The following is an 880,000-nucleotide window of genomic DNA, read 5'->3' on the forward strand; positions in this document are numbered from 1 at the left end:
CAAGATACTTTCAGGCGTAACTTTCTAGCACGGTAGAGAGAGCCCACCTTCTTTGCAGCAGCTTTGGCAACGATCCCGATGTGTCTACTCCATATTCCCTAAGGAAGTACTTTCAGGTAATGTATCTTTAGCAATAGCTATCAGTGGTTGTAATTCATGTAATTATTAAAGGAAACGAGCTTTGTCTTGGCAGCATTGAACTTTACCATCCATTTTTGATTCCATTCCACTACAGACTGAAGGCCTTGTAGGGTTTCTGCAATTATCTTAGATATGTGCTCAGTAGTTTTCCCCACATGCCTGCTATAGAGCATGGTGTCATCGGCAAATATACCAATCTCAGAGACAATTTTATCAGGTAAGTCATTTATGAATATCAGAAATAATAAAGGCCCAAGGATCGATCCCTGAGGTACACCCGCATTTATATCATATTGTTTGGACGTACGCCCATCGAGGGCAACCTGGATTCTTCTCTCGTTTAAGAAGGATTTAATTATGTTAAATATTCGTCCAGTAATACCATAGGATTTTATTTTCTTAAGAAGACTATCGTGCCATCCCCTGTCAAAATCCTTATATATATATATATATATATATATATATATATATATATATATATATATATATATTAGGGCTGCTGCCCTCCCTTCCTCTGCCTTATCCAGTGCTTGGTATATACGTTCAGAGATTACAATTACAAAATCTGAAGTAGAATGGGCTTGTCTAAATTTATATTGAGTGTCAGACAGAAGTTTAGCAGCTGTAAAGTGGTGGACTTAGAGCTTGATTAATTATGGACTAAAATATTTTGGTGAAAGGAGGGAAGAGACTAATTGGGTGAGAATTTAATGGGTCAGTTCTTTCGCCAGAGTTTTTGTAAACTGGTACCACAGAAGCAGTTTTTCAGCAGTCAGGAAAGCAAGAGTCGTTAAGGCATTTGTTAAAGAGTTTAGAGAGAACTTGAACAACCTCAGTTGAGCATTTTTTTAATAACACAGCCGGGATGAGATCGAGTCCACATGCTTGGAAGGTGTCTAGGTTTTTTATGATATATACTTGAGAAGGGGTGATTTTCAGATCATTTTGTGTGGTTTCTGTCCGAGAGGGAATGCTTTGCTGGGTCCAAGGTAGACTTTGAGGTAAACTGATGGGCAAGCATGTTAGCTTTCTCAGATGCTGTGCAAACAACCTCATGATTGTTGTATAGTGGGGGCATTGTTGATTGCCCATTATTTACTACACTTTTATAGATTTTCCCGAAATCACGAGTTCCTAATTTCTGCACTTCAATGCATTTTCTGGTGGTTTTAGTATATTCACTCTTAACTGTTGCTACTTCTTTCTTACAGTTACTTCTAGCTTCTATAAACTTTTGTCTGTTTGTACAGGACTTATGCCAGATAAATCTACGGTACGCATGTTGCCTCTGAGCAATGGCAGCTGCGCAAGTAAAAGTAAACCATTGGGGAGAGTGGGGTTTGCTATAGAACTTCCGTGTAGGAACATGTGCTTCAATTGCTGCTTTGAGCCATTCAGTAGTCTCATTTACGCACTATTCTGCAGGAATAGAAAACATATTTCCCCATGGGGCATCTCTGATGTGATGTCTAATGGCATCTCAGTCAGCCTTATTGTAGTACTTTGTCGTTTGGAGCAATAGCTCTTCAACTTGGGGTCAAGAGTTTATCCAAGCATGATCAGCATTCCCAAATGGGCAATGAGTATTTGTTACACAATCCTCAAGAACCGTTGTCAGAAATAGATCCACAAGTGAGGCTTGCTGGTCCTGGCGATCTGGGAGACGGGTTGGGAATATCTGTGTACAGAAAAGTTATGGATGGCGCTACCAGCTGTATCAATGTAGTTATAGAAACCAAGCCAATTTCTGTGATGGACGTTAGTCACCAAATACATATATTTGGGCGCTAGTGTCAAGGGAGAGTGCTACAACTATGCCGGCTAGTACAGTCCTGGGTTGCTGGAGAGCGATAAAGAAAATGCAGGTAGCTAACGTTATGTTGTAAAGTTTGTTTAAAGCATATGAAGGCCTGGTCACCTAATTCGTTTAAATTCCCTAGACATAAGGAGGGTGTTACGAATATAAACTCCAAGTCCGTACATGTGTCTGTCAGAGTCCTTATGACAAAGTGGAAGATAACCAGACATGTTAAAGTGGTTAGATGGGATGAAGGAGTGCAAGTTAATTTCACTTAGTGCTAAGATATCTGGGGAGTTTGCTAGGAGAAACGATTCAACATCATCTAAGTTAGCTCCAAGTCCACGGATATTTGTAAATGCAAGCCTCATGGGAGGCGGGGAATTCTTTCCGATCTACAGTGAGGTGCTATGCAAAACAGATGTGCATAGCATGCAATAAATGCAACACAAGTAGACCATCAGCCGGTTCCTCATATACAAGAATGTGGCCTCGGGAATGCTCACCAGAGATGAGTGCAAGACCCCTTTCCATGTGGGACACTGCACTACAAACATCCTGACATTATACAACTGATGATAGAGCAGCCACTCCAAGAGTTATGGCTCCTGTACTATAAGTCGGAAACGGCAACCAGCTACTGTCAAACCGGTACCCTCAAACCTGTCCGACAGCAGTCCAATCATGTTAGCATGTATGGTGAACAAGCACCTCGAAGGTGCCCGGCTATAGGGGAAGGGAATGATGCATATGTGGGGGATGGCATTCATTGCCCTAGTCAGGAAACAAGCCTAAGCACTGGACGTCTCTAATGAGTCTCTGCGGCCGCACCTCTGCTCCTGGCTAATGAAAGCCGGGCGTTAGGCAGAGCCTATGTACTCCTTAAGCAGTTTTGGTTTGCAAACCGGTGATTTGATCGTCACCAGCTTTAGGGAGGTTGTTGTCAAGGACTGTGGAGGCCTCCCTCCCCTGTTTGGTGCCAAGACATATGAGGTCAGTGGCACAGGTTTACAAATTGGAGTTTTTCTTCTCCTAAATGAATGACCTGACCAGATCTACGAGTCCATCATCACCAGAAGGGTTTTCCCCGTGTTGTGTTTCAAAGCCAGGTATTTCTATGCCCCTGAAGTGATAGTTTGGATTAATAGTTAGTATCAAAGAATTAGTATCTGCTTTGAAATTACACTCCTCAGAATAGGATTAAAATTGGAAGATGTGGTTACATTTTGAAAGGAGTTATCTGCGAGTATGGGGTGTAGTTTTAAGGTTAATATCTACTAGGGTTAAGAAAAGATCAAATATGGTTTGTGAATTAGTGACTAATTGGAAATTATAGTATAAGGGTTAGGGTGCATTTCGAAATGTGCTTTAAGTATTAGCTTTCATGTAAAAATAATCACCAGTACTTTATCCTATCTAAGTGAAAGAAAGATATAGTTGCTAGTTAATAGATCACTTATAATCTGGGCAAAAAATGTGGCTGATAGTTATCTATTCTATAGATATTCTATAGAGTATAAATATAGGTTAAGTTAATGCATCCCTTAGCAATAGAAATCTATAGATGTTTAGTATTTATTGATTTTTAAAGGGTCAACCTACTAAAGTTTAGGATCAGAAGCTAAACCCCCTCCCAAGGTACGTGCAAATATGTGATTTTATATCAGCTTAGGGAGAAAAGCAGTTGATTTTTTTTTTTGTCCAGTTGGAACAGGAGAGATGATATACTTACAAGAATACAGCATTTATATACAGTAGTGTCCAAAACTAAGGGACAAAATTTTAAAACCTAATATTTGTCAGAAATAATAACTGTGAAAAGTTGAAATTTTGACAACGTTAATTATCCATAATAACATTTTGACAACGTTATTATCCATAATAACATACTAATATTTGAATCATTTGCAAAGGATAGAAAAAGAATTATAACAATTATTTATTTTCAAAATAGGAACGTCCAAAAGTAAGGGATAAAATTTGAGAAAAACAAATATTACGTTTTTAAATTTTATCCCTTAGTTTTGGATGCTACTGTACAATATAGATATAAAGGAATTTGGGGAGGATTTAGGAGTATAAGGATTTTTAATGTTTATCATGCAAAACAGACAGGCAAGTGTCTTGGTGGCAAGTATTACTTCAAAGCAAATATTTAGAAATAACATAAGTTATTTTAGTAACATACATCAGTAACAATATATTGTATGGTTTTGCCTTTATTTTTGGAGATATATTTTTTACTGTAATGTAATGCTTCTACTTCAAGATATTTCAGTCTGTCGAATCACTTCAAATTTGGACAGCTGTTTTCGTTTTCATTGTGACGGCACACAGGATCAATGAAAATTCTGTCTTTGAGTAGGATCACTGGATTACATTGGATAACAATCGAATTGTAATCTGATAGTTATCCAGTTCCTGAATCTATTAGAATTTGGCAATTGGATTAGTTCGGGATGGATCCGGAATTACAATCTTATCCATCACCGCCAAAAAACAGGCATTAATCAATAAGAAGCAACCCATGGAACTATAGCCCTTTATAGCTTTTTCTTCCTTTTTTTTTTATATAAAAGTCACCACTTACCAAGGCCCGGAGGCTACTCGAGGATAAGAGTTAATGAGTGTACAGAAGTCAATGGGATAATATTGTAGTAATCGTTAGTAGTGGAAATTTGTAAAATTGAATTACTTAAGGGGAACGGCTCATCAAAAATTTGTTTAGGCTGGACTTGAATATGACCAAACTGTATTCAGCTGGAAAGCAGGCAAATGGAAGAGAGTTTCACAGACACGCAGTTCCAAGAAAGAAGCTTTATTCATGGAATCTACGTTTAGGTTTAGGCATAGATAAAGAGTGGGGGAAATTATTGATAGTGGTTTCAGTTAGACGAGTGTTTTTTTGTGAAAGTTTGGCGAGTGGGGGGAGGGCATTGATTAGAGACCAAACGAGCATCTCCCAGGCTCACAGTGTTCCCTCTGTGGGAAAGAGGTTGCGGGGAAAAGAAAAGGGCATCCCTCACTAGGCTATGAAGTCTATTTTGAACTCTGTCAAGGTAGCATAAAGTCTTTCCAGCAGCTCCTGCCCAGATGTGGCAACAGTACTCCATCTTTGTATGTATCTGGCTCTTATAGAGGTAGAGAATTGCATCAGCAGTGATATATCTACCATTTTTCCAGCGACTTTGGCAATGGATTTGATGTACATGTTCCATCTCAGATCAGGAGTAAAGGTCAAGTCCAGAAGCTTGTCAAAACATGGAGCCATTCATTTCAATTGATGCCAAATAGGGGATCAGAGCTTGATGATGTAAAGATAGAAGCTTGGTTTTAGATGCATTAAAACTAACCAGCCACTTCTTTCCCCATTTCGCCACATGCTCCAGATCAGAGGAGAGAGAATCAGAAAGGGACATTTACAGCCTTTGATGTGCTGCCATAGATGGTAGTGTCATCATCATAAATGTCTACAAATGATCTTAGGATGTGATTTGGAAGATCATAGATGTAGATCAGGAAGAGAGTTGGGCCCAGGAGGGCCTCCGAGGAACTAATTAATACGAAAGAGGAACAAATTAATACTGTGAGCTTCTGATTTCTGCCCATCAACTACTACTCTTATGAACCTATCAGAGAGAAATGATTTAATAATTAAGAAGACATTCACAGCTATACCGTAGCTGGAGATCTTGTGAAGTAGGCCTTTATGCCATACCCTATAAAAGGTCTTTGATATGTCAAGAGCAATTGCCCTAGAAAAGAAGGCTCCATCGAGAGATTCACTAATCCTATGAGATATAACCGTAAGCACATCTGCTGTAGATCTAGCAGAATGGAAAACATTATGCATGTTACTAAGAAGGTTATTTTTGCTGAGATGGTTTACTATTTCTCCATTTAACATGGATTCCAGCAAATTACTCATGACGCACAGGAGATTTATTGGTCTGTAGTGAGAGGAAGTGCCCGATCACCTGAATTCTTAAATAAAGGGCATACTGATGAGGTTTTCCAGGGTGTTGAGAAGCAATTCTCCTTAATGCTTAAACAGCCTTGCAAGTAGAGGAACTTGTTCTAGTGGAAGCTTTTTCAGCACTATAATTGGAATGCCATCAGGGTCAGTTGCTTTACTTGAATCAAGGTTTTTGATTAGCTTGGCAACATCACACACAGATATTTGTATGTTGCATAGCGTGTTTTCTGATACAAGAGGAAATACTGGGGATTGACGACTTTGGTCGCATAGGGTATAATTAGCTGCAAAGTTCTTGGCAAAGAGTTTGGCTTTGTCTGATGCTGACGAGATTATCTCAGATCCATTAATGATGGTTGGAATTGAGCACATGCTTCTGTTCAGGATTCTGTTTGCTATTTGCCAAAACTGGTGGTAACCAAGCCGCTGCTCAGCTACTTTGGACTTAACAAACTGAACATACAACTCTCTTGCATTCTTTGTCACTCTTTTACGGTTGTTGCTGGCAGTCATAGAATCGGCTTCACTCTCAGCACAGCTTCCTGTTTTTCTTTGATCCTCTTTCCATAAAGGCAATACTATCTTTTAAAAAATTTCTTCACTGTATAATATGTGTCTTTACTCACCTCTTCTGATGAGAAGCGTTTGGCTTTGAAATGCCATGGCCTAAAGAGGTTTCTGTATCCCGAAATATTGTAGTACCTTTTGAACTGAAAGCATAATAAAATTTAATTGTAAATTTTTTATCCATTTGTTATCTTAACTTATTCTATGAAAAAAATAAAATAGATATTACTAAAAAAATGAAATTTATTTTATTGTATTATATTATTCCATTTCTATATTCAGTGCTATCTACACACTTGAAACTATTTTCCCAGATTTTTCTCGCATGTCATTTGTTTGTAATATATTAGTAATAGTTAGCAACATATGTATAGACACAATAGAAAAATTGGAAATATGCATCTCTTTTCTAGCATTCATCACCTTTGGTAAATGAGTTTGTATGTTTTAAATGATTAATACAGAAATCGAAAATTATACCGTTTCAATTGAATAAAGGAAGGAAGTATTAAAATCAAAACACATTTGTCTCTTAAGGCAGATACTTCGTCCCTCCCTCTTACTGCTTCCAAATAAAAACTAATCTTTGCACCTCAATTCCTTCCACATGGAAACACTGGTCTTTTAGCTAGACCAACAGAAGTCGCTCGAAGAACACCAAGTTAAGTGCATCTATCCGTGTGATGTGTAACTTCTTTATGTAGATCTAGTCCCACCATTTCTTTTGTTTTCTTTGCTTTATATTCCCTTACATATTCAAGTAATTATTATTAATATCCTATTCATTTATTTTAAAACAAATAAGTTGCTAGAGCAGATTGATTCTCTCACAGCACTTGAGAGATACAATTTCTTGTAAATGTTAAAGGGGAATCTATCTCCAATCCTGCTCTTATTTATGAAGAATCTATCTCTAATCATACGCTTATTTATGTAGAATAAAGAAAACTTTAAAGAATATCTTCATTCATGTGGTGAAATATTTGGTGAAAAAACCAGATGCACGGTTAACCCTCTTGGTGTAATGAACCCATAGATCTTGTCAGATCATCCATCTAAGAGAAAGAAAACTCATAATAAAACTGGCGGAGAGAGGCCTCTTCAGTCATAGTCGACAACCTTCCTGGAGCTGGTAACTCGAATAAATTCCTAGTTTGCTAACCTAACTTGCTTAAGGAGTAGATAGGCTCTGTCTATCACCGGCTTTCACACTTTTTCTTTGTCTATTAGCCAGACCAGCGGTACAATACAGGGAAGTCATCAGAGCCTTGAGGCTTGCCTTCTCAAATATCCGTGGGCTTAGAGGTAATATAGATGATGTAGAGTCTTACTTTTTAGTAAACTCCTCGGATATCTTAGCATTAAGTGAAACAAACTTACACTCTTCAATCCCCTCTAAATACTTTAACATGACAGGATACCTCCCTCTTTGCTGTAAGGACTCGGATAGGTATATGCACGTGCTCGGAGTCTATATCCGTAACACCCTCCCTTAAACTAGAGAGAAAAATCTTGAATCAAATGACCATACTTTTATGTGCTTTCGACAAACATTTCATCACTGCGTTAGTTATATTTTCTCTACCGTTTTGGTTTGGTTTCTCAGGTTACACAGATGCAGCTGGACGCTCTTCTTATAGTTTTTCTGTAGCCCATTCCCTCACACAGACATTAATGTTTCCAACTCGCCTACCAGATCGTGAATCTCAACAAGTTTTACTTCCAGACTTATTTCTCACCACATCACTGAGGATTGTGTGACTAATGCTCACAGTCCACTTGGAAACACAGAGCACTTAGTGGTATTAGCTAACATCACATTTAAATCCTAACTTCAGCGTGAGGAACCATTGCTCAAAACAACAAGGTACTACAACAGGGCTGACTGGGAAACGAATGGTGCAAAATGGGCATTGAAGCACATATTCCCACATGGAAGCCCCACTCACCCCCATGGTTTACTACAGATTCTGCGGCTGCCATTGCACAAAGACAGAATGCATTCCGCCAGTTTGTACATCATAAATTAAATACAAATAGGCAAAAATTCATACATGCTAGAAAGTTGCATGCACAGCAACGAAGAAGGTGGAACTGCTTTCCCGGCGATTTGCCTCCAACTCCACCTTAGAGCCAACAAACAACTCCCTCCTAAATTTCCCTATGCGGACTGAAGCCACATTAGATTATGTAAAAATCATCCGTTCTCATGTCCACAATATCATTAAAAAAACTTAGACACCTCAAAGGCCTGATCTCATCCCTGCATTACTAATTAAGAAATGTTCAGCTGAGCTAGCCCCTATACTTTCCAAGCTGTAAAATAAATGCCTTGCTGAATCTGGCTTCCCTAATAGCTGGAAGATGGCCTCTGTAGTACCAGTGTACAGGAATTCTGGTGAAAGAACAGACCCTCGCAATTATCGCCCCATTAGTCTCTTCCCCCTCTTCACTAAAATCTTTGAGACCTTAATTAATTAAGCACAAGTTCATTACCTTGCAAAAGTAAATCTCTCTGACAAACAGTATGGATTCAGACAACATCGTTTACTGCAGATATTTAAACTTTCATCTCTGAACGCATTTACCATGTACTGAATAAGGCAAGTGAAGATGTAGCCCTTGATATGTTCAAGGTCTTTAACAAAGTCTTGCACAATGGGCTGGTAATGAAAATTAAATTGTACGCTATAACTGGATGTATGTATAATTAGATCCATTTTAGACAATAGAAGCATACAGGTTGTCATTGACGGACGTACATCCAAGAAGCATAACTTTAATGCAGGAGTACCTCAGGGATCAATCCTTGGATCATTATTATTCCTGATATTCATAAACGACCTCTCTGATAATATTGTGTCCGAGATGGGTATATTTGCTGATGATACAGCGCTCTATAACATGCATGAGGGAAGAACAGATGTACATGAATCTACGTCAATGGCAGAATCGTTAGAAAATTATGGAATGGGGCCACAAATGGATGGTAATATTTAATGCTAGTAAAACTAAGCTGCTCTCCTTTAACAATTACAAGACGCCTCTCCAGCCGCCTATATCGATGACAAATAACACCCCACCTGAGAATTCTACCTTCAAACTCCTCAGCCTAACATTTGCATGCGATATAAACTGGAACAAATACACAGAGGACATTGCAAAGATTGCTGCAAAGAAGGTGGGTTCCCTCTCTCGAGCTAGAAGGCTATTCACACCTGAGAGTATCCTGTACCTCTATAAGGCCACCATTCGCCCATGCATGGAGTATTGTTTTCACATGATAGGGTCCAAAAAAAAGTTGTCAATCTAATCAATCACATTTTATCAACTAAGCTCCAGCCCTTGTCTCATCGCCACAATGTTGCATCTCTGTACCCGTTTTACAAATATTTTAATGGAATGTGTTCTGATGAACTTGTTGCACTTGTACCCCCTCGCCATACATATTCCAGACAAACCCGCTTAGCAATAACATCTCCCTCTGTTGAGATCCCTAGACGCCAGAAAGATTTCTATTCTAATAGTTTCTTCCCTCGAACAGCTAGACTTTGGAATTCCCTTCCTGCTACCTGCCTCCCTGGTCGTACTGATATGCAAAAGTTAAAATGTTACATAAACCAACATCTTGTTGATCTTTCCACGATATGGTCCCAAATAGTAGCCTTTTACGTCAAAGTGGTGATATGACTTGTTAGAAGTTAACGTGAGTAAAAATATAAATATAAACCAATAAAGCTGGTTGTATATGTGAGTATATTTATCATACAAGTGAATGTTAAACATAAAAAATGATATACATGAAAAGTGATTATAAAATGCTGAAGAGGTGTGGGAGGCTGGTATATGGATCTGCAGAATAGATTTTCACATAGGGGTCAAGGAGTTGGAGTTGGGAGTCTGAGTCAGAGATATCAAAGGAGTTGGAGTTGGAGTCAGTATTCTAGGAATTCTAGGAGTCGGAGTCGGACTTTTACCATCCGACTCCGCCAACCTGGTTATAAGTATGGCATTGCAGCTTCAAATTATTAGTCTGGAGAACAAGGTGACATATGATTTGAACTGTACAATTAAATGTGCATTAGAAGCAAATTGGTTATTATTTAAATAAAAAAATGTGAAGAAGTACTAATGTGGGAAGGATAACATAAAAAGTAGAAATACATATCAACTGAAAACCAAGTACTATTTGAATGACAAAACAATATTTTTATAGGTCATTTATCTCCAAACTCAAATTGGCTGCCTTGGGAGGTCTTGTGTGGTTGTTGTGAGAAGTTAGGAAACTGTTATTCTCCAATAAAGCTTGATAGAGATGTTGAAAATATTTTTGTTTGTCAGAAAATCTAGTTGGTAAACAAAAAATAATCGGACTATATATTTAATTTCTGTGAATCTCTGCGTGAAATCTTCGTTGTTTTTAGAAATCTGAACTTGGAGGCTACATTCATTTTCTCAATTTTACAAGACAGTGGATTGTTTCTTTGATAGCAGCGATATTGCTCATGCTTTTGACAATGCCAAATGGAAAACTGTTTTATTAAAAGCTTTTCCTCTGCACATAAAGCCTATAAAGTAATTTTGACTACATATATATCTGAAACTTGTGCTTACGTGGAATAACTTTCGTCTAACCATTTCATTTGGCTACAAGTGAATGTGAATCATTGTAGAGTTGAATATAATAATCAAAGAGGAAAGCACTCCCGTGTGTGTGTGTGTCGTGCGGTCATACAACTTACCTTCGGATGTGATCTGAGAGAAAGAGAAATTAAAGATGGCAGCCATGGATTTATAAGGTGTAGTCTCGTGGAAACTCATGCGATCTCATCTTCCACTGCACATGTATGCAACTGGAATGGGATCAGTTTTCTGATAAAATGTCTGTTGGCAGAGGCAGTGGGGAGAGATATGCTGGAAGTTGAGAGAGAAAGTTGTCAGTGACGAATTCTAGCTGGACTTTTGCGTATTGTATTTAGTTTATTTTGTTTTGCTGTTTACCAGCCCATTTAACATCAAGCTATTTCGGCATAATGGGGGACAAATTCAACCTTAAATTAATACCGGAATTCGACGGCTCGACCCTGGTACTTGACTGGGTGGAGAAGGTGGAACTACATTGCCTGTTGTCTAGTGTGAAGAATATTGAACATGTGGTTCCTCTACGTCTGTCCGGCAGGGCTTTTGCAGTATATCAACAGCTTAGAAGAAAAACAGGATTATGAAAGGATCAAGGCAGCATTATACAAGGCGTTTACTATCGACCCCGCCACTGCTTGGGAGCAATTTGAGGCAAAAACCTTGCATCCCGGTGAAACTGTCGGTGTTTATTTGGTCAAGCTGACAAAATTGACAGTGTTGTTTGGTGGGCTGCCTGAGCGGGCCTTGGCATGCAAATTTTTGGCAGGACTCCCAACCATAGCAAAGCAACTCCTACGGGCTAGCTCAAGCATAGCTTCATTGTCCCTTAACGACCTGTAGACCGGGCCAGGACCGTGATGAAGAATACTTATGAGATGGGAGAACCGGTAGTCACTGCTGCACAGCACACATTAAATGAGGATAGACCGTCCCAGGGGCCTGTCCTGCACGGTGAAGTCATGTATTATAGGTGCAATGACCAGGGCTACATTGCGAGGAACTGCCGGCGGTGGTTGACAGCTATTCGTTGATACCAATGTAATAAGACTGGTCATATGGTCCGGGATTGTTCGGGAAATGGGGTAGGGGATAAGGTACCAGTGTCGACCTCTTCCCCAAACAGAAATTAGACGAGGCGCTTCCGACCATTCAGGTCTATGTCAATGAGACATTGTGCTCAGCATTCTTCAACTCTGGGTGCTCTCGCACCATAGTGAGTGCGGGCCTCTGCCACACTTGGAAGAAGAAGACTACTAGATTAACCACCCTCAGTGGAGCGATGCGGACATGTTGCGGGGTGGACACTGTGAACATTCGCACTAAAACTGGAAATTCAGCTAACCTCGAAGCACTAGTAGTAATCGACAAACCGCTGAGCTTTGACCTGCTTCTAAGTTATGATGCCATCAGAGCCCTAGATGGTGCTCACATAATGCAGATGGGGGTGATACAGTTTCAGGAGAAGGTTTCAGTGTGTGCTGCTTTGAAGATTGATCAGCCAGACTTCATTGTCGAGTTTGGCCTGCAGCAGAAGGCTTGAACAGCCGTGTGGAAGTGCTTGGAAAACCAGGAACCAGCTAAACTGTGAAATGAGGTAACAGAGTACCATGTGCCCGACCAGATGAGGCCTGCATATGAAGAGGAACTTTGTGATTGGATCAAGGATGGCTGGTTAATTCCCTACCCCTATGAGAAACTTGGACCTCCCAAAGACCTGATTGCGCTGATGGCGGTCGCTCAGCACAACAAAGCAAAGGTGAGGCCAGTGATAGACTATCGCGAACTGAACACGCATGTTGATGCGTTCACGGCAGATGCTGACGTTTGTGCCAGGAAGTTACAAGAGTGGCGCCAGCAGGGTTCCAATGTGTCCCTGCTGGATCTAAGAAAAGCATACCTGCAGGTCCGAATCAGTGAAACAATGTGGCCATTTCAGACGGTAGTGTTTGCTGGCAGGAGGTACTGCTTTACCAGACTAGGCTTTGGGCTGAACGTGGCACCCCAAATAATGAAGACCATTATTAACACTGTATTGTCACAGGAAGAGACAATAAAAGATGGGACATCGGCGTACCTTGATGACATATATGTGAACGAAGACATTGTGTCATCATCACGTGTGAGGGCCAAACTAGCAGAGTTTGGTTTGATGCGCAAGGATCCAGAATGTTTGGTGAATGACGTTCGTGTCTTGGGCCTGAACGTTCGACAGGAGCGAGGAACTTTGAAATGGAGGCGCAGAACTGCAGTTCCTGAAGTGCCCGATGTCTTCATGAGGCGAGCAGTATTCTTCCTGTGTGGAAAACTTGTGGGGCACTCACCAGTGTGTGGACGGACTCGTGTGGCAACAGGCATCATAAAAAGGAGGGCAAACGCAGTCACCAAAGGCAGGGATGATGAAACAGCCGACAATCTGTTGGTTTGCATGGGTAAGGAGACCATCGCAAGGGTAAAGCAGGATGACCCTGCCAAAGGAGACTGGTGTGTGCAGGGAGACAAACTGAATGTGTCTCTGGCAATTGGTGTGCTGTTGGAGAAGAATGGTGTTGTGATTGAGGATGCTTGCTGGTTGCGACCGGCAAGTGACGCTGCTCATATCAACCTGGCAAAGCTTGATGTGGTGATAAAAGGGATCAACCTGGCACTCCAGTGGAAAGTCAGGAAATTACGCATACATACAGATTCACTATGCGTGTACCACTGGATATCAGACACACTGACAGGCAAGACTAGGGTGTGCACTAAGTCAGCCAGCGAGATGCTGATCAGACAGAGGTTGGAGTCCATAAAAAAGCTGGTAACAGAGTACAACCTGTCTCTGAATGAGGTACTGGTCACTTCAAATTGCAACCTTGCTGATAGGCTCACTCGGGTGCCACAGAGATGGTATGACACCATGAAGAAGAAAGCCGAGCCAGTACTATTATGTTCTGCCTCTATTGAGGTAGTGGATGAAATCAGGAAGATACACCACCTCAGTGGACACCCCGGAGTGAGACGGACATGTTACTTTGTGCAGTTGTCCAATCCGTCGGTGTCCAAAAGTGCAGTGAAAGTCAAGGAATGCCAAACATGCCAGTCAATCGACCCTGCCCCGGCCAGATGGCGGAAAGGTCAGCTAGAAGTAAGCGCAACTTGGAGCCGACTGGGTATGGACATAACCCACTACGGCAGCCAGCACTTCCTCACCCTGATCGATTGTGAACCAACAAGGTTTGCAATCTGATGCCCATTAATAAGACAGGATTCCTCCAGTGTAATCCGTGAATTGGAGTCCATATTTTATGAAAGGGGGCCGCCTGAAGAGATCCTCACAGACAATGACATGGCCATCTGCAGTGGGGAGTTCAGACGTTTCGTAGATGAGTGGGGGGATCCAGCTCAGACACAGATGTGCATATGTACCAAGTGGCAACGGCATAGCAGAGCGGTGCCATCGAAGTTTGAAGAGGATCGCAGCAAGAAAACAATGCATGATCACAGAGGTGGTCTATAGATATAATGCAACTCCAAAGGATGGCATGACTGCTGCAAGCGCACCCACCAATGCAATCCATTACTATCGAGTGCGCATCAAGGACATTGACACCTGTCTACCTGATCGTCAGGAAACATGAGGGCCGTATAAGTTAGGGGACACTGTTTGGGTGAAGCCTCCCAATAATCGATGCACCAGCAGCTTTCAGAGAGGGCGAATCACTGGCATCATCAGTGAGCAAGCCATGCTAGTCAATGGTACTCCACGCCATGTGAAGGATATCTGGCCTGCCCTGAATACGAACCAGTTGGCGAGTAGCAGTAATAGTGAATCATCCAACAATGACCTGTGAATCCGTCCTATTCCACGCGATGGTACAACTGTGAACCCCAACACTGATGGCGATAGTTCCAGCATCCCTTCTGAGAGCTCCAATGAAGATGAAGAAGTCCAGCATGATGGTATGACTTTACGTCCTAACGCTGATGCTAATGGTTCCGACATCTTCTGAGAGCTCCAATGAAGATGAAGTAGTCCAGCCAATCCCACTTCGTAGGAGTGCCCGCAACAAACGACCACGCCCACCATGCCAAATGTGTGGTCTGGAGACCAGGGGGGAGTGTATAGTTGAATGTAATAATCAAAGAGGAAAGCGCTCTGGATGGGATCTGAGAGAAAGAGAAATTAAAGATGGCAGCCATGGATTTATAAGGTGTAGTCTCGTGGAACCTCACGAGATCTCATCTTCCACTGCACATGTATGCAAATGGAATGGGGTCAGTTTTCTGATAAAATGTCTGTTGGCAGAGGCAGTGGGGAGAGACGTGCTGGAAGTTGAGAGAGAAAGTTGTCAGTGATGAATTCTAGCTAGACTTTTGCGTATTGTATTTAGTTTATTTTGTTTTGCTGTTTACCAGCCCATTTAACATCAAGCATTCACTTGTATTTCATTTGAAATCTTCATAACTTGATACGTTGTTTAGAAACTAAGATTAAATTGTTTTACTTGATGGCAATATCAAAAAAACAAGATTATGGTGCAAATCAAATGAGGTTTATTTTTAACTTCAAGGAAAGAACTTAATGAATTAACAATTTTAATAATAAAAAAACAGATAAAGGAAAATATGAGGATTGTCACTGTGTGTATATTTTTAAGAGTTTGAAAAAAAAAACCAAATTTATCAACTGTAAATAAATAGCATTCTTAACAATGCATAAAAAATATTCTAATCATTATCCATTTATGCTTCCTTTTTGCTTTCTTCCTCACAAAGGCAAAGTTAAAGCACAAAGTTGGTTATTACTGTGAGGGCACTCTAAATAGGATAAAAATTGTTCCAGTTGAGAACAAATTTTCCATTTCTTGGCTGAGGACACCACAGATGCTATGATCCTGGCTTAAAAGCTGGGAAGTCAAGTGGTGCATCCTTGGATAAAACATTTAGTAAAGAAAACAATTTCTTTACATTTCAGATGTTATTGACATTGCTTTAAGCACAACTTTTTAAAAATTATAAAAAGTCGTTTCAGAAGTAAAGTATTTTTAAACTCAAAAAGTGAAAAAGAAAACACAAGTGCCAAGTGTGTCATAAATGTGTCATAAATGTGGCCACAAAGAAAATTTTTGTCATCCCCCCCTTACTCAGCAAAATTACAAAAAGAAAAACCAGCAGAGGAAATCAAATGCAGTGTCTGCCTCATTTAAGATCGATTGCAAATCTCACAGAAAATACACAAGTGTCGGATTAAATAAGTGTCCAGTTCGTTTCCAATTTGACACAGCATCAGACATTACTTTAATCTTGCGCAAAACATGGACGAAAATCAGAAAACCGGACCTATTACAAACCAATCATGTTGCCAAGAGTGCATCTGGAAATGATATCCAACTTACTGGGGAACTAAATTGCTCTGTGAGTATTTACCGGAACCTGTTATGTAACAGACACTGATCTAAATCTGATCGTTTTGGACTGGATCGAAGAACTCAATCTCTTCACGGTCCCATTGGAATCTGTCTTCAACACGTTTTCTCTTAAGTCAGTTTAGGACACTGAAAAGCATTTTACTCAGTGATGTTTTTCAAGAGGATTTGAGATGTTGCACAAAAATATAAGCCACTCTTAAATTGAAAGCAGATAGAAAACCAATATTTAGACCCAAACGCCCTCTCTCTTATGCAGCTCTCAACATAGTTGAAAAGAAATTGGATCAACTCAGAGAAGCTGGAGTAATAGAACCAACAAACTACTCCAGATGGGCAGCCCCTATTGTTGTGGTCTGAAAAGCAAATGGCAAAGTTCGCATTTGTGCTGATTATTCCACAGGACTAAATAATGCACTAGATACACGCCAATATCCCCTGCCATTACCCGAAGACCTTTTTACCAAGTTAAACGGTGGAACCTGTTTTGCAAAAATTGATCTTTCTGATGCATTCCTGCAAATCGAAGTTGATGAGGACTCCAAGGAACTCCTTACAATCAACACTCACAAGGGATTATTCCAATACAACCGTCTTCCTTTCAGGATTAAAACTGCCCCATCTATATTCCAGCAGACCATGGATGCAATGCTGACAGGCATAACGGGAGCCACAGCATTTATTGATGACATCATCTCTGGCATATCCCAGGATGAACTCCTACAACGTCTGATCGCTGTACTTGATAGGATCCAACAGTATGGTTTCCATGTACAAGCTGAAAAATGTCAATTCTACCAAATGTCAATAAAATATCTGGGTTTCATCTTTGACAAAACAGGTTGACAACCCAACCCAGAGAACGTATCAGCCATCAGAAACATGGCAGCTCCAACAGACGTCAAAACTCTATGTTCTTTCCTTGAGTTGTTAAGCCATTACAGCTCACTTTTACCAGACTTACACCGCATCCGAACTCCTCTCAATAACCTCCTGAGAAAAAGGATTGCATGGAACTGGTCACTAGAATGTAAAGCTGCTTTTGCCAAAATCAAAGTTTTACTCTCTTGAGAGCTACTCTTGATCCAATTTAATTCATCTTTGGACATTATCATGGTTTCTGATGCTTCTGACTATTGTGTTGGAGCCGTGAACTCTCACATTTTTCCTGATGGCAGTCAGAAAGCTATCGCTCATGCATCTAGGTCATTGACACCTGCAGAAAGGAACTACAGTCAAATCAAGAACAAAACCTTGGCGATAATATAAGTTCCATAAAATGATCTATGGACGTCACTTTACTTTGGTTACAGACCATAAACCTTTGGTGAGCATTTGTGGATCCAAGAAAGGTATCCCAGTGTATACTGCCAATCGATTACAACGATGGGCTACCACATTATTGGACTACAATTTCTCAATAAAGTATCTTTTAACTAATTTGATTGGACATGCAGATGCCCTGTCGAGATTAATTATTACACACCAGAGGCTACCTGAAGACTCTGTTGTTGCAGCAATATCTCTGGAGCCAGAAATCTGTTCAACGCTCACAGCTACAATAAGGGAACTACTGGTTACTTCTGACATGATTAAAGAAGCTTCAGCTTCTGACACTCTCCTACAAGAAGTCATCCACTACCACTGTACCAAGTGGCCAGCAGTACCCCCAAACAAACAATTATTACCATTCTTTCAATGGAAATCTTCCTTATCAGAGGTTGATGGTATACTTTTCCTTGCCGAACGGGTCATCATTACCTCATCATTGCAAAACAGAATACTAAAACAATTCCATTTCGGACACCAAGGCATCAGTCGCATGAAAGCATGTGGATACGTTTATTGGCCAAAAATGGATAAGCAGCTGGAAGACTTTGCACGCACTTGCTCTAAATGTCAGCTAGCAGCTAAATCTCCTCGAAAATCTACACTTTCTTCATGGCCCATCCCAGATTCCCCCTGGTCGTGCCTCCAGATAGATTTTGCAGGGCCCACAAATAGACAATCCTTTCTCCTTGTTGTAGATGCCTACAGCAAATGGTCTGAGATATTCCAAATGAACCACATTACTTCTGAGGAAACAATTTCCCAACTTCAGAAGATTTTCAGCAGATTTGGTATCTGACAACAGCACCGCTTTTAGCTCAGTCAAGTTTTCCAACAAAACGGTATCAACTACATTTGCACACCACCATTTCACCCACAGTCGAACGATCAAGTTGAACGTCTTATGGATACCTTTTAAAGAGCCCTTTTAAAACTCAAGTAATCTAATACATAAACGGCTATATGTCTGTCTGTTTGTCTCCATATTTTCAAACTCTATCTCCTCCAAAACTAAAAGTCGCAGAGTGGCGCTAGGAACATCAAATGATTGGATTTTTTACAGGCTGTTCTTTTAAAATTGTTTTTAAGGAGTAAAAAATATGTCAAAATTGAAAAAATCGTTAAACATTTTGTACATTCATCTTAGTTTATTTTTAATTTTTAATGCGTGTCACAGTGGTAACATCACCAACTTTGAATGCCATAGTTTTGGTTTCAATTCTAGTTGAATACATTTCAATACATTTTTTTTTTACTTTTGAAATCACGACTCTATAATAATATATACAAAATCGGGGCAAATTAAAATATCATATTTAAGTGTATTTTATGCCCGGGCAAAGCCGCCCTCCTGCTAGTACTTTATGAAAAAAATTGCAACACAGCACATACCAGTTATTTTCAATTTCATACTGAAAAAAGCTTATTAGATCAAGAGAAAGTTTATTCTCAGGAAAAGGTGTGAATGTTTGTTGTATATATGTCTCTTTATATATGTGTATATATAAGTCTCTTTAACGTGTCATCTATGTGCATTCATGTATTTTGTGTTTATTAAATGTGTGTAAAGTTTTCTGATGTTATCATCTAGTGTATAAATGCTTCTCTTGTTGTGTGGATAGACATTTGTGCTTGTTATAAGGGACATAATTACGGATAGCACCGGATACGAAACGGTGTATAAAAGAGCATCTTGCATTGTCTTGGAGTCAGTTCAGTGGTACGCACTAGCCCGACCGTCTCGCGTCTTACACTCTCCAAGTGTAGTCAGGATTAACCAAGCTCCCAGGACGAGCGTTCCGCTCACACACGTTAAGTTACCTTTTTTCCTTTACCTTCATTTACGCGTATATCAACTTCAAGGCGAGCAGCCATTTTGTATTGTGTATTATTCGAAGTACGAATAAACCTTTTTGTTACGCATTCCACTCGGCGTATTTTGTCATGTTATTATATACCGTCAAAACGGGATATAACAGTTGGCGACAAGGATGATTCTTATCTCTTAACAGAGATAAATTACCGTACTAATAGGACTGTGTACTATTCAAATTTACAAGGATTTCGTTACTGAACACGTACGGCAAAGAACTATTCGAAATTGTCTTACATAAAGTACGGATTTCTCCGATATGAACTCACGGAAAGGTAATAAAATTGTACTTGAAAGATATTGACAAGGTAAAGTGAACTTTATTTATATTTTTGAAGAAAAAATATGTGAGGAACGCAGGCGGAATTCGAACCCGGCACCTTTGGATTACGTTTTTGGAAGAAAAGAAAGAACTTTTACGATTTTTTTTTCTCTAAATTAAACAGACTATTGTTATAATTTAATTTTTTTTTTCTTTCGTGCAACCGTATTTTTGTTGAAAAACAGTTTGCTCATTTTCGGGCATTATTCGTTGTGTAAATTTGAAAGGTATTATTGTGTAAAATTACGTTTAGGCAGAATTACTATTGCTAAACTGTATGAACTGTGTGGAAACATTTATTCTTGCAAGACTTGTTGCTAATTGGCGAAAAACGTATACTTACGAAATTTTGTGGAATCATTGTTGTAAATTTTAGAAAGACATTTTTTTTTTAAATATGGAACAATTGGCTGAGTTGACGAAAGTGCTAACTCTTAGCGTTCAGGAACAGTCAAAAATGACACAACAATTCTTAGTGCAACAACAACAGCTGCAACAACAACAGCAAGAAATGACACAAAAAACTTTAGAGGCACAACAAGAACAAACAAAAATACTTCAACGCCAAATGTCGACTCAACAAAAGAATTTGGAAAAATTAATTCAAACCTCGACAACTGAGAAAAAAACGAATTTTTCTGCAGAAGGTATTTCAAATTCTTTGTCGGAATTTCACTACTCTCCCGATACTGGCGTTACATTTCCAGCATACTATCGAAGGTATGAAACAGTTTTTACAAAGAGGTGTTCGGATTGGACCGACGAAGAAAAAGTCACGCTGTTGCTCCAAAAACTGGGTACTGACGAAAACACTAAGTACGCTAACTTAATTTTACCCAAAAAACCGGAGGAAGTGACCTTTGAAGAGACAATTAATACGTTGTCTAGAATACTTGATAAAAGAGATAGCCTTTTCCACTCTAGATATAAATGTTTGAATTTACAGAAATCGGAATCTGAAGACTATTAGTATGCTTGTATTGTAAATTGCTTATGTGAATCATTTAAATTAAATGAAATTTCTGCGGATTTATTTAAATGTTTAATCTTTGTACAGGGACTCACAGAACCAAGGGACAAAGATATCAGATCCCGGATCCTGACAATTATGGAGTCGGACCCAAATATAACTTTACAAAAAGTTACCGAGGAATGTCAATGTCTCATTAATATCAAGAGAGACAACACCCGCATTGAAGAAAAAGCGTTTACAAGGTACAACATGTAAAAAGGCAAAGGACCCCTAGAACTTACAAGACCCAAGAACAAAGGACCCCTAGAATGCACAAGTACCAAAATTGTGAATGTTGCGGAAGTACGAGACACACCAAAAAGACCTGCTGGTTCAGGAATAAGATATGTTACGAATGTGGGTTCAAAGGCCACAAGGGAACGTACTGTGACCAGAAGAAAAAACGAAAGACTGACAAAGTGAATGCGCTTCGCACAAGGAAAGAGAAAAGTTGCGAAAGGCGTAAGTATGTCAGTGTTCACATAAATGGACACCCTGTAACATTACTCCTGGATAGTGGTTCGGACATCAGAATCATAGATGAAGATATCTGGAGAAGGATCGGTCGACCCGAACTAATGGAAACCAGCAAGATGGCGAGGAGTGTGTGCGGCAAAACGTTGGAATTTAAAGGAGAACTGAGGTGCAACGTGACATTTGATGGTCAGACACGCACGTCCAAAGTGTACGTGGTTCCAGGAAGGAACACAAGTCTGTTTGGAGTGGATTGGTTTGTCCTGTTTAACTTATGGGAGCGACCAGTTAATTCTTTTTGTAATAGGTTGAACACAGAGAAAGCAAACCAAGTGGAAGATTTTCTGGACGATGTAAAAGCAGAATTTCCAAGGGTTTTTGCTGAAGGACTTGGACATTGTGTGAAAGTAGAAGCCAAATTTGAAGTGAAGAAAGATGCCATCCCAGTGTTCAAACCTAAAAGAAATGTACCGTTTTCATCGATGGACGCAATCGAGAAGGAGTTGGAAAGACTTCAACAGTTAGAGGTTATTGAAAAAGTTGACCATACGGATTGGGCCAGCCCGACGGTATATGTGAAGAAAAAAAAAAACAAAATCAGGGTCTGTGCGGACTTCTCAACAGGCCTTAATGACTGTTTAAAGGACCACAATTATTCCCTTCCGTCGGCAGAAGATCTATTCTCAAAACTAAACGGAGGAAAAATTTTTTCCAAGATAGACCTCTCAGACGCGTACTTGCAAATCAAGGTCAATGATGAATGTTCAAAGTACCTGTGCATTAATACGCACAAGGGTATCTTCAAGCTAAAGAGGCTTCCTTTTGGCTTAAAGGTCGCCCCTGCTTTGTTTCAACAGATAATGGATACAATGCTCGCAGGGTTGGAATTTGCGATGGCATACCTTGACGATATCTTGATAAAGAGCAGTAATTTGCAAGAACATAAGAAGCACGTCAGAGAAGTACTTAAGATAATAGAGGGGTTTGGTTTCAGATTGAGTCCGGAGAAATGCGATTTCTTCATGAAAAGGATCAAATACCTGGGTCAAATAATTGACGAAGATGGACGAAGGCCAGATCCACAACGGACCGAAGCAATTGATAAGATGCCTGCCCCAGACTCAGTATCAAAACTACAGTCATTTCTGGGATTGGTACAATATTATGTGATATACATCCCTAATGTACATAATTTGAGAGCTCCTCTTAACGAGCTACTAAAAAAAGGCAGTAGATGGAATTGGACAAAGGAATGTGAATCTGCTTTCCAGAAAATTAAGAAATGTTTACTATCAGATCTGGCATTAGCACATTTCGATCCAGAGAAAGAGATTGTACTAGCAACGGACGCCAGTGATTACGGAGTTGGTGCTGCATTACTCCACAAGTATGAGGATGGAACAACAAAAGCAATCTCTCACGCGTCAAGAACTTTGATTGCAGCTGAGAAAAACTACAGCCAGGTTGAAAAGGAGGCTCTCTCAATAATATTTGGAGTCAAAAAGTTTAACCGTTTTCTCCATGGACGAAACTTCATATTACAGACGGATCATAAACCGCTAATCACGATATTTGGATCGAAGAAAGGCATCCCTACGCATACCGCAAATCGACTACAGTGATGGGCTGTAACTCTCTTAAACTATCAGTTTAAGATGGAGCATGTGCCATCAAAAAAGTTAGGACACGCGGATGCACTGTCAAGGTTGATTCCAAAAAGAAATGAAAGTTTCGAAGAGACGGTAATTGCAGCTCTTAAAGATGAAAGCGAATGCTCAAATTCAATATGCAATATGATCCGTGAACTCCCGGTAACTCTAGAAGAGATTAAAAGAGAAGCGGCAAAAGACGTTTTTATAAAGCAAATGAAAAATCAAGTAGGACGGACGGAAAGAAATAAGATGGCAAGAGAAATTACACCTTTTTCCATTTGCGAAGATGTGCTTATGTATGCCGATAGAATCGTAATTCCACAGGTATTACAAAAAAGAATGCTAAACGAATTTCACACAGGTCATCCTGGCATTTCAAGGATGAAATCCCTAATTAGAGGTTACGTATATTGGCCTGGTATGGATAAAGAGGTGGAAAACTGTGTCAAAGCGTGCAAAGGATGTCAATTAGCAGCCCGAGATCCGCCTGTAAAAACGACCCCGTGGCCGAAGACGGACTTGCCCTGGTCACGACTGCATATTGATTATGCCGGACCCAGGTTTTTTTTACTTAATTGTAGTGGACTCTTTCTCCAAATGGCCGGAGATATTCAAGATCAGACATCTAACATCAAGGAACACTGTAAGTGCACTTGACGAAATTTTCAGCCGGTTTGGTGTACCAAAGACCATAGTGAGTGACAATGGTACAGCATTCACAGGTTACAAATTTAGAGAATTCTGCAACTCACTGGATATACAACACATCACGACGTCTATTTACCATCCTAGGTCGAATGGGTTGGCAGAAAAATTTGTGGACACGTTTAAGCGGGCATTAAGGAAAAACATGAACATTGACACAGATGAGCGGACAATACAAACATTTCTAGCGATCTACAGAGTAACCCCAAATCCAAACAATGATGTAAATTCATCCCCTGCAGAACTTATGTTCGCCAGAAAAATTAGATCCATTTTCGATAGACTTCTATCGGATAAAAAGAAAGTTACCAGAAAAGAAAACTTTAATGTAAAGTGCTATTCCTCAGGAGATAAAGTTTATTTTAAAAATTTTCAGAATGGAAAAAATCATTGGGTGGACGGTATTGTTAAGAAAAGAATTGGGAACATGGTCTATACTATTCAAGGTCCCAGTTTTGTCTGTAAAAGACATGTTAATCAAATCCGTTCCAGAATTTCGGAAAATACAGAGGAAATCCCAATGGAAACGCTGTGCGACACATTTGACATTCCAAAACCGGTGAGTATACATGGACCCATGAATGTATCCCCTGAACATACCGCACGGGCTGAACAGAATTCTTTACCAAAGGAAACTCTGACCAAAAGGAAGAGCACACGTAAAAGGAAAGTCGTCAGGCGTTTAAGTCCTGATCCTAAACGGAAGCGATATTAAAGCTAAAATCGGGAAGATTTCAGCTTCAGGGGGAGGTGTTATAAGAGACATAATTACGGATAGCACCGGATACGAAACGGTGTATAAAAGAGCGTCTTGCATTGTCTTGGAGTCAGTTCAGTGGTACGCACTAGTCCGACCGTCTCGCGGCTTACACTCTCCAAGTGTAGTCAGGATTAACCAAGCTCCCAGGACGAGCGTTCCGCTCAGTCACGTTAAGTTACCTTTTTTCCTTTACCTTCATTTACGCGTATATCAACTTCAAGGCGAGCAGCCATTTTGTATTGTGTATTATTCGAAGTACGAATAAACCTTTTTGTTACGCATTCCACTCGGCGTATTTTGTCATGTTATTATATACCGTCAAAACGGGATATAACAGTGCTGCACAAAGAACGACATACCTTGAATGATAACCATTTTAATCCGTTCTGATGTGCTCCTGAAATGTAACCATATTTTTCACAAAAAACTTAAGTTGTTTCATATTTACATTTATTGTGGTTGCAAGTTGTTGGTTGTGAGATGACACACCATTCCTTTCTCCACAACTACATACGTTCATTTACCCAATCCAGTGCTCCCATGACTGCCATTATCTGTCTCTACTCCACAACTCCGAGTTACAGACTGATTTAACTAACTTCCTACCTGTAAATCTAAAATTCATTATGTCATCACTACACATAGCCTAAATATTCTTGCTGGATTTTTATCACATATCTTTGTTTACGTTCTAACATAAACAAGCATAAATATCAGAATGATATATTCCTGAAAACTATTTAATGTAAATATTTTTGTTTTTCTAAATCATAAATGTTATTTCTATCTAAACAACAATAATCATTATAATCAACTATCAGCAAGACTAACCGGTATTTTCCGGGAAGCTTATTAATACACGTTGAGTGAAGAACATATGAAACAAATTTAGAAAGTGATGGAGCGTTTGGTTATCAGATCCACTTTAAGAAGTTGAAAGATATACAGCTGTAGACAACAAACCAAACTTATGAGTACGAAAAGTGCCTGACTAGAATGAGGAAGTTGAAAAATGTATAAAAAAAAATGATTCAATGTGTAGAAAAAAGGAAATATATTTGGTGGTAAAAAAAGAGAATAACTAGGAGTGGCTTTTGTAATATGATGAGCTTCAAAAAGATATTATCGCTAAGATCTGTTGAATAATCAGACTCTCAGTAATGAATCAAAACCTATTACAAAAAGCATTAAAAAACTAAAAATTGCATTAAAAAGGAGAAAAATAAGGAACATGATTATTTTGTACTGAAACTCATTGGATATTGATTTTAAAAAAAATCAATATGGAAAAGTTGTGTGTTTATGCATTAAAAGTAATTAAACATTTCATTGTTTCATGAACTAAAATATGTTCATTATTTACTTATAAATTACATTTTAAAAGAAGAAAAGAAAGGAGCATGATTCAATTTATAGTAAAACTGAACTTTATTCAACATATACAAAAATTATGCATATAAAATTACGAATGTTTGAAGCAAAAGACAATCAAATGTTGCAAAATATGAAATAAGAATTTAGACAATAAACAAATATTAAACTTAAAATCAAACGGATAATAAATAAAAAGTTTGAATTTTTACTTTTTCTGATTGTTTTACTCTTATTCTCTTTATGGGGTTAAAAACCATTTATTTAACTGTTTCGTGTCTTTCTTTTTTGACACTAACAAACATACAGTTAAAGAAAAAAAAAATTATAATAATAATAAACTCATTTAACGATTTATTCAATAAATAAGTAATAAATGTGATGGTGCCTTTGTTTATTAATATCGTTATTAAAAAATTCACCCGGCAAATATCACTGTAACACTTCTTGACACGTATTGGGTGGATTCTTCTCAGTATTTTATTTATTTTTTGGAATTTTAAACTATTTTTTAACCCCCCCCCCCGACACTGTTTTCGTCAGCCATCTTGATTACCTGTTTAACACTAGTGGTCCTGGACCTTAAACTATATCCATCTTGATTACCTGTTTAACACTAGTGGTCCTGGACCTTAAACTATATCCAGTGGTGAGGCCCCTGCTTGTGGGCTTTGGGGAGTGTGGAGCCACCCTTTAATTACCATCGCTCCCAGGTCCACTCTGACCCGGAGTGGTAGTACCTGTTAGGGTCCCAACTATGGGTTAAATAGAAATCGACTTGAAAACAACAAATATATTCTATTAAAAAATTTTTTTTCAAAATCTTTGGATTCGGCATTAAATAACCCAAAAAGGGTTGATATGCCGTAAAACAAAAACAACCAACCAACAATCAACACTAGTTCTTTTTTGAATTGAATAAAAGCTTTAGATTCTGTTAAAACACAAAAACCTATCCAGGTAGGTAGAAGAGTAACTTATCTTGCTTTTGGTAACATTTATTTGTTATATATTTGAATTTTTTACCTTTTTTTCATTTGTTGGCTTATTTGCTAAATCCCTGAAAATAGTTATCTATCGTATTTCGTTTTTGTCATTCGATGTTATCTACTGGTGATTTCTTGGGAGACGTGACTGTAATGTCTTTACCAAATAAAGGGAGACCACCGCAGGTGTCACAGGAGTTACGGCCCCTGGCGACATCCGGGGTAGTAGTCAGTCTGATATCCACCGAGCACGATATTCCTCGTTCGTTTTCTCTCTCTCGTCAATCTCCGTCCATCCTACAACCTCACTATGGTAATAACCGATATCTAGCAAGTATCGGTTACTTACCATAAGGATTATCACATTGGCGACGAGGATAGAGTAATTTACAAAAATAGATATAAGAAAACATGAAAAAAAAAAAAACAACAACAAACAGTCACACGTGTTGCAAAACAAACATGGCTGCCCTACCTCACGACCCGGAATTCGACTGCGAGTCAGAAGCCAAAGCAGCAAGATGGACGAAATACATTAGCAGATTGAGGAACTATTTTATCGCCCACGACATAGAGAGCGATAAAAGACAAAAAGCAATTTTGCTAACGTTTGTTGGTGAGGCGATGAACGACCTCATTGACGAATTACCAGCCGAACAGACCACACCAGGAGAAAACGAAACCCACTTCGACAAACTCGTCTCGGCTGTACAGGCTCATTTCAACCCCCAAAATAACACGGAATACAACCGATTTGTATTCTGTAACATCAAACAAACCACGCCGAATGTAGAGGACTTCTACCGGAAATTGAAAGAAGCAGCAGCTACATGTCACTTTGCAGACGCAAACGCTGAGATAAAGTCTCAACTGATAACAGGCTGTTCATCAGAAAAAGTCCAGCAAAAGGGTTTAATAAATTCTAACATGTCACTACACGACTTGATAAATTATGCCAGGACGACGGAAACAATAACAGCGCACCTACAACAAATGCGCTTAGAAGACACGACAATATAAACTACTACTGCAGTAGTAAACAAAGTCACGTACGGACAGCGACAGACACGTGACTGTCCCCGGCAAATTCAGTGCAGGAATTGCAACGGAAAATATCCACATGAACGAGGACCAACGTCTTGCCCAGCATTCCAGAGGCAATGCACTTATTGCCGGAGATGGGGGCACTTCGCCTCTGTCTGTTTTAGAAAAATGAACGACGAGGACAGACAATGTAGAACAAATCGTCCTCCAGGTCCACAAGTCCAAACCAGCCGCCGACCGGTGAACTGCATCGAGGACAACCAGCAGGACTCAACCAGCGGCAGTGACACAGAATATGTGTTTCATAAAGATAAGATGAAAAACCTTCCCTGTTTTGATATATCTTTTGGCAATAGCCACCAAACGTTCAATGTGTTAGCCGACTCAGGAGCCACTATCAACATTTTGTCTGAAGCAGATTTCAAGTGTTTAAAACCGACACCATGTCTCCGACCGACAAAAACTGTGATATCTGGATTTGGGGTCAAGCAAACTACTCCAGTTCTAGGCCAATTTAGGACCCTCCTAGAGTTTGGGGGCATCTCTTGCCAAGCTAACATACATGTAATAAAAAGCCCAGAAAAACCTATCATTGGCTGGGAAACATGTGAAAAGCTTAAACTTTTATCAGCAAAAAAGCTCCCAGTTAACCACATCAGCAACTCTGACACACAAATCCCACAGACAACTCTTAAGCTTTTGGAGGACTATGCAGACCTATTCAATGGCTTAGGTAAACTTAAAGAGAAAAAAGTCCATCTGCACATAGATGAAAATATACCACCCATCGCTCAGAGATACCGCAGAGTCCCCTTTCATGTAAGGAAGGACATAGAAGAGCTAATACAGAAAGATGAGAAACTGGGGGTGATTGAAAAAGCGGAAGGACCAACCCCGTGGGTATCCCCTATTGTGGTGGTACCTAAGAAAGACCAAAGTAAAATCAGAGTTTGCATTGATATGAGAGCGGCAAACAAAGCTATCAAAAGGGAACGTCACCCTACCCCCACACTTGATGAGCTGAAGGCCATTCTATCGGGAGCCAGTGTCTTTAGCAAGTTAGACCTCAATCAGGGCTACAACCAGTTGGAACTAGCTGAAGAATCCTGATACATTACCACGTTCGCAACACACCTGGGCCTATATAGATACAAAAGACTATTTTTCGGTGTCAACTCCGCCAGCGAAATATTTCAGGAAGAGATTAGCCAGGCACTCGCAGGGATTGAGGGAGCCATCAACATCAGTGATGACATTCTTTGCTTTGGATTGGACCAGCAAGACCACGACGGAAATCTCCAGAAAGTATTTCAACGACTACGCGAAAAAGGCCTAACACTGAATAGCAGCAAATGTGAATACAACAAGAGGTCATTGGAATTCCTCGGACACACATTCGGTAATGAAGGCATCAGCCCAAGTAACCGTAAAATAAAAACAATCCTCGAATTACCAGACCCCCAAAACGCATCAGAAGTCAGAAGTTTGTTGGGGATGACCAACTTTTGCGGTGCACAATTCATTCCAGACTACGCAACCCTGACTCATGAACTGCGTCAGTTAACAAAAAAAAAACACTCAGTGGTCCTGGACTGAGCACCACACTGAATGTTTAAAAAACCTCAAGGAGGCTTTGAGTAAAGCATGCTCACTTGCCTACTTCGACCCTAACAAACATACTGAGATATATACCGATGCCAGTGTTGTAGGCATATCTGCTGTACTATCACAAGACGGGCGGGTAGTACAATTTGCAAGCCGAGCACTATCCACAGTTGAGCAAAGATACTCTCAAACAGAGCGGGAGGCCCTCGCCATCATGTGGGCATGTGAACACTTTCACATATATATCTTTGGGGCCCCATTCACGGTTCACACAGATCATAAGCCCTTAACATCGATCTTTAATAACACCTGCTCCCAACTATCTGCGCGCATTGAACGCTGGGTTTTGAGAACACAGCCATACAATATGACTGTCACATACTGACCAGGTCATGACAACCCAGCCGACTATCTCAGCCGCCATCCAGTACATCTACCACCAAGCAACAGGGAGCAGAAAATAGCGGAGGAGTATATAAACTATATTCTCTCAACGTCGACCCCCAAAGCAATGACAATTGATGAAGTTGCAATGGAAACTGCGAAAGACAAGACGCTCACTGCAGTCATTCAAGCCATCCTCACCAACAAATGTCAAGGTGCCAATGACGACATAAACAAAGCCACGTTTTTCACCCTACATGCCAACCGTGATGAACTATCACTAGCACATGAGGACGGTATCATTCTGAAAGGGCGCTGGATAGTGCTACCTGAGACCCTACAAAACAGAGCTGCCAAAATAGCCCATGCCGGCCATCAAGGCGTCGTGAAATCCACGGCCCTCCTCCGAGAAAAAGTCTGGTTTAAAAACATGCAGCCTTTAGTAGAAGAAAACATCAGGAACTGTCACACCTGTCAGATCAGCACTCACAAAACGGCAAGGGAGCCGCAGAAAATGTCCCCACTACCAGCAGCCCCATGGACAGAGGTTAGTGCTGACTTTGGACATCTCCAGAATGGGAAATATCTTCTTGTTGTCACAGACGAGTACTCACGCTACGTTGTTGTCGATATCCTGGACTCTATCTCAACAAACTCGGTCATACCCCGTTTAGACAAGATATTTGCCGAATTCGGGGTACCAGTATCCCTCAAAACAGACAATGGCCCACCATTCAACAGCCATGATTTCAAAACCTACGCCTCCGTCACCGGTTTCAGACACAGGAAGATAACACCTCTATGGCCCCAGGCCAATGCTGAAACAGAACGCTTCATGCGCACTGTAAAAAAATCCATCAAAGCCGCCTTAATCAAAGGCCAAAGCTGGAAGCAGGAGCTATTCAAATTCCTGTTAGATTACCGAACGACACTGCACTGCACCACCGGTGTTTCCCCAGCCTCAATTCTATTTGGCCGGACCATAAAAAACCGCCTGCCACACCTAGTTGCACCTATAGCTGGAGACCATAGCATTAGGGTACGTGACACTCAAGCCAAGAAAACAATAAAGAAATATGCTGACAGAAAAGTATACATAAAGCCCAATAATCTGAGTGTGGGTGACACCGTCGTTGTAAAAAGTGACCACACTTCAAAGGCACACACCCCCTATCAACCTAACCCATTAACCATAACAAAAAAAAGGGATCCATGATTACTGCCACACACAAGGACAACCAAATTACAAGAAATGCCAGCTTCTTCAAAAAAATCCCTAAGCCACTAAGAAACCTCACACATGACCCACCTGAATACTCGTCATCTGAAGATGAGGGACACATGCATGTGACAGCATCACCAAAATCTAAAGAAAACCAGGGACAACACTCTTCAGACGCTCAGGCCACACAAGACGGTCACCCAAAAGATTTGATTGCTAAATGCTACAAATACCCCTGTACATAATAATGCATAATTATCATTTTCTTTCCCTTAGGTTGACAGATGCTTCCCTCCAACCCAGCAACGCAAACACTCCAGTCACACCACGCATGAACAAACTCCTTGATGAATATAAAAAAATAATAATAATAAAATAAACTTTAAAAAAAAAAAAAAAAAAGAGAGCATTGTAATGTCTTTACCAAATAAAGGGAGACCACCGCAGGTGTCACAGGAGTTACGGCCCCTGGCGACATCCGGGGTAGTAGTCAGTCTGATATCCACCGAGCACGATATTCCTCGTTCGTTTTCTCTCTCTCGTCAATCTCCGTCCATCCTACAACCTCACTATGGTAATAACCGATATCTAGCAAGTATCGGTTACTTACCATAAGGATTATCACAGTGACCAGAGTCAATAGACCAAATTCAATGACGTCTGCAAATTTAGTTCCTCGGCCTTCTTAATATCACAATGGCCACGGTAGAATACCACTGGTGCTATATTTATCTTAAGATAAAGGGAAGAACCCGTATTATGCTTTTGTGGAGTTGAAGAAAGCTTTTGGCAGAGTGCTAAGAGATGTTTGGTGGATTTTGCATAAATTAAGGACAAACTAATCGTTAGTGAAAGTCAGAAATCAATGTGCAACAATGCTCAAAGTTGTGTTAGAATTAATAGCACATTTAGTGAGACTTGTAACACAATGTTAAGGTGTGTTGTGCACTGAATACATTGTCTTTTATTTGTATCTTAAGTGCATTGTTCTGGGAGTTTTCTGTGGAAGAGATGCTGTATGTTGATGATTTAATACTTGCCCATGAAACAATGGGAAGACATAATTATTAAGCCTGAGAGCGAATATTATCATCACCAAAGTGATGATAAATATGTTACAACGTCCTGACAAAGAGGAAAGTTCTGCTCAGTTTATAGAAGTTGATGCAATTAAATATTTTGTGGTGTTTGTAAACATTGGGCACACAAGAAGTACAGTGAAATCACTGGTAGTTTGAGATGATAATCAATTTCTCTGCAAGAAGTGTAAGACAATGGAAATGGCAAAGCTATTAAGGTGGTTTGACAGTTTTATCACCTTTGTTGAATCATGTGCCAGTGTGATTGCAAGGTTAATGGAGTAGGTTCAAGGAACTTCTATCATCATGAAACTAGCAGAGTTGACAAAAAAATCTATCAAACAAGTGAAACCTGCCTATCGAGGATTAGGACATGCATTGCATGGAGGAAAATGATAAGAGAATGCTACAATGAATGTGTTAATGTAAATGTTAAAGACAGGCTTAAATCTGTTATATTATGAAATACAAGATCTCCATCGAGCCTATAATAACAACATAAAGCATAACTTACATTAGCAAGAGTGACAACACCCAAACAGCAGGAGCAGCCAATGATATAACAACACATAAATAAAGATGTGTTTCACTTCAACATTCAGTCGACTGCTAACAGTGCATTAAGTTGTCAGAAACTATGTTTTCCATACCCATCCTTCCACCATGCCATACAGTTCATTATAACATAGAATTATCAGGCAAAGTGCATTGCATAAGCAAATGAGAGACACTAAGAGATATAGAATAAGAGACAACAAAGTGGAGTTTCATTCTATATTCATCCTCATCAGGTCAGTAGGTGGAAGTTGTCACGCTGTGTTAGCTCGTGTTGTGTGGTTGGTTAATAGAGAGAAACGAAAAGACGCGTGTTGTTAGTTTTAAATATAAAACATGGAGGCCTTTATTTCCAGTGCGCATGCATGGTTGTTACAAAACAAGGATTGTCATGAAACGAAATGATAACGTTGTTACAAAACTAGGATTGTAACGAAACGAAACGATAACATCGTTACATCCCCCCTTTAGCAATATGAAGATTATGATATTGAGCATATTCAATATATGATAAAAGGTAAGGGCTAATTCAGGGTAGACTGCCTGAATAGCTACAGCGAAGCAGGGGATTATTCTGCCTCATGAATTGCTTGCTATACTTCTCTAGAAAATGTTCACAAGTTCATTTTTGATGGTGGTCGTACCATCCTGCCACTGCGAGTGTATTGTTGGGAGTCTCTTTGTGGAGACTGAATTGTACATGCAGGTGGTTCTGCAAATGTTACATGCTTTGGCGTTTGTGGTGGTGTTGGCCTTATTGGAGCACTCCTAATATGCTGCCGGTTTCTCCGTATCATATATCCGTTTGCAGTTTGTAGGAGATATGATCGGGGACCATCTGCTTGAGAAGCTACGGTTGCTAAGTCCCAGTTTCCGTGTGTAGGGTTTTGTGCTCTTACCCTCTGGCCAGGATATTAAGGTGGTAGGTCTTCCTTGAGCGCATGCTGGTCAAAATATTTCTTTTGCTTGTGTTGCCTTTGTTTAAAAGCATCATATATTTGATCCTGATCTTGGTGGTTGTTTTCTATTTTTGTTGCAATTGGGGATTGGATTCGTCTACCCATGAGTAGCTGTGCGGGGCTGGGTATGGCGTTTGAGATAGGTGTGCAGCGCCAGTGCAATAATGCAATTTCGGGTGTTGTCCTAGATTGCTTGGCCTTTTTGAGGATGGTCTTGATGGTCCTTATCTGGCGCTCTATGAAACCATTTCCCTGTGGTCTTCGAGGTGAGGTGGTCTGATGGTTGAAACCCCATTCTGTGGCAAATTCGTGGTAAAGGGCGCTTGAGAAGTGCGGCCCGTTGTCACTAACCACTTTTGATGGTATGCCAAACTCCGCGAAGGTTTGTTGCGTTATTTTTATGACAACACTGCTTGGTGAGTGGGCAGGTAACTGTTTGATAACAGGGTACTTGGAGTAGTAGTCTGCTATGATCAGCCATTGATGTCCATGGAGCTCGAAAAGGTCTGTTCCAACTACGTCCCATGGCTTTGTCGGAATGTCGTGCTGCAGAAGAGGCTCTGACATTTGTGATGGCTGATGTTGTTGACAGATGCTACATGAGCTTGTGAATTGTTCGATGTCTCTGTTTATATTTTTCCAATAGACAGTGTCTTTGGCTAGGAGTTTGGTTTTCTCCTGTCCTAAGTGAGCGGTGTGGAGTTGCTTTAGGATATCTTCTTGGAGGGTCTGAGGAATGACAATTTGTTGTCCTTTAAGGATAAGGCCGTCATCGATTGATAGCTGATCTCTTAGGCTCCAGAATTCTCTGATATCGGTAGGCAGTTGCTTGATTGTCTCAGGCCATCCCATGACAATGGTATCTCTTAGCTGGTTAAGCAGAGGGTCAGCTGTTGTGCAGTCTCTCAGTTTTTCAATGCGGTCAGCAGAGAAATGAATGGTGTCAACTCGAACATCCAGATCGATAGGGTCCGAATTACCAGGTGATGGCAGGCGTGATAACCCATCAGCCAATATGTTTTTGGATCCCTTGTTGTAGGATAATCTGAAATTATATCCCTGTAGCTGGATGAGCTTCGTTGTAGGCGAGCTGGAGCTGAGGTGAGAGGTTTGTCAATGATCATGACAAGAGGTTTGTGGTCAGTGACAATTTGGAAACCATGACCGTATAAATATGTGTGGAATCTATGTGTGCCAAACACGATTGCCAGTAGTTCCCGCTCGATACATGCGTATCGTTGTTCTGTTTGTGTCAGACTCTTGCTTGTGTATAAGACAGGCATTAAATTGCCAGCTGAGTCTGGTTGTAGAAGCGCTGCTCCTATTCCATGGAGACTTGCGTCACAGTGTAAGTAGATTGGGCGCTTGGGGTCAAAGTAGTGAAGCAGGGACGTTTCAGACACTTCACTCTTCAGGTTTTTGAAAACCGTCTGGTGGTGTGGCTCTCATTAGAATTCTGACTCTTTGTGAAGTAAGTCACGTAATACAGTGGTTTTTGAGCTGAAATCCTTAATAAAGCGGGATAGGTATGTCATTACACCTAGAAACTGTTGCAGTTCTGTTTTATTGCGTGGTTCTGGCATTTCCTGTAGGTCTCGTACCTTTGCTGGGTCAGGTTTCATTCCAGAATGGGTGTATATATTTCCAAAGAAGGAGATTTTCTGGCGTTTTATCTCGCATTTCTTGGAATTCATTGTGAGGCCCTCTTGTGTAGCGACTTCCATGAGGTGCCTTAGGTTGTTGTCATGTTCACGTTCTGTTGAGCCATATACAACAATATCATCCGCTATACCGCATGCTCCTGTGCACTTCTCAAGTATTCTGTCCATCTCGAGCTGGTAGATGTCTTGGCTCACGTTTAAACCAAATGGAAGTCGTTGGAAGCAGTACCTTCCAAATGGTGTTTGAAAAGTGGTCAGGATCTGGCTTTCCTGGTCAAGCTTTATAGACCAGTATTCTGCCTTAGCATCCAGTTTTGAGAAGTATTTTGCACCTGCAAACCGGTGATTGAGTTCCTCAACTGTTGGGATTTGATGATACGGCCGCATTAGGGCTTTGTTTAGTGCCCTTGGGTCTAAGCAGACCCTTATTGTGTTGTCGCGTTTGGTTACATATGTAAGGGAGCTTACCCAGTCAGTTGGCTCCTCAATACGACGAATGACATTCTGTGACTCCATCTTGTCTAGTTCAGCCTTGATCTTCTCCCGCATGGCTATTGGCGTTCTTCTTGGTGCGTCTATGTGGCATGGAGTGTTAGGGTTGACAGTGAGCTTGTGTGTTTTCTTGAACTCGCCAATGCGGTCGAATCTGTCGGGGTATAAATGCATCAGATCATCTATGCTGTTGATAGGTTGTTGCTGAATGGATATGGCACAGTTCATTGTCACAACGTTGAAGGCTACAGATGTTGGCAGGCCCAGTATAGCTGGTCCTGGAGTGTTGACCACATAAAATTGAGTGTCGAGCCATGAAGAGTCCTTGTATTTGCACCTGATGTTTGTGGTGCCATGGCATTTTATTTCAGTGTTGTTGTATGCTGTCAGTACGCATTTCGTTGGGTTTAGTGATCCAGGTATTGGGTTTCCGTCTTCGTTTATGGTGGAGGGGCACATGCTGCGGAATATGCGTAAAGGTAGTGTGTTTGCCTGTGCACCCGTGTCTACCTTCAGTTTGAGGCTGTGCGTACCTGGGTGGTCTGTCAATATAACGTTGATATTGACAAACGCTTCATTTTGTGTTGTTTTTTGTTTAGGCAGTGGATGTTCACTGTTAATAGTGCTGAATGTGAGGTGCTCCATCGCCGCATGTAGTTTTGTTGTGGCTCGGTCGTCATGTTCAGCAACGCTGTTGACTTTTCGGCCTGTTCCATGTTGTCTGTGCCTTGGCTGGCTGCGGCTTTTGTGCCAGGGTTTTTCTTGTTTCCTGGGTCTGAGTCTCGCTGAGAAGCACAATTTGGCCCAATGGCCCATTTTCTCGCAGGAGCTGCATATGTCGTTCTTGGCAGGGCAATGCTCCTTGCCAAAATGGTGGTCCCGTCCACAATTTTTACACAAGTTGCTGGTATTTCTGTTGCCTTCCTGGCGTTCGCGACCACCGCGATTTATGGTGTTTATCTGTGACAGGCCATGTAGTTGGTGTATTTTGTTTATATACACGGCTGAAGCCTCATATGTGCGTGCTAATTTCACAGCCTCTTCTATTGTGTAGCCCTTCGGCTTGTTCAACAGTTCTTTTTGTAAGTCCGGTATGGGCGTGTTGGCTATCAGTATTTCTACTAAACGTTCGTTCATTTCATGGGCTGTGAAATCGCATTTCTTCGCCTGTAAGCGACACCTGTTTAGAAATATGTCTGTCATCTCGGTAGGTTTTTGTTGGTATCTACTGAGTTCGAGCCTACATATATGGTGGTTGGTTGCTGGTTCCAGCTGCTCCAAAAATGCGTTGAAAATTTTGTTGCGTCTCTCCGGTCTTCGTTTGACATAGACCAACTGTTGTATCTACGAATTCCTTCATCGCCAGTTGCGAGTAGAATGATAGGCACTTTTTCTTCTTCTTTAGTTCCCTTCGCTGTGAAATAAAGTTCCAAACGTTGTTGGAATATCTTGAATGACTCTGCAGTGTTAGGCGAGTCCCAGTCGAGAATGGGAACTGGTATCGATATATTAGCCATAGAAGTAGTAGTGTTGTTGCGAGCTTCAATGAGCGTGTGTGTGTGTGTGTTTTACGAAGTTTTGGTTCGAAAAGAAAAGAGAAAAAAAAAAAATATAATGTCTTACTTTTATCGTTGTTTTATTTTATTTTTCCCTTTATCTCGCCGCTGTCACCATGTCACGCTGTGTTAGCTCGTGTTGTGTGGTTGGTTAATAGAGAGAAACGAAAAGACGCGTGTTGTTAGTTTTAAATATAAAACATGGAGGCCTTTATTTCCAGTGCGCATGCATGGTTGTTACAAAACAAGGATTGTCATGAAACGAAATGATAACGTTGTTACAAAACTAGGATTGTAACGAAACGAAACGATAACACCGTTACAGAAGTGTTCTTGTGTAAAGATAGATTTAATATATAGCTGGCTTGTTGAGGACAGAACAGCTCAGTCCACACGTGCCTGCAGCCAGCAGTTGTCGGGACAAAGGAGGGTGGTTAAGGAGAAAGAAATTTACGTGTTGTGTGTCGGTGTATCAACGAGAGCAGTTCTGTAGCATGATAAAGTTCGTTTGGATGCCCGCCCATGGAAACAAATGTGAGTTTGAAGAGAGCCATGTTAGCTTGTTGTACTCACGTTCGGCCTGAGGCCAAAACCCTGGGCTAATGTCTGCTGCCAGCTGAAGCCAGGAGAAAAAGAGGTAAGAGTTTCAGATTTTGCCTTTTATGTACTCAGTCACGTGATTGGGATCTGGCTTGTGATTGGACAAACCAGGGAGAAAATGGAGTTCAAATCTCGAGCCGCAAGAATTAGCTCTTGCCTGTGATTGTAGCAAGTTTCGGTTGCTACAGAGAAACGAAGTCAGAAAAAATCCAACAGATTAGATAGAGAAATATGTGATAATATATCTACAAAATAGGACTACAAGTGACAAACTTAATATAATTTCTCTCACAGAAATTCCAGGTTTAGATGGAGACAGCAAAACATGGATTCAGGGGAACAAGAATTCCCTCACAACAAGGATAATCATGGCATTGCAATACAACTATAACAAAATGTTTCTTCTCGTTGCAGTACAGGCTGTTTGTCTTTAACTATGTCCACGCACGCTGTACATAAGGGCTGCATTGTCAACTGTCACCAGCAGTGTGTAAGGTCGCTGAACATCTCGTGTGGATTACCTTTTAATAGCAGCAGTCAATAAGGATGCCTTTACCATTTCTTTTTCTAACAGTGGCATCAACAAACAACGTAAAAGCCTTCGTCCTTTCTTCTCATAGCAGTCAAGCCTTCACTGAACAATGGCAACTGATATTGTCGTTACAGGCTTTTTATCTTGTTTCCCGGAAACCTTTTATCAACAAGGTGTTCCTTCTAATTAATTTCAATTTAACTAACATTGTTGTTACAAGATATTCTATCTTGTTACCTGAAAACTTTTTTGTCAACAAAGGACACTTTAAATTAATTTCAATTTAACTAACCTCAAGGCAACTATGTTTTGTTCTCAGCAAGGATTAATTCCAGTTTGAACTTTTTGGAACTCTCTTGTCATCAAGAGGAATTTTCATTCAATATGTTTCATCAATTAATATTTAATTCAATATTCTGTCTGTCTGTCTGTCTATCTTTCTTGCTACCATATGCTATTTTTGTTATTGTGATGGTCGTTATCAGGTATTGATAGCATACAATATAATGCTGGTGGCAAAAGTATCCAGTATGACAGGAAGATTAAATTTGGACAATATTTGTGTGCAGAAATGAACACTTTATTAGTATGAATACATTGGAAGAATGATTGAGAGTTCTTGGGTTAGTGGATGTAGATCAGTTGCGTGAACAGGGTCTGTGAACAGGGGAAAGTAAGGAAAGGGACTGATAAGAAATAATTTTTTAGAAAGATGGATAAATAATGACTTGTCCAGAGATAAGCTAGTTTGGAAGTCAATTTCTAAATACTGATCAACACATACTAGTGAAATTAACGTTAAACAACAACATCATAATAATGATGATGATGATGATAATAATGTTGTTGTTGTTGTCGTCATTGGCAAGCTCATAAGAAGCTTTCACACAAGTCCTTAAAAATCTCTCTTTGAAAACACCTGTGGTGTTCCCTGGAAACTGAGTGACAAAAAATTTCCAATACTCTCCACCTTTTTCAATAACATTTACAACTGAATTTGTGGCACCACAACTACCGCTCACCATTAGTTTCTCACTGGCAGCGGTCATTGGTCTCCTGGAACTTGAGTGGCAGTAAGCCTCTCCAAGGTCCCAGTTCCCTTCGCATTTGTCCAGCGGAGGTCTGGTCAGTGCTCTCTCTTTGGTCTTTCCATCCTCCTTGAACCTTCTCGGCTATTTGATATCACTCTTTTCGGCGCAGGGGAGGGCAGAAAGGATATAGAGAACTTATAAATATGCAGCTTCAATGTTCTTGGTTCCATGTAATGCTTCTTCATGTTTTGTCTCTGCAGCAGCTTGTCTGGCCCGTGCATTCAAGGGTTTACTTTAAATATTAAATAGCTGTTTTCATTGTTGTTATTCGTTGTATTTTTCCAGCTATTCTTCTGATTTCAATTTCTCCCATTCTTTTTTCAATCTTTCGGTTTATTTGTGTCTTTTTCACATTCATGTCCAAGTGTTTTCGTTTTTCTCATCGTTTGCCATCCTCACGGATCTTGTTTCTCTTCCCATTTTTCTTTTCTTGTCTTATTCTTTTTTTTTACTATAATAATAATAATAATAATAATAATAATAATAATAATAATAATAATAATAATAGCAAAAAAAGAATATTATTATAATTATTATGATTATTATTATGATTATTATTATTATTATTACTATTATTATTATGATTATTATTACTATTATTATACTACTTGTTATTGTTATTACTACTTTTATTATTATTATTATTATTATTATTACTATTATTATTATTACTAATCATGGTAATTACTATTATTATTACTAATAATGGTAATCAATTATAATAATCATAATAATCATATTATTAAGATTATTATGATTATTTTTATGATTAATTTATGATTATTATTATTATTATTATTATTAGTAGTAGTAGTAGTAGTATTATGTCATTATTATGATTATTATTATTATTATTATTACTATTATTATGATTATTATTATTATAATTATTATGATTATTATTATGATTATTATGATTATTAATATTATGATTATTATTATTATGATGATTCTTCTTCTTATTATTATTATCATTATTATGATTATTATGAATGTGATGATTATTATTATGATCATTATTATTGTTATGATTATTATTATTATTATTATTGTTATGATTATTATTATGATGATTATTATGATTATGATAATAATCATAATCATATGATTATTATTATGATTATTATGATTATTATGATTATGATAATAATCATAATCATAATAATCATATGATTATTATTATGATTATTATGATTATTATGATTATTATGATTATGATGATTTTTATGATTATTATTATGATTATTATGATTATTATTAATTTTATGATTATTATGATTATTATTAATTTTATGATTATTATGATTAATATGATTATTATTATGATTATTATTATTATGATGATGATTATTATGATTATTATTATTATCATTATTATTATTATTATTATTATGATTTTTATTATTATTCTGATTATTATTATGATTATTATTATTATGATTATAATTATTATGATTATTATGATTATGATTATTATTATGATTATTATTATTTTTTATTGCTATTATTATTATGGTTATTATTATTCTGATTATTATTATAATTATTATTATGATTATTATGAGTATTATTATTATGATTATTATTATAACTATTATTAAGATTATGATTATTATGATGATTATGATTATTATTTTTATTACTAAATTATTAATTTTTATTACGATTTAGGAAATCGTGACTTCTGGAAAATCTACAACAGTGTAGTAAATAATGGGCAATCAACAATTCCCCCGCTAACCAACAATCACGAGGTTGTTTGCTCAGCAACCGACAAGGCTAATATGCTTGCCAGCCGGTTTGCCTCCAACTCCACACTGGACCCTTCCAACCACCCCCTCCCTGACTTTCCTTTGCGGACAGACACCACGCTAGATGATCTAAAAATCAACCCTGCTCAGGTGCATGCTATCATAAAAAACCTTGACACTTCAAAAGTATGTGGACCTGATCTCATCCCAGCTGTGCTATTAAAAAAGTGCTCAGCCGAAGAGCTCCAGTTCTCTCCAAACTCTACAACAAATGCCTTAATGAATCATGCTTTCCGGGCTGTTGGAAAACTGCTTCTGTGGTACCAATATTCAAGAATTCTGGCGAAAGAACTGACCCATCAAATTATCGCCCCATTCGCCTCCGCCCACTTTTCGCCAAAATATTTGAGACCATAATTAACCATGCTCTAGTTTGGCACCTTACAGATGCTAAACTTCTGACTGACAAACAATATGGATTTAGACAAGCCCGTTTCACAGCTGACATCCTCACTGTAATCTCTGAACGTATATACCATACACTCGACAAAGCGGGGAAGGGCAGAGCGGTCGCTCTAGATATATCTAAGGCTTTTGACAGGGTATGGCACAAGGGCCTCCTCAGGAAAATTAAATCATACGGTATCACTGGTAGAATACTTAGCATAATTGAATCCTTCTTAGACAAGAGAAAAATCCAGGTTGTCCTCGACGGTCGAACATCTAAACAGTGTGATATAAATGCGGGAGTGCCTCAGGGGTCTATTCTTGGACCTCTATTGTTCCTGATATTTATTAATGACCTCCCCGACAAAACTGCCTCTGAGATGGGTATATATGCTGATGACACTACACTCTATAACAGGCATGACAGGAAAACAAATGAACACATATCTAAAGAAATGTCAAAATCACTAGAGGATGACCTCCAATCTGTAGTGGAATGGGTACATAAATGGATGGTCACATTCAATGCTGCCAAGACTAAACTGGTTTCATTCAATAATTACAATTCTCTGCCACCAATAGCAATGGCCAGTGACTCCCTGTCTGAGAGTACATCTTTCAAACTGCTTGGCCTAACGTTCACAGGAAACATGAGCTGGAACAATTATATTGAAAACATTGCCAGGGCCGCTGCGAAAAAAGTAGGCTCTCTCTACCGTGCTAGAAAACTACTGACACCCGAAAGTATCCTGTACCTCTATAAGGCCACCATTCGCCCATGTATGGAGTATTGTTGTCACATTTGAGCTGATGCATCTGCTACTAGTCTCTCGCTCCTAGATAAGGTTAAAAAAAAGAGTCGCCAATCTGATAGGCCCTGAACTGGCATCTAAGCTTTAGCCTCTGTCCCATCGACAAAACGTTGCATCCTTCTGCTTGTTCTACAAGTATTTTAATGGTGAATGCTCTGACGAACTGCAGACACTTGTGCCCCCACGACGTGAACACCCTCGACAAACCCGACAGGCAGCTAAATCCCACCCCCACACAGTAGAGATCCTTAGATGTAAAAGATCTTTCCACTCCAGTAGTTTCTTCCCCAGAACCGCTAGACTCTGGAATTCCATTCCAGGTTCCTACTTTTCTAACTGTACTAACATGCAGAAGTTCAAGTGCAACGTGAACCGGCATCTTGCTGCCCAAATCCCTACATAGTGCCCCAGTAGTTGCTGCCCCTGATAGTAGCCCCCTACACCAAAGTGGCAATGTGCCTTGTTTGGGGTGAAAATGTAATTAAAAAAAATAAATAAAAAAAATTTATGATTAATTATGATTATTATGATTATTATTATTATTATTATTATGATCATTATCATTATTTGTATTATTATTATGATTATTATTATTATAATTATTATTATTACTATTATTATTATTACTGTTATTTTTATTATTATTATTATTATTATTATTATTATTATAATCGTAATATTAATAATAATCATAATCATAATAATCATATTATGATTAGTATTATTATGACTATTATTATTATTATTATTATTATTATTATTAGTAGTAGTAGTAGTAGTAGTAGTATGATTAATATTATTATTATTATTATTATCATGTCACGTCAGATAGGTTTCCCACTGGTCAACAGGATGGGTCCTGTCGTCATTATACAACTGTTCGAAATTCTAAGGATGTGGCTGGATATAGGGGGAGTGAGAATTGCCAGAGAGGGTACCAAGACACGAAGGCAGTTGGAACAGGAAATGTAAAAAAATCATGGACGGATGAGGAAAGAAGAGTCCTGTGGAAATTCTTTGTAAGAAGTGGAAGTACCAAATCTGGTGGATATATCCGAAAAATGAAGGAAGAATGGGAATCGAGATGAGGGGTACCTAGAAGTGTTGCGAGTTTGGTATCCCAGTTAAAACAAATTAAATATAACAACCTACTTTCAATGATTGCAAGAGAAGAAATTGAATGGATGGTTAGGAATGAAATGAATAACGAAAGTAAAATTGATGAAACTAGCTCTGATGAAAGAACTGAGAGAATGGAAGTGCAGAAGGGAAATGTAAATGATGATGGGAGGCAGACAACTGAGGAGGTATGGAATCCTATGGTTAGGGGAAGTAATGAGAAAAAGTTTGAAGGATCTAAGGCAGATGAGATCATTGACTCTGAGACAATGGAGCCAGTGAACGGAACAGATGTATGGAGAAGTGGTGATGAAGTTCGAACTTTGACTTCTGTATAAAAAGAAGTACTTCAGAAGTTAAGAGAGATTCTTCTTATAAACGATATCATAGAGATTCCAAGTATGAAGAGTAGTGATAGGCAGGATGAAAAACGAGGTAAAAATAATTCAAGGAATAATTCACAACATCATAAGAAAGAACATATCGATTATGGAACTTAACAGGCTTCTGTATGCAGCGTCATACATTATTGTGAATCGTCTTGGCTTATTACAGAAGAAAAGGGGGAAAATGAAGGATAGAAGGCCACACTGACAGAGGCGGCTTGAAGAAAGTATTAAACGGTGGCGGAAAGACATTGGTAAAACCGAAGAAATAAGAAAAGGAGTTAAACTAGGACAGAAAGCTAAGGACGAGCTTGAAAGGAGGTATAGATTGCTGGAAAAGGGAACAATGAACGTTCTAACAATGTTGAAAGAGAAGGTCCACACTGGTGGTATAAAAATTAGGAACTTTGTTGGAAAAAAGTGTTGCATTTTGGCAGAACAACCTTTTCCGGAACAATCAGTCTCAGCTGTATAAAGAATTAAATGGTAGTAAACGGGCGGGAAATAACAACACTCCAAATGCAAAAGATGCAAGGAAGTTCTGAAGTGGGATTTGGTCCATCAAAGGGCGATATAATGAGAAGGCTAGCTGGTTAGGAGAGGTCAGAGAAAGGCTATCAGAAATGCAGCAGATGAAGAATGTTGAGATAACCATCGATGACGTTAAAGCTGGCATACGAAGGATGACAAACTGGAAGGCACCTGGTCCAGATGGAGTGATGGGATTCTGGTTTAAACAGTTCCCATGCCTTTATCCACCTATAGCTGCTGCTCTGCAAAGGGTTGTAGAGTTGGGAGATGTCCCTGATTGGCTTGTGAAGGGAAGAACAACTCTGATTAGGAAAGATCCTGCAAAAGGAACAGATGCCAATAATTATAGACCAAGTACATGTTTTCCATTGATGTGAAAACTGTTGACTGGAATATTTGCAGAGAAAATTTATGAACATCTAGAGAGTAATGGTGTTTTTCCCGACGAACAAAAGGGGTGCCGGAAGGCTCGAGAGGTACTAAAGAGCAACTACTAATTGATAAAGCAATAATGCAGGATGTGAAGAAGAAGAAGAAGAAGAAGAAGAAGAAGAAGAAGAAGAAGAAGAAGAGAAATCTGAGCATAGCATGGATCGATTACAGAAAGGCTTATGACATGGTTCCTCATTCATGGATATGTGAAATACTATTGATGATGAAGGTTGCTGAGAATGTGGTAAGGCTTTTGGAGACAACTATGGCTCAATGGAAAACGGTGCTGACAGCAAACAGAGGAGATGGGGCAGGTTGGCATTAAACATGGGATATTTCAAGGAGATTCGTTATCGCCACTTCTTTTTGTAATGATAATGATGCCACTGAGTATCCTCTTGAAGAGAGAAAAACTGGGGTATAACTTTCGATCTGGTGACAGACGCCTCAACCATCTACTGTTTATGGATGATTTGAAAATATTTGGTAGAAATGAAAAGGAAATGGAGAGACTGGTAGAACTTGTGGGGACATACTCAGGAGACATTGGGATGGAGTTTGGGATTAGTAAATGTGCGGTGCTGGTGATGAAAAGAGGAGTAAAGGTTCATTCGAATGGAATAGTGCTGCCAAATGGACAAATCATGAAAGAAATAGAAGATACAGGATATAAGCATTTAGGGGTGCTGGAGGGTGTAGGCGTCATGAACAGAGAAATGAAAGAAAAAGTCAGAAAGGAGTATTTTAGAAGAGTGAAACTAATTGCAAAGTCGAAACTGTATGGAGGAAATCTAATGAAAGCAGTAAATGCATAGGTAATCAGTGTTTTGAGATACAGTGCGGGACTTTTAGAATGGTCAGACAAGGATTTGCATGCCATGGATATCAAAACAAGAAAAGTTTTTGCAATGTTTGGTATATTTCACATTCAAAGTAACGTAGCAAGGCTGTATCAAAAGAGGAAAGATGGTGGGAGAGGATTGAAAAGTGTAAAAGATTGTGTTAGAACCGAGGAGATGTCGTTGAAGGAGCATGTGGTTAGAAGTGAGGAGTGGATGCTTAAAGTTGTGGCCAATGAAGTTGAGGTATGTGAGATCAAGGCTGATTATGTGAAACGTATGGATAGAGAAAGGGCAGAGGAACTGGCTACAAAGAAAATGCATGGAAGGTTCTTCTAGGATATAGCAGAAGTGGCTGATGAAAGATCATGGCAATGGCTTAGAGCTGGTTATCTGGCTAAGAGTACTGAAGCTTTTGTTTGTGCAGCACAAGAGCAGGCATTAGGAACACGATTGTTCAAAAAAGTGGTTCTAGTAGAGGAAATTGCTACAGAATGCCGGATTTGTGTTAAGACCTCAGAGTCAATTGCGCACCTTGCAGCAGGGTGTAGTGGACTGGCCTAGAGAGAGTACCGCAAAAGACACGATCGCATGGGACTCTGGATATATTGGGAGGTGTGTAAGAGGGTTGGGGTGAAGTGTGCTGGAAAATGGTGTGAGGAGGTGCCTGATGAAGTGAGAATAAGTGAGGATGGCAAAGTAGAGGTATGGTGGGACAAAAGTGTCATAACAACCAAGCAATTGGAACATAATCGTCCGGATTTGGTCGTCATTGACAAGGTTTAAAAAAACTGGCAGGAATGTGAGAAAGAAGGAGAATGAGAAGTGGAGCAATTATGCTCCATTGGCCTTGGAGATAAGGTGTATACACAGGGTTAAAACACAAATAATCCCGGTCGTAGTTGGTACACTAGGAGTAGTATCAAGTCGTCTGGAAGGACAATTAAAAAAACTACAAATCCCCGATGTTTAAGGTGGCCTTTAAACCTCTGCAATTATAGGTACCACCAGCATCCTTAGGAAAACCCTTGATCTTTGAAGCTCCTGGTTTGAAGCCGGGATTAAGGGAAATCCTCTGGAAATGAATCCCAACCCTTTCCAGAGAGACGTTCATAAACGAAATCAGAATTATTATTATTACTATGATCATTATTATTATGCTTATTATTATTATTATGATTATGACTATTATTATTAATGTGACTATTATTATTATTATTATTATTATTATTATTATTATTATTATTATTAATATGTTTTTCTTTTGCAAGCATAAACTAAATGTTTTTGCTATATTTTTCTTTTAAACATATTGAAGAAATTTTATTATCCACTTCTTCCCGTGGAAGGTAATTCTTCTTAATCAATTGGACGTTACTACTAAACTCTGAAACATCAAGGAAGAAAACAAACAAAAAAAGAAAAATATGAGAAATAGAATTTATTAAAAATAATGGCAAAAGGAAAAGTTTGTGACCTCTATGGGCTGCCAAAAATGTCCATCTGGCTTACAAGTATTCTTGTAGTAGTAACTGAAAGGGGAGAGAGTGAAGGGAAAGAGAAGGAAAGAGAGATAGAGAAGGAGGAAGAAAGAAAGAAGGGGGGTGCACTTACTGGAAGCTTCTGGGCGCCCTTTCCGAATGGAACATTTAGAAAGTTCGTTTTGTTTGGGCTTTTTTACTTTCAGAGTTCGTGTTATTTAAAAGTTCTTTTTTTTTCAGTCCTTTTCCTGGAAACTCGTTTCCGTAGTCCTTTTTGCAAACGTTAAAATTCCATGGAGGCAGAATATTTTTGAGTTTTCAAGTATCTTAGAAACTTTCCAGTGGCGAATTTTCTTCTCAAACTTCAATTATCCTTTTCTCAATAATTATATTCAGTTTTCAAGTGCCTTAGAAAACTTTCGGCCGAATTTTCTTCTCAAACTTCAATTATCTTTTTCTCGATAATTATATTCAGTTTTTAAGTGTCTTAGAAAACTTGAGGCGAATTTTCTTCTCTTGGTTCTTTTTTCAACAATTTTAATGTCTCATCCGGACAGAGTTGTGCAACGCCTTAGTAAATTTCCAGGCGTCCCTTTTTTAACCGAGACCTTAAGGGAATGCATTCGATACTTGTTGTCTCGACGACGCCTTTTCCACAACTGTCGAATTAACTCAAAAATGTCACACACAAGCTTCAATTTAGCACGAAAACGTCTCATCCAATCAACGGGCATAAGGGAGTCAGGTGACATAAAAAAAAGGAGGAAGCTAGGGAAGGGGGCAGGAAAGGGGTTAAGAAGAAAGGAAGGAAGAACAGAAACAGCAAAAAGAAGGAAAGAAAAAAGGAAAGAAAGATGGTGGAAGATAATTTCCACACTCTCCCTAAAAAGAAAAAAGACAAAAAGAAAAATCCTCAAACAACAATCTAATACCAAACGTATTCTGGATTTCTTTCATTTAAAGATTTAACAGACCTTACAGGCCTAGACCGAAAGTTTTCCCTGTCCCAACTAGTTCCTGAACTCAGAGAATTGCCCTCTCCATCGTTAGAAGCTTGGTGAGAGTGGGTTATGGAAAGTTCTAAAGGACACAAGTTCTTTAAGGAATGTTCCTGAGTGCTGCCATCACTCCTTTTGATTAAAGCTGACCGAACTAAGCTATCCGATCCAGAAGTTAGATTAACCACCCTTCCCAAGGACCAATAAGGACGAGGCTTCATCGCCCAGCTTAATCATATTTTCAAAATCAGATTGGTAAAGATCTTGCGACAACTCTCTCAGACCCAAGAGATATTGTTCATACCATAGCCTTTTAAAACGATTCAAGAATTCATCTCTACATCCCAGACTCTCAATAAGATCTTCTTTGCTAGGGGGGTTATCCTGGAAACAATCTTCTTCTAAGGACAAAAGCACAGAGTTTTTATGGAAGGGATGCACAAAGGCATTAGGAGTAATCACCTCCAAGCCAGAATCATCAGAGCAACGATAGGTCAAGGGCCAATCGTTAACAGATCCCTGCACATTTTTTTTTTTTTTTTTTTTACACAGTGATCACCACTTATCAAGGCCCGGAAGCCACTCAGGGATAAGGGTTATTGCAAGTACATTACGTTAGTGTGGAGATTTTATGAAGTGTTTAATTAAAGGGGCGGTTCATTAAGAATTTGTTAACATTGGACTTGAAGACATCCAAGTTGTAGTCCGGAGGGAAGCAGGCAGACGGAACAGAGTTCCACAGGCGTGCAGTTCTAAGAAAGAAGCTTTGTTCATGGAATCCGCGTTTTGATTTAGGCACAGATATAGAGTGGGGGAAATTTTTCACAGTGGATTCAGCTAGACGGGTGCTTTTCGTGAAAGATTGGCAAGGGGGGACCAGAGATTGGAGTTCAGACGAGCACCTGCCATGAAAATAACGATAAAACAAGGATAAGCTCGCAACGTCTCTTCTGTGGGAAGGGCATCCCCCACTAAGCCACGAAGTCTATTTTGTACTCTGTCAAGGCATGATAGGCTGTTTTTGGCCGCTCCTGCCCAGATATGGCAACAGTATTCCATCCTTGGACGTACTTGGCTTTTATATAGATAGAGAATTGCATCAGTAGTGAGATATCTTCTGGAGCAGTAGAAGGATCCCACCATCTTTCCAGCAACCTTGGCAACAGACTTGATGTACGTGTTCCATTTCAGATCAGGAGTAAAGGTCAAACCCAGAAGCTTGTCAAAACACGGGGCCTCACCCAGATGAGAGCCATCCATCACAATTGATGCCAGCTGGGGATCCGAGCGTTGATGATGTAAGGATAGGAGTTTGGTTTTGGATGCATTAAAGGTAACCAGCCACATCTTCCCCCACTGAACCACGCGCTCGAGATCAGAGGAGAGAGAATCAGAGAGAACTTTGTCATTTACAGCCTTTGATGTGTTGCCGTAGATGGTTGTGTCATCAGCATAGATGTCAACGAATGATTTAAGTATGTGTTTAGGGAGGTCAGAACTGTCAAAAGTTGAAAATAACTTAACTTCCTACATCCTATAACCTTAAAAAGACAACCTTTTACAACTCGAATTAATCTTTCCCACACAGCACCGTACCAAGCAGAATATAAAGGTATCGTTTGGTGTTTGATAAGATGGGCATCAACTGTCCTCTAAATTCGTCAGACAAATAAACCTGTTTGACAAGGTCACAACCCGCAACAAAGGACTTTGCATTATCCGAATAAATGTGAGAAGGGACTCCATAAAAATTGAAAAATCTCACAAATGCCAAAACCACAGACTGAGTGGTCATATCAGGCAACAGTTCCAAGTGTATAGCTCGCACACTAAAACAGGTGAAGATTAAAATATACATCTTTTTAGTTTCATCACCTTCATGCACCCACAAATGGCCAGTAAAAGCGATCTTGGTGTGCAAGAACGGCTTAACTAAATTAACCCGATGCTTAGGCAAATTTGTAACCTTGGGATATCTAAAGGAAAGAATGTTATATTTTTTGCAAATGACACAACAAGATATCACCGTTTTAATAGCTTGTCTAGCTTTGGGTATCCAAAATCCCAACATTCTGAATTTGCTAAGCGTAGCAGCAATTCCCAGATGCTTACACTTCAAATAACAATCCATGATTATCAAACTTGTAACATGACAAGAGTTGGGAAGCAGAATAGGATGAAGGACTGCATCAGAAAAATAAGTAGATTTATCAATTCTACCTCGTGAGCGAATCAATCCTTCATCGTCCAAAAATAAATTAAATTTAGAAACCAAAGGGGGGGCTTCACCGCCATCAGACTTAGACAAATAATCCTTTTCCTTAGAAAGGAACAGTCCTTGTGTCATTCTGAGCAAGTACAATCTCGCCTCAATACCAAAGTCGAGAACAATACCTCTCATTTTTTATATAAATCGGAAAACTGCAGTCAAAACTCCAATGAGCTTCTTCAGCGAAGAGAATTTCTCTACTTCAATTATATAACTGCCTTGAATGACAGGTTCACAACCAGTAACTGTACTGATCAACATCTGGCTAGCCGGATTAAGACAATTCAGGTCATAACTAGGCCAGATCAAGTTATCTCCTCTCAACCATTCAGGCCCGAATAACCAACAAGTAAAAAACATTTTAAATTTGTTCAGGGACATACCCCTCGTGACAAAGTCAGCAGAATTGTCATCAGTCTTCACATACTTAAACTTCACTGTCAAACCTTTATCACAAAGATGTTTTACTATCGCTTTTACATCTTTTAACCGGTTATGAGTGAATTGACATTTTGTATTGACATTGTCAGATAAAACCCAGGATAGTACTACCTGTGCATCTACAGAGATAATCACAGAACTGAGCACTTCCAAAGGGAGTATTTTCACCAGAACAGAAATGTGCTTCATGCATAAATATACCGCTAACAGCTCCAAGGTGGGTAAGGTTCTCTTAACAGAGGGAACAACCCTGGCTTTAGCGAATATCAGTCTGGCTTCACCATGCTGATGTAAATATACCGTGATTCCATGGGCCAGGTTCGAGGCATCACAAAACACTATCAACGTGGCTGAAGAATCGGAAGCCACGGAGTAACGGTCGAATTCAAGCTCCCTGATACGTATCAGATCCTTATACAACCTCTCCCAGTCAACCATAACGTCAGGTGGGACCGGCTGGTCCCAGGATACTTTCAACTTCCACAATTTATTAAGAAGGATCTTACCTTTAATAGTAACAGGGAGCATTAAGCCAAGGGGGTCAAATACAGAGAAATTTACAGACAAAATATCCCTCTGTTGTAATTAAGACAAGCGTATGGTAGCAAGAAAAACGTGAACACGGAGATTGTGTATATACATATATATGCATATATTTATTCTCGACAAACGAGATGTTAGAAGAAAAAAAAAAAGAAAGGATCGTTAGTATTTACTCGAAGTTGACTGGGACGACGATAAGGTATCGCCCGTGGCGACGTTGGTGAGAAGAGAGGTGGTTGATGTTTGGCTGGTGCGTCGGTGAAGTAGCAGTCGTGGCGACGGTGAAGACGACGATTAAGACGACGTCGGAGAAGAGGAAGGTGCTGATGTTGACTGGTGCATCGGTGAAGTAGCAGTCGTGGCGACGGTGAAGACGACGATTAAGACGGCGTCGGAGAAGAGGAAGGTGCTGATGTTGACAGCGTTCACGGCGAAGATGACGGCGTCGGTGACGAAGACGGCGGAGGCAGCAACGAACGCGAAGCGTGATGTGTTTGACTGGTCTGTCTGTCTAACTGCCGATTTGAACATGCTGCCCCTTTTTTATATCGAGGCGCGATGAAAAAGTGGCTCGAAAAAGCCTGTGTTTAATTTAGGCGGGAGGCATTGTCATTAGCCGAAAAATAGAAATGTTATTTTGCCAATGCCTGCGGAATTGCGCGTAAATCGCCTGAGATTTGTATTTCTGTTTTATAACAAAGCTCCCCCAGATCTCAGACAGATTTACAATTTGTGGGTGTGTTTAGTAGTGTAGTGTTTAGATCATGACAAAGTACCTGTAGCGGGTTGTGAGGTTCCCTCTTGTTGTTCTCATCGGGGGTAGGGTCGGGATAGTGTTATTGTCGTGTGGTGATGATGTTGAGGGATTCATGTTTTGATTTTGTGGGGGGTTATTTGGAAAATGTTGTGTGGCGTGAAGCTGGTTGGTGTTGCAAGGTGGGGGCAGGGGGTTTGTTTTGCACAAATGCGGTGGGCGAGGGGTCAAGCGTCTGATATGTGTGTGTTGGATCCAGGCTGTATCGCCCTTTTCATTTTGCACCTGACACATCATGTCATTTGTTTTTATGATTGTGAAGTCACCTACCCATGGTAGATGAGATGATTGTGCCGTTGCTGATTGTGGCCGATGGAGTAAAACTTTATCACCTACTTGTATCGGGTCTCGACAGGTAAGGTGATGGGTGCCTTTCTCAAGTTTGTGATCGGCCTCGTCGTTGGCCAGGGTGACATGGTGGTGGACCTGTTTTAGCAAAGCGTTGATTTGCATGCCATATGCTCCTGGGTCGTCGCTTTTAATTTGATTATTATGAAGCGTAGGCAAACCAATGTTGGGGTGACGACCGGTGATTGCATAATGAGGGGAGACACCGGTAGCGCTATTAGTCGTGGCGTTCATGGATGAGACTACCGATTCGAGGACGTCAGTCCATTCACAATTCCTCTCCTCGCATAGCATGTATAGGGCATTTTTCATTGTCCGATGTTGCCGCTCAATGTTCCCCGAGCTTTGTGGACGCCAGGGGCAGTGGAGCTCCTGTGTGATGGACAGCTGGTCACAGAATTGTCTATAGACTTCTCCCGTGAAGTGTGTGCCCCGATCAGAGGAAACTATTCTTGGAATTTCCCTGTGCCGAAGAAAAAACTGAAACAGCCCGCTGGCCGCGTCAATGGCACGGTCCCTTGCACATGGTATCGCCGTGAAATACCGACTAAAGCTGTCCAAAATCGTCAGTATGTACCGTTTTCCTTTCGAATTTGGCATTGTTACAAAGTCGATAAAGACCAGCTCGAATGGCCTTTTTCCACGTTTGCAGTGACCCATCGGCCAGTCGGTGCGTTTACCATAGTTCCCTTTGCATTTTGCGCAAGTTTCGCAAGAGTCGACATAGGCCTTAATGTCGCGGTTCTTGAACTCCCACCAGTAGCCGGACAAGAGTTCTCGCATGCGAGTGATGCCTGAGTGGTTGCTGCCCTCGTGGGCCTGGAAGAGGTATCTGGGACGAAGTTTATATGGCACAACCAGTTTGGGGGAGTTATTGCTGTCCCTCATCATCAGCACGGCGGTACCCGGTTCCAGAAAAAATTGTTGGAAGTGATGTTTGAAGAGCGTAGCTCGGTGATCGCTAGGATCAAAATCTGGTTCACTGGGGTTGGTTGACTGGAGGGCACTGATAATCTTTGCTAATGTTTCATCCTTCTGTTGTTCATTTGCAGCGCCTAGGTGGTTGCAGATTTTCTCCGTAGGGATGGGAGATGAGTGGTATGCGAAGAATGCATTGCTGATATGTTCTTGGGTGTGGGCGTCCCATGTTGTGTGTGTCTTGGGAATGAGTTGTAGACTGTGTGAGTCGTTGAGGCACCGAGATGGGATGTATATGCGTAAGGTTGATCCACTTAGCTCGAAAGTCTGGCCTGCTGGGGTCGGGTCGTGTGGAGTTTTGATTTTTCTTTGTCCATTACCTCTGCTGAGCATGTTGGTCCAAATGTTGGATTCACCCTCGATGTATTCCAGGACAAATTTATAAGCATGAAATTTCTTCCTGCCATCTTCGTATTTTGGCGTTATTGAATTCTCGTTGATCCAAATATGTTAATGATCGATGGTCGGTGAAGAGAACAAAAGGGCGGCTTCGGAGGAAATAATCAAATTTGATTATCGCCCACTTGACAGCGTAGGCCTCCCGTTCCGTCGTGGACCAGTTCTGTTCTGTGGAGTTAAAAGTATGGGAGGCAACAGCGACGATATTTTTCTTCCCGTTGTCAGTCTCTTGCATTAGTATCGCACCACATGCCACGTCGCTAGCGTCGGTGGTGAGTGTAAACAGCTTGGAAAAATCTGGAAATGAAATGATGGGTGGTGAACAGAGTCGTTCTTTAATTTTTTTTAAGGCTTTGTCGGCGCTCTCTGTCCATATGAAGGGTTTATTGATCTTGTTGAGATCATGTATGGGAGACATGAGTTTTGAGAATGTGCCCGACCTGATTTGTTCCTGCAGGCGCGTCTCAAGGAACTGTCTAATTCATACCAGTCGGATGATGAGGCTTTGTAACTCCTTCTTTGATGTTGGGGGCTTCATTTCTCGGATAGCTCGAACGTATTTGGGGTCAGGCTTGAAGCCTTCCTTGGTTATAATGCGACGCAGGAATTTTGCCTTGGTTGTGAGGAATGAGCACTTGTCAGGGTTTAGTTTGAGTCCAAAATTTCGGAGGGCGGTGAAAAGTTGTTCTAGAGCGAGTAAGTATTCGTCAAAAGTTCTTGCGTGAACCAAATTGTTGTCGATGTAGGACGAGATGTTATCACGCGACGTGACTGTAGCCAGAGCTTCTGCTACACAGCGGGAAAAGATCTGTCCGGCCGAAGTAAGACGGAAAGCCAAACGAGTGTATTGGTAGCACTGGTCTTTCCACGTGAATGCGGTTTTGTGTCGGTCTTGCTGATCGATTTCGATTTGCCAATATCCGCTGCGTAGATCTAGGGAAGCAAAGTATGTGTTGCCTTTGCCGATTTTGTTGAATAACTGGTCAATTCTCGGTATTGGGTAAGGGTCTAGATCGACCAAGACTTTGTTCAGTGTCCTTTTGAAATTGGCTACTACGCGGACCAAACCGTTTTTCTTGCGCACGGTGAACACTGGGCTATTGAAGCCTTTGGGGTCGGTGCATTTTTCAATGACGCCTTCATTTGCCATGCGATTGATTTCCGCGTCACCATCCGCTTCTAAGGCCTGGGCAATCGGGTGTTGCTTTTGACTGCGGGACTGACCGTTGGTTGGTATGTGGACGGGTCGGATGAATGTCCCCTTTTCGCTGTTATTTGTACCAATGATGTCTGCATATCTAATGAGTAGGTCAGCTGTAGCCCCCAATTCGTCACGACGAGGGTGGCTTGGTAATGACAGTTCAGTGTTTTGCTTCAGCCAGGTAAGTTTTTCCTCTAGTGTCCGGTTGTTGGGCTGGAGTTTCGTAGTTAAGTGACTTCGGAAGACAGCGGTTTGGGGTTCAAATGCCGAAATGCGGGTTAACGAAGCCGGCGGTGTGATGGGCGCTGAGTGTGTTAGGTGTCCCGAGGGAAGTATACGTCTGAATTCTACGGTAGAGTTCTGGTTGTCAATTACGTATGAGTTGAGCGTGTTATGGCATAGGATATTTTGGCCGATCAGAATTGGAGTGTTTTGGGTTGTTACGAGTACGTTCACCCCTCTAAAAGTGGGGGAGTCAAAACTGCCAATAGTGACGTCACTGGTTAATTTGCCGAAGGCGGTGATGCTGCCGTTGATGCCTTTCACTCGAACGTCAGTGTGAGCAATGTGTTTCTCAGCTTCTTTCGGAAGCTGACATAAAGGGATGATGCATGTAGAGCATCCCGAGTCTAGCATTGCGATGGCAGAGAAATAAATATCTTCGATTCTGAAAACAGACTGGACGAGTGGTGACTGGTGGTCAGGTCCTTGATGATTGAACATGTGATGGTTGATGTGGGGGTAGGGCGAACGAGCCATCACATCTCGTCCTGCCCGAAGTGAAAATCCTGGAGGTTTGTGGATTGTTGCGGCGATGTGGGTCTATCGGCTGATGGGTCGTCATCTGTCGTGGCGACGTGGGCTTGAGCTTGGGTATGAGGTGGGTGACGAAATGGGCAGTTACGCCCATGGAAGCAGGGTCGACCTCCGAGGTAATTCTGACACAATGGCGGTCTATGCTGGCGCTTCTTGTGGTATTGAGGGCGGTCCTGTCTTTGTTGTTGGTTGGTTGGGCCGGTTTGTTGAGGGTGTGGCTGCCTACTAGATCGGGGTGATAGGTTCGACTTGGGTGGCGCATTCTCCCGATTTGACTGCCATGGTCTTTGAGTGTAAAATGATTCCTGGGCAGTTGCGTGTGTGAGATCAGATTTTATACCGCGATCGAGGTACCTTTGGGCCTCGCAAGCTATACCGATCGCGTTGTAGTGGGAGTCCATAGTTTTGATCAAGTGGGGGTAAAGACTTGGGTTCCAAGCCTCCACCTTCTCGCTCATCAGCATCGCGCCTATGATGGAAACAAGGCCGTCCACTGTTAGTTCAGTGTTTTTATCTTTTTTAAATTTGTTTTTAATGTGGACGGCCGCATCTCTGAGGGTGCTTTCTAGGTGAGATGCGAAGTCCGGTAGTCTCTCGCCATCCAGTCGCTCCAGGTCCCAGGCACGGCTAAGGTGTTGAAAATTCGTCATCTGGCTGCCGTGTGCTGCCTGTAGGTAGTCTTTCAACGCGTTGAACGTGGATGTGTCAGCCTTCGAATCGACCATTTGTTGAAAGATTCCCTGGTCGAGGAGATCCTTCGCAGATTTGACAAACTCGCCCTCTAGACTGGGGTAGTTGTCTAATTCAGGTGCGACGTGGATGGCGTAAGCCTTGGACAGTGCTGTGATAAACTGGTTGACATCGTTACCCGGTCGGAAGGACTTTTGCTGCCTCATAATGTCCCATATCGTCTGCTGCCGTATAACCATCGGTTTGTGTGGGGTGTTGTTGAGGTTGATAGCCTCATAGCCGACAACATTTCGTCGATGTCCTCCTGTAACTCGCGGAGGGTATGTTCCGATGGTTGTGTGTCTCTGGTTTTTATGTTGAACATCAGTGCTTTCTGTTCCTGGATAAGGGTAAAAAGTTCAGCTCGTGTGAAGTCTGAATATTTGTTCATATTTTCCTTGCTGCACGCTCTGACACCAATGTTGTAATTAAGACAAGCGTATGGTAGCAAGAAAAACGTGAGCACGGAGATTGTGTATATACATATATATGCATATATTTATTCTCGACAAACGAGATGTTAGAAGAAAAAAAAAAAGAAAAGATCGTTAGTATTTACTCGAAGTTGACTGGGACGACGATAAGGTATCGGCCGTGGCGACGTTGGTGAGAAGAGAGGTGGTTGATGTTTGGCTGGTGCGTCGGTGAAGTAGCAGTCGTGGCGACGGTGAAGACGACGATTAAGACGACGTCGGAGAAGAGGAAGGTGCTGATGTTGACTGGTGCGTCGGTGAAGTAGCAGTCGTGGCGACGGTGAAGACGACGATTAAGACGGCATCAGAGAAGAGGAAGGTGCTGATGTTGACAGCGTTCGAGGCGAAGATGATGGCGTCGGTGACGAAGACGGCGGAGGCAGCAATGAATGCGAAGCGTGATGTGTTTGACTGGTCGGTCTGTCTAACTGCCGATTTGAACATGCTGCCCCTTTTTTATATCGAGGCGCAATGAAAAAGTGGCTCGAGAAAGCCTGTGTTTAATTTAGGCGGGAGGCATTGTCATTGGCCGAAAAATATAAATGTTATTTTTGCCAATGCCTGCGGAATTGCGCGTAAATCGCCTGAGATTTGTATTTCTGTTTTATAACACCTCCTAGAGGATACTGATCTTCCTTCAATGCAAGAACTTGCTCGCATTTTGTCAGAGGAGGGGTTATACAAGTAGCCCAATACCTTCTCAGTGTCAGAACCATGGGAGGAGAGACTGTTATCCTGCAACATACGCTTAGCAAGCACTTCATTGTTGCTACAGCAATTCCTCAAGGAAAATCCACCTTCCCCCATGACAGTAACAGCCTCCAAATACAGCTGCATCAGAACTTCAGCAGAATTATGAGTTTTTACCAAGTTGTCCACATAGAAGTGACCCAAAAGCATCTCCCTGCAAGGACTAGGAGTGTATTTCTCCACATGATATCGAACCATGTAGCTCAGTATAAAATGACTGGATACAAAGCCAAATATAAGAGTGTTGTATCTAAAGCAGATCAACTCATCACCCAATCTTAAAAAGAAGCAGAATCTATTTCTGTCACGTTCGTCATTCAAACGAATCATTAAAAAGGCCTTCCGAATATCAGCCAGTAGAACATACTGGTCCATCCAAAACTGCAAAAGCAAATCCAGCATGTCAGTGTACATATTGACACCAGAATAAGCGCAGTCATTTAAAGCAGGTTTCCCACCGGTTCTCAAAGAACAATTGAAGACCGGACTAATCTTGGTGGTGCACTGTAAATCTTGTTTTATCACCGGTCGATGAGGAATGCATACATATTTGTTAAAATCGGAAGGAGCAACCACAATCCTTTCAATTATTTCTTCCTTTTCTTGGTCTAAGAAGACCTGACAATGATCTTCGTACAAACCTTGTTCCGTCAGCTTCTTCGATACGCGATTCAAAACTGACAAGGACACCTGATGATTGGCAGGCACCGACTTTAATTTTTCTTCATTCCAAGGCAAACTGACATAGTAACAGTTATCTATGAAGCGAATGGAGGAGCGAAAGGACTCAATCATATTCTTATCGAAATCACTGAATTCCTCCTCAACAATACTTATGGTTTCCAAACTAAGCATTTTTTCCACAGTTCTCTCAACAGTAGACTCCTCAAAACAACTGAACAGATCAGTATACACAGACTTGGGGTTCAACACAAAATACACATGAGTGAGGTCACACACAGAGTGTTCTTTGACGACTTGAGCATAATTCAATTCCAACCCCTTTGCCTGGTCTTTGGGAGGAGGAGACCCAAAATCCGCCAGATCACCAAACAAAACCATTCCTTGGGGACATTCCCACACAAGGCCCTCTCTAAACTCCTTTAAATTCATGGGTCCCAAAAACCTAAGCACGTCCATGCCCAGTAAACCATATACAGGTAACGTGTCATCTCTCAACTCCGAGAAATTGGCAGCCAATTTGACCTGATGTTTCTTAAGGTCTTCTACCACAGAATTCAATCCGTGAACACAAAACGAAAGGTCCATATCATCATCCACCAAGAACAACACAGAATGGCAGGAATTTGGAAACCTCACTTGAAGATTAACTTCCTTCAAGTGTTTAATTTCTTTTCCCAAAAAGGTCTTAATCAGAAACTTACGATCTCTCATGGAAGTATTAATATTAGAAAAAGCATCCAACATTTTTCCAGACAAATAGGATCGTTCACTACCAGTGTCGATAAGGCAGTTGAAAGATACACTTTCACCAGATCCATTGTTGACAGCAACCTCAACAACAGGCAGCAACGAAGAGCTATTCAAGTGCCAACAAGCATTAGAAGCAGTAGATTCACCCCCAACAGAAGGACACAACACTCTACAGTGGCCTCTCTTATTACAGAGCCAGCACATTCCATACTCCTTACCCTTGCAAAGACATGACTCTCCTGCATGAGAAGGGCTCGAGCACTTGCTACATAAGCCAATCTCCTTACACCTCCTCAACCGATCTGCATGAGAAGGAAAAAACTTGCAGGAATAACCGTTATGGTTATTGGTTTGACAAAAATTACACTTAAATCCAATCTTAGTAGACTGGATATGAAAGTTTTCCAGCGTGGAAGCTTTTTTAGCCTCCGACGAACCCATGAACCTAGGAGAAAATGTTTTCTTAGGTATACTAGCCACCTTCCGAGGATATGTTTCCTTATTTTTACAAAACTCAATTGTTCGAAATATTTCCGAACTGTGGTCTAGTATGTCTTCCAGGGTAGAGTAATTATTCCCTATTTTATGAATTAACTCAGACCTAAAAAGAGTGGGCAGCTTACCAAAAACAATGTGACTTAATAATTTGTTTCCAGGAGAGTTCATCTCCAAGAAATTTAAACCGAAGAAACTATTTAATTCGTGTACCTGAGCCTTAACGGAATTCAAGAACTTCTTGGCCGCTAAGTGGTTGCTTAACTTCTCGATGCCCAACATATGAGAAAACTAAATCCACAATGTTGTCCTTATCTAGAAATTCCGACGCGAGAATGTTGGTGGCTATGCGATAGTTTTCCTCAGATATAGAGAGGTGCTGCACCAGTTGAAAGGCGTAGCCAGACAAATGGTTTTTCAGCACAACTAACCTCAGGGCGTCATTTTCTACGTCCACTACGCTATTCTCGAATTCCAGCTGAAAATTAAGGAAGACTAATATGTCGTTTTCTAAATCCTTTTCACTAAACTTGGGACATTCAATTTTGGGCGTTATCCCCAGACGTTTTTCCTTAATAAGTGAGACTTTGTGATTTACACTATCCTTTACTTCTACCGAAGGCTTGAGTCTTGACAATTTTTCCAAAACCTTCACTCGATGAAGAGCGCAATCCTTATTAAATGACCTTATCTCCTCATCTTCTGTTCCCTCAATTAAATAAGCATTAATACTCTGCTCATCTAACAAATCCACTGAAGCAGTGTAATCATCTATCTGCTTTTTATACAATGTATAACCTGCTTCGTTGATTTCATCTAACGAGTCTAAGAACTCAAACACAGTTTAGATTTTGTCTCTAATAATCTTTCTTTTTTCAAGTAATATTGAGGAGAGGTAGTCATTTTAGAATATTAAACCCCGCCCCTTCTAACCTATCAAAGGCTAAATGCTAAACCAACAACCCTTCTTGGCGCCAAAAATGCCTGTAAAACAATGAACAAGAAGCCAAGATGGCCGACGCAGAAACAAAGAAGAAGGAAGGAGGGAGGGGGGTACTATCTATGCAATGGACGGCAGCCGCGGTCACCAAATAAAGCCTAGACCAGTTTTAGCAGAGAGTAGCTTACTAAACTGGCAGAGTTATTAACTCTATGAGTACCAATTTTTGGCAGAGTGAAGAAATTTTATTATCCCGTGGAAGATAATTCTTCTTAATCAATTGGACGTTACTACTAAACTCTGAAACATCAAGGAAGAAAACAAACAAAAAGAGAAAAATATGAAAAATAGAATTTATTAAAAATAATGACAAAAGGAAAAGTTTGTGACCTCTATGGGCTGCCAAAAATGTCCATCTGGTTTACAAGTATTCTTGTAGTAGTAGTAACCGAAAGGGGAGAGAGTGAAGAGAAAGAGAAGGAAAGAGAGATAGAGAAGGTGGAAGAAAGAAAGAAGGGGGGTGCACTTACTGGAAGCTTCTGGGCGCCCTTTTCCGAATGGAACATTTAGAAAGTTTGTTTTGTTTGGGCTTTTTACTTTCAGAGTTCGTGTTATTTAAAAGTTCTTGTTTTTTCAGTCCTTTTCCTGGAAACTCGTTTCCGTAGTCCTTTTTTGCAAAGGTTAAAATTCCATGGAGGCAGAATATTTTTGAGTTTTCAAGTTTCTTAGAAACTTTTCAGTGGCGAATTTTTTTCTCAAACTTCAGTTATCCTTTTCTCGATAATTGTATTCAGTTTTCAACTTGAGGCGAATTTTCTTCTCTTGGTTCTTTTTTCAACAATTTTAATGTCTCATCAGGACAGAGTTGTGCAACGCCTTAGTAAATTTCCAGGCGTCCCTTTTTTAACCGAGACCTTAAGGGAATGCATTCGATACTTGTTGTCTCGACGACGCCTTTTCCACAACTGTCGAATTAACTCAAAAATGTCACACACAACCTTCAATTTAGCACGAAAACGTCTCATCCAATCAACGGGCATAAGGGAGTCAGGTGACATAAAAAAAAGGAGGAAGCTAGGGAAGGGGGCAGGAAAGGGGTTAAGAAGAAAGGAAGGAAGAACAGAAACAGCAGAAAGAAGGAAAGAAAAAAGGAAAGAAAGATGGTGGAAGATGATTTCCACAATATTTATGGGTACAACCGTGAATATTTTTACGCTCTTATAATAAAAAAAATTAACGTTTTTTCTTTTATCTTTTTTTTTATAACCCCCCCCCCCTTTTTATTAATTTTCCTATAGCGCGGAACAATAAGTGCACAAGCAAACTTTTCGAAAAGAAAACTATTTCAAAAATATTTAGTTTATGCTTGCAAAAAAAAAAAAAAAAAAACGTAAAAAAAAAAACGTAAAAAAAAAAACCGTAAATGTTTGAAAATAAACAAGCAACAAAACGTAAATGTTTGAAAAAATAAAACTTAAATATGCTTGCAAAAAACAAAACAAAAAATAAACATGTTTAAAATTAAAATATATAAAAAAAAAAACATTTATTTTTATTTCAAGGGTGCCATTATATACATTTTGTGCTTCCGTAACTGGGTGGACAGACAGTAACGCCACCTATAGTCAAACGTGTTAGAAATTTCAGAATGCAAGGGCGATAACTGCTAGATTTCCAATCACGCGATTATTTTGACCAATGAAATTGCATTGTTTCAGTTGCTGTGGAGGATTCAGGAATTGGTGGGAATATTGTGTTTCTTCAAACAGATTTCCATTCCGTGTCGAGCAAAGCAGACGTGTGGTGTCTCGCTCCGTGCCAAATGAACTAAGGCAGGTTTCTATTCTATTTGTTATCTCCGCTCACTTAAATGCGGATACAAGCCTGAGGCAAAAATGTTATGGACTAATTAGATTCATCAACATTGCCCGCAGGAGGGCATCCTTTATTATGGAACATCGATCGCAATGTGCGTTGTTCTTATTTGACCAGTCTGGAAGGATTTCGAAGAACCCTCAACCACTTCTACGAGCGGCCGAATTCAACCAGCATCTTCACAGAAGAAAACTACCTACACCTTTCGAGGCATAAACTACCCGCCATTTGGCCGAAGCTAAAGAGGTGCAGGTGCACTCTTTTGCAATATGGACTCATTTTACCATTCTTGTAAATAAAATATTCTTGGAATTTAAGGTGAGCCTTTGTTGCTTTTCTGAGTGTCTCTTTCATTCTGCCAAAGGCAAAAACGAGTAAGAGAATTTCTTACAATATGTTTGCAAAAAAAAAAACAAACAAAAAAAAAACGTAAATATGTTTGAAAAAATAAAACTTAAATATGTTTGCAAAAAAAAAACAAAAAAAAACATGTTTAAAATTAAAATATAAAAAAAAAACATTTATTTTTATTTCAAGGGTGCCATTATATATATTTTTTGCTTCCATAACTGGGTGGACAGACAGTAACGCCACCTATAGTCAAACGGAGGAAACAGGCTCTCTCTTTCTTCACGATTACCGGTACCGTTAAGTATTCTGCACTTTCATCTAAGAATTGCAAAAAAAAAAAAAAAAAAAAAAAAAAAACGTAAACGTTTGAAAATAAACAAGCTACAAAACGTAAATGTTTGGAAAAATAAAACTAAAATATATTTGTAAAAACAAAAAGAAAACGTAAATATGTTTGAAAAAAAAATAAATAAATAAAACTTAAATATGTTTGCAAAAAAAAAAACAAAAAACATGTTTAAAATTAAAATATAACAAAAACATTTATTTTTTTTTCAAGGGTGCCCATTATATACATTTTGGGCTTCCGTAACTGGGGGGAACAGACAGTAACGCCATCTATAGTCAAACGGAGGAAACAGGCTCTCTCTTTGTTCATGATTACCCAATTTGTTATGGTACCGAGCAAAAGGTTCGATTTTTAGGAAGAAAAGCTAGTATTAAAGATGGGGAGGGGGTGTCGGCGCTTTACAATGGAGTTATTTCCCATGTCGTTTCTAAAATTCAAACAAAAATTTAAAACAATGCCTTAACGCGCTCTCATAAAAACGTGTTTTTCCGCTGTAAAAAAAAACCCAAAGAAAATAAAAATAAAAAAAGAAAATAAAAATAAAAATAAAAAAAGAAGATTGCTTACTTGGTGGCGCCGGCCTCGAGGGCGGAATTCTAATCTGAGTGGTTGAGAGGACGAGTCTCTTATAGACTTGGAGGAGTAGGGGGAGGCACAATTCTTCTGTTATAAAAGAATTGTGTCTCTGACTAGTACCAGTTCTGTTTTATTTTTATTTTGTATATAAAATTTTTATCTTCCCAAACCCCCCCTTTCTTATGGGTTTTAATTAGGTTATCATGGTATGATGTTCTTATGGTGATTGATGAAGGATGTATACGCTGATGGATGTATAGTATGAATGTGGTATTATGGTGCAAGTAGAGTGAAAGTAGGAACTAGTTAGGTTAGATTAGTTAGCACTAGTCAGAGAAGACCGTCCTTTCCCCTCCCCCATCTTCGGCCTTGTGCCAAATTTTTCTGAGTTTTTACTATGTAAATTTTCCGAAAATAAATACCTTCTGTTAATGACTTACTGGTGAACGGTTGGCACAACTTAGTTACTCGCTGCTCGCCGTACTACAATACTTGTTACTCGACCCAGTAGGGGGGGGTCGCATAGGGCATCCTTTGCAACCCCTCGGAGCTTACGCTATCACCGGGTAATCTACTTTACCCTCTAAACAGTTTTTTTTCCACATCTTGCAAAGGATTTGCTGCTTACTCTTTCGTTGGTTAACTACTGTCATGAACGTCACGAAAGAGCAGCTCCTATGCAGAAGGGAGTCATTGACTCAGAAGATTCAGGGACGACTGAAGATGTGTCGTGATGAAGATGTGACTCATTCTTAAGGACGGAGATTCGACAATTCATTGTCGAGTTAGAGACTTGCATCACACAGCTGGAGTTAGGCTCCTTTGATGAGAGTACACCTGCCGAGATTGAGGGTGCTTGGCTGCCTCAACTGAAGAATTATTATGAAGACTTGGGCGATTTGGATCAAGCATACCGACAGCCAGAGCCCAGCCCTTACTCGGAATCTGCCTTTGAGTTCTCAAGGGCTTCTGCAACTACCAGGAGAGGTTCTTCCTTCATTGTTAAATCCCCACGTATACAGATCACAGGGCCTACATTTAGCGGACAGGAAATGGAGTCCGACCGCATGAGTTTCAGAAACTTCTTGACTAGGTTTGAGAACTGCGTGATCGGCATGGCCAGTGATGCCGAGAGGTTGAACTTCTTGAAGTGTTCACTCTCAGACAGAGCCTTGAGGCTGGTAAATCACCTGAGTTGCACTGACACTAATTACCAGCAAGCCATGGCTATACTGAAGAGGGAGTATCTGGACCTGGATGAAATCATTGACCAAATATTCCAGGATATTCTGGACTATGTACCAAAGAAAGGTGGAGCCCTTTTTGAGCTGGGGGACTTTGTTTCCAGGACGGCATCGCTGTTGGAAGAGCTGGGGAATTCCTTTTCGTGTGACTTTTCTGTGGACGATTCTGGCGGAGCCAGACTGATGGCTAAGATTCTATTTAGGAAGTTTCCTCTCGAACTGAAAGGGGAGATAATAGCGCTAACAAATAGACGGGTGCCGCCTTTGTCCTCCATATTGCGACTAACTGGAGAATCAATAAAGAGATTGCAGATTAAGGGCGGTGTCTCCACTGCATTTACATCAACAGTAAGACAGAATACGTCTCAAAAGTTTGGTAGGGGGAACGCTATTACTCCTTCTTTTCATGTGGATGTGAACAATGCAACTTCAACCGGGTATTCCCGCACGTTGCCACCCATTCTCTCAGTTACATTCTCTTGTGGACCAAAGACAGTGTCAGTGAATTGCCTACTGGACACGGGTAGCGGGCGGACATATCTGGCGGCAGATGTACTGAGAACTTTGTGCCCAATCGAAACCCTTGGTGTCAATTGTCAGCTGAGATTGTCTACCTTTCTAGGTGAGTGTCAGCGTGGGTTCACAGAGGTAGTCCTGGGAGTTGACTTGGGTTCTGGAAGGACTGTGACATCTCCTGTCTTGGTAGCCGATGGTATGGACTTGTCGGTTCGAGTGGCCAACCTGGAATCTCTATTGCGTATCTTTCAGGATGCAAAATATGCTTTGGCCGGCCAGTTTGAGACCGGAAGGGATTTAATACCGATCAAGGGAATAATTGGGTTAGACCTGATTGAACACCTGGACTCATTGAAGCTGATCCCGTGTTTGAATGGATGGGCCTTTGCAACCCCGCCTGGATTGGTCCCGTTTGGAGCAGTGGACTCTTTTTTCTTGGAAGATAAGCCCCTCTCTGAGGTTACTCACCTCTCGTTTAATTCGGTGATGGAACATACCCTCCAGGTCGATTCATCACATTTATGTTTTGTCCTTGAAACACAATCAACATACCTGGATCCCATGGCGGAGTGCTTTCCTGACAGTATGGTACAAAGAGGACTAGAACAAATGTTTACGTTGGAATCTCTGGGGCTTCCCAGTCAGGAGGACTTTTCTGATTACGATAAAGTGAAGATGAAGCGATTTGAGGAAACGGTAGAGCTTCGGGATGGAAGCTATTATGTGGAGCTCCCCTGGCATCACGATAGATTAGCCAGAGTCCCCTCTAATCATGCAACTTCCTTGCATGTTTTAGACTGGGTAGCAGCAAACTTGACTAAAAGAAAAATATATGATGAATATTTGGAGGTGTTTCGTCAGCAACAGGAGGACGGTATAATTGAAGAGATTTTTGTCTCCCTTCAGGAGTTCGACAAATATGTGTGGATACCACATAGACCAGTTTTCAAGTCGGACCCTACGGCAACTACCAGGATCAGACCAGTGTTCAACTGTAGTTTGAAGACAGGAGATGGATTATCGCTGAATGAAGCAGCATATTCTGGCGTTAACTTAACAGGGGACATCTTAAAGTTGTTGCTGGCCTTTAGAGCCAACAATTATGTGCTACTAGCAGACATTCGCCGAGCCTTCCTAATGATTCGGCTTAAGCTGGAGGCGGATAGGAACCGGTTTTGCTTTTTTCTTAAACAAGGAGATTGTTTGCGCTGCTTCCGCTATACCACCTTGATATTCGGGTTTACCTCAAGCCCATTTGTGTTGGGGTGCATCTTAAAATTGCATGCGGCAAAATACCCTCAGGATGCTTGCCGCAGAATGATGGAGGACCGGTTTTATGTGGATAACCTTGTGGCATCCGTGGCAGACGCGAGTGAGCTTACTACATTGTATTCCCTTGTTAGAGAGCGTTTGCTGGAAGGGGGCTTTATTATCCAGTCATGCAACTCAAACAGTCAGGCGCTCCGCAATAGGATGAAGGAGGATGGTACTCTAAGTATCCATGAAGAGGAGTGGGAGAGAGTACTGGGCTACCGATACTCCCCACATTCGGAGGAGTTGTATGTCGCTCCGGTAAAGTGCAATCCTGATGTGACAACTAAGAGAGGTGTTCTTTCAGAGTCAGCTAAGGTCTTCAATCCGTTGTCCCTATGTCTCCCGGTTACTATCCGCAGTAGAGTGCTAATCAGGTCCATGTGGAAGAATGGTGCAGGTTGGGATGATCCACTCCAGCCAGCGATCTTAAGCGATTGGAGAGAACTAGCCAGGGACCTTTCAGGGTTGAGTGATTTCCGTTTTTTGCGCAAGGCGCTTATGGCAGGGCTGCCTGGAGATATGTACCTGTTTTGCGACGCGTCCAAGGAAGCATATGGGTTTGCTGTGTATATCGTACAAAATGGTCGGTCATCCTTATTATTTGCGAAAGCTAAGGTGGCACCTATGAAGGACAAGACTTTGCCTGTGTTGGAACTAATGGCCGTTTTCCTCGCCTTCAAGTGTCTCTCCACAATCCTGGACAATTGTGAAGGCTTTGTTCCCGAGAATTTGTGTATAGCCACGGATGCACAGGTGGTCTTGTCCTGGATTTTATCTCAAAACATGGCTAGCAAAAATGTTTTTGCAAAAAATAGACTTAAAGACATTCTGCAGATGAAAGTGGAGTTGGAGTCTCGCTATGGCTTGAAGACTCTCTTCAGATATGTTGATAGTACACTCAACCCGGCGGATTTGTTAACAAGAGGATTAACATTGAGAAAGTTCCAATCCAAGATGGAATTTTGGTGTTCAGGCCCTTCCTGGCTATGCAAAGGAATAAATCAATGGCCAGGACAGGATATGCCCTGTTTGAGTGAGATATGCCAGCAAATGACCCGCAGTTCAGCAAATTGTTCTTTGATCCATGATCAAGAGTACACTTCGGCCATACCTTTTCAGAGGTTTTCCTCATTCTCTGGTTTACTGACTGTTACTGCCTTGGTGTTTAAGTTCCTAGCCATCCGATTTAATCGACAATGGGACTACAACTCTAAGGCAGCGATCTACCTTATGAAGACAGTGCAACAGCAAGAATTTCCCGTGGAAGTGGAGTACCTAAAGGAGCCGAGTGGTAAACCCATGCCAGTTAGGGTTCGTGCTCTGGATCTTTTTCTGGACCCTGACGGTTTGATTTGATCTCGGGGAAGAATCAACCAATCTTCCCACTTTGGTTATGAAGTTAAAAACCCCATTCTGATAGGGAAAAATCATCCTGTTACCAGACTCATCATTTTAGATTGTCATGAAAGGTGTTGCCACCTTGGAACTGGGTCAACTCTAGCGGAGTTGAGGCGAAGCGGTTATTGGGTCCCGCAGGGTCGACAAGCTGTGAATAAGGTACTGGCTGTTTGTGCCAGATGTAAACGTTATAATTCAACGCCAGTGACGCCAAATGCTGCTGCTGCCCTGCCGTCGCACCGTACCGATTTCAGAGTCCCCTATCAACACACTGGGATTGATTTTACTGGCCATCTTTGGGTGAGTGACGGGAAACGAGATACGAAAATGTACTTGCTCCTGTTCACTTGCTTGAATATCAGAGCAATACACATTGAAGTAGTTCCCGACATGAGCGTACCCTCTTTCTTCCAGGCACTGGTTCGATTTACTAACCGATATGGCGTTCCCGAAACCCTTTATAGTGACAACGCGAAAACGTTTATAGGAAGTGGAAAGATTTTCGACCGTCTCTCTCTTTTTACGGACTATCAAAGGAAATACGGTCCTTGTAAGTTAAAACTTAAAACCATTCCCTTGTTCTCTCCTTGGTATGGAGGAACATGGGAGCGATGTATCAAGACCATGAAGAATTGCCTATTTAAGATTCTTGGCAGGGGTAGATTGGATTACTTTACCCTTCTGACAGTGTTATCGGATATTCAGAGGTCTGTTAATAACCGGCCTCTTACTTACCAGGTGTCAGCCGACAAAAATGCTACTCCAATTACCCCTAATATGTTCCTTAAGCCCAATCAGAGCCCCGGGCTATTGATACGACTGGATAGAGAGGATAGAACAACCTTGTTGCCTCCCAGCAGGGAGAGGCTAATTCAAACCTTGGAACTTAGGGACCAATGTCTGACAGATTTCCACAAACTATGGTATGAGGAGTACCTGCTAGAGCTGGGAAGGAAGATTCCTGGTCGATCCCGACTCAGTACAAGAACCCGCCTCCAGAAGGATGATGTTGTGCTGATTAAGAGTCCTTTGAAACCCAGACCGTTTTGGGTCTTAGGAACTATTACTGAACTGATTCCAGGCCATGATGGTGTCGTTAGAGCAGCACGTGTTCAAAAAGGGGAGGGCTTGGAGGAAGTACATTCCCTGAAACATCTGTACCCCTTAGAGCTTTCTAGGACTCCTGAAGGACCTCCTGTTGCGGAGGGAGGGGAGACGTTGGATTCACCCCCTAGTGTTGAAGAGCACGTCTGGTTGTGTCCCCTGTGCAGCTCTCCGCAGCAGAATCAGAATATGATCGGGTGTGACTCGTGCGACGATTGGTACCATTTCCGATGTGTCGGTATCGACTCAGAACCTCCCAACAGGCAAAAGTGGTATTGCCCAGAATGCGCGCCCCTTAAAAAATGACGGGGTAGACCTAGCCTGCTGCCTGCTTGATCGATATCTGGACTGATCGACTACTGCTATATTGTACTAACAGTTGTTTTTGATTAAGTCTTTTGGTGGTCTGTCATTTTTATGTAACTTTTTTCTTTTTCTTTTCTCTCTTCTACCTTTTGTTTTTTTTCTCGTTTTTGTCGGGAGTGTGTGAGAAAATAAAAATAAAAATAAAAATAAAAATAAAAAAAGAAGATTGCTTACTTGGTGGCGCCGGCCTCGAGGGCGGAATTCTAATCTGAGTGGTTGAGAGGACGAGTCTCTTATAGACTTGGAGGAGTAGAGGGAGACACAATTCTTCTGTTATAAAAGAATTGTGTCTCTGACTAGTACCAGTTCTGTTAATGACTTACTGGTGAACGGTTGGCACAACTTAGTTACTCGCTGCTCGCCGTACTACAATACTTGTTACTCGACCCAGTAGGGGGGGGGGGTCGCATAGGGCATCCTTTGCAACCCCTCGGAGCTTACGCTATCACCGGGTAATCTACTTTACCCTCTAAACAGTTTTTTTTTTCCACAAAAACTACTATTAAGTGAAATTTTGGTAAATGTTACCTTACGCTACAACAGAACATCAACCACTCTGATTTGATTTTTTAGGGGTATTCGAGGTCGCTTACAACGAATCTGATAATAAAACCCGTCGCAAATTTACCATTTGCATGGTATGAACCCCTAGACCATGGGACTATTTTGTGCCATTTCACTGCCTTTGATAGTGTTTTTCTTACATGATACCTTCGCGTGCGAACGGGCGTAGTGAAATGTCTTATCACATCGCGCAGGAATCTTGGCATGCCGGAATCTTCAAGCGGTCATTTCAAATAAAGGTAAAAAAAAAAAAAAAAGTTTTCACGAGAGGTTTACAAAAACATAACCACCAGACATATTTTTATATTTTTCGTTCTTTTTTCTTTTTTTGGGGGGGGGGAGGATTCAGTGCTTCTGCAGTTTAATTAACCATTTTTCCGACATTTACCATTTCACAAAAATTCTATTTACGTTTGGGAGCGGGCGGTGGTGGTGATTCCTGCCCGCACCCCAACGTAAATAGAATTTTTGTGAAATGGTAAATGTCGGCGCGTTACTTACGGAAAAATGGTTAATTAAACAGCAGAAAGCACCTGTTAATGGAATACCCCCCCCCCTAAAAAAAAGAACGAAAAACATAAAAATGTGTTTGGTGTTGTGGGAACATGATGAGAATTAGCAGTGAACCAGATGTTAACACATCCACCATGAGAGACAAAATGAAAAATCGTCTTTTGCTCCACGCATCGCTTCCGCTTGGGAAGAAAAAAATAAGATAACCACAAAATAATTATCGACCAATGGCAGAGCACACCGCGCCTAAAATAAACACCTCAAATATCACAGTCGCTGGGAGCCGGTTTGCCACTATAAAATGAGGGGACCAAAAAGAGAGAAGAAAAAGAGATTCGCCCCGCTACGTCAGTGAACGCACGGACGGATTCTCCCACCCGACCTAAAGAGATGAAAAAGAAATAAGGTACCAGTGAACTGAAGCCGACTTGCGCGAGCCTTTTCTAGTCTCACAAAAAAACATGCGTTCACATCTCAAGCTATATTGTCATATACATACGCGCACACAAACATACGCGCCCACGTCCACACACGTACATATATTCACGTTCGCGTACATACATTCACATGTATACTCACACACGTGCACATGTACGCACACAAGGACAACGTCACTTCCCCTTTCAAAGGAAATCCACACATGCGCAAAAGACCACCGGAAACAAGTATAAAAGCAAAAGACAAGCTGTTTCCAGCCCGTTTTTCAGACCAGCTTCCTAGCTGGGCGGTCTACGGACCGACAGCGTGCCTTTTCGGCATGTACGCGCGTACCTCACCCCACTTGCTACTATGTGGGACAAAGGGCTAACAAACAGTATGTACACTTTATACGCTTCTCTCTCCATGAACTGGATTGACATTCTTACTCTTTCTCTCTCTCTATCTACAACTTGTGCCGCAGAACACCACCGCGTAGCTGACGGCTAACATGGCGCGCAGTTTAACTGATGTCAACTCTCTATCCTTTTCTTTGTCTACACGCTGGACTATCATTCCCATTTTCCACTACATTACTCACTTCTCTTCCCACGCGCGAACAAACGATAGTGACCCGAACGCGAGATGAACACACATTTCCCTTTTCCTTCTATACTACCAATCCTGCAACAAACGATGGTTACACCCGCGCGGACATGAACACGTGTTATATCTAAAACATTCATTCTTTCAACAGTAAATAAATGACACGTTTATCTATTCCAGCAATTGAGTCTTTGTTTCCCTCATTCCATTTGTTACATTATTTTTCTTTTGTAACGGGATTTATATATCCTAGTCCTCTACAGACTATGCTCTCATGTTATGAGCCAAACGCCTTCAATTCTAAACAATGCCTAATTCACACAAACCAAAGAAGAGAGGAGGAGAAAGAAGACGAAGACGCCAGGCTGCTAGCGCTGATGAAAGGAGTCACTTGCTTTCTAATTACAAGTCAGGACACGCATCACCGATAGCAGGATGACCGGCCTACCCTAACCCTCCCCATCGTTCAAAAGATAAGTTACATTTTATGAACATTCCTTCCTTGTCAATTCAAACAAACAGTTTACGAACATTCATTCCTTGTCAATTCATACATACCTACAAACATTTTACGAACATTCATTCCTTGTCAATTCATACATACCTACAAACATTTTACGAACATTCATTCTTTGTCAATTCATACATACCTACAAACATTTTACGAACATTCATTCCTTGTCAATTCATACATACCTACAAACATTTTACGAACATTCATCTCCTTTGTTAAATCACATTCCATCCTATGAACACAAGTTGTTAGTTGTAAATAAAATCGGTTCTCAACCTTCAATACTCGTCTGTCTTTAATTATATGGGGTCAGAATCTACACACTTCCAACGTTATTCATTTCATGTATTCTTGGTTGTGGCCTCTATGGCATCCTTTCCCGCCTCTAATCCCCTTTTCATAAAAACCTAGGTCATAGTGTTTATGTTTTTGCAAACCGCTCGTGAAAACTTTATTTTTTGATCAATTAAAACAGTATTAAAAACTACGTTAAAACGAAAAAAAAAAAAATGAACCACATTTTTTTTTTTTTTACTTTCTTATTTGAAAGATTCCTACGCGATGTGATACGACACTTCACTACGCCCGTTTGCAAACGAACGTATCGTGCGTGTAACAACACTACCGAAGGCGGTGAAATGGCAGAGGTTCATACCATGTAAACGGTAAATTTGCGACGGGTTTCATTATCAGATTCGTTGTCAGCGACCTCGAATACCCCTAAAAAAACTAAATCAGAGTGGTCGGTGTTCTGCTGTAGCGTAAGGTAACATTTACCGAAATTTTTTTTTTTTTCGATCTTCATGTCAAAACGGATACGTACAATATAACTTTTTTCGATATTTTCATTTTTTAATGTCTTGATTAAACTGTACAAGTACCGAAATTTATTAATTTTAATAAAACAATTTTGTAATGAAAGCAACATTGGATTTTTATGAGATAGCCTTTTTTGTTTGTTTATTTTTTTTGTTTGTGTGGTTTTTGTTTTCCCAAACAAATAAATAATTTTATACATATTTTTTAATTGAAGCAACTTTGAAGGGTCAATATAATACATGTTAATTTTAGGTAAATTTATTCTTTCCTTTTCCGGAAGCAATCGTTCGCCAGTTTAATTTTTTTGTTATTTATTTCATGCTTCAGCTTCGGCCATAGTTTATAATATAATGATTTCTCCCCTAAATTTGGACTGCAGGTGCGTGAAATAAAATGGCGTTTCCAATTTCGGCAATAAAGTGTAGAAGCAGCAAAGTTTTGTACAATATTTTTACAATAGTGTTGAATTGCCTTGTTTGTGACTCCCCTGTGTCTTACATAAGCATACATGATCGCGTTCGACAAATTCTATTTTCCTCAATAAAATTTTTCTACCGTATCGATTTTTGTCATTTTTCTTAAAAATACGGGGAATACGTAGATACCATTGTTTTCATGTGAGCAAGCAGGAATAAAATTAAACAAAGAGAAGTGCGAATTCAGGAAAAGCATTATAAAATACTTTGGACACAGCATATCAGTTAAGGGGATACAACCCACTGAAGAACGGTTAGAAGCGATAAAAAAGTTGTCTGCCCCTACATCAATCACAGAGCTCAGAAGATTTTTGGGAATGAGTCAGTATCTAGGGAAATTCGTGCCTAACTTAGCAGCGGCATTACAACCAATGCTGGAATTATTGAAAAAAGATACGGTTTGGGCTTGGAATGAACCGCAAGAAAAGTCATTCCAAAGCGTTAAAGAACTATTGACACAGGCACCGATATTGACTTATAATGATCCAAAAAAGCCAATCACGATTAGTGTGGATGCGACTAGCTGCCATTTTCCAAGAAGAAAATAAAATATTGAGAGTCATAGCTTATGCCTCTCGTACGCTGATACAAACAGAACAAAACTATGCTAAAATTGAAAAAAAAAATTTTTAGCGAGCGTATGGGCCTGTGAGAAATTTGACAGATACATCGCAGGACTAGATCAGTTTTGTCTTCTAACGGATCATAAACCTTTGGTACCGTTGATAAATACTCAGGATCTGAATAACACTCTTTTGAGATGTCAAAGACTGTTGATGAGACTTAGGAGATACAATCCTATAGCAGAGTATGTTCCTGGGAAACTTTTGCTGGTATCAGATGCACTATCTAGAAGTCCAACCGAAAAAGCAGAAAGCACCAGCACCACAGAGAAAGATGTAGAAATGTATATAGACACTATCATAAAGACCAGATCAGCTACTGATAGAAAATTAAAAGAAATTAAGAATGCTACATCTAAGGATTCAAAACTACAGGAGATTATCCATTTAACATCAAATGGTTGGCCGAGCAAGGAGGATAGATTAAACAAGGGAGTTAAACCTTACTTTAACTTTAGGAATGATCTATCAGTTCATCAGGAAATTTTATTTTATCAAGATCGAATAGTGGTTCCACAAAATCTCAGAGCAGAAATATTACAAGCAATACATACAGGACATCTGGGGTTAAACAAATGCCGAAAACGAGCCAAAATGTCAGTATGGTGGCCGAGAATATCACAAGAAATAGAAGATCCCATTAGACGATGTGATTTTTGCAATAGTCATCATGCTGCAAATCCCAATGAAACATTGAAACCAACTACTTTGCCAGATAGGCCGTGGCAGAAATTGGGGACAGATATCCTAAAATTGGAGGGAAAATATTACTTAGTCGTAACAGACTATTTCTTCGGTTACTTGGAAATCGCGAGATTAAATCCACTAACCAGCAAAGCGATAATTGGGAAATTACGATAAATATTTGCTCGATGGGGAATACCTGAGGAGATCGTAAGTGATAATGGAGGACAGTTCACAAGCACATATTTCAAAGAATTTGCAAAACAATATGGATTCACACACACCACAGTGAGTCCGCATTTCCCTCAGGCGAATGGAGCTGCCGAAAACGCAGTGAAAATTGCGAAAAGAATATTACGACAGCCAGACATATTTCTCGCATTAATGGCTTATCGTAGTACACCAATAACTGCTACGGGAGTTAGCCCAGCAGAACTCTTGATGGGTAGAAAAATTAAAACAACTTTACCCAGTCATCCAAATAAATTAAAACCCAAATGGCCAAATTTACAAAAAGTTTACAAAACAAAAAGTAAAATAAATTACGATAAAAGACATGGAAGTAAAGACTTGAAACCACTAAGAGTGGGAGATAGAATCCGAGAGAAAACGGATGAAGAGAAAATGTGGAGGAATACTGGTATAGTCACAGCAACAAATAAGAAAAATAGGACATATACAGTAAAGTTGAACTCTGGAGAAAGTCTAAAATGGAACAGAAAACATTTACTACCTATTTTGGAAAATGTAGACAACTCCTCCAGAAGAAGCGAAGTTAAGCAAAAACAGGAGACAACTATTAAGCAGAGGACGATTATCAAAAAAACCGAACTACTTGAAAGACTTTGTTTGCAAAGATAATAAATGTTACTGTTTGTAAATAAAGGTTAAAACTGTTTGTAAATAAAGAAGGAAAAAAAAAAGGATCTCGACAAACGGAGTTGTGTAATAATAAAGAGTTACTTGCCCTTGGTTAATATCAGGGGGAGTCTAAATAAAGTATTTGATGTGAACGAAGACGTCTCTGGTTCTTTCCTTCCCACTCTAAAATGTAGTAGCAGCGGTCACCACGTGGGGGCATAGAAATTACAGGGACCCGACGAAACACCAGTTGCCCTTGAACTCAAAAACCCAGATAGAGTCAAAACGGAAGGAATCGACTTCAGTGAATCTGTTTAGTTCGTATCTTTAAGTTTATGTGAAAAGAGCGAGTAGCACAAATAAATTAGAGTATATTTTACGACCTAGCTCAGCATAGTATAAACACTTCCAACATGTTAAGAACGGCTTTCAGAATAAGCACCCCCCCAACCTCCCCCATGTTAAGAACAGCTTTCGAGGTTGAGAGTGTTCATTTCAAAAGCCGTTCTTAACATGGGGGGGGTGTCTATACTACATTGTAAAAAAATACCTAAATTCGGCAAAATCCCTTGCGGTATCGCGTTGCTACATAAAATTAGTTTATTTTATTAAAATATTTTTCATTTTAAATTAAAACTAAATTTTACTTTAAAATGAAAGTTGTTTAAATTATTTGTCATTCTTAAATTATAGAAAAAAAATTAATTGAAAATAAAAATTGTTTTTCATTTTCATGTTTTTTTCTTACATTTACATAACTAAAAAGACAAGTTATTTAAATTGTCATGAAATGCATGTGATGATGCAAGGATTTCGCTAAATTTAATTGTGCCACTCACTCTCTCCACATAGATTCATAAAGATACAAGTGGACTTGAATGAGAATCACTCCCTCAATAATTTTAAACGGTATTCTGTACTTGGTATTTTTTTATGACCTAACTCAGTGTAGTATAAACGCCCCTAACCTCCCCATGTCAAGAATGGCTTTCGGAATAAATACCCCCAACCTTGAAAACTATATTACATACTAAAACATACTATAAAAATTAGGGGGGGGGGGATGATTCTCGTTCAGGTCCGCCAAGATAAAAACTAAACAGATTCACTGAAATCCCTTCTATTCATTACATTGTGAATCGATCTTAGCTTTTGATCGCCTTGTCAAGGCTGTGTTTTGGTCAATGAATGGCAACTGGGGCCATGTTGATTTTTTGCTTATTTACACATATTTAATCGTGCATTTTTTGAATTTCGATGGGTAAAATAAATGAACTTTTTACACAAAATGACTCCTCATGTAATAAACTTTAAAATAAGAAACATTTTGATGCTTTCTTTTTCTCGTATCATCCGCAAACCCTATTAAGTAATATTACCAAATTTGGCACATCTTTGTTAACAAAGCCATTCTACAGAAGTGATATCAAACAAATATATCAAACAAATTATGTACGGATGACCAAGACTGTATATAATGGACCTTTTTTTTTAATGCAAATATAAAAATAAAAGTGTAGCAGCAGAAACTTGCTACAATCACATGCAGGAACTACTTCTAGTGGCTCGAGATTTAAAATCCATTTTCTCTCTGGCTTGTCCGATCACAAGCCAGTTCTCAGTCATGTGACCGAGTGTATAAAAAAAGTAAAACTGAGAACGTTCTCTCTCTTCCACTTTTTCCTCCTTGCTCTGCCAAGCAGCATACACCGTCGGGAGGCTTTGGCCGCCAGCCAAAGTGAGTATAACAAGTCAACATGGCTCTCTTCTAACTCCCGCTTATTTCCACGTGCGGTACCCACATGAACTTTATTTAGTATGCTGCAGAACTGCTCTCGTCGATACACCCCCACCCCCACTACAACACATAAATACACTGAAGACTTTGCTCTTTCTTTCTCCTTTAACCAGTCTCCTTTGTCCCGACGACTGCTTACACACTAACCCGTTTCTCTTTTGACAAGCTCCTAACGAGGATGACAAATAAAGTTGTTTATTAAATGTTAATATGAGACTTCTTTTCTTTGTCTTCATTTTTAACTAAAGAAGTTTTATTAAAACAGTCTTTGTTTGAAGTTTTATCACAAAACTAGCAGTTCAGCCCGGCTTTGCTTGGGCTCTATGTACTGGTCATAACTTTGTGCATATGTATATATATATATATATTTTTTTTTTATTTTTTTTTTTTTTATTCAATTTTGACCCCAAACAAGGCACAGTGCCACTTTGAAGCAGGGGGCTACTATTAGGGAATTAATTAGCGGGGTCATTATGAAGGGAGAAGAGTAGAAAGATGTTTGTTAACATTACACTTGAACTTCTGCATATCATTGCAGTTGGGAAAGCAGAATCCCGGAAGGGAGTTCCAAAGACCCGCAGTTCTGGGGAAGAAACTATTGGAGTAAAAGACTTTCTTGCACCTAGGGATCTCCACTGTAAAGGGATGAGACTTAGTAGCTTGTCGGGTTTGTCGGGGGTAGTTACGTCGGGGAGGTACAAGTGTTTGCAGTTCGTCAGAGCATTCACCATTAAAGTATTTGTAGAACAGGCAGAGGGATGCAACATCTCGTCGATGGGACAGAGGTTGAAGCCCAGATGACAGTTCAGGACCTATCAGGTTTGCGACTCTTTTTTGAACCCTGTCCAGGAGCGAGAGACAAGCAGCAGATGCACCAGCCCAGATGTGACAACAGTACTCCATACATGGGCGAATGGTTGCCTTATAGAGGTATAGGATACTGGCAGGCGTAAGTAGTTTTCTAGCACGGTAGAGGGAGCCAACCTTCCTTGCAGCAGCCTTGGCAATGCTCTCAATGTATCTATTCCAGTTCATATTCCCTGTAAACGTTAGGCCGAGGAGTTTAAAAGAAGTACTTTCAGGCAATGTGTTCTTGGCCATTGCTATTGGTGGTAGAGAAGGTTTCTTGTAGTTATTGAAGGAAACAAGCTTAGTCTTAGCAGCATTGAATGAGACCAACCATTTTTGTCCCCATTCCACTACGGATTGGAGGTCATCCTCTAGTGTTTCTGCCATTTTCTTGGATATGTGTTCATTTGTTTTCCCCTCATATCTGTTATAGAGAGTGGTGTCATCGGCAAATATACCCATCTCCGAAACAATATTATCAGGGAGGTCGTTTATGAATATCAGGAACAATAGAGGTCCAAGGATAGACCCCTGAGGCACTCCCGCATTTATGTCATATTGTTTGGATGTACGTCCGTCGAGGACAACTTTGATTTTTCTATTACTTAAGAAGGATTTAATTACGTTATGAATTCTTCCAGTGATTCCATATGATCTAATTTTCCTTAGAAGACCATCGTGCCATACCCTGTCAAAAGCCTTAGATATATCAAGGGCCACCGCTCTACCCTCCCCTGTTTTATCCAATGAACGGTATATACGTTCAGAAACTACAGTTAAGATATCTGCTGTTGAACGGGCTTGCCTGAATCCATATTGTTTGTCAGTCAAGAGTTTAGCAGCTGTTAGGTGCTGGACTAGGGCTTTATTAACTAAGGACTCAAATATTTTGGCGAAAAGCGGGAGGAGGCTAATGGGGCGATAATTTAGTGGGTCAGTTCTTTCACCAGAATTCTTGAAGACTGGTACCACAGAGGCGGTTTTCCAGCAGTCGGGAAAACAAGATTCGTTAAGGCATTTATTGTAAAGTTTGGACAGAACTGGAGCAACCTCGGCAGAGCATTTTTTTAATAGCACAGCCGGGATGAGATCTGGTCCACATGCTTTAGAGGTGTCTAGGTTTTTTATAATAGCATGTACCTGAGAAGGGGTGATTTTCAAGTCGTCAAGTGTGGCGTCTGTTCGCAGAGGAAAATCAGGGAGTGAGTGGTGTACCGAGTTCAGTGTGGAGTTTGAGGCAAACCGACTGGCAAGCAGATTAGCCTTGTCAGTTGCCGTGCAAGCAACCTCATGATTGTTTGTTAGTGGGGGAATAATTGACTGTCCATTATTAACTACGCTGTTGTAGATTTTCCAAAAATCCCGGGTTCCTAATTTCTGTGCTTCGATGCGCTTTCTGGTGGTTTCAGAGTAATCTGACTTAGCTGTGTCTATCACTCTCTTACAATTATTTCTAGCTTCTATAAACTTCTGTTTATTTGAGCTGGACTTATGTCGGTTGAATCTGCGGAACGCATGCTGCCTTTGACAAATGGCAGCTGCACAAGCAGAAGTAAACCATTGGGGGGAGTGGGGCTTGCTATAGTATTTCCGTGCGGGAACATGTGCTTCAATAGCAGTTTTGAACCATTCAGTTGTCTCATTTGCACACTGTTCCGCTGGAAGAGTAAAGATATTTTGCCATGGGGCATCTCTGATGAGCTCCCTGATGGCTTCCCAATCAGCCTTTTTGTAATACTTCGTTGTTTTGAGTAGTGGGTCTTCAGTTTTAGGGCGAGAATTTAGGCTGATTTCTACCATTATCACAGCGTGATCAGCATTCCCGAGTGGGCTATGGGCATTTGTTGTACAGTCATTGGGAACTGTTGTCAGAAAGAGATCTAGAAGTGAGGCATGTTGATCGTGCTGGTCTGGGAAACGTGTCGGAAATGTAACCATCTGAGATAGGGAATGAGATATAGAGAAGCTATATGTGGCGCTACCAGCTACGTCTGTGTGATTTGAGAATCCTAGCCAGTTACTGTGGTGAACATTGAAGTCACCAAATACATGTATTTGTGCGCTAGTATCGAGGGAGAGTGCTATATCTATGCTGTCTGAGACTTTGTTTATTAGGGTACAGTCTTGGTTTGAGGGAGAGCGGTAGAGAAAATATAAGTAGCTAATATTGTGTTGCATATTTAGTCTGAAGCACATAAAGGCCTGGCCCTCTGATTCTAGTTTTATTTCTCTAGTTAGGGGGAGGGTGTTTCGAATATAGACTCCAAGTCCATGCATATGTCTGTCCGAGTCCTTACGGTAGAGTGGGAGATAACCAGGCATGTTAAAGTGGTTAGAGGGCATGGAGGAGTGAAGGTTAGTTTCACTTAATGCTAAGATATCCGGGGTGTTTACAAGGAGAAATGACTCAACATCATCTAAGTTAGTTCTAAGCCCGCGGATATTAGTAAATGCAAGCCTCAAGGGAGGAGGCAGGTTGGTTTTCTTTGAGTTTGGTCCTGGTTTAAACGTAACTTTTGCTTGAGCTGTCATTTCATTTTATTTTATTTAAAAGTTTCAGTTAGGGTGGATGAGTGAGGGGGTGCTGGACAAGTAGTTGTGCAGAATACCAGACATGCAATACAAGTAGACCATCAGCTGTCCTCACCCGCAGGATTGTGGCCTCAGGAAAGCCCACCGGGGATGAGTGCAGGGTCCCTTTCCATGCGCGACATGGCACTACAAACATCCCGATATTTTACAACTGTTGATGGAGCAGCCGCTCTAAGCGCTACCAAAGAGTTAGGGCTCCTGTACTATCAGTCGGAAACAGCAGCCAGGAACTGTCAATCCGGTACCCTCAATCCATTAGGCAAAGCCAGCCCAGTCCAACTGCACTGACATATATGGCACTGAAGCACCCCACTGTGTCCAGTTTAGGGGGATGGGATGTGGCAGGAGTGGGGAAAAGCGGCGTTCATTACCCTAGTCAGGAAACAAGGTCAACCACTGGGTGATTCAAGCGAGTCCCTGTGATAGTACCTCTACGCCTGGCCAATAGGCAAAGAAGGAGTATGAAAGCCGAGCGATAGACAGAGTCTATCTCCTCCTTAAGCAGTTTAGGTTTGCCAACCGGTGATTTGTTTGAGTCACCAGCTCTAGGAAGGTTGTCGTCCAGGACTGAAGAGACCTCCCTCCCCTAGGTTTAGTTTCAGAGTTTTCCTTCTCCTAGACGGATGGCCTGGGAAGACCTACGGGTCCATCAGCTCCGAGGGGGTTCGCCCCGCGCCTGGGTCCTAATCCAGGTATTTCTGCGACCCCGCATGGGTAGTTAATATTTATTGGTTATTTAGGTTAATATCTCCTGGAAAAATCGGGCATTTAGGTTAGCTTCTACAGAAGATTTTCACTCCTCAAGTGTGGTTTAAAAAGGGCATTATTATGCTGTCCATTTTCATTTATACTGAGAGAGGGTATACGTAAAAATTCATGCAGTGGAAGCAGTTAAATTTGCTACAGTATTGGATCGAGAGAGTCGAGTTAATGTATGGTTAGATATAGTTTTGTAAGTTTAGCAATATATGGTTAGATATGGTTTAGTAGGTTTAGGAATGTATGGTTAGATATGGTTTAGTAGGTTTAAGAATGTATGGTTAGATATGGTTTAGTAGGTTTAGGATTAGGATAAAGTGTTAGAGTATGATCTACTTTCTATTAGAAATTCTGATTTGGTGCCCAAACCGGACATTTAGTAAGACTGAAAGATTAGATATGCTCAGTATAGAGACAAGAGAACATTTGATATGGAGTACAGTTATACCTGATAGATATAGGTTATTGCATATTCTGTAAGTATAGTTAAAGTATAGATGGATGGATAAGTAGTATTGTATACGAATGCATGGAATTTTAGACAATTTGAGTAAGTTGCCTTTAGACTACAACTAAGGAGAATGACTTCGCCTTTCTCTTAATATCCGGAAGTTTTTATTTCAATGAGTACCGGTTTAGTTTGTGTAATAATTATTGCAATACTATCTCTTAATAAAGAGATATTAATGGTTACTGTTCATTATAGATTACTTTAAGTCAATGTATTGGACTAAGGCTAGTAAGTATTTACTTAGAAGCTTGGTTATGGGTTGGGAGTTATAATCGGGAGCATGCCTAGGAAATTTTAGGTGTTAATGGGTATCGATTTACGAGTTTGTTAAGGTCAAGGGCAGAGAGCAAGGACCCATCTAAGTTACGTGAGACGGATTTGTTTAGTGTCAACTTAGGAAGTAGAGCAGATTTGATTTGTTAGTGATCAGGAGAAAGAGAATTTAAGTAAAAAATAATAAGGTTTGTCATGCAAAACAGACAAGGCAGTCATCTTGGAGGTAAAGTATCTATAGGAGGTACTTGCTTAGTATACAAGCAGCAGTATTTTGTAGTTTGGAGAGGATTTTTTGGTTAAATAGTTTCATGACTTATTGCACAAGTCCGTAGTCAAGGTGAGGGACGATGTACTTCTAATATTGAAACTGGGTTTATCTAATTTTAAAAGTAGTTGACTAGAGTGTTATTAGGTGTTCTACTTAGCTTAGGGATAGAATAAAGATTTAAGGTAATATTCAGGGTGATATAAGCAATTTCATGAGGATTGGATATATGATCACTGAATGTTGAACTGCTCAGGAGGATTCTTGTATCAATTAAGAAGGATGTCTTGGTGATATAAGATTTGAGAAATTAAGAGTCTGGGGATACAGAGAGCTTTGAGCCGATGAGGATTCAGTATAGGCGATTGTATATAGGTAACAAAGGTGGTTTAGTTTAGTACGCACGTATTGTACATATTAAGTATACTGCTTCAGTTCAATCCTCTAACGCAAAGGAAAATCCGTTTGCATTCCGGTTTGCAATTTTGTCAAGAGGGGAAATTTAAAAACAGCTTATCTAATTGTTGATGATATCAGTTTATAGACAATAGTACAGACTGATAAATTGTTGTGTAAGGCATAAGAGCCCCTCATCTTCAGATGAGATGATGGATCACGAGCATAAGTTCGGAGCAGGGATCCGGAAAGGAAATGGCAGTGTACAAGCAAGGGGGGGGGGGTCACTGATGTTTATTAACTTTTTATTTTTTTTTTTCTTAAAAAAAAAAAAATAAAAAAAAAATTTTTTTTTTTCGATGGCTGATTATATTAAGTATCGTACTTAAATAAAGTTTTCATGTCCTCTAAATAACTTAGCATAATTTCTTTTTTTACCGAGTTTGTCTTTACTATAGCATTGACTTATTAATTAAGTGACATGGCATTGTAGGCGGCGAAATAGTCTATTTAAGTGAAGAAAAGTTATCGGTTACAATATACCTGAAAATGGAAAGAATATTAGCTTTAAATTATATGCGAACAGTTAGGAATTTTACTTAGCTATATATATATATATATATATATATTAAAAAGTTTGACTCATGTCCAGGTAATCTACATCTAAAATTTCAAGTGTTTAGACCCAAAATTGGCACAGGAGTTTGGTAAAGTCTGCAAAGGTAAACTCTTTCAACTTTGACCTCTTGGCAGCCAAATTTTCGCCCAAAAACTGATAAAAAGCTTGCTGCATGTCTGCTTTATGTAAAATTTCAAATGTTTAGACCCAAAATTAGCTGAATAGTTTGCTAAAGACTGCAAAGGCTAAATCTTTGGAACTTTGATCCCTTGTCAGCCAAATTTTCAGCTAAAAACCGATTAAAAAGCTTGCCCTATATTCAGATACACTCTATGTAAAATTTCAAATGTTTAGACCAAAAATTGGCTGAGTAATTTCGTAGAAACCACAGAGGTAAAATTTTTTTAACTTTGACCCCAATTTTGACCCCTTGACATTTATTGTTTTGGGCTCAAATCAAATGAAAATGTTTGATCTATGTCCAAGTAACTTACATCTAAAATTTCAAGTTTTAGACCTAAAATTGGCAGAGGAGTTTATTAGAGTTTTCAGTGGTCCAATCGTTGAACTTTGACCCCTTGACAACCAAATATTTGGCCAAAGAACGATTTAAAAAATTCTCCCAAATCTCAATACCTCTTATGTCAAATCTTGAGTCCGTTTGGTAGGGAAATGTACACACAGGGACACACTCACACGCAACACACAATTTCACTTTAATAGATATATAGATTATAACCTTTATCTGAAAACCTTTCAAAGTTGTCATTTTAAAGGAAAATGTTAGGGTGGATGTTGCATGGGGAACTAATTAGGGTTTACACCTGTTAAGTGTTGTGACATTATGTTGAACAAAGATGGCAGCGTAGTTCAGATCAGATCTTTACTGTAATTGGCAGTAACCAAGGTGGCGGCCAAGAATCAAATGCGGTCTGTGACGTATTTAGCGGCGAACTGATTGAATCCAAAATTCGACAATTTTTATATTAACTTTGGAAGGTTTTCATTGGTTGTTTAGCACAGCCGGTGGTTATAAAAATGATTAGCGAATCCACTGCTTTCATACTCCCAAACAGTAGTCAAAAACAGTTTACACCCCCCCCCTTTAATATAATGGAAAAATCCTTTCGGATTCAATTTTGGTTTGACTTGAGAAAAGGAAAGAAAAATAAAATAAATAAATAAAAATAAACAAATAAATGAACAAATAAAAATAAACCAATAAAATTGTTTTTTTTGTTTTTGTTTTGGGGGAATTTGTCTTTATTCTCATTGGTCAAAAGAAATCGTTAATATATTGGTATACTGTGTGCAAAAAGAAGCCATTTTTTTTTTTTGATATATATAAAAATAAACTTTTCAAATATATGTAAACATACAAATAGAATACTTTTCAAATACATATAAATATATGCATAAAAATTCAAAAATATACATTTTTTTGTTTTGCCTAAAAAAACATACAAAAAAAAATTATTTGACAAAAAGGAAATTTATAACAAGTTTTTAACAAGTGGCTTTTTTTCTTTCTTTTTTTTTTTTTAACAAAAACTGGAAACATTCTGTTAGGTATTAGTTGATTAATTTGGTCAATAAGGTAGAAATGGTTGCAGTTTAACATCATGCCCGGGACAGTTTACAATTTTCTTTTTTTTTTCTTTTGGTGTGATTTTGACTGTTCGTGCTTCTCTTTTGGGGTTTCTGAAAAGAGATTTATTCATAACGATTCCCGGGTGTCTTGAGGTAAATCAAAACTCCGGGGGGGGGGGTAAATAAAAAAAAATGTTTAAGGTAAGTATGAGAATTGAACCCGTACCCTTGAGTTGGAAATTAATGTGTGAAAAAAAAAAACCGGGCGACGTACATACAAGATACCCAGATTTTAATTTATTTATTGAACTATAAAAACAGGCGTGTGCAATAAAAGTTAACTCTGCTGCTTCCATTTGACCTAATTAAGAAGATCAAATAGAAGTCAAGCAGTTGTTTACCCAAGTTTGACTGTTTTTGTTTTTCCCCCAACAGATGTTGGGGGTGGGGGACCAGCTCCCAATTGTCCAGATTGAATAACAATTGTCTGATGTACAACATTGATCAAAGCTGATTGCTTCTGAACATTTCCCGGCGCAATGCCGAGAACGTTGTTCGTTGTTAACTTTGAATTAGTTTCGCTTTTTATACGAAAAAGCCTCATCAACATGCGAGAAGCCAAAATAGCAATAATTTTGTAAAAGTCGGCGTAAATAAATCTAGATGTGACGCACTTTCCCAAATCGTACATATTATTATTTAGGACCCATATAAACAGTTGTAAGCTATCATAACGACATCGGAACCGTGTGCGAGAAAAGCTTTTTGAAGACATACACAAAATGGTCACACACATTTTGCCTTTTATATATATAGAAGATTAGATTTCAAAAAGTTCGGTTATAAAATGTTTTAATTTTATTCTTTTTATAGGTTTAGTGAAAATATTATTTTCAGACGTAAGAGTACTAGATTTTTTACTTATTTCATCCCTTATAAAATGATATCTGATATTCGACCTTTGATGAATCATAGAATTATTTGCTAATAAGATACTGCTTTGATTGTCACAATAAATTACTATAGGTTTTTTTACTTAGATCTAGTTTTAAAATAGATTTTTAGTGTTCAGAAAAATTGCCTCTTGCGCGGAATGGGTTGGGGCTACATATTATGCTTCACAAGTAGAAAGGGCAACAATTTGTTGCTTTTTAGTTTTCCAAGAGATCATAGATCCAGTCTTTGACAGTCTAAAACAATACCTCGTTATACTTTTTCTATCCTCAGAGTTACCCCAATCTGAATCTGAAAATCCTTCTAAATTTAGAGGATATGTAGACTTTTTCAATATTAAAGATTGTTCCGTGGTTCTTTTTAGATAATGAAGGATTTGTTTTGCACGATTAAGGTCCTTAATTGTCGGTTTCGATAAGTTTTGAAATAGCTTTGTTACAGTGTAACATATGTCAGGCCTAGTTGATGAGGCTCTCTACCATTTCCCTGTATATTCGACTATCTATGGTCTTTGTTTCAGTCCCTATATTTTTATTTATGTCCATTTCGATGGGAATTGAACGCGGTTTGCAATCTTGCATTCTGAACTGGAGCAGAATTTTTTCAATGTATCGTGATTGGTTCATAGTTATAGTTTCATTTCACAGGTAAATTTTATACCGAGGAATCATCACAGTCGTTCAAGATTGGCGATTTAAAATTTTTTATTTAATTTATTCTTAACATCTTTTAAAGTGTTGCCGCAGTTTGAGGCGAGTAATATATTGTCAACCCCAAAAAACAAAATCAACAATTTATTACCTATATTTTTGGTAGACATGCATGCGTCTACGGGACATTACTTGAATTCCTGTTCTATTAAATAATTATGGAGTGTTAAATTCCAATTGTGTGCACTTTGTTTTAGTCCATTTAACGATTTATGCAATTTCCACACCCAATTTTTATTTTTCATTTTAAATCCCTCTGGAGGGTAAATATAGATTTCACAGTCAATCAGAGTATTTAAATAAGCATTTTGTTTTTTTACATCCATTTGATGTATTTATAAATTGTATTGAGCAGCAAGTTGTAATAAGATTCTAATTGTCGTTAAATTTGTCGTTGGCGAAAATGTAGCAAAGTATTCCACTCCAGGAATTTGTGAAAAACCTTTTGCAACAAATCTTGCTTTAAAATTTTCACTGCCAGAAGCTGTGATTTTTTTTGGAAAAAACCCAGCATTATCTGTTGGTTTTGCCACTATTTCATAAGTGTTATTTTCAGATAAAGCTTTAAATTCGGATACCATAGCTTGTTCCTATTCTAGTTGATTTTCTGAATTAATCGCCTCATTATGACTTTCCGGTGGTGCGCTGTTCAACGAGTAACAGTAATCCACTGTGTAATCTTGTATCTTTTTAATTTGTAAGAAGTCTGGCCTTTTTTTATTGGGTATCGATGTGTCTGGTTAATATTTTTGTCAGAAGTTCTACTGTAATTGTCGTCATCATTAATATTTTCATTGTGATCGATTAAGATGCTAGGTAATATTTCACGTTTTTCATCCACTGGACAGCCATTTTTTAAATTTAATGTATCATTGAATTTTACACATCTAACCCTTTTTATGGTATTTTGGGTTGGAAAGTAGATTAAATATGATGGACTGTTTTTATCGTGACCTACGAAAATACCTTTTTCGCTTTTAGTATTTAGTTTACTGGTATTTTAATAGATGCAAAACACTCAAAACCAAATAGATGCATTCTGTTCATTTTAGGTTTTACACTGCAAAACGCTTCATACGGCGTTTTTCCTAGTCTCTTATTGAACGATCTATTTCTGATATATGCTGCTGCCATTAAAGCGTATGTCCATAAACTATGCATTAATTTTGATTCGATAAGTAGGCATCTTGTCATCTCAAAAAGGGTTCGCCATGCCCTTTCAGCGGTGCCATTTTGGAAGGGGGAATACGGCGCAGATTTATTGTGTTTAATACAGTGGTTAATTAATAGAAGTTCAAAGTCTTTACTAGTAAATTCAGTCCCATTGTCTGAGCGAATACATTTTACTGAGCTAAATATTTCTTAGTGGCGAGGATAGTGTCAGATTTGTTTTTTAGAAAATAAACTATTATTAAACCGAAAAATCATCAATAAAGTTCAAAACGTACCTTAGATTATTTTTCCCCATCGAGCTGATCGGACCTGCTACGTCACAATACAGAAGTAAGAGAATTTTCGTAGCTTTTTTGTCTGGCGTTCGGCTTATCTATTTTGTCATTTTCCCCTGTGCACACACATCACAATTTGGGAGATCCTCTGAAGGTATTATTTTCATGCCTTCGACTACATTTGGGAATTTTTTAATATCAGCTGTTTTGTAGTGTCCTAGAATTTTATGGCAGGTTTCTAAGTCATGACAGGCAATTTTTGAGGGAACCATACTTTTTAAATAATATAGTCGGCCATTTTCTTTAATCTCAAATACAGTTCCCTTGGGGTATATCAATTTTGACTTGTTTTTTAATCAAACTTTATATTCGCTCCTTGTTTAATTGCAGCCTGCATGGAAAATATGTCTTGCTTAAATGTAGGTATGAACAGAGCATTTTTTAGAATACAGTTACAGATTTCGCTTTTATTATTTTTTAGGGATATTTTAGCATCGCCTCTTTTCAAGACTATATCATTTATTTGACTACCGTCGGCAAGTTTGACAACAAAATTAATAAAATCAGATTCCTTGGTGATAACGTGTGCTGTAGGAGATTTTTACCATTTGTGGTATTGTCAAAGTTACATGTGAATAAAAATGTATGTTCTTCCTCAAAGTTCTCAACATTTTTTACGGAGTCCATTTTAGAGTGTTTATATCGACATTGGAAACTTTTGTGGTTGGGTCGTCCACAATTATAGCAGATAATTTTATTCTTTTTCTTGGGAAAATTACTTGTGGGGAATATGTTGTGGTGCGTAATTTGGTGGTGTCTGTTTTCGAAAAGTATTTTTGAACTTGATAATATTGCTGAAGTTATTATTATCCATGAGCAGCCAATTCGTCTCTTCGTAACTGCCACTTTAAATTCACTGAAATTTATGGGTTTGTCTTTTTGCATTATAACAGTTGTAAATGATTTAAAATCGGCTGGAAGTCCCTTGAGGGTCATTGATATCAACAAGCTATCATTTATTATTTCACCTGAGAGTTTTAAGGCATTGGCGGTTGTTTCTGCCCTTATAACGTAGTCGGTAATAGTTTCATCCTCATTACATTTCAAAAACGTTAGTTCTGTATGTAATGATATAATTTTCGGTTTCCCTTATGATAAATAATGTTCTCTTAATATGTTCAATGCTTTCCGTCCGTCATCCAATGCATCTCTTATAATCAGAGATAGACTTCTATCGTCTAAGCATTGAATCAGTTCTGCAAAAACAGTTGCATTCTTTTCGAGAAATTCGGGGTCGTTAGTATTCTCTGTTGGAGATTGTATGACTTTGTGCGGTTTTCGAATCCTCTGATATCCCAGAAATTTTACCTGCCACAATTTGAATTTAGATTCCGATCCGTCAAAGAAAAGACGATGGCTGGGCCCATAACCTGTTAAGTGTTGTGACATTATGTTAAACAAAGATGGCGGCGTAGTGCAGATCAGATCTTTACTGTAATTTACAGTAACCAAGATGGCGGCCAAGAATCAAATGCGGTCCGTGAAATATTTAGCAGCGAACTGATTAAATCCGCAATTCAACAATTTTTATACTAACTTTGGAAGGTTTTCATTGGTTATTTAGTACAGCCGGTGGTTATAAAAATGATTGGTGAATCCACTGGTCTCATACCCCCAAACAGTAGTCAAAAACAGAAGTCAAACAGTAGTCAAAACCACCTTGAGCAGTGTCTCTGTAATTTGCCCTGATTAAAAGAAGCAAAGATTTTGCATGCATTTAATATATTTTATCGATTACCATCCACATATAAATAATAATAAAACATGGTGGTAGGGGTGATATTGAACGATTTTCAAGCTTGAAGGATGTGAGAATGAGAATCAATTTTAAGAGGACAAATGTTGATAAGTAACATTTGCTTGTTTAGTTTGTGTGCGGAATAAAAATAAAATGGCTGAAGGTGGCATGGAAGAAAACAAAAGGACCTGTTACTGGGATAAGACCTCCATTACCCCTATTTATGGAAGGAATTTGTTGGCAAATGGGAGGCTTTTTAAGATGAAATGGCAGAATAATACCATTATTACGTATCTGGGGAAACACCCAATAAAATATCAAACAGCACTGTTGCTGCACATGCTGGGAGACAAAGGGTTGAATTTTTATGGTGGATTTCATTTTTTACTCCTGAAAGTGATAGAACACCTCATAAAATAATTCAGGCATCTGATAAATATGCTATACATGAAACATATGAACATTACATCTTCCATACAAGGAGAATCAAAAACTGTTGAAGCATTTATTATGTCGCTTCATATGTTGATAAAACATAATTTTTGTGACAGTTGTGTCTCATGGATATTATGAGATCAAATAATTCTTGGAATACACAATCCCCATTTACAAGAGAAATTACTATAAACGAGACAGATTTACAAAAGTGCAAAGATATATCTAAGGTGTCAGAAAGCACTACACTACAGTCCAAAATCCTGAAACTGAGCACAACAAGATAACAATGGTAGTGGTTCAGACTACAAATATGTAGACATGGTTACAACAAAACAAAATAAGTTCTGTAAGAGGTAATAAAGGTAGAAATAATGGTGGGAGAAAAGCCAATTGTCCTTCAGCTTGATAGTAGAGCATCGGTCAATATATTGAATGAGAAGCATGTGATGGGAAAAACACTGGAACACTCAAATACGACTCTTGTCATGTGGAATGGGGCAGAAATGAAACCATGAGGGGAGTGTCAGGTGAAAATGATAAACCCCAAAACTTGAAATATGCAGTTATGTTTGTTATTGTAATAGAGGATTTCCACCCTCTACTTGGGGCTCACATGATTCAGTAGATGACACTTAATGCAATCAATAATCACAGATTCATTAGGATTGTGAACGTATCTCTCCTGGTTGAAGTCAGCAACCAGCACTCGGGAAGCATCATAACAGAATTTAAAGATGCATTTAAAGAAGAACTGAGTGAATTACCAGGAGAGGTATGCTTGGAGGTGAATCCGAGCATAACACCAAATGCTGCAGCAGTATGGAAAATACCACTTTAGGACAAAGTGAAAACTGAATTGGAAAAACTGATAAAAAAGGTGATTGAACCTGTAAATGAGCCAACACCATGGGTAAGTGCATTAGCGCTAGTAGTTAAGTATATGTATAGATACAAGACCACTAAATAAGACTTTTAAACAGGCACATTACCTGTACTGGATGATTTACTCCCAGAACTTGCTGACAGTAAAGCCTTCTTGACCCTGGAACTGCAAGATGGATTTTGCTATCTAAAATTAGATGAAGTCAGTAGTAGCTTGATAACATTTGCTACTCCATATGGTCGGTTTTGTTGAAAGGTATTACCATTTGGCATTGCTCTAGCTCTGGTGCTATATAACAATGTGGCTGACTTGGAAGGAGTTGCCAAAAAATAGATGATATTCTTGTAGTTGGAAAAGGGAAAACAATGGAAGAAGCACTGGTGGATCATGATATAAAGCTCAAGAAGCTGTTGCAGAAATGTTGTGAACATGGGATACAATTGAACATGGAAAAAATGAATCTGCGGCAAACATTCTTGGGGTGCATGAAAACCAGTGAGGGGTTACATCCTGACCCTGATAAAGTAAAGATCATAAGAGATATAAAGGGATGGCAATGATTGGAAGGATTTGTGAATTATCTGGCAAAGTTTCTACCTAGCATCTCTGATGTGATGGCACCAATTTGAAATTTAACAAAGACAGATGTGCCATGGACATGGTCGCAAATCCAAAGGATTTTGAAAAAACTGGTGAGTATTGAGATAATACGATCAACAAAAACTGTTGATCGTTCAATGTGATGCAAATTAAAAAAAAAGGCATAGAAGCTGCATTGCTACAAGAAGGTCAACCTTTATTCCATATCAGTCAAGCACTTACAGACACAAAGACCAGATTTGCACAGATTGAAAAAACTGTTAGCAGTAGTACACGCATATACATTTGATCAACAGGTCACACTGTTGACTGATCATAAGCCATTGGAAGCAATAATGAAAAAAGAATTAGGAAAATGCCCAAAGCGACTGTAAAATATGCAGAACCTTTAATGGTCCATGAGATTCCTGAGAGACCCTGGGCAAAAGTAGGAGTATATCTTTTCAAGTTTGTAGATAGGGATTATACACAGTTGATTACATGATGAATTTCTGGGAAATTGATCATGTAATCAACTACACAAGCAAATACGGTAATCACTAAACTAAAACACCATTTTGCACAACATGGAATACCAGATGAGGTAGTTACTAATAACAGAGCCCAGTTCAGTAGCCAGTAATTTTCAACTTTGGCAAGATTATGGTGTTCTATACACACACCTGACAGTCCTTACAATAGCAAGGCAAATGGAAAAGTATAATTTGCGGTAAAGATTGCAAAGAACTTCTTCCAGAAAGTGATGGATGATAAGGCTGATCCATACCTAGCAATGCTGGAATCTTATCACCAGCACAGAAACTGATGTCCAGAACAAAAACACTTCTTCCAACCAGAGAGAATCTACTCAAACCAGAATTATCCAAAAATTTAAACAAGATGATTAAGTGGGAGAGCAGGAAGCAAGAACAGTATTTCAATCACAAAGTAAAACCACTCCAACCTTTGCACCCTAGAGATGTGGTACGGATGAAATCATACATAAAAGGTCAGAAAGAGTGGAAGAAAGCCATTGTATGGTGGAGACTGGATGAGAGGTCATATCATGTGAAAGTTAATGGAGAGCTGTATCGAAAGAAAGGCTGAGGAGAACACAGTCGGGAAGTCTAGAAAGAAATTTGATTCAAGGATTATACATCGTAAATTGAGTTCAACTCAATCCCTCTTAGACAAGAGGGCAGTTTAGCCCAATGAATGTTTAGGTCACTATTTTATTTTTGTCTGTTATCTTTTATTAGATTTTTTTTTAATTCCTTTGTTTTTTCAGAAAAGAGAATGTTAAAGTGAAATAAATAATGTCCAGACGGTGATGTGGTAAATGGAAGATGTTTATTCAGAATACCAACGCGTGCGATTTGTCTCGAAGAGAAGTACTGAACTGTCTCTCTCTCTTCCGCCCCCTGGCAGCCCTCCTCCAATACAAATGCGTATATGGTCTAACTGATGCATCTCGATCCTGGTACCAGGATCGAGATGCATCAGTTAGACCATATACGCATTTGGATAATTTCCAAATGCAACTAGGAGGTACATTGGCTTCTTTTGGTGGAAGAAGGTAAATGGGTCGATCTAACTTTGCTCTGTAAAAAGGCAGTTTTAATGTACATGGATTTGCATATCCAACCACTTGCTGACATAACTCCTAAGATTGTCCTTAAACTTTCTTTGGAGCATGTTGGCAAATAATTTCTAACATTGCAGGCATCTTTATCTTGAAAGCCTTTGGCAACAAGTCTGGCCTTAAAGGTTCGTTTGCCATTGGATTCTTTGTTAGTGTAGACCCATCTTGTGCTTATCTTTGGTTGGTCCTAACCTAGCACTTGTGTGTAGATTTTGGAGTAGCCCAACTTTGGAGTTCTCTCTTCCTGGCTTTGTCATATTCGTCATTAGAGAAGTCGGTAAGTAGATTTACTTCCGGGGCTTGTTCGGTGAGGGTTTGGTCGTCATTATTGGTTTCCCATTCCAAGACTCCATTCTCAAAATCCAGCCAGAATGGATCACCTTCCTCCATAACAACGTTCATTAAATATTTATTTTTGCCAGTGGCTTTACAAACTTTACTGATCACATTCAGTTTCCTCCATTCTTGGTCTTCAGCATATTATAGTTTTGCCTGGTCTAGGCAATTGCACAGATTTGGTAATCATTTTTGGTAGTGTGTCACATACATTGGCTCCATTCTGTTCAGGATTATCAGCAGTTTCACTTCTGTCAGGCAGTGGCACAGATTTGGTGATCATTTTTGGTGGTGTATCACATATATTAGATCCATGCTGTTCAGGATTATCAACAGTTTCACTCCCGTCATCTACTGGCATATAACCACTTGTTGTGTCATTATTTTGGCTCTGAGGTTTTATTTGTCCACTGGTGTCATGGTATTCAGAGATGTTATAGTGTGTGTCCGGATATAAAATTAAGCGAGAGGGATGTAGTCTAACTCCACGTTTTACCAGTACTTGTTTATGTTTCCAGCACAAGTACAGCACCAGGACCAAGCCATCTATCAGATTCATTTATTTTAAAAAGAACAATTTTTCAGTGTAGGTACTCTATGAAACCTTTCCTTGCAGCATGCATTGCATTGAGGTTGTCAACAACAATTTGGCTAGTACTTATTGGCTAGTACTAATGCAGGAAGTTGATCATTCAAAAAGGAAGGCAGGCTAGGATTGTGTGAAGTGCATTCTTGCCCATGATAGTGCAACTTCAAAATTACAATGGACGTCTTCTTGACCATTTCTCCCAGAACACCATTGTGCCTTTCATTTAATCCATTATTCCAAGGAGATTGTGCGGCCATGGTACGGACTACAATATTCAAGTTTTGAGCCATGTCTCAGAAGAATTGAATGTCAAATTCTTTGCCATTATCAGCAAGAAAGGCTCCTGGGGCATTAAAATATGCAATCCAGTGTTTGAAGATAGCAGTAAAGATATCAGAGCTTTCCTTGTCTCATGGTCAACCAGGTGTAAAAAAAAAGAATAAAACAAAATAATAAAAAAAGAATAAAATAAAATAATAAAAAAAGAATAAAACAAAATAATAAAAAAAGAATAAAACAAAACCATAAAAAAGAATAAAACAAAATAATCAAAAAGGATAAAACAAAATAATCAAACAAGAATGAAACAAAATAATAAAAAAAGAATAAAACAAAATAATAAAAAAAGAATAAAACAAAATAATCAAAAAGAGAATAAAACAAAATAATAAAAAAAAAGAATAAAACAAAATAATCAAAAAGGATAAAACAAAATAATAAAAAAAGAATAAAACAAAATAATAAAAAAAGAATAAAACAAAATAATAAAAAAAGAATAAAACAAAATAATCAAAAAGAGAATAAAACAAAATAATCAAAAAGAGAATAATACAAAATAATAAAAAAAAAGAATAAAACAAAATAATAAAAAAGAATAAAACAAAATAATAAAAAAAGAATTAAACAAAATAATCAAAAAGCGTAAAACAAAATAATAAAAAAGAATACAACAAAATAATAAAAAAAGAATAAAACAAAATAATAAAAAAGAAGAAAACAAAATAATCAAAAAGAGAATAAAACAAAATAAAAAAAAAAAAATAATACAAAATAATAAAAAAAAAATAATACAAAATAATAAAAAAGAATAAAACAAAATAATAAAAAAGAAGAAAACAAAATAATAAAAAAAGAAAAAAACAAAATAATAAAAAAGAATAATACAAAATAACAAAAAAAAGAATAAAACAAAATAATAAAAAAAGAATAATACAAAATAATAAAAAAAGAATAATACAAAATAATAAAAAAAAGAATAAAACAAAATAATAAAAAAAGAATAAAACAAAATAATCAAAAAGAGAATAAAACAAAATAATAAAAAAGAATAAAACAAAATAATAAAAAAGAATAAAACAAAATACTAAAAAAAAAGAATAAAACAAAATAATAAAAAAAGAATAATACCAAAAAATAAAAAAGAATAAAACAACAAAATAAAAAAGAATAAAACAAAATAATAAAAACAAGAAGAAAACAAAAGAATAAAAAAAAGAATAAAACAAAATAATAAAAAAGAATAAAACAAAATAGTAAAAAAAAGAATAAAACAAAATAGTAAAAAAAGAATAAAACAAAATAATCAAAAAGAGACTAAAACAAAATAATAAAAAAGAATAAAACAAAATAGTAAAAAAAGAATAAAACAAAATAATAAAAAAGAGAAAAATACAAAATAATAAAAAAAGAATAAAACAAAATAAGATTATTCTTCTTTTTATTATTTTGTTTTATTCTTTTTTTTTATTATTTTGTATTATTCTTTTTTTATTATTTTTATTTTTTTTTATAATAAATAATAAAAAAGAATAAAACAAAATAATAAAAAAGAATAAACCAAATAATAAAAAAGAATAAAACTAAATAATAAAAAAGAATAAAACACAATAATAAAAAAGAATAAAACAAAATAATAAAAAAGAACAAAACACAAAAAAAGAATAAAACAAAATTATAATAAAAAAAGAATAAAACAAAATTATAATAAAAAAGAAAAACGCAAAAGAATAAAAAAAATTAAAAAAAGAATAAAACAAAATAATAAAAAAAGAATAAAAAAAAAATAATGAAAAAAGAATAAAAAAAAATAATAAAAAAAGACTAAAACAAAATTATAATAAAAAAAAATAACAAATCATAAAAAAAGAATAAAACAAAACATTAAAAAAAGAATAAAACAAAACATTAAAAAAAGAATAAAACAAAATAATAAAACAAGAATAAAACAAAAAAAGAAAAAAGAAAAAACAAAATAATAAAAAAAGAATAAAACAAAATAATAAAAAAGAATAAAACAAAATAATACAAAAAGAATAAAACAAAACAATAAAAAAAGAATAAAAAAAATAATGAAAAAAGAATACAAAAAAATAATAAAAAAGAATAAAACAAAATAATAAAAAAAACGAATGAAACAAAATAATAAAAAAGAATAAAACTAAATAATAAAAAAGAATAAAACAAAATAATAAAAAAAGAATAAAACAAAATAAAAAAAGGATAAAACAAAATAATAAAAAAACGAATAAAACAAAATAATAAAAAAAGAATAAAACAAAACAATAAAAAAAGAAAAAAACAAAATAATAAAAAAGAATAAAACAAAATTATAAAATAAGAATAAAACAAAATGATAAAAAGAATAAAAAGAAAATAATAAAAAAAGAATAAAACAAAATCAAAAAGAATAAAACAAAATAAAAAAGAATAAAACAAAATAATAAAAAAGAATAAGACAAAATAATAAAAAAGAATAAAACAAAAAATAAAAAAAGAATAAAACAAAATAATAATAAAAGAATAAAACAAAAAAATAAAAAAGAATAAAACAAAATAAAAATAAAAAAGAATAAAACAAAATAATAAAAAAAGAATAAAACAAAATAATAAAAAAAGAATAAAACAAAATAATAAAAAAGAATAAAACAAAAAATAAAAAAAGAATAAAACAAAAAAATAAAACAAGAATAAACAAAATAATAAAAAAAGAATAAAACAAAATAATAAAAAAGAATAAAACAAAATAATAAAAAAGAATAAAACAAAATAAACAAAAAAGAATAAAACAAAATAATAAAAAAGAATAAAACAAAATCATAAAAAAGAATAAAACAAAATAATAAAAAAAGAATAAAACAAAATAATAAAAAAAAGAATAAAACAAAATAACAAAAAAAGAATAAAACAAAATAATAAAAAGAATAAAAAGAAAATAATAAAAAAAGAATAAAACAAAATAAAAAAAATAAAACAAAATAAAAAAGAATAAAACAAAATAATAAAAAAGAATAAGACAAAATAATAAAAAAGAATAAAACAAAAAATAAAAAAAGAATAAAACAAAATAATAAAAAAGGAATAAAACAAAAAAATAAAAAAGAATAAAACAAAATAAAAATAAAAAAGAATAAAACAAAATAATAAAAAAAGAATAAAACAAAATTATAAAATAAGAATCAAACAAAATAATAAAAAAGAATAAAACAAAATAAAAAAGAATAAAACAAAATAATAAAAAGGAATAAAACAAAATAATAAAAAAAGAATTAAACAAAATAAAAAAAAGGATAAAACAAAATAATAAAAAAACGAATGAAACAAAATAATAAAAAAAGAATAAAACAAAATAATAAAAAAAGAATAAAACAAAATAATAAAAAAAGAATAAAACAAAATAAAAATAAAAAAGAATAAAACAAAATAATAAAAAAGAATAAAACAAAATTATAAAATAAGAATAAAACAAAATAATAAAAAAGAATAAAACAAAATAAAAAAGAATAAAACAAAATAATAAAAAAGAATAAAACAAAACAATAAAAAAGAATAAAACAAAATAATGAAACAAGAATAAAACAAAATAATAAAAAAGAATAAAACAAAATAAAAACAAATAAAACAAATAATAAAAAAAGAATAAACAAAATAATAAAAAAGAATAAAACAAAATAATAAAAAAGAATAAAACAAAATAAAAAAAGAATAAAAGAAAATAATAAAGAAGAATAAAACAGAAAAATAAAAAAAGAATAAAACAAAATAAAAAAATAAAACAAAATAATAAAAAAAGAATAAACAAAATAATAAAAAAGAATAAAACAACATAATAAAAAAAGAATAAAACAAAATAATAAAAAAGAATAAAACAAAAAATAAAAAAAGAATAAAACAAAAAAATAAAAAAAAGAATAAAACAAAATAATAAAAAAAGAATAAAACAAAATAATAAAAAAAGAATAAAACAAAATAATAAAAAAGAATAAAACAAAATCATAAAAAAGAATAAAACAAAATAATAAAACAAGAATAAAACAAAATAATAAAAAAGAATAAAACAAAATAAAAAGAAGAATAAAACAAAATAATAAAACAAGAATAAAACAAAATAATAAAAAAGAATAAAACAAAATAATAAAAAAAAGAATAAAACAAAACAATAAAAAAGAATAAAAGAAAATAATAAAAAAAAGAATAAAACAAAATAATAAAACAAGAATAAAACAAAATAATAAAAAGAATAAAACAAAATAATAAAAAAAGAATAAAACAAAATAATAAAAAAGAATAAAACAAAATCATAAAAAAGAATAAAACAAAATAATAAAAAAAGAATAAAACAAAATAATAAAAAAAAGAATAAAACAAAATAACGAAAAAAGAATAAAACAAAATAATAAAAAGAATAAAAAGAAAATAATAAAAAAAGAATAAAACAAAATAAAAAAGAATAAAACAAAATAAAAAAGAATAAAACAAAATAATAAAAAAGAATAAGACAAAATAATAAAAAAGAATAACACAAAAAATAAAAAAAGAATAAAAGAAAATAATAAAAAAAGAATAAAACAAAATAATAAAAAAGAATAAAACAAAATAATAAAAAAGAATAAAACAAAATAAAAAAAAGAATAAAAGAAAATAATAAAGAAGAATAAAACAAGATAATAAAAAAGAATAAAACAAAATAAAAAAAATAAAACAAAATAATAAAAAAAGAATAAAACAAAATTATAATAAAAAAGAATAAAACAAAATTATAATAAAAAAGAATAAACAAAATAATAAAAAAAGAATAAAACAACTTAATAAAAAAAGAATAAAACAAAATAAAAATAAAATAAAACAAAATAAAAAAAAAGATAAAACAAAATAATAAAAAAACGAATAAAACAAAATAATAAAAAAAGAATAAAACAAAATAATAAAAAAAGAATAAAACAAAATAAAAATAAAAAAGAATAAAACAAAATAATAAAAAAGAATAAAACAAAATTATAAAATAAGAATAAAACAAAATAATAAAAAAGAATAAAACAAAATAAAAAAGAATAAAACAAAATAATAAAAAAGAATAAAACAAAATAATAAAAAAGAGTTAAACAAAATAAAAAAAAGGATAAAACAAAATAATAAAAAAACGAATGAAACAAAATAATAAAAAAAGAATAAAACAAAATAATAAAAAAAGAATAAAACAAAATAATAAAAAAGAATAAAACAAAAAAATAAAAAAAGAATAAAACAAAATAATAAAAAAAAATTATAAAATAAGAATAAAACAAAATAAAAAAGAATAAAACAAAATTATAAAATAAGAATAAAACAAAATAAAAAAGAATAAAACAAAATAATAAAAAAAGAATAAAACAAAACAATAAAAAAAGAATAAAACAAAATAATGAAACAAGAATAAAACAAAATAATAAAAAAGAATAAAACAAAATAAAAACAAATAAAACAAATAATAAAAAAAGAATAAACAAAATAATAAAAAAGAATAAAACAAAATAATAAAAAAGAATAAAACAAAATAAAAAAAAGAATAAAAGAAAATAATAAAGAAGAATAAAACAGAAAAATAAAAAAAGAATAAAACAAAATAAAAAAATAATACAAAATAATAAAAAAAGAATAAACAAAATAATAAAAAAGAATAAAACAACATAATAAAAAAAGAATAAAACAAAATAATAAAAAAGAATAAAACAAAAAATAAAAAAAGAATAAAACAAAAAAATAAAAAAAAGAATAAAACAAAATAATAAAAAAAGAATAAAACAAAATAATAAAAAAAGAATAAAACAAAATAATAAAAAAGAATAAAACAAAATAAAAAAAAGAATAAAACAAAATAATAAAACAAGAATAAAACAAAATAATAAAAAGAATAAAACAAAATAATAAAAAAAAGAATAAAACAAAATAATAAAAAAGAATAAACAAAATAATAAAAAAAGAATAAAACAAAATAACAAAAAAAGAATAAAACAAAATAATAAAAAGAATAAAAAGAAAATAATAAAAAAAGAATAAAACAAAATAAAAAAGAATAAAACAAAATAAAAAAGAATAAAACAAAATAATAAAAAAGAATAAAACAAAATAATAAAAAAGAATAAAACAACTTAATAAAAAAAGAATAAAACAAAATAATAAAAAAAGAATAAAACAAAAAAATAAAAAAGAATAAAACAAAATAAAAATAAAAAAGAATAAAACAAAATAATAAAAAAAGAATAAAACAAAATTATAAAATAAGAATAAAACAAAATAATAAAAAAGAATAAAACAAAATAAAAAAGAATAAAACAAAATAATAAAAAAAGAATAAAACACAATTATAAAAAAAGAATAAAACAAAATAATAAAAAAAGAATAAAACAAAATTATAAAATAAGAATAAAACAAAATAATAAAAAAAGAATAAAACAAAATAATAAAAAAAGAATAAAACAAAATAATAAAATAAGAATAAAACAAAATAATAAAAAAGAATAAAACAAAATAATAAAAAAAGAATAAAACAAAATAATAAAATAAGAATAAAACAAAATAATAAAAAAAGAATAAAACAAAATAATAAAAAAAGAATAAAACAAAATAATAAAATAAGAATAAAACAAAATAATAAAAAAGAATAAAACAAAATAATAAAAAAAGAATAAAACAAAATAAAAAAAGGATAAAACAAAATAATAAAAAAACGAATAAAACAAAATAATAAAAAAAGAATAAAACAAAATAATAAAAAAAGAATAAAACAAAATTATAAAATAAGAATAAAACAAAATAATAAAAAAACGAATAAAACAAAATAATAAAAAAGAATAAAACAAAATAATAAAAAAAAGAATAAAACAAAATAATAAAAAAAGAATAAAACAAAATAATAAAAAAAGAATAAAACAAAATAATAAAAAAACGAATAAAACAAAATAATAAAAAAGAATAAAACAAAATAATAAAAAAAAGAATAAAACAAAATAATAAAAAAAAGAATAAAACAAAATAATTAAAAAAAACGAATAAAACAAAATAATAAAAAAAGAATAAAACAAAATAATAAAAAAACGAATAAAACAAAATAATAAAAAAGAATAAAACAAAATAATAAAAAAAGAATAAAACAAAATAATAAAAAAAGAATAAAACAAAATAATAAAAAAAGAATAAAACAAAATAAAAAAGAATAAAACAAAAGAATAAAAAAAGAATAAAACAAAATAAAAAAAAGAATAAAACAAAATCATAAAAAAACGAATAAAACAAAATAATAAAAAAAAGAATAAAACAAAATAATAAAAAAAGAATAAAACAAAATAATAAAAAAGAATAAAACAAAATAATAAAAAAGAATAAAACAAAATAATAAAAAAGAATAAAACAAAATAATAAAAAAAGAATAAAACAAAATTATAAAAAAAAAAGAATAAAACAAAATAATAAAAAAAGAATAAAACAAAATAATAAAAAAAGAATATAACGAAATAATAAAAAAGAATAAAACAAAATGATAAAAAAAGAATAAAACAAAATAATAAAAAAAGAATAAAACAAAATAAAAAAAGGATAAAACAAAATAATAAAAAAAGAATAAAACAAAACAATAAAAAAAGAATAAAACAAAATAATAAAAAAAAGAATAAAACAAAATAATAAAAAAAGAATAAAACAAAACAATAAAAAAAGAATAAAACAAAATAATAAAAAAAAGAATAAAACAAAATAATAAAAAAAGAATAAAACAAAATAATAAAAAAGAATGAAACAAAATAATAAAAAAAGAATAAAACAAAATAATAAAAAAAGAATAAAACAAAACAATAAAAAAAGAATAAAACAAAATAATAAAAAAAGAATAAAACAAAATTATAAAAAAAGAATAAAACAAAATAATAAAAAAGAATAAAACAAAATAATAAAAAAGAATAAAACAAAATAATAAAAAAAGAATAAAACGAAATAATAAAAAAAATAATAAAACAAAATAATAAAAAAAGAATAAAACAAAATAATAAAAAAAGAATAAAACAAAATAATAAAAAAAGAATAAAACAAAACAATAAAAAAAGAATAAAACAAAATAATAAAAAAAAGAATAAAACAAAATGTCATCTCCTTCTTGTTTAAAATGCACCGCATTTATTTTTCAACAAAAACAAGTGAATAAACGAAGGTCCGATCAGTGACAGTTCTTGTGAAGTCATTATGATTAGAATGTTAGATGAAAGTCCGTCGTGGAATTAATAAGATTTGAAGGTAAAAGTCTTGTGTGAAAAGAATGTCCTTATTTTAAGGTTGGTGTTTTAACTGGCGAAGTCCGTCTTATTTAAAAAATCTCGTGAGGAAATAATTCGTTGTTATTAATTAGAAAATGTGCGGAATGGGTGCGTGTGTGCATAAATGTGATTTTTTAGTGCCTACGTGGCGTGTGTAATTATGGTTTTGACAGCAATTATGTTATGAAAACAAGAGGCATGTTCTCGCGTGACGTTGAAGGGAAGAAAGACTGTTTGATGTGTTTTTATACATTTTGGACTGGCTCCAAAACAAGATTGCTAGTGCTGATATTTTGGTTTTTGGAAAAGCGTTAAAAAGACAATCTTCTAAATTTTCTCATTGGTCGCTTGTGTCACGTGATTTGTGTCGTCAATTACGTCCGCCAGAAATATGTTCATTTTACTTTTGTTGTGAGAAAAAGTGTGTGGGTGTATTTGTTGCAGGAAGAACTTATTTTGCGCAAAATTGAAATGAATAAACGTTCGTTTATCTGTTCGCATGCCCGTGTGTGTGTGTGTGTGTGTGTGTGTGTGTGTGTGTGTGTGTGTGTGTGTGTGTGTGTGTGTGTGTGTGTGTGTGTGTCTGCAGAAATACTCCCCACAGATTGAAAAAAGATATAAAACTGTTTTTCTCTATTTTTCTTTTCAATATTTAAGGTATTCCTTAAAACGTTTTGGCTAGTGTACTTTACTGCCAGTTTTCATTTTGGTAGTCGCGTCGGCATTCTGTACAACAGTAGGTTCTGTAAGAGGTTGCTTCAGTGGGGAAATGATTTGAAAATCTTCATCTATGTATGCCGGTTTAAGTTGGTCCCACGCGATAGTGTCTCTTTTCCCATTTTTTGAAACAGTGAAATATTTATCCTGCCTGTCCAGAACTGGGTATGGACCCGAATAATTTGGACAAAATGGCTTTTTCACTGAGTCGTCCCTGACAAATATGTTTTTGGTGGTGTGAAGATCTTTTGGGATATAGGATTGTCTGTCTGTCCTCCTGCTGGGTGTGAAATTTAGATGAGACATTTTGTCTTTCAACTGTGTTACGAACGTGGTTGTAGGTGAGATTTCCGTGTGTTGATCAAAATATTGACCCGGTAGAGTCTAAGTGGAACCGAAAACTACGTCCGCCGGTGTGCTTTGTAAGTCTTCTTTTACAGAGTTCCGTATCATTAATAGTATCAAAGGTATATTGTCTGTCTAGTCTGTGCTGTTCAGACTCATTGTCAGGGAGGTTTTTAACTGCCTGTGAAAGCGTTCACCAAGCCATGGGTGATATGCCATACTCTTGATGTAGTTTGTTCCCAGTAATTGATTGAATTCCGCAAAGAGTATTGATTGGAACTGCAAACCTCTGTCTGTCGTAATGACTGTGGGTACTCTGAAAATGACTATCCAGTCCTGAAGTATGGCTCTGGCTATTGTTGAAGCTGAAATATCCTTAACGGCTCTGGCAGTAGGCCATCTGCTGAATCTATCGATGATAGTCAGGATATGGGTATTTCTCTTTGAAGTGGGTAACGGTCCTACCAAATCGATGTGGATGTTGGTGAATCTAGCATCGGATGTGCTAAAAGAACCCAGTGGTGATTTCGTGTGTCTGTGAATTTTGTGCTTTTGACAAGGTATACACGTCTTAGTGCAATTCCGAATATCTGTATTCATATTCGGCCACACGAAACGTGGCGTAATTAGCTTTAGAGTAGCTCTTTTTTCTGGGTGAGATAAATTGTGAAGATGTTGGAAAACTTGTCATCTAAGGCTAGGTGGTATGTACGGTCATGGTTGTTTCTTTGCTGTGTTGCAATAAACAATCGCTGTACTGAAGGGTACAGGCATTTTTTTTAGTTGTAAGGATGTGTTTTCCTGAACATCTTTAAGTGTTGTGTCTGCTTCCTGTTCGCCTGCTATCAATTCCATGCTTAGAGAAGTGATCATGGCTCTAGATAAGGCGTCTGCTTCAATGTTCTCCTGGCCCTTCACATATCTTATATCCATGGAGTACTGTGCAATGTAATCGAGATGCCTGATTTTTCGGGGGCCATATTTGTCTACATGTGTGTGTAGCGCGTAAGTTAACGGTTTGTGATTTGTGTAGATCGTGAAATTTCTGCCTTCCAGGATATGTTTGAAATGTTTAATCGCCAGGTAAATTGCCAATAATTCCCTTGAAAATGAGCTGTATTTTCTTTGTGTTTTGTTTAGCTTAGCCAAAAATAATGATATAGGGGTTATCCCATCATCAGCCAGCTGGTGTATGACTGCCCCTACAGCTATGTCTGACGCATCCATTGTAATCTTCTTTGTTATTTATGTAAGTCAGCTTTGTGAAATTTGCTAGGGCTTTCTTCGCTTGAGTAAAAGCTGCTAAGGCTGGTCCATCTAATGTTAACCATTGGTTCTTGGTCGTGTTCTGCAACAGCGATGTAAGCGGCACAATAATTTCAGAGCAGTTGGGTAAGAATCGCCTGTAATAGTTGATTATCCCTATAAATCGACGGACTTGTCGAACAGATGTCGGCTGTGGAAAATTAGCGATGGCACTCACTTTTTCGAGTAGTGATATTTCGCCCTTGTCAATCGTGTGTCCAAGGAAGTTGACTTCTGATTGGCCAATGCATTTTTCAACGTTTACTTTAAGCCATACAGAGAGATAATCTCTGGAAAGCTTGATCCAGGTGCTGTTTATGCTAGCAATCAGGATGTCATCCACGTATGCAAATATGAATGGCAATCCTCTTAAACATTGGAAAGTTTGACTAGCGTTTCGAAGTTCGAAGGGCATGCGAGTGAATTCATAAAGTCCAAATGGTGTGGCCAAGGCTGTTTTGTGGATATCCTCCTCTGCTATGGGAACTTGGTAGTATGCCTTCACTAAATCCAACTTCAAAAATGTTGTCATGTTCTGTAATCCGATTGCAAAATCGTGGATGTGAGGAATAGGGTATCTGTCCGGTGCTGTTTGTGCATTTAGTCTTCTGAAATCGCCACATGGGCGCCAGGATATACTGTCTGATTTTTGCACCATGCACTTTTCGAGGGTCGGATAATTCCCTGTTGTAGCATGTACTGAAATTCTTCCTTTGCTATTCGGTATTTATCCGGTTTTAAACGTCTGAGGGTGGCGTGGGCTGGTTGTCCGGTCGTTTTACTGTAGTGTTTAGCACTATGCTTGACTGTGTCTGTGTCCCTAAATGGCTGAGATAGCTGCGGATATTTTTGGAGTAATTGACAGATAGATGGGTCCTCAGGTAGGACTGAGCTGATACCTGTTGACTGGTATCGAGTGGAGACTCCTCTGACCACCAACTTCGTTTGGTTGTCTGTTAATGTGTGGTTAGTCATGTCCACAGACAAGTTGAATTTTGCCAGGAAATCTGCTCCTATTATGGGCGTTGTTACGTCGGCTATGGTAAAAATTCACATGAAAGTTCACCTCAAGCCGATGTTGATAGTTAGTGATTTATTCCCGAATGTGGATATCTTGGTACCGTTGGCTGCTTGCAAGTGATACGATTGGGTTGTAATCTTCAGAGGGTCCAGCAACAGTCGTCTTTACTGGCTGGCATCCTCGTTTCGTTCTGCTGCTGAAAGAACAAGGGTGGGTGTAACGTGCATCCAGGAGATAAGCGCCCGCGTGTTTGCGTGTTGTGTGGGTACGTGGGAGAGACGGATGAGGGGAAAAAGACTTACCTCGAGACCAGCTCAGCGTTACCGACCAAAAATAGTAAAGAAAGACCAAGATGGCGGCCGCCGTCTTTTGTAAAGTATGATGTCTCGCAAAGTCACACGAATTCTCGGAATATGCAAATTTAGCCGGCCTAGAACGACGATAAAAGCGGGTGAGGGGAAAGACGTCGTGGAGTGACGATTGAGTTGGCTGGGGAATCGTGTGGCTGTTGCTTCTTGTGCCGTGTTGAGGATATCTTACCGTGTTAAAGAGAGAGTCGGGCGCCATCTTGAATTTTTCCTTACACTTTTTCGTTACAAGCTATTTCGGCCATTTAGCCTCTAGGACTATGACCGAGTCGAAATTTGACTTAAAGCTCATACCCGAGTTTGACGGGTCCACGTCCATCGTCGACTGGGTTGAAAGGGTCGAGTTGACGTGCGACCTTTGTGAGGTGAAAAGGGTACACACTGTGATTCCCCTGAGATTGGCTGGGGGTGCCTTGAGTGTATATCAGCAACTCAGTGCTGCCGAAAAGGGAGATGTCACCGCAATTAAAGCTGCACTGTACAAGGCATTTGCCATGGATCCTTGTACGGCCTATGAAAAATTTGCTTCCCGAAAACTTCTACCGGAGGAAAGCGTGGACGTTTTCTTCGCTGAGTTAAAGAAACTCGCAGTTCTGTTCGGTGGAGGGGTGTCGGAGCGGACGCTCGCGTACGCGTTTGTGGCGGGCCTTCCCACTCGGGTGAAGCAGCTACTGAGAGCCTCAACCAGCGTTTCAACAACAACCATGGAACACTTGATGGAACGTGCTCGAGCCATCATCAAAGATGAGGAGGACCTGGGGGAACCAGTTGTGATGGCGACACAGACAGGCCAGATTGGCGCTCGGGAGATTCCGAATCAGAACTCTGCAAGCAATGGGAAATGTTTTCGCTGTGGCCGACGCGGACATTTTGCAAGGAATTGCACCAACAGGGGGCGTGTGTGCTGTTTTAAGTGTGGCGGTTTGGGGCATCTAGTCCAAAACTGTGCAGGAAACGTATCAGGGTAGAGGACGTCAGCGCCGCCCTGCTCCCCGAGCAAAATTTGAACAAGGCGCAACCAGTAATGACCGTCTACGTAAACAGGATACCCTGCTCAGCACTTCTCGACTCAGGCTGTTCGCATACTGTAGTGAGCACCAGGCTGTGTCCAAGTTGGACTAAGAGGAAGATCAAAGTCACCACGATAGGAGGCGAGACCCAGACATGCTGTGGAGCTGGAACTGTCAAGATCTACACAGACACCGGTGCAGCCACTAAGATCAATGTGCTCGTGACCCAAGGAAATCTCCTGGGGTTTGACCTGTTGCTCGGATTCGATGCCATCAAGGCGCTGGGGGGAGTCGCAATTCATCGGGATGGAAAGGTGCGATTCTTAGAGGCCCCAGTGTGTGCAGCGCTCCATATCGATCGGCCGGATTTTACAGTGGACTACGACTCGCGCAAGAGGGCCTGGATTGCATCTTGGAAGTGGACCGAGGGAATGGCACCGACTAAACTCAAGAATGGAGTTGCAGAGTACCCTATACCCAGTGAGGCCCGAGCAGAATACGAAAGGGAACTAAAGGTGTGGATCCAAGATGGCTGGTTAATCCCCTACCCTGAGGACAAGCTTGGGCCTCCCAAGGGTCTAATACCCTTGATGGCAGTAGTCCAGCATAACAAGTCGAAAGTACGGCCCGTGCTGGACTATAGGGAGCTTAACAAGCATATTGAAGCCTACACTGCTGATGCTGATGTATGCGCCAGTAAGTTGAGGGAATGGCGTCAGAAAGGCACTAATGTCTCGATATTGGATTTGCGAAAAGCCTATTTACAGGTGCGAGTTGATGAGACGTTGTGGCCGTTCCAGACAGTTTGGTTCCAGGAGCAGAGGTACTGCCTTACACGGCTTTGGCCTAAATGTGGCACCACAGATCATGAAGACGCGAGCGTCCGCTCCGACACCCCTCCACCGAACAGAACTGCGAGTCAACACAGTATTGTCCCAAGAAAAGCCCATGAGGGACTCAACGTCAGCTTACATTGATGACGTATACGTCAATGAAGATGTACAGTCTGCGTCGTGTGTCAAAGAAAAGTTGGCTCAGTTTGGTCTGGAATGCAAGAATCCTGAACGTTTAAGGGAAGGAGCACGTGTATTGGGATTGGATGTTTATGAAGAAGATGGCACCCTACAATGGAGGCGTGGCAGTGAAATTCCAAGCATCCCCAACCTCGTTACAAGGCGGACCGTTTTTTCTTGGTGTGGAAAACTTGTTGGTCACTTACCGGTCTGTGGCTGGCTCCGCGCAGCTGTTGGTGTGATTAAACGCAGAGCAAATTTAACAACCACGGGTTGGGATGACATATCCGATGATGTCCTACTAACTCTGATGATTAAAGAGACACTGGAGAGAGTGAACAAGAAGGACCCTGCCTGTGGGCGGTGGTGTGTTAACGGAGACAACATAGGTGTGTGGGTTGATGCCAGTTCCTTGGCGTTGGGAGTATCGTTGGAGCAAGGAGGAAACGTGTTCGAGGATGCGTGTTGGCTGCGGCCCGTAACAGATTCTCAGCATATCAACCTGGCAGAGCTGGACGCTGTTGTAAAGGGGGTAAATCTGGCCCTGCAGTGGCAGTCTAAGAAGTTGACCTTGTACACAGATTCTCTCTGTGTCTACCACTGGGTGTCTGACACACTTTCAGGACGGACACGAATCCGTACCAAGGCAGCAAGCGAAATGTTAATACGGAGAAGGCTAGACACGCTAAAAAACCTGGTATCTGAGTATGGGCTATCACTGAGCGTCACTCTGGTGCCATCACATTGTAATCGTGCTGACCAACTGACCCGTGTACCTCACAAATGGTATGAAGCCGCGAAGATGGGAATGGAGATTACTGCTCGATCTTGTGCAGTTGCAATCGACCCATGTCAAATACAAAAAATTCATGCACAGAGCGGACATCCGGGTATCAAGAGGACCCTTTATTTTGTGAGGCGTGCATACCCAGCAGTGACCAAGATGGATGTCAGACAAATCGTCAGAAATTGTGAGGCTTGCCAGTCTATTGATCCTGCACCAGAGCGATGGCAGAAGGGTCGCTTGGAAGTTGAGAGTGTGTGGCAGCGGCTGGCCATGGATATTACCCATTACAGTGGCAAGCCCTTTCTAACTCTCATTGATTGCGGGCCTACGAGATTTGCGGTGTGGCGGCAGATGACCAGACAGGATTCAGCAAATGTTGTTCGCCACCTATCATCCATTTTTTTTGAGCGAGGTGCGCCGGAAGAGCTCCTGACTGACAATGATGCAGCGTTTTGTAGCCAGCAAGTTCGGCAGTTGTTAGATGAGTGGGGCGTCCGACTACGGTTGCGATGTGCGCATGTGCCATCAGGAAATGGCACTGCTGAAAGAAGCCATCGCAGCATCAAGAGAATTGCTGCCAGGAAGCGATGTACTATTGCGGAAGCAACATATTGGTACAACATTACGCCAAAGGACGGGACGTCCCCTTCAACCGCACCTGCGAATGCTATTTACATATGTACCGAGTCGTAGTGAAGGGAATCAACACTACGCAGCCAACCGACAAGAGAACATATAACAGATATGAAGTGGGAGATCCAGTGTGGGTGCGGCCTCCAGGAAATCGGTGCACCGACAAGTTTAAGCGAGGACAAATATCTGGAGTGATTAGCCAGCAGTCTGTTTTGGTCGATGGAACCCCACGACATGTGCGAGATCTTCGCCCAGCTACCGAGGTGCGTCACACAACTACAGAAGAAAGCAGTGAAGTGTCTAGCGATGAGCTGCCGATGCACGGATTCAGTGAGCCCCTTCCAGAGACTGATAGCGATACTTCATCTGATGAGGCGGAACCAGATCCAGAGCCCGAATCTGAAACAGTGAATGTACCTTTTCGCAGAAGCACACGCACTAAAAGGCCACCCCCCCAGTGCTCTCTATGTGATCATCAGATCAGGGGGGAGTGTAACGTGCATCCAGGAGATAAGCGCCCGCGTGTTTGCGTGTTGTGTGGGTACGTGGGAGAGACGGATGAGGGGAAAAAGACTTACCTCGAGACCAGCTCAGCGTTACCGACCAAAAATAGTAAAGAAAGACCAAGATGGCGGCCGCCGTCTTTTGTAAAGTATGATGTCTCGCAAAGTCACACGAATTCTCGGAATATGCAAATTTAGCCGGCCTAGAACGACGATAAAAGCGGGTGAGGGGAAAGACGTCGTGGAGTGACGATTGAGTTGGCTGGGGAATCGTGTGGCTGTTGCTTCTTGTGCCGTGTTGAGGATATCTTACCGTGTTAAAGAGAGAGTCGGGCGCCATCTTGAATTTTTCCTTACACTTTTTCGTTACAGTGGGTACAGCGTCGCGCGTTACTGCTGAATTTACTGGTAGAAACAGTGTCCACCTGCTCTGTCACGTTCCACGTTTCGACTTCTGCTGGTACTCTTTTGTCTATAGGGCGACCTGTTGAGATGTGATCACTGGCGATCTGCCTTCAGTAAATCCTGTATTTGTTTAAACAGCTTCTCGACCGTTGCTTTTATCTCGGCTAACTCTTCATCGCTTTGTTGCGTTAGATGTTGTTGTAGCGAGTTTAATCGGCGTGCTCGGAGGTTCTTGTGAATCTAATCTGCTATTTCCACCAGTTTGTCAGGCTTTGTTCCTTCTGCTGTTGGTGTGAGGATTTGCACTGTTGATGCTGGTAGTTTATCCAGCCATAAACCCCTCATGATGTTTTCCAACATCTTCTTATCTCCCAAAAGAGTGCACATGTGACGTAACAACTGCAACGGAGTGCGGTCTTCAAGTTCGACCTGCGTAAAGAGGTTGCGTAGCATCGACTTGTTCGATAAGCCAGTTCGTTTTAGAATTGCTTCCTTCAGCCAGTCGTAAGGGTTTTCTTCTGCTATAGTTTCGAGTAAATCTATTACCTCCTCCATGATGTCGGTAGGTAATTTCTCGAGCAGGTGAGTGTATCATGTCCTTTGCGACGTTATCCGTTTCGCATCAAATAAAGCTTGGATTTGGATGAACCAGGATTTGATGTTGGCTGGATTAAATACCGGGATGTTTAACGATAGGGTGGCTGGAGATATTTCTGAATAGGATGACTCCATACTCTTGTTTTGCTTGATTTAATCCCGAAAATGATTTGGACGCCTTTAAATTGCGGGTCTCTGTTTTTACGCAACGTTTCGTGTGGCCGAATATGAACACAAATATTCTAAATTGGACTAAGACTTGCATACCTTGTCAAAAGCACAAAATTCACAGACACACGAAATCACCACTGGGTTCTTTTAGAACACACGATGCTAGATTCACCAACATCCACATCGATTTGGTAGGACCGTTACCCACTTCAAAGAGACACACCCACATCCTGACTATCGTCGATAGATTCAGCAGATGGCCTACTGCCAGAGCCGTTAAGGATATTTCAGCTTCAACAATAGCCAGAGCCATACTTCAGGACTGGATAGTCATTTTCAGAGTACCCACAGTCATTAAGACAGACAGAGGTTTGCAGTTCCAATCGACACTCTTTGCAAAATTCAATCAATTACTGGGAACGAACTACATCAAGAGTATGGCATATCACCCATCCTCCAATGGCTTAGTGGAACGCTTTCATAGGCAGTTAAAAACCTCCCTGGCAATGAGTCTGAACAGCACAGACTGGAGACAATATACCTTTGATACTATTAATGATATGGAACTCTGTAAAAAGCATACTGGCGGACATAGTTTTTGGTTCCACTTAGACTCTACCGGGTCAATATTTTGATCAACACACGGAGATCTCACCTACAACCACGTTCGTAACACAGTTGAAAGACAAAATGTCTCGTTCTGGTGGGTGTGAAATTTATTTCACATCCAGCAGGAGGACAGACAGACAATCCTATATCCCAAAAGATCTTCACACCACCAAACACATATTTGTCAGGAACGACTCAGCAAAAAAGCCAATTTGTCCAAATTATTCGGGTCCATACCCAGTTCTGGACAGGCAGGATAAATATTTCACTGTTTCAAAAAATGGGAAAAGAGACACTATCGCGTGGGACCGACTAAAACTGGCATACATAGATGAAGATTTTCAAATCATTTCCCCACTGAAGCAACCTCTTACAGAACCTACTGTTGTACAGAACGCCGACGCGACTACCAAAACGAAAACTGGCAGCACGTACATATACCTTACATATTGAAAAAAAAAATATATATAGAAAAAAACAGTTTTATATCTTTTTTCAATCTGTGGGGAGTATTTGTGCAGTCACACACACACACACACACACACACACACACACACACACACACACACACACACACACACACACACACACACACACACACACACACTCGCGTGCAAATAACCAAACGTTAATTCATTTCAATTTCCCCTCGGATTTTGCACAAAAATAAGTTCTCCTAGCAACGGCATAATTCTAAAAAAGCACCCACACACTTTTTCTCACACCAACAAAAGTAAAATGAACATATTTCTGGCAGACGCAGTTGACGACAGTATCACGTGACACAAGCAACCAATGAGAAAATTTAGAAGATTGTCTTTCAGCAACTACGTCTGCCAGAAATATGTTCATTTTACTTTTGTTGTTGTGAGAAAAAGTGTGTGGGTGTATTTGAAATTATGCCGTTGGTAGGAGAACTTATTTTTGTGCAAAATTCCGAGGGGAAATTGAAATGAATAAACGTTCGTGTGTGAGTGAGTAAGTAACTGCAGTGCACAGGTCTGATGAGATCCCTTTTCCACCACAAATAAATAAATAAATAATAATAATAAAAAAATCAAATATGCAAAATAAACTTCGTTTATTTACACAAATTAACAAGTAGAAACGAAATCATTTTTAGTGTCCGAAAATAATGACTTGGCTTTTTATCAATTTGACAATTATTTGTAGAATGTTTGTTGGATCGAAAAAAAGGAAAGGAGAGAATGCCATTTGTTTTCTTAGTGAGAAAAATGTTTTTGTGTGTGTAATGAGAAGAGAAGTGAAAAATGTTTCTGTTCATTTCTTTTGTGCGCGTGTAATTGAATTTTTTGCTTTTTTCTTTTTTAAACACAAGAAATGAATGCCTTTTTTTTTTAAATGTGGTTAACCGCACACACATTACAGCTGTGTCTCCATGCACTAACAGGACTGTGTGGGTGTTGGTAACAAAATCAAATTGCTCCTGAAATTAATAAATTTTGGCCGTATAGATTCTTCTGATAACGTGACGAGCAACTTTATTTAGTCACTACATACCCCTCACCCCTCACTAGACGGCATGTCGATAAAAAGGAAAAGAACAAAAACACTCCAAGTATTTCAGTGAGTGTAGGTAGCAAATCAGTGTGGACGCCTTTATGTGCCTGCCTGACCTAATAGAAGTTGTCAAGCAAAATACCTTTGAGTTGTAAAAAGTGTCTGTAGTTGCAGGTAGGAGGGTTTTGAATGTGACAATAAACCTTGGACGGATACAACTGTGTTTAATTGCGTTTATCTCTGTTGTTGACAGTTCAAATAAAAAGTGACGTCACCAACTTTTGTGTCGCGTGTATACCTGGATGTGATAAATGGTGCAATTTTGAAAGAAAATGTCTCGCCTTGTTTTGAGAGGTACAAATGGACGTTCGTATCCAGTTGAAGCATTACACCAAGTTGATTTACTCAAAAAAGGTGAAAGAAATTGCTTGAATGGAATATAAGTTAATTTCTCGTTTTTTCGCTGGACAGCTGTAATCTGATGCAAATTGCAGCCGCGCTTATTGCATGCCTTCGTCAACAGATTTCCTGAATAATTACACTGGTTTACAAAAACATTTAAGCAAGCACAAAAATGAGCGTTTTTACATTATTTGAGGGTGTTGAATTCAAATTTGAAATCCGTTTTTTCTCATCACCTCTAGTTCGTTTTAGATATGCATAGTGGGCATTGTGCACATAAGAAATTTGTTTCGCACACACACAATTTCCTCTCTGCAGATAGCAAATGAAATTGCACAAACAAAGGCATACCTTTAAACTCAAATTTTATTCACAAGGTATCAGAAATGAAAGTTCTGTAGAAGACTAGGATATAAATACCCTAACTCGCTACAAGAAAAAAAAATGAAACGAATTGAATGAAGGAAACAAAGAACTCAAATGCGGGAATAAAATAAACATGTCGTTTATTTTTTGTTGAGAAATGAAAGTCTTGGGTGTACACATGTTCATTCAGCCGTTGACGACTACGCGTGTGGAAAGAAAGGGGCATGCCATAGAGAAACGCGAAGTGGCAAGCCGGCCTGTAGAAAGAAAGGGTTAAGCTCAGTAGAGAGTCGCGCACATGTCTGTTTTGATGGACCAAAACAAAGGGAGATAGAGTGAGAAAGTCAATCCAGGTTATGGAGATAGAAAGCGTATAAAATGTACGTACTGTTTGTTGGCTTTTTGTCCCACATAGTAGCAAGTGGTGTGAGGCACGCACATGCACACGCATGCCGAAAAGGCACGCTGTCGGTCTGTAGACCGCCCAGCTAGGAAGCTGGTCTGAAAAAGGATGGAAACAGCTTGTCTCTTGCTTTTATAGTCGTTTCCAGTGGTCTTTTGCGCATGTGTGGATTTCCTTTGAAAGGGAAGTGACGTCCATGCGTGCGTGTATGTGCGTACGTTAGCGTGTGTGTGTGTATGTATGCTAACGTGAATATGTGTACGTGTGTGGACGTGGGCGCGTATGTTTGTGTGCACGTATGTATATGACAAGTAATATAGCTTGAGATGTGAATGCATGTTTTTGTGTGAGACTAGAAAAGGCTTGCGCAGTTCTTTGGTCACGGTAAGTCCTTTGCAAAAACAGTGGCTGAATTTGCTATCCATACGCATGGAGCCTTTAGTTTGATTCCTCTGTGGGAATGTTGGTTCGGGTTTCCTTTTAGAAGGATCTATGTTGTACATGTTGAACACGATGTGAATGTTGGCGCCAATACAGCATATTTTGGGACCTCATGGTCTCTTGAAGAAATAGGAATAAATTCCTATAATCAAATATATCATGCCAAACACAGTAGAATATCCTCATTGGGTAGAATAAGTTCAGCAATTATGTTGTCTCTGTATTTAGAGAAATGTCCTTCGTTCACCCACTGTTTGGTGTTCAAGAAGGTAAATCCTGGCACTCTAGATAGAGCACCACTGTTGTGAGTCTGCTGGTTCCCGTGTTCATTCTCAGACTGAAAAAATAATATATGAATACAAATTGGTGCCAAAACAAGATTTGGCACATTCAAATTAAACCAATGACAAACTGGCTTACAAAGCATGTAGGCGGCCAAAACAATAGGCAAGTTGTACGCCAAAAACTATCGCGGTTGTACATGGAAAATTTCTCACACACTGCCAAGGAAGAGAGGAAAAAGTAATGGATAATCATTACTTTTTTCCTAATACAAGTTAATTAATAAACGGTCGGATAAACGACAAATAACACATTAATCCAATAAACATAAGTCTTCACTTAGACAATTTTATAATTTCAATACATTTAGTTCAGTTAAATTTGATAACTTAATATGGTTATTTGTTGACAATTCAAATTGAGATTCAAAATTATAACCTTAATTCAGTAAAATTTCTTAATATTCTTAACACTGCGAAGGAGGAGAGAAAAAAGTAATGGATGATCATTACTTTTTCCCAATACAAGTTAATTACAATTTTAATTCAATAAAAAATTTTTAATATTAATATATGTGTGCTATTATCTGTTGTCAATCTTCAGTATAAACTTCAACTTTTCATGCATCCAGACATTAGCTAATTTTCCACTATATGGACCGACCTGAGGAGCCTCATCCTTACAATTAGAACAAAACCACTCCCCTAAGATATCTTGATGATTAACTCTTACACAGCTAAAATGGTACCAATTGTCACAAGAATCGCAGCACACCATTGGTGATGTTCCATCATTAGGAACAGAACAGGTTGGACAGAAAAAGGGACCTCCTTCTTTTATAAACTCTATAGTTGATGCAATATCATCATTACCCTTAATTTCCAATGGCACAAGATTTTTTAAGGAATGGACCTGTTCGCACCCATCCTTAAGAACAACCGCGGAACGAACATTATTATTGTTTCTCGTAATTAATTTGATTATTTTACCAAGATTCCAGAATTGTCTGGTTTTGTTGGGAGTCTTAATAAGTACTATCTCTCCAACAGATAACTTGGGGGCACAATTGCTCCCAATTTTGGCATCAACTTCTCTTAATGACAAGAGGTAATCATTATGTCAGATACGATTTAATTTTTCAACAAATTTATTCTGCATTTCGAGGGAATGTAATAAGGCAGTCCTATTTGGAGGGTCAGGACATAATTCAGCATCATAATTATTAATAAGCAAATGAAGTTGATATCCTGTCTGAAGAAAATGATTCCGAGTTAAAATACTAAAGTCTTTGTCAGCAGAAACAATATAAGTGAGGGGTCTGTCATTTATTGCCTTTTGCACATGAGAAAGTGCAGTCAGAAATTCAAAATAATCCAACTTTCTGCTGCCCAACAGTTTCCTCAAACATTGTTTGACAGTTTTAATCAGGCTACCCCTGCCAGGCAGAGTAAAGGGGAATTGTTCAATGGACGATGTGTATGGATTTAAATTGTTCCTTCAACTCGTCCGATTCGAGCACATTCGATAACAATATTCCGAACACAACAAAGGATTTCGCATTATCGGAATATATATGCGTAGGGATACCAAATAAATTGGTAAACCTCACAAAGGCCAGCATAAAAGAGTGGGTGCTTATATCCGGCAATAATTCCAAGTGAATTGCACGCAAACTTATGCATGTAAAGAGTAATATGTACATTTTAACTTCTACCCTTCCAACTTTAATAGAAAATTGACCGGTGAAATCTACACTGACTTGTTTGAATGGGCAGACAAAGTTCACCCTTTGAGCAGGTAATATCGACCCTACAGGTGCCTTACAAGGCAGAGCATTTATTTTTTTACATATGGTGCAAGTACGCATGAAGGCTTTTACGGGTTGTCTCCTCTGAGGGATCCAAACCCACGACAGCCTTAACTTACTGAGGGTTGAATTAACCCCCATGTGGCAACAGTTAGGATGAGCTTCCTTAATCGCCAGTTTTGATAAATAATGGTATTTTCCCAACAAAAAGGGAAACTTGACCTGAAAGGCAGAATATAGAATTCTGTATCCTACCTCTGGTTCTAATTAACCGATCTTTATCAAGGAATAACCCTAAGGCAATTACCCTAGGGGGAGACACTTTCCCAGATGGTTGTTTCAAGTAACCTCATTCCTGGGGGAAAGCCTCTATTTGCATATTAGCAAATAGCAATAATTTGGCTCTATTAAAATTGTCAACACTATTGTGACGTAACAGATCATAAAATTTCAACGCTTTTTCTAAGATGCTGATTGCCTTAGATAAGCTGGAATACCTTGTAATATCAAACGGGAAGGTATTTTCAGAAGGATGTGTCTCCTGAGAGTACAAACATGATACAAATTTTTTTATTAGTTTCGTTTAGACAAGGCAAGGGTGAGATTGGCCAAACAATGCCATCTCTATTGAGCCATTCTGGGCCATACGTCCAGAAATTGAATAACTGGGAAAATTTAGAAGTATTGATACCTCTAGTTAAAAGATCTGCCGGATTTTCCGACAAAGAAACATATTTTAATTTCGGTAGAATGCCAAATTTAATATTAATATCTTCTGAAAATTTTTTGATCTCTGCGATCCTGTTTTCAATGAATATATTTTTCTTGGATCCTTTACCATTGAAGGTCCATGAGAGGGCAACTTGGGAATCAGACATCAGGAAAAAATTATAAATATTAAGGGGGCCCCAGAGTACCTAAAACTTGATGGGGCTACCTTAAGAGCTAAAAGCATAGCCAATAGTTCCAATGTGGGAAGTGGCCTTTGCAAACAACAGAGAACAATTCCCTCCCTGTGTCGCAGGGTGAATCCGTATGCGTTTTTCGACACATCACAGAAACAGATAAATTCGACAGACTGATTTTCCAACAATGCCTGGGAAATTCAAACTTCCCCAAGTCGTTTAAATCCTTGGCATGGGTTTGCCACAGCTTATTGAGTTCTTCGGGTATCTGCTCATCCCACGACAACTTACTTTTCCAGATCGAACTGACAATGATCTTCCCCTGTATCGTGATATGGAGTAACATAGACAAAGGGCCATACACTCCTGATATTTGCAAAAGAATCCCCCGTTTGGTATTAACCTCGGGGTCCACTAAAGTGGGAGAAAGTTTGAACGTGTTCCGAACAGGATCATATAAGTAACCTAATATCTTCTCAAAGGCTGGAAAGGGAGAAGAAATAGCTCCATCTTCCAACATTTTTTGAATTGGAATTACAGGATCGTAAATCAAAGCCTGCCTCTGACAATCTGCTACGAACATTATTATAAATAGCAAGTAGGGACTCTCCATCACAACTGGTAGTGACAAGATTATCCACATAAAAATTGTTGGAAATAGCATGCGATACTGCATCTTTTGCATATTTTTCCACATGGAATTTCAAAATGAAGTTCAGAATGAAGGGGCTAGCGTTGAATCCAAATATTGTTTTGTACCTGTAATTACACAATTTGTCACCTTTTTAAGGAAAAACAAAATCTGTTTTTATCCTCTTCAGACTTAAGGTGAATTTGTAAAAAGGCCTTTCTTATATAACCAAGAAGAGCATATTTATTTTTCCTGAATCCCAGCAATAAATCCAATGAATTAGCAGATAAGTTCACACCCATGTAGGCAGCGTCATTAATTGACATCCCCTCTCGGCATTTTAGAGAGCAGTTGAATACGGGACAAATTTTTGTCATCACTCCAGTTCCCTTCTTAATAATGAGTCTATGCGGAACCCAAATATAATCGTCATACTTCCCAGGCGGAACAAAAAACTGCTCCACTATTCCACATTCCTCATAATCCTCAAACACTTGGAGGTACTCATTATACATTCCCTTCCTTTCTAAGGTCTCTGCCACTCTGTCCATTACTTTTAAGGAAGTCACAAAGTTACTGTTTACCAGTGGGATCTTGTCGTGATCCTCCCATATGATAGAGTTTTTGAACTCTTCTATTTTTTTCTTGTCCATAGCCGACAACTTAGCATCTTCTTTAATACCTAATGAATTGAGACTGAGTAACGTCTCAACACCACACTCGACCGTGGACTCGGAAAAGAAAGGCTTCAAACCATCCTCATAAGAGAGTGTCGGATTTAGCACCGAATCAATCAAATAACTGTTAGATTGAGGAAGTGATTTTACTATATAATTGAAGGGAGGCGATTCTACCTCATTCAAATCTTTTTTTTTTTAAATGTCGGCTCTTTATTAATTATGGATTTTCCATGTCGCCATGCATTTCCATTAAGGCACTCAACTAGCTTGAGATCATTTAACTTGCTCAGAAGGTCCAATCCAATAATCCCCCATAAGTTGGGTTCCATTCAAATTCTTATATCCGGGATATAGCCGGAAACCTTCCTGAGATAAGTTATCAACCACTTTATCAAAGTTATCCACTTCAAATTTTAAATTTAAATTTTGGGAGAATAAAGCCGCAAATTTAAAGGGATTTTGATTCCCTAATTTTATCGATATATATACATAGTACTCCTTCAATCTTAAGGAGTCACTCATGATCAGATGTTCACTGTCATATTAACCTTCTTGTGGTTTATGGGTTTATCAGAACACAATTTACTGAGAATTTCCTGGGCAAAAAAACGAATGTCGTGACCCAGTATCTATTAAATAGAAGAAATATACAGGTCGTCCATGTGCTTTCATAGATATTCTGATGACGCGAAAAATACTATTCCGTGATTCAGAATATGATGTTCGGTCCACAATATGATGTTTGGGACACATGACAATAAAATTGGTTCTCAACCCACATATCGCACACGGGTAAGGAAAACCCTTACTACCATGACAAGATGCCTCTGCGTGCTCACCCAAACACTGAGTACATAAATTTAACTGTTTAGCCCTTGGACACTTTGCTTCGGAGGTATGAAACTTACTACAGCTCTTGATTGAATGATCTGTAGCTTGGCACTGTTTACAAGATAAAGTGCCCCCCCCATTCACGTGGGAAAGAAGACACCATCTTGGCTTTCATCTTGAGTGAAGAAGTTTTTGGCACGCAAATTTCCCGCCGAACATCGAGCGGGGCGGCTAATAGGTATTCCATTACTTCAAATACATGAGACATAATATTACTTAGTGAAGGGTATCTTCCCCCACTTCTATTCATCAACTCTCTTCTAATGGCATTAGGACACTTAGAAAATATTATGTGAGCTATCATTGCCCCTGAGGTGCCACCCTCGGCAAAAAAATCAGTCCCATAGAACTTGTGGAGCTCAGTCAAATTTCTCTTAACTTTTTCGAATAACGACTTCAAATTTTAAAAATCCGTCATAACCGACGGAGGAGGAATAATTTCTTCAAAAACCTGATTTTTAATCAAATCAGGGTTCAAATATTTTTCCCTTAACAATTTTAGGGCTATATCATAATTATCTGCGGTTATATCTAGACTGGAGATTATGTCAAACGCATCACCATCCAGTTTCGCTTTCAACACTAATAATTTCTCAGCTTTATTTAAACTGTCAGTGCAAAATTCGAATTTGTTCAGAAATGTTCTAAACGAAAATTTATCATCTGTGGACATACCGGAAAATTTTGGGCAATCCAATTGCATTTTGACATGCATAACCATCAAAGCTCGCATAAGTTGAGGCGTATTTAATTTCAATTTTAATGAAAGCAATTTTTCTTCTAATTCTGAAGAAAATCTCACTGAGACCTTGCAAAGCTGAAGTTTCTCCTCTTCTGGAGTTTTGAGTAGAATCTGGCCTATCAATTCATCTACAGGGTGGTCAAAAAGTCAGGTAACATTTTAAAGAAAAACGATATTAGCAATACACGTATATTTAAGTACCATACATTGAAATATAAAATGAAACAAACATGAAATATGTTTATTTTGTTAATTGTCGTCCATTTCTCTCTATCAATCGCTGGAAGCGATTAACCACTGATTGTGTAACACGTGTAATTACCTGACTTTTTGACCACCCTGTAGGTCACTTAACTATCCTCTAATTACATACATTACTATAATTGAAAGGCAAAAAAATCTAGAGTTGCCAATTCATGGAAATGTGCTGGAATCACCAAGTTGTGGAAAAAATGTCAGGTACCACTAATCTGTAGGAGGACTGTGGTTGTGTGTGGCGCTAATTTATTAAAATCGAAACTGTCAGCTTGAAGGACTTTCTAGAACAATCCAACTCATTTACTGTCTACATACATGGAGAGACAAAAATATAGTCCCATGGATTTGTGTGTAAAAATGACGCATTACAGCCATGTCTCCATGCGTTAACAGGGCTGCGTGGGCAAATGGTGACAAAATCAAATTGTTCCTGAAATAAATTCCGGCCATATTGATTCTTCGGATTCCATGACGAATGATTTAGCTAGTCACTACAATAACGTTTTTATTGCTGCACAAAACTTTCTCTGCAGAATTTTATCATTAATAGAGTTTGTTGAATAGTATGCTAGTTTTGTCATTCATATTACTTTCAGTCAGTTTTCATTTTGTTTATGTAGCCAGAAAGTAACATTATCACATATATATATATATATATATATATATATATATATATATATATATATATGTATGTATATATATATGTATGTATATATATATATATATATATATGTATGTATATATATATATATATATATATATATATATGTATGTATATATATATATATATATATGTATGTATGTATATATATATATATATATATATATATATATATATATATATATGTGTGTATGTAATACATTAGGTAGAGAAAAAATTTTAATTTTGATTTCAAATGATGTATTTTCAAGTTTTTGATATAATTACTTTACTTTATATCATTTTAAAAATCATGTAAATTACAATCGTTTTAAAACAGAACATTGAATGAAAACGATGGAAAAAGAACAAATTTGCACAATTATTTCAATATAAGCTAGGCTGAAAAGCTACTGAAACAGCTCGCAATATCAACAAAGTGTTTGATGCAGGAACCACTACTGAATGGTGGTTTAAGAAATTTTGTGGTGGCAATGAGTGTCTTGAAGATGATGAACGTAGTGGTCGGTCATCAGATGTTGAAAACGATCAATTAAGAGACTTAGTCAAAATCAATCCATGCACAACTGTTCGAGAACATGCTTCTGAATTAGACGTAATATATACAACCACTTGGGAGAAATTGGAAAGACAAAAAACTTGATAAATAGGTCCCTCACTAATTGAACAACAACCAAAAGAAGCATCATTATGAAGTGTCATCTTTCCTTCTTTTATGCAACAAGAATGACCTGTTTCTTGACCAGGTTGTAACTTGCGATGAAAAATGGGTTCTTTATGACAACCAGCAATGCTCAGTTTAGTAACTGACGAAGCTCCACAACATTTCCTGAAGCCAGAGTTGCACCAAAAGAAGGTCATGCTGACTGTTTGGTGGTCTCTGACTGGTCCCATCCATTATAGTTTATTGAATGCAGGCAAAACTATTATGGCGAAGAAGTACTGTCAACGATGACGATGAAATGCATCAGAAACGCCATCTTGAATTTTTTCCCCCGTTTGGTCAATTTTCCAGAGTTAATTAATTTTCACATAACACCCAAGGTTATCTCCCTGTTTTTCTTTCAGAACATTACAATGCTTTTTTTAATTATCAGGAAAGTTCAGTCAAAGTATGATGATGGCTCAAAGGAGGAGACATCTATTAGCTTAAATGAAAGAGAATGATAATTATTAGTTACTAGCGGGGGTACCCGGCGTTGCCCGAGTGTTTGTTTCCGGGACGGGGGGGGGAGTTTTAAAAAATGTTATGGTAGGTAAGTAGGAAGGATCAAACCCGGAGTCATGAGTAAAAGTAGGAAAATAAAGTGTGAAAAAAAAAAAAAAAAAACCATCTGCAACGTTAACAGTTCGGCCACCAAGAAAAGTCCATTCCAGTTGTTCAGGAAAAAAAAACAAAAAAAAAAAACGACTACGGTAGGTCGGCGCGAACGTGAAAATATAATGTGAATTGTCCAGCACGCTAACCACTACGCCACAGAGCACTGCAGCTTAGTTTAGTGATTTTAAATAGCTTCACATGAAAGAACTACGAAGCCAAACCGGTGTTCTCTTCTCAACTGTTCCTTGTGAACGATCCCCAAATGGTGTTAAGTGGTGGCAGGGGGAGGAGGAATTTATTAGAGAGAAAATATTTTACCACTTCCATTGATCTTAACCGATTTTGGCCGTGACTTCTCAGCAGAAAAAGTATAGAAATCTAAGATTATCGAGGAATTTGAGAAATAATAAGCCTATAACACACCTCAGATATTGTTCTGCCGTTTGTGCATATTATATTTGCATGAAATATCTTGATTTTTAATCCTATTAATGTCAAAATCAGACGGGAAAAAATGAGTTCATTTTATTTATATAGAGATTATGTACAGAGGGGGTTTATGTAATTAAACTGGTGTTGGCAGGGTTTTTTTTCCTGCAAAATGAATGCGGGAAATATTTTGAGGAAATTTAGCAAGTGAATCACAAGCTGCAAGTTGTCTACCCCTTCCTTTCTAGGGCAATTGCCCTTGACATATCAAAGGCCTTTAAGATAGGGTATGGCATAAAGGTTTACTCCACAAAATCTCCAGCTACAGCGTAGCTGGAAATGTTTTTTCAATTATTAAATCATTTCTCTCTGATAGGTTCATAAGAGTAATAGTTGATGGGCAGAAATCATTTTTCTCTGATAGGTTCATAAAAGTACTGTTGATGGGCAGAAACCTGGTGGGGGATGCCCTTTTCTCTTCCCTGTAACGTCTTTCCCACAGAAGAGACATTGCGAGCCTGTCTCTGCTTTATCATTATTTTCATGACAAGTGCTCGTCTGAGCTCCAATCAGTTCATACCTTTTCCAATTGTATTTTAGTAAATCCAACTGGATTTAAACTAATTTCATGGTCATCCGAACCAACACAGTCTTTGTCTTAGCAAAAAATCCTGTGTGACAAAGAGTGAGCAGTAATTAAGCAAAATGTGAAATTGACTAATGTTACTTTCAGTGGCCTAAGTAACATTTTTTATTAAAGCAAGTCATATTGACTTGGAAGCTAACATTGTATGACAGACTGATCACTAATGAAGTAAACTTCAATCTGAACTTATGTTTAAATGTAGATACATTTTTTTCTTGTAAATGTGTGCACATTCATTGAGTCAGTGCAGATTTACAACAGTGAATAGTCAGCCATTTTTCTTGTTTGACATGTCCCACCAATCAAGTGACAGTTTGCAAGGAAAATGAAGACTTCATTTAATATCAACTTTTCCTTCGTTCTGGGGATCAGATGTTTTCTGATGTTATGAAAGCTCATTCTTAATTTCTCACGGTTTAGCAGGCTCCAAATTTCATTCTATGCAGTCTTGTCCATTTTCTTCCAAGCTTTCTTTGACTTTCCTGCAATTTAGGGCATCCTTGCTTCTGTAACAGTTTTTATCCAGAAGGATGAACGTTTCACATGATTATACCAGAACAGCTGATTCATTCTTAGGATAACCTCTATACTGAGCAAGTATCGTGCTTTCATCAAATCCTCTGATCCGACATGTTAGGTTTCATTGAATTAAATCCATCTAATCATAGCTCTGTCATTGCGCTGGAGTTGGGCAAGAGAAAGAAGTGGACGAGAGCCTATAATTCAATGCCATATTATCATCATGACACAGTTGCTATACAACTTAGCCATGGCCATTGTAAAGAGAAGGCCAATGTACTAAGTCAGGTGTACCTGTTAACATTACAGAATATGGAGATAAACAACTAATAAACAAAGCATGGTCATTTTCTGTTTCAGTTGTCAGGTTCCAAACTACCAAAGAAATTATAAAACTGATCTAAAAGTGACTATTTCTTTTCTGAAACCTAAACAATTATTTTACATTTAGACATGTGTAAAAGGGAAAAAATCTTGCCGGGCAAAGTAAGATATTTTTATATTTTTTTAAAGTGTTTTTAATTATTATATTTTTAAAAAGTGTATCTAAAACTTCAAGTAATTTGATCTGAAAGACGCAGTAATAGTAACCATCTTCAGAAAAGATGACCCAAAATCATGTGGTTGCCCTTTTGTTTATCATGGGAAAAATCGCTGCATGTCACTAATTTGATTCTTCTAGAATCTCAGTGTGGCTTCCGCTGTTCTCGTGGCACAATAGACCTGATTGCATTGGGCAGCTGCAGGAGAAAAGCAGGGAACAACAGAAACCTCTCCTTCCTGTATTTTATGACCTAATTGTTGAATTAGTTTTCTTTTAAATATATATTTACTTATAAAAGTCAAAAAGATATGAAATTTTTGGTCATCCTTATGTCAATTGGATAAAATTGAAAATTTCAATTTATTTTTTTATTTGTTGTTTTTTAAAACTGTAGAACTTTTTTTTTTTAAATCTGTTTTTGTTACTTTTTCCTTTTAATGTGGGCCATTTTAAATTACTTACATATTTTTCTACGATTAACTACATTTCAATCATGTTACTTATCTGCATTTGGTTTTTATAACTCAATAACCGCTTAAAATTAAGTTGACGCCCCAGTATTTTATGCAGGTTTTAAACTATTTGTTAAATGTTTGATTTTAGACCAATTATACTTTCTGTTCAGTATTTTGTTTACTTCTCTTTTCCAGACTCATTATCGACATTACACATTTATGTTTTTTTGTTTACGTTTGTTTTATAGGGAGGGGGGCATGCTTCCACCGGGCAACACTGGTTGACAGGTCCTGCTAGTATATAAACTGAACTTTATTTTATGTTTCTGAATTATTAAGATGATGATTGATAATTCATATTATTTGGATTATACTGAATATTGTTTTCACAACATTTTGTAATAAGTAGTGATCTAAAGTGATACTTAATAAGACTGTACATCTCGGTTTAAGGTTCCCAAAATTCATACTAGAATTGTTCACAAAGGTCAAGTATTTGATAAAATTCAGTTGTAGTCGACACTCTTTTGAAAGTTAAAGGTTCAATCCTGGGTGCAGGCGATACTCAGAATACTACTGCAAATTACTTAGGCTGATGGAATGAGAGCATGATACCCCTGTGGATTAAACAAAGGGTTCTGTTCAAAAATCTGTGCAGATTTCCCGAGTTCAACAAGATACACTTAAAGAAGGTTGGAGGTTACATTGATCAGAACGCTGTGAAAATAACACTCAAGATGAAAAATCCAAATAACTTTGTTTAAAATAATATTACTATGAATAAATTAATCATAAAAGAACATTTCAAATATTCAACTAAATTATCCAACAGATTCTTTAATTAGTTTAATTTAAAAAGAAATATTTCAGCATTAGTAACGTATTTGTATTTAAATTGTTTTATTTTTTTGTAATTTATCATTTGTTTTCATGTAAACTTTAAAAACTTTCAATTATTTTCATTTTTAAAATGATTCAGGGCTTGTTTATAATTCCTTTAATTATAGTTTGTTCCCTAAATACATAATTCAGTTTTTGCAGGATTTGATTGTATTCCGTTTCAAAACATAAATAATTCTTGTTTTTATTTTTTTTTTTTAATTTATAAATTTGCATAAAAAGTTCAGTTTTCCACTGCTTTTTTTAAGTTCTCATTCATTATCACGTCTCATTCATTATCACGTCTCATTCATTATCAAGTCTGACTGTTTGACAGAATTTGCTTGCTAATAACATGTGATGTCTGTTGCGGGACTAACGTGTGTGTCGATGTTAATCCCGCAAATTCAAAATAATAATGAATCAGGAGTTGAATAATAAGAATCGAGTGTAAATGGAGTTGAAACAATCAAGCAAAAATGACTGAGACAAATGGATAAATTAAATACAAAATTTATTTTTTTTTTAAATTGCAAATGAATGAAAAGAGAAGATAAGAAAGTTTCTTCTTAATTGAAAGTCTCTACCTGCGACTGAGGTGATTGAATGAAAAGATGTAGAAAATGAAAGTTCTTGGTTAGAAATAACCAGTCTTTTTACAAAGAATTAAACAATATAAAAAGTCCACCGCTTACTTAGCGGAGGGATATAAAAGTCCCCTCCCTAGAAAATTGATTGGATAATCAATTCAGTAATATATGTACGTTTTATGTAGTGTTCGGAAGATGAGTCAAAATATGTTGAAGCTTCCAGTAGGCGAGGAAGGGTGTAAGAAATGTTCGAGATGGTTGGTTGAGAATTATCGGGTTTGCACGATTGTTCGCTGTTAGGTTGAAAGTAAATGCAAGTGAATCTGCACGATCTTAGTCTGCAAATGCGTCTGCAGAGCCAATTTAATAATGAGTCTGTACCGAGATCAATGTGCATCGTTCGTGTTGATCGGATGTGTTGATTGAAATCAACGAACGACCAGTCATGGAGTTTTTTTGTGTGCGTAGAGCAGCTAACTCGTTTTTGAACTGGTGACTTCTTCCGTAACGTCCAGTTAAGTTTTTCCATGTGCGCATCGCAGTTAACTCAAACTGGTGTGAGTTCAATGTCAGTTGTAATTGAAGCGCGCGGATTTTGTGCGTGAGGCGAAAATCCATGCGGTTCAGGATTGTTGAATTCAGTCGGAGTAGGTTTGAAAAATGATGTTTGCAGAACTTGACTTTTTTTACGACTTGTATGAAGTCAAGAACTCGATGTCGATTCATATTGAGAGACGTGTTGATATATATTCAATTGCTATAGGGTCATCTGACCCTTTCCAAAACCCTTTTACTGTGGGGGTCCTCTCCCTTTTTATTGTAACTCTTCGGTTCTCCATGTTGTAAATAAAATACACACACATTGTGTGCGTCTTAGTATTTCGTCAAACAAAATGTGTTCAAAGTAATTTTTTAAAACCTTTCTGGATGTCGCAGGCTCCGGTGATGAGGTATGTGTCCCCACATTTTTATCAAATGACTTCCACTCATTTTCAACATTGGTTATGGGCCCAGAATACGTGATAACGTCTTGAAAATAATAGTGAAGCAAACACGTGTGGTAATTTTTCGCCATCTTGGATTTTTTTTTTCTTGTCGTCGAAGTTTTGTATTGTTTTTTTCTTTTAAGTTAAATAACAATGGAAACAAAACTAAGCAACTTGGTTCCACTAAATGGTTCAAACTATAATACCTGGAAGGTCCAATGCAAAATGGCATTAATTAAGGATGGACTATGGAATATAGTTAATGAAACAGAAATTGTTCCGGACAAACGAAATGAGCCAGCATCCCACGTGAAATATTTATCGAGAAGAGACCGGGCTTTAGCGACTATTGTGCTCTCAGTAGAAACCTCACTACTGTATTTAATTGGAGACCCTGACGACCCTGCAATTGTGTGGAAGAAATTGGCAGACCAATTTCAAAAGAAAACATGGGCAAATAAACTAGCGCTGAGAAGAAAATTATACTCCCTTAGATTAAAAGACGGCGACTCTGTCCATGAACACATAAAGACTATGATGGAATTATTTGACGAATTGGCTGTCATTGGCGATTCCATTGACGAGGAGGATAGAGTTGTTCACCTTCTGGCTACTCTCCCAGACGATTATAATATGTTGGTAACAGCACTTGAAGCAAGTCAGGACGTTCCTAAATGGGTGTTAGTGACTGAACGCTTGTTGCATGAAGAAAGCAAAATTAAAGAGAGGGAAATTAACAGTACGGAATTGAAAGCCATGACATCAAAACATCATGTCAACAAACGGGGACCTAAATGTTTTCACTGTGGAAAAAATGGACATATTAAACGTGATTGCCGTTTACTTGAAACAAAGAATGTTAAGTCGAACCCTCCAAGAAAGAAAATTTTCTTTACTAAGAAAATACAGGACAACTCCAGCGACTCTGGTGAGGGTGAGTGTATTGGACTTTTTACACATCATGCATTATTGTCTAATGGAAAAAGGAGTGACTGGATTGTGGACTCTGGAGCCACATGTCATATGTGTAGTGATATTGAAAAATTTTCTAACTTTCGAAAATTGGATGTAGCTGAGGAAATAACCCTTGGTGATGGATTCTCAGTTGAGGCAATAGGAACAGGAACAATAGAGCTAAAAGTGGGTGTACCGGATGGGAAACACCAGAAATGCAGGTTGTATGAGACCTTATATGTTCCTAAATTGTCCTACAATCTTTTGAGTGTGTCCAGAGCCACTAAATCTGGAAAAAACCTGTATCTTCAGTGACTCAAATTGTCAATTTTTAGATAACAAGCAAAAGGTGGTGGCTACAGGTTCCAAAATTGGGAACCTTTATTTTAAACTGTTCTGATATAAATGAATCAACCCATGCAGCAAACTCCTGTTTAGATGGTAACACAAAGGAGGAGATTTGGCATAGACGCTTTGGCCACCTTGGAGAAAAGAACTTGCAAAAACTAGTAAAGGACCAACTAGTTACTGGCCTTGACTATAATATAAACAAGGAAATTAAGTTTTGTGAGCCTTGCTTGGATGGAAAACATCATTGTTCATCGTTTCCAAAATCTGGAGGAAAGCGAGCAACTCAGCTTCTTGAAATTGTGCATAGCGATGTTTGTGGAAGGATAGAGGCAAAATCGCTTGGTGGTGCCGAATATTTTGTCACGTTCATTGATGACAAATCCAGATTTGTGTGGATATATGTGCTCAAAAACAAACGAGATGTCCTCCAAAAATTCAGTGAATGGAAAACTATGGTGGAAAAGTTCACTGGTAAAAATATAAAGGTTTTACGAACTGACAATGGAGGAGAGTATACTTCAAAAGAATTTGAAAACTACCTGAAGAAGGAGGGGATTAAGCACGAGTATACTGTTCCAAAAACGCCAGAACAAAATGGTGTTGCAGAGAGGATGAACCGAACATTGGTGGAGATGGTTCGATCAATGCTATCGGATTCTAAGCTGCCTAAGAAATTTTGGGCTGAGGCATTATCAACGGCTTCGTATATTAGAAATCGGAGCCCAACAAATGCAGTAGAAGGTATGACACCATATGAAGTGCTGAAGGGACGTAAGCCTAATGTGAAACACCTACGCATTTTTGGATGTGATGCTTTTGTCCATGTACCGAAGGATGAAAGATTCAAAATGGACTCAAAAGCAAAGAAGTGCAAATTCCTTGGTTACGGGATTGGTATAAAAGGGTATCGACTCTTTGATACCAGAAAATCCAGAGTGTTCCATAGCAGAGATGTCATCTTCAATGAATCAGGTTCAATAGCTGAACAGGAGAAAGAAGAAATTGTAAATCCATCTCTGGTAGAAATTGGACACCAAGATAGCTCTGATGATGAAGACAACCCACAAGAGCTAACAGGACCCCGAAGATCATCAAGGCTAAAGAAAACCCCAGATCCGTATGGCGAATGGGTTTACATGGCTCATAACTTAAATGACCCATTGACCATGAAGGAAGCACTTTCTGGTCCTGAAAAGAATGAATGGTTGAAGGCAATGAATAACGAAATTTCTTCCTTACATTCTAATACAGTATGGGATCTGACGGAATTGACCAGTGGACGAAAAACTATTGGTAGCAAGTGGGTGTTCAAGCAAAAATACGATGCTGATGGTAATATGGAACACTATAAAGCTCGACTTGTAGCTCAAGGTTTTCTTCAGAAGCAAGGAATCGATTATGACGAGACTTTCTGCCCAGTTGTGAGATTTGAATCGGTGTGAACAGTTATTGCACTAGCAGCACAGCATGATCTGAAGCTGCATCAATTGGACATAGCCACTGCTTTCCTGAATGGAGAGCTGAAGGAGGAAATCTACATGAGGCAGCCAGAGGGTTTCAAAGTTAAAGGTAAGGAACATCTTGTCTGTAAATTGAAGCGAAGTATTTATGGCTTGAAGCAGTCCCCAAGATGTTGGAATGATGCACTGTATGGTCAGCTGAAGAAGATGGACTTCAAACAGTTGGAAAGTGATCTTTGCATCTACATAAAATCTTCAGGAGGAGACATTTTCATAACAGCTGTTTATGTTGATGACATCATTGTGGCATATAAATCCACAAGTCTTATTGAAGATTTCATGAAAGCGATATCAAAGATTTTCAAAATAAAAGATTTGGGAAAACTACACCATTTTTTGGGTGTGAAGATTATTTATCCCGAAGCAGGAAAAATATGGATTGGACAGCCTACATACACAGCAGATGTCTTGAGAAAGTTCCAGATGGAGAATTCCAAACCTGTGTCTACTCCAATTGATCCCGGAACAAAATTGACGAAGGCAACGGAAACAAGTAAACTGGTCAACAAAGAGTCTGCAGTTGGGAGCCTATTGTACCTGTCGATAAGGACACGACTGGATATTGCTCATGCCGTTGGAAATGTTTCGAGATTCTGCTCTCAACCTACAATGGAACACTGGAAGGCTGTGAAACATATCCTCCAGTACTTAAATGGTACACAAGGATATGGTTTACTTTATGACAAGAAGAAAGCCACCCATCTCCTGGGGTACTCCGATGCTGACTGGGCTGGTAATTTGGATGATCGCAGATCAACATCTGGATATGTTTTTAAGCTGAGTGGTGCGGCAGTCAGCTGGAGAAGCAAAAGGCAAACCTGTGTTGCTCTATCAACAGCCGAAGCTGAGTACATGGCATTGGCAAGTACAGCACAGGAGGCTGTTTGGATGCAGAATCTTCAAAGTGCCTTGCTTGGATCTCCAGTAATACCAACCCTTATATATATACCAGTCAACCATATGTATGGCAAGGAGTCCACAGTATCATGGAAGGGCCAAACATGTGGACATAAAGTTCCATTATGTTCGAGAACTGGTCGAGCGGGAAACTGTTAAGCTCGAATACTGTCCAAGTAAAGAGATGGTAGCCGACCTGCTAACTAAAGGACTTGGAAGCACAGTTTGTAAGGCTCAGGGAACTTTTGGGACTCCATAAACTATAATGCAGACTGTCAGCAATTGAGGAGGAGTGTTGATATATATTCAATTGCTATAGGGTCATCTGACCCTTTCCAAAACCCTTTTACTGTGGGGATTCTCTCCCTTTTTATTGTAACTCTTCGGTCCTCCATGTTGTAAATAAAATACACACACACATTGTGTGCGTCTTAGTATTTCGTCAAACAAAATGTGTTCATAGTAATTTTTTAAAACCTTTCTGGATGTTGCAGGCTCCGGTGATGAGGTATGTGTCCCCACATTTTTATTAAATGACTTCCACTCATTTTCAACAAGACGTTGGTACTAATTCGTCGTCGTTCCTTGGTTCGGCTGCAATCTTTTAGAGATCAGCGGTATCGATGGCTGGAATGGCATCATGTAAGTATGCATGTGGTTTAATGGTATCGTGGGAGGAATGCGATGTAGTCTTACTTATGCATGCGTGAAAACGTATCGCGATCGTTTCCGAATCCGAGGTGTAAGTAATAACGAGCTCGTTCAGAAATGTTGGATGGCCGCTGGCGATGTAGGTAGAATTGTCAGTTGGCGGTTTGTTCAGTGTGTTAAGAGGTCCATGTGTGTTTTTTTGGCGCTAACTGGCCGTCGTTCGGCGTTTGATTCGTAGAAAACTATGTTGTTTAATCTTCGATTTTTGAGCGATTAACCTAAAAAAATTGGTAATTTTGAGAAACCAATGTCGTTATTTCTTAAGAAAGTCCGAAGTTGAGAAGTGCTGAGAGAAACAAATAAGCTGCTAAAATCCATGCCAGGTCTGTTTATTGTTGCTGCGTGTTCTGTCATAGTTTGACAAAGCGGGGTTACCACTTGTTGCGGGGCTAACGTTGACACCCACAGTCTCACAACAAATGGAAACAAAGATAAAAATATGGAGAGTTGGCAACCAATACAGAGATGACTGCAGGCAGATGGATAAATTAAATACAAATTTTATTTTTATAAAAGATTGTAAATGAATGAAAAGAGAAGAGAAGTATCTTCTTAACTGCGACTGAGGTGATTGAATGAAAAGATGTAGAAAAATGAAAGTTTCTACCTGCGACTGAGGTGATTGAATGAAAAGATGTAGAAAAATGAAAGTTTCTACCTGCGACTGAGGTGATTGAATGAAAAGATGTAGAAAAATGAAAGTTCTTGGTTAGAAATAACCAGTCTTTTTACGAAGAATTAAACAATATAAAAGGTCCACCGCTTACTTAGCGGAGAGATAGAAAAGGGTAAAAATAAAAGGTCCATTAGGGTTGCACGTCCGTATCCACATGGAGGAATTAATTGACGGGCGCGCGTATGTTTAACGTCCAAACGCGGACATGTTGATGTTTACGCCATGGTGTTCAAAGGTCGACCCCGATGTGGGCGAAAAATGCCCTTTTTATACTTGTCCGACCGGCTTGAGGGAGGCCTTCAGAAAAAACATCTTTTAAAAATTTGTTTTCCTTGTAATCTGATTGGATGAAAAGAATAACATTCTTATGATGTAAGATACTTTAAGTGACATCCGCACGAACAACTGAAGTTCCGTTTAAGACCCACCGAATTTGCGTGGGTGGGCAAAGGGAAATGTACGTGCAGCTAAAACGATGTTTATACATTCACGCGTGCGCAACTGGGTTTTACTGTTAAGGCAGTGCGCCATTATTTTGTTTAGAGTAGATTCGACGCGTGCGCGTCGGGGCTACGATATGTCACTTCAACAATGGCCTTAGTTACTTTGCAACGGTCACAACTTACCCCGGATCTATATATATATATATATATTAGCAAGGCCACCCGGCATTGCTCGGGACCGTATAAGAAAAATTTTGAACATACCTGTTATTCTTAGGATAGAGGAATTTTTGATGTCTATGTATCATTTGCCATCTTGAGCAAAAGAATATTTTACCTATCCTAGGACGGGTATTATATGTATGAAATAATTGTACCTTTCCTAGGACAGGAAATTTACAGCACGTATATGGAAAAAATTTCTTACATTGGGCGGTTAATGTACAAAACACATTTAAAATAATTTACATCATTTTCTGTTGTGCTAACTTTTCTGTATATATGTAAGAGTTTGTTTTTACATCAGAGTGCTATAGTGAAGAAGAACTTTATTTCTCATTTAAAAGTCATACTATCCGAATATATATCATAATTTTCGGTTTTAATAACTTTTATGCACGTCACAGGTATGATTTTCTTTGTTTTTTCATATGAGTACTATACTGCACAAGTACCTTATTTCTCGGGTAGGATAATGTACAAGTACGTCATTTCTAAGATATAGATGAAACTACTCGATATTTTTACGTAATTTTCTGTTGTACTAATTTTTCCGTGTGTCACAGGTGAGAGTTTGTTTTTACATCAGAGTGCTATAGTAAAGAAGCACCTTATTTCTTATATAAATGTAATACTACTCGAATATATTACATGATTTTCGGCTTTGATTACTTTTATGTATGTCACAAGTAAAGTTTCCTTTGTTTTTCATATGGGTACTATACTGTACAAGTACCTTATTTCTTCTGTAAAATACTGTACAAGTACCTTTTTCCTAATTTAAAAATGAAAGAACTCAATACTTTTATGTAATTTTCTGTTGTGCTAAATTTTCTGTACGTCAGGGGTAAGAATTTGTTTTTTTATTTGGGTGCTATAGTGAAGAAGCACTATATTTTTCATGTGTAAGTCATACTACTCAAATATTTAACAGGATGTACGGTTTTAATAACTTATGTACGTCACAGGTAGGATATTATTTGTTTTTTTATGTGAGTACTATATTACACAAGTACCTTATTTCTTGGGTAGGATACTGTGCAAGTATCTTATTTCTAATATGCATGATTTTATGACGTTGCCAATCGAACTTAAGTTAGTAGAAAAAATTTTGTTAACATCTCTAAAGAATTAGAATGGCCCCGAAATGATGATTATTTTTATATTCGAAACTGAGCTTCCACTCTGAATATTAAAATGTTTGTTTTTTTTCATCAAATTTTTTTTAAGGGTTTCACACGTAATCACCTATAGAAGTAATATTTCATTTTGGAGAGGGGATTTAGCTTAAAGTGTTAATCTACAAATTTATTATTATTTGCATCTCGTTTTTGCTTTTGTTTTTTTACAGCAAAGCAAATGAATTTAATAACCCACCAATTTTTTATAATTAAAAGAAAATTTTACACTTCATTCATAGAGAGAAGGCACTGAATAGTTAACAAAGCCCACACCCTCTCCATGTTAAAAATTTTTTTTTAAATAATAACATTTTTATTAAGAAATTTGTAAAAAATGGGAAGGAGCGTTGTTAAATATTTTGTTCTTACATAGTTTCCTTCCAATCATCATTTTCAACTGTCTATGAAAACTTGCATGTAGCAAGTTGTACACTAACGACGAAGTGATACAATCTGGCTTTGTTTTAAACCAAAATAAATATTTTGTTGTCATACAATTTTCAACCAATAACAAGGAAAACATTTCTGAAAAAATGTACACAGAAATTAGCGTGGCTTATATAATAATTTTAAAATTAAAAAAAAAAAAACAACAAAAAAATCTAATTAAATATTTATGAATTTGAAAAGAATCGGAATCAGGAATTGTATTGGAATCGGAAAAATTTTGGAATTGTCCCATACACAGGATAAACTTTACTCTAGGATAGCGATACAAAATAATTTAAAAATTAACAATAACAATAGAAAATAAATAAAATAAACATACATATACATGTGACCAGATGGAACACCTGGGAATGCCAGGAGGACCTTGCTGGTGGATTAAGAGACAGCCTGTTGAATTTGATGGTGATGATGATGAAGAGAGAGGACTGTGTTCTTAACAGATAATCGAATCGACCCCCCCCCCACACACACAAAAATGGAGAGAAAGGTTTTAAATGAAAGCCATAAAAATAATTCCCAAGCAGGGAAAGCTTGGCACTTGTGTTGGACCTCTAAAGAAGAGAAGATAATCTTCTGTCAAGTGATTAGTTTGGAGGAAATTAACCCTGAATGCCACCTGATGGACGAAGGTAAGAGGAATGTTATTTGAAGACAGCGAATGTGACAGCTGATAACAAAGCCATAAAAGTCGCCAATCCAAGGAGCCTGGATATTTTTTGCTTTGACCTAAATAATAATTTGGTTGTGTGAGGACCACCAACGAATTCAATTGAGGGAAACTCTTTCTTTTTTTCCCTTCAATGATTTTAGACACCGTTTCTATTTCTTTTTTTTCTTCTGCGTCAGGGCGTTCAGAGGTCGGGAGAGGGGTACTTGGACCTCCCCCCTCCCACTCACCCTTGAGAAGCAGAACATGACTGGACCCAGAACAAGGACGACTGCTGATTGGTGGACGGCTGTTTGGGAACATATTGAGAGGGGGGAGGGCGGAACTACAGCTGACCGATACTAATATGATGTTAAGTGAAGACATCTGGATGACACACTGCCACTCGGCGGCGACACCCCCTTCCCAATAACACGTGCCTCTGTGAACTTTTTCTCTCCAGTGTAACTGACAATAGAAAAATAAAAAACTTTGTTAAAAAACGCCAGCCCTGATCTGCATAAGTACTAAGTCAGTTGTGTATATGTTATTTGTAAAGTTGAAAGCAATAATTATTGTATGTTAAGAAAAACCAGTTAACCTTTGTCTTCTTTTCTTTGTTTTGAAAACGCTGTTGTTAAGTGCAGTCTATTTTTCAGACCGGCCCTGTTGACAGTTTGGAAGCCGGATCAAGGTTGGAAACAAGTAAGTGGACCACAGCAACAGGGACAAATTTGACCACTAGACGGAAACAAACAGGGATCAGCACCAGTTGCATTCTTCTGTCAAGCCTGTGCATCTGAGCCAGCCCTGTAGGGTTACAATTTAGTGCTGACAATCCAGGAGATCTTGTCTTGTTGAGAGACATGCAAACGAATGTCCACGGGCACATAAATTTTTTTTTTCTCTCAAAAACATAAAATCTCCCTGTGAGAGAAGAGAAAACGAAAAAAAAAAAAAAAAGAAATTGAAAAAAAATAAAGAAAACGGAAGAAAAGTACACCATTCCTATTTTTTTTAAGAGACTCTGGGAGCATAGCCAGACCACAGACTTTAGTCAATCGACTATAAGGTCTGGGCCAGCTCGCTGAAACAGCCACCTAGCAGCAGAAGACAGCAGAAGGAGCAAACAGCAAGAGACAGGGTAAGTCACTTTTTGGTCTCCTTTGTTCAGTTTTGTACTCGGTCTGTGTTTGGGAATTTTGAATTTCAACTTTGCACAGAGTTGATGGTAGTTTTGTTGTTGGGTGGTAGAAATAGCATGAGTGGGGAAAGGCGATGGGTTCTCAGGGAGAAAGAAAAGCAAACCAGTCAGTTGGGGAGGGATCAGTAGAGACCATAATGGTACAGATGACCATGGAGCGACCACTGTGGGGAATAAGTATACCCTCCTATGGGGAAGATGCCAACAGAGTAGGGGAATGGCTAGCGACGGTAAAGAAGAAGAGATTAGTATATGGCCTGACAGATAGGGAGGTGGTTTTGTTAGCATGCGATGGGGTGACGGGGAAGCCTGGGAGTTTATACGCAGGTGCATAGAAGGCAACCCAGGCATAGCATGGGCTGATTTTCGCGAATGGTTGAAAAGAAAATTTGCGAAAAGACAATGGTCCAGGCGGTAAGAGAGCTATAAAATGGCCGCCGGGGAGGATGTAGATGGGCTGGTCAACCGCATGCAGAAACTGGCAATCCTTGCATATCTGGTCACGGAGCACCGTAACATGGCCACCACGCTGGCAATGGTAATCGACGCTATGGTGTATGCATTGCGAGATCAAGATGGAGGTGCTGAAGAGTTGCCCGGACACCCTGGAAGAGGCACGCAGGGTGGCAAAAAACCATGCTTGGTTGCAAGCACGGATAATGGGGGGGAGGCACCGAGGTGGAAGCGGAGAGACAGAAGGCCGAGGGCCAGAGGCAGAGGGTATTGGGGAATGGAAACAGAACACAGAGAAAGGACAGGAGAACCCCGATATAGGTCCTGTGAGCCCACCCAAGGCAGGGATAGACCTATATGCTGGACCTTTAAAGGTGAGGGACATCGGTCAAGTGTGTGCCCCATTGTCTATGAGAAAACACCCCGGCAGAAAGGGAGAGCCAGTTTGGGCATCGTAAAGACTAAACTGAATGCGTGTCAGAGGAATGGCAAAAGTGACCACTTCTCCCACAGTCACCAGTCCGACAGGTGCTGGCAGTGTGGAGACATTGGATATATTAGGAGGGACTGTCCTGACTGGAGGAAAAGCCACTCGAGGACAAAAGATACTCGAGGAGAAGGAATCAGAACCAAACACCACCCCCACCCCTGGCGAACCTGTAGAGAAAGAGAAGTAGGGCAGGCAGGTAGGGTTGGAAAGAAACCGCTGTCACAGGTTGCGATGCTCATGGGAGTGGGATACCAGGAGGGAACTGAAACGGAGAGCTCAGGTGTTCTCTCTGCTCACCAAAGAGGGAGAACTCACCTGTAATGTGATGATAGGAACCACACAGATGAAGGCTCTGGTTGACACCGGGGCGCTAATATCTTTGATAGATGCGGAAGTCTGTCGGACGGTAGCAGGGCAGAGAAGGCTATACCCGTCGGATCTGGAGGTCAGTCAGTCCGACGGTAGCCAGATGTCGGTAGCCGGGAAGGTATGGTTACCTGTGCGAGTGGCTAGAGAAAAAGAGAATTTTCCCCTGTATGTAGTATCCGGGCTGTGTAGCGAAATGATTCTGGGAGAAGATTGACTCAAGCGAAGGGGAGCCATTCTGAGTTTTAATCCGGATATGCTAACGGTGAAAGGGGTGGAGATACCACTAGGGAACAGAGAGTGTGTCCCTCTTCCTGCAAGAGCTGAGAGCAACGGGAAGCTCCCCCCAAAGACAGTCATATCCTGTATAGGCAAGGTGAATAGCACCAAGGAACGGGAAGGGAAATTGTCCTAAATCGACCGGGTAGCGAGATATAATGTTAACAAGAAGGGAGTAACCCTTACAGATTCAGTGGGTCGAGAGTGAGAGACGGTTCTTATGGTAATGTCCGATAGGACGAATAGGATCAGGAAAGTCAAAAAGAGAGAAAAAGTAACGCTTACTAGACAGTTAAGATAGGGTGATCAGGTCAGGATGAAGGAGACGGAAAAAAAGATAAAAGACCCTGGGGCAATCAGACGTGAGATCAGGATAGAGTTCCGGAAAAATATAGGGACGACACCGAGCGACTGTTTAGGACAAGGGAAACAACCCTCGTAAAGTCTGGAAATATAGAAACGAGTAGAAAGTTGGAATGGGAAGATGCAGGGCATAAATTTCGCTCATCAAGTTATAGAAGGTCATGAAGAGTAGCCACAACTCGTGAAGAAAAGAAAGTTGAACTGCATTCGACCACAGAGTCAGCTGAGGAGTAAAGCGGATGGGAGGAGGAGAATCCAATACCTATCTCCTGACTCCAGCAAATGGGGAGAAGTGAACTGAGGCTGCCGTTGAGGGGAGCAAGGGACTCCCCATCCCAATAGTAGTGTGACATTCTTCCACCGGGAATTAGAGGAGGTGGGTTGGATAAAGGCTAGAGTTTGAAGTGACATCTCCAGGTTGAAATGTGGTGCAATTGCTTTCTCTGCGCACGCATGGAGGGCCTCCATGTGTGCGCATTGTTGGCAGATTGTGTTGCGAACCGACCTTGGAGGTTGCTAAGAACTAAAACTGGAAGTTCTAAAAAGGCCGCCTTGAATAACAGAGAAGTAATTTGGAAGTATTTTGCAGCATTTTAATTGGCAAACGGGGAGATTAATTTAGCATGAGAAAAGCGTCTTTGAAGAATTTAAACTGTCGAATAAGATGCGTGATTTGGCCGGAGACTTTTTTTTAGAAAAAGGCGATTTAACCAAATGTATTATTTTGAAAGTGGTATTGAGGTGTTTAAACTGCCGAATAGAAAAGGTTTTCCCAATTGAGAGAAGAATGAAATAAATTGTGTGGAAGTAGCTTTGGATTGTCAAGGAAACAACTTGATGTTGTCTGCACTTTTGCTTTTGGGAGGAAGCTTAAGTAATTAAATCGCTTGAAGGCGATATGAAGCATTTAAACTACCGAATAAATGGCCAACAAATATTGTTAAAAAGGATGGTGAATAAAGATGGGAAGAGATACATGAATTTCATTGATCCTCCAGGAAGGCAAACTGTCGGCATGAAGTGCTATGATTTATGGTAGAAAAACAAAAGGGAAAGACGATTACTGAACGTTAAACAATGGTTGGTAGTATATGAGGAAACCGGGAAGGGTATGGCGTGTACCGATCCTGTGAGAAATAGAATTGGACAGTGACGTTGTTTTGATGTTTCCAAAGAATCGATGTTTTGATTTTTTTAGAAGGATCGGGGGGGGGGGGGAAGAAAAAAAAAAAACTGTCCCGAAGATGAATTATAAATGCGAAAGTGTTAAACAAAAACTAGTTAGTGACAGGAAGAGGTGTATAATCTGCGCTGATCCCCCTGTGACAAGACAAAAGGATTACGTTTTTGAGGTTATTTTAATTAAACACTCCGATGAATTTGTAGCTGATGGTCTTGGCGCCTCAGTTGGTGTTGAACCGCCGATAGTGATGGATAAAGTGAATCTTTACACGACAAATGAATAAGCGGTCACCAAATGGTCCGGAAATGTATAATGCTCGCGAATATGCAATCTGACTATGCAAAGTCTGGATCGAATCATGGCAGTCGCCGGAATACCACATTTATTCTGCTTTCGTTTTGTTGATTTCGATCGTTGCAATAGATTTTCTCAAAGCAATAAATTGAAGGGAATTTTAGAGCAAATAAACTGTCGAGTGGGGAGTTGTTCGACCCAGAGTGCTATCGATTGATAAAGTAAGGAGAGAGGTATAGAAATTATACCCAGCCAGAGGGAAAGTCGAAACTGACGGTACCGGTGTTATACCGATTTTTATAAGGCGGATACAAAAGAAATAGAAATATTGTGTTCTCAATTTTATCTTTTTCTTATAAATCTGCTGGAGGGTAGGTATTGACGTGGCTGTTTTTAGCACATCAGTCGGGTTCGAAACCGAGTACCACATTTACTCCGTTTTCGTTGGGCTTGATTTCGGACGTCCAGGGAAGGGAGCCAAAACTAAGGTCAAATTCTCCTCCATCTCATTGCAGAAGAGATCAGTGCTACCTATAAAGGGAAAAACACTCAATGTATTATTTGGGACAGTGTCCGAGAGGGATGTAAAAGTAATTAGGAGAAGACCCGAAACGATAGAGAACGATCCGAAAGCACTGGCACAGTTGGTGAGATAGTGAGTCTGTATTACATGTCACCAAGGTGGAGATAGCCATGGACCGGGCTAGTTTGAGAGAATCATATTTTCCAGGTACAGATATTTAGAGAAGAAGTAACCAAAATAACTGACATCAAAATGACAGAACTGCAAGAACTAGACAATTTGGTGTAGACATATTTTAAATTGTCGGCCGTGGCCAGCGGGACAATCGCTGATATTACTCTCGGAACATGTACGTGCGCAGTTAGATGTGTTAACATGGGGACACCTGTCACCCAGTCTAGTGGCCCGGGAAGGTTAAGAGAAGTATTACTGAGAATACAGGTTGAGCTACTACCTAATTTAAGGTTGCCTGTGGACCCCATTGAATAGGTATTGGAGTATTATGTTGCACTAGGGGTGCGTCACACTGTTAGGAGGGAAGAGACTCAGGGAACTAAGTCCTGTAGGTGAACAGAACCTAAGAGGGAGTGAGGATGTGGTTAGCATAATAGCCTGGCCAGTGAGACATGTCATTGTGATCATAATCATATGGTGATAATAGTACGGGTGGTATGGATAAGACATAGAAAGAGGTTGGGTAAAGCTGGGGCACAGACAAGAGAGCACATAAGTGAAGAGGGGGTACCAATGAGTGCGCCATGTCTAGGTCAAGATAGGGTGCAAGAGATGCAGTAGTCCAGGTGGGAACGCCACCTGCAGACGAGATATCCAAGCTGGCAGCCGGAACATTAAAACCTGCTGTTAAGTTGAAAATTGTCAGGAAATAAAAAAAAAAAAAAAAAAAAAGAAATAGAACAGGGAGACGAGGAGAATGACACGTAACTGTAAGGAGTGTGAGAGCCCTCATTTTTTGTAGTGAACTGAAAGACATTTCATTGCATGCTTAGTCCCTGATTGAAATTGTCATTTTCTCCTGTCACCTGATCTATAATCTACAGACAATGCACATACAAAAAAAAAAGGACAAGAGGAAAAATAATTGTTGATTTTTTTTTTTTTGACATCTCTATGAAAGATTCTTGGACTCTCGAGTGAACAATTATTTTTTTTTGTTTTCTAAATTCTCATTTATTTCATTCTTATTTTAAGATTGTGGGGGCTGGCTAGCAAGTTGTTTTTTTTTTTTTGTCACTATTTTTCTTCTCTTTCTCTCTCTCTTTCTCACTAGAGAGACAAATTATCTGAGAATTTATGAAGATTTCCTGTTACTGGCCGTCCGGAGGAGGAGGACGACTGCTGATTGGTGGACGGCCGTTTGGGAACATATTGAGAGAGGAGGGGGCGGAGCTACAGCTGACCGATACTGATATAACTGTGGTTAGAAGCAAGAAAGAGAAGTCTTACCGTGGGTGCTCAGCGAGTGAGTTCAGGCGAAGAAAAGGAAGAACAAACATGGCGGCCAGTATTTTTATTTCGTCCGTTCTCACATAATCTCGTGTGTGCGTGAAGATGGAAACTATAAAACGATGTTCATAATAAAAGGAGTCAATCTGGCCTTGAAAGTGCTGGGGGATTATTTTCCGATCAGCCAGGAGAGAAGGCAACGAGAGTAGAGACAGAGAACTGTAGCGATAATCTTTCTTGAACATTCCGTTTGTGTATTTGAGGTGACCCCCCTCATTATACTTCAAGCTATTTCGGCGATGGCCAACGCAGGCTTAAGCAACATGATTAAGCCTTTTAATGGCGACGGTGATGTGGTGGCGTGGCTTAAAAAAGTGGACCTTGTAACAAGGATTCAGAAGCTGGATGATGCGGCCGCAGTAATACCACTGTTTCTAGAAGGAGACGCACTGGCCCTCTATTTCGAGCTCAGCGAGCGGGAACAGGGTGACGCAGACGCCATCAAGGGTCGACTGATCGACGCTTTTGCAGAGAGGCCTTTCGAGGCCTTTAATAAATTGAAAGAGAAGAGGTGGACTGGTTGATGTCTATGCGAATGAGATAAGGAGATTGGTTTAGTTGTCGGGCATCAGAGGACATGCCACGAGTCACGTAGTCAAGATGACTTTTGTTACCGGGTTCCCGGAAGAGATATCGAAAAGGTTGCAGCAGGTACCGGGAGTGGAGACGCTGGATGTGAGTGAGCTGCTTAAAACTGCAAAAATCTTGGTGAGCACCCAGCCCACGGAGCCTGGAGGAACAACATCAACGGTACAGCAGGATGTGGGCAGGAATCTGCCAAACCCGGGGATCGCATGCTTCGAATGCAGGGGACCACACATGAGAAGAGACTGCAGGAAGTTCTTGCAACGGACAGTGTGTTACAAATGCAATCGGAGAGGCCATTTAGCGGTAAAATGCACAAGTTTGGGAAACTGGCGAGGGGAGGCCGACGTGCCAGCGGCCGCCCCAATTCGAGAATAGAGGCGCACCCGCAGCAGATGCCCAAACAGAAGATTGCAGTGGAAGGACGGGAAGTTATCGCCCTGATTGACACTGGCTGCACCACTACCATAGTGCACACTACCCTGGTCGGAAGATGGAAAGGGAAGGGTAAAGTAGTGGCATTCGATGGGTCGCGAGTGAAGTGTCGAGGGAGGAAGACCGTCACTATTGATATTGCTGAACGTCGGATGAGGGTCCATGCAATTGTCACTGATCGCCTGGTGCCTGGCGTCCAAGCCATCATTGGAATGGATGTTATATGCCGCCTTGGAAGTGTTACCATCACATGTGACAACGTGAGGTTCGGACGAGCTGAGTGCACGGTGACGGAGAATGCCCCCAGAGGGATCAACAAGGCCGGGGAGGAAAGAAAATTGTCGATCAAAGATCAGGACTTCCGAGCCGAATTCGACGGAGAGTGGTGGACGGTGGAGTGGGCATGGAAACATCAAGCGCCATCGCTGACAAACAGGGTGGCATGCTACACAAATTCGCTTAGAGGAGTGGCAAGAAAGGAGTTTGAGCAGGAAGTCGACCGATGGATTGAGGAGGGGATACTGATGCCTTGGACGGATGATGTGGAGTCTGGCATTTTGCCGATGATGGCCATTCTGCAAACAACTAAAGGGAAAGTAAGACCGGTCCTGGATTTCCGAGAGCTGAACGGCCATGTTAAGTGCCATACGGGAGGCGACACCGTAGATGTGTGCAGTGAGACCATTAGGGAATGAAGGCAGATGAATGGCGCATCTACGTTGGTAGATCTAAAATCTGCCTATTTGCAACTCCATGTTGCCAAGAAGCTCTGGAAATATCAGTTAGTCAAGTACAAAGGCAAAACCTACTGCCTTACGCGAGTAGGGTTCGGGTTAAATTCGGCACCCAAGATTATGTCAACTATCCTCAGGAAGATTCTGGAGACAATGGGAAAGGGAGATGGGGTAGTGAGCTCATACATAGACGACATTCTGGTGAATGAGACTGTGGTAACTGCCAAGGAGGTGGTAGCTCATTTGAAGAGGTTCGGGTTGGTTGCCAAAGAGCCGGAAAAATTAGACGGAGGGGCTGCTTTGGGCTTAAAACTGAAACAAGGTGCGTCAGGCAGTCTAGAGTTTCGCAGGGGAAACGAGATTCCACAACTGAAGCAGGAGCTCAACAGACGTGAACTTTTTTCCATATGCGGAAAGTTGATTGGACATTACCCCTTGCTAGCTGGCTTAGACCAGCATGCAGCTACATAAAGAGACACGCTGAAGGACAATGATAGAATGATAAGGTGGGAGAAAGAACGGTCGCCATGATGGAAGAGCTCCTGAAAGAAGCAGAATGGCAAAACCCAGTCCGGGGAACCTGGAACGTACCGCGAACATTGGATGGAGTCATGTGGTGCGATGCGAGCAGCATTGCAACAGGGGTCGTTTTGGAAATTGGAGGAATAGTTGCAGAAGATGCAGCCTGGTTGAGGAAAAAGAATGACGTCAGCCACATCAATGTGGCGGAATTAGACGCGACAATAAAAGGTGTCAATCTGGCCTTGAAATGGGGACTACGTGACATCTGCATCAAAACAGACTCTGCCACGGTGTTTGCTTGGCTAAAGTCTCTCATTTCAAGCAAAAAAAGGATAAAAACGAAAGGGGCTGTGGAGATGTTAGTGAAGCGCAGGCTTGGGGTGCTGGCTGAGCTGATGCAAGAGTTTTGTTTGAAGCTTCACGTAGACATGGTGGCTTCTGAAAAGAACCAAGCAGATGCTCTCACGAGAGGGAAGAAGAGTTGGCTGTTGCCAAAGAAAGATGTTGTTGCTGCATCGGATCTAGATGATGTTGGCGTGCAAGAACTGCACAATTTGCAACCATATGGGGGTAGAGAGGACTTGGTACTTAGTGAAAAAGTCGACAAGTGAGGCAAGTGGTCAGGACATGCGACAGATGTCAGTCGATTGATCCTGCTCCAAGCACGCATGAAGCTGGCCAATTGGAGGTGAGTGGGACCTGGAAGAGACTGGCATGCGATGTCACTCATTACAGGAATGGACTTTACCTGACCATGATTGACTGTGGGCCCGGGCGATTTGCCCTATGGAAGAAGCTACGTGGAGGAACAGGCAATGAAATAGCGGCAATCCTTGATGAGGTGTTTTTGGAGCGAGGTCCCGTGGAAGAGTTGTTAACTGACAACGGGACTGCGTTCAAGTCAGTAGCAGTGACAGAAGTACTGAAGAAATGGAAGATCCAACAATTTTTCAGAGCTGCCTACAGACCTAGTGGCAACAGGATCGTGGAGAGAAACCACCGCACCATAAAAGCAGTTGCGGAAAGGGGAGGCACCTCACCTGAGCAAGCCGTCTTCTGGTATAACATGTCGCCTAAACTGGGACAAGTACCAGAGACGGTCCCGCAACTGTCAATGTTTGCATATTCCTGGAGACATCCCAGGGTGGAGCCGGCAAGCCGAGAAGTAGAGGCCACAGGGACAATTAAACTCGGGGACGAGGTATGGGTGAAGCCACCGGGAGCGCGCTGCACCACACAATGGAGTAGAGGTCGCGTGACTGGGAGGAACACTAGTAACAACATTGTGGTGGGAGGAGTCCCGAGGCACATTCTCGACATCAGACCAGTTGAGGGTGAAGCAGTGCAGCCACAGGAGGAGGACGAGACACCTCAGAAGCCAAGTAGAGAGAGGCGACCGCCACAGTGGATGAGAGACTATGAAATGTGATCTTGAGATCAGGGAGGCATGTGGTTAGAAGCAAGAAAGAGAAGTCTTACCGTGGGTGCTCAGCGAGTGAGTTCAGGCAAAGAAAAGGAAGAACAAACATGGCGGCCAGCATTTTTATTTCGTCCGTTCTCGCATAATCTCGTGTGTGCGTGAAGATGGAAACTATAAAACGATGTTCATTTCTCGGTGCTGGGGGATTATTTTCCGATCAGCCAGGAGAGAAGGCAACAAGAGTAGAGACAGAGGACTGTAGCGATAATCTTTCTTGAACATTCCGTTTGTGTATTTGAGGTGACTCCCGCTCCATTATACTTCAATAACGTTAAGTGAAGACATCTGGATGACACACTCTGCCACGTCTGCTACATGTTCAATCACTTTCATTCCTGTTTCTAAAAGCTTCATTCAGGCTTTTATAATCGTGCATTTCCTTTTGTAGCAGTTGACCCAAACTCTTCTCTATTTTTAACAAGATTAGAATGCTGACCATATCAGGAACTATTCCAGTCCTACAGCCTTCTTCATTTTGCATAAAGCATATTCTATCATGCCTAGGATTGGTCTTTCACTATTTACTCTAATGTTAGATCATCCAGGTTCCAGGGAAATGCAATGCTTCATAATGCTGTTGCTAGGCTTTATACTTGGCCACATTATCTAGGCACAACTGTCCATCATCATTCTTTATACATTTTATACTTTTATAACACCCTGGTTTTTTCTACTTTGCTACTTTGTAGATTAAGCTATTTTGGGGGTCAATGTTATTGAACTTTTGCTTGGCAGCATACTTAACCTTTTTTGTGAGGCTTATTGCAATTGTGTACTCTTATCTACTGCCTCCTTTCTACCAAACTGTATTGCAACGATAACTCCATCATTCCACCAACAAGTTATGACTTCTTCATATAACCACAAACGCTAATAACCTTTCTTCAGTTGTTATTAGAAAGAAAATTGACACAAGTTGATCTTTCATAATATATTTCCATCTGAACATAGTCTGTGGTAATATAGAGAAATTGTTCATAAAATATAAGTGCTCAGAACATTTCTATAATTATTAAACTCACTAGTTATGTAATATGCTTATTGCAAATAGTAAAAATATTGTTAAAAAGTATTTCACCTGACATGTTCAGTTTCTTTTGTTTTTTAATAAAATTTAAATTCAACAGAACATGATTAAAATATTTTATACTTCAATATTTATTTTAATCAATAAAATTATTACCTCCCTTACTCACCTTGCTCCTTGGAATGATTTATTTTATTTTTTTTAATAAATTGCGATTTGTTATGTAAGTTCTGATAAAGAAAAAACATCACAATTATCAAACCTAGAGCTTTTATAATGATATTTTTACAGGGAATAAGATGATTTTTGATGGCAATTACTCTATGCTGATGAATTATTGTTGAATTCTTGGAACAGTTAAAGGAAAAACTGGAAATATGGAAAAATGGTTCGGAGGTTTGATGGTGAACTTGCCAAAGTGATGGTGTGTAGCTTTGTTCTACAATGCCTAAGAGACTATAGTCTCCCTTGTTCTGTGTGCCAAAACGGTGTTAAACGCAATGCAATATAGTGTAAAAGAAATTTTCTTTAAACATCTTTTTCTTTTTTTTTTTTTCCAAAAAAATTTCAGCACATAGGAACTGATGCTGATCATTGTTTTAATGAGACAAAAAAAGTGATATCTTGTTTAGATTAATTTACCATTGCAAATGTTGCAACTATAATATCTTTGAATTTAGATTTTTATGCACACTTAAAGATAATCAAAAGTATCATTTCAAGTTGAGAAAACAAACTTCCGATACATTACCAATTCAAACAAAAATTAAACCATCACATGTACACGCAGTAGAACAAAGCCAAAAAATAAACTTGATTATTTCAAGTGTAAAAAAGAAAATTGAAAAAAAGAAACTTGTCTAGAAAATATTTTAGCAAGAAAAATGTTTTTACAGTTAAAGTTAGGTTGTCAGGATGAACAAGTGTGTAGATTATGACACTTATCATCCTGCTATTTTAAAGGGAAAGAGAGAGTGAGAGGGGAGAATGAAGTAAGAAAGTTTGCAACTCTATAATAAAATAAGGAGATCAAGGATGAGGGACAAGAGATTGTCTAAACAGTGTTCACAAGAGCAGAGAATTATTTTTATTTTTTTCATTTTAGTGAAATGAAAAAGTTTTTAAAAAAGTTCACAGCACTAAGACATCAGTATTGTTGATTCCAGGAATCAGAGAGGCGCGGCATAAACCTAAAAACATCTGAGGAGACAATTTCCGTTTGGCTGCTGTAAAACGCCAACCCATGTGAGCACCACAACGACTGCATTTTATTATTGTCCAAGCATATCTAGAAAGAAGAAACAGAACAAGTTGTTTTTGAAATTGATTAAGAGATGAAATATAATCATTTTTTTTATTATTATTATGGTGCTGATGCATAATTTTATTATTTCAAATTTCAAAATGGTGGATTGGTTTTTGTTTTTTTTTTGTAAAAAATATTTTGATCAGATCTACTCAATTGGGATTTTTGGGAATTTTTTTTATTAATTTCAACATTGTACATAAATACCTAATAGTGTTTGTACTTAAGATGCATTAATTTTTGTTTTAGATATCCATAATGCATAAGCATTAATTTTTTATTCATTCTAATTATTCATTGTAATAAAGAATAAAAATGGAAAAATAAAGAATGATAACCTTCAATGAAATAAAAAAACAGGAATTAAAAAAAAAAGCAGAAAACTGTCATCTATGAGGAGGAGGGAGCCAGAAGAGTAGGAGGAAAAAATTAATCTGACTATGAGGCACATCATCTAAGAGTAGAACAGATATACCACCTGATGCTCTAAGCTTTTGTGTAGCCGAAATGCTGATATGTTAGTCTTGTTGTTGCTTTTCAGAAAGGTTTCCTGAAGGCAGATAATGGTTAGAGTTAGATCTACAATCAGTAATCGTTTGTTCATGATGGCTTTCATTCCACAACAGTTTCATTTGATATTTGGATTTGTGTTTATTGCGTTTACGGTGATTTTCATTTTAGAGTTTTGCTGTTAAGTTTAAAAAATTGTAGTTTTTATGTTTGTTTATAATCAATTAACCTGAAAAATAAGTTTTCAATAATAAAACAAACCTATCAGAATATAAAAACTCTATCTGATTAAGAGGAGCAAATTATAGAATAAAATAAAAAAGATAAGGAGTAAAAATTACAAGGGAATTTTATTACATTATCAGGTCATTAGGATTAAAGAAAAGGAAAATAGGGAAAAAACATATTTAGGCCATGGCATTTTGAAACCAAATGCTTCTCACCAGAAGAGGAGAAAAAGCCGGCATTATAGAAAAGTGATAATAAAAAGACAACACAGACTTTAAAAATATTCAGATAAGAAATGAAAAACTGATGCAATGACATAAAGGAGAAAAACATAAAAAGAAAATTTAAAAAATAAACGAATGGGTAATGAAGTAATCAGAAAAAAATCAGAAAAAAAATAACTAGAAAAAATCTAAACAGAAAATAAACAAATATATATATACAAAGGAAATAATAAAATAGGAAGGAATAAAATATATAAATAAACATGAAAAATAAAAATTGAATAAATAAATTAAAAAAACAAACAAACAAAGTTTATGAGTAAATCAACTCAAGTCCTTGCAGGGTTAATCTGAATGAAAGGGGAGTACTCCAAAAAATAAAAATAAAATGACTTGAAAGTCAATATCCGATTTATTCAAAAATAAAATAATCTCAAAGATATTTTTTGATGTCTGACTTCTTTCTTCTTCAGCATCTTTTCAAATCATTATTTGAAAAGATGCTGAAAAAGAAATCCATTATCATGTTCCTTGTTACTAAGATCCTTACAAAAAATTGTGAATCAGTATTAGATTTGCATAAATTGTATGTTCATGCACATCAAGAAGTTTTTAAAAGATGCAGTGATAATTCAAAGAATAGTGCACAATACAAATGTTGGGATTTTATGTTCAGCAAATGCGAATTATAAATTAAAAAAAAAAAAAGAAGAAAAAAACAACTATAATTTTGAGGAAAAACTGTTCAAGATGAAAATTATAAATAACCCAAAAAGAAAATGTAGAAAATAAAAAATAATCAAATTGGCTTAAAAATAAAGGCGAAATTTTTAAAAATATTATTTTATTCTATGTGTGTGTGTGTGTGTGTGTGTGTGTGTGTGTGTGTGTGTGTGTGTGTGTGCACACAGGTTATTTCCTAGATTTTGTTCACCAATAGGTTTGGTTTCTATTTTTATGGTAGCACCATTTCAGGGGGGGGGGAGCAATCACCAAATTCTAGGCCCCGCCAACAGAGCGACAAGGCTTGTGATGAATATCCATAGTCCACTTGGGAATGCTGATCACCTTATGATAATGGTAGATATCACCCTAAATTCTGACACTAAGCTGAAGAGTTGTTGCTACAAAAGAACTGATTGAGAATTCAAAGACACGCTATGAATTAAAATCTTTTCTCTCCCTGCACAAATGAGACAACTGAATGGATCAAAGCAGTGAAGCACATTTCTCCACGCTTTCCAATAGTACACTTTAACCTGTGTGTTCCGTAGATTCAGATACAAACAGGCAAAAATTTATGGCATCGTTAAATCATTGCAACCAAAAGAAGGTATACCAAGAAGACCAGTTGCGATTTCTGGAAAATGTATAAGAGTGTAGTGGATTATGGGCCATCAACAATTTACTCACTATTGAACCTTCATGATGGCAACTGATAAGGTTGAATTGCTTGCCCAGCACTTCATATTGACCCTAGACACTCTCTTTTAAATTTTGCACTGTGGATAGAAACACACTTGATGATCTGATTATTACCCCTTCCCATGTCCAGGATATCATAAAAAACCTACACACCACTAAGACATGTGGGCCTGATCTTATCGATGCTAAATTGTTTCAAAAGTAAAGCCTCCTATTCTTTTAACTCAAAAAGTTGAAGAGCTACCAAGACAGGAGTGGTACCATTAAAACAAGCAACCTTTTGTGCTCCAGAATTTATTTTTCTACATAGTTACCACTATTCTCAATGCATTTTTGCCAGGAATTCAATGAGGCATCTCTATTTGTGATGCACATCCATGACAGAGGTTGCTTTCTTAGAATCTCACATCATCAATACTAGCAATGGACAGATGAAATTTTCAGATCATGAATGCATAACAATGTAATTTGCAATCGCCTCTAATACATTCGGATGGAATAAAAAATAGGAGACATTACTTTTAGAATGCCCCTCATAATAAAGAAATGTCTCCAAACTCTACAACAAATGCTGAATTTTGCTTTCCAGATACCTGGAAAACTATTTCTGTGGTACAAGTATTCAAGAAATTTAGTGAAAGAACCGACTGCTTCATTATCGTTCCATTAGTCTCCTCCTCTCTTTATGAACATTTTTGAATCATTAATCAGTTTAATGATAACTCATCACCTCGTAAATGCTTAACTTCATTCGGACTGACAAGCATAGATTTACTAGGCAAGCCCATCCTACTGCACATCTAATGATCATCTCCAAACACATATACACTGGTCTAGGCAGGTGAAGTTTGGATGGTAACCTTTAATCTATATAATACTAAAAGTCTATGGATCTTGTATGTTTGCAATCAGATTTCCGGTTTTCAACATCCGGTTGCGCATGCGTAAATAGCAACGTCTTCAATCCGTTATTCCAATTCCGGAATTTTTATATCGCTTTTAATACAAACAATTTCATTTAATTTGATCAAATAGTTTTTTGTTTTTTTTTAACGGCTAAAAACATTCAACTTCGTAAAGTCTGTCGCAGTTTCAAAAAAACTTCTCCCTTTTAAAAAAACAAAAGTAAACAAACAAGAAAAACAACACTCATTATTAATAGAAACAGCGGCGGTGAAAGAAAACACCTCTCACTTTCCCTCTAATAGATTTCAACACTCCTACTCCCTCTGTTTTCGTTACGTACGCGAGAAATCTTTAATTCATGTCATTATAAATAAATAATTTTATAAAATCAACCGTAGTTTTTTGTTTTTTTTTAACGGCTAAAAACATTCAACTTCGTAAAGTCTGTCGCAGTTTCAAAAAAACTTCTCCCTTTTAAAAAACAACACTCATTATTAATAGAAACAGCGGCGGTGAAAGAAAACACCTCTCACTTTCACTCTCATAGATTTCAACACTCCTACTCCCTCTGTTTTCGTTACGTACGCGAGAAATAGTTACGTGTATGTGTGAGAGAGAAAAAAAGGGAGCGATGTAAAACTGGATAGTTAAGCGAAAGGAAAACATAAAAGTTTTTTTAAAACACTCAAATTGTACAAAAAATGTTGTAAATAGAAAAGTATTGTCTTAGTTTTAGTGACCTTATTATTAGCATATGAATACAATATTTATTTTCTGTACAATAAGTGCTTAAGCACCCGTGCTTTTCAGCGATACATATTCAATAAAATAAATTGATTAATATAATTAATCTGGATATAAGAGAGTTAGAACCTGATAAGAAGTCTCAATTAAGCAAAAGGATAACAAAAGTTTTCTTTAAAAAAAATTAATTGTACAAAAAATGTAAATAGAAAAGAATTGTCTTAATTTTATTGACCTTATTATTAACATACAAATTAAATATTTTACACAATGGGTACTGAATGTTTGCTTAAATTAAATGAAAAAAGTTACATTTTATTTTCATTTTCTATTTAAAAAGCCATTATTAACATGTGGAGAGTGTTTTTTTTATTATTCTGTACTTTCAACTAACAATTTCATTTAAAAGATGATATATGAAAATTTGAATTTAACTATAATAAGGATTATGATACCTGTTCAGTGCATATTTACCTATAAGTATGACCAACCACTTATAATTCAGTAACTGTAATTTAAAAAAAAATAACAATTATAATAAACAGAACGACTCATAGAAATCTATCTATATTCTTTTTTCATTTTAATATACTTTCATAGAAATGCTTCTGTTATGTAAAAAAAAACTATTTTCTTTATGCCACAAGTGTCACGCTCATACATGAATTCCATAGCTAATATAACGTACTGACCCAACGGGTCACGGGTGGTCTAGTATAATATATATACAAGGTCTGGCATGAAAGTCTGAAAATCAATTCATACAAAATTACTGGACAAATATTTAATGTAATCAAATCCTTCTTAGCTAAAAGACAAATCCAGATTGACCTCGATGACATTGATTGATACAAAATGACATTGATTCTTGGACCTTTATTATTCCTGATATTCATAAATGATTTTCCTGATGAAATTATGTTTAAGATGGTATATTTACTAATGACACAACACTATTTTAGAGGTGGGCAGAACAAACACACCCATATCAGAACCCTTAGAAAAGGATCTCCAGTCTGTAGTGGATTGGGGATATAAATTGACAGTAACATTTTAATGCTGCTTTCTTTTATCAAACCTTTTTAACCACTGATTACCAGAGCTACCTACCTGAAAGTTCATCATTTAAACATCTCAAGCTAACATTTATAGGTAACAAAAATTGGAATATATAGAAGACATTTGCCAAGGTTGCTGCAAAGAAGCTTGGCTCCCTCTAATACACCAGAAATCTTTTCACTTTTCAGTATCCTATATCAATGTCATACACTATCTCCTTTCATCCTTTTTTTTTTCTTTAGCAAGCTTAGTATAACCAAAGCACTATAGAAAAGAAAGAGGGAAGTAGTGGATGAAAAAGAAAAAAACTAGGTATGTGATGAGTAGATGACAATGAGACTTGAGGTGCAAAGTTTGAAAGATGAATTTAGAAGAAAATGATGCGGAGTTGAACCATATATTCTGTTTTACTGGAAATAAATAAATATATATACAATGATGACGAATGATCCAACTTATCAAAAATGGATCGTTAGGCATTTAATTTGGTTCACAACGGAAACCAGTGAAACTAACAGTTAAGTATTACTTGAATTTCATGCACACTATCACAAGAAAAAGCTTATGCACACTTACACACTATCCAAAAAAAAATTTATGCGCACTTACACACAATCCAAAGAAAAAATTATGCACACTTACACACTATCCAAAGAACAATTTATGCACTCTTACACACTATCCAAAAAAAAATTTATGCACTCTTACACACTATCCAAAAAAAAATTTATGCACTATTACACATTATCCAAAGAAAAATTTATGCACACTTACACACTATCCAAAAAAAATTTATGCACTCTTACACACTATCGAAAAAAACATTTATGCACTCTTACACACTATCCAAAAAAAAATTTATGCACACTTACACACTATCCAAAAAAAATTTATGCACTCTTACACACTATCCAAAAAAAAAATTTATGCACTCTTACACACTATCCAAAAAACAATTTATGCACTCTTACACACTATCCAAAAAAAATTTATGCACTCTTACACACTATCGAAAAAAACATTTATGCACTCTTACACACTATCCAAAAAAAAATTTATGCACACTTACACACTATCCAAAAAAAATTTATGCACTCTTACACACTATCCAAAAAAAAAATTTATGCACTCTTACACACTATCCAAAAAACAATTTATGCACTCTTACACACTCTCCAAAAAAAAAATTATGCACTCTTACACACTCTCCCCAAAAAAAATTATGCACTGTTACACACTATCCAAAGAAAAATTTATGCACTCTTACACACTATCCAAAAAAAAAATTATGCACTCTTACACACTATCCAAAAAATAATTTATGCACTCTTACACACTCTCCAAAGAAAAATCTATGCACTCTTACACACTCTCCAAAAAAAGATTTATGCACTCTTACACACTATCCAAAGAAAAATTTATTCACTCTTACACACTATCTAAAGAAAAATTTATGCACTCTTACACACTATCCAAAGAAAAATTTATGCACTCTAACAAAATCTCCAAAGAAAAATTTATGCACTCTTACACATTATCCAAAGAAAAATCTATGCACTCTTAGACACTATCCAAAGAAAAATTTATGCACTCTTACACACTATCCAAAGAAAAATTTATGCACTCTTACACACTATCCAAAGAAAAATTTATGCACTCTTACACACTCTCCAAGGAAAAATTTATGCACTCTCACACACTCTCCAAAGAAAAATTTATGCACTCTTACACATTATCCAAAGAAAAATTTATGCACTCTTACACATTATCCAAAGAAAAATTTATGCACTCTTACACATTATCCAAAGAAAAATTTATGCACTCTTACACACTCTCCAAAGAAAAATTTATGCACTCTTACACACTATCCAAAGAAAAATTTATGCACTCTTACACACTATCCAAAGAAAAATTTATGCACTCTTACACACTATCCAAAGAAAAATTTATGCACTCTTACACACTATCTAAAGAAAAATTTATGCACTCTTACACACTATCCAAAGTAAAAATTATGCACTCTTACACACTATCCAAAGAAACAATTTATGCACTCTTACACACTATCCAAAGAAACAATTTATGCACTCTTACACACTATCCAAAGAAAAATTTATGCACTCTTACACATTATCCAAAGAAAAATTTATGCACTCTTACACACTATCCAAAGAAAAATTTATGCACTCTTACACACTATCCAAAGTAAAATTTATGCACTCTTACACACTATCCAAAGAAATAATTTATGCACTCTTACACACTATCCAAAGAAAAATTTATGCACTCTTACACACTATCTAAAGAAAAATTTATGCACTCTTACACACTATCCAAAGTAAAAATTATGCACCCTTACACACTATCCAAAGAAAAATTTATGCACTCTTACACACTATCCAAGGAAAAATTTATGCACTCTTACACACTATCCAAAGAAAAATTTATGCACTCTTACACATTATCCAAAGAAAAATTTATGCACTCTTACACACTATCCAAAGAAAAAATTTATGCACTCTTACACACTATCCAAAGAAAAATTTATGCACTCTTACACATTATCCAAAGAAAAATTTATGCACTCTTACACACTATCCAAAGAAAAATTTATGCACTCTTACACACTATCCAAAGTAAAAATTATGCACCCTTACACACTATCCAAAGAAATAATTTATGCACTCTTACACACTATCCAAAGAAAAAATTTATGCACTCTTACACACTATCCAAAGAAAAATTTATGCACTCTTACACATTATCCAAAGAAAAATTTATGCACTCTTACACACTATCCAAAGAAAAATTTATGCACTCTTAGACACTATCTAAAGAAAAATTTATGCACTCTTACACACTATCCAAAGAAAAATTTATGCACTCTTACACACTATCCAAAGAAAAATTTATGCACTCTTACACATTATCCAAAGAAAAATTTATGCACTCTTACACATTATCCAAAGAAAAATTTATGCACTCTTACACATTATCCAAAGAAAAAATTATGCACTCTTACACACTCTCCAAAGAAAAATTTATGCACTCTTACACACTATCCAAAGAAAAATTTATGCACTCTTACACACTATCCAAAGAAAAATTTATGCACTCTTACACACTATCCAAAGAAAAATTTATGCACTCTTACACACTATCCAAAGAAAAATTTATGCACTCTTACACACTATCCAAAGTAAAAATTATGCACTCTTACACACTATCCAAAGAAAAAATTTATGCACTCTTACACACTATCCAAAGAAAAATTTATGCACTCTTACACACTATCCAAAGTAAAAATTATGCACTTTTACACACTATCCAAAGCAAAAATTTATGCACTCTTACACACTATCCAAAGAAAAAATTTATGCACTCTTACACACTATCCAAAGAAAAATTTATGCACTCTTACACATTATCCAAAGAAAAATTTATGCACTCTTACACACTATCCAAAGAAAAATTTATGCACTCTTAGACACTATCTAAAGAAAAATTTATGCATCCTTACACACTATCCAAAGAAAAATTTATGCACTCTTACACATTATCACAAGAAAAATTTATGCAGTCTTACACACTATCCAAAGAAAAATTTATGCACTCTTACAGACTATCCAAAGAAAAATTTATGCACTCTTACACACTATCCAAAGAAAAATTTATGCACTCTTACACACTATCCAAAGAAAAATTTATGCACTCTTACACACTATCCAAAGTAAAAATTATGCACACTTACACACTATCCAAAGAAAAAATTTATGCACTCTTACACACTATCCAAAGAAAAAATTTATGCACTCTTACACACTATCCAAAGAAAAATTTATGCACTCTTACACATTATCCAAAGAAAAATTTATGCACTCTTACACACTATCCAAAGAAAAATTTACGCACTCTTACACACTATCCAAAGTAAAAATTATGCACTCTTACACACTATCCAAAGAATAATTTATGCACTCTTACACACTATCCAAAGAAAAAATTTATGCACTCTTACACACTATCCAAAGAAAAATTTATGCACTCTTACACATTATCCAAAGAAAAATTTATGCACTCTTACACACTATCCAAAGAAAAATTTATGCACTCTTAGACACTATCTAAAGAAAAATTTATGCACTCTTACACACTATCCAAAGAAAAATTTATGCACTCTTACACACTATCCAAAGAAAAAATTATGCACTCTTACACACTATCCAAAGCTAAAATTTATGCACTCTTACACACTATCCAAAGAAAAAATTTATGCACTCTTACAAACTATCCAAAGAAAAATTTATGCACTCTTAAACACTTTCCAAAGAAAAATTTATGCACACTTACCCACTATCCAAAGAAAAATTTATGCACTCGTACACACTATCCAAAGAAAAATTTATGCACTCTTAGACATAATCTAAAGAAAAATTTATGCACTCTTACACACTATCCAAAGAAAAATTTATGCACTCTTACACACTATCCAAAGAAAAATTTATGCACACTTACCCACTATCCAAAGAAAAATTTATGCACTCTTACACACTATCCAAAGAAAAATTTATGCACTCTTAGACACTATCTAAAGAAAAATTTATGCACTCTTACACACTATCCAAAGAAAAATTTATGCACTCTTACACACTATCCAAAGAAAAATTTATGCACTCTTACACACTATCCAAAGAAAAATTTATGCACTCTTACACACTATCCAAAGCAAAAATTTATGCACTCTTACACACTATCCAAAGAAAAATGTATGCACTCTTACACACTATCCAAAGAAAAATTTATGCACTCTTACACACTATCCAAAGAAAAATTTATGCACTCTTACACACTATCCAAAGTAAAAATTATGCACACTTACACACTATCCAAAGAAAAAATTTATGCACTCTTACACACTATCCAAAGAAAAAATTTATGCACTCTTACACACTATCCAAAGAAAAATTTATGCACTCTTACACATTATCCAAAGAAAAATTTATGCACTCTTACACACTATCCAAAGAAAAATTTATGCACTCTTACACACTATCCAAAGTAAAAATTTATGCACTCTTACACACTATCCAAAGAATAATTTATGCACTCTTACACACTATCCAAAGAAAAAATTTATGCACTCTTACACACTATCCAAAGAAAAATTTATGCACTCTTACACATTATCCAAAGAAAAATTTATGCACTCTTACACACTATCCAAAGAAAAATTTATGCACTCTTAGACACTATCTAAAGAAAAATTTATGCACTCTTACACACTATCCAAAGAAAAATTTATGCACTCTTACACACTATCCAAAGAAAAATTTATGCACTCTTACACACTATCCAAAGCTAAAATTTATGCACTCTTACACACTATCCAAAGAAAAAATTTATGCACTCTTACAAACTATCCAAAGAAAAATTTATGCACTCTTAAACACTTTCCAAAGAAAAATTTATGCACACTTACCCACTATCCAAAGAAAAATTTATGCACTCGTACACACTATCCAAAGAAAAATTTATGCACTCTTAGACATAATCTAAAGAAAAATTTATGCACTCTTACACACTATCCAAAGAAAAATTTATGCACTCTTACACACTATCCAAAGAAAAATTTATGCACACTTACCCACTATCCAAAGAAAAATTTATGCACTCTTACACACTATCCAAAGAAAAATTTATGCACTCTTAGACACTATCTAAAGAAAAATTTATGCACTCTTACACACTATCCAAAGAAAAATTTATGCACTCTTACACACTATCCAAAGAAAAATTTATGCACTCTTACACACTATCCAAAGAAAAATTTATGCACTCTTACACACTATCCAAAGCAAAAATTTATGCACTCTTACACACTATCCAAAGAAAAATGTATGCACTCTTACACACTATCCAAAGAAAAATTTATGCACTCTTACACACTATCCAAAGAAAAATTTATGCACTCTTACACACTATCCAAAGTAAAAATTATGCACACTTACACACTATCCAAAGAAAAAATTTATGCACTCTTACACACTATCCAAAGAAAAAATTTATGCACTCTTACACACTATCCAAAGAAAAATTTATGCACTCTTACACATTATCCAAAGAAAAATTTATGCACTCTTACACACTATCCAAAGAAAAATTTATGCACTCTTACACACTATCCAAAGTAAAAATTTATGCACTCTTACACACTATCCAAAGAATAATTTATGCACTCTTACACACTATCCAAAGAAAAAATTTATGCACTCTTACACACTATCCAAAGAAAAATTTATGCACTCTTACACATTATCCAAAGAAAAATTTATGCACTCTTACACACTATCCAAAGAAAAATTTATGCACTCTTAGACACTATCTAAAGAAAAATTTATGCACTCTTACACACTATCCAAAGAAAAATTTATGCACTCTTACACACTATCCAAAGAAAAATTTATGCACTCTTACACACTATCCAAAGCTAAAATTTATGCACTCTTACACACTATCCAAAGAAAAAATTTATGCACTCTTACAAACTATCCAAAGAAAAATTTATGCACTCTTAAACACTTTCCAAAGAAAAATTTATGCACACTTACCCACTATCCAAAGAAAAATTTATGCACTCGTACACACTATCCAAAGAAAAATTTATGCACTCTTAGACATAATCTAAAGAAAAATTTATGCACTCTTACACACTATCCAAAGAAAAATTTATGCACTCTTACACACTATCCAAAGAAAAATTTATGCACACTTACCCACTATCCAAAGAAAAATTTATGCACTCTTACACACTATCCAAAGAAAAATTTATGCACTCTTAGACACTATCTAAAGAAAAATTTATGCACTCTTACACACTATCCAAAGAAAAATTTATGCACTCTTACACACTATCCAAAGAAAAATTTATGCACTCTTACACACTTTCCAAAGAAAAATTTATGCACTCTTACACACTATCCAAAGCAAAAATTTATGCACTCTTACACACTATCCAAAGAAAAATGTATGCACTCTTACACACTATCCAAAGAAAAATTTATGCACTCTTACACACTATCCAAAGAAAAATTTATGCACTCTTACACACTATCCAAAGAAAAATTTATGCACTCTTACACACTATCCAAAGAAAAATTTATGCACTCTTACACACTATCCAAAGAAATATTTATGCACTCTTACACACTATCCAAAGAAAAATTTATGCACTCTTACACACTATCCAAAGAAAACTTTATGCACTCTTACACACTATCCAAAGAAAAATTTATGCACTCTCACACACTATCCAAAGAAAAATTTATGCACACTTACCCACTATCCAAAGAAAAATTGATGCACTCTTACACACTATACAAAGAAAAATTTATGCACTCTAACAAAATCTCCAATGAAAAATTTATGCACTCTTACACACTATCCAAAGTAAAAATTATGCACTCTTACACACTATCCAAAGCAAAAATTTATGCACTCTTACACATTATCCAAAGTAAAATTTATGCACTCTTACACACTATCCAAAGAAACATTTATGCACTCTTACACACTATCCAAAGTAAAAATTATGCACTCTTACACACTATCCAAAGAAATAATTTATGCACTCTTACACACTATCCAAAGAAAACATTTATGCACTCTTACACACTATCCAAAGAAAAATTTATGCACTCTTACACATTATCCATAGAAAAATTTATGCACTCTTACACACTATCCAAAGAAAAATTTATGCACTCTTAGACACTATCTAAAGAAAAATTTATGCACTCTTACACACTATCCAAAGAAAAATTTATGCACTCTTACACACTATCCAAAGAAAAATTTATGCACTCTTACACATTATCCAAAGAAAAATTTATGCACTCTTACACATTATCCAAAGAAAAATTTATGCACTCTTACACATTATCCAAAGAAAAATTTATGCACTCTTACACACTCTCCAAAGAAAAATTTATGCACTCTTACACACTATCCAAAGAAAAATTTATGCACTCTTACACACTATCCAAAGAAAAATTTATGCACTCTTACACACTATCCAAAGAAAAATTTATGCACTCTTACACACTATCCAAAGAAACACTTATGCACTCTTACACACTATCCAAAGTAAAAATTATGCACTCTTACACACTATCCAAAGAAAAAATTTATGCACTCTTACACACTATCCAAAGAAAAAATTTATGCACTCTTACACACTATCCAAAGAAAAATTTATGCACTCTTACACATTATCCAAAGAAAAATTTATGCACTCTTACACACTATCCAAAGAAAAATTTATGCACTCTTACACACTTTCCAAAGAAAAATTTATGCACACTTACACACTATCCAAAGAAAAATTTATGCACTCTTACACACTATCCAAAGAAAAATTTATGCACTCTTAGACACTATCTAAAGAAAAATTTATGCACTCTTACACACTATCCAAAGAAAAATTTATGCACTCTTAGACACTATCCAAAGAAAAATTTATGCACTCTTACACACTTTCCAAAGAAAAATTTATGCACACTTACCCACTATCCAAAGAACAATTTATGCACTCTTACACACTATCCAAAGAAAAATTTATGCACTCTTAGACACTATCTAAAGAAAAATTTATGCACTCTTACACACTATCCAAAGAAAAATTTATGCACTCTTAGACACTATCTAAAGAAAAATTTATGCACTCTTACACACTATCCAAAGAAAAATTTATGCACTCTTAGACACTATCTAAAGAAAAATTTATGCACTCTTACACACTATCCAAAGAAAAATTTATGCACTCTTACACACTATCCAAAGAAAAATTTATGCACTCTTACACACTATCCAAAGAAAAATTTATGCACTCTTACACATTATCCAAAGAAAAATCTATGCACTCTTACACATTATCCAAAGAAAAATTTATGCACCCTTACACATTATCCAAAGAAAAATTTATGCACTCTTACACACTCTCCAAAGAAAAATTTATGCACTCTTACATACTATCCTAAGAAAAATTTATGCACTCTTACACACTATCCAAAGAAAAATTTATGCACTCTAACACACTATCCAAAGTAAAAATTATGCACTCTTACCTACTATCCAAAGAAAAAATTTATGCACTCTTACACACTATCCAAAGAAAAAATTTATGCACTCTTACACACTATCCAAAGAAAAATTTATGCACTCTTACACATTATCCAAAGAAAAATTTATGCACTCTTACACACTATCCAAAGAAAAATTTATGCACTCTTACACACTTTCCAAAGAAAAATTTATGCACACTTACCCACTATCCAAAGAAAAATTTATGCACACTTACCCACTATCCAAAGAAAAATTTATGCACTCTTACACACTATCCAAAGAAAAATTTATGCACTCTTAGACACTATCTAAAGAAAAATTTATGCACTCTTACACACTATCCAAAGAAAAATTTATGCACTCTTACACACTATCCAAAGAAAAATTTATGCACACTTACCCACTATCCAAAGAAAAATTTATGCACTCTTACACACTATCCAAAGAAAAATTTATGCACTCTTAGACACTATCTAAAGAAAAATTTATTCACTCTTACACACTATCCAAAGAAGAATTTATGCACTCTTACACACTATCCAAAGCAAAAATTTATGCACTCTTACACACTATCCAAAAAAAAATTTATGCACTCTTACACACTATCCAAAGAAAAATTTATGCACTCTTACACACTATCCAAAGAAAAATTTATGCACTCTTACACACTATCCAAAGAAAAATTTATGCACTCTTACACACTATCCAAAGAAAACTTTATGCACACTTACCCACTATCCAAAGAAAAATTTATGCACTCTTACACACTATCCAAAGAAAAATTTATGCACTCTTACACACTATCCAAAGAAAAATTTATGCACTCTTGGACACTATCTAAAGAAAAATTTATGCACTCTTACACACTATCCAAAGAAAAATTTATGCACACTTACCCACTATCCAAAGAAAAATTTATGCACTCTTACACACTATCCAAAGAAAAATTTATGCACTCTTACACACTATCCAAAGGAAAAATTTATGCACTCTTACACACTATCCAAAGAAAAATTTATGCACTCTTAGACACTATCTAAAGAAAAATTTATGCACTCTTACACACTATCCAAAGAAAAATTTATGCACTCTTACACACTATCCAAAGAAAAATTTATGCACTCTTACACACTATCCAAAGAAAAATTTATGCACTCTTACACACTATCCAAAGAAAAATTTATGCACTCTTACACATTATCCAAAGAAAAATCTATGCACTCTTACACATTATCCAAAGAAAAATTTATGCACTCTTACACATTATCCAAAGCAAAATTTATGCACTCTTACACACTCTCCAAAGAAAAATTTATGCACTCTTACACACTATCCAAAGAAAAATTTATGCACTCTTACACACTACCCAAAGAAAAATTTATGCACACTTACCCATTATCCAAAGAAAAATTTATGCACTCTTACACACTATCCAAAGAAAAATTTATGCACTCTTAGACACTATCTAAAGAAAAATTTATGCACTCTTACACACTATCCAAAGAAAAATTTATGCACTCTTACACACTATCCAAAGAAAAATTTATGCACTCTTACACATTATCCAAAGAAAAATTTATGCACTCTTACACATTATCCAAAGAAAAATTTATGCACTCTTACACATTATCCAAAGAAAAATTTATGCACTCTTACACACTCTCCAAAGAAAAATTTATGCACTCTTACACACTATCCAAAGAAAAATTTATGCACTCTTACACATTATCCAAAGAAAAATTTATGCACTCTTACACACTATCCAAAGAAAAATTTATGCACTCTTACACACTATCCAAAGAAACACTTATGCACTCTTACACACTATCCAAAGTAAAAATTATGCACTCTTACACACTATCCAAAGAAAAAATTTATGCACTCTTACACACTATCCAAAGAAAAAATTTATGCACTCTTACACACTATCCAAAGAAAAATTTATGCACTCTTACACATTATCCAAAGAAAAATTTATGCACTCTTACACACTATCCAAAGAAAAATTTATGCACTCTTACACACTTTCCAAAGAAAAATTTATGCACACTTACACACTATCCAAAGAAAAATTTATGCACTCTTACACACTATCCAAAGAAAAATTTATGCACTCTTAGACACTATCTAAAGAAAAATTTATGCACTCTTACACACTATCCAAAGAAAAATTTATGCACTCTTAGACACTATCCAAAGAAAAATTTATGCACTCTTACACACTTTCCAAAGAAAAATTTATGCACACTTACCCACTATCCAAAGAAAAATTTATGCACTCTTACACACTATCCAAAGAAAAATTTATGCACTCTTAGACACTATCTAAAGAAAAATTTATGCACTCTTACACACTATCCAAAGAAAAATTTATGCACTCTTAGACACTATCTAAAGAAAAATTTATGCACTCTTACACACTATCCAAAGAAAAATTTATGCACTCTTAGACACTATCTAAAGAAAAATTTATGCACTCTTACACACTATCCAAAGAAAAATTTATGCACTCTTACACACTATCCAAAGAAAAATTTATGCACTCTTACACACTATCCAAAGAAAAATTTATGCACTCTTACACATTATCCAAAGAAAAATCTATGCACTCTTACACATTATCCAAAGAAAAATTTATGCACCCTTACACATTATCCAAAGAAAAATTTATGCACTCTTACACACTCTCCAAAGAAAAATTTATGCACTCTTACATACTATCCTAAGAAAAATTTATGCACTCTTACACACTATCCAAAGAAAAATTTATGCACTCTAACACACTATCCAAAGTAAAAATTATGCACTCTTACACACTATCCAAAGAAAAAATTTATGCACTCTTACACACTATCCAAAGAAAAAATTTATGCACTCTTACACACTATCCAAAGAAAAATTTATGCACTCTTACACATTATCCAAAGAAAAATTTATGCACTCTTACACACTATCCAAAGAAAAATTTATGCACTCTTACACACTTTCCAAAGAAAAATTTATGCACACTTACCCACTATCCAAAGAAAAATTTATGCACACTTACCCACTATCCAAAGAAAAATTTATGCACTCTTACACACTATCCAAAGAAAAATTTATGCACTCTTAGACACTATCTAAAGAAAAATTTATGCACTCTTACACACTATCCAAAGAAAAATTTATGCACTCTTACACACTATCCAAAGAAAAATTTATGCACACTTACCCACTATCCAAAGAAAAATTTATGCACTCTTACACACTATCCAAAGAAAAATTTATGCACTCTTAGACACTATCTAAAGAAAAATTTATTCACTCTTACACACTATCCAAAGAAGAATTTATGCACTCTTACACACTATCCAAAGCAAAAATTTATGCACTCTTACACACTATCCAAAAAAAAATTTATGCACTCTTACACACTATCCAAAGAAAAATTTATGCACTCTTACACACTATCCAAAGAAAAATTTATGCACTCTTACACACTATCCAAAGAAAAATTTATGCACTCTTACACACTATCCAAAGAAAACTTTATGCACACTTACCCACTATCCAAAGAAAAATTTATGCACTCTTACACACTATCCAAAGAAAAATTTATGCACTCTTACACACTATCCAAAGAAAAATTTATGCACTCTTAGACACTATCTAAAGAAAAATTTATGCACTCTTACACACTATCCAAAGAAAAATTTATGCACACTTACCCACTATCCAAAGAAAAATTTATGCACTCTTACACACTATCCAAAGAAAAATTTATGCACTCTTACACACTATCCAAAGGAAAAATTTATGCACTCTTACACACTATCCAAAGAAAAATTTATGCACTCTTAGACACTATCTAAAGAAAAATTTATGCACTCTTACACACTATCCAAAGAAAAATTTATGCACTCTTACACACTATCCAAAGAAAAATTTATGCACTCTTACACACTATCCAAAGAAAAATTTATGCACTCTTACACACTATCCAAAGAAAAATTTATGCACTCTTACACATTATCCAAAGAAAAATCTATGCACTCTTACACATTATCCAAAGAAAAATTTATGCACTCTTACACTTTATCCAAAGCAAAATTTATGCACTCTTACACACTCTCCAAAGAAAAATTTATGCACTCTTACACACTATCCAAAGAAAAATTTATGCACTCTTACACACTACCCAAAGAAAAATTTATGCACACTTACCCATTATCCAAAGAAAAATTTATGCACTCTTACACACTATCCAAAGAAAAATTTATGCACTCTTAGACACTATCTAAAGAAAAATTTATGCACTCTTACACACTATCCAAAGAAAAATTTATGCACTCTTACACACTATCCAAAGAAAAATTTATGCACTCTTACACACTATCCAAAGCAAAAATTTATGCACTCTTACACACTATCCAAAAAAAAATTTATGCACTCTTACACACTATCAAAAGAAAAATTTATGCACTCTTACACACTATCCAAAGAAAAATTTATGCACTCTTACACACTATCCAAAGAAAAACTTATGCACTCTTACACACTATCCAAAGAAAAATTTATGCACTCTTACACACTATCCAAAGCAAAAATTTATGCACTCTTACACACTATCCAAAAAAAAATTTATGCACTCTTACACACTCTCCAAAGAAAAATTTATGCACTCTTACACACTATCCAAAGAAAGATTTATGCACTCTTACACACTATCCAAAGAAAAATTTATGCACTCTTACACACTATCCAAAGAAAAATTTATGCACTCTTACACACTATCCAAAGAAAAATTTATGCACTCTTACACACTTTCCAAAGAAAAATTTATGCACACTTACACACTATCCAAAGAAAAATTTATGCACTCTTACACACTATCCAAAGAAAAATTTATGGACTCTTAGACACTATCTAAAGAAAAATTTATGCACTCTTACACACTATCCAAAGAAAAATTTATGCACTCTTACACACTATCCAAAGAAAAATTTATGCACTCTTACACACTTTCCAAAGAAAAATTTATGCACACTTACCCACTATCCAAAGATAAATTTATGCACTCTTACACATTATCCAAAGAAAAATTTATGCACTCTTAGACACTATCTAAAGAAAAATTTATGCACTCTTACACACTATCCAAAGTAAAAATTATGCACTCTTACACACTATCCAAAGAAATAATTTATGCACTCTTACACACTATACAAAGTAAAAATTATGCACTCTTACACACTATCCAAAGAAATAATTTATGCACTCTTACACACTATCCAAAGAAAACATTTATGCATTCTTACACACTATCCAAAGAAAAATTTATGCACTCTTACACATTATCCAAAGAAAAATTTATGCACTCTTACACACTATCCAAAGAAAAATTTATGCACTCTTAGACACTATCTAAAGAAAAATTTATGCACTCTTACAAACTATCCAAAGAAAAATTTATGCACTCTTACACACTATCCAAAGAAAAATTTATGCACTCTTACACATTATCCAAAGAAAAATTTATGCACTCTTACACATTATCCAAAGAAAAATTTATGCACTCTTACACATTATCCAAAGAAAAATTTATGCACTCTTACACACTCTCCAAAGAAAAATTTATGCACTCTTACACACTATCCAAAGAAAAATCTATGCACTCTTACACACTATCCAAAGAAAAATTTATGCACTCTTACACACTATCCAAAGAAAAATTTATGCACTCTTACACACTATCCAAAGAAAAACTTATGCACTCTTACACACTATCCAAAGTAAAAATTATGCACTCTTACACACTATCCAAAGAAAAAATTTATGCACTCTTACACACTATCCAAAGAAAAAATTTATGCACTCTTACACACTATCCAAAGAAAAATTTATGCACTCTTACACATTATCAAAAGAAAAATTTATGCACTCTTACACACTATCCAAAGAAAAATTTATGCACTCTTACACACTTTCCAAAGAAAAATTTATGCACACTTACACACTATCCAAAGAAAAATTTATTCACTCTTACACACTATCCAAAGAAAAATTTATGCACTCTTAGACACTATCTAAAGAAAAATTTATGCACTCTTACACACTATCCAAAGAAAAATTTATGCACTCTTACACACTATCCAAAGAAAAATTTATGCACTCTTACACACTTTCCAAAGAAAAATTTATGCACACTTACCCACTATCCAAAGAAAAATTTATGCACTCTTACACACTATCCAAAGAAAAATTTATGCACTCTTAGACACTATCTAAAGAAAAATTTATGCACTCTTACACACTATCCAAAGAAAAATTTATGCACTCTTAGACACTATCTAAAGAAAAATTTATGCACTCTTACACACTATCCAAAGAAAAATTTATGCACTCTTAGACACTATCTAAAGAAAAATTTATGCACTCTTACACACTATCCAAAGAAAAATTTATGCACTCTTAGACACTTTCTAAAGAAAAATTTATGCACTCTTACACACTATCCAAAGAAAAATTTATGCACTCTTACACACTATCCAAAGAAAAATTTATGCACTCTTACACACTATCCAAAGAAAAATTTATGCACTCTTACACATTATCCAAAGAAAAATCTATGCACTCTTACACATTATCCAAAGAAAAATTTATGCACCCTTACACATTATCCAAAGAAAAATTTATGCACTCTTACACACTCTCCAAAGAAAAATTTATGCACTCTTACACACTATCCAAAGAAAAATTTATGCACTCTTACACACTATCCAAAGAAAAATTTATGCACTCTTACATACTATCCTAAGAAAAATTTATGCACTCTTACACACTATCCAAAGAAAAATTTATGCACTCTTACACACTATCCAAAGTAAAAATTATGCACTCTTACACACTATCCAAAGAAAAAATTTATGCACTCTTACACACTATCCAAAGAAAAATTTATGCACTCTTACACATTATCCAAAGAAAAATTTATGCACTCTTACACACTATCCAAAGAAAAATTTATGCACTCTTACACACTTTCCAAAGAAAAATTTATGCACACTTACCCACTATCCAAAGAAAAATTTATGCACTCTTACACACTATCCAAAGAAAAATTTATGCACTCTTAGACACTATCTAAAGAAAAATTTATGCACTCTTACACACTATCCAAAGAAAAATTTATGCACTCTTACACACTATCCAAAGAAAAATTTATGCACACTTACCCACTATCCAAAGAAAAATTTATGCACTCTTACACACTATCCAAAGAAAAATTTATGCACTCTTAGACACTATCTAAAGAAAAATTTATTCACTCTTACACACTATCCAAAGAAAAATTTATGCACTCTTACACACTATCCAAAGAAGAATTTATGCACTCTTACACACTATCCAAAGCAAAAATTTATGCACTCTTACACACTATCCAAAAAAAAATTTATGCACTCTTACACACTATCCAAAGAAAAATTTATGCACTCTTACACACTATCCAAAGAAAAATTTATGCACTCTTACACACTATCCAAAGAAAAATTTATGCACTCTTACACACTATCCAAAGAAAACTTTATGCACACTTACCCACTATCCAAAGAAAAATTTATGCACTCTTAGACACTATCCAAAGAAAAATTTATGCACTCTTACACACTATCCAAAGAAAAATTTATGCACTCTTAGACACTATCTAAAGAAAAATTTATGCACTCTTACACACTATCCAAAGAAAAATTTATGCACACTTACCCACTATCCAAAGAAAAATTTATGCACTCTTACACACTATCCAAAGAAAAATTTATGCACTCTTACACACTATCCAAAGGAAAAATTTATGCACTCTTACACACTATCCAAAGAAAAATTTATGCACTCTTAGACACTATCTAAAGAAAAATTTATGCACTCTTACACACTATCCAAAGAAAAATTTATGCACTCTTACACACTATCCAAAGAAAAATTTATGCACTCTTACACACTATCCAAAGAAAAATTTATGCACTCTTACACACTATCCAAAGAAAAATTTATGCACTCTTACACATTATCCAAAGAAAAATCTATGCACTCTTACACATTATCCAAAGAAAAATTTATGCACTCTTACACATTATCCAAAGAAAAATTTATGCACTCTTACACACTCTCCAAAGAAAAATTTATGCACTCCTACACACTATCCAAAGAAAAATTTATGCACTCTTACACACTACCCAAAGAAAAATTTATGCACACTTACCCATTATCCAAAGAAAAATTTATGCACTCTTACACACTATCCAAAGAAAAATTTATGCACTCTTAGACACTATCTAAAGAAAAATTTATGCACTCTTACACACTATCCAAAGAAAAATTTATGCACTCTTACACACTATCCAAAGAAAAATTTATGCACTCTTACACACTATCCAAAGCAAAAATTTATGCACTCTTACACACTATCCAAAAAAAAATTTATGCACTCTTACACACTATCCAAAGAAAAATTTATGCACTCTTACACACTATCCAAAGAAAAATTTATGCACTCTTACACACTATCCAAAGAAAAACTTATGCACTCTTACACACTATCCAAAGAAAAATTTATGCACTCTTACACACTATCCAAAGCAAAAATTTATGCACTCTTACACACTATCCAAAAAAAAATTTATGCACTCTTACACACTCTCCAAAGAAAAATTTATGCACTCTTACACACTATCCAAAGAAAGATTTATGCACTCTTACACACTATCCAAAGAAAAATTTATGCACTCTTACACACTATCCAAAGAAAAATTTATGCACTCTTACACACTATCCAAAGAAAAATTTATGCACTCTTACACACTTTCCAAAGAAAAATTTATGCACACTTACACACTATCCAAAGAAAAATTTATGCACACTTACCCACTATCCAAAGAAAAATTTATGCACTCTTACACACTATCCAAAGAAAAATTTATGCACTCTTACACACTATCCAAAGAAAAATTTATGCACACTTACCCACTATCCAAAGAAAAATTTATGCACTCTTACACACTATCCAAAGAAACATTTATGCACTCTTACACACTATCCAAAGAAAAATTTATGCACTCTTACACACTATCCAAAGAAAAATTTATGCACTCTTACACACTATCCAAAGAAAAATTTATGCACACTTACCCACTATCCAAAGAAAAATTTATGCACTCTTACACACTATCCAAAGAAAAATTTATGCACTCTTACACACTATCCAAAGAAAAATTTATGCACTCTTACACACTATCCAAAGCAAAAATTTATGCACTCTTACACATTATCCAAAGAAAAATTTATGCACTCTTACACACTATCCAAAGAAAAATTTATGCACTCTTACACACTATCCAAAGTAAAAATTATGCACTCTTACACACTATCCAAAGAAATAATTTATGCACTCTTACACACTATCCAAAGAAAAAATTTATGCACTCTTACACACTATCCAAAGAAAAATTTATGCACTCTTACACACTATCCAAAGAAAAATTTATGCACTCTTACACACTATCCAAAGAAAAATTTATGCACTCTTACACACTATCCAAAGTAAAAATTATGCACTCTTACACACTATCCAAAGAAAAAATTTATGCACTCTTACACACTATCCAAAGAAAAATTTATGCACTCTTACACATTATCCAAAGAAAAATTTATGCACTCTTACACACTATCCAAAGAAAAATTTATGCACTCTTACACACTATCCAAAGTAAAAATTATGCACTCTTACACACTATCCAAAGCAAAAATTTATGCACTCTTACACACTATCCAAAGAAAAAATTTATGCACTCTTACACACTATCCAAAGAAAAATTTATGCACTCTTACACATTATCCAAAGAAAAATTTATGCACTCTTACACATTATCCAAAGAAAAATTTATGCACTCTTACACACTATCCAAAGAAAAATTTATGCACTCTTAGACACTATCTAAAGAAAAATTTATGCACTCTTACACACTATCCAAAGAAAAATTTATGCACTCTTACACACTATCCAAAGAAAAATTTATGCACTCTTACACATTATCCAAAGAAAAATTTATGCACTCTTACACATTATCCAAAGAAAAATTTATGCACTCTTACACATTATCCAAAGAAAAATTTATGCACTCTTACACACTCTCCAAAGAAAAATTTATGCACTCTTACACACTATCCAAAGAAAAATTTATGCACTCTTACACACTATCCAAAGAAAAATTTATGCACTCTTACACACTATCCAAAGAAAAATTTATGCACTCTTACACACTATCCAAAGAAAAATTTATGCACTCTTACACACTATCCAAAGTAAAAATTATGCACTCTTACACACTATCCAAAGAAAAAATTTATGCACTCTTACACACTATCCAAAGAAAAATTTATGCACTCTTACACATTATCCAAAGAAAAATTTATGCACTCTTACACACTATCCAAAGAAAAATTTATGCACTCTTACACACTATCCAAAGTAAAAATTATGCACTCTTACACACTATCCAAAGCAAAAATTTATGCACTCTTACACACTATCCAAAGAAAAAATTTATGCACTCTTACACACTATCCAAAGAAAAATTTATGCACTCTTACACATTATCCAAAGAAAAATTTATGCACTCTTAGACACTATCCAAAGAAAAATTTATGCACTCTTAGACACTATCTAAAGAAAAATTTATGCACTCTTACACACTATCCAAAGAAAAATTTATGCACTCTTACACATTATCCAAAGAAAAAATTATGCACTCTTACACACTATCCAAAGCAAAATTTTATGCACTCTTACACACTATCCAAAGAAAAAATTAATGCACACTTACCCACTATCCCAAGGAAAAATTTATGCACTCTTACACACTATCCAAAGAAAAATTTATGCACTCTTACACACTATCCAAAGAAAAATTTATGCACTCTTAGACACTATCTAAAGAAAAATTTATGCACTCTTACACACTATCCAAAGAAAAATTTATGCACTCTTACACACTATCCAAAGAAAAATTTATGCACTCTTACACACTACCCAAAGAAAAATTTATGCACACTTACCCACTATCCAAAGAAAAATTTATGCACTCTTACACACTATCCAAAGAAAAATTTATGCACTCTTAGACACTATCTAAAGAAAAATTTATGCACTCTTACACACTATCCAAAGAAAAATTTATGCACTCTTACACACTATCCAAAGAAAAATTTATGCACTCTTACACACTATCCAAAGCAAAAATTTATGCACTCTTACACACTATCCAAAAAAAAATTTATGCACTCTTACACACTATCCAAAGAAAAATTTATGCACTCTTACACACTATCCAAAGAAAAATTTATGCACTCTTACACACTATCCAAAGAAAAATTTATGCACTCTTACACACTATCCAAAGAAAAATTTATGCACTCTTACACACTATCCAAAGCAAAAATTTATGCACTCTTACACACTATCCAAAAAAAAATTTATGCACTCTTAAACACTCTCCAAAGAAAAATTTATGCACTCTTACACACTATCCAAAGAAAAATTTATGCACTCTTACACACTATCCAAAGAAAAATTTATGCACTCTTACACACTATCCAAAGAAAAATTTATGCACTCTTACATACTATCCAAAGAAAAATTTATGCACTCTTACACACTATCCAAAGTAAAAATTATGCACTCTTACACACTATCCAAAGAAAAAATTTATGCACTCTTACACACTATCCAAAGAAAAATTTATGCACTCTTACACACTATCCAAAGAAAAATTTATGCACTCTTACACATTATCCAAAGAAAAATTTATGCACTCTTACACACTATCCAAAGAAAAATTTATGCACTCTTACACACTATCCAAAGAAAAATTTATGCACTCTTACACACTATCCAAAGTAAAAATTATGCACTCTTACACACTATCCAAAGAAAAAATTTATGCACTCTTACACACTATCCAAAGAAAAATTTATGCACTCTTACACACTATCCAAAGAAAAATTTATGCACTCTTACACATTATCCAAAGAAAAATTTATGCACTCTTACACACTATCCAAAGAAAAATTTATGCACTCTTACACACTTTCCAAAGAAAAATTTATGCACACTTACACACTATCCAAAGAAAAATTTATGCACTCTTACACACTATCCAAAGAAAAATTTATGGACTCTTAGACACTATCTAAAGAAAAATTTATGCACTCTTACACACTATCCAAAGAAAAATTTATGCACTCTTACACACTATCCAAAGAAAAATTTATGCACTCTTACACACTTTCCAAAGAAAAATTTATGCACACTTACCCACTATCCAAAGAAAACTTTATGCACTCTTACACACTATCCAAAGAAAAATTTATGCACTCTTAGACACTATCTAAAGAAAAATTTATGCACTCTTACACACTATCCAAAGAAAAATTTATGCACTCTTACACACTATCCAAAGAAAACTTTATGCACTCTTACACACTATCCAAAGAAAAATTTATGCACTCTTACACACTATCCAAAGAAAAATTTATGCACTCTTAGACACTATCTAAAGAAAAATTTATGCACTCTTACACACTATCCAAAGAAAAATTTATGCACTCTTACACACTATCCAAAGAAAAATTTATGCACTCTTACACACTACCCAAAGAAAAATTTATGCACACTTACCCACTATCCAAAGAAAAATTTATGCACTCTTACACACTATCCAAAGAACAATTTATGCACTCTTAGACACTATCTAAAGAAAAATTTATGTACTCTTACACACTATCCAAAGAAAAATTTATGCACTCTTACACACTATCCAAAGAAAAATTTATGCACTCTTACACACTATCAAAAGCAAAAATTTATGCACTCTTACACACTATCCAAAAAAAGATTTATGCACTCTTACACACTATCCAAAGAAAAATTTATGCACTCTTACACACTATCCAAAGAAAAATTTATGCACTCTTACACACTATCCAAAGAAAAATTTATGCACTCTTACACACTATCCAAAGAAAAATTTATGCACACTTACCCACTATCCAAAGAAAAATTTATGCACTCTTACACACTATCCAAAGAAAAATTTATGCACTCTTACACACTATCCAAAGAAAAATTTATGCACTCTTACACACTATCCAAAGAAAAATTTATGCACTCTTACACACTATCCAAAGAAAAATTTATGCACACTTACCCACTATCTAAAGAAAAATTTATGCACTCTTACACACTATCCAAAGAAAAATTTATGCACTCTTACACACTATCCAAAGAAAAATTTATGCACTCTTACACACTATCCAAAGAAAAATTTATGCACTCTTACACACTATGCAAAGAAAAATTTATGCACACTTACCCACTATCCAAAGAAAAATTTATGCACTCTTACACACTATCCAAAGAAAAATTTATGCATTCTTACACACTATCCAAAGAAAAATTTACGCACACTTACCCACTATCCAAAGAAAAATTTATGCACTCTTACACACTATCCAAAGAAAAATTTATGCACTCTTACACACTATCCAAAGAAAAATTTATGCACTCTTACACACTATCCAAAGAAAAATTTATGCACTCTTACACACTATCCAAAGAAAAATTTATGCACTCTTACACACTATCCAAAGAAAAATTTATGCACACTTATCCACTATCCAAAGAAAAATTTATGCACTCTTACAAACTATCCAAAGAAAAATTTATGCACTCTTACACACTATCCAAAGAAAAATTTATGCACTCTTACACACTATCCAAAGAAAAATTTATGCACACTTACCCACTATCCAAAGAAAAATTTATGCACTCTTACACACTATCCAAAGAAAAATTTATGCACTCTTACACACTATCCAAAGAAAAATTTATGCACTCTTACACACTATCCAAAGAAAGATTTATGCACTCTTACACACTATCCAAAGAAAAATTTATGCACACTTACCCACTATCCAAAGAAAAATTTATGCACTCTTACACACTATCCAAAGAAAAATTTATGCACTCTTACACACTATCCAAAGAAAAATTTATGCACACTTACCCACTATCCAAAGAAAAATTCATGCACTCTTACACACTATCCAAAGAAACATTTATGCACTCTTACACACTATCCAAAGAAAAATTTATGCACTCTTACACACTATCCAAAGAAAAATTTATGCACTCTTACACACTATCCAAAGAAAAATTTATGCACACTAACCCACTATCCCAAAAAAAATTTATGCACTCTTACACACTATCCAAAGAAAAATTTATGCACTCTTACACACTATCCAAAGAAAAATTTATGCACTCTTACACACTATCCAAAGAAAAATTTATGCACTCTTACACACTATCCAAAGAAAAATTTATGCACTCTTACACACTATCCAAAGAAAAATTTATGCACACTTACCCACTATCCAAAGAAAAAGTTATGCACTCTTACACACTATCCAAAGAAAAATTTATGCACTCTAACAAAATCTCCGAAGAAAAATTTATGCACTCTTACACACTATCCAAAGATAAATTTATGCACTCTTACACACTATCCAAAGCAAAGATTTATGCACTCTTACACATTATCCAAAGAAAAATTTATGCACTCTTACACACTATCCAAAGAAAAATTTATGCACTCTTACACACTATCCAAAGTAAAAATTATGCACTCTTACACATTATCCAAAGAAAAAATTATGCACTCTTACACACTATCCAAAGCAAAAATTTATGCACTCTTACACACTATCCAAAGAAAAAATTTATGCACTCTTACACACTATCCAAAGAAAAATTTATGCACTCTTACACACTTTACAAAGAAAAATTTATGCACACTTACCAACTATCCAAAGAAAACTTTATGCACTCTTACACACTATCCAAAGAAAAATTTATGCACTCTTAGACACTATCTAAAGAAAAATTTATGCACTCTTACACACTATCCAAAGAAAAATTTATGCACTCTTACACACTATCCAAAGAAAAATTTATGCACTCTTACACACTATCCAAAGAAAAATTTATGCACACTTACCCACTATCCAAAGAAAAATTTATGCACTCTTACACACTATCCAAAGAAAAATTTATGCACTCTTAGACACTATCTAAAGAAAAATTTATGCACTCTTACACACTATCCAAAGAAAAATTTATGCACTCTCACACACTATCCAAAGAAAAATTTATGCACTCTTACAGACTATCCACAGCAAAAATTGATGCACTCTTACACACTATCCAAAGAAAAATTTATGCACTCTTACACACTATCCAAAGAAAAATTTATGCACTCTTACACACTATCCAAAGAAAAATTTATGCACTCTTACACACTATCCAAAGAAAAATTTATGCACTCTTACACACTATCCAAAGAAATTTTTATGCACTCTTACACACTATCCAAAGAAAAATTTATGCACTCTTACACACTATCCAAAGAAAAATTTATGCACTCTTACACACTATCCAAAGAAAAATTTATGCACTCTTACACACTCTCCAAAGAAAAATTTATGCACACTTACTTACTATCCAAAGAAAAATTTATGCCCTCTTACACACTATCCAAAGAAAAATTTATGCACTCTCACAAAATCTCCAAAGAAAAATTTATGCACTCTTACACACTATCCAAAGAAAAATTTATGCACTCTTACACACTATCCAAAGCAAAAATTTATGCACTCTTACACACTATCCAAAGCAAAAATTTATGCACTCTTACACACTATCCAAAGAAAGAATTTATGCACTCTTACACACTATCCAAAGCAAAAATTTATGCACTCTTACACACTATCCAAAGCAAAAATATATGCACTCTTACACACTATCCAAAGAAAAATTTATGCACTCTTACACACTATCCAAAGAAAAATTTATGCACTCTTACACACTATCCAAAGAAAAATTTATGCACTCTTACACACTATCCAAAGCAAAATTTATGCACTCTTACACGCTATCCAAAGAAAAATTTATGCACTCTTACACACTATCCAAAGCAAAAATTTATGCACTCTTACACACTATCCAAAGAAAAATTTATGCACTCTTACACACTATCCAAAGCAAAAATTTATGCACACTTACCCACTATCCAAAGAAAAATTTATGCACTCTTACACACTATCCAAAGAAAAATTTATGCACTCTAACAAAATCTCCAAAGAAAAATTTATGCACTCTTACACACTATCCAAAGAAAAATTTATGCACTCTTACACACTATCCAAAGAAAAATTTATGCACTCTTACACACTATCCAAAGCAAAAATTTATGCACTCTTACACACTATCCAAAGCAAAAATTTATGCACTCTTACACACTATCCAAAGAAAAAATTTATGCACTCTTACACACTATCCAAAGAAAAATTTATGCACTCTTACAAACTATCCAAAGAAAAAGTTATGCACTCTTACACACTATCCAAAGAAAAATTTATGCACTCTTACACACTATCCAAAGAAAAATTTATGCACTCTTACACACTATCCAAAGAAAAATTTATGCACTCTTACACACTATCCAAAGAAAAATTTATGCACTCTTACACACTATCCAAAGAAAAATTTATGCACACTTACCCACTATCCAAAGAAAAATTTATGCACTCTTACACACTATCCAAAGAAAAATTTATGCACTCTTACACACTATCCAAAGAAAAATTTATGCACTCTTACACACTATCCAAAGAAAAATTTATGCACTCTTACACACTATCCAAAGAAAAATTTATGCACACTTACCCACCATCCAAAGAAAAATTTATGCACTCTTACACACTATCCAAAGAAAAATTTATGCACTCTTACACACTATCTAAAGAAAAATTTATGCACACTTACCCACTATCCAAAGAAAAATTTATGCACTCTTACACACTATCCAAAGAAAAATTTATGCACTCTTACACACTATCCAAAGAAAAATTTATGCACTCTTACACACTATCCAAAGAAAAATTTATGCACTCTTACACACTATCCAAAGAAAAATTTATGCACACTTACCCACTATCCAAAGAAAAATTTATGCACTCTTACACACTATCCAAAGAAAAATTTATGCACTCTTACACACTATCCAAAGAAAAATTTATGCACACTTACCCACTATCCAAAGAAAAATTTATGCACTCTTACACACTATCCAAAGAAACATTTATGCACTCTTACACACTATCAAAAGAAAAATTTATGCACTCTTACACACTATCCAAAGAAAAATTTATGCACTCTTACACACTATCCAAAGAAAAATTTATGCACACTTACCCACTATCCCAAAAAAAATTTATGCACTCTTACACACTCTCCAAAGAAAAATTTATGCACACTTACCCACTATCCAAAGAAAAATTTATGCCCTCTTACACACTATCCAAAGAAAAATTTATGCACTCTCACAAAATCTCCAAAGAAAAATTTATGCACTCTTACACACTATCCAAAGAAAAATTTATGCACTCTTACACACTATCCAAAGCAAAAATTTATGCACTCTTACACACTATCCAAAGCAAAAATTTATGCACTCTTACACACTATCCAAAGAAAGAATTTATGCACTCTTACACACTATCCAAAGCAAAAATTTATGCACTCTTACACACTATCCAAAGCAAAAATATATGCACTCTTACACACTATCCAAAGAAAAATTTATGCACTCTTACACACTATCCAAAGAAAAATTTATGCACTCTTACACACTATCCAAAGAAAAATTTATGCACTCTTACACACTATCCAAAGCAAAATTTATGCACTCTTACACGCTATCCAAAGAAAAATTTATGCACTCTTACACACTATCCAAAGCAAAAATTTATGCACTCTTACACACTATCCAAAGAAAAATTTATGCACTCTTACACACTATCCAAAGCAAAAATTTATGCACACTTACCCACTATCCAAAGAAAAATTTATGCACTCTTACACACTATCCAAAGAAAAATTTATGCACTCTAACAAAATCTCCAAAGAAAAATTTATGCACTCTTACACACTATCCAAAGAAAAATTTATGCACTCTTACACACTATCCAAAGAAAAATTTATGCACTCTTACACACTATCCAAAGCAAAAATTTATGCACTCTTACACACTATCCAAAGCAAAAATTTATGCACTCTTACACACTATCCAAAGAAAAAATTTATGCACTCTTACACACTATCCAAAGAAAAATTTATGCACTCTTACAAACTATCCAAAGAAAAATTTATGCACTCTTACACACTATCCAAAGAAAAATTTATGCACTCTTACACACTATCCAAAGAAAAATTTATGCACTCTTACACACTATCCAAAGAAAAATTTATGCACTCTTACACACTATCCAAAGAAAAATTTATGCACTCTTACACACTATCCAAAGAAAAATTTATGCACACTTACCCACTATCCAAAGAAAAATTTATGCACTCTTACACACTATCCAAAGAAAAATTTATGCACTCTTACACACTATCCAAAGAAAAATTTATGCACTCTTACACACTATCCAAAGAAAAATTTATGCACTCTTACACACTATCCAAAGAAAAATTTATGCACACTTACCCACCATCCAAAGAAAAATTTATGCACTCTTACACACTATCCAAAGAAAAATTTATGCACTCTTACACACTATCTAAAGAAAAATTTATGCACACTTACCCACTATCCAAAGAAAAATTTATGCACTCTTACACACTATCCAAAGAAAAATTTATGCACTCTTACACACTATCCAAAGAAAAATTTATGCACTCTTACACACTATCCAAAGAAAAATTTATGCACTCTTACACACTATCCAAAGAAAAATTTATGCACACTTACCCACTATCCAAAGAAAAATTTATGCACTCTTACACACTATCCAAAGAAAAATTTATGCACTCTTACACACTATCCAAAGAAAAATTTATGCACACTTACCCACTATCCAAAGAAAAATTTATGCACTCTTACACACTATCCAAAGAAACATTTATGCACTCTTACACACTATCAAAAGAAAAATTTATGCACTCTTACACACTATCCAAAGAAAAATTTATGCACTCTTACACACTATCCAAAGAAAAATTTATGCACACTTACCCACTATCCCAAAAAAAATTTATGCACTCTTACACACTATCCAAAGAAAAATTTATGCACTCTTACACACTATCCAAAGAAAAATTTATGCACTCTTACACACTATCCAAAGAAAAATTTATGCACTCTTACACACTATCCAAAGAAAAATTTATGCACTCTTACACACTATCCAAAGAAAAATTTATGCACACTTACCCACTATCCAAAGAAAAAGTTATGCACTCTTACACACTATCCAAAGAAAAATTTATGCACTCTAACAAAATCTCCGAAGAAAAATTTATGCACTCTTACACACTATCCAAAGATAAATTTATGCACTCTTACACACTATCCAAAGCAAAGATTTATGCACTCTTACACATTATCCAAAGAAAAATTTATGCACTCTTACACACTATCCAAAGAAAAATTTATGCACTCTTACACACTATCCAAAGTAAAAATTATGCACTCTTACACATTATCCAAAGAAAAAATTATGCACTCTTACACACTATCCAAAGCAAAAATTTATGCACTCTTACACACTATCCAAAGAAAAAATTTATGCACTCTTACACACTATCCAAAGAAAAATTTATGCACTCTTACACACTTTACAAAGACAAATTTATGCACACTTACCAACTATCCAAAGAAAACTTTATGCACTCTTACACACTATCCAAAGAAAAATTTATGCACTCTTAGACACTATCTAAAGAAAAATTTATGCACTCTTACACACTATCCAAAGAAAAATTTATGCACTCTTACACACTATCCAAAGAAAAATTTATGCACTCTTACACACTATCCAAAGAAAAATTTATGCACACTTACCCACTATCCAAAGAAAAATTTATGCACTCTTACACACTATCCAAAGAAAAATTTATGCACTCTTAGACACTATCTAAAGAAAAATTTATGCAATCTTACACACTATCCAAAGAAAAATTTATGCACTCTCACACACTATCCAAAGAAAAATTTATGCACTCTTACAGACTATCCAAAGCAAAAATTGATGCACTCTTACACACTATCCAAAGAAAAATTTATGCACTCTTACACACTATCCAAAGAAAAATTTATGCACTCTTACACACTATCCAAAGAAAAATTTATGCACTCTTACACACTATCCAAAGAAAAATTTATGCACTCTTACACACTATCCAAAGAAATTTTTATGCACTCTTACACACTATCCAAAGAAAAATTTATGCACTCTTACACACTATCCAAAGAAAAATTTATGCACTCTTACACACTATCCAAAGAAAAATTTATGCACTCTTACACACTCTCCAAAGAAAAATTTATGCACACTTACCCACTATCCAAAGAAAAATTTATGCCCTCTTACACACTATCCAAAGAAAAATTTATGCACTCTCACAAAATCTCCAAAGAAAAATTTATGCACTCTTACACACTATCCAAAGAAAAATTTATGCACTCTTACACACTATCCAAAGCAAAAATTTATGCACTCTTACACACTATCCAAAGCAAAAATTTATGCACTCTTACACACTATCCAAAGAAAGAATTTATGCACTCTTACACACTATCCAAAGCAAAAATTTATGCACTCTTACACACTATCCAAAGCAAAAATATATGCACTCTTACACACTATCCAAAGAAAAATTTATGCACTCTTACACACTATCCAAAGAAAAATTTATGCACTCTTACACACTATCCAAAGAAAAATTTATGCACTCTTACACACTATCCAAAGCAAAATTTATGCACTCTTACACGCTATCCAAAGAAAAATTTATGCACTCTTACACACTATCCAAAGCAAAAATTTATGCACTCTTACACACTATCCAAAGAAAAATTTATGCACTCTTACACACTATCCAAAGCAAAAATTTATGCACACTTACCCACTATCCAAAGAAAAATTTATGCACTCTTACACACTATCCAAAGAAAAATTTATGCACTCTAACAAAATCTCCAAAGAAAAATTTATGCACTCTTACACACTATCCAAAGAAAAATTTATGCACTCTTACACACTATCCAAAGAAAAATTTATGCACTCTTACACACTATCCAAAGCAAAAATTTATGCACTCTTACACACTATCCAAAGCAAAAATTTATGCACTCTTACACACTATCCAAAGAAAACATTTATGCACTCTTACACACTATCCAAAGAAAAATTTATGCACTCTTACAAACTATCCAAAGAAAAATTTATGCACTCTTACACACTATCCAAAGAAAAATTTATGCACTCTTACACACTATCCAAAGAAAAATTTATGCACTCTTACACACTATCCAAAGCAAAAATTTATGCACTCTTACACACTATCCAAAGCAAAAATTTATGCACTCTTACACACTATCCAAAGAAAAATTTATGCACTCTTACACACTATCCAAAGAAAAATTTATGCACTCTTACACAGTATCCAAAGTAAAATTTATGCACTCTTACACACTATCCAAAGCAAAAATTTATGCACTCTTACACACTATCCAAAGAAAAATTTATGCACTCTTACACACTATCCAAAGCAAAAATTTATGCACACTTACCCACTATCCAAAGAAAAATTTATGCACTCTTACACACTATCCAAAGAAAAATTTATGCACTCTAACAAAATCTCCAAAGAAAAATTTATGCACTCTATCACACTATCCAAAGAAAAATTTATGCACTCTTACACACTATCCAAAGAAAAATTTATGCACTCTTACACACTATCCAAAGCAAAAATTTATGCACTCTTACACACTATCCAAAGCAAAAATTTATGCACTCTTACACACTATCCAAAGCAAAAATTTATGCACTCTTACACACTATCCAAAAAAAAATTTATGCACTCTTACACACTATCCAAAGAAAAATTTATGCACTCTTACACACTATCCAAAGAAAAATTTATGCACTCTTACACACTATCCAAAGAAAAATTTATGCACTCTTACACACTATCCAAAGAAAAATTTATGCACACTTACCCACTATCCAAAGAAAAATTTATGCACTCTTACACACTATCCAAAGAAAAATTTATGCACTCTTACACACTATCCAAAGAAAAATTTATGCACTCTTACACACTATCCAAAGAAAAATTTATGCACTCTTACACACTATCCAAAGAAAAATTTATGCACACTTACCCACTATCCAAAGAAAAATTTATGCACTCTTACACACTATCCAAAGAAAAATTTATGCACTCTTACACACTATCCAAAGAAAAATTTATGCACTCTTACACACTATCCAAAGAAAAATTTATGCACTCTTACACACTATCCAAAGAAAAATTTATGCACACTTACCCACTATCCAAAGAAAAATTTATGCACTCTTAGACACTATCCAAAGAAAAATTTATGCACTCTTACACACTATCCAAAGAAAAATTTATGCACACTTACCCACTATCCAAAGAAAAATTTATGCACTCTTACACACTATCCAAAGAAAAATTTATGCACTCTTACACACTATCCAAAGAAAAATTTATGCACTCTTACACACTATCCAAAGAAAAATTTATGCACTCTTACACACTATCCAAAGAAAAATTTATGCACACTTACCCACTATCCAAAGAAAAATTTATGCACACTTACCCACTATCCAAAGAAAAATTTATGCACTCTTACACACTATCCAAAGAAAAATTTATGCACTCTTACACACTATCCAAAGAAAAATTTATGCACACTTACCCACTATCCAAAGAAAAATTTATGCACTCTTACACACTATCCAAAGAAAAATTTATGCACTCTTACACACTATCCAAAGAAAAATTTATGCACTCTTACACACTATCCAAAGAAAAATTTATGCACTCTTACACACTATCCAAAGAAAAATTTATGCACACTTACCCACTATCCAAAGAAAAATTTATGCACTCTTACACACTATCCAAAGAAAAATTTATGCACTCTTACACACTATCCAAAGAAAAATTTATGCACTCTTACACACTATCCAAAGAAAAATTTATGCACTCTTACACACTATCCAAAGAAAAATTTATGCACACTTACCCACCATCCAAAGAAAAATTTATGCACTCTTACACACTATCCAAAGAAAAATTTATGCACTCTTACACACTATCTAAAGGAAAATTTATGCACACTTACCCACTATCCAAAGAAAAATGTATGCACTCTTACACACTATCCAAAGAAAAATTTATGCACTCTTACACACTATCCAAAGAAAAATTTATGCACTCTTACACACTATCCAAAGAAAAATTTATGCACTCTTACACACTATCCAAAGAAAAATTTATGCACACTTACCCACTATCCAAAGAAAAATTTATGCACTCTTACACACTATCCAAAGAAAAATTTATGCACTCTTACACACTATCCAAAGAAAAATTTATGCACACTTACCCACTATCCAAAGAAAAATTTATGCACTCTTACACACTATCCAAAGAAAAATTTATGCACTCTTACACACTATCCAAAGAAAAATTTATGCACTTTTACACACTATCCAAAGAAAAATTTATGCACTCTTAGACACTATCCAAAGAAAAATTTATGCACACTTACCCACTATCCAAAGAAAAATTTATGCACTCTTACACACTATCCAAAGAAAAATTTATGCACTCTTACACACTATCCAAAGAAAGATTTATGTACTCTTACACACTATCCAAAGAAAAATTTATGCACTCTTACACACTATCCAAAGAAAAATTTATGCACACTTACCCACCATCCAAAGAAAAATTTATGCACTCTTACACACTATCCAAAGAAAAATTTATGCACTCTTACACACTATCTAAAGAAAAATTTATGCACACTTACCCACTATCCAAAGAAAAATTTATGCACTCTTACACACTATCCAAAGAAAAATTTATGCACTCTTACACACTATCCAAAGAAAAATTTATGCACTATTACACACTATCCAAAGAAAAATTTATGCACTCTTACACACTATCCAAAGAAAAATTTATGCACACTTACCCACTATCCAAAGAAAAATTTATGCACTCTTACACACTATCCAAAGAAAAATTTATGCACTCTTACACACTATCCAAAGAAAAATTTATGCACACTTACCCACTATCCAAAGAAAAATTTATGCACTCTTACACACTATCCAAAGAAACATTTATGCACTCTTACACACTATCCAAAGAAAAATTTATGCACTCTTACACACTATCCAAAGAAAAATTTATGCACTCTTACACACTATCCAAAGAAAAATTTATGCACACTTACCCACTATCCAAAGAAAAATTTATGCACTCTTACACACTATCCAAAGAAAAATTTATGCACTCTTACACACTATCCAAAGAAAAATTTATGCACTCTTACACACTATCCAAAGAAAAATTTATGCACTCTTACACACTATCCAAAGAAAAATTTATGCACTCTTACACACTATCCAAAGAAAAATTTATGCACACTTACCCACTATCCAAAGAAAAAGTTATGCACTCTTACACACTATCCAAAGAAAAATTTATGCACTCTAACAAAATCTCCAAAGAAAAATTTATGCACTCTTACACACTATCCAAAGAAAAATTTATGCACTCTTACACACTATCCAAAGCAAAAATTTATGCACTCTTACACATTATCCAAAGAAAAATTTATGCACTCTTACACACTATCCAAAGAAAAGTTTATGCACTCTTACACACTATCCAAAGTAAAAATTATGCACTCTTACACACTATCCAAAGAAATAATTTATGCACTCTTACACACTATCCGAAGAAAAAATTTATGCACTCTTACACACTATCCAAAGAAAAATTTATGCACTCTTACACATTATCCAAAGAAAAATTTATGCACTCTTACACACTATCCAAAGAAAGATTTATGCACTCTTAGACACTATCTAAAGAAAAATTTATGCACTCTTACACACTATCCAAAGAAAAATTTATGCACTCTTAAACACTATCCAAAGAAAAATTTATGCACTCTTACACATTATCCAAAGAAAAATTTATGCACTCTTACACACTATCCAAAGAAAAATTTATGCACTCTTAGACACTATCTAAAGAAAAATTTATGCACTCTTACACACTATCCAAAGAAAAATTTATGCACTCTTACACATTATCCAAAGAAAAAATTATGCACTCTTACACACTATCCAAAGCAAAAATTTATGCACTCTTACACACTATCCAAAGAAAAAATTTATGCACTCTTACACACTATCCAAAGAAAAATTTATGCACTCTTACACACTTTCCAAAGACAAATTTATGCACACTTACCCACTATCCAAAGAAAAATTTATGCACTCTTACACACTATCCAAAGAAAAATTTATGCACTCTTAGACACTATCTAAAGAAAAATTTATGCACTCTTACACACTATCCAAAGAAAAATTTATGCACTCTTACACACTATCCAAAGAAAAATTTATGCACTCTTACACACTATCCAAAGAAAAATTTATGCACACTTACCCACTATCCAAAGAAAAATTTATGCACTCTTACACACTATCCAAAGAAAAATTTATGCACTCTTAGACACTATCTAAAGAAAAATTTATGCACGCTTACACACTATCCAAAGAAAAATTTATGCACTCTCACACACTATCCAAAGAAAAATTTATGCACTCTTACACACTATCCCAAGCAAAAATTTATGCACTCTTACACACTATCCAAAAAAAAATTTATGCACTCTTACACACTATCCAAAGAAAAATTTATGCACTCTTACACACTATCCAAAGAAAAATTTATGCACTCTTACACACTATCCAAAGAAAAATTTATGCACTCTTACACACTATCCAAAGAAAAATTTATGCACTCTTACACACTATCCAAAGAAAAATTTATGCACTCTTACACACTATCCAAAGAAAAATTTATGCACTCTTACAAACTATCCAAAGAAAAATTTATGCACTCTTACACACTATCCAAAGAAAAATTTATGCACTCTTACACACTATCCAAAGAAAAATTTATGCACACTTACCAACTATCCAAAGAAAAATTTATGCCCTCTTACACACTATCCAAAGAAAAATTTATGCACTCTCACAAAATCTCCAAAGAAAAATTTATGCACTCTTACACACTATCAAAAGAAAAATTTATGCACTCTTACACACTATCCAAAGAAAAATTTATGCACTCTTACACACTATCCAAAGAAAAAATTTATGCACTCTTACAAACTATCCAAAGAAAAAATTTATGCACTCTTACACACTATCCAAAGAAAAATTTATGCACTCTTACACACTATCCAAAGAAAAATTTATGCACTCTTACACACTATCCAAAGAAAAATTTATGCACTCTTACACACTATCCAAAGAAAAATTTATGCACTCTTACACACTATCCAAAGAAAAATTTATGCACTCTTACACACTATCGAAAGAAAAATTTATGCACTCTTACACACTATCCAAAGAAAAATTTATGCACTCTTACACACTATCCAAAGAAAAATTTATGCACACTTTCCCACTATCCAAAGAAAAATTTATGCACTCTTACACACTATCCAAAGAAAAATTTATGCACTCTAACAAAATCTCAAAAGAAAAATTTATGCACTATTACACACTATTCAAAGAAAAATTTATGCACTCTAACAAAATCTCCAAAGAAAAATTTATGCACTCTTACACACTATCCAAAGAAAAATTTATGCACTCTAACAAAATCTCCAAAGAAAAATTTATGCACTCTTACACACTATCCAAAGAAAAATTTATGCACTCTTACACATTAACCAAAGAAAAATTTATGCACTCTTACACACTATCCAAAGAAAAATTTATGCACTCTTCCACACTATCCAAAGAAAACTTTATGCACTCTTACACACTATCCAAAGAAATATTTATGCACTCTTACACACTATCCAAAGAAAACTTTATGCACTCTGACACACTATCCAAAGAAAAAATTTATGCACTCTTACACACTATCCAAAGCAAAAATTTATGCACACTTACCCACTATCCAAAGAAAAATTTATGCACTCTTACACACTATCCAAAGCAAAATTTATGCACTCTAACAAAATCTCCAAAGAAAAATTTATGCACTCTTACACACTATCCAAAGAAACATTTATGCACTCTTACACACTATCCAAAGAAAAATTTATGCACTCTTACACACTATCCAAAGCAAAAATTTATGCACTCTTAAACACTATCCAAAGCAAAAATTTATGCACTCTGACACACTATCCAAAGAAAAAATTTATGCACTCTTACACACTATCCAAAGAAAAATTTATGCACTCTTACACACTATCCAAAGAAAAATTTATGCACTCTTACACACTATCCAAAGAAAAATTTATGCACTCTTACACACTATCCAAAGAAAAATTTATGCACTCTTACACACTATCCAAAGCAAAAATTTATGCACTCTTACACACTATCCAAAGAAAAAATTTATGCACGCTTACACACTCTCCAAAGAAAAATTTATGCACTCTTACACACTATCCAAAGAAAAAATTCATGCACTCTTACACACTATCCAAAGAAAAAATTTATGCACTCTTACACACTATCCAAAGAAAAAATTTATGCACTCTTACACACTATCCAAAGAAAAAAATTATGCACTCTTACACACTATCCAAAGAAAAAATTCATGCACTCTTACACACTATACAAAAAAAAATTATGCACTCTTACACCCTATCCAAAGAAAAATTTATGCACTCTTACACATTATCCAAAGAACAAATTTATGCACTCTTATACACTATCCAAAGAAAAAACTTATGCACTCTTACACATTATCCAAAGAAAAATTTTATGCACTCTTACACACTATCCAAAGAAAAAATTTATGCACTCTTACACAATATCCAAAGAAAAAATTTATGCACTCTTACACATTATCCAAAGAAAAATTTTATGCACTCTTACACACTATCCAAAGAAAAAATTTATGCACTCTTACACATTATCCAAAGAAAAATTTTATGCACTCTTACACACTATCCAAAGAAAAATTCATGCACTCTTACACACTATCATAAGAAAAAATTCATGCACTCTTATACACTATCCAAAGAAAAAACTTATGCACTCTTACACATTATCCAAAGAAAAATTTTATGCTCTCTTACACACTATTCAAAGAAAAAATTTATGCACACATACACACTATCACAAGAAAAAATTTATGCACTCTTACACACTATCCAAAGAAAAAATTTATGCACTCTTACACACTAAGAAAAAATGTATGCACTCTTACACACTATCCAAAGAAACAAATTATGCCTTCTTACACACTATCCAAAGAAAAATTCATGCACTCTTACACACTATCCAAAGAAAAAAATTATGCACTCTTACACACTATCCAAAGAAAAAATATATGCACTCTTACACACTATCCAAAGAAAAAAATTATGCACTCTTACACACTATCCAAAGAAAAAATTTATGCACTCTTACACATTATCCAAAGAAAAATTTATGCACTCTTACACATTATCCAAAGAAAAAGTTATGAACTACGACACATTATCCAAAGAAATATTTATGACCTCTTACACACCATCCAAAGAAAAATTTATGCACTCTTACACACTATCCAAAGAAAAAATTCATGCACTCTTACACACTATCCAAAGAAAAAATTTATGCACTCGTACACACTATCCAAAGAAAAATTTATGCACTCTTACACACTATCTAAAGAAAAATTTATGCACTCTTACACACTATCTAAAGAAAAATTTATGCACTCTTACACACTCTCCAAAGAAAAAATTTATGCACTCTTACACACTATCCAAAGAAAAAATTTATGCACTCTAACACACTATCCAAAGAAAAAATTCATGCACTCTTACACACTATCCAAAGAAAAATTTATGCACTCTTACACAGTATCACAAGAAAAAATTTATGCACTCTTACACACTATCCAAAGAAAAATTGATGCACTCTTACACACTATCCAAGGAAAAATTTATGCACTCTTACACACTATCCAAAGCAAAATTTATGCACTCTTACACACTATCCAAAGAAACATTTATGCACTCTTACACACTATCCAAAGAAAAATTGATGCACTCTTACACACTATCCAAAGCAAAATTTATGCACTCTTACACACTATCTAAAGAAAAATTTATGCACTCTTACACACTATCCAAAGAAAAAATTGATGCACTCTTACACACTATCCAAAGAAAACTTTATGCACTCTGACACACTATCCAAAGAAAAAATTTATGCACTCTTACACACTATCCAAAGAAAAATTTATGCACTCTTACACATAATCCCAAGGAAAGATTTTATGCACTCTTACACATTATCTAAAGCAAAATTGATGCACTCTTACACACTATCCAAAGAAAAATTTATGCACTCTTACACACTATCCAAAGAAAAAATTTATGCACGCTTACACACTCTCCAAAGAAAAATTTATGCACTCTTACACACTATCCAAAGAAAAAACTCATGCACTCTTACACACTATCCAAAGAAAAAATTTATGTACTCTTACACACTATCCAAAGAAAAAATTTATGCACTCTTACACACTATCCAAAGAAAAAAATTATGCACTCTTACACACTATCCAAAGAAAAAATTTATGCACTCTTACACACTATCCAAAAAAAAATTATGCACTCTTACACCCTATCCAAAGAAAAATTTATGCACTCTTACACATTATCCAAAGAACAAATTTATGCACTCTTATACACTATCCAAAGAAAAAACTTATGCACTCTTACACATTATCCAAAGAAAAATTTTATGCACTCTTACACACTATCCAAAGAAAAAATTTATGCACTCTTACACAATATCCAAAGAAAAAATTTATGCACTCTTACACATTATCCAAAGAAAAATTTTATGCACTCTTACACACTATCCAAAGAAAAAATTTATGCACTCTTACACATTATCCAAAGAAAAATTTTATGCACTCTTACACACTATCCAAAGAAAGATTCATGCACTCTTACACACTATCATAAGAAAAAATTTATGCACTCTTATACACTATCCAAAGAAAAAACTTATGCACTCTTACACATTATCCAAAGAAAAATTTTATGCTCTCTTACACACTATTCAAAGAAAAAATTTATGCACACATACACACTATCACAAGAAAAAATTTATGCACTCTTACACACTATCCAAAGAAAAAATTTGTGCACTCTTACACACTAAGAAAAAATGTATGCACTCTTACACACTATCCAAAGAAACAAATTATGCCTTCTTACACACTATCCAAAGAAAAATTCATGCACTCTTACACACTATCCAAAGAAAAAAATTATGCACTCTTACACACTATCCAAAGAAAAAATATATGCACTCTTACACACTATCCAAAGAAAAAAATTATGCACTCTTACACACTATCCAAAGAAAAAATTTATGCACTCTTACACATTATCCAAAGAAAAATTTATGCACTCTTACACATTATCCAAAGAAAAAGTTATGAACTACGACACATTATCCAAAGAAAAATTTATGACCTCTTACACACCATCCAAAGAAAAATTTATGCACTCTTACACACTATCCAAAGAAAAAATTTATGCACTCTTACACACTATCCAAAGAAAAAATTTATGCACTCTTACACACTATCCAAAGAAAAATTTATACACTCTTACACATTATCCAAAGAAGAATTTATGAACTCTTACACATTGTCCAAAAAAAATTTATGCACTCTTACACACTATCCAAAGAAGAATTTATGCACTCTTACACATAATCCCAAGGAAAAATATTATGCACTCTTACACATTATCTAAAGCAAAATTTATGCACTCTTACACATTATCCAAAGAAAAATATATGCACTCTTACACACTATCCAAAGAAAAATGTATGCACTCTTACACACTATCCAAAAAAAAGTTTTATGCACTGTTACCCACTATCCAAAGAAAATTTCTTTTCTCATATATATATATATATATATATATATATATATATATATATATATATATATATATATGTATATATATTATAAATATATATATATATATATTATATATATATATATGTATATATATATGATATATATATGTATATATATGATATATATATGTATATATATATGATATATATATATGTATATGTATATATATGTATATATATGTATATATATATGATATATATATATATATGATATATATGTGTATATATATATGTATATATATGTATATATATATATAATAAATATATATATATATATGATATATATATGTAAATATATATATGATATATATATATATGTATATATATATTATATATATATGTAAATATATATATTATATATCTTTATGATATATATTATATATATATATCTATATGATATATATATATGATATATATATATGATATATATATGATATATATATATGATATATATATATATATGATATATATATGATATATGTATATAAATATATATATATGATATATATAAATATATATATATGATATATATAAATATATATATATATGATATATATATATGATATATATATGATATATATATATATATATATATATATATATATATATATATATGATATATATATGTATATAAATATATATATATGATATATATATATGATATGTATAAATATATATATATATTATATATATAAATATATATATATATATATATATGATATATATAAATATATATATATGATATATATAAATATATATATATGATATATATAAATATATATATATGATATGTATAAATATATATATATATGATATGTATAAATATATATATATATGATATTTATAAATATATATATATATATATATATTATATATATAAATATATATATTTGATATATATAAATATATATATATATATATATGATATATATAAATTTATATATATATATATGATATATATAAATTTATATATATATATGATATATATGATATATATAAATATATATATATATGATATATATAAATATCTATCTATCTATATATCTATAAAAATAGAGATGTGTGTGCCACAGACGTTTTCTGATTGGTTAATCCAATAATCACATCTCCTAAAAAACTATGGTTCCTACGTTCTTAAGTTTACCATAAAATAGTACGCCCTTATTTATTGTCCACCTTGGAAGGGTCTATTTTTTTTGCTAACTTGCCATTCACAAATTACAAAATTACGAAACTTACACCAGCCATCACAATCCAACCTCCGACACCACGTCCGCCATTCTGGCGCTAGCCGCACACACAACACGAAAACAAACGCTGTCCTCCAAAGGATAGACTATTAGTACTACTGCGCACACACACACACATACACACGTTCACTACCGTCCTTGTGTACGTCACGTTGTTATGGCAACCAAGCCCGTTCCCCGTTTATCCATTCATTTGCTTATACTTTCTTTTACTACATTTTTTATTTATTTTTTTATTTATTAAAGGTAATTCGGGTATGCATACTAAACTGTTAACCGTTAGTTTGCGTGTTCGATCCTGATCAATTCTACTTTTTTTTTAAAAATTCTATTTGTTTATTAAATCCTATCCAAAGCGAGGAGGGGCTATACCCTTTCCTTCCACCTCCCCCCAAGGGTGGGTTCCTAACAGAAGGGTGTCCGATCCTCCACCCACCTACGGGCAAGCAGCGGGAGCTGGCCACCATCCCCCCACCAAAAGGGGAAGCCTGGCATTTTCTCACCCGAAAGGGGGGAGCTTAGCAGTTTCTCCCCCCAAAGGAGGGAGCCGGTGTCCCCCCCCAAAGGTGGGGGGGGGCGAAGAGGCCAGGAGGAGTTGACTTTTTTCTTTGTGGGGGGGGGGGAAGCCTCCAGGCACCCTCCACCCTGAAGGTGGGGTTGGGGATTATCTCTCCCTGAAGGGGGGAGGCCGGCACCAAGCTTGTAAATCCTGAGGGGTGACTTTTTTTGTTACCCCTCGGAGTGGGAAGGGGACCGATCACCCAGACAACGCCAGGTAACCCCTGCAGTATTGTGTACTACTAAAAAAAAGGTGTTGTTTTTTCTGATTGTATAAATTATATTGCTCTGAATTCTCATCGAGCTAAACCGAGGTTAATATTGGTACAATAATCAATATAATACCATTTAAAAGGTATTAAAATTGATTGTTAAAAAAATCCACATATATATATATATTATATATATCATATAATATCAAATCTTACACACTATCCAAAGAAAAATTTTATGCACTCTTACACACAATCCACAGAGAAATTTTATTTTCAAATCATATGAAAAATCTGTTAGATTAACTGGTTCTCCTTGTGAACAAAATATACACACATATATATATATATATATATATATATATATATATATATATATATATATATGATATATATATGTGATATATATATATATATATGATATATATATATGATATATATATATGATATATATATATGATATATATATATGTTTATATATATATATGATAAAGATATATATATATGATATATATGTGTTTATATATATATGATATATATATATATACATGTTTATATATATATATATATGCTTATATATATATATGATATATATATACATGTTTATATATATATATACATTATATATGATATATATATGACATATGATATGATATATATATATTTATGATATATATATATGATATATATATATATCATATATATATGATATTTATGATATATGATATAATATATATATTTATGATATATATATCATATATATATATATGATATATATTATATATATATATATATATGATATATATATATACATGATGTATATATGATGTATATATGATATATATACATATATAAATATATATACATATATATATATATAAATATATATACATATATATATATATATATATATATATGTATGATATATATATATGTATGATATATATATATGTATGATATATATATATGTATATATATATATATGAATAAAAAAGAATGCGAAAAGTATAAAAGCTTATAACTTTTCTTTATTCGTTTTTAATTGGTGACGTGCAGGAATATAAAATAATAATATTATGAAAAAAAATTAAAAAACTTTTTTTATAAGTACATAATTTTCGACCGATCCTTCAATCTTCATCGGTGTAGTGAAAGTATGAGGATGCACGGGGAAAGGGGGAATGGAAAAGGAAGGAAGGTAGAGGAGGAGGAGGAGGAGGAGAAGAAGGAGGAGGAGAAGGAGGTATAGCCAATGAGAAGGTGTCACGTCAGTCTTAAATATATAAACATATAAGTACGCACATACACACATGCACACAGTACATATATACATACAAACGAAAAATTAAAAATTAAACAGTAAATAAAAATGAGAAACGCGTATTTAACAGTCTAATCCTTTGAATTCTAATGATATTATTTATTCTAAGAGAGAATAAGAATTCAAAGGATATGAGACGTTATGAGGAGAAACGCTATGATGCTCATTTGTAATTTAACGGCTATTTCTCGTTCGAAAAAGAACGAAAACGTCGTTTCTAAATTCAACCGTTTTAAGACAAAAACGAAACGCTACTTTTTATTAATATGTATATTAATATGTACATATACATACGTATACAAACAAATACTCACTTGTACAAATATATACATATATGCACATATGCATACATAAATGCATGCATATATACATATATACATATACTAACAGACATACATGTACATACATAAATGCTAGCGCATACATTTACACGTAGAGACAGCTGTACATATATACATATAAGTCTACATAAGCGAATGTAGGGAGAGAGAGAGGAAGAGGAGAAGAGAGTGACGGGAAAAGAAGTATAGGTGTGCGAGAAATACATACACTTATATACACACATACATATACGGTAATATGAAGAAAATTAACTCTTAAAGAAAATGTGTTTTGAAAACATACACACATATATGCGCATACACACACATATATCCAAATGTACATACACATACATATATATACATATATATATATGTACATACATACACATACATATACATGTATATACACATACTGACGTGTATATACACTATCAGGTACGCGTACACATACGCTCGCACAAATACATACAAATATGCGTACATAATACGCACACACATACACATGCCATGTGTATGAGATCATAAAGAAAGAAAACATTAGGGAAAATGTAAAGATTTCGGAAAGAGTTACCCCATCTCACCATGCATTTTAGTCCTAAGGAAATGTTTATAGAATATCTTTGTAGTTATGAAAATTGTAGTCACTGAGAAGTCCTAGGTTTTTGTTAAGGCCTGTAGTGTGCGTGTTGAGTTTTAGAATTAATTTTTTTTCATATTTTCTTCTCTGGTGTTGTGTAATAAAATTGGATGCTATGAGGATATATCTGATATTGTCTATTGTGTGGTTAGGTAAATTAAAGTGGATAGCTACTGGATGCTGTGTAGATTTATCTCTGATGGTGTGTTTGTGGTTATTAAGACGTAGGCGGAACTCCAGGCCTGTTTCCCCCACGTAGTTGCCTTTTGTGCATTTTGTGCAGTATAACAGATATATAATATTCTCTTTATATTTTTTTTCTCTATTTCTTTTTTCTCTTCTTAATCACTCTCTCTCCATTATAATCTTTTAACTTTATTTAAATTACCCCCTCCCTCTTTACTTCTTATAATTAAAGTTCTGTGTTTTAAGTTTTTTAACTCCAACTTTTAAAGAGTTCCTACCTAAAATAAAAATCCATTATTCATTGAACTTTTAAATAGTCAAGTCGCTGCCTGATGATATCTGTTGTTTGATTGAAACAAGTGGCTATTTGTAGCAGCAGGATGTGACCATGTTTATATAACAATAAACAAATATTATCAGCTCTTTTTATTGAGCACTATCTAACAACCTGAATTCATTAGTCCATTACTTTTGAATAAAAAAACCCGAGTAAATATATATATATGATATATATAAATATATATATATGATATATATATAAATATATATATGATATATATAAATATATATATATGATATATATAAAAATATATATATATATGATATATATAAATATATATGAAATATATATATATATATATATATATATATATATATATATATATATATATATATGATATATAGATATATACAGGGTGGCCGAAAAGTCCCAGGACACTCTATCTTTAATATTTTAATGCTGTTAAATATGATTAGACCACTAAATTACTCTAGTTGTTTTCTGCTTTGTTTCTAATAAAGTTCTCTTTTTTTGTTGAATATATATGTTTTCTGTGTGTTTCATTAAAAAATACTGTGTTTTATTAAAAATACATGTATAGTGTCCTGGGACTTTTCGGCCACCCTGTATATATATATATATATATATATATATATATATATATATATATATATATATAGATAGATAGATAGATAGATATCTTACACACTATCCAAAGAAAATTTCATTATTTTTAAATGATATGAAAAATCTGTTAGATTAACTAGTTCTCCTTGTGAACAAAATATACACAAACACATATATATATATATATATATATATATGTATATATATATGTATATATATATGTATATATATATGATATATATATGTGATATATATATATATATATATCTATGATATATGATATATATATGTGTGATATATATATATATACATGTGATATATATATATATATGTGTGATATATATATATGATATATATATGTGATATATATATATATATGATATATATGTGATATATATATATGATATATATGTATGATATAATATATATATATGATATATGTATATGATATGATATATATATGATATATATATATATATGATATATATGATATGATATATATATATATGATATATATGATATGATATATATATATATGATATATATGATATGATATATATATGATATATATGATATGATATATATATGATATATATATGATATTATATATATATATATGATATATATATATGATATGTATATATGATATATGTATATGATATATATATATGATATATATATATATAATATATATATGATATATATATATGATATATATATCATATATATATATGATATATATATGATATATATATATATGATATATATGATATATATATATGATATATATATATATATGATATATATATATATATGATATATATATGATATATATATATACATATATGATATATATAATATATATATATGATATATATATGACATATATATATTATATATATACTAGCATGGGTGCCCGGCGTTGCCCGGGTGTTTGGAGGTGTATGCTGAGCAAAAAAAGAGGGTAATTTTTTAAACTTTGACCCCTATTATGACCCCTGAAAATTTATTGTTTTGGGCTCAAATCAAGTTATTAAGTTAGATCCATGTCCACGGAAGCTATATTTAAAATTTCAAGTGTGTAGACCCAAAATTGTCGGAGAAGTTTGGTAGAGTTCTCAAAGCTCAAATCGTTGAACTTTGACCCCTTAATCACCAAATTTCTGGCTAAAAACCGATCACATAGATTTTTCCAAATCTCAGTACCCTGTATATCAAATTTCGAGTCTGTAGACTAAAAATTGACAGAGTTATTTCGTAGGGAAATGTACACAGACACACACACACACACACTTTCACTTTTATAGATATATAGATTTAAAATTTGAGTCTGACAGAATGACAAAATTATATTGCAAACCGATATATTAAACAAACGAAATTCAAAGAGACAAATGTACACATAAGTAAAAACAATTTGTATTAGAAAACATTTATTATTCCACGTCTTTTTTTTACAGACCTGACGACTGAGGTTCGCTCTTAATAAAAATTGTTTTTTATAGTCTTAATTTTGACTTCCTTTTTCATAAAAAACTAAAACAAAAATCAAGAAAGAAAAGAAATTTTAATTTTATTTTTTCATTAATTTCTTTCTGTGCAAAGCAATTCTTTCAAACTTACTCTGTTTCCAAAATGTTTTTATTTTATTCCCCTCCCCCTTCATTCATTTTCCTCCGCATCCTGGCAAGTATTAAAATAAACCATTTATAATATTTATTTATGGATTTATTTACTTATCATTTCTTTTGTATCGGTAAATGAATTCCATTTAAAAAAAAAATGTAAAAGTCACGTTAAAGGTGATTAAGTTGGAAAGTAAGTAAAAATTTACCCTTTTTACTTTTATACGATTTCTGATCACTTTGAAAAAGGTGTGTGCGTGTTTTAAAAATGTTTTTTAACTGCTATAATCTCATTTATATATATATATATATATATATATATATATATATATATATATATATATATATATATAACAACGTGAGTATTCATATCGTGGGTTTGTATTACTGTACACATAGATTCGAAAAAATAGTCAAAAACAAATATATAAATAAATGTTATCAAAGGCAAGATAAGTTACTTTTCTACCTAACTGGATATATTTTTTGTGTTTTTATTCAATGTAATATATTTATTCAGCTCGAAAAACATACAGTGTTTACCGATGTGTTGGAAAATTCAAGATGGCGTCTCACACCCTCTTTAACACTGTAAGTTTGGGAAAAGGTTTTATAAATATAAAACTATACAAAATACTATTAAAAACCCGCCGAATATATGTCAACCTATGTCACGGTAACATATATTGAGCGAGTTTTTAACAGTATTTTAACAGGGCACATCGTAAAAACTGACCCATTAATTTTCCTGAAGTAAAAACTATATAGTTTTTAAACTTTTAAAACTGTACATTATAAAAAGAAAACTGTTCGAGTGATTTTTTTTTTTTTTTACATGGGTGTCACCACTTATCAAGGCCCAGAGGCCACTCAAGGATAAGGGTTAATAGGTATACATTAGTCATTGTGATTTTAGCATAGTAAACAGTGGGAATTTTGTAACTTGGATTACTTGAAAAAGAAAACTGTTCGAATGATTGAAAATGAAAACAAAATAACAATGTAAATATATTGATAAGAAAAAAACAAAAACAAACGAAGTTTCCGTTTCAGGAACCCGAGTTTAATTTTATGTCGTAATCATTCAACTCGTTAGCGGTTTTATTCAGCGATTAGGGATAACCATACGACATATCTAATTACCAAAGCGATTTTTTTTTAATTTTTTTTTTTTATTAAAACTAAACCTGTTTAGTTTTAATGAACCAATTTTTTTAAAGCCAACACTTTAGTTATTTTGAGAGCGTGCAACTGCACCCGAAAGTTTGATTAGGAAACTCCAAATCCTTTTATGACTCGAAAAAAAAAGGGCTTTTTATCGGCTTAAATGATAAACTAATGTTAAATATTAGTATTTAATGTAATGAGATATCAATCTACACAATTTGCCATCGATTCTGAAATAAAATGGAATCCTGACATTGTGATCATTTTTGCAGGTGTTATGTGCCAAATATTGAAATAAGAATGTTTAAATTCAATTATTGTAATTTAAGTCTTTAATTTTAAAATCGATTTTATTTATAAAATATCTTTTTAGAAATCAATCTCAAAAACAATCTGAACAATAAATCTCTTTTGTTATGGCTAAGTTTTTGTCAAGGGTAGAAATTATAATAGACAAGTATTCATCCATGATGACATTTTACCGATTTCCTGGTTTACAGGTATTCTTGCTAAATTTCTTCGAAAGAATTGACATAAACAATACTTCAACTAAATACGTATATTTCATGCAATAATGACTTTTGTTTCTTCTGACTTTTCCTAAACTAAACATAAAACATCGGTTAGGGTTAGTTTAACATTCTGTAAAAGTACCTTCCGTTTTTTTTTTTTTTTTTTTTTGTACTTCTGCAGAGAAGGTAAAAAACCGATAAAAACTGGATATATTTTTCGTGTTTTTATTCAATTTAAAATGTTTATTCAGCTCGAAAAGAATACAGTGTTTACCGATGTGTTGGAAAATTCAAGATGGCGTCTCACACATTCTTTAACACCGTAAGTTTGGGAAAAGGTGTTATAAATAAAAAACTAGACAAAATACTATTAAAAACCCGCCGAATATATGTCAACCTATGTCACGGTAACATATATTGAGCGAGTTTTTAACAGTATTTTAACCGGTTTTTTATTTATTACACCTTTTTCCAAACTTATCGTGTTAAAGAGAGAATCGGCCGCCATCTTGAATTTTCCAATACATCGGTAAACACTGTATGCTTTTCGAGCTGAATAAACATGTTAAATTGAATAAAAACACGAAAAATATATCCAGTTTGGTAGAAAGTAATTTATCTTGCCTTTGATAACATTTATTTGTTATATATTTGTTTTTTGGCAACTTATTCGAATCTATGTGTACAGTAATACAAACCCGAAATGAATTTAAGACCACGAGTGAAATGAGAAAATGAAGAAAATCACATTTACTGTGTGTGTTTACTGTTTATGTACCTATTTACTATGCCTCCCCACGTGACAGAGTTAGACACCAGGGTCGTTTTTTAACGTGGAGAAAAGGTACAAAAATAAAAATTGTCTCAGTCGTGAAGGATTTCTCCTCTAACGAAAGAGAACAAGAAAATGAAGTGCAGCATCTGAAGAACAGATACTACACTTTGATCTTGACCAAAAGGCCAAAAGTCAGCGGGTTTGGTTGCCATAACAACGTGACGGTAGTGAACGTGTGTGTGTGCGTGTGTGCGCGTTTCGTGTAGTTTAGTTTCGTATAATAGTTTCGTATTTTTTTAATTTGTAAATAACACGTTATTAAAAAATTAAACCCTTCCAAGATGGACAATAAATAAAGCCATAATATTTTCTGATAAAGGTAAGAGCGTAGAAACGATTGTTTTTTAGGAGATGTGATTATTGGATTAACCAATCAGAAATCGTCTGTGGCACACACATCTCTGTTTTAATAGATATATAGGTCGAGGTAATTAGTTAAAGAGAATTAATATAATGTGATATATAGATAGATAGATTAAATGTTAAATAGATTTTGTAAATAGTACAGTTGAAATGATTAGAATATTTCCAATATGTAATAAGGTCGAGGTAATTAGTTAAAGAGATTTAATATAATGTGATATGCAAATGAGCATAAGTCATTCGATATGGGGGTGGTTTGTAGAATAGTATATAAAGAAATTAGGCAAAGATTCTTATGGCTCCTATAACAGAAACATCCTAAAATGGGTTCTAATGTTTCACTACCAGGAGAGATCTACCCTCTTACCTCCTTTATATTTCGTTGATGATGGAGAGCTGTACACACAGACAGAAACACACGAACCCTATTACTTTATAAAAATATAGATGATATATATATATGATATATATATGATATATATATATCATATATATGATATATATATATGATACATATATATCATATATATGATATATATATATGATATATATATGATATATATATATGATATATATATATCATATATATGATATATATATATGATACATATATATATATATATGATACATATATATATATATATATGATATATGATATATATATGATATATATATATATTTGATATATATACATATATATATATGATATATACATATATATTTGATATATATATATTTGATATATATATATATATTATATATATAATATATATATCATATATATATCATATATATATGTTATATATATATGATATATAATATATATATATATATATAATATATATATAATATATATATGATATATATATAATATATATGTATATCAAATTGCTCATTGTAACCATATCCACATGTCGTTCTAGGAATTATACTATTTAACATGTTCTTACATGCAGACATCTTTAGAGAATCTTGGAATCATAATCTCAGCTAAACAAAACTGTAAATGCTAATTTGTGTCCAATATCATACTGGAAAGATAACTCCCACAAACTCATCATCCTAAATTCAAAGAATGTTTTTCAGGAAATCTTGAAAGTAGGAAGTTATCATGCTACTTACACATGTCTTTTCTTCTTTCGAAACTAAATATAATTTTTATTATCCGTTATCAGAATTTTATCTAGAGACAAACTGTATTTTTACATTAATTTCTCTAAACAACAAGTCAATGAAATGAGACTTTGAGATAAATTTTATAAATTTGGCATGGATACATAGATAACAAAAACGAAACTGTATTTATTTACCCTGGAAACCAACTGTTCTCTGTTGAAGGGTCGCCCATGAGAATAAGGCCTTTAGCTTTGTATACAGTAATAGTCTCATGTACATATCCTCCTGGGTTGACATATGCAGCCAATGGGCCCTCAAGAGACATGCTGAACACATCACTCTTGTTTGCAATTTCCAAGTCACACTCTCGACAGCACAGGATAGAGCACTAAAAGCAGAAAGTAAAAAAATAAAAGGAATAGAAATCTTCATAATTTGCTGAAGAAATCAAAATGGAAGTAAATGTTTCTATTTTTCTTGTAGCGATTTTATTTTTAAATATATTTTATTTTTTAAATATATTTTACTTTTAAATATATTTTATTCTTAAATATATTTTATTTTTTAAATATATTTTATTTTTAAATATATTTCATATTTCTATATAACTGCTTTAACAAATGCAACCAAATTTGTTTTATTATTCTGTAGTAAAATACATTTGAGGTAACTAAAATGTCATGGCACTATTTCAAAGCCAATTTCTTATCTGTATTCCCTCATGAAAATAGAACAGATAATGTGTTATCCCAGAGGAGGATGTAAAACCTAAGAGGATTTCACGAAGAGGTAGTAATTTCTGTAGGATGATCTTATGAGAAAAAAATGGGGCTGGAAAACGTAATTAGTAAACAAAGGAGCGGCTCCTAAAGAGGATAGGTCACTCAAAAAGGGAGCTCAACATGAAAAAGAAGGAACATACTGCCCAAACCTCACAAAAACCAAAGGGACTGCTCTCCCTAAAGGACTGTGACGAGAGGGAATGCTCCCCAAAATAGCAGCTCCCCAGTGGGGGAAGATGTGGCTAGTTACCTTTAATGCATCCAAAACCAAACTCCTATCCTTACATCATCAACGCTCTGATCCCCAGCTGGCATCAATTGTGATGGATGGCTCTCGTCTGGGTGAGGCCCCGTGTTTTGACAAGCTTCTGGGTTTGACCTTTACTCCTGATCTGAAATGGAACACGTACATCAAGTCTGTTGCCAAGGTCGCTGGAAAGATGGTGGGATCCTTCTACCGCTCCAGAAGATATCTCACTACTGATGCAATTCTCTATCTATATAAAAGCCAAGTACGTCCAAGGATGGAATACTGTTGCCATATCTGGGCAGGAGCTGCCAAAAACAGCCTATCATGCCTTGACAGAGTACAAAATAGACTTCGTGGTTTAGTGGGGGATGCCCTTTTCTCTACCCTGCAACCCCTCTCCCACAGAAGAGACGTTGCGAGCCTATCCTTGTTTTTTATCGTTATTTTCATGGCAGGTGCTCATCTGAACTCCAATCCCTGGTCCCCCCTCGCCAATCTTTCACGAAAAACACCCGTCTAGCTGAATCCACTGTGAAAAATTTCCCCCACTCTATATCTGTGCCTAAATCAAAACGCGGATTTCATGAACAAAGCTTCTTTCTTAGAACTGCACGCCTGTGGAACTCTGTTCCGTCTGCCTGCTTCCCTCCGGACTACAACTTGGATGTCTTCAAGTCTAATGTTAACAAATTCCTAATGAACCGCCCCCCTAATTAAACACTTCATCAAATCTCCTCACTAACGTAATGTACTTGCAATAACCCTTATCCCTGAGTGGCTTCCGGGCCTTGATAAGTGGTGATCACTGTGTAAAAAAAAAAAAAAAAAAAATAGGGGTGCAAACCCTAAAATTAAACAGGCCCAAAGTTAGGATAAAGAAAGTTCAAGGACAGACCCTCAAAAGGACAATTTTCCTATCTGGAGCTAGCAATACAAATCAGAAGCCAATCAGCTTCTCCTTACAGAAAGAAAAGGGAAAAATTCTCCCTTTAAAGTGGAGTGGATATTTGTAAAATTGACTCCCTGTTTGTTGGCACAGGCAATCTGTAAAATTGACTCCCTGTTTGTTGGCACAGGCAATTTGTAAAATTGACTCCCTGTTTGTTGGCACAGGCAATTTGTAAAATTGATTCCCTGTTTGTTGGCACAGGCAATTTGTAAAATTGACTCCCTGTTTGTTGGCACAGGCAATTTGTAAAATTGACTTCCTGTTTGTTGGCACAGGCAATTTGTAAAATTGACTCCCTGTTTGTTGGCAGAAGAAGAATCTGAAAGCTCTCTGTGAACTCCGTCAGATAATGGGCAGAGACATTGGAGACTCCACTAACTTCCCTGATACCCCTTTCATTACTACTTTTGTAAGGCTTTCATCAGATTGCAAGAACTCTCTGGCAAATGCTGGAGGGGGCCATATTGGAAATAAAACTTGTCAAGGACAAAAACCTTCTCTAGACAAACTTTTATCAGAATGCAAGAAAAGGGCCCCAATTTTAGTACATTTGTTACTTTCCTCTGGGCGTCAGCGCATTGCGCACAATGATCAGGATACCAAAGAATTAGCCATATTGAGCATGGTGCATAGTGTTGGTGTTCTTTCACTGGAAAACTTTGAAACTGGATGCAACACTGCAGCATGGCTCTTAACTTGGCTAGTTGGAATATGAGGGGCTTGAGATCATCAAACCAGGCAGTTTGTGTCTGAAAGGACCTCTTGTCTCCGAGAGTGCTATGATCCAGTGTGATATTATCAATATCTCAAGTGTTAAAAAGTAAAAGAAAAAAAGAGGAATAAAATATAACAAAAAAAAATAAGAAATAAGTTTTATCAGTAGACAATGGATTCTGATTTATTCTTTACCACAGACAAAAGAAAGTTAAGGTGGAGTTGTAATTATCGTGTGATAAATGATGCTAAGAAAAGGGCTGAACAATCGATAAAGATATATTTAGTTTTATGACAGTATGACTGGTTCACAGAGGCGAGTGTTTTGCAACGATGGCTGTCAGTGTGAGAAACTATGATGATACAGCTATAAGAAGATGATGGGTGAGTAGGCTGTTGAACGAGCAATGTGTAGATGCTGTTCGTTTCATCTAGGGATTGTCAGGTGCTGGCCAGAGACTTCGATATCTTTTCAGCATATGGGAATCCTCAGGGAAAGGTAATCTTGTTTATGAAATGCATCTGTCTGTGTGACAATTGATGTTGTTGGATAGGATGTTAGTTAGAAGAGGTGACATGTTTTTTCGACAGGCTAGGTCAAATGAACCATAAACTACTTATGGCCCAGTTAAGGTTGGGAAATAGGCCTAAACTAACTGGATACTGGAAGTCAAATATCTCCTTAGTGGAGCTAAAAGATGTCCGGGAAAAGCTAGAGCTACTTATCCAAAAGCTAGTGGGTACAGTTACTAAGAGTAAGTGGTAGGTTTGACTGAAAATTAAGACCAGAAACTTCAGTCAAATACATTCAGGGCCTTGTATGACACTATTGTTCCCAGGGAATCTTTCTTGGTTGAGAAACATCCTGGGAATGAAACCAGCTCCCCGGGGAATAAACGATATCAAACAATAGGCACATAGAAACATCAATGCAATGGGTGGATATGTTGTTGGCTATAACCAGCTGGCATTGGGTCGCTTCTTGTGCTTTCATTGCGCCGTTACAGGTAGCATTTCATCGTCGGCGGCATTAATGGCAGGAACTGCAGGCTGAAATCAAATGCTTGTACAAAAATAGCGAACAAATGCATTTTTATAAAATATATAATTTATTTTACATTTAACAATGAGGGAGTATATTCAGTCGTCCCACTGCGTGCATACCAAACTACTATATATCTGGTGCATGCAAAATCGAAGCTTCAACTGTGTTAAAACATTAGAATTATATTTACTTCTCTCTTCCAATGAAGAAAGAGAGAAAAAGGGAATGAAAGAAAGATATTCGTACATGACACGTGAACATTGTTTTGTTTTTTGTGTGCCTCAATGACAAGGTCTGTGGGTTTGACCTTTCATTTTCTAGGGTCACAAATTGTTTTGACTTAGTTGAATATTAATAAACGACAGTCATGCAAACCCAACCGACATGCTCTAACCCTAACCCCAAACCCACAAAGCACCTGCTTAACACATCTGCACTTCACAAGTACAGACAAGTTAGCCATTGTGCCACACTTTCACTAGATAAGGCCAAGGTAAAAAGAGAAACTAACCTGAGCAGTGAATGAGAGAGATACTGTTAGACAAGAACTAGCTGTGAGACTAATGAGTGTTACAAAGGTCAAGTAGTTAAAATTAGGCTAAAAATATGTCCAACAAAACCATGAATTCTGATGCAGATGAGTGTAAGGAGGTTTCTAAACGTGGCTTGGATATATTGTAAAAGTCAAGCATTCGGATGGACATACTTCAATTAAAGTCAAATATGAACAGGTAAAATTATAGAGGAATAAAAGGCGAATGAAAGGAAGTATAGGTTGTTTAAAAAGGTACATTCAATTTAGCTAAAATTTGTGGTTTTTGAAAAAATGACAAGTTTGGACTTTCTCTTTGGCGGCACTGTATATAAAATCTGTTGCCAAAGTCGCTGGAATGGCTGCGTTATTCTATCACTCCAGAAAGAAATCTCATTCCTGACACATTCTTCTACCTGTATAAGAGCTATATACATCCCAAAATGGAGTTTTATGTTGCTACATATTGGCAAGAGCTGTTCAGAGCCACCTATCTTGCCTTGACAGAGTTGAAAACCGACTTTGAAACCTGGTAGGTGATGCCCTTTTCTTTTCTCTACAGCCTCTTTCCCACAGAAGAGACATTGCAAGCCTATCCTTGCTCTATCGTTATTTTCATGGTAAGTGTTTATTTGAGCTTCAATCTATGGTCCCACCTTGCCAAACCTTCACAAAAAACAATTTCTCTTACTCTATCTTTGCCAAATTCCATATAAAAAGCTTCTTTTCTAGAACAGCCCACCTGTGGAACTCAGTTCAGCTGACCTGCTTTCCAGCTGGTCATCTTTAAGTCCAATGTAAACAAGTTCTTATTGACCCGTTTTCTTAATCATTTCCAAGCAGAACTATGCTGTGAATAAGAAATCGATTCAGAACAACCTGCATCTACTCTGTAAAATCCTAGAGAGAGGGATAGAAAACGACACAGAAGCTGTGTTGATCAAGTTCAATCAGTCCAGAGCTTTCAACAAGGTTGACCATCATTTTCTGTCATCTGTTTTAAAGAAAGCTAGTTTTAAACTGGACTTCTGCAAATGGATCTCCATACTGTATTATGCACTGATGACAATGGTATGGGTTGATGGAAAGTGTTCAAAATCTTTCACTCTCTCACAGGGCTGTCCACTGTCATCCTTACTTTGGAGCCGCTACTTTGCATGCTAAGGCATGGGAAAGCATTTTCGGTCCTTCACAAAATCACTTTGCCTAGTGGAGCACCAGTCAGAGTTTCTGCACATGTTGATGATGTCGATGATGTCGATGGTGTCATGCATCTAAGACATCAAGATGGTGACAGAGACAGTTACAAAATGATCACAGGAACCAAAATTAACTGCAGCAAGTCAGTTGGTCTACAGTTGGGTGCCTGAAGTGGTAATAGCACCCTCTCAACTAATTTCATTTGGATGGATGGCCTGGTTTGAATCCTTGGTATGTGGTTCAGACCAGGCCTCCAACTTGAAAAGAATTGGTTGGAGGTACAGTCATAGGTTGAAGCATCGGTTAACTCTTGACTTTGGAAGAAACTCTCCTTAAATGGTAGAAGTGAGGCATGTGCTACTTACATCTTTCCTCTTATCATGTACCAATCAACAGTACTTCCTCTGCCTACGAAAAACTTAAAGGTCTTCCAGCACCTCCTGTTCTTGCTTCTTTAGGACAGGAAGAGACATTTGGTTTGCAGACATATCTGTATTCAACATCCGTGTGAGGGAGGTTTGGAAATACCCAACTTTATTTATCATTGATCATAGACTGATCTTCCTGACTCAAACCTTGACAGAAGAACCTGTGTGGAAGACTGAGGTCGTTAGTGCCTTTCCCAACCTCATTCTTGACCATTCGGTCGAGGGTTGTCATAATCTAGGAGGTAATACCAGTTCTACAAAAAGCTTCCAAAGTCCAGCAACCTTTCTCTGACTTCCAGAAAGAAATTCCACGGAGGATTAGTAACAGGGGCTGCTGATGACCTGTTTGTCATGCGGTTGGGATGATCAAGGAAGAGGATCTGCTCCAAATGAAGTTGGGCCTTGCTTTTGAGATCTCGACAATGAGTTTTCTCTGACTTGGTGATTGGCCTGGAATCTGTTGCCTCTCAATGCCATACAACAATTTTAGAACATTGGATTTGGCCGGGTGTCCCTGTGGCAGAAATCTAGCAGAAAAAATGGCTGAACACACTTTTTTCAAATGCTGCAAACTCTGGCACAATGTCGATGATATCGCTCCCAAGCATTACTGCCCGCTTCATTAGACTTCTACATGTTTCTCCTAAAACTTTCTTTTTTACCTCATGAGTTTTTTCGACTGAAAGTCACAAATAATCAGTTCATCATAGTTTCTTTAGCAGCTATTTCACATTTCACATAACTCCAAAGCTTTCTGTCCATTTTCCTGACCAAAAAATACTTGAGTCTTTGCTGTTCTAGATATGTCATAAGTTTTCCTTTTCTAGACAACAGTATTTGCAACCAACATAGTCAAAAGGGAAAGATAACACTGCATTTTAGGGGTAGTACTAAGCTGTATTTTTGAAGTGTTAGTTGTTTTCTGAACTACTTATCTGGTAATAAGGTAAAATTTCATTCAAATGCAACCTCATTGTCTAGTGGCTCGTTTTTTCCTTGATAAGCTTAATAATAAATCGGTTGCTTTTACATAAATGTGTCATTTAATGTCTACATTTAATATAACATTGGCTACAAGAACATCAAAACACATATCTGCAGACTTTTTCTTTAAATTCAACTTTTAACAATCATTTAAAACTGTTAACTTCTAGTCTAGGCATTTAAATATTTAAAGTTAAACATTTTCATTTATGACTTCCAATTTTTTTTAATTCTTATATATAATTGAATGGGAAGTACATGTCATTTCTTTTTAAGAAATAGCAATAATTAAAATGTGACAAAATGGTTTTGATTTTCAGACTTACACTTTGCATGATGCTAAGCTCACACCGTAATCTCTGCACTGCACTGTCAATACTGAGCAAGTGGATACGACGACTATCATCCAGTGGTAGGTTTTGAAGAACCCAGTAGGAAAAGTCTATTGGGTCCAAATCATTGGAATCTCTTTTTAGAGTGTCATTCCAATTACACAGTTCATTGCGGATACGATTAATTAAATACTCCTGAAAATAAATTTTAAAATTTCTTTAATTACAAGATTTTATTTTATTTGACATGCAAACAAATATAAAATAAAGAGAATAAACAACTTTTATTGAAATATAAAAAACTATATGTCTGTCTTCATATTTTTAAACTCTATCTCCTCCAAAATGCTCAGAACCTGAAATGATTAAATTTTTTTTATGGATTTTTTGCCGGTTTAGTTTTTAATAGTTTTTAAGGAGTCAAAAAGAGATCAAAATTGAAAATATCATTAAACATTTTGTACATTCGTCTTAGTTTGTAATTTTTAATCAGTTCATATGTGTGTTATGTTGCAACAGTGGTAACGTCACCAGCTTGGAATGCTACAGTTTTGCTTTCGGTTTTCATTCTAGCTGATGGTACCCAAATATTGTCTTTTTTACTTTTGAAATCACGACAAATTAAAATATCATATTTAAGCATATTTTATGACCATGCAAAGCCCCCTTGCCAGTATCATAATAAAACAGTAAATTAAAAAGGCAGTCCTAAAAATGACAATTTTCAGCATCAAAATTTTTTAAATGATTGGGTCATTTTCCAAATGAGATTATATTGGAACATATAAGAAAGAGGTTAATTTATTTATACAAAGTAAATTCAAGCTAAAAGTAGCTTCAAAATGAAGCAGAGAATAAAAACAGAACTGCTTTTGAATGCAATTATTAACAAGGTTTAAAAGCTGACTTTTTATACTTTTGAAATAAGAAAAAGTTATAAAAATGAGCTAAAAACATCAACAAGTGCAGAGAAAATAGTTTGTTACTTACAGTATCATACATCTTGTATACCCATGGTGGCCACTGGGTAAAGTAGGATGATGTGAATTTATTTAACTAAAAGAGAAAAAGAAAGAGCAAGTATTTGTTGCAATTCAATCCAAGAAACATTTCTTTACTGAATGGCAGATTTAATGTTTGCTTACATAATGTTCCCAAATATTCAAAACGAATTCTAATGACATTGATAATTGTTTGATGCCAAAGTTCTAGGAAAATATAACACACCGATCCTTAAAATAAAGTTTTCAGTTTGAAAGAAAACAGACAACTGTCATCTATTCTGCTGATGGGGGTTAGTTGACAAGAAAAAAAGAACAAGTAAAAGATAAAAACTGACAGAGTAAAGCTCCAATATTGTTGGCAGTAATCAATTTTTTTCTTGTTTCACAAAGGTGGATTTCAGTCAATTAACTGCTAATCTCCTTCTGAATCATATTGGTAAAAACAATGAAGATTATTATTTTGAATTACTGTTATTCGAGATGAATGTGACTGCAGTTAAATAGTATAGTGAATTCGTTTCGCAACTATGGTAGTCGATTAACACACACGTCAAACTTCTAAAGCTTGAATTCGTTTCACAACTACGGCAGTTGATTAACACACACGTCGAACTTCTAATCACACTGATGCAGTTGATACACACTGTCCTCAATCTTCTGAACATACTCCTTTTATTGTCCAAGCGTTCGTCATCAGCCAATCAGTGGCCAGAAAAGCAGTCACGTGAGGGGTGACGTCATCAATCAATAATCTTACAAAAACCACAGCCGCCATTTTTAATTTCTGCCCTCCCTGTGATCCTCCCAGCAGGTAAGACAACACGCGCAGACATGTGGTCGCTTTCTTCCTTCATTCTGTTTGACTTTAACCCCCTCCCTCGGTCTCAAGATCACACATGCGGCATTGCAGCCGCGGTCGTTTGTTACGAGCACTCCTACGGAGGGGGATTAGCTGGACTTCTTCATCTTCATCAGTGTCCACAGTCCTACTATTCGGCTGCGCTCCATCTTCATCCGAGCTCTCAGAAAGTGTAACAGACCTGTCACCATTAACGTTGCCAGCAGTCCTTCCATCAAGCTTGGCTCCATCGTTATTGGGGCTCTCAGAAGAGGCGCTGGAACTATCGCCATCTGTGCTGAGGCTCTCAGCCATGTCATCACGGCAATGGGGCATAGGTCGGATCCACATTTCATCATTGGATGATTCATCACTTTCGCTGTTCGCCATTTAGTTTGTATCAAGGGCGGGCCGGACATCCCTCACATGCCGTGGAGTACCATCAACCAGCACAGCCTGCTCACTAATTATGCCGGTGATCCGTCCTCTTCTGAAACTGGTCGTACATCGGTTATTGGGAGGCCTTACCCAGACGGTGTCCCCTAACTTATACCGTCCTTGCGTCCTCTCTTGATTAGGCAGGCAGGCGTCAATGCCCTTAACACGCACTCGATAGCAATGTATCGCATTAGCAGGTGCACTTTCAGCAGTCACGTCATTCTTTGGTGTTGTATTGTACCTATATACTGCCTCTGCAATCGTACATTGCTTCTTTGCTGCTATCCTCTTCACACTTCGGTGGCACCGCTCCGCTATACCGTTGCCACTCGGTACATATGCACACCTGTGTCTAAGCCAGATCCCCCACTCGTCTACGAAACGCCTGAATTCTCCGCTGCAAAAGGCTGTGTCGTTATCAGTGAGAATCTCTTCAGGTGGCCCCCGCTCGTAAAATATGGACTCTAATTGATGGTTGACACTAGCCGAGTCCTGTCTTGTTAATAGTCGCCAGATCGCAAACCTCGTTGGTTCGCAATCGATCAGTGTGAGGAAGTGCTGACTACCATAATGGGTTATGTCCATGCCTAGTCGGCTCCAATTCTCGTCGACTTCCAGCCAACCTTTCTGCCATTTGGTGGGAGCAGGGTCGATTGACTGGCATATTTGGCATTCCTTGACCACTGCTTCTACTTTGCTTTTGGACACTGACGGGTTGGTTAAGTGTACGAAATAATATGTCCGTCTCACTCCGGGGTGTCCACTGTCATGGTGTACCTTCTTGATTTTATCCGTCTCCTCAACAGAAGCAGCACATAAAGACCTTGGTTCGGTTTCTTTCTTCATTGCATCGAACCATCTCTGGTGCACACGGGTAAGTCTATCAGCAAGATTGCAGGTTGAAGTGACAAGCACCGCATTCACCGATAGGTCGTACTCTTCCACCAAGTTCCTTATTGTCTCCAACCTTCGTCAGATTAGCATTTCGGTAGCCGCCTTGGTGCGCACTCTCTTTTGCCTGTTAGTGTGTCAACTATCCAGTGGTGTACGCACAGCGAATCTGTGCATATGCATAATTCTTTGACTTTCCACTGGAGTGCCAGGTTTATTCCTTTTATTACCGCATCCAACTCTGCCAGGTTGATGTGAGCAGCATCATCCATTGGTCGCAACCAGCAGGCATCCTCAATCACAGACCTGTTCATCTCCAATAGCGCCCCAATCGCGAGGGAGCTCACATCCACCCACACATTTAGTCTGTCTCCCTGGACGCACCAATCTCCTTTAGTGGGGTCCTCCTGCTTGACTCTTGTGATGGTCTCCTTCACCATGCGCAGCAACAGACTGTCCGCCGTTTCGTCATCCCAGCCTTTGGTAACTGCACTCGCCCTCCTCTTCATGATGGCTGTCGCGGCCCGAGTCCATCCACATACTGGTAAGTGTCCCACCAGTTTTCCACACAGGGAAAATATAGCCCGCCTCGTGAGGACATGGGGCACTTCAGGAACTGCAGTTCCATGCCCCCACTTCAAGGTCCCTCGCTCCTGTTGAACGCTCAACCCCAAGACACGAGCGCCATCCTCCAAGCGTTTTGGATTCTTACACATCAGTCCAAGTTTAGCTAGCTTGGCCCTCACACGTGATGACGGCACAATGTTTTCATTCACGTATATGTCGTCAAGGTATGCTGATGTCCCCTCTTTTACGGTCTTATCCTGTGACAATACAGCATTGACAATCGTCTTCATTATTTGGGGTGCAACGTTCAGCCCAAAGCCCAGTCTTGTGAGGCAATACCTCCTACCGGCAAACACTACCATCTGAAACGGCCACATTGTCTCGCTAACCCGGACCTGCAGATATGCTCTTCTCAGATCCAACAGGGACACATTAGAACCCAGCTGGCGCCACTCGTAGTTTACTAGCACACACGTCAGCATCAGCTGTGAACGCATCAACATACGAGTTCAGTTCTCGGTAGTCCATTACGGGCCTGACTTTGGCTTTGTTGTGCTGAGCAACCACCATTAATGGGATCAGACCCTTAGGAGGTCCAAGTTTCTTGTAGGGATAGGGAATCAGTCAGCCATTCTCGATCCATTTGCGAAGTTCTTCTTCGTACGCGGGCCTCATGTGGTCGGGCACATGGTATTCAGTTATTCCATTCTGCAGTTTGGCTGGTTCCCGGTTTTCCGACCACTTCCATGAGGCAGTCCAAGCCCTCTTTTGCTCGTCAAATTCGATGCTGAAGTCTGGTTGGTCGATCCTTAGCGCAGCACACACTGGGGCTTTCTCCTGAAAATGTACCGCCCCCGTCGCCATTATATAGACACCACCAAGGGCTCTGATGGCATCATATCCTAGGAGCAGATCAAAACTCAGGGGTTTTTCGAGCACTACCAGCACCTCTAGGTTAGCAGAGCTTCCATTTTTCGTCCGAATGTTTACATTGCCCACCCCGCAACATGTGCGTGTCTCTCCACTGATGGTAGTCACTCTGACGTTCTTCTTTTTCCAAGTGTGGCAGAGATCTGCACATACGATAGTGCGGGAGCACCCGGAATCGAGGAGTGCTGAGCACAGTGTTTCGTTGATATATATCGGGATGACTGGCAGCGTCTCATTTAATTTCTGCGTGGGGAAGAGGTCGACGCTGATACCTTGTCCCCGGTTCCGTTTTCCGGACACTCTTGAGCTATATGGCCAGTTTCCTTACACCGGTAGCAGCGAACAGCCGTTGGTTGTTGCCGGCAGTTCCTTGCAATGTGGCCCTGTCCATTGCATCTGTAGCATATGATTCCCCCATGTGGACCGGGTCCCTGATACGGTTTCTTATCATTCGGTGTGGACTGAGCAGCAGCAATTACTGGTTCCCTCATCTCGGAGTAATTCTTCATTACAGTCCTGGCCCGATCTACTAGGTCATTAAGGGGCAATGAATCTGCACTTGAGCTAGCTCGTAGTAGTTGCTTTGCTCCTGTCGGGAGTCCTGCTAGGAATTTGCATGCTAAAGCCCGCTCAGGCAGTCCACCAAACAACACTGTCAACTTCGTCAGCTCTGCCAAGTACACGTCGACCGTTTCGCCTGGACGTAAGGTCCTTGCCTCAAGTTGCTCCCAAGCAGTGGTGGGGTCAATTGCAAACGCCTTGAACAGTGCCGTCTTGATTTTCTCGTAGTCCTGTTTGCCCTCATGGCTGAGCTGTTGATACACCGCAAAGGCGCCGCCGGACAATCGGCGGCCAGAAAAACAGTCACGTGAGGGGTGACGTCATCGCTCAATAATCTTACAAAAACCACAGCCGCCATTTTTAATTTCTGCCCTCCCTGTGATCCTCCCAGCAGGTAAGACAACACGCGCAGACATGTGGTCGCTTTCTTCCTTCATTCTGTTCGACTTTACATATAGATTGATTATTAAGTCTGTCTTACACCTTTTACCTAGGTAGAGGGGAGGGTGCAATTGAGAATACATTTTAGATTTTTTTATAGATTCCATCCCAATTTCTTGCCATATAAGATTTTTTTTTTACTTACAGCTATATGATATTAGGTGCCTATCAGAGTTCAAAAACATGTGTTTAAATGATGATCATCAAACCTGCCATGAATAGAAACATTTGGATACCTTCTTTACAAATAAACTCTTGAACTTGATATTCATGTTATTCATGTTCATCGTTGTCATAGAAACTGCATTTACTCTATGAATTTCCAAACAAGAAAAAAACCAAGTGTATCTCAATTGAAATGGATATTTGTTAGAAGTTAAAGCAAATTGACGCAATAGGAATAACACCATTGCATATGTGGTCGAAGTATCATAATTTTTTTTTAAAAAAGAACAACGCCAATATATACAAGGTTCCACATGTATTGCTACTTACTTGAAGAGAAATTTTTATATCATTGTTTTTAATGTAATATTTCCTACCTGTCTTTTTCTGGGAATATTGATGTCAGCAAGGATGTGACTGTCTACAGCTGTTTTCAAGTATTCTTGTTGTGCTGGACAGCAACAGAATCTGTAATGGCTCTGGGGTCGAGCCCCTTCCAAATGATCGGATAAAACTCTTTCTGGTAATATGCGTACTTTAGCCATTAATATTCTGCAAAAACAAAAAATAAAATTTACACAAGTACTTATTTGTATTTCTTCCTTCATCTTATACTGATATAAAACCATTATCACTAAGAATTAAAATAAAACACTGCAACAGGCAAAGAGAAAAGAAAAAATATAAGTACAGTAGAACCCCTAAGATATGTGGAATACAATGTTTTGTCATGGCCAAGGTTACGGTATTTGCCCCACCTTACAGTGTTATTTATAATGTTATTTAATTATGTACATGTGTATTATATATTGTATTTATAATGTTATTTAATTATGTACATGTGTATTATATACTGTATTTATAATGTTATTTAATTATGTACATGTGTATTATATACATGTGTACTGTATTTTGTTACTAATTTTTAATGCTGTATCCCGGGGTTCTACTGTAAAATGAAAAGGTACCTGTATGGAGAAGATCTGGTAAAGTACAAAGTTAAGAAGCTTAAGCGTTGGTTCTCAGTACTTTCAATTATATCTGAAAGCTGTGAAGATGAAATTATGAACATTTACAAAAAAAATATTTTAAAAAATGTTATTTTTGTTAGTCATCTCTCATGAAATCACTTCAGAATGAGATAAAATGTTGCATTTTATTGAATATTTTTGTAGGAGGTCATCTCACATGCATACAAAAATAGAAATTTCAAATTTTTCATTTTTGGGGGAAAAAATGGCACTTCAAATGTGATAAATTGTGTCTGATCTGTTAGCCATGGAACATGATTGTTTTTTTTTTTTTTGTCGCTTTTTGTTTACATGTAAAAATTTTCTTGCAAAAGCTTCATTTTCTTTCAATAATCTAAAAAATATATTTTTTATTTTATGAGTGCTTATTGTGAAATAAATAACATTAGAAGCCATATATCTTTAATAAAAATATATGACTATTTAATGTCTGCAGATATTACAAAAAGATATTAAAAAAAAACTAAAAAAAATCTCTTCACGTTTTTAACTTTTCATGCAATCCATAAATCTGTAAATGAATCCAAATGAAAATGATCCATAATAAATATTTGGATTACAAAAAACACAATTTCTACTCATAACCAAATTTTTATTTCCATTCAGTTCCATGAAACTTCTTACACAGTCATTTTTTAGTCAAGTAAACCTTTTCAGGTTATTTAATGCAGAATTCATTTTCATAATTCAAATCAAATCATTATTATTATTATTACAGGTTGATTTTTTCTTTTTAGATAATTGTTATTTTATCAAATTGCATGAGAAGAGCTATGTTAAAGATACTTAAAACCGTTTGAATTATGCAAATACAATCAGTTGTTCAAAAGTTATGAGAATTTTAAGTGCCAAAATTTAGGCTTTTCCCTAGATATTTTTCTTTAGAAAAAGTGGGCAAAATTGTGGACCTCAACACTTCAAGAAATTCAGTAATTTCGCCAACATTTATTTATTTATCAAGTTATTCTCATGAAACTTGGCAGTCTTATGTAAAATTTTGTGCTCTTTCTGATTATGCAATCAAATCTGATGTATCTCTTTACCATAAGCCATGAATTATAAATTAAGATGTACAAATTTCAAATTTTTAAAAACTGGCTCATGGTATCATACTGTGAGCATCTATTCATGAACAAAACTAAAGATTATAGTGGCATTTAAATATAGCTTTATTGAGAGTAGGTATTTTCTGCCTCCTCACCAAAGGAGGGCTTAATCTGGGTGTAGCCATTGAATGCCTAAAGAGCATTCATGGCCGGTATTTACCTCACAGAAAAAAAAAAAAAAAAAAAAAAAATTGAGTAGATATGAATTAATCTTAGAAATAGAGATTTTGGATTTCTGTAAAAGATGGAAATTCCCATAGTCAACCAGAACTTATGCATTTTGGGACCAGTTCAATTTTCAATTTTGTAAATCCTCTCTATCTAGCCCAAAATATACCCCTATTTTCTGAGATGCAACCATAAATCATACTCTACATGAATCCTTGATATAGCATTCACAATACCAGGATACCAGGAATCCTGATAAGCAACAACTATATATTCACCAGTTAATGGTAATTTTTGCCATTTCTATTCTATTGTTTTACTGAAAATTAAATTATGTAAACAAAGAAATAAAACACTAATTTTTTTACCTTGTTTCCACCTTAACATTTAAAATGATTACTCTTATATGTTTTAGGGTATGCTGAAAACGAATATCACATTCAAATTTTCTGTAAATAAGTAGTTTTCTAGATATTAAGCAATGTCTTTGCTTATGTTATCGCTGGTAGCCATCTTGGTATGCACAAGCGCTAACATAATTCCAAGAAACTATGCGCAAACGCAAGTACCAAGATGGCCACCAGCAATAACATAAGAAATGACATTGCTTAATATCCGGAAAGCTACTTATTTGCGGAAAATTTAAATGCGATATTCGTTTTCAGCATACCTGAAACCTTAAAACGTAGTCATTTTAAAGAAAAATGTTATGGTGGAAACAAGGTAAAAATTTACAAATGGCATCACAATGAAATTCTTTATCGAACCACCTAATTATTATTATTTTTTTTAGATAACTTCAGTTAAAAAAAAAAAATGGGTTTGTTTTACAGATTCGAAAAAATGGTCTTGCCAATGAGTTAAAAATAAATTCAAGTTTCACAATATATTTTATTTAATTGTTAGGTGAAAGTACAGAATAGTTAACAAAACACCCTTCCTTCCCCATGTTAAGAATGGGTTTCTAAATAATAACGTTATTATTTCAGTATGGTAGCATAAGTGCACAAGTACCTTTTATTTGTTATATATTTGTTTTTCTTTTTGTTTTTTGCTTTTTTTTACCACTAAAAACGAACGCATGTACTTTGTATATTTTGTTGTTTTTTAATGTTTTGAGTATTAATGTACAAAATTAATGTACAAAAATAATGTACAAAATTAATGTACAAAAACAACAAAATAGTATTGTTTGAAAATCAAATTTGAAAAACTTGATAACTTTTTAAATTGACAAACTCAGAATAAAAAATAAACTTTTTTCTGCTTTCGTTTTCTATTTTTAAGTGAATAAAAAATCGTTAATATGCTGACAGTGATGGTTAACAAAAGCAAGCCGTTTCTCTTTAATTTGAATTTCTATAAAAGATAACATTTTAAAGAAATTTCTGCACAATTAATAATTATCAAATCTTTACATATTATACATAAAAATACTTATGAAACTATTATATATATATCAAAATATCAAATATATATGCCGATTTATCTTATCAATTTGGAAATATTCTTCATCAACTTTGCTTGATCGTAAATTTGCTTCCTGTGGTCATAAAAATAACAATCAAACACCAGTAGAGATGGACTTCTTTTTTATATGACCTGTAAAATTTCAGCCATATCCAATCAAATTTAACCCAGCGCCTATGTATCCAAACGTAACGTATGAAATGTAAACAATGAAAAAAATGGTTTCCCTTTTTGCTGTCGTCATTTTTTACCGTTTTTTTTTTTTCAATTTTAACTTGGAGCATAAAAATATTGAACGCATAAAAGAAAAATAAATTAATATCATTGGAATGCTTATTCTATTCTCTTTTCATCGATGTAATTCTTTTAAAAATTGACCAACAAATAAAAAAGATATGACTTTACTGATGTCCGCAGAAATACAGAATACGCTTGCTATGCTGCTTCTGCTATTATTATTATTATTATAATATTATAATATATATATATATATATATATATATATATATATATATATATATATATATATATTATAATAATAATTCTGATTTCGTTTATCAACGTCTCTCTGGAAAGGGATGGGATTCATTTCCAGAGGATTTCCCTTAATCCCGGCTTCAAACCAGGAGCTTCAAAGATCAAGGGTTTTCCTAAGGATGTTGGTGGTACCTATAAGTGCAGAGGTCTGAAGGCCGCCTAAAACATCAGGGATTTGTAGTTTTTTCAATTGTCCTCCCAGACGACATGATACTACTCCTGGTGTACCAACTACAACCGGGATTATTTGTATTTTTAACTTAAGCCATTTTATCAGCCACTTCTGCTATATCCTGAAAAAACCTTCCATGCATTTTCTTCCTATCCATACGTTTCACATAAATAATTGATAAATTCGAGTTGGTTCATAAAGCCCTAGTATGTATTTGTACTTTGGACGAGGGTGATCCACATTTAAAAGTTCTTAAATTACAACGTCATCGTCAAATACAATGCAACAATTTAAATAAAAGTTAAAGTTACTGCTCCTCACCACCACCACTTTAAAATTTTTTAATAAGCATAATCCTTATTAGAAGCTTGAAAGAAAAAATATCAGTTCACAATCTTAATGAGGGATTGTCAGATCGTGTAACAAAAGATTTTACAAAGTAAAGACGTATACACTTCTTTTTGGCTTAATAATAATATCATTTCTTATACAATTATGTTTCAAAGAATGTGAATTCACCCTCGTCCAAAGTACATATACATGCTAGGGCTTTATGAACCAACTCGAATTTATCAATTATTTATCAAAGTAATCTAAAAATCATTTCTATACAAAATAAAACCAATGAAGCATTTGAAATTATTTTTTTTTTTATTTTTTTTATTTTTTAGAATGGTCTGACAAGGATTTGCATGTCATGGATATCAAAACAAGAAAAGTTTTAGCAATGTTTGGTACATTTCACATTCGAAGTAGTGTAGCAAGGCTGTATCAAAAGAGGAAAGATGGTGAGAGAGGATTGAAAAGTGTAAAAGATTGTGTTAGAACCGAGGAGATGTCGTTGAAGGAGCATGTGGTTAGAAGTGAGGAGTGGATGCTTAAGGTTGTGGCCAATGAAGTGGAGGTATGTGAGACCAAGGTTGATTATGTGAAAGCAAAACTTATTAACATAAGGAAAGCTCAACACTATTTAGAGGAGCAAACAAATATATTAATTGAAAGATAAGGAATAAAAATTATATATAACTTTATTATATCATCAGAACAATAAGGAAAAGTAAAGGAGGAAGATAAAAAAAAAACTCTTAAGGCCATGGCATTGTAAAGCTAAATGCTTCTCATCAAAAGAGGAGAAGGGTCAGAATTATACAAAATGCAAATATAGATCAAAATTGGGTTAATGACATTTTCATATGAAATGAGAATGAAGGAATAAGATATGGTAAAAAATAATTAAGAAATATTAAAAGTAGGTACAATATATAAGAGTAAATCAGAAGAGTAGTATATATGTAGGTAATAATAAAAAAATTAAAATATGGGCGACTATAAAATAATGTGGATCATTAAGGAAGAGTAAATAATAAAAGTAGAAAGGAAAAGATAGATGAGAAAGCCGAGAAAGAAGGAAAGGAGATAGAAAAAACAAATAAGGGATATGATACATCATATAAAACAATCTGAAAGTAAAAATAGGATCAAAAAACTTTTTAAAATTCGGATTAAAAAAACTTTACAATGTTCAAAAAGAGGTCAAAAATAAAAATAAAACATTTATAGTTCAAGTAAAATCTTTAGAGCAGGGTTCTGGGAAGCGAAGAATATCGCAACTGTTTATAAATGCAACATATTTTTATTCCTTGTTATGTTGGGAAGTGAATCTTCATTTTGTTTAGAAATAAATTTATCAAGAAGGAATATTAGCATTGACCACAAATTTCTAGATACTGATTTTAATTTAAAAGACAGTTTCCATGCAAGTGAAGATAGTTTACTTTTGATTTGTTAAAATTTATAGGGGCAACTTTTCTATTGTGGCTTTTGCTCAATACAGGAGAAATTTTTGGTATTCCAGGTGGCAACCAAAGAAAAAAGCAGCAGCAGTTTGTTTTATGTCTTCAAAGATAAAATATCTTTGAAGACATTTTTTGACCGGAATCGGTTATAGAAAGTCCCATTCTAACATTTTGTATTAACTTTATTGTTCATCTTCATTCAGTGAGTAAACGAAAAGTGTTAGTAATAGAAAGGTTAAATGTGCTTAATGGAGAAAGTTTGTTATGGATATCTTTGAGTCAGGACAAAGAAAATGTTACTATAACTTCCAAAGTCTGGGAGCGGAAGTACAAGTCCATGAGAAAAGAATATTGTAAGCATATGTACTCATGTAGTATTGTGTTAGTTTGTGAGACTAGCAGAGTTCATATCATTATTAGGACTTGGAAAGTTTGTCAATGTGGCAGGCAAAGTGTTACCATCTTATTAATTCCACATGCCAATGCAAAGATGTGCACCAATAAGGCGTTTTTGGTAGTTGTTCTAAGTGACATGGAGAGTTGAAAAGCTTAGCTTTCTTGCCACTAAAAAAGATTGAAAAAAATTTTTTTTTTTTTTTACAAAGGAGTCCCCACTTATCAAGGCCCAGAGGCCACTCGAGGATAAGGATTTATGAGTGTACAGTGGTCAAGGGGAACATGTCAGTCATCGATAGTAGTGGAAATTTGGCAAATTAGATTACTTAAGGGGATGGCTCATCGAGAATTTGTTTATGTCGAACTTGAAGACAACCATATTGTAGTCAGCTGGAAAGCAGGAATATGGAAGAGCTCCACAGGTGTGCAGTTCTAAGTAAGAAGCTTTGTTCATAGAATCTACATTTAGGTTTAGGCACAGATAAAGAGTGGGGGAAATTATTGATAGTGGTTTCAACTAGACGAGTGTTTTTCGTGAAAATCAGATCGGGAGGCAGAGAGTGGAGTTCAGACGAACACTTGCCATGAAAATAATGATAAAGCAGAGACAGGCTCATGACGTTTCTTCTGTGGGAAAAAGATTGCAGGGAAGAGAAAAGGGCATCCCCCACGAGGCTACAAAGTCTATTTTGAACTCTGTCAGAGCAGGATAAGTTGCTTCTAGCAGCACCTTCCCAGATGTGGCAACAGTACTCCATCCTTGAACGCACTTGGCTCTTATACATGTAGAGAATTGCATCAGTGAGATATCAACTAGAACAATAGAACAATCCCATCAGTTTCCCAGCGGCCTTGGCAATGGATTTGATGTACGAGTTTAGGAGTAAAGGTCAAGCCTAGAAGTTTGTCAAAACATGGAGCCTCCTCAAGTTGAGAGCTATTCATTTCAATTGATGCCAGACAGGGATCAGAGCGTTGATGATGGAAAGAGAGAAGTTTGGTCTTAGACGCATTAAAAATTAACCAGCCACTTTTTTCCCCATTGCACCACATGCTCAAGATCAGAGGAGAGAGAATCAGAGAGAACTTGGTCATTTATGGCCTTTGAAGTGTTGACATAGATAAAAGTGTTGTCAGCATAAATGTCTACAAAAAATTTTAGAATGTGATTTGGGAGATCATTGATGTAGATCAGAAAAAGAGTTGGGTCCAGGATTGATCTCTGATGATCTCCAGCATTAATTCTGTGAGCTTCAGATTTTTGCCCATCAACCACTAGTCTTATGAACCTCTCAAAGAGAAATTTTAATAATTGAAAAGATGTTTCCAGCTATCTCGAGATTTTGTGGAGTAGACCTTTATGTCACACCCTATCAAAAGCCTTTGATATGTCAAGGGCAATTACCTTAGAAAGGAAGCCTCCATCGAGATTTGCTAATCCTATGAGATATAACTGTTAACACATCAGCTGTAGATCTAGCAGAACGGAAACCATATTGCATGTCAATGAGGAGGTTACTTTTGCTGAGGTGGTTGATTACTTCTCTATTTAACACAGATTCTAACAACTTACTCATGACGTACAGGAGACTGATTGGTCTGTATTGAAAGGGAGATGAGCAATCACCTGAATTTTTAAATACAGGGCATACTGATGAGATTTTCCAGAGCGTTGGGAAGCAATTCTCCTTAAGACAATCTTTAAATAGCTTTGTAAGTATGGGAGCTAGTTCTAGATGCATTTCTAGAACAAGTGCTCGGGTAGCATAAGAGGTTGTTTCTGATTGACATAAGGAACTAATCCGAATTAAGTATTTGTTTCAGTACGAAACAGTCAGGTCAAGCCAATATTTTAGACATCATTTTTCTGTGGCTGCTGTTTTGTTGTCTTAACTACTACTACTGCACAATTTTATTTGTGTATAATACTTTAAAAATAATATATTTGTGTATAATACTTTAAAAATAATATATTTGTGTATGATACTTTAAAAATAATATATTTGTGTATGATACTTTAAAAATAATATATTTGTGTATAATACTTTAAAAATAATATATTTGTGTATAATACTTTCAAAATAATATATTTGTGTATAATACTTTCAAAATAATATATTTGTTTATAATACTTTCAAAATAATATATTTGTGTATAATACTTTAAAAATAATATATTTGTGTATAATACTTTCAAAATAATATATTTGTGTATAATACTTTCAAAATAATATATTTGTTTATAATACTTTCAAAATAATATATTTGTGTATAATACTTTCAAAATAATATATTTGTGTATAATACTTTCAAAATGATATATTTGTGTATAATACTTTAAAAATGATCTATTTGTGTATAATACTTTAAAAATGATATATTTGTGTATAATACTTTAAAAATGATATATTTGTGTATAATACTTTCAAAATGATATATTTGTGTATAATACTTTCAAAATGATATATTTGTGTATAATACTTTAAAAATAATATATTTGTGTATAATATTTTCAAAATGATATATTTGTGTATAATATTTTCAAAATAATATATTTGTGTATAATATTTTCAAAATAATATATTTGTGTATAATATTTTCAAAATAATATATTTGTGTATAATATTTTCAACATAATATATTTGTGCATAATATTTTAAAAATAATATATTTGTGCATAATATTTTAAAAATAATATATTTGTGCATAATATTTTCAAAATAATATATTTGTGCATAATATTTTCAAAATAATATATTTGTGCATAATATTTTCAAAATAATATATTTGTGCATAATATTTTCAAAATAATATATTTGTGCCTAATATTTTCAAAATAATATATTTGTGCCTAATATTTTCAAAATAATATATTTGTGCATAATATTTTCAAAATAATATATTTGTGCATAATATTTTCACAATAATATATTTGTGCATAATACTTTCAAAATAATATATTTGTGCATAATATTTTCAAAATAATATATTTGTGCATAATATTTTCAAAATAATATATTTGTGTATAATATTTTCAAAATAATATATTTGTGCATAATACTTTCAAAATAATATATTTGTGCATAATATTTTCAAAATAATATATTTGTGCATAATATTTTCAAAATAATATATTTGTGCATAATACTTTCAAAATAATATATTTGTTCATAATATTTTCAAAATAATATATTTGTGTATAATATTTTCAAAATAATATATTTGTTCATAATATTTTCAAAATAATATATTTGTGCATAATATTTTCAAAATAATATATTTGTGCCTAATATTTTCAAAATAATATATTTGTGCCTAATATTTTCAAAATAATATATTCGTGCATAATATTTTCAAAATAATATATTTGTGCATAATATTTTCAAAATAATATATTTGTGCCTAATATTTTCAAAATAATATATTTGTGCATAATATTTTCAAAATAATATATTTGTGCATAATATTTTCAAAATAATATATTTGTGCCTAATATTTTCAAAATAATATATTTGTGCATAATATTTTCAAAATGATATATTTGTGTATAATATTTTCAAAATGATGTATTTGTGTATAATATTTTCAAAATAATATATTTGTGTATAATATTTTCAAAATAATATATTTGTGTATAATATTTTCAAAATAATATATTTGTGTATAATATTTTCAACATAATATATTTGTGCATAATATTTTCAAAATAATATATTTGTGCATAATATTTTCAAAATAATATATTTGTGCATAATATTTTCAAAATAATATATTTGTGTATAATATTTTCAAAATAATATATTTGTTCATAATATTTTCAAAATAATATATTTGTGAATAATATTTTCAAAATAATATATTTGTGCCTAATATTTTCAAAATAATATATTTGTGCCTAATATTTTCAAAATAATATATTTGTGCATAATATTTTCAAAATAATATATTTGTGCATAATATTTTCAAAATAATATATTTGTGCCTAATATTTTCAAAATAATATATTTGTGCCTAATATTTTAAAAATAATATATTTGTGCCTAATATTTTCAAAATAATATATTTGTGCATAATATTTTCAAAATAATATATTTGTGCATAATATTTTCAAAATAATATATTTGTGCATAATATTTTCAAAATAATATATTTGTGCATAATATTTTCAAAATAATATATTTGTGCATAATATTTTCAAAATAATATATTTGTGCCTAATATTTTCAAAATAATATATTTGTGCATAATATTTTCAAAATAATATATTTGTGCATAATATTTTCAAAATAATATATTTGTGCATAATATTTTCAAAATAATATATTTGTGCATAATATTTTCAAAATAATATATTTGTGCATATTATTTTCAAAATAATATATTTGTGCCTAATATTTTCAAAATAATATATTTGTGCATAATATTTTCAAAATAATATATTTGTGCATAATATTTTCAAAATAATATATTTGTGCATAATATTTTCAAAATAATATATTTGTGCATAATATTTTCAAAATAATATATTGTTGCCTAATATTTTCAAAATAATATATTTGTGCCTAATATTTTCAAAATAATATATTTGTGCATAATATTTTCAAAATAATATATTTGTGCCTAATATTTTCAAAATAATATATTTGTGCCTAATATTTTCAAAATAATATATTTGTGCCTAATATTTTCAAAATAATATATTTGTGCATAATATTTTCAAAATAATATATTTGTGCATAATATTTTCAAAATAATATATTTGTGCCTAATATTTTCAAAATAATATATTTGTGCCTAATATTTTCAAAATAATATATTTGTGCCTAATATTTTCAAAATAATATATTTGTGCCTAATATTTTCAAAATAATATATTTGTGCCTAATATTTTCAAAATAATATATTTGTGCCTAATATTTTCAAAATAATATATTTGTGCATAATATTTTCAAAATAATATATTTGTGCCTAATATTTTCAAAATAATATATTTGTGCCTAATATTTTCAAAATAATATATTTGTGCCTAATATTTTCAAAATAATATATTTGTGCCTAATATTTTCAAAATAATATATTTGTGCCTAATATTTTCAAAATAATATATTTGTGCCTAATATTTTCAAAATAATATATTTGTGCATAATATTTTCAAAATAATATATTTGTGCATAATATTTTCAAAATAATATATTTGTGCATAATATTTTCAAAATAATATATTTGTGCATAATATTTTCAAAATAATATTTTCAAAATAATATTTTCAAAATAATATATTCGTGCATAATATTTTCAAAATAATATTTTCAAAATAATATTTTCAATATTTTCAAAATAATACTTTCAAAATAATATTTTCAAAATAATACTTTCAAAATAATACTTTCAAAATAATATTTTCAAAATAATACTTTCAAAATAATACTTTCAAAATAATATTTTCAAAATAATACTTTCAAAATAATATTTTCAAAATAATATTTTCAAAATAATATTTTCAAAATAATATATTTGTGCATAATATTTTCAAAATAATATTTTCAAAATAATATTTTCAAAATAATATTTTCAAAATAATATTTTCAAAATAATATTTTCAAAATAATTTTTTCAAAATAATACTTTCAAAATAATATTTTCAAAATAATATTTTCAAAATAACACTTTCAAAATAATATTTTCAAAATAATATATTTGTGCATAATATTTTCAAAATAATATATTTGTGCATAATATTTTCAAAATAATACTTTCAAAATAATATTTTCAAAATAATATTTTCAAAATAATATATTTGTGCATAATATTTTCAAAATGATATATTTGTGTATAATATTTTCAAAATAATATATTTGTGCATAATATTTTCAAAATAATATATTTGTGCCTAATATTTTCAAAATAATATATTTGTGCCTAATATTTTCAAAATAATATATTTGTGCCTAATATTTTCAAAATAATATATTTGTGCATAATATTTTCAAAATAATATATTTGTGCCTAATATTTTCAAAATAATATATTTGTGCATAATATTTTCAAAATAATATATTTGTGCATAATATTTTCAAAATAATATATTTGTGCATAATATTTTCAAAATAATATATTTGTGCATAATATTTTCAAAATAATATATTTGTGCATAATATTTTCAAAATAATATATTTGTGCATAATATTTTCAAAATAATATTTTCAAAATAATATTTTCAAAATAATATATTTGTGCATAATATTTTCAAAATAATATTTTCAAAATAATATATTCGTGCATAATATTTTCAAAATAATATTTTCAAAATAATACTTTCAAAATAATATTTTCAATATTTTCAAAATAATACTTTCAAAATAATATTTTCAAAATAATACTTTCAAAATAATACTTTCAAAATAATATTTTCAAAATAATACTTTCAAAATAATATTTTCAAAATAATATTTTCAAAATAATATTTTCAAAATAATATATTTGTGCATAATATTTTCAAAATAATATTTTCAAAATAATATTTTCAAAATAATATTTTCAAAATAATTTTTTCAAAATAATATTTTCAAAATAATACTTTCAAAATAATATTTTCAAAATAATATTTTCAAAATAATACTTTCAAAATAATATTTTCAAAATAATATTTTCAAAATAATATATTTGTGCATAATATTTTCAAAATAATATATTTGTGCATAATATTTTCAAAATAATACTTTCAAAATAATATTTTCAAAATAATACTTTCAAAATAATATTTTCAAAATAATATTTTCAAAATAATATATTTGTGCATAATATTTTCAAAATAATATTTTCAAAATAATATTTTCAAAATAATATTTTCAAAATAATATATTTGTGCATAATATTTTCAAAATAATACTTTCAAAATAATATTTTCAAAATAATACTTTCAAAATAATATTTTCAAAATAATATATTTGTGCATAATATTTTCAAAATAATACTTTCAAAATAATATTTTCAAAATAATATTTTCAAAATAATATTTTCAAAATAATATATTTGTGCATAATATTTTCAAAATAATACTTTCAAAATAATATTTTCAAAATAATATTTTCAAAATAATATTTTCAAAATAATACTTTCAAAATAATATTTCGAAAATGACAATGTTTTAATTACATGACTTTGCACTCGAGGACAAAAGATCTAAAAGATAAAATATAATCCTATATATTTTGTTAATTAAAGGAAAGGTTGTTTTTAATTAAGAAAAAAACAAAACGAATTGTCTAACTTTGTGTAAAGCGATTTTCAGAAAAGGTAATACTTTTTTTTTCACAAACTTTGAGGGGTTGCCTGATTTTTTTTCAATCTGGACAACGGTAAAAAAAAATATCTTCGTAAGAGCTGCTAAAAACAGCCTATCCTGCCTTGACAGAGTACAAAATAGACTTCGTGGCTTAGTGGGGGATGCCCTTTTTTCTACTTTGCAACCTCTCTCCCACAGAAGAGACGTTGCGAGCCTATCTTTGTTTTATCGTTATTTCCATGGCAGGTGCTCATCTGAACTCCAATCTCTGGTCCCCCTTCGCCAATCTTTCACGAAAAACACCCGTCTAGCCGAATCCACTGTGAAAAATTTCCCCCACTCTTTATCTGTGCCTAAATCAAAACATGAATTCCATGAACAAAGCTTCTTTCTTAGAACTGCGCACCTGTGGAACTCTGTTCTGTCTGCCTGCTTCCCACCTAACTACAACTTGGATGTCTTCAAGTCCAACATTAACAAATTCTTAATGAACCGCCCCCTTAAGTAAACACTTCATCAAATCTCCACACTAACGTAATGTACTTGCAATAACCCTTATCCCTGAGTGGCTTCCGGGCCTTGATAAGTGGTGACCACTGTATAGAAAAAAAATATACAACCGATATAGGGTAAATTTATGAAAATTTACTCCAATTTTGTAGCTCGTCTTATCTGATTCTCTGATGGTCACCTTATACACCAAAATAAGTGGTATGTTTAGATCAACTTGTTTGCAGCAACAAATTTTTAGTTCTGCTTCAAATGTCATTCAAATTATTAATTAACCCACATTGAAAAATAATTCCATTATATGAAAAAAGGTTACACATCAATTTAGTGGGACAAGGATTAGAATTTTAATTAACATTTTAATACAAAATTTCCAAGTAAATAAAATATTACACAAATTTGATTTTAAAGATTGTAAAATTTATACCATTGTATAAAGTAGCGTTCTCCCAATAATAATCAATAGGAGTCATATTAATCTTGTTACAAATTATGCTCCATTATAAACTGTTTCCAGTTATTTTGTTTGTTTTTTTCCTAGTAAAAAGTGAAAGGATTATGCAAACATGTAAAAGAGTGAAAGTATTATGCAAACATGTAAAAAAGTGAAAGTATTATGCAAACATGTCAAAAAGTGAAAGTATTATGCAAACATGTAAAAAAGTGAAAGTATTATGCAAACATGTAAAAAAGTGAAAGTATTATGCAAACATGTCAAAAATTGAAAGGATTATGCAAACATGTAAAAAAGTGAAAGTATTATGCAAACATGTAAAAAAGTGAAAGTATTATGCAAACATGTAAAAAAGTGAAAGGATTATGCAAACATGTAAAAAAGTGAAAGTATTATGCAAACATGTAAAAAAGTGAAAGTATTATGCAAACATGTAAAAAAGTGAAAGGATTATGCAAACATGTCAAAAAGTGAAAGGATTATGCAAACATGTCAAAAAGTGAAAGGATTATGTAAACATGTCAAAAAGTGAAAGTATTATGCAAACATGTCAAAAAATGAAAGTATTATGCAAACATGTCAAAAAGTGAAAGTATTATGCAAACATGTCAAAAAGTGAAAGGGTTATGTAAACATGTCAAAAAGTGAAAGTATTATGCAAACATGTCAAAAAGTGAAAGGATTATGTAAACATGTCAAAAAGTGAAAGGATTATGCAAACACGTCAAAAAGTGAAAGTATTATGCAAACATGTAAAAAAGTGAAAGCATTATGCAAACATGTCAAAAAGTGAAAGGATTATGCAAACATGTAAAAAAGTGAAAGTATTATGCAAACATGTCAAAAAGTGAAAGGATTATGTAAACATGTCAAAAAGTGAAAGTATTATGCAAACATGTCAAAATGTGAAAGTATTATGCAAACATGTAAAATTGTGAAAGTATTATGCAAACATGTCAAAAAGTGAAAGGATTATGCAAACATGTCAAAAAGTGAAAGGATTATGCAAACATGTCAAAAAGTGAAAGGATTATGCAAACATGTCAAAAAGTGAAAGGATTATGTAAACATGTCAAAAAGTTAAAGGATTATGCAAACATGTCAAAAAGTGAAAGGATTATGTAAAAATGTCAAAAAGTGAAAGGATTATGCAAACATGTCAAAAAGTGAAAGGATTATGCAAACATGTCAAAAAGTGAAAGGATTATGCAAACATGTCAAAAAGTGAAAGTATTATGTAAACATGTCAAAAAGTGAAAGTATTATGTAAACATGTAAAAAAAGTGAAAGGATTATGTAAACATGTCAAAAAGTGAAAGGATTATGTAAAAATGTCAAAAAGTAAAAGGATTATGCAAACATGTCAAAAAGTGAAAGGATTATGCAAACATGTTAAAAAGTGAAAGGATTATGCAAACATGTAAAAAGTGAAAGGATTATGCAAACATGTCAAAAAGTGAAAGAATTATGCAAACATGTCAAAAAGTGAAAGTATTATGTAAACATGTCAAACAGTGAAAGTATTATGTAAACATGTCAAAAAGTGAAAGGATTATGTAAACATGTCAAAAAGTGAAAGGATTATGTAAATATGTCAAAAATTGAAAGGATTATGTAAACATGTCAAAAAGTGAAAGGATTATGTAAACATGTCAAAAAGTGAAAGTATTATGTAAACATGTCAAAAAGTGAAAGGAGTATGCAAACATGTCAAAAAGTGAAAGGAGTATGCAAACATGTCAAAAAGTGAAAGGATTATGTAAACATGTCAAAAAGTGAAAGTATCATGCAAACATGTCAAAAAGTGAAAGGATTATGTAAACATGTAAAAAAGTGAAAGGATTATGTAAACATGTCAAAAAGTGAAAGGTTTATGTAAACATGTCAAAAAGTGAAAGGACTATGTAAACATGTCAAAAAGTGAAAGGACTATGCAAACATGTCAAAATGTCAAAGGATTATGCAAACATGTCAAAAAGTTCAAGGATTATGTAAACATGTCAAAAAGTGAAAGGATTATGTAAACATTTCAAAAAGTGAAAGGATTATGTAAACATGTCAAAAAGTGAAAGCATTATGTAAACATGTCAAAAAGTGAAAGGATTATGTAAACATGTAAAAAAGTGAAAGTATTATGTAAACATGTCAAAAAGTGAAAGTATTATGCAAACATGTCAAAAAGTGAAAGCATTATGTAAACATGTCAAAAAGTTAAAGGATTATGTAAACATGTCAAAAAGTGAAAGGATTTTGTAAACATGTCAAAAAGTGAAAGTATTATGTAAACATGTAAAAGAGTGAAAGTATTATGCAAACATGTCAAAAAGTGAAAGGATTATGTAAACATGTCAAAAAGTGAAAGTATTATGCAAACATGTAAAAGAGTGAAAGTATTATGCAAACATGTCAAAAAGTGAAAGCATTATGTAAACATGTCAAAAAGTGAAAGTATTATGTAAACATGTAAAAAAGTGAAAGGATTATGTAAACATGTCAAAAAGTGAAAGTATTATGCAAACATCTAAAAGAGTGAAAGTATTATGCAAACATGTCAAAAAGTGAAAGGATTATGTAAACATGTCAAAAAGTGAAAGCATTATGTAAACATGTCAAAAAGTGAAAGGATTATGCAAACATGTCAAAAAGTGAAAGGACTATGCAAACATGTCAAAAAGTGAAAGTATTATGTAAACATGTAAAAGAGTGAAAGTATTATGTAAACATGTCAAAAAGTGAAAGTATTATGTAAACATGTCAAAAAGTGAAAGTATTATGTAAACATGTCAAAAAGTTAAAGGTTTATGTAAACATGTCAAAAATTGAAAGGATTATGTAAACATGTCAAAAAGTAAAAGTATTATGTAAACATGTCAAAAAGTGAAAGTATTATGTAAACATGTCAAAAAGTTAAAGGTTTATGTAAACATGTCAAAAATTGAAAGGATTATGTAAACATGTCAAAAAGTGAAAGGATTATGTAAACATGTCAAAAAGTGAAAGGATTATGCAAACATGTCAAAAAGTGAAAGGATTATGTAAACATGTCAAAAAGTGAAAGGATTATGCAAACATGTCAAAAAGTGAAAAGAATTATGTAAACATGTCAAAAAGTGAAAGGATTATGTAAACATGTCAAAAAGTGAAAGGATTATGTAAACATGTCAAAAGTGAAAGGTTTATGTAAACATGTCAAAAAGTTAAAGGATTATGTAAACATGTCAAAAAGTGAAAGGATTATGTAAACATGTCAAAAAGTGAAAGGACTATGCAAACATGTCAAAATGTGAAAGGACTATGCAAACATGTCCTCATCATTAATAATAGTAGCAAAAGCAAGATGAGTTTCTATTTCTTCTTCCATTTTTTCCTTTCTCTTTCCTTTATTTTTCTTTCTATTTCTCCTTTTTGTTTGCTGTCTTTCTTTCTGATTATATATTTACAGTTAATGCCAACTTTCCAAGTTTGATTTTTATCTTGAACAAATATTTCATTAAATGAGGTTCCTGCTCTATATTTTATAGCCCATGATCCTTCAGGTTATGGTTCATTTATGATCTATTTTAATGAATGATATCATTTGTTATGATGTCATAAAAGATCTTTTCAGTGGTGGAAGAGTATGGCACATCCCTCATACATTGGCTATAACAGAAATTTATAACTAAATTAAAACTATTTAAGATGAGTGAAACTGGTAGTCAAATCTTCCATTACATTCAATACATATATTTTAAATTTAGTATTTTGATATTTTTAAATTTTATTCAATTTGAAGTTTTATTTAAAGCTTCTGTTAAAAACTAGTTGATGAGTTTTTTTTTATATGTAGTAATTTTAAAAGTCTTTAATCTCAATTCTTTTTTTTTATATTTTTACATGTAAAAAGTTGAATAACTCTTCCAATATAACAACAAACTTTTTTTTATTCCTTATCTTAAAATTAGACAAGTATAAAAGTTTTAGACTTATATTTAATGGATCACTTTTTACAATAAGTTGGGTAAGATATACACATTTTCCTCAACTGCCAAATTGGGCCTCGGGTTGTGTTTATGTTAAAAATAGGAAGGTTTTTATGGATTTACTAGTGAAAGAAATTCAGCTTAATCTGTATGATGTCATAAATCATAAGTTTCAATGTGTTAGCTGCTAAAATAAAACTTACATGAAAAAAGTTGCTCTTCTGATTCTTTTTGTATTGTTGCTGTAGAAATTTTGTGACGACACGTCACACAAATGTATTTCTAAAAATTATTACTTCTAATTCATTTTTTTGTGAACTATGGCATTATATTTATAAAATGGGACCTGGGGAAATTCCACAGCGGACTCTTTCATACATAATATATTGATGTTGGTATTCTATGGATGTTCAACATAAATGGAGATGCCCTGATATATTATTGTAGTTCTTTTGTTAAAATTACAAAAGTGTTTATCTGGCACAACCCGGTCATAAAGTTGCTTAAATATGATATTTTAATTCTTGCAGATTTTGTATATATTATTAATGAGTTAATGTTCTATCGATTTTTATATATTATAAAGTTGTGATTTCAAAAATAAAAAAATACATCCATATGACTTGGGTGCATCAGCTTGAATCGAAACCAAAACTTCTGAAAAAAAAAATGTGTATATATATATATATATATATATATATATATATATATATATATATATATAATTTAAGTTCCTTTAGCTATAATTGAAACCGAAACCAAAACTTATGAAGAATTCTTGATAAAATCATTTATAAAAAAAATAGAGTGCCATCAGCTAAAACCAAAACTTATGAAGAATTCTTGGTAAAATTATTTATTACAAGAAATGGAAGTCCATAACAATTAAACGATAGTCACTCAGATGTAACCGTGACACAAAATAAATAACACATACGCTATCCTATTCACAACATTCAACTAACTTTAAGAAGCATTAATTGAGATATCAAGATAAATTTAGTATTTTTCTTTATATCTTGCAGAGTACCTATATTGGGGGAAAATATTAGTTTGGATTATCTACTAATGTGACAACTCATTTTTCTGTTTGTGTAGGTGTGTATATATTTTCTTTCTTTTCTGAAGAAAGTTTATTTTGAGTCATATAGTGTCAAAAACAATATATGTTGCAATGCTCTATCATTAAATTCTGGATTCAAATTTAAATGATCTCAAAACGATTGTAAACTAAATTGTCATTCCTGGTACTAACTTGAAATCTACTTTAAAACATTCCTACTAAATGTTCTCAACTGTCTAAGGTTTCTCTGTATAGAGATTTGTCAGAACCTGACATAAGGATACTTTTCTCTACACGTAAACCGTGACTAAATACTCAAAATCACATAGTATTCGTGGCTCAAATAAAATCTCTTCAGTATGGTTAATCCACATTGGCTTTTACAAGGAATGGTGCACCTTCTCCAAGTGATATTACATCACATAAGAACCACAAATCTGGATATTCCACCAGACTAAATGAATTTTTATTCTGGAATCTGGTAAGACCAAGAAACCACATGAAAGATATACTATAACATATTTAAATGGTCAATTCAGGAGAGGAAAATTGTTTTCAACTTCTTTATTAACTCTGTGTTTGAGAGTGAAAGGAGAACCTTACCAGAATATTAAAATATCTATATATCTCTTATTTGTGTGTGTGTGTCACCACTTATCAAGGCCAAAAGGTCATTCAAGGATAAGGGTAAATGAATGTAAGGTGGTAGTGTAGTAATTGTTAAGATTGGGTAAAATTTGGATTAATTAAGAGGACGGCTCATGAACTTGTTTACATTGGACTTGGGAAGCAGGCCAATTGAAACAGTGTGGCACAGGCGGGCAGTACTAGGAAAGAAGCTTTGTTCATGGAATCTGCATTTTAGATTTAGGCACAGATAGAGAGTGAGGGAAATTATTAATAGCTAGTTGAGTGTTTTTAGTGAAAGTTTGGCAAGAGAGGGCCATAAATTGGGGCTAAGACGAGCACTTGTTATGAAAATAATAATAGAGCAGAAACAGGCTCGTTACATCTCTTCTGTGGGAAAGAGATTACAGGGAAGAGAAAAAGGGCATCACCCACCAGATTTTAAAGCAAGCGCAAGCTTATCTATATATATATGTTTTATAAATTTAAAGAAATCCACATAATGTAAATAACATCACTTAAATATTTTTAACTAAGTGATCTCTTGATAATCTGCAAAAAAGGTATTCATCTTTTAATTAAGTGTTAGCCCCAGGAAGGGGCCTCCTTGATTTCTGAGAACTTCAACTGAAGTAAAATAAAACACAACCAGAGTTATAATACTCTATATATATTTTCTTTTGTTTGTTTCATCCTTAAGCATTTCTTCTGTTTCATTTGTTACTCTAATGTGGAAATCGTATATTTTTCACTTGATTAAAGTTTTTATATAAATTTTATTTCATTTCCATTTTTATTTCAGATATACATTGTGTACACACGTTAAGAAAAGAGGAAAAAATGTGGTTTGGAAGTGGCTGTGGAAAAGTCAACAGCATGATATTTGTTTAAGAAGAACTTGGAAAACAATTTCAATCCAAGTTGCCCACCTATCCAGCAATTATTACTCTAATGGGTTTTGATGTAATTGGAACAGTGGGAGATTTGCTATCTCCAGGTTATCAACCAATTAACCAGCTAAGCATTAGACTGAATTGGTAGCTTCACATAATGCTTAGAAGTCACTTAAAAGAGTATTCACGGAACTTGGCATATCACAAACGAGTGTAAGGTATATGTTAATTATCATCTGTATCAGCCATTCACATGACCATTCCTTCCAAGATTGTATATTTTTTGAGAAATTCAAGATAAAATTACAGATATCAAATCTTCATTATGATTACTATAATTTTGATTTTTTCGTATTCTTTTTCTTAAAAAAGTTACAACAGTAGCAGAAAGAGTTTATACAAAGTTTACTCACCCATGGGTCTGTCTGTGAAATTCTATGACTCTAAATCTTTGACGACCCCTAGCCTTCATTCGAACCGTGGCAATACCTGATCGTGCATCTGTCTCATCTTTTATAGAATAGATTTCAGCTGTGGTACCGATACTGGCCATTGATGAAGAATTATCATCAGGAGTATAACTGAAATAAAAATATGAAAATGTTTTTATTGAATTACAATCAATCATTTAAAAAAAAAGGCATGAATTTTTATTGTCTACATTGACCAATATCTCTTTTATACAATAAGGTCGATTTTTTTCCTATTTCATCAAACATTATAACTTTGTAAACAATAATGATATATAGAATTATCTTATGGCATGCTTTATGTCAGGTCATGTGTCTTTCGAAAATATGCATTTTTGTTTGAGTTCAGTAATTTCTACATTTTTTTTCTGATTTGCTTGTAACTCCTAAAATAAACAGGAAGTCAAAGTAATTTTCACTCACATACTTACATCTACTTCTTCATGCAAGGAACTATTTTTCATAGGATATTTTCAGTCATTCTTTCATTTTTCTAGTTCTTGCTATCGCCTTTTACCTATTATACTTTGATTGGATAGCAGCTTCACTATTTTAACTTTTTACTGTTTTTTTTTAATTTATTATTTTGATGCATATTCTTACTGTATTATTATAGCACCATGTGTAAGTGTAGTTATGACAAGAGTGAGATGATTTGATACTTTGTTATTCTTTGTGCTATTCTTATTGGTATTATTAGTAGTTTTAATAACATTAATACTGCAACACAGAGCTAATTATTAACTGAGGACTGATAATTTGAATTATTTAGACTACTATATCATCTTAATTGTTATTTTCACAGTGTTTCGGATAACTTGGGAATCTTTGTTCTTAGTTATTATCGCCTGTAGTGAAAATTAAATCTTCAACCTCCGGAAAGCTCTCACTTAGAACTGATTATAACTCAACACTTTATCAACTGCATTATTGGTCCACATTTTAATTTTAGTAATATTTAAAAATTTTCCCAAGGTCCTGGTAGTAATGGAATAATTTGTAAAATCATACAGTTAGTTGCTGCTAATATATGTTGGTCAACTATAAGGAAAATCTACCAACTTAATAAATCATAATAATCCTATGAATTATGACTAACTTAACATTAGATGAGAAGTTCTCCTAACAGAACACATCTGGTATATCACTTCTATGGTTTTCCCAACCTAAAACTGTACCATAAAACGTTATAAACATGACCCTATAGTGGATGAATGCAGCTTAAGAGATAAAACCTTCATGATATACTAAATGCATGAATTGAAATCTCTGTAACTGCTTGAGAAAATGAAATTTTGATAAATGTTCCCTTCCCAAAGCATCACTACTAACATTGCTCCATGCACATGAAGTATTTTTGAACAAATGGACGGTACCTGAGAATGGAGTATTTTGATAAAAGAACATATTTTAATTATATATAAAACTGAAGACTTGATATGTGTTTTAAAGATATGGAATAGCAGATAATCTAGTTACCTTTATTGATCCAAGAAACTATTGTTACACATAGTTAATTGCTTGTGAATGTGATTTGGATATAAAAACGTTGCAGATTTTTTCAATGGCTAATTAATATTTTCGAAAACTATAACATTTTATTTAACTTTATTATTTTTGATGAAACTAGTTTATTTGAAAACTGAAATTTATAAAAATTAAAAACTAAGAAAAAATGGTAATATGGGCTCTGGACTAGGAGTATGAGTAAATTCTTGTTGAAACACCTTAAATAATCTCAACCATTGTTACCAATCCTCATGTTATTTTACTGTCCTCCTTATAAACTTATTAACCTTTATACTCAAGTGGCCTTTGAGCTTTGATAAAGGGTAACTTGTTAGTACATAAAAAAAGCAAAAAAAAAACATCAGAATAGAATGAATATTGCCAGAAAAAACCAAACCACATAAAGAAACTTCCAAGCTAACTATCATTTAGACCCCCCCCACTCTCACCAAATGTGCTACACATACATATTTGTTCCCCCCCCTCTTTTTTTACATTCATCTTTATAATTTGTTTCCTGTTTTATTGTTTAAATTCATGCTATATAAAACTGTGTTAGAATTTTCCATTTGTTTGTCACTAAACATTTCGGCCTGATTGACAAATCCATATACATACAGCCGAAAGCTGAGAGCATACATGAGATGGACATGTTGGTAGACGAATACATAGTATCACACAGGAAAAGTCAAAATAAGAATAGCTATATAAACAGGAAAAGTTAGAGTCAACTGAGAAGCATTAACAGGAAGAGCTCAGTGAAAAACTGACACGATTCCTATGAACTTCAAAATACAAATAGCTAGGATTGCTTGCACTTTTTGTTCATTACTTTCTTCCTCAATCCTAACAACTTTTAACATGAGAGTGTTGAATCAAATAAGTTTCAACCAATGCAAGTATTTCCAAACTCCCAAAAGTAACAAGTACCTGCAAATGTAATAAGCCAATGTGAACTCCTAATGAAAAGGAATTATAAGAAGCATTCTCTACAAACCATCCGTGCCATTTCGGGGGGGGGGGGGGGGGGGGTCCCCCCCCCCCGGGAGTGACGGAAGGAAAAGAACTCAATGACTCAAAGTTCATCTACATCTATTATATAAATCTCACCTATCTGTATGTGAATGTATGTATGTCTTTCATACATACATTCACACACAATCTTTCAACACACATGACCAACACTGACAAAATTGGTATTGTTTGAAAGCTCAGTCTCTGGGCCGACAAATATCTAAAAATTGGCCAAAAACATTAATTCTTTCAACCATCAACTGGGGTCACTTTTTTCGTCAATATTTTTGCAAAGTCATCATATGCCTTGCAATGACTAAGCTTAATTTGAATGGCGGCAACGTTGTATGTCACGGTGGGCATGGCAGCTAAACCGTTTGCTTTTTTTTTTCATTTCCTTTTCCTTAGCGTTACAGATTCAAGCCTAACTACCTACTTACGTACATATATATATATTTTTTTTTTTTTGCACTCGTGTGAGTACTTGCTATTTACTTTTTTTTTAGGAGGTTGGTTGATTTTTTGTTTAAACAATTGTTTAAGGGCTCCGTTGCTCAATACCCTTACCATAAAACCTCTCCACGCCCAGGCAACACCAGGTACTCCTGCTAGTATGCACTAAAGAACAAAAGTAATGCACAGACACAAACAATGCCATGCTGTCAAATACTCAAATACACACAATAAACATTTTGACTATGAATATTTACTTACATTAAAATAATTTTTTTATATTCTTGTTTCTTATATAAAATGTTTTCCTTTAAACTTTTATAGTTTTCATATTTCATCCATAAAATTCTGTTTATGTTTAAGGTAGCACTTGTTACCTGGTGACTCTCATTTCACTGTTTCATTTTATTTTCATTTTATTATGCATGCCTGTTTATATACATATATATATACATATATATATACATATATATATATATATATGTGTGTGTGTGTGTGTGTTAATTTTCTTCCTTCACTAAAACAATACTTTTATAGCCCAATTCATATTAAATATTAGTGTGGGTCTTGACTACACATAAAGATGCTCCAAGATAGCCTGTACAAAATCGAGAACAATGCCAGAGGCCAAATAGGCAAACTGGTGAAATGTTTCTTCTGTTGAAAGTTTGGACATATTGCAATAAATTGCCAGACATAGCATGGAACTAAAGGGTACATGTTTAGTAAGCCGCAAGTAGCTACAGCTTATGTAGGAATAAACAAAATAAACCATTTGTATTATTTGGATTCTTTGGTCTACTGTTCTCATTTCGAGGAATATTTGCACAACGTTTCAGTCAATATAACCTCCAACATTCTACAGGTGTAACTTGTTGAACTCAGGAAATCTGCACAGAATTTTGAATGGAACCCTTTGCTTAATTCATGAGAGTAGCATGCTCTCGTTCTGTCAGTTATGACCAAATAGAAGTCCTAAATAATTCATAATTGTATTTTTAGGTCACCTGAACCTTCAATCTCCAGGAATGTAACTTTTGCAAATGAATTTTACCAAGTATTTTATCCACTATGTCATAGATTACACCTAAAACAGGTTAGTTACATCGACCAAAACATTGTGCAAATAACATACAAGATGAGAATAGTAGTCCAAAGAATTTAAATAATACAAATGATCAATCATCTAAAAAATTCAGAACCGTTTGGGATTAACAACAAAAAAAGTACAGATAGTAACATTACAAACTGATAACGTCTTTTCATTGGACAATGGTCAAATTACATACCTAATGCACTTAAACAAATCATATCTCTTATTTGTGGGCCAATTTTTTAAACAATTATATGGACTAAAAGAGAATAAAATGAACGTTCTAATGATATTAGTTTCATTTGCATTTATACATATAAAAATAGTCAATTTGCATTTATGCATTAACTATTTTTATACTAAATGGTAAAAATGAAAACTAAAATAGTCAAAACTGACAACAGAAAGAAACGTTTTTTTTATTTTTAAATTACTTTTTGATAAAAATGCACATGGTTAAATTTGGATGGTTACTGTGGAAATTCCACAGCTTATTCAAACTAATTCTACTTAAATTTCATGTCTATTTTTGTGATGACCAAAAGCAGAGTTATCATTGAACAAAATTAACAAAGAATATTTAGAAATTGATAAAGTACATTGACTTATTAAGTTCAATATAGATTATAGTTTTAAATTTATTTTTATGCCTAATATTTGATAAGTCAGAATTGTGTGGATTTTTCTTTAAAACATATGTTGTGTGAAATTTTGAATAAAAATGTAAATGCATCAAAATGAAATAACAATTTTAAAAACAACATGCACCCTCTTCCCCACCACCATAAGCGCAATAGTAGTAGCAGAGTGAAAGAATGAAAGCAAACTCTGGATTCCTCCTTTTTTTCTCTTTTTGACAATATCTTGAAAACATAACTTTACCTATGCGTGGAGGATTCAAATAATGCAATGGTCTAAAACAGTAGAATTTAATTTCTTTTTAATAACTTAAAAAAAAAATACAATAAAAGTACTTTTTTATTCTCTTAAAAAACTTGTGATAACTTTCCATGTTTAAAATAATTTTGTTTAACTTATATTTTGAAAAATATTTTTAAAAATGAATTCCCTGTTCTATCAAGCCACAGATCTATTTAATAGATGATGTCATCTCACATGTCTCCAACCAACTGAATGATATAATACATTCAGAATAGAGACCCAATACAATGTGAAACTTTAATTCATAAAACCAGAAAGAAAACAAAAGTTTCTAAGAGTATTAAGTTTTATGAGAATAACTTCAAGAATAAATAAGGGAAGAAATTACATAATTTCTTGAAATATTTATATAAAAAATAATTTTTAAAAGATTATTAAAAAAAAATGTCCAATGGAAAACACAAATTTCGGCACTTTAAATTTTTATAACTTTAGAACCACTAATTGTTATTTGCATAATTTAAAGATTTCTTCTACACAACTCTATTCAGCCAAGTTCATAAAAATTAGTTAAAAACAAAAAAAATCAACTTGTAATGCTAAAACAGAAGAAAAATTTCATGTTGGGATATTTTCAGCAGAACAAACAAACCACCAAACAAACAACAAAATAAAAAAGTACAAAGTTTTAGTAAAAAAATCTCTTCTGCTTTCTGATTTGATGGTCAATATTTTCTCATTGGCAATCTCCAAATGGCCCAAGAAACAGATTTAGATGTAAATCAGTGTCTCTTTTTCATTCAATTCATTTTGCTGCTGATTAGTTTTTCCACAGATAGTATTAAAAAAAAAATAAAAACATCACTATTCTTGTTTTTTTATTGCAATTACTGTTATTTTTTATGTATGTGAATTTAATATCTATGAATTTTTAATTTTCATATTTTACGAAATGGTCTCCTTTTGATTAGTGTGGCTTGACTTTTGTGGTCAAAATTGCTTTTTGAATATTATTATCATGAAATTATCCCTATTTTGTAATTATTTATGCTTTTGTATTTTTGTTTATCTATTTAATATTATGATTTTGTTTATTATTATAATTACCATTCTTTTCTTTTATTGCTTTTTATTGAGAAGACATCAAATACTGTAGATAAGAAAAAAACTGAGAACATAAAAAAGTCAATACTTATAGTCATCAGTGTGTGTGTGTGTGTATATACATATATATATATGTATGTATGTGTGTGTGTAGGAATAGTATATATATATATATATATATATATATATATATATATATATATATATATATATATATATATATATGAAAGAATAGCATTCCAAGATCCAAATATTTATTTTTCTTAACAAACAGCTCTATCAGCATATTAAAATTTTGGCACATTTTTGACAGATCCATTTCGTTATGCAGAAACAATCGATTATTATTATATCAATATCGAATCTTCTCATGCATATACCCCTCAGAAAAATAGAATTATTTTTTTGCTTAGAAAGAAAAAAGAATATATGACAATATGATGTCTGAAAATAGAAAACCCATAAAAGACTCAGCATCACGTATTTGTTTAGATTGTTATGTTGGTTCATATTGTAAAGCTAGTCAGGTTTGAATTAAAAATGTTCTCATAAAGTCTGCAAAGAAATTATTTATATTTATATAACTACTATATATTATTTACTCATTTAATATTTATTATCTGCAATATGTTAACTAGCATTATATCTAAAATGGGTTTACATAAGTCATGGATACGAAACTAACTCCTTACTTTTTATAAAATTGCATTTTATATATATATATATATATATATATATATATATATATATATATATATAAAGAGGTGGACCAAAATACCGTAGGTTTACAACAACAATTGCCACATACAAATTTATTATGTCTACACTATTAGCCACTACCTGATGTAACTTTACCATGACATTATATACACATTTAGGCGTTATACAAAGATCCTATATTAATTTCAAGGAGTGCCACGATCACAATCTCACCATCTATAGAGGAAGTAGTTCCAATTTCCCTCTCTACCGTTCCTGTACTTCTACTACTTCGATTTAACACAGCCACCATTCATATTTATTCCTACTCTGGTGAGTTTTTACCACTCTTAACTTTTTACTTGATACATACACTTAACATATCTTCCACACATTCCTACTTATAAATAATAACTTCTCCCTTTCAAAAATCCGTCCTCGCTGATTGGCTGATCAGTACACATTCTATAATTCTGCTATTCGCTTCTCTAACGAACGGTTCGAAACTTATAATCACGCCACCATGTTTATACATATCCATTCGTTTCATGATTCAGTCTTACTCAATCCCGTCTTCGTTATTTCTACATATTTCTATTTATTTACTTCTTAGACCATATTTTCTTTTCTTACGAACTCGCCAACCAGTGAGCAAGAGAGAGATAAAGAGAGAAGAATACCTAGGGAGGGAGAGAGATAGAGAGTGAGAGAGAGATAGACAGAGAGGATGAGAGACAGAGAATTCCACTCACTCCCGTCTTCGTTGTCTTTATTTATTTACTTAGACCATATTTTCTTTTCATACAAACTTCAGGATTATACCGACCAGTGAGCAATACAAAGAGAGAGAGAGAGACGGACAGAGGGAGATACAGGAAGGGGGGGAGACATATAGAGAGCGACAGACAGGGAGACAGAGATAGCGATATATATATTTGGTAAAACTGGTAAGTAGTAAAAACTTGAAGAAAGTGCTCAATACTATTGCAGAGCAAATATGTGTTTTATTTTTTTATTACGGTTTTATCTGTTTGGCTACATATGTTTCCTATGTTGTGTAGCCAAACAGATAAAACGGTAATAAAAAAATAAAAAACATATATATATATACATATATATATATATATACATATATATATATATATATATATATATATATATATATATATAGAGAGAGAGAGAGAGAGAGAGAGAGAGAGAGAGAGAGAGAGAGAAGGAGAGATACAGGGAATTCCTATTAAATTTTCATTGTCTTTATTTATTTACTTTAGACTTTAGATATAAAGCAAAATTCAATCAAGCATTATAAAGCAAAATTCAATCAAGCATTATAAAGCAAAATTCAATCAAGCATTATAAAGCAAAATTCAATCAAGCATTATAAGGGTAAATTCAATCAAGCATTATAAAAGTAAATCCACTCAGGCATTATAAAGGTAAATCCAATCAAGCATTATAAAGGTAAATCCAATCAAGCATTATAAAGCAAAATTCAATCAAGCATTATAAAGGTAAATTCAATCAAGCATTATAAGGGTAAATTAAATCAAGCATTATAAGGGTAAATTACATCAAGGATTATAAGGGTAAATTACATCAAGCATTATAAGGGTAAATCCTATCAAGCATTATACGGGTAAATTCAATCCAGCATTATAAGAGTAAATTCAATAAGGCATTACAAAGGTAAATCCAATCAAACACAATAATAATCAATCAAGCATTATAAGGGTAAATTCAATAAAGCATTATAAGGGTAAATCCAATCAAGCATTATGAAGGTTAATTCAATCAAGCATTATAAGGCTAAATTCAATCAAGCTTTATAAGGGTACATTCAATCAAGCATTATAAGGGTAAATTCAATCAAGTATTATAAAGGTAAATTTAATACAAGCATTACAAGTGTGAATTCAATCAAACATTATAAGGGAAAATCCTATCAAGCAATATAAAGGCAAATCTTATCAAGCATTATAAAGGTAAATCCTATCAAGCATTATAAAGGTAAATTCAATCAAGCATTATAAAGGTAAATCCTATCAAGCATTATAAAGGTAAATTCAATCAAGCATTATAAAGGTAAATTCAATCAAGCATTATAAAGGTAAATCCTATCAATCATTATAAAGGTAAATTCAATCAAGCATTATAAAGGTAAATCCTATCAAGCATTATAAAGGCAAATTCTATCAATCATTATAAAGGTAAATTCAATCAAGCATTATAAAGGTAAATCCTATCAAGCATTATAAAGGTAAATTCAATCAAGCATTATAAAGGCAAATCCTATCAAGCATTACAAAGGCAAATCCTATCAAGCATTATAAAGGTAAATCCTATCAAGCATTATAAAGGCAAATCCTATCAAGCATTATAAAGGCAAATCCTATCAATCATTATAAAGGTAAATCCTATCAAGCATTATAAAGGCAAATCCTATCAAGCATTATAAAGGCAAATCCTATCAATCATTATAAAGGTAAATCCTATCAAGCATTATAAAGGCAAATCCTATCAAGCATTATAAAGGGAAATCCTATCAAGCATTATAAAGGCAAATCCTATCAAGCATTATAAAGGCAAATCCTATCAAGCATTATAAAGGCAAATCCTATCAAGCATTATAAAGGCAAATCCTATCAATCATTATAAAGGTAAATCCTATCAATCATTATAAAGGTAAATCCTATCAAGCATTATAAAGGCAAATCCTATCAAGCATTATAAAGGTAAATCCTATCAAGCATTATAAAGGTAAATCCTATCAAGCATTATAAAGGCAAATCCTATCAATCATTATAAAGGCAAATCCTATCAATCATTATAAAGGCAAATCCTATCAAGCATTATAAAGGCAAATCCTATCAATCATTATAAAGGTAAATCCTATCAAGCATTATAAAGGTAAATCCTATCAAGCATTATAAAGGCAAATCCTATCAAGCATTATAAAGGCAAATCCTATCAATCATTATAAAGGTAAATCCTATCAAGCATTATAAAGGTAAATCCTATCAAGCATTATAAAGGCAAATCCTATCAAGCATTATAAAGGCAAATCCTATCAATCATTATAAAGGTAAATCCTATCAAGCATTATAAAGGTAAATCCTATCAAGCATTATAAAGGCAAATCCTATCAAGCATTATAAAGGCAAATCCTATCAATCATTATAAAGGTAAATCCTATCAATCATTATAAAGGCAAATCCTATCAAGCATTATAAAGGTAAATCCTATCAATCATTATAAAGGTAAATCCTATCAATCATTATAAAGGCAAATCCTATCAATCATTATAAAGGTAAATCCTATCAATCATTATAAAGGCAAATCCTATCAATCATTATAAAGGTAAATCCTATCAAGCATTATAAAGGTAAATCCTATCAAGCATTATAAAGGCAAATCCTATCAATCATTATAAAGGTAAATCCTATCAATCATTATAAAGGCAAATCCTATCAATCATTATAAAGGTAAATCCTATCAATCATTATAAAGGCAAATCCTATCAATCATTATAAAGGTAAATCCTATCAAGCATTATAAAGGTAAATCCTATCAATCATTATAAAGGTAAATCCTATCAAGCATTATAAAGGTAAATCCTATCAATCATTATAAAGGTAAATCCTATCAAGCATTATAAAGGTAAATCCTATCAAGCATTATAAAGGCAAATCCTATCAATCATTATAAAGGTAAATCCTATCAAGCATTATAAAGGCAAATCCTATCAAGCATTATAAAGGTAAATCCTATCAAGCATTATAAAGGCAAATCCTATCAAGCATTATAAAGGCAAATCCTATCAATCATTATAAAGGTAAATCCTATCAAGCATTATAAAGGTAAATCCTATCAAGCATTATAAAGGCAAATCCTATCAAGCATTATAAAGGCAAATCCTATCAATCATTATAAAGGTAAATCCTATCAAGCATTATAAAGGTAAATCCTATCAAGCATTATAAAGGCAAATCCTATCAAGCATTATAAAGGCAAATCCTATCAAGCATTATAAAGGCAAATCCTATCAAGCATTATAAAGGCAAATCCTATCAAGCATTATAAAGGTAAATCCTATCGAGCATTATAAAGGCAAATCCTATCAAGCATTATAAAGGTAAATCCTATCAATCATTATAAAGGCAAATCCTATCAATCATTATAAAGGTAAATCCTATCAATCATTATAAAGGTAAATCCTATCAAGCATTATAAAGGCAAATCCTATCAAGCATTATAAAGGCAAATCCTATCAAGCATTATAAAGGCAAATCCTATCAATCATTATAAAGGTAAATCCTATCAATCATTATAAAGGTAAATCCTATCAATCATTATAAAGGTAAATCCTATCAAGCATTATAAAGGCAAATCCTATCAATCATTATAAAGGTAAATCCTATCAAGCATTATAAAGGCAAATCCTATCAAGCATTATAAAGGTAAATCCTATCAATCATTATAAAGGCAAATCCTATCAATCATTATAAAGGTAAATCCTATCAATCATTATAAAGGTAAATCCTATCAAGCATTATAAAGGTAAATCCTATCAATCATTATAAAGGCAAATCCTATCAATCATTATAAAGGTAAATCCTATCAAGCATTATAAAGGTAAATCCTATCAATCATTATAAAGGTAAATCCTATCAAGCATTATAAAGGTAAATCCTATCAATCATTATAAAGGTAAATCCTATCAAGCATTATAAAGGTAAATCCTATCAAGCATTATAAAGGCAAATCCTATCAAGCATTATAAAGGCAAATCCTATCAATCATTATAAAGGCAAATCCTATCAATCATTATAAAGGTAAATCCTATCGAGCATTATAAAGGCAAATCCTATCAAGCATTATAAAGGGAAATCCTATCAAGCATTATAAAGGCAAATCCTATCAATCATTATAAAGGCAAATCCTATCAATCATTATAAAGGTAAATCCTATCAAGCATTATAAAGGTAAATCCTATCAAGCATTATAAAGGCAAATCCTATCAAGCATTATAAAGGCAAATCCTATCAATCATTATAAAGGTAAATCCTATCAAGCATTATAAAGGCAAATCCTATCAAGCATTATAAAGGCAAATCCTATCAATCATTATAAAGGTAAATCCTATCAAGCATTATAAAGGTAAATCCTATCAAGCATTATAAAGGCAAATCCTATCAAGCATTATAAAGGCAAATCCTATCAATCATTATAAAGGCAAATCCTATCAAGCATTATAAAGGCAAATCCTATCAAGCATTATAAAGGCAAATCCTATCAATAATTATAAAGGTAAATCCTATCAAGCATTATAAAGGCAAATCCTATCAAGCATTATAAAGGCAAATCCTATCAACCATTATAAAGGCAAATCCTATCAATCATTATAAAGGCAAATCCTATCAACCATTATAAAGGTAAATCCTATCAAGCATTATAAAGGCAAATCCTATCAATCATTATAAAGGCAAATCCTATCAAGCATTATAAAGGCAAATCCTATCAATCATTATAAAGGCAAATCCTATCAAGCATTATAAAGGCAAATCCTATCAATCATTATAAAGGCAAATCCTATCAATCATTATAAAGGGAAATCCTATCAAGCATTATAAAGGCAAATCCTATCAATCATTATAAAGGGAAATCCTATCAAGCATTATAAAGGCAAATCCTATCAATCATTATAAAGGCAAATCCTATCAATCATTATAAAGGCAAATCCTATCAAGCATTATAAAGGCAAATCCTATCAAGCATTATAAAGGCAAATCCTATCAAGCATTATAAAGGCAAATCCTATCAAGCATTATAAAGGCAAATCCTATCAATCATTATAAAGGCAAATCCTATCAATCATTATAAAGGCAAATCCTATCAAGCATTATAAAGGCAAATCCTATCAAGCATTATAAAGGCAAATCCTATCAAGCATTATAAAGGCAAATCCTATCAATCATTATAAAGGCAAATCCTATCAATCATTATAAAGGCAAATCCTATCAAGCATTATAAAGGCAAATCCTATCAAGCATTATAAAGGCAAATCCTATCAAGCATTATAAAGGCAAATCCTATCAAGCATTATAAAGGCAAATCCTATCAAGCATTATAAAGGCAAATCCTATCAAGCATTATAAAGGCAAATCCTATCAACCATTATAAAGGCAAATCCTATCAATCATTATAAAGGCAAATCCTATCAAGCATTATAAAGGTAAATCCTATCAAGCATTATAAAGGCAAATCCTATCAATCATTATAAAGGCAAATCCTATCAAGCATTATAAAGGCAAATCCTATCAATCATTATAAAGGCAAATCCTATCAAGCATTATAAAGGCAAATCCTATCAATCATTATAAAGGTAAATCCTATCAAGCATTATAAAGGCAAATCCTATCAATCATTATAAAGGCAAATCCTATCAAGCATTATAAAGGCAAATCCTATCAAGCATTATAAAGGTAAATCCTATCAAGCATTATAAAGGCAAATCCTATCAAGCATTATAAAGGCAAATCCTATCAAGCATTATAAAGGCAAATCCTATCAAGCATTATAAAGGCAAATCCTCTCAAGCATTATAAAGGTAAATCCTATCAATCATTATAAAGGTAAATTCAATCAGGCATTATACGGGTAAATTCAATCAAGCATTACAAAGGTAACTCCTATCAAGCATTATAAAGTTACATTCAATCAAGGATTATAAAGGTAAATCCAATCAATCATTATAAAGGTAAATTCAATCAGGCATTATAAGGGTAAATACTATCAAACATTATAAAGGTAAACTCAATCAAGCATTATAAAGGCAAATCCTATCAAGCATTATAAATGTAAATTCAATCAAGCATTATAAGCTTAAATTTAATCAAGCATTATAAGGGTAAATTCAATCAAGCATTCTAAGGGTAAATTCAATCAAACATTATCAGCGTGAATCCAATCAAGGCTTATAAGGGTATATTCAATCAGGCATTACAAAGGTAAATCCAATCAAGCATCATAAGGGTAAATTCAATCAAGCATTATAAGGGTAAATTCAATAAAGCATTATAAGGGTAAATTCAATCAAGCATTATAAGGGTAAATTCAATCAAACATTATAAAGGTAAATCCAATCAATCAATATAAAGGTAAATCCTATCAAGCATTATAAAGGTAAATTCAATCAATCAATATAAAGGTAAATCCTATCAAGCATTATTAAGGTAAATTTAATCAAGCATTATAAGGGTAAATTCAATCAAACATTATAAAGGTAAATCCAATCAATCAATATAAAGGTAAATCCTATCAAGCATTATAAAGGTAAATTCAATCAAGCATTATAAGGGTAAATTCAATCAAGCATTATAAGGGTAAATTCAATCAAGCATTATAAAGGTAAATCCAATCAATCAATATAAAGGTAACTCCTATCAAGCATTATAAAGGTAAATTCAATCAAGCATTATAAGGGTAAATTCAATCAAGCATTATAAGGGTAAATTCAATCAAGCATTATAAAGGTAAATCCAATCAATCAATATAAAGGTAAATCCTATCAAGCATTATAAAGGTAAATTCAATCAAGCATTATAAGGGTAAATTCAATCAAGCATTATAAGGGTAAATTCAATCAAGCATTATAAAGGTAAATCCAATCAATCAATATAAAGGTAAATCCTATCAAGCATTATAAAGGTAAATTCAATCAAGCATTATAAGGGTACATTCAATCAAGCATTATAAGGGTAAATTATATCAAGCATTATAAAGGTAAATCCTTTCAAGCATTATAAAGGTAAATTCTTTATAACCTTTATAATGCTTTATTTGATGTATATTTATTTAAGCATTATAAGGGTAAATTCAATAAAGCATTATAAGGGTAAATTCAATCAAGCATTATAAAGGTAAATTCAATCAAGCATTATAAGGGTAAATTCAATCAAGCATTATAAGGGTAAATTCAATCAAGCATTATAAAGGTAAATCCAATCAATCAATATAAAGGTAAATCCTATCAAGCATTATAAAGGTAAATTCAATCAAGCATTATAAGGGTAAATTCAATCAAGCATTATAAGGGTAAATTCAATCAAGCATTATAAAGGTAAATCCAATCAATCAATATAAAGGTAAATCCTATCAAGCATTATAAAGGTAAATTCAATCAAGCATTATAAGGGTACATTCAATCAAGCATTATAAGGGTAAATTATATCAAGCATTATAAAGGTAAATCCTTTCAAGCATTATAAAGGTAAATTCTTTATAACCTTTATAATGCTTTATTTTATGTATATTTATTTAAGCATTATAAGTGTAAATTCAATCAAGCATTATAAGGGTAAATTCAATCAAGCATTATAAAGGTAAATTCAATCAAGCATTATAAGGGTAAATTCAATCAAGCATTATAAGGGTAAATTCAATCAAGCATTATAAAGGTAAATCCAATCAATCAATATAAAGGTAAATCCTATCAAGCATTATAAAGGTAAATTCAATCAAGCATTATAAGGGTAAATTCAATCAAGCATTATAAGGGTAAATTCAATCAAGCATTATAAAGGTAAATCCAATCAATCAATATAAAGGTAAATCCTATCAAGCATTATAAAGGTAAATTCAATCAAGCATTATAAGGGTACATTCAATCAAGCATTATAAGGGTAAATTATATCAAGCATTATAAAGGTAAATCCTTTCAAGCATTATAAAGGTAAATTCTTTATAACCTTTATAATGCTTTATTTGATGTATATTTATTTAAGCATTATAAGGGTAAATTCAATAAAGCATTATAAGGGTAAATTCAATCAAGCGTCATAAAGGTAAATTCAATCAAGCATTATAAAGGTAAATTCAATCAAGCATTATAAGGGTAAATTCAATCAAGCACTATAAAGGTAAATCCAATCAAGCATCATAAGGGTAAATGCAATCAAGCATTGTAAAGGTAAATCCAATCAAGCACTATAAAGGTAAATCCAATCAAGCATCATAAGGATAAATTCAATAAAGCATTATAAGGGTAAATTCAATAAAGCATTATAAGGGTAAATTCAATCAAGCATTATAAAGGTAAATTCAATCAAGCATTATAAAGGTAAATTCAATCAAGCATTATAAGGGTAAATTCAATCAAGCATTATAAAGCTAAATTCAATCAAGCATTATAAGGGTAAATTCAATCAAGCATTATAAGGGTAAATCCAATCAAGCATTATAAGGGTAAATCCAATCAAGCATTATAAGGGTAAATATAATCCACCATTATAAGGGTAAATTCAATACACCATTATAAGGGTAAATTCAATCAACCCTTATAAAGGTAAATCCAATCAAGCATTATAAGGGTAAATTCAATCAAGCATTATAAGGGTAAATCCAATCAAGCATTATAAGGGTAAATATAATCCACCATTATAAGGGTAAATTCAATACACCATTATAAGGGTAAATTCAATCAACCCTTATAAAGGTAAATCCAATCAAGCATTATAAGCGTAAATTCAATCGAACATTATAAGAGTAAATTCAATCAAACATTATAAGCGTAAATTCAATCAAGCATTATAAGAGTAAATACAATCAAGCATTATAAAGGTAAATTTAATCAAGCATTATAAAGGTAAATGCAATCAAGCATTATAAGGTAAATTCAATCAAGCATTATAAGAGTAAATTCAATCAAGCATTATAAGGGTAAATTCAATCAAGCATTATAAGAGTAAATTCAATCAAGCATTATAAAGGTAAATTTAATCAAGCATTATAAAGGTAAATTTAATCAAGCATTATAAAGGTAAATGCAATCAAGCATTATAAGAGTAAATTCAATCAAGCATTATAAAGGTAAATTTAATCAAGCATTATAAAGGTAAATTTAATCAAGCATTATAAAGGTAAATGCAATCAAGCATTATAAGGTAAATTCAATCAAGCATTATAAGAGTAAATTCAATCAAGCATTATAAGGGTAAATTCAATCAAGCATTATAAGAGTAAATTCAATCAAGCATTATAAAGGTAAATTTAATCAAGCATTATAAAGGTAAATTTAATCAAGCATTATAAAGGTAAATGCAATCAAGCATTATAAGAGTAAATTCAATCAAGCATTATAAAGGTAAATTTAATCAAGCATTATAAAGGTAAATTTAATCAAGCATTATAAAGGTAAATGCAATCAAGCATTATAAGGTAAATTCAATCAAGCATTATAAGAGTAAATTCAATCAAGCATTATAAGGGTAAATTCAATCAAGCATTATAAGAGTAAATTCAATCAAGCATTATAAAGGTAAATTTAATCAAGCATTATAAAGATAAATTTAATCAAGCATTATAAAGGTAAATGCAATCAAGCATTATAAGGTAAATTCAATCAAGCATTATAAGGGTAAATTCAATCAAGCATTATAAAGGTAAATTTAATCAAGCATTATAAAGGTAAATTTAATCAAGCATTATAAAGGTAAATTCAATCAAGCATTATAAGGTAAATTCAATCAAGCATTATAAGGGTAAATTCAATCAAGCATTATAAAGGTAAATTAAATCAAGCATTATAAAGGTAAATTTAATCAAGCATTATAAGGGTAATCAAGCCTTATAAAGGTAAATCCTATCAAGCATTATAAAGGTAAATTCAATCAAGCATTATAATGGTACATTCAATCAAGCATTATAAGGGTAAATTATATCAAGCATTATAAAGGTAAATCCTTTCAAGCATTATAAAGGTAAATTCTTTATAACCTTTATAATGCTTTATTGGATTTATATTTATTTAAGCATTATAAGGGTAAATTCAATAAAGCATTATAAGGGTGAATTCAATCAAGCATTATAAAGGTAAATTCAATCAAGCATTATGAAGGTAAATTCAATCAAGCATTATAAGGGTAAATTCAATCAAGCACTATAAAGGTAAATCCAATCAAGCACTATAAAGGTAAATCCAATCAAGCATCATAAGGGTAAATTCAATCAAGCATTATAAAGGTAAATTTAATCAAGCATTATAAAGGTAAATGCAATCAAGCATTATAAGAGTAAATTCAATCAAGCATTATAAAGGTAAATTTAATCAAGCATTATAAAGGTAAATTTAATCAAGCATTATAAAGGTAAATGCAATCAAGCATTATAAGGTAAATTCAATCAAGCATTATAAGAGTAAATTCAATCAAGCATTATAAGGGTAAATTCAATCAAGCATTATAAGAGTAAATTCAATCAAGCATTATAAAGGTAAATTTAATCAAGCATTATAAAGGTAAATTTAATCAAGCATTATAAAGGTAAATGCAATCAAGCATTATAAGAGTAAATTCAATCAAGCATTATAAAGGTAAATTTAATCAAGCATTATAAAGGTAAATTTAATCAAGCATTATAAAGGTAAATGCAATCAAGCATTATAAGGTAAATTCAATCAAGCATTATAAGAGTAAATTCAATCAAGCATTATAAGGGTAAATTCAATCAAGCATTATAAGAGTAAATTCAATCAAGCATTATAAAGGTAAATTTAATCAAGCATTATAAAGGTAAATTTAATCAAGCATTATAAAGGTAAATGCAATCAAGCATTATAAAGGTAAATGCAATCAAGCATTATAAGGTAAATTCAATCAAGCATTATAAGGGTAAATTCAATCAAGCATTATAAAGGTAAATTTAATCAAGCATTATAAAGGTAAATTTAATCAAGCATTATAAAGGTAAATGCAATCAAGCATTATAAGGTAAATTCAATCAAGCATTATAAGGGTAAATTCAATCAAGCATTATAAAGGTAAATTAAATCAAGCATTATAAAGGTAAATTTAATCAAGCATTATAAGGGTAATCAAGCCTTATAAAGGTAAATCCTATCAAGCATTATAAAGGTAAATTCAATCAAGCATTATAATGGTACATTCAATCAAGCATTATAAGGGTAATTTATATCAAGCATTATAAAAGTAAATCCTTTCAAGCATTATAAAGGTAAATTCTTTATAACCTTTATAATGCTTTATTGGATTTATATTTATTTAAGCATTATAAGGGTAAATTCAATAAAGCATTATAAGGGTGAATTCAATCAAGCATTATAAAGGTAAATTCAATCAAGCATTATGAAGGTAAATTCAATCAAGCATTATAAGGGTAAATTCAATCAAGCACTATAAAGGTAAATCCAATCAAGCACTATAAAGGTAAATCCAATCAAGCATCATAAGGGTAAATTCAATCAAGCATTATAAAGGTAAATCCAATCAAGCACTATAAAGGTAAATCCAATCAAGCATCATAAGGGTAAATTCAATAAAGCATTATAAGGGTAAATTCAATAAAGCATTATAAGGGTAAATTCAATAAAGCATTATAAAGGTAAATTCAATCAAGCATTATAAAGGTAAATTCAATCAAGCATTATAAGGGTAAATTCAATCAAGCACTATAAAGGTAAATCCAATCAAGCATCATAAGGGTAAATTCAATAAAGCATTATAAGGGTAAATTCAATGAAGCATTATAAAGGTAAATTAAATGAAGCATTATAGTAGTAAATTCAATCAAGCATTATAAAGGTAAATCCAATCAAGCATTATAAGGGTAAATTCAATCAAGCCTTATAAGGGTAAATTCAATCAAGCATTATAAGGGTAAATTCAATCAACCATTATAAAGGTAAATTCAATCAAGCACTATAAGAGTAAATTTAATCAAGCATTATAAAGGTTAATCCAATCAAGCCTTATAAGGGTACATTCTATCAAGCATTATAAGGGTAAATTCAATCAAGCATTATAAGAGTTAATTCAATCAACCACTATAAAGGTAAATCCAATCAAACATTATAAAGTTAAATTCAATCAAGCATTATAAAAGTAAATTCAATCCAGCCTTATAAGAGTAAATTCAATCAAGCATTATAAGGTTAAATTCAATCAAGCATTATCAGGGTAAATTCAATCCAGCATCATAAAGGTAAATTCACTCAAGAATTGTCAGGGTGAATTCAATCCATCATAATAAAGGTAAATTCAATCAAGCATTATAAGGGTAAATTCAATCAAGCATTATAAAGGTAAATTACATCAAGCATTATAAAGGTAAATTCAATCAGGCATTATAAAAGTAAATTCAATCAAGCATTATAAGGGTCAATTCAATCAAGTCTAATCAATCATTATAAAGGTAAATCCAATCAGGCATTATAAGGGTAATCAAGCCTTATAAAGGTAAATCCTATCAAGCATTATAAAGGTAAATTCAATCAAGCATTATAAGGGTACATTCAATCAAGCATTATAAGGTTAAATTATATCAAGCATTATAAAGGTAAATCCTATCAAGCATTATAAAGGTAAATTCTTTATAACCTTTATAATGCTTTATTGGATTTATATTTATTTAAGCATTATAAGGGTAAATTCAATCAAGCATTATAAGGGTAAATTCAATCAAGCATTATAAAGGTAAATTCAATCAAGCATTATAAGTGTAAATTCAATCAAGCATTATAAGTGTAAATTCAATCAAGCATTATAAGTGTAAATTCAATCAATCATTATAAAGGTCAATTCAATCAAGCATTATAAAGGTAAATTCAATCAAGCATTATAAGGGTAAATTCAATCAAGCATTATAAGTGTAAATTCAATCAAGCATTATAAGTGTAAATTCAATCAAGCATTATAAGGGTAAATTCAATCAAGCATTATAAAGGTAAATTCAATCAAGCATTATAAGAGTAAATTCAATCAAGCATTATAAGTGTAAATTCAATCAAGTATTATAAAGGTAAATTCAATCAAGCATTATAAGTGTAAATTCAATCAAGCATTATAAGTGTAAATTCAATCAAGCATTATAAGGGTAAATTCAATCAAGCATTATAAGTGTAAATTCAATCAAGCATTATAAGAGTAAATTCAATCAAGCATTATAAGGGTAAATTCAATCAAGCATTATAAGTGTAAATTCAATCAAGCATTATAATGTAAATTCAATCAATCATTATAAAGGTCAATTCAATCAAGCATTATAAGGGTAAATTCAATCAAGCATTATAAGTGTAAATTCAATCAAGCATTATAAGTGTAAATTCAATCAAGCATTATAAGGGTAAATTCAATCAAGCATTATAAGGGTAAATTCAATCAAGCATTATAAGTGTAAATTCAATCAAGCATTATAAGGGTAAATTCAATCAAGCATTATAAGTGTAAATTCAATCAAGCATTATAAGAGTAAATTCAATCAAGCATTATAAGGGTAAATTCAATCAAGCATTATAAGTGTAAATTCAATCAAGCATTATAAGTGTAAATTCAATCAAGCATTATAAGTGTAAATTCAATCAATCATTATAAAGGTCAATTCAATCAAGCATTATAAAGGTAAATTCAATCAAGCATTATAAGGGTAAATTCAATCAAGCATTATAAGTGTAAATTCAATCAAGCATTATAAGGGTAAATTCAATCAAGCATTATAAGTGTAAATTCAATCAAGCATTATAAGAGTAAAGTCAATCAAGCATTATAAGGGTAAATTCAATCAAGCATTATAAGTGTAAATTCAATCAAGCATTATAAGTGTAAATTCAATCAAGCATTATAAGTGTAAATTCAATCAATCATTATAAAGGTCAATTCAATCAAGCATTATAAAGGTAAATTCAATGAAGCATTATAAGAGTAAATTCAATCAAGAATTATAAAGGTAAATCCTATCAAGCATTATAAGGGTAAATTCAATCAAGCATTATAAGGGTAAATTCAATCAAGCATTATAAGGGTAAATTCAATCAACTATTATAAAGCTAAATTCAATCAAGCATTATAAGGGTAAATTCAATCAAGCATTATAAGAGTAAATTTAATCAAGCATTATAAAGGTTAATCCAATCAAGCCTTATAAGGGTACATTCTATCAAGCATTATAAGGGTAAATTCAATCAAGCATTATAAGGGTTAATTCAATCAACCACTATAAAGGTAAATCCAATCAAACATTATAAAGGTAAATTCAATCAAACATTATAAAGGTAAATTCAATCAAGCATTATAAAAGTAAATTCAATCCAGCATTATAAAGGTAAATTCAATCAAGCATTATATAATTTATATATAATATATAATTTATACATTAATTCTAAGGCAACTACAGTGAGAAATTATCATGGTCGATTTGGTAGTGTGCTTGCTTTTGAATTCACCCCATTTTCTAATTAGCATTCGTACCTGGGAACTGCTGGTAACTTAGTTTTTTTTCTTCATTTTTTTTTAACACTTTTTTCTTTGTCTTATTCTACCACTAATCTTTGCATTCCAAAATTTAGAGTAAGTGGTTGTCAGACATTTTTTTTCTAGAAAGCTATTTAATACAGATATTTATTCAACTTTGATTTACCTAATTGGGTTTTTGGCGAGGTAGTAAATACTTATTTTTATACAAACAGCGTTGTACCAGTTCTTGCATTTATTTAATAAATTTTCCCTAGATAGTATTATAAGATAAGATTCGAGGGTGCATAGGTTGCAGCACTCAGATTTATTAGTTGTATATTTTCTTGTACTTTCTAATATTTGTTGATTTCTTATTAGTTTCCTCATTTTTTATTTTCAATGATGCGAAATGGTTGTAAAATCTGTTCCTAAACTGACAGCCTGTCGACCTTATATAGTCTGTGCATACTGTAGGGCAGATTAAACCATATACAATCCCTATGCCTGTTTTTCGTATTATTCTTATTTTAATGATGTTTTAGTGCCTATTCTAATGTTTTTAAAATTGTTATGTCTAGAATTACACACACCCATATGAAAGATATAACATGGGATGATACCCTTTTTTCTATCCTTGCTACCCTTAGGTTCATTAGGTTTGTGCTTAATATATTTAATTTCAATATTAAAACCTGATCTAGCAAATGCTTAGTTATATTTTTCTTACTGTTAAACATTTGTTTATTATAAGATAATCTATATATTCTTTTGGAGATGCTTTACTGGGTTTGGGTGATTAGATTTAAAGTTGATACAACATTTGACTAGGTTTATGGCATCATTTGTATTAAGTTGAGGGTAATATCTAAAAAGTTCACTATTTTATGGTAAATATCAATAGTTACTTTTAGGTCAATATCTTTAAAGAAGTTATAAAACAGATGTTTGGTTCTTTCTAAATTTCTACCACCGGAGTTTATAAAGTATAGTGCATCACCTCTACAAAGACCTACTTTTATCCCTGGTATTTTACTTTTGATTTCCTTAAGAATGTGAAGACCCACAAGGTCTGTTACCTGAGTTAAGGTGGTGGACCCCATTATAATATCAAAGTTTTTTTCCTATTTTTTCTGGTCCAAAATTTATTTTGTATCTAGCTAATTTTACTATGTCAATTTTACTATGCCAATTTTACTATGCCAATTTTACTATGCCAATTTTACTATGTCAATTTTACTATGTCAATTTTACTGTGTCAATTTTACTATGTCAATTTTACTATGCCAATTTTACTATGTCAATTTTACTATGTCAATTTTACTATGTCAATTTTACTGTGCCAATTTTACTATGTCAATTTTACTATGTCAATTTTACTATGCCAATTTTACTATGTCAATTTTACTATGCCAATTTTACTATGCCAATTTTACTATGCCAATTTTACTATGCCAATTTCGAATTCGGTTTCAGAGAAATTGATGGGTAATAGGAATTAATGTCAAGCATTATAAACTTAATATTCTAAAATTGAGGTAATATTACAATCCAAGTCAAAACTTTCTCAGAATATGACCATAAGTTATGAGTAACTTTGGATTTAATTTTCAGCAGGATCCTATCTAAAATTCTTTATTAATTATTCCTATTTCAGTCATATTTAAATATATATAGATATAGATATGTCATCCACATACAATACTGTTTCATTTTATCACAGCTTATCAGTGCAGCTACACTAGCAACTATCTCAAGCCAGGTTTGAAACTCAACCAGCTAGGCGACAGTCGGTGCTCCTAACTGTTATGCTATTTGGCTGCTGCTAAAATGGGTGAATTAACAATGTGCAAACATGAAAAAGGATAAAAATCACCAAAAAAACAATATTTTGTTTCTTTTAATAAGAGAAACGTTGGCAGATTGAAATAGAGATGGCATTTCAGAATTGAGTGCAATACGAGTTATTTCTCAGATGAGAATTATTATTTTAAAATGTTCAACTCCAAATTGATGTAACACATCTAAAAAAGGTCAAATTATTTTAATAATTTTCATCTGTGTGACCTTAAAAAATGATAGAAGTTTTTACTGAAAAGAGTTGAAATCATTATAATGCAAGAATTTTGCAGAGTCACCTGCTTGTAATAACTCCAAATGTTTTATCCTTATCTAGAAGGTTCTTCATCATGGCAACCGTGTGTGACTGGAATAGATGTAATGGGATTGTCTGGCCTGGAACGAGGATGACGCTCGGTAACGTGATAATTGGAAGAGTGATGCAAGCCTCATCATCATGAATTGTACGTCCACGCACTTCTTCAAGATCTTCACCTAAATACTAATATGAAAAAAGAAAAATTTAATTTCAATTTATTTAAACAAATTCTTTTATATTATGTGTATATAAATTAAAAAAAAAAAAACTCCTGTATTCAGAAAGAGAGCAAAGAAAAAAGAAACAAAGCAAAAAAAAAACATTAAATTTGCAGAAAATTATCAGACATTAATGAAACAAGCGAAAAAAGTAGATAATTGAAAGCAAAAAATTTGGATCCTTCAAATTTTTTGCTTTTCATGCTATATTTTCACAATGTTTTGGTCGATGTAACATTCAGCCTTCTTCAGGTGTATCTTGTCGAAGTTGGGAATCTTTCCGTTTAAACTTGGGAATCTGTAGTGAATTTCAAATAGAACCCTTTATTTAATTGATAGGAATAGCATGTTCTTGTTCAGTCATGACCGGGTAGAAGTCTTAATTCACAAATGGATTTTGGAGTATTGCCCACACTGAGGATTAAACCTTCAATCTCCAAAAATGCATCCCTTTTACAACTGAATTTTACTTAATACTTTATTCATTATGCCACAGGTACATTGGCTGAAACGTGAAAATGACACTCAATATGAAAAGAGTAATTCGAATAATTTGTTATATATTATCGTGTTGGGGAATGCTAGATAATCCTGATTGATTATTATGATTGTGTTTTGTAAGTTTAAATAGAATATCACCTAAAATAGGTATTTTATAATGAAATATTTATTTACAATAACTTTGGAATGTTATAGACCAACCAACTACACACTACCCCCCCCCCTTACTGACCTGAACTCTCTTGCTTGTCAGATTATCATTTTTAAAATAAACAAAACTTTGTTGATTTACCAAGTTGTTATTTAATTACAAAAAATCACGATCATCAGAGTGTATATACTATGGCACACATTTCATAAAAGTGCATCTACAGACAATAGTTTGTAGACGCACTTTTATGAAATGTCATTTCTAAAATTCAGAAACATAATATGAAAAATTCAGAACTTAAAAAATTGCAACCAAATACAAGATAAAAGATACAATTAAGTATGTCCAATTTTATGCCATTTTTGTTACATTTGGATAAACTTAATAAACAAGTTGACCAATGTCAACCTGTCCAACTAAATAACACTTATTTCGCATGAATTTCAAATGTTAAACTACGAACACAACAGAAGAGAGATTACTCTGAATGACCAACAGAAAATAAAGGAGAAATGTAGGTTAGGTCGGTGTTAAAAGGATTGCAAATGTCCTGTAGTTTGGCACTAAATTGGGGAAAATATAAGATTAGAGGATATCAAGAGGATGCACAAAATTTTGATAAAATTACTGAAAAGTTAAATGGAGTGTTTAAAGAGACTGAAACAAATCTGCAATAGTGAAGAAATATGAGACCACTAACAAAGGATTCAGACACATAATTTGTATATAAAATTGACAATTCAAGGTTCAAAGCAAATAAAATGCCCAGATGTGATTCTTTCCTTTTATTGAAACATTCAAGTTCAACATCAAAACAAAAGATTATAAAGTTCAGACACGTCAATTCACTTATCTGATTTAAGAGCAAAGGTGCAATAATTCATTGATATATTTCAATATTTTTGTGCACAATATTTATTATGATCACATTTAACTCGGTTGATTTAAGTTCAACAAAATTAATTGCAGCTAACCAATGCATCATATCGAGAATATTATTGAGGCATAACAACCAGTTATGAAATCTTAGGAGGATAAACCAATTTTATCAATTCCATTTCATTATTCCATTCATATACAGGATATTTGAGACAAGTTTGATCATTTTTTGATATTCTTTCATTTCACAACCATTTGAAGTGCTAAAGCATAACAAATATTTGTTTCTGTGTAGGTTTGATAGACAATTGGAAAACAGCAGAATAAAGGAAAAGTGACCTGCATCATCATGATTCATGCTGGATTAAAAAATTTATCAATCTTAACTGCAACTTAATGCTTTTTGAAGGCCATGAGATGGAGAATTACAACAGAGATGTGAAAGCAGTGGCTAACAAAAGGGATCATAGCAGGTGTTCTGTCCACACAATTTTATCAAGAAACTGCAAAAAAGAGTATGGCAAGATCAAGGCAAAGCAATGCAGTCCTTGGCAAGAGAGATGGGCATCAACAACTATGAAGAAAATGTTGAATGAGGATCATCGCTACTTCTCATACGTTGGTCAAGCCGGAGATACTTGTTTTTTTTTTTCAGTACCAGTTGCACAACATGCAGATGAACAGGAAGATATAGTTTGTGCATAAAGTTGAGCACATCATATGTTTGACTTTATTTTTTTTAATTAATTTGTTCTCCCAGATAATGCCAGATAGCCTTGCTCTAGTTAGTATCTAAAAAAAAGGTTTTCATTTGACTTACTGAATGAGCAACTGGAAGAGATTTATCAAATGTGTTGATTTGCATCCGAACTGTATTTGTACTCGTCGCAGCTGCCTCTTCTGTATTGACATCCACTTCAATTTCTTCTTCCCCATCATTATCTTCGTCTACAACAAATGAAATTAATTCTATTAAGCAAATAGTTACAACAGTTTTATCAAATCAATTTTTTATAGATTTGATTTATAATTTAAATTCATTTATGTGAGAAAGTGCTGTGACAAGCAAGTAAACTCTTGTCATTTAAGTTTAAAGTAGCAAAAGTTTGGTGACAAGCATTAAAAGTCAATCTTTTTGCCAGATATCAGAAAAATTTTGTGTTTAAACAAGTCATATCTCTGATTAGTAGGGTAATTTTTAAACCGACTTTATGGATAGAAAGATATTAAAATTATCATTTCTATGATTTAATGAGCCTTTATACATTAAATATTTTTATATTCTAAGTTAAAAAAAAAAAACATTAAAAACTAACCACCAGAAATGGAAACTATTTTTTTTCATACCTTATATTCAGATTAAAATTAGCAGGGTTAGATTTGATTGGATATTCAAGATTTCACAGATGACTAGTTCTAATGTCATGTGATGTAGATCTTTATGAAAAGTCAAAGATAAAACTAATCAAAGTTAACTAAAAATATTTCAAAATTGATAAAGTATATTGACATTAAGTTTCATATAGATGATAATTTCAAAACGATTTTTATGCAAATATTTGATAATCTTTTGATAGTGCAGAATTTTTAAAACTTTTGACAAGTCGCTAGCCGAATAGTTAACATTAATTTTATTTCATAAATTCACATAGCAAATTTGCATTCCATTCTCAAAAATAGAAACTGCTTTCATATATTAATAAATTTTTTGTTTTCATTTTATTATACCACTAACAGAGCAACCCAATGTTGCCGGGATTGAAGGATGATCATTGAATGTTTTACACTCCCATATTTTTATTGCCATCGAAATCAATGAAATAGCCCATTTTTCAATCAATCAATTGCCTGCCTGTTCTAATTGGAGAATTATCACAATACATCTGGAGGAAGCTTCACATGCCTCTCACAGTGGCTGTTTACAATATATTGTAGTCAACATTGCATTGCAGAGAATCTACCGTTAGTTTTATAAAATTATTTTTATATATAACTAATGTGGTAACCCGGCGTTGCCCGGGTGTTTGGAGGTGTAAAAGAAAAAAAAAGTGTTAGTAGGCAGGCTCGAACTCGCGACGTGAAGGCGGAGAAGAAAATGAAAGAAAACATGACATTTTACCGCTACGTTATGAAGCCATAGAAAGTGAAAAGCATTCAAATTTAGCGATGTCAATCAAAAAGTTGACTTGCTGAGTGAATGAGTTCATGCACGTGAGGGCCAGTTCAGCTTTCCATCGTTTCATTTCTTTGTTTCCCCATGATGTTGGGGAAACCAAACTCTCTCAAAAAAGGGGAACTCTAAAATGAATAGCAATTGTCTGACATTAAGGGTTTCCCAACATTGATCAAAGCCAATTGCTTTCAAGACGTCCCAGCATGAAAGGCCGCTGATGGCTGTATTTATTTACTTCCCCACGAGAGCAAATTAAGCACAAGGCCGTTTTTTAATGTGGAGAGAAGGAAGGGAGAGGGGAAAGGGGGACTAGCTTCTCCGAGAAGAGGGGAGGGGGAGTTGGTAGTGCCTCTTGGTATGCAGGGTTGCCCCTACATGGACCAGAAACTGATTGCCTCAAGGGCAATGGTCTTTTAGTGCAGCATTTGCCAGAATAGATACTACACTTTGAGATATTAAATCCTTTATTCAGTCTAAAATTACAATGTAAGTTCAAACTGAACAAAAAACTTAGGCACAAGGCCACCACAAAAGGGGACAAAAGGGGGTCGTTGGTCATCCTTGTCACTCCAGAACTAAACAAAAGTTTCTCTTAGCTAGTATCTTCTTTCACCATAATACAGCATTCACCCTTTCGTACTGGGGGACGTCCTACTTAGAACCCAATTGTTTAAACATTTTTTATTTACATGTAAAAACAAAAAAGATAACAATAAGGGTACAATAGTTCATTTGTGTAGAGGGCGGGGGAAGAAAAAATACAAAAGTGGTTAGTAGGACCTTCCTAATCCTGTCTAGTTGATAGACCGCCCATTCCACTTCGGTTTGTAAACGAACCTTAGCTCCTGTAGGACAGTCTCTAAGTGGAGGTGCCCTATAGATGAGATGATATGGAGAAAAATTGTTGGGTGAGGGGGGGGCTGTTAGTGATTGATTTCTTTCTCTCCAAAATGGGTGAAATTTAGAGGGAGGGATGAAAAGAAAAATTGCAGATAGGAGGGGGGGGGTATTGGTGGCTTCCTAGTCAAGAAGGGATGGAGCACTCACTTGACTAGTTAAGGGGTTAATTATTTGGTTACACTTGATGAACTGCGCGTTCCACACCTAGGCAGGGAACAAAATCTGGCTCCTTTTCATACACATACTTCATGTATCTTATGTCGAATGCCGCGCGATGCAGCTTTCTTCTATCATATCTGATCTTCACATGTAGTTGGTGTTAAAAGGAGGTGGACAGATCCTGATCAGAAAAAGACAACATCCCCTGACCACTTTGCAGACGCAACGTCCAAATCATCATTCTTGCCACAGCCAGGATTGTTATATATATTGTTATATAGATTGTTATATAGATTGTTATATAGACCATTTGTCTTGCCCGGTCCCATGTTGGCCTCATGTTGTCACCAACATTGGATACAGTAATTGGGCAAGAATGCTCGGGATCGATTCGAGCTGTCACCTTGCTGACATACGACCGGTACCAGCAGAGTTCACTGCAATCAAAGAAAGTGTGACCAGTCGTTTCTACGGCTGTTATTCCGCAATGCAGGCGACTCCAAAAAACCAGAACTGCATTGTATGTTGTTGAGTGTAAGTGCATTTCGGGCCAATCGCCAGGTCAGAGAGAACTCTGAATTGTTCAGATAACTTGAACCTGACACCCAACTCCATGCGGAGCAGATCTCACTCTGCTGCCAACCCAAACGCGTGCATAGTGGGTCGTCAGTGCCCCCCCTCACTATATCCCTGTGGAGTTCCTTATGGGTAGTAGTCACAAGGTTGCTGGACCTTGATTGTTGTTTTAGCGCAGCTTGGCACTCTTTTAGAAAGGCAGATTCTCCTCGCGGCTGATACTACACTTTGATCTTTGTTGAAGCGGCTTTGCTTCAATGAGTTTTGCTTTATACAAAAAAGACCAACAAACACACAAAAGGACAGAATAAGGAGAATTTTATAAAAGTCGATGAAAATAAATGTGGAGACGATGTGCATTCACAAATTGTAGACATTATTATCTAGGGAGTATAGATAGATAGATGGTTTGCATTAAAGTTTAAAATGCAAAAGTCAAGTATCATGCTTCAATTGTGCTCTAAATAGAAACATTCATTTCAAACATGTTCACAAATTGTAGACATTATTATCTAGGGAGTATAGATATAGATGGTTTGCATTAAAGTTTAAAATGCAAAAGTCAAGTATCATGCTTCAATTGTGCTCTAAATAGAAACATTCATTTCAAACACGTTCACAAATTGTAGACTTTATTATTTACGGAGTATAGATAGATGATTTGCATTAAAGTTTAAAATGCAAAAGTCAAGTATCATGCTTCAATTGTGCTCTAAATAGAAACATTCATTTCAAACACGCTTTTGTCATATCAAAGAACCTACTGTTGATTTTATATGCCTGCCATTACTGTATGTGCAGTGATAATGGCTTGAACATAAGTTTAAAATGAAAAAGTCAAGTATCATGGTGAAATTGTGTTTTAAATAGAAACATTTATTTTGAATGTACCTATGTCATATCAAAGAAACTACTGTTAATATTATATGTCGGACCTTTTAGCTTGTGTAGTAATAAAACTTCTCAAATGCATTTGTGATGTTAGGCTGTGTAAGATGTTAATTTTAGTCAAAATCTCCCATTCTTTCTTCCATTTCTATTATCAATTATTGATACTTATTGAAGACAAACTGACACAAAACCTATCTAAGAACACTGCCAGGCACAAAGTACTTTTGTGTAAAATTTCATAAAAATTGACCCAGCCGTTTTTGAGTTCATAGGAAACGAACTCACAGACACAAAGTTTTTTTTATATGATAATAGAGATTCTTTCACAATTTAAGTTTTACAATTTAAGCTTCACAATTTAAGTTTCACAATGCAAAATATTTTTGTTCAAGTTTTTCAATGATTATTGTGAAAAAAAATAATGGACTGACTTTTTTTTTGTTTAACTCAATCATTCTAGACTGAGACAATTTAATGTTTTGTCATAATTTTGAGCAGCTAGATGCCCCCACATTAAAAAAACAACTCATAGGAAAGCAAATAAATAGAGATTTTGTTGTTTTTAATTTTTTTTTAAAACATGTGTCATACATACCTGATAAAGTTTATGGCATGTTTTTGTTATTTTGCTAGAATTTAAATAATTTTTGCAAAAAACGATGAATTAAAGATACAATTGTACTTTTTTTAATGAAACTGAGAATATATATAAAAAAAAAGGATAAAAAGACGTTTTTCACTTTTTTTAATTAATAAAGGATAAAAACAAAGCTATTTGTTCTTTTAATTTCTATTTATATCTTTTTTGATCGGTTTGATTTTTTTTTTTTTTGCAATATTTTATTTATCTTATTTACAGTTATTTGTTATTAGAAAAATTAACTACAAATTAAAAGTCCGATAAAACTGAAAAAATACAATTGTATTTTTTATGACACGTTTCTTCACCTTTTTTTTAATATCAAAAAACGTTTTCACATTATTTAAATGAATGTTTTCGTTTGTTTACATATGTTTGAATTTATTTAAAAATAAAATAAAAATAAATATTTGCTTATATTTATCTTTTTTCAATAACTCTCATTTTGTTTTTCTATGCAATATTTTTATGTAATTTCGAAAATTACGAAAATAGTACACTATATATTAAAAACCCCATAAAATTGAAATATATTTTTATTACACTATTAATTCTTTTGAGGGCAGAATTAGATATATGATTGTTTTTCAATGTGGGGAAAATCCTGCTCCTGAAAAAAATTGTAACAAATTACCTTAGTTTAGAAGGATTTCTTCACTGTGAAGAGAAAGTTACATTGTAATAACAACATTTGTATATTGAAGTGTACAACTTGAAAAGACATTAAATAAACCACCTATCTTACGATAAATATGAAAATTCAATGCTCAAGGAACTAAAGATTAGCTTGACAAAGCAACAGACTTTTATGAAAAGTTAGAAAGAAAGAGACTGTTGCTTGTTACTCACCAAAATTAAATCAACGAATGGGAAATTATACAGCGAAGGAGATTTTGTAAAACAATGCTGTGTAAAAACACCCAAAAGAGTGTGTGTGTGTGTGTTGTGTGTGTGTGTGTGTGTGTGTGTGTGTGTGCGTGTGCGTGTGCGTGTGCGTGTGCGTGTGTGTGTGTGTGTGCAGAAAAAGTACACTTGTTCAAAAAGATTCCACTAAAGCAGCAACACTATTGCTGAACAGAGTGATGAAATCTCAAATGATTTGAAAAACGAATCATTAAAATTTGAACATTTTTTTATTGCAATTGATGAAACCGTAAATGTCACGAGAATAACACAGATTGCAGTCTTCATCACGATCTGTGACAAAGAATCTAACATTTATGAAGAAGTAAGCGAACTGATCCATATGAATGATATTTCAACAAACCAAGAAACTTGAACATGTTTTGTTTGATTTTGATTTGTGCAAATTTGTATGGTGTCTACTGATGGTGTAGGGAATATGGTTGGCTGACATAAAGGGGTTGTTGTTCCAAGCAAAAATAAAAAATTTACATCCTCATTTGTCATTTACATATTTTCACAGCATTATTTATCAACAAAATTTGTATTGAAAGATTATAGGCTTCGTTCAATCACAAAAACTGAATCACATCAAAGATCATTGTGTCAATCATCAATTCAGTTGTTGGAGGATATTTATGTTCCATTTTTACACAGATGTGCTGCAATCATGCTACAAAAATTTTGAAAAGATTTTATTTGTTAAGGCAAGAAATTATTTATTTATTATTATATACTTACAGGGATGGTCATAGTTCTAGTTTGTTAATTGTCAATAATGCTTGCATGAAAATTATATAAGAAACATCTATTTTTCTTTTTAATTAAAAAAGAAATGGTTGAACAACCACTAACAACACTATGATGTTTCATCAGAAACAAAAATATACTTGCATTATGCATTCACAAACTGAGAGATCTTTGTACTAGCGAGGGGTACCCGGCGTTGCCCGGGTGTTTTTCGGGGTATGTGAAAAAAAACCAAAAATGTGAAAAAAAAAAAACGAAGCCTTCACGACGCGCAGTTGGAAAATAGTAAAGTATTTAAAAAAAACAGGTGCGCGTTTTTGATTGACGTGACGGCGATAGGTATTCAGCAGTTACGATTTTGTGTGGGACAGTTTTGAATAAATGGGTTTGTTTGTTTTTAAAAACTCGCTCCCTGTTTATTAGGAGGAGCAAAATGAAAGCTACAGTCTGATATGACGAAGTCAACATTGAACAAACTGGCTTTCGGCCTGTGATATTTATTTGCTTCCCCACGTAGCAAATTAGGCACAAGGCCGTTTTTTAATGTGGAGATGGAGGGAGGGGTGGGAGGGAAAGGGGAAACCAGCTCCCGAGAGGTGGGAAATGGGAGCTGGATTAGAAACTGTTGGTATGAAGGGTTGCTCCTTCAGTGACCAAGTTTAGATATGTGGGGTTAACCCCACATATGGTCTTTGCTAGTCATAGCTGGTCTTTGCTAGTCATAGCTTTGCAGCATCTGCCGGAACAGATACTACACTTTGATCTTGTCCCCCGTGCCGCCGAAGGGGGGGGCCTGTCGTATTTATTTGCTTCCCCACTGAGCAAATTAGGCACAAGGCCGTTTTTTAATGTGGAGATGGAGGGAGGGGGGAGGGAAAGGGGGATCCTGCTCCCGAGAGGTGGGAAATGGGAGCTGGATAGTAACTGTGGTCGTAGGGTGATCCCTACCTTGACCAAGTTCAGATATGTGGGGTTACCCCCACATATGGTCTTTGCTAGTCATAGCTGGTCTTTGCTTGCAGCATCTGCCGGAACAGATACTACACTTTGATCTTATCCCCCGTGCCGCCGAAGCAGGTGGGGTGGCCTGTCGGCCTGTGATTATGGTCGAGTTTCGCTTTTTTTTTATACCGAAAACCGAATGTAACGCGTGCCGATGCAGGAAATGTCGAATAATTAACGTTTGAAAGTCAATAAAATTAAATAGGCAGGTGAGCTCCGTGGGTAATTCTGAGATATTACAATTTATAGATGATATAAAAAGTTTTAAGAAGTTGTGAAGCGAGCAAGCGCTTCTCTTCTCTTTTGTGGACATCGAGGAAAAGCGAACATACATACACACATACATTTTCGCTTTTATATATAGACTAGCGAAGGGTACCTGGCGTTGCCCGGGTGTTTTTCAGGGTATGTGAAAAAAACCTGAAAATGTGAAAAAAAAAACGAAGCCTTCATGACGCACAGTTGGAAAATAGTAAAGTGTTTAAAAAAAAAACAAGTGCGCGTTTTTGATTGACGTGACGATTTTGTGTGGGACAGTTTTGAATGAGGTGAATAAATCGGTTTGTTTGTTTTTAAAAACCCGCTCCCTGTTTATTATGAGGAGCAAAATGAAAGCTACAGTCTGATATGACGAAGTCGACATTGAACAAACTTTACTTAGCTCTCTTGAGACAACTGGCTTTCGGCCTGTGATTAGAGTCGAGTTTCGCTTTTTTTTATACCGAAAACTGAATGTAACGCGTGCCGATGCGGGAAATGTCAAATAATTAACGTTTGAAAGTCAATAAAATTAAATAGACAGGCAAGCTCCGTGGATAACTCTGAGATATTACAATTTATAGATGATATAAAAAGTTTTAAGAAGTTCAACCGAGCAAGCGCTTCTCTGAAAGAAGCCTTTTGTGGATATCGAGGAAAAGCGTACATACATACATACATACATACATACATACATACATACATTTTCGCTTTTATATATATAGATTACATGTTAACATATAATGGAAGAGTTTTTGTTACTATAGAATATAAACTATCCAAAATCTTTGAATCTTTTATTACAAACTTGTAATAATTTAAACTAAATAAAACATTTGTACTAAATTTACTAGATTTCATTGTGTTGCAATCAAAAAATTGTGACAATTTTTGAAGGCTAGAAAGAAAAAATAATTCTCACTCACATAAAGAATTAGTTTTAGAATTTCCTTGATTTGTGGATTAGTTTACTTTCCAAATATCCTGTTATCTTGCTTCCCACTCAGATTGCCTATGATGTGGGCCATTTACAATCTGGCCCACATCATAGTAGTCTTTTATATTTCAGTGCCAATATGTCTTGCTTGGGGCAGGCAAAAGTTAAAAAAATAAATCAAATTCTGAATTGGTGTGAGACGCTAGGTAGGTTATGACGTTAAATGTGATCCAAACATCACAGAATGGGTTAATGATACAAAGTTCAAAATTACTTGTTTCAATATTACCTAATATGTAATTTTGATATATCAATTTTATGAAAATAAAATCAACTCCTTTTAAAACACAATAAAACAATTGAAAAACTAATGTGATCTACATGTATTAATATCTTTGCAGCAAGTGGATTAGTTCACAAATGTTGCAAGTTAAGCTTCAGTAATCATTATGATCTATAGATATCACACTTTCAGTTTACCTATTTCATTAAACAATATTTTAAAAACTATTTAGTTTGGATTAAAAACAAATAAAGGAAAAACACATTTACTTTAAGTACATTTTAAAACACATTTTTATATTTAAAAAAATATTCTTTTAAAATTTCTTTATATAAATTCAGAAAGGAAATTTACTCCACATTTCAACATTTAAGATACATCTTTGAGTTCAAGATTAGATATAGTCAAGAATTCTGTATAATCGACTGATAAAACATTGAGTTGATTCAGTTTCCCAACAAAATGTTTGAACATTTTAAATATACTGTAACTATCTAAGAAAAAGAAAGGAAAAAATGCAGTAGGAAAAAAACTATCGGTATAAACATTTTTCTAAAACTTTGGCTGAAATAACGTCAATATCAGAGAGAAGAAGCACACTTACTTAGTCTGAAGTATTTCACAGGAACCTTGAAAATATGTAGCATTTTCCTCATTATCTTAGAAAAGGTGGAAAATACAGTTTCAAAGAGGAAGAGCTAAGAATGTGAACTTCTTTTCAAGAGTGAATATGACAAGAAAACAAAAAGAAATGAAGCAGTTGAAAGTTGATTAACTAACTAAGCATTAGTTATGATTACTGTAATAAGTAGTGGTTTTAGAGAGAAACAGAGGAAACAACATAGATCTATGAGTGAGAAAGTATCTGTCACAGGTGTTTTTGCATAGATGAGTGGAAGGGGAGGGATTATAGGGATTATATAGAAGTAATAGATTTTTCTCTTTTCCTAATGTGCATGTATAAATAGTATTCTTTAATAAAAATGTGTCCATACATAAGTAATTAAATGTCGGTTGTGGTAATGGAAATGGAGTAAAAGTGGATGGTGGTGATAGGATGAGTTACTGTAAAATAGGTTGGGTAAGGTCAGAAGAAGGAGGGAAAGAAAATCTATAACCAGTGTAATTGCCACAGGTAGTTAAGCAGCAGTTCATTCATTGTGGTATAAGTAAAACAAGTAACAGAAAAAATTGAAATTAAAAAGAGGAGATAAAAGAAATATACATGAAAAAAATTAAAATTGCTTCAAATATTTCAATAATGGCGTACATAGAAAGAGCATAATGATCTAAAAAAATATTTTTAAACTTTTTAAATCTGACCAAAAATAAGGAAGTTACAAATATGACTATTTTTGTACCTTGCAAGTTCGGATATTTTTTCCTCATTAAGACCATATGCATTTTGTTACATTTTTTTACATTAGTTTGTCATTAAAAATGTCATATCTTTATTAAACTACAAAATTTAGCAACGAAATTTGCAATATAAGTGTATTTTTGTAAAAAGAATCATAATATGTCATTGAAAATCTCCATAAATTAAGTTTTTAAGTAATCTACGATCTAAATACCTTTCATCTCCCCCATATACAAGATTTTACCTTTTTAGCAATAATGTTAAAATACTCTGAAAATATTTAAAAAAAAAAAAAAAAAAAAAAAAAATTACTAAATAAATACTTTAGAATTTAATGTAAACTAATCCCTAATTTTAGGGTTATTCTAGCATTTTAGGGCAGTTTATCAGGCTTTCTTTTACTGTGAGAGAAATCTTTTGTGTTTTTCCTTTTTTTAGGGGAGAGGGAGTTTGCTATTTTTTTTTTTTTTATGTTTATTCAGATTATGTGACATTAAGAGGGTTTTTGTGAGATGGGAGGCCGACCACTTGAACTTAGTAGTAGGGCAAAAGGCAATTATGTGTGAACACCCTGAAACTTGGTCGTCAACAAAAAAAATCAAAAACATAAATTATTTTAGAATTTAGAGTTGGAGATTAGTTTCACATATAAATTTAATGTAAAATAATCAACCATTTTTGGTTTATTCTAGAGCAGTTAACTTATCTTTTTTCTATGGAAGATGAATCACATATTTTTTTTTATTTGAGAAGGAAGGGCTTGTCCTTTTTTTTTTTTTTTGACAATTTAAGATGACTTTTGTTAAGTGGAGTTTGCCATTTGGACTCAGAGTTAGTGGTAGGGTTAAGATAGGGTTTTTAGGAGGGAGAAGCTTGCAAGTCACGACAAGGTTGCAACGCTGTCATTACATTTTAACACAGACCTACACATTGTATATAAAAGTCTCACAAAGGAACAAAGGAAATAAATTCAACTCACTTTTTTGATAATTGAAATAAAAGGTATTTATTCATGGTACTTTCCAAAATAATGCATTGTATCTTGTTTTAAAGGTCTCTTAGTTCGTCATGTAGTTTACAAAACCCTGCCGTCTTGACACACATCATCTCCAATCCTCTATGTCAACACATGGACACATGTCCATCTCACACCAGCATGCCTTGCCCGTACTCTCACTATGTGGTGTCTTTTTTTCTCTGCATTTTTTTCCCCGTCTCTTTCTCTGCTGTAATGTCACATCGCACACCAGCTTAGTCATTTGCACATGTGTCATGTGACTCTGTTACATACTTCTCTATGCCCGTTTCCAAATTCTTTACAAGAATTTATAAAAACCTGCACTGAGGTAATAAAAGAAAAGAGAAAAAACTCCAAAGTTCAAACAAGAAAAGCATAACTAAATGAATCCAAATAAAAGGTCTTAGTGTATAGTTTGTTTGACCTCTTCATTTTACCTTTCGCCCCCCCCGCCCTAAAGAACTTTGGTTTTGTTTATTTATTTTTTTCTTTTGCAAAAAAGGAATTCCAACATATTTTCCTAAATATTTAAAGACAATGTTTTAATATATTGAAAAGATGGAAAACACTCAGTTAATTGTTTAAATAGTGACAATGAAGTTTTCTGTATTTTCAAAAATTTTACTGAATCTGTGCTAATATGTTTCAGTTTGGTTGTCTAAAATTAAAGTTTTGAGTCTTAACAATATATTACAAAGCAAGTTAAATCGAGATGACAAATCCAAGCTCCACTGAACAGTCTTTGATGATTGTTGGTCCTACGTTAATAACTCCCCAAACAGAAATGGGATATTTTTATTTTAGTAATAAAGTCAGTTTATTGCTTATTAACAGTCTTCATAATAGATATGTTATACTGGTTATTATATTCCAAGATCTGTTCATAATTTTTTTTTAGCCATGAGAGTTTTTGTCATGCATGTTTTCTTCATTTTTCTACACAACGTTCAAATTTCTCTTATACATCCTTTCAGTCATAACATTAATATTTCTTTCCTTGCTCATTTGATAGAAGATTTTCATGCCAACTACCCAAATAATTTTCTTTTGGTTAAAACTTCCTCTCCGAAATTCCTGATCAAACTAGTTAGCATAACTTCTTGCTTAGTCCTACAGCTTATTGGTTTTATAGCTGCTCAGCCTCTTATAGCAAGATTATTTGAGACTCACTAATTAATCTAACCTTTTGTTTAGTCTATATGGCCTATTTTGTCTCTTAACTGCTTAGCTCTCTTTGGCGAAATTATTTGAGACAATTATGACTGATATCAGAGGCATTATCCATGTTCCCAACTTAATCAGATATCAACAGATTATCACATTTTCCCCTTTTTGTCACATTCCAGTACTACCCCATGGTACTGGGGTTAATATTTATTATTTATCTTCAACAGTCCTCCTATTCAGCACGAGCAATCTGTTTATTCACTTACTACTTATACTTTCCACTAACCTACTTTGTTTGTAAACTGAACAATTAGAAGTCTCGTCACTAACTTTCATGTCCCCTTCATCTCTCATACCTAAGTGATGTTCTATCACCAGGAAATCTTATTCAGTCCAAATTCTTTTGGCAATGTTTGGACTGTCTACGAACAAATTCATAGTTATCTACATCCTTCTTTTCTGTACCTGAGGATTGTAAGTACCTTCAATGTTTAGTGGACACTTATCTGTCTACCACAGCAGTGATGTAATTGCTGCACCTTTTTCTCATTAAGAGTTCTAGTTTTAAGATTAAACAAAAATGCTCCCTTAACGTCAAGTGTCTTACTTGATTGCCAAGCAATTTTGCTGGCCATGAGTTTTAAAATTAAAGAGGACTTTAAATATTAATACTTCTGTATTCGGTATTAGATTTATAAGAATCCAAGTAACAAAACACTGAAAAATAAAAGCAACAGACACAGTTTAAAAACTTACAAATAAAAAACAATTATTTATAAGTCACTCAGCATAGTTCACACTAAGAAACGTGTCTTTTTTTTTTTGTAATTTTAAAACTTTAGTAATCTGTAAAATTTTCTTGAAAAAGGATTTCGGCCTCAACAGAAAGATGTTCAACAAAATGTTTAACCATAAAATTTACCAAAAACTATTAATATTAAACTATAAAAAGAAAGATACTAGAATTTAAGCAAAAAATATTTTATTTCAACTCAATCAGATGTGCCTTATGCACTAATAAAAATGCAATTGGCATTTTGTTGAACTTTTTAAGATTTTAAATATTTATAAATTTTCTCATTATAAAAAACGATTATTATATTGATTATAATTTTTTGACAGAAGAAATAAAATGAATATAAAACATTAGAAGAACAATGCAAAATTATCCAATTATATCAATAAATATTAGTAAATTGTGTAAATAAATATTGAAAAAAAATGATTATTTAGTAAATTGATTTTAATTTATTGTTCATTTAAAAAATATTCAAATATTTTAAATCACTTAATTGTCAGCACATTTTTTCATTATCAAAAAAGATTATTGGATTATTTTTAATTTGCAAAATAAAAACCGGCAATGAAAAAATCGTAAATCAGCAAAAATTAATAAATTGTTTCATTATAAAAAAATATTTATATACTACAGATATAATCTATGTTTAATTAATTTTAATCAAGTAAAACAAATATTTTCTTATCAATAGCATTGAAATAAAACAATCGTTTTTGTTATGATAAAATTTAATGAATTCGCTGATTCTGGATGTTTTAACTGTACTTCTATCTTTCCAAATTAAAATTAATCTAATAAATGTATTATTATGACAAACTTTATTGATAATTTAGTGACTTTAGATTTATCTTATGATTTAAAAATTTGTCTTCTAATGTTTTTTATGCAATTCATTTTATTTCTTCTGTCAAAAAATTATAATCAATATAATAATCGTTTTTTATAATGAGAAAATTTATAAATATTTAAAATCTTAAAAAGTTCAACAAAATGCCAATTGCATTTTTATTAGTGCATAAGGCACATCTGATTGGGTTGAAATAAAATATTTTTTGCTTAAATTCTAGTATCTTTCTTTTTATAGTTTAATATTAATAGTTTTTGGTAAATTTTATGGTTAAACATTTTGTTGAACATCTTTCTGTTGAGGCCGAAATCCTTTTTCAAGAAAATACCTAACTTTTTAAAATTCTATTCATCAACAACGTAAGCAACAATAAAAATAATAGAATTATATTTATTAATTAATAGAACATGCTAATGATCACAGGAAAAGTATTACATAAAAAATTTTTTACAGAAATTTGTTTTAAATTCTGAATTTAAGTGATTCATAAAAGTGCTATCGTTCGCCTGCAGGGATACAGTTATAGCCCCATACCACGCTGATTGGGAGGTTAGCACTCAAGTTTTTGCTATTTCGATTGGATATATGGTCTGATTTTTCTCAATTATTTGTTTCTTTTATATTTTTCAAAAGAAATGCCAATATTGATGGACGACATTTTGGAATGAAAATTAAAATTATATGAAATATTGGTGTCACTGATAATATTTCACTTGTTATTATTCTAAATAATGCAAGTAAAATGCCCAAATCGACTTTAATAAAAGTGAAGAATATCTGGTTTTACAATGAAATTTCTGCAAAAAACATTTATTGAAATATATAATTTCGGAATTAATTCATTGAGGATCGTAATTTTAAAATAAAAATCTATTTGTTTGAACACACACATATTCCATTGCAGTAGAAAAATTCTATTTCTAGTGGCTTTTTGCAAATGCTCAGTATTTTGTTGACAATATTTGCGAATTGAAGAGTCAGTTTTGAGATAAATTTTGAATTGCTTGAGTGTAAATAAAATTGTTGTTTTTTTTTAACTCTAGTATCTTCCTTTTTAGAGTGTAATACTGATCAATAGTTTTCAGTAAAATAATTTTCCGGTTAAAATTTTATATTACATTTATCTCTTGAAGCAGAAATCGTGTCTCCAGTTTAGTTATGATTCATAACAGTGCTATTGTTCGCCTGCAGAGTAACAGTTACAGCCCCATGCCATGCCTAGGTGATGGTTGAATTTTAAAAGCGAAAACCACCACTATTTATTTCTATTGAATGTATGACCTTGTTTTTATCAAATGTTTGCTTCCTTTATATTTTTTCAAAAAAAATGCCAACAATATTGGACATTTTGGAAGGAAAATTGACATTATTAGAAAAGTTAGTGTCACTGACAATATTCCACTTAATATTATTTCTAACAATGCAAGTATAATGCCCAAAATCGACTCTATTCAAAGTGTGCAGAATAGCTGTTTTTACTTTGAAATTTGTTCCAAAAATATTTTGTTTTTTTGTACTGAAATTCATAATTTCAGCATTAATTCGCCGAGGATTATAATTTTCAAACATAAATCTATTTATTTGAACATACAAATATTTCATTGCAGTAGGAAACGTTCTAGTGACATTTTCCAAGTGCTCAGTATTTTGCTGACATTTGATACAATGTTTGAGCACTGAAGCATCAGTTTTGAGCAAACTTTTAAATTGCTGTCGACCATCAGTAGGATGAAGTTGAATAACTAATCTCTGTGGTATTCCAGCAATCTGCAAGGTTTGGAACCCACAGCCAACTTTAAAGGTGCAATTACATTCACTATCTTGTAGTCTTTGGCAGTTTTGTTTGTGTATTCTAAGACATTTCATCACTTTACTTTCTTCAAAAGTGAATAATTGTTTGGCACTGTCAGGGCACTTGTTTATCAAAAATTCCCAAAATGCAATAGCACATTCTTGTTGGCCACTATTAAAAACGCCTCCGATTGATTCTCTAAGATCAGCAACACTGTGAGTGCCAGGGACAAGCAATCTTTTTAATTGCTGAATTGGCAAATCAATGTTTGGAATGCTTTTAATGATGTTAGACAACAAAGGAAGGTGGTAAATTGTCTGATCAATACTGTTAGCAAAACAAGCATTTCTTTCATTGATCAATTTGAGGTCCAAATTATTTTGAGAAATTGAATTGTCTATTTTCAGCCATTTTCTATTTGGACTATTATGTTTTTACTTCAAATCATGATCTATAACGATTGTTTTTTTTCGTTTATAAGTCTGTTTGTACAATGACAAACTTTGAGGCATAACAGAACAAGGAGGAAGCGGTGGCAAATCAACCCTGTCTCTTTTGGCCCTCAATCTATTATATTCAGTCCATGCACTTTTGTTACACATGGTCAATTTATGAGGGTCAAGGTCAATCAAATAGACATTGCACAGCTTTCTAGCACGTGACAAATCTACATAGGCCATTCCATCTGAAAAGACATCAGATCCCAAGTCAACAATGATACCATCGACTGAAATACCTTGGGTTTTGTGGACAGTTAAAGCATAGCTGAGTGACAAAGGTATTTGAGATCTAGTCACAAAGAGTCCAGGAGAAAGTTCATAGTCAGCTTGCACAAATTCAACATTGACTGCATATGATCAAATTTTACAGTCACAGCAACAACTTTGCCATCTTTCATTTGTATTTCAGTGACTGTACCCATTGTACCATTGCAAAGTCCTTTTTCAATATCAATATTTCGACGCAACATGCATCTAGCACCAATTCCAATTTTAAGCACAGTTTCAAGTCCAGCTGTGTCAGAAATCTTTTTAAGTTTAGAAGTTTTTGGTGTCTGTTTTGATTTTTTTTTTGTTACGGTTTTTTGTCTTAAGTTGGAATCAGTTGCTGAAATTTCAATGATATGAATATTATTTTTTTTCAACATTTTATAATTCACTTCCTCAGCAGATTCATTTGTGGGTACAATGCAAATAATATGCATTTTCTTTTGCAAATTTTGCAAAAGATCAGTAACTTGATCAATATTTGCTTTTTGTTTAGGATTGATTCGATGCCTTTTCAAGATCTCAATATCCTAATCAGTTGGTGACCCAAGTCTTATTCTGTTAAGAATATTAACAAAGTTTTCATTGTCATCTTTTTGTCGCACATTTATGGTCAATTCATCATAATCGAAATATGACCACAAATTTATACCAGCAATTCCCAAATTTGATTTTCTAGCATCTTGAATAGATATTTTGGAAAATACAGGTTTTTCATTAACAGGTGGAAGCTGAAATAAATCACCAAATGCAACAATTGACATGTTTGCAAATGGATACACTTGTTTCCTAATATCACCAAAAACATCTTGCAAACGTTGGTGAATAAATGCTAATTGCAAGTGACTAACCATGCTTATTTCATCAATAATGAATAATCTCGCATATCCAAGCATGGTTCTCAAACTTTTTATTTTATCCTTTGATAATGGTTCATATTTAGGTGTAGAACCATGCTGCACATTTAGTTGAAAGACTCTATGGCATGTAGATCCTTTCAAAATGTAAGCACTGACACCAGTAGGAGCACAAATAACTACACTGGGTCCATTGATGGCAGGATATGTGAGAGTAATTTTATCTGCCAGTGCATTGATCAGAAAAGATTTGCCCACATCCACAAAACCATTAATAAATTTGAGAATTTGTGGACAATCGTCACAATTGCACCTGTGAATAGGGTTTTCCTCATTCCAATGAAGATTTTGTTGCTCAAGTTTGGAAATAATTTCATTATAAATTTCTTTTTGAATGAAATTCAATTTTTGCTCATTTTCTAAAACTTGAACTTCAGTGACATGTCTGATTTGAGGCATATTCAAATCAGCTTCATTTTTATCTGCCTCTTTAGCCATATTAGGATCGCAATCAATTTGATCATCATCAGCGTTATTTTCATTTTCATAATTTTTAGATTTTTGCTCTATTTTTTTGCTTATTTCAATAGCATCTTTAATTTTTTTCTTAATACTTTCATAATTTGTCATTTCAGACAAATATGGAGCATTTTGATGTAATGATTGCTCATATGATTTACAGATTACAAATTGGCATATTTTGTTGTAACATAAACCTCAGTGTGAAATTCATTTTCATTTGAAAAGGATTCATTGTAAAGGTCAGAAATAGTAGCATCCCTGCTAACCTGGTAAATTAACTCACTATATATTGACCAGTCCCCTTCAAGTATTGCGATGTCATATTTGTTAAGCCATGTTCCAATCGACAATAATCGATATATTTTTCTGATCACTGTTCTCAGGTGTTGCGAGTGTGGTGACAAGAGTTTCAGCAGGGCCAGCTTGTCCGTGCAATCACTTTGGCCACATCAATAAATTCTATCAGAATGCATACCTTTGCAACTTTGGAAACTATCCAATTTCTTCCTCATTTGAGCAATTGTCAAATTCGGAATCAAATCAGACAAATTGTTATGCAATCTTTTAGCATATTCCAATTTCTGAGCTGAGTCTGGACAGCCATCTTCGATTCTACACAGACGAGTCATTGATATTCTGTAGTCACTGTTATTAATTTGATTTTCATTGTGTCGATGAAAATTAGCATCTTTGCTTGACATTTCGAATTTGCAAGTAAATTTAGATGCTTTTTTTCTATGTTTATTTTTATATTTGTTATAATATGCTTTTGCACAAATTTTTTCTCTATTTTTTTTATAATACTGGGCCATTTTCGCATGCATTTTTTCTCTATTTTTATTGATATATTTTTTATTTGACTCTTTTTGCTTTTTTTTATAAGTATCATTATTTACCGCTTTGAGTTTTTTTTTTATAATTCTGAACTCTTTGTTTTATTTTATCTTTATTTTTTCAATAATATTCAGCTTTTCTAGCTTTTTCAGCAATTTTATCATATACTTTTTTATTGCCATCATTCATAATATATTCTTGACAGGCCACAAAATCACCGCAATACCACATTTACTCCAGGGGGGGGGTACTACGTAAGTCCCAGGAGTCCTACGTAAGTCCCTTATAGTAAAAATGTTGGTGCTCATGCACTAATTGTAACACGCTATTATTTTCTTAATAATATAAAAGAAAGTAAGAATTTTATTGACACAGTATTTGTAAACAAACAACAACAAAAAAAATAGTACGCTTACGTGTTGAAAATAATGCAAGAAAATGTTACATGTAATATTTTACACAAATACTGAACAGGAGCCCTCCCCTCTCTGTCTGTCTGTCTGTCTGTCTCTCTCCCTCTCTCTCTGTGTTGCTGTTATTATGGTAGTACGAATAGTGGTTTGTTTACGGTGTAGTTGAAAATATATCTTGCATTGTTTACAAAAAGTTGTAAATAATGCAAGAAAATGTTACAGCCAGTTACAAAATTAAAAATGATAATAATATATTCATAATATATTCTTGACAGGCCACAAAATCACCGCAATACCACATTCACTCCAGGGGGGGGGGGTCCTACGTAAGTCCCTTATAGTAAAAATGTTGGTGCGCATGCACTAATTGTAACACGCTATTATTTTCTTAATAATATAAAAGAAAGTAAGAATTTTATTGACACAGTATTTGTAAACAAACAACAACAAAAAAAATAGTACGCTTACGTGTTGAAAATAATGCAAGAAAATGTTACATGTAATATTTTACACAAATACTGAACAGTAGCCCTCCCCTCTCTGTCTGTCTGTCTGTCTGTCTGTCTCTCTCCCTCTCTCTCTCTGTTGCTGTTATTATGGTAGTACGAATAGTGGTTTGTTTACGGTGTAGTTGAAAATATATCTTGCATTATTTACAAAAAGTTGTAAATAATGCAAGAAAATGTTACAGCCAGTTACAAAATTAAAAATGATAATAATATATTCATAATATATTCTTGACAGGCCACAAAATCACCGGTAGTAATGTAACGGATAATCAAAAATAGGGGAAAAATCAGTTATGTAATATTTTACACAAATACTGAACAGTAGCCCCCCTCTCTGTCTGTATGTCTCTCTCTCTCTCCCTCTCTCTCTGTGTTGCTGTTATTATGGTAGTACGAATAGTGGTTTGTTTACGTTGTCGTGGAAAACTCTAATGAAACTAAAATCCGGCAATTTTTATTTTTTTAATAACGGTATTAGTATCAAAATATCTGAAAATGATATCTTAAACTAAACAGAAGAATGTCAAGGTAATTATTGTACTATTTCAGAAAATGTTCAATAAGTATGTCTCAAGTAAATTAATTTTTTATTTTTTCTACCGGTACCCTATGCTGGATTACACAATAGTAGTCTCTAAGTAACATTTTGTTTGTCTCGCAGTTACTTGCGAGACTAATAAAGAAAAATCTGGAGATATTTAGTATTCTCTGCTGGAAGTCGGATATCACATGAACAGTCCAGATACAAATTTATAAGAATATAAATATGTTCATTTGTAAATGTTTAATTCTAAATTCATATATATCTATATTTTTATAAAGTAATAGGGTTCGTGTGTTTCTGTCTGTGTGTACAGCTCTCCATCATCAACGAAATATAAAGGAGGTAAGACGGTAGATCTCTCCTGGTAGAGAAACATTAGAACCCATTTTAGGATGTTTCTGTTATAGGAGACATAAGAATCTAGGCCTAATTTCTTTATATACTAGTCTACAAACCACCCCCATATCGAATGACTTATGCTCATTTGCATATCACATTATATTAAATCTCTTTAACTAATTACCTCGACCTTATTACATATTGGAAATATTCTAATCATTTCAACTGTACTATTTACAAAATCTATTTAACATTTAATTATTTAATATATTTTCATTTAATTTTATATTCGATTTATTTCACTTTACGTATATTATCAAAACAATTCATTGGCGAGCAAAGCTTTATGTTTTGGGATTGTATTGAAAATGTAATGGAAATTTCAATTTCGTTCCGTTTTAATCTTTTATATTTTACTTGCCAATATTATTGAAAGAATACAATTCAACTATCGTAATTTTATATAAATAAACAAAAACAAATATTTTAAAATAAAACTTTATTAAAAAAGAAATAATTTTATTTTTAAATGAAAAAAATCAATTTAGTAAAATAATTGTATTAAACACCCCCAGCCTTGTCAGCAAACCTGTAAACCTATAAAAGTTAACATTTCGAATGTAAACAGTGATTTTTCGATTTTCTTAGCGCTTGCCGCAATTAAAGACAATTAAAACGGAACTAACTTTATTTCCATTCTATTTTTTAAACAACCCCCAAAACATAACGCTCTCTTCCAGTTATAGCCAATTTTTTTTAATTAAATAAAACAGGTCAAAATAAACAGATAAGCGCATTTTCTTTTACATTTTTCTTACAACCAACGTTGTCATTTTAACCAACTGCAGGATACCGTTACTTTTGTGGGGTTGTTTTGAAAATGGCACGGAGATTATAATTTCGTTCCAATTTAATCTTTCTGGTCGAGCCTATTTCGAAAGCCTGTCTTATCATAGATTTGAACTACAAATAATTTATTACATTTTGATTATTACTATCTTAAGACTTAAAGCTTATATTTATTTCATTTTTCTATTTATATATTGAATTAGTTATTTCCAGTCTTATTTAAACTTAGTGCTTTCTTTAAACCGGATGAACCTTTTATAAAAATATGAGTTTAACGTAAAGAACACGAACAAGGTTTTATTCAACTGAATTTCTTCCAGTTTACTAACAAAATATATAAATTTAAAAGAGATATAAATAATAAAATAAAAAGGTTATGTAATTTAAAAGAAATACACGTACTCACAAAAGCAGAACTTTTTTTACACATTTTTTTCTTTAAAACCATAACAATGAGACTAACAATTACCTAGATCTTAGTAATTATTTGTTTTAATAGAACTGTTTTAATTGTACTGTTTACTTAGTTAACCTAAGTTGGTATTACATTTATTTTACATTTACTTTTTTTTTTTTAATTATTACTTTTAGACTGTGACGTTTACACCCGGAAGTAATGAGTCACACGTAGGTCGCTTTTATTCATTCCTTTTGGTCAAGATCAAAGTGTAGTATCTGTTCTTCAGATGCTGCACTTCATTTTCTTGTTCTCTTTCGGTGGAGGAGAAATCCTTCACGACTGAGACAATTTTTATTTTTGTACCTTTTCTCCACGTTAAAAAACGACCCTGGTGTCTAACTCTGTCCCGTGGGGAGGCATAGTAAATAGGTACAATATAATTGTTTATAATTGTACTATTCAGAAATATTATTTATAGTTCGTCCATTTCAGTTAGTATACATTTCCTTTACGCTTAATTAATTTACAATCATTAATATCGTTAAACAATTCTGTTTAAAACCGAAATTATGCCACCCAAACGAAGTAGAAACGAAAGTGAGGAAGAAAGAATGGAAAGATTGGAAGCTAATAGACTAAGAGTTGCTGCAGTTCGCTCCAATGAAAACAATTCAGATAGAGAAAGACGTCTAGAACTTAACAGGATACGTCAAAGAGAAAGGAGAGCAAGACTGTCAGATTTGGAAAGAGAAACCCAACGTGAAGCTGACAGAACTAGACATGCTGTAAGGCGGTTAAATTCATCACAAGATGAAATTCAAGAAAGGCAAAGATATGCACTGGAAAGAGAAGCAATATTACGATCGAATGAATTATATGAGGTAAGTAGACGTACACAAGGTCAGTTGAGAGTGGCTCAACGACATCAGAATGAATCGGAAACCCAACGAAGCTTTCGCCTATACCAAGGGCAACAACGAGAGGCTGCATGGAGAGAGAGTATGACTTTGCCCCAGCAATTGACAGAAAACGAGGCAGCTAGACAACGAATGACTGCTTTGAGACACCATGAAATAGAACACTGCAATAGAAAAGGATTGCTCTACAACAAAAATGACTCTCTCACTACAGCTGATATAGGAAAAATGGACAAAGTATGTCAACATTGCTCAGCTGTAAAATTTAAAGGAGAAACCCCTGGTTGTTGTTGTTCTTCTGGCAAAGTTGTGCTTGATAGCTTTCCACCACTGCCTCAGTTGCTTCAAGATTTGCTCTCCGGCAATGGTCCCATCTCTAAAGATTTTCTGCAAAATCTACGCAGTTATAACAATTGTTTTGCAATGACATCATTTGGTCACAAAATTGTGGCAGTACATGGGTGGAATCCTTCTTTTAGAATTCGAGGCCAGGTTTGCCACCAGATTGGGAGTCTTTTACCACCTGAAGATGAAACAGCAAAGTTTATTCAAGTCTACTTCTTGGATAGTCTGGAAGAGGAACTACATAATCAGGGACGTGACAGTAGACTCAATAGAGACATTCTCCAAAGTCTGACTGAATTTTTACATGAGAACAACAGCTTCATTTGTCAGCTGAAAACAACAAAGGAGAGGATTGAAGAAGAACACTTGGTAGAACATAAAGTTGTCATAAGGGAAGACCGAAGGCCGCAAGAAGAGCATCCACGGCGATTCAATGCTCCAACAACAACGTATGAGATTGGAATATTAATGGAGAATGAACCAACAGCTAACCGGGATATTGTCTTGCGTTTTAGAAATGATACATTAAAATGGATCTCCGAACTACATCCCCTCTACGATACTTTAATGTACCCGTTAATGTACCCCTATGGTTCTCCATCTTACAACATCTACATGAAGGCATCCAATGGGCGAAAAGTTACCCAACAGCAATTTTATTCGTACCATTTAATGACTCGGCCTGGAAACTATTTTCTCTGGTACCGAAGGCTATTTCAACAATGGCTGGTGGATGTGTACTGCAAGATTGAAACAGAACGTTTACAGTTCCTGAGGCGTGAGCAACAGACCCTGAGAGCTGACAATTATAGCAACTTGAGAGATTCAATTCTTAGGGAGGATGGGAATCCAGAACAGTTTGGTCAACGAGTTGTTCTTCCGGCAACTTATACAGGAGGCCCTCGATACATGTTTGAGCGTCAAAGTGATGCCATGGCATATGTTCGGCGAATGGGCCGAGCCGACCTCTTCATCACGTTCACAACAAATCCAAAGTGGACAGAAATTACAGAAAATTGTCTTCAAGGGCAAGACCCTCAGGATCGTCCAGATATTGTTGCCAGGGTTTTCAGGCAGAAGCTAAAAAAGTTACTTGAATTTATTAAAAAGGGAGGATTTGGCAGGTTGAGGGCTTTCCTGTACAGTATTGAATATCAAAAAAGAGGACTGCCGCATGCACACATCCTCACCTGGCAGGCCCCAGAGGACAAACTTCTACCAGAAAAAATGGATCTCTGCATATCTGCAGAGATCCCTGACAAAGAGGAAGATCCTGATCTTCATGCTAAAGTGATGGCACATATGGTGCATGGACCTTGTGGACCATTTAATCCAAATTGTCCATGTACGATTGACAACAAATGTTCCAAAAAATACCCAAAAGAATTTCTTCAGTGTACCGAGCAAGGCCAAGACTCTTACCCCAAGTACAGGCGAAGAAAACCAGAAGATGGAAGCCAGACTGGTACAATAAGGATGAAGAGAAATGGTCGGTATGTTAATCAAGAAATAACAAACCAGTGGATTGTTCCGTACAACAAGGTCCTCCTTCAGCAGTTCAACGCTCACATTAACGTAGAAATTTGCAGCTCGATCCAAAGCATCAAATATGTCCTCAAATACGTGAATAAAGGATGTGATCAAGCAGTGTTTGAACTACAAAGAACTGATGGAGCAGCTAACCAACAAGGCCAAATACAAAGTCACATTGTGGATGAGATCCAGCAGTTCCAGAATGCAAGGTATGTCGGCAGTTCAGAGGCGGCCTGGAGGATATTGGAACATCCCATCCATGAACATTTCCCCCCAATTGTACAACTTTCTGTTCATCTTGAAAATGGGCAGAATGTCATGTTCTCAGCTGATACTGCTCTGGAACGAGCCCAAGGTCCACCGCCTGCCACAACTTTGACACCATTTTTTCAACTCTGCCATGAGGATGACTTTGCAAGGGGTCTCAAATACGTAGAAGTCCCTGAGTTTTACACTTGGAACAAATCGACAAAGAAATGGATGAGAAGAATGCGTGGGGTACAAGTTGAAGGTGCTGAAAATGATGATGTATGGAAGGCACCATGCATTGGGAGAATCTACACGATTAGTCCAAAAGCAGGGGAGTGTTATTTCTTACGCCTGTTGCTCAATGAGGTTGCTGGTCCAACTTCATTTCAAAATTTGCGAGCATACAATGGTCAGGTGTTTGAAACATACAGAGCAGCGTGCCTTGCTCGAGGCCTTCTAGAAAATGACCATCACTTGCATCAAGCAGTAGGAGAGGCAAGTGCCACTCAATCACCTTCAAATTTGCGAAGCCTATTTGTGATAATTTTAACAGCCTGTGAGCCAAGAAATCCTCTTGAGATCTGGATGGCTTTTCGTGATGTAATATCTGAAGACATTCTTCACAGATACAGGCAAGAAGTTAACAATCCAGAAGCAGATTTTAATGAGGACATCTACAATAAAACTCTTTGTCTAATTGAAGAAAAAGTTCTCCTTATGTGCGGTCAACCATTGGCAAGCTATGGATTACCTGCACCAACGCAAGGGAGAGATGAAAGACTCGCGAGAGAGTATCAACGTGAAGTTACTTATAATCTTGAAGAACTTTCCCTACAAGCAAAAAATATGCAAGAAAAACTGACCGATTCTCAAAGAGAAGTTTACAATTCATTCATGGCAATGTTGGAAGCACAAGGTGAAATGAACAAAAACATGATGTTTCTTGATGCTCCAGGTGGTACGGGCAAAACTTTTGTAATCAATTTGATCCTTGCAAAGATTAGATCCATGAGAAAGATTGTGCTTGCAACAGCATCCAGTGGCATTGCTGCTACTCTACTACAAGGTGGCCGCACTCTTCACAGCACTTTTAAAGTACCCTTGGATACTCATCGAATGGATCAGCCAGTTTGCAAAATTACTGGTAACTCAGCCTTGGCAAATGTAATTAGAGACACCTCTGCAATCATTGTAGACGAAGCTCCAATGACGCACAAGAGTGCTTATGAAGCAATTGACCGAACACTGCAAGACATCACAGGAAACAAGAATCCCATGGGTGGCATTCCAACCTTATTTTGCGGTGATTTCCGTCAAATCCTCCCAGTGGTTAAAAATCGCACAAGGGCTAACATTGTCAATGCAAGTTTGAAACAATCCTATCTCTGGAGGCACGTTATAGTGAAGAGACTGACTACTAATATGAGAGCCTATATCTCTGATAACACAGCTACAGCAGACTTCTCAAAATTGCTTCTCCAAATCGGTAATGGTCAGTTTCCTATCACTTCTTCACCTGACACAATTAAGATTCCAACTGCGCTTGGTAAATGTGTCGGTAATCAGAAGCAACTGAAAGACAAAGTGTACCCAGACCTGCAAAACAATGGAAAATCACCGGATTGGCTTGCTGAGAGGGCTATTATTTCGCCATTAAACAGCAATGTGAATCATTTGAACAATTCAATAATGAATGAATTTCCAGGAGACACAAAGCAATACAAGTCAGTTGATTCGGCTACTAATGAATATGAAGCTGTTCACTACCCTGTGGAGTTTTTAAACTCTTTGGAGATATCTGGAATGCCTCCACACATTTTAAATCTCAAAATTGGATCGCCAATCATGATTCTTCGATCCTTGGAACCGCCAAAAACAACAAACGGAACCAGATGTGTTATCACCAGATTGCACACCAATGTACTTGAGGCCACCATTTCCTGTGGTCCCTACAAAGGCGAAACTGTTCTACTGCCAAGGATCCCCTTAGTTCCATCGGACTCAGAACTTCCATTTAAATTCCGGAGACTCCAATTTCCTGTGAAGGTGTGTTTTGCAATGAGCATAAACAAAAGTCAAGGTCAGACATTTAACACCATTGGCGTAGACTTGACATCAGACTGCTTCAGTCACGGTATGTTCTACGTCTCCATCAGCCGGACAGGAAGTTCAGAAAAACTCTACATTCTGGCTCCAAATCAAAGCAGCAGAAATGTAGTTTACCCTGAGGCTCTTCAGTGAAAAGTTCGAGAAATGGATATGAGGAAAAACTGACATGATCTGATTGTGGTAAGTTTTTAGTATTGAATGTGCAAGATAAAATTTAAGCAAGAGTTGAAAATTACTTCAATGAAAAATTTACTATGTAACATCAAGTAACCTTCCTTTTTGATGAAAATGTTTTGTGAAGTTCCTGATTGAATTTCAGTCACTACAAGAGGTAGTTAAAATGTTAATCACCTTATGCAATCGTTGCTCTTACAACATCAACTTACTGGAAAGGTGCCCACAGATTTTGGTACCCGAGTGCGCAACAAAGCTCCGTGCGAAGCACGGGTATCTTTGCTAGTTATATTATATTATAATATTATATAACCGATTCATAATACTAGAAATTTTGTCTTTAACAAACATAAAGTTCCTACAAAGCCCCCTGTGCACATAGAATATGACTGACAAAATAGGAGAAAAAATTAAAAAGTGAGAAAAAAAAATAAAATAAAATAAATAAATAAACAATAATACTCAGTGTGGTGCAATTCTTTTTTTTTTTTCTCTCCAAGTTTTCTGTCTCGGCTTGGTTTGTTGTTTCTTCTATTCTTTGCAACTGCATTCTCTGCCATGGTAACTTAATTTTTTCTTTATTTTGAACTCTTTTTTGTGAAAAGGCCTGACACCAAGTAATCTTATGTAACATTGTCATTACATATTAACATGGATGCACATGTTGCAGAGACACTCGCAAAGGAACAAAAAAGGAAATTCAACTCACTTTTTTTGTTAGTGGAAATAAAACACATTTATTATGTCAACATTTTTAGGATGTTCACATGTAATCGCCTAAAAAAGTAGTATCTGATTTTTTATAATTGGTTGTTAGAAAGTCATTTCAATCATAGAATTAAAGTTTAAAACTGGAATTTATTTGAAAACCAGTACTTCTCAAGAGAGAAACTATTTTATAAAAAAACATAAGCCTTTACCTTCAAATTTTAAGCAAAAATAAATTAAAAAAATTTTTTGTGTGTAATTTTAGTGCATCACTAGTTTTAAAAACAGCAACTGCTGCTGATAGAAGAATGGTAAGTGCTAATAGTTTGGGTAAAACAGTCAAATTTCTCAACTTTTGCTGAAATAGAGACAAAATATTTTTTTTTGCGGGCAGCTGATACTACAAATAGAGAAAACATACAAAAATAGAAAAAAAAAATAATGTAATAAATAATAGACAATATTAATTTTAATATATGACAATAGAAAATAATATCTTCAATGTATGAAAATAGAAAATAATAATTTTAGTGTATAAAAATGGAAAAAATTATTTTAATGTAAAAAAATAGAAAATAAATAAAAATATATAAAAATAGAAAAAATAATTTCAAATGTTTTTTTTCTATTTTTTTATAAAAAATAGAAAAAAAACATTTTTATGTATGAAAATAGAAAAAATAATTTAAATATATAGAAATAATAATTATAATGTATAATAATAGAAAAAATAATTTTAATGTATAAAAATAGAAAAAATAATTTTAATGTATAAAAATAGAAAAATAATTTTAATGTATAAAAATAGAAAATAATTTTAATGTATAAAAATAGAAAATAATTTTAATGTATAAAAATAGAAAAATAATTTTAATGTATAATAGAAAAATAATTTTAATGTATAAAAATAGAAAATAATTTTAATGTATAAAAATAGAAAATAATTTTAATGTATAAAAATAGAAAATAATTTTAATGTATAAAAATAGAAAAATAATTTTAATGTATAAAAATAGAAAAATAATTTTAATGTATAAAAATAGAAAATAATTTTAATGTATAAAAATAGAAAAATAATTTTAATGTATAAAAATAGAAAAATAATTTTAATGTATAAAAATAGAAAATAATTTTAATGTATAAAAATAGAAAATAATTTTAATGTATAAAAATAGAAAAAATAATTTTAATGTATAAAAATAGAAAATAATTTTAATGTATAAAAATAGAAAAAAATTTTAATGTATAAAAATAGAAAATAATTTTAATGTATAAAAATAGAAAAATAATTTTAATGTATAAAAATAGAAAATAATTTTAATGTATAAAAATAGAAAAATAATTTTAATGTATAAAAATAGAAAATAATTTTAATGTATAAAAATAGAAAATAATTTTAATGTATAAAAACAGAAAAATAATTTTAATGTATAAAAATAGAAAATAATTTTAATGTATAAAAATAGAAAAATAATTTTAATGTATAAAAATAGAAAATAATTTTAATGTATAAAAATAGAAAAATAATTTTAATGTATAAAAAATAAAATAATAATTTTAATGTATGAAAAATAAAATAATTTTAATGTATGAAAAAACAAAAAAATAACTTTAATGTATAAAAAAGAAAAGATAATTTTAATATATAAAAATAGAAAAAAATAATTTCAATATAAAAAATAGAAAAAATAATTTTAATGTATAAAAATAGAAATAATAATTTTAATGTATAAAAATAGAAAAAATTTAAATGCAAAAATCTAGAAAAAATAATTGTAATACATAAAAATAGAAAAGCTTATTTTAATGTGTAAAAATAGAAAAATAATTTTAATGTATAAAATAGAAAAATAATTTTAATGTATAAAATAGAAAAATAATTTTAATGTATATATAAATATTTATTTATATTTTAATAAAATTTTTATTTGTAATGCATAAAAATAGAAAAACTAATTTTAATGTGTAAAAATAGAAAATAATAATTGTAATGTATAAAAGTTGAAACTTTTTCAACACTATAATTGGAATGCCATCAGGGCCAGTTGCTTTACTGGAATCAAGGTTCTTGATTAGCTTGGCGACCTCATGCACAGATATTTGTATGTTGCATAGCATGTTGTCTGTTATAGGAGGAAATACGGGGAATTGATGGCCTTCATCGCATAGGGTAGAATTAGCTGCAAAGTTCTTGGCAAATAGTTTGGCCTTGTCTGATGCTGACGAGATGATCTTAGGTCCATTGATGATGGTTGGGATAGAACGCCCGCATCTGTTCAGGATCCTTTTTGCTATTTGCCAAAACTGGTGGGAACCAAGCTGCTGCTCAGTTACTTTGGATTTAACAGACTGGGCATATAGCTCTCTTGCATTTTTTAGTACTCTTTTACAGTGATTGCTGGCAGTCCTGAAAGCAGTTTTAGTCTCAGTACATCTATTACGTTGGTAGCAATGGAAAAAGTGATTTCTGTGCGCGATGGCCGCAGCACATTCTGGGGAGAACCATGGCTGGCTGTTAGGTTTTTGTTGGAATTTTTTTGATGGTATGAATCGGTCTATGCCTACAATTAACCATTCGATCAGGTCTGACACTATAGAGGAAACATCCTTTTTAAACATGGAATGTAGAGGTAGATCAGATATAAATGTACGAAAGCTATCCCAATCAGCCATAGAGTATCAATATACTATACGGTGGTGAGGTACGTCTGAAGATTTATTACATTTCATTTTTATCTTAACTGATACAACCAAGTGGTCAAAAGATCCCAGAGAAGACAGAATGGAACATGAACATAGGTCAGGGGAAGTTGTGAGAAAAAGGTCTAAGGCTTGAGTACTGACCGGAAGTATCGGGCACACCGGTGGGTTCATGAACAATCATAGGCAATGGCGAAGTCATGACAGAACCTCCCCTCATCATCTGTCTAGTTCGAGTGGGTCAACCATTCCACATTGTGGACATTGAAGTCACCACAAATGTGAATATTAGCCGAAGGATGAGCAGACAGGATGTGGTCAATTTTCTGATATACTCTTAAAGATAGTAACTCCGCTGTTGTGAGGGCGATAGAGGGCAAATATAATTGCGATGGTGTAAGCAAGTGCAATCTGGAAGCACATATAAGGTAATTTAGGGTCTTCTCTGAAGATATCCCTACCACACAGAAAGCCATCCTTCCCGTATGCACATATTACATGCCCATGGCGATCTTGGGGGTCAGGGTTAGATGTTTAGGGAAGTGGTCGGCCCTATGCCAGTTTCGCTTAGGAAGAATATGTCCGGTTTTGTCTCATGTAATTGGGTTTCAACCTCTGGAAGGTTGGAACGTAGACCCCTGATGTTGGAGAAAGAGGCATGGTAGTAGCGGTCTACATTGGAGGATGGGATTCTAGGTTTATTCGCATTTTTTTTCTGGAGATATTCCATGTTAAGGTGTTGGGATTTGTGGAACAGGCAGACAGACTTGGTTAGAGTAGGACAGAGAGGGAAAGTAAGAGAGAAAAAGACAGGAAATTTTTTTTTTAACACGTGATAAGGTAAAGCCGTAACAATTACCCACTAGTATGGCATCGAGAGGCTCCAACAGAAACTACTGCATGGTCCAGAATCCATTCACCAAATAGCAATACAGCAGCCCCAGTACTTTGCACCTGCTGATAGGACAGCCTCCTTAATGGTTAATCCAAGGTTCAAGTCTCTGACTATCAGGCGGATAACGTCAGCCCAGATGAAACGTTTACCTCCAGCACCCTTACTAGTGACATGGCCACAAGGATAGACATAGAAACAGAGAATTTCCGACATCTCAGGCTACTATTCATGAAGTACTGCCAACCTAGAAAGCAGCTTTTTCTTCACCCTTGGTCAGAAAAATCACTCATTGGAAATGAGGACTGAGGGACAAATAAGGAGAAGCGAGAGTAACGAGAGCTGCCGATAATGCATCCACAATCTGTTGTCTACTTTCGATTAAAAAAAAAGTATGTAAAGGACTTATTAATATTTACTTAGTATAAGTCTGTAGTTCTAATTTGAAATTAAGCTGTTTGAAGATAAATTCCCCTCCCATATTTATGAATGAGATGAAAATGGAATACATTATTGGATTGCCGTTTAAACATATTAATCTTTTTTCTTCTTAACCAAACACATTGAAGGCTTTTCATTTCATCGACACTTGCTTGCTTTCGGGATTGTTGGTGCTTATGGCTTATGCTTCTTAGTAGGGAGACGGAGGGGTCGCGGTGGGAGGGAGGATTTCTTTTATATTTATAGAGAAAATAGAGCAGTAATCCTAAGTCAAACTTTCTGCTCTCTACAAGTTTTATTAAATTCTTTGCTTTTGTATTTACATAAAAAGTTTTTTTTTTTTTTTGATGGTCAATAAAACCTATGTATAAAATCGATGCAAGAGTTTTGTGTACATTTTGTGCACGTTATCATGAAACACATTTTGTGCACGTTATCATGAAACACATTTTGTGCACGTTATCATGAAACATATTTTGTGCAAGTTATCATGAAACATTTTGTGCACGTTATCATGAAACACATTTTGTGCACGTTATCATGAAACACATTTTGTGCACGTTATCATGAAACACATTTTGTGCACGTTATCATGAAACACATTTTGTGCACGTTATCATGAAACACATTTTGTGCACGTTATCATGAAACATATTTTGTGCACGTTATCATGAAACACATTTTGTGCACGTTATCATGAAACACATTTTGTGCACGTTATCATGAAACACATTTTGTGCACGTTATCATGAAACATTTTGTGCACGTTATCATGAAACACATTTTGTGCACGTTATCATGAAACATATTTTGTGCACGTTATCATGAAACACATTTTGTGCACGTTATCATGAAACACATTTTGTGCACGTTATCATGAAACATTTTGTGCACGTTATCATGAAACACATTTTGTGCACGTTATCATGAAACACATTTTGTGCACGTTATCATGAAACATTTTGTGCACGTTATCATGAAACACATTTTGTGCACGTTATCATGAAACACATTTTGTGCACGTTATCATGAAACATTTTGTGCACGTTATCATGAAACATTTTGTGCACGTTATCATGAAACACATTTTGTGCACGTTATCATGAAACATATGCATCCTGAAATTAGTAAAAATTCCATGAATGAAACATTTTCGTATACTAATGCTCTTATCGCTTCCGAGTTAACTGTAAGGATATATAAGATCTATGTCGACTTGTCCACCAAGTTTCAGCCATGCATATAAAACCATTCCATGTTTTATTACTATTCAATGAAAAACACACCAGATACAATGCACAAAATTTGTCAATAACAAGACAGGAAGAAGTCAGAGTTATAGACAAATTTTACACATTGTATCCAGATACTGACTTATTGAACAGTGATATAACAAAAAAACTGTTGGCCATTCATGACTAAACCTGGTGGACAAGTCAGACATAGATTAAAGTTTTTTAATAAATATGGTTGGATTGTAAAAAAGATCTGTAATTTATTAACAAATTCATGAGTGACACGTTTTTATTGGGAGGGGGGGCATGCATTAATTTTTTTTTTTTTTTTGGTGTTTCTTCTTTATTAGAGCGAAATTCGAAAATCGAAACATTGCATTTCAAGTAAAACCGAATCCATAGAAATTCAAAAAATGTTTTTTCTAAGTTACTAGAGAAAAACTTGAAAAGCGAAATACTGAATTCTAAGCAAAACCAATGCTATCCACCCAACCGCCATGTCGCAGCAATGAAAATATGCAAGAAAATTAGTGAAAATGGAGTTTTGCTAAAAAATATAAACAGAAGAGTTCAAATCATAACAAGCAAGGTTATTATTTTCTGAAAACTTAAAATCTTAGGCTAATTCAGCAAAACTCAATTTTCGCTTATTATCTTTGAAAACTGTTTCCATTAAAATTAATTTTCTACCTTATTGTTTTGTGTAATTTTTGGATATGTTCGTTACTGTGACATAACATGACAACTAAGTAAATTATGCTAATTAGTATGCTAATTAGTTTAATGTACTTGAAAACATAATTCTGATCTGTAAAAAATTTCCTTAAATTTGATATGCTACAAGCCATATTTTTTTAATAATTTCTTTGATTTATGTCATGGTGGCATCTTAGATTTTCCAGTCGCCATCTTGGATTTCCTGGTTGCTATCTTGGATTTTTCATGATGTTATAATGGGAAATGAAAAAGTCCATCAGAATAATACTTCCTATGATGATAAAGCCTTACTTAACATTTTTCTTAGCCGTTTTTATGATTTCTACTTAACGCTGAAATATGTTAACTTGAAGCTGAAATATGCTAATTAGTATGCTAATTAGTCCGTAAGTTACGAAGTGAGATGGTTGTAAATAATGCCAACTGAACCTTCATGGTATTATGATAATATATTCAAAATTTCAACATAATATCTTAAAAAGATCTGAAGATACAACTTTTTAAAGATGAGTTAGTCTGTAAATTGTGCAAATTTCCTACCATTTTTAGTCACAAGCTTATATGCATTTGAATAGGAATGACTTGAGGCAAAATGTCCAGTGAACCACACATTTTTTGAGACTTTAAATGGTCATAACTCCAATTCTAATGAGCCGATTTAAAAACCTAAAGATATATTATTTCTTTGTTTTTTATGCTCTTTTCAATAATGCTTGTTTAGAGTTTATTCAATCTAAAGAAAAAAATGGTGTTGTATTGCTATTAAAAGATCACTTTTTTTTTCTAAGTATTTTCTATTGATTCATTTGCCATGTAGTTTTGGAATTTATACTAATTTCGATATGACATGTAAGTAGGTAATAATGTTTTCATCTGCAATGTGTTGGTTTGAAAGATCACCAATCTACACAAGGAGGCCTTCAGAGCACTAATAAAACCAAGTTCATGTGATTTAAATCCACATCGATTTGATTGAAAAATGGGCAATTTCTCCGATTTCGATGACAATAAAAAAAAATATGGGAGTGTGAAACATTTGTTGATCATTCAATCCTGGGCAACGTCGATATCTCTAGTAGTTTGCATAATAAAATGCGAACCAATTTCATGTCCGTAGTATGCTGTCATCTTTCACACACATAAAAGAAATATCATCAGATGAGCAATGATAGTTATTTGTGATAAATCTGATGTTGCTAAATCTTCTGTTTTATCCATTATAAAATTAATTGTTCTAAAATCAAATTATGTTGTCCCGTGAATGAAATATTTGCTTTTGGAACAATTCATTCTAAAAAAAAAAAAAAAGAGACTTAAAAATGGCATTTGTTTTATTGAGTTCAAGAATATTCAACTGAAAATGATTTTACAATAAGAACACAGAAAATATTTATTGCTTTGAAAAGCATAAAATTGCTACAATTTTAAATAAATGAAAAAATAGAAATTGGTTTTCTTTATTTAAAGAATATTTAGCTAACATTTGACAATTATATTTACGGAAAAAGAAAGAGCCATTTGCAGCATTTACGCTAACAGGCATTTATTACCAAAGGAATATTATGTCTAATGTTAAAAGCATTGCGAGATTTCCATGCTATCTGCTAGAAGTCTTAAATTATGCATAATTCATGCAATGAACAGATAAATGTAGATCAATTCCACAGTGAAGTTTGTTTTGGTTTAGTTTTAGTAGTCCCGCATGACACTCGAATTCTAAATGATTTTTTTGTTTTCTTGAATTCTAAATGAATTTATTTGTTTTAATTTTAATTTAAGTGTAATGCAAGTGAATTCACAATATCGTTGCGTTGTATAATAAATATGAAAGAATGAATTCTTTGTGTATAAGTAAATGTTGAGTTGAAAGCACTAATAAATAAAGGTCATAGTTAGATTTCACGTTTAGAGTCATTAAAACCGGAAGTAAAAACTGGTTAGTCCCACAGGTTGCCTCTTACACTAACTAAAAAAAAGCAAAAAGAAAACAATAATCTTGTTTTCGGGTTTTTTATTAATTTTATTTTTATTTTTATTTTATTATGGGAAAAACAGAAAGCATATAGCAGGGAAAAAAGATTTTAAAAAAAATATGGCATAAATAACCTTGTACGATTCCAAATCTGTGTTTCCTCATACTGTTCCTTGTGAATGCAACCGCTGCGGTGTAAATGAGGAGTGGGGAAAGGAGGAATCTAATAGAGAGAAAAGATGTTGCAACTTCCATTGAATCTAACCGATTTTGGCAGTGGACTCTCACCAGCAAAAATATAGGAATGTACCATTGTCGAGGAACTGCAGAGGTAATGTGCTACAGTTTGTACGCATTACATTTGCATGTTATGTCATGATTTTTAATCCTATTAAGGTCAAAGTCGCAGGGGAAAAAATGAGTTCATTTTATTTATATAGAGGAAGATAGATAGAAGTAGAATAGAAGAAAATAGATATAGGATAGATAGATAGAGAATAGAGAAGAAGAAGAAGAGAAGATAGAGAAGAGAAGATAAAATATGTTATAATAAAAATATATTTTTACTTTTTTTAAAGATTGGTTTAATTTTAATATAATATGCTACAATAAAAATATGTATTTACTTTTTAAGAGAATGGTTTTAATTTTAATAAAATGTTATAATAAAAATATATATTTACTTTCTCACATAAAAAAAAAAATACTGGCTTCATTTTGTAAAAAAAAAAAACAATTCAAATACAGATTACTTTTTATGAACTAATGCACGAAATGTGGCCTAAAATCATGTTTATTTTGATATTTTAAACTACCAATTTAAACTTAATTTCTGGGTAGAAAATCTATGGGCATATAGTTAAAATTCTAGTATTAAGGTTCATTAGCGCTGCTAGACCAAATAAAAATCATGATCTTATTATTTAATTCCACTCGTATTGTATTTGTTCTTCAGATTTTCAGTAAGAACTGTGATTGTTGCTCTCAGTTTCAAATTCGCAAACTGGTCTTTCTGGTTGATTTAATTTTAAATATTTTCACTTTTATTTCAAGAAACTTTTTTTTATTCTCTTATTAAATTAAATTGGTAATCTTGACACATCATTCTCTTTCCATTTTTACATAAACTTGAATCAGTCTGTCAATTTTGTTTGACTACTGCGGTGTGTCAAAATTATCAAATACTTGTAAGAAAAACAATTCAAAGCAAATTGCTTCTTCGTTATTAGAGCGAAAATCGAAATATTGGATTTCAAGTAAAACCAATGGTATCTGTTTTATTGTCATGTCGCAGTAATGAATATATCCAAAAATTATGAAAATTAATTAATTTCTGAAGACAATTAGCGAAAATTAAGTTTTGCTAAAAAGAGAAACAGGAGAGTCCAAATCGTAACAAACAGGGAAATTATTTTCTGAAAATTTGAAAATCTTAGGCCAATTTAGCAAAACTCAATTTTTACTATTTTCGTTAATAATTAATTTTCTACCTTATCATTTTTCGTAATTTTTGGATATTTCCATTACTGGGATATGACAATTAAGGAGATACCACTGATTTTACTTGAAATTCAATATTTCGATTTTCAAATTTTACCCTAACAATAAAGAAGCGCCTAGATTTTTATCATAACAGGGTATGAAAATACTATTTAAAAATGTTCAAATAAAGATTATTTTTATGTAAACTACTTCTTTTTTTCTAGAGGCAATAGAAAATATATATGGCAATTCGGAAGCGTAACTCATTGTTCTAAATGAAGTTAACTCTATTTTATTGAATTTTAAGTGTTGAAATTTGCAAATGCTATTGCTTTTCAGAAGTTGTAGTGAATACTTTCTTTTTCTGTTTTTATTCAAATATAATTATCACAAGAGGCACCAAATTTAAAGGCATGAGAAATTAGTTTGCAATGTGTCATAAAACTGAATGGACATAATTCAATTGTCTCCATTTCAAGGGATCTCTTCACGTTTTATTTCGGCAGAAAGCATTTTGGAGATTCATGGTTTCTGTGGCTGAATCCTCATTGTGGGGGATTTGAATTAATTCCCAAGTTTCCAGTTTTGACATCGATGTGAAAGATGCAAAATATTCATTGCTATCAAGATACGTTTCCCACGTTATCTGGCAAAAAGCATTATCAAAACCTCATGCTTTCTGTGACTGAATCCTCATTGTATGGAGCTTGAATTAATTCCCAGTTGAGAACTTGTGTAAGAAATTGCTGATTTGGCACAATTTTTAACATAAAATTTCTACTTTATGGAGATTCCGAAATTCTATTCCAAATTCTTGATTCAAGGAGAACGGATTACTTGGAGAGATCTCTACCAGCTCAATTGACATACAAAGCACATTGCTTATGCAAGCACAGAGATTATGAAGAAATCCATTCAAGGTAAGTGTCTTAGCATCATGGATTTCATGTCCTTTAAGATCTATCTCCTGGATGAATTTTCTTCACATTGAGATTTATTGTATAAGCGATTTAATATTGTGCATTCTACTTATTTATTACATAAGTATAATTATTTCTTCCATCTTGCTTAAGTGTGCTTATTGCATGATTTCTACAGTATCTCATTTGTTTATTAAAAGTTTTGTAAATTAAACTCTTTGATACATACAATTATTTAGGTCTAAAAGAATTTCTCCTTCACTCACCAAAGACAATAAAGAGAATATCCAAAATTCTCATTTCGAAAAAGATGATTTCTACATTTATTTGTTAAAATGTTTTGTGAAAATTTTTTTAACAAAACATTTTAACAAATGAATGTAGAAATCATCTTCAAGAAAATCTCTCAAGAAAACCCAACATAAAAAATATATATTCTCGCCATTTTTGTTTAAATAAATTTTTCCGCTATATTAAAAATCAACAAATAAAACACACAATTCAGGTTGTGTATGTTTGTTGACAAAACCATTCTTGATATAAGGAGAGTGTTTAACTAATCCATACTTTCATCTAACAACTAGCCACTGCTGCAAATCTGGAAAAGGGGCATATAAGTACGAAAAACGAGTAGAAACAGGGATCCAATATTCTGTGATATGAAGTTTAAACATAATTTTTTATAACAAGTTTTCAATTTTAAAAATATATTCATATTAGGGATGTATCAATTAGCAAATTGGCCGATTACTGATTAATAGATCTTCTAAAGTTAATTTATCAGCAAATTTTGTTGTCATAAATTATGTTAATGTTAATTATATTGTAAATGAAGTTAACTCCCTCTTTTACTTGCCATTGAAATTTATTGAAGAGACATGCATTGTTTAAACCATATTATCAAATAACAGGCATGACGCGCTGTTAACATGTAAACTTTTACAACTGCATTGAATTTGAGATAAATGGATGCAAGCATATGGAAAATTTCCCTCCGTGCTCTTCCTATCGAATTATTATTTTTTTACTTCAAAACATTGTCAAAGAAAATTATAACTTCATCTTTCAGTTTTCATGTTGAAGAATCGTACAGTAAATTGTGACGATGTGTGAACTGAAAATAAAGCATTCTTCATCAGTCATATTCTTGTTCCTCATTTTTAACCTCTTGCTACCATTACATATATTTTTTTTTTCTGGTTTAGATAATATTTTATTGAGATAAATTACTAATTAGATATCAGACATAAGTAATTTAAATATGTAAAAAATTAACTAAATATTAACAATAACCGTCAACTATTATGGCAACCAGTTTCTGCTGAAAGTATTTTTATGTCAATCCCAAGAATAAGGATACAGTTGCTTGCAAGTTATGTCAAACCATCACATAAAAGGGTGGCAAATCGGCAAAAACCTTTACAACTAATATGTTAAATCATTTTCGTTCAAAAGAAGCAAAATTTGCAGATAAGAAAAGGAAGCAAACTGAATTTTCTAGGGATAGGCATTCCAGGAACAAGTGGCATCAAATACCAAACTACTATAGAATCAATATTGGCCAAAAAGAAAGTTTGGGATATTAATGACCACAGGTCACAAGAGACCCATTTCTGATAAGAGAAATGATTACTGTTGATATTAAACCATATTCTGTAACATCTGACATTGGATTTAATAGGCTTGTTGCAAAATCTTGTTCAAATTACAGCATTCCATCAAAAAAGTAGTTCACTGCAAAATAATTTTTGATATATTTACAAAAGTAAAAGAAAAATTGAACTGTCTCTTGATGAAATTAGTAGCATTTTATAAACTACAGACATTTGGACAGCTACAACAGATAATGCTCCCTTTCTGGTCATTGGCTTTCAAATGACTTTGAACAGTGCAGAACTGTGCTTAATGATGTTCCATGTCCTGGTGCACACACAGGTGCAAGAATAAGTGAAGAATTGCATAATGTTCTGGATAAGTATAAAATCTTCAATAGTTTTCTTAGTCTTGTGGGATTCAGGAGAAAATATGGTTACTGGTGTAAGGAAATGTGATTTAGAATAACCTCCTCCATCCCCTCTAACTACTTTAACATGTGGTCAGAAACAGATCTAGATCTGTTTCTGACCACAGTTCTCAATGATTGTGTTACGAATGTCCACAGCCCACTTGAGAATGCTGATCATGTAGTGATAATAGTTGGCATCGCCCTAAACTCTAGAGCCAAAATGGAAGAGATATTATAAAAAGGCTGATTGGGAAGCAATCAAGGATCTCATCAGAGACGCCCCATGGCGAAATATCTTTTCACTTTCTGCTGAACAGTGCACAATTGAGACCACTGAATGGTTCAAAACGGCAATTAAAGCACATGTTCCCACGCGGAAATTTTATAGCAAGCCTCACTCTCCCCAATGGTTTACTCCTACTTGTGCAGCTGCCATCGCGCAAAGGCAGCATGCGCACCACAGATTTAACAGAGATAAGTTCAGTTCAAACAGACAGAAGTATATAGAAACCAGAAATAACTGTAAGAAAGAAATAGCGACAGCTAAGAGAGAATTTACTAAGACCACCAAAAAACGCATCGAAGCACAGAAATTAGGAACCTGTGACTTCTGGAAAATCTACAACAGTGTAGTAAATAATGGGCGATCAACAATTCCTCTACTAACCAACAATCAGGAGGTTGTTTGCTATGCAAACGAGAAGGCTAGCATGCTTGCCAGTCGGTTTGCCTCCAACTCCACACTGGACCCTGCTAACCACTCCCTCCCTGATTTTCCTTTGCAGACAGACACCACACTAGACGATCTGAAAATCACCCCTTCTCAGGTGCATGCTATCATAAAAAATCTTGACACTTCAAAAGCATGTGGACCTGATCTCATCCCGGCTGTGCTATTAAAAAAGTGCTCTGCCGAAGTAGCTCCAGTTCTCTCCAAACTTTACAACAAATGCCTTAATGACTCTTGCTTTCCTGCCTGCTAGAAAACTGCTTCTGTGGTACCAGTTTTCAAGAATTCTGGCGAAAGAATTGATCCAGTACATTATTGCCCCATTAGCCTCCTCCCACTTTTTGCCAAAATATTTGAGTCCATAATTAACCAAGCTCTAGTCCATCACCTTACAGATGATAAACTTCTGACCGACCAACAATATGGATTTAGGCAAACCCATTCCACAGCAGACATCCGAACTGTAATCTCAGAGCGCATATACCATTCACTTGACAAAGCAGGGGAAGGTAGAGCAGTAGCTCTAGATATATCTAAGGCTTTTGACAGGGTATGGCATGAAGGTTTTCTCAGAAAAATCAGATCATACGGTATCACTGGAAGAATACTTAACATAATTAAATCCTTCTTAGATAAGAGAAAAATCCAGGTTGTCCTCGACGGTCGTACATCTAAACAATATGATATAAATGCGGGAGTGCCTCAGGGGTCTATCCTTGGACCTCTATTATTCCTAATATTCATAAATGACCTCCTTGACAAAATTGTCCGTGAGATGGGTATATATGCTGATGACATCACACTCTATAACAGACCCGACAGGAAAACAAATGAACACATATCTAAAGAAATGGCAGAAACATTAGAGGATGATCTCCAATCTGTAGACAAAAATCTGGGGACAAAAATGGATGGTTACATTCAATGCTGCCAAGACTAAACTTGTTTCCTTCAATCACTACAAGAAACCTTCTCTACCACCAATAGCAATGGCCAAAGACTCTTTATCTGAAAGTACATCTTCTAAACTCCTCGGCCTAACGTTCACAGGAAACATGAGTTGGAAAAATTACATTGAGAGCATTGTCAGGACCGTTGCGAAAAAGGTAGGTTCTCTCTATCGTGCTAGAAAGCTACTAACGCCCGAAAGTATCCTGTACCTCTATAAGGCCACCATTCACCCATGTATGGAGTATTGTTGTCATATTTGGGCTGGTGCATCTACTACTAGTCTCTCACTTCTAGACAAGGTTAAAAAAAGAGTCGCCAATCTGATAGGCCCTGAACTGGCATCTAAGCTTCAGTCTCTGTCCCATCAACGAAATGTAGCATCCTCTGCCTGTACTACAAGTACTTTGACGGTGAATGCTCCGAAGAACTGCAAACATTTGTACCCCCTCGACGTAAATACCCCCAACAAACCCAACAAGCAGCAAAATCCCACCCCTTCACAGTTGAGATCCCTAGATATAAGAGAGCCTTCTACTCCAGTAATTTCTTCCCCAGAACCACTAGACTTTGGAATTCCCTTCTGAATTCCTGCTTCCCCAACTGTACAGACATGCAGAAGGTCAAGTGTAACATGAACTGACATCTTGCTGCCCAAATCCCCACATAGTACCCCTATAGCTTATGTCCCTGATAGTAGCCCCTACATCAAAGTGGCAATGTGCCTAGTTTGGGGTGAAAATGTAATAAAAAAAAAAAAAATTTAGAATAACTATCATACATTGTAACTCAGGCTGTGACGACAACCATTACATCATCTAACAGAAATACCGTCTCTCACTTAAATCACTTTATATTAGCAATCATAAGGTTGGTGCAAAAACAATATAATTTTCTCACATATATTACTTTTTTATATGACTAGCGGTGCGGTGGTGCCCGGCATTGCCTGGGTGTTTAGAGATGTAAAAGAAAAAAAAAGTTTTGGTAGGTAGATAGGCTCGAACCCGAATCCTTGAGGTGAAGGCGGAAAAAAAGCGTGATAATTTACCTGAACACTACGAAGGCAGTGGGATGAGGGAAACTTAATAAGGTCAAACATCACGCTATAGCAAAACAAAATCCCGCACTTAACTTTGGTTGCAAGGCAGTTTTTTTTGGTTTTGTTTTGTTTCCCCAAGATGTTGGGGGAAAACCAGTCCAAATGAATAGCAATTGTCTGATATGACGGGTTTCACTGCATTGATGAAAAGCTGATTGCTTTATGGACATCCCTGGCAGGAGAGCCAAAGAGCTGCATTTGCTTCGATTAGTTTCACTTTATTTATACGAAAAACACCAAGAAACACACGACAGAACGAAATAGCACAAATTTTATAAAAGTCGATCAAAATAAATTCAGACACGACGCCCCATTGCAAATTGTAGATATTATGATCTAGGGAGTATTTAAACAGTTCTAAAAAATAGTAACCCCCTCCCGAGAGAGGCCCGGCGAAAAAAGACAAAAGAATGCATGCACCACTTTTGCCTTTTATATATATATATATATATATATATACATATATATATATATATATATATATATAGAAGATTATATATATATATATATATATATATATATATATATAGAAGACTATATATATATATATATATATATATATATATATATATAAATATATATATATATAGAAGACTAACAATTCAGTCCAGCTTTGCTCGGGCCCTATGTACTGTTTATAACTTATATATATTCACGTGAAATCACCTTTTTCTTCACAATATTCCCTCTGCTTCACTTTTTGTTATCAAGTAAGATCTTTGACTTACTTGCAGTTTCATCAAATACTTTTGTATGCAAAATCCGATCCCGCATTTTGCTAATTCCTACCCTCTGATGAGAAGGAAAGTATTTCTTCGAAACTCCATGGATTAAGGACCCTCAATATTAAGTGTTTCCTTTTCAGATTAAATATGTTTTTAACTTTTTCAAAGTGTTTTTTTAACATGTTTTATTAACTATTTGCTTTTATATATATATATATATATATATATATATATATATATATATTAATGTTGTGACAATTAATCGGAATCAGAAATCGGAAAAATCAGAACTTTTTGGGGTATTGGAATTGGAAAAATTATAGTCTAAGTTCCGATTCCAAACTGATTCTTTAAAATTTTTAAATAAAAAATGAAACCAGCACAATTTTTTTTTTATTATTAGAAGTTGTTCCTTTACAACATAAGACTGAGAAGGACCCCAGAACGAGTTATAAATCGCATTTACGGATTTAAATGACGAAAACATATGAGATTCTACTTTTTAGGCAATTATGTGTGAGCACGCTGAAACATTATTTTAGAATTTAGAATGGGGGTTCAGTTGTGCATATAAATATAATGTAAACTGATCCCATTTCGGTACATTATAACTTTTTAAGCAGTTAAGTAATTTTTACCAATAATCCTAAGGCCAATCAGCAAAATCATAAAATTACATGTAATTGCTATATTTTTTGTATTGCCACCCGTACTTAGGGTTAGTTAGTGGTGTTTATAACTTTTAACAATACTATATATTAATACGATAGCTTGTGTGTTATTATTTTATGTGTCACGATTACATCCAAATGACTGTTGTTTAATTGTTATGGATTCCCATTTCTTATAATAAATAATTTTACCAAGAATAAGTTTTGTTTTGGTTTCTATTATAGCTGATGGCACTCAAGTCATTTATTTTCTTATAAATAATTTTACCAAGAATTCTTCATAAGTTTTGGTTTCGATTTTGATTATAGCTCATGGAACTTCAGTGATCCATTCTTTTATATAACTAATTTTATCAAGAATTCTTCATAAATTTTGTTTTCAGTTTCAATTATAGCTGAAGGAACCCAAGTCATTTGGATATAGTTTTTATTTTTGAAATTATAACAAGAGTTGCAATAATATCAGATCATCTCTATTCACGCCATGAATACCAACATCAATATATTACATATGAAGGAGTCCCCTGTGGAATTTCCACAGGTCTCGCTAGTTATTATTTGCATCTCGTTTTTGTTGGGTTTTTTTACAGCAAAGCAAATCAATTTAATAACCCACCAAATTTATAGAATTAAAATAAAATTTAAATATTCATAGAAGGAAGGTACATAATAGTTAACGAGGCCCAACGCCCTCTCCATGTTAAAAATTGTTTTCTAAATAGTAACATTATTATTTAGAAATTTGTTCATAACAATGGGGGGGGGCGTTGTTAATATTTGGTTTTTACATCATTTTCTCATTTTACCTACCAATCGTCAACTATTTTCAACTATTTATGAAAACTTTCAAGTAGCATGTTGAACACTAACGGTGCACTGATACAATTTGGCTTTGTTTAAAATCAAAATAAACCTTTTGTTGTCTTTCAATTTGCAATACATTACAAGGAAAACATTTGAGAAAAAATATACTCAGAAATTATCCAGGGATTTGAAAATTTACAAAAAAGAAAAACAAAACAAAAAAAATCTCTAATTAAATATTCATAAATATTAAAAGAATCAGAATCAGAAATTTAGAACGGAATCGGGAAAAATTTTAGAATCATCCCATCACTAATATATATATATATATATATATATATATATACATATATATATTAGTTTGACTAGTCCAGGTAACCTACATCTAAAATTTCAAATATTTAGACCCAAAATTGGTGGAGGAGTTTGGTAGAGTCTGTCAAGATTAACTCTTTCAACTTTGACCTATTGGCAGCCAAATTTTCGGCCAAAAACTGATTAAAAAGCTTGCTGAATACCATTTATGCAAAATTTCAAATGTTTAGACCCAAAATCGGCTGAATAGTTTGCTAGACACTGCAAAGGTCAAATCTTTTGACCTTTGACCCCTTGGCAGCCAAAACTGATTAAAAAGCCTGCCCTATGTCTGAATACACTTTATGTAAAATTTCAAGTGTTTAGACTCAAAATTGGCGGAGGAGTTTGGTAAAGTTTTCAAAAGTCAAATTGTTGAACTTTGACCTCTTGACAGCCAAATTTCTGTCCGAAATCTGTCTGATTAAAAAGATTTTCCCAAATCTCAATACCTCTTATGTCAAATTCCGAGTCTGTAGACTGAAAATTGACAGAGTAGCTTAGTAGGAAAATGTACACACACACTCACACACACACACACACACACACACACAGACAATTTCACCTTTATAGATATAAAGATAGATTTCTGAATTAATTGATACATATAGCCATGTTATATATCATTTTGAAGTGCGTTTTTTGCTCAATCGTATTATTCGTTACCATTACCGTTCTCAATCTCTTCATGTTTTTGCAAACTTTTCAACAGCATGGACAAAATTCAAATCTGCATCATTTACTTGTTCCAATTCAAACTAGGCCAAAAAGCTGCCAAGACAGCTTGTGATATCAATGATGTGTTTGGTCTAGGAACCACAAACGAACGTGTGGCACAACAGTGATTCAAGAAATTTTGCAATGGTCATGAGAGCCTCGGAGGTGAAGACAGTCGCGTCCACCGACTGCAGTTGATACGAACAATAGAGTTCTTTATACAATTGGTATTTTTTTGCGATTCTGTTGAATTCTTCACTTGACACTGATCACATTTGTTCATTTGAGTCGGTTCCCTCAAACCCTTCCTCAGTCAAACACATACAAAGAAAAAACTTCTTCAATGTTTGTGGAACAAATCACTTGTTTTGCATTGTTTATTAAATTGTTAGGTGAAAGTACAGACCAGTAAGGAAAACACCCTCTCCTTCACATGTTAAGAAATAGGTTTCCAAAAAGTTCCCTGCATAAATACTATTGTTTTTTTTTTTTTGTTTTAACATCTTTTTGTAAAATATTAGTAACATTTATAGAAATAATTATACATAAACAAAGAATGTTGTAAGAAAATCTTTTAAAACTTAACCGTATTCATTCTTCTTAAAATTAATCATTTCATGGATTTAAAAAAAAAAAAAATTAATAAAATTTAAGCTAATAATTTAATAAAAATAAATTGTTTTGAATCAAGTTTAAACATTATTTTGTTAAAATGATTTGACAAAAATAAACATATTCGTAAAAAGAAATTAAGGGTTTGTAGTATAATCCAGACATACTAAAAAGGTGGACAAAAACAAATATATAACAAATAATTGTAATCAAAGGCAAAGTAAGTTACTGTTTTACCTAACAGGATAAGTTTTTTGTGTTTTTATTTAATCTACAATGTTTATTCGGTTTAAAAAACAAGTAATATTGAGCACTACTGAAGAACAAGAAAAATAGCCATGATCTCTTTCAATGACTTCATAAAAAGAAATAAAACAAAATAATGGTCAAAACCCACACAATAAATGTCACTGGGCCATTTATTGCATGGGTTTTGACCACAATTGCAAGACATTAAAAAAATTGAAGCACAATCACTCTTAAAATATTGCTACAAATTAAGCACAAAGGCTTTTTTATCTACCAATCTATAAAAACAAAAAGTTAATTTAGTTATATAAATTTTTACCATTGTAACGTAATCGACCTGAGGGAGCGATTTGCCTCTCATTGGGGAGCTTCAGACTTCCCAGGGACCTGAAGGAGGCCGAGTAACTATGCTAAGATAGCTTTAATAGATCCTGGGTAACGGTGGATATCACAAAGACTTGAAATTGAAATATATAGATATATTTTGCTTTATTGTTTGAAAAATCAGATATATATTTTGTTTTATTGTCAAACTCAAGATATAATTGTTATTGAAAAATTGACAACAGGAAATGTTAGAATAATGGTGTTGACATTGTCTGGCCTGAAGGACCCAGTACCAGGAATGATAGGCCATGGGAATAGATATCATTTTTTGATCCCAGATTACAAAGCTGGAAATATTGGTGAATTGCACACCCGCAATTTGGGGTTTCTCCAAATGCGTGTCATAATTTGATTGCTTTGGGGAATTTTCCACCCCAAACACACACCCCACTATATAATGCTAATGCCGCTCAAAATTAGTCAGATTGATGCAGAATCTCAAGATAAAAATATCGCTCCCTGAAGACGTGACCACCTCTCTCTCCATCCGCCTGAGTGCCGTCTCCGAAGAGACATGTCTTAAGAACTTCACGTATATATCTGTAAAAAGTCTGTAATTTTTGTGAAATGAACTTTAGTAGAATAGAATTTCAAGTAACTGTTTTTCTTTCTTGTCTGCGTGAGCTTTGCTATTCATTTTCAGCATACCAGGAATCTGATGTGACCGCCTCTCAGGGAACCAGACATCACGAGCCGAAGTTTTCAAAGACAATCAGGGATCCTTGCATGACGTCCCAAGAGAAGTGGGCCACACGATTCAAGGATTGTTAACCGTAGGTAAACAGAAACGTTTGCTTGAATTTAAAAAAGTTGCAGAATATATAAATATTATTAATACTTGGTGGACAATATTAAATGTAAAAAACCCATTTAAAGGTCATCGTTTTAACAATTAATATGCATGTCCACTTACAAACACAAAATTGATGACAGTTATTCTCAGAAATTTCTGTGACTGGTTAGAACATTAGAAGGATATTTCAGGAAATTCTGGAAAACTTACAAAGGAAACCTATACAGCCTTATATCATACAACTTATACTATACCACTCATGCAATTCTAGAGATAACTGATTATTGCAAAATAAAATATATAATATATTCAATATATATAAATATATTCAAAATGAAATATATTTTACCAGGCAAATTCCGAATAGATAATCCTGAGTAAAGATTTGGACAGTATAGGCAATTTTCTGGTGGACAATATAAGTGTACCTCAAGTTTTCAAATGTGAAAAAAAGATTAGAATGCTATCAGTGTAAAAATTAAATCTACCAATTGACAACAAAAATACCTCACAAATAAAGAAGAAACTAACTGGCATCAAATAGATGATGTGCAAATAGTAGAGCTTCATAAATTAGAAGTGTAAATATAACAGATGATGTTAATAAATGTAAGGAAGTTTTCCTGATTATAGCATATTTACCTGGATATTGTTGCCATGCAGCATTTAAGAAAATAAAATGCAACAGCTGCAAAAGTCTAATGACAGGGACACTAATGGATGATGGACAAATGCCTGAAACCAAAAGTTATTCCCATTGCATTAACAGAGGTGCTTTATTGCATCCAAAGGATACAATGGAAAATTTGGTTCTATATAATTATGCTGTTATAAAAAAAAAATTATCAAAAACACTTTTTTACAATCTATGCACCAAAGACAAATAGGAGTTAACATAACATTAGAGGTTCTGTCAGATAATGAACTTCTATTTGAATCTGACATCTGTCGTGAAAATCACATGCGTGTCAGCGCATTTCCGTGTGACCTTTGTGTGATCCTTTTTAAACACAGCTTACGACATGACACAACATATTTTACTTGTGCTCTCTATGAAACAAAACATTGCCTTGTGAGGTAGGAATTACATTTTTAATATGAACTCTGTTACCTGTAGGATTCTCATACACGCAGCTCACACAATACACTGCTGATCAAAAATTTAAGACCACTTAAAAATCTTTAAAAAGAAATTATTTTTTTAAGGATAGATTTTAAACTCTTCTGACTTATGGTTACTAATACTTCAATCTTAAAGGTTATGGAAACAAAAAAGTACATTCCAAAAATTTTATTTAAAAATTTGCATTTTTATTAAATTAGGCTTTTTACACATGATCCAAATTATAAGACCAAGGGTATAAATTGTTAGATTTATGGTAATTCTAATGTTTTTAGTTCAGTTAGAGATTAGCAATCACTATGTAAAGGTGTTACCATACCTAAAGCAAGAAAACTAACCGAAGTTGAGCGCTCTCGAATTCTAGGATTCCATAAGCAAGGTTTGTCACAGCGAGCGATAGCAGCTAAGGTAAATCGCAGTAAAACTTATTTGCAACTTTCTAAAGAACACTGAGAATTATGGAAAAGCAAAATCCTTTGGTAGGCCTCCCCCCCCAAAAAAAATTTCTCCTGCATTGAGTAAGAGAATCAGACAGGTTGTTATGAATGACAGAGGACTTTCTTCTAGTCAAATTAAGGCAGTTACAGATGCTGATTGCAGTCAAATAACCATTAGACGACACTTACAAAAAAAAGGCATGGTAAATAAAAAGTGTAAAAAAATTCCTTGATTGCTTCCACGTTACAAAGTGAACAGCTTAAGATTTGGTTGTGAATACCAAACCTGGGACGTTGAGAAGTAGAAGAAAGTCCTGTTTTCTGATGAGAAAAAATTCAATTTAGATGGTCCTGATGGCTTCCAGCGATATTGGCATGACAAAAACATGCCCCTTGAAATTTTTTCCACACATGATAGTGGTGGAGGGTCCATAATGGTATGGGGTGCCTTTTCTTACAGAGGGACGATGGAGCTCCAGGTTGTGCAGGATAGTCAGACAGCAGCTGGTTCATGCTACAAAAAGCATCTTTAATGATGGATGGAATCATTGTTTGTGTAGGGATGGATGGTTATTCCAACAGGATAATACTGCAATCCACACTGCAAGATGGGCCTTGAGCTTTCTACAAGAAAATGGAGTCCATCTCTTGGGACATCCTGCATGTTCACCGGACTCAAACCCAATTGAAAATGTTTGGGGATGAATGACAAGAGAGGTTTATCGAAATGGCAAACAATATTCAACAAAAATTGAACTTTGTGAAGGCATCTTCAGAAACTGGAGCAGGATCCTCCGCACCTTAATGGAAACCCTTATTTCTAGCATGCCCCAAAGAATTTCTGAAGTCATCAAAAGCAGTGGAGGTAAAACTCATTATTAAGTTTGATTGTTCAATGTTTTCATACACTTTTCATACACAATGAAGAAATAGGTATGAATAAAAATTCATACCTATTTCTTCACTTTTTGTACAATTTAATAGAATGTCTCTGGTTTTATAATTTTGATAATGTGTAAAATGCCTAAATTAATAAAAATGTAAATTTTAAAAATAAATCTTCAGAATGTAGCTTTTTGTTTCATAATCTTTTACATTGGTAAAAAAAAAAAGTTGTTTTTTGTTAATGACTTAAGTGGTCTTAAAATTTTTGATCAGCAGTGTATGAACACTTTAAGAAGTTATATTTTCCTATAACACATAAAAACTATGTATTGCTCATGTGAAAATATGATGAATTATCAGAGGTCAACACATGCAGACCACTTTCACATGTCTACCAAATTAGGTAGTATAGTTTGAAACTGCCGGTTCATACCTAACTGTTCACATCACCTGTCCAAACTCACAAACTCACTCCATATGCATAAGAAGACCTTGTCTCTCTGAGACGAAGCCCTCGCATCTTTCCACACATCCAAAACTACTCTGGTGAATTTCACAAAGCTGTCATACCTTGATCCTGATCCGACAGCTAAGCTCTTCCTTTCTACAGATGCTTCCAATGTAGCTTTTGGTGCTATTCTCGATCAGGTAGTGAACAGTCAAACACAACCTTTGTCTGTCTTTTCTAAGCTAAGTACAACTCCGTAAAAACAGCGTTTTTGGTCGAGAACTACTTGCTATGTTTTTTTTTTTTTGTTTTTTTACATAGGCATCACCACATTATCAAGGCCCAGAGGCCACTCAAGGATAAGGGTTAAAGAGTGTACAGTAGAAATTGGACAATATAGTAATCATTAGTAATGAAAATTTGGTAAATTTGATAACTTATATGGAACGGCTCATCAAGAACTTATTTACTTTAGACTTGAAGACAACCATATTGTAGTCAGCCGGAAAGCAGGAAAACGGAAGACAATTCCACAGGCGTGCAGTTCTAAGAAAGAAGCTTTGTTCATGGAATCTACGTTTAGGTTTAGGCACAGATAAAGAGTGGGGGCAATTATTGATAGTGTTTACAGCTAGACGAGTGTTTCTTGTGAAAGTTTGGCGAGGGGGACCATAGATTGAAGCTCAGTCGAACACTTTCCATGAAAATAACAATACATCAGAGACAAACTCGCAACATCTCTTCTGTGAGATAGAGGTTGCAAGGAGGAGAAAAGGACATCTCCTACGAGGCTACGAAGTCTATTTTGAACTCTATCAAGGCAGGACAAGTCCTTTCTAGCAGCTCCTGCCCAGATGTGGCAACAGTATTCCATCCTTGGACGTACCTGGCTCTTATATAGATAGAGAATAGCATCAGCAGTGAGATATTTACCGGATCGATAGAAAGATCCCACCATTTTTCCAGCGGCCTTGGCAACAGATTTGATGTACGTGTTCCATTTAAGATCAGGAGTAATGGTCAAGCCCAGAAGCTTGTCAAAACTTGAGGCCTCCTGAAGACGAGAGCCATTCATTTCAATTGATGCCAAATGTGGATTAGAATGTTCATGATGTAAAGAGAGAAGCTTAGTTTTAGATGCATTAAAAGTAACCAGCCACTCCTTTCCCCATTGTACTACGTGCTCAAGATCAGAGGAGAGAGAATTGGAGAGAACTTGGTCGTTTACTGTCTTAGATGTGCTACCATAAATGGTAGTGTCGTCAGCATAAATGTCTACAAATGATGTAAGGATGTGATTTGGAAGATCATTAATGTAGATCAGGAAAAGAGTTGGGCCCAGGATGGACCCCTGAGGGACACCGGCATTAATACTGTGAGCTTCTGATTTTTGCCCCTCAACTACTACTCTTATGAACCTATCAGAAAGAAATGATTTAATAATTGAGAAGACTTTTCCAGCTATACCATAGCTAGCGATCTTATGAAGTAAACCTTTATGCCATACCCTATCAAAGGCTTTAGATATGTCAGGAGCAATTGCCCTAGAAAGATTGCCACCGTCGAGAGATTTGCTAATCCTATGTGATATAACTGTAAGCACGTCTGCAGAACGGAAACCATATTGAGTGTCACTAAGAAGGTTATTTTTGTTGAGATGGTTGATTACTTCTGTATTTAACACAGATTCTAGCAACTTACTCATGACGCACAGGAGACTTATTGGCCTGTACTGAGAGGGGGATGAGCGATCACCTGAATTCTTAAATACAGGGCATACTGATGAGATTTTCCAGGGAGATGGGAAACTATTCTCCTTAAGACAACGTTTAAACAGTTTTGTAAGTATGGGCGCTAGTTCAGGTTGAAGTTTTTTGAGTACTATGACTGGAATACCATCAGGGCCAGTTGCTTTACTGGAATCAAGGTTTTTGATAAGCTTGGCAACATCACGTACAGATATACGTATATCACATAGCGTGTTTTCTGATACAGGAGGAAATATTGGAGGTTGGCGGCCTTGGTCGCAAAGGGTAGAATTAGCTGCAAAGTTCTTGACAAAGAGTTTGGCTTTGTCTGATGCTGACGAGATTACCTCAGGTCCATTGATAATAGTTGGGATGGAGCACACGCTTCTGTTCAGGATTCTGTTTGCTATTTGCCAAAACTGGTGGGAACCAAGCCGCTGCTCAGCTACTTTGGACTTAACAGATTGAGCATACAACTCTCTTGCGTTCCTTATTACTTTCTTACAATGGTTGCTGGCAGTCCTGAAAACGGCTTTAGTTTCCATACATCTATTACGTTTGAAGCAGTGGAAAAAGTGATTTCTGTGCGCAATGGCAGCAGCACATTCTGGAGAGAACCATGGCTGGCTGTTAGGTTTTTGCTGAAACTTTTTAGAGGGTATGAAATGGTCAATACCTACAATTAACCATTCAGTCAGGTCTAATACTATAGAGGACACATCCTTTTTAAACATGGAATGCAGAGGTAGATCAGATATAAATGTACGGAAGCTATCCCAGTCAGCCTTAGTGTATCGATATACTGTACGATGGAGAGGTACGTCTGGGGACTTATTACATTTCATTTTTATCTTAATTGATACAACAGAGTGGTCGGAAGATCTAAGAGGCGACAGAACAGAAACTGAACATAGTTCAGGGCAAGTTGTGAGAAAAAGGTCTAGTAGGCTCGCATACTGGCTGTCATTGTCGGGCACACGGGTGGGTTCCTGAACAATCTGAGTGAGGTCATAGGCAATGGAGAAATCATGACAGAACCTCCCCTCATCATCGGTCTTGTTTGAGTGGGTCAACCATTCGACGTTGTGAACATTGAAGTCTCCACATACGTGAATGTTAGCTGAAGGATAAGCAGATAGGACTTGGTCAATTTTCTCAGATATGCTTTGAAAGATAGTAACTCCGCTGTTGTGGGGGGCGATAGAGAGTAAATATAAATGCAGTAGTGTGAGCTAAAGCAACCCGGAAGCACATATAGGGTAAGTTAGGATCTTCCCTGGAGATGTCCCTCCCACATGGAAAGCTATCTTTAATATAGGCACATATTCCATGCCCATGGCGATCTTGGGGGTCAGATTTAGAAGTTAAGTTAGAGTATCCTGTAATTGCAAACTCTTCTAGGGAAATAGCCTGTCCAATGCCAGTTTCACTTAAAAATAAAAGGTCTGGTTTAGTTTCCTGTAATTGGGTTTCAACCTCTGGAAGGTTAGAACGTAGACCCCTGATGTTGGAGAAGGAGACATGGTAGTAGGGGTCTATGTTGGAAGTTGGAGAACCGGGTTTGATCGTGTATTTTTTCTTGAAACTTGTCATGATGAAATTTTGGAATTTGTGGACTAGGTCGTCAGATTTACTTAGAGCAGGACAGAGAGGGGAAACTAAGAGAGAAAAAGAAACGAAGAATTTTTTTTTTTTTTTTTTTGTAGCTAATGATAAGGTAAAGCCGTAACAATTACCCACTAGTATGGCATCGAGAGGCCCCACCAGAAGCTACTGCATGGTCCAGAATCCATTCACCAAATGGCAATACAGCAGCCCCAGTACTTTGCACCTGCTGATAGGACAGCCTCCTAAGTGGTTAATCCAAGGTTCGGGTCCCTGACTATCAGGCGGATAACGTCAGCCCAGACAAAACGTTTACCTCCAGCACCCTTACTAGTGACATGGCTACAAGGATAGACATAGAAACAGAAAATTTCCACCAACTCTGCCAACTGTTTGCGCAAAATACTGCCAACTTAGAAAACAGCTTTTTCTTCTCCCTTTGTCAGAAAAATCACTCATTAAAAAATGAGGACTGAGGGACAAATAAGAAGAAGCGAGAGTAACAGGAGCTGCCGATAACGCATCCACAATGCGTTTTCTACTCTCCATTAAAAAAAAAAAAAAAAAAAAAAAAAAAAAAAATTATTAAGTATTGTACTTAATAAAAGTCCAACGGACGTGTTTAAGGAAAAGTATGGTGATAGATTCCCCTCTCACGAACTAAAAATGAGTACAATTAGGTAATCTATTTTTGCAATCAACTCGGTAGATAAATAAACATTTATGTACGAGAAAAAAAGCTAGCATTTAATACAACAGAAATACATAAATTAAATACTGAAATAAAATGTAGTTATTGATATTTGAATCTAAAAATAAAAAGTGCGAATTAGTAATGAAATCACTTATCTCAAAAACACTTCCGTCTCCAGAATGCAAACTAGTGAAGAATTTAACTTTTAATAGCGTTCACAAAGTGCTGATCAATTCCCTTATATCTTTAATTTCTGGTAAATACATACCCATAAAATTTCGACAGATGGACTATGTCACACAATCTTCTGCCAACGCACAGTATTTACCAGAAAAACAAATATTGTGAGAGACACACTCTTGCGTTTTTGTGATCTCAACAGTCTCATAAAACAAGAATGTGATGCGTCATTCAGATTTTATGTTGACTTTGACAATTCCTCTGGAAAGACACCAATCCCATTTTCAGATAAACTCATCTGATACGATAGATCTGTTGCACATCCACGACCATACCTACCTCCATCGTGTCAGAAATGCATTTTTCGACATTTCCATGATCTGACCCCAGCAAGCATGCAACACTCAATCTCATCGCAGATTGCTTTTTCTGGCACAGCATGAACGTTGACATACGCAAATGGACTTAGCCATGTATTTCTTGCCAAACTACTAAAGTACATTGCCATACTAAGTCTACTCGAGGCAACTTCCCTGTACCTGTTGCTCATTTCTCGAATATACAGCTGAATACCGATGACCCCGTCACCTTCCCTGGTCAGCGCTACATCCTCACAATGATAAATCGATTCACTCGCTGGTCAGTAGCAGTCTCTTTGAATGACATTTCTACATAATCTATAGCTCGTGCATTCGTGGAGAACTGGATCTCCACTTATGGTGTACCCACTACTGTCACCACCGACAGAGGTTCACAGTTTACATCACACACCTTCCGAGAACTTTGCCAATCTTTCGGAATTTCCCACATTACGACAATAATGTGGTAGGGCACTTTCATCGTTGACTCAAAGCTGCCCTATCATCTCAGCCTGAACTGCATTGCTGGAGCAAAGATTTACCACTTGTTCTTCTCGGACTCCGGTCCATTATTAAAGAAGACCTGAACACTACACCAGCAGAGATGGTTTTTGGAACCACACTTTGCCTTCCCTGTGAATTTTTCATAGTCAACAGATCCATTCCTGCAACCTGTGGTTATGCAGATCATCTGAGACTGGCAATGTCTCGAGTACTTTACACTTTACTACTTTCAAGCCATATTATCCACCCGATCTTCATTCCTGCAAATATGTTTTCATACATATCGATTCAATATGCAAACTGCAACTACTTTACGTCAGACCATACCTAGTATTGGAACGCTCTGACAAGTATTTTGTTATCGATCAGAATGGCAAGCATGACTCAATCGCGATAGATTGTGTCAAACCAGCCTTCTTAGAAAGCTCATAAGACAGCATGTTCTGCTATGAGTTTTTCTGATTCAGTACCCATTATCGCAACCAAACCAGATCTAATCGTCACATCAGATCCATTACACCTGCTTCTCGCACACCTCATGATGATCGGAACCTGCACATTCCAACCTGCTACTTGCACAACACACAGTGGCTATTGTGTTATTTTTCCGCGCAAATATGCTGACTTTGATACATCTTAAACGTTTTTGCTTTCACATACACTACATTGACATCTGCATGCACATTTCATTCGCTCTTTTCCGTAGCCTCCGGCTATCTGAGGAGGGGGAGTATTGTAGGAAAGCATTTATGACAAGCAATTAGAAAGCTGTTGAGCACGCAGACACAACATAAAAAGCGTGTGCAACAAGATATTTCTGCTACTGCTTATTTTATCTCATGACCTCATGACTTCACACGTGTCGACGCATTTCCATATTACCTTTGTCACCTGCACTTCCTCTTCTTTTTACTCAATCCTTTTTCAACACAGCTCATGACACGATATATTTTACTCATGCTCCTCTACGAAACAAAACATTGCCTTGTGAGATAAGAATTGCATTTTTAATATGAACCTTGTTACTTGTAGGATTCTCATACACACAGCTCACACAATATGAACACTTTAAGACAATGTTATATTTTTCTAAAATAAAAACTATGTACTGCTCATGTGAAAATATCATGAATTATAACCTCTATTTATACACACGTTCACAGAGGTCAACACATACAGACGACATTCACACGTCTTTACGTCTCGACCAAATTATGGTACAAAAAACTTACTCTTTTGTTTGTTTTAAATAAATAATGTTTATTTTGTATATATACCGGTATAATGGTTTTCTTTGTTACTAAGTCATTGAACATGCTTTGTATGGCTTCACAACAAATAGAAAAAAATGTTTATCAACAAATTCTCTCCTGAAAAATTTCTGTGAAGTGGAAAACAATAAAAAAAATCAAGTCATTAAATAAAAAAAAATACAAACCTTCCACTAAAATTACCATTTGTCATTGTGTTTTTTATATATTTGCTTTGTCTTTATTTTGTCAATAGAATTTTGGGAGTCTTGAGTTATCTCCCTTCAACTCACTTTTGCATGGTTTTCTAATTCTACTTGTTCTACTTGAACAAATTGGCCTTAATTCTTGGTGGCCTCAGCAGAGCCCTCCCAACATTATATTTTCATCTATTAAAGAAGGATTCGTCGACCTCGACTGTGTGGCTCGGGCATCCAATCTGATGAGGATTCTGCAGAAAATACTTGCCACATCTCTGCAAAAATTCTTCTAGTCAGACATTGGATGTTCTGTTTTAATGTCACACTCATATGCAACGTTTTTGACTGTCACCATTTCATAAGACCAGAGATATATAATTTTCAGCACTTGTAAGATGGGACTGAGTGAAAACTGTCCCGCAACACAGTCTATATTATTTACGCCATCAGGCGTCATTTTTCGCTTACTCATTTTTTTTTATTTTCATCTGACAAGGATGCTTGCATACCCAGCATTTCTTACTTATGCCAATCAATTTTTGATTAATGTGCTCCATTACGCCAACTGAAGACGCCTCAACATTTTTCGATAAATCAAAGACTTTTATAGGTTTTCGGGTACCCTGGAAAGGAATATCGCAGGGAAAATTAGCACAGACAAATAGTTTTCAAGATATAAATTTTGAAATATAAATTACGGACGACATATGTAAGTGGCAAACTCTTATCTTTTTTTTTCAGCGCAATTCCGAAAACCATTCTTAACATGGGGAGGTTGGGATGTTTATTCTGAAAGCCGTTCTTAACATGAGGAGGTTGAGGGTGTTTATTCCGAAAGCTGTTCTTAACATGGGGAGGTGGTTATTCTGAAAGCCATTCGGTACTCATGCAGAGAGTGATCCATGCTGAAATAATAAGGTTATTATTTAAAAAGCCATTCTTAACATGGGGAGGGGAGGGTGTTTTGTACCTATTCTGTACTTTAAACTTACAATTGAATAAAAAAAAAACATATAATAAAATGTGGAAATACGATTTAAAAAATAGCGCAGATCACTCTCTGCATTAGCACCAGCCGTTCTTAACATGGGGAGGTTGGGGGGGGGGTTTATTCTGATAGCCGTTCTTCACATGGAGAGGTTGGAGGGGGGGGGAGTTTATTCCGAAAGGCATTTTCTTATTTTCAACCTCCCCATGCTAAGAATCGCTTCCGGCATAAACAGATTGGACAACCAGTGCACATTCACCAAATTTTCTTGAATTTCAATTCTTGAAAGTAATTTTTGGGGTGGAAATAGCTAGAAATGATGTTGAATAAACGTTTGCATTTTGTATTAACTTCACAGTTCATTTGCACATGCTCAGTGAACGATTTCATTGAAACAAAGATGGCGGCTGATTAAAACTACTAGAAATTACATTGCATATATCTCGAAAACTATTTGTCTGCACTATTTTTCTCTGCGATATTCGTTTTCAGCATACTCGAAAACCTTTAACAATATTTTTTGAAAATGTAGAGGCATCTTCAATTGCCCTAATTTTTTTTCTTGTCAGGATTCTATTGCAGACTCCACAGTTGAGAGTCTTTCGCTTACTTGTGATTTTTAAAATTTTAACTTGCTGTATGTGACTTGTACGACTTCTTGAAAATGTAAACAAAAAGGTAAATGTGTACTTTAGCAGTGTAAATTATTTAACAGACAAAAAATTACAAAAAAATATTTTTATATAAAACATTATTAGACCCAAAGGCTGAAATAAAAACAGAAAAAATTTCATTTTTATTATTTTTTCATCATTTTTATTAGACTTAATGCACGAAATTCGAGGCCACTATATTGCTTTTAAAAGTTGGCCTTTCTAAGGTTTGACGGATTGGTAGGTACCTCCACAGCTGTGTTTAAAACTACAGCATTTTACACAATAATAGCAACATCATCATTTTGTATGTTTTCTATTTTCTGAGTAAATTTCTATGGATTGGCATTGGCGCCATAATGGTTAATGGAAGTAACGTTTTTTTTGCTATCGGATTTTCATATTTTACATTATAAAACAAAAATTTTTTTAACAAACTGCACAGACGAGAGTTAATAAAATAAAAATAATTTTTTTCACGGCTTCTGTTGACACTTATGTATCTAAAGATAGTGTTATTTACAGACCTCCATACTTTTTTGGAAAAAGACACAAAAAAAAAAATAATAAAGATCCCCCTTTATCATTTTAGATAATCAAAACGAATTTTCTTAGGTCGATTTTGAATTTGCAATTTTTATTATATCAAAAGTCATATATTCTATTGTATGATTATATTTTTTTTAATATTGGAAACCTGTTATAAAAAAAGTCTTTGTTTAAACTTCATATCACATAATAATTGAATTTAATATCCTTTAAAGACTTTTTAAAAAATCATTTTTTATAAATTTTGTTTATTTTTGTCATAATTAAAATAATTATATTACAGAGAAAAAAAATTATCAAGAAAGTGTTCATTTGTTTGTTAAACATAATAATATTGATTTTATGTCCAATTTTATTTACAACTTTAAGGTAAATGAAATAAATAATGGGGTTATATATATATATATATATATATATATATATATATATATATATAAAGGGGATTAGAACAGCAGTCTAAAGAGTGTATTTTAATGTAATAGTAAAATCACTAATGTAATTAAAATATAAGAAAAAATAGTGCTTGTTGTAATGCAGATATATAATAAGCTCAATAGGCATATATATCCTAGAGCTATTTTAATATTTAGGGGAGGCGGGGGGTGGGACAATCGACTTATAAAAACAAATGGCAAAACCCTGTAAAGCTGTAGCAGTATCAGAATTTTTGTAGGAATTTTTGACACCCCTAACACGAAACTGCGAATACAATATAAAAATCTCGTAATTTCTCTGTTAAAAGTGGGTTATTTATTTTCTTTATGGATTATACTTCCAAAATAAACTATTACAGTTGTTTTAAAAGTAATAAAAATATTTTTATTTTTTTTTTAAAACAGTAATGAATTTTCCGAACTCAATATTTTTCAATTTTTAAACTCAATATTTTTAAATTTTTAAATTTTAAAAATCTATCAAAATTTTTCTATTGATTCTATTTTTACGATATTTTCAGGGTCAATGTGAAATTTTATGTTCTTTCCAATAAACCGAATATAATATTTTAGACAAACGTTTTTTTTAAATTCACGCCCCCCCATTTTCACGCCCCCCCATTTTCACGCCCCCCCCCCATTTTGAAATGTCTATTAAAAAGTAAATAATTAATTTATGTTTAATAGGTTTATATATCACAAATTGAAGAGAAAAGGTCAATAAATAATATATTCAAATTTAAAACAAAAAAAAAAATCAGTTTTTTAGAAATTTACCTGTAAAGTCCGAAGTTTAAAACCTTATTTTATAAGAACACATTTTTTCTTTTTGTCTTTTTTTTTTTTTTTTTAATGAAACCTTGGTCCTTGCTCCTTTAATTGAAAAAAAAATTAGGGCTTGAATTACATTTTTCGAGGAGTTATAAGCTTAGAAAGATAGGGGGTCGAATAATTTACGCCTCTCATTTTGAAATGTCTATTAAAAAGTAAATAATTAATTTATGTTTAATAGGTTTATATATCACAAATTGAAGAGAAAAGGTCAATAAATAATATATTCAAATTTAAAACAAAAAAAAAAATCAGTTTTTTAGAAATTTACCTGTAAAGTCCGAAGTTTAAAACCTTTTTAAAAAAAAAAAAACACATTGTTTTTTTTTTTTTTTTTTTTTAATAAAACCTTGGTCCTTACTCCTTTAATTGAAAAAAAAAATTAGGGCTTGAATTACATTTTTCGAGGAGTTATAAGCTTGGAAAGATGGGGTGGAATTATTCACTATTTTCACGAAATTTCTGACACTGCTAGTAAAGCTGTTAATTTTAAAGGATTTTTTTCTAGAGGGTGGAAAGTCGATTGTCTGCCCTTGTTGATCCTACATTCCCGACAGCCAAGAGGTGTAGTTAGCAGCATATCTTTCAAAATGGAATATAGTGTCAAGTAATTCTCTTATAATATTTGATTTTCTTAAAAAAAAAAAACTATTTGATCGATTTACATGATTTTTGGAATATGACATCTTCATGCGGTGACAGGTACATACATTATAAAGATTTTTCTTGAAAGAAAAATTTTTATAGACCCGACTGTAGATAAGTACCAACAATTTTTAGAAGGGCCATCTATATATATAAAAGACAAAATGCTCATGAGAGTTTTTGTATCTCCGGGCTTCTCTGGGGTCGTTACTATCGCTTAGAACTGTTTATATACCCGCCAGAGAATATTATCTAGGATTTGCGAACGCGCGTTGCGTCTAGATTTATTTACAGCGACTTTTACAAAATTATTGTTATTTCGGCTTCTCATGTGTTGATTCGGCTTTTTCGTTTATACAAAAAAGCCGAATCAACACGTGAGAAGCCGAAACTGATGTGAAACTAATGAGCAGTTCTTGGCTACGGGCTGAGAACGTCCAGAAAGCGATGGACGTTTGGTCAACAACAACAGACGCTTTCATTTGGACACTTCCCTAATAAAGAGGGAACTGGTTTTCCCCAACATGTTGGGGAAACAAAACCCGACAAAGGTGGGTAAAAAAAAAAACCCAAAAGAACTATTCCACAGTTAAAATTAAGTGCGGAATTAAATTCCGCACGTACCTGCCACTTGTGCAGTTATGAACGTTTCATCCACTGTGGTATGATGTTTGACCTCATTACACAAGCACCTGTCACATCACTTTTTAATGATTTTAATTTACACATTCTCAGTTCTCTGCCATCGTAGTATGGCGGTAAGTCCTCAGCCTATTAACCTCAAGGGTTCGGGTTCGAGCCTACATACCTACCAAAACTTTTTTTTTCTTTTACACCTTCAAACACCCGAGCAACGCTGGGTACCCCGCCCGCTAGTTTATATATATAAAAGGCAGAATGTGTGTGCACATATTTTGTATGTCCGGCAAAGGCTTTCTTTCGGGGGGGGGGGGTCTCCATGGGATTACTATTTCTTGCAACTTTTTATATATCATATATATATTGTATATTTTTTCTATACTGTATATATATTCTAATACCTATGGTTTGCGAACCCATATCGCGTCTAGATTTATTTACATCGACTTTATAAAATTCTACCTATTTTGGCTCCCCTTGTATGTGTTCGGCTTTTTTGTATAAAAGCAAAACTAATCTGAAGCGAAGGCAGTGTTCCTGGCTTTCGTGCCGGGAATGTCCAGAAAGCAATAAAGCTTTGATCAATGTGGGGGAAACACCTTATATCAGACAATTGCTATTCATTCCCTCCTACCCAACATCTTGTGGGGGGGGGTAGTAGGCAGGCAGGCTCGAACCTGTACTGCGAAGGAGGAAAAGAATGAAAAAAAGAGGATAGTGAATTAAATGGCACAAGGACGAAATAAAAAAAAATGAATAACTACCTCACAGCCTAATTTGATGAATAAACAAACCCCAAAAACTGCCTCACAGTAAAACTTAAGTGCGGGATATCATTCCCTGAATGGCGTGATATTTTACCTCATTAAATTCACACACCTAATTGAGTTTTTAATCTTTAAATTCAAACGTTTTTCTGTTACTCTAACTTGCTGGCCGAGCAGGTTTTTTCACACCTTATTTTCCACCTTCACCTCAAGGCTTCTGGTTCGATCCTACCTACCAAAACTTTTTTTTTTATTTTTGTTTTACCGATTTTATAAAGAAGTTTAACATTGTTTTTTTTTTTATCATATTTGTTTTGATCTATCCCCCCTCCTCCGCAACACACACACACCTCCAAACACCCAAGCACCTCCGCTAGTCTATAATATAAAAGCAAAAATGTGTGTGTTTGTGCATTTTTTCTGTATGTCCGGCAAAGGGTTTTGGAGAGGAGGGCGCTCCGGGTGGTTACTCTTTCTTAGAAACTTTTATATGGTACCTAGATTATAATATCTACGATTTACGAAAGGGGGTGGTTTATATTTTTTATTTGGGTGACTTTTACACGCTATTTTTGCAGTATTTCTTAGTCTCTGTGTGTTTATTTGGCTTTTCCGTATATAAGCGAAAGTGAACCCGTAGCAAAATAAGCCTCCCTGACACTCGTACTCAGGACATCCAGAAAGCAACATATTGGGGGAAACGCAGACACTGGCTTGCAGCCAAAGTTAAGTTTCACCATATGGCAAGATGTTTAATCTCATTAAATTCACACACCTGTCATTTAAGTTTTTAATTATTAAATTAAAATGCTTTTCATTCCTCTCCCTCCTTGGTCTAGCGGGTAAGATACCAGGTTTTTTCTCCTTTCTTTTCCCCCTTCGTGTCAAGACTTCGGGTTCGAGCCTACCTTCCTATCAAAACCTCCAAAACACCCGAGCACGCCCGCTAGTCTATATATATAAAAGGCAAAAGTGGCGTGCGCGTTTTTGTATGTCCAAGAAAGGCTTTTTTCAGGGGGGAGTTACTATTTTTTACAACTTTTTATATACTCCCTAGATCATAATATCTACGATTTGCAAACGGACATTGTGTCTATATTTATTTTGATCGACTTTTATAAAATTTGCACTATTCCTTCCTCTTGCATGTTTTTCGTATAAAAGCGAAACTAAATCGAGAGCGAAGTCAGCTTTTCGGCCTTCTGTGCCAGGACGTCCAGAAAGCAATCAACTTTGATCAATCTGGAGGAAACCCCTCATATCAGACAATTGCTATTCATTTAAACACTCTTTTAGGTTTTCCTCAAAATCGTGCGGAACAAATAAATGAAATGGCGGAAAGCTGAACTGGCCTCCAGCCAATGTTTGTTGGCAAGTCAACTTTTTGATTGACATCCTAAATTTTCCTATGGCTTTGTAGCGTAGTGGTAAAAGTTCACATTTTCTTTCACTTTTCTTTCCACCTTCGCATCACAAGTTCAAGCCTGCCTGCCTACTAACACTTTTTTTTTTGCTCATCACACACCTCCAAACACCAGGGCAATGCCAGGCACCCCTGCTAGTCTATTATATAAATCTCACCTGTCTGTTTAAATGTATGTATGTGTGTATGTATAAGTGTGAGTCTTATTAACAAACTTTTTATTTAAAAAAAAAAAATAAATAAAAAGCCCAGGCGTTTTAGTACTGATCTGTTGGATTTTTGTTTTCATCTGATTCCTATGTCCATTTATTTGTAAAGTTGCACAAATACTTCAACAAGTGACTGTCTCTTCTACAAATTGTTTGTTTTGGGTTGTTTTTTTTTTGTATTCATGTCAAACTCATTGAATTGTACCATTCACCTTCATCCTGATCATTGAGGATTTATGACTTTTGGAACACTCTTTCATGTGTATTTTACATGTATGTATATGTGTACGTGTGTATATGCATATGTATGTACATGCGTATATGTGTGCCTCTTTGTGTGTATGTTTGCATGTGTTAATGTTTGCATGTGTGTGTACATGCGTATGTATGTATGCGTGCATTCTGTATGTATGCATGCATGTGTTTATTTCCATGTGCATGTGAGGTGGTGAAGGCAACACCTCTAGGAAAAGCAAATCTCTGATTTAAAAAACCATAAAGCAGGAGACACGTACCCGCATTAAGCTGGTCTGCAGTTTAACTTGTTGCTGGCTATCTTGCTCTTGCTTATTGCTGAATCTCAACATTTTGAACCGAGAGAGATTTAGCTGTCATACAAAGCTAAAAATCTGTAACATCATCTTTGTAGACATACTCCCTCAGGCATTTGTCTATAAAAAATAGTCCTGTGGCGATGGAAAAGTTGTGACACGTGTAGCCCGAAAAAAATAGTCCTGTGGCGATGGAAAAGTTGTGACACGTGTAGGCCCGAAATGCTGGAAGCATATAATAATTGATCTACCATCATCATATGTATCTATGTATATATATGTATGTTTATATATGTACATGTGTATGTATATATGTATGTGTGTATATATGTTTATGTGTGTTTGTATGTTTGTTACACATGGCGATAAAGAGGGGGGAATTAAGTAATAAGCATGAAAGGAAATTCATGACAAAAGCAAATGTTTAAAAGGGAATTTACAAGAAAACAAAAAAAATATTTATCACACATGTGACATGGATAAAAAAAAAAAACCGAATAGGGACACGAGGACGAACACAGTAAAAATGCGAGAAAAAACGAACACAGACGCCAGTGACAACGTTTCAAAATTAACTTTATTATAACAATTTAAACTATTGTAGGGAGGGGATGAGATTAAATAAGATAAAAAAAATTATAAAGATGGGGAAGGGGTATCTTATTCTAATATAATCAAAGGAAATGTAAACGAAAATGTATTCTTAAACAATAACAAAGAAAAAAAATGGCAAAACGCAGCACCCACCAATTCAATACATGAGGGAGGAGTATGTGGAGAGATAACTTACAATCTTTACTTTTTTTTCTTTCACTTTTACAGGGAGTTTAGCCGCCGTTTTGTTCACTTCAGGCGACCGTTCATAATATGCGATATTCCTGTATAGTATCCATCCAATGTTTTGGTTATTTTTGGAGTGTCATGTCTCTTGTGTTCGTGGAGTTAACATTCTATATTTCGACGACGCTGGCTTATTCTCCCAGGCATTATCTCTCTTCTTTCGTTGTTGATGGGAAGGGGGGGTCTGGAGGGAGGGTCGACATCGGTTTGTTCTCTGTCGTTTGGTGGAGTGGAAATTTTTCCACGGCTGCTCAGCGCGATGCCTCGGTGGAGTGTGTTGTACCAAAATGTCTCTTTCCCTCTCTCTTCTTTATGCATTTCTTACCCTCTCTTTTCTTTTTTTGTTGCTTAACAACTAGCAGGGGTCATAAAGTGTGTCACCTCGCTTGCTGATTCACCCGCTGAACGTCTTTCTCACCTCTCTCTTTTTCTATACTCCCTCTCTTTCTCCTATATTTTTTCTCTTTCTTCTATACTCTCTCAGTTTCTTTTTTTCATTAGCGACAATCAAACAACAAAAAAACTATACATTTTTGTCGGCCTAAAAATTAGATTTCAAAATTTTCTTAAAACACATAATCCAATTTAAGGATTATGTCACAATGTTTGTGTGTGTATGTATGCATATGTATATATGCATATATATGTATGTGTATGTATATGTAGGTAAATGTATGTGTATGTGTGCATATGTGTATGTATTTGTATATGTATATATATGTGTGTATATATGTGTATGCATATGTATATATGTATGTTTATAGATATATATATATATATATATATATATATATATATATATATATATGCATGTATACCAATGACTGTCTTCAGTGTCATGTTTGCTTGAGCGCGTGAATTCGCCGACAGGACTAAATAAGTCATTTTCGGGCTCATGGACTTTCAGTGTCTGAGGGAGTGGCACTCGTCTGACAAGACGTTGCAATCATCATGTATGCCTAAAACTTTTGACAGAGGCAACAGATTTTCACGAGATCAGTATTGTTTTGAAGCTCGACTCTTCAGACGACAAATATCGAAAAATTGGCCAAAAACATTAATTCCTTCACCCTCAACTGGGCATTTTTCTACAAGCTTTTTCTGCTGATATTTTCGAAAGTTATCCCCTCTTTTCGAGTGACTAGACTTAATTTAAACCTTCGCCACTTCCAGTATAGCGATGGACGCAACAGTAAAGGCATCACATTTTTTTCATGTTCGATTCCTCCTTCGCGGTATGGGTTCGAGCTACCTGCCTACTCCCACTTTTTTTTTTTTTTTTTTTTTTTTTTGCGCTCAACATACACCTCCAAACACTCGGGCACCAAGGCTATTATATAAAGGGCAAAATGAGCGCGAGCATTTGTGTATGTTCACAAAAGCTTTTTGGGTGGGGATTCTCGCATCGGTTAGATTCCGCAAGAAGTTATTGCATACTTCCTAGAACATAATATCTTAGATTCGCAAACAGACATCGTCTCTATCTTTTTTTGATTGAGTTAAACAAAATTCCCACCGTGCTGTCGTGTCAGCTGTCTGTTTGTCTTTTTCGTATAAATAAAGCAAAACTATTAGAACAAAAAAGCTACCTGGCCCTAGCCTTCGGGCAAAGCAACGTTCATTTCTGCGTGTGCGTTGTGACTCCTATGATTCTTAACTTAATTACCAACTCATTGAATTCAACATCTGCTTTTGCCCTATGATTAGCAAGGAAGATTAATTACCTTACATTTTCGAGTTCGAGCCCACTTTTAAAAAAAAAATTTTTTTTTTATTTCGTCTTTGTGCCAATAGTTAATTACCAACTCATTTAATTCACTATTCTCTTTTTTTCACATTCTTTTCCTCCTTCGCAGTACAGGTTCGAGTTTGTCTGCCTACTAGCACTTTTTTTTTTTTTTTTCAACACACACCTCCAACCAAGGCTAATCTATTATATAAAGTGCAAAATGGGCACAAGCGTTTGTGTATGTCCACGAAAGCTTTTTGGGTGGGGGTTCTTGCATCGGTTAGATTCCGCAAGAAGTTTTCGCATACGTCCCAGATCGGGCAATGCCAGGCATCCAGGCTAGTTTAATATGTTAACAAAATTTGGAGAATATTAAAATGGCTTCAGCGTTCTTCACTTATCGGTAAAAAAACGACAAATTTGTTTTTTGAAAAAAAAATAAAAAAACTACTTGATCAAGTTTTGTGAGTTTTGGAATATACCCCTGCCCTGCGCTATTTTTAAATAGTTTTTTCGGGTTACATTCAAGTTTCACGATATCTTTTTTCACCAAACAATTTGATAAATTCAATTGTTTGGTGAAAGATGGCTTTCGAAGTAATAACGTTATTTCAGCACGTTACCAAAATGCACAAATAACATTTTTTTTTTTTAATTAAACATAAAAATAGAACTTTTATAATAAAATATGGTATTTTTTTACGACCTGCCCCACTCCCAACCTCCACATATTAAGAACGGCTTTCGGAATAAACACCCCCAACCTCGAAAGCATGGGGAATTTGGGGTGGAGGGAGTATTCCGAAAGCCGTTCTTAACATGAGGAGGTTAGGGGTGTTTATACTATACTGGGGCAGGTCGTAAAAAATACCTAAAATATGATACTTCCACAGTTTATCGCCGGATATGGAGACGCCATTTTTTTTTTCGGGTACCTGTCGTCAAAATCAGAGGGAGAAATCAGTATTTTGAACTATGACTGAAGCATGAAATAAATAACAAAAAATTAAACTAGATAATTCTTCAGGAAAGAACTAATTATTACGTGCGCCAACGTAGTATAAACACCTCCAACCTCCTCATGGGGTTTGTATTACTGTACACATAGATTCGAAAAAGTTGTCAAAAAACAAATATATAACAAATAAATGTTATCAAAGGCAAGATAAGTTACTTTTCTACCAAATTGGATATATTTTTCGTGTTTTTATTCAATGTAACATGTTTATTCAGCTCGAAAACCATACAGTGTTTACCGATGTATTGGAACATTCAAGATGGCGTCTGATTCTCTCTTTAACACGGTAAGTTTAGGAAAAGATGTTATAAATAAAAAAACGGATAAAATACTGTTAAAAACTCGCTCAATATATGTTACCATGACATAGGTTGACATATATTCGGCGGGTTTTTAATAGTATTTTGTATAGTTTTTTTTTATTTATAACATCTTTTTCCAAACGTACGGTGTTAAAGAGGGTGTGAGACGCCATCTTGAATTTTCGTACATCGGTAAACACTGTATGGTTTTCGAGCTGAATAAATATGTTACATTGAATAAAAACACAAAAAATATATCCAGTTTGGTAGAAAAGTAACTTATCTTGCCTTTGATAACATTTATTTGTTATATATTTGTTTTTTGACAACTTTTTCGAATCAATCTATGCGTACAGTAATACAAACCCCATATTTGTTTTTTAACAACTTTTTCGAATCTATGAGTATAGTAAAACAAACACGACTATTTGAATAAAACTTCTATTTTTATATTTGCATAAAAAAAAAAAAAAAAGATACATTATATACTGTTTTGGTCATCTGTACCTACACATTTGTCTGACGTCACTTCCGCCGAATGGCTTTGTAAACAAAAAAATGCGGTGTTTAACTAAAACTGTGGACTTTGAGTTGGGCATTCTTCTGATTTACCGAATTATTATTTGTCAACTAATAATTTTAATTTAAAAATTCGAATAAAACTGTACATACTTGCAGCGTAAGTGAATCGAGCTGCCGTCGTCGACTTGCTAGTTAAGTCCTAAATACTTTCACTTGTTTATACTCTGTTTTATAATAAATTGAGAACTTCTTCTCGACAACAATCGATAAGTTGCTTCATCGAATTAATATTTTGTTTTCTAATTTACATTAATTACTTATAAATAATTATGTAAATTAGAAAACAACAATAATCGGATGTTATGGGGACGTTCCAATTAACATTAACTATGTGGTGGAAAAAGTTGTTTTGCTATTATTTTATTGGTAAACATGGACGGCGTAAATGTAACTGCTACGTGAAACTACGAAAAGGATAAATTTCATTTAAACCAGTTTTTAAATAAATACCATTTTACAAACACGGTAGAATTGGTCCCCCTTTCCATTGCCAATAAAAATAAACAAATATTTTCAATAATCTGGCTCTAAACGTGGTAACCCGAAGAGTTTTATTTGTATAAAATAAATAAAACTCTCCAGGTTAGCACGTTTAGAGCCAGATTATTGAAAATAAAATAAAAATAAAATCTCTTTAAAAGACAAAACCGATGTTGTAAAAAAACATGTTAGGTGTTAAAAAAAAAAAATGCGCAATTCAATTCGTATTTACAAATAAAACGTCCCAAATTTTACCTAAAATATATTCATACTTCAACTTGTTCAGTATTCGATTTTACGACACAACAAAGAATGCAAAAAAAAAAAAATCAAAATTAATTTCATAGAATAGTGACAAAGAGAAACGCATTTTGTTTACTGATGAGTCAGCAGATTTTTTTTTTTTTCCATATAAAGAAATGTCTAGAAAATTGGAACCATACCGCTATCTGAATGGACCATAGCATCCAAATCAGCTATCAACAACGGTCGCAGCTCATCCGCCATAATGCACTGGATGACCCTGCATCACGTGACACCAAAACATGCAGCGCATAAAACAAACGAAGTTTTCTTTGTGTGTGTGTGTGTGTGTTTCATCATAGAAAGTAGATAACTGGTAAGTATAATTACTAGCGGGACCTGTGGAAATTCCCCAGCAGCATTTTTTATATGCAATATATTGTTGCTGGGCATGCTGTGAGCGTTCTGTTCAGCATGAATGAAGGCACAATCATATTATTCTACTTTTTTATTAAAACTGTACTGCCCCCTTACTAAAATAATAACTTAATCCTGGGCTGTACACCACTAGCAGTATCAGAATTTTTGTAGGAATTTTTGACACCCCTAACACGAAACTGCGAATACAATATAAAAATCTCGTAATTTCTCTGTTAAAAGTGGGTTATTTATTTTCTTTATGGATTATACTTCCAAAATAAACTATTACAGTTGTTTTAAAAGTAATAAAAATATTTTTATTTTTTTTTTAAAACAGTAATGAATTTTCCGAACTCAATATTTTTCAATTTTTAAACTCAATATTTTTAAATTTTTAAATTTTAAAAATCTATCAAAATTTTTCTATTGATTCTATTTTTACGATATTTTCAGGGTCAATGTGAAATTTTATGTTCTTTCCAATAAACCGAATATAATATTTTAGACAAACGTTTTTTTTAAATTCACGCCCCCCCATTTTCACGCCCCCCCCCCATTTTGAAATGTCTATTAAAAAGTAAATAATTAATTTATGTTTAATAGGTTTATATATCACAAATTGAAGAGAAAAGGTCAATAAATAATATATTCAAATTTAAAACAAAAAAAAAATCAGTTTTTTAGAAATTTACCTGTAAACTGTACTACACCACACCGGTCAATTAACTAACATTTTATCATTTTTTCATAATTATTGAATATCTTACTATGTTCGAAAATAATTTTTCATAATTTCAACCCTCATTATCGCCCCTCCCTTTACTAAAATAAACAATTTGATATATTGTATCGACTGATTATTTTATAAAAAAAACACAACTATCAATTAACTCACATTTCATCCTTTTTAATAATTCTTGTATATGGTACTAATTTTGACAATAATTTTTCATCACTTAAACTCACCATATCGCACACCTTACTAAAATAATAACTTTGATATATTGTCTAGGCTGATTATTTCATTACAAACACACACATCAATCAACTCACATTTCATCCATTTTCGTAATTCTTGGATATGTTACTAATTTCAACAATATTTTTTTATAATTTAAACCAACGTTGTCGCCCAACCTTACTAAAATAATAACTTTGATACATTTGCTGGGCTGATTATTTCATTACAAACACACTTATCAGTTAACCTCTATTTCATCATTTTTCATAATTCTTGGGTATGTTACTAATTTCGACAATCAGTTTTCATAATTTATCACCATATTATCGCCCCCTTCCTTAATAAAATAATAACTTTGAAATATTGTCTGGGCTTATTATTTTATTACAAACACACTAATGCATGACATCACATTTAATCATTTTTCATAATTCTTGAATATGTTACTAATTTCGACAATCATTTTTCATATTTTTAACCCAGATTTTCGCCCTTCCCTCTATACTAAATAATAACTTTGATATATTGCCTAGGCTGATTATTTCCTTACAAACACACCAATCAACTAATATTTCATCATTTATTCGTAATTCCTGGATATGTTACTAATTTCGACAATAATTTTTCATAATTAAAGCCCTTCTTATCTCCTTCCCCTTTACTTATAAAATAACTTTGATATATTGTCTAGGCTAATTATTTTATTATAAACACACCAATCAATTAAATCACATTTTGTCATTTTTTGTAATTCTTGGATATGTTACTAATTTCGACAATAATGTCTTATAATTTAAACCATCCTCGTCGCTCTCTCTTACTAAAAAAATTACTTTGATATATTGTCTGAGCTGATTATTTCATAAAAAACACAAGTATCAATTAACTCACACTTCATCATTTTTTCTTAATTCTTGGATATGTTACTAATTTCGATAATTTTTTAAAATATTTTTAACCCACATTATCAACCCCCCACTACTAAAATAATAACTTTGATATATTATCTGGGATGATTATTTCATTTCAAACACACAAATCAATTAACTCACATTTCATCATTTTTCATAATTCTTGGATATGTTACTAATGTCGGCAATCATTTTTCATCATTTTAACCCACATCATCTCCCCACTTACTAAAATAATAACTTTGATGTATTGTCTGGTCTGATTATTTCATTGCAAACACACTAATGCATTAAATAACATATTATCATTTTTCATAATTCTTGGATATGTTACTAATTTCGACAATTATTTTTCATAATTTAAACCATCCTTATCGCCCTCTGTTACTAACATAATTACTTTGATATATTTCCTGGGCTGATTATTTTATTATAAACACACAATCGATTAACTCGCATTTAATCTTTGTTCATAATCCTGGATGTGTTACTAATTTCGACAATAATTTTTATAATTAAAAACCCACATTATGCCTCTCTCTCCTACTTATATAATATATTTGATATATTGTCTGGGCTTATTATATCATTACAAACATACCAATCAGGTAACTCACATTTCATCATTTTTCATAATTCTTGGATATGTTACTAATTTCGACAATAATTTTCATAACTTTAACCCACTATGTCGCCTCCCATTACTTAAATAATAACTTTGATATATTGCCTGGGCTGATTATTTCATTACAAACAAATCAATCAATTCTAGGTATTCTCATAGTATATATGTTTCACCTATCATATCCAATCCCGGGTGACGCCACATATTCTGCTAATATATATCGTTCACCTATCTCATTTGATCCCAGGCGACGCTGGGTATTTTGCTACTATATGTTTTCCACGTATGTCATTCAATACTGAGCGACGCTTTCTGATAGTATATATTTGCACATCTCATTCAATCCCGGGACTTACTTCATGTCCGCCACCCCACTGTTGAAAATATACATTGAATAATGTAATATTTTAATCGTAAACTGTTTCAGCCATTTCCGGGACTGACTTTATATCCCCCAACCCACTTCTAAAAATATACATGAAATAATGTAATGTCTAAATAGTAACCTGTTTCAGCCATTTCCGGGACTGACTTTATATCCCCAACCACTGCTAAAAATATACATGAAATAATGTAATGTCTAAATAGTAAACTGTTTCAGCCATTTCTGGAATTGACTTATAATCCCCAACCCACTGTTGAAAATATACATGAAATAAAGTAATGTATAAATCGTAAACTTTTTCAGACATTTCCGAGACCGACTTCTTATCTCCCATCCTACTGTTAAAAATATACATTAAATAAAGTAATGTCCAAAACGTAAATGGTTGCAGCCATTTCCGGAACTGACTTCATATTTCCCACCCCAATGTTAAAAATTTACATTAAATAAAGTGATGTGTAATGCGTAAACGGTTTCACCCATTTTCAGGACTGATTTAATATCCCTCACCCCACTGTTAAAAATATACATGAAATAAAGTAATGTTTAAATCGTAAATGGTTTAAGTAATTTCCGGGATTGACTTCATATCTCGTAACCCACTGTTTAAAATATACTTGAAATAAAGTAATGTTTAAATCAAAAACTGTTTCAGCAGCTTTTCGAAAGTAATACATAAAAAGATTAACACGGTTAGAGATTAGGCAACCATTGCTACAACACGAATTTCTGAGTGTGGTATCAGTTTCAGCATTCCAGTGACTTAAATCCTCCCTTTTTGGTCTTTGTTAATGGAGGAGAAATTCTTCATTACTGATACAATTCTTATTTTTGTTATTGACCAGAGTGCCCCTTTTGGGGAGCTGGTTTCCCCCTAAATTTTTAACCGACCTCATGTTCAATTCCGCCCTTGTGGGAAGGCAAGTAAACAAAAAAAAAAATAATCAGAACGGACATTTTCCAGGGCATTTTATAATTAATCAGAAGTGACATTTCCAGGGCATTTTGTAATTAAATCAGAAATAACTTTTTTCCGGTTACTTTTTTAATATTAAAACTTTGTTATGGTATATTGATTTTACATCAGTAAAATCACCCAGTAGGTGTGGGATGTCTCGATGATAAACCAGTCATAAACTTAAAGGACAATATTTAAAAGTCGGGTGTTTATTTTTAGCTTTCCAATAAGGTTGCCAGGTTGGCTTTTTAAGACGGAATTTGGCCTTTTTTGAAGTTCTTCAAAAATTGTATTGTTCCTTTTTTAAGATCTTGCTTTTGATTAAATTAATCAGCACTTGTGCGTATGTACAACTTATTAGGTTTTCAGTTTGGACATTTGGAGAGTGCATAGTAGGGGCACACAACTGCAATTTAAGAATTCCCTAAGGATTTCTCTGAAAATAGTCCTTACAACACTGAATGGTAACACTTAGAATATGCGCAGTAAAAATAAAAAATAGTTTTGACTTTATTACGAAAATGTAAAATTTTGAAAGAAAAAAATAGTTTTTTCAAAATTCGAATATATGCATGTATGCATGTTTTATTAAAAATAAAAAATGCCTATTTTTTTTTAAAGTAAAAGTATTTTGTTTAATTTATTTTAATTCAATAAATGTGTAACGAATACTTTATGTTCATGTTTTATTAAAAATTTAAAAAATTCTCTATTTTGTTAAAAAAACAAACAAACTTTACTTTGTGCTATAAGTTTCTTATATTTATTAAAAAAAAAAACTTTCCCAACAAAAAACAAACACATGCATTAAAAAATTTCAGAATTCTGGCTTTGTTACGAAAAAAGAAAAAAAAAATTTTTTTTCCATTTTTGATTCGGTCCTAAAATTGCTTTTGTCTGACCCTGCTATGCCCAACTGGAAACTAAAAAGGTTGTATTAATGCACAAGTACCAGACGAGTGCTGATTAGGATGAGCTTTGCAGCTTCATATGTGATGTTCCGTGGGGTCTTATTTTTGATATACTGCTGCTAAGGAGTTACTGACTAGTTTCTTGTTGAAATTAACACCATTCTTCATCATCAGTTTCAAACCAAACTTCATTCTCCTCCCTGGTTTTCATCTATTTGCGCTTTTGTCATTACCCATCATGATAATTACTTCAATCAATATCGTCAAGATGGTTCTGAGGCTTCCAGACAATCCTACAGAACAACTAGCAATGCATGCAAGAGAGCAATTTCTGAAGCTAAGTCTGGCTATTCTCAAAGGATTTGTGACTCATTTCAAAAGATCAGCTCTTGTGATTTTTGGAGATTCTATAATAGTGTAGTTAATAGTGGAAGGTCTGCTATTTCTCCTCTTTTTAATGGTCTCCAGGTCATTTCATCATTCTTTTTAATGGTCTCCAGGTCATTTCATCATTCTTTTTAATGGTCTCCAGGTCATTTCATCAGGCTGATCACTCTGTTTATCTTTTTGCTGACAATTCTTCTATCGATGATTCTGGCTCTGTTATCTGGATTTTCCTTCATAAACTGATCAGACTCTTGATTCTCTATCACTCTAAAGATGGTTGTTAGAATTCTTGCTGGTCTTGACCAATCTAAAGCTTCTGTTCCTGATTTGATTCCTGTTGTTGTTCTCAAACGTTACGTACCTGAACTTTCTTCTCTTTTTTCAAAATTATTCAAGCTCTGTAACCATCCTGTTTCCCTTCTTGATGGAAGGAATCCGCTGCTGTTTCTTTCTTTAAAAATGCTGATCAATCTGATATAAGTATTGTCCTGTTAGTGTTCTCTATTATTAGCAAAGTTTTTAGAAGGTTGGTCAATGGCAAGCTTGTTAATTTTCTGGATAATTTTAGTCTTTTAGCCTCTTTAGTGATGGTTTTCATGGTTTTCGTACAACAGCTGATATATTAATGCGCTCCTATACCTGTGATCATGTCGTTTGCTGCTGGGTGATAAGATGTAGTCTGTATGTGTCTGCATCCAAGCAGGTGGGAGAGCTCAGAAAAAAATGTGAGTAAAACTATCTACCTATGTCAGTTGTAATGGTATTAGGCACGCCAAAACAGGATATCCAATGTAACGATTGCTTTGACGACAGTTTCTGCAGAAATATCTATAATATGGGTTGCTTCAGGCCATCTAAAAAATCTGGCAATGCAGGTTAGAAGATGATTAGTTAGTCTTTTGAGGGTGGGAGTTGATCCACAATGTCTATGTGGATATGCTGAAAACGAGCCTCAGGGGTTGAAAACATTGCAGGAGGACTCTTGATGTGCCAATGAATCTTCGACTTCTGGCAAGGGATACAACCCCGTGTCCATTTTCGTATATCTCTATTGATGGCAGTCCATATAAAACGTGATATCACCAACTTCTGAGTCAAACGGATCCCAGGATATGATAGACTGTGCAGCTTTGTAAACACTACTCACCTATGTTTGAAGGGCACATAGAGGCGCTTATGACCAGTTGAGGTGTCACACCATATGACTTCATTAGAGAAGGGTAAAGTAAATTGCTTGAACATTAGGTTTTCAGAATGTAGTAAGCAATTCAATACTTTGTCATTCCTTTGGTCAACTACGATCAGGTGTAGATCGATATTATTAGTAGTTTGAATGGCATTAATGTGCATGCACGATAATGTGTTAGCGACCACATTCTCGGTGTCTTTGATGTACTTGATATCCAAAGTGAATTGAGAAATATAGTCCAAATGACAAGCTACTCTAGGCAAATGTTTGCCAGGCTTGGCAAGTAAAGTGTGAGACTATGGCTTATGGTTCATGTATAGGAGGAAATCCGAGCCTTCTAACATGTAACGGAAATGTTTGACTGTTCAATAAGCAGTTAGAAGTTCTCTGTGAAAGATGCTGTATTTGGTCTCAGCATTCTGAAGTTGTCTGGAGAAAAAGGATAATGGTTGCCACGCATTATTGATGAATTGCTGCAGGACCCCTTTCATGCCAATATCAAATGCGTCTACTGACAAGGCTAAGGGTGCATTTGAGTGAGGAAAAACTATCATCGTTGCGTCTGTCAAAGCTTCTTTTACTTGCGTGAAAGAGCGTGATATGGATTCATTCAACATAATTTCTTCATTTTTCTTGTTTTTATTTCTGAGTAAAGTTAAAGGTTGTGCGATTTCAGCACAGTAAGGCACAAAACGTCTGTAGAAATTGATCAACCCAAGGAATTTCCGGAGTTTATGTAGTGAAGTGGGAAGTGGGTAATCGACAATGAATAGAACATGGTAGCAAGTGGCGTGAGGCACACGTGTGTGTGCGCCTCACGCCACTTGCTACCATGTGGGGCAAAAAGCTAACAGACCGTACATACACCTTATATGCTTTCTCTCTCCATGGCCTAGATTGATTTTTTCTCATTCTCTCTCTATACTACAATAGACTTTCCTCCTCACCAGCTAAGAGCGAGAGATGCACACCAAACTGGATTGACTTTCTCTCTTTCTATCTCTATGACAATAGACTTTCCTTCTCACCAGTAAACAGCGAGAGATGAACGCGGACATGAACACGTGTTGTACCCTTTTCTTTCACTTGTTTCTTCACGAAATAAATCCTAGTTCGTTTAATTCAAGTAAACGTGTTGTTCGTTCCTTCCTCAAAGCAATTCATTTTTCCTTTCCCAATTCAAATCATTTCTCCTATTTTCCACGACTGGGGGATATGTGTCCACAAGTCCACTACACTGTCTTCTTGGGCATCATATGGCGATGACCAGTTATTGTTGGAAGGTCGAATGATGCACAAGTCTAACATGTGCTGAAATTCTTGTTTGGCAGCTTTCAGGCGATCAGGTTTGAGTCTGCGCAGGCATGTGCTCGCAGCAGTCCCTTGGTCTAAATATGATGGGTAACATTGTGGTTAACCCTGTTGTTGCTAAAAACGGGCGAGTTATGTTGGGGAAATCTTTTAAAAGGTCAGTGTACACATCCATCGCATTTTTCAGTATAACCGGGCTTATCTTCCCCTAAATGGTAAACCCAGTGTTGTTGTCAATTAATTTCCCCCACTTTATGTCCATGAGGATGCCGAAGTCGTGCAAAAAATCTGCTCCCAGGATCAGAACTGGTAGCTTTGCAATAGTAAATACCCACTGGAACATGCATCAAAAACCCAAGTTCAACAATTTCAAAGATTTTTCTTTAAAAGTCGGGATAGATGAGTGGTTCACGGCATGTAAACAGAAACTTTACTAGGGTCGGTTCTCTTTCACCAGTCATTTGGGTATGATGCTAACCTCTGTACCAGTATGAACGAGAAAACATGTACCAGTGTTTTTGTCTACTGCCTGGCCTTGTCGTTTCCCGCTGGCTTGTCAGTTCTAATATATGAGTAGTGGCATTGTGACATTTGAAAGTCCTCTCTCCATGATGTGTGTGAAAACGACACAGGCTGCTGCTGTTTCGGCTACCGCTTCATTGCTGAGGATGGTCCTGCTTGCTGAAACGTTGAGATGGAGAATAATCTTGCCATTTCTATTGGTGTCTGCACTGTGCAGGCTCCATGTTGTATAACCTATCAGTCAGGTTTTGAATTAGTTGGGCCTGTCTTTCCATTTCTCCGGTTGCGTCCATAGGAATGTCTGTGGCTTTGAGGAGAGTATCTCTGGAGGCTTGTACATGCATTGGAGCCACAGGTGACTTCCATAATTTTTTCCACCAAATCTGCCAATTCTTCGACCATGGTGGTGTCTTTGGAAGACGCTAGGATCATTTGAATGCTGGACAGTAATTGAATGCTGGACGGTAATTGAATGCTGGACGGTAATCTGCTGACAAAAAATTGCTTGGTAATGTGCTTTTGCCCAGTAGTTGTTTCATCCTTCTTACTGTCTTCCTCGATGAGTAGTTGTCGAAGATGCTTCTGCTGCAAGTCTGTCATCCTTCTGATGAGTTATGTTTTGAAATTGTCGTAAGTGATCGACTAGGGGGAGGGGGCATGATTAGATTGCAAACCTCAGCCATTACTTCGAATGACAGTGCGGCCATCACATGGTTGAACTTAGTTCACTGTGGATTCTCTTGGTAAAAAATTGTGCCTCCATGTGCGCGAACCACAATGTTGGGTCATGTGTTCAAAAAGGTGGGATTTTGAGTATGACATGCGTGGTTGTTGTTGATGATAGAGTATCACTCTCCATCGTAATTGCACTGTTACTAGAACATAAATGGAAAGGTTTTTTTTTGTTTTCCATGTTTGGGTAATCTGTTTGGATGCCATCAAGAAGAATCATCAATTTGAGAAAGAAAAGCTTTGCATATCCAAGGTCTATGAAGTCCAGTGGAGTTGAGAGGTGCCAATCAATTGTTCTAATGAGGGAAACGATAAGCCACTAAACTACATAAGTGTCAGGTTCGAGTGTGCGAACCCTTTATAATATCCATTTATTATTTGCTGCGTGTTCTGCCGGATTTTGACAATGGACCACCACTGTTACGATAGGGGACCAGATTAACAGAAAGTGTCATCAGAGGTGAATATGATAATGTTTTTCTAGTTCCTTGACACAAACAAAAACATTAAAATCAGCATAAAAGTCGAACATAAAAATTCATGGTTTTATTTAACAAAGCAAGAAATAATAAATTTTATTTTTTATTGTTGATATATTTTTGTATGTGTGCAGATTCAACACACGAGCAGAAAAATAATAAATGAATAAATCATCCGATGTTTGTGAGAATGTGAAAATGTTCTTGAAAGAAGTGTTCTGGCATAAATGCTGTTTGTAACTTGATATATAGTCACTAGGATTTTATATATATTTTTAAAAGACACTGATAGGATTTGAATTAAAACACGTGAAAAACAGGAAAGAAAATTTTTCTCTGACTGAGGCAAAATGTCATTTTTGTATCAAATGTTTCTTTTTCATAAAAAAAATAAAATAAAACTGGTTGTTTCAATCAGTTCCATGAATATATCTGATGCAACAGAAAGTTATTTATTTTTTTCTGTTGATAATTAATCGTGCAAAATCATATTAATGGTTTAACGTCATGAGATGGAGCAAGCAGTTGTGGTGCTGGTCTGTACTGAAAGGAAGATCTGACTCGACTGAGTGCGCAGCGCCTTTTTATGCATTTTGATCAGCTCCAGGAGACAGTCAAAAAATTATTTACAAAAATGTTTTTTCCAAGCCCTGATTGGATGGAAAATCAACACCTTTGTCACGTGGGGTACTTTCAACACCGTCCGCAACAATTACCAAGTTTTGCTATTTATGGTGGAAAATTTGTGTGGGTATAGATAACAGATGTACGTGCAACTGGAACGCTTCTTGTCCAGTCACTCTAATGTCTCTGGCATGTCGCTACACCTGCAACCTCTTTCCCACAGAAGAAATGTTGCGGGCATGTTTCAGCTCTGTCCTTATTTTCATGATAAATGCTCATCTGAGCTTGGATCTATGGTCCCCTCCTTGCCAAACTTTCACAAAAACACTTGTCTAGCTCCAATGACCATTAACAGTGTCCCCCACTTTCAATGTATGCCTTAATCTAAACGCAAATTCCATGAACAAAGCTTCTTTCCTAGAACTGCCCACTTTTGAAACTCTGTTTCACTGGCCTGCTTTCCAACTGACTACAATATAGTCGTCTTCAAGTCCAATGTAAACAAGTTCTTCTTGAATGATCCACTAAATAATTAATTTCTACCACTAACTATTAATGCGCTATTGTCTTAGTGACTACCATACACTCATTAACTCTTAGTTTTTAGTGGCTTTCAGGCCTCGGTAGGTGGTGACTCCCATGTAAAAAAAAAAAAAATCAATGGATATGTCAGTTTATGGATAATTCAGGCGAGGGTAAGATCATAGTGCTTGACACTTCAAAGGTGTTCGACAAAGTGTGGCATCCTGGTCTTCTATAAAAATTTTGAAGTTATGGTATTGGTTATGGTGTTATGGTGCCAAGGTTAAGTTCTTGGCATTATAACCTGTCAACATCACGACTCTGTTGTCAGGCTGTGTCAGGCTGTGTCAGGGATCGGACAGGACAATTTATAAAGCTCATATGACCGTTATATGGCTTGAGTTTCCAATACCCAATCAGTTCACATAAAAAAAAACACAATACAGAAGGTCAGCCTTCATTCGAATCCAAGTCGCAAACAGGTGACAACCAGAAAGAATCTTTCTCTTTGACCAATGATGTCAGATACGCACCTATCATACAAAAGAGAGTTTGTTCCTTCCATCCTGTGCGTGTTACTTGTTGAACAGAATAGCTGATTAATTATCTGTGAATTACTTTGATTTCTCGTTAATCGATCTCTTCTCAACTGTCCAAGATTGATGTGCCATTGTGGAGAGAAACGTTTATCATAGTTTTTCCATTTCAAGAATAAGACTTGACGCTTTGTGGCTATACTAAACTAAACTTGACACTTTGTGTCTATACTGTAACCCCAAACTGATGAAGCTCGGCTAGGACCCCTTTTTGTCTAGAAACTCGGCTCGGATCGTCTGGTCCTTCTCTGAGGGTTGTTACATTGAATCATGTATGCTGAAAGCGAATATCGAAGCTGCAGGCAGAAAGAAAAACAGACACGTGAATTCTTTTCTACAGAATTAATTCACAAACTGATGTACAATGTTTTTACAATTATCGTCAGTTCTTAGTAAGTTTTCAAAGTCTCAAATCTCTTCACAGACAGCGTCAGACGATTTTTTGGAGGAGGAGTCATGTCTTTCAGGGAACGGCGGTTTACTTTGAGTTTTGCACACAAACTCCTTCGGAAACTGCTTCGAAACTGGCTAATTTTCGCGCGACATTCGTATTAATAGTGGTGTATGGTCGGGGTTGGAAGTCTCCTCAGCCATTCAGATCATGCCACGGAATCAGGAAACCCCAGATTTTGCGGGTGTGCAATCCACCATTTTCGTGATCTGAGATTTATGTGATTAAATTCACATGACCCCTAAGATCATTCCTGTCAGTCTGACATCTGGCTTTTGAGTTCGTCAAGGCTAGAAAGTGTTATGTTATTGTTCTAAGTTCCTGTCATCAATTTTAAATGCAAAATATATTTCTCTGACTTCCAAACAATATCTATTTTGACAACGAAATAAAATATATATTTATATTCTCTATTTCCTCGGGATATCTGTCGCTACCCGGGATCAATTAAAACGGTCTTAGCATAGTTATTTGGCCCTCCTCAGGCCCCTGGGGGGATCTAAAGCTCCCCAATGAGAGCAAATTGCTCCCTCAGGTTGATTACGTCACATTCGCCCCCATTAGACTATATTGCTTCGTATGAACCAATAGAGTCTAATTCCTCAACACACCGCTTCATCTCTTTTCACAGTTTGCCATCAGATTTTTTTTTCATAGACCCCTCTTTCCATCATCAAATTACCCGTCAAAAAGATAACATACATACAATCCAATATCCACCCTTTAATCAGGGTTCTCCCCCTGTTTCATTCAAAAGTCTATAAGAAAGTTCGTAAGATCATCAAAATGTAAAAGTTCAAAGTTCGTCAGGGCTAATACAGTTTCTTTTTTTTTTCACATGCAAATTTTTTTTTCTTTGTTTGTATATTCTTTTTTTTTCACATTAATAATTCAAAGATAAGATAATCATCATTTAAAAATTGTCACTCAATAAAATGCACAAGTTCATCAATTAGCTCATAAGAGTTACTTCCCTTGTTTAAAAGTTTTGTCCCCTCTCTCTTTCCAGAGTTTTATAAGAGTTATTCCCCTTTTCCCATTTTTTCCATCAATTCAATCATAGTTCAATTTTTGTTTTTTATAGAGTGTCAGTCACAATTTACAAGATTTTTTTTCACTTCGCTGCTATCAACAACACAGTCTTGTAATAAAGGGTATGCAGTCCTAATCCGGGTTCTCAAAGGACCCGCTTTTTATAAAGCTAGGGGAATCTTTCTCACCTTAAGCCATTGTAGTTGAACCTTCACCTTTTATTTCACAGTTCAAGTCTTCTTTCATAAGCATCTTGTAAGAATTTCTTTCACTGAGGACTTCTTCTCACCTCAATAGATGGTCATTCAAGGTATCGTTGGGATTTTCCTTCAACATTTCTCAGCTCAGCGCCCTGCAAGAATTTTGGGTAAAACAGAGAGAAAAGAAAAGAAAAGAAAAGAACATCTTCAAGTCGTTTTCAGTTCCCTTGGATTTCAGCATCAGGGAGGTCTTCAGGTTGCACTTCGTTTCGTTAACACCAGCAGCCGCATTTTCCAGAATCACAGGCGGGCTCGAACCAGTCTCTCTTCTGCCATCTGTGCAATCAGCTCCGAGATGCTCATCACCTTGCATTCGCTCTTTTCATGCACCATCCAATCACCAACAACAGCACAATTATCGTTACTAGCGTGCTCACTCCCACTTTTGTTACCACTACCTTATGAAGCCTATCTCTAGCTTTTGTACTCTCCACACCGTTTAATCGACCCTGCAATTTACTCAAATCTATTTGTCTAAATCCTTCCATAGCTTTTGGTAGCCTAAGTCGGGTATGTAGCAGTGAACGATGGATCAGGGAGTCCCAGAGGTCAGTGAGGTTAATCAATTGGTCATTCACCCACTCTACCTCAGGTGCTTTTAATAAATACTGTTCTTCAACCTGATAATACGCAGGTAGCTCTATGCCCTTTCCCCGAGCTTCACAACCCCTGTCCAGTTCTACCATGATTAAAGGTGGTCCCACCTTGATTATCCCAGCAGCCATGTTACCGCATACCTTGGACAATTCCATCTTCTGTTGTGTGGATACCAACCAGGTGCCTTCAGCTACTCTTATAGCCAGTGGCAAAAGACCTTCACTTGCCACTTCAACCTTGCAGGTGCTATTTATCACTCTCTCACCCCCCTGAAATAATCCCAACACAACTCCAGTGACGTACAACAGACTCTGTGACCGGCAAATTCCAAGACCATTATTTCGGCATTTTCCTGCCTCTCGCTGATTCAACAGCATAAATCTATCTCTTGCCATATTAAACGCTACATATTCTGACTCCACTCTGTAACTGGCTACCAACCCTAACTTGGGTGTGTCCAGTGAATATGGAACGGATGGAGTAATAACTTGATAAACCTTGTATTTAGTTCCTTGATCCCAGACGGGGTATAGATACAAACACTAATATTCTTTCAGCTTCTAACCGCGCAATACACCCCAGGGTGTTATAATATTTCCACAATCCTTCCTCGGGGTTAACTGGAAGTTGTAGGCACAATGGTAATTTTTGCCTTATATCTTCTAACACATTTTGCAGCTGATCCGACTTATTACACTGGGGGACAAATGTCCTAATGCTAGGGCGTCCAATTTGGCCCCTATATGAGTGGTCCACTCAACCAATGACTGCTCAGGGCATTGTAACCGTCACAGCATATGTATTAACTGTAAATATCTCTGTAAAAAGGCTTCCCCTCTCGAAAACTCAGTCTCAATTCGACTAGACACATTCCACAATTCTTCATGCAAAAATTCCAATTGACTGATTATATCATTAAGACATTCCCTATTTTCCTGCACTTCTACTCTCGTAATATTTAATATTGATAACCCTTCCTTGGTAACTTGTGTTAACGTTTTCTGGCCTCATTCTAACTGCTCTATTCGGGTCCTTATTAACTCGAGATGTTCTTCTGTAACCACTCCAAATAATGTTTCTAAGGCTTTGCCTATTATTGGTATAACCGCTCTCTTAGGCCTGCGTTCCAGGTTCCTAAATCTTTGATAATGGTTCCTTTGATCGGTCCACTGGTGCCTCAAAATACGCGTCTCGTCCTCTAAGGGACACAATATCTGCATATATTGCACCACCTGTTCATAGGTACTAACTAATTTTCTCCTTAATATATCAAACTGCTCAATCTCTCTTCTATGGATGCTAATTAATTCCTTATAAGGCTGCAAATCATTCACTAGAGTTACCAGTCGGTTCGACTGTGTGATTATTACCTCGCTAGTTTTTTCTGAAAATGGCACCCCTCCTCACAAGCAGCCAGTAGATGTCCACAGCAGTCCTAACAGGAGCAATACCATGATCGTCCTCATCCCTACAACGACAGGAAGAAATGGATCGATCAGCGACTCAATCGTCCAACTGATACATCAAGAACAACGTATGGTGCCGGTTGCATTTAACAACTGTGGTGGCTGCCCAACAATAAGGCATTGAAAGAAACATGACCACAGCCAATTGACGACGCATCACCAACAATGGAACGACAAGACAACAAAATTGAAAGCACAAATAAATCACCAGGGACCCTCTTCCCATAGTAACACCATGTGTGTGTGGATACTCTGCCAAAGAAAGAAGGCGAGCATGATTGGCCAATAACATCAACAAGAATAAGAATAAATTCCCAAGGTTCATTCCTCGGTTGTGCCGTATATCGTCAAAGGTTCTGATACAAGAAAGAACTCGCTATCTCAATAGCAACGCGCATAGAATCATCACACAAGATCATTGACCACAAAAAATATTTTTATGTCACTGGTTATAAAATGTTGTACAAAGGTCGCTGACGAAAAAGAATACCTTTATGCCAATAGCTACTTGTAGGTGACTCAAAGAATTTATTTCTCGACAAAAAGACATCTTACTTAAAGAACAACTGCGGCCGACCAACGTCGTCATGCATCAGAGCAAAACAATTTTTCAAGGGATAAGAAGCCCTTCATCCTCGTCGATTTCTCAGCAGGACTGTGTCAGCAGATCATGTAAAATAGGCATCATCAATTAGAGCACTTCGTCAACAAGACCATCCCCGGTCACACCACGCACTAAAAAGAACTCAATTGAGTTGTCACCATTCTTCCTCATCCTTAATTTACCACAGGGATCTGAAGGTCGGAGGTGCCATCCTTCCGCCTCTAAGAAGACACGATTCCTTGATTTATCAAATCTGGTTCGATAATTCAAACACATATAAAAATTATAAAATGTTAACCATGCCCCCAGCGCCTGCCGCCTCACCCAAGAATATGCCCGAGCGGGCCTTGCCCAGACACACTGAGTGACACGAAGGGCTGGTCAACCACAATCACTGCCTATCCTAACAGTCCAGTCGAAATGTTCCAGAATTCATTCCAACTAATTATAAAAAAAATTAATTACTAAAATGCGTAATATTTAACGACTTCGCAGGTCGTGTCCTTCAAGGAGACTCAGTCATGCCTCGCTATCGCATGAGAATCTCTGTCTTTTTTTTTTTCAATTAATATCTCCAGGTGTGAACAATATAAATCGCTTTTCGCGCACAAATAGGGTGCACTTAATTTAGTTATCACTTCACTCATTGATATTAATAATTATAATTAATTTAGTTATCACTTCACTCATTGATATTAATAATTATAATTAATTTAGTTATCACTTCACTCATTGATATTAATAATCTATATCTATCTATCTATCTATCTATCTATATCTATCTATATCTATATATCTATAAAAACAGAGATGTGTGTGCCACAGACGATTTCTGATTGGTTAATCCAATAATCACATCTCCTAAAAAACTATAGTTCTTACGCTCTTAACTTTACCATAAAATATTTTGGTCTTATTTATTGTCCATCTTGGAAGGGTTTAATTTTTTTCTAACTTGCCATTTACAAATTACAAAAATACGAAACTTACAGACATCACAATCAAACCTCCGACTCAACGTCCGCCATTCACACAACAGGAAAGCAAACGCTGGACAGATTATTAGTACTACTACTACTACTACCCAGCACAAGCGCACACACGCACACACACACACACTCTTTATAGCATGTTCTCTCGTGGTCTTTTCATTTCGGGTTTGTATTACTGTACACATAGATTGGAAAAAGTTGTCAAAAAACAAATATATAACAAATAAATGTTATCAAAGGCAAGATAAGTTACTTTTCTGCCAAACTGGATATTTAAATTAACCACACGTGGTCTCAAAATGAATGACGACGCTCAAAGTGTATACACATTTTGACTCCTCCCTTTACTTAAAAATTCACCAAAAATCAGGAAATTAACGAATTTTAATGAAAATTTCAGTATTTTTCAAATAATGATCGCAGAATATAATGAACTAATTATTTTTACTTAACTCTTAGTGAAAATGTTTTATTTTGTTTAAACAAAAAATACCTTTACTAAAGTTATGGTTTTCAGTAGTAAATAAAAAATGCAAGAATTTATTTTTGCTTTTTATAAAGCATCGTAATTTGTAACAATAAAAAATAAGGTAAATGTTTCGTTTAGGTCCACCTCCACAATTGTTTTTTTTCCTTCGTGTAAAATTCTGATTGCTTAGGGCGCGCGCGCATGCGCGTAAAAAAAATGGCCGCCAAAATTACCGTGCATAATGCATTTTTTTCTATCTTGATAACTACTTATCTCTGCAACATTTCAATGCGATTTTCGTATTCAGCATAGTCGAAAACCTATATATGTCGTCATTTTAAAGAAAATTGTGAAGATGGACCTAAACGAAACATTTACCAAAATAATTTTTACAGTAACATTACGAAAAAAGCCCCTAAAGTCCGTATTAATGTATTCGATATAACTCGAAGAAAAATGAATTATCGGATACTATTCAGGAAATTAAAGATTCAATTAGATTTCTATTTCAGTCACCTAAATTATTTAGGATGAAATGAGTTTAGGAATTTATAGCCAAACCTAAATATTTTTTTTTTTTGGTAAATATCCAGATACGCTACTACAGAACACCGACCAATCCAATTTGTTTTGGGAGGGGGGGGACAAATATATAACAAATAAATGTTATCAAAGGCAAGATAAGTTACTTTTCTGCCAAACTGGATATATTTTTCGTGTTTTTATTCAATCTATCTATCTATCTATATATCTATAAAAGTGAACGTGTCTGTCTGTCTGTCTGTGTGTCTGTCTGTCTGTGTACATTTCCCTACGCAATAACTCTGTCAATTTTTAGTCTATAGACTCGAAATTTGAAATACCGGGTACTGAGATTTGGGAAAATCGATGTGACGGGTGTCAGCCAGAAATTTGGCTGTTAACGGGTCAAATTTCAACGATTTGACCTTTAAGAACTCTACCAAACTCCTCCGACAATTTTGGGTCTAGACACTTGAAATTTTAGATATAGGTTCCTTGAACCTGGATCTAACTTAATAAAGTGATTTGAGCCCGAAACAATAAAGTTTAAGGGGTCATAATATGGGTCAAAGTTTTAAAAAATTAACCATTTTTTTTGTTTTTTTGCTTTTTTTGCACAGCATACACCTCCAAACACCCGAGCAACGCCGGGCACCCCTGCTAGTTATAATTTAGTTATCACTTCACTCATTGATATTAATAATTATAATTAATTTAGTTATCACTTCACTCATTGATATTAATAATTATAATTAATTAATATTAATAATTATAATTAATTCCAAGTAAAAAAGTGCGGCCTCTTCACTCATATTTCGCAAATAAGAAATCCTTTTGACTGAGGCAGAATTTTAATTCTTCCCAAAGGTCCATTTAATATCGGAAACTAACGCCTTTAATTATCTTCGACTGAACTCTGTCTAGTTTAATAAACGAAATCCTTCCAGACTGAGATAACGAAACAATTTTTTTTTTAAAATTAATTCAACTCTCAAAAATTTATATCTCCAATTATTCTCGTTTGAATACATAAAAACACAACTCTCATAAGTTTTAAATTCTTCATGACTGATTAAATTAATATTCTCGTTTTCCGCTTAAAAATAATACATTACTTAAGTTTCCCAACGCTTATTATTAAGTTCCGATCACACGGCATATACACCCAGGGGAAAGAGAGAGAAGAAAAAAAATTAAAAGGAAGAGGAGAAAAAACAATAATTCCCCATACTCCTCCTCTTTCAATGTGCACGAAGGGGGTGGCGGCCGCCAGGGTATGACTGTCAAGTACGAGCGCCACCGCCTCTCCTCTCACTGACACCAACCGAGTCAGCAGAGGCGACTAAATGCCGACACCACTCTCCCCTCCACACAGCGGAGGCCGGCTGACCAGGGTTGCCAATTTAGCGGGTTTCCCCGCTAGATCTGGAGAGTTCGTTTGAAATCTAGCGGGTAAATTTTGGATCTAGCGGCTAGCGTTTTTTTCCTCTAAAATCTGGAGATTTCGTTTTGAAGAAGTTGGAAACTGGTGACGCGTTACTGCCACTCTCTGTCGCTCGTGCGTGACACACCCTGTGCCGGTTCCAATGGTAAAACCACACACAAAAAAAGAAAAAAAAAAGTAGTTACCTCCCTTTGTTCAAACTAATTATATCGACCACTTCTCCTTTCTGAAAGCCCTATTTTGATTGGCTAGGATGAAGCTTCTTGGCCAATCAACAAACATTTAATATAAGCAGAATTCTGGAAAAACAGATTCGCCCTCTTTTTTAATCAATCGTCGGCCTATAGACAACTATGGAAAATCTCTCCTAAATTTGCCGCCGAATTTTGATTGAACTTTTTCAGGGAGCCGTCCAAGACTTTTGGACGATAAAGAACTTTTTATTGGACTTCTAAAGCCGAAAACACAATTAGTTTTGCAAGAACCTTTTCTTTGTAATATTTTCAATTTAATATACATAATTTTCTCCAATTCTTGTGTGAGTTCAGCAATCTTTATTTCTGTATTTCCCACTTCCTACTTCAACAAGACACCAGCTCCCGGCAATCGCCATATTTTGCAAAACTAAATAACGTTTAGCAGCTTGTTGTGAAGAAAAAAAAAATAAAAGGGAAGAGAAGATTTGAACTCCTGAGGATATTTGCAAGGAAAATGGAAAAAGGAATACCAATTTGAGAAGTCCCTCTTAAAAAAAAAAAAAAAAAAATTTATTTCGTTTCCAAAAAAAAAAAACGAATAAATAGTAATTCTGCCTTTGTTAAAGGTTTAAAATTCAATGAACATTTAAAAAAAAAAAAAAATTTATTTCGTTTCCAAAAAAAAAAACGAATAAATAGTATTTCTGCCTTTGTTAAAGGTTTAAAATTCAATGAACATTTTAAAGGAAAAAAAAAAAATTTATTTCGTTTCCAAAAAAAAAAACGAACAAATAGTATTTCTGCCTTTGTTAAAGGTTTAAAATTCAATGAACATTTTAAAGAAAAAAAAAAAATTTATTTCGCTTCCAAAAAAAAAAAAACGAACAAATAGTATTTCTGCCTTTGTTAAAGGTTTAAAATTCAATGAACATTTTAAAAGAAAAAAAAAATTTATTTCGTTTCCAAAAAAAACGAACGAATAATATAATATATCCTGTTGTATTATTAAAAGTTTGAAACTTTCTACCGACTGAAGTTCGCGTAAAGCGGGCATCATTCGTTCAAGAGCGTGGCGTCGTACATACGAATGTAAATAAACATGGCCTCCTTATATAAGGGCGATAACTCCACTTATGCAAACTTCCGTCCAAGTGCCATAACTCCATTTATGCTAAGTTCCGTCCAAGGGCCATAACTCTTCTCGGCCTATACACAGACATTATCAACAATACTCCCACAAAATTTAACTTGTTTAAAAAAAAAAAAAAACAACTTAAAACCATCATCCTTTCCCAAAACAAAACAACTGTAAAATGGATGATTTCCGGACCTTGAAGGGTGTTAGGGCGCTCATGGACTCCAGAAACGTGTTAAAGGAAGATATTTCCCTTAACACGGACATGTTGGAAGAACGCGAAGGTTTGAGAAAAAAAACCTTCCAGGAGGAAGAAGCTATAATTAAGGAGTTGCAGATTGAGGTCCGCTCCTTAAATGATAAAATTAAAGGGCTGTGTATAAAAGCAGAACTTGATTTAAGGGAGTGTGGATTTGTTGAGGAGCAAAGGAGGGAAATTGGCTTTCGAGCTAATATTAATGATCGCCTTGCCGACATTGAAAATTCTATTGAAAACCCCACCACATCACGGAAAAATGAACCTACCTCTGTACCTTTGCTTTCTGTCCCCAAGTTGCAGTGTGCCACCTTTAGTGGAATCAATCCTTCCAAATTTGAATATAAAAATTTTATTGCTCAATTCAAAAACTGTACTGAGTCTATTGATTCCGGCAGGGCAAAATTAGCCTTATTGAAAGGGTATTTGAGTGACTATGCCTTGCAATTGGTTTCCCATCTGACCTTGGAGGATGGTAATTATGATGTAGCGGTGGATTTGCTGACCAAGGAATTCCTGGATGTCCCCTTTATAATAAGTGAGATCTTCAAGCAGATCATTTCTACTTCTCCTCAATATGACCCTGAATTTGTGGCTGTGAAGCGATAGCTTGCTGAGGTGAGAGCGGATTTATCCGAATTGAGGACTTCATATCTGATAGATTTTTTTGAGGAGAACTCCCCCGGACTTTTGCTGGTCAGCCATATTATATACGAAAAGTTGCCAGTTGCCTTGAGAAGGGAAATTAACCACAGAGTGGGCACGAGTTACACAAATTTTTGAAAATTACAATGAGGCAGTTCGTGCTCTGTCTCGAAATAAAAAACTTTTTCGGGTTACGGAAAACCCCTCGAAGAATGATAAAAGGCAGGTCAAGACCTATGAAAAAAAGAATGGTGATGCTGCTCTACAGAATTTCACTACAAGCTCTTCTGGGGCATATTGCAAACTTTGCATATCACGTGGCCACACTATGCTAAAATGCACCAAGTTTGCATCTTATGAAGCCAGAGTTGAGAGGTGCAAGCAACTGAAACTGTGTACAGGATGTTCCAGCTTAAAACATAAAAGTGAGAATTGTCCTGGACTCCAGAGCAAATCACCCCTCACGTGCAGCTTATGCCTTTCAAAGGCGCATATTGCACCCCTGTGCAACACTAAGAGAGTGGTTTCTCTATTCTCTCACGTTTATGAAAACGAAATCATATTGCCTGTTGTAGCTATTTCTTTAAATTATGGATCTGAGAAAGCTACTATTAACTGCCTATTGGACACAGGGAGTCAGCGTTCATATTTTTCTAAGAAAATATTAAAGGAGCTGAAGTATCCTGATGGAAATTCTGATCCAACCGATTATCAAATGAAGACCTATGCGGGTGTGACTATGAAGCGATTTGAACAGGTTGTCTTGAACGTTACCGTGGGAAAGGGGAAACAACTCCCTATTCTTGTTTTAATCGATGATGGATTCAGTATGCAGTTTGAGTTCGCCAGCTTTGGCCAAGTGAAGTCCAACCTGAATGAGTTGAAACACAGATTGGCATTTTCAAATGAAAAACAGGGTGATTCCATAACAATTCAGGGTATCCTGGGAGTTGACATATTTCAGTTCATGGAGGGTTCCAGAATCATTAAATGTATGAATGGACAGGCCTGGGATTTGCCTCAAGGGATTGCCCCATTTGGTAATGTACAACACTTTTTGTATCCTCATCAAGTCAGTCCTGTGAGATGTGGAATTTCCAAAATAATTGTCAATTATCATACAACAATATCCAAATATGCCCATTGCCCTGAACGACAGTTGAATTCCATATTGGAACCCAAGTCTTCCTACCCGGATCCGTTTCCAGATGTATTTGAGAATTCCAATGTGGAACAGAATTTGGAAAAAATGTTTGCTGTGGACTCAGCTGCTGCTTCCCATGACGAAGAACTAATTGGTGATTATGACAGAAATAGGATTGAAAACTTCAGGAAGTCTATCGAATTCAGGGACAATTCTTATTTCGTGGATCTACCTTGGCATAAAGATAAAATCGATTCCATTCCCTCTAACTATCAAGTCGCTCTTAAAGTGCTTGACAGAACAATGCTTTCATTGGAGAAAAGGGACTTGGATAAGACCTATACTGATATTTTTCTTCAGCAAGAGAGCGAAGGGATTATCGAGAGAATTGAAGTCGCCCCACAAGATTTCTGCAAATACATTTGGATACCCCATCGACCGGTCTTTAAGTCGGATCAACAGGTAACCACTAAAATCAGGCCTGTTTTTAACTGTTCGTTGAAGACCGGGGGTGGTTACTCCCTCAATGAAGCATCTTATCCGGGTGTGAACATGATGAATAACATGCTTGAACTGTTGCTCTTATTTCTTACTAACAAATATGTATTATTGGGAGACATAAGAAAGGCATTTCTTATGATCAAACTCCGGTCGGTTGAGGACAAAAACAGATTTTGTTTTTTCGTAAAAGATGGAGACAATTTGCTTTGCTTCCGATATTGTACATTGATATTTGACTTCAATGCCAGTCCATTCATTTTAAATTACGTTCTCAAACACCATGTCAGCCGTTTTCCGAATGATGCATGTACTGAGATGCTGAAAAATCGATTTTATGTCGACAATTTATGTATGACCAGCAATTCTTCTGAGGAAATAATCAGTCTCTATAAGAGTGCCGTGCCTCGTCTGCAGACGGGAAATTTCCAGTTGAGATCGTGTAACTCCAACTATGAGCCTCTTCGAGACATTATAACGGAGGATGACAGAATCGTGCAGCATGGTTGCAAGTACGAAAAGGTCTTGGGATATAAATATCACCCTGAATTGGATACTATTAGCATTGTTAACACTATGGTTCAGAGGAACATACTCTCAAAAAGGGATATTTTGGCCCAGACAGCAAAAATATTTGACCCACTGTCACTATGTGCCCCGGTTACAATTAGGGCAAAAATACTTCTCCGAAGATTGTGGTTGCTCAAGTTGGGTTGGGATGAAAAGGTTCCTACTGACATAATGACTACCTGGTCGAATTTGGCCGAGGACCTTTCTGGTCTAGGTGATCTATTTTTTACAAGACATGCTATAGACACTGGTAGCCAACTAAAATTATATTTGTTCTGTGATGCGTCACCACAGGCATATGGATTTGTCATATATGGCGTGCAAAATGGGAAGTCTCACATAATATTTTCCAAGGTTAAAGTGGCCCCGATGAGGACAAAGACATTACCTATGATGGAGTTGCTTGCAGTATATATTGCATTCAAGGCTTTAACTATGATACTGAGATCCTTCTCTGGTGTCAACATAGAGGACGTTTTTGTTTCTGTGGATGCGCAAGTTGTTTTGTCATGGTTGCTCACCGAGAATATAAAGGCAAAGAGTCTGTATACCAGAAACAGAATTAAAGATATTCGAGAAATGAAGGAGAAGTTGAGTGAGGAATTTGGGTTGGGCATTCATTACAAATATGTTCCTTCTGCCGACAACCCGGCTGACCTTCTTTCTCGTGGTATCACTTTGGAAAAGTTTAAACAGGGATTGGACTACTGGACATGCGGACCTGTGTGGCTTGTTGAGCAACTTGAGAAGTGGCCTACGAGTACTTTGAGCTGTCTGAGCCCGGAAAATAAGTGTCATGTGGAAAGTGTTTTCCATAATACATTGAGTGAAGCTGTTAGGGAACCACTGATTCCATTTGACAGGTTCTCGGACTTCAACAAGTTGTGTCGATCAACTGCTTTCGTATTCAAGTTTGTGCATCGATGCAGAAAAGTGAAGGAACATTCAGATCCAAAACAGACAGTCACGAATTACCTGATAAAGATGATGCAATTGCAATCGTTTGAAAAGGAAATTGCTTATTTGAAGAATCCTCTTGACAGGGAAATCCCAGTGCTGGTGAAGAATCTTAACGTTTTCATCGATTCTGATGGGATTTTGAGAGTGGATGGTAGAATTGCCAATTCGACAAGATATGACTACAATTTAATCTATCCAATATTGTTTGCAAAACATCACTCTCTTACAAAATTACTGATTATGGATAGCCATAATCGATGCAGGCATTTGGGTATTGGTACGACAGTGACCAAATTACGGTTATCCGGATACTGGGTCCCACAGGCAAGACAGTCTGTGAAGACTGTGATTTCTAACTGCAATACCTATAGGAAATTCAACAGCCTAGCCTTCAAATACCCCAAATTGACAAATTTGCCAAAACACCGTGTTAGATTAATCAATCCTTTCCAACACACAGGCATAGACTACACAGGTCACATCTGGGTACAAAGAGATGGAAAGTCTCATAAAATGTATTTATTAATTTTCACATGTATGAACGTGAGGGCTGTTCACATTGAACTTGTACCTGATATGAGCACACAAGCCTTCATTCAAGCCTTGATTCGGTTTTCAAATACCTATGGAGTTCCCAGTCACATATACAGTGACAATGCACGTTCCTTTAATGCAGCCTTAGGTGGTGATGTAATTAAACATCACATAAACAGTAATGAGTTCTGTAACTCATATTCAAGCGCTGGCATTAAACACATAAAAATGCCCTTATACTCCCCTTGGGTTGGAAGTACTTGGGAAAGAATGATCAGAGTGATAAAGTCATGCCTATTCAAAACACTTGGCCGATCTAAAATCAGTTATTTTAACCTTCTAACCCTTCTATCAGACATCAAAAGAGTCGTGAACTCTCGACCTCTGACTTACAGATGCTCTACCGATATTGATCTGCTTCCCTTAACACCTAACTGCTTCACTCATCCAAATATAAACTGTGAGCTCTCCTTCCAATCTGACACACCCAGTTTGGTTGAGACAGAACCAATAACTAGGTCTCTCCTTGTGAGTACCTTGGAAAGCAGAGAGGAAATAATATCTAAATTCAAAGAGATGTGGCACGATGAATATTTGCTAAGTCTGAGGGAGAGTTGCAAGGATTTACACGAAATCGAATTTCACAATAAAATAAATATCAACGACGTAATACTCGTCAAGAATCCGGCCAAGTCCAGGCCCTTCTGGAAGCTGGGCAGAGTTATTGAGCTATTTAGTGGCAACGATGGCAAGGTTCGTTCTGCTCGAATAAAAAGAGGTGATGGTGCAGTGGAAACACATAGCCTCAAACATTTATATCCGTTGGAGTTATCACTCACTCATAACCACTTTCCTGACACCCCAGCAGATGAGGAATCTGATGAATTTGCATCCCACCCTATAGAAGAATGTAGGGACCCATCGGAACCTTCAGAAGAAATGGCCAATTACAGGCCTAAAAGAATCAAGAAATCCACATCTAATCCTGAATACATTTATTATTAAAAAAAAAAAAAAAATTTTCCATTGTAAATGGGCCATAATAATGCCCAACACATTAAGGTATATTCTACCTGTTAAATATTTCTATTAAACAGAATATTCTGTACAATTTAATTTATACATTACATTTATTATTAAAAAAAAAAAAAAGAAAATTTGCATTGTAAATGGGCCATAATAATGCCTAACACATTAAGGTATATTCTACCTGTTAAATATTTCTATTAAACAGAATATTCTGTACAATTTAATTTAAACACTTTACGTAGCAATCACAAATATTGTAACTGATTGCCTTTATATAGCATGCAACGATTTCAATCGTCGCATTATTTGTTGTTGTTGGGAGAGTATAAAAAAAAAAGTAGTTACCTCCCTTTGTTCAAACTAATTATATCGACCACTTCTCCTTTCTGAAAGCCCTATTTTGATTGGCTAGGATGAAGCTCCTTGGCCAATCAACAAACATTTAATATAAGCAGAATTCTGGAAAAACAGATTCGCCCTCTTTTTTAATCAATCGTCGGCCTATAGACAACTATGGAAAATCTCTCCTAAATTGCCGCCAAATTTTGATTGAACTTTTTCAGGGAGCCGTCCAAGACTTTTAAGAATTTCTTCTTTTTTTTTTATCATTTTTGGAATTTTTACTAATTTCGACATGACATGTAATTAGGTAATAATGTTTTTAGTTAAAATGTATTTTTGAGTTTTATTCGTTGATTTTTTGTTATTATATTTATTATGCATGTAGCGTCTACCCCGGAACTAATTTTGACAGTGACATTGAACATTCACCGTTTCTGGAGAGCTCCAAAAAAAGACAAAAAAAAACCGTGGCGCTAAATTCGAGGAGTCTCTCGCTCTCTTTTTGCTCGCGAACACCAGAGGAGTAAGACGCGTTACTGCCACGCTCTGTCACTCGTGCGTGACACACCCTGTGCCGGTTCCAATGGTGAAACCACACAAAAAAAGAAAAACATTCTTCTTATCTATTCACTCCGCTCCTTACCCGAACGGCTTTTCTAAAGAAAATTAATTTATCGTTTCTTTCCAACTTAACGCCAAAAACATTTGACCAGTCAGGAAGGATTTCTTCTTCTTTTTTTTCGGACTCAAAATAAACACGAGTGTGATATACCAGGGCAAATAAATTTACACCTCTTATAACAAGCCAAGTCTGATTATTTGTTTTTAATTGATTTTTCTAAATATTTGTTTTATTATTAATGTTTTTGAAAAATTAATTTTAAGTGAGCTCTTTGTTGTTTTGCCCAGCAAGCACCTCGCTTCACTGGTGACCCCATTTTTTCGTCAGACTTTGGCAGAACACGCAAGGAATTGTGGATATTATCAATAAGGAAGAATTACCTGTAATCACACAAGGGAAATTTCTCAGCGACCACGCGCATGCCGAATGACGTACATGTTAATCTTAGCGGCACATCGGTTTTTCTAGGCATAAAGGATCTCACGGAGATTTTCTGCGGTCATCGTTCTCTTCAACGCGTTCTCCACGATGGACAGTGAGGCGCTTCCTTCAACGACGGCTACTCAGGCTATTTTGAGGATTCCTCCTTTTTGGACGCACGATCCAACATTATGGTTCGCACACGTAGAGGCCCAGTTCTACACGCAAAGGATCCTGAGCGATGTGACAAAATTCAACCACGTGGTGGCCGCATTAACGCATGAAGTAATGGCGGAGGTTCGCGACCTGATCATGTCACCCCCTGGATCGATCAGCTACGATTATTTCAAATCGGAATTGATTCGTAGGACAACCGATTCACAGCAGAAACGCCTTCGTCAACTTCTTGTAGAAGAAGAACTCGGAGATCGGAAACCGTCTCAGTTACTCAGACGTATGAAGCTGTTGATGGGTGAGAACTCACTACCGCCGGACATACTTAAACAACTTTTCGTCAATAGACTGCCATCGAGTATTCAAATGATACTCGCCTCTTCGAATGACTCCACAACCGTTGAAGAGCTAGCGGACCTAGCCGACAAAATTATGGACGTGACCGTTTCCATAGCCCCAGTTCACACGCACAGCTCTAACGATGCCCTGCCTAACGTCGCAAACCCCTCCACGGATATACGCGAGAACTAGAGCGACAGGCTCAAATGATTCACGACCTGAGTGAACAGTTACATGGCCTCGAGCTCAAACCAAAAATGCATAAGCACCCCACTGAGCGAGTCCGTCCCCGGCGATTTAGCAGCACTCAGAACAGCAGTGGGCTCTGCAAGTACCACGCGCGTTTCGGTGAAAGAGCTTACCGATGCCACCAGCCATGTTCATATACAAAGAAACATCTCTCGGGAAACGCCCAGGCCAGGCAGTAGGAGCGGCAGACACTCCTGGCAAGAACAACATTCGTCGCACCCTGTACGTGACTGATAGAACCACTGGTATACGATTTCTCGTTGATACCGGTGCAGAAGTCAATATCATCCCTAAGAAGTTCGTGAAAGAGAATCGTCCTCAATCAAACTTATTTCTACACGCAGTGAATCACTCCTCCATTCCTACTTACGGAGAGACATCGATAACATTAAATCTTGGATTACAGCGCGCACTATGTTGGGTCTTCATCGTCGCAAAGCTACCCGTTCCGATTTTAGGGGCAGATTTTCTGCACCATTTCGGCATCCTTGTAGATGTCAAACGTGGCAAACTCATTGATAATAACACTGGACGTTCCGTGCAAGGCATAATCAGTGGGTCGACCGAGATCAGCCCAGTTATACGTAAAGACACCACGGATCCGTATACAGATTTGCTGCAAGGTTTCCCAGAATTAACTCGTCCTACGTTTAACGGTGACAAAGTTAAACACGATGTCACTCATCATATCCAAACAAGGGGACCGCCTGTGAGCGCGCACCCACGCAGACTTAAACCCGATCGTTTAAGGGCGGCTAAACAAGAATTTCAGCACATGTTGGATTTAGGCATTATTCGACCCTCTAATAGCAACTGGTCATCGCCACTCCACATGTTGCCAAAAAATCAGCCGGCGAATGGCGCCCTTGTGGGGATTACCGCGCACTTAACAGTCGCACTACTCCGGACAATTACCCTATTCCGCATCTGCAAGACTTTTCTAATTCGCTTCACGGAAAAACAGTGTTCTCCAAAATCGACCTTGTTCGCGCGTACAACCAGATTCCCGTACACCCAGAGGATGTTTCTAAGACTGCGATCACAACTCCTTTCGGCCTTTTCGAATTCTTACGCATGCCCTTTGGATTACGTAATGCAGGGCAATCTTTTCAACGCTTTATCGACGCAGTTTTGCGAGGACTACCGTTCGTCTATGCATATATCGACGATCTCCTCGTAGCAAGTGCATCAGAATGTGAACACTTACAGCATCTGCAGCAGTTATTTCACAGATTGACAGATTATGGCGTTATTATTAACCCCCAAAAATGCTAGTTTGGATTTTTTTCACTTTCGTTTCTCGGCCATTTAATCGACAAAGAAGGTATCCGTCCCCTTCCAGAGAAAGTCCAATCTATAGTCGATTACCAAGCTCCCACTTCACTTCGTAAACTTCGAGAGTTCCTCTGTTTAATTAATTTCTATTGACGTTTCGTGCCCCATTGTGCTGAAATCGCGCAGTCATTAACCGACGTACTCAGAAATAAAAACAAAAAAAATGAGACGATTACATTAAGCGAAACAGAATTACGTTCCTTCGATAAGGTCAAGCAGGCATTAACAGAAGTGACAATGTTGGTTTTTCCCCGTCCAGATGCACCCCTAGCTTTATCCATCGATGCATCCGACGTTGGCATTGGAGGTGTACTGCAACAATTAGTGGATAATACTTGGCAACCACTAGCTTTTTTCTCAAGGCGTCTTCAGCACGCTGAAACCAAATACAGCACTTTCAGCAGGGAACTTTTGGCCGCATACTGCACAGTTAAACACTTTCGTTACATGTTGGAAGGATCCACTTTCACGCTTTTTACGGATCACAAGCCGTTATCGCATGCTTTGCTTGCCAAGCCCGGAAAACACTCACCCAGGGAAGCTCGCCATTTGGATTTCATATCACAATTTACTGCGGATATCAAGTATATCAGAGGGAAGGAGAACGTAGTTGTAGATGCATTGTCGAGAATGCACATCGATGCTATTCAAGCGATTGACGAGATCGACCTCCACCAGATCACCATCGACCAACGGGATAACGAAGAACTAAATCGCTTACGTTACTCCGAAAATCTAACTTTCAAGCAAGTCCCAGTACCTTGTTCCAACGAGACGATATGGTGCGATGTTTCGAATGGTCATGAACGCCCCTATGTACCCCTTAAGCATAGGCGAGCTATCTTCAATTACACAACTTGTCACATCCTGGCATTCGTTCCACGCAGAAGCTGGTGACTTCTCGTTTCATCTGGACAGCCATTAACCGAGACGTTCGCGAATGGACCAAGAGTTGCATCCCTTGCCAGAAATCGAAAGTACAGAGGCATATTAAAATCCCCTTTGCTACCTGCACAACCCCTGAGGCACGATTTCAACACGTTCACATAGATTTAGTGGGTCCACTCCCACATTCGAGAAACTGTACATACTGATTACTTGCATCGACAGATTCTCTAGATGGCCTGAAGCCATCCCCATCGCAGATATTTCTGCAGAAACTGTTGCCGGAGCCCTGGTTACACATTGGATATCGCGTTATGGTGTGCCTCACACCATCACAACCGATAGGGGCAGACAATTCGATTCCTATCTTTTTTTTGAGTTGTCTCGCCTACTGGGAAGCAAACACATAAGGACTACCTCGTACCACCCGGCGGCAAACGGCATGATCGAGCATCTGCACCGTCAGTTGAAAGCAGCTATTAGAGCACATTCCGACCCTAACAGGTGGATAGAGTACCTCCCCTTCATTCTATTAGGCATCAGATCCACCATACAAGCAGATATTGGCTTTACACCTGCCGAAATGATTTACGGAACAAATCTGACTCTCCCTGGACAGATGGTCGCACCGACCACTCCTACACGCATGCCTGACCCAACAAGTTATACCTCTCGTGTGAGGGAATACTTGGCGAAACCTTTTAATGTTGCCCCGAGAACACAGAACACACGCACTCACGTCCCCAAAGACATACAATCGTGGATTCATGTGTTTGTTCGGAACGATGGAGGCACAGCTCGATTGCAGACACCGTATTCCGGTCCCTTTAAGGTATTGAAACGCTACTCAAAGTTCTTCGTTATCGACATTGACGGAAGACGAGATTCAGTCAGTGTTGATCGCCTGAAGAAAGCTATTCTGGATGACGATGTGCTAGCACGCAAACGGACACAAAACACTGCAGTTCAGAACGGAAACTTCGATTCACCAGTAATTACAACTTTTACCAGATCGGGCAGATCAGTGCAACGTCCTCACTGATTTGCTGTGTATACCCAGTGACTTTTCCACTTTCTTTTGTTCGACATACTGTTGACATACTGGGGTATGTAGCGTCTACCCCGGAACTAATTTTGACAGTGATATTGAACATTCACCGTTTCCGGAGAGCTCCAAAAAAAGACAAAAAAAAGCCATGGCGCTAAATTCGAGGAGTCTCTCGCTCTCTTTTTGCTCGCGAACACCAGAGGAGTAAGACGTGTTACTGCCACGCTCTGTCGCTCATGCGTGACACACCCTGTGCCGGTTCCAATGGTGAAACCACACAAAAAAAAGAAAAACATTCTTCTTATCTATTCACTCCGCTCCTTACCCGAACGGCTTTTCTAAAGAAAATTAATTTATCGTTTCTTTCCAACTTAACGCCAAAAACATTTGACCAGTCAGGAAGGATTTCTTCTTCTTTATTTTTGGACTCAAAATAAACACGAGTGTGATACACCAGGGCAAATAAATTTACACCTCTTATAACAAGCCAGGTCTGATTATTTGTTTTTAATTGATTTTTCTAAATATTTGTTTTCTTATTAATGTTTTTGAAAAATTAATTTTAAGTGAGCTCTTTGTTGTTTTGCCCAGCGAGCACCTCGCTTCAATGCAAATATTTATTTGAATTGTATTTTGCAACAATTTCTTCGGTGATATTATGATCTTAAATTTGTAATTTAATTTTTTATAAAATTGTGATTTCATAATTTGTTTCTTACACAAGCAAAACCTCCCACTAACCAAATAGCAACACATTAATATTTGTGAAAAAGTAATATTTATTTGCAAAAGTCAGATACAATAATATTCGCAAAATGATAAATAAAACAAATTCATATCTGCACATATTTCCATAATTAATATTTTATCCTGTTACTGCTGCGAAAAAAAGTCATTGATAAAATCTAACAATCATTTTGGGAGTTAATTAAAAAATTTTTTAAAATCTAAACTCTGTAAATTAGAATTTGCAATTTATTATTCAACAAGGAATATAATTTGAAACTTATAATTTGTTGTGTGTGTGTGTGTGTGTGTGTGTGTGTGTGTGTGTGTGTGTGTGTGTGAGGGAGTTTCCGTTCTGTCTCCACTTGGATCTTCGACCACTCTGTTGTATCAGTTAAGATAAAAATGAAATGTAAAAAGTCTTCAGACGTACCTCTCCATCGTACAGTATATCGATACTCTATGCCAGACTGAGATAGCTTCCGTACATTTATATCAGATCTACCTCTGCGTCCCATGTTTAAAAAGGATGTGTCCTCTATAGTATCAGTCTTGATAGAATGGTTAATTGTAGGTATTGACCGTTTCATACCCTCGAAAAAGTTCCAGCAAAAACCTAACAGCCAGCCATGGTTCTCTCCAGAATGTGCTGCTGCCATTGCACACAGAAATCACTTTTTCCATTGTTTCAAACGTAATAAATGTACTGAGACTAAAGCTGCTTTCAGAACTGCCAGCAACCATTGTAAGAAAGTAATAAAGTATGCAAAGAGTTGTATGCTCAGTCCATCAAGTCCAAAGTAGCTGAGCAGTGGCTTGGTTCTCACTAGTTTTGGCAAATAGCAAACAGAATCCTAAACAGAAACGTGTGCTCTATTCCAACTATCATCAATGGACCTGAGGTAATTTCGTCAGCATCATACAAAGCCAAACTCTTTGCCAAGAACTTTGCAGCTAATTCTACCCTTTGCGACAATGGCTGACAACCCCCAATATTTCCTCCTGTATCAGAAAACACGCTATGTGATATAAAAATATCAGTATGTGATGTTGCCAAGCTAATCAAAAACCTTGATTCCAGTAAAGCAGCCGGCCCTGACGGTATTCCAATTATAGTACTCAAAAAACTTCAACCAGAACTAGCACCCATACATACAAAACTGTTTAAATGTTGTCTTAAGGAGAATTGCTTCCCATCACCCTGGAAAATCTCATCAGTTTGCCCTGTATTTAAGAATTCAGGTGATCGGTCATCTCCCTCTCAGTACAGGCTAATAAGTCTCCTGTGCGTCATGAGTAAGTTGCTGGAATCTGTGTTAAATACAGAAGTAATCAACCATCTCAGCAAAAATAACCTTCTTAGTGACACGCAATATGGTTTCCGTTTTTCTTGATCTACAGCAGATGTGGTTACAGTTATATCTCATAGGATTAGTGAATCTCTTGACGGAGGCAACCTTTCTAGGGCAATTGCTCCTGACATATCAAAAGCCTTTGATAGGGTATGGCATAACGGTTTACTTCACAAGATCTCCAGCTACGGTATAGCTAGAAATGTCTTCTCAGTTATCAAATCATTTCTCTCTGATAGGTTCATAAGAGTAGTGGTTGATGGGCAGAAATCAGAAGCTCACAGTATTCAGGGTTCCATCCAGAAGCTCACAGTATTCAGGGTTCCATCCTGGGCCCAACTCTCTTCCTGATTTACATTAATAATCTTCCAAATCACATCCTTACATCATTCGTAGACATTTATACTGATGACACTACCATCTATGGTAGCACATCTAAGACAGAAAACGACCAAGTTCTCTCTGATTCTCTCTCCTCTGATCTTGAGCACGTGATACAATGGGGAAAGGAGTGGCTGGTTACTTTTAATGTGTCTAAAACCAAGCTTATATCTTTATATCATCAACGCTCTGATCCCCATCTGGCATCAGTTGAAATGAATGCGTCTCGTCTTGGGGAGGCCTCATGTTTTGACAAGCTTATGGGCTTGACCTTTACTCCTGATCTGAAATGGAACATGTACATCAAATCTGTTTCCAAGGCCGCTGGAAAAATGGTGTGATCCTTCTATTGACCCAGTAGATATCTCACTGCTGATGCAATTCTCTATCTATATAAGAGCCAACTTCGTACAAGGATCGAGTACTGTTGCCACATCTGGGCAGGAGCTGCTATAGAGGATTTATTCTGCCTTGATAGAGTTCAAAATAGACTTCGTAGCCTCATAAGAGATGTCCTTTTTTCTTCCCTGCAACCTCTTTCTCACAGAAGAGATATAGCAAGTTTGTCTTTACTTTATCGTTATATTCATGGCTATGGTCCCCCCCCCTCGTCAAACTTTCACAAGAAACACTCGTCTACTTGAAAACTATCAATAATTCCCCCCACTCTTTATCTGTGTCTAAACCTAAACATAGATTCCATGAACAAATCTTTCTTAGAACTGCACGCCTGTGAAACTGTCTTCTGTTTTCCTGCTTTTCAGCTGACTACAATATGCTTGTCTTCAAGTCCAATGTAAACAAGTTCTTGATAAGCCGTTCACCTTAAGTTAACAAATTTACAGTGGAGATCCCTAGGTGCAAGAAAGCCTTTTACTCCAATAGTTTCTTCCCCAGAACTGCGGGTCTTTGGAACTCCCTTCCGGGATTCTGCTTTCCCAACTGCAATGATATGCAGAAGTTCAAGTGTAATGTTAACAAACATCTTTCTACTCTTCTCCCTTCATAATGAACCCGCTAATTAATTCCCTAATAGTAGCCCCCTGCTTCAAAGTTGCACTGTGCCTTATTTGGGGTGAAAATTGAATTTAAAAAAAAAAAAAATTACTGAATTTCTATTACTGACAATTACTATATTGTCCAATTGACTACTGTACACTCTTTAACCCTTATCCTCGAGTGGCCCCTGGGCCTTGATAAATGGTGATGCCTATGAAAAAAACAAAAAAATGTATGATACTTATGCAGAATACTGATTGCACTGAAATAATAACGTTATTATTTATTATGTAGAAACCTATTCTTAACGTGGGAGGATGGGCTTTTTTGTTAATTATTCTGAACTTTTACCTAACAATTTGATAAACAAAAGCTACCGTAAAAATTGAATTTAACTTGAAATTCATGTCTAAAAAAGCACGCTCCATACTCTGCATAACGACTAAATTTATATATAAGGTACAAAATTAAAATCTAGTGTTTCTTTTTTTGGAGATTTTTTCTTTTGTTAATCTAGCGGGTTTTCAAAATCTCGGTTACGAAAAGTAAAAAATCTAGCGATTTTCTGGAGATTTTATGCCCCCAATCTAGCGGGTTTTGAAAATCTCAGTTGGCAACACTGCGGCTGACTCTCTCTCTCATCTTCTCTCCACACCACTCATGCTGAAAGGATCATGTTTTTCTCTCCTCTTTTTCTTCCTTTGTTAGAATTATACAATATTTTAAAATAAAAAAAAACCTTTTGTTTTCCACTGCATTTTCTCTCTGCAAAATTAAATTATGCTATTCGCCGTCGACAAAAAAACAACCTGTACAATTTTTCGAGGGGTGCTCAGCTAAATTATAAATATCTCTCTACCAAACATGTATTTTATGATATTTAACAATTTACACAGATTGTTCATCCTAAAACGGACACAAATAAAAACAAGCAAGAAAAAAAAAAAAATAATAATGGAAGCAATGTATGTCGATACAAAATCAAATTGTCCTTCATTTTTTCTTCCTCTCTTAGTCACTGTTATGCATTACTATCTGTTGTTCTGTGTTTGTTTTTTTCTCCTCATTTTCTTGATAATTGTAGCCACTCTCTCAGCATTTCTTGATGACAGAATGACAGAGAGGGGGATATTTCAACTGGTAATCAGAACCTTCTCAGAAAGTTAAAATCTCTAAAACCGGGAGCAACCAAACTTGTTAAAAATCGCTCTACATTTCTTTAAATGCTAGCAGCAGTGGAAGGAGAGAGGTGAGATTTTTGACTAACCACCTGCAGCCACGTTGCCTCAATGCAAAATCTCATTGGTTGATCTTTGACCACTTTTCATGCAATCTGTTCTCATGATCAATTATGGGGAGGTCACAGAATGTGTCACTTTGGAGTGTCAAGCAGCTTCCAAACCTGGTTGCACCAGATATGTCACTTTTTCGAAGGTGAAACATTTATGTTCCGGTGTTTTAATAGAATATTGAACATATTCTATTTGAAGAAAGAAATAAAAATCAGAAAAAAAGTTATGGCCTGTTGTCCTGTCATAAAAAATCTGATTTGTCATAAGCCACCCTGTGGCATCACATCCAACCATTAATCAGTTCACATTTTTCCTGGAAGAATGCAGAGATTAACTCCCTCTTATTTCTGTCAATTTACTCTGACATTGACAAGAAAAAAGTCAGAGAATTTCTGTGTAATTTCCTGTGTCCACTGAGTCCTTCCTTTTTCCCCCATAAATGTGATTTAATTTAACCCATTTAAAGCTTAAGAAGCAAATTCATCATTGTTTGTTATTTAAATAAACCGTTCTGTTTATAATATTTACTTTTACAGCTTAATTGAAATGGTCACTTTCATAAATAGCGTTTACATTTATATTTGGTAACGTACAGGTGACTACAGGAATTTACTTCCTTTTAAGGAACACAGGGTTCAATAGATTTTGTCACCATAACTCCAGTCTTGCCAACTAAAATACCTTGCCCTGAACTTTACCCTGAATATTGCAACAAATTTTGTGACAACTTCACTCCCAGGCACAAAATGGGGTGTCTATTCCAAAAGCCATTTTTAACATGAGGAGGTTGGAGGTTGACAAACGACAAAAATAACAACAACAACAACAACAACAACAACAACCGTATTTAAAATTTTTATGTGGGGGTGGGGGCGGGGTGCATGCTACCACTGGACAATGCTGGTTAACGGGTCTTGCTAGTCAAATAATAAAACAAATATTTTATTTAGAAAAATTAATTTAGTTTATACACTTTTTGTGTTTAGAAAACAACAAAAGGCATTTCGCCAATATGTAGACAGCAGCCATCTTTTCTTGGTGTGTTTCACAAACTGTCGCCAAGTGGCATTTCTCAATCAAAAAACATCTAAATTATTAATTCGTTGTTGAACCTTCAAAGTTACTTTAATTAAAAATATGTTTCATTTAAATTATTTATATGTTCGGAAAAAAAAAGCTATTTTATTTTATAAAAATCCGTTAAAAAATTGTTTTATCAAAATTATTTTTTCTTACACAGACTTTTCAATAAATGTTTTTACAATTATATTTTGATACATTTTCATACAATAAATGTTTTTACAATTATATTTTGATACATTTTCATACAATAAATGTTTTTACAATTATATTTTGATACATTTTCATACAATAAATGTTTTTACAATTATATTTTGATACATTTTCATACAATAAATGTTTTTACAATTATATTTTGATACATTTTCATACAATAAATGTTTTTACAATTATATTTTGATACATTTTGATGCAATAAATTTTCATACAATAAATTTTCATACAATGAATGCTTTGGTTTTCAAATATGTTTCTGTTCAGAAAAAAAGTCCTGTGGTGCTAGTGCACGTAATGATCCTTGCTATTTTTTAAATAGTATTTTCAAGTTGAATTAAAGTTTTATAATATCTGTTTTTATTAAATTGTTAAGTGAAAGTACAGAATAGGACCACAACACCCTCCAGTCCCCATGTTAAGAATGGTTTTCTAAATAATAATGTTATTATTTCAGCATGGATCAATAAGTGCATGAGTACCAATCTTGTTTGTTACAAGAATTGTTTAAACTAAATTAATTCTTCTGAATAAAATATTGGTAAAATTTTTCTTTAATGTTCGTCTCACGTTCATATAAAATTTTTTTTTTTTTTTTTTTTTTTAGATTCTGGTGTGCTAAAAACGAATCTGCTAACCGTTTCCGTTGCAGAGAAATAGTTTTCATGATATGAAGAAATTAATTTTTCAAAAGGTGAGTGATCACTTTTCCATGAAAATTTAACTTAAAAGGAGCACCCACTTTCTGGCCACCTAGTGAGGGAGCATTTTTTTTTTGCTTGGCTAAAAAGGATTTTGTTTGTTTTTTTCTACTTTCATCTTTCAATAAAGACACGAGGAAATTGAAAAACAAAAAAAAAGAAAAGTTTGTATAAAAATATGTGTATTTTCTTACATTATTAATAGTGACCACTTTTGTACATGAAAGCGCGCGCATATTTTTACTGCAAACAAATAGTTTTCCAGATATTAAGCAATGTAATTCCTTATGTTATCACTGTTGACCATTTCTATACACTCACCTGCGCATATTTTTGCTGCAAACAAGTAGTTTTCCAGATATTAAGCAATGTAATTCTATATGTTATCAGTCGTGGCCATTTCTGTATGCACAAGTGCACGCATAATTTTGACGCGCATGCCAAAATATGCATGTACAGAAATGGCAACCACTGATAACACGTAGAATTACATTGCTGATTATCTGGAAGACTACTTATTTTTCATCAAATTTTAAATTGTTCGCCAAAGATTACTACGCTATGTGAGAAGGCAGTTTGATACGCAAATGCACATTTAATAGCCTTCGCATAGCATAAACGAAGGCTGTTAAATGGCAGAAAATAGTCCGAAGGTTCAGGGGTTAATGCTATGCAAATGGTAAATTTGCGATGAAAACTGTTATCATTTTATAACACACCAAAATCTACAAAAGAAAAAAAAAATTTCTGAGATGGGCCTTATTGGAATTATTAAGGAGTCACTAATGGGGTGCCCTTGTTACATAAGGGAGGGAGAAGAAACGGATTTGGGTTTGGACACTTTTCTTGAGGGATACTGGTACCCTGGTGATGACGTGTCCATTTTACTAATGAAGAGAAAAAGTTTACGACGATGAGAGAGAGAGATATTACAAGTGTTAAGAGACGAGAGAACGGGACCCAAGATCCCTTAAACCGTTTGACTGGTGGTTAAGACACTTGTTGTGGATGTATGTGTTTATATATAGAAGTTCATACCTGGTTTTTGCTGCCCTGGGAGAGTCTTCATCTGGGTGGAGCTCTCTTGCTGTTTTCGCCGGAATACACAAGATGAAGACAGATGTTGGGTTTTCAACCTTTTATTCTCCCAGGCATGATCTGCAGATGTCGCCATCGATGGTCTCCACTGTGGGTACCTACCACGTCCCACGTCTGGGGCGCGCATCTCCCCCCTTACTTAAGAGAGAACCATTTTAGACCTCTGCTCGGCTTGGCATTTTCTGAGAGACTCAACGTTTCACCAACCTTGCCACGTAGTATCACATGACATCCGGTTAGATGAAACGTCACTTCCTACAACGTGGATTTACTACAAAAATATCTCTCTGACCTCCTCCCACCCTCTCCCTCTCTCTCTCGATCTACTATCTAATAGAGACACAGAGAGAGAAAATAGAGAGAGTATGAAAGAGCCAGAGAGAGAGAGAGAGGAGAGATGCTCTTTAACATTCCTCCACCCCTTTTTTATCAAAATGTATGGCAAGCCATACATTTTTAATAACTAACTAACTAAAAAAAAATAATTATTTCCGAAGTACATCTTTATTCTTTCACTTTCCGGACTCACCCCTTTTCCAAGAAAGATCAGGCACCAGTACTCTTCTACAACACTATCAACCCTTCTGCTGCTTCTCGAAAGTCCCTCCTCGACATTAACTTGCTTCCAAGTTAGACAAAGATACAGCTTTGCAGATATACATCTTGTCTAGGCGGTCGCATTGTTGGATATTTTCCACTGACTCTGCTCTTTATTTGGACCACTTGGCCAAACAAATGGAGACTCCATTTTCGATCACTTTTTCGAAATGGGGCCAGCATATCGCAATTACGACCAGAACGTCGGATGCTCCATGTTGGTGGTAGCTTTATCGCATGGGGACTCGAACCCCAGACCCTCAGATTAAAAGTCTGATGCTCTACCGACCCAACCATCCCACTCGCGTTCTCGACTTTCAGCATAGGCCTAAGTCCCAGTTTTTTTTCCCTTTACTGTAATGCCCTGACGTCTTTCTCTGAGTGGTCCTATTACTGGAGCTTTGTTCTATTCAATCTACTACTTCGGGATTTCACAAAGCTCTTCTACTAACTCCCTTGGTTGGTCTAAGCCAAGATACGCCTTCACACTGATTCACTCGGAGCCTGTTTGAGTTCCTGGAACCCGACAAGATACGGAATCATCACTCTCTAACTAATGCGCCAAAGCTTACTTGCGCATCGATTTCTAACTAAGTAGCTTTCCCTTTGTGATTTTTCCGTATTCCCAGCAAGTCCCAAGATTCCAACCCAGATATCCCTCACACATTCCTCTAAAAAAATAAAGATAATAATAAGGCTCTATCTTGTCCCTTACGTAATCTGCATCTTTCCCTTTCTTCTATCTCCCCGTGATTAGGCTTGGTACCGACTGTCCAGTCGCTCCGTACCCTGATGAATTATCGCGACCTCGCACGCCAGTCTTTTGTTGGACAAGACTTATTGCCGTTGCTTGGGCCTACGTGGCATCTTCCAACTCACTGGAACCACTAGTATTGTTTTAACAGGGTTCTCATTACTCTAAAATAGTATTTCCCCTGCCAAATTTTTTAATTTGTGACAATACCGTGGCTTATAAAAAAAATAAAACAACAGAAAAAACTGCTTTCTACAGCCTAATCGCCTTGTAATTCTCATGAAAAAAAAATGCAACTACGCGCTAAACGTCCCTAAAATATAACTAAACCAACCAAATCTATTCCAAAATAATTTAATTTAATAATACCAATTAAATTCACCCAGCATGGTTTTTTTTTTTTAAATTTGGTACCTTTAATTCACAATAGGGTAACATTTTACTTCTAAAATTCTTCCTCCACCCCTTTTTTATCAAAATGTATGGCAAAGCCATACATTTTTAATAACTAACTAACTAAACTAAGGAGGGAATACATACGCTACCCGCTGGCAAGAAGACTGTCCTACGATAAATCGATAGACTCAAAATTAAATAAATACAACAATAAAATTGCCATGTAGCGCTACCCTGCGCTCTTCAAGGTCAAACTCCTTTATGACCCCATGGCTTCTTCGTACCCATCTCGGGACTTCCAGAGCATCCTTTGCTCCCGGTCGACACTACTCGTGGTCGATAATTTCACGGCTCCTAGCCGAACAACAATAAAACACAAAATCGAGGTCCATCTGCCTCCTACTTACATCTCAGGATTTACGGACAATCTTCTTTACTCCTAGGTAGCACAAAAACAAAAAACAAATCCCATCCCAAACCTTCACCATTTCACATCAAATGTTCTTAATTAATTTACCTCCTCTATGACTATACTTAATTGGTCCAAGAGTAATCAAGTCGGTTTTATTTATTCTACCCCATTTACCTTTGTGTGGTCAACACCTTTATTTATTCTACCCCATTTACATTTGTGTGGTCAACACACAATGGACATGTCCTCCGACTGTCTATATTAGTTACAGAGATCGCCCATTTCTCTATAACTATCTCGTGCTTCCCTGAGCACCTACCAAAATATGGATTTTTTTTTAAAAATTTATTACGAGGACGTTCTGTACCGCCCTCCACCGACTTACGCATCCGGAACAAAAAAAAATCTGTCGAAACTACAAGAACAAAACAACAAACAAAAAAAATATGTATACATGACCACCTCGAAACTAGAATAAATACCGACTGACTTCCTGACCTCATTACTCATAATCCAGCAAACCGTCTGCCTGTCCAACTACTGTATTTCGATAAAAAAAAAATCCTTATTCCTTATTCTTTTGTCTTCCGACATCATCCCATTTTAAAATTCTCATTTATGTTTTCCTTGCATAATCCCGTTATCTCAAAAATTATTATTGATAATTGATATACCTCTATCCTGTCATCATCTTATTTTTTAAAAAATTAAATTACATTGACACCACGTGGCAAGACCATCGATGCCCCCATCTGCTATAAAAATACAAGATAACAAAAGTACAGAAAAAGAAATACAGAAAAATACACATGGCAACTCAACAATATTCAATAATACTTAATTAATATATACTTAATTAATTCACTTATAACTAACAACTTTCAGCAAAGTTCAACAAAATTATCACAGATCAAATTGTCCACGTAAGCAAAGTTCAAGGGTTTTCTGAAACTAAAAAAAAATCATTATTCTTTTACAATTAACCACAGAATTAAATTAAAAAGTTCCGCTTCTATTCTATTCATATAATTATAATTTACTTAAAATTAATCCGGAGGGATGCCACATCACCAACCTGATTTTTATTTCACCTAATACTTTCGACAATAGTGTAATTTCTTCTTTTTTTTTTCAAATCTAAAATGACATCTTGCTATTCCGAATGCATTTAAAAGTTCACTGTCCCTTATTTTTGTAACAATAATGTCAAATGACTGACAGGTTTATAAACTGTGGACAAGCTCGATGTCATTTTGCTTAAACAAATGTTCGTTTGTGTTGTCTTGTCTATTTAAATATATATATACGTTTTTTTTTCTTTCTCCGTGTTTTCAATTCTTTCTCTGTGTTTTTCAATTTTATTTTTAATATGGTAAATTAATTTTCTTTTCTCTTTTGTTTTTCAGTCGTTTTCAAAGCTTACAGCGTATTTTTAATTTTGGAGTTTAATTTTCTTCTAAATGCGTATGGTATTCTTCATGCCTTTGCTATCTTTTTTCCTTCTTCTTCCTTCCTCTCTCTCTCTATCTTTCTCTCTCTCTACCCGTTTTTCACTGTTCTTCATTTATTCTCTTTTTCTCTTCATTTTCACTATTCTTTCTTTTTTTATTCCACTGTCTCTTCTCCGTTTTTTTCTCCCTCCTTTTTCCTCAATTTCTCTTCTTGTCTTTATTTTTCCTCGTTATCTCTTTTTCTCGTTATGTCCGTGGCAATCCAGGTTTCGATATATATGCCCCATGCGGGGGCAAGGAGGTCAACGGCACCAAATAACATATATGTTACATAAGGGAGGGAGAAGAAACGGATTTGGGTTTGGACACTTTACTTGAGGGATACTGGTACCCTGGTGATGACGTGTCCATTTTACTAATGAAGAGAAAAAGTTTACGACGATGAGAGAGAGAGATATTACAAGTGTTAAGAGACGAGAGAACGGGACCCAAGATCCCTTAAACCGTTTGACTGGTGGTTAGGACACTTGTTGTGGATGTATGTGTTTATATATAGAAGTTCATACCTGGTTTTTGCTGCCCTGGGAGAGTCTTCATCTGGGTGGAGCTCTCTTGCTGTTTTCGCCGGAATACACAAGATGAAGACAGATGTTGGGTTTTCAACCTTTTATTCTCCCAGGCATGATCTGCAGATGTCGCCATCGATGGTCTCCACTGTGGGTACCTACCACGTCCCACGTCTGGGGCGCGCATCTCCCCCCTTACTTAAGAGAGAACCATTTTAGACCTCTGCTCGGCTTGGCATTTTCTGAGAGACTCAACGTTTCACCAACCTTGCCACGTAGTATCACATGACATCCGGTTAGATGAAACGTCACTTCCTACAACGTGGATTTACTACAAAAATATCTCTCTGACCTCCTCCCACCCTCTCCCTCTCTCTCTCGATCTACTATCTAATAGAGACACAGAGAGAGAAAATAGAGAGAGTATGAAAGAGCCAGAGAGAGAGAGAGAGGAGAGATGCTCTTTAACACCCTGTGATTGGATGAAAAACAACCAATCACAGACTTCCCTTTTTAGATTCCTCCCAACCCCTCGAGAGCGGTTATTTTGAATTCGATTCCACTTTTGCTTGTTGACCCCCTGAAGACAACACATGTTTTTCAATCTTCTCCGTCATTCATACCGGACACGTGGGAGAATTTTTTTCCTGCAGAAGACTCGGATATAAATATCCTAACTCGCTACAAGAAAAAATAATGAAACGAATTGAATGAAGAAAACAAAGAACTCAAATGCTGGAATAAAATAAACATGTCGTTTATTTTCTGTTGAGAAATGAAAGTCTTGGGTGTACACGTGTTCATTCAGCTGTTGACGACTACGCGCGTGGAAGAAAAGGGGAATGCAATAGAGAAAGCCGGCCTGTAGAAAGAGAGGGTTAAGCTTAGTAGAGCATCGCGCACATGTCTGTTTTGATGGACCCAAGCCGAAGGGGAGATAGAGTGAGAATGTCAATCCAGTTCATGGAGAGAGAATGAGAAAAAGTCAATCCAAGCCATGGAGAGAGAAAGCGTATAAAGTGTACGTACGGTCTGTTGGCTTTTTGTCCCACATAGTAGTAAATGGTGTGAGGTACGCGCGTGCCGAAGGCAGGTTGGAAAGGGAGAAGCCGCTTATTGCTCTTTCTTTTATAGGTGCTTCCGTTGGTCTTTTGCACATGTGTGGATTTCCTTTGAAAGGGGAAGTTATGTTGTCCATGCGTGCATGTATGTGTGTACATGTGAGTACATGTGTGTACGTTAGCGTGTGTGTATATATACGTGAATATGAGTGTATGTACGCGAACGTGAATATATGTACATGTGTGGACGTGCGTGCGTATGTTTGTGTGCGCATATGTATATGACAAGTAATATAGCTTGAAATATGAACGTGTGTTTTTGTGTGAGACTAGAAAAAGCTCACGCAATACTCCCCCTTGCTAGGAAAAAAAATATATGCAGTGTATATATATAATTTATATATATATATTTTTTATTTTTGTAAGTAATGTTTTCAGAAATTGACTTTTCGTCCTGTTTTTTGCTGTTGGTGTGGTTGTTTATAACAAAACGTCAAAAACGGAATGTCAAAAACAGATTGTGTTCGTAAAAAAAGTATTTACTTACGCGTGAAAAGGCGTTTACTCTTTTTTTAGGGTGACGTTTGTTTGTTTTTTTTGTTGTGTGCTGACATGTGCAACAAGTTGCTTGGCCTGTGAAGTGAATTGTTCGTTTGGAAGGAAAATTTTTGTTTCGCGTTGACGGTGTCTTCGCATGTGATTCTGCGGTAGCGTGTACATTGTTTGGACGGGCGCTAGTTGCGCATTCGTTCTTGTTGAACGAAGTGTGATTGCCAGCTGTCAACAAAACTTCCAAGTTGTGAGTTTATCAGCGTGCGTGGTGCATCTCAACTCGTATTGTTAATTCAACTTCTTCCTATGTGTTGATAGGGATGTCCTGTAATTGTTTCTTTGTTGTTGCATCTGCTGTGCGGGAGGGAATGTGTATAGGCCTATGTGATTTTGATCCTCGCGTTTGTTGCAGGGTAATGTCAGAAAACCGTGAAAAATGTTTGTTGAGCTCGAATTTTTTAAAAATTCAGTATGAAATCGACAGCTCCGTGTTTGTTTTCTGGCGAGTCTGATGAGGGGTTTCGTCATTGTTGTTTGTAGTAGTTATTCCTGTCGGTAGTGGTTCACTTGTTTTTCTTTGTTGAAAAGTTCGTTTTTTTCTTATCAAATAAAACGCGCGTCTCGCTCAAAACAATTAATTTCAAAAAAAGGTAGGGTCGCCATGCTTGTTCGTTTTGCGTCAGTCGGGCGGCAGTTTGTTGAGGTGGTGAAAATTAAGACTAATGAATTGAATTGAGGAAGAGATGAAGTACGTGTTAAATTGAATTAAATGAACTAGGATTTATTTCGTGAAGAAACAAGTGAAAGAAAATGTACTACACGTGTTTAGTTTGGCGTGCGTCTCTCGTTGTTTACTGGTGAGAAGAAAAGTGTATCGTTTGGCGTGCGTCTCTCATTGTTAGCTGGTGAGAGGGAAAGTTTATTGTTGTAGAGAGAGAGAGTCTGTGTGTGTATGAGTGTTTCGTTCAAACGCATCCATTCAATTTTTTAATTACGAGGTCACCATTTCCTGTAGCGCGTGGCAAGAAAAGGAAATGGAGTAGAGGAACAAAAACTGAAATGCTGGAATAAAATAAACATGTCGTTTATTTTTTGTTGAGAAATGAAAGTCTTGGGTGTACACGTGTTCATTCAGCTGTTGACAACTACGCGCGTGGAAGGAAAGGGGAATGCAATAGAGAAACGCGAAGTGGCATGCTGGCCTGTAGAAAGAGAGGTTTAAGCTCAGTAGAGCGTCGCGCACATGTCTGTTTTTATCGACCAAAGCCGAAGGAGAGATAGAGTGAGAATGTCAATCCAGTTCATGGAGAGAGAATGAGAAAAAGTCAATCCAGGCCATGGAGAGAGAAAGCGTATAAAGTGTACGTACGGTCTGTTGGCTTTTTGTCCCACAATAGTAGTAAGTGGTGTGAGATACGTGCGTGCGCGCGCCTGCCGAAACGGCGGTGGCTGGTGCGCCGACCAACCACCTCGGAAGGCAGGTTGGAAAAGGGAGGAGCTGCTTATTGCTCTTTCTTTTATAGGTGTTTCCTGTGGTCTTTTGCGCATGTGTGGATTTCCTTTGAAAGGGGAAGTGACGTTGTCCATGCGTGCGTGTATGTGCATACGTGTGAGTACATGTGTGTACGTTAGCGTGTGTGTATATACACGTGAATATGAGTGTATGTACGCGAACGTGAATATATGTACGTGTGTGGACGTGGGCGCGTATGTTTGTGTGCGTGTATGTATATGACAAGTAATATAGCTTGAAATGTGAACGTGTGTTTTTGTGTAAGACTAGAAAAGGCTCGCACACTTTCGACAGCAATTGCAGCACCAAAGAATTCAAGGCTTCCCCCCTTTTTACCTCAACCCGGCCAAACTCCACAGGAAACAAACAAAATTAAAAGGACGATTCATAGATAAGTTCCACAAAAGCTACTGTGTTTGCAAAGAAACGTTCTTTCTTCCTTCTCTTTCCTATCAATACAAGTTTTATAACAACTTCACTTGTGTTGTGCTTCTTCCTTCTTGTCGACGTCACTTTATTTTTGTTACCGTCAATAGTTGGGAAAATTCAAATAGCCTTAAAGTAAAATAATATCAAAATATTTGCTTTCTTTGATAATACATAAGTCTTTCCTTTCTTTCTTTTTTGTTTCGTAATAATACGAAAAGTGTTAAAACTAAAGTATTTTTTTAAATAAATATATAGTTGCGTTTTTCATGTCTTGAATCCGTGATTAAGTTTTATTTATTTTTTTTTTTTTTAACAAGAGTAAACAAGTAAAATTAATTAAATAAAAAATATTATGGGGGTACGTAGTCGTCTTTAAATACAATATCTCCTTCAAGTCATAACGTGTTTTCAATCGATATTTATTAAAATAATGGATGAGTTTTCCTACCTAACAAAAATGGACGAGTTTTCCGGGTACCTTATTTCAATCATGGACGCCCTCCAGGCAACTTTAGAACAATTAGTAAAATTGCAAAACGACGTAAGGCAAAAAAAAAAAAAAAAAAAAAAAAAAAATCCCCTATTTTTTAAAATTTTGTTTTAGACAATTTTTTCTTCAAATTTTAATCCACCAATGAAAAAAAAAAAAAAATTGAAAATTCTGTTCTAAAAAAAAAAAAAAAAATGTCTTTTTGACATTACCCTCCCCCCACCCCCACTTGAAGTGCTTTCTTCTTTTTCATATAATTTTTAAATATCCCATAGAAGATTAGTACGCCATGTGAAAAGGCAGTTTGCTACGTGAAGGCACATTCAACAGTCATCGTTTATGTTACCGCGCGATCGTGCGTAACGTAAACAGAAGCTGTAAAATGGCGGAAAATAGTCCCTGGGTTCAGGGGTTAATACCATGCAAATGGTAAATTTGCGACGGGTTTGATTATCAGATTCGTTGTCAGCGCCCTTGATTACCCCTAAAAAAACAAATTAGAATGGTCCGTGTTCTTTTGTAGCGTATTCCTATATTTACCAAAATATTAAATTATCAGAACATATTGAAAAAAATTTTAAATATAAATAAAACTTTTTATAATTGTAAACTATGAAAACCTTTTTTTATTTCAATTAAAAGCAATACAAATAGAACTTTTTATAATTTTAAGCAATATGAATTTTATTTTATTCTATTGCAATGAATTAATTTTCCTGAGTATTCTTTAGGTACCTCCAACACGCCACAGTTTTACACCCCCCCCTGCATGTCACACGATATAACTGTAATTTAATTTAATATTATCATCCTGACATTTTTACCATTCAAAAGAAGCTTCAAATAAACTGCTAATATTTAAAAAATTTTTACAGAATACAAAAATAATGAAAATGCGAGACAAAAATCGGGTTTACATTATCGACGTTTTAAAACAACGTTCCTATGTAGTGACGTTTTTTTTAAGCCGTAGACACACCCATTTTTTAAAAATCTAACAAAAATCGGTCGTCAACACACTAAAAAATGAAAATACCGAAAAAAGGTTATAATTGTACGTATATGTTATAGAACGAAGTTTTCCGGAAAAAAATTTCATTTAATTTCATCAAGTAGTTTTTATTTTACAGCGAAAAACAATTTGCTATGATACGAAGCAAAAGGTTCGATTTTTAGGAAGAAAAGCTAGTATTAAAGATGGGGAGGGAGTGTTGGTGCTTTAACTGGAGTTATCTTCCCGTGGCGTGTTCAACAGATTTCATAATGGCTGACTTCAATGCGCTCTCATAAAAACGTGTTTTTCTGCTGTAAAATAAAAACTACTTGATCAAATTAAATGAAATTTTTTTTCGGAGATCTTCAGTTCAAAACAGATGCGTACAATATGTGCAAGCCTTTTCTAGTCTCGAACAAAAACACACGTTCATATTTCAAGCTATATTACTTGTCGCATACATACGCGCACACAAATATACGCGCCCACATCCACACACGTACATATATTCACGTTCGCGTACATACACTCACATTCATGTGTATATACACACACGCTAACGTACACACATGTACTCACACACGTGCACACGAACGCACACATGGACGACGTCACTTCCGCTTTCAATGGAAATCCACTCATGCGCAAAAGACCACCGGAAACAAGTATAAAACAAAGAGCAACAACCGGCTTCTTCCTTTTCGAGACTACCCTCCTAGGTGGTTGGTCGGCGTGCTAGCCGCCACCGTTTCGGCGCGCGCACACGCGTACCTCACACCACTTTCTACTATGTGGGACAAAAACCCAACAGACCGTATGTACACATTCTCACTCTTTCTCTCTCTATCTACTACTGGTCCCTGAGAACACCTTCGTGTAGCTGACTGCTAACTGACGTCAACTCTCCATTCTTTGTCTTTGTCTACACGCTGGACTATCATTCTCATTTTCATTACGTTACTCCTTTCTCTTCCCACGCGCGAACAAACGATAGTGAGATGAACACACATTTCCTTTTCTTTCTACAACACCAGTCCCACAACAAACATTGGTTACACGCGCAGACATGAACACGTTATATCTAAAACATTCTTTCAACAGTAAATAAACGACGTTTATCTTATCCATCAATTGAAGGGGTCTTTATTTCCACATGGTCCATTCTTTCTACATTTCATGGTAACCCCGTTATTTTTAAAATGAAATGGATGATTTTGAATGAAGCACTCATACACACACAGACACTCTCTCCACAACAATAAACCTTCCCTCTCACCAGCTAACAATGAGAGACGCACGCCAAACTATAAACTTTCTTCTCACCAGCTAACAACGAGAGACGCACGGCAAAATATAGACCTTCCTCTTCACCAGCTAACAGCGAGAGACGCACGCCAAACTAAACACGTGTTGTACCCTTTTCTTTCACTTGTTTCTTTCACGAAAGAAATTCCTGTTCGTTTAATTCAATTTAACACGTCGTTCGTTTCTTCCTCGAGACAATTCATTTTCCCTATTTTTCACCACCACCACAAAATGGTGACACACGAATGCGAGAGGAACACACATTTCCTCCTATGTCACAAGTCCACAACAAACTGGCGCCCGACTGACGTGGAACGAATAAGCATGATGACGCTACCTGTTTTGAAAATTGTTTTGAGTGAGACGTGCATTTTATTTGATAAAGAAAAAAACGAACTTTTCAACAAGAAAACTCCTACAGACAAAAACCTCAAAGAACTACAATGACGAAACCCCTCGTCAGACTCGGCAGAAAACAAACACGGAGCTGTCGACTTCATACCGAATTAAAAAAAAAAAATCCGAGCTCAACAAACATTTTTCACGGTTTCCTGACATTACCCTGCAACAAACACGAGGATCAAAATCACATAGGCCTATACACATTCCCTCCCACACAGCAGATGCAACAACAAAGAAACAATTACAGGACATCCCTATTAACACATAGGAAGAAGTTGAATCAACAACATGAGTTGAGATGCACCACGCACGCTGATAAACTCACAACTTGGAAGTTTCGTTGACAACCGGCAACCGGACACTATCGTTCAACCACGAATGAATGCACAACAAACGCCCGTACAGACAATGTACACACATTACCGCAGAATCACTTGCGAAGACACAGTCAACACAAAACAAAAATTTTCCTTCCAAACGAACAATTCACTTCTCTGTCCAAGCAACTCGTTGCACATGTCAGCACACAACAAAAAAAAAAACCAAACAAACAAATGTCAGCCTAAAAAAAAAAAAAAAGAGTAAACGCATTTTCCACGCGTAAGTAAATACTTTTTTTACGAACACAATCCGTTTTTGACATTCCGTTCTTTTTGACGTTTTTTCAAACAACCACACCAACAGCAAAAAAAATCAGGACGAAAAATCAATTGCCGAAAACATTACTCACAAAAAAAAATATATATATATATAAATATATATACACTGCATATATTTTTTTTCCTAGGAAGGGGAGTATTGTGCGAGACTAGAAAAGTCTCGCACAAAAACACACATTCACATTTCAAGCTATATTACTTGTCGCATACATACGCGCACACAAACATACGCGCCCACGTCCACACACGTACATATATTCATGTTCGCATACATACACTCACATGGACGACGTCACTTCCGCTTTCAATGGAAATCCACTCATGCGCAAAAGACCATCGGAAACAAGTATAAAACAAAGAGCAACAACTGGCTTCTTCCTTTTCGAGACTATCCTCTTAGGTGGTTGGTCGGCGTGTTAGCCGCCGCTGTTTCGGCGCGCGCACACGCGTACCTCACACGCGTACCTCACACCACTTTCTACTATGTGGGACAAAACCCAACAGACCGTATGTACACATTCTCACTCTTTCTCTCTCTATCTACTACTGGTCCCTGAGAACACCTTCGTGTAGCTGACTGCTAACTGACGTCAACTCTCCATTCTTTGTCTTTGTCTACACGCTGGACTATCATTCTCATTTTCATTACGTTACTCCTTTCTCTTCCCACGCGCGAACAAACGATAGTGACACGAACTTGAGATAAACACACATTTCCTTTTCTTTCTACAACACCAGTCCCGCAACGAACATTGGTTACACACGCGCGCGGACATAAACACATGTTATATCTAAAACATTCTTTCAACAGTAAATAAACGACGTTTATCTTATCCATCAATTGAGTCTTTGTTTCCTTCAATTCCATTCGTTTCATTATTTTCTTGTGGCGAGCTAGGGTATTATATCCTGGTCCGCAACAAATATAACCTTTTGTTTTTGATATTTTCATTTTTGAATGTTTTGATTAAACTTTACAAGTACCCAAAAATCAAACAATTGTCATATTTTCCTGAAATTTTCGATACTTATTCGTTATTAAATAAACTTACATGTTTCGTTAAATATTTTAGAAGAAAATTTTTTTTTAGGTGTTCTACCCCCTCTCCCCCTGCATATTTCATGTTACTTAAACTAAACAAAATAGATGTAGGTCGATAAAAATTTCGGTACTTCTACAGTTTATCATTTTCTTTTGGGCACCTGTCGTTAAAATCAGAGGGAGAAATTAGTATTTTAACCTATGACCGAAGTAGGAAATAGCAAAAAAATTTACAAAATTGTTTTATTAAAATATCATCGTACGCAGACTTTTCAATTATATTTTGATACATTTTTATACAATGAATGTTTTGTTTTTCAGATGGCACTCGCCCAGTTTAATTATGAACATGTCATTTTCATTTTTGATAAAATTCATTTTTTAATAAAATCATTCATTTTTTAATAAAGTAAATCACAATGTTAACTTCCAAATTATGCAGTCGAAATTATTTGAATATTACTGAATTATTAAAAAAAAACAAGTTTAATTGTGTTAGCAGGTGAAAAATTGCGGTCAGCTTTTTTTAAAAATGGAAACAGAAAATTATCTCCCTTTTGAACTTTCCTGTGTCTTACAGAAGCAAATACAACATTTTTCTATAAATTCTATTTTCTTTCATAAATAATTTCCTACCTGATCGATTTTCATAATTTTTGGATATAACCATCTTAAAAATACGAGGAATACGTAGATACCATTGTTTTCATGTGAAATTCAGTATTACGATTTCTGAAATTTCATTCTCAGAAACAGAAGTGCGAAAAAAAAGTTCTGTCTAAAATAAATAAAAACTGTTTATTCTTTTAAAATAGCTTAAAATTTTAAAATATTTTGTATATATTGTTTAAAATAAATAAAAAGTGTTTATTCCTTTTTCCAAAAAGTTGTTTTCATATTTTTTATTTTTTTTTAAAAAGAAGTTCTGCTTATTTAAATCTGTTAACTTCTGAAATACTGATATTATTGTTTTTATATTGTTGACATAGTAACTTAACCGTGATTAGGGAGTTTGGTTCCTTCTATGTGATAGAGAGTTTGCGATTATTTTTCCACCTAAACTCCAGTCTTACCACTAGCCACATATATCCGCACACTTCTAAAAAAGAATTTTCAGAAAGAAAAACTCTGATTCCTTGTTGTAATGAAAAACTTTGATACGGAGTGAACTTTAAGAAGCTTTATTTTATTTAGAACAAAACCGGGAACAAGACCTGTTCCTTCAAGGAAAGGAAGAGAAAAGAAAGAAAAACTCAAGGGAAGTAACTTACTTCCGGAGAGTAGAAACGGAAGTTAAAAGAAGTTAGAGAGTTCTTTTCTGTCAGCACATTCTCCGCCACTCAGTGAAATTCGGGGCCGCATGACTTTCAGGGGGCACAAGGCTTAAAGGAATCTCAAGAAAGGGGGTGGTGTCTGTTTAGGCTGTTAAAAAGAGAAAAGAAACAGAAGTTTAAAGCTGATAGTTTTCAGCTAAATATGGAGAGCTGCAATGGACTCTAGTAGAGCGTCAAAGACCCAGCACCTTGTCTTCCTCTGATGATCTTTTCTGTCGATCATCAGAGAGTGGGGGAGTAGTAAGAACCGAATCCTCTAGGATGGCGTATTTGATCTCGCTAGGCTGACGATCTGAAAGATTAGATTCCAGAGGTGCATTCTGCAGCTGTTAGTTCTCCATCTCCGGATCTGGTTCTGCCTCCAAGCTGCTCGACCTATCACCCAATGGCGATAAGTGGCGTAAGGATACTGTCATCTCTCGTCCATTATGAGCATAGTTCGGATTGACTTCGAGTAGGTCTACGGTCTTGACCAGAGGCTCATATTTGCTTCCACGCACATGCCGCTTTAAAAGGATAGGCTTAGCGCTTGTAAGCCAGGTGGGCATAGAATCTCTAGTGGCCGATTTCCTTTGGAAATTGAAGAGACGTTCATGGAGAGTACAATTAGTGGAGGTGGAAAGCAGTGAGCGAATGCTGTGGAGGGCTACATCTAGTATTCTTTCCCAATTTGTAACGTGAAGGTTTCTCGACCACAGCCAGACTTACCGTCAGCTAGATGATACCGTTATATCTTTCCACTTGTCCATTACCTTAAGGGTTGAAAGCAGTTGTTCGACTAGTAGCAATGCCTCGAGAAAGCAAGAATTCCTTTAGTTCCTCCAATATGAAAGCAGTTCCGCGATCAGAATGTATGAAAGAAGGGTTTCCAAATATGGAGAATAAGTTAGTTAAGTCTTTCCGGACAGTTGCAAAGGGAAGGAAGGTCTGGAGGAACAGGCAAGTCCATCAAATCTTTGAGCCTGTCAGAGTCTGGTTTTTGCTTATAGTGTACTTAAGAAGGTCTACAGAAGCAAAAGAGTTAAATCAAGAGTGCTAAACACTTGGTAAGTGGCAATCTCATTTACCATATCCTCCATTCGAGGAAGAGGATAAGCATCTAGGAGAGTGAAACGATTTATCGTTTGTGAGTAATCCACAACAAGCCTCTTCTTATGATTCCCAGGAGACACTACAAGAGTTTGAGCTCACCACGGAGATTGAGAGGGTTCTATAATACCTTCCTTTAGCATATGAGTTATTTCTGATTTAATAAATTCGGCATCAGGTAGGGTATGTCTCCAGGATTTTACGGCTATTGGGCGATAGTTGGCAGTTAAGTTTGTAAAAAGAGAGGGGTAAGGAACATTTTTAATGGCGGTTAGCCCACAAACAGAGAGAAGGAGGAGTGGTCCTCTGAAAGGTATGTCGGTTTAAAAATTTATGCCCGAAAATAATGTCACTGCATAAGTCTGCCATAATCGACAGTTTGATATTATTGTACACCCTTCCTTTCAGACTGAGAGATACAACACAATGTCCAAGAGTAGTAGATGTATGAGAACTGCTAGCCATTAAGATTCTCTCCAAACTTGGCAAGACTGCTAACCCGAGCTTCTTAACTTTATCAGGGTAGATGAAATTTTCGGGGCTCCCGGTATCGACGAGTAATACTCATAGGTTCACCTCTGATTTTTCCCCACAAGGACGAACGAGATAGGCTTTTTGAGGAATTAAAACAAGGAACTAAAGAAGCAAGAAGAGATTCATCATAATTTGTAGCAGCCACCGTTGGGGATCTACAGACACATGCGAAATGCCCCTCCTCTTGCAATTTTTGCATATCGAGTTTCTGGCGGTACAATTCGTCCTGTTATGTTTTGGTTTTCCACAGAAGAAGCATTTCTGCCCCGGGAGTGCTGCTGCTGCTGCTGTGGGTTGCTCCTCATGCTCAGTCTGGTCGTTCTCGTCCTCTTTGTTTTTAGCAGCAGATATGGACGCAGTCAAAGAGTCTGACTGGGCGTAAGTCGATAGTTGTTTTTGAACAAACTCCAACGTGAGCACTTGGTCATACACCGTGTGTAAGTTGAGTCTCTTGTTTTCCAAAAGTCTTTGTCTTATGTGGGATGATGAAATCCCGTTTATGAACGCATCCCTGATGTATTCGTTCCTCACCTGTATGGCTATCATGGCCTGGAATTCACAGTCCTTGGCAAGTTCTTTCAATGACTGTAGATATTGAACCACACTTTCATTTGTCCGTTGACGACGAGTAGCCAATAAATGCAGACAGAAGATAATGTTTTGGGGTTGAACAAAAACCTCCTCGAGGGCGTTCATGGCTGTCCGATAGTCATTGATGTCCGAGATATGTTTGTCGGAGACACCAAGTTGATCAACAGGTTTAATTTTGACTCGTCCGTAAGTGGTGAACCATTAACCGCTTCTAGGAATATTGTGAACAACTGCTTCCAGTGTATCCATGTGTCGGCAGCGTCCATTTTTGTGGGATCCAAATCCAGTCATTCGAGTTTCAGGAACTTCTCCATTGTTTGTGTTTTAGTTGTTCTAAGTAAAATAAATTGTCATGAAAAACTTCGATACGGAGTGAACTTTAAAAAGCTTTATTTTACTTAGAACAAAACCGGGAACGAGACCTATTACTTCAAGGAAAGGAAGAGAAAAGAAAGAAAACTCAAGGGAAGTAACTCACTTCCGGAGAGTAGAAACGGAAGTTAAAAGAAGTTAGAGAGTTCTTTTCTGTCAGCACATTTGTAATTGTAGCTTGTAATATGCTAAGAAATACCACAAACCGATTAGGTTTGGAGTGGAGGCATGAATTTAATTTATGGGATCTGCCCACATCGACGTTTTGCAGAAAAGGAGACTCAATTCCATCTTCAATCTCAAACTTAAAAAAAGAATTTACAGAAGTATTTGCACCGGGTCTGAGGAAATGTACACAAATGGCCGTGGAACTAAGGTTAAAGCGAACTATACAACCAGTATTTAAAAGAAAGCGTAATGTGCCATTTGCATCCCTAGAAGAAATCGAGCAGGAGCTTGATCGACTGGGAAATGTTAGTATTCTATAAAAAATAGAATGAAGTCAGTCGGCTGCTTCAACTGTCTATGTGAAAAAGAGATTGAGAGAAATCCGACTTTTCAAGTGAGCTGAATATATCATTAGAAGACTTTTATTATCCACTACCAAGTCCAGAGAAAGTGTTTACAAAACTAAATGGTGCTAAGGTTTTTTTTTTCAAAAATAGACCTAAGCGACACATATCTCCAAATCCCGTAAAAAATTGGAGTGCTAAATTCCTCTGTATAAAAACACATCGAGGTTTTCATAGATATGAAAGATTAGCATTTGCACCTGTCATTTTCCAACAGGTTATGGACACTATGCTAAGTGGTCTTGACTTTTCCATCACATATCTTGACAACATAATTATAGTCAGCAAGAACATGGAACAGGATATAGACCATTTCTATAAAATATTCAAATACAAGATTTTGGCTTGAAAATTAAAGAAAGCAAATCCAAATTCTCTTACAAAAAGAATGAAATATTTGGGGCAAATAAGTGGTAAAAATGGCAGATGTCTGGATTCCAATAGAGCCACTGTAATAAGGAACATGAAATATCACCCAACTGCAAAGTTTTTTTAGGTTTCACTAATTATTATCTGAGCTTTGTTCAAAAATTGCATGAACTGCATGCATCATTAAACCAGCTGTTGAAAAATGTTGTCAGTCAACGTTTGACGAAATTAAAAAAATCTTAACCTCAAACCTTTTTCTCACACATTTTAACCCGGAATTAGACATCATAGTTGTTAGTGACTCTAACCAATATGGCATAAACGCATGTTTGCTATATAAGATGCCAGATGAGTAAAAAACAAAAAAAAAACAAAAAAAAAACAATTGCCTATGCATTCAACACACTGCTTCTTGCTGAAAAAAAAGTACTCTCAGATAGAGAAAGGTCTTTGAATCATCTATGCAGTCTTGAAATTTCACTGTTATTTGCACAATAAGCATTTCCTGCTTCAAACAGATCACAAGCCCTTCTAACCATCTTTGGGTAAAAAAAGGATGACCTACATTTACTGCCAGCCATTTATTAAGATGGTCAATCATTTATTAAGATGGGCAACCATTTTACTGAATTACGATCGCAAATTGGAAATCCTACCTTCAAAGAAAGTCGCATATGCAGACAGACTGCCTAGGTTGATTTTGACTCAAAAGGAACCCCCTTGAGGACTCAGTAATCACTGCATTGCACATTGATAGTGGAATAAAGACAATGATTTGCAAAACAATCCAGAAAATACCAGTGAATCTCCAAGAAATTAAGACAGATGCAGTGAATGATGAATTTATCAAAATTACAAAGCAGAAATGAGAACAAGAACTTCAAACACTTACTCAATCTGTGACATCTTGCTTTATTGCAAGAGTTATTGTTCCTAAAACTCTGCAAAAGTTATTGTTCCTAAAACTCTGCAAAAGTTATTGTTCCTAAAACTCTGCAAAAGAGAATACTGAAAAACTTCCACATGGGTCATCTTGAAACTAACAGGATGACATGCCTGATGCGTAGTTCTGTTTACTAGCCATCCATCGACCAAGATATATCACTAATAAAGCATGTAAAGGGTCTTTTCAGCAAAGGCAGTACCTATTATCCACAATCCCTAGCCAAAATCCAAACAACCGTGGTCCAGGATACACATAGACCTTGCAGGACCACTGGGTCATTTCTATTACTTGATAGTGGTGGATAGTTTCTCCAAATGACAGGAGGTGATAAGAAACCCACCACAGCAGTAACCATTAATTTCATATATGAGCTTTTTTGCTTGTTTTGGAGTTGTTGATTGTCTGGTTAGTGATAATGCCACCCAATTCATTTCTTCAGAGTTCAAAGAATTTTGAGAAACATACCAGATAAAACATCTCAAGTCCACAATATCACTCTAGGAGCAACAGCCAAGCTGAGCACTTTGTGGGTACATTGAAAAGGGCACTAAAAAATCTTATGGATATACAGCAGTTTCTCCAACTATACAGGATCATAGCAAACCCAAACCCTCCAGCAGCCCGATCACCAGTGGAAATTACATATGGCCGTAAAATCAGATCAGTATTCGAAAAGCTGTTAAAGAGATAAATAACACAAAGTATAACCTCTACTAAAAAAAATACAATCTTTGAAAAAAGTCTACTTCAAGCATTTTAGAATTAATGTTTATTTTTGGAACTGGGAAAGATAATATACAGGATCCGTAATATCATCTACATAATCCAAGGCCCTAAATTCACATACAAAAGGCATGTGAATCAGATACAGAAATGTATGACCGAGGATCAAGAAAATGTACCTCAGGAAGTAGAGGCTATTGAAACCGTCTATGACACATTTGATACTCAAATCACAAAAACCACAGTGTTCTGGCACAAAAAAGGAAGATCACAGATCTACACATTGTGTACCCAAGGAAATAAATAGTGATAGACCTTTCAGAGTAATCAGCTTGGGATGGAGTGTGTTGTGGCAGATTACCTGTGTAAACTATAATAAACTGATTTATACACAACAAGAAGATAAGGCTGAAAGGCGGGAGTCGATATCCAATGGACCAACCAAACTACACATAGCTGATGAACAACCTTCACTTTTCTTTACTTCAATTTCTTGGTAATACATTCTGTTACTCTATTCATGTGTCGTTTTCCGTGTTACCCCTTAAAAAGGGTCATAATATTTTTTATGTTAATTCCAAGTCTTAATAATGTTGATTTTAAGCATTTTTTAGCTGTAAATTCAAAGTTTTACTAATGTTGATATTGAGCATTTTTTCTGTATATCTAAAGCTTCACTCACGTTGTTGAATTTAAGTTATTTTTTGTTGTTATTAATTGGAAATTTTACCTACGTCTTTGATTTTGAATATTGTTATCCAATGTTAATTCAAAGTTTTACTTGATTGAGCAATCTTTTGGTGTGAATTTGAAGGTTTACTCATGATGTTGTTTAATTCGAAGATTCTTTCTGCTGTAAATTTGAAGTTTCACTTGTGTTGTTGAATCCATATTTTTTTATGCGTTGTTGAATTCAAATTTTTATACGTTGTTGAATATATATCTTTTTATATGTTGTTGAATACAAATTTATATACAGTGTTGAATTGCAATTTTTATATGTTGTTCAATTCAAACTTTTTTATGCGTTGTTGAATTCAAATTTTTATATGTTGAATTCAAATTTTTATATGTTGAATTCAAATTTTTATATGTTGTTGAATTACAATTTTTTATATGTTGTTGAATTCAAATTTTTCGGTTGTTGAATTACAATTTTTATATGTTGAATTCAAATTTTTATATGTTGTTCAATGTAAATTTTTTATGCATTGTTGAATTCAAATGTTTATGTGTTGAATTCAAATTTTTATACACTGTTGAATTCAAATTTTTATACACTGTTGAATTCAAATTTTTATACACTGTTGAATTCAAATTTTTATACCTTGTTGAATTCAAATATTTTATGCGTTGTTGAATTAAAATATTTTATACGTTGTTGAATTAAAATTATTATGAATTGTTGAATTTAAATTTTTATATGTTGTGTAATTCAAACTTTTATACATTGTTGAATCCATATTTTATTATATGTTGTTGAATTCAAATTTTTACATGTTGTTAAATTCAAAATTTTATGCATTGTTCAATTAAAAAATTTTATGCATTATTGAATTCAAATTTTTATGCATTGTAAAATTCAAAATTTTATGCCTTGTTGTTGAATTGAAATTTTGATACATTGTTAAATTCAAATTTTCATATGTTGAATTGAAATTTTCATATGTAAAATTCAAATTTTCATATGTAAAATTCAAATTTTCATATGTTCAATACAAATTATCATATGTTGAATTCAAATTTTCATGTGTTAAATTCAAATTTTCATGTGTTAAATTCAAATTTTCATACGTTGAATTGAAATTTTGATGCATTGTTAAAGTCAAATTTTGATATGTCAAATTCATATTTTAATGCATTGTTAAATTCCAATTTTCATATGATGAATTCAAATTCCATATGTTAAATTCAAATTTCCATATGATGAATTCAAATTTTGATGCATTGTTAAATTCAAATTTTCATATGTTGAATTCAAATTTTCATATGTGTAATTGAAATTTGATGCATTGTAAAATTCAAATTTTCATATGTTAAATTCAAATTTTGATGCATTGTTAAATTCAAATTTTCATATGTTAAATTGAAATTTTGATGCATTGTTAAATTCAAATTTTCATATGTTGAAGTGAAATTTGGATGCATCGTTAAATTCAAATTTTCATTTGTTGAATTCAAATTTGATGCATCATTACATTCAAATTTTCATATGTTAAATTCAAATTTTGATGCATTGTTAAATTCAAATTTTCATATGTCAAATTCAAATTTTCATATGTTAAATTCCAATTTTGATTCATTGTTAAATTCAAATTTTCATATGTTGAAGTCAAATTTTCATATGTTGAATTGAAATTTTGATGCATATGTTAAATTCAAATCTTCATAGGTTGAATTCCAATTTTTATGCATTGTTCAATTCAAATTTTCATATGTTGTTATATTGGTAGAGAGGCTAGTTGATATCGGTTGATAAATTGGGAAATAATCATAACGGAATAAGAAATATTTTTTTTTATCTCTTAGGGAACGCCTACGGTGAACGGTGAATTTAAATTCAAATAAATATGAAAGCATGCACCCCCCTGGCCTATGGCGAATGATGAATTTAAATTAAAAAAAAATAAATAAATAAATAAAATAAATTAAAAAATAAATAAATAATAATAACAAACAAATGAACGCACTAGTGTTTGAGGCGTAAACACACCCCTTCCTCCGTCTAAAGCAGTTTTGAACCGAGCGTTATTTTTAACGGTCGTTAAAAAGAACGCTCGGTTCAAAACTGCTTTCTCTACTCGCCTGCGTCGACTTTCACTTTTTCTTTCTCTCCCTTTCATCAGCTTCGCTGATAGTGGACTCTCTCGTGCATTGCATTTTTAGACGGAGGAAGGGGTGTGTTTACGCCTCGAACACTAGTGCATTCATTTGTTTGTTATTATTATTTATTTATTTATTTATTTTATTTATTTTTTTTTTAATTTAAATTCATCATTCGCCGTAGGCCAGGGGGGGGGTGCATGATTTCATATTTATTTGAATTTAAATTCACCGTTCGCCGTAGGCGTTCCCTAAGAGATAAAAAAAATATTTCTTATTCCGTTATGATTATTTCCCAATTTATCAACCGATATCAACTAGCCTCTCTAACAATATAACAACATATGAAAATTTATTTTTTTGATAGCGTTCGTATAAAAATATTGAGAGGCAAGAAAAAAACACAGAAAAGAAAAAAGAGACTGTAGAGACTGAGCAGTGAACGTTGTCAAATGGACCGGTTGTTTTGTTTACGTTTGAGCGAATAATGATTAAAAAAAAAAAAAATTTGCTATGAGCGGTTATGCTTAGGAATGCCCAAAGCGCAACATAAACAGATTTCCCTAAATTAAACAGGGGTTGAATTCTTTCGGCCGAGAATGGACATGATGGAAAGTTCATGGTGAAGATATTAAAGATGAATAAGAACAGAGTTGCAACGAACAAAATATCGTCATGTCGATGAACGCCCCATCCAAGAAGTAACCAAACAGGAAAAATCTCGCGAATGATGAACTTTGCGGAGACATTATGAAACACAAAGTCCAATTGCATAAAGTTAAGTGACTATTATGATTTCCCCATCCCGATATCCCTTGGCCGAACTGTTATACCATAATGGAAATGGTATATACATTTTATCTTATATTATTTTTTTTTTGTTTGTCACCTTGTTTTCTTTTCCTTCTCTATTATGATGTTTCCTTTTTTATCATCACACCTCACCCCAACCTATTGCGGTGTGATATTAAATTTAGGGATACTGAATAAAATTCGTGTTTTAAGATTTTAGCGTTGTGTCATTCTTGCTTTGAGTTTGAATCGTTCGGAACAAAATGTGCTAATGAGAACCTCAGACAACGTGTTAAATAGCTCACAAATCATGGATGACACTTTACTTGTCATTATTTTATTTTTATTTTTAATTGTGTTACAGAAAACGTAGGGTAAAGCGCTGACCTAGAGTCATAAGATTCTTACCAGGGGACATCCATCCAACTCAGCTTCATACCGGTCTGTAAAAATGTTGAATTAAAATTTTCATATGTTAAATTCAAATTTTGATGCATTGTTAAATTCAAATATTTATGTTGTTGAATTGAAATTTTGATGCATTGTAAAATTCAAATTTTCATATGTTTAATTGAAATTTCAATGCATTGTTAAATACCAATTTTCATATGTTAAATTCAAATTTTGATGCATTGTTAAATTCAAATTTTCATATGTTGAATTCACATTTTAATGCATTGTTAAATTCAAATTTTCATATGTTAAATTCAAATTTGATGCATTGTTAAATTCAAATTTTCATGCATTGTTGAATTCAAATTTCCATACATTGAATTCAAATTTTCATATGTTAAATTCAAATTTTCATATGTTGAATTAAAATTTTCATATGTTGTTGAATTGAAATTTTAATGCATTGTTGAATTCAAATTTTCATATGTCGAATTCAAATTTTGATGCATTGTTAAATTCAAATTTTGATATGCTAAATTCAAATTTTCATATGTTGAATTGAAACTTTGTTGCATTGTTAAATTCAAATTTTCATATGTTGAATTAAAATTTTGATGCATTGTTAAATTCAAATTTTCATATGTTGAATTGCAATTTTCATATGTTGGATTCAAATTTGATGCATTGCTAAATTCGAACTTTAATATGTTGTATTAAAATTTTCATATGTTAAATTCAAATTTTCAAATGTTGAATTCAAATTTTGATGCATTGTTAAATTCACAATTTTCATATATTAAATTCAGATTTTCATATGTTGAATTTAAATTTTGATGCATTGTTCAATTAAAATTTTCATATGTTAAATTCAAATTTTCATATGTTAAATTCAAATTTTCATATGTTACATTCAAATTTTGATGCATTGTTAAATTCAACTTTTGATGTATTGTTAAATTCAAATTTTGATGTATTGTTAAATTCAAATTTTGATGTATTGTTAAATTCAACTTTTGATGTATTGTTAAATTCAACTTTTGATGTATTGTTAAATTCAACTTTTGATGTATTGTTAAATTCAACTTTTGATGCCTTGTTAAATTCAACTTTTGATGCATTGTTAAATTCAAATTTTGATGTATTGTTAAATTCAACTTTTGATGCATTGTTAAATTCAACTTTTGATGCATTGTTAAATTCACAATTTTCATATATTAAATTCAGATTTTCATATGTTGAATTTAAATTTTGATGCATTGTTCAATTAAAATTTTCATATGTTAAATTCAAATTTTCATATATTAAATTCAGATTTTCATATGTTGAATTTAAATTTTGATGCATTGTTCAATTAAAATTTTCATATGTTAAATTCAAATTTTCATATGTTAAATTCAAATTTTCATATGTTAAATTCAACTTTTGATGCATTGTTAAATTCAACTTTTGATGTATTGTTAAATTCAAATTTTGATGTATTGTTAAATTCAACTTTTGATGTATTGTTAAATTCAACTTTTGATGCATTGTTAAATTCAAATTTTGATGTATTGTTAAATTCAAATTTTGATGTATTGTTAAATTCAACTTTTGATGCATTGTTAAATTCAACTTTTGATGCATTGTTAAATTCAACTTTTGATGTATTGTTAAATTCAACTTTTGATGCATTGTTAAATTCAACTTTTGATGCATTGTTAAATTCACAATTTTCATATATTAAATTCAGATTTTCATATGTTGAATTTAAATTTTGATGCATTGTTCAATTAAAATTTTCATATGTTAAATTCAAATTTTCATATATTAAATTCAGATTTTCATATGTTGAATTTAAATTTTGATGCATTGTTCAATTAAAATTTTCATATGTTAAATTCAAATTTTCAAATGTTAAATTCAAATTTTCATATGTTAAATTCAAATTTTGATGCATTGTTAAATTCAACTTTTGATGTATTGTTAAATTCAAATTTTGATGTATTGTTAAATTCAACTTTTGATGTATTGTTAAATTCAACTTTTGATGCATTGTTAAATTCAACTTTTGATGTATTGTTAAATTCAAATTTTGATGTATTGTTAAATTCAACTTTTGATGTATTGTTAAATTCAACTTTTGATGCATTGTTAAATTCAACTTTTGATGCATTGTTAAATTCACAATTTTCATATATTAAATTCAGATTTTCATATGTTGAATTTAAATTTTGATGCATTGTTCAATTAAAATTTTCATATGTTAAATTCAAATTTTCATATGTTAAATTCAAATTTTCATATGTTAAATTCAAATTTTCATATGTTAAATTAAAATTTTCATATGTTCAATTAAAATTTTTATGTTGTTGAATTGAAATTTTGATCTATTGTTGAATTCAAATTTTCATATGTTAAATTCAACTTTTGATGTATTGTTAAATTCAAATTTTGATGCATTGTTAAATTCAACTTTTGATGTATTGTTAAATTCAACTTTTGATGTATTGTTAAATTCAAATTTTCATACGTTGAATTCAAATTTTTATATGTTAAATTCAAATTTTCATATGTTAAATGCAAATTTTCATATGTTAAATGCAAATTTTCATATGTTAAATGCAAATTTTCATATGTTGAATTGAAATGTTTCTGTTGCTGAATTGAAATTTTGATGCATTGTTAAATTCAAATTTTCATACGTTGAATTGAAATTTTAATGCATTGTTAAATTAACATTTTGATGCATTGTTAAATTCAAATTTTCATATGTTGATTTCAAGTTTTCATATGTTGAATTCAAATTTTCAGATGTTGAATTCAAATTTTGATTCATTGTTAAATTCAAATTTTTATATGTTGAAGTCAAATTATGATGCATTGTTAAATTCAAATTTTCAAATTGTGAATTGAAATTTTCATCTAAAATTCAAATTTTCATATGTTAAATTCAAATTTTGATGCATTGTTCAACTGAAATTTTCATATGGTAAATTCAAATTTTCATACGTTAAATTCAAATTGTCATATGTTGAATTCAAATTTTTATGTTGTTGAATTGAAATTTGTATGCATTGTTAAATTAACATTTTTATGCTTTGTTAAATTGAAATTTTCATATGGTGTACTCAAATTTTCATATGTTGAATTGAAATTTTGATGCATTGCTAAATTCAAATTTTCATATGTTAAATTCAAATTTTGATGCATTGTTAAATTCAACTTTTCATATGTTAAATTCAAATTTTGATGCATTGTTAAATTCAAATTTTCATATGTTAAATTCAAATTTTGATGCATTGTTAAATTCAAATTTTCTTATGTTCAATTCAAATTTTCATATGTTGAATTCAAATCTTTATGTTGTTGAATTGAAATATTGATGCATTGTCAAATTCAAATTTTTATATGTTGAATTCAAATTGTGATGCATTGTTGAACTGAAACTTTCATGTGTTGAATACACATTTTCATATGTAAAATTCAAATTTTCATATGTTAAATTCAAATTTTGATGCATTGTTAAATTCAAATTTTCAAATGGGGAATTCAAATTTTGATATGTTGAATTCAAATTTTTATGTTGTTGAATTGAAATTTTGATGCATTGTTAAATTCAAATTTTCATGCAGTGTTAAATTCAAATTTTCATATGTTGAATTCAGATTTTGATGCATTGTTAAATATAAAATTTCATACGTTAAATCCAAATTTCCTATGTTAAATTAAAATTTTCATATGTTTAATTCAAATATTTATATGTGAAATTGAAATTTTGATGCATTTTTAAATTCAAATTTATATATGTTGAATTCAAACTTTCATGTTAAATTAAAATTTTTATAAGTTGAATTCAAATTTTTATGTTTTTGAATTGAAATTTTGATGCATTGTTTAATTCAAATTTTCATATGTTAAATTCAAATATTTATAACTTGAATTGAAATTTTGATGCATTGTTAAATTCTAATTTTCCTATGTTGAATTGAAATTTTGATGCATTATTAAATTCAAATTTTCATATGTTGAATTCAAATTTTCATATGTTAAATAAAATATGTTGTTGAATTGAAATTAACATGCATTGTTAAATTCAAATTTTATATGCTGAATTAAATTTTGATGCATTGTTAAATTCAAACTTTAATATGTTGAATTAAAATTTTCATATGTTAAATTTAAATTTTCACATGTTGAGTTCAAATTTTGATGCATTGTTCAATTAAAATTTTCATACGTTGAATTCAAGTTTTGATCTGTTAAATTCAAATTCTTATATGTTGAATGCCAATTTTTATTTTGCTTAATTGTAATTTTGATGCATTGTTAAATTCAAATTTTCATATATTGAATAGAAATTTCCATGTGTTAAATTCAAATTTTCATATGCTGAATTCAAATTTTGATGCATTGTTAAATTCAAATTTTCATATTTTGTATTGAAATTTTCATCTTTTATTCAAATGTTCAGATGTTAAATTCAAATTTTGATGCATTGTAAAATTCAAATTTTCATATGTTGAATTCAATTTTCATATGTTAAATTCAAATTTTCATATGTATAATTTAAATTTTTATGTTGAGTTGAAACTTTGAGGCATTGTTAAATTCAAATTTTCATATGTTAAATTCAAATTTTGATGCATTGTTTACTTACAATTTTCATATGTTGAATTCAAATTTTCATATGTTTAATTGAAATTTTGATGCATTGTTAAATTCACATATTGATGAATTGTTAAATTAAAATTTTCATATGTTGAAGTCAAATTTTGATATGTTGAATTCAAATTTTCATATTTTGTATTGAAATTTTCATCTTTTATTCAAATGTTCATATGTTAAATTCCTGGTGCTACCAGATCAGGCTGTCTATTATCTTCCTGAGACGAAATGCACCTACATCGATTTTCCGTTTTTGTTTCCTATTCTCTTTTGTAAAACTTAATTATGTTCTGCAAAAACAAAAACAACAGCCCCCTTCCCCCCTTTTTTTTTTCCTACTTCCCAACCCCGTCAGTGGGGCATTAGAATACACTGACTGCCCCCTTGCAGAGAGTAAAAGTCCCTCAATGGGGCCACCTGTTGGCCGTAGGTGGCATCCCGTAATGTCTACGAAAAGGATCCTGGTGGCTGAGCAACTGATACCTAGGGAAATAAAGGTATCAGTTGCAACACTCCACTTTGGCCTCGTACTGGGCCAGACGGGCGATCGGAGAGGCCCGATCCGATCAATCGGCTGGTCACGTCTAGCTCACCACTTATACGCATACAATCTACACCAAATCTAAATAATACACAACACTTCCCCATCAATACTGATCCCCAAACAAGTGGTGAAAGCGGTGGCTGAGGGTCAATTGTATATAGTGAACAAGGACTAGACATGGATGTTTTTCTCTGATCTTTCCCATATTTTACTTGGATGGGAGAAATTAAGATACACGAGTGCTCGAAGCCTACATTATGTACCAGTATACCATACCTGTAACCCTGTTGTAGCCAGGGCGAATGGGCTTCCCCCCTGTGCGCATCCCAAGTAGGGCTCCAAGGTGGGTGGGGAGCAGGGATGATGAATTAAAAAAAACGAACCCAATATGAGTTATAAAAATCCAAGTAAAAAAAGATTTTTAGACAGTTCGGACAGTGACACGAATGAGGAATCAGATAACTATCCAAACTTTATAGTAATGGAGTCAATTGGAGAAGTGCCTTTAACCAAACTCTCCCCCTTCAAGATAGAAAAAATACTATCAGAAAGGGTCAAACCTAAACTAGTGAAAAAATTAAGAAATGGTAATCTTTTGATAGAAATTCTTACCAAAACACAGGCAGATGAACTTTTAAAATGGAAACATTTTGACAATATAAAAATAAAAACATACCCCCACAAAACACTAAACATATGCAAAGGAGTTGTGAAAAGCCCTGAACTTTCACTTTGCTCCATTGACGAAATCCGTTCAAATCTAAAAGAACAAAATGTAATGGATGTCAGAAGAATTCAAATTAAAAAAATTGGAGAAATGATAAACACACACTCATATATATATTAACCTTTTACCAACAAAAAATTCCACAAGAAATAAAAATAGCCTATGAGAAACTAAGAGTCGAACCATACATCCCCAACCCACTGCGTTGGTTTAAATGTCAAAAGTTTGGTCATCATCAGGACCGATGTACACGCCAGCCAGTTTGTGGAAGGTGTGGAGAAAACGACAATCATATCAATTGTCAAAAAACTTATAAATGTGCCAACTGTACAGAAAATTACAGTGCCTACTCCAAAGACTGTGAAAGCTGGAAAAAAGAAAAAGAAATTGTTAAAATTAAACACTCATTAAACATCACCTACCCAGAAGCAAGGAAAAAGGCAGTAACAGCTAAATATTCCGAAATAACCAAAAAGAATATTCCCAACACAAATAAACACAATGACAATTATTGCACAACAAACCTCGATATTAAAATCCAAGACCTCACCAACCAAATCAAAATATTGATAAATACAATTGAAGAAATGAAAAAAAACTCACTGGAACCAAAAATCCAAACGCCACACCCAGTAGACCAGAAACAAATCCAAAAAAACAAACCAGAACCAAACTTAACTAAACAAAAACTACAAATAAACCCACAAATTCCCCTCTCCAATAGCTTTAAGATATTGGAGATTGAGAACTCTGAAGAGCAGAATACCAACAATAAGGAGAGTCCCTTAATCCCCCACAAGAGTTCTAATATAAAAACAGATAACAACAAGCAAAAAAATAAAGATTCTCCAAAAACATCTGAACAGACAAGAACAATAAGTGGGAAAAATTCCTCGAAGAAAACCAGCCCCACAAAAACCAAACCACGATCTCACTCAACATCTAAAAGCAGAGATAAATCAAGCATAAAAGCTAACAAACCAATTGAACACAAAGAACCAGAAGCCATGGAAACAGAAACCGAATCTACCAATGATAAAAAGCTCACAAGTGCTCAAACGCACATGAAACAGTCCAATGATTCAAATACAAGAACTACAGACCAAAATAACCTCCTTGGAAACAATGGAGATAGAAGACAAAACTTCTAAACCCCCATAAAAAAGAAAACACCCCTATTCCCAAGACAAAAGGGAAATCAAATACATAAAATCTAAACTATGGCCAACAAAATAATCCAATGGAATTGCAGAGGTATAAAAGCCAACCGGAATGAATTACTTCTACTTATATCCGATCTATGTCCCACAATAATATGCCTACAAGAAACCTTGGTAAAACCATCTGAAAATATCAATCTCCAAAGTTTTACTGAATACAACTATACAACAAATAACCCAAATAGAGCTTCAGGAGGAACATCCATTCTCATTAACAAAAACACAGCACAAAGCCAAATAAATCTACAAACTAACTTACAGGCAATTGCTGTCACAGCCACCCTACATAGAACGGTCACAATTTGCTCCATTTATCTGCCTCCAAACGACCCCATAGATGAAACCGAAATAGAAAAACTCATCAACCAACTCCCTCGCCCCTTCTTATTATTAGGCGATTTTAATAGTCATAATGTTAGTTGGGGATGCTCAAACACAGATAGAAAAGGAATCACTATAGAAAATATTATCAACAACAACAATCTATGCATATATAACAACAAAAAACCAACGTTTATTCACTCCGCTACAAATTCGTCCTCAGCAATTGACCTCTCTATAAGTGATCCTAGTATCTTTATAGATTACAATTGGACAGTGCATATAGATACCTGTGGAAGTGACCACTTCCCAATAACTTTAGAACATTTTGGTCCTGAAATAATCTCAAAAATTCCTCGTTGGAACCTTAAAAAAGCTAACTGGAATGAATTCAAATTACTATGCAAACACAAACTCCTACCTGAAAAATGTGAGAAAGACCCAATCACTCACTTTACAGATACCATTATCTCAATAGCAGAAGAATGTATTCCTAAAACAAAATCATCAACCAAGTATAATCGTCCCTGGTTTAATAATGACTGTAAAAAGGCTATCAGGCTACGATGTGCTGCATTAAGAAAATTCAACAATCAACCAACTACTCAGAATTTGAACAACTTTAAAATATGGAGGGCTAAAGCACACCGAACAATAAACGAAGCCAAAAGGGAATCATGGAAGAATTTTGTGTCTAAAATCAATAACACCACCAAAGACAAAACTGTATGGAATATGATTCAGAAAATATCAGGAAAAAACACCAGTTCCCCTCTCAACCACCTCTGTGTAAACAATAGTAAAATAACTAAAAAAGAGGACATGGCAAACCTGCTTGCAGATACTATTGCAAATAATTCATCTTCTAAAAATTACGATAAAAAATTCCAGATCTTTAAACAGGAATCAGAAAAAAACAAACTGAACTTTAAAAGTAATAATGAGGAAGAATACAACAAACCTTTTACCATCCATGAACTAAAGGATTCATTAAAAAAAAAGCCAACAACCCGGCTGAGGGACCTGATAAGATAACATGAATTTCTAAAACAACCACCAGATGAACCATTAAAGTATTTACTTTCTATTTATGACATCTGGCTCAATGGCAATCTTCCAACCATATGGAAACCAGCCACAGTCATTCCTATACCAAAACCAGGAAAGGATGCATCTGACCCCTCCAATTATCGCCCCACAGCTCTAACAAGCTGCATGTGTAAGATCATGGAGAGAATGGTCAACACCAGGTTAATTTGGTTTCTGGAAACTAATAAAATAATAACTAATTTTCAGTGTGGCTTCCGAAAACATCGTAGCACAACAGACCATTTAATTCATTTAGAAACTTTCATCAGAAATTCATTTATACAAAAAAAAGCATATGACTGCTATTTTCTTTGATCTTGAAAAGGCGTACGATACCACATGGAGGTATGGCATCATGAAAGATCTCAAAGAAGCTGGAGTGAAAGGAAGACTACCCATCTTCATCAACAACTTCATAAATAATAGACTATTCAATGTCCGTGTAGGAACATGCCTATCGGACATCAAAGAACAGGAAACGGGAGTTCCACAGGGAAGTATTTTGTCGGTAACATTATTCAGCCTAAAAATTAACAGTATTGTTGGATGCATAAACCAAGGCGTGGATTGCTCTCTATATGTTGATGATTTTTTAATTGCATATAGCTCAAGACATATCCATATAATTGAGCGTCAACTTCAACAATGCATTGACAAAATAAAAAAATGGACAACTAAGAATGGCTTCAAATTTTCCATTAACAAAACAAAATGTATGCACTTTTGTCAACTAAGAAAACTGCACCCAGATCCTCTTTTAAAACTAAATGATATTCCGATTCCTGTTGTAAATGAACATAAATTCTTAGGGTTAATACTAGACAAAAAACTTACATTCATCCCTCATATAAAACATCTTAAAAATAAATGTAATAAAACCCTACAGCTAATGCGGGTCATTGCCCACACAGATTGGGGAGCGGACAGACAAACCCTATTAAAGTTATATAGGTCACTAGTGCGATCGAAACTAGACTATGGTAGCTTCATTTACGGTGCCACCAGAAAGTCGTATATAAAGATATTGGACACCGTTCAACATCAGGGCCTCAGACTTGCGCTGGGAGCCTTCCGAACTTCCCCCATCGATAGTCTCTATGCAGAAGCCAATGAACCTCCATTATCAATTCGACGTGACAAACTAGCCTTGCAATACCTGACCAAAATTCTCTCTTGCCCAGAAAATCCTGCTTATAACTGCATTGCAAACTCACTAGATTACTCGCTCTATGATACAGAAAAATCACAGCCAACAAATCCAACCTATAACTGTACCTTCAATCCAAATTACCAAAATCTATATTACCAAAAAGTAAAAGCTATAAAACCTTTTGGGCTCCGTACAAAACCACTAGTAGAAGATGCAGGTATCACAATCACCAATATCCATAATGTCAACCAACTAAGCCTTCCACCCTGGCTACTAAAATACCCTGAAATCATCCTTGAATTAAATAACCTCCCAAAAAATCAAACCCATCCACTAACCTATCAATAAAAACTCCTTATCATTCAGGAAAAATACCCAAACCATCAGCACATATACACAGATGGGTCCAAAGACAGCAACAAAACCGGATACAGAGTCGTATCCACTAACATTACCTTACAGAAGCGACTACCAGACCATGCCTCAATTTTTAGTGCCGAAGCCACAGCCTTAGATATGGCACTAGATCTCATCACTGACCTTACCCACAACAAATTTATAATTTTTTCAGACTCCCTATCGGTACTCGAATCCTTAAAGAATAAAAATTTAAATAACCCACTACTCATCAAACTGCTACAAAAAATACACACTCTCTCACAAAACAAAAGTATCAAATTCTGCTGGATCCCCAGTCATTCTGGAATTCAGGGCAATGAAAAAGCTGACATAGCTGCCAAAAATGCTTTAAAACTCCTTAAAAGCAATATAAAAATTCCACATTCTGACTACAAACAACAAATAAATAATCTGATTATGAAGAAATGGCAAGAAAGATGGAATAACTGTCCAAATAATAAACTTTTCAAGATCAAGCCCACAATAGAAGAACGATTACCAGATGCCAGAAGATCACGTAGAGAGGAAGTCATTTTGTCCCGTATTCGGATAGGACATACGCACATAACCCACTCCTTCCTGCTAAAAAAAGAAGACCCTCCAGAATGTTTTGCATGCCAAGAACCTTTTACAGTAAAACACTTTCTTTTGGATTGTGGCGATCTTGCGCATATCCGCAAAATTATTACCATGTCAACAATATGAAAGAACTATTTAAAAAAATAAACTCCAACAAAATACTAACATTTCTGAAAAAAGTAAATCTATATAAAAGAATATAACTTTAATTCAATCCAACTTTACACCCCACCCCCAAAAAAGGAAGGAAGCACATCACCTAATGATACAAAAAGTCTGATTTGACTCACTGATTAAATTAAAATATCTATTCCAAAAAAAACAAAAAAACTGAATTCGGCATTAAATAACCAAAAAAAAAAAAGAAGGTTGATATGCCATAAAACCAAACCAAACCAAACCAAATATGTTAAATTCAAATTTTGATGCATTGTTAAATTCACATATTGATGAATTGTTAAATTAAAATTTTCATATGTTGAAGTCAAATTTTGATATGTTGAATTCAAATTTTCATATTTTGTATTGAAATTTTCATCTTTTATTCAAATGTTCATATGTTAAATTCCTGGTGCTACCAGATCAGGCTGTCTATTATCTTCCTGAGACGAAATGCACCTACATCGATTTTCCGTTTTTGTTTCCTATTCTCTTTTGTAAAACTTAATTATGTTCTGCAAAAACAAAAACAAAAACAACAGCCCCCTTCCCCCCCTTTTTTTTTTCCTACTTCCCAACCCCGTCAGTGGGGCATTAGAATACACTGACTGCCCCCTTGCAGAGAGTAAAAGTCCCTCAATGGGGCCACCTGTTGGCCGTAGGTGGCATCCCGTAATGTCTACGAAAAGGATCCTGGTGGCTGAGCAACTGATACCTAGGGAAATAAAGGTATCAGTTGCAACACTCCACTTTGGCCTCGTACTGGGCCAGACGGGCGATCGGAGAGGCCCGATCTGATCAATCGGCTGGTCACGTCTAGCTCACCACTTATACGCATACAATCTACACCAAATCTAAATAATACACAACACTTCCCCATCAATACTGATCCCCAAACAAGTGGTGAAAGCGGTGGCTGAGGGTCAATTGTATATAGTGAACAAGGACTAGACATGGATGTTTTTCTCTGATCTTTTCATATTTTGTATTGAAATTTTCATCTTTTATTCAAATGTTCATATGTTAAATTCAAATTTTGATGCATTGTTAAATTCAAATTTTCAAATGGGGAATTCAAATTTTTATATGTTAAATTAAAATTGTCATATGTTGAATTCAAATTTTTATGTTGTTGAATTGAAATTTTGATGCATTGTTAAATTCAAATTTTCATGCAGTGTTAAATTCAAATTTTCATGCAGTGTTAAATTCAAATTTTCATATGTTGAATTCAGATTTTGATGCATTGTTAAATATAAAATTTCATACGTTAAATTTAATTTCATGTTAAATTGAAATTTTCATATCTTGAATTCAAATTTTTATGCTGTAGAGTTGAAATTTTGAGTCATTGTAAAATTCAAATTTTTATATGTTGAATTGACATTGTAAAATTACAATTTTCATATATAAAATTCAAATTTTGATGCATTGTTAAATTCAAATTGTCATATGTTGAATTAAAATTTTGATCTGTTAAATTCAAATTATAATATCTTAAATGCCAATTTTTATTTTGCTGAATTGTAATTTTGATGCATTGTTAAATTCAAATTATCATATATTGAATTGAAATTTCCATATGTTAAATTAAAATTTTCATATGTTTAATTCAAATTTTGATGCATTGTTAAATTCAAATTTTCATATGTTAATTCAAATTTTCATACGTTGAATTGAAATTTTGACGTATTGTTAAATTCAACCTTTGACGTATTGTTAAATTCAACCTTTGACGCATTGTTAAATTCAAATTTTCATATGGTAAATTAATATTTCCATATGCTGAATTGAAATTTTTGGGTTATTGAATTGAAATTTTGATGCATTGTTAAATTTACATTTTAATACGTTGAATTAAACTTTTAATGCATTGTTAAATTGAAATTTTCATATGTTGGAGTCAAATTTTGATATGTTAAATTCAAATTTTCATATGTTGACTTCAAATTTGGATGCATTGTTAACTTAAAATTTTCATATGTTAACTTAATATTTTCATATGTTGAATTTAAATTTTTTTGTTGTTAAATTGTAATTTTTACGCATTGTTAAATTCAAATTTTCATACTTGAATTGAAATTTTGATGCATTGTTAAATTTACATATGGATGAATTGTTAAATTCAAATTTTCATATGTTAAAGTCAAATTTTGATATGTTGAATTAAAATTTCCATATTTTGAATTCAAATTTTGATGCATTGTTAAATTCGAATTTTCATATTTTGTATTGAAATTTTCATCTTTTATTCAAATGTTCAAATGTTAAATTCAAATTTTGATGCATTGTTAAATTCACAGTTTCATATGTTGAATTCAAATTTTCATATGTTGAATTAAAATTTTTATGTTGTTGAATTGAAATTTTGATGCATTGTTAAATTAACATTTTGATGCTTTGTTAAATATAAATTTTCATATGTTGAATTCCAATTTTGATATGTTGACTTCAAATTTTCATATGTTGAATTGAAATTTTGATGCATTGTTAAATTCAAATTTGCATATGTGAAATTCAAATTTTCATGCATTGTTAAATTCAACTTTTCATATGTTAAATTCAAATTTTTATGCATTGTTAAATTCAACTTTTCATATGTTGAATTCAAATTTTCATGCATTGTTAAATTCAACTTTTCATATGTTGAATTCAAATTTTCATGTGTTGAATTAAAATTTTGATGCATTGTTAAATTCAACTTTTCATATGTTAAATTCAAATTTTTATGCATTGTTAAATTCAACTTTTCATATGTTAAATTCAAAATTTCATGCATTGTTAAATTCAACTTTTCATATGTTGAATTCAAAATTTCATGCATTGTTAAATTCAACTTTTCATATGTTGAATTCAAATTTTCATGTGTTGAATTAAAATTTTGATGCATTGTTAAATTCAAATTTGCATATGTGAAATTCAAATTTTGATACATTGTTAAAGTCAAATTTTCATGTGTTAAGTTCAAATTTTCATATGTTTAATTCAAATTTTTATGTTGTTGAGTTGAAATTTTGATTCATTGTTAAATTCAAATTTTCATATGTTGAAGTCAAATTTTCATATGTTAAATTTAAATTTTTATGTTGAGTTGAAACTTTGATGCATTGTTAAAGTCAAATTTTTATCTGTTAAATTCAAATTTTGGTGCATTGTTTAATTACAATTTTCATATGTTAAATTTAAATTTTCATATATTTAATTAAAATTTTTATGTTGTTTAATAGAAATTTTGATGCATTGTTATATTCATATTTTGATGCTTTATTAAATATAAATTTTCATATGTTGAATTCCAATTTTGATATGTTGACTTCAAATTTTCATATGTTGAATTTTTATTTTGATGCATTGTTAAATTCAAATTTGCATATGTGAAATTCAAATTTTTATGCATTGTTAAATTCAACTTTTCATGTGTTGAATTCAAATTTTCATGTGTTGAACTGAAATTTTGATGCATTGTTAAATTCAAATTTGCATATGTGAAATTCAAATTTTGATGCATTGTTAAATTCAAATTTTCATATGTTGAATTCAAATTTTCATGCATTGTTAAATTCAACTTTTCATATGTTGAATTCAAATTTTCATGTGTTGAATTAAAATTTTGATGCATTGTTGAATTCAAATTTGCATATGTGAAATTCAAATTTTTATACATTGTTAAGTTCAAATTTTCATACGTTGAATTTAAATTTTGATGCATTGTTAAATTCAAATTTCATATGTTGAAGTCAAATTTTGATATGTTAAATTCAAATTTTCATATGTTGAATGCCAATTTTTATTTTGCTGAATTGTAATTTTGATGCATTGTTAAATTCAAATTTTCATACGTTGAATTTAAATTTTGATGCATTGTTAAATTCAAATTTCATATGTTGAAGTAAATTTTGATATGTTAAATTCAAATTTTCATATGTTGAATTCAAATTTTGATGCATTGTTAATTTCAAATTTTTGTATGTTTAATTGAAATTATGATGCATTGTTTAATTACAATTTTCATATTTTGTATTGTAATTTTCATCTTAAATTCAAATGTTCATATGTTAAATTAAAATTTTGATGCATTGTTTAATTCAAATTTTCAAATGGTGAATGAAAATTTTCATATGTTAAATTCAGATTGTCATATGTTGAATTCCAATTTTTATGTTGTTGAATTCAAATTTCGACGCATTGTTAAATTAAAATTTTCATGCAGTGTTAAATTCAAATTATCATATGTTGAATTGAAATTTTGATGCATTGTTAAATACAAATTTTGATGCTTTGTAAAATTCAAATTTGATACATTGTGAAATTCAAATTTTCATATGTTGAATTCAGATTTTTATGCATTGTTACATTCAAATTTTCATACGTTGAATTTAATTTTCATGTTAAATTGAAATTTTCAAATCTTGAATACAAATTTTTATGCTGTAGAGTTGAAATTTCGATGCATTGTTAAGTTCAAATTTTCATACGTTGAATTTAAATTTTGATGCATTGTTACATTCAAATTTCATATGTTGAAGTCAAATTTTGATATGTTGAATTGAAATTTTGATGCATTGTTAAATTCAAATTTTCATATCTTACATTAAAATTTTCATATGTTGAATTCAAATTTTGATCTGTTAAAGTCAAATTTTCATATGCTGAGTGACAATTTTTATTTTGCTGAATTGTAATCTTGATGCATTGTTAAATTAAAATTTTCATAATTTTGATATGTTGAAATCAAATTTTCACATGTTGAATTTAAATTTTGATGCATTGTTAAATTCAAATTTTCATATGCTGAACTGAAATTTTGATGCATTGTTAAATTCATATTTTCATATGTTGAATTGAAATTTTGATGCATTGTTAAATTCATATTTTCATATGTTGAATTGCAATTTTCATACGTTGAATTCAAATTTTGATGCATTAAATTCCAACTTTAATATGTAAAATTCAAATTTTAACAAGTTGAATTCAAATTTTGATGCATTGTTACATTCAAATTTTCCTATGTTGAATTCAAATTTTGATGCATTGTTAAATTTAAATTTTCATATATTGAATTGAAATTTTCACATGTTAAATTCAAATTTTCATATATTAAATGTAAATTTTAATATGTTAAATTCAAATTTTCATATGTTAAATGTAAATTTTCGTATGTTAATTCATATGTTGAATTGAAATTTTTGTGTTGAGTTGAAATTTTGATGCATTGTTAAATTACAATTTTTCATGCGTTTAATTGAAATTTTGATGCATCATTAAATTCAAATTTTGATGCAATATTAAATTCACATTTTCATATGTTAAATGTAAATTTTCATATGATGAATTCATATTTTCATAGGTTGAATTGAAATGTTGATGCATTGTAAAATTCAAATTTTAATGCATTGTTAAATTCAAATTTTAATGCATTGTTAAATTCAAATTTTCATATGTTAAATTCAAATTTTCATATGTTGAATTCAAATTTGGATGCATTGTTAAATTCAAATTTTCATATGTTAAATGCAAATTTTCATGTTATATTCCAATTTTCATATGTTAAATTCAAATTTTGATGCATTGTTAAATTAAAATTTTCATGTTTAATTAAAATTTTCATAAGTTAAATTCAAATTTTCATATGTTTAATTCAAATTTTTATGTTGTTGCGTTGAAATTTTGATGCATTGTTAAATTAAAATTTTCATATGTTGAATTCAAATTTTCATCTGTTTAATTCAAAGTTTCATATGTTTAATTAAATTTTTATGTTGTTGAGTTGAAATTTTGATGCATTGTTAAAGTCAATGTTTCATATGTTAAATTCAAATTTTGATGCATTGTTAAATTCTAATTTTCCTATAGTGAATTTAAATTTTATATGCGTTATTAAATTCAAATTTTCTTACGTTGAATTCAAATTTTCATATGTTAAATAAAATTTTTATGTTGTTGAATTGAAATTTTGATGCATTGTTAAATTCAAATTTTCATATGTCTAATTGAAATTTTGATGCATATGTTAAATTCAAATTTTCATATATTGAATTCAAATTTTCATATGTTGAATTCAAATGTTCATATGTTGAATTCAAATATTGATGCATTGTCTAATTCAAACTTTAATATGTTGAATTAAAATTACATATGTTCAATTCACATTTTCACAAGTTTAATTGAAATATTGATGCATTGTTAAATTCAAATTTTCATATGTTAAATTCAAATTTTCATATGTTAAATACTAATTTTCATATGTTGAATTGAAATTTTTGTGTTGTTGAATTGATATTTTGATGCATTGTTAAATTAAAATTTTCATATGTTAAATGTAAATTTTCATATGTTTAATTCATATTTTCATATGTGGAATTGAAATTTTTGTGTAATTAAATTCAAATTTTGATGCATTGTTAAATTCAATTTTCATAAACATATGCATTTGTATTAAACATAATGCAAATTTTCATGTTAAATTTATTTTTTCATATTTTAAATCTTTTTTTTTTGTTGTTGAATTGAAATTTTGATGCATCGTTGAATTCAGATTTTCATATTTTGAATTGAAATTTTCATGTTAAATTCAAATTCTGATACATTGTTTAATTCAAATTTTAATGTGTTGAATTCAAATTTTCATATGTTGTATTGAAATTTTGATGCATTGTTAAATTCAAATTACATATTTTTGATTCAAATTTTGACGCATTGTTAAATTAAAATTTTCATATGTTGAATTCAAATTTTCATATGTTAAATTCAAATTTTTATGTTGTTGAGTTGAAATTGTGATGCATTGTTAAATTCAAATTTTCATATGTTAAATTCAAATTTTCATAAGTTGAATTCAAATTTTCATATGTTAAATTCAAATTTTCATATGTTTAATTCAAATTTTTATGTTGTTGAGTTGAAATTGTGATGCATTGTGAAAGTAAAATTTTCATATGTTAAATTCAAATTTGGATGCATTGTTAAATTCAAATTTTCATATGTTGAAGTCAAATTTTCATATGTTAGATTAAAATTTTCATATGTTGAATTGAAATTTGGATGCATTGTTACATTCAAATTTTCATATGTTGAAATCAAATTTTGATGCATTGTTAAATTCAAATTTTTATATGTTGAATTGAAATTATGATGCATTGTTAAATTACAATCTTCATATTTTGAATTGAAATTTTCATCTTCTATTCAAATTTTCATATGTTGAATTCAAATTTTGATGCATTGTTGAATTCAAATTTTGATGCATTGTTAAATTCAAATTTTGATGCATTGTTCAATTCAAATTTTCATATGTTGAAGTAAAATTTTTATGTTATTGAATTGAAATTTTGATGCATTGTTAAATTCACATTTTGATGCTTTGTTAAATTGAAATTTTCATATGTTGAATTCCAATTTTGTTATGTTGAATTCAAATTTTAATGTTGAATTCAAATTTTGATGCATTGTTAAATTGAAATTTTCATATGTTGAATTCAAATTTTTATGTTGTTGAGTTGAAATTTTTATGCATTGTTAAAGTCAAATGTTCATATGTTAAATTCAAATTTTGATGCATTATTTAATTCAAATTTTCATATGTTGAATTAAAATTTTGATAAGTTGAATTCATACTTTTATATATTCAATTTAAATTTCTATGCAATGTTGAATCTATATTTTTTTATATGTTGCTGAATTAAAACTTTTATATGTTATTGAATTCAAATTTTTATATATCGTTGAATCCATATTTTTTATATGTTGTAGAATTCGAATTTTTATGCGTTGTTGAATTACATTTTAATATTTTGAATTGAAATTTTCATCTCAAATTCAAATTCTGATACATAGTTAAATTCAAATATTAATGTGCGTAATTCAAATCTTCATATGTTGTACTGAAATTTTGATGCATTGTTAAATTCAAATTTTCATATGTTAAATTCAAATTTTGATGCATTGTTAAATTCAAATTTTCATATGTTAAATTCAAATTTTGATGCATTGTTAAATTCAAATTTTCATATGTTGAATTCAAATTTTCATATGTTAGATTCTAATTTTCATATGTTGAATTGAAATTTTGATGCATAGTTAAATTAAAATTTTCATATGTTGAATTCAAATTTACACATGTTAAATTCAAATTTTCATATGTTGGATTTAAATTTTAATGTTGTTGAGTTGAAATTTTGATGCATTGTTAAATTCAAATTTTCATATGTTTAATTAAAATTTTGATGCAGTGTTAAATTCAAATTTTCATATGTTAAATTGAAATTTTATGCATTGTTAAATTAAAATTTTGATGCATTGTAAAAGTCAAATTTGGATACATTGTGTAATTCAAATTTTCATATGTTGAATTGAAATTTTCATATGTTGAATTGAAATTGTCATACCTTGAATTAAATTTTTTATGCTGTAGAATTGAAATTTTGAGGCATTGTTAAATTCAAATTTTTATATGTTGAATTGAAATTTTGATGCATTTATAAATTCAAATTTTTATATCTTAAATCAAATTTTGATGCATTGTTAAATTCAAATGTTCATATCTTGAATTCAAATTTTGTATGCATTGTTGAATTTAAATTTTGTTATCTTGAATTCAAATTTTTATGCATTGTTTAATTCAAATGTTTATATGTTGAATTTAAATTGTGATGCATTGTTAAATTCAAATTTTGATCTGTTAAATTCAAATTTTCTTATGTTTAATGCCAATTTTTATTTTGCTGAATTGTAATTTTGATTCATTGTTAAATTCAAATTTTCATATATTGAATTGAAATTTTGATATGTTAAATTCAAATTTTCATATGTTGAATTGAAATTTTGATGCATTGTTAAATTCAAATTTTCATATGTTAAATTCATATTTTCATATGTTGAATTGAAATTTTTGTGTTATTGAATTGAAATTTTGATGCATTGTTAAATTCAAATTTTGATGCATTGTTAAATTCAAATTTTCATACGTTGAAGTCAAATTTTGATATGTTAAATTAAAATTTTCATATATTGACTTCAATATTGATGCATTGTTAAATTCAAATGTTCATATGTTAAATGTAAATTTTCATATATTAAATTCATATTTTCATATGTTTAATATAAATTTTTCTATTGTTGAATTGAAATCTTTATGCATTGTTAAATTTCAATTTTCATACGTTGAATTGAAATTTTGATGCATTGTTAAATTCAAATTTTCATATGTTGAAGTCAAATTTTGACATGTTGAATTCAAATTTTCATATGTTGAATTCAAATTTTGATGCATTGTTAAATTCAAATTTTTATATGTTGAATTGAAATTATGACGCATTGTTAAATTACAATTTTCATATTCTGAATTGAAATTTCTATCTTATATTCAAATTTTCATATGTTGAATTCAAATTTTGATACATTGTTAAATTCAAATTTTGATACATTGTTAAATTCAAATTTTGATACATTGTTAAATTCAAATTTTGATGCATTGTTAAATTCAAATTTTCATATGGTAAATTCAAATTTTCATATGTTGAATTCAAATTTTCATATGTTGAAGTAAAATTTTTATGTTGTTGAATTGAAATTTGTATGCATTGTTAAATTCACATTTTGGGGCTTTGTTAAATTGAAATTTTCATATGTTAATTCCAATTTTGATATGTTGAATTCAAATTTTAATGTTGAATTTAAATTTTGATGCATTGTTAAAATCAAATTTTCATATGTGAAATTCAAATTTTGATGCATTGTTGAAATTTTCATATGTTAAATTGAAATTTTCATATGTATAATTCAAATTTTCATATGTTGAATTCAAATTTTTATGTTATTGAGTTGAAATTTTGATGCAATGTTAAAGTTAAATTTTTATATGTTAAATTCAAATTTTGATGCATTGCTGAATTCAAATTTTTTATGCATTGTTGAATTCAAATTTTTATGTTATTGAGTTGAAATTTTGATGCAATGTTAAAGTTAAATTTTTATATGTTAAATTCAAATTTTGATGCATTGCTGAATTCAAATTTTTTATGCATTGTTGAATTCAAATTTTTACATGTCGACTTCAAATGTTTTATGTGTTGTTGAATTCAAATTGTTATGCATTGTTGAATTCAAATTTTTTGCAGGTATACCTTAAATGTTTTATGCATTGTTGAATTCAATTGTTTACAAGTTGAATTCCAATATTTATGCACTGTTGTGTTCAAATTATTATATGCTGTTGAATTCACGTTTTTATATGTTGAATTCAAATTTTTATATGTTCATAAATTCACGTATTTTATATGTCGTTGAATCCATATTGTTTATATGTTGTTGAATTCAAATTTTATGCAATGTTGAATTGTAATTTTTATATGTTCTGGATTCAAATATTTTATACGTTGTTCAATCCATATTTTATTTATGTTGTTGAATACAAATTTATATACATTGTTTAATTGTAATTTTTATATGCTGTTCAATTCAAAGTTTTTATGCGTGGTTGAATTAAAATTTTTATATGTTGTTTGATCTATATTTTTATATGTAGTCGAATTCAAATTTTTATGCGTTGTTGAATCCATGTTTTTTCGTACGTTGTTGAATGAAAATTTTTTATATGTTGCTGAACGAAAATTTTTAAACGTTGTTGAATTCAAATGTTTATAAGTTGTTGAATTCAAATGTTTTATGCATTGTTGTAATTCAAATGTTTTATGCATTGTTGAATTAAAATTAAATATGTTGTTGAGTTAAAATTTTTATACATTGTTGAATTCACATTTTTTATGTTGTTGAATTCAAACCAAATTTTCATGCATTGGTAAATTCAAATTTTTATATTTAATTCAAATTTTTATGCACTGTATTTAATTCAATTTTTTATATGTTGAAGTAAAATTTTTATACGTTTTTGAATTAAAAGTTTTATATGTTGGAGTCAAATTTTTATGCATTGTTGAATTTAAATTTTTCTACGTTTTCGACGTCAAATTTTTATGTTCCTGAATTCAAATGTTTTATGCATTGTTGAATTCAAATTCGTATACGTTGAATTCCAATATTTACGCATTGTTGAATTCAAATTTTTACATGTTTACTTCAAATGTGTTATGCATTGTTGAATTCACATTTTTACCTGTTGAATTTAAATGTTTTATGCATTGCTGAATTCAAATGTTTTATGCATTGCTTAATTCAAATTTTTACAAGTTGACTTCAAATGTTTTATGCATTGTTTAATTCAAATTTTTACATGTTGAATACAAATGTTTTATGCATTGTTGAATTCAGATTTTCATATGTTGAATTCAAAGTTTTACATGTTGACTTCAAATGTTTTATGCATTGTTGAATTCAAATTTTTATGTGTTGGTGAATTACAAATTTAACATGTTCACTTCAAATGTTTTATGCATTGTTGAATTCAAATTTTTACATGTTGAATTCCAATATTTATGCATTGTTGAAGTCAAATTTTTACATGTTGAATTCCAATATTTATGCATTGTTGAATTCAAATTTTTACATGTTTACTTCAAATGTTTTATGCATTGTTGAATTCAAATTTTTACATGTTGAATTCCAATATTTATGCATTGTTGAAGTCAAATTTTTACATGTTGAATTCCAATATTTATGCATTGTTGAATTCAAATTTTTACATGTTTACTTCAAATGTTTTATGCATTGTTGAATTCAAATTTTTACATGTTGAATTCCAATATTTATGCATTGTTGAAGTCAAATTTTTACATGTTGAATTCCAATATTTATGCATTGTTGAATTCAAATTTTTACATGTTTACTTCAAATGTTTTATGCATTGTTGAATTCAAATTTTTACATGTTGAATTCCAATATTTATGCATTGTTGAAGTCAAATTTTTACATGTTGAATTCCAATATTTATGCATTGTTGAATTCAAATTTTTACATGTTTACTTCAAATGTTTTATGCATTGTTGAATTCAAATTTTTACATGTTGAATTCCAATATTTATGCATTGTTGAAGTCAAATTTTTACATGTTGAATTCCAATATTTATGCATTGTTGAAGTCAAATTTTTACATGTTGAATTCCAATATTTATGCATTGTTGAAGTCAAATTTTTACATGTTGAATTCCAATATTTATGCATTGTTGAAGTCAAATTTTTACATGTTGAATTCCAATATTTATGCATTGTTGAAGTCAAATTTTTACATGTTGAATTCCAATATTTATGCATTGTTGAAGTCAAATTTTTACATGTTGAATTCCAATATTTACGCATTGTTGAATTCAAATTTTTACATGTTTACTTCAAATGTGTTATGCATTGTTGAATTCACATTTTTACCTGTTGAATTTAAATGTTTTATGCATTGCTGAATTCAAATGTTTTATGCATTGCTTAATTCAAATTTTTACAAGTTGACTTCAAATGTTTTATGCATTGTTTAATTCAAATTTTTACATGTTGAATACAAATGTTTTATGCATTGTTGAATTCAGATTTTCATATGTTGAATTCAAATGTTTCATGCATTGTTGAATTCAAATTTGTATATGTTGCTGAATTCAAATTTTTACATGTTTACTTCAAATGTTTTATGCATTGTTGAATTCAAATTTTTATACATTGTTGAATTCACATTTTTTATGTTGTTGAATTCAAACCAAATTTTCATGCATTGGTCAATAAAATTTTTTATGTTTGAATCAAATTTTCATTCATTGTGTGAATTCAAATTTTTACATGTTGACTTCAAATGTTTTATGCATTGTTGAATTCAAATTTTTATGTGTTAGTGAATTACAAATTTAACATGTTCACTTCAAATGTTTTATGCATTGTTGAATTCAAATTTTTACATGTTGACTTCAAATTTTTATGCATTGTTGAATTCAAATTTTTACATGTTGAATTCCAATATTTATGCATTGTTGAAGTCAAATTATTACATGTTGAATTCAAATGTTTTATGCGTTGTTGAATTCAAATTTTTATATGTTGTTGAATTCAAATTTTTACATGTTGACTTCAAATGTTTTATGCATTGTTGAATTCAAATGTTTTATGCCTTGTTGAATTCAAATTTTTATATATTTTTGAATACAAATTGTTTTATATGTTGTTAAATTCATGTCTTTTATATGTCGTTGAATCCATATTTTTATATGTTGTTGAATTCCAATATTTATGCGTTTTTGAATTCAAATTTTTACATGTTGAAGTCAAATTTTTATGCATTGTTGAATTTAAATTTTTCTACGTTTTTGAATTCATATTTTTATATGTTGTTGAATTCAAATGTTTTATGCATTGTTGAATTCAAATTTTTACATGTCGAATTCCAATATTAATGCATTGTTGAATTCAAATTTTTATGTGTTGAATTCCAATATTATGCATTGTTGAATTCAAATTTTTACATGTTGAAGTCAAATTTTTATGCATTTGAATTTAAATTTTTACATGTTGAAGTCAAACTGTTTTATGCATTGTTGAATTTAAATTTTTACACGTTGACTCCAAATGTTTTATGCATTGCTGAATTCAAATGTTTTATGCATTTTTGAATTCAAATCTTTGTACATTGCTGACTTCAAATTTTTATGTTGAATTCAAATGTTTTATGATTTGTTGAATTCAAATTTTTATATGTTTTCAAATTAAAATTATCATATGTTGTTGAATTCAAATTTTCATATGTTGACTTCAAATGTTTTATGCATTGTTGAATTCAACTTTTTACATGTTTAATTCCAATATTGCTGAAATCAAATTTTTACATATTGACTTCAAATGTTTTATGCATTGTCGAATTTTAATTTTTACATGTTGACTTCTGTGACGGGCCTACGAAAAAAAAAAAAAGTAAACAAACCCGTCGAGACGACACGTTGACAAGAGAGAGAGGGAGAGAGAGCGCAGAGAACGAACATCAGCAGAAGCGATGACCAAGGGAGATAACTAATGCGGAAAAAGGGAAAAAAAACAAAAACAAAAAAACAGTCAGTTGCCGGGAAGATTGGAAATGGGATAGACATTTATAGAAAAAAAAAACAACCAAGAGAATCTCTCCCTCCAGATATTTCTGTATTTAGTAATAAAAGAAGAGTCGCGTGTTGTGCACCCGTGATTTTTGGAATTGAAACATAATCCGCTGTTTGTTTTTTTTTCTTTTTCTTTTCTTTGTTATTTGATGTATATAAAATATCACAAGGGAAACATTATCCCATCTAACCTCAGCGCGCTTTGGATTCTAGAAGGGAGAACCATAGCTTAGCGCATTCGCTGATCGGTCCTTCCCGAGTTCGTATGTATCAAGTATATACATACCCAGCAGCGAATGTCACAACTTCAAATGTTTTATGCATTGTTGAATTTTAATTTTTACATGTTGATTTCAAATGTTTTATGCATTGTTGAATTTTAATTTTTACATGTTGATTTCAAATGTTTTATGCATTGTTGAATTCAAATTTTTATTGGTTGAATTCATATATTTATGCATTGTGTAATTCGAATCTTTACACGTTGACTTCAAATGTTTTATGCATTGTTGAAGTCAAATGTTTTATGCATTGTTGAAGTCAAATGTTTTATGCATTGTTGAAGTCAAATGTTTTATGCATTGTTGAATTTAAATTTTTGTCCGTTTTTGAATTAAAATTTTCATATGTTGTTGAATTCAAATGTTTTATGCATTGTTGAATTATAATTTTTACATGTTGAACACAAATGTTTTATGCATTGATGAATTCAAATTTTTATAAGTTAACTTCAAATGTGTTATGCATTTATGAATTCAAATTTTTAGGTTGTTGAATTACAATTTTTTATATGCTGCTGAATTTAAATTTTTATATGTTGTTGAATTAAAATTTAATTGTTGTGGAATTAAAATTTTTATACATTGTTGAATTCACATTTTTTATGTTGTTGAATTCAAACCAAATTTTCATGCATTGGTCAATAAAATTTTTTATGTTTGAATCAAATTTTCATTCATTGTGTGAATTCAAATTTTTACATGTTGACTTCAAATGTTTTATGCATTGTTGAATTCAAATTTTTATGTGTTGGTGAATTACAAATTTAACATGTTCACTTCAAATGTTTTATGCATTGTTGAATTCAAATTTTTACATGTTGACTTCAAATTTTTATGCATTGTTGAATTCAAATTTTTACATGTTGAATTCCAATATTTATGCATTGTTGAAGTCAAATTATTACATGTTGAATTCAAATTTTTATACATTGTTGAATTCAAATTTTTACATGTTGACTTCAAATTTTTATGCATTGTTGAATTCAAATTTTTATACATTGTTGAATTCACATTTTTTATGTTGTTGAATTCAAACCAAATTTTCATGCATTGGTCAATAAAATTTTTTATGTTTGAATCAAATTTTCATTCATTGTGTGAATTCAAATTTTTACATGTTGACTTCAGATGTTTTATGCATTGTTGAATTCAACTTTTTACATGTTGAATTCAAATTTTTACATGTTGACTTCAAATGTTTTATGCATTGTTGAATTCAAATTTTTATATGTTGACTTCAGATGTTTTATGCATTGTTGAATTCAACTTTTTACATGTTGAATTCCAATATTTATGCATTGTTGAATTACAATTTTTATATGTTGACTTCAGATGTTTTATGCATTGTTGAATTCAAATTTTTATATGTTCACTTCAAATGTTTTATGCATTGTTGAATTCAACTTTTTACATGTTGAATTCCAATATTTATGCATTGTTGAATTCAAATTTTTACATGTTGACTTCAAATGTTTTATGCATTGTTGAATTCAAATTTTTACATGTTGACTTCAGATGTTTTATGCATTGTTGAATTCAAATTTTTATATGTTGACTTCAGATGTTTTATGCATTGTTGAATTCAAATTTTTATATGTTCACTTACAAATGTTTTATGCATTGTTGAATTCAACTTTTTACATGTTGAATTCCAATATTTATGCGTTGTTGAATTCAAATTTTTACATGTTGACTTCAAATGTTTTATGCATTGTTGAATTCAACTTTTTACATGTTAAATTCCAATATTTATGCATTGTTGAATTTAAATTTTTACATGTTGAATACAAATGTTTTATGCATTGTTGAATTCAAATGTTTTATGCATTGTTGAATTCAAATTTTCATATGTTGACTTCAAATGTTTTATGCATTGTTGAATTCAAATTTTTATATGTTGACTTCAAATGTTTTATGCATTGTTGAAGTCAAATTTTTATATGTTGAAGTCAAATATTTATGCATTGTTGAATTTAAATTGTTCTACGTTTTTGAATTCACATCTTTTTATGTTGTTGAATTCCAATATTTATGCATTGGTGAATTCAAATTTTTACATGTTGACTTCAAATGTTTTATGCATTGTTGAATTCAACTTTTTACATGTTGAATTCCAATATTTATGCATTGTTGAATTTAAATTTTTACATGTTGAATACAAATGTTTTATGCATTGTTGAATTCAAATGTTTTATGCATTGTTGAATTCAAATTTTTATATATTTTTGAATACAAATTGTTTTATATGTCTTTTATATGTCGTTGAATCCATATTTTTATGTTGTTGAATTCCAATATTTATGCGTTTTTGAATTCAAATATTTATATGTTTAATTCAACTTTTTACAAGTTGAAGTTTATGCATTGTTGTGCATTGTTGAATTTAAATTTTTATATGTTGAAGTCAAATTTTTATATGTTGTTGAATTCAAATGTTTTATGGATTGTTGAAATAAAATTTTTACATGCTGAAGTCAAATTTTTACATGTTGAATTCAAATTTTTACATGTTGAAGTCAAACTGTTTTATGCATTGTTGAATTTAAATTTCTACATGTTGACTTAAAATGTTTTATGCATTGCTGAATTCAAATGTTTTATGCATTTTTGAATTCAAATTTTTGTACATTGTTGACTTCAAATTTTTATGTAGAATTCAAATGTTTTATGCATTGTTGAATTCAAATGTTTTATGATTTGTTGAATTCAAATGTTTTATGATTTGTTGAATTCAAATGTTTTATGATTTGTTGAATTCAAATGTTTTATGCATTGTTGAGTTCAAATGTTTTATGCGTTGTTGAGTTCAAATGTTTTATGACTTTGTTGAATTATAATGTTTTATGACTTTGTTGAATTATAATGTTTTATGACTTTGTTGAATTATAATGTTTTATGACTTTGTTGAATTATAATGTTTTATGACTTTGTTGAATTATAATGTTTTATGACTTTGTTGAATTATAATGTTTAATGACTTTGTTGAATTATAATGTTTTATGACTTTGTTGAATTATAATGTTTTATGACTTTGTTGAATTATAATGTTTTATGACTTTGTTGAATTATAATGTTTTATGACTTTGTTGAATTAAAATTTTTATATGTTTTTGAATTAAAATTTTTATGTTGTTGAATTACATTTTTTATATGTTGCTAAATTAAAATTTTTATATATTGTTGAATTAAAATTTTTATATAATGTTGAATTAACATTTTTTATGTTGTTGAATTAAAACCAAATTTTCATGCAGTGGTGAATTCAAATTGTTGTGTTTAATTCAAATTTTTTATACATTGTGGTATTCAAATTTTTCTATGTTGAAGTCAAATTTGAATTTAAATTTTTCTATGTTTTTGAATTCCAATTTTCATATGTTTTTGAATTCAAATGTTTTATGCATTGTTGAATTCAAATTTTTACATGTTTTATGCATTATTGAATTCAAATTTTTACATGTTGAATTCCAATATTTATGCATTTGAATTTAAATTTTTAGATGTTGAATTCAAATATTTATGCATTGTTGAATTGAAATTTTTAGATGTTGAATTCAAATATTTATGCATTGTTGAATGTAAATTTTTACATGTTGAATTCCAATATTTATGCATTGGTGAATTGAAATTTTTATATGTTGAAGTCAAATTTTTATGCAATGTTGAATTTAAATTTTTCTACGTTTTGGAATTCCAATTTTTATATGTTGTTGAATTCAAATGTTTTATGCATTGTTGAAATAAAATTTTTACATGTGGAATTCCAATATTTATGCATTGTTGAATTCAAATTTTTATTTGTTGAAGTCAAATGTTTTATGCATTGTTGAATTCAAATTTTTACATGTTGACTTCAAATTTGCATATGTTGAATTCCAATATTTATGCATTGTTGAATTCAAATTTTTACAGGTTGAATTCCTATATTTATGCATTGTTGAATTCAAATTTTTGTAAGTTGAATTCAAATTATTATATGCTGTGTAATTCAAGTTTTTATACGTTGAAATTTTATATATTGTTTGTTGAATACAAATTTTTTATATGTTGTTAAATTCACATCTTTTATATGTCGTTCAGTCCATATTTTTTATATGTTGTTGAATTCAAATTTTTATGCATTGTTGAATTCAACTTTTTATATGTTCTGGATTCAAATATTTTATACGTTGTTCAATCCATATTTTATTGATGTTGTTGAATTCAAATTTTTATACGTTGTTGAATACAAATTTATATACATTGTTGAATTGCAATTTTTATATGTTGTTGAAATCAAAGTTTTTATGCATTGTTGTATTATAATTTTTATATGTTATTGAATCTATATTTTTTATATGTAGTCTAATTCAAATTTTTATGCGTTGTTGAATGCATATTTTTTGAATGTTGAATTCAAATTTTATACGTTGAATTTGTATACATTGTTGAATACAAATTTTTATATGTTGTTGAATCCATATTTTTTCATACGTTGTTTAATCCATATTTTTTTATACGTTCTTGAATGAAAATTTTTTATGTGTTGCTGAATGAAAATTTTTATACGTTGTTGAATTCAAATTTTTATAAGTTGAATTCTAATTCTTATAAGCTGAATTCAGATTTTTATATGTTGTTGAATTCAAATTTTTATATGTTGTTGAATTCAAATTTTTATATGTTGTTGAATTCAAATTTTTATATGTTGTTGAATTCAGATTTTTATATGTTGTTGAATTCAAATTTTTATATGTTGTTGAATTCAAATTTTTATACGTTGTTGAATTCAAATTTTTATACGTTGTTGAATTCAAATTTTTATATGTTGTTGAATTCAGATTTTTATATGTTGTTGAATTCAAATTTTTATACGTTGTTGAATTCAAATTTTTATACGTTGTTGAATTCAAATTTTTATATGTTGTTGAATTCAAATTTTTATATGTTGTTGAATTCAAATTTTTATATGTTGTTGAATTCAAATTTTTATACGTTGTTGAATTCAAATTTTTATATGTTGTTGAATTCAAATTTTTATATGTTGTTGAATTCAAATTTTTATATGTTGTTGAATTCAAATTTTTATATGTTGTTGAATTCAAATTTTTATACGTTGTTGAATTCAAATTTTTATACGTTGTTGAATTCAAATTTTTATATGTTGTTGAATTCAAATTTTTATATGTTGTTGAATTCAAATTTTTATATGTTGTTGAATTCAAATTTTTATATGTTGTTGAATTCAAATTTTTATATGTTGTTGAATTCAAATTTTTATATGTTGTTGAATTCAAATTTTTATATGTTGTTGAATTCAAATTTTTATATGTTGTTGAATTCAAATTTTTATATGTTGTTGAATTCAAATTTTTTATATGTTGTTGAATTCAAATTTTTATATGTTGTTGAATTCAAATTTTTATATGTTGTTGAATTCAAATTTTTATATGTTGTTGAATTCAAATTTTTATATGTTGTTGAATTCAAATTTTTATATGTTGTTGAATTCAAATTTTTATACGTTGTTGAATTCAAATTTTTATACGTTGTTGAATTCAAATTCTTATATGTTGTTGAATTCAAATTTTTATATGTTGTTGAATTCAAATTTTTATATGTTGTTGAATTCAAATTTTTATATGTTGTTGAATTCAAATTTTTATATGTTGTTGAATTCAAATTTTTATATGTTGTTGAATTCAAATTTTTATATGTTGTTGAATTCAAATTTTTATATGTTGTTGAATTCAAATTTTTTATCTTTTCTGTTAATTCAAAATTTTACTCATGTTGTTGAAAACAAGTTATTTTTTTCAAAATTTTACTTAATTTGTTTAAATTAAGTAATGTTTTGCTGTTAATCCAAAGTTTTAGTTGTGTTTTGAATAGAGTATTTTTTCTATGCTGTTTATTCAAAGTTTTACTTGTGTTGTTGAATACAAGTATTTTCTTTGCTGTTTTATAAAATGTATTAATTGTGAGTTATGAAAACTAGATTATTATGGTTTCAACCTATTGGCTTTTTAGCTGATTTTTAAAACTCATTTTCAAAATAAATTAAATTTAAAAATAACAAAAACAAGTTGGGAATATGGAGTCCCACTCCACAAGTAAAACAATTACTTCCACCATGACTAACGTTTGTGCAAAATTTCTAAAAATCCAAGGTGTGGTTATTGAGAAAAGTGCAAACAAACGAATAGATGAATGAGAATGAATTACTAGGTCTAATCCCTTTTTTGTCGGTGGGAGACCAAATATTAAAAAGACAAAGAAAATAACACATTTTAAAGATGTTTTAAAAATAGTTTAATAAAAATCATAACAATAACATGTAGTAGGCGTAAAAGAGACAAAGCAAGTTTTAAAGAATTAAAAAAAATCTTTATTCTTCACTTCAAACCATATTGTTTGGCCAATGAATTTATTTGGTTACGGTCTAAATATGGTAGTTTTTGTAGCTCGCTAAATAAATCTTTAATAACTGAAAAAGAAAAAAGAAAATAATATTGAATAAAAGAATATTAATTTTGTATGTAAAAAACTCAAGAATGCAATAATTTGTCAAATTTCATAAGGAATATACAAAGTCAGGTCACTCATTTCATTGTGGTCAGAGGAGGGTGTCACACTCAATCTAATGATCTAATGTTTGTATCTTGTTTAACTTCTGAATTTTAACTGAACACAGAGAATTAATTCCATAATAAGAAACAAGGCAAGCTTACAGTGACATTTTCTCTTATTCATCTTAAAATTGTCTGCTGTTCCTTAACTCACTATTGTCTAAGAGTTAATCAGTAAAATTATCCCAACATTTAAAAAAAGAAAAAAACATGCTAAGAAACAGAGTGAGTTTGAAGGTTGTGTCATTAAGAAATAAAGTTTCATTTCTGAATGAATGACAATGTGGAGGACAGAGGAGTACCAAATTTCTCGATATAGCTCTTGTTGCAATAATACTGGTATTCTGTGAGAGTATGATTACAAAAAAGGAACTTTCATGTTCACACAAGAAAGAACTTTGCTCTTTATCTCTTCCTCAGATTGGCTACCGGAAACGCTATGCTTCATCTACAAAATTGTACAATTCAAAGCTTCTCTGGATTGATGCTGCAATTTTGTTTGGAACAAGATTTCTTTTGTTCGCTTCTAAAACTAAAATGGTTTATAACTCAAAAGCTTTTTCGAGTGCAAGGAGGAATTCTCTCCAAGCGAGATAACTCTCGTCCCAAACAACATACAATTGCCTATATTTTCCTCTTCTTAACATGTATGAAACACAATTGCAATTTTTAAATTTATACATTTATATAATGGCATCATTAAATAGATCTTTTTCCTAACCTAAAATTAGCAATCTTTGAAGTCAACATATATATGAACTGCTATAAATAGGTGAACTTGCAGAAGATTAAGAACCAGAGTCAGCAACACTTTTTTAATGACCAGATTAAAAGTTTTGCAGCCAAAATGCAAATTTGAAATCATTAAAACTCCAAATTGTTTATAAACTTCAAAATATAATGAGTACATTTACTGTTTGCATGGTATTAACCCCTGATTAATACAGGTTTAATACTGAAATGAGTGAATTCTTACTTTCAGACATTTCATTAAAAGATACGCAAATCTTAATGAGATCCAAAAATATTTGTCTAGCAAAGAATGAAATGATTTTTGAAGGCAAATATTAGTAAAAACAAAACCACTTTATTGTTGATATTCAAAATATAGTTGTAATAATGGTTTTTTATGCAACTAATATGAAATACTGTTATCTAACAGCTTTTACCTACACCCAAAAATTAAAACTGGAAATGCCTGCATTTTATTGAAATTTTATAATTTCAAGTAGATTAATATTAACTTTAGAGAATTAAAAAAAAAACAATTATCAAATAAAATCATAATATTCAATATTTTCCTGACAAAAAATATTATGCATTATTGATACTGATGATGATGATGATAACAATTAGGTGTCAGAGAAAACTTAATAAAAAAGCAGAGACAATAGTTTGCAGTTTGGAGACGGAAGCGTTGTTGTGATAAGTGATTTTCTCTACTAATTCGCACTTTTTATTTTTAGATTCAAATATTAATAACTACATTTTATTTCAGTATTTAATTTATGTATTTCTGTTGTATTAAATGCTAGCTTTTTTTTCTCGTCCATAAATGTTTATTTATCTACCGAGTTGATTGCAAAAATAGATTACCTAATTGTACTCATTTTTAGTTCGTGAGAGGGGAATCTATCACCATACTTTCCCTTAAACACGTCAGTTGGACTTTTATTAAGTACAATACTTAATAGTTTTTTTTTTAATGGAGAGTAGAAAACGCATTGTGGATGCGTTATCGGCAGCTCCTGTTACTCTCGCTTCTTCTTATTTGTCCCTCAGTCCTCATTTTTTAATGAGCGATTTTTCTGACAAAGGGAGAAGAAAAAGCTGTTTTCTAGGTTGGCAGTATTTTGCGCGAACAGTTGGCAGAGTTGGTGGAAATTTTCTGTTTCTATGTCTATCCTTGTAGCCATGTCACTAGTAAGGGTGCTGGAGGTAAACGTTTTGTCTGGGCTGACGTTATCCGCCTGATAGTCAGGGACCCGAACCTTGGATTAACCACTAAGGAGGCTGTCCTATCAGCAGGTGCAAAGTACTGGGGCTGCTGTATTGCCATTTGGTGAATGGAATCTGGACCATGCAGTAGCTTCTGGTGTGGCCTCTCGATGCCATACTAGTGGGTAATTGTTACGGCTTTACCTTATCATGTGCTACAAAAAAAAAAAAAAAAAATTCTTCGTTTCTTTTTCTCTTTTAGTTTCCCCTCTCTGTCCTGCTCTAAGTAAATCTGACGACCTAGTCCACAAATTCCAAAATTTCATCATGACAAGTTTCAAGAAAAAATACACGATTAAACCCGGTTCTACAACTTCCAACGTAGACCCCTACTACCATGTCTCCTTCTCCAACATCAGGGGTCTTCGTTCTAACCTTCCAGAGGTTGAAACCCAATTACAGGAGACTAAACCAGACCTTTTATTTTTAAGTGAAACTGGCATTGGACAGGCTATTTCCCTAGATGAGTTTGCAATTACAGGATACTCTAACTTAACTTCTAAATCTGACCCCCAAGATCGCCATGGGCATGGAATATGTGCCTATATTAAAGATAGCTTTCCATGTGGTAGGGACATCTCCAGGGAAGATCCTAACTTACCCTATATGTGCTTCCGGGTTGCTTTAGCTCACACTACTGCATTTATATTTACTCTCTATCGCCCCCACAACAGCGGAGTTACTATCTTTCAAAGCATATCTGAGAAAATTGACCAAGTCCTTTCTACTTATCCTTCAGCTAACATTCACGTATGTGGAGACTTCAATGTTCACAACGTCGAATGGTTGACCCACTCAAACAAGACCGATGATGAGGGGAGGTTCTGTCATGATTTCTCCATTGCCTATGACCTCACTCAGATTGTTCAGGAACCTACCCATGTGCCCGATAATGACGGCCAGTATGCGAGCCTACTAGACCTTTTTCTCACAACTTGCCCTGAACTATGTTCAGTTTCTGTTCTGTCGCCTCTTGGATCTTCCGACCACTCTGTTGTATCAATTAAGATAAAAATGAAATGTAATAAGTCCCCAGACGTACCTCTTCATCGTACAGTATATCAATACACTAAGGCTGACTGGGATAGCTTCCGTACATTTATATCTGATCTACCTCTGCATTCCATGTTTAAAAAGGATGTGTCCTCTATAGTATTAGACCTGACTGAATGGTTAATTGTAGGTATTGACCATTTCATACCCTCTAAAAAGTTTCAGCAAAAACCTAACAGCCAGCCATGGTTCTCTCCAGAATGTGCTGCTGCCATTGCGCACAGAAATCACTTTTTCCACTGCTTCAAACGTAATAGATGTATGGAAACTAAAGCCGTTTTCAGGACTGCCAGCAACCATTGTAAGAAAGTAATAAGGAACGCAAGAGAGTTGTATGCTCAATCTGTTAAGTCAAAAGTAGCTGAGCAGCGGTTTGGTTCCCACCAGTTTTGGCAAATAGCAAACAGAATCCTGAACAGAAGCGTGTGCTCCATCCCAACTATTATCAATGGACCTGAGGTAATTAATCTCGTCAGCATCAGACAAAGCCAAACTCTTTGTCAAGAACTTTGCAGCTAATTCTACCCTTTGCGACCAAGACCGCCAACCCCCAATATTTCCTCCTGTATCAGAAAACACGCTATGTGATATACGTATATCTGTACGTGATGTTGCGAAGCTAATCAAAAACCTTGATTCGAGTAAAGCAACTGGCCCTGATGGTATTCCAATTATAGTACTCAAAAAACTTCAACCTGAACTAGCGCCCATACTTACAAAACTGTTTAAACGTTGTCTTAAGGAGAATAGTTTCCCATCTCCCTGGAAAATCTCATCAGTATGCCCTGTATTTAAGAATTCAGGTGATCGCTCATCCCCCTCTCAGTACAGGCCAATAAGTCTCCTGTGCGTCATGAGTAAGTTGCTAGAATCTGTGTTAAATACAGAAGTAATCAACCATCTCAACAAAAATAACTTTCTTAGTGACACTCAATATGGTTTCCGTTCTGCTAGATCTACAGCAGATGTCCTTACAGTTATATCGCATAGGATTAGCAAATCTCTCGACGGTGGCAATCTTTCTAGGGCAATTGCTCTTGACATATCTAAAGCCTTTGATAGAGTATGGCATAAAGGTTTACTTCATAAGATCGCTAGCTATGGTATAGCTGGAAAGGTCTTCTCAATTATTAAATCATTTCTTTCTGATAGGTTCATAAGAGTAGTAGTTGAGGGGCAAAAATCAGAAGCTCACAGTATTAATGCCGGTGTCCCTCAGGGATCCATCCTGGGCCCAACTCTTTTCCTGATCTACATTAATGATCTTCCAAATCATATCCTTACATCATTTGTAGACATTTATGCTGACGACACTACCATTTATGGTACCACATTTAAGACAGTAAACGACCAAGTTCTCTCCAATTCTCTCTCCTCTGATCTTGAGCACGTAGTACAATGGGGAAAGGAGTGGCTGGTTACTTTTAATGCACCTAAAACCAAGCTTCTCTCTTTACATCATCAACATTCTAATCCACATTTGTCATCAATTGAAATGAATGGCTCTCGTCTTCAGGAGGCCTCAAGTTTTGACAAGCTTCTGGGCTTGACCTTTACTCCTGATCTTAAATGGAACACGTATATCAAATCTGTTGCCAAGGCCGCTGGAAAAATGGTGGGATCTTTCTATCGATCCGGTAAATATCTCACTGCTGATGCTATTCTCTATCTATATAAGAGCCAGGTACGTCCAAGGATGGAATACTGTTGCCACATCTGGGCAGGAGCTGCTAGAAAGGACTTGTCCTGCCTTGATAGAGTTCAAAATAGACTTCGTAGCCTCGTAGGAGATGTCCTTTTCTCCTCCTTGCAACCTCTATCTCACAGAAGAGATGTTGCGAGTTTGTCTCTGATGTATCGTTATTTTCATGGAAAGTGTTCAACTGAGCTTCAATCTATGGTCCCCCCTCGCCAAACTTTCACAAGAAACACTCGTCTAGCTGTAAACACTATCAATAATTTCCCCCACTCTTTATCTGTGCCTAAACCTAAACGTAGATTCCATGAACAAAGCTTCTTTCTTAGAACTGCACGCCTGTGGAATTGTCTTCCGTTTTCCTGCTTTCCGGCTGACTACAATATGGTTGTGTTCAAGTCTAAAGTAAATAAATTCTTGATGAGCCGTTCCATATAAGTTATCAAATTTACCAAATTTTCATTACTAATGATTACTATATTGACCAATTTCTACTGTACACTCTTTAACCCTTATCCTTGAGTGGCCTCTGGGCCTTGATAATGTGGTGATGCCTATGTAAAAAAAAAAAAAAAAAAAAAAATATAGATGCTGTAATGAATATCATTGCTGAAACAAAAACTGGTACAATATTATGCTATGCATATTATGTGTTTGTCTGAAACAGTCTAATTATTAATTGTAAAGAGAAAAGACAAATTTATTTTATTATTACATTATATTATCAATTCTTAATCAAACAAGTTTTCATTTCATTGTGTTGGTCTATTTTTTTTCTTGCTAACAGCTGTTTGTCCAATGTTGTCAGAGTGGAGATAAAATGAGTAATATATTTTATTTAATTTAACTTGCTTAACATTTCAGTATTGGGCAATTACTGCTAGTCTTTTATGATAAAATGTACTATTTTGAATTAAATACAAACTTTGCGGGGGTCTTCTGAATCAAAGGATACCAAACTGCTCATAGACATAGAAAGTTATTAAAACAATTATTAAAAAGCCTGGAAAACAATATTTCATATTAGTTGTATAAAAAGTCCTTGTTACCAATATACTGTGATGGATAGTGCTGCAGATATGAAAACTGATATGACTACAGATGTTGCTATGCATTAGTCGAGCAAGTAACTGCTTGACAAACAAAATGTTACTTTCAGACTACTATTGAGTAATGAAGCCGTGGGTACTGCAAGAAAAAATAAATTTTTAATTTTTTTGCCAAATTTTTAATGAATTTCTTTGGATTTGTAATAATAATAATCTTCATGTTCTCCTGTTTCATTTCAGATATTATTTTATATAATTTGATATAACATTGATTAAAAAAAAATCTTTTTTACAAAATCAAGTCTTAAGAGTTTTCCAACCACTCGCACTATTACTACTAATCTTTATTTCTATAACAACGTCAGACTGTTTGCTTGCTAGAATTAAAGAGAAAGAGAAAAAAGAGAGAAAGACAGAGAGAGAGGTGAGCGAGGAAAAAAGGCAAGGTGTTAAAGAGTTGAATTTGCCTTATATGTAGGCAGAGGAAGAGGGGTCGCTATTCGTACTGATATTTATGATTTTTTCCACTTTTCTTTCATCCCCGCCCCCATCCTACCGAAATTAACATGCACACATATACAATTTACAAAATTAAAACAAGTGGTAAATGTTTTCTTTAACTACAACGGACTACCGATTAATACAGTTTGGTTATTTAACGGTTTTCAGGGTCGCTGACAATGAATCTGATATTCAAACCAATCATAAATTTACTGTTTGCATGGTATTAACCCCTAGACCCTCGCACTATTTTACGTCATGTCACAGTATTCGCGTGTGCAGTTTTTATTGAAATGTATGTAGTCACGTAACTTTTCACAAGGCGCATGAATACATTAAATGACATTTTTCATGAAATAAAAAAAAATTTTCATCTCATTAGTAAAATTGGGAGGGGGGGGCGTTACTTACTGAAAAATGATACATTAAACTGCAGAAACACTTGTTAAAAGTTGTATGCATTCTTTAATTGAATACCCACCTCCTTAAAAAAATAAAAAAAAAACAATAGGAAGGAAAAACAAAAATGTTTTTGTAAACCACTTATAAAAACTTATTTTTTGATCAATTAAAAAGCATCAAAAACTTTAAATTTTTTGTTTTAAAAACTTTCTTGTTATTTCGAATGTCTGCTAAAAAATTCTTCCGCGATGTGACAAGTCATTTTACTACGCGCGAACGCATCATGTAAGAAGAGCATAGACGAAGGCGGTGAGATGGCACAAAATAGTGCGAGGGTCCAGGGGTTAATATGATGCAAACTGTAAATTTGCGACAGGTTTGAATATCAGATTCGTTTTCAGCGATCCCAAAAACCTATCCAAAACCAACTTTTATTGGTCGGTGTTCTGTTGAAGTTAAAGTAAACATTAAAAGATGGAGGTAGCGCTTCCATATGTGCGCAAAAAAAATAAAATAAAATAAAAAATAATAACACCTCACATTTCTATAAACAAAATTAGATTTAAACTCCTATTTTTTTATTTACATAAAAAATATTTTTTCTGCAGTTTAAAGCCCGTTTTTCCGCCCGGCGGAAACTGACAGATTATACCGAATAAGCAGACCATAATAAATGGAAGAAAAAACGTAAAAGCTGGGAAAAGAAAAAAGAAAGGCAGATTATTATTGCACCAGTGGGTATGTGAGATTATTCATTATTGATGAAATAAGCATAGTTAGCCACTTGCAATTAGCATTTATTCACCAACGTTTGCAAGATGTTTTTCGTGATATTAGAAAGCAAGTGTATCCATTTGCAAACATGTCTATTGTTGCATTTGACGATTTATTCCAGCTTCTACCTGTTAATGAAAAGCCTGTATTTTCCAAAATATCTATTCAAGATGCTAGAAAATCAAACTTGGGAATTGCTGGTATAAATTTGTGGTCATATTTCGATTATGATGAATTGACCATAAATATGAGGCAAAAAAATGACAATGAAAACTTTGTTGATATTCTAAACAGAATTAGACATTTTTTTTTTTTTTTTTTTACATAGGCATCACCACTTATCAAGGCCAAGAGGCCACTCAAGGATAAGGGTTAAAGAGTGTACAGTAGACATTGGACAATATAGTAATCATTAGTAATGAAAATTTGGTAAATTTGATAACTTATATAGAACGGCTCATCAAGAACTTATTTACGTTAGACTTGAACACAACCATATTGTAATCAGCCGGAAAGCAGGAAAACGGAAGACAATTCCACAGGCGTGCAGTTCTAAGAAAGAAGCTTTGTTCATGGAATCTACGTTTAGGTTTAGGCACAGATAAAGAGTGGGGGGAATTATTGATAGTGTGTACAGTTAGGCGAGTGTTTCTTGTGAAAGTTTGGCGAGGGGGGACCGTAGATTGAAGCTCAGTTGAACACTTTCCATGAAAATAACGATACATCAGAGACAAACTCGCAACATCTCTTCTGTGAGATAGAGGTTGCAAGGAAGAGAAAAGGACATCTCCTACGAGGCTACGAAGTCTATTTTGAACTCTATCAAGGCAGGATAAGTCCTTTCTAGCAGCTCCTGCCCAGATGTGGCAACAATATTCCATCCTTGGACGTACCTAGCTCTTATATAGATAGAGAATAGCATCAGCAGTGAGATATTTACCGGATCGATAGAAAGATCCCACCATTTTTCCAGCGGCCTTGGCAACAGATTTGATGTACGTGTTCCATTTAAGATCAGGAGTAAAGGTCAAGCCCAGAAGCTTGTCAAAACTTGAGGCCTCCTGAAGACGAAAGCCATTCTGATGCCATTGATGCCAGATGTGGATCAGAATGTTGATGATGTAAAGAGAGAAGCTTGGTTTTAGATGCATTAAAAGTAACCAGCCACTCCTTTCCCCATTGTACTACGTGCTCAAGATCAGAGGAGAGAGAATTGGAGAGAACTTGGTCGTTTACTGTCTTAGATGTGCTACCATAAATGGTAGTGTCATCAGCATAAATGTCTACAAATGATGTAAGGATGTGATTTGGAAGATCATTAATATAGATCAGGAAAAGAGTTGGGCCCAGGATGGACCCCTGAGGGATTAATATTGTGAGCTTCTGATTTTTGCCCCTCAACTACTACTCTTATGAACCTATCAGAAAGAAATGATTTAATAATTGAGAAGACATTTCCAGCTATACCATAGCTAGAGATCTTATGAAGTAAACCTTTATGCCATACCCTATCAAAGGCCTTAGATATGTCAAGAGCAATTGCCCTAGAAAGGTGGCCTCCGTCGAGAGATTTGCTAATCCTATGAGATATAACTGTAAGCACATCTGTTAAGTTGTCTCCCTTTATATTGGCATTAATATGCATATAATTTGTTAAGTTATCTCCCTTATAAAAAGGCAGAGTTAACGAACTCTTTTTTTAGAAAGATGGCGTCGTAATGTTTATGTGTTTGTTAACCGTTAAACTCTAATCGTGAGTGTGTTGCATATTTATTCAATTAATGTATTAGCTGCCGTAATAAATTATATATTGTTTATATATATACCGTCGGAGTTGGATTATTTTACTTGTTTTTCATGGTAGCAGAGCGTAGTTGCGAGCGAAAACGATCTACGGAATAATAATTGAATTTTTTTTTAACGAACGACCACAAAGAGGAAATGGCCGTTAACTACAAAAATCCCCCTAGATTTGATGAGAATGACTACCCATGCTGGAAAAATGAAATAAAGATTTGGACAATGATGACGGATTTACCAAAGAACAAACAGGCATTGGCTGTTAGCCTTTCACTTAACGGAAATGCAAAACGGGCAGCTATGGGAATTGAAGTGGAAGAACTCAACACAGACGAAGGTATGTTGAATCTTATTAATGTATTAGACAATTTGTTTTTAAAGGATTCTCTAGACTCTATGTACGAGGCTTACCAAAACTTTGATAAATTCCAGCGGCCTGAAAACATGAGTATCTCTGAATATATTATAGAATTCGACCAGAGATATCTCAAAAGTACCAAGTTTGAAATGACTTTGCCGGATGCCGTCCTAGCTTTTAAACTATTGGATAAGTCAGGCCTGGATTATCAACAGAGCCAACTCGCATTGACAGCGTGTGCTTCGTCAGAATTGAAATATAAAAACATGAAGTCCGCATTAAAACGTATATTTGAAGAATCAAATGTTATACCTTCTAATGAGGAGCCTATTGTAAAGCAGGAAACCGCTTTATATGCAACATCAAGGAAACAAAAATCCCGTAACTTTCCTAGATCAGATATGGGAAAATCTAATAGATTTAGAAACGGGGAACCCTACTAACAGATATGGGAAAGTTACTAAATGTTCTATTTGCCAGAGCGTTTTGCATTGGTGGAGAGAGTGCCCCCACAAAAGTGAAGCTGTTAGGTTAACCGAAACAGACGAATTGGAGCATAAAGAAACAGAAATGGAAGAGTGTAACATCACACTTCTCTCACACGATGAATATTCTCCAAGTAAAATTTTTTTAGTTGAGTCATTGAACATGGCAGTGATTGACACAGCTTGTACTCGGACCGTTTGTGGCCAAAGATGGTTGGATGAATATAAAAAGAATATCAACCAAGAAGATATTATTATTAAGAGAAGTAATAGACCCTTCCGATTTGGCGACGGAAAAATTATAAACTCCTCTACCCAGGTAACGCTACCGGCGATAATAGGTTCCACTAGGTGTAATATAAGTGCTGAGGTAATTCAAGCTGATATTCCTCTGCTTTTGAGTAAAGCTTCGTTGAAGAGGGCTGGAGCTGTTCTGGATCTTAATTCAGACAAAGCTGTCATGTTTGGGAAGCCAGTGGACCTACAATTTACATCTAGTGGACATTACTGCGTAGATATTCTTGGTAGCGGTCATCATACAAGAAACTCCCATTCCGATGTGCTAATTGTTGATAACATGACCAATAAAGAAAAAATAAAGAGTTTAGAAAAACTGCACAGGCAGTTTGGACATGCCTCAGCTGAGAAATTAAAACTGCTATTAAGGTCTGCTGGCTCAGATGTTGTGGAGGTCGCTAAAATTTTGGAAAAAATTGTAGCCAATTGTGAAATATGTAGGAAGTATAGAAAACCTGCACCAAGACCAGTTGTTGGTTTTTCCTTAGCTAATGACTACAACCATACTGTAGCCATGGATCTTCATCAACTCGAACCTAACCTATGGTATTTGCATATCATAGATGAATTTTCCCGGTTCAGTGCGGGTTGCATCACTAACACTAAGCAGTCATCTAAAATTGTAAAAAAATTCATTCAATACTGGATTAGTATCCATGGAGCACCTAAACGAATGTTCAGTGATCTGGGAGGTGAGTTCGACAATGCTGAAATGAAAGATATGGCTGAAAATTTTAACATAGACATCTCTACCACTGCTGCATATTCACCCTGGAGTAATGGTCTATTGGAACGACACAATCAGATACTAACTGAAATATTATTGAAGTTGAGGTCCGACTACACTCTGGATTGGGAAACAGCACTAAATTGGGCCATTATGGCAAAGAATTTGTTACAAAACGTACATGGATATAGCCCTTATCAGATAGTTTTTGGAAGAAATCCAAACATTCCCACGATCCTTATTGATAAACCACTTGCACTAGACCACCACAAGTGAAGTTGTAAAAAACAACATAAATGTATTGCATGCTGCAAGACAGGCTTTTATCAAAGCCGAATCATCTGAGAAAATTAGGAGGGCCTTAAGGAAACAAACGCGCCCCACACGTGATCTCTGCTCACCGGGGGATAAAGTTTATTACAAAAGACCAGACAATCAAGAATGGAAGGGTCCAGGTGTTGTCATTGGTCAGGATGGTCCTGTGGTATTTGTCAGACATGGTGGAATGCTTGTGAGAGTACATAAATGCAGATTGCGTTTGTGTAACTCACCACTTGCGGATGTAAACTCTAATGAAATTTCAGTAGCATCAAAAACCTCTGATAGCCAGGACTATAATTATGAAACATCTGATGAGGAATATACTGAAACAGCTGAGGTTGGGACAAAAAATGACCCACAACCCGATCCTATAGCCAAGATAAAGCCTGGTAACATCATCACATACAACCAAAAGGGAAGCAATGGGCAAATACAGGCAGAAATAATAAGTCGGGCTGGAAAAGCCACCGGCAGAAACAAACATTCGTTTAATGTGAAAATCCAAAGGCCAGTAAACTTGGAGAATGAAGAGATGTCGGTAGATTTAAGTAAAGTCATGGATCTTAATGTGGCAGAACCACTGATAGGACCCACAGAAGGAGACACTATAATGATGGTGGCAGATAGAGAATTCGATGAGGCCAAGAAAAGAGAACTTGACAGCTGGAAACAAAACAATGTTTTTACTGAAATAGATGATGCAGGACAGAAATGCATATCTACACGCTGGGTGTGTAGTTTAAAAAACACACCTAATGGGGTTATGCAAAAAGCAAGGCTGATCGCTAGAGGTTTTGAAGAACCCAAGAATGACATTCAAAAGGATTCACCAACCTGTGCTCATGAATCCTTAAGACATTATGGCATTAACAGCCCAAAATCAATGGAGTCTACACTCCATAGACATAAAAACTGCCTTTTTGCAGGGTCACACTATGGATAGGGAAGTATACATCACACCACCCAAAGAAGCTTTCAGTGACAAGATATGGCGACTAAATAAGTGCATCTATGGACTGAGTGATGCTTCTCTGCAGTGATATAATAAAGTGAAATCAGTTATGATTGAAAATGGCGGTGTAATGTCCCAAATGGACCCTACAGTTTTCTACTGGATTAGTAAATCTGGTAACCTAGCTGGAGTTTTGGCGTGTCATGTAGATGACTTCATTTGGTCAGGGGACCAGACATTCAACAATACCATCAGCAAAATACGCAGCGCATTTAAAATTGGAAAAGAGGATAGTAAGGCCTTCAAATACTGTGGAATTGAGCTTAATTGCTACGGTCCAGAAATATTAATAAACCAAAACAAATATACCAACAGTATATCATCCATTCCAATAGATTGTTCAAGGACCATGGAAAAAGAATCACCGCTAACAGAAATTGAGATAAATTCACTCAGATCCAAGATCGGCCAATTGTTGTGGTTAGCGCATCAGAGCCGACCGGACTTATTATTTGATGTATGTAGTCTAGCGACTAATATTAACCATAGCACCATAAAGGACCTGATAACTGCCAACAAAATTATTGGAAAAGCTAAGGCATCCAAGCTATCATTGAAGTATCAACATCTTGGTGACATTGATCAGTTACATTTGATGATATTTAGTGATGCCGCTTTGGGAAATCTTCCTGATGGTGGAAGTCAGGGGGGTTATGTCATATTCCTCACTGGGACATCTGGGAAAGTCTCACCGATCTGGTGGAACTCAAAGAAAATCAGACGGATTGTCCACAGTACCTTAGCTGCAGAAACAATTTTAATGTCTGAAGCTATTGATATGGCTGTCTTCATCTCCACCCTGTTTGGTGAATTGACAACAGGAAGAACAAATCCCAAGAGTCTACCTATAATTTGTATCACTGATTGTAAATCTCTCTATGAAGTGGTCAAATCAACAAAATCTGTCAAAGAAAAACGATTACGGATCGAAATCAGTGGTATTAAGGAACTTGTGGAAAATGGACAGATTGAAGAGTTCCAATGGCAAGAGACAGGAAGACAATTGGCAGACTGCCTCACTAAACGGGGTGCATCCCCTTGGTTATTGAGAAGCGTCTTACAAGGCAGTTTGAATGATTGAAATTAAAAATATAAAAGAAAAAAAAAGAAAAAAGAAAAAAACTTTTGAAGATGAGTTTGTTAAGTTGTCTCCCTTTATATTGGCATTAATATGCATATAATTTGTTAAGTTATCTCCCTTATAAAAAGGCAGAGTTAACGAACTCTTTTTTTAGAAAGATGGCGTCGTAATGTTTATGTGTTTGTTAACCGTTAAACTCTAATCGTGAGTGTGTTGCATATTTATTCAATTAATGTATTAGCTGCCGTAATAAATTATATATTGTTTATATATATACCGTCGGAGTTGGATTATTTTACTTGTTTTTCACATCTGCTGTAGATCTAGCAGAACGGAAACCATATTGAGTGTCACTAAGAAGGTTATTTTTGTTGAGATGGTTGATTACTTCTGTATTTAACACAGATTCCAACAACTTACTCATGACGCACAGGAGACTTATTGGCCTGTACTGAGACTTGGATCACCAACTGATCAGGATATTGAAATCTTGAAAAGGCATCGAATTGATCCTCAATAGAAAGCAAACATTGATCAAGTTACTGATCTTTTGCAAAAATTGCAAAAAGAAATGCATATTATTTGCATTGTACCAACAAATGAATCTGCTGAGGAAGTGAATGATAAAATGTTGAAAAAAAATAATATTCATGTCATTGAAATTTCAGCTACTGATTCCAAAAAACAGTAAGCAAAAAAAAAAAAAAAAAAAAAATGTTATGGAGAGGCAAGGTGCGAATGAACTCAAAATCCAGGCCAACAAAAATGGAACCCAGGAATTGGACGATCTGGTCCTATGATGCAAGTCGTTTTATGGGTCAGGCTGTTGTATGGAGCAAGGCTCGAATGAACTTAAATCCTGGCCGACAAAAATGAACCCGGGAATGGGATGACCTGAAGATGATGTAATTCGGTCGCAGGTAAGACCAAAAGCAAACGCCAGGCTGGTCAAAATATGGGTCAATGACGTCAATTGGTTTATGGGTTACCAGGTCGAAAGTCCATAAAAGTGAGATGGTAAACAAAAACAAGGCAGAGATGCGGAGACGGGGAACGAGAGACAGACGACGAGGAACTGCCTGTCACGTTCGCAACCTACACCTCTCTTACCACCACCTCCACCGCCGTATTGTGTATATATGAATGTTTGTTAAATAAACCAAGTTTGTTTATAACAAAGTGTCTCGTTATTCATTGATAAATGAACAGCGGTCATTTCAATCTAGACGATTTACAACAAACATATGTCAAACGCACTATCTCTCAGTCTATCTATCAAGATATTAAAAAATCTCTTATAGTTAAATTACAGATGGTGCTCATCTTGTAGAATGTACCCTGTCTCTAGATGAAACACTAAGACTCTTCCTAAGACGAACAACAACAACAAAACAGAATATACGTCATCTTCATACCACCCAGTATATAACAAAAAGACACCAAAAACTTCTAAACTTAAAGATTTGACACAGCTGGACCTGAAACTGTACTTAAAATTGGAATTGGGGCTAGATGCATGTTGCGTCGAAATATTGATGTCGCAATGGTACAATGGGTACAGTCACTGAAATACAAATGGAAAATGGCAAAGTTGTTGCTGTGACTGTAAAATTTGATCATATGCAGTCAATGTTGAATTCGTGCAAGTTGACTATGAACTTTCTCATTGACTCTTTGTGACTAGATCTCAAATACCTTTGTCACTCAATTATGCTTTGACTGTCCACAAAACCCAAGGTATTTCAGTCGATGGTATCATTGTTGACTTGGGATCTGATGTCTTCAGATGGAATGGCCTATGTAGCTTTGTCACATGCTAGAAAACTGTGCAATGTTTATTTGATTGACTTTGACCCTCATAAACTGACCATGTGTGACAAAAGTGCATGGACTGAATGTAATAGATTGAGGGCCAAGAGAGACAGGGTTGATTTGCCACCACTTCCTCCTTGCTCTCTTTAGCCTTACAGTTTGTCATTGTACAAACAGTTATGAACAAAAAAAAATCATTATAGATCATGATTTGAGGCAAAAAAATAATAGTCTAGATAGAAAATGGCCCAAAATTGACAATTTAAATTCTCCAAATAATTTGGACCTGAAATTGATGAATTGATGTTTTGCTAACAATTTTGTTCAGACAATTTGCCACCTTCCTAACACCATTAAAAGCACATCAAACATCGATTTACCAATTAAGCAATTAAAAAAATTGAAAATTAAAATTAAAATATTAAAAATTAAAATTAAAATATTAAAAAGATTACTTGTTCCTGGCACTCATAGTGTTGCTGACCTTAGAGAATCAATTGGAGGTGTTTTTAATTGCATTTTGGGAATCTTTGATAAACAATTGCCCTGACAGTGCCAAACAATTATTCACTTTTGAAGAAAGTAAAGTGCTGAAATGTCTTAGAATACACAAACAGAAGTGTCAAAGACTACAAGATAGTGAATGCAATTGCACCTTTAAAGTTAGCTGTGGATTCCAAACCAATTGATGAAATTCCACTGAGAATGATTATTCAACTTCATCCTACTGATGGTCGCCAGCAATTTAAAAGTTTGCTAAAAACTGATGCGTCAGTGTTCAAACATTGTAGCAAATGTCAGCAAAATACTGAGCACTTGGAAAAAGTTACTAGAACTTTTCCTACTGCAATGAAAAATTTGTGTGTTCAAATAAACAGATTTTTATTTGAAAATTACAATCCTCAGCAAATTCATGCTGAAATTATGAATTTTAGTACAAAAAAAACAACATATTTTTGGCACAAAAGTAAAAGCAGCTATTCTGCACACTTTGAATAAAGTCGATTTTGTGCATTATACTTGCATTGTTGGTATTTTTTTTTTTTTTTTTTAAATATGGAGGAAATATAAATTTGACAAAAAAACAGGTCATATATCCAATCTAAATAGAAAAAAAAATTAGTGGTGCTTTCTCCTTTAAAATTCAACCATCACCTCGGTGTGGCATGGGGTTGTAATTGCATCCCTGCAGGCAAACAATGGCACTGTTACGAATCATTATAACTCAATTGGAAAAAAGATTTCTGCTTCAACAAATAAATGTGTAATGAAATGTTCAACCGGAAAATTATTTTACTAAAAACTATTGATCAATATTACACTTTAAAAAGGAAGATACTAGAGTTTAAAAAACTATTTTATTTACACTCAAACAATTCAAAAGTTTGCTCAGAACTGACTCTTCAATTCTCGAACATTGTAATGAATATCAATAAAATACTGAGCACTTGGAAAAAGTCACTAGAACTTTTGCTTCTGCAATGAAATATTTATATGTTCAAATAAATAGATTTATATTTTAAAATTACAATCCTCAGCGAATTAATTCCAAAATTATGAATTTCAATACAAAAAAGATTTTGCACCACTTTCAATGTAAAAACAGCTATTGTGCACACTTTTATTAAAGTTTATTTTGGGCATTATACTTGAATTGTTAGGGATAATAATAACAAGTGGAATATTATCAGTGTCACTAATATTTCCCATGATTTCAATTTTCATTCCAAAATGTCCAACAATATTGACATTTCTTTTGAAAAAAGAAACAAATAATTGAGAAAAATCGGGCCATATGTCCAATCGAAATAGCAAAAACATTAGTGCTGGCCTTCTCCCTTAAAATTCCACCACTACCTCAGCATGGTATGGGGTTGTAACTGCATACCTGCAGGTGAACGATGGCACAACAATGAATCATTTAAACTCAGAAATTAAAATTTTTTTTTTGTAAATACTGCATTATGTGATATGCATGCTTTATTAATAAATATAATGCTATTAGTTTTTGTTGTTGGTAATGTTGTTCCTATTTACAATGCCTCCCCACGGGACAGAGTTAGACACCAGGGTCGTTTTTTAATTTTATTAGTTTTTGTTGTTGGTAATGTTGTTCCTATTTACAATGCCTCCCCACAGGACAGAGTTAGACACCAGGGTCGTTTTTTAATTTTATTAGTTTTTGTTGTTGGTAATGTTGTTCCTATTTACAATGCCTCCCCACGGGACAGAGTTAGACACCAGGGTCGTTTTTTAATTTTATTAGTTTTTGTTATTGGTAATGTTGTTCCTATTTACAATGCCTCCCCACGGAACAGAGTTAGACACCAGGGTCGTTTTTTAATTTTATTAGTTTTTGTTGTTGGTAATGTTGTTGATAAATATAATTTTAAAAAGTTAGGTATTTTCTCGAAAAAGATTTCTGTCTCAACAGAAAAATGTTCAACAAAATATTTAACTGGAAAATTATTTTACTGAAAATTATTAACATTAAACTATAAAAAGGAAGATACTAGAAATAAAAAGAGATAATATTTTATTTACACTCAATCAGATGTGCCTTATGCAAAAAAATGTAATTGGCATTTTGTTGCACTTTTTAAGATTTTGATGAATTGCATATAAAACATTAAGAGGAAAAATTTTAAATCATAAGAAAAATCTAAAATCAGTAAATTATCAATAAATTTTGTCATAATAAAAATATATTAGATTAATTTTCATTAAAAGAAAAAAGACGACATTAAGAAAATCCAAAACCAGCGAATTTATTCAATTTTGTCATAAAAACGATTGTTTTATTAATATTGCTAAGAAAACATGTTTTACTTAATAATCAATCATACATAAATTATGTCTGTAGTATGTGAAGAAATTTTTTATGATGACAAAATTTATTAATTATTTACTGTTTTTAAATTTTTTTCATTATCATTTTTTGTTTTGCAAATGAAAAAGAATCCAATAATACTTTTTTATACAAAAATATATTGACAATTTACAGATTTTAAAGATTTCAATCGTTTCTTTTTTAAATTAAAAAAATTAAAATCAATTTAATAAACCAAACCTACCAAACTCCTCCGACGATTTTGGGTCTAAACATTTGAAATTTTAGATATAGGTTCCTTGGACATGGATCTAACTTAATAACTTGATTTAAGCCCAAAACAATAAATGGGGTCAAAGTTTAAAAAAAAATTTTTTTTTTTTTTTTTGCTCAGCCTACACCTCCAAACACCCGGGCAACGTGGGGCACCCTTGCTAGTATATCTATAAAAGTGAAAGTATCTGTCTGTCTGTTTACATTTCCCTACACAATATCTCTGTCAATTTTGAGTCTACAGACTCAAAATTTGATATACAGGGTACTGAGATTTGGGAAAATCTTTGTAATCCGTTTTTGGCCAGAAATTTGGCTGTTAAGGGGCCAAAATTCAATGATTTGACCTTTGAGAACTCAACAATTTTGGGTCTAAACATTTGAAATTTTAGATATAGGTTCCTTGAACATGAATCTAACTTAATAACTTGATTTGAGCCCAAAACAATAAATGTTAAGGGGTCATAATAGGGGTCAAAGTTAAAAAAAATTTTTACCTCTGCGGTCTCTACCAAATTACACAAACAATTTCTGGTCTAAACATTTGAAATTTTACATAAAGTGTATTCAGGGATAGGGCAAGCTTTTTAATCAGTTTGGGTTGAAAATTTGAGCTACTAATATATAAATGTATGTATGTATGTTTGCATGTCGCTTAAAACTTTCGACAGAGGCAATGGATTTTCACAAGATCAGTATTGTTTTTAAGCTTGACCTTTCAGACGACAAATATCGAAACATTGGCTAAAAACATTAATTTCTTCACCCTCAACTGGGAACTTTTCAACAGGGAGAAAATTTATAAATATTTAAAATCTTAAAAAGTGCAACAAAATGCCAATTACATCTTTATTAGTGCATAAGGCACATCTGATTGAGTGTAAATAAAAAAAATTTTTTTTTTTTAATTTAGTATCTTTCTTTTTATAGTTTAATATTAATAGTTTTCGGTAAAATAATTTTTTGATTAAACATTTTTATTGAACATTTTTCAGTTGAGGCAGAAATCTTTTTCAAGAAAATATATATGTTTGCCTGTCTGATATGGCCTAATTATTAATTATAAAAGAGTCAACTATATTTTAAACTAGCATGGATACCCGATGTTACCCGGATGGACATGAAATTCGGCTTCGGCAAAGCTGCTATACTAAGGACATTGAGCAATCCCTCCAGAAAAGAATGGAATAAGCAGGTGACAACGTGGACGCACTCCGCCCCCTCTGAATCAAATGTAACTGAAAAAAAAAAAAAAAAAAAAAAATAGCTGCGGTAGGCAGGCTGGAACCGGAAACGTGAAAGAGAGAAAAAGATAAATAGCAAACACCTTTGCCTACCAGACCACAACGACTTATGACGTCATGACCATGAAAAATAATGTTTATAAACATAAACATGTACATAATTTGCAAAGAATGGTGTTGCGAAAAGCCCCCCCCCCCATCCCTTGCAAGAAATGGTTCAGCTACAGAATATTTTTTTTTAATTTTCAGATATTATGCACCAGGGGAAATTGTTCTTTCAGATGGTATTGGTTTAGACTCAGTCCAATGTGTCTGACAAAAGTTTTTAGCGGATATATAAACACACAAACTGATATTTGAGAACTCGAAACCTGTTCCTAAAAAAACGATATCGATAAAAATAATTCAAAATAAATTAAATATATCATCAATATAAATCAACTTGAAATAACAATTTTAAATAGAAAATTTAAAACAATTCTTTTGTTATAAACTGCAACTAACATACAGCTATTTAGTAAAATCGATTTTCCTTAATGTAATATGCAAATGAGGTGGCATCTAAATTGTATATTTTGCAAGAATCATGCTATATATAGAAATAAACGAACTAGGAAACTAATGGACCTTAAACAAACAGACAGGAATACAAATTTATATATAGAGATTACGTCATCAATGTAAATAAACAGTCTAAAAGAGAAAAATAAAAATGGGATGGTCAAAATCAAATATTGATTATCAAATTAATTGCTATCAATAACAATTTTATTATAAAAAATTAGAAGTAAACATAAGAAATTTAGGTCAACAAGTTATTTTCTATATATTTTGTATTCAATCATCCACATAGATTTTAATGGTTAAACTGCTAGTGATTCTGACCATACACAATTTTAATGTACAAAAAAAAAAAAAAAAATAAAAAAAAAATAAAGAATGTAGATGAACATTAATCATTTCAGTTCAAGTACAAAAATATTTTGTTATTTGAAGTTTGTTGGTTAAATATCAACATAATATTGTCTTCAATTTTTGTGATGAATCTGATGTCAAATCTTGTTTGATGAAGATGAAAGATTTGATGCACGAGTGGCTGCTTTCTAAACAATTTTGTCAAAAGTCATGCAAAACTAAAAGTTGGTATAGAGTTTAATAGAATAAATACTCATTCAGAATTTATGGCAATAGCTCAGATTGGCAAGTAAAATTAAAATTCTAACTATGATTAGTTGTGTTCAATCAATTCTAATATACTTTCTCATATTGGAATTGAATGAACACAACTAATTCAGGTATGAATCCAAGCTATGGCAATCTGATGTTTTCAACAGTTATAAACATACAGAACCTATATATGTTCTTTATATTTTCTATTTATTACTGCTTCAAACAATGTTGGCGTGTGATTAACAGATCAGTGATCAATCCAAAATCTATCAAATGGTTGCTGTTTTATATAATTGACCAAGTATTAACCATTGAGAAAGGCAGTAGAGAGAAAACTGTGATGGAGACAAAGATGTGTTGGATTTCCCATCTGACTGGACATGAGCATGTTCAAAATATTTATAATTGACATTGATATGATGTTACACCAAACATTGAAAAAATGAGGAAGAATCATCTGGCAGGTACAGACATGTATTATATGCAACCATTGCAATTATGTGATTCAAGATATGACTCTAGGAAAAGGTCACAAGGATGGATAAAAAAGGTGGTGAGGTGAGGTGATCAGGTTTACCAAAAAAAAAAAACAAACAACTCTATACCTGATTTATACAGAAATAAAAAGAAAATCTTGGAAGACTTACCATTTGTTTCTGAAGCAGATAAAAACAGGATTGTCATTTGGAATCGATTTACTTTAGAAAGGTGTGTAAGATGATGTAAAACAAGTTTGCCATCCCTAAAGAAAAAGAATATCAATACAAGATTCCAAACATCACTGGAATTATTTAGAGTAATTGTTCTCAGTTACAATTAGATAATTGTACACAGTAAAAGGTTTTGATAGAATGCTGATTATTCTGATATCACCTATAATCAGAAGTATCCATAAACAATAAAGATTAACAGTTGTTAGAGAATGTTGCTTAGCTTGTCAAGTACAATTTGCAGCATACATATGCATATGTACATATGGAGTGAAGGCTGAAATCTGTTATGGTATGTTGGTTAGTTTATCTCATGGTTATTTAAAAAAAGGAAAAAAAGAATCTTCAAAACAATAATACATTACCAAGTGAAGAACAGGCAATTTAAAAATATGTAGAAAACCTTGTAATCTGTATAAACAAGAAGCAGCCATATTGAATCACCTCCAACTACAATAGTTATGCTAATTTTGTTCAATTAAATATTTTTTGTCAAGAAAATATTGAATATTATGATTTTATTTCATAACTGTCTTTTGGGATTCCATAAAGTTAATATTAATCTACTATTTATCTATAAATTATTAAATTTGGATAGCTAAGCAATTTTAAAAATGTTTACTCTTAACATGCCTGTCACATAAAAATTAGAAAATTAAAATACAAAGGTTTTACTCACGGTAAAAATGAATTTTTTAAACAGGAACAAATTTCTGAGACCATTTTGCTATCAAGAAACTCACTAATTAATTGTGGATATTTTTCAGGTGTGATTTTCTGAAGAGACGAAATGCAACATAAGAAAACTTGATTAAATTATTTTGTTAACATTCATTTTAAGGAAATTAGAAAAAAAATGGTGCATAGATGTTGTATAAAATCATTAAATAAAATGACAAAAATATGTGTAATAGTATTTTTTATGTTTACCATCAATGTTTTTCTATGTAATGTTGAAGGTTTTCAAAATAGCTGAAACATTCTATTTTAAAGGTTTACAAGATAACTCTTCTGCACTGAATGATGCATGATATTCATGAAATAAAAAAATTTTCTGAACTAAAAATTTGTAGAAAAATGCAATTTCTCATTTTGGAAAAATTAAAAATTGATAGCATTGGGATCTATTTTGCACAAATTCTGGATAATATTGATTTTTAGGTTTTAATTTCTATTTTTAGCCAGGAAATAAATGTGCAATTTACTTTAAAATTCATTTCACGACACTTTCATATTAGCTCAAAGGCTGAATAACAAGAAAGTCTTGAAAACACAACTTTAATTCAATGTTTTAATTATTAACGCCCATATTTATTATTTCATTTTTTTTTACATGAAAAGCAAAAATTCATGAACATAATGCATCACTTATCTTGAAAATCTTTCAAACACATGTAAACAAGTTTCAGCCATGTTGGAAACTTCCAAAATTGAATAAGTGTAGACAGTGATGATAAACGTTTTTAAATTATATTAAATATTTGTTTATAACAAACACTGAATTCATTGTTTTGAAATAGTACTCCACTACTATTTTAGGGTTCACCCAACCCTAACCAATAATTTCAATTAAGGATTTATTTTAGAAAATCAGACATTTATAGCTAAAATGTCTCAAATAACTCATTTTCTTCATCTTTTCTGAGCATTAATTTAATGTAATAGTAAATCAACAGTGACAATCAGAATATAAGCATAGATTATTAAATAAGTAATGCTAAGATAGGTATCTATAAGTTTGGTAAAAAAAATGATGAAGGCGTTGAAAAAGTAACAAAGAGGAGATACTGGAAAAGATGAGTATAGGACATTTGAAAAATGATACAGATATGCATTTGTCACTTTATTTCGTATTATTAGATTCATATAATAATATTATTATATGAATCTAATAATACGAAATAAAGTGACAAATGCATATCTGTATCATTTTTCAAATGTCCTATACTCATCTTTTCCAGTATCTCCTCTTTGTTACTTTTTCAACGCCTTCATCATTTTTTTTACCAAACTTATAGATACCTATCTTAGCATTACTTATTCATATTCATAATATATATATTTAATATTCAGGAGAAATGGAGAAACATAAGATTATCAGGTTCATAACAAAAGCAGTGTGGTTTCATGAATAAGTATTTGTAGGAATACAGTTTCCATAAATAAATATTTGTAGGAATACAGTTTCCATAAATAAATATTTGTAGGAATACAGTTTCCATAAATAAATATTTGTAGGAATACAGTTTCCATAAATAAATATTTGTAGGAATACAGTTTCCATAAATAAATATTTGTAGGAATACAGTTTCATAAATAAGTATTTGTAGGAATACAGTTTCCATAAATAAATATTTGTAGGAATACAGTTTCCATAAATAAATATTTGTAGGAATACAGTTTCCATAAATAAATATTTGTAGGAATACAGTTTCCATAAATAAATATTTGTAGGAATACAGTTTCCATAAATAAATATTTGTAGGAATACAGTTTCCATAAATAAGTATTTGTAGGAATACAGTTTCCATAAATAAGTATTTGTAGGAATACAGTTTCCATAAATAAGTATTTGTAGGAATACAGTTTCCATAAATAAGTATTTGTAGGAATACAGTTTCCATAAATAAATATTTGTAGGAATACAGTTTCCATAAATAAATATTTGTAGGAATACAGTTTCCATAAATAAATATTTGTAGGAATACAGTTTCCATAAATAAATATTTGTAGGAATACAGTTTCCATAAATAAGTATTTGTAGGAATACAGTTTCCATAAATAAGTATTTGTAGGAATACAGTTTCATAAATAAGTATTTGTAGGAATACAGTTTCCATAAATAAATATTTGTAGGAATACAGTTTCCATAAATAAATATTTGTAGGAATACAGTTTCATAAATAAGTATTTGTAGGAATATAGTTTCCATAAATAAATATTTGTAGGAATACAGTTTCCATAAATAAATATTCGTAGGAATATAGGTAAAAAAAATAAAATAAAATGAATACCTTCAGATAATTGTGCATTTCCTGGGGTTTTTTCCTAACTTGAGACCAGTAATATTGGAACTGCATCGGTATTTCAGAAGCTGAATTTGGAACATCAGGCTTGAAGGAAGATGAAAGTGGCAATGAAGAAGATTGATCATGCGTTTTGCTCACACAAACAGATTTTTCTTTTATCTCCTCCAACTCCTCTCCTGCGGCTGCATCATTGGATTGTTTGAATAACTGGTTATCATGGTTAGGAAGATGTTGGTCTTCAATACTTGTCTCTTGAATTTCTATACGTTTTAAGGGTTTCTAAATCAAAACAAAAAACACCATTTTACATGCAGATTTTGAGCAAACTACTATTAAATAAAGAAATTAAAACCTATTTCCATAGATGATCCAAAAAATGCTGTTGTTGTGGGGAGGGGTACTAATTTCATAATGTGCGGAGTTCCAGATTATGTGATGACAGTCAACCACGGATTGATTTACCTTCAATGGTCACTCATATAAAAGTCGTGACTCACAAGACTACTTCTTTTTTTTCCCCCCTTTTTCGATTTGGTACCAAAATCACAACATTCGTTTGTTCACGACTTTTACTTTGTTTTGGCCAGTTTTGTAACCTGTCACTAATCTCCTCACCCAAACAAATTAGTAAAAGTAAAAAAAATATTATAAAGTAAAATTTTATTCACCTAAAGTTAACCAAGATTTTTTTTCTTTTTTTTGCATAAAAGTCACCACTTATAAAGGCCTAGAGGCCACTCGAGGATAAGGGTTATAGAGTGTACAGTAGTCAATGGGATAATATTGTAGTAATCGTTAGTAATGGAAATTTGGTAAATTTAATTACTTAAGGGGATGGTTCATCAAGAATTTGTTTATGTTGGACTTGAAGACAACCAACTTGAAGTCAGCTGGGAAACAGGCGTGCAGTTCTAAGAAAGAAACTTTGTTCATGGAATCTACGTTTTTATTTAGGCATAGATAAACAGTAGGGAAAATTATTGACAGTGGTTTCAGCCAGACGGGTATTTTTCGTGAAAGTTTGGTGAGGGGGAATCAGAGATTGGAGCTCAGACGAGTACTTGCCATGAAAATCACGATAAAACAAATACAGGCTTGCAATGTCTCTTCTGTGGAAAAGAGGTTGCAGGGAAAAGAAAAGGGCATCCCCTACTAAGCTACAAAGCCTATTTTGAACTCAACGCAGGATAAGCTTCCTTTTTTTTTTTTTTTTTTTTTTTTACATAGTAGTCACCACTTATCAAAGCCCGAAAGCCACTTGGGGATAAGTTATTGCATGTACAGTAATCAATGGGACAATATCGTAGTAATCGTTAGTAATGGAGATTTGATGAAGTGTCTTACTTAAAGGGGGAGGTTTATCAGGAATTTGTTTGAAGACTACCAAGTTGTAGTCAGGTGGGAAACAGGCAAACGGAAGAGAGTTCCACAGGCGTGCAGTTCTAAGAAAGAAGCTTTGTCAATGGAATCTACATTTTGATTTAGGCACAGATAAAGAGTGGGGCAAATTATTGACCGTGGTTTCAGCTAGATGGGTGCTTTTCATGAAAGATTGGCGAGGGGGACCAAAGATTGGAGCTCAGACGAGCACCTGCCATGAAAATAACGATAAAACAAAGACAGGCTTGCAACATCTCTTCTGTGGGAGGGAGGTTGCAGGGAAGAGAAAAGGGCATTCCCAACTAAGCCACAAACTCTATTTTGTACTCTGTTAAGGCAGGATAGGCTGCTTCTAGCAGCTCCAACCCAGATGTGGCAACAGTACTCCATTCTTGGACGTACTTGGCTTTTATATAGATAGAGAATTGCATCAGCAGTGAGATATCTACTAATTTTCCCAGCGACCTTGGCAACAGATTTGATTTACGTGTTCTATTTCAGTTCAGGAGTAAAGATCAAGCCCAGAAGCTTGTCAAAATATGGAGCCTCCTCCCGAAGACGAGCGCCATTCATTTCAGTTAATGCCAGATGGAGATCAGAGTGTTGATGATGTAAAGATAGAAGCGTGGTTTTAGATGCATCAAAAGTAACCCGCCACCTCTTCCCCCATTGTACCACGTGCTTAAGATCAGAGGAGACAGAATTAGAGAGAACTTGGTCATTTACAGCCTTTGATGTAGTGTCATCAGCCTAAATGTCAATGAATGATCTAAGTATGTGTTTTGTGAGATCATTGATGTGATCAGGAAGAGAGTTGGGCTCAGGATGTACCCCTGAGGGACTCCAGCATTAATACTGTGCACTTCTGATTTCTGCCCATCATGAGCCTATCAGAGAGAAATGATTTAATAATTGAGAAGACATTTCCAGCTATACCATAGCTGGAAATCTTGTGAAGTAGGCCTTTATGCCATACCCTATCAAAGGCCTTTGATATGTCAAGAGCAATTGCCCTAGAAAGGAAGCCTTTGTCGAGAGATTCACTAATCCTATGAGATATAACTGTTAGCACATCTGCTGTAGATCTAGTAGAATGGAAACCATATTGCAGGTCACTGATGAGGTTATTTCTACTGAGGTGGTTGACTACTTCTTTATTTAATATGGATTCCAGCAACTTACTCATGATGCACAGGAAACTTATTGGTCTGTACTGAGGGAGATGACCTATCACCCGAGTTCTTAAATACAGGGCATACTGATGAAGTTTTTCAGTGTGTTGGGAAGCAATTCTCCTAAAACAATGCTTAAACAGTTTTGTAAGTATGGAAGCAAGTTCTGGTTGAAGCTTTTTTAACACTATAATTGGAATGACATAAGGGCCAGTTGCTTTACTGGAATTAAGGTTCTTGATTAGCTTGGCAACATCAAGCACAGATATTTGTATGTTGCATAGCGTGTTGCCTGTTACAGGAGGAAATATGGCGGGGGGGGGGGTCGCATAGGGTAGAATTAGCTGCAAAGTTCTTGGCAAATAGTTTGGCTTTGTCTAATGCTGACCAGATGACCTTGATGATGGTTGGGATAGAACACACGCTTCTGTTCAGGATTTTGTTTGCTATTTGCCAAAACTGGTGGGAACCAAGCCGCTGCTCAGCTACTTTGGATTTAATGGACTGAGCATATAACTCTCTTGCATTTTTGCTGGTAGTCCTGAAAGCAGCTTTAGTCTCAGTACATCTATTACGTTGGTAGCTACGGAAAAAGTGATTTCTGTGTGCAATGGCAGCAGCACTTTCTGGGGAGAACCATGGCTGGCTGTTGGGTTTTTGCTGGAATTTTTTGGAGGGTATGAATCAATCTATACCTACAATTAACTATTCCGTCAGGTCTGATATTATAGAGGACACATTCCTTTTAAACATGGAACGCAGGGGTAAATCAGATATAAATGTACGAAAGCTATCCCAATCAGCAATAGAGTATCAATACACTGTACAATGGAGAGGTACGTCTGAGGACTTATTTCATTTCATTTTTATCTTAACTGATAGAATTGAGTCGTCGGAAGATCCCAGAGGAGATGGAATGGAAGATAAACATAGCTCAGGGCAAGTGGTGAGAAAAAGGTCTAGAAGGCTTGCATACTGACCGTTAGTATCGGGCACACGGGTGGGTTCGTGAACAATCTGAGTGAGGTCATAAGCAATGGAGAAATCATGAGAGAACCTCTCCTCATCATCTGTCTTGTTTGAGTGGGTCAACCATTCAACATTGTGGGCATTGAAGTCACCACAGATGTGAATGTTAGCTAAAGGATGAGCTGACAGGATGTGGTCAATTTTCTCAGATATGCCTTAAAGATAGTAACTCTGCTGTTGTGGGGGTGATAGAGGGCAAATATAAATGTGGTGTATAAGCAAGTGCAACCCAGAAGCACATATAGGGTAAATTAGGGTCCTCTCTGGAGATGTATCTACCACATGGAAAGCCATCTTTAATGTAGGCACATATTCTATGCACATGGCAATATTGGGGATCAGATTTGGATGTTAAGTAAGAGTATCCTTTAATTATGAACTCATCTAGGGAAATGGTCAGTCCAATGCTAGTTTCACTTAGGAATAATATGTCCGGTTTAGGCTCCTGCAATTGGGTTTCAACCTCTGGAAGGTTGGAACATAGACCCCTGATGCTGGAGAAGGAGACATGGAAGTGGGGGGTCTACGTTGGAAGATGGGATTCTAGGTTTATTCATGTATTTTTTCTGGAGATATTTCATAATGAAGTTTTGGGATTTGTGGAACAGGTTAACAGACTTGTTTAGAGCAGGGTAAATAGGGAAAGTAATAGAGAAGAAAAAGGAACAATTAAAAAAAAGATTTTTTGTAGCACATGATAACAATTACCCACCAAGTTTTCTAAGTGATGACTTTCAGGGGAATTGTTATTTATATTATCAAAATTAACATTCACACTCAAAACCTGACATTGTTGATGCTGTTGACTATAAAACAAAATCCAAATGATGCTTTCTAATTATTTCAAATCATTTTTTGCTGTTACAAACCTTTGACCTCTCACAAGGCGTTTTATGAATAGCTGTCACCATTACTTCCTCAGTCTCTGTTGATGGTTTTTCTGCATCTGATAAGAGTTTCTGAAACAGATAAATTTACCAAAATAATTGTTAGGGAAGAGCAGTTCTCAAATAATGGCCATGGGTAACAAAAATACTTTACAATGCAAGAAAGAAAGGCACATATTTCTAGGTCTTTTTCATCTTTAATAATTAAAAAATATAATTCTGAAAACAATTATATTGAAAATAATCTTTCTTCAATTAATCATTGATTGAATATATTTTGTGTTTTAGCATTAAATACAAAACATTCATGGAAATTTGGTGCTTAATCTATGCTATTCCAAAGAATTAAAAAAAAAAAAAGACTTGTCAAATTGTGTTTTTAGAATTGCAGTTTTTGGAAGGTACAAAATTGTCTCTTCACCATACAGATGTTGAATTGAAGAAAAGTAAGAAAGATAAATGCAGATTTTCATACAAAACAGTAGGATTATCTTTTATTAGCTTTAAATCTTGTTAAGATTACCTATGGGCAACTGGGCAACCTCTCTAGGACAGCACTACCCACTCTCACACGAGGGAGGGGGTTAGAAAAGGTACCCCAGACAAATGCTTGCCCCTTTTAGTGTCTGGTCAACTTACTGCGGTTGATGGATTCATCCTTATAGTGGTCAAACAACAATGCAAAAAAAAATGAAACATGGAATGTCCAAACTTTACTGGATAGAGCTATCACTCCAAGACCTGAAAGAACAGCATTACTGGGTAGATATAGCTGCACTCAGCGAAACCCAGTTTGTGGATGAAGGATCCCTGAAAGGAAGGGGAGGGGCTACACCTTCTGGAAAGGAAAACTGCAAGTAGAAAACCAGATACACAGTGTTGATTTTGCCATCAGGACAATTTTGCTGAGGAGCACATTTACGCTACTAGTTGGAATAAATGAGCACCTCATGAAACTGTGCATCCCTCTCAGCAAGACCAGATACCTCACAATTATCAGTGTTTACGCATCTACACTTACAAGTCCAGGTGATGCCAAGGAGCAATTTTATGAACAGTTTGACCAACTCGTCAGGTAAATCCTACCAAGCAACAAACTAGTCATCCTTGGTGGGAAGGAACTATACAGCAGCTGAGAAGGTGCTCTGGGCAGATTCGGAGTAGGCAAAATCAATGACAGCGGCCTGCTCCTCTTCAGCAAGTGTACAGAACACAGCCGTTGCATCACCAACACCTTGTTCAGGGTGGCAGACAAGTACAAGACCACCTGGATGCACTCGGTCAAAACACTGGCACATGATGGATTTCATCATTGTCTGCCAATGAAATATCAGTGACATCTGTATGACCCGTGCCATGAGAGACGCCGAGTGTTAGACTGATTACCGATTGGTCAGGGCTATATTGGTGCTGCACATTGCACCGTCCCACAGAAACCGACCCAAGACTGTCAGAGCCTCATATAATGTCGCCAGGCTGAAGGACCTATCCTACCAGGCATGATTCCAGCAAATGTTAGATGAGAAGCTCCAATATCGTGTGACCACATACTGCGGCAATACTGAGAAATGGACCCCTTTCAAGGAAACAGCGAGATTGTGAAGGAAGTCCTTGGAGTGAAGACCAAAACCATGCAGACTGATTCAATGAGAATGATGAAAAAAATCAAAGAAACAATACATGTCAAGAACAAGGCTTACATAGAGTGGCTGAATGACCTGTCCTGTCTCCAAGCACAAGAAGTTCAAGTCCCTCCAAGCCAAAGTCCAAACTGATCTCCAAGCAATGCAAGACCAGTGATGGCAAGACAAATCAGCTGAAGTCCAACACTATGCACTCACTCACAACGCCAAGAAATTTTTCAGCTCACTGAAAACTGTTTTCAGACTCTCTATCTCTGACAGCACCCTACTACTATTATCAGATGGGAAAACACTTATCAAGGACCATGAGGGTTCCAGAAAGCACTGGCAAGAGCAATTCAACACTCTACTGAACTAACCCTCGTCAGTTCACTCAGACGTCCTGAATCAGATCCCCCAACAGCCTATACAAGATTCGCTTACAAAACTCCCTACCATCGGGGAGATCAAGAAGGCAATTTACCAGACAATCTTTGGCAGAGCATCGGGAAAGGATGGTATCCCTGCTGAGATCTACAAAGCTGTATGCTCCGACGCCCTTGGGGCTTTCCACGATGTCCTGCTTATTGTCTGGGAGGAGATGATACCAGACGACTTCCCTTTATCGTCTCCCTCTATAAGAACAAGGGAAGTAAGTTGGACTGTGGGAACTACAGGGGCATTTCCCTCCTCTCAGTTGCCTGAAAGATCTTTGTGCAGGTCATCCTAAACAGACTCATCACAGTTTCTGAACAGACCCTTCCTGAGACACAGTGCAGCTTCAGGCCTGGCAGAAGCACTGTAGACGTGAACCTCGCTGTGAGATAACTTTAAGGAAAATGCATTGAACAGAACAAGACCCTCTACTCTGTATTCATCGACCTGACCAAAGCTTTCAACACCGTCAATAGGTAGGCACTTTGGACAGTACTTGAGTGCCTCGGATGTCCTCCAAAGTTTGTGCCGATGATCAGGCTCTTCCATGATGGCATGACTTGGCCAGGTCCTCCCCAATGGCAATGTGACGGATGCTTTTGTGTGAAGCAGGGCTGCGTACAAGCCCTGGTCCTCTTCAACATATTTTTCACCTGTATGCTGTCTCATGCTGTCCAAGATCTGGAGAATGGGGTCTACATTCATTATCGTTTGGATGGCTCCCTCTTCAACCTGCGTCAATTAGCAGCAAAGACGAGAAGCCTGCAAACTCTCCTCCAAGAGGTTCTCTTTGTCTATGACTGTGCACTAGTGGCCTACACAGAACAAGACCTGCAGCAGATGCTGGACTGCTTCTCTGAGGCATCCAAGCTTTTAAGCCTGACAATCAGTCCTGGAAAGACAGAGGTGCTCCACCAGCCTGCACCATACTCCCATCTGTCACCATTGACAACACACCACTTGCCAACGTGGAACATTTCAGATATCTGGGGAGCACCATACCCTGTGGTGACTCCTTGAACTAGCAATACCATGCCATTTTTTTCTTTACATCAAATAAACTCAAATCAAGCATTATTAAAAAGAGCATAAAAACAAAGAAATATTATCTTTAGTTTTTTAAAATCGGCCAATTAGAATTGGAGTTATGACCATTCAAAATATCAAAAAATGTATGGTTCACTGGACAAGTCAGTCCTATTCAAATGCATATAAGCTTGTGACTGAAAATGGTAGGAAATTTGCACAATTTACAGAATAACCTATCTTTGCTGTTATCTTCAGATCTTTTTAAGGTATTATGAAATTTTTTAACATTATCATAATACATGAAGGTTCAAGTTGGCGTTATTTACGACCATCTCACTTGGTAACTTATGGACTAATTAGCATATTTCAGCTTCAAGTTAACAGCTTTAAGTAGAAACATCACAAAAGCAGCTAAGAAAATAGTAAGTAAGGCTTTATTATCATAGGAAGTAATATTCTGATAGACATTATCACATCACGAAAAATCCAAGATGGCCACCACAACACAATTCAAAGAAATTAACAAAATATGGCTTGTAGCATATCAAATTAAATAAAATTTTATACAGATCAGAATTATGTTTTCAGGTACATTAAACTAATTAGCATATTTAAGTTTCATTTTAATGGCTTTAAGTAGAAGTATCATAAAAGTTTTTAAAAATGGGAGGGAAGTCTTTATCATCGCGTGAAATATTATTCTGATGGTCAATATCATTTGTCATTATTACACCATGAAAAATCCAAAATGACCACCACAACACAATTCAAGAAATTATTAACAAAATATAGCTTGTAGCATATCAAATGAAATGAAATTTTATACAGATTACAATCATAATGTTATCAAGTACATTGAACTAATTAGGATAATTAAATTTCATTCAAGTTGCTGTGACAATTATCGGGTAGGTTTCTACCACTATTTTGTATAATTTTTTAAGTCATTGTTGAGGTTTCAAAGATTTCAAGAGACATTACGGCTATTTTCTCTTTTCTCTTGTTCTCATGTAACGCTCACACTACTTGTTTTTTGAATAGAATAAACATTTACAACACAAAAATTTATCAAAATAGGTAGAAGAGTAATTTATCTTGCCTTTGATAACATTTATTTGTTTTGTTTTTTGTTATTTGTTTTTTTTTTGTTTTGTTATTCGATTTGTTTTTTGACCACTTTTTCATAACTCTGTGGATTGTAAAATAAACCCAACAAATGTTATAGGCAAGATAAGTTATTCTTTTACTTAACTGGATAAGTAGTTAGTGTGTTTTAAATCATTTAAAATTGTTTTTTTTACTTGAGTAAAAAAGTGGTGTCGAGTGAAGTCATTTGAATTAAAATTAAACAAAAACAATTTTTTTAACAAAATAAAACAAAATTACAGCGCTATTTTTGTTATCTTATTTTCAAGTTAAATTCAAGTTTTATGATATCCTTTTTTTATTACATTGTTAGGTGAAAGTACAGAATAGTTACAAAATATCTTATCCCCATGCTAAGAATGAGTTTCTAAATAAAGTGTTTCAGAAGTTTGTGGGACTCTGTTTTAGAGTTGCAGACAACCCCATTTAAAAATTTACCAAAATTCAGGAAATAAACCAATTTTAATAAAATTTTCAGTATTTATTAATGAACACTAACAGAATATAATATAAATATGTATAAAAACAATAACATTTTTTGGGCGTTTTATTTGTTGTATTAAACATTCCTATCCTGTTTAACCATGGTTTTCATTTAGTTTTATACAAATAAACGTTTGGTACTTATGCACTTATGTTACCATGCTGAAATTATTATTTAGAAATCCATTCTTTAGATAGGAGGGCATTTTGTAATTCTGTATTTTCATTTAACAATTTAATAATAAAAAAGATATTGTAAAACTTGAATTTAACTTGAAAATACGATTTAAAAAAAATAGCATGTTAACATAAGTGCATAAGCACCAAACTTTGTTCTATTCAACTTTTTTTTCCAACGCTAAAATAGAAAATTACCTAAAATTTTCTTTTCATAAAACTGATATTTTCTAAATAATTAAAAATAAAAATATATACCTCATTACTGTAGACACTTTGTAAACAAATATTTTGTTATGAATTTACATGATGGCATTGGATGTCACTTGTGACAAACAGCACTCAAAAAATAATCAAATATCGGCGCTCCCTCTATAATTTCTATTTCTTTTCAAATTTTATAACAAACAAAATAAATATATTTGTTATTACATGGTGTTTGAACAAAGTTTCTATCTTTATTTATTTTAGTACTAGAAAGCATTGACTTAAAGATGTTCTAACTTTTGACTGGAAAGTTTTGTTCAAATTCCGTGATAAAGACAATTCTTTCCTGTTATTGGTTTAATAATATGAAATGTCATCAACTAGTAGAACTTCTGTGTTGAATATTTATATGAACAGACCTAAAACGCATGCATCTGAAATGTCATCTACCACTCATAGACACACCATAGCGGCATGTTTTGTTGTTAATAGGCGGAATTAAATTGCAATTTCTTAGAATATACAAATCACAACAAAAATATTAAAATACCATTTTAAAGAAAATTTTATCTTGAATTCAGTCATATAAGTTTAATATTGATTGACATAGGAGAAATATATTAATTACTGATTTAAAAACTACAACTGTCAGATGAAGTAGCAGAATGTACCTTGTCCATTGCTAAACAGTATGTTGTTTGGTATTAGTACTAGGACAGAGAAATTAACATTAGAATCAGCAAGGCAAGCACTGGGCAAACTCTGCAATTGAGTGCTCAACAAGCACAACATCTGAAAGTCTACAATGCCATGGTTCTTCCCTCCCTATATGGTTGCGAGATATAGACACTGTATTGCGGCTATATCAAGAAACTGGAGCTTTTCTACATGCGAGCTCTCAGCTCCATTTTGAGAATTAAGTGGCAGGACCGCATCACCAATCTGGAGGTCCTTGATCATACAAAGTTCACCAGCATAGAGGCCACCATCATCAAGGCCCAACATGATTCAAATCAGACATCTCGGTATCCTGTCGGATGCCGAGATGTCTGATGTATGGGGAGCTCCAGGCTGGAAAAAGATATCAAGTTCGACCAAAACTGCGGTTTAAGGACACGATCAAAGCCAATCATCAGTCATGCTACATCAAACCAAAAGACCTGGAAAGGTTATGCCATGGACAGACTAAAATGGCGAGGCTCAGTTCATAGAGCTGCTGCCAATTTTGAAGAGGCTCGAGGCCAGAAACTCACTGCTGCCAGAGAGAGATGCTGCAGAGCAGCCTCATCAGTGATTACAACAACTAACTTCTGATGTCACCACTATTCAAGACTTTGTGCCCCTAGGCTGGGACTGCAGAGCCACCTCCGTATTCATAGAGGAGATGCAAAACGAAAACATCATCATCGGGTCCAATGGACAACCAACAACAAAAGCATTGTGTGCATTTAATATGTTAAAAATGTATTTGAAAAACATTAATTTTAGTCAATAATAACAATGGAAGATTCAGAGTGATCACTGGAAGAACAGAACAAATTGTGAAACCTCCATTTTGAACTTCTCTTAACAATTTGGAAAGAACTAAAGGAAAGATTTACCTGGAGCTTTTCTATTTCAGCAGTGGCCATTTTGTTAGTTGGTTCAAGTTTCAAAACCTTTTCATAATCAGCAATTGCTTCTTTGTATTTTTTCAGGCCTGTCCTAGCTGTGGCTTGACGCAAGTAACCTTTCACATAGGTGGGGTCTAAAGCCAGGCACCAGTGACAATCTTGCTCAGCAGCAGCAAATCTTTAAAAGAGAACAAAAATGGAAACAATCAATGTTTGTAAGTTCTAGGCAGCAGTAGTAGTAGTATAGGCTAGTGATCTACCTCCATAACACTACGGTCAAATCAAATATATGTTGGAGTATTGGTTTACCACTTCATTTGTTTACATTAGAACATTACAAATTCAAACAAACCTTCTTACATTTTTAACAAATGTAGACATAAGCCACATCCCTAAAAACCCTTGATCCTTAAAAAAACAAAAAAACACACAGTTCAATTTTTTTACACTCAGTCAAATAGCAGCATCTAAGACATCAAAAATCAGCAAAACACAAGGAATGTTTCAAAAGTAATGCCTCCTGTTTTTTATTCCACCCAAATGACTCAGAGGGGATTGCAAATTGCATTGTTATGATAACTGAACTTATGCATTCATGACCTGAAAGTTTCATGTCTATTACAGATATTGAAGATATGAGACTCTAAGAAAGCAACCCCTGTCATGGATGTATGTCAGAAGCAGAGAGGAGTCATTGAATTCCTGGCAAAAGTGCATTGAGAATGGTGGTGACCATGTAGAAAAATGGTACCACTCCTGTCTTTGTAGCTCTTCAACATTGAGTTAAAAAAAAAAAGAAGGAAGAAGAATATTTTTGGAATGATCCTCATATAATCAACCAACACTTTAGATATTTTTGATTTTGATCATTAATTAATAATAGTTGTTTGATTGATGGCATCACTGCAGTAATGTGCCTCCGGCTAAATAGATTACAATAAACTTTGACCAGAAAAATGGCTTTAGGTGGGCAGTCAGGAGGCTCTTACTCAATGCAACTGCTACCTTCACCAGAACCCCTCCCTCCCTGGATGGAGATAGGTAACCATATCTTAAAAACGGCTGGGAGAAAGTTTGGGGATGTGGAAGCTAACAAGAAGTTGGCCCTACAAAGACTGGAGGGGGGATAGGACACCTACGACCTAGTCATCTATACAGACAGTTCAGTAACAAGCAGTAAAGCAACCAGGGGTGGTGGAATGAATATCACTACAAGCCATCCAAGTGAACCCCCTGGTCTACTGCTATTTCGCTATACCAACGGGCAGATGGTGTTCCTCCTTCCAAACAGAGATCAAGGCACTCAAGAATGCCCTCTAGATCATCCTTGTTGAAGAGCATCTTCAAAAAGCCAGAGTGATCAACATCTTATCAGTTTTGCAATACCTCTTCTCTTCCACAACAATGAGCAGCTGAGTGAGCGGACACCCATAGTGGATGTAGATGATGGCTGATCCGATGATGTTCCAGATAAAACACAATGAGTGTGGATATCATTCCTAATGTGTCGCCGCGAAGAAGCACACGGTACAAAAGACCACTCTCTGACCTTCAAACACAAGGTGCCAAGTAACCTTCAACTGGTGTCCTTGCCGTGGCAACGTCATTGTTAATGAACTTGCTGATGTCCAAGCCAAATAGATGTTCACTACAAACCAGGCTGAGATCAAGTACAATTTATAGTCAGCCAACATGGCCATAAAACAAACAACTAAAAGAAACCCGCCATTTCAGGATAGAATCAAATGCATTTATGGTAACCCAGGAGAAAAACTTAACCATCTGGCAGGGACAGAACTAAGCAGAAAGAAATGAAAAACATGTAACGTGATTACCACACAGAATTGGAATACTGGCATGCCAAAATCAACCGGGCGGTCAACACTATCTGCAGAAATTGTGGCATGAGGAGGAGACCACAGAGCATTCCATCTACAACTGTCCCTGCTTCCACCACCCTCCAGCTAAACCACCACCTTCAGATAGCCTATTGGCCATCTGGGAGAAGTGGACCTCCATGTTGTATCTTCTTAATGTGTCTAAAACAACTATAAACCGCTTATCACAACCCATCATGTTGCTCAACAACAATAACAGCAAAATGTCTTTTTTAGAGCAGCTTTCAAACTACCAGAATGTGATTCACACCTTGCTCCATCCACCTGACTCTAGCTCTCCTTTCCAGTTTCTACTGACTTCTTCAGTCTCAGCTCACTCCTACAGCTTCCAGTTCTTGTGGTTCCAGCTCACTCCTGTGGCTCCTTCTCTAGCACTAAGGGTTCCTGCCTGTAATCTCCGACTCTCTGTTCCAGTGATCATCAATGCTAAACTTCCAGTCCGTTCCTGCTGAATCCAGCCCTTAGCCATATCCACATGGATCAAACACATCAAAACATCACGGTTAGTCTCGTCTTTTTCCCCAAAACCAACCACACCTATCACTTCTTCTTCCTCTCCCAGCCTCCGCGTATCAACAGCAAACAGAGCAGACCTTCTGTCTCTTCGAGGTGAGTACATTAGAAGAATTACTACTACACTCTCCCATATGATCATACATGGAACGCTCGCAGAGTGGTCTTTTGTACCATGTGCTTCTTCGCGGCGACACATTAGGAATGATATCCACACTCATTGTGTTTTATCTGGAACATCATCGGATCAGCCATCATCTACATCCACCATGGGTGTCCGCTCACTCAGCTTCTCATTGATGGTCACAAATCTCTCACTTCCACTCTCCGAAGGTGTATCAGACTGGCCATTGGCGGGCCTTGTCCCACTATGGGTCACATGGCATTCCATCAACTGATATATTCTGCATACTTCCAGTCACACATCCCCTTTAAGCAGTATACAGTACTGATAAACCATATTAACAAGCAGCATTGTATAATACACCATTTTCTGGCTGTGATCCTTTTTAAACTTCTATGACATCACTCGATGATGCCATTACTGGAGGGGACATATGCACAAATTCACTGGTTTGCAAACCTAAACTTAAGGAGTAGATAGGTTCTGTCTATCGCCCGGCTTCCATACTCCTTCTTTGCCTATTAGTCAAGCGCAGAGACACTATCTCAGTGATTCGACAGAAACACCCAGCGGTAGATCTTGTTTCCTGGCTAGGGCAACGAACGCCGTTTTTCCCCATTCCCAACAAACCCCACCCCTAAAACTGGACATTTAGGAGTGCTTGAGTATGATATATGCCTGAGCAATTAGATTGGGTTGACCTTCTTCTAATGGGTTGAGGGTACCGGATTGACAGTTCCTGGCTGCTGTTCCCGATTGGTAGTACAGGAGCCCTAACTCTTTGGTAGTGCTTAGAGAAGCTGCTCCATCAACAGTTGAATAATATCGGGTTGTTTGTAGTGCCATGACGCACATGGAAACGGACCCTGCACTCATTCCCGGTGGGCTTTCCTGAGGCCACAATCCTAATTGGAGAAAGGTCAGCTGATGGTCTACTTATGATGCATGTCTGATGCTCTGCTTAGCTCCCCCTTACCTAAACCGAAACTCTTTAAAAAAATATGACGACAGGACAATCTAAAAATAAGCTTAAACCAGGCTTAGGGACAAACAAATTCAACTTGCCTCCTCCCTTGAGGCTTGCATTCACAAATATCCGTGGGCTTAGAATTAATTTAGCTGATGTTGAAGCATTTCTCCTAACAAATACCCCGGATATCTTAGCACTAAGTGAGACTAACCTACACTCCTCCATCCCCTCTAACCACTTTAACATGCCTGGATATCTCCCACTCTGCCGTAAGGACTCTGACAGACACATGCACGGACTTGGAGTTTACATTCGTAATACCCTTCCCTTGACTAGAGAAACAAACCTAGAAACGGATGATCAAGCCTTTATGTGCTTTAGACTAAACATGCAACACAATATTAGCTACTATTATTTTCTCTACCGCTCTCCCTTGACTCAGGACTGCACCATAATAAACAAAGTCTCTGACAGCATAGACACGGCACTGTCCCTCGACACTAGCGCACAAATACATGTATTTGGTGACTTTAATGTCCACCACAAAAACTGGCTTGGATTCTCTACTTACACAGATGCAACGGGCAGCACAACTCATAGCTTCACTATATCTCACTCCCTATCACAAATTGTTACGTTTCCAACCCGTTTCCCTGACCAGGAAGAACAACACGCATCACTTCTAGATCTGTTTTTGACCACAGTTCCCGATGACTGCATAACGAAGGCCCACAGCCCACTCAGGAACGCTGATCATGCAGTGATAATGGTTGAAATCGCCTTAAACTCTAGAGCCAAAACTGAAGAGCCAGTGCTCAAAACAACGAGATATTATAAAAAGGCTGACTAGGAAGCCATCAGGGAACTAATCAGAGATGCCCCATGGAGAAATATTTTTTCTCTCCCTGCTGAACAGTGTGCAAACGAGACCACTGACTGGTTGAAAACTGCAATCGAAGCGCATGTTCCCATGCGGAAATTTTATAGTAAGACCCACTCTCCCCAATGGTTTACGTCGACTTGCGCAACTGCCATTGCTCAAAAGCAGCATGCATACCATAGGTTTAACCGACATAAGTCCAGTTCAAACAGACTGAAGTATATAGAAGCTAGAAATAGCGTTAAGAAAGAAATAGCGACAGCTAAGAGAGAATTTACGGAAACCACTAAAAAGCGCATCGAAGCACAAAAACTAGGAACTCGAGACTTCTGGAAAATCTACAACAGCGTAGTAAATAATGGGCAATCAACAATTCCCCCCACTAACCAACAATCACGAGGTTGTCTCCTTAGCAACCGACAAGGCTAACATGCTTGCCAGTCGATTTGCCTCAAACTCCACACTGGACCCTTCCAACCACCCCCTACCTGACTTTCCTATGCGGACAGACGCCACGCTAGACGATCTGAAAACCACCCCTGCTCAGGTGCATGCTATCATAAAAAACCTTGACACTTCAAAAGCATGTGGACCCGATCTTATCTCAGCTGTGCTATTAAAAAAGTGCTCAGCCGAAGTAGCTCCAGTTCTCTCCAAACTCTACAACAAATGCCTTAATGAAGCTTGCTTTCCGGGCTGTTGGAAAACTGCTTCTGTTGTACCAGTATTCAAGAATTCTGGCAAAAGGACTGACCCATCAAATTATCGCCCCATTAGCCTCCTCCCACTTTTTGCCAAAATATTTGAGACCTTAATTAACCATGCTCTAGTCCATCACCTTACATATGCTAAACTTCTGACTGACAAACAATATGGATTTAGACAAGCCCGTTCCACAGCAGACATCCTAACTGTAATCTCTGAACGTATATACCATTCACTGGACAAAGCGGGGGAGGGCAGAGCGGTAGCTCTAGATATATCTAAGGCTTTTGACAGGGTATGGCATGAGGGTCTCCTCAGGAAAATTAGATCATACGGTATCACTGGTAGAATACTTAACATAATTAAATCCTTCTTAGATAAGAGAAAAATCCAGGTTGTCCTCGACGGTCGTACATCTAAACAATATGATATAAATGCGGGGGTGCCCCAGGGTTCTATCCTTGGACCTCTATTGTTCCTGATATTCATAAATGACCTCCCCGACAAAATTGCCTCTGAGATGGGTATATATGCTGATGACACTACACTCTATGGCAGGCATGACAGGAAGACGAATGAACACATTTCTAAAGAAATGGCAGAAACACTAGAGGAAGACCTCCAATCTGTGGTGGAATGGGGACAAAAGTGGTTGATCGCGTTCAATGCTGCCAAGACTAAACTAGTTTCATTCAATGATTACAAGAAACCCTCTCTACCACCTATAGCAATGGCCAACGACTCTTTATCTGAGAGTACATCTTTCAAACTCCTTGGCCTAACGTTCACAGGAAACATGAGTTGGAACAATTACATTGAAGGCATTGCCAGGGCTGCTGCAAGAAAGGTGGGCTCTCTCTACCGTGCTAGACAACTACTAACACCCGAAAGTATCCTATACCTCTACAAGGCCACCATTCGCCCATGTATGGAGTATTGCTGTCACATCTGGGCTGGTGCATCTGCTACTAGTCTCTCGCTCCTTGACAAGGTTCAAAAGAGAGTCGCAAACCTGATAGGCCCTGAACTGACATCTAAGCTTCAGCCTCTGTCCCATCGACGAAATGTTGCATCCCTTTGCCTTTTCTACAAGTATTTTAGTGGTGAATGCTCTGACGAACTGCAATCACTTGTGCCCCCATGATGTGAGGATCCTCGACAAACCCGACAGGCTGCTAAATCCCACCCCCACACTGTAGAGATCCCTAGATGTAAAAGATCTTTTTACTCCAATAGTTTCTTCTCCAGAACCGCTAGACTCTGGAATTCCATTCCAGGTCCCTGCTTCCCCAACAGTACTGACGTGCAGAAGTTCAAGTGTAACGTGAACCGACATCTTGCTGCCCAAATCCCTACATAGTACCCCAGTAGTTGTTGCCCCTGATAGTAGCCCCCTACACCAAAGTGGCAATTTGCCTTGTTTGGGGTGAAAATGTAATAAAATAAAAAAAAAATAAATAAAAAATAAAAATCTGATTCTCCATTCATCCATGGAAGATTTAAACAAGCTACTCCGAAAGGCAGTGTCGGGTTAGGGTTAGAATTTTTAATGGCGGAAAGAGTCTTTAGCTGGTTGATTATACTTTTCGCATCTTGCATCCAAGCAAGGCATTGCCAGATGGCAACCAAGCAAGGCTGTAGTCAATCAATGTCAAAAACTGGGCCCCATCGCAAGGAGTGATATCCATCGCAATTCTATGCTATGATAGTTTAACATTTAAAGCCCTCTTTGACCAGTGTATGGATGACAGATCAATCGACTGATACTCTTCACATTCTTTGACGACATTTCTCATGGCAGCTTTGAAAACACCAGGGTTAATTTGTTTTGCAAAGTAGTGTGTCCGCTTCACACTAGGATGACCACTTTGTTGAACAATTTTGATCTGGTCCAACCCAATCGAGCTCATGGATGCAGTGCAGGCAGGTTGCACAGGCTCAGTGTTCCTCTTAATTGCATCAAGCCACAGTCGAGGGACTCTCATCAATCGACCTGCCTTTTGGCCAGATTTGACCAAGAATACATCCATCGACAGTGTATATTCCTTCACTAATTTCATTATTGTGTCAAGCATCTCACTTCTAGCTTTGGTCCGTACCTTGGCTCTGCCGGTAAGGGTATTCGAGACCTATTTAGGGACACATGCAGAATCAGTAAATAAGTGCAAGATGGTCATCCTCCACAAGATTGTCAAGTTCATTCTTTCTATGATGGCATCTAGTTTTGCCATATTGATGTGTTGGAAGATCTTTTCTGGACATAACCAGCATGCATCCTCTATGACAGTCCCATAATATATCAATGACACACTGGTAACAAAAGAGGTTGCGTTGACCCAAACATTAAAATCTTGGCCTTTAATGCACTATTTGCCTTGTGCTGGGTCTTCTTTGTGGACTCTGGTGAGGACCTCCTTAATCATGGTGTTGAGAGAGGCGTCATTTACTTTGTCATCCCACCCTATAGTGACATCAGATGCTCTCTTGATGAATTCCAAGGCAACATGAGAAGATGTCCAACCAACTTGTCACATAATGAAAATATATTCCGTCGCGTGACAACATAATGCATGTCTGGAATCTTGTTCATTCTTCTCCGATGCCGAGCATTACCATCTCCCCAAACCTGCAAACCAAGCACTTGCGTACCATCCTGAAGTCTGTTTTTTTGCTGAAAAGTCCGAAGTTGTAGAGATGCCCCTTCACATGTGCTTCAGGCACAACACTCTCGTCCACATACACATCATCAATATAAGTGGATGTTGCCCGCTGTATGCGCTTATCCTTTGTCAAAATAGCATCAACAATTGTTTGCATGATGAATGGCGCCACATTTAGTCCAAACCTCATGTGGGTCAGGCAATACCTTTGTTACTTGATTAGTAGTTTGATAGGACAACAGTGATTTGTATACACTTATTTGAAAGTATGCTTTGCAAAGGTTTAACACCGATACATTCGATCCCACTCTCTGCCATTTTCTTAACTTTTCAGTACATATGTCTGCATGGGCCGTAAATGGGTCCACATGCTCATTTAATTCCCGATAGTCAAGCACCAGCCTCACCTTTTGTTGGTTCTACTGAATGACTGCCTTTGAGCACCCCAATTCCTTCTCTGGGTACGAAACCAACCACTAATTATCACTTCAGGCTTGTAGTTCGGTATCATAGTCTGCGGGGGGCTTTCGCAGGGATGTTAAACTCTCGTATTCTGTGGCATCATTTTTGTAGTGGCTGATCACCGGACTACTTCCATAGTCCAGGTTCTAATGCGTTGGGCAAACTCTGCATGAAAGTCAAGCTGTTCCAGCTCTATTGTTGCATCCAGAACAAAAGCCGTCCTAGCAAAATGTACCTTGCCTCCCTTATCGACATGCACGCCGTCAAATTTCTTCATGATGTTCATCCCCAAAAGGAGGTCAAATACCCATGATTTGCTGTTTACCACCAGTACGTCAGTCTTCACATGTTATATTGCCAACATCATCTCTGTCCTGACGTCAATATTTTGTGTACTTGGGTTGACATAATAACCCACTTACAACAGATAATGAATTTTGTGTATTTTGGTTGACATAATAACCTACTTACAACAGATAATGAATTTTGTGTATTTGGGTTGACATAATAACCCACTTACAACAGATAATGAATTTTGTGTACTTGGGTTGACATAATAACCCACTTACAACAGATAATGCATTTTGTGTACTTGGGTTGACATAATAACCCACTTACAACAGATAATGAATTTTGTGTATTTGGGTTGACATAATAACCCACTTACAACAGATAATGAATTTTGTGTACTTGGGTTGACATAATAACCCACTTACAACAGATAATGAATTATGTGTACTTGGGTTGACATAATAACCCACTTACAACAGATAATGAATTTTGTGTACTTAGGCTGACATAATAACCCACTTACAACAGATAATGAATTTTGTGTACTTGGGTTGACATAATAACCCACTTACAACAGATAATGAATTTTGTGTACTTGGGTTGACATAATAACCCACTTACAACAGATAATGAATTTTGTGTACTTGGGTTGACATAATAACCCACTTACAACAGATAATGCATTTTGTGTACTTGGGTTGACATAATAACCCACTTACAACAGATAATGCATTTTGTGTATTTGGGTTGACATAATAACCCACTTACAACAGATAATGAATTTTGTGTACTTGGGTTGACATAATAACATACTTACAACAGATAATGAATTTTGTGTATTTGGGTTGACATAATAACCCACTTACAACAGATAATGAATTTTGTGTATTTGGGTTGACATAATAACCCACTTACAACAGATAATGAATTTTGTGTACTTGGGTTGACATAATAACATACTTACAACAGATAATGAATTTTGTGTACTTGGGTTGACATAATAACCCACTTACAACAGATAGAAGTCCTGTCATGAAAGTGCAACTGAGCCATCGATCAGAGGAGTTGTCTTCTATTAACTGTGCAAGATCTGCAGGTAACCCAAGGATTCATCAACAGTTTCTCCAAAGTGCAAACAACGGGAGATAAACTTGTTGTATGCCACAAAGGGGTCCGGCGTGAAAGCTACAAGTGGTGCTTATTTTACTTGCTTCAAATCCACCCTTTGGTCATGGATTAATCTCCAGTATACAGACAGCATGCCACCTCTAAGCTTGAGTGGTAGAACATGCTCAACATTGTGAACCCCACACATTTCACACATCAGCTCCATATGTTGCAACAATTTGGACACTAATCACAAAGAAGTTCAGGAATCAGATGAATATAAAATGCTTCGCCCGCAATTTGTAAGTGAAAAAAGCCTGAAAACTGCTGAGTCCTTCTGCCTCACACTCTGGAACTATTTATAAAAGGAACTTTGTCTTCTATAACCAGTTTTGTGTTTTGAAAAAAAGCATTGTCGCCTTCGAGTTGGGTCTTTTATTTCTCTGAAGTCACAGGTTGTCTAACCTTTTTCTGAATAAAACAAACCAAACCTAGCGCTTCTTTTTCTCCCAGCCCCCGCGTATCAACAGCAGACCTTACTATAATGTCTATATTTGTAACAACCTCACAATGACTATAATGTCTATATTTGCAACACACTCCCAATAACTATAATGTCTATATTTGTAACACCCCCCCCAATGTCTACAATGTCTATATTTATAACACCCTCCGAATGACTACAATGTCTATATTTGTAACACCCTCCCAATGACTATAATGCCTATATTTGTAACACCCTCCCAATGACTACAATGTCTACATTTGTAACACCCTCCCAATGACTACAATGTCTATATTTGTAACACCCTCCCAATGACTACAATGTCTATATTTGTAACACCCTCCCAATGACTACAATGTCTATATTAGTAACACCCTCCCAATGACTACAATGTCTATATTTCTAACACCCTCCCAATGACTACAATGTCTATATTTGTAACACACTCCCAATGACTACAATGTCTATATTTGTAACACCCTAACAATGACTATAATGTCTATATTTGTAACACACTCACAATGACCATGTCTATATTTGCAACACCCTCCCAATGACTATAATGTCTATATTTGCAACACACTCTCAATGACAATAATGTCTATATTTGTAACACTCTCCCAATTACTATAATGTCTATATTTGTAACACCCTCCCAATGACTATAATGTCTATATTTGTAACACCCTCACAATGACTAATGTCTATATTTGTAACAGCCTCAAAATGACTGTCTATATTTGTAACACCCTTCCAATGACTATAATGCCTATATTTGTAACACTCTTCCAATGATTATAATATGTATAGTTGTAACACCCTCCCAATGACTATAATGTCTATATTTGTAAAACTCTTCCAATGACTATAATGCCTATATTTGTAACACCCTCCCAATGACTATAATGTCGATATTTGCAACACTCTCCCAATGACAATAATGCCTATATTTTTAACACTCTTCCAATGACTATAATGCCTATATTTGTAACACCCTCACAATGACTATAATATGTAAAGTTGTAACACCCTCCCAATGACTATAATGTCTATATTTGCAACACTCTCCCTATTATTATAATGTCTATATTTGTAACACTCTTCCAATGACTATAATGTCTATATTTGCCACACTCTTCCAATGACTATAATGTCTATATTTGCAACACTCTTCCAATGACTATAATGTCTATATTTGCAACACTCTTCCAATGACTATAATGTCTATATTTGCAGCACTCTTCCAAAGTACTATAATGTCTATATTTGCAACACTTCCAATGACTATAATGTCTATATTTGCAACATTCTTCCAATGACTCCAATGTCTATATTTGTAACACTCTTCCAATGACTATAATGTGTATATTTGCAACACTCTTCCAATGACAATAATGTCTATATTTGCCACACTCTTCCAATGACTACAATGTCTATATTTGCAACACTTCCACTGACTATAATGTCTATATTTGCAACACTCTTCCAATGACTATAATGTCTATATTTGTAACACACTTCCAATGACTATAATGTCTATATTTGTAACACTCTTCCAATGACTATAATGTCTATATTTGCAACAATCTTCCAATGACTATAATGTCTATATTTGCCACACTCTTCCAATGACTATAATGTCTATATTTGCCACACTCTTCCAATGACTAAATTGTCTATATTTGCAACACTCTTCCAATGACTATAATGTCTATATTTGCAACACTCTTCCAATGACTATAATGTCTATATTTGTAACACTCTTCCAATGACTATAATGTCTATATTTGCAACACTCTTCCAATGACTATAATGTCTATATTTGCCACACTCTTCCAATGACTATAATGTCTATATTTGCCACACTCTTCCAATGACTATAATGTCTATATTTGCCACACTCTTCCAATGACTATAATGTCTATATTTGCCACACTCTTCCAATGACTATAATATCTATATTTGCCACACTCTTCCAATGACTATAATGTCTATATTTGCAATACTCTTCCAATGACTATAATGTCTATATTTGCCACACTCTTCCAATGACTATAATGTCTATATTTGCCACACTCTTCCAATGACTATAATGTCTATATTTGCCTTACTCTTCCAATGACTATATGTCTATATTTGCCACATTCTTCCAATGACTATAATGTCTATATTTGCAACACTCTTCCAATGACTATAATGTCTATATTTGCAACAATCTTCCAATGATTATAATGTCTATATTTGCAACACTCTTCCAATGACTATAATGTCTATATTTGCAACACTCTTCCAATGACTATAATGTCTATATTTGCAACACTCTTCCAATGACTATAATGTCTATATTTGCAACACTCTTCCAATGACTATAATGTCTATATTTGCAACACTCTTCCAATGACTATAATGTCTATATTTCCAACACTCTTCCAATGACTATAATGTCTATATTTGCAACACTCTTCCAATGACTATAATGTCTATATTTGCAACACTCTTCCAATGACTATAATGTCTATATTTGCAACACTCTTCCAATGACTATAATGTCTATATTTGCAACACTCTTCCAATGACTATAATGTCTATATTTGCAACACTCTTCCAATGACTATAATGTCTATATTTGCCACACTCTTCCAATGACTATAATGTCTATATTTGCCACACTCTTCCAATGACTATAATGTCTATATTTGCAACACTCTTCCAATGACTACAATGTCTATATTTGTAACACTCTTCCAATGACTATAATGTCTATATTTGTAACACTCTTCCAATGACTATAATGTCTATATTTGCAACACTCTTCCAATGACTATAATGTCTATATTTTCAACACTCTTCCAATGACTATAATGTCTATATTTGCCACACTCTTCCAATGACTATAATGTCTATATTTGCCACACTCTTCCAATGACTATAATGTCTATATTTGCCACACTCTTCCAATGACTATAATGTCTATATTTGCCACACTCTTCCAATGACTATAATGTCTATATTTGCAACACTCTTCCAATGACTATAATGTCTATATTTGCAACACTCTTCCAATGACTATGTCTATATTTGCCACACTCTTCCAATGACTATAATGTCTATATTTGCCACACTCTTCCAATGACTATAATGTCTATATTTGCAACACTCTTCCAATGACTATAATGTCTATATTTGCAACACTCTTCCAATGACTATAATGTCTATATTTGCAACACTCTTCCAATGACTATAATGTCTATATTTGCAACACTCTTCCAATGACTATAATGTCTATATTTGCAACAATCTTCCAATGACTATAATGTCTATATTTGCAACACTCTTCCAATGACTATAACGTCTATATTTGCCACACTCTTCCAATGACTATAATGTCTATATTTGCCACACTCTTCCAATGACTATAATGTCTATATTTGCCACACTCTTCCAATGACTATAATGACTATATTTGCCACACTCTTCCAATGACTATAATGTCTATATTTGCCACACTCTTCCAATGACTATAATGTCTATATTTGCCACACTCTTCCAAATGACTACAATGTCTATATTTGCAACACTTCCACTGACTATAATGTCTATATTTGCAACACTCTTCCAATGACTATAATGTCTATATTTGTAACACACTTCCAATGACTATAATGTCTATATTTGTAACACTCTTCCAATGACTATAATGTCTATATTTGCAACAATCTTCCAATGACTATAATGTCTATATTTGCCACACTCTTCCAATGACTAAATTGTCTATATTTGCAACACTCTTCCAATGACTATAATGTCTATATTTGTAACACTCTTCCAATGACTATAATGTCTATATTTGCAACACTCTTCCAATGACTATAATGTCTATATTTGCCACACTCTTCCAATGACTATAATGTCTATATTTGCCACACTCTTCCAATGACTATAATGTCTATATTTGCCACACTCTTCCAATGACTATAATGTCTATATTTGCCACACTCTTCCAATGACTATAATATCTATATTTGCCACACTCTTCCAATGACTATAATGTCTATATTTGCAATACTCTTCCAATGACTATAATGTCTATATTTGCCACACTCTTCCAATGACTATAATGTCTATATTTGCCACACTCTTCCAATGACTATAATGTCTATATTTGCCACACTCTTCCAATGACTATATGTCTATATTTGCCACATTCTTCCAATGATTATAATGTCTATATTTGCAACACTCTTCCAATGACTATAATGTCTATATTTGCAACAATCTTCCAATGACTATAATGTCTATATTTGCAACACTCTTCCAATGACTATAATGTCTATATTTGCAACACTCTTCCAATGACTATAATGTCTATATTTGCCACACTCTTCCAATGACTATAATGTCTATATTTGCAACACTCTTCCAATGACTACAATGTCTATATTTGTAACACTCTTCCAATGACTATAATGTCTATATTTGTAACACTCTTCCAATGACTATAATGTCTATATTTGCAACACTCTTCCAATGACTATAATGTCTATATTTTCAACACTCTTCCAATGACTATAATGTCTATATTTGCCACACTCTTCCAATGACTATAATGTCTATATTTGCCACACTCTTCCAATGACTATAATGTCTATATTTGCCACACTCTTCCAATGACTATAATGTCTATATTTGCCACACTCTTCCAATGACTATAATGTCTATATTTGCAACACTCTTCCAATGACTATAATGTCTATATTTGCAACACTCTTCCAATGACTATGTCTATATTTGCCACACTCTTCCAATGACTATAATGTCTATATTTGCCACACTCTTCCAATGACTATAATGTCTATATTTGCAACACTCTTCCAATGACTATAATGTCTATATTTGCAACACTCTTCCAATGACTATAATGTCTATATTTGCAACACTCTTCCAATGACTATAATGTCTATATTTGCAACACTCTTCCAATGACTATAATGTCTATATTTGCAACAATCTTCCAATGACTATAATGTCTATATTTGCAACACTCTTCCAATGACTATAACGTCTATATTTGCCACACTCTTCCAATGACTATAATGTCTATATTTGCCACACTCTTCCAATGACTATAATGTCTATATTTGCCACACTCTTCCAATGACTATAATGACTATATTTGCCACACTCTTCCAATGACTATAATGTCTATATTTGCCACACTCTTCCAATGACTATAATGTCTATATTTGCCACACTCTTCCAAATGACTACAATGTCTATATTTGCAACACTTCCACTGACTATAATGTCTATATTTGCAACACTCTTCCAATGACTATAATGTCTATATTTGTAACACACTTCCAATGACTATAATGTCTATATTTGTAACACTCTTCCAATGACTATAATGTCTATATTTGCAACAATCTTCCAATGACTATAATGTCTATATTTGCCACACTCTTCCAATGACTAAATTGTCTATATTTGCAACACTCTTCCAATGACTATAATGTCTATATTTGCAACACTCTTCCAATGACTATAATGTCTATATTTGTAACACTCTTCCAATGACTATAATGTCTATATTTGCAACACTCTTCCAATGACTATAATGTCTATATTTGCCACACTCTTCCAATGACTATAATGTCTATATTTGCCACACTCTTCCAATGACTATAATGTCTATATTTGCCACACTCTTCCAATGACTATAATGTCTATATTTGCCACACTCTTCCAATGACTATAATATCTATATTTGCCACACTCTTCCAATGACTATAATGTCTATATTTGCAATACTCTTCCAATGACTATAATGTCTATATTTGCCACACTCTTCCAATGACTATAATGTCTATATTTGCCACACTCTTCCAATGACTATAATGTCTATATTTGCCACACTCTTCCAATGACTATATGTCTATATTTGCCACATTCTTCCAATGATTATAATGTCTATATTTGCAACACTCTTCCAATGACTATAATGTCTATATTTGCAACAATCTTCCAATGACTATAATGTCTATATTTGCAACACTCTTCCAATGACTATAATGTCTATATTTGCAACACTCTTCCAATGACTATAATGTCTATATTTGCAACACTCTTCCAATGACTATAATGTCTATATTTGCCACACTCTTCCAATGACTATGTCTATATTTGCAACACTCTTCCAATGACTATAATGTCTATATTTGCAACACTCTTCCAATGACTATAATGTCTATATTTGCAACACTCTTCCAATGACTATAATGTCTATATTTGCAACACTCTTCCAATGACTATAATGTCTATATTTGCAACACTCTTCCAATGACTATAATGTCTATATTTGCAACACTCTTCCAATGACTATAATGTCTATATTTGCAACACTCTTCCAATGACTATAATGTCTATATTTGCAACACTCTTCCAATGACTATAATGTCTATATTTGCAACACTCTTCCAATGACTACAATGTCTATATTTGTAACACTCTTCCAATGACTATAATGTCTATATTTGTAACACTCTTCCAATGACTATAATGTCTATATTTGCAACACTCTTCCAATGACTATAATGTCTATATTTTCAACACTCTTCCAATGACTATAATGTCTATATTTGCCACACTCTTCCAATGACTATAATGTCTATATTTGCCACACTCTTCCAATGACTATAATGTCTATATTTGCCACACTCTTCCAATGACTATAATGTCTATATTTGCCACACTCTTCCAATGACTATAATGTCTATATTTGCAACACTCTTCCAATGACTATAATGTCTATATTTGCAACACTCTTCCAATGACTATGTCTATATTTGCCACACTCTTCCAATGACTATAATGTCTATATTTGCAACACTCTTCCAATGACTATAATGTCTATATTTGCAACACTCTTCCAATGACTATAATGTCTATATTTGCAACACTCTTCCAATGACTATAATGTCTATATTTGCAACACTCTTCCAATGACTATAATGTCTATATTTGCCACACTCTTCCAATGACTATAATGTCTATATTTGCAACAATCTTCCAATGACTATAATGTCTATATTTGCAACACTCTTCCAATGACTATAACGTCTATATTTGCCACACTCTTCCAATGACTATAATGTCTATATTTGCCACACTCTTCCAATGACTATAATGTCTATATTTGCCACACTCTTCCAATGACTATAATGTCTATATTTGCCACACTCTTCCAATGACTATAATGACTATATTTGCCACACTCTTCCAATGACTATAATGTCTATATTTGCCACACTCTTCCAATGACTATAATGTCTATATTTGCCACACTCTTCCAATGACTATAATGTCTATATTTGCAACATTCTTCCAATGACTATAATGTCTATATTTGCAACACTCTTCCAATGACTATAATGTCTATATTTGCCACACTCTTCCAATGACTATAATGTCTATATTTGCAACAATCTTCCAATGACTATGTCTATATTTGCAACACTCTTCCAATGACTATAATGTCTATATTTGCCACACTCTTCCAATGACTATAATGTCTATATTTGCAACACTCTTCCAATGACTATAATGTCTATATTTGCCACACTCTTCCAATGACTATAATGTCTATATTTGCCACACTCTTCCAATGACTATAATGTCTATATTTGCCACACTCTTCCAATGACTATAATGTCTATATTTGCAACAATCTTCCAATGACTATGTCTATATTTGCAACACTCTTCCAATGACTATAATGTCTATATTTGCCACACTCTTCCAATGACTATAATGTCTATATTTGCAACACTCTTCCAATGACTATAATGTCTATATTTGCCACACTCTTCCAATGACTATAATGTCTATATTTGCCACACTCTTCCAATGACTATAATGTCTATATTTGCCACACTCTTCCAATGACTATAATGTCTATATTTGCCACACTCTTCCAATGACTATAATGTCTATATTTGCAACACTCTTCCAATGACTATAATGTCTATATTTGCCACACTCTTCCAATGACTATAATCTCTATATTTGCCACACTCTTCCAATGACTATAATCTCTATATTTGCCACACTCTTCCAATGACTATAATGTCTATATTTGCCACACTCTTCCAATGACTATAATGTCTATATTTGCAACACTCTTCCAATGACTATAATCTCTATATTTGCCACACTCTTCCAATGACTATAATGTCTATATTTGCCACACTCTTCCAATGACTATAATGTCTATATTTGCCACACTCTTCCAATGACTATAATGTCTATATTTGCCACACTCTTCCAATGACTATAATGTCTATATTTGCCACACTCTTCCAATGACTATAATGTCTATATTTGCAATACTCTTCCAATGACTATAATGTCTATATTTGCTATACTCTTCCAATGACTATAATGTCTATATTTGCCACACTCTTCCAATGACTATAATGTCTATATTTGCAACACTCTTCCAATGACTATAATGTCTATATTTGCAACACTCTCCCAATGACTATAATGTCTATATTTGCCACACTCTTCCAATGACTATAATGTCTATATTTGCCACACTCTTCCAAGGACTATAATGTCTATATTTGCCACACTCTTCCAATGACTATAATGTCTATATTTGCAACACTCTTCCAATGACTATAATGTCTATATTTGCAACACTCATCCAATGACTATAATGTCTATATTTGCAACACTCTTCCAATGACTATAATGTCTATATTTGCAACACTCTTCCAATGACTATAATGTCTATATTTGCAACACTCTTCCAATGACTATAATGTCTATATTTGCCACACTCTTCCAATGACTATAATGTCTATATTGGCAACAATCTTCCAATGACTATAATGTCTATATTTGCAACACTCTTCCAATGACTATAATGTCTATATTTGCCACACTCTTCCAATGACTATAATATCTATATTTGCCACACTCTTCCAATGACTATAATGTCTATATTTGCAATACTCTTCCAATGACTATAATGTCTATATTTGCCACACTCTTCCAATGACTATAATGTCTATATTTGCCACACTCTTCCAATGACTATAATGTCTATATTTGCCACACTCTTCCAATGACTATAATGTCTATATTTGCCACACTCTTCCAATGACTATAATGTCTATATTTGCAACACTCTTCCAATGACTATAATGTCTATATTTGCAACAATCTTCCAATGATTATAATGTCTATATTTGCAACACTCTTCCAATGACTATAATGTCTATATTTGCAACACTCTTCCAATGACTATAATGTCTATATTTGCAACACTCTTCCAATGACTATAATGTCTATATTTGCCACACTCTTCCAATGACTATGTCTATATTTGCAACACTCTTCCAATGACTATAATGTCTATATTTGCAACACTCTTCCAATGACTATAATGTCTATATTTGCAACACTCTTCCAATGACTATAATGTCTATATTTGCAACACTCTTCCAATGACTATAATGTCTATATTTGCAACACTCTTCCAATGACTATAATGTCTATATTTGCAACACTCTTCCAATGACTATAATGTCTATATTTGCAATACTCTTCCAATGACTATAATGTCTATATTTGCAACACTCTTCCAATGACTATAATGTCTATATTTGCAACACTCTTCCAATGACTACAATGTCTATATTTGTAACACTCTTCCAATGACTATAATGTCTATATTTGCCACACTCTTCCAATGACTATAATGTCTATATTTGCAACACTCTTCCAATGACTATAATGTCTATATTTTCAACACTCTTCCAATGACTATAATGTCTATATTTGCCACACTCTTCCAATGACTATAATGTCTATATTTGCCACACTCTTCCAATGACTATAATGTCTATATTTGCCACACTCTTCCAATGACTATAATGTCTATATTTGCCACACTCTTCCAATGACTATAATGTCTATATTTGCAACACTCTTCCAATGACTATAATGTCTATATTTGCAACACTCTTCCAATGACTATGTCTATATTTGCCACACTCTTCCAATGACTATAATGTCTATATTTGCCACACTCTTCCAATGACTATAATGTCTATATTTGCAACACTCTTCCAATGACTATAATGTCTATATTTGCAACACTCTTCCAATGACTATAATGTCTATATTTGCAACACTCTTCCAATGACTATAATGTCTATATTTGCAACACTCTTCCAATGACTATAATGTCTATATTTGCAACACTCTTCCAATGACTATAATGTCTATATTTGCAACAATCTTCCAATGACTATAATGTCTATATTTGCAACACTCTTCCAATGACTATAACGTCTATATTTGCCACACTCTTCCAATGACTATAATGTCTATATTTGCCACACTCTTCCAATGACTATAATGTCTATATTTGCCACACTCTTCCAATGACTATAATGACTATATTTGCCACACTCTTCCAATGACTATAATGTCTATATTTGCCACACTCTTCCAATGACTATAATGTCTATATTTGCCACACTCTTCCAATGACTATAATGTCTATATTTGCAACATTCTTCCAATGACTATAATGTCTATATTTGCAACACTCTTCCAATGACTATAATGTCTATATTTGCCACACTCTTCCAATGACTATAATGTCTATATTTGCAACACTCTTCCAATGACTATAATGTCTATATTTGCAACAATCTTCCAATGACTATGTCTATATTTGCAACACTCTTCCAATGACTATAATGTCTATATTTGCCACACTCTTCCAATGACTATAATCTCTATATTTGCAACACTCTTCCAATGACTATAATGTCTATATTTGCCACACTCTTCCAATGACTATAATGTCTATATTTGCCACACTCTTCCAATGACTATAATGTCTATATTTGCCACACTCTTCCAATGACTATAATGTCTATATTTGCCACACTCTTCCAATGACTATAATGTCTATATTTGCAACACTCTTCCAATGACTATAATGTCTATATTTGCCAACCTCTTCCAATGACTATAATCTCTATATTTGCCACACTCTTCCAATGACTATAATGTCTATATTTGCCACACTCTTCCAATGACTATAATGTCTATATTTGCAACACTCTTCCAATGACTATAATGTCTATATTTGCAACACTCTTCCAATGACTATAATCTCTATATTTGCCACACTCTTCCAATGACTATAATGTCTATATTTGCCACACTCTTCCAATGACTATAATGTCTATATTTGCCACACTCTTCCAATGACTATAATGTCTATATTTGCAATACTCTTCCAATGACTATAATGTCTATATTTGCTATACTCTTCCAATGACTATAATGTCTATATTTGCCACACTCTTCCAATGACAATAATGTCAATATTTGCAACACTCTTCCAATGACTATAATGTCTATATTTGCAACACTCTCCCAATGACTATAATGTCTATATTTGCCACACTCTTCCAATGACTATAATGTCTATATTTGCCACACTCTTCCAATGACTATAATGTCTATATTTGCCACACTCTTCCAATGACAATAATGTCTATATTTGCAACACTCTTCCAATGACTATAATGTCTATATTTGCAAAACTTATCCAATGACTATAATGTCTATATTTGCAACACTCTTCCAATGACTATAATGTCTATATTTGCAACACTCTTCCAATGACTATAATGTCTATATTTGCAACACTCTTCCAATGACTATAATGTCTATATTTGCCACACTCTTCCAATGACTATAATGTCTATATTTGCAACACTCTTCCAATGACTATAATGTCTATATTTGCCACACTCTTCCAATGACTATAATCTCTATATTTGCCACACTCTTCCAATGACTATAATGTCTATATTTGCCACACTCTTCCAATGACTATAATGTCTATATTTGCCACACTCTTCCAATGACTATAATGTCTATATTTGCCACACTCTTCCAATGACTATAATGTCTATATTTGCAACACTCTTCCAATGACTATAATGTCTATATTTGCAACACTCTTCCAATGACTATAATGTCTATATTTGCAACACTCTTCCAATGACTATAATGTCTATATTTGCAACACTCTTCCAATGACTATAATGTCTATATTTGCAACACTCTTCCAATGACTATAATGTCTATATTTGCCACACTCTTCCAATGACTATAATGTCGATATTTGCCACACTCTTCCAATGACTATAATGTCGATATTTGCCACACTCTTCCAATGAATATAATGTCTATATTTGCAACACTCTTCCAATGACTATGTCTATATTTGCAACACTCTTCCAATGACTATAATGTCTATATTTTTAACACTCTTCCAATGACAATAATGTCTATATTTTTAACACTCTTCCAATGACTATAATGCCTATATTTGTAACACTCTTCCAATGACTATAATGCCTATATGTGCAACACTCTTCCAATGACTATAATGTCTATATTTGCAACACTCTTCCAATGACTATAATGTCTATATTTGCCACACTCTTCCAATGACTATAATGTCTATATTTGCAACACTCTTCCAATGACTATAATGTCTATATTTGCAACACTCTTCCAATGACTATAATGTCTATATTTGCAACACTCTTCCAATGACTATAATGTCTATATTTGCAACACTCTTCCAATGACTATAATGTCTATATTTGCCACAATCTTCCAATGACTATAATGTCTATATTGGCAACAATCTTCCAATGACTATAATGTCTATATTTGCAACACTCTTCCAATGACTATAATGTCTATATTTGCCACACTCTTCCAATGACTATAATGTCTATATTTGCCACACTCTTCCAATGACTATAATGTCTATATTTGCCACACTCTTCCAATGATTATAACGTCTATATTTGCCACACTCTTCCAATGACTATAATGTCTATATTTGCCACACTCTTCCAATGACTATAATGTCTATATTTGCAACACTCTTCCAATGACTATAATGTCTATATTTGCAAAACTCTTCCAATGACTATAATGTCTATATTTGCAACACTCTTCCAATGACTATAATGTCTATATTATCCACACTCATCCAATGACTATAATGTCTATATTTGCCACACTCTTCCAATGACTATGTCTATATTTGCCACACTCTTCCAATGACTATAATGTTTATATTTGCCACACTCTTCCAATGACTATAATGTCTATATTTGCAACACTCTTCCAATGACTATAATGTCTATATTTGCCACATTCTTCCAATGACTATGTCTATATTTGCAACACTCTTCCAATGACTATAATGTCTATATTTTTAACACTCTTCCAATGACTATAATGCCTATATTTGTAACACTCTTCCAATGACTATAATGCCTATATGTGCAACACTCTTCCAATGACTATAATGTCTATATTTGCAATACTCTTCCAATGACTATAATGTCGATATTTGCAACACTCATCCAATGACTATAATGTCTATATTTGCCACACTCTTCCAATGACTAAAATGTCTATATTTGCAACACTCTTCCAATGACTATAATGTCTATATTTGCAACAATCTTCCAATGACTATGTCTATATTTGCAACACTCTTCCAATGACTATAATGTCTATATTTGCCACACTCTTCCAATGACTATAATGTCTATATTTGCAACACTCTTCCAATGACTATAATGTCTATATTTGCAACACTCTTCCAATGACTATAATGTCTATATTTGCAACACTCTTCCAATGACTATAATGTCTATATTTGCAACACTCTTCCAATGACTATAATGTCTATATTTGCCACACTCTTCCAATGACTATAATGTCTATATTTGCCACACTCTTCCAATGACTATAATGTCTATATTTGCAACACTCTTCCAATGACTATAATGTCTATATTTGCAACACTCTTCCAATGACTATAATGTCTATATTTGCAACACTCTTCCAATGACTATAATGTCTATATTTGCCACACTCTTCCAATGACTATAATGTCTATATTTGCAACACTCTTCCAATGACTATAATGTCTATATTTGCAACACTCTTCCAATGACTATAATGTCTATATTTGCAACACTCTTCCAATGACTATAATGTCTATATTTGCCACACTCTTCCAATGACTATAATGTCTATATTTGCAACACTCTTCCAATGACTATAATGTCTATATTTGCCACACTCTTCCAATGACTATAATGTCGATATTTGCCACACTCTTCCAATGACTATAATGTCTATATTTGCAACACTCTTCCAATGACTATAATGTCTATATTTGCAACACTCTTCCAATGACTATAATGTCTATATTTGCCACATTCTTCCAATGACTACGTCTATATTTGCAACACTCTTCCAATGACTATAATGTCTATGTTTTTAACACTCTTCCAATGACTATAATGTCTATATTTTTAACACTCTTCCAATGACTACGTCTATATTTGCAACACTCTTCCAATGACTATAATGTCTATGTTTTTAACACTCTTCCAATGACTATAATGCCTATATTTGTAACACTCTTCCAATGACTATAATGCCTATATGTGCAACACTCTTCCAATGACTATAATGTCTATATTTGCAATACTCTTCCAATGACTACAATGTCGATATTTGCCACACTCATCCAATGACTATAATGTCTATATTTGCCACACTCTTCCAATGACTATGTCTATATTTGCAACACTCTTCCAATGACTATAATGTCTATATTTGCAACACTCTTCCAATGACTATAATGTCTATATTTGCCACACTCTTCCAATGACTATAATGTCTATATTTGCAACACTCTTCCAATGACTATAATGTCTATATTTGCCACACTCTTCCAATGACTATAATGTCTATATTTGCAACACTCTTCCAATGACTATAATGTCTATATTTGCAACACTCTTCCAATGACTATAATGTCTATATTTGCAACAATCTTCCAATGATTATAATGTCTATATTTGCAACACTCTTCCAATGACTATAATGTCTATATTTGCAACACTCTTCCAATGACTATAATGTCTATATTTGCAACACTCTTCCAATGACTATAATGTCTATATTTGCAACACTCTTCCAATGACTATAATGTCTATATTTGCCACACTCTTCCAATGACTATAATGTCTATATTTGCCACACTCTTCCAATGACTATGTCTATATTTTCAACACTCTTCCAATGACTATAATGTCTATATTTGCCACACTCTTCCAATGACTATGTCTATATTTGCAACAATCTTCCAATGACTATAATGTCTATATTTGCAACACTCTTCCAATGACTATAATGTCTATATTTGCCACACTCTTCCAATGACTATAATGTCTATATTTGCCACACTCTTCCAATGACTATAATGTCTATATTTGCCACACTCTTCCAATGACTATAATGTCTATATTTGCCACACTCTTCCAATGACTATGTCTATATTTGCAACACTCTTCCAATGACTATAATGTCTATATTTGCCACACTCTTCCAATGACTATAATGTCTATATTTGCAACACTCTTCCAATGACTATAATGTCTACATTTGCAACACTCTTCCAATGACTATAATGTCTATATTTGCAACAATCTTCCAATGACTATAATGTCTATATTTGCCACACTCTTCCAATGACTATAATGTCTATATTTGCCACACTCTTCCAATGACTATAATGTCTATATTTGCCACACTCTTCCAATGACTATAATGTCTATATTTGCCACATTCTTCCAATGACTATAATGTCTATAATTGCCACACTCTTCCAATGACTATAATGTCTATATTTGCAACACTCTTCCAATGACTATAATGTCTATATTTGCAACACTCTTCCAATGACTATAATGTCTATATTTGCAACACTCTTCCAATGACTATAATGTCTATATTTGCAACACTCTTCCAATGACTATAATGTCTATATTTGCAACACTCTTCCAATGACTATGTCTATATTTGCAACACTCTTCCAATGACTATAATGTCTATATTTGCCACACTCTTCCAATGACTATAATGTCTATATTTGCAACACTCTTCCAATGACTATAATGTCTATATTTGCAACAATGTTCCAATGACTATAATGCCTATATTTGCCACACTCTTCCAATGACTATAATGTCTATATTTGCCACACTCTTCCAATGACCATAATGTCTATATTTGCAACACTCTTCCAATGACTATAATGTCTATATTTGCCACACTCTTCCAATGACTATAATGTCTATATTTGCAACACTCTTCCAATGACTATAATGTCTATATTTGCCACACTCTTCCAATGACAATAATGTCTATATTTGCAACACTCTTCCAATGACTATAATGTCTATATTTGCCACACTCTTCCAATGACTATAATGTCTATATTTGCAACACTCTTCCAAAGACTATAATGTCTATATTTGCCACACTCTTCCAATGACTATAATGTCTATATTTGCAACACTCTTCCAATGACTATAATGTCTATATTTGCAACAATCTTCCAATGACTATGTCTATATTTGCAACACTCTTCCAATGACTATAATGTCTATATTTGCCACACTCTTCCAATGACTATAATGTCTATATTTGCAACACTCTTCCAATGACTATAATGTCAATATTTGCAACACTCTTCCAATGACTATAATGTCTATATTTGCCACACTCTTCCAATGACTATAATGTCTATATTTGCCACACTCTTCCAATGACTATAATGTCTATATTTGCCACACTCTTTCAATGACTATGTCTATATTTTCAACACTCTTCCAATGACTATAATGTCTATATTTGCCACACTCTTCCAATGACTATAATGTCTATATTTGCAACAATCTTCCAATGACTATAATGTCCATATTTTCAACACTCTTCCAATGACTATAATGTCTATATTTGCCACACTCTTCCAATGACTATAATGTCTATATTTGCAACACTCTTCCAATGACTATAATGTCTATATTTGCCACACTCTTCCAATGACTATAATGTCTATATTTGCAACACTCTTCCAATGACTATAATGTCTATATTTGCAACACTCTTCCAATGACTATAATGTCTATATTTGCAACACTCTTCCAATGACTATAATGTCTATATTTGCAACACTCTTCCAATGACTATAATGTCTATATTTGCAACACTCTTCCAATGACTATAATGTCTATATTTGCAACACTCTTCCAATGACTATAATGTCTATATTTGTAACACCCTAACAATGACTAATGTCTATATTTGTAACAGCCTCAAAATGACTGTCAATATTTGTAAAACTCTTCCAATGACTATAATGCCTATATTTGTAACACTCTCCCAATGACTATAATATGTATATTTGTAACACACTCCCAATGACTATAATGTCGATATTTGCAACACTCTCCCAATGACTATAATGCCTATATTTTTAACACTCTTCCAATGACTATAATGCCTATATTTGTAACACCCTCACAATGACTATAATATGTAAAGTTGTAACACCCTCCCAATGACTATAATGTCTATATTTGCAACACTCTCCCTATTATTATAATGTCTATATTTGTAACACTCTTCCAATGACTATAATGTCTATATTTGCCACACTCTTCCAATGACTATAATGTCTATATTTGCAACACTCTTCCAATGACTATAATGTCTATATTTGCAACACTTCCAATGACTATAATGTCTATATTTGCAACATTCTTCCAATGACTACAATGTCTATATTTGTAACACTCTTCCAATGACTATAATGTGTATATTTGCAACACTCTTCCAATGACAATAATGTCTATATTTGCCATACTCTTCCAATGACTATAATGTCTATATTTGCAACACTCTTCCAATGACTATAATGTCTATATTTGCAACACTCTTCCAATGACTATAATGTCTATATTTGCCACACTCTTCCAATGACTATAATGTCTATATTTGCAACACTCTTCCAATGACTATAATGTCTATATTTGCAACACTCTTCCAATGACTATAATGTCTATATTTGCAACACTCTTCCAATGACCATAATGTCTATATTTGCGACACTCTTCCAATGACTATAATGTCTATATTTGCCACAATCTTCCAATGACTATAATGTCTATATTGGCAACAATCTTCCAATGACTATAATGTCTATATTTGCAACACTCTTCCAATGACTATAATGTCTATATTTGCCACACTCTTCCAATGACTATAATGTCTATATTTGCCAAACTCTTCCAATGACTATAATGTCTATATTTGCCACACTCTTCCAATGACTATAACGTCTATATTTGCCACACTCTTCCAATGACTATAATGTCTATATTTGCCACACTCTTCCAATGACTATAATGTCTATATTTGCAACACTCTTCCAATGACTATAATGTCTATATTTGCAACACTCTTCCAATGACTATAATGTCTATATTTGCAACACTCTTCCAATGACTATAATGTCTATATTATCCACACTCTTCCAATGACTATAATGTCTATATTTGCCACACTCTTCCAATGACTATAATGTCTATATTTGCCACACTCTTCCAATGACTATAATGTCGATATTTGCCACACTCTTCCAATGACTATAATGTCTATATTTGCAACACTCTTCCAATGACTATAATGTCTATATTTGCCACATTCTTCCAATGACTATGTCTATATTTGCAACACTCTTCCAATGACTATAATGTCTATATTTTTAACACTCTTCCAATGACTATAATGCCTATATTTGTAACACTCTTCCAATGACTATAATGCCTATATGTGCAACACTCTTCCAATGACTATAATGTCTATATTTGCAATACTCTTCCAATGACTATAATGTCGATATTTGCCACACTCATCCAATGACTATAATGTCTATATTTGCCACACTCTTCCAATGACTATAATGTCTATATTTGCAACACTCTTCCAATGACTATAATGTCTATATTTGCAACAATCTTCCAATGACTATGTCTATATTTGCAACACTCTTCCAATGACTATAATGTCTATATTTGCCACACTCTTCCAATGACTATAATGTCTATATTTGCAACACTCTTCCAATGACTATAATGTCTATATTTGCAACACTCTTCCAATGACTATAATGTCTATATTTGCCACACTCTTCCAATGACTATAATGTCTATATTTGCCACACTCCTCCAATGACTATAATGTCTATATTTGCCACACTCTTCCAATGACTATAATGTCTATATTTGCAACACTCTTCCAATGACTATAATGTCTATATTTGCAACACTCTTCCAATGACTATAATGTCTATATTTGCAACACTCTTCCAATGACTATAATGTCTATATTTGCAACACTCTTCCAATGACTATAATGTCTATATTTGCCACACTCTTCCAATGACTATAATGTCTATATTTGCAACACTCTTCCAATGACTATAATGTCTATATTTGCCACACTCTTCCAATGACTATAATGTCTATATTTGCAACACTCTTCCAATGACTATAATGTCTATATTTGCAACACTCTTCCAATGACTATAATGTCTATATTTGCAACACTCTTCCAATGACTATAATGTCTATATTATCCACACTCTTCCAATGACTATAATGTCTATATTTGCCACACTCTTCCAATGACTTTAATGTCTATATTTGCCACACTCTTCCAATGACTATAATGTCGATATTTGCCACACTCTTCCAATGACTATAATGTCTATATTTGCAACACTCTTCCAATGACTATAATGTCTATATTTGCCACATTCTTCCAATGACTATGTCTATATTTGCAACACTCTTCCAATGACTATAATGTCTATATTTTTAACACTCTTCGACTGACTATAATGCCTATATTTGTAACACTCTTCCAATGACTATAATGCCTATATGTGCAACACTCTTCCAATGACTATAATGTCTATATTTGCAATACTCTTCCAATGACTATAATGTCGATATTTGCCACACTCATCCAATGACTATAATGTCTATATTTGCCACACTCTTCCAATGACTATAATGTCTATATTTGCAACACTCTTCCGATGACTATAATGTCTATATTTGCAACAATCTTCCAATGACTATGTCTATATTTGCAACACTCTTCCAATGACTATAATGTCTATATTTGCCACACTCTTCCAATGACTATAATGTCTATATTTGCAACACTCTTCCAATGACTATAATGTCTATATTTGCAACACTCTTCCAATGACTATAATGTCTATATTTGCAACACTCTTCCAATGACTATAATGTCTATATTTGCCACACTCTTCCAATGACTATAATGTCTATATTTGCCACATTCTTCCAATGACTATGTCTATATTTGCAACACTCTTCCAATGACTATAATGTCTATATTTTTAACACTCTTCCAATGACTATAATGCCTATATTTGTAACACTCTTCCAATGACTATAATGCCTATATGTGCAACACTCTTCCAATGACTATAATGTCTATATTTGCAATACTCTTCCAATGACTATAATGTCGATATTTGCCACACTCATCCAATGACTATAATGTCTATATTTGCCACACTCTTCCAATGACTATAATGTCTATATTTGCAACACTCTTCCGATGACTATAATGTCTATATTTGCAACAATCTTCCAATGACTATGTCTATATTTGCAACACTCTTCCAATGACTATAATGTCTATATTTGCCACACTCTTCCAATGACTATAATGTCTATATTTGCAACACTCTCCCAATGACTATAATGTCTATATTTGCAACACTCTTCCAATGACTATAATGTCTATATTTGCAACACTCTTCCAATGACTATAATCTCTATATTTGCCACACTCTTCCAATGACTATAATGTCTATATTTGCAACACTCTTCCAATGACTATAATGTCTATATTTGCAACACTCTTCCAATGACTATAATGTCTATATTTGCAACACTCTTCCAATGACTATAATGTCTATATTTGCCACACTCTTCCAATGACTATAATGTCTATATTTGCAACACTCTTCCAATGACTATAATGTCTATATTTGCCACACTCTTCCAATGACTATAATGTCTATATTTGCAACACTCTTCCAATGACTATAATGTCTATATTTGCAACAATCTTCCAATGATTATAATGTCTATATTTGCAACACTCTTCCAATACCTATAATGTCTATATTTGCAACACTCTTCCAATGACTATAATGTCTATATTTGCAACACTCTTCCAATGACTATAATGTCTATATTTGCCACACTCTTCCAATGACTATAATGTCTATATTTGCCACACTCTTCCAATGACTATAATGTCTATATTTGCCACACTCTTCCAATGACTATGTCTATATTTTCAACACTCTTCCAATGACTATAATGTATATATTTGCCACACTCTTCCGATGACTATAATGTCTATATTTGCAACAATCTTCCAATGACTATGTCTATATTTGCAACACTCTTCCAATGACTATAATGTCTATATTTGCCACACTCTTCCAATGACTATAATGTCTATATTTGCAACACTCTTCCAATGACTATAATGTCTATATTTGCAACACTCTTCCAATGACTATAATGTCTATATTTGCAACACTCTTCCAATGACTATAATGTCTATATTTGCCACACTCTTCCAATGACTATAATGTCTATATTTGCCACACTCTTCCAATGACTATAATGTCTATATTTGCCACACTCTTCCAATGACTATAATGTCTATATTTGCAACACTCTTCCAATGACTATAATGTCTATATTTGCAACACTCTTCCAATGACTATAATGTCTATATTTGCAACACTCTTCCAATGACTATAATGTCTATATTTGCCACACTCTTCCAATGACTATAATGTCTATATTTGCAACACTCTTCCAATGACTATAATGTCTATATTTGCCACACTCTTCCAATGACTATAATGTCTATATTTGCAACACTCTTCCAATGACTATAATGTCTATATTTGCAACACTCTTCCAATGACTATAATGTCTATATTTGCAACACTCTTCCAATGACTATAATGTCTATATTATCCACACTCTTCCAATGACTATAATGTCTATATTTGCCACACTCTTCCAATGACTATAATGTCTATATTTGCCACACTCTTCCAATGACTATAATGTCGATATTTGCCACACTCTTCCAATGACTATAATGTCTATATTTGCAACACTCTTCCAATGACTATAATGTCTATATTTGCCACATTCTTCCAATGACTATGTCTATATTTGCAACACTCTTCCAATGACTATAATGTCTATATTTTTAACACTCTTCCAATGACTATAATGCCTATATTTGTAACACTCTTCCAATGACTATAATGCCTATATGTGCAACATTCTTCCAATGACTATAATGTCGATATTTGCCACACTCATCCAATGACTATAATGTCGATATTTGCCACACTCATCCAATGACTATAATGTCTATATTTGCCACACTCTTCCAATGACTATAATGTCTATATTTGCAACACTCTTCCAATGACTATAATGTCTATATTTGCAACAATCTTCCAATGACTATGTCTATATTTGCAACACTCTTCCAATGACTATAATGTCTATATTTGCCACACTCTTCCAATGACTATGTCTATATTTGCAACACTCTTACAATGACTATAATGTCTATATTTGCAACACTCTTCCAATGACTATAATGTCTATATTTGCAACACTCTTCCAATGACTATAATGTCTATATTTGCCACACTCTTCCAATGACTATAATGTCTATATTTGCCACACTCTTCCAATGACTATAATGTCTATATTTGCAACACTCTTCCAATGACTATAATGTCTATATTTGCAACACTCTTCCAATGACTATAATGTCTATATTTGCAACACTCTTCCAATGACTATAATGTCTATATTTGCCACACTCTTCCAATGACTATAATGTCTATATTTGCAACACTCTTCCAATGACTATAATGTCTATATTTGCCACACTCTTCCAATGACTATAATGTCTATATTTGCAACACTCTTCCAATGACTATAATGTCTATATTTGCAACAATCTTCCAATGATTATAATGTCTATATTTGCAACACTCTTCCAATACCTATAATGTCTATATTTGCCACACTCTTCCAATGACTATAATGTCTATATTTGCCACACTCTTCCAATGACTATGTCTATATTTTCAACACTCTTCCAATGACTATAATGTCTATATTTGCCACACTCTTCCAATGACTATAATGTCTATATTTGCAACAATCTTCCAATGACTATAATGTCTATATTTGCAACACTCTTCCAATGACTATAATGTCTATATTTGCCACACTCTTCCAATGACTATAATGTCTATATTTGCCACACTCTTCCAATGACTATAATGTCTATATTTGCCACACTCTTCCAATGACTATAATGTCTATATTTGCCACACTCTTCCAATGACTATAATGTCTATATTTGCAACACTCTTCCAATGACTATAATGTCTATATTTGCCACACTCTTCCAATGACTATAATGTCTATATTTGCCACACTCTTCCAATGACTATAATGTCTATATTTGCCACACTCTTCCAATGACTATAATGTCTATATTTGCAACACTCTTCCAATGACTATAATGTCTATATTTGCCACACTCTTCCAATGACTATAATGTCTATATTTGCCACACTCTTCCAATGACTATAATGTCTATATTTGCAACACTCTTCCAATGACTATAATGTCTATATTTGCAACAATGTTCCAATGACTATAATGCCTATATTTGCCACACTCTTCCAATGACTATAATGTCTATATTTGCAACACTCTTCCAATGACAATAATGTCTATATTTGCAACACTCTTCCAATGACTATAATGTCTATATTTGCCACACTCTTCCAATGACTATAATGTCTATATTTGCAACACTATTTCAATGACTATAATGTCTATATTTGCCACACTCTTCCAATGACTATAATGTCTATATTTGCAACACTCTTCCAATGACTATAATGTCTATATTTGCAACAATCTTCCAATGACTATGTCTATATTTGCCACACTCTTCCAATGACTATAATGTCTATATTTGCCACACTCTTCCAATGACTATAATGTCTATATTTGCAACACTCTTCCAATGACTATAATGTCAATATTTGCAACACTCTTCCAATGACTATAATGTCTATATTTGCCACACTCTTCCAATGACTATAATGTCTATATTTGCCACACTCTTCCAATGACTATAATGTCTATATTTGCCACACTCTTTCAATGACTATGTCTATATTTTCAACACTCTTCAAATGACTATAATGTCTATATTTGCCACACTCTTCCAATGACTATAATGTCTATATTTGCAACAATCTTCCAATGACTATAATGTCCATATTTGCAACACTCTTCCAATGACTATAATGTCTATATTTGCCACACTCTTCCAATGACTATAATGTCTATATTTGCCACACTCTTCAAATGACTATAATGTCTATATTTGCCACACTCTTCCAATGACAATAATGTCTATATTTGCAACACTCTTCCAATGACTATAATGTCTATATTTGCCACACTCTTCCAATGACTATAATGTCTATATTTGCAACACTCTTCCAATGACTATAATGTCTATATTTGCAACACTCTTCCAATGACTATAATGTCTATATTTGCAACACTCTTCCAATGACTATAATGTCTATATTTGCCACACTCTTCCAATGACTATAATGTCTATATTTGCAACACTCTTCCAATGACTATAATGTCTATATTTGCAACACTCTTCCAATGACTAAATTGTCTATATTTGCAACACTCTTCCAATGACTATAATGTCTATATTTGCAACACTCTTCCAATGACTACAATGTCTATATTTGCAACACTCTTCCAATGACTATAATGTCTATATTTGCAACACTCTTCCAATGACTATAATGTCTATATTTGTAACACCCTAACAATGACTAATGTCTATATTTGTAACAGCCTCAAAATGACTGTCAATATTTGTAAAACTCTTCCAATGACTATAATGTCTATATTTGCCACACTCTTCCAATGACTATAATGTCTATATTTGCAACACTCTTCCAATGACTATAATGTCTATATTTGCAACAATCTTCCAATGATTATAATGTCTATATTTGCAACACTCTTCCAATACCTATAATGTCTATATTTGCAACACTCTTCCAATGACTATAATGTCTATATTTGCAACACTCTTCCAATGACTATAATGTCTATATTTGCCACACTCTTCCAATGACTATAATGTCTATATTTGCCACACTCTTCCAATGACTATAATGTCTATATTTGCCACACTCTTCCAATGACTATGTCTATATTTTCAACACTCTTCCAATGACTATAATGTCTATATTTGCCACACTCTTCCGATGACTATAATGTCTATATTTGCAACAATCTTCCAATGACTATGTCTATATTTGCAACACTCTTCCAATGACTATAATGTCTATATTTGCCACACTCTTCCAATGACTATAATGTCTATATTTGCAACACTCTTCCAATGACTATAATGTCTATATTTGCAACACTCTTCCAATGACTATAATGTCTATATTTGCCACACTCTTCCAATGACTATAATGTCTATATTTGCCACACTCTTCCAATGACTATAATGTCTATATTTGCCACACTCTTCCAATGACTATAATGTCTATATTTGCAACACTCTTCCAATGACTATAATGTCTATATTTGCAACACTCTTCCAATGACTATAATGTCTATATTTGCAACACTCTTCCAATGACTATAATGTCTATATTTGCCACACTCTTCCAATGACTATAATGTCTATATTTGCAACACTCTTCCAATGACTATAATGTCTATATTTGCCACACTCTTCCAATGACTATAATGTCTATATTTGCAACACTCTTCCAATGACTATAATGTCTATATTTGCCACACTCTTCCAATGACTATAATGTCTATATTTGCAACACTCTTCCAATGACTATAATGTCTATATTTGCCACATTCTTCCAATGACTATGTCTATATTTGCAACACTCTTCCAATGACTATAATGTCTATATTTTTAACACTCTTCCAATGACTATAATGCCTATATTTGTAACACTCTTCCAATGACTATAATGCCTATATGTGCAACACTCTTCCAATGACTATAATGTCTATATTTGCAATACTCTTCCAATGACTATAATGTCGATATTTGCCACACTCATCCAATGACTATAATGTCTATATTTGCCACACTCTTCCAATGACTATAATGTCTATATTTGCAACACTCTTCCAATGACTATAATGTCTATATTTGCAACAATCTTCCAATGACTATGTCTATATTTGCAACACTCTTCCAATGACTATAATGTCTATATTTGCCACACTCTTCCAATGACTATAATGTCTATATTTGCAACACTCTTCCAATGACTATAATGTCTATATTTGCAACACTCTTCCAATGACTATAATGTCTATATTTGCAACACTCTTCCAATGACTATAATGTCTATATTTGCCACACTCTTCCAATGACTATAATGTCTATATTTGCCACACTCTTCCAATGACTATAATGTCTATATTTGCAACACTCTTCCAATGACTATAATGTCTATATTTGCAACACTCTTCCAATGACTATAATGTCTATATTTGCAACACTCTTCCAATGACTATAATGTCTATATTTGCCACACTCTTCCAATGACTATAATGTCTATATTTGCCACACTCTTCCAATGACTATAATGTCTATATTTGCAACACTCTTCCAATGACTATAATGTCTATATTTGCCACACTCTTCCAATGACTATAATGTCTATATTTGCCACACTCTTCCAATGACTATAATGTCTATATTTGCCACACTCTTCCAATGACTATAATGTCTATATTTGCAACAATGTTCCAATGACTATAATGCCTATATTTGCCACACTCTTCCAATGACTATAATGTCTATATTTGCCACACTCTTCCAATGACCATAATGTCTATATTTGCAACACTCTTCCAATGACTATAATGTCTATATTTGCCACACTCTTCCAATGACTATAATGTCTATATTTGCAACACTCTTCCAATGACTATAATGTCTATATTTGCCACACTCTTCCAATGACAATAATGTCTATATTTGCAACACTCTTCCAATGACTATAATGTCTATATTTGCCACACTCTTCCAATGACTATAATGTCTATATTTGCAACACTATTCCAATGACTATAATGTCTATATTTGCCACACTCTTCCAATGACTATAATGTCTATATTTGCAACACTCTTCCAATGACTATAATGTCTATATTTGCAACAATCTTCCAATGACTATGTCTATATTTGCCACACTCTTCCAATGACTATAATGTCTATATTTGCCACACTCTTCCAATGACTATAATGTCTATATTTGCAACACTCTTCCAATGACTATAATGTCAATATTTGCAACACTCTTCCAATGACTATAATGTCTATATTTGCCACACTCTTCCAATGACTATAATGTCTATATTTGCCACATTCTTCCAATGACTATAATGTCTATATTTGCCACACTCTTTCAATGACTATGTCTATATTTTCAAAACTCTTCAAATGACTATAATGTCTATATTTGCCACACTCTTCCAATGACTATAATGTCTATATTTGCAACAATCTTCCAATGACTATAATGTCCATATTTGCAACACTCTTCCAATGACTATAATGTCTATATTTGCCACACTCTTCCAATGACTATAATGTCTATATTTGCCACACTCTTCAAATGACTATAATGTCTATATTTGCCACACTCTTCCAATGACAATAATGTCTATATTTGCAACACTCTTCCAATGACTATAATGTCTATATTTGCCACACTCTTCCAATGACTATAATGTCTATATTTGCAACACTCTTCCAATGACTATAATGTCTATATTTGCAACACTCTTCCAATGACTATAATGTCTATATTTGCAACACTCTTCCAATGACTATAATGTCTATATTTGCCACACTCTTCCAATGACTATAATGTCTATATTTGCAACACTCTTCCAATGACTATAATGTCTATATTTGCAACACTCTTCCAATGACTAAATTGTCTATATTTGCAACACTCTTCCAATGACTATAATGTCTATATTTGCAACACTCTTCCAATGACTACAATGTCTATATTTGCAACACTCTTCCAATGACTATAATGTCTATATTTGCAACACTCTTCCAATGACTATAATGTCTATATTTGTAACACCCTAACAATGACTAATGGCTATATTTGTAACAGCCTCAAAATGACTGTCAATATTTGTAAAACTCTTCCAATGACTATAATGTCTATATTTGCCACACTCTTCCAATGACTATAAGGTCTATATTTGCAACACTCTTCCAATGACTATAATGTCTATATTTGCAACAATCTTCCAATGATTATAATGTCTATATTTGCAACACTCTTCCAATACCTATAATGTCTATATTTGCAACACTCTTCCAATGACTATAATGTCTATATTTGCAACACTCTTCCAATGACTATAATGTCTATATTTGCAACACTCTTCCAATGACTATAATGTCTATATTTGCCACACTCTTCCAATGACTATGTCTATATTTTCAACACTCTTCCAATGACTATAATGTCTATATTTGCCACACTCTTCCGATGACTATAATGTCAATATTTGCAACAATCTTCCAATGACTATGTCTATATTTGCAACACTCTTCCAATGACTATAATGTCTATATTTGCCACACTCTTCCAATGACTATAATGTCTATATTTGCCATACTCTTCCAATGACTATAATGTCTATATTTGCAACACTCTTCCAATGACTATAATGTCTATATTTGCCACACTCTTCCAATGACTATAATGTCTATATTTGCCACACTCTTCCAATGACTATAATGTCTATATTTGCCACACTCTTCCAATGACTATAATGTCTATATTTGCAACACTCTTCCAATGACTATAATGTCTATATTTGCAACACTCTTCCAATGACTATAATGTCTATATTTGCAACACTCTTCCAATGACTATAATGTCTATATTTGCCACACTCTTCCAATGACTATAATGTCTATATTTGCAACACTCTTCCAATGACTATAATGTCTATATTTGCCACACTCTTCCAATGACTATAATGTCTATATTTGCAACACTCTTCCAATGACTATAATGTCTATATTTGCAACACTCTTCCAATGACTATAATGTCTATATTTGCAACACTCTTCCAATGACTATAATGTCTATATTATCCACACTCTTCCAATGACTATAATGTCTATATTTGCCACACTCTTCCAATGACTATAATGTCTATATTTGCCACACTCTTCCAATGACTAAAATGTCGATATTTGCCACACTCTTCCAATGACTATAATGTCTATATTTGCAACACTCTTCCAATGACTATAATGTCTATATTTGCCACATTCTTCCAATGACAATGTCTATATTTGCAACACTCTTCCAATGACTATAATGTCTATATTTTTAACACTCTTCCAATGACAATAATGCCTATATTTGTAACACTCTTCCAATGACTATAATGCCTATATGTGCAACACTCTTCCAATGACTATAATGTCTATATTTGCAACACTCTTCCAATGACTATAATGTCTATATTTGCAACACTCTTCCAATGACTATAATGTCTATATTTGCCACACTCTTCCAATGACTATAATGTCTATATTTGCCACACTCTTCCAATGACTATAATGTCTATATTTGCCACACTCTTCCAATGACTATGTCTATATTTTCAACACTCTTCCAATGACTATAATGTCTATATTTGCCACACTCTTCCAATGACTATAATGTCTATATTTGCAACAATCTTCCAATGACTATAATGTCTATATTTGCAACACTCTTCCAATGACTATAATGTCTATATTTGCCACACTCTTCCAATGACTATAATGTCTATATTTGCCACACTCTTCCAATGACTATAATGTCTATATTTGCCACACTCTTCCAATGACTATAATGTCTATATTTGCCACACTCTTCCAATGACTATAATGTCTATATTTGCCACACTCTTCCAATGACTATAATGTCTATATTTGCCACACTCTTCCAATGACTATAATGTCTATATTTGCCACACTCTTCCAATGACTATAATCTCTATATTTGCCACACTCTTCCAATGACTATAATGTCTATATTTGCCACACTCTTCCAATGACTATAATGTCTATATTTGCAACACTCTTCCAATGACTATAATGTCTATATTTGCAACACTCTTCCAATGACTATAATGTCTATATTTGCCACACTCTTCCAATGACTATAATGTCTATATTTGCAACACTCTTCCAATGACTATAATGTCTATATTTGCAACAATGTTCCAATGACTATAATGCCTATATTTGCCACACTCTTCCAATGACTATAATGTCTATATTTGCCACACTCTTCCAATGACCATAATGTCTATATTTGCAACACTCTTCCAATGACTATAATGTCTATATTTGCCACACTCTTCCAATGACTATAATGTCTATATTTGCAACACTCTTCCAATGACTATAATGTCTATATTTGCCACACTCTTCCAATGACAATAATGTCTATATTTGCAACACTCTTCCAATGACTATAATGTCTATATTTGCCACACTCTTCCAATGACTATAATGTCTATATTTGCAACACTATTCCAATGACTATAATGTCTATATTTTCCACACTCTTCCAATGACTATAATGTCTATATTTGCAACACTCTTCCAATGACTATAATGTCTATATTTGCAACAATCTTCCAATGACTATGTCTATATTTGCCACACTCTTCCAATGACTATAATGTCTATATTTGCCACACTCTTCCAATGACTATAATGTCTATATTTGCAACACTCTTCCAATGACTATAATGTCAATATTTGCAACACTCTTCCAATGACTATAATGTCTATATTTGCCACACTCTTCCAATTACTATAATGTCTATATTTGCCACACTCTTCCAATGACTATAATGTCTATATTTGCCACACTCTTTCAATGACTATGTCTATATTTTCAACACTCTTCAAATGACTATAATGTCTATATTTGCCACACTCTTCCAATGACTATAATGTCTATATTTGCAACAATCTTCCAATGACTATAATGTCCATATTTGCAACACTCTTCCAATGACTATAATGTCTATATTTGCCACACTCTTCCAATGACTATAATGTCTATATTTGCCACACTCTTCAAATGACTATAATGTCTATATTTGCCACACTCTTCCAATGACAATAATGTCTATATTTGCAACACTCTTCCAATGACTATAATGTCTATATTTACCACACTCTTCCAATGACTATAATGTCTATATTTGCAACACTCTTCCAATGACTATAATGTCTATATTTGCAACACTCTTCCAATGACTATAATGTCTATATTTGCAACACTCTTCCAATGACTATAATGTCTATATTTGCAACACTCTCCCAATGACTACAATCTCTATATTTGCAACACTCTTCCAATGACTATAATGTCTATATTTGCAACACTCTTCCAATGACTATAATGTCTATATTTGTAACACCCTAACAATGACTAATGTCTATATTTGTAACAGCCTCAAAATGACTGTCAATATTTGTAAAACTCTTCCAATGACTATAATGCCTATATTTGTAACACTCTCCCAATGACTATAATATGTATATTTGTAACACCCTCCCAATGACTATAATGTCGATATTTGCAACACTCTCCCAATGACTATAATGCCTATATTTTTAACACTCTTCCAATGACTATAATGCCTATATTTGTAACACCCTCACAATGACTATAATATGTAAAGTTGTAACACCCTCCCAATGACTATAATGTCTATATTTGCAACACTCTCCCTATTATTATAATGTCTATATTTGTAACACTCTTCCAATGACTATAATGTCTATATTTGCCACACTCTTCCAATGACTATAATGTCTATATTTGCAACACTATTCCAATGACTATAATGTCTATATTTGCCACACTCTTCCAATGACTATAATGTCTATATTTGCCACACTCTTCCAATGACTATAATGTCTATATTTGCAACACTCTTCCAATGACTATAATGTCTATATTTGCAACAATGTTCCAATGACTATAATGCCTATATTTGCCACACTCTTCCAATGACTATAATGTCTATATTTGCCACACTCTTCCAATGACCATAATGTCTATATTTGCAACACTCTTCCAATGACTATAATGTCTATATTTGCCAGACTCTTCCAATGACTATAATGTCTATATTTGCAACACTCTTCCAATGACTATAATGTCTATATTTACCACACTCTTCCAATGACAATAATGTCTATATTTGCAACACTCTTCCAATGACTATAATGTCTATATTTGCCACACTCTTCCAATGACTATAATGTCTATATTTGCAACACTATTCCAATGACTATAATGTCTATATTTGCCACACTCTTCCAATGACTATAATGTCTATATTTGCAACACTCTTCCAATGACTATAATGTCTATATTTGCAACAATCTTCCAATGACTATGTCTATATTTGCCACACTCTTCCAATGACTATAATGTCTATATTTGCCACACTCTTCCAATGACTATAATGTCTATATTTGCAACACTCTTCCAATGACTATAATGTCAATATTTGCAACACTCTTCCAATGACTATAATGTCTATATTTGCCACACTCTTCCAATGACTATAATGTCTATATTTGCCACACTCTTCCAATGACTATAATGTCTATATTTGCCACACTCTTTCAATGACTATGTCTATATTTTCAACACTCTTCAAATGACTATAATGTCTATATTTGCCACACTCTTCCAATGACTATAATGTCTATATTTGCAACAATCTTCCAATGACTATAATGTCCATATTTGCAACACTCTTCCAATGACTATAATGTCTATATTTGCCACACTCTTCCAATGACTATAATGTCTATATTTGCCATACTCTTCAAATGACTATAATGTCTATATTTGCCACACTCTTCCAATGACAATAATGTCTATATTTGCAACACTCTTCCAATGACTATAATGTCTATATTTGCCACACTCTTCCAATGACTATAATGTCTATATTTGCAACACTCTTCCAATGACTATAATGTCTATATTTGCAACACTCCTCCAATGACTATAATGTCTATATTTGCAACACTCTTCCAATGACTATAATGTCTATATTTGTAACACCCTAACAATGACTAATGTCTATATTTGTAACAGCCTCAAAATGACTGTCAATATTTGTAAAACTCTTCCAATGACTATAATGCCTATATTTGTAACACTCTCCCAATGACTATAATATGTATATTTGTAACACCCTCCCAATGACTATAATGTCGATATTTGCAACACTCTCCCAATGACTATAATGCCTATATTTTTAACACTCTTCCAATGACTATAATGCCTATATTTGTAACACCCTCACAATGACTATAATATGTAAAGTTGTAACACCCTCCCAATGACTATAATGTCTATATTTGCAACACTCTCCCTATTATTATAATGTCTATATTTGTAACACTCTTCCAATGACTATAATGTCTATATTTGCCACACTCTTCCAATGACTATAATGTCTATATTTGCAACACTCTTCCAATGACTATAATGTCTATATTTGCAACACTCTTCCAATGACTATAATGTCTATATTTGTAACACTCTTCCAATGACTATAATGTCTATATTTGCAACATTCTTCCAATGACTACAATGTCTATATTTGTAACACTCTTCCAATGACTATAATGTGTATATTTGCAACACTCTTCCAATGACAATAATGTCTATATTTGCCATACTCTTCCAATGACTATAATGTCTATATTTGCAACACTCTTCCAATGACTATAATGTCTATATTTGCTACACTTCCAATGACTATAATGTCTATATTTGCAACACTCTTCCAATGACTATAATGTCTATATTTGTAACACTCTTCCAATGACTATAATGTCTATATTTGTAACACTCTTCCAATGACTATAATGTCTATATTTGTAACACTCTTCCAATGACTATAATGTCTATATTTGCAACAATCTTCGAATGACTATAATGTCTATATTTGCCACACTCTTCCAATGACTATAATGTCTATATTTGCAACACTCTTCCAATGACTATAATGTCTATATTTGCAACACTCTTCCAATGACTATAATGTCTATATTTGTAACACTCTTCCAATGACTATAATGTCTATATTTGCCACACTCTTCCAATGACTATAATGTCTATATTTGCCACACTCTTCCAATGACTATAATGTCTATATTTGCAACACTCTTCCAATGACTATAATGTCTATATTTGCCACACTCTTCCAATGACTATGTCTATATTTGCAACACTCTTCCAATGACTATAATGTCTATATTTGCAACACTCTTCCAATGACTATAATGTCTATATTTGCAACACTCTTCCAATGACTATAATGTCTATATTTGCAACACTCTTCCAATGACTATAATGTCTATATTTGCAACACTCTTCCAATGACTATAATGTCTATATTTGCAACACTCTTCCAATGACTATAATGTCTATATTTGCAACACTCTTCCAATGACCATAATGTCTATATTTGCGACACTCTTCCAATGACTATAATGTCTATATTTGCAACACTCTTCCAATGACTATAATGTTTATATTTGCCACACTCTTCCAATGACTATAATGTCTATATTTGCAACACTCTTCCAATGACTATAATGTCTATATTTGCCACACTCTTCCAATGACTATAATGTCTATATTTGCAACACTCTTCCAATGACTATAATGTCTATATTTGCCACACTCTTCCAATGACTATGTCTATATTTGCCACACTCTTCCAATGACTATAATGTCTATATTTGCCACACTCTTCCAATGACTATAATGTCTATATTTGCAACACTCTTCCAATGACTATAATGTCTATATTTGCAACACTCTTCCAATGACTATAATGTCTATATTTGCAACACTCTTCCAATGACTATAATGTCTATATTTGCCACACTCTTCCAATGACTATAATGTCTATATTTGCAACAATCTTCCAATGACTATAATGTCTATATTTGCAACACTCTTCCAATGACTATAATGTCTATATTTGCCACACTCTTCCAATGACTATAATGTCTATATTTGTAACACTCTTCCAATGACTATAACGTCTATATTTGCCACAATCTTCCAATGACTATAATGTCTATATTTGCAACAATCTTCCAATGACTATAATGTCTATATTTGCAACACTCTTCCAATGACTATAATGTCTATATTTGCCACACTCTTCCAATGACTATAATGTCTATATTTGCCACACTCTTCCAATGACTATAATGTCTATATTTGCCACACTCTTCCAATGACTATAATGTCTATATTTGCAACACTCTTCCAATGACTATAATGCCTATATTTGCCACACTCTTCCAATGACTATAATGTCTATATTTGCCACACTCTTCCAATGACCATAATGTCTATATTTGCAACACTCTTCCAATGACTATAATGTCTATATTTGCCACACTCTTCCAATGACTATAATGTCTATATTTGCCACACTCTTCCAATGACTATAATGTCTATATTTGCCACACTCTTCCAATGACAATAATGTCTATATTTGCAACACTCTTCCAATGACTATAATGTCTATATTTGCCACACTCTTCCAATGACTATAATGTCTATATTTGCAACACTCTTCCAATGACTATAATGTCTATATTTGCAACACTCTTCCAATGACTATAATGTCTATATTTGCAACACTCTTCCAATGACTATAATGTCTATATTTGCAACAATCTTCCAATGACTATGTCTATATTTGCCACACTCTTCCAATGACTATAATGTCTATATTTGCCACACTCTTCCAATGACTATTATGTCTATATTTGCAACACTCTTCCAATGACTATAATGTCAATATTTGCAACACTCTTCCAATGACTATAATGTCTATATTTGCCACACTCTTCCAATGACTATAATGTCTATATTTGCCACACTCTTCCAATGACTATAATGTCTATATTTGCCACACTCTTTCAATGACTATGTCTATATTTTCAACACTCTTCAAATGACTATAATGTCTATATTTGCCACACTCTTCCAATGACTATAATGTCTATATTTGCAACAATCTTCCAATGACTATAATGTCCATATTTGCAACACTCTTCCAATGACTATAATGTCTATATTTGCCACACTCTTCCAATGACTATAATGTCTATATTTGCCACACTCTTCAAATGACTATAATGTCTATATTTGCCACACTCTTCCAATGACAATAATGTCTATATTTGCAACACTCTTCCAATGACCATAATGTCTATATTTGCCACACTCTTCCAATGACTATAATGTCTATATTTGCAACACTCTTCCAATGACTATAATGTCTATATTTGCAACACTCTTCCAATGACTATAATGTCTATATTTGCAACACTCTTCCAATGACTATAATGTCTATATTTGCAACACTCTTCCAATGACTACAATGTCTATATTTGCAACACTCTTCCAATGACTATAATGTCTATATTTGCAACACTCTTCCAATGACTATAATGTCTATATTTGTAACACCCTAACAATGACTAATGTCTATATTTGTAACAGCCTCAAAATGACTGTCAATATTTGTAAAACTCTTCCAATGACTATAATGCCTATATTTGTAACACTCTCCCAATGACTATAATATGTATATTTGTAACACCCTCCCAATGACTATAATGCCTATATTTGCAACACTCTCCCTATTATTATAATGTCTATATTTGCAACACTCTCCCAATGACTATAATGCCTATATTTTTAACACTCTTCCAATGACTATAATGCCTATATTTGTAACACCCTCACAATGACTATAATATGTAAAGTTGTAACACCCTCCCAATGACTATAATGTCTATATTTGCAACACTCTCCCTATTATTATAATGTCTATATTTGTAACACTCTTCCAATGACTATAATGTCTATATTTGCCACACTCTTCCAATGACTATAATGTCTATATTTGCAACACTCTTCCAATGACTATAATGTCTATATTTGCAACACTCTTCCAATGACTATAATGTCTATATTTGCAACATTCTTCCAATGACTACAATGTCTATATTTGTAACACTCTTCCAATGACTATAATGTGTATATTTGCAACACTGTTCCAATGACAATAATGTCTATATTTGCCATACTCTTCCAATGACTATAATGTCTATATTTGCAACACTCTTCCAATGACTATAATGTCTATATTTGCTACACTTCCAATGACTATAATGTCTATATTTGCAACACTCTTCCAATGACTATAATGTCTATATTTGTAACACTCTTCCAATGACTATAATGTCTATATTTGTAACACTCTTCCAATGACTATAATGTCTATATTTGTAACACTCTTCCAATGACTATAATGTCTATATTTTCAACAATCTTCGAATGACTATAATGTCTATATTTGCCACACTCTTCCAATGACTATAATGTCTATATTTGCAACACTCTTCCAATGACTATAATGTCTATATTTGCAACACTCTTCCAATGACTATAATGTCTATATTTGTAACACTCTTCCAATGACTATAATGTCTATATTTGCAACACTCTTCCAATGACTATAATGTCTATATTTGCAACACTCTTCCAATGACTATAATGTCTATATTTGCCACACTCTTCCAATGACTATGTCTATATTTGCAACACTCTTCCAATGACTATAATGTCTATATTTGCAACACTCTTCCAATGACTATAATGTCTATATTTGCAACACTCTTCCAATGACTATAATGTCTATATTTGCAACACTCTTCCAATGACTATAATGTCTATATTTGCAACACTCTTCCAATGACTATAATGTCTATATTTGCAACACTCTTCCAATGACTATAATGTCTATATTTGCAACACTCTTCCAATGACCATGATGTCTATATTTGCGACACTCTTCCAATGACTATAATGTCTATATTTGCAACACTCTTCCAATGACTATAATGTTTATATTTGCCACACTCTTCCAATGACTATAATGTCTATATTTGCAACACTCTTCCAATGACTATAATGTCTATATTTGCCACACTCTTCCAATGACTATAATGTCTATATTTGCCACACTCTTCCAATGACTATAATGTCTATATTTGCAACACTCTTCCAATGACTATAATGTCTATATTTGCCACACTCTTCCAATGACTATGTCTATATTTGCCACACTCTTCCAATGACTATAATGTCTATATTTGCCACACTCTTCCAATGACTATAATGTCTATATTTGCAACACTCTTCCAATGACTATAATGTCTATATTTGCAACACTCTTCCAATGACTATAATGTCTATATTTGCAACACTCTTCCAATGACTATAATGTCTATATTTGCCACACTCTTCCAATGACTATAATGTCTATATTTGCAACAATCTTCCAATGACTATAATGTCTATATTTGCAACACTCTTCCAATGACTATAATGTCTATATTTGCCACACTCTTCCAATGACTATAATGTCTATATTTGTAACACTCTTCCAATGACTATAACGTCTATATTTGCCACAATCTTCCAATGACTATAATGTCTATATTTGCAACAATCTTCCAATGACTATAATGTCTATATTTGCCACACTCTTCCAATGACTATAATGTCTATATTTGCCACACTCTTCCAATGACTATAATGTCTATATTTGCCACACTCTTCCAATGACTATAATGTCTATATTTGCAACACTCTTCCAATGACTATAATGTCTATATTTGCAACACTCTTCCAATGACTATAATGTCTATATTTGCCACACTCTTCCAATGACTATAATGTCTATATTTGCAACAATCTTCCAATGACTATAATGTCTATATTTGCAACACTCTTCCAATGACTATAATGTCTATATTTGCAACACTCTTCCAATGACTATAATGTCTATATTTGCCACACTCTTCCAATGACTATAATGTCTATATTTGCAACAATCTTCCAATGACTATAATGTCTATATTTGCCACACTCTTCCAATGACTATAATGTCTATATTTTCCACACTCTTCCAATGACTATAATGTCTATATTTGCCACACTCTTCCAATGACTATAATGTTTATATTTGCCACACTCTTCCAATGACTATAATGTCTATATTTGCAACACTCTTCCAATAACTATAATGTCTATATTTGCAACACTCTTCCAATGACTATAATGTCTATATTTGCAACACTCTTCCAATGACTATAACGTCTATATTTGCCACAATCTTCCAATGACTATAATGTCTATATTTGCAACAATCTTCCAATGACTATAATGTCTATATTTGCAACACTCTTCCAATTACTATAATGTCTATATTTGCCACACTCTTCCAATGACTATAATGTCTATATTTGCCACACTCTTCCAATGACTATAATGTCTATATTTGCAACACTCTTCCAATGACTATAATGACTATATTTGCCACACTCTTCCAATGACTATAATGTCTATATTTGCCACACTCTTCCAATGACTATAATGTCTATATTTGCAACACTCTTCCAATGACTATAATGTCTATATTTGCCACACTCTTCCAATGACTATAATGTCTATATTTGCAACAATCTTCCAATGATTATAATGTCTATATTTGCAACACTCTTCCAATGACTATAATGTCTATATTTGCAACACTCTTCCAATGACTATAATGTCTATATTTGCAACACTCTTCCAATGACTATAATGTCTATATTTGCCACACTCTTCCAATGACTATAATGTCTATATTTGCCACACTCTTCCAATGACTATAATGTCTATATTTGCCACACTCTTCCAATGACTATGTCTATATTTTCAACACTCTTCCAATGACTATAATGTCTATATTTGCCACACTCTTCCAATGACTATAATGTCTATATTTGCAACACTCTTCCAATGACTATAATGTCTATATTTGCAACACTCTTCCAATGACTATAATGTCTATATTTGCAACACTCTTCCAATGACTATAATGTCTATATTTGCAACACTCTTCCAATGACTATAATGTCTATATTTGCAACACTCTTCCAATGACTATAATGTCTATATTTGCAACACTCTTCCAATGACTATAATGTCTATATTTGCAACACTCTTCCAATGACTATAATGTCTATATTTGCAACACTCTTCCAATGACTATAATGTCTATATTTGCAACACTCTTCCAATGACTATAATGTCTATATTTGCAACACTCTTCCAATGACTATAATGTCTATATTTGCCACACTCTTCCAATGACTATAATGTCTATATTTGCAACACTCTTCCAATGACTATAATGTCTACATTTGCAACAATCTTCCAATGATTATAATGTCTATATTTGCAACACTCTTCCAATGACTATAATGTCTATATTTGCAACACTCTTCCAATGACTATAATGTCTATATTTGCCACACTCTTCCAATGACTATAATGTCTATATTTGCAACACTCTTCCAATGACTATAATGTCTATATTTGCAACACTCTTCCAATGACTATAATGTCTATATTTGCAACACTCTTCCAATGACTATAATGTCTATATTTGCCACACTCTTCCAATGACTATAATGTCTATATTTGCAACAATCTTCCAATGACTATAATGTCTATATTTGCAACACTCTTCCAATGACTATAATGTCTATATTTGCCACACTCTTCCAATGACTATAATGTCTATATTTGCCACACTCTTCCAATGACTATAATGTCTATATTGGCCACACTCTTCCAATGACTATAATGACTATATTTTCCACACTCTTCCAATGACTATAATGTCTATATTTGTAACACTCTTCCAATGACTATAATGTCTATATTTGTAACACTCTTCCAATGTCTATAATGTCTATATTTGCAACACTCTTCCAATGACTATAATGTCTATATTTGCAACACTCTTCCAATGACTATAATGTCTATATTTGCCACACTCTTCCAATGACTATAATGTCTATATTTGCAACACTCTTCCAATGACTATAATGTCTATATTTGCCACACTCTTCCAATGACTATAATGTCTATATTTGCCACACTCTTCCAATGACTATAATGTCTATATTTGCAACACTCTTCCAATGACTATAATGTCTATATTTGCCACACTCTTCCAATGACTATGTCTATATTTGCCACACTCTTCCAATGACTATAATGTCTATATTTGCCACACTCTTCCAATGACTATAATGTCTATATTTGCAACACTCTTCCAATGACTATAATGTCTATATTTGCAACACTCTTCCAATGACTATAATGTCTATATTTGCAACACTCTTCCAATGACTATAATGTCTATATTTGCCACACTCTTCCAATGACTATAATGTCTATATTTGCAACAATCTTCCAATGACTATAATGTCTATATTTGCAACACTCTTCCAATGACTATAATGTCTATATTTGCCACACTCTTCCAATGACTATAATGTCTATATTTGTAACACTCTTCCAATGACTATAACGTCTATATTTGCCACAATCTTCCAATGACTATAATGTCTATATTTGCAACAATCTTCCAATGACTATAATGTCTATATTTGCCACACTCTTCCAATGACTATAATGTCTATATTTGCCACACTCTTCCAATGACTATAATGTCTATATTTGCCACACTCTTCCAATGACTATAATGTCTATATTTGCAACACTCTTCCAATGACTATAATGTCTATATTTGCAACACTCTTCCAATGACTATAATGTCTATATTTGCCACACTCTTCCAATGACTATAATGTCTATATTTGCAACAATCTTCCAATGACTATAATGTCTATATTTGCAACACTCTTCCAATGACTATAATGTCTATATTTGCAACACTCTTCCAATGACTATAATGTCTATATTTGCCACACTCTTCCAATGACTATAATGTCTATATTTGCAACAATCTTCCAATGACTATAATGTCTATATTTGCCACACTCTTCCAATGACTATAATGTCTATATTTTCCACACTCTTCCAATGACTATAATGTCTATATTTGCCACACTCTTCCAATGACTATAATGTTTATATTTGCCACACTCTTCCAATGACTATAATGTCTATATTTGCAACACTCTTCCAATAACTATAATGTCTATATTTGCAACACTCTTCCAATGACTATAATGTCTATATTTGCAACACTCTTCCAATGACTATAACGTCTATATTTGCCACAATCTTCCAATGACTATAATGTCTATATTTGCAACAATCTTCCAATGACTATAATGTCTATATTTGCAACACTCTTCCAATTACTATAATGTCTATATTTGCCACACTCTTCCAATGACTATAATGTCTATATTTGCCACACTCTTCCAATGACTATAATGTCTATATTTGCAACACTCTTCCAATGACTATAATGACTATATTTGCCACACTCTTCCAATGACTATAATGTCTATATTTGCCACACTCTTCCAATGACTATAATGTCTATATTTGCAACACTCTTCCAATGACTATAATGTCTATATTTGCCACACTCTTCCAATGACTATAATGTCTATATTTGCAACAATCTTCCAATGATTATAATGTCTATATTTGCAACACTCTTCCAATGACTATAATGTCTATATTTGCAACACTCTTCCAATGACTATAATGTCTATATTTGCAACACTCTTCCAATGACTATAATGTCTATATTTGCCACACTCTTCCAATGACTATAATGTCTATATTTGCCACACTCTTCCAATGACTATAATGTCTATATTTGCCACACTCTTCCAATGACTATGTCTATATTTTCAACACTCTTCCAATGACTATAATGTCTATATTTGCCACACTCTTCCAATGACTATAATGTCTATATTTGCAACACTCTTCCAATGACTATAATGTCTATATTTGCAACACTCTTCCAATGACTATAATGTCTATATTTGCAACACTCTTCCAATGACTATAATGTCTATATTTGCAACACTCTTCCAATGACTATAATGTCTATATTTGCAACACTCTTCCAATGACTATAATGTCTATATTTGCAACACTCTTCCAATGACTATAATGTCTATATTTGCAACACTCTTCCAATGACTATAATGTCTATATTTGCAACACTCTTCCAATGACTATAATGTCTATATTTGCAACACTCTTCCAATGACTATAATGTCTATATTTGCAACACTCTTCCAATGACTATAATGTCTATATTTGCCACACTCTTCCAATGACTATAATGTCTATATTTGCAACAATCTTCCAATGACTATAATGTCTATATTTGCCACACTCTTCCAATGACTATAATGTCTATATTTGCCACACTCTTCCAATGACTATAATGTCTATATTTGCCACACTCTTCCAATGACTATAATGTCTATATTTGCCACACTCTTCCAATGACTATAATGTCTATATTTGCCACACTCTTCCAATGACTATAATGTCTATATTTGCAACACTCTTCCAATGACTATAATGTCTATATTTGCAACACTCTTCCAATGACTATAATGTCTATATTTGCCACACTCTTCCAATGACTATAATGTCTATATTTGCAACAATCTTCCAATGACTATAATGTCTATATTTGCAACACTCTTCCAATGACTATAATGTCTATATTTGCCACACTCTTCCAATGACTATAATGTCTATATTTGCCACACTCTTCCAATGACTATAATGTCTATATTGGCCACACTCTTCCAATGACTATAATGACTATATTTTCCACACTCTTCCAATGACTATAATGTCTATATTTGTAACACTCTTCCAATGACTATAATGTCTATATTTGTAACACTCTTCCAATGTCTATAATGTCTATATTTGCAACACTCTTCCAATGACTATAATGTCTATATTTGCAACACTCTTCCAATGACTATAATGTCTATATTTGCCACACTCTTCCAATGACTATAATGTCTATATTTGCTACACTCTTCCAATGACTATAATGTCTATATTTGCCACACTCTTCCAATGACTATAATGTCTATATTTGCCACACTCTTCCAATGACTATAATGTCTATATTGTCCACACTCTTCCAATGACTATAATGTCTATATTTGCCACACTCTTCCAATGACTATGTCTATATTTGCCACACTCTTCCAATGACTATAATGTCTATATTTGCCACACTCTTCCAATGACTATAATGTCTATATTTGCAACACTCTTCCAATGACTATAATGTCTATATTTGCAACACTCTTCCAATGACTATAATGTCTATATTTGCAACACTCTTCCAATGACTATAATGTCTATATTTGCCACACTCTTCCAATGACTATAATGTCTATATTTGCAACAATCTTCCAATGACTATAATGTCTATATTTGCAACACTCTTCCAATGACTATAATGTCTATATTTGCCACACTCTTCCAATGACTATAATGTCTATATTTGCCACACTCTTCCAATGACTATAATGTCTATATTTTCAACAATCTTCCAATGACTATAATGTCTATATTTGCCACACTCTTCCAATGACTATAATGTCTATATTTTCCACACTCTTCCAATGACTATAATGTCTATATTTGCCACACTGTTCCAATGACTATAATGTCTATATTTGCCACACTCTTCCAATGACTATAATGTCTATATTTGCAACACTCTTCCACTGACTATAATGTCTATATTTGCAACACTCTTCCAATGACTATAATGTCTATATTTGCCACACTCTTCCAATGACTATAATGTCTATATTTGCAACAATCTTCCAATGACTATAATGTCTATATTTGCAACACTCTTCCAATGACTATAATGTCTATATTTGCCACACTCTTCCAATGACTATAATGTCTATATTTGCCACACTCTTCCAATGACTATAATGTCTATATTTGCCACACTCTTCCAATGACTATAATGACTATATTTGCCACACTCTTCCAATGACTATAATGACTATATTGGCCACACTCTTCCAATGACTATAATGTCTATATTTGTAACACTCTTCCAATGACTATAATGTCTATATTTGTAACACTCTTCCAATGTCTATAATGTCTATATTTGCAACACTCTTCCAATGACTATAATGTCTATATTTGCAACACACTTCCAATGACTATAATGTCTATATTTGCCACACTCTTCCAATGACTATAATGTCTATATTTGCCACACTCTTCCAATGACTATAATGTCTATATTTGCAACACTCTTCCAATGACTATAATGTCTATATTTGCAACACTCTTCCAATGACTATAATGTCTATATTTGCAACACTCTTCCAATGACTATAATGTCTATATTTGCCACACTCTTCTAATGACTATGTCTATATTTGCCACACTCTTCCAATGACTATAATGTCTATATTTGCCACACTCTTCCAATGACTATAATGTCTATATTTGCCACACTCTTCCAATGACTATAATGTCTATATTTGCCACACTCTTCCAATGACTATAATGTCTATATTTGCAACACTCTTCCAATGACTATAATGTCTATATTTGCCACACTCTTCCAATGACTATAATGTCTATATTTGCAACAATCTTCCAATGACTATAATGTCTATATTTGCCACACTCTTCCAATGACTATAATGTCTATATTTGCCACACTCTTCCAATGACTATAATGTCTATATTTGCCACACTCTTCCAATGACTATAATGTCTATATTTGCAACACTCTTCCAATGACTATAATGTCTATATTTGCCACACTCTTCCAATGACTATAATGTCTATATTTGCCACACTCTTCCAATGACTATAATGTCTATATTTGCCACACTCTTCCAATGACTATAATGTCTATATTTGCAACACTCTTCCAATGACTATAATGTCTATATTTGCCACACTCTTCCAATGACTATGTCTATATTTGCCACACTCTTCCAATGACTATAATGTCTATATTTGCCACACTCTTCCAATGACTATAATGTCTATATTTGCCACACTCTTCCAATGACTATAATGTCTATATTTGCAACACTCTTCCAATGACTATAATGTCTATATTTGCAACACTCTTCCAATGACTATAATGTCTATATTTGCAACACTCTTCCAATGACTATAATGTCTATATTTGCAACACTCTTCCAATGACTATAATGTCTATATTTGCAACACTCTTCCAATGACTATAATGTCTATATTTGCAACACTCTTCCAATGACTATAATGTCTGTATTTGCCAAACTCTTCCAATGACCATAATGTCTATATTTGCGACACTCTTCCAATGACTATAATGTCTATATTTGCAACACTCTTCCAATGACTATAATGTCTATATTTGCAACACTCTTCCAATGACTATAATGTCTATATTTGTAACACTCTTCCAATGACTATAATGTCTATATTTGTAACACTCTTCCAATGTCTATAATGTCTATATTTGCAACACTCTTCCAATGACTATAATGTCTATATTTGCAACACTCTTCCAATGACTATAATGTCTATATTTGCCACACTCTTCCAATGACTATAATGTCTATATTTGCCACACTTTTCCAATGACTATAATGTCTATATTTGCCACACTCTTCCAATGACTATAATGTCTATATTTGCCACACTCTTCCAATGACTATAATATCTATATTTGCCACACTCTTCCAATGACTATAATGTCTATATTTGCCACACTCTTCCAATGACTATAATGTCTATATTTGCCACACTCTTCCAATGACTATAATGTCTATATTTTCCACACTCTTCCAATGACTATAATGTCTATATTTGCCACACTCTTCCAATGACTATAATGTCTATATTTGCCACACTCTTCCAATGACTATAATGTCTATATTTGCCACACTCTTCCAATGACTATAATGTCTATATTTGCAACACTCTTCCACTGACTATAATGTCTATATTTGCAACACTCTTCCAATGACTATAATGTCTATATTTGCAACACTCTTCCAATGACTATAATGTCTATAATTGCCACACTCTTCCAATGACTATAATGTCTATATTTGCAACACTCTTCCAATGACTATAATGTCTATATTTGCAACAATCTTCCAATGACTATAATGTCTATATTTGCAACACTCTTCCAATGACTATAATGTCTATATTTGCCACACTCTTCCAATGACTATAATGTCTATATTTGCCACACTCTTCCAATGACTATAATGTCTATATTTGCCACACTCTTCCAATGACTATAATGACTATATTTTCCACACTCTTCCAATGACTATAATGTCTATATTTGTAACACTCTTCCAATGACTATAATGTCTATATTTGTAACACTCTTCCAATGTCTATAATGTCTATATTTGCAACACTCTTCCAATGACTATAATGTCTATATTTGCAACACTCTTCCAATGACTATAATGTCTATATTTGCCACACTCTTCCAATGACTATAATGTCTATATTTGCCACACTCTTCCAATGACTATAATGTCTATATTTGCCACACTCCTCCAATGACTATAATGTCTATATTTGCCACACTCTTCCAATGACTATAATGTCTATATTTGCAACACTCTTCCAATGACTATAATGTCTATATTTGCCACACTCTTCCAATGACTATGTCTATATTTGCCACACTCTTCCAATGACTATAATGTCTATATTTGCCACACTCTTCCAATGACTATAATGTCTATATTTGCCACACTCTTCCAATGACTATAATGTCTATATTTGCAACACTCTTCCAATGACTATAATGTCTATATTTGCAACACTCTTCCAATGACTATAATGTCTATATTTGCCACACTCTTCCAATGACTATAATGTCTATATTTGCAACAATCTTCCAATGACTATAATGTCTATATTTGCAACACTCTTCCAATTACTATAATGTCTATATTTGCCACACTCTTCCAATGACTATAATGTCTATATTTGCCACACTCTTCCAATGACTATAATGTCTATATTTTCAACAATCTTCCAATGACTATAATGTCTATATTTGCCACACTCTTCCAATGACTATAATGTCTATATTTTCCACACTCTTCCAATGACTATAATGTCAATATTTGCAACACTCTTCCAATGAATATAATGTCTATATTTGCGACACTCTTCCAATGACTATAATGTCTATATTTGCCACACTCTTCCAATGACTATGTCTATATTTTCACCACTCTTCCAATGACTATAATGTCTATATTTGCCACACTCTTCCAATGACTATAATGTCTATATTTGCAACAATCTTCCAATGACTATAATGTCTATATTTGCAACACTCTTCCAATGACTATAATGTCTATATTTGCCACACTCTTCCAATGACTATAATGTCTATATTTGCAACCATCTTCCAATGACTATAATGTCTATATTTGCAACACTCTTCCAATGACTATAATGTCTATATTTTCCACACTCTTCCAATGACTATAATGTCTATATTTGCCACACTCTTCCAATGACTATAATGTCTATATTTGCCACAATCTTCCAATGACTATAATGACTATATTTGCCACACTCTTCCAATGACTATAATGTCTATATTTGTAACACTCTTCCAATGACTATAATGTCTATATTTGTAACACTCTTCCAATGTCTATAATGTCTATATTTGCAACACTCTTCCAATGACTATAATGTCTATATTTGCAACACTCTTCCAATGACTATAATGTCTATATTTGCCACACTCTTCCAATGACTATAATGTCTATATTTGCCACACTCTTCCAATGACTATAATGTCTATATTTGCCACACTCTTCCAATGACTATAATGTCTATATTTGCCACACTCTTCCAATGACTATAATGTCTATATTTGCAACACTCTTCCAATGACTATAATGTCTATATTTGCCACACTCTTCCAATGACTATGTCTATATTTGCCACACTCTTCCAATGACTATAATGTCTATATTTGCCACACTCTTCCAATGACTATAATGTCTATATTTGCCACACTCTTCCAATGACTATAATGTCTATATTTGCAACACTCTTCCAATGACTATAATGTCTATATTTGCAACACTCTTCCAATGACTATAATGTCTATATTTGCAACACTCTTCCAATGACTATAATGTCTATATTTGCCACACTCTTCCAATGACTATAATGTCTATATTTGCAACAATCTTCCAATGACTATAATGTCTATATTTGCAACACTCTTCCAATGACTATAATGTCTATATTTGCCACACTCTTCCAATGACTATAATGTCTATATTTGCCACACTCTTCCAATGACTATTAAAACCAACACAAAGTCAAGTATCTGCAGAATGTCTTCTTGGTTCCTCCTCTTCTCTTTTCTCTCTCCCAACAATCGAACACAGCATATAATAACAAAACTCTAAAGCACGTCTGACAGCACTGACTTCTGCCAACAGTCTGCCCCTCCTCTTAACAACACAGGCTTTTTATATCGCAAAATCGTTCACCTCTATTTGCATATTCTTCTAACTCACGTGATCACTACTCTATAAATAAGAGTCTTGACCGTTTCTTTTCTTTCTTTTTATTTATTTTCGGTGACCGACCCGCACGTGGTCTATCCAGGTAAGTCACGCATGTCTCCACACTCCCCCCTGATCTCATGATCACAAACAGGACATGCGGGCAATCGTCGTTGGCGGGTACTCCTTCGAAGAAGCACTTCCTCATTGCTGTTTTCTTCATTACCACCATCATTACTACCAGTCTGTTCCATTATCCCGTCTCGTGGTTCCATAGGCGGTGTCTCACAATCAGGGCAGGGGGGCAGTATCCGTCTTTGTCGGGTACTTCTCCGAAGAATCGGAGGCGTCATCTCCTCGGTATGCTCCATCATCCCTTCTCGCTGGGTTTCGCAATCACGGGGGGTGGGCAGTATTCGTCTCTGTCGAGTATTTCGATGAGGCATTACTTCCTTGTGTCCATCGCTCTCCTCACTATTGTCATCAGTATGTCCCATCATTCCCTCATCTGGTTCTGTTGGTGGTGTTTCTATGCTCACCTGAAGGGGCAGTAAGTGATCAGGATCATCTCTGAACGGTGTGTGATCCTCCTCATCGTCCTCAGAATCAGAAGAGGTATAACAAGGGCGGATATCTTTTACGTGACGTGGTATGCCACCAATCAACATGGTCTGAGGACTTATGATTTCATCTATTTTTCCCCGGAAAAATTTCGTAGTGCACCCAGCATTTGGGGGCTTTATCCAAACAAGGTCTCCCACCTGATATGGTGTATTGACAACACTCACCACTGATGGTATGGCATCAACTCCTTTCACACGCTGTTCATATTGGTAAATCCCATTGGCTGGTGCAGTTGCTGGTGTTGCATTGTCCTTGGGTGTTATATTATACCAGTACACAGCTTCTGGAATAGAGCACTGCGTCCTGGCTGCAATTCTTTTGATGGTGCGGTGACACCGTTCTGCTATACCATTACCCTCGGGATAATATGCACACCGATAATGCATTTTAATCCCCCATTCGTGCACGAATTTCTGAAATTCTTGACATCGAAATGTGGCGGCATTATCAGTCAGAATTTCAATCGGGGCACCACGTTCAAAAAAGACGGCTCTCAACTGTTGTATAATGCTGGCTGCATCCTGTCGTGTCAACAGGCGCCATATTGTGAAACGCGTCGGGCCACAATCCGTCATGGTCAAAAAATGTTTGCCCCCATAATGTGTTATGTCCATCCCTACTCGCTGCCAGTTGCCCTCCACCTCGAGCTTCCCTTTTTGCCATTGGGATGGTGCCGGATCAATTCTCTGACACTCTTCACACGAACGTATGGCTGCTTTCACTGATGCTTTTGTAGTTGCAGGGCATACTCTTCGGACAAAATATGCAGTCCTCTGAATTCCAGGATGTCCAATCTGCTGGTGTATCATACGGATCTGGTCAGGTGTTAATTGATCCGTTACAGTCGCGCATGTTTGTTGTTGAAGATCGGATCCCTGCCTCATTGCATCGATCCACCTCTTTGGTACTCGAGTCAAGCTATCAGCCAAATTCTGCATCGACGAGACTAACGTAATGTCTACCTGCAAGCTGTATTCGTCAACTAGACGCTTAATTATTGCTAGTCTCCTTCGTACTAGCATTTCACTTGCAGCTCTAGTCTTAACTCGAGCCTTTCCAGTCAAGGTGTCGGTTAACCAATGGTAAACACACAATGAGTCAGTGTGGAGATGCACAACATTAGTCTGCCATTGCAATGCGAGATTAAGACCTTTTAACGTGGCATCAAGTTCTGCCAAATTTATATGTTGGGCATCATTTTTCGGACGAAGCCAGCATGCATCTTCCACAACAACACCTAGTTGCTCCAACACGACACCTGTAGCCAACGAACTTGCGTCAACCCATGCATTTAGTTCGTTTCCAGACACTTGCCACTCACCCCGGGCAGGGTCATTCCTATGCACTCTGGACAACATTTCAGCCATCATTTGTTGGAGAGAATCATCATCCGCAACATCGTCCCATCCTTTTGTTACTGTAGTCACTCGTCTTTTCACCACTCCTGTTGCCGATCGGAGCCATCCACAGACAGGTAGATGTCCTACCAATTTACCACAGATAGAAAACACAGTACGTCTTGTTAATACATTGGGTAACTTTGGAAGTGGGCTCCCTCGTTTCCATCGCAACGTATTGCCCTCCTCCCAGACCTCGAGGCCTAGCACGGGCACTCCATCCTTTAGGCGCTTAGGGTCTTTGCTTATTAACCCAAACGCTTTCAGTTTTATTCGAACTGCATCCGCAGACATTATGTCCTCATTAACATAGATGTCATCTATGTAGGCTGAAGCAGCTTTTGCTGTGGTCTCATCCTGCATCAAAACAGTTTTAATAATGGTTGTCATAATCAAGGGTGCTACGTTTAGGCCAAAACCCAAACGTGTCAAACAATATAGTTTTCCCTTGAGTAGTACTGTCTGAAACGGCCATAATGACTCATGGACACGTATCTGCAGGTAGGCCCTCTTTAGATCCAGAAGTGCTACATTGCTCCCTTTTTGACGCCACTCTCTCAGTTTAGCAGCGCACACATCTGCGTTTCCGGTAAACGCATCAACATGCCGATTCAACTCTCGGTAATCCATTACGGGACGAATTTTTTCTTTGGTATGTTGTTCAACAGCCATGAGCGGAATTAATCCCTTGGGTGGTCCCAGACGTTCCTGTGGGTATGGTATTAACCAACCGTTGTCAATCCACATCTGAAGTTCTTCTTCATATGCGGCCCTATTCTTGGTAGAAACTGCATACTCTGGAATCGTGTTGCACAGCCGATCTGGTTCCTGGCCCATGGCCCATTTCCACTTTGCAGTCCACACCCTTTCGTTGTCATCAAATGTAGCACAGAAGTCCTTTTCTTCAATCGACATGGCTGCACAGACGTCTTTCCCTTCTCCAAGCCTGATACCTCTAGCTGCTGTGATTGTAACGCCTCCTAGTGCTTGTATTGCATCAATTCCAAGCAACATGTCGTAGCCAAGGGGTTTCTCCTGCATCACCAGAACGTCAACTTTAGCTGTGTCACCCTTCTCAGTGCAGATTGTGACTGTCCCTTCACCACAACATACCCGTGATAAGCCATTAATGGTCATAACGCCAACTGGGTTCCTCCGCCACACCGGACAGCAATGGGCACTAACTATAGACCGGGAACACCCTGTGTCTATAAGTGCTGAACACTGCACATCATCAAGTTTAACGCTAATGACAGGCAATCCTGTGTTTATTGGTTGGCAGGGGGCAAGGGTAGCGATAGTACCTTGCCCCCAACTTCGTTTCCCGAACAGTTGCGAGATATGTGCCCAAACTTATTGCAGCGATAGCATTGCACTGGTCTCTTTGATTGTGGATATACACCTCTCCTATCACTCCGGCACTCTTTAGCAAAATGATTGGCCTCCCCACATTTATAGCACACTGGGGTGGCATGCTTATTACTATCTGGAAGAGAGTCCACATTGCCTCCATGTCGAAAACGAGCTGCTGCTGCAATTGGTTCCTGTTCCTTACAGATGTTTCGAGCTCGGGCCAATAACTCATCAGTTGACAATTCATCGATTCTTGATGATGCCCGCAACAGTTTACTGACCTCCTCGGGTAGGCCTACCAAAAAAGCACAGCTTAATATTTTATCGTTGACCCCACCAAACGGTACAGATAATTTTCGCAGGTCGGCTAGGTACACGTCGACTGTTTCCTTGGGTTGAAGTGTCCGGCTCGTGAACTGTTGCCACGCAACAAATGGATCTGTACCAAACGCTGTATACAGGCTCTGCTTGATTTCATCCCAGTCTGGTTCATCCCCGAGTTGTTGGTAGACTGCATAGGCCCCTCCGGTTAGCCTCAAAGGGATAACTGTGGCTGGTTCTTTAATTTTGCACAGTTTACAGATTTTCTCTGCCTTTTCAATCCATTCAACGACAGCCGGTCCAGTGGTAGATCCGTCGAACTCGGGTATTAAGCGAATGTCGAATCTGTCCATTGTTAGTAACCGCACACCAAGCGCCGAAATAGCTTAAAACCAACACAAAGTCAAGTATCTGCAGAATGTCTTCTTGGTTCCTCCTCTTCTCTTTTCTCTCTCCCAACAATCGAACACAGCATATAATAACAAAACTCTAAAGCACGTCTGACAGCACTGACTTCTGCCAACAGTCTGCCCCTCCTCTTAACAACACAGGCTTTTTATATCGCAAAATCGTTCACCTCTATTTGCATATTCTTCTAACTCACGTGATCACTACTCTATAAATAAGAGTCTTGACCGTTTCTTTTCTTTCTTTTTATTTATTTTCGGTGACCGACCCGCACGTGGTCTATCCAGGTAAGTCACGCATGTCTCCACAACTATAATGTCTATATTTGCAACACTCTTCCAATGACTATAATGTCTATATTTGCAACACTCTTCCAATGACTATAATGTCTATATTTGCAACACTCTTCCAATGACTATAATGTCTATATTTGCAACACTCTTCCAATGACTATAATGTCTATATTTGCAACACTCTTCCAATGACTATAATGTCTATATTTGCCACACTCTTCCAATGACTATAATGTCTATATTTGCCACACTTTTCCAATGACTATAATGTCTATATTTGCAACACTCTTCCAATGACTATAATGTCTATATTTGCCACACTCTTCCAATGACTATAATGTCTATATTTGCAACACTCTTCCAATGACTATAATGTCTATATTTGCCACACTCTTCCAATGACTATGTCTATATTTGCCACACTCTTCCAATGACTATAATGTCTATATTTGCCACACTCTTCCAATGACTATAATGTCTATATTTGCCACACTCTTCCAATGACTATAATGTCTATATTTGCCACACTCTTCCAATGACTATAATGTCTATATTTGCAACACTCTTCCAATGACTATAATGTCTATATTTGCAACACTCTTCCAATGACTATAATGTCTATATTTGCCACACTCTTCCAATGACTATAATGTCTATATTTGCAACAATCTTCCAATGACTATAATGTCTATATTTGCAACACTCTTCCAATGACTATAATGTCTATATTTGCCACACTCTTCCAATGACTATAATGTCTATATTTGCCACACTCTTCCAATGACTATAATGTCTATATTTGCAACAATCTTCCAATGACTATAATGTCTATATTTGCCACACTCTTCCAATGACTATAATGTCTATATTTGCCACACTCTTCCAATGACTATAATGTCTATATTTGCCACACTCTTCCAATGACTATAATGTCTATATTTGCCACACTCTTCCAATGACTATAATGTCTATATTTGCAACAGTCCTCCAATGACTATAATGTCTATATTTGCAACACTCTTCCACTGACTATAATGTCTATATTTGCAACACTCTTCCAATGACTATAATGTTTATATTTGCAACACTCTTCCAATGACTATAATGTCTATATTTGCCACACTCTTCCAATGACTATAATGTCTATATTTGCAACAATCTTCCAATGACTATAATGTCTATATTTGCAACACTCTTCCAATGACTATAATGTCTATATTTGCCACACTCTTCCAATGACTATAATGTCTATATTTGCCACACTCTTCCAATGACTATAATGTCTATATTTGCCACACTCTTCCAATGACTATAATGTCTATATTTGCAACACTCTTCCAATGACTATAATGTCTATATTTGCCACACTCTTCCAATGACTATGTCTATATTTGCCACACTCTTCCAATGACTATAATGTCTATATTTGCCACACTCTTCCAATGACTATAATGTCTATATTTGCCACACTCTTCCAATGACTATAATGTCTATATTTGTAACACTCTTCCAATGACTATAATGTCTATATTTGTAACACTCTTCCAATGTCTATAATGTCTATATTTGCAACACTCTTCCAATGACTATAATGTCTATATTTGCAACACTCTTCCAATGACTATAATGTCTATATTTGCCACACTCTTCCAATGACTATAATGTCTATATTTGCCACACTCTTCCAATGACTATAATGTCTATATTTGCCACACTCTTCCAATGACTATAATGTCTATATTTGCCACACTCTTCCAATGACTATAATGTCTATATTTGCCACACTCTTCCAATGACTATAATGTCTATATTTGCCACACTCTTCCAATGACTATGTCTATATTTGCCACACTCTTCCAATGACTATAATGTCTATATTTGCCACACTCTTCCAATGACTATAATGTCTATATTTGCCACACTCTTCCAATGACTATAATGTCTATATTTGCAACAATCTTCCAATGATTATAATGTCTATATTTGCAACACTCTTCCAATGACTATAATGTCTATATTTGCAACACTCTTCCAATGACTATAATGTCTATATTTGCAACACTCTTCCAATGACTATAATGTCTATATTTGCTACACTCTTCCAATGACTATAATGTCTATATTTGCCACACTCTTCCAATGACTATAATGTCTATATTTGCCACCCTCTTCCAATGACTATGTCTATATTTTAAACACTCTTCCAATGACTATAATGTCTACATTTGCAACACTCTTCCAATGACTATAATGTCTATATTTGCCACACTCTTCCAATGACTATAATGTCTATATTTGCCACACTCTTCCAATGACTATAATGGCTATATTTACAACACTCTTCCAATGACTATAATGTCTATATTTGCCACACTCTTCCAATGACTATAATGTCTATATTTGCCACACTCTTCCAATGACTATAATGTCTATATTTGCCACACTTTTCCAATGACTATAATGTCTATATTTGCAACACTCTTCCAATGACTATAATGTTTATATTTCAACACTCTTCCAATGACTAAAATGTCTATATTTGCCACACTCTTCCAATGACTATGTCTATATTTGCCACACTCTTCCAATGACTATAATGTCTATATTTGCCACACTCTTCCAATGATTATAATGTCTATATTTGCAACACTCTTCTAATGACTATAATGTCTATATTTGCAACACTCTTCCAATGACTATAATGTCTATATTTTCCACACTCTTCCAATGACTATAATGTCTATATTTGCTACACTCTTCCAATGACTATAATGTCTATATTTGCCACACTCCCCCAATGACTATAATGTCTATATTTGCAACACTCTTCCAATGACTATGTCTATATTTTCAACACTCTTCCAATGACTATAATGTTTATATTTGCCACACTCTTCCAATGACTATAATGTCTATATTTGCAACACTCTTCCAATGACTATAATGTCTATATTTGCAACACTCTTCCAATGACTATAATGTCTATATTTGCAACACTCTTCCAATGACTATAATGTCTATATTTGCCACACTCTTCCAATGACTATAATGTCTATATTTGCCACACTTTTCCAATGACTATAATGTCTATATTTGCAACACTCTTCCAATGACTATAATGTCTATATTTGCCACACTCTTCCAATGACTATAATGTCTATATTTGCAACACTCTTCCAATGACTATAATGTCTATATTTGCCACACTCTTCCAATGACTATGTCTATATTTGCCACACTCTTCCAATGACTATAATGTCTATATTTGCCACACTCTTCCAATGACTATAATGTCTATATTTGCCACACTCTTCCAATGACTATAATGTCTATATTTGCCACACTCTTCCAATGACTATAATGTCTATATTTGCAACACTCTTCCAATGACTATAATGTCTATATTTGCAACACTCTTCCAATGACTATAATGTCTATATTTGCCACACTCTTCCAATGACTATAATGTCTATATTTGCAACAATCTTCCAATGACTATAATGTCTATATTTGCAACACTCTTCCAATGACTATAATGTCTATATTTGCCACACTCTTCCAATGACTATAATGTCTATATTTGCCACACTCTTCCAATGACTATAATGTCTATATTTGCAACAATCTTCCAATGACTATAATGTCTATATTTGCCACACTCTTCCAATGACTATAATGTCTATATTTGCCACACTCTTCCAATGACTATAATGTCTATATTTGCCACACTCTTCCAATGACTATAATGTCTATATTTGCCACACTCTTCCAATGACTATAATGTCTATATTTGCAACAGTCCTCCAATGACTATAATGTCTATATTTGCAACACTCTTCCACTGACTATAATGTCTATATTTGCAACACTCTTCCAATGACTATAATGTTTATATTTGCAACACTCTTCCAATGACTATAATGTCTATATTTGCCACACTCTTCCAATGACTATAATGTCTATATTTGCAACAATCTTCCAATGACTATAATGTCTATATTTGCAACACTCTTCCAATGACTATAATGTCTATATTTGCCACACTCTTCCAATGACTATAATGTCTATATTTGCCACACTCTTCCAATGACTATAATGTCTATATTTGCCACACTCTTCCAATGACTATAATGTCTATATTTGCAACACTCTTCCAATGACTATAATGTCTATATTTGCCACACTCTTCCAATGACTATGTCTATATTTGCCACACTCTTCCAATGACTATAATGTCTATATTTGCCACACTCTTCCAATGACTATAATGTCTATATTTGCCACACTCTTCCAATGACTATAATGTCTATATTTGTAACACTCTTCCAATGACTATAATGTCTATATTTGTAACACTCTTCCAATGTCTATAATGTCTATATTTGCAACACTCTTCCAATGACTATAATGTCTATATTTGCAACACTCTTCCAATGACTATAATGTCTATATTTGCCACACTCTTCCAATGACTATAATGTCTATATTTGCCACACTCTTCCAATGACTATAATGTCTATATTTGCCACACTCTTCCAATGACTATAATGTCTATATTTGCAACACTCTTCCAATGACTATAATGTCTATATTTGCCACACTCTTCCAATGACTATGTCTATATTTGCCACACTCTTCCAATGACTATAATGTCTATATTTGCCACACTCTTCCAATGACTATAATGTCTATATTTGCCACACTCTTCCAATGACTATAATGTCTATATTTGCCACACTCTTCCAATGACTATAATGTCTATATTTGCTACACTCTTCCAATGACTATAATGTCTATATTTGCCACACTCTTCCAATGACTATAATGTCTATATTTGCCACCCTCTTCCAATGACTATGTCTATATTTTAAACACTCTTCCAATGACTATAATGTCTACATTTGCAACACTCTTCCAATGACTATAATGTCTATATTTGCCACACTCTTCCAATGACTATAATGTCTATATTTGCCACACTCTTCCAATGACTATAATGGCTATATTTACAACACTCTTCCAATGACTATAATGTCTATATTTGCCACACTCTTCCAATGACTATAATGTCTATATTTGCCACACTCTTCCAATGACTATAATGTCTATATTTGCCACACTTTTCCAATGACTATAATGTCTATATTTGCAACACTCTTCCAATGACTATAATGTTTATATTTCAACACTCTTCCAATGACTAAAATGTCTATATTTGCCACACTCTTCCAATGACTATGTCTATATTTGCCACACTCTTCCAATGACTATAATGTCTATATTTGCCACACTCTTCCAATGATTATAATGTCTATATTTGCAACACTCTTCTAATGACTATAATGTCTATATTTGCAACACTCTTCCAATGACTATAATGTCTATATTTTCCACACTCTTCCAATGACTATAATGTCTATATTTGCTACACTCTTCCAATGACTATAATGTCTATATTTGCCACACTCCCCCAATGACTATAATGTCTATATTTGCAACACTCTTCCAATGACTATGTCTATATTTTCAACACTCTTCCAATGACTATAATGTTTATATTTGCCACACTCTTCCAATGACTATAATGTCTATATTTGCAACAATCTTCCAATGACTATAATGTCTATATTTGCAACACTCTTCCAATGACTATAATGTCTATATTTGCCACACTCTTCCAATGACTATAATGTCTATATTTGCCACACTCTTCCAATGACTATAATGTCTATATTTGCAACACTCTTCCAATGACTATAATGTCTATATTTGCCACACTCTTCCAATGACTATAATGTCTATATTTGCCACACTCTTCCAATGACTATAATGTCTATATTTGCCACACTCTTCCAATGACTATAATGTCTATATTTACAACACTCTTCCAATGACTATAATGTCTATATTTGCCACACTCTTCCAATGACTATAATGTCTATATTTGCAACACTCTTCCAATGACTATAATGTCTATATTTGCCACACTCTTCCAATGACAATAATGTCTATATTTGCAACACTCTTCCAATGACTATAATGTCTATATTTGCAACAATCTTCCAATGATTATAATGTCTATATTTGCAACACTCTTCCAATGACTATAATGTCTATATTTGCCACACTCTTCCAATGACTATAATGTCTATATTTGCAACACTCTTCCAATGACTATAATGTCTATATTTGCCACACTCTTCCAATGACAATAATGTCTATATTTGCAACACTCTTCCAATGACTATAATGTCTATATTTGCAACAATCTTCCAATGATTATAATGTCTATATTTTCAACACTCTTCCAATGACTATAATGTCTATATTTGCAACACTCTTCCAATGACTATAATGTCAATATTTGCAACACTCTTCCAATGAATATAATGTCTATATTTGCGACACTCTTCCAATGACTATAATGTCTTAATTTGCCACACTCTTCCAATGACTATGTCTATATTTTCACCACTCTTCCAATGACTATAATGTCTATATTTGCCACACTCTTCCAATGACTATAATGTCTATATTTGCAACAATCTTCCAATGACTATAATGTCTATATTTGCAACACTCTTCCAATGACTATAATGTCTATATTTGCCACACTCTTCCAATGACTATAATGTCTATATTTGCCACACTCTTCCAATGACTATAATGTCTATATTTGCCACACTCTTCCAATGACAATAATGTCTATATATGCAACACTCTTCCAATGACTATAATGTCTATATTTGCCACAATCTTCCAATGACTATAATGTCTATATTTGCAACACTCTTCCACTGACTATAATGTATATATTTGCAACACTCTTCCAATGACTATAATGTCTATATTTGCAACACTCTTCCAATGACTATAATGTCTATATTTGCCACACTCGTCCAATGACTATAATGTCTATATTTGCAACACTCTTCCAATGACTATAATGTCTATATTTGCAACACTCTTCCAATGACTATAATGTCTATATTTGCCACACTCTTCCAATGACTATAATGTCTATATTTGCCACACTCTTCCAATGACTATAATGTCTATATTTGCCACACTCTTCCAATGACTATAATGTCTATATTTTCCACACTCTTCCAATGACTATAATGTCTATATTTGCAACACTCTTCCAATGACTATAATGTCTATATTTGCCACACTCTTCCAATGACAATAATGTCTATATTTGCAACACTCTTCCAATGACTATAATGTCTATATTTGCAACAATCTTCCAATGATTATAATGTCTATATTTTCAACACTCTTCCAATGACTATAATGTCTATATTTGCAACACTCTTCCAATGACTATAATGTCAATATTTGCAACACTCTTCCAATGAATATAATGTCTATATTTGCCATACTCTTCCAATGACTATAATGTCTATATTTGCCACACTCTTCCAATGACTATGTCTATATTTTCACCACTCTTCCAATGACTATAATGTCTATATTTGCCACACTCTTCCAATGACAATAATGTCTATATATGCAACACTCTTCCAATGACTATAATGTCTATATTTGCCACAATCTTCCAATGACTATAATGTCTATATTTGCAACACTCTTCCACTGACTATAATGTCTATATTTGCAACACTCTTCCAATGACTATAATGTCTATATTTGCAACACTCTTCCAATGACTATAATGTCTATATTTGCCACACTCGTCCAATGACTATAATGTCTATATTTGCAACACTCTTCCAATGACTATAATGTCTATATTTGCAACACTCTTCCAATGACTATAATGTCTATATTTGCCACACTCTTCCAATGACTATAATGTCTATATTTGCCACACTCTTCCAATGACTATAATGTCTATATTTGCCACACTCTTCCAATGACTATAATGTCTATATTTGCAACACTCTTCCAATGACTATAATGTCTATATTTGCAACACTCTTCCAATGACTATAATGTCTATATTTGCCACACTCTTCCAATGACTATGTCTATATTTGCCACACTCTTCCAATGACTATAATGTCTATATTTGCCACACTCTTCCAATGACTATAATGTCTATATTTACAACACTCTTCCAATGACTATAATGTCTATATTTGCCACACTCTTCCAATGACTATAATGTCTATATTTGCAACACTCTTCCAATGACTATAATGTCTATATTTGCCACACTCTTCCAATGACAATAATGTCTATATTTGCAACACTCTTCCAATGACTATAATGTCTATATTTGCAACAATCTTTCAATGATTATAATGTCTATATTTGCAACACTCTTCCAATGACTATAATGTCTATATTTGCCACACTCTTCCAATGACTATAATGTCTATATTTGCAACACTCTTCCAATGACTATAATGTCTATATTTGCCACACTCTTCCAATGACAATAATGTCTATATTTGCAACACTCTTCCAATGACTATAATGTCTATATTTGCAACAATCTTCCAATGATTATAATGTCTATATTTTCAACACTCTTCCAATGACTATAATGTCTATATTTGCAACACTCTTCCAATGACTATAATGTCAATATTTGCAACACTCTTCCAATGAATATAATGTCTATATTTGCGACACTCTTCCAATGACTATAATGTCTATATTTGCCACACTCTTCCAATGACTATGTCTATATTTTCACCACTCTTCCAATGACTATAATGTCTATATTTGCCACACTCTTCCAATGACTATAATGTCTATATTTGCAACAATCTTCCAATGACTATAATGTCTATATTTGCAACACTCTTCCAATGACTATAATGTCTATATTTGCCACACTCTTCCAATGACTATAATGTCTATATTTGCCACACTCTTCCAATGACTATAATGTCTATATTTGCCACACTCTTCCAATGACAATAATGTCTATATATGCAACACTCTTCCAATGACTATAATGTCTATATTTGCCACAATCTTCCAATGACTATAATGTCTATATTTGCAACACTCTTCCACTGACTATAATGTCTATATTTGCAACACTCTTCCAATGACTATAATGTCTATATTTGCAACACTCTTCCAATGACTATAATGTCTATATTTGCCACACTCGTCCAATGACTATAATGTCTATATTTGCAACACTCTTCCAATGACTATAATGTCTATATTTGCAACACTCTTCCAATGACTATAATGTCTATATTTGCCACACTCTTCCAATGACTATAATGTCTATATTTGCCACACTCTTCCAATGACTATAATGTCTATATTTGCCACACTCTTCCAATGACTATAATGTCTATATTTTCCACACTCTTCCAATGACTATAATGTCTATATTTGCAACACTCTTCCAATGACTATAATGTCTATATTTGCCACACTCTTCCAATGACAATAATGTCTATATTTGCAACACTCTTCCAATGACTATAATGTCTATATTTGCAACAATCTTCCAATGATTATAATGTCTATATTTTCAACACTCTTCCAATGACTATAATGTCTATATTTGCAACACTCTTCCAATGACTATAATGTCAATATTTGCAACACTCTTCCAATGAATATAATGTCTATATTTGCCATACTCTTCCAATGACTATAATGTCTATATTTGCCACACTCTTCCAATGACTATGTCTATATTTTCACCACTCTTCCAATGACTATAATGTCTATATTTGCCACACTCTTCCAATGACTATAATGTCTATATTTGCAACAATCTTCCAATGACTATAATGTCTATATTTGCAACACTCTTCCAATGACTATAATGTCTATATTTGCCACACTCTTCCAATGACTATAATGTCTATATTTGCCACACTCTTCCAATGACTATAATGTCTATATTTGCCACACTCTTCCAATGACAATAATGTCTATATATGCAACACTCTTCCAATGACTATAATGTCTATATTTGCCACAATCTTCCAATGACTATAATGTCTATATTTGCAACACTCTTCCACTGACTATAATGTCTATATTTGCAACACTCTTCCAATGACTATAATGTCTATATTTGCAACACTCTTCCAATGACTATAATGTCTATATTTGCCACACTCGTCCAATGACTATAATGTCTATATTTGCAACACTCTTCCAATGACTATAATGTCTATATTTGCAACACTCTTCCAATGACTATAATGTCTATATTTGCCACACTCTTCCAATGACTATAATGTCTATATTTGCCACACTCTTCCAATGACTATAATGTCTATATTTGCCACACTCTTCCAATGACTATAATGTCTATATTTTCCACACTCTTCCAATGACTATAATGTCTATATTTGCAACACTCTTCCAATGACTATAATGTCTATATTTGCCACACTCTTCCAATGACTATGTCTATATTTGCCACACTCTTCCAATGACTATAATGTCTATATTTGCCACACTCTTCCAATGACTATAATGTCTATATTTGCAACACTCTTCCAATGACTATAATGTCTATATTTGCAACACTCTTCCAATGACTATAATGTCTATATTTGCAACACTCTTCCAATGACTATAATGTCTATATTTGCCACACTCTTCCAATGACTATAATGTCTATATTTGCAACACTCTTCCAATGACTATAATGTCTATATTTGCAACACTCTTCCAATGACTATAATGTCTATATTTGCCACACTTTTCCAATGACTATAATGTCTATATTTGCCACACTCTTCCAATGACTATAATGTCTATATTTGCCACACTCTTCCAATGACTATAATGACTATATTGGCAACACTCTTCCAATGACTATAATGTCTATATTTGCCACACTCTTCCAATGACTATAATGTCTATATTAGCCACACTCTTCCAATGACTATAATGTCTATATTTGCCACACTCTTCCAATGACTATAATGTCTATATTTGCAACACTCTTCCAATGACTATAATGTCTATATTTGCAACACTCTTCCAATGACTATAATGTCTATATTTGCAACAATCTTCCAATGATTATAATGTCTATATTTGCAACACTCTTCGATGTCTATAATGTCTATATTTGCAACACTCTTCCAATGACTATAATGTCAATATTTGCAACACTTTTCCAATGACTATAATGTCTATATTTGCAACACTCTTCCAATGACTATAATGTCTATATTTGCCACACTCTTCCAATGACTATGTCTATATTTTCACAACTCTTCCAATGACTATAATGTCTATATTTGCAACACTCTTCCAATGACTATAATGTCTATATTTGCCACACTCTTCCAATGACTATAATATCTATATTTGCCACACTCTTCCAATGACTATAATGTCTATATTTGCCACACTCTTCCAATGACTATAATGTCTATATTTGCCACACTCTTCCAATGACTATAATGTCTATATTTGCCACACTCTTCCAATGACTATAATGTCTATATTTGCCACACTCTTCCAATGACTATAATGTCTATATTTGCCACACTCTTCCAATGACTATAATGTCTATATTGTCAACACTCTTCCAATGACTATAATGTCTATATTTGCCACACTCTTCCAATGACTATGTCTATATTTGCCACACTCTTCCAATGACTATAATGTCTATATTTGCCACACTCTTCCAATGACTATAATGTCTATATTTGCAACACTCTTCTAATGACTATAATGTCTATATTTGCAACACTCTTCCAATGACTATAATGTCTATATTTGCCACACTCTTCCAATGACTATAATGTCTATATTTGCAATAATCTTCCAATGACTATAATGTCTATATTTGCAACACTCTTCCAATGACTATAATGTCTATATTTGCAACACTCTTCCAATGACTATAATGTCTATATTTGCCACACTCTTCCAATGACTATAATGTCTATATTTGCCACACTCTTCCAATGACTATAATGTCTATATTTGCCACACTCTTCCAATGACTATAATGACTATATTTGCCACACTCTTCCAATGACTATAATGTCTATATTTGCCACACTCTTCCAATGACTATAATGTCTATATTGGCAACACACTTCCAATGACTATAATGTCTATATTTGCCACACTCTTCCAATGACTATAATGTCTATATTTGCCACACTCTTCCAATGACTATAATGTCTATATTTGCCACACTCTTCCAATGACTATAATGTCTATATTTGCAATACTCTTCCAATGACTATAATGTCTATATTTGCCACACTCTTCCAATGACTATAATGTCTATATTTGCCACACTCTTCCAATGACTATAATGTCTATATTTGCAACACTCTTCCAATGACTATAATGTCTATATTTGCCACACTCTTCCAATGACTATAATGTCTATATTTGCCACACTCTTCCAATGACTATAATGTCTATATTTGCCACACTCTTCCAATGACTATAATGTCTATATTTGCAACACTCTTCCAATGACTATAATGTCTATATTTGCAACACTCTTCCAATGACTATAATGTCTATATTTGCCACACTCTTCCAATGACTATAATGTCTATATTTGCAACACTCTTCCAATGACTATAATGTCTATATTTGCAACACTCTTCCAATGACTATAATGTCTATATTTGCCACACTCTTCCAATGACTATAATGTCTATATTGGCAACAATCTTCCAATGACTATAATGTCTATATTTGCAACACTCTTCCAATGACTATAATGTCTATATTTGCCACACTCTTCCAATGACTATAATGTCTATATTTGCAACAATCTTCCAATGACTATAATGTCTATATTTGCAACACTCTTCCAATGACTATAATGTCTGTATTTGCCACACTCTTTCAATGACTATAATGTCTATATTTGCCACACTCTTCCAATGACTATAATGTCTATATTTGCCACACTCTTCCAATGACTATAATGTCTATATTTGCCACACTCTTCCAATGACTATAATGTCTATATTTGCCACACTCTTCCAATGACTATAATGTCTATATTTGCAACACTCTTCCAATGACTATAATGTCTATATTTGCAACACTCTTCCAATGACTATAATGTCTATATTTGCCACACTCTTCCAATGACTATAATGTCTATATTTGCAATAATCTTCCAATGACTATAATGTCTATATTTGCAACACTCTTCCAATGACTATAATGTCTATATTTGCAACACTCTTCCAATGACTATAATGTCTATATTTGCCACACTCTTCCAATGACTATAATGTCTATATTTGCCACACTCTTCCAATGACTATAATGTCTATATTTGCCACACTCTTCCAATGACTATAATGACTATATTTGCCACACTCTTCCAATGACTATAATGTCTATATTTGCCACACTCTTCCAATGACTATAATGTCTATATTGGCAACACACTTCCAATGACTATAATGTCTATATTTGCCACACTCTTCCAATGACTATAATGTCTATATTTGCCACACTCTTCCAATGACTATAATGTCTATATTTGCCACACTCTTCCAATGACTATAATGTCTATATTTGCAACACTCTTCCAATGACTATAATGTCTATATTTGCAACACTCTTCCAATGACTATAATGTCTATATTTGCCACACTCTTCCAATGACTATAATGTCTATATTTGCAACACTCTTCCAATGACTATAATGTCTATATTTGCAACACTCTTCCAATGACTATAATGTCTATATTTGCCACACTCTTCCAATGACTATAATGTCTATATTGGCAACAATCTTCCAATGACTATAATGTCTATATTTGCAACACTCTTCCAATGACTATAATGTCTATATTTGCCACACTCTTCCAATGACTATAATGTCTATATTTGCAACAATCTTCCAATGACTATAATGTCTATATTTGCAACACTCTTCCAATGACTATAATGTCTGTATTTGCCACACTCTTTCAATGACTATAATGTCTATATTTGCCACACTCTTCCAATGACTATAATGTCTATACTTGCCACACTCTTCCAATGACAATAATGTCTATATTTGCCACACTCTTCCAATGACTATAATGTCTATATTTGCAACACTCTTCCAATGACTATAATGTCTATATTTGCAACACTCTTCCAATGACTATAATGTCTATATTTGCCACACTCTTCCAATGACTATGTCTATATTTGCAACACTCTTCCAATGACTATAATGTCTATATTTTTAACACTCTTCCAATGACTATAATGCCTATATTTGTAACACTCTTCCAATGACTATAATGTCTATATTTGCAACACTCTTCCAATGACTATAATGTCTATATTTGCCACACTCTTCCAATGACTATAATGTCTATATTAGCAACACTCTTCCAATGACTATAATGTCTATATTTGCAACACTCTTCCAATGACTATAATGTCTATATTTGCAACAATCTTCCAATGACTATGTCTATATTTGCAACACTCTTCCAATGACTATGTCTATATTTTCAACACTCTTCCAATGACTATAATGTCTATATTTGCAACACTCTTCCAATGACTATAATGTCTATATTTGCAACAATCTTCCAATGACTATAATGTCTATATTTGCCACACTCTTCCAATGACTATAATGTCTATATTTGCAACACTCTTCCAATGACTATAATGTCTATATTTGCAACAATCTTCCAAAGATTATAATGTCTATATTTGCAACACTCTTCCAATGACTATAATGTCTATATTTGCAACACTCTTCCAATGACTATAATGTCTATATTTGCAACACTCTTCCAATGACTATAATGTCTATATTTGCCACACTCTTCCAATGACTATAATGTCTATATTTGCCACACTCTTCCAATGACTATAATGTCTATATTTGCCACACTCTTCCAATGACTATAATGTCTATATTTACAACACTCTTCCAATGACTATAATGTCTATATTTGCCACACTCTTCCAATGACTATAATGTCTATATTTGCAACACTCTTCCAATGACTATAATGTCTATATTTGCCACACTCTTCCAATGACAATAATGTCTATATTTGCAACACTCTTCCAATGACTATAATGTCTATATTTGCAACAATCTTCCAATGATTATAATGTCTATATTTGCAACACTCTTCCAATGACTATAATGTCTATATTTGCCACACTCTTCCAATGACTATAATGTCTATATTTGCAACACTCTTCCAATGACTATAATGTCTATATTTGCCACACTCTTCCAATGACAATAATGTCTATATTTGCAACACTCTTCCAATGACTATAATGTCTATATTTGCAACAATCTTCCAATGATTATAATGTCTATATTTTCAACACTCTTCCAATGACTATAATGTCTATATTTGCAACACTCTTCCAATGACTATAATGTCAATATTTGCAACACTCTTCCAATGAATATAATGTCTATATTTGCGACACTCTTCCAATGACTATAATGTCTTAATTTGCCACACTCTTCCAATGACTATGTCTATATTTTCACCACTCTTCCAATGACTATAATGTCTATATTTGCCACACTCTTCCAATGACTATAATGTCTATATTTGCAACAATCTTCCAATGACTATAATGTCTATATTTGCAACACTCTTCCAATGACTATAATGTCTATATTTGCCACACTCTTCCAATGACTATAATGTCTATATTTGCCACACTCTTCCAATGACTATAATGTCTATATTTGCCACACTCTTCCAATGACAATAATGTCTATATATGCAACACTCTTCCAATGACTATAATGTCTATATTTGCCACAATCTTCCAATGACTATAATGTCTATATTTGCAACACTCTTCCACTGACTATAATGTCTATATTTGCAACACTCTTCCAATGACTATAATGTCTATATTTGCAACACTCTTCCAATGACTATAATGTCTATATTTGCCACACTCTTCCAATGACTATAATGTCTATATTTGCAACACTCTTCCAATGACTATAATGTCTATATTTGCAACACTCTTCCAATGACTATAATGTCTATATTTGCCACACTCTTCCAATGACTATAATGTCTATATTTGCCACACTCTTCCAATGACTATAATGTCTATATTTGCCACACTCTTCCAATGACTATAATGTCTATATTTTCCACACTCTTCCAATGACTATAATGTCTATATTTGCAACACTCTTCTAATGACTATAATGTCTATATTTGCCACACTCTTCCAATGACAATAATGTCTATATTTGCAACACTCTTCCAATGACTATAATGTCTATATTTGCAACAATCTTCCAATGATTATAATGTCTATATTTTCAACACTCTTCCAATGACTATAATGTCTATATTTGCAACACTCTTCCAATGACTATAATGTCAATATTTGCAACACTCTTCCAATGAATATAATGTCTATATTTGCCATACTCTTCCAATGACTATAATGTCTATATTTGCCACACTCTTCCAATGACTATGTCTATATTTTCACCACTCTTCCAATGACTATAATGTCTATATTTGCCACACTCTTCCAATGACAATAATGTCTATATATGCAACACTCTTCCAATGACTATAATGTCTATATTTGCCACAATCTTCCAATGACTATAATGTCTATATTTGCAACACTCTTCCACTGACTATAATGTCTATATTTGCAACACTCTTCCAATGACTATAATGTCTATATTTGCAACACTCTTCCAATGACTATAATGTCTATATTTGCCACACTCGTCCAATGACTATAATGTCTATATTTGCAACACTCTTCCAATGACTATAATGTCTATATTTGCAACACTCTTCCAATGACTATAATGTCTATATTTGCCACACTCTTCCAATGACTATAATGTCTATATTTGCCACACTCTTCCAATGACTATAATGTCTATATTTGCCACACTCTTCCAATGACTATAATGTCTATATTTTCCACACTCTTCCAATGACTATAATGTCTATATTTGCAACACTCTTCCAATGACTATAATGTCTATATTTGCCACACTCTTCCAATGACTATGTCTATATTTGCCACACTCTTCCAATGACTATAATGTCTATATTTGCCACACTCTTCCAATGACTATAATGTCTATATTTACAAAACTCTTCCAATGACTATAATGTCTATATTTGCAACACTCTTCCAATGACTATAATGTCTATATTTGCAACACTCTTCCAATGACTATAATGTCTATATTTGCCACACTCTTCCAATGACAATAATGTCTATATTTGCAACACTCTTCCAATGACTATAATGTCTATATTTGCAACAATCTTCCAATGATTATAATGTCTATATTTGCAACACTCTTCCAATGACTATAATGTCTATATTTGCCACACTCTTCCAATGACTATAATGTCTATATTTGCAACACTCTTCCAATGACTATAATGTCTATATTTGCCACACTCTTCCAATGACAATAATGTCTATATTTGCAACACTCTTCCAATGACTATAATGTCTATATTTGCAACAATCTTCCAATGATTATAATGTCTATATTTTCAACACTCTTCCAATGACTATAATGTCTATATTTGCAACACTCTTCCAATGACTATAATGTCAATATTTGCAACACTCTTCCAATGAATATAATGTCTATATTTGCGACACTCTTCCAATGACTATAATGTCTATATTTGCCACACTCTTCCAATGACTATGTCTATATTTTCACCACTCTTCCAATGACTATAATGTCTATATTTGCCACACTCTTCCAATGACTATAATGTCTATATTTGCAACAATCTTCCAATGACTATAATGTCTATATTTGCAACACTCTTCCAATGACTATAATGTCTATATTTGCCACACTCTTCCAATGACTATAATGTCTATATTTGCCACACTCTTCCAATGACTATAATGTCTATATTTGCCACACTCTTCCAATGACAATAATGTCTATATATGCAACACTCTTCCAATGACTATAATGTCTATATTTGCCACAATCTTCCAATGACTATAATGTCTATATTTGCAACACTCTTCCACTGACTATAATGTCTATATTTGCAACACTCTTCCAATGACTATAATGTCTATATTTGCAACACTCTTCCAATGACTATAATGTCTATATTTGCCACACTCGTCCAATGACTATAATGTCTATATTTGCAACACTCTTCCAATGACTATAATGTCTATATTTGCAACACTCTTCCAATGACTATAATGTCTATATTTGCCACACTCTTCCAATGACTATAATGTCTATATTTGCCACACTCTTCCAATGACTATAATGTCTATATTTGCCACACTCTTCCAATGACTATAATGTCTATATTTTCCACACTCTTCCAATGACTATAATGTCTATATTTGCAACACTCTTCCAATGACTATAATGTCTATATTTGCCACACTCTTCCAATGACAATAATGTCTATATTTGCAACACTCTTCCAATGACTATAATGTCTATATTTGCAACAATCTTCCAATGATTATAATGTCTATATTTTCAACACTCTTCCAATGACTATAATGTCTATATTTGCAACACTCTTCCAATGACTATAATGTCAATATTTGCAACACTCTTCCAATGAATATAATGTCTATATTTGCCATACTCTTCCAATGACTATAATGTCTATATTTGCCACACTCTTCCAATGACTATGTCTATATTTTCACCACTCTTCCAATGACTATAATGTCTATATTTGCCACACTCTTCCAATGACTATAATGTCTATATTTGCAACAATCTTCCAATGACTATAATGTCTATATTTGCAACACTCTTCCAATGACTATAATGTCTATATTTGCCACACTCTTCCAATGACTATAATGTCTATATTTGCCACACTCTTCCAATGACTATAATGTCTATATTTGCCACACTCTTCCAATGACAATAATGTCTATATATGCAACACTCTTCCAATGACTATAATGTCTATATTTGCCACAATCTTCCAATGACTATAATGTCTATATTTGCAACACTCTTCCACTGACTATAATGTCTATATTTGCAACACTCTTCCAATGACTATAATGTCTATATTTGCAACACTCTTCCAATGACTATAATGTCTATATTTGCCACACTCGTCCAATGACTATAATGTCTATATTTGCAACACTCTTCCAATGACTATAATGTCTATATTTGCAACACTCTTCCAATGACTATAATGTCTATATTTGCCACACTCTTCCAATGACTATAATGTCTATATTTGCCACACTCTTCCAATGACTATAATGTCTATATTTGCCACACTCTTCCAATGACTATAATGTCTATATTTTCCACACTCTTCCAATGACTATAATGTCTATATTTGCAACACTCTTCCAATGACTATAATGTCTATATTTGCCACACTCTTCCAATGACTATGTCTATATTTGCCACACTCTTCCAATGACTATAATGTCTATATTTGCCACACTCTTCCAATGACTATAATGTCTATATTTGCAACACTCTTCCAATGACTATAATGTCTATATTTGCAACACTCTTCCAATGACTATAATGTCTATATTTGCAACACTCTTCCAATGACTATAATGTCTATATTTGCAACACTCTTCCAATGACTATAATGTCTATATTTGCCACACTCTTCCAATGACTATAATGTCTATATTTGCAACACTCTTCCAATGACTATAATGTCTATATTTGCAACACTCTTCCAATGACTATAATGTCTATATTTGCCACACTTTTCCAATGACTATAATGTCTATATTTGCCACACTCTTCCAATGACTATAATGTCTATATTTGCCACACTCTTCCAATGACTATAATGACTATATTGGCAACACTCTTCCAATGACTATAATGTCTATATTTGCCACACTCTTCCAATGACTATAATGTCTATATTAGCCACACTCTTCCAATGACTATAATGTCTATATTTGCCACACTCTTCCAATGACTATAATGTCTATATTTGCAACACTCTTCCAATGACTATAATGTCTATATTTGCAACACTCTTCCAATGACTATAATGTCTATATTTGCAACAATCTTCCAATGATTATAATGTCTATATTTGCAACACTCTTCGATGTCTATAATGTCTATATTTGCAACACTCTTCCAATGACTATAATGTCAATATTTGCAACACTTTTCCAATGACTATAATGTCTATATTTGCAACACTCTTCCAATGACTATAATGTCTATATTTGCCACACTCTTCCAATGACTATGTCTATATTTTCACAACTCTTCCAATGACTATAATGTCTATATTTGCAACACTCTTCCAATGACTATAATGTCTATATTTGCCACACTCTTCCAATGACTATAATATCTATATTTGCAACACTCTTCCAATGACTATAATGTCTATATTTGCAACACTCTTCCAATGACTATAATGTCTATATTTGCCACACTCTTCCAATGACTATAATGTCTATATTTGCCACACTCTTCCAATGACTATAATGTCTATATTTGCCACACTCTTCCAATGACTATAATGTCTATATTTGCCACACTCTTCCAATGACTATAATGTCTATATTGTCAACACTCTTCCAATGACTATAATGTCTATATTTGCCACACTCTTCCAATGACTATAATGTCTATATTTGCAATACTCTTCCAATGACTATAATGTCTATATTTGCCACACTCTTCCAATGACTATAATGTCTATATTTGCAACACTCTTCCAATGACTATAATGTCTATATTTGCAACACTCTTCCAATGACTATAATGTCTATATTTGCCACACTCTTCCAATGACTATGTCTATATTTGCAATAATCTTCCAATGACTATAATGTCTATATTTGCAACACTCTTCCAATGACTATAATGTCTATATTTGCAACACTCTTCCAATGACTATAATGTCTATATTTGCCACACTCTTCCAATGACTATAATGTCTATATTTGCCACACTCTTCCAATGACTATAATGTCTATATTTGCCACACTCTTCCAATGACTATAATGACTATATTTGCCACACTCTTCCAATGACTATAATGTCTATATTTGCCACACTCTTCCAATGACTATAATGTCTATATTGGCAACACACTTCCAATGACTATAATGTCTATATTTGCCACACTCTTCCAATGACTATAATGTCTATATTTGCCACACTCTTCCAATGACTATAATGTCTATATTTGCCACACTCTTCCAATGACTATAATGTCTATATTTGCAATACTCTTCCAATGACTATAATGTCTATATTTGCCACACTCTTCCAATGACTATAATGTCTATATTTGCCACACTCTTCCAATGACTATAATGTCTATATTTGCAACACTCTTCCAATGACTATAATGTCTATATTTGCCACACTCTTCCAATGACTATAATGTCTATATTTGCCACACTCTTCCAATGACTATAATGTCTATATTTGCCACACTCTTCCAATGACTATAATGTCTATATTTGCAACACTCTTCCAATGACTATAATGTCTATATTTGCAACACTCTTCCAATGACTATAATGTCTATATTTGCCACACTCTTCCAATGACTATAATGTCTATATTGGCAACAATCTTCCAATGACTATAATGTCTATATTTGCAACACTCTTCCAATGACTATAATGTCTATATTTGCCACACTCTTCCAATGACTATAATGTCTATATTTGCCACACTCTTCCAATGACTATAATGTCTATATTTGCCACACTCTTCCAATGACTATAATGTCTATATTTGCAACACTCTTCCAATGACTATAATGTCTATATTTGCCACACTCTTCCAATGACTATAATGTCTATATTTGCCACACTCTTCCAATGACTATAATGTCTATATTTGCAACACTCTTCCAATGACTATAATGTCTATATTTGCCACACTCTTCGAATGACTATAATGTCTATATTTGCCACACTCTTCCAATGACTATAATGTCTATATTTGCCACACTCTTCCAATGACTATAATGTCTATATTTGCAACACTCTTCCAATGACTATAATGTCTATATTTGCAACACTCTTCCAATGACTATAATGTCTATATTTGCCACACTCTTCCAATGACTATAATGTCTATATTGGCAACAATCTTCCAATGACTATAATGTCTATATTTGCAACACTCTTCCAATGACTATAATGTCTATATTTGCCACACTCTTCCAATGACTATAATGTCTATATTTGCCACACTCTTCCAATGACTATAATGTCTATATTTGCCACACTCTTCCAATGACTATAATGTCTATATTTGCAACACTCTTCCAATGACTATAATGTCTATATTTGCCACACTCTTCCAATGACTATAATGTCTATATTTGCCACACTCTTCCAATGACTATAATGTCTATATTTGCCACACTCTTCCAATGACAATAATGTCTATATTTGCAACACTCTTCCAATGACTATAATGTCTATATTTGCCACAATCTTCCAATGACTATAATGTCTATATTTGCAACACTCTTCCACTGACTATAATGTCTATATTTGCAACACTCTTCCAATGACTATAACGTCTATATTTGCAACACTCTTCCAATGACTATAATGTCTATATTTGCCACACTCTTCCAATGACTATAATATCTATATTTGCAACACTCTTCCAATGACTATAATGTCTATATTTGCAACACTCTTCCAATGACTATAATGTCTATATTTGCCACACTCTTCCAATGACTATAATGTCTATATTTGCCACACTCTTCCAATGACTATAATGTCTATATTTGCCACACTCTTCCAATGACTATAATGTCTATATTTGCCACACTCTTCCAATGACTATAATGTCTATATTTGCAACACTCTTCCAATGACTATAATGTCTATATTTGCCACACTCTTCCAATGACTATAATGTCTATATTTGCCACACTCTTCCAATGACTATAATGTCTATATTTGCCACACTCTTCCAATGACTATAATGTCTATATTTGCCACACTCTTCCAATGACTATAATGTCTATATTTGCAACACTCTTCCAATGACTATAATGTCTATATTTGCAACACTCTTCCAATGACTATAATGTCTATATTTGCAACACTCTTCCAATGACTATAATGTCTATATTTTCAACAATCTTCCAATGACTATAATGTCTATATTTGCAACACTCTTCCAATGACTATAATGTCTATATTTGCCACACTCTTCCAATGACTATAATGTCTATATTTGCCACACTCTTCCAATGACTATAATGTCTATATTTGCCACACTCTTCCAATGACTATAATGACTATATTTGCCACACTCTTCCAATGACTATAATGTCTATATTTGCCACACTCTTCCAATGACTATAATGTCTATATTGGCAACACACTTCCAATGACTATAATGTCTATATTTGCCACACTCTTCCAATGACTATAATGTCTATATTTGCCACACTCTTCCAATGACTATAATGTCTATATTTGCCACACTCTTCCAATGACTATAATGTCTATATTTGCCACACTCTTCCAATGACTATAATGTCTATATTTGCAATACTCTTCCAATGACTATAATGTCTATATTTGCCACACTCTTCCAATGACTATAATGTCTATATTTGCCACACTCTTCCAATGACTATAATGTCTATATTTGCAACACTCTTCCAATGACTATAATGTCTATATTTGCCACACTCTTCCAATGACTATAATGTCTATATTTGCCACACTCTTCCAATGACTATAATGTCTATATTTGCCACACTCTTCCAATGACTATAATGTCTATATTTGCAACACTCTTCCAATGACTATAATGTCTATATTTGCAACACTCTTCCAATGACTATAATGTCTATATTTGCCACACTCTTCCAATGACTATAATGTCTATATTTGCAACACTCTTCCAATGACTATAATGTCTATATTTGCAACACTCTTCCAATGACTATAATGTCTATATTTGCCACACTCTTCCAATGACTATAATGTCTATATTGGCAACAATCTTCCAATGAGTATAATGTCTATATTTGCAACACTCTTCCAATGACTATAATGTCTATATTTGCCACACTCTTCCAATGACTATAATGTCTATATTTGCCACACTCTTCCAATGACTATAATGTCTATATTTGCCACACTCTTCCAATGACTATAATGTCTATATTTGCAACACTCTTCCAATGACTATAATGTCTATATTTGCAACACTCTTCCAATGACTATAATGTCTATATTTGCAACACTCTTCCAATGACTATAATGTCTATATTTGCAACACTCTTCCAATGACTATAATGTCTATATTTGTAACACTCTTCCAATGACTATAATGTCTATATTTGCAACACTTTTCCAATGACTATAATGTCTATATTTGCAACACTCTTCCAATGACTATAATGTCTATATTTGCCACACTCTTCCAATGACGATGTCTATATTTGCAACACTCTTCCAATGACTATAATGTCTATATTTGCCACACTCTTCCAATGACTATAATGTCTATATTTGCAACACTCTTCCAATGACTATAATGTCTATATTGGCAACACTCTTCCAATGACTATAATGTCTATATTTGCAACACTCTTCCAATGACTATAATGTCTATATTTGCAAAACTCTTCCAATGACTATAATGTCTATATTTGCAACACTCTTCCAATGACTATAATGTCTATATTTGCGACACTCTTCCAATGACTATAATGTCTATATTTGCGACACTCTTCCAATGACTATAATGTCTATATTTGCGACACTCTTCCAATGACTATAATGTCTATATTTGCAACACTCTTCCAATGACTATAATGTCTATATTTGCAACACTCTTCCAATGACTATAATGTCTATATTTGTAACACTCTTCCAATGACTATAATGTCTATATTTGTAACACTCTTCCAATGACTATAATGTCTATATTTGCAACACATTTCCAATGACTATAATGTCTATATTTGCAACACTCTTCCAATGACTATAATGTCTATATTTGCCACACTCTTCCAATGACTATAATGTCTATATTTGCCGCACTCTTCCAATGACTATAATGTCTATATTTGCCACACTCTTCCAAGGACTATAATGTCTATATTTGCAACACTCTTCCAATGACTATAATGTCTATATTTGCAACACTCTTCCAATGACTATAATGTCTATATTTGTAACACTCTTCCAATGACTATAATGTCTATATTTGCAACACTCTTCCAATGACTATAATGTCTATATTTGCAACACTCTTCCAATGACTATAATGTCTATATTTGCCACACTCTTCCAATGACTATGTCTATATTTGCAACACTCTTCCAATGACTATAATGTCTATATTTGCCACACTCTTCCAATGACTATAATGTCTATATTTGCAACACTCTTCCAATGACTATAATGTCTATATTTGCAACACTCTTCCAATGACTATAATGTCTATATTTGCAACACTCTTCCAATGACTATAATGTCTATATTTGCAACACTCTTCCAATGACTATAATGTCTATATTTGCGACACTCTTCCAATGACTATAATGTCTATATTTGCGACACTCTTCCAATGACTATAATGTCTATATTTGCAACACTCTTCCAATGACTATAATGTCTATATTTGCAACACTCTTCCAATGACTATAATGTCTATATTTGTAACACTCTTCCAATGACTATAATGTCTATATTTGTAACACTCTTCCAATGACTATAATGTCTATATTTGCAACACTCTTCCAATGACTATAATGTCTATATTTGCAACACTCTTCCAATGACTATAATGTCTATATTTGCCACACTCTTCCAATGACTATCATGTCTATATTTGCCACACTCTTCCAATGACTATAATGTCTATATTTGCCACACTCTTCCAATGACTATAATGTCTATATTTGCCACACTCTTCCAATGACTATAATGTCTATATTTGCCACACTCTTCCAATGACTATGTCTATATTTTCACCACTCTTCCAATGACTATAATGTCTATATTTGCCACACTCTTCCAATGACTATAATGTCTATATTTGCCACACTCTTCCAATGACTATAATGTCTATATTTGCAACACTCTTCCAATGACTATAATGTCTATATTTGCAACACTCTTCCAATGACTATAATGTCTATATTTGCAACACTCTTCCAATGACTATAATGTCTATATTTGCAACACTCTTCCAATGACTATAATGTCTATATTTGCAACACTCTTCCAATGACTATAATGTCTATATTTGCCACACTCTTCCAATGACTATAATGTCTATATTTGCAACAATCTTCCAATGACTATAATGTCTATATTTGCAACACTCTTCCAATGACTATAATGTCTATATTTGCCACACTCTTCCAATGACTATAATGTCTATATTTGCTACACTCTTCCAATGACTATAATGTCTATATTTGCAATACTCTTCCAATGACTATAATGTCTATATTTGCCACACTCTTCCAATGACTATAATGTCTATATTTGCCACACTCTTCCAATGACTATAATGTCTATATTTGCAACACTCTTCCAATGACTATAATGTCTATATTTACAACACTCTCCCAATGACTATAATGTCTATATTTGCAACACTCTTCCAATGACTATAATGTCTATATTTGCCACACTCTTCCAATGACTATAATGTCTATATTTGCAACAATCTTCCAATGACTATAATGTCTATATTTGCCACACTCTTCCAATGACTATAATGTCTATATTTGCCACACTCTTCCAATGACTATAATGTCTATATTTGCCACACTCTTCCAATGACTATAATGTCTATATTTGCAACACTCTTCCAATGACTATAATGTCTATATTTGCAACACTCTTCCAATGACTATGTCTATATTTGCAACACTCTTCCAATGACTATAATTTCTATATTTGCAACACTCTTCCAATGACTATAATGTCCATATTTGCCACACTCTTCCAATGACTATAATGTCTATATTTGCAACAATCTTCCAATGACTATAATGTCTATATTTGCCACACTCTTCCAATGACTATAATGTCTATATTTGCAACACTCTTCCAATGACTATAATGTCTATATTTGCAACACTCTTCCAATGACTATAATGTCTATATTTGCAACACTCTTCCAATGACTATAATGTCTATATTTGCCACACTCTGCCAATGACTATAATGTCTATATTGGCAACAATCTTCCAATGACTATAATGTCTATATGTGCAACACTCTTCCAATGACTATAATGTCTATATTTGCCACACTCTTCCAATGACTATAATGTCTATATTTGCCACACTCTTCCAATGACTATAATGTCTATATTTGCCACACTCTTCCAATGACTATAATGTCTATATTTGCCACACTCTTCCAATGACTATAATGTCTATATTTGCAACACTCTTCCAATGACTATAATGTCTATATTTGCAACACTCTTCCAATGACTATAATGTCTATATTTGCCACACTCTTCCAATGACTATAATGTCTATATTTGCCACACTCTTCCAATGACTATAATGTCTATATTTGCAACACTCTTCCAATGACTATAATGTCTATATTTGCAACACTCTTCCAATGACTATAATGTCTATATTTGCAACACTCTTCCAATGACTATAATGTCTATATTTGCAACACTCTTCCAATGACTATAATGTCTATATTTGCCACACTCTTCCAATGACTATAATGTCTATATTTGCAACAATCTTCCAATGACTATAATGTCTATATTTGCAACACTCTTCCAATGACTATAATGTCTATATTTGCCACACTCTTCCAATGACTATAATGTCTATATTTGCTACACTCTTCCAATGACTATAATGTCTATATTTGCAATACTCTTCCAATGACTATAATGTCTATATTTGCCACACTCTTCCAATGACTATAATGTCTATATTTGCCACACTCTTCCAATGACTATAATGTCTATATTTGCAACACTCTTCCAATGACTATAATGTCTATATTTGCAACACTCTCCCAATGACTATAATGTCTATATTTGCAACACTCTTCCAATGACTATAATGTCTATATTTGCCACACTCTTCCAATGACTATAATGTCTATATTTGCAACAATCTTCCAATGACTATAATGTCTATATTTGCCACACTCTTCCAATGACTATAATGTCTATATTTGCCACACTCTTCCAATGACTATAATGTCTATATTTGCCACACTCTTCCAATGACTATAATGTCTATATTTGCAACACTCTTCCAATGATGATAATGTCTATATTTGCAACACTCTTCCAATGACTATAATGTCTATATTTGCCACACTCTTCCAATGACTATAATATCTATATTTGCAACACTCTTCCAATGACTATAATGTCTATATTTGCCACACTCTTCCAATGACTATAATGTCTATATTTGCCACACTCTTCCAATGACTATAATGTCTATATTTGCAACACTCTTCCAATGACTATGTCTATATTTGCAACACTCTTCCAATGACTATAATTTCTATATTTGCAACACTCTTCCAATGACTATAATGTCCATATTTGCCACACTCTTCCAATGACTATAATGTCTATATTTGCAACAATCTTCCAATGACTATAATGTCTATATTTGCCACACTCTTCCAATGACTATAATGTCTATATTTGCAACACTCTTCCAATGACTATAATGTCTATATTTGCAACACTCTTCCAATGACTATAATGTCTATATTTGCAACACTCTTCCAATGACTATAATGTCTATATTTGCCACACTCTGCCAATGACTATAATGTCTATATTGGCAACAATCTTCCAATGACTATAATGTCTATATGTGCAACACTCTTCCAATGACTATAATGTCTATATTTGCAACACTCTTCCAATGACTATAATGTCTATATTTGTAACACTCTTCCAATGACTATAATGTCTATATTTGCCACACTCTTCCAATGACTATGTCTATATTTGCCACACTCTTCCAATGACTATAATGTCTATATTTGCCACACTCTTCCAATGACTATAATGTCTATATTTGCAACACTCTTCCAATGACTATAATGTCTATATTTGCAACACTCTTCCAATGACTATAATGTCTATATTTGCAACACTCTTCCAATGACTATAATGTCTATATTTGCAACACTCTTCCAATGACTATAATGTCTATATTTGCAACACTCTTCCAATGACTATAATGTCTATATTTGCAACACTCTTCCAATGACTATAATGTCTATATTTGCAACACTCTTCCAATGACTATAATGTCTATATTTGCAACACTCTTCCAATGACTATAATGTCTATATTTGCGACACTCTTCCAATGACTATAATGTCTATATTTGCGACACTCTTCCAATGACTATAATGTCTATATTTGCGACACTCTTCCAATGACTATAATGTCTATATTTGCGACACTCTTCCAATGACTATAATGTCTATATTTGCGACACTCTTCCAATGACTATAATGTCTATATTTGCGACACTCTTCCAATGACTATAATGTCTATATTTGCAACACTCTTCCAATGACTATAATGTCTATATTTGTAACACTCTTCCAATGACTATAATGTCTATATTTGTAACACTCTTCCAATGACTATAATGTCTATATTTGTTACACTCTTCCAATGACTATAATGTCTATATTTGCAACACTCTTCCAATGACTATAATGTCTATATTTGCAACACTCTTCCAATGACTATAATGTCTATATTTGCCACACTCTTCCAATGACTATAATGTCTATATTTGCCACACTCTTCCAATGACTATAATGTCTATATTTGCCACACTCTTCCAATGACTATAATGTCTATATTTGCCACACTCTTCCAATGACTATAATGTCTATATTTGCAATACTCTTCCAATGACTATAATGTCTATATTTGCCACACTCTTCCAATGACTATAATATCTATATTTGCAACACTCTTCCAATGACTATAATGTCTATATTTGCCACACTCTTCCAATGACTATAATGTCTATATTTGCCACACTCTTCCAATGACTATAATGTCTATATTTGCAACACTCTTCCAATGACTATGTCTATATTTGCAACAGTCTTCCAATGACTATAATTTCTATATTTGCAACACTCTTCCAATGACTATAATGTCCATATTTGCCACATTCTTCCAATGACTATAATGTCTATATTTGCAACAATCTTCCAATGACTATAATGTCTATATTTGCCACACTCTTCCAATGACTATAATGTCTATATTTGCAACACTCTTCCAATGACTATAATGTCTATATTTGCAACACTCTTCCAATGACTATAATGTCTATATTTGCAACACTCTTCCAATGACTATAATGTCTATATTTGCCACACTCTGCCAATGACTATAATGTCTATATTGGCAACAATCTTCCAATGACTATAATGTCTATATTTGCAACACTCTTCCAATGACTATAATGTCTATATTTGCCACACTCTTCCAATGACTATAATGTCTATATTTGCCACACTCTTCCAATGACTATAATGTCTATATTTGCCACACTCTTCCAATGACTATAATGTCTATATTTGCCACACTCTTCCAATGACTATAATGTCTATATTTGCCACACTCTTCCAATGACTATAATGTCTATATTTGCAACACTCTTCCAATGACTATAATGTCTATATTTGCAACAATCTTCCAATGACTATAATGTCTATATTTGCAACAATCTTCCAATGACTATAATGTCTATATTTGCCACACTCTTCCAATGACTATAATGTCTATATTTGCCACACTCTTCCAATGACTATAATGTCTATATTTGCCACACTCTTCCAATGACTATAATGTCTATATTTGCAACAATCTTCCAATGACTATAATGTCTATATTTGCCACACTCTTCCAATGACTATAATGTCTATATTTGCCACACTCTTCCAATGACTATAATGTCTATATTTGCCACACTCTTCCAATGACTATAATGTCTATATTTGCAACACTCTTCCAATGACTATAATGTCTATATTTGCGACACTCTTCCAATGACTATAATGTCTATATTTGCAACACTCTTCCAATGACTATAATGTCTATATTTGCCACACTCTTCCAATGACTACAATGTCTATATTTGCAACACTCTTCCAATGACTATAATGTCTATATTTGCAACACTCTTCCAATGACTATAATGTCTATATTTGCAACACTCTTCCAATGACTATAATGTCTATATTTGCAACACTCTTCCAATGACTATAATGTCTATATTTGCAACACTCTTCCAATGACTATAATGTCTATATTTGCAACACTCTTCCAATGACTATAATGTCTATATTTGCAACACTCTCCCAATGACTATAATGTCTATATTTGCCACACTCTTCCAATGACTATTATGTCTATATTTGCAACAATCTTCCAATGACTATTATGTCTATATTTGCAACACTCTTCCAATGACTATAATGTCTATATTTGCCACACTCTTCCAATGCCTATAATGTCTATATTTGCAACACTCTTCCAATGACTATAATGTCTATATTTGCCACACTCTTCCAATGACTATAATGTCTATATTTGCCACACTCTTCCAATGACTATAGTGTCTATATTTGCAACACTCTTCCAATGACTATAATGTCTATATTTGCAACACTCTTCCAATGACTATAATGTCTATATTTGCAACACTCTTCCAATGACTATAATGTCTATATTATCCACACTCTTCCAATGACTATAATGTCTATATTTGCCACACTCTCCCAATGACTATAATGTCTATATTTGCCACACTCTTCCAATGACTATAATGTCTATATTTGCCACACTCTTCCAATGACTATAATGTCTATATTTGCCACACTCTTCCAATGACTATAATGTCTATATTTGCCACACTCTTCCAATGACTATAATGTCTATATTTGCCACACTCTTCCAATGACTATAATGTCTATATTTGCAACACTCTTCCAATGACTATAATGTCTATATTTGCCACACTCTTCCAATGACTATAATGTCTATATTTGCAACACTCTTCCAATGACTATAATGTCTATATTTGCAACACTCTTCCAATGACTATAATGTCTATATTTGCAACACTCTTCCAATGACTATAATGTCTATATTTGCAACACTCTTCCAATGACTATAATGTCTATATTTGCAACACTCTTCCAATGACTATAATGTCTATATTTGCAACACTCTTCCAATGACTATAATGTCTATATTTGCAACACTCTTCCAATGACTATAATGTCTATATTTGCGACACTCTTCCAATGACTATAATGTCTATATTTGCGACACTCTTCCAATGACTATAATGTCTATATTTGCGACACTCTTCCAATGACTATAATGTCTATATTTGCGACACTCTTCCAATGACTATAATGTCTATATTTGCGACACTCTTCCAATGACTATAATGTCTATATTTGCGACACTCTTCCAATGACTATAATGTCTATATTTGCGACACTCTTCCAATGACTATAATGTCTATATTTGCAACACTCTTCCAATGACTATAATGTCTATATTTGTAACACTCTTCCAATGACTATAATGTCTATATTTGTAACACTCTTCCAATGACTATAATGTCTATATTTGTTACACTCTTCCAATGACTATAATGTCTATATTTGCAACACTCTTCCAATGACTATAATGTCTATATTTGCAACACTCTTCCAATGACTATAATGTCTATATTTGCCACACTCTTCCAATGACTATAATGTCTATATTTGCCACACTCTTCCAATGACTATAATGTCTATATTTGCCACACTCTTCCAATGACTATAATGTCTATATTTGCCACACTCTTCCAATGACTATAATGTCTATATTTGCAATACTCTTCCAATGACTATAATGTCTATATTTGCCACACTCTTCCAATGACTATAATATCTATATTTGCAACACTCTTCCAATGACTATAATGTCTATATTTGCCACACTCTTCCAATGACTATAATGTCTATATTTGCCACACTCTTCCAATGACTATAATGTCTATATTTGCAACACTCTTCCAATGACTATGTCTATATTTGCAACAGTCTTCCAATGACTATAATTTCTATATTTGCAACACTCTTCCAATGACTATAATGTCCATATTTGCCACATTCTTCCAATGACTATAATGTCTATATTTGCAACAATCTTCCAATGACTATAATGTCTATATTTGCCACACTCTTCCAATGACTATAATGTCTATATTTGCAACACTCTTCCAATGACTATAATGTCTATATTTGCAACACTCTTCCAATGACTATAATGTCTATATTTGCAACACTCTTCCAATGACTATAATGTCTATATTTGCCACACTCTGCCAATGACTATAATGTCTATATTGGCAACAATCTTCCAATGACTATAATGTCTATATTTGCAACACTCTTCCAATGACTATAATGTCTATATTTGCCACACTCTTCCAATGACTATAATGTCTATATTTGCCACACTCTTCCAATGACTATAATGTCTATATTTGCCACACTCTTCCAATGACTATAATGTCTATATTTGCCACACTCTTCCAATGACTATAATGTCTATATTTGCCACACTCTTCCAATGACTATAATGTCTATATTTGCAACACTCTTCCAATGACTATAATGTCTATATTTGCAACAATCTTCCAATGACTATAATGTCTATATTTGCAACAATCTTCCAATGACTATAATGTCTATATTTGCCACACTCTTCCAATGACTATAATGTCTATATTTGCCACACTCTTCCAATGACTATAATGTCTATATTTGCCACACTCTTCCAATGACTATAATGTCTATATTTGCAACAATCTTCCAATGACTATAATGTCTATATTTGCCACACTCTTCCAATGACTATAATGTCTATATTTGCCACACTCTTCCAATGACTATAATGTCTATATTTGCCACACTCTTCCAATGACTATAATGTCTATATTTGCAACACTCTTCCAATGACTATAATGTCTATATTTGCGACACTCTTCCAATGACTATAATGTCTATATTTGCAACACTCTTCCAATGACTATAATGTCTATATTTGCCACACTCTTCCAATGACTACAATGTCTATATTTGCAACACTCTTCCAATGACTATAATGTCTATATTTGCAACACTCTTCCAATGACTATAATGTCTATATTTGCAACACTCTTCCAATGACTATAATGTCTATATTTGCAACACTCTTCCAATGACTATAATGTCTATATTTGCAACACTCTTCCAATGACTATAATGTCTATATTTGCAACACTCTTCCAATGACTATAATGTCTATATTTGCAACACTCTCCCAATGACTATAATGTCTATATTTGCCACACTCTTCCAATGACTATTATGTCTATATTTGCAACAATCTTCCAATGACTATTATGTCTATATTTGCAACACTCTTCCAATGACTATAATGTCTATATTTGCCACACTCTTCCAATGCCTATAATGTCTATATTTGCAACACTCTTCCAATGACTATAATGTCTATATTTGCCACACTCTTCCAATGACTATAATGTCTATATTTGCCACACTCTTCCAATGACTATAGTGTCTATATTTGCAACACTCTTCCAATGACTATAATGTCTATATTTGCAACACTCTTCCAATGACTATAATGTCTATATTTGCAACACTCTTCCAATGACTATAATGTCTATATTATCCACACTCTTCCAATGACTATAATGTCTATATTTGCCACACTCTCCCAATGACTATAATGTCTATATTTGCCACACTCTTCCAATGACTATAATGTCTATATTTGCCACACTCTTCCAATGACTATAATGTCTATATTTGCCACACTCTTCCAATGACTATAATGTCTATATTTGCCACACTCTTCCAATGACTATAATGTCTATATTTGCCACACTCTTCCAATGACTATAATGTCTATATTTGCAACACTCTTCCAATGACTATAATGTCTATATTTGCCACACTCTTCCAATGACTATTATGTCTATATTTGCCACACTCTTCCAATGACTATAATGTCTATATTTGCCACACTCTTCCAATGACTATAATGTCTATATTTGCAACACTCTTCCAATGACTATAATGTCTACATTTGCAACAATCTTCCAATGATTATAATGTCTATATTTGCAACACTCTTCCAATGACTATAATGTCTATATTTGCAACACTCTTCCAATGACTATAATGTCTATATTTGCCACACTCTTCCAATGACTATAATGTCTATATTTGCAACACTCTTCCAATGACTATAATGTCTATATTTGCAACACTCTTCCAATGACTATAATGTCTATATTTGCAACACTCTTCCAATGACTATAATGTCTATATTTGCCACACTCTTCCAATGACTATGTCTATATTTTCAACACTCTTCCAATGACTATAATGTCTATATTTGCAACACTCTTCCAATGACTATAATGTCTATATTTGCAACAATCTTCCAATGACTATAATGTCTATATTTGCAACACTCTTCCAATGACTATAATCTCTGTATTTGCCACATTCTTTCAATGACTATAATGTCTATATTTGCCACACTCTTCCAATGACTATAATGTCTATATTTGCCACACTCTTCCAATGACAATAATGTCTATATTTGCCACACTCTTCCAATGACTATAATGTCTATATTTGCAACACTCTTCCAATGACTATAATGTCTATATTTGCCACACTCTTCCAATGACTATAATGTCTATATTTGCCACACTCTTCCAATGACTATGTCTATATTTGCAACACTCTTCCAATGACTATAATGTCTATATTTTTAACACTCTTCCAATGACTATAATGCCTATATTTGTAACACTCTGCCAATGACTATAATGCCTATATGTGCAACACACTTCCAATGACTATAATGTCTATATTTGCAACACTCTTCCAATGACTATAATGTCTATATTTGCAACACTCTTCCAATGACTATAATGTCTATATTTGCAACACTCTTCCAATGACTATAATGTCTATATTTGCCACACTCTTCCAATGACTATAATGTCTATATTTGCCACACTCTTCCAATGACTATGTCTATATTTTCAACACTCTTCCAATGACTATAATGTCTATATTTGCAACACTCTTCCAATGACTATAATGTCTATATTTGCAACAATCTTCCAATGACTATAATGTCTATATTTGCAACACTCTTCCAATGACTATAATGTCTATATTTGCTACACTCTTCCAATGACTATAATGTCTATATTTGCAACACTCTTCCAATGACTATAATGTCTATATTTGCAACAATCTTCCAATGATTATAATGTCTATATTTGCAACACTCTTCCAATGACTATAATGTCTATATTTGCAACACTCTTCCAATGACTATAATGTCTATATTTGCAACACTCTTCCAATGACTATAATGTCTATATTTGCCACACTCTTCCAATGACTATAATGTCTATATTTGCAACACTCTTCCAATGACTATAATGTCTATATTTGCCACACTCTTCCAATGACTATGTCTATATTTGCCACACTCTTCCAATGACTATAATGTCTATATTTTTAACACTCTTCCAATGACTATAATGCCTATATTTGTAACACTCTGCCAATGACTATAATGCCTATATGTGCAACACTCTTCCAATGACTATAATGCCTATATTTGCAACACCCTCCCAATGACTATAATGTCTATATTTGCCACACTCTTCCAATGACTATAATGTCTATATTTGCAACAATCTTCCAATGATTATAATGTCTATATTTGCAACACTCTTCCAATGACTATAATGTCTATATTTGCAACACTCTTCCAATGACTATAATGTCTATATTTGCAACACTCTTCCAATGACTATAATGTCTATATTTGCCACACTCTTCCAATGACTATAATGTCTATATTTGCAACACTCTTCCAATGACTATAATGTCTATATTTGCCACACTCTTCCAATGACTATGTCTATATTTGCCACACTCTTCCAATGACTATAATGTCTATATTTTTAACACTCTTCCAATGACTATAATGCCTATATTTGTAACACTCTGCCAATGACTATAATGCCTATATGTGCAACACTCTTCCAATGACTATAATGCCTATATTTGCAACACCCTCCCAATGACTATAATGTCTATATTTGCCACACTCTTCCAATGACTATAATGTCGATATTTGCAACACTCTTCCAATGACTATAATGTCTATATTTGCAACACTCTTCCAATGACTATAATGTCTATATTTGCCACACTCTTCCAATGACTATAATGTCTATATTTGCAACACTCTTCCAATGACTATGTCTATATTTGCAACACTCTTCCAATGACTATAATTTCTATATTTGCAACACTCTTCCAATGACTATAATGTCCATATTTGCCACACTCTTCCAATGACTATAATGTCTATATTTGCAACAATCTTCCAATGACTATAATGTCTATATTTGCCACACTCTTCCAATGACTATAATGTCTATATTTGCCACACTCTTCCAATGACTATAATGTCTATATTTGCAACACTCTTCCAATGACTATAATGTCTATATTTGCAACACTCTTCCAATGACTATAATGTCTATATTTGCCACACTCTGCCAATGACTATAATGTCTATATTGGCAACAATCTTCCAATGACTATAATGTCTATATGTGCAACACTCTTCCAATGACTATAATGTCTATATTTGCCACACTCTTCCAATGACTATAATGTCTATATTTGCCACACTCTTCCAATGACTATAATGTCTATATTTGCCACACTCTTCCAATGACTATAATGTCTATATTTGCCACACTCTTCCAATGACTATAATGTCTATATTTGCCACACTCTTCCAATGACTATAATGTCTATATTTGCAACACTCTTCCAATGACTATAATGTCTATATTTGCCACACTCTTCCCATGACTATAATGTCTATATTTGCAACACTCTTCCAATGACTATAATGTCTATATTTGCAACACTCTTCCAATGACTATAATGTCTATATTTGCAATACTCTTCCAATGACTATAATGTCTATATTTGCAACACTCTTCCAATGACTATAATGTCTATATTTGCAACACTCTTCCAATGACTATAATGTCTATATTTGCCACACTCTTCCAATGACTATAATGTCTATATTTGCAACAATCTTCCAATGACTATAATGTCTATATTTGCAACACTCTTCCAATGACTATAATGTCTATATTTGCCACACTCTTCCAATGACTATAATGTCTATATTTGCCACACTCTTCCAATGACTATAATGTCTATATTTGCAATACTCTTCCAATGACTATAATGTCTATATTTGCCACACTCTTCCAATGACTATAATGTCTATATTTGCCACACTCTTCCAATGACTATAATGTCTATATTTGCAACACTCTTCCAATGACTATAATGTCTATATTTGCAACACTCTCCCAATGACTATAATGTCTATATTTGCAACACTCTTCCAATGACTATAATGTCTATATTTGCCACACTCTTCCAATGACTATAATGTCTATATTTGCAACAATCTTCCAATGACTATAATGTCTATATTTGCCACACTCTTCCAATGACTATAATGTCTATATTTGCCACACTCTTCCAATGACTATAATGTCTATATTTGCCACACTCTTCCAATGACTATAATGTCTATATTTGCAACACTCTTCCAATGATGATAATGTCTATATTTGCAACACTCTTCCAATGACTATAATGTCTATATTTGCCACACTCTTCCAATGACTATAATATCTATATTTGCAACACTCTTCCAATGACTATAATGTCTATATTTGCCACACTCTTCCAATGACTATAATGTCTATATTTGCCACACTCTTCCAATGACTATAATGTCTATATTTGCAACACTCTTCCAATGACTATGTCTATATTTGCAACACTCTTCCAATGACTATAATTTCTATATTTGCAACACTCTTCCAATGACTATAATGTCCATATTTGCCACACTCTTCCAATGACTATAATGTCTGTATTTGCAACAATCTTCCAATGACTATAATGTCTATATTTGCCACACTCTTCCAATGACTATAATGTCTATATTTGCAACACTCTTCCAATGACTATAATGTCTATATTTGCAACACTCTTCCAATGACTATAATGTCTATATTTGCAACACTCTTCCAATGACTATAATGTCTATATTTGCCACACTCTGCCAATGACTATAATGTCTATATTGGCAACAATCTTCCAATGACTATAATGTCTATATGTGCAACACTCTTCCAATGACTATAATGTCTATATTTGCAACACTCTTCCAATGACTATAATGTCTATATTTGTAACACTCTTCCAATGACTATAATGTCTATATTTGCCACACTCTTCCAATGACTATGTCTATATTTGCCACACTCTTCCAATGACTATAATGTCTATATTTGCAACACTCTTCCAATGACTATAATGTCTATATTTGCAACACTCTTCCAAAGACTATAATGTCTATATTTGCAACACTCTTCCAATGACTATAATGTCTATATTTGCAACACTCTTCCAATGACTATAATGTCTATATTTGCAACACTCTTCCAATGACTATAATGTCTATATTTGCAACACTCTTCCAATGACTATAATGTCTATATTTGCAACACTCTTCCAATGACTATAATGTCTATATTTGCGACACTCTTCCAATGACTATAATGTCTATATTTGCGACACTCTTCCAATGACTATAATGTCTATATTTGCGACACTCTTCCAATGACTATAATGTCTATATTTGCGACACTCTTCCAATGACTATAATGTCTATATTTGCAACACTCTTCCAATGACTATAATGTCTATATTTGTAACACTCTTCCAATGACTATAATGTCTATATTTGTTACACTCTTCCAATGACTATAATGTCTATATTTGCAACACTCTTCCAATGACTATAATGTCTATATTTGCAACACTCTTCCAATGACTATAATGTCTATATTTGCCACACTCTTCCAATGACTATAATGTCTATATTTGCCACACTCTTCCAATGACTATAATGTCTATATTTGCCACACTCTTCCAATGACTATAATGTCTATATTTGCCACACTCTTCCAATGACTATAATGTCTATATTTGCAACACTCTTCCAATGACTATAATGTCTATATTTGGAACACTCTTCCAATGACTATAATGTCTATATTATCCACACTCTTCCAATGACTATAATGTCTATATTTGCCACACTCTTCCAATAACTATAATGTCTATATTTGCCACACTCTTCCAATGACTATAATGTCTATATTTGCCACACTCTTCCAATGACTATAATGTCTATATTTGCCACACTCTTCCAATGACTATAATGTCTATATTTGCCACACTCTTCCAATGACTATAATGTCTATATTTGCCACACTCTTCCAATGACTATAATGTCTATATTTGCCACACTCTTCCAATGACTATAATGTCTATATTTGCCACACTCTTCCAATGACTATGTCTATATTTGCCACACTCTTCCAATGACTATAAATTCTATATTTGCATCAGTCTTCTAATGACTATAATGTCTACATTTGCAACAATCTTCCAATGATTATAATGTCTATATTTGCAACACTCTTCCAATGACTATAATGTCTATATTTGCAACACTCTTCCAATGACTATAATGTCTATATTTGCCACACTCTTCCAATGACTATAATGTCTATATTTGCAACACTCTTCCAATGACTATAATGTCTATATTTGCAACACTCTCCCAATGACTATAATGTCTATATTTGCAACACTCTTCCAATGACGATAATGTCTATATTTGCAACACTCTTCCAATGACTATAATGTCTATATTTGCAACACTCTCCCAATGACTATAATGTCTATATTTGCAACACTCTTCCAATGACTATAATGTCTATATTTGCCACACTCTTCCAATGACTATAATATCTATATTTGCCACACTCTTCCAATGACTATAATGTCTATATTTGCAACAATCTTCCAATGACTATAATGTCTATATTTGCCACACTCTTCCAATGACTATAATGTCTATATTTGCCACACTCTTCCAATGACTATAATGTCTATATTTGCCACACTCTTCCAATGACTATAATGTCTATATTTGCAACACTCTTCCAATGACTATAATGTCTATATTTGCAACACTCTTCCAATGACTATAATGTCTATATTTGCAACACTCTTCCAATGACTATAATGTCTATATTTGCAACACTCTTCCAATGAATATAATGTCTATATTTGCAACACTCTTCCAATGACTATAATGTCTATATTTGCAACACTCTCCCAATGACTATAATGTCTATATTTGCCACACTCTTCCAATGACTATTATGTCTATATTTGCAACAATCTTCCAATGACTATTATGTCTATATTTGCAACACTCTTCCAATGACTATAATGTCTATATTTGCCACACTCTTCCAATGCCTATAATGTCTATATTTGCCACACTCTTCCAATGACTATAATGTCTATATTTGCCACACTCTTCCAATGACTATAATGTCTATATTTGCCACACTCTTCCAATGACTATAGTGTCTATATTTGCAACACTCTTCCAATGACTATAATGTCTATATTTGCAACACTCTTCCAATGACTATAATGTCTATATTTGCAACACTCTTCCAATGACTATAATGTCTATATTATCCACACTCTTCCAATGACTATAATGTCTATATTTGCCACACTCTCCCAATGACTATAATGTCTATATTTGCCACACTCTTCCAATGACTATAATGTCTATATTTGCCACACTCTTCCAATGACTATAATGTCTATATTTGCCACACTCTTCCAATGACTATAATGTCTATATTTGCCACACTCTTCCAATGACTATAATGTCTATATTTGCCACACTCTTCCAATGACTATAATGTCTATATTTGCAACACTCTTCCAATGACTATAATGTCTATATTTGCCACACTCTTCCAATGACTATTATGTCTATATTTGCCACACTCTTCCAATGACTATAATGTCTATATTTGCCACACTCTTCCAATGACTATAATGTCTATATTTGCAACACTCTTCCAATGACTATAATGTCTACATTTGCAACAATCTTCCAATGATTATAATGTCTATATTTGCAACACTCTTCCAATGACTATAATGTCTATATTTGCAACACTCTTCCAATGACTATAATGTCTATATTTGCCACACTCTTCCAATGACTATAATGTCTATATTTGCAACACTCTTCCAATGACTATAATGTCTATATTTGCAACACTCTTCCAATGACTATAATGTCTATATTTGCAACACTCTTCCAATGACTATAATGTCTATATTTGCCACACTCTTCCAATGACTATGTCTATATTTTCAACACTCTTCCAATGACTATAATGTCTATATTTGCAACACTCTTCCAATGACTATAATGTCTATATTTGCAACAATCTTCCAATGACTATAATGTCTATATTTGCAACACTCTTCCAATGACTATAATCTCTGTATTTGCCACATTCTTTCAATGACTATAATGTCTATATTTGCCACACTCTTCCAATGACTATAATGTCTATATTTGCCACACTCTTCCAATGACAATAATGTCTATATTTGCCACACTCTTCCAATGACTATAATGTCTATATTTGCAACACTCTTCCAATGACTATAATGTCTATATTTGCCACACTCTTCCAATGACTATAATGTCTATATTTGCCACACTCTTCCAATGACTATGTCTATATTTGCAACACTCTTCCAATGACTATAATGTCTATATTTTTAACACTCTTCCAATGACTATAATGCCTATATTTGTAACACTCTGCCAATGACTATAATGCCTATATGTGCAACACACTTCCAATGACTATAATGTCTATATTTGCAACACTCTTCCAATGACTATAATCTCTGTATTTGCCACATTCTTTCAATGACTATAATGTCTATATTTGCCACACTCTTCCAATGACTATAATGTCTATATTTGCCACACTCTTCCAATGACAATAATGTCTATATTTGCCACACTCTTCCAATGACTATAATGTCTATATTTGCAACACTCTTCCAATGACTATAATGTCTATATTTGCCACACTCTTCCAATGACTATAATGTCTATATTTGCAACACTCTTCCAATGACTATAATGTCTATATTTGCAACAATCTTCCAATGACTATAATGTCTATATTTGCAACACTCTTCCAATGACTATAATGTCTATATTTGCTACACTCTTCCAATGACTATAATGTCTATATTTGCAACACTCTTCCAATGACTATAATGTCTATATTTGCAACAATCTTCCAATGATTATAATGTCTATATTTGCAACACTCTTCCAATGACTATAATGTCTATATTTGCAACACTCTTCCAATGACTATAATGTCTATATTTGCAACACTCTTCCAATGAATATAATGTCTATATTTGCCACACTCTTCCAATGACTATAATGTCTATATTTGCAACACTCTTCCAATGACTATAATGTCTATATTTGCAACACTCTCCCAATGACTATAATGTCTATATTTGCAACACTCTTCCAATGACGATAATGTCTATATTTGCAACACTCTTCCAATGACTATAATGTCTATATTTGCAACACTCTCCCAATGACTATAATGTCTATATTTGCAACACTCTTCCAATGACTATAATGTCTATATTTGCCACACTCTTCCAATGACTATAATATCTATATTTGCCACACTCTTCCAATGACTATAATGTCTATATTTGCAACAATCTTCCAATGACTATAATGTCTATATTTGCCACACTCTTCCAATGACTATAATGTCTATATTTGCCACACTCTTCCAATGACTATAATGTCTATATTTGCCACACTCTTCCAATGACTATAATGTCTATATTTGCAACACTCTTCCAATGACTATAATGTCTATATTTGCAACACTCTTCCAATGACTATAATGTCTATATTTGCAACACTCTTCCAATGACTATAATGTCTATATTTGCAACACTCTTCCAATGAATATAATGTCTATATTTGCAACACTCTTCCAATGACTATAATGTCTATATTTGCAACACTCTCCCAATGACTATAATGTCTATATTTGCCACACTCTTCCAATGACTATTATGTCTATATTTGCAACAATCTTCCAATGACTATTATGTCTATATTTGCAACACTCTTCCAATGACTATAATGTCTATATTTGCCACACTCTTCCAATGCCTATAATGTCTATATTTGCCACACTCTTCCAATGACTATAATGTCTATATTTGCCACACTCTTCCAATGACTATAATGTCTATATTTGCCACACTCTTCCAATGACTATAGTGTCTATATTTGCAACACTCTTCCAATGACTATAATGTCTATATTTGCAACACTCTTCCAATGACTATAATGTCTATATTTGCAACACTCTTCCAATGACTATAATGTCTATATTATCCACACTCTTCCAATGACTATAATGTCTATATTTGCCACACTCTCCCAATGACTATAATGTCTATATTTGCCACACTCTTCCAATGACTATAATGTCTATATTTGCCACACTCTTCCAATGACTATAATGTCTATATTTGCCACACTCTTCCAATGACTATAATGTCTATATTTGCCACACTCTTCCAATGACTATAATGTCTATATTTGCCACACTCTTCCAATGACTATAATGTCTATATTTGCAACACTCTTCCAATGACTATAATGTCTATATTTGCCACACTCTTCCAATGACTATTATGTCTATATTTGCCACACTCTTCCAATGACTATAATGTCTATATTTGCCACACTCTTCCAATGACTATAATGTCTATATTTGCAACACTCTTCCAATGACTATAATGTCTACATTTGCAACAATCTTCCAATGATTATAATGTCTATATTTGCAACACTCTTCCAATGACTATAATGTCTATATTTGCAACACTCTTCCAATGACTATAATGTCTATATTTGCCACACTCTTCCAATGACTATAATGTCTATATTTGCAACACTCTTCCAATGACTATAATGTCTATATTTGCAACACTCTTCCAATGACTATAATGTCTATATTTGCAACACTCTTCCAATGACTATAATGTCTATATTTGCCACACTCTTCCAATGACTATGTCTATATTTTCAACACTCTTCCAATGACTATAATGTCTATATTTGCAACACTCTTCCAATGACTATAATGTCTATATTTGCAACAATCTTCCAATGACTATAATGTCTATATTTGCAACACTCTTCCAATGACTATAATCTCTGTATTTGCCACATTCTTTCAATGACTATAATGTCTATATTTGCCACACTCTTCCAATGACTATAATGTCTATATTTGCCACACTCTTCCAATGACAATAATGTCTATATTTGCCACACTCTTCCAATGACTATAATGTCTATATTTGCAACACTCTTCCAATGACTATAATGTCTATATTTGCCACACTCTTCCAATGACTATAATGTCTATATTTGCCACACTCTTCCAATGACTATGTCTATATTTGCAACACTCTTCCAATGACTATAATGTCTATATTTTTAACACTCTTCCAATGACTATAATGCCTATATTTGTAACACTCTGCCAATGACTATAATGCCTATATGTGCAACACACTTCCAATGACTATAATGTCTATATTTGCAACACTCTTCCAATGACTATAATCTCTGTATTTGCCACATTCTTTCAATGACTATAATGTCTATATTTGCCACACTCTTCCAATGACTATAATGTCTATATTTGCCACACTCTTCCAATGACAATAATGTCTATATTTGCCACACTCTTCCAATGACTATAATGTCTATATTTGCAACACTCTTCCAATGACTATAATGTCTATATTTGCCACACTCTTCCAATGACTATAATGTCTATATTTGCAACACTCTTCCAATGACTATAATGTCTATATTTGCAACAATCTTCCAATGACTATAATGTCTATATTTGCAACACTCTTCCAATGACTATAATGTCTATATTTGCCACACTCTTCCAATGACTATAATGTCTATATTTGCCACACTCTTCCAATGACTATAATGTCTATATTTGCAACACTCTTCCAATGACTATAATGTCTATATTTGCAACACTCTTCCAATGACTATAATGTCTATATTTGCAACACTCTTCCAATGACTATAATGTCTATATTTGCAACACTCTTCCAATGAATATAATGTCTATATTTGCAACACTCTTCCAATGACTATAATGTCTATATTTGCAACACTCTCCCAATGACTATAATGTCTATATTTGCCACACTCTTCCAATGACTATTATGTCTATATTTGCAACAATCTTCCAATGACTATTATGTCTATATTTGCAACACTCTTCCAATGACTATAATGTCTATATTTGCCACACTCTTCCAATGCCTATAATGTCTATATTTGCCACACTCTTCCAATGACTATAATGTCTATATTTGCCACACTCTTCCAATGACTATAATGTCTATATTTGCCACACTCTTCCAATGACTATAGTGTCTATATTTGCAACACTCTTCCAATGACTATAATGTCTATATTTGCAACACTCTTCCAATGACTATAATGTCTATATTTGCAACACTCTTCCAATGACTATAATGTCTATATTATCCACACTCTTCCAATGACTATAATGTCTATATTTGCCACACTCTCCCAATGACTATAATGTCTATATTTGCCACACTCTTCCAATGACTATAATGTCTATATTTGCCACACTCTTCCAATGACTATAATGTCTATATTTGCCACACTCTTCCAATGACTATAATGTCTATATTTGCCACACTCTTCCAATGACTATAATGTCTATATTTGCCACACTCTTCCAATGACTATAATGTCTATATTTGCAACACTCTTCCAATGACTATAATGTCTATATTTGCCACACTCTTCCAATGACTATTATGTCTATATTTGCCACACTCTTCCAATGACTATAATGTCTATATTTGCCACACTCTTCCAATGACTATAATGTCTATATTTGCAACACTCTTCCAATGACTATAATGTCTACATTTGCAACAATCTTCCAATGATTATAATGTCTATATTTGCAACACTCTTCCAATGACTATAATGTCTATATTTGCAACACTCTTCCAATGACTATAATGTCTATATTTGCCACACTCTTCCAATGACTATAATGTCTATATTTGCAACACTCTTCCAATGACTATAATGTCTATATTTGCAACACTCTTCCAATGACTATAATGTCTATATTTGCAACACTCTTCCAATGACTATAATGTCTATATTTGCCACACTCTTCCAATGACTATGTCTATATTTTCAACACTCTTCCAATGACTATAATGTCTATATTTGCAACACTCTTCCAATGACTATAATGTCTATATTTGCAACAATCTTCCAATGACTATAATGTCTATATTTGCAACACTCTTCCAATGACTATAATCTCTGTATTTGCCACATTCTTTCAATGACTATAATGTCTATATTTGCCACACTCTTCCAATGACTATAATGTCTATATTTGCCACACTCTTCCAATGACAATAATGTCTATATTTGCCACACTCTTCCAATGACTATAATGTCTATATTTGCAACACTCTTCCAATGACTATAATGTCTATATTTGCCACACTCTTCCAATGACTATAATGTCTATATTTGCCACACTCTTCCAATGACTATGTCTATATTTGCAACACTCTTCCAATGACTATAATGTCTATATTTTTAACACTCTTCCAATGACTATAATGCCTATATTTGTAACACTCTGCCAATGACTATAATGCCTATATGTGCAACACACTTCCAATGACTATAATGTCTATATTTGCAACACTCTTCCAATGACTATAATCTCTGTATTTGCCACATTCTTTCAATGACTATAATGTCTATATTTGCCACACTCTTCCAATGACTATAATGTCTATATTTGCCACACTCTTCCAATGACAATAATGTCTATATTTGCCACACTCTTCCAATGACTATAATGTCTATATTTGCAACACTCTTCCAATGACTATAATGTCTATATTTGCCACACTCTTCCAATGACTATAATGTCTATATTTGCAACACTCTTCCAATGACTATAATGTCTATATTTGCAACAATCTTCCAATGACTATAATGTCTATATTTGCAACACTCTTCCAATGACTATAATGTCTATATTTGCTACACTCTTCCAATGACTATAATGTCTATATTTGCAACACTCTTCCAATGACTATAATGTCTATATTTGCAACAATCTTCCAATGATTATAATGTCTATATTTGTAACACTCTTCCAATGACTATAATGTCTATATTTGCAACACTCTTCCAATGACTATAATGTCTATATTTGCAACACTCTTCCAATGACTATAATGTCTATATTTGCCACACTCTTCCAATGACTATAATGTCTATATTTGCAACACTCTTCCAATGACTATAATGTCTATATTTGCCACACTCTTCCAATGACTATGTCTATATTTGCCACACTCTTCCAATGACTATAATGTCTATATTTTTAACACTCTTCCAATGACTATAATGCCTATATTTGTAACACTCTGCCAATGACTATAATGCCTATATGTGCAACACTCTTCCAATGACTATAATGCCTATATTTGCAACACCCTCCCAATGACTATAATGTCTATATTTGCCACACTCTTCCAATGACTATAATGTCGATATTTGCAACACTCTTCCAATGACTATAATGTCTATATTTGCAACACTCTTCCAATGACTATAATGTCTATATTTGCAATACTCTTCCAATGACTATAATGTCTATAGTTGCAAAACCCTCCCAATGACTATAATGTCTATATTTGCAACACTCTTCCAATGACTATAATGTCTATATTTGCAACACCCTCCCAATGACTATAATGTCTATATTTGTAACACTCTTCCGATGACTATAATGTCTATATTTGCAACACTCTTCCAATGACTATGTCTATATTTTTAACACTCTTCCAATGACTATAATGTCTATATTTGCAACACTCATCCAATGACTATAATGCCTATATTTGTAACACTCTTCCAATGACTATAATGCCTATATTGGTAACACCCTTCCAATGACTATAATATGTATAGTTTTAACACCCTCCCAATGACTATAATGTCTATATTTGTAACACTCTTCCAATGACTATAATGTCTATATTTGCAACACTCTTCCAATGACTATAATGTCTATATTTGCAACACTCTTCCAATGACTATAATGTCTATATTTGCAACACTCTTCCAATGACTATAATGTCTATATTTGCAAAACCCTTCCAATGACTATAATGTCTATATTTGCCACACTCTTCCAATGACTATGTCTATATTTTCAACACTCTTCCAATGACTATAATGTCTATATTTGCCACACTCTTCCAATGACTATAATGTCTATATTTGCAACACTCTTCCAATGACTATAATGTCTATATTTGCAACACTCATCCAATGACTATAATGCCTATATTTGTAACACTCTTCCAATGACTATAATGCCTATATTTGTAACACCCTTCCAATGACTATAATATGTATAGTTGTAACACCCTCCCAATGACTATAATGTCTATATTTTTAACACTCTTCCAATGACTATAATGTCTATATTTTTAACACTCTTTCAATGACTATAATGTCTATATTTGCCACACTCTTCCAATGACTATAATGTCTATATTTGCAACAATCTTCCAATGACTATAATGTCTATATTTGCAACACTCTTCCAATGACTATAATGTCTATATTTGCCACACTCTTCCAATGACTATAATGTCTATATTTGCCACACTCTTCCAATGACTATAATGTCTATATTTGCCACACTCTTCCAATGACTATAATGTCTATATTTGCAACACTCTTCCAATGACTATAATGTCTATATTTGCCACACTCTTCCAATGACTATAATGTCTATATTTGCAACACTCTTCCAATGACTATAATGTCTACATTTGCAACACTCTTCCAATGACTATAATGTCTATATTTGCCACACTCTTCCAATGACTATAATGTCTATATTTGCAACAATCTTCCAATGACTATAATGTCTATATTTGCCACACTCTTCCAATGACTATAATGTCTATATTTGCCACACTCTTCCAATGACTATAATGTCTATATTTGCCACACTCTTCCAATGACTATAATGTCTATATTTGCCACACTGTTCCAATGACTATAATGTCTATATTTGCAACACTCTTCCAATGACTATAATGTCTATATTTGAAACACTCTTCCAATGACTATAATGTCTATATTTGCAACACTCTTCCAATGACTATAATGTCTATATTTGCCACACTCTTCCAATGACTATAATGTCTATATTTGTAACACTCTTCCAATGACTATAATGTCTATATTTGCAACAATCTTCAAATGACTATGTCTATATTTGCAACACTCTTCCAATGACTATAATGTCTATATTTGCCACACTCTCCCAATGACTATAATGTCTATATTTGCAACACTCTTCCAATGTCTATAATGTCTATATTTGCAACACTCTTCCAATGACTATAATGTCTATATTTGCCACACCCTTCCAATGACTATAATGTCTATATTTGCAACACTCTTCCAATGACTATAATGTCTATATTTGCAACACTCTTCCAATGACTATAATGTCTATATTTGCCACACTCTTCCAATGACTATAATGTCTATATTTGCAACACTCTTCCAATGACTATAATGTCTATATTTGCCACACTCTTCCAATGACAATAATGTCTATATTTGCAACACTCTTCCAATGACTATAATGTCTATATTTGCAACAATCTTCCAATGATTATAATGTCTATATTTGCAACACTCTTCCAATGACTATAATGTCTATATTTGCAACACTCTTCCAATGACTATAATGTCTATATTTGCCACACTCTTCCAATGACTATAATGTCTATATTTGCCACACTCTTCCAATGACTATAATGTCTATATTTGCCACACTCTTCCAATGACTATAATGTCTATATTTGCCACACTCTTCCAATGACTATGTCTATATTTTCAACACTCTTCCAATGACTATAATGTCTATATTTGCCACACTCTTCCAATGACTATAATGTCTATATTTGCAACAATCTTCCAATGACTATAATGTCTATATTTGCAACACTCTTCCAATGACTATAATGTCTATATTTGCCACACTCTTCCAATGACTATAATGTCTATATTTGCCACACTCTTCCAATGACTATAATGTCTATATTTGCCACACTCTTCCAATGACTATAATGTCTATATTTGCAACACTCTTCCAATGACTATAATGTCTATATTTGCCACACTCTTCCAATGACTATAATGTCTATATTTGCAACACTCTTCCAATGACTATAATGTCTATATTTGCAACACTCTTCCAATGACTATAATGTCTATATTTGCAACACTCTTCCAATGACTATAATGTCTATATTTGCCACACTCTTCCAATGACTATGTCTATATTTTCAACACTCTTCCAATGACTATAATGTCTATATTTGCAACACTCTTCCAATGACTATAATGTCTATATTTGCAACAATCTTCCAATGACTATAATGTCTATATTTGCAACACTCTTCCAATGACTATAATCTCTGTATTTGCCACATTCTTTCAATGACTATAATGTCTATATTTGCCACACTCTTCCAATGACTATAATGTCTATATTTGCCACACTCTTCTAATGACAATAATGTCTATATTTGCCACACTCTTCCAATGACTATAATGTCTATATTTGCAACACTCTTCCAATGACTATAATGTCTATATTTGCCACACTCTTCCAATGACTATAATGTCTATATTTGCCACACTCTTCCAATGACTATGTCTATATTTGCAACACTCTTCCAATGACTATAATGTCTATATTTTTAACACTCTTCCAATGACTATAATGCCTATATTTGTAACACTCTGCCAATGACTATAATGCCTATATGTGCAACACACTTCCAATGACTATAATGTCTATATTTGCAACACTCTTCCAATGACTATAATGTCTATATTTGCAACACTCTTCCAATGACTATAATGTCTATATTTGCAACACTCTTCCAATGACTATAATGTCTATATTTGCAACACTCTTCCAATGACTATAATGTCTATATTTGCCACACTCTTCCAATGACTATGTCTATATTTTCAACACTCTTCCAATGACTATAATGTCTATATTTGCAACACTCTTCCAATGACTATAATGTCTATATTTGCAACAATCTTCCAATGACTATAATGTCTATATTTGCAACACTCTTCCAATGACTATAATGTCTATATTTGCTACACTCTTCCAATGACTATAATGTCTATATTTGCAACACTCTTCCAATGACTATAATGTCTATATTTGCAACAATCTTCCAATGATTATAATGTCTATATTTGTAACACTCTTCCAATGACTATAATGTCTATATTTGCAACACTCTTCCAATGACTATAATGTCTATATCTGCAACACTCTTCCAATGACTATAATGTCTATATTTGCCACACTCTTCCAATGACTATAATGTCTATATTTGCAACACTCTTCCAATGACTATAATGTCTATATTTGCCACACTCTTCCAATGACTATGTCTATATTTGCCACACTCTTCCAATGACTATAATGTCTATATTTTTAACACTCTTCCAATGACTATAATGCCTATATTTGTAACACTCTGCCAATGACTATAATGCCTATATGTGCAACACTCTTCCAATGACTATAATGCCTATATTTGCAACACCCTCCCAATGACTATAATGTCTATATTTGCCACACTCTTCCAATGACTATAATGTCGATATTTGCAACACTCTTCCAATGACTATAATGTCTATATTTGCAACACTCTTCCAATGACTATAATGTCTATATTTGCAATACTCTTCCAATGACTATAATGTCTATAGTTGCAAAACCCTCCCAATGACTATAATGTCTATATTTGCAACACTCTTCCAATGACTATAATGTCTATATTTGCAACACCCTCCCAATGACTATAATGTCTATATTTGTAACACTCTTCCGATGACTATAATGTCTATATTTGCAACACTCTTCCAATGACTATGTCTATATTTTTAACACTCTTCCAATGACTATAATGTCTATATTTGCAACACTCATCCAATGACTATAATGCCTATATTTGTAACACTCTTCCAATGACTATAATGCCTATATTGGTAACACCCTTCCAATGACTATAATATGTATAGTTTTAACACCCTCCCAATGACTATAATGTCTATATTTGTAACACTCTTCCAATGACTATAATGTCTATATTTGCAACACTCTTCCAATGACTATAATGTCTATATTTGCAACACTCTTCCAATGACTATAATGTCTATATTTGCAACACTCTTCCAATGACTATAATGTCTATATTTGCAAAACCCTTCCAATGACTATAATGTCTATATTTGCCACACTCTTCCAATGACTATGTCTATATTTTCAACACTCTTCCAATGACTATAATGTCTATATTTGCCACACTCTTCCAATGACTATAATGTCTATATTTGCAACACTCTTCCAATGACTATAATGTCTATATTTGCAACACTCATCCAATGACTATAATGCCTATATTTGTAACACTCTTCCAATGACTATAATGCCTATATTTGTAACACCCTTCCAATGACTATAATATGTATAGTTGTAACACCCTCCCAATGACTATAATGTCTATATTTTTAACACTCTTCCAATGACTATAATGTCTATATTTTTAACACTCTTTCAATGACTATAATGTCTATATTTGCCACACTCTTCCAATGACTATAATGTCTATATTTGCAACAATCTTCCAATGACTATAATGTCTATATTTGCAACACTCTTCCAATGACTATAATGTCTATATTTGCCACACTCTTCCAATGACTATAATGTCTATATTTGCCACACTCTTCCAATGACTATAATGTCTATATTTGCCACACTCTTCCAATGACTATAATGTCTATATTTGCAACACTCTTCCAATGACTATAATGTCTATATTTGCCACACTCTTCCAATGACTATAATGTCTATATTTGCAACACTCTTCCAATGACTATAATGTCTACATTTGCAACACTCTTCCAATGACTATAATGTCTATATTTGCCACACTCTTCCAATGACTATAATGTCTATATTTGCAACAATCTTCCAATGACTATAATGTCTATATTTGCCACACTCTTCCAATGACTATAATGTCTATATTTGCCACACTCTTCCAATGACTATAATGTCTATATTTGCCACACTCTTCCAATGACTATAATGTCTATATTTGCCACACTGTTCCAATGACTATAATGTCTATATTTGCAACACTCTTCCAATGACTATAATGTCTATATTTGAAACACTCTTCCAATGACTATAATGTCTATATTTGCAACACTCTTCCAATGACTATAATGTCTATATTTGCCACACTCTTCCAATGACTATAATGTCTATATTTGTAACACTCTTCCAATGACTATAATGTCTATATTTGCAACAATCTTCAAATGACTATGTCTATATTTGCAACACTCTTCCAATGACTATAATGTCTATATTTGCCACACTCTCCCAATGACTATAATGTCTATATTTGCAACACTCTTCCAATGTCTATAATGTCTATATTTGCAACACTCTTCCAATGACTATAATGTCTATATTTGCCACACCCTTCCAATGACTATAATGTCTATATTTGCAACACTCTTCCAATGACTATAATGTCTATATTTGCAACACTCTTCCAATGACTATAATGTCTATATTTGCCACACTCTTCCAATGACTATAATGTCTATATTTGCAACACTCTTCCAATGACTATAATGTCTATATTTGCCACACTCTTCCAATGACAATAATGTCTATATTTGCAACACTCTTCCAATGACTATAATGTCTATATTTGCAACAATCTTCCAATGATTATAATGTCTATATTTGCAACACTCTTCCAATGACTATAATGTCTATATTTGCAACACTCTTCCAATGACTATAATGTCTATATTTGCCACACTCTTCCAATGACTATAATGTCTATATTTGCCACACTCTTCCAATGACTATAATGTCTATATTTGCCACACTCTTCCAATGACTATAATGTCTATATTTGCCACACTCTTCCAATGACTATGTCTATATTTTCAACACTCTTCCAATGACTATAATGTCTATATTTGCCACACTCTTCCAATGACTATAATGTCTATATTTGCAACAATCTTCCAATGACTATAATGTCTATATTTGCAACACTCTTCCAATGACTATAATGTCTATATTTGCCACACTCTTCCAATGACTATAATGTCTATATTTGCCACACTCTTCCAATGACTATAATGTCTATATTTGCCACACTCTTCCAATGACTATAATGTCTATATTTGCCACACTCTTCCAATGACTATAATTTCTATATTTGCAACACTCTTCCAATGACTATAATGTCTATATTTGCCACACTCTTCCAATGACTATAATGTCTATATTTGCAACACTCTTCCAATGACTATAATGTTTATATTTGCCACACTCTTCCAATGACTATAATGTCTATATTTGCCACACTCTTCCAATGACTATAATGTCTATATTTGCCACACTCTTCCAATGACTATAATGTCTATATTTGCCACACTCTTCCAATGACTATAATGTCTATATTTGCAACACTCTTCCAATGACTATAATGTCTATATTTGCCACACTCTTCCAATGACTATAATGTCTATATTTGCAACACTCTTCCAATGACTATAATGTCTATATTTGCAACACTCTTCCAATGACTATAATGTCTATATTTGCAACACTCTTCCAATGACTATAATGTCTATATTTGCAACACTCTTCCAATGACTATAATGTCTATATTTGCAACACTCTTCCAATGATTATAATCCCTATATTTGTAACACTCTTCCAATGACTATAATGTCTATATTTGCCACACTCTTCCAATGACTATAATGTCTATATTTGCCACACTCTTCCAATGACTATAATGTCTATATTTGCAACACTCTTCCAATGACTATAATGTCTATATTTGCAACACTCTTCCAATGACTATAATGTCTATATTTGCCACACTCTTCCAATGACTATAATGTCTATATTTGCAACACTCTTCCAATGACTATAATGTCTATATTTGCAACACTCTTCCAATGACTATAATGTCTATATTTGCAACACTCTTCCAATGACTATAATGTCTATATTTGCAACACTCTTCCAATGACTATAATGTCTATATTTGCCACACTCTTCCAATGACTATAATGTCTATATTTGCCACACTCTTCCAATGACTATAATGTCTATATTTGCAACACTCTTCCAATGACTATAATGTCTATATTTGCAACACTCTTCCAATGACTATAATGTCTATATTTGCCACACTCTTCCAATGACTATAATGTCTATATTTGCAACACTCTTCCAATGACTATAATGTCTATATTTGCAACACTCTTCCAATGATAATAATGCCTATATTTGTAACACTCTTCCAATGATTATAATATGTATAGTTGTAACACCCTCCCAATGACTATAATGTCTATATTTGTAAAACTCTTCCAATGACTATAATGCCTATATTGGTAACACACTTCCAATGACTATAATATGTATATTTGTAACACCCTCCCAATGACTATAATGTCGATATTTGCAACACTCTCCCAATGACTATAATGCCTATATTTTTAACACTCTTCCAATGACTATAATGCCTATATTTGTAACACCCTCACAATGACTATAATATGTAAAGTTGTAACACCCTCCCAATGACTATAATGTCTATATTTGCAACACTTTCCCTATTATTATAATGTCTATATTTGTAACACTCTTCCAATGACTATAATGTCTATATTTGCCACACTCTTCCAATGACTATAATGTCTATATTTGCCACACTCTTCCAATGACAATAATGTCTATATTTGCAACACTCTTCCAATGACTATAATGTCTATATTTGCCACACTCTTCCAATGACTATATCTATATTTTCAACACTCTTCCAATGACTATAATGTCTATATTTGCCACACTCTTCCAATGACTATAATGTCTATATTTGCAACAATCTTCCAATGACTATAATGTCTATATTTGCAACACTCTTCCAATGACTATAATGTCTATATTTGCCACACTCTTCCAATGACTATAATGTCTATATTTGCCACACTCTTCCAATGACTATAATGTCTATATTTGCAACACTCTTCCAATGACTATAATGTCTATATTTGCAACACTCTTCCAATGACTATAATGTCTATATTTGCCACACTCTTCCAATGACTATAATGTCTATATTTGCAACACTCTTCCAATGACTATAATGTCTATATTTGCAACACTCTTCCAATGACTATAATGTCTACATTTGCAACACTCTTCCAATGACTATAATGTCTATATTTGCAACACTCTTCCAATGACTATAATGTCTATATTTGCCACACTCTTCCAATGACTATAATGTCTATATTTGCCACACTCTTCCAATGACTATAATGTCTATATTTGCCACACTCTTCCAATGACTATAATGTCTATATTTGCCACACTCTTCCAATGACTATAATGTCTATATTTGCCACACTGTTCCAATGACTATAATGTCTATATTTGCAACACTCTTCCAATGACTATAATGTCTATATTTGAAACACTCTTCCAATGACTATAATGTCTATATTTGCAACACTCTTCCAATGACTATAATGTCTATATTTGCAACACTCTTCCAATGACTATAATGTCTATATTTGCAACACTCTTCCAATGACTATAATGTCTATATTTGCAACAATCTTCCAATGACTATGTCTATATTTGCAACACTCTTCCAATGACTATAATGTCTATATTTGCCACACTCTCCCAATGACTATAATGTCTATATTTGCAACACTCTTCCAATGACTATAATGTCTATATTTGCAACACTCTTCCAATGACTATAATGTCAATATTTGCCACACCCTTCCAATGACTATAATGTCTATATTTGCAACACTCTTCCAATGACTATAATGTCTATATTTGCAACACTCTTCCAATGACTATAATGTCTATATTTGCCACACTCTTCCAATGACTATAATGTCTATATTTGCAACACTCTTCCAATGACTATAATGTCTATATTTGCCACACTCTTCCAATGACAATAATGTCTATATTTGCAACACTCTTCCAATGACTATAATGTCTATATTTGCAACAATCTTCCAATGATTATAATGTCTATATTTGCAACACTCTTCCAATGACTATAATGTCTATATTTGCAACACTCTTCCAATGACTATAATGTCAATATTTGCAACACTCTTCCAATGACTATAATGTCTATATTTGCCACACTCTTCCAATGACTATAATGTCTATATTTGCCACACTCTTCCAATGACTATAATGTCTATATTTGCCACACTCTTCCAATGACTATGTCTATATTTTCAACACTCTTCCAATGACTATAATGTCTATATTTGCCACACTCTTCCAATGACTATAATGTCTATATTTGTAACAATCTTCCAATGACTATAATGTCTATATTTGCAACACTCTTCCAATGACTATAATGTCTATATTTGCCACACTCTTCCAATGACTATAATGTCTATATTTGCCACACTCTTCCAATGACTATAATGTCTATATTTGCCACACTCTTCCAATGACTATAATTTCTATATTTGCAACACTCTTCCAATGACTATAATGTCTATATTTGCCACACTCTTCCAATGACTATAATGTCTATATTTGCAACACTCTTCCAATGACTATAATGTCTATATTTGCAACACTCTTCCAATGACTATAATGTCTATATTTGCCACACTCTTCCAATGACTATAATGTCTATATTTGCCACACTCTTCCAATGACTATAATGTCTATATTTGCCACACTCTTCCAAAGACTATAATGTCTATATTTGCCACACTCTTCCAATGACTATAATGTCTATATTTGCAACACTCTTCCAATGACTATAATGTCTATATTTGCCACACTCTTCCAATGACTATAATGTCTATATTTGCAACACTCTTCCAATGACTATAATGTCTATATTTGCAACACTCTTCCAATGACTATAATGTCTATATTTGCAACACTCTTCCAATGACTATAATGTCTATATTTGCCACACTCTTCCAATGGCTATAATGTCTATATTTGCAACACTCTTCCAATGACTATAATGTCTATATTTGCAACACTCTTCCAATGACTATAATGTCTATATTTGCCACACTCTTCCAATGACTATAATGTCTATATTTGCAACACTCTTCCAATGACTATAATGTCTATATTTGCAACACTCTTCCAATGATTATAATGCCTATATTTGTAACACTCTTCCAATGATTATAATATGTATAGTTGTAACACCCTCCCAATGACTATAATGTCTATATTTGTAAAACTCTTCCAATGACTATAATGCCTATATTGGTAACACTCTTCCAATGACTATAATATGTATATTTGTAACACCCTCCCAATGACTATAATGTCGATATTTGCAACACTCTCCCAATGACTACAATGCCTATATTTTTAACACTCTTCCAATGACTATAATGCCTATATTTGTAACACCCTCACAATGACTATAATATGTAAAGTTTTACCACCCTCCCAATGACTATAATGTCTATATTTGCAACACTCTCCCTATTATTATAATGTCTATATTTGTAACACTCTTCCAATGACTATAATGTCTATATTTGCCACACTCTTCCAATGACTATAATGTCTATATTTGCAACACTCTTCCAATGACTATAATGTCTATATTTGCAACACTCTTCCAATGACTATAATGTCTATATTTGCAACACTTCCAATGACTATAATGTCTATATTTGCAACATTCTTCCAATGACTACAATGTCTATATTTGTAACACTCTTCCAATGACTATAATGTGAATATTTGCAACACTCTTCCAATGACAATAATGTCTATATTTGCCTCACTCTTCCAATGACTATAATGTCTATATTTGCAACACTCTTCCAATGACTATAATGTATATATTTGTAACACTCTTCCAATGACTATAATGTCTATATTTGTAACACTCTTCCAATGACTATAATGTCTATATTTGCAACAATCTTCCAATGACTATAATGTCTATATTTGCCACACTCTTCCAATGACTATAATGTCTATATTTGCAACACTCTTCCAATGACTATAATGTCTATATTTGCAACACTCTTCCAATGACTATAATGTCTATATTTGTAACACTCTTCCAATGACTATAATGTCTAGATTTGCAACACTCTTCCAATGACTATAATGTCTATATTTGCAACACTCTTCCAATGACTATAATGTCTATATTTGCCACACTCTTCCAATGACTATAATGTCTATATTTGCCACACTCTTCCAATGACTATAATGTCTATATTTGCAACACTCTTCCAATGACTATAATGTCTATATTTGCAACACTCTTCCAATGACTATAATGTCTATATTTGCAACACTCTTCCAATGACTATAATGTCTATATTTGCAACACTCTTCCAATGAATATAATGTCTATATTTGCAACACTCTTCCAATGACTATAATGTCTATATTTGTAACACTCTTCCAATGACTATAATGTCTATATTTGCAACACTCTTCCAATGACTATAATGTCTATATTTGCAACACTCTTCCAATGACTATAATGTCTATATTTGCAACACTCTTCCAATGACTATAATGTCTATATTTGCCACACTCTTCCAATGACTATAATGTCTATATTTGCCACACTCTTCCAATGACTATAATGTCTATATTTGCCACACTCTTCCAATGACTATAATGTCTATATTTGCAACACTCTTCCAATGACTATAATGTCTATATTTGCAACACTCTTCCAATGACTATAATGTCTATATTTGCAATACTCTTCCAATGACTATAATGTCTATATTTGCCACACTCTTCCAATGACTATAATGTCTATATTTGCAACAATCTTCCAATGACTATAATGTCTATATTTGCCACACTCTCCCAATGACTATAATGTCTATATTTGCAACACTCTTCCAATGACTATAATGACTATATTTGCCACACTCTTCCAATGACTATAATGTCTATATTTCCACACTCGTCCAATGACTATAATGTCTATATTTGCCACACTCTTCCAATGACTATAATGTCTATATTTGCCACACTCTTCCAATGACTATAATGTCTATATTTGCAACACTCTTCCAATGACTATAATGTCTATATTTGCCACACTCTTCCAATGACTATAATGTCTATATTTGCCACACTCTTCCAATGACTATAATGTCTATATTTGCCACACTCTTCCAATGACTATAATGTCTATATTTGCAATACTCTTCCAATGACTATAATGTCTATATTTGCCACACTCTTCCAATGACTATAATGTCTATATTTGCCACACTCTTCCAATGACTATAATGTCTATATTTGCAACACTCTTCCAATGACTATAATGTCTATATTTGCAACACTCTCCCAATGACTATAATGTCTATATTTGCAACACTCTTCCAATGACTATAATGTCTATATTTGCCACACTCTTCCAATGACTATAATGTCTATATTTGCAACACTCTCCCAATGACTATAAAGTCTATATTTGCAACACTCTTCCAATGACTATAATGTCTATATTTGCCACACTCTTCCAATGACTATAATGTCTATATTTGCCACACTCTTCCAATGACTATAATGTCTATATTTGCAACACTCTTCCAATGACTATAATGTCTATATTTGCAACACTCTTCCAATGACTATAATGTCTATATTTGCCACACTCTTCCAATGACTATAATGTCTATATTTGCAACACTCTTCCAATGACTATAATGTCTATATTTGCAACACTCTTCCAATGACTATAATGTCTATATTTGCCACACTCTTCCAATGACTATAATGTCTATATTTGCAACAGTCTTCCAATGACTATAATGTCTATATTTGCAACACCCTTCCAATGATTATAATGCCTATATTTGTAACACTCTTCCAATGACTATAATATGTATATTTGTAACACCCTCCCAATGACTATAATGTCTATATTTGTAAAACTCTTCCAATGACTATAATGCCTATATTTGTAACACTCTTCCAATGACTATAATATGTATATTTGTAACACCCTCCCAATGACTATAATGTCGATATTTGCAACACTCTCCCAATGACTATAATGCCTATATTTTTAACACTCTTCAAATGACTATAATGCCTATATTTGTAACACCCTCACAATGACTATAATATGTAAAGTTGTAACACCCTCCCAATGACTATAATGTCTATATTTGCAACACTCTCCCTATTATTATAATGTCTATATTTGTAACACTCTTCCAATGACTATAATGTCTATATTTGCCACACTCTTCCAATGACTATAATGTCTATATTTGCCACACTCTTCCAATGACTATAATGTCTATATTTGCAACACTCTTCCAATGACTATAATGTCTATATTTGCAACACTCTTCCAATGACTATAATGTCTATATTTGCAACACTCTTCCAATGACTATAATGTATATATTTGTAACACTCTTCCAATGACTATAATGTCTATATTTGTAACACTCTTCCAATGACTATAATGTCTATATTTGCAACAATCTTCCAATGACTATAATGTCTATATTTGCCACACTCTTCCAATGACTATAATGTCTATATTTGCAACACTCTTCCAATGACTATAATGTCTATATTTGCCACACTCTTCCAATGACTATAATGTCTATATTTGTAACACTCTTCCAATGACTATAATGTCTATATTTGCAACACACTTCCAATGACTATAATGTCTATATTTGCAAAACTCATCCAATGACTATAATGTCTATATTTGCCACACTCTTCCAATGACTATAATGTCTATATTTGCCACACTCTTCCAATGACTATAATGTCTATATTTGCCACACTCTTCCAATGACTATAATGTCTATATTTGCAACACTCTTCCAATGACTATAATGTCTATATTTGCAACACTCTTCCAATGACTATAATGTCTATATTTGCAACACTCTTCCAATGACTATAATGTGTATATTTGCAACACTCTTCCAATGACTATAATGTCTATATTTGCAACACTCTTCCAATGACTATAATGTCTATATTTGCAACACTCTTCCAATGACTATAATGTCTATATTTGCAACACTCTTCCAATGACTATAATGTCTATATTTGCAACACTCCTCCAATGACTATAATGTCTATATTTGCAACACTCTTCCAATGACTATAATGTCTATATTTGTAACACTCTTCCAATGACTATAATGTCTATATTTGTAACACTCTTCCAATGACTATAATGTCTATATTTGCAACACTCTTCCAATGACTATAATGTCTATATTTGCAACAGTCTTCCAATGACTATAATGTCTATATTTGCCACACTCTTCCAATGACTATAATGTCTATATTTGCCACACTCTTCCAATGACTATAATGTCTATATTTGCCACACTCTTCCAATGACTATAATGTCTATATTTGCCACACTCTTCCAATGACTATAATGTCTATATTTGCCACACTCTTCCAATGACTATAATGTCTATATTTGCAATACTCTTCCAATGACTATAATGTCTATATTTGCCACACTCTTCCAATGACTATAATGTCTATATTTGCAACACTCTTCCAATTACTATAATGTCTATATTTGCAACACTCTCCCAATGACTATAATGTCTATATTTGCAACACTCTTCCAATGACTATAATGTCTATATTTGCCACACTCTTCCAATGACTATAATATCTATATTTGCCACACTCTTCCAATGACTATAATGTCTATATTTGCCACACTCTTCCAATGACTATAATGTCTATATTTGGCACACTCTTCCAATGACTATAATGTCTATATTTGCAACACTCTTCCAATGACTATAATGTCTATATTTGCAACACCCTTCCAATGATTATAATGCCTATATTTGTAACACTCTTCCAATGACTATAATATGTATATTTGTAACACCCTCCCAATGACTATAATGTCTATATTTGTAAAACTCTTCCAATGACTATAATGCCTATATTTGTAACACTCTTCCAATGACTATAATATGTATATTTGTAACACCCTCCCAATGACTATAATGTCGATATTTGCCACACTCTCCCAATGACTATAATGCCTATATTTTTAACACTCTTCAAATGACTATAATGCCTATATTTGTAACACCCTCACAATGACTATAATATGTAAAGTTGTAACACCCTCCCAATGACTATAATGTCTATATTTGCAACACTCTCCCTATTATTATAATGTCTATATTTGTAACACTCTTCCAATGACTATAATGTCTATATTTGCCACACTCTTCCAATGACTATAATGTCTATATTTGCCACACTCTTCCAATGACTATAATGTCTATATTTGCAACACTCTTCCAATGACTATAATGTCTATATTTGCAACACTCTTCCAATGACTATAATGTCTATATTTGCAACACTTCCAATGACTATAATGTCTATATTTGCAACACTCTTCCAATGACTATAATGTATATATTTGTAACACTCTTCCAATGACTATAATGTCTATATTTGTAACACTCTTCCAATGACTATAATGTCTATATTTGCAACAATCTTCCAATGACTATAATGTCTATATTTGCCACACTCTTCCAATGACTATAATGTCTATATTTGCAACACTCTTCCAATGACTATAATGTCTATATTTGCCACACTCTTCCAATGACTATAATGTCTATATTTGTAACACTCTTCCAATGACTATAATGTCTATATTTGCAACACTCTTCCAATGACTATAATGTCTATATTTGCAACACTCTTCCAATGACTATAATGTCTATATTTGCCACACTCTTCCAATGACTATAATGTCTATATTTGCCACACTCTTCCAATGACTATAATGTCTATATTTGCAACACTCTTCCAATGACTATAATGTCTATATTTGCAACACTCTTCCAATGACTATAATGTCTATATTTGCAACACTCTTCCAATGACTATAATGTCTATATTTGCAACACTCTTCCAATGACTATAATGTGTATATTTGCAACACTCTTCCAATGACTATAATGTCTATATTTGCAACACTCTTCCAATGACTATAATGTCTATATTTGCAACGCTCTTCCAATGACTATAATGTCTATATTTGCAACACTCCTCCAATGACTATAATGTCTATATTTGCAACACTCTTCCAATGACTATAATGTCTATATTTGTAACACTCTTCCAATGACTATAATGTCTATATTTGTAACACTCTTCCAATGACTATAATGTCTATATTTGCAACACTCTTCCAATGACTATAATGTCTATATTTGCAACAGTCTTCCAATGACTATAATGTCTATATTTGCCACACTCTTCCAATGACTATAATGTCTATATTTGCCACACTCTTCCAATGACTATAATGTCTATATTTCCCACACTCTTCCAATGACTATAATGTCTATATTTGCCACACTCTTCCAATGACTATAATGTCTATATTTGCCACACTCTTCCAATGACTATAATGTCTATATTTGCAATACTCTTCCAATGACTATAATGTCTATATTTGCCACACTCTTCCAATGACTATAATGTCTATATTTGCAACACTCTTCCAATTACTATAATGTCTATATTTGCAACACTCTCCCAATGACTATAATGTCTATATTTGCAACACTCTTCCAATGACTATAATGTCTATATTTGCCACACTCTTCCAATGACTATAATATCTATATTTGCCACACTCTTCCAATGACTATAATGTCTATATTTGCCACACTCTTCCAATGACTATAATGTCTATATTTGGCACACTCTTCCAATGACTATAATGTCTATATTTGCAACACTCTTCCAATGACTATAATGTCTATATTGGCCACACTCTTCCAATGACTATAATGTCAATATTTGCAACACTCTTCCAATGACTATAATGTCTATATTTGCCACACTCTTCCAATGACTATAATGTCAATATTTGCAACACTCTTCCAATGACTATAATGTCTATATTTGCCACACTCTTCCAATGACTATAATGTCTATATTTGCAACACTCTTCCAATGACTATAATGTCTATATTTGCAACACTCTTCCAATGACTATAATGTCTATATTTGCAACACTCTTCCAATGACTATAATGTCTATATTTGCAACACTCTTCCAATGACTATAATGTCTATATTTGCAACACTCTTCCAATGACTATAATGTGTATATTTGCAACACTCTTCCAATGACTATAATGTCTATATTTGCAACACTCTTCCAATGACTATAATGTCTATATTTGCAACACTCTTCCAATGATTTTAATGTCTATATTTGCAACACTCCTCCAATGACTATAATGTCTATATTTGCAACACTCTTCCAATGACTATAATGTCTATATTTGTAACACTCTTCCAATGACTATAATGTCTATATTTGTAACACTCTTCCAATGACTATAATGTCTATATTTGCAGCACTCTTCCAATGACTATAATGTCTATATTTGCAACACTCTTCCAATGACTATAATGTCTATATTTGCCACACTCTTCCAATGACTATAATGTCTATATTTGCCACACTCTTCCAATGACTATAATGTCTATATTTGCAATACTCTTCCAATGACTATAATGTCTATATTTGCCACACTCTTCCAATGACTATAATGTCTATATTTGCCACACTCTTCCAATGACTATAATGTCTATATTTGCAACACTCTCCCAATGACTATAATGTCTATATTTGCAACACTCTTCCAATGACTATAATGTCTATATTTGCCACACTCTTCCAATGACTATAATATCTATATTTGCCACACTCTTCCAATGACTATAATGTCTATATTTGCTACACTCTTCCAATGACTATAATGTCTATATTTGCCACACTCTTCCAATGACTATAATGTCTATATTTGCAACACTCTTCCAATGACTATAATGTCTATATTTGCAACACTCTTCCAATGACTATAATGTCTATATTTGCCACACTCTTCCAATGACTATAATGTCAATATTTGCAACACTCTTCCAATGACTATAATGTCTATATTTGCCACACTCTTCCAATGACTATAATGTCTATATTTGCAACACTCTTCCAATGACTATAATGTCTATATTTGCAACACCCTTCCAATGATTATAATGCCTATATTTGTAACACTCTTCCAATGATTATAATATGTATAGTTGTAACACCCTCCCAATGACTATAATGTCTATATTTGTAAAACTCTTCCAATGACTATAATGCCTATATTTGTAACACTCTTCCAATGACTATAATATGTATATTTGTAACACCCTCCCAATGACTATAATGTCGATATTTGCAACACTCTCCCAATGACTATAATGCCTATATTTTTAACACTCTTCCAATGACTATAATGCCTATATTTGTAACACCCTCACAATGACTATAATATGTAAAGTTGTAACACCCTCCCAATGACTATAATGTCTATATTTGCAACACTCTCCCTATTATTATAATGTCTATATTTGTAACACTCTTCCAATGACTATAATGTCTATATTTGCCACACTCTTCCAATGACTATAATGTCTATATTTGCAACACTCTTCCAATGACTATAATGTCTATATTTGCAACACTCTTCCAATGACTATAATGTCTATATTTGCAACACTCTTCCAATGACTATAATGTCTATATTTGGAACACTCTTCCAATGACTATAATGTCTATATTTGCAACACTCTTCCAATGACTATAATGTCTATATTTGCAACACTCTTCCAATGACTATAATGTCTATATTTGCAACACTCTTCCAATGACTATAATGTCTATATTTGCAACACTCTTCCAATGACTATGATGTCTATATTTGCAACACTCTTCCAATGACTATATTGTCTATATTTGCAACACTCTTCCAATGACTATAATGTCTATATTTGCAACACTCTTCCAATGACTATAATGTCTATATTTGCAACACTCTTCCAATGACTATAATGTCTATATTTGTAACACTCTTCCAATGACTATAATGTCTATATTCGTAACACTCTTCCAATGACTATAATGTCTATATTTGCAACACTCTTCCAATGACTATAATGTCTATATTTGCAACACTCTTCCAATGACTATAATGTCTATATTTGCCACACTCTTCCAATGACTATAATGTCTATATTTGCAACACTCTTCCAATGACTATAATGTCTATATTTGCCACACTCTTCCAATGACTATAATGTCTATATTTGCCACACTCTTCCAATGACTATAATGTCTATATATGCCACACTCTCCCAATGACTATAATGTCTATATTTGCAACAATCTTCCAATGACTATAATGTCTATATTTGCAACACTCTTCCAATGACTATAATGTCTATATTTGCAACACTCTTCCGATTACTATAATGTCTATATTTGCAACACTCTCCCAATGACTATAATGTCTATATTTGCAACACTCTTCCAATGACTATAATGTCTATATTTGCCACACTCTTCCAATGACTATAATATCTATATTTGCCACACTCTTCCAATGACTATAATGTCTATATTTGCCACACTCTTCCAATGACTATAATGTCTATATTTGCCACAATCTTCCAATGACTATAATGTCTATATTTGCCACACTCTTCCAATGACTATAATGTCTATATTTGCCACACTCTTCCAATGACTATAATGTCTATATTTGCAACACTCTTCCAATGACTATAATGTCTATATTTGCAATACTCTTCCAATGACTATAATGTCTATATTTGCAACACTCTTCCAATGACTATAATGTCTATATTTGCGACACTCTTCCAATGACTATAATGTCTATATTTGCCACACTCTTCCAATGACTATAATGTTTATATTTGCAACACTCTTCCAATGACTATAATGTCTATATTTGCAACACTCTTCCAATGACTATAATGTCTATATTTGCAACACTCTTCCAATGACTATAATGTCTATATTTGCCACACTCTTCCAATGACTATAATGTCTATATTTGCCACACTCGTCCAATGACTATCATGTCTATATTTGGAACAATCTTCCAATGACTATAATGTCTATATTTGCAACACTCTTCCAATGACTATAATGTCTATATTTGCCACACTCTTCCAATGACTATAATGTCTATATTTGCAACACTCTTCCAATGACTATAATGTCTATATTTGCAACACTCTTCCAATGACTATAATGTCTATATTTGCCACACTCTTCCAATGACTATAATGTCTATATTTGCAACATTCTTCCAATGACTATAATGTCTATATTTGCAACACTCTTCCAATGACTATAATGTCTATATTTGCAACACTCTTCCAATGACTATAATGTCTATATTTGCAACACTCTTCCAATGACTATAATGTCTATATTTGCAACATTCTTCCAATGACTATAATGTCTATATTTGCAACACTCTTCCAATGACTATAATGTCTATATTTGCAACACTCTTCCAATGACTACAATGTCTATATTTGCAACACTCTTCCAATGACTATAATGTCTATATTTGCAACAATCTTCCAATGACTATAATGTCTATATTTGCAACACTCTTCCAATGACTATAATGTCTATATTTGCCACACTCTTCCAATGACTATAATGTCTATATTTGCCACACTCTTCCAATGACTATAATGTCTATATTTGCAACACTCTTCCAATGACTATAATGTCTATATTTGCCACACTCTTCCAATGACTATAATGTCTATATTTGCCACACTCTTCCAATGACTATAATGTCTATATTTGCAACACTCTTCCAATGACTATAATGTCTACATTTGCAACAATCTTCCAATGATTATAATGTCTATATTTGCAACACTCTTCCAATGACTATAATGTCTATATTTGCAACACTCTTCCAATGACTATAATGTCTATATTTGCAACACTCTTCCAATGACTATAATGTCTATATTTGCCACACTCTTCCAATGACTATAATGTCTATATTTGCCACACTCTTCCAATGACTATAATGTCTATATTTGCAGCACTCTTCCAATGACTATAATGTCTATATTTGCAACACTCTTCCAATGACTATAATGTCTATATTTGCAACAATCTTCCAATGATTATAATGTCTATATTTGCAACACTCTTCCAATGACTATAATGCCTATATTTGCCACACTCTTCCAATGACTATAATGTCTATATTTGCAACACTCTTCCAATGACTATAATGTCTATATTTGCCACACTCTTCCAATGACTATAATGTCTATATTTGCAACACTCTTCCAATGACTATAATGTCTATATTTGCAACACTCTTCCAATGACTATAATGTCTATATTTGCAACACTCTTCCAATGACTATAATGTCTATATTTGCCACACTCTTCCAATGACTATGTCTATATTTTCAACACTCTTCCAATGACCATAATGTCTATATTTGCAACACTCTTCCAATGACTATAATGTCTATATTTGCAACAATCTTCCAATGACTATAATGTCTATATTTGCAACACTCTTCCAATGACTATAATGTCTGTATTTGCCACACTCTTTCAATGACTATAATGTCTATATTTGCCACACTCTTCCAATGACTATAATGTCTATATTTGCCACACTCTTCCAATGACAATAATGTCTATATTTGCCACACTCTTCCAATGACTAAAATGTCTATATTTGCAACACTCTTCCAATGACTATAATGTCTATATTTGCAACACTCTTCCAATGACTATAATGTCTATATTTGCCACACTCTTCCATAACTATGTCTATATTTGCAACACTCTTCCAATGACTATAATGTCTATATTTTTAACACTCTTCCAATGACTATAATGCCTATATTTGTAACACTCTTCCAATGACTATAATGCCTATATTTGTAACACTCTTCCAATGACTATAATGTCTATATTTGCAACACTCTTCCAATGACTATAATGTCTATATTTGCCACACTCTTCCAATGACTATAATGTCTATATTTGCAACACTCTTCCAATGACTATAATGTCTATATTTGCAACACTCTTCCAATGACTATAATGTCTATATTTGCAACACTCTTCCAATGACTATAATGTCTATATTTGCCACACTCTTCCAATGACTATGTCTATATTTGCAACACTCTTCCAATGACTATAATGTCTATATTTGCAACACTCTTCCAATGACTATAATGTCTATATTTGCAACAATCTTCCAATGACTATAATGTCTATATTTGCAACACTCTTCCAATGACTATAATGTCTATATTTGCCACACTCTTCCAATGACTATAATGTCTATATTTGCAACATTCTTCCAATGACTATAATGTCTATATTTGCAACAATCTTCCAATGATTATAATGTCTATATTTGCAACACTCTTCCAATGACTATAATGTCTATATTTGCAACACTCTTCCAATGACTATAATGTCTATATTTGCAACACTCTTCCAATGACTATAATGTCTATATTTGCCACACTCTTCCAATGACTATAATGTCTATATTTGCCACACTCTTCCAATGACTATAATGTCTATATTTGCCACACTCTTCCAATGACTATAATGTCTATATTGGCAACACTCTTCCAATGACTATAATGTCTATATTTGCAACATTCTTCCAATGACTATAATGTCTATATTTGCAACACTCTTCCAATGACTATAATGTCTATATTTGCAACACTCTTCCAATGACTACAATGTCTATATTTGCCACACTCTTCCAATGACTATAATGTCTATATTTGCAACAATCTTCCAATGACTATAATGTCTATATTTGCAACACTCTCCCAATGACTATAATATCTATATTTGCCACACTCTTCCAATGACTATAATGTCTATATTTGCCACACTCTTCCAATGACTATAATGTCTATATTTGCCACACTCTTCCAATGACTATAATGTCTATATTTGCCACACTCTTCCAATGACTATAATGTCTATATTTGCCACACTCTTCCAATGACTATAATGTCTATATTTGCAACACTCTTCCAATGACTATAATGTCTACATTTGCAACAATCTTCCAATGACTATAATGTCTATATTTGCAACACTCTTCCAATGACTATAATGTCTATATTTGCAACACTCTTCCAATGACTATAATGTCTATATTTGCCACACTCTTCCAATGACTATAATGTCTATATTTGCAACACTCTTCCAATGACTATAATGTCTATATTTGCCACACTCTTCCAATGACTATAATGTCTATATTAGCAACACTCTTCCAATGACTATAATGTCTATATTTGCAACACTCTTCCAATGACTATAATGTCTATATTTGCAACACTCTTCCAATGACTATAATGTCTATATTTGCCACACTCTTCCAATGACTATAATGTCTATATTTGCAACACTCTTCCAATGACTATAATGTCTATATTTGCAACACTCTTCCAATGACTATAATGTCCATATTTGCCACACTCTTCCAATGACTATAATGTCTATATTTGCAACACTCTTCCAATGACTATAATGTCTATATTTGCAACACCCTTCCAATGATTATAATGCCTATATTTGTAACACTCTTCCAAATATTATAATATGTATAGTTGTAACACCCTCCCAATGACTATAGTGTCTATATTTGTAAAACTCTTCCAATGACTATAATGCCTATATTTGTAACACTCTTCCAATGACTATAATATGTATATTTGTAACACCCTCCCAATGACTATAATGTCGATATTTGCAACACTCTCCCAATGACTATAATGCCTATATTTTTAACAGTCTTCCAATGACTATAATGCCTATATTTGTAAAGCCCTCACAATGACTATAATATGTAAAGTTGTAACACCCTCCCAATGACTATAATGTCTATATTTGCAACACTCTCCCTATTATTATAATGTCTATATTTGTAACACTCTTCCAATGACTATAATGTCTATATTTGCAACACTCTTCCAATGACTATAATGTCTATATTTGCAACACTCTTCCAATGACTATAATGTCTATATTTGCAACACTTCCAATGACTATAATGTCTATATTTGCAACACTCTTCCAATGACTATAATGTATATATTTGTAACACTCTTCCAATGACTATAATGTCTATATTTGTAACACTCTTCCAATGACTATAATGTCTATATTTGCAACAATCTTCCAATGACTATAATGTCTATATTTGCCACACTCTTCCAATGACTATAATGTCTATATTTGCAACACTCTTCCAATGACTATAATGTCTATATTTGCCACACTCTTCCAATGACTATAATGTCTATATTTGTAACACTCTTCCAATGACTATAATGTCTATATTTGTAACACTCTTCCAATGACTATAATGTCTATATTTGCAACACTCTTCCAATGACTATAATGTCTATATTTGCAACACTCTTCCAATGACTATAATGTCTATATTTGCCACACTCTTCAAATGACTATAATGTCTATATTTGCCACACTCTTCCAATGACTATAATGTCTATATTTGCAACACTCTTCCAATGACTATAATGTCTATATTTGCAACACTCTTCCAATGACTATAATGTCTATATTTGCAACACTCTTCCAATGACTATAATGTCTATATTTGCCACACTCTTCCAATGACTATAATGTCTATATTTGCCACACTCTTCCAATGACTATAATGTCTATATTAGCAACACTCTTCCAATGACTATAATGTCTATATTTGCAACACTCTTCCAATGACTATAATGTCTATATTTGCAACACTCTTCCAATGACTATAATGTCTATATTTGCCACACTCTTCCAATGACTATAATGTCTATATTTGCAACACTCTTCCAATGACTATAATGTCTATATTTGCAACACTCTTCCAATGACTATAATGTCTATATTTGCCACACTCTTCCAATGACTATAATGTCTATATTTGCAACACTCTTCCAATGACTATAATGTCTATATTTGCAACACCCTTCCAATGATTATAATGCCTATATTTGTAACACTCTTCCAATGATTATAATATGTATAGTTGTAACACCCTCCCAATGACTATAGTGTCTATATTTGTAAAACTCTTCCAATGACTATAATGCCTATATTTGTAACACTCTTCCAATGACTATAATATGTATATTTGTAACACCCTCCCAATGACTATAATGTCGATATTTGCAACACTCTCCCAATGACTATAATGCCTATATTTTTAACAGTCTTCCAATGACTATAATGCCTATATTTGTAACACCCTCACAATGACTATAATATGTAAAGTTGTAACACCCTCCCAATGACTATAATGTCTATATTTGCAACACTCTCCCTATTATTATAATGTCTATATTTGTAACACTCTTCCAATGACTATAATGTCTATATTTGCAACACTCTTCCAATGACTATAATGTCTATATTTGCAACACTCTTCCAATGACTATAATGTCTATATTTGCAACACTTCCAATGACTATAATGTCTATATTTGCAACACTCTTCCAATGACTATAATGTATATATTTGTAACACTCTTCCAATGACTATAATGTATATATTTGTAACACTCTTCCAATGACTATAATGTCTATATTTGTAACACTCTTCCAATGACTATAATGTCTATATTTGCAACAATCTTCCAATGACTATAATGTCTATATTTGCCACACTCTTCCAATGACTATAATGTCTATATTTGCAACACTCTTCCAATGACTATAATGTCTATATTTGCCACACTCTTCCAATGACTATAATGTCTATATTTGTAACACTCTTCCAATGACTATAATGTCTATATTTGCAACACTCTTCCAATGACTATAATGTCTATATTTGCAACACTCTTCCAATGACTATAATGTCTATATTTGCCACACTCTTCAAATGGCTATAATGTCTATATTTGCAACACTCTTCCAATGACTATAATGTCTATATTTGCAACACTCTTCCAATGACTATAATGTCTATATTTGCAACACTCTTCCAATGACTATAATGTCTATATTTGCCACACTCTTCCAATGACTATAATGTCTATATTTGCCACACTCTTCCAATGACTATAATGTCTATATTTGCCACACTCTTCCAATGACTATAATGTCTATATTTGCCACACTCTTCCAATGACTATAATGTCTATATTTGCCACACTCTTCCAATGACTATAATGTCTATATTTGCAACACTCTTCCAATGACTATAATGTCTACATTTGCAACAATCTTCCAATGATTATAATGTCTATATTTGCAACACTCTTCCAATGACTATAATGTCTATATTTGCAACACTCTTCCAATGACTATAATGTCTATATTTGCAACACTCTTCCAATGACTATAATGTCTATATTTGCCACACTCTTCCAATGACTATAATGTCTATATTTGCCACACTCTTCCAATGACTATAATGTCTATATTTGCAGCACTCTTCCAATGACTATAATGTCTATATTTGCAACACTCTTCCAATGACTATAATGTCTATATTTGCAACAATCTTCCAATGATTATAATGTCTATATTTGCAACACTTTTCCAATGACTATAATGCCTATATTTGCCACACTCTTCCAATGACTATAATGTCTATATTTGCAACACTCTTCCAATGACTATAATGTCTATATTTGCCACACTCTTCCAATGACTATAATGTCTATATTTGGAACACTCTTCCAATGACTATAATGTCTATATTTGCAACACTCTTCCAATGACTAAAATGTCTATATTTGCAACACTCTTCCAATGACTATAATGTCTATATTTGCCACACTCTTCCAATGACTATGTCTATATTTTCAACACTCTTCCAATGACCATAATGTCTATATTTGCAACACTCTTCCAATGACTATAATGTCTATATTTGCAACAATCTTCCAATGACTATAATGTCTATATTTGCAACACTCTTCCAATGACTATAATGTCCGTATTTGCCACACACTTTCAATGACTATAATGTCTATATTTGCCACACTCTTCCAATGACTATAATGTCTATATTTGCCACACTCTTCCAATGACAATAATGTCCATATTTGCCACACTCTTCCAATGACTATAATGTCTATATTTGCAACACTCTTCCAATGACTATAATGTCTATATTTGCAACAATCTTCCAATGACTATAATGTCTATATTTGCAACACTCTTCCAATGACTATAATGTCTATATTTGCCACACTCTTCCAATGACTATAATGTCTATATTTGCAACACTCTTCCAATGACTATAATGTCTATATTTGCAACAATCTTCCAATGATTATAATGTCTATATTTGCAACACTCTTCCAATGACTATAATGTCTATATTTGCAACACTCTTCCAATGACTATAATGTCTAAATATTTCAACACTCTTCCAATGACTATAATGTCTATATTTGCCACACTCTTCCAATGACTATAATGTCTATATTTGCCACACTCTTCCAATGACTATAATGTCTATATTTGCCACACTCTTCCAATGACTATAATGTCTATATTGGCAACACTCTTCCAATGACTATAATGTCTATATTTGCAACACTCTTCCAATGACTATAATGTCTACATTTGCAACAATCTTCCAATGATTATAATGTCTATATTTGCAACACTCTTCCAATGACTATAATGTCTATATTTGCAACACTCTTCCAATGACTATATTGTCTATATTTGCAACACTCTTCCAATGACTATAATGTCTATATTAGCAACACTCTTCCAATGACTATAATGTCTATATTTGCAACACTCTTCCAATGACTATAATGTCTATATTTGCAACACTCTTCCAATGACTATAATGTCTATATTTGCCACACTCTTCCAATGACTATAATGTCTATATTTGCAACACTCTTCCAATGACTATAATGTCTATATTTGCAACACTCTTCCAATGACTATAATGTCTATATTTGCCACACTCTTCCAATGACTATAATGTCTATATTTGCAACACTCTTCCAATGACTATAATGTCTATATTTGCAACACCCTTCCAATGATTATAATGCCTATATTTGTAACACTCTTCCAATGATTATAATATGTATAGTTGTAACACCCTCCCAATGACTATAGTGTCTATATTTGTAAAACTCTTCCAATGACTATAATGCCTATATTTGTAACACTCTTCCAATGACTATAATATGTATATTTGTAACACCCTCCCAATGACTATAATGTCGATATTTGCAACACTCTCCCAATGACTATAATGCCTATATTTTTAACAGTCTTCCAATGACTATAATGCCTATATTTGCAATTTGCAACACTCTTCCAATGACTATAATGTCTATATTTGCAACACTCTCCCTATTATTATAATGTCTATATTTGTAACACTCTTCCAATGACTATAATGTCTATATTTGCAACACTCTTCCAATGACTATAATGTCTATATTTGCAACACTCTTCCAATGACTATAATGTCTATATTTGCAACACTCTTCCAATGACTATAATGTCTATATTTGCAACACTCTTCCAATGACTATAATGTATATATTTGTAACACTCTTCCAATGACTATAATGTCTATATTTGTAACACTCTTCCAATGACTATAATGTCTATATTTGCAACACTCTTCCAATGACTATAATGTCTATATTTGCAACACTCTTCCAATGACTATAATGTCTATATTTGCCACACTCTTCCAATGACTATAATGTCTATATTTGCCACACTCTTCCAATGACTATAATGTCTATATTTGCCACACTCTTCCAATGACTATAATGTCTATATTTGCCACACTCTTCCAATGACTATAATGTCTATATTTGCAATACTCTTCCAATGACTATAATGTCTATATTTGCAACACTCTTCCAATGACTATAATGTCTATATTTGCAACACTCTTCCAATTACTATAATGTCTATATTTGCAACACTCTCCCAATGACTATAATGTCTATATTTGCAACACTCTTCCAATGACTATAATGTCTATATTTGCCACACTCTTCCAATGACTATAATATCTATATTTGCCACACTCTTCCAATGACTATAATGTCTATATTTGCCACACTCTTCCAATGACTATAATGTCTATATTTGCAACACTCTTCCAATGACTATAATGTCTATATTTGCAACACTCTTCCAATGACTATAATGTCTATATTTGCCACACTCTTCCAATGACTATAATGTCAATATTTGCAACACTCTTCCAATGACTATAATGTCTATATTTGCCACACTCTTCCAATGACTATAATGTCTATATTTGCAACACTCTTCCAATGACTATAATGTCTATATTTGCAACACCCTTCCAATGATTATAATGCCTATATTTGTAACACTCTTCCAATGATTATAATATGTATAGTTGTAACACCCTCCCAATGACTATAATGTCTATATTTGTAAAACTCTTCCAATGACTATAATGCCTATATTTGTAACACTCTTCCAATGACTATAATATGTATATTTGTAACACCCTCCCAATGACTATAATGTCGATATTTGCAACACTCTCCCAATGACTATAATGCCTATATTTTTAACACTCTTCCAATGACTATAATGCCTATATTTGTAACACCCTCACAATGACTATAATATGTAAAGTTATAACACCCTCCCAATGACTATAATGTCTATATTTGCAACACTCTCCCTATTATTATAATGTCTATATTTGTAACACTCTTCCAATGACTATAATGTCTATATTTGCCACACTCTTCCAATGACTATAATGTCTATATTTGCCACACTCTTCCAATGACTATAATGTCTATATTTGCAACACTCTTCCAATGACTATAATGTCTATATTTGCAACACTCTTCCAATGACTATAATGTCTATATTTGCAACACTCTTCCAATGACTATAATGTCTATATTTGCAACACTCTTCCAATGACTATAATGTCTATATTTGCAACACTCTTCCAATGACTATAATGTCTATATTTGTAACACTTTTCCAATGACTATAATGTCTATATTTGCAATACTCTTCCAATGACTATAATGTCTATATTTGCCACACTCTTCCAATGACTATAATGTCTATATTTGCAACACTCTTCCGATTACTATAATGTCTATATTTGCAACACTCTTCCGATTACTATAATGTCTATATTTGCAACACTCTCCCAATGACTATAATGTCTATATTTGCAACACTCTTCCAATGACTATAATGTCTATATTTGCCACACTCTTCCAATGACTATAATATCTATATTTGCCACACTCTTCCAATGACTATAATGTCTATATTTGCAATACTCTTACAATGACTATAATGTCTATATTTGCCACACTCTTCCAATGACTATAATGTCAATATTTGCAACACTCTTCCAATGACTATAATGTCTATATTTGCCACACTCTTCCAATGACTATAATGTCTATATTTGCAACACTCTTCCAATTACTATAATGTCTATATTTGCAACACTCTTCCAATTACTATAATGTCTATATTTGCAACACTCTCCCGATGACTATAATGTCTATATTTGCAACACTCTTCCAATGACTATAATGTCTATATTTGCCACACTCTTCCAATGACTATAATATCTATATCTGCCACACTCTTCCAATGACTATAATGTCTATATTTGCCACACTCTTCCAATGACTATAATGTCTATATTTGCCACACTCTTCCAATGACTATAATGTCTATATTTGCAACACTCTTCCAATGACTATAATGTCTATATTTGCAACACTCTTCCAATGACTATAATGTCTATATTTGCCACACTCTTCCAATGACTATAATGTCAATATTTGCAACACTCTTCCAATGACTATAATGTCTATATTTGCCACACTCTTCCAATGACTATAATGTCTATATTTGCAACACTCTTCCAATGACTATAATGTCTATATTTGCAACACCCTTCCAATGATTATAATGCCTATATTTTTAACACTCTTCCAATGATTATAATATGTATAGTTGTAACACCCTCCCAATGATTATAATGTCTATATTTGTAAAACTCTTCCAATGACTATAATGCCTATATTTGTAACACTCTTCCAATGACTATAATATGTATATTTGTAACACCCTCCCAATGACTATAATGTCGATATTTGCAACACTCTCCCAATGACTATAATGCCTATATTTTTAACACTCTTCCAATGACTATAATGCCTATATTTTTAACACTCTTCCAATGACTATAATGCCTATATTTGTAACACCCTCACAATGACTATAATATGTAAAGTTGTAACACCCTCCCAATGACTATAATGTCTATATTTGCAACACTCTCCCTATTATTATAATGTCTATATTTGTAACACTCTTCCAATGACTATAATGTCTATATTTGCAACACTCTCCCTATTATTATAATGTCTATATTTGTAACACTCTTCCAATGACTATAATGTCTATATTTGCCACACTCTTCCAATGACTATAATGTCTATATTTGCCACACTCTTCCAATGACTATAATGTCTATATTTGCCACACTCTTCCAATGACTATAATGTCTATATTTGCCACACTCTTCCAATGACTATAATGTCTATATTTGCAACACTCTTCCAATGACTATAATGTCTATATTTGCAACACTCTTCCAATGACTATAATGTCTATATTTGCCACACTCTTCCAATGACTATAATGTCATTATTTGCAACACTCTTCCAATGACTATAATGTCTATATTTGCCACACTCTTCCAATGACTATAATGTCTATATTTGCCACACTCTTCCAATGATTATAATGTCTATATTTGCCACACTCTTCCAATGACTATAATGTCTATATTTGCAACACTCTTCCAATGACTATAATGTCAATATTTGCAACACTCTTCCAATGACTATAATGTCTATATTTGCCACACTCTTCCAATGACTAAAATGTCTATATTTGCCACACTCTTCCAATGACTATAATGTCTATATTTGCCACACTCTTCCAATGACTATAATGTCTATATTTGCCACACTCTTCCAATGACTATAATGTCTATATTTGCAACAATCTTCCAATGACTATAATGTCTATATTTGCAACACTCTTCCAATGACTATAATGTCTATATTTGCAACACTCTTCCAATGACTATAATGTCTATATATGCCACACTTTCCCAATGACTATAATGTCTATATTTGCAACAATCTTCCAATGACTATAATGTCTATATTTGCCACACTCTTCCAATGACTATAATGTCTATATTTGCAACACTCTTCCAATGACTATGTCTATATTTGCCACACTCTTCCAATGACTATGTCTATATTTGCAACACTCTTCCAATGACTATAATGTCTATATTTTTAACACTCTTCCAATGACTATAATGCCTATATTTGCAACACTCTTCCAATGACTATAATGTCTATATTTGCCACACTCTTCCAATGACTATAATGTCTATATTTGCAACACTCTTCCAATGACTATAATGTCTATATTTGCCACACTCTTCCAATGACTATAATGTCTATATTTCCCACACTCTTCCAATGACTATAATGTCTATATTTGCCACACTCTTCCAATGACTATAATGTCTATATTTGCCACACTCTTCCAATGACTATAATGTCTATATTTGCAATACTCTTCCAATGACTATAATGTCTATATTTGCCACACTCTTCCAATGACTATAATGTCTATATTTGCAACACTCTTCCAATTACTATAATGTCTATATTTGCAACACTCTCCCAATGACTATAATGTCTATATTTGCAACACTCTTCCAATGACTATAATGTCTATATTTGCCACACTCTTCCAATGACTATAATATCTATATTTGCCACACTCTTCCAATGACTATAATGTCTATATTTGCCACACTCTTCCAATGACTATAATGTCTATATTTGGCACACTCTTCCAATGACTATAATGTCTATATTTGCAACACTCTTCCAATGACTATAATGTCTATATTGGCCACACTCTTCCAATGACTATAATGTCAATATTTGCAACACTCTTCCAATGACTATAATGTCTATATTTGCCACACTCTTCCAATGACTATAATGTCAATATTTGCAACACTCTTCCAATGACTATAATGTCTATATTTGCCACACTCTTCCAATGACTATAATGTCTATATTTGCAACACTCTTCCAATGACTATAATGTCTATATTTGCAACACTCTTCCAATGACTATAATGTCTATATTTGCAACACTCTTCCAATGACTATAATGTCTATATTTGCAACACTCTTCCAATGACTATAATGTCTATATTTGCAACACTCTTCCAATGACTATAATGTGTATATTTGCAACACTCTTCCAATGACTATAATGTCTATATTTGCAACACTCTTCCAATGACTATAATGTCTATATTTGCAACACTCTTCCAATGATTTTAATGTCTATATTTGCAACACTCCTCCAATGACTATAATGTCTATATTTGCAACACTCTTCCAATGACTATAATGTCTATATTTGTAACACTCTTCCAATGACTATAATGTCTATATTTGTAACACTCTTCCAATGACTATAATGTCTATATTTGCAGCACTCTTCCAATGACTATAATGTCTATATTTGCAACACTCTTCCAATGACTATAATGTCTATATTTGCCACACTCTTCCAATGACTATAATGTCTATATTTGCCACACTCTTCCAATGACTATAATGTCTATATTTGCAATACTCTTCCAATGACTATAATGTCTATATTTGCCACACTCTTCCAATGACTATAATGTCTATATTTGCCACACTCTTCCAATGACTATAATGTCTATATTTGCAACACTCTCCCAATGACTATAATGTCTATATTTGCAACACTCTTCCAATGACTATAATGTCTATATTTGCCACACTCTTCCAATGACTATAATATCTATATTTGCCACACTCTTCCAATGACTATAATGTCTATATTTGCTACACTCTTCCAATGACTATAATGTCTATATTTGCCACACTCTTCCAATGACTATAATGTCTATATTTGCAACACTCTTCCAATGACTATAATGTCTATATTTGCAACACTCTTCCAATGACTATAATGTCTATATTTGCCACACTCTTCCAATGACTATAATGTCAATATTTGCAACACTCTTCCAATGACTATAATGTCTATATTTGCCACACTCTTCCAATGACTATAATGTCTATATTTGCAACACTCTTCCAATGACTATAATGTCTATATTTGCAACACCCTTCCAATGATTATAATGCCTATATTTGTAACACTCTTCCAATGATTATAATATGTATAGTTGTAACACCCTCCCAATGACTATAATGTCTATATTTGTAAAACTCTTCCAATGACTATAATGCCTATATTTGTAACACTCTTCCAATGACTATAATATGTATATTTGTAACACCCTCCCAATGACTATAATGTCGATATTTGCAACACTCTCCCAATGACTATAATGCCTATATTTTTAACACTCTTCCAATGACTATAATGCCTATATTTGTAACACCCTCACAATGACTATAATATGTAAAGTTGTAACACCCTCCCAATGACTATAATGTCTATATTTGCAACACTCTCCCTATTATTATAATGTCTATATTTGTAACACTCTTCCAATGACTATAATGTCTATATTTGCCACACTCTTCCAATGACTATAATGTCTATATTTGCAACACTCTTCCAATGACTATAATGTCTATATTTGCAACACTCTTCCAATGACTATAATGTCTATATTTGCAACACTCTTCCAATGACTATAATGTCTATATTTGGAACACTCTTCCAATGACTATAATGTCTATATTTGCAACACTCTTCCAATGACTATAATGTCTATATTTGCAACACTCTTCCAATGACTATAATGTCTATATTTGCAACACTCTTCCAATGACTATAATGTCTATATTTGCAACACTCTTCCAATGACTATGATGTCTATATTTGCAACACTCTTCCAATGACTATATTGTCTATATTTGCAACACTCTTCCAATGACTATAATGTCTATATTTGCAACACTCTTCCAATGACTATAATGTCTATATTTGCAACACTCTTCCAATGACTATAATGTCTATATTTGTAACACTCTTCCAATGACTATAATGTCTATATTCGTAACACTCTTCCAATGACTATAATGTCTATATTTGCAACACTCTTCCAATGACTATAATGTCTATATTTGCAACACTCTTCCAATGACTATAATGTCTATATTTGCCACACTCTTCCAATGACTATAATGTCTATATTTGCAACACTCTTCCAATGACTATAATGTCTATATTTGCCACACTCTTCCAATGACTATAATGTCTATATTTGCCACACTCTTCCAATGACTATAATGTCTATATATGCCACACTCTCCCAATGACTATAATGTCTATATTTGCAACAATCTTCCAATGACTATAATGTCTATATTTGCAACACTCTTCCAATGACTATAATGTCTATATTTGCAACACTCTTCCGATTACTATAATGTCTATATTTGCAACACTCTCCCAATGACTATAATGTCTATATTTGCAACACTCTTCCAATGACTATAATGTCTATATTTGCCACACTCTTCCAATGACTATAATATCTATATTTGCCACACTCTTCCAATGACTATAATGTCTATATTTGCCACACTCTTCCAATGACTATAATGTCTATATTTGCCACAATCTTCCAATGACTATAATGTCTATATTTGCCACACTCTTCCAATGACTATAATGTCTATATTTGCCACACTCTTCCAATGACTATAATGTCTATATTTGCAACACTCTTCCAATGACTATAATGTCTATATTTGCAATACTCTTCCAATGACTATAATGTCTATATTTGCAACACTCTTCCAATGACTATAATGTCTATATTTGCGACACTCTTCCAATGACTATAATGTCTATATTTGCCACACTCTTCCAATGACTATAATGTTTATATTTGCAACACTCTTCCAATGACTATAATGTCTATATTTGCAACACTCTTCCAATGACTATAATGTCTATATTTGCAACACTCTTCCAATGACTATAATGTCTATATTTGCAACACTCTTCCAATGACTATAATGTCTATATTTGCCACACTCGTCCAATGACTATCATGTCTATATTTGGAACAATCTTCCAATGACTATAATGTCTATATTTGCAACACTCTTCCAATGACTATAATGTCTATATTTGCCACACTCTTCCAATGACTATAATGTCTATATTTGCAACACTCTTCCAATGACTATAATGTCTATATTTGCAACACTCTTCCAATGACTATAATGTCTATATTTGCCACACTCTTCCAATGACTATAATGTCTATATTTGCAACATTCTTCCAATGACTATAATGTCTATATTTGCAACACTCTTCCAATGACTATAATGTCTATATTTGCAACACTCTTCCAATGACTATAATGTCTATATTTGCAACACTCTTCCAATGACTATAATGTCTATATTTGCAACATTCTTCCAATGACTATAATGTCTATATTTGCAACACTCTTCCAATGACTATAATGTCTATATTTGCAACACTCTTCCAATGACTACAATGTCTATATTTGCAACACTCTTCCAATGACTATAATGTCTATATTTGCAACAATCTTCCAATGACTATAATGTCTATATTTGCAACACTCTTCCAATGACTATAATGTCTATATTTGCCACACTCTTCCAATGACTATAATGTCTATATTTGCCACACTCTTCCAATGACTATAATGTCTATATTTGCAACACTCTTCCAATGACTATAATGTCTATATTTGCCACACTCTTCCAATGACTATAATGTCTATATTTGCCACACTCTTCCAATGACTATAATGTCTATATTTGCAACACTCTTCCAATGACTATAATGTCTACATTTGCAACAATCTTCCAATGATTATAATGTCTATATTTGCAACACTCTTCCAATGACTATAATGTCTATATTTGCAACACTCTTCCAATGACTATAATGTCTATATTTGCAACACTCTTCCAATGACTATAATGTCTATATTTGCCACACTCTTCCAATGACTATAATGTCTATATTTGCCACACTCTTCCAATGACTATAATGTCTATATTTGCAGCACTCTTCCAATGACTATAATGTCTATATTTGCAACACTCTTCCAATGACTATAATGTCTATATTTGCAACAATCTTCCAATGATTATAATGTCTATATTTGCAACACTCTTCCAATGACTATAATGCCTATATTTGCCACACTCTTCCAATGACTATAATGTCTATATTTGCAACACTCTTCCAATGACTATAATGTCTATATTTGCCACACTCTTCCAATGACTATAATGTCTATATTTGCAACACTCTTCCAATGACTATAATGTCTATATTTGCAACACTCTTCCAATGACTATAATGTCTATATTTGCAACACTCTTCCAATGACTATAATGTCTATATTTGCCACACTCTTCCAATGACTATGTCTATATTTTCAACACTCTTCCAATGACCATAATGTCTATATTTGCAACACTCTTCCAATGACTATAATGTCTATATTTGCAACAATCTTCCAATGACTATAATGTCTATATTTGCAACACTCTTCCAATGACTATAATGTCTGTATTTGCCACACTCTTTCAATGACTATAATGTCTATATTTGCCACACTCTTCCAATGACTATAATGTCTATATTTGCCACACTCTTCCAATGACAATAATGTCTATATTTGCCACACTCTTCCAATGACTATAATGTCTATATTTGCAACACTCTTCCAATGACTATAATGTCTATATTTGCAACACTCTTCCAATGACTATAATGTCTATATTTGCCACACTCTTCCATAACTATGTCTATATTTGCAACACTCTTCCAATGACTATAATGTCTATATTTTTAACACTCTTCCAATGACTATAATGCCTATATTTGTAACACTCTTCCAATGACTATAATGCCTATATTTGTAACACTCTTCCAATGACTATAATGTCTATATTTGCAACACTCTTCCAATGACTATAATGTCTATATTTGCCACACTCTTCCAATGACTATAATGTCTATATTTGCAACACTCTTCCAATGACTATAATGTCTATATTTGCAACACTCTTCCAATGACTATAATGTCTATATTTGCAACACTCTTCCAATGACTATAATGTCTATATTTGCCACACTCTTCCAATGACTATGTCTATATTTGCAACACTCTTCCAATGACTATAATGTCTATATTTGCAACACTCTTCCAATGACTATAATGTCTATATTTGCAACAATCTTCCAATGACTATAATGTCTATATTTGCAACACTCTTCCAATGACTATAATGTCTATATTTGCCACACTCTTCCAATGACTATAATGTCTATATTTGCAACACTCTTCCAATGACTATAATGTCTATATTTGCAACAATCTTCCAATGATTATAATGTCTATATTTGCAACACTCTTCCAATGACTATAATGTCTATATTTGCAACACTCTTCCAATGACTATAATGTCTATATTTGCAACACTCTTCCAATGACTATAATGTCTATATTTGCCACACTCTTCCAATGACTATAATGTCTATATTTGCCACACTCTTCCAATGACTATAATGTCTATATTTGCCACACTCTTCCAATGACTATAATGTCTATATTGGCAACACTCTTCCAATGACTATAATGTCTATATTTGCAACATTCTTCCAATGACTATAATGTCTATATTTGCAACACTCTTCCAATGACTATAATGTCTATATTTGCAACACTCTTCCAATGACTACAATGTCTATATTTGCCACACTCTTCCAATGACTATAATGTCTATATTTGCAACAATCTTCCAATGACTATAATGTCTATATTTGCAACACTCTCCCAATGACTATAATATCTATATTTGCCACACTCTTCCAATGACTATAATGTCTATATTTGCCACACTCTTCCAATGACTATAATGTCTATATTTGCCACACTCTTCCAATGACTATAATGTCTATATTTGCCACACTCTTCCAATGACTATAATGTCTATATTTGCCACACTCTTCCAATGACTATAATGTCTATATTTGCAACACTCTTCCAATGACTATAATGTCTACATTTGCAACAATCTTCCAATGACTATAATGTCTATATTTGCAACACTCTTCCAATGACTATAATGTCTATATTTGCAACACTCTTCCAATGACTATAATGTCTATATTTGCCACACTCTTCCAATGACTATAATGTCTATATTTGCAACACTCTTCCAATGACTATAATGTCTATATTTGCCACACTCTTCCAATGACTATAATGTCTATATTAGCAACACTCTTCCAATGACTATAATGTCTATATTTGCAACACTCTTCCAATGACTATAATGTCTATATTTGCAACACTCTTCCAATGACTATAATGTCTATATTTGCCACACTCTTCCAATGACTATAATGTCTATATTTGCAACACTCTTCCAATGACTATAATGTCTATATTTGCAACACTCTTCCAATGACTATAATGTCTATATTTGCCACACTCTTCCAATGACTATAATGTCTATATTTGCAACACTCTTCCAATGACTATAATGTCTATATTTGCAACACCCTTCCAATGATTATAATGCCTATATTTGTAACACTCTTCCAAATATTATAATATGTATAGTTGTAACACCCTCCCAATGACTATAGTGTCTATATTTGTAAAACTCTTCCAATGACTATAATGCCTATATTTGTAACACTCTTCCAATGACTATAATATGTATATTTGTAACACCCTCCCAATGACTATAATGTCGATATTTGCAACACTCTCCCAATGACTATAATGCCTATATTTTTAACAGTCTTCCAATGACTATAATGCCTATATTTGTAAAGCCCTCACAATGACTATAATATGTAAAGTTGTAACACCCTCCCAATGACTATAATGTCTATATTTGCAACACTCTCCCTATTATTATAATGTCTATATTTGTAACACTCTTCCAATGACTATAATGTCTATATTTGCAACACTCTTCCAATGACTATAATGTCTATATTTGCAACACTCTTCCAATGACTATAATGTCTATATTTGCAACACTTCCAATGACTATAATGTCTATATTTGCAACACTCTTCCAATGACTATAATGTATATATTTGTAACACTCTTCCAATGACTATAATGTCTATATTTGTAACACTCTTCCAATGACTATAATGTCTATATTTGCAACAATCTTCCAATGACTATAATGTCTATATTTGCCACACTCTTCCAATGACTATAATGTCTATATTTGCAACACTCTTCCAATGACTATAATGTCTATATTTGCCACACTCTTCCAATGACTATAATGTCTATATTTGTAACACTCTTCCAATGACTATAATGTCTATATTTGTAACACTCTTCCAATGACTATAATGTCTATATTTGCAACACTCTTCCAATGACTATAATGTCTATATTTGCAACACTCTTCCAATGACTATAATGTCTATATTTGCCACACTCTTCAAATGACTATAATGTCTATATTTGCCACACTCTTCCAATGACTATAATGTCTATATTTGCAACACTCTTCCAATGACTATAATGTCTATATTTGCAACACTCTTCCAATGACTATAATGTCTATATTTGCAACACTCTTCCAATGACTATAATGTCTATATTTGCCACACTCTTCCAATGACTATAATGTCTATATTTGCCACACTCTTCCAATGACTATAATGTCTATATTAGCAACACTCTTCCAATGACTATAATGTCTATATTTGCAACACTCTTCCAATGACTATAATGTCTATATTTGCAACACTCTTCCAATGACTATAATGTCTATATTTGCCACACTCTTCCAATGACTATAATGTCTATATTTGCAACACTCTTCCAATGACTATAATGTCTATATTTGCAACACTCTTCCAATGACTATAATGTCTATATTTGCCACACTCTTCCAATGACTATAATGTCTATATTTGCAACACTCTTCCAATGACTATAATGTCTATATTTGCAACACCCTTCCAATGATTATAATGCCTATATTTGTAACACTCTTCCAATGATTATAATATGTATAGTTGTAACACCCTCCCAATGACTATAGTGTCTATATTTGTAAAACTCTTCCAATGACTATAATGCCTATATTTGTAACACTCTTCCAATGACTATAATATGTATATTTGTAACACCCTCCCAATGACTATAATGTCGATATTTGCAACACTCTCCCAATGACTATAATGCCTATATTTTTAACAGTCTTCCAATGACTATAATGCCTATATTTGTAACACCCTCACAATGACTATAATATGTAAAGTTGTAACACCCTCCCAATGACTATAATGTCTATATTTGCAACACTCTCCCTATTATTATAATGTCTATATTTGTAACACTCTTCCAATGACTATAATGTCTATATTTGCAACACTCTTCCAATGACTATAATGTCTATATTTGCAACACTCTTCCAATGACTATAATGTCTATATTTGCAACACTTCCAATGACTATAATGTCTATATTTGCAACACTCTTCCAATGACTATAATGTATATATTTGTAACACTCTTCCAATGACTATAATGTATATATTTGTAACACTCTTCCAATGACTATAATGTCTATATTTGTAACACTCTTCCAATGACTATAATGTCTATATTTGCAACAATCTTCCAATGACTATAATGTCTATATTTGCCACACTCTTCCAATGACTATAATGTCTATATTTGCAACACTCTTCCAATGACTATAATGTCTATATTTGCCACACTCTTCCAATGACTATAATGTCTATATTTGTAACACTCTTCCAATGACTATAATGTCTATATTTGCAACACTCTTCCAATGACTATAATGTCTATATTTGCAACACTCTTCCAATGACTATAATGTCTATATTTGCCACACTCTTCAAATGGCTATAATGTCTATATTTGCAACACTCTTCCAATGACTATAATGTCTATATTTGCAACACTCTTCCAATGACTATAATGTCTATATTTGCAACACTCTTCCAATGACTATAATGTCTATATTTGCCACACTCTTCCAATGACTATAATGTCTATATTTGCCACACTCTTCCAATGACTATAATGTCTATATTTGCCACACTCTTCCAATGACTATAATGTCTATATTTGCCACACTCTTCCAATGACTATAATGTCTATATTTGCAACACTCTTCCAATGACTATAATGTCTACATTTGCAACAATCTTCCAATGATTATAATGTCTATATTTGCAACACTCTTCCAATGACTATAATGTCTATATTTGCAACACTCTTCCAATGACTATAATGTCTATATTTGCAACACTCTTCCAATGACTATAATGTCTATATTTGCCACACTCTTCCAATGACTATAATGTCTATATTTGCCACACTCTTCCAATGACTATAATGTCTATATTTGCAGCACTCTTCCAATGACTATAATGTCTATATTTGCAACACTCTTCCAATGACTATAATGTCTATATTTGCAACAATCTTCCAATGATTATAATGTCTATATTTGCAACACTTTTCCAATGACTATAATGCCTATATTTGCCACACTCTTCCAATGACTATAATGTCTATATTTGCAACACTCTTCCAATGACTATAATGTCTATATTTGCCACACTCTTCCAATGACTATAATGTCTATATTTGGAACACTCTTCCAATGACTATAATGTCTATATTTGCAACACTCTTCCAATGACTAAAATGTCTATATTTGCAACACTCTTCCAATGACTATAATGTCTATATTTGCCACACTCTTCCAATGACTATGTCTATATTTTCAACACTCTTCCAATGACCATAATGTCTATATTTGCAACACTCTTCCAATGACTATAATGTCTATATTTGCAACAATCTTCCAATGACTATAATGTCTATATTTGCAACACTCTTCCAATGACTATAATGTCCGTATTTGCCACACACTTTCAATGACTATAATGTCTATATTTGCCACACTCTTCCAATGACTATAATGTCTATATTTGCCACACTCTTCCAATGACAATAATGTCCATATTTGCCACACTCTTCCAATGACTATAATGTCTATATTTGCAACACTCTTCCAATGACTATAATGTCTATATTTGCAACAATCTTCCAATGACTATAATGTCTATATTTGCAACACTCTTCCAATGACTATAATGTCTATATTTGCCACACTCTTCCAATGACTATAATGTCTATATTTGCAACACTCTTCCAATGACTATAATGTCTATATTTGCAACAATCTTCCAATGATTATAATGTCTATATTTGCAACACTCTTCCAATGACTATAATGTCTATATTTGCAACACTCTTCCAATGACTATAATGTCTAAATATTTCAACACTCTTCCAATGACTATAATGTCTATATTTGCCACACTCTTCCAATGACTATAATGTCTATATTTGCCACACTCTTCCAATGACTATAATGTCTATATTTGCCACACTCTTCCAATGACTATAATGTCTATATTGGCAACACTCTTCCAATGACTATAATGTCTATATTTGCAACACTCTTCCAATGACTATAATGTCTACATTTGCAACAATCTTCCAATGATTATAATGTCTATATTTGCAACACTCTTCCAATGACTATAATGTCTATATTTGCAACACTCTTCCAATGACTATATTGTCTATATTTGCAACACTCTTCCAATGACTATAATGTCTATATTAGCAACACTCTTCCAATGACTATAATGTCTATATTTGCAACACTCTTCCAATGACTATAATGTCTATATTTGCAACACTCTTCCAATGACTATAATGTCTATATTTGCCACACTCTTCCAATGACTATAATGTCTATATTTGCAACACTCTTCCAATGACTATAATGTCTATATTTGCAACACTCTTCCAATGACTATAATGTCTATATTTGCCACACTCTTCCAATGACTATAATGTCTATATTTGCAACACTCTTCCAATGACTATAATGTCTATATTTGCAACACCCTTCCAATGATTATAATGCCTATATTTGTAACACTCTTCCAATGATTATAATATGTATAGTTGTAACACCCTCCCAATGACTATAGTGTCTATATTTGTAAAACTCTTCCAATGACTATAATGCCTATATTTGTAACACTCTTCCAATGACTATAATATGTATATTTGTAACACCCTCCCAATGACTATAATGTCGATATTTGCAACACTCTCCCAATGACTATAATGCCTATATTTTTAACAGTCTTCCAATGACTATAATGCCTATATTTGCAATTTGCAACACTCTTCCAATGACTATAATGTCTATATTTGCAACACTCTCCCTATTATTATAATGTCTATATTTGTAACACTCTTCCAATGACTATAATGTCTATATTTGCAACACTCTTCCAATGACTATAATGTCTATATTTGCAACACTCTTCCAATGACTATAATGTCTATATTTGCAACACTCTTCCAATGACTATAATGTCTATATTTGCAACACTCTTCCAATGACTATAATGTATATATTTGTAACACTCTTCCAATGACTATAATGTCTATATTTGTAACACTCTTCCAATGACTATAATGTCTATATTTGCAACACTCTTCCAATGACTATAATGTCTATATTTGCAACACTCTTCCAATGACTATAATGTCTATATTTGCCACACTCTTCCAATGACTATAATGTCTATATTTGCCACACTCTTCCAATGACTATAATGTCTATATTTGCCACACTCTTCCAATGACTATAATGTCTATATTTGCCACACTCTTCCAATGACTATAATGTCTATATTTGCAATACTCTTCCAATGACTATAATGTCTATATTTGCAACACTCTTCCAATGACTATAATGTCTATATTTGCAACACTCTTCCAATTACTATAATGTCTATATTTGCAACACTCTCCCAATGACTATAATGTCTATATTTGCAACACTCTTCCAATGACTATAATGTCTATATTTGCCACACTCTTCCAATGACTATAATATCTATATTTGCCACACTCTTCCAATGACTATAATGTCTATATTTGCCACACTCTTCCAATGACTATAATGTCTATATTTGCAACACTCTTCCAATGACTATAATGTCTATATTTGCAACACTCTTCCAATGACTATAATGTCTATATTTGCCACACTCTTCCAATGACTATAATGTCAATATTTGCAACACTCTTCCAATGACTATAATGTCTATATTTGCCACACTCTTCCAATGACTATAATGTCTATATTTGCAACACTCTTCCAATGACTATAATGTCTATATTTGCAACACCCTTCCAATGATTATAATGCCTATATTTGTAACACTCTTCCAATGATTATAATATGTATAGTTGTAACACCCTCCCAATGACTATAATGTCTATATTTGTAAAACTCTTCCAATGACTATAATGCCTATATTTGTAACACTCTTCCAATGACTATAATATGTATATTTGTAACACCCTCCCAATGACTATAATGTCGATATTTGCAACACTCTCCCAATGACTATAATGCCTATATTTTTAACACTCTTCCAATGACTATAATGCCTATATTTGTAACACCCTCACAATGACTATAATATGTAAAGTTATAACACCCTCCCAATGACTATAATGTCTATATTTGCAACACTCTCCCTATTATTATAATGTCTATATTTGTAACACTCTTCCAATGACTATAATGTCTATATTTGCCACACTCTTCCAATGACTATAATGTCTATATTTGCCACACTCTTCCAATGACTATAATGTCTATATTTGCAACACTCTTCCAATGACTATAATGTCTATATTTGCAACACTCTTCCAATGACTATAATGTCTATATTTGCAACACTCTTCCAATGACTATAATGTCTATATTTGCAACACTCTTCCAATGACTATAATGTCTATATTTGCAACACTCTTCCAATGACTATAATGTCTATATTTGTAACACTTTTCCAATGACTATAATGTCTATATTTGCAATACTCTTCCAATGACTATAATGTCTATATTTGCCACACTCTTCCAATGACTATAATGTCTATATTTGCAACACTCTTCCGATTACTATAATGTCTATATTTGCAACACTCTTCCGATTACTATAATGTCTATATTTGCAACACTCTCCCAATGACTATAATGTCTATATTTGCAACACTCTTCCAATGACTATAATGTCTATATTTGCCACACTCTTCCAATGACTATAATATCTATATTTGCCACACTCTTCCAATGACTATAATGTCTATATTTGCAATACTCTTACAATGACTATAATGTCTATATTTGCCACACTCTTCCAATGACTATAATGTCAATATTTGCAACACTCTTCCAATGACTATAATGTCTATATTTGCCACACTCTTCCAATGACTATAATGTCTATATTTGCAACACTCTTCCAATTACTATAATGTCTATATTTGCAACACTCTTCCAATTACTATAATGTCTATATTTGCAACACTCTCCCGATGACTATAATGTCTATATTTGCAACACTCTTCCAATGACTATAATGTCTATATTTGCCACACTCTTCCAATGACTATAATATCTATATCTGCCACACTCTTCCAATGACTATAATGTCTATATTTGCCACACTCTTCCAATGACTATAATGTCTATATTTGCCACACTCTTCCAATGACTATAATGTCTATATTTGCAACACTCTTCCAATGACTATAATGTCTATATTTGCAACACTCTTCCAATGACTATAATGTCTATATTTGCCACACTCTTCCAATGACTATAATGTCAATATTTGCAACACTCTTCCAATGACTATAATGTCTATATTTGCCACACTCTTCCAATGACTATAATGTCTATATTTGCAACACTCTTCCAATGACTATAATGTCTATATTTGCAACACCCTTCCAATGATTATAATGCCTATATTTTTAACACTCTTCCAATGATTATAATATGTATAGTTGTAACACCCTCCCAATGATTATAATGTCTATATTTGTAAAACTCTTCCAATGACTATAATGCCTATATTTGTAACACTCTTCCAATGACTATAATATGTATATTTGTAACACCCTCCCAATGACTATAATGTCGATATTTGCAACACTCTCCCAATGACTATAATGCCTATATTTTTAACACTCTTCCAATGACTATAATGCCTATATTTTTAACACTCTTCCAATGACTATAATGCCTATATTTGTAACACCCTCACAATGACTATAATATGTAAAGTTGTAACACCCTCCCAATGACTATAATGTCTATATTTGCAACACTCTCCCTATTATTATAATGTCTATATTTGTAACACTCTTCCAATGACTATAATGTCTATATTTGCAACACTCTCCCTATTATTATAATGTCTATATTTGTAACACTCTTCCAATGACTATAATGTCTATATTTGCCACACTCTTCCAATGACTATAATGTCTATATTTGCCACACTCTTCCAATGACTATAATGTCTATATTTGCCACACTCTTCCAATGACTATAATGTCTATATTTGCCACACTCTTCCAATGACTATAATGTCTATATTTGCAACACTCTTCCAATGACTATAATGTCTATATTTGCAACACTCTTCCAATGACTATAATGTCTATATTTGCCACACTCTTCCAATGACTATAATGTCATTATTTGCAACACTCTTCCAATGACTATAATGTCTATATTTGCCACACTCTTCCAATGACTATAATGTCTATATTTGCCACACTCTTCCAATGATTATAATGTCTATATTTGCCACACTCTTCCAATGACTATAATGTCTATATTTGCAACACTCTTCCAATGACTATAATGTCAATATTTGCAACACTCTTCCAATGACTATAATGTCTATATTTGCCACACTCTTCCAATGACTAAAATGTCTATATTTGCCACACTCTTCCAATGACTATAATGTCTATATTTGCCACACTCTTCCAATGACTATAATGTCTATATTTGCCACACTCTTCCAATGACTATAATGTCTATATTTGCAACAATCTTCCAATGACTATAATGTCTATATTTGCAACACTCTTCCAATGACTATAATGTCTATATTTGCAACACTCTTCCAATGACTATAATGTCTATATATGCCACACTTTCCCAATGACTATAATGTCTATATTTGCAACAATCTTCCAATGACTATAATGTCTATATTTGCCACACTCTTCCAATGACTATAATGTCTATATTTGCAACACTCTTCCAATGACTATGTCTATATTTGCCACACTCTTCCAATGACTATGTCTATATTTGCAACACTCTTCCAATGACTATAATGTCTATATTTTTAACACTCTTCCAATGACTATAATGCCTATATTTGCAACACTCTTCCAATGACTATAATGTCTATATTTGCCACACTCTTCCAATGACTATAATGTCTATATTTGCAACACTCTTCCAATGACTATAATGTCTATATTTGCAACAATCTTCCAATGACTATAATGTCTATATTTGCAACACTCTTCCAATGACTATAATGTCTATATTTGCCACACTCTTCCAATGACTATAATGTCTATATTTGCAACACTCTTCCAATGACTATAATGTCTATATTTGCAACAATCTTCCAAAGATTATAATGTCTATATTTGCAACACTCTTCCAATGACTATAATGTCTATATTTGCAACACTCTTCCAATGACTATAATGTCTATATTTGCAACACTCTTCCAATGACTATAATGTCTATATTTGCCACACTCTTCCAATGACTATAATGTCTATATTTGCAACACTCTTCCAATGACTATAATGTCTATATTTGCAACATTCTTCCAATGACTATAATGTCTATATTTGCAACACTCTTCCAATGACTACAATGTCTATATTTGCCACACTCTTCCAATGACTATAATGTCTATATTTGCAACAATCTTCCAATGACTATAATGTCTATATTTGCAACACTCTCCCAATGACTATAATGTCTATATTTGCCACACTCTTCCAATGACTATAATGTCTATATTTGCCACACTCTTCCAATGACTATAATGTCTATATTTGCAACACTCTTCCAATGACTATAATGTCTATATTTGCAACACTCTTCCAATGACTATAATGTCTATATTTGCAACACTCTTCCAATGACTATAATGTCTACATTTGCAACAATCTTCCAATGATTATAATGTCTATATTTGCAACACTCTTCCAATGACTATAATGTCTATATTTGCAACACTCTTCCAATGACTATAATGTCTATATTTGCAACACTCTTCCAATGACTATAATGTCTATATTTGCCACACTCTTCCAATGACTATAATGTCTATATTGGCAACACTCTTCCAATGACTATAATGTCTATATTTGCAACACTCTTCCAATGACTATAATGTCTATATTTGCAACAATCTTCCAATGATTATAATGTCTATATTTGCAACACTCTTCCAATGACTATAATGTCTATATTTGCCACACTCTTCCAATGACTATAATGTCTATATTTGCAACACTCTTCCAATGACTATAATGTCTATATTTGCCACACTCTTCCAATGACTATAATGTCTATATTTGCAACACTCTTCCAATGACTATAATGTCTATATTTGCAACACTCTTCCAATGACTATAATGTCTATATTTGCAACACTCTTCCAATGACTATAATGTCTATATTTGCCACACTCTTCCAATGACTATGTCTATATTTTCAACACTCTTCCAATGACTATAATGTCTATATTTGCAACACTCTTCCAATGACTATAATGTCTATATTTGCAACAATCTTCCAATGACTATAATGTCTATATTTGCAACACTCTTCCAATGACTATAATGTCTATATTTGCCACACTCTTCCAATGACAATAATGTCTATATTTGCCACACTCTTCCAATGACTATAATGTCTATATTTGCCACACTCTTCCAATGACTATAATGTCTATATTTGCCACACTCTTCCAATGACTACAATGTCTATATTTGCCACACTCTTCCAATGACTATAATGTCTATATTTGCAACACTCTTCCAATGACTATAATGTCTATATTTGCAACACTCTTCCAATGACTATAATGTCTATATTTGCAACACTCTTCCAATGACTATAATGTCTATATTTGCCACACTCTTCCAATGACTATAATGTCTATATTTGCCACACTCTTCCAATGACTATAATGTCTATATTTGCCACACTCTTCCAATGACTATAATGTCTATATTTGCAACACTCTTCCAATGACTATAATGTCTACATTTGCAACAATCTTCCAATGATTATAATGTCTATATTTGCAACACTCTTCCAATGACTATAATGTCTATATTTGCAACACTCTTCCAATGACTATAATGTCTATATTTGCCACACTCTTCCAATGACTATAATGTCTATATTTGCCACACTCTTCCAATGACTATAATGTCTATATTTGCAACACTCTTCCAATGACTATAATGTCTATATTTGCAACAATCTTCCAATGATTATAATGTCTATATTTGCAACACTCTTCCAATGACTATAATGTCTATATTTGGCACACTCTTCCAATGACTATAATGTCTATATTTGCAACACTCTTCCAATGACTATAATGTCTATATTTGCCACACTCTTCCAATGACTATAATGTCTATATTTGCAACACTCTTCCAATGACTATAATGTCTATATTTGCAACACTCTTCCAATGACTATAATGTCTATATTTGCCACACTCTTCCAATGACTATGTCTATATTTTCAACACTCTTCCAATGACTATAATGTCTATATTTGCAACACTCTTCCAATGACTATAATGTCTATATTTGCAACAATCTTCCAATGACTATAATGTCTATATTTGCAACACTCTTCCAATGACTATAATGTCTGTATTTGCCACACTCTTTCAATGACTATAATGTCTATATTTGCCACACTCTTCCAATGACTATAATGTCTATACTTGCCACACTCTTCCAATGACAATAATGTCTATATTTGCCACACTCTTCCAATGACTATAATGTCTATATTTGCAACACTCTTCCAATGACTATAATGTCTATATTTGCAACACTCTTCCAATGACTATAATGTCTATATTTGCCACACTCTTCCAATGACTATGTCTATATTTGCAACACTCTTCCAATGACTATAATGTCTATATTTTTAACACTCTTCCAATGACTATAATGCCTATATTTGTAACACTCTTCCAATGACTATAATGTCTATATTTGCCACACTCTTCCAATGACTATAATGTCTATATTAGCAACACTCTTCCAATGACTATAATGTCTATATTTGCAACACTCTTCCAATGACTATAATGTCTATATTTGCAACAATCTTCCAATGACTATAATGTCTATATTTGCAACAATCTTCCAATGACTATAATGTCTATATTTGCCACACTCTTCCAATGACTATAATGTCTATATTTTCAACACTCTTCCAATGACTATAATGTCTATATTTGCAACACTCTTCCAATGACTATAATGTCTATATTTGCAACACTCTTCCAATGACTATAATGTCTATATTTGCAACACTCTTCCAATGACTATAATGTCTATATTTGCAACACTCTTCCAATGACTATAATGTCTATATTTGCCACACTCTTCCAATGACTATAATGTCTATATTTGCCACACTCTTCCAATGACTATAATGTCTATATTTGCCACACTCTTCCAATGACTATAATGTCTATATTTGCAACACTCTTCCAATGACTATAATGTCTATATTTGCAACAATCTTCCAATGACTATAATGTCTATATTTGCAACACTCTTCCAATGACTATAATGTCTATATTTGCAACATTCTTCCAATGACTATAATGTCTATATTTGCAACACTCTTCCAATGACTACAATGTCTATATTTGCCACACTCTTCCAATGACTATAATGTCTATATTTGCAACAATCTTCCAATGACTATAATGTCTATATTTGCAACACTCTCCCAATGACTATAACGTCTATATTTGCCACACTCTTCCAATGACTATAACGTCTATATTTGCCACACTCTTCCAATGACTATAATGTCTATATTTGCCACACTCTTCCAATGACTATAATGTCTATATTTGCAACACTCTTCCAATGACTATAATGTCTATATTTGCAACACTCTTCCAATGACTATAATGTCTACATTTGCAACAATCTTCCAATGATTATAATGTCTATATTTGCAACACTCTTCCAATGACTATAATGTCTATATTTGCAACACTCTTCCAATGACTATAATGTCTATATTTGCAACACTCTTCCAATGACTATAATGTCTATATTTGCCACACTCTTCCAATGACTATAATGTCTATATTTGCCACACTCTTCCAATGACTATAATGTCTATATTGGCAACACTCTTCCAATGACTATAATGTCTATATTTGCAACACTCTTCCAATGACTATAATGTCTATATTTGCAACAATCTTCCAATGATTATAATGTCTATATTTGCAACACTCTTCCAATGACTATAATGTCTATATTTGCCACACTCTTCCAATGACTATAATGTCTATATTTGCAACACTCTTCCAATGACTATAATGTCTATATTTGCAACACTCTTCCAATGACTATAATGTCTATATTTGCAACACTCTTCCAATGACTATAATGTCTATATTTGCAACACTCTTCCAATGACTATAATGTCTATATTTGCAACACTCTTCCAATGACTATAATGTCTATATTTGCAACACTCTTCCAATGACTATAATGTCTATATTTGCCACACTCTTCCAATGACTATAATGTCTATATTTGCCACACTCTTCCAATGACTATAATGTCTATATTTGCCACACTCTTCCAATGACTATAATGTCTATATTTGCAACACTCTTCCAATGACTATAATGTCTATATTTGCAACATTCTTCCAATGACTATAATGTCTATATTTGCAACACTCTTCCAATGACTACAATGTCTATATTTGCCACACTCTTCCAATGACTATAATGTCTATATTTGCAACAATCTTCCAATGACTATAATGTCTATATTTGCAACACTCTCCCAATGACTATAACGTCTATATTTGCCACACTCTTCCAATGACTATAACGTCTATATTTGCCACACTCTTCCAATGACTATAATGTCTATATTTGCCACACTCTTCCAATGACTATAATGTCTATATTTGCAACACTCTTCCAATGACTATAATGTCTATATTTGCAACACTCTTCCAATGACTATAATGTCTACATTTGCAACAATCTTCCAATGATTATAATGTCTATATTTGCAACACTCTTCCAATGACTATAATGTCTATATTTGCAACACTCTTCCAATGACTATAATGTCTATATTTGCAACACTCTTCCAATGACTATAATGTCTATATTTGCCACACTCTTCCAATGACTATAATGTCTATATTTGCCACACTCTTCCAATGACTATAATGTCTATATTGGCAACACTCTTCCAATGACTATAATGTCTATATTTGCAACACTCTTCCAATGACTATAATGTCTATATTTGCAACAATCTTCCAATGATTATAATGTCTATATTTGCAACACTCTTCCAATGACTATAATGTCTATATTTGCCACACTCTTCCAATGACTATAATGTCTATATTTGCAACACTCTTCCAATGACTATAATGTCTATATTTGCAACACTCTTCCAATGACTATAATGTCTATATTTGCAACACTCTTCCAATGACTATAATGTCTATATTTGCAACACTCTTCCAATGACTATAATGTCTATATTTGCAACACTCTTCCAATGACTATAATGTCTATATTTGCAACACTCTTCCAATGACTATAATGTCTATATTTGCCACACTCTTCAAATGACTATGTCTATATTTTCAACACTCTTCCAATGACTATAATGTCTATATTTGCCACACTCTTCCAATGACTATAATGTCTATATTTGCAACAATCTTCCAATGACTATAATGTCTATATTTGCAACACTCTTCCAATGACTATAATGTCTATATTTGCCACACTCTTCCAATGACAATAATGTCTATATTTGCCACACTCTTCCAATGACTATAATGTCTATATTTGCAACACTCTTCCAATGACTATAATGTCTATATTTGCCACACTCTTCCAATGACTATAATGTCTATATTTGCAACACTCTTCCAATGACTATGTCTATATTTGCAACACTCTTCCAATGACTATAATGTCTATATTTGCAACACTCTTCCAATGACTATAATGCCTATATTTGTAACACTCTTCCAATGACTATAATGTCTATATTTGCAACACTCTTCCAATGACTATAATGTCTATATTTGCCACACTCTTCCAATGACTATAATGTCTATATTTGCAACACTCTTCCAATGACTATAATGTCTATATTTGCAACACTCTTCCAATGACTATAATGTCTATATTTGCCACACTCTTCCAATGACTATGTCTATATTTGCCACACTCTTCCAATGACTATAATGTCTATATTTGCAACACTCTTCCAATGACTATAATGTCTATATTTGCAACAATCTTCCAATGACTATAATGTCTATATTTGCAACACTCTTCCAATGACTATAATGTCTATATTTGCCACACTCTTCCAATGACTATAATGTCTATATTTGCAACACTCTTCCAATGACTATAATGTTTATATTTGCCACACTCTTCCAATGACTATAATGTCTATATTTGCCACACTCTTCCAATGACTATGTCTATATTTTCAACACTCTTCCAATGACTATAATGTCTATATTTGCAACACTCTTCCAATGACTATAATGTCTATATTTGCAACAATCTTCCAATGACTATAAGTTCTATATTTGCAACACTCTTCCAATGACTATAATGTCTGCATTTGCCACACTCTTTAAATGACTATAATGTCTATATTTGCCACACTCTTCCAATGACTATAATGTCTATATTTGCCACACTCTTCCAATGACAATAATGTCTATATTTGCCACACTCTTCCAATGACTATAATGTCTATATTTGCAACACTCTTCCAATGACTATAATGTCTATATTTGCAACACTCTTCCAATGACTATAATGTCTATATTTGCCACACTCTTCCAATGACTATGTCTATATTTGCAACACTCTTCCAATGACTATAATGTCTGTATTTTTAACACTCTTCCAGTGACTATAATGCCTATATTTGTAACACTCTGCCAATGACTATAATGCCTATATGTGCAACACTCTTCCAATGACTATAATGTCTATATTTGCAACACCCTCCCTATGACTATAATGTCTATATTTGCCACACTCTTCCAATGACTATAATGTCGATATTTGCAACACTCTTCCAATGACTATAATGTCTATATTTGCAACACTCTTCCAATGACTATAATGTCTATATTTGCAATACTCTTCCAATGACTATAATGTCTATAGTTGCAAAACCCTCCCAATGACTATAATGTCTATATTTGCAACACTCTTCCAATGACTATAATGTCTATATTTGCAACACCCTCCCAATGACTATAATGTCTATATTTGTAACACTCTTCCGATGACTATAATGTCTATATTTGCAACACTCTTCCAATGACTATAATGTCTATATTTTTAACACTCTTCCAATGACTATAATGTCTATATTTGCAACACTCATCCAATGACTATAATGCCTATATTTGTAACACTCTTCCAATGACTATAATGCCTATATTTGTAACACCCTTCCAATGACTATAATATGTATAGTTGTAACACCCTCCCAATGACTATAATGTCTATATTTGTAACACTCTTCGAATGACTATAATGTCTATATTTGTGTTGTGAAGGAACATAACTGGCTATACACCGGTTACAAACTGTATATATATATTGGACTGTTTGGCAGACAGCGGCAGACAAGCAGTCGCAGTAAGACGGATAGTCTTACGTGTTGATTATCAGACTTTCTTCCCCATACTTCTTACTATGTACTTCTATTTACCTTAGGCGAGCAGCCTTACGTTTCTGTATTATAAATAAACCCCATTACACATACCACTCGGTGTAACTCACGTTTGTCTTTATTTCCTAAGTATTTAGGAATATAACAATGGCGACGAAAGGATGTTCTTTCTCTTAACAGAGATAAATTACCGTACCAAGGACTGTGTACAATGCAAGGATTTTTTGTTTTACGAAAAAAACAAACTACACAAGGATTTTTGACCACGTGCGTCAATGAATTTAAAAATTTTTCCTACCTAAAGTAGCGAAAAGTACGGATTTTTCTTCGTAAAGAACTCACAAGAAATTATAGAAACATGTTCAAGGTAAAGTGGAATTTATATTTATTTTGACAAGTAAAAAAAAAAAAAAAAAAAAAATGGTCGCAAGTTGAATTCGAAACTACACTAAAGGATTACGAGTTTCGAAAGAAAAAATATAAATACAACGACTATTGTACCATTTTATGCCACGTGGGAACGGCAGCCATATATTTTTTTTTTTTGGAAAATTAATTGTTTGTTATTGCCTTTATATAAATAATTGGAACTATTTGTCGTGGGAAGTAAGAAATATTTTGTGTATGAACTTACGTTGTTGAAAAAAAAAAAAAAAAAAAAGAATTATTTTACAAAGCCTGTTGAATTACTATGGATGAACTTTGTTGAAACGTGTTGTGTCTGCATATTGCTACTAATTTACGATATACGTAAATTTACGATTTTTCTTTGGAATTATTGTGTAGAATTCGAAAAGACATTTTTGTACTAGAAGCTAACATGGAACAATTAGCAGAGTTAACTAAGGCTCTAGCCCTTAGCATCCAGGAACAGACAAAAATGACTCAACAATTTTTAGCGCAACAACAACAACAACAACAACAAATTCAACAACAACAGCTACAGCAACAGCTGCAACAACAACAAGAAAGAACACAAAAAACTTTAGAGGCACAACAAGAACAAACAAACATACTACAACGACAAATGTCGACACAGCAAAAGAATTTAGAAAAGCTAATTCTAACGTCGACCGGGAAGAAGACTAATTTTTCTGCCGAGGGTATTTCGAATTCACTAACGGAATTTCGTTACTCCCCGGATACTGGTGTTACTTTCCCTGCATACTACAGAAGATACGAAACAATTTTTTCGAAAAGATGTTTAGACTGGACCGATGAGGAAAAAGTTACCCTGCTACTACAAAAACTGGGTACTGATGAAAACACCAAGTATGCAAATCTAATTCTACCAAAAAAACCGGAGGAGGTTTCGTTCGAGGAAACAATTAGTACCTTGTCGAAAATATTTGATAAAAGGGATAGCCTATTTCACTCTAGATACAAATGTTTGAACATTCAGAAGGCAGAAGCTGAAGACTATCTAGAATATGCTTGCACTGTGAACTGTTTATGCGAATCATTTAAATTGAATGAAATTTCCGCAGACCAATTTAAATGTTTAATCTTTGTACAAGGTCTCACAGCACCAAGGGACAAAGATATACGTTCACGGATCCTAACAATTATGGAGGCGGATCCTAACATAACATTGCAAAAAGTCACTGAAGAGTGTCAACGTCTGATTAACATAAAGAAAGACAACACTCGCATTGAAGAGAAAAATATTTTTAAGGTGCAGCAAGTAAAAAGGCAAGGGACCACAAGAAAGTCCAGGTTCCAAGAACACAGGATCCTTAAAGGATACAAAGACCCAAAGCTAAAGTGTAAATGTTGTGGTAGTTTAAGACACAACAATAAGACCTGCTGGTTTAGGAACAAAATATGTTATGAATGTGGTCTCAGAGGTCACAAGGGAACATACTGTGCCCAGAAGAAAAGACAAGGGACCGATAATGTAAATACGCTTCGCATGAATAAAGAAAAAAGCTGCGAAAGACGGAAATATGTTGATGTTCGGATAAATGGACATCTGGTTACATTGCTTCTGGATAGCGGTGCAGATATTAGTATTATAAATGAAGATATATGGAAAAGGATAGGTCGACCTGAATTAACGAAAACCAGAAAGACGGCGAGAAGTGTGTGCGGCAAAAGATTAGAGTTCAAGGGAGAATTAAAATGCAAAGTGACATTCGCTAACCAGACTCATAAATCCAAAGTGTACGTCGTACCAGGAAAGAATACATGCCTGTTTGGGGTAGATTGGATTGTCCTGTTTAATTTATGGGAGAAACCCATAAATTCGTTTTGTAACGTTTTAACTGCAGAAAAAGCAAACCAAAGGGAAGACTTCCTGAAGGATTTGAAAACTGAATTTCCCAATGTTTTTGCCGAAGGACTAGGACTCTGTATTAAGACAGAGGCAAAATTTGAATTAAAGAAAAATGCCACTCCAGTATTCAAACCTAAAAGGAATGTGCCTTTTTCAGCGATGGACGCAATCGAAAAAGAGTTGGATAGACTTCAACAACTGGAAGTCATTGAAAAAGTTAACCACACAGATTGGGCAAGTCCAACCGTGTATGTAAAGAAAAAAAATAACAGAATAAGGGTCTGTGGAGATTTTTCAACGGGTTTAAATGACTGTCTATTGGACCATAATTATCCCCTTCCGTCCGCAGAAGATCTGTTCTCTAAGCTTAACGGAGGAAAAATTTTTTCTAAGATAGACCTCTCAGATGCTTACTTGCAAATTAAGATCAGCGATGAATGCTCCAAATACTTAGGCATAAATACTCATAAGGGCATTTTTAAGCTAAAGAGGCTTCCTTTTGGATTAAAGGTTGCTCCTGCTATTTTCCAGCAAATTATGGACACGATGCTGGCAGGGTTGGAATTTTCAATGGCCTACCTTGACGATATCCTAATTAAAAGTGAAAATTTGCAAGATCATAAGAAGCATGTAAAAGAAGTATTCAAAAGAATACAGGAATTTGGTTTTAAATTGAGCCCAGAAAAATGCGATTTTTTTATGAAAAAAATTAAATATCTAGGTCAAATAATCGACAAAGAGGGTCGAAGACCGGATCCACAAAGGACTGAAGCAATTGAAAAGATGCCTGCTCCAGATTCAGTGACAAAATTAAAATCGTTTTTGGGATTAGTTCAATACTATGCAATTTACATCCCTAACATACATAATATAAGAGCTCCTCTTAACGAGTTACTGAAAAAGGGTGTTAAATGGAACTGGAATAAGGAATGTGAATCTGCTTTCCAAAATATCAAAAGATGTCTACTGTCAGACTTAGCATTGGCACATTTCAATCCAGAAAAGGAACTAATACTAGCAACGGACGCCAGTGATTACGGTGTTGGCGCTGTATTACTTCACAAGTATGAGGATGGTAGGACAAAAGCTATCGCCCATGCTTCAAGAACGTTGGTTGCAGCGGAGAAAAATTACAGCCAAATTGAAAAAGAGGCGCTGTCGATAATATTTGGAATTACAAAGTACAATCGATTTCTCCATGGACGATCTTTTATTTTGCAAACCGACCATAAACCCCTACTTACCATATTTGGATCAAAGAAAGGCATTCCCACACATACTGCGAATCGATTACAGCGATGGGCTGTAACCCTCTTAAACTATCAGTTTAAGATGGAACATGTATCCTCAAAAAAGTTAGGACACGCAGATGCATTATCACGGTTGATCCCTAAAAGAAGCGAAAGTTTCGAAGAAACGGTAATTGCTGCGCTTAAAGACGAAAGTGAATGTACAAGTTCAATGTGTAATATGATACGTGAACTTCCGGTAACTTTCGAAAAAATAAAAAAAGAGGCAGTAAATGACATTTTCATTAAGAAAATGAAAAATCAATTGGGATGGATAAAAAAAAATAAAAAGGTAGATCAAACAACGCCTTTTTCCATCTGTGAAGATGTGCTCATGTATGGTGAGAGGATCATAATTCCACTAACGTTACAGAGGAAAATTCTGAAGGAATTTCATACAGGTCATCCGGGCATTTCGAGAATGAAATCCCTTATGAGAGGATATGTGTACTGGCCTGGTATGGACAAGGAAGTTGAAAAATGTGTCAAGACATGCAGAGGATGTCAATTAGCAGCTCGAGATCCTCCAGTAAAAACGACGCCATGGCCAAAGACGGACCTACCCTGGTCACGTCTGCATATTGATTATGCGGGACCTATAAATGGTTATTTTTACTTGATTATTGTAGATTCTTTTTCAAAATGGCCAGAAATATTTAAGTTTAGACATCCAACAGCAAAAAACACTGTGAGTGCGCTTAATGAAATTTTTAGCCGTTTTGGAGTGCCAAAAACCTTAGTGAGCGATAATGGAACAGCATTTACTGCTCATGAATTCAAAGAATTCTGTGACTCACTAAATATTCTACATATGACAACACCTGTGTACCATCCACGATCGAATGGGTTGGCCGAAAAATTTGTAGATACGTTTAAAAGGGCACTTAAGAAAAATCTTACTACGGACACAGACGAACAATGTATTCAAACATTTTTAGCAATTTACAGGGTGACACCAAATCCTAATAATAATGTCAATTCTTCCCCGGCTGAGCTAATGTTTGCAAGAAAGATAAGATCTGTCTTCGATAGGCTGCTACCAGAGAAAAAGAAAGTTTTCAAAAAAGAAAACCTTAATACCAAGTGCTTCTCCCCAGGTGAAAATGTATATTTCAAAAATTTTCAAAATGGACGAAATCAGTGGGTTGAAGGTATTATCAAAAAAAGGATTGGGAGCATGGTCTATACCATCCAAGGATTAAGTTTTGTCTGCAAAAGACACAGAAATAAAATACGTCCCAGACTGTCTCCAAATGTGGAAGAGACACCAATGGAAACATGGTGCGATATTTTTGATATACCAAAACCAGCGTGTGTACCGCAAACAATGAATATTTCGCCTGAACCGACCATACGGGCTGGACAGAAACCTTTACCCCGGGTAACGCTGACCAGAAGGAAAAGCGCAAGAAAGAGAAAAGTTACCAGGAGATTAAGCCCTGACCCTAAAAGGAAGAGGTATTTAAGCTAAAATCAGGAAGATTTCAGCTTCAGGGGGAGGTGTTGTGAAGGAACATAACTGGCTATACACCGGTTACAAACTGTATATATATATTGGACTGTTTGGCAGACAGCGGCAGACAAGCAGTCGCAGTAAGACGGATAGTCTTACGTGTTGATTATCAGACTTTCTTCCCCATACTTGTTACTATGTACTTCTATTTACCTTAGGCAAGCAGCCTTACGTTTCTGTATTATAAATAAACCCCATTACACATACCACTCGGTGTAACTCACGTTTGTCTTTATTTCCTAAGTATTTAGGAATATAACAATTTGAAACACTCTTCCAATGACTATAATGTCTATATTTGCAACACTCTTCCAATGACTATAATGTCTATATTTGCCACACTCTTCCAATGACTATAATGTCTATATTTTCAACACTCTTCCAATGACTATAATGTCTATATTTGCCACACTCTTCCAATGACTATAATGTCTATATTTGCCACACTCTTCCAATGACTATAATGTCTATATTTGCAACACTCTTCCAATGACAATAATGTCTATATTTGCAACACTCTTCCAATGACTATAATGTCTATATTTGCAACACTATCCCAATGACTATAATGTCTATATTTGCCACACTCTTCCAATGACTATAATGTCTATATTTGCAACACTCTCCAATGACTATAATGTCTACATTTGCAACACTCTTCCAATGACTATAATGTCTATATTTGCCACACTCTTCCAATGACTATAATGTCTATATTTGCAACAATCTTCCAATGACTATAATGTCTATATTTGCCACACTCTTCCAATGACTATAATGTCTATATTTGCCACACTCTTCCAATGACTATAATGTCTATATTTGCCACACTCTTCCAATGACTATAATGTCTATATTTGCCACACTCTTCCAATGACTATAATGTCTATATTTGCCACACTCTTCCAATGACTATAATGTCTATATTTGCAACACTCTTCCAATGACTATAATGTCTATATTTGCAACACTCTTCCAATGACTATAATGTCTATATTTGCAACACTCTTCCAATGACTATGTCTATATTTGCAACACTCTTCCAATGACTATAATGTCTATATTTGCCACACTCTTCCAATGACTATAATGTCTATATTTGCCACACTCTTCCAATGACTATAATGTCTATATTTGCAACACTCTTCCAATGACTATAATGTCTATTTTTGCCACACTCTTCCAATGACTATAATGTCTATATTTGCCACACTCTTCCAATGACTATAATGTCTTTATTTGCAACACTCTTCCAATGACTATAATGTCTATATTTGCAACACTCTTCCAATGACTATAATGTCTATATTTGCAACACTCTTCCAATGACTATAATGTCTATATTTGCCACACTCTTCCAATGACAATAATGTCTATATTTGCAACACTCTTCCAATGACTATAATGTCTATATTTGCAACAATCTTCCAATGATTATAATGTCTATATTTGCAACACTCTTCCAATGACTATAATGTCTATATTTGCAACACTCTTCCAATGACTATAATGTCAATATTTACAACACTCTTCCAATGACTATAATGTCTATATTTGCCACACTCTTCCAATGACTATAATGTCTATATTTGGCACACTCTTCCAATGACTATAATGTCTATATTTGCCACACTCTTCCAATGACTATAATGTCTATATTTGCAACAATCTTCCAATGACTATAATGTCTATATTTGCAACACTCTTCCAATGACTATAATGTCTATATTTGCAACACTCTTCCAATGACTATAATGTCTATATTTGCCACACTCTTCCAATGACTATAATGTCTATATTTGCCACACTCTTCCAATGACTATAATGTCTATATTTGCCACACTCTTCCAATGACTATAATTTCTATATTTGCAACACTCTTCCAATGACTATAATGTCTATATTTGCAACAATCTTCCAATGACTATAATGTCTATATTTGCCACACTCTTCCAATGACTATAATGTCTATATTTGCCACACTCTTCCAATGACTATAATGTCTATATTTGCCACACTCTTCCAATGACTATAATGTCTATATTTGCCACACTCTTCCAATGACTATAATGTCTATATTTGCCACACTCTTCCAATGACTATAATGTCTATATTTGCAACACTCTTCCAATGACTATAATGTCTATATTTGCAACACTCTTCCAATGACTATAATGTCTATATTTGCAACACTCTTCCAATGACTATGTCTATATTTGCAACACTCTTCCAATGACTATAATGTCTATATTTGCCACACTCTTCCAATGACTATAATGTCTATATTTGCCACACTCTTCCAATGACTATAATGTCTATATTTGCCACACTCTTCCAATGACTATAATGTCTATATTTGCAACACTCTTCCAATGACTATAATGTCTATTTTTGCCACACTCTTCCAATGACTATAATGTCTATATTTGCCACACTCTTCCAATGACTATAATGTCTTTATTTGCAACACTCTTCCAATGACTATAATGTCTATATTTGCAACACTCTTCCAATGACTATAATGTCTATATTTGCAACACTCTTCCAATGACTATAATGTCTATATTTGCCACACTCTTCCAATGACAATAATGTCTATATTTGCAACACTCTTCCAATGACTATAATGTCTATATTTGCAACAATCTTCCAATGATTATAATGTCTATATTTGCAACACTCTTCCAATGACTATAATGTCTATATTTGCAACACTCTTCCAATGACTATAATGTCAATATTTACAACACTCTTCCAATGACTATAATGTCTATATTTGCCACACTCTTCCAATGACTATAATGTCTATATTTGGCACACTCTTCCAATGACTATAATGTCTATATTTGCCACACTCTTCCAATGACTATAATGTCTATATTTGCAACAATCTTCCAATGACTATAATGTCTATATTTGCAACACTCTTCCAATGACTATAATGTCTATATTTGCAACACTCTTCCAATGACTATAATGTCTATATTTGCCACACTCTTCCAATGACTATAATGTCTATATTTGCCACACTCTTCCAATGACTATAATGTCTATATTTGCCACACTCTTCCAATGACTATAATTTCTATATTTGCAACACTCTTCCAATGACTATAATGTCTATATTTGCAACACTCTTCCAATGACTATAATGTCTATATTTGCCACACTCTTCCAATGACTATAATGTCTATATTTGCCACACTCTTCCAATGACTATAATGTCTATATTTGCCACACTCTTCCAATGACTATAATGTCTATATTTGCCACACTCTTCCAATGACTATAATGTCTATATTTGCCACACTCTTCCAATGACTATAATGTCTATATTTGCCACACTCTTCCAATGACTATAATGTCTATATTTGCAACACTCTTCCAATGACTATAATGTCTATATTTGCCACACTCTTCCAATGACTATAATGTCTATATTTGCAACATTCTACCAATGACTATAATGTCTATATTTGCAACACTCTTCCAATGACTATAATGTCTATATTTGCAACACTCTTCCAATGACTATAATGTCTATATTTGCCACACTCTTCCAATGACTATAATGTCTATATTTGCAACACTCTTCCAATGACTAAAATGTCTATATTTGCAACACTCTTCCAATGACTATAATGTCTATATTTGCCACACTCTTCCAATGACTATAATGTCTATATTTGCAACACTCTTCCAATGACTATAATGTCTATATTTGCAACACCCTTCCAATGACTATAATGCCTATATTTGTAACACTCTTCCAATGATTATAATATGTATAGTTGTAACACTTCCAATGACTATAATGTCTATATTTGCCACACTCTTCCAATGACTATAATGTCTATATTTGCCACACTCTTCCAATGACTATAATGTCTATATTTGCCACACTCTTCCAATGACTATAATGTCTATATTTGCAACACTCTTCCAATGACTATAATGTCTATATTTGCCACACTCTTCCAATGACAATAATGTCTATATTTGCAACACTCTTCCAATGACTATAATGTCTATATTTGCAACAATCTTCCAATGATTATAATGTCTATATTTGCAACACTCTTCCAATGACTATAATGTCTATATTTGCAACACTCTTCCAATGACTATAATGTCAATATTTGCAACACTCTTCCAATGACTATAATGTCTATATTTGCCACACTCTTCCAATGACTATAATGTCTATATTTGGCACACTCTTCCAATGACTATAATGTCTATATTTGCCACACTCTTCCAATGACTATGTCTATATTTTCAACACTCTTCCAATGACTATAATGTCTATATTTGCCACACTCTTCCAATGACTATAATGTCTATATTTGCAACAATCTTCCAATGACTATAATGTCTATATTTGCAACACTCTTCCAATGACTATAATGTCTATATTTGCCACACTCTTCCAATGACTATAATGTCTATATTTGCAACACTCTTCCAATGACTATAATGTCTATATTTGCAACACTCTTCCAATGACTATAATGTCTATATTTGCCACACTCTTCCAATGACTATAATTTCTATATTTGCAACACTCTTCCAATGACTATAATTTCTATATTTGCCACACTCTTCCAATGACTATAATGTCTATATTTGCCACACTCTTCCAATGACTATAATGTCTATATTTGCCACACTCTTCCAATGACTATAATGTCTATATTTGCCACACTCTTCCAATGACTATAATGTCTATATTTGCCACACTCTTCCAATGACTATAATGTCTATATTTGCCACACTCTTCCAATGACTATAATGTCTATATTTGCAACACTCTTCCAATGACTATAATGTCTATATTTGCCACACTCTTCCAATGACTATAATGTCTATATTTGCAACACTCTTCCAATGACTATAATGTCTATATTTGCAACACTCTTCCAATGACTATAATGTCTATATTTGCCACACTCTTCCAATGACTATAATGTCTATATTTGCCACACTCTTCCAATGACTATAATGTCTATATTTGCCACACTCTTCCAATGACTATAATGTCTATATTTGCAACACTCTTCCAATGACTATAATGTCTATATTTGCCACACTCTTCCAATGACTATAATGTCTATATTTGCAACACTCTTCCAATGACTATAATGTCTATATTTGCAACACTCTTCCAATGACTATAATGTCTATATTTGCAACACTCTTCCAATGACTATAATGTCTATATTTGCCACACTCTTCCAATGACTATAATGTCTATATTTGCAACACTCTTCCAATGACTATAATGTCTATATTTGCAACACTCTTCCAATGACTATAATGTCTATATTTGCCACACTCTTCCAATGACTATAATGTCTATATTTGCAACACCCTTCCAATGACTATAATGCCTATATTTGTAACACTCTTCCAATGATTATAATATGTATAGTTGTAACACCCTCCCAATGACTATAATGTCTATATTTGTAAAACTCTTCCAATGAATATAATGCCTATATTTGCCACACTCTTCCAATGACTATAATATGTATATTTGTAACACCCTCCCAATGACTATAATGTCGATATTTGCAACACTCTCCCAATGACTATAATGCCTATATTTTTAACACTCTTCCAATGACTATAATGCCTATATTTGTAACACCCTCACAATGACTATAATATGTAAAGTTGTAACACCCTCCCAATGACTATAATGTCTATATTTGCAACACTCTCCCTTACTAGCAATACACATGAAAAAATTGAAATAGCTTGAAATATTTCAATATTGGTATGCATAGAAAGAGCTTGATGAGCTAAGAAAGAATCTTTTTAAATTTTTTAAATCTGATTAAAATTAAGGAAGTTATGGCTATTTTTGTGCCTCACACGTTTGGATATTTTTCCCTCTTTAAGACCATATGCGTTTCGTCACATTTTTTACACTACTTTTTCAGTAAAAATGTCATATCTTTGTTAAAACACAAGACTAAGAAATTCAATTTATCATATAAGTGTATTTTTGTACAAGGAATCAGAATATGCAACTGAAAATCTCCCAAAGTTTATGGTTTCCAAATAATCTGCAGTAAATGTGCATAAATATGCAGCAATTCCTTAAAAATGCCATGTATCCATAAACAGAAAAGAAGTTGGAGAACTCAAAGTTGAATTGTAATGTGCTTTATGTACAAAAAACTTAAATCTAAACATAAGACCATTTAAAAATGAATATATTGCAATATTTCTTTGGTATTATTGTAGATTAACACCTTCTGTTTAACCCCACTCAACTCCTTCTGACCACCCCTCCAAAATGTGATTCTACCTTTTTAGGAAATTATGTATAAAATGCCATGAAAAACTTTAATGAAAGATAAAATTATTTTAGAATTGAATGTAAAATAATTTCCTATTACAGGTCATTCTAGCATTTTAGGGCAGTTAACTGTTTTTTTTCTATGGGAAAATATGCATGCTTTTTTTTTTTTTTTTTTTAAGATGATTGTGTAGTTTTAAGAGGGTTTCTATGCAATGAGAATATGGGGAGGGTTGCCATTCGGACTTTGAATTAATTGTAGGGCTAAGGAAAATTATGTGTGAACATACTGAAAACTTGACAGAGACAAAGCTAACAAAAACAATATTAGAGGGGGGAGCGGTTAGTTTCACAAAAATTTAATGTAAAATAATTCATTTCCTGGCCGTTCTAGCATTTTAGGACAGTTAACCAATTTATTTTTATGTGTATTTTTCTTTAAGGAAGGATCTATTTTTTGTTTGTTTGTTTTAGATGCTTGTATGTGGCTTACAGAGGTATTTTGTTGGGGGGGGGGCTTGCCACTCGAACTTAGTGTTATTGTTAGGGTTAAAAAGTGTTTTAGGAGGAGACTTGCCACACATAATTTGTATTAGAGGTGAAGTTAAGAGAGCTTTTTTTCAAAAAGAGCGTTCAAAAATTTGTTGATTTCTATTTTCGAGGTTGAAGGTGTTAATTCCATAGGCCGTTTATACTACGCTGGAGCAGGTTGTAAAAATATCTTTCGCTTAATAAGTAGAAAAAAAAATAACGAAATAAAAAGCTTCCTAATTGTAGTTTGATGTGTTTTCTAACTGCTTTTAAAATTTCAAGAATATTGATATAGATTTTGAGGGTTTGTATTACTATACACATAGATTCGAAAAAGTTGTCAAAAAAACAAATATATAACAAATGTTATCAAAAGCAAGTTACTTTTCTACCTAACTGGATAATTTTTTAGTGTTTTTATTTAATGTAACATGTTTATTCAGCTTGAAAACAGTGTTTACCGATGTTTTGGAAAATTTAAAATGGCGCCCGACTCTCTTGAAACGGTAAGTTTGGGGAAAAGAGTTAAAAATAAAAAAGTAGACAAAATACTGTTAGAAACTCGCTCAATATATGTTACCGTGACATAGGCTGACATATATTCGGTGAGTTTTTAACAGTATTTTGTATAGTTTTTTTTTTATTTTTAACTCCTTTTCTCAAACTTACCGTGTCAAAGAGAGTCGGGCCGGGCGCCATTTTTAATTTTCCACGGTAAACACTGTATTTTTTTCGAGCTGAATAAACATGTTACATTGAATAAAAACACAAAAAATATATCCAGTTTGGTAGAAAAGTAACTTATCTTGCCTTTGATGACATTTATTTGTTATATATTTGTTTTTTGACAACTTTTTCGAATCTATGTATAAACGAGATTTTGATACTTATTTTGATTTTGAAAAAAAAAAATTTGTGGCTGTTCGCAGTAAAACATTGTTTTAATTCGTTGTTCAAAACTAATTTAAAGAATAAAAGTGCATGCAGGCTATATATCTACAAAAGTTTTTGTTTTTTTAACCATGTTTTTAAATTTGACGAGATTTGTGAGAAATTGCAACAGATTTATAATGCCGAATTGGTTAGGATTGTTGTTATTATATATTCTGAAAACCGAATAGTTCTAAACTAATGTTATTCTGATAACAAAATAGCTCTAATTAAACATAAGAACATTTATATTCATATTTTCATGTTTTTCTTAATTCGTTCTTGAATAAAAATTAAAGAACGCGTGTTTGTTTACAACTGTGCTATCGCTGATTCTACAGGCTGGAGCTGCTGCTGCTGCTTAAACTTCATTTGACCAAATTCTATTAAAAAGAAACAATTTTTTTTTTTCGGGTAAGTCCTTTTAAATTATCAATTACCGCGGTCCTGCTCAACATAAAACAATACTTTTAATTGATAAAGATAGTAAAAAGATTGATTTACTTACTACTGGGTGTCCGAAGAATTTTTTTTTCAAAATGTTCAATACTCGTCATATTAAAATCTTATTTTTAACACGACAAAAAAAGAAATGGTCAAAAATATTTCGGACACTTGACATTATTAAGATTAACACCTCTTCTAATTGGTTCCCAAATTTCATGACGAAATTCTTCATACAATCACGGTACGGACCTTTAGAAAACAGGGGGGGTCATTACAAAACCTTACCGAAAACGCCATTTTATGACGTTCACATTTTTATCACTTTATTTGCTTAAAACTCTTAAAATATATAATGTACATTCATATTTATTAATTCATTTGAAAGTATATTCATTTCCGAACAAAACAGTAGTAATTTGAAGACTTGAAGTGCTTTGGTTTAAAAAATATGGCTATTTTAGTAGAACTACCTTGAAATCTGTGATTATCCAAAGCGTTTTTTCGTCCGTGTGTATTACTAATTATAGTCATTGGAAGAGTGTGGCAAATATAGACATTATAGTCATTGGAAGAGTGTGGCAAATATAGACATTATAGTCATTGGAAGAGTGTGGCAAATATAGACATTATAGTCATTGGAAGAGTGTGGCAAATATAGACATTATAGTCATTGGAAGAGTGTTGCAAATATAGACATTATAGTCATTGGAAGAGTGTTGCAAATATAGACATAGTCATTGGAAGAGTGTTGCAAATATAGACATTATAGTCATTGGAAGAGTGTGGCAAATATAGACATTATAGTCATTGGAAGAGTGTTGCAAATATAGACATTATAGTCATTGGAAGAGTGTTGCAAATATAGACATTATAGTCATTGGAAGAGTGTTGCAAATATAGACATTATAGTCATTGGAAGAGTGTGGCAAATATAGACATTATAGTCATTGGAAGAGTGTGGCAAATATAGACATTATAGTCATTGGAAGAGTGTGGCAAATATAGACATTATAGTCATTGGAAGAGTGTGGCAAATATAGACATTATAGTCATTGGAAGAGTGTTGCAAATATAGACATTATAGTCATTGGAAGAGTGTTGCAAATATAGACATTATAGTCATTGGAAGAGTGTGGCAAATATAGACATTATAGTCATTGGGAGAGTGTGGCAAATATAGACATTATAGTCATTGGAAGAGTGTGGCAAATATAGACATTATAGTCATTGGAAGAGTGTGGCAAATATAGACATTATAGTCATTGGAAGAGTGTGGCAAATATAGACATTATAGTCATTGGAAGAGTGTGGCAAATATAGACATTATAGTCATTGGAAGAGTGTGGCAAATATAGACATTATAGTCATTGGAAGAGTGTGGCAAATATAGACATTATAGTCATTGGAAGAGTGTTGCAAATATAGACATTATAGTCATTGGAAGATTGTTGCAAATATAGACATTATAGTCATTGGAAGAGTGTGGTAAATATAGACATTATAGTCATTGGAAGAGTGTTGCAAATATAGACATTATAGTCATTGGAAGAGTGTTGCAAATATAGACATTATAGTCATTGGAAGAGTGTTGCAAATATAGACATTATAGTCATTGGAAGAGTGTGGCAAATATAGACATTATAGTCATTGGAAGAGTGTGGCAAATATAGACATTATAGTCATTGGAAGAGTGTTGCAAATATAGATATTATAGTCATTGGAAGAGTGTGGCAAATATAGACATTATAGTCATTGGAAGAGTGTTGCAAATATAGACATTATAGTCATTGGAAGAGTGTTGCAAATATAGACATTATAGTCATTGGAAGAGTGTTGCAAATATAGACATTATAGTCATTGGAAGAGTGTTGCAAATATAGACATTATAGTCATTGGAAGAGTGTTGCAAATATAGACATTATAGTCATTGGAAGAGTGTGGCAAATATAGACATTATAGTCATTGGAAGATTGTTGCAAATATAGACATTATAGTCATTGGAAGAGTGTTACAAATATAGACATTATAGTCATTGGAAGAGTGTTACAAATATATACATTACAGTCATTGGAAGAGTGTTGCAAATATAGACATTATTGTCATTGGAAGTGTTGCAAATATAGACATTATAGTCATTGGAAGAGTGTGGCAAATATAGACATTATTGTCATTGGAAGAGTGTTGCAAATATTCACATTATAGTCATTGGAAGAGTGTTACAAATATAGACATTGTAGTCATTGGAAGAATGTTGCAAATATAGACATTATAGTCATTGGAAGTGTTGCAAATATAGACATTATAGTCATTGGAAGAGTGTTGCAAATATAGACATTATAGTCATTGGAAGAGTGTTGCAAATATAGACATTATAGTCATTGGAAGAGTGTGGCAAATATAGACATTATAGTCATTGGAAAAGTGTTACAAGTATAGACATTATAATAATAGAGAGAGTGTTGCAAATATAGACATTATAGTCATTGGGAGGGTGTTACAACTTTACATTTTATAGTCATTGTGAGGGTGTTACAAATATAGGCATTATAGTCATTGGAAGAGTGTTAAAAATATAGGCATTATAGTCATTGGGAGAGTGTTGCAAATATCGACATTATAGTCATTGGGAGGGTGTTACAAATATACATATTATAGTCATTGGAAGAGTGTGGAAAATATAGGCATTATATTCATTGGAAGAGTTTTACAAATATAGACATTATAGTCATTGGGAGGGTGTTACAACTATACATATTATAATCATTGGAAGAGTGTTACAAATATAGGCATTATAGTCATTGGAAGCGTGTTGCAAATATAGACATTATAGTCATTGGAAGAGTGTGGCAAATATAGACATTATAGTCATTGGAAGAGTGTGGCAAATATAGACATTATAGTCATTGGAAGAGTGTGGCAAATATAGACATTATAGTCATTGGAAGAGTGTGGCAAATATAGACATTATAGTCATTGGAAGAGTGTGGCAAATATAGACATTATAGTCATTGGAAGAGTGTGGCAAATATAGACATTATAGTCATTGGAAGAGTGTGGCAAATATAGACATAGTCATTGGAAGAGTGTTGCAAATATAGACATTATAGTCATTGGAAGATTGTTGCAAATATAGACATTATAGTCATTGGAAGAGTGTGGCAAATATAGACATTATAGTCATTGGAAGAGTGTTGCAAATATAGACATTATAGTCATTGGAAGAGTGTTGCAAATATAGACATTATAGTCATTGGAAGAGTGTTGCAAATACAGACATTATAGTCATTGGAAGAGTGTTGCAAATATAGACATTATAGTCATTGGAAGAGTGTGGCAAATATAGACATTATAGTCATTGGAAGAGTGTGGCAAATATAGACATTATAGTCATTGGAAGAGTGTGGCAAATATAGACATTTTAGTCATTGGAAGAGTGTGGCAAATATAGACATTATAGTCATTGGAAGAGTGTTGCAAATATAGACATTATAGTCATTGGAAGAGTGTTGCAAATATAGACATTATAGTCATTGGAAGAGTGTGGCAAATATAGACATTATAGTCATTGGGAGAGTGTGGCAAATATAGACATTATAGTCATTGGAAGAGTGTGGCAAATATAGACATTATAGTCATTGGAAGAGTGTGGCAAATATAGACATTATAGTCATTGGAAGAGTGTGGCAAATATAGACATTATAGTCATTGGAAGAGTGTGGCAAATATAGACATTATAGTCATTGGAAGAGTGTGGCAAATATAGACATTATAGTCATTGGAAGAGTGTGGCAAATATAGACATTATAGTCATTGGAAGAGTGTGGCAAATATAGACATTATAGTCATTGGAAGAGTGTTGCAAATATAGACATTATAGTCATTGGAAGATTGTTGCAAATATAGACATTATAGTCATTGGAAGAGTGTGGTAAATATAGACATTATAGTCATTGGAAGAGTGTTGCAAATATAGACATTATAGTCATTGGAAGAGTGTTGCAAATATAGACATTATAGTCATTGGAAGAGTGTTGCAAATATAGACATTATAGTCATTGGAAGAGTGTGGCAAATATAGACATTATAGTCATTGGAAGAGTGTGGCAAATATAGACATTATAGTCATTGGAAGAGTGTTGCAAATATAGATATTATAGTCATTGGAAGAGTGTGGCAAATATAGACATTATAGTCATTGGAAGAGTGTTGCAAATATAGACATTATAGTCATTGGAAGAGTGTTGCAAATATAGACATTATAGTCATTGGAAGAGTGTTGCAAATATAGACATTATAGTCATTGGAAGAGTGTTGCAAATATAGACATTATAGTCATTGGAAGAGTGTTGCAAATATAGACATTATAGTCATTGGAAGAGTGTGGCAAATATAGACATTATAGTCATTGGAAGATTGTTGCAAATATAGACATTATAGTCATTGGAAGAGTGTTACAAATATAGACATTATAGTCATTGGAAGAGTGTTACAAATATATACATTACAGTCATTGGAAGAGTGTTGCAAATATAGACATTATAGTCATTGGAAGTGTTGCAAATATAGACATTATAGTCATTGGAAGAGTGTGGCAAATATAGACATTATTGTCATTGGAAGAGTGTTGCAAATATTCACATTATAGTCATTGGAAGAGTGTTACAAATATAGACATTGTAGTCATTGGAAGAATGTTGCAAATATAGACATTATAGTCATTGGAAGTGTTGCAAATATAGACATTATAGTCATTGGAAGAGTGTTGCAAATATAGACATTATAGTCATTGGAAGAGTGTTGCAAATATAGACATTAGAGTCATTGGAAGAGTGTGGCAAATATAGACATTATAGTCATTGGAAAAGTGTTACAAGTATAGACATTATAATAATAGAGAGAGTGTTGCAAATATAGACATTATAGTCATTGGGAGGGTGTTACAACTTTACATTTTATAGTCATTGTGAGGGTGTTACAAATATAGGCATTATAGTCATTGGAAGAGTGTTAAAAATATAGGCATTATAGTCATTGGGAGAGTGTTGCAAATATCGACATTATAGTCATTGGGAGGGTGTTACAAATATACATATTATAGTCATTGGAAGAGTGTGGAAAATATAGGCATTATATTCATTGGAAGAGTTTTACAAATATAGACATTATAGTCATTGGGAGGGTGTTACAACTATACATATTATAATCATTGGAAGAGTGTTACAAATATAGGCATTATAGTCATTGGAAGCGTGTTGCAAATATAGACATTATAGTCATTGGAAGAGTGTGGCAAATATAGACATTATAGTCATTGGAAGAGTGTGGCAAATATAGACATTATAGTCATTGGAAGAGTGTGGCAAATATAGACATTATAGTCATTGGAAGAGTGTGGCAAATATAGACATTATAGTCATTGGAAGAGTGTGGCAAATATAGACATTATAGTCATTGGAAGAGTGTGGCAAATATAGACATTATAGTCATTGGAAGAGTGTGGCAAATATAGACATTATAGTCATTGGAAGAGTGTGGCAAATATAGACATTATAGTCATTGGAAGAGTGTTGCAAATATAGACATTATAGTCATTGGAAGATTGTTGCAAATATAGACATTATAGTCATTGGAAGAGTGTGGCAAATATAGACATTATAGTCATTGGAAGAGTGTTGCAAATATAGACATTATAGTCATTGGAAGAGTGTTGCAAATATAGACATTATAGTCATTGGAAGAGTGTTGCAAATATAGACATTATAGTCATTGGAAGAGTGTGGCAAATATAGACATTATAGTCATTGGAAGAGTGTGGCAAATGTAGACATTATAGTCATTGGAAGAGTGTTGCAAATATAGATATTATAGTCATTGGAAGAGTGTGGCAAATATAGACATTATAGTCATTGGAAGAGTGTTGCAAATATAGACATTATAGTCATTGGAAGAGTGTTGCAAATATAGACATTATAGTCATTGGAAGAGTGTTGCAAATATAGACATTATAGTCATTGGAAGAGTGTTGCAAATATAGACATTATAGTCATTGGAAGAGTGTAGCAAATATAGACATTATAGTCATTGGAAGAGTGTTGCAAATATAGACATTATAGTCATTGGAAGAGTGTTGCAAATATAGACATTATAGTCATTGGAAGAGTGTGGCAAATATAGACATTACAGTCATTGGAAGAGTGTTGCAAATATAGACATTATAGTCATTGGAAGTGTTGCAAATATAGACATTATAGTCATTGGAAGAGTGTGGCAAATATAGACATTATTGTCATTGGAAGAGTGTTGCAAATATTCACATTATAGTCATTGGAAGAGTGTTACAAATATAGACATTGTAGTCATTGGAAGAATGTTGCAAATATAGACATTATAGTCATTGGAAGTGTTGCAAATATAGACATTATAGTCATTGGAAGAGTGTTGCAAATATAGACATTATAGTCATTGGAAGAGTGTTGCAAATATAGACATTATAGTCATTGGAAGAGTGTGGCAAATATAGACATTATAGTCATTGGAAAAGTGTGGCAAATATAGACATTATAGTCATTGGAAAAGTGTTACAAATTGCCACACTCTTCCAATGACTATAATGTCTATATTTGCCACACTCTTCCAATGACTATAATGTCTATATTTGCCACACTCTTCCAATGACTATAATGTCTATATTTGCCACACTTTTCCAATGACTATAATGTCTATATTTGCCACACTCTTCCAATGACTATAATGTCTATATTTGCCACACTCTTCCAATGACTATAATGTCTATATTTGCAACACTCTTCCAATGACTATAATGTCTATATTTGCAACAATCTTCCAATGATTATAATGTCTATATTTGCAACACTCTTCCAATGACTATAATGTCTAGATTTGCAACACTCCTCCAATGACTATAATGTCTATATTTGCCACACTCTTCCAATGACTATAATGTCTATATTTGCAACACTCTTCCAATGACTATAATGTCTATATTTGCCACACTCTTCCAATGACTATAATGTCTATATTTGCCACAATCTTCCAATGACTATAATGTCTATATTTGCAACACTCTTCCAATGACTATAATGTCTATATTTGCAACACTCTTCCAATGACTATAATGTCTATATTTGCAACAATCTTCCAATGATTATAATGTCTATATTTGCAACACTCTTCCAATGACTATAATGTCTATATTTGCCACACTCTTCCAATGACTATAATGTCTATATTTGCCACACTCTTCCAATGACTATAATGTCTATATTTGCAACACTCTTCCAATGACTATAATGTCTATATTTGCCACACTCTTCCAATGACTATAATGTCTATATTTGCCACACTCTTCCAATGACTATGTCTATATTTTCAACACTCTTCCAATGACTATAATGTCTATATTTGCAACACTCTTCCAATGACTATAATGTCTATATTTGCAACAATCTTCCAATGACTATAATGTCTATATTTGCAACACTCTTCCAATGACTATAATGTCTATATTTGCAACACCCTCCCAATGACTATAATGTCTATATTTGCAATACTCTTCCAATGACTATAATGTCGATATTTGCAACACTCTTCCAATGACTATAATGTCTATATTTGCAACACTCTTCCAATGACTATAATGTCTATATTTTCAATACTCTTCCAATGACTATAATGTCTATAGTTGCAAAACCCTCCCAATGACTATAATGTCTATATTTGCAACACTCTTCCAATGACTATAATGTCTATATTTGCAACACCCTCCCAATGACTATAATGTCTATATTTGTAACACTCTTCCGATGACTATAATGTCTATATTTGCAACACTCTTCCAATGACTATAATGTCTATATTTGCAACACTCTTCCAATGACTATAATGTCTATATTTGCAACACTCATCCAATGACTATAATGCCTATATTTGTAACACTCTTCCAATGACTATAATGCCTATATTTTTAACACCCTTCCAATGACTATAATATGTATAGTTGTAACACCCTCCCAATGACTATAATGTCTATATTTGTAACACTCTTCCAATGACTATAATGTCTATATTTGTAACACCCTTACAATGACTATAATATGTATAGTTGTAACACCCTCACAATGACTATAATGTCTATATTTGCAACACTCTTCCAATGACTATAATGCCTATATGTGTAACACACTCCCAATGACTATAATATGTATAGTTGTAACACCCTCACAATGACTATAATGCCTATATTCGTAACACTTTTCCAATGACTATAATGTCTATATTTGTAACACTCTTCCAATGACTATAATATGTATAGTTGTAACACCCTCCCAATGACTATGTCTATATTTGCAACACTCTTCCAATGACTATAATGCCTACATTTGTAACACCCTTCCAATGACTATGTCTATACTTTCAACACCCTCCCAATGACTATAATGACTATATTTATAACTCTCTTCCAATGACTATAATGTCGATATTTGCAACACTCTTCCAATGACTATAATGTCTATATTTGCAACACTCTTCCAATGACTATAATGTCTATATTTGCAACACTCTTCCAATGACTATAATGTCTATATTTGCAACACCCTCCCAATGACTATAATGTCTATATTTGCAATACTCTTCCAATGACTATAATGTCTATATTTGCAATACTCTTCCAATGACTATAATGTCTATAGTTGAAAAACCCTCCCAATGACTATAATGTCTATATTTGCAACACTCTTCCAATGACTATAATGTCTATATTTGCAACACCCTCCCAATGACTATAATGTCTATATTTGCAACACTCTTCCAATGACTATAATGTCTATATTTGTAACACTCTTCCAATGACTATAATGCCTATATTTGTAACACTCTTCCAATGACTATAATGCCTATATTTGTAACACTCTTCCAATGACTATAATGCCTATATGTGCAACACTCTTCCAATGACTATAATGTCTATATTTGCAACACCCTCCCAATGACTATAATGTCTATATTTGCAATACTCTTGCAATGACTATAATGTCTATATTTGCAACACTCTCCCAATGACTATAATGTCTATATTTGCCACACTCTTCCAATGACTATAATGTCTATATTTGCAATACTCTTCCAATGACTATAATGTCTATAGTTGCAAAACCCTCCCAATGACTATAATGTCTATATTTGCAACACTCTTCCAATGACTATAATGTCTATATTTGCAACACCCTCCCAATGACTATAATGTCTATATTTGCCACACTCTTCCAATGACTATAATGTCTATATTTGCAACACTCTTCCAATGACTATAATGTCTATATTTGCAACACTCTTCCAATGACTATAATGCCTATATTTGTAACACCCTTCCAATGACTATGTCTACACTTTCAACACCCTCCCAATGACTATAATGTCTATATTTATAACTCTCTTCCAATGACTATAATGTCGATATTTGCAACACTCTTCCAATGACTATAATGTCGATATTTGCAACACTCTTCCAATGACTATAATGTCTATATTTGCAACACTCTTCCAATGACTATAATGTCTATATTTGCAACACTCTTCCAATGACTATAATGTCTATATTTGCAACACCCTCCCAATGACTATAATGTCTATATTTGCAATACTCTTCCAATGACTATAATGTCTATATTTGCAACACTCTTCCAATGACTATAATGTCTATATTTGCAATACTCTTCAAATGACTATAATGTCTATAGTTGCAAAACCCTCCCAATGACTATAATGTCAATATTTTTAACACTCTTCCAATGACTATAATGTCTATATTTGCAACACTCTTCCAATGACTATAATGTCTATATTTGCAACACTCTTCCAATGACTATAATGTCTATATTTGCAACACTCTTCCAATGACTATAATGCCTATATTTGTAACACTCTTCCAAATACTATAATGCCTATATTTGTAACACTCTTCCAATGACTATAATATGTATAGTTGTAACACCCTCCCAATGACTATAATGTCTATATTTGCAACACTCTTCCAATGACTATAATGTCTATATTTGTAACACCCTTATAATGACTATAATACGTATAGTTGTAACACCCTCACAATGACTATAATGTCTATATTTGCAACACTCTTCCAATGACTATAATGCCTACATGTGTAACACACTCCCAATGACTATAATATGTATAGTTGTAACACCCTCACAATGACTATAATGCCTATATTCGTAACACTTTTCCAATGACTATAATGCCTATATTTGTAACACTCTTCCAATGACTATAATATGTATAGTTGTAACACCCTCCCAATGACTATGTCTATATTTGCAACACTCTTCCAATGACTATAATGCCTATATTTGTAACACCCTTCCAATGACTATGTCTATACTTTCAACACCCTCCCAATGACTATAATGTCTATATTTATAACACCCTCTCAATGACTATAATGTCTATATTTGGAACTCTCTTCCAATGACTATAATGCCTATATTTGTAACACCCTCCCAATGACTATAATGTCTATATTTGCAACACTCTTCCAATTACTATATTGCCTATATTTGTAACACTTTTCCAATGACTATAATATGTATATTTGTAACACCCTCCCAATGACTATAATGTGTATATTTATAATACCCTCCCAATGACTATAATGTGTATATTTATAATACCCTCCCAATGACTATAATGCCTATATTTGTAACACCCTCACAATGACTATAATGTCTATATTTGTAACACCCTTCCAATGGCTATAATGTCTAGATTTGTAACACCCTCACAATTACTATAATGTCTATATTTGTAACACCTTTCCAATGGCTATAATGTCTAGATTTTTAACACACTCACAATTACTATAATGTCTATATTTTTAACACCCTTCCAATGACTATAATGTCTAGATTTGTAACACCCTGCCAATGACTATAATGTCTATATTTGTAACTCTCTTCCAATGACTATAATGCCTATATTTGTAGCACCCTCACAATGACTATAATGCCTATATTTGTAACACCCTTCCAATGACTATAATGTCTACATTTGTAACACCCTAATGACAAGGTTATCAAAACTAGAAGATGACCCGGCCTTCATGTGCTTTAGACTGACTTGACAACACATCTTCTGACGTTAGTTATTTATATTTTCTTTAGCGGTCTCCCTCAACCCAAGACTGTACTTTAATCAATTACACCTCTGACAGTATAGATGTAACACTGTCTCTAGACACTAGCACCCAAATACATATATTTGGTGACTTTAATTTCCACCACAGTAATTGGCTTGGCTTCTCTAACTACACTGACACAGCTAGTAGCATTATATATAACTTGTCTATATCGCATTCCTTGACTCTGAAAGTAATGTTCTTGACCCATATTCCAGATTATCAGGACCAACTAGCCTCACTTCTGGACCTATTTCTGACAACAGTTCCTGAAGATTTTGTATTAAATGCCCATTGCCCTCTCAGGAATGCTGATCACACTGTGATAACGATAGACATCACTCTAAATTCTCGACCTGAAGTCGAAGAGCCTCTATTTAAAATGACAAGGTACTACAATAAGGCTAACTTGGATGCAATCAGGGATCACATCAGAGATGCTCCATGGGGAAATATATTTTCTCTTCTTGAAGCAGCAATTGAAGCACATATTTCTGCATAAATGTTCTATAGCAAACCTCACTCTCCCCAATGGTTTACTTTGACTTGCACAGCTGCCATTGCTCAAAGGCAATATGCATACCACAGATTTATCTGACATAAATCCGGTACAAATAGACAAAAAAATATAGAAGCTAGAAGTAATTGTAAGAAGGAAATAGCCACAGCCAAGAGAGAATACATTGAAACAACCAGAAAATGCATTGAAGCACAGAAATTAGGAAAATCTACAACAGTGCAGTAAATAATCCAACACTCTTGAAGTTGTTTGCATGGCAACTGAGAAGGCTAATCTGCTTGCCCATCGGTTTGCCTCCAACTCTACTTTGGACCTAGCAAACCACTCTCTCCCAGATTTTCCTCTACAGACAGAAACCACACTAGATGATCTGAAAATCACCCCTTCTCAAGCACATGATATAAAAAAACCTAAATACCTCAAAAGTATGTGAATCTGCTGATTTCATCCCGGCTATACTATTAAAAAAATGCTCTGCTGAGGTTGCTCCAGTTCTCTCCAAACTGTTTAACAAATGCCTAAACAAATCTTGCTTTCCTGACTGCTAGAAAACTGCTTCTGTGGTACCAGTTTACAAGAATTCTGGTGAAAGAACTGACCTATTAAATTATTGTCCCATTAGCCTCCTCCTTTTTTTTTTTTTTTTTTTTTTTCGCCAAAATATTTTAGTCCATAATTAATCAAGCTTTAGTCCACCACCTCACAGCTGCTAAACTTCTGTCTGACCGACAGTATGGGTTTAGGCAAGCCCGTTCTTCTGCAGATATCCTAACTGTAATCTCTGAACATATATACCATGCACTGGATAAAGCAGGGGAGGCTAGGGCAGTAGTCCTAGATATATCTAAAGCTTTTGACAAGGTATGCCACGATGGTCTTCTGATGAAAATCAGATCCTATGGTATTACTGGATGAATACTTAAGATAATTAAATCCTTCTTTAAGAGAAGAATCCCGGTTGTGGTTGTCCTCAATGGCCGTACGTCTAAACAATATGATATAAATGTGGGTGTACTTCAGAGGTCGATCCTTGGATCTTTATTATTCCTGATATTGATAAATGACCTCCCTGATAAAATTGTCTCTGAAATGGTTATATTTGCTGATGACACACCGCTCTATAACAGACATGAGGAGAAAACGAATGATTAGATATCCGAGGCAATATTTGATTTTGTGAGGAAATACTTTGACTTTTTTTATTTTTATACACTTTATTCATCTTGAAATGATAAATTAGCATAGTGTATAAATTAGATGCTTATACTTACTTTTCCTGCTTTAAAAATGCCATGGCTCTATTTGCAAGAATGAGAGCATTAGTAGGATCCAACTGTAAGCCAGCACTGTACTTGTCGATAGCCATGGCATAATTTCCTAACTTGAAGAATTCATTACCCTGTAAATAAATATAATACAAATTAAATTTAAAATAAAAAGTTATGTGGAGTAGATCATTAACTTACACTTTGTATATTAAAAAAAGCCCAAAGAAACTGTTGTTTGAGAATAAATGAAAAATTTATTGGCTCATCCCATTTGGTGCCTAATTGGTTTGAATACTGAAAAGACAGAAGAATTTTTATGATTATCATTGAAAGGTTTCACACATTAAAATTACCGGTGTGAGGTTATGGAGATAATACCAACAGGTGAAATTTAAATCAAGAACTAAGATGGTTGGTAAATGTGCTCTTCATATATAATAGAACAATTGCTGTAAATGTTTTATTGCAAAACTAGCTGAAGTACCTGGTGTTGCTAGGTTGTATTTGATATATTTGAATATTCTGTCCTCATGAATGCCTGATTTTTGGCAAAAAATTATTGTAAAAAAATATCTAAGAAATTAAAAAAGAAAAGTTTTATTTTCCTGTAAATAAATATTTTGATTCCGCCTGTCCTAAAATATGTTTAAATATATTTAAAAACCATGCAGATATTCGCATTTATTAATAAGACATGATGACAAAAGTTAAAAAGAAAAATGTCTTACTACCATCAAAGATAATTAAATCTTAAGAACTCTTGAACAAATTAATTTATGTGCGCATGCACAGAAAGAAGTATAAACATGTCAATAGAACATTTCGCATTTCAACATGCCGATATCTATGATATTCTGTAGGGAAACGCATGACTTAACTAACTAGCACGTGTGCATAATTCAACGGGTCGGTCGTGGAACAAAATGAATGAAGAAAAAAGAAACAAAAATGGCTGCCTTATCTCTTTATATGCCTGCAATGTGATCACCTGATATGCAAATGAGATGCTCCTGGTTGGAGATAAAAGAGGGTTGATTTTTCAGAGAGGAGGTTCATTTTGAAGTTGGATTTTGAAGAAGGAAGTTCAATCAGCAGAAGTGCTTTTGCAGTTGAGAGAAGTTGCGATACGTATACAGAAGTTTGGAAGTTGAAAGTTTGGACAACAATGTCAAACTTAACCAAGAAATTGTTGATGTGAAGAGCAGAAGAAATAACACTTGAGTTACTTAATTATCAACCTAAACAAAGATTTTATGCATTATAAATTATCCTTGGTTTATAATTACTATTTCCTGTTAATTACAGTGCTATGTGACCAGTAGTTTAAGAGTTTGCCTGTTAAATATTTATACACACATATTTACTATTTTATTTATATAGATTAGTTAGGAAAAATTCTATTTTGTATGAAAATGAACGTCTAATCTATTATAATTGTCATATAATTATTTGAATGCAGTAAATGTTTCAGGAAAATTTTCTTAAAAACAAAACAAAAAAAAACAGAACTACAAACGCGCATGTGAAATAAGGAAATTTTATCAGAAAAATAAAAAATAATAAAAACACAAGCATTGAAAAAATTTACATTTTTTTGTTTGAAATTAATCTTTGTTCATCTAATTGATAAATGAATAACACACACACACATGCATGTTTTCATATTGAACACAAAATTTGTGGCCACAATGAAAAAAAAAAAAAAAAAATCGAAACTTTCTTATGTAATCAGAAGTTAGGTGTTCCATTTTTGGAGTAATGGCCATTTCAAATATTTCTTTTTTTTTTTGTTTGGTAATTTCCTTTGGTAATGTAATTTCCAAGCGAGACAGGATTCTTTCAAGAGAAAGAGGATGCTTTCAAGCGAGACGACGTGATAAATAGATAGATGGATAGATGAGAGAGAGAAAGAGGCATAGATACATAGATGAAAGGGGGAGGAGAGTAAAAAATCTCCACTTTAAAAAACGACTCTGATGTCTAACTCTGTCCCGTGGAGAGGTATTGTAAAAAGGAAATCTTTCCTTTTTAATCCCTCCGTTATAACCTGTACCTGTAACTTCTAGTCACATGCCATTTTTTTCATCGTTGCCACAAATTTTGTGTTCAACGTTATAACTGAAAACTGAACCCATGTGAAAAGTTATTTTTTTTCAATTTCTTTTTTTATAATCTGAAACTGAAGTCTGAAATCGATGATATTAACAGGAAAATGTTAAAAAAAGAAAAGTGAAAATTGTGGAATTTAGAGAAGGGGAACAATCTTGCCAACATCTGCCCTTTTTCTTCAAGAAAAGATGAATGTCTTAGTTTTTTAACCCTAAATTGTTAGGTGTAACACACATTTTTGTTTCAAAACTTTTTAAAGTAAATTTTTTTCTGGGGTCAACAGAATTTTTTTTAATTATTGTTTTTATAAAAAAATGTAAAATTTGTTTATGAAAATCGTAATTTGTTAAATGAAAAATATAGGAAAAAGAAATTTTTCAAGAAAATTTAATCAATTTTTTTTTTTTACGGCTGTTCATTGCCGGTGGAAGAACTTTCTAGAGATGAAGATATTTCCTTAGAAATCTTTACTTCGGTCGACTGTTGACCGTCATCGACAGCAAAGAGGGAGAAGATGGGGTAGAGGAAATGGAAGGAAGCTCTCCAACTGGTTGAATGAAAAAAAAAAAAAAAAAATTAGTTTCAAACTCACCAAATTATGTCAATGTGGCAAGACTGGAGATTAGGTGGCAAAATAATCTTGAATCCTGTATCACCTAAAAGGAACTAAATTCCTGTAGTCACCGTTAAACAATGTAAACAATTTTTTTAATATAATTTTAAACAATGAATACCATTTTTAATGATAAACAATATTAATAGAAATATTAAATTATCAGAACATAAAAAATTTAAGTTTAAACAATATAAATAGAACTTTATAATTTTAAGCAATGTAAGAACATTTTATTTTTAATTCAAAATTGAATCAGGTGATTATTATTAAATCACGTGAGTAGTTATAAACGATACAAATTAATATTAAACACACATATTCTAGTGCTATTTATTACTTTTCATGTGTATTCTCTTTCAGAACTTTTAATATAAAAAATATATCGTTTAATATTTGAAAAACTACTTATTTGTGCAAAATTTAAATGTGATATTCGTTTTCAGCATACCAGAAACCTTTTGAAAGTCGTCATTTTAAAAGAAAATGTTATGGTGGAAACCAAGTAAAAATTTACCGTTTAAAATTATATAATGTTTGGTAGTTATGTATTTTATGTACCGTGCTGAAATAATGACATTGTTTCGAAAGGCATTCTTAACATGGGGAAGATGTTTTGTAACTATTCTGTGCTTCCACTTTAAAATTTAATAAAGAAAAGATATCTTGAAACTTGAATTTAACTCCAGTCTTGTCGATAATGTCAGGCACAGGAATGAATTTATGCATTTTAGAAAAAGAAATGAAAACACCGGGGCAGACAATCTCATATTGTAAGAAGAAACTTATTGAAACAAATGAGGTGCAGCGCCAAGCTCTTGAATTAAATAAATAAATAAATAAATAGAAAAAAAATACCCCGCATCACCCAAATAATAAAAACAGTATATTAAAAAAAAAAACAAAAAAACTTGGTTTAACATTTCAATATTTGAACAATGCTTGGCTTAAACCGATAATTCACCCGATCCATTCTTGACGGGAAGCGAATCACTGCGAATCTGACACTTGCGCATAAAATGAAGTCGCCTATGGAGAATAAACATTTTACATGTAAATTTGCTGACGTCTGTACGCGTTATTTATGCATGTAAACAAAGATATTACTCACTATAAACCATCCTTGGTGCATAAATGTCATTTCCTGAGAATTTCAGTGTTATGTGACCAGTAGTTATAGAGTTTGCCTGTTAGATATTTACACACACACATGTACTGTTTTTATTTATATAGACGATTAAATCAGATGACGAATTGCGATAAGCACAATCTCTACTAATGTATAAAAGCAACTTTGTGTGTTTGTCTGTGTGTATGTGCATGGAATCCTAAACGGTTGGGCGTATTTTTTAACAGACGTACTTTATGTACCTGGCAGTATTCTTAGATAGATTTTGTATGAGAATGTCTTTGATAAGTATCGATAATCAAAAAAGTCTGGTGAAAGAAAGAACAGGCGATTTTGACTAAACACAGCTTAACATCAGAAGTGCATTTGAGAAGTTTTATTAACGCACAAATAGCAAAAAAACCTAACATATAAAATCAATAATATATTCTTTGATATGACAGGGACGCATTCAAAATGAACGCATCTGTTTAAAGCACAATTAAACCATGATACTTGACATCTGCATTTTAAACTTTAATTCAAACCATTATACATCAAAAATAATTTTATAAAATTAACAGTAGGTTCTCTAGTTGTTGTAAAAAAATTACACAGAAGAGAATTTATTCTGCAAACAGACTACAAACTGCTGATAACAATATTTGGTTTGAACAAAGGTATACCAACTCACACGAAAAATAGATTACAGCATTGGGGTGTAATTCTATTAAATTATATAAAGCAGAATTAGCATACTTTTAAAATATGGTATGTACTTTCAAAAATGATAGATCATGCCGATGAGTTATCAAGATTAATACCTACATGTACGGAACCACACCAAGATACAGTAACAGCAATACTAAGAGATGATAGTGAATTCTTGGGTCTGTTATGCAATACTATATACAATACTCTAATGAGAATTTCCAGTTATGCTAGAAGATTAGAAAAATGAAAAAGTTTCGCTGAATAAGAAATCTAAAAAGGAAATAGTGTGTTATCCTTCTCAATATATGAACAGGTATTACTCTATGCTGATAGAGTAGTAATCTTGGCTACTTTGCAAAAAGAAATTCTGAAAGATTTTCACACAGGCCATATAAGGATTTCAAGAATGAAATCTTTAATGTGAAGTTATACTTATTGGCTGGGGATAAACCAAGATATAGAAAATTTGATGAAACAGTGCAGAGGATGCCAACAGTCAGCAAGAGATCCACCAGTAATGATTTAAACATGAGTCCCATGGACTCAATTGCATATAGACTTTTAGTTAATCATTGTGGACAGTTTCATTAAGTGGCCAGGAATTTTTAAGTGAAGGCATCTGACTGCAACAAATACACTTAATCAAATTTTTTGAAGTCCCAAATACTTTAATCAGTGACAATGGAACCCAGTTCACGGGAAAAGAATTTATAGAATTCTGCAAATCACTGTCCATTGATCATGTGACAATACCAGTATACCACCCAAGATCGAACAGACAGGTGGAAAAATTTTGGGACACATTCAAATGATCACTGAAGAAGAATCAAGGTGTAGACACAAATGAAAGTCTTCAGAAATTTTGGCAGAATCACACCAAATCCAAAGAGGACATCACGTTTATCGTCTGCAAAATTAATGTTTGCTCAGAAAAATACACTCCATGTTTGAGAGCCTAAAAAAACAAAAAAACAAAAACAAATGACTAACGTCTATAATCCAGGTGACAAAGTTTTTTCAAGAACTTTAGTGCTGGAAGAATGTATTGAGAAGAAGGAAAACTAAAAGAATTGCACAGCTTATATATAAAAGGAAACAAATTTATGTGCGAGACATTGGAATCAATTGAGACCCAGACATACTGCAGAGGTAACGGAAACTACCTACGAGATTCCAATGGAATTCCAGTATGACGTGTTTGAAATTACTGTTCTTATAAGTCAACATTCTCAAATGGAGGCATCCTCAAACATGAAGCCTCTGGTCAAGTATCACCATTGTAAGAAGAATTTAGAAAATATTTATTAGATTATGTCCATACCTAAAAAAAAAAAAAAAAAAAAAAATTAAATTTTCATAGAAAAATTTAGCTCAGGGTGAATATATTAGTACATTTGGGTTCTTACTCTTTACAAGATTATGATTGGCTGGTTAAATCATAAATACAAACCGATAGTGTCATCTACGAGAGACATCGAAAGGTACAACACATGACTTATACTAAAGAATATCAATACTTGTTTAGTAAATTACCGGATTATTACTTAGCTACTTCAAATGAATATGTCCCTTTAGTGGACTATACCAGTTACCAACAGTATTGGTTATCTCATCGAGTTTCTGCTTTTAACTCACCCCGAATAATAGGCTACAATCATAAAAAAATTAGATAACGGTTAGCACAGTTCTGTGAACTATGATTATTCACAGGATCTACCAAAAACACTATTCATTTCAGAAATTGGACTATGCACATGTTGTGGGTAAAAAGTCACACATCTTTTTTATTTTATTATGTACAAAAGAAAAATGTATCAAAGAAATATCCTTTCTCCATTTTCTACTTGAAATTACCAGGCACCCTAACGTTCAGTGCTAGACAAGGCACACACTGCTACTTAATTTGACACTCAGTTTTTAAATCAGTAATAAGTACGTTTCTCCTACCTCCATCAAAATAAAACTTATATAATTGGATTCACAATAAAATTTACTTAAAAATGGCATTTTAATATTTTTGTTGTGATTTGTATATTCAAACAAATTGCTATTTAAATCCGACTATTAACGACGAAACCTGTCAGCATAGCATGCCCGCTGGAGGTAGATCACTTTTTGCAAATAAGCGGTTGGGGTGTGTTCACATAAATACTCATAGCGAAGTTGTACCCGTCGATTACATTTCTAATGGTTTTAGCTCATTAGGGAAAAGAATTGTCTTTGCTATGGAATTTGAACACAACACGTACGTCTTACCAGTCAAAAGTTAGAATATCTTAAAGTTGATGCTTTGTAGTTCAAAGATAATTAAAGATAGAAACTGTGTTCAAACGCTATTTAATAGCGAATATATTAATTTCTTTTATCTTAAAATTTGAAAAGAATTGGATAAAAACTTTTTAAGTACGAATCGATAAAAATAGTGACAAACGTATATAAACATGAGAATTTTTGTGCGTCGCGACGTGCACAAAAATCTGTAAACAAATTCATTCATCAACTTATGACACAAAGTATTCATTTGATTTTTGTTATTATTTAGAAAACACATGTTTTTAATTATGGAAAGGAAACTAACATTTTTAAAAAATAAATTCTTTGAAAATGTCATCGTCTTATTTTTTAAAAATTCTGTTAAATGTTAAATATTTTTTAAAATTCTTTTAAATGTCGAATTCTTTTAAATGAGTTAAAACACACAAACCACTTTAAGTTAAGTAAAAGAATAACTTTTATTAGGTTTATTTTACAATCCAGAGGTATGAAAAAGTGGCCCCAAAAAAAACAAATATATAACAAATAAATGTTACTAAAGGCAAGTTACTCTTCTACCTACCTTGATACATTTTGGTGTTGTAAATTTTTATTCTGTTCAAAAAACAAGTAGTGTCGAGTGTTACATGAAAACAAGAAAAAATGGCCGCTATGTCTCTTGAAGTCTCAACAATGACTTAAAAATAAAAAATGATACAAAATAGTGGTAGAAGCTCACCCAATAAAGTCATCAAGAGAAGATTATCAGCAATAAGACGAGCAAAGAGATTAGGAGAGGAAATAAACTGAATAAAGGAGGAATAGTAGACTTGTCACTATTAACAACATTATTGGTTATTCGTATTATTTGGATTCATTGAACTACTGTTCTCATCTTGAATGTGATTTTCACAACGTTTCAGTCGATGTAACCTCCTACTGGTTTGCAAGAACCCGTGGCACAGTGGTTAGAGTATCCAGAAAAAATCAATTGTAAAATGTGATATTCTCCTGAAGGTTGAAAGTTCAATACAATTGCAAATTACTTAGGACTTCTATTAAGTCATGGCTGATGGAACAAGAGCACGCTGCCCCTGTGAAATAAATAAAGGGTTCTGCTTGAAATTCCGTCCAAATTCCCTGAGTTTGATAGAAACATTTCCGAGTTCAACAAGATACACCTGAAGAAGTTACATCGATAAAAACGTTGTGAAAATCACACTCAAGATGAGAACAGTAGTTAGATGAATTCAAATAATACGAATCCTTGTCTCAAAAATTCAGAAACATCATCATTGCAGATTCTCCAAAAGTCATGAGGACCAACTTTTAAAATGAGATAGTCACAGATCCTTTGAGAAAAGTTAGATTTAGGCTCAGAGATTATTCTCTTGCAGGCATTGCTAGCTCCTCCATAGGATTGTGTAGAAGCTTCAGAACCATTCCGCTTCTACTAATTAAATTAATGGACGCAAACAGATGAAAGCCAATGAATGAGGTGTGGTTTGAAACTTACAATGACAAAATAAAGGTATCAGTTCCAACAAGAAGCCAGTCAGTAACCTTCTTAGCAGCATCATTCTGAAACATACCAAAGATAGGACCCCATGGAATGTCACATAGAAAGTTGTGAAACCCTCCCCAATCAGAGTTCTTAGAGTTAAACATCTTCCTACGGATCAGACTCCACATAAAAATCAACAGTATAATCAGTGGGAGAGAAGATAAAATAGAACATGATTCAAGAACAGAAATGAAAAAATATCAAATAAGGATGGTTGATGAAAATTATCAGGAAAACACGCAGAGAAGGTGAGAGAGTTTATCAGTTACATCTATGTAATTAAAGTGAGAGATCCAGTCAGATTGATGATAACTGAATTCACTAAAAACAAAAATGAACAAAAATGAAGTTGCAATGCATTATCTATACTGTTGAATATATAGCATCAACAATAGAGAAGTCATTGCAGGCATTTCATTGGGGAATGGCATAAAAAGAATACATAGGAAGTGGAATGCAGCAAATGTCAAACAAATAAATATCCACGAGTCATGATTGGGGATATGTGCATGTGAAAAAGAGCATGCAAATATGTGGAAGATTCAAAGTAGAAAACAGACAAAAAAACATGTACATGTAGATTGTTATCAATAGAAGCATTCAATAACCAAGCCTGAAAGAGACACCACCACCACCAACATTCAATCCCTTGGACTTCAAACAGGCTAGCTGAAAAGGTTACTAGGCTGACAGAAAGTCTACTCCTAAACCTGTTAAGTGGTTGACCAGAAACTAGTGTTTTTATCATCACAGCATCATTCTCAAACAAGAGTCTGGAATACCGACTTCAATAGAAAGAAAGAAACAAAAGAATAGATTTTGGTTGACACTGGTTTGACCTTATCCTTCGCACAGACATCACCTCTGTAAACAACAAGAGTATGTTTTTTATATATTTACACAACTTGAATTAAACTTTGGATTGACATTTTTATTAATAATAAAAACGAGTTATATTTATTCATGACCAAGATTGATTTTTATGTAGAATGCGTTGATATATTTACAAAACAATAAAATAAAAACCAATGTAATAATTGAGAATTTAGGATACTGATCTCTTCTGTTGGCAGTCAGTGAATGAGAAATCTTTCTAGATTGAGGCAATCTTTGTGCATAATAAAATCACACATATAAGCAACAAGTATAAACAAGGGATATCAGAAAAATACATTTATTTACATATCTTATTTTTATAAAGATGAACATTTTATACATATATATATATATATATATATATATATATATATATATATATATATATATATATTTGGTAAAACTGGTAATTAGAAAAACCTGAAGAGAGTGCTCAATACTATTGCAGAGCAAATACGTGTTTTATTTTTTTATTACCGTTTTATCTGTTTGGTTACATATGTTTTGGATGTTGGAACATGTTTAAGATCCAGCAGCGAAATGATTGTTATTATTTGGAAGAAGGGTTTTAGAGGAAATACGAGTGTATGTGTTTGGATGTATATATGATGTGCCTATGCCCGCAATACAATTGACATTGAAAATAAGGTTAAACATAACCACTGCCCAAAACATGTTAGGAGCCCACCCCCTATATATATGAATTTAACAGAACTACAAGAACCCCTGACTCATTAGAACTTAACCACCACCCTCATAATCTTTAACTTTTAAACCTTCAGGCCCTCTATATCGGTCAAACCACGTTTATACACCAAAAAACTACTTAAGAATATGAAAATTAATCCCTAAACACATCTACACCCTCACCACATTTAATTTACAATCATCATTTTTCCTCCCCTTCCTCCTACTATCTCTATCACTTACACTTCTTAATTTCTAATTTTTAAAAAAATTGTTTTTTTAGCAAAGCAAATCCATACAGACCCCTAAATATTAAACCACCAGCATGTATTTGAACATATCTTACAATGTGTCTAGCTAACCTCGCATTATTAATTATACTTCTATATTTATTAATTTATTTATCCTAACTTTACTTTATTTACTTAGTATAAATGTGCACATGTCTATGTATATATATATATATATATATATATATGTCTGTATATTTATATTTTTATGCATATTTATATAATTGTGTATGCGTATGTATGGGTACATATGTATATGTACATCAGTATCTTACCGGAGATCTATGTCTCCACGTATGTGTGTATATATATATATATGTATTTATGTATATGAGTATGTGTGTGTATGTCTGCATTTAGATGCATGTATGTCTACATGTGTATTGTATGTATATATGTGTATGTGCATATGTATCTGTGTGTGGATGTGTAGATATGTACATATGTATGTGTGTGTATGTATGCGTACATGCGTGTTTGTTGACATATGTATTAACTCTTAACTACCTAAAAACAATTCGCTGTCAACTCAAATGAACAAACATTCGAAATGAAATCCCTTACTTGCCAACCACATGACACATACAAACGTCTTTTCTCTCTCTATCTCTCATCTATTCCATATACTCCAGTGCGGGCATAAACAACCAAAAGCAGTAAAATCTTAAAACTTAAAATCGAAATTCCTACCCCCCTCCTTCCTTCCCCCCTTTTACCTCCATCTCTCCCTCCCTATATTCATATATCTCCACCCACGCCTACCCCCCACATATACTACAATCTAATGTATCTTAACCTTCAAAACTTAACTATTGTTGATACCCGGCTCCCTCCCACTTATTATTTCTTACCCCCACCCTTTTTTTCTCGTATTTCCTCTAAAACCCTTCTTCCAAATAATAACAATCATTTCTGTAAGGTCTGACAAAGCTGCTGGATCGTAAACATGGTCCAACATCCAAAACATATGTAACCAAACAGATAAAAAGGTAATAAAAAAATAAAACATATATATATATCTTTTTATAACTTATTATAAAAAAAATTAGCAATTTGCTTACTTCCCTACAAGAACAAATTTAATACAAAGTTTTAATGTAAAAAACAAAACATGTTTAAACAAAATAAATGGATGTTATGCAGAGATGGTATCACACAATTTGAAAAAAGGTATTTTCTGACTGTCTTTTATAGTAATGTCCTAAATTATTATATCAGTTTTTATTATTTTGTTTTTGTTTTGTAAATATATAAACACACTCTACATAAAAATCAATCTTATTTGTGATTAAATAGTATAACATTATTATCATTATTATTTTTAATAAAAATATAAAGCCAAAGTTGTCTAAATATATAAAAAATGCACTCTTGGTGTTTAAAGAGGCAATGTGTGTGTTAAGGTCAAATCGCTGTCTACCAAAATCTGTTCTTTTGTTTCTTTCTTCGCATTGAAGTCAGTTGGGGTCCATATTTCTTACTTCATCCAAGAGTCTCAGCATCAAGAGATCAAGATTTATACATTACAGGAGGAGGGGGGGGGGTCAGCTCTTCGAAATATTTACAAATCCACATATATGTTAACTAGAGTGTTTCTTTTTTGTTTGATTTATTTTATTTCTTAGTAAACTTTATTATAAATTCACACACACACACACACACACACACACACACACACACACACACATATGTAAATAATAAACATCAATAGCAAAACTCTACTGCAAATTCACTGTAAATTTGATCATCACAAGCATATTTCTATTCAACATGTTTGTAAGCAACTGAATGTGAGCTCAAACTCCACAAAATTTTCCATGAAAACTTCATATTATATAAGCAACATGTTAATTAGAAAAGGTTCTCCTTTTTAACTGTCTTTACAGTTCTAACGTCTTCATTCATTTCCAATGTTTTGAAATTAAAATTCCTAACATAATATGAAGTCAACAATTTAACTACAAATTTAATATTGATTTTAGAAATCCATTTCAACAGTTCATCTTCTCATTCGACCAAATATTAAACTTCTACCGACTGAACTTTAGAATTTGCTAAGTGTTAATTAACAAAAAAAAAAAAAGAAAAGAAATACAGACAAATCTCTATTATGTACATACTCATCGTGGAATGAAGATATTAAATTCCAAAAATCACAAAAATTGATCAAGTAGTTTATTTTAACTATGAAAATTAAATTTTATTATGAAGTGAGACGCTATTTTTAGGTCAATCATTGTTTTGATCCATTATAAATAAGGGGAGACAACTCAATTCGGACTATCTAGCTTTCCAATGGCTACAATTTACTCTTCTAATTTGTAAAAATAAAATCATTAAAAAATGATTTTCTATATTAAAAAACTACTTGATCAATTTATGTGATTTTGGAATATGACATCTTCATTTCATGACAAGTATGTACATCATAAAAATTTTTCTGTATCTTTTTTTGTTTTTATGATTGTCATTCTAAATAAGCACTGTTTTTTATATCAGGGTTTTAGTTTTAAGTAAATAACATTCTTTAAAATACTTTAATTGAAGATTCTATGACAAAAATAAGAAATATTAGATGTTTTTTCTCCAGAAACAAAAAAAAAAAACAAAAAAAAAAACAATATGATCAGTTTTAAAACTAGTCACAGCATAACAAGCGTGTATTTCCGTGGACATCACCAATATTACATACCTAATGTCATATCTTCTTTTTTTGTTGGTCAATTTTTAAAAGAATTACATTGCTGGAAAGAAAATAGAATAAGCATTCCAATGATGTTATTTTTCTTTTATGTGTTCAATGTTTTTATGCTCAAAGTTAAAAATGAAAAAACGGTAAAAAATGATGAGGGAAACGGTTTTTTTAATGTTTACATTTCATATGTTACATTTGAATGCATATGCGTGGAGTCAAATTTGATTATGACTGAAATTTTACAAGCTATATAAGCATAGAAATCCATCTCTACTGGACTTTGATTTATATTTTTATGACCACAAGAAGCAAAGTTATGACCGAGCAAAGTTGACAAAAAATATTTTAAAATTCATATAGGTAATAGTTTCAGAATTATTTTCATGTATAATATGTAAATATTTGATAATTATTAATTGTGCAGAAATTTCTTTAAAATGTTATCTTTTATAGAAATTCAAATCCGCTTAACAGGAAAACGGCTCGCTATGCGCTAAGCTGACTAAAGTCAGTACATTAACGAGTTTCGTTTTTATTCTCTTAAAAATAGAAAACTGCTTTTTCTGCTTTCAAAACGGAAGCAGAAAAAATAGTTTCATTTTTTATTCTAAGTTTGTCAATTTAAAAAAAATTATTTTCAAGTTTTTCAAATTTGATTTCCAAACAATACCAAGCCAAAACTATTTTGTTTTTTTAATGCTTTTAGTGCATGCGTTTCTGTTATCATGCTATTTATAACTTCTTACTTGTACTTAAGGTAGAATTGTGTTTTTTAGTCGTCAGAAACAAATAAAAGCTACTTATGCTCTCATGCTATCACACGGAAATAATAACATTATTTAGAAACACATTCTTAACATGGGGAGGGAAGGGTGTTTTGTTTCTGTACTTTCATCTAACAATTTAATAAAAAAAAGAAGATATTGTGAAACTTTAACTTGAAAATACTATTTGAAAAAATAGCACGATAACATAAGTGCATAAGCACCCAAATAAATGGTACCAAAGGCAAAAAATAAATAAATTAAATAGTAATAATAATAATAACCGTTTCTTCACAGGTACTCTTCAACCTAGTTGGATAAGTTTTTAGTGTTTTCTTTAATTTAAAATGTTTGTTTATTTTGAGTGTTACACAAGCATAAGAAAACTAACCACGTGGTATCTCATATCTTTGAAATCTCGACAACGACTTAAAAATATACAAAATACTCTTAAAAACCCAACCAATAAATGTCCTCATGATTGGGTAAGTTCTAATAGTATTTTGTATATTTTTATTATTTTTAACTCATTGTTGAGACCACTTTTTCGAATCTGTGAAACAAATCCGTTTTTTTTTTTTTACTGAGGATATCTAAAAAAAATAAATAAAATAATAATAACCATTTCTTTACCTTTTTATATCGGAAAACTTTATGATATGAAAAAAATATATAGATAATATCTTTTTCATTTAAATATCTTATTTATAAAATAAAAATAAAATATCTATTTGTACTTTTAATTAATAATTTTCATTTTTTTTAATATTAGATAAATTTTCACAAACATTATCTCGGTGCAGTAAAATAACAGAAGAGAAATCATTACAATGAAATTCTCTATCAAACCAACTAATTTTTAGGTATCACGGAAATAAATGCATAAAAAAACATGTCAAGAGTTAGGGTTTTAAAATAATGCCGGCCCTTGACAGATGCTCAGTCTCGCTGTTTTTAAAATCATTTTTAATAAGAAAATATTTGGTTTCCAAACGTAAAAATTAGGCGGTTCATTAAAGAATTTCATTGTGATGCATTTTTTATATAAGAAGTGTTGATTTTTTTTTGTTTATGTCACTTTTATTCTGTTGTTTTAATGAAAATTCAAGTATGTAAACAAAGAAATAAAACGGTAAATTTTTACCTTGTTTCCACCTTAACATTTTTCTTTAAAATGACTACCTTTTAAGGTTTTTGGGCATGCTGAAAATGAATATCGCATTTAAATTTTCTGCAAATAAGTAACTTTCCGGATATTAAGCAATGTCATTTCTTATGTTATTGTTGGTGGCCATCATTGTACGCATGTTTACGCATAGTTTCTTAGGGTTGAGTTTGTGCACTCATGCATACCAAGATGGCCACCAGCGATAACATAAGAAATGACATTGCTTAATATCTGGAAAACTACTTATTTGCAGAAGCTTACTTTTCAGCATACTCGAACCTTCAAAAGTAGCCATTTTAAAGAAAAATGTTAAGGCGGAAACAAGTTAAAAATTTAATGTTTTATTTCTTTGTTTACATAGTTGAATTTTCAGTAAAACAACAGAATAGAAATGACAAAAATTATCATCAACTGGTGAATTGATAATTATTGCTTATCAGGACTGCTGGTATTGTGGAAGCTACATTCGAGAATCCATGTAGAGTACAATTTATGGCTGCATCTCAGAAAATAGAGGTACATTTTTGGCCAGATAGAGAGGATTTACAAAATGTAAATCAGGAGTTTATTTTGAAAATTGGACTGGTCCCAAAATGCATAAGTTCTGATCGACTATGGGAATTTCCATCTTTTACAGAAATTGAAAATCTATGTGAAAAATTTTCTTTGATTTATTTCTGAGATTAATTCATATCTACTCAATATTTTCTTTTCTTGAGGGGAGTAGTAAATACCGGCCGTGAATGCTCTTGAGACATTCAATAGCTACACCCCAGATTAAGCTCTCCTTTGGTGGGGAGGCAGGTAAATACCTACTCTCAATAAAGCTATATTTGAATACCACTATAATACTTAGTTTTGTTCATAAATAAACACCCACTGTATGATACCATGCGCCAGTGTAAAAAATTTGAAATTTGTACATCTTAATTTATAATTCATGGCTTATGGTAAAGAAATACATCAAATTTGACTGCATAATCAGAAAGAGCACAAAATTTTATATAAGACTGCCAAGTTTCATGAGAATAGCTTGAAAAATAAATAAATGGTGATGAAATTACTGAATTTCGTGAAATGTTGAGGTCTGTAATTTAGTCCAATTTTTCTAAAGAAAAATATCCACGGAAAAACATAAATTTTGGCAATTAAAATTCTCATAACTTTTGAACTACTGATGGTATTTGAATAATTCAAATGTTTTTAAGCATCTTTTACACAGTTCTTTTCATGCAAATTGATAAACTAATTATCTAAAAAGAAAAAAAATCAACTTGTAATGCTACTAGCCACATGCTGCACACTATAATGTTAGTTGTTTTAATTCCTTTGTCAGCACAATCCAATAAAAGGTATTTTCATTTAAAACTTTAAAGTCATTTGTAATTAATCATTGGTATCAAATATTAAAATCTATCATTACATTTAATAATAATTTCCACTATAAAACATTTCTTAAAATTTAAATAACGAAAAATTTTACTAATGAAGAATATGGAATGACTAATCAAAATAATTCAAATAGAAATCCAAAGTACTCATTTTTTAAAGATAAATTGCTTTCTTTTGCTAAAAACCTTAATCCTAACATAAAGACATCTCAGAAGAATAGAATATTGCTGTGGTCCGGTTTAAGGGGTCACAATAATAAGGGGAAAGAGTTCTGGGGTCCACTATGAGTGGTTAACCTATGAGTGTACTCTCTGCTTGAAGGTAGAAATGTCTGGAATTATATAAGCCAGATGAATCCATATTGTACAGAGATATAGGGGTGTTAACTATCCCAGAACACTCCCTTTTGAAGATTTATTTCCTCGAAATATCTGTATAGTTTTTCTTTCTTGGGCTGACCTCCAAGGGGTCCGTCAGTTTCCTTTTTCCAATTACTGGATAAGCAACTTTCAGTGACAAGCATACAAGGAAGCGCAAAAGAATTATGCGCCAGTGTATGAGTCAAGCCTGCGGTGAAAAGCAAACTTGGGACCTTTTTATTGTAAATCAAATGAGCTACAAATGAGCTACATCCATCCTACCCGACAATTGAGTTTCGCTCAACGGCTATAAAAAACAAGCCGATAAGTCATTCAGGGGCAATTAAAAAGATTGCTCTGCATTAATGCATTTATGATCATGTCATGGCATGTCAATTTGACGGTATTGTTCGGGATCATGTGTTGTCGATCGACAGTGTTGTTTGAGATCGTGGCGTGTCAATTTGACGGTGTTGTTCGAGATCGTGGCGTGTCAATTTGACGGTGTTGTTCGAGATCGTGGCATGTCAATTCGACGATGTTGTTTGGGATAATGGCATGTTGATCGACAGTATTGCTTGGGATTGTGTCATGTTGAGTCAACGGTATTGTTCATGATTGTGTTGTGTCGAATCATCGGAGGTGTTCAGGATTGCATGGACGAACTTGTACCGGACTGTGCTGTCAAGTGTAATATAAATATATATACATATTTATATTTCTCTTTTTTTGGGAGGGGGGTGTTCTCTCCTCCTTTGTGAACAAACACTTTCTTGGTTTCAAATTATATTTTCTTTGAGGCCTTTATTCTTCTTTTCAGATTTTGGTAAGTTCTGAATATGTGAACAGCGAGCCGACAATGCTATCAGGTATCTTGAAGAGCTGAAGAGCTACTAATATGGATTCTGCATCAGTTTTTGAACGAGATCTGAAGACATACGACCACTTTGTGGAGTAGATTCCTCTTCGCAATCTATTTCCTCTTCAACCCCAACTTTAGCGTTGTTTTGTGGTTCATTGTCTGTCATCTTTGATTTCACAGAATTTTTAAACCATGTTTGCTGGATAAAAGTTGATCATTTATCCAAAAGAGACCCTTGTGGGGCATGTTTCGAAATCCTTTCATTGCCAATGTTTTGTTCTCGGTTAAGGAGTTACAACCACAAGGTGAAAGAGCAGTTAAACTATGAGTGTACTCTCTGCTTGAAGGTAGAAATGTCTGGCATTACATAAGCCAGATGAATCCATATAGTCTATGGATATAAAGGTGTTTACTACCCCAGAATAAATTTGTTTAATAAAACTGATTTTACCTATATTATAAGAATTTGCTAAAATTATCTAATACTAAATCATGTTAAAATTGATAAAAATCTATGGAATATTTTGTAGGTCTTCTCAAAACGAACAATTCTGTTGACATACTCCTGCACAGTTTAACAAGCCTCTTTATCCACATACTAGCTTTGCTTGATCGTAAAATATGTTTAAATATGATATTTTAATTTGTCCACATTTCGTGTATATTATTATAGAGTTGTGATTTTAAAAGTAAAAAAAAAAGTATTTGGGTATCATCAGCTAGAATTGAAACCGAAACTGTAACATTCAAAGCTGGTGACGTTACCACTGTACCAACATGACACGCATATGAGTTACTGATTAAAAATTAAATACAAACTAAAATGAATGTACAAAATGTATAACGATTTTATCAATGTTGACCCATTTTTGACCCCTTAAAAACTATTTTAACCGGCTAAAACCCATAGAAGAATGATCCATATAGTCACAATAAAATGCTAATTCAAAAGAATTTCCTGCAAGTCAAAAAAAAAAAAAACCCACCTTTTCTTTAAATTTTAACGCTTGCTGCTTCTGCATTTCCTTATCCAATTCTTCATCAGATTCACTAAATTCAGAATCAGAGGATGGTTTTTCATCAAAAACCTCTTCACAAGCTTTATCCTGAAAAGAAAAAGATGAAAAATAAAAACAAAAAGAAAAGATCATATTAATTTATATACATAATAAAAATGGCAAAAAAGCAAATTTTTTGGTTCTCGTTACATTGTTTTCTGATGACTTAAAACACATTCCAACATATGCAAAACATAAGTCCATCTGTGTGTTGTGAAGCAAATAGTTATCATTTTGATAAAAGAATTTCTAAAGTTTTAATAAATAGAAAATATGTACAGTAATTATGTGTCAAGAAGAACTGTGGAGAAATAAACATATGTAAAATACTAAATGGCCTTTGGTCAGACTAAACTGGTTAAAATGGTGAATTTCTTTAAGAAAAGTAAAATATATAATCCCTGTGATTTAATGAGCAAATGGCTGACTTTTGAATGAATAATTATGATAGCAGATATGAAAGATGCATCCAATTCAGTCAATCATGACATAGTTAATGATGCAACAGGAAACACAATGACAGCTTTAGTAGTCCAGAAGAATATGTGAGGAATAAGCTTTTATCACATTATTATATTATCTTTGAGTAAACTAAAAAATAAGATGGTCTCTCTTGATTACATAATTTTTATGTAAGTTATAAATAGAGAGGTGAATTAAATGACACCATTTTTTACATACAGATCATCTTTTTTTCTATAAAAAAATAATAAAATCAAGTAATTATTTGATTTTTAGTACAAAAAAATGTTTTCACAAAATTTAACCTTAAACTTAATTGGTTAAAAAGAAATTTAACATTTTTTCGGCTCTTTTTGATAATACATCCAAAATCATATTGAATTATTTAACATTTTTGAGGGTTTAAGAAATAAGCAAAAAGTTTTGAAAATAGCTAAACTATAACTGACATAGATTTTGATCAAAATTGGTAAACTAATGTTTTTTAGGTACTAGTCTAGCATCTCTGGTTAAAGAGATCAAAGAAATATGACTCTTCAATTTTACCAAAACTATATTCATTATTTGCTGATAGTGATAAACGTGAAACTAATATTTGGATTATATATTTAGAATAATAGAAGGTAGAGGGCAGGATTGATGTAATGGAAACCATCCAGATGATGAAATTGGGTTATAGTTTAATTCACTTAGACATGTACAAATACAAGTACAGATACTTTTGGGAAAGATATGAAGCTATAAACCTCATTTACAGCTAAAACAGAAACTTAGGTTCAATTTATTATTTCCTAGTTTTAATTGGGCCCCAAAAGGGTTGATATGCTATAAAATAAACCATATATTTAGAAAATTCATTCATATTCTAATTTCAAATGCTGAAATATATCTAAACATTTTTCTCCAAAGGGTTCAGAATAAATTTGATAATTTATAAACAGAAAAAGAAAATATGTTGGCCAACAATTGATGTATTCTTAAAAATGCATCTGTTTAAAGTTCTTTTGCAGCACAATCAAAGAAGCTGTCTGCAATATGACTTCTATCACTTCTGGGTTTTCCAGAGGTGCAACATAGAGCTGAATCCTTCTCTCAGCTTTGATAACAGTGGACAACTACTCAATCTATTGGTCTGAATTGAGTTTGAGTTCATCTTTGAAGATGAGAGCCAGCTTGATGTGGTTTTTGCTGGAAATATATCGAATGAATATCTCACTTTGAGAGAACTTGGTCTTCATTATGGGTAGTACTTCACATAGACTAAACTTTTGTTCTTTGCATTTTGCAGCTATGTTGAACCAGAGCATCTCTAGCTGGACTGGGTGTTTGACCTTGTTAAAGAGTTTATTGGTTTTCATAAAGGAATTTCTTTGGGCCTTGTTATTCTTGTCTAAGGACTAGCAAAAATCCTCATCCAGCACTTTCTTCATAGTCACCACTGACGTGCACATCTCACCAATTTTCACATTTCCTGGATTTCGTCATACCTTTTTGTTTGCAACTTCTCAAATTATTTTGTGTAGGCACAGCTAGAATGCTATGATCCTTCCTGCTAGTCACTACTTCCATATCTGTCACAATTCTCCAGTTTACATCTCACTACTTTCAAGAAGTACTGAACTGCAGCTTAGATTTTTGAATTTAAAAATTGGCACAAATCAGCATCTTCCCATATTTTGGTGCCCAACTCTCAAAACACACTATCCTGCTATTACAGCACTGCTATTAAATACTTCAAATCGTTCCAAAATGGAAGAATATTAAAAAAAAAAAAAAAAAAAAAAAAATGATTAAATGTATATATTTTTGACCTGAAGTCAAAAAGAAAAATTGAACTACTTAATATTTGACTAAATTTTGAACAAAAGTTAATGTTTTCATGGTTTGATTATTCATTAGTTCAAATTAAAATAATTTAAAAATTATAACATTTCACTGGTTCTTACAATATCAAATTTTTCCCATGCTGCATAGTCGGAACTTTTGATCCTGGTTGTTTTTGGAATTGGATTCTTTTTTGTGTCATTTGTTTTCTTCTTTTTGGACTTGTTTCGTACTGGAGGCAATTTCTGAAACAAACAAGTCATGATGAAGTAAGAAGACAGAGATAAACATTATATAATAAAGACAGATTAATTATATAATATTATATAATGGTCTCAACCTGGTATTAACCAATAAAAATAAGTAACAAATGTTACAATTTTTTCCATTTTTTTTAAGACTAACTTGCAACATAAACTCAAAATGAAGCAGCTAATACAACGAAGTTGCAAGAAATGCAAACATATGCACACTTGCAATATAATTTAAAGGATAAATATTTGTGGTGGAGGTGCACAAATACAAATGCTGATTTTGAGTTTCCATAAAAATGGGAATATTTTTTGCTAGTCGAATTTGGAGATAGTAAAGATAACGAGATTGCTGTTTCTATAGAATTGGTTCAGTTAAGAACCAAACTGGCTTTTGCTAAACTAAACTTAAAACTTAGGTTACGATGAATTTAGGATTAGTTTGATTCAAATTCTGTAGAAGCAACATTAAAACTCATTAAAAAATAACCTTCCTTAACTGCTACCACTAACTTTAAAGTAGCAATATGACAAAAAAAAAAATACAAAAAAAAAAAAAAAAAAAAAGAAACAAATGAAAAGTTGCACCTGGAATACAGTACTACTAAATGTCAATTTCACCCAAATGGCCACACAAAAAGAAAAATGGTTGTATTATTTTGATTATTCAAACTGTTCTCATCTTGAATGTCATTCTCACAACGTTTTGGTTGATGTGACCTTTAATCTTCAATTGTATCTTGTCACACTCAAGAATCTATATGGAATTTCAAACAACACCCAACCTTTAATTCACAAGAGTAGCTTGCTTTCATTCTATCATCCATGACTGGGTAGAAGTATTAAGTAATTTGTAATTGTATTCTCATTATTGCCCACACTGGATTGAACCTTCAACCTCCAGAAAACAGTCACTTTGAAGTTATTATTAGTTCAGCACTGTCAGTGCTACACCACAGGTCTTTGTGGACATGTGGATTGAATAAAGGGTTCCATGTGAAATTCAATACAAATTCCTGAGTTCAACAGAAAAATTTACAAGTTTAACCAGATACACCTTTAGTTTTTGTCTTCTCTAGAATTTATGACAGAAAACTCCTGTTTGAAGTGATGGTTCAAAATATAAAAGTTGGTGTTTATCAAAAAAATAAATATGGTAGAGTTCCACCTTGTATTGCTGCTTCTGGTGAAGGACAAGAGCAAATTATGATATCTTGTTGTCACAACACCTTATCAAGAACCAAGTCATTTTTGGCACCAAACTCTTTGATGCTAATACAAAGTTGAGTTTACATTGAAGCATTCTCTCACCTATGCAGTTGCATGCCTATGTGTCATCGCGCGTGCATCAAGCCAAACCACAACTCAATATAACACAAGATATTTCACATATAAACAAAATAAATCTGTCATGTAATTGCTACACACCTGAAGAAGGTCCAAGGTTATGGCCGCAAAAGTTTACTCTTCGGTGTCCAAAATGAAAATACTTAAAATAGTTTCTGTGCAACCGGCTTTGCAGATGAATTAATGAAAACAATAATATTTTGGACCAATCAGAGGATTTTTTAATTTATTTGAAAGTGTCATCCTCCTCGATCCCATATAAGGCCATATTTATGCTTCAATAAACAGTCGAGACAAAAAAAGAATCAAAGAAAATGCTAACGTTAATATGTTTCTCCTTGTTCATTATTTGCTACAATTCATAATTCACTCAATTACACACTGTCATACGCATACTTACAAAATGCACCACAAACACAATTTGAGAATTTTATTTTTCTTAAACCTTTTAAGCGGTGCCAGTGTGGGGTGGGAAGCCTACACTTCTTGCCCTGCCCTCCAGCGTGTCATCCTCTTTGCTTCCCTCCTGTTTGGCATGGCAGTGGGGTTGGACCATCCTTTGACTTATTATCATCATCACTATCTGTCAACCTTTCCTTGCTGATGGCTTCCCTGTTGTATGAATCATCAGCCTCTCCCTAATATGGTAGCAGTCGTTGTAAGAGGAAGAGGGGGGAGGAGAGGGCTGGGTTGAGTAGAGGTTCCAGAGAACCCTTTCTTGCGCCCTTTTTGAATCAGAGCAAGTATGGCCATTCTAAACAGAATGGTTTCTCACCTTGGTTTCCATCAAATTCTGAACGTTTCTCTTCTAGACAAAAGACATATTTTTTGAGTACATTTTAAACCCCAAAAAACATTTTTAGTTGTGTGTGACTGTGACGGAAAATTTTTTTTCATTTTAAAAAATGTGCCTCATTTTTTGTTTACTTATTTATTTCTTGTGTTCTCTCTGGCGTTTTTGATATATCTAACATTTTCTTAAATTATTTTTTTTATTAGACTGTACAATTACATTACTTAAAAAAAAAAAAATTAACAAAATATAGCTAAGTTACGTGCAACAAGCCATGTGTAAATAAAAAAAAAATTAATTTCATGTAAAAATGTGCATTTTTTTTGTTTGTTCTATCGGGTGTTTTTGATAAATTTGAAGATTGTTAAATTATTTTTTAATTCCACTTTACATAAAGAATAATAAGTGAAAATATTAAGTTCTGTGCATGTGGCACGTAAATGAAAAAATTAATTTCACTATAAAAATCATTTTTTTTTTGTTTACTTAATAATTCCAGAGACAGTACTTCTACAGTTTATGGCTGAAAATGGAGACGCCATTTTTTTTTCACGCACCTGTCGTTAAAATCCAAGGGAGAAATCAGTATTTTAAACTATGACCGAAGTTAGAAATAAATAACAAAAAAATTAAACTAGATATTAATTACTTCTGGAAATAACTATGAAAAAAAAATAAAGAAAGAAAGTGAAAGAGAACATATATCCGTAATTATTTAATTGAAAATGTTTCGATTTAATTAATGAAAACAGGAATGTTTTTCATGAAACGTATATGTATTTTTACAAAAACATTTACTGTATAAAAATTTATCAAAATATAATTGTAAAAACATTTATTGAAAAGTTTGTGTAGGAAAATATAATTTTAATAAAACAATTTTATAATGAAAGCAACATTGAATATTTATAAAATAGTTTTTTTGCTTTTTTACCGAACAAATAAATAAATTTAAGGAAACATTTTTTTGAATTAAAGCAACTTTAAAGGGTCAACAAAAAATTAATTTAAATGAAACCGAAAGATCATTATCTAGTTTAATTTTTTTTGTTATTTATTTCATGCTTCGGTCATAGTTTAAAATACTGATTTCTCCCTCGCATTTTAATGACAGGTGCGCGAAAAAAAATGGCGTCTGCATTTTCGGCGATAAACTGTATGGTGTTTTTGATAAACTTGAACTGAGATATCTCAAGGTTGTGTTAGGTGTAAAACACCAGTGGAAATAAAGTTCAACTGGAAGCTGCTTTCTTTGACTACTCAAGAAGAAATCCAGTTGATTCATTTTCACCTCCAAAGCAACAAAAAAAAAAAAAAAATCCCTTAGTGAATCTGCTGAACATTCAGATAACTCCTGCAGTTGTGATGAAGAATCATCTTCAGTTATAAGGATTAAGGACAATGCTGTCTACTATGACATCAACTTTTACATTGGCCAAGTCATTGAGGTTATATCTGCATTCAGCGCTGTAATAAAATTTTTATCGCAAATCAAAAGGTAGAAAAGATTGTTTTGATGGCTTTGTCAGATGACATTACACAGGTAGAGTCAGCATTTGTTTACAGATGGGGTTTTGAGGTAATGCCAGTTTCAAGTGATGATAGGATTTGGAGTGTTCTTGATATATCTACCATAGCAGAAGCTTATGAAAGAATTCTAAGAGAAAATCTATAAGGAAACGAATTGCAGTAAAACCTCTGCCTAGAAAATATCTTGTTTGTTTACTTGTCTTTTAAGTTGAAAGTTTTTCAATGCTTGAAAAACAATAACTTGTAACATTTTTGTCGGCTCTTTTTTGGAGAGTTTAAATTCTCCAAAGTAAAAATATTTCTGTGGCAAAAAGTTTTGTTATTAGAAACAAGGCAAACATTTTTTTGAATTCCTCACTCAAAAATTAATAAAGTTGCAAAGTTTTAAGCTTCTACTTCCAATGGTTACATTTTTACAGCAATTTCAGTAACGTATATTTTTGACTCATTTTTTTTTTAACCCTTTTTTGCCATTTTTACTAAATTGTCTGTTCGACTGCTTTTACATGGTCCAAAATTGAGTGGTTTTATCAATTTATAATTAAAAGAAAAAATTATCTTGATCTTTAATGTGTTTTGAATCTGTTACGTCGTCACGGAATATAACTGGTTGTTAAATGTGGGAATTACAAGAAGACATCATTTTGGCACCAAATTATTTATTTTTTTATTTAAACAGAAAAATAGTAAAACGTTAGAGCAACAGATTATGTGAAATGCTGTGTCAGCCATCTTGAAAAGTCTTCCCACTTCCGATCCAAGAGAGATAACTCTTTGCGTTTCGGTTATTTCCCTTTATAACCCCCCCCCCCCTCTTTGAAATGTGATCCTTGTAAGAGGTTTTATGTGGATCTATTTGTAAGGTTGGCGTTGGCTTACAAATTTGCTGGGTTTTTCTTGTTGGGACTTTGATTTGAGACTTGCTTTGTCTATTATTTATAACTGGAACACTTTGGGGTAATTCAAATGTGTCCAGTAACACATGTAAAGGGATGTCTGCATCATTTGGACGTCGCTCTGGAAGGGATGACTGACGAAGCTGATTCACATGTCTAACCCAAATAGATTGTACATCTACGTCATAGACGACATTGTCAGAACGGCGTATTATGCGACCTTGTGTCCATTTTTCTCTACCATTACGGTAGTCCTTAGCCAATACAGGTTCTCATGGAAGGAATGTACGGGGTTTTGTTCCATGATGGACATTAAACTGGTTTTCCATCATTTTGTTTCTTCTGTAAAATTTAGTTGTTGATGGGCAAATAGCATCAATTGGCAAACGTAGTTTCCTATTCATAAGTGCTTCAGCAGGAGACTTTCCATTTGAGCAATTTGGATTTGGGGTAGCTCTGTAGCTACTTAAAAATATTTGCATTATCTCTTGAGTAGTTCCTTCCCCTTTTAAATTCAAGAGTGCTCTCCTGAAAGTGCTCACAAACCGTTCTGCTTGTCCATTTGATGAGGATGGAAAGGTAGAGATCTCAGGTGCTGAATGCGGTTCTGTTTACAGAAGTCCATGAATTCTGAAGTAAAAGCAGTACCGTTATCTGAAACTAATACTTCAGACACTCCCAACCTGCTGAAGATTTCCTGTAGTTTTCTTACAGTTTCTTTTGATGAGATGTGGCTCATTTGAAAGACTTCTGGCCATTTGCTAATTTTGTCCATTTATTGGTCCTGCAAAATCAATGTGCAGTCGTGACCAAGGAATTTCTGGAGTTGGCCATGAATGTAATGTAGTTTTTCGGGGGGGGGGGGGCTTTGCAACTAGTTGACATTTGGAGCAACTCCTGACAAGTTCCTCTAATTATTTGTCCATACTTAGCCAATATACATAACCACAGGTCAAGGCTTTCATCCGATTAATTCCTTGATGTTCCTGGTGAAATTGTCCGAGAACTCTATTTGAAAGATTAGATGGAACAACAATACGTTCAGCAAAAAGAATTCCATTAGAAAATCTTTGCTGAAAAAATGGTTGAAATTGCTGACCAGTGCACTTTTTAGGCCAGCTGATAGAGTGGAAGTGCAGAACTTTTTGTATTAGTGGGTCTGCGGCTGTAGCCTCCTGGATAATCTTTGATGTGACCGGTAGTGCCCGCATTGTGGAAACCAGTCCAGAGACAACTTCAGGTTCTACAAATATATCAGTGATGACACTGTCTTCTACAGCTTTTTGATAAGAAGTTGTACAAACTTTGAACTGCCTTCAGTAAGTAAATCCCCCTCTCTCAGTTCTATCATTTTGAAAATGTTACTATGCAAGAATTTTGCTTACAAGCTAAATGGACAACTCTTGGCAGATTACAGACTTTTTTCCTATCATGACTTTCACTTTAATAAAAATCATTTTTTGAAGTCAGGTTTTTTTCCCTATTCTTTTCTTTCATGGATGATGTTTCTTTGTTTTTATCTAAGTCGTAGATATCAAGCTAAGTAGAATTACCTTCCATTGGACATAGCAGATAAAAAATTTTCTTCATTCTGCCAAAAGTTAGTTACTGACCAAATTCTAGTAAGTTACAGTCTGCTAGAATTGGTCTTGGTTTGAATTTCCGTAATCTTGGCTGCGTCCATCTTTTAATTGTTCTTTGTTCTTTCTTTCTTCTTTTGGTCAGCCATTTTGGCATTTGTATCGATTGATTTTGTGGGGTTTTTTGAGTGCCAAAAGTTGTTGGATCTTAGCTCTGATTCGTTAATTGGTTAATAGGGGCGGAGCTTGGTCTTGTCAAGATGATTACCAATCTCATTACTGCCATATTAAATTGAAAAGAGGAGGATATTTAGAGATAAGATTACAACGGTAATCGATTTTTTTTTTAGATACATTAGAGGAAATTAGTAAATCAGGTTGAAAGTTATACAAGAAACAGGTGGATGAGTATACAGCGTCAGCGGACTTGTTAGACGAATAAATCATCAATGGCTATCTGGTTGATGGAAGAGAAATAGACAAATTAAATCTAATATATAAATCTCATTAAGTCTGTCTGTCTGCGTGTTAGCCTGTCTCTGTTTTTCAAATTGTATTTCTTCCCAGACGGAAGGTTGCTGGACGGCATGCAGTAGCTCAAAAGATTGCATTTTTGGTGCAGAATTTTATTAGAGGTATTTACTCTGTTAAGGGGTCCAAAAATGGGGTCAAAATTGAAAGAAACCACAACTTGCCAAGCATAGCTCAATGGCGTCATTCTACGCATGCAAATGTTCTGTAAAACAGACATTTATTTACATTTAAAAAATGCTGACTAATGTCACCGGAAACAACATCAGCTCTGTATAATAATAATAATAATTTTTACTTCTCACAGATATGGTTCGACGTGTTTCTTCACTATAATACCGAAAAACTACTCAGTTACATGTTAAAAAAATGGTACCTACATGATTGTCGCATCCAAAATAGTGAAATATCCAAGAATCACAACAAACGATAAGATAGAAAAAAAAATTATGAATGAAAATATGTACTGATAAGAACAAAATACAGTTGCTATGTTTTAAAAAACAAACAATGAATTTTAGTATTAGTTAAAAACTACCAAGTCATTATAACGGGAATGACGTCATTTCTCTAAAACTTGACTGGCCATTTTGTTTAGCATTCATTCAAATATGATATCCTAACTCTGTTTATGGAGAGGGGGGGGAATAAGATCGCTTGAATGCAAAGAGCAGATACAACACTTTAATTGGCCATTTTCTTTAGTATTAGGACAAATATGATATCCGTACTCTGCTTGGGGTGGGGAGGGGCAAATATGAGATCACTTGAATGCTGAAGAACAGATACTACACTTTGAGATATTAAATTTTTATTCATTATAAAAGAAATACAGAAGAGAAAATGAACAAGAAATTTAGGCACAAGGCCAACTCAAAAAACAGGGGTATGGTGAGGTTGGTTGGTCTATCTCGTCTCTGTTGGAAATTTTAAACAATTTCTCTCTCGGCCAGCATCATAGTTACCCTTTTAAGTGGGAAGGGGGGGGGTGTTCCTACTTAAACTCAATTAAAAAAAAATAAATAAAATAAATTTTTATTTATACCGAAAATACAAAAAAGATAACAGTATCAATAAAAATTTCATTTGTGTCGAGGGCGATGGGGGAAAAATGAAAATAAAAAATAAAAATATGGTTAGTAAGTTCCTCCCAACCCTGTCTGAAATGCTAGACCACCCGTTCTCCTCTGGTTTGTAAAGGAACCAGGGTTTCGCAGGCAGCCTCTAAATGAGGGGGGAGTTGTGTACTAGACAGGGGAGAAAAGAAAAAATTGGTGGTGAGGGGTGGGGGGGATATGATTTGATTTCCTTCAAGATGGGTGGAATTTTGAGAGGGGGGCTGGCAAAAGAAAAAAATTGTGGTTTTTGGAGGTTGGGGGTCTTGGAGACATTTTAATAAGGGAAAAAAGATTTATTCGCTGGCTGAGAGGCTAGACAAAAGTAAAATTAGAAAGGGGCGGGGGTCTGACGGAAACCCCGGAACCATGTGCTCCACACCTAGGCGAAGAACACATTCAAATTTGGCCCCTCTTAGTACACACAGACTTATTACATGTATCCATCTTCTTTCAAAAGCCACGCGATGAAGCCATCTTCTGTCGCATCTGATCTTTACTTGTAGTTGGTGTTTAAAGAAAGCGATCAGATCCTGATCAGAAAAAGGCATCTAGTAGTCTCGACATCCAAATCACCATTCTCGCCATGGCCAGAATTGTGATGTAGACCATTTGTCTTTCCTGGTCCCACGGCGGCCTCACATTGTCCACTACATTTGATACAGTATTGGACGAGGATGCTCAGGGTTGATGTGAGTCGTCACCTTGCCAACATACGACCAGTACTGGCGGAGTTCGCAGCAATCGAAAAATGCGTGATGAGTTGTTTCTGCAGCTGTCGTCCCGCAACGGGGACAGGCTGGCAACCAGAACTGCAGTGTACATTGTTGAGAGGAAGCGCATTTCGGGCCAATCGCCAGGTCAGTTGTTTAGATGACTCGAACCTGGCGCCCAACTCCACGCAGAGCGGATCTTACTTAGGCTAATTCTCCCTGCGGCCTGTGACGACTCTCTACAGAGGGGCCGAGAATGAGATCAGGAAAGGCGGCAGTAATTGTGGGGTGCCACGGTTGATCATCTTGAAGGTAGTGGCTTAAGAAGGCCAGCCTCTCAGCATCTCGATGACACTTCAAGTCCGGAATTTCCAAGCCACCCTCACACGGACATTAAATACAGACCTGTCCGCTCACCCAGTGTCTTCCTTTGTCCCAAAGGAGTGAGGGCAAGAGTTCAATAAGAATTGTAGGTGTTGGCAGGCAGGGGAAGTACGACTAGTCGGTAAAGGATAAGAGGGAAGACGTATGTGGCGCACACTTCGGCTCTACCCTTTAAGGAAAGTTTCCTAGGAAGCCTCGAGCTGACCGCAGCCTCCACCGTTGACCGTACCTCCAACCAATTTTCGTCGAGCTGGAGATGCGGTCAAAACCACACGCCGAGGATCCGAACCGGGCCATCCGTCCAGCTGAAGGGCACTTGGAGGTTTGTGTTGCCAGTCCAGGTGCTCAACCGCATCTGACCGACTTGCTGTGGTTTATCATGATTCTTTCGTACTGTGCAAGTGCCTCCAACATGATCTCGATGTCTCTGAAGCTCGACACAAAGTCCATGATATCATCGGCGAACACGGATACCTTGGCAGCTGAGCAACCAGACAGAGCCATTCCGCGCAGGGATTAATTTGCCTCCCCACATCTCAGCTTGTGGAGCAAGCCAGGATGTAAAGCAGAGGGGCAACAGCAGAAAACGCTGACGAACCGACCGAGAGATAACAAAGGGTTTCGAGCGCTTTCCACTGACTTGCACGACAGCCATAAGTTGTCGATACATCACAGAGATCCAGTTTAAAACCGGCGGCCTCTAAGACAAATGCTAGGAAACGATGGTCGATCCTACCGAATGCTTTGGATCTAAATTGATCAGCGCATTTTCCATGTCATCATCTATCCCTCCCTCAAGGATCGTGCGGATCAAGTGCAAGTTGTTCTGAATCGATGTTCCTGTTTAACCAACTTGCCGATACCAACCTGCAGCCGATTCGACGGGACCTTGGCCAAAATCTTCAACTCTGTATTTAGCAGAGTTATAGGCCTGTAATCATCTAATTCTTCCCCACCATACCCATCACCTTTCCTCAGCAATGTGATCACTCCCTTGGTGACTTGCCCTGGGATGAATCCCTGAGCAAACCAATGGTTGAACACATCCGTCAGAAGAGGCAGAAACACGGGTGATAGCCTCAAATACAATTTGTATGGCAGACCATTGAGTCTCGGCAATCTGTCACAGCTGACCTGCTTCAGCGCAGTAAAGACCTCCCACTCCGTCACCCGGCCCTCGCAACTAGCCGCTCTAGCCACCTCAAGACGGGGAGAGTCGGCCAAATAGTCTATAAACTCAAGGACTGGAAAATCGGGCTGCTGCATAAAATGCTCCTCGAAATGTTCTCGAAACCCCTCACAGATCTCCCGAGTCGATCCCAAGGTGCATCCATTTGGATGTCTGACTTTTGCAATGTATTTGTCCAAGCCACGCCTAGAAATCTTGTGATGCACGTCAGGGTTGACTGCTTCGTTTCCTATCTTTCTAAGCCTAGCTCTGACTACTTGACCTTCATAATGCTTGCTAGTCTCGCGCAGAAAGTCCTGCTTAACTAGTTCCTGACTAACCCTATCACCCTCCCTGGTAGCCCGGGCTAGTTTCTGCTCTAGCTGCTTCTTTGTCTTGGCCTTATCTAGTGTGAGGCACTGGGCATACTTGATGTAGAAGCTTCTAATGTTGGCTTTTAGACCTAGCCACCACTTGCTCCCAGTAACCGCCCCCACTAGTGCCTTTTTAATTAATTCTATTGACTTATTTCGAAAGTCTTGTATCTCCAGAAGGGAGGTGTTTAACTTCCAGTACCCCACTAACTTGGGCCTATTTCCTAGCTTCAGCCGAGCCATAACTAGTTTATGGTCCGACTGACCTAACCAAGTGAACGTGGGGCAAGATAGGAAATCTATTTCACCTCTTCGCTTATTTGTCACATCCCAAATATCACAGAAATAGATCAAGTTCTTATTTTCATCCGTAATGTCTTCATGGCAATAATTGCAAAAGCTCTTAATGGGAAGGATGCAGTCACTGGAAAACCGAGACAGATATTACACTTTGATCTTAGCCAAAAAACCAAGTAACCGTATTAAATAGTGTAGTTTTCTTCCCAAACATCATCATCTCCTATGAAACAAAAATGCATAAAAATCTTTGATTTGACACTGTCAATGTCATATTCCAAAAATCACATGAAAAAACTGCCAATACCAAAAAAATATAGATAAATTATGGTGACTGCATATTTTTCACAATCTTACCAGGCATCATCTCCTCCCTAAACATATATTTATATGTATTGGATTCATTCCTTAACTAATTAACTGATTATAAAATTTAAGTTGTGTTATTATTTATTTCTATGTATTGGATTCACTCCTAAACTAATTAACCAATCATTATGAATTTTAAGTATTGTATATGTTTCTATATTTGTACAAATATCATATTCCAAAAATCACATACAATGATCACTTACTTTTTAATGTATTTATGTATACAAAATATTTTACCTAAGAAATTAGGTACTTGTACAGTATAGCACTCATATAAAAAAAAACAAAGAAAATCTTAGCTGTGATGCACATAAAAGTTATTAAAGGGAAAAGAATGTTATATATTTGAGTAGTATGACTTAAATAATAAGGTGTTTCTTCACTATAGCACTCAGATGAAAAAAATTCTTACCCCTGATGTACAGAAAATTTAGAACATAAAATTACATAAAAGTATTGACTTCTTCCTTTTTTAAATTAGAAATAAGGCATTTGTACAGTATCCTATCCAAGAAAGAAGGTACTTGTACAGTATAGTAATCATATGAAAAACAAAGAAAATCTTACCTGCGATGTACATAAAAGTAATCAAAACTGAAAATCATGTAATAGATTTGAGTAGTATGACATTTATATCAGAAATTTGGTGCTTCTTCACTATAGCACTCAGATGTAAAAACAAACTCTTACCTGCGACATATGGAAGAGTTAGCACAAAAGAAAATTATGTAAAATTATCAAGTGGTTTCATCTTCATATTAGAAATAAGGTACTTGTGCTGTATCGTACTCACATGAAAAAACAAGAACTATCCTATCTATGAAATACATAAAAGTTATTAAAACCGAAAATAATGTTATATAGAGAGTATGTTAAATTGTTTTAGGTATGTATTACCCATCCAAGGGCAAGTAAAATTATTTTAAATATGTGTTGCACATTACCCGTCCTAGGAAAGGAAAAAAATTCTTCATATACATGCTGTAAATTTCCTGTCTTAGGGAAAGTACAATTATTTCATACATGTTATGTAATACCCGTCCTATGGTAGGTAAAATATTCTTTTGCTCGAGATAGCAAATGATACATAGACATAAAATATTCCTCTATCCTAAAAATAACAGGTATGTTCAAAAATCAACTTATTTTTCTCATTGTTTATACAGTCCCGAGCAACGCCAGGTAGCCCTGCTAGTCCTTTAATAAAGATTGTGTTCTTTTCCATAAAGAAGTCTTGGAAAAGTTATCCAGATTGAAGGTGGTTGATTCTGCTAATTTTGAGAAGTCACCAGTTGAGAAAAACCATCTTAGGTTGATCTCTAAAATAGAGTTCTGTAATAATAATGAAACTTACCTTCAGAAAGTGGTAAGCATTCCCAAGAAAACATTTCCTTCCAAGTTTAAGTATTGTCTGAAGTTAAGAAACCTTACACTTTGGAAAACTTCTATATCAAGTCCTCTAAGGTTGGTTATAAGTGTAGTTTTTGCAAAAACAAAAACCACAAAGGTTATTGGTATAAATCCTTTCCTTCTCATGCGGATCAGCTGAGAAGGTGAAAGGAGATTGGGTTATGTAGTATATGCACAAACTCATTTCATAAAGAAAATACCTGCCACTGTAATAAAGAATTTGGCATGTGTTGACTGCAACAAGGGAGGGCACTGGAAGGTGCTATACCCATTCTTTGTGGGTTCATCAGACAATTCCTAATGCTTGTCGCTACTTCCTGTAACCGAGGTTACAATCAACACTGGATCTTGTGAAAGCGTGTCTTTCAATTGCTTAATCGATACTGGCAGTGAACGGTTTTATTTATCTGATGAAATGTTAGATAGATTTTCAAATCTTAAATGTTCCCATAAGGGATCATAAGTTTTTCATCAAAACCTTTTTGTGAAAAGAAGTAAAAAGCACTTGAAGGAAGTAAACCTAGGGGTGAGATTTTTTGATTTGTATCATTCCGTGGCATTTTTGGTGAATGATAGCATGGACCTTTCATTTCGGATTGACGAACTGAATTCTGTGATCAGAGATCTAATGAATCAAAATGTCAAATTGGCGGCTAATGAATCAAAATGTCAAATTGGCGGCTAATGAATCAAAATGTCAAATTGGCGGCTAATGAATCAAAATGTCAAATTGGCGGCTAATGAATCAAAATGTCAAATTGGCGGCAAATTTCTCTGAATTGAGAAATTACATGTTGCTAGTGTATGGTCTACTAAACATTTCTCAGTTTTCTGGTAACTATGAACCTAAATAGTTTAAAGGAAGGTTATGTGAGAGAATTTCCCCAAGGAATTGTTCTATTTGGTGATATATCGGATTTTATGTCTCCTTAAACCGTAAACGAAATGGAAAAGTTGGGGTTAAATTACACCAAAGTCATTGATGAACATTCCACTTGCGACCTCACGCATGTATACTTTGTACTGGATTCTAAGTCGGTGTACACAGATCCATTGAGTTGTTCTGAGGAATCTTTGGTTGAAAGAACTGTAAAAAAAAAAAAACTGTAGTTTGGAAACTATGGTATTATTGAGAAAGAATTCAGTGATTTTGATAAATGTAGGATAGAATCCTTCCATTCCTCAATTCACTTCGTGGCTGATAAATTGAAGTCGGTGCCTTCTAATTATCAGCTGTTGTTGTCTGTCTTGAATTGTGTATTGAAGAAGCTGACTGAACAGGGTTTATACAATTAGTTTGGGTTCTTCTTAGACAAGAAACGGGAAGAAATAATTGAAAGAATTCTCGTAAATCCTTCTGATTTTGGAAACTACATATCAATTCCTCATTGACCTGTTCTCAAACAGGACTTGCAATGTACCACCAAGATCAGACCCGTGTTCAATTGCTCTTTGAGAACCGATGGAAAGCCTTCATTAAATGACTGTGCATATTCAGGTGTTAATCTGTGTGCTGATATGCTGGAATTACTTTTTCGCTTCCGGATGGACCAGTATGTTCTGCTGGCCGATATCCGGAAAGCCTTTCTGATGATATGATTGAACGATGAAGGTGATAAAAATAGATTCTGCTTCTTTTTAAGGCTAGACGATGAGTTGATGTTTTAGATACAATATACTCTACTATTTGGGTTTGTGTCAACTCCTTTCATACCGAGTTACATAATCATGTAGAAAAATATTCTGGTCCTTATATTAAGATCTGCATCTTCTAAAGAAGAAATATTGAATTCCTGTGTTCGATTCTCTTTGATTGACTCTTCCTGTTACTATTAAAAGGTAGAATCCTTCTTAGTAAATTGAGGAAGTTCAAAGTATCATGGACCAAACCCATATTTTGGCTGAGTGGAATAAGTTGTATAAGGATCTAATCAATATTGGTGATCTTGAGTTTGACCGACTCTCAGTGGATTCCAATTCTTCAGCCACTTCAATAGTTTTTTTGTGATGCTTCGAGCCTGGCCTATAGAATAGCGGTATATTTATAACAGCATGACAAAGCCAGGTTGATATTTGCTAAAGCAAGAGTGGTACCTTCTGTTAGGAGGACTTTATCCACCTTTGTGCTGTTAGCTGCACATTTGTGCATGAAGCATATTTATGTTTCGATGAAAATATTTCCTTTTAAAGTGCTAAATTCTGTTATCACAGTAGATGCACACATGGTCTTGTCTTTGGTCTTATTGGACTTCATCAACACTAAAAATTCACTCGTTTAATGGACAAAAAAAATGATGGTCAAAAGTCCTTGTGAAGGTTTAACTGAAGTTTAAATATGTGAAGACAGAAGATAATCCTGCTGACCTTATCACAAAAGGTATATCCTTGAACAAATTTAAAACTGTTTTTGAGCGATAGTTGTTTGAGCTGAGGGAAGATAACCTCGCCTAGTTATGATTTGAATTGTGCTTATTCTGTTAGTCAAATGCTGATTAGCAGGTATACTTGATTGTTCAAGGCACTGTTTTACTAAACATGTATGACCAAAATTATTCCCGATCGATGTACGACTGACTATTTCTGCTGTTTGCCATATAAAAACAATGTGTAAAGTTGCTTGAATCAGCAGGAGCCAAACCGGACATTTAGTTTTGCCGAATTTTGATCATACATAAGGAACTTTACTAAAATTGCACAACTAAATAATGTATGATTATTTGTTCCTACTGCTGATTCGTTATTAAAGGAACTTTTACACAGACGAGCTACTGGGTTTGTCAGTGCAAAATACTGTAAAAATCTGTTGTGGTATTATTAAAATAAATAAAATGGATTTACTCACAAATTTCAATCAAGGTTATTTTTTGGCAAATATAGTTTTAGATTCATATAAAAAGTATTAAAAAAAATGTTTTTTTAAATATTTTTTCCATTTCTATGTGCCACTTTTTTTCTGTTTTTTTTTTGTTCATTAAAAATTAAAAAACAAAAAATAAGTTTATTTTTTAGATTAGTCATGCCTTGGTTTTATGTACTACTAAAAATTAAACACAATTTTATGGACGTCTATTTAAAGCTTGAGACAATTATTTGGCACACTGTATTGGAAAAAATATTGTCTCAGTCGTTAAGGATTTAATTAGTCAAAGCAACTTCAACATGAGTGATTTACTCAGTTCGTCAGCACAAAAAAAATCTTGTATTATTAAAAATAAACAATGAAACAGATTCATTCAAGTTTAAGTTGAGATTATTTTTGGCAAATATCTTTTTAGTTTTATACCTTCTTTAGGTATAAATCTTTTGCAAGAAATAAACTTTTTTTTTTTTTAATATTCTCTCTTAAGCCAGAAAGTAAACAAAATAAATAGAAATACAACTATTTATATATATTAAAATTTTTAAAAGACAAACACTTTTTTCCCAATCCAGTGTGCCACTTCTGGGAGAACTGGATTTTCCCCACACCTACTAAAATGGACCTTGTCTAATTCTGTCCTTTGCCAGTAAATAATTCTTCTTCTTATTATTATTATTATTCTTCTTATTGTTGTTGTTGTTGATGTTTAGCATTATTATTGTTGATGTTTGTTTTAAAATTATATGAAATTGAGTTTCATTTTGTCAAAACCTCAAAAGATATTTGTCAAAAATAAACTCTCGATTTTATTAACTTGAAAGAAAAAACACACATACACACAAAAACAAACAAAAAAAAAACAGTTTATAAAAAATAACATTTATTATTTAAAAAGTAATCACTTTTTTTTTCTTTTAACTTAAGGGAACTAATAAAAAAATAAAAACTTGTTTATTTTGGATGAAGACTTAACGGACTCTACTTTTTTCAAAGATTTTCTAGTGTTACATTGTTATTGTGTTACAAAATTCAAATTTAAAAAAGGTCACTTGTAAAATTTAATTTGCAAAAAAACTCAGCTGAAATTTGTTGTTCGTTTTGTTTATTTACAAAGATTAAAAAATAAAAAAGTGGCACACTAAGTTGAAAAAAAATCTGTCTTTAAGAATTTGGCAAAAATAATCGCGACTATGACTAAAGCTTTATTGTTTATTTCAATAACATTTTTTGCGCTAACGGACTGTAGATCGCTTGTGTAAGAGCGAATATTAAAAATCAAAATAATAAAAATTAGGAGTTTTCTTTTAGTAAATATCTATTTAGATATGGGCTTAAAAAAATATCTGCCGAAAATAATCTCTCGAAACTTCTGAGTAAATTCATTTTATTGTTTATTACAAAATTGTTTTACAATATTTTACGCAGATGAACCATGTCGATCACCTGCGTTGAAGTTGCATTAATCAGCAGCAGTGGCAATTAGTCGTACATTGATCGTACATAATTTTTAGTTGTACATATTTAGTAAAACCCATTCAAGACAGCTCTATAATCGAAGTAAAGAGATTCTTTTTGTTGAATAAGTTTGTTAGAGTTTTAGCTGTAGTTTTCCAATTTATATTGAAGTTGAGGTGTCGATCTTGACTCTGGTCTTAAGGTGAGATTGTATTTGCTCAGAATGATGCAAAGTCTGTTCCTTTCTGAGAAAAGGGATTATTTGTTAGAGTCTAATGATGGTGGACATTAAAACAGTTGAAATATGCAACAAATTCCAAAGAATTAATTATTCCTGGATAAAAAGGAACTCACAGGGTAGGTCGCAGAGGTTTCTAGTTACCTGAAACCACAGTTTCGGATATCTACTCTGAAATGACTACGGAACCTAACGGAATCTAATGGAGCATGGATACCATTTAAAATGAAGAGACAATGATGATTGTTTCTAAAAAAAAAAGGAAATAATACACTTTTTACAAAAGATTTATACAAACTTTGAACTGCCTGCAGTAAGTAAAACCCCCTCTCTTTCTCTCTCCCAACTCTACCCTTTTGAAAATGTTAAGAATTTTGCTTCTAAGCCAGATGGACAATTCTTAGCAGCCGGCAGATTACAGACATTTTCCTATCAGAACTTTCACTTTAATAAAAATCACTTCTTTCAAATCAGGTTTTTTCCTATTCTTTTTTCCCATGAATGTTTCTTTCTCCAAGTTGTAGGTATCAAGCTAAGAAGAATTACTTTCCGCAGGACATAGCGGATAAAATTTTCTTCATATGACTTTCTAAATAATAATGTTATCATTTCAGCACGGTAACATAAGTGCTTAAGTACCAAATTTATTGTTTTATTTTTCTCTTTTCGAAACAAAGGACAATATAACTCGATTAAACGAAAACTCTTTGCACACAGTTTTAGTCGAATCTAGAAGTCAATTATGTGTGTGTGTGTGTGTGTGTGTTGCTATTTCGCACTTAGGATTATTTTCTGGATTTAAGCAATAACAATAAATAACACAAGAACCCTCATTAATTCAAACTGTAATTAATTTAATGATATCCAAAATGAGTAAAATCAATATTTTATACACTATCAGCCAAGTCATCATTTTGTGCTTGTGCATATGTTTTACAAATGCTGTTGGACGCTTTAATTGAATCAAGGAAGCAACATTTTTTGGCTATTGTTTATGTTAATTTTATTAATTAGAAACCTCCGTACATTTTTCTTTAAATTGGCGCTAAAATCAAGTTGACCCCACATAAACATGAAGTTGACAAACATCTTTTAACAATTAAAATAATTTCAAGTTGCAGTTAAATTTGTTTTTTTTATAATTGTCAGTAATCATTTTTTATATTATATGAAATTATTTTTGAAAAAATTGGAAAACCTTACTCAAAAATTAAAACTTCATATCGCAGAATATTGAATTTTATTTTATTTAAACTTTTTCAAAATTAATTATTTTTTAGAATTTTTTTTTTGTAATTTAACTAATTATAATATGTAATATTGAGAAAAAAAACGTTGATATTTTTTCAAAAACATAATATTGATTTTATGTCAATTTTTTATTTACAATAAGGTAAGTGAAATAAGTAAGGGCTATATCTATACTCCTAGAAATCTGGTTTTCTTTTGTGTGTATTGATATTCATATTAAAAACCCTCTTTTCTATTTATTGTATTTATTTGCTTCCCCACCAAAGCAAATTAGGCACAAGGCTGTTTTTAATGTAGGGTAAAAACCAGCTCCCCTAAAAGTAGGCAAAAAGGGGGCACTCTGGTTACCAAAAATAATAATTGTTCCAGTATAGAGGGTTTCCCCTCCATTGACTGGGACAAATTATCTTAAGTGCAGCATCTGCAGTCAGATACTACACTTTGATCCCGGCCCGAAAGCCAAGAACAACAGGGTATTTATTTGCTCCCCCACCGAGCAAATTAGGCACAAGGCCGATTTTTAATGTGAGGAGTGAGGGGGAAATGGGGACCAACTCCCCGGGGAGTAGGGGAGCTGGATAGTGACAATTGGTATGAAGGGTTGCCCCTACATTGACCAAGGTCTTATACCAAGGTCTTATATATGGAGTTTCCCCCCACATATGGTCTTTGCTTGCAGTATCTGCCGGAACAGATACTACACTTTGAGATATTAAATCTTTTATTCATGTTAAAAATACAGTCAAAATCAACGATGAACAAAAATCTTAGGCACATGGCCAACTCAAAAGAGGGGATTGTGGGGGTCGTTTGTCATCCTTGTCACTCCAGAACTAAACAAAATCAAAAGTTTCTCCCAGCTAGTATCTTCTTTCACCATAATACCGCATTCACCCTTTCATATTGGGGGACGTCCTACTTAATTCCCAGTTTTTAAAATATTTTTTATTGACGTGTAAAAACAAAAAAGATGACAATAAAATGGTACAATAATTCATTTGTGTTGAGGGCGGGGGAAGAAAAAACAAAAGGTGATTAGTAGGACCCTCCCAACCCCTTCTAGATGATAGACTGCCCGTTCCACTAGCTTTGTAAAAGGAATCTCGCTTCTGCGGGTCAGTCTCTAGTTGGGGATGCCCTCTAGATGGGGGTGAATGGAGAAAAGAAAATTTTGTGGGTAAGGGATGGGTGTTAGTTTGTATTTCTTTCTCTCCAAGATGGGTAAAATTTAGAGGAAGGGGTGAAAACAAAAATTGCAAGTAAGAAGAGGGGATGGGGATCTTGGAGGCTTCCTAATCGGGGAGGGATGGAACACACACTCAGCTAGCTGAGAGACTACTTGTTTAATTTTACTTTACGGAACTGCGTGTTCCACACCTAGGCGGGGAACACGTATTCAAATTTGGCTCCTCTTCGTACATACAGACTTGCTACATGTATCCATCTTCTGTCAAATGCCGCGCGATGCAGCCTTCTTCTATCACATCTGATCTTAACCCGTAGTTGGTGTTTAAAGAAAGCCATCAGATCTTGATCAGAAAAAGACAACACTTGCAACCTTGCAGACGCGACGTCCAAATCACCATTCTCGCCACGGCCAGGATCGTAACGTAGACCATTTGTCTTTCCGGGTCCCACAGCGGCCTCACGTTGTCCACAACATTGGATACGGTAATTGGGCGAGGATGCTCAGGATCGATGCGAGCCGTCACTCCGCTGACATACGACCAGTAATGGCGGAGTTCGTGGCAATCAAAGAAAGCGTGATCAGTAGATTCTACGGGCGTTGTCCCACAACGGGGACAATCAGGCGTCTCCAAAAACCCGGAACTGCATTGTATGTTGTTGAGTGGAAGTGCATTTCGGGCCAATCGCCAGGTCAGAGAGAACTCCGAATTATTCAGATGACTCGAACCTGGCGCCCAGCGCTACGCGGAGCGGATCTTACTCTGCTGCCAACCCAAACGTGCGCATAGTGGGTCGTCAGCAGCCCCCTTCACTAGATCCCTGTGGAGTTCTCTACGGGTAGCAGTCACAAGGTCGCTGGACCTTTGTAGTCGTTTTAGCGCGGCTCGGCACTCTTTCATGTAGGCAGATTCTCCCCGCGGCCTGCGACGGCTCTCAATAGAAGGGTCAAGAACGAGGTCGGGGAAGGCGGCAGTAACCACGGGGTGCCACGGTTGGTCATCTTGCATATAGTGGCTCAGGAAGGCCAGCCTCTCAGCGTCTCGATGACACTTCAAGTCCGGCATTCCCAAGCCTCCCTTACACGGACTTTGAATACAGACCTGTCTGCTCAGCCAGTGTCTTCCTCTGTCCCAAAGAAGTGAGGACAAGAGTTCGACAAGAGCTGTTAGGTGTTGTGCAGGCAGAGGAAGTACGGCTAGTCGGTAAAGGATGAGAGGAAAGACGTAAGTGGCGCACGCCTCAGCTCTACCCTTTAAGGAAAGTTTCCTAGGAAGCCACGAATTGACTGCAGCCTCCACCTTTGACTATACCTCCAACCAATTTTGTTCAAGCTGGAGACCCGGTCCGAACCACACGCCGAGGATTCGAACCGGGCCATCTGTCCAGCTGAAGGGCGCCGGGAGGTTGGCGTTGCCACTACAGGCGCCCAACCGCAGTCCTACCGACTTGCTGTGGTTTACATGGGTCCCTGTAATTCTTTCATACTGAGCGAGTGCCTCCGACACAATCTCAATGTCTCTGAAGCTCGACACAAAGACCGTGACATCATCGGCGAACGCGGATTCCTTGGTGGCTGAGCCACCGGGCATTGCAATTCCGCACAGGGCCGAATTTGTCTCCCCACGTCTCAGCTTGCGGAGCAGGGGTTCCAAAGCCAGAACATAGAGCACGGGCGACAGCTGACAACCCTGACAAACCGACCGAGAGATAACAAATGGTTTCGAACGCTTTCCGTTGACTTGCCCAATGGCTGTGGGCTGTCGATACATCACGGAGATCCACCTGCAGAAGTCCGGTTTAAAACCGGCGGCCTCTAAGACAGATGCCAAGAAACGATAGTCGACCCTATCGAAAGCTTTGGACTGATCTAAGTTGATCAGCGCGGCTTCCGTGTCGTCATCTATCCCTCCCTCTAGGATCGTGCGGATCAGGTGCAAGTTGTTCTGAATCGATCTCCCCTTCACAGCGTAGTTCTGTTCTGGTTCAACCAACTCGTCGATAACAACCTGCAGCCGATTCGACAGGACCTTGGCCAAAATCTTCAACTCTGTGTTTAGCAGAGTTATGGGCCTGTAGTCGTCTAACTCTTCCCCACTATGCAGTCACCTTTCTTCAGCAATGTGATCACTCCCTTCGTGACTTGCCCCGGGATGGATCCCTGAGCAAACCAATGGTTGAACACATCCGTCAGAAGAGGCAGAAACATGGGCGACAGCCTCAAATACAGTTTGTATGGCAGACCGCTTCAGCGCAGTAAAAACCTCCCGCTCCGTCACCCGGCCCTCGCAACTAGCCGCTCTAGCCACCTCGAGGCGGGGAGAGTCGGCCAAATAGTCACTAAACTGAAGGACTGGAAGATAGGACTGCTGGGTAAAACGCTCCTCGAAATGTTCTCGAAACCCCTCACAGATCTCCGGGGTCGATTCAAGGGTGCATCCATCTGGATGTCTTACCTTTGCAATGTACTTGTCCGAGCCACGCCTAGAAATTTCACAACGCATGTCAGTGTTGGAATTGACTGCTTCCTTGCCTACCTTTCTAAGCCTAGCTCTGACTACTTGATCTTCATAACGCTCGCTATTATCACACAGAAGGTCCTGCTTAGCTAGTTCCTGACTAACCCTATGCTGAGAAAACCACGGGCTGCCATATGCTGAGAAAACCTCAAAATCTCGCGCCAGCACCTGACAGTCCACAGAAGAAACGAAATGCGTCCCCTGAATCGCAGCCACATCCACTCCCAGGGACAAGAGGTCGTGCCGGAGGCGAGCCGCCCGGCCCGATGATCTCAAGCCCCTCGCATTCAAACTAGCCAAATTCAAAGCCATGGTACCTACCTTAGGGTGTGTCACACTCAGCTCCGAAGTCGGCTGGGGAGAGGACGCCGACGTTATGTACCATGCTCAAGGTGGTCAGGTTTTTAATATACTGACCTTCTCTCGCAATACCGCCGACGTCCAAAGGATAAATTAATTTTATGGCCCTGTAGAGTGACGGATGGACCAACACTGGGACCCTTCCTTGCATTGTTTTGACAGTTCATCAAGAGAAGGGTCATTTTTTTTCACCAGTTCAATTCCCGGAAACGCCCCTTCAGCGGCCTGCAGCCTTGTCCACAAGTTGGTCTTGCAGGCCTCTGGAGTTCTGACAAAAGTTATTAGGAGTGGGGCGTCCGGGAAATTTGAGGGGATATTTACATCTTTCCCCTCTATCTGTTTGTAATCGAGCAGAGGTTTTAAGTTTTTCCTCTGCCGATGGGAAATGTCTGTGGCCACAGATAGAGGGTCTACATAACATAGTTCCTCAGGGGCAAGGACTTTTAGTCTGGTTGGTCTGCGAGAGGCAGAGGAGTCTCTCCCCTCCCTCGGTTCATTCTTTTCCTTTTCTTTTTGGGGTAGTGGCTCAGTTTGCCTTGGTGTGGGGACGGGTGTTTGTGTGGTGCCTGGTGCTGGTGTGGTGTGGTGTCTGGTGTTGGTGCGATGTCTGGAGTTGGTGCAGTGTGTGGTTTGGGGGTGGAAGTGGATTTTGTTGTTAGGGGTGGTGTATGTTCACAGGGATTGGGGGCCACCTTTTCTTCCTCCTTTCTTCTTTTGTTTTTCTTTTTTATTCTTTTGAATGAACCGGGGAGAGGTGAGGTTGAGTTCCTCTCCCTCTCACTTGCAGATTCATCCTCAGAGGAGCAGTCTTTTCTCCGCTTGATCCCCGTCTCGATTGGTGTGGGGACCATTGATTGTGTCTGCTCCTCTAGTTGCTGCTGCAGCTGTTTTTGTTGTTGCTGCTCTCGCTGGTGTCGTTGCTGCTGCTTCTGCTGCACTTGCTGCTTTTGCTGCTGCGGTAGTTGTTGCTGCAGTTGTTTCCGCGGCATTGGCTGCAGTGTCTGTTGTTGTTGCTGCATTTGCAGAGGCTGCTGCCTCGATTTTGGGGCTGGTGGTGGGACGGTGGCAGAAGGGATTATGTGCTTCCGTTTTTGTCTCACTACCGTGCTCCATTCTTTCCCCTTGGCCTCCTGGGTGGTTTGGGTTTTCCTTGGATCTGGGGTTGGTGCTGCAGTTGCAAGGGTTGTTGCTGCCTGTTTTGGTGTGGGTGCTGTCTCAGGGGTTGTGACCGCCTTTTGGGTTGTTTGATTAGGGGTTACCCTTTGGGGGCAACTCCTAGCCATGTGGCCCTGCTTTTGGCAGAACCAGCAGTGTGGACGACGGCCCTCCACCACTACCGTTATGCTGGCGTCTTTGTATGTCAGCAGCGGTGGTATCACTCGAACACCCTCCCTCTTCAGCGTCATTGCTATTGTGTAGCAGCCCAGGTGAGTCCCAGTTTTTGACCGTACTGGGGTCACCTGTTCCACTTCACCGTACTGGCTGAAGAGGCATCCTAACACTTCCGCAGTTATTTGGGTTGGCACATTAAATACCTGCACCCGAGTCCTTCTCTTGCCCTGGTATTCAGGTATTAGTTTGACTCTCCCATGCTTTATTTCTTGGAGGGAGAGTCTCTCCGCATCGTCCTTGGTGGGTAGGAGGATGTCCCACACGGCAAAGCTCCTCTGGTACAGGTATAGTACCAGGATGTTAAGTTTGTGGAGGAGCCCTGCCATGTCTTCCTTCTTCATCCCTAGGAGGCGGTTTTCCGGTATATCGGAAATGGCAAAGGACAGGACTCTGCCCTCAATCGCCTCCCAGGCACCTGGTATGGGTTTTATATCTGCCCCCTCTATGTATTGTCTGTACTTTGTCAGGTACAGGTCTCTATACTCTTGAGGGGACAGTTGTTTTTCTACGGTCTTCCCCCACGCAGACCCTCTTGGTGGTGTTGGTATGGGGTCTTTGGTGGGGTTAGACCGTTTTTGGTCTTTTATGGAGGTCGCCCCCGACTGTTTATTGGCGACGCTTCCTGCCTCCCCAGATTTTTTGGTCAGTCCTTTTGTGGGAGTGTCACATTTTTGGGCGGCCGCTCCCTTTTTAGTGTCTTTTTCGGGAGCAGCTTCCCGTTTTGGGGAGTCGGCCTCTTGGGAAGCATGATCTTTTTTGTTTACTTTGAGGCCATCTGCCCCTTCCTCGTTTGTGAGGTCCAGACGGTATGCCCCCTCATTTTCTTGATCTGCTCTCCTTTTGGGAGAGCAGCCCTTTTGGGGAGCGCCGTCCCCTTTATTGTCCTTTTGGTCTGGCACCTCCTCCTTTTTGTGGTTGGAGTGAGATGCTACGACCGATTTTGGTTTTGCTCCCCTTTGGGGGGAGTCACCCTTGGGGGCAGCTGTTGTTAAATTTTCCCCCCTTCTGGGAAGCGTCCAATGGTGTCATACCCGGGCAGTACGCCCCGTCAGCGGTTGTTTTTTCTCCTGTTGGGGAGTCGTCCTCTTGGGGAGCAGTAGCCCCCTGGCTGGGGGTATCCATATTGGTGGGCCCCTGGCTGAGGTTTATAGTAAACAGAAAATTGTTTCCATATATATTTATGTATGCGTATATATTTTTGTTAAACAAATCTATCTATCTATTATTTTTATGTCTATAAAAGTGAAAGTGTGTGTGTACATTTCCATACGCAATAACTGTCAATTTTAAGTCTACAGACTCAAAATTTGATATACAGGGTATTGAGATTTGGGAAAATCGATGTGACCGGATTAAGTAAGGGGTCAAAGTTTAACGATTTGACTTTTGGCAACTCTACCAAACTCCTCCGACAATTTTTGGTCTAAACACTTGAAATTTTAGATATAGGTTCCTTAGACATGGATCTAACTTATTAAGTTTATTTGAGCCCAAAACAATAAATGTTAAGGGGTCATAATAGGGGTCAAATTAAAAAAAATTGACCGTTTTTTTTGTTTTTTTTTGTTCAGCAGACACCTCCAAACACCTGGACAGCGCCGGGCACCCATGCTAGTATATCTAGAAAAGTGAACGTGTCTGTGTATATTTTCCTTTGCAATAACTCTTAATTTTCAGTCTACAGACACAAAATTTGATATACAGTGTACTGAGATTTGGGAAAATTCAACTGATCGGTTTTCGGCCAGAAATTTGACTGTTAAGGGGTCAAAGTTCAACGATTTGACCTGTGAGAACTCTACCAAACTCCTCAGACAATTTGGAGTCTAAACACTTGAAATTTTAGATGCAGGTTCCTTATGGACATGGAGCTAACTTAACTGTATTTGAGCCCAAAACAATAAATGTTAAGGGTTCATAATAGGGGTCAAAGTTTTAAAAATTTTCCGTTTTTTTTTTTTTTTTGCTCAACACCCGGGCAACATCGGGCTGAAATGCTAGTATATATATATATATATATATATATATATATATATATAAAGTAATGCATATTATATAAAAATCTATATAATTATAAAACTCAAATGACCTTGTAACGGGTGTTGTAATCCAACATCTGGCTAACGACTTCCGGTTGTGCATGCATTCATAAACAAATAATCAACGTGACAATAAAACGTATTGTTTTACTGTGTACATTTTCAGCGTCCCAATTGTTTTTTTTTGTTTTTTTCGCATTTAAATTATCCAAATAAACAATTGTACATACATTCTGCATTTTTTTTTTTTTTTTTTACATGGTTCATTTCTGTATTACGTTTAAGTTATTTTAACGCAATTTTCTTACAAATAAATCTACTTTAACCCGTTGATAACCATAAGAGCATTTTACAATGGCGATTTTCCCACTGCCTTCATTTTTTTTTTGTTTTATTTATTCTGCATTTTTGAATACACCTTTCTTGAATAAAAACATTCATACATTTTCTTCTACACTACCAACATGTTTTTTTTTAATTTCGACAAAACGTATTGTTTTATTGTGTACGTTTTCAGCGTCCCAATTGTTTTTTTTTTTTTTTTTTCGCATTTAAATTAAAAGATATATCAAAATTTGGATTTAACTTTAAGTATTATCGTATCTGTTCAGTACACATTTACCTATAAGTATTGCAAACCACTTAATCCAATAGCTGTAAGTTTTTTGTTTTTTCAAAAATAAATAATTATAAACAGAACGACTTATAGAAATCTATATTCTTTTTTCATTTTAATATACTTTCATAGAAATATTTTTGTTAGCTAATAGAACATACTGACCCAACGGGTCACGGGTAGTGTAGTAGTTTATAAATTTCTGTGTTGTTAAAAAATAAAATATTTACTTGTAATTTCTGTATTGTTTAAAGATAAAATACTTGTTTACTTCAGTAATTGTTAACATAAGGCGAAAAAAAGAAAAAAGGAAATGAAACTCTTCAATTGATCATATTGACGATTGGTATCGGTGTGATCCTTTTAATATCCCCTGTAGTCATGTAAGAGTTACAGACCCTTGTCTCCGTTTTTTTTTTTCGCTTAAAGTAAACATCTGCCGTAACCTTAGCTACCGAATCTCGTTATCGTCTTTGGTTTGTGAGAATAGATTTTAGCATTTACTCTATAGAGTTTAATCGGTACATCTTCAAACAGATATTTTAGTAGTTGTTTAGTTTAATCAAGGCATTAAAAAATGAAAATGGTACTAGTAAACTTTTGCCATCGTGCTGCAATACGTTATTTTGAAAGCCATTCTTAACATGGGGAGGAGAGGGTGTTTTGTAACTATTCTGTGCTTCCACCTAACAAATTGATTGATAAAAAAAAAAAAAATCAACAGGCGTCGTTTATGCTACCGCGCGCGTAAACGGAAGCTGTAAAATGGCAGAAAATAGTCCCTGAGTTCAGGGGTTAATACCATGCAAACGGTAAATTTGCGACGGGTTTGATTATCGACCTCGAATATCCCTAAAAAAAATAAATTTGAGTGGTTGGTGTTCTGTTGTAGCATGCCGTAGCACCACAGACAGCAGCAGTAGTGCAGCACTCAGCAGCACTATATTTACCCAAGTTCGTAAGAATATGATAAATTCCTTCAGTTAAAATATCTGTTGGAAGACGTGTTCTCGGGGACTCAACTCAGCTATCACCGTCTAGAAAACAGCGGACATAATGCAACAATGCAATGGCTCGAGAAATATTCCAGAATGCCAGTTTATTTACTCGAAAAACTTTTTTTTAAGCCTAAATTTTAATTCACTGTACAGTTGTTTTTGTAATAAATGTCACTACCCCTATAACAATTAATTGCAAAAAACATAATGGTGAAACAGAAACAGTCCGAATGTAGAGGGGGGGGGCACTGGAGCCATGATCATCGATGTCTGCGAAAACAGACATGATACATGAAGAAAACTAAACAATGTGAACATATTGGGTTTTAATTTTTAAAGTAGAGGAAACAACTGCGAAGTTTAAAAAAGAAAATTTTAAAATGTCCTTACATCTGAAGATTTGTCCGTATCTGGAGGTTTCCTTAATTCGTCCTCTTTTTTCTTCATTTCTCCTTCCCAGTTATCCAAGTCTCGCAAGTAATCCTGAAGTTCTAGGTTGTTCTCTCGCATTTGCACCTGCAGATTAAGCAATTTTTCTTCGTGTCTCGATACAGGCATACTCAGACGGAAAAGGAAGACACACAATCTGTAACAAATGTCAATAAATCAAATTCAGAAGCTTAAAATATCAGATAAAAAAATGTAGAGCGTATAGATAGTGGCGTGTTAATGGAGCGCAAAGAGAGGAACTAGAAAACGATTTGTGCGGAATCGAGTTATCCCCCTTGTCTGCATAAAGCATCGTAAAAATGTCATTTTCTACACGCCAGCTTGATTACATGTGAAAAGTTAAAAATAAATAAATAAATAATAATAAAGACGACGTGCCCCAGCGTATTAAACATCCCAACCTTCCCATGTTAAGAACAGTTTTCGGATCAAACACCCCCAACTTGAAAGCCATTCTTAACATGAGGAGGTTGGGGGGGTGTTTATTCTGAAAACCGTTCTTAACATGGGGTGGTTGACTGTTTGGGGGTGTTTATACAATGCTGGGGCAGGTCGTAAAAAATACCAAATAAACAAATTATTTTACTTGTTTGAAATTTATAACAAATATATTTCGGAGCCAAACTCCGTCCTCAGTATGTTGCTTTCTTCTTTTTCTTTTTTTTTTTTTTTCTTTTCTTCTCTCTTGCCATGTTGTAAAGTTTGGAGAAAGAAAAGTCTGTAAAGAGCCGCGCGTTGTATCTCAGCGGTTGTATTTTGAAATGTTGGAACTTTGCAAACAGACTTTTCTTTCTCCAACTTTACAACATGGGAAGAAAGAAAAAGAGAAAAAAAAAAGAAAGAAAACAGCAGACTGAAGGTGGAGTTTGGCTCCGAAATATATTTATGTTATGAATTTCAAATAAAATATTTGTTTATTTTCCTAATATTACGTTGTGATTTGGCTTTCAAGCACATTTGGTGCGTATTTTATTGTATTTTTTTTAATGCAAATATGACAATAGACGCTTCTTGGCCGGGCGTTTAGGAAATTGATCCCAAAATTAATTATTAATTCCACAAATTTACACTCCCCCCCCCCTTTTCACATTAATCTCATCGATTACAAACTTAACTTTCAGATTAAAAAACAAAATTTGAAAAAAAATATATATATTTTATGACTTTAATCATTGGGGACCAGTTTTCAATTATAATATAAGATGCGTTTTTTAGGCCCTTAATAATAAATTAAACGGGGTCCCAAATCTATAGGAAGGGTTACTGATTTATATACTTAAATAAAGAAATAAAAATAAATTCAGATACTCGATAAAGAACATGGAATCGCTGAGTTTATCTATAATATAAATCTCACCTGTATGTATATATATATGTATGTCTTGCAAAAACTTTTGACAGAGGCAGTGGATTTTCACGAGATTGGTATCATTTTGGACGACAAATAATCGAAAAATTGGGCCAAAAACATTAATTCCTTCACCCTCAACTGGGCACTTTTCTACAGGGAGGGGTTGCTTTTTTTGCCGATATTTTCGAAAGTCATTGCCTTTTTTCGATTGTCTAGTCTTAATTTAAACCTACGTCACTTACTGTTTGGCGATGGGCGCAACAGCTAACGCGTCACTATTTTTTCACTTTCTTTTCCTCCTTTGCAGTACGGGTTCGAGTCTGCCTGCCTGCCTACTACCACTTTTTTTTGCTCAACCAATACCCTTACACATACCCCTACTTTCTTTTCCATCTTCACAGGTTCGAGCCTGCCTACCTCATACCACTTTTCTTTTTTTTTGTTCTTTTTTTGCTCAGCACACACTTCCAAACATCTGGGCAACACTGGGCACCCAGGGGCTAGTATATATATATATAAACAATACTTACGTGAAAGAAGTTTTAAAAGAAAATGTTTCAACGTTTTAAATGAATAATTATTATTGTGCTTGAAAGTACTGATTTTTATGATAGGTGTGGCGCAGGAGGGTTTGGAATCGATATGACTATTTTCTGGTGAAACAGGCTGTAATTCATATAAGTGAATATATGTGTGTGTGTGTGTGTGTGTGTGTGTGTGTGTGTGTGTGTGTGTGTGTTGTAAGGACAATGGTTTGGGATACAAATGTTTAAAAAGAGTTCTCACTGGATGTAGTGAATTTTCACGCTGTGTATTGTAGTTCATCTGCGGTATGTGTAAATCCACGTTTCACAAAGATGGAGCTTCCTCAAACACGTGCTGTCTGCTGTACTTGAGAATTTGGAGAGAAACTGTTTTAATTTTACTGAGTAAATGTCTTTATAGTGGCCGCCTGCTGCTTCCGGACTAATCACTGTATTCAAGCGTGAGGGGGCATAAACATAGTTGCTTTGCTTTTATGTTGCATCACGTTATGTTCCTATGTAGTTTTAATAACTCATAGGCGTTTCAAAGCAGTGATTGCTGTGGAAATGTTCCTGCCTGTCATTTATTCTGGCCGGACGTAGTTGGTCACTACAATAACGTTCTACTAAATTGTTTGTGACCATCACCGAGAAAAATATTGCAACTCTCTCACGTGACTAGTGATTATTCCCATCTAAAAAAGGGGTTAGAGTAAATTTTTATTTTCTTTCCAAATCGATAACAACTTTTACAGGTTTTTGAGTATGCTGTAAATGAATATCACAATAATGTCCTATTTTAGTGCCGGAAAAAATTTCTAAAAATATTCAATTCAAACAAAATTGAATACAAAGTTTAATTGTATAAAAAACACGTATTTTGGGTTGCGAGTAAAAACATCTGACAATTCAACGGGTCTAACTTTTAGCATTTGTGGTTTAAATACGTTATTTTAAATAATTATAGTCAAATTTTTTCTGACACTAAAATAGAACATTACCAATATGATTTTTAGATTCGGGGCAGACAAATAGGTTTTTAAATTTGTTACCAAAGGCAAGAAATAAGTTATTTAATAAAAACAGACAAATAATTTTAAGGATTCAAGGCGGATGTTTAGGAAATTGGTAATGTTCTATTGTCGCGTCAAAAAAAAATGAATGACTAATTATTGTAAATAATGTACATAAGTTCTATAATTGAATACCCCTCTCCAAAAATAAGAACAAAAAACATAAAATTATCTTTTTTGTAAACCAATCGTGAAAACTTACTGACAGCATTATTTTTAGTATTAAATAAGGTGAAAACTATTTTTTTATTTTATGAAAAATATTTCTCGTAATCTAAAATGTCTGCCATGTATTCATGCGCCTTGTGAAACGTCACGTGACTATGCACATATGTACATTTCAGTAAGAACCGCTACCATGCTCGCGCACAGCGATAACGAAGGCAGTGACATGATGCAAAATAATCCTAGGGTCGAAGGGTTAATACTATGCCAATAGTAAATTTGTGGCGGGTTTGAATATCAGATTCATTGTCAGCGACCCTGAAACCCCCGAAAACATAAACTAGAATGGTCGATGTTGTGTTACAGCTAAAGTAAACATTTATCAAAAGAAAAATAGGTGTAAATTGTAGAATTTAAAGGCGAGGGTCAATTTCTTAAATGTCCGCTGATGTTTGATTCAAACAGTCTTGAACTTTTATAACAAAATTATAACCTTTATAATAAAAATATAACCTTGAGAAGAAAAGTTTTTATGAACTGTTTTGTTTTGTTCTTTTTTTTAATATTAAGAACTGTTTTTTTTCCAAGATCTTGTTTAAAAAAATATTTATGAACTTTTTTTTTTTAATATATTTATGAACGGTTTTTTTTTCTAATAGTAAAAATGAAATGAGATTTTTTACATAATATATATATGTATACAAACAACTTTTAATTCCCATTAAAAGTTGTTTATATACATATTTATATTATGTAAAAAGTCTCTTATCAAAGACAATTATTTTGGAAATATTTTTATTGGATATATTTATGAAATATGTTTTTTTTTTAATAAAATATCATTAAAAATATTTAATGATTTTTTATTAAAAAAAACATATTTCATAAATATACTTTCATTATAAAAGTTCTATTTTTATGTTTTATTAATTATAAAAATTACTGGCAATGTCGACTTTATTAGTCGGCAAGATGGCGTCCACAAATGGATGGAAAATGTAGAAGGGAACGCAAATTTTAGTGAAACGAAATTAGCAAGTCAACTGTACAGCCTAGAAGAAAAAAAAACTCAACTGCTGATAACAACAACTAATAACTGAGAAATGTTTTTATTTTCCTTCAACTAGACTGTAGTTTCACATAACATTTTAATAATGATAGAAATTTATTCTCATATAATTTTGAACTCTGGCAGAGCAAAAAATTGACACAAGAATGAAAGTAAACTTACCAGGTTGATGCAGCTGATCGAGTCTTCTTATTATTTGCAAAAATGCTCTGGTCTTACAAGTCTTTTAGGTAAACTTCTGATGAAGTGGTAGTTTTTCCTTCTTCTGTGAAGAGTCCAAAATTTTCATGTTTTTTCAAGGCGGCAATTTTCTATAGAAGTGGGGATCCCAAGTCAGCATAGTTGCTGATTTAAAAAACGATGTTAAATTGTCTCATGGTGCCAAGGCAAAGAGGGACTAATTCACCCTTAAATTAATGAAGCCATCAAAGCTCCGATGATAAGCATGAATTCATGTCCATTCAGTTAGGAAGCTAGCCAGGAACTGACTTTTTATCTGTTTGAATTCCCCATGCATGTGCAGAGTTAAAATTTAAATCAACTAATCAGAAAGGCTGTAATAAACAAGGCATCAATTCATATCAACCAATGAGTATTTGCATTTCAAGTTATGCAATTCCTCACACACTGCCAAAGAAGGAAAGAAAAAGTAATGGGTATCCATTACTTTTTTCCAAATATTAAATACAAATTAGGCTGTTAATTAAATGACAAGTAAATAATTCCATTAGTCACAAGAACGAACTAACCATCATAGGTTTTATTATTTATTTTATTTTACAGTAACCATATGTAACTTTGGCTGCTTATGATAAATATATTTATAATCAATAAATCTAGTTTTGTTTAGATTACCAATATATTAATAACAAGAATCAAATCTTGAACATTAGTCAAATAACAAGTTAATAAATTCTGAGTTTAAAGAATGAAAGAAAAGAGTTTAATGTTTACTTTTTTCAAAGAATTCGGACAAATCCACTCCCTGAGAGTTCCCTGGTGATTCACCCCAACACAATCAAAATGATAGCAACTGTCACAGGCGTCACAGCAGACCATAGGAAATGAGATGATTCACCATTTGCAACGGAACAAGTTGGACAAAAGAAGGGGCCACCTTCCTTCACAAATTCTGCTGAAGATGGTGCAGAAACCACCTATACTTCCAGAGGAAATAAATGCTTTAAAGAATGAATCTGTTTGCAACCATCCCTTAATACGCAGACCAAGTGAACTTTATCATCATTCTCATTAATGAGTAAGTACTTTGCCTCGACTCCAAAAGGGTCGAGTTTTATTTGGAGATTTAATAAGCACGTTTGATTTCTCCCACCAACACCTTCTGTGGGCGGTCGCCCATTATATTAGCATCCACCTCTCTCAAGGTGTTATATCGCATATCCCTCTATATTTACATGATAAACCAAAAAAGCAGCAGCAGCTGCGACAGCATCAATAACGGCGACGCTGAGAAAAATCCGTTCATCAATGCAATACACATGAGCTCACTAGATTCACACGGCAACTCCAAAGCACATTTTTTTCACATATGCACATCAATAGAATAGCTCGCACATCACTTCAACCAAGAAAACCGCCAGAGAAGGCTGCACTGCAAAAGAAAAAACCAAAATGTAAAACACAAGCACCGCAGTAAACGCAACTCAGGGAGCATATGAACGCAAATAAGCATTACACAAAACATTGCAACAATTCAACACCAACTAGGTTACATTCACAACTTTTTCAGCTTTAAATTGATATAACACATGCATACATACACCAAACAGACGATTCCCTACAACGCATTAAGACACAATAAACAAACACAATTAAAATAGCAAAATATAAGCTAATTATTAATTTGCCCTTTGTCTTCAATTACGTCCATGCCACCACTATAAAAATACTAGCCGTCATGACAAAAAGTTAGTCACCTTGAGTCACAGCCAATCTACAACATGGGATAATTATTTTTACTTTCTCATTAAGTTTAATTTTTATAAATAAACAATTGAGAAATCAATCATTTAAATTTAAATACATATTGTTTGTCTGGTTCCTTCTCGCCACGATACACTTACTCCTAATATAACACTGGTGTTAGAAGCGTGCGGCGAAGAGGACCAAGGCTTAGGCAATTTAATTAAAAAAAATGTTAAGGAGGCTAATGTATGCCGCGCTATCCGCTCATTCTATAAACAAGTAGCTGCCACCACCACCAACTAATATGAGCCGCTTTGTGAACAGCGTTCTATCAACAGGTAGCCACCGCCGCCATTACCAACTACTGTGAGCCGCATTGTGAACAGCTTTCTGTCAACAAGTACCCACCGCCGCCGCCACCAACTACTGTGAGCAGAGTTGTGAACAGCGTTCTATCACCAACAAGTACCTGTCGCCGCTGCCGCCGTACTGTGAACCCGCCCCATCAGCTACCAGTAGCCCCTAAAAAAAAAAAAAAATAAGTAAAGAAATTTGAATTTCTTCTTACGTTTAAAGTAAAGTTAGATAATAATTTAATTCAACCTTGATATTGGATCGTAGGTTGCTAGCGTATCGTAATTGCATTTTTTCGAATTTAAGATACCACAAGGATTGTGTGGAAATTATCTTCCACCATCTTTCTTCCCTTTTTTCTTTCCTTCTTTCTGCTGTTTCTGTTCTTCCTTCCTTTCTTCTTAACCCCTTTCCTGCCCCCTTCCCTAGCTTCCACCTTTTTTTATGTCACCTGACTCCCTTATGCCCGTTGATTGAATGAGATGTTTTCGTGCTAAATTGAAGCTCGTGTGTGACATTTTTGAGTTAATTCGACAGTTGTGGAAAAGGCGTTGTTGAGACAACAAGTATCGAATGCATTCCCTTAAGGTCTCGGTTAAAAAAGGACGCCTGGAAATTTACTAAGGCGTTGCACAACTCTGTCCTGACGAGACATTAAAATTGTTGAAAAAAGAACCAAGAGAAGAAAATTCGCCTCAAGTTTTCTAAGACACTTGAAAACTGAATATAATTATCGGGAAAAAGATAATTGAAGTTTGAGAAGAAAATTCGCCTGAAAGTTTTCTAAGACACTTGAAAACTGAATACAATTATCGAGAAAAAGATAATTGAAGTTTGAGAAGAAAAGTCGCCTGAAAGTTTTCTAAGACACTTGAAAACTGAATATAATTATCGGGAAAAAGATAATTGAAGTTTGAGAAGAAAATTCGCCGCTGGAAAGTTTCTAAGACACTTGAAAACTGAATATAATTATCGAGAAAAAGATAATTGAAGTTTGAGAAGAAAAGTCGCCTGAAAGTTTTCTAAGACACTTGAAAACTGAATACAATTATGGAGAAAAGGATAATTGAAGTTTGAGAAGAAAATTCGCCGCTGGAAAGTTTCTAAGATACTTGAAAACTCAAAAATATTCTGTCTCCATGGAATTTTAACCTTTGCAAAAAGGACTACGGAAACGAGTTTCCAGGAAAAGGACTGAAAAAACAAGAACTTTTAAATAACACGAACTCTGAAAGTAAAAAGCCCAAACAAAACAAACTTTCTAAATGTTCCATTCGGAAAAGGGCGCCCAGAAGCTTCCAGTAAGTGCACCCCCCTTCTTTCTTTCTTCCACCTTCTCTATCTCTCTTTCCTTCTCTTTCCCTTCACTCTCTCCCCTTTCGGTTACTACTACAAGAATACTTGTAAGCCAGATGGACATTTTTGGCAGCCCATAGAGGTCACAAACTTTTCCTTTTGCCATTATATTTAATAAATTCTATTTCTCATATTTTTCTTTTTTTGTTTGTTTTCTTCCTTGATGTTTCAGAGTTTAGTAGTAACGTCTAATTGATTAAGAAGAATTACCTTCCCCGGGAAGAAGTGGATGATAAAATTTCTTCACTCTGCCAAATATTGGTACTCATAGAGTTAATAACTCTGCCAGTTTAGTAAGCTACTCCCTGCTAAAACTGGTCTAGGCTTTATTTGGTGACCGCGGCTGCCGTCCATTGCGTAGATAGTACCCCCTCCCCCCTTCCTTCTTCTTTGGTTCTGCGTCGGCCATCTTGGCTTCTTGTTCATTGTTTTACAGGCATTTTTGGCGCCAAGAGGGGTTGTTGGTGACTCGCGCGCCAAGAGGGGAGTGGTTTAGCATTTAGCCTTAGATAGGTTAGAAGAGCGGGGTTTAGTTTTCTAAAATGACTACCTCTCCCACTACCTCAATGTTACTTGAAAAAAGAAAGATTATTAGAGACAAAATCTAAACTGTGTTTGAGTTCTTAGACTCGTTAGATGAAATCAACGAAGCAGGTTATACATTGTATAAAAAGCAGATAGATGATTACACTGCTTCAATGGATTTATTAGATGAGCAGATTATTAATGCTTATTTAATTGAGGGAACAGAAGATGAGGAGATAAGGTCATTTAATAAGGATTGCGCTCTTCATCGAGTGAAGGTTTTGGAAAAATTGTCAAGACTCAAGCCTTCGGTAGAAGTAAAGGATAGTGTAAATCACAAAGTCTCACTTATTAAGGAAAAACGTCTGGGGATAACGCCCAAAATTGAATGTCCCAAGTTTAGTGAAAAGGATTTAGAAAACGACATATTAGTCTTCCTTAATTTTCAGCAGGAATTCGAGAATAGCGTAGTGGACGTAGAAAATGACGCCCTGAGGTTAGTTGTGGTGAAAAACCATTTGTCTAGTTATGCCTTTCAACTGGTGTGGCACCTCTCTATATCTGAGGAAAACTATTGCATAGCCACCGACATTCTCGCGTCGGAATTTAAAATAAGCACAACATTGTGGATTCAGTTTTTTCTCATATATTGGGCATCGAGAAGTTAAGCAACCACTTAGCGGCCAAGAAGTTCTTGAATTCCATTAAGGTTCAGGTACACGAATTAAATAGTTCCTTCGGTTTAAATTTCTTGGAGATGAACTCTCCCGGAAACAAGTTATTAAGTCACATTGTTTTTGGTAAGCTGCCCACTCTTTTTAGGTCTGAGTTAATTCATAAAATAGGGAATAATTACCCTACCCTGGAAGACATACTAGACCACAGTTCGGAAATATTTCGAACGATTGAGTTTTGTAAAAATAAGGAAACATATCCTCGGAAGGTGGCTAGTATACCTAAGAAAACATTTTCTCCTAGGTTCACGGGTTCATCGGATGCTAAAAAACCTTCCACGCTGGAAAACTTTCATATCCAGTCTACTAAGATTGAATTTAAGTGTAATTTTTGTCAAACCAATAACCATAACGGTTATTCCTGCAAGTTTTTTCCTTCTCATGCAGATCGGTTGAGGAGGTGTAAGGAGATTGGCTTATATAGCAAGTGCTCGAGCCCTTCTCATGCAGAAGAGTCATGTCTTTGCAAGGGTAAGGAGTATGGAATGTGCTGGCTATGTAATAAGAGAGGTCACTGTAGAGTGTTATGTCCTTCTGTTGGGGGTGAATCTACTGCTTCTAATGCTTGTTGGCACTTCGTTGCTGCCTGTTGTTGAGGTTATCGTCAACAATGGATCTGGTGAAAGCGTATCTTTCAACTGCCTTATCGACACTGGTAGTGAACGATCCTATTTGTGTGGAAAAATGTTGGATGCTTTTTCTAATATTAATACTTCCATGAGAGATCATAAGTTTCTGATTAAGACCTTTTTGGGAAAAGAAGTTAAACACTTGAAGGAAGTTAATCTTCAAGTGAGGTTTCCAAATTCCTGCCATTCTGTGTTGTTCTTGGTGGATGATGATATGGACCTTTCGCTTCATGTTCACGGATTGAATTCTGTGGTAGAAGACCTTAAGAAACATCAGGTCAAATTGGCTGCCAATTTCTCGGAGTTGAGAGATGACACGTTACCTGTATATGGTTTACTGGGCATGGACGTGCTTAGGTTTTTGGGACCCATGAATTTAAAGGAGTTTAGAGAGGGCCTTGTGTGGGAATGTCCCCAAGGAATGGTTTTGTTTGGTGATCTGGCGGATTTTGGGTTTCCTCCTCCCAAAGACCAGGCAAAGGGGTTGGAATTGAATTATGCTCAAGTCGTCAAAGAACACTCTGTGTGCGACCTCACTCATGTATATTTTGTGTTGAACCCCAAGTCTGTGTATACTGATCTGTTCAGTTGTTTTGAGGAGTCTACTGTTGAGAGAACTGTGGAAAAAATGCTTAGTTTGGAAACCATAGGTATTGTTGAGGAGGAATTCAGTGATTTCGATAAGAATATGATTGAATTCTTTCGCTCCTCCATTCGCTTCATAGATAACTGTTACTATGTCAGTTTGCCTTGGAATGAAGAAAAATTAAAGTCGGTGCCTGCTAATCATCAGGTGTCTTTGTCAGTTTTGAATCGCGTATCGAAGAAGCTGACGGAACAAGGTTTGTACGAAGATTATTGTCAGGTTTTTTTAGACCAAGAAAAGAAAGGATTGTGGTTGCTCCTTCCGATTTTAACAATCAGAGTTTTTTTTCTGTCTGTTTCGATTTACTCAAAACCGCACACACCTCGTCTTCTCATGTATCGTTCTCTTCTTCCTCTTCTACTTCTTGCTCTTTTTCTTCTTTTTTCTTCTCAGTCGTCAGAAGCGTCGTCTTTGTCTTGACTACGTTTTTCCTTCTCCCTTCTTGCTCACAGTGACCCGTTTTTATGCTAAGCTGAACTCTCGTGTGTGCGAGAGAACACGAGATTTTGCGTGATTACTTGGCAATATTAACCGGCCGCTGCCATCTTGCCATTTTTCTTTGGACGTGCCCGCTTTGCAGAGTGCACACCTCGAGCGTTTGTCAGGTAAGCCTGTCTGTTCGCAATTTATTACACACTCCCCCCTGATCTCATTATCACAGAAAGAGCAGGGAGGCGGTGGCCTTTTTCTTCGAGTGCTTCTTCAGAGAGGGGGATTCGGGGCTTCATCATCGTCTGCGCTGTCTTCCGTGACACGAAGGTCGGCAAACCTAAAGCTGAGCATCGCAGTATCACTGTCCGGGTCTTCATCATCAGCAGGAGGGTCAGTACTTTGAAGGCTACCACTCTCAGTGTCGCTGTGCGTTGAAGCCGTCATGAACCAGAATGATGGGTCGCTGGTCACGGATTCAATTTCACTATCTTCGTCAAGCGGCAGCTGCGTTTGGAATACTGATCTTAAGTCTTTAATATGACGAGGTACTCCATCAACTCGCACCGCCTGCGGGCTGATCACTTCAGTGACATGACCGGTTCCGTAGCGAGTCGTGCACTGGCCTCGGGGTTTTTTAACCCAGACGACATCTCCTTCTTTTATGTTCTTTTGTGGTGGCTCCGGTTCGGGTAGTGAGCTGCTCTCCAAACCTCTCACCCTGACACGGTATGTATGTAGCGCGTTGGCTGGCGCGGTGGAGGGTGAAACATCGTCCTTAGGGGTGACGTTGTACCAATAGACTGCTTCAGGTACCGTACACCCCTTCCGTGCTGCGATTGTCTTAACAGTTCTGTGATTGCGCTCAATAATCCCGTTTCCCCTGGGAACATGGGCACACCGAAAACGCAGATGGACACCCCAGCCATCTGCAAACTGTTTAAACGGCTCACTAACAAAAGCGGGGCCATTGTCGGTGAGTATCTCAGAAGGAGGGCCACACTCGAGGAACACACCTTCCAACTCATGGATAATGGCAGCCGCGTCCTGCCGGTGAAGGGGCCGCCACAATGAAAACCTAGATGGTCCACAGTCGATAAGCGTCAAAAAATGCCTCCCATTGTAGTGCGTTATGTCCATTGCAATCCTATCCCAATTACGCTTCACACTGAGTATTCCCTTCTTCCACCGGACAGGTGCTGGGTCGATCGATCGGCAGGTGTTGCAGCTTCCCACAACAGATTTCACAGCCCTCCGAGACACAGAGGGGTCAACCAATCTGGCGAAGTAAAGCGTTCGGTTTACACCGGGGTGCCCGCTTTGGCAATGGACATCATTAATATGCTCCGGGCTGAGTCTATGTCCCACTGCAGCGCAATTTACAGGTGCTGACTCGTTCACTTCTTTTGGCAGGTCTAGCCAACGGCGTGGCACTCTGGTCAGACGATCCGCCTGATTCAAACAGGACTGCACCAGTGTCACATCTATGACCAAGTCGTATTCCTTAGTGGTTTCGGTTAGGGTAGCAAGCCGTCTCCGGATCAACATTTCGGTCGACGCCTTCGTTGTCAGACGTGCTTTTCCGTTCAAGGCATTGGTCATCCACCGATGCACACACGTGGAATCCGTGATGATGTGAAGGATTCTAGCCTGCCACTGAAGCGCTAGATTGACTCCTTTCAGTGTAGCATCGAGTTCAGCTAGGTTTATATGCTTGGCGTCATTCTCCGGCCGAAGCCAGCAGGCATCTTCTATTATCCTTCCGTCGACCGCCAGAGCAACGCCAAGGGCAAGTGAGCTGGCGTCTACCCAAACTGTAAATTCACTCCCATCGACGCACCAGCTCCCCCGTACAGGGTCATCATTGGTCACTCTGGCCACAACTTCCACCAGCATGCTTCGCAGGGCAGGATCATGCACCTCATCGTCCCATCCAGTTGACATAGAAGTAGCCCATCGCTTTATGGCCGCTACAGCCACTCGGAGCCAACCACACACAGGGAAGTGACCCACCAATTTTCCGCAAATGGAAAACGTGCTCCGACGTGTGATGGTAGATGGGATTTCCGGGATTTCACCACTTCTTCCCCATTGAAGGCCATCTGCACTTCCGCTCACCTGCAGTCCGAGCACTTTCGCCCCGTCCTGTAGCCGCTCTGGCTCCTTGCACGACAATCCGAAGTGCTCAAAGTGTTCTTTGACCGCCTGGGCAGACAGGAGGCTCTCATTGACAAAAATGTTGTCTATATACGACGATGTCGCATGTTGCACCGCTTCATCTTGACGCCGGATCGCCTGCATGATTGCTGTCATGATGTTAGGGGCTACATTCAGGCCGAATCCTAGCCTGGTCAAGCAATAGCGAGTTCTTTTGATCACCACCGTCTGGAATGGCCACAGCGATTTCTCAACACGTATTTGCAAGTACGCTCTTCGCAAGTCCAGTATGGCTGCTTCCGCACCCTGCCGCCACCACTCCCGTAGTTTATGAGCACAGACATCAGCTCCCGCAGTGTGTGGGTCAACGTATTCATTAAGTTCCCGGTAATCAAGAACAGGTCGAACTTTCTGCTTGTTCTCTTGTCTGACAGCCATCAGGGGAATTAGCCCCCGCGGGGGCCCGAGCTCATCCTCTGGATATGGAACTAACCAGCCATTATCCAGCCACACTTGAAGTTCTGCCTCGTACTGCCCCCTAAGCCACGCAGGAGGGGGATACTCTGTAAGTCGATTCCGCAATGACACTGGTGGCTGGTCACCTGCCCATTTCCAGGACGCTGTCCAAGTGTTTGTGCCCTTATCGTATTCTGCATGGAAGTCGGGCTCATCGAGAGTGATTGCTGCACACATTTGTTTGTTTGGTCGAGAGAAGCTCACATCACCGGCGCCGTTCACAGTAATTCCGCCTAGCTGTGTGATAGCGTCCATTCCAAGGAGAAGGTCATATCCGAGCAGCTCCCCATCGACCACTAACACCGTCACAGCAACCGGAGAGCCATTGCCAATGCTGATATGGACAACGCTAACCCCACAACACACCAATGAGCCTTGGCTGACAGTAAGAACAGGGATCCTTCGTTTCTTCCATGTGGCGCAATATTCCTTTCGAAGAAGGGTTTGGGTACAGCCGGTGTCAACCAGCGCTGAACGTTCACATCCATCAACTTAAACTGTTACTGCAGGCAGCGCTTTGTTCAATGCCGCGTTGGGGAGGGTGCTAGTGCTGCGGCGTCCTCCCCTTGCCCGTTTCCCGGACAATTCCGCGCTATGTGGCCTGGCTTATTGCATTGGTGACACCGTATTACTTGTCGTGCTCCATAATTAGGGGTGCGCCTTGTACCGCTTTTGCAGTCTCTGGAAAAGTGGTTGGGGCCACCACAGGTATAGCATCGTAGACCCTTCGTTGGCGAGTCCAGAGTGTCAACAGCTGCGGAGACTAGTTCTCGATCGTCTTTCAAGATGTTTCGTGCTCTCGCCAATAACTCCTCCAATCCAATCTCAGTGAGTCTTGATGATGCTCGCAGCAGTCGACTTGCCTCATCCGGAAGTCCCGACAAAAAGGCGCATGCCAATATGCGATCACTTGCACCGCCGAAGGGAGTGGCAAGCTTTTTCAAGTCGGCCATGTAGACATCCACTGTCTCCCTCGGCCCAAGTCGGCGTTCGGAAAACTGCCTCCAGGCGACAAAAGGGTCTGTACCAAATGCCCCGTATAGCGCTTGTGTAATCTGCTCCATGGTCGGATCCTCCCCTAGCTGCTGGTACACGGCATAAGCCCCTTTAATGAGTCTCAATGGGATAACCATAGCTGGGTCTTTAATCTTGCACAACCGGCAAACGCGCTCAGCCTTTTCCAGCCATTCGACCACCGAGGGACCAGTGGGGGAGCCATCGAATTCCGGAATTAATCTGATGTCAAATTTCTCCATACCAAAGCCGAAATAGCTTGTAATCAGAGTTTTTTTTCTGTCTGTTTCGATTTACTCCAAACCGCACACACCTCGTCTTCTCATGTATCGTTCTCTTCTTCCTCTTCTACTTCTTGCTCTTTTTCTTCTTTTTTCTTCTCAGTCGTCAGAAGCGTCGTCTTTGTCTTGACTACGTTTTTCCTTCTCCCTTCTTGCTCACAGTGACCCGTTTTTATGCTAAGCTGAACTCTCGTGTGTGCGAGAGAACACGAGATTTTGCGTGATTACTTGGCAATATTAACCGGCCGCTGCCATCTTGCCATTTTTCTTTGGACGTGCCCGCTTTGCAGAGTGCACACCTCGAGCGTTTGTCAGGTAAGCCCGTCTGTTCACAATTTATTACACAATATGTATGCATTCCTCATCGACCGGTGATAAAGCAAGATTTACAGTGCACCACCAAGATTAGACTGGTCTTCAATTGTTCTTTGAGAACCGGTGGGAAACCTTCTTTAAATGACTGCGCTTATTCTGGTGTCAATATGTACACTGACATGCTGGATTTGCTTTTGCGGTTTCGGATGGACCAGTATGTTCTACTGGCCGATATTCGGAAGGCCTTTTTAATAATTCATTTGAATGACGAACGTGACAGAAATAGATTCTGCTTCTTTTTAAGATTGGGTGATGAGTTGATCTGCTTTAGATACAACACTCTTATATTTGGCTTTGTATCCAGTCCTTTTATACTGAGCTACATGGTTCGATATCATGTGGAGAAGTACACTCCTAGTCCTTGCAGGGAGATGCTTTTGGGTCACTTCTATGTGGACAACTTGGTAAAAACTCATAATTCTGCTGAAGTTCTGATGCAGCTGTATTTGGAGGCTGTTACTGTCATGGGGGAAGGTGGATAACAGTCTCTCCTCCCATGGTTCTGACACTGAGAAGGTATTGGGCTATTTGTATAACCCCTCCTCTGACAAAATGCGAGTAAGTTCTTGTATTGAAGGAAGATCAGTATCCTCTAAGAGGGATATTTTGTCTGTAAATTCCCCTTGGCTTAATGCTCCCTGTTACTATTAAAGGTAAGATCCTTCTTAGTAAATTGTGGAAGTTGAAAGTATCCTGGGACCAGCCGGTCCCACCCGACATTATGGTTGACTGGGAGAGGTTGTATAAGGATCTGGTACATATCGGGGAGCTTGAATTCGACCGTTACTCCGTGGCTTCCGATTCTTCAACCACAATGATAGTGTTTTGTGATGCCTCGAACCTGGCCTATGGAATCGCAGTATATTTACATCAGCATGGTGAAGCCAGACTGATATTCGCTAAAGCCAGGGTTGTTCCCTCTATTAAGAGAACCTTACCCACCTTGGAGCTGTTAGCGGTATATTTATGCATGAAGCACATTTCTGTTCTGGTGAAAATACTCCCTTTGGAAGTGCTCAGTTCTGTGATTATCGCTGTAGATGCACAGGTAGTACTATCCTGGGCTTTATCTGACAATGTCAATACAAAATGTCAATTCACTCATAACCGGTTAAAAGATGTAAAAGCGATGGTAAAAAATCTTTGTGATAAAGGTTTGACAGTGAAGTTTAAGTATGTGAAGACTGATGACAATCCTGCTGACTTTGTCACAAGGGGTATGTCCCTGAACAAATTTAAAATGGTTTTTACTCGTTGGTTATTCGGGCCTGAATGGTTGAGAGGAGATAACTTAATCTGGCCTAGTTATGACCTGAATTGTCTTAATCCGGCTAGCCAGATGTTGATCAGTACAGTTACTGGTTGTGAACCTGTCATTCAAGGCAGTTATATAATTGAAGTAGAGAAATTCTCTTCGGAAAAAGCTCATTGGAGTTTTGACTGCAGTTTTCCGATTTATATAAAAAATGAGAGGTATTGTTCTCGACTCTGGTATTGAGGCGAGATTGTACTTGCTCAGAATGACACAAGGACTGTTCCTTTCTAAGGAAAAGGATTATTTGTCTAAGTCTGATTGCGGTGAAGCCCCCCCCCTCCTGGTTTCTAAATTTAATTTATTTTTGGACGATGAAGGATTGATTCGCTCACGAAGTAGAATTGGTAAATCTACTTATTTTTCTGATGCAGTCCTTCATCCTATTCTGCTTCCCAAGTCTTGTCATGTTACAAGTTTGATAATCATGGATTGTCATTTGAAGTGTAAGCATCTGGGAATTGCTGCTACGCTTAGCAAATTCAGAATGTTGGGATTTTGGATACCCACAGCTAGACAAGCTATTAAAACGGTGATATCTTGTTGTGTCATTTGAAAAAAATATAACATTCTTTTCTTTAGATATCCCAAGGTTACAAATTTGCCTAAGCATCGGGTTAATTTAGTTAAGCCGTTCTTGCACACCAAGATCGCTTTTACTGGCCATTTGTGGGTGCATGAAGGTGATGAAACTAAAAAGATGTATATTTTAATCTTCACCTGTTTTAGTGTGCGAGCTATACACTTGGAACTGTTGCCTGATATGACCACTCAGTCTGTGGTTTTGGCATTTGTGAGATTTTTCAATTTTTATGGAGTCCCTTCTCACATTTATTCGGATAATGCAAAGTCCTTTGTTGCGGGTTGTGACCCTGTCAAACAGGTTTATTTGTCTGACGAATTTAGAGGGACAGTTGATGCCCATCTTATCAAACACCAAACGATACCTTTATATTCTGCTTGGTATGGTGCTGTGTGGGAAAGATTAATTTGAGTTGTAAAAGGTTGTCTTTTCAAGGTTATAGGACGTAGGAAGTTAAGTTATTTTCAACTTTTGACAGTTCTGTCAGATGTGCAGGGATCTGTTAACGATCGGCCCTTGACCTATCGTTGCTCTGATGATTCTGGCTTGGAGGTGATTACTCCTAATGCCTTTGTGCATCCCTTCCATAAAAACTCTGATTTTTGTCCTTAGAAGAAGATTGTTTCCAGGATAACCCCCCCTAGCAAAGAAGATCTTATTGAGAGTCTGGGATATAGAGATGAATTCTTGAATCGTTTTAAAAGGCTATGGTATGAACAATATCTCTTGGGTCTGAGAGAGTTGTCGCAAGATCTTTACCAATCTGATTTTGAAAATATGATTAAGCTGGGCGATGTCGTTTTGATAAAAAACCCTATGAAGCCTCGTTCTTATTGGTCCTTGGGAAGGGTGGTTAATCTAACTTCTGGATCGGATAGCTTAGTTTAGTCAGCTTTAATCAGAAGGAGTGATGGCAGCACTCAGGAACATTCCTTAAAGAACTTGTGACCTTTAGAACTTTCCATAACCCACTCTCACCAAGCTTCTAACGATGGAGAGGGCAATACTCTGAGCTCGAGAACTAGTTGGGACAGGGAAAACATTTGGTCTAGGCCTGTAAGGTCTGTTAAATCTTTAAATGAAAGAAATCCAGAATACGTTTGGTATTAGATTGTTGTTTGAGGATTTTTCTTTTTGTCTTTTTTCTTTTTAGGGAGAGTGTGGAAATTATCTTCCATCATCTTTCTTTCCTTTTTTCTTTCCTTCTTTCTGCTGTTTCTGTTCTTCCTTCCTTTCTTCTTAACCCCTTTCCTGCCCCCTTCCCTAGCTTCCACCTTTTTTTTTATGTCACCTGACTCCCTTATGCTCGTTGATTGGATGAGACGTTTTCGTGCTAAATTGAAGCTTGTGTGTGACATTTTTGAGTTAATTCGACAATTGTGGAAAAGGCGTCGTCGAGACAACAAGTATCGAATGTATTCCCTTAAGGTCTCGGTTAAAAAAGGGACGCCTGGAAATTTACTAAGGCATTGCACAACTCTGTCCTGACGAGACATTAAAATTGTTGAAAAAAGAACCAAGAGAAGAAAATTCGCCTCAAGTTTTCTAAGACACTTGAAAACTGAATATAATTATCGAGAAAAAAGATAATTGAAGTTTGAGAAGAAAATTCGCCTGAAAGTTTTCTAAGACACTTGAAAACTGAATATAATTATCGAGAAAAGGATAATTGAAGTTTAAGAAGAAAATTCGCCACTGGAAAGTTTCTAAGAAACTTGAAAACTCTAAAATATTCTGCCTCCATGGAATTTTAACCTTTGCAAAAAGGACTTCGGAAACGAGTTTCCAGGAAAAGGACTGATAAAAAAGAACTTTTAAATAACACGAACTCTGAAAGTAAAAAGCCCAAACAAAACAAACTTTCTAAATGTTCCATTCGGAAAGGGCGCCCAGAAGCTTCCAGTAAGTGCACCCCCCTTCTTTCTTTCTTCCTCCTTCTCTATCTCTCTTTCCTTCTCTTTCCCTTCACTCTCTCCCCTTTCAGTTACTACTACAAGAATACTTGTAAGCCAGATGGACATTTTTGGCAGCCCATAGAGGTCACAAACTTTTCCTTTTGCCATTATATTTAATAAATTCTATTTCTCATATTTTTCTTTTTTTGTTTGTTTTCTTCCTTGATGTTTCAGAGTTTAGTAGTAACGTCCAATTGATTAAGAAGAATTATCTTCCACGGGAAGAAGTGGATAATAAAATTTCTTCAATTGTGTACATTTTATAATTGGGGAAAAAAAACTTTGGTTTAAATTTTGTAGATGTATTAAAATAAAAACTCACAGTATTTAACCGTTAATGATTCTTTCGCAATTTAAATGTTAATTGTAAAAGTATAGTTATATTGATTAATTTAAATTAATTAATTTAAATTGAGATTGCTAATATTTGATTTGTATTTGTGATGCCATTTTTTAATTATGTGTACATTGTTGTCATTTTTCAAATGAATGTGAATTGAAAATTTATTAAAAAAAAAAAAAATTTTAAGGCACAGGAAAGGGGGTTACCCCCCCCCCCCCAAGTATTAGGCATCATTAGTAGCTCGGGAATTTCGAATTTGGTTATAGTTATATAACTTGACTAGGCATAGAGCTTAGTCTAAACTGGGCTTTTTAATCACTGGCGGCCATGTTCGTCAGCGGGTTTATTTATGATTAAATAATTCCATTTGGAATATTGGCGATTTCGTCATCTTAGTATTGCAGATAACTATATCTGTTATTTTAATAATAAAATTAGCGGGAAGGCTTAATCCCCCCCCCTCCATTTTATACATAAGTCCGTTTGGAATAATATTGGCAATTTCACCACATTAATATTGCAGATAATTACATGAAAGATGATCCTAAAAGAGCTAATGTCTAAATGTGATGCTAAAAGGTTTCGCATCAATGGTGAGGTGAAGTGGTTGGAAATTAATGACCCTTTGCCAGAATTTTTTAAATCCTGAGAAGATGTAATGAGAGGATGGTTAAGTGACCTAGATGAATTGATAGGCCAGATTCTACTCAAAACTCCAGAAGAGGAGAAACTTCAGCTTTTCGAGGTTTCAGTGAGATTTTCTTCAGAAATAGAAGAAAAATTGCTTTCATTAAAATTGAAATTAAATACGCCTCAAGTTATGCGAGCTTTGATGGTTACGCCTGTCAAATTTTCCGGCATGCCCACAGATGATAAATTTTCGTTCAGAACATTTCTGAACAAATTCGAATTTTGCACTGACAGTTTAAATAAAGCTGAGAGATTATTAGTGTTGAAATCGAAACTGGATGGTGATGCGTTTGACATAATCTCCAGTCTAGATATAACCGCAGATAATTATGATATAGCCCTAAAATTGTTAAGGGAAAAATATTTGAACCCTGATTTGATTAAAAATCAGGTTTTTGAAGAAATTATTCCTCCTCCGTCGGTTATGACGGATTTTTAAAATTTGAAGTCGTTTCTCGAAAAAGTTAAGAAATTTGACTTAGCTCGACAAGTCCTATGGGACTGATTTTTTTGCTGAGGGAGGCACCTCAGGGGCAGTGATAGCTCACATAATATTTTCTAAGTGTCCATTAGAAGAGAGTTGATGAATAGAAGTGGGGGAAAATACTCTTCACTAAATAATATTATGTCACATGTATTTGAAGTAATGGAGTTGAGTGTCTTAATAGAAATGCATGGCGACATCGAAAATTCATAATTCCGTTTGGCGAGAGCCGACATTTAAAAAAAAAAAAGATTTGAATGAGGTAGAATCGCCTCCCTTCAATTATATAGTAAAATCACTTCCTCAATCCAACAGTTATTTGATTGAGTGTGTGCTAAATCCGACACTCTCTTATGAGGATAGTTTGAAGCCTTTCTTTTCCGAGTCTGCGGTCAAGCGTGGGATTGAGACATTGCTCAGTCTCGATTCATTAGGTATTAAAGAAGATGCTAAGTTGTCGGCTGTGGACAAGAAAAAAAAAAAAGAAGAGTTCAAAAATTCTATTGTATGGAAGGAGGGAAAATATCATGTAGTCTTACCATGGTATCATGACAAGATCCCACTGGTAAACAGTAACTTTGTGACTTCCTTAAAGGTAATGGACAGAGTGGCAGAGACCTTAGAAAGGAAGGGAATGTATAATGAGTACCTCCAAGTGTTTGAGGATTATGAGGAATGTGGAATAGTGGAGCAGTTTTTCGTTTCACCTGGGAAGTATGACGATTATATTTAGGTTCCGCATAGACTCATTATTAAGAAGGGAACTGGAGTGATGACAAAAATTTGTCCCGTATTCAACTGCTCTCTAAAACGTTGAGAGGGGATGTCAATTAATGGTGCTGCCTACATGGGCGTGAACTTATCTGCTAATTTATTGGATTTATTGTTGGGATTCAGGAAAAATAAATATGTCCTTCTTGGTTATATAAGAAAGCCCTTTTCACAAATTCACCTTAAGTCTGAAGAGGATAAAAACAGATTTTGTTTTTCCTTAAAAAGGTGACAAATTGTGTAATTACAGGTACAAAACAATTATATTTGGGTTCAATGCTAGCCCCTTCATTATGAACTTCATTTTGAAATTCCATGCGGAAAAATATGCAAAAGATGCAGCATCGCATGCTATTTCCAACAATTTTTATGTAGATAATCTTGTCACTACCAGTTGTGACGGAGAGTTCCTACTTGCTATTTATAATAATGTTTGTAGCAGACTGTCAGAGGCAGGCTTCGATTTACAATCCTGCAATTCCAACTGATCTAAGATACAAGAAAAATTTTGGAGGATGAAACTATTTTTTCTCCCTTTCCAGCCTTTGAGAAGGTATTGGGTTACTTATATAATCCTGTTTGGGACACATTCAAACTTTCTCTCACTTTAGTGAACCCCGAGGTTAATACCAAACGGGGGATTCTTTCGCAAATATCAGGAGTGTATGACCCTTTGTCTATGCTACTCCCCATCACGATACAGGGGAAGATCATTGTCAGTTCGATCTGGAAAAGCAAGTTGTCGTGGGATGAGCAGATACCCGAAGAACACAATAAGCTGTGGCAAACCCATGCCAAGGATTTAAACGACTTGGGGAAGTTTGAATTTCCCAGGCATGTATTGTCGGAAAATCAGTCTGTCGAATTTATCTGTTTCTGTGATGTGTCGAAAAACGTGTACGGATTCACCCTGTATGCGAAACAGGGAGTGAATTGTTCTCTCTTGTTCGCAAAGGCCAGAGAGGCCCCAATTAAGGGGAAGTCACTTCCCACATTGGAACTATTGGCTATGTTTTTAGCCCTTAAGGTAGTCCCTCAAGTTTTGGGTGCTCTGGCGCCCTTAACATTGATAAATTTTTTCTGATGTCTGATTCCCAAGTTGCCCTCTCATGGATCTTCGACGGTAAAGGATCCAAGAAAAATATATTCATTGAAAACAGGATCGCAGAGATCAAAAAATTTTCAGAAGATATTAATATTAAATTTGGCATTCTACCGAAATTAAAATATGTTTCTTTGTCAGAAAATCCGGCAGATCTTTTGACTTCCTCAATCCAACAGTTATTTTTATACTTCTAAATTTTCCCAGTTATTCAATTTCTGGATGTATGGCCCAGAATGGCTCAATAGAGATGGCATTGTTTGGCTAATCTCACCCTTGCGTTGTCTAAACGAAACTAATAAAAAAATTTGTATCATGTTTGTACTCTCAGGAGACGCATCCTTCTGAAAATACCTTCCCGTTGGATATTACAAGGTATTCCAGCTTATCTAAGGCAATCAGCGTCTTAGAAAAAGTGTTGAAATTTTATGATTTGTTACGTCACAATAATGTTGACAATTTTAATAGAGCCAAATTATTGCTATTTGCTAATATGCAAATAGAGGCTTTCCCCCAGGAATGAGGTTACTTGAAACAACCATCTGGGAAAGTGTCTTCCCCTAGGGTAATTGCCTTAGGGTTATTCCTTGATAAAGATCGGTTAATTAGAACCAGAGGTAGGATACAGAATTCTGATATTGTACCCCTTCAGGTCAAGTTTCCCCTTTTGTTGGGAAAATACCATTATTTATCAAAACTGGCGATTAAGGAAGCTCATCCTAACTGTTGCCACATGAGGGTTAATTCAACCCTCAGTAAGTTAAGGCTGTCTGGAGACAAGCCTTAAAAGCCTTCATGCGTACTTGCACTGTATGTAAAAAAATAAATGCTCTGCCTTGTAAGGCACCTGCAGGGTTGATATTACCTGCTCATAGGGTGAACTTTGTCCACCCATTCAAACAAGTCAGTGTGGATTTCACCGTTCAATTTTCTATTAAAGTTGGAAGGGTAGAAGTTAAAATGTACATATTACTCTTTACATGCATGAGTTTGCGTGCAATTCACTTGGAATTATTGCCGGATATAAGCACCCGCTCTTTTATGCTGGCCTTTGTGAGGTTTACCAATTTATTTGGTATCCCTACGCATATATATTCCAATAACGCGAAATCCTTTGCGTCCGGAATATTGTTATCGAACGTGCTCGAATCAGACGAGTTGAAGGAACAATTTAAATCCATACACATCGTCCATTGAACAATTCCCCTTTACTCTGCCTGGCAGGGGTAGCCTGATTAAAACTGTCAAACAATGTTTGAGGAAACTGTTGGGCAGCAGAAAGTTGGATTATTTTGAATTTCTGACTGCACTTTCTCATGTGCAAAAGGCAATAAATGACAGACCCCTCACTTATATTGTTTCTGCCGACAAAGACTTTAGTATTTTAACTCGGAATCATTTTCTTCAGACAGGATATCAACCTCATTTGCTTATTAATAATTATGATGCTGAATTATGCCCTGACCCTCCAAATAGGACTGCCTTAATACATTCCCTCGAAATGTGGAATAAATTTGTTGAAAAATTCAATCGTATCTGACATAATCATTACCTCTTGTCATTAAGAGAAGTTGATGCCAAAATTGGGAGCAATTGTGCCCCCAAGTTATCTGTTGGAGAGATAGTACTTATTAAGACTCCCAACAAAACCAAACAATTCTAGAATCTTGGTAAAATAATCAAATTAATTACAGGAAATGACAATAATGTTTGTTCTGCAGTTGTTCTTAAGGATGGGTGCGAACAGGTCCATTCCTTAAAAAACCTTGTGCCATTGGAAATTAAGGGTAATGATGATATTGCATCAACTGAATTTATAAAAGAAGGAGGTCCCTTTTTCTGTCCAACCTGTTCTGTTCCTAATGATGGAACATCACCAATGGTGTGCTGCGATTCTTGCGACAATTGGTACCATTTTAGCTGTGTAAGAGTTAATCATCAAGATATCTTAGGGGAGTGGTTTTGTTCTAATTGTAAGGATGAGGCTCCTCAGGTCGGTCCATATAGTGGAAAATTAGCTAATGTCTGGATGCATGAAAAGTTGAAGTTTATACTGAAGATTGACAACAGACAATAGCACACATATATTAATATTAAAAAATTTATTGAATTAAAATTGTAATTAACTTGTATTGGGAAAAAGTAATGATCATCCATTAATTTTTTCTCTCCTCCTTCGCAGTGTTAAGAATATTAAGAAATTTACTGAATTAAAGTTATAATTTTGAATCTCAATTTGAATTGTCAACAAATAACCATATTAAGTTATCAAATTTAACTGAACTAAATGTATTGAAATTATAAAATTGTCTAAGTGAAGACTTATGTTTATTGGATTAATTTGTTATTTGTCGTTTATCCGACCGTTTATTAATTAACTTGTATTAGGAAAAAAGTAATGATTATCCATTACTTTTTCCTTTCCTCCTTAGCAGTGTGTGAGAAATTTTTCACATACAACTGCCTATTGTTTTGGCCGCCTACATGCTTTGTAAGCCAGTCTGTCATTGGTTTAATTTGAATGTGCCAAATCTTGTCTTGTCACCAATTTGTATTCATATATTATATTTTCAGTCTGAGAATGAACAAGGGAACCAGCAGACTCATAACAGTGGCGCTCTATCTAGAGTGCCAGGATTTACCTTCTTGGACACCAAACAGTGGATGAATGAAGGACATTTCTCAAAATACAGAGACAACAAAATTGCTGAACTTATTCCACCCAATGAGGATATTCTGTGTTCGGCATGATATATTTGATTATAGGAATTTATTCCTATTTCTTCAAAAAACCACGAGGTCCCAAAATATGCCGTATTGGCACCAGCATTCACATCGTGTTCACCATGTACAACATGGATCCTTCTAAAAGGAAACCTGAACCAACATTCCCACAGAGGAATCAAACTAAAGGCTCCATGAGTATGGATAGCAAATTCAGCCACTGTTTTTGCAAAGGACTTACTGTGACCAAATAACTTTCATTTCTGATATATTGTGAATAAAATTTGAGTTTAAAAGGTATGGCTTTGTTTGTGGAATTTCATTTGCTATCTGCAGGGAGGAAATTGTGCATGTGGAAAAGAAATTTCTTACAACTGTTTTTGTTTTAATAATTATTTGTTATTCAAAAATAAAAATAAATTTCAATTGATCAAAACGTTTTTTTCCCAAAGCCTTGTAGCAGTTAACAAACTATTTACTATAAGCGGATCAATGGCCAGTGCCAAAGTGATTCGGCCACACTGATCAATCGGTTGGCAGGGCACATTGATTTGAGCTGTCCCCTTAAGGACTATTTTTAGCCCTTTGGGATCTCAGCTGCGATCGTCAGAGAGATGCCAGCAATCGACCTATACAGACCTCTCTCACTCACCCCTCCCACTGCTACTTGTTGACGACTGCAGTCTGATGGTAGACGACACCTTCAAACAGGCATTTACACTTTCTTTCTTTCTCTCCAGTTTGAGATACAATCTTGCTTTTTTTAAATAAACCCTTTATTATTGTTTTGTTAAAAGCAATGTCGTTTGGTCTTGTGTTTATTTAAGTAATTATTAGGAGAGAAATGCACAACATTTCCCTCCTATAAAATAAAAGCTGACTCCTTATCCCAAGTGCGTTGCTTAGTTGATACAGGAGCAGCTTGCAGCATTTGGCCACTGAAACTCCTCACCGAGAATCCGCCAGTTTCACCCATCACACTGCAAGTGGTAAATCACTTATCTATTCCTATGTACGGTCAAATTTTTAATTCCCTTGACTTGGAATTACGTAGAGACTTTATGTGGGTTTTTACGATAGCTGATTTGCCCTATCCCATTATAGGTATAAACTTTCTGCATCACTTCAACCTATTAGTTGACATACGCAGACAACAGCTGATAAATGCTAATACGGAACTTTCCGTCATGGGTTCAAAATCGAGCTTCACATCTATCAGCCCTGTATTTTTCATCACTTCTGCCGATGATCCATATCATACATTATTAAACTCCTACCCGGAGTTAACTAACTTGAATTTTGTTGTGAGTGAACCACCTCACTCAACAGCTCACCATATTGAGATCACAGGTGCTCCTGTATTCTCACGACTTCGACGCCTTCCATCTGACAAACTTAAAGCAGCAAAGGTATTAAATGCCACTACGATACCCGATCGTTACTCAATCCCACACATACAGGACTTCGCTTCTCCACTGCACGGTTGTAAGAACTTCTCCAAACTAGATTTGGTTAAGGCATACCATCAGATTCCAGTGAATCCAGCCGACATCCGAAAACTGCTGTAACAACTTCGTTTGGAGCGTTTGAATTTTTAACTATGCTTTTTGGTTTGCGAAACACGGCTAGTACCTTTCAACGCTTCATGGACGAGGTAGTGCATGATTTAGACTTCGTCTACAACTACATAGGTGACATTCTAGTGGCAAATGCCTCACCTGAGGAACATGTCACTCACCTCTGTCTACTGTTCGAATGGTTTCAACAGTACCAGGTTAGAATTAACCCTGGTAAATGTGTTTTTGGTGCTTCAGAGTTAATTTTCCTGGGCCATATCAGCCCAGAGGGTATATCCCCTTTACATGAAAAGGTTAAGGCTCTACAAGACATTAAACCACCCACTTCACTTCGCCAACTAAGGCACTTCCTCGGCCTGCTAAATTACTACAGCTGCTTCATCTCACACTGTGCGGATCTCTTGTAACAGGAAGAAGGAAAATAAGCAGATTTCACTGAATGATATTCAGCTGAAAGCCTTTAAAGAAGTGAAAAAGAAACTATCAACACACACATTACTTGCACATCCTGTGTCTGATGCCGAGTTTTCACTGGTTGTGGATGCATCGGGCACAGCTGTAGGTGCAGTGTTGCAACAACAGCACCAATAACAACTACAAACCCTCGCATATTTTTCGAGGCAGCTGAAACCGGCAGAACAACGTTAAAGCACGTTTGTCCACAAACTCCTGGCTATGTAACTCACAGTGAAAGACTTTCAGCATTCACTCGAGGCCAACAATTTGTGGTCTACACTGGTCACCGTCCACTTACATTCGCACTGCGTGCTAAGCCAGACAAATATTCACCTGGCGAAACTCGTCACTTGGATTTTGTTTCGCAATTTACTAGCGATATCCGACATATCTTTGAGGGACAGAACACTGCGGCAGACGCTTTATCCCGTCTCCCTATTAATTTTCTGTCCTCACCATCAGATATCGATTTACAACAAATGGCCTTAGACCAGCAAAGTCTGGACATGTTGGATCTGTCATCACCTGAATTCGCAACTTGCAAATTCGTGTATCTGCCTGTGCCTACTTCGGACATGCAGATCATATGTGACACTTCAACAGATTCACCTAGACCGTTTATTCCCATGACTCATCATAGAGCTGTCTTTGACACGCTACACGATCTGCTACACTCCGGATGCAAAGCCACAGTGAAGCTGATTACAGCTAGATTTTTCTGGCCTAATATGAGGTGTGATATCACTGCCTGGACACGTTCCTGTTAGAAGTCAATGGTGCACAACCATATCCATGTACCCCTGGGAACATTCAGCACCCCAGATGCTCGGTTTAGCCATGTTCACATCGATCTGGTTGGACCATAACCAGTAAGCCAGGGCATAGACTGTTTCACACGGTAGCCTGAAGCTATTCACCTAAGGACATTTCGGCTGAATCTGTAGCATGAGCCCTTATATCGGGCTGGATATCCCCACAACAATTACCACAGACCATGGAGCAGTTTGAATCGCACCTGTTCCAAGAACTTTCCAGGATTTTAGGGATCAAACGTATTCGAACAACAAGCTATCACCCAGCTTCGAACGGGATGATAGAACGCTTCCACCAACAATTGAAAGCTGTGTTACGCGTTTACCCTGACCAACAGCGATGGAGCAAATACCTGTTGTCCTTCTTGGCTGTCGTGCAGCTATCAAAGAGGACCTGGGATACTCTCCAGCCGAATTTGTCTATGGAATACCTCTATCACTGCCAGGTCAGATGCTGATCCCGATAGAACTAGGAGATCCAGCTCTGTTTATAAACAGACTGCAAGCTTACTTTAGTAAGCTCCCACCCATGAAACCTAGGGAACAGACCATAAAATCTTCGGTCCTTAAAGACATTTCTTCATGGACACACGTGTTTCTTAGAAAAGACTGTGTGAAAGCCCCTCTTATATTGGTCCTTATCGCGTGTTATCAAGCACTTCTAAACTTTTTACCCTGGATATTAGGGGCAAAAAAGAAACAGTATATGTTGACAAAGTGAAAAAAGCTTTTCTTGACTCAGAAACACAAGACAGACATATCTCACCTACATTCACACAGCAAACACCTGAAGTGAATACTGAAAATGACGACTATGTCACGACTACACGTGGTGGCCGCCGTGTACATTGGCCCAAAAAATTATGAAAAAATTTGTACATTTAAACCCCTTCGGGTTATTTTAAAAAAAGAAATTTTAGCTGGAACTTTCTATTCTCATTACACCTATATTCTTTCTTCGGCAACATAAACTTCCAGACATTACGTTGCCTTGTGTTCTGTATTTTTCTAAAGAGTGCTACCTTTTTATTTTTCTTCATCGGTTTTTCACCTAAGCAGGGGTATAAAAAAAAGGTGTTTATCATTCCCACTTAGCTCCCTTTAATACACTAACAATCTAAAAATAGGGTCTGTCTAATTAACCAATCAGGGACCCCCGTTTATCGGGTTCGCTTTTAGAACAATAGTCTCTTCCTCATTTAACCACAGCTCATCCATGAAGCAACAGGCAGGAAAATTCCTCTCCTATAATTTTGTGCCTATACAAACATTACAAGAGCCATCTAATTCTTTGGACGTAAAAGAACTTTATAGTTGGACTTTCTCTAAAGCCGCAAACACAATAAGTTTTGCAAAACTTGTAAATTTTATTGTTTTAATAATGAATACTTTTTTCTACATCCTGTTTTGTGTCGTTAGTGATTCCCTCGGTCTTACTAAAAATGTACGTCTACTTTATGTCCGTCTAATTGCTGCTGCTCCTGATGATTATGAAGCAACTTCTTTAAAGCCACTTCCGGTTTTTGACAGTGGAAATTATCGTGTGCTATTTAAAAACAATATATATATATATATTATCTTTGTTAAAAAATACAATAATGTGATCTTTTCCTAAGAATTTGTAAGTGATCTTTTCCTAAGAATTTGTAAAATACAATAACAGATCTGCATAAAATAAAATTAGAATTATATTTAGTAATTTACACTAGTTTTGGGGATTCAAAAACAAAAAAAGAATCGAGTTTTCGACCATTCGCATGCTGTTTGTTTTGTTTTTGCGTTAAACATTTTTGTAAAAAAATGCTTTATTTATTTATTTTTTATTTTCAGAATTAGGGAAATATTTTAAAAAATAATAATAAAATACGAGTCAAAAGTAAAAAGGAAAACACTCTGACCTACAAAAATGCCCGGACGGTCCCATCGACATTTCCAAGTACGGGCGCCTCGGGTGACTATCAGTTATCGAAGTATTCTAAAACGGGTTTTAGTCATATGTAAAACATATAGAAAAAGCAACAAAAGCGTAATGGAAGATTAGGTGACTACTGACTCGGTGTGAGCAAATAAAACGCTATTATTTCAGTTGTTTTTTGTTTGTTTGTTTTTTTTTTTCACTGTTTTGTGTTCGTTTTTAGTATTACATTATAATACTTATAAAAATATATCACTTTATGAAATATTTATTTATATTTGTCAAGATTGACTTGAGATGTCCACAAGATAGCGACTGTGAACGAATGTAAAAAATGAAAATGGAACGGAACGCACATTTAAGTGAAACGAGATTATCGCGTCAATAATAATAAGCGTGTATTAATTTTTAACTAATCAATACTTGTTATGAATATTTTGAAAAAAAAAGACACAGTAGTGTTTACTTTTGTTTTTATTTTTTTTTGTTGTTGTTTTCTTAGGGGTTTTGGGGTCGCTCTGTTGTTGTCGTTGTAAATTTACCGTTTGCATGGTATTAACCCTTGAACGCTTGGACTACGCACGAGCGCGCGGTAGCATACACAAATTTACATTGGTCGTCGCTCGTCCGCAAGTACTTTTCCTAATATTAATGCGTGCGTGTTGTTTTCACTGGTCGCCATGTGTTGTTTTTGCGCGTGCGGAAACAACACATGGCGACCAGTAAAAACAACACGCAAATACACTGGATAATAAAAGCATTAATATCAGGAAAAGTACTTGTCATCACTTTAAAGAAAAGTGTGGAGGTTGACCTAATGTAAATTCGTTTATGCGCTCGCGCGTTGTCCCAGGCTTTAGGTGTTAATACCATGCAAACAGTAATTTTGCGACGGGCTTGAATATCAGATTCGTTGTCAGCGACCCCAAAACCTCCTTAAAAAGCAATTGTTTTTGGTTGGAGCTATTATGGTATTAAACGACATATTTACCTTTTCTTTTGGTTGGTGTTTATTTTTTCGACTAGTCTAAGTTTTACGTAACAATTTAATAAAGAAAACATACAGAAAAAATGAAATGAAATAACATAGAAATATTTGTTTTTTATTTTTCTTTTACTTTGGAAAATTCAACTTCACTAGTTTCGCATAAATATTTAATCAACAAAAAAATACGGTAAAAATTAAATTTCATGTTAAATCTCTGCATAATTACCAAAATAAAACAATAAAGTAAAAAAAGTAAAAAATTTTTTTTTTTTTTCGAAATAGAACTTAATCAACAGTCGAGTTTTTTATTTTTATTTTTATTTTTTTGTAACAATTTTGTTTTTAAATACTGGAAATCTGCATGAAATAAAAATAGAATCAGTTTTTTTTTTTTTTTTTTTTTTTTTTTTTGTAATTCTTATGCCCAAAACAATAAGCAATCGCTTTCGCGTCGGCATTCACCTGTAGGCGACTAATAGATAATCCCTTTTATCATTTTTCTAAAACTTTAATCACAATATTATAATGTTAGATAATCGAAACTGTCCCTTAAATTTGAAGAAAACTATTTGTTTATTTTTACGCTAGTTTAATTTTTAATAGTAGATCCCCCACCTCCACCCCCCCCCCCAAAAAAAAAACAAAAAACAAAAAACAAGCAGTGTTCATCAAGTTGCTTCATTCTACAAAATTCTCGGGCAGAAATATTGCGTTCAAATCTATACGTACATAGCAAGCAATCTATACGGACATAGCTAGCAATTTATACGTACATAGCTAGCAATCTGTACGTACATAGATTGCTAGCTATGTACGTATAGATTGCTTGCTATGTACGTATAGATTTGAACGCAATATTTCTGCCCAAGAATTTTGCAGAATAAAGCAACTTGATGAACACTGCTTGTTTGTTGTTGTTTTTTTAGAGGTGGGGGATTTACTATTAAAAATTAAACTAGCGTAAAAATAAACAAATAGTTTTCTTCAATTTTCAGAGACAGTTTCGGTTACCTAACATTATAATATTGTGATAAAAGTTTCAGAAAAACATTAAAAGGGATTATCTAGCTGTTAGTCGCCTAGGGCGTCCCTACAGGTCAATGCTGACGCGGCAACAATTGCTTATTGTTTTGGGCATAAGAATTAAAAAAAAAAAAACTGATTCTATTTTTTATTTTATGCAGATTTACAGTATTTAAAAAAAAAATTGTTAAAAAAAAAAAAAACAAAAAACTCCACTGCTGATAAAATTCTATTTGAAAAAAAAAAAAAAAAAAAAAAAACGAAAACAAAAGGATTTTTTTTTTTTTTTAATTTTTTCTACATAGGCATAACCACTTATCAAGGCCCAGAGACCACTCCGGCAATAAGGGGTAAGAGTGTACAGCAATTAATTGGAGAATGTAGTAATCGTCAGTAATGGAAATTCGGTAAATTTGTTTACGTTGGACTTGGAGACAACCATATTGTAGTCAACTGGAAAGCAAGAAAACGGAAGACGATTCCACAGGCATGCAATTCTAAGAAAGAAGCTTTGTTCATGGAATCTACGTTTAGGTTTAGGCACAAATAAAGAGTGGGGGGGGGAATTATTGATAGTGTTTTCAGCTAGATGAGTGTTTCTTGTGAAAGTTTGGCGAGGGGGACCATAGATTGAAGCTCAGTCGAACACTTTTCATGAAAATAACGATACATCAGAAACAAACTTGCAACATCTCTTCTGTGAGATAGAGATTACAGTGAAGAGAAAAGGACATCTCCCACGAGGCCATGAAGTCTATTTTGAACTCTATCAAGGCAGGACAAGCCCTTTCTAGCAGCTCCTGTGGCAACAGTACTCCATCCTTGAACGTATCTGGCTCTTATATAGATAGAGAATTGCATCAGCAGTGAGATATCTACTGGATCGATAGAAGGATCCCACCATTTTTTCAGCAGCCTTAGCAACAGATTTGATGTACAAGTTCCATTTAAGATCAGGAGTAAAGGTCAAGCCCAGAAGATTGTCAAAACTTGAGGCCTCCCCAAGACGAGAGCCATTCATTTTAATTGATACCAGATGTGGATCAGAACGTTGATGATGTAAAGATAGAAGCTTGCTTTTAGATGCATTAAAAGTAACCAGCCACTCCTTTCCCCATTGTACAACGTGATCAAGATCAGAAGAGAGAAAATTGGAGAGAACTTTGTCGTTTACTGTATTAGATGTGCTACCATAGATGGTAGTGTTATCAGCAAAAATGTCTATGATGTGATTTGTAAGATCATTAATGTAGATCAGGAAAAGAGTTGGGCCAAGGATGGACCCCTGAGGGACTCCAGCATTAATACTGTGAGCTTCTGATTTTTGCGCATCAACTACTACTCTTATGAACCTATCAGAGAGAAATGATTTAATAATTGAGAAGACTATAAGAGAAGTTTTTACTTTTTTTTATTTCATTGTTTTCTTTCGGTAATTATGCAGAGATTTAACATGAAATTTAATTTTTATTGTATTTTTTGTTTATTAAATCGTCATGCGAAAGTACAGACTAGTTGAATTAAAAAAAAATAAATGGAAAAATAAAAAACAAATATTTCTATGTTATTTCATTTTTTTTTTTTAATGTTTTCTTTATTAAATTGTTACGTAAAACTTAGACTAGTCGAAAAAATAAACACCAACCAAAAGAAAAGGTAAATATGTCGTTTAATACCATAATAGCTCCAACCAAAAACAATTGTTTTTTAAGGAGGTTTTGGGGTCGCTGACAACGAATCTGATATTCAAGCCCGTCGCAAAATTACTGTTTGCATGAATGCATGGTATTAACACCTAAAGCCTGGGACAACGCGCGAGCGCATAAACGAATTTACATTAGGTCAACCTCCACACTTTTCTTTAAAGTGATGACAAGTACTTTTCCTGATATTAATGCTTTTATTATCCAGTGTATTTGCGTGTTGTTTTCACTGGTCGCCATGTGTTGTTTTTGCGTGCGCGAAAACAACACATGGCGACCAGTGTAAACAACACGCACGCATTAATATTAGGAAAAGTACTTGTTGACGAGCGACGACCAATGTAAATTTGTGTATGCTACCGCGCGCTCGTGCGTAGTCCAAGCGTTCAGGGGTTAATACCATGCAAACGGTAAATTTACAACGGGGTTGAATATCAGACTCGTTGTTAGTGACCCCAAAACCCCTAAGAAAACAAATTTTATTTACCAAAAAAACAAAACAAAACAAAACAAAAAAACAAACAAAAGTAAACACTACTACTGTGTCTTTTTTTTTAACATATTCATAACAAGTATTGATTAGTTAAAAATTAATACACGCTTATTATTATTATTATTATTATTATTATTATTATTATTGACGCGATAATCTCGTTTCACTTAAATGTGCGTTCCGTTCCATTTTCATTTTTTACATTCGTTCAATCGTTCACAGTCGCTATCTTGTGGACATTTCAAGTCAACCTTGCCAAATATAAATAAATATTTCATAAGGTGATATATTTTTATAAGTATTATGATATAATACTAAAAACGAACACAAAACAGTGAAAAAAAACAAAACAAAAAAACAACAACAACTGAAACAATAGCGTTTTATTTGCTCACACCGAGTCAGTAGTCACCTAATCTTCCATTACGCTTTTTTTTCTTTTCCTATATGTTTTACATATGACTAAAAACCGTTTTAGAATACTTCGATAACTGCTAGTCGCCCGAGGCGCCCGTACTTGGAAATGTCGATGGGACCGTCCGGGCATTTTTGTAGGCCAGAGTGTTTTCCTTTTTACTTTTGACTCGTATTTTATTATTATTTTTTAAAATATTTCCCTAATTCTGAAAATAAAAAAATAAATAAAAAAAGCATTTTTTTACAAAAAATGTTTAACGCAAAAACAAAACAAACAGCATGCGAATGGTCGAAAACTCGATTCTTTTTTTTGTTTTTGAATCCCCAAAACTAGTGTACCTATTTACTATGCCTCCCCACGGGACAGAGTTAGACACCAGGGTCGTTTTTTAACGTGGAGAAAAGGTACAAAAATAAAAATTGTCTCAGTCGTGAAGGATTTCTCCTCCACCGAAAGAGAACAAGAAATAGAAGTGCAGCATCTGAAGAACAGATACTACACTTTGAGATATTAAATCTTTTATTCATGTTAAAAAAATACAGTAAAATTAACGGTGAACAAAAAACTTAGGCACATGGCCAACTCAAAAGGGGGGATTTTGGGGGTCGTTGGTCATCCTTGTCGCTCCAGAACTAAACAAAGTCAAAAGTTTCTCCCAGCTAGTATCTTCTTTCACCATAATACCGCATTCACCCTTTCATCTTGGGGGACGTCCTAGTAACTCCCAATTTTTAAAACATTTTTTATTGACGTGTAAAAACAAAAAAGATAACAATAAAATGGTAACAATAATTCATTTGTGTCGAGGGAGGGGGAAGAAAAAACAAAAGGTGATTAGTAGGACCCTCCCAACCCCGTCTAGTTGATAGACTGCCCGTTCCACTAGGTTTGTAAAAGGAACCTCGCTTCTGCGGGTCAGTCTCTAGGTGGGGATGCCCTCTAGATGGGGGTGAATGGAGAAAAGAAAATTTTGTGGGTAAGGGATGGAGGTTAGTTTGTATTTCTTTTTCTCCAAGATGGGTAAAATTTAGAGGAAGGGGTGAAAAACAAAAATTGCAGGTAAGAGGGGATGGGGATCTTGGAGGCTTCCTAATCGGGGAGGGATGGAACACACACTCAGCTAGCTGAGAGACTACTTGTTTAATTTAACTTTACAGAACTGCGCGTTCCACACCTAGGCGGGGAACACGTATTCGAATTTGGCTCCTCTTCGTACACACAGACTTGCCACATGTATCCATCTTCTGTCAAATGCCGCGCGATGCAGCCTTCTTCTATCACATCTGATCTTCACCCGTAGTTGGTGTTTAAAGAACGCGATCAGATCTTGATCAGAAAAAGACAACACCCCCCGGCAACCTTGCAGACGCGACGTCCAAATCACCATTCTCGCCACGGCCAGAATCGTAACGTAGACCATTTGTCTTTCCCGGTCCCACGGCGGCCTCACGTTGTCCACAACATTGGATACAGTAATTGGGCGAGGATGCTCAGGATCGATGCGAGCCGTCACCCCACTGACATACGACCAGTACTGGCGGAGTTCGCGGCAATCAAAGAAAGCGTGATCCGTAGTTTCCACAGCCGTTGTCCCACAACGGGGACAATCGGGCGACTCCAGAAACCCAGAACTGCATTGTATGTTGTTGAGTGGAAGTGCATTTCGGGCCAATCGCCAGGTCAGAGAGAACTCCGAATTGTTCAGATGACTCGAACCTGGCGCCCAGCTCCACGCGGAGCGGATCTCACTCTGCTGCCACCCCAAACGCGCGCATAGCGGGTCGTCAGCGGCCTCCCTCACTAGATCCCTGTGGAGTTCCCTACGGGTAGCAGTCACAAGGTCACTGGACCTTGGTAGTCGTTTTAGCGCGGCTCGGCACTCTTTCATGTAGGCAGATTCTCCCCGCGGCCTGCGACGGCTCTCGATGGAAGGGTCGAGAACGAGGTCGGGGAAGGCGGCAGTAACCACGGGGTGCCACGGTTGGTCCTCCTGCATATAGTTGCTCAGGAAGGCCAGTCTCTCAGCATCTCGATGACACTTCAAGTCCGGCATTCCCAAGCCTCCCTCACACGGACGTTGAATACAGACCTGTCTGCTCACCCAGTGTCTTCCTCTGTCCCAAAGGAGCGAGGACAAGAGTTCGACGAGAGCTTTTAGGTGTTGTGCAGGCAGGGGAAGTACGGCCAGTCGGTAAAGGATGAGAGGAAAGACGTAAGTGGCGCACGCCTCAGCTCTACCCTTTAAGGAAAGTTTCCTAGGAAGCCACGAACTGACTGCAGCCTCCACCTTTGACCGTACCTCCAACCAATTCTTGTCAAGCTGGAGACCCGGTCCGAACCACACGCCGAGGATCCGGACCGGGCCATCTGTCCAGCTGAAGGGCGCAGGGAGGTTTGCGTTGCCACTCCATGCGCCCAACCGCAGTCCTACCGACTTGTTGCGGTTTATCTTGGCCCCTGTAATTCTTTCGTACTGTGTGAGTGCCTCCGACACGACCTCAATGTCTCTGGAGCCCGACACGAAGATCGTGACATCATCGGCGAACGCGGATACCTTGGCAGCTGAGCCGCCAGGCAGAGCCATTCCGCGCAGGGCCGAATTTGCCTCCCCATGTCTCAGCTTGCGGAGAAGAGGCTCCAAAGCCAGGACATAAAGCAGGGGCGACAGCGGACAACCCTGACGAACCGACCGAGAGATAACAAAGGGTTTCGAGCGCTTTCCGTTCACTTGCACGACAGCCATGGGCTGCCGATACATTATGGAGATCCACTTGCAAAAGTCCGGTTTAAAACCGGCGGCCTCTAAGACAGATGCCAGGAAACGATGGTCGACCCTATCGAAAGCTTTGGACTGATCTAAGTTTATCAGCGCGGCTTCTGTGTCGTCATCTATTCCCCCCTCTAGGATCATGCGGATCAGGTGCAAGTTGTTCTGAATCGATCTCCCCTTCACAGCGTAGTTCTGTTCTGGTTCAACCAACTCGTCGATAACAACCTGCAGCCGATTCGACAGGACCTTGGCCAAAATCTTCAACTCTGTGTTTAGCAGGAATTAGGTTACTTGAAACAACCATCTGGGAAAGTGTCTTCCCCTAGGGTAATTGCCTTAGGGTTATTCCTTGATAAAGATCGGTTAATTAGAACCAGAGGTAGGATACAGAATTCTGATATTGTACCCCTTCAGGTCAAGTTTCCCCTTTTGTTGGGAAAATACCATTATTTATCAAAACTGGCGATTAAGGAAGCTCATCCTAACTGTTGCCACATGAGGGTTAATTCAACCCTCAGTAAGTTAAGGCTGTCTGGAGACAAGCCTTAAAAGCCTTCATGCGTACTTGCACTGTATGTAAAAAAATAAATGCTCTGCCTTGTAAGGCACCTGCAGGGTTGATATTACCTGCTCATAGGGTGAACTTTGTCCACCCATTCAAACAAGTCAGTGTGGATTTCACCGTTCAATTTTCTATTAAAGTTGGAAGGGTAGAAGTTAAAATGTACATATTACTCTTTACATGCATGAGTTTGCGTGCAATTCACTTGGAATTATTGCCGGATATAAGCACCCGCTCTTTTATGCTGGCCTTTGTGAGGTTTACCAATTTATTTGGTATCCCTACGCATATATATTCCAATAACGCGAAATCCTTTGCGTCCGGAATATTGTTATCGAACGTGCTCGAATCAGACGAGTTGAAGGAACAATTTAAATCCATACACATCGTCCATTGAACAATTCCCCTTTACTCTGCCTGGCAGGGGTAGCCTGATTAAAACTGTCAAACAATGTTTGAGGAAACTGTTGGGCAGCAGAAAGTTGGATTATTTTGAATTTCTGACTGCACTTTCTCATGTGCAAAAGGCAATAAATGACAGACCCCTCACTTATATTGTTTCTGCCGACAAAGACTTTAGTATTTTAACTCGGAATCATTTTCTTCAGACAGGATATCAACCTCATTTGCTTATTAATAATTATGATGCTGAATTATGCCCTGACCCTCCAAATAGGACTGCCTTAATACATTCCCTCGAAATGTGGAATAAATTTGTTGAAAAATTCAATCGTATCTGACATAATCATTACCTCTTGTCATTAAGAGAAGTTGATGCCAAAATTGGGAGCAATTGTGCCCCCAAGTTATCTGTTGGAGAGATAGTACTTATTAAGACTCCCAACAAAACCAAACAATTCTAGAATCTTGGTAAAATAATCAAATTAATTACAGGAAATGACAATAATGTTTGTTCTGCAGTTGTTCTTAAGGATGGGTGCGAACAGGTCCATTCCTTAAAAAACCTTGTGCCATTGGAAATTAAGGGTAATGATGATATTGCATCAACTGAATTTATAAAAGAAGGAGGTCCCTTTTTCTGTCCAACCTGTTCTGTTCCTAATGATGGAACATCACCAATGGTGTGCTGCGATTCTTGCGACAATTGGTACCATTTTAGCTGTGTAAGAGTTAATCATCAAGATATCTTAGGGGAGTGGTTTTGTTCTAATTGTAAGGATGAGGCTCCTCAGGTCGGTCCATATAGTGGAAAATTAGCTAATGTCTGGATGCATGAAAAGTTGAAGTTTATACTGAAGATTGACAACAGACAATAGCACACATATATTAATATTAAAAAATTTATTGAATTAAAATTGTAATTAACTTGTATTGGGAAAAAGTAATGATCATCCATTAATTTTTTCTCTCCTCCTTCGCAGTGTTAAGAATATTAAGAAATTTACTGAATTAAAGTTATAATTTTGAATCTCAATTTGAATTGTCAACAAATAACCATATTAAGTTATCAAATTTAACTGAACTAAATGTATTGAAATTATAAAATTGTCTAAGTGAAGACTTATGTTTATTGGATTAATTTGTTATTTGTCGTTTATCCGACCGTTTATTAATTAACTTGTATTAGGAAAAAAGTAATGATTATCCATTACTTTTTCCTTTCCTCCTTAGCAGTGTGTGAGAAATTTTTCACATACAACTGCCTATTGTTTTGGCCGCCTACATGCTTTGTAAGCCAGTCTGTCATTGGTTTAATTTGAATGTGCCAAATCTTGTCTTGTCACCAATTTGTATTCATATATTATATTTTCAGTCTGAGAATGAACAAGGGAACCAGCAGACTCATAACAGTGGCGCTCTATCTAGAGTGCCAGGATTTACCTTCTTGGACACCAAACAGTGGATGAATGAAGGACATTTCTCAAAATACAGAGACAACAAAATTGCTGAACTTATTCCACCCAATGAGGATATTCTGTGTTCGGCATGATATATTTGATTATAGGAATTTATTCCTATTTCTTCAAAAAACCACGAGGTCCCAAAATATGCCGTATTGGCACCAGCATTCACATCGTGTTCACCATGTACAACATGGATCCTTCTAAAAGGAAACCTGAACCAACATTCCCACAGAGGAATCAAACTAAAGGCTCCATGAGTATGGATAGCAAATTCAGCCACTGTTTTTGCAAAGGACTTACTGTGACCAAATAACTTTCATTTCTGATATATTGTGAATAAAATTTGAGTTTAAAAGGTATGGCTTTGTTTGTGGAATTTCATTTGCTATCTGCAGGGAGGAAATTGTGCATGTGGAAAAGAAATTTCTTACAACTGTTTTTGTTTTAATAATTATTTGTTATTCAAAAATAAAAATAAATTTCAATTGATCAAAACGTTTTTTTCCCAAAGCCTTGTAGCAGTTAACAAACTATTTACTATAAGCGGATCAATGGCCAGTGCCAAAGTGATTCGGCCACACTGATCAATCGGTTGGCAGGGCACATTGATTTGAGCTGTCCCCTTAAGGACTATTTTTAGCCCTTTGGGATCTCAGCTGCGATCGTCAGAGAGATGCCAGCAATCGACCTATACAGACCTCTCTCACTCACCCCTCCCACTGCTACTTGTTGACGACTGCAGTCTGATGGTAGACGACACCTTCAAACAGGCATTTACACTTTCTTTCTTTCTCTCCAGTTTGAGATACAATCTTGCTTTTTTTAAATAAACCCTTTATTATTGTTTTGTTAAAAGCAATGTCGTTTGGTCTTGTGTTTATTTAAGTAATTATTAGGAGAGAAATGCACAACATTTCCCTCCTATAAAATAAAAGCTGACTCCTTATCCCAAGTGCGTTGCTTAGTTGATACAGGAGCAGCTTGCAGCATTTGGCCACTGAAACTCCTCACCGAGAATCCGCCAGTTTCACCCATCACACTGCAAGTGGTAAATCACTTATCTATTCCTATGTACGGTCAAATTTTTAATTCCCTTGACTTGGAATTACGTAGAGACTTTATGTGGGTTTTTACGATAGCTGATTTGCCCTATCCCATTATAGGTATAAACTTTCTGCATCACTTCAACCTATTAGTTGACATACGCAGACAACAGCTGATAAATGCTAATACGGAACTTTCCGTCATGGGTTCAAAATCGAGCTTCACATCTATCAGCCCTGTATTTTTCATCACTTCTGCCGATGATCCATATCATACATTATTAAACTCCTACCCGGAGTTAACTAACTTGAATTTTGTTGTGAGTGAACCACCTCACTCAACAGCTCACCATATTGAGATCACAGGTGCTCCTGTATTCTCACGACTTCGACGCCTTCCATCTGACAAACTTAAAGCAGCAAAGGTATTAAATGCCACTACGATACCCGATCGTTACTCAATCCCACACATACAGGACTTCGCTTCTCCACTGCACGGTTGTAAGAACTTCTCCAAACTAGATTTGGTTAAGGCATACCATCAGATTCCAGTGAATCCAGCCGACATCCGAAAACTGCTGTAACAACTTCGTTTGGAGCGTTTGAATTTTTAACTATGCTTTTTGGTTTGCGAAACACGGCTAGTACCTTTCAACGCTTCATGGACGAGGTAGTGCATGATTTAGACTTCGTCTACAACTACATAGGTGACATTCTAGTGGCAAATGCCTCACCTGAGGAACATGTCACTCACCTCTGTCTACTGTTCGAATGGTTTCAACAGTACCAGGTTAGAATTAACCCTGGTAAATGTGTTTTTGGTGCTTCAGAGTTAATTTTCCTGGGCCATATCAGCCCAGAGGGTATATCCCCTTTACATGAAAAGGTTAAGGCTCTACAAGACATTAAACCACCCACTTCACTTCGCCAACTAAGGCACTTCCTCGGCCTGCTAAATTACTACAGCTGCTTCATCTCACACTGTGCGGATCTCTTGTAACAGGAAGAAGGAAAATAAGCAGATTTCACTGAATGATATTCAGCTGAAAGCCTTTAAAGAAGTGAAAAAGAAACTATCAACACACACATTACTTGCACATCCTGTGTCTGATGCCGAGTTTTCACTGGTTGTGGATGCATCGGGCACAGCTGTAGGTGCAGTGTTGCAACAACAGCACCAATAACAACTACAAACCCTCGCATATTTTTCGAGGCAGCTGAAACCGGCAGAACAACGTTAAAGCACGTTTGTCCACAAACTCCTGGCTATGTAACTCACAGTGAAAGACTTTCAGCATTCACTCGAGGCCAACAATTTGTGGTCTACACTGGTCACCGTCCACTTACATTCGCACTGCGTGCTAAGCCAGACAAATATTCACCTGGCGAAACTCGTCACTTGGATTTTGTTTCGCAATTTACTAGCGATATCCGACATATCTTTGAGGGACAGAACACTGCGGCAGACGCTTTATCCCGTCTCCCTATTAATTTTCTGTCCTCACCATCAGATATCGATTTACAACAAATGGCCTTAGACCAGCAAAGTCTGGACATGTTGGATCTGTCATCACCTGAATTCGCAACTTGCAAATTCGTGTATCTGCCTGTGCCTACTTCGGACATGCAGATCATATGTGACACTTCAACAGATTCACCTAGACCGTTTATTCCCATGACTCATCATAGAGCTGTCTTTGACACGCTACACGATCTGCTACACTCCGGATGCAAAGCCACAGTGAAGCTGATTACAGCTAGATTTTTCTGGCCTAATATGAGGTGTGATATCACTGCCTGGACACGTTCCTGTTAGAAGTCAATGGTGCACAACCATATCCATGTACCCCTGGGAACATTCAGCACCCCAGATGCTCGGTTTAGCCATGTTCACATCGATCTGGTTGGACCATAACCAGTAAGCCAGGGCATAGACTGTTTCACACGGTAGCCTGAAGCTATTCACCTAAGGACATTTCGGCTGAATCTGTAGCATGAGCCCTTATATCGGGCTGGATATCCCCACAACAATTACCACAGACCATGGAGCAGTTTGAATCGCACCTGTTCCAAGAACTTTCCAGGATTTTAGGGATCAAACGTATTCGAACAACAAGCTATCACCCAGCTTCGAACGGGATGATAGAACGCTTCCACCAACAATTGAAAGCTGTGTTACGCGTTTACCCTGACCAACAGCGATGGAGCAAATACCTGTTGTCCTTCTTGGCTGTCGTGCAGCTATCAAAGAGGACCTGGGATACTCTCCAGCCGAATTTGTCTATGGAATACCTCTATCACTGCCAGGTCAGATGCTGATCCCGATAGAACTAGGAGATCCAGCTCTGTTTATAAACAGACTGCAAGCTTACTTTAGTAAGCTCCCACCCATGAAACCTAGGGAACAGACCATAAAATCTTCGGTCCTTAAAGACATTTCTTCATGGACACACGTGTTTCTTAGAAAAGACTGTGTGAAAGCCCCTCTTATATTGGTCCTTATCGCGTGTTATCAAGCACTTCTAAACTTTTTACCCTGGATATTAGGGGCAAAAAAGAAACAGTATATGTTGACAAAGTGAAAAAAGCTTTTCTTGACTCAGAAACACAAGACAGACATATCTCACCTACATTCACACAGCAAACACCTGAAGTGAATACTGAAAATGACGACTATGTCACGACTACACGTGGTGGCCGCCGTGTACATTGGCCCAAAAAATTATGAAAAAATTTGTACATTTAAACCCCTTCGGGTTATTTTAAAAAAAGAAATTTTAGCTGGAACTTTCTATTCTCATTACACCTATATTCTTTCTTCGGCAACATAAACTTCCAGACATTACGTTGCCTTGTGTTCTGTATTTTTCTAAAGAGTGCTACCTTTTTATTTTTCTTCATCGGTTTTTCACCTAAGCAGGGGTATAAAAAAAAGGTGTTTATCATTCCCACTTAGCTCCCTTTAATACACTAACAATCTAAAAATAGGGTCTGTCTAATTAACCAATCAGGGACCCCCGTTTATCGGGTTCGCTTTTAGAACAATAGTCTCTTCCTCATTTAACCACAGCTCATCCATGAAGCAACAGGCAGGAAAATTCCTCTCCTATAATTTTGTGCCTATACAAACATTACAAGAGCCATCTAATTCTTTGGACGTAAAAGAACTTTATAGTTGGACTTTCTCTAAAGCCGCAAACACAATAAGTTTTGCAAAACTTGTAAATTTTATTGTTTTAATAATGAATACTTTTTTCTACATCCTGTTTTGTGTCGTTAGTGATTCCCTCGGTCTTACTAAAAATGTACGTCTACTTTATGTCCGTCTAATTGCTGCTGCTCCTGATGATTATGAAGCAACTTCTTTAAAGCCACTTCCGGTTTTTGACAGTGGAAATTATCGTGTGCTATTTAAAAACAATATATATATATATATTATCTTTGTTAAAAAATACAATAATGTGATCTTTTCCTAAGAATTTGTAAGTGATCTTTTCCTAAGAATTTGTAAAATACAATAACAGATCTGCATAAAATAAAATTAGAATTATATTTAGTAATTTACACTAGTTTTGGGGATTCAAAAACAAAAAAAGAATCGAGTTTTCGACCATTCGCATGCTGTTTGTTTTGTTTTTGCGTTAAACATTTTTGTAAAAAAATGCTTTATTTATTTATTTTTTATTTTCAGAATTAGGGAAATATTTTAAAAAATAATAATAAAATACGAGTCAAAAGTAAAAAGGAAAACACTCTGACCTACAAAAATGCCCGGACGGTCCCATCGACATTTCCAAGTACGGGCGCCTCGGGTGACTATCAGTTATCGAAGTATTCTAAAACGGGTTTTAGTCATATGTAAAACATATAGAAAAAGCAACAAAAGCGTAATGGAAGATTAGGTGACTACTGACTCGGTGTGAGCAAATAAAACGCTATTATTTCAGTTGTTTTTTGTTTGTTTGTTTTTTTTTTTCACTGTTTTGTGTTCGTTTTTAGTATTACATTATAATACTTATAAAAATATATCACTTTATGAAATATTTATTTATATTTGTCAAGATTGACTTGAGATGTCCACAAGATAGCGACTGTGAACGAATGTAAAAAATGAAAATGGAACGGAACGCACATTTAAGTGAAACGAGATTATCGCGTCAATAATAATAAGCGTGTATTAATTTTTAACTAATCAATACTTGTTATGAATATTTTGAAAAAAAAAGACACAGTAGTGTTTACTTTTGTTTTTATTTTTTTTTGTTGTTGTTTTCTTAGGGGTTTTGGGGTCGCTCTGTTGTTGTCGTTGTAAATTTACCGTTTGCATGGTATTAACCCTTGAACGCTTGGACTACGCACGAGCGCGCGGTAGCATACACAAATTTACATTGGTCGTCGCTCGTCCGCAAGTACTTTTCCTAATATTAATGCGTGCGTGTTGTTTTCACTGGTCGCCATGTGTTGTTTTTGCGCGTGCGGAAACAACACATGGCGACCAGTAAAAACAACACGCAAATACACTGGATAATAAAAGCATTAATATCAGGAAAAGTACTTGTCATCACTTTAAAGAAAAGTGTGGAGGTTGACCTAATGTAAATTCGTTTATGCGCTCGCGCGTTGTCCCAGGCTTTAGGTGTTAATACCATGCAAACAGTAATTTTGCGACGGGCTTGAATATCAGATTCGTTGTCAGCGACCCCAAAACCTCCTTAAAAAGCAATTGTTTTTGGTTGGAGCTATTATGGTATTAAACGACATATTTACCTTTTCTTTTGGTTGGTGTTTATTTTTTCGACTAGTCTAAGTTTTACGTAACAATTTAATAAAGAAAACATACAGAAAAAATGAAATGAAATAACATAGAAATATTTGTTTTTTATTTTTCTTTTACTTTGGAAAATTCAACTTCACTAGTTTCGCATAAATATTTAATCAACAAAAAAATACGGTAAAAATTAAATTTCATGTTAAATCTCTGCATAATTACCAAAATAAAACAATAAAGTAAAAAAAGTAAAAAATTTTTTTTTTTTTTCGAAATAGAACTTAATCAACAGTCGAGTTTTTTATTTTTATTTTTATTTTTTTGTAACAATTTTGTTTTTAAATACTGGAAATCTGCATGAAATAAAAATAGAATCAGTTTTTTTTTTTTTTTTTTTTTTTTTTTTTGTAATTCTTATGCCCAAAACAATAAGCAATCGCTTTCGCGTCGGCATTCACCTGTAGGCGACTAATAGATAATCCCTTTTATCATTTTTCTAAAACTTTAATCACAATATTATAATGTTAGATAATCGAAACTGTCCCTTAAATTTGAAGAAAACTATTTGTTTATTTTTACGCTAGTTTAATTTTTAATAGTAGATCCCCCACCTCCACCCCCCCCCAAAAAAAAAAACAAAAAACAAAAAACAAGCAGTGTTCATCAAGTTGCTTCATTCTACAAAATTCTCGGGCAGAAATATTGCGTTCAAATCTATACGTACATAGCAAGCAATCTATACGGACATAGCTAGCAATTTATACGTACATAGCTAGCAATCTGTACGTACATAGATTGCTAGCTATGTACGTATAGATTGCTTGCTATGTACGTATAGATTTGAACGCAATATTTCTGCCCAAGAATTTTGCAGAATAAAGCAACTTGATGAACACTGCTTGTTTGTTGTTGTTTTTTTAGAGGTGGGGGATTTACTATTAAAAATTAAACTAGCGTAAAAATAAACAAATAGTTTTCTTCAATTTTCAGAGACAGTTTCGGTTACCTAACATTATAATATTGTGATAAAAGTTTCAGAAAAACATTAAAAGGGATTATCTAGCTGTTAGTCGCCTAGGGCGTCCCTACAGGTCAATGCTGACGCGGCAACAATTGCTTATTGTTTTGGGCATAAGAATTAAAAAAAAAAAAACTGATTCTATTTTTTATTTTATGCAGATTTACAGTATTTAAAAAAAAAATTGTTAAAAAAAAAAAAAAAAAAAAACTCCACTGCTGATAAAATTCTATTTGAAAAAAAAAAAAAAAAAAAAAAAACGAAAACAAAAGGATTTTTTTTTTTTTTTAATTTTTTCTACATAGGCATAACCACTTATCAAGGCCCAGAGACCACTCCGGCAATAAGGGGTAAGAGTGTACAGCAATTAATTGGAGAATGTAGTAATCGTCAGTAATGGAAATTCGGTAAATTTGTTTACGTTGGACTTGGAGACAACCATATTGTAGTCAACTGGAAAGCAAGAAAACGGAAGACGATTCCACAGGCATGCAATTCTAAGAAAGAAGCTTTGTTCATGGAATCTACGTTTAGGTTTAGGCACAAATAAAGAGTGGGGGGGGGAATTATTGATAGTGTTTTCAGCTAGATGAGTGTTTCTTGTGAAAGTTTGGCGAGGGGGACCATAGATTGAAGCTCAGTCGAACACTTTTCATGAAAATAACGATACATCAGAAACAAACTTGCAACATCTCTTCTGTGAGATAGAGATTACAGTGAAGAGAAAAGGACATCTCCCACGAGGCCATGAAGTCTATTTTGAACTCTATCAAGGCAGGACAAGCCCTTTCTAGCAGCTCCTGTGGCAACAGTACTCCATCCTTGAACGTATCTGGCTCTTATATAGATAGAGAATTGCATCAGCAGTGAGATATCTACTGGATCGATAGAAGGATCCCACCATTTTTTCAGCAGCCTTAGCAACAGATTTGATGTACAAGTTCCATTTAAGATCAGGAGTAAAGGTCAAGCCCAGAAGATTGTCAAAACTTGAGGCCTCCCCAAGACGAGAGCCATTCATTTTAATTGATACCAGATGTGGATCAGAACGTTGATGATGTAAAGATAGAAGCTTGCTTTTAGATGCATTAAAAGTAACCAGCCACTCCTTTCCCCATTGTACAACGTGATCAAGATCAGAAGAGAGAAAATTGGAGAGAACTTTGTCGTTTACTGTATTAGATGTGCTACCATAGATGGTAGTGTTATCAGCAAAAATGTCTATGATGTGATTTGTAAGATCATTAATGTAGATCAGGAAAAGAGTTGGGCCAAGGATGGACCCCTGAGGGACTCCAGCATTAATACTGTGAGCTTCTGATTTTTGCGCATCAACTACTACTCTTATGAACCTATCAGAGAGAAATGATTTAATAATTGAGAAGACTATAAGAGAAGTTTTTACTTTTTTTTATTTCATTGTTTTCTTTCGGTAATTATGCAGAGATTTAACATGAAATTTAATTTTTATTGTATTTTTTGTTTATTAAATCGTCATGCGAAAGTACAGACTAGTTGAATTAAAAAAAAATAAATGGAAAAATAAAAAACAAATATTTCTATGTTATTTCATTTTTTTTTTTTAATGTTTTCTTTATTAAATTGTTACGTAAAACTTAGACTAGTCGAAAAAATAAACACCAACCAAAAGAAAAGGTAAATATGTCGTTTAATACCATAATAGCTCCAACCAAAAACAATTGTTTTTTAAGGAGGTTTTGGGGTCGCTGACAACGAATCTGATATTCAAGCCCGTCGCAAAATTACTGTTTGCATGAATGCATGGTATTAACACCTAAAGCCTGGGACAACGCGCGAGCGCATAAACGAATTTACATTAGGTCAACCTCCACACTTTTCTTTAAAGTGATGACAAGTACTTTTCCTGATATTAATGCTTTTATTATCCAGTGTATTTGCGTGTTGTTTTCACTGGTCGCCATGTGTTGTTTTTGCGTGCGCGAAAACAACACATGGCGACCAGTGTAAACAACACGCACGCATTAATATTAGGAAAAGTACTTGTTGACGAGCGACGACCAATGTAAATTTGTGTATGCTACCGCGCGCTCGTGCGTAGTCCAAGCGTTCAGGGGTTAATACCATGCAAACGGTAAATTTACAACGGGGTTGAATATCAGACTCGTTGTTAGTGACCCCAAAACCCCTAAGAAAACAAATTTTATTTACCAAAAAAACAAAACAAAACAAAACAAAAAAACAAACAAAAGTAAACACTACTACTGTGTCTTTTTTTTTAACATATTCATAACAAGTATTGATTAGTTAAAAATTAATACACGCTTATTATTATTATTATTATTATTATTATTATTATTATTATTGACGCGATAATCTCGTTTCACTTAAATGTGCGTTCCGTTCCATTTTCATTTTTTACATTCGTTCAATCGTTCACAGTCGCTATCTTGTGGACATTTCAAGTCAACCTTGCCAAATATAAATAAATATTTCATAAGGTGATATATTTTTATAAGTATTATGATATAATACTAAAAACGAACACAAAACAGTGAAAAAAAACAAAACAAAAAAACAACAACAACTGAAACAATAGCGTTTTATTTGCTCACACCGAGTCAGTAGTCACCTAATCTTCCATTACGCTTTTTTTTCTTTTCCTATATGTTTTACATATGACTAAAAACCGTTTTAGAATACTTCGATAACTGCTAGTCGCCCGAGGCGCCCGTACTTGGAAATGTCGATGGGACCGTCCGGGCATTTTTGTAGGCCAGAGTGTTTTCCTTTTTACTTTTGACTCGTATTTTATTATTATTTTTTAAAATATTTCCCTAATTCTGAAAATAAAAAAATAAATAAAAAAAGCATTTTTTTACAAAAAATGTTTAACGCAAAAACAAAACAAACAGCATGCGAATGGTCGAAAACTCGATTCTTTTTTTTGTTTTTGAATCCCCAAAACTAGTGTACCTATTTACTATGCCTCCCCACGGGACAGAGTTAGACACCAGGGTCGTTTTTTAACGTGGAGAAAAGGTACAAAAATAAAAATTGTCTCAGTCGTGAAGGATTTCTCCTCCACCGAAAGAGAACAAGAAATAGAAGTGCAGCATCTGAAGAACAGATACTACACTTTGAGATATTAAATCTTTTATTCATGTTAAAAAAATACAGTAAAATTAACGGTGAACAAAAAACTTAGGCACATGGCCAACTCAAAAGGGGGGATTTTGGGGGTCGTTGGTCATCCTTGTCGCTCCAGAACTAAACAAAGTCAAAAGTTTCTCCCAGCTAGTATCTTCTTTCACCATAATACCGCATTCACCCTTTCATCTTGGGGGACGTCCTAGTAACTCCCAATTTTTAAAACATTTTTTATTGACGTGTAAAAACAAAAAAGATAACAATAAAATGGTAACAATAATTCATTTGTGTCGAGGGAGGGGGAAGAAAAAACAAAAGGTGATTAGTAGGACCCTCCCAACCCCGTCTAGTTGATAGACTGCCCGTTCCACTAGGTTTGTAAAAGGAACCTCGCTTCTGCGGGTCAGTCTCTAGGTGGGGATGCCCTCTAGATGGGGGTGAATGGAGAAAAGAAAATTTTGTGGGTAAGGGATGGAGGTTAGTTTGTATTTCTTTTTCTCCAAGATGGGTAAAATTTAGAGGAAGGGGTGAAAAACAAAAATTGCAGGTAAGAGGGGATGGGGATCTTGGAGGCTTCCTAATCGGGGAGGGATGGAACACACACTCAGCTAGCTGAGAGACTACTTGTTTAATTTAACTTTACAGAACTGCGCGTTCCACACCTAGGCGGGGAACACGTATTCGAATTTGGCTCCTCTTCGTACACACAGACTTGCCACATGTATCCATCTTCTGTCAAATGCCGCGCGATGCAGCCTTCTTCTATCACATCTGATCTTCACCCGTAGTTGGTGTTTAAAGAACGCGATCAGATCTTGATCAGAAAAAGACAACACCCCCCGGCAACCTTGCAGACGCGACGTCCAAATCACCATTCTCGCCACGGCCAGAATCGTAACGTAGACCATTTGTCTTTCCCGGTCCCACGGCGGCCTCACGTTGTCCACAACATTGGATACAGTAATTGGGCGAGGATGCTCAGGATCGATGCGAGCCGTCACCCCACTGACATACGACCAGTACTGGCGGAGTTCGCGGCAATCAAAGAAAGCGTGATCCGTAGTTTCCACAGCCGTTGTCCCACAACGGGGACAATCGGGCGACTCCAGAAACCCAGAACTGCATTGTATGTTGTTGAGTGGAAGTGCATTTCGGGCCAATCGCCAGGTCAGAGAGAACTCCGAATTGTTCAGATGACTCGAACCTGGCGCCCAGCTCCACGCGGAGCGGATCTCACTCTGCTGCCACCCCAAACGCGCGCATAGCGGGTCGTCAGCGGCCTCCCTCACTAGATCCCTGTGGAGTTCCCTACGGGTAGCAGTCACAAGGTCACTGGACCTTGGTAGTCGTTTTAGCGCGGCTCGGCACTCTTTCATGTAGGCAGATTCTCCCCGCGGCCTGCGACGGCTCTCGATGGAAGGGTCGAGAACGAGGTCGGGGAAGGCGGCAGTAACCACGGGGTGCCACGGTTGGTCCTCCTGCATATAGTTGCTCAGGAAGGCCAGTCTCTCAGCATCTCGATGACACTTCAAGTCCGGCATTCCCAAGCCTCCCTCACACGGACGTTGAATACAGACCTGTCTGCTCACCCAGTGTCTTCCTCTGTCCCAAAGGAGCGAGGACAAGAGTTCGACGAGAGCTTTTAGGTGTTGTGCAGGCAGGGGAAGTACGGCCAGTCGGTAAAGGATGAGAGGAAAGACGTAAGTGGCGCACGCCTCAGCTCTACCCTTTAAGGAAAGTTTCCTAGGAAGCCACGAACTGACTGCAGCCTCCACCTTTGACCGTACCTCCAACCAATTCTTGTCAAGCTGGAGACCCGGTCCGAACCACACGCCGAGGATCCGGACCGGGCCATCTGTCCAGCTGAAGGGCGCAGGGAGGTTTGCGTTGCCACTCCATGCGCCCAACCGCAGTCCTACCGACTTGTTGCGGTTTATCTTGGCCCCTGTAATTCTTTCGTACTGTGTGAGTGCCTCCGACACGACCTCAATGTCTCTGGAGCCCGACACGAAGATCGTGACATCATCGGCGAACGCGGATACCTTGGCAGCTGAGCCGCCAGGCAGAGCCATTCCGCGCAGGGCCGAATTTGCCTCCCCATGTCTCAGCTTGCGGAGAAGAGGCTCCAAAGCCAGGACATAAAGCAGGGGCGACAGCGGACAACCCTGACGAACCGACCGAGAGATAACAAAGGGTTTCGAGCGCTTTCCGTTCACTTGCACGACAGCCATGGGCTGCCGATACATTATGGAGATCCACTTGCAAAAGTCCGGTTTAAAACCGGCGGCCTCTAAGACAGATGCCAGGAAACGATGGTCGACCCTATCGAAAGCTTTGGACTGATCTAAGTTTATCAGCGCGGCTTCTGTGTCGTCATCTATTCCCCCCTCTAGGATCATGCGGATCAGGTGCAAGTTGTTCTGAATCGATCTCCCCTTCACAGCGTAGTTCTGTTCTGGTTCAACCAACTCGTCGATAACAACCTGCAGCCGATTCGACAGGACCTTGGCCAAAATCTTCAACTCTGTGTTTAGCAGAGTTATGGGCCTGTAGTCATCTAACTCTTCCCCTCCATGCCCGTCACCTTTCTTCAGCAATGTGATCACTCCCTTGGTCACCTGCCCTGGGATGGATCCCTGAGCAAACCAATGGTTGAACATATCCGTCAGAAGAGGCAGAAACATGGGCGACAGCCTCAAGTACAGTTCGTATGGCAGACCATCAAGTCCTGGCGATCTGTCACAGCTGACCTGCTTCAGCGCAGTAAAGACCTCCTGCTCCGTCACCCGGCCCTCGCAACCAGCCGCTCTAGCCGCCTCGAGGCGGGGAGAGTCGGCCAAATAGTCGCTAAACTCAAGGACCGGAAGATCGGGCTGCTGCGTAAAACGCTCCTCGAAATGTTCTCGAAACCCCTCGCAGATCTCCCGAGTCGATTCCAGGGTGCGTCCATTCGGATGTTTGATTTTTGCAATATATTTGTCCGAGCCACGCCTAGAAACCTCACGGCGCACGTCTGCATCAGAATTGACTGCTTCGTTGCCTATCTTTCTAAGCCTAGCTCTAACTACTTGGCCTTCGTAACGCTCGCTAGTCTCGCGTAGAAGGTCCTGCTTAGCTAGTTCCTGACTAACCCTATCACCCTCCCCGGTAGCCTGGGCTAGTTTCTGCTCTAGCTTCTTCTTCGTCTTGGCCTTATCTAGTGCGAGGCGCTGGGCATACTTGACGGAGAAGCTTCTGATCTTGGCTTTGAGACCTAACCACCACTTACTCCCGGTAACCGCCCCCACTAGTGCCTTTTTAATCAATTCTCTTAACTGATCTTGGAAGTCTTGTCTCTCCAGAAGGGAGGTGTTTAACTTCCAGTACCCCGCTAACTTAGGCCTATTTCCTAGCTTCAGCCGGGCCATAACTAATTTATGGTCCGTCTGGCCTAGCCAAGTGAACGTGGGACAAGATAAGAAGTCTACTTCGCCTCTCCTAACTAACATCCTGTCCAAATAAGTATTTGGATAGGAGGAAACACTATTGGTCCACGTCCACATCTCCCGCCCTGGATGCTCGACCCGAAACCTGTCGACCAGACCGCATCTAGCCATCAGATCAGCCAGGCTGGACTCGCACCTCTCCGATCCTCTAGCTCCGCCTCCTACCTTATCTATGTCGGGGTCTAAGATGGAATTCCAATCCCCCATTAGCACTACCCGCTTCCGACAATCTACAAACGCGTCAAGCTGACTGAAGAATGAGACCCTCTCACGAGCGGTGCTGGGCGCATGAACCGCAATCACCCGAAACACAGAATCTTTTACGGCAACATCGGCCACAACCAGCCTACCCACTGCATCTCTATGGACAACGTCGACCGTCGCCGACAGGGTACGTTTAACCAGCACGGAAACTCCCTTCCCCCGCGGGCTGCCATATGCTGAGAAAACCTCAAAGTCTCGGGCCAGCACCTGACAGTCCACAGAGGAAACGAAATGCGTCTCCTGAATTGCAGCGACATCCACTCCCAGGGACAAGAGGTCGTGCCGGAGGCGAGCCGCCCGGCCCGATGATCTCAAGCCCCTCGCATTCAGACTAGCCAAATTCAAAGCCATGGTACCTACCTTAAGGTGTGTTACACTCAGCTCCGAAGTCAGCCGGGGAAAGGACACCGACGTTGTGTGCAATGCTCAAGGTGGTCAGGTTTTTCATGTCCTGACCTTCTCTCACAATGCCGCCGACATCCAAAGGGTAGGTCAATTTAAGGGCCCTATAGAGTGACGGATGGACCAACACTGGGACCCTTCCCTTGCATTGTTTTGACAGTTCATCAAGAGAAGGGTCATTTTTTTTAACCAGTTCAATTCCCGGAAACGCCCCTTCAGCGGCCTGCAGCCTTGTCCACAAGTTGGTCTTGCAGGCCTCTGGAGTTCTGACAAAGGTTATTAGGAGTGGGGCGTCCGGGAAATTTGAGGGGATATTTACATCTTTCCCCTCTATCTGTTTGTAATCGAGCAGAGGTTTTAAGTTTTTCCTCTGCCGATGGGAAATGTCTGTGGCCACAGATAGAGGGTCTACATAACATAGTTCCTCAGGGGCAAGGGCCTTTGGTCTGCAAGAGGCAGAGGAGTCTCTCCTCTCCCTCGGTTCATTCTTTTCATTTTCTTTTTGGGGTAGTGGCTCAGTTTGCCTTGGTGTGGGGACGGGTGTTTGTGTGGTGCCTGGTGTTGGTGTTGGTGTTGGTGCAGTGTTTGGTGTTGGTGCGGTGTCTGGTGTTGGTGTTGGTGCGGTGTCTGGTGTTGGTGTGGTGTCTCGTGTTGGTGCGGTGTCTGGTGTTAGTGCGGTGTCTGGTGTTGGTGCGGTGTCTGGTGTTGTTGCAGTGTGTGGTTTGGGGGTGGAAGTGGATTTTGTTGTTAGGGGTGGTGTATGTTCACAGGGAGTGGGGGCCACCTTTTCTTCCTCTTTTCTTCTTTTGTTTTTCTTTTTCATTCTTTCGAATGAACCGGGGAGAGGTGAGGTTGAGTTCCTCTCCCTCTCACTTGCGGATTCATCCTCAGAGGAGCAGTCTTTTCTCCGCTTGATCCCCGTCTCGATTGGTGTGGGGACCGTTGGTTGTGTCTGCTCCTCTATTTGCTGCTGCAGCTGTTTTTGTTGTTGCTGCTCTCGCTGGTGTCGTTGCTGCTGCTGCTTCTGCTGCACTTGCTGATTTTGCTGTTGCAGTAGTTGCTGCTGCAGTTGTTTCCGCGGCATTGGCTGCGGTGGCTGTTGTTGTTTCTGCATTTGCAGAGGCTCCTGCCTCGATTTTTGGGCTGGTGGTGGGACGGTGGCAGAAGGGATTAAGTGTTTCCGCTTTTGTCTCACTACCGTGCTCCATTCTTCCCCCTTGGCCTCCTGGGTGGTTTGAGTTTTCCTTGGAGCTGGGGTTGGTGCTGCAGTTGCAGGGGTTGTTGCCGCCTGTTTTGGTGCGGGCGTTGTCTCAGTGGATGTGACCGCCTTTTGGGTTATTGGATTAGGGGTTACCCTTTGGGGGCAACTCCTAGCCATGTGGCCCTGCTTTTGGCAGAACCAACAGTGTGGACAACGGCCCTCCACCACTACCGTTATGCTGGCGTCTTTGTATGTCAGCAGCGGTGGTATTGCCTGAAAACCTTTCCTCTTCAGCCTCATTGCTATTGTGTAGCAGCCCAGGTGAGTCCCAGTTTTTGACCGTATTGGGGTCACCTGTTCTACCTCACCGTACTGGCTGAAGAGGCATCCTAATACTTCCGCAGGTATTTGGGTTGGCACATTAAATACCTGCACCCGAGTCCTTCTCTTGCCCTGGTATTCAGGTGTTAGTTTGACTCTCCCATGCTTTATTTCTTGGAGGGAGAGTCTCTCTGCATCTTCCTTGGTGGGTAGGAGGATGTCCCACATGGCGTAGCTCCTCTGGTACAGGTATAATACCGGGATATTTAGCTTATGTAGGAGCCCTGCCATGTCTTCCTTTTTCATCCCTAGGAGGCGGTTTTCCGGCATATCCGAGATGATGAGGGAGAGCACTCTGTCTTCGATTGCCTCCCAAGCACCTGGCACTGGTTTAATTTCTGCCCCCTCTATGTATTGTCTGTACTTGGTCAAGTACAAGTCTTTATACTCTTGAGGGGACAGTTGCTTCTCTACAGTCTTCCCCCATGCCAACCCTCTTGTTGGTGTTGGATCTTTGGTGAGGTTGGACTGTTTTTGCTGTTCCTTGGCGGAAGGGTTGCTATTTTGAGGGGCATTTCCCTTTCCGCTTTCCTTTGGGACCGACTCTCCCTGCTCTATACTTCTTCCAGGAAATACTTCCCTTTTTGGGGAGTCGGCCTCCTGGGGAGCATTGTCCTTGGGAGCTTTTGCCCCTTTTGTTTTGGGGAGGTTTAGGCTGTATGCCCCCTCGTTTTCTTGATTTGCTCCCCTTTTGGGGCAGTAGCCCTCCTGGGGAGCACTGTCTCTCTTATCGTCCTTTGGGGCTACTGCCTCTTGATTTTTGTTGTCAGAGCGGGATGCCCTGTCCAACATTGTTTTTTCTCCCCTTTGTGGGGAGTCGCCCTCTTGGGGAGCTGCTGGTGAGTTTTCTCCCTTCTGGGGGGCGTCCTTCGGTTTCGTGTCCGGGCGGTATGCCCCGTTGCTTTTTGCTTCCCCTGTTGGGGAGCCGTCCTCTTGGGGAGCAGTTTTTCTTGTGGTAGCCTCCTGGCTGGGGGTATCTGTATTGGTGGTCCCCGGGCTGGGGGTGTCCATTTTTGAAAAAAGCTCTCTCTCTTCTGTATAATTCACCAAAATGAGTGACGTGGAGTCGGCGTCCAAATTGGGAGCCGACTTTGGCGCCAAAAAGAAGTGGCGCCAAAGGCGGCAAGAGGGGAGATAGAACTGAGAGAGGGAGTGGGAGGTTAGTGGAGGGAAGAGAGAAAGTGTTTCCGACCCTCCCTCGCGGGAAGGTCGTAAATTATCAGCTCGGATCCCCCCCCGTGGGGGAGGGGGGAGAGCAGAGAAAGACAGACAAAGTGGGGGTGCGGACAGAACGCTACCCAACAAGCTCTCCGGGCACGAGAATGTGTCGCCAGAACACGACTGCCTATCGCTGTGTATGTATCAGAGAACAGATACTACACTTTGATCTTGTCCCGAAGGCAAAACTAGTGTAAATTACTAAATATAATTCTAATTTTATTTTATGCAGATCTGTTATTGTATTTTACAAATTCTTAGGAAAAGATCACTTACAAATTCTTAGGAAAAGATCACATTATTGTATTTTTTAACAAAGATAATATATATATATATATATATATATATATATATATATATATATATATATATATATATTGTTTTTAAATAGCACACGATAATTTCCACTGTCAAAAACCGGAAGTGGCTTTAAAGAAGTTGCTTCATAATCATCAGGAGCAGCAGCAATTAGACGGACATAAAGTAGACGTACATTTTTAGTAAGACCGTGTTGTAACGCATATAATAACATCATTAAAAAAAAAAAAAAAATGGCAAACAGACCTATTTTTTTTGTTTAAATTAAATACTTCATATGTTCTGTTGGGGTCTCTTATTTGTGACCTTTGAAAAAAAAAAATTTTATTGAAAAAAAAAGGGGGGGGTGAGTTTCTTTCCCTTTTGTTGAATTACGTCTGTTTATATTCCTCCAGTGAATACTTATTTGTGACTTTCTTAACCTCTGTTGTAAAAAAAAAAAAAAACACATACATTTTATTTATAATGTTTGTTTAATTAAGACAAACTGCTTCATTTCATATGCTATTAATTTAAAGGGAAATTGACATCGCGTTTGGATTACAAAAAAAAATCACTTACCTGAGGAAGCACATTAATAATAAAAAAAAAAAATAAAAAAAAAAAATGGAGAATTTCATGGCCTTGAAATGTGTGAAACAACTCGTGGATTCACGGAACATTTTAAAGGATTATATCATCCTTAATATTGAAATGTTGGAAGAAGGTGAAGGACCGACTAAGAAGACTTACCAGGAAGAATTAACCATTATCAAGGATATGCAATTAGAGGTTCGTACCTTAAATAACAAAATTAAGGGACTATGCATCAAGGCAGAGCTTGATTTGAAGGAGTGTGGCTTCGTGGAAGAACAGAAGAAGGAAATTAGATTTCGGACTAGCTCCAATGACCACCTCTCTGTCATAGAAAGCTCTGTTATAGAACACGCCCAGCCGGAAAAATCTGAAGCTGCCCAAGTTTCTCTGTTGTCGATCCCTAAGTTGCAGTGCACTACCTTCAGTGGAGTCAACCCCTCTAAGTTTGAATTTAAGAATTTTCTCTCTCAATTTAAAAATTGCCCCGATTCCATTAAGTCTGGTAAGACCAAACTGGCCCTTCTAAAAGGATATTTGAGCGAGTATGCCCTACAGCTGGTCTCTCATCTAACATTAGAAGATGAAAATTACGGTGTGGCTGTGGACTTACTAACCAAGGAGTTCTTAGATGTCCCCTTCATCATAAACGAAATCTTCAAACAAATCATTTCTGCTTCTCCTCTTTATGAGCCCGATTTTGTGTCTGTGAAGCAATACCTTGCTGAAGTGAGGGCAGATTTGTCGGAGTTAAAAACCTCATATCAGATCGATTTTTTTTAAGAAAAGTCTCCTGGATTTATATTGGTCAGTCATATCATGCGTGAAAAATTACCAGCGATTTTGAGAAGGGAAATTAGTCACCGAGTGGGATCAAATTACCCTACTATGTCACAAATTTTTGACAACTACAGTGAGGCTATTCGTGCTCTTTCAAGGAATAAAAAACAATTTCGGTCATCAGAAACACATTTTAAAAAAGACAGGGGACAGGTCAGAGTCCACGAAAAGAAGAATAATGATGCTGCTGCCTTGCAGAATTTTGTAACAAGCTCTCCCAAGACTTACTGCAAACTCTGTACTGTACGTGGCCACACCATGTCGGGTTGCGCTAAATTTCCTTCCTATGAGGACAGAATTGAGAGATGTAGACAATTGAGATTATGTACAGCGTGTTCCAGTTTTAAACATAAAAGTGAAAACTGCCCTGGACTCCAGACCAAATCACCTCTCATGTAAATTATGTTCCTCTAAGGCACATATTGCTCCATTGTGTGACGGTACCAAAAAGTAATTTCCCTATTTTCGCACATGCTTGAAAATGACATTCTACTGCCTATTGTTACTATTTCCTTGAAATACTGCAACCAGAGGACGACTATTAACTGCCTTTTGGATACGAGAAGCCAGCGTTCTTATTTCTCTAAAATAATATTAAGGGAGTTAAGGTACCCTGACGAAAATCCTAATACTTCTGACTACCAAATGAAAACTTATTCTGGTATTACCATGAAAACTCTTGAACAGGTTGTACTAGTTAATATTTTTTTAATTTAAAAAAAAAAAATTTTTTTTAATTACATTTTTACCCAAACAAGGCAAATTGCCACTTTGGTGTAGGGGGCTACTATCAGGGGCAACAACTACTGGGGTACTATGTAGGGATTTGGGCAGCAAGATGTCGGTTCACGTTACACTTGAACTTCTGCACGTCAGTACTGTTGGGGAAGCAGGGACCTGGAATGGAATTCCAGAGTCTAGAGGTTCTGGGGAAGAAACTATTGGAGTAAAAAGATCTTTTACATCTAGGGATTTCTACAGTGTGGAGGTGGGATTTAGCAGCTTGTCGGGTTTGTCGAGGGTGCTCACGTCGTGGGGGCACAAGTGATTGCAGTTCGTCAGAGCATTCACCACTAAAATACTTGTAGAAAAGGCAGAGGGATGCAACATTTCGTCGATGGGACAGAGGCTGAAGCTTAGATGCCAGTTCAGTGCCTATCAGGTTTGCGACTCTCTTTTGAACCTTGTCAAGGAGCGAGAGACTAGTAGCAGATGCACCAGCCCAGATGTGACAGCAATACCAGGGAAGCAATTGCCTATTCCTGTCCTGATTGATAAACAATTTAACATACAATTTGAATTTAGTAATTTCAGCAAGGTGAAATCCAACTTGAATAAATTAAACTACAAGTTGGCATTTGCAAGTGATAACCAGAGTGATACTATTAAAATACTGGGTATCATTGGTATTGATATATTCCAATTCATGACAAGCTCCAGGGTCATTGAATGCATGAATAGACACGCCTGGGATTTGCCTCAGGGGATTGCACCCTTTGGAAATGTCCAACATTTTTTATATCTGCAGCAGATAACCTCTGTGGGGACTAGCTACAGACTTTGCCGTAATTACCATACAGTAGTTTCGGAATATGCATACTGTCCTGAGCGGCAGTTAAATTCCATATTAGATCCCAAATCTACATACCCAGATCCATTCCCGGACATATTTGAAACTTCAAACGTGGAAAGAAACTTGGAGAACATGTTTGCTGTAGACTTAGCTGCTGCTCCTCTTGGAGAGGAACTTGTTAGCGACTACGACAAGGAAAAGGTTAAGACATTTAAGTCGTCCATTGAATTCAAGGACAATTGTTATTTTGTGGATTTACCCTGGCATAAGGACAAGGTCAGTTCAGTTCCTTCCAACTACCAAGTCGCACTTAAAGTGCTAGAAAGAACAATGCTTTCCTTGAGAAAAAGGAATTTGGAGGAAGCGTACACTGACATTTTTCGTCAGCAGGAGTCTGAGAGGATCATTGAAAGAATTGCACTCAACCCTCGAGATTTCCACAAATACATCTGGATACCACACAGACCAGTCTTCAAGTTGGACCAACAGGTAACTACCAAAATAAGACCTGTTTTTAATTGTTCTCTCAAAACTGGAGGTGGTTACTCCCTCAATGAAGCATGTTATCCCGGCATAAATATGATGAATAATATGCTTGAACTTTTACTGCTGTTTGTCACTAACAAATATGTCTCATTAGGAGATATAAGGAAAGCCTTTTTGATGATAAAACTCAAGTCTGATGAAGACAAAAACAGATTTTGTTTTTTTGTAAAGGATGGAGATCACTTGCTATGTTATCGATATTGTACTTTAATATTTGGGTTCAATGTCAGCCCCTTTATTCTAAATTACGTTCTTCGACACCATGTGAATCACTTTCAAAATGATGCATGCACTGAAATGCTGAGGAAAAGATTTTATGTGGACAACTTGTGCATGACAAGCAATTCTCCCTAGGAAATAATTAACCTCTATAAAAATGCGGTACCTCGTTTGCAGAAAGGAAATTTCCAACTGAGATCATGTAATTCGAATTATGAACCCCTGCAAGATATTATGATCAAGGATGACAGAATTGTGCAACATGGTTGTGAATTTGAGAAAGTACTAGGGCATAAATATCACCCTAAAATGGATTATATCAGCATTGCTAACACTTCTGTTCAAAAAAACATTATCTCGAAGAGGGATATTTTGGCCGAGACAGCAAAATTATTTGACCCATTGTCACTCTGTGCTCCTGTCACTGTTAAGGCTAAGATTCTTCTCCGGAAATTATGGCTACTCAAATTGAGTTGGGATGAGAGGGTACCAGATGAAGTGATGACAGGTTGGTCGAATTTGGCCGAAGATCTTTCTGGTTTGAGTGATTTGGTTTTCTCCAGACAAGCTGTGGACTCTAATAGTCCACTGAGATTATATTTATTCTGCGATGCATCTCCTCAGGCTTATGGCTTTGTAGTTTATGGTGTGCAAGGTGGGAAATCCCATATAATATTTTCTAAGGTCAGAGTGGCTCCGATGAAAGCAAAAACCTTACCTATGATGGAATTGCTCGCTGTATACACAGCATTCAAGATATTAAGAATGCTGTTGAAATCCTATTCCATTATTAAGATTGAAAACATCTTTGTCGCTGTGAATGCACAAGTTGTATTGTCATGGGTTTTGTCGGACAATATTAAAATAAAAAGTTTATATACCAGAAACAGAATCAGAGACATTCGAGATATGAAAGAGAGGTTGATTAAAGAATTTGTGCGTGCCTTTTCTAGTCTTGCACAAAAACACACATTCATATTTCAAGCTATGTCATATACATACGCGCACACAAACATACGCGCCCACGTCCACATATTCACGTTCGCGTACATACACTCACATTCACGTGTATATACACACGCTAATGCACACATATTTACTTACACATGCACACATGGACGACGTCACTTCCGCTTTCTAGGGAAATATACACATGCGCAAAAGACCACCGGAAACGAGTATAAAACAAAGAGACAAGCTCTTTCTAACCCTTTTAGGACCAGCTCTCAACCATCAACCAGAGAGGTTGGGCTAACCAGCTGCCTCCCGAGAGGGAGGCGCACGCTCGCGCGCGTTCACATCCCCTGCGACTATGTATGGGGCACGAGCTAACAGACTGTATGTACTCATTCTCACTCTTTCTCTCTCTATCTACTACTGGTCCCTGAGAACACCTTCGCGTAGCTGACTGCTAACTGATGTCAACTCTCATATCTTCTTCTTTGTCTACACACTGGACTATCATTCTCATTTTCACTACAACACTCATTTCTCTTCCCACGCGCGAACAAATGATAGTTGAGTTGACTTGAGATGAACACACATTTCCTTTTCTTGCTACAACACCAGTCCCGCAATGAACATTGGTTACACACGCACGGACATGAACACGTTATAACTAAAACGTTCATTCTTTCAACAGTAAATAAACGACGTTTATCTTATCCATCAATTGAGTCTTTGTTTCCTTCAATTCCATTCGTTTCATTATTTTCTTGTCGCAAGCTAGGATATTATACTCTGGTCCATTACAAATTTGGAGTAGACATTCATTACAAATATGTACCCTCTGCTGACAACCCGGCTGATCTTCTCTCTCGAGGAATCACTCTGGAAAAATTTAAAGATAGATTTGACCACTGGATTTACGGGCCTTCTTGGCTGGTTGAGGAGCCTGAAAGATGGCCTACAAATACTTTAAGTTGTCTAAGTTCTGAAAACAAATGCCATGTGGAAAATGTTTTCCATAACACATTAAGCGAAACAATAAAGGAACCATTGATCCCTTATGAAAGGTTTTTGAACTTTGATAAGTTGTGTCGCTCTACTGCCAACATATTCAAATTTGTCAGAGGATGCAAGCGAACAAAAGAACAGTCTGATTCTATCCAAACTGCCAAGATTTACCTGATAAAAATGATGCAACTGGAAGTATTTAATAAAGAAGTTTCATATCTAAGAGATCCTCTTAATAAGGATATTCCCTTACTTGTTAAGAATCTTAATGTTTTTATGGATTCTGACGGCATCTGAAGAGTGGATGGGCGAATTGCCAATTCTTCTAGGTACGACTATAATTTGATCTACCCCATTTTAATTGCCACCCTCTCACAAAGTTAATAATCTTGGATAGCCATCTTCGATGCAAACACTTAGGCATAGGCACAACAGTGACTAAATTAAACTATCTGGATATTGGGTTCCTCAAGCGAGACAGTCTGTGAAAACAGTGATTTCTGATTGCATTACCTGCAGAAAATTCAATAGCCTTGCCTTCAAATACCCCAAATTGACTAATTTACCTAAACACAGGGTTAAGTTGATAAATCCATTCCAACACACTGGAATCGATTATACAGGACACTTTTGGATAAAAAGAGATGGGAAGTCTCATAAAATGTATCTATTGATTTTTACATGCATGAATATGAGAGCGATTCACATCGAACTTGTGCCTGATATGAGCACGCAAGCCTTCATACAGGCATTGATACACTTTTCTAACCTTTATGGAACACCCACCCACATATACAGTGACAATGCTCGTGCATTTGATGCAGCCCTAGGTGGTGATGTAATTAGACATCAAATCAGCAGCAATGAATTTAGTAAGTCATTTACTAAATCCGCCATCAAACTCATTAAAATACCCTTATACTCCCCTTGGATTGGAAGTACATGGGAAAGGATGATTAGAGTGATTAAATCCTGCCTATTTAAAACGCTGGGACGCTCCAAAACTGATTATTTTAACCTTCTTACCCTCCTATCTGATATCCAAAGGGCAGTTAACTCAAGACCCCTGACTTACAGATGTTCTACAGATGTGGATTTACTCCCCCTAACACCCAACTGCTTCATTCATCCAAACATAATTCCAATTCACCCAGTTTTGTTGAGACAGAACCTACCTCCAGATCTCTGCTTGTGACTGCCTTGGAAAACAGAGAAGAGTTGAGGGCAAAATTCAAGGACCTTTGGCACGACGAGTATTTGCTAAGTTTGAGGGAATCTTGCAAGGACTTTCATGAAACTGAATTTCAAAATAAAATTAAGGTCAATGACGTGATCCTTATTAAAAATCCGGCCAAGCCCAGACCTTTCTGGAAGTTTGGCAGAGTTGTGGAACTTTTTAGTGGCAACGACGGCAAAGTTCATTCTGCCCGAATAAAAAGAGGTGATAATTCAGTAGAAACACACAGCCTCAAACATTTATACCCTTTGGAGTTGTCCCTCACTCACAGCTATTTCCTTGACATACCAGCCGACGAAGAACCTGATGAAGTCATATCCTCTCCTAAGAAAGCTAAGGACGCACCAAAATCTTCAGTTGAAATGATCACTAACCGGCCTAAGCGGATAAAAAAAACAACTCTAACCCTGATTACTGTTATAATAAATTACTGTAACTCTTCAGGACACGAATCATAGTTATTCCCCTTGGCCGGAACTAAGGATTCCGCCATATTGATTTTGCCAAACACGTGTATATATTTTAAGCTGATAAAACCTTTACGAAAGGCATTCTTATTCATTCTTCTTTTATCATTTCAATTTTATCAGCTTAAGATAAAAAAAAAAAAAAAATGGACAAATTACTGCGGCCAGACAGATTTAACACAGAACCAACTGCTCCGAATTCGGAAAAAATATACAAACATTGGAAGTTAACATTCGAATACTATCTACGCACGGTAAATAACGGCCAAATCGAAAACAATGCGCAAAATCTTTTTGCTTTGATCAATTCTGTCTCGGCGACAATTTTCGAAATTATAAGCGACGCCATGGATTACAACGGCGCCATAGAAATGCTAGACGCTATTTATATGAAACCAACAAACATTGTATTTAACAGACATCAACTCCTGACAAGTAAACAGAAACCGACACAAACCATCGACGAGTTCATGCAACAATTGGAAGTATTCGCTAAATCTTGCGAATTTCAAGCGGTAAGTGCCGAGGAAAACAAAAAACAATATATACGGGACGCGTTCATCAGCGCACCAGAGGGTAGCCGCTGTAAAAGGAAATACATTACAAAAAGGAATTTGTTTCTTCTGTGGGAACACACGGTATGCACGGGCGATGTGTCGTGCTCGTAATGCCGAGTGTAGAAAATGTAAAAAAAATGGCCATTGGGCTAAGGTATGTAGATCATCCTCCTCTCCTGCTGCTGTGTTGTACGACCTGGATTCCCCCCCACCCAATCTCTCCTGACTAGGAACGGGTGCAAAAAACATCACCTACACCAAATGCGAAATAAATGGGCAGGTAGTGAATGCTATGGTAGACTCCGGCAGCGTGGGGACGTTCATTAGCAAAAATACAGCAAGAAAGCTGAAACTTTTTGTTATCCCCAAACTGAAAACCGTAGCATTGGCGGACCCGAATCATCATGCTAAAATCATCGGCGAAACTGTTGTTGACATCTCTCTAAATGGTAAAAACCACCACGCCATGACGTGGAAGTAATTAAGGACCTGTTCATGGATATGATTGTCGGAAAAGACCTTCTAAAACAATATAAAGCTGTGACGTTGAAATTCGATGGTCCCAGGGAAGAACTTGTTATTGGAGCGATGGGTAAGAGTAACAGTTTTCCATGTATCAAAGTTTCTCCTCCTCCCCTCTTCTCTCATCTTTCTACTCGGACGACCCCTATTGCCACCAAATCTCGTTGTCACTCATTCACTGACAACATTTTTATTAAAGAGGAAACTGACAGAATGCTGAGGGAAGGCATAATAGAGCTCTCCATATCTCCTTGGCGAGCCCAAGTTTTAGTGACCTCTAACGAGAATCAAAAAAAAAGAATGGTGGTCGACTACAGCGACACCATAAATAGATTTACAGAACTAGATGCCTATCCCATGCCTAACATTACTAAAATGATTGATGACATAGCTCGATACAACATTTTTACAACACTTGACCTGAAGTCTGCTTACCATCAAATCCCAATTAGTCACGCCGATCAGAAATACACAGCATTCGAAGTAAATGGAAAACTTTACCAATTTACTCGTATCCCTTTTGGAGTCACTAACGGAGTGAGTGCCTTTCAAAGATGCATCGATGGCATTGTAGAAAGAGAAAAATTAACAGATACTTTTGTGTATGTAGACAATGTCACGATATGCGGAAAGGATCAACAAGAACATGATTACAACCTTCAAAGGTTTTATAATGTAGCAAAAAAATGCAACATCACACTCAACCAAAGTAAGAGCATCATTTCTACTACTTCTATCACACTTCTTGGGTACACAATCCAGAACAACCAAATTACTCCTGATTACCTGAGGCTAAAACCACTCCTTGAAATTCCACCACCTCTAAATTTACAATCGCAAAAACGAATAATTGGTATGTTCTCTTACTATAGTAAATTCATTCGAAATTTTTCTGATAAGATACTGCCGCTGAACCATAACAGGGAGTTTCCACTACCCCCGTCTATTCTAAATTCTTTTCAGACGCTAAAGACCGACTTAAGTAATGCCACCCTTATAACTGTTGACCCGGACAAAGAATTTGTAGTGGAAACTGATGCCAGTAAATACTGCATTGCTGCTATGCTGAACCAACAGGGTAGACCCGTTGCATTCTTTTCTCGGACACTAAGCCCGAATGAGATTAGACATCACGCGGTCGAAAAAGAAGCTGCTGCGATTGTCGAAGCTCTTCGAAAGTGGCGACACTTCTTACTCGGGAGACATTTCAAAGTTATTACAGATCAAAAGAGCGTCAGTTTTATGTTCGATAATAAGAGAAAATCAAAAATTAAAAATGATAAGATATGTCGTTGGCGGATCGAACTATCACAATTCAAATTCAGCATTACTTACCGCCCAGGAACGGAAAATACAGCTGCTGATATGTTTTCTCGCATCTCTGCATTAACGCACACTTTGCAAGACCTCCGCGACTTGCATGCTACACTATGCCATCCTGGAGTCACGCGACTCAGCCACTTCATCCGGACAAGAAACCTTCCTTTCTCTTTAGAACAAATTAAAAACATAACAGACTCGTGCCCCTCCTGTCAGTATTTGAAACCTAAATTTGCCAGTTGTAACAAAGGAACACTCATACAGGCTATACTACCTTTCCAGAGACTAAACATCGACTTTAAAGGCCCTTTACCTACTTCTGTATGTGGTAACAAATACTTACTCACCATAATTGATGAATATACTCGCTTTCCCTTTGCCTTCCCCTGTAAGGATATGACTAGTAAAACCCTGATCCATTGCCTAAACCAACTATTTGCTATTTTTGGCATGCCCGATATGATAAACACTGACCGGGCTGCCGACTTCCTTGCAGGAGAAATCAAAGATTACTTATGTGGCAAAGGTATCGCCACCTCTAAAACAAGTAGGTATCACCCTGAGAGTAACGGGCAAGTTGAGAAGCTCAATGGAACTTTATGGAAGGCCATCCAAACGACCTTACACTCTAGCAACATGAAACTGCCTCATTGGGAAGATATACTACCAAACGCTCTCCATTCAATCAGGTCGTTACTATGTACTGCCACCAATACGACTCCTCATGAGAGAATGTTCAAATATAGTCATAGATCTTCCTCCGGAACTTCTGTTCCCACTTGGGCGAAACCAGGCCCAGTATATGTCAGAAACCATACTAAGTCTAGTAAGCTCGACCCTCCAGTAACCCCTGCTACCTTATTAGACATCAACCCCTACTATGCTCATGTACGACTACCCTCTGGTGCGGAAACTACTGTCAATGTGCGAGACCTGGCCCCTAACTCCTCAAACCAAGAAGACGAACACGATGAAAACAATACTGCAAGCCCTGAAGCCCGTAAAGAACCGCCACCTGACGAAAACAATATCGACGTGGAGGAGAAGAATCCCTTACCTGATCCTGAACATATCCATACTAGCCACGATGTGGATGCTGAGAACAAAAATCCCTGTGAGTCAGTGCGGAGATCGTCCAGAATGCAGCGATTTCCAAGTAAATATAAGGACTTTTTAACCTAGTACTGAACAGACTAAATTTAACTTCTGTAATTCCATACTTAATTATTGTTGAAGAGGAAAATGTTATAATAAATTACTGTAACTCTTCAGGACATGAATCATAGTTATTCCCCTTAGCCGGAACTAAGGATTCCGTCATATTGATTTTGCCAAACACGTGTATATATTTTAAGCTGATAAAACCTTTACGAAAGGCATTCTTATTCATTCTTCTTTTATCCATTACTTTTGAAACATATATTGTAATTAGGCCATAATAATGTCTAAAAATATTTGAAAAAAAAATACTACAGTTAGCCATGCAACGATTACATTCGTCGCATTTTGTTGTCGTTGGGAGAGTATAAAAAAAAGGGGTTTATCATTCCCACTTAGCTCCCTTTAATGCACTAACAATCTAAAAATAGGGTCTGTCTAATTAACCAATCAGGGAACCCCGTTTATCGGGTTCGCTTTTAGAATAATACTCTCTTCCTCTTTTAACCACAGCTCGTCCATGAAGCAACAGGTAGGTAAATTCCTCTCCTAAAATTTTGTGCCTATACGAACATTACAAGAGCCATCTAATTCTTTGGATGTAAAAGAACTTTATAGTTGGACTTTCTCTAAAGCCGCAAACACAATAACTTGTAAATTTTATTGTTTTAATAATGAATACTTTTTTCTATATCCTGTTTTGTGTCGTTAGTGAATCCCTTTATTTCAGTCTGCTCCAACGAACTTCGCGGCAAATTTCGGACTACAACCTCCATTTGCCAGTATTCGCTTTAGGGGGTGATGTAGCAGTTAACAAACTATTTACTATAAGCGGATCAATGCCCGGTGCCAAAGTGATTCGGCCACACTGACCAATCAGTTGGCAGGGCGCATTGATTTAAGCTGTCCCCTTAAGGACTATTTTTAGCCCTTTGGGATCTCAGCTGCGATCGCCAGAGAGATGCCAGCAAGCGATCTATACATACCTCTCTCACTCACCCCTCCCACTGCTACTTGTTGACGACTGCAGTCTGATGGTAGACGACACCTTCAAACAGACATTTACACTTTCTTTCTCTCCAGTTTGAGATACAATCTCGCCTTTTTTTTAAATACACCCTTTATTATTGTTTTGTTAAAAGCAATGTCGTTTGGCCTTGTGTTTATTTAAGTAATTATTACATCATTTTACAACATTTCCCTCCTATAGCCTATTTGGATTTTTTTTAATTACCATATTTTTCATGAGCATGCTCTAAAAATGTTTCAAAATTATCTAGTATTTTTTCGCTTTTCATGTTAAGCCTTGACGAAAATTTCTGGGGGTGCCGCCAAAACTCGTCTTTTTGTGAAACAATTGGGGTAAAAAAATGAGAAAATAATGTCATGCAACAGCACAAAGAGAAATAAAAGGTAATTAATTGAGACCCTGTAAACTGTTAGAATTATAAATGTTTATTTAATGAAAAAGGTGGCTGGTTGCTTTGAATTCCCAAAAGCTTGTAAAATAAAATTTACTAAGTAACAAATAGAGAGAAAAAAAACGGAGAAAACATCAAAGACAAAAAGGCATTCAATATAAAAAGGAAAAAAGGCAACTGGGCAAAAATTCACTTTAAAATGGTCTCTCAAAAGGGAGACTTTTCAAAATATATAAAATGTTCTTAATATCAAAGGCTTACTTGAAGTCTGAATGAAAAGAGAATAAACATTTCAAAACAGGGAGTCCTTTAAGACGCGTTTTTTCACAAATAAAACCAACCTTCAAAGGTTTTTTTTGAAATGTCTCTCTCGCCCGAAATAGGGTTCCAAACAAATGGTCCACTCTCCCTTTCATGAAGGGTTGTCAGTGTCTCTCTCTCTCCTTATTCCTCCTTTCGTTGGAGTAAGCAGTTTTACTCAAAAATTCCGACACTGTTCTTATAGTTGGGCTCTCTACCCAACGTTTAAATAAAATGAAATTTATCGACGGCACGTCGAATGTTCTTCTTTGAAAGGGAGGTGCTTTACAAACACTTCAATACAGTTCTTATAGTTGGGCTCTCTACCCAACGTTTAAATAAGATGAAATTTATCGACGGCACGTCGAATGTTCTTCTTTGAAAGGGAGGTGCCTACAAACACTTCAATACATTCCTTTAAAAAGCACTCCACTGTCAGAAAAGGATAAAAAATATACAAAATACGTTGCCGAAAAACGGTCAGCAACGGAGTCTAAAGGATGCTTCTTCCAAGATGGCCAACCTCCAAACTGATTTTTTTTAAAAGGGCACATAAAACGGGGCACTGTGGCGTTGTGAGAAGTTCCACAAGGATCGTGATTGGCCAATAGACAAGGGCAAAAAGGAGGAAGAACAGACAGGTCGTTTCAAATTGGGAGAGAGATAGAGAAAGAGAGAGAGAGGTAAAGAGGGAGATGGGGCGAGAGAGAAGCGCACACACTCACAGGTCAGTTAAAGGCCGACTACTAGATACGTGTACCAGGCAAAAAAAGGGAAGGGAGTCACAAAGCCAGCGAGTCAGTCGCTCAAGGCAGCCCATCTCCCACCCCACTTGCACTGTGTGATGGCGACAAGAATCTTTAAAGTAAAATTTCGGAAACTCTCCTGACAAGAAAAAAAAAAAAATTTCTTTAACAGAGGTTTGCAAAATTAATATTTTCTATGGAAATTGAGTATTATATAAGTAACCCTTTTTTTTTTTTATTATTTTAAACTACCCAGTAGTTACTATAATGTCCTTTTTTCTTTCTAACATGAATCTAAAAAAAATATTAAAATTAGAGAAAGCGAGGTACAATTAAAACAAAATTTACTTTCCCTTTGTTCTTACAAATTTACATTGGCTTCCTCACTTCAATACCACAAATAATCCTCATTCCTTTCACTAATTCTCTTATGCGTTCTACGGGGTCTAGAACTGGATGTCGAACCTGTCTCCTCCACAATAGCATCATCCATAATTTCCGTACGATCTCTCAAATCAGAGCCTTCCTCGGGGGGTTGCGAGGTTCGATGCGAATGAGGCGACCTTTATTACCCGGACAACTCTCGGAGGTATGAGCAGGGCTAGTGCAGCGGACACACAACTTAACAGCCTTGCAATGCTGTAGACGGTCTTTAAGCAATGCATACTTAGTACAATAATAAGCAGCATGAGTGTTGCACCGGCAAAAATTGCACTTATATTGCACCGGCTCGGGCTTCACAAAGAAATTCTCCAACGTGGCGGTCTTCTTGCTGATACTACTAGGTTTGAACTTAGTACTGAAGGGTCTCTGTTTGACAACCGGCCTTACAGGAAAGCTCGGCCCAGTTCTAGTGATTTCCAACGTACGAATCACGTCCGAATAGTTGTCCAGAATGTCGCTCAGAGAGGGGTAGTTATCACCCACCAAATGAATAATCTCCCGTCTAAACAACGCAGGGAGTTTTTCGAAGATAATACAACTCAAAAGTTGATTACCTGGAGTACCCTCCTCCAAGAAATCCAATTCAAAGGAATTTCTAAGCTCATATATCTGAGCCTTAATCCTGGTCAAGAATATCTTGACGCTGTCACCACCGGAATCCTTAAGAGGTTTAGAGTCACTAAGGGACTTAAAAACATAATTTATTATATACTTCTTATCTAGGAACTCCCGTTCCAAAATTTCGACAGCTGTATCGAAATTAGCATCCGAAATAGAGAGGTGGCTTACTATTTGGTGAGCGTAACCCTTGAGGTGATTCTTTAAAATCACCAACATGAGCGACTTGCTTCCCACACTCAGCACACAATTCTCAAACTCCCGGTAGAAATTTAGGTAAGCCAGCTTGTCGTTATCCAAACTTGCTTGGTCAAAAAACGGGCATTTCAGCTTGGGGGTTACATTATAGTGGGATTCAAGAAAGCTTGTTTTAGCTGAGGTTGAGGGAGGGGCGTTCTCCAAAAATTTTTCAACAGTGTTACCTAAAAAGGCAGTTATTTTTGCCTGAAAAAGGGTCTCAGTTTTATGGTGTCTATCAACAACATCTTTCATGTCCGACTTGATATAACCATTTACTATTTGTTCATTTAGCCTGTCTATTAACTCTAACTTTTCCAGAATTTTTTCATGTTGTGAAGAAAACCCTGTTTTCGTAAGATTAGTGGAAGATTCAATGAATTCGACTATTGTCTCTACATCGCCCTTACATAAATCCCGTCTTCTGACTAGTAAGTCAAAAGTGGGGGAATCCATTATGTATATAATTAATAAGACAGCTTAAAACTCCAATAATCTGTTATAAAATTTCTTTTAGGAACAAAGGAAGCTCAGTTCTAGAGAAGGAGGGAACATATATGTCAAAACTACAAAGGAATTCGTCTTTCTCAGACTGAGGACAAACTAAAGCTGAAGAAACTCAAACTTTAATCTAAATATTCACGGGAGTGCCAAAATGTACCACGTGGCAGGCATTACAATATTTAGATATACAAAATGAATAAGAACCATTAAATTAACTAATGAGAAATAAATCTCTTGTTAATATTAAAATATAAAATTAACGTGGACGAATATCACAAAATTATTTTTTTTTAAATATATGGGTAGCAACTTCTACCAAAAAATGCAAAACAAAGGGTTAGAATTTGTGTTCTAAGAATTTTCAAAATGGCGTCCCAACGGACAAAATTTTCAAAAAGAGGCGGGAAACTATGGCAAACGTTACACAGTGCAAGTTGGAAATGAGAGATGTCAGCTTACAAAAATGCCCAATAAAACATTCAATAAAACATAAAATTATTGGGAATAAAACAACCTGCCACCTTGGAACAAAAGGGTCTGTTCAAAATTTTAATTTTAATAAAGAAATTTTAAGTATAGAGAAGAGAAAAAAAAATAGGATATGTTAAGAGGACTAATGGAATAAATTTACCAACGTGTTCAGCGTCCTGACCACGTGGTTTAGTAATTAGCAAAAATGCTTAGAATTTTAAAGAAATATCTTATACAGTTAGTAAATTCATAAGATATGGAAATACGAAGACAAAGTGTTGTGCGTTAAAGAAAAATGTCTTATGTCGTTTGTAAACGAATAAGACATGAGAACCTTCAAAGCAAAGTGACGAAAATTTCTGTGGGTGTCGCCAAAACTCGTCTTTTTGTGAAACGATTGGGGTAAAAAAATGAGAAAATAATGTCATGCAACAACACAAAGAGAAATAAAAGGTAATTAATTGAGACCCTGTAAACTGTTAGAATTATAAATGTTTATTTAAAGAAAAAGGTGGCTGGTTGCTTTGAATTCCCAAAAGCTTGTAAAATAAAATTTACTAAGTAACAAATAGAGAGAAAAAAAACGGAGAAAACATCATAGGCATTCAATATAAAAAGGAAAAAAGGCAACTGGGCAAAAATTCACTTTAAAATGGTCTCTCAAAAGGGAGACTTTTCAAAATATATAAAATGTTCTTAATATCAAAGGCTTACTTGAAGTCTGAATGAAAAGAGAATAAACATTTCAAAACAGGGAGTCCTTTAAGACGCGTTTTTTCACAAATAAAACCAACCTTCAAAGGTTTTTTTTGAAATGTCTCTCTCGCCCGAAATAGGGTTCCAAACAAATGGTCCACTCTCCCTTTCATGAAGGGTTGTCAGTGTCTCTCTCTCTCCTTATTCCTCCTTTCGTTGGAGTAAGCAGTTTTACTCAAAAATTCCGACACTGTTCTTATAGTTGGGCTCTCTACCCAACGTTTAAATAAAAATTTTTTTACTCTAAAGTAATTAATTAATTAGGTGACAGAAGAACTTTTTTTTTTAGGCATAATCTACTCTCATTGAAATAGATTAATTTAAATATGAAGTCGACCGCTCGACATATAAACAGCCAAATCGTAAACCACAAATGCTTCGTGGGCGATAAAAGAACAGACGCATGGACTTTCTTTACTGGTAAATATCTCCGGCAAGAAATTGTCTTGATTTCAAATTGCGTATTGCTTCTATATTTCTTTTCAGCCTAATTACCCAGTTTTTTAATTTAATTCTTGCCTGGCCAAGTAACTGTAAAATCTAAATGTGACGACGTTCAGAATCTATTCAAAATATATTAGCAGAATATTGGTTTCTTTTCCTTCTCCTTAAAAAACGAAGAGAAAGCTATCACTAAACGACCCCAAATGTAAAGTGTATCCCCCCCCTACTCCAATAACCTGGGATAGAAAGGGCAGAATTCCCTAACGTCATTTGCACGTGGTCGAAGAGAGCCACACAGCTCAATTTTAGCTAAGTACATTTTTTTTTCACACTTTATTTTATTTTTATATTTTATTTTATTCTATTTTTACTTATTTATTTTATTTTATTATTTTTAAACCAAACAAATCTAACCCTCTCTTTTTTTTCGTTTGTGCTCATATCATTCTATGTAATTTTATCTTATTTCTCACACATCTTGACCATTCTTGATTCACTTATTTTAAAACAATTTCCTGACAAATTTTTCTTTTTTACCATGTCACATCGACGTAGTAATGGGGTGGGAGAATCTCTATTTAGATTAATTAGATGACATAAGAACTTTATTTAAGTACAATACTTAATATTAACAGCCATGGTAAGGTGCAAAAAAAAAAAAAAGTGCCGCCCAATTTAACTCTCACTATTCGTAACCTAAATATGCAGTATCTTAGCTGTGATACTAGAGCTATTCTTCCTGAGTTGATCTATGCTCTGTGCGTGACCTTAATGTCTGCCTATAAATACAAAATGCGAATTTCCGATCCGCCATGAACTAGTTCTTGTAACTGGAACAAACACCTAACTGCTAGCTACGAAATCCCAATATACATTTTACCTCCAAGACGATTACCTCTGTCTAAACTGCATGCGCAAAAAAAAAAAAAAATTAAAAAAAAAACCTACCTGCCACTCTAAATCCTAATGTAGATCTGTTTCTTGTAAATTAATAACCCCTGTCCCTTGAAGGCTAACAATCTGCTTCTTCCCACCAAACCGCCACCTAACTCCTACATTTCACACCGTTTTGTACTGGAATCTTTAACTTCCAGCCCCTAACCCTCACATGCTAACTGCTTAGTCATCACTACACATCTATACAATTCTACCCTTTAGACATGCATTGGAATTCAGTTGGTATTTAACAGCCAAAGTATGTACTCGGAAGCAAAGCACACCACACTGCATTACACAACTATGTCTCCTCTTAGATAGCTTTGCAACGCTAATACGAAACTGAAACAATGCTCCTTGCTATGCTAAATGTCCATAACTCTTACTTGAAAGCTGAAAACATCTTCTCTCAATAATAGAAACTCACTTTGTACCTTCAACTTTATTCGCACCTACTAAAACCAGCCCATATATCTATTTACCAAATTACACATGACTCAAAACTTACTGTTTTATCCGTACTATAGTGCACTCGCATCTCATGCCCTGCTGTCATCTAAAATATAGTTTGGGCACAACTCGTAGTTCAATTCTAAACACCTACTCACACTTTAATGTCATACTAGACCCAAGCTCACATGAATAAAAAAAAAAAAGAAAGAAAAATAATAAATGTATATATATAAGAAAGTCTCAAACCACATTATGTCCTCCTAACAAGCCTCCTTACAATCATAGTTGCTTACACTGCATGAGCTCTACTCAACCCCTTTATCCAGTAACAATGAACTAACAATGTCCCTAATTCACTTTGAGGAGTGTAACTATTTAGCAGATATATAACCTCTACAAACTAACCTAATAACTTTAACTAACCACGCGAGGTCGCAGAAATACCTGGATTAGAACCCAGGCGCGGAGCAAACCCTCTCAGTGGTGACGGACCCAGGAGATCTTTCCAGATCATCCGTCTAGGAGAAGGAAAACTCTGAAACTAAACCAAAGAGGAGGGAGGCCTCTTCAGTCTTGGATGACAACCTTCCTAGAGCTGGTGACTCAAACAAATTACCAGTTTGCAAACCTAAATTGCTTAAGGAGTAGATAGGTCCTGCCTATCGCCCGGCTTCCATACTCCTTCTTTGCTTATTAGTCAGGCGCAGAGATACTATCACAGTGATTCGACAGAAACACCTATTGGTAGATCTTGTTTCTTGTCTAGGGCAATGAACGCCGTTTCCCCCACTCCCAACACACCCCACCCCTAAAGCTGGGCACTTGAGAATGCTTGAGTACCATATATGCCTGAGCAATTAGATTGGGTTGACCTTCCTCTGATGGGTTGAGGGTACCGGATTGACAGTTACTGGCTGCTGTTTCCGACTGGTAGTACAGGTGCTCTAACTCTTTGGTAGCGCTTAGAGCAGCTGCTCCATCAACAGTTGTATAATATCGGGATGTTTGCAGTGCCATGGCGCGTATGGAAAGGGACCCTGCACTCATCCCCGGTGGGCTTTCCTGAGGCCACAGTCCTAGTTGATGGAGGGTCAGCTGATGGTCTACTTGTGATGCATGTGTGATATTCTGCATAACCTCCTGTTCGGCTTCCCCTAACCTAACTGAAACTCGTTAAAAAATGATGACAGTACAACCTAAAAATAAGCTTAAACCAGGCTTAGGGTCAAACAAATCCAGCTTGCCTCCTCCCTTGAGGCTTGCATTCACAAATATCCATGGGCTTAGAACTAATTTAGCTGATGTTGAAGCATTTCTCCTAACAAATACCCCGGATATCTTAGCACTAAGTGAGACTAACCTACACTCCTCCATCCCCTCTAACTACTTTAACATGCCTGGATATCTCCCACTCTGCCGTAAGGACTCTGACAGACATATGCACGGACTTGGAGTTTACATTCGTAATACCCTTCCCTTGACTAGAGAAACAAACCTAGAAACGGATGATCAAGCCTTTATGTGCTTTAGACTAATCATGCAACACAACATTAGCTACTTTTACTTTCTCTACCGCTCTCCCTCGACCCAAGACTGCACCATAATAAACAAAGTATCTGACAACATAGACACAGCACTCTCCTTCAACACTAGCGCCCAAGTACATGTATTTGGTGACTTTAATGTTCATCACAAAAACTGGCTTGGATTCTCTACTTACACAGATGCAGCAGGCAGCGCAACTCATAGCTTCTCTGTATCTTTTACTTTTATCTGTTACTTTTCCAACCCGCTTCCCTGATCAGGAAGAACAACACGCATCACTATTAGATCTGTTTTTGACCACAGTTCCTGATGACTATGTAACGAAAGCCGACAGCCCACTTGGGAACGCTGATCATGCGGTGATAATGGTTGAAATCGCCCTAAACTCTAGACCCAAAACTGAAGAGCCAGTGCTCAAAACAACGAGATATTATAAAAAGGCTGACTGGGAAGCCATCAGAGATCTTATCAGAGACGCCCCATGGGGAAATATTTTTTCTCTTCCTGCTGAACAGTGTGCAACCGAGACCACTGAATGGTTCAAAACTGCAATCGAAGTGCATGTTCCCATGCGGAAATTCTATAGCAAGCCCCACTCTCCCCAATGGTTTACTTCGACTTGCGCAACTGCCATTGCCCAAAGGCAGCATGCATTCCGCATGTTTAACCGACATAAGTCCAGTTCAAACAGACAGAAGTACATAGAAGCTAGAAGTAAAGTTAAGAAAGAAATAGCGACAGCTAAGAGGGAATTTATGGAAACCACTAAAAAACGCATCGAAGCACAAAAACTAGGAACTCGTGACTTCTGGAAAATCTACAACAGTGTAGTAAATAATGGGCAATCAACAATTCCCCCACAAACCAACAATCACGAGGTTCTTTGCTCAGCAACCGAGAAGGCTAACATGCTTGCCAGTCGGTTTGCCTCAAACTCCACACTGGACCCTATAAACCACCCCCTACCTCAATTTCCTATGCGGACAGACGCCACGCTTGACGATCTAATAATCACCCCTGCTCAGGTGAATGCTATCATAAAACACCTTGACACTTCAAAAGCATGTGGACCCGACCTCATCCCAGCTGTGCTATTAAAAAGTGCTCAGCCGAAGTAGCTCCAGTTCTCTCCAAACTCTACAACAAATGCCTTAATGAATCTTGCTTTCCGGGCTGTTGGAAAACTGCTTCTGTGGTACCAGTATTCAAGAATTCTGGCGAAAGAACTGACCCATTAAATTATCGCCCTATTAGCGTCCTCCCACTTTTTGCCAAAATATTTGAGACCTTAATTAACCATGCTCTAGTCCAGCACCTTACAGATGCTAAACTTCTGACCGACCAACAATATGGATTTAGACAAGCCCGTTCCACGGCAGACATTCTCACTGTAATCTCTGAACGCATATACCATTCACTGGACAAAGCGGGAGAGGGTAGAGCAGTAGCTCTAGATATATCCAAGGCTTTTGACAGGGTATGGCATGAGGGTCTCCTCAGGAAGATTAGATCATACGGTATCACTGGTAGAATACTTAACATAATTAAATCCTTCTTAGATAAGAGAAAAATCCAGGTTGTCGTCGACGGTCGTACATCTAAACAATATGATATAAATGCGGGAGTGCCCCAGGGGTCTATCCTTGGACCTCTGCTGTTCCTGATATTCATAAATGACCTCCCCGACAAAATTGCCTCTGAGATGGGTATATATGCTGATGACACCACACTCTATAGCAGGCACGACAGGAAAACAAATGAACATATATCTAAAGTAATGGCAGAAACACTAGAGGAAGACCTCCAATCAGTAGTGGAATGGGGACAAAAATGGATGGTCACGTTCAATGCCGCCAAGACAAAACTGGTTTCATTCAATAATTACAAGAAACCTTCTCTACCACCTATAGCAATGGCCAACGACTCTTTATCTGAGAGTACGTCTCTCAAGCTCCTTGGCCTAACGTTCACAGGAAACATGAGCTGGAACAATTACATCGAGAGCATTGCCAGGGCCGCTGCGAGGAAGGTGGGCTCTCTCTACCGTGCTAGAAAACTTCTAACACCCGAAAGTATCCTGTACCTCTATAAGGCCACTATTCGCCCATGTATGGAGTATTGCTGTCATATTTGGGCCGGTGCATCGGCTACTAGTCTCTCGCTCCTTGACAGGGTTCAAAAGAGTCGCAAATCTGATAGGCCCTAAACTGGCATCTAAGCTTCAGCCTCTGTCCCATCGTCAAAACGTTGCATCCCTCTGCCTGTTCTACAAGTATTATAATGGTGAATGCTCTGATGAACTGCAAGCACTTGTGCCCCCACGACGTAAACACTCTCGACAGACCCGACAAGCTGCAAAATCCCACTCCCACACTGTAGAGATCCCTAGATGTAAAAGATCTTTCTACTCCAGTAGTTTCTTCCCCAGAACTTCTAGACTTTGGAATTCCATTCCAGGTCACTACTTCCCCAACTGTACTGACATGCATAAGTTCAAGTGCAACGTGAACCAACATCTTGCTGCCCAAATCCCTACATAGTACCCCAGTAGATGTTTCCCCTGATAGTAGCCCCCTACACCAAAGTGGCAATGTGCCTTGTTTGGGGTGAAATTGTAATAAAAAAAAAAAAAAAAATGAAATTTATCGACGGCACGTCAAATGTTCTTCTTTGAAAGGGAGGTGCTTTACAAACACTTCAATACAGTTCTTATAGTTGGGCTCTCTACCCAACGTTTAAATAAGATGAAATTTATCGACGGCACGTCGAATGTTCTTCTTTGAAAGGGAGGTGCCTACAAACACTTCAATACATTCCTTTAAAAAGCACTCCACTGTCAGAAAAGGATAAAAAATATACAAAATACGTTGCCGAAAAACGGTCAGCAACGGAGTCTAAAGGATGCTTCTTCCAAGATGGCCAACCTCCAAACTGATTTTTTTTAAAAGGGCACATAAAACGGGGCACTGTGGCGTTGTGAGAAGTTCCACAAGGATCGTGATTGGCCAATAGACAAGGGCAAAAAGGAGGAAGAACAGACAGGTCGTTTCAAATTGGGAGAGAGATAGAGAAAGAGAGAGAGAGGTAAAGAGGGAGATGGGGCGAGAGAGAAGCGCACACACTCACAGGTCAGTTAAAGGCCGACTACTAGATACGTGTACCAGGCAAAAAAAGGGAAGGGAGTCACAAAGCCAGCGAGTCAGTCGCTCAAGGCAGCCCATCTCCCACCCCACTTGCACTGTGTGATGGCGACAAGAATCTTTAAAGTAAAATTTCGGAAAGCCTCTCTATGGCCCCATCGACATGAGACCATTTCATTTCTCCTACTGATCCCGAGTGTTTATGGCCCGGAGGTTTTTTTTTTTTTTTTTTTTGAAGGTTGAGAACCGGTTTTATTTATTAATGACAGTTTTAATTAGAAGAGGTAAAGTGTTCGTAGGATGTTTGTAGGTGTGTATGCATTGATAAGGAATGAACTTTTGTAGGCTTGTATAATTTAACAAAGAATGAATGTTCGTACGCGTACTTATCTTTTCGGACGATGGGGGTGGTAAGTGGGTGGCTGGTCGTGCTACTGTCGGTGATATGTGTCCTGGCTTTTAACTTGAGAGCGGCGACTCCTTTCCTCAACAGCTAGCAGCACGGCGTCTTCGCCTCCTATGTTTTTCTCCTTTGGTTTTTCTTTGGTTTGTGTGAATTAGGCATTGTTTAGAATTGAAGGCGTTTTGGCCCATAACATGAGAGCGTAGTCGGCTTCAGTTCACTGGTGCCTTATTTCTTTTTCTTCTTCATCTCTTTAGGTCGGGTGGGAGAATCCGTCCGTGCGTTCACTGACGCAGCAGGGCGAATCTCCTCTCTCTCTTTTTTGGTCCCCTCATTTTATAGTGGCAAACCGGCTCCCAGTGACTGTGATATTTTAGGCCTTTATTTTAGGCGCGGAGCTCTGCCATTGGTTGATAATTCTTTTGTGGTTATCTTATTTTTTTTCTTCCCAAGCGGAAGCGATGCGTGGAGCCATGTGCAAACAACGATTTTTTTATTTTGTCTCTCATGGTGGAGGAGGATGCGTTAACATCAGATTGGCTGCCAATTCTCATCATGTTCCCACATGTTTATCGCTACAAGTGCTAATCTGAAGTTGCACAAATCTCCGCCTAAAAAAAAAAAAAAAAAAATCCATGCTCCCTGAAACATGCTGCACTGCTGCGATGCATACATCAGAACCGATGCAGGTTATGGTTAACTTTCGTCACCCGTTGTTTACAAAGCCATTTGCCGGAAGTGACGTTTTATCTATGGATGATCAAAACCGTATAGAATGAACCTTTTTATTATATAAGTTTTATTCAAACAGGCTTTATTTGAACTTAATGGACTTATTTTTGTATTTATTAACTGTTTTATTCTTTTTATCAAACAAAAATAGAATTTTTATATTGACATATTATGGACTGTTTTTCGAACATCGAAATTTTAAAATTAGTTTTATTTAAAAAAAAAAAAAAAAAAGAAAGACGGTGTTTTTTTTAAAAATTAAATTCTAAACTTTATTTGAATTTTTCAACAAACTTTTACAGACATAATGGACTGTTTTTCAAACATCGAAATTTTAAAATTAAAGTTTTATGACCCTTCTAGAGTTATCGAACTTACTTTCGAATTTGCAAGACTGCCAAATTGATTTCCAAATTATGAACATTTTAGCAAATACAGTAATGCCAGCGACAGAACTAGCAACAACAAATATAGTATTCAGTGATGTGATTAAAGAAACGTCCTCTGCAAATACACTGAATATCATGAAATGGTTGGCACGACGTGGCCTAATCGCCAACCAACACATGTGTACAAAATGTACTGACCCATGTCGAAGTATGAATCTCCAACATAGAAATGGAAGGCGCGTTATTGACGGCTATTGTTGGTCTTGTTCCAAATGCAAAAAAACAATAAACATTAGAGCTGGTTCCTTCTTTGAAGGTAGCCATTTACGGCTACAAGACTTGATACAAATTTTGTATTGGTGGTCGTTGGGGGAACCAATAGTGACTGTTTGCAAAGAAACTGGCGTCTCTAAAAAATCTGTAATCGACTGGTACAATTTCATTCGCGATATATGCGCGATGACGATGCTAGAAAATCCAATACAATTAGGTGGTCCTGAACGAACAGTAGAAATTGACGAAAGTAAGTTCATGCATCGAAAATATCACCGAGGAAGATTCCGTCCAGGTCAGTGGGTTCTTGGCATGGTAGAACGAGAAACGAACTTGACAATGATGGTGCCAGTCGAAACGAGAGATGCTGCCACCCTATTACCAATCATTTCACAGTACGTGAGACCAGGCACACGGAGTGTGGCAGATGGTTGGCGCGCCTATAATACATTACCGAACCATGCTGTGGTAAACCACCGGTATAACTTTGTGGATCCAAATTATCCTACTATTCACACAAATCGTGTGGAAGGTAGCTGGAGTCTTTGCAAAAATAAATTCAGGTCCATGAGGGGGACTAGCGATGCAAATTTTAATAGTCATCTACAAGAATTCCTTTGGCGGCGGCGAATCAAAAGCAATTATTTTAAGAATATAATGTATTGGATACGATTTTTTTATGATGTATGAGTTAACTACATGAACAATGAAAAAAACAAACTTTTTCTTTAAAATTTTTTAAAACTTTATGTTATAAATGATCTATAAAGTCTATTTTTTTATATGAATGCAAAAATTTGTTAAAGAGTTAAAATAAACAAAGACTTTTCATTAAATATATTTAAAATAAATTATAAAATATCTATAAAGTCTATTTTTTATGTCTGTAAAAATTTGTTAAAGAGTTAAAATAAACAAAGACTTTTCGTTAATATCTATAAAGTCTATTTTTTATCTCTGTAAAAGTTTGTTGAAAAATTCAAATAAAGTTTAGAATTTAATTTAAAAAAAAAAAAACACCGTCTTTTTTTTTAATTTTTTTTTTAAATAAAACTAATTTTAAAATTTCAATGTTTGAAAAACAGTCCATAATATGTCAATATAAAAATTCTATTTTTGTTTGATAAAAAGAATAAAACAGTTAATAAATACAAAAAAAGGTCCATAAAGCCTGTTTGAATAAAACTTATATAAAAAAAAAGGTTCATTCTATACGGTTTTGATCATCCGTAGATAAAACGTCACTTCCGGCAAATGGCTTTGTAAACAACGGGTGACGAAAGTTAACCATAACCCCGATGCATATTTCGCTCTGGAGGCCTCCTCGGCCTCACTCGTGTACGTCCACCAAGTAAACATATAAAATATTTCATTTTTCAAAAAACATCTGAAAAAAAAAAAAAAAAAAAAAAAGGTACTTCTGCAGTATTTTACCCACCGATTTCACGATCTTAGCCGAGCGTTGACGAACGCTTTCGGCGTTAACGCCGACGAAAGCCGAGAATTCGGAGCTACGGTGCAAGAACGCTAAAAGTATGTGAATAGCAACAACATTACAAGGAAAAGATATTACACACACACACACACAACAAAATGGATAAAATTAATACAAAAAATTTGGATAAAATAAATCACAAACACTTACCGTAAGTTTTTTTAAAGTAAAATAAATTTATTTTGTTGAATATATTTTTTTTTTTTTGGTTCATTTTGTTTTCCGATAGCTTTTTTTTTTGGGGGGGGGGGGTAAGCAACAGTAATAAACACTTCAATGTTTTTTTTTTGTGTTTTTAACAAAACGTTATTAAACAGTAACAACAATGTTTTTTTTTTTTTTTCAGTAATGTTTGTAGGGGGGGGGACAACAATTACTGTTTATCTTTAGTTCCGACTGGAAGATTTTCTACTGACTGTAGAGAGGCAAAGTAGGGAGCAAAGGGTTTTCAGAGGATGTGGAAAGAAGCTCCTTCCCAAACCGGGTAGCCTTCCGCGATTTGATTTATTATGGAGACAAAAGAAGGGTTGTGTCCAAATTTTTGTCTCCACATAAATTCGCATAAATATGTTTCCAACAGCTCCCGTTTTTTTTTTTTTTTATCGCTAAATTAAATAGCTGAAATGAAAGGCTGTGTATTTTTACTTTGAACAATAAAATAACTGAAATGAAACGCTATGTGTGTAATTTCAATGAAAATTATTCGTCTGCTGCGCGTTCGTTTGAAGCGCCCTGATTGGCTGATAGAGTATCGTACCGCTCGCCATGTTCCGGCGTTTTCCGACGGATGTCGATCAACGCTCGGCTAAGATCGTGAAATCGGTGGGTAAAATACTGCAGGAGTACCAAAAAAAAAAAATCAGCCGGATTAAAAATATAACCATTCTGAAAGACAGATTTGTTTGATTATTATTATTTTTTTTTTAAAGAAAAGAAAAATAAAGTTAAATTTTCATTTGTAAGGAAACTGAAAAGAAATCAACAGGGACATTTTTCACCGTTTAGCAAAAAGTAGAAATCCAAATGAAATACGAATCTTGTCGATAATCACCTTTTCATTTTTTTTTTCACAAAAATGTATTTATATAATTCATAATTTTAAAATAGAAATACTCTTTACAAGGTTGTTCTTCATAATAGACGCCCAAATTCTGTTTAATTATTAATATTTTTTGTGTGTGACAAGATTTAAAAAAGCGCCAAAGACGTGGATTTTAGATCTATGTAAAAAACTCCTTGGGGGACAATACAAAGCGTTTCTCTTATGGTGGCAAAAATTCGTGAAAAAACAAAAAACAAAATAAAATAAAAACAATGAACCAATTGTGAAAAAAAAAACAAACAAACTGGAAAACATTAATAAAACTATAGGTTTTATTTCCTAGTCGGGAACAAATAAATACATGAGTATTCTGTGCTTTTTCTGAAGTGTTTAACACACAAAAAGGCAATAAATAAATAAATAATAAAAAAATAAAATAAAGGAACACACATCGATTTGAATTGGCCACGTGGTGTGTTAGTTTCGAATTCTTGTTCAACACTTCCTTAACAGCATCCGAGATTTATACATCATGGAGACAGGTTAGTGCTTTATTTAATTTCATATACATGATTGAATTCATATTGATAATCGGAATTTTGATGTTTGCACCTTTTGCTTTCAAAATATTTAAACAAACAAAAAACTGAACATATTTCTCTGCTAAATACATCACGTTTGTTTGTATCGGATTGTTTTACAATCCACACTATTTCAATTTTATTAGATAGGAACCGGCAATTATATAAAATTGCATTTGATTTTGAATGATTTTCTGTTGACAACTCAGACAGTTGACTAAAAATATATTTTTAGAAATTTTTATTTTTATCAATTTGGTACTCATGATCCGTGCTGAAATAATAACGTTATTTAAAAAGCCATTCTTAACTTGGGGAGAGGAGGGTGTTTTGTACCTATTCTGTACCTTACAATTGAATAAAAAAAACGAGTTTGTGTTACTGTACACATAGATTCGAAAAAGTTGTCAAAAAACAAATATATAACAAATAAATATTATCAAAGGCAAGATAAGTTACTTTTCTACCTAACTGGATATATTTTTCATGTTTTTATTCAATGTAACATGTTTATTCAGCTCGAAAAGCATACAGTGTTTACCGATGTATTGGAAAACTCAAAATGGCGCCCGACTCTCTCTTTAACACGGTAAGTTCAGAAAAAGATGTTATAAATAATAAATTAGACAAATACGTTTAAAAAGAAAAAAAAAGCCCGCACGGATTATAACAGAAAAGGCTACGTTATTTGCTGCAACACCGTCGACTGAGTACCACATGACCTTACTTTTTCCGAACTGGGAACGAGGTTCAAATTTTCGAATTTCAGATCCCCCTTGCGCTATTTGCATTTTTTCTTTTATTATTATTTCAGCACGGTAATTGCTGACTTATTTTTATTTATTTTTTTTTTGATAAATAATTACCCTTTAAAAGAGGAGGAGGGGGTCCATAGCCTTTTGTTTTGCGATTTATGTTTAACATCCACCGTAAAATATTTTTCTTTTAAATTAACATATTCGTGTAAATTTAAAAATCAGAGAACAAAACTGATAATAAATTGGTGCAAATTAGTGTTTAGTCACATCGAAATTCGTGTTAAAACGAATTTCGATAATGATCGCTGTTTCTGTATTTACGGAAAAATTGATGGTGCTAATGCACTTACTGATCCGCGCTATTTTTTTTAAATCGTATTTCCAAGTTTAATTAAAGTTTTTTTTTGGGGGGGTTTGTACACATAGATTTGAAAAAGTTGTCAAAAAACAAATATATAACAAATATTATCAAAGGCAAGATAAGTTACTTTTCTACCAAACTGGATACATTTTTTGTGTTTTTATTCAATGTAACATGTTTATTCAGCTCGAAAAACATGCAGTGTTTACCGATATGTTGGAAAATTCAAAATGGCGCCCGACACTCTCTTTAACATGGTAAGTTTGGGAAAGGTGTTATAAATAATAAACTAGACAAAATACTATTAAAAAACACCGAATTATGTCAACTTATGTCACGGTAACATATATTGAGCGAATTTCTAACAGTATTTTGTCTACTTTATTATTTATAACATCTTTTCCTGAACTTACCGTGTTAAAGAGAGAGTCGGGCGCCATTTTGAATTTTCCAATACATATTACATCGGTAAACACTATGCTTTTCGAGCTGAATAAACATGTTACATTGAATAAAAAACACGAAAATTATATCCAGTTTGATAGAAAAGTAACTTATCTTGCCTTTGATAATATTTATTTGTTATATATTTGTTTTTTTTTTTTTTTTTTTGACAACTTTTTCGAATCTGTGTCCAGTAATACAAACCCATATGATAAAAATAATTAGAAATGCTAAAAAGAAACGATATTGAAATTGACAATATTAGAAAACAGATTTTTTTGTACCTCACACGGGAAACGTGGACTCTGCGTATACGTTTTTTTTTTTTTAATGGATGCTCCCTGAAATTGCATGCACAAAAGGTTTTCATTGGTTTATAATAAATACACGCATGATTTAAAAAAAAAAAAAAAAAAGGGTCTATGAAATTTATACGAAGAAAGTGAAAAACCTTTTTTGCGCATTTCGTTAGAAAAAAACTGTTTACGCAGGGTCCACGTTTCCTGTGAAGGGAAGTACTAGGTGTATCAGAAAGTGGCCATTAAAAATGATGATCAGAACTTTAATAATTCAACTTACTATTTTTTCGAAGTTTATAACTATTGAAAAATGTAATTCAAACCCTAATTTTTTTTTCAATTAAAGGAGCAAAGACCAAATTTAAAAAAATAACAGGTTTAATAGCAAATTATGCAATATTTTTTAAATTTTTTTTTAAAAGCGGTTTTCTTTAAAAAAAAAAAAATATAAAGAAAATCAACATATTTTGACTTGCTTATAAATATATGTATATATATATATATATATATATATATAAATGCCAAAAAATCACTTACTTAAAAAAATATACTATTAAATGGGTAGTTCCATCCTTAATTGTTAAGAATTTATCCATATTTATATTTTAAATTCCATGTATTTTTGAAATAAAAGGATTTTTTAAAGCAAGGGTCGTAGAAAATGGCATTTTCACAACGTGTTTTGCTCGAAACTGTAAAGAGCTGCTGCTGCTAAAATGAAATTTATGAAATACGGATTCGTCCAAGGGGCATAAATAATGTCTCTTTTTTTATTGCGTGTGTTAACCAAAATTAGTATTTTTCATCCTCCGTAGTTAAAAAGGAAACGCACATTCCTCTAGAACAAAAAATCCGCTTCATCGTTTTTTTTTTTTTTAATGAAATACACGAGTTTTTTATTAATATATTTTAATACTTCTTTATCGACTAAAAATTTTTTTTTTCAAATATCTAAAAAAAGAAAACGTTCAATGAAATAGAAAAATTTGCCATCAGTGTCTGGTATTTACTTGACGATGTAAGCATAACATGAGCTTTCATGTCAATCAATCAATGTGTTTTTTTTAAAAAAAAAGGTTTTACACTTTGGACTTTACAGGTAAATTTCCAAAAAAAACTCTTTTTTTTTTTGTTTTAAATTAGAATATTTTCTTTATTGATCTTTTATCTTCAATTTGTGATACATAAAACTTTGGCACATAAATTAATTATTAAAATTTTAATAGACATTTCAAAATCGGGGGATGAATTCGGAAAAACTGTTTCTCGAAAATATTATATTTGGTTTATTGGAAAGCGCTTAAAATTTAACATTGACCCTGAAAATTGAACCAATAGAAAAAGTTTGATAGATTTTTAAAGTTTAAAAATTGAAAAATATTTAACTCATAAAATTCTATTGATTTTTATTATGTAAAAAAAAGGCTGCATGAAAGCACGCCAGCATTTTGTAAACATTTTGTAAACTGTTTTTTTTTTTAAAAAAAAAATATTTCTATTATTTTTTAAACGACTTTAATAGTTTATTTTGGAAGTATATTTCATGCAGAAAATAAACAACCCACTTTAAAAAGAGAAATTACGAGTTTTTTTATAATTTATTTGCAGTTTTCTGTTAGATGTGTCAAATTCCTCCAAATTTCTGATACACCTAGTGAAGTACTTTATTTTTTTTTTTTTTACAAACAAATAAAGAAAATTAGAAATGATATTATTGAAACGATATTAAAATTGACAATAATAGAAAATAGATTTTTTTAACAACCAAACAAAGGTAATTAGAACTGATATTGTTCTCTGATACATATTATTATACACGGAAATATTTGCGTCGATTTCCTTCTCCGCCACACAAATTCCAACAAATGTGGATTGAACATTTCTTTCGTAGTCCCTCATAGGCTACGCATTTTCCTTTTTCCGTGTGACTTTTTTTTTTTATAATAATTATTTAATATGTAGTAATTAAATTCTTTTACAATAATTTAAATTGTTAAATTCTATCCATATTTTATCGTAATAACTGGAGAGCTAATTAACGTTTTTAAATTTAAAATAAAAGTAAAATAGTTCACGATAAATAGGTGATCAAATTGTTACTTAAATGACTTTAACTCTTTAAAAATTCTTCTACATTAATTATTTTTATACTATTAAATACTATTAATACTTATTAAATTCTTTTACAATAATTTCAATTTTTAAATTCTATCTTAACTTCAAAAAAATTAAAAAATTTGCTTACAATATTATTTTTTATACTATTAATTATTAAATACTTAGTTATTAAATTCTTTTCCAACAATTTCAGTTTTTAAATTTTATCAATATTTTATAGTAATGACGTCAATATTTCGCTATCCAATCAAATTGCATTCTTTCAACCGGTGTCAAACGACTTCTGTTCCATTTTTATCTTCATATTTTAGTTTCCTAAAAGTGCAAGAGGGCCTAAATGTTTACTTTAACTGTAACACAACGCCGTCTATTCTAGTTTGTGTTTTTAGGGGTTATCGAGGTCGCTGAAAATGAATCTGGCATTTAAACCCGTCGCAAATTTACCATTTGCATGGTATTGACCCTGGGACTATTTTGCGCCATTTCACCACTTTCGTTAACGCTTTTCTTACATGATGCGTTCGCGTAGTAAAGTTACTTGTCACATTGCGGAGGAATATTTAGTGGACATTTGAAATAAGAAAGGGTCAATATCGATAATACACCCACGCACAACTTACCTGTAAAATGTCTATTTCGGATATGTTATGAACGAATATCATATTCAAAATTGGGGCCGGCAAGTAGTTTTGAAGATATCGACATCTTCATAATCCAATGTTGTCTCTAGTAGTTTGTGCGGCTTCAGCATTTTTTTTGTACTTTTGGTCCCTCGATTTTCAGTACGTCCGTTAGTCCGGACGATTGCCAGATAACCATCCATTAGTTTTTCCTGAAATTTTGCCACAAATTGAATTTCATCAAATAGATGTGCACAGTAAAAAATATTTTTCTTTTTTTGTGAAAATTCCCATTGCGTCCCCAGGGGCTCAAAAGAGATCAAAACTGCTCCGAAATGGTAAAAAATGACACGTTTTTTTCCCCATAACTTTAGATTTTTCTAAAACTTGGCCAAAATGTGGAGCCCATTGTTCTTAATATAAATCCAGTATGGGTGACTCTGGTAAAATTCTGGTTCGCGTTTCCGGGGGCTTTCGGTGCTAAAAATGCCCCTTTTTGTGGCTCTCTTTTTCATATTTCTCAACAAAAACTTGATATGTCTGACTTATTGGTTTTTCACGATGGTCAACTTAAATATACATGTGTTAAAGCCGGAAACTGCACCGTTATCTATTTACACTGGGATTCGGCATCTCCAGGGGCTCAAAAGGAATCCAAAATGCCTCAAAATGGCCAAAAATGACACTTTTTGACTCATCCATTAGATTTTTCTGAAACTTGGCTAAAATGTGGAGGCCATTGTCCTTAATATAAATTTACTATTGTCAAAATTCTGGTTCGCATCCCTCTGGGACTTTTAGGGTTAAAAAACATGCCTGTTTGGAGCTTTTTTTTTTTTTCATATTACTCAAAAACTTGATATGTATGTCTATATAGTGGTTTTCCATGGTGCTGAATTCAAATATACATGTCTTAATGCGTGAAACTCCACCGTTTGTCCATTTTCACTGGGATTCGACATTCCTAGGAGCTCAAAAGGGGTCACAAATTCCCCCAAATTGCAAAAAACATTTTTTATCCCATAACTTTTGCCCCATCCGTTAAATTTTTCTGAAAATTGGTGAAAATGTGAAGGCAACGTTGGCCCTTCACACTTCTCACATTTATTATTTCTTCACTATTTTTTGTGGCGTCACCTCACATGTAGCACCAGAGGGGGACCATGCACGTGCTGTTTTTTTTTTTATAGAACTTGTATAGTTTTTAATAGTGCTTCTACAGTTTAATTAACCATTTTTCCCTAAGTAACATGCCGATATTAACTTCAAAACTACTTGCCGACCCCAATTTTGAATGTGATATTTGTTCCTAACATACCCGAAAACCTTAATAAACGGACATTATAAAGGTAAGTTGTGCGTTGGTGTATTGTCAACATTGACCTTAGAAAGTTAAAAAAAAATAAAAAAATCATTTTTTTTTTTTTTTTGTTACGTAGTTTTTAATGCTTTTTATTTTTTAATTGATCTAAGAAATGAAGTTTTCACAGGCGATTTACAAAACATTTTTATGTTTTTCGTTCTTTTTTTGGAGGGGGTATTCAGTTATATATTGTAAAAATATTGTAAATTTTTCTCTTTCCTACAGAAGAAACGTTGCGAGCCTGTCTCTGCTCTATCACTATTTTCATGGCAAGTGTTCAACTCAGTGCCAACATTTCACAAAAATCACTCGTCTATCCAAAATCACTCTCAATAAATTCTCCCACTCTCTATCGTTGCCTAAACCTAAACATGGATTTCATGGCAAAGCTTCTTTCCTAGAACTCCCCACTTGTGGAACTTTGTTCTGCTGGTCTGCTTTCCAGCTGGTTACAATATCATCTTCAAGTCCAACATAAACAAATTCTTATCATTTGTAGTGGTAATTTTGTATACTTAGATTATTTATAAGGATGGTTCAATAACCATCCTCGTAAATCTAATTATGCCAAATTACCACTACAAACGATCATTACACAAATGACCCAATGATTGCAATACATTAACTTTTATCCTCGAATGGCCTTCGGGCCTTGATATGTTAACCTCTTTGTAAAAAAAGAAAAAGTTCATTAAATGGCATCGTTCTGATATTTGGAGTTTTACTTATTGAAAAGAGATCAATGAGTTTAAGATATAAAAATACCAAAGTTATTTTCCAAAAGTCAAACTAACAATCTGTTTATGTCAATTCTTTGTCTTTCTGTTTAATAATTTTGCAATGGAACAAACTCTATAAATAACAGATATGTTCATTTTTTTATTTGTTAAGCAAAATACACATTGGAAAACTTGTACATGAATCATAAATTAGCAAAACATTTTTGGATGATCACAGATTTCAAGGGGGTTCTTCTAAAATCGTATTTTAAAAATCAAAACACTTCAAATCCTCAAAATACCATCATTTTGTTCAGAAATGAATATACTTTCAAATGAATTAATAAATAATAACCTCTATTATATAAATTTCACCTGTTTGTTTAAATGTATGTATGTATGTCTGCCTGAAGCTTTCGACAGAGGCAACAGATTTTCACGAGATCAGTATCATTTTTAAGCTCGACCTTTCGATGACAAATATCGAAAAATTGGGCAAAACACCTTCCGTCAACCTCAACTGGGCACTTTTCTACAGAGAGGGGTTGCTTTTTTCGCTGATATTTTCAAGTTATCCCCTTGATTTTTCAATTGACTAGCCTTAATTTAAACCTTTGCACTTCCAGTTTGACAATGAATGCAACAGCAAAGATGTCACTTTTTTTTTTTCATTTTCTTTACCTCTTTCGCAGTACATTCATTTTTTTGCTCGACACACACCTCCAAACACCCAGGCAAGTATCTATATATAAAAGGCAAAAATGGCGTGAGCGTTTTTGTGTGTCCAAGAAAGCCTTTGGGGGGGGGGGTCTCGAGATGATTACGATTTTGGAGAACTTTTTATATACTCCCTTCATATCAGACAATTGCTATTTCTTTGGACACTGCCAGAGTTCCCACTTTTTAGGGGGAGCTGGTTTTCCCCCACATTATAAACGACCTTGTGGGAAAACAAATAAATACCATGATAGAAAGTGGAAAGCTTGACTGGCCCCAGGTTTAAAAGTCATTTTTATTTCTGCGCCGACTCCTATGATTCTTAACTTAATTTCCAACTCAATAAATTCACTGTTCTTTGGCATAACAGTTAGCATGGATGACTAATTACCATACGTTTTCAAGTTTGATCCCACCTCTCTCTAAGTATCTTTTTTTAAAAAATTTTTTTATTTCGTCTTTATGCCAATATCCTCCACCCAGGCAAAAGTTAATTACCAACTCTTTTCACATTCTTTTTCCTCCTTCATGATACGGGTTCGAGCCTGCCTGCCTACTACCACGTTTTGTTTTTTTTTTTTTTTTGCTCAGCACCGCACACACCTCCTAGCATCTGGGGAAACGCCGGGCACCCCCGCTAATCTATATATATATCTATAAAAGTGAACGTGTCTGTGTACATTTCCCTACGCAATAACTCTGTCAATTTTAAGTCTACAGACTTGAAATTTGATATACAGGGTACTGAGATTTGGGAAAATCTTTGATTGGTTTTCGGCCAGAAATTAGGCTGTTAAGGGGTCAAAGTTCAACAATTTGACCTTTGAGAACTCTACCAAACTCCTCTGCCAGTTCTGGGTCTAAGCACTAGAAATTTTAAATATAGGTTCCTTGGACATGGATCTAACTTTATAGCTTGATTTGAGCCCAAAACAAATGTTAAGGGATCATAATAGGAGTCAAAGTTAAAAAAAAGTTGACCGCTTTTTTGCTCAACATACACCTCCAAACACCTGGGCAATGCCGGGCTGAAATGCTAGTATATATAAAAGTCAAAAGTGGTGCGCGCGTTTTTGTGTCTGTGAAAGGCTTTTTTTTTGGGGGGGGGGGTCTCGAGATGGTTACTATTTTGGAGAACTTCTTATATACTCCCTAGATTATAATATGTACGATTTTAATCGACTTTTATAAAATTCCCAGCTATTCCATTCTTTCGCGTGTTTGTTCATGTTTTTCGTATAAATAAAGCAAAACTAATCAAATCGAAGTAGGCCACCTAGCTTTCCTGTCAGGCACGTCTTGAAAGCTATTAGCTTTAATCAATTCTGGGAAAACCCTTCATATCAGCAAATTACTATTCATTTGAGAGTTCCCCCTTTTTGGGGGGGGAGCTTGGTTTCCCCAATATCGTGGGGAAACATTAATGAAACAGCGGAAAGTTTAACTGGCCTTCAACCAACATTAATTTCTGCACCTGCGTGATTCTTAACTTTTTGATCGATATCAATAAATTTAAATGCTTTTCACTTCCTCTTGCGTCTGAGCATAGCGGTAAGATCTCAACTTTTCTTTCATTTTCTTTTCCGCCTTCATGTCACTGGTTTGAGCCTGCCTGCCTACTTTTTTTTTCTTTTATACCTCCAAACACCCGGGCAACGTTAGGCACCCCTGCTAGTCTATTATATAAAGGGTAAAATGGGTGAGAGCATTTGTGTATGTCCACGAAAGGCTTTTTCGGTGGGGGTTCTCGTGTCGGTTAGATTCCGCAAGAAGTTTTCACATACTTCCCAGATCGTAAGATCTCACATTCGCAAATGAACATTGTCTCTATCTTTTTTTAATGAAGTTAAACAAAATTTCCATTGTTTCAGCTGTTTGGCTTTTTCGTATAATAAAGTGAGACTATTAGAACACAAACGACTGCCTGGTCCTCAGCTTGCTTATTGGTCCTTGGCTAATGTAGAGGAAACCGTTCATACTGAGACAATTACTATTTATTTGGATACTGCCAGAATGCTCCCTGTTTGGGGGAGCTGCTTTTTCCCCACATTAAAAACAATCTTCGTGGGAATTTTAAAAGCAACACCATTTCTGCAAGTCATCTTTTTGATTGACTATGTTTAATTTGAATGCTTAACACTTCCGGTCGCATCATGGAGTAGCGGTAAACTATTAAAAGATGTCAGATTTTCTTTCACTTTCTTTTCCGCCTTTGCGTCACGGGTTCGAACCTGCCTGCCTACTACCACCTTTTATTTTTTTGCTTGACACACACCTACAAACACCCAGGCGATGACTTTAAGAGTTATATAATAAAGTGATAAAAATGTTAACATCATGAAACTGTTTTCGGTAAGGTTTTATAATGATCCCCCCCTCCCCGACTTTTAAATGCTCATACGATGTTTATATTAAGAATTTTGTCATGAAATTTGGAAACTTATCAGAAGAAATGTCACTTTTAATAGTTTGGGTGTCCGAAATACTTTTGACTACTCGTTTTTTTGTTGTGTTAAAAAAAAGATTTCAACATTACTGAATATTTTGAAAAAAATTTCCTTTGGATATAAATAAACTAACATAAATAAAACAATCTTTTTACTGTTTTCATCTATTAAAAGTATAATTATATGCTGTTTTTTTCTTGTGGTGACTAGCAATTTAAAATGATTATGCCCTGAAAAACAAATCATTCTATTAAAAAAAAAAAAAAAAAAAAAAAAACTATTTAAAAAATACCTGTAGCAGCAATGCAATACTATCAGCGATAACACGGCTGTAAACAGACGTTTTTTTTTTCTTTTAACTTTTTATTCCAGAACAAACTAAAAATTAAAAAGATGAAAATATGAATATAAAAAAAATGTTATCGCATGTTTAGTTAAAGCTATTTTATTATCAAAGCATAATTCGCTTAATTAGAGCTATTTTATTATCAAAGAATAATTCGCTTAATTAGAGCTATTCGGTTATCAGAATATATGACTAAAGCAATCCCAACCAGTACGGCGTTATTTCTAGTCAAATTAAAAATTTTTTATATATAAAAGCGAAAATGTTTGTGTGTTTCGCAAAAACTTTTGACACAGACCACGGATTTTCGCCAAATAGGCATCATTTTCAAGCTCAAACCTTTGCCCGACAAATATCGAAAAATTGGCCCAAACATTAATTCCTTCACCCTAAACTAGCCATTTTTGTACAGGGAGGGGGTAGCAAAAAACCTTTCTCTCATGACAAGATGGCTTCTACGCATGCACAAATGACGTCGGAACATGATTTAGTTTAAATATTAAAAAAAAAAAACCGACCCAATTTCGTCAACGTCTTCTTAGTTCACTTGATTAGAGGTCGGCATCATTATCTAAAGGTTGTAAGTTCGAATCGTGGTGTGAGATGTCTTTTTTTTTTCTTTTTTTTTTTTTTTGATTTTTAAAGTTTTAATATTGAAACAGGGTTATTTAAGCCATTTTTCACGTGTTTTTTTTTGTTTTTATTTTTCAGATTTTTTAAAGAAATTTTAACGTTCATTTTTCTGTTTTTTTTTTTTTGCATCACATTCGCGTTTTCTTTTTTGTTTTTCCGATTTTAGAAATCGTTCGTTTGCCTTAAACTTAAAAAAAATTTTTTTTTATTTTTTTAAGTTTTAACATTTTTTTTTTTATATATAATATTTAAACAGGATGATTACTTTGCTTATTCTTTTGTTTTGATTTACACAGCACACACACACACACACACACACACACCTCTAAACACCCGGGCAACGCCAGGTACCCCCCCGCTAGTTGAAAAGACAAGAAAATAAGCTTTGTAAATATGTAACTTGCGTGCACTTTTATCCATTGTATTAGTTTTTAATGGTGAATTAAATAGTGTTTTATTTTGAACTGAAAATGTGAAATATGAATTTGTTGGTTCACGTGTGCGAGTGGTGCCCCCATCCCCACTGCGAATGTAGTTTTTTATTTTCATCTTTTTCACAATTTTTTCCGGTGGATTATAATCAAATGGAGTATTTTTATGAGAATACCTAATGTAGTATAAACACCTAACCTCCATGTTAAGAACGGCTTTTGAAATCAACCTCCACGTGTTAAGAACGGCTTTCAAGGTTGGAGGTGTTTATACCAAAAGCCATTCATACTGTCGTAAAAACATACCTCAAATGGACACTAATCTACCCAATTATAAAAAGAAAGCAAAATCAATATGTAAATATTTGTAGGGGTGCTCAGTTTTTAATAAAGTTAAGAAATAAAAAACGCCTTAAACTGGAAAGTTTAGCAAAATGTGTCACTTGGACAAGAAATGTAATTGAAAATGAAAATAAAAGTCAAATTCATCCAAAATTTGAACGATTTGTCAACTTTAGCAAAAAGTGTTTTTTTGATATTTAAATAGGTGAAATAAATGGCGTCACTAACAGAAAAACATGACGTTTGGAAAAGTGTCAAGTGTTTTTTCACTTGATACTTTTCCAAACGTTATGTTTTCTGTTAGTGACGCCATTTGTTTTAAATAAATTTACTTTTATCTGTTTGTCATAATTCTTGTAAAGTTTCACATCCTTCAATTATGTAAGTTTACATGTTTAAAAGTAAATTGATGATCAAAATCTAAGGTATAACATTTTCAAAAGTCAATAATTATGAACCACTAACCATAAATATAGGTGTCAAACTCACTCTTAAATCAAAACTCCCTCAATCCTACCTCAAACCCTAGGTACGAGTGGCAAGCCTCCTCCCCTCCTCCTAAAACCTTCTTTAGCCCTAACAATAATGCTAAGCCTGAGTAGCAAGCTCCCCACTAAAAATGGCTACATATAGACATCTAAAAAAGCAAAGAAAAACAAAAAAAAAACAGATCCTTCCTTAAAGAAAAGTGCACGATTTATCTCCCATAAAAAAATAAATTGGTCAACTGTCCTAAAACACTAGAATGGTCTTGAAATGGTGAATTATTTTACATTAAATTTATGTGAAACCAACCCCCACTCTAAATTCTAAATGTGTTTTTGTTTTGTTTCAATCAAATCTTCAGGATGTTCACACATAATTTCCCTTAGCTGTATCATTAACTAAAGTCAGAGTGGCAACCTCTCCATCCTTCCATTATTGTACAAATACCCTCTTAAAACCACACATAATAGTCTTTAAAAAAAAAACAAAAAAAAAAACAAAAAACACACAGGATTTATCTCGTATAGAAAAAAAAATGCTTAACTGCCCTAAAACTGCAATGGCTCAAAATGGGGAATCATTTTACATTAAATTCTGAAATAATATTTGTTTATCTTTCATTAAAGTTTTTCTAAGGTGTTCACATGTAATTGCCTATAAAAGTAGAATCACTTATTTTGGAAAGGTGGTCAGATGGAGGGTTAATGGAAGGTATTAATTGACAATAATACCAAAGAAATATTGCAATATATTCATTTTTAAACAATCCTAGATTTAGGTTTCAGTTTTTTTTGTACATAAAATGCATTTGAGTTCTCTAACTTCTTTTCTTTTACATGGCATTTTTAAGGAATTGCAGCATATTTATGTGCATTTTCTACAGGTTATTTGGAAACCATTAATTTATGGAGATTTTCAGTAGCATATTTGAATTCTTTGCACAAAAATACACTTATAGCAAATTTCATTGCTTAATCTTGTGTTTTAACAAAGATATAACATTTTTACTGAAAAAGTAGTGTAAAATTAAAATGTGACAAAACGCATATGGTCTTAAAGAAGGAAAAATATCCAAACATGTGAGGTACAAAAATAGTCATAACTTCCTTGATTTTAATTGGATTTAAAAAATTAAAAAATATTCTTTCTTAGCTCATAAAGTTCTTTCTATATTTATCAATATTGAAATATTTTAAGCCATTTCAATTTATTCATGTGTATTGCTACATAAATTCTTTTTATGTGATAGAAACTTATGTATTTATAACAATGTTATAAGGGCCACCAGAAAATTTGACCCAAAACCGATAAGATATTTTGGTGGAAGAAGGAGACATGTAGATATTTTTGTATGAAGTTTTATTGATTAGATTTCTAACACTGAATAAATTTATTATTGGCATACAATTTATTGATATTTTTTAGCCACTCACCTGTCTGTTTTAATGTATGTATGTATGTATGTATGTATGTATGTATGTATGTATGCCTAACACTTTCAACAGAGGCGACAGATTTTCACAAGATCGGTATCATTTTAAAGCTCAACGTTTCGATGACAAATATCGAAAAATTGGGCAAAAAACATTAATTCCTTCACCCTCAACTGGGCACTTTTCTACAGTGAAGGGTTGCTTTTTTCACCGATATTTTTGAAAGTTATCCCCTCTTTTCAATTGTCTAGCCTTAATTTAAATCTATGTCACTTCTGGTTTAGCGATGGGCGCAGCAGCAAAGACATCACGTTTTTTTTTTTTTTTTCACATTATTTTCCTCCTTCGCGGTACATGTTTGAGCCTGCCTGCCTGCCTACTACCACTTTTTTTTGCTCAACACACACCTCCAAACACCCAGCCAACACCGGGCTCGTCTTCTATAAATAGAAAAGCGAAAATGTATGTATGTTTGTATGTGTGTTCGCTTTTTCTGTATGTCTACAAAAGGCTTTTTTTTTTTTTTTTTTTTTTTTCAGAGAAGCGGTTGGTCGGTTCACAACTTTTTAAAACTTTTTATATCACATATAAATCGTAATATCTCAGAGTTAACAACAAAGCTCGCCTGTCTATTTAATTTGCTCGACTTCGGGAAGATAAATATTCAACATTTGTCGCTCGCCGCATGTGGGTTAGTCTTTTTCCTATAACATCTTGGGAAAATAAAAATAAAAAAAAGCGTTCACGCAGTAAATGAAATACTGTCCCGCAGTCAAACGTGCACCTGCCAAATCCAAGTAATTAAATAAATTCAAACGTGTTTCCGTTAGCATCTCACGGTGGCCCAATGGTTTAAACTGTCGCACTCTTTTTTTTTTTTTTTTTTTCACACTTTAATTTCCAACTTTGCCTCAATGGTTCGGGTTATATATAGATAAAGCAAAACTCTTCAAACGCAACTGCCTGGCCTTTAAGTTGCCGAATAGTATCTGTTCTGGAATTTGTCCTTGGTCAGTGAAGGGGAAACCCTTCATACTGAGACAATTGCTATTTATTTGGAAACTGCCAGAGTGCCCCCTTTTTGGGGAAGCTGGTTTTCTCTCTCCTACATCAAAAATGACCTTGTGTCTGATTTGCTTTCGTTGGGAAACGCAACCGCCTGGCCTTCACTTGGGTAGTATCTGTTCTGTAATTCGTCCTTGGTCTATGTAGGGGAAACCCTGCGTACTGAAACAATTACTATTTATTTGAATACTGCCAGAGTGCCCCCTTTTTGGGGGAGCTGCTTTTCCCCCCACATTAAAAACAACCTTCGTGGGAATTTTAAAAGCAACACCATTTCTTTTTTATTGACTGCGTTTAATTTGAACACTTTGCACTTCCAGTTATGTCATGGAGTAAGGGTAAGATGTCAGATTTTCTTTCACTTTCTTTTCCGCCTTCATGTCACGGGTTCGAGCTTACCTGCCTACTATCACTTATTTTTATTTATTTATTTTTTTACACCTCCAAACTCCTGGGAAACACCGGGCACCCAGGCTAGTCTTTTATATAAATCTCACTGGTCTGTTTAAATGTATGCATGTTTGTATGTCTGCCTAAAACTTTTCTCACCGGCATCAGACTGGGTCGAAACCAGTACTGTCTAAAAGGGCGATGTCTTGGTTGAATAATATGTGAAACATAGAAAAAATGGGCAATTATTTCCTACGATTGCAACGAGGGAGGGTAGCAAAAAATTGTTCCTTCATAACAATTTAGGCAAACAAAATAGAAAAAAAGATGTTATTTTGCCAACGCGATCATAGAGCAGTGATTATAGTGATAGTGTAATTATCTTAAGGTTACACATTTGCGCCGACATATCAAACATTTTTTTTATTTTTATAAAAGCGAAAATGTATGTATATCTGTGTGTATGTTTGTGTGTCTGCTAAAAACTTTCGACAGACTGAACAAAAATTCACAAACTTGGTTGGGTCATTATCTAAACGTTTTGGGTTCGAATCGTGGTGTGAGATGTCTTTTTTTTTTTTCAATTTTTTAAATTTTAATATTGAAGCAGGATTATTCAAGCCATTTTTCACATAACATTCGTTTTTCTGTTTTTTTTTTTTTTTTTTACTTTTCTTAGGTTTTCATTAACACCCCCCACCCTCGACTGACCACACACACCCTAAAACACCCGGGTACCCACCGATTTTTTTATTTTTAATATCGAAACAGGCTTATTTAAGCCATTTTTCAGATTTTTTAAAGCAGTTTTAACGTCCGTTTTTCTGTTTTCTTTTTTGTTTTTGTTTTTTCTATTTTTACATTTAACATTATGTTAGTTTTTTTTGTGTTTTTTCTTTCTATGTTTTGATTACCCCCCCCCCACTGCTCGGATACCCCCCCCCCCCCCCCCCCCCCCCGCTTTATTTTACGGATAAGTTTTAACGTGTTTTTTTTTTTTTTTTGGGTTTTTAGTTTTAACATTCGTTTTTCTGTTTTTTTTTTTTTTTACTTTGCTTATTCTTAGGTTTTTCATTAACACCCACCACCCCCGCCTGACCACACACACCTCCAAACACTCAGACAATGCCGGGTAACCCCTGCTAGTCAATATATATAAAAGCGAAAATGTGTGTATGTATGTATGTTTGTGCGTCCGCTAAAAACTTTCGACAGACACGACGAAAATTCACAAACTCGGTATCATATTGAAGCCCCATTCTTTGCCCGAAAAATTTGCCAAAAACGTTCATTTTTTCACCCCGAAATCGACAATTTTCGACGGGGGGGGGCAACAAAAACCGTTCCCTCGTGACGACGACCGGTTCTACGCATGTGTCAGATGACGTCATGACCTGATTTACTTTAAATAGTTGAAAAACTGAACAAATTTCATGTACGTCGCATTAGGTCAGTTGATTAGCGCGTTGGTTCATTATCTTTTGGGTTCGAATTGTGGTGTGAGGTGTCTTTTTTTTTTTTTTTTTTCGATTTTTTAAATTTAAATATTGAAGCAGGGTTATTTAAGCCACTTTTCACGTGAATTTCGTTTTTTTTTTTTTTTTTTTTTTTTTTTTACTTATCCACCCCGACCACACACCTAAAAGCACCCAGGTATCCACCGATTTTTTTAAATTTTAATATCGAAACAGGCTTATTTAAGCCATTTTTCACGTGTTTGTTTTTCTGTTTTCTTTTTTGTTTTTTCTATTTTACATTTAACATCGTTCGTTTGCCTTACGTTAGTTTTTCTTGTTTTTTTTCGAAGTTTTGATTACCCCCCCCCCCCCCGCTTAAGTTTTAACATTGACCTCATTTGCTGAATAGCTATTGCTTACGTCGTCGTCGTAACGCTCTAAGACTTCCGTGCGGGCACCTGTCAATTTGGTTCTTACTTAAATAAATTCAAACATCTTTCAGTAACTCATTCTGGCTGGCCGAACGGTTTCTTTTTTATTTAACAGCACGCACACCTCCAAACACCTGGGCAATGCCAGGTACCCCCGCTAGTCTATATATATAAAAGGCAAAATGTGTGTGACCATTTCGTGTATGTCTCGCAAAGGCTTCTTTCGCACACGCTCCCGGGGGGGGGTTACGATCGCTTAGAAGTGTTTATATACCCCCTATATAATAATATCTGCGATTTGGGAACAGCAGAGTTAACTTTTATTGCGGACACCTGTTTTTAATAGTTAAATAAATAAATTCAAACGTGTCTCCGTTGTATGTCGCGGTGACCCAATGGTTAACGTTGCATGTTTTTTTTTTTTTCACACTTAATTTCCAACTTTTCCTCAAGGGTTCGGGTTCGATCCTCATACTCACCTACCAAAACATTTTTTTTTTTTATCAGATGACGTCATGACCTGATTTACTTTAAATAGTTGAAAAACTGAACAAATTTCATGTACGTCGCATTAGGTCAGACAGAACAAGAATTCACAAACTCAGTATCATATTGAAGCTCCATCCTTCGCCTGACGACAAATATCAAATTTTTGGCCCAAAAGGTCAAGTCTAAATTATTCAGCTGACCGTTTTTCTACAGCGGGGTTAAGTGATATTTTAACAATATTTATATGTAATTTAATAAACGCTGAGTCATGTCACGTGACCTTGATCTCAGCAAGCTTTAATGGCGGTTTGTATATAAAAACATTGCATATGATAAGAGATTGTTATCCCTAGAAAATGAAACAATCATACACATTACAGTATTAACTTACACATTATGAAAATGTTACAAAGTTATTAGCAGGTTAAAAATAGTTAGATATGATAGTTAAACAAAAAATAACAAGCCAAAAATGTGAAGTAAAAAAGGGGGTTGGGGAGAAATCTTGTCAGGAGTGGAAAAAATGAAGCAGTGGGTGGTTAGGATGGAAGGTGACCTCCGAGTAAGGGATGACCCAGGGAGAAAAAACAAAACGTGGTGAAAAAGGGGGTGGGTAGACTCGGAGGTTATCTAGTACCAACAAATAACATGGTAGTTATGGAAAAAGTAATTTCTGTGCGCAATGGCAGCAGCACATTCTGGGGAGAACCATGGCTGGCTGGTAGGTTTTTGTTGGAATTTTTTAGATGGTATGAATCGTTCTATGCCTACAATTAACCATTCGGTCAGGTCTGATACTATAGAGGGCACATCATTTTTAAACATGGAATGCAGAGGTAGATCAGATATAAATGTATAGAAGCTATCTTAGTCAGCCATGGAGTATCGGTGTACAGTACGGTGGAAGGGTACGTCTGGGGACTGATTACATTTCATTTTTATTTTAACTGATACGACGGATCCTCTCGGAGGATCCTAGAGGAGATAGAACGGAACATGAACATAGCTCAGGGGAAGTTGAGAGAAAAAGGTCTATGAGGCTTGCATATTGACCTGTAGTATCGGGCACACGGGTGGGCTCGCGGACAATCTAAGTGAGGTCATAAGCAAATGGCAAAATCATGACAGAACCTCCCCTCATCGTCCGTCTTATTTGAGTGGGTCAGCCATTCCACGTTATGGACGTTGAAGTCACCACAGATGTGAATGTTAGCCGAGGGATGTGCAGGCAGGATGTGGTCTATTTTCTCAGATATGCTCTTAAAGATAGTAACTCCGCTGTTATGGGGCCGATAGAGGGCAAATATAAATGCAGTGATGTAAGCAAGTGCAACCCAGAAGCACATATAAGGTAAATTAGGATCTTCTCTAGAGATATCCCTGCCACATGAGAAGGCACATATTCCATGGCCATGGCGATCTTGGGGGTCAGATTTATATGTTAAGTTAGAGTATCCATTAATTATGAACTCATCTAGGGAAGTAGTCGGCCCTATTCCAGTTTCGCTTAGAAAGAATATGTTCGGTTTCGTCTCCTGTAATTGGGTTTCAACCTCTGGAGACCATTCTCTGTCTCTAGAGAGATGAGACCGGAACAAAGAAAAAACAAGAAACAAAAAAAACCAACAAAAGCAGGTCGCAACTACCAGCTAGTAGTGCTGGTCCTGAAATTTCAGGATCCGAAGAAGGGATCGGTTTTCGGGTCCAAGCTCCCACAATGTGGAGTCGGTCCTTGAGGTCCTGACTCCCGAAAAGAGGTGGTCTAGTCCTTGCTAACGAAGGCTAGTATGTGAACCCCTTAACCTAGCCCAAGAGCCTTGTGGTGGATCCCTTCCAAGAGCAAAAGTTTCGCAGCTGAAGAACAGATACTACACTTTGATCTTATTTATATTTTATTGTCACAAAAATTTGACATCACAATTATGCAATTGAAAAACAAAAGTTTTTAACAACAAAATTAGGCACAAGGCCCTACAAGAAATTGGAGGGGAAGGGTGCAGGGTCTTTGTGTCTAAAGTAACTAAAAGTAATAAATGTAGACTTTGGAGTCTTACTCTTGACTGGCAACATTTACCTCATTCACTCTATGGATCTTTAACTAATAAATCCCAAGTGTTAAGAATAAAGAACATATTTACAATTTGTAAAAACTTATCTGTGTGTTTGTGTATCCATTTTTTATTATTTTTTTTTTTTTTTAACAAATTTAATGTGTGTATGTACATGTGTGGGACGATAAAAAGTTCAATTTCATTTGAAAGATAAAAAATTTTTGAATAAGATGTAGAAAAGTTCGTGGAGTGGGAGAAGCTATTGAAAAAGTTTATTTCAAAAATAAAATATAAAACTTACTGGGTTGTTAGTATTGACCCCCCCCCCCTGTACTACTCTCACTGACTAGACCCCCCCCCCCACCCCCACTGTTTTCCGGGGAACCGAAAACAAGCAGGGAGATCCATATTGGGGGTTGGGGAGAAGCCTTAATAGAAATGGGAGAAAACAAAGCAGCGGGTGGAGGGAGTCGGAAGGTGACCTCTGAGTAGGGTGATGACCGGGGATATAAAAACGAAAATGTGGTAAAGGGGGGGGCGGTTAGGCTCAGAGGTTCTCTAGCACCTAAAATAATACCAGGAGCGGGATCTCATTTATACCACCAGCCAAGACTCTTTACTTTATTATGCTAAACTAAGCGGGATAGGTTCCGAAGGACCCAGCATCGCCCGTGCCATGCTTAAGAAGGGGACACATATTGAAACTTGGCTCCTCGACGGGTGCACAAACTAATGCTGTGTACCCACTTCTTGTAAAACTCCGCTCTAGGCAACCTCTTCCAATCGCATCTGATCTTTACTTTAAGCAAATGTTTAAAGTAAACGATCAGATCCCAATCCAGAACAGATATCCCTTCGTAGACCAACTTAAGGCGCGTGATCCAGATCACCATACCCGCTACTGCTAGGATCGCCAGGAAAACCATTCTTTCCTCCCTGGGGAATGGCGGCTCCATGTTGTACATGAAATATCCTTCGTCGAGATCGAGTGGGCACTCGGCATCGATGCGAGCCGTTACCTCTCCGATGTACTCCAATAGGGCCTGGATCCGACTGCAACTAAAAAACGCATGCCTGATTGATTCGAGCTTGTGTTTGTCACAAGGCGGACACCAATCCCTCGTCTGTTCTTTGTACATGCTGAATTCGTCGAAGATGGGCAGACCAGTCGCTAGCTCAAGGAAAATTCCGAGTTAGTCAGAAAATCCCTTTCCAGCGCCCAACTCCATTGAGAGCGGATAACCTCCATCGACCAACCTAACCGCCTACAAAGAGGATCCTTCCCAGTGCCCACCACTAACTCCCGATAAAGTCTCTTCCTAGGCTGATCAAAGACACTGGTCCCCGGCAAAGCTCTAAGTGCGGTCCGGCATTCGGCAAAGAACTTGGACTCCCCCTTCGGCCTACGACGGCCTTCTACCGAAGGGTCAGGTTTGAGATTGGGAAACGAGTTCTCAACCGCAGGGATCCAAGGAGCGTTCCTCTCTAGCGAACGACCCAGGAAAGCTAATCTCTCGGCATTTCTATGACACAAGAGACTGGGCTGACTCGGGCCTCCCTCGCTCGGACTCTGGACACAGACCTCTCTGCAGACATAGTGCTTACCCTCGTCTCACAGAAGTAAGTCGAGGCGCTTTTGTAAGCGGGTTAGGTATTGTGCAAGGAGAGGAAGTACAGACAATCGGTAAAGGATGAGTGGAAAGACGTATGTAGCACACGCCTCTGCCCGACCCTTCAAGGATAATTTCCTTCTAATCCAAGTCTTAACCAACGATTTCACTTTGATCTGTACTTCCGACCAATTCTTCTCCAGCTGAAGTCCCGGTCCAAACCAGACACTGAGAATACGGACCGGCCCATCGGTCCAGCTGAAGATGCCTGGAAGCGAGTTTACCCCGGTCCAGGCCCCCTACCGCAGGCCAACAGACTTGCTGCGGTTGAAGACGGCCCTTATGACTTCTTCGTATCGAGTGAGCGCCTCGACCACCGCTTGAACGTCCGTGGGGCAAGACACGAACACGGTGACGTCCTCCACGAACGCGGAAACCCTGGCCCGTGTGCCTCCAGGTAAAGCAATTTTGCGCAGGACTGGTGTAGTCGCCTTGTCCCTTAACTTGCGAAGGAGGGGTTCCAACGCCAGGACGTACAACAGAAGCAACAGCGGACAAACCTGACGCACCAACCGAGAGACGGCGAATGGCTCCAACAGATTACCGTTGATCTGCACCACTACCGTCGGCCTATCATACAGGACAAAGATCCACTTGCGGAAGTCTGGATTAAATCTAGCGGCCTCTAGCACAGATCTCAGGAACCGATGGTCGACCCTATTGAACGCCTTGGACTAATCTAAACTGATCAGCGCGGCTTTGGTGTCATCTTCTATTCCCTCTATGATCGAGCGAATCAAATGAAGAGTGTCTTGAATTGATCTCCCCTTCACAGCATAGCTCTGGTCTGGTTCGATCAAGTCAGTGATGACAACCTACAAGCGATGCGCTAGAATCTTGGCCAAAATCTTTAACTTTGTGTTTAGCAGAGTCAAGGGCCTAAAATCGTCAAAATTTTCCACCCCACCATGCCGTTTACCTTTCCTCAGCAATGTGATCACTCCCTTGGTCACCTGTCCAGGGATGGAACCCCGAGCAAACCAATGGTTGAACATATCCTTCAGAATAGGGACCAACATGAGCGACAACCTCAAGTAGAACTCATAGGGTAAACCATCAAGCCCCGGGGACTTGTTGTAGCCGACCTGCTTCAATGCAGTAATGACCTCATGTTCTGTAACAAGACCATCACAGCTAGCCGCCGTTAGGCGGGGGCGAGTCGGCCAAATAGCTGCCAAACTCTTCGACCCTGAGTCTTGGTAGTTGGGTGAAGCACTCTGATAGATGCTCCCGAAACCCCTCGCAGATCTCCCGAGTTGACACGAGAGCGTGTCCTTTCCAGGTTATGTACTTTCCGAATGTACCTGTCCGAACCACGTCAACGTTCACAGCTCTGTTAGAGACTTTCATTAACCTAGCCCTAACTACTTGACCCTCATACCGCTCGCTGGCCAAGCGGCTGAGGTCTTGTTTAGCTAGTGCTATCTCTAGGGAGTCCCCTACCCTCCACCACCCGGATCAGCTTATCCTATATACGCTTCTTTTCCTTAGCCTTATCTAACGCGAGGCGTTGGCTGTACTGAACAGAGAAGCGTCTAATTTTAGCCTTAACCCTAACCCACCACTTACTCCCTGTAATCTACGATGTCTCTTCTCACTAACATCCGATCCAAGTAAGTACTCTGATGGGAAGGCAAAATGCCACGTCCACATCTCCCGCCCCGGATGATCCAGGCGAAATCTATCGACGAGATTGCACGAAGCCATAAGGTCAGACAAACTGCTTTCACACCACACCGACCCGCTAGCCCCTCTCCTCTCCCCCCGACCTTATCTATATTGGGATCAAGGATTGCATTCCATTCACTAATTAAAACTAACCGTTCTGGATCCATTAGAAAGCCCTACACCGTCGAAAAAAGGATACCCTCTCTCCATGAAAATTGGGAGCATAAACAGCGACAATCCGAAAAACACTGCAATTAAAGGCAACATCAACAACGAGCACCCGCCCGTCCTCGCCTGCGTGAACAACATTCACCGACGCTGACAGGGTGTGACCCACTAGCAAGGAGATTCCACGACTATAAGTATTGCCATATGCTGAGTAAATATCGTAATCATTTACCGGCACCTGACAATCCTCGTTACAAACAAAGTGGGTCTCCTGGATAGCGGCAATATCTACCTTAAGGGACACCAAATCTCTCACAACGCGCGAGGCCTTGCTTCGGCACCTGATGCCCTCACATTAAAAGTGGCCAAGTTCAAAGACATGTTCACTTACCTTAAGCAGTGTCACAAACGGGTCTGAAATCCTCGACAGTGAGGACGTGGTAGGCCTGACCAAGACTGCCGGTAAGTAAATCCGTAGAAGGCTGTCCGTCCTTAGCCACGCCTCCCACGTCCAGGGGAAAGATTAGTTTAAGTGCTCTGAAGGAGGGATGTGCGTAGATGGGGACTCTGCCTTCACAATGTGCAGTTTTTTAAGTGAGGGATGTTCCATGTCCACCCTGGCCCTTGATGGCATCCCTCGCTGCCTCCAGCATTTCCCAGAGGGCTTGAGTTCTGGTATCTTTGTTGACCCGCACAAAGGCTGTGAGCATTGGCGCGTCATTGAAATTGGAGAGGCTGGTGATGTTTTCCGCTCCTATGAAAGTGAAGCTTCGTAGTTTCTCATACTGGGCTTTCTGCTTCTGGGGGGGGAGGTCTGGTCCTTGCTAACGAAGGTTAGTAATGAACACCTTAACCTAGCCCAAGCGCACGGTGGTGGATCCCTTCAAAAGAGCAAAAGTTTCGTACTGAGAACAGATATTACATTTTGAGATATTAAATCTTTTATTCAGGCAAAAAAAGAACATGAACAAAAAACTTAGGCACAAGGCCAACTCAAAAGGGGGGGGGACAGATGGGGGTCGTTGGTCATCCTTGTCACTCTAGAACTTAACAAAAGTTTCTCTTAGCTAGAATCTTCTTTCACCATAATACCGCATTCGCCCTTTCGTACGTGGGGACGTCCTACTTGGCACCCAATTGTTTAAAACATTTTTTATTTCTGTGTAAAAACAAAAGATAACAATGATGATACGATAATTCATTTGTGTCGAGGGCGGGGGGGCGGGGAAAAAGAAAAAAAAAGTGGTTAGTAGGACCCTCCCAACCTCGTCTAGTTGATAGACCGTCTGTTTCACTTCGTTTGTAAAGGAACCTGAGCTCCTGCAGGCTGGTCTCTAATTGGGGATGCTCTATAGATGGGACGAAATGGAGAAAAGAAAATTTTGTGGGTGAGGGATGGGGAGTTAGTGATTGATTTCTTTCCAAGATGGGTGAAATTTAGAGTGAGGGGTGAGAAGAAAAAATTGCAGATAGGAGGGGATGGGGATGTTGGAGGCTTCCTACTTAGGGAGGGATGAAGCATTTACTCGGCTAGCTAATAGGCTGAAAATGGATTATGATTGACGGAACTGCGCGTTCCACACCTAGGCGGGGAACACATATTCAAACTTGGCTCCTTTTCGTACACACAGACTTGCTACATTTATCCATCTTCTATCACATCTGATCTTCACCCGTAGTTGGTGTTTAAAGAAAGCGATCAGATCCTGATCAGAAAAAGGCAACACCCCCCGGCCACCCTGCAGACGCGACGTCCAAATCACTATTCTCGCCACAGCCAGGATTGTAATGTAGACCATTTGTCTTTCCCGGCCCCATGGCGGTCTCACGTTGTCAACGACATTGGATATGGTAATTGGGCGAGGATGCTCGGGATCGATGCGACCCATGACCTCGCTAATATACGAATAGTACTGGCGGAGTTCACGGCAATCGAAGAAAGCATGATCAGTCGTTTCTACGGCAGTTGTCCCGCAACGGGGATAAGCAGGCGACTCCAAAAACTAGGAACTGCATTGTATGTTGTTAAGTGGAAGTGCATTTCAGGCAAATTGCCAGGTTAGAGAGAACTCCAAATTGTTCAGATGACTCAAACCTGACGCCCAGCTCCACGCGGAGCTGATCTCACTCTGCTGCCAACCCAAATGCATGCATAGCAGGTCGTCAGCGGCTCCCCCTTAATAGATCCCTGTGGAGTTTCCTACGGGTAGCAGTCACAAGGTCGCTGAACCTTGGTAGTTGTTTTAGCGCGGCTTGGCACTCTTTCAGAAAGGCTGAGTCTCCCTGCGACGACTCTCGATAGCGGGGTCGAGAATGAGGTCGGGGAAGGCGGCAGTAATCACGGGGTGCCATGGTTGATCTTCTTGAAAGTGGTGGCTCAGGAAGGCCAGCCTCTCGGTGTCTGGATGACACTTCAAGTCTGGCATTCCCAAACCTCCCTCACACGAACGTTGGAAGCAGTCCTGTCTGCTTACCCAGTGTCTTCCTCTGTCCCAAAGGAGCGAGGACAAGAGTTCGACAAGAGCTTTTAGGTGTTGTGCAGGCAGGGGAAGTATGGCCAGTCGGTAAAGGATGAGAGGGAAGACGTATGTAGCGCACGCCTCAGCTCTACCCTTATAGGAAAGTTTCCTAGGAAGCCACGCGTTGACCGCAGCCTCCACCTTTGACCGTACCTCCGACCAATTCTTATCAAGCTGGAGACTTGGTCCGAACCACATGCCAAGGATCCGAACCGGGTCATCCGTCCAGCTGAAGGGCGCCGGGAGGTTTGCGTTACCACTCCAGGCGCCCAACCGCAGTCCGACAGACTTACTGCGGTTTATCTTGGCCCCCGTGATTCTTTCATACTGTGCAAACACCTCCGACATGATCTCGATGTCTCTGAAGCTCAACACGAAGACTGTGACATCATCGGCAAACGCGGATAACTTGGCAGCTGAGCCGCCAGGCAGAGCCATTCCGCATAGGGCCGAATTTGCCTCCCCACGTCTTAGCTTGCGGAGCAGAGGCTCCAAGGCCAGGACGTAAAGCAGGGGCGACAGCGGACAACCCTGATGAACCGACCGAGAGATAACAAAGGGCTTCAAGCGCTTTCTGTTGACTTGCATGCAGCCGTGGGCTGTCGATACATCACGGAGATCCACTTGCAAAAACCAGCGGCCTCCAAGACAGATGCCAGGAAACAATGGTCGACCCTATTGAACGCTTTGGACTGATCTAAGTTGATCAGCGTGGCTTCCGCGTTGTCATCTATTCCCTCATCTAGGATCGTGCGGATCAGGTGCAAGTTGTTCGGAATCGATCTCCCCTTCACAGTGTAGTTTTTTCCGGTTCAACCAACTCGTTGATAACAACCTGCAGCCGATTCGACAGGATCTTGGCTAAAATCTTCAACTCTGTGTTTAGCAGAGTTATGGGCCTGTAGTCGTCTAACTCTTCCCCTCCATGCCCGTCACCTTTCTTCAGCAATGTGATCACTCCCTTGGTTACCTGCCCTGGGATGGATCCCTGAGCAAACCAATGGTTGAACACATCCGTCAGAAGAGGCAGAAACATGGGCGACAGCCTCAAGTGCAGTTTGTATGGCAGACCATCAAGTCCTGGCGATCTGTCACAGCTGACCTGCTTCAACGCAGTAAAGACCTCCCACTCCGTCACCTGGCCCTCGCAACTAGCCACTCTAGCCACCTCGAGGCGGGGAGAGTCGGCCAAATAGTCGCTAAACTCAAGGACCGAAAGATTGGGCTGCTGCGTAAAATGCTCCTCGAAATGTTCTCGAAACCCCTCCCAGATCTCCAGAGTCGATTCCAGGGTGCGTCCATGCCGATGTCTGACTTTCAAATGTATTTGTCCGAACCACGCCTAGAAACCTTACGGCGCACGTCTGCATTAGAATTGACTGCTTCGTTTCCTATCTTTTTAAGCCTAGCTCTAACTACTTGGCCTTCGTAACACTCGCTAGTCTCGCGGAGAAGGTCCTGCTTAGCTAGTTCCTGACTAACCCTATCACCCATTCCGTAGCCCGGGCTAGTTTCTGCTCTAGCTGCCTCTTCATCTTGGCTTTATCTAGTGTGAGGCACTGGGCATACTTGACGGAGAAGCTACTGATCTTGGCTTTGAGACCTAACCACCACTTATTCCTGGTAACCGCCCCCACTAGTGCCTTTTTAATCAATTCTCTTAACTGATCTCGGAAGTCTTGTATCTCCAGAAGGGAGGTGTTTAACTTCCAGTACCCCGCTAACTTAGGCCTATTTCCTAGCTTCAGCCGGGCCATAACTAATTTATGGTTCGTCTGACCTAGCCAAGTGAACGTGGGACAGGATAGGAAGTCTACTTCGTCTCTCCTAACTTACATACTATCCAAATAGGTATTTAAATAGGAGGAAACTCTATTGATCCATGTCCACATCTCCCGCCCCGGATGCTCGACCCGAAACCTGTCGACCAGTCCGCATCTAGCCATCAGCCATCAAATCAGCGAGGCTGGACTCGCACCTCTCCGACCCTCTAGCTCCGCCTCCTACCTTATCTATGTTGGGGTCTAAGATGGCTTTCCAATCCTCCATTAGCATACCCGCTTCTGACAATCTACAAACGCGTCGAGCTGACTGAAGAATGAGACCCTCTCACGAGCGGTGCTGGGCGCATGAACCGCAATTACCCGAAACACAGAATCTTTTACGGCAACATCTGCCACGCCAGCCTGCCCTCCGCATCCCTATGGACAACGTCGACCGTCGCGGACAGGGTATGTTTAACTAGCAAGGAGACTCCCTTCCCCTGTGGGCTGCCATATGCTGAGAAAACCTCAAAGTCTCGGGCCAGCACCTGACAGTCCACAGAAGAAACGAAATGCGTCTCCTGAATCGCAGCCACATCCACTCCTAGGGACAAGAGGTTGTGCTGGAAGCGAGCCGCCCGGCCCGATGATCTCAAGCCCCTCGCATTCAGACTAGCCAAATTTAAAGCCATGGTACCTACCTTAAGGTGTGTTACACTCAGCTCTGAAGTCAGCCGGGGAAAGGACACAAACGTTGTATGCAATGCTCAAGGTGGTCAGGTTTTTCATGTCCTGACCTTCTCTCACAATGCCGCAGATGTCCAAAGATGTCAATTTAAGGGCCCTATAGAGTGACGGATGGACCAACACTGGGACCTTTCCCTTGCATTGTTTTGCGAGTTCCTCAAGGGAAGGGTCATTTTTCCTAATCAGTTCAATTCCCCTTCAGCGGCCTCCAGCATTGTCCACACGTTGGTCTTGAAGGCCTCTGGAAGCCTGACGAAAGTTGTTAGCCGTGGGGCGTCCGGGAAATTAGAGGGGACATTAACCTCAAAAGCCATTTTTAACATGGGGCGGTTGGGAGGTGTTTATTCCAAAAGCTGTTTTTTACATAGGGAGGTTGGAGTGTTTATAATATGCTGGGGCACATCGTAAAAATTTACCATTTATTTATATTATTATTATTATTATAATTATTATTAATAGTTTTATTAAAAGTTCTGTAAATATATAAAAAGAATATACCCAGAAAGACACCCATTTATTTAAATATATTTTGTTTAAATACGTCTGTTTTATTACTTACATTAAAAATTTTGTGTAAATAGAAAAAAGTTTTGTTTTTTTTAATCCTTAAGTTTTGTAAATATTTAATATTATAGAAAATGTTTTGTAAATATGTTTTTTCTTTTAAATCTTTAAAAGTTTTGTAAATATATTTTTAAAAAATCTTGCTCGCGAACATTCGAATATGTCTGCTATTTGACCTGTTTACAAGTTCAGAAACAACTAACGGCAATGTCAAGGTCGAACAAACAATGCCCCTTGAATTGTTCGCTTATTTTTGTCGTCTGCTATAGGGTATCTTTACATGATCCGACATTTGTTTCTCTATAGCTTGACATTCTAGGCATGATCACCTCCTTATTTTTGAGTGATGGTTGTTTCTCTAAAGCTAGACATGCCAAGCATGACCTCCTCCATATTTTTTAGTGACGTTTGTTTCTCTAAAGCTAGACATGGCCTCCTACTTATACAATCATTGTTATAATATACGAGTGACCTCCCTTGGGTGTAGCTTGCTCATTATTAGATGGGTGACTACATGGGAATACAAAATTGTGTATGTAGATAACCAAAGTTAAGAAACAATTACCTTTGTCATTATCAGATGGGTGACTACTTAGGAACACCAAATGCTTCATGTAGATCACCAAAGTTAAGCAACATGGAGCCTGGCCATTATCAGATTGGTAACTACTTGGGAACATTAAATGCTTCATGTAGCTCACCAAAGTTAAGCCACATTGTCTCGGTCATTCTCAGATAAGTGACTACTTGGGAACACCAAATGCTTTATGTAGATCACCAATGTTAAGCAACGTTGAAGCCTGTTGTTAATGATGATGAAATGCGACCTATTTGATTAGTATGTTTGAAATAAAATAAACAGATCAAAAAATGTGTCAAAATTATTATTTTAGTAAGAGGGGGGCAATAATGTGAGTTAAATCATGAGAAATGATTGTCGAAATTAGTAACATATTCAAGAATTTTGAAAAATCATGAAATGTAAGTTATATGATTGGTGTGTTTTTAATGAAATAAACAGCCCAGTTTCAAAGTTATTATTTTAGTAAAAGTTAAGCAACATTGTCTTGGTCATTCTCAGTTAGGTGACTACTTGGGAATACAAAATGCTTTATGTAGCTTACCGAAGTTAAGCAATAATGAGACTGGCCATTATCAGATGGGTGACTACTTGGGAATACAAAATGCTTTATGTAGAAAACAAAAGTTAAGCAACAATGAGCTTTGTCATTATCAGATAGGTAATTACTTTGGAATACAAAATACTTTTTGTAGATAACCAAAGTTAAGCAACAATGAACTGGGTCATTTTCAGATGAGTGACTAAGTAGGAATACATAATTCTTTTTTGTAGATGAGAAAAGTAATGGGCTTGGTGATTATTAGACGGGTAACTACTTGGCATTACCAAATGCTTATTTAGATTACCAAAGTTAAACAACAATTAGCTTGGTTATTATAGGATGGGTAACTATTTGGGAATACAAAATGATTTATATCGATCACCAAAGTTGAGCAACTTTGTCGTGGTCAATCTAAAACGAGTGACTACTTGGGAATACAAATTTCTGTATGTAACTTACCAAAGTTAAACAACAATAAACCTAGCCATTATCAGATGGGTGACTACTTTGGAATACAAAATGCTTTATGTAGATCACTAAAGTTAAGCTACAATGAGCTTTTGTCATTATCAGAGGGGTGACTACTAGGGAATACAAAATTCTTTAAGTAGATAAAAAAAGTTCAGCAACAATTAGCTTGGTCAATATTTGATGGGTGACAATTTGTATACAAAATTCTTTATGTAGATCATTGTCTTGGTCATTCGCAAATGAGTGACTACTTGTGAATACAAAATGCTTTATGTAGCTTAGAAACGTTAAGCAACAATGAGCCTGGCCAGATCACTAAAGTTAAGTAACAATGTGCGAGGTCATTATTAGATGGGTGACTACTTGGGAATACAAAATACTTTATGTAGATCACCAAAGTTAAGCAACATTGAACTTGGTCATTATCAGATGGGTAACTACTTGGGAATATTTCATGTATATTTTTAACAGTATGGTGAGGGATATGAAGACAGTCCTGGAAATCGTAGAAACTGTTTACGAGTAAACATGACTATTGATTGGTGTGTGCGTGTAATGTAAAAATGATGAAATGCGACTTATTTGATTAGTGTTTTTGCAATGAAATAAACAGCCTAATGAATGTGTCCAAGTTATTTTTTTAGTAAGAGGGGAGCAATTATGTGGGTTTTTAATGTTATCATCCGGGAATTATGTGATGGCTGTAGTGGGGGGGGGGTAGAAAGAAGAATGATTATGTTAATTTTAAACAAGTTCTTAAGTTCTCTTTTGGGGTTGTTTTGGAGAGAGTAATGTTGGGGTTACAAAGCAATATCCCACAATGTCATATTCCAAAAATATAGAATATCTGTGGAATCATATTCCGGAAAAGACAATTTCTCTTACTATTATGTTGTTGGTATGTGGGAGGGAATAACTACATTAATATTGAAATTCGTGGTAAAGTAAAAGTTGCCTAATCACAATCCGTGTCAATGCATTTCTATACTTACTAGGAAAACCTGCTCAGTTATGTTCCAGAAATTATATCATTTCACTTAAAAATATGGCATCGGTAGTCGGGAGGAATAGAACACAGTAATGTGGAATTTTGTAGTGAAGCAAGGGTTGTCAAATCACTAAACTTAAAATATTTGTTATTTGTTTGTAAAACCTACTGAGTAATCTTCAGGAAATTAAGTATTTTTCAAAAAAAAATTGGTATCGGTAGTGGGGAATGAGAATGAAACACAGTAATGTGGAATTTGATAATGAAGCAAGGGTTGTCTAATCACTAACTGTGTCAATATATTTATGTATTAATTTGAAAATCCTGCTGAGACATCGTTAAAAATGTCATAATTTTTCTTACAATTTTAGTGCCGATAGTGACGAAGGAAACACCCCAGTAATGTTCAAATTTATGATGAAGCAATGGTTGCCTAATTCTTAACCAAGATGATGTATTTATGTACTAATTTGGAAAGTCTAATGATCCACTTTCTAAAAATTGTTTCAGTTTTCTTAAAATTATGGTAGCCTTGGTGGTAAGAAAAATTATTTAACATGTTGTACAATACCTGTCGATAGTATGTGAAATCGTTTCATGTATGAATTTAAATTACCCGTCCGAGGGTAGGTAAAATTATTTTAAATATGTGTTGTATATTACCCATCCCCGCAAAAGATAACATTATTTTATATATATGGTATAAATTACTTATACTAGATAAGGTACAATTACTTGATACGTGTAATACCCGTCCTAGGGTAGGTAAAATATTCTTTTGCTTGAAAAAGCTAATGATACATAGACATTAAAAATTCCTCTCTCCGAAGAATAACAAATAAAATCAGCTTCAATTTTCCCATGGTTTATACGGTCATACGTTAATGTATGTGACCATTTCGTGTACGTCTTCAAAAGGCTTTTCTCGCACATAGTTCCGATGTCGTTACGATCGCTTACAACTGTTTATATGGGTCCTAAATAATAATATGTACGATTTGGGAAAGTGCGTCGCATCTAGATTTATTTACGTCGACTTTTACAAAATTATTGCTATTTTGGCTTCTCGCATGTTGATGAGGCTTTTTCGTATAAAAAGTGAAACTACTTCAAAGTTAACAACGAACAACGTTCTCGGCATTGCGCCGGGAAATGTCCAGAAGCAATCAGCTTTGATCAATATTGTACATCAGACAATTGTTATTCAATCTGGACATTTGGGAGCTGGTTCCCCTCCTACCAACATCTGTTGGGGGGGGAAAAAAACAAAAACAGTGACTTCTATTTGACCTTCTTAATTAGGTCAAATGGAAGCAGCAGAGTTAACTTTTATTGCGCATGCCTGTTTTTATAGTTCAATAAATAAATTCAAACCTGGGTATGTTGTATGTCGCGGTGGCCTAATACGTAACGTCGCCCAGTTTTTTTTTTTTTTTCACACATTAATTTCCAACTCAAGGGTACGGGTTCGATTCTCATACTTACCTACCAAAACATTTTTTTTTTATTTAACCCCCCCCCCCCCCGGAGTTTTGATTTACCTCAAGACACCCGGGCATCGCCGGGTACCCACCGCTAGTATATATATAAAAGGCAAAGTGAGTGTGTGTGTGTCTGCTGAAAACTTTTGACAAAGTGACAAACATTAAGAAAATTGGTATCGTTAGAAAGATCGGATTCTCTGATGACAAATATCCAAAAATTTGCCCAAAACATTAATTCTGTGCTGGTCAACTGAACTGTTCTTTGCAAGGAGTGGGTCAATTTTTGCGTCAACATTTTTACAAAGTTGTCATATGCCTTGCAATGACTAATCTTATTTTGAACATTCACAACATTTTAAATCGCCGTGGGCACAACGGCTAAACTGTTGGTTTTTTTTTTCACCGCCTTTTCCTCTTGTGTTACAGGTTTGAGCCTGGCTACTGCGGCTAATTTTTTTTTTTTTTTTTTTTTTGCGCTCGCATGGGTACTCGCTGCTATTTTCATTTTTTTAAAAATTCTTTTTTTTTTAGAGGGTCAGTTAATTTTTTAATAGATTAGGAAGTTGTCTTGTAAGCGTTAGTTTTGATATTCGCGTACACATAACGGTAGTCTTGTTTTTTTTTTGTTTATTTTTGCATTTAAAAAGTTATTTTGTAATTTCAGCGAAGAATTAAAACAAAAAAAATTTCAATATTTTTTATCAGAGGTTTAAGTAAAGTTTTTATTTAAAAGAAACAAAAATTTTGATTCTTTAATTCAAATGAAAACAAAAAACAAACTTTGCATTTTTTTACACCTAAACAGGGTTAAAAGATTGTGTTATTTATTTAGCATTTTTTAAAACAACATTTTTCTTATTTCGAGGGTTACCTGAATCACATTTTTTGACATCGTAACTGCTAATTTTTTTCTTTTTAATAACATTAAGCCCTAACTAATCAGTTTTATGGCGGTTATTCGGTTAAAGCAAATTCTACTTTATTTTTAAAACTGAATTATTTTCAGTTTGTTTTCACTACTACAGACCGTAACGAGAAATCTTTATAGACTGAGGCAACATTAAAGAAGTTTGTTTAAACTGGTATATAGTCATCAAAAAGTGCTCAATATCCGGAGAATAGCTTCTTATCTTCGTATTGCTTTTGCTGAAATATCTGGTGGGGAGGTTTTCATGGGCTTTTTTTTTTTTTTTTTTCCATGTTTATTATTCGATCTTTTATTTTTGAAATTGTTGAGGAGGGGGTAACGATGGAGTTAGCAGCTGTGTTCAAATCAAACTTCAAGTTCGCTCGGGCAACACCGGGTATCCATGCTAGTCTTATGGAAAATATTCTTTTATTAAAAACTTAATATTTCATTGAATTAGTTTGGAATTATTTTGGAGATGAGTAAATTGTATAATTTTTTTATTTAATTATTTGGATTGTTATCTTCATCTTCTAGTTGTTTTTCACGACGTTTCAGCCAATTATTCCTCTTAACCGCGACGGGATAGGAATGTTGAATCCTCTAACTACATCCACAGCAATTGCTGCCTTCAATAGCTGTTGTCATCTCACCTGTGGTGCAGTGGATAGAGATGCAAAATATCTACGATTCCAGGTGTCTAGAGTTAGGGGTTTCGATCCCACCCAAAGCCGGTCAGAGGATTAGTTGACCAAACCGTGGTGAGATAACAACTACTGAAAGTAGCAATTGCTGTGGATGTAGTTGGAGGATTTGACATTCCTATTCTGTCGCAGTTAACCTGATGAAGGCCAGAGGAATAATTGGTCGAAACGTTGTGAAAAACAACTAGAATATGAGAATAATAGTCCAAATATTTAAATGATAAAATTAATATTTATTGAAATGAATAAAGAACAATTAACATGATTGATTTTAAAAAAGGAAAAAGGGCTAGTTAACCTGGTTCCATTCCTCACTCAACAGAGCTAAATCGAGGAAAAATTACTGTGAATAAATAAATAAACAGGGAAAGAATCGCATAGAAATCACATTAAGTCTTAAAAGATTTTCTTTTTGTTTGCAAAGAGGTCACAAGGACTTAATAAAAATGGTATTAAGGATTTTTAAAAGGAAAGGCGAGTGCTACCTGCTTATGAACATGTCAACACTAATGTTTATGAAACAAGCACAATTATTTATAAGGTGCTTACAGATAGCAGACCCATATGTATTATTCAGAACGCCGGAAGGTGAAAAATTTGCATAACAAATTATTGATGGTACGTATTGTTTTAAATGAAAATCTAAGCTTTGTGATACCTGCCTAACATAGTGCGCACTGCAACTACATTTAAATAAATAAATAATAGAATTATTATGGTAGGAGAAGAGCATCTTTGCGAATGGACAACAGCATAGCTCTACTTGAAAAAACAATGCATGGATTTGATGCAAAATAACATTGTACAGACACCGATTTATTTGGTAAATCGGTCGCTGATATTACCTAACCAAGGTAGACGAAGGTAAACAGGACACCTATTGATTTATTCTTCATGATATTTCGAGTTTATTCACTTGTGTACTCACTCTTATAATATGTTCTAACGTCTTATATCAGAGTCAACTTCTAACTCCCCTCCCATTCCCCAAAATATTTTTGTAGAAACTATTTATATAAAAACGCAAAAATCAAGTCGCATTCCGAAATAGTACCAACACACTTAAATGCCTCAGATAACCCCCCCCCCATCCAACCCATTTCTTTCCACTAACTCTATAACTGGTACATTCTCCCATTCCCCATGATACTAATACTCCCACCACTGCCAGCAGACCCACTGACCCTCACTTGTACCTTGGCTTGCAACCCAACTACTATTTAAATAAATCTACCCATAATTCCGAGTCAGCCTCTTACACAAAGTCCTGAAGATGTGTAGATGAGTACATGAAAAGTTAAAAATTAAAAAAACGCGGACATTCTGAGAAGAGAAAAATAATTGGACCATATATCCATACCTTCGACGTATATACAAAATAGATAATACGAAAAATAAAAAAATAAAAAAAAGGTATTACGAAACAAGCTTTCTGTTGTCTTTTACAGTGTCTGTTTAAATATGTATATATATTCAACATATTGACCCTTTTTTTAAATAGGAGTAAATGTGGTATTGTGGTGACTGAAATGATTCTAAGAGTGTGATAGATTGTGTAAGGTAAGGGATGACTAACAATCCACACTTTCCCACACTTTTGATGACCTTGTTCTATGTTAAATTTTTTAGCAAATTCAAAGTGTAGTAGCTTTTCTTATACTGCACATTATCTTTTCTGTCCTCGGTCAGTGAAAAGGAAATCCTTCTAGAGGCAATTTTTATTTCATCCCAATTTATAATGACCCTTCTTTAGAGAGCTAGATTCTGCACATTATAAACCAACCTTGCATCTAAATCTGCCTCAGTGAGAAGATAAGTAAATAGAATGACACAATAAAACTCTGAACTGAATCATTTCCCTTTAAAATGAGATTTTACTTTTTAGGTGATTGCGTAAGTGAACATTCTAAAGAAAATTACAGAAAGAAAAAAAACGAAAAGAATTTATTTTAGAATTTATACTGGGGATCAGTTTCTTATATAAATTTAATTTTTTACCACTAACCTCTAGTATGACTGGAGTGATCATGAAACCACACCCAGTCATTTAAAAGTTAATATTTCCCCTCAAAAATGCTCAGAATTTATCTGAACAAATTTATTTTATTAACTGCCTTAAAACATTAGACTACCTCAAAAAATTGAGTCTCTTTTTACATTAAATTATTTTTGAAACTCTAAATTCTAAAAGAATTCCTATTTTCCTTCCCCCTAAAATTTTCTGGGTGTTCATATGTAATGGCCTTAAAAAAATAGAATATCACTTTTGTTTAGGGGGATTTGCTGACAACTTTCACTTATTACTACTACTAAAACAATAATTTTTATAGAACAAAATAATCTACTTAATTTCTATATTTACATGAAAATATAAGTTTAAATATGAAACTAAATAAGAAAAATATCTTAGTAAGATGTTTTAAATTTCTTTCAAATATTAAAATATACACACTTAAATTTTTGTTGGCAGACAGTCTTCATCTGTGTATTTGCATCTTATCAGTGAAAGAAATGTAAATTTAAATGACAAAATTAATTTTTTTCTTTTTTTTTTTTAACCGAGAGTAGATGTAGTAGAGATTGGATGCATTTACGTTGTCAGCATCTCCCGTAACTTGCGCAGTCCTTGTTTAGAACAAGTGATTTTTCTAACAAAGGGAGAAGAAAAAGCTATATTCTAGGTCGGCAGTTTTTTGCGTTAACAGTCGCCTGAGATGTTGGAAATTTTCTGTTTCTATACTTGTAACCATGTCACTAATAATTTTACTGGGCTGACATTATCTGTCTGACTAAGGGGGTCATCCTATCAGCAGGTGCAAAGTACTGGGGCTGCTGTATTGCCATTTGGTGAATGGATTCTTAACATGCAGTAGCTTTTGGTGGGGCTTCTCGATGCCATATTAGTAGGTAATTGTGGGTTTTACCTTCTGAAGGTTTACAAAAAAATTGTTTTTCACTTTTTCTTCTTAATTTCCCTCTCTTCCCTGCTCTAACCAAGTCTGTCAATCTATTCCACAAATCTTAAAACTTCATCATGAAAAGTCTCCAGAAAAACACACAATTAAACCCAGATCTCCAACTTCCAACGTAAACCCCCCCTACCATGTCTTCTTCTCTAACATCAGGGATCTATGTTCCAAACTTCCAGAGGTTGAAATCCAATTACAGGAGACCAAACCAGACCAATTTTTCCTAAGCAAAACTGGCATTGGACCGACTATTTCCCTAGATGAATTTGTAATTAAAGGATATTTTAATTTAACATCCAAATCTGACCCTCAAGATTGCCATGGCCATGGAATATGTGCCTAGATTAGAGATGGCTTTCCATGTGATAGGGACATCTCTAGAAAAGACCCTAAATTGCCCTATATGTGCTTTCTGACTGCATGTGCTCACACCACTGTGTTTATATTTCCATCCTAGGTCCAACTCTTTTCCTGATCTACATCAATCACATCCTAAAATCATTTGTAGACATTTATGCTGTTGACACTACCATCTATGACAACACTTCAAAGGCTGTAAACAACCATGTTCTCTCTGATTCTCTCTCCTCTGATCTTGATCATGTAGTGCAATGGGAAAGAGGTGGCTAGTTAATTTTAATGCATCTAAAACCATCATCAACGCTCTGATCCCTGTCTGGCATCAATTGAAATGAAAGGCTCTTGTCTTGGAGGCTTCATGTTTTGACAAGCTTCTGGGGTTGACCTTTACTCCTGATATGAGATGGAACACATACATCAAATCCGTTGCCAAGGCTGCTGGAAAAATGGTGGGATCGTTCTACTGCTCCAGTAGATATCTCACTGCTGATGCAATTCTCTACCTGTATAAGAGCCAAGTACATCCAAGGATGGAGCACTTTTGCCACATCTGGGCAGGAGCTGCTAGCAGCAGCTTATCCTGCCTTGACAGTTTAAAATAGACTTTGTAGCCTAGTGAGAGATGCCCTTTTCTCTTCCCTGCTACCTCTTTCCCACAGAAGGGACGTTGCGAGCCTGTCTCTGCTCTATCGTTATTTTCATCGCAAGTGCTCATCTGAGCTCCAATTTGTGGTCCCTCTTTGCCAAACTTTCATGAAAAACACTCATCTAACTGAAACCACTATCAATAATTTCCCCCACTCTTTATCTGTGCTTACATCTAAAGGTAAACTTCATGAACAAAGTTTCTTTCTTAGAACTGCATGCCTTTGGAACCCTGTTCTGTTTTCCTGCTTTCCAACTGACTACAATATGGTCGTCTTCAAGTCCAATGTGAACAAGTTCTTGATGAGCCATCTCCTTCATTAATCTAATTTACCAAATTTCCACTACTAATGATTACTACAACATTTTCTCATTGACTACTGTACACTCATTGACCCTTATCCTTGAGTGGCCTTCAGCCTTGATAAGTAGTGACTCTTGTAAAAAAAAAACAAAAAAACATAAATCGATTATTGCTGTGAGTTTATGGCCTTTTGTTATCTACGTATTCAGAACTTGCTTTTATGATTAATAAACACTACTAAACAGACAGGAGATTCCAAAATCAGAAACGCTGACACCAATATGTGTCTGGCATAAAAGTGTGAAAAATCTTGAAGTTCCCTTATTCGTTGAAGTTTTTTTGTCAGGTTTGTCAGTGCAGATGGACCAGGCAAAAGTCAGTTTTTTTTTTTCTTTTTTGGCATAAGTAAAATAAATTTACATTGTTTTTTTTATGTTATGATGTATTGGTTTTAATTTTAATGGTAGCTTATAACATTCATCATTTTATAACATGGTCATGAACATGTACCACAGTGGGGTGGTATGTTTGCATAATCTTGCTTTACGGGACCAATTAGTGTCCAAAGAAACTTTATTATCAAACTATGTTGGAGGTCTTTCCATCTTTCAAGTTAATTCTTACCACCTACAAAGTAGTCTGTTATTTAACATAAAATGTGGTCTACTGCTAGCATTACAAGCGTATTCTGTATTTTCGTGGACATCAGCGATATTACATACCTAATGTGTTTCAACAAGTCATATCTTTTTTATTTGTTGGTCAGTTTTTAAAAGAATTACATCGATGAAAAGAGAATAGAATGAGCATTCCAGTGATGTTAATTTATTTTTCTTTCATGTGTTCAATATTTTTATGCTCAAAGTTAAAAATGGAAAAATAGTAAAAAATTATGACAGCAAAAAAGGGAAACTGTTTTTTCAATGTTTACATTTCATATATTATTTTTGGATACACATGTACGGGGTCAAATTTGATTGGGTATAGCTGTAGGCTATATAAGTATAGAAGTCCATCTCTACTGGACTTTGATTTATATCTTTACTAGCGAGGGGGGGGGTACCCAGCGTTGCTTGGGTGTTTCGAGGTAAATCAAAACGGGGGGGGGGGGTTAAAATAAAAAAAAAGTTTTGGTAGGTGAGTATGAGGATCGAACCCGAACCCTTGAGGCGAAGTTGGAAGTGTGAAAAGAAAGAGTGCGACGTTAACCATTGGCCCACTGCGAGATACTAACGGAAACACGTTTGAATTTATTTAATTACTTAGATTTGGCAGGTGCACGTTTTAATGACTTAATGAGGTCAACTTTGACTGCGGGATAGTATTTCATTTACTGTTGGAACGCTTTTTTATTTTTATTTTCCCAAGATGTTGGTGGTGGGGGGGGGACCAGCTCCCCTTGTCCAAATTGAATAGCAATTGTTTGATATAAGGAAAATATATCCACATTGATCAAAGCTAATTGCTTTTGGACATTTCCGGCAATCGCCACCGGAAAAATGCCGCCAGAATTAGTGTCGCTTTTATTATAGGAAAAAGCATAATCCACATGCGGCGAGCGACAAATGTTGAATATTTATCTTCCCGAAGTCGAGCAAATTAAATAGACAGGCGAGCTCCATTGTTAACGCGGAGATATTATGATTTATATGTGATATAAAAAGTTTTAAGAAGTTGCGAACCGACCGGTTCTCTGAAAAAAGCCTTTCTTGGACATACATAAAAAGCGAACATGCATACATACACACATTTTCGCTTTTATATATATAGACTAGCAGGGGTACCTGGCGTTGCCTGGGTGTTTGTAGGTTTGTGTGGTGTTAAATAAAAAAGAACCAAGTGGGGGGGTTAGGATCGAACCGGAAGCCCTGAGGCGAAGTTTGAAAATAAAATCGGCCAGCCAGAATGAGTTAGTGAAAGATGTTTGAATTTATTTAAGAACCAAATTGACAGGTTTGCGGCCGGAAGTCAACGAGCGTTACGACGACGAAGACGACGTAGGTTTGTTTGTGATAAGTTAAGTAAAAAAAGAAAACGTTAACACTTAAGCGGGGAAAAAAACACAAATAAAACTAACGTAAGGCAAACGAACGATGAAAACAGAAAAACGAACATGTGAAAAATGGCTTGAATAAGCCTGTTTCGATATTAAAATTTAAAAAATCGGTGGGTACCCGGGTGTTTTTGGGTGTGTAGTCGGGGGTGGATAAGTGAAGTAAAAAAAAAAACAGAAAAACGAACGTTACGTGAAAAATGGCTTAAATAACACTGGTTCAATATTTAAATTTAAAAAATCGAAAAAAAAAAAAGACATCTCACACCACGATTCGAACCCAAAACGTTTAGATAATGAACCAACGCGCTAATCAACTGACCTAATGCGACGTAGACAAAATTTGTTCAGTTTTTCAACTATTTAAAGTAAATCAGGTCACGACGTCATCTGACGCATGCGTAGAACCGGTCGAGAAAGTCATTTTTGTTGACCCCCACCCCTGTTGAAAATTGTCGATTTCGGGGTGAAAAAATTAACGTTTTTGGCCAATTTTTCAATATTTGTTGAACGATATGATACCGAGTTTGTGAATTTTTGTTGTGTCTATCGAAAGTTTTTAGCAGACACACAACCATACACATATACATTTTCGCTTTTATATATATATAGACTAGTGAGGGGTACCTGGCGTTGCCCGGGTCTTTGTAGGTGTGTGTGAAAAAAAACAGGTGCCCGTGAAAAAAAAAACGAAGCCTTGACGACGCGCAGTTGGAAAATAGTAAAGTGTGAAAAAAAAACAGGTGCGCGTTTTTGATTAACGTGACGGCGATAGCTATTTAGCAGTTAACATTTTGTGCGGAACAGTTTCTAATGAGGTCAATAAATCGGTTTGTTTGTTTTTAAAAACCCGCTCCCTCGTCTCGAAATGAAAGCTACCGTCTGATATGAAGAAGTCGACATTGATCAAACGTTACTTAGCTCTCTAGAGACCGCTGGCTCTGGGCCTGTGATTAGAGTCGAGTTTCGCTTTTTGTTTATGCCGAAAACCGAATGTAACGCGTGCCGATGCGAGAAATGTCGAATAATTAACGTTTGAAAGTCAATAAAATTAAATAGACAGGTGAGCTCCGTGGTTAACTGTGAGATATTACAATTTATAGATGATATAAAAAGTTTTAAGAAGTTGCGAAGCGAGCGAGTGCTTCTCTGAAAGAAGCCTTTTGTGGACATCGAGGAAAAGCGTACATACATTTTCGCTTTTATATTTATAGATGACCACAGGAAGTAAAGTTACGACCGAGCAAAGTTGACAAAGAATATTTCAAGATTGATAAGATAAATCGGTATATATCATCCATTTTCATATAGATAATAGTTTCAGAATTATTTTCATGTATAATATGTAAATATTTGATAATTATTAATTGTGCGGAAATTTCTTTAAAATGTTATCTTTTATATAAATTCAAATCCGCTTAACGGGGAAAACGGCTCGCTATGCGCTAATGCGCTGACCAAAGTCAGCGCATTAATGAGTTTCGTTTGCATTCTCTTAAAAATAAAAAAAAACTGTTTTTTCTGTTTTCAAAGCAAAAACAGAAAAATCAGTTTCATTTTTTATTCTGAGTTCGTCAATTTAAAAAAATTATTTTCAAGTTTTTCAAATTTGATTTCCAAACAAACTATTTTGTTGTTTTTAACGCTTTTAGTACGCATTTACTAAAAGCGTTAAAAACAACAAAATGTAGTAATTTGTATTATTCACAGGATTACTGTTCTCATCTTGAGTGTAATTTTCACAACATTTCAGTTGATATAACCTCCAACCTGCTTCAGGTGTATCTTGTCGAACTCAGGAATGTTTCTGTCGAACTCGGGAATGTGGACGGAATTTCAAGTGGAACCTTCCGTTAGTTATGACTGGATAGAAATCCTAAGTAATTCATGAATGTATTTCGGTCGCCCGCACAACTTGCGAATTACTTAGGACCTCTATCCAGTCATGGCTGATGGAACAAGAGCACGCTACCCCCGTGAAGTAAATAAAGGGTTCCGCTCAAAATTCCATCCAAATTCCAGAGTTTGACAGAAACATTCCTGAGTTCAACAAAATACACCTAAAGAAGGTCGGAGATTATATCAACCGAAACATTGTGAAAATTACTTTCAAGATGAGAACAGTAGCCCTGTGAATAATAATCCAAATAACCAATCCTCATCTCAAAAATGTACCAAGTACATGCGTTCCTGTTATCATTGTATTTATAACTTCGTACTTGCACTTAAGGAAGAATTGTGTTTTTTAGTGGTAAAAAAAAACACAAAAAACAAAAAAAAAACAAATATATCACAAATAAAAGGTACTTGTGCACTTATGTTACCATGCTGAAATAACTTTATTATTTAGAAACCCATTCTTAACATGGGAAAGGAAGGGTGTTTTGTTAACTATTCTGTACTTTCACCGAACAATTAAATAAAATATATTGTGAAACTTGAATTTATTTTTAACTCATTATGAAAACCATTTTTTTCGAATCTGTAAAACAAACCTGTTTTTTTTTAACTGAGGGTATCTAAATAATAATAATTAGGCAGTTCAATAAAGAATTTCATTGTGATGCATTTTGTAAATTTTTACCTTGTTTCCACTTTAACATTTTTCCTTAAATGACTTCCTTTAAATGTTTTTAGGTATGCTGAAAACGAATATCACATTTAAATTTTCTGCAAATAGGTGACTTTCCGAATATTAAGTAATGTCATGTCTTATGTTATTGCTAGTGGCCATCTTGGTATGTGCGCATAGTTTCTCGGGGTTATGTTTGCACGCTCGTGTGTACCAAGATGGCCACCAGCGATAACATAAGAAATATCCGGAAAACTACCTATTTACAGAAAATTTAAATGCGATATTCGTTTTCAGCATACCCTAAAACCTCTAGAAGTAATCATTTTAGTTGTTAAGGTGGAAACAAGGTAAAAAATACCATTCTATTTCTTTGTTTACATAGTTGTATTTTCATTAAAACAACAGAATAAAAATGACAAAAATTACCACCAACTGGTGAATATATAGTTGTTGCTTATTAGGATTCCTGGTGTCCTGATACTGTGAAAGCTACATCAAGGATTCACATAGAGTATGATTTATGGTTACATCTCAGAAAATAGGGGTATATTTTGGGCCAAATAGAGAGGATTTATAAAATTGAAAATTGGACTGGTCCCCAAATGTATAAGTTCTAGTCGACTATGAGAATTTCCATTTTTTACAGAAATCCAAAATTTATATGAAAAATTTTCTTCGCTTTATTCATATCTACTCATTTTTTTTTTTCTCTCTGAAGGGGAGTATAAATACCGGCCATGAATGCTCTTTAGGCATTCAGTGGCTACACCCCAGATTAAGCTCTCCTTTGGTGAGGAGGCAGAAAAAGCCTGCTCTCAATAAAGCTATGTTTAAATACCACTATAATACTTAGTTTTGTTCATAGACACCCACTGTATGATACCATGCAGCAGTTTAAAAAGAATTGAAATTTGTACATCTTAATTTAATTTGAAAATATTATTAAAAAATAGTGCGTTATAAGCACCAAAAATCAATTTTACATTTTCTTTTTTAATCAACAGCCTGGAAAGTACATGCTAAATAGTTATGCTTCCTTTAAGAGCAAGGAGGTACTCTTTGTACCAAAGTTCCCTAAACGTTGACAAACCATTAGTTTTGCAGTTTAAGTCCACCCAATAAGTGTCACTGTGACAACTTATCTTGCCTTTGGTAATATTTGTTATATATTTGAATTTTTAACTCATTTTTTTGTTTGTTGGCTTCTTTGCTAAATACCCCTATTCCTTAATTTATTTATATTTTTTTTATTTACCTTTCAAAAGTTGATTTTTGAGTGTAGTTTGGGTTTGTTTTGAGCGAATATCACATTTAAAATTGTCGCCAACAAATAGTTTCTACGATATTAAGAACTTTATTATCCATTGTTTTCATTCGTCACCAGGTTTGTGACCCCCTAAAAAGGTACCCCCAAAACTATCATCAATTATTATATTACGTTAATTTTAAAAACGTATAGATCATTATCAAAAAGAGTATTTTAAGTTTCCGATAAACACTGCCCGAATCAATTTAACAAAGCAGATACATTGCAAAGATAACCCTCAACATTTCATTTTAAATATATGTACAAAAGTCAAAATTATGATTTTTATTGACTACTAGCGGGGGTACCCGGCAATGCCCGGGTGTTTGGAGGTGTGTGTTGGTGGGTGGGGGGTGGGGGGTAGATTAAAACAACCCTGTTAAAAAAAAAAAAAACGTTGGCCGGTTGTTTGGAGGTGTAAAAGAAAAAAAATAGTTTTAGTATAAAGGTAGGCTTGAACCCCGAACGTTTGACGCGGAGGTGGAAAGGAAATGGAAAACAAAACCCTGCGACCTAACCATCTCGACAACGGGAACAGATGAATTGATAAGTGTGTTAAGTTGACGTTTATAAACCGAAATTAGCAGGTGCGACAACGTCAAGTTGCGGAAGCCAGTTTCTGTTTTCTCCGCTACGCGGCGATCAAACAATAAAAAAAAACACAAAAAAACTAAAGTAAGGCAAATGAACGATGAAAACAGAAAAACGAACATGTAAAAAATGGCTTAAATAAGCCTGTTTCGATATTAAAATTTAAAGAATCGGTGGGTACCCGGGTGTTTTTGGGTGTTGCTAAGAATAAGCGAAGTAAAAAAAAAAAAAAGCAGAAAAACGAACGTTACGTGAAAAATGGCTTGAATAACACTGGTTCAATATTTAAATTTAAAAAATCGAAAAAAAAAAAACATCTCGCACCACGATTCGAACCCAAAACGTTTAGATAATGACCTTAACCAACTGAACTAACGCAACGTACATGAAATTTGTTCGATTTTTCAACTATTTAAAGTAAATCAGGCCACAACGTCATCTGACACATGCATAGAATCGGTCATTGTCACGAGAGGACCATTTTTGTTGACCCCCTCCCTGTCGAAAATTGTCAATTTCGGGGTGAAAAAGTTAACGTTTTTGGCCAATTTTTCGATATTTTTCGAGCAAAGGATGGAGCTTCGATGTGATACCGAGTTTGTGAATTTTCGTCGCGTCTGTCGAAAGTTTTTAGCAGACATCCAAACAGACACACATGCATACATACATACATACATACATTTTCGCTTTTATATATATAGATTTAACATGTACTTTCCAGGCTGTTGGTTAAAAAAGAAAAAGTAAAATTGATTTTTGGTGCTTATAACGCACTATTTTTTAATAATATTTTCAAATTAAATTCAAGTTTGCCATAAATAATGGGTTAACATACCAAAGTGTAGTTGCTGGGACTGACGAGGCTGTTCTAATGTCTAAGATGAACAATAGTTTGGTGGATATTTATACTAATAGAGGAAGGTTCATTTGTTATAAAAACTTTCCTCACTAGAATAGTTATCCTTTTTTTTTTTTTTTTGTTCTGGTGCTATCAGATCAGTCTGTCTACTGACTTCCTGAGATGAAATGCACCTACGTAGATGTCTTTGTTTTTTTTTTTTTTTTTTATTCCCTTTTGCAAAACTTAGTGATGTTCTGCAAAAACAAAAACAACATTCTCCTCCCCCTCCCCTCCCCCGTTTTCTTTTTCCTCCACCTCCTCACTTTTTAAAAAAATTTTTTTTTATGCTTAGTCGGTAGGGTGACAGAACATACCGACTGCCCCCCTGCAGAGGGTAAAAATCCTTCAATGGGACCACCAGTTGACCGTTGGTGGCAACCCGTAATGCATTAAGAACGGGATCCTGGTGGTTGAGTGGAACATGCCTAGGAAATAATAACATGATACTACAACACACCACTTTGTCCCTTACTAGGCTAGACGGGAGGTTGGATAGACCCGATCCAATCAATCGGTTGGTCATGACAAGCACTAATTCAGACAATCCAAACAAAAACACACTAACACTCAACATAAACAATAAACTGAGTTAATAAGCGATCGCTGAAGGGTCAATCAAGCTGGGAAAAAGGTAACCATCAGGAATAATAAAAATACTGGGAAATCCCATACTTGGGTGGGCATAACCATATATTGTGAATGCTTGGAAACCTCCCCATGTTTGAGTATACCAGCTATGTAGCTCTGGAGAACCAAGGCGAATGGGATTTACCCCCTCATAGTTCTTCCCCATAAGGGGCTCCGAGGAGGGTGGGGAGCATGGCTGATGAATTTTTCAAAAATTATTATGAACACAAAAAAATCCAAGAGACCACACATAGAAATTGACTCTGACAGCGACAATGAAGATACAAACTTTCCAAGATTCATCGTGCTAGAAGCAACGTCTAATATACCGTTAACTAAAATGTCACCCTTCACTATCCAAAAGGTCATATCAAGCAAAATAACACCCAAAAATGTCAAAAAATTAAGGAATGGTACCATATTGGTAGAAGTACAAAATAAAAAACAGGCCAAAACTCTACTTCAACTACAAAAATTGCATGAAACGAACATCAAAGCTTATCCACACCAAACACTAAACTACTCCAAAGGAGTCATAAAAAACCAGGAAATCTTTGTCTGCACAACAGAAGAAATCAAAACAGAACTAAAAAACCAAGGGGTCACAGATGTAAAAAGAATCACATTTAAAAAAAAAAAGGAGAGGTAATATGTACAAACACTTATATACTAACATTCAATTATCCTCAAATACTAGAGACCATCAATATAGGTTATGAAAGAATGAAAATAGAACAATACATTCCAAAACCTTTACAATGCTACAACTGCCAAAAGTTTGGACATAATAAAGACCAATGTCTAAGATTCTTCACATGTGGAAACTGCAGTGAAAAAGACCCAGACCACGATGAAGAAGACTGTCCAAATAAAACCAAATGCACAAACTGTCAAGAAGAGCACCACTCTCACTCAAAACAGTGCAAAATATATAAGCAAGAGAAGGAAGTAATAACAATCAAATATCAAAAAAACATAACCTTCCAAGAAGCCCGCAAAGAAGTCACAAATTGCACCAAAAACTCATATGCTACAATAACCCAACAAGCAAACAAAATGTACAACTACAATGAACTAAACCTTGCTCCAGAAATTGCAAACCTAGCAAAAGAACTAAAGAACATACTTGAAGAATTAAAAACAAGCTGACATCCAAACAGACACACATGCATACATACATACATACATACATTTTCGCTTTTATATATATAGATTTAACATGTACTTTCCAGGCTGTTGGTTAAAAAAGAAAAAGTAAAATTGATTTTTGGTGCTTATAACGCACTATTTTTTAATAATATTTTCAAATTAAATTCAAGTTTGCCATAAATAATGGGTTAACATACCAAAGTGTAGTTGCTGGGACTGACGAGGCTGTTCTAATGTCTAAGATGAACAATAGTTTGGTGGATATTTATACTAATAGAGGAAGGTTCATTTGTTATAAAAACTTTCCTCACTAGAATAGTTATCCTTTTTTTTTTTTTTTTGTTCTGGTGCTATCAGATCAGTCTGTCTACTGACTTCCTGAGATGAAATGCACCTACGTAGATGTCTTTGTTTTTTTTTTTTTTTTTTATTCCCTTTTGCAAAACTTAGTGATGTTCTGCAAAAACAAAAACAACATTCTCCTCCCCCTCCCCTCCCCCGTTTTCTTTTTCCTCCACCTCCTCACTTTTTAAAAAAATTTTTTTTTATGCTTAGTCGGTAGGGTGACAGAACATACCGACTGCCCCCCTGCAGAGGGTAAAAATCCTTCAATGGGACCACCAGTTGACCGTTGGTGGCAACCCGTAATGCATTAAGAACGGGATCCTGGTGGTTGAGTGGAACATGCCTAGGAAATAATAACATGATACTACAACACACCACTTTGTCCCTTACTAGGCTAGACGGGAGGTTGGATAGACCCGATCCAATCAATCGGTTGGTCATGACAAGCACTAATTCAGACAATCCAAACAAAAACACACTAACACTCAACATAAACAATAAACTGAGTTAATAAGCGATCGCTGAAGGGTCAATCAAGCTGGGAAAAAGGTAACCATCAGGAATAATAAAAATACCGGGAAATCCCATACTTGGGTGGGCATAACCATATATTGTGAATGCTTGGAAACCTCCCCATGTTTGAGTATACCAGCTATGTAGCTCTGGAGAACCAAGGCGAATGGGATTTACCCCCTCATAGTTCTTCCCCATAAGGGGCTCCGAGGAGGGTGGGGAGCATGGCTGATGAATTTTTCAAAAATTATTATGAACACAAAAAAATCCAAGAGACCACACATAGAAATTGACTCTGACAGCGACAATGAAGATACAAACTTTCCAAGATTCATCGTGCTAGAAGCAACGTCTAATATACCGTTAACTAAAATGTCACCCTTCACTATCCAAAAGGTCATATCAAGCAAAATAACACCCAAAAATGTCAAAAAATTAAGGAATGGTACCATATTGGTAGAAGTACAAAATAAAAAACAGGCCAAAACTCTACTTCAACTACAAAAATTGCATGAAACGAACATCAAAGCTTATCCACACCAAACACTAAACTACTCCAAAGGAGTCATAAAAAACCAGGAAATCTTCGTCTGCACAACAGAAGAAATCAAAACAGAACTAAAAAACCAAGGGGTCACAGATGTAAAAAGAATCACATTTAAAAAAAAAAAGGAGAGGTAATATGTACAAACACTTATATACTAACATTCAATTATCCTCAAATACTAGAGACCATCAATATAGGTTATGAAAGAATGAAAATAGAACAATACATTCCAAAACCTTTACAATGCTACAACTGCCAAAAGTTTGGACATAATAAAGACCAATGTCTAAGATTCTTCACATGTGGAAACTGCAGTGAAAAAGACCCAGACCACGATGAAGAAGACTGTCCAAATAAAACCAAATGCACAAACTGTCAAGAAGAGCACCACTCTCACTCAAAACAGTGCAAAATATATAAGCAAGAGAAGGAAGTAATAACAATCAAATATCAAAAAAACATAACCTTCCAAGAAGCCCGCAAAGAAGTCACAAATTGCACCAAAAACTCATATGCTACAATAACCCAACAAGCAAACAAAATGTACAACTACAATGAACTAAACCTTGCTCCAGAAATTGCAAACCTAGCAAAAGAACTAAAGAACATACTTGAAGAATTAAAAACCTTTTTATCTGAACTAAAAATAAATTTTAACAGCCAAATAAAAGTCAGAAACGAACAACCCAGTATAAAAGAAAACAAAACAAAGGAAATCAGAAAAACTTCCATCAATATTGAGGAATCAATCTCTAAAGAAATGAAACCTCCTCAATTTCCAAAACGTGAAAGATCCAAGTCACTAACAAGGACGAAAACAGATGTTAAAAATAAACACACAACAACAGGAAAAATGGAAATAGAACAGAACAACAAAAAAACTACCCCCCAAAAACAAAATGACAAACAAAAAACAGAATTAGTATTAATTGAAAATGAAAATAAATTTGAACTAGTTGAAACTGATAGCCAAGAAAGACAGTCAAGACAAAGTAAATCTAAAAGTCCCAGACCAAAACCCCAAAAAAGCCTCTCACCAGAAACAAGAAACAGACCATCCACTTCCAAAGCGATGGAAATTGATGTAGGATAAAAACCACTACAGAAATCAGACAGATTTAAAAAGAAAAGCAAAATTGAAAACCTATCTATGGAAAACCTCACAAAACACAACAAAACAACATTTCTACAATGGAATTGTAGAAAACTAAGATCTAACCATGAAGAAATGCTAGAGATCATCAACAAAACCCCTCGGCAATCTGTCTACAAGAAACGCTGCTCAAAGAAAACCACGGCTATAAATACAAAGAATATATGTATGACAGAACAAACACATCAACAACAAATAGACCAATTGGAGGAGTATCTATACTAATTAAAAAAACTATACCTCACACAACCCTCCAATTAAACACTAAACTTCAAGCAATAGCAGTAACAGCTAATCTATACCGGAAAATAACAATATGCTCAATATACATTCCACCAAATTGGCAAATAAACAAAAAAGAAATAGATATACTAATCAAACAACTACCACTCCCTTACATAATAATGGGAGATTTTAATGCACACAGCAATCATTGGGGAAATAAGCGAAATAATAATAAAGGTCATATAATAAACGAAATATTATCATCAACAAACTTATGCATATTAAATAATGGCAAGAATACCTACATGCACCCAGCCAATGGATCCATGTCTGCAATAGACCTATCAATTTGTACCCCATCCATCTATATGGACTTTCAGTGGGATGTACTAGAAGATCAACATGGAAGTGATCACTACCCTATTCTACTAGAAAGTAATCAAAAAATACCAGAAGAAAAAACTCAAAAATGGAAATTACACAAAGCTGACTGGGAAACATTTGCCAACCTATGCAAAACAGAAATAAATGAAAACATTTTAAAAAAAGAAAAACCACTAAAACATTTTGCACAAACATTAAACAATATTGCCATCAAAACAATACCTAAAACTTCAACACACCCCATCAAAAAAACAAATCCCTGGTTTAATGAAACATGCAAAAAAGCTGTCAAAGAAAGGAAAAACACATTTAAAAAGTTCAAACAAAACCCTACAGCAACTAACTTACAAAAATACAGAGAGATGTGCGCCAAAGCAAGATATACCATGAAACAGAGTAAAAAAAACTTCCTGGAGAAACTACATTTCACAACTAAATAACCAAACACCAACTAAAAAAACATGGAATATAATAAGAAGAATTGCAGGAAAAGAAACACAGAACACCATAAACTACTTGACTAAAACTGATGGAACGAAATGCATAAACCAAAAAGAAATAACTAATTTATTAGCTGAAGAATTCTACAAAAATTCATCAAATAAACAGTATTCAGCATCATTTCAAATTTACAAAGAAACGTCAGAAAAAGAAAAACTTAATTTTACAACTAGTAACAACGAAATATATAACATACCATTCAGCATAAAAGAATTGAAAAGAGCAATAAACAAAAGCAGAAATACGACTCCAGGCCCAGACGACATACATTACCAATTCTTAAAGAAATTACCAAAAACATCTCTCAAAATAATACTTAACATATATAATAAAATATGGGAAACTGGAGACATACCAGAATCCTGGTTTGAATCCACCATTATACCAATTGTCAAACCGAATAAAAACCCAGCTAACCCTACTAGTTACAGGCCTATAGTCCTAACCAGCTGTCTTTCCAAAACTATGGAAAGAATGATCAACTACCGCTTAATGTGGTACCTGGAAAAAAACAACCTTCTATCGAAATACCAGAGTGGATATCGACAAAAACAAAGTACAAATGATCAAATAGTACGACCGGAATCCTTCGAGACGGTTTTGTGCGTGGACACCATGTGGTGGCTGTCTTTTTTGACATCCAAAAGGCATACGACACAGCATGGAGATATGGAATTTCAAAAGATATCCATAATATGGGGATAAGAGGAAATATGGCAAAGTTCATACATAACTTCTTATCTCACAGATATTATAAAGTGCGACAAGGAAATACACTATCAGACCAATATGAAACAGGAGTACCACAGGGTAGTGTATTATCCATCACATTATTTCTAGTAAAAATGAATGAAATAGTACAAGCAGGATTCGAAAAATCACTATTTTCAATTGCCTATTCTGCTCAAAATATGTCTACAATAGAAAAAAAAATACAACATTGTTTGAACAAAATAGAAAAATGGATTGACAAAAATGGATTCAAACTAGCCAAAGATAAAACTGTTTGTGTCCATTTCTGTAGAAAAAAAAAAAAATCATCCAGACCCACAACTACAAATACAGGGAAATCCAATCCCCGTAATACAACACACAAAATTTTTAGGTGTCATACTAGACAATAAACTAAACTTTAATGCACATATCAGCGATCTAAAGCAAAGATGCCTAAAAGCATTAAAAATCTTAAAAATAATATCTAAAACAAACTGGGGAGCAGATCAAGACACAATGCTAAAAATATATCATGCGCATATTCGATCAAAATTAGATTATGGATGCATCATATACAGCTCTACCTGTAAATCTTATCTCCAAAAATTAAAAACTATGCATAACTAAGGATTAAGACTTAGTCTGGGAGCATACCGAACATCACCCATGGAAAGCCTATACATAGAAGCCAAAGAACCTCCTCTACATTTAAGATGGCAGAAATTAACACTACAATATGCAATAAAACTACAAAGTAATCCAAACAATCCGACATATGAAAAAACTTTCAACCTGCAATATACAAACTTCTATACCAGCAAACCAAAAAACATACCCTCCTTTGGACATCGTATCAAAAACACAATAACTCAAATTAATAAAGAACCTAATATCATAATCGCACACACAGTAAGTAACAGACCACCATGGACCTTAAAAAATCCTCAAACTGATCTAACCCTCACTAAATACAAGAAAAATAATACAAACAACTTAATAAATAGAAGCCACTTTGGTGAGCTTAGAGAAAAATATTTAGAATACAAAGAAATATACACAGATGGATCCAAAACCACAAAAGGAACAAGGGCAACATGTACCGATGGACAGATCCATCTCCAAACAAGACTTCCCATTGATGCATCAATATATATAGCGGAACTACAGGCAATGAAAATGGCACTTGAACTTATAAAAAACAATAATGGGAAAAAGTTTATTATATACATTGACTCTTTGTCATGCATCTTAGCTCTAAAAGGAGAAGAACTCGAACACCCTTGCATAATTGACATAATGAATGAATACAATGAAATTAGCGAAAAAGGAAAAAAAATTATCCTAGCCTGGATACCAAGCCATGTTGGTATACCAGGCAATGAAAAAGTTGATAAACTAGCCAAAGAAGCTATATATCAAAATATAAGAAACATCAAAATACAATACACAGATTTCAAAAAAAAAATAATAGAATACAACAAAATTAAGTGGCAAGCAGAATGGGATACATGCACCCAAAATAAATTGCATGAACACCAACCTACAATCAAAAAACAAAATAAAATAGTAATGAAAGGACGAAAAGAAAACATCGTTCTAAACAGAATTAGAATTGGACACACCAAACTAACACATTCACACTTAATTGAAGCAACAGAAAAACCGAAATGCACATTCTGTAACCAACAAATGACAATAAAACATATATTAACAGAATGCCGGAAATACAAATCTACTAGAGACAAATATTATACAGCAAATGAAATCAAAGAACTGTTTCATAAGATAACACCACACCAGATTATCAAGTATTTAAAAAAAATACAACTTTTCAAATTATTATAAATAATGCTGATAAAACTCTGAAAGCAACCAAAAGTTTAAAAACACAAAACAATATAATAATTAAAAATTTGTATAAACCAAAAATTAAAAAAAAAAAAAACTATCTAAAATCAATCAATGGTTTGGCATTAAATGACCCACAGTGGTTGATATGCCGTCCGTAAAACACCAATAAACCAACCAAACCAACTTTTTTTTGTTACTTGCAGTTAACCTGAGAAGATGGCCACGAAGGAAGTATTTTTTCCGCAACCTCACATTAGCTATGTATGTTAACTGACTTTTTTTTTTACAATACAATTTTTTTTCGCAACCTCACATCAGCTATATATGGTGTTAACTGACTTTTTTTTTTTTTTTTACAATAATTAAAAAAAAAAAAGTTCATCACAAATTCCTAACGAAACACTGAATGGCATTATCAATAATAAACAAGCGACTAGAGTTTGTTCACTTTCCTTACAAGATAAGGGAGCCTATCAACTGTGACAGCTTCCAAGGAGAAACACCTGAACAGCATTTTCATTCTGAAGATGAAAATCAATAGGAGGGTTCGATTATCCTCTGGTGCAGAAATTACTCCTGGTACATTTTCAGTATTCTACCAAGAAATTTTGGAAGCATAAATAAAATCGAGATTTTCATCTGCAAACTATAAATTTCTTGTGTTTCAAATGAGGAAAAGAGCAGATGGAATCTGATTGGTTAAGTTCTCAACTGGCTATACGGAAGGAATTAGATCTCTCTTCACATTTACATCTGCCAGAGGTCAGTGGTTATTTAGAGCAACCTTCACTTCCCTATACGTTTGGATCTACTATGAATAGAGCTCGTTTATCGTTTCTAGTTCAACTTTCTCACGGGACCCAGGTTCAGTAGTCATGAAATGGAAAATGACTCATGGAGTATCTCTAATTTTTTGTCTGGATTTAAAAATTGTGCTGCAGACATGGCAAATGATGCAGAAAAATAAAAGTTTTTGAAATGCTTCCTGTCTGGGAGGTTTCTACTTTTGATAAATTTCTTGAGTTGTGTCAATACAAATTATCAGCAGCAGGCACTCTCAGTGTTAAAAAAAAGAATATCCAAATGCCAATGATATCATTGACAAGATATTTCCAAATATCATTGATTTCTCCTCCAAACTGAAGGATTCTTATGCAGATGTTGGGGATTTCATCAGCAGGAGTGCTTCTATTTTGGAAGAATTGGTCAGCTCACTTGATTGCGACTTCTCTGTGGTTGATTCGGCGGGGGCCCAATTAATGGCCCAAATTCTTTTCTTGAAGTTTATAAGAGAGTTGAAGGGAGAGCTGATTCAATTATGTCGTACTAGAATTCCATCTTTGTCTTAATAGTTGCAAGACACCAGTGAGGCGATCAAGTGCTTGCTAATTAGAGGCGGCAGATTGCCTGGTCCTTTTCCTGGGATAGGTCAAAGCAATCCACAGGTAACTGTTTCAAAATCTAGAGGGGCATAATATCAAAAATTTTTCAATTCTGCCTCTACAAGGTTATAGTTAAGAGTAAAGTACATTATTATATCTTGCTAACTATTGTCTCTGATATTCAGACAAACTGATCCCTTGTTTTATCAAAAGTCCAATGAAAGGCAAATGATTATTATGACATCCAATATGTTTACAAGACCCAATAGTAATTCAAGCCTATTATTGGGAAGAAATAATCTCTCCACCTTGGTTCCTCCTAACGGGAGAAGTTCATACAATTGAACTGCAAAACTGGGCCCAACTCTTTTCCTGATTTACATTAATGATCTTCCAAATCATATCCTTACATCATTTGTAGACATTTATGCTGAGGACACTACCATTTATGGTACCACATCTAAGACAGTAAACGACCAAGTTCTCTCCAATTCTCTCTCCTCTGATCTTGAGCACGTAGTACAATGGGGAAAGGAGTGGCTGGTTACTTTTAATGCATCTAAAACCAAGCTTCTCTCTTTACATCATCAACATTCTAATCCATATTTGTCATCAATTGAAATGAATGGCTCTCGTCTTCAGGAGGCCTCAAGTTTTGACAAGCTTCTGGGCTTGACCATTACTCCTGATCTTAAATGGAACACGTATATCAAATCTGTTGCCAAGGCCACTGGAAAAATGGTGGGATCTTTCTATCGATCCGGTAGATATCTCACTGCTGATGCTATTCTCTATCTATATAAGAGCCAGGTACGTCCAAGGATGGAATACTGTTGCCACATCTGGGCAGGAGCTGCTAGAAAGGACTTGTCCTGCCTTGATAGAGTTCAAAATAGACTTCGTAGCCTCGTAGGAGATGTCCTTTTCTCCTCCTTGCAACCTCTATCTCACAGAAGAGATGTTGCGAGTTTGTCTCTGATGTATCGTTATTTTCATGGAAAGTGTTCAACTGAGCTTCAATCTATGGTCCCCCCTCGCCAAACTTTCACAAGAAACACTCGTCTAGCTGTAAACACTATCAATAATTTCCCCCACTCTTTATCTGTGCCTAAACCTAAACGTAGATTCCATGAACAAAGCTTCTTTCTTAGAACTGCACGCCTGTGGAATTGTCTTCCGTTTTCCTGCTTTCCGGCTGACTACAATATGGTTGTGTTCAAGTCTAAAGTAAATAAGTTCTTGATGAGCCGTTCCATATAAGTTATCAAATTTACCAAATTTTCATTACTAATGATTACTATATTGTCCAATTTCTACTGTACACTCTTTAACCCTTATCCTTGAGTGGCCTCTGGGCCTTGATAATGTGGTGATGCCTATGTAAAAAAAACAAAAAAACCCCAAAAAAAACAAAACAAATGGTTTGTCAATGTTTAGGGAACTTTAATACAAAAAGTACCTCCTTGATCTTAAAGGAAGTTCAGCAGGAAGATCTCGGATACCATTCCAAAACCGCATTTATGACATAGTCTTGATCAAGAGCCCTCTAAAACCACATGATTGTATACCACAAAGAAGATGGAGAGGTAGGCCTAGTCTATCTGCTTAGTAAGAATAGTCTACAACCAACAGTGGGGCCTCGGCTAAGGAACAGAATGAGAATACCCTGAACCACTGTTAAGAGGCCTAACCTGTTCATCGCCCTGCAGGGTCACGAAAATGTAAACAATTTTTTCTTCAAATTTTTAATATTTTGTTTATTTTTGGACTTTTGAGACGGTCATGTTGTTGTTGGTTTAACTTACCAGTTTGGCACTACTTCATTTTCGAATTGAATAAAAGCTTTAAAATATGTTAAAAGACAAAACTTATTCAAGTTGGTAAAAGAGTAACTTATCTTGTCTTTGGGAACGTTTATTTGTTGTTTATTTGAATTACAAAATGACACGTAAAAGATACTTTTGGTCAATTTGAATTTTAAAAGTTTGTCTGGGAACTTTTTTTGTTTGTTTCTTGCTTGTACAGGAAGCAACACAGTCACAAATCTTCGGTTTTGGAAAAACATGTTTCAAGAAACCACCAGCAACAGTTTTGTTTTGCAAAGTTTTCCCCAAATTTAATATACACCCTGCAAAGATGAAATTGCTGTAAAAAAAGTGTTTGATATAATGATGCTATTATTTAAGGAGTCCCTCTTCATCATCACTGTAGTTCCATTTGCAAGATGATGACTACAGCAAAGACATTTGTCACATCACAGTGATTGTCACTCACAGACTCAACTACAAAACAACCAAATTAGGGCAAATTCATCACCAAGTCATGATATGAGATTCACTGTTCGGCTGATGCATAACTTAAATGCCTTATTACTGTTTGTTGACCTTGTCAGGAAAAATGTTAAATTCTGAACAATAAACCAATTTTAGACGAAAATTATCTCAGCTTATGACATAAATGTTTTGCACTCCAAAAGTTAAAGATTAGTTTATATCCAATATAACAAAAACCACCATCTGAATTCTGATATTTTTTTTATTGTTTGCTTGACTAAATACAAAAAATTTCAATAAAACAATTTTAAAAAATTTTGTTTTTTATTGGCTGAGGCTGTTCACCATCTTGACTCGACTAATGGAAACTTTGCATATTATAATGTCAGCTATCTTGTCGGCTGGAGCATTTAATTTTTCCAAACATCGTCAGTTATGGTTTTAATCAGTTGAGAGTTGAATAAACAAAATAAAATTGTGCAACAAATTATAGCATAGTTGTCATATTTTCCTAAGCCTCTCAGGAATTTAAAGCGTTTCAGCCCTCTAGTTTCTCTTCTGATGAGTAGTGTAATTTTTTTTCTTTTTGACACTGAAGTGCGACTTGAAAAAAATTTTTTTTTTTTTTGAGAGGGTGATTTTCCAATTATATCTTTCTTCTATTCATTTAATGTCATTTTTCCATTATACAAGGGTCAGACCTTTTCTGATACTATGCAAGCTCACTTTTTGGTTCTCACAGGTCAGCTGTCTCCAAATTCTATGTGCAAGTGTAGTATGTTCATCAAATCCTCTAACCTGATGTTTAGGTCAGATTTCACATTGCAGATTCATCTAATCATGAATCTTTTGTTACATTGCAAACGAATGAAAGAGGACTGGATGAGGATCAAGCATTCACTGCCATACAACATGACACAGCTGCTAAACAACTGAACATGTATCTAGAGAGGGAATAACTCACAAATTTTCACTCCTGTTTCACTCTTTTGGTTGTATCAAGTTCACATCTAGCACCTGCATTCAGCATATCTCCTTGATAGCAGAAATAGTCCTGCAAGGTATTCTCATCTAGTAGTACCATCTCTTTGTGAAGACGATTATTAATAGGATGCACTTATTCCATGCGTCTCCTACACTTAAAATTAAGGATCAAGGCTAATGTATCCTTCAAGTCACTACATTTTTTGTGTAAGTTGTATTGCATTGTTTCTAACACACTTCTGGCACACAGAACAAAAGTACTGACTACAGTCCCTTAGGAATCCATACACCATTACTTTGGTTTTAAGCAAGTTCACCCTCAAAACCTTGATTTCCAGGTCCTTTATCCATATTTCCATTTTATCCTTTAATTGTTCCAAGGACTTGCCAATAATAACTAACATCAGTGTATATATAGTCAACCCAATTGAAATTTTTTTGACGTTGCTTCCAAAACTCTGATGAAAAGTAGAGGGCTAAGAACAGATTCTTGGTGAACTTAAATCTTGACGGTGAAACTATCACTGTGTCACCTCTACTTTATCATGTTCATGTACATACATTATACAAGACAAACAAGCCGCTCCTCTATGCCCGTCTTATGAATTAACCACCATAGCAACTCTCTGGAAAGTCTGCTGAAAGTTTTTTTCAGGCTCACAAATGCCATGTAGAGTCTCTGTCTGCTATCATTTCTTCAACATATCATTTCTTCAATATATCATTTCTTCAATATATCATTTCCATAAATAACAAAAGTCTCTTGCTATTTTAAATGTTTTCAAATCTCTTTTGTAACTTTTTTTTATCAGTACATGATGCGTGTGTTGGAAACAATGAGAAATGTGTTACTGAACAGGCAACCTCTGAAACTGTAAAAGATTGTAACACAGATAAAGAAATCGAACCTACTAATGAATCAACCACAGAAAATGTTAAGGTACGTACATTTTATACTAAATCATAATAGGCAGCACTGAAGTTATAGTATTGCTTTCATATCATTTTGACATGTTATATAATATTGATTTAATATGAATTACAAATGCTGAAAGTTTTGTCTAATTTCAGTGAATGGCTTTTGTGTTCATCTTCAAGTAAATCTGTAATCTATATATACAAAATATATCTATATATACAAAAGACAAATGCGGCACACATTTTTGTATGTCCAAGAAAGGATTTTTTTGCCAGGCTTCTCGGGGGGGGGGGGTTATTATGTCTTAGAACTGTGTATAGACCCCCTAGATCATAATATGTACGATTTGCGAACATGTGTCACCTGTAGATTTATTTACGTCGACTTTGATAAAATTCTTGCTATTTCGGCTTCTCACGTGTTTGTTTGGCTTTTTCATATAAAAGCGAAACTGGTCTGAAGCGAAGTTGCGGTTCCTGGCATGAAGGCCAGGAATGTCCAGAAAGCAATGGGTGTTTGATCAATGTGGGAGAAACTCCTTATATCAAACAATTGCTATTTGTATGGACACTCTCCTCTATACGGGGAGCTGGTTTTCCCCCCAACATTTTGGTGAAACAAAAAGTTGGGAAACAAAACCAAAATAACTACCCCACAGTAAAAGTTTACTGTGGGACTTCTATGACGTGATCATTAAAATTGCGCACCTGTCAATTTAACTTTTTAATCATTAAATTTGAACTCTGTTTAGTTACTCTCCCTTCGCGGGCGAGTGGTAAGTTGTCAGGATTTTTTCACATTTTCTTTTCCACCTTCGCCTCAACGTTCCAGGTTTCATCCTACCTACTTACCAAAGCTTTTTTTTTTTTACCCCCCCCCCCCCCACCACACACACCTACAAACACCCGAGCAATGCTGGGTACCCCAGCTAGTAAAGTATCAAGCAATAATTTTTTGGAATTTAAGATTCTTTTGACATATTTAGGATAATTCTTTTGAAGGTCATGACCTAGTGCATAAAAGTACAATTTCAAATCAGTGTAGCTACTTCATTATATTGCATTGTTTTTTACAATTGTTATTTCCCTGACATTTAAAATCCTCAAATTTTCCAAAAACCTAAGTCTGTTAATAAAGTTTTCAGAGCAAATGAATTAAGAAATTATAAGTCTTCAAATTCTTAGAATGCGATATTTTTTTACAACTGTACCTGAAATCTGAAAAAAACCCCTCAATTTTGTCAACTTTCCACTTAATCCACTTAGTATCTTTCTATAAAAAATTATGTTTAACCACGTCTCATGCATGTTGTTCACTTCTACGTAAATTAGACAGTTTTTTTTATTTGCTTTTGCTATTGATTATTACCAAAAAATATATTTTTTTAAATTTGATAATTTAATTGCAACATGAAATTCACCACAATGCATTTTGGCCTTTTTAAAAACAAATTACCCATTTTAATCTTGTTAATAGTTTGGCGTTTATTTTTATTAATGATCGAGTGAAATATCGCACTTCAAATTAACATAACAGGAAAATTATTAATATGCTTATAAGTGAAAAATATTAATATGTACCAAAAATTATGGAAAATTATTGAGTAGAATTTTGCTAAAAAAGTAAAATTAATTTACTATTTGGAGTCCACAAACTCTGAATGACATGCCAGCATATCACCCATATTTTAGAAGAAAATAATCTTTTAGAACGACACACTGGCTTGATGTAAATGTTATTCAAAGTTCATAGACTCAGTAAATTTTAATTTTTATTAAAATTCTATTTGCTTATTTTCTGTGATTTTTATTGCACACTGATATTTTTCACAAATAAATCTATTCATAATTTTTTTTTTTATTTTGAACTGTCCTATTTCACTTGAACATCAATAAAAATAAACAATATTTTATTTTTATATTATTTGACCCTTTGAAATTTCAAAATAACTTTGAAGTCATTTTAGGCTTTAAAAAATTGAAAGTTTGGGATATTTATATCCAATAATTTTTTAAAAAGATTAAAAAATGAATTTAGTTTATAAGAGTGTGATTATTTTGATGAGCACACAATGCCACCATGACCATCAAATCGTATTTGTATAAAAATATTAATTAGCTAAATAAAAAGCAAAAAAAAAAAATACATAGTAAAAAATGTGGAACAAAAATAAAAAATTAGCAGTGCCACATTAATATTGCCAGATAAAATGCTGAAACTACTGCTTTTTGCTTGTTTTTTTTAAAGGCTGCTAAATCCTTTAAAAAATTATATTCAATACTATTAAAGAATAAAAGAAGCTAGATGTATTATCTAGACTTCCTGAAAATCTCCTGAAATTCCTGTATTGAAAAAAAAAAAATGAATAAGATCAATTTTCATCACTTTTTAAGAATATTTAACAGTTCAGTTCATAGAAAACTTTTCATTTGATTTTTGTTAAGATAAAATTTAAATTTGGTTTGTTAAAAATCATCAGCTTTCAAAAAGTGTTTTATTAATTCTCTTAGTAGCTTAAAATATTTTAGTCCATATTCTGAAAGTTACATGCAATCATAAACTTTGCCTTCAGAGATGTGTATCAAAACAATTTCATTCTTAACACTTACGGGAAAGCTGATCTCTGCAACATTTACATTGTTTACCCAATAATTGTTATCAATAATTCCAGATAATTGGATTCAGGTAATAGCAGACCATGTACTTTGTTTATTGAATTTAAACAAGACTCAAGAATTATTATAATCTCAGTTTCCACTAGTCATTTAAGTTGTCATTAGTGTTGCCATTCCACTTTTGACTTGATACTGCATCAGATCTATGAAATAAACATAATTGCTCAATGTGAAATGGCTTCATCATAATGGTTATATAATATACATATACATATATTGAGTTGTATTTTTCAGTGTGTGTGTGTGTGTGTTTTTTTTTTAAGTCACACAGAGGTCAGACTAAGATATTTTCAAGTTATTGTGATGACTCGCAACAATGTTTTGTGGTTTCTATGAGAATTTGCTGATCTTCAAATTTTTCAGCTTCTTGAAATATGAAAATTCATTTTTTACTTTTAATTTGTAACTTAATTATATATGTATATCATCAGGCATTTTTCATACATAGTGGTTGTAGTAAGTATTATAGTTTAGTGTGTTCATATAGCATCATGATAGCATTAATGACTACAACCTGGACACTCACCAAAAGATTGGAAAGAAAATTAGACGGCACATACACCCATATGCTACGAACAGTATTAAATATATCTTGGCAAAATCATCCCACGAAGCAGCAACTTTATGACAACCTACCTGCCATATCTAATACCATCAGAGAAAGACGCCTACAATTTGCCGGTCATTGTTTAAGGAGCAAGCATGAATTGGTGAGTGGTGTATTGCTATAGACTCCACGACACGGATGCGCAAGCAAAGGTTGACCTAGATCCACATACATCCAACAAATAGCACACGACGCCAACTGTGAACCTGAAGATCTGAAGCAGCTGATGGAAGACAGGAAACTGGAGAGGAAGAGTCACATTGGTCCGGGCAAGGAGCCTGTCCTGATGATGATGATCATGATATTAATTGAATTACCCTGCAATGGAAAATATTTAACAAGCATAAATAACATACAATGACTGACTAGACTAAGCCCAAGTATATAAATACATATTTATTACAATATCAACAAACGTGAATGAAAACAGCAACAATACAGAGGTACTCACTTTCGTGATGGCTCTATTCTAGAGTATTACTCTGATTCAAGTAGGTATCGTTCCCACGAGAGGTAGAAACATCAATTCCCTTCTGGTTCCAGGACTCTCTCTGTCCCTTAAGGGAAGTTATTTTCCGTAACCAATGTTGTTTGCTCTTATTCCCCTACATGGTCATACATTTTTCTTTTTTAATTTTGTAGGATGGCAGTGGTGATGGTCAGCTGTCTAATACTGTGGCTAAGCATTATAATGAAATGGAAGAGTTGGGTTTGGCATCACGTGGTAAAAGTCGTATCTTCTACCTCAGGAATTTTAATAACTGGATAAAGAGTATTCTAATTGGTAATGATTTTTTGGGTTTTTCATTTTTAAAAATATTCAACTATATCATTTTTAAAATTTATTTTATGAGGATTTTTTTTTTTTTTTGTACAATTCAATTTTGTATTTAAAATATAGACATAAACCATAATTTAGCCTTTTAAATCCTTCCTTTTGCATCAATAAATATCATATTTAAAGATTTTGAACAGTATGACGAAACTCAGTTGAAAAAAAACACTTTTTTTTAAAACCTTCACTTTTGTAAAATTGTTCCTCATGTATTTGTCTTTAATCTTTTCTGTTTGATTTTAGGAAATACTTTGCAGAAAATCAATAATGAGAATGGTGATGATCATAAAACGGTAGTTCTGGATTTATGTTCTGGTAAAGGAGGTGATATCCTGAAGTGGAGAAAAGGAAAGATTCATAAACTTGTATGTGTTGGTGAGTAAGCCTTTACTTATTGTTCAAATATTTATCTATTAAATAGGATATTGTATTTTGCTATTAAAGATTACAAATACTAATCAATGTGATCTTGACCTAAGGCAATATCTTTATACAGTCGCTTATTGATTACAATAAAATGTGTTTCGGTAGAATTTTGGCATTGCTCTTAACTAATTTTATTTATTACAAACTGTTTTAAAAAAAAAGTTAACATTAAAAGCAGTAAGCATAGCAAATTTAATTGTATATGTGAAATGCAGAAAAAAAAATTATCGATATAAGAAAAGAAAAAGAATTTTTTTTTTCTGAAGGATAACATATTCAAGCAAAGGTCAAGGTTAGAAAGTTGCAGCAACCCAAAACAAGAACATCTTTTGGTTTTTATTTAGAATTCAACTCGATTAAAAAACCCCAAAAATGCAGATGTATGATGCTGTATATATTCATCATGAAACAATTTCATTTTTTAAAAATCATGTAAATCAAGTAGTTTTCTTTTTAAACTAAATAAAATCAAAAGTTATGATTTTTAACGATTTTAATAGTAAATTGTATGCATTACAAAGTTGATTTTGATAGTTCGAATTGAGTTGTCTTCCTTTTATTTATAAAATATTTATAAAAGATGATAGATCGAAAAATAGTGTTTCACTTTGTAATAAAATTAAATTTTCTTAGTTAAAAATAACTACTAATTTTTGGAATAAATAGGTTATTTCAGAGAAATAAAACCTTACCAAAGCATGTTCTACTGAAAATAACCTATTGTACATCAGAGCTTGAATGCTTACTAAATGCTATTATCGAATGTCTAAGATCTCTCTGTGCAGGGATTTGTCAGGACAATTTGGCATAGGATACTTTTCCCTACAAAGTAAATTTTGACTAAATATTCAAAATTACATGGTATTCGTGACCCATATCAGATCTTGGTATGAGTAATCACGCTGGCTTTTGCAAGGATCTTCTCCAAGCGATGTTACCTCAAGTAACAACATGAAACTGGGTATTCCACCAGACTAGATAAATTCTTATCCTGGAATCCAGTAAGACCAAAAAAATACAATAAAGATATACTATAACATATTTAAATGGTTAATTGGAGAGAGAAAAATGATATTCTCAACTTGTTTACTAACTCTGTGTTTGTGATATAAAGGAGAACTTTAATGGAAAATTCGAATATCTATGTGTCTCGTATAAGTGTTAGCCCCAGGAAGCGGGTACCTTGATTTCTCAGAATTTCCACTGAAGTAAAATGAAAAAATATTATACCACAAGTATGAAAATCACACCATCATTTAACCGTGGATCCAGTCTGGCCCCATGATTACCCACCATAGACCCTCCACTCCTTCCTTTATCATATAACTCCAACAGATCTTCCACCACCATCAGCTATCTATTTACTAGGTAGCTCCTCAGCATTATCACAGATGCCAACACCTTCACCTGAACCACCAGCATTACTTCTAGAATGGCTAGAGCCAGATGATGAACAGTTGGTCCTGGAGAAAGAAGTTGGTAAAATCATTGAGAAGTTCAGATGATTAGCCTGACTGAAAAACCTCAGGAGCTACCAAGGGTGTGATAAAAACAACAAACATTGCTCTCCACAGCCAGAACTGAACTAGATTATAGATTGTTAGGAAAACATTTGCTCAATTCCAAAATCTGCAAAGATCCAGAGCACCATAAACAACATGAACTTAGAAACTGAAGCTTCAAAAGAAACTTAACCTATACAGAAAGGAATTATCCCAGAGCAAACAATTTTTTGGAGCCCATACAGTGCAGGGGTGACTGAAGAACATCATCTGCAGACTCAGTTCACATAAGACAAATATGGAAAGAATAAAAAAATTTTGCAAAGAAGCTAGAAGGCAAGAAGGCACTTGCCCAAAAGAATACAACAAAAATAATGGAAAACAGTTAAAAAATTTGAGACTTCTACAGGAATTTTATATATATAAAAAAAAAAACAATTACTGTAGAAAATAAACACTTGGAAAACAAGTAATGGAAACAAGCCTGAAATACCAGAACCAAAAATAATACTTGGAATGATCAAGAGAAAATTTGATCAATTCCAAAATCATAAAAAACCTGACACAAACAACCTACCCAATTTCTTGGTGAAGTAACTAACAAAACTTTGTAGCCACTAAAGTGGCTGCTTCATCAGACGGTTGAGGAGTAGGGCTGGGGAAGGTCACACCACTATGGCTAGATATAACTCTTCTCAAAATGAGCAAGACACAATGCCCTAATTAAATACAGACTAATCTGATTTTTCACTATGACCTACAAGCTGATTACAGACAGCATCTATAAACATTTTTATCTGTGCATATCTCGATCGAAAAAGAAAAAAAAACTGATGTAGAAGGAATTTTTTTTCACCAATGACTAGTTGTTAATTAACATAATTATTCTTGAAAACTTTAAGAAGAGGCAAAGAAATCTAATTATGGCATGTGTAGATTACCAAAAGGCATATGATAATGTGCTCCAATCAGTGCCTTCAATTATATAAGATTCATCTGTTAATCAAGAAAACCATAGCTGTCCATTATAAAAATGTAGCAAACATCATCATCAAGCCACACTAATGAAACAATAACAATTCCTGATGTCAAGATCCAAAGAGAAATCTTCCAAGGAGACAACTAATCTCATTTACTCTTTTTGCCTGACTATTCCAGGATGCTTACAACCTAAGCTAGAGCCATGAACAAGACCCAAACAAAAGAGTAAGTCACCTGCTCTGAATTGATAACCTAAAGCTTTATGGCAGCTAAGATGCTGACTTAAGTCAACTCTTGCAGGTTGTACATACTTTCTCCAAATATATTGAAAGAACAGTTGGAAATAAGTTATACACCATCCGCTATAATTATACAATTCCTACATGTATATACCTTGAAAACAGAGCTATTAGACCTGACATAGTAATATGTGATAAAAAGAAAGCAACCTTAATAGAAGTCAGTGGACAGATGTGCCAAGTGCTCTCTTAGAGTTGGAAAACGTACAACTAGAGGAAGAGACTGCAATGGAAAACCTAGAAGAACAGGACATTACAAATAGCTTGATATTGAAGAAAATGATTCACCATGCAAAGACAAGAAACAAAAATTGCAGTTCTAGTGGATTATGTATCACTTATTTTCAACAATTCCCAGAACTTGCTGCTACACTAGATTTTCAGTTTTTTACAGATCAGAATAAGAATAATCTACACAACACAACATACAAACAAAAACAGAATAACTGCCATTAACTATCAGCCAGTGATAACATGCTACTTTGGTATTATTGACTGCCCACAAATAGACATTAACAGAGTAGGCACAAAACAAAAAAAAATGTTAACATTATACAGAGTAATATACAGAAGCCAACATCTACTGTTGTATATGCCAAAAGATGCAGATACAGTTTTTCTCTCAGAAATTACCTATCAAAATTGTGCCACGATTGTGGGATTCCAGAACATAAAATTTATGATGGTACATCAACATCAAAAAAGAAAGAGCCAGTAAAACAACCTTCATCACAAAGTTAGCCAAAGATTTTGAACAAGACTGTCACACAAATGAGACGGAAATACCAACCAAGCATGTCACAAAAATAGCTCAAAAGAGCCACCATACGTCAAGACTTTCCATAGCAGAAAACTGACAGAGTTGGCCAATCAACAGTGTGCTAAATATTTTCTATAAGAATTATCCAGGAATATATAAAGAAGGTTTTGTAAACTGTTTCCAAAGAGGTGTGCTCACTATGATCAGCAGAAGATGTTGATGAGCAATGCTTTTAAGATGAGTTATCTCAGCAATGATAACAAGTGCAGATTCTGACACACCAAAGCAAAAAGTATGGAGACATCCAGTTGTAAGGTTCTGCTGGGAGATAGTTACGACACAATGGTGTGTGTAAATATCTTCACTGGACGATTTGTATAAAATTGAATATCCAGTTTAGCAGCAAGTCCTGAAAACTTATACCAAAAAGAACAGTTAAAAATAAGTTATACACCATCCGCTATAATTATACAATTCCTACAGCTATATACCTTGAAAACAGTGCTATTAAAGCTGACATAGTAATATGTGATAAAAAGAAAGAAGCAACCTTAGTAGAAGTGAGTGTCCCTAATAATGCTGGGTTAAACAGAGCTAAAAAGGAAAACTATAACAAAATAACCGAGATCTTATGTACGACATAAAAAGAAACTGGAATCTTAGGAAAATCTCCATTATTGTAGTCATCATAGGAGACACTGGGCTTATAAAAAAGAATTTAAAAAACTACCTAGTAAATATACCCTGTGAACTAGGTGCAAGAGAGGTCTAAACAGTTATACTTAAAAGAACAGTTACAATCCTAAAGATCTCTTGGTTGGAGTCTTTGGAATAGCAAGTGAATATCTGGTATTGAATAGGAAAATCAAATCCCAGCAAAACAGATAAAAAATGAGAATTTGAGATCACCTACTTGATAGTTATGGAGTTACATAGGGCAGCAACACTCATTTATTGCATCTTGTTTTACTCATTTTCGTCAGTTGATCTATTTAATTCGAAAATAAAAACTGATGCTCAAATTTATTTCAAATTAACTGTTTTTCAATTTTTTCAAAAATATTTTCAAATCCATTAAAATCCCTTTCGATGAAATCTGGAAATGCCTCAATATTTGATAAATCTAGATTAACTCCGCCAATTACGATAATCAAAATAGAACTTTGAAGTAAAAAATGTTGCCACTTCTAAGCACCTAATTACTTAAAAAAGAAAAAAGACCATCATTCATTGTAACTTCTAGCAGTATGCATAATATTTTCTTTCTTTCATTGTCTTAAAAAGCAATTTTTTGTGAATTAAGAGCATACACATTTTTTTTTTATATCTGTGCGTCAATTGACTGTTAGTATCATTACAATGAATTTGTGAAACTTTCATCTTTTTTCCTAGCACTGCATGCTAATATTTGATCTGAAATTAATGAGGTAAAAAGAAATAATGGCAAAAAATATCTTGAGGTGTGACACAAAAGATTAATGAGATTGGAAATTGACTAGATTGAAGCAAATAGCACACTCATGTTAGGTAGAACTTCTGTGATTCTCTTGCAGTAAAAAGTAAAAATAAATTTGTAACATTTTTTTAATCAGTTTAATCGTTTAACTTTCTAGACATTGCTGAAACATCAGTAGAGCAGAGTAAAGTTCGTTATAAGGAAATGCTGAACAAGAATCAGAATAGTCGTCATAAACAAACTATTTTTACAACTGAATTTTTGACTGCTGATGTCACCAAGGTGAGCTCAATATTCCTTATTTTTAATTTTTATATATATCATTTTTAGAAAATTTATATATATATATATATATATATATATTATTTTATCTATGTTTTGGACTTATTTTCATAGAAGTACTCATTTATTTTATGGAATTAAATAAAGATGTTTATTGAAAATTTTTTACAAAGCTAAAAATATAAAAATTGTTGGTACTTTTCTTTAAATCTTTTTTATGACAAATTGTGATGCTAAAATTATATTTTTAAGAACAAGTAAAATTTTTGGTGATAAGTTTAACATCTAATGTTGAAATATCTTTACAAAAAAAATTTAGTTAAGCTATAGAAGTTAAGAGTAGTTGTCTATCCATATGTGTCTTCCTAAAACTCAAAAACTACCAACAATATACCCACAAATCATATATAGTCTGCTTCAGTATCACATCAGCCAAGTTTTGATAAAAACTGTACTCTAATATTATAAAGTAAATACTCCTGCTTACTAATTTTACTTGCAAGAAAAAGGGCAACTACACTTTAATTATCTTAATTGACAACTGATCAAAAATGCAATGAACACTGCCTTCACAATGAGCCGAGTGGGATGCTGGTCACCAAACTTAGTGCTTGAATGGTAAAAATATGTCTGCTTATATTGTCAGTAAGTGGTTAGCATTAATCCTGTACATAATATGCTGCAATCTATTGTCTTGACTATTCACATTCAATGGTATTCAGATTTGTAACACAAATATGGCACATGTCGACAGGCCATCTTTTTGATCAATTGTCGTTTCACCATCACTACATATTCTTACCAAACGATGACTCAGGGTCAGAAAACATGTTCTTTTACTTAAGAAAAGTATTCTATTATTGCTCAAAAATGACATTAAGAAGCCAACTAAGCATTAATTTATTTTTCTATTATAATTATCGATTAGATTTACCTGATGCTGTCTTAGTGTTGAATATGTTGACATTTCTGGATTTCTCCCCTTTTATTTTTTTCTTACTATTTGTAGTGAAGTAGAAAAAAAAAGAAATTTAAAAAAAATATATAAGACACAGATGTTCCTTCCAAAAGGTTGAGCTCTTCAACGCCCAAAAAGAATTCACCGTCACTTCTTCCAACCGTCGTTTCACTCTCTGCGCTCTTCGCCTGCTTAAAAAAAAGTACCGTTAATATGCTGCCCATTTCTCCACTTATGCAAATTGACTATCAACCAGAGCCATCTAGTTTTCCATTTCTCCAAACAGCCAATTTGCAAAGGGGGACAACTCAAACCACACGCCCCCTTGATCTACACGATCATCACATGTCAACCCATCACATAGTCACTCGACCAACATGGCGGCCGTCTCTCTCGCTGCGATCTCCGCGGAGCCTCTTCGTGAACGTTGCTACTTGGCTCGACGTCGCTGTCTTTCTCTGATGACACCACTACCGGCCGCACATCAAGGATGTGTCGAGGGATGCCGTCGATAGATACATTGTTCGGGGACTGGACACTTGTCACAATGCCCCTCCCCCAGTGTGTGGTACAGCAAGCATCAGGCGGTTTGATCCACACTTCCTCTCCCACTCGCACAGTCGCTCGCTTCTCGCCTTCCTCCGCGGGTACCTGTGCAGTTCGGGGATGCCGCCACTCGTACTTGAAGACTGCCCTCTGCGGCACTGACTCCACTTTTTGCCCTGACTTTGGAGCCATATTATACCAGAAGACAGCTTCTGGCGGCGAAATCTGGCCCCTTTCAGCTATAGCCATAATGGTCCTGTGATGCCGCTCCACAATTCCGTTTTCGCCTGGTCTATATGCAGCCCTGAAATAGCGCCGCACTCCCCACTTATCCAACACATTCTTCATGGCAGCTGAGCAAAAGGCAGTTCCATTGTCCATTCGCACTTCCGTCACTGGACCCCTCTCCAAAAACACCTCTTCCAAAACCTTTGCAATTTCACCTGCATTTTCCACCTTGATCTCCCTCCAAATGGCTACTCTTCCTGGTCCACAGTCGACCATTGACAGATACGGCCTCTGTCGATAGTGCATTACGTCTATCGCCAACCTGCTCCAGTTCTCTGCCACCTGAACCTCATCAGCTTCGTGTCTACTCGGCGCAGGGTCGATTGATTGACACCGGCTGCATCTCTCAACCACTGTCCTAACGGCCTCCTTTGTGATTCTGGGGTCCACCTTCCTGGCCAAGAACAAGGTTCTATCCACTCCAAAATGGTGCATGTCATGCAAATCCTTCAGAGTGTCTTCATTCAAACAACATATTGCAACAGCCGCCTCATTCGGCGCCTTTAGCCAGGTCTTCCGCACGCTCGTCATCACATCTGCTCTGTTCTTCGCTGAAGGAACGATAGTGACCCTAAGTTGAAGATCAAATTCCCTAATCAGCTCCCTTTACCTCATCAATGGACGCTTTACTAGCATCTCGGCAGTGCCTTTCGTCTTCACCCTCCTTTCTCCTGTAGCTTCGGACTGGATCCAAGAGAACACAGTGGCTGAGTCGGTCCTCACCTCAACATTCTGTAGCCCCCATTTCAAGGCTAAGTTGATGCCCTTCATACCCGCATCCAGTTCCGCCACATTTATGTGAGCCACGTTGTCCTTCTTCCGCAACCAAGCAGCATCTTCTGCAGTAACACCACCTATCTCCATGGTGACCCCCACTGCTATACAGCTTGCATCACACCACACAACACCTTCTGCACTGTTGGGTACATGCCAAACACCTCTCACTGGATCCTCCCTCTTCACCTCTTCAATAATCTCTCTCATAATGTCCACAGTCTATTTATCAACTCCATCCTCCCACTTCGCTCCACTAGCTAGCCTTTTGATATAACTACATGCAGTCCGTAGCCATCCTGCAATAGGGTAATGGCCCACCAGTCTTCCGCATATTGAGAAGAGTTCTCGCCTGCTCAATTTTTCCGACACCTCCGGGATCTCATTTCCCCTCCGGAACACTAACCGTCCTATCTGGTCCTTTCTTAGTTGGAGCCCTAACACAGCTCCTCCCTCCAACGATTCCGGGCGTTTTGCAATCAGCCCAAAGCTGTTGAGGTGTTTTACTACGTCCCCCGCGGTTCTTACCGTCTCATTCACCAAAATATCATCAATGTAGAAACTGGTGGCTCTTCTGACTGCGTCCTCCTTGCTTAGCACCGTTTTGAGGATCGCTGCCATGATTTTTGGTGCAGAATTCAGGCCAAAACCCAACCTAGTCAGGCAGTACGTTCGGCCCTTGTATCTAACCAGCTGGTATTTCCAGAATTCCTGTGAAATGTGGATCTGTAGGTATGCAGATTTTAAATCCACAATCGTAGCAGCCTTCTGAATCTGCCTCCACTCTCGCATGGTCTCTCCGCACACGTCCATCACATCGCCTCCCGTGTGACACGCAACGTGTACGTTCAGCTCCCTGAAGTCCAGTACTGGCCGAACTTTTTGTTTTGTGGGCTGAACAACCGCCATTAACGGCAGCACACCTTCCACCTTCTCCGTCCATGGTCTTAAAATCTCCTCTGAGATCCATCGGTCCACCTCCTTTTCAACTCTTGTGCCTCCTCGCAACGTATGCTTGTAGCATTCCACTCTGTTGTTCAGTATGGGAGGTTCTCCCTTCCATGCCCACTTGACTGTCCATTTCTCACCATCAAAGTGTGCAGAGAAATCTTGGTCCTCTATCGTGCAACTTTTGTCTGACCCGGCCGTTCCTGTGACACCTTTTTCGAATTGCACACCTGCAGCCCCTTGATGTCCTCCAAATCTCACGGAGTTCCTATAAACCGTAACGCCCCCTAGTCGAGCAATTGCGTCCATCCCTAGCACCACATCGACACCCGTGACAATTTTGTTAATAACAATCGCCTGGATTTTTAGTGACATCCCACGTACCATCAACCGAACGATACTTGTGCCATTGCACTTTACCTCTCTGCCGTCAACTGTCGTAATGCTGCTGGTTCCATTGCATGTGTCAACCATGTCTTTTGTTACAATTGTTGAAGTACAGCCCGTGTCGACAAGGGCTTTTGCACTTTGTCCATTTAGGGTAACCTCTACTTGTGGTGACATACCCTGAAGCGCCTTCATCGAATAAGTGGGGTAGCCACCGGCGCAGTGGCTTCCCCCTGTTCGTTTCCCTGGGGACAGAATCTGCTGATGTGGCCGACTTCCCCACAGCGGTAACACGTGACTTCTGGTTTTGGCTCCCTGCACTCCCTCGCCATATGGGGGCTGTAGAATAATCAAAAGAACTGTTAGTCAATAACACACAACAACAACAATAATAATAATAGCAGCAACACTTACCAGGGGTCCAGCTTATGCACAAGACAGACACCAGATTGAGCTGGACTGAGGGCTTGTATTTATGTACAAGCATGTCCAATCAGGTGATTCAGCCAATCACCATCCAAAGAATAGACTGGCCCATGTGTGCACAATGGAATCTCCCATTGTGCCATAAATAGTTCTCCTCTTTCATGAGAAGTAACTTTAGTCTTTGTCAAGTTATCCACAACTTGAACGCTGACCGAAAGTCCACTACACAATCCAACATGGCGCTACGAACAGGATTCGAGACAGAAGATTGGGAAGACTATTTCCTCAAAGCAGGCATTGCTGCCGATTCCGCCAAGAGCTACGCTGCAACTTTTGTGAAGGAAAAACTGAGGAAAGGAAACCTTCAAGTAATGGATCGAGCCATGCTAAGAGAATTGGGAATCACAACAATGGGAGAAGCTCTATCCTTCGACAAGCCAAGGAGCCCGCTACCCAGACCACCTATGCTAAGGCACCAGCTGCCAGGCCTCCCCAACTTCATCTCGAAATGACCCCTCAACAATTCAGAAAATTTCGGATTGACTGGGAAGTATTCACCAAAATAACGGACATGCCAACTTCTCAGGCCAATACCCAGTTATACAGTTGCGCTGATGAATCCGTTCAAAACGCAATCATAAATACGTACCCTAAGTTCTTCACCACCAACCCAGACAAGCTGCTAGAGATGACAGAAGCATTGATAACTCAAAAATCAAATCCCATGGTCCATCGGATGACATTTGCATCTATATCACAGCATGAAGATGAACCCATCCAACAATACCTTGTTCGTCTTAGGTCCACGGCCATAGACTGTAATTTCTCATGCCCCAACTGCGATTACGACCTGTCTGACATTTACATCAAGGACCAATTTATCAAAGGGATATCGAATGATACGCTTCAGACCGATCTACTGGCAAAAGCCGGGTTGCTAAAAACTCTCAACCAAAATATTTGTCATGCTGAGGCATTTGAGTCTGCACTACGGGACCAAACCGCAATGACTGATACCTCAGACATCGCTACAGTCCGGATGTCAATATATCGCAAAAAAAAAAAAACAGTGCTGTACGGACTAGCAGAGGCAATGTTCGCACTAGCTCTACTGCTACTCACAACGATAACATTGCTGATAAAGAACCCTGTCAAACCTGCATAGGTTGCGGTAGTCACCAACACGGTACTCCAAGGACAAGTGCCCGCCATTTAACATGTCTGGCATGGAATCAAATGTGCAACACTTGTGGGAAACTTAACCATTTCTCAGCAGTGTGCCGGACAAAGAAATATCGCCCGGCAGTGATAAAAAGTTTTTGAGACCAAGAAGCTCCCATGAATACACTCATGGCCCATATCACATTCGATCAAATGAGGGGCACCATTATGACTACAGAAGGTGATCTGTTAACTGAAATAAATGCATCAGTAATCCCATTCTCACCAAAACCAGATCCCAGACAAGCTGTCAATATCCCTAGGAGTTGTAGTACAACGCTAAAGGTTTTTCCCGACAGTGGTGCCGCCATTTGTCTTGGGGGACCAAAGCATTTAATCAAAATGGGCCTCACAGAGATTAGTCTTGTCCAATCAAGAAAGATCATACGTACAGTTGGAGGTTCCGGCGAGTTGCGATGTGGCGATAGTGCAAGCCCTCCTCAATGTATTTTCAACAAAGTCCTCTCAAATGGATATACTGGAGTCGAACAACATAAGCAACATAACAGAGTCAACAGCCTTAATAGCAACATTTGCAGACAGCAGTAATATAGCCATGATATCACCAGACCTAATTCGTTCAGCAGGTCGTGGTGATCAACAATATAACAAATTAATAGACACAATACAGCAAGGCTTCCCCAAAACACGTAATCTCACTGCGCCCGAAATCCGTGAGTATTGGGAGGTGAGGCACCGCCTTAGCACTGACAATGGTCTAGTATTGTTGGATCGAAGGATCGTCATCCCCAAAACACAACGAAAAAAGGTCCTACACTGCCTGCATTCTGCACACCAAGGAGTAGTCGGCATGAAAGCACGTGCCAACGAATCGGTGTACTGGCCAGGGATGGATGCATCAATTCCGCAGTATTAGGGCAAATTGCATGGTAGCTCAACCATCGCACCTAGTCAACCAAGGGAGCCTATCATTTTAACACGATCCCCAGAGTGGCCATTCCAACAAATCGTCATGGATATTTTTTATATTGGAGATCACACATACCTTGCCTGCGCAGATAGGCTAACTGGTTGGCTAATTTTATACCACCTAGAATCAGGTCATACTACTACAACCAAATTGATGTCCATATGCCGATAACTGTTCCAAACATATGGTGCCCCAGAAGAACTCAGCACCGATGGCAGCCCACCTTTCACTTCCAGCACGTTCCAAGAATTTCTGAAAACATGATGTGTTAGGCACAGATTATCTTCTGTTGCGTATCCCCAATCCAATGGCAGGGCAGAGCTCGCAGTAAAAACTGCAAAGAGGATTGTGAAAGGAAACATAGGCCCCCACGGTTCCTTGGACAATGACAGTGTTGCCCGGGCCATCTTGCAGTATCGGATTACCCCAATCCAGAGCATTGGCCTATCACCGGCTCAATTATTACTTCACCGTCAACTACGTGACTCCATCCCTTCACAGCCAATCCTCTACAAGCCTCATCCTGAATGGGTGTCAGCCGCACAACATCGCGAGGAAATGCTCTACCACCGCAATGCAAAAATAGTAGAAAGATACAATAAATATACCCACAACCTTCCACTGTTACAAGCTGGTGACACTGTAGCCATCCAAAATCCAGTCAATCGCAGATGGAACACAACGGGCAAAATCATCAGTTCCCTACCAGATCGACAATACCGAATCAGGGTTAATGGATCCGGAAGGATCACACTTAGGAACTGCCGTTTCCTCAGAAAATGCGAACTTAAGCCTGCACCAACCCCAATACCAAGTGCAGCACTAGGACCAACAATTCCCTCAAGCGATACTACATTCTTGCATCTCCCACTGTCTCCCTGTAATAGCACATACATAGCAACCAAACCCCAACAACAAACCACACATATATCCCCACGCTTTCGATCAAGGATTCCCCGAGTTCTTTCTAGGTTACAACCACACAACAAACTAGGCCTAAAAGAGAGATACACCTCTCACACAACCCAGCCTACTCGTGGGGGGGGGGGGAAGAGGGGAGATGTAGAATAATCAAAAGAACTGTGTTAGTCAATAACACACAACAACAATAATAGCAGCAACACTTACCAGGGGTCCAGCTTATGCACAAGACAGACACCAGATTGAGCTGGACTGAGGGCTTGTATTTATGTACAAGCATGTCCAATCAGGTGATTCAGCCAATCACCATCCAAAGAATAGACTGGCCCATGTGTGCACAATGGAATCTCCCATTGTGCCATAAATAGTTCTCCTCTTTCATGAGAAGTAACTTTAGTCTTTGTCAAGTTATCCACAACTTGAACGCTGACCGAAAGTCCACTACACAATCCAACAGGGGCCTTGGCATCGGTAGCATCTGCCAGAGAACCTGGGTCTCTGCCACAGTTCTCTCTGCTTTTCGTCCTTCACAATTTCCTGCTGAAGTTTGCTTCGTTGAGCGACAGCTACGATTCCCTGCTCACTCTCTTTTTTCCTGGCCAGCACCCTAGCCTGTGTAATCAACTCCGCCACCTCCATAGTATTTACACCGGGCAGTTGCTGCAGAGCTATAGAAATATGGTCCAGGAAGCCATTGATAAAGGTCATCTTAACCATCTGTCAACGGCCTCCTCCATTGAATCCTGCTAGTCCCATCAACCTCCTGATATTGTTGGCGTAAACATCGACAGGCTCTCCGGTCCACACCATACGGCTTAGTTTACCATATGCCACAAATGGTCCTTCGGTAAATGCTTCCTTCAACTTTTCCTCAATGGCGTCTACAGTCAGTCGATCCTCCTCCCGCATCTCCAGATATAGGGCCAGAGCATCACCATCAAGATACAGCGGTATGAAGCTGGCTACATCCGCGATGTCCCGCAACTTAGCAACAAGTTTAACCTTGGTCAGCCAAGTTATAACATCTCCCTCTCGAGAGAACGTCTTAAGCATTTCACTGCTGATCCTCTTTGCTTCCATAGTTCCCGCCGAAATAGCTTGTAGTGAAGTAGAAAAAAAAAGAAATTTAAAAAAAATATATAAGACACAGATGTTCCTTCCAAAAGGTTGAGCTCTTCAACGCCCAAAAAGAATTCACCGTCACTTCTTCCAACCGTCGTTTCACTCTCTGCGCTCTTCGCCTGCTTAAAAAAAACACAGCTGTTCCTTCGAAAAGGTTGAGCTCTTCAACGTCCAAAAATAATTCACCGTCACAAAAAGAATTCACCGTCACTTCTTCCAACCGTCGTTTCACTCTCTGCGCTCTTTGCCTGCTTAAAAAAAAAAGTATCGTTTATATGCTGCCCATTTCTCCACTTATGCAAATTGACTATCAACCAGAGCCATCTAGTTTTCCATTTCTCCAAACAGCCAATTTGCAAAGGGGGACAACTCAAACCACACTATTATATTAGCAATTCTGTTGAAATTGTTTTTTAATAAAATGTAAAGAAAGTGAAAGACTAATCTTATCTATTATATTTAAATGCCACCAGAAGTGACGCCGAAGAGCGTACATGTCCTCCCACCAAGACTCTCTGACTCGACACTGTCATTTGTACATATTGTAAATATACCTTTTCTTTAATACACTTATTATTGCGTTATCTTGTTGTTTGCGTCTTCATTGTATTTCCTTACTAATTATTGTTCAACCTTGAAACAGTTGGCGACGAGATATGAAGCGTCAAATATAACAGTTTGACGAAGAACTATTTAAAAAAAAAAAAAAAGTACAACGCAAAGGTTGACCATTTTTTTTAAGGAATGCAAAGTGTTGACGAGCAAACGGATTTTACGCTAAAGAGAAGTTTCAACTCAAGTGAAAAAAAAAAACTCTAACGTGGCAAAAGCGACAATTTACGCCGTTTTCTGGGAATCCGACTTGCAAAACGAATGTAAAAGTGAATTTTTGTTTGTCGCTACACGACAAATCTTACTAAAGGACCAACTTGCAAACGAAAAGCGAACTTTGTTCTGTCGCAAAAACGACAGGTCAGACCCGTATTAAGAAAAGTTAGAAAACCATACGCACCAACCAAGAACTTTACAAAGAAAAGCAATGGAACGGGATATTCCAAAGATAATAACCATAAATATAGTACAGAATATAACAAGCCTCTTCCTAGATATAACTGTAAGAGATGTGCAGAAAAGCATTGGGAATCAGATTGTCCTTATAAGAAGAAAAAATGCTACATTTGTAAGAAGGTGGGACACAAAAGCGATTGCTGCAGATATAAAGATTACACCAGAAAGAGAGTACAGCAAACAAAATCAAATACAAAATTAGACAAAGATCGGCGAAAATACGTAAAAGTGGAAATATTTAAAACATCAATAAAGTTACAACTCGACTCCGGCTCCGATGTTTCTATAATAAACCTGAATACGTGGAAAAAGTTGGGAAAACCGGCCATGATGAAAACTAGTAAAGCAGCCCGGACGGTAACTGGTGGGGGTATAAAATTTGAAGGAGAAGTTGTCCTCCCGATAAAATTGAAAGGGATTTCGAAGAAATTAAAAATATTCGTACTAAAAAATAGTGAAAATCTGTTTGGAATAGATTTAATTGAGAAATTCGGACTATGGGATAAGCCAATCAATACATTCTGTAGAAAATTAGAATGTTCTTCTCCAACAACAGTAAATATAAAAGACGATTTAAAAGAATTATTTCCTGAGGCATTCACGACTAACTTAGGTCGCTGCAATAAATTCAAGGCCTCGTTTGAACTTAAAGAAAACGCCAGCCCAATTTTTAGAAAAAAGCGAAATGTTCCGTTCGCTGGGTTGGAAAAGATTGATAAAGAATTAAATAGATTGGAACAGACGGGAATTCTATCAAAAATAGAACACAGCGAGTGGGCAGCCTCCACCGTATACGTAAAGAAAAAGAATGACGAAGTTAGAGTGTGCGCAGACTTTTCACCGGGGTCAACTCCCTATTAAAAGATCACCATTACCCCCTACCAAGCCCAGAGGAAATATTCACGAAGTTGAATGGGGGTAATATCTTCTCCAAGATAGACTTGAGCGACGCGTATTTGCAAATACCGGTCGAGGAGAATTGCTCAAAAATACTATGCATCAATACGCATAAGGGATTATACAAATACAACCGATTGCCTTTTGGCATCAAAGTAGCGCCTGCCATCTTTCAGCAAGCGATGGACACCATGCTAAGTGGTATTGAGTGCGCATGTGCATACCTGGACGACATTGTTGTCAGGAGCAAATCCCTAGAAGAACATAAGGAACATTTGAAACAAGTATTTACTCGAATACAAGAATTCGGCTTTAAAGTAAAAGAAAGTAAATATGACTTTTGTATGAGCGAGATTAAGTATCTTGGACACATAATAAACAAACATGGACGACGTCCAGACCCGGACAGATCTGCGGCAATAAAAAATATGCCAGCACCCGATAATGTAACAACCTTGCAGAATTTCTTAGGACTCACGAATTATTACCAATCTTTTATTGAAGGAATGCATAACTTGCGAGCCCCCTTAAATAATCTGCTTAAAAAGGATACACCGTGGAACTGGACGCAAGAATGTCAAACCGCTTTTGACAAAATAAAGAGCGCACTAACATCCAAATTATTCTTAACGCACTTTGACACAAACTTGAAAATAGTCGTCGCTAGTGACGCTAGCTCCTACGGCTTAGGAGCATGCATTCAACATATTATGCCGGATGGGTCTAGAAAACCAATAGCGCACGCTTCGAGAACGCTGATACCAGCCGAAAGGGTATATTCACAAATCGAAAAAGAAGCGTTGAGCATAATCTTTGCCGTGACTAAATTTCACCGATATTTATATGGTAGACAATTCATACTTGAAACCGACCATAAACCGTTAGTCACGATCTATGGATCAAAAAAAGGATTGCCGGTATA

General features: G+C 34.7%; 9 protein-coding genes across 18 annotated transcripts in view; 7 read left to right on the forward strand and 2 right to left on the reverse strand.

The window, feature by feature from the left end:
- Nucleotides 1–150,187: 150,187 nt before the first annotated feature.
- LOC145277833 (protein cereblon-like) lies at nt 150,188–339,609 on the reverse strand. Of its 3 annotated transcripts, XR_013868213.1 has the most exons (10): nt 339,440–339,595; nt 268,764–268,891; nt 266,175–266,377; nt 241,987–242,154; nt 220,482–220,656; nt 215,260–215,325; nt 214,264–214,464; nt 208,086–208,227; nt 207,248–207,441; nt 150,188–150,619 (listed from the first exon to the last, which is right to left on the reverse strand). XR_013868213.1 is itself a non-coding variant. In XM_080129748.1 (9 exons), exons 1-9 carry the CDS (start codon nt 339,501–339,503, stop codon nt 150,463–150,465), a joined length of 1,356 nt encoding a protein of 451 aa, XP_079985874.1. In that variant the 5' UTR covers nt 339,504–339,609; the 3' UTR covers nt 150,188–150,462. The 3 variants fall into 3 exon arrangements, 2 of the variants coding, with proteins under 2 accessions (XP_079985874.1, XP_079985876.1); XM_080129748.1 differs by lacking the exon at nt 208,086–208,227 and having other exon boundaries at nt 339,440–339,609; XM_080129750.1 differs by lacking the exons at nt 208,086–208,227; nt 339,440–339,595 and adding an exon at nt 278,020–278,287.
- A 21,561-nt stretch (nt 339,610–361,170) lies between these two features.
- LOC145278225 (uncharacterized) lies at nt 361,171–365,553 on the forward strand. The gene has a single exon (XM_080130515.1). The coding sequence runs from the start codon at nt 361,171–361,173 to the stop codon at nt 365,551–365,553; it is 4,383 nt and encodes a 1,460-aa protein (XP_079986641.1).
- Nucleotides 365,554–367,069: 1,516 nt separating this feature from the next.
- On the forward strand, nt 367,070–367,666 carry LOC145278226 (uncharacterized). Its single transcript, XM_080130516.1, has one exon. It carries the CDS (start codon nt 367,070–367,072, stop codon nt 367,664–367,666), a length of 597 nt encoding a protein of 198 aa, XP_079986642.1.
- A 2,719-nt stretch (nt 367,667–370,385) lies between these two features.
- Nucleotides 370,386–370,985, forward strand: LOC145278227 (uncharacterized). Its single transcript, XM_080130517.1, has one exon. The coding sequence runs from the start codon at nt 370,386–370,388 to the stop codon at nt 370,983–370,985; it is 600 nt and encodes a 199-aa protein (XP_079986643.1).
- A 21,636-nt stretch (nt 370,986–392,621) lies between these two features.
- On the reverse strand, nt 392,622–718,888 carry LOC145277834 (RNA polymerase II-associated protein 3-like). 8 transcript variants are annotated; one of them, XM_080129754.1, is made up of 11 exons: nt 718,870–718,888; nt 714,466–714,661; nt 686,524–686,646; nt 684,044–684,163; nt 665,607–665,734; nt 469,521–469,710; nt 462,803–462,892; nt 458,338–458,631; nt 456,003–456,100; nt 455,261–455,355; nt 433,390–433,588 (listed from the first exon to the last, which is right to left on the reverse strand). In XM_080129754.1, the coding sequence occupies exons 2-11, from the start codon at nt 714,631–714,633 to the stop codon at nt 433,497–433,499; spliced, it is 1,398 nt and encodes a 465-aa protein (XP_079985880.1). In that variant the 5' UTR covers nt 714,634–714,661; nt 718,870–718,888; the 3' UTR covers nt 433,390–433,496. The 8 variants fall into 8 exon arrangements, 7 of the variants coding, with proteins under 7 accessions (XP_079985881.1, XP_079985880.1, XP_079985878.1 ...); XM_080129752.1 differs by lacking the exon at nt 718,870–718,888 and adding an exon at nt 716,663–716,979; XM_080129753.1 differs by lacking the exon at nt 718,870–718,888 and adding an exon at nt 716,407–716,560.
- Nucleotides 718,889–740,623: 21,735 nt separating this feature from the next.
- LOC145278228 (uncharacterized) lies at nt 740,624–741,181 on the forward strand. Its single transcript, XM_080130518.1, has one exon. It carries the CDS (start codon nt 740,624–740,626, stop codon nt 741,179–741,181), a length of 558 nt encoding a protein of 185 aa, XP_079986644.1.
- Nucleotides 741,182–755,264: 14,083 nt separating this feature from the next.
- Nucleotides 755,265–755,822, forward strand: LOC145278229 (uncharacterized). The gene has a single exon (XM_080130519.1). It carries the CDS (start codon nt 755,265–755,267, stop codon nt 755,820–755,822), a length of 558 nt encoding a protein of 185 aa, XP_079986645.1.
- Nucleotides 755,823–795,980: 40,158 nt separating this feature from the next.
- LOC145278231 (uncharacterized) lies at nt 795,981–796,892 on the forward strand. The gene has a single exon (XM_080130520.1). It carries the CDS (start codon nt 795,981–795,983, stop codon nt 796,890–796,892), a length of 912 nt encoding a protein of 303 aa, XP_079986646.1.
- Nucleotides 796,893–798,680: 1,788 nt separating this feature from the next.
- LOC145277835 (mRNA cap guanine-N(7) methyltransferase-like) overlaps nt 798,681–880,000 on the forward strand; it is a 114,708-nt gene continuing 33,388 nt past the window's right edge. Inside the window, exons 1-5 of the mRNA XM_080129760.1 lie at nt 798,681–799,281; nt 858,662–858,789; nt 862,693–862,834; nt 863,129–863,260; nt 868,467–868,591. Of these exons, the coding sequence (XP_079985886.1) occupies nt 799,272–799,281; nt 858,662–858,789; nt 862,693–862,834; nt 863,129–863,260; nt 868,467–868,591 (537 nt within the window). The 5' untranslated portion in view covers nt 798,681–799,271. The remainder of the gene's footprint in view (nt 799,282–858,661; nt 858,790–862,692; nt 862,835–863,128; nt 863,261–868,466; nt 868,592–880,000) is intronic.

Source organism: Euprymna scolopes, chromosome 6 (genome assembly GCF_053919585.1).
Source record: "Euprymna scolopes isolate OS-2025 chromosome 6, ASM5391958v1, whole genome shotgun sequence".
Classification (NCBI taxonomy): Eukaryota; Metazoa; Mollusca; class Cephalopoda; order Sepiida; family Sepiolidae; genus Euprymna; species Euprymna scolopes.

What these genes read in the sequence shown, in the direction of transcription:
- LOC145277833 (XM_080129748.1), bottom strand. Translation starts at nt 339,503, where the DNA reads ATGGCGGATGAGCTGCGACCGTTGTTGATAGCTGATTTGGATGCTATG. An exon ending in TATGGTCCATTCAGATAGCG is followed by an intron (nt 268,892 to 339,439) that starts GTATGGTTCCAA and finishes CATTTGTTGTAG; the next exon opens with ACGAAGATAATGATGGGGAA. An exon ending in TTTGGAGTTATTACAAGCAG is followed by an intron (nt 242,155 to 266,174) that starts GTGACTCTGCAA and finishes TTTTTATTTCAG; the next exon opens with TTATACTCCTGATGATAATT.
- LOC145277834 (XM_080129754.1), bottom strand. Translation starts at nt 714,633, where the DNA reads ATGCCTGTATCGAGACACGAAGAAAAATTGCTTAATCTGCAGGTGCAA. An exon ending in ATACGGACAAATCTTCAGAT is followed by an intron (nt 686,647 to 714,465) that starts GTAAGGACATTT and finishes TGTTTGTTTCAG; the next exon opens with AAATTGCCTCCAGTACGAAA. An exon ending in CATGGGAAAAATTTGATATT is followed by an intron (nt 684,164 to 686,523) that starts GTAAGAACCAGT and finishes TTTTCTTTTCAG; the next exon opens with GATAAAGCTTGTGAAGAGGT.
- LOC145278229 (XM_080130519.1), top strand. Translation starts at nt 755,265, where the DNA reads ATGTACGGTCAAATTTTTAATTCCCTTGACTTGGAATTACGTAGAGAC.
- LOC145278226 (XM_080130516.1), top strand. Translation starts at nt 367,070, where the DNA reads ATGGACAGTGAGGCGCTTCCTTCAACGACGGCTACTCAGGCTATTTTG.
- LOC145278227 (XM_080130517.1), top strand. Translation starts at nt 370,386, where the DNA reads ATGATCGAGCATCTGCACCGTCAGTTGAAAGCAGCTATTAGAGCACAT.
- LOC145278228 (XM_080130518.1), top strand. Translation starts at nt 740,624, where the DNA reads ATGTACGGTCAAATTTTTAATTCCCTTGACTTGGAATTACGTAGAGAC.
- LOC145278231 (XM_080130520.1), top strand. Translation starts at nt 795,981, where the DNA reads ATGCCAGCGACAGAACTAGCAACAACAAATATAGTATTCAGTGATGTG.
- LOC145278225 (XM_080130515.1), top strand. Translation starts at nt 361,171, where the DNA reads ATGCTAAAATGCACCAAGTTTGCATCTTATGAAGCCAGAGTTGAGAGG.